This window comes from Lagenorhynchus albirostris, chromosome 20 (assembly GCF_949774975.1).
Source record: "Lagenorhynchus albirostris chromosome 20, mLagAlb1.1, whole genome shotgun sequence".
In the NCBI taxonomy this organism is placed as follows: Eukaryota; Metazoa; Chordata; class Mammalia; order Artiodactyla; family Delphinidae; genus Lagenorhynchus; species Lagenorhynchus albirostris.
In genome coordinates this window covers 33836949-34973286 of record NC_083114.1, presented here as the reverse complement: position 1 = coordinate 34973286, position 1136338 = coordinate 33836949, and the positions used below count along the sequence as shown (strand labels likewise).

Genomic DNA, 1136338 nt, shown 5'->3' with positions numbered 1-1136338 from the left:
GCTGACCAGCAAAATGAGCACCAGTTGGGTGGCGGGAGGGGAACACACCTTACGAGTATTTGAAAATGTTGCATATATATGTCCATGCCAATCTCTCACTTTGTCACAGCAGCTCGGTGGTTTGTGACCACCTAGAGGGGTGGGATAGGGAGGGTGCGAGGGAGGGAGACGCAAGAGGGAGGGGATATGGGAACATATGTATATGTATAACTGATTTACTTTGTTATAAAACAGAAACTAACACACCATTGTAAAGCAAATATATTCCAATAAAGATGCTAAAAAAATAAAAAACAATAAAATAAAATAAAATGTTGCCATTTCCTCCAAACTCTCAGTATTCACGTCTCATTATTAATTCACCACTCTATTATTAGGGGTTACCACTGAATCAGTGATGACTCCAGAACTTCTGTAGGAGGGGTTTGGGGCAGATGAGCAATTCATTCTGGGAAAGCGAGTCTAAAACCAAGTGAGTGGCCCTTTACATTAGCATGGGAAAACTTCTCCCACCCCACCTTTTCTCAACAGAGCCATTAATCTAGAAAAAACTACAGTGTCACTTTTCAGAGGTCTTCCCTGTGAACACACATGGAGAAGACACTTAGAAAGTTAAAGTCAGCATGTTAAGTAATTTTCTTGAAATACTGTAACTAGCACCCAGTTTACCTTCTTCACAGTCCTTTTCATAATCTATTTAATTTTAGTCCTTTTTAATTGTCTGGTACAACTTTAACACCTAAACTCCAAGACGCTTTCATGTGAAGGGCGTGGGGGGGTGGGAATTTAAACTTTGAGGCTACTCAGATTTCAAACTTTCTATATAGAATAAGTTCCCTATTGTATATAGTGTAGGAGTGCCTCCAATTTCAGAAACTGAAGGGGGTTGGGTAAAGGGTTAAGGGGATCTTTCTTTCTTCATCTGTATATTCACGACACCATTTTATTATTATTATTATTTATTTATTTTTCCGGTACGCGGGCCTCTCACCGCTGTGGCCTCTCTCATTGCGGAGCACAGGCTGCGGACGCGCAGGCTCAGCGGCCAAGGCTCACGGGCCCAGCCGCTCCGCGGCATGTGGGATCTTCCCGGACCGGGGCACGAACCCGTGTCCCCTGCCTCGGCAGGCGGACTCTCAACCACTGCGCCACCAGGGAAGCCCCCATTTTATTATTAACAAAAGCTTTTCCTCCTTGTCTTCATCCTCTTTCCCTCTGCTCCCACTTCCTCTTCTGCCCCCTCTTTCCTCCTCTTCCTTCCTTCCCTTCCTTTTCCCTCCTCCCTTCCTGCTCTTTTGTCTTGAATACTGAGGGAGTTATCCAGCAGTGAAGGATTTCATAATTACAGCAGCAGGGTCAAGGGTCATTTGTAGTGACACCAGCTGTCCGGTGACTACTCTGGCTGCATGTCAGTGGTGGTCTTCAGACGCATCCTGCCAAATGACCTTGGCTGAGTTTTACTTTTATGTTGGCCTCGCTTGGTTCCTGCTCATTTTCCTAGTTCTGTTCTCTGCTTTCTGTTGATTCTATGAGGTATAATATATCCTTCCAATAAGATCTTTTTTGCATAAATTAGAATTGTATATATTTGCGTGGAATTTGCATATATTAAAAACCTGCCTGGTAGACTGAATAACAGCAGTTTCTGTTATTCAGGATACAGACTTATCCTATAAGAACTGATTTAAATTCCAGCTCTTGAGTACAGCCCCCCATGACTACTTCATTTTTGCATTGATCTTTTGTGCTTTTGGAGTGTGTGCGGTCCTTCCTATACTACTTAATATTTTATCATGTTATGCCTGGTAATTTTTTCTAACTGAATTAAGCTAGTTTATTTCAAGTTCCTAATTCCATCTAAAGTTTCTCAAGGGCAGATTCTCTCTCCATCCCTCCCACTCCGATTTTTCTCCTTTTCCTCTCTCCCTGATAGAACTGTGTATGAAACTGAGCACACCGAAGGTTTGAAGGTCAGAAAATACTTGTCTTTCTTTAATTGATGTAGGTCATAGTGCTTTGTTAACTAACAAAGATTAAACCATGCCTGTGCAACCAGTGTTGAAAATACCTCTGTCTGTGTTTGTAGCTCACATGAACAAGAACAGTATAAGAAACTGGTGGGCTTGAGCATGAATTCTAGAGCAGACAAACCTGGATATGACCTTGGAAAGCTTTAACTTTTTCTAACTGTATAGCCACAGACTGGCTTAAATTAGCTCACTCATGAATGGTTTAAACACTTTCCAGGGTAGAAAAGAGGATTAAGTAAAGTAATAATAATAAAGTACCTGGGCTTCCCTGGTGGCGCAGTGGTTGAGAGTCCGCCTGCCGATGCAGGGGACACGGGTTCGTGCCCTTGTCCGGGAAGATCCCACATGCCGCGGAGCGGCTGGGCTCCTGAGCCATGGCCGCTGAGCCTGCGCGTCCGGAGCCTGTGCTCTGCAATGGGAGAGGCCACAACAGTAAGAGGCCCGCGTACCGCAAAAAAAAAAATAATAATAATAATAAAGTACCTAAAGCACATATCAAGAGCTCAGTAAATTTGAGTGTATTTATTCTCAATCTGTTGTGGCTTATCAGAAAACTAATGAGTGCATAGAATGAGTTAATGGAAGTAAAATATTAAAAGCGAGGGAGGGGAAAATTCCACTGTCCTTCAGCTCTTGTTATCTACTGAAAGTAAGCATTTCTGGGGTCCTTTAGGCAGAATGTTGACAAACCAGTACATTTTCAGGGATGAGGAACCAGGATCTTGGAGGGTTTCCCTGTGGAGAGTCAGTCTTCATTTACGTTGCCCTGGAAGTACGGTCTAGAAACAATGGGTTCTGATCACCGTGAAGAAGATTGCAGTCTGACCTTAGGAAGCACTTTACCATGTGACAGTTGGAACGCTGAATGGGTAACTGGAGATGCTCAGTTAGAAACTGCATTAACACTTGGCCAATGTGTGGTGGAGAGGACTGAGCACTGGAGGAGCAGGTTGTATTAAGTTATCCTTCAAGATTCCTTCCACAGATTCTCTAGTTATCCTTATAGCTGTTCATCATCTAGAATATATAATTGCCTAGAATCATAAAATCCTTATGGGCCAAACTACCTCTGGAAATTCTCCAGCACCAATATTTCAGAAGTCTCTCTTTTACTTCTAGCAACACTTTCCAGACTTTTCTGGTTGCATCCGGACACTTATTTGAATTATTCTGCAATGCCTTGTCCTCCCCTCCCTCCCTCAGCCATGTCAATTTACACAGCGATGGGCTCAGAATCCAGACTGCAGCTCAGAGAGGTGGGCTGTACTTGCTTTGGCATCACTTGGCATCACCTCACCTTGGAGTCTGCTCTTGTGCCTGCTCAGGGCATTTTGTGAAAATTGCCAATAAAATGGCTTCTACATCTGCTGGTGTCACTTACCCTTGAACATGATGGAATAAAAATGTTGGAAGTACTGGAGATGCTTGTTACTCTACATTTGGAGCTGTCTGTGGATGTGGCCCTTGACCTGAAGCTTCTCTGTAGAGATGCTTTCTGCTTCTGCTAAAAGTTCCGGCTTTCTAAAGCAGTCTGACATCATTGCTAACTCTCCCCTGCTTCTTCAGGGTCAGACTTCCTTTGTCCACTGACAATGGGGACAGGGAAAGGAACTCACAATTATTGGACACTGTTTTGGTATTTTATATCGGTTATCAAATTCTGAGCTCACATCCACTCTATCTGGGAATCTCTGTGATCCCATTTTACAGAAGAGAAAGCTGAGTGTCCAAGGAGTTGAGTAAGTTGCCAAAGACACAGACATAGTCAAGAGTGGAGATGAATGCATGAATTTTATGATTAAACTTACAAGAGTCAGTTTTGCTTGGCATTAAGAACCCTGATACAGGAATCAAGTTCTTTTTTTTTTTTTTTTTTTACAATGGCTATTAATTTATTTTAAATTGGCAATACTTAGTGCTGACAAGGATGTCAGCACTTCTCAATGCAGTGCTGGTCAGCATGTAAAATGGTACAGTCCTTTTGCGAAACAGTTTTGCAGTTTCTTTTTCTTTTTCTTTTTTTTTACATCTTTATTGGAGTATAATTGCTTTACAATGGTGTGTTGTTAGTTTCTGCTTCATAACAAAGTGAATCAGTTATACATATACATATGTACCCATATCTCTTCCCTCTTCGTCTCCCTCCCTCCCATCCTCCCTATCCCACCCCTCTAGGTGGTCACAAAGCACCGAGCTGATCTCCCTGTGCTATGCGGCTGCTTCCTACTAGCTATCTACCTTACGTTTGGTAGTGTATATATGTCCATGCCTCTCTCTTGCTTTGTTACAGCTCACCCTTCCCGCTCCCCATATCCTCAAGTCCATTCTCTAGTAGGTCTGTGTCTTTATTCCTGTCTTACCCCTAGGTTCTTCATGACATTTTTTTCCTTAAATTCCATATATATGTGTTAGCATACGGTATTTGTCTTTCTCTTTCTGACTTACTTCACTCGGTATGACAGACTCTAGGTCTATCCACCTCATTACAAATAGCTCAATTTCGTTTCTTTTTATGGCTGAGTAATATTCCATTGTATATATGTGCCACATCTTCTTTATCCATTCATCCGATGATGGACACTTGGGTTGTTTCCATCTCTGGGCTACTGTAAATAGAGCTGCAACGAACATTTTGGTACATGAATCTTTTTGAATTATGGTTTTCTCAGGGTATATGCCCAGTAGTGGGATTGCTGGGTCATATGGTAGTTCTATTTGTAGTTTTTTAAGGAACCTCCATACTGTTCTCCATAGTGGCTGTACCAATTCACATTCCCACCTGCAGTGCAAGAGTGTCCCCTTTTCTCCACACCCTCTCCAGCATTTATTGTTTCTAGATTTTTTGATGATGGCCATTCTGACTTGTGTGAGATGATATCTCATTGTAGTTTTGATTTGCATTTCTCTAATGATTAGCGATGTTGAGCATTCTTTCATGTGTTTGTTGGCAGTCTGTATATCTTCTTTGGAGAAATGTCTATTTAGGTCTTCTGCCCATTTTTGGATTGGGTTGTTTGTTTTTTTGTTATTGAGCTGCATGAGCTGCTTATAAATTTTGGAGATTAATCCTTTGTCAGTTGCTTCACTTGCAAATATTTTCTCCCATTCTGAGGGTTGTCTTTTGGTCTTGCTTATAGTTTCCTTTGCTGTGCAAAAGCTTTGAAGTTTCATTATGTCTCATTTGTTTATTTTTGTTTTTATTTCCATTTCTCTAGGAAGTGGGTCAAAAAGGATCTTGCTCTGATTTATGTCATAGAGTGTTCTGCCTATGTTTTCCTCTAAGTGTTTGATAGTTTCTGGCCTTACATTTAGGTCTTTAATCTATTTTGAGCTTATTTTTGTGTATGGTGTTAGGGAGTGATCTAATCTCATACTTTTATATGTACCTGTCCAGTTTTCCCAGCACCATTTATTGAAGAGGCTCTCCTTTCTCCACTGTACATTCCTGCCTCCTTTATCAAAGATAAGGTGACCATATGTGTGTGGGTTTATCTCTGGGCTTTCTATCCTGTTCCATTGATCTATCTTTCTGTTTTTGTGCCAGTACCATACTTTCTTGATTACTGTAGCTTTGTAGTATAGTCTGAGGTTAGTGAGCCTGATTCCTCCAGCTCCGTTTTTCATTCTCAAGATTGCTTTGGCTATTCGGGGTCTTCTGTGTTTCCATACAAATTGTGAAATTTTTTGTTCTACTTCTGTGAAAAATGCCAGTGGTAGTTTGATAGGGATTGCATTGAATCTGTAGATTGCTTTGGGTAGTAGAGTCATTTTCACAATGTTGATTCTTCCAATCCAAGAACATGGTATATCTCTCCATCTATTTGTATCATCTTTAATTTCTTTCATCAGTGTCTTATAATTTTCTGCATACAGGTCTTTTGTCTCCTTAGGTAGGTTTATTCCTAGACATTTTATTCTTTTTGTTGCAGTGGTAAATGGGAATGTTTTCTTGATTTCACTTTCAGATTTTTCATCATTAGTGTATAGGAATGCCAGAGATTTCTGTGCATTAATTTTGTATCCTGCTGCTTTACCAAATTCATTGATTAGCTCTAGTAGTTTTCTGGTAGCATCTTTAGGATTCTCTATGTATAGTATCATGTCAACTGCAAACAGTGACAGCTTTACTTCTTCTTTTCCGATTTGGATTCCTTTCATTTCCTTTTCTTCTCTGATTGCTGTGGCTAAAACTTCCAAAATTATGTTGAATAAGAGTGTTGAGAGTGGGCAACCTTGTCTTGTTCCTGATCTTAGTGGAAATGCTTTCAGTTTTTCACCATTGAGGACGATGTTGGCTGTGGGTTTGTCATATATGGCCTTTATTATGTTGAGGAAAGTTCCCTCTATGCCTACTTTCTGCAGGGTTTTTATCATAAATGGGTGTTGACTTTTGACGAAAGCTTTCTCTGCATCTATTGAGATGATCATATGGTTTTTCTCCTTCAATTTGTTAATATGGTGTATCACGTTGATTGATTTGCATATATTGAAGAATCCTTGCATTCCTGGAATAAACCCCACTTGATCATGGGGTATGAACCTTTAATGTGCTGTTGGATTCTGTTTGCTAGTATTTTGTTGAGGATTTTTGTATCTATGTTCATCACTGATATTGGCCTGTAGTTTTCTTTCTTTGTTACATCCTTGTCTGGTTTTGGTATCAGGGTGATGGTGGCCTCGTAGAATGAGTTTGGGAGTGGTCCTCCCTCTGCTGTATTTTGGAAGAGTTTGAGAAGGATAGGTGTTAGCTCTTCTCTACATGTTTGATAGAATTCACCTGTGAAGCCATCTGGTCCTGGGCTTTTGTTTGTTGGAAGATTTTTAATCACAGTTTCAATTTCAGTGCTTGTGATTGGTCTCTTCATATTTTCTATTTCTTCCTGATTCAGTTTTGGCAGGTTGTGCGTTTCTAAGAATTTGTCCATTTCTTCCAGGTTGTCCATTTTATTGGCATAGAGTTGCTTGTAGTAATCTCTCATGATCTTTTGTATTTCTGCAGTGTCAGTTGTTACTTCTCCTTTTTCATTTCTAATTCTATTGATTTGAGTCTTCTCCCTTTTTTTCTTGATGAGTCTCGCTAATGGTTTATCAATTTTGTTTATCTTCTCAAGGAACAAGCTTTTAGTTTTATTCATCTTTGCTATTGTTTCCTTCATTTCTTTTTCATTTATTTCTGATCTGATTTTTATGATTTCTTTCCTTCTGCTAACTTTGGGGTTTTTTGTTCTTCTTTCTCTAATTGCTTTAGGTGCAAGGTTAGGTTGTTTATTCGAGATGTTTCATGTTTCTTAAGGTAGGAGTGTATTGCTATGAACTTCCCTCTTAGAACTGCTTTTGCTGCATCCCATAGGTTTTGGGTCGTCGTGTCTCTATTGTCATTTGTTTCTAGGTATTTTTTGATTTCATCTTTGATCTCTTCAGTGATCACTTCGTTATTAAGTAGTGTATTGTTTAGCCTCCATGTGTTTGTATTTTTTACAGATCTTTTCCTGTAATAGATATCTAGTCTCATAGCATTGTGGTTGGAAAATATACTTGATACAATTTCAATTTTCTTAAATTTACCAAGGCTTGATTTGTGACCCATGATATGATCTATCCTGGAGAATGTTCCATGAGCACTTGAGAAAAATGTGTATTCTGTTGTTTTTGGATGGAATGTCCTATAAATATCAATTAAGTCCATGTTGCTTAATGTATCATTTAAAGCTTGTGCTTCCTTATTTATTTTCATTTTAGATGATCTGTCCATTGGTGAAAGTGGGGTGTTAAAGTCCCCTACTATGAATGCGTTACTGTCGATTTCCCCTTTTATGGCTGTTAGTATTTGCCTTATGTATTGAGGTGCTCCTATGTTGGGTGCATAGATATTTACAATTGTTATATCTTCTTCTTGGATTGATCCCTTGATCAATCCTTCCAAAATAGTTTCCTTCTTTGTCCCTTCTAATAGTCTTTATTTTAAAGTCTATTTTGTCTGATATGAGAATTGCTACTCCAGCTTTCTTTTGGTTTCCATTTGCATGGAATATCTTTTTCCATCCCCTTACTTTCACTCTGTATGTGTCTCTAGGTCTGAAGTGGGTCTCTTGTAGACAAAATATATATGGATCTTGTTTTTGTATCCATTCAGCCAATCTGTGTCTTTTGGTGGGAGCATTTAGTCCATTTACATTTAAGGTAATTATTGATATGTATGTTCCTATTCCCATTTTCTTAATTGTTTTGGGTTCGTTATTGTAGGTCTTTTCCTTCTCTTGTGTTTCTGGCCTAGAGAAGTTCCTTTAGCATTTGGTGTAAAGCTGGTTTGGTGGTGCTGAACTCTCTCAGCTTTTGCTTGTCTGTAAAGGTTTTAATTTCTCCATCAAATCTGAATGAGATCCTTGCTGGGGAGAGTAATCTTGGTTGCAGGTTTTTCTCCCTCATCACTTTAAATATGTCCTGCCAGTCCCTTCTGGCTTGCAGAGTCTCTGCTGAAAGATCAGCTGTTAACCTTATGGGGATTCCCTTGTGTGTTATTTGTTGTTTTACCCTTGCTGCTTTAAATATATTTTCTTTGTATTTAATTTTTGACAGTTTGATTAATATGTGTCTTGGCGTATTTCTGCTTGGATTTATCCTGTATGGGACTCTCTGTGCTTCCTGGACTTGATTAACTATTTCCTTTCCCATATTAGGGAAGTTTTCAACTATAATCTCTTCAAATATGTTCTCAGTCCCTTTCTTTTTCTCTTCTTCTTCTGGAACCCCTATAATTCGAATGTTGGTGCGTCTAATGTTGTCCCAGAGGTCTCTGCGGCTGTCCTCAGTTCTTTTCATTCCTTTTTCTTTATTCTGCTATGCAGTAGTTCTTTCCACTATTTTATCTTCCAGGTCACTTATCCGTCCTTCTGCCTCAGTTATTCTGCTATTGATCCCATCTAGAGTATTTTTCATTTCATTTATTGTGTTGTTCATCAATGTTTGTTTCATCTTTAGTTCTTCTAGGTCCTTGTTAAATGTTTCTTGCATTTTGTCTATTCTATTTCCAAGATTTTGGATCATCTTTACTATCATTATTCTGAATTCTTTTTCAGGTAGACTGCCTATTTCCTCTTCATTTGTTAGGTCTGGTGGGTTTTTATCCTGCTCCTTCAACTGCTGTGTTTTTCTGTCTTTTCATTTTGCTTATCTTTCTGTGTTTGGGGTCTCCTTTTTGCAAGCTGCAGGTTCGTAGTTCCCGTTGTTTTTGGTGTCTGTCCCCAGTGGCTAAGGTTGGTTCAGTGGGTTCTGTAGGCTTCCTGGTGGAGGAGACTAGTGCCTGTGTTCTGGTGGATGAGGCTGGATCTTGTCTTTCTGGTGGGCAGGTCCATTTCTGTTGGTGTGTTTGGGGGTGTCTGTGGACTTATTATGATTTTAGGCAGCCTCTCTGCTAATAGGTGGTGTTGTGTTCCTGTCTTGCTAGTTGTTTGGCATAGGGTGTCCAGCACTGTAGCTTGCTGGTCATTGAGTGAAGCTGGGTGCTGGTGTTGAGGTGGAGATCTCTGGGAGATTTTCACTGTTTGATATTATGTGGAGCTGGGAGGTCTCTTGTGGACCAGTGTCCTGAAGTTGGCTCTCCCACCTCAGAGGCACAGCACTGACTCCTGGCTGCAGCACCAAGAGCCTTTCATCCACACGTCTCAGAATAAAAGGGAGAAAAAGTAGAAAGAAAGAATTAGTAGAAGTTGAAAGAAAGAAAGAAAGAAAGAAGGGAGGGAGAGAGGGAGGGAGGGAGGAAGGAAGGAAGGAAGGAAGGAGGGAAGGAAGGAAAAAAGAAAGAAAGAAGATAAAGTAAAATAAAATAAAGTAAGATAAAATAAAATAAAGTTATTAAAATAAAAAATAATTATTAAGAAAAAAATTTTTTTTAAATGGACGGATAGAACCCTAGGACAAATGGTGGAAGCAAAGCTATACAGACAAAATCTCACACAGAAGCATACACATACACACTCACAAAAAGAGGAAAAGGGGAAAAATCATAAATCTTGCTCTCAAAATCCACCTCCTCAATTTGGGATGATTCGTTGTCTATTCATGTATTCCACAGATGCAGGTACATCAAGTTGATTGTGGAGATTTAATCCGCTGCTTCTAAGGCTGCTGGGAGAGATTTCCCTTTCTCTCCTTCGTTCTCACAGCTCCCGGGGCTCAGCTTTGGATTTGGCCCCGCCTTTGCGTGTAGGTCGCCGGAGGGCGTCTGTTCTTCGCTGAGACAGGACGGGGTTAAAGGAGCCGCTGATTCGGGGGCTCTGGCTCACTCAGGCCGGGGAGAGGGAGGGGCACGGAGCGCGGGGCGGGCCTGCGGCGCCAGAGGCCGGCGTGACGTTGCACCGGCCTGAGGCGCGCCGTGCGTTCTCCCGGGGGAGTTGTCCCTGGATCCCGGGACCCTGGCAGTGGCGGGCTGCACAGGCTCCCCGGAAGTGGGGTGTGGAGAGTGACCTGTGCTCGCACAGAGGCTTCTTGGTGGCGACCGCAACAGCCTCAGCGTCTTATGCCCGTCTCTGGGGTCCGCGCTTTTAGCTGCGGCTCGCGCCCTTCTCTGGAGCTCGTTTAGGCGGTGCTCTGAATCCCCGCTCCTCGCGCACCAGGAAACAAAGAGGTAAGAAAAAGTCTCTTGCCTCTTCGGCAGGTCCAGACTTTTCCCCGGACTCCCTCCCGGCCAGCCGTGGCGCACTAAGCCCCTGCAGGCTGTGTTCACGCCGCCAACCCCAGTCCTCTCCCTGCGCTCTGACTGAAGCCCGAGCCTCAGCTCCCAGCCCCGCCCGCCCCGGCGGGTGCGCAGACAAGCCTCTCGGGCTGGTGAGTGCCGGTCGGCACCGATCCTCTGTGCGGGAATCTCTCCGCTTTGCCCTCCGCACCCCTGTTGCTGTGCTCTCGTCCGTGGCCCCGAGGCTCCCCCCACTCCGCCACCCGCAGTCTCCGCCCGCGAAGGGGCTTCCTAGTGTGTGGAAACTTTTCCTCCTTCACAGCTCCCTCCCACTGGTGCAGGTCCCGTCCCTATCCTTTTGTTTCTGTTTATTCTTTTTTCTTTTGCCCTACCCATGTACGTGGGGAGTTTCTTGCCTTTTGCGGGGTCTGAGGTCTTCTGCCAGCGTTCAGTGGGTGTTCTGTAGGAGTTCTTCCACGTGTATACGTATTTCTGGTGTATCTGTGGGGAGGAAGGTGATCTCCGCGTCTTACTCTTCCGCCATCTTCCCGGAAGCCTCCTGCAGTTTCTTCCAAGTCCTCTTTAAACCAAAGTTTCCATCCAATCATCAGCTCAAATTCATCACCTCTCTTTGAGATGAACTGTAGTAGATGAGTTGGCCTGCGTAAAAAGATCTGAAGAGAGATACTCTTGTTCCCTAGGGCCCCTGTGAGTTGTCATTTGTAGGGGTGGTAAAAGTGTGTGTGTGTACGATGTCAAATCCAGGTTTCATTCTTCATTAGCTGTTTGAGGCTCGGGGAAGTTAAGCAGCAATGATCCAGGTGAGTTTTCTCATGTGAACGATGGAGATAATATGCGTCTCATCCAGATTATGAAATGAGCAATTTGTTTCAAGCACTTCTCACATAATAGATGTTTAAAAATACGCATTAACATTCCTTTTTGTAACAGCCTTTAAGAACCTATGTTTTCCGGGAGTTCCCTGGTGGCCCAGTGGTTAGGACTTGGCGCTGTCACTGCCGGGGCCCAGGTGGAGAAGCTAAGGTCCTGCAAGCCGCTTGGCACAGCCAAAAAAAGAAAAAGCCAACCAAACAAAAAACCTATGTTTTTTCTGATGTAACATTACAAAGTCAACCAAACTAGGGAATCAAAGCCAACTGAAGTAGATACCTTTAGTTTCGTGGATCGAAAGTAGGTGGAAATCTTCAGCCAGTGGAAATCTGGCCACCCATTTGCAGAGTAGGGGCAGGACTGACAGAAAGTTAAATCCCTCAGGCGTGTTGGAGAGAGAGTCAAGCACTGGCAACAGTTATGTCCCAAATCAGTGATTTTCAAAGTGCTCTGGAGAGCCTTCGTGTTCTCTGGAGAGCCTTAGGGGGTGTCAGTGAGAGGAGGCGACAGGGGCGCAAGCCTGACTCTTGCTCCATGTGAACTCTTCATTATCTTTTAAACTTTTCCTTGAATCATGGCCTCCAAACAACATGGTGGGAATGACGATCAATGGACTCACTGATCACAGTTGATTTCTCTTCCTCCTCATTTGTAGAAAACCGGGGCTTCTACTTTCCTAGGTACTCAAGTCTGTTGTGTGTCCCTTGCAAGGGACTGCGACTAGCCATTGGTGCCCCTCATGATGAGGCTCAGGCCTGTGTGGATTTACCATAGAGAGACTGGCACCCTGTCCTTAGCTCTGGCCTTGTGTTCATTCACAAGGGCATCTGCTCCATTTCCCTGCTTTGATGTTGACTCCCCCTCTCCACAGAGTTGGATGCTGGTGTCGCACAGGAGCTCAGCATGTGATTTTAAATTCAGATGGTCAGATAGCTAAGAAAGTGCTGATAGCTTATGCTGTGGTGAAATATGCTTTGTTTTGTTTTGTTTTCTGTACATAACTGCTTTTGTATTTTGCTCCCCTTATCCCCAGCTGACAATATTTTAATTAAAAGTTGAGGTGAGAGAACATGGGGAAGTTTGTGGAGAAACGTGCTTGCCTTTTGTTTAATCCTACCACTCCAAAAAATGCTTTAAGCCCTGTGGTAAGCAAATAGAGAATTGAAAAGTGAGAAAAAGCCAGACAATGTGTTTTTCAAAAATATCTTATTTTGTTTTTTCTTGTCTTTTAAGAAAAGACTCAGAATTCAAATGCCTTTGCTCTCCCAACTCTATATTATTGCTTCAAGAAATGATCAAGATCACTGAATCCTTTCATTCCTAAAGCATATAAAAATAGACAAATCACATATCTATCTCTCTCTATATATGTCTATTTATGATTTTTAAATGGCAAATTCAGCACAGGACCTAGTCTAAATCAAATATGAATTCCAAACGTGAATGTCATTGATAAAATTAAAATCAAGAATTGATTCTAAAAGGGATGCTCCTATATATTACCACTCATAAGGTTACAGTGGGAAGAGTGCATTATTTTACTTCCATCAGATGGTTTTCTCTGTTCACTTCTGCAGAAAAATAGAAGTTGCAGGTAACAAGGAAATAAATTTATTTATGTTCTCGCTGTTATAGCCTTACTCAATTTTAGCTGCCCCCTCCCAGTTACATGTAGCCTCTCTCGAGTGTGGCCTTCTTCCTGACATTCTTCCTGAGCTTCGCTTCCAAGGGAAGAAGCAAACATACTTGTAAGCTTCTCCTAGAAGCATAGTTGGTTGACTTTTGCCACCTTTTCTTTTTCATGATATAGTATCAGTAAAGCCGCCTTTAGCCTGGTTTATTTTCCCAGAGTTGGGCCAGTCCACAAATGATCTTTGTAAACAAGCTGATAAGAGGTGCCAGGAAAAACAAAAAAAAGCTTTTTTAAGGATTTCTCCTTTCTTTAGATACAGATATTGCTGAAGGCTTCACTGGGTTTTGCTGTGTTCTATTTTGGAGACCCTGTAATTTACACAGGAATAGTTCTTTTAGCATCAGCCCTGCCAAAGACTGAATGTTTGTGTCTCCCCCAAATTCACATATTGAAACCTAATTCCCAGTGTAATGGAATTTGGAGGTGGGGCCTTTGGGAGGTGATTAGATCATGAAAGCAGAACCCTCATAAATGGGATTAGTGTCCTTATACATCTCAGAGAACTCCCTTGCCCCTTCTACCATGTGAGGACACAGTGAGATGACAGCTGTCTATGAACCAGGAAGCAGGTCCTCACCACACACCAAATCCGATGGTGCCTTGATCTTGGATTTCCCAGCCTCTAGAATCCGGGGTGGGGAGTGGGGAGGTGGGGGAAATAGGTGAAGGTGGTCAAAGGGTGCAAACTTCCAGCTATAAGAGGGTTAAGTTCTAGAGATCTAATGTACAGTATGGTGACTGTAGTTAACAATATTGTTTTATATACTTGAAAATTGCTAAGAGAGTAGATCTTAAATGTTCTCACCAAAAAAAAAAAAAGTAACTATGTAAGGTGATGGATGTGTTAACTAACTGTATTGTGTTAATCATTTCACAATATATACATAGATCAAATCATCACAATGTACACCTTAAACTTACATAATGTTATATGTTAGTTATATCTCAATAAAGCTGAAGAAGTTTTTTTAAAAAGGGACCAAAAATATACATTTGTAAAAAATTTTACAGTTATGATTTCTGGACTTAGATGTAGGGGGCTACATGTGACTTTTATAATAGTGCTTCTCATATTATATTGATATACTTGGTATAATAATAAATATTTGTTTTATTCATTTATCCATCCATCAATGCATTTGTCACAGGTCTGCATCAAAACAGAGCCCAAGGCAAGGATTAATTCTGATGCAATCAGCACGCATTCACTTGGCAGTTAAAAAGATAGGGAAAAAGAAAATGAGTCGGGGAGAGATGAGAGGCATTCAAAGAAAAGTGGCTACTGCTTTATAATAAGTCACAACGGACATAGCTGATTGCTCAGTAGATCCAGTACTTAAGATCACAGGATGCTTTGGGACAGAGAAGCTGTTCCTTGGAATGGTACCTTGGAGGGATAAAGGATAAGAGAATTTGTCTTCTGGTTCCTTCTCCTCTTCCATCTTCTGTCTCTCATTGGTTAATGTTTGTCTTATTGGGAGTTAATGCCTCCAAACTTCTGAGTTGCTTTTTAAATCTCTGTTGGCAAGCATTATAGAAGCCATTTGGTGTGGCACTTTGGGTCCAAACTGATATGATAGGCAGAAATTACTTTTACTATTAGCAATTTTGCATCCCATTTGCAGTATTTTTACTTACTCCAAGGTCATGAAGATATTTTCTTATTTTCTTTTCCAGGAGCATACTGTTTTATTATTCACTTTTAGATCTACAATTCATATAAAATTGATTTTTATGTATGGTGTGAGGTAGGAGGCCAATTTTTCAATTTGCATTTTCAGTTGGCCCAGCATCAATTATTATAAAGGCTATCTTTTTCTCATTTTATTGCAATTTCACTTCTGGACTTAAAAAAATTTTTTTTCATTGGTCTTTTAGTCTTTCCTTGTACCAATATCCAACAGTCTAAATTGTTATAATTTCATAATTAAGTTTTGATGTCTAGTAGTGTAAGTGAACAGCTTTGATCTTCAAAACAAACTTTAGACTGTTCTTTGCATTCCTATAAAATGTTAGTATTGACATCAATTTGCACGCACAAACATCCTTGAAATTTTTATTGGAATTGCATAAGATCTGCAGATCAATTTGGGGAAAATTGATAACTTTAAATCATTGAGTTTTGCATATTTAAACATGACTTTTCTTTACATCTTTTTATCCATTTTTTCTTTTGTTCCATCTTTTTGTTCTTAAAAAATTTTTTTCTCCATAATAGTTTTTAATTTTCAGTACAAAAGTCTTGCACATGGTTCTTAGATATATTTCTGGGTAATAGATATTTTTGGATGATATTTTGATAAATTTTTTTTGAAAATGATTCTGTTTTTGTTTCTGGTGTTTATTAATACAATTGGTTTTTGTATATCAACCTTGTCATTAGGAATTCTTGCTAAATTCACTTATTATATCTAATATATTGTCCATAGAGTGCTGAATTTTCTATGTACACAACCATGTATTAGTTTGTAAATAATCACTCTTAGTTTTTCTTTTCAAAATTTATATATATATATATTTAATCCTAAAGCCTTGACTAGGCACTTTTTCATTGAATCAAATTGGTAAGCAATGACATTGCTTTATCATTCCTGATCTTGGGGAGATCTTTTAATATTTCACCTTGAAGTTTTTTACATGAAAATGTATGAAGTATGATTTTTTTTTTTTTTTTTTTTTTTTTTTGCGGTACGCGGGCCTCTCAGTGTTGTGGCCTCTCCCGTTGCGGAGCACAGGCTCCGGACGCGCAGGCTTAGTGGCCATGGCTCACGGGCCCAGCCGCTCCGCGGCATGTGGGATCTTCCCGGACCGGGGCATGAACCCGTGTCCCCTGTATCGGCAGGCGGACTCTCAACCACTGCGCCACCAGGGAAGCCCTGAAGTATGATTTTTTAAAAGATGTGATTTATCAGATTATGTTCCCTGCTATTTCTAATTTGCTGAGAGTTTCGTTGTGAAATCATGAAAGAGTTTGAAGTTTATTAAATGCCTTCCTTGCATCTGTATGATGGTAGATTTTCCCCGTCATTTTATTTTCTTAATTGGTGCATTACATTGAATTTTCAATGCTAAACCAATCTTGTTTAGAAGAAGCACAAATTGGTTGTAATATATTTTCCTATATATTGGTGAGCTTTATTCTGGTCAGGAATGTGTGTCTGTATTCATTAAAAAAATAGGTCTGTCTCATCAGATTTTGATGTCAGCTTATTCTGACATTATAAAATGAGTTGGGGTTTTTCTCCATTTTTTCTTCTGTTCTGTGGAAGAGGTTATATACTGTTGGGGTTATATACTCTTTCTTAAATATTTAGAAGAATATACTAGGCAAGTAATCTGATTTGAAATTTTATTTGTGGGAAAATTTAATAACGGATTTAATTTCTTTAAATTTGAGTATAAAACTATTCAGAATCCTTATTTTTCCCTGTATTTCTTTTAGTTTAAGTTGTATTTATCTAGAAAATGTTCATTTAATCTAATTTTTAAATTTATTAGCACAAAGATGTTGATAATCACATCTTATTATCTTGTTAACATCTGTAGAATCTGTAGAGATGTCCCGTTGTTCTTAACTGAAATTGATGGTTTGTGCATTCTTTTTCTGTTTTTATGAATCATTTTTGTTAGGAAGCTGTTAATTTTATTATATTTTCAAAGAAACAGTTTTTGTATTTGTGGACTTATTATTTGATGTTTGTCTTCTATATTATTTTCTGCTCTTGTTTTTGTTACATCTTTCCCCCTGTTTTCCTGTGGTTTTATTTTCTATTCTTTATTTTTAAAGACTTTCTCTTTGAAATGGATTCTGAGTCATTTCTCTTTTCTAACACATGTATTTAAGAGTAGCTTTAGGCTTCCCTGGTGGTACAGTGGTTGAGAGTCCGCCTGCCGATGCAGGGGACACGGGTTCGTGCCCCGGTCCGGGGGGATCCCACATGCCGCGGAGTGGCTGGGCCCGTGAGCCATGGCCAAAGTATTGACACAGGAAGAAACAGGAAAATGTGATACATAGGAGATGATCAATGGAGACTGGCCCTAAAGCGACCCAGAGTTTGCAATTAGCAGACAGTGATTTTAAAGTAGCTCTTATAATTGTGCTGAAGGATGTAAATAAAGTATGCTCACAATGAATGTAAAGATAGAACTAATTTCAAGCAAAAAAACCCAAAACAAAACACTACGAAAGAGAGCCAAACACAAATTTGATTTTTTATTTTTTTATCATTATTAATTTTTTTTGCGGTACGCAGGCCTCTCACTGCTGTGCCCTCTCCCGTTGCGGAGCACAGGCTCCGGACGCGCAGGCTCAGCGGCCATGGCTCACGGGCCCAGCTGCTCCGCGGCATGTGGGATCTTCCCGGACCGGGGCACGAACCCGTGTCCCCTGCAGCGGCAGGCGGACTCTTATTTTTTATTTTTTTATTAATTTGTATTGGAGTATAGTTGCTTTACAATGTTGTGTTAGTTTCTACTGTACCACAAAGTGAATCAGCTATACGTATACATATATCCCCTATTTTTGGATTTCCTTCCCATTTAGGTCACTACAGAGCATTGAGTGGAGTTCCCTGTGCTATACAGTAGGCTCTCATTAGTTATCTATTTTATATATAGTATCAATAGTGTATATATGTCAATCCCAATCTCCCAGTTCATCCCAACCCACTTTCCCCCTTGGTATCCATACACCAAATGCAAATTTTAGACCTGAAATAAAAAAGTATTATAATTGACATTTATAAATTAAAAAAGTTCAAGTTCAGAGAGATTAAGTAATCTTCCTGATGTCATACTAACAAGTGATAGAATTAGAATTTGAATCCCAAGTCTATTTGGCTTTAAGGACTTTATTTTCTCAACTCACTGGGAAGGACTTAGAGATCAGTAGGAGTCTGCGGGAAAATGGAAGTGGATTGTGAACTTTTCTGAAACTCTGGTGAGACTAGGGAACCTTGCTGTAAGGCTTTGCTGTGGTCCCTGGGAGCAACCAATGGGATTATCTATCCATGGTGCTGCAATATGCCCACCCAAAACTCCATGTCTACCTACCAAGCCATTTCTGTTTATTTGCACCAAGGAATGGAAAGAGTAGTGAAGATAAACCATAGCAGCTCATGCCTTAGAATCTGTCCATTTTGTCTTTCAAGTCTAATGCAATACACTGCCCCATCCATTGCTCTCCTTGGGTTTTGCCCATGTTCTGCATGAGTTTTTTTCCATGTTTTGCAAAAATCTTTTCCTCAGAGGTTGTGGGTAGAGAGCAGGGGCGGGGGTCTTCATGTATTTGCACCACCTTCCTATAGCTAAGTTCTACTTAAACCCAACTCTTATTTGGTGAGTTTAGTGATGTATCTAATGCTGTACATGGTGTTGTGGAAGGCAGGTCCTCTGGTCCAAGTTTGGCCCTATTTTTCGTTCATTCATTCATTCACATTAAAAATAAAATAAGTACCTTTAAAGCCACCACCCAGCATAAAAACTAAGACCTTAACAATGCTGGCTACCTAACTGTGTGGCTTCCTCCTGTCCACCCCATCTCCCTGCTTTCCTCACCCAAGGTAAGCATCACTGTGAGTCCTATATCTGTCATTGGTCTGCTTTCTTTTTTAATATACTTATTTTATTGTATCTAAATGTTTTCCAGAATCTTTGCTGATCCCTCCTCCTCCCTCTCTTTGGGGAACTTGTAGCTGTAGAATACAGGAAATGAGATGTGAGTTGCTCCATTATTTTTAGCTGCAATAAAACTCTTCCTGAAACCGTCTTGGCATCCAGCATTCTCTGAAGCGGAGGGGACAGAGGAGGAGGGAAATGCTCCTTCCGGAGAGGCCACTCTTTAAGGAAGTGGCATGAAAGATGTGCTTTGCTGGGCAGAGTTCAGAAGGGTGGGCTTTCTGAATAATCCCCCTCCTTCTAAGCCTTCACTTAATCCATCTTTGTCCGCAGCCTGGAGCCTTGTATAACTGACATCCCACCCACCCCCCCGCTACTTCTGCCCAGCCCTGGCAGAGCTGCTCCCCAGAAGCCCTGGGTCTAGGTGGGCCAAGTTTATTCTCAGGGATTCTGGCCAAAATGTGCCCTCTGGAGGACGCAGAGCAGGCGCTGACCCAGGACGCTCCGGAGATGTGATTATTGGAAGGGGAGGGGGGCCCTGGTGTCGCACCCTGGACTGGCCGCAGCACCGCCCCCATCCCAGGCCGCCGCAGCGCCAGCGTGAGCCCCGGGCCCTCCACGAGGCTCTTCGTGGACTCCTCCCTTGCTGCTCCTCAGGCCAGGAACCAATTTTACCCATGAGTGAGTCTGCATAATCCTCTTCCGGTCCCTGTCCACTGCTTGGGGGGACTTTGGTGAGGGCGGAGAGGGAAGCTGCCTGGGCTGGGAGGGCCTGAGCCACGTCTGGGCCGCAGAGGGAAGCAGTAGAGGGACAGGCCTGACCTCAGCTGCCAGGACAGCTACCTCTGCTGCTGGAGATGTCCAAGCCCTCCCCCTGGCTGGTCCAACCACGACCCTCATTTCCTCCAAGAGGAAAGGGAGGCTCGAATGAGCCCAAAGGAGGCCACTTGGAGCCCACTATCAAGACCCCAGTCCCCATTAGATTTTTGGCCTAGGTGGATTTGGGGTGGAGTCCTGGTGGGGAGCACCTTCCCTGAACCCCTTTCTCCTCTTTAAGGCTGAGGGGTGGGGAAGGAGAAGAACACTGCCCGAGCTGAGCTAGAGATGCAGCAGGGGGCCTGGGATAGCTGAAGACTCCCCAGACTAGGAGGATCTCTAGAGAGAGCCCCTACCCTAGACTTATGGATGGGGAAACTAAGGCCCACAGAGGGAACTCGCTCAGTTAGGATTTCCCAAAACCAGTCTGGCAGGATAACTCCGGCCCATCACTCCTGTCACCCACTCTGAAGCCCTTGTACGTGTTCCCTCTTCAGGAGACGTGCCCCTCCCAGGAGCCTGTTACCCTGAGCACCTCATATCCCACTGGTTAAGCACAAGGCTGGCATCAATGGTTTGGGGTTCAGGGCGTGCCTCTGTGACCTCAAGCACATGACACAGCCTCTCCAAGCATGTTTCTTTATCTGGAAAAAACCAGGGTGCTAATAATCAAGTTTATCCTCAAGGCTTGTTGTCAAGTTTGAAGGAGATGCTGCAAGCGCCCAGCACAGTGCCTAGAGCATAGTAAACAGTCAAGAAACCCTAGTAGTTGTGATTGTGCCAGCAGGCTCCTATTCATCCTTCACAGCCCTGCCCAGGCAGCCCCTTCCCTGTGAAGACCTCCTTGCTAGCCCCACACACAGACCTGATAACTGACCCCTCACAGCTGTAGCTTCATCCTGGGCAAACATCATGTTCTCTTATGGCTGGTTTACACGCGGACCATCTGTGCAGGCATGTGAGCTCCCAAGGGGACAAGGTGTGTCTCACTCTCCCGTGGTGTCTTATGGGCTGCGATGGGGCCAGGGCTGAGCAAATAGCATCTCAGTGATGGGCACGGGTTGGAGCTGTCTCGACTTGCTGGTACCCAGCCTTGCAAGCCGGCTCTTCTGTCCTTCTTTATGTCCCATCTTTGAGGCCATTCAGATCTACATTTGGTGGCCTTCGCTGCCCTCTCCTGACCGCAGAGGGCAGGACAGTGCCTCGGGTGAGGGTGAGGGTTGGACTGGGGCAGAGAGGCAGGAGCTGAGTGAGAGTTTTACTTCTCACTACACAGCCTTACATATCCCTCTGCATCTTGGGCTTTAACCCCTCTGAGCCCACAGGGAAACCAGCAGAAGACTGTGTGCCGGGTGGGCAGACCTCTAGAAGGGCTATCATCCCATGGGAAGCCAGCCCTGCACGGTACACAGAGGTCCCACGCCAAAGCTGGTACCAGCCCGGTTCACCCTGGAGCTCTCTTCTCCAGCAGAAGCCTCTGAGGGCGAGCCCTGGGCCACCGGCTTTACACACACAGGTACCAGGCTCACTCATTTGCTCACAGCTATCTCCTGCCTTCTGGGAGTGTGACAGATTGAAAGAAGATGGTTCCAGCTAAGAGAGTCCTATAATTATCAACTGCAGATTATTTTAATTAAAATGCTTTGCATCCTCAGCTCTTAATTTCTAAAATGATTATAAATGTTATTAATAAAGAAAAATCCTTGAAGTGTGATCCATAAATCTCAGCCTGGGCTGAGATGACAGGGCGAGCCAGTACAGCAGAGGAGGCCCTGCCCAGGGCTGAAACCGCAGAGGGTAGAGAAGAAGGAAGGGAGAAGGGAGGTGAGGCGGGCTGGAAGAAATGGAATGGAGGAAGGACAAACCCCCTATGCATTCTTCCCGCTTCACCTCTGGATCCTTAAGCATTTGGGACTAAGAAAGCAGACCAGCTCTGGGTTTGGAACTTGAGTCTGCTGTTTGCTGTATGACTTTGGGCAAGTCAGGTGACCTCTCTAAGCTTCAGGTTTCTCCTCTAATGATGTTTTCATCTCTCAAGTTTCTCATATAAAGAATGGAAATGACTGCCGTCTGGTAGGGTTATTCTGAGGCATGTTGACAAAGTGTGTAAAGCGCTTGTCACATTGTAGCAATTTTTGGTTAGCTCCGGCCCCATCCTCAGGAGGGTTCCTAGGAGTCTTCTGTTGCTTCATAGCTCCATTCTCTGGCAGTCCTAGGCTCATGGTTGGTGGACCCCTCACACTCCAGGAGGGGACCTCAGGGGTGTGATTACTGCCAGCCCGAGTCTGGCACCAAGGGAAGGCCCTTCAGCTTTCACTGGTCTCGCATCACGGAAGGGCAGGGCAGAAGGAGGAGAAGAGACCAGCCCTTTCACCTGACATGCCAGGAAATGGATTGGAGGCCCAGAGAGGGAAATGTCTAGCCCAAGGTCGCTCAGCAAATTTCTGGAAGGTCATTTTAGCAGATGGCTAAAGCCTGACTTTTTAATTTATTTTAAGCCTATCTTTCTAATGGCTGAGAACAGATCCCCTGAACCAGGAGATGATGCTGACGATAACATTGACGAGGTAGATGGGGGAAGGGGTTGGCAGTGGGAGATGGAGAGGGTGAGGACTGGCCTGGGGTCACGACAGCTAGCTGCCACGTGTGCCCTTGGGCCCATCCCTTCTCTCCCTGGACCCTAGTTCTCTCCTTGGTAAAACTGGGATGATAATCACTGCCCCGCTGACCTCCCAGGCTGGTGGTGAGGATCAGATGAGATGATGAATCTGAAAGTGCTTTGTAAGCTGGAAAGCGTGAAGCAAATGTAGGAAAATATTAACATTAATATTAATGAACTTACTCACAGTTGGCTACTGGCCACAGACAAGATGGAATGCTGCGGGTCTGGCGGAAGACGAACTTTTCCAAGCCTCTGTTGGGTTTGCAGAGGGGACAGGGATGGAGATTGTTCTCCGTGGTCATTTCCCAGATTCTTATAGATGGAATTACTTAAGGGAAAACCCCTCAAGATTTTCAGCCAAGGGAGCTGGTAGTGCGCCCACGGCACTGGGGGACGGTGCGGGAGGGACTCTCCTTCCCTGGTTGGCACAGCTATAGAGGTTGCTGGCTTTGTCGTTCAAGGCTGATCTCTTCTTGGGGCTCAGGAGGCCCAGGGCTGAGGACCGGGCCCCTTCTGTGGACCCCACTGAAGGCAAAAGGGCTCCCTTCCCTATTTGGTTCTCCTCTTCCATCCTCACAAGACTAACCCATCCCTCCTTGGGAAAACCGCCAGGTCAAAGAGATGAGGATGGAGTCAGGCTCCTGCATCCTCTTTCTAGCACATCCATCCTCCTCCCTCTCCCCCCACACTCACACGGGAGTCTTGCTTCTATGCATGAAGCTGTGCACAGTGTTGATCTGTGTCCTGGGCAAATCCTCCATTCATTCATTCATGTGTTCTGTAAAGGTTTGTTCAAAGTCTGAGATGTGCCAGGCACTGGGATGCAGAGGTGAATGAGGCCCTGTCCCTGTCATTAGGGCTCAAAGGCTGCTGTAGGTGACAGATGACAGAAGTGCAAACAGGCCCTTGTGCCACCCTCTGTGGTTTGGAGCCATGGAAACATAGCAGAGCCCAGGGTAAGGGGAGATTTTCAGAAAACGTTTCCTGGAGGAAGCGGTTCTGAGCAGAGCCTTGAGAGAGGATACATGATGTTCAGAACCCCCATTACTTAACGCAAATGGAACATTCCAGTGTCTCAACTCACAGAATAAGGAGCACAGATCCACAGGCTTCAGGAACTCTGCTTCCAGCTAAACACCCAACTGGCCACAGTTCCTGAGGATGTAGAGCCTTCCACAGCTTCTGCCCTCAGGGGCTGGGGAGTCAGAGTTCTAAGATGGGGTCTGAACCCCAGCTCTGCCTCTAACAGACTGTGCCCTCTGGTCTCTGCACTTGAAAGATGGGACCAGGTTGTGAGGACTCTGATATCGTGGTGTGAATAACGCTCTGTCAAGGAAGAGCCACGCTGTGACTCCCTATTATTTTATTATTCAGCTGGAAGTGTTCTGATATGCCCAGTGGGATGGAGGCTTGGAGAGCACAGCTGAACTTGCACTTCAGTATTTGCTGATTACTTTGTACCAACTGTAGGGTTTAAGAATGTGAAGATTTGCAAGATGTCTATGTGCTGTGTGTGTCGTGTGTGCGTGTGCGTGTGTGACAGAGACAGAGACAGACACCGAGGGAAGTGGGGAGGGTATTTGCGTGCTGGCTTGGCACAGAGGGCCCTGTGCGTTGAGGGTCACACATACACACTTGTGGGCTGTGGTCCACAATTGCCCACCCACTTCTGCCCCTGAGCACAACCACACTCTTGACAACTCACACCTTGCATTCCACGAGCACCCTGGAGCAGCTCCGGCTCACACTCACTCGCTGTGTCCCTGGGCATCTCTCTCATCGACATCTCAGTTAGAACTCACATCCTGGTCCCCATACCAGCTTAACTGCGGATTTAGATTATCCACAGGTGCAAATACCCCTGTAATAAAGAGATGTTGCTGAGCCCTGGGACGAGGAGTCCAAATTCTGCAGAGTGAGGGAGAGAATATTCTGGCTGGTAGGATTCTGGAAGAAGAAAGCATTTTAGGACGATGGACCTTCCAGGTGGAAGGGACAGCATGAGCGAAAACAAAGAGGCCGGCTAGGGTAGGCTGAGTCTTGGGGATGGCAGCGGTGTGGAGAGAGGGGAGGACGGAGCAAGGCATGAGAGCCATGGTCAGGCCCACCGAGTGCCATGCTGGTCATTCCATGAGGCAGGGGCATCTGGAATGTGGCTGGCTTTGACTGCCAAGTGGAGCAGTTGGTGATGGGCATGAGGCTGGGTGTTGCGCAGAGGACGCAAGCAGCCACACCTGGGCTTCTGGGAAATGAATGTGCAGCTGTGTGCTCGGTGGGCCCTGGGAGGCTGGAGGCAGGGAGGCCTGTGAAGAGGCGGCTGGGGCAGCTCAGGAGAAGGACAGTGGGGAGGTTAGCCATGGGGGTCAGAATGGAGAGAGAGAGAGAATAATGGCGCAGGAGCCCAGATGTGAGGCTTGTCTGCTTCTAGGGAGCCAGAGAGGAAGGGCAGCTTGGTGGGGGCAGGGGGATAGCAGCCTTGGTGATTGGACACCTGAGCCCACCCCATCCCTCCCCTTTGTCTGCAGCGATGAGAAGCACCACTCAAGGAGCACCTACTGTGTGCTATGCACGGGGCCTGCCAGGCGGCTGTATCATCCCATTTCACAGATGAAATAATGGAGGCTAAGGATGTGTGTGACTGGCTGGAATCGCAGGATGAGGACTCAGGTCTGACAGCACAACCAATGCTGGTCTCACCCGCTCCCTCCCTCCCTCTAGCCTGAGCTGGCACTGACAGCCCTCCCCTCCCCGCCAGTTACATGCCCGCCAGGCTCCTGTCTGGCATAGCCTGGGCCAGCCTGAGGCATTCCTGTGAGCCCAGGAGGATGATAAGAGCTCCCTTCTGGCTCCTCACCTTCAAAGAGCCCAGCGCTCTATTTGCAGCTGCTTACTCAGCAGGCCTTTTGATTTGCAAGAGAGGCTGGCGGCAGGGCTGTCCCTGGCCACCAGCAGAATTAGAGATCTGGCTTCAGGTGAAAAAAGTTCCTTCCTCCTCTCTCCCTCTCCCTTTTTTCCTTTTCTGACTCCTCTTCTGACTTTTTTTTTTTTAAAGCCTATTTTTAACAAGGGATTTGAAACTTCAGGTGCCTCAAAGCTCGGGGACAATGGGAGATAGAGGGTTGATGCTGATTGGCTGGAGAGGGGAGTGGCTTGGAAGCAGGTCTGGATCACAGTAATGTCCCTTAGCACTGACTGAGCACCTGAGTGCAGACATCAAGCTGGGTGCTTGACGGCCATCCTCTCCTCCCCACGCCTCTGTGAGGCAGACTTAATTCATTTTCCATGTGGAGAAACAAGGTTTTGTTCCAGGTCACATTGCTGGTAAGGGGTGGAGTCTGGCTGTACCCACTCCCTGGGCTGGGATGCTGAAGGGACTGGGACCCCTCCCAGACCCTGTCCCACCATGAGATAGAAAGCGTAGGGGTTCAGATCTTTCCTTGCCTTCCCTGCCCCCAGACAGATTCCTGGACATTCAGAGACGTGCTTCACAAGCCTGAGTTCATCTTTCTGGTCGACCAGGAGGACTTACTGAAGGGTGATCCTTCCTTCCTTGGCTATCCCCATCCTGGGTAATTTGGGACTTTAAAATCTCAAGGACACTAGCTCAGCTCTGTGCAGCCCCGGTTTGGGACTAGGAGAAGAAAACCCCAGCCTGGGAACCCCCAGAGTCCTCACTCTGCCCACTCTGTGACAATGGGCAGACTTTCCAAGGAGGTGGCCGCCATCTTCCTGTCCCTCCTGTGGGAGGAGAAGCACGAGGTGGGAGGGGACAGCATGGGACGGCAGTGGGAACCTGGCTTTGCACTTAGGAGAAAATCCAGAACATTCTACAGAGCTGGTGAGGTCCTGCCTGGTCTGGGCCTGCCTCTGTCTCTGCTGCAGCCAGCTATATCCTCTCTTCGCACAGGTCCCAGCCACTCCAGCCCCAGTCACCCATCCCTTCCCTCCTCAGGGCCTTTGCATATACTGTCCCCTCTTCCTGGGGCACTCTTCCCTCACTTCTAGATGGTTCCTCTTCATACCTTGGGCTTCAGGGAAGCCTGCCTATCCCAGACCATCTAATCTGCCACTGTCCCCCTGTCATCTACTCAGCAACACTTGTGGCTGATTCTGACCCTGCCGTGAGGACAAAGGATCAGCTCCAGTTTGTACATCTTTGCATCCCAAGGGCCCACCTGGAGCCTGGTCCAGCCTAGGTCCACCAGAAGTACCTACTTACAAATCATTGAATTTAACATCTCTTGCAACCTCCGCTTCTTTATTTGCAAAATGGGTGTAGTGACATCTACCTCATAAGGTTGCTGCAAGGGCAAAACGAAGTAAAGCGCTCAGCATGAAGTACCAGGAAATACCAGCCTCTGTTCATATTCATTCCTGAGTCGAACTGGTTAGGCATGGCTGGCACACTTGAGCATCTTGGAAACTTGCAGTGAGGAAACCCAGATTCGGAGAGGCCGCTCAAGACTGTCTCCTAGGCAGGCTGGCCACCTGGCTGCCTGGGGCTCCCTCCTGCTCCGTCCTGGCCTCCTGCTGACCGTGGATAATCCTATGGCCTCCTCTTGCCTCAGCGTTTCTAATGTGGCTGATGGGATGCATGATGCAAGACCTCGGGGCGGTGGGGGAGGGGGGGAATGAGTGGGCTGGCGGAGTGCTTCCCACGAGGAACCAAGAGCCGTGCCTCCACCCCCTTCCCTGCCCCCATAACTGGCTATTCAAGGCCCTTGGTCTGCCTTCCAGCTCACCCATCCCCCGCCCTTCAGCTGACTTCCCTCCCTAACGAAGGGCTTTTGCATGAGCAGAGCATCTCCAGCGACTGCCTTCTCGCCACCTGCTCCTGTGGCTCTCTCCCCAACTGAAGCCATAAATACATACGCAAAGGCCAGTATATTAATTTGTGTTTGAGCACGGAGCCGGGGGCGCTGCCGAGAAAGGGGATTAGGCGGTGGCAGTGGGTGGGAGGCAACAGATGGCCTGATGGCTTTTACCTGTTGCTAATTTGTTAGGCACCAATTCCTGGTTTGTGCTTAATTGTGCCCAGACCCCGAGACGGCAGCGTGCCGGGCACTGGATGGCCCACGTGTGCTCCCGTGGGGTGATGGGTCAGGTGCCTGCCTGGGAATTAAATGTTGAAGTCTGGAAATGAACGGCTCTGCCTTGTTCTCTCTTGACTGGGCTCTGGTCCCTCTTGCTGGCTGGGCACGAGGAACCTCAGAGCATATGCAGCAATGAGGAGGATGCTGAGTCGGGGCAGCCAGCCTTACCCTTCTGTTAAGCGGCTGTGTGACCTTGGGTGGGTCACTTAGCATCTCTGGGCCCCATCTGCCTGTCAGGGAAATGAGCATAATCACACCTGCCCTATCTACTTTCAGGGTTGCTGTGAGTGTGAGCTGAGATAATGGATCTGGGAGCACTTTGACACGTGGAAGCCTCTCTAATAGTGAGGCATTATTTGCTAGCAGAGCGGTTAAGAGCTTGGATTTTGGAGTCAGTGAGGCCGGAACTGAATTCTGACTGTCACTTATAACTGTGAGGCCTTGGGTAAGAAACCTAAGGTTTTGGAGCCTCAGTTTCCTCACCTATGCAGCGGGTGATACCAGTCCCTACCTCAGGGGTGCTGGGAGGAGTAAAGGAATTAATGCCCGGGCTGGTCCCAGCTTTCCCAGAATGCGGTCCCGATGAGCCATTATTAGTTTGCTATGGCTTTCCCTTCAAGCCTCGGCTAAGCATCACCTGTTCTGTGAAGCCCACTCTGATCTGTATCCCCTACCACTGTGGATTGTCTTCTCCTGGTGGAATTTGTTCGGGGTTTACTTCTTCCCCATTAACTACAATCTGGTGGGATGGTAATCTGGAGCCTGTGAGCCTGTCACCGAAAGGACAACACGTGAATAAGCACAGCCATTCAAAAGCATCTTCTGGAGTACAGAAGAGGCGCCAAACCTCAGAAAACAGGGAGCTCATGCACCCACGGGGCAGGGCCCACAGCAGAGGGACACTGCTCTCCCCCTTCCACACCTGGCCCTCCAAGTGGTCCTGGGACCCATCCACGTCTGAGCCCAACTCCCCAGCCTCCCTGCGGATTCTCTGAGCCTCAGATATATTTCCAAGAGAGTTCCACTCGCTTCATTGAGCTTATCTTTCAAGAACCTGGCTGCTACACCTCTAGGCCTTACACGTATTTCAATGACAGCACGGAGGAACTCTCTTCTGAATGTTTTCTATATTTGTCTCCATTACTTCTTTGTTTTGTGACCTTGGGCAAATCCTTTCACCTCTCTGAGCCTCAGTTTCTTCTTCTGTATAATGAGGGGTGGGATGGAGGGTAGGGCTCCCTGGATTATTGTGAGGATTGAGTGTCCTGCTAGTGTCAAGCATATCACTGGCACTCAGAGATGACCGATCGATTAACCTCTATCAGTTGAGGATAAGTGACATTGCTTTCATTTGAAATCATGGAGGAAACCAAGGCCTGCAAGGCTGTCGGGAAAGCATCCTTCTGAGAAACTTGCTTAAGGGCTTATTGACCGAGAAATCATCTTCTCTCTCCTTTGCCTTTGAGTCTGTCTCAGGGAAATGCGCAATTATTAGAAGAGGGAATGGAAGGTGGCAGAATGTTCTCTTGGGCCAAGCCGGGGACAGAGGGTGGTGGGGGAGGTTGGGGGAGGGGGGAGGAGCCAGGGCCATGGCGGGGGGAGGCAGGAGCTGTGGCAGGGTGGGCTGGGTTCCCTGCTGCTCCTGTTTGGAGTGGGAAGAGAGGGAGAAGAGGGGAGGGAGAGGAGGAGGTGGGGGGGAAGGCGGGAGGCAGGAGGTGGTGATAGAGACTCTGACTTCCCTTTCCATCCCTCCTCATTTCCACCGCACCTCCCCCTCTCCTCTTATATTATTTAATTCTACATGTAAATAACGCCCTCCCTCAGTCATGCCCCCGCTGGCCCTACCTCTGTGGGTAGCTCAAGGAGCACACATCAAATGGTCCAAGAGTTTCTCTCCTTGAACTGACGCCTTGGAGAGGGCTCTCCTGCTTATATCTCTCCTGTAGTTTTTCCTCTCTTAGGCGGGAGCAACACGGGGTGCCCAGAACAAGGGCACACGTAGTTTGAATGAGGATTTTCTCAGGTACCAGCTGGAGACTTGGGGCAGCTTACAAATCCCTCTCGCTAGGCAGTGTGCCTGATGCTCAGAGCTGCTACCATCTGCCTCACAGAAATTCCTGTATGCAAGGTACCTAGCGCAGCGCCCAGCCCAGGTGCAGGGCCTGCTGCCTGCGCTCCAGCCTGACACACGTTCAGGCAGTTGGTGCAGGGACCCCACTGCATCACGGGAACATCTCAGTGTCCGAGGCAGGTGCGTGAAACCAATTCAGTGCTACAGAGCCTGGTCACGTAAGCCAGCCGGACCCAGGGACGAGTTATTTGTGATATTATTGAATCTGTCCCATGTTCACCTAGATTCTGCCCTTGACCTTTAACACACCTCTCTTCTCCAAGTCAGTTCTGCCTAGACACCCTCCCCTAGAGCTAAGAAAACAAGGATGGAAAGAGAGGAGCCCCCGTTTTGGGCCAGCATAGTACTAGTGCCTCTGTATACCTTACTCCTCTAATCCTCACCAGAGTCCTTGGAGGCTGGTCGTCTTGTGTGTTTTGTGGGTGTAAACACTGAGGTTTAGTAAAGTTAATGACCTGCCCAGTTATGTGGCTGGTGGAACTAGGGTTGGAACCCACAGGCACCTGACCGCCTTGGCGTCACGCTGGTTCCTCCCTCTATCTCTCAGCTCCTGAGCTTCTACTGCCCCAGCAGCAGCTATAGACTCTCTCATCCCTTCTGACTCAGGAACCACATAATTCTATGACGTCTAAACTTTTGTAGACTCTAAAGCAACTTCCTTCCTCATACCATTTACTCCCACTATGTACCATCCCCCTGGAAGGTATACCGACCACACATATTAATAGTAACACATATAATGATGGGAAATATTTAGAATAGACCAATAGGAAATGTGGCGGGGTTGGAGGGTTAAAGGTCTGGCTCTATGTGTGCTTGACCAGGAGATGCTGCAGAGCCCAGCAGGGAGGAGCCTTACCCTTAATCCCAGATTTAACTGATGTTTACTGAGAAGTGGCCACTCTTGGAGATCCAGCAACCAGTTCCTTGGAAAGTGGTGCTGGATTTCATCAGAAACCTGTGGGGAAAATTGGTGACGGGAAAATAAAATTGAGAAGCTTGGGAAGGCTGGGAATGATGATGAACTCAGCTGCTTAAAAAAGACAAAGGGAAGCAGTTCTCAAAGGAAGGAGGTCCCCAGGGCACGGCAGGACCCCTCTCCCTCACCCCTCATACATCATCGCTGGGCCCCTGCAGTTTGTGTGCAGATGTGTAAAAGGCAACATCTGGGTGAGGTTTGAAAGCTTACGAGACTGTGCATATTTTATGAGAATTAATATGTGTTTAATTTAGGTGTTCCAGTGCTCCACGCCAAAGTTTCCATGCACTTGTGGGGAAGTGAGAAAAACATAAGTGAGTTTTCCACAAAGCTAAATTTATTCATTTTCAATAGGATTGTCTTTTTTTTCTTTTCCCTGGGATTCTCTCTTTCCTCCTTTCTTGGTGTTAAAACATTTATGAAACTGTGATAATAGTAGACTAAACTTGATTTCTTGAGCATCTATGCTTGGCAGGCTGTAAAGCTGGCAACCTTATGTTGAATCCTCCAATTTTCTCTTTAAAAATTTTGCTGAACTTCAAAATCTAGAAGTCTGAGGACCACTGGGTTGTACTATGTCAGTCATCATTTGTATCAACTCTCTTCCTAATCTTGGAGCAATTTTTTTCTGCTTAGTACAAATAGTCTTTGAAATTCAGATACCTCAACCCTATACTTAAATTTAATAACTTGTTTTTTGACCTACAGTGTTACAGGTATTATACTCCACATATACCGTAATTTGGGGATAGGAGATATTTATTTTATAAGATTGTGTCTTTTGCTTTTCTGTATCTGTTACTCTGCTGACTGACAAGCCTTGTGATCTGGGGTGGGCCTCAGCTCTTTCCGACTTTGGTTTTTCCATCTGTCCTGGGAGCAGGTGGACCAGATCGTCTTTAATGACCTGTCCAGTTTCCACCTCCTTTGTTCTTGCACTTTCTACTTCTGAGCCCCTCGGGGCCACTCAGCCCTGATTCTGGAGTTTTGGCTTCCGAGCAGCCAGTGGGTGGGACCACTCCCCCTTTCCAGGACTTGGGTCTTGAATAAAACGGGGACAATTCTATCCACTTGGAGAAGGCAGCCCTTTGGGACATGTATTATCAGGTGCTCTGCTGGGCACCCCAAGAGTCACAGGCTTGGAATCTACTGTTGTGAATTCCTAAGACCCTCCTCCTCTGGGACCTGCGTCTGATGGACCAGTGCCAGGTTCCTGTCTGCCCAGCCATGTTTCTGGAGAGCAGGTAAACAGGCTTTGCAACAGGAAAATCAGAAAGGACACAGCCTGAAAAGTCATCAGAGAGACAGACAGAGTTCTCTGTCTTGTTATTTACAGAGGGTTTAATTCGAGTGGGCAGAGGTGACAGCAGACAGGGCCGAGGCAGGACCGAGTGGGAGAGGGCTTTCTAACAAGACAACCCCCTGTATGCACAGTGACTCACAGCCCACGAGGAGGGGGGAGTTGGTGGATCGTCTCCATCCATACAACTGAGGTCCAGAGGGGAACTCGTTCAGCAAATGTATGGCTAAGCATTTGGGTGGAGAACCCAGGTACTCTGACTCTTGTTTGATGTTGTTTCTGGAACATCTGCTCTGATGCCTTGTCTTTGATAGAGTAGGATGCTGGGGTCTAGAGAGGGAAAGAGACCTACAGGTCATCTAGCTGCTGAGTGACACATTAGGGAACAGATCTTACCATCTTGCCAGGGTCTCCTGCCTGTAACCGGCAAAGGGCTAGTGATGTCACCCATCTGTCTTTAATTTCAGAAATTGCTTGTCTCTGTGCGTCCCTCTCCCTACATACATCATCCACTGACATCACACACAAGTCTCCTCCATTATAAAAATACAAAGAGAATTTAGACAATAAAGCAAAGTAGGAAGAAAAATGGTCCTACCACTCAAGCATTAACTTTTGGGTACATATACGTCCTTTGTTTTTCCTGTATGTGATATATGTGATTCTTTTTTTTTTTTTTTCCTTTTCACATAGTTGAGTTCATATCGACTAGACCATTTCATGCCCTGATTTCACTCACTATTATAAGTATTTTCCATGTTATTACATACACTTCATAAATGTCATTTTGAAGGCAGGAAGCTTGCTAGACCAACCCCTGATTGTTGGACATTTAGACTGTTTCCAGTTTTTCACTGTTACACACGATGCTTCAAAGAGCAGCTCCGTGTAGGATGGCTTTGAATATTTAGGATGATTTTCTTGGACTGGAATTTTAGGGAGAATACTGCACACAGGTGCTCCCATGGGCGGCCCAGTCTTGGGGGTCCAAGACAGAAGGCTAACAGGTCCCCTCTCCTCTATCTACAGCCTTTTCTGAAGGCTATGTTGATTTCTTTTTCTCATTATTCACTCAGGACCTATAAGTTCTTTCCCAAGACTCCTCAGTTAAAGCCTGTCACATTCACCAGGATACTCTCTCTCTCTCTCTCTCTCTCTCTCTCTCTCTCTCTGTTGAAAGTGAAGACTATCGATTGAAAATAGAATATATTGTTTCGATAAACTGAAAAGTTTCTGACTTCAGGTATAGCTGGATCCAGGCACTGAAGCAATATGATCAGAACCTGGTTTTTCACTGACTCTAAGCCCAGTTCTGTTGGTAACTCCATCTTGAAGTCCACTGTCAAGAAGACTGTAGAAGATTAGTTTCAGCCTGCCTGTTTCCAGGCCTGTAGGAGAGAGACAGAGAAAGAATTTCTCCCTGGTAGCTCCTATATAAACCCCAGAATTCACTCTGATTGGACTAACTTAGCTGCTCACTAACTCCTGAACTAATCACTGTCATATGGCCTGACCTTAAGCTTAGGCAACTTGGATAACATGTGTGCCTGGGGCTGGGGTTGGCTCTGCTTGTTCCAGAGCCCATAGATTAGGAGAGGTGTTCCCTGTGAAGTGTGTTTGGGGCATTTATTATCCCAAGAAAGGGGAGTGGAACCAGGAGGGAAACACAAAACAATAGTTGCTGCTCTATTTGGGGAAAGACTCAGAAGCATAGCATTTTGGACCTGAAAGCTCCTGTGAACACATGCCTCTGCTCTCCCAGAGAAAGAGGATCCCCTGTAACAAACTTTCTGAGAGACAGCCCTTCTGATTCTGCTTGTATGCCTCTAATGACAGGGAGCTCAGCACTGTCCAGACCAACTCACTCCACCCCTGGTACAGCTGTAACCGTAAGAAGATGAATCCTCCTCTACACTGAGTGTTCAATCAAGCCTCTCTATCTATCTAACTGCACCCCCATGGCCCTGGCCCCATTGGACCCATCTGGGGGACCATCAGATATATGACCTTTAGAATCAGAGCCATCCTGGGGTTTTTTCTTCTTGACTAAACAGCCCCTGGACTTTGTTGTGTGCTACTTGGTTTCCTGTCCCTGCTATTGGTTGGCTTTCTCCATATGCTCTTGTCAGTCAGTATAAAGTCAAGAACTGAACACGAGGCTGGGGTCCGATGCAAGCACACGGATTCTGGCTCTTTGAGAAGTCTTTAGCAAGCGACTCAGCCTTCCTCTTTAAAAAGCTGCCCAGCTGTGGAGAGAGTTTGTTCCAGTCCAGGTATCCGAGTCACCAGTCCAGGTATCTGAGTCATTCCTTCCCTTGTGGCTCATGTGAATTGCTCTTTTAACCAGTTTCAGGGTCCTGAAAGCAAAAGTAACAAGCCCAACAATGTGTTACTTAAAAGGAGACTTATTACATTCAACGGAAGGGATAATTTTTTAGGAAGAGACCGCTAGGTGTGAGACACAGGCAGATGTACCCGCCATGTGGCTGGCTGCCTGGGCCTCCCCACAGGTCCCCTTTCCTGCCACTGCTGCCCTGATGTCAGAGCTGTCTCCTGCCCTTAGGTGGCATCCAGCGCCTCACGGGTCCAGCAGATCATAGCCCATGTAGCACAGGGGTGGATCATGGTGCCTTGGTGGCCCTGCAGCAGTTTGTAGACTCTGTTTTCCTTCCTGAGGCCCTATGTGTCCTTTTAATACGCTTGGATCCTATCCAAGCACCCTTTTAAGAAAGAACACTCCACCGTGAATAAGATGTGGACTCTAAAAAGTAAGAATCCTTTCCTGTTTAAACTGGCCTTTAGAATAATCCTATTCACACAGCATATGACACAACCAGATCATCTTTACCCAGGGCAAATGGCCCTGGATGATTTCAGGGAGGGGTGTGTGTGGTGGGGATGAATGGGGGAAGGGGCTCGTTTGGGAGGGGAAGGTAGTGATGAGAAATGGCAGGGTTGGCTTGGCCTTGGGAAGACAGTCCTGGGCCCCAGGAGAGAAGCATCCCAGACTCATCAGATCTATTGGGATAGAGCACGCGCGCACGCGCACGCACACACACACACACACACACACACACACACACACACACACAGACAGGATTTCTATGGCCACTGCCTGCGCAATTCTGTTCCTTCCCTGGAACACTGCCTTCCTCCACTTCTGCCCAACCTGTGAATTATCTGAATTCTGCATATGATGATCTGTGATGCCGTCCACATGGCTTGCCTTCTGTGCATGACACCGTATCTATACCTCTTGTACCATTTGCCACACTTGATTGTAGTGTGTGTGTGTGTGTGTGTGTGTGTGTGTGTGTGTGTGTGTGTGTCTTCCCTTTTGCCCACAGGCTCTTGGAGGTAGGAAGCATTTCTTCCTCATCTTAATATCCTTAGTGTCTGGCATGGGGTCAATACTCATTGAATTGTGAATGAATCACTAAAATTAGCATCCAACTTACCATAAAATCTTTGTGAACGTTAAACTTGAAGGGAACGATATCCCATCCAAAGTCTGTTCTTTGTCAAAATCCAGGAAGACATTTGATGTGCTCGCTAATGACAACCATGCATATTTCATAGAAATGTTTCCAGAACTTACCAAGCCCCCACTTCCATCATTCACAATGGCAGCGTGTTATTCCACTGTGTTAACCCATTTCTCTTTACTTGTTTAGCCCCCTCTTCTTTGGCCTTTAGGTGGTTGACAGTGTTTAGTTATCACAAGCAGCGCCGCTATAGACGTGTTTTTCTTTCTTTGGGGCTAATACCATGGGGTCTGTTACCAGAGAGAGGATCGCTGGGTAAGAGTATAAAGAGTCCTCACATCTGTTGCCTGATGCTTTATGTAAATTGGTCCAGCCTTTCTCGATAGCAATGCTGAAGGATGTGTTTTCACTGGCTGCCCATCTTGGGTTCTATCATATTTATTTTTTGTGACTTTAATAGGCATGTAATGGGACCTGAAATGTGCTTGGTTCTTTATTTCCTAGTTGGCGGGATGGTGCCTGTTTCCACATGGTGATTTACTGTCTCCATTTCCTGGCATAATTCTGTTCATCTCCTTTGACCACTTATCAGGGGGAGTCATGTAGCGGCCCATCCGTTATCTGTTTGGGGCAGTCAGCAAGCTTGCGAAGGGGAACATGACAGACGGAACGGATGTTGCCAGTTTCCTTTTGATATTGATTTTTATTACATGGCCTCTTTGCAAAAAGGTCACTGGTCTACTTTCATCCAACAGCAGAAGCTCCCAGCCCACTGGGTTCATTTCGGAGGCTGTGGTGGGCTTGTCTGCCATGCAGTTGCTATTAAAATCTCAGTAATGGGGGAAAGTCATCTTCCCAAGTTCCTTGGTGCTCGCTTGGCACTGAGGATGGTAGTACAAGGAGAGAGTCCCCACCCGAGGAATGAAGCAAAGCCCAAGCCCTGGAGGTGAATCCCTAGCAGGTCCCAGGGCAGACAAATCATTAAATGTCTGTAAGGGGGCTGTGAATTAGAACTGTCCCTCAGGCTGGACCACAATGCCACAAACCCTTCAAGGACAGCTACAAAGGGAATTTTTAAAGTCTCAAGGTTATTGTATAATTTTAGAAGTTTAAGGTTGTGTATAATAAAAATCATATATTATTTAAATGCCACTCTTTTTTTTTCCCTATAAAGTATCTGGGGGAGGCAGAGAGAGAGAGAGAGAAGAGAGAGAAAGGGGCAAAGATAGAGACCAAAGCAGAGAGAGAGAGCTTTCAAATATCATTTAATGCCTAAATGTCATAGGCTTAAAAAATTCAACAGAATTCTCATGCATTCTTTCCCACAGGGGGCTACCCTTTCAACAACGACCTTTAAAAAAAACCCAAGCAAACGAACAGCCTTGATACTGATGACGTGTGTTCTTTTTCAGCATGGACATTCTGCTGTTGACAGGATGAATTTCATCAGCCCAAATGGTCAGTATTTGGGGTGGCAAATCTTAGGATCTAACAGATTTTTATGGCCCACATCTGTCTGGGGTGATTGAGTTCCTGGTTCTTTCAAGATGGGATGATTTAAATAATTGTTCTTTACTGCGGTTGTAAAAATTCCATTCTGCCTTTCTACCTGCGGTGATTTATTTGAAGACCCCAGGGGCAGGCAGGGTTGGAGCGCAGAGTAAGCTATAGGTAAACATACCAATTACATTGCAGGTATTACTTCCCCAAAGATCTCAAAAAATGGCTCAAAAAGCAGTGTTTCACGGTGTTTCGGGCATGGTTCTCGAAGTCTGAAGGCCTGGGCTCATGCCTTGGCAACATTAATAAGCTCCCAGAGGGAGCTACAGTGTGGCTACGCAGAGAAGTCTTTCCAGGTAATTGCAGATGTTTTGCAAGGCTACTGGAGATAGCAACTCTCTTGAGAAAATAATTAATAAGAACTCTGCTTAAAGTCAGCACTTTGAACAATTGCACACTGAGAGACTGATAAATCTCTATAATTAATATTAAACATGTTGATACGTGGAAGTGACCTTCCCAGCTCGGACCGGTGTGGAATGAGACCAGTTCGGTCAAGTTAAGCAGGTCCTGGATGATACAGAATAGGGATCCAGGTAGGCTCTACACATAGAAATTCTTTTCCTAGCTAAGGGGTCCACTAACTGTTAGCGGGGAGGATTGGAAGTTGTGTCTGAATTTCACTCTATGTAGTATGATTACGAATCTTCTATTCTCAGTCCTTTGCCAGTCCTCAAATACAGCAGCCCTTTCAGGTATTAAGAGAAAAGTAGGCTCTGTAAATAGTTGTCTATACTCACTGTCTTCAATTCTTTTCTTCCATCCTCTCTTGAATCCGTTGTAATAAGGCTTGTCAAGGTCCCCAGGGACCAATGATGAAGCTAGTTGTCAGTTATTCTCCTTGAACTCTCAAAAGCATTTGACTCGGTTGATCACCCCTTCCTTCCTGAAATACTTCCTTTTTTTTGGCTTCCAGGAGACCATAGTCTCCTGGTTTCCTATTGTTCCTCCTTCACCACCACCCCTCCCTTCCTTCTTAGTGTTCTTTCCTGGCTTCTGTTAACCTTCCTGACATTCTAACCATAGAGAATGCCGGGGATCAGTCAATGAACCTTGCCTCCTCTTTGCCTACATCCAATCCTTGGTGATCGGATCCAATACGATGGTTTTAACAACCATCTCTAGGCTGATGCATAAGAAGTCACCATTTTATGGGTCCAAGGGGTTGAATATCAGTACCTTCATGTAGTTAAACCTAATGACTCCCAAACATCATTGCCCATGAGCTCAAGGTACCCCCGTCTACTTGTATATGGGGCTTCATATTTTCTCTGGGATGTCTAAGATGCATTACAAGCATAATATTCTTGCTTATTTCAGTTAATGACAAGTTCATTTTTCCAGTTATTCAGCTAAAAATCCTTGAATCCTCTATTCCTCTGACAACCAACATCCAATCCATCTGCCAATCCTTTTGACTCTAACTTCAAAATATATCCAACCCTGACAACAGTTACCGTCCCCTCTACATGTTGGCTCATGGTATTATAATCTCTCACCTGGCTTATGCAGTGCTTTCTAACTGGATCCTTGCTCTGTCCTTGCCCCGTAAAGCAGCAGGGGAACTCCTCTTAAAACACAATTTAGATCATGTCAATTCTTTGCTTAAAACCTCTGACTTACTCCAAGTTAAAGTCAAAGGTCTTGCAATGGCTTCCCAGTCTCTGTAGAGATCTGGTTGCTGTTTCTTCCCTAGGCTTAACACTGAACTTCTCCTCGCCCACTCCAGGCACACTGACTCCTTGTTGTTCTTCTAGACATGTTTCTGCCTCAGGACCTTTGCACTGACTAGTTTTTCCACCTGGCATTCTTCTCCCCTGGATAGCCTTATGGTTCAGTTTCTTATTGTTCTGCTTTGGAACCCACTCTTTCCACTACCCGCCAGTCCGTGTGCCAAGTGCTATGGTTACAGCGTGGCAAAACTATAGTAGTTCTTACCCTTGTGGAGCTTCTATTTAGTGTCTGTGGGGGGACATATACTAACTGAATAATTGCACAAACATGCAGAAGCGGAGCTCAGATGAGTGCTGTAAAAGAGAGATACTCGTGCAATGAGAGCTTAATGGAAGGATCTGGGGAGGCTTCTCAGAGGAGGTGATACTTGAGCTGGGAATGATGGAGGGCCATGGTTCTCTCGGTGCGCTGATTAGTGCACACGTGGACCTGTGACTCTTGCTAGGTCAATGACTGTCACCAGGCCTCCATGCCCTGGGGGTTTTCTATCAGGATGTGGGAGAAAGTGATCCCTTTTTTCCAGGTAGCTGAGCTATTGGCTGTGAGCCCAGAGCTGCTGGTGGTTACATCTCTGTAGTTGGAAGGATCTTACCTGATGGAAGAAAGGATCAAGACCGCATTAGAAAAAACTTAGATGGGCTGGATCTCCAACCAGTTCTGACAGTAGGGGAGGCTCCTGATCCAGTGTCCCCAAATCCAATTCTTTCCCTGGGTTATATGAGCCATTAAACTAGTTGGGCAGTTTTAGCAAGTTCAGTTTAGCGATTTCTGTCCCTTGGGATATGTGCATCCTGACCAATCTTCTTCCCTCCATAAGAGGAGCAGAAGGGTGCATCTCTGGGAGAAAGAGCTCAGCTTGACAAGACCCAGAGCCTCCTTCTCAGGTTCTCCCCTCCTCCCCAGCATCTGCAGTCTCTTCCTCACAAGAGCCGCATCAAAAGGGAGGAGGGTCATGGATCCTGGTGGATTTGAGGGCAGCCGTGACAATGATCATGGACAGAGCTGAACCAGGTGGGGCCTCAGCTGCTTCATCAAGTGTTCTCACCTTTTCTAAAAGTTAAGGTCTAGAGGAAAAAACTCTCTGAGCCCAAGATTAAATACTTATCATGAAATGCTTCCTTTCTCTTTCTTATCTCTTACAGTAGACGCTTCATGGTGTAAAATGTAAGAAGCCCTTAGGGTAAAAAGTAAGCCTCTCTTTGTCTTCTCCAGTCATGAGTTCCTCTCCTTAGAGACAGCTCTGGAGTCTCCTTGCAGAGGAATTTTACACACAGACAAGGGAGTATGTAACTCTGCGTGCATATGGTTTCACACAAATGGTTTCCTGCTATGCATGCTGTTCTGTCTCTGGCTCTTAGTACTTACTGTATTTTTGGTTATTGTTTCATATAAGCGCACATAAAGTGGTCTCAGCCTTCTTATAAGTTCCAGAACATTATATTGTGTAGAGGTATACGTGCTTAACCAGCTCCCAATTAAAGGATTGTTTCCAGTCTTTTGCCATTATCAAAGCTTTCCCGAGTGCTCAAAAGATGATACACACATCTTTGGGTCTATGGACAGGGTTCTCGGTAGGGTAAATTGGGTGATGTTTTCCCTTTAATTTTCATTTTGTCCTCTTCTGGATCTGAAATGCACTCTCTCTCTTAGTCCAGAGAGGGGGTATAATTAGAAGAAGATCGTAGAATAAGTGATGAGCTAAGTCAGAATTAGAACTCGGATGCCGGGCCTCCTAATCCATCCAGCATTGCCTCTGCCCACCTCCACGTGGCCCCCTGGCTCACCAGAGAAGCAGGCAACAGCAGCTGAGCTGGGGAAGGTGCGGGAGTGGGGCTGGGGGAGGGAGGGTGATTATAGCCCAAGCTGTTGATAAGGCAAGGCAACAGGGGAGGGCTCCTTCCAGGGTGTTTAGGACCGGGGGAAGGACAGGCTGAAGGTGCACGGCCCAGAAAATGCACTTAGGAGTGAAAACAAAAGGCAAGTATCCATTTTTCCCTTTTTCCATTGTCACAGAACTTTTAGCTGGGCTTATGGCCACCCAGAATAAAAATTATTTTCCAGGGCTTCCCTGGTGGCACAGTTGTTGACAGTCCACCTGCCAATGCAGGGGACACGGGTTCACGCCCCAGTCCAGGAAGATCCCACATGCCGCGGAGCGGCTGGGCCCGTGAGCCACAGCCACTGAGCCTGCGCGTCCGGAGCCTGTGCTCCACAACGGAAGAGGCCACAACAGTAAGAGGCCCATGTACCACACACACACAAAAAAATTATTTTCCAGCCTCTCACTGGAGGCTGTAAAGTGATGTGTCATGTGACAGCCTCCAGGAATCCTTGTTAAAAGGCAAGGTCGGCCCCCTCTTCTTCCTCATCCTGCCCTGCCGCCTGGAGTGCAGGTGCCCTCACTCGAGGCTGTAGGACCAAGGCCATAACTTAGGGATGGAAAGAAGGTGCTGGAGTGAGCCTGGGTCCCTGGCAACCTTGTGGATCAGAGCTCTCTTATAGCCTGGACCTCAGGCCTCCAGACTTTCACCTGAGAGATTAAAAACTAGGGTGCAAAAGCTCGGAATGTTTTGGGTTTCTTTGTGCAGCTGAATTGAACCTTACCTGAAGCTGAAGGCCATGGTTGAGTATGTTGAGTTCTTACGGTTCTGACAATGGATTTGTCCTGGGCTACCTGAGCTCCGTTTGCTAGATCACCTGTCAGCCTTGGTCAGGGGTGTAAATGGAACCATGATAGTGCTGGGGATGGGCCTGAGGAGTCAGGATACCTAGGTCCTCAGCTGGCTCTGCTGATGCCAGTACGTTACATGACTTCATGCAAAGAATTCCCTTTCCCCGGGTCTCAGTTTCCTAATCTGGAAAATGAGACGTTTGAATCAGAAAACCTCTAAGGTCCTTTCCAACTGTGATGCTCATAGCTCTGGCTCAGATGGTTGACTTGGATCTCTCTCCCTTCCCAGCTCTGTCCTCTGAACTCCTCATGGCATTTCACTGGTCTCGCCCTTGGACCATGGTCAGGTTTTGCCTTGCATCTCTCTTCTCCTTGAAGTTCTCTGAGGTCAGGCCCTTGGGCTTCTTCCTGTCATACCCTTGTCTAGCTTCTAGAATAGTGCCTTGGGTATAAAGTGTATTCAGTACACCTTTGTCAAATAGACGATCTCACACAGACACAGCTGGAATATGATCCCGGATCTTTCATGCCCTACTCCCCCGGCCCGCCCCCCAGCCCCAGCCCATGCTGGTTCCACTTTGACCCCGTGGAAGTTGGGAGGGAACAGCAGTCCACACCTGCCTTCCTCTACTGGAGCTTTGCCTCCCTCAGAGCTGCACCCACACAGGGTTTCCCTGCCCCAACTTGTTGCTAATTTTGGTCTCTGTGGCTTGGTCCTCCTCTGCCACACCTTCCTGTGATGTCCTCAGGCCCCCATCTCCCAGCCAGGGAGCGAAAGAAGGGAGATACCACTGAATGCCCTGGCGGGGGTGGAGAGGGGTTCTTTGCTGAGGTCTTCTACCTCTTTCCTTTCCAGTAGTTTATTCCTCCTCATTCTCATCCCTCCCAATCAGGAGCTTTGTGAACATCATTCTCCTAGCGCAGACACCAAAAAGAGAAGGAACAGAGTGGGTGAGCAACTTCCCCTGGGTTACACAGCGGGAAGGTCTCTGTGGACAATAAGTTTCTTGGTGGCCACCGTCAGCAGAAGATGACAGAAAAGGGTAAAGATCCCAGTCCTGTAATGTTCCCATCCATCTTTGCTCCGTGAATATCATAATCTCTCTCTGTGGCTGGGAAATGCCCACCTTGGTTTGGCAGTAGGGTTTGGATCTTTTTGGGCATCTGAACCTTCCTCCACGCCCCTTCCCCTCTCTTTCTTACTGCCCACAGCTCATCAGTCTCCACCACAGGGCAATTCCAGTCCCTGCCTCCTGGTCTCTGCTCTCCTCTGGACCGTGCTAGGGGCTGTCACCTACCCGGCGTGACACCATTACCCTGCACAGTTGGTAGCCTCACTATCCTCATTCTAGAGGTGAGGACACTGAAGTTCAGAGACGTCTAGTGACTTGTCCAAGGTAACACCCCGGGTAACGTGTAGGGCTGGGCTCTGAAATCATGTCCTTAGCCCCCAAGCCCAGGGCTCTCTCCTTCGCAGCCTACATGGGGTGGGGGCAGCCGTGCTTTCTTCCACTCTCCCAGGGAGTGGCTTTATTGGAGAAGAACACAAGCTCCACAGTCGACGTAAATGGAGCACTGACTCTGTACCAGGCTTGGCTTGAACTCCTTCAATCCTCACCACACCCTACGCAGTGGGTACCACTACTCTCTTTGATTTATAGCCAGGGAAACTGAGGCCCAGAGAGATGAGTGACTGATCCGAGTTAACATATCTAGTGGTTGACAGAAGTGTCAACTTGAACCCAGGACCGACAGCTTCAGTGCTTAAGAATGGTGCTGCCTTTCTGAAAGGAAAAGCACAGGTTTGAGAGAGCTATATAGGTCTGGGTTTGAAGCCCCGCTTTGCCACGTCTAGCTGGTGCCGTCTCTCTCACCTGGGCCCCTAGATATGCAACGGGGGTGCTGCCCTGCAGTGTTGGGTTGTGTGGACACAAGAGAGGCATCTAGAGATAAAGCTCATTGCAAAGTTCTGGCCCTGGGCGCAGGGTAGAGGCTCAGTCAACCCGAGTTCCTTTCTTCTCTTTCTAGGTTTCAGCTAAGGTTCTCCGATCTCAGCCCACGAAGGAAGGATCTTAGATTACAGGAAAGAGGGTGTTCTACTGAAGTTGGAGCCGGCTTCTTCCTGGTCCCAGGCAGCTTGCCCTTTTCATCTTCCTGGACCTCACGCCGAGGGGCTGTGGGAGAGACTGTGCCCTGTGTCTCCCTCTCTGTTTTACAGCCTGAAGTTTAATCTTCTCCCCTCCCTGCCCACCCTGGTGTCCCCTTTCCACCTCCCTAGCACACTGCCCGTGGGTTTCTACCATGGAAAGGCCCTACTGCCTGAACTCCTATCTGCTTCCTGTGGTTAATATTGGGGCAGGTTCTTTGAGTGGGAACATCTGTCTGAGTCACTGTGCCCTCCGCAGCTCCCACTGACTCGGCATTGGGCTTCCCTTCCTGTCCCCATCCCCCCCCCACCCCCCACCCCCCACCCCCCACAGGTGAGCTTCTCCCCGCTCCACTCTGACCACCGGCTCCTCCTTTACCAGCCGCTCAGAGCCTCTGAGAGAGGGCAGGGCTCAATCTCAAGGCTCCACTCCTTTTGAGCACCTGCTCTGAACCAGGCCCTGTGCTAAGCATTTTCTGGGCATTATCTTATTTGACTCTCAAAACATCACTGTATGGTCACGGTTAGTTACTAACTGTTTCCTCTTGGAGGCTCAGGGAGGTTAAGGAATTTACCCCAAATCGCAGAGCTAGGCAGAGCCATGACTCAGACCCATGTCTGGTGGATTCCAGATCCCAGGTTCTTAAACACACTGTCCTGTGCGATATTTGGTCCTGAAGCAGAGGGAAAGACAGACAAGAGTCCTTCTTGCTGGGAGAATTTGAATACCCCATCACACACTCAACTTTGGGGGAAAATTTGACTCCTGGGCACCCACTTAGAAGTCAAAAGTTGCCCTGGGATTTCTCAGAGACCAAAGAAGGCCACCATGTGTGGGAGGGAGGAAGTGTGAATTTCCAGGGGCCGGAGGGGTTCTCAGTTCTTGGAGTCCAGTGGCGCTGGGCAGTCCAGTGGTGCTTTCCTGTAATCTAAGATCCTTCCTTCGTGGAGGGGTGGTTCTCATCTCCTCGGAGGTCTGGGTTACTTGGACTGGGCTGTTCATTCCCTAGCAGACCTTCACAGAGGGCCCTGTGTGTACTCACACTCTACCACCAAGGCTCTCTGGGTAGTAAAAGAGGCAGAAGTGGCAACAAGTATTGGCATGGCTGGTGACAAGGGCTATGGTGGAAGCAGGCAAAGAAGGAAGGCTTTGAGGAAGGCTCTGAAGAAGGGCAAGGACCCACTCTCCCCAAGGTCTCGTGTAGAGTGATGGAAGGTCAGAGAGTGCTGGGTTCAAATCCAGGTTCTGACGCTTCTGACCTAGGGGATCTCCAGCAGATTTTCTCTGAGCTTCAGTTTTGCCGTCATGAAATGGGGATAATCCTGTCTACTTCACTGGAGTGTAGTGCCTGGTAAACAAGGCGGTTTTTTTTTTTTTTTTTTTTTATTGATTGATTGATTTTGGGCTGCGTTGGGTCTTCATTGCTGCATGCAAGCAGGGGCTACATTTCGTTGTGTTGCACGGGCTTCTTATTGCAGTGGCTTCTCTCGTTGCAGAGCATGGGCTCTAGGCGCATGGGCTTCAGTAGTTGCAGCACGTGGGCTCAGCAGTTTTGGCTCGCAGGCTCTAGAGCGTAGGCTCAGTAGTTGTGATGCACGGGCTTAGTTGCTCTGCGGCATGTGGGATCTTCCCTGACCAGGGCTCGAACCCGTGTCCCCTACATTGGCAGGTGGATTCTTAACCACTGTGCCACCAGGGGAGTCCAATAAGGCGGGTTTTAAAGCCCTGAGAGGTATCGGATGCTACTCTCTGTTTCCATTCCCACCTTGTCCTGTCATCAAAAAATACTTGCAGGAACAATCTTCCCAGCAGCCATGGTTGCTGTCAAAGTCAATGACTTGATCCTCAGGTTAGAGAGTAACTCTGAGCTCTACTCTTTTGTCCTGATCACAGAGGGTTTTAGATAAGAGATTGAGGAGAATTGGGGGTCACTCCCATACCTCTTCTTAAAAACAAAGCAAAAGAAAACAAAACAAGCAAACAAAAAACCCCTCAAAACTAAAAATGGTGTTACAATGTCAATTGATGGGGAATTGGGAACTTTAACTCGCAAAGATGCTACTTAACCCTCAAAACTGGGAGGCTTTACAGGCTGGGTTAAGAACACAGATTCGAGACCCAGACTATCTAGGTTTGCTTCTTGGCTCCATGATGTTCAAGCTGAATGAACTTGGACACTTTTCTTATAATGCCCAGTATCCTTGCATCGGGCCTTATCTTCCTCAGCTGAGAATGGGGATCCTAAGAGTACTACTAGGGTCTTCCTCCTGGAGAACATGTGAGGCCAAAATAAGATAGCATGTGTCAGGAGCTAAGCACAGAACCTGGAGTATAGGAAGCTCTCAGAAAACATTAGCCGGTCTGTTACTGCTTGGAAACTGCGGTTTAGCCTTAGAGAGTCGCAGTGCTGGCTGGGACTCTGGGGTTATCTAGATGCATGGTTTTCACCTGGGGGGCTCCAGGGTGTGTGGACGTGCCCCAGGAGCCCCTCGTCAGATTCCAGAGAGGAGTAGGCAGGCCCACCTATGCTCTGCCTCTGCCCCTGCCCCCATCTGTTTCATAGCTTGGGGTTCCCTGTAAAAGTTGTTTGGATAAAAGTGTGTGTGTGTGTTGACAGGGTTGGGGGGTGGGTGGTTCTATTGTGTTTTTTTTAGAAGTTTGAAATCTACAGATTTGTGTCAGTGGTTTCCAGCTCCCTCTACCCCATGAGGACCTTTGACTATCTTTTCATCATAAACCCCATGGTTTGAAGAGTTTGGTGTTCCTCCAAACTACATGTATTTAGCAACGACGTGTAAGATTTTTAGCTCTGGTTAAGGTATTTTGGGAAGACCTTTGGCAACACTTACAATTAGGAATCATCATTGTCTATTTCAGAGTCTGAGAAGAGACTGGGGCCCTAGGCCTGGGACTTGGGTCCCCTCCACTCCTTTTCCTACAGGGGACCACGTCTTCTGAGCACCTTCTATGAGCATCATCTTATTTAACTTTCACAAGCATCCTTTGCTCCAATCTTCATTTTAGACTCAGAGAACAGAGCACGGAGGCATGGGCGGGGGTTGTTGGTGGTGGTATGTATCACTGCCCAGTATCACTCATTTGATAAATGGTTTTCAAAGTCCCAGCCCACTGAAGCTTTATTTATTTTCTGCGTGAAAACTAGAGGCTTGTAGGATCTGTCCACTTTTTCCCAAATCGTCCCAACTCTTCTAAACATTTCACTGTTATTTGGAATTCATTCATTGGTTCCCTATGTTAGCAGAGCTATGCAGGAAGGTACAGATGAGAGAACTGTGTTAAGCCACAAGTGGTCTGTGTTTGATTTCATTCCTTGCACCTCCTCCACGATTCCACGCTACAATTTATTCACACATACACATGAGCATACTCTAAGGAATACATGCTCAGAAACAAGGTGTCCGCAGCAGAACCCCAGACATATACAGTCCACAACACGTCTGTTCTTTGAGGCATAAACATGGAAGCGGATGCACACACAGAGACGGTCAGATACTCGGACTCTTATATGTATCCAGATACAAAGAACCATAGCTACACCGCATGCACACACATATACGTACACCCTAACTGAAATGAATTCTCTCTGAAGCCCGTTTGACCAGATGTCTTTGGAAGGAAGAAGGGATATAGGATTTACAAAAAGGAAAATTGCAACGATAACAGGGTAAACTTACATGCTCACTAAACTGGGGAAAAAAAAAGTTGGAGGGGAGTTGAATAATGACACCCAATGCTGAGGACTACTTTTTATAAAACAAGCGTCTTTATACATTGCCACTAACAAAGAAATGGTCGCTTTTTTTGGAAACATCTTTCTTATCGCTCCAGTAGTCAGATGTGTTTATGCTCTCTTTTGCTGTAATTCCACTTCTAGGAAGTTAATCTAAAGAAAAACATCAACAAGAAGAAAATTTGACTTATAGCCACAACACTGTTACTTAGGAAATAGTGGTAGCCAGATAAATACCTACAATTAAATCCCGTCATCTCAGTTTGAGGCAATCTTTTCCAGTCACATCACAATGACAATTATGAAGACTAGGGAACATCACAGAAAATATTTATGATAAAGTCAGTGAAAAAGAAGAGCACAAAACTGGGAGTTCACTGTGGATGGGATGAGATGAAGATTTGTCTACAAAGAGCTAAACAATGGAAAGTGAGAAACGAACAGTTCTTTGAGAGAGATATGACTATTATTGATTTGGTTTTTTGTTTGTTTACTTTAATGTTGTTATAATAAAGATTTCTGTTCCCAAAGCTATCTGTAATATAAAAAACCCAATGTAAGCCAGCCTGACAACTGCAGTAAAGATTTAACCCACTCGCGGATAATGGACCCTTAGCAACTCCTATGTTCGAGGGGCTGTATACACAGACATGTGCACCTCTAAGAATGCCATGTGTACATTGGACTTGGTCAGCCTCCCAGCCTCAACCTACAAGAGTCTTAAATGACAAGCTAAGAATTGTCCATGGTGCTTCCCAGGCCTAAGGCTCACCTCTGTTATTCTTCCAAGCCCTAAACTTGAATATTTTCAGGTGATCTATTTAATACCAATATCTGACCTTGCAGCTCCTGATCCTTGGAGATAAGACTCCAGTTGGTGAAAAAAGTTATTCAGTAGGGCCAGAGACCAAGTAAGGTCTAGGCTTTCCATGAACTAGCTCTGTGACCTTTGACCGAACTTGTTAGCATTCACTGAAAACTGACCGCTTTGGGTGCTGTGGTGGATGCCCTACACCAGAGGTCCTCAACCTTCAGGAGCGCCAGAATCACCTGGAGGGGTTTCTTGTTGATACAGAGGTTACAGGACCTCACACCCTGTGATAAGACTCAGTAGGACTGGAGTGGGGCCCAGGAATTTGCATTCTAACAAGCTGCCAAGTGGTGTTGAAGCTGCTGACCCAGTGTGGAGGGCCACTTGCTCTACATAGATTTTGCTCAAAATAACCTTGCAAATGAAGTGCCTTAAATATTACTCCCATGAACTAAGAGGATAGAGAACTTGAGTGACTTCATCTTGGTAATAAGATTACCTCCTTCTCTTTCAAGAACTGAAATATGGAATTGGTGAGACAATCCAGATACTAGTCATTTGCACTGATGTGAATACCAACACACACACACACACACACACACACACACACACACACACACACACACACATCTTCTCCTCTATTATGGAGACCCACTGCCAGCCTGCCTTCTTTTTCAATATGAACTATCTCCAGGGCTCAGTTTCCTGTTTGTTTTTTGTTTTGTTTTTCAGTCAGTGAGAATGAACTGACTTAGATGGTCAACTTAGAAACTTAGATGGTCAACTTAGAAGCCTGCATGGTTTCTGCTGTCACCAGGGATCCTCAGCAAAGTGACAGCATGCACTGCTAGTGACTCCGCAGATGACCCAGGCTTTGTGGTCTCAGGCTTATCAGTGTATCCACTGTGCCGCCTGGGGGAGCTGGGTGCTGGGGGCACGCAGAGGAGCTGCTGCTTTGCAGCTGTGTGCTAGCAGTCCATCTCTGTGCAGCTCAGCTGTAGTATGAGGAAAATAGCACTGACCTTCATCAGGCAGTGGTGAGGGTTCAATGAGCTGGCCGTGTAAAGAGCACAGACTGGTACCCAACAGAGATTTTCCTGGGACTTGATGAAATGGCTCCAAACTTGACATAAAAGAGTAAGAGGGTGAAAACAGCCAGAACACTTCTGGTTGAAGCACAAAGAAACAACAAAAAAAAGAGAGGGGAGCCTTTCTTAACCAGATACCATGGCTCATTATGGTCAATGCAGTGATAAAGTAGGTGACCAATAAAAAGAAAGTCCATAAAGAGAACCACGTATGTATGACGCTATGGTATGTGATATGGCTTGTACGTCACATCAATTCAAAAATTAGGCCTGGAAAAATGGCAGTCCATATGGAAGAAAAGATTAAATTGGATCCTTACGTTACACCATACGCAAAAATCAACTGCAGATGGTTAAGTGTTAAAAATACGCCCCTGGGGCTTCCCTGGTGGCGCAGTGGTTGAGAGTCTGTCTGCTAATGCAGGGGACACGGGTTCAAGCCCTGGTCTGGGAGGATCCCACATGCCGCGGAGCCACTGGGCCCGTGAGCCACAACTACTGAGCCTGCGCGTCTGGAGCCCGTGCTCCGCAACAAGAGAGGCCGCGACAGTGAGAGGCCTGTGCACCGCGGTGAAGAGTGGCCCCCACTTGACACAACTAGAGAAAGCCCTCGCACAGAAACGATGACCCAACACAGCGAAAATTAATTAATTAATTAATTAACTCCTACCCCCAACATCTTCTTAAAAAAAAAATACGCCCCTGAAAATTTTAATAGAAATATCTTTTGAACTTTGGAGAAGGGAAAGATTTCTTAAACAAGATACAAAAATGTTGACTCTAAAAGAAAAGAATGATACATTTTCTGTATTAAAATTAAGAGTTTTCTTTCTTAAAAAAACAACTTGAAAATAAGCTACAGGTACTTCCCTGGTGGTTCAGTGGTTAAGACTCCACGCTCCCAGTGCAGGGGGCCTGGGCTCGATCCCTGGTCAGGGAACTAGATCCTGCATGCTGCAACTAAGACCGGCGCAGCCAAAGAAAGAAAGAAAAAAGAAAATAAGCTACACATCGTAGACTATATGGCAATCCACATCCTAACAAAGGATTATATAAGAATGTATCAAGAGCTCCTTGACATCTGTGAGAGACTCTATTCTTGTTTAAAATGATTCAGAATATATTGTCCTACATCATTGGCTTTGTGCTTGGCCATGTAACCTCCTTGAGCCAACAGAATGTGAGCAGACAGGACATGTGTCATAGCTTAGCAGAAGCTTTAAAAGCATTGCAAGTGTCTTTTTCCTGGATCCTCTGCCAGGAGAATGACATATCCTAAACAAGAGCTGTTCCTTTAGCCTGAGCCCAGGAGTGGGAAGACGTGGGGCAAGGAGCTGACCCACAGGTTGGAGCAGAGATGCAACTGACCTGCAGACTTGAGAGCAAAAAGGAATATTTCTTGTTAGAAGTCACCGATTTGGGGGATGAGGTGGGGGGGTTGTTATGGTAGCGAAAGCTGACCAATATGGAAACTAGTACCTAGCAGTGGGGTGCTGTGCTACCCAAAGAATAAAATGTGTGGTTTTGGCTTTGGGGCTGAGTGGCAGGCAGGGAAGTAACTACTATAGGGGGCTGGAAAAACAGCAAGCTATGTAATGTAATAGTTAAACATTTGGAAAAACTGTCACATGTGATCATTCAGAAGGCAGAAAATATACCTACTGAATTTATGGCTTTGGGAGAAGAAGTTTTGAGACAGAATGCTGTTGGTGTGAGTTACTTGTTACTAAGTACATTTCATCAGATACAAGAAAGAGGTGACAGCAGATAAGACTGGCTCATTTGCAAGCAGAATTGAAAGAGAACGTAGAAAGTATAGAAGTTGTAGGGTTTGCATGATGGAAAGGTGCAATCATCTGTTACGTCAGCCTCTGCAGCCTGCAAAATATTCTCAAAATAGGAACTAGCTTTAGGGGCAATATCAAAACAAAGGCATGACCTGGGGTCAAGACCAAATCAAGAACATGACTGTTACTCCCTTTGTTAAGACCTCTGAGGAGATTTAGATAGTCCCAGGGAATCCTGCCAGTTGGACAACATCACTTCTTAGAAAAGAAACTGAATCTCATTAATCCTGATAGCATCCAAATACTTGGAGTTGTATCTAGAGAAGGACGGAGAGGCGTGTCTCAAAGCACATGTTGTGGCCACTGACACTTGAATTGGCTACTGACCTTTCACAAAAAGTTTTTGAGTGTTCCATCACCAAAAGTGCTGCTGGTCTGGATTAAATAAGACTGACTCTTCAGGACATAAAACAGTCTTGAGCCCCAGACTTTACAGGCAGGAAGCAGATTGATGATATTGATAAGAAAAACACAGACACCCAGAAGAAAAATGATGAAAAACAGGAACAGATATTTCACAGAAGAGGACACACTTACTGATTGATGTGATGGACAAGCGAAGAAATGTTTAACCTCATTACTGTTCAGGGCAATGCAAATCCAGACAAGAAAGAGATCTCAATTCAAAGTAATTTGACTAGCAAAAACGGGAAACTCTGATGATATCAAGTGTTGGAGGGAACATGGATCTACATGATCTCTTACACATGGCTGGTATCTTCAGGCAGCTACTTTAGAAAATGATTGAAACTGTACTCATAACAGTGACTATCCTAAACCAGCAATTACGCTTTTTCATATAGACGGAGTAGAAGTCTTGCTCGTACAAAAATGTTCATAGCTGCACTGTTTACAATGGCAACAATCTGGGAAAAACCTCAAATGCCCATCAAGAGAGAGTGGATGAATAAATAGGAGCATACTTAACCAATGGAATATTATACAGCAGTTAAAACAAAATGAACTGCATTGGCACAGTCTGTAATTTGGATATATATTAATAGAATACTACTGGCCAAAAAGTGAGTCCCTACAATTATAAACACTATGATACTCTTTATAAAGTAAAAATATATATACTTTTAGAAACACACAGATTAAGGAAAGCAAGGGAATTTGGGTTGTTGGTTACCTTGGGTTGAAGGAGTCAGGAAAAATAGTATAGAGGGAAGATACAATTAGAAGCAGGTTATTGTCAAGGTTCTAGCTTTTGTTTGGAGTGGTGGTTCACATGGGTTTGTGGCATTATCAAGAAGAGTTAGAACTTTAAAAAAGAGGGATTGTTTTGATTGCTTTTTAAAATATTTATTTAATTTCTTTGGCTGTGTCAGGTCTTAGTCGCGGCATGCGGGATCTTCATTGTGGCATGAGGGATCTTTCGTTGTGGCGTATGGGCTCTTCATTGCAGTTGACGGGCTTCTCTCTACTTGTGTTGCATGGGCTCCAGAACACGTGGGCTCAGTAGTTGCGATACATGGGCTTAGTTGCCCCGTGGCATGTGGGATCTTAGTTCCCCGTCCAGGGATTGAACCTGCATTCCCTGCACTGGAAGACGGATTCTTAACTACTGGCCCACCAGGGAAGTCCCTTGATTGCTCTTTTATATTTTATTTTGTTTTTAATTGAAGTATAGTTGATTTATAATGTGTTAGTTTCAAGTGTACAGCAAAGTGATTCAGTTATACATTTATATAAATGTGTGTGTTTATGTATATATGATTGTTTTTATTTAAGTCATAGACTATTAGAGTTAAAAGCATCCTTAGAAGTCAGTTAGTTCTACTTCCTTATTTCCCAAATGAGGAAACTGAGGACCAGATTGGAGAAGTGACTGACCCAAGTTACACAATTCCTGAGCGGTGCAACCCAGCCTGCTCCTCTTGTAATCCTCCTACCTCAGTACTGACACGCTCAAGCCAAGGCTTCATCCTATTTTACTCTGCCCCACATCTAACCCATCCATCAGTTCTGCTCCGCTCTGACACACCTGGGTCCATCTGCTTTGCACAGTGCCCACCCCACCCCACCCCCAGGAGCCAAAGCCAGCCTCATCTCCCACCTGGACTTCAGCCAGTGCCTCCTGACTGATCCTCCTACCTTCTCTCTTGCTCTCCAAAACACCTGTTTCCCATACAACTGAGAGAGGAATCTTCTTTTTTTTTAAAAAAAAAAAGTCAGTTCTTATCTCTGAATTTCTCAGCTGTCTTCCCAAAGCACTTAGAATAAAATTCAGACTCATCATGGCCTCCCAGGCTTCACCTGAGCTGGTCCCTGCCTTCCTCTCAGGCTTCATTTCCTACCATTGCGCCCCAAGTTTAATATGCCACTCTCACTGACTTTCTTTCTGGAATATTCCAGGCTGGTCTCTGCATGTAGCAGATGCTGCCAGTAGCCAGCTCACATGCCTTAGCTAGGCCTTCCGTCTCAGTGCACATAAGCTGCCTTCAGCCATGGAAGATCACTCTGTCCATGAGCAGGACAGGACAGAAGTGCCGGGGAGCAGGCCTCACCAGTGAGAGACAGGAAGTGGAGTATAAATACCCCAACTCCCTTGCTCCTAGGTGAGATAACTCAGCTGTGTCTCAGCTGTGTGCTCTGTACTGTTTCCCAGAGTGTCCCTGGGGAGCCGGCCCCACGACTCACAAAGGAGCTGGCCTGATAACAGGTTCTTTATCAAGTCCTTGTTTTGCTCTCCTGTTCCCTTACTCATCTTTCCTGCACCTCCCAAATAGATTACTTTCTTTAAATCTTTGTCTTGGGTCTTATTCAGAGGGTAGTGTTAAGATACCACATTAGGCCTTTGCACTCACCATTCTCCCTGCCTAGAATATTCTACCCCTCCAGGTCTCAGCTCAAATGCCAACTCTTTAATCTCCCCTCTGGTCATATCCCATTGTTATATGTCTTCATTGACTTATCCTATCAGAAATTATCTTGTTTATATAATTAACTGAAAAATTATGTCTCTCCCAGGGGGTTAGCTCTACAAGGCAAGTGCCTTGTGTATCTTGGTTCCCAGCACATGGGAGAGTGATTGGCACACAGTAGGCACCCTTTAAATATCTGTTGACTTAGTTAATGAGTATTTTTTGCCGGGAGGGATGTCAAATACTGCATCAAGAGTAGGATTTACAGTAGCTGTTTGAATTTATGCATTTCTAATTGGCAAACGAATTGCTGGCATGTAAATGGATACTGCAATTGTGTTTTTGAGTGGTTGATTCTCTTTAGTGAGTTACCCTGCTTCCAACTACTTTAAAGTGCTCTCAGTTGCTGTGCTAATTACAAATCCTGATAAACTCTCCATTAACGTGTATCTTCGAAGTACCTTCAACGCGATAATACTGTTAGAAGGATTTATATATGGCTGGAAGTAAGAGAACCACATTTATTTAATAACAGTCTTAAATTCAGCTCGCCTTTCCACTGATGTACCTGAACAAGTGCAACTGGACTACACTTACCTGCTTGCTTATTTACACAGGTGGGATGTTGGCAGAGGCTTGCCCTGGGGAAGTAGAGATGTGGAGGCCAGAAAGAAATTCCATACACAGTCTTGGAGAAAACTCATTTCTTATGTGGCCTTGGCCCATCTCATGCTCACCTGGCATAAACCTGCTTCAGCATGGGACAAGCAGTCTTTGGACCCATAGGGCCCAACCCTTTCCTGGGGGCATTTGGGTGGAGGCATGTGTGTGTGTGTGTGTGTGTGTGTGTGTGTGTGTGTGTGTGTGTGTGTGTGTGTGTGTGTGTGTGTAGTATTAATTTCTATGCACCTTGATTTCCTCATTTGTCAAATATATAGATTTATAGCAACTATTCCATACCTTGTTGTGAGGCTTAAATGAACACATGGGTGTAAGGGACCAAAGAAGCCACAAATAGCTGTGAACACATAAGGGACTATTTTGGTAACTATTGGTGGAGACAGTCCTGTCTATGTGGGACATGACTCAGTAGTCAAGTTGTAGCTGCTAGGCCCCATGAAACGGCCTGAACATTATGGAAGAATGCAAAACTCAGTCTCAGAGTTGGGATGAGACATTGTGGAAAGGCAGGATTTTCAGACTCCTGGAAGGTTGTACAGTTAGGAAAATGGCCTGAGGGGGCTGGGACTGCCTAAGGGAACTTCTGAGCCTGGGAATATGTGTGTGTGTGTGTGTGTGTGTGTGTGTGTGTGTGTGTATCATTGTATGCACATGAGAGCGTGTGTGGATCTGAATGTGAAGGCTTAGATTTTAGGTAAAAACACAGGGTAGATGAGGTTAAAGTCTCAGGATAAAGAAGCAGGACCCGATGGGGCCTTCCTGGGACAGACCTCCCCATGTCCTGGCCTGCCTCTTGTTTGTGGAAAAGCTTTCATCTCCCAGGCCTCTGTTGGTCACAACAGGATGGCTCAAGAGTTAATGATTGGAAGAATGTGAACACATATAACAAAAGACAGCAGCTGGGTCAGGAGAACAGGTAATAATTTAAACAATAGATCAGCCATACAGTAGAGTCACAGAATCTTTAGTTCTTCCCTGAAGAACATAAATGACAGTACCTGACACACATTCCTGAGCTGTTTCACAGATACTCAAACCCCCACCGGAAGGAAGGAGTTAACTGCATGATGACCATGTACATGTAGCCCCCAGACCAGTTGGAACCAGAAGGTTGATGATGTTGACTCCAGAATGCATCACCACCAATCAATCAGAAGGATGTCTACGAGCTGATCAAGCACCTCACAACTCTCTCCCCCTGTCTTTGAAAACCTTTCCCCAAAAGCCAGTGGGGACTTCAGGCCTTTTGAGCATTAGCCGCCCATACTCTTTGCTTGGCCTTGCAATAAATGCTGCACTGTCCTTCACCACAACCCAGCGTCAATAGATTGGCTTTACTGCATTTGGATGAATGGACCCAAGTTTGGTTCGGTAGCATCAGGTTCCACTGAGACATGGGCCAGCTCATTAGTTCACCTACACATTCTTCAGCAGGATCATATGCCTGTGTTAAACCAGGAACTCAGAGTCTAGACAGGAAGGCAGTCTCAGGAACAGACAAATTACATTATAAGGCAGTCTGTGCAAGCACAGAGGGAAAAGCACGGTGCCTGGGATCCAGGGAAGACGGAGGATTGGGAGAAACAAGAGAAGGGTTCACAGAGGAGGTGATTTTGAATAAGAGTGGAACTTACCACGTGAAAAAACAGTTGAAGTTTATTCCCCTTAAAGAAAGGAGCATGTGCAAAGACCAGGGCATGTCTGGCAGAAGGGTGTGGAATCCAGTCTAGGGGCACAGAGTGTATATATGGGGTTACAGGTGGTGTAGGTTGTGGCCAGATTAGGAGGCAGATTGCAGGACAAACTAAGATGTTGGGCAGCACCCAGGGGTGAGTCTCTACCAAGAGGTGGTGCAGAGTACTGTTTCAGGATTGAAGCCAGACTCTCGGCATTGGAATCCCACCTTCCCAGCCAGTAGCTGAGTAATCTTGGACAACTTCTCTGTGCCTTGGTTTCCTCATCTGTACAATGGGTGTTAATAATAATGACTACTTCCAGGACCATGAGGAAGACTAGACAGCTGAACACACATGAAGTGCTTAGAGTAGCTTGACACACGTGAAGTGCACAACGTAACGTTAGCTAATAACCGCTGTTATTCCACAGAGGGCCAGGGGAACATCAAGATTAAGGGAGGAACAGAGGACCAGGAACCTCTAACCAAGTCTAGAAGTAACAGCAGAGTGGTTGGAGGAAAACCATGAGGGCCACCTGTCATAGAAGCCATGGCAAGAGGATGTTTCCAGAAGGAAGGGGCAACAGGGTCAAGGGTGCCGAGATGTCAGGCAAGATGACAGCCAAGGGTGCCATGGATTTAGCAACAAGGAGGTCACCGTTGACTTTAGCCATTGCAGTTTTGGTGATGTGGTAGAGACAGAGGCCAGTTTGCAGTATATTGAACACATGGGTTGGGAGGAACGGGGGAGAGTGGCGCCAACTCGTCCAGCTGTTTGGCTGGGAAGGGACGCAAGTGAGAGGCAGCAGAGGTAGAGGGACGGTGAGGTCGATAACCATGTGCTTTGCCAAATACCCACTACATCCCGCCATTGTCTCCTATGAGGTTCACAATCTCCGGTCAGCTAAGCAGGAGAAAGAGCAGAAAATATAAGTCATAAATGAGGACACGTGTATAGACAGATCAAGAATGGCAGAGCTGGGAGAAAGGCCGGCTACCCATTTCCTCTCCCTTTTCATGATGTGACTGTGGGCAAGGGGGGACTGGGCAAGAGGGTGGAGGATGCTCAGTGCCGTCTACCTGCTTTACCACACCTGGACGTAAAGGACCTATCTCTTGAAGGTGGATGGAGGAGGTGGCAGAAAAGGCTGGTGACAGATTCCTTTAAACTAACATACGCTGGGTGCCCAATATGTCCCATCCTACTGAATCACATCATATCCAGGTGGTGGGAGAAATCTTTGGTTGAAATTGGTTCCAGCTAGAAACGGGAGGCAAGATGGATCCCACATCAGCAGAGGCAGCACTGTCTATTTTTCACTCCTGCCCCTCTCTGCAATCCCTTCTCTGACATTTTAGATAGGTCTGGTCTTTCTTTGACTCTGCAGCTGGGGAGTTGCAGGTGGGAGTGGCTTGGAGGTTGATGTGTCACTTAAAGCAGCAATGCTTGTGGGAAGAAAAATGCATCCTTCTGATTTGTTTGGGAAATGTCTTTATGTCAAGGACTTTGGAACGATAAAACCATAATGGTGGGATTTTGGAAAATCATTTTCCAAACCAGGGCACAGGAGACCCAAAGTGGGATATTTCAAGGAGAAAACCAGTGGATGCCTGCCCAACATGAAGCAGACACATGGCAGGAGGGCTGAGAGGGGCAGGGCAGCCTTCATGGCATATGACTTGTGCAGACTCTGCTGTTGCATGCTTGAAATTTTTAGTTTTTAAATAAGACCCCTCATTTTATTTTGCACTGGACCCTGCAAATTATGTGAACCTCCTGGTCAGGGCCGCAGGCTTGGTGGAACACATGGACTGCAGACTTCAGCTAGGTCTGGCAGGCAGCAGCCCTGACTTCAGATGCTCCCCACGTGAACCTGGCTCCTGAAACTCACCCACCCTTGGGAAAGCTGGGCCAGCCAGCGGGAGTTGAGAAAGAGGACCTGGCCAATTTGCAGTCAGCTCTTAAGAGCAGCTGTAAAGATGCCTCAGACAAACCGAGCAGGGAGGGAGGAAACACAGAACAGTCCTAGAAACCACGATAATGAGCAGGGCTCTGTGCTGCAAGCCTTCTGACACATTTCCATATTTAGTCCTCACAATGGTCCTAGTACAGAGGCACTGGGATCCCAGTTTTAGGGATAATGACCCAGAGGTTCAGGAAGATGATCAGAATTGATGGTGCTGGTAAGCGGTGACCTGGATTAAAATGCAGGTGTCTGGATCCCAAGTCCAGTGCTTTTCCTATTACACTAGAGGATAGAGGTGAAGGCCAGGGAACCCGGATGTCCCAGCTGTGCTGGCTAGCACATCCCAGGCCCGGCTCCAGTTCTGAGCTAAATGCACTCTCTGTGACCAGTTCAGCTCACTCCAGAGCCCATGAAGCCAGACCTGGCAGCGGAGGTGTCTCTTTGGGTGGCCAGCTCTAAGCTGAGCCTGAGAGCCTGGCCTAAAGGGCAATGAAGGAAGAGCATCCCTGCTCAGGCTCCCCTGGGCTCCCAGAGCTGTGGCCCCAAGATGAACTGGGAAGTTGGTGGTGAGCAGAGGTGGGACCCAGGCGTCCACCTACTACTTCAGGGGAAGAAGGCTCCTCAGGGGACTTTCCTAGCAGCATGTGGGCGTGTTAGCTGAATCATGGGTGACCTTGTTGGTGTTGGTGGGTGTATTTTGGGGTCAAACTGTTGCCACTTCCTGCCCCTGCGTCCTTGCTGTGTTGGGTGGAAAAGCTGGGGCTTTTTTCTTCTGCCATTCCCTGCAAAGTTGGCATCGTGCCCTGGCCTCCAGGTGGGCTGCAGGAACCCTGCAGGGCTTTCCAGCATCCCAGGGGCCCCGATCATGCCCAGCTTCTCTCTCTGACCATAGCCCAGCTCTCTGGTCCTGAGCATAAAGCCAGAAAACCACAGAGAAGGAGCCCTATCTGGGAGTTAAGGTGGGTTATCTTCAGGGCTCTGTCACGGGGTCCCCATGCGACAACTCGCTTTTCCTTTCTGGGCTTCCGGCTCCTCAGCTGTAACGTGAGATGGCCCACCCCAATTGTCCTGAGCATCCTCCTGAGTGCTGGGGGGATGTGGCACACACCTGACCCACGCTGACTCCCCGAATACACCCACAGAGACTTTGCAATGCGGCTATTTTTGGTCCAGGGCCGAATGGCTCAAGAACCACAAAACTGAGGCTACAAAACATTCTGAATCTAAGCCTGTGTGTTGCCTATCAGGCTTCTTTGAGTTTCTGGCTTCCTGGGAGCTTTCTAAGTTTCAGATGACCCTGACTCCTAGGGTGGTGGGATCTAAATGCCTCAGGGACTTGGATCAGCCCTTATTAGGCTCTTTGCCCTCTATCCTCATCAGAAAGGGCAGGGAGCCCTCCCCAGCAGGCTCTCTCAGTACAACAGGCCTGATCCGAAAGGCCAGTTCCACCTCGGATGGACGAGGGGGCTGTTTAGGGTGTAGATTGTGGGCAGGGCTCTATCTGCCCTTAGGGACCCAGAATATCATTTCATGCCAAACCAGAGAAGGTCTCAGTAGCCATCCAGGCTAGAGGGAAGTGGTGGGATTGGATTATCTGGGGAGCCCTTTCAAGATACTCCAACTACCTTGAACTCAGAGTACAAAGGTCCGCAGTGAGGTTCAAGCACGTGTCTTTGGATAAAAGCTTCCCAAATGATCCTACTATGAATCCCATTTCCGGGTAAAGAGTCACTGATTTAGGCCAACTTGCCCACATTTTAGGTGGGAGAACTGATGCCCAGAGGCAGGAAGTAACCTGCTCAAGGTCCCACAGAAAATGAGCGGCAGAGCTCAGAAATCCTAATTTTTCACCCTCTTTCTACAGAACCCCACCTCCATCACCTCTCCTGGACTCCTTCAAACTTCCCAGTCTGACTGCCTGCTTCCAGTCACTGTGTCCTGCAGCCCCTAGCACAAGCCCTCAGCACAAACCACACATCTGGCCGCACCCCTGTCGCAAGCTAAAGATTACTTAAGGCCTTCCCTCCACTGACAGCAAGCTTAGGTCCCAAGGTCTGAGTCCAGTAAGCAGGATCTTGTGAAACCCAGCCCAAGTCCTCCTGGCTCCATTTCCAGCCCCTCTCTGCAGGCCTTCCTCACCCCCGCATGCCCTGAAGACATCAGCCTCCACACCAGCTATTAGCATGCCATCAAACAATTGTTTGATTTTCCTTAAGAGATACAGCACGTTTCGTTTTCACACAAGCCTATGAGCAGGTATCATTATTATCCCTGTTTGGAGATGAGGCTGGGAGATTAAGAAAGGGAAAGAAGTCCCACCAGTGGTGCACAGAGGAGCTGGGCCTGGGGGCCAGGCAGAGCCCACCCTTGTAACCACACACAATGTACCATCCAGGCCCCTGCCCAGGGGAAATCCCACCTTCATCCTTCCAGGCCCAGCCAGTATTCCACATTGCACCCCAGTGAGCTCTCCGCTCCCCTAGAGTGGGCATGTGCAGAGTCTAGTCTGCATATTATAGCAGCCTTGACCATCTATGCCCACTTACTGGTTTGCGTATCTGTTTCCCTCTGAAGGCCCTGACTCTGTGGTCAGCTCTCCTCTCTCACCTGACTGCCCATGCACAAAGTGGGCCCTCAGAAGATGTTTCCTGAGTGAATGAGTGAAGGAATGAATGAATGACCACATCAGGAACTGAGACCTGTCACCAGCATCCTGTGTGTGGAATGGTGCCCATCAACACAGTCGGAAAATGGCCCATCCATGCCAGAGGGTCCAGGGGGGTGTAAACAAGCCCAGGGTTTGGGCCAGAGCTTCTCATCCTAATTCTGTCACTTGCTACTTGTATGACTCCTGTCACCTCCAGGGCCTCTGTTTCTCATCTGCGGCTGGGGGATGACGAGAATGATGTGAAGGCCTCTCCTTCCGCCTGCTTTAGCAACAGTCACTACGCACCCACCCTGGGTGGGGCGCTGGGGCATGAAGTGAGGACCACGACAGGGACTGCTGCTCCCCGGAAGCTTCCAGGTGAGGGAGGGGTGTGGACCACCAGGCAGTCACAAGATTGGCTTTGCTGCTATGGGGCGTGAGCCTGCTTCATGCTGGGAGCTCAGATGGGGCAGCCTGCAGGAGGTCTTCCAGATAAAGCTGGAGCAGGCGTCCCAGGCAGAAGGGGCAGTGACGCCCCAGCACAGGTGCGCAGAGCAGTAACAGTGCCGTGCGGCTAGAGCTCTGTGGGCCACAGTGTGCGGGACTACGTGAGCCGAGCCGAGACATTTGTACTTCACCTCCGCACAGCAGGCTGAGTTGTCACTCTGGAGCTCCACGGCTGTGGACGGGAATTGAAACACTGGTGACTGTCACTGCTGTGACATTCTTTGGGCACCCCCAGGGTCTGCTGTTGCTATAAGAGATGCTTGATGCCTCGTTCACTTTGTTGCTGAGAGCTGGATTACAGAGGCCTCCTGAAAAGAGCAAAAGGTGCTGAATGTTAGAAGACAGCGTACAAGGGAACCCAGGCGGAGGGTAAGAGTCGCTGGAAAACAAAAGAAACGGTTTTTAATTCAAAGATGTTTGGGTGCTGGAGGCACTGTGGCTGGACTTGCACTTATAGGAGGCAGCTGGGGACGGGTGCGGAGGTGGGGATGGAAGAGAACACTGTGCTCCTGTGGGTGACAACGGAAAGCCTGGCCTGGGCGTTGGGCAGCACAGGATTAGAGAGGAAAGAGACCAGGAAGGGGGTCCCGGCTAGGGAGGTGGCAGCACTGCCTGGTTCCTGTGATGAAGCCTCAGATGGTCCAGGATTAATGGGTAGAGGGGGGAGGGGTGCAGTTTTATTGAGCACCTACTATGTGCCAGGCCCCGTGGTAAGCGCTTCCGTATACTCTGCATCTCATAGGACACGAGGTCTCTTCTCGAGCACTAAACACAGTTCCCAGTACCTGCCTCCTGCGGTGAGCTGTAAGCCCCACAGGGGCAGGACCGGTGTCTGTCTTGTGTCTGCTGTGTCCTCAGGACCTGTCATATTTTAGGTGCTCCACAATGATTTTGAATGATCCAACTTTCTTTTCCTCTCCCTCCTTCCTGCCCTCTTTCGTTTTCTCCCTCCCTTCCCTTCCTCTTCCCTTGTTCCAAGATAAGGTGAGACATCTCATTTAATCCTTCAAATAGCCCAAAGTTAGGCTGTGGTTTGAGGAGTTTATTTTGAAAACATTGGGGAGAGTTTTACCAGATCCAGTCGGTAGTGGATTTTACAACGAAGGAACTAAAGTTCGGAAGTGTTAAGTTACTTGCCTAAGGTCACACAGCTAAAAAGTAGTGGGGCTGAAATCTGACCCAGTTACCTCTGAGGGCAAACACGCTTCCTCCCTAAGTGAGGGAACTAAGAAAACTTGGCCCCAGAGATGGACAAAGCGAGGCCAGTATTGCTGCAGCTGTGTGATGCCGGGAAAATGACTCCTCCCTCCACCCGCATGGGTTTCTGTGTCCTGGTCTGAAGAATCAGGCTGAGATGTAACTGGAGGGGAAGCAGGCAGGACCAGGCTCCAGGACCCCCAGGCCAGCAGGGCTGAGGCAAGAATCTGGGGCCACTCCAGGAGGAGATGACCTTAAGATGAACCCGCACCAGTTGAGCTCTGTCTGACCTCTACCCATCCGCAGTAAATTGGTCCCTACTTCACAAAAGGTGACTAATAAGAAAACCTCTCGAGGGGTGGGATAGGGAGGGTGGGAGGGAGGGAGACGCGAGAGGGAAGAGATATGGGAACATATGTACATGTATAACTGATTCACTTTGTTATAAAGCAGAAACTAACACACCATTGTAAAGCAATTATACTCCAATAAAGATGTAAAAAAAAATTTAAAAAAAAGAAAACCTCTCTACAGGCACATACTGGTTTTCAAACTTCTAACTAAGAAAAGGGTAGTTCACATGAGAAACCGGTTCAGTGTCGATGCTGGGAGCTTTTCTTACCTTTCCCTCAACTATGCAGTTCTGATCCATCACATTCAAGGCCATGGAGATTTTATTGAGTTATTACTTGGCCCGTGCTTTGTGCCAGGCTTAGAGAAGAAGAGATGGAGTGGGGCTGGGGGCGGGACCCTGTGGGACGCTAGGTTTCCATGCAATTGGAGCCTCTGGCCAGTTCCTTCTGGGGCTGCGGGAGCTGGGAAGGGGGAGGCATGACTAAGTCTTTCTGTCGCCTCTTTTCCTGTCCTGGGCTCATGGTAGCCGCAGTGAGGGGGGGCATGGGAAGTGAGCAGCTGGAGGGCAGCCCTGTCCTGGTCTCGAGTGGGCCGGGCAGCATCCCCGGGAGGAGGGGAGAGCAAAGTATTTCCTGGGTGGCGACCTGGCCCCTCTCTGTGTCCCAAGTGAGTCTAAAGGATCTAAGGTGACATTTGACCAACTAGCCACACCCCTTTAATCTCCTTCCTCTTTGAGACCCCACTAAAATGACAACCAAGGAATAAAAAAGTATCAGTCTGCGAGGACAAAGAAAATAGGAAAGTGACAACAGTGTCTTAGTGATTTCAACTGCTTTAAGTACTTTTTGGGCGGCAGGAAGCAGCTGGCCAGGTGAAGGAATTGATGGAGCAGGTCTTTACTGAAAGTGTGTGGTCCTTACTGACAGTGTGTTCCCAGAGGTGGCCGCACGTGGTGGTCAGATTACCAGATACCTTGGCATCCACTGTTCCATCTGTGCAACGCAGTCTCGGTATGACCTTGGCAAAGTCAGTTTCTGCTTTCTGAGGCTTGTTTGTTCCCCATCTGTAATAGAAAGAGACCGTACTAGATTCTTATCTGCTGGTGCCTGAATTACCTGGAGTTTTCCTCCCCTGCCCCTCAACACGTATAGGCACATGTGTCTTGATGTTGCTTCAGAAACGGGGTGAAGGTATTTTTGCATTTTTTGCTCTCCCAGGACACTTTCAGAGCCACTGCTGCAGATGGTCTCCAAGGGAGTTTTCAACTCCGACATGCCAGGACTCCCACGCAGGTGTTAGGATGGAGAATACACGGCATGGAGGGGTTGTAAGGATGTAAGACCTTCATGTGGGAGATCCAGGCGCAGAGGGGCTTCAAAGGAGGCTGAAGGCCTATCTGTGGGGACAGCAGAAGGGCCTTTACAGAGACAACGACATTTGCAATGGATGGAATTCACAGAGGGAGACAAGGAGGAGGGCCCTGCAGGTGGAGGTTACGGTGGCAGCAAATCCCGGAGATAAGAAAGCATGTGACCTGTTCAGAGACTTGCAAATATTGCAACATGCGGGAATCCATGGAGACATCACATGGACCACGAATGGCCAGGTCAGCAGCTTGCACTTCATCCCATTGACCATGGGAAGCTATCACGTTGGCCTTGTGATTTTAACACACGGATATGGCCCAGCTACTTTTTCTTGAGCACCTGCTAGTGTTACTTACTCCACGCACTGCACACCATGTCTTCCTGACCTGGCCACGTGGTCGCTGGACAGTCACACATCTCTCCAGCCATTTCCTCACTCCGGGCACTGTCCTCCACGCTTCGCTGTCCTTACACAAGCTCCTTCCTCTGTGGAGAGGCCGCCTTCCACTTCAGCCTTCCTGCGGGAGACTCTGCTTGAAGAACATTCCCCTGGGAGGCCTCTCCCCTGTGGGCAGCTCCCAGCCTGCCCTGTGCCCTCCATATGGCACGTCCACTGCTGTCCTTACACCAACTGGCTTTTCCTTATTTAGCTGTGATGCAATGGCTTGCATGTCATCGGTAGCTGTCTTCCCTGGGGCTAACCAAGGACCAAGAACAGGGCAAGTGATTGAAAAGTGTTGAGTGATTGAAAAAATAGAAATTGCAACTATCTGGGCCAGGCCCTTGACAGAATGGATCTTATTGAATGCTCCTCGGTCACCTGTGAGATACGAGTTACTCTTTCCATCTTGCACAGGAGATGTGACTCGGCCGAGTTTATGTATCCGCTGATTTGCAGAACTGGGATTCAAACCCATGTGTGTCTCAGTGCTGGTGCAGAGCTCTTCTGCTCTACCATGTTCCTGGGACAGTAGCTCCATCCCTGGATGGAAAAACGTGACATCAGAGGAGCCACAGACAGGCCACTTCCTCTCATTCACCTTTTTCCACGTCCCATTCAGCTGGGACAGCTTCTTCTCAGCCTCTCAAGATCCGTATCTGTTCCTGCGCTTAGGGAAGTTTCCCTACACCTCTCACACCACCCAGGGGAGGTAAGGAAAGGAGTTTTCCATGTGGTCACTGGACGTGAGTAACCACCTCTTCTTCCTGTGACTTCCCCACCTCTGCACTGGGGCTTGGAAAACCCCACCCATGTCTTCTAATAAAAGCTCTGGGTACTGCAGGATGGGCCAGAGGACAGCTCTTCACTCCACCAGACTCCTTGAGGGACTCCTTCCAGGGAGGCCTGAGCTGGACGTCCCGAGATGAAGGTCATCACCGCCGCGCTGGTGTGCTTGCTGCTGGCCGGGGCATGGCTACAGGATGTGGATGCCAAGAGCAGTGAGTTTGGCTGGAGTCACTTTGCTCCTCCTTGGGGAGGGCGGAGACGCCGGCAGGTGCTCTGGGGCTGGGGGCAGGCTCACCCCTTCATCTCCACTCCTCCAGAAAGAATTCTCCCTGAAGAGGAGGAAGGGAGGACTTGCTCGGGGGCAGGGGGACAGCAGGAGAGCCATAAGCCTGGGGCCAACACAGACCGCTGAGCAGCTGGCTTCAGCCAAAGGAGGCCAGCCTCGTCCAGACCCTGCGGACTGATGGAGGGCAGCTGTGAGGTCATTGAGGCCAAGCTGGAGGCCTGAGGTCCAGAGGAGGGACTGACTGGGGTCTCGCCTCCACTGTGTAACAGATAACGGGCAGAGTCTGAGGTCAGGATCTGGGGCTTTAACAGTTGGCTAACCTTGGGCAAGTTACTATGCCTCCCAAACTCTGGTTTCGCTATCAGTAAGATGCGTTTGATCATGCCTACCCTCCAAGGCTGATGAGAGAATACTGACCTAACAGCAGACATATGGAAGGGGCTTTGCAAACGGTCAAACTAGGAGGAAGGAGCCAGGATTGAAATGCAAGTCTTGTGAAGGTGGGGTGTGTGTAGGGGGGGTTACAAACCGGCAGAGTGGGAGTTGTGGGTCAGAGCTGAGAGGACCAGGGTGGAGGGTGAGGTTGGGATTGCGTGGAGCTGATCAGTTCCTGGAAGCTCTTGCCTGGTCATTTCATCAGTCTGAGCTCCTAAAACAGTCCCTAATCCTGCCCCAAATAGTGGACTGCTGTTGAATCAGACTCACAGGGTCTCAGGGCCCTTGAACCCAAATGTAAGGGCAGAACCATACCCTGGTGGTGGGATGTCAGAACTAGAACAGCCTTTCGAAATCAGTCTAAAGAGTCTTGCTTTTCAGCTGGGAAGTCTGGGGCCCAGGGGAGGGCTCATCTTGACCAAAGCCACACAGCTGTTTTGTGGGGAGCTGGGATCTGAACCCCAGTGTCCTGACTGCCTAAATACAGAACTGGATGGCTGATGAGACACTAGTGCCCTTTGGATGTGATCCCAAAGCCTGAGCCTGTTCTGGAAGGGTTTTTTGTTTTTGCTTTTTTCCCCATCCTGGATGAGAGGAACTCAGTCCAGCTTGAGAAATGGATGCAAACCATTTTTGCACTTCTCTTCTAGTGCATGTGCCATCCTCCAAGTGTTGTTTCACACTGGTGGAGAGAAAGATGTCCCTGCAGAGTATCCAGTGTTACAAGAACACCAGCTCCACCTGCTCCTACAAAAACCATCTAATGTGAGTGGCTGTATCCTCTTCCATCCTTGACTCCCTTCTCCAGAGGACAGAGAGCGGCCGCCCTGGAATTAGAATAGCAGACGCTAGATGGCGATGTTCCACCGGACTAAGGTTTTTTTAACCAAACTAGTGAGGAGGCCAAAACCTGGGCGCAGAGCTGAGAGTGGGCGCTAGGATGAACACCTGTGTTCCTGCAGTGACATGGGTTTCTTGGAGCTGCAAGGCGCCAAGTGTTATATCTTAATATTTTATGCCCAGAGCTTAAAAGCTCCAGGTACTACTGGGTGACGGTAAGAGTGAGGGGCTCTCAGATAGTTCCTGCTTCTGGATTTGCCAACCTATAGTCTTGAGTGACTCTGGACAGGTAAGTCTTCTGAACTTCCTTATCTGGGTAGCGCCTCTGCAACTCCTGACCTGTGAAGTGGCGTAAACACGATAGCTGCATCACAGGGTCGTTATGAAGCTCCAGGGAGGTAGCTTACACTTGCCACTCAGTGTCTATAAGGCACTTTCGTGTATATTACTATCTCATCTAACTCTCTTGGTACACACATTTTCATTATCGTGAAAACTGAGGTTCAGGGAATTGGAGAGATTTGTCTAAGGTCTTGCAGATAATTAAAGGCAGAATTGATCTACGGTTTTGGACAATAGCCAAGTTTGGGAGGTGGGTAGATCAGAGAAGAAACACGTGCGCACGCGCACACACACACACACACATCCAAGGCAATGACTAGGGGTCCCGGATGGACACAGACACATGAAAAGATGGAGCAGGTGGGCCCTCAGAGATGTTCTAGGAGGGGAATTTTCCATGTTAGCAGATCCTCAGAATGTCGGCAGCCTTCGCTCTACCCTGATACAATGAATCCGCAAAAGGGGTCCACGAAATGAAATTTTTAAAGCCCCCCATCCCTTGCCCCTGAAGTTTGGGTGTTCCTCCCAGCGTACAAACTGTAGGTCTTACGCAACGACTTCATTTTATAGGCCCCGGGAGAAAAGCTTAGGGGCACCCAGGAGCAATGAGGGGGTGATGGGACTTGTGTGTGGCACCCAGGGGGTGGCTCAGGTGACTTAGCCCTTCCTTTGTTCTCTGCCTACAGATTGAAGCTGAACGGAGGCCTAGAGGCCTGTGTCTCACAGACAAAATCGTGGGTTCGGGCTTATTTAAAAAGGATAAACCCCTGCCAGTGAAAGGAAATATGAGCTGATTCCTTTCCATCCTGGACTCTGGACACCGTGTGGCTTTACCTGTCCCCTCAACACCCAACCCTACACCAGTCCTTCTGCCCCAACTTTGCCGAGTCACGCCAGAGGGTCTGCTGGGTCCTGATAAGATATGTTGTCACACTTTATATAGTTAAATTCTAGAATCTTCAACTTCTGCCTCCCTGTACCTCTTGGACCCCACAGGGATTTCAGGGTGCAAAGCTGATTGACATTGAGGGGCTGGGGTCAGGGGCCGGAGAAAAGGAAACATGTTGGACCAGGTGCCAGGAGAACTGACTTCTCATCATAGGAGCCAATAAATGACTTACATCTCTCAGCTGACTGCCTTTGTCCTGGGGGATAAGCGTCGACTCTGGGTTGTGATGTAGATTCTCTGTGGGGCTGGGTCCCCATTTGGATGCAGGATGTTCCCCATCACCCCCGCCCACTCTGCGCTGCCCAGAGGGTTCAGAGGCTGATGATATCCAAAAGCTGCCCTAGCTGGACGGGATCTTGGGCATCATCTGCTTGTAAGACGATGCTGGCCCCATTGCATAGATGAGGTGACTGAGGGCTGGAGAGGGACACCCACAGGCCTGAGGACACGCAGAAAGTCAGGATTAGATCTGGCATTAGAGCCCAGGGTTCCCGCTGCTCGGCTGCTTACAACACCAAACTCACGGGTGTTGCTAGAAAGGAAAGTTGCCGTTAATCAGAACGCTGGCAATCTGGGGAGATGGTGGACTCAGTGTCCCCCCAAAGCCACCTCCGAAGATTCTGCTCGGCCATGAAAGTGTTTTTTTTTAATTAATTTATTTATTTAGTTAGTTTTGGCTGCGTTGGGTCTTTGTTGCTGCGCGCGGGCTTTCTCTAGTTGTGGCGAGCGGCGGCTGCTCTTCGTTGCGGTGCGCAGGCTTCTCATTGCGGTGGCTTCTCTTGTTGCGGAGCACGGGCTGCAGGGTGCACGGGCTTCAGTAGTTGTAGCATGCAGGCTCAGTAGTTGTGGCGCACAGGCTTCGTTGTTCCGCAGCACGTGGGATCTTCCCGGACCAGGGCTCGAACTCGTGTCCCCTGCAGTGGCAGGCGGATTCTTAACCACTGCACCACCAGGGAAGCCCGGCCATGAACGTTTTTAAGGGGAAACAGGGAAGTAATCTCAGTTAATCACTGAAATAGGGGGTCAGAGTCGTCACCATCCCCCACTGTGTGCAGACTTGTGGACCCCTTGTGATCTTTTTTTTAGATGCTCTCTTGCTAGCAGTTTTTTCGAGAGATTACTGAAGGGGAAGTTGGGGAAGAGATCTGGCACTCCGTTAATTACTTACTCTTCATTTCTGCTTCTTTGATCTATGTAAAGAACCAAAAAGTTAGGCAAAGTATTGTGTGATCAAAAGGTTTGAAAAGTGTGCTAGGGCCAGAGACGAGTAGAGCATGGGGGTGCCTGGTTTAAGTTTAGCAACAAGACAAAAGGGACCTCCTGCAGAGAGCGCTTTCCTGACCAAAGCTGCTTACAATGCCTCCCAGGGTAGAACTCTTCGAGTCCCCAGATGCCACGTGACTGTGTGGTACAGCAGGATACCCGGACCCTGTCTCAACCGGAAGGAGCCTGCCGAGTTGGTTAGCAGGGCCTTCTCCTGGGAAGAGCTCTGGGGAAGGTCCAGGCATCGGTGGGTCCACGTCTGATGAAGATGCCAACACAAGTCATCCAGGGGAGGGAGGCAGTCTCGGGAAGAACAGGGGGCCCCTCAGGGGATAGAGAGGAAGAGGAGGTCCTGTCCCTTTAAGAGGGACAATCACAAGCTCCAAGTTGTGTGACCTGAGACTCTAGGGAGACTAGCAGAGGAGGGCAGTGAATTCTGGGTCTCAGGGTTTGGTGGCTTTAGGGGAGGCGGTCTCCTGTCCTGTGTCTCAGGGCTTTTCCCTCTTTCCCCGGCATTCAGCACGCAGCGCATCTGGCTCATTCCTCTTAGGGCATCTCTTCCCTCCGCCCCCATGACTGCCCTGCTTCTCTGGCTACCCCTCACCTGGACCACTGCAGTAGGCTGTTCTCCGTGCCCCCCTGCCAACCCCATCCTGCCCTCGGCCCCGATCCCAGGCTACTCCTCCTGGCACCCCACACCCTGCCCTCCCTATCACTCCAAAGACTTCAGAGCTGACTCCAAACTCCCACCTTGATATTCCGATTCCTCTATAACCGTGCCTCAACTTTCCTTTCCAAAGGTCTCTGGCTTTTCCATTCTGGATCCCTTACTCTGACTATTTGGGGATATTCCCTGCAGGCCCTCTCCCCTCTTTTCCATCCCGCATCTCCTCCGGGAGAGTCTTTGCTGTGACGGTGCTACACCATCTGTCCAAGTCCCATCTTTGCTGTCAAGTCTGATGCTAATCAGGACGGGGCCACCTGATTCCTCCCCCTCCCCCACCCCCACCCCCACCAACGGGTGTGTCAAGTGCACTTACTGGCTGTATTACTCCAGGGTGGAGGGCGAGGGCAGGGAGACCCACTGGAAGCTAATGCTGGGGACTGGAGCCATCGTTCTAGAATATCCTGGGCTGATGAGCCAGGCCCTCCCTGACACTCAGATGGGCCCAGGTTAGCCACACAGCCAGGCCCTGGCTACATCCGCATTCCTCTAGCACCCTCTGCCATCCACCTGCACCTGAGAGCACCCCCTACTGGTTGGGAGTTACCCCTGAAGAAAACACCATTACTGTATTAGAGATTTTAAACAAAATGTATTCTCTGCAAAAAGTCAGCCATCCTACAATTGCATTCATGTTTCCATAATAACACATTTAGCAACACCTCACATTCACCAGGCACTGTCCTCCCTAGATTGTAGTAGCCCTTCAGCGCCATGGCTCTCATAGGCACGCTCATCACCTCTGGGGAGTTGGGCAGGAGAAAGACCCACTGCCCACAGCTTACAGGAGAAGGAACTGGGGCTCATGATGGGAACCAAGTGGCTCAAGGCCTTGCTTTAAAAAAAGAGATCACCAACATTCCAAATAACTCCCCAACCAGCCACAATTCAAATAATACTAAATATTACTTAAGACATAGTACATTTTGCATCAGGAAACAGAAAGCACCCTATTTGAAAATTCAGGTCAATTTAGTCCAGGATAGAGACAGGAAGCCTGGGGGAGAAGAATCATTTCTCAGCCTCTGGCTGGGTCTTAGAGTGGCCGAAAGGGTCCAAGTCTTCAGGGTGTGAGGTTTCTGACCCAGGTGTTTCATGTCATTCCAGACCCACTTCTCCTTTGGGTCGGCACCGATGTCCTTGGCCAGTTTGGTTCTGAAGCTGTGGATGAAGGTGGGCTGGCAGGGTTAGGTGAAATGTTGGAGGGTTTTATCCAAGGGATGACTCATTAGGGATGACCAGGCCCACCTGCTACAGGTGAGGGGCTGCCCTGGGACAGGAATTCAGAGGGGTGTGGAAAGGAGAGGCCCTCTGGGGGTAGTTGCTGTTCTTGCCGCGCCCTGGGAGAAGCTGGCCTGGCATCCAGCAAAGCAACCACCCGAGTGTGAGCTGGTACCCATTCAGCAAGGAGGGTGTGGGATGTTACCGGCCCTCTCTGGGCCTGTCCCTGATGTAATAATAGGAGGCTTTGGATTACATAGTCAGGTTGGATCTTATCCCCTGAGTAGGACATCTCAAATTAGTCTATGTCTGTCTTGTGGGGCAGAACTTAGGATGGGGGGGATGGAAGAAAGGGAAAGGGTGAGATGAGGTGGGGGGCTGGAGGGGAGCAGGGTTTTTCTAGCTACAGGACAGCTGCCTGCGGACACTGGCTACTGGTGATTCCATAGCTCTTCAGCCTCTGCAAGGGGATCTTCTTATGCTTAAATGTGAAACAGCAGTTGAACAGGTCGCGGAGTGCATCTAGAAATAAAGTCACGGAGAAAAAGCATCTGAGATGTCAGGCTTTTCTCAGCTTGAACGCAGCAGGGGAAGGAAAGCTAAGAGGTAGAAGTGTGTCTTCTCCACGCAGGTCCAGTGCTCCTGCCGGCCGCCCCGAGAGAGGGTGGGACCAGGAACATGTGGCTCAAGATTTTGAGGTTGGTTCTGCATGGTGAGGACACATCTTTGCTGACTGAGGGAGGCCAGTGCGACAGGTCCTGGATATGGCCCCCCAACCTGCAGGGTTTGGGGCGATCATCTGGGGTCAAAGAAAAGGCCCTGAATTTTCAGTAGAGTTTAGGCTTTATTCTGGCTCTGCGGTGTCCTGGAGGCGGGAGGGGGCAGGTAGGATGCCTGCTGTCCCCAACCCGGGCTTCTGCTTTCTGTCTCCAAAATTAGATGTTAAAACTCCAAGGACCCCGGGTGCTCTGAGAGTCTCCGAAGTGGGGCACTTTGGCTTAGGCCTTCCTAGAAGATGAGAAACAGAGGGAAGGAGAGAGAGGAAGGGAAGGGGGAGAAAGATTGAATTTCCTTGGCTGAGTGAGCACCTGGGTGCTGCTGGCAGCAGCTGTGAGCAGCAGACACAGAGGCGCTGTGGACACCGTCCTGTTGGAGGGGGAAGATGTGAGCTTCAGCCTAAGAGCTGTTGGTTCCTGGGTTTATCTCAGCCTCTTGGCAGCTCTGGCTGCCCCGCCTGCCTTTGTAGAGAGGCAGGGAGGATGGGGGCCCCCAGAGGGATCATTGCCTGGCCAGGGTACAGTCAAGTCAAGATGAATCTACTAAGATTCTGAATTGTTACCGTGTATCCTGAATCTACTAAGCTGGAGGCTGGGTTGCCGAAGAGTTTTCCAGGAAATGCAAGGCAAAAGCTGTGGCCTGTAGCAGGGTAGGCACCGTTTCCCTCCAGCCGCGCAGCCCACAGAGATGAAGACAGAACACGGATGTGCTGGCGCTCACCCTAGTAAGTGATCCGAGGAGCTGCTTTCTCCAAAATGAAAAAGAAACCATAGAAAAGAACTGCTATGCTAAGGACTTTCCCCTTTTGCATATTTAGTCCTGACAAGGTAAGCGCTATTATTATCATGCCCATTTACAGATGGGGACACCGAGGGGCAGAGAGATTAAATAACTTGCCCAACGTCTCATGGGGAGTGAGGGGTGACACTGGGAGAAAAAGCCAGTCTGTTTACATATAATCACCAAGAGAGTTTCATGTAGCTGATGTCTTTTTCCAAGGCAAGTTTTAGGTGGAAGTCTCATACTGGAGACAAATTAAAGCCAGCTTCTGGGGACCAGGCTCCTCCCATCACATCTAAGTGCTCCCTTCTGCTACTCAGGCCCAGAGGGATACAGTTTGAAAACAACTGATTTGTCTAAGCCCCTTGTTTTCAGGAAGAATCATTGATAGGACGGGGTGGGGAACAGAGCAATGAAGTGGTCTCTTTCTTCCTGAACCTGGCTCCCTCCTGCAAGGGGTCTGAGCTAGGAGCTTGGGGTGGGGTGGGGGGAGTGCCAATGAGCACGGTGGCAAGGAGGGGACAGCTTGGACTATGATAGAATACCTGGCAAGGCCCTTGGCCTGAGTGTTCCTATCCCCATGCTCATTCTTGGCTCCCAGACTTTGCTTACTTTTTGCACCTGCTTGGAATATTCTCCTGTCCACTTTCCATCCTTGCAAGTTTTTCTACTCTAGCAAAACAAGCCCAGTGATAGTAAAAGAAATGAAATAAAGAGCTATGTTTTGTGAAATAGAAAAGAATATATAGACAAAGGGCTAAAGAGTCTCAAATTTGGTTCTTTGACAAGCCTACAAAGAAGCTGAAACTCTCCTGAACTGACCATGAAAAAAGGAAAAAAGGCACCAGTAGGGAACATCACTACAGAGCCTGCAGACACCAAGAAGAAAATAAGAACCTTATGCCAGCAACTTTAATTAGAAGAAGTGGACGGATTTCTTAAAATCTAACTTACCAGATTGCAAGAAAAAAAATTTTTTAAATCCTCAAACTATTTAAAAAATTGAGTCAGTAATGGAAAACCTTCCCACAACACATCCTCTAGTCTCCAGAAGCTTTAACAGCTCTTCCTCCAAGCATTCCAAGAACAAATAATTCTGATCTTACACAATCGCTTCCAGGGAATATCAAAAGTGTTCACTCTTCGACTCATTTTATAAGTCTTTGACATAAAAACTTCTCAGGAACCACAAAAGAAAAGATTTCAAACTTGTCCCTGCAGACACACATGCCATTCTTTTGTGGATCACATCAATGAGATTGCAGGTCTTCTGGCTTTGGGTTGGGTTTGGACATGCGGGAACCCTGCAGGGTGTTGGAAAGAGGGAGTAGTTAGGGTGAAGTACTGATTTCTCTGTTGCCTCCTTATACCTCTGCCTGGATGCAGCCCTCAACCAATGGTTTTCACTTCCTTTCCAGGTGGCCCTCTCTATGACTCTCTCCGTCCAGTTTTGGGGAACCACACTCTGTCCTTGCTCCTTCGGGTCCAAGGATGGTCACCATGCTGTCACTAGCCTCAGAGTACCAAAGCAGCCCTATGGTTTCTCCACACCCAGCCCACATCTTGGTAAATAGCATTTTTATTAAACCCTCCTCAAATCATTCCAATTTCAGTGTCATCTATTTCTTCCTCACTGACATAGGTTTAGGTACCAGAAGTGGCTTCTGGTAATAGACCTTCCAAATGGGATTCTGGAATTGGGTTGCTCATATATTTTAGGAGCATAATAATGGCAGCTGCTGGCATCATGATTACTTAAATTGTCACCAGTAGTAGGATGGCAGACTGTGTTGTATCAAGCCCTCCAGGTGATTCTTAATGGGCACTAAAATTTGAGAACCGCGGGATTCCAGCATATCCCGTGGCCATCTCTGATCTGTAGTGAATAGCCACCAGAGAGCTCTTAAGGACGCTGCCCTCCTCTCACGGCCCCATCAAAGCATGCCTTGGTAAAGGAAGTGTCCTCTGGCCTTGCCCGGGAGTGCAGTTAGGGATGGCTAGGCAGCTTGCACATAATAGATCCTTTTCAATAGACCCACTTCCCTGAGCCTTTAGACACCTTCCTAATGTCCCAGGGGAGTTCTGGCATTTCAACTTCATCAACTGCAGGCCTGTTTTAAAGCCTAGATTCCAATCAGCCAATCTAGCTAAGTATTCATCATCCCCAAGTACTTGTGCTAGTGCATTGAATCCTGAATTCTGGATAAGCACATTCATGCCAATGAATTTAACCAACTGAGTCTTGTATGTTATTATCCTCTTACAATCCACTCCTACACCCCAAACTCTTCTCCAAATTGAGTGAGTGGGGGGACATTCAAACACTTCCAGCTGAAGGGACTCCTGTCTGTCCTTGCCTCTGCTTCAGGACCTATTATCTTGTAAGAAAATATGTTTAGGAGCCTGGGGTCTGGAGTCAACCAGACATGGATTTAAGTCCTGTATTTGCCATTTACTGGTTATATGATTTGGAGCAAATTGCTTACCTCTCTGAGCCTCTAAGAGGAACTGATTGCTAATTATTACCTCATTGTGATGTTCTGAGAACCTAATAAGATAATGAGTGCATGCAAAGTGCTCAGGCCTGTGCCAATAATTTCAATTTTGAAAAATTTTTATGTTCATTGAAGTATAGTTAATTTACAATGTTGTGTTAGTTTCTGGTATATATCAAAGTGATTCAGTTTTTTATATATATATATACATATATGTTATTTTTCATATTCTTTCCCGTTACGGTTTATTATAGGATATTGAATATAATTCCTTGTGCTGCACAGTAGGACCTTGTTTATTTATTTTACATACAGTAGTTTGTATCTGCTAATCCCAAACTCCTAATTTATCCTTCCCCGACACCCTTTCCCCTTTGGTAACAATGTTTGTTTTCTATGTCTGAGTCTGTTTCTGTTCTGTAAATAAGTTCATTTGTATCATATTTTAGATTCTACATATAAGTGATATCATATGGTATTTGTCTTTCTCTTTCTGACTTAGTATAATCTCTAGGTCCATCCATGTTGCTGCAAATGGCATTATTTCATTGTTTTTTATGGCTGAGTAAATATATATATATATATTTATTTATATATAAAGGAGGAAGAGAGCAACCAAATCAATAAACAAATCTACCAATGATAATAAACTCTAAATACTAAACTAACTTAAACATAAAACCAGAAACAAATTAGATGCAGAAAGCAAACCCCAAGTCTACAGTTGCTCCCAAAGTCCACCTCCTCAATTTAGGATGATTCGTTGTCTATTCAGGCATTCCACAGATGCAGGGTACATCAAGTTGATTGTGGAGATTTAATCCGCTGCTTCTGAGGCTGCTGGGAGAGATTTCCCTTTCTCTTCTTTGCTCGCACAGCTCCCGGGGCTCAGCTTTGGATTTGGCCCCGCCTCTGCGTGTAGGTCGCCGGAGGGCGTCTGTTCTTCTCTGACAGGACGGGGTTAAAGAAGCAGCTGATTCGGGAGCCTGCGGCGGCAGAGGCCGGCGTGAGGTTGCACCGGCCTGAGGCGCGCCGTGCGTTCTCCCGGGGTAGTTGTCCCTGGATCCCGGGACCCTGGCAGTGGCGGGCTGCACAGGCTCCCCGGAAGGGGGTGTGGATAGTGACCTGTGCTCGCACACAGGCCTCTTGGTGGCTGCAGGAGCAGCCTTAGCGTCTCATGCCCGTCTCTAGGGTCCGCGCTTTTAGCCGCGGCTCGCGCCCGTCTCTGGAGCTCGTTTAGGCGGTGCTCTGAATCCCCTCTCCTCGCGCTCTCCAAGACAATGATCTCTTGCCTCTTCGGCATCTCCAGACTTTTCCCGGACTCCCTCCGGGCTAGCCGTGGCGCACTAGTTCCTTCAGGCAGTGTTCACGCCGCCAACCCCCGTCCTCTCCCGGCGCTCTGACAGAAGCCCGAGCCTCAGCTCCCAGCCCCGCCCGCCCCGGCGGGGAGCAGACAAGCCTCTCGGGCTGGTGAGTGCCGGTCGGCACCGATCCTCTGTGCGGGAATCTCCCCGCTTTGCCCCCCGCACCCCTGTTGCTGTGCTCTCCTCCGCGGCTCCGAAGCTTTCCCCCTGTGCCACCCGCCATCTCCGCCGCGAAGGGGCTTCTAGTGTGTGGAAACTTTTCCTCCTTCACAGCTCCCTCCCACTCGTGCAGGTCCCGTCCCTATTCTTTGTCTCTGTTTTTTCTTTTTTCTTTTGCCCTACCCAGGTACGTGGGGAGTTTCTTGCCTTTTGGGAAGTCTGAGTTCTCCTGCCAGCTTTCAGTGGGTATTCTGTGGGAGGTGTTCCACGTGTAGATGCATTTCTGATGAATCTGTGGGGAGGAAGGTGATCTCCACGTCTTACTCTTCCGCCATCTTGAAGGTCATATATATACACACACACACACACCCCACATCTTCTTTATCTCTTCATCTATTGATGGACACTTATGTTGCTTCCGTATCTTGGCTATTGTAAATAGTGCTGCTATGAGCATTGAGGTACATGTAACTTTTCGAATTGGAGTTTCTTTCCAGATATATGCCCAGGAGTGGGATTGCTGGATCATATGGCAACTGTATTTTTAGGTTTTTAAGGAATCTCCATACTGTTCTCCATAGTGGCTGTATCAGTTTACATTCCCACCAACAGTGTAGGAGGGTTCCCTTTTCTCCACACCCTCTCCAGCATTTGTTATTTGTAGACTTTTAAACTATAGCCGTTCTCACCAGTGTGAGATGATACCTCACTGTGGTTTTGATTTGCATTTCTCTGATAATTAGCGCTGTTGAGCATCTTTTCATGTGCCTATTGGCCATCTGGATATCCTATTTGAAGAAATGTCTATTTAGGTCTTCCACCCATCTTTTTTTTTTTTTTTTTTTTTTTTTTTTTTTTTTTTTGAGCTCTATCCCTTGATCTGTATTCTGAGGTTGCACTATTTTACAAGAATGTTTATTTCAGGGCTTCCCTGGTGGTGCAGTGGTTGGGAGTCCGCCTGCCGATGCAGGGGACACGGGTTCGTGCCCCGGTCCAGGAGGATCCCACATGCCGCGGAGCGGCTGGGCCCGTGGGCCATGGCCGCTGAGCCTGCGCGTCCGGAGACTGTGCTCCGCAACGGGAGAGGCCACAGCAGTGAGAGGCCTGCGTACCGCAAAAAAAAAAAAAAAAAAGGGCAGAAGAAAGGTGCTAGGAAAGGACTTAGAGGGCATTTAGCCGTTTCAATTGGGCTTTAAAGATTGATTAGCATTTTCCAACAGGTAAAGAAGGGGAGGGATGAAGGCCCTCAGGCAGCAAAGCTCAGAAGGTGTTGGCACACGGGAAGCCCTCTGCTGTGTGACTTAGGAGAGGGTACAAGAGGAGAAGGAGGAAGAGAAAATATTTTGGATTCAGATAGGAGGGTCGTGAGTGCCATGCTAGGGAGCATGGATATTCTGGGGAGATGGGGAGCCATCCCAGAGGGTCTCTGAGCACAGGGGTACCATGATGGGATCTATCTAGACTTTCCTAGAGACGGCAGCCATCAGGGTATTAGCTAATGACTTTTTTTTCTCCTCCTCCCATTGGGAACGCCTAGTCTTCAAGAACATATTTATTTTCCTTCTACCCTGGGGTTTGTAATCAAACATGAATTTAATCTGCCTAAACACACATACCACAGAAGCAAAGTTTCTGTTTTATCCAAAGAAGACTGTAATCAGGCATTCACACTCCTTCAGCTCTCTGGGTGTTTCTTTTTATCCTCTTTGAAATAAACATTCTTTTTTTTTTTCTTTTTTTCTTTTTTTTATGTGAGGTCTGGCTTACATTGGGTCTGGCTTCACAGATTTCATAGGGAACCAAACTTGCTCTGAAATGGATGGCTGATGACCTTCCAGCTCAAGCCCTCCTACTTCTACTCTAGAAAACAGATTCGTCTTTCTGGTCACGCTCTGGACCAGCATATAGTAAAAAATGAATACTTACCAATGATCCAAGGAGCCTAAAAAGACATAAGGGTTCTCCTCTGTGGGAAGATTATCATGTAATTGATTTTCCAAGCCAGACAGGAGTGAGGCAGAATTGTCCTGGGCAAACTGAGGTGTGCGGTCTCCCTACCCACTGGGGTCTTAGCATTTTGCCTGTTGTTGCATTGCTAATTCAGGTGTTTACAGTTTTTAGTTTCTGCTATCCTCTCTTTGGAGGAGACTCCCAGGATGAATGCCTGAGGCTGCCCCTTCCCACGACTAAATAAAAAATGCAGGCAGAAAAAACTTTGTATTTGGCACACCCTGGTGCAGTGGCCAAAGAAACGGAAGTTCTTCTGTCCACAGGCGAGTGGACCCAAATTTGATTCGGTAACAGATTTTCCTCCTAATTCAATGTAATCCCAATTAAAATCCAAGCAAGAATTTTGTGGAGATTGATAAGCTGATTCCTTTTAAAGGAGAAATAAAAAACCTAAAACAGTTAAGACAACTTTTAAAGAAGAACAAAGTTGTAGGACTTACACTCCCAGATGATAACAGTTTTTAGAAAGCAGTAGTCATTATGACATGGTGCCATTGTTCCAAGAGTGGATGATATGCCAGGGAACAGATTAAAGAGTGCAGAAATAGAACCATACATATATTGATATTGGATATAACCTAAGTTTGCACTGTGGACTAGTTAAGAAAAAGTACTCTTTTGAATAACTGATGCTGAACCAATTGGATATTTATATGGAAAAATAAAATCTTGATCGCTAACTTTCAGCATACCCGAAAATCAAGTTAAGGTGGATTGTAGTTCTAAATGTGAACAACAAAAAAATAACGCTTTTTGAAGATAATGTAAGAGAATAACTTTGTGCTGTCTGCTTAAAAAAAGTCTTCTTTAACAGAAAACAGAAGCACTAAACATAAAGGAACATATTGATAAATGGACTATTTTAAAATTAGGAAGCTGTATTTCCTGTTAGGAAGGTCAACAAGACGGGGGTTCCTCATCCTAGCCTCTCCCTATCCACATACACAATGCAAAGCCTGAAACTAACCCTAGCCACTGAGGTCTCTCTGCCATTCCCCAATCCCTCTGGACTTTTCCTTATTTGAGGCCTTTGCTCTAAGTATCCCCCTCCTTGGATGCTCTTAACCCCATCTCTCTCTGGTAAATCAGCAAAGGCCTATCTTGGGCCAACTATCCTCTGGCCTCTGCCCAGTGATACTCATTAGTGCATTATGAGGGAGTCCTGATGGGGGTGCTGAGTCTCTTTTACCACCGCAATGGCACCCTCAACAGTGCCAGCATTGCACCAAGCACACAGTGGCACTCAGTAGAAGATGCTGAATTGAAATACATTTCTCTCCCAAGAGATATATACAGAGAAGCTCCAACTCAATGGGATTAAAAACTAGGCTCTGATCTACTTACTCGCTGAAGATTGAGGCAGAAATTTCTCTTAGGCCAATTAATTACATTTGAACCTGTTACCTAAGAACAATTCAACACATGTGTACAGCACCCTGATCCTGTATCTCTCTAGTTACCTACATCTTGGTCTTTGTAAGCCCTTCCATGGAAATAAATAAATAAATCAAATCAAATCAGGAAGCTGTATTATCAAAAGGCAAAACAGGAGTGAAAAATAAAATAACAGATTATGAGAAGATATTTCAATTCACATGTCTGTCAAAAGATTCCTATTCAGAATATAGAAAATACTTCTACAAATTCATAATACAAAGACAGGCAATCTGAAAATAGACAAGATCCAAATCTAAACAATCTAAACATGGGCAAAGGATATGAAGTGGACCTTCATAAAAGAAGATATCTAATAAACATTTAAATAGATGTTCAACCTCATCTGTCAGGAGTAAAATGCAAATTTAAACCATAAGTATGTGGAATTATACACATAATCATTATGGCTAACTTAAAAAGAATGACAGTACCCAGTGTTGAAATACCAAATATGGAATAACTCAAACTCTCATACATTGCTGGTAGGAGTGAGTGTAAACTGGTGACATAACTCTGGAAAATATTTAGCCATATCTGGAAAGGTGTTTGGTGGTTGAGCATATGCTTAATATATACATGTCCTATCATCCATGTGTGTATATCTATCTACCTACCTATCTATCTATCTCTATCAATCTTTCTATCCATCTATCTACCATCTATCTATCCATCTATCTTTATCTATCTATCTATCTATATGTACCATCTACCTGTAAAACCTCAAGTTCACACTGATACCTCCAATTGCAGTCCAACACCACAGGGTTTTTCTAGCTTCCAACATTCCATATTTTTCTATGGAAGCTTCTCCAACAGTAAGGGAGATGGCTTCCATTATCTTCAATACATTTACTTATTTGCTGAATCCTTCTTTAGGTCACCATTCTCCTAGCTACGTGGCTAACTCAGTCCTCATCCGGTTGACCCTGACTTGTGGGCTGACCTATTGAACCCAGTTCTACCAAACACGCTGGTTGAGTCCACAGTCTTGGCCCCAGCCCTGGTCCCAAAGAACATACTGGGTGAGTCCCTGATCTTGACCCCAGCCCCAGCCTTGGTAAACACACCAAACAAATGCCCAGCTAAATCCCTGGCCCTGAGCCAGCGAAATTGCCTGTTGAAATCCAGGCATTGGCTGGGAGAAGGAGAACAAATATTGACTGCATAAAACAATGAATCAATAAGGCAGAGCCTGAGATGAGAACTTCTCTCATACATAGCTCCTTTGGGAAGTGACCCCGAGATCATGACTGAGAGGCAGCCGAGTGAGACGGAAAAGGAGGAGGAATGAACAGAAGCATGCAGAATAAGGTCGGTATAGTGGGCGATGGGGATAGCTTCTCCCGAACTGACTGACATGCCTGCAGAATGGCTCCCAGAATCAGCTGCTGGAAGGAAGGGTGGCAGAAGCATTTAAGCATCTGCCTTCCACCCTGCATTGGTGGAAAGTTGTCACCCAGAGTGTTCACTGCCCCGCCCTTGTGAGCCTCAGGCAAATGTGCAGGCTGAGCCAACCCCTGACCTGAGATGACACCTAAGGAGGAGCCTGTGTGCAGAAAGCAAGAAGTGAGGAGACACAGAGAAGTTGTTGAGAGACTGAAATGAGTCCAAGCCCGCAGCAAGCTCCCTGCCCGAGCCCGGGGTGAAATCAGAGGAGAGCCCAAGAGGATGCTTGTCAGCTTCAAGTGACCTCAGCAGTTCTTTGCCCCCAGTTGATAAGGGAATGAATTGTGCTCACAGATATGAACCCATTCGTGGAAGGATGTGTTTTTCTTTTTCTAAAAAAACTTTTAAATTTATATTGGGGTATAGCCAATTAACAATATTGTGATAATTTCAGGGGCACAGCAAAGCGACTCAGCCATACATATACATGTAACCATTCTCCCCAAACTCCCCTGCCATCCAGGCTGCCACATAACATTGAGCAGAGTTCCCTGTGCTATACAGTAGGTCCTTGCTGGTTATCCATTTTAAATGTAGCAGTGTGTACATGTCAGTCCCAAACTCCCTAACTATCCTTTCCGCCCCACCCTTCCCTCTGGTAACCATAAGTTCATTCTCTAAGGTCTGTGAGTCTGTTTCTGTTTTGTAAATACGTTCATTTGTATCATTTCTTTTTAGATTCCGCATACAAGGCATATCATACGATATTTCTCTTCCTCTGCCTAACTTACTTCACTCAGTATGACAATCTCTAAGTCTATCCATGTTGCTGCAAATGGCATTGTTTCGTTCTTTTTAGTGGCTGAGTAATATTCCATTGTATATATGTACCACATCTTCTTTATCCATTCCTTTGTCGATGGACATTTAGGTCGCTTCCGTGTCTTGGCTTGTAAACAGTGCTGGGGTGCATGTATCCTTTCAGACAACGTTTTTCTCTGGATATACGCCCAGGAGTGGGATTGCAAGGTCATATGCTAGCTCTATTTTTATGGGGATTTTCAAAACATTAATATCCAAGTTAAGGCACATAAACATCAACAATTTAAATAAGATGACATATCACTTAACACATTTATGTTTAATGTCATTCATAAAGTTCATTGTGATTTGAAATACAACGACATAATCCCAGAGTGCCTCTGGGTAATGCTCGGGGAAAACAAATGGATTGTGTCTTGTGCTGTGGCCTGGTGCCAGTTTAGGGTGAGTCTCTTGCCTTTGGAATTTAGGATTTGTGTCTAGGTGGTTCATGAAACCCTGGGCCCGGATCTCCAGAGGGAGCTTGACCTTGAGGCTGTGGAAGAGAGTGGTTAGAACTGGATGGAGCCTACTGTGGTTGGAAAGCACTCCTTTTGCCCAGCTGACATTTAGGTGCCTTATTTAGATGCCTGGGGTTTAGGTGTGCTACCTTGGACTTCAATGGAAAGCTCATCTTCAGACAGGTTATATACCTGACTTGCAGGTGTTTGCCATTAGGCTGGGCTCCTGGCTGGCTCAGTGGTTTTAATTCTAGGCACTTTCTTCCTGGCCCTACCCTAGCCAACAGATGTGGCCAAGGTCCCAGGAGACATGGTTCCTAGAGCAGGAGAGAGTTTATGAGGTTGTCTGCCAGATCCTCTCACTTCCTGCCTGTGACACAGAACAACTTCCACTTTTGTATGGGGCATCTTAATGCCAGAGAGAGAAATTGACTTGCTGTAAGTGACTCAGAGAGTCAGGGTCAGTTCTGGGATCAGAGCCCAGAAACACTGCCTTGCTATGTTTCCATGTTTGTACTGGAATCATGGTATTTCTCCAACCAATGACAGCCCCCCTGGACTTGGGTCAGCAGGACAATAATCTTCTTTCCCTTAATGAGGGGTCTGGTCTTTGTGCCTTGGTACTGTGGGTCTCATGTCTGAAAAAGGAGCCAGCTATGCTCACGAAGTACAAGAGAATCTTGACCTTAAGAGGCTATTAAGGAAAGGAGATTCCATGCCTTCAAATGGATTTTGCAAATTCTTGAGATTGGGGGCTGAGGGTATAGTGATAGAGATGAATTCATTCTGTGTCTCAAGGGTGTAAGCCCTGTAGATATTGGTTTGCAAGATTATAAGAGAAGGGTCTGTGTCTTGGTCAATTATTCTCAACCTTCTACAACATTTAACCTATCACTCTTTCTGGCCCATTCTTCCTCACTTCATCTCCACTCCCACCCTGTACCATTTATGTCCCCATCATTTCCCCTGCACCATGGCAGCAGCCTGCTCTCAGGCCTCTATCTCTCACACTCCATCCTGTACTCAGATACTAGGTTATTCTTCCTGATGCTCGCCTCTGAATGTGATATTCTCCTTCTCTCCTATTTCAAAACTTTCGGTGCATCTCTATTACCTGCTGACTTCCCAATCTGAAATTCAAGAGCCCCTGCAACCTGGCTCCAACCTGCATTTCTAAAACTCTGACTCCTCTTTCTTCCCAGAGCCCAGCCAGATGGGATTCCTTCCTCTGGCCCCCTCCCCTCATCTCCCTCCTGTATCAGTTCTGAAGAATCCTTTCATTTCCCATCATATTCCAATCTCTCAAGACCGGTCCTGTTGAAGGCTCATCTCCAGTAAAGAACCTTAAGTGGACCTCTAAGTTATAGACATCTAGTTTCCTGTTAGACTCAGTTTCATTTCTGGGACATTACTCTGGGTTTGAGAATTAATCAGATGGAGAAAACCTGGGGCTATGGAGAAAAGTTTGCAGACTGTTGCAAGAGATCAAGAGAGAGACCAGGCAAAGGTAAGTGTGGAGAGAAAAGCAATAGGAATCTAGATTCTATTAAATAAGGGCAGGTGATTTAGGGACTGGAGCCACAGGGCTGGAACAGTCTGGTCTGGTCCTTCTAGGTTCTCCGTAATCCTCAGCTGAGTCCAAAAGACTCAAGTTAGAGGATGATCCTCACACCCCCAATTGTCACTCACTGCTGCCATTTTCTCCCTTCCTGCCAAATGTTACCCCATGAAAAATAAGACCAAGTAGTTTAAAATTATATAGATTTTTTTCTTTGAAAATACCATAGTCATTTAATAACATTAATTTCCATCACAATACTACATAGCACACACCGACTTACAGGAGCACTGATTTCCCAAGAATCCAAAGGTGTTCACTCTGATGATCAGTGGAAGGACCTCAGGATACTACAGGCAGGTAGGAGGGAGAACAGTGCCATCTTACCATGAGCTTAATGGAGCTCACAAAGGAAAACTCATCACCAGATGTTGTGTTTTTACATTCATTAGGATTTATGGCAGATAAAGTTAAAACATCAATAACTTAAATATAATTATTGTTTAAGAAACTATGTGTTTTAAATTATTAAACAAAGAACCTCTTTTTGGACATGATAATAAAATAGTACAGCTGGGGAAGGGTGGGGGGAAATAAATAAGATTTTCCAGGGCTCTGACTGTCTCTCAGTCCAGGTACGAAGGTTCAAGCCTTCAGGGCTTGGGGCTTTCGATCCAGGAGTTTATGGAATTCTGGACCCACTTCTGCTTGGGGTCAGCACAGACCTCCTTGTCCGCTTTGGTCTTGAAGCTGTGGGGAAAAGAGGGCACAGTTAAATGGAGTGTCTTGAGGATTTTGCCCAGGAGCTTGGCCCGTTGGCCCCTGGACATGATTAGCCCTTTCTCCCTGGGTGAGGAGCCTGGATGGGGACAGGAAGAAAGGGAAAAGGGAGGAAGAGGCCTCTCTTCCAGAAAGGAAGTTCTGTTGCTACTGCTCCAGGGGAAGCCTTCCTTTAGCTCCTGGCTAAAGGAACTTGGATGATCTGACCAAGCTTCCAGAAGAGCCTGGAGTGAGTATGGATTCCTTCTCATGGGCTTCATTTGTCTATGGGGTAAAGGGTCCTTTGGATTAGATGGCATATTTATCTGACTCATTGGGAAGTATAGAACTCAGATAGAATGTTTGACTGACGGTGCCCGGGCATGGTCCACTCACATCACAGCTTCCTGGGGACACCGGCTGTTGGTGATTCTTGTGTAGCTGTCCAGCTTCTTGAAGGGGATCTTCTTACTGATCACAAAAAAGCAGCAAGTGATTGGGATGGAAACTGAATCTGAAAAACACTTTGCAAAGCATCAGAGAGTTATAGTGTATTGTCAGCCTGCATTTGTAAGAGAAGAAGGAGAAGGTAGAAGACAAAGCAAATACACAAGTTCTAACTAAGACCTACCATTCCCTAGTTCAGAGCTTTAGTCCAGATCCCATAGATAAAATGTTATCTGTGAGTCAGTTTCCTCTGCTGAACTATGGGGCCCCTCATTGTTGACTGCAGATGGCGAAATCTTGAGTAACAAGATTAATCCTTGTAGCGTGATTCGGAGGGTCTACAGATCCAAAACCTCTGACCCTGGGAAGATAAGTTCTAAGACCTTGCTTCCCAGCTATTTGTCCCCGTGGGCTTAGAGCCAACCTAAGTCACATGCTGAGATGCCTCTGGGTCCTTATCCTCCTTACACAGCCACCCTTCTGAGAGCTACCCTGGACTGTAATCCAACATTTGAAACCTCCAGCAAGAGTTTCTTCCTCTCTACTACTCCTGAAATGTCCTTCCTACCCACGATGAGAAATGGTTCTTCCTTCTGTGCCACATCTCCAAACAAGGTGAGGATTGTTGAGATAGCAGCTGCATTTCATGTCCCAAAGCTGGTGTCGAGAAAGATCGTGGAGCCTGGCTCCAGTGGCCTGGGCTTCTAGTTCTGGTTCTGCCTCTGACCAGTTGTGACATGCCAGCTCTTCTTAATTCCCCTCTAGATTTCATTCTCTCCATCTTTTTAATGTAGGCTATGCAGCAAGCATGGGATGACTCATGCCAGGTATTAGTACCTGGGGTAGTTAAAATGTTAAGGCTTAAGAAGAGAGGAGACTTACCTGGTTGAGCCAGCACCTGGGTGCTGAAGACAGCTGCTGTGAGCAGCAGACACAGAAGTGCTGCAGAGACCTTCATACCGGAGGGTGAGCACGGGAGCTTCAGCCTGAGAGCTGGAGGTTTCTGAGTTGGTCTCAGCTTCTCTGCGACTCTGGCTCCTCTGGCTGATCTGCCTGCCTTTTATAGGGAGCAGAGCACATGGGCAGGGTCATGTCTAAGGAAGGATAAAATAGGCCCCTAAATGTGGTGAGTAGGTACCAGATCCTGGTGGTGATTTCCAAACACCGAGAAAAGGAAGTCGTGCAGTTTCCATCATTTGTTTAGATGGTGGAGCAGTGGTGGAAGGGTATGTGGTTATGCCCAGTAAAGTGTAGGAAGTGACCTTATTGGCCTATGAAGGGCTCTGATTTCTTTGAAATGGAACATGATCTGTTGGAAAGGAAGAGTAGAAGCTGAGTTCCTAACAGAGTGAAGAGAACCAAGTGCCTGACCCTCCCCATGTCCCGGGAGGTCTGGGATGGGGCCCTAAGGCTTTGCCTGGTCTCTTTATCAGATTCGTGTCCCTGCCATCCTAAATTAGTCAGGCTCCTTTAGAACCTCATACAGGTAGCTTGATAGAACCTTAGCAGAACGATAGAATCCAGGAATCTTCAAGTCTTAATGCCCTGGAATGTTCTGTCGTGTAGCCTAAGAACTGGGCAGCAAATACCGATCTTTTAGGGTGGTGATTTCCAAATATTTTATCTAGACACTAAAGTTTCTTTCCAAGTGAAATGATATGCGGAAGCCCAATATATCATGCAGATTCAGGTAGAATGGGTCTGTTTGAAAAGGGTCTTTTGCTTTTGGTGTCAAATCTTTTGCCCATTAAAAAAAATTTCTTTTTTCTTACAGTTGACTTTAAGAAGTTCTTTGTATATTTTGTATTCAAGTCCTTTACCAGATATGTGCATTGCAAATATTTTCTCCACAGGCTGTAGCTTATATTCTTAACAATGGCTTTCATAGAGCAGAAGTTTTAAATTTTAATAAAGTCCAATTTATCAATGTTTTTTCTTTCATAGATGTTGCTTTTGGTACTATAGCTAAAATCTCATCATCAAACCCAAGTTTGCATATCACCTTTTCAATGAATATTTCCAGATTTTCCACAAATCATTCAATATTCTCCAATAATCTTGAATGTTAAAGACTCCACAGGAGTCCATATATAAAGGCACCATAATTAATTGAAGAACTTCAGTTGGGAATTATATAATTTCCATTTTTTCACAATCATAAACAATAATTATGAGAAAACTGATGTAATATTATCATTAATGTCTCCATTCAGTTCCATAGCTAAGGGATTAATCAATCAAAATGTGTGGATAGAGATACACCAGAAATACATCTACACGTGGAACAACTCCTACAGAACACCTACTGAACGCTGGCAGAAGACCTCAGACCTCCCAAAAGGCAAGAAACCCCCCCACGTACCTGGGTAGGGCAAAAGAAATGCAACGCTGTGATTGATTAGTGATGTCTGCCATGGGTACAGCAATAGAAAGTGGTACTACCTATGTAACATAGTTGCTATTCCTGGATTAAATAATATTTAAACTTTAATTTAATTCATTAATGATTGTTTGCAAAGTATCTAGTCAGAGACAAGAGAAGCTAGCAGGCCTGGCAGAGAAGCTTCTTAGCTGTCAGGAAAGGCAGAATAGCATAGTGGTTAAAATTCTGAATTTGGATACTATGAACACTAGTTAATATCTGTATCAGAGAAAGCACAAGTTATATAACTTCTTTGTACTTCAAATTCCTTACCTATTTTTTATTTATGTGGAAATGGGGTTTATTGTGAATATTAAATTATCTGATACCCAAAACTTGCTTTGCAGTGTGAGTAGCATATGGCAAGTGATCAATAAGCTAGCTGTCATCAATAGTCAAATAAGAAGGGTATGGTGTCTAGGACATGCTAGGAAGGGACCCAGAGTGTGGTTCTTGGTCTCTTGTACAAGTTCTCTCTGAAATTGCTTCCAAACAAAGATATGTGGTAGGGATAGACCTCTGGGAATATCTGTGCTATAGGTGAGGAAAGAAAAAGAGTCTCCCAGAAGCAGAGAAGTGCAGTCCTGGGATCCTGCCATGAACCAGAAGAGTGGGCCCCAGAGGAGATGGGGGTCAGACTCCAAGCCTGACACACCAAGGGGCACCAAGGTCTTAATTCTACAGGGAGCTCAGAGATCTCAAGTGGTAAGTCACTTTGATTATGAAATTTCCCTCTCTTGTTTTGTTTTTAAACTGAATTCGAGAAATCCCATCATAAAAGTTAAAAGGAAACTTTAGGTCGTGCAAGTTCAGCAGCTGTTTTTTTCCAGCAGCTTGGCTGTGCTGTTTAAGGAAGTGTTCATTCTGCCCTCTCTCTTTCTTTTCTCCTCCGTGTCTTCCCAATGAGCATCTTCGTAACGCAGTTTTGACAAGTCACCTATGGCTCAGTGGCTGTGAAGGGGCACCTGAGGTCAGAAACAACCTCTGTGAATAGAGGGTCAGAAATGGGTACCCTGCGGTGGAAATAGATCTGGATTCTTACACGGTTCTTTTTTTCTTTCTTTTTTTTTTTTTTTTTTTGCGGTACGCGGGCCTCTCACTGTTGTGGCCTCTCCCGTTGCGGAGCACAGGCTCCGGACACGCAGGCTCAGCGACCATGGCTCACGGGCCCAGCTGCTCCACGGCATGTGGGATCTTCCCGGACCGGGGCACGAGCCCGTGTCCCCTGAATCGTCAGGCGGACTATCAACATCATTTGGTGGCTTGCGGATGAAACATTCATCTGTTCCCCGACCCCAGCCACTTCGTGGAGAATCTCTGAGAGGTATAGGAGGTGGTTCCGGTATCTGGTCTCTCTCAGGTTTGGGTCTCTTCAGACCCAGATACAGAGGGAGTTTGTGGATAAAGATCTGCAGAGTAGAAGAAGAGGCGTATTGGAGGGGGCTCTTATGCTCTCAGACCAGAAGGGAAGCCGCCAACCACCCCCACGGCACGTGCCCATTCCTGCGCATGCGTCCATGCGTCCCACAGATGAAATGCAACTACACAGCCCAAGAGTTCTTAAGTGGGTTAGGAGGCATCCTGACTGGAAAGAAAAGTTCTGAGGGCTTCAACCCTGATAGTACCTCACCCTTAGAATGCTTCCTTGGGACCCACGATGGGCAGTATTGATGAAGAGAGTCTGGGATCTACGCAACGTCAATGATGGGAGGATAAAATTAATTGGGCAACATTTCAACACTCAAAGACCTTGGCACTTTGACACTCTACCAGGAGTTGTAGTTCTCCCTCAGGTCTGTGAAAGGGAAGGTTGAAGTTGGTGGGAGGGAGGAGCGATACCTGGACAAAAAGCCAAATACTAGGATTGAGAGTTAACACAGGTTGGAGAGGAGATCTTCTTACCTGACGGACCCAAAGGGGCATTTGGTGGGTGTGGGGTGAGCGAGGGTGTAGGTTGAGGTCTACGACGCTAAGGATGACTGAGAAGGTGACGAGGACCATGGTAAACATGAGGTATTTGATAATGACGGGGACAGACAGGGAGGTCTCAGGCACTTTGTCTGCCAGCAGCAGCAGGAACACAGTAAGGGTCAGCAGGGCAAAGATCGAGAGCCCCATCTTCTCTCCTTGGGGGACAGAGGGGAAGGCGAAAGGATTAGGCTTTGCCAGAAAGCAATCTCCCTGGCATAATCAGTGACCGTGTTTCCAGCCCACTCAAGGACAGGCTTTTGGAAGGGCCAACTGCATGCAAATAACTCCTACATTTATACCTCCAACCTGGACTGATTCCCCTAAATTCCACACTTGTATCCACCTGCCTACTTAACCTCTCCATTTGGGTGTCCACTAGACATCTCGAACTTCACATGTCCAAAACTTAATTCCCTCACCACCGACTCCCGCCATAGTCTTCCTCAGTTCACAAATGACAACTCGATCTTTCCTGTGGCTCAGGCCAAATCCCTTTGAGTCATTCTCAGCTCTCCTCTCTCTCATCCCATATCCAATCCATACCAAACCCTGTTGGCTCTACCTTCAAAATATATCCTGAAACTGATGACTTATCACATCTACCACTACCATCCTGGCACAAGCCACCATTACCTCAGATCTGAGTTATTATAAAGGCCTCCTCTTTGCTTCATCCTTTGCCCCCTGCTGACTGTTCTCAACAGAGCAGCCAGATTGACCCCGTTAAAATGTAAATCAGATCATAACACTCCAGTGGCTTCCCATCGCCTTTAGCATAAAAGTCCATACTGAAGTCTACAAGGCCTTCCCATTAGTTCTCTGACTACATCTCATACTGTTTTCTCTCTTGCTTACTTCATTCAGTTATTACTTCATTGGCTATTTCTTGAATATGCAAGGCACATGCCCACCTCAGATCTTTTTGCACTCACTGTTAACTCCTCCTGCTAATTTCTTCCCCCAGATATCTACCAGGGTCATTCTCTCACTTCCTTCAAGTCTTTGTTCAACTATTGCTCAAACATTCCCTTTTTAGTGAGGCATTCACTGACCATCCTATTTTTAAATTGCAACCCCTGTGATAAACCATAGCGGAAAAGAATATGAAAAAATATATATATCTATAAATGAGTCACTTTGCTGTACAGCAGAAATGAAACACAACATTGTAAATCAACTATATTTCAATAAAATTGTTTAAATAAATAAATAAATTGCAACCCCTACCCCCATTCTCATCCTCCCCAAACCCTTTTCCCATTTTTCCTTCTTAGTAATTGACCTCTCCTAATATACTATCTGGGAATTCCCTGGTGGCACAGTGGTTAGGAATCCGCCTGCCAATGCAGGGGACGCGGGTTCGAGCCCTGGTCAGGGAAGATCCCACATACCGCGGAGCAACTAAGCCCGTGCGCCACAACTACTGAGCCTGTGCTCTAGAGCCCGCCAGCCACAACTACTGAGTCCACGTGCCACAGCTACTGAAGCCCACGCGCCTAGATTCTGTGTTCCACAACAAGAGGAGCCACCGCAGTGAGAAGCTCGTGCACTGCAACGAAAGTAGCCCCTGTTCACCACAACTAGAGAAAGCTCCCGCACAGCAACGAAGACCCAACGCAGCCTTAATTAATTAATTAATTTTAAAAATAATAATATACTATCCAATGGGTTTATTTATTATGTTTGCTGACTGTCTCCCCACTAGAATATAAACTCCATGAGAGCAGGGATTTTTGCCTGCTTTATTCACTGATGTATTCCCAGTGCCTTGCACATTACACATGTTCAACAAATATTGTTAAATGAGGGAGTGGACAAACCCCTGTAGCAGGAACTGTATAGCAAATCGAAGGATCTAAAAATGAAACCAAGTATATAAGACTATGCCAGGTGACTGGTTATTACTGTGGCATACAACAGGCGCTGCAAACTTCATGGAAGCTATTGAAATAAGTAACTATTATGGTCTGTTCTACTTTAGTCCTGTAATATTGGGTTCCAAGATTTGCCTTGCTCCAGGAAGAAGGAGAAGTTACATGTGGAAGTGTGTTCTAGAGATGCATCACTCTCCTTCCCCAGACTGAGAGAGGGCTTGATTACAGAGAGAAGGAAAGCATGTGTTTTTTGTTTGTTTTGTTTTGTTTTGTGTTTCAGGCCACAGCAGTGAAAGCCCAGAATCCTAACCACTAGGCTACCACGGAACTCCCAGGAAAGCATGTTCTGAATATAAGAGTTTAGGATATCAGTCTCTGAATCAGACTAGTACTAAGCAGGGTTGGAATAGCAACACTGCCTCTCTCTGTGTAACGTCAGGTGAATGACTTAAACTCACTTAGCCTCTGTGAAACGGGCAGACAATTCAGTACTTACCTCACAGGGTTGTGACAATTAGAACTGAGTTAACATATGTAACACATTATTTGTATTATCTTATAGCAAGTGCTCCAAATTAGAAAAGACTATACCTACACTTACACAAAGCTTACAGAGTACCAGGCATAGTTCTATTAACTCAGTTAATCCTCAATATAGTCCTATGTGGGAGGGACAACGACTGTCCTATTTCCAGATCAGGACACTAAGAGATTAAGGAATTTGCCCAAGGTTACTCTGTTAGCATATTGTGCTGTCTCCCAGAGAAATGTTGGCTATTATTTCCAAGGGACATAGGAGGTTAAGGGACTAGTAGGCGGCATTTGACAAGTGGGGGAGAGAGGATGCCAGGAATGGGGAAAGGGAAAGGAAGCGTTAGCTGAGCCTGGGAGTTTGTTGGTCAGAGGAGTGGCAGTTCCAAGGGTGAGATCCTAGGATTCTGAAGGGAAGAGTTCAGAAGTTACTGGGTGCAGAGAAGTGAGCAGCAGAGGGGAGGTAGAGCTTGAGGTTGGAGGGGAAATCTGGATGCAGAGGCAAAGGCTCTTCCTGAAAGGAAAACCTGGGTGAGATTGCTGAAGCACAGTTCATGAAGGCTTGAGTTGGCAGGAAAACCTTCCCTGTTTTATGGGTGAAGAGCAAGAACCTGAGCTATTGGCAAGAAGGAGTGCTGAGCCCCTTCCCCTCTTACCTGCATCTGGTGGCAGGTAGAAGACGAAGATGGCCAGAAGAGTGATGAGGATGCATGGGGCAATGACGTTGACCAGGTAAGAGAGAGGCTTCCGGCGAATGATGAGGTAGAAGGTGACTTCTTCACGCCGTCTTTCCCCGCCTCCCCTAGGATCCACTGGAGGCTGGATTAGCCGAGAAGGCTTGTGAATAATCTCCCATTGACCATTCTCTTGGGGAGAGTGGGGGGAGAAGAGAAGGTGACACAGATGTGGAACCTGTCTTTGTTTGTGCCAGATACGGCTTTCTTTTCTTTTTTTGTTTTTGTTTGTGTGTGTGTGTGTGCCTCACTGCGCCACCGCGCTGCTTGTGGGATCTTAGTTCCCCTAACGAAGGATTGAACCCGGGCCCTCAGCAGTGAAAGTGTGGAGTCCTAACCACTGGACCGCCAGGGAATTCCCAGATATGGCTTTCTCTGCCACATCCTAGAGCAGGGGGGACTGATGTAATATGGGGCCAGCTATGGTCCCTGGGCTGGACAGCCCATCTCTAATAAATTTGAGCAAGTCTCAATTTCCATAACCACAAAATATAGACAGTTACACCTATCTTGCTGAACCCACAGGGACTCACTGAGGGAATATATTTATCAGCCTGTCAGAAACTGGAAATCGTAAAGCCCATGGACATGGGAGCCAAGCCCACTCACCAATAAAGTTGCCTTCATGAATGTGCACTTCCTGCCGCTCCTGCCCATCGGGACCCAAGCCGGTCTGCAGACTGACTTCTGAGCTGTCATAGCTATAGGAACTGAACACCATGGTGCAGTTCTGCCAGTCAAAGGGGAAGTAGGTGACCTGGATGGAGTGGAGAGTTACTAGAGCTGCCAGAGAGCTGGTCAGGGCTGGGGGAGCTGGGGAGGTCACAGGGCAGACAGGGGTCAGAGGATATGGGGCACTAGGGAGATAGGGACCACCAGGGGGAGATCACAGAGAAGTGGAGTCACAGAGGAATAAGAAGGTTATGCGGGGAGGTCATGGACAATGGAGGGGGGCGGTCACTGAGGAAGACTGAAAGTCAATGAAAGTGGACAGAGAAGATGAAACTCAACGGAAAACCAGAAGGGTAAGAGAGACGTGAGGGTCATGGGGATAATGGAGGAGGGATATCTGAGTGAGGGTTTCTAGGAGCGCCTTGAGCTTCCCAGGTGGGGCCCGGACACCTGGATGCTGCAGCTGCTGCGATAGATGCCCGGGGGCTGCCAGCGCACGGAGCCGTCGGAGGACACCATGACTCTGATGTCCAGAGCAACATCAAAATTTCCGTCGTTGCTGCCGGGAAAGAATCTTCTCATCTGGGATCAGGCCCCTCCCTCCGGAGGCCGCGCCCCTCCAGAGGCCCTGCCCCACCTCCCAGACTCTGGGAACATCCTTACTTGTTTAGGAGCACCACGTCTGGTAGCCACACGGATTCGGCAGTGATGCAGAGTGAATCGATGCCCTCTTGCTCCTCAGGGTCCCAGCTCAGCCTGTAGTCAGTCCACTTCTAGGGAAGCAGAGGCTGAGGGGCCGTCTGGGGCTGGAGGCTGGAAGGAGTCTTGGGATGTGCTGAGGAAGCCCGGGCAGGGAATGCAAGGGAGGAGAGCCGCGCAGGCATGGTCTGTGGTTCTGGAGGCCGGGGCTCTGTTTAAGACTCCACCTGCACTCTTTGGGACCCTATCAACTAATTTCCCCTTCTCTCTCACCGGGCCCCAATTTCTTCTTTCTGTAAAAACGAGGGGGTTGCACGCTAGCCTCTAAAACAGTGGCTTTCAAACTGCAGTTAACGACCCTTTTCATAGGTCCGGAATCAAATGAGTGGCCCCAAACCAGTGTTAAAAAAAATTTAGAATGAAAAATGCATGGAATGCATCTCCCATAGCAAAGATAGGTATTGTTTCCTGAAGCTTCTGTTTCAGTTATAAATGTGTTTTCTGAGGTCGTGATGCAAAAAAAAAAAAAAAAAAAAAAATCTTACTGGGCGGAACTTTCGAGGAAATTGTAAAGGCAGCGGGATGCCCGCCCTTTCCCACCCTGCGGGGGTCTCCGTACCAGGTCTAAGTAGACCTTTGTGCTCATCTCCTCATCCTTCTCGTCCTAGAAGGGAAAAGTTTAAAGGGTAGATATGATGTCAGTGTAGAGAAATGAGGGGCTCGGTGGGTAAACTCTCCCTGGAAACTCCCCTCTTTTTCTGAGTCGCACCCTCTTGGGTTCAAGCCCCACCTCCTATAAACTGCGTTGGCTTAAGCTCCGCCTCTATCTCGTAAACTTCCTGCTGGCCGTACAGCCAGCCAGTTCATTTACCAGTCCCGGCCCCGGCCGGAGTGAATCTCTGCCCGCTGTTGTTTATTGACCCTGTCCGGCACCAAGGTCCGCCCCAGCCTGTGACCCCGCCTCAAGGTCCGCTCTCCGGCCTGTCCATCGAGGTCCGCTCTCCGGCCTGTCCATCGGCCCCAGCTCCACTTTGAGATCCTCCAACAGGCCAGTTCATCATCCTGCCCGGCTCAATCCTGGCCCGTCCAGCAGCCACGCCCACAGCTTGTCCATTGGTCCGATTTCGACCCAACCTCTACTAACGGCCCGTCAGTCACCCAGCCTGGCCTCGCCCCGGGCCCCGCCCCCAGTGGTCCCTGGGTTCCGCCCTGCCTAAAGCCACGCCCCCCAGCCGGCTAGTGGGCCAGGCCTCAACTCCCCGCGTGCGCCCTCACCAGGCTGATTAATTGCGCTAGGCTGAGACCAATGCTAACCCCGACGCCGTCTCCGACCTCCCGCGCCGGCCTCACCGAGCTATCATAGCCCGAGAAAAGTTTCTTGCGGAGTCGGCCCTCCGCCTCTGAGACGCGGGCGCCTGGAGGAGGAGAGAACTGAGTGAAGCCCTGGTGCCCGACCACGACCTCTGGCCCTGTCACTGCCCCTTTGACGCCCAGACTTACCCGAGGCGAACGGCGCCCCCAAAGCCCACAGCAGCAGCAGCAGCAGCAGCAGGCAGCAGCAGCAGCAGCCCCCCTGGGGTCATAGCCCGCCCGCGTCGCTCAGTGAGTCCGCTTGGGTGAGCCGCCGGGACAGCCAGCGCAGGAAAAGTGACGAGGCGCCCAGGAATGTGCACCTGTTACTAGGGGGCAGCCGCCAGCCTACCCGCCCCGCCCCTGGGGCTTGATCCCTCCCCGAGCGACTGCCAAAGCCTGCTACCCACAGATGGCAGACAACACTTCAAATGTATAAATCGTCTTTAATTGAGAAAGCACGGAGTGGAGACTGGTCCCCTGGGAGCAGAGCCTTTCTGGATACCTAACACCCAGCTGAGGTAAAGCAAGTTCTATTCAGTTAGAAGCTGGAGGGGTGTATGAGGTCTAGAGACCAAGAGGCCCTCACCCTCCTTGGCCTGACCTGTAGGGGAGAAGGGTGGGACTTATTGCTGAATTGGTGTCTCCTCATTTGAGGGGGGTCAAAGCTATGTCCCATTTGTCTTTTCTATTCTAGACCCATTACCCCAAAGACCTCAGCTTTAAAGGGGACCTGGAAGGAATTCCTGCTGAGGTAGTTAAGTGTTCATGTCCCCCCAACCCAGGCACAGGTCCAGTCATGCCATGGTTCTGGCCACTTTCCCATCCTAGCTGCCCTTCTATGAGCCAGGGATTCCTTCCAAAACTCCTCTGCCCTTCCTCAGCCTCTGTTCCCTGGCAGGGCCCCAGCTGAGTTGCAGGAGCTAGAAACTGCATGTAAAAAATAAGGTGAGCATTCTATAGGAAGAATGAGAGTTTTGGGAAATTGTCTAGGGAAAACAAGAAGTTCTGGATGATCCATCCAGAACTTAGTTCTTTGTGAATCATAGCTGGGACCTTTCCAGAGCTCCTGCTGTAGTGGGATAACTGAGGACATGGAAAGGAGACGTGACCCATGAGCCCCCCGCCCCCAGCAAACTGGGGGCTGACGAATAAGCCAGAACTGCAAACAGTCCTGATTTCTTTGAGCCCTCCCCGGCAAACCGGAGGCATGCGAATAAGCCAGAGTTGTGAACAGTTCTGAATGCTTCGAGCGCCCCCCCGACAAACTGGGGGCCTGCGAAGAAGCATTGAGTGCTTTGGGCACTGATCCATGAGATGTCCTCAGTATAATCAGAGTGGTGGGAACGCAAGGAAATGTCCTTGTGCTACTTCAGTATAATCAAAATAATGGTGGGAATTTTCTGCTGTTCTTGCGCTCAAGGACGAAGCACGGCAGGTGCTCACGAAAGCCAATTATTGCTTGTATAATTAATAAAAACATAGCTTGCTGTTTTGGCACTTCTAAAATGTTAAAAAAAACAAGTCTCAAAGTGTAAACCTAGATAATACTTTAATAAAAGTTACCACAACAAGACAGACGGCACTGTTTTGCCTGAGCGAGCGGCAGCCCTCTACTGCTGTGCTTTGGCACAATTCATCTCGTGTGATGAGCTTACTTTCGCCCCTGTCCTAAGAAACTACAACACCTGCTTAACAGGTATCACGAGACAAGGTTGGAGCGTGGGTCTAGAACTCTTACTCTAGACCAATAACATGCCTATATAGGCTCTAGTTCCATCCTAGAGGGAAGGGCTGAGAGTCGGGGTCTATGTCCTAGAGCTGAGATTCAGAAGGAAGTATGGCTCCGTATGTGTCTAGAACACCACGCTCTAGAACTGGGTGTCTCTGGGGTAAGAAAGTTAAACCTGTGGTGATCTGAGACTGGCCCAATTCAGGCCAAGACCAACAGCTGGACAGGGCCCAAATCCAGCCTCTCTCTAGTTGGAAAACAGGGGTCCATCTGGGTGAAGGACAGAGGCCTGATGGATCCAGAACAGAGCCTGGCAGCATGCCTGTGTTCCAGCACAGACCCTGGGTGCAGAAATGGCCCTGGCTGGGGTGCCTGGTGTTCCAGAACCTGTCTGCAACAAGGCAAAAGGTGGAGTAGCGAAAGAAGGAAACTAATCCTGAGCTGCAGTGGACCTATAAGTCTACGGCTTGGTGGCCATGAAAAGGGCAAAGGGCTCCAGGAACTGGCTGAGCCCGGGGTGGGGAAGATTTATGCCCTGGTTTTGTCAGTTTTGGAACCCGCCGCGCCATCTCGGGAAAAGGCTTTGGAGGGTGTGAGTGTGGAAGGAAAGAAGTGATCAGCCAGGACCATTTTCAGACATCCCCCTCTCTGACCCCTTTCCCGGGCCCAAGGATCTAAGGGTCTCAGCAGCCCCGGAAGTCATGGCCGGCCCCTAGGCTCCCTCAGGGTAGAGCACCTGGTGGGCTGCTCAGGGCATGAGTGTGGCAGCAGGGGTGAGAGCAGGGCCAGAAGCAGGGCTGGGAGACAGGCTGCGGTGGTGGCGAGTGCAGGGAGCCTCCAGTCCGGGGACTACATGGCAGGGGCCAGGGGGACTGGAAGGGGAGGTCTCAGGGACACTGTGGAGAGAAGGCCCCTCAACCTGTCCTGTCTTGTCGATCCGGGGACGGCTGGCGCTGGCTCCGGTTCCAGGCTCCTCCCTCCCTGTACCCCACAAGCGGAGCTTCCCCCCACGCCCGGCTAGACGTCCCGGACCCCAGGAAGGAGTGAAGGTGTCTCCGCAGAGCGCCCTGGTCTGGCGAAGTGAGCACTGGGCCTGGCGGCTGGACCAAGCGGAGCAGCGGCAGCGGTTGGGAAGCTGAGGCGGCGGCGGCGGCGGCGGCGGCGGCGACAGCGGCTTCCCCCTCCTCCGCGAGCCGGTCCGGGGTCGGGGCAGGGGGCGGAGACGCCGGGAAAGAGCGGGAGGTGAAGCTGGGCGGGCGGAACCCCGGGGTTCCTTGGAGGCAGGGAGCGGCGACGGTCTTAGAGACAGGCGGAGCCGAGGCAAGGCCGCATGTTTCGCATGTCTCGGGGTTCAGAGGAGGAGGGACAAGGAGGCGACTCCACTGAATGGAACTCTGGATGGGGGGAGAGGTTGGGCTTAGATAGATGGAATGGCGGATGCCCCGAGAATGGAGAAAGGGACCCTACTGCCCGGGATGGAGGGCAGAACTGGATGAGGAAGGTGGCGGGAATAACTGAAGAGGTAGCGGTGGTGGTGAGGTCTAGCCTGGGGTGAAATCCGGCCTCCTTAATGTCTCTGCTTTTGTGTGAGACAAATTGGTCAGTCCCTGGTCTCCATACCTTTCTCCTTTACACGTTTTTTTCAGCAAATATATTACCCCCATCCCGATCGACTCCTAAGAGAAAAGACCATAAGAACTGGAGGGAGATGGATGCCAGAGGCTGCACCGGAGTGGGAGGGGTGCTGGCCACAGATTTGGAAAGTGGAGAGGCCAGAATGGAACGACCTGTGCCAGGGATGGGGCGGGAGGAGGGTGGGAGGAAGCGGAGGAACCGGCGAGGAGGCCTTCTAGAACGGGCTCTTCGGGCCCAAAGCGCTCAGCCTGTCTCCCAGGTGAGGGGAGAGCAGTGCCCTCCACATCCCGCTGGCCAACAGAAGCACATTCCAGGTTAGTAGGAACAGCGTCTTTAATGGGCCCTGCCTCCCACGCCGGCTAAGACGCCCCCCTTGCGTGCAGCCTTGGCCTCTTCCACAGCGGCGCGCAGGGCGCGGGCAGGGCCAACGCCCCGAGCAGCGAAGCGGCACCGTCCTCCCCCACGGAGCTTTTGGCCACTCAGAAAATAGTGGGGCAGCGTCCCGGCCTCGAGCACCCGGCCCAGCTCATCCAGCAGCCCGAGGCAGCTGGCGCCCGCATTCTCGGCTCGCGCCAGAGAGGGCGCGGGCAGCCGCTCACACGCCCAGTAGAGCAACGTCCGCAGGAGGTAGGGCGCCGCGACCCTAGTCCTGGCCACCAGAGGGCGCAGCAGCGCCTGGGCCGCCGCGTGCGCTTGCAGCAGGGGAACGGGGTATGCGCGTCTTGAGCGCCAGCTCTTGGCGTGCGAAGTAGAGCTGCCAGCAGGAGGCGTCCGGCCGCTCTGTGCCGCCGCCGCCGCCGCCGGGCACCAGGGAGAAGGAAGACGACTCCGAGGCCAGCGGGCCGGCCCACGAGTGGCTCCGAGCCCCCTGGGACCAGCCGGCCACGGACACCACGGGGATCAAGTCGAAAAGCAGGAGGCGGCGCGGGGGCCCGGGCGTAGCCAGGAGGATGGTGGTGATCCCCGCGTGGCGGGCTGCGTGGACCAAGCGCGGGGCACCCGGAACCGGAAACGGGGACTCAGTGACCGCAGCCAGCGAAGCAGAGAACCGGGCAGCCGCCTGGGCGGGGCACAATGTGGGCCATGCCTCCGGAGCCTCCAACGGCTGTGGCACTAGGCTAACGTCGGTTGCTTTGGTGACGTCACCATTCGTTGTTTTCAGTGGTGAGGGAAAGCCAACATCGGTTACGTCTTGTTGAGGCAACTCTGGCACTGAAACATTACTAGGTGAGTTTTCCAAAGACTCGTGTGCCTCAGGCTCAGTGACGTGTAGCTGGTCCACGGAGATTTGCGGATCCTTGGGAGTTTCTTTGCTTTGGGCTGGGCGGATCGAATCACGTCCTCCTGGGACTGGGGGTCCTAGGCAATCCTGTCATGCCTCCCGGACCGAGGTTCCGCGTACCTGCTCTGGGAGGAAGAGCCATGTGTAACAAGTTCCCACATCCGGTTGCAGCTCCTACCCAGTGCCATCTAGCGAAAGCACGGGCACCAGGAGTGTGAAGCCGGAGTCGTAGTGAGGTCCCCGAGCGTAGGGCCCTAGAGGCGCAGGCCCCAGATCCAGGGAGCCCTCGCGAATCCCGCAACGAAGTTGCAGGAGCTCTGCCTGAGGAGGAAAGCGAGGGTCCCGGCAGTGAACGAGACCTAAGGAAAGAGAAGGGACCGTAAAGTCGTGATCCAGAGCCGGGGCGGGGTGAGGCGGAGCTGAGAGCTGCAAGTTCCCGAAGGCTGGGAGGGTTACTTACCAAGCAAAGAGAAAACAAAGTCCTTGGCCTGGAGGAGATCTGGTCCTGGCTTGGGACCTTCACTCCAGCTCGCCTGCACACCCAGCTCCTGGATCAGCTGGGTTAGTTCTTGCAGCTGCGCCGCAGAGCAGAAGTCGATGTCCGTGAGCGGCCGGGCTGGGGCTGGGGGCGGTGGGCCCCACCAGGGAGCACTCCCCCAGACCGCGGAAGCCATATGGCTCTGTCGTTTGGGGGCTAGGAAATACACAGACGGGAGGAAGCCCAGACGGGCCGTACCTTTTGCTGCGGAAAACTGGCCCCAGTTCTTTGCTCTTCCAGAGGCCAAGAGGGTTCCCAAGACACAGTCCGCCAATGGGTCTGCAGACGAAGGGCCCTAAATTTAGTCTTGAAAGAGAACAAATAAATACCTCCTCCATCCTTGCCCTTTTCTCATATGCTGGTCCCCGCCCCCATGGAACGGTTCACCTGACTCAGCAGGTAGAAAGTAGCTGTTTGGCCCCTCCTAAGGAATGCAATAGCCTCCTTCGCTGCCCCTTGTCTACGTCCCCTTACCTCTTTTTCAGAAGAGGCTAGTGGTTTGCGGCTTCCCTCTTAGGGTTAGCTGCAAAGGCTGGGAAGAAAATGGATAGGAAGATTCAACAGGTAACTTCTTCCTGCTGCCTGTAAGGCCACGCCCTTAAATTATAACCACGCCCCTTTCTGGAGACTGTCGGGGTGGTTCCGGACCAGCCCGGCCTCCAGTCAGAGTTCAGTCACTCCTTTTGCTCTGCAGAGATCTCGCGGCTATCCTGGGAGTTGTAGTTTGTCTTCAAAGCTACCAGGGCGTTGGGGCCACGCCCCCACATCCTTTCCTGTTCCGTTGAAGTAGTGCCTGATGGAAGTTGTAGTTTCTATGGAGGTAAGCTATTCTGTGTCTTTATGATAAACTATTCTGTGTCTTTACAAGGCCAGGTGAACCGCACAAACACTCCTTGGGGTCAGAACAGAGGCCTAATAGGATGGATCTGAATAGCAAACAATAATGAGGGACATACACTAGGGCATGCGGAGAAATAGGGGACTCTACATCTCACTTGGGAGTAGAGGAGCCCTGGTCATTTAAATCTGGAAGGGTTCTTGCATGCAATTATAACTTCAGTTTAGAGATGAGACTGCAAGCCTAGAAAGGTTGCACATGACTTGTCCAAGGTCAGAGCTGAGCCAGAGAGGTGTTGGAAATGGGCTCTCCGGCTGGGACGTATCTCCTTGGAATCGGCGGTGGTAACGTTAAACAAGAACACACCGATAGTGTGCATGTAGTGACCCAGGGATGGACATCTGACTCAGGGAAGGGACATGTTAGTGTTGCCCACCTCAGACACACAAGTGGTGGCAGGGAAAACGCTTTGGAATCTCGCAGCTTATGTGTGTATACAGAAGAGTTATCAGGACTGAAAATCAAGTCCAGAGGAAACTCCAGCTGGGCTAGGGCAGGGCAATGAAAAATTATCAGGGGAAGGAAATGGCTTTCAGCGACCAGTGTTATCATGGACACAGCTAGGGTCCAGGAGGAAACTAGGAGCCAGAATAATAGGACAGAAAGACAGGACACCAGAGACACGCTCACAGATTAGACCGATGCACACTGGACCAGGAATTCTTACATGCCTTTTACCCAGGGGTCTGTCTCCACACTGAACTGGGACTAAGTCCATGGGCAAGAAAATTAAGTGGAGACACCTCGAAATATTTAGAGGCCTATGAAGGAGGGTACCCTCAGAATCCAGCGCTCAATTTGGGGAGCCTAAAACACAAGGTTTCCTAGTCACTGACAAAGAGAGGTCTTCTCCCTCAGTAACCAAGAGCCCCAAACACAGCCCAGAACGGGGGAGGCAAGTTTCCGTACATCTGGTCGTGACCCAAGAGACCAGATGAGGAAAACTGAAGCCTGGGCTCTTTCTCACAGTCTGGGGAAATCAGGCATTGGCTGTCCATCCCCACATCTTACCTCCTCCCCAGAGGGTGGCTTCTGAGCCACCCTAAAAAGAGCTAAGTTCTCTGGGCTCTGGGGGAGCTTTAAGATGCTGGGGGTGGGTGACAGGGAAAGGGAAATTGCTCTAAGCTCTAAAGCACTGCTCTGCAATAGCATTTTCCATGATAATGCAAATGTTCTAAATCTGTGCCATCCAATGCAGTAGCCGCTAGCTCCATGTGCCTACTGAGCGCTTAGAAGGTCGTGGCACTGAGGAGCAGAGGTTTTTTTTTTTTGGCCAAGCCGTGAAGCTTGCGGGGTCTGAGTTCCCCGACCAGGGATTGAACCCCAGCCACAGCAGGGAAAGCGCCAAGTCCCAACAACTGGACCGCCAGGGAACAGAATTTTTAACTTTTTAACTTAATTTTTAACAGAATTAATTTTCCTTAATTTTAACTAATTTACATTCTAATAGGCATTTGGCTAGTGGCTACTGTAATTGACAATGCAGCTCTAGGGCCTTGGCGATAACGGATTCAGCTAGAAAGCAATGGAGGGAAAGCAGGGATACCCTCCTCATCAGGCCCTGTGGGATGGGGCTGGGGTGGATGTCCTCAAGCAACCACAGAACACTTCTCTTGTCTCTTTATTCCTCATGCATATCTGTCCCCTCTTTTTCTAAGTTGCTCTGAGCACACTGATATCCCCACTCCTTGATGGGCTCCGGTGAGTTGTTGGAGGTCTCTCGGTGAAGGCGCCTGGGAGACAGAGCTTCTCACTTGTCCCTGCCTGCTCTGAACTGTCTCTGGCGGGCGTCAAAGACCACATGCCCGAGCCGGGTGCCTGACGGGTGGTAGGGCTTCCAGCTGGTTTTGGGAGGCGTAGACATCTGGCGATGATTCTGGCAGGCTGGAGGAACTGTATCCTTGGGGTGGTACACCCAGCCTTGGCTGCCTGCTTGCTGGGAGGGTGATTGCAGCACAATCAGCACAGGTACCTCTGAGAAGGTTAGCAGGTCATTGTAGGCCACCTGAGCCTTGGGAGAGCGGCAGTTCTGACTGGGTGGGATAGAAGTCCATGGTATGTGCTGCCCTGCATCCTTGTGGAGGCCAGGATTTGGGATAAGGCATGAATTGTTAAGGAGGCCTGATCTCTGGGATAAGCCAGAGTATTGAGTAAGGGCTGGACCCTTATGGGGGCCAGGAAGCTTGTGGAGGCCTGGATCTTGAGCAAGGCCTGTGTTCTTGGGGAGGCCTGGGTCTTGGATAAGGCCTGGACTCTTGTGGGTGCCTGGGTTTGTGGTAAGGCCTGGGTTTCTGGAAACTCTGCAGACTTTGGGAAGGCCTGGGGTCCTTGGGAGGACAGAGCCTTGGTTGAGGTCTAGACTCTCATGAAGTTCAGGGGGTTGGGCCTGGCTTGGGGTTTGGGAAGCAGTGGATAACTGGGGAGGGATGGGGCCCTGGGAAGAGAGGACAGACTGAGAAGACTTGGAGGTTGGGGGAAAGGTGGGGGGTTGCATTAAGGTGGAGGGCTTCTGGTGGTTGCTGTGTTGATGACGGACCCAGGATCTGGGAGAAACAAGAGGTAGATAAAGAGTGCATGGTGGAGGCATGGTGCATGGTGACCTCTGGGCACTGTTTTGAGAATGGAAGCAAGGTTGAGAAGGTACAGCATCCTTGGAGTACAGGAATTTGGGGTAGACTGGAGTCTGGGGGTCCGTGTTTCTCTTCTCAGACCTGCAAGGAAGGAAGCTGCAGTAGGGAAGGTCTTGGACTGTACAAATTTGTGTTTGGCATCATTTGAGGTCTTCCCTTCCATATTCCCCAACTCCAGGTAACCCAGTATGGATCCTGTGGAGGGCTTGGCACTGTCCCCACTACATTGCTTGAGTGTTTGCTCTGCTGTACCAGAGCTCAGCAGACCGTGCCTCTCTTGGGGCCTGGAGAGGGTACCCAAGTCCTTTCTGGAATATCCAGAGTTCTGAGGGGGACACACATGGAATAAGTTCTGCTTTACCCTGCGGGCATCATAGACCACACGGCCGGAGGAGAGGCCTTGGCTGAAGGCAGACAAGGTAGAGGAAATAGAACCTAGGATGGGGGTAGGGGTGGTGGAAGGGACTGGAGTGGTCATCAGGGCCATGACCAGCGCTGGGACAGAGGTTGTGGCAGAGATCGGGACAGGGGCTGGTGTAGGGGCGAGGGCAGGAGTAGTAGCAGGGGCAGCAGTTGGGGGAGGGACCAGAGTGTTGGCATGGGTATAGGTCAGATGAGCATGGGTCAGGCTGCAGACAGAAGTGTGGCCCAGGGATTGGGCTGAGGCAGGTGAGGGGGCCTGGGCTTGGGCCTGGGCTGGAGTATGGGCTGAAGTATGCTCAGGGCCATGGACCTGGGCAGGGCTGTGCTCAGGGGTGAGGGCTGGGGAGGGGGTCTGGGCCTGGGGCGTGGTGTGCTGAGGGGGGTGGAATGTGGAGCAAGTCTGGACCTGAGGTGGGGCGTGCTCAGAGGGGTGGGTGGAGGAGAAGGTCTGGGCTTTGGCAGGATCCCAGTGGGGTGCACTAGGGAGAAGGCCTGGGCCCGGGCGGAAGTGTGCTCATGGGCGTGGCCTCGGGAGCAGGTCTCCGACGGGGGGGGGGGGGGGGGGGGGGGGGGGAGGGGGGTGTGTGTGCTCAGTGGGGTGGGCTGAGGAGAAGGTCTGGGCCTTCGCAGGAGCATGCGCAGGGGGCTGAACTGGGGGGCGGGTCTGGGCCCGGGCTGGGGCCTGGGCTGGGTCAGAGTCTGGGGTCTTAGTCTTGCTCTCTTGGGGCAGGCGGAGTGGAAACACATCCACCTTGCTCATCCTGCGGAGCTTGGAAGATGTCTCTTACCTGGAGTAAAAGTTGGCTTGGGACTTTAAGGCTGTGACAGCAGGGGCCTCCCCAGCTCCCACTACCCACTCCTTCCACAGTCTCCGTGGAACCTGCGTGGAAGCCCCAGCCCGTCCACACTGAGGCGGCATCCGGCAGTACTTAGAAGCCTTCTCATCTTTTTTGTCTCGTATCCAGGAGTCAGGGTGGTTTGGCTGCCTGAGCAGGAAGCTTGGGCGATGGCGGAGGCGGGAAGAAACTCTTGAGCGCGGTTTCTTGGGATCCACGCAGCAGCGCCTGCGCATGCGATGGCTGTCTACACAGCTGGCTTGCTTGTCTGCGGGGAAAGGCGAGATGGGTCAGGGCCTGGGTTCATGAGGGGCTGAGAATCAAGGCAGGGATAGAAGAAAGGGGACAGGCCCACATCCCCTGAGCCCACGCTGGCGCCCACTCACCTTTGGGGAAAATTCGATTGAAGAGTGCCCGCAAGAATCTCTTCAGATGCCTCCAGAGCTGAGGGAAGAAGGGGAGGGGGGAGGCCGGGAGCAGGGTGAGCCCTGAAATCCAACCCTTGTCCGGCCACACCCCAGCAGCCCCCCCACCTCAGCCCCTTCAAGACCCCAGGGCTCCCCCAACCCCGCTGCCCAGATCCTGCCCTGACCATAGTCACCACGTTGATCCCCACGATGAGGAAGATCAGGCTGAGCAGCAGCAGAGGAATTAAGTCTTCTTGGTCCTGGCATTTCCTGGGTTCGGGGCTAGGGGCCGGCTCGGCTGTGTAGCAGGTTCCCTCACCCATGGCCGGGGGTCCCAGGACTGCCTGGGCCCCCTGCCCTCCACTTTTAACTGGGAGTCAGACTGGGTCATAATGGGGCAGGTGGTGAGGTCACAGTGAGGGAGGGGCATTCCCTGGTTACCAGGGTGAGGTAAGCTGAGCCTGGACAGTCAAACAGGGCCTGTAGGCCGGCACACCTCCCCTCGAGCGGTCAATCATTCGCTCACCGCCCGCTGACTCACTTGTTCAAATGACACATTCCATCTCTTGGCCCCTCCTGAGACTAGGAAGACCTTGGCCTCAGAGCCCTGCGGAAGGCCTGGCTGGAGTCCAGAGCCTCAGCCTTCTTCATGCCCTTCACTGGGCGTGGAGCTGGACCTGCCCAGATGTGGAACCTCCCAGTTGGGAAGCAGCTTCTTGTATGAGGCTCTTTGGGGACAGGGACAGCTGAGACACAGAGGAGGTGCCCAGAGACCAGGGGTTTGGAGTCTGCAGCTGCAGATGTACTTAGTGCATGGTATAGGACCGGGAGGGGCCTGCTGGCAGGACTGTGGCCACTAAACTAAGGGGACCCTCAGGCCAAGAAGGGGACACTGGCTTCTTATTGCAGGAAGCCAAGGGCAGGGACCCAGGCTGGCAGAAGGAGTGGTGCTTCCAAGCCACAGACTACCAGTGTTTCCTGGACTCTGGCGCTCTTTGTTCCTCTCTCCATGCCCTGCCGCTCCCGCCCCCACCCCCGCCCCCATTTGCTGCTGGTCAGTTCATTTTCCCAGTCTGGCTCCCGTGCAGAGAGGGCCTCGAGGCCGAGGTGGAAGGTAGCAGCGAGTTGGCCCGCGCTTGGCCCTCCTACACTTGCCGCTTCAGCACCAGGCTGTCATACACCTGGTAGTTGGCATTGCCCCCTGGGTTCCAGCTGAGTGGCATGAAGGTGGGTGGGGGTGGAGGGTGCTCGGTAGCCTGGACGTCGGGCAGGGACTGGAAGGGGCGGAGGAGCAGTGCTGAGCTGGGAGCCGGGGCCCGCTTGTACGAGGCCTCTGCCAGCACCATGAGGGAGGCGGAGGTGGCCAGAGGGCGCCGCACGGGCAGCATCTCGGCCCATTCGGCCGCCCGGCGCCGCACCTCGTGGGGATCCCGGGAGTAGTTCAAGTGTCCCGTGGACGGGTGCGGGCTGCGGTTGGGTTGGCTGTGAGCACAGCAGGGGAGGCTCCGTCCGTGGGCCGGTGGCAAGTTGCGCTGCCAGGCTTCAGGCCGGCAGCCCCGAGGCACCAGAGCGGATGGAGGCCCAGAGCCCTCCAGACCACGCCGCCGCTGATCCCAGGAGTCATACGGGAGCTGGCCCCTTGAGGGGTAAGTGCTGTGCCCCCCAGGGACCCATGAGGGGCTGGGGGCAGCCGTCGGGGAGGTGGTGGAGACGAGGTCCACTGGTCAGCCTCCACGTTGCTCCAGATGCGGGTTGGTGAGCAGGGGGCCCCGAAGGACTGCAGCCTTAGCTCGGACTTGGCCTCCACACGCTTGGCCATGCGGCGCAGCTCGGGCGACAGGTAGAGACAGGGTGGTGGCAGGCTGGCCAGGATCCCACCCTGGCGGCCCCAGAGACCCACGTTGGAGGGCAGGCCCATCTGCTGGTAGAGCCCTCCCCAGCACCCCCACGGGTACTTGGGTTGTGGGAAGGAAAGATCCTCCTCCTCCTCCAGGTAGGAGTCCGGGTCCTCCCAATCAAAGGAGGGCATCGGCCGCAGCTGTGACATCCCGTGGCTGCGATGCGGCCTACGGAAGCCTGAGCGGCTGTAGGGGAATTGTCTGCGGTTCTTCGGCCTCCGCTGGTGGCTGCCGGGGCGGCGGCTGCAGCTGCGGCTACGGTTGCGGAGATGATGGTAGGAGGACAGGGAGTAGCAAGCGGGCCGGGCCATCTTCACTTCCACAGGGTCCAGGGTGCAGTGGATGTGGACGTCTTGGGCCTTGGCAGGAGGATGTTTGGGGGAACTTTCACAAGCCTGCGAGATTTCATCTGGCGGAGGCGAGAGTCCGTGAGGGCAGGGCAACTGTCAGAAGAGTTCAGGGTTGGGAACCTGGGGCCTGGGTTTCTAGGGCCCTGGGAGTGGCGGGGGGGTGCCACTTACCTGTCTTCCGTAGTTACTTTTCTGGTTAATCCAACAGATGGTCTTGTCTAAGGCATTCTGGAGCCCATGCCATACCTGGGGTTGGTGGGGTGGGGTGGGTGAAAATGAAGGCCAGGCTCTGTACCCTCACCCCCCCCTCCCAGCCAAGACCGTTCCTGCAGACGGAGGTGCAGGCTGCAGCTGGTTCCCACCCTCAGCCGTCTTCACCCCTACTGGTGGTCCCCAACCATCGCTGACCATAGTTGCCATGCTGATCCCAATGCTGACAAGAACGACAAGGCCCAGCAGCAGGAGTAGGAAGTCCTCCGCATTCTGGGTACTTTCTTGGTATTGATGGCAGCACCCCAGGTTGTCATACCAGAGCCGGTTTTCCATGGTGGGGGGGTCCTAGGGCCACCTGGGCCGCGGGCCGCCCCCCGCCACCACCGGCCCTGACCCACAGTGCACTCATGTCAGGACCTGCGGACACCCACCAACAGGTGAGGGAGCATGGTCATAATGGGGCACGTTGCAGGGAGTCACAATGCCGAGGTGGCCAATCTTTCATCCACTCAGCTGGCCCTTTATGTGGCCATCTCTGCCCTCGGCTCCCACTACATGGAGCCTAGTCCCCAGAGTTCAGTCGGTCCTTCTGTCTCCATGGGACCTTGCTTAACTTGATGTGCAAGCATGGTTGCTACAGATGAGAGACAGTCTTCATAGGGACTGAATCATGCATAAAGGATTTCCTCCATTTCATTGTTCGAGACATTATGGCAGCTTATGTAGCCTGTTGTGATTCCCCACCCACGCCTGCTTGGGGCCAGCAGCGAGGGTGACTAGATGGATGAGTGACAGTAAGAGTCCCCTCTGGGGTCGCCCCACTGCACCATCCCCTCCTTGTCCTGCTGATTTCCCTGTCATAACCCCTCTAGTACCCACCGTACCCACCCCTTCCTGCCAGGGATTGCAGCCTTGGGTGTTGGTGGTCACTGGCCCCTTTAGTTCAGAGCAAGGGTTTGCTGCCTTTGCCAGAGACCACCCCAAACCATAGTTTCTCTCCTTCCTAACCAACTTCCCTCCCACTGAGCCAACCCTCCGAGTTGAAAAACGGTTAGCTGCTGTCTTAAGAAAACCACATGAAATTCACAAAGCACAAAATAGATATAGTTGTTGATATGACAAACGGAATCTACTGTTATCAACCGGTTTCATTGCTGGGGTCTGTGAAAGTGGTACCTGGGGAACCTCAAGTCATTTTCTTTGCACAATGAACATCTCAACAGATATAGAGGAACAGGGAGTTCCCGGGATGTCCGGTGATTAGGACTACACGCTTTCATTGTTGAGGGCCCCAGTTCAATCCCTGGTCAGGGAACTAAGATCCTGCAAACCACACTGCATGGCCAAAAAGAAAAAAAAGAGAGAAAAATAGAAAGAGCCAGTGGGCATTTTCCATCAAGACTCCAAACACGCAGCAGGTGCTCAATATAGACCCACTTAATGGAATCAGCTTAAAATGATCGATAACGTTAGTCAAATGAAAATGAATAGAGAAGCAGGGTGATTCATAAAAGGCCCATCTGCTCACATTCCAGGAACCCATCTGGTATGGAAGGTGAGGTCTAGTCCCTTCGACCTGGCTCCTTGTTCCCAAGTTGTGTGCGTGTGTGTCTAGAAGTAGGTAGGGCCTGTGTTTCCCTGCTGTCCAGTGGATGCAATATCCTGATGAGTTTACATGGGAAACTGAGGAAGGCGGGAGGAGACTCTGATGGGCCAGGCTGACTCAGTAGCAATGGGAATCTACCTGTGGGAGCAGGGGGACGGGGCGTCTGAGGCCATGAAGTTGATCCTTGGTGTCCGCGTGACCATGAATAAGTCACTTGGCGTCTCTGAGCCTCAGTCTCCTCATTTGTGACATGGAAGTGCTAATCAGAGGAGTGAGGGCACACAGGGCTGTGTGGAGGCAGCCCTTGAGAGTGTCCTCAATATTTTATCCTCCGCTCCAAGCCTTCTCGAGTATACAGGAGCTTTGGGTTCTGACTGGGGAACTGTGAGGGCATGGGTACCCTCACTCTCAGCCATCCCTCCCCAAAGAAACCAGGGCTTCAGAGGGACCACACCTCACCTGTAGTTACAGCCTAAACCTGGGCTCTGGTAGGAGCTGGACCTCTGAGAGACTGAGGCCATGGGGATGAGGGTCTCCACTCAAGGGCAGTACTGCCTGGGGATCTGGAGTGGGATTTGGGGGGCTTCCCTGGGCACTAAAGAACAGAGTAGAGGCAGGTGGGAGGCTTGGAACCAAGAAGGGCCTGGGAAAGGGCTGAGGACAGGGCCTGGTGAGGCCAAGAGGTTGATGAGGGTCCCCAGGGCTCTCTAGGCCCTGTTGCCAGGGAGATCATTTCCTTAGCAACCAGGCTTCTGGGTGCTGTGTGGGCCCTGGCACCCCCCACACCACCACAAACCACCTCCTCTCTTCTTTTTATTCTTCTCCCAGTCACCTCTCTGTCAGGGAACGGTATACCTAGGCCTTTCCCGTCCCCTCAGCCGTGCTGGATCCAGAGACCGGGGGGTAACAGTGGGACAGGGCCTCCACCTCCCTGGTCAGCTCCCACAGCTGCCGCCTCACGTCTCTGGCATTATAGGCTACGCGCCCTGAGGAGTGGCGCCGGGGGATGTCTGCGACGTGGGCCGGGCCCAGGATGGGTGGCTGGGCTGGCGAGCACTGCTCCTGTTCTGCTTGGGGCACCCCCCACCCGTTCTTGTGGCTCAGGGCCTGAGGGCTGTGGGGCGGGGGTTCACAGGGTACGCGTAGGCCTGTAGGCCCAGCTCTGACTGCCTCTCTTTTGAGCGGCCTTCCCTCTACAGTTTGCTGGAAGCGGATGGTCTGGGTAGGTGGCTCCACGGCATCCTGGGCCCAGGGAGTCCAGAACCCCTGGGTGGACTGAAAGCCTTCCCAGTCCTTGGGGCAATTCCAGTTGTGGGGGCAGATTGTTGTGTGCTGACGTGCGGGCTTCTTGTCATCGCTGTCAGTTGTCAGGGGCCCAGGCTACGGGGCGGTGGGCGCTGCGTGCTGAAGAGTCTCGACGGCGACGGCGGCGAGTGGGTGGGGGGGACACGGTCATTTTCACAGGGTCCATGGTGCACCGAAGGCAGACTGCAGGGGCGCTCTGCTTCGGGGGCTGGGTCTGCTTCCCAGGTGAGCATAACTTAGAAGCTTCTGTGGATCGGGGACAGGTGAGAGGCTGGTGGGGAGCCTGGCTTCTCCAGGGATGGAGAGGCAGGTTGCAGGAAGAGAAGCTGCATAGTTATGGTGTCTGAGCAGAGAGAGCGGGAGGGGAAGGGGTCCACTTGAGGTCAGGGCTAGAACACCTGGTGTCTGCCTTTCCTGTTCCCCAACCTCCCCATCCTCCACTTACCTTTCTCACAAATAACATGAAACACTTGGTGTAAGAAGCCACGGAGTCTGCGCCAGAGCTAGGTGGGGGAGGACACAGTGACTCCAGGCAGGCCCCCGCCACCCAGCCTGCCCCCCAGCCATCCTGCCAGCACCCTCCCACCCGGCCCCACCCTGACCAGTGTCACCATATTGATGCCAATGTTAACGCAGATGAGGAGGTCCAGCAGTGACAGGATGGAGTTGCCCAGGTCCTGGCAGTTGTTGGTGCTGGGGCTGTGACACAAGGCCCACCCGGGCCGGGGCCACTCAGCCGTGGCCATGGGGGTCCCTAGGGCCCCAACCTACTGTGCCCACAGTACCACTGGCCGCCTTCCTGTCCCAGAGGCTCCTGGGGATAAGTGGGTCACAATGATGTGGGGCTCTCCCTCAAAATGTGCCAAGAGGGAGAGTCCTGGGCCTGTGTTTGACCCTCCAGCCTGGGCCAGGGCTTAGCAGAGGCCAAACCCTTCACCTTGCATGTCTCTCCTGTAGCCAGCCACCTGCACCAGCCCATAGGCCCTCTGGCCTGTTTGGTGTCTGTCCCCATCAGCCCCTGCCTGGTCCTCTACGCCAGGCTCTGACCTCTGCACAGACACTGGTCCTGATCTTAACTCCCCGAACAACCCCATTACCAATGACAACCTCACCCCAGCACCCACTCCCCCTTTCTCTCTGACCTCAGAGCTGTTCACTGGCAAGGGCTGTGGGCTCGGACCCCCTCCTCCTCTCTCACTGGCAGAGTCACTTATCCAAGGTTTGTTTCTTTAGAGCCCCACCCCTACCTCCCAACATAACAGCAGGCAAATCCAACAGTTAAACTTTTATATTTACAATATTCTCTTCATCTTTTGCCAGGTTTAAAAATGTGTACAGAGCCGCGAAGGGTTGGGGTGGGGACATGGGATTGTCAAGGAATTGTTCTGGGGACAGGGGCTGGGCACTGGAGTCTGTGGCTGAATCATGGGGTCCCCCAGCCCCCCTCCCATGCCCCAGTTTGGGGGGCATCTGTCTACAGGGTTCAGGGGCCAGGTCCCTAGCATTTAGAAGGCAGGGCTGTTTGGAAAGGAGCTAGACCAGGCAGGGGAAGGGGTGGGAAAAGAACTAAGTTTCCATGGGTGGAGGTGGGGGCAGAAGGGACAGGCAGGAGGCAAAGTTCTGGGGAGCCAAGACCAGGGATTTGGGGGTCAGTGGAAGACAGCACTCCACCCCCTATTCAAATTTGGCACTAATGAACCCACAAAATGCCAGCAGACGAGGATTGGCTCCTTCTCGGCTGGTGTCCCTTGAAACCCTTCCCGACATTGTTCCTTTCCCCAGAGGCCCAAACCGTTTCTCTTTGGGCAGTCACCTTACACACATCCTTTCAAATCAAATTCTTCCTGCTGGTGTCTGCCCAAGCGCCGTCCCCCACTGCCCCCTCCATCTGTTCCTCAGTACAGCTGACCCCGTTCTCTCCCCCAACCTGTCCGGGGAAGCCTTTCTCCCCTGCTCTCCTCCCCTCCCCCCTCCACTGCTCCTTTCCTTCAGCCCTGGGGGCCCAGGGGAGAGGGGGCAGGTCAAAGGAGGGGGTGGGCAGCTGAGGGCAGAAGCTGGCTTGAGACCAGGAAGGGATGGCTTCAGAGGGGGACAGCGAAGGGGGGAGGGAAAACAGGGGCAGAGAGGGAGGGATGAGACATGGCGAGAAGAGGGACGCAGGCGGGACCCCTTTAGCTGCCACCTCCCCCTCTCCTGTATCCTACCTGCCCTGGCCCAGGGCTGAGGAATCCTTGGCACGTTTTGGGGGGTCTTCGCCCCTCAAACCCACCTCAGCAGTTTGGCACGGATGAGCGACGGTCTGAGGACTGAGGGAAGAAGGGCTGCCCTCAGACCGCGGTGAGGGCTTTGGTCAAACATGCATGGCCTCTGTGGGTGGCAGGTGCCACGCAGCCCCCCACCCCCCAAACTCTAGGGGAAAGAAGGGCAGAGCTTAGGGTCTGTTCATCTCCTCAGGGTTTGTCCCTCCCCCTCAGCTTCTGTCAGTTTGAAGTCCTTTCACACCTGCTGTGTGAGAAGTTAAGTGCTGGGCCTGAGGCCCTAAGATGCAGGGAAGTGCTGGAGAGAAAGGGGCTGTCTGCATGGGAAAACGTACATCCACATGCAAGAACATGTTTCCACTCAGAAATGCATCCTGGACCCAGGGGAAGACAAGTTCCCAGGCAGCACAGGGATGCAAGATCTCCTCCCTTCCCCGTGGCAAGGAATGTGTGTCTGTCATCTGTAGAAGGCGAGGCCTGCCCGGGGGAGACCGTGCTTAAGGCGAGGCCTGCCCGGGGGAGACCATGCTTCACCTCACTTGTGCCACGGGGGATACACATGCTTCGCTGGGGCGGGAGGGCTGGGGGCAGGGCAGGGGGGCTGTGATTTCCTCGCTACTTCCCAGGCATCACCCTGCGTCGTCCGGTGGCCAAGGGTCGCTGTTAGTGAACACACCACTTCCAGGGTATCCAGGGGGTGGGAGGAGGGAGGAGGTGGGGGCACAAATCCCCACAGAAATTCTTTGAGGGAGCCAACAGGTGTCCAGGGCGGCAAAAAAAAAAAAAAAAACACCTCACTCTGCACATGGTTTCTCACCCCCTCATGAGAAAGCACACCTCCACGTGGGAAAATACTTCCGCGTCTCCACACAACGAAGACGGGTGTCCAGACGATGGAGGGGAGTTGTTCAAAGGCCCAGGTCCGGAGAAGAGAACGGGCCACTCCGCGCGGGAGAAGCGCACACATCCCGGCGAGGAAACCCATGTCCACCTAAAGCACCTCGACGTGCGACAGCTCCACACGACAAAAGCCTGTCGCCAAGTCCTCCTCCCTGCCTTCTGAGCTGGCCGGGAGGGCCGGGGAGGGGGGCTTCCCCGAGCCGCCCCCTATACCCGAGTGGTGGAGTGGGGATGGGGGAGCGTGTTGTTGTGGCTGGTAGCGGTGGGGGGAGACGGGGGGAAGGGTCCAAAGGGATGGAGGGAGGGGGCGGCGGGGGAGGGGGTGGCCCCGGGCCGCTGGGCAGCAGGGTCAGGGCCCCGGGGGCCAAGAGTGGCAAATCGTCCGGCGCCCGGCGCAGGGCCAGGGTGTAGTCGGGCGGGCAGGCGGGGCGCAGGGCCTCCGCAGGTTCCGCCCCGACGCCCCCGCCCCGCTTCAGCTGCAGCGACACCAGCTCCTCCTCGGGTGGCAGCTCACGGCCGGCAGCAGGGAGCAGGGGACCCCCGCCGGGCACGCTGGAGCCCGAGCCGCCGTGGGGGCTGAGCCGCCTGCACCGCAACTCCTGCCCCCGGTCCCGCTTGTTGTAGAGGGCGACGAAGGCAAGGATGTTGAGGAAGAGGAGGGAGGCGCCCACGGCCACGGTGACGCTGAGCTCCGTGGAGTAGTCTCGGGAGTCCCCGGGGAAGCGGTCGTAGGCCCGGGGGCCCGGCTCGGGCTTGGGCTCGGGCGGCAGGGTGGCCGGAGGCGGGGGGCGGCGAGTGCCGGGGGCACCAGGGGGCGGGCGCGGCGGCCAGCGCGTGGCGTAGGGAGGGAGGCGCGTGGTGGTGGTGAAGAGCTCCGTGTGCAGGTTGTGCAGGTGCGGCACGAGCTCCAGCCAGAAGGCCACCTTGTTGGCGCGGTAGTTGTCGCGCACGCGCGGCTTCAAGCCGATGTGCAGGTACTGCTTCTCCTTGCTGTTGAACTTGCTCCACACCACCTCCTCGAAGCGGTTGCGCTTGGTGTGGATAAACTTGGTGTCCTGTGGCACCGGCTGGTTGGGGTCGCTGTGGACACAGGGGGGCAGGGAAAGGAGGAGTAAGGTGAGGCTCCCACGAAAGGCAGGGGTGGAGGCGTGCTACGGGAGGAATGGGGAGAGAGATGGACAGAGATGCAGGGAGCTGGGGAGACGGGAAGAGAGACAGAGACGGATACGAAGAGACAGAGAAACTGCCAGAGACGGATGGACAGACAGACAAATAGGGATGGAGCCAGACTGCCAGAGACAGTCTGAGATGAGGACAGAGGGGCAGAGAGGGCAGAGACAGACCACCAGTGACAGAGGCAGAGTCTGAGAATGAATGAGATAGAGACATATGGAAACAGACACAAAAGGACATGAGAGACAGCCAGGGGGAAACCAGCGAGTACAGAGAAACCAGATCAAAGCAAGCAGAGATATCAATAGATTTCAAGAGAGAGAGGCAGAGACAGCAATAGACAGACAGACACAAACCCTCACACACACTCAGATACACATATGGGAGCACTCAGACAGCGGGCCAAGCTCTGGGAGGAGAAGGAGAGAGCTGGGTGGGCAAGGGAGGGAAGGAGAGACAGACTCAGAGCCAAAGGCACCAAGTGAGCCCGCCCCCCAGAAAAGACAGGGACCTCTCTGTCCAACTCTTCTGCGTCTCCAACACACACGGAGGAGCTGTCTGGCAGGTGTCTGAGTCGAGAAGGCAAGAGTGCCTTGATGGAGGAATGATGGCCGTGTGAAGGAGAGGGAGAGAAGGGGCTGAGGATGGAGGCGGTGTGTGCCCTGACCTGCAGGGATGCCCGACCCAGCCCCTCTGGCCCTCACCCGGTCTTGGCAAAGTTGGTCCAGTAGGTCATGACCACGGCGCTGAGCATGACATCATTCTTGGAGAAGTTGCAGGGGAAGAGGTCGGTGGCACCCACCATGGGCACACCAAAGACGTAGGGTAGCTCATCCCTGTGCGCTGCATCTGCCCACTCGGGCCGGCTCTCAGCCTGCAGTGGTGGTAGAAGGTGTAAAAGTAGACAGGGGACTGGTAGTCAGCATGCAACTTGGCGGTGGCCACAGCCGGTGCCACCCACTGGTGGCTGGTAAAGAGCGCCAGCAGGGTCTTGCGCCACATCTCGCCATTGTCCCTGTCGGCCCAGTCCGTGTACATAAACTTGATGGTCTCCCGCAGCACATCCTTGCCCTCCGGGTAGCCATACAGGTTGTCCACAAAGTTGGAGACGGTGAAGTCGAAGGCGCTGGCGGACACGCCGTCCTTGCTCTCCCTGAGCTCAGAGCTCAGGGGACATGTCACTCCCATCCCTGGGGGGAAAGACCGGATTCCCCTCCCTCCCTCCCCAGCTAGCCCTGGCAGAAGATCCCACCCCACCTCCTGCCGGTGTGCCCTACAGCACTTCTCCCCATGCCTGGCAGACCTTCCAAGAAGCCTAGCAGAGGCAGGGCTGGGGGCTGGCCCTCCTCAGGGCATCTGCTGGACCCAGGGGAACCCCCCCCACACACACAGCAAACCTCCTTCCTGCTCCTAGGAAGAGCGAGCTCCCAAGGCTGCCACTGGAGCTAGAGATCCTGGGAGGGTCCTGGCGTTTCCTTCAACTCAGGCCGTGGGCCTCAGCTCCACATGGTAGCCTGGTCTGTGGGTGAGGGGGTGCCAGGCCCTAGGGTCCCTGGGGGCTTGGTCTCCTCCCCGTCCTAATTCCTTTCTAGGTCGCCTCCCCAGTTACCATGGCAACCCCCAGCTTAATTACTGTGGCCGGAGGCGGCAGGGTGGGAAATAGCCTGCCTAATGAAGCCAGGGTGCAGCTCTAGTCTCGGACCCCCCAAACTGGCCTAAGTCCTGAGTTCTGGACCCTTCTCTTGCCATGTCCCCAAAGGATCCCATGATCACTCCCATATGTAGAAGGCCCCTTGAGGGGTAACTAATTGCGGAAGAGGGTGGGAGTCTGAGAGGGCTTGCCGGGTTCCCTGCCCCTGCAGCTCCTCCACGATGCAGCCGCAGTGCCTGTGCTGGCATCAACCCTGGCCTCCAGGCCCTCCTCTTTCTTGACACCTGCAATCTCTGACCAGCCTGGGCACTCGGGCAAATGAGATCCAGGCCTGGGCCTCCACAGCTGGTCCCCAGTGCCTCTGCCCGCCTCCCTCATGCTGCTAGGAACTTCCCTCCTGGCGGAAGGTCAACCAACAGGTCACTGAGACACTCCCCTCCATCCCCCCACAGACAGCTTCCTGCCTCCTGTCTCTTAGGACCTTCTATGACAACTCCTTCCACCTGACTTTGGCCAGGAGCTCCTAGGTGGGCAGTGCCCTCTCTGTGTCCTCCCCCAATCCTGTTCTTCCCTTTGTTCCTGAACCTCCAGTGGCCTTCCAACAGTTCAGGCTGGTCTCCTTCCCTCCGAGGTCCTGTCCTAAACGTCCTCACTCCTCCCCACTCCTCCCCACCCAGCACCTCCACTCCCAGCGAGGGGGGAGGGGGAGTCAGAAAGGGGAGGAGCAGGAAGGGGGGCTGGGGCGACAAGAATTCAAAACCAACAACAAAAAAGAGGATCAAGAAAGAAGAAAGAAAACAACAACAACCAAAAAACAAGAAGCTCTTGGGGCAGATTCAACAAGAAAAGAAAAAAAAACCCAAAAAAACAAGAAACCAAAAAGATCCTTTTTTGGAAAAAAAGAAAAAAGTTATTTGCACTTTTTCAAAATTTTGTGGTGAAACTTCAAGATATTGGGCCCTGTTTTCAACAATGTCCAAATTCTTTAATTTGCTTCAAATGTGCGTTTTCTGCATCGGACAGGCTTTGTTTTAGAAACTGTAGCAGGTTTCTGCTGTTTCGATTGTGTCATCCATTTGCCAACTTAAACTTGTTTTTTTCAAATGTTATTTTGCTCCAGATTAAAATTGTTTTTTCAAATGTTATATTTCCCAAGTTTCAAAACAGTCCGAATGTCTTGGGCTTCCCTGGTGGCGCAGTGGTTGAGAGTCCGCCTGCCGATGCAGGGGACACGGGTTCGTGCCCCGGCCCGGGAAGATCCCACATGCCGCGGAGTGGCTGGGCCCGTGAGCCATAGCCGCTGGGCCTGCGCGTCCGGAGCCTGTGCTCCGCAACGGGATTGCAGGGCCACAGCAGTGAGAGGCCGGCGTACCGCAAAAAAAAAAAAAAAAAAAAAAAAAGAAATAGCTTCTTTATTTTCAGCTATAATTTGTCTCCCTATAACTTCCACCTGCTGGGACTCACAAACAAATCTAATTGCTTTTGAACTAGCAGAACTATACTCTCATGACTCCCAAGGCTCATTGATGTTACTTGGTTGCTGATGACAACCATGATAGATACAAAGTTTTCTGAGAGTCTAGCTCCATATGAACATCTGCTCCACATTTCCCCAAATTTCTCACTCATTCTCCTTTACAAGTTGCTCCTGAGCTATGATTTTACTAAGTTCTTCATGCTCTCAGACATAAACTGAGAGGAATGAGATTTTTTTTTTTGAGATTTTTTAAAAATTTATTTTATTTTTTTACCTGATGCTCTTGCTTTTCCTCTTGTTGCTTCAGTTCCACATCTGGCTTTGGTCTGAATGTTTGCCTTCTGTCACAGCCCCTGTTGCCCTTTGATATCAGCCTGGGAGGAGCAGGAACTCTGCCAGACTCCCCTAGTCTTCATAACATTGACCCCTGAGGAAGGCTGATAAGGACTCAAGAAAAGCCTATGACAGGGCAGATTGGCAGGCCAGGGTCTGACCTCTGGGAGAAAATGAAGTCTTAGTGGGGAAATTCAGGGGTTTTCAAGTGAGGGGCCAAAGCTAAAACGTCCCTCCTCTAAAGGGCTGAGTGTTATTTCTATACATCATACAAGCATCTCCTGTCACGGTTAATTTCATTTCAAAGCTCTACATTTATTTTAGATTAAGCTGTCCTGTACATATCTATTATGAGCAATATTAACCTATTCTATCACCTTCCAAATCGTTTGTCCTATTCTATTCACTTTTATTCTCTTTTTCCTACTTTTCCTCTTTGTTGGACACAAGACCCAGCCTAGAAAAATACTCTTTGGTGAAGGTTTGGCTACCCCTGGGTGAGAGGATTACAGATGATTTTTCATTGAATTTCTTTTCCTTTCCTTTTTTTCTTTAACTTTTCTGTATTTTCTAAATGGCCTACAATGAACATCAATTGTTTGCGTAATTAAAAAAAACAATTAAGTGAAAAAAAATAAACAGGTAAGAGACAGTTTTCTCTTTTGGGGATGCTGGTTAAACTGGAACAAGTGAATATTGGCCAGCTATTATTGATAATGATGATGAACCTATAAACGTTAACTTACAAGGAAAAAGGGTCTTTTCAGATGTGATTAAGAAAGGATGTTGAGATGAGGAAATTATTCTGGATTATCCATGTGGGCCCTAAATCCAATCACAAGTGTTCTCTTAAGAATTCAGTAGAGGGACTTCCCTGGCGGTCCAGTGGTTAAGACTTCGCCTTCCAATGCAGGGGGTGTGGGTTCGATCCCTGGTCAGGGAGCTAAGACCCCACATGCCTCGTGGCCAAAAAACCAAAAACATAAAACAGAAGCAATATTGTAACAAATTCAATAAAGACTTGAAAAAGTGGTCCACATCAAAAAAATCTTAAAAAAAAAAAGAATGAGGTAGAGAGAGATTTGATACCTACAAAAGAGGAGGGGGCAATGTGACCACAGAGGCAGAGATGGGAGTGATGTGGCCGCAAGTGAGGGAATGCCGGCAGGCACAGGAAGCTGGAAGAGGCACAAAATGGATTCTCCCCTGGAGCGTCTGAGGGGAGCACAGCCCATGCTGACACCTTGATTTCTGCCCTCGTATGTCAAACTTCTGGCTGTGAGAGAATAAAATGTTATTGTTTTAAACAACCAAAGTTGTGGCAATTTGTTACTGCAGCCACAGGAAACTAACATACTTCTCTCCCCGTAAGTCAAACCATCAAACAACTCTTTGTTTCTACTCCAATTTGCTTATGCTGAAATGGCATTCTGAAATAGGTTTCTGAACACGCCCTCGGGTTTTTTTTTTTTTAACTGAGGTTACTGTTCCTATGGAGTTCTGCTTTGCTGGCATGACACTTTGTACCTGTCTGGCTCAAAAGTTATTTCCAGGATAGGAGGCAGAATACATACTATGATGAATAATCAGCACAGCAACATAGTAAACTGAAGAGGTCTGCTCTCAGCTTCAACTTTAACCCTTTTTCACTCACGTCATTTCCAAATTCAGTCTCACTTTTATTTCATTTTAAAATGTATTATTATTATTTCTTGGCCGTGCCACGCGGCATTTGGGATCCTAGTTCCCCAACCAGGGATCGAACCCGCGCCCCCTGCAGTGGAAGCACAGAGTCTCAACTACTGGACCACCAGGGAAGTCCCCAGTCTCATTTTTAGTTCTACTACCTACCTTAATTCTCAGCTTCACTCTCACACTGAAATCCTTCTGATATCACTTACTTTTAGAAAGATAAAAAGGACCGTCATGTACTGGACATATGCATTTGGGCACAAGGGACCAAGCTGGGAGTGTGGCACATGATACGGAACCTGAGATTACACGGCCAGTTAAGTGGAAGAGCTGGCATGCACAGCCAGGTCTGTTTAATACAAATGCCCCTACTCCTTCCACTGCCTTTCAAGTTCGGGATTCTGGATTGCTTTGGAGTCTTCAAAATCTGAAATCTACCTAAGTACCTCCTTTTTCCTTCCCAATCAACAGGAAGGACATTTTTGGGGCAGAAGAACTAGGAACTGTATTGTTTTCTCCTTCTTATTCTTTAATGCACTATTAGGGACCAAATCAGGAGAAGGAAGGATAATGTGAAAGATGAGCAAAGAGGGTTTCTCTTCCTTCTTCAGAGTTCCTTAGTTAAGTCCTCTGGCTATGAATAGTACGTTATCAGGCCAGCGAGGAGCTCACATTCTGGCTCTGATACCTCAAAGCAAATGTTCATGATACAAAGCAACTTGAAATCAGTAGCTTGTACAGTGGGTTTTTTCTAGGTCTTGGGAAAATGATCTGGCCACACTGCTGACAGTTGGCGAAGAACTAGAGCTCCCAATTTATTTGTGTTTATTCACCGAGCACTTCAATTTATCAGCCGAGATAGGTATAGCACAGCTTTCCTGGTCAGTAGACACAAACTGCCAAATACCAGCGTCCATCTCACTCTCAATTCATTTGTCAAGATGATTCGGCTAGAATAGCAGACTAGATAGCATGGTGACCAAGAGTAACAGTGCTGGTTCTACCACGCCACCACCTGACTCTGGGTAAGTCTCCTTTCATTCGTTCTCTCATTCAGTCAGCTGTTTTTTAAAGCACCAAGGGCCTTGAAATCCTAGCTCTAGCACTTTATAGCTTAGAAACCTTCGTTAAGATAATCCAAACCTCACATTCCTTCTTTGTAAAGTGGAGATAATAATAGTGCCTTCTCCATACGGTTCTTGTGAGAATGAAGTGCGATGATGTATATAAAAAGGTTAGCATGGTGCCTGGCACATAACGGCAGCTTTTCATTCAATAATCAGTTACTAAGCATTTACTGTATTCTGAACATGGTACTATGTCCTGGGGCCACCCATCATTTGCACCATTTAGTGACTGCCTTCTTTGGGCCAGATCTGCAACTGTGATGATCTCAAATTGTCCTCGTAACAACTTATAAGACATGCATTATTTTCATTATCTTATAAATGAAGAAACTGAGTTCAGGGAAGTAAAGTTGAAGATTACACACCTGGTAAGTAGCAGAGCTGGGATTTGGACTCCTATCTATCTGATTCCAAAACCCATTTACTATCATTCTGCCATGCAGCCTTTACTGTTAGCAAGAAGAATAAGACACATGTCCTGTTCACAATCTAGAGGGGGAAAACATGTATTAAAGAACTCATTGAAATACAACATATGTGATAACACCAGGTGTTATCGCATTGTTCTCATTCAGTTCTCGTAACAGCTCTGTGAGGTAGGTACTGTCATTATTCCCTTTTCACAGATGGGGAAACTGAGGAACAGAGAGTTTATGGTGCTTGCAAATACTATAGTCCATATACATGATCACTACACTCTAGTGCCATTCTGGAGAGCTAGAAACATATGAACAGTGTGCTTGGGGTGTTCTAAGGAGTGACAGTGACTATGCTTGTGAGAACAAGATAAGATTTCATAAATGAGATGGTATGTGAGCTGAAACCTGCAAGTAATGCACCAAGTTGAGGGCTTCCGTGGTGGCGCAGTGGTTAAGAATACGCCTGCCAATGCAGGGGACATGGGTTCGAGCCCTGGTCCGGGAAGATCCCACATGCCGCGGAGCAACTAAGCCCGTGTGCCACGACTACTGAGCCTGCGCTCTAGAGCCCGTGAGCCACAACTATTGAGTCCACGTGCTGCAACTACTGAAGCCTGCGCGCCTAGAGCCCGTGCTCCACAACAAGAGAAGCCACCGCAATGAGAAGTCCGCGCACCGCAACGAAGAGTAGCCCCCACTCGTCGCAACTAGAAAGGCCGCGCACGGCAACGCAGCCAAAAATAAAATAAATAAAAAACATAAAAAAGGACTAACATCATTTCCATAAAGACAAGCAAAAAAAACTTACCTTAAAAAAAAAAAAAAGAGGGCTTCCCTGGTGGCGCAGTGGTTGAGAGTCCGCCTGCCGATGCAGGGGACACGGGTTCGTGCCCCGGTCCGGGAAGATCCCACATGCCGCGGAGTGGCTGGGCCCGTGAGCCATGGCCGCTGAGCATGCGCGTCCGGAACCTGTGCTCCGCAACGGGAGAGGCCACAACAGTGAGAGGCCCGCGTACCGCAAAAAAAAAAAAAGGCAAAGGTGGCCTGAATGAAAAATTTACTCTAAATATCTCGACTAATCTTTCAGTTTCCACATAATCATGACATGGAAGAGCTCTTTGCCAAAAAACATTTATTCTTAAAATTTACTTAAGCGTTTCATAGAAACTTTAGTAATAGCCAGAATAATTCATGTCAGCTTAGCAAACTCTTAACAGCAAGCACAAAGACCTTATGAAAAGATCCTGTCTTTACACAGTCATAGTTAGGGCAGTATTTTACTTCATCTCTTCACTAATAGCTTTGCTTTCACACTGAAGTCTTCAGACTATTCTGTATATACATTCAACCCCTATTTTCCTGTAACCAGTTTCCCAAGGAAGATACGTGTGGTTCACAAAGGGATCTTTAAAAGCTGATAAACTATAGCAAATGTTACTTAACAAATGAGTCTCAGCATATGGAAGGAGAAAGTGTTTCTAAGTATTTTTATAAAAAGCATGTCTGTGGGTGGGGGGGATGAACTGGGAGACTGGGATTGACATGTATACACTGATGTGTATAAAAGTGATAATTAATAAGAACCTGCTGTATTAAAAAATAAATAAAATTAAATTAAAAAAGCAGGTCCATATTTCATACTGTTTGCAAACCGATAAAACCTATTCCTCATAGGCAGATAAATGCTTTCCTTTCTCAAAAGGCCTGCTTCCCCTCCACTACCCACTCTATGAGGTCTAACTTGGGTTTTTCCTGAGAGCTTCTATACCTCTTGTCCTTTAAGGAAGAGGACAGGAAAAGCTTCTGTGCCGAGTACCCTCTTTGATCCCCTTCTCTATGCTGACCCTCACATCCCCTGCCAGTCCTGATTCTCTCACTCTGACCAGCTCGGTCAACTCTAAGTAGAGTGGTCTAGGGAGCAAGCTAAAAGGTTAAGATCAACGAGTACATCCTTTTAAAGAAATCCATGTGGCTGTTTAAAGTTCATACAATTATTAATTGAGGATGATTAAACAATGCTATTTACCGTGCGGAAAACCAGCCCTCTGGCCTTATAGCGCAGTCATTTCGTTGTGAGACAAGGTGCTAATCCCTTTCAGTTCTCAGGGGAATACAGTTTAATCAGATGCTGTACTTGTGTTGGATAACCTGTGATGGGACAAGCTCGGTGACTCTTCACGTAATTAAACACACAGCGATAACAAAACACATAGCCAGAGGTGGCGAGAACGGTGTCATTCACCCGGTTTTTACGACAAAGTGGGCACACAGTCTTCATTTGGGGCAACAGGGGAGAATCAGAATTGTAGTCTAGATGTAGCGGTGGTGGTGGAGTAGGCAGGGCAGTCAATGACTTGATGGTTTCTTGGTTTCCGGATGAATACCACCACTCAAGGAACTGCAGGAAGAATACACCCACCGAAAGGCCACTAGAGAGGCATGAGGCGGCACCTCCCACGGCTTGCTTCAGAGCTGACTTTATCTTCTCGCCAACGCTGTTTGGAGAACAGAACAAGGAGGCAAAAGGAGAAACTGTTTATTTAGGTACAATCACAGAACAACTAATACGCATGTAATTCTTACACTTTTCATTAGAATCGTTGATTCAGCTTGGGGATTGAATAGTTGCTGGACTGGCGTTTTCTCTTGTAAGTGTCTATTCGAAACAGTTCCTCTTTCTGACCTACCGTATTTTAGGAGTTCTAGGAGCTAAGCTTTGTTTTTAATGACTAGGGCTTTGTTGCTTTGTGTTTTGAGAAAGAAATTAATGAGCCATTGATTATATAGACCTTTTATGGGGGTGGAAGATAGTATATCCAGAAAAAGAAACAACTCACTTAAAAAACAACTCAGCAGTACTGAGGAATATATTTGAACTTGTCAGAGAACACAGACACTAGGAGCGGGGTAGCACCATGGTTAAGAGCAGTCTTTAGAATTGTACTGATCTGGCTTGAATCTCAGCTCTGCCGCCTATTAGCTGTGTGGCCTTGGCAAGGTACTCAAATGTTAGAACTTAGTTTCCTCAACTGTTAAGTGGTGCTAATGCATTTATTTCATTGAGCTGTGATGAGGATTGAGATAATATACGTAAACATCTAGCAAAGGGCCTGGTACATAGCAAGTGTGTGCAAAAATGTAGCCATTATGATGAGGAAGGTTACCAGGATGGCAATCCTTATTTTATGGACACAAGAATTTTTCGATGATTTTATGAAATACCCCGAAGTGGACTGAGGGGGGTAAATTTCATAAAATTGGGATAAGATTTTAGGATTTATTAATCAAATATGTTGGGGAAATGTTAAGCCTTACCTCCCAGCTGGTTGCTGCATCATGCTGGCTTCGGCTGGTTTGTGCTCCAGAGCTTGTATATCCTGAACTGTAAGTCGACCTAGCCGAACCCCAGCCAGGCTCAGCAGTGGTGAGTGATGCTGAGCCTTTCCTAGGATGTATCGAAGCTGCTGTACAAGAAACCAGCCTTCCCAGGCCATGTTAACAAATGGGTAGGCTGCCAAAAAGGCTCTGTAAAATCGTTTCCAGCGGGAAGTAGGGGGATGGATGGAATATTCATCCTCTTCTCTCAGGCTAGAAATCAGCTTCTCCAGCTTCACTTTCAGATAGGGAAGAAGAACCAGGAAAATAACTGACTTCCAAAGCTGCTTCTTTGGGAGACCAGCACTGGCCAGTCTCTGAAGCTTGTGTGTGTCTCCCATTACGATCCTCTTTAAGCCATAAAAGTTTTCAGAAAACGAGGCGCTGGTTTTAGACAAATAATGTTGCTGGAGCAGAAGATCTAGCACGGTGAAGATTTCATCAAACCACTTCCACAAGAAGCCGTAGCAGGCAGGATTTGATTCTGCAAGAACCTAAAGCAAAATAAATAAATGAAATTCATTCCATTACACAGCTACTATGCCTTGTATTTATATTTCCTTTTTTTCCCTCTGAATTTCCACACCTTTCTTTCCGGGTCTACCTTAACCTCCCTGAAGTGCTGGGTATTCAGTACACATAACAAGAGACTCCATAACCATTAAATCATGTGATGTGCATTATATGCTAATTGGTTATTTCAAAACTTAGGCCAACAAATAAATTCAGATTATTGGCTTGGTTTTTACCCGGACGTTCCTAAAACTTTTCAGAGAATTAAATCCTTACCTTGGCCACATGCTGAAGAGCAGGTCTCACTGCTGTCATTAAACTGTCCTGTGCTACCACCTCAAAGATGGATGGCTGGTCATCCACCGCAGAAGCAGTTGTGATGTGAGCCCCGTGCTCAGCCATAGTTTCGTGTGTGCACTGGGTTTTACTTTGCCCACAGACTCTCTAGTAAGCATGAACTTTCTGGGGGTGCCAGATGGGTGCTATTTTACAGGAACTGGGCAAAAAAGACCTCTTCCGGAGGCAGAGGGGAGGGGTCTCAAGTGAAGGTGAAGAATGAAGTCAACGCGGACACCCACGTTAGGGAAGTAGTGTGTGGGAGAGGTGAGTTGATTAATGCTGCACCTCACAGGGAAAAGCGTGACTATGGGGGGACAGGTACGGCGAAGGAGCGCTGGCCTCTCGAGCGGCAGTCCTGGAGGCGGCCAATCACGGACTCCCAATCCGGAGGGCTCAAAAGCCAGGCGGCTCTGAGGGATCGAAGGTGCCAGTGCAGGCCGGCCCCAACGGCCTGGCTCAGCTGTGGGCTGTGCAATCCCCCCGCCCGCGCCAGTCCTTGCGAGCTAACCCCAGGCGAGGGGCGAGGAACCCGCGACGCCGCGTTTGAAAGGTCTCGGCTTTATGTCAGAAGCCGCAACCGGAAATAGAAGCCGCTTGGAAACCTGTGGCCGTGGAGAGGCGCTCTAGCCTCGAACGCGGCCCCGCGACCGGAACTAGAGAACTCTATGATCTCACAGCGACTTCCGCTTCCGCCCCCAGCTGAAAGTAAAGAAGGCTCCAGCGGGCTCGGTTGGAGAGGAGTTTCCCGCGGGTTGGTTTTACTTTTCTTAGCTGGTTTTGCATCGCTGTCTTGTTGGAAAGCCACAGCTCTGATATCTATCTCTCTACAGAGTCTTTTTGGCAAGGTGTTGGGTCGCCGCACTGACGTCTGGCGCCTGGAGCCAGAGCTCGGCCTGTTGCTGAAGCCTTTGTTCCCTGGGGCGATAGAGATAGAGGCGAGGGACCCAAGGGAATGTGGAGATGGAAGGCTCACTTTGCTTGCGGCGGGGGTGGTGGCTCACTATTTTTGCCGCCTTCGGGAAGGATTTGAAGCGACAAAGCCGAGATAGAAGCCTTAGCCTTATGGCTGCCAATTATTTAAAAAAAAGTTTCCTGCTGGTGTTCAGAATTTGGGACGATTATTTTTCATTCAAGCTGGTACCTTAATTGTCTTCTAGGTTAGGTTACGTTCAAGCAGAACTCTAGGCACTTGCTACACTAAATGAAAATGGTTCCTACCCTCGAACACGGAAGGCTGCGTCACATTAGCGATATGAATACAGTGCTAAAACGGAGTGATGCTGTTGAATTCTAACTAGCATGAATTGGGGAGGCTTGGCAGAGAAGGTACTTTTCATTGTATACCAAAGTTAATGTAGTTAACCTGACCTTTTGCAAACTGCTTTTACATCGTATGCAATTGCCTTGAGTAGCTGTAGGTTTACTGAATTTGGATAATAGTTAAAGTTCATCTCCTCTCTCTCCAACCTCTCCCCTCAACCCCTGGGCTAAATAGCTAGAAACGGAAGATATTATTTGCTTACTTTATACCATAGAGGACGTTATGGTATAAAGATAGTTAATTGTTTCACATAATGAGAACGCTGGAACAAGGTTTGGGTTTAGTTGTTTCAATAGGAGAAATAAAATCTTGCAAATTAACCGTAATTGTGGTTCCAAAAAGTGTTTCAGGGAATTCCCTGGCGGTCCAGTGGTTAGGACTCTGTGCTTCCACTGCAGGATGAATGGGTTGGATCCCTGGCCAGGGGAGCTAAGATCCTGCATGCAGCGTGGCCAAAAAAAAAAAAAAAGTGTTTTATAGTCTGATTGGATACCTGCTGGAGAAAGTCACATTGATGGAAGATTTTACCTTGCAGAATTTTAAGGAGTAGAGATAATGTATCTATATAAAACACCTAGCTTTAGGTTCTTGGTCAGTGGTAGCTCTTACAGAGAGGCTTTTCTTAAGTGAACAGCCAAAAGACAAAGTTGAAAAATAGCATCACCTAAGACGAGTGGGAAGTTAGTTAAACATTGGTGTCAGTTAGGGTTCTTTGGTTACAAGCAACAGAAAACAGGCTAATTTAAGCTAAAAAATTTATTAGAAGAATATGGAGTAGCTAACAAAATAAGGAAAACCAGCTCTGAGGGAACAGGAATTACACAGTCCTACTGGATGTTTCTAGCAAGAATTAGCAAAGTGTCATACAGGCATCGTGGTTGCAATGAATGAGCTTCAACAAATTTCTGTCACTGTACTTATGATTCAGATCCCTATTGACTGACCTTGGTTCAGATTTCATCTCCACTCCCTGTTTCACTCTTAGCCAGAAGAGTGCAAGACACCTTAATAGTCCTTTGAGAATATTCCAAAAGTAAACTGATGTTATGTGAGAAAAAAGGCAGTCAAAACTAACAATGTCAATTATTACAGCCAATAAATAATAAACACCTCATCACAAATCCCACTCCCAGGTTTATGGTGTAATAAGTAAGACACAAAAATTGATTGCACTTATGTTAAAAGGTGTGAAGAGCCATCAGATAGGTTAATATGGTGAGTTTAGAGGAAGAGACAATAACAGCTGGGAGAAATGAGGCCGTTCAAACCAGCTTAAACAGAAGCTATATTGGCCTTTGTAACCAAAGGGAAGATCGTTTCTAACCTCACGTTTTATCTCAGCTTCTTTCTGCCAGTTGCTTTCTAATACAGCGATGTAACCTGGTATCTCCTGCATCTTACATCAGGACCAGATGTCCACCGAGAAAGTTTTGTGGATTAGGTGGACCTCAAAAGATGAGTACATTTGGGGAAAGTCGCAGTCATGGTGACAGGGTTTTCCAGGCTAAGGGAGCAGCGTGGATTGTATTTGAGGAGGAAATTGTTTGCTTTAAATATAGAGAGGAAAATAGACCAATAATACATAGTCTATACTGTTGACCATAATATAGAGGCTCTTAAATGCTAGTTTTATTACTTTGCTTGTGGACATTCATTCATTTATTCCTGAATATTTTACTTACTCATTTATTACTGAATACATCCTGTGTGCCAAGCATTATGCTAGGTGCTGGGTAGACAGTAGTAATAAAAACAGACTTGGTATCTGCCCTCATGGAATTTACAGTCTAGTTGGGGAGAGAGATAATAAACAAATAAAGAGACTAATACCTAATTTACAAATGGAATAAGAGGGCTATGATGGGGGTGGCAGTGGGGCCTGGGAGAGAAGAACCTTTTAGACTGGGTAATCAGGGAGTGCCTTTATGAGATTACAATTAAAGTGAGACCTAAATTATAAGCCAGCCAGCCCTGTGTGGAGTTGGGGAAAACGAATATTAGGTAGGAGGAGCGGTAGTTGTGAAGGCTCTAGGATGGGAAAGAGCTTGGCCTATTTGAGAGCTGCAAAAGCTAGCAAGAGGTGAAATGAAGAGGAAATGAGGAGTGACTGAAAGGATGAAATGATATTAAGAGAGGTAGACAGGAGCCTAACCACTCATAGACCATGGGAAGGAAACTGGATTTTAGTCAAAGTATAATGGGAGGTCACTGAAGGATTTATACACCGGAGTCATGACCAGGTTTATATTTTTAAGATGACCCCTTAATGGTTATGTGGTTACATTTGCTTTGTGGAAATTCATCAAACTTTATATTTTTGGTGTGCACTTTTTGGAATGTTCGTTTATACTTCAAAAAAAAGTGAAACAAAAATCTGGCTGCTGTATGAATAATGGGAGGAGAGTTGAGGTTTCTAGTAGTTCAGGCAAGAGGCGATGGTGGCTTGGAATAATGAGGTGAATAGAAGGGATTGGATGAATTTGAAATATATTTTGAAGGTAGGATTGACAACTTGGAGATGGAATGAATGTGGCAGTTAAGAGAGAGAGAAATCAAGAATGACCCCCAGATTTCTGGCTAGTAATTTCTGGCAGTGTAATTTGTTCAAATAATTGCAATCATAGCAAATATTTACACAGTCCATACTATGTGCAGGCATAGTTCTAAGTGCTTTACATACACTAATTCATTTCATCCTTGTAATAATATTATGATTGGATATTAGTATTTCTCCCATTTTATAGATGAGAAAACTAAAGAGCAAAGAAGTGGGGAAAACTGGGAGAAGGATAGGTTCTGTACAAATTAGGAAATGAGGAGCTGTTGAAAGTTTCTGAACCGGGGAGAGGTATGAATCAAAGATTTTTCTGGTGGCATCTCTTTACAAAATCCACCTCTGTCTTCTATGAGTTGTACCTGGAATCACATTTTTTAAACACCCCCCCATACTCTTATGATTTGCTTAATTTGGGTGGGCCATATGTGCAGACTTACGATCAGTGCGGTTAGCAATTTGGTGGTGAAGTTTGGGGACTAGGTCAAGGCTAGAGATAGATATTTTGGAGTCATATGGGTAGGAAAAATGATTGAACCCATGGTATTGCTAAAGGGTTAGTGTAAAGAAAATGTATGAATATAGAACTTAAAATGCTTGCTACTTTCTCCCTCAGATACCATCCTATATCTCTTCTCTTTCAGCCATACTTTCTTATGGAGTTATCTGTTTTCATTTCTTTACCTCCCATTTATCTTCAGACTTCCACAGCATGGCTTTTGCCTTCATTATCTCTGCTGATGGTCTCAGCAATGACATCAAAGACCTTTGTGCTGCTAAATCCTTGGACACTTTTCGGCCCTTCCTCCTTTTCTCTATAGCAACTGTTGTTGTTGACCACTCACTCATACATTTATCCACTCATACATTTATCCATTCAACAGATTTTGGGGAGGGGGCGGCTAGGCCTCAGAGATATAGTATATAGTTCCTATACTTTCATAGAACTCTAAAAACGTCCTAAATGATTATGACCACCTGCTTTTCCTTCTACCTCTCTACTTCTCAGTCTGCTTTGCACTTTGGATTTTTCCCAGCTTCTGCCTCAGGCTCTCATTCTTCACATTTCTTTTCTTGTTTGGATAAAAACTTTATTATTACTTAGAGCAGTTTTAGGTGGGAAGTTTCCGTTTAGAGGGGAAGGTACAGAGATATCTAGGTCTCGGTTTCTGAAAGGAACCTACTTTTGTGTAAGCACGCCTATTACATGCTGGGAGCCTTACCTACTTTAAGCTTCACAGGCTGGAGAGAGTTGTATCACTGGATTTATTTCACAAGTAAGACTAAGGTTGAGGAGACGTTAAGTAACTTTCCTAATCACATTCAGGACAGGGATTCGGTCTCAGATGGATTCAAACTCAGATCTGAGGCCATGTCAACCTCTTTTCCTTGCACAACTCTCCACCAGTCCCACTGCCCTTGTATGGTCTTGGGCTGGATCACCATTGTCCACATTCCTGAACTGGCCAGGGAAATTAGCTGGGTTTTTTTTTTTTTTTAAGAAAACAGGGTGTTTCACTATCCCTATGTGTAAGTTTTTAAGACAACTCCTGTGCGAGGAAACAAATCCAGGGAATGTCAGCTTGTTTAAAAGATCCATTCCGATAGTCAGTGAACTTCCTCGGAGGCCCGGACCTCAGGTCGCTTCCCGACTGCGCAAAATTTTTTCCATCTTCCATCTCGACAGAGATGACCGCCTTTCTGGCTCTCCCGCGCGCCTGGATGACGTCACACGGCGAGGCTTTCTGAAGTCAGAGTTTCCTGTCCACCATCTTTGTCCCTGGCAAAGTGGGTTTTGCGCAGTGGCTTAGACCTGGAGAAGGAGTCGTGACGTGCAGGAAACCATTACAACAACGCTCGGGCCGTGCTCTGTGGCTGCTGCTGCCACCCCTGCCCTTGCCTCCGGTGAGTTCAGGGCGGCTAACTTTGGGGTGTGTCCCCCTTTCATGGGGAAGGGGGCCAGGCTTGGTTGGAGACGGGCGGAGGAGAGGAATCTTAGGAGCGTGACCGTTGAAGATGGAGTGAGCCGTCGGGTGTGACCGTTGTGAGGAAGAGGGTTGGAGAAAGGAACTGCACCGCTGGAGCGGGGTGAGGGAATCCGCGGGGTGGCAACTGGGAGTTGGGGGGCACTGGGGAAAAGATATGTTCGAAGTGGGGGGTTAGGAGGGCCAGAGGCCAGGGGTGTGGCCGGTAGAGACTGGAGGCCGAGGGGAGAACCTTCTTCCCGGTTTGGCGTCGTTCACTGAGAGGCTGGGACGTGTCCAGGTACCAGAAGGGGAAAGGGGTTCCCCCAAAGTTTTGCTCATAGATGGGCAGACCTCGCCCGTCTTCTGTAATTTGAGGTTGAGACACTTCTCCTCCCTCACCTCGTATTGGGGGAACATATCCCTAGAATCTTGAGCACCTGGGGAGAGAAGAGGAATTCCTGACATTGGAGAAAGGGAAGAGAAACCTCCAGAATTGACCCGATGTGAGAGAGGGGGAAGCAGGTGGGAGTAAATCTTAGCCCGGAGTTTTTTCTTTCTGGTCTTAGAAGGAGCGGTCTGGTTTGAGAAAGACTGTAGATTAAGACAGAGGTAAAGAAACTGGAACTTCCTGTTATTCCATATTCTTTGAATCCAAAGAATTGATTCATGCTCTTTGTTTTCAGAGCACTGAAAACAGTGCCCATTTGCGGGGCAGACTTTTTTTAAACTCACCTGGCTGCTTCATTATGAAGCAGTGTGAATAAAGTGTGAATGCTTCATTAAACTTTGACTTTTAAGAAGTGTTTTTTAAATGCCAAACACTTATAATCATGTGGTTTAAAAGAGAAAGTAAAGGAAACTCAGTAAGTTTAGAAAAGGAAGAATGACAAAGGAAGTGGTCTCAGTGAGGAACAATTTAAATTATTAATTACCTCCCTGGTATAATTCTGTTGCTTAGCCTCAGGGTACACTTACAAAGTCATAATAGAAAGCAGCAGATGAAGGAGATGAAGCTGTACAAGAAAACGTGTAACACATTCCAATGATGACTAAGCGTGGTGGTAAGATGAGAACTGTTTGCAGGTATCTTAATAGTTTTAAACTCCCAAAGAAGCAGAAAGTATAGTGTGTTCTGCAAATAGCCTCACTGAAAATTGGGTGGTAAACTTAATACAAAGCTAACGTTCTGTGACTTAAGAGACTCAAGAAAGTCCTGTTCTTCCATCTTTTCTTTTTCTTCTTTAACACACCCGTATTTTAAAATATTACGAACCAAGCTGAACAGGGAACGAATCAGGTAGGACGCATTTTCCTTTCTTCCTTCTTTTCTCTCCTTCCAGGCATAAGTTTTCCAGAGTTTATTTCAGTTAAGAATTGAATGTAAAACTTTTGAGCTTTTTTCTTACCGGATAATATTAACAAATTATTTTGTGGCCATTTTTAAATGGAAATTGCAGGTGTGTCTGTTGTAATGAGTTGTCTGCTGTCATTTCTTAGGCAATAAATGATACCTGAAGATGCCATTGTCTTTGCATTATTGAAATATCTGATTAGCACCTCTCACCCTTGTAATGAAAGATTGCTGAGATGACCTTTCTGCTTTATAATTTGGTCAACTGTTCACTTTTTCCCTACTAGCACCAACTGTGTAAAGTCCTACTTTATGCGAAGAGGGGATTTAGTGGCCTCACCAGCTCTAATTTAGCTGCCATTTCCCAGAGAGCCATTTGAAATTAAGACCCTGTTAATTTTTTTCTGGCCGTATTCTCTTTATGGGCACCGGAAGGAGGGAGGAGTAGTTGAGAAGGGACTTTTAGAACCTATATTTAGTAGAAACTAGGTTATGTTAAATCTAGATGTATAATCCTGTACAGGGAGACCTTTTTTGAAATGCAGTGACATCATACTCTGGGCTAGGAAAGTTAGAGTGATTGTGCTTTTGACTGTGGCAGCATTATTATTTTTTTTTTTAACAATGTCCTGAGGTCATACCTCAGGTCCTCAGAACAGCCGGTGACTTCTCTAGTTTGATCTGGTAAAAAGGTAGTGCGACTTCCAGCTCCATGATGGCTTGGCTTTGCCGTGGGACTCTTCTGAGGAATAAATTCCCCCCGCTCCCAGAAGGAACTTGATTTTTGAGGCTGTTCAGCAAATACTTGACTTACTCTTTGAACTCTATCTTGGCTGCTTTTTCTTTGGCTTCTAAAGCAGACAACAGTTTTTTTTTTTGTTTTTTGTTTTTTTGTGGTACACGGACCTCTCACTGTTGTGGCCTCTCCTGTTGCAGAGCACAGGCTCCTGACGCGCAGGATCAGCAGCCGTAGCTCATGGGCCCAGCCGCTCCGCGGCATGTGGGATCCTCCCGGACCGGGGCACGAACCCGTGTCCCCTGCATCGGCAGGCGGACTCTCAACCACTGCGCCACCAGGGAAGCCCCAGACAACAGTTTTCACCATCCTATGTTTTAGAGAATCTGACCATATTCATCTCTGGTGTGTGATTAAGAGTGTCTCATTAAAAAAAAAACAACAACAGTGTCTCATTTAAAAATATATACAGGGACTTCCCTGGTGGTGCAGTGGTTAAGAATCCGCCTGCCAGTGCAGGGGACATGGGGTTTGATCCCTGGTCTGGGAAGATTCCACATGCCACGGAGCAACTAAGCCCGTGCTCCACAACTACTGACCCCACGCGTTGCAGCTGCTGAAACCCACGCGCTCTGGGGCCCATGTGCTGCAACTGCTGAGCCTGAGTCCTGCAACTTAATGAAGCCCGCGCACAGCAACGAAGAGTAGCCCCTGCTCGCCACAACTGGAGAAAGCCCATGTGCAGCAACGAAGACTCAACGCAGCCAAAAAATACATACATATGCAATTTTTTGAGGTGAAATTCACATAACATAAAATTAACCATTTTAGAGTTTGGTGGCATTTGGTACATTCACAGTGTTGTGCAGCCCCGCCTCTTCTCATTTGTTTTTGTTTAGGCTAGTTTATTTTTATTTTGGGGGAGTTTCTTTTGGCTTAAGTCAGGAACTGACATGATAAAATGTTGCTCTGCCAATATGTGTAAGGGATATTTCATTACTGTTGTGTAGGACAGTGCGAGATAAGAGAGTGGTGTGTTTCTCCTTTCTCTTTAAAAGCAGGGGTTCTTAATTTAGGGTCTAAGATCATGTACTTGATTCTCTCCTCTTCCCTGAAATTTTGTGGGCTGGTACATTATTCTCTAGTTAAGAACTTAGTGCTCACAATGTAAAAGGACAGAAATCTATTCCTCGATGATGAAATTTGTTAGGGGAAGTAATGAAATGTGTGGGTCACTAATAAAGGTACGATTTAAGACTAGGTTAATTTAATGTTTAACAGATTGTGCTGAAATTTTCTGTTAAAAATTTAATATATGTGAATGTGTATGAGAGCTTTAGAAAACAGAACGATTTTGGGGCCCTTTTTCAAAGAAACAGTGAGAAATTCCAAGCAGCTTTTGTCTTTAAATGTTAAGCAAGTTTTAACTTTTGATGATCCCAAAGGACTAGAGTGGCTTAACAACATCCTGGATAGACCATAATGGCCTTGAGCTATGGGCCTCCTGTCAGGCTCTAGTACTGTAATCATTTCTGTATACTGGTTTTCCTCTTTGTATATATAAGTTCTTAGATGATAACTTCAAATTTATTCCAGGTCTTTTTTTTTTAATTAATTAATTAATTTATGGCTGTGTTGGGTCCTCATTGTTGTGCGTGGGCTTTCTCTAGTTGCGGTGTGTATGGGCTTCTCATTGCGGTGGCTTCTCTTGTTGCGGAGCACGGGCTCTAGGCTTGTGGGCTTCAGTAGTTATGGCATGTGGCCTCAGTAGTTGTGGCTCACAGGCTCAGTAGTTGTGGCACATGGGCTTAATTGCTCCGTGGCATGTGGAATCTTCCTGGACCAGGGCTCAAACCCACATCCCCTGCATTGGCAGGTGGATTCTTAACCACTGCACCACCAGGGAAGTCCCTATTCCAGGTCTTTTATGTGAAGGACTCCTTTCTTCAGTTTGCCTACTTCACATTTAGTTTACATTGTGAATGGATTAAATGATTAAATGGATTAAAAGATTATAATTCTTTGAATTTCAGCTAGAAAAGACATTATGAAAATACTACATAAGACAAGCCTCTGAAGGTAGATAGCTAGTGGGAAGCAGCCGCATGGCACAGGGATATCAGCTTGGTGCTTTGTGACCACCTAGAGGGGTGGGATAGGGAGGGTGGGAGGGAGGGAGACGCAAGAGGGAAGAGATACGGGAACATATGTATATGTATAACTGATGCACTTTGTTATAAAGCAGAAACTAACACACCATTGTAAAGCAATTATACCCCAATAAAGATGTTAAAAAAAAAAAGACAAGCCTCTGTTACAGGCTCACTTTAAGTTATAACAATTAGTGTCAAATCAGAAATTTCTATATTCTGTAATGATTTGTGTGAGTTCTAGCTCACTTCTTTTAACGAGGTAAATTCAGTGAAATTCTTGTACAACCTAAAAGCACTATTGTATAAGGATCAGTACTATAAACATTAAGTAGCTCCTTGGAAAGATAACAAATGAGTCTAATTTCCCTTAAATAGTCCAAGTAGTACATTTTAGAGAACAAATTTGAGCCAACCTTTTTTCATTATTTTATGATTTTCTGGCTTTTTTCCTTAATTGCATTGATTTGTTGAGTGCTTAGGTCTTTTTTCTCAGATCCATAATTACCATTGTGTGTGGAGGTATTATCACTCAAGTTTGCCAAATGTATTATCACTCATGTTGTTTTGACCAGAAAATAATGAGTAGGTGCCAGGGCATCTGTCCAAAATTTGGTGATAAGTATTATTAATGATGGTGGTCAGTAAGAAGATAATCATTTTTTTAAAAATTTATTTATTTGGTTGTGTCGGGTCTTAGTTGTGGCAGGCGGGCTCCTTAGTTGAGGCTCGCTGGCTCCTTAGTTGTGTCATGCGAACTCTTAGTTGCGGCACGCATGTGGGATCTAGTTCCTGGACCAGGGATCGAACCTGGGCCACCTGCTTTGGGAGCGCAGAGTCTTAACCACTGTGCCACCAGGGAAATCCCAGAAGATACTCATTTTTGAGTGCTCATTTTTCTTTATTAAAAGAAAATTTTAATGTATGTAAAGAAGTCAAGTACATTGGACAAAATCTTAGGGTTTCTCAAATCAGAAAACACTGTCTCATTAGTTGGGGAGAAATGTGATCAGTCCATGCTGTTTTGGTTTTACCAGTGGAGCCTTATGTCAACTGGATTAATTCTGGAAATTGGAACAGAAAAGTTAAAGTTGAAGCTGGGATCCATGTTCTTTTAAGTTTTAACACCAGTTCTGATTCTCTTTAGTACTCAGTGTGACTAAACAAATATCTCAGTTTTTTGCATTGTTTTTAACTGTAAACTGATATTTTTTATTTTGGGGAATTGTAGGTTGTTGGAAATATGAAAACCGTAATTTTTTTAAAAATCCATTCATAACACCTCTCTAAGATGTTTGCCTCTCTAGGTGTTTGTCATGAAAGAGTATTGTCCTACTAATCTAGGCTTTTCTTTTTTTTCTGAAAGAAATTCCTTTTATTGATAGTTGCATGTAATGGTGAATAGGTTGATAAAATTTTTTTCTCTTTCAGTTTTACTCTGTTTCAGAATATATGTCTTAGAGTGACTCCATCTTGAGGCAGGGAAGTAAATCAGATTTGCTTTAACGGAAAGTAATGGGGAGATCTTTTGAAACAAACTTTTCCTTATTTTAAATATTGGAGTGACTAACTGAAGATGTATTTGTAAAAAAATGTAGCTTTAGGTCTTGGAGGCTCTGAGGAGATAATTGTGGATAAAATCATAAAACTATGATAGGTTCAAATTATCACTCTATTCCATTAGGCCTTTGGATTTTGTTCCAGTTAGCTTTTGAGGCAAGGATTACATTCTTAATTATCCTTGCATCCCTTTGGATCACCAGTGATGGTGGTAAGGATGAAGATACTTTCTGAATGCAGAAATTCTTGTATATATGATCTTAAAATTAGTTGAATGCCTTGCTGGACATAAATAACTTGGTTAAAGGAATTCTTTTCTCTTGCTATAGGTGCACATTAAAGATCCACGACCATGACTGACTCCAAGTACTTCACAACCAATAAAAAAGGTCAGTATGAGAACCTGATCACAACTTTTTTGAAGATTCTTCAAAAGTCATGGTGTAAGATTGTTCCAAGTAGAATGCTCCTGACCTCTTCAGACATGTATGTCTTGGACCATCTCATTGGGGATATTCTACAGAAAAGTGTATTGAGTAAATTATTAAAGTATGGGTTTTTAAAGATACGGCTGTGATGCACATCATTTTGACTTGAAGGTTTTAGTGAAAGGAAGAGATCCAAGATTGATCCGTTGAAGATTGATAGATCTGAGGAGGGTAAAAGGAAGAAGCACATTTATTTTCTCTTTTTTAAAAAAGTTGAGTGCAATTGGTTTACAATGTTGTGTTCGTTTCTGGTACACAGCAAAGTGATTCAGGGGTGTGTGTGTGTGTATATATGTGTGTGTGTGTGTGTATGTGTGTGTGTATATGTATACATATATATATTCTTTTTCAGATTCTTTCCCATTATAGGTTATTACAAGATATTGAATATAGTTCCCTGTGCTATACAGTAGGACCTTGTCGTTTATTTAATATATACTAGCTTGTATCTGCTAATCCCAAGGTCCTGATTTATCCCTTCTTCCCCTCCTGTTTGGTAACCATAAGTTTATTTTCTGTGTCTGGGTGTTTCTGTTTTGTAAATAAGTCCATTTGTATCATTTTTTAGATTCCATGTATAAGTGATACCATATATCTGTCTTTCTTTGTCTGACTTACTTCACTTAGTATGGTAATCTCTGGGTCCATCCATGTTCCTGAAAATGGCAGTATTTCATTCTTTTTTATGGCTGAATAATACTCCATAGTATAAATAAACCATATCTTCTTTATCCATTCATCTGTGGATGGACACTTAGGTTGCTTCCATGTCCTGACTATTGTAAATAGAGCTGCCGTGAACATTGGGGTGCATGTATCTTTTCGAATTAGAATTTTCTCTGGATATATACCCAAGAGTGGGTTTGTTGGATCATATGGTAACTCTAGTTTTTTGGTTTTTTTTGCGGTGCGTGGGCCTCTCACTGTCGTGGCCTCTCCTGTTGCGGAGCACAGGCTCCGGACACGCAGGCTCAGCGGCCATGGCTCACAGGCCCAGCCGCTCCGCGGCATGTGGGATCTTCCCGGACTGGGGCACGAACCTGTGTCCCCTGCATCGGCAGGTGGACTCTCAACCACTGTACCACCAGGGAAGCCCGTAACTCTAGTTTTTTAAGGAACCTCCATACTGTTTTCCATAGTGGTTGCACCAAATTCTTTTATTTTTTACTTGGAAATAAACATTTTATTACAAGGAGTACTACTAAAGCAATACAGCAATAAAAAGTAAAAATGAAAGTTCTCTCCCTCCCTACTCCTGTTCCTGATGGGAACTCGTTATGTATCCTCAGTCTTTTCTATGCATGTATTAATACATATGATTTTTAAAATTTTTAACAAAAAATGATTATGCAAAACAATGCATGGAAATTTGATATTTTCTTATCCTTCCACACATGATGATTTCATACCATCATTTCTGAATTATGGCTATCAAAATGCATAATCTCAGTGTAATCATGAAGGTACACCCGTGACAGCTGAGGGTGTTTTATAAAATGACTGGCCTGTACTTTTTAAAATTGTCATTATCATGAAAGACAAAGGCTGACCAGCTGTTTCAGATTAAAGGAGACTAAAGAGACCTGACAGTAAATGTAATGCATGATCCTGCATTGGATCCTGGCCCAAGGAGGATGGGGGTAAAATTACTATAAAAGACTTTATCAAGATCTTTGAATAAGGTTTATAGATTAGATAATGACAGTATATCATTGTTAAATTTCCTGATTTTCATCATTGTATTATAGTTATGTAACATAATTCCTTGTTCTTAGAAGTTATACACTGACATATTTAGAGTTGAAGAGACATGATGTCTACAGTTTACTTATTCAATGAATCAGAAAAAAATGTATAAATATATAAAAATATGATAAAGCAAATGTGGCATAATGTTAGCAGATGGGGAATTTTGCAACTTTTCTTTAAGATTAAAATGATTTCAAAAGAAAAAGAAAATGGGAGGGCACACATAGTGGCCTGGAGCACCAGAAAATTTTCTAGAAAGCACAAGCATATTTCTGTCGTTTGGAGTTATTTAAGGGTAAACTTCTATTATAATACAGAAAACACCATAGAGAGTTGCTTAATTACATTAGCTACTACTAGTCCATGGCTTTCAGCCTTGCCTGCACATTGGAATTGCCCAGTGAAGTAAAAGACAATAGGTGATGTCCAGTCCTACCCCTGCAGATATCCTGATTTCTTTGGTCTGGGATATGGCCTAGACGTGGGGTTTTTTTAAAATCTCCCCAGAATTTTCTGATGTGTAGCCGAGATTGAGAACTGTTGCTAGCTGCTAGCAATGCTTGGTAGATTTGATTCAGGGGAAAAGGAGGGGGGAAAGATAAGAATTTAATAAAACTGTAGTATGTGTGAGATACCTTGCCTCCGTGCTCCTCCTTGGCTCCACCCAACTTCTTGCTGTTTTTACTGCTTATAGCGTACAAAAGCATTTAGCCCCTTGGCATTCATTTTCAGCATTTTTTCTTATTCTCTTATCATTCTGAAATGTATTTATTTCTTCTGTTAACATTTGGTGTGCTTTGATGGCCAAGATGTTTCTATAATAACACAAAAAGATGTAATTTTAAAACTCACCTAAGTTTTCAAACCTTCACTTATAATGGGTCCTGGTAACCTTTTTTTAATTCAGGGATTTTTGTAAAGGTTTGAGACTTACAGATGAATCATGGCTGGGTAAATACCACATTTTAAAAAATGGATAGACTGTGTTCCTTTTACTTCCTGTAACACCCACCAGAACTGCCACTGGAGCATATTCTTTAAATTTATGCTGTTGGAGTTGGAATAATTTCAGTTATATCCTGTTTTGATTCTTCAGCTCCTGCTGCTATTCACAATTCAGATTTTCTGAAACCGTGCTGCTTGTCCTTTACTGTTTTCAGAAGTAAATGATGGGAACCCTAAGAGCTGGATTTGGCAGCAGAGGACTTGGAGAAGAGGAGAGTGACTCTTTAAAGGGCCCAGCTTTTCTGTCTGTGCTATTTTTGCAGCTGTCAAATAAAAGGGTGATTTTTGTAACAGGTTGTTTGCTTTGTTAGCGATGGATTTTGATGTAACAGGCTTTTTTAGTGCTCAACTTCTGTGCTTCTTGCCAGTTCATCCTTCCCATTTAGAGGCTTCAGCAGATCACCTAGTTTGCTGCCCCCACTATTTCTGTACTGGTGAACGAGGTTAAAGTGAACATCAAGAACAGTCATAAAGGTGGAAGAAAATGAGGCAATTCTGTGGATTGAAAGTTGACGTGACAATAGTCAACTTATTTTTCGTGGTCTTATAGTATATTTTCTTCTTTCTTTTAAAACCAGTTGAGGGTGGTTAACCTTTTTTCTTATTTCAGCTCCAGCTTTCTGAAGATAGGTGAGCCTGGGCCTTAAAATAGTGGTGACAGTCCTGGCATTTCACGGCGCAGCGCCTGAGCAGTCAGTCATTTAAGATTATACCTTTAGAAATGACTCTGGTTTGTACCATTCTTGAAGCTTCAAGATTATTATTTCTGTTCTTAGATTGATTGGACAGGATAGGGCCTTAAAGCCCATTATCATCTTAAAGTACTAATTAGAGCAGTGATTCTCAACCCTGATTATACATTAGAATCACTTGAGGAAACTTTAAAAAATATGAACGTAGGAGTTCTACTCCTTGACATTCTGATTTATTTGGTCCAGAGTGGAGCCTGAGCATTGGCATTTCTAGATACTTCCCGGGTAATAGTGTGTAGCCAACATTGAGAAACTGGATTAAAGAGTCAGGAGAAACAGTTCTAAGGCCAGCTCTGTCACTCGCTCACTTAGTGACCTTTGAGCCTCAGTTGTTGAGTTGAGAGTAGGTGAATGAGGAGTCTCTTCTGGTTTGAAAACATTGATTTGTGAACCTGTTTGCTGCCTGCATTTATTTTTTTCCCAGGACTTTGAAATTCTGACGGGAGATCATCCCTCCGATGCCGTTCTCTCCCCATCGTAGTAAGATATCATGAGATATCTTTCCTTTTTCCTACTTCTGTGCTTCCTGAGATCTGGCTTACACCTTCCTCTCTGGCGATAACCCCAAAATAGCATCCTTATCAATGCGTTGGTTAATATTCTAGGGATTTGAACTGTACCTATCCTATAATTTTTAAATAATCTTATTTCAGTTGCAGCCCTGCCACTGGTCAGCTGTTGTGTTACTTGCTATATAGTACAGTATTCTGCTCTAGTTCTCTGATCCTGGGACCTCACCCGTTTGTTGTCTTTTAGGAGAAATCTTTGAATTAAAGGCTGAACTCAACAATGAAAAGAAAGAAAAGAGGAAAGAGGCTGTGAAGAAAGTGATTGCTGCTATGACTGTGGGGAAAGATGTGAGGTAAGGGTAATCTCTTCTGCTTTGCTCATTTTAGACTCTTACTCTATGGCTTTTACTGCTTTTTTTAAGCAGAGGTCTTCTTAGAAGCCCATATGATTTAAATTTATTTATTTATTTATTTATGGCTGTGTTGGGTCTTCGTTTCTGTGTGAGGGCTTTCTCTAGTTGTGGCAAGCGGGGGCCACTCTTCATCGCGGTGCGCGGGCCTCTCACTATCGTGGCCTCTCTTGTTGCGGAGCACAGGCTTCAGACGCGCAGGCTCAGTAGTTGTGACACATGGGCCCAGTTGCTTCGCGACATGTGGGATCTTCCCAGACCAGGGCTCGAACGCGTGTCCCCTGCCTTGGCAGGCAGATTCTCAACCACTGCGCCACCAGGGAAGCCCTACTGCTTTTTATTTAAAGCTATTACAGTCAGAACATATAAGAATGAGTTTGTCCCACTGGAAACATCAGGAAGTGTAGTTGCTTTTATATTAACTCTGTGACTAAGTTTTTTTTGTTTTTTTTAAGAGTGAAACGAGTTTGATTTCACTTGCATACAGATCTAGCATAAAACCTCTTGAGAGCTGACACAGTTACAAATCTGTTGCTGAGGTAGTTTTAGAAGATGATAAAAATATACTGAGAAGCAGAAGCCCATGTGTACTTCAATTGGCTCAAGCCAGTGCCCTCAACTTTACAACTCTGCCTTTAATTGCCGAATTCAAGATGAAAATCAGTGGTAACAAAATCCAAAGGGTCTTTTTTTTTTTCCTCTCTTTTTTCCTGTAATTTAGGAAGGCCATTTGGAAATAAATAAGGATTGTCTGCAGGCCCCTGAGGATTCCCGAGATCCTTTCCATGAAATCCATGAAGTCAAAGCTATTCTTGTAATAATACTTAGGTGTTATTTACCCTTTTCACTGTGTTGACATTTGCATGGCTGGTGCCTTAGTGTGAATTAAGGCAGTGGTGCCAAACTGTAAAAGTAGTCATTGTATTCTTCACCATCATGTACTTGCAGGAAAAAAGGGCAGTTTCCCTTAGGACTGTCCTGCATGAAGCACTAAAAATTTATTTCAGTAAACCTTGAACCTTGAGTTCAGGTCTTTTTAATACTCTGTGTGATGAAATAGGAATTAGGCATAAAGTACTTCTACTGCATAGCAAAGTGTGACAGTTGACTTGAAAAAAAGCCCTTGCACAATTGTTTGACTTGGGAACACCATTTCTTTGTGAAAGAAAGATTAACAGACAGAACTATAGTTAATCAGACTTCAGTATTTGGGAGACATTTTATAAAAAATGAACAAAGTGAACCTGTCACTTCAAGGGAAAAAATTTGACAGTAGATAAATTTCGACTTTAAAGTAAAAATTAGAGTGTTGGAAAACTTGTATCTCCCATCGTGAGCTTGATAGCTTCCCAATACTTAGAGATTTTTCTGATGAGATTGGTGGTGAAATTAATGACTGTGATTATTTGCTGCTGTATAATGAAATCTGCCACCATAGAGAAGATCTGCATAACTCATTGAACCAATATTTTCCAAATGACCAGTGCATACATCACAAAATTATGCATGGGTAAAATATCCATTCAAAATAAGTGATAAATGAATGGAATTTAATGCAACCAAGTACAGAACGTTTATTGATATGGTTTCAGATTCCATATTGTACCTAACTTTTAAGAAACTACCATTTGTGGACTAAAAACAAAAACAACCATTTGTCTAGCTTTAATGTATCAAAGGAGAACATCCAGTTATATGAAAAAGCTATTAAAATACTCCTCCATTTTCCAATTTATATACGTGTATGCAAATGGATTTTCTTCTTACACTTCAGCTAAACAACATTCTGCAACAGGTTGAATGCAGGAGCATGTGTGAGAATCCAGCTGTTTTTGTTTAAAGTAGACATTAAAGAGATTGGCAAAAATTAAAACAATGTCATCCTAATTTAAAAAAATAAGTAAAATAGGTAGACTTTTACTTTAAAATATTTATGTTAATATGAAATGCATTGATTTTCCTTTTATTAGTTGGGTCAAATGCTGCTGATAAGAAATGGATGAGTGCAAGAAGGCCAAGTAAATTCCAGCATCTAGTGGTGGATGTAAGGTGTAGTAACTCAAACATCTGAGAAGGTCCTAAGGCTAATGATGACCTTCCTAATGTCTTTAAGAAAAGGGAAGTTTAAATTTAAGTGCATTCTGTGTCAGGCACAGGGACAGATGCTTTTACTTACAGTGTTTTTTATAGTCCTCATACCTTCTGAACTAGAGGTTATTCTGAATTAGAAGTTATTCCATGTTAGAGATCAAGCAGTGTATACTTGGAGAGGCTAACGAATAATCCCAAAGTCATACAGCTAGTGGTAATGTAGCCAGGATTCTAACCTAGGGTCTGGGTCCCAATATCTGTTACTGGTCACTTCCTTCATGGGTGTATATATACAATAGAACTTAAATGTGTACGTGGCACACACGTATAGAACTGTTTCATTTTCTGAAAATGGTTAAAATTTTGAATAAAGACCCTAATTATCTGAGAACTGTTTTAATAAGGAAACTAATCAAATAAGTTCCCACTGGTCACGGATGGAAGAATATGTGCCTTAAAAAGCATAACAACTGTCGTGCTTTGAACTGCAAAGAATTGAGATGAAAAATTATGGTTAATTTTTTGTGTGTGACATAGTGATTTTTTTTAAGTTTGTAAAGATATACACTAAAATATTATATATGAAATGTATGTGCAGGATTTGTTTCGAAATTGTTTAGAGCAACTAGATGGGGTAGGGACTGGGGGAAGGCGAGTGGGTTGAGGTTGTGTATGAAACAAGATCGGGTATGTATCAATATTTGTTTGCAGCTGGGTGATGGATACATGGGTTCATTAAACTGCTGTCTCTAATCTGAAAATTTTCATAGTAAAAAGTTTTTTAAAAATCTATTTTTAGACATCTTCTTGGGACCATTATTATAAATTCTTTAGTAATTCATTTCTGTGGTAAGTATTATCACTAGTGGACATTTGTCCTCACATCAAATCACTTTTTAAATTAAGGCTGTTTCTTTGTGTTCTGTCCAACAGCCTGGCACCAACATCTGTTCGCTTTCCCTTCCTCTTTTCTCAGCTCTCTCTTTCCAGATGTAGTGAATTGTATGCAGACTGACAACCTGGAACTAAAGAAGCTCGTGTATCTCTACTTGATGAACTATGCCAAGAGTCAGCCAGACATGGCCATCATGGCTGTCAACAGCTTTGTGAAGGTAACTTTTTCCCAGGGGCTTAAGAACAGTCTCTTCTACCTCAGAAAATCTTTTCTTGATATGGTTAGTGTCTGCATTGCAAATAAGCAACCTCTGTTCCAAAAGAGGGCCTCTAGAGAAGTATTGGCCATTGAGTAGGAATATTCATGATTTAAGCATTCTGTATGCCAGAGTTTGTCTTCCAGTTCAGACCATATGGTGAGCCTTCTGTCAGCTGGGCTTGGTGCATCCTTGCCAGGTGGGAGAAGAAAGCCAGGTGAAACCTCACTGTTTTATCTTCCAAGGCTCACGAAAGTTGGGCATATCATTGTAGTGTCAGTAACCTGGGGCTTTACCTATTTTATCTTTGTAGAAATTATGTTTATGGTTCAGACGTAGTGGAAACTACAGGAGCTACCTTTTAATTTTGTTTTATTGAATAGGTCTTACAATAGTTGATTAACTTTTTTGTTATTGTGGAAATTTTCAAACATATTCAGGTTGAGGGAATAGTATGATAAATTCCTAAATATCTACCTTGTAGTTTCAGTAGTTACCAACCTATGGCCAGTTTTGTTTAACGTAAACTCTCCATACATGCTTTCCTGACCCCCACCTCCTCTCCTACTGGATGATTTTAAAGCAAATCCCAAACATCTTAAGAATGAAAAAATCATTTAATCAGCTGATCATTATAGAAAGTCCTTAATATTACTGGATATCCAGTCAGAATTCTATCATTAGATTTGATGAACACAGTAATAAGGTTGTTCTTATTAGGGTTTTTGTTTTGTTTTGTTTACTTCTTTTTCCTCTGCCTGGAATTTAGTCTACATTAAAAGCAAAAATCAGACAGCATTTCTAAAATTAGCTTCTATTAAATCGTTTTGGAAAATAAACATGCTTTCTTCCTTCTCATGGAATTTTTGTTCGTTTTCTGTGTTCAGCTACAATGTACAGGATCATTATAAGATTTCATTCTTTCTGTCTGGTGATTCATAGATGGACGATATCATTGGAAAGAATTTAGTTTACATTTTTTGGAAGTTAGCATGTGCATAGGTTTATAATGTTTAAAGAAATTTTTTAATATAGAACAATTTAAGGGGTGTTCCTTCTTGGTAAGTGTTCTACTTGTACTGTGTTTGGAGGCACTTGCTAGGAAAGGAGAATGTATGTTAATCAGGATTTCAGAGGGCCCTCTCTGCTGCTTCACGCAAGGAACTTATGTTGGGCCCAAACCAGCTTCTAGATTCTCCTTTGCTTTCTTGGCTGTAGGCCCCAGATATCCAGCCCTCTTTTCTCCCTGCTTAATATTTGTGGAGTGGGACATATCTTTCCAATTTCTGATTTTTTGTTGTTGTTGTTGGGTTTTTTTGTGGTACGCGGGCCTCTCACTGTTGTGGCCTCTCCTGTTGCGGAGCACAGGCTCCGGACACGCAGGCTCAGCGCCCATGGCTCACGGGCCCAGCCGCTCCGCGGCATGTGGGATCTTCCCGGACCGGGGCACGAGCCTGTGTCCCCTGCATTGGCAGGCAGACTCTCAACCACTGCGCCACCAGGGAAGCCCCAGTTTCTGATTTTATCCTGTACCAGAATACAAGCCCAAAGCCCTTTTCTGCTTTTAGTGCAGGTCCAACAATGGCCATGGGGATGGTAACACCAGGTATCTAAGCTTCTGCCCAGCTCTGGAATGAATCCTATAGGGCATTTCTTCATTGTGTATGTAAAGTAGTTAAATGAATTCCTAGCCTAAACTCTTAAATAGGCAACTGTTGTACTTAGGAAAGGAATCGTATGGGAGATGTGGGTTCTGGTGTAGAATGAAACTGGAAGCCTACATTAATTAAATATTCTTTTGTTGCTTATATAAACCAGACTGTTTAGTTTTCTGGTTTATGTACACCTGTAGTTGTCAATGATTGTTTTTTATAGGACTGTGAAGATCCCAATCCTCTGATTCGGGCCTTGGCAGTCAGAACCATGGGGTGCATCCGGGTGGACAAGATTACAGAATATCTCTGTGAGCCCCTCCGCAAGTGCTTAAAGGATGAAGATCCCTATGTTCGGAAGACAGCAGCAGTCTGTGTGGCAAAACTCCATGACATCAATGCCCAAATGGTGGAAGATCAGGGATTTCTGGACTCTCTGCGGGATCTCATAGCAGATTCAAATCCAATGGTAATATGTTTCTGCGTTTATAAGAGAGCAGTATTTAAAATGGGTCCCTTTAAAAAGCATGTTTAAAATAAATTTTATCTTTGGGACATTGAGCCATAGGTTAGCTATGTGAAGCATGACTTCTTTGTGTCCCACAGATTGTCTGTCTCACACCCTACATGTTTCTGAGCTGAAAACCAAGTACTAAAATACAAGGGTGGTTTTTTTTTTTTAATTGAAGTTTAGTTGATTTACAATATTGTTAGTTTCACACGTACAGCAAAGTGATTCTGTTTTTTATATATATGTATTTTCAGACTATTTTCCATTATAGATTATTATAAGATATTGACTGTTGTCCCCGTGTTATACAGTAAATCCTGTTGCTTTTCTGTTTTATTTTTTAATTTTTCTAGGTTAATTTTTTGTGTGTGTGTGTGTGTGTGGTACGCGGGCCTCTCACTGTTGTGGCCTCTCCCGTTGCGGAGCACAGGCTCCAGACGCGCAGGCTCAGCGGCCATGGCTCATGGGCCCAGCCGTTCCGCGGCATGTGGGACCTTCCCGGACCGGGGCATGAACCTGTGTCCCCTGCATCGGCAGGCAAACTCTCAACCACTGCGCCATCTGGGAAGCCCAATATTTTTATTTTTTATTAAAAATTTTTTAAAATTGAAGTATAGTTGATTTACAGTATTGTGTTAGCACAGCGATTCATATATATGTGTGTATATATATATACACACACACACACATACATATATACACACACACACTTTTTCAGATTCTTTTTCCTTATAGGTTATTATAAAATATTGAGTATAGTTCTCTGTGCTATACAGTAGGTCCTTGTTGGTTATCTCTCTTATATGTAGTAGTGTGTATATGTTAATCCCAACCTCCTAATTTATCCCCCCCCTTTCCCCTTTGGTAACCATAGGTTTGTTTTCTATGTCTGTGAGTCTGTTTCTGTTTCGTATATAGATCCATTTGTATTATTTTTTAGATTCCACATGTAAGTGATATAATATTTGTCTTTCTCTGTCTGACTTACTTCACTTAGTATCATGTTCTCCGGGTCCATCCATGTTACTGCAAATGGCAATATTTTCTTCTTTTTTATGGCTAATATTCCATTGTGTGTGTGTATATATACACACACACCCTACATCTTCTTAAGCCATTCTTCTGTTGATGGGCATTTGGGTTGTTTCCATGTCTTTGTTTTTTAAAGATTAGACTTTTTTTTTAATTTAGTTTATGTATTTATTTGGTTGTGCTGGGTCTTAGTTGCGGCTCGCGGGCTCCTTAGGTGTGGCATGCGAACTCTTAGTTGCGGCATGCACGTGGGATCTAGTTCCCTGACCAGTGATCGAACCCGGGCCTCCTGCGTTGGGAGCATGGAGTCTTAACCACTGCGCCGCCAGGGAAGCCCCTGTTTCCATGTCTTGGCTTTAGTAAATAGTGCTGCTGTGAACATTGGGGTGCATGTATCTAAAATACAGGGGTCTTAAAGCAAACCTTTGTATAATACTTACCCCTGTGTTTGCTCAGAAACAAACCGGTTCTTTCATCATTTTCTTAAAGAAACTTTACCTTAAAGTTTTGAGACCTTTTATTTCTCCTATTGACATTTTTAATTTTGCCTATATAATGAAGGAGAGTAGGTCTCAAAGTGGTACATTGGCTCTGCTAGTAACTGAAGTTCATTTGAATTGAGTGATTGGTCATTAAGTATCATTACTGAGAAGATGGAGGAACTTAGCCACTTTCTCTCCTTTTTTTGCCTAAGGCATTCTTTATGTGGAGTTGAGTAACACTGAGCTAATCAGTGGATAACCTCTGAATATTTCACTGTTGAACTTTTTGAAAGAGAGAGTTGGATTTGCTGTGAAATAGACGTGTCTCACTTGCAAATTACCTGCTCAGATCTCTGCTTTGATACTTCATTTGGTTCATCTTACTCTTTGGGTAACCTTGGCTTCTATTTATTATCTTTGAAACTTAGTATCAAGGTCAAAAAATGAAGTAAGCCACATTTTTGAAAAGATACTGTTGTTCTAATTACTATCAGCAATCTTTTAGCCACCTTCTAGGCATAGAAGTGATGTGGGTGTATATGCTTAAACTGTGACTTTACAGGGTATAATCACCACCGTCATTAGAAGATTCAACCCTACGTTTTTCACTCAAGCAGCCCTGTGTGTCACCTTTTTTTTTTTTTTTTTTTTTTTTTTGTGCTGTACGCGGGCCTCTCACTGTTGTGGCCTCTCCCGTTGCGGAGCACAGGCTCCAGACGCGCAGGCGGTCCGGGGCACGAACCCGTGTCCCCTGCATCGGCAGGCGGACTCTCAACCACTGCGCCACCAGGGAAGCCCGTGTTACCTTTTTAAAAATTCCATAAAGAAATAAATTTATAAAGCAGTAGTATCTGTTTTTAGAATGTTTAGCTGGTACTAAGTTGTATCTTTGACATTGCTTTTGATTCACTTTGTTATTTTGAGCAAATATTCTTGAAATTTTCTACCTGAGGACAGATGAGAAGATTGAAAGTGTTTGGGCTTTGCTCTCCAAGTTTTGGACATCCAGATGAGCAGAGTATCATGTACCCTGTGGAAACTTTTAAAATATTCAGTGGGCCTATGAATGTGGAGTGGAGTGAGGTAAAAATGAGTTCTAGCTCATATAAGCAATTCCAGTTCAGGGAGAAAAAGGCATCTTTACACTAATGTAAATTTTTCAAAGCAGAACCTGTAAAATTAGATCCTCGGGGGTAAGGGACTAACTGAGGGTTTAGTAAAGGCTTTTTTTTTTTTTTTGGTACCCCCGTAGCACTTAGAGATCTTTATCCAAATCAGTTGAGAGGATGGAACAATTCTGGAACAAGCCCAATTTGTCTGATTTATTCCAAGTTTTCACTGTAGTAGAAGGGTTGGCATTTGTCCAGTCCATAGTACTCAAGTAGTATATGTATGCCATTAATTTATTTATACTTATCAATATGGGAATTTTCAAACAATTCAAAATTAGAGTGACTAAATGAATAAATAAAATGAACTCAGTTACCATCACCAGATTCAATAATTATTAATATATGCCTGTTTTTTACCTGTTTTCTTCTTCCATCCCCTATCTATATATAGGTAATTTAAAGAGGCCACACATGAATGGGTCTCTATTTGAATTTAAAGTATCATGATATTATAGTAAACCATAATGCTTTTAATAATTCTTAACCTGTTTTTGTTCTTTTGGGTTTTTTTGCGCGGTACGCGGGCCTATCACTTTTGTGGTCTCTCCCGTTGCGGAGCACAGGCTCCGGATGCGCAGGCTCAGCGGCCATGGCTCACGGGCCCAGCCAGTCTGCGGCATGTGGGATCTTCCCGGACCCTGCGTCGGCAGGCAGACTCCCAACCACTGCGCCACCAGGGAAGCCCTCTTAACCTGTTTTTATACAACAAATCAGGAGGTGACTTGGGGAGATTTTCTTAAGTATTTTTTAGAAAACTTTTAAAGAAAATTTACGGTTACTTGGTAGGTTTGTGAGAAACTGTTTCAGGAATGCCTTATGTTTTATTGTGTCTTTATTACAGATTTTCCTAGGACAGGTGTCAGCATTAGAGATTAAATTGTTGGACCTACTCCCCTCTAACTAAATAGGAAATTTTTCTTATTCTTGTCAGACTTATTAGTAGCAAAACTTTTCCCTGATATTGTTTGACGTCTTGCTAGTAAGGTGCCCAGGATACAGAATTTAAGGAGGCATTCATTCTCAGGTGCCCACTCTACCTGCACAAGCCTGAGAGTGGGATACCTCGATTGCCTCACTCTGTCCTGGCCTTATTTTACATACATTCAAATCATTTTTTGAGCTCTTCATTCTTGTTACTTAAGTGAAGAACTGAAAATCTTGGACTAAGAGATAACCAACACATATACCCACGTGCCTACTTTCATTCTTGAACCCATACTTTTTTGTTTATTTTTTGCGGTATGTGGGCCTCTCACTGTTGTGGCCTCTCCCATTGCGGAGCACAGGCTCCAGACATGCAGGCTCAGCGGCCGCGGCTCACGGGCCCAGCCGCTCCGCTGCATGTGGGATCTTCCCGGACCGGGGCACAAACCCGCGTCCCCTGCATCGGCAGGCGGACTCTCAACCACTGCGCCACCAGGGAAGCCCATGAACCCATACTTTTCATCTCAACTGTATGTCCTGTTTTTTTGCCAGAAGTATTACAACTGTCTTTAGATCATTGATTTTCCTTTTATCAGTTGGGTCAAATGCTGCTGATAAGAAATGGATGAGTGCAAGAATGTCAAGTAAATTCCAACATCTAGTGGTAGATATAAGGTGTAGTGACTCAAACATCTGAGAAGGTCCTGAGGCTAATGATGACCTTCCTAATGTCATTAAGAGAAGGGATTTAAGAGAAGGGATTTAAATTTATGTGCATTCTGTGTCAGGCACAGGGACAGATGCTTTTACTTACAGTGTTTTTTATAGTCCTCATATCTTCTCAACTAGAGGTTATTCTGACTTAATGTCATTAAGAGAAGGGATTTAAATTTAAGTGCATTCTGTGTCAGGCACAGGGACAGATGCTTTTACTTACAGTGTTTTTTATAGTCCTCATATCTTCTCAACTAGAGGTTATTCTGAATTTGAAGTTATTCTAGGCCTTTCTCACCTTCTGAGATGGCCCACACTCTGTGGAGTGTGTTTCTCCTTAAATAAATACACTCCTTACCTAAAAAAAAAAAAAAAAAGTTATTCCGCGTTAGAGATCAAGCAGTGTATACTCGAAGAGGCTAAAGAATAATCCCAGGACTTCCCTGGTGGCGCAGTGGTTGAGAGTCCGCCTGCCGATGCAGGGGACACGGGTTCGTTCCCCGGTGCAGGAAGATCCCACATGCCGCGGAGTGGCTGGGCCCGTGAGCCATGGCCGCTGAGCCTGCGCGTCTGGAGCCTGTGCTCCGTAACGGGAGAGGCCGCAACAGTGAGAGGCCCGCGTACCGCAAAAAAAAAAAAGAAAAAGAATAATCACAAAGTCATACAGCTAGTGGTAATGTAGCCAGAATTCTAACCTAGGTCTGAGTCCCAATAGCCATTACTGGTCACTGCCTTCATGAGTATATATATACAACATGTTTAGAACTGTTTCGTTTTCTCAAAATGGTTAAAATTTTGAACGGATAAAGGCATTAATTATCTGAGAACTGTTTTACTATGGAAATCCTCCAAATCCTCTTAATCTGATGATGGGTATGGGTCCTATTTTACTGTTCTTGAGGGGGAATTTTGTTCCACTTTTTCAGAAGTTGCTCCACATGGTGGCAGCACTGTACCAGCAAATATCAGAACCTCTTGCAAAAGGAATTAATGCTTCTAGGGTGTTCTGCCTTAGTAGTTTTCTCGTAGCTCACTTTAGAAGGGCATCCTAGATGTGAAAGCACCAGAACATCTGGAGAAATTACTTTGAAATTGGAGGGTAGCATGTTGACAAAAATCTGACTACTCTTGGGGTTATGTTGACCTTCAGGTTGATTCCTGGTAGTATGCGTTGCTACAAGTAATAGGACTTTATTATATTTTCATTTCGTGTCTTTTATGGGGGAATCTCACACACCTCATTTTCCTGCAGTTGTTTCTACCATTTTATACTTTAGTTAAAACTGACTTTCCATGAAATACTATTTGAAAGAGAAAAGATAGTTTGAAGTAAAAAAATTCTCACTGTTAAGTCCTAGGTTAACCTCCCTGAGTCTGTTTCCTCTTCTGTAGAGTGAGAGGTACCAACTTAGAGAGTCGTTAGGAGTATTAATTGAACTGTTGCATAAAAAGCATCTGTGAAAGTGCCTGGCTTATGAGAGTTCATGAAATGATGGCTGCTGCTGCCATGATTATGAAGTAGACATTAGGCAAAGGTTAACATTATTGCTACAATATTAATTTAAAGGGTTCTGACCCCTTTGATAGCTATACAGGTTCATATGGTAAAATCTTTCTGAGGGAATTAAAGCTAAACTTATTTCCAGACACAGATTTATTAGTCCATTATTTTGAAAGTAAACGTATTCAGAATGAGGAAGCACTTTGGCACGAGAGGAAAATAGCTCCTATGATTTCTTCACAAATAATCAGAGTTTTGAGAATTCTGTCTCACTAAATTGACGTTTGCAAGAAAGATACACTTTTGGGTGATAGTGGTAATTCTCTAGCTTTTGCCCATGCATTAGGATTTTCCCTCCTTACTGCAGTTTTCCTTTTCTCTCTTAGAGGCATTTTGAGGTATTCCAACTTCAGTTAATGTTTACACCAGAATCTGCCACTCCAGAGACTCTCTTGACAGCCCCACCACATGTACTTTGCTTTTTGTTTGTGAGCTCAGGTCTCCTAAATCCTTTGGCTCAGCGCCTTAGCCCCTTTGATCTTGTCTTCTAAGCCTTCTGAGTTCTACCATCACTCTGAGAACTGCCCCTGGGAATGCCCTTCTTCCATTGCTCTATCCTGTCTGCCAAAGCACAGACTACTGAATTAGTTAAACAAAACAAAACAAAAACAACCCCAGAAACATATTTTCGTTTGTTGAGGGTTTTTCTGCACAAGCAGCATGCTCTCAGAACTTGGCCCGGTATGGCCTTTAGCAACGGTTCTAGTTAAACTGCCAGCTTCTTTTAATATGAACTTATTTTGGAAAGCTGTTTTATGAAAAGTAACATTTTTTTTTCTCAGAAAAGGTATGTATTTTATCCATGTGCTAGCCAGCATGTAGAAGCCACGTGAGATTATGACAGTGGTTCTCAACTGGGGACGATTTTGCTTCCTGGGAGACAGTTGGCATTGTCAGGAAACACTTTTGGTTGTCACAACTGATGGGAAGGTTGCTACTGGCATCTAGTAGGTAGAGTTCAAGGATACTTTAAACATCCTGCAGTGCACAGGGAGCCCCCTACAACAACATGAAGGACTAATTTGTTTTAAAAACTTAAATAATGCCTGACATATAGTAAATGCTTAATAACTGACAGCTATTCTTGAGAAACAGATCTAACGTGACGTACTTTCTGATTATTGTAATTTCTAGTTAGACTTTAGAAGGTTTGTGGTGGTTTGCTGTCTGTCTGAGATGATAAATGTTGAAAAACTGAAGTCTCTCTAGATCACTTTGTAAATTTGAGAAGGATTTTTGTCAGAATATGTTTGTTGTCCTCGTGGGCAACGTTAAATCATTTATTAATGACCTCATTTAATTTAGTACTTCAATTATATGAATTCTGTTATCCCTAAATATATATCAATAAATAGGAGAATAGTTATAAAATTAAAATATTATATAGAAGCGAAATTAGAAATGCATGATGCTCTTCATGCCCAGCGTCCATAAAGGAGTACCAGAGCTGGTAGAATTTTAGGCATGTGTGAGAGTGTCAGTATGTGGTAGGCACTGGGTAAGAATGATGTAGGAGGTAACATGTTCACTCAGTCTGTGTCTGGATGCCCCAAGTAAGTAATGTTGTATTTGGTACTAAAAGATGAGTTGCTGGTAATTTCTGCAGGATCAGAGTGTTGAGTAAGTGGAATCATTGGAGGCTGCTCTGTTATAAGGGCAAGTGCCCATCTCAGTGCTTTTCGGTTTTTAAATTCTTGCAGAGGAAGGAAACAATTTTTGTTTTCCTTTATGATAAACTCTGTGGAGATCTTTTTATGTGTATTCTCACCTTAGGAATTTTAATCATCAGTTTTCATTTTATCAGTTATCACTAACTTACGTTTTTGGGTTTTTTTTAAATCTCATTTTGGGGGCGGGTTTTTAGATTTAGAGAAAAGTTGCAAAGACCATACAGAAAGTTCTCATATACCTATCTTCACACAGTTTTACTTAATGTTAACATCTTACATAACCATGGTACCTTTGTCAAAACTAAGAAATTGGCATTGGTACATTACTATAAACTGAAGTACAGACTTTATTTCACCTGTTTCAACACAAATATCCTTTTGCTATTCCAGGATTCAGTCCAGCATACCAAATTGCATTTAATCACTTCCTTTTATAAAGAGTTGACTCACTCTTCATGAAGGTATCTCAAAAACAGAAAAGTGCTTTGTAACTGTGAACTTTTTTTTTTTTTCCACTCCAGTACTAACACATGAGGGTTAAAACTCAGGCTCTGAAACCAACCAGACTTGGATTTGTATCCTGGTCTGCCATTCTTAGCTTGGTGGTCTCCCTGAACATCTCAGTATCCTCGTCTACAAAATGGAGATTATAAACAGTGCCTCTATCATTGGAACGTTGTGAAAAATAAAAGAGGGCTTGCAAAGCACTTAATAGTGAACCTGGTATAGAGTAAGCCCTTAATAACAACAAAGGTTTCTTTATTGTATAGTGATCGTGGTGCTGGTTATTAGTGATTTTAGAAGGGTTAATATTTCAACGGAAAATTTATTTTTTAAAGGAATTTAATTCTTTTTTTAAATTAAGCTGTTTTTATTATTTTTTATAGTTTTATTTTATTTATTTTTCACTGTGTTGTGTCTTCGTTGCTGTGTGTGGGCTTTCTCCAGTTGCGGTGAGTGGGGGCTACTCTTCCTTGCGGTGTGCGGGTTTCTCATTGCATTGGCTTCTCTTGTTGCAGAGCACGGGGCTCTAGGCTCACGGGTTTCAGTAGTTATGGCATGCAGGCTCTAGAGCGTAGGCTCAGTAGTTGTGGCACACGGGCTTAGTTGCTCCACGGCATGTGGGACCTTCCCGGACCAGGGGTCAAACCCATGTCCCCTGCATTGGCAGGTGGATTCTTAACCGCTGTGTCACCAGGGAAGTCCCCAAAATATTTAATTCTTTTGTATACATTATTTAAAGCCAGGCATTATTTTTTAGGGTGATTCTGAGGGCAGCTTATCCACAAATGAAGTAAATCTATTTACAATATTACTTAACACATCATTGCAGGATTACTTTTAAAAGATAATTGTTCAAGGATATGCCTAAAGCAGTTTTCGTAGGCAACTTCCTGAAAACTGGATCTGTTGTACATAGTAATTCAGTAGTGTACCGAAAGATCACGGCTTATTCATTTCTTAGTGTCCCTTTTAAAATGATCTCAAGGCTCTAATTTGGCAGGGGATTACTTACTCTCAAAAGGGAGATAATGGTGTGATAATAAATGTTTTGTTTTGTTCATGTTGCAGCATGCTTTTGTGTGATTTAGGGCTGGTGTGCCAAGTAACTCTTGGCTTCTTAGGAGTGCCTTTTGTCCATTTGTAGATATTTATTTGTAGTGTTTTAGCTTTGTGAATATTCGCATTTCATCAAAACACATCTTAAGCTACTTATGTAAGCCCCTTAAGTAAGTAATGAGTTTTATTGAGTCTAATTTTTAAATCTTACTTGTTACCAGATATTCAGACTTTCTTGCTGTAATGGGATGTGTTGACTCCACTAGGTAGATGTGTTCACTTAGCTTCCTCATTCTGGGAAAGAAGATGGGGAAAAAAACGGAACATTACAGAATGTCACATGTAGTCAGCATATTATTAGTTGGCAGTCTGGACAGTGTCTTGGATTAAAGCATGACTGTAAAATTAACTGGTACCGTATAGTCATTGTATTCTTTTTTTTTAAATAATGCATTTTAAAATTTTTATTTATTTATTTATATTGGCTGCGTTAGGTCTTCGTTGCTGCACGCAGGCTTTCTCTAGTTGCGGCGAGCGGGGGCTACTCTTCGTTGCGGTGCGTGGGCTTCTCATTGCAGTGGCTTCTCTTGTTGCGGAGCATGGGCTCTAGGCACGGGGACTTCAGCAGTTGTGGCATGTGGGCTCAGTAGTTGCGGTGCGTGGGCTTCAGTAGTTGCAGCACACGGGCTCAGTAGTTGTGGCTCGAGAGCTCTAGAGCACAGGCTCAGTAGCTGTGGCGCATGGGCTTAGTTGCTCTGCAGCATGTGGGATCTTCCCGGACCAGGGATCGAACCCGTGTCTCCTGCATTGGCAGGCGGATTCTTAACCACTGCGCCACCAGGGAAGTCCAGTCATTTTATTCTTAAGGAGATGATAATGACTGAAACATGCTTAGAATAAATGCCCTGTGCTTTAACGTGTTATTTGAGGCAACTCCATAAAGAAGAAAGTGAGATTCTGAACCGTTGCTGATTTTCAAGAGGATAAAAGTATGCAAATCACCTTTATTTTCCATTATAATAGTTTTGGTCAGTTATTCTACTGCGTTCAATTTATTCAGGTCTTCCGGGGCAGCAGCCAAAGCGATTGTAAATTGAGTGGGAAAATTGAAGTGTTTGTTCAGAGTGTGTGACCTTGAAGGTCATTGCTAGAAATGAAAGTCTTCTAAATATAGTTAATAGGAGGAAGTCACTATATTGGGAAGTGCTATCTTTCTTGGGTTCTGAGGCTATGAAAATGAGTGAAATTAGAGAGATCATTCAAAGGGACAGGGAAATGTGTGAGAGATTTCTCCTAAAGGAGCTTCTGTCTGTGATACTCTACTCCCAATGTATATCTAGATTTCCTTCTAGAGTTCTTTTTTTGCAGGATCATTTTTATTTTAATCATACCCACCACTCCAGCTTGCTCCTTAAAAAAAAAAAAAAAATGAGGTCTGGGACTTCCCTGGTGGTCCAGTGGTTAAGACTCCACTTGCAGGGAAGAAGATCCCGCAAGCCGCAGGGCGCAGCCAAAAAAATAAAAATAAAAAAAGTAATGTCAAATTTATGTCCTCAGAATTGCTGCATATGAGACAGGGGTAGCTTATAAATCAGATTTTATAGCTGGATAGTAAATCTTGCCTCTTTGAAGTGCTGCTAGGATGTGATTATCTCTGAAATATATAAAGTAGGAGAATACATTTTTCTCCTTGTATAAATCTGCCTGGAAATAATGTTTTGATTATATTATTCTCCCCAGCTCCGATTCTTTCCCTTTCCCCCATTTGAAGTTCACAGCTCTTGGAACTTCTATAAATGCAGGCGGCAGAGTGATTAGCACTCAGACACTAGAATCAGATACAGGCCTTGAGTTTGTTTCTTTTTTTTTTTTTTTGCGGTACACGGGCCTTTCGCTGTTGTGGCCTCTCCCGCTGCGGAGCACAGGCTCCAGATGCGCAGGCCCAGCGGCCATGGCTCAGGGATCCTCCCAGACCGGGGCACGAACCCGTGTCCCTGCATCGGCAGGCGGACTCCCAACCACTGCGCCACCCGGGAAGCCCCAGGCCTTGAGTTTGTATTCAAGCATTTTCCCTTTCCAGCTTTGTTGGCTAAGCAAGTCACTGAATTTCTCTAATCCTATTTATAAATTCATTTTTAAAGCCTATTTCCTTATCTGTAATAGGTGGATTTTGATAGCAACTACCTTAGAGTTGCTGGGAAGGTAGATGGCATAGTAAGTGTTCAGTAAGTTTTAGCTATTATTGTCTTTTATCTCTTTGTCCAATTCTATTAGGCATAGTATAAAGTAAGTCAGAACACAAACTGCTTATGTTAAAAAAAAAATCAGCAGACTCCAAGGGTCCACAGTGAACTGTCAAATTGAAGGGGAGTCTGTAGTTAGGGCAGAGAAAAATTTGTCTAATATTGAGTGTGATTTTACACACACACGTGCACGCATACTTCTGTATGTATGTATATGTTTGTGTTTAATATCTGTATCTGTAAAGTATACATATTATATTAGGTCTACAGGGGGTAGGGGTGGGATGGGGAGGAGGAATGTTTCATTGCAATCTTCCAAAGAACAGAATTTACCATAATTGGGAGGCAAGATGAATTTAAAAAAAATTTTTTTTGATGCTATGGGATATGTTCCTTTGTAGCCTAGATGCCAGCTTTTTGTAACTCAACCAGTGTGCTGAGAAAACTCACTTAAACCCTATTTATAAATCCATTTTTAAAGCAAAACTTCCTTTAGAAACCCCTTTCTTTCTTGGGAACTCCAGTTTTTCCGAGATTATAATTAAAAGGCCATTGTTCTCTTCATGGCAGTGTTTCCTAAAAGAACTGCCAGTTTTCTAGGGGGGAAAATGTTATGCATGTTAGTCTTAGTTCAGATTCAAAGTGATGGTACAAGAGAAAGAGACATAACCTTTGTTTTAATACACTAGTAGACCAGGGCAGTTACTGCAAGAGTCAGATTTTTTCTTTTGATAATGAATTATTGTTTGGAGAAAACTCTCAGGGAAGAGGAAGTAAATCATGTTTCAATCCATTATTTTTTAAAGTTTATTTTTACAAACAGATAATATATGTACTACATTCTATACAAAATTCCAAAGAAACACAGAGACAGGTGAGTTGTCCTGTATACCCCAGCTACCCAGCTGCTGTCTTGAAGTCAGTCTTTGCCTGCTTGAGATTCGGTGCTCATTTTGAGTTTCCATTAGAGTGAGAGAAGCATGGCTTACTGACCAGGAGAACTCTAAGCAGCTCTTTATGGGCTCACTCAGTATATTTCTGAAAACTTAGCAGTATGAATGTGAAGATTAGGAGATGAAAGTGGAAAGGTAGAATAGAAGGAATTTTAGAGGAATAGCAGTAGAGTTTTGTTATTGGGGGTGTATCTCCTCTGGTCAGTCATTGGCTCAGTGACCATTTGGCAGTGATCTTTTTTCCCCATGCAGACTTTTCTAAACATAATCATATAATCTGATCTCTCTGGATCTTTTAATTAGATTTACTTTTCCCTGTTTCTTTTCTTGTTTTAATGTGATAGTAAGTGAAAATTGCCTGTTTTACCACCAGAACATATACTTCATTAGCTGCATTATATACTTGGTTTAATTTCCAGTTACCTGTGATGTTAGCAGAGGAATTCTAATTGTTCATTCTGTTCAACATTTCCTGTTAACAGACCTCATATTTAATTTTTTTTAACATTAAAAAAATTTGACTGGCAGAAATGGTAAGTTGTGACAGGACATTTGTTTTGGACAAACTGGTAACCAAGACTGGGCATGTGTTGGCAGCAAGAGAGGAAAACAGGCATTTGTTCTTCCAGTGTGACATTTTGATCCTTTATCCTGTAATCCAGTGTATTAATTGTATTATACAGGGGAAACACAGTACCTTTTCCCTGCATGTAAAGCACTGAGATGATGGAGATTATTGTTTCACTTTTCATGCTTTTTAATTTTTACTAAAGGCCATGCTTGATGGTGTGGTTGGCAAAGAAAAATTAAGTCAGGAAAGAACCTCATGCATGCTATCATGTGATAGGTGAACTAGATAATCCTTCTCGATTTGTCTTAATAACAATAGAATATTATATCCATAATCATACTTACCAAGTGAACCTTTGATTTTTTTTCATCTTGGAATTTTTTGTCCTGATCACTAAGTTATAACTGAAGGCGATTCCATTTGTGGCATCATTATCTTAGTTAATGGATACTGTCATGAATGTATTATTTGATTTAAAAAACCATATTCTCTAGAATTTATCTTCTAGGTAAAATCATATACTGGGATAATCTGCGGAGTACCCAAGTGATATGGATATTAAAATCAGTAGCTAAACTGTAACCATTATGTTTCTTCTCTTGCTAGCAAAAGGATAATCATACAGCTCTTAGTTTCTCAAGCTTTTAACAGGGACTTCAGTCAGAACTAAAAATGAGTTGACATTTCTGAGAATCTTTTCAATATACATAATTAATGAAGCTGCTACCTATTGCATCTCTTTATGCTTACAGAATATTTATATATAGCCTTACTGTGCTAATATTTAGCGACAGCTGAGAGCCTCACTGCAAAATGTGGTTTTAAATTCATTTGTACAGAGCTATAGTTTTTTGTCTATTTTGTTTATTTTTGGGTGTCTTTATAATCTTAAAATTACTTTAAACATTCATTGGTTGTAGATTTCTTAGTTAAATTAGACATAATCTGTAATTTTGATAAAGTGTCCACTTTTTTTTCTTGCAGCTAGTATGGATTTCTGGGTCTGTAAGTCAGGATACAAGTGTACTTTCTTATATTTGGTAGCAATTTTTCATTTATCATACTGCCTGAGTTAAGGATACATTTGATATACTATATTTCATTGATTCTAAGATGCATTATTATTTCCTATATTACATAGAAAGAAAAATACCTCCTATTAAACTGACATGCTGTTGATTAGTAAATATATCCCAACTTCAGAGATGTTAATATGAAAAACTGTGCAACTTAGTCTTGATGAATTATGGTAATATTGCCACCTTAACTTTGTATAAGGCTTTGTAGAAAGCACTTACACATAAGTCATCTGATTTTATCCTCAAACTAAAGCTAATCTGTGAGGTGGATTAAATTATCCCATTTTCAGATGAGGAAATTGAATTTCACGGAGATTATGTGCTTTCCCAACATCATGTTACAGTGAACTATGGTTTCAAGGTCACATTTTCTTACTCTGAGACTTAAGTTGTGATTGACACCTGAAGTATCATCTCCCCACCCCCCAGTACATGCACACCCATACACCTATAAAATTGTTTGGCCTAGATTTTTCTTTCCATTGCCTAATGTACATGTTTCATATTTAAACTTCACTGTTTTGTGTTTTTTGTTTTGTTTTGCCTGCAAGGCATGTGGGATCTTAGTTCTCCAACCAGGGATCGAGCCAACGCCCCCCTGCAGTGGAAGCACGAGTCTTAACCACTGGACCACCAGGGAAGTCCCTGACCTTCACTTCTTTTACAGCTGTTCATGTGTCTTAATTCTACTGATAGTGTTGACTACTATTAAAATTATTATTGTTTTAATAGTAAGTCATGAGGGACTATCTGCTAATATGTGAATTGTTTTAATTCTGTGTTGCCTGACCATGAGGAAGCTATATATGCCATCATTGGTGGTTTATTATACGTTTTGAAAGCAGTATATCTCTTTCTAGCTGACTGCGTAAAATGTTCAGGAACGGTTATGGGTTGAGATCTGTGAAGTGATCCAGAGAAATAGTTGTACTGTTCTTGACAAATCAAGGTCATATCTGCTTCTTTCCCAGGTGGTGGCTAATGCTGTAGCAGCATTATCTGAAATCAGTGAATCTCACCCAAACAGCAACTTACTCGATCTGAATCCACAGAACATTAATAAGCTACTGACAGCCCTGAATGAGTGCACCGAATGGGGCCAGATTTTCATCCTGGACTGCCTGTCTAATTACAACCCTAAAGATGACCGGGAGGCTCAGAGGTCAGTCTGTTTTTCTGGATAGTATCTAGGAGTCTTGCCTGGTTCAGTAATTTCTAGTAAGTCTGTATTAGAATAAGGGTCTGTTACATTGAGAAAATCAGTGGCTTATGGGATATATATTGCTATCCTGTGGTATTTTCTCAATGTATTTAGGAACATTTTAGGTGGTAGAGTAAACCATGCAAAAAATAGCTCTTCCTAAGAGGAGATGTGTATTTTTCATTTCTTCTTTGAACAGTATAGTTACAACCCTCTGAAAAACTCTCCCTCATCATGGTCTCACATCTCCCATACAGCAATTCCTAGCCATTTGGCAAAGGTTTTTTGAGCGTCTCTCACTGTAGTAACAAAATTTTCGTTCTTTTAGATACATAGTAAGTGGCTTGATACTAGTTATTGAGCTGCCTTATACCTATAATTAGTACTAGAGAAACTGTGTTGGAGCCAGCAAAATGTATGATGTCTTCCGTTAGATATAGGAATCACATCAGTCTGAATTTGGAGAAGATTTTGGAAGGCACACCTGGATTGTTCTGCTCAGCTCTCTACCACTTTAGTGTTGCAGATTTTCTTTGACTATCAGATACTGACTACTAAATTTCACATACACATACATACATTTTAGTTTACAGAATCGGAGGTATCATCAGTTTTTATTGAGCATTTTGTGTATATAGGCACTGTACTAGGCAAAATAATTCTGAAGAATTGTTGGCTCTTCATTTTATTTTATTTATTTATTTATTTATTTTTTGTGGTACGTGGGCCTCTCATCGCTGTGGCCTCTCCCGTTGCGGAGCACAGGCTCCGGACGCGCAGGCTCAGCGGCCATGGCTCACGGACCCAGCCGCTCTGCGGCATGTGGGATCTTCCTGGACCGGGGCACAAACCCGTGTCCCCTGCATCGGTAGGCAGACTCTCAACCACTGCGCCACCAGGGAAGCCCTGCCTCTTCATTTTAATTATGGTAGATAGAAACCTTCCTTGCCCGGCTAAAGCTCGAGCTACTATAATGTAAGTGCTCTTCACTCGTCTGGGAAATTGTTCCCTCTGGATTTAACCAAAGCTCACCCTGATAGTTTCTTTCCATCGCTGAAAGTACAAATATCTTCTGGAAAGAACTTTACATACAATTTTATTTTCTCTTGGTCATTGACATCTCACACTTACTCATTCACTCAGCAAGTATTTATTGAGCCCATGCTGTATGCCAGGCATTGTTCTAGGCTCTGAGGATATAGCAGTGGACAGACAAAAATCATAGCTCTTATGGAACACTTATTCTGAGGGATAGGGCAGAAGTATATATAATATGTATATGTAATACAGCATATAATAGGTCAGATGATGGTAAGTGCTAACAAGAAAGATAAAGTAAGGAAGAGATCTAACAAATATGCTGGGTGATCAGGAAAGGTCTCCCTGAGAAAGTAGCATTTGTATAAATACCTAAAGGAGGTCAGGGAGTCAGCCAAGTAGATACAGGAGGAAGGGAGAGAAACACAGCTTACTTACCTTGTGTCCTTAACTGAGTCAGCTAGCCACTCACGTTGCCTAAGAGCTATCAAAATTAGGTTAATTTCTGAAGAACCCTCAATGGATAACTAAATATTCTATATTTTATGAGACATTTAAGTGTAGGTGGCAGGGACTAGGAGAAGGGGATGAGGTTGAGAGAGTATTGCAGTGGTGGTGTGTTATTAAAAACAAACAAACAAACACCCTTCCCGAGATTCCCTATTAGGCTGAATGCAAGAGGTTGGGTGGTTTTCCCTGTCAGCCCATCTCCTTCTGCATCTTACAGTGAAACTTCAGCCACAGTTGGTTGATATCTCTCACTATGAAATAACTCTCAGAATGCTTAATTTGACTTCCTATAGGCTGAGGAGAAATGGGCTGTGAGGCAGGGAGCCCTTACATAATATGGGGAGACAGAGAGGACTATAAAATAGGAAGGTAAATGGTGTGAGCTTCAGGTGTTTTGGGTATTGGCTAGTTCCCTTCCAGTTTGAACATCCCTTATTGCTGGTTTCCTAAAGTCTTCTGATATCCCTGCTCTGTTTGTAGTTTGCTGGGATTGAGGCGTCTGCAGTGTTAGATCCCAAATTTACCTATGTATGGAGTTTTGACTTTTCTAACTGATTTTCTAATTTCTTTATAGATTGGATTATAGATTGGATTGAGCAAAGAAATTATAATTTAAGGTACTAATTTTCATTTTCTGTCCTCAGTATCTGTGAGCGGGTAACTCCTCGGCTATCTCATGCCAACTCAGCAGTGGTGCTTTCAGCAGTAAAAGTCCTAATGAAATTTCTAGAGTTGTTACCCAAGGACTCTGACTACTACAATATGCTGCTGAAGAAGTTGGCCCCTCCACTTGTCACTTTGCTGTCTGGGGAGCCAGAGGTGCAGTACGTCGCCCTGAGGAACATCAACTTAATCGTCCAGAAAAGGTTGGGAAAAAATGAATTGGTGATTAAAGTGTTTGTAATTTTGAATTAAACTTAATAACATTATTAAAGAGGACTGTGTTAAAACTCTGTTTAATGTATGGAAATGAAAATACTGTATGGTAGAGCAACTTGCCCAGGGTCAGGAGGCTAACAGTTGATTTTAGAGTGTTCCTACAATGAATGCCTGGTGTTGCTCTACAGTTTAGTTCCTTTTCTGAAGGAACTCTTAGTTGTATGATAGCTAATGTGTGCTTAATATGGTTCAGGCTGTAATTTAGATCAGGTTGTTGTTCTTCCAGTGATTCTTCTTGGCAATATATATTTTACTCCTTAAAAAGGATAAAAATAGTCTGCCAGATGGATCTGGTTAGAGGGGTGTAGAGGAAGTTTGTGAGTTTTTTTCCCCTGGAGTGGAGTGTGTGAATGGAGAGCAGAGAAGCACAGGTTAGGTATTAATGCAGACTCAGAAGGGTATAACAATATATGCCTCACCTTACTTATCTTGTGTTTCTGTGTACCACAGGCCTGAAATCTTGAAGCAGGAGATCAAAGTTTTCTTTGTGAAGTACAACGATCCCATCTATGTGAAACTAGAGAAATTGGACATCATGATTCGTTTGGCATCCCAAGCCAACATTGCTCAGGTCAGACTTAAAGTAGATTCAAGTTAAGATCTAATAACTTAGATCTTAAGATCTGGCCTTCAGAAAAATCTAGGCCATGAAATTGCTGTTGGAGAATCCTTAATGATTGTTCACTTCATGGATTTTTAACAGGTTTTGGCAGAACTGAAGGAATATGCCACAGAGGTGGATGTCGACTTTGTGCGCAAAGCTGTGCGGGCCATTGGACGGTGTGCCATCAAGGTGGAGGCAAGTGTCCCGTGGTAGTTGTGATCACGTTGTGGGACTATGGGTATTCTCTTCACCTCTTTCCTTACATTTTTAAGTTTATCAAAATAAAGCACATTGTTAAAATATTAAAGAATTTTTAATGAAAAACAGCTGTCCCTGGTCCGTCTCTTTCCGGAGGGAATCATGTTTAACTCTGTTCCTAGTTTTAGTTATTTTGATTACTTCCATATCTCTAATATCCTTATGCTACTATTTATTGATTTACCAATTGTAGACATCGCTTATTAACTTTCCGCTATGAGAGAAGCAACTTGGTTCATATACTCCATCACTTCTACTTCTACCGTTCTGTATAGATCCCCTGTATAGTTATATCATGAGGTTTTTGTTCCTGTATTATCTTTGTAAATTGAGATAATATACCTTTGTTTCTTGTTCTATCAACTAGAGTCTTGCAAAGCTTGCTGTGCGTATTATGCCTGTAAATATGTAGAGCCTACACAATCAAATGATTGCGTTTTCTTTCTTATAAAGGCTTTTGTTTTTTCTGTAGTTTATAATGGCCTTTTTTTTTTAAATTTCATTGTGCCTTCATTGCACTCCTATCTTCTTCCAGCTTTTCAAGCATAATATCAAATTAATAAAACTTTTCTTTTGTTCTAGACCCTTCTCTCTTCCAGTCCTCTGTCCTTCCAGTCCTTACTCCAGTCTGAGTGGTTGCTTTCTTGTCTTCTGCACAGCCGTCTTTCCATACAGCCTCCCTTCATTGCTGTTTCTTGTTATGGGTACTTTTTCATAGCATTCCTTTTTTTGTGGTTGCAATAGTTTCTTAAATCTCTTGTGATGTGAGTTACAGTTTTTGGTTTTGTTTCTGCAGTTTGAATTTGACTATCTGGAGCATTTTATGGTGATGGTTGCATGTTTATATATGATTTTTTAATTGAAGTGTATACCATACTTACAGTAAATTGCTGCCTATTTATATTAAAAATGAGATGACAGAAAAGTTGTCAGGACTTCTGTGCACATAGGCAGGACTGTTGACTAGCAGGTTTCTGCTTTAGGGCAGGGAGTTGATCTTTACTTGGAAGTCCTCTTGAAGAGCTTCTCTGTGGTCTTAGAGGGCAGATTGGTTCTAGCTTGGTTGCAGCCTTCCAGTAGGTATTAAGGGCTACAACTTACAATGCACTGCTTCATCAGTTACCAAGCCTCTATTGTTTTTCCTCATTCAGAAGTTTGCTGCAATTAATGATGGCTTCTGTTCACAAAGATATTGTGGATTCAGAGCTCCATATTTGTTCTTACTACTTGACTATGTGCAATTCTGCTTTTTTTTTCTTTTGACATTTTATTTAATTATTTATTTATTGGCTGCGTTGGGTCTTCATTGCTGCGCATGGGCTTTCTCTAGTCGCGGTGAGTGGGGGCTACTCTTCGTTGAGGTGCATGGGGGCTTCTCATTTCGGTGGCTTCTCTTGTGGCAGAGCACGGGCTCTAGGCGCACGAGCCTCAGTAGTTGCAGCACGCAGCCTCAGTAGTTGTGGCTTGTGGGCTCTAGAGCACAGGCTCAGTAGTTGTGGTGCACAGGCTTATTTGCTTCACCGTATGTGGGATCTTCCTGGACCAGGGCTCCAACCCGTGTCCCCTGCATTGGCAGGCGGATTCTTAACCCCTGCACCACCAGGGAAGTTCCTACAGTTCTACTTTGAGTCAGATTGGACCATATGATTTCACAAGGATAGTTACTAAAATAATTTGTACAGTATGACCAGTGCTTCACAGGAACAGAAGGAAACAGATGCTGTTTCAGAGAAGTGTCTCTGAAAGCCAAATTCCTAATTGGCCTTCCTTGTTTTTATTTACTGAATGCTGCTTCATATAGTTACCACTGATAAATCATTTAGTAGACTAGTTGTTATAGCAAGAAGTCAATTAATCCTGGTTTCTACTTCTGGTTCTGCCAGCTCAGTTGCTTCACATACTTAATATATACTTCTGCTTCTCCATTTGAGAAATGGGAAAATCTGTTTATTGGATCTTGATGTGTTACATCTTTTTTTTAACTACCACACTTCTTAACTTACCACCACTACTTAACTTTTTTCTTTTTCTTTTCTCATTGTGGAATAGCCACCTGCTTATGGTATTAATGCAGACAATTTTCAGAGCTATTTTGGTAGCAGAAGAGTCATTTTGTGCTTTTCACTGCCAGAATGTCATTGTCTTACTAACCTCTCTGACAGTGCTCTTGCAAAGAGTCTCATTCCAAAGTTAAAGAGATTTTTCTATCCCTGGAATTACTAGAAAGTGTTCTCAAAGCATCTAGATTCCTAGCGGCTGTTAGTACCGTCTGTTGTGACTAACTGGAAAAGTTATCCATCATCTTCTGGAAGAGATGAACTGGTGGCTCTCACTTCTTCCTTTGATTCAGGGTGCCCTGGTGGGAATATGTGTGTGTGAGGAATGAACTTCCTTTGGAAGCTTAAGATCAGCCTTCAAGAATCCTGCCTTTTAGATAGTGTTCTCTTATCTCCAGTTACCTGGATTTGCCTAAGAACTTTTCTTAGAACTGGTTAAATCATGAAAATTATTAGTTGGAAAGAGTTGCCTAGTCCAGACACAGTTGTTGGGGCAGGAGAGGCAGTGATTGCCTGTTTTTAACTAACGTATCCATGGGACAAGGGCAAGAACCAGCGAGGGAATTGTAATAGCCTTTCTCTGTAGCTTCCAGACTGAGCTGCTGCTTTTCTCTCAGGGCATCTGACCCTTTTTTAATGTGTAGTTGGTTTCAAAGATATTACAGATGAGAAAAAAAGAATTTTAGTGTAGTGCTTAGCTAAGGTAACAGGGCCTATTGTAAAATTTGGGTGTTAAGAGTTGGAGTTGTTTTTTATCATGACTGTAAGTACAGGTGTTTCCTTGTTGCTTTAAGTATCCTGAGGTGAAAAAAATGTATAATTTTATCATATTAAGTTGGTTAGGTTAAAGATTAAGCATAAGCCATTGAGTCAATAAATAACACTGAAAAAGCAATTTCATAGTACTGTTTTTTCAGTAACTTTTGCCTATTCTTTTTTGTTTGGTTGTTTTTTTTAATAGATTTTACTCTCCACCCCACCTCCAGCTTTATTGAGGTATGATTGACAGATTTAAAGCTGTATATATTACAGTGTATACCTGTTTCTTTAAGGAGGAAATAAACCCCTGCCCTCCTTTTCTTACAAATAAAATGATTTTGTTTGCGAGACTTATTTATATGTTTGGTTTTGTTTGAGAGAGATTAAGTCACTAAGTTAAGGTATTCCTCACTTCCCACTCTTCTGTTCTTTGGTGTTTACCATTTCTCATTTTTGTAGCTCAAGATAAGGTACTGACTTACGTCTTATGCAAACAAAAAGCATATGTATTTACTACATAAAATTATTAAAAAAGACAAGTTAAAAGTAGAACACTCTGCTTTCTCCTACCCCTGTTCTACCCTTCCAGAGATGATGTGGACATGATTTTAAGTCTTTGTTTACATAGTCCTCCATAAACAGGTGTGTTTTTTACAAAAACGAGATCATTCTACAAATGCTATTATGTTTTGTAGTCTGCTTTTTTTGCTTATTATACATGGACATTTTCCCATGTTACTGATAATATTTTACATCATTTTTAGTGGTTTGTAGACATACTGTGTGATTGCTTCATAATTATTTAGCCTTTCCCTTCCTGTATGGACCTTAAAGTTGTTTCTGCTCTTTTTCCAAATAATGGTTATAAGGAGGATCCTTGTAGCTAAATCTTTGATCTCTAGTTGAGGTGACATTTTTTTCATTACGCTTAGCCATTTGGAATTGCTTTTTCATGGCATGTGTATCTTTTTTCAATGTGTTATCTTTTCCACATTGATTTTTTAAAGTTTTTTATAATTAATTAAAGGTATTAATTCATTTAATACCCCTTCATTTCATTAATAGTTATTTTCCCAATTATTTTCCTTTTGATTTCATTTGACTTCTTGATGCATAGGAGTTTGCATTTCCTTATGTAGTGAGTTCTATCCATTTTCTCTCAATGGTATCTTTTTTTAAAAAAATAATAAATTTATTTATTTATTTATTTGGGGCTGCATTGGGTCTTCGTTGCTACGTGTGGGCCTTCTCTAGTTGCGGAGAGTGGGGGCTACTCTTCGTCGCAGTGCGCGGGCTTCTCCTTGCGGTGGCTTCTCTTGTTGCAGAGCATAGGCTCTAGGTGCTTGGGCTTCAGTAGTTGGGGCGTGCAGGCTCAGTAGTTTTGGCTCGCGGGCTCTAGAGCGCAGGCTCAGTAGTTGTGGTCACGGGCTTAGTTGCTCTGTGGCATGTGCGATCTTCCCGGACCAGGGCTCGAACCCGTGTCCCCTGCATTGGCAGGTGGATTCTTAACCACTGAGCCATCAGGGAAGTCCCTCTCCCAATGATATCTTTAGTGGACCACCTAGAAAATTGTGCTTCACTTCAAAGTTATATAAAATTCACTTTTATTTTCTACTTTAATGGCAATGGTTTGGTTAAAGATAAGAGTGTGGAGATCAAACACCAGAACAATTCATCCTTTCCTTACTGTTATGAAATGTTGCCTTTATCATATACTAAATTTTATATGTCTATATGCCTTTCTCTGTTTCTGGACTTACTTTGTATATACAATGATTGGATATTTACTTTTGTTCCTCTGCCATACTGCTTTAATGGTGTTTTTAAAATTTAATCAAAAGCAATATAGGTGAGATGACAATTTGCTTGAAAATTACTATCCTAGACTTAATTGTTTTTGAATATTGATGAATCATGGGAGATGGCCTTTTGTTTATCTTTATTATAATAATGAAACTAAGGGTTCAGTAAATGTTAGCTTTCTATCAAGCCTTAATGCTGAGTACTTTATTTGTACTATCTAATTTGATAATTTAACCCTTACATGCTTTATAATTTATCATAACTTTTATATTTAAAATTTCCCAACTGTTTTGCTGTTGTAATAACAGCACAGGAAATAACTAGTTGAAAATGAATAAAATAGAATTCAAAAATGGGAAAACTACAATAATAAAAGAGAACAGAATCGTCATATATATGACCTCATATAAATAACCTCAAGATGCAATTTTGTTTTCGTTATATTGCTTGGAATGGTTTAAATTATAGTACCTTTAAAAGATTTTATTACAGAAATTTTTAGGTATACACTAAGGTAAAATTGATTAATGAGCTCTCATATACCCACCATCCATCTTGAACAAATATCAACACATTGCTGTTCCCATTTGATCTTCTCCCTCTCCCTCCCCCTTCAAGGGAGTGGGTTACTGTTATATTTTAATGCAGATCTCAGATATGATCTTATTAGAGTAGTCCAATGTGTATATCTAATAGATAAGGTCCTCTAAAAAAAAATTGTCATGATATCGTTACCGCACTCAACAAACGGTAACTCTTAATCTCATTAAATACCTAGTCCATGTTCAGTTTTCCCTAATCGTGTCTAAATATCTTCTTACAGTTGCCGTGTTCAAATCAAAATCTAAACAAGAGCTAGCTATACATTGCATTTGGTTAATATGTCTCTTAAGTCTTTACTTATTTATTTGGGTGCCATTTATTGAAAGGACTAGCTCATTAGGCTTGTAGAATTTTGCAGAATCTAGATTTGGCTGATAGTATTTTAGTGATGTTGTTTATCTCATTCCTTCATCCCCTTTAGAAAATTAAATCTAGAGGCTTGGTAATATTCATATTCAGTGTTTTTGGCAAGAATACCTCTTAGATGCTGCTGTGAATTTCCTGTTGCATCTTATCAGGAGGCATATAATGGAATGACCCATCATAATACATTGTAATATATGATAAATCAGTCCTTGGTTTTTAGGATCTCTCTTCTGGAACCCTTTTAAAAACTATGACTTATTGTTTCAATACATTAGTTTTGTCACTTGTATTCTTCCATATTCCCTTCATTAATAAAAGACTAATAGATTAAATTCTATTTTATAGATGAAACATAGGCTGTGGAAAATTGCAGTTTATCTAAGGCCATAGACTTGCAGTTATATAGCCCAGAAGATGGCAAATTTTTCTTAGAGTTTTTTGAGTCACAGAGAACTTTGAAAATATAATGAAAACTGTAAACCTTCTCCCAGGAAAATATGCTTGTGTGCACAAATGAAATTTGGCAGTTTCATTTCAAGAGGTTTAAAGATGCCTTCTGTCTGTGCTCATTCATGAACTTCAGATAAAGACCTCTTCGCTTGGCTTATTCTTTCATTCTTATTCTTTCCTTCTACCTTGACTTATGCTTTCTTCTCATTTCTGTCATCCTGGCTATCCAAGATGATTTTTTTCACTTGAACTGTTTCTTGTAATGAGTCAAATTTGGAGTATATCTAGAACTTCTGTATATCTCCATCAGATAACCCAGCCTCTAGTATAGTGTGGTCAAATTAAGTGCCTCATCTTTTAGTCTAGTTTAGTTGATACACCTGAATGTTCCAAAAAAATATTTTTTATGTTGAGGTTGTGTTATTGGATAGATCATCTGACTTCTCATTATGTTCCTCTTTGCAGCAATCTGCAGAGCGCTGTGTAAGCACATTGCTTGATCTCATCCAAACCAAAGTAAATTATGTGGTCCAAGAGGCGATTGTTGTCATCAGGGATATCTTCCGCAAATACCCCAACAAGTACGTTCAGATACTTCTGCCCCTCTTCCTCAGATCATTTAGGAAATGTTTAAGTAAGGCACTTTGAGGTTGGCTAGGTAAGAATTAGTCTTTGTAAAGTAACTGGTCATAATTGAATACTTTATTAAAAATCAGAAACATATAAGTTGGTTAGCACAAGGATTAAAATCTGATTTTTCACTCTGCTTTATCACTTTTAGAAGAATTGAAGTTCTGTCTGAATATGCATTATCAATTGGTATATATTAAAGTTAGCCAGATTCTTTGGTGATGAAGTTACTATTAAATAAGGATACCCATATATTCTACGTTGTCTGGGCATAATCCATTTTATGCCTCTTACCAGGCATAATTAATAATTGTGCCCCTTTTCACTCTCAGAAACGTCTCAGTTTGAATAATAAATTATATGGTCACCTTATTGTAAAAGCCAGGGAGGTGACAGCTTCACTACTCACTTAGTATGTTATGTAGTACTTGTAGAAAATTATAGAACATGCAACAATAAACTGTCAGAGTTTCAGGCCTTTTCTGAAGTATTGTAGCTGCTTCCTTTAAGATATACAAAATCTACATTTTCACTCCATAAAAATTTTCACATTGAGGCCTCTTAGTTATGAAACAAAAATACTTTTTCAGATTTGCTTTTGAAGGCAAACAATTAAGGAATCTGAAAGAGTGAAATAAGAGCAGATCTTATAAGCATCCTAAATCTCATTTTACCTTATAATCATAGAGATGAACTGTGCTAAGGCTTCTGATTATCATTAAAGATAATGTGAAATGAAGTGACTTACAGTTAGTTAGCTTAGTGGTGGACTCAGAATTAGAAGAAATATTTTAATAAGGCAGTGGTTTATTAAGCATTATATATACTGTATATATATATATATATATATATATTTTTTTTTTTTTTTTTGAATTCTAGAAATGCTATTTTTGGAAAAAGGATCATATACTTTTACCGTTCTCCCAGGAAAGAGGAGGGTTGGGTTTCTAAACTTCTTGATTAAGTGGGGAGGTGTATATCTTAATATGCTTGGTAAAGAAATGTGTCCATTTCTGGTCTGTATTACTGAGGGATTATGATAGTTTAATTTTAAGAAAGCATTATCGAGAACCTGGTTTAATCAGTGGAAATAGGGCAAACAATTAAGTGTATTATTCAGTTGTCCATATCTCATTTATTATACAATTTCATTCTGATGTTTAAAACTACATTAGCTGGGCTTCCCTGGTGGCGCAGTGGTTGAGAGTCCGCCTGCCGATGCAGGGGACACGGGTTTGTGCCCCAGTCCGGGAAGATCCCACATGCCGCGGAGCGGCTGGGCCCGTGAGCCATGGCTGCTGAGCCTGCGTGTCCGGAGCCTGTGCTCCGCAACGAGAGAGGCCCACGTACCGCAAAAAAAAAAAAAAACACATTAGCCAAGGAGATGGATTTAACATGGTAAAGAATGAGAGCTATAGACCTGTAAAAATAAATACTCGAATTGCTTATTTCTTTAGAAAAACAGGTCATTAGTGTGGGTGCCTTGGGAGGAAGGAACATAAAGATCTCTATAGAAAGCAGAGATAGGTGGATAAGAGGCAAAATTACTGTTTCTGGATGCTATTGTTGTCTGACTCCATTTTCCTAATAGTAAAGTGGAATTTCTGTTCCTCTACGATGAAGGTAAAATGAAGTAATAGGAAAATTCTCTGATCTAGTTATGAGAAGGACTGTGAGAAATGTAAGGTAGTGGTATTATCTTAAACGATAGGTTAGTTTTTCCTTGTGAAAAGAATATCTGATAAGCTTTTACAAAGATTTATGGTCTAATTATTAAAACATAATTGAAGGAAAATTGAAGACATTTATAATTTTCTGGCTTTAAAGCCTGTACATTCTCTTGGCTAAAAGTCTTTGTAGTTTGGTGGTGGTTTAGGGTACCTTGTCCATGGTTTTTTGCTTTTTAGGCTTCATTGTTAAATATACTTCTCAGTTTTGCTTTCAGTAACCATAGTCCATTTTGTTATATCAGATATGAAAGTATCATTGCCACTTTGTGTGAGAACTTAGACTCACTGGATGAACCAGACGCTCGAGCAGCTATGATTTGGATTGTGGGAGAATATGCTGAAAGAATTGACAATGCAGATGAGTTACTAGAGAGCTTCCTGGAAGGTTTTCATGATGAAAGCACCCAGGTAAGTTCCCATCTATATCTTATGTATTAGATGTTTTGGGGACGATTTCAGGAAAGGTAAAGGTTAGGCAGTTTCATGTGTGTGAATTTATATACACATATAGTATGTTCATTTTTCTCCAAAAAAGGGGTAACCTTTTCTGTTGTGCTAACTTCTGTTGGAACAAGCCTGCCTAATTTAGACAGTGGTTCTCAGACTTTAATGAGCCTAAGAAGCACCTAAGCACTGGTGTTTAACCTGTGTTAAAGGACAGGTTGCTGGGCCCCACCCCTAGAGTTTCTGAGTCAGTAGGTCTGAGATGGGCCTAAGCATGTTCATTTCTTACAAGGTTGAGGGTGGTGATGCTATTGCTGCTGCTGGTCCAGAACCACACTTTGACAACTACTGACTTAGAGCAGTAGTTATTACTTCTTAATTTTCTGTCACCTAAAGATGATTACCCACTGCTGTTAGTAATGGTTGTGGCTTAGTTGGAGCTGGGGTTTCTGTCTGGGGTGAAGGCTGGCATGTGCAGTTTGAAAAGATTCTTTGTGGGTGGTTAGACTCCTTCCCATCTTCTGTCTGTCTTCTACCAAAACTGAGAGACCTTCGAGTCAAAGGCCCAGAGAAGCAGATAAATTATTAAAGCTTTTTCCCCGGCATTTGTACTCACTGCAAATTGAAGTTCATGTGTGTAATCTATCATAGTAATTTTAATAGGCCCTACAAGGAACATATACCAGCCAGTAGTTTCATGGTTCAGCAGGCGACTCTTTTTTTTTTTAATTATTATTTTTAAAATTTTATTCTTTTTTTGTGTGTTTAATTGATTTGTTTCATTTATTTATTTTTGGCTGCATTGGGTCTTCCGTTGCTGTGCGCGGGCTTTCTCTAGTTGCCGCAAGCGGGGGCCACTCTTCATTGCGGTGCGAGGGCTTCTCATAGTGGTGGCTTCTCTTGTTGCGGAGCACAGACTCTAGGCACGCAGGCTTCAGTAGTTGTGGCGCATGGGCTTAGTTGCTCTGCGGCACGTGGGTTCTTCCTGGACCAGGGCTCAAACCCGTGTCCCCTGCATGGGCAGGCGGATTCTTAACCACTGCGCCACCAGGGAAGCCCTAGCATGCCACTCTTAACTGGTTGTGATCTGGCATAATTCTACTGTCTTGGCTCTTGCCTCAGTATGATAAATGATTCCCTAATTCCCTGGAAGTTGTAGCTTTTGGTGGAAGTAAATAATAAAGAATTTGGTCAGGAACCAGTTTTATTGCCATCAGTATGTTAGCATGTACTTTAAGAAATACAGGTGATTATCTGGGCCAGAAACAAACCAGCAGTTTTTGATGCCAAAAAATGCAATTTGGAGATAGGAGGCTAGTGAGTTTTCAGTTGATGAAAACCTTTGACTGCTATTGTGGATATTGGCTGAGTTTTAACCTTTGTTTCTTAATCAAAATCAGAAAGACCTCATAGTAAGTCATATTTGGGAAAATATCACTTTGGAATTCATGGTGTGGAATAATGCAAATGTCTTTCACTTTACCTATTAAATTACATTTGCTTAGGTACAGCTCACTCTGCTTACTGCCATAGTGAAGCTGTTTCTCAAGAAACCATCAGAAACGCAGGAGCTGGTACAGCAGGTCTTGAGTTTGGCAACACAGGTAAGAAGTCTGAAAAAAGCATGGAGTTGATTTGTCTTGTTTTAAATTCTAGGAAATTGTGAAACTTCTTCCAAGAAGGTTCATTTGCAGAGATTTTAAACGGAAGGAGTGCAGTCTTTAGATTCTGTTAAAAAAAATAAAAACAGTGCCTCTTTTACATATTCTGCTGAATTAGAACTGGTTGTATGGCTTCTAAATGAATTGACTGACTCCAGTTTTAATAATAATTCATGAAAATTGAACTTAGACTCTTTAGTGTTAACGAAGGACATGACTTAGTGAAAATGACATTGAGTCTCACAGTATCTCCTTCTGGGGGACTTAATTTCAGCTTTCAAATGAAAGTACCCTGTAGAGATGGTAAATGCTTTGACAAATATCTCGTGTGCTGTTCTGCCTTCTAGATAAGTTGCCTTTCTCTTTAAGTAATTTTAAAGTGCTAATGCTGCTTCCTTATTTATTTAGTATTTTTGGTCCTTTTAGGGAGGGTTCTGATTTCAGGAATGTGGCAACCAGCTGGATACACAGAAATCAAAGTAATTACTTTTTCTGACGTAACTAGTATAATGATCAGTCCATCATGATCCAGTAATGTTCTTAATTAGATTTGAGAACAGGCTGGCTTTAGCAGGCTGTCAAGAGTTATGATGTGTGTTTACACATGGAATCTGATTCAGATATTCAATTTACCATTTTCCCCTTTCATCTCTTTATAGTTGTATATTAACAGCATTTGAACTCTTTTATAGTTATTTAACCTAGTTCTGAGCTGTCATCTTTCCTTTTTTTTTGCTCTGGGGAGCTTTATTTCATATCAATAATGAGCACAATTGGAGGACTAAATATGGTAAATCCTGTAATTAATTAGTACGGTTGGGGTGTGCACTTAGTACACTTCTTGAAAACCAGTTCCAAACTGAGACCACAAATGTGAACCTTAAATAGTTGCCAATACATCATCTGTTAAGTGGTCAAAGCTCATCATTTGGCACATGATAAATGCAAAGTTCTTCTTTCCTCTGACAGAATTTAATTTTAGAAATGCCAGGAATCCATTTTAAGGAAAAGAAGTTTGACGGGCAGATAAGGCATTTGAATACTTAATGGAATACTATAAAGCAGACAACATTATTAAATAAGTTGTTTATAGGATATGCTATACAACTCTGAAAAAAATACAGCCAAGAAAACTGTTAGAGTCAAAGGCTACTTTCTGACACTTGATTCAAGTACAGATGTTTTACAATCAATGAACTCAAATGTGAAGAAGACCTGAAACTAAAAATTAAGATAATTGTCTTGTCTGATTACTGATGCAAGTAAGCATTACTGAGAATTATCACTTGATTATCTTTTAAGGAGCAGTTGACCAACAGTAGTTGAGTTAAAGGATGTCAGAAAATTCACTTCACAGAAAATAGAGGTGTCCCACTCCACCCCTTGTACCTCTCAGTTTTCTCCATTTCTCCAACAAATTATGAATGAACTTTTTAATGTGCTATTTCCCCAAGTCTCTAAACCTTCACTTGACCCCATTATGGTTAGTGTGAAGAAGCGTCCATATGAGTATGTGGAGTCAAGGGCAGGCCATGGCTCACCATCTGTCCATGAAAAGTGGACTGGGAGGTTGTCCATCACTGATGAGGCATGTCTTGGCACTAAGAGCAGAAATTGGTCATCTTCTGAATCAAAATAGTTTAGGTTAGACGTTAATTTTCACGTTAATGTTTAATAGGTCATCTACAGGGGGCCATTTTGAATAGAAATTGCCCCTTCTTAATCATGTAGTGCTTATTACAGACTCCGTAGGGTGATTGCCATTAAATTAGCCATGTATTTGACTTCACCTTAGGGCCTTGAAGTTCATTTCTGTCTTTTGCTACAGGCCCTGGAGCCTCTCTCCTTTATGAAAGAAAGAGCTCTGTATAAGTTAACCAGATTCAAAGAAGTCTTGTGTTTATTCTAGATGGTAATATAGTAAACTTGACTTTAATGAGGCCTATGTACTAACACTTCAGAAAACTCCCTGAACACAGATAAATACCTATTTATACAGTCTCTTAGCTTTCTCAGAAATCTCATTTTCTTCAAGAATCATGGGATTTCTGTTTATTAAAGTATCTCAAGTTTTAACTCTCCCCTGACGGCCACATTTCAAAGCATCAGCAATATTTGGCTCTCCATGAAAGTTACCACAAGAAGTAGAAAATAAGGAAAGAAACAATGTAGAGATGGGAGTGCTGGGTGGTGACCTAGAATCACTCGGCAGGTAAGAGACTGTCTCGGCTTACATTGTGTGACAGATTCATGCCTCAGCCAAATTGAAGATTCTGTGTTTATGTATGTGTGGAATAGTCAAAATCATCTTAACTGCTGAGAGGCCACTTGACATTCATCCACCTTGGAAAATAGATACACCTTTCCTATTATTAATTTTACATCTTTTAAAATTTATCTGTTAGAGCTCTTTGAAGTGTTTTTTCTAAAACTTCCTTTTGCCTGAAGCAAAGCAATTAATATTATCTATATTGAGCATTCTAGATTTCCTAGTCTAGACCCTTTATTACCCATTTGTATCTCTGTTAAGATGGAGTTAGAACAATTTTCTAAAAAGAATTTTGGCTTTGCTCCTTCTCTACTCCCTTTTTAAATTTAATTATTTATTTATTTACTTTTGGCTGCATACGGTCTTTTTCTAGTTGCAGCGAGTAGGGGCTACTCTTCGTTGTGGTGCGCAGGCTTCTCATTGCAGTGGCTTCTCTTGTTGCGGAGCACGGGCTCCAGTAGTTGTGGCATGTGGGCTTCAGTAGTTGTGGCACACAGGCTTAGTTGCTCCGTGGCATGTGGGATTTTCCCAGACCAGGGCTCGAACCTGTGTCCCCTGCATTGGCAGGCAGATTCTTAACCACTGTGTGACCAGGGAAATCCTGTCTACTCACTTCTGAATAGATAAGGCTAGCCTCATAATCAAGTGAGTGTCTTTGGTAGATATCTATTGTATTCACAAGTTCTGAACCCTGCCTTCATCTCCATTGTCTCTTAAGGCCTCTGTATCTGTATTTAACAGGCAGCATAGGAGAGCTGTGTTTTAGGTTCTTGTCAGAGTTCAAACTCACTCTTATTACAGTATTTGCCTGAGATAAAGTGTTTAGGGAGGATTCCCTATGTTCTTATAGATGTTGAAATTTACCACTGAATCAAGCCAGATTAGTAGAGAGCTGGGGATCTAGACTGCATTGTATTTGACCCTTATTAGAATAGTTTTTACTGAATTACACTAATATCATCATCCTGTAGTAAGGGTTGTCATGAGAAACTATCCTCTTTAGGTCTATTATCAAAGTATTTATTCCATTATATATTTTTTTCTCTATGAAACCCCATAAAAAAATTCCTAACCAGTTTTGGATTCTCTTATGCATTAGTGTGTAATTAACTGCCCCTCTGAATGGCTTATCTGACTAGACTTGTTTTTCATATCAGATGTTTGAAACCTTAGAATCAGATTTAAGGATCTCCCGTAGAAAATGTGTGGGTCATCGTGGCTTGCATTTTTCTGCCTTTGCTTCTAATTTATGTTCTCTAGCCTTAGATGTATTTTATAAGATTTGCTAAATCCATTTCTAGAACAGGGCAGGGTATAAATAAACCATCAGACGTTCCTAATTCTAGATTTTCTGTACAAGGACTAGTAGAGAATCTTAGTAACAACAGTCATCTGTATAGTGCTTACTATGTGCCAGGCTTTCAGTAAGGGTTAATACTGTTACTCTTCCCATTTTATAGGTGAGGAAACTGAGACATAGAGAGACCGGCCCAGTTAATATGGGATGGAACTAGTACTCAAACCCAAGTAGCCTGGCTCCAGAGTCTTTGCCCTTTTCTACTCTGTTAATGCTGCTTCTCAAGTCTGAAAGTTAAGAATGACTTTTGAGAATACTCATTTCCTGTCTTCCCTGCCTGAAGCATTGTTGTGCATAAGCCAGTATAAATAAGTGAACTTACAGGTTTTAAGATTATTGTGGATGATTATTTCATATTTGGCTATAAATAATAAACAGTTTCTCTAGGCTTGCCTTTTCTGTCCAGTTAATGAAATCTGAGGCATTAGCATAATAGAATAAGCACATTTATATAAGTCTTTTCCACTGGAATTTTCCTCTGGAATTTTTTTCTCAAGTTCGTGAAATAAGAACCTAATTTAATATTTATGTTACCAGCCATGAATTTTTAAGTTGAGGGCAGCATGATCTGCTGAGTTACATTAATTTGAATTGGGTGGTGGGGTTCTGTTTCTGCTACATCCCCTGGTTCAGGACGTGACTGGGCAAATTTCTCTGTCATACTACTGTTCTGTCTTTATAGTAGACTTAATCCTATTGTTTATCTATGCTGAGAATTCAGTGAAGTATATGTGAAATCTTTGTGCTTCTAATTTTAAATAAAATGGTGGTATGATTAGAAATGTTATGGGACTTCCTGGTGGTGCAGTGGTTGCGAGTCCACCTGCCAATGCAGGGCACACGGGTTCGAGCGAGGATCCCACATGCCGTGGAGCAACGAAGCCCATGCGCCACAACTGCTGAACCTGTGCTCTGGAGCCCGTGGGCCACAACTGCTGAGCCCACGTGCCACAACTACTGAAGCCCATGCGCCTAGAGCCCAAGCTCTGCAACGGGAGAAGCCACCGCAATGAGAAGCCTGCGCACCGCAACGAAGAGTAGCCCCTGCTCGCGGCAACTAGAGAAAGCCCACGCGCAGCAATGAAGACCCAACAACGAACACCCAATGCACCAAAAAATAAATAAATTTATAAAAACAACAACAATAAAGAAAAAAGAATAAAAGGGGAGCAGAGAACAAATAAGACAAAAAAGAAATGACAACAGTTCCAAACCTAACCATATCAATAAGTACATTAAACGTTGTCTAAACACCCCAGTTAAATGACAGAAGTCAACAGGTTAGGAAAAAAAAACTGTGTGTGTGTGTGTGTGTGTGTGTGTGTGTGTGTGTGTGTGTGTGTGTGTGTGTGTGTGTGTGTGTGTGTGTGTGTGTGTGTGTGTGTGTGTGTGTGTGTGTGTGTGTGTGTGTGTGTGTAATTAGGGGAAAAGAAAACCAACCCTTGAATCCATGGCTTTATTTCAAAGATTTGTCTTTTCGCTTTGATAGTTTTAGAGGAATTAGTAAAGAATACTCATAGAAGTGTCCAAACTTTAGTAATTACTATTTTTAGTACATGGAAAAGAAGTCTTCACCTTAGTTTTTCCGTCTGTGAACTAGAGACCGTCATCATCAAAATCACCTGTGCTGCTTGTTAAAAATAAAAGTTCCTGGGCCCCACTTCTGACATAATGAATCAGAAACTCTGGAATCTGCACTTTCAGTGGCTTTCCTGGTGTGTTAAAATGTTGATGCACATTATAGTTTAAGAATTACTGTTTCAGAGCTTGCTTGGTAAGAATTGTTTTGGAAGCTCTCAAATTTTGGAAAATACACTATTTTCTCGAGCTCCTTATGGGGGCCTATCAGACTAGCAGTACAGTAGATCCGAAACCAAATTTTCTGAGTCACCAAACACATAATGGCACCTTAAAATCATAAAAAGTTTCTATTTTCTTGTCATTAGCCTTGACTGGGCCTGATTTATCGTGGTCTCCATGTGAATTAGTGAGGCAGTGAAGGCCAGCTGATAGTAGTCCTAACAGATCACCCCTCAGGATAACTGAGTTTGCACAGTGGAGATCCTTGCCCACTCTTCACTTCTAGTCCTGGAAAATTTGCACGCATTTTCTCATTTCTCATAGGACTAAATTTTTAAGTCAGTGTTAAGATTTACAGTACGTATACCCTTTGATCCAGTGATTCTATCTTCAGAAGTTTGTCCTGTTGCAGTGTTTTGAATTTGTGGGGGGACTCAAGCTATTTTCACGGAAGTATATATTTTGTGAATCCCCACAGGAATCTTTTTTTTTTTTGGCCATTTGGTTAAATATGTACCAGCTATATGAGAGAAATAGTTTAAAAAAAAATATTTTGATAAGTATATTATTAAGCTGTATTATGTAGTTTATTTTAATATGTTTAACAACTTTACTACTATATAAAGGCAAATTAAGTTTTCCCAGTTAAGTGATGTGTAGTGTTCATTGTGTAATAAAATGCATAGTCTACAAATTTTAAATGACATGCTTTGGGGACTGAATATACAGATTAAAATTTAACTTTTAATTTAAATAGCAATAAAAGCTGGGCAGGGGATTGCTTTCCTAATGTGATACTTGGAGAAACTTGTATTCTGCTCTTTTAAAAACTCAACTTGTTTATGTTTCATAATATTCACGCTTTGTTTCCAAATGAAAATCCAAGTGAGGAGGTTTCAGGCTGCTATTTATAAACACTTCCTCAGGAGCAAATTAGCCCCCCTCCCAGCAAGCAACAAAACAAACTCATTTAGATTGGATAGTATCACTGTTTCCTTTTTTTAACCCTGGCATTTCAAATACTACAAACATTTTGATATGAATAATACATGTATATGTGCATTTCTATTAGAATAATGCAACCTATGAATGTGATAAAGATTATCTTGAGGTAAAATTTACCATTTTTATACTGTATTAACTTGTATCTCAGTGTTCTTTATACTTTTTTGTTTTTAACCAGCACTCCATTTTGAGTGCAAATTAAATATACATGATTAAGAAAATATATATAAAACCATCAGGGTCACTTCCGGTATTGAGTTGAATGATACGTGCCTTAAATTGCTAAATTATAAACCAGTTCATCTGCTTATGTAGAAACTCATGGGAAAAACCCTGGCCTAGTTTAAAGAAAATATTTTTGTATGTGTTTTAAATACAGAAATTGAAATGGGACTGATTGTTGCCTTTAATAACATGATACCACTGGAACAATTCATGCGTAAATGAATGCCACTATATAGACATTCTGAGAGGTGGATACCAGGATATTTATTGCCACTTTGTAATGATTGCAAAAATAAATAGTAGGAAGGAGGGAGAAAGAGGCAACAGCCTAAATGTTCATCAATAGGACACTAGTAAATAATGATGCAGTGCTGCATATACAGTGGAAAATGACAGCTGTATGTGCCAATATGGAAAGCAGCTTGAGGAGCAGTATATATACTATGAAACTGGTTTTGTATAAAATAAATATATATGTGTGGGAGCTCTCTGGTAAGATATATAGTGCACTGTTAATATGGCTATTTTGGGGATGGGGAGTTAAGGTGGGGTAGGGTTGGATGATGGGGGAGACTTATTTTTATATTATACATTTCTAAATTGTGATGTGTCATTGATAATAAATTTTTCTTAGCCATGACCATGTATAAAATTATTTTTAAACAGCCACAAAAAAAAATGAGACCACTAAATTCAAGTGTCACCCCTTTTAGAAGCACTTAGTTATGTTCTCTCTTGAACAGTTTTTTTTTATTATTTAGGTAATAGTACCTCTCATACTATATTGTAATAATTAATATTCTTTGAGCTCATTGAAGTCAGGCACTGTGTTGTTGTCTCTTTATATCCAGGGCCTAGCTAGTGTCTCCATAGGAGATACTTAATAAATATTTGAATGAAGAAAGAAGGTATGAGTGAAATATATGTAAGATGTGTTTCATGAATAATCCTGCTAATATTAAAGCAGTTAAAAACATTATTTTTATGTCCTGAGGCCATCGTAAGCAGTTGATTTTTACTGGCTTAAAGTTTATTTTCCTTTTCCCAACTTCATTTTGAATTTGAGTCTTAGAACTAACCCACTTCAATTTATATTTAAATTCTTGGAAACATTAGAGATTACAGAATTATGACTATTAACAATATATTGAGTCTAAATATCTTCTTAACGGCCAGCTCTGTGTAAATCACTTCAGCATTGCCTTGATAATAAATCCAGCAGTTTGGCTTTCTGTATGGAGAAAGGTTACATTTAAACCTTCTTGCCATTGTCTTTTCATTAGGATTCTGATAATCCTGACCTTCGAGACCGGGGCTATATTTATTGGCGCCTTCTCTCAACTGATCCTGTCACAGCCAAAGAAGTAGTCTTGTCCGAGAAGCCACTGATCTCTGAGGAGACAGATCTTATTGAGCCAACTCTGTTGGATGAGCTCATCTGCCACATTGGTTCTTTGGCCTCAGTGTACCATAAGCCGCCCAATGCTTTTGTGGAAGGAAGTCATGGAATCCATCGCAAACACTTGCCAGTACATCATGGGAGGTAAGCAGGTAAACTAGGTTTGAGTGAGAAGTGATTCTCTGTTTAGACGAAGTTGGTCTTCCTCAAGCTTTTATAGCCTAGAAAAATTTGCTATGCATTTGGCAAACCTACTCTACTGCCCTGGAGGCTTCATCTGAATACTAGTGACCACACACAAACAATGGGTTAAAAGGCCCCTCTGTGTTCTAATCTCAGGGTAGGTAAGGTTGTGCCTTTAGAAAATAGTGGTGAAGATTTTCTAAATGGATAAAGTTTGAAAGTTGCTAAAGTTTCCAGAAAGATGAGGCTAGAAATTTTCCCAGAGTTGAAAACTTGGTAAAAAGCCTGTACAGGCGTACCACAGAGATAGTGCACTTCAGTTCCAGACCACTGCGATGAAGTGTCATGAATTCTTTTGTTGTTGTGTTTTCAGTGCATATAAAAGTTATGTCTATACTATACTGTAGTCTATTAAATGTGCAATAGTATTATGTCTAAAAAAATAGTCTACATACCTTAATTTAAAAATACTGTATTGCTGGGGCTTCCCTGGTGGTGCAGTGGTTGAGAGTCCGCCTGCCGATGCAGGGGACACGGGTTCGTGCCCTGGTCTGGGAGGATCCCACATGCCGCGGAGCGGCTGGGCCCGTGAGCCATGGCCGCTGAGCCTGCGTGTCCGGAGCCTATGCTCCGCAATGGGAGAAGCCACAACAGTGAGAGGCCCGCGTACCGCAAAAAAAAAAAAAAAAAAAATACTGTATTGCTAAAAAATGCTTATCATCATCTGACAATGCAGGGTTGCCACAAACTTTGAATTTGTAAAGACTGCAATATCTGCAAAGTGCAATAAAATGAGGTCCGCCCATGTATACATTTAGCTATTTTTATCCTTTACTGTAACTTTGGTTCAAGCTTATGGATGAAGTTAGCAGACACTGCTTCTCTTATGCTGTAAAGCTAGCTGTTAATGAAATAATGTTTGCAGGATTGTTTTATAAGAGCAGCCTAGGTTCTGTGTAGACATAGTTGTTCAGTTGCCTGTACCTTTTTTACCAAAATAAATTGCTCCATATCAGTAAGGAAATGCTATTATGAACAGACTGTCAGGTAACATGGAACTCTTGCTTTGTAGATAACCCTAAAATTTTAATTTGGGAGTGGCAGTACTCCAATAAACTCTTATAATGGGTATCTTGGAATCTTTTCAGAATCTCCCTTCATTAATTATAATAAACCTCAAATCTAAGTAGAATTTGATCTCTGAGTGGTTAGAGTTATCTGCACTTGCACCGTATCTCAGTGTCTCGTATTGTGTAATATATATTGCTGTTTCAGTGGTTCATGAATAGCCAGAGTGTAGGATTTATTGCTTTACAAATTAGTGTAGTCAACGTTTACAATACTGTAGCTCTGTTTTGACAGACTATGGGCACAGATAAACAAAAAGAAAAGGGCAGTACCCAAGAAAATGATTATTAATCTTTCATTAGCCCTTGCGTTGAATCTTTGGTTTTAGGGCAGTGCTGTGATTTTCACCCAAAGGAAACTTGTGGTTTCATGAGGATCAGGCCTCGTTACAGGGTGTTTGACCTCGTGGGCAAGCATATTTAACATTCACTAGATATGACCATTTAACTTCTAAGTACATCTCCCAGTCTGTGCTTCAAGTTTTGATAAATAGATATGGACTTTCTGTTGTTTGCCATTTAAATTACCTTTCTCCTGATAACTTTGACCCTCAAATGGGATGGGGAAAGTGAAACAAATCAACAAACAAAAACACCTCTTCCTAGAACACAAAGAGAGAACCAATATGTAAAAAGAAGCACAGTCTTTTACATAAGGTCTTTATCAGATTAATAGCCTTTAATTTGTTACCTTCACAATTCCTTATGTGGTTTCTTTTTGGATGACTTTTTTGTCCATTTGTGCTTGTTTTGTGTTTTTGTTTTGTTTTTTTGCGCTACGCGGGCCTCTCACTGCTGTGGCCTCTCCCGTTGCGGAGCACAGGCTCCGGACGCGCAGGCTCAGCGGCCATGGCTCACGGGTCCAGCCACTTCGCGGCACGTGGGATCTTCCCAGACCAGGGCACGAACCCGTGTCCCCTGCATCGGCAGGCGGACTCTCAACCACTGCGCCACCAGGGAAGCCCTGTTTTTAAAAAAGAAACACAAGTGCAGAAAAATCCCCTTTGAAATAAATATGGGTATGTTGCTGCAAATGGCATGTCTGTAAGAGTACTGACATCACCTAGCTTCTGCGTCCTAAGGGTAATAAGTGATATGCCTCTGACATGAAATACGTTTGCACCATAAAACCTTAGAGGCTTAAAAATGCTTTACTTCATGAGGTCTTTTAAAATCACTTGGGAAAGGGAAAAGTGCCTTTTAGTTGAGTATTGCTTACTATACTTGTCAGCTGCTCTGTGGGCATGAGATGGTAAATAGTCGTCTAACTTGGAAATATCTCACCTTTTAAAAATACTGCTTGGATGACAGTTTTATGCAGTTATTTCCCATGCCTTCACAATGGGGAAAGATTTTCATGTTATTTTCTTGTGTCTTCAGTTTAGAAAAAATACATAATAACGATTTATCATGTTCTTAATTTGTAGAAACTGTAAGATCATTTATTTCTTTTCATCTAACTCACTTTTGTCTTCTCATAATACTCTTACCTGTCTATTAGAGTGGAGGAAAATATGTGCCTTTTCTGCCTTCTATTTAAAGGTGCTGATAAATCCATGTGTTTTGTCACATTTCCCAAATGGTACATGTTGAGAGATGATAGAATTTCACGGGCAGAGGATACCCCTTATGGAGATTTCATATATTTCTTGCTAGGTGTATATGAAATTGTTTCCCCTTTTGACTTCCTTATTAATTTTTGGCTTTATTTGTACCCACCCTCTCCCCAATCTAGATAGGTCTCCTTTTGGCTTCCTTGACACTTTTTCCTCCTAAGCCCTCTTTTTTTTAGATTGTTTTTTAATCTTTGCAGTTTTGTGTTCCTTCTCTTCTCTGGTTGTATCACAAGGCTCATTCTGAACCTTCTCTATGTATTCCCTTAGGCAGTTACCACTGATATATTCTGTTAAAGATGCTCTGCTCTTAGCACAGCACCCCCGAGTTACTCTGCTCATTTCACCTGAGGCATGTGTGTGAATTTCTTCCCAAGTTTACTTCTGTAACTCTGACTGCCAGTCCCTTTTCCTTAGCTGTCTGTTGGTCTTCCCTACTTGTTTTTCTCACTTGAAACTTAACAGAACTGAAAGCAGCATATTATTTTCCCCATCATCCCTCCAGATTCCTCTTATAAGGAGCAACACTAGTCTTTCACTTCTTCATTTTTGTTTTTTCTGAGTTTGATTCTTCATTCTTCTTTGTTCAAGTGTTGTCAGAACCTACGTAGGGTTTTCGTTTTTTAAGAAAGCATTTGTTTATTAATGGAATTTTTATAGTCGTTGTTTAGTTTTTAAAAAATTATATAAATCTTAGGAAACATACAAGATAGAATGGTATAACAAACACGTTTACTCATCACTCAGTTTCAACAGTCATCAGTATTTTGCCAATCTTGTTTCATTTATCACCCCCACACATTTTTTTTTTGAGGGAGCTGGAGTATTTTAAATTAAATTCCAGACCTCATATCACTTCACCAATGAGTACTTAACTTGGTATCTCTCAAAGATAAGGACTTAAAAAAAAATCACAATATATTATCAAGCCAAAATTAGGGGTAATTCCTTAACATTCAATAAAACTGAAATACTTTCAGATTTTTTCAATTGTCATTCTCTATTCTACTTTAAAGTTTATCTAAGATTGGTTTTACTTTTTTTTTTTTTTTGGCGGTACGTGGGCCTCTCACTGTTGTGGCCTCTCCCGTTGCGGAGCACAGGCTCTGGACGCGCAGACTCAGTGGCCATGACTCACGGGCCCAGCCTCTCCACAGCATGTGGGATCTTCCCAGACCGGGGCACGAACCCGTGTCCCCTGCATCGGCAGGCAGACTCTCAACCACTGCGCCACCAGGGAAGCCCTGGTTTTACTTTTTGCTTAAATGTTTGGAATAATTCACAGTGAAGCCATCTGAGCCTGAAATTTTCATTGTTTTTTTTCACTTTTTAAATGAATATGTCATTTATAATAATCTTAGTATTAGTGCACTAATCTTTAGTGTATAGCTCAATAGATTTTTACGTGTGCATGCGCTCATATAACTGCCACTCTGATCAGATATAGGATATTTCCAGCACCCCAGAAGACTCCTCATGCCATTTTGCTGTTATATCCACCCTCCAGAGATAACCACTGTTTTGATTTCTATCACTGTAGATTAGTTTTGCCTCTTCTGAACATCATGTAAATGGAACCATACAGCATTTGCTCTTCTGTTTCTAGCTTTTTTGCACAGTATAATATCTGAGATTACTCTAATGCCGTGTTATCAGTTGCGTGTTCCTATTTATTAGTGCATAGTATCCCATTGCTGCATATGCCACAATTTATTTATATCTGCTGTTGATGTATCTTTGGGTTGTTTCCAGTTTGGGGCTCTTATGGAGAAAGCTGCTGCGAATATTCGTATATATTTCTGTTGGTAGACCTATATACTCATTTCTCTTGTGTATACACTTCGTGGAATTGCTGGGTTATAGAATAGATGTATATTTAGCTATAGGAGATACTGCCAGTTTTCCCAAGTGATTGTACCAGTGCACACTCCTTCCAGAAATGTATAAGAGTTCTAGGTGATCCACATCCTTAGCAGCACTTGGTATTGTCAATCATTTTAATTTTAGCCATTCTGATTGATTTGTAGTGGTGTCTTATAGTTTTAATTTGCATTTTCCTGATGAGTAAAGATGGAAGTACCTTTTCATGTTTATAGACTGCTAGTATATCCTCTTTTGTGTCATGCCTGATCTTTTCCTTATTTTTTAATGAGTTATCATCTTTGTAGGAATTCTTTATGTAACGATTGAATGATTTGTAGGAATTATATATAATTTGGATACAGGTATTTTGTCAGATGGATATTTTGCAAACTTCTCCCAGTCTGTGGAGAATACCTTTTCTCACTTTCTCTTAATGGTGTCATTTGAAGAAGAAATGTTCTTAATTTTAGTGAAATCCAGCTCATCACTTTTTTTCTTTTATGGTTAGAACTTTTTTTTTTTTTTTTTTTTTTTTTTTGCGGTACGTGGGCCTCTCACTGTTGTGGCCTCTCCAGTTGCGGAGCACAGGCTCCGGACGCGCAGGCTCAGCGGCCATGGCTCACGGGCCCAGCCGCTCCGCGGCACGTGGGATCTTCCCGGACTGGGGCACGAACCCGTGTCCCCCAGCATCGGCAGGCGGACTCTCAACCACTGCGCCACCAGGGAAGCCCTGGTTAGAGCTTTTTGTAGAAACTTTTGTCTTCTCCAAGGTCATAGAAATCCTCTTGGTTTTCCCCTTCATGTTTATGTCTGATTTATCTCTAATTTTTGTTTATGTTGTGAGGTGTAGGAGTCAAGGCTCATTTTTGTCCCATGCAGCTATTCAGTTGACCCAGCACCATCTATTAAGATCATTTCCCCCTGCCTAGTCCATTTAACATCTCTTGGAACTCACCACTTCGTTTTTATTTTTACAGTGTTGTGGCAGTAACGGTTTAGGTCACTCTTAGCTCATCTTCATGTCCATTCTCCCAACTTCAGTCCATTATACACACAGCTGCTTGGGTAATGTTCCTCTAAATGTTCATTTTAGTTCTTTGTTCATCAAATAAAAGTGATTGTACATTGCCTATCATAAAAAATTAACTCTCCAGACCTGTTTTCAGAGTTGTATTTCCCTCATCTTCACTTCCCCCAAATCTTACCAATTACAGTGTCTGCTCCTGCCAGTATAATTTTTTCACCACCCCTCAAGTCAAATTGTTCATTTCTGTGCCTTTGCACAAGCTATCCTTTCTTTTTCTGAAGGTCTCTCCCTGGTAGTTCCTCATAACTACGCTGTTTTTGAAAATCTAGCCATAAAACCATTCTCAGAGTCTTTTGGGATCAGCCCCACCTGGTTCTGTTTTGCTTCTCATCTGTATCCTGTCAGTGTGCAGACACACAATACTCATTTCTGCTTTTACACAGTGAGTGTGCTTTTCACTTGTTTTGTGAATGCTGGTTTTTTGTTTGTTTGAGTATAAGTTATTTGAGGACAGGAAATATATTTCCTTTTTTTTAAAAAAAAAAAAAAGATGTATTTCCCCAGAGTTCTCATTACAGTGCTCCCTTATAGAGTAGGTGCTCAATTAAAATTGATTGACTGATGAAGTTATATAGTATAAGAGTTTTTTCCCCCTCCTGTTTTTGTATATCTGACCTTCACCTCATTGCCTTGTTACTATGTCCCGGGTGAAACTGACTTTTCTCTTTTCCCCTCTTTCTGTGTGTGACTTGCAGCACTGATGCGGGTGACAGCCCTGTTGGCACCACCACTGCCACCAACCTGGAACAGCCTCAGGTTATCCCCTCTCAAGGTGACCTTCTGGGGGATCTTTTAAACCTTGACCTTGGTCCCCCAGTCAATGTGCCACAGGTATCCTCCATGCAGATGGGAGCAGTGGATCTCTTGGGAGGAGGACTAGATAGTCTGGTAAGCATCTTTCTTCTTTCTTTTGGATATTTAAATTCTTTTTATTTTTAAGTTTCTGGGGTTATTTTTAATTCTTGATATGCTGAAGAACTTTAAATTATTCTGCTTTTTAGAACTAGACCTTTCCTTGACGAGCAGAGCAATGTCCTTTGATAAAGGACAGGATTATTTTTTCTAGAGATGTAATTGATACTGTTCATCATTGGTATGGGATATGTCTACAAGTGTACATGATTATTTTGTTGTCCTGCCTCTGAATGGAACTTTTGATGTTTAACCAACCTAGTCACCTTTCCAGAGCTTATTATTGCTCCTGCTGCTTAACTCTGGATAGCCCCTGTAATTCCCCTTCTGACCTGAACATCGTTCAGATGACCTCATAGTGATCATCCTATTTTGAGGCTTTCAGACTTTTGCCTTTTTTGTATTTTGTTGGCTTATGCCTTGTCTAATTCCAAAAGGTTCATTGGAGCCATTTGTGTTTTTATTTTAAATGTATCTTACTTATAGTTGAGAAGTACTTCTTGATTGGTTCTTTTTTCCCCTTTTCCATCCACACCCCCCCACTCCACCCTGTCATACTTCCAATTTAATTAGCTTCCAGGATTCTAATACTAAAAGGCTCCAATGTCCAGAGTATCTGTGAATATGTGCCACCAGTGGAAGCCAATTAGTTACTGTTGCTGTAAAAGATAAATGAGAAATATTAAGGATGACCTTCCATCTGTGTAGAGAAGGCCAGAAAAATAGCAGGTCTCATCACATGGCTCCCTGCAAATTAGATACTTAACTGTGGTGGAATTAGAGGGGCTTTTTTAGCTGAACACTTGAAATAAGTTGTTCATCAACCTGATGACTATAAATATGCCCAACAAACTGATTTATTTCGCAGCATCAGAAATTGGAAGGCAATGCCATAGATACAAAAATACATATGTCTTAGAGATTACATAAACAAAACGACCTTACTTTCTGCTTCATACACTGGCATTTTCTCTTCTACTTTACGAGCAGTATTATGTCTGGGATTTATGCCAGCTGGTACAGGTACATTTACTTTTGGCTGACAGAGAGCCTAAGGAGATAGGGTTACCGTCATATCTTTGTGGGTGATGCATTTTACTAATGGAAGTCACTGCTTCCAGAGTCTATACACTGACCAAGCTCTGGACTCTAGCTAATGGTGACACAAATGAGCACTGCTTTTGTCTTCCTTGGGAATAAAAGCATTTGCTTTTCATTTTCATATCTCTAATGAATAGAGATGACTGAATAGCTTCCTCGTGTGATATCCTGCGTTGCTGTATAACCTCCTTTATAGACTCAGGAGACTGACAAATGAATATTGAAATATTCATGGAGACTCTCAGAAATCCCTTATAAACACTGAAATAGCTCATCCTATTCTGTTGACACATGAGCTACAAGTTAAATGTTACATCCTCCCCACGGTTATGCCTTACCAACCCTGCTTATTTCCCTAGTGGTTTATGACATAGTGGACTTGCTGAACCTAAGAAGACAAAGAAATTAAGTTTGAAGGATGGAGGGGAGAAAGAGGCTCTATATTTTGATGTTGACTGGCCCAGGATTCTGTCGTCTTGTTTCTTAACCCACTTTAGCATGGAAGGGAAAGAAACATGTTATTTCCATTTGGCTTTGTATCAGCTCTTGCTGGCCCTTAAAACTAGTGAGTTTTCTCCTTATATTTTACACAGCTAATCCAGTCATGTGTCAGAATTCTGGCAAGTTTACATCAGATAGAAAAACAATTAGAACTTTCTCAGATTGTAGTAGCCCAAGTCACACATGGGCCTTTTTTCGTTTTCTTTTTTTGCAAAAGATATTCTCTTTGGGGTGGAGAATAAATTGTTTTTATAATTGGATTTCAAAATATTATACAGCCTTTGCTAGGTAGGCCCAGTAATGTTTCTGTGTAACTCTAAATTTTAGCTTATTCTGACTTTGGGATTTAAAATGGTATAATTGGCGTTATAGCCCCAGAAAGTGTTTACATGCAGGTTTCTTCAGCTTATTCTGTGATATAAATATGTCCCAGAAATCAAAATGAGGAGTAAAAGCCCTTCTTTTTGCTTTGGATCTGTATGTAGTTAAATATATATCACTCAAAGAACCAAGATTCCTTTTAAGAGACCATCACAAGGAAGAGGCCTAAATCTGGCTGTGTGAATGACGAGTTTCTGTGGCAGCAGTAGTCTATGCCAGTTTTAAAATGCTTTTATTGTTCTTACGTAAATTATCTAATTTAAAGAGGAAAATCGTTCTCAAAGTTTTTACTTAGTCTATACAGATAGTGCTGTTTCTTGAATGAATTGTTGCCTTACAGCAGTGCTTCTCAAGCTAATGTGTACATAAATCAACTGGAGATCTTGAACAAGACAGATTCTTGTTGCTCTGGGGTGAGACCTAGGAGTTTGCATTTCTAACAAACACCCAGGTCTGTAGACCACATTTTGCATAGTAAAGACATAGAGTATCTGTGATCACTGTGAACCAGTTCACTTTAGTGTTTGAATAGCTGTTGGTAAACCCAGATGCCTTTTTCTCTTGGCTTCAGTAGTAAACACACTCCTGGAAAGAGGGCTCCTACTCTGCCTCAGATTGAGAGAGGGCAAGAAACTCTTGAAATTATTTTGTTAAAGGTCTGTCTTTCACTCTCTAGGAAGAAGAATGTTGCTGGGTGTGGTAGAATTTGACCCAGGTCCCCATTTAAAATATGGCCTGGATTAGAGTTATGTGATTGTCTGGCAAGCAGCACTTAGGTTACGTGGTGTTCATCTCAGAACAGCTCTCAGCAGCGTTTTTGCTGCTTTTATCACTGGTTTCTAACAGAACCTTACCCATAGAGGTCAGTGGTGTGCTGCTAATGAAGCGTGGCAGCTACTAACCTTTTATTTCAAGCTTTGTGGTTCTCAACTCTAGCTGCATAACTGGTATTTAAAAATATATATTGTCAGCATTTGGACCCAACCCTAGAGCAATTAAATGGAATTTCTGGGAGACAGGACCTTAGACATTGGTATTTTTTTTTTAAAATCGAAGTTATTTTAATTTTGCAGCCAAGACTGAGAATATTGAGCCAAATAAAGCTCCAGGTGAAGTTAGGTAGAGATGTTACAAAATTGATCTTTAAACCAAGGCAGTGATTTCCACAGAAGAATTATATTTTGGTGAGCCCCTGGCACCTCCTACAAAACAGACCTCTCTGACTTTACCTTTGTTCTGCCTCCTACCCCTCCACACCCTCACCCCCTGACCCCAGGACATTTTCCTGTTGTGATTTGCTGTTAGGTGATCCAGCCTACCAGAAATTGACCAAGAGTTGAATTTGACCGATTTAGATTTAGTTGCTCATTCCCAGGGTTCTTCTCACCCTTGTTCATGTTCCATAATTGGAGACTGAAAATTGTCTTGTATTTTGGATTATCTACCCATTTTCTGTTCCTCTGTTTTAAAACTTGATATTCACTAGAGGATAATATTACTCTTCCATTTTCACATCCTGGTGACCCTCCCATTAGATCTTGTTTGCCCTCTTTCATCATTGCACTTGTGAAGTTTTGAGATTTAGTGAACTGTGACTTTTCTAGAACTGTCATTCAGGAAATACTTATCAATTTATTTATTCATTATTATTATTTGTCACAAGCTACCTGAAGGCTCCAGCCTTCTTCCATCAATAATCGTGACTCATATATAACAACTGTGATTCTTGAACCAAAGAGAGTGAAGTAGGTATATTGCTATGATGTAAAAAACACACACACACGTGTACACTATTCCCAGGTGACTCTTAGATGGTGTTTTTCGTTGTTTGGTTTTTTGTTTGTTTTTGGAGACAGGTACCTTTGAAAATCACTGATGTAGGCAGAGCTTCAGATTTGTAAAAATGTTGCTTCTTCATCACAAAACTCAAATCAAAATGGATTTCCTACATACTCTTCACTTTCCTCCTTAGTTTTTGCTTGCCCTTTAGTGTATTCTCTTTTGCCTAAATGTAGATAGTTTCCTTCTCCCGTTAGTGTAAACTTAACTGTCACCTTGATGTGGAATGAATTCAGGTAATGAAACTCTGATCTGTGTATAGAGCAATATAGTATACTATTTAAATGTTATTGGGGTTTTTGTTTCTTTGTTTTAGAAGCAGTACAGGTGTCTTTTTACGCCCCTGCTACCAAATCTAAGAAACTGCTCATCTTGGGCAGTGTGACATTTCTGACGGTGGTGCAGATCCTTCTGGTTTGGTGTAGTGTGAGAGGTGACCCGGCAGCCAGTATGTAAATCTTGCATACATGTTATAAAGATATACCATCTGCTAATGAGTCTGACGTCGCTGAGGATCGCTAGAGTAATAATTGAATCTCAGTTATTTGTTGCCATTACTTTCAGACTGTCAACAGACTGTCAGGCCTTGGCTAAATTACGGCCTTCTGTTTATCCAAGGTGCTGTGCCTTATTCTATTTAGAAAAATGGTGCTATTGTGCATCAAGAATAGAAAGGAAGCATTATCCAGAGTGCCCTTTCTGTGTGCTGACGAAGGGTTTCCTGCCAGAGATATGTGCTTCAGTGTGCCCAGCTAGGATGGAGTAGAAGAGAGGAGAAACTGCCTTCTCCTGACTCCAGTGTATGTTTTTCAGAACCTCCTACCCTGTTTCTTACAGGTTTTTACCTTCCAGATATTTCAGCTCATGAACTATTGTAGTAATGATTTTGAGGGTTTTTTTAGCCCGTGGGAAATCCATTGTACATACTAGTTTTGCATCTTCATATCTCTTCCTCTGGAAAAGAGTTGCTGTGATTTAAGAGCTTAACTTTTAGAGTTGGTAGTCTTGTGAAGACAGTTTTGTAAGTTGTAGCCTAATTTTGCCTGGTAAATTCTTCAGTGGCTCTTGTAACCACTGTCTTTTTTATCAATGCATAGATTTAGTGAAGGCTGGCCTCAGGCAGTGTTGGGCATAATTACCAAATACTGAGTGCCTATTTCTGTGCCAGTCTCTGTGCTAGAACTTTTATAATTCCTAATCCTCAAAATAAGTCTGCAAGGTAATTGGCATTGGGTCCCATTTTACAAAAAAACTGAAGGTTGCATAGCAAGTAAGACTCAGAGTCAGGATTTTGAACCCAGACTTCTTCAAAACTTTAAAGTTTATACGCACTTTTCCACTGTCCTGTGATTCCTCCAGTTTTTTTGTTATTGTCATTTTCCAGAATAGAATTCAGTCTCACTTAACTTTGGTCCTTCTCAGACTAGGGTACACAGTCTCTGGAGTACACAGCAGAGTACAGGGTGTATTTGAAGCTGCAGGATAAACCTGGTTCATCATCTTGCAGTGTCAGTCTTACTTGATGGTAAGGAATGTAAACACACTGTATTACAGCTTAGAATGTAAAATTGCATGAATGTTTAAGATAAAACACAAGGCTTGTTTGCCCTAGGCCTCTCCATGCTATACCTCCCAGATGCCCTGTGTGTGAGTTTGGGCTAGCTTATCATTAGGAGGCACTTGAAAGTTTGAGAAAGACTTTAGAAGTTTATTCATTAATGAGGAGAGGGATTGGATAAGTTTACACATCTGTCTCGCAGCAAAAGGAATAAGATTGCTTTCAGGTAGAGCCACAAAATCCTGTGTTCCCATCTATTTGGTGGTGAATTGTGATATAAAGCAAGTACTTTCAAGGCAAATAAATGATGCACAGGACATTCTTGTGCTGAAAACTGGCAATCAAAACCACTCAGACAATACATTTCCTTTCTAGAAAGATCTTTGGCCTTGGGGTGGGAACGGAGGGGGTGGGGTCACTTTTTCCCCTAATTGGTTGTATTCATATGTGTTGGCAGTGTTGATGCAGATATGGTGCTCTAAGTCAGTTGGGAAAACAATTTTGTCAGCCTTCTGTCCATTTTGTGATAATTTTCACCAATAAAATGATTCATTTCCAAATTGTCTCCCCAAGAAATAATACTGCCATAGTGGTGCTTATATGGAAATGCATTCACTCAGTAAATATTTGAGTGCTTATTCCTTGTCAGGCTCTATTCTATGTACTGGGAATATAGTTGTGGTGAGTCCTTACAAACATACATTCTAGTGAGGGGAGACGAATGACAAACAAGTACATAGGTAGTAATTACTGCAAAGGAAAATGAGACAGGATGCAGAGCTTCTCCTGTGAATTTTTACTGCCTTGAACATTGAGTTATATCTGACCTAAGAGACCAACAGTGGCCATTCTAAGGACTTTCTGTCACATTCTATTCCCTGTCCCATCTCAGGAAGTAATCTATTATATCTCCCTATTTTTCCGTTGATGTAAGACTTTTTTCCCTTCAAGTTAAGGAGTCTTCTGATGATTTTGTATGATCTCAACTCATTTATGCTATTCCACATGAAGTCTATTCTCACCATGAGTTTGTCTAATAGCTTTTGCATGGTTACCTATTCTTTTCACCAATTTGATTAGTTATATTTTATGGTGCTTTTCTAAATAGCTTTTTGAAGATTAAATTAAAATTTGTAGCCCAGCAGTTGGAAAACCATACTTTTACCTAGAAGATAGTGTGTGCCTTCTAAAATCTAAAAGCTAATAGGAAAAACACAGACTGATGTTTCTGACACCAGTAGGATTTTGGTATAAGTTTTGTTTGTGATCGGAATCATTGTGTACTATTTTTACATCATTCTGTTTTGACTCCTAACTAGCAGAGCTATATGACCTGAAGCATTCCTTAGACTCCCTTCAATTAAATCAGTTCTGGAAAGTGTCAAATAAAGGAGGTGATAATTCTAGACAGGAGCAAAGAAATGTGTGAGCTTAAGATCTACACCTCTAATTAAGAGAATGTCTTCAGATACTCAGCTCCAGTTTCAGAAGCAGACAGGTATATTTTAGACTGGTCAGATGGACCTCAAAGGGGCTAGCTAACCCAGAGCAGTGATTGTGAACATTTGTGGGGGGGTTGGGTTTTTGCATTTAATTTTATTTTTATTTGTTTATTTATTTTTGGCTGCATTGGGTCTTTGTTGCTGCGCAGGGACTTTCTCTAGTTGTGGCGAGTGGGGGCTACTCTTCGTTGTGCTACACGGGCTTTTCACTGCGGTGGCTTCTCTTGTTGCGGAGCACGGGCTCCAGGCGTGCGGGCTTCAGTAGTTGTGGCACTTGGGCTCAGTAGTTGTAGCTCGCGGGCTGTAGAGCGCAGGCTCAGTAGTTGTGGCACACGTGCTTAGTTGCTCCGTGGCATGTGGGATCTTCCCGGACCAGGGATTGAACCCATGTCCCCTGCATTGGCAGGCGGGTTCTTAACCACTGCACCACCAGGGAAATCCCATGTAGGGTTTTTTGTTGTTGTTGTTCTTGTTTTGTTTTCGGTCTGCTTGGTGGCCATGTCAAGGCTTTTCCTTTTCTTGGAGTCAGGCAGACTTGGTCCCTTACAGAACCTCAGTCTTGAGTTCTTTCTCTGTACTTCTGCTTTTGTAGCATGTTGCCATTGGATGAAGGTATTTCCTTTTGGTATGCAGACTCAGCTCTCAAACTTTTGTCTCAACCTGGTTCTGCAGCAGAGCTCATGCAACCGTGCTGAAATTCCCTTAGCCCATAAAATAAGTCACCATGAAATCACTACTTTCCATCCAATTACTGAATGAACAGTGCAGCGACACATCTCCCTAGTTCAACATGAACTGAACCTATTTCAACACTTCTTCAGGCATGATAAAGCACCCACTCTGGCAGTAGCGAAATGTTAATGTTATTCTTAGTGCCGTTTAATGTGATTTAGATTGGGGGCTGGGGAATCTTTACCACTAGCAGAAATTTTAGACTTGGGTATCAGCTATGGACCTGTAGGAAAATTCTGCTCAGTTTTCAGCATTTGAAGTGTTCTTTTCCTGAAATTGGCACCTCTCCTTCATCTTCCTATATCCTGATTTAGTTGGTCTGTAGTTGACATTATTTCCTTCGTGGAGAAAATAGCGGCCTCATTAAGGCAGTCCTGGGATTAACGGGAAATGGACAGCTCCAAAAGACACTTAAAACGTACACAGTATTTTGACACCTAAGATTGAGATTAAAGCCATGCCTTATGCCTCTGGCACTTTTCACTCACCTCTCCCAGCTTACTGGATAATAGATATCACTGAAATTTTACTAGTCCAGTTTGACTGATTTTGTACCCTACCTGATTAGTAAGTATTACCAAACAGATGAATCTTGTCTGACTCCAGATGATATCAGCAACTGAACTGAAATGGTTAGTGGCTAGTTCAGGCCAGCATGACAACGACATTGCTGTGTTTTGTTAAGCTTTCTTGCCTTCCCCGCCCCCTCCTCGATTAATATCTGCATCATCCTGCTTGTCCCTGTAGATAGGAGAGGCCCTTACTGGGGAATTGGCTCCCATCCTTGCTGACATCTCCCTGTTAGTTACTCTTGCCCAACACTGTGCTGTCACCTGTGTCATATTTTCAGAGAGGAAGATGATAACCTCCCTTAGAAACTTTTCAGTCAAAAGGAAAGATGCTGAATAAAGTCTGAGTAAGCTATAGTTCTGCTAGTTAGAAAACATATTGAAATTGTCCTTTCCTTTTGCTCTCTGGACATAGCACAGTTATGTGAACCTTTATATTTCTGGCTGCATGTCTCTAACACCCTTTGGATTCTGTCTCTGTAAGATCAAGAGTTCTTGATTGTGGGTTGCAGCTGAGTTGTATTTGATAAGCTGAACATAAACAAAGGAGTATCAGAATTACTTTTTAGTTTCTCTTACATGTTTTTGAATAAAATTGACAAGCAGCATGGTGGGGGGGAGGGGTGGGAGTACATTTAGATCCTGTCCAGCTAAGATAATATTCATATAATACTCATGTATAATAAGAATGAAATCTAAGAAAATAAGGGCTATAAATGGGCTTTATTTCCTTTGGAAATAACACCACTAGTGAGTGCCTTTTCTCAATGCCTTTTATTGAATGTAGCATATTTGATAATACTGTCATTTCTCTTCCAGTGTGTTTTTTCTTTCTTGCCGTCGAGTGCCAACAAGGCCCATAAAGAATTCCATCTCTTTCAAGCTTCAGTTGTGACATAGGCCAGAAGGGAGGAGAGTGGCTGGGGGGAGGATGTGTAAGCCCATCAGAAAGTCATAAAACTAAATCAAAACCAGCATCAGGACAAGTGAGACATTCTGCATCATACCCTTCCTTAGAAAGGGTTTTTCTTGGACTTCCCTGGTGGCACAGTGGTTAAGAATCCTCCTGCCAATGCAGGGGACACAGGTTCGAGCCCTGGCCTGGGAAGATCCCACATACCGCAGAGCAACTAAGCCCATGTACCACAACTACTGAGCCTGGGCTCTAGAGCCCGTGAGCCACAACTACTGAAGCCCGTGTGTCTAGAACCCGTGTGCCTAGAGCCCGTGCTCCATAACAAGAGGAGCCACCACAATGAGAAGCCTGCGCACCACAACGAAGACCCAACGCAGCCAAAAATTTATTTATTTATTTATTTATTTATTAAAAATAAATAAATGGGGTTTTCTTTCTTCTTAAGTTCTAGCTTCCTTTTCAATTCAGGAGTTAGTGCCAAAGTAATTCCTGAGCATATATTCTTGTCTGATTCCAGATCATAGTTAATTCTCTAAGGCAGTGATTTTCAACCTTGTCTGTACATTAGAATCACTAGGGCAGCTTTTTAAAATTCTGATGTCCAGGCTACAACTCAGAACAATTAAATCACCATGGCTGGGATTGAGACTCGGGCATCAGTACTTCTAAAAATCCCCCTCCTCCCCACAGTTATACACACGCAGGTGGTTTATTCCATTGTGTGTCTAAGGTTGAAAACCATAGTTAATAGAACACAATTGAAGTAGTTATTAGTAATCTTAGAAAGATTGAATCTTACTCTAAGAAACCTCCAGGTTTTTGTGATGGAGGAATTGAAAACTAAAGACTTAACCATAATCAGTTTGCCTTTGCAAACTTATTTTCTTTGACTTTTTTTTTAACACATATCTACCCTGTGCTCCAGTCTAATTAGGCTACTACTCCTTCTTCCTTTTTTTTTTTAAAAAAAGTATTTATTTATTTATTTATTTGGCTACACAGGATCTTCATTGCCGCATGCGGGATCTTCGTTGTGGCATGTGGGATCTTCGTTGCGGCATGAGGGAATCTTTTAGTTGTGGTGTGCGAGATCTTTAGTTGCGGCATGCAAACTCTTAGTTGCAGCATGCGGGATCTAGTCCCTGACCAGGGATCGAACCTGGATCCCCTGCATTGGGAGCATGGAGTCTTAGCCACTGGACCACCAGGGAAGTCCCTACTCATCCTTCTTGATCATGCTTTTATTCCTACTTCTTAACCTTTGTTCAGGCTATTTGAGAAATAACCTCCCCCATTTTTGCATTCTATAATTTCACACTACCATGTCTTTGAAGCTTCTTTTCATTATCCTTCAGCCAAAAGGAGGCTCTTCTATTCAGAACTTTCTTTTTTTGCTTTAGTATATTCTGTATGGTTTTTGCATTCGTGTTTTGTTTTTTTGCCAGTTTGCAAAGCCTGGATCTTGTTCATCTATTGTTTTCCCCTCATTGCCCGGCATCTTTATAGTCCCCATAGTACCTTATGTCCAGCAAATGTGAGTGTGTGTTTGAATAAAAGGAATCTCATGCTTTTCAGATGTCATGCTATGGATGTGTGTTATTCTAGAAACAGGGAGAAGGTAGGTGTGTAATATCTTTTCTGTTTGCTGTCATTCTTTTCCAGTTACTCGAATTCTTGGTTGTGATGACCTTTTTATCTGTATGCCTGTGATTTCTCGCCCCACGTCCAACCAGTAAATAGTCTTCAGGAACCAGACTTTGCAAATGTTGGTTCTTTGAGGTTTGGAGTGTTCTGTAGCTTAGTGCAGAACATGCTTATTTATGCCAGTTATGAAACGCCTGGGGTTTTTGTTCTGTCGTGGTGGAAATAAGTCCCATTATTTTTCAGTATATATATTATTTTTGAGACTTTGGCAACCCAGTTTTATTTATCTGTCCATTGAGAAGGTAATAAATCCCCTCTCTCAAATCCTGAAGACAAATACAGTTGTTGTTGTTGTTTTTTTTAACACAACCACAGCCTAGAGCTCTCCAAGTTTCTACCACTAAATGACAGACAATAAAGGAAACAGTGTTTTGTAAAGCATACAAGGCATTTGGTGATTCAGAGGGGAATGTTAGATGCACAGTGAGAACTAGGGAAGTAGCAGTATAGAATCGTAGCACAAAAGCGTATTGTTTGCTTTCTGAACAGCACCATTAGTTGTGGATATATGTGTTTTATGTTTCTTCATGCTAGCTATTTTCAGCTTCAGTTCTTCTTTAATGCTTTTGTCCTGGAATTCAGGGTGAATTATATCAGAGCCCTGACGGGAAAAAGAGGCAAGAAGTAAGACCATGTGGAATTATTTTCCTGTCACCTAGCTAATTGCATTAGTCTAATTCTCCAATAGTTAGCATCCTTTTAAATGATCTACTCCAGATAAATCACAGCATTTCTGCGTAGCTGTATTGACTGTGGGAGAGATTTGAGGAATTGCATGCCTTCGCATTTCCTACCCAGATAGGATATCTTCCTAACCCAGCCGTTTGCTTTCTTAGGAGAGTTCTAAACTCTAAAAATCACTCTTGTTCAAGCTATAATTTTTGAAGCTTGAAATTGCAGCTCATTACTGGTTTGGTTCCCACTTACTCAGTGGGGCGGCAAGTTTTGTAGTTCAAAACATATTTTAGTTTTTCTTTTTTTTCCCCCCCTTAAATTTCCTTTTAAAGAAAAAATAAAACATATTCAGGACATTACGACTTAGAGATATAGCTTCTTGGAATATGTAAACTCTTTAAATCCTGTTTGGGTTTGTGCCTATGTACCCCAGTGGAAAGACTGGATCTGAAACATCCCTGAGATGTCCCAGCTCCGTCTTCTTTCCACGTTTTCTCAAAACTCCCACACACCATCACTTCCCCTACTCAGTTCCCCTAGGTTATATTTCTTTGCAATCTAGAATTTCTTTAGGCTTTGGGAGTCAAGTTGAATAGCATGTATTCCCCGCAACTTGGTAGAGCAATTTACAGATTCTGTATGGGCATCTAGTACTTAGCTAAATGAACTCTACCTTTCTCTCCTCTCTCTCCTTTCTCTCTTTCAGCTTGGCAGTGACCTTGGCGGGGGCATTGGAGGAAGTCCGGCAGTAAGTGCCATCGGTTTTTTTCACCGTGGGATGCACTGCCCCCTGTTTGATGCCTTTCCTATGCACACGTTCTCAGACCAGCCACTGCTGCTATCTAGCCCTGTACACCAGAACCTCTGTAGCAGTGTATGAAGAGTAGAAAGTAGCGTAGGGTTACTTGGATTCTTTGGGACCATACACCACATGTGGTGTAGGGGTCTCTTTAGGGATTGGCGCTCTGGTGTCTACAGAGTTCTTTGTCTTCCTGACATTAAAGGGCTAAAGGAAATGGAACCTCCCATCTTGACGAGAGAATACTCTTTTCTCTCGTCTAGAAAGAGCTTGAGCGTCAGCTGGACTCAGAGTGAGACTCTCCTCGTACGTGAGTTAGGGGGGTGTGAGTATCCATCTCCCCCAGGAGAGTTTCCTACTAGATATTTATGCCTAAATGCGGAAATAAGACTTGCCTGGGCCCAAGTGGAAATGGAACTGCTGTCTAAGTTGGATGCTTCTCCTTCTTCCTATAGAAACAGATTCCCCCTTCATTAGGGTACCTGTAGGCCTTTTGCACAGAATCATGGAAGCTAAAATTGGAAACAAACATAAAAAACTTTGGATCACTGTGTTCCTGATCCTACTGATGACTCTCTTGATAGAACTTCTAAAGAGTGTGTGTATCTTTTCAATGATGAAAAATAACCATGATGATTTGAAGGACAAAGAATATACGAATTAAACGCCTAAGAATATTGGAATTATGGTGTGTTCTTATTGATTTATCAATACTATTAAAATATATAGCAACATTTTAAGGACTATTAATGAATTCTTCCTGATCTCCCTGCTCCCCTTCCCTTTTATTCCCTGCAGGTGGGACAGTCCTTCATCCCATCATCAGTGCCTGCAACCTTTGCTCCTTCACCTACTCCTGCTGTGGTCAGCAGTGGTCTGAATGACCTATTTGAACTCTCCACGGGGATAGGCATGGCACCTGGTGGATATGTGGCTCCTAAGGCTGTAAGTAAAACAACACTTTCTTAGTGGACAGGACCTGAATTATTTAGCATCTGACATTTGTGTTACTCTCACTGATAATAAATCCAAGGTTGGGGCTCTTTCTCTAGAGGATTTACAAGGAGGATGAAAGGCGGCCTTAAACCTAGCAATAGGAAGCACCATAGCATCCTTATTAACCATTTGTATAATTAGACTTAAAATTGGAAATACTAAGCATTTAGTATTTGTTCTCTAGTTTAGAAATATTGCCTAACTTGTCAACACTGGAGTCAGTCTAGTGTAGATGTGATATACAGAGCAACAGCAGGAGGAGAAAGACGTAATAGAGAAGTAACATTTTACTCTGCATTCTTTCCACTCTCCTTTTTCCATTGGTACTGCATATGGATTCTAGAGTGCTATTGCCCAGATTTGGTTTTCATGCATTTTACTACACCTTTTTAGAGTTTTGATTTAGGCTAGTGTCATTGGTGTCCCTCTAGTCTCAGCCTCACTTGATGTCATGCTCAGATTAAAATTCAAAAAGGGAAGGGGAAACTCCCTGTCAATGAAGCATATTTCGGCCCTTGGGAATAGTGCCTTCCAGGCTAAGCTAGGTTTCTTTTAATTTTGCCTTTCTGAGGGGCAGCATGCCTGGTTGCTTTCTGAATTCTCTGCCTGCTCAACCAGCTCAGTGTGGGGGATCTCTGCTGCAGATAGTAAACCAGTTGTCCATCCCAGGAGTCTTGTCTTTGTGTACACACCCATTACGTAGAGTAACCAGAAATATGATTCAAAACTGAGCTATAGTGTTTTGGCACAGCTTAGTAGCTTTGTTGTAAGGTTACTGCATTGGATATTATCCCCACAGACTTTTAATTGATTAAGAGATTATGCAACGTACTTGTTTACTAACATTACAGTAATACCTAGAAATGACAAATTTAAATAATGTAGAAAGATCAGGTGGAAAATTAAGTTTCCCTCTGTCCCCACTTCCCCATAAGTAGTCACTATTAACTTTTTCTGTGTCCTCTCAGAAGAAAGAAAGATCATGCATATACCTGTATGTTTGTATCCTTTAAATACTGTCAGTGGGATATACTGTTTTGCACCTTGTTTTTTCTCTACCACAGTCTTTTGAATGGCTGTATCCACTTTATTGATGTGTGCCACAACGTATTTAATCTTTCTCCTGGTGATGGACATTTAGGTTATTCATCTAGTCCTATCCCCACCCCCTTTTTTGTTGTTATGATGTTACCATGAACATTCTTGTTTATGTGTATCATGGTATATTTTTGTAAGCATATCTATAGGATAAACTTGGAATGTGCTTGATCATTTAAGCATTAAAAATAGACATTACAGGGGCTTCCCTGGTGGAGCAGTGGTTGAGAGTCCGCCTGCCGATGCAGGGGACACGGGTTCATGCCCCGGTCCGGGGGGATCCCACATGCCGTGGAGCCGCTAGGCCCGTGAGCCATGGCCTCTGAGCCTGCACGTCCGGAGCCTGTGCTCCGCAGTGGGAGAGGCCACAGCAGTGAGAGGCCCTCGTACCGCAAAAAAGAAAAAGACATTACAGGGACTTCCCCGGTGGTCCAGTGGTAAAGAATTCGCCTTCCAATGCATGGGTCGTAGGTTCGATCCTTGGTTGGGGAACTAAAATCCCATATGCCACCGGGCAGCTAATCCCACGCACCACAGCTACTGAGCCTGCATGCAACAACTACTGAGCCCGCGCACCTCAACTAGAGAGCCCATGTGCCACAAACTACAGAGCCCATGCGCTCTGGAGCCTGTGCTCCACAACGAGAGAGAGATCAACACACCACAACTAGACAGAAGCCCACGTGCCACAGCGAAGAGCCTGTGCAGCAACAAAAAGATCCTGCTTGTCGCAACGAAGTTCCTGTGTGCTGCAACTAAGACCCAACGCAGACAAAAATAAAACAATAAATTATTTTTTTAAAATAAGACATTATCAGCTTACCCTCCAAAAAGGTGACATCAAATTGTGTTCTCCAAAGCAGAATGTAATATTGCCAGATTCCTTATATTCTCCTTCACTGAGTATTACTGACTTTTTGAATTTTTGACCCTCTGATAGATGAAAAATAGTATCTTGTACTATTAAATAGTGTCATTTTCTTCTTTTCTTTTTCCTTTTTTTCCTGTAATGTGGTTGAGTATATTCTCATGTTTACTAGCCACCCACTGACTAATGGGTATTCTGTCTTTAGTCAGGACAGTTCATGAATTCCTGTTGGTTTTATATATATATATATATATATATATATATATATATGTAAACTGGTACACTCCAGGAGTATCACAGATTCTGGGGCCAGAGGTGGGTCACGAATGAATTATATAGAGAAAATAGGCATTCAGATTACTTAAACGACATCTGAATACTTACTATTTCCCAGAGACTATAATGAGAGTCAAAAATATACATAAGACATGGTCCTTGCCCTTAACAGATTACTGATAAGGAATTTGGTAATGATTTTTAAAAGTCTTCAAATATTGTAAACATGCGATTTTCATTAGATCAGCTTTTTGCCCTTTTAAGCCTTTTACCAAAGCTACTAACCAAAGAAACCCCATGTTATGCTCATTGGAATTTCTCCTTTCGCCATGGTTACCCATAGACTATTTTGGGGTTTGTTTTTCTTTGTTTGTTTTTGGCTTTGGTTTTGGGTTGGGTTTTTGTTTTGTTTGCTTGGGGTTTTTTTGTTTTTTTGATTTTTGGTGGGTTCTTTTTGGTTCTTAAATAGTTGAGAATGATCTCAAAATTCAGCAAATATGACTTTATCCAGAGCCTTTTGCATTTGGCTTGGTATTTATGGTATAAAAATCACCTTAGTTGCCTAAGGAAGTGAAATCTTAATTTCATCTTTATTCAGAAGCGTCCTGTCTGGTTTCATTGGGCTTTATACTGTGTTTCAGGTCTGGCTGCCTGCAGTAAAGGCTAAGGGCCTGGAGATTTCGGGAACATTTACTCACCGCCAAGGGCACATCTATATGGAAATGAACTTCACCAACAAAGCTTTGCAGCACATGACAGACTTTGCAATTCAGTTTAACAAGAATAGGTAAGAAATCTGAGTTCCCCAGCTCGATCCTGAGACAGCAGTGTACTTTGTGTCCAACAAGAGAGTGTTCTATTTAGCAGTGGGTAAAAACTCTTGTGTTGGCAGATGTTTGATGTAGAGTGAGTGGAGGCTCTTGCACATCTGTTCAGTGGTCAGCTTCAACACTGGAGGCCCTAGGGAATTTTGCTGGGAAAACTCATCCATATGGAATAAGAAAACTGTCTTTGCCATTATAATCATACCTTTTCTATAATGTTTCGTAAATGAAATCACGTAGTATGGAGTCTTTTGCATTTGGTTTCTTTCACTTAGCATAACGCTTTGAGACGTTTCAGCAGTCTGTTCTGTTTTACTGAGTAGTACTCCGTCGATGCTTATACCGTGATTTGTTTACACTTTCACCAGTTGGTGGAACTGGGGATTGTTTCCAGTTTTATCTTTTTTGACTAAAGCGCCTGTGAATATTCATGTACAGGTCTTTGTGTGGATATATGTTTTCATTTTTCCTGGATAAATACCTAGCAGTGGTATTGCTGGGTCATATGGTAATAAGTGTGAATGTTCCAGCTGTTCCATACTCTTACCAATGCCAGCCATGCTTATACATGTATAGTAGTATCTCATTTTAACTTGAATTTCCCTAATGACTAGTGATATTGAGCATTCTTTTCATAATCTTATTGACCATTCTTATATCTTCTTTGGTGAAGTATCTGCTCAAATTGTTCCTTTTTCTTTTTAATTGTCTTATTATCAAGTAATAAAGTTTTTTATATATTCTGGATACAAGTCCTTTGTCAGATATGTCTTGCAAATATTTTCTCCCAGTCTGTGGCTTGCCTTATTTTCTTAACAGTATTTTTCAAAGAACAAGTTTTTTATTTTTTGTTTTATTTATTTGTTTTTTTTAGGGAGATTGCAATTGACACATATACACTGTTGTTGTTTTTTTTGGCTGCATGGGGTCTTCGTTGCTGCGTGCCATCTTTCTCTAGTTGCCGTGAGCAGAGGCTACTACTCTTCGTTGAGGTGTGCGGGCTTCTCATTGCAGTGGCTTCTCTTGTTGCGGAGCATGGGCTCTAGGCACGCGGGCTTCAATAGTTGTGGCATGTGGGCTCAGTAGTTGTGGCTCTCAGGCTCTAGAGCGCAGGCTCAGTAGTTGTGGCTCACGGGCTTAGTTGCTCCGCAGCATGTGGGATCTTCCTGGACCAGGGATTGATTGAACCTGTGTCCCCTGCATTGGCAGGAGGATTCTTAACCACTGCGCCACCAGGGAAGCCCAAGTTTTTTATTTAAATAAAGTTTACTTTACAATTTTTTCCTTTTAATGTCTTTTGCTTTTTGTGTTCTGTTTAACAAATCTTTGCCTGACCCACAGTTACAATTTTTTTAAAATGTTTTTAATAGAAGTGTTAATAGATTTAGCTCCTACCTTTACCTTTTAGAATTCACTTTGAGGTACTTTTGGTGAGATAATATGTGTAAAGTAAGAGTCAAAGTAAACTTTTTTTCCGTAGTAAGTCTTGAAGTCAGATAGTATAAACCTTCCTACTCTGTATGTTCTTTTTCAAAAATTGTTTTGGCAATCCTAGGTCTTTTGCCTGCTGGAATTTTGCTTGAGAGTGCAGTGAATGTGCAGATCAGTTTGAGGAAGAATTGGCATCAAACAATATTGAGTCTTCTAATCCATTAGCATAGCATGTCTCCCCATTTATCTAGGTCATCCTTAACTTCTCTCTGCAGTGTTTTATAAATTTTCGTGTACAGCTCTTGCACATCTTTTGTCACATTTAAGTGCCTTATAGTTTTGATGTTATAGTAAGAAGCATATTTTAGTTTTTGGTTGTTGCTAGTATATAGAAATACAACTGATTTTTGTACATTGAACTTGTATCTTGAAACTTCATTAAACTTACTCATTAGTTCTAGTAGCCTTTTTTTTAGATTCCTTATGCTTTTCCACATAGATAAATAATGAGAGCAAGATCAAAAGGGCAAAAGGGTTTTCTGACCCATAAACGTTGATACCAAAATGAGTGATGTGTCTACTCAAAATCATTTCTTTATTGCATTTGGGACTCTAAAGTGTAGTTTATCTACAAAAAGGAAAATGTTTCTTCTGCTAGTCTGTGACTCTTGAAATTGATACTACCTATATAAACTCAATAATTATTTTATAAATATTAAAATCCCATCTTCCTTCCTGAGGCTCATTAGAACATAAATTCATTATAAATTTATATCATTAAGTTGTTTATTTGTTATACCTATGGGCCTACTTTTCCCTTTCTGCTCCATCTTTTTAAAATTGTATTCTTATGTTTCTGAGACATAAGACATGTCCGTCTTCCCTCATATATTTTTGGGTTTTTTTGTAACTTCAGACTCAGGCTTTTCCCATCTCTTTACTATTCTTGTATTATTATTAGGCAGGCTTCTCTGAGAAGTCAAACTGGTGGGTACTCACACTGCCTGCCTTAGGTGAAGAAAGTGGCCAGATTTGAGTCTGCAGTTTATCCTTTGGGGTGTTGTTTGGAATGTTTAAGCCAATCAACTCTGCTTTACTTAGACTGGCTCTTTCCCAATGATCGTATCCTGTGTAAGTAAATAAAGAAGAAAGAAAATGAGAGTTACCAGTAAATCATCCTCTGGTCTGATCAGGCAGGTTATCAAGCAAGTGAAATAATATCATTATACTTTACAGGGTGGGTATTCTTAAGTGTTCTTTCTCCCAAAGATTATCTAAAGGAAGATGTATAAGAAAAAGATGCTTATCAAACCTGTCCCTCTCGTGGCATGATAAACATAAGAAACTTTCAGAATCAGAGCATTAGCAAACCAGTTCTGTGCTTATGAATGTTTTCTCCTTCCTCAAATCTTCTTAATGGAAAAAAGAGGTTATGTTGTAACTAGTGTTACAGCAAATTAGAATTTGTTTCCTTCAAATGGAGTAAAAAGCCATCGAAACCTAAAGACGTGACTAAATCCTGCCTCCTGATTAACCTCTGGGGTTTCTTCATCCTCTCTCCTAGCTTTGGTGTCATCCCCAGCACTCCTCTGGCCATCCATACACCACTGATGCCAAACCAGAGCATTGATGTCTCCCTGCCTCTCAACACCTTGGGCCCAGTCATGAAGATGGAGCCTCTGAACAACCTGCAGGTTAGACTTTTACTTCACTCAGGGGGTGCAGGTTTATGTCTTGCCAATGTTATCTGTAAAGCAACCCCTCTCTTTCTTATATTAGATTTGGTCATGGAATAGGGTTTGAAATAAATCTGTGGAGAAGACTTCTATTTTTCATTAAAAATACACACAGAAGTCACTCATTGACACAAAGTTATTTTCTTTTTACTCAACAAACAAACGTTTCAAGGTGTTATGTACAAACTTTTTTCTTTCTTAAGACTTTTCATAGGGAATTTGAATGTCACAAGAATAGATTTCAGTAGAGCTGTGTGGAGGTCATTTTGAACACACAGCTATAAATAGTTGGGTTATCTGTATTTAAATATAAGTGTGTGGTAAGTGTAGCAGCATCTTAGAGAAGCTCAGAACTTTATGAAGTTTATAAGAGCCTCTCCATCTTGAAAATATTGAATTTTTAGAATGCTTAAGGTCCTAGCTTAGAGTATCGTTTCGTTTTCACCACTTTGAATTTCTCTTGAAATTTAAGCCTTCTGGGGTTCAAGCAACATGAAGGCAGAGTAGTAAGCATGTAAGCTGAAGCTGTAGCAACCCTCAAGGGATAAAATACAGATATAAGCCCAAGAAGTTGAGGGTTTTAATGCTCACAAGGACAGAAGAGACCACCTTGGGCTGACCTGAGATGGGGAACTGTAACTGATCCCTGTACAAAGCTGAGACCCTGGAAGGGCAAGTCCCTCAATGAAAGGGGAACTAGAAAAAGATTTCCACAGGGGCAAGTGATGAGAGAGTTCTCTTTGACCTGGGTTCTGGGCGACCTCTTGTGAGAAATCCAGGGCCCGAATTTATACTGTGTACATGAAGAATTCTCCAAACCAGTAAATTAATGTAAAATTGGACCAGAACTGGTGAAACCCAGGGTACCTGGCAGAAGCAAATGCAAAACGGCCTTTATGCAATGGTTTTGAACTTTAAGGCCATCAGGACTCCCATCTGAGAAGAAAGTCTCTACTGAAAGTCAGCTCACAATTTAACCAAAAAAAAAAAAAAAAACAAGAGGGAAAGGTGCACTGTGACTGACAGTCAGTCAGAAGATGCAACAAATAGGATTGCTATCCCCTTCTATCGAGAACTTGAAATGATAGAATAGTATGAATGAGACTATAAAATATGTTTCAAATGATGAGCAAAATATTTCAGCCTTCCACTTTCCAATCAAGACAGGTGGGATCCCATTGCTCAATCTCCTGGAAATACCAGTGTGGGATACTAGTACTTATGGTGAGACATCAACAGTAAAATTACTTAGAGTTGAAAGTAACATTCCCCAAGAGTTTAAGTGCCAGTGCACCAGGCCTGCTTGCCAGTTGACTACCTACCTTGCTGCCTCAGCAGTTGACTGCTTCTTTCTCAGCAAAGGGTGTAATGATTTAGAGTGACAATGAGTGAGTCACAATATAACTTGGCTCAGTCTAGAAGAACAAAACAAGGATTTCTGTGCAGAAGGAATTGGCTCTGTTGCTATAATGAGACTAATGTGTTAAGGGGCTTTTCCAGCACAGAATCCTAAACGAAACTAACTCAAATTTACATCTCCTCTCTTTTCATTGAAATCTAACCTCCTGTTGGCCCACAGAGCCTCAAGCCAAATATTTGAGGACAGTCAGCATGGGTGTGAGAATGCTTTACTTTAGAATTAGGAAAGGGAATTTGGGTCACAGAAATGAGGGCAAATTTCCTACTCTTAAAACCAAAAGGAAACAGTAAATAAATAAATGTCAGTTTACTTCCCTATTTGCATTTCCATTTCACATTCAGTGAAATGAACATCCCAAATAGGAACCCTCATAAAAGAAATTGAATCTTAGTCCAAACCCCTCCCTCAAAAGTATTGTTATGATATTAGGACTAGCACGTTTTCACAAACGTGACATTATAAAAAGCAATCTTAAAAATTTTCTATCTAAGCAGAATGTGTAATAAAGCAGTTTCCATCTGTAGTCAACTATTGATTCTCCATGTTTTCCCCATGGATTCTTTTCTTGCAGGGATGTCATAATAATGGCTATTTTCTCATTAATTGGTATTGCCCAATGGAGAAGATAAGCAAAAACTTGAAAAGAGGTGAAGTTATTTTTCCCCGCTGTGAGCAGCTCTATTTAATGTCTGCTAGTGCAAGGTGAAACTAATGACTAGCTTAAGGTGGTGGGCTACTTTAGATTTCAGCTTCCATTCTGCTTTTGTCCTAGTATGAACAAAAAGAATCAGATCTTAACTTCAACAAGCTTAGACCATAAAGATCCAGATAAAGCCAGGTAAAGATTGATTGGCATTTAAATGTTATGCAAACATAATGTTTAAATTCAAGAGCTCATGCAGGAAAAATTAGTACTTTTCTAGTACTCCAGACCATAAAATCAGGAAAGAAAAAATGGGGGTTTAGGAAATAAAATTTTGAAAGCAGTGTGATTTTTAGCTATTTTGGCTAAATTGATATCAACGTAGGACAGATAAATCAAACCTAGTCGCCAAAACTGTAATGTAACATTTAGTACAAAAACTTTTCATTAAAAACATAGTCAGACTATTTATTGGCTTATAGTCTTTTTGAAACATTATTGAAAGACACTGTTCCCTCTTAAAATGTAAAATAGGTTATACCTTAGATACTTACTAGAAATTTGAACCTAGAAAATTTTTTCAGCTGTACTAATAATGTTGGTTGTAAAAGCCTTTGTGAATTCAACATAACAATATTACACAAAGTAAAGCTTAGCTTGCCTCCGTTGGGAGCTTCTCTTGAGTTTATTTATATCATATAATTATATTCCTTAAAAAGAAAAGAGAATTGATCCCCTCTATTTAAATAAAACAAAAACCTTAACAAATGTCTAAATGAATTTTCTCTGAGTTTTCTCCAACTTTGATATGCTCGTTTTTCATATCATCTGTGTCAGTTGCTTAGAAACATTTTCCCAATATACTCCTTCAAACTTGCTACCTGGCAGCTGACTGCTTCTTCAAGTCAGTGTCTGCAAAAAGACAGTAGAACAATGATATAACACGTGTTCATCCCAATCTTTGTATAGATGCTGTAGTGTTCTCACAGCTGCTTGGCCTCCTTTTTCACCAGGCTATAAACTCTTGTGAGAAAATGGATAGCACCGTTCTTTCAAATTTTAATTTTATTGGGATTATAAAAATACAATTTAGAGTCAACTAGTTCTGTAGTTAAAGAAAAACGCAGTCCCCAGCCTTCTCTCACCACTTATGGCCGTCATCTACATACATATTTCCAATCCTCCTGTTTTCCTGATAGAGCTGTCTTAGAATTTGCTTTCATCAGTGTTCATTGTTTATGTTGTTATGATTATATATACTCCTCATAGCTGAGCTATATAGTGTGATTATTTTTTTCTCCATAAAATTTTTATAAGTAATTAGATATTTACACATTAATACCTGTCTTTTTGTTTAATTTTTTTTTTTTAATGAGATCAGTTTATGGATTATAGTATGGGACAGATTGGGAAGGTGCCAGGACCTATAGTGATGAGCTTCCCAGGAATAGACCAACAAACAGACAGGAGTAGCCCAGACAGAAGGACAGGGAAACAAAGCCAAATGGGTAAGAGGCCTAGGCCCAGCCTCAGCAGCTGTGTCTGGCCTCCAGATCCAGCTCTGCCCTGGGGACCTGGGGGATGAGCACGGCTGGCAGGGGCCTCAGTTCTTGTAGGGCCCCCTCTCCTCACTCTCTCCTACCCTCACCAGCAGGCTGGGACCTTTGACGGGTGTTGTTTCTGGGGCTAGGGAATGGTTGGTCTGGAGTCAGGGGCAGAGGGTCAAGGCTCTTGGAGGCTCCCTGGGGAGGTGGAGGCCTGGGTAGTATGGGGATAGCAGCAGCACTGGGGGGAATCTGATCAGGCAACAGGCGCCTGGGGTGGGGCACCGCTCAGCAGGGCCCCTGTATCTAGGGCAGGCCCCCCACCCTGCCCACCACACCAACATGGTGCAAGAAATAAAGTTTCAAGTAGTAAGTCAGTGTCAGGTAGGAGATCTGGGGGCTGGCAGACAGGCAGGGGCTTGAGAGAGGCCCCAGTCGGCCCACCAAGTGTTCTCAGTGGGCTCCAGCTGTATCAAGTCTGTCTGTGTGCACTGGAGTAGGGACCTGGCCCCTGTGTCCACGTAGGGGCTCAGCCCTTCAGACCAGTGCCAAAGCCTGCTCAGTGGGGCAGAAGCAGGGCAGCATGGTGCCTACAGCATCCACGATGGCTGCCAGGTGCTCGTCCTGTGCCTGGGGCCCAAAGAGCTGCCTGAAGTCTGCCAGGCGCAGCAAGTACTCAAGGCTGTGGCCAGAGAAGCCTCGGCAGGCCAGGATCTGCGTAGCGATGGCCTCCTCAGGCGCAGGGCCCAGGTAACCAGGGTTCTGCGGGGTGGCCACGTAGGCCAGTGCCTTGAGTGGTTGGTCAGGGGCATCTTGAGGGCAGAAGGTGACCTCCTTGGTATCATAGCTACCAAGCACTGCCTCCCACACGTTCAAGTACTTCAGGGCCTCATTGACCTGCTCACCTTGCACCTGGTACGCCACACCCCAAGTGCAGCCCTCACGATCTTCAGGGAGGGTCACCACACGACCAGGCATCTTGTCGCTGCCCCAATGGAAGGTGTCTCCCCGTCAGAGGCGGCCGCTGTAGCAGTGCATGAAGCCCACACAGCTGTCGCTGTAGGTGAAGTCGGGCCTCCACACCAGGGAGCCATACCCGGAAATCCACAGCGCTTGGGGGCCGCCGTCGTCCTGGGGGGTGGGGTGTTCTGGGCTGCCAACTCCTGCTTCACGGTGCCGGCCACAGGACGGGCCCGGGCCGCCTCCAGGGCTGGTCTCCGGTGCAGGCATGGCAGGACCGACAGACGTACCCACCTGGCCTGGCACTGCTTGGCCGCTCTTGTTTGTTTAATTTTTTGTGTTAACTGTAATTCATTCCCAAATTGCAGTGAGATCAGACCCTTCAAGATAGTCTTAATCGGTTTCACTTTCTTATAGTCTCCTTTTGGAGTCTTTTGACTGTGTCAGTCTGAACTGACTTCCTTCAACACCTGGAACTGTCATCCTGGGATCTCCCTTCATAATAGCCTTGGGGATTCATTCCCTTTGCCTGTCTGGTATGTTGGGTCTCCTATTGTATTTTTCTCTCCTTGGTTTACTCCTTCATTTTGATGAAAAACATCCTCTAGTAGCTTCCTAAGAATAAGTATGTAGAGAATAAAGTTTTTGAGACTTCACATGTTTTAAAATGTCTTTTTTATCTTCACACTTGTCTGATGGTTTCTGTATATCATTCTAGGTTAGGAAAATAATTTGCTTCCTAGTCTGAAGCCATTCTGATTGTTGATCCTTTTCTATGCCATGTTCTTTCTCAGTGAAAGCTTGTACGATCCTTTCTTTATCCTCCATGTTGTGAAATTTCACAGTGATGTGCCTTGGTGTGTGTGTCTCTTTTCACACATTTTACTAGGTACTTTTTGGGCTCTTTCAATGTAGAAACTTGTATCCTTCAGTTCTGGGAGTTTTTCTTTTTTATAGATGTCCCTCCATTTTCTCTGTCTCTCTTATTGGAAGTCTTGCTATTTGAATGTTGACCCTCCTGGACCAATCTCCCTTTTTTTTGTCCTGTTCTCCATCTCTTTCTCCTTTTGCTCTACTTTCTAATTAGAAACATTTTATGAAAAATTTTTAACTCTACAAAAGTAAACAAAATAGTGTAATGAGTCCCTGTGTGCCCATCATCTAGCTTCAATAATTATCAGCCCATAGTTAATATTGTTTCATCTATACCCCTGTCCGCAGCATATTGTTTTGACGTGAATCTTAGACATTTATATCATTTCATCTGTAAATATTTCAATATATATGTTTAAAACAGATGGTGTCTTATTAAAAACATAACCACAATAATTATGTGCACATTAAAAAATTAACAAGAATTCGTTAACATCAAATATCCAGTCAGTTCTCAAGTTTTTAATTATCTCCATATCTTAAACTTTTTGTTTGTTCTTATTATTACTGTTGGTTTGAATCAGTAAAGTGCACATATTATGATGGGTTGATATCTCATAAGGCTTCTTAGCTACACTGTTCAGTATGATAGCCACTAGCCACTTATAGCTGTATAAATTGAAATTAATTAAAATAAAATAAAATTAAAAATTCACTTCCTCAGTTGCGTCAGCCACATTTCAGATGTTCACATGGCTGGTGGTTACTAGATTGGGCAGTGCAGAAGTAGAACATTTCCATCATTACAGAAAGTTCTGTTGGACAGTGCTGATCTATGGGCACCCTCTCTTTTTCTTTTATGTTTGGCTTTCAGCAGCTTGACTGTTATGTACCTAGGTGTTTTCATTGTATTTATCTGGCTTTCAGCAGCTTGACTGTTATGTACCTAGGTGTTTTCATTGTATTTATCTGGCTTCGGGTTCACTGAGCTTGGATCTGTAAATTGATAGTTTCTGCCAAATTTGGGAAATTTTTTTTTCCATTATTTCTTTAAATTTTTTTCTGCCTCAGCATCTCTATTCCCTCCTTTCAGACCTCCACTTACACATATGTGTAACCACTCGATATTGTCCCTCAGATCACTAAGGGTGGTTTTTAGTTGTTATTGTTTTCTTCCTTTCTGTTCTTCAGATGGGGTGATTCCTGTTGATCTGTCTTCAAGTATACAGACTCTCCTTTTATAGGCTACAGTGTTCTGTTACATCCATTCAGTATAACTTTCATTTCAGATATTGTACTTTTTGGAACTTTCCTGGCAGTCCAGTGGTTAAGACTCTGCACTTCCACTGCAGGGGGCACAGGTTCAGGCCCTGGTCTGGGAACTAAGATCCCACAGGCCGCACGGCACGGCCAAAAAAAAAAAAAATACAAACAACAACAGATCCTGTACTTTTCAGTTCTAGGACTTCCATTTGATTCTTTACTAAAATTCCCCATCTGTTCACTCAGGAGTGCAACTGAAGAACCCTGTTTCACAGCCTACTCTTCCTTTATTCAACTTCCACCCTTTGGCCATCCCTTGGGCCTACGGATATGCTTACTGACCCTCAGGAAAAGTGACCAGTAGAAGTATTTCAAGAAGGCCCTGGAAACAGTGTTAGGGCTTTTTAGCCAGGAAATTCTATGTGTTCTACCTGGGCATGTCTCTTTGGCCGTGTGGATTCTTCTATACAGCGGTTCTGAGGAGGCCAGAGGAAGATCAGAGTATGGCCCTCTAAACCATGAGGGCCAGGTTAGGAGCTCCAGTTACCCATCACCGAGGGTAGCTAGAATCCTCTATGTCAGTACTTTCATGTCTTTCTTTAGGGGCTGGCTTAATTTTTCAAAAAATTATCCTTGCCTCTCCTGTTTAGAATATAAAGAGTGTCTACCAGCCTCCTGGGAGCTAAATTGGGAAAGAGGGCTGGAGAGTCTCAGCATTCAGTATATGCATAAATTCACTTCCTTCACCACCCCTCAGCCATGCCTGGCATCCCCTTCAAAGTGCCATCTATCTTACTATTTTATTTATTTTATTTTTTATATATTTATTTATTTTTGGCTGCATAAATAAATGCAGCTGCATTTTTTATATATTTATTTATTTTTGGCTGCATTGGGTCTTCGTTGCTGCGCACAGGCTTTCTTTAGTTGTGGCGAGCGGGGGCTACTCTTTGTTGGAGTGCACGGGCTTCTCATTGTGGTGGCTTCTCTTGTGGAGCACAGGCTCTAGGCGCACAGGCTTCAGTAGTTGTGGCACGTGGGTTCAGTAGTTGGGGCACGTGGGCTTAGTTGCTCCACGGCATGTGGGATCTTCCTGGACCAGGGCTCAAACCCACGTCCCCTGCATTGGCAGGCGGATTCTTAACCACTGCGCCACCAGGGAAGTCCCAAAGTGCCATCTATCTTATTTTCTCTGAAAGAATCAATCTTTCAGTTTTATTCAGGGGCTGAGGGGCTGAGGTAGCTTAGAATGGTGGGGGGATCTAGGGCTGTAACAATTTCTTGATCCTCTTTTTTTTAACATCCCCTCCCCCCATTTCCCCTCCATACAGTTCCAGAGGCACTACCAGTCCTAAGCCTTTGAGAATTCTGTGGTATTTTTGCTAACACCGTTTGTTTCACAGTTACTGAGATTTTGTTGCAGTTGTATATTCTCTTCCCCGTCTTTATGAATTTATACCTTTAAATTTTTTCCCTTTAATTATGGCAGAATTTCTTCCAAGAGAAAAAAAATTTAAATGTGATTTTCAGTCTACTATCTTTACCTGAAAGCCTGATGGCCCCTTCATAAAAATTCTTCTTTCCTTCTATACTACTTTATGGTTAGAGGTTAACCTATGGATGAAGAATTGGTCCTTTAGTGTATATGATTTTTATTATCTATCTTTGTATGCCCTTGATACCCCACATAAGTGTTGTTTAATAAGAGGATGGATATTAATTAGGGAAAAGCCATAATGTCTTGTTTTTTTCTTTAAATGTCTCTTCTAAAACAAGGCAGTATTCATCAACTGTGTTCATTTAACCTTTGAATGATTAGGGCAGGAAGTGCTGAGGATGCTAGCGGCAAAGGATACAGTCTTACAATCCCATTTATTCATATCTTTAAGATCTTTGTCAGCCAAAAGGGTTTTTTTGTTTGTTTGGCTGCATCAGGTCTTAGTTGCAGCACCCGGGCGCTAGAGTGCGGGATTAGTTGCCCCACAGCATGTGGGATCTTAGTTCCCTGACCAGGGATCAAACCCGCATCCCCTGCTTTGGAAGGCGGATTCTTAACCACTGGACCATCAGGGAAGTCCCCCCAATTTTTTTTTTTTTTTTTTTTGCCAGTGTATGGCCCTGAGAAAAGTGTGTCCCTTGCTACTCCTATATTGCAGTCCCAGCCTGTGAGACAATCAGTTGCAGATGGTGCCTGTCCCTAATATTTCATGTCTTCCATATGTCTGTTCACACTCAGAAAGCCCACAGCTGTAGCTATTGTACCAGAAAAACTGGTAAATGCTTCCAAACGGAAGACCTTTTCAGCAGCTTCCATGAAAGGAAGCAAACCAGCTTGGCATTTACTGACTTGACTGTTGTGCAAGCCAAACAACCTCAGTATTAAAGCCTCCTTTCGTCTTCCGGGATCCACAGTTGAGGACAGTGCACTCTGATTGCTTTTATGGAACCACATGCTGCTTGAATAGACGTTGAGTCCTTGAAGTGGTGGATCTTAGGAGAACTATAAGAGATTCCCAGGTCACAGATAGATCCAATGCTGAAAATAACCCCTGTAGACAGGACAGAATCTGAAATATTCCATTAGCAGTATGTAGGTAATGGTTATGAAAGATCTTGGTTATGAAAGATGAAAATATTTTACCACCAAAGGAAAAATTGTTTTTTTCTGATTGCTGCTTCAAATTTGATATATTTTTCATGTCACATCAGGACTATAAATGTTTCTTTTAATCTCATCTGAGAAATAGGGTATCTTATATACTAGATGTTCCTTTTTCACTAGGTTGGCCTTAGTAAGAACCCTCTTTATCCTTTTTGTCTGGATAATCAGGATTCTGCTAGACAGTATCTTTTGTCTTTCTATAACCGGAACTCAACTACTGGCTTCTGGGACTCTCTTTTAGGATATGTTTGTTTTTTAATTTTTATTTATTTATGTATTTAGGCTGCGTTGGGTCTTCGTTGCTGCACGTGGGCTTTCTCTAGTTGTGGCGAGCGGGGGCTACTCTTCGTTGTAATGCACAGATTTCTCCTTGCGGTGGCTTCTCTTTGTTGTGGAGCATGGGCTCTAGGCGCACAGGCTTCAGTAGTTGTAGCAGCAGACTCAATAGTTGTGGCCTGCAGGCTCTAGAGCACAGGCTCAGTAGTTGTGGCACACGGGCTTAGTTGCTCCTCAGCATGTGGCATCTTCCTGGACCAGGGATTGAACCTGTGTCCCCTGCATTGGCAGGCGGATTGTTTTTCACTGCGCCAGCAGGGAAGTCCCAGGAATATGTTTGTTAATAGCGACGGCCCTGCTTGAATAACCACACATAAGCAGTAGATAAGAATTCTGTATTCTAAGGGACTTCCCTGGCAGTCCAGTGGTTAAGACTCTGTGCTATCACTGCAGGGGGTGCGGGTTTGATCCCGCACCCCCTGGTCAGGGAACTAAGATCCCACGTGTGGCGTGGCCAAAAATAATCTGCCCTCAGCGGTAGGAGACAGTTGTTCCTGAAACCCAGAATTCAGTTCGTAGGACACCCAAGCTTGGGAGCTAATCTCTCATTGAAAAGAGCCTGTGAGCTAAGGTTACTCAAGTAACAGAAGTCCATGCTGAGAATCTTGAGCAAATGGTAATAAATTTCACAAAGTAGTTCTACAGGGTAATGGAAGTGATTTGTGCATTTTCGTCTATTAAAATCTCAGCCATCTTTATATCATGATAGTAAGTCAGGAGTTGATGATGAAAAATGGAATTAGTTTTGTATTTCTGGTTTGATAAATGATTAGAAAATAGATTGAATCATGTGATCTTTTTTGCAGTAGGGGACTTTAAATTCTGAATAAAAAGTCGGTACTTGTTTCTAGTACTTATGTTCTCATTATGGCTAATAATTTTTACGCAAAGCCTTAGGGTGTATTATAGGTTGGAATTAAAGGAAACACCCTGGGATTTTCCTAAGCTGGATTGAAGCCCACTTGAGAGCCATATCTTGCCCTCATTCATGTTGTTCTCTTTATATTGCTATTTTGCTATGGTGTCATGTTCAGTGAGATAGGAAAAGAATTTCTTTTATTCACAATTTTTTAATATAGAGGTTATACATAGGTTTCATGGTATTGAGGTTCATACATGTTGAAAATAAAACTTGAGAAAAGCTTTGAGCTGTATGAGTGTGCAGACAGAAAGAATGTAAAATCTCCTGGTTGTAAGGATGACCTTTAATATTGTCTGTTTCAAACCCTATTTCTGATGGAATTTGCCTTGTATTAGCTGTGATTGGAGCCTCAGCATCTACATGAATACTACTAGTGATTTACTACCCTAAAATGGCCCATTCCATCTTCCTAAAACTCTCTTAGGAAGTTATTTATATTGAACTAAAATTTATGTGTCTTTAAATTCTATCTGTAGATCCTAATTCTACAGTTTGAGGTTTTATAGAACAAGTTTCTCTCTGAATCAAGGTTCATAGGGCCTGAAAATCAGTCAGGTGGGCCTATAATGAAAATATACTCAGTCTGAATTCATTTTCCCTTTTATTCCACTTCAGGAAGGCCTAAATTTATGGAAGGACATATGTTTGTGTGTTCTGCAAATAGATATCAGTTTTATTGTTCTAATTAAAAAAAAAAAAACGGTTAGAGGTGGAGACACTGGGCTTCCCTGGTGGTGCAGTGGTTAAGAATCCGCCTGCCAGTGCAGGGGACGTGGGTTCAAGCCCTGGTCCGGGAAGATCCCACATGCCGCGGAGCAACTAAGCCTGTGAGCCACAGCAACTGAGCCTGTGCTCTAGAGTCCGTGAACCACAACTACTGAGCCCACGAGCCACAACTGCTGAAGCCTGCGTGCCTAGAGCACGTGCTCCACAACAAGAGAAGCCACCGCAATAGGCCTGCACGCTGCAACGAAGAGTAGCCCCCGCTCACCGCAACTAGAGAAAGCCCGTGTGCAGCAACGAAGACCCAGTGCAGCCTAAATAAATAAATAAATAAATTATATTTTTTAAAAAAAGAAAGAAAGAAGTGGAGACACTGGTAAATGTACTTAGACTCAGTTACAGTTTGGAGACAAAGGAAAACATTATTTAATTATTTTTGAAAAGTGTGTGAATGAATGGTGGTCCTTAGCTTAGTGGCAACAATCCTTTCCAGGAGCCACTGAAAGAGATGGAAGGCAGATACTCCAACTATGAAAGCACCAAACTTCTCAATTCCATAGCTCATGCTGTGCTTCTGACAATAGTTTCTGCCCCTTCTGTATATGACCTGATTCCCCAGTAAAACTGCCCAGAGATAGCATCTGTGCACAGTGGGCTACCCATGTACCCAGTCATCTTGACAGCCACCTTTGCCTGCCTTTTTGTCCATGTTGAGGTTAAATAATATAGTGGGCAGTACATAGGCACACCTGTGAACCCTCTTGATTTCTAACTTCCTATGAACTAATCTGTGTGTTTACCACCTAGAACCTAGATTAGATTCTAGATCAATTTCACCTCAGGATTTTAAAAATGAATAATATTCATTCATTCTCATTACTGAAGTCTGTTCTTCTGTTGAGTTTTTACTGGGTCTTCAGTCCCATGATATACCAGACTGGGGTGTGGAATAGCTGATAACTTTAACTGATAGTTTATTAGTCCTGCCTTCACCATTTTGTGATTCAGTACTGTATGTACGAAATGTATTTTAAAGTTTAACAGTAAGCCCTGCATAGCAAATAGTTCGTGCTGTTGATGTATTCTGTGTACTCGTATTCTGTGTATTCATAGTATTCTATGGTGCAACAGCTGCAACCAGGGGCACGTCACCCAGTCCTAGCAAGGTGCACAAATCTGTCATTAAAGGGAAAAAGAAAGATCGTGCCTTTAGGGTGAGAGCCTATGTAGGTCGGGCGGAACCTGTTTAAGGTAAGACCTTGGGTTTGGGGAACTTATCTGTCAGGCTGAAAGGCCTGTGAAAATATTGCTGGCTCTTTCTGGCAGCTGAAACTGAATAGAGTAATTCTGTTGTAGGCTGCTGGAGGAGAGCATTAGGGGCTTGTGATTAATTTGGTTAGCATTTGGTTACTTACGGGTAGTAACCAGATTGGTCAGTATAGCACGGCAGGTGGGTTCTGTATTGACAGAAAGAGATCAAGTACGCTTTTTGCTGTAAGTTTCTGATTTATTTTGCCTAACATGTAAAACTTGGAGGAAGCTGCCTGGAGCAGGAATGGATGCAGTATATCTTAGCATTATTTTCCCTTGACCCTGTGTTCCTTTTGAGGCACACAGCTGCCAGTGACCCTCTCTACCTAGGTATGGTCCTATCAGAGTTGTGGCAGTTGCTTAATTCTTGCTGTACCACTGCCCTGTTATACATGGGTTTACATCGCCAGTGTGGAACAACTTGCATTGATATTTTTTCTAAGCGGAAAAGCCCAAGTCCTAACAATGGTCTACAAGTCCCTGTGTGATCTAGCCATGCCTTCCGCCTCCCCCTTACCTCATTGACTTTATCTCCTTCTCCTCCCCTCACTCCACTGTAGCCACACTGGCTTCCTCATGGATCCTCAAACAGGTATGCTGCCCCCTCAGGGCCTTTCAATTGGCTGTTTCCCATGTCTGGAATGTTCTTTCTCCCAATTGCCATATCTGCATGACTCATTGCCTCCTTCAGGGTTTTGCTAAAGTAGGACCTTTTTGATAAGGCCACCTCACTCTACTCCCAGTATTCTTGATCCCCTTTACCCTTACTCTCCCCCAGAGCACTTACCCATTTTAAATACTGTTTATTGTTCTTACTCTCCTGCCCACCCCCCCCACCCCCCCCACCCCCCACCCCCCCACCCCCCCACCCCCCCCACCCCCCCACCGTCACTGGACTGCAAACTCCAAAAGGGCAACAGTTTTTGTCTTCGTTTTTTTTCTGCACTGATTTATCTCCTAGTGCCTGGAACGATACCTGGCACACAATAGGTGCTTAATAAATATTTGTTGTTGAATGATCCTTTTTGCTTTCATTTAAGAAAGTGTTTACAAATATCAGGTGCATCTGGTTCTTGACCAAACTCAGCAAGGGCATCTCCTCATCTTAGCAAACAGGGTATCCCTAAACACTCTGTCTGCCAGTTGTTTCTTAGTGGCTTTGCAGTCTACCCCCTGCCCCTGTTTCAATACCCTTTTACCTGGGTGGGTCTGGTCCTGATCCCAAGTTTAATCTGAGGACCTACAGTCACAGATTCATTTTCTCTCAAATGGGCGGAACAAACAGAAGCTGCTGCTTCCATTACTCTGTTCATTGATATTTGAAAAGGCAAGATCACAACATGTTAATGGACCCTATTTCCAAGGCTGGCGATAACTAGGAAAATAGAACATGTGACTATTCTAACATTTGGGGAACTTCTTCTGTTACTAACCTATGTCTGTGTGCCACTTCAAAATAAAAACAACTTGTCACCACACAACTATTAAGCCATTATCCTAATTCCCTCCGACTATTTTGTATCATATTCTCAGAGTAAATTTGGAAGCTTAAGGATGCTCTGTGTGTGTCTTGGAGCCCCAGGGAAAACCAGAATCATTTAGCTGTCTGACAGGAAATGGAGCCGAGCAAGCCCCTTTTTCTATGAGACCAGAAAGAAGCCTGACTTTTTTCTAATTCTGATGGATATGAAGTGATGAGAAGGCAAGCTTTAAAAGGAAGGGCAAAAGGGTTTGCCTTCTGCCAGTAGATGATCATTGTATCTTGTCGCTCAGTTCTTTGCTTTCAGAAAACAGTTTTTTCAAATAATACTCAAAACAGTCTAACTTTTGCCTTTAAAAGGGAAAAAAAATTTTTTTTATTTAAAAAGGTAATGGTCTAGCACGTCCCAGTTCCAGGTTTTTCCACCCTTCCTATCAGAAGAGTTTGCTTTGGTGGGAATGGGTGTGATTGTTTATAAGTTCAGAGGTAAGCAGTAAAAAGGGTGGGACTCCTAAACTGAAATTCACTCTGGGGTGAGGTGTCACAATGCTGGCACTGGAGGTTGTGCTGGGACTTTAAGGGTGTGAGTTCAGGCTGACTCTGCAGTTCAGATGGCTTTAGTGGTGGCTATGGGTGGGCTTCAAAAAGAAGCTTCATGAAAGACTGCCTCTGTCCACAGAGGCAGTCTTTCATGAAAATTGTGACCTTTCCACTTCTTTTCCAAATGGCTTTGACGGAGAGGGGGAATTCCTTTTTAAAGCAATACTTGAGAGTCTAGCTTAAGTTGCAGAAGAATTACAGAATTTGATTCCAGTAGTTCTAACCCTCCTGTGCTTTAGGGTTCTTCCAGTGTACAGCCTTGGAGACTATCATTCTGATATACTCCTTCCTCTTCTAAACTATGTCTGTGTATATATACCACTTTACAATGTTAGTCTTCTCATTGCTGTTCTGGAGATTTAATCTGCCTACATTCTAATTCATGGTGTTAACTCTGTGGGAGGCTTCTGAGATTGAGATTAAGCAAAACTGCATGACCGAATGGGGACTCCAGGAGGAGTCATAGTTATATCAGTTTCAGTATCTTTTGGTTTCTCTTTGCCTTTCAAAACAGGGCCCACCAAGAGAGCTTGTCTCTTAGGTTCTCATTGCCATTCTTTTTTTTTTTTAATATTTATTATTATATATATACTTTTGGCCGCGCCGTGTCTTAATTGAGGCATGCAGGATCTTCATTGCGGCATGCAGGCTCGGGCTTCTTAGTTGTGGCATGTGGACTTCTTAGTTGTGGCATGCATGTGGGATCTAGTTCCCTGACCAGGGATCAAATCCGGCCCCCCTGTATTGGGAGCGCAGAGTCTTACCCACTGGACCAGCAGGGAAAGCCCCCTCATTGCCATTCTAAAACCCAGTAATCATGTGTACCACTAGAAGATTTAAGTTTAAGAGATCATCTATCTGAGGGTCTGTTCAGAGCTTTCCTTTCCATTCTGAGAGCCACTTTAACATGGAAATTTCAGATGCTGAAGTGCATGTTGTTGCCCAAGGAGAAATTAGCTTAGGGACATGGAGCTACTGCTTTTATCAGGAAGAGAGGAACCTGTCAAGTTTTCCCTGTAAGAGGCTCCACCGTCCACATGCTCTTAACAATGAAAATCAACGAGTGTGGCTTTTATCTATAATGACAGCAGATTGGCAGTGTTTGAGGGCTGCTCAGCTGCCGTGCAGTCCATCTGATCTATTGGGTGAACTAAAAAAGAAAATAGAGGCTTCTTGTTTGAGTCTTAGCCCTGGAAGTAAACTGAAGATGGCTGTTCAAGTTAAAATGTAATTAGCATCGGAAGGAAAGTAAATTGACATTTTCTATGGTGGGTTGCATGACTATTTCTGCTATATTTTTAAGTGTATTCAGACATTGTCAAATATTATAGATAGCCCTGATTTGTCAGGACGTCTCTGAGAAGTCTCAGATAATGTATCAGTCAATAGGGTTTGAAATGGAAGACCATATTTAAACTAAAGATGGTAGGTGTTTTTTGGCATTGACTAGGAATGCAGAACTACAGGTAGATTTAACTCCAGCAGCTAGCAGAGAGCCTCTTCTGCTTGAGTCTCAGATGACATATCACACAGTTGGAGTCAGTGTCATTATAAACCTGTCACTCAGAGCCATTCCCCTAGGCTCTGTTGACTAGGTGGTGTGGTTCTTAACACACATCTGAATCATCATTCCTCAGACAACTGGCAATGGTTGGCATCACTGCCTGGTCCTGGCTTGGACCAGCCTGCAAATAATCTTTCTAAAAGCTAAATGGAGAGGAGGAAAAAAAAAAATTCTCAGACACTTGGAAAGGTCACAAGTGACGTCACGGAAGAGTAGATGATATACTGTCAAAGGTGAGCTGTATACCACTTGGCTTGAATTTTCTTGTGGCAGTGCCTCCTGTGGTGATCTGTGGGGAGAGGCCGCATTTGCCGGAGTTCACACTGAGTTCATCTCGTACCTTTTTATAGTACTTTTGAGCACACTGAAACAAGGTTAGAATATTAATTCAGTCTGCTCCTCTCCAGCTGTGCCACCATAAAGAGGCTGCAGCTCCTGCAGCAGGCTTCCTATACTGTGGAAAGAAACTAATTGCTGGTTACAGGCTGAAGCTGACAGGCTGCTCTTTCCCCAGCAGCCACTGAAAGTAACTCTTAAGAATCATTATTATTATTAAGCATTTATAGCCCGCTTTTGTGTTTTCCAAGTGCCTTATAATCATTTCTATTTGCTCTTCTTATTGATGTCCCTGAGAGGCAAGTTAATATTGTTATGTCCGCATGTCACACGTGACAGACCAGAGGAACAGAGGATTAGGTAATCAGCTCCTTGGTACCATCTGTGATCTGCTTTAGGCATCCTCAAAGCAGAAACTGAGGTGTGCACTCTGTTCCTAAGCTCACTGAGCCCATTTCCTCACTGCTTCCTTTTTAATTTGGTGTATGAGTATTATGGTGGTTATACTTTTTTGACTGCAATTTACAGTAAGAGATACATTTTACATAGTGTATACACACAATACATAAAACTGAAAGTTTCAGGAAACATTACTGACTCTTCATGAGACACACTATGACATTTTCTATTCTATTTTTTATGCCAGTTTCATCCCACTAAATTAATTTTAAGAAACACCAGTTTTAGGGGCTTCCCTGGTGGCGCAGTGGTTGAGAGTCCGCCTGCTGATGCAGGGGACACGGGTTCGTGCCCCGGTCTGGGAAGATCCCACATGCCGCCGAGCAGCTGGGCCCGTGAGCCATGGCCGCTGAGCCTGCGCGTCCAGAGCCTGTGCTCCACAACGGGTGAGGCCACAACAGTGACAGGCCCGCATACTGCCAAAAAAAACCCCAAAACACCGGTTTTAAAACCACCATGTTAGGAGGTACGTGAGGCTGAAGAATACACACGGTGTGTTCGCCTGGAGCATCAGTTTTATTTAAAGGAAAATGGAGAAACACATTTTCATATTAGAACACATGGATTCATTATGGAATAGCATGGAACTTCAAAGAAATTTTGTTCTTATGATGGGCTACTTCATATTATGCCCCTAATCCTGATCCTTACCCCTACCTCCACACCACTATATATGTCCATTCTTTCCTCCTCTGTTAAGGGAAGTACACTGGAAAAAACTTGAGAAGTCCTGTCCTTTTGGAAACTTTAGACCAAGTTCATATCTTGTCTAAACCCAATGGCTGTCAGGAACTTTGAGTAGTGTATTTTACAGTCATTATTCTTATTGAGCCCTTACTCTGTGCCAGTCACTGTTTTAGAAACTGAGAATACAGTAGTGAACAAGAGACAAAAATCCCTTCCCTTGTGAAACTTACATTTTACTCGAGGTGGATTATGTGGCACAGGGACAGGCAGTGCACCAACAAATAAGTAAAATAATATGTCAGGTAAGAGCGATGGAGAAAAACAAAGCAGAGGTTGGGATAGGGAGTCCTAGAGTTGGAGGTTGGGTGGTATAATTTTATAAATATGTTGGTCATGGAAGACCTACGTGAGAAGATAATATTTGATTTAAAGCAAAGACCTAAAGGAGGCCAGAATGAGCCTTGCACATTTCTGGTGGAAGAGAATTTCAAGCAGAAGAAACAACAAAGGCAAAAAACTATGAGATAGGAGTATGCCTGGTATGTGCAGGGCACAACAGCAGCTCCTGTGGCTGACGGGAGAGTCATAGCATATGACGACAGAGAGGTAAGAGACATCCAACTATAGGCAGTTGTAAGTTTGGGAAGTCATTGGAAGTTTGAGCAGGGAAGTATTTATGAATTGATCTACATTTTAAGATCACTCTGCCTTGTTGACAGTAGACTGGGAAGCTAGGTGGGGAGGGTGGGGAGAGACAAGTGCAGAACCAGGGACACCATAAAAAGCTTGGCGGGGTTTCATATACTGAGTTTGGAAAGTCAGCAGGAGGGTCCATTTAGGGATGAGATGGGGAGATCAAGAATTTGGTTTTAGACATGTTCATTTTCAGATATCTGTTAGTTATCCAAGTAGAGATACCAAGTAGGCAGTTGGATATATATGTGATAATTGATTTGCCATAGGCAAGCTAGACGTTGATATTAAAGCTCTTGGAAAATACTTCTCCACCTTGTCTGGATTGTGTCTTTCTGTTCTGTACCTGTTGGGATGGTGAATTTCAAAATAAGAAAACAAAGAACTCCCCTCTCTCCCGCTGAAGCAGTCAATATCATACTCTAAGGTTTACTCAATTCTGTTTAAGAGAGCTGCCTTCTGGGAACTTCGCTGGTGGCGCAGTGGTTAAGAATCCTCCTGCCAATGCAGGGGACATGGGTTCGAGCCCTGGTCTGGGAAGGTCCCACATGCTGTGGAGCAGCTATAAGTCCGTGCACCACAACTACCGAGCCTGTGCTCTAGAGCCTGCGAGCCACAGCTACTGAGCCCACGTGCCACAACTACTGAAGCCTGCGCACCTAGAGTCCGTGCCCTGCAATAAGAGAAGCCACCGTAGTGAGAAGCCTGCGCACCGCAACGAAGAGTAGCCCCGGCTTGCCACAACTGGAGAAAGCCTGCGCGCAGCAAGGAAGACCCAACGCAGCCCAAAATAAATAAATAAAAATTTAAAAAGAGAGAGAGCTGCCGTCTGGATTGGAATTGGACTGGCTTCATACTGTGTTTTCCTTGAATCTTTTTTGCTGAGACTCCTGAAGAGCTATTGGCATATCCTTGGAGAATCTAATATTCTTTGGGTTGTGATCTACTGCCTATGTTATTCTTCCTCAACATCTAAATATTATTTTAGCCCAGTGTATTTGAAACCAGAAGAGCCCACGTATCATTCTGTCCCCCCATCCTTGCCTCATGAAGTATCTGTGTGCCTAATGAGCCATGTTACTGGTGAAATTATGGGGGTTTTAAAATAAATTTATTTATTTATTTATGGCTGCGTTGGGTCTTTGTTGCTGCGGCACAGGCTTTCTCTAATTGCATCGAGTGGGGGCTACTCTTCGTTGCGGTGCGCAGGCTTATTCCGGTGGCTTTTCTTGTTGCAGGGCACGGGCTCTAGGCACATGGGCTTCAGTAGTTGTGGCACATGGGCTCAGTAGTTGTGGCACACGGGCTTCAGTAGTTGTGGCTCGCGGGCTCTAGAGCGCAGGCTCAGTAGTTGTGGCGCATGGGCTTAGTTGCTCCATGGCATGTGGGATCTTCCCGGACCAGGGCTTGAACCCGTGTCCCCTGCGTTGGCAGGCGGATTCTTAACCACTGTGCCACCAAGGAAGTCCCTGAAATTATGTTCTGCATATGAACGATGTACAGGTTAAAAAGGAAAAAAAAAAAAAAGGTTGAGAAACCAGTTTTTCATTTCATTTGCTCAACTTCTTCCCCTTAAATTTCATGCAGCAAATACTTATTGAGTCACTAGAATGCGAATGAAGATGAGAGCCCCTGCACTGAGAGAGAGATCATTGTGTTGTGGGTGAGGCAGAGATAAACAATTATTTATTCTATATAGAGGTGCATGGATTGGGTGCTATGGAGAGGAACTAGAGCCTTCCTGAGAAATCCTTGTCAAGCTTGAACTGAATCTTCAGATTAAATAGATATTTTCCAGACAGATAAAGTTTTAGGAGAAGAACATATTAAGCAGAAAGAACAACATCTGACAAGAAACAGCGTGTCAGTTTCAGTGTTTGGGGAGCAAGAAGTAATTCTGATGTGCTTGAAGTTAAGGAAATAGGCTGGAGAGGTAGGCAGGGCCCAGATCCAAGGGAACCATATACATTTGAAATAAATGTGGTCCTAAAAAAATAACCAAGAGTAAAAGTTTGAGAGCTGCAAGATGCAGATTTTGAAAATCTAATGTAAAAGAGATGAAACGCTTCCTCACTGAGCTCTTGTTAGCATAGTTGTAATACTACATTTGAGCATGTATAAGATGTCACATAAGCCTAATGTGGTTATCCTTAATTATGAAAAATTCTGAGTAAAAAGGTAAAGCAGAAAATGGTGAAAGAAGAGGGAACTTTTCTTTGAGAAACATTTGTTAATAGTACTTAATTGTAAGTCAGGCACCATTATAAGTGCTTTGCAAACATTTACTCGTTAGCCTCATAACAACCCCATGCATTTGGTCCTGTTTGTTATCTCCATCCTTCAGACCGGAGACTGAGCTGAGTACTACTGCCTAAAGTCACACAGCTAGTAAGTAACAGAGTCAGCATTTGAAATCAGGTGGTCTGGTCTGGTTCCCAAGTCCGTGTTCAGAGCCACTGTGTCTGCTGCCTCTGATTTGGGTGTCCCAGCTTCTCAGAGAATTATTCTAGAGCAGAAGTCCAGGGATAGTCTTCAGGGTGTCCTGAAACCCCTGAAGTTTTTGTGGAAACATTGCATGTACGGTTTTCAGAAAGAAGGTCCCTGACTTTCATCTGTTTGTCAAAAGGGTCCTTGGGGCAGAATGGTTTTAGCACTGCTGACCTAGAAGAGATTTTCATGTCTTTTCCATTGTTAAAGGGCTTCAGTTGGAATAAGGATTCCCTCAGATGAACAATCTATTTATAAGCCCACACAGACTTCTTAGGTAACATTGTTGTAAATTAATTACTTGTCTGGTTGATCTTCCTAGGAACTTTTTCCAAAATACGTGTTCCAGGTCCCAGATTTAGGGATTGCTGTTTTTTTAATATAGGATGGAGTCCCGGATTCTGTTTTGAGAAATCTCTCCAGATGATTCTAATATAAGTCTTTGGTTGAGAACCGCTAATATTACCTCTTGGAGGACATATGACCCATGCTAGCCCACTTGAACCACTTCCAGTTTTCACTTCTAAATGACCTTTACAGAGCCTGGCACTCCCTCAAGGTCTTCTTGGTGCCCTTATTTGAAATAAGAGTTCCCATTCTCTCATTGCTGAGTACCAGATGAATTAGAAAATACCTCCTTCCCAGAAGCCCACAGCTGGTATAGATCTTTTGAAGTGGTGCTCTAGTACATCTTAAAGAATGTCTAAGGTCCCTCTTTCCTGAGGTTAGTTACTCTGCTTGTATTCACCAGACTCAAGCTTTTTGAGACTCCTGCTGTCTCAGCATTTTGGGCATCTGATTATGTGATATAGGTCAGAAACTCCTGGGTGTGGGTCATTGAAAGGTTAAATGTACAAGTTACAAGGAAAGTAATTTGATGAATTCTTATAGGAAAGAAGGCAGAAAGATATCAAGTAGACATACCCAAACCAGATTATGGAGGGTGAAATAAAGGTACTATTTAAGGTGGGGAAGGGACTTCCCTGGTGGCTTAGTGGTTAAGAATCCGCCTGCCAATGCCGGGGACACGGGTTCGAGCCCTGGTCTGGGAAGATCCCACATGCCACAGAGCATCTAAGCCCATGCACCACAACTACTGAGCCTGCGCTCTAGAGCCCACGTGCCTAGAGCCCATGCTCCGCAACAAAGAGAAGCCAATGCAATGAGAAGCCCACCCACCACAACGAAAAGCCAACGCAATGAGAAGCCCACCCACCACAACGAAGAAAGCCCGTGCACAGCAACGAAGACCCAATGCAGACAAAAGAAAAAAAGGTGGGGAAGATGAGTTGATAACAAATGTAAAAGAACTGGAAGTACTTCGGAAAGAGGATATTTCAATCTCAATATGCTGTTGAAGTTATAGGCATTTGCCCCAAGAAGGGGCGGGGAGAGAATAGTGGTGCTAGATAAGCACTTTTTACCTTTATTTTCTTAGAGAGAAATAGACTTGGTTACTGATTATAAAACTCATCCAGAGAAATGGTTTTCTGCAGTGCCAAGAGCATAGATAGGAAAGTCACCAGTGACAGGAACCAGTGGGAAGTGGTAGTTTCGAGCAGTTCTTTTCCTACTCTCCCCTCTTACAGTATATGGCTCTTATAATCTGCCACGGTGGAGTCTGCCTGTTTCTGAATAGAGACACCAATCAGTGTTGCCCCTGAACACAGGTACTTATTATAGCTTTTTAAAAAATATGAACAGCGTGCCCTGGATTGAATGGGCCATGGTAGAATCACAGCCTGCCCAAATCCAGAAGTTTGTATTGTGAGAATAAAACTCATTTCTTCATTTGTTCAAAGGCTTTTCCTTCCGAGAGTCATCAGATTTACGAGTGTTTGACCCAGCAAGCTTTTCCAGCCATGTGACTTAGGAAAGTAAGATTTTATAAAAGAAAGAGCTTTAAAACTGATACCTGAAAAAAGATAAGGGGCAGTATGCCACCAGTTATTGTGGAGAGAAAAAAAACAAGGTTTAGAGTCAATTTTGCATTTGAATCCTGGTTCTTCTGTGTACTGACAGTGTGATACTGGATGTTACTTAATCTTTCTGAACCTCAGTTCCTCATCTGTAAAATGAGAGGGTAGTAACAGTACTTTGTTTGGGATAGTTATAATGAGGATTAGAAATATTCTCATTAATAGGTACTTAGTAAGTGGTAGCAGAAACTACTATTAAAACAACTGACTGGATATCGCAGGTATAGAATTGTGCCTTGAATTCATTCCTCCTGGGGCCCCTCCTGGAGCAAGGCAGAGTTGCAGGCTGTCCACGGTGCTCTTGACAGTGGAGTGAATAAGGACATGCTTTGCAGTGTATGGGCTGGTATGTCTTGATTTGGGGTTTCCTAACCTGTCTAAAAGAGGAAGGAGGGACTTCCCTGGCCGTACAGTGGTTAAGGCTCTGCGCTTCCAATGCAAGGGGCGCAGGTTTATTCTCTGGTCGGAGAACTAAAATCCCACATGCCGTGCAGTGAGGCTAAATAAATAAATAACAGATTTTTGGGACTTCCCTGGTGGTCCAGTGGCTAAGGCTCCGTGCTCCCAATGCAGGGGGCCCAGCTTTGATCCCTGGTCAGGGAACTAGATCCCATGTGCCGCAACTAACTAAGACCCAGCGCAACCAAATAAATAAATAAATATTTAAAAATAAATAAATAGGAAGGAAATTGGGTGATTTATTTCTAGACACATAACTGTTCTTTCCCTCCTACCTGGCTTCTTATGATGTCCTAATTTTCCCTTGCTACTTTACTGGCAGGTGGCTGTGAAAAACAATATTGATGTCTTCTACTTCAGCTGCCTCATCCCACTCAACGTGCTTTTTGTAGAAGATGGCAAAATGGGTAAGTATGTCCTCCTGTCCTGCAAATATACCTTTGCTCTTTCTCTGAATGTGTCAGGCAGAGCATAGCCCCGGAAGGACAAGCTATTTTGAGGTTTAAAAAAATGGAGGAAGGCTATTCTAAAGCTCTAATAATTGCTAATTATATATTCTCCTGAGTCACAGTTGATCTTGCTTTGCTGTTGGTCTCCAAGTCACAATGCCTATTGTCCAAATAAGCCAGTCACCACAGCATACAGAGTAAGTGGCTTGGTGACAAGTAGATGTGGATTTGAATCTCAGCTTGGCTATTTACCAGCTATGTGACTGTAGCAAGGTGCTTAATTTTTTTGAGTTTCAGTTTCCAAAGCAGAAATCGTTTTTATAATGACTTGAGATAATACATGGAAATTCAGCATTTAGCCCTGTCCTGAGTTCTTACTGTCTCAAGATAAGAATTCAATAATTTGTGATAAATTTATTGGTATTCCCCATGTGGTTGTTGATATTTCTCTCTTCCCTTACTTAGGAAACCACCATCTAATAAAACTAGCTTGTATTGATACATATGAAGTTGTATTGGCACTTAACATTGGTTTCATTCTTACAGTAGCTCTTTGGGTAGGGTAGGCAGATGTAATAATATATGATGAAATTAAGGATCAGAAAGATCACAAGACTTACCAAAGTCACCCAAATAGGAAAACAGTGGAGGCAAAACTAAACCCTAGATGTTGACTTTTTTCCAGTGTATCTTAGTGCTACTCATGAGGGATTAATTGACCTGGAGTGTAGCACCTCTGCATAGCTAGGAATTGACTCCAGTCCCAGGCTACTGCTGGCTGTATTGCTAGAACCAGCACTCCAAAGGAGAAATGGTACAAGGGCTTAGATGTCAGAATATTGACAGATTGTGCACATCCTTCCTTTCCCTCTGCTTCCCCATACAGAGCGCCAGGTCTTCCTTGCAACATGGAAGGATATTCCCAATGAAAATGAACTTCAGTTTCAGATTAAGGAATGTCATTTAAATGCTGGTGAGTGATGAGTCTAAATTTCATTTTCATCTTAGTGTATTATATTAGATATTTGAAAATGTTGTCTTTTCTTTACCTACCTTTTCACACCTACCTTATTTCTAGTGAGTATATGGTATTACTTTGCAAACTTCTCTTTAAAAACTTGGGATGTTTTGATGTAGGTACTAGATTACTTACAAACTAACAGATTTAAGAAGAGAACTAGAATGGATCCACCCACCCAATTCTCTAGTAGTTGAACATGTATAAGTCATGTTACTTGAACATTCTAAGCATTAGGTAATTGAAGTGGCACTTGAAGATATGCACTCTCCTAAAAATTAAAAGGACTGTTTGTCATTTTACATCAGCCTTCAGTAGTGACTCTTTCCGAGATCCTTATTTGGAATCCTGTGTTTACTATTAAGTAAGACTACATCATAGTTGATTAAAGCCTAGTTGGTAGCCTTTTTCTTTCTTGCCTTGTGTCAGCTTTCATATGGTTATACTGACCTCTTTAATCACCATGAAAAAGCTCCAGCCCCCTTAGTAGTTAGTTTTATTACTGTACTAGAACATCAAACTGGGGAGCCCAGGAGGAGAAACAATAGCAGCTGACAGTGCCTAGGGCTTTGTTTCACTGAAGCATCCTCAGGAGTGGAAGGAGCCTTCAGCTGTTCAGGGTCTTGCCTTTGTTCCAGTCTCTCTTTGAGGTTAGTATAAGGCCTTATGAAATGAAAGGCGTTTTAATGAAAGTGAGCCTTGGTGCTGTTGGGTGCCGCCTCTTTTCCTCTTTTCTTCATTCACCCGTCCTTTCCTCCTTCTGGCTGCCGCCCTCCCACTGTAGCTGGAGCATTGAGTGGGGGAAAGAGGCAGTATAGCAGTACAGAAAGAAAAAGAAAAAAAAAAAACAACAACTCACTGTCTTCTCAGTTCAACTTGTTCTTTAAAAAGTTTTTTTGCGGGGAGTGGGAGTGCTCTATGATGCATTCATCCTCTGTGTTCAGACAAGTCTTTTCTTATAGACTTCTCCTGAGCCCTTGGAGAGGTGTTTGAGGAGATAGTTTTCTGTAATGTCCACTGTCGCTACTAGTTTGTCGATTCTCTTCAGGAATACCACATATCTGCCTTCTTTTGAACATATTCTTGGTCTGGGTTTTTCAGCCTGACTGGTTATGTAGTTATTAAACAAAACCAGATTTTTGCTGAGTTTTCACAAAAAAGTCATACTTAAATTGAGCTGCTTTTTATGCCGTATTCTAGGTAGGTGACGGTGTTATCTCTCTGCTAGGCTCACTGGTTAGTTACCACAAGCCTCATTTGATGAGTTGGGAGGTCGGGCAGTCTTCCATTGTGTAAGCTGTTTTTCAGGAAGCTCCAGGTGCAGAACTGCAGTGGTTCATGGCGAGAGTTATAGTCACCCTTGTGTAGTCAGTCCCAGGGCATTTCATTTATTATGCTCCTGAGAACACTTGTCCCTCAGAAAAGGGTTCTGTGGTCAAAAAAGTTGGAAAATACAGTGTATGATGTGCCTCTCTTGGATGTTGCCATTGCACATGAGCACACTAGAAGCTGAGGCTTCCTGCATCGGGGAAACCAGTTTAACTCAACATTAACTGAATTTTTTCGCTGTGGAATTTAAAGTCACAAAATGCTTATTATTAACGTCTTATGGAACACCGGTGTTCCTTGAACATGCACGATCTGGGAAACTCTGGCCTATAGAGAGCAGAGAAAGGCCAGAGTAATTGGAAAGCAGATTTGGTTTCAGAGGTCTGGTGTGAAAGGGACATGCTTTTTCAAAAAAGAAAATGGAAGTTTGGATGATTGAGGGCTTTACTGTGGCCTGTCAGAGTTATAGAAAAGATCCCCCTGCTTCCAGATTGGGGTTCTGAACCCTTATTGAACCTTGGTGTACATTTGTGATCTTGCCCAAAGAAGGGGTGTCTGGTCTTGCTCCCAAAGGGTCTTTGGCTTCTGATGTAAACTGGAACAGTTTCCCAAAGCAAATTCAGTTTTGATCAGTTCTGCCATGGCCTCATGCCAGTTCCTCCCTGCCTCGGGTGCTCCAAATACCAGCGAATCAGTTTTCCAGTGACACACAGTGCAGCACGTGGCAGTGCAGCACATGGAGCAGAGGGAAAAACAGCCACTTCGTTTTCTCCAGGAGCCCGAGGCCATCATTTCCCACACTGAATCATTGCTAATCGCTTACAAGACCACTTCCTGCAACTAATCCTTTCTAGCTTTTCCTCTGCCGCCACCCCAAGGTCTGGAGTACCCTGGCCTTTACATTTCCTTCCAGTCTGAGGGCTCTATTAACATGAACATTTTTGGGTTTAGTGCCTTCTGATTCAACACCCTGGGTCTAGCCGAGAGCTACAAATACCATCCTTCCCAGCTGATCTGTCCTGATCACAATAGCACCAGCCCTTTAAATAGCTTTTTTGTGCCAGAGTAGACATTTGACAGGGGCTCACACTGAGGGCAACGGGAAGTCGCAGGCTTAAAGGGCTGACCGCCTAGCGTTGAGCTTGTACTTTTGCTCTTCCATGTCTTCTAGAGGTGAAAGAAGAAAAGAAACCCTCTTCCTAAGCCTTAATCATTTATCAGTTCTTAATAGAAAGGTGTATATGATGGGGTGCTTATGGTGCCACTAGTTGTGTAAATACTAGAAAATATTAGATCAGAAAGGCACCAATGTTTGGGTCTCCCTGCTTCCTAGCACTGGTCATCTCTACTGGCGTCAAGCGGTCTGTATGAATCTGTTTTACAGCTTATATTATAGCTGTATTTGGGCTTAGTACATGTCTGGGACCACTATCTTAAGTATACAAGAAGTAGTTGCATCTCCACCCATATCCAGAAAGGAATCTTTCTGGCAAGCAATCTAGAAACCTGTTTTTTAAATTAAGTGTTTATTATACTGTGAAGAGCTCAGAGACATGTTGTATCTATATTCACTAGTTGGGCTCTCTAGTAAGGGACAAATATTTCTTCTGCCACAGGGACTAGGTGAGGATGAATTCTGTTTCTTTGTTTTGTCGTGGTTCTCCCCATCCCTCGGAACATTTCATAAATGCAAATGCTTTGCCAGCCAGCACTTAAATATAGTTTGGTTGTTCAAATGGTAGAAAGTATCCTTTTCAGCAAGCATAATGGTTTTGAACTTGCTGATGAGTATGTACCACAGCTGGGACCCCTGTACAGATTCCCCCTTCCCACTCACTGAGTACCTTCACTCTTATGGCTGCTGGAAGAGATGTGACCTTAGCTAAAGTAGGAAAATGAAGGAGGGAAGACCACATTCACACCTTCTCAGACTTCAGGCCTCAGGCCCAAAGCCAGATTTGAGGTAGGAGACAAATGAACCAAAAGAAATAACACCTTGATGCACTTGTAACCATATTTGACCATCTTTTAAAACTCTGTCCTTTAGGGCAAATCTCAGTGTCTTAATATTGCATTGTCATTCTCAAAGTCTCACAACTGTAAGATTCCATCATGTTTCCCAGGAGTTCAGGTATATTTAAAACAACAACAACAACAACAACTACAAAAAACTGACATCTTGTGAAGAAGTCTATCCCAGTCTGACAAGGAAGCCTCCTTAACATTGGCTCGCATTGCCATTCTTAATAGGTTCATTTAGCAGAGTCTGATTATCCTGCCATCTACATACCCTCTAACTCAAACCTGATAGCGAAGGTTTATGAAAATTGACTCACACATACTTATGTTATAGAACCCTCCTCCCTCCATTCAGTCTTCTGATAGAAATCACGATAACAGCCATTTAGTAGGAGCAGAGCCAGGTTCCTAACTGGAATGCTTCCAAACACAGTAGTTACATCCATTCAACTTGCTTATTCTACCTGGCTGTTTGCCACATTTTCTAATTCTGGAAGGGGCGAGTGTGTATGTGTGTCTGTGTGCTTCCATTTCTTAGCCTATTATCTCTTACTTAGGTGGTAAAATCACGAGACATCTGTAGGCATCTGGGCCTTGCTGTGTATATTGTCTAGAACATGGGCCTATGCAACAAGGTAGATCTTCAACAAAAGCTCCTGCTAGGCACATGGGCTTCAGTAGTTGTGGCGTGTGGGCTCAGTAGTTGTGACACGCAGGCTCAGTAGCTGTGGCTCGCGGGCTCTAGAGCGCAGGCTCAGTAGTTGTGGTGCACGGACTTAGTTGCTCTGCAGCACGTGGGATCTTCCCGGACCAGGGCTCGAACCCGTGTCCCCTGCATTGGCAGGCAGATTCTTAACCACTGCGCCACCAGGGAAGCCACCCCCCCCCCTTTGTATTTAAGACAGTCCTGTCAAAAGGCATTAGCCAAACTCCAGCTGGTGATGTTGCCTGGCAACCCAGTCTGAGCTGCAAGAGCCCTTCATTGTGGGAACCAAGGTGACAGCCAGAACTGCCTGAACCTCCAAAAGGTGATTAAAAAGCATACTGAGGCCCTCTCCTTCAGCAGTCTTGCATATAACAACCTTGAGATATACTTTTTAGCTCCCCAAAGAGAACCAATTCTTGAGTTTTAACTACTCTGCTTGGTGTTAGTGAAAACCTTGGAAATAAAAGGAGGGAAATTAAGTCATAACTAAGTGTGGTGCAGTTGTTTAATGAATGGGCTTTAGTGCCTCCTCGCTTGAGCTCTCACTGGTTTGAATGTGGAAGAAAGACATCAGGGCAAGAGCTGCCTCCAAGGGGGATTGGGATTGACATATACACACTACTATATATAAAATAGATAACCAATAGGGACCTATCAATACGATATAGCAAAGGGAACTCTGCTCAGTTTTCTGTAGTGACCTATATGGGAAAAGAATCTAAAAAAAGAGTGGATAGATGTATATGTATAACTGATTCACTTTGCTGTACAGCAGAAACTAACACAACATTGTAAATCAACTATACTCCAATAAAAATTTAAAAAAAAACTACCTCTAAAATTAGACCACTTCTAAATAGGTGGTTTTTAGACTCACAAACAGAAAACAAGATTACTGTTACCAAAGGGGAAAAGTGGGGGAGGGATAAATTAGGAGTATTGGATTAACAGATACATACTACTGTATGTAAAACAGATAAACAAAAAGGATTTATCGTATAGCACAGGAAACCATATTCAGTATCTTGTAATAACCTATAATGGAAAAGAACCTGAAAAAGTGTGTGTGTATGTGTATACATATATATGTATATATATCCAGATCACTTTGCTGTACACCTGAAACTAACACAATATTGTAAATCAACTATACTTCCAATAAATAAATAAATAAAGGGTTTTTTTCTTAGCAGAGATTTTTTTTACTGAAGTATCGTTGATTTACAGTGTTGTGTTAATTTCTACTATACTGCAAAGTGATTCAGTTATACACATATATACATTCTTTTTATATTCTTTTCCATTATGGTTTATCACAGGATATTAAGTATAGCTCCCTGTACTGTACAGTAGGACCTTGTTGTTTATCCATTCTGTATATAATAGTTTGCATCTGCTAACCCAAACTTCCCACTCCATTCCTCTCCCACCCCACCCTCTTGGCAACCACAGGTCTGTTCTCTGTGTCTGTGAGTCTGTTTCTGTTTCATAGGTTTGTTCATTTGTGTCATATTTTAGATTGCACATATAAGTGATATCATATGATATTTGTCTTTCTGACTTCACTTAGTATGATAATCTCTAGTTCCATTCATGTTGCTACAAATGGCATTATTTCATTGTTTTTTATGGCTGAGTAGTATTCCATTGTGTATATATGTGCCACATCTTCTTTGTCCCTTCATCTGTCGATGGACGTTTAGGTTGTTTCCATGTCTCTGCTGCTGTGAATGTGGGGGTGCGTGTGTCTTGTTGGATTATAGTTTTTTCTGGATATACGCCCGGGAGTGGGATTGCTGGATCATATGGTAGTTCTGTTTTTAGTTTTTTGAGGAATCTACGTGCTGTTTTTCATAGTGGCTGCACCAACTTACATTCCCACCAACAGTGTAGGAGGGTTCCCTTTTCTCCACACCCTCTCCAGCATTTATTACTTGTTTGTTTGTTTTTTTAATAAATTTGTTTACTTATTTATTTTTTGGCTGCATTTGATTTTCATTGCTGCGTGGGCTTTTTCTACTTGCAGCGAGTGGGGGCTACTCTTCGTTGAGGTGCGCGGGCTTCTCATTGCAGTGGCTTCTCGTTCTGGAGCACGGGATCCAGGCACGTGGGCTTTAGTAGTTGCAGCACGTGGGCTCAGTAGTTGTGGCACACGGGCTTAGTTGCTCCACGGCATGTGGGATCTTCCCGGACCAGGGCTCGAACCCGTGTCCCCTGCATTGGCAGGCGGATTCTTAACCACCGTGCCACCAGGGAAGTCCCAGCATTTATTGTTTGTAAACTTTTTAATGATGGCCATTCTGACTGGTGTGAGGTGGTACCTCATTGTAGTTTTGATTTGCATTTCTCTAACGATTAGAAATGTTGAGCATCTTTTCATTTGCCTATTGGTAATCTGTATTTCTTCTTTGGAGAAGTGTCTTAAATAGATGTTTTTTAATGCCTATGGCATTATGTACATATCAGCGTCTCCAACACCTGAGTCAGAGGCTTATTCACAGGTATTGATGGCAGGTATCCATTGTGTCCCAGATACTGTGGGAAATACAGTGATGAAAAACTCTAGGATCCCTATGCTCAGAGAGCTTACTTACTGTCTTGGAGAACAGAAAGACTGTCTATCACAACAGCCTTTTCCTAGAGAGCACAATAGAACATGACAGGATTTTATGTGGAGAGAATTTAGTCCCTGAGTAATTTGAATTCTCATCAGAAATGAACATAAAAAACTATCAACAAAGAAGTAGTGTTTATCATCTGTGTTTTTAAAGTTTCTCTTTCTGTGATGCTGCAGCATCTCATGCTAGCAGTCAGAGAACAAGGAGAGGGAAATTACCTTTAATTCTAGAATGTCATGTCTCTCTGATGCTGTAGTCACAAGGAAAACCCCAAACACCAACCTGTTCTTACCCTGTGTTGGTGACTATGAAGTCCTCCACTCTGACCAGCAACGGCAGCCGGGCTTACATGGCCTTGGAGCAATCATCTTTGCACAACTTCAGTCTTCCTCAGAGTCTTTTGTTGAGACAGTTTGTTTCATTATTAATTTGGGGCATGGTATTCCCCCAAATTAATAATTTAATTTAAGACCTAAGAAATCATTTGCCTGCTTTTAAAAAAAATCTTAAACATCCAGATTAATAAATTTGACTTGCAGGATTTCTGCAACTGGGTGCTTTTCTGATCCTGGCACTTGAGACCAGAATGGCTTACGGTGAAGTAGTAGCAACTTGCGAGGCAGTGTTGTGCATTTGAGTGTCAGTTTTGTATCCCCGTGAATCTGGAACTAGCGTTGGAGAAATGAATCTGACGTGGCAGTCACTGTGGCACACCCATGTACCTGTTTCTGTCTTTGTCCTCGTCAGTGCATTTTTACGTGTCTAACACCTAGTTTAAGATTACCAACTCCTTAGACCCACCATAATCTCCACAGGTAATTCTTACACTAATGCTTATTTGCACCTTATTCTGTTTTCTGTCCTGGAATGTGATGGACAGGCACTTCAGGAGCTTCTTCCTTATCCTTCGCTCTTGTGGGAGAAGAGCTTTCTGAAATGTGCATGTATGCATGTAACAGTGCTTCTCAGGAGACTTGAGCACACATAGCTCATAGCACATTTGTTTGATATTTTAACTGAAGGTGTTGGATTTTGAATCTGTGTTTCTAGACACTGTTTCCAGCAAGTTGCAAAACAACAATGTTTATACTATTGCCAAGAGGAATGTGGAAGGGCAGGACATGCTGTACCAATCCCTGAAGCTCACTAATGGCATTTGGATTTTGGCTGAGCTACGTATCCAGCCAGGAAACCCCAATTACACGGTAAGGCCTTTCTCAGAATGGGTGAGTTGGGTTCAAGGAGGTGGGTAAGAGTCCTTTCATTTTTTCTCAGCATCCAGGAAAGACCTGGTAGAGGTGCTTCAGACACCAGGTATCCAAAACAAGCAGTCAGTAAAGAAGTCCCCAGTTGCCTCCTTAGAAGACCTTCTGTCTGTAGTGTCTGCCCCATCCAGCAGGCACAGTGCCTCCCAGCACGAGTCTCAGACTCCTCCTGGTATATACAGAGCTGCTCACAAAACTTCATCAGTATTGGTTAATACTTAACCTAGCATATCTATGCATGTGGTACTGTAACAAGCTGCTAAGAGGATTGTTTTCGTAGCTCATTTCAAGCTCATTCCTGCTTTTCTTAGGATATCAGAATCCCAGACATATGAGCCTTTTTAGCTGTGTTGTGTGGCCTAAATGGTTGTTGAAAAGTTAAAGCAAAATGGGACATACCTTTCACAGCCTGTAAGGGGACTTTAGTTTAGAAAACTTCATTCATTACCACACTGGACTAAAATTGGAATCCTGGCAGTATTTTTAGGGGAGGAGCCAGTTGCTTTGTTAAACAACAAAGCTTTAATACCTAGGCACTCAGTGTTTGTTTGCTGTTGTGAAATGCAGTCTCCCAATAGGATGCTGCTTGTCATCTGCATTTTGTCAAGTACAAGAAAAACCCTTGCGATGGGGGAAATATCTTATTCTTCTGTTATGTTTAAGGCTTTTGAATTGAATAACTCTGAGGAAGCTTCATATTCAGTAGATTAAGGGAGCTTTTTAGCCATGTAGCTGAGAAAAGTCTGTGACTCCTTTCCTTAATTTTAAGGCAAGTCTGTTTTCATTAGCATACATTAAGGAAATAATACCACCAGAACTAAAAATTCTTGGTGTCTCCCCACTAGTTCCCTCCCTTGAAGTAAACTGGACTAGCATGTGTGTGTGTGAGCTACTGAGTTCCACCAAGCTAGATGTTTGTCCAAGCATTTGTGAGCTGAGAGACTTCAGGCTTCCCTCATAAAGTGTATGCTCCTCCCACCCACCTCCTCCATGACCAGTGCCTTGTCTTTTTTGTAAGAAACTACTCTGTCATTTTCCTTGAGCTCCCTAAGAAAGGAAAACTCCTCTGTACTCTTCCTGGAGGGACACGTTTTCACTGTAAAATCAAGGTCTTGTAAAATAACTCCATTTGCTTCCCCAGAAATTTCTTCAAAGTATATATATTTGTGTGTGTTTTATTTTTTATCATCCATTATTTTATTGTATATAGTATTCCATCTCAGCTAGGTTAAAGAAGCATGATTACCCCCAGTTTGCAGGTAAGGAAACCAAGGTTAAGAATGATTAGTGACTTGTTCGAGATCATATAAGTTGTTGGTAGCTGAGTTGTGTGTAGAACTCAGGTATCTCAACACTTCCTACCATATTCTTTCTATTCATTATAAGGATAGTGAGAATTTTGAGAAGGACCTCTTAGTAACAGCATAGTTTGTTTAAAATTTTTAAAAACTTTTTATTTAAGACTCACAGAAAGTTTAAGATTCACAGAAAGTTTTAAAAATGGTACATAGAGTTCCCATGTATCTTTCACCCAGTTTTCCTCATTGAGAACATGTTACAACCATAGTACATTTTCAAGCAGGAAATTGATATTGGCACAATACTATTAACTAAGCTACAGACCTTATTCAGATTTCACCAGTTTCTACATCATTACTCTTACTTTATTTAGTTAAGGAGTGTACAGTACTATGAAATCTTATCACACATATAGATTTGTATACAGAACTGTTCCATCACCACAAAAAAACTCCTTCTCGCTATCTCTTTATAGTTAGACATTCACCCTAGCCCTAACCCATGGCAACCACTGGTATGTTTGTTCTCCATTACTGTAATTTTCTCATTTCAAGAGTGTTATATAAATTCAATTCCTACAGCCTGTATCCTTTTGAGACTTATTTTTTCACTTAACATAATACCCTTGACATCTATCTAAGTCGTTGCATGTGTTTTTTTATGACCAAGTAGTGGTGCACTACATGATAAATCACTTCCCCCAACCCCTTACTGTATTTCATTAAGAAAGTATGTTTATCCCATGAGGAAGAGGCCTCACATCTCTAAGTAGCTCTATCTCACCTGGGAAGATAACTTGTCCCAGGTGAAGAAGTCTGTGTTCCAGGCTATAAACCAGAAGTGGATGTGTAAGTCCTTGGCTTACCTAGGCGGGGGGGTGGGGGTGGGGGGGTGAGTCGAGGTGGGTGGCATTCCTGAGTGGTTGGTGTTAAAGATGTGTCACATAAGCAGGCTAGCGGTTCAAAAGTTAAAATCCTGGTAAGGCCTCTTTTCCCTGAGGAGCCATGTAAAATGAGACCCAGAGTCCTAAGTGAGATTTTTTAGCCTCTTTGTTCTTTATGTATGTTTCCCTTTTGCTTTCTTTAGGAATTAGCAACAACAACAAAAAAAAAATTTTTTTTTTTTAAATTTGGCTTGTTTTAGCTGTACTAGTTGGAAAGCAAGGAATGGGTTTAAGTCTAAACTTAACCATTTGTTAAAGGCTGGGATGTCTGGGGGAGGGAGGTGATAGAACAGTCCAGAAAGAGAGGTTCTTCCTTCTCTTCCTTCGCCTCCCTCCTTCCCCCTCCAAAGAGCAGCTGAAACTCTCAGGGTCCAGGCGTGGTCAGTCCATGACCCCTGCCAGTGCCAACCTTGGCAGATAGGGCTTTTATTGAGGAAGGCAACATTTCCTTATCACTCGTGAACGAAAAAGTGGATTTCCAGCTGGTTGGAAGTTCCAGTATTGCTACAAAGATGTGAAAAAATACAGGACAGTATTTTGAAGGGGAGGAACTACCCTCTCTTTAGGCTGGGAGTTAACTCCCTTAGGCAGTTCTTAACTCTTTTTAGCTTCCTCTCCTCCTCCTTTTCTGAACCCACATACTCTCCCACGAGAATTTTCTACAACACTGACAGTGAAGAGGCTGTGGAGGAGGAGGTACAGATTGCCTCTACAGGGAGCTTGAAAGTCAGGGAAATGCCTATAGCTGCAACTTTGACCAAAGAAGGGAGCTGTTTTCTACTCGTTATTGTTTTGTTTTGTTTTGTTTTGTTTTTTTACTTTATTTATTTATGGCTGTGTTGGGTCTTCGTTGCTGCACGTAGGCTTTCTCTAGTTACGGTGAGCGGGGGCTACTCTTTGTTGCGGTCCGTGGGCTTCTCATTGCGATGGCTTCTCTTGTGGAGCATGGGCTCTAGGCACGTGGGCTTCAGTAGTTGTGGCATGAAGGCTCAGTAGTTGTGGCTCGCGGACTCTAGAGCACAGGCTCAGTAGTTGTGGCTCACGGGCTTAGTTGCTCCGCGGCATGTGGGATCTTCCTGGACCAGGGATTGAACCCATGTCCCCTGCATTGGCAGGCGGATTCTTAACCACTGCACCACCAAGGAAGTCCTCTATTCGTATTTATATTCTTAAATTAGTTGTTCATTTGTTTTGTTCTACATTTATCAGAATTATCTTCCTGATTCATGTCAAGCAGCAATTTTGGAAATGCCTTAGAGACTGAATATTAAAGCTGCAAATAAATAGAGCCTCTTTTGATGTTCTTTTGTTTGGCTTGATTTTGTTTCGTTTTGCATTTTTAAAATATCACTAAGTTTTGAGGATGTGAGTTTTCTCAAGTTCAGGGTTGACCAATCATCTTCTTGACATTTTTGCCAAAAATATTCTCACCTTTTGTACTTTGTTAAATCATCCAGAGTCTCTAATAAGAGAATAAGGAGGTAATCTAAAAATCTCATGGTGATATATCGTTAAAGACAACTTTTGTTGATCTACCTTAATAGTCAAGAGCAATGATGTCAGTAATACAAAAAGCAAGTATTAAATTTTCTGGTTCTAAATGCAGTTTGCATGGTTTTGCTGTTATGTTATTGTTAATAGTGTTTTGCCTAATCTAGTACAATTCAGGAGTCCAAATATGGGTTTAAATTTTGCACTTGTTGACCCACAAAGTGAAAATCTCAGTGTTCAACATTGAAATCTTTTTAACATTTTAATTTTAATTTGGTAATTGTTAGACTAGAAGAAGAGGTGGTGGTAGAGAAGTAGAGTAGTATCAGCAGTACTTGATAGGCCTGAATAACAGGCAGAAAATGGAAGATTATGCTGTTGGCATAAATGGCTGTACAGTTACACTCAGTAAATGTCTTTTTGTGTTGGTTCTTGTTTTCCCTCCTTAACAGTGTATGCTCTCCTCAGTGTAATACAGGAAAGGCTAGTACCATTGGAGCTAGTATCTAGCTTACACTTTTATTTTACTTGAATATACATCCTCCTGAATTGGGACCGAGATAACCATCCTTGTCAGATAGAAACTGGAGCAGGCAGCTGAAATGACGACCACGTTAAGGGTTTTAACCCTTCCCTTTTCATTTGGCAGTAGTCTCTATGACTCTTAGGAAAGCAGTAGAGCATCTTTTCCTATACATTTTTTCATATGGATTATTTCCTAACCTTGTAGACCCACATAGAATGTCGTTAGAAACACAGCACAGCTTGACATTGATTAAACCGAAATTCTAAAACCCATGTAACCTATTAACAGGATCTCTTTGTTTGGCTACTCAGTGGTAGAAGCTCTTCTCCCCTTTTATCAGGAAGAGGTGTCCTTGCACTGAGTACTTGGATACCTTTCGAGTTAATGCCAGCCTCTGTGCTAACCTTCCTTCTCCTTTTCCTCCGAACAGCTGTCGCTGAAGTGTAGAGCTCCTGAAGTCTCCCAGTACATCTATCAGGTCTACGACAGCATTTTGAAAAACTAATAGACTGGTCCGGTGCCCTCTGGCCACCCTGTGATCGGTGCAAGCCAAGAACTCTTAACTGGAAGAAAATTGTATTGCCGTGTAGAATCTGAACCCAAACACACTGAGGCCACCCACCAAGGTAGTGACTAGTCTAACCTGTGCTAACATTAGGGCACAACCTGTTGGATAGTTTTAGCTTCCTGTGACCATTTGTAACCACTGCTTCAGTCACTTCCCACCTCGTGCCACCTGCTGCTATCTGTCCTTACTTGTGGGCCTCTCCATCCTGTACCAGTGGCTGGCATTTTTGAGTGTAGTTTGATATTTTGTAATCGAGAGCTCGTTTCAAAAGCAGAAAAAGACAAAAAAAAATTAAAGCAAGGAAAAGTGTCACTGAAACGTTAACTGCACTTTATTGTTTTATATTTTTGTACATATGAGAAATTGAGGGAATAGTGTGTAACTGATAAAAAGTGTTAAAACAACCGCACAGTCCTGGAGGAAGAGACGCAGTTTCTTGCCCACCCCATTAGGGGATTTTTGTCTGTGTCAGCCTTGTCCCTGATCACTTTTTTTTCTCTCCAAACTCCTTTTCCTTGTGATTCCCCCTGCCCCGTATTATCATCTCCTCTGATGCTCTGCAGTTAGGAATGGTGGTCTTTCTTGAATGGTGCTGCAGGGTGCAGGAAATAGGACCTGTCAGCATTGAGGCTGAGAAAAATGAGAACTTACTACATTCCTTTCCACTGATCTAATCTATTAATAACACTGATTAAGGAATTTGAATAGAGATGGGAAACAGGAACCAAAATGCCCTTCCCCCATCTCCCGCTCTGGATTTATTTTAACTCTCAGGTCCAATTCAGATCTAAAATCTTAGTTTTAGAGTTGAAACAGACTTTAAGTAATAACTTACCCAACGTTTTTTTTCTAAAAAGGAAAAAGATAAAAGACAAACAGGGTGTTATTGCCTAAGGCCTGTTAATGATCAGTAGCAGAGGTGGGGGAGTGGGTCTCCGAAGTCCTCATCAGTGTTGTCTTCACTGCAGGACCGGCTCCATGACTTTCTTCCTTCAATGCCTTTCTTTTACCTTTTCTGTGCCTGCTTCTTTATGGCTCTTCTCATACTTCATACAGATTTTGGCACTCCATTCATTGGCATCCGGTAGCAGCAGAGTATCTTTCCAGGAACTTGAAGGTAAATCCTGATGCCAGAATGAAGGAGTAGCTAATAGTCTCCTGGAGCCGCAGTTCTTGAGGCCAGCAGGATGGGTGCAGGGATGAAGTGAGCTTCGGGATGCCACAGATTCACTTGATCCTTCAGTTCTCTATCCGCTCTTTACTTGTATTGCTTAGGCTCCAAGGCAATTGAGATCACCTAGAGGGCCAAGCGGTTCTTTTCATCTCTCAAAAGATTGGGAGATGTGAGGACCCCCTGCCCCCTGGACACATTGGGTGTGATCTGTCAAAGAATGCTTCATGCCTGGAACACCAGTCTGTTTAGCAGAGTTCACACTGTTTCATCTGTGGGCACCTGTGCCGACCAGTGCCCAGGATTCAGGGTCCGTGACCAAGACTGCTTCTCAGATGCCCCTGCTCAAATCAGAGGCACTTGGGTCCAAAGGCCTCATGTAGGACCCAGACCTAAGAGTGAGTCCAAGAGAAGGAGGAATCATAGAAAACAAGAGCAGAAACTACCCCCCAACCCTGTCGCAAGTGAAATGACTGTGATTCATACCAGTTGCAAAGTTTGGGGGTGCAGGTCCCCCAAAGCAGCTTCTTAAACCTTGAGAATCTCCGAGAGAAGAATTTCTGGGGTGAGGGTCAGGAGCCATGTCCTGCGCTCACCACCCCTCGGGCACGTGGAGATCAGGAAGTAGCATAGGATTGCGTGTGGGAGGTGGGTCAGTTGGTGACAGGTGGGGTAGAAAAGCAGGTGGGTAAAGTCCCCTTTTTGGGAAATCACTCGTGGAGTCAGTTGGATACAAGCAGTGAAGAAGGTCCACACTACAAATGCAGTGTTCTCATCTCAAAGCAAACTGCAGTTCCAGAAGGAAGAGCGTGTGTCAGGGTAAGCAGACAAGACAATTTTGCACCAAGATACGTTCCTCCACCCCTGAAACCAGGCTTCTCTCAGCCTCCCCGGCAGTGAGGGGAAACAGCTGCTGTTCTCAGCTGACCTGACTGAGCCAATCCGCGTGCGAACTCTTCACTCCTTGGAGAGGCTGCCTCCCGGTTTGCCCCTGAGCAGTTAGGGAGGGATTCTGTTCCACGGAAAGGACCTCTCTCCTGAGGAGACAAAGCCTGTTGCCTCCACCACAGCTTCCCTTTGGGCCCATCTCAAGCCTGGCCAAACTGGGGATCGGAGTGGAGATTGCCCTGCATTCCCCTCTCCTCTGCCTCAGTATGTCTTTGTAACGTCAGCTGGTGTCTTACAAAGGGCAAGGGAAACACACACACACACCCAGAACTCTTGCTGGTCAGAGATTCCCTGAGTGTCTGTCCTCGCCCGAGCCCATTTTGTGTGTCTGTGTTGTGAACCTTGGGACTCTGGAGAGAAGGGGGTGGGGGGGGGGAGTGGTAAACGTTGCCCAGTGAAGGCTTATCATTCTTTTGTTGTTGGGATCTGTTCTTGGGGAGGGTGGGGGTCAGGGGAAGCTTGACTTTGTCTTCGTCAATAAACTCTCATTTACATAAAATGAAGTTTGTGCCTATGTACTTTGTTCCCAGAGTGACAATCTAGGACAAGACACAGCTGGCCAAGGGAGGGATGGGCATTAATAAGCATTCTATTAGAACTTGCCTTTTGGCTGTCCTAACCCTCCCAGGGATTTAGCCAGATGAAATTAAGATTGGCCTGAGGAAGGATCATATGTCTCAGAGGCTCCTCTTAACCAAGCCCCCATCACCATCACCACACAGGCATTTCGCCGCAGGCAGGGAGTGCTCGCAGGAGCCCATCCATCTTCCCTGGCAGGTCCCCTGCTAGGACCCAAAGCAGATGGTCCAGGGGCAGGCAGCCAGCCAGGCACAGGGGCAGAAGGAGCACAGCAGAGCTTCTCGTCAGTGTCCTCTTACCCAGGACGTTCCACTAATGAATTTATAAAAGCGTCTCAGATCTGCACTCAGGGCCTGCATGTTCCCAAGTGGATAGAATTAATGCTGCTTTCAAGCAAACTTCCCAAGGAGTTCATATCTAATCACCTGCATTTGTGTTGCGGGGGGACACGTGAGCCAGGTGTGGTCAAGCTAGAGGCCCTGCCCCTGGTTGTGATGAGTGGACAGCGTCTGAAGTCTCCCACAGCCTGGAGTGGGGGAAGGAGGCTGAGGGATCCAATGCCCAGATGCCCTGAGCCTCTCTCACCAGTAGAGTGAGTGTAGGTAAGGTGCTTTGCACCATGCTTGGCAGAGTAACTGCTTTTATTACGTGGATGTCCAGACACCGTGAACAAACTGCCTTTGGCAGCTAGGAACTCTCGGAGCTCTTGGTTGTCTCCACGGGCTGGCTGCAGTTAGGCTGCGCTCTAATTGGAGTAACACTTAGGGTGGTGTGGGGTCAGAGTCAGAGATATGAAGAGGGAGGGGCCTTACTGAGGTCTCATTGGGTTCACCAGCTGAGAGTGTCAATTTTGGCCCAGAAAATCCTTAGGACAGAAGCTTCCAACTCTTGGGTGCACATCGATATCACCCAAGAGCTTTCACAAAAGGCTGATGATTCTTGGCCAGACGGGTGGGGCCTGGGGCAATCTGCATTTCAGAAGACTCCTCAGATGTTTCTAGAAGTGCTGGATTGAGACTCACTGCCAGAGAAAGACTCACACTTGTCTGCCTCCTGCCTCTCCTGCAGTAATGGTGCTCTTGTGGCAGTTGAAAAACGGTAAAGCACTTTCATGCACAAGACGCGCGAGATGCCTGCCCATTCGTGAATGGAGAGCGTTATCCCCGTTTTTCAGGTGAGAGAAGGCAAAGCCACGTCTTCTGATTCCCTCTGTCCTTAACTACTACAGCTTCCCTTCATCTGTGCCACCAGGCCAAAAGCCAGCCTTGCTAAGCCCCTGAGGTCCCAGTGTGTTCAGTCTCCAAAAGCAGGGTATACTGGCCCCCAGACCTCCACCTGAGATTGCACCATCCTTCTCTGCCCCCACCCCCCGCCACCAGAGATCTCAGGTACATTGTTTCTGAGGCCAGAAAACAGCTGAGGACTCCCGGGTTGGAGCCTTCCTACTCCCACCTCATGCACTGATGCTTTTTCTGGTTTTGCCTGGACCCAGATTTCTTTTCCTGCCACCCCCAGCTCCAGGAGGCAAGAGCCTGTTTATTTTAATACCTGGTGTGGCACTTGGGAAAGATCACACCTCCCCCGTCGTTACCCATTTCTGTCTCCTGAACACTAATCCTAGAATCCCCACCAGCCCCCAGACATGTTATTAGCAACAAGGATGTTTCTTGAAAAGTTTCCGAGTTGGCTCCAAACTTGCCATCTCAGTTTCCCATTTAGCTTTTGCCCTGCTGTTCTTGATGCTGCCAACAAGAGGAAGACTAATTTAGGGATTGGTTAGACCCAGATGGACTTCATTTCCGGAATTATCCTTTTGAGACAGGACTGCCCCAATACTCTGGGACTGAGAGAACTCCACTACCCGCCTTCTCCCACTGGGTAGGTATTAGAGGAGGATATTCTAGTCTAGCCTAGCCTCTGGCTTTCCCTCCCTTGTTTCATTCACTCTCCACTTATGGTCAAAGGCCCCAGGATCTGGCTAGCCAGCTTCTGAAAGCCAGTGGGATCCTCGGCTACAATGGAGCAAGGGCGGCGGAGTGGCAGGTTCGAGTCCTCATCCTCTCTGTCCCGCTCCGTGTCTGGGCTTCAGATGCTGCAGGTGGACCCATGCATTCCATGCCCTTAAACCTCAGGCGTCCTCAGCTGAACCAAAGCCACAGACTAAGGACAGAGCCTCTCAGGCTTTTTCACCAAGGTAATCCTAATCATAGAAGACAGTGAATAGGCTCCTAGGGGCGTACATCCTTAGACCAAAGTGACTCTCGGCGAACCAAGATGATTTAACCGAGTCTTAAATTCAGGCACATTTTGCATCTTATGTTAATATTATGGGTTTGTTTTTTTATGTAAGATATAATGCTTTAAATGACCCATCACTGCAAGCCAGTGTGAGGCCCCTTAATGAACCTGTGGCTTTGTGTTCTCCTAGTATAGCTAAGTTGAGAATTCTGAGAAGCCTGGCCGCAAGGTGTGTGTGAGCATTGCATGATTTCTCCTTTCTAGTCTCCCTTGGGCTGAAATAGAACCAGAATGGCGGGCCATAGCCTGGGGGAGTAGACATAAATTCTGGGATCCTTGGGCGGGGTAAGGATGAAAGATTTTCAAATACCGTGGGGGGATTGGTAGTGCCCTGGATGATTTAATCAAGTTGAGGAGTCTCTTGGTTGACTTGGTTGACCGTTGCAATTCCGCAGGGCCAGTAAATCTGATGTCTCCAGAACAAAAGTGGCACTCCAGGAGGGGCCCCCGCCTCCTTCTCAGCCCTCCATTTGCTTCTAGCTGCCCTGGCCCTTCTCTGCAAAGCCCTACCCAGCACCCGGGAGCCGTCTTAGCATAACTGGAAATGGAAACGCTTTCCCAAGGTCATGTTCAGCCTTCCCTCTGAATGGCTGTGTCTCTAAAACAGAAAAGAAAAACGAAAGGCCACACAGTGAGACTCCACGCCAGGCACTGCGTTACAGACTCTACACACCACAGGCTCATTTATGCTGTGGGGACAACTGATCACCTCTTCATTTTACAAATAAGGCATAGAGTTCAGAGCGGTCAAGTAATTTGCCTTCAGTCGCGTAGTAAGTGGTAGGGCCAGGACCTAAATCCAGATCTGCTTGATTCTGAAGCCCAGGCTCGTAACCACTGTACTCTCTGTCTGGACGGGAGAGGGAAGGGGAGCGACCGGGAGGGTGCTCAGCCCGCTAGTACTAGAAAGAATAGGAAGGAAGTCACAGTGCAGTGCGGGATGCTGGGTCCAGGGGTAAAAGCACTCGGGAGATCTCTCCCAGCTTCCCCCTCCTCCTCCCTGCACCACTGACCAGGTTGCTGCCCTGCTTCAAAACGCTTACAGGCTATCCCAGCCAAACAGGGCTAGATCCCAACTCCTTCCTCGGCAGTCAAGGCCTTCGTGACTTCACCTCCACCAACCTCTCAGCCTCCTCTCCCTGTGCTTCCAGCCCCCCGCCCCCACTGCCATGCCTGTCTGTGTCCTGGACCCCCTTCTCAAACCCCTGTAATTGCTCCCAACTTCTCTCATCTGAACCCTCCTCTTCCACACCCTCCCCGACCCTGGCACCCGAAATCCACTTCTTTCAAGGTTTCTTCCTTGAAAGTTGCCTCCTCCGAAGCCTCCACTGACTCCTCTCCCTAGTTGGCCTGCTCCCTCTACCCATCCCCAGAACCTTGACTCTGCACACATCACATACTCGCGCCACGTGTGTGCTTCTGGCCTCCCTGATGAACTGTGGGCCCCTGGCCAAGTTCGTCAGTGGCTGCCCCTCTAGAGACTCCCGATTTTTGTCTTCCGCATTTTACACTTCAGTAAGACCAGTCACTCAGCCTGTCTCAGCCTCAACTATCTCATCTGTAAAACGGGGGAAACAGAATCTACCTCATAGTATTGTGAGCGTTAACTCTGAAGATGCAGGCAAAGCTGAGAGCACATGGCCTGGCACATACTCATTAAATGTTAGCTACCCGTGAGGAATGACACTGACCACGACTGTTTTAGAGTAAATACACGGGCGATTCTGCCCTCTCCCCTGGCAAATGCTGGCATCACCCCCTCTGGAGAGGAGAGGGGAGGGGAGCAGTCGTTTCAGGGGATGGAGGTCATTCGTTGGCCTGGGATGAGCTTTGCTTTGCCAGCCTGCTCTGCTCTTCTTTCCCTGCTGCAGTGAGGGGTGAAAATGACCGCCCTTCGCAGTCCTCCGGTGCGGTGGCGGAGAGGAGTCTGGATGCCTCTCTAGCACACGGTGCGAGGCACACAGTGGGCGACCGTCCAATGACTGAACTGGGGAGGGTCAGAAGAGACCTAGAGAGGGAACCTGGGGTGTGTGGCGGGGGTGGGATATGGAGTGAAGCCAAAGGCTTTAGGGCCTCTCCGGTCCCTTTCTCCCAGCCCTCCAGGTTAGAGCTAAAAATACCGCAGGGAGAGTCGGGAGGGGTGAAGGTCGAGGCTCGGGATTAAAGAATTTGTCCAGGGCTTCCCAAGTGAATATGGCAGGCTCAGGGACCCAGCAGAACGCCAGCGGGGCACGCCCCCCCCCGCCCCCCGCCCCCCGCCCCGCTCCCGCCTCCTCCTCCTCCCAGCGCGAGCGGGCGGCGCGCTCCGGAGGGAGAACCGGGCTGGAGGTGTCCTACCCACTCGGCGGCCAGCACCTGCTCCCCCCGCGCCCGCCCTGAGCCCGCCCAGACTGCGCAGCCGGGGGCGCTCCCACCTCTCTCCCCCCGGGCCGGGGAGCCGGGGGGCAGCACCGGAGCCCGGGGGGAGCGCGGCCCCACCGGCCGGCCGGCCCGGGCTGGGGGTAGCTAGGACGGCCCCGGGTAAGCGGCGGGAGGCTGGGCGAGCGGGCGGGCCGGGGCCGGGGTGGGTCGGTGGGGGAATGGGGGGGCGCGACGGGGGCGAGGAGGGAGGTGGGGGCCGGCGGACTGGCGGGGAAGCGGCGCGGGGCGGCCACGTGAGAGCTGGTGCTGGCGGGGTGGTGAGGGGGGTTGCCTGCGAGGTGCTGGAGGCGGAGAGCAGGCTGGGCTCCGGCATCCCCCTCACCCAGAACTCCCACCAATCAGGTCATAGGGAGCTCAGCATCCTCCGACGCCCGCACCCACCCACTCCCACATGAATGTGATGGGGACAGACAGCGGGCAGACGTGTGACTCGGCCCACGGGACCTGCAAAGCCCCCGCCCTCAGTCTGGGGCTGGGACTCAGGCGTCCAGGTCCAGGGAAGAGGAACCAGAAGCAGGCTTTGGCCCCAGTGTATGTCCCCGGGCGCTGTCTGCAGACTCACTGCAGAGCACAGGCCTTGGGGAGGGAGGCTCAGGGGCCTGGGCCCTGCCTCTCCGGACAGCCCTCTTCCACCCCCACCCAGCTGGGGATGTTGCATTAACAAACACTTAGACCCAGGACCCCCGCCTGGGAAGCGGGAGGGGACACCAGTCACCTCTGAGTCAGGGCCTGGTGACTTCCAGGAGGCTGTCCCCAGCCTAGGGGCCTCTCTGGCACCCCCTCCCTGGCTCTAGCGCTGTGTCCCGCTTTTATTTCCCAGCTATTCCCCCAGAAAGGGTTGATTTCAGGGCAGGGAATGGGTTATCCAGGAGAATCTGCAGGTAGGCTACATCCTAGATCCCTCTAAGTTGCCACACCCAGGGGGAGGCCGGGACACTTCTGGCATTCTTTGCCTTCTCTTCCTCCCCTAAGGTGCCCCCTCCCCACCTGCTTGTGCTGGTTATGTAATTAACCCAGCTGAGGCTCTCTGCCATGCTGACAGTGTCCAGGGATGCCTGAGAAGCCCAGGGCCCTGGAGGGATTTATGGGGAGGAGGGGCTGGTACTTCCCCCAGTTGGGAGCTCACAGAAATAGAGAAGCACTTGTTGGGAAGGGACACTGCATGGGACAAGAAGGAGATGAGCGTCCTAGTCTTAGTTGACAGCTCAACTGGCTATGTGGTCTTCACATCCCTAAATCTGTGGGGGTTTTTTTGGTTTTGTTTTTACCTTCAATAAAATGGGGAGAATTGCACACACACACACACACACACACACTACATGTACGTGAGCAACAGTGCAGTAGTGCAGAGTGACCCATCTGGGATGGCTAGGAGGTCCCATTGTGATCAATGAGTGAAGGACCCCTGTGCATAACAATGGCCACTGTTTATTGAACACCTACTCCGGCCTCACAACACCCTATGGCCTCACAACACCCTATGACGTTCCTTGCCAAAGATCACACTTTAGGTGAGTGGCAGAGCGGAGAATCCAATGCTGGTGGACCTCACTCCAGATCCTGCCATTGGTTTACTATGCTGTATGTGCACATGCTCTGTGGATTGGGTCCTGTGAACCAGGACGGACTGGACTGAGGGACATTGTGCTGTGAGCTGTGCATATGTGGAAAGGGCATGCATCCACAGAGAAAACATGCATATGTGCTGGAAAGCATGGCCCCATCCAAACCCAGCGAACCCATCTGCCTTGGACCCATTTAGCAGGCACTGGTGTCACCCTCCTGGGAATAGTCCCCAAACAGGAGGTCTCAGGCATGTACCAGCCTCCCTGGTCACCATCCTCAACAGAAAGAGAAGGCACCTGGCTAAGAGGCTTACTTGGATTATCTCAGGAATAGAGGCTAATGATCCTTCTTTGTAAGTGTGCAGAATGTGGCTCAGATCCACAGCCAGGAAACATCAGAGCTGGATTTATACCCATGCTCTAAAGTCATTGAAACTGAGCAAGAATGAGCTAACGAATCCATGTCAAGGTTCAATCCTGTAGCAGCCCTTTCCCAGGCACCTGCTGCATGCCAGGTCCTCTGAGCTCAGGGGGTTGCCAGATAATCAGACCCAGCCCTTGGCCTGTGGCCTACGCCAGCTAGAATCCCTAAGCTTGGAAGCTGAAGTAATGCAACATTGTAGAAAGGAGTAGCCCGCCTTTCCCAGCTGTGTGCCTGGGCTCGTGTCTCCCTCCCTCTGGGTCTTCTCTCCAAAGTGGGAATACCTATTACCTGGGGATACTGTATCGACTAAGGATAACCACGTGGGCATGCTGACTTAGAGTAACTGCTCCACAGGTGTCACGCTCCACAGAGCCAAAGTCATCGGCCAATCCAGGGATTATCAGCAGGGGGTGCTTGGGAAGGTGGGGGGAGCGCATTTTGGGTCATCATGGTCACTAGAGGCTGCTGCTGGCAAGTACCTCCAGGCAGCTGGGGATGTGAAATGCCCTGCTCGATAAAGAATTCTCTCTCCACAAAATGCCAGGACTGCCTCCACGGAGACGCACTGGCCTGGTCTCACTCCTGAGGACCAGGAGACCAAGGCTGCGAGGCGTTGCTGTCTTGCCCCGGGCTCAGTGGGAAGGCTGGGACTTGAAGCCAAGTCTAGTGCTCTTTCCACTCCGCTCTGTGGCCTGCCTGGGTCTGGGAGTCAGACCGGCCAAAAGTCAGGTCATAATACAAGTCAAGAAAGATTGATTCCCACTGATGGGATGGACGGCAGGGAGAATGGAGAAGGAAGGATGGGGAGGTTCTGGATAGATGGGATAGGGGCTCTGGGGAAGGGAAGGCATCCCAAGTGGCAGTAGTAACAGCTCCAGTGACATTCCCCAAGGTAGAAAAGTACAGGATCTGTCCAAGGAGAAGCCAGCCCCACCGAGCCCACCTCTTGTTTCCACAGTCCAGGTGGAGGCCGCAGAGGGCCCAGGGCGAGCAGAGGCAGCGATGATTGGTCCTGACGGTGGCTGAGCCCCCAGCCCCTGGAATATGCAGCCCGGGGGAGCCCCAGGCAGCGGCGAGGACGAGGTGGCGGAGCGGGGCGGGAGGCATGGTCTCCACCTACCGGGTGGCCGTGCTGGGGGCGCGAGGCGTGGGCAAGAGTGCCATCGTGCGCCAGTTCCTGTACAACGAGTTCAGCGAGGTCTGCGTGCCCACCACCGCCCGCCGCCTCTACCTGCCTGCTGTCGTCATGAACGGCCACGTGCACGACCTCCAGATCCTCGACTTCCCGCCCATCAGCGCCTTCCCTGTCAATACGCTGCAGGTAGGGGGGTGGGGGTGGGGGACAGGGTGGAGGACAGCCTGGACCCCAACCCTCTCCTGGCTCCGGCCCTATTGCTGGCTTTGAGAACTCCGCGCTGCACCACGGGCCGCCCTACTTAGAGCCGTGCCAGGAATCCATTCATTTGTGCACTGGTTTATTCAACAAATATTTGACGAACGTCTAATGTGTACCAGGCCCTGTGGTGGGCACTGGGATAGAATGGTGCTCAAGACAGAGCAGTTTGCTCTCAAGGAACTCATAGTCTGGTGAGAAGACAAACAGTCAGCTATTACATAGTTCCATGAGTGTCATGATTGCAGGGGATGCGGGAACTAAGACAGCCCTGAAGGGGCATCTGCCCCACGAAGGTGTGTGAGGGTGGGGGTCACAGGAGGTGATGTCTCAGCTAGGTAGGATCTGGGCAGGTAAGGGTCAGTGAAGAGAAAGGCATAGAGCGCCGGATGCCTGTTAATATTCTGGGCGCTGCCTCCCGTGGCCTCAGACCCATGTCATCTGTAGAAGGGACAACAGAAGAAAAGGCTGGGACCTGGGAAAGGTGTGTTCTCAGAGACTGGAGACCCCAATCAGATCTCTTGCCCAAGGGCCTTTTCTCTTAAGTGATGCTTTGTCCCCTGACCTCAGGACTGGCCCTCGGGGCGGCCTTTCCTGCAGGGGTTGGATTCAGATGCCCCCAGTGCCCTGGCTTACAGGGTCCAGCCTGCAGGACCGGGTCCTTCTTCCTGCTCTCTACCTCTGGCTTGAGCGGGAGTCGGGTGCAGGGGGAAGCTGAGCCCTAGACATGTTGGCTCACCAAAGAAGCCCCTGACCAGAGCGCAGAGTTTCTCCAGGAAGGCTAGGCACGGTGGAGGCCCAGAGGGCACGGGCCACCGCTTGGCCAGTTGTAACTGTGCAAATACAGCAATCTCTCGGGTGGAGCTGGGGGCTGGGGAAGGGCTCAGGCTCAGCACTGTGTCAGCAACTCCGGGCAGGAGGACCTTCGCCCAACCTCAGGGACACCTGTCTCTCCCATCCTAGGTGTGGGAGCATCAGCACCAAAGACAAAAGCCTGATCCACACATCACGCCTTGGAAACAGTGAGGTCAGGGCAGTGGGTCCAAGGTCAGGTGTTCTATTTCTCCTCCAGAGGAGACTAACGGTAGCCTGAGTGGATGCTCAGATCCCGCTCTGGTCCTGTGCATTGAGCTGGGTTTATTTTTCACATTTTGTTGTGTGTTTAAATTGTAATTTCGATTTTGGAATCGGGAAGATACGATTTAAAAGCCCAAATTTTGTTAAAACAAACAAACAAAAAGTACACCCAAAGAAATCTCAGTCCCACCCCTGCTCCCTTTACCCCAGTTCTTGTCCCATTCTATAGCCATTCTCATTGGTTTTTTTATTCACACTTCCAGTTTTTCTTTACATAAATAAGAAAATGTATTCTTATTCCACTTCCCTTCTTGCATTAAAAACAAAAACAAAAACAAAACTGTCTGCACCTTTTGTTTGTTTGTTTGGGTTTTTTCTTTGTTTATTTGGCTTGACATTTTAACCTGTAGGTCTTTCCATGTCAGTATCTAGAGGTCTTCATTCTTTTTTCATGGCTACACTGTATTCCACTGGAAAGATGTACTATGAAGTCCCCTCTTGTTGGACAAGTGGGTTGTTTCCAAACTTCTGCTTCAAAACAATGCCACAGTGAATAGCCTTGTAATAGTCATTTTGTACACAGGAAGGCATATCTGTGGGATCGATTTCTGGAAATGGCATTGCTAGGTCAAAGGATAAATGCAACTGGAGTTTGGAAGGTGCCAGATTCCACACACCCCTCCATTAAGGTGCATAGTTTGTGCTCCTGTGAGGGATGTTACATGAGTGCTTGTTTCCCTAAAGCCATCAGAGTGTATTGTCAAACTTTCGGATTTTTGACAGTCTGATAGATGAGATAGGATAATCTCAGTGTACTTTTTATTTACATCTCTGCTTATGAGTGAAGTCGAGCATCTTTTCATATGTTTGAGGGCCTTTGCCTTTCTTTTTCTGAAAACTATTAATGCCTTTGCCCATCTTCCTGTTGGATCATTGGCCTTTTCTTCCTGATTGACCCTGAGTTTTGGACTCTACAAGGATGTCCAAGACGTCACCCCTGAAGCACAAGAAAGGGACTTTGGGCAAAGAAATGCTGAGACAGGATCCTGCATGCCCCAAAGATCAAATAGTAGAATCCCACTGGTTACTGTCTGAAAATAAGAATACATTCTTCCCCAAAGCCAGATGAGATCCAGCCCAGGAGAGCGGCGTTTCTAGGGTCGTCTCAGCTCTTGCTTCTGCAGCCTCTCTCCTCCTATCAGAGAAGGAAGCTAAGGTTAGAGGGCGTGTGCAACCCACCCAAGGAACAAGCAGCAAATGCATGGTTGGCACCCAGGTGGCTGAGGCTCCCTCAGCTCCTGTGTCCTCGGAACTGGACTCAGTTTCCATTGCTCCTTCTCTGTCTTGATACAGCTCCAAGATGGTCTTTTACCATCTGGAATGCTGCATGGAGCTAGCTGGAAGGCAAGCTGAGCTTTCTTACTCCCTCCCTTCAATCAGGGGTGAAGGGGCAACCCAGCCAATCGGGAGCCTTCTTTCTCTCCCTTTTAGGAGCCCCCAGAGAGGAGTGGGTGGGAGGCAGCCTGGAGGCCCCCTTGAGGAGGTAGCATGTTGGGAGAGAGGTGGGGCTGTCCCCCTCGAAGGCTGGCAGCTGTTCCCTCTCCCCAGCAGAGAGCTGGAGGAATATGGGAGCCTCTCTGCCTATTTCCCCATCCCTCCCACTCCTGCTGATCTCCGCTCCTTGCGTGGGATGGCGGAGAAACAGCGTACGCTCCGGGGTCCCAAGCTCCCAGAGGTCCTGTGTCCAGTGCAATACAGTCTTTCCTGGCCTGAGAAACCAGTTCATGGTTTTCTATGATTTTAGATTTGTCCTCAGCATCTTCCCCCTGCACCAAAGTTAAAACTCAGCACAAAGAAAAGATGCCACATCATCTCCCTGGAGAAATCCACTGCAGCAGCTTCTAAGCCTTTGAATCGGGAAGTGCTTTTCTGGAGTCGGACTTAACGCTCCACCACGGTCGCCCAAGTCTTTCCCCTTTTAATCCTCCTCTGCAGTGTAGAGCCAGCTGTAGTCCTCCATGCCTGATCCCTACCCCAGTTCAGCTCCTAAGCTGGCACAGGAGATAGGCCTGCCTCTCCCTCTAGTCGTTTGCCGGGGCTCTAGTTCCTAGAGAAAACCCTACTTCCCCTTGTCCTGGGAGGCCAGTCTTTCCACACTCTGGCTGCTTTCTGCCGCTGCCCTTGCAATTCTCATCTGCTGGCAGGTTAATTAGCTAACTCATCTCTTAAGCAATCTTCTCTTTCCTGCACTCAGGCTTGCCAGGGGCCTGTTCCGCTTGAGCCGTGGGCCCTTCCCAGAGAATTTGCCACCGGCATTCAGGAAGTTCCGTCTCCCTGGAGCTGCCCTGGGGCCCTGCTCTACATCAGCCCCCAGTAGGCATCCAGTCTCAACCTTCTTCTCCTCAGGCCTCCTTCTTCTCAACTTTGAGGGCAGAGTGAAGCCAACAGAAGGGGTACCTCAGGTAGCAATCTAAGGGCTGCGTTACAGGCAGGAATTGGGTTGATTCCAGCAGGGACCAGGTGGGATTCAGGACCGTGGAGAGTTCACCAGCCTAGGTAGTGCAATTAAAGAGCCTAGGAGGAGGAGTTATGTAAAAATGAGGAAGGCTGGACTCTGGTCCTCTCAGGAGCTCACAGCAGAAGTGGGGACGTGGGAATGGAAACAGCTCTGACCAAGGTATAATTGAACTGTTCTTAGAACACAGAAGATGAAGGGAATAGTCCCCTGCTTGCAGGAAGGCTTCTTAGAGGAGGAAGAGGCATCTGAGCTGAGGCCTGGGAAGACAGAGAGGATTTCAACAGGTCCAACAACTAGCTCAGGGCTGGGCTCGTAGAGGCGCTTAATAAATGTAATCGAACAAAGGACTGGATGGATGGATTGGGGGACAAAATGGGACAAGGCAGATCTCAGCTCCAGGAGTGCACAGGACAGACAGCGGCCCTGCCCCATCCTGGCTTGGAGGTGGGGAAGCCACACCTGAGTTGTGCCCTGGGCCTGGCCTCCTGGGGATCGGTGAGTGTGCAAGGCTTAGGGTGCAGTGTCAGGTGAGAGTGCTGTGTATGGCGGGAGGTGGCTGGGGGCACGGGGAGCCCTTATGGCTGCTCTGACCTTGGTGCTGGCTGGGGGTGTTGCAGGAGTGGGCAGACGCCTGCTGCAGGGGACTCCGGAGTGTCCACGCCTACATCCTGGTCTACGACATCTGCTGCTTTGACAGCTTTGAGTACGTCAAGACCATCCGCCAGCAGATCCTAGAGACGAGGTGAGGGGCCGGGATACACTCCACTGCCACCTCAGTGGACGCCCCAATGCTGGCCACTTCCTGTGAAAAGGGTGCAGTGGGAGGGAAACAGATCACGTGCCTCTGGTTCCCACACACACTCAAACACACACTCACGACATTTTGCCGTCCCCGTTTCTGTTAACTCATTTGGGGACCCTTACCATGGGGTGGCTAGTCTAGTGCAGTAAAGAGCAGAGGCTAGGGGAAGGAGACTTCCAGGGCGCCTCAGCCGCACGGCTTTAAGCCAGGCTCAGGTTCCTCATCTGTACAATGGGGAGAACATTAACACCCACCTTTTGCATCAGTTGCGTCAGTTACAGCGCTGCGCCCGGAACAGATGGATGGTAGTAGTAGTATTGACCAGGCACAGCCCCCCCTTCTTGAAGTCCGGGGCGTGGGGGAGGTTGTGAGACTAGACTGTGGGGTTCTGAGATTCCCACCTCGCCCAGCAGGGTGATCGGCACCTCGGAGACGCCCATCATCATCGTGGGCAACAAGAGGGACCTGCAGCGCGGACGCGTGATCCCGCGCTGGAACGTGTCACACCTGGTGCGCAAGACCTGGAAGTGCGGCTACGTGGAGTGCTCGGCCAAGTACAACTGGCACATCCTGCTGCTCTTCAGCGAGCTGCTCAAGAGCGTCGGCTGCGCACGCTGCAAGCACGTGCACGCCGCCCTGCGCTTCCAGGGCGCGCTGCGCCGCAACCGCTGCGCCATCATGTGACGCCGCGCCCCACGGGCCGCAGCCCCGGCGGCCCGGGCGGGGAGGGGCAGGAAGAGAACTCCTGGACCGCCCCCGCAGCCACGCCCTCCCCGGGAGAGGCGGAGGGCGAGAGGGAGCTTCCCCTTAGCTGCCCCGTCCTCCCCCCTCTCCCCAGTCTGTCTTCCTGGGACGGCCGCCTTTAGTGCTGTAGTTCGTGCAGAGCCCGGCCGGGCCCCTAGGAGCGCCGTCGCCCCTGGGGTTTGGGGGTGAGCGCGTGACACGGAGGGCGGGGGTGGAGAGGTGCATTCTTGACCGGGCCCGCACCCGTCACCTCCAGAGAGTGTGTCTGTCATTGTTCCGCGTCTTCTTCTCCCGTGTCTGTCTGTCTGCCCAAGCGTCAGTTGGTCCTCAGCTGTCTTACCCACCCTCGCCACCTCCAGCTTCGTTCACAGGGCTCTCATTTTATCCACCCCCTGTCGCAGGTCCCGGCAGCACCTCTTCGTGAGGCCAGCCTTCTGACCGTCAGCACCACCGGCACGGGGCGGGGCGATGCGGGTGGCCCAGGGACCACAACCGGGGTCCGAGGGTTGAAGTCCTGGATCAGTCAGGGGGAGGAGGCAGAGCTCCCCCCGCTTCCAGGGAGACCTCCCTGCCCAACAGCCCCAATAGACGCAACAAGCTACCTTCCAGCCTTAACTCGATGGTCCGTCCCTGCCGGGTGCCCCTCTCCCACTTCCTGACCCTAAAGTCAGATCACCCCCTGGGTTCAACATTTTTTTCTTGACCGAGTGTGGAGAGGGATTGCCCACAAATGATAGATTTATTTCCATGATGCCAGCGTCCAGTGGTCTGCCAGACTGGAGGATGTTTGGGGGGGAGGGGGGGTGTCTGGTGGTGGGCGGGGTGTGGAGGGAGGCAGTCAGGTCGTGCCAGGGAAGACTCTTTCTCCCCATCTGACCCCAAGCTGACTGCCCCAGACCTTGCCCGCCTTGAATCTCAGATTACCCCGATTAATCTGGGGAGGGGCAGAGCCGGGAAAAGGATTATGGGAACCCCTATGCTTGGGGGAGATATACCGGCATCCCCACCCCTGGATGGAGGCCCTCAGGATCTGACGCCCCCTCGTCCCGACACCAGTTGGCCCCATGCCTTGACTCACTCCGCCCCATTTTCTCCGGCTGCCTGGCCAGTTTCTACCTCTTGTCACCGGAGCTGATCACTGTCAGTTTTGTACCGATTTAGAAATAACAAAAGTAATGAAGATACTAGGAGTGACCTGCGGGATTACTGGGGGATTTGGAGGGTGGGAGAAATGGTGTGAGTCCTCGGCCGCCTAGCCAAGTTCTCCCTGAGGCTGAGCCCTCAGCCCTTCTCTGGTGGGAGGATAGCGAGGTCCCTTGTTAGAAGAGAGACGGAGAGAAGAGCCGAGCCTCGATGTAGCCAAGCTGTGGCCTATAGACCAGGAAACCAGGTAGCTCGGGGTGGTGATGGAGAGGAGTCTGGGGGAGGCGTCATGGGTGGCAAACTTCTCATCCAGATCCAGCGTGAGAGGGAAGCTTCGATGTTCTCTTCTGCTTCCCCAGGTGATTCCCACTCCGCTCACTGGGGGTGACGCAGCCCGACAGTGACTGCCCTGACCTTGGGCAGTCGAGTATGTTGGGGTTCTGGTCCCTGCTGTGCTGCATGACTTTGGGCAAGTGACCTGCCCTCTCTGAGCCTCCCCCTGAAGCAGAGGAGGTGGCTCCCCTCCCCCCCACACCTTGGAGTGGCTGGGAGGGTAAGGAAGAGGGGCTGCCCCCTGTCTCACCAGGGGGATGGGGTGAGTGGTGACAGCATCTCACCTGCCCCATCACTATCATCCCCCAGCTCTGAGGCACCTGAGGTGAGAGTGAGGGACCCAGGCCTCTGGCTGCCCCCTGTGGGAGCCGTTGGAATGTATTGCCTGGCTGGCCCCCTTCACCCATCCTCTCACCCCCGCTTCACCCCAGATCTTTGATTTTGATTCCTTCCGCCCCCGTTCTGAGTGTCTGTCCTTCACCCTGCCCTCCCTTCCCCAGGGTTTCCCACCACAGGGTCTGGAAGTGTGTGTGACGCCCACTGCGCTGTGATCAGAAGTCAGATTAAAAATCAGGGAGTTTTCCCTCGTTTCTGTACCAAGGTGTTGGCTCAGTTCCTGCCGTGGGAAGGAAGGGACTCCCTGCAGGGTTTCTGCCTGCTGAGCTCTGGAGGGACAGACAGTCTGGGCGATGAGGTGGCCTGAGTCCTAAAGCCCAGGCCCACCAGGCGAATGAAGGGAAAGGGAGAGAGCTGGGGACTCATCTCCTCTCCACCTAACCCCGCCAGGTGATCAAAACCATTCAGAAGAGAAGCATAACATCTCCCTCTGCCACTTTCTTGGGAAGACTTTCAGAAGTGGACACAATCCCAGCTTCTGCCTTTGTGTCTTCCTCCCACTCATGGCCGAGGCTCTGCAGCAGCACCACCACCACCCCCCCCCCGCTGGCCCACACCCATCATAACTCCAGGTGTGTCGATGTGTTAAGGAATGCTCTCAGCCAACCCTCTTGACTCAGTGATCTCAGTTCCCAGCCCCCAGAGCAAAGTTTTGAAGTCCTGCAGGAGCCCGTGTGGGGCGACCTTGTCCCTGTCCATGATGCTGAGGCAGCAGCCTCTTCCAGGAGAGAAGGGCTGTCTGGCAAGGTCGGCTGGGGCTGCAGGGGGGAAACCTCTCTCACCCCAGCTCCCTCCCCCTCCTCCCCTCCGGCGGGAAAATGCTGCCACACCTTCCTGCACCGTGGTAGAGCGAAGGACTCAAGAGCTGGGGGCTCAGGGACAGACCCACTCATGTTTAACAACTTAGAAGAGCTGTGGAAATGGGCATGGCCGGAGGACAGAGCACAGGAATTTGGGGAGCTGTTCTGGGAGACAGTAGCCCTACCACCCTGGAATTGGACTGGGACTCATGGGTTGCCCTCCTGCTCAACGGGCCAGATGGAGTCTCTGTTTGTCTTCTAAACTCTCCTGGCCAAGGCCCTGTATCGAGGTGAGGGACCTTCCTTTCTGTTCCTGCAGTTGGGAGTGCAACGAATACACGGGCATCTTTTCACTTCCCTCCTCCTCTATACCCACAGGCTCGGGGAGGAGAAGCGCCTTCTCACACCCACGACTCCTCCTCAGGTGAGGCGGGGGCTTGATCAAGCTGCTGAGGCCCCTGGCCCTCCAAAGGCGGGGAGCTGCTCCCCAGGGGTGCAGCTGGCCCCTTCCTCTCCTCTCCCTCCTCCTTCTCCCCCGCCGAGGCTCCAGCCCCCAGGGCTGCCTTCCCTCCATTGCTGCCCAGCACTGCTCTCACCAGCCTGCCCCTGGGGGGTGCCTTGGCTGGACCCAGGTGGAGGTAGGTCAACGGCTTGGGGATTCGTGAAGGCTGCTTCTCGGGCCTGTGGTCTCTCCGGGGCCGAATCCTGTGCCTGAGCTTCAGCTTGTAGATGGATGGGACTCTCCGGGGCTTCCGGAGTGTTCTCTTGCCCTTGCCTGGACATGCCTTGGCTTTATCAGAACTGGGGGCGGAGGGCGGAGGTGTGGAGGGCTCTGGGGTGGCAGACACAGCAGGGGCTGAGCAGTCCTGCCCCCTTTGAGCTGGGACCTTCGTTGTCCCGGCACCCTTGGCACTTGGGCTTGCTTTCGTCCTCAGCCCACTCTCTTCGGCTCCCAGTTTCCGTTTTGGGCTTCCTGGGCCTGCACTTACAGCCGGCTTAGGGCAGCCTGTAGGGGCTGCCTTCCAGGCTCCCAGGTCCACCTTAAGGAGGGGTGGGGGGCCCTGAGCCAGTTCTTGGATGACTTTGTCATAAGGACCCCCAGGCTCAGGCCACCGCCCACCCAGACTGGGCACGTAGACTCCACTGCGAGGAACGACTCCAGACGCTGCGCCCTGGGGGCAGACAGCGGCCACCTCTAGCAGCTTCATGCTGGCCGAAAGCTGCTCCCCAAGGCTGTGGTGGATGGCTTGCTCCTTGATCCCACCCGAGGGCAGGGGAGTGCACCTCCCCTCCTGGTGCTGTGGGCCCAGGCCCCAGGGCTCTCCGGCCTCTGCTGTCACCTGGACATCCAGCTTCTGGTCCTCTTGCCTCTCTTCCACAGAGCAGTCCCCATGTCTGGACCCAGACAGGTCCCCAGTGACGGCCCTTAATGGAATGGGCCCTCTCCCCAGTTCTGTCCTGGGACCTCCACTTGCAGTCCCTGGAAAGCTTCTTCCCAGAGTCGGGGGGCAAGCTGGGGGCAAGCGGACCAGGATCTTGGTGGGTCCTTTAACAGGGGATGGAGAATGGACAGATGCTGTCTCCCTAAGCTGGGAGGAGGCACCCTCGGCCTCATCCCCGGGGGGTGGCCTGGGGCCCACAGGCTTGGCTGGGCTGGAGGAACAAGGCAGGGGAGATGCTCCTCCTGCTGGTGTCCCTGTGGTAGTGGCCTCAGGGGCTTGGAGTCCCTGGGGGATGGGGGTCCTGGCACGAGTTCCCCAGCTGTCTGTCTCCTCATGAACCCAAGATGTGGGAGTCCTTCTCCTGGGGAGTTCAGGGGGGTATCTGTCCTCCCTCTTCCCTGAGGAGGTGCACCGTGTGCCTCGGCCCCTGGGAGTAGGTGAGGACTGGGGGCTCGGGGGGCTGTCCCCATCTGGCAGCTGCTTCCAAGACGGGGCGAGTGACTTCTCCTGGCACCTGAAAGGGAGAATCATAGGTTATCAGCAGGGTTATCTGATCCAGTCCCCTGGCTCCCAGTCCCCTGGCTCTGCGAAGGGATGGCCTTTCCCCAGCCAGAACTCCCAGGGGGTCAGACTTCATGTTGAAGGAAGCAGATGCTCTCTCTCCCCCGTGCCTGCCAGAGACTCTTCCTTACAGCAGATACTGTTTAAGTCTGTCCTCCCCCATTCCTTGTGTAGCAGATAGAAAGCAGCCTGGTCTGGACCCCAGGTTGCTTCAGATCCCACAGCTACAGGTCACCAGTCTTGGGTGGGGAGGGTCTTAGTTTCTGCTCTACCATGAAATGGCAGAGGGACCGTGGGTAAGTCTGTTCCCTTTATGGGCCTCAGCCTCCTCATCTGTGAAATGGGAGGGTGTATGAAGTTAACTAGATGATCCTAAAGGTACTGGGTGTTTTTTGGTTCTGAACACCTGAGGTCTTGCTGGGATAGGGGCACTGCTGGGAGACCTGCTCCCCTTATCTTGGGGTGGGGTGGCCTCTGAGAATGTAGACTCCAAAGCAGGAAGAGGCCCTGCCCTGTCCCTCCCCAGTACCTCGGGAATGGTGCTGTCTCTCTGAGGATCCCTGCCCCTGCTCTCCGTTCACGGTGGGGTGTAGGGGAGAAGGCAGCAGGGGGCCTCTGCTTTCGACCTGAAGAGGTGTATGTCTTCCAGTCCACGGAGGGCAGGGGGCTCTGGGAGCGGCTGATGGTCATTGTAGGCTGGGGTTGTGAGGGCCCATCGTCCACCCTCACTTCATGCTGCACCAGTGGGACAGGGGGCTTCAGGAAGCTGCCCGTCTTGTGTGCTACCAACACAGCCCCCCAGAGACAGGAGAGGAGGAAAGGGTTAAACTCCTGCTGATGGGGCCCACCGTTCCCTCCCCCAGCTGTCCCACACCCTGAATCCCGCATTAGAGACAGTGGGACCTACTGTGACAGTGACAGCACCAGAATTTCCTCAAGGGAGGGGTTTAGGGGATGAAATCTGGTCAGAGGGTCTGGCTGGGGGACTTGTTTAAAGCTGCAAGTCCACGTCTTTAGCTTAGATTGCATGCTTATTTGGGGTGGCTTGAGGTGCTGATGGACATTACGGGAAGACTAAAGACCTTCCAAATCATGCTTGGCGCCTCCATCAGAGCCAGACCTAAGCCCTGCCCACATGCCCTCATGACCAAATGCTGATTCTCTGTGTATTTGGCGCCACCTTGTGGCTCAAGTTGGTACTGCACCGTGGCTGGCCCGCTTTCCGCCTAGAGCTGAGAGGCCACCCACAACTGTACCTTCTACAGTATCTTCCTTCCTCCACCCCCTGCACACCTCTTGCCCCTGGAGATCAGGCCTACCTCCCGCGTCCGCTTCCGGCCTCCCGACCTGCAGTCATAGGGAAGGGACTCTCAGGGGACTTACAGAGGGATGTGCACCGGCAGGGGTCATGTTTGTCCAGATAGTGACCGAGTGTGTCCCAGCCGCCCCCCACACGCACCATCACGTGGTTCCGGAGGATCTGCAGGGGGCAAGGGTGAGGTGGAGGGCAAGGTGAGGGAGTCCCCTCTCCATGGACCAGCCTGCAGGCCTTCAGCCCTTGCTCCCGTCCACGTACACATGCACACGTGTAGTTGGGAGCGTGCCTATGTTGCAGCCTGAGTCCCCTGCAGGACTGGCATCAGATAGCACATGTTGTCAAGGGTGGAGGCCAAGCTGACGAACAGCAAGCTGCCCCACGGCGAGACAAGGGATCTCCCAAGCACTGTGTAGTCTACCTCCCGACTCCCTCCTCTCCCTTCGCTGGGAAGCGGTTGACGCCTGCGCAGGTTTGTATCAGAAACGGGGTGGAGGGCGCTGGCTTTGCTCTTGTGGTGTGTGTGTTAAAGGACCCGCAGGAGTCCTGGCCCGACTCCACTCCAGGTCACGTAGCCTCTCCAGGCGTCCACTTCCTTAGTGGAAACGGGGCGCCACAATCCATCCCCACCTGCTTCGCCGAGCCCTTGGCTCAGGCTCTGGGTGAGGGCCCAGGGAGCTGGCTCTGCCCCCAGGTGTGGCCCGACCCAAGGAGAAGAAGGCTTAGCTGTGCCCCTGAGCCGCTGGCCACACCCCCAGGTGCAGACTGTTTCTGGCCAGGTGGCCAGGCATGGGGCGGGGTGGAGGGGGTGGGGAGTGGGGAGTGGTGGGAGGCACAGTTCAGACTTGTACTGCCGCTCAGAAGGCACCAAGCTGGGCATGTGAGCCGCGGACCGCGGGGTTGATGTGGCTGGGCCCTGTGGGGAACACAGACTGGGCGGGGGGGGGGGGGACGGGGAACGGGGTCTCCGGCCCCTTGCTGTGACCAAGCCTGTGGGTGGAAAAGTGGGAGTACGCTTCATCCTCACTTCTGACTGGGGAGACCCCCTTCTGAACTAAGGTGGAGGCAGATGGGGGGGAGGTTCTGGTTCTGGCTGCCCTTATGGAAGGAGGGGACATGCTTGCCAACTTTGTCAGGAATCTTCTGGAATTCTCCAACGGAGAGAAGGAAAGCCCCAAGGCCTGATAACTGGCGATGAATGGTGATTTCCTGTCCTTGCCTTCAGGCCTGGGCAAAGTCCCACGGAAGGAAACCTGATTCTGCCGACCCCAGAGAGGGCCCTCCACCCCCGACCAGGGACTTACCCGGATGAAGATGAGGGTGTTGGAGTCTCCCACGCGGTACTTCCCCTCGGACACCTTGACCATGGAGAACTGAACCGGGCACGTGCAGCGGCTCACCAGGCTCTGAACCTGCGGGCAGTGGGCAATGGGTTCAGCCCTCCCCTCTGCCCAGGTAGCCAAGCTCCCCCTGCACGCTGGGGCAAGCCCAACGGGCGGCCTGCCTGCCCCCCAGACCCAAGGCTTCTGCCAAGTCAGGGCTGGGGGCTGAGAAGCAAGTACAGAAGGCTTTTAATGGCTCAACGAGAACAAGACCTTGAGTGGCACCTATGGCCCAGCACCCTCGTGAGTCAGCTAACAGAGGCCGTGGAGTGTGATGGTTAAGGTGGACCTTGGAACCTGACAGGTTTGGGTGGGAATCCTGCCTCCACCGCACTATAGGCCTTGGGCAAGGTAAGAAACCTCCCTGAGCTCGATTCCTTGGTGGTAGAAGTGATTCCTAGTCACAGTCAGAGCTAACTCCCAGGACAGGACCCTCGGTGCCAGACACCGGCTGAGCGCTTCACGTGCGCTGGCTCATCTAACAGCCACCGCGGTCGTGGAAGGTAGGCACGGTTACATCCCCACAGTACAGACAAGGGAGCTGAGGCACAGAGAGGGCAAATAATTTGCCCAGTCACACGGCTGCAAAGCAGTGGAACTAAGACTTAAACCAAGCAGTCAGAAAAGGTTCTGCGTTCTTAACAACCGTCCCACGGGGTTTAAACGAGAGAGGCGTAGGGTGCTGGATTCATAAAGAAAACGATGAGCATCGAGGCTCCAAGTGCACACGACTTACTTAACAACCACGCGGTGAGAGAGTGTCGAGGAGGGGACTGGGGCTGAAGAAGGGGGTGGCTCAGAGGGGCCGGATTCGGAGGTGGAGAGGGAGGCGGGGCGAAGGAAGGCGGGGCCGAGGGCGTGTCCGGAGCCCTCACCAACTGGTCCAGGTTGCGGAAGTGGCAGGGCGGGCGCGTGGGGGGCTCGGGCGGCGGCGGGGGGTCGGGCGGGGGCGGGGGCGGGGGCAGGGCCAGCTCCAGCCGCAGTTCCTGGTCGATGTCCTCCTCCAGCCGCACCAGGCTGGGCGCCGCGACGCCGAAGCGCCGGGCCCGGCGGCCCAGCTCCAGCAGGCACAACACCACGTTCTTCACGTTCTTGCGCAGCACCAGGTCATCCGTCTCGAACATCAGCACCTCTGGCCGGGGCGGGAGAGGAGAGAGGAGGGTAGGCAGCCTGAGATCCCTGCTGACCTGCCCGGAGCAAGCAAGCGGAACAGGTGGGATAGCCCTGGGGCCATCCTGGACCAGGGCGCGGACGGACGCAGGCATGGGGGATGGGGGGTTGCGTCTCAGGTTCTTGGCGGCAAGCCAGCCCCTAGGAGGGTCTGGACAGAATTGCTCAGGTACTGAGTGCAAGACGAGGTGGCTGCCTTATGGCGGGGCAGGGTGGGAGGGAGAAGAGGGGACACAGCCAAGCGAAGGAGCCTAACTCCACCAGCCCTTCTCCCCGCTCTGTTTGCCAGGATGGGTCCAGGAGCAAGAAGCAGTCTGTGCTGCTTCCCATCCGCGCCTTTCACCTCCAGTAACCACCAGGCACCCCAGACTCAACTCCCAGCCCACACATAACCAGGCTGGGGTGAGTACAGGCTCTGGAGCCTGACTGCCAGCTTTGGAACCCTGACGCTCCCACCCACCGGACGTATGACCTTGGGCTAGTCCCAGCTTCAGTCTCCTCTTCTGTAAAACGGGAAAGTAGTCTGTTTCATGGGGTTGCTGTAGGGATAGTTATGTGTTTGCAGGCAATGTCTGGCACATGGTAAGTGCCCGATAAAACACTGGCCTTTATCAACCCTCCAGTCCTGTTCCACATTGTGTTGCCACCGACTGGCCGGTAGGCCAGGCCTGACCCCTCCCTCTGCCACACCCCCACTGCCTTTGGTCTGAAGGATGGTGCGGCACCCAGCTTCATCCCCGCTGCTGGGTCCAAGGCCAAGGAGATGAGGGAGCCTGATATCAGTCCTAGAGTCTTGGAAGGCCCAAACACGGCTGGCCCCTCCCTAACATCCACTTGCCTCCTCCCCTGTCCCCTCCCCACCCCACTGTAGCCCAAACACACGCCTTCTTTGTGCCCCCCTGCCTAGAACTCCCTGTCCGCCAAACTTCTTTTTATTCTCCAAGACTCAGCTCAAATCTCCATCCACTATATGGTCTTTCCAGGCCCATCAGGTGGCTGTTTCCGCCTCTGTCTCCCCAGCACAGATGCCTCTCCTTGAGCTTCTACCACGTTGGGCTATAATTTATGCATCTTCTCAGCTGTCTCTCTTCCTGGGCCACAAACTTCTTGGCACTGGTTCTCAGCCCTCTTAGCGCTCGGTGCCCAGCACGACGCTCTACCCAAAGGAGATAGGTGCTCGAATCATCCAATCAACACATTTATTTATTGGGGATTTCCTATGAGATTGGGAAACTGAGGCATGAAAAGGAATGAGCTGGCCCAAGGCAAATCTGGAAGGAGGACCGTGGCTCCTGACCCCTGATGCAGCCTGAGCCTCAGAGAGGAGATTGACGCCTGACAAGATAAGGGTCTGGGGAGGGGGGGGCCAGGGTGCTTACCTTGGATACCCATCTCCTTGCGGCACCATTGGATGAAGTTGGAGATGTTGTCCCGGGCCTGGAAGGTGCCTGGCTGGGCGGCCCCATTGCAGGAGACCCCGGCCCGGGGCAGGGGAATGCTTTGGGCTCCGGCAGGTGCCTCAGCCAGGAAGGCCAGGGCGGCCTCAGTGACGGCGTTGGCATGCTGGCACAGCGCCAGGCCCGTCTCCAGCGCCTGCAGGAAGTTAGCCGCGTCGATGTCCAGCCCGTAGAGATCCCGAAGCCACTCGGCCAGGTCCTCCTTCATGGCTTCCAGGTACTGCTCGCTGGACTTAAAGGGCCGGATGCTGCTCACCGGAGGCCTCGGGGTCCCAGGCCTCCTCCTGCCAACCCCAGGCTGGGCCATGGCTGGACCACCAGCCGGGGAAGGGGCAGCTGCCTCCTCTCTCCCACAGCTGTGTCTTCACTCCTACCACCTGCTGGGTTCTCCCTGACTCGGGGGTTCCCCTTGTCCTCCGAGAGCCCAGGACGGCTCTGCTACTTGCCGCTGGCTTCAGCCACGGTCACTGCCGCCACTGGGCTGGGCCAGGCCTGCCCCCTCCCCCTCCCCATTCCTCAGTCCCTGCCAGAACTTTCCTACTTGGTAGCCCTGCAGCGACCTCACACCCCAGCTGCCCAGTCTGCTCAGAGGTCGCCACCTCCCAGGACAGATGGAGGTGAGGACACTCCTTTCTCCCCCCAGGGCTGGACAGGCTGTGCTAGCTGCATCCCACCCACCACCGGCCAGCCTGGAGTCTGGCTGGCGGCCTCTCCACTCTGCTTTCCTCTCCTTGGAGACAGTGACTGCTACAAACACTCCTTGTTAACCCTTCCTGGCATTGCCCGCCCTGGAGCCTGGGGAGCAGAGGAAGGCTGGGGCTGGCTTCTCTCACTTGGTTGACACTGGTGGGGGCTTTTGGGAAATGAGGGCGAGAAGCGGGGCCAGGGGATGCCATGCCCCTTGGTGTTTAGTGAGCACCGTAGGATAGGGATGAAATAGATGCAGCGACAGAGTCCATACACATGAGTTTGGCCTTGGACCCTTTCCTGAAGCCCTCTGTGGCCTTCATATACTGCCTAGCCTCTCTGTGCCTTAGTTGCATCAATTATAAAATGGGAATAGTAATATCTACCTCTCCAGGGTGTTGTGAAGAATAGAGGAATTGCGAATGTGGGAAGTATCAGACTATTAAGACTGGGGGGGTCCCAGCTCTCACTGATTCTCCCAGCAGCCTTGTTTGTGCACCATGCTCCCTAATTTCTCTGGAGAACCCCTCCCACTCTACCCACGTGCTTCCTCCAGAGTGGGCTGTCAATCATAGTACCTCACCCCATGGCCACAGCAATGCATTCCTTCAACAAATATTTCCTGAGTACCTACTGTGTGCCACGCACTATTATAGCCCTGAGGGTGTAGCTATAAATGAAGTCCCTGACCTCATGGAGGCTGCTTATATGTTGGTGGGTGTTGGATGACAGATAACAAACTTACAAGTCTGTAGTAAGTCAGACGGTGATAAACACCAGGGAGAAAACTAAAGGACTAAAGGAGGAGGGGGGAGGTATTTTCTATAAGGGGGTCAGGAAAGGCCTCGCTGATATGGTGATGATTGAGCAGGGACCTAAGAGAAGTGAGGAAGCATATCTTCGGGAAGGGTACTCGGGCAGAGGGAACAGCCAGTGCAAAAGCTCCAGGCAGGGGAATTTCCCAGAGGTCCAGTGGTTAGGACTCAGCGCTTTCACTGCCGTGGCCTGGGTTCAGTCCCTGGTTGGGGAACTAAAATCTCGCAAGCCATGTGGCTCAGCCGAAAAAATAAAAAAACTCTAGGCAGGGGGATGGTTAGCATATCCCAGGAATAGCAATGACAGGTAGACTCTGAGGAAGAGAGGAAATGGGGCCTCAGATTATGCAGGGCTTTTCTTTACCTTTTGGAAGGTAATTTTCTTTCAATTTCTTTCTTTCTTTCGTTCTTTCTTTCTGTCTATCTCTCTCCCCCCCCTCTCTCTTTCTTTCTCTCTCTCTCTCCTGCCCTTCCTTCCTTCCTTCCTTCCTTCCTCCCTCCCTCCCTCCCTCCCTCCCTCCCTCCCTCCCTTCCACTGCATCGGGTCTTAGTTGCAGCATGTGGGATCTTCACTGTGGCATGAGAACTCTTAGTTGCAGCATTCATGTGGGATCTAGTTCCCTGACCAGAGATAGAATCTGGGACCTCTGCATTGGGAGTGCAGGGTCTTAACCACTGGACCACCAGGGAAGTCCCTCAATTACCTTTCAAAGGCATCAAGATGGTGACTGTTGTACCCATTTATGGATGAGGAAAGAAGAAAACTGAAGCTGGCAGGAGGCCTGAGTTCCTCAGTGTAATGAACCTCTCCATAGGGTTGCTTGAGTGTGCTGAAGACATGGCAGCTGGCTTTCTCTAGAGTGAGAGAGCAAGACAGACGCCACAGGGTCTTTTGTTACCTAGCCTTGAAAGTCACACTCTGTCATTTCCACAATATCCTATCAATTACCCAGGTTGGCCTTATTTCATTTGGGAAGGGTCTACATAAGAGTGGGAATACCAGGAGACAAGGGTCATTGGGAGCCATTCTAGAGACTGGTTACCCCAATACAGAGGAGCTATTTCTTTTCCATTCTTGCTAATAAAATCCTATTTTCAGGTATTAGGTAGGGCTTTCTTGAAATTAGGGAAGATGAGCCCAGCCCCAGAGAGAGAACCTGACTTCCAATTGTCAAGTCTTCCAGCCATTCTGTGAGCTCTATTTTTTTTCTTTAAATTAGCCGGAGTAAACTTTTGAATTTTGCAATCAGGAACCAAGGTGGTTGGGACTTCCCTGGTGGTGCAGTGTTTAAGAATCTGCCTGCCAATGCAGGGGACACGGGTTTGAGCCCTGGTCCAGGACGATCCCACATGCCGCAGAGCAACTAAGCCCGTGTGCCACAGTTGCTGAGCCTGCACCCTAGAGCCCACGAGCCACAACTACTGAGCCCACATGCCACAACTACTGACGCCCGCACGCCTAGAGCCCGTGCTCCACAACAAGAGAAGCCACCGCAATGAGAAGCCCACGCACCGCAATGAAGAGTAACCCCCGCTCGCTGCAACTACAGAACAAAGACCCAACACAGCCCCAAAAATTAATTAATTAATTAAAAAAAATAAGTAGGAGCCTGAACCAAGATGGCAGAGTAGAAGGATGTGCTCTCACTCCCTCTTGTGAGAACACCAGAATCACAACTAACTGCTGAACAATCGTTGACAGGAAGACACTGGAACTCACCAAAAACGTTACCCCACATCCAAAGACAAAGGAGAAGCCACAATGAGACGGTAGGAGGGGCACAATCACAATAAAATCAAATCCCATAACTGCTGGGTGGGTGACTCACAGACTGGAGAACACTTATACCACAGAAGTCCACCCACTGGAGTGAAGGTTCTGAGCCCCACTTCAGGCTTCCGAACCTGAGGGTCTGGCAACGGGAGGAGGAATTCCTAGAGAATCAGACTTTGAAGGCTAGTGGGATTTGATTGCAGGACTCTGACAGGACTGGGGGAAACAGAGACTCCACTCTTGGAAGGAACACACAAAGTAGTGTGCACATCGGGACCCAGGGGAAGGAGCAGTGACCCCAGGGGAGACTGAACTAGACCTACCTGCCAGTGTTGGAGGGTCTCCTGCAGAGGCGGTGGGTGGCTGTGGCTCACCATGAGGACAAGGACACTGGCAGCAGAAGTTCTGAGAAGTACTCCTTAGCATGAGCCCTCCCAGAGGCTGCCATTAGCCCCACCAAAGAGCCTGCAGGCTCAAGTGTTGGGTCGCCTCAGGCCAAACAACCAACAGGGAGGGAACCCAGCCCCACCCATTAGCAGTCAAGCGAATTAAAGTTCTACTGAGCTCTGCCCACCAGAGCAACAGCCAGCTCTACCCACCACCAGTCCCTCCCATCAGGAAACTTGCACAAGCCTCTTAGATAGCCTCATCCACCAGAGGGCAGATAGCAGAAGCGAGAAGAACTACAGTCCTGCAGCCCGTGGAACAAAAACTGCATGCACAGAAAGATAGACAAGATGAAAAGGCAGAGGGCTATGAACCAGATGAAGGAACAAGATAAAACCCCAGAAAAACAACTAAATGAAGTGGAGATAGGCAACCTTCCAGAAAAAGAATTCAGAATAATGATAGTGAAGATGATCCAGGACCTCGAAAAAGAATGGAGGCAAAGGTCGAGAAGATGCAAGAAATGTTTAACAAAGACCTAGAAAAATTAAAGAACAAACAAACAGAGATGAACAATACAATAACTGAAATGAAAAATACACTAGAAGGAATCAATAGCAGAATAACTGAGGCAGAAGAACGGATAAGTGACCTGGAAGACAGAATGGTGGAGTTCACTGCTGCTGAACAGAATAAAGAAAAAAGAAGGAAAAGAAATGAAGACAGCCTAAGAGACCTCTGGGACAACATTAAACACAACAACACTCGAATTACACGCGTCCCAGAAGGAGAAGAGAGAGAGAAAACACCGAGAAAATATTTGAAGAGATTATAGTCGAAAACTTCCCTAACATGGGAAAGGAAATAGCCACCCAAGTCCAGGAAGTGCAGAGAGTCCCATACAGGATAAACCCAAGGAGAAACATGCTGAGAAACATAATAATCAAATGGCAAAAATTAAAGACAAAGAAAAACTATTGAAAGCAGCAAGGGAAAAATGACAAATAACATACAAAGGAACTCCCATAAGGTTAACAGCTGATTTCTCAGAAGAAACTCTACAAGCCAGAAGGGAGTGGCACGATATACTTAAAGTGATGAAAGGGAAGAACCTACAACCAAGATTACTCTACCCGGCAAGAATCTCATTCAGATTTGATGGAGAAATCAAAAGTTTTACAGACAAGCAAAAGCTAAGAGAATTCAGCACCACCAAACCAGCTCTACAACAAATGCTAAAGGAACTTCTCTAAGTGGGAAACACAAGAGAAGAAAAGGACCTACAAAAACAAACCCAAAACAATTAAGAAAATGGTCATAGGAACATACATATCTATAATTACCTTAAACGTGAATGGATTAAATGCTCCAACCAAAAGACACAGGCTCGCTGAATGGATACAAAAACAAGACCCATATATATGCTGTCTACAAGAGACCCACTTCAGACCTAGGGACACATACAGACTGAAAGTGAGGGGATGGAAAAAGATATTCCATGCAAACGGAAATCAAAAGAAAGCTGGAGTAGCAATACTCATATCAGATAAAATAGACTTTAAAATAAAGAATGTTACAAGAAACAAGGAAGGACACTACATAATGATCAAGGGATCAATCCAAGAAGAAGATATAACAACTATAAATATATATGCACCCAACACAGGAGCACCTCAATACATCAGGCAACTGCTAACAGCTATAAAAGAGGAAGTCAACAGAAACACAATAATAGTGGGGGACTTTAACACCTCACTTACACCAATGGACAGGTCATCCAAAATGAAAATAAATAAGGAAACAGAAGCTTTAAATGACACAATAGACCAGATAGATTTAATTGATATTTATAGGACATTCCATCCAAAAACAGCAGATCACACTTTCTTCTCAAGTGCTCACGGAACATCCTCCAGGATAGATCACATCTTGGGTCACAAATGAAGCCTCAGTAAACTTAAGAAAATTGAAATCATATCAAGCATCTTTTCTGACCACAACGCTATGAGATTAGAAATGAATGACAGGGAAAAAACGTAAAAAACACAAACACATTTGGAGGTTAAACAATACATTACTAAATAACCAAGAGATCACTGAAGAAATCAAAGAGGAAATCAAAAAATACCTAGAGACAAATGACAATGAAAACACGACGACCCAAAACCTATGGGATGCAGCAAAGGCAGTTCTAAGATGGAAGTTTATAGCAATACAATCCTACCTCAAGAAACAAGAAAAATCTCAAACAATCTAACCTTACACCTAAAGGAACTAGAGAAATAAGAACAAACAAAACCCAAAGTTAGCAGAAGGAAAGAAATCATAAAGATCAGAGCAGAAATAAATGAAATAGAAACAAAGAAAACAATAGCAAAGATCAATAAAACTAAAAGCTGGTTCTTTGAGAAGATAAACAAAATTGATAAACCATTAGCCAGACTCATCAAGAAAAAGAGGGAGAGAACTCAAGTCAATAAAATTGAAAATGAAAAAGGAGAAGTTACAACAGACACCGCAGAAATACAAAGCATCCTAAGAGACTACTACAAGAAACTCTATGCCAATAAAATGGACAATCTGGAAGAAATGGACAAATTCTTAGAAAGGTATAACCTTCCAAGACTGAACCAGGAAGAAATAGAAAATATGAACAGACCAATCACAAGTAGTGAAATTGAAACTGTGATTTAAAATCTTCCAAGAAACAAAAGTCCAGGACCAGATGGCTTCACAGGTGAATTCTATCAAACATTTAGAGAAGAGCTAACACCCATCCTTCTCAAACTCTTCCAAAAAATTACGGAGGAAGGAGCTCTCCCAAACTCATTCTATGAGGCCACCATCACCCTGATACTAAAACCAGACAAATATACTACAAAAAAAGAAAATTACAGACCAATATCACTGATGAATATAGATGCTAAAATCCTCAACAAAATACTAGCAAACAGAATCCAGCAACACATTAAAAGGATCACACACCATGATCAAGTGGGGTTTATCCCAGGGATGCAAGGATTCTTCAATATATGCAAATCAATCAATGTGGTACACCATATTAACAAACTGAAGAAGAAAAACCGTGTGATCATCTCAATAGATGCAGAAAAAGCTTTTTGACAAAATTCAACATGCATTTATGGTAAAAACTCTCCAGAAAGTGGGCATAGGGGGAACCTACCTCAACATAATAAAGGCCATATACGACACACCCACAGCAAACATCATTCTCAATGGTGAAAAACTGAAAGCATTTCCTCTAAGATCAGGAACAAGACAAGGATGCCCACTCTCACCACTATTATTCAACATAGTATTGGAAGTCCTAGCCACGGCAATCAGAGAAGTAAAAGAAATAAAAGGAATACAAATCGGAAAAGAGGAAATAAAATTGTCACTGTTTGCAGATGACATGATACTATACATAGAGAATCCTAAACATGCCACCAGAAAACTACTAGAGCTAATCAATTGAATTTGGTAAATTTGCAGGATACAAAATTAATGCACAGAAATCTCTTGCATTCCTATATTCTAATGATGGAAAATCTGAAAGAGAAATTAAGGAAGCACTCCCATTTACCACTGCAACAAAAAGAATAAAACACCTAGGAATAAACCTACCTAGGGAGACAAAAGACCTGTATGCAGAAAACTATAAGACACTGATGAAAGAAATTAAAGATGATACCAACAGATGGAGAGATATACCATGTTCTTGGATTGGAAGAATCAATATTGTAAAAATGACTATACTACCCACAGCAATCTACAGATTCAGTGCAATCCCTATCAAATTACCAAAGGCAGTTTTTACAGAGCTAGAACAAAAAAATCTTAAAATTTGTATGGAGACACAAAAGACCCCGAATAGCCAAAGCAGTCTTGAGGGAAAAAAAGCAGAGCTGGAGGAATCAGACTCCCTGACTTCAGACTGTACTACAAAGCTACAGTAATCAAGACAATATGGTATTGGCACAAAAACAGAAATATAGATCAATGGAACAAGATAGAAAGCCCAGAGATAAGCCCACGCACCTATGGTCAGCTAATCTATGACAAAGCAGGCAAGGATATACAATGGAGAAAAGACAGTCTGTTCAATAAGTGGTGCTGGGAAAACTGGAGAGCTACATGTAAAAGAATGAAATTAGAACACTCCCTAACACCATACACAAAAATAAACTCAAAATGGATTCGAGACCTAAATGTAAGACTGGACACTATTAAACTCTTAGAGGAAAACATAGGAAGAACACTCTTTGACATAAATCACAGCAAGATCTTTTTTGATCCACCTCCTAGAGTAATGGAAATAAAAACAAAAATAAACAAATGGGGGGCTTCCCTGGTGGCGCAGTGGTTGAGAGTCTGTCTGCTGATGCAGGGGACACGGGTTTGTGCCCCGGTCCGGGAAGATCCCACATGCCGCGGAGCGGCTGGACCCGTGAGCCATGGCCGCTGAGCCTGCGTGTCCAGAGCCTGTGCTCCGCAACGGGAGATGCCACAGCAGTGAGAGGCCCGCGTAACACACACACACAAAAAAGGGACCTAATGAAACTTCAAAGCTTTTGCACAGCAAAGGAAAACAAGACAAAAAGACAACCCTCAGAATGGGAGAAAATATTTGCAAACGAATCAACGGACAAAGGATTAATCTCCAAAATATATAAACAGCTCATGCAGCTCAATATTAAAAAACCAAACAACCCAATCCAAAAATGGGCAGAAGACCTAAATAGACACTTCTCCAAAGAAGACATGCAGATGGCCAAGAAGCACATGAAAAGCTGCTCAACATCACTAATTATTAGAGAAATGCAAATCAAAACTACAATGAGGTATCACCTCACACCAGTTAGAATGGGCATCATCAGAAAATCTACAAACAACAAATGCTGGGGAGGGTGGGGAGAAAAGGGGACCCTCTTGCACTGTTGGTGAGAATGTAAATTGATACAGCCACTATGGAGAACAGTATGGAGGTTCCTTAAAAAACTAAAAATAGAATTACCATATGATCCAGCAATCCCACTACTGGGCATATACCCAGAGAAAACCATCATCCAAAAAGACACATGCACCCCAATGTTCATTGCAGCACTATTTACAATACCTAGGTTGTGGAAGCAACCTAAATGCGCATCGACAGATGAATGGATAAAGCTGTGGTACATATATACAATGGAATATTACTCAACCATAAAAAGGAACGAAATTGGGTCATTTGTTGAGTTGTGGATGGATCTAGAGACTGTCATACAGAGTGAAGTAAGTCAGAAAGAGAAAAACAAATATCGTATATTAACGCATATATGTGGAACCTAGAAAAAAGGTACAGATGAACTGGTTTGCAGGGCAGAAATTGAGACACAGATGTAGAGAACAAACATATGGACACCAAGGGGGGAAAGTGTCGGGGGCTGGGGGTGGTGGTGTGATGAATTGGGTGATTGGGTTTGACATGTATACACTGATGTGTATAAAATTGATGACTAATAAGAACCTGCTGTATAAAAAAATAAAATAAAATTCAAAAAAAAGTAATGTGAAAAAAAAAAAAAGTAATGTGCATGCTACCACATTATTTGAAAAAAAAAAGAGCCAAGTTGGTTATAGGCTCTTTTAGTAAATGTAAGGAAAATGGGGTTTTGTGGGGGAGACAATTCTGCATGGGTCTTTCCTATTTTTGCATGTCTTGCAAGCAGAGGTACTGACTTTTCAAGGGTGTTTATATAGTGAACAACCTTGGAAGTAGAGATAGTGTCTTTTTCTGGAGCAAAGAAGAGGTTTAGTTACTGCCCAGCATGAAAGATTAGGGTTCCCTAAGCTCAGGGCTCCTCTTATAATGCAAATGATTGCATATGCAGGTATTCCCTGGCACCCATCCCTATAGCACCCATGGGACAGTGGGCCAAGAGGAGATGACACAGGTATGCTGATGCTGCTGTGCCTTGAGTAATGAGGTCCTTTCTCTCCAACCCAGGAGTCTCATGTTTTTTTGGCAGCACCCATGAAAGTACAGCAGGCTAACTTGCAAGTAGGGTAAAGTTTTAGACTCTTTACAGTTCTTGACAGTGTTGCCCCCATGAGATTCCTGGGGACTGGTCTGCCCACTTTGTTCTACCTCCCATCAAACTGGCTCCACCAAACTAGGAGATGCCTGAAGGAAGAGACCCCATCGCCCCACTTCAGACCTGGATGGAGGACCATATCATGTTCCCCTATCAGACTGGTATCTCCTTGACTCCAGCAACTGTATGCCATCAGACTGAGACTCTCCAGATCTGGGTTTGCATCCTCTGCCCCTCTCCATGCCCCTGACTCTGCCAACACACCCCACTGTCAGGCCAGGAAGAGAAGGAGTCTCCCAAGTTTCTATGATTTTATTCCCTTCCCCAGCCCCAGCTCTCTCACACACATACAGAACATCCAGGAGCTCCACCCAGCTCTTGCCCGAGTTCTGCTTCCTACAGGACTTCACACCATGTCCTCTGCTTCTCAGAGCTAAAGCAATGTGCTGGAAGTCGGTAGGCTGGGGAGCAAGGGTGAGGAAGGACACGGATAGAACAGAAAGAGGAAATGTGATGCAAATAAACATAATGCTTTAAGTGTTTTCTGTGGGCCAGGTAAAGTCTGGTACCGCACTGCCATCTCTGACTTACAGATAAAGAGACTGAGGGTCAGAAAGGTAATATGCTAATAGCTTTTATGTTTATGTGGTAAAGCTGGGATTTGACCCCAGTCTATTGGGAGCCAAAGTTGCTCTCTATCCCTTTAATACCTTCCCAAGAGAAAAGGTACTGTTTGGGGGTGCTTTTGGAAGCTCTAGAAAAGGCAACTATTCTGGGGTGGAACCCTATGGGCAGGTGGGGTTCTAGCCCCGCCCCCTCATAATCCAACAGAGGCCCTAGAGACCAGACCAAGTTCTGTGGGAACTGCCTCTCATCCCAGTGCCTGATCAAGGGAAGAGGGCAGCACAGCTTTGGGAAGAATGGATAAACACGGTGAGTGGGGCCGGAGGACAGGGTCTCTTGACTCCAGGGTGGACCAATCAACACATCACCATGGCAATCCCAGAGTAGAAGCCCAACCTTTTCTCAGTCACCCATCCATGTACAAGCCCTCTTCTCTCTCTTTCCTGAATATTCTTGACATCTGCTCTCTCATCTTCACCTGCTGCTGTTCAGATCTTTTCTCTGGCCTGGACCACTGTAATGACTCCTAAGTAGGTCTCTCTGTCTCCTGTCAGAGGGAACATCCTAAAGGATGGCTCTGAGTACATCCCTGTGTCAAAACGTTCAGTGGCTCCCCACTGCTGAAGGACAAAGTCTAAACTCCATAGTCTGGGCCCCCAAATCCCAACCTTCCTTTCCAATTCCTCATCCTCCCCAAATGTTCCCAGCACTCTTTTCTGGCTGTGCACTACGTCTGGCCTTTCACAACCAGAAGGCTCCTTCATGTGTTTTTCTAAATAAAAGTACAGTGGACCTTGGGAATTCCCTGGCGGTCCAGTGGTTAGGACTCTGGGCTTCCACTTCAGGGGGGTACAGGTTCGATCCCTGGTTGGGGAACTAAGATCCCACATGCCACGCGGCGTGGCCAAAAAAAAAAAAAAGTGCAGTGGATCTTGGTTCTCCACATTTAGCAATACCAAGAACTGGCAGAATGTTTGAAACAACTTTTCTTGAAAGGTTTCAAAAGTCTTGAAATTCAGAGGCCCCTCTGTTACCTACCACGTCACCTGCCTGAGAGGGTCGGGAAGATGAAGGGGCATGATGTATGAAGAGGTTAGCCCGGTGACTACGTGCAGTTGGTGCTCAATACATGTGGGCTGGAACACTATATTATCATTCCGCTTTGTCTCCAACCTCTTTAATCATGATGGGCAGGGATCAATAGAAAAATTTCTAGACCTTTCCAGCGCAAACCCCAGGAACTCTGTCTTCCCTGCCCTCCTCCCCCTTTTTTTCATTACAAGTCTAGCTTCCCAGATCGAGCAGCCAGCAGGGCACATGGTGGGGCTGGGTCAGTGTTTGCTGAGTGAGTGGTGGACACCTACCGGCGGCGGCCGTGTTACTTTCACATCAGTCCAAGAACTTCCCGCCTGCCAGGACTGCTGCTTGGGGTTGTGGAGTTTGTGTCCTGAACACCAGCAAGGGGGACAGTTGTGGCTGAAATCCAGCTGGCGGTTCGGGTCAAGCCTAGAAGGAGGAATAGACGTCTTTTCCTAATTGGCTCCCCCCTAGGGCAGCCTTTTCCTAATCGGTCTGCCCATGGGGTGGGAGGGCAAGAAAACTTCTATTTAGTCCGCTCATCAGGGGCACTTTTCCTGTTTTGCTCATCAGAGGCGTCCATTTCTAACAGTGCAGAGGCGCTGTGTGCCCACCTGCCTGCCCACCCCGCCGCAGGTGTTGCTGGGCTTTCTTAAGGTATGGCCCACTTTGAAGACGGAAATCCCGTTCCATCCAGAAAACAAAATATAAACCACCTATTAAAATTCCAATCAGTGCACTTAATGTTTATTGACAGCCTGCACGGAGATCAGTCCCCACCCCGGAGCCAATTAGAAGGAAGGTGGTGATGAACCGCCATCTCCTCCGGGTTCGCAAGGCTCATTGCACCTGTTTGTTGATGGCTTCCCGCGGCCCCTGAGCCAGGCGCTTCAAACACACTCGATCTGATACCTGCCTTACAGTAATCCTTGGGATAGGCACTACTTTTTCCCATTTTACAGATAGGGGAACGGAGGTGACAGAAGCGACGTGATTTGCCCCGAGTCTTCAGCTAGGAAGTGCGGGGACCTAGGAAACCAGACCTTCCTTTGCCCAGGAAATCCTGCACACTCTGTAACCCTCTCTTGGAATCCTGCTGGCTCCGGGCATCTCGTGCGCACCGTCGTTCGAACGCCTGCCTATTTTTTTTGGGGGGGGGGGCGGTCGGTCGGGCTGTGGGCAACAGTCAGAGTACCAGGGTACCCAGGCCCTTCACTGACCTCCTCCCCGCCCCCCGCCCCCGCAGGCGTGAAGATCCCCTTGTGGAAGAAGGAGCTGGAGCAGCCCGGGACCAGAGAGGCAGAGGCGGAGGCGGAGGCTGCGGAGGAGGCCGAGGAGAGGCTGCTGGAGGAACGCGCGGCCGAGAGCGAGGCGGAGGGCGGGGAGGCGGAGGGCGGCGAGGGCCGGGAGCGGGGCTCCGTGTCGTACTATCCGCTGAGCCAGGAGTCCAGCATCCTGCAGGTGGCGCTGCTGCGGCGCGCGGACAGCGGCTTCTGGGGCTGGTTCAGCCCCTTAGCACTGCTCGGCGGCCTGGCCCCTCCCGCCAACAGGTGAGGGCGCGCCGCTCGGCGGGGGCGGGATGTACTGGCGCCAGGGCCCCGGGCGGGAGCTGGCGGCGCGGTGCCCTGAGCGCCCCGGCCCCCTCCCGCAGGAAGCGGATCCCCCCGGAGGAGCCGTGCGTGCTGGAGACGCGGCGGCGGCGGCTGCGCGGCGGGGGCTGCGCGCGCTGCGAGATCCTTTTCTGCAAGAAGTGCAGGAACCTGCACAGCTCGCAGAGCTACGTGGCGCACTGCCTTCTGGAGCACCCGGATCTGCCGGAGGCGCGGGCTTCTGGAGGCGCGGGGGCTGCCGTGGGCCTTTGAACGCCCCCCAATCCCCAGTCTCTGTGGCCCTCCATCCTCGCCTGACTCCAAATTCCCCGCCCCCCTCTCCTCCCCCGCCCCGACGCGGAGCGCTCTCCAATACGTACCTGAGAGCCGCCTTCCCGGAGCGCCCCACTCCGAGCAGCCCAGCAGGCCCACCGCTGATGACCGGGCCCACCTGTCATCAATGCGGAGCCCAACATCACCTGGAGCTCCATTCCTCCAACAGCGCCTCCCGAGGGCCCCAGCGCCCGGGTCAGCACGCAGTGCCCACCGCCCACCTGACTCGCGCCCCCTGGTACAGCCTCACGCTCATCTCTGGGGTATTTCACGTCCTTCGGGCCCGGTGAGCAGAGGCGTCGCCTAGAGAAAATAACCCCTCTGGGAAACTTGCCCCTTCCCTCAAATCATTCAATAAAGCCCCTAATCAAAGTGTCAGTGCCTTGAGGTGGGGCGTGGGATAAAGATCGACCCTCCTCCCCTTCCCCTGGGTTCAAGCCAGAGGGAAAAGGGCAGGCGGAGAGCCTCCTCCCTGCAACTCCCCCCGGAGAGGGCGGAACAAAGCACTTGCAGCCAAGGGCAGTCAAAGGCCATTCTCCCCACCGCGCAGAGAAGAAAATGAAGCTGCCGGGCCAGGAATGCCCACGGGCAGCTGAGGGCTGAAGCTGGCCGGACCTTCCTCCCCTCCCGCGGGAAGCCCGGTCTGGCTGAGGTCAGTGTGTGTGCAGAGGAGGCACTGGCAGGTGTGCAGGGGGCAGGACTAGAGAACCGGCCCCAGAAGCCGCTGAGACAGAAGACTGGGAGGCCGGAGAGCTGGGTCCTTCTCCAGGAATCCCAGCTATTCTCGGCCGGCCAGCGGGAGCTCCTGGAATGCTTCGTGTGTGGCCAGGAGAATGGGGCCATTGTGAGCACGAGGCTCTCCCGGCCTGCAGAGGCCCCAGCGACTGCAGCTGTGCAGACCTCCAGGGAGGCCCCTGTCCTCCTCCTGCCACACAGGGTCCTTCATCTGGCCTGGGGGATGAGGTGGACGAAGGATATTTTGATCTTTGAGGAGAGAGGCAGGGCCCCTCTCCCTATCACAACTACACACACGCACAACTCACTGGTCCCGGCTTTGACCGGAAGAACATGGTTGCAGCCTCCGTAGCATCCACACCCACCTGCTCTCACTGGAAACGTGTCCAAGGAAGGCTGCTTCCCCCCTCCAGGCCCACCAGCTGGGAGCACCTCTTTATTCCAGCCTTTCCCCCAACCCCTGAAAGAAACAGGGCCCGGCAGGCCTGCATCGGTCTCCTTCTTGTTCTGGGTCCTGACACCCCTGAGGTTGGAGACCCTTGTACTCAATCCATTCAGTCTTCCTGGGGGTGGGGCCTCTGATTAAATAAGACACAATCCTCCAAGGACGGAGCCAGGAGGCCCTGAGGGCAAGGGACAGTCTTGCAAAGTGGTCCCAACTTCTCCATTGAGTTTTGCATCCTTCCTGGTTGCCCAGTGCTGTGGCCTCATGGACAGGAACTGCACCTTTAGGGGAAGAAACAAAATCCCCAAGGCCTGGGGAGGAATGAGTCTTTGGGGAAAGGGCCGTGGGGTCTGGGATCCTTTTCGGCTTCTCATTGAATTGATCCCACAAAGATCAATGTCTTGACAGCACAAAGACATTCTCCAGGGAACAAATGCAGATGAACTTTCCTGCCTGGACTTCTGCAGGGAGGCTCAGAGGCTTCCAGACAGGGTCTGCCCTTGGGGCTGGGGATACACATTGGCCACGAGAGCGCGCCAGTTCTCTAAGAGGTGGGGGCATCTTCAGAACAGGGTGCCCCCCGAGTTGGCATGCCAGCAGCCCATCCAGGGCAGCTCTGTGGCCCAGCGGCCCGAGGGCGTTGCTCGAAGTTTGGCCTGGTCGAGGCGCCAGTAGCGGTCGTCTCTGAAGAAGATGATGGAGCCGTCGGGCCTGGGCAGAGCGCCGCTGACCTCCTCAGGGACACCGCCCCAGTCCTGCAGGCCTCGGGGGTAGTAGGGCTCCACCTGCAGCCCCCCTCGGGCCAGCACGTAGTAGCGGGCGCCCTTGAAGAGGATGAGGCGACTCAGAGGAGGGAAGTAGAGGGCAGCATCCGGGTGGGGGGGCAGGCCCCCTGCCCGGCACAGCTGTGGGGAGCCCCACACTGGCTTGGGGCCCTGGAACCTCCAGCATCGACTCCCTGTGGGACATGGGCAGAGCCAGCGTGAGTTGGTGCGCTCGCCCTTTGGTCCTCTACCCCACCTCTGTCCCCCCATATTCCTACTCCCCTTCATGTTGGAGTCCAAGGTGGTCAGTATTTGTGATAATCAAAATAGATCAGTTGTAAACAGTAGAGGAGGGACTCTTGTGGCCTCCACTTCCAGCAGGTGTCCGCAGAGGGCAGGTTGCTCTGAAGGAACCTCCCCACCCCAGGCAGGAAGCACGCGCCCTCCCAGGGGAGTGGTAGACTTCAGGGAAGTCCAGGGGCTTTCTCCACGGCCATTACTACCAACAGTTCTGTGAGGGCAGGGAATTTTGTTTTGATCACTACTGTATCCCAACACCTCCAGCCGAGTTTGTAGAAGGCACTCAATATTTGTTGAATCAATGAATGAACACAATTTTCTCATACTGCACATTCCTCAGACATTATGTTCTTTTAATCCTCCTTCCCCAACAAGCCCGAGGGATTATTTTCCCCATTCAACAAATTCAAGCTCCAAGAGTTAAGTGACAGGCCCAGACTCACACAGCCAGGATTCCAAGGAAGGTTTGTCCTTCTGCTGTATTGCAGAGCTCAGAGCCATCCTCTGCTTCCCTCTAGACTCTTCTCTGAAACTCTCCCACCCGCGCTCTCTCTGGGACAACCGTGACACCTGTGCCCCCCAATCCATCACTAAAGGAATCTCCTGGGAGAATTTCTGGGGCCACAGGTTCAGAATGGAATTGAGACTCCTCCCCTCTTTTGACCTTGGGCAGACTCCTCCCCTCTCCAGGCTTCAATTTTCTCATCTGCCCCAGGGCTGGTACCTTTGAAGAAGTAGAAGTCTCCATCCTCCAATGACACCGCGGCAGCCTCAATATGGGGGGGCAGCCCTGCCCACCTTTTCTGTAGTGGGTGGGGCTCTGAGACGTTGCCATCAGCTGTCACCTCCCAGAACTGGTTCCCTTGAAATATGTACAGTCGATGTTGCCCATCTGCCCAGAGACAAGAGAAAGCTGAGGAGTGACCATCGGCCTCCTGCCTTCTTTCCAGGGAAGGTGCTTCCCTAGAACCCAGCTTCCCAAACTGACGAGAGAGGATGCGGCGGAGAGGATACAGCAGACACAGCTGGGGCAGAGGGGAAAGTGCAGGAGGAAGCAGCGTTTTGCTTGGCGTGGGCTTGCTGCCCTGCAGAATGCTTGTGACTTGGGATTTCTGGATTTTATAATTCATCCCCCAACCTTGTACTCCAGCTCCGGAGACCCCTGGAGATGTGGAGGAGGAGGAGGGAAGAAGGAAGCAAGGAACCAGCGGGACCATCTTACCTACAGTGATTGCATCGAAGGAAGAGTGGCAATACTTAGGACCTCGGGTTTCGGGGCGCCTTCCTTGGAGTCTGTGGGGGTCCCAGGCCTCAAAGTCCGTGAACAGCTTTCCAGGGAGCTGGATGGCCCCTGAGCCGCCCTGGGGCTTCCCTTCACAGGGAAGGAGGGAAGCGGGAGAGAACGCACACTGGTTGGGGGTGTGTTGAGTGCTCGAGACCTCCCCCTTGGTTCGTTTCATTATCTGACATGAGGGGCAGGGAAGGAGGGCAGGGGTGGGGGGTTAAGAGTTGTCCTTGGTTGTTGGTGTTATAACCATAGCACCAAACTCAGAAGTCCTCTTTCCTGCCGAACAGTCTGGAAAAGGGTAAAATCGGAGTGGGGGAACCAAACAAGGGTTTGGAACTAAAAAGGGCAGAGGGTCCTCTTCCCTGAGTCCTGGACAATGCAGATGGCCTGAGGGCAGAGTTCAGGGGCCTGGGCTGTGATAATTACAGCAGTTATAATAATGACATCACTGTACTTCACTTATGAGAATGAGGCAGAGTCCTACAAGCTTAGAATTCGGCACCAGCTCCTGAATCCTGGTCTGCACCTTCCTAGCTGGGTGACCTTGGACAAGTTATCTAATGTCTCTGAGCCCCATCCTCCTCACTTGTGGATAAAAAGATACCTCATGGGTGTGTTAAGTGTCTGGCCCATGGTAGACACTCGTGAAATAGCAGCTATTATTATTACCTTTGTGTAGGTCTCTTAGACTACAAAGCATGTTCATATCCACCAGAACAACAGCCCTGGGAGGTAAGCAGGGCCTCAATTATTATCCCCCCCACCTTTTATTTCCCCCAGAAGATAAAACCGACGACTCTAAAAGGGGAAGTGCTTTGCCCAAGAGCAACTGCTGACCCCGATGGAATGGTACTTGACCCTAGGGATCCTGGCCCTGCCCACCACACCAGGTACTCAGGGTCACAGCCCCGGGCTGGGGTCCAGATAAACCTCTGGGAAGCACCAGTCAGTTCATTCTGCGGGAGAAGACCTTGTCTAAGTCCACCGCCAGGCAGAGGTCCAGGCTTGGGGGAAAGTGGGCATCAGCTCACGGAGAGGGAAATGTTGGGGGAGAGCCACTGGAGCTGGGAGCAGGAATGAGGGCTCTGGGGTCTGGGTGGGACCGAGGACTGGGTCTGGATGATGGGGCAGGGATATGAGAGGAATTGCGCAGCCCTGATTGGGCAGGAATCAGCAACTGGAACGCAGAGGAGGGCTGTGCCCAGGAATTGGTTGGGATGATAGAGGCCAGGCATGCGGGTGAAGCACAGCAGGAGATGAGGTTTCTCAAGATTTGAGGGGAGCCCGAAGCTTCAGCATCGGGAAGGACCTGTGATGGGGAGGCCAGCTTCCTGCGCTTAGGATGGGGGATCCTATTTAAAGAGCCGGTGTCCGAGCCCTGGGGATCCCGGGGCGCAGGGGACAGGGGAGAGCGCAGTGGCGAGCGCGCCGGGGGCTCACCATACAGGCTCTGCACGGCCAGCACGTCGTCCCAGCTGAGCAGCGCGTCGCGGCCCAGCCTCTTGTAGTAGGGCGCCATGAGCGCGCGCGGCGCGGCCGAGTGGGTCAGGCCGAGCGTGTGGCCGATCTCATGCGCCAGCACCACGAACAGGTTGCGCCCGCGGCGGCGGCTCAGGGACCAGCGCTCGTCGCGGTCGAAGTGCGCTTCGCCGCGGCGGGGGAGGAAGGCGTGCGCCAGGGCGCCGCCTACAGGCGGCGAGGAGGTCAGGCGGAGCCGCCGCCCACGACACCCCCCAACTTCCCACCGCCCGGCGCAAATGCCATTGGCGTGTGTATGGCTGCGTTTTTGATGAGTAATTTCCCTCTAATTAAGTCTGGCAGAAGCTGAAGTGTGGAGCAATGAACAGATGACTAGGCTATGGGGCCTGGAAGCCTAAGAGGGAGGGTGGTGTACAAAGAGCACGGGGCCAAACTGCCTAGCTTCCAATCCCGGTTTTATCCCCTTAGTAGCTGTGTGACCTTGGACAGATAGCTTAACCTCTCTGTGTCTTAGCTTTTAGATTTTAGATCTGAAAAATGGGCATGTTGATAAGGGAGTTGCTCCTCACGGGTTGCTCTGAGTATTAAAAAGGGATGTGTGTACTTGTGTATGTTACATGTAATACTTAGTGTCTACCGCAGGTAATAACCGTTACTTACTTTCGAAGAGATATAGGAGTAGGGACAGTGGTTACCCCCGAAGGGGGCTTAATGAGACTTCTGGGGTGTTGGTAATGTTGTTTCTTGATCTGGGTGCTGAGTGTATTTATGGGTAGGTATAGCTTATTTATTAATAAGTACATATAGGGGGGACCTCCCTGGTGGCACAGTGGTTAAGAATCCGCCTGCCAATGCCGGGGACACGGGTTCGAGCCCTGGTCCAGGAAGATCCCACATGCCGCGGAGCAACTAAGCCCGTGCGCCACAACTACCGAGCCTGAGCTCTAGAGCCAGCGAGCCACAGCTACTGAGCCCGCACACCACAACTACTGAAGCCTGCGTGCCTAGAACCCGTGCTCTGCAACAAAAGAAGCCACTGCAATAAGAAGCCCGCGCACGGCAACGAAGAGTAGCCCCCGCTCGCCGCAACTAGAGAAAACCTGCGTGCAGCAACGAAGACCCAACGCAGTCAAAAATAAATAAATTTATAAAAAAAAAAGGAGAGAAGCGTATGTAGGGGACTTCCCTGGCGGTCCTGTGGTTAGGACTCTGCACTTTTACTGCAGGGGGCACGGGTTGGATTCCTGGTCAGGAAACTAAGATCCCGCATGCCACGCAGCGGGGCAAAAAAAAAAAAAAAAAAAAAGTCTATATATTCTTGCGTTCTTTCACTCTTGCCTTCCCTCTGCCAGGGTCCTGTGTGGGTCTCTACTTCCCTGCTTCCCTGCTTGTAATAGGAGTGCGCAGAGGGAGATGGGCTGGATCAGTGATTCTCAAGCTGGTAGTGGGCCCCAGATGCAATTCTGCAGTTTCTAGGGTCCTACCCCCTCACAATTCACTTTCCGCAGGAGTCGGCAGACAGCACTGCAATGATGCTGGCCTAGAAGCCCACTGAAGGTCCTTCTGGCGTTGCCTTCTTGGAGCCCAGGCCAGAGGGGACTGACAAAAGTTGGGAGGCTGCCTTTAAAGGGAGCCTCCTGGGGCGTGGAGAGCTGGTCATTTGTAGGAGGAATACATGCTTCTAATTTTGAATATGCCCCAAGCTGTTTCGAGTCATGTAAGCCCTTTCTGTTTAACCCTCACAATAATCCTGGGAGACAGATGGGCAGGTTTCGAAGGGAGAAGACATGAACTCAGACAAAACACCTCTCTCAAATCAGAGAGCTGACTCCCAGTCCAGTGCCGTCTTAGTGACCAGACTCCACCTGGGGACCTGGGTATGGATATCAATGTCTCATGGAGATATCGTGGGTGAAGTGAGTTACATGCAAGCACGTGTGGGTGCTACATGTGGATTTTTTTTTTTTTTCGATGTTGGGGGTAGGAGTTTATTAATTAATTAATTTATTTTTGCTGTGTTGGGTCTTCGTTTCTATGCGAGGGCTTTCTCTAGTTGTGGCAAGCGGGGGCCACTCTTCATCACGGTGCGTGGACCTCTCACTATCGCGGCCTCTCTTGTTGCGGAGCACAGGCTCCAGACGCGCAGGCTCAGTAGTTGTGGCTCACGGGTCTAGTTGCTCTGCGGCATGTGGGATCCTCCCAGAGCAGGGCTCGAACCCGTGTCCCCTGCGTTGGCAGGCAGATTCTCAACCACTGCGCCACCAGGGAAGCCCCCATGTGGATTCTTGAAGAGCATAAATCTCTCCCAGTCCTACCCTGGGTCTCAGCAGCAGGGCTTGGAAGTGGGCTTTGCTCTGAGTGGGCTTGATGGAAAGCAGGAGAGTGCAGGGGAGGTGGGGCCCAAGTACCCAGGCGACACAAGGGCTTAAGTCCCCACCCTGAAGGGGCCTGATCAGGTCTCCTCGTCTCACTAGTGGGGAGGAGATGCACAGATGGCCTGCATTCAAGTTGTGAAGGCTAGTGTTGGGCAGAAGGGGAGGAGAGCGGTTTACATTGCAGCCGTAAGCCTTTAGGTCGGGGGCAGACACTCTGGGCTGTGGGTGTGTGAAGCAGGTGGCAGGGAGAGGGTAGAAGGCCTCTTGCCCTGTGGCAGTGACTGTGCAGTGGGTGGTGGGAGGGCGGGAGTGGGGTTGTGGTGGCCTCTGGATGTTTTTAGAGCCTTGGTCTGGAGAACATTCACTCCTGGAGAACAAGAGAGGCACAGGCCTGACTAGAGGCAGGGGATGGGTGAGAAGACCCCAGAAGTTTCTCCCAAAAGAGATAATACTCTTTAGAGTTTGCAAAGCACTTTCCATGGAGAACCTCATGTGACCGTCCCTTCAGCCATGAGGCACCTAATAGGGCAGGGACCACTGTTCCCATTCTACAGATGGGAAGACTGAAGGTCCTTCAGAGGGGGCTGCAGCTTGGCCAAGGCCAAAGAGGGAGTGAAGGCTCTACTGCCCTCCCCAGACTGCCTCTCCTAGTTGGGTTTCCCTCCTGCCGTGTGGGAGAGAGGCTCTGTGTCAGCACCTGGGCCATCGAAGGCGTTGCTCAGCCCGTCGTTGTGGTCCCCTTGGAAGAAGGTGAGGCGGATGTCAGCGGGGCCTGTGGCCGGGGCCTCCCAGAACTCCAGCGCCGAGACGTTGCTCCACAGCTGGAAGGCGGCGCGCACGGCCCCCCGAACTGCCGGCTCAGGCAGGTGCTGGGGCCAGTTCACCAGGCGGTAGGAGAGATGCCGCTTGTACCATTTGTTGCCTGCCACCCAGAGAGGCCGCATCAGTCACACCTGCTGCAGAGCCTGGGGCTGCTCCCTGCGGACTCTTTTGATGGGGAGATAGGTCCTCCTCCAGGAAGTCCCTGATGTGACGGAGGAACCACAGCCCAAATGGGAAGTCCCCTGTTTGGCTGTGGAGACACTGCTCTCAGACTGACAAGACTACGCTTGTCCTGCACGGTCCCTACTCCAGTGGCTCGACCTGGGGAGGTCCCAGTATGACAGGGGATAAGCAGCCTCTACCCAGGAAGAGTCCCCAACCTGAAGGAGTCTCGGGTCTGGGGCCGTCTTCCCTACAATCTGGGCTGAGCTGGAAAACCGTGCTGCATCTCTTGCTGGCAGCGAATCCCAGCCCCTGTCTACCGTGTCGGAGTGGAGCCACGGGGGCCACAGCCATGCCTGCCCTCTCCCCCTTCCTCCTCTCCACCCCTCACACGCTCCTGCCAGCTCCCTTTCCCGTGCCCAGGGCCTGCTGCTGACCAGAGACCACAAGGCCCATTTATTCGAGGTCCTTCTCTGACCTCTGGCCCTCCCCCTCACTTCCTCAGGGACTCTGCAGAGCTCTGAGGTGAAAACAAATAAGAACAAAGGGTGTGTTTGTCACTGACCGAGAGAGATTTTTCCATCTCCACTTAGTTAAGAGTTCCTATTCCTTTGCCTCAAAATGCAGTTCCTCCCTGAGGCCTGAGACTCTGGCCTCTTGCCCGAGCCCCAGGTCAACCGTGTCCCTCTGCAGCTCGCCTTGCACCCAGGACCAGGGTGCTCAGAAGGTCCAGATCCCAGAGTTTTTCGTGGGCTATTTCTGAGCCCTGCAAGCTCAGGGGCTGAAACTGTGGAAGCCTTACAGCTCTGGAGGCAGGACTCCCGTGAGCAGCCGAGAATCATGCTGCCTTTGGGTCTCAGTTTCCCAAATGGACCAGAGTCCCTGGAGCATGGGTGATGAGTGGGCAGGGCAGGCCTGGCTGTGCTAGGAGGCCAGGCCAGAGGACAGGGCCCCCTCTCCCCTTGGGGGGCAGGTGAAGGTTCAGATCTCCTGCCTTTTTGTCCTGGGGGTATCCTTGCCTGAACCAGGCAGGAGGAGTGACGTCACGGACGTTTGGCCATCGCCTTATCCGTCTCTCTGCTCTAGTTTGCTGAAATTGAGGCCAGGAGGAAGGGCCTCAGAACGAGTGAGTGGCGGGGCTAGGCCCTGAGCCCGGGCCCTGACACCAAATCCAGTGCGCCGGCCACTGTACCACACAGATAAGCAGGCCCGTTTGCTAAGACTCAAGGCTTATAAATTTGCCTAAACGTCCCTCCTCTGGGTCAAAGCAGGGGCTCTGCGCAAGCTGAAATTCTCCTGAACTCTCCAGCTGGCAGAAGAGCTGAGCACGCTTTCCCTCCCCCTCCATCCTCCATGGAAGTGGGGTTGGGGGTGTCCCTTCTCTCACCCCTTTGGGCCTGGCAGCCACCCAACTCCTCCCAGCCAGTGACCAACCCTCAGGGAGGGAAAAGGGAAGGATTCTAAGGAAGGCAGAGGAGGAAAGCCTGGAGGAAGGCCAGAGGCGCCGCCTGAGGGTTCCCGAGGTACCAGTAACACTTCTCATTGAATCGTAAGTTTCACCAGGCACAGGGCAGGCTGGCGCTGGGCTCTTTCACACCCTGCTATGGGTGACCAACTCTCAGACTCTCCCCCACCCCCCACAAAACCTTCAAGCTTCTAGAAAAGTGTGAGGCAGCTCCTTCTGCCTCTGCAGCTAGGAGGCCCCTCACTCCATGGGCAAGAAGTGGGGAGGCTAGGGAGGACAGATAGGACTGGTATTGAGAGACTAATTTTCTTTGAGAGTAGAGCTGGATGGGGGGGTCCTTGGTGGGGCTGCTGGTGAGAAAGGAACCGCCTGGCCAGCAGCCTGAGCCCTCATCCCTGTCTTCTTGTAGGTCTGTGTCCTTGGAGCAGGCTGGCCACTTCAGGCCCCCATCCCAAACTCCCGACCAGGCAGGGCTGGTTTCCATGGCAACCCTCAGGCCACAGCAGCACCTGGCACTGCACCCACCACACCCTTGCTCCAAAATTCAAAAGGGAAGAGGGAAGGAAAAGGAAAAGGAAAAGGAAAAGGAGGGAAGGAAAAGGAGAGGGAAGGAAAAGGAAGGGCAGAGAGCTAGACTCTTGCCTGGGGTCGGGTGGGGCGGGGGGGGGGGGGGGGGGGGCGTGACCCTGGGATCCTGACTCCCAACAGGCAACTGATACTGTGGAGAGAACGTGGGTTGAAATCCCAGCCCCTTTGCTTACAACCTCGCGTATCAAATTACAGACTCTCTCCAAGCCTCAGTTTCCTTACTTGCAAAGTGGGGTTGGTAAGACTCACCTCCTGGTCAAAGTGAAACAGCAAAAGAAAAGGCAGCACAAAGCTGCTTGGCATGTGGTGGATGCTCAATAAATATCCCTGCTCCTTCGTTTTCCATCCAGATACACCCCCCTCCCCGCCCCGGGGCTCCCCACCTCCACCAGCTGTGTGAGGGAGCAGGGACATTGAAGATCAGCCCTGCAGGCAGAGTCCGGAGCTGGTGCTTGGAATGAGGCTGCCAGCTTTAACAAATGAAAACGTAGAATGCCTAGCTCAATGTGAGTTTCAGATAAACAACAAACATTTTTTGTAGTATAAGTGTGTGAAAACAAAACAGTTAAGTTGTTCATCTGAAATTCAAATTTAACTGGGCATCCTGTATTTTATCTGGCAAACCTAGAACCCAATTTCATCGGTATAGCATTGACCCGCATAATGGAAAGTCACTGGCCTAGAAATCGACATCCCGTTTTAAGCCCCTACCCACGTTCTGGGTTTTTTCACATCCGGCAATCACACAGTCCTCCCAGTGAAAAGGCGGCTTGCCCACGCTCTGGCTATGTGGCCCTGGGAAAGTTGCTCGAGCTGTTTGTCCCTCATTTTCCCCATCTGTAAATGAGGATAATAACGGTACCCATCTCATTGGGTTGTTATTGGATTAAATGAGTTAATCCATTCAGAACCATGCTTGGCGTGATCATAAAGGCTCAGTGTGTATTAACTGTTATTATTACATTTTCTTTCCTAAGGCATAGGAAGTGCTTGGTGCCTGCCAAGCTCGCAGCTCTTTTCTAGGGAATGTCTTCCCACCCAGGAGGGAAAGAATTCAAGCTGCTGTGGTTCATGTTGTGAATAAGAGAGAAATTCTCTGTCTAGTCTGGCCACTGCTGTCTGGACCAGGGGTCAGTGTCAGATAATGAGATGGAGAGGGAGGTGCCTTAGTATGAATTTCCGTCCAAAAGGGATGTTCCAAATTGGACAGTGACCAACGGACTCCATCAGTTCCTCCCTTAGGGCATGAGAAGCAGAGATGCTGCCTGGAGGAAGCATCCCTCATGCTCAGGTCACGTCCTGAGTGCCCAGGAAGCATCGTCTCAATTCTCTGGGACACCGACTCTAGGCTGGAAGTGTCGCTATTGAGACTATCCGGGGCTGCCCCATTTTCCACCATATTCTCACAACAAGCCCTTCCCCTTAGTAATCAGCGCCTCTCCTTTGCAACCTGAACGAGCTGTTTCCGATGAGGAAACAGAGCAAAGTGACATGGCCCGGGTCACACAGCTAAACTCAGAGCTCTGGATCCAGGGACGCTGCTCCAGTTCACACCGCTCCTCCATTCTACCTTGTCCTTCCCCTCTGCCATCCAGAAACACTGGGGGATGCAGAACATGTTGACACCAAGGACATCTTGAGCCCAGAGTCTGGACCCCATCGCTCCTCCTTGTTTTATCAGAATGCGGTCATACAGTACTGGGGACCCAGAGTGGCTGGATGTGTAGACACAGTGGAACTGGATTGGCAAGTACCCGGAAACAGACATCCTCCAACAGCTGAGGGGAACAGGTCACAATTTCCTTACGAATTAGCTAAGAAATAAAAACAGTGTGCCACTTGTTCCGTTCATAATGGGTATTGTCAGCCAGAGTAGTTAATGCAAATTAAGAGGCAATGGCCCTAAGCGCTCACAGTAAAATGAATGAGATGAGAACCTGACTGAGCAACCCCATCTTGTTAGGAATCTTGAAAACTGTGAAAACTGAGCAGAGAAAACTAGACTTAGTACAAACAAGATGTTAAAATTACACACAGTTAGGGCTTCCCTGGTGGTGCAGTGGTTAAGAATCCACCTGCCAATGCAGGGGACACAGGTTCGATCCCTGGTCTGGGAAGATCCCACATGCCACGGAGCAACTAAGCCCGTGGGCCACAACTACTGAACCTGCGCTCTAGAGCCCGTGAGCCACAACTACTGAGCCCACGTGCTGCAACTACTGAAGCCCGCGTGCCTAGAGCCCATGCTCCGCAGCAAGAGAAGCCACTGTAATGAGAAGCCCGTGCACCGCAACGAAGAGTAGCCCCTGCTGGCCGCAACTAGAGAAAGCCCGCCTGCAGCAACAAAGACCCAATGCAGCCAAAAATAAATAAAAATAAAATAAATAAATTTTAAAAAATCACACACAGTTAAACTTGTCATTGATGAAGAATTGACAGAAGAATCAAATCTCCTTCATAAATCGTAGATCTGTAACATCTGATCCTGGAAGATTGGATTTGGACAAAGAAGGAGGAAGTGGAGGAGGGGAAGGGAAGGAAAAACCCAAAACTACACAAGGAAAATCACAATGGCAGAAACTGTAGTGTGAAGATGTCTAGAATAAGCAAATCTGCAGAGTCAGAGAGGAGATTGATTCGCGGTTGCCTGGGGCTGGGAAGAGGGAGAGTGGGAGTGACTGTTCCATTCGGGGCATGGGGTTCCTTCTTGAGGTGATGAAACCGTTCTGGAATTAGATTGTGCTGATGGTTGCCCAATGCCGTGAATATACTAAAAATCACTGAGTTGTACATTTCGAGTAAATTTTATGGTATGTGAATTGTATTTCCATAACGCTGTTAAAAAATGTGCTGTGGTCAAAATAAAACTGATCGATGAATCACATCTTTGTTGAATAATGCTTTTGAAAAAACATCAATTCTGATGAAAATGACTTCAGTCAAATATAAAGGAAAATGTTGGCAATGGTTTAACTGCCCTACATAGCAAATTGATCAAGGCATTAAGTGGGTTTGATGGGGTTTGCTCTGGAAAATACTTGCACCATGAAAATTTATCGATTTAGGGACTTCCCTGGTGGTGCAGTGGTTAGAAGTCCGCCTGCCAGTGCAGGGGATACGGGTTCGAGCCCTGGTCCGGGAAGATCCCACATGCCATGGCACAACTAAGCCCGTGCACCACAACTACTGAGCCTACGCTCTAGAGCCCACGAGACACAACTACTGAGCCCCCATGCTGTAACTACTGAAGCTCGCAGGCCTAGAGCCCATGCTCCGCAACAAGAGAAGCCACCACAATGAGAAGCCTGTGCACCACAACAAAGAGAGCTCCTGCTTGCCACAACTAGAGAAAGCCCATGCGCAGCAACGAAGACCCAACGCAGCCAAAAACTAAATAAATAAATATTTTTTAAATGAAAAAATAAAGAAAAATTAAAAAAAAAGAAAATTCATCAATTTAGGCATAATTCTGACTTAAATATCTGTGTTCACAAAGATGGTCCTTGGGTTGAGAGGTCCTATTCACCCACCCTAGGGGAGCGAGGTTATTCACAGAGCCCAGTCCGAGGATGAGACGTATTTTTCTGGCCATGGGGCTTCAGGACGCTGGGGAATCCCAGCCCAGCTAGATTTTAACAGTGCTCACCTTGCCTGGCAAAGCGTTTCTTTCGCCTCATTTTGGCCCGACGTCCAGTAAATAGGGCACTGACTCTCTTGGTCCAGGCCACCTGGCTGTCGGTATCTGCCACCCCACAGCGGGGCTGCGTCATCTGGCGCAGCGTGGCGGCATCCAGCATCCCGCTCAAGGGCAGCTGGGACACCCACTGGAACTCCCTGTTAGGAGGAATTGAGATAAAGGACCACAGTGCGAGGCTGGCTGGTGGGGATGAATGCAGGGAGCTTCCCTGGAGACAGCAGGATGCTGGGGGCAAGGGAGGGAGCAATGGAGTGTGACCCCGTGGGCACACGTGGGAGACCAGCCTTCTAAGAGGAGGGAGGAGGTGACCGGAGCTTTGCACTCCAGCACCACCAAGTCCTCCACATCCCTCTGTCTTACCTGATGGCATTGCTGAATCGCGTGGAGGCGGGACTACTGGGGACGGGTTCACTGAGATACCCGTACTTCTCCAGGAATGCCTGGGGGAGAGAGAAAGGTCAGCTTTCCCACGGTGTGGCACCCTTTCCCCTCCCTGGGTCTCCGAGGGCCCGTGTCACATACATCACGCCCAGGCTCATCCCTTTTCCCAACAAGGTCTATGAGCTATAGCAGAAAGAGTCCTGGCATCAAAGTCAGAACCTGGACTCAGTTCCAGGCCAACAACAGATCAGCTGGATATAGTTCTTGGAAGCCAGTGGAAGGAAGTGTGTGACTCACTGCCCATCCCTATCAGCAGTCCTGCCCTTCAGGGGAATGATGCACTCAGCTCCCTGCTTGCACTTCTCACTCATAAACCCCACCAATGGATTGAAAAAATCACCTCGGCTGCTGAATTCTTATAGAGACACACATCGACTCTTCATTTTTACCCCTCCTTGCTGTGTTACCTATCCAGAAATAATTTTCTGTCTTCCTTGTTCTCTTCTTTGCTGTATTTCTTAACTCAGATCAACTCCAATCATAGCTGCTGCGTCAAGGAAAAGGCACAAGTTGGGAATGAAGCCAGACACTAAGAGCCAGGAACCGCAAGCCTCTAAACCTTTGCAAGTATCCCGCCTCTTTTTTGTGGATTTCGTTATATCTGTCTCCAGAGACCTCCACATCCTCTTCTCAACAAAGTCACTTTCCATAAGGAACCCTTATTCTAGACAAACTCTTTCCAAGTCCATTTTATTGTTTTCCTGCGCTAACTCATTAGTATTTCAGCACTATTGTTTTCTTCTTTCCCTTTGCATAGGTACACCATTTGGGGATGCAAAATGGATTAAAGGAGTTCTAGGGACTTAATCGGGAAGACACTTTACTGCTCAACATAGTGTGGCATCATAGAATAGCCACAGGTCTTGGAATCAAGAATCTGTTCCCAACCATGACCCTGCTGGGTGGCCAGAGACAAACTACTTAACCTCTCTGAGCCTCCATTTCTTCACTCACAATGTAAGAACAGAAATAACCCCACAGGATTCTCAGAAGGATTAAATATAGCAATGTACATCTAGCATAGTTGTCTGGTATATAGTAAATGCTCAATAAACAGTTGATCAGGTTGATTTACCTTAGTGGGGAAATTAACAAGAGGCTTTTGGAATGCACCCCATCTATAAGACGGGAAGTGCGTTGAACAAGGCAGTTACACCTCTGTTATTCTAGGTGCTTTATCTCAGACTTGCCTCACCCCAGCCAGGTGCCTGGTTCTCTTCCATGCCTCCTCCCTCTCCCTTGGTGACGATGGACAGAGTGGCTTTCTAAAGGAAGTCAGCGAATTGTTTCCTTAGAAGCAGTTTTGCTGAGTGAGTGACTTGGGAGAGACTGGGTCACAGGCTAACAGGCTGGCCCTCCCTGTGCCTCTCCCCCCAAACCCACCCAGCCCTTATCAGGGACTTGGCTCCCGTTCAGGAACTTGGAAGCCTTGGACAGAGGGGGGAGGACGGGGGAAACTGACTAGCGGCGTCTCCTGTTTCCTGGCTGGGCTGCCGTGCCTGGGACTTTGGCAGGCAAGGTGGGTGGAGGGCAGGATGGGGGTGGAGGCTTTTTTCAGGGGTCCATCAGAGGGGAAGTCCTGGGCTGACCTGTGGGTTTCAAGGCAGAGCTGAATTTCCAGAAGGCAGAGTAAGCAAGTATCCAGGACACCAGCCAAGAGACACCAAAAGAATGAGTAAAAGAAATGTTAAGAATTTGACACTTAATATTTCCATAAAAGCAACGAAGTGCTATAATGGGGGTTATCAGGACTTAAGAACTCCCTTATACTTATTCTATGTTTACTATGCACATATCTTAAAACATTTTTAATTACAGGAAGGGGGCCCTTAATACTGAGTGTCCTGAAGTTCTGTTGAGTGGAGGGAGACCCACATCCCGGGGTGACGAGGAGGCAGGGTTGAGATGCCCTCTGCTCCTGCAGGCCTCCCTAACCCTCTTCTGCTTGCCCATTTGCCGTGCCTGTTTTCCCCTGCGAAGGTTAGAGAAATGCCCGTCTGCCTGGGAGAAAGAGCAGGGGTGTAGGGCAGGTGACAGTGTGGCAGAGGGATCCCAGGAGAAGACGCAGGATCGGGAGGGTGTCCTGTGCTCTCTCGGGGGCTCTCCGAGCTCCACCTGGGATCGCCGCTGTCCCCCTTCATGGAAGCCGTGGCCAGGCTGCTCCTCTTTGCCTCACAGTTCAAACATCAGGTTTTCTCTCTGCCCTGTCCTCCACCCATCCTCTCTCCCATGGAGCCCAGGGCTGGAGCTGCATGGAGAGGAAGCTGGAGGGCTGTGCGCCCCAGTGATTCACCTTGCTCAGGTCTGAAAGCTTGCGCCAACCTGCCTCACCCACTCGATCAGGGCTGGGGCCACTTCCCTAGGGAGTCACCTCTGCAAAGCCCTGGGGGTGGCTGTGGTGTTTGGGGAAAATGAAGACGGTTCTCCCCAGACCCAGAAAGCTGAGAGGCATCAGAATTCCAGGGGCTCTAGTCCTTCATCTGTCCTGACTTGTCCTGGGAGTGTGTGTAGAGCCCAGCCCGTTCAGTGCCTGAAGGAAGGGGAAATTCTGGCCATTACTGAGCAGGGCTAGACTAGCAATGAGGTGTAGCAAAATGAACCCCGGAGCTCTGAGTCACTAACCCGGCAGGGCAAGAGCCCTGGACTGAGTGTCTTGAGTTTTATTCTTGGTGCTGCTGTGAACTGTGTGCCCTTAAGCAAGTCCTGTGCCTCTCTGGGCCTCAGTTTCCTCTTTTATAAAATTGGGGGGGGTTGGATTAGAGCTAAGATCTACTCCAGCTCCTTCTCTTATTGTAGCCTTGTTTCTGCAACTGATTAGCTATGTGAACTATGGCAAAGCTATAAGTATATATATATATATAAAATTTTATATATATATAAAGCTGTGCCTCAAATATAAAATGGGGGTGGGACTACTGCTTTATGTTTCTCACAGGAGTGTCGTGACAATCCAGCAAGAAGCAGCTCTGGGAAAGCTTTATGATAGTTGCTCCATTAAAAACGTTATTTTTCCATTTATAGTCACGGAGCCTCATTGCTGGAAGGGACCTTTGGTAGATTAGTCTAGGAGGGGTCAGCTTCCAGTCTCCTGTCCACAGAGTGGCCATGACATCCTCCATATCAAAGAATTGCAGCAGCAAAAAATGAAACCAAGAATGAAAGAATTGCAAGCTCATACAGAAACCGTGTTGCTTCACCTACGATCTATTACTTCTCATATTATGTTTCACTATGATTCCACTCTTTCTGTAGTGACTCTGTGTGATTGTGTTTATCATCTGATACACCTGTGGCATTATTAGCCAAGTCAAGATGCAGGGGATAGCAGCTGATGTTCCGCCTTGCCATGTCCCATAAATAAAAACGTTTTCTGGTAGTCAGGAGCACAGTGAGCTCTTGCCTATTATAAAGCTTTTCGGGGTATCTCACCTTCTTTGAGCTTCACAATTACCTTCCAAGAACATAGGCAGGACACGTGTTGTTCTTCCCATTTTAAAGATGAGGAAGGTAAATCTCAAGGGAGTGTAGTGCTTCATACTTGAATCTAAATCCTCTGACACCTAATAAGCAAGTGACTCAGAGGTTTTAAAACCGAAGGAGCAGGGTCCAAGCTGCTCTCACCACTGGGAGATGGCCCTCAAATATAAAAAAGGTAAAACTGGGGGTGTTTCTAGCTGGATCCCTTCTGTCTCCTCCACGAGCAGGCCCAGGGGTGGAGCAGAGGGAAGAACCTGCTCAGGCAGGGGACTCCAAAGAGACTAGGATCACATCTCCCATGACAAGCCACAGGTATTCAACAGCACCCAAGTGTGTTCTTCACAAAGACAAACGTCTGCTTCCAGAAAGTATTGCTTTTGCTCTCTGACTTCTGAAACCTACTGAAGTTCTCAGGGCAGTGGGACAAGCTCCGCCCCTTTCCTTTATTTTGGGCAAAGACCTCCCCTTCCCTTCTGTCTGACTCCCTTCCTCTTCTCCTCCTTTCCCTTGTCCCTGGTCCCATATTCACAAAGTTCTGTCTAGGTATAACTTAGATACCTCTTACTGTAATCCCCGTGCCTTCTTTCATTTTCCATCCTTAAGGAAGTTGGAAAACATTAGCTGGCTAGTCTCCATCCAGATCCCATCTTGTATTTTTTTCTAATGCCAAATAACCAGACTGTATGGACCCATAGTCCTCACTGGGTGTGGGGCGAAGTTTAAGGCACAAAATAATGTCCTAACCAAGACTGTGTTTAGGAGGAGTTGTCCAACAATCTCTCCCTTCTATGTCCCTGCTTCCACCATCCAGCTTTTCCTATTAATAGATGTCTTGGTTTTCAGACTGGCTTGGCAATTGCTTTTCCATCAACTTGTGGTCCTCTGGGACACTTCAGAGCCTCGTCTGCCCCCTATGAATCACTGAGCTGAGCTCTTGGGAAAGGCTTCCATGCCCGGGCTTCTGGGTTTCTGACTCACACAAAATAAAATGAATGGATCTGTGGTATGAGAAACAGACACTGCACCTGGTGGTGGATACTCCACAGAAGCTCCAGTGTCTCCCTGGAGAAACAAACTACCCAGTTTCCTGTTGCACTAGCATACTGGGAATAGCCGTGCAGTTATGCATGATTACTGAGTGGAGGGCAGGTCCTGGACACATTGCCGGGTTGTGCTAAAGAAGGTCCAGGCAATGCATGGTAGATAGATCTCTCGGGACAGTCTGTGTTGCCCAAGAACAGGATAGGGCCTGGCTGGGAATGGGAGGGGGGCCAGGGTGATGATGTCATTCATTAACTCTCAATCTTGCAACTAAGCAGCGGAGACTGTTCCTGCTCACGAATGTTGTGAGCAGCTCTAGTTTTCCTAAGTGGGCAACAATGAACTTGTTCACAATGCAGCTTTGTAAGCAGTCAGTCCCCTGCAAGGCAAAGCCCACTCTGGAAAGCCCTCGATTTTATTTCTTTGTGTGCACACAGGGGACACATAGAGCCAGGCATGCAGGGCACAGGAATACACACAGAGACATCCAGATAGATAGACACGGACATAGGTAGATGAAATGTGTACACACATACACACAGAGGCAAAGGCGTACAAACATACCAAAGTTAAAGAATGTTAGTGCTGGAGAGAATCTTAAAAATCATTTAAGAAATTTAACTCCCTTATTTTACAGAAGAGGAATCTGCTGACTGGAGAAGGGAAAAGACAAGCTTAAGATCACACAGCTGTTTTACTCTTTCTTTCTTTCCATCTCCTGAACTTTGACCTTTGTCTATGAGCTCAGCAGGACTGCTGTGCTTTGTTGGGGGTCTGGCTCCCTGCACTGCGGTCAGGGAAATGAACCGGAGCAAAGAGCCAGGGTGATCAGGGGGCTCACTTTGTGCAGGTTCCTTTCTGTGGATGGTTGTATTTCCCTAAATGACCCCAACATCTCTCATCCTCATGCTCTCCTTACGATGTGACGTCAGCACTCCTCCCACCAACTGTGGGGTCTGTGTTCCCACCCCTTGACCTGGAGTTTGTGACTCCAGACAGTGGAGTACAGCAGAAGTGAGGCTATGCAACTTCCTAGTCTAAGTCACAAAGAGATACAACTTCTGCATCTCTCACTCTCTTTTCTCTCTCTCTCAGCTCTCAGCTTGGAGACCCAACCACCATGTTTGGAGGCAGGCCAAACTAGCCCACATGCAGAGACCATGTGGATAGGCCCACATGGAGAAGAACTGAGGCCCCCAGCTGACAGCCAGTGTCAACTGCCAGAGAGGTGAGTAAACAGCCTTCAGATGGTTCCATCCCCAGACACTGCAGAGCAGAGACAAGCTGCCTTGATGTGCCCTGTTTGAAATTCTAACCCACAATATCTATGGACATAATACGTAGTTCTTTTACTTCACTGAATTTGAAGTAATTTTAGTGTAGCCATAGTAACTGCAACACCATCTCTTAAGAATTATAGCCCTGTTGTCAAATGCTGAAAATTGTTGTCTTACGTACTTTGTCCTGTATTATTGTTCTAGGAGAGCTAGTCACCAAGCCAGGACTTTAATTTGAAGGTCTGTTTTCTAAAATAACAAGAACAACATCGAGAGCAACTTCCTTTGATAGACTGCTTTCTACATACTAGGTACCGTGCTGAGCCTAGAAAGTATTTCACATATGTTATCTCATGAAACCACACCCAAATCTTGTGAAATAGGCATTACTAACCCCCATAACACAGAGAAGAAAACTGAGGCTCAGAGAGGTTAAATAATTTACTGATGGTTTGCACACAGGTCTGCCTGACACTGAAGCCCATGCAATTGACCATATACAGAAACACATATAGACATACCGACACAGACACACAATTTGCATATATATATATGCATATAGGGACACACCCCCATTACACATTTCCAGAGTTCTTTATGCTTTTAAAATATTCCCTGCTTTCAGAGGTAAAAAAATCCCCTTCCCCCAGTTATGTTAAATAGATGGAAAGAGACTTAATCGGCTAGATATTACATTTCCCATGCACACCCCAAGATGAAATTCTCTCCATCTGGGGCCACCGCAGGCATGGGCGGCAGAGATAGGGTCTCTGTTCTCTCGCCAAGGATTGCCTGGGACCCAGACCTGGGGGGAGGTGGGATGGAACTCTTAACAAGACTTGGCTTGGTACACAGAAGCCTTCTCCTGGGGCCAGGAGGACTCTGCACTTGATGTTGTAAGACTCTAAACTCAGAGAAACAAAGGGATTCCTGAATGTGCAAAAGCAGAGAGCACAGAGCAAGAGACTAGTGCTTGGATGGGAGGGAGTGAAGGAGTTGGAGAGAGGACCCCCTTGTGGAAGCAGGGTCATTTCCAAATATTCCAGAGCAGTAATGGGAAAGGGCTGGTGGAAGGAAGAGTGGTTCAGAGGCAGTCCTCCTCATTTTGCAGGGTTCTTAAATTCAGCATGTCTCTCTCTTCTAGGGGAGGGGAGTGGGGATACTGAGCTCACAACTGGCAGTTTTACAGCAGGAAAGATGCTCTGTTAAGAGTCTCAGGGCAAAGTGCTGGGCTCAGTCATTTAAAACTTATTTGCCTCCCTTCTCCTTAAAATAGTGGTGACCCCAGTTTCTAATCCAGAGAAGAGATAAGAACACAGACAGTGACGTTCCTTTGGGGAAGAAAGAAATGAAACTGGTGTATTATTACAATCACCTATATCTAGAAAGTAGACGTTCCAAGTTCACCTCTAACCCCACCTCACAAAAATTCCCCTTGTGCAACCTACACCAAGCAGTTGAGTCCAAAGGAGGAAAATGAAATGGGAAATCTTTAAGGTTCACCTCTACTTCCCCACCCCCTTTTCTCCAGTTCAGTCCTGAAGCACTGTTTAAAGCTCCTTAGAAGCAACTCTTAAGAGTATGCTACTCTTGGGAATTCCCTGGCGGTCCAGTGGTTAGGGCTTTGCGCTCTCACTGCAAGGGGGCATGGCTTCAAACCCTGGTCGGGGAACTAAAACCCCACAAGCCGCACAGCACAGCCAAAAAAAAAAAAAAAAAAGGGAGAGAGAGAGTGTGTGCTACTCTCACCCATTTTACGGATGCAGAAAGTTCTGAGCTTGGGCGCTCACTAGCCCCAGCTGGTCAGGGGCAGCACCGGCCCAGGAAGCCAGAGCTGTTCCCTGTGTCCCCGGCCAGGGCCAGACAGCAGTACGCTCTCGCCAGCAATCTGGGAGTCTCCGCAGCGTCCGACACTTGGGGAGGGCGCGTGATGAATGAACTGCTAAGTCTCCCAGACTAGGCGTTGAGGGACAGTGGCTCCCCGCTAAACAGGGGTGTAGGGGTTCCCTCTCCCTCAGTTCTTGCATGTCTATCCTATCTTTTCGCTGCCCCTTCCCCTTGTCCTGGGAAATCAGTGCAGATCCGCCTGCCCGTGTGGTTCCAGCCCTGGCTTGGTGTTCGGGGGTGGGGTAGGGTGATGGGGTGGGAGGGGAGAGAATGCTGCCCCAGGCTCTTTGTGTGCAAGTGCGAAGGGTGAGGAGGACAAGGGAGGGTCACGCCGATGGTCAGCTCAGATGGGGCGGCTGGGTGGCCTGACTGCAAAGTTCGGGCGGGTCTCCAGCACGCGGACCCTCTCCGCCCCCCACACACCGCGTACCTCCGCCTCCCTGCGCAGCTCCTGGCCTACGCGCTGGGCGAGCTGGGCGTCCAGGCCGCCCCACAGCAGCAGCGGCAGGGCGCGCAGCAGGAGGCCGACACGCGCGTACATGTCGCCGCCGCCCCTGCAGCTGGGCGCGGGGCACGGGGCGCGGGGCAGCCGGCCGTCGGTCCTCCGTGCCCGGGCCCCCGCGGATGCTCCAGCTCTGCGCCGGCCCAGCGCCGAGGGGAAGGCTGCAGGGGCTCGCCCGTACCCGGGCTCCGCTCCGGGCAGCTCCTCCGCGGCGCTTCGCCGGGAGCCGGGTCGAGGTCGTCCAGCCCGGTAGTGCCTGCCCGCGGGTCCGCCGGCCCAGGACCTAGAGGCGAGGGAGGGAGGGGAAAGAGAGAGGAGGAGGCGGGACCCCGGCACTCCGGCCCCACCCACACGCCTCGGCTCCTGGAACAAGCGGCGGTGGCAGAGCCTCTTCCGCAGGCTGTGTGGCCTCGCCCCGCGCCAGTCGTCTTGCGAACCCGTCCTCTAGTCCGCCACCTCCAGTCGATCCGGATCTCTGTGGGGAGGACAGGGGAGGAAACGTCTTCTCCTGGCGGTTGTGGCTACCTAAGGCTTCGATGAAGAGGGATTCTGGCCTACCCGAGGGTCATTGATGGTTTCAGCCGGGCTGGCAGGGACCGAGGCCCTGAGGTGTGAGAGAAGGAGCCCTGGGCTGGGGTCAGAAGAATTGAATTTGAGCTCCTGATCTGCTTCTTTGCTAGCCGTGTGAATCCTGTCTCAGCCACCTGCTGGCTGTGTGGTCTTGGGCAAGTCACTCACCCTCTCTGAACCTATTTTTCTCAGCAGTGAATGGGGATAATAGAATACCGACATCAAGTGATAATAGGGAATATTTAATGAGAGAATGCCTGTAAATAACTGAGCACCGTACCTGGCATCATGCACTCCGCATTTTATATCAGTAAAAGGTAGACTGCAGCTGTGTGACCTTTGGCAAAGAATTTACTTCGAGCGTCAATTTTCTCATCAATGAAATGATAGTGAATAATATTTAGTTTCCAGAGTTGCATGAAGATTGAGAAAATGAGTGTAAAGTGCCTGGCTTTATATATCCCACACAGTCCTAGTAAGGGTGGACAGATGATTTACGTGAAAAGCTTAGTCAAACTCGTACTGAGCAAAAGTAAACTGTTTTCATTATCCGCCTTAGTGACTGCAGACGGCTTGCTGTCTCTCTTCCAGGCTCAGTTTGCTAACCTGTAAAAGGCAAATGGCACAATGATACCCACCTGTGGGGGTCGATGTGGGGTTTAGATGAGTTAATGTGTGTAAAGGTAATCTGGAATCTATAAAGCGCTAAGCAAATGTAACGCAGTGTTCTTATCCGAAGTCTTAGGGCCTTAGTAGTGCACAAGATGTTTTTGTGTTGCTAGAGAAAGGCGCTACTTGGACAGAGGAATTTTTAAAAGGCGCCTCTTTGATTGGACTTCTCAGAAATAGGCGTTCCTGGGGCGGACTGTTTGGAAATAGGCCACGCTCACCTCACAACTAGCCAATGAAAAGGGGACACTCATTCTGGGCGAACCAATTAGAAACAGGCGCTCGTTTGGGCAGATCAATGAGAAAAAGGAGCCCTTCAAGGGCTCAGACACAATCCGGCAAGGGCTCCGCTGCGGGCAGAGTTGAGGGTGGGTTTATTTGTAAATTCATGCCCCCTCTCTGCCGGTGCCCTTGTGCACATCTATAGGGAGCATCTCTGCCTGGAATGGAGACGGTGGACAAGGCCTGGGTCTTACCCTCAGAGAGCTTTCAGTCTAGCGGCAGACTGTGACCAAGGTTCTCAGCTAAGGACTGAACAGATGGACACAGCTACAGATTCAGGCAAAGTCCTGCAGTGACCCTGGGGGAGGGAGATGCTGAAGGGCTGAGCATCGAGAAGGGTTGCTAAATCTAGTACGGTAGCTTGAATATCAGATTAACAACAAATAATTTTTAAGTATAAGTATGTGTCAACGCAATATTTGGGACATACTTATACTAAAAAATTATTCATCGTTTATCTGAAATTCAGGTTTAACTGGTCATCCTCTGTTTTATCTGGCAATCCTAGAGAGTGCATGTATGTGTGTGGGGGACAGTGTCAGAAGGTTGCAGTTATGACATGGCACATGGTGCCCTTGACTAATAGATGGATTTTGATAGGTCAGATGTGGCTCTGCTTTGGGGCAGGAAGCTCTGAGGAGCACCAGTTGGTAAGGACACCGTGGGCCAAGTTGGAGTCAAACCCAGGTGTGCCAATTTGTTCTCCAGGGAGAATCTTGCCATCCCTTCCTCCAGCACATCCCTGGGGTTTCTCCATTTCAGCTGCACTGGGAGGACAGGGGAAGGCAGGAAGCAGGGGTCCTCTGGAGGGCTGAGTGTCTGGAAGGAGACAGGCTCAGCCACCCAGAGAACTGACCCTGCCTTTCTCTGCATCCGAGGTTAGCCCTGGTCCAGGAACCTGAAAACTAGCACCACTATTGTGTTCGAAAGTTGACTTCCTCTGCTTTCCCTTTGTGTCCTTGGTTGGATTATTTCATCTTATCCTCACCTCTCCCCACTCAATTTCTGCTTGCGAGTGCCTGCAAGAGTTTATGCAGAACAGAGCTTTCTTTGCCCACACACCCACCCTGGGCTTCAACCATACCTCTGTACAGGATATGTCTATTTCCCAAGAAGACAGTGTGTATCCATGGTTAGAATGAGGGGAGCAGGGGGATTCAGTTCCCTGACCGCCTATGAAGCTTACTCATAAGTCCCAGAGCACCAAATTCTGTGATCTTCAGGAATCCTGGGGCCTACCTGCAGCTCCACAACTGACGTGCTGTATGTTTTTACTTTCCAGGACACATCCCGAGCCAAATCACTTTGGATGATGTGAAGGAGGGCTGTTTGCCATTGGCGGGGAGACTGAGCAGGAAAGAGAGATGAGAAAGGCAGGGTAGTTTGTTGGAAAGACATTATCCACAGCAAGGGTATCAGAAGAGTGATGGGAGGAGAACGGCTTTGGAGCAGGAATCCTCAAAGCAAGGTCCAAAGACTGCCCACAACCAAAACAATACTGTGGTGACAAGTCCCTATATTAATCCAATAGGGACTTGTATCTTCCTCTGGTGGGAGTGGGGGTGGAGGTGGGAAGGAGGAATTGGAACAAATAATAATGGTTAATACTTGCTGAGGAATTAACATGCACCATGTATGTGCTATGTGCTTCACATAAATCATGTTATTGTATCTTTGCAGTTTCCTTATGAGAAAGCTACTATTATAAGCATCCTTATTTTACAGATGAGGAAATTGAGGGGCATGGATTTGATCCCTAGTCAGAGAACTGAGATCCCGCATGACTCACGGCCAAAAAAAAGAAAAGAAAAGAAAAAGAAAAAGTTCTTACTTAGGGACGTACATTAAAGTCAATTGTAGATTTCATTTTTAAAAAATGTGATTCTTGGACACCTGCACTGAATCACCTGGAGACACTTGTTAAAAATTCAGATTCCTGAGTCCCACTCCAGACCTGCTGGATCACTAAATACTAGATACCAATGTTTAAGAGGAGGGACTTCCCTGGTGGTGCAGTGATTAAGAATCCGCCTGCCAATGCAGGGGACATGGGTTCGAGCCTTGGCCCGGGAAGATCCCACATACCGCGGAGCAACTAAGCCCGCAAGCCACAACTACTGAAGCCCGTGGGCCTAGAGCCGGTGCTCCGCAGCAAAGACAGGCAAGCCACCGCAATGAGAAGCCCGCAACAAAGAGTAGCTCCTCTTCGCTGCAACTAGAGAAAGCCCGCGGGCAGCAACGAAGACCCAAGCCAGCCAAAAATAAATAAATAAGAAGTAAATACATTTATGAAAAAAAGTTTAAGAGGAAAATAGATCTAGGTTTTCCTTTAGGAAACTCTGGCTCTCTCCTTCTCTCCCTCCACATATTGGCTTAGCAGGTTCCTGACCCAACTAGCCCGCAGTCCTCTCCATAGCTCCTCTTCAAAGAGAGCTGCTTCCCCTCCCTCCCTCCTCCTGGACTGGGGCTCGGTTTAGATCCACAGTGCCTCCCAGCCCTCCCAGAGTGGACAGAACTTCTGAGGAACTCGTGCCAGGGGCTGGGCAAGTTGCCTGCCCAGGGGAATAGTTGGCAGCTGCCCAGTCATTCGTTCCTGCCTGATAGAAGGCAACAGCTGGCCGTTGAGTCCTCTTCCTGACCAGGACCCCTTGAATCAGTCAGGATGTGTGGACCTGGACAAGGCCCCTCTGGGCCTCAGTTTCTCTCTTCATAATATGAGAAACAATCAGCTTTGTTTCTGCCCCTTCCTTCACCCCAGGAAATGTGCAGAACACAAAGTAGATGTTATCAGAAGGAATTCTGAGCTCTGGAGAAAAGCACTAATGGAATGATCAACCTCTGAAAACCACAATGATAGGAATAATCAGAGGAATAATGAGGATGTGAGATTAGTTTGGGAGGACTGACGAGGAGGCTTTCTCCAGAGATGCGAGGACTTTAGCTGTGATAATCTGGATTATTATTGACCATAACCTCTGTGCATTTTAAGCTGTGATTCAATTTTGGAAGCCCTAACTTTCTAGCAAACACCTCCACTTCTGGAAGAGAGATCTCCTCTCTCCAGAACAGGTGGATGTGGTCTCATCAGCCTGGGTCACACTCACAAGTATACCTCCCTTTCTACCACCCTGTACATACACACCTGCCACGTTCCTAGGGGACTGGAAGAAGCAAGAAATTTGGAGCAACATAGACCTGCGTTTGAATCTTGCCTTTTTCACACTCTGTTGACCCTTACAAGTCAACTAACCTCTCTGTGTCTGCCATCTAAAATGGGACAATAATAATTCCTGCCTTTTCTACTACCCCGATTTGCTATGGGGAGCAAGCTAGACAATTACTGTTCAGTCTTATCAAGTGCTGGGGATTGTGTGCACAGACATAAGCGACTTGCATGTATTCTTCACATGGGTTTCACACTCAAATGCACTCAGATCCACACGACATACACAAGCCTGTCCTGCCCCAGGACAATTGCATGAACACCTACCTCATCCCAAACAATGCTTTCTGGCTCAGAGCTGCCCCATCAACCCTAACCCTCATCACAGCTTGCAGGGCGTCAGCCTCTTCTGGTTTGTTTTTTACTCACACCAGGACCCAGGGGACTTGCCAGGAACACAATAAAAGGCTGGCCAATCTGGCCCTGTGCCCCACTTCCCTTCTACATAAAGGCCGTCTAACCTCCAGGCATCTGGCCTGAAAGGCCGGGCCAGGACCTGTTCAGCATCTGTGGCTTTGCTTAAAAGACCTGCTAACAGGAAAGTGTCTGGTTCCTTTCCACCCCAAACAGGAAGTGCCTGAGCAGGTCACTCACAAGGAGCCTCCTCCCACCCTGCCGCAGCGGAGTGTCAGTCTCACCCCCGTGGGAGGCTTGCTCTCTACGAAGGCTGGAGGTGTGGGGCTCCAGGGACCCCTCTGTGGGGTGCGGGTGGGTGATGAGGGCACCTGGCACAGAGCAGGCCTACAGTGTTCAACAAATACTCACCAAACACTTACTCTGTGCCCCATGGGAGACATAGGGAAGTCCTGGACGAGGTTTTTGAGCTTGAGGAGTTTCTAGACAAGTCATGCCATTTTTTTCATCATTTATTTATTCATTCATTTAAGTCCCCCCCACCCCCTTTTTTCAGTGCCTACTGTATTTCAGGTGCTGTATGAGGCACTGGGGGGTTCAGAGATGAATGATGCAACCCAACTACAGAACAAATTGGTCTCTAAGCAGGTAGGCAAGCCCTGAATTATGTGGTCCAATTGTGAGTTCCACAGGATTTTGAAAGAGGCAAAAGATCACTGGGGGCTGGTTTCTACTGTGGTGGGAGTAATAACCTCTCCCTGCCCCCTACAATCTGTTCTCAAGCTAGCAGCCAGAGTAATCCTGGTAAAATAGCTCAGATCCTATTGGCGCTCTGCTAAATGGCTCCCTCTACTGGTTTCCCTTCTCATTCTGAGTAAATTCACAGTCCTTGCGGTGTCCTACAAGGCCCTACACCAGTGGTGGAAGAGTTGGGAAGCCAAACAGGGTGGAGGCAACTCAGAAATGATCAACAGCGAGAAGACTCTACCAACCATAGGCTGGAGGGATGAAGGGAGGGGTAGGGTTCTGGAGCCCAAGAACCAGGGTCACCAAGTGAAACTGGGTCTCTGGAGAAGACAGGTGCTGCCTGAGACACCTCCTGTGGCAGACAGAGGGCGGGGGTGGTGGGGGAGGAGAAATAACCCTTGATCCTCCCTTTCTTCTACCACCTAATTTCCCACTGAGATGCTCCCTGGCCATTCTAGCTGGAAGCTACTGCCTAAGGGAATCGATGAAATTGAAACCAGCTTGCAGGGGTCAGCTCCCCAAGTGAGGACCCGAGGAATGGATCAGGGGCAAACAGACCCACTACTAAGACCTTCCCAGATGCATTCTGCTAAAGCTGATGTATGAAAAGTACCTGCTGTCTTCCCTAAATACATAGAGTAAGGGTTAAAGTTTGTGGCAGATAATCATCCTCGCAAAAGCCTGGAAGGCAGGAGGGCACAGGAGTCAATCTGGAGTCAGTTTGTGGTAGAGAAGGACCCTTGGGAAAGAAGCCCCAGAACAATGCAGACCTGGGAGTTCTCTGTTTCAAGTCTGGGAGACCACAGACACTGCAAAAAGAACACGGGGCTTGGCCCAAAGGCCTGGTTGTGAGCTCTGTTTCTGTCCCTAGTTGGCTGTGTGAACATGGTAAAGAATTTCACCTCCCCAAGCTTCAGTGTTCAGTCTACAAAATGTGGATAACAGCAATATCTATTTCACAGGGCTGTCCAGATTAAAAGAGATAATGGATATAAAAAACTAAATGTCACTCCTTTGATTAGATTCCTCAGAAGTTCTCTATTGTTTTAAATTTAACATCCAAACTCCTCCACAAGGCACACAAGGATTTTCAAAATGTGGCTTCTGCCTACTTCTTTCACTTATCACCATTCCCCACCCCTGCAACTCCACAGACCAGCCAGACTGAATCACTAAAAACTCCCAGAACCCTCTTCTCTCCCGGTCTCTGCAAATACAGCCCTTGCTGCCTGGAGCATGCTGTTCCCGATATACACTCCCCCGGCTAACTTCTGTTCTTTCTTCAAAGCTCGGTTTAGGAGGCATCTCCTGCAGGAAGACTTCCTTAATAACCCTTCTACCCTTCATGTAGGCTACGTGCTCTTCCTCTGTGTTTTCAGACCACCCTCTGCACCCTCCAATTCTAGCATGTTCAGTAGTTTATTGGAATCATAGGTTTGTATTGTCCCTGTTATGAGAAGGCCCTTCCTGGAGGGCAGGAGCCATCCGGCTTCCTGTTTCTCTATTTCTAGGTCTTCCAGGGCCTGACACCTAGTAGACCTCAGGAGATGGCAGCTGAGTGAAGAATGCATGAATGAACGGTGGTACAAACTTAAGGGGTTGATGATGAGCAACACTTTTTGTATATCCATCTTTTAAAATAGCCTAATTTTAAAAAAATTCAAAAAGAGGAAAAGGGACTTCCCTGGTGGCACAGTGGTTGGGAGTCCGCCTGCTAATGCAGGGGACGTGGGTTCAATCCCTGGTCCAGGAAGATCCCACATGCTGAGGAGCAACTAAGCCCGCATGCCACAACTACTGAGCCTGAGCCCTAGAGCCCGCGTGCCACAACTTCTGAGCCCACGCGCTCAGAGCCTGTGCTCTGCAACAAGAGAAGCCACCACAATGAGAAGCCGGCGATCGGCAACCAAGAGTAGCCCCCGCTGGCCGCAACTAGAGAAAGCCCGTGCGTGGCAACGAAGACCCAACCCCACCAAAAATAATAGAATAAATAAACTAAAAAAAAAAATGAAAAAAAAAAAGAGGAAGAAAAACCTAGAAATCGTGTTCCCTGCTCCCCCCACTGGCAATAACCGAATTCTCTCCTGCCCATCTCCTCCTCTGGGGTTGCCTTCCTCAATATATACACTGAATGGCTAAATTGTTTTTAGTCATGAAAGAATTTCTATTTCTTTAGCCTTGCTTATTTGGACCTGCCTAGAGAGCTCTGTGACCCTCTACCTCTAGAGCTGAGCTCTCATTTACTGCTAGTATAATGAAGAGAGATGACCTCATGCCTCTTTTTCTGACCTGAAGGCAGTAATTCTGAACTTACCACTCCACCTCCAGCCCAGCCTGCCCCTCCTCCTTTTCCCGGTCACAGTGAATGACACCACCACCTGCCCACTTGTCCAGGTGTGAAACTCAGAATTTACCCAGGACTTCTCGCTTCATTTTTTTTTGGACTTCTCACTTCTTTTCCCACCCAAATTGGTCACCAGATCTTGCTCAGTCTACTACCTAAGTATGTCAGGGATCTTCTCACTTACCTCCATCCCCGCAGAAACAACCTAAGTCCAGGCCACTATGATCCCTCACCAGAATTATTGCATTGGTCACCTAATCGGTCTCCCTGCTTTTAGGCACCTCTTATCTCCATACATTCTTCATATTGCAACCTGAAAATGCAAATCTGATCTTTCTTTAAAATCATCTGGCAGGAGTTACCCACTGCCTTCAATAAAGCACAAACTCTAATGTACTTTACAAGGTCTCAGCTCTTTAGCCCCCTAATTTTCTGGCTTCATCTCCTACCACACTCCCCTCCTGGGTAAACTCCAAACATACTGAATCACTTTTTTAAAAAAGTATTTGTTTATTTGGTTGGGCCCAGTCTTAGTTGCCTGCACAGCATCTTCTTTGTCACGTGTTTAGTTGCGGCATGCAGGATCTAATTTCCTGACCAGGAATCGAACCCAGGTCCACCTGCATTGGAAGCGTGGAGTCTTAATCGCTGGACCACCGCGGAAGTCCCAAGTCATTGAAAACACTTTTCCCCACTTAAGAAGTGGTCAGCTTCTGCCCATCACCTATGGTTTGTCTCATCAGATGTCACGTCACCCTTGGGGAAAATGTCCTTGTGTGCTCTCTCTGAGCTTTCATAGCCTCACCTCAGACTGGAGAGCTTGAGTCCCCTGTAGGCAGGGCAACAGAATAGTTAGACCCACAGGCAGTGGTGCCTGGTTACCAGGATTCCAATTCCACATTGGCCATTTACCAGTAGTGCGACCCAGGGCAAGTGAATTCTGCCTTCTCGTCTGTAACGTGGGAATAGTATTTCATCAGTCTGCTGTGAGGATTAAACAAGATGATGCAAGGTGCCTGACAATTAGAATTAGCTATTATCCTAGCACCGAAAACTAAAGCTCGACCCCCTACCCTGACACATCCTCAGGGTCCGGTTTGTGTGTGATTTCGTTTTAAGGCACACGTTTGTTCCAGTATCACCTTGTAGTCTATCTGTTACTCGGCAAGTTAGTTACAACAAACCGGGAGGCGACTTGGTCCCGCAGTTAGTCACGACTTTACGGCCCGGAGCTCAGCAACCCCCAACGCCCCCGGTGGCTCAAGCCTTCTGCAGCCCAAGCGGAGCGAACTAGGACATACCATTCGAAATTTCCTTTTCTAACCATATAATCTGCGTTTATAAGGCTCTCCTGTTTCGCTTCCTAACCTCGAATTCTATTAGATCCAATAAAGTGAAAAATAGGACTGTAATCAGGACGTACCGGGTAGGTTCAGTCCCCTCCCCCATCCCGATCGCGGCAGTGGTACAGCCTCTCCACAATTCCCTCTCAATAATGGTACCGTCCGAGGAGGGGGGAACGGGGATTCTGAAGTCCTCTGGGTTCTGGTCTAGCACAGAGCCACCCCTCGAGCCGTGGCGTTGTGGTACCGCCCGCTGCCCTCTGATTGGCTGCCGAAGTCCCGCATTCGGGGCCAGATCGCCGCGCCGCCTTCAGTACGGCCCCGCTTGGCTCTGGTATTCCTTGTTGTCTGCGGGTTGTGGGGGCTCTGCGCCGCGGCCGTTAGTCATGTCGGGTAGGTGACACTTTCAGCGAGCAGCGGCAGCGGCGAAAAGGGGCCCGGCGGGGTTGGGCCGTCTTCCCGCCCACCGGAGGGCCCCGCGGGAAAGTCTCCGGCCCTGAGGGAGGCTGGGGTGGGGGTGGGGGTGGGGGGGCGGACGCTGCCGCCGCCATGTTGGACTGGAGGGACGCACGCTCCCAACGCTCTCCGTCTGCAAATCCCGGCGGGAGCGCCTCGAGCCCCCGGTCTCTTGGCCCTGTCCTTGGAACCCGAGGCGACGTGCTGCTCCCGGGGGAGGGTGTGTGAATCGGGGGGCGGAGGCCGCTACGCCATCGCAGGGGCGGGGGGAGCCCGTGATTAGAGCATCGGCCGGAGAGAATCGGTGCTTCTGGTTCTCCGCTCCGCCTCAGATCTTTCAGCGAGGCCTCCGGCCAGTCATCTCGCCGCCTCGTCCCTCAGTTTCCCCATCCGTGACGTGGAGCTGGGCCTTCCTGACTCACCCATTCATCAGGTGGGGGCCTTGACGCTCTGGGAGCCCTTTTAAACGACGTTGCGTGACACGAAATCCTACATACATGTCGTCATTCCCTCCGCACCAGCCTCCCGGATTCGAGATGCGGGTGCTTGCGTATAATTCCTCTTCACCCTTCTCTGTCATCTTCACCTCTTCAGTTGTTTATCTCCTGCACGAGCTTGAAAGTGAGCCCTGTTTATTATTGATGGACTCTTGTAGGTCCCTGTGGCATTTACGTTGAAACATACAGACCAAAGGAAAGGCAGTCTTCCATCAAGCACTTTAAATTGACAGAGGCACCCCCGTTGTGTGAAAGAGAAATAGAGGCCTTGGTCTTATCAGGACAGCCCGTTTAGGTCTTGCGAAAGTAGAATATAAAGTCCGGGACGTGGGTCTGCGCTTGGCTTAGCAGTCCAAGCTGCCACACAAGGCCCTCTGTTGTTGGGCACATCTCAGGCTGCAACGAAAGACCCGGCTCCCCACTTGCTAGGAACCATCCTGAGAATTACATGTTACTTTTCAGGTGGAAAAGCAGAACACGTCCCTGAAAGCCATATGGTTGGGATGAAAATGACTGCTGGCAGAGTATTTTACATTTTTTTAAGGGAGGACTTGTTGATATTAAAAAAACCAAAAACACAACCCCCACCCCCACCCCAGGTAATCCAGTTTTGCAGAAGAGTGGAAATATGTGACAAAAAGGAAGGAGCAGGCTGAGAGGAGACCAAATTAGCAAGAATGGTTGGACAGGGAAATGATAAACATTCTTTAGATTAACATTGATGTTAAGCCAGAAGGTTGATCTTTAAGGGGAAGGGGCATCTACCTGATGTAAGAGGCTGTTAATTGCACAGAATTTGTCTCTTTAATTCTTGCTCAAGCAAGAAATAATTTCTTACCCCAAAGGTGACATTGGTACATATTTTACCAGCTGCATAATTTGGAATGAAGTCTGGTAAAGCTCCACAGAAGTACATAGAAGTACACTCAGGAGGGTGTGTAACCCATCCGTGATGTAAAAAAAAAATTTTTTAAGATTCTCCCACCTTCATGCAGAAATTTACCATTTCAATGTATACAGTGCTCATTAAAAACCATTGACTTGTCTCGATTTTTGACATAATTATTGGTTTAAAGCAATGGCTTATTTTTGTAGGACTGGGTAGCTTTTATGGAAAATTAAGTTTTAGAGCTGTACCGTTTGTAAGATCCAGGATTTTCAGTGTGTCATAATAGTGTGTGAGCTGGGTAATCCATTATCCTTGGTCTTTAGAATTACCAAGACAGCACGCACTTGTCATTTTGTAATTTGAGTTTTTTTAACATCAAAATTGACTTTCATGTCAAAAAGAACTAATAATTGCTTGTTTCTACATTAAGTCAATTAGAGTTAGAATCTTTTAAGTTCTACTTAGTGTTGTTATATACTCTGTACATTTTGTAATTTGTGTATAAAAATAATACTTTCGACTTTGTATAAAAATAGGAGTAATGCTTTTGACTCCCCCCTAAACAACTAATGGCATTAAGTTTAGTTAAGTCCTTTAAACATTCCAAACTATATTGTAAATTTAACTTATCAAATTGACTCAGCCACTACAGGTGCCTGACAGGACAGACTTATAAGCGTAATAAAATAAATGCTTACATAATAAATAAATCAGAGTTGTAAATATTGTGAGTCAGACTCTCAGACAAATGTGAATTATCTGACACCTTTGAAGTTAAATCTAATATCAGTTATACATATAAAAATTACGAAGTCAAGAAACTTCTTTTGGCACTATGACAGCCTAAGATAACTTGTAAATCCTCTGTATACGAATAGCTAAAAATGCAAGAACTTACATAAAACAAAGGGCGAGCCCCTGCTGCCAGAAATGAAGTAGAAGCCAGCATAGTAGGCATAGAGAAGGGTGTAGGTCTCATTCAGAGACTTGGAGTTTATTGCCCAAATAACTAAGGACATGAAATGCAGCCTTGAGACCATTAGAGCTATGTAATGGGAACCCTTACATAAAACCTGGTTGTTTGAAGGACTGTATCTTCAGTGAAAGAATGAACTAGAAAAACCTTTGTACCAGGATAGGAGATAAGAAGGAAGCCTGGGCCTTGAGTGAGGGAAAAAAGTTTTTTCCTGAGAATTTGTAACTTGGGACCTGTGCTTCATACAGTTTCGGTGTACATTTAGATTAGTTATGAGGTCCAGGGAACCTCAGGCCAAGAAATTTAACATAAAAATTGGTTCTCGACTGACAGTAACCTTGGGGTTTCTAGTAAAAACAAACGAAAAACCTTTTCTGAGGAAATTTCAGAGCCTAGGTCACGAGGAATCTTACAGAAAAAACAAGCCTTGCAGAACATAAGTTCACAGTAAAACATTGCAGAATTCTGGAAGACAATTCGCCAAAATGAGAGTGACAGATGGTATTTGAATCCCTAATAGATAGTCTGAAAGCGAGTATTAATGTGTTTAAAATTATTAGAAACCTAAAAGAAGTAATCAACCCTAAGACCAAGACGTGGAAAATGGTTACGTAGATTTGAAAAAGAATCAAGTGTCAAGTGTAACTTCTAGAAATGGAAAAAGTGGCCAAGTAGAATTGCAGATAGACCTAGCAGAAGAAATAATTAGTGAGGTAGAAAATAGATACAATTACCCAGGATTCAGTTCAGAAGGATAAAGATGAAAATTGAAATTTTAAGAAGTATAGGAAATAGATTGTGAAGTCCTGTCATATATCTAATATGAGTTCGAGAAGGAGTAAATGGTGAAGAATTAATAGGTAGTTGAGAGTTTTCCAAAATTGATGGATCAAGAAGCAGTAGTCTCAAACATGAGACATAATCAATTCGTACCTAGATACATAAATGTGAAACTGCAGATTATGAAATACCAGTGACAGACCTATCAGAGGAAATAGAGAAAAGGTAAGATTGGTAGACTTCTTAGAAGTTTTAAGAAGCCACTAAATGATCTTTGGAATTTAGAGGAAAAATAACATTTGACCTTGACTTTTTTACGCAAATAAAAGACTAAGAATACCACTTTCAGGCCTTTGCTGAAAGAACTAATAAAAGAAATCCGAAAGGGAGGAGTGGGATGCAAAAAGATACAGAGGAAGCAAATGCAGTAGATAAAAAGTATTGACTGTGTGGAATCTAGAGTTTTAAAGTGGAAGCAAAAGATAACGGAAAGAAAAAGTGGAAGCAAAATAATAGGTGAAGGCTGTGATTGGCATTATAGCATTAAAGTTCTTGTATGCTAGTGGAGGTCGAAGATCATTTTGAGCTTTATCAAGAATGCATGTTAAGAATTGAACATACTCTTTAAATTATGAATAGTGACTTATTAAAAGAACAGAATTTGAACGCCTAACTTCCAAAGCAGTAGAGGGGGAAAGGGAGTAAGGAAAATCCAATAGAAGGAAGTTAAGGAGTTGAAAAAAAAAGACCCTGGTAAGTAGAGAGTCTAGTATAGGCTGGTAGGAATAAATAAAAAGTAACAATAATAAAAATATGAAAACATCAGTTGAAAGACAAAGATTTTCACATTGGGAAAAATTGATCTAGATGTATGCTCTCATACATCTAAAACATCAGAATAAGAAGTGTTAAAAGTATAGAGATAGAAAAATATTAATCAGGCAAACATCAACCAAAAGGAAGATTGTTTAGTTACATTACCAGTCAAAATAAAGTTTGGACATTTTTAATGATAGTCTTCATGTAATGTTAAAAGGAAATTCAAAAAAGAAAAAAAAGGGAAATTCACCAGGAAGCTGTAAATCTGTACTTTTATGTGCTTTAACAATATGGCCTCAAAGTGTAGAAAGCAAAAAAACACTCAGTGAAAGAAATTGACAAATACAGAGTGAAACAGGGCATTAAAAAAAATTTAAACATACTACTCTGTGTAATTAATAGATCGGGTAGACTAAACATGAGTAAGAATATGAATAATAGAACTAACAAGCATCATCTTACGGATTTACAGAATTCTTTCAACATTTAGATAATACAGTTCTTTTCAAGCACATAGGAGACATTTATGTAAGTAAAAGTGTTTACCAAGGGGAAAAGCGAAAAACAGCAAATCCTAACAGATACCTGGAATAGTACAGAAAATACCTTTTCTGGCTGCAATGGAATAAGAAGACAAAACCACAAGGAGTGTCAAAACCCTATACACTTGGAAATAAAAGCATCTCTAAATAATTCATGGGCCCAGATACAAGGCTCAAGTGTCAAGTACTCATAATGAGCAGTTGTTTAAAATGCCATAAATAACATTTATAAACTGATTTTCTCTGGTGAATGTAAAACATCTACTTTCACTAAGAGCTCGACTTGTTGGTCAGTACTCTTATTTCTATATTCTAGAGTTTTAAAGTCAGCCAGCTAAAGAAGTCAGATTTACAGTTTCAGAGAGCTGAAGTTGACTGAGTTAAGAGCTCTGATACTTATTAGATTTAAGCCAGGGTCATATGACATATGTGCTGTGTACTTCTATAATTTTTGCCTGAGCCAAAGTACAATAAGGTCTTGGACTCCACTCTGTTACTGGGAGAACCCACGTCAGTGCCTTGGGATATAATTTAACTTAAAGCTTCATGCATCCCCAGTGTATGTGTATTTGTTTTATTCATACACCCCCTCCTCCCACAGTAATCCTTTTTAGTTTCTGAACTGGTTGAAACTAACTTCCTTTGCCATTTGATAGATGCATCTAATCTCTTTATGATCCAGTTAGGTTCTGTATTCTTTTCATATTTTTCTTATTTGGTTAGTTACAAATCTAGTCATATTATTATGGGCAGTGATGCACAATTTTTTTTTTCATCTCAGGTAGCCTTATGTCCACATTCATAAAAGAAGTAGTTTGTGTCAGGATTTCATTCAATATTTTAGTAGTTAAGGATTAAAAAAATTCTTGTTCAGTCTGATTGAAGATCTCTACTGTAGAAAAGTGGCAAATTTGATGTCACCCACTTACACAGCCAGTGACAGTTTTCATATTGTAGCTTTATATGAATTGAATGAAAAAGTCATTGATGTGATTTGATATTTGGCGGGTTTTCAGAACTGTTCAACATCAAATAGTTTTATTCAGATTAGATGAGGTTGGGCCTAATAGCAGTTGAAGACTATCAGTCATTTTTTTGCAGTTGAAAGAGTATTTCATATGATATTCTTCTCTTACTCAATCACTAATAAAATTAGGTCATTCATTTGACTCTGAGGAGAAGCCTAGAGGGTAGAGCCTCTTCAAAAATTTTTGGAATAACCGACACTTTAAAGTATTGAGAAAAGTTCACAGTTCAAATTATTATTATTATTTTGACGTATATTACTCAACTCATGCCTTCCTTGGTAGTTTTTATTGCCAACAAGGAAGCTAGAGGTAAGTATTGCTGAGTCAGTATATACCAAGTGGCTTAGCTGCTTTTACCAAGTCTTTGGAGATCTTTTTGTTGCTGCTGACAGCCAAAGCAATCCAATCCAATCCAAGGGAATGGTGTATATGTTAGGCTGGCAAGGATATGACGTGAATGTAATCCTGGGGATTTATCTTAGAGTGTGCATTTCCCCCTTTTTGATCCTGATTAGTTTTTTTTAACAGATATCTTTTTATATATAAAGATAATATAACTTGAGCTTTTGAGTTTTTGTTGAAAGGATGGGTTTTTCACTGACTGTTTCTCATTTGTTCACTTGGTTTTTGTGACCATCAGGACATGTTTGTAGAGTAGTTGTTTTCAAAGCTGTAGTTACTGTAAATAGCTAATACTATTGGCACAGATTTTTCCTTGCACTGTATTTTTAACTTCTAGTTTTTCTTTCTGTAGTTTATGATATTTTCTTATCACATTTCATCTGTAAGAGCTAAAGTCAGCCTTTGAGGGAAGCCTAATTTTAAATAAGACTAAAAATTCTTTTTATGTGTTTTAGATTCCGGAAGTTACGGTCAGTCTGGGGGTGAGCAGCAAAGGTAAAGTATACGTACATTTCAATAATACCATGAACGAGTAGAGCTGAGAAAAAAGATAAATTTAGTCAGGCTTTCCTCTTAAGCTTTGGTATCTTGACGTCTTAAAAGAGTTAAATCTTAGCTTGTGAAGGGGAAAGAGTCAGCCTATGTACATAGGTGCTGTAAGATATTTTTCTTTTTTTAAAAGGCTGTTTGAATCAGTAAATATAGGTGCCCCCTAGAGATTAAAATGAATCTCATAGGTATTATAAAGATTGTTTTCTTTAAGAAATTATTTAGAAGAAACAGTTACTAAAAGGATTTAAGTAGTTGAACTATAACAGCTTAGAAAAAGCATTTAATTTTTTTGATTGTATATAATATGCTAAATGTGTTTTTTTTGGAGTGGATTTTCTTGAAGCACTATGATAGAAGTGTTTAGCATTTTTAAAATCATCCTCACCATGCTCACAATAAAAAGAAAAGTCTGTTTTTATGTGAATGTATACATGCAGTAGGATTCTCTTGCTTACCAGAAATACAGCCTTCACTTGTAGTATAAGTGTTTTGCAGCTCAGTGTGAGATATTCAGAAGAGCATCTCAGATACCTTCTGTCATCAAGTTTTAAGCTTCATGAAAACAAAACTGATTTGACTTTTTTATTCTCATGGGATAGACCCTCATAGTAGGCAACTAGCAAATGTTTTATTCAATGAAATAGTTTTATAAAGTTAAGAAATTCTGTTAGCACTTGATAGCTCTAAAATAGTAAGATTTTTTTTTGGCATATGTTTTATTTTTCTTTGGTATATATTCAGAAAGTTTGTTTCTGACTTGTTAAAGCTTATATGCACTAAAATTAAAGAAAGTTCAACTCCGAGAAAGCTGCATGTATTCATTCAGTCAACAAACTATGCCATCCTATGCTATGACACTGGAGATACAATATACTTTCGTTCTATGATAGTATTCTGAAGATATACATGCCTCTCATTACTGAGGCACTAACAATTGGATGTTTAGTGCCACACTGTGCATTTTCTAGGATGTTAGAGGCAAATTTAAGGCAAATGGTAGGAAGAAATTAATCTGTCACAGCACAGCTAAATTGATTAAAGCTCTAACTTAAAGAGTCATTATTTTTCTGCTTCAGATATTTATTATGGGTCTTGCTACCATGTAGTCACTCCCCTCCACCCCCAGCCTCCCACCCATCCAAGCATAATTCTGTTGGAATTTTCTAGCTCTGGTGAAGTTTTGTTTATTTGTGGGAGATTGTCAAAGCAAAACTTCTGGTGTGTGTTTGGCATTTAAGAGGTCTGGGCATGATTTTATTTATGTCTTTGACAGTCTTTGGTTATCACCTTTCAATTTAGACTCGAAGAGGTAGTTAGATCAACAGTTTCTCAGGAAAGAAGCTTGTATTTGAGTTGAAAGTTGAAAAGGAAGATAGGGTTAATTTAAGCTTTTAAATTCTAGCACATTTCTTTCAAGTAGTACACTTTTCTTTTACAGTTATTCTTCCTATGGAAATCAAGGCAGCCAAGGTTATGGACAAGCACCACAAGTAGGTTAAATATAAATTGAGTTCTTTATAAATAGTTTTAATCTTAAATATGCAGTGAAACTTGTATTTACCTAAATTTCAGAGCTATTCTGGCTATGGGCAAACTACTGATTCTTCATATGGGCAGAACTATGGCGGCTACTCCTGTTACGGACAAAGCCAATCAGGTTGGACTGATTTGTTAAATTTGCTGTTTTAGAAATTTAAAATCAGAACCTTTCCTAAATGGTATATCTATTTAATCTTTAGGTTATTCACAGTCCTATGGTGGTTATGAGAATCAAAAGCAGAGCTCATATGGCCAGCAATCTTATAATAACCAGGCACAGCAAAACATGGAATCATCAGGAGGGTAAGGAAACAGTGAAAGTACTGAGGTGTTGGGAAGTGGAAATAACACTTTGGGTATTAAACAGCTTTCACTAACAAAGTCCCAGCTTTAAACTTTTTTTTTTTTCCAGAAAAGTGTTGATGGTGTATGAATTTCACAGTTTTGTATTATAAAGAATGTGGAGATTGTCAATATTGATATTTGATTCTTATGATGTGTTATTTGTACAGTTAGTTTAGCTGTAAATGAATGCACATGATTTAAATGTTAAAATGTAAAATTTGAACCTCTGCTTTATACCTGAGATGAAATAAAAACCTGCCTATAAAAGGAGACTTATCAATGCTTACTTTTCATTTCCATTTTATTTTTTAACCATTTTAATGTATTTAATGTCCTTTTCAGGGGCAAAAATATTAAAGAAAAAAGTGCCAAAACCTATGCACTTATTTCAAATACCCTAAAAAATGTTTTAATTGTTAATATAGGTAGGTGAATATTAGCAATTTTACAGGTCTTATATATTTTTTTAAAATTTTCTGATTTGAGGAGCCTGTACTTGTTATTAATTTTAGTAATAGCAACTTACTTTTTACTGTGCTTTACAAAGTACAAATGTAGGGAATACTATCCAGAAAGCGTGTTACATTAGAAGGCTCTTCAAGCCTGGTTAGTTTTAAATTTAAGGAGAACCTTTTCATAAGGATGCATTTTTGGTAATGTGACGTATAAATGTGGACCAAAGAGAAATGTTAGATTTGGTTTGACAGTCATTCTAAAGTGAAGGTCTAGGGTTCTGACCTTTGTGATGTGCTTTGGGTAGGGAGTTGGGGAACCGATCTTTATTAGATTGTTTTGATCATTTGATGCAGAGTAAGATGTGACTATTAAGTTGTGAGGCCATTTTTGTCCCCCCCTCCACCTTTTTTTTTTTGAGTAAACATTAGAACTCAAATCCAATTAAGTGTTTCTTTCAACATTCCCATCCTGAGAGTAGGTAATTAATAGTCATATTGCTCAGAACATACTTAGAATTTTCTTTTTGAATTGCAAGAGAAAATAAAGCAGTCTCATTTGGTAGTTAGACTTTGTTTCAGTTAAAAAATGGCATCACAAAGCAAGTTCCTTCCTCTTACTCAGCAGATTAAAACTTTGAATGATTTATTGCTATTTTCTAAAATTTACTATTATTGAAGATGCTTAGAAGAATGTACTAAAGGTAAGGTTCTAAAGATAAGAAAATAGTCCCCAAAATATTATTAAATAATATTGTTGTTAAAACTGAGATAGAGCCTTTTACTGTAACTATTAAAAGGAGTCAGTACTTGCTGTGTCATGTTTGTTAAAGAGTCAGACATATTACTGTACTTTATGTCATCTTTAATTTTTTTTTTAATTCAAGGAGATGATAAAAACCATAGTGATTTTCTTGCTTCTCTACAGTTTTCAAAGGTGTGTGTGTTTTTTCTCATAATGTGACACCTCTTCAGTGATAGTAGAACTGTTGTTTGAAAGTCATTCCATTGGTGATAAGATTCTGTAGATAAAAGAGCTAAATGATTCCTACCAGAAAAGGGTAGTAAATGTGGATGAGGTCTAGCTGGGCAGGCCTCTTATAGCAATCAGTCTCAGTCAGCCTGCTGCAGTAAACAGTCCCTCTGTAAAATCGCTCAAGTTCTTGATTTCTGTTTAGCCAAGGTGGAAGAGCGCCTTCATATGACCAGTCAGACTATGGTCAACAAGATTCATATGACCAGCAGTCAGGCTATGATCAACATCACGGCTCTTATGCCGAGCAGTCAAATTATGATCAGCAGCATGATTCCTATAATCAAAACCAGCAGTCCTACCATTCACAAAGGGAAAATTACAGCCACCACACACAAGGTAAGATATGCTGACCTCTATTATTTTTCCTTTTTTCCCTTCATAGAATTGTGTATTGAATTCTGTATTAAAAGACCCACAGAGGATTTCAACTGTTTGTAAGAATTTAGAGTCACCCTGAACATATGTTCTGTCTCATGTCCATCAAAACTAGTTTATTAGATTGATATTTCTGAACTTCTTGGAGACTCCAGATGGTCACGTGATTTTTTGCTGGCTGAGTTTTTGAATTTCCTTTGTTGTCTCAGTCAACTGATCATTTGACAATGAATGCTGCTGCTACCAGTTCTTTTTTATAATTTAATTTAACTTTTAAACATTTTTTATTTTTTGGCCGCACCGTGTGGCATGTGGGATCTTAGTTCTCTGACCAGGGATCGAACCTGTGCCCCCTGCAGTGGAAGCACGGAGTCTTAACTACTGGACCTCCAGGGAAGTCCATGCTACCAGTTATCTGGGTACTGGTGCTGTATGTGATTTGAGGAAATTATGATCCTGTATTAGCCTTCTCTAACCTCAACTAAGAAGGACCAGTCATTCTTTATTTTATATATATCATTTTATATATATCATGATATTTAGGAATCTGATCAGCCATAAAAATGAATGCTTCAAGGGCAAAGGTCCTGCCTTACTCATTTTTGTACCTGCTCAATAAATATTTGTTGAATAGTTGAATGAATGAACAAGTGAATGAGTAAGAGTGGAAGCTCATTCACTGAATATCTTCTTCATTGAATATATTCACTGAATATCTCTCAGTTTGAAAATCTAGTTATTCCTTGTCTGTGTTTGATTTACACTGAAATATTTTCGACATGAAAAATAACTTTTAAGATTAGCGTATTCTTTTAAAGTATTTATTGATTGATTGATTGATTTGGTTGTACCAGGTCTTAGTTGCAGCTTGTGGGCTCCTTAGTTGTGGTAGGTGGGCTCCCCAGTTGTGGCTTGCCAGCTCCCTAGTTGTGGCATGTGAACTCCTGGTTGCGGCATGCATGTGGGATCTAGTTCCCCGACCAGGGATCGAACCCGGGCCCCCTGCATTGGGAGCGTGCGCCTTAACCACTGTGCCACCAGGGAAGTCCCTAAGATCAGGGTATTCTTTTAATTTATTAGAGTTCTGTACCTAATGTACTTTACTCAAACTACTCCATATTATCATCACATCAAATGGTGATATCCACATCACCATTTTGCTGTCTGACTTTGGTAGAATGGAATTTGACACACATATAAGTCTCATACATTTAATTCCAGATGGTGTTATGTTGACTTGCATTTGAGTTTTGTGCACATGTGCCATTTTCTGAAGGTCACAGGTGACCTAAAGAGCTATTTAATATTATGTTGTGGAAAGCCTTTGTCAGAAATTTCAAGTTGTTTATGTATGTATGTATTAATTTTCTTTTTTGTAGATGACCGTCGTGATGTGAGTAGGTATGGAGAAGATAATAGAGGATATGGCGGGTCACAGGGAGGAGGTAGAGGGCGTGGGGGATATGACAAGGATGGAAGAGGTCCTATGACAGGATCAAGGTAAGTTTTTAGGTACAGATGTCTACATTTCTTCTCTCTCTTCTTTTTTTTTGTTGTTGTTACTTAGCTGGTTCGATTCCATCATCTGATTTAGTTAAGAGGCCTATAAAAGATTATGTTGTAGAGAAGAGGACAGAAATTCAAAATTTATTTTCAGTCTTAAGATGTCACATAAATTACCTCAAAATAGGCTTTGTCAGCCGTTAGTTTATGTGGTATATATTAAATACCAATGGAGAAAAGTCCCCTACTATGGTGTGGTTAAACCACTTAACTATGTTTTTCCTGCCAGAGCTATTGACTCTAAACTCCTTTAAAAGATGACTCTGGGAAATCCAAGTGTTTTATATGTAGAAAATACAAGGTAAGTTAATTCTAGATTGGAAGGTGGAGAGGCTGTTCTTTAATCTTGAATCCCCTTGGGAAGGGAAAATATTAGGAGGCAATAGCAGATTATAAATTTGGGGTTGGCAAATGAGAGAAAGATTTTATGTAACTGAACTGTTTTGTCCCCATTCTTAAGTAAACAATTATTGAGATAATTAGTGCAATGTCACATACCGTTGCATATTTTGTCTAGACTAAGCTGTGGAAAAGGAATGACTTTTTAATTCAGCTTTCCTTTTCTCCATTGTTAGTGTTATCAGGTTTTGGTATTTATGGCATATGTTATGAAAGGTGGCTTTAAAATTACTTTCAAATATATGTGTAAGTCTAGCGCTTTTGCTCTAAAAATAGGAATGAAAAAGTAATTGACATTTATTGTCCTCAGATGAGGTTTGTAGGTTGCACATTTCGTGTGTAAAATATACAGGCTTAAAAGATAATTTGTGTTCCTTGGGAATTGAAATTGTCAGCCTGTTAACTGACAATATTATATCAATACCAGGTCACTCTTTTGCTTCTTAGGGACTGTTGTCTGTTCCCTGAGGTGACCTGAGAAAATCAGTTACATACAGCACTGTTAATTTTTCAAGTGAGCCAGGAATTTGATCTCATTGACTTTCTCTCTGTTTAGTGTATAGTGCTTTGGTCTGGCAAATCTAAAGTCTAAACATATTTGATAAATTTCTATAAGACTTGAACATTAAATGTCTTTTGATTGATAGCCGAAGTCAATTTATTAAGGTAAAACAAGTATATTGTATGCCTCTTCATTATCATGTGGATGTAAGTGAACAACGTAGAGTGGTATGGTGCTTACTCTCTACCTAATAGCCTCGCTCCCTCAAACAGAATCCCAAACAAGATAACTAACAGGTATATGTGATTTTCTGGTTAATATGTTTTAGATAATTGGCTGCCTTGGGATGCTATACGTTTTACAGCACATCATAGGTTTAATTTTCTTCATAAGGAAGTTATAATTATATCTATAGATGATCTCTGAAACTATGACAGTGTCTGACGGAGAATGGTAGAACCCCACTTTTCAGGAGGAGGAGGGTAGGGAAGTCTTTAAAAATATGTTTTCGTTTTTGAGAGATGACTTATCTTAGAATCAGAGTTGAAAGGACCTTGAGTGATCCTCCTGCTAAAAGAGGGAAGATCTGTATCTTAACCAACCCTGGGCATACCAGTTTTAAGCACTTCGATAAACCTCTTTGGCAACATTTCAGTATAATTTTTGGCCCAGGTACTGAATCATGAACTAAGTTTTTGAGTGTCAAATCTTTTTATTTAACTTTAGAACCTCTTCAAACAAAATCTTGTGTAGAAGCCCAGGATGTATTAGGTCAAAATGATGGTGATCTGGTTCAAGTCAGGGTAGGGTTTTTGGGGAGAGGTCTTACCCAGTTGCTGTCTGTATACTCCCTCCCTCCCCCCACCCCACCCCACCCCCTTAGCCAGTAAATGGAATGTGCATGAAATGCCTTTTTAAGAAATTTATGTGGATGATTATACTTACTCTCTATATTGGATGGGCAAACTTTTTATGTGAAAGGCCACATAGTAAATAATTGAGGCTTTGCAGGCCATGCGGTTTCTTTTGCAACTGCTCAGCTCTGCTCCTGTATAAATGAATAAACATGGTTGTGTTCAATAAAACTTCATTTATGGATACTGAAATACGAAGTTCATATAATTTTCATGTGCCACAATATCTTGTTCAGGATGTGATTTTTAGCTTATTTACAGGGGTGAAGTGTTTCAAATTAAAAAAAAAAAAAAAAAGCCCAGTTTCAGGGCTTTTTTTCCCCTTACACTTGGTTTTACATTTAAGTACCAGAAATACCCAAACATTTTTTGTTAGTCTTCATCAACACTCCCATTTGTGTTCGTAATCATCTTACTTAAAAATAGCAAGGTTGAAAATATGATCCTTTCAGGGCTGTTTGAAGAATATCTGGCATTAGTTGGGTTTATAATTAAAGAAGGGGCACAGTTTGCAGGTGAAGGTTTGATGTGTGGTAAAGGATATGACATTCTTAGACTCAAGTTGTATGATTGCTTGACTGCAGGAAGAATTCAGACCAAAGGAAGCTGTGAGCTTTCCAATTTTGGAAGAGAAACATGAAGACTATAGGGACTATAGGAAACAGTGTTTTTCTTTGAAGAAGCAGTTGCAGCAAAAGAGATTGAATTTCTAATTGTTATCTAAAGTAGATCAGTGGCCTCCTACTGGACTAGAAGCTTAAGGCCATACATTTTCTCAGTGCTTTTAACTTTAGCATTGTGCTGAATGCATTGCAAAATTACTAGAACTTTATAGATAACCGTTTTCCATTATTAGCATGTCATCAAGTTAAGTAGATTTTTTAGGCTTTAATATCTCAAGTCTCAAAAAAGTTATCTTAAATTTTGAATGTCTTCTTATAAGAGTTTTTTTGTTTTTGCGGTACGCGGGCCTCTCACCGCTGCGGCCTCTCCCATTGCGGAGCACAGGCTCCGGACGCGCAGGCTCAGCGGCTGTGGCTCACGGGCCCAGCCGCTCCGCGGCATGTGGGATCTTCCCAGACCGGGGCTCAAATTCGTGTCCCCTGCATGGGCAGGCGGACTCTCAACCACTGCGCCACCAGGGAAGCCCTTATAAGAGTTTTTGAATAGCTCTCTTAAAAATGTGCATGTGTGCTGGTGATAGTCCCGCCAGTGCTGCCCAATATAAATATAATGTGGGTCAACTGTGAGCCATATGTGTAATGTAAAATTTTCTAATAGCCACATTAAGAAAAATAAACAGCTGAAGTTAATTTTGATAATACATTTTATTTAATCTAACATCACAAATATTTTATGTAATCAGTATAGAAATTATTGAGATAATGCACATTCTTTTTTTTATCCTAAGACTTTGAAATCCATTTTGTATTTTACATTTAGAGTACATCTCAATTTAGACTCTCCATATTTCAAAAGGTCAGCAGTCACATATGGCTAGTAAATGTTGTATTGGATAGTGCAGCTCTAGAATGGTAGATTCTTGGTCTTCTGAAATGTTGGTAAATTACTAGTATGAAAAATCAAACAGAACAGTTTTTAAAAAACTAATCTTTTTCAATATTTAGCTAAGTTCCTTTTTCTCTCTGTGTATTGAATTTTCTGGGAATAAAGATTCCTATATTGTCCTTTTACTTCTTGGCAGTTTTAGTCCTTGAATACAGATATATTTGGATTTTTAAAAATTAAATTTTGGGAATAGAGACTCTGTCAAAGTATATTTTCTTTCTTGACAAGCACCTGAAATTAAATCTGACTGTCGTCTCTAAATATGTAATGCTGTAACAGTGAAAGAACCCTCAGAGTCTACCCTAGAGTAGGCTGCTCACTGTGGTTTTGAACTTGGGACGATTTCTGTCGTTGAGTCAAGAATATACAATTGATTTTCCTATGCGGGGGGCACTCAGCCATAAATTTTGAGTATTCTTATGTCTCTAGTAAATACCTTTACTTCTTTACATTAAAGTGTCCTTACTTCAGAAATTCTTTATGTGTACAAGTTTGTTTCTTTTCCTGGGAGGAAAACAAATTTGTTGTGGCAACATCTTGACTCAGATGTTCACATGCCTTTGTGTCTTAATTTGCTAGTGGGGCCTTAACTTAGTTTATGGAAAAGGGACATGTAACTTGGCTGCAGATTTGAAGAAAGATTCTTAACCACAGGCCCATCTTCTGTTAACTGATTTAATAGTGGTACTATTTGAGGTTTATTTACTGTGTTTAATATAATAAATTTCCTAGTAAGGAACTATAATTAATATGAAATTTCTTAATAAGGAAAGAGAAAAGCGACTGAAACATTGGAACTTGAAAGAAAGCCTCACATAAAATTATAGGTCATCCAGACCAGTGCTTCTCTAACTGTAATGTACATATGAACTCCTTGGGGATCTTACTAAAATGCAGATTCTGATTTAGTAGGTGTGGGATGAGCTTGCTTTTCTGAGATACTCCCAGGCTCTGCCTTTGCTGCTATTCCATAGACCACCTTTCAGGTAGTAAGGGTGTAGACCATTATTTTGCGAAGGAGGAAACTGAAGCCTAGGGAGAATTACTGACTTCTCCAAATTTTCAAGATTGATTAGTGATAGTTAAGACTATACCCTGAGACTCCTACTTTGAAGACTAGTACTTTTTCGAATGTACTTATGGGTGTTTCCTTATTTACGGCCATTGTGTTTGAAGTGTTCAGCTGCTGAATTTTCAAAGGAAATGCTCAGTAATGATGACTTAAGTTAAAATGCCATTGTATGGAGGAATAGAAAATTATAAACATATTCAAGTGTCGTTTGTTTTATATCCTTTATATTTTACCAGGGGTATGTCCTTTTTTAAAAAATTGTTCAAAGTTATATTGCTGGCCAGAATAGAAATTTTAGGAAGTACTTGATATATGAAATTGCATATTTTCCCTCCATTGTGGTCAGATAAACAATTTGGTACTTGGTTAAGTTGGCAGCAGAATAATTAAGTGGTGCCTCTTCCAGCACTTAATTGTGCAAATATCCTATTTAAAAAAAAATACTTTATCCTGGGTACTTTAACGTCCTGACATAGAAATGTGGGTTTAATATATTCTTTTTTTTAAAAAATTTTATTTATTTTTGGCTGCATCGGGTCTTTGTTGCTGCACACGGGCTTTTTCTAGTTGCAGCGAGCGGGGGTTACTCTTCGTTGAGGTGTGCGGGCTTCTCACTGCGGTGGCTTCTCTTGTTGCGGAGCACGGGCTCTAGGTGTGTGGGCTTCAGTAGTTGTGGCTCGCAGGCTCTAGAGCGCAGGCTCAGTAGTTGTAGCACACAGGCTTAGTTGCTCCGCAGCATGGAGGATCTTCCTGGACCAGGGCTCGAACCCCCCGTCCCCTGCATTGGCAGGCGGATTCTTAACCACTGCACCATCAGGGAAGCCCGATTTAATATTTTCACTAGCTCTTTTTTCATCATTTTTAGAATTCTCATGATCATCTTTGAAGAAACCTGAGATATCTTGTTTCTAATAAGATTTTCAGCAATTTAATCTCAGAACTCTGTTTGGCTTCCTTTCCTTAAAGAGTTAAGCTATGATATATAGGCCATTTAGAAGTATGGGTTGGTGGGAGGGCTTGGGTGATGTTCTGAAAGAGAGGTCTTAGACACTCAATAGGAAACTATATATATGAAAGACCTGAGCTTCGCTTTGTCTGCATAGCCTTGAAATATTGTTATTCTCCTTTTTAGATTTCTTGGGCATCAAATAAAAATTAATGGCGAGTTAAGTTGCGTGTGTCCATACCTATGCTAGTTGCAAGGGAATTTTTTTTTACGTCAAGGTAGTAGAATAGACTTCTAAAGAAAAAATTCTTTCCCATTTAGTCAGAGTGGTTTTTCTCAGGATGGCTCAAGAAAGGCCATCTAGAGGGCAGGGTTATTACTAAAGCAGAGGCTTTTAAGCAGTGAAGAGACATTAGTATATTGGATTAGTTTCTTGGGTTATAGTAGAAGATTAGTAGTATTAGAAAATTAGATATCACCATCTGAAAACTTCGGGTGTTTTTGTATCCATGTCAGCACATGAATCTTAGAGGATTACATAATTCAGTTAAGAGAAACAAGCTTTCAATGTATGAGCATTTAAAGAGTTTCTTGATAAGAGAGATCTTAGATTTCTTACATAAAGCTATGCACACAAGGGCCATTGACTTACCTGGCAGTGGAAATTGCCAAATAAAGTCATTTTCTTGTGGAGTATGTAGCGTTCTGTCTCTGATATGGTCTACTGATTGGTGTACAAGAGCATTCGGCAGCATGAATGTCAGTAGCTCTGCTGTGAAGAGAGCTAGCATGTTGCAGTGGGCATGGAATAGGAGGGCAGTGTAAAGTTATGCTTTCTTTTAGTGCTCATTTTACCAGATATCTGAATGATTTGAATTTTTAAGACTGCTTTCATTCAGTCTCACTTTTGTGTATATTTGTACCTCACTTTTTTCTTCATCTCATAAAACCCACCGTTTGGTGTCACAGTAGAACGTAGTGCTCAAGTTTTTACCTCTCCCATTCTGCTATCAGAATTTTAATCTTGCTTTATATTTTTCTCCTAGTCTTTTTCTCATATTTAACAAAAATATCCCCTTTAACAAAAATATTTCCCTTTAAGGGAATATTGATATTCATCTTGAATTCTTAAACTTTTAATAAAACTTAATTTATATATTTACTTTGTGAATCTGTGATGGTTGCAAGGATTTTGGAAAATTTTTTTTTAACATCTTTATTGGAGTATAATTACTTTACAATGGTATGTTAGTTTCTGCTTTATAACAAAGTGAATCAGCTATACATATATCCCCATATCTCTTCCCTCTTGCATCTCCCTCCCTCCCAGCCTCCCTATCCCACCCCTCTAGGTGGTCACAAAGCACCGAGCTGATCTCCCTGTGCTATGCAGCTGCTTCCCACTAGCTATCGGTTTTACATTTTTTTTTTCCCGGTTTTACATTTGGTAGTGTATATATGTACACACCACTCTCTCACTTTGTCCCATTGACTTCTCATGCCTTGGTTATTATTACTGTTTTAAAATGATTTCTTTCCCCTTGGAAAGAATGTTTAGCATTCTTCCTCTTGTGCCTCCAGTTTAAGTGGATTTGAATATTATCCCTTTGGCTTGGGGTTGGGAAAATTTTAAAATAAGAGTATATTAGGTATGTTCTGTAATAAGCTTGAAAAGGCACCCTTGTGGAAATAGATCCTTGGGGAAACATTTAGGTGAAAACAACATTTTGAAGTCTATGAAATGAAATTTACTGGAAAGTTAGAGGTGCTACTGTTTTCCTGGGCGCTCTACTTGTGACAGTTAAGTATAGATTGAGCCCAGGGCTCAGCACATTAGAGACCTAAGGAAGAAATCATTTCTTCAATTTTTCCTCTGCAGTGGTGGTGACCGCGGTGGCTTCAAAAATTTTGGTGGTAAGTGCTGAGTATCCCAAAATGTTTCAGTGGAAATGCTATATAAACCTAAAAGCCACCAATATCCCGCAGACGTAGTCTAAGCCCTTTCTTACTCTGTTGAGGCTGGTGTGTGTTGTGTGCTTAAAAAAAATTATATATATGCATATATATATATCTCAAAATATTAAAAAGACGAAGTTGATCTCAAACAGTCCAATGGGTTTCTACACAGTGAATTTGCATGAAAGAGTCTGGTGACCAATGAATGAGACCTTCACTGGATTTTGTCAATATGTTTTTTAATAAAGGTAGCTGACATGGTGTTTTTAAATTATTACGGTTTTCCAATCAGCCTTCACAACCAGAACTTAACAAAAGTGATACTAGTGTAATGCCAAAGTGGCTGGTGCCGTCTGGGACAAGTTTAAGGGAATATTGACATTCATCTTGATTTCTTAAACTTTTAATAAAACTTAATTTATATACTTACTTTGTAAATCTGTGATGGTTACTTACAAGGATTTTGGAAGTATTGACTTTTCATGCCTTGGTTATTATTACTGTTTTTAAATGATTTCTTACGAGTTGCCTTAAATAGCTTTCTTTTTCTTTTTCTTTTTCTTTTCCCTTAGGTCACAGGGATTATGGACCCAGACCAGATGCTGGTAAGGTTTATGGTAGTTTGTGACTCTTCCATTAAGAGAATGTTAGTTTTCCATTTTTTCAAAGGAGAAATGTGTGTGTTTGGAGGAGTTAGTACAGGAGGAAGATTTGATTTGATAATGCTGCCAGAACCAGGGAGCTTCACTTCTAAAGATGTACTAGCAAGAAAAGTTCAGGGGGATTGATTGGAAAGTTTGCTAGGAAAAATTACTATGTTTGTGCTTTCCCATGCTCTCTACTTTTTCTTTTGTGAAGAAATACTTGATTTTGTACTGCTAATTAGCATTATTTGTTTAATTACTGCAAATCAAGTATGAGAGAATTGGTATGATTGGGGAATTAGAATAGCTGTGTTTAAGAAAATATTACAGTGGATTGATAGTCTGGTCAGTGGGCCTAAGAAACCTGAATTCATATATGAGAGAATTGTCTTACTCTGGGCAGAGGTCACTAATTTCTTTTCTTTTCTTTTCTTTTTTTTTTCTTTTTTACAAAACATCTTTCTTTCTACGTGTGCCTTTCTTTTTGTTTTTTTTTTTTGGCTGTGTTGGGTCTTGGTTGCTGCGCGTGGGCTTTCTATAGCTGTGGCGAGCGGGGGCTACTCATTGTTGCAGTGCACGGGCTTCTCATTGCAGTGCCTTCTCTTGTTGCGGAGCAGGGGCTCTAGGTGCGCGGGCTTCAGTAGTTGCGGCACATGGGCTCAGTAGTTGTGGCTCGGGCTCTAGAGCGCAGGCTCAGTAGTTGTGGCGCATAGGCTTAGTTGCTCCACGGCATGTGGGATCTTCCCGGACCAGGGATTGAACCCGTGTTCCCTGCATTGGCAGGCAGATTCTTAACCAATGTGCCACCAGGGAAGTCCTCAGAGGTCACTAATTTCATGTACCTTTATATTTTCAAATGAAATTCAAGGCTGCCTGGAGCCTTTTGAAAGTTATGTAGAGATTAAAAATCTATTTGAGCCAAAACTTTTTTTAAAATTAATTAATTTTAATTAATTATTTATTTTTGGTTGCATTGTGTCTTCGTTGCTGTGCGCTGGCTTTCTCTAGTTGTGGCGAGCAGGGGCTATTCTTCGTTGCGGTGCGCGGGCTTCTCATTGCAGTGGCTTCTCGTTGTGGAGCACGGGCTCTAGGTGTGTGGGCTTCAGTAGTTGTGGCACACGGGCTCAGTAGTTGTGACTCGCGGGCTCTAGAGCGCAGGCTCAGTAGCTGTATATATTGAAATCAGAACTTTTGTTTTTATTAAGATGCTAAAGTATTCTATATGGATGGCAATTTCTGAATTATCCCTTGATGGACTGAATTTATGTGCATCTTTCTTGTTTTGTTATACTAATCCAAAAGTGTGCATGTAAGGTAAGGTGTGTGTCAAGGTGCCCCTACTCTCTGGTATATATAAAGCTTATTGCAATGAATGGGAAACCAGCAATTCTGCTTGGCTTGCTTGGAAGTTCAAGGTGTCAGATTTGGGCAGTTTTCTACTAGAAAGCTTTAAAAGTATTGATTAGCCAGAAAGAATTAAAACTCTCCAAAGAAAGGAATGCTACTTTATACTAACTTTCTTCATCTCTTACTGAGCTTGAGTCCTGTATCTGAATCTGAAGAGTGAGATTTGTAAGGTTTCCCTTAATTGGTCTATGTATTTGACATAGTGTGGACTTGATCCACTTTACGTGAAGTTTAGTTGTGAGAATTGACCTACCAAATAACTGTTATGACCACTTTGCATGTTTATCTAAGAGGTTTCATGTATTGGTCCTTTTTCCTTTTGGTCACAGAAATAGTTGAATATTGAATAATAAATCATTATTCTTGATTACTAAATAGGATGTAGTAAACCTAAGGAATATGTAAAATTAATCATGGTTTTTTTTTCCCCCATAGATTCAGAATCTGATAATTCAGATAACAACACAATCTTTGTACAAGGACTTGGGGAGGGTGTGTCTACAGATCAAGTGGGGGAGTTCTTTAAACAAATAGGAATTATCAAGGTGAGTAAAAAATTGGCTTATGTTGAAAATCTCATAATTATCGACATATTCTGGTTAAGATACATAGGTTACATAATAAGCCCATACTCCAGTAAGGCTTGTCTCTTCAAGTTCCCTGATGCACATGCTCACCCATGTCTGTAGGCCTTTGCTAAGTTTGCTAAAATACATGAAGATTTTTATTCCTCGCTTGTGTGTACCTTTCCACAGCCTTCCACAGCTTTGGCTTTCAATCTTAGGACTCTAAACATAGTCTCTGCCTAGCTCCTAAAATTGTGAGAACCAAATGAAATTGTGAAAACATTTTTATATTCTGAAATGCCAACATATGAAAACCCAAGTTATTACTAACAACTTTTTATGTTGGTATTTAATGTCTGCTATATATTTGCCCAGTATAATAATGCTTTATTTCATAACTTTATTGTACTTAAGTGTCTCATGCACTGTTTGTTTCATGCATATATTTTCATCTCCTAACTAGAAAGCATTTAGATTAGTGTTAGTAGATTGAAGCATTTGCCTGATATCAGTTTGCAGTTGCTCTTGTTTTGGTGTCCGTGGAATTACTTTTTTTTCCTCCTTCTTGGAGAGTAAAAATTTCTTAAGAAATTATTAATTACACATGAAATATGTAAAAAATTCACACAGTTCTTGTCTTCCACTCCCTTCTCAACAAAATCCAGTGTGTACGCCTTAATGGTAATTTATTTATTTGCTTGGTGAACATTCTTCCTGGTCTTTTTTTTTTTTAAGTTTTACAAGGTATATATTTATATGAAGTATTATCTGTTTTCTTTTTTGTGGGTTTAAAGAAATTATACATGGATAAAACAGTATATACTGTGTATCATTTTTTTAGTTTGTTTTTCACTTAATGTATTTTAGAGAGTTTTCTTTTTCAGAACCTACAGATAACTTCATTTTTATGTTAAGTTGATAGTATTTATTGTATGGATATGTAAATTCCTTTAAAAAATAAAATTTTAATTATCTATGTGGTTCTTGATCACTTTTTCTTAAAATACTGACACCCACTTGTTTGTTCCTCAGACAAATAAGAAGACTGGAAAACCAATGATAAATCTGTACACAGACAAGGACACAGGAAAGCCAAAAGGGGAGGCAACAGTATCATTTGATGACCCTCCTTCAGCTAAGGCAGCCATTGACTGGTTTGATGGTATAGCTCATTCATATAGTTTCTTTTTTTTTTAATTTATTTATTTGGTTGTGCTGGCTCTTGGTTGTGGCAGGCGGGCTCCTTAGTTGAACTTGCCGGCTCCTTAGTTGAAGCAGGCAGGCTCCTTAGTTGCAGCTCCAGGGCTCCTTAGTTGCGGCATGCATGTGGGATCTAGTTCCCTGACCAGGGATCGAACCCGGGCCCACTGCATTGGGAGTGCAGAGTCTTATCCATTGCGCCACCAGGGAAGTCCCTCATTCATATCGTTTCAACGTGTGGTTTGGCTAAATGTTTTCTAGTATTGAAGTCAAAATATGTTCTCGTAGACGGTGATTATCTTCATGTTTACTTTTTTAGATATTCTATTGAGAATACAGGCCAGAGTTTTTACATACCTTTAGAAATGAGATGAACTCTGTCTAAAATATTTCCTTATGTCATGCTTTGTGCTTAAGGCCACCCTAATAGAGATGTAGAGGGTTGGCCTGGTTGACTATATTCTTTTTAAATTTAGGTTAATTTCCCTTAACATATAATCTTAATACGTACTTAGAAGAAACAGTAAGACTTTTTTTCCCCCGGAAAATAAGAAAATATGGGAGAGTAGAAGAAAGGAGTAAAGCATCCATAGTTCTCTACATAGAGACAACTACTGGTATTAACTTTTCCTTCCAGTTAGTTTTTTAAAAATGAATAATTAATTTTTGGCTGTGTTGGGTCTTTGTTGCTGTGCGCGGGCTTTTTTTCTCTAGTTGCAGCGAGCGGGGGCTACTCTTCGTTGTGGTGTGCGGGCTTCTCATTGTGGTGGCTTCTCTTGTTGTGGAGCATGGGCTCTAGGCACGTTGGCTTCAGTAGTTGTGGCAGGCGAGCTCAGTAGTTGTGGCTCGCGGGCTCTAGAGCACAGGCTCAGTAGTTGTGGTGCACGGGCTTAGTTGCTCTGCGGCATGTGGGATCTTCCTGGACCAGGGCTTGAACCCGTGTCCCCTGCATTGGCAGGAGGATTCTCAACCACAGTGCCACCAGGGAAGCCCCTTCCTTCCAGTTTTTTAAAATAGTTTATCATTATACTCCAAATGTAGTTTTGTCTCATGCTTTTTTTCACTTAACGTCTTAACATAGTCATTTCCCCATGTTATTATAAATTCACTGTTTTTTTTGTACCCTAATTTAATAATAACTAACACTTACTGCATGTTTACTGTGGTTTATGAGCTAGGCATGGTTCTAAGAACTTTATGTGCGTTAACTCAGTTTGATCTTCACAGTAACCCTATAAGATGTACCCTTTTATTACCATTTTACGGATGATGAAACTCAGGCACAGAGAAGATAAATAATTTCCAAGACCACAGAATAAGTGGCAGGGTCAGGACTTAAACTCAGGCAGTCTAGCACCATTGTCTGTGAAGTGCTAAACTATGCTGGATTGACAGGCACTTGTGGTCCCTTCCAGTTCCAAGAGTATTGCACCTGTGTCTTGCAAGACATAATTGCATTTCTTTACTTCTTCACAGATGAGGTTATGATAACTCTGTCTTCACCTCCATTTTCTTTACTTTTTTGCCCTACTCAGGCCCCATCACCTTGCTCTTGAAGGCTAGGTCCATTCTCCCTCACTTTTCTGCTTGTGTCATAGTTTCTGTGAATCATAAAACTATCATAGCTTATGATATGTTAAAAAAATTATTGTGCCTTTCCCCCATAGGGCAAACGAGCCTCTTAACAGTAACTCCATAGTTCAGCTCTCACCAGGTCTTTTTACAGCTTTTAAAATACTGATCCATGCGTTTCCTATTTAAAAGTGCTTGTCATACCATCTGACATTGTGGAAGGTTGCCAGTCACAACAATTAGGACTTCGGTGAGAGTGCTAAGACTCCTGGATTTATAACTATTTTATGACTCCTTGGGCACCTTTTCCTTATATGTCAGTTCTCTTATTTAATATAAAGTGAAAATTTCTGTCTCTAAGGCCCTGGGACAGCAGAATATGTGTATGTATGCATGTATATAAGTAATCACATATGCACACATTTTTTTTTTTTTTTTTTTTTTTTTTTGTGGTACGCGGGCCTCTCACTGTTGTGGCCTCTCCCGTTGTGGAGCACAGGCTCTGGACGCGCAGGCTCAGCGGCCATGGCTCACGGGCCCAGCCGCTCCGCGGCATGTGGGATCTTCCCGGACCGGGGCACGAACCCGTGTCCCCTGCATCGGCAGGTGGACTCTCAACCACTGCGCCACCCGGGAAGCCCTGCACACATTATTTTTAAAGATACTACTTGTCTAAGGTAAAAAACATTTCAAACGGTACCAAGAGTATATAGTAAAAAATGAGTTTCCTTTCCACCTTTTCACCTACTGGAGTTAAGCACAATAGGCCGTGTATAGACAGGCATATGTGTGCACATGCATGCACATACACACTCATTCCCTTTAAAAAAAAGAAATGGTAGCATACTACATACATTGTTCTGTACTTGGCTTTTTTCATGTAAAATTTTAGATGGTTTTTTTTTTGTTTTTTTTGTTTTTTGTTTTTTTTGCTTAGTAAGAAATGACTGTCTCCTTGTGACAGATCTGCTGTATTTAGTAGATTGTGTCATGTTCTAGTACAGTTACCTTGACTCTTTGGAACACTAGTGTGTTTGAATTTCTGTGAGGACATGTCAGTTATTCCTCTGGAACTAAAAATTTGTAAGTTTTATATTTTTGAGAGGTGGAGATGTAGAATAGCATTTCTGCAAAACCATTTCTTTTTTTTTTTTTTAGGAAAAGAATTCCACGGCAACATCATTAAAGTGTCTTTTGCCACCAGAAGACCTGAATTCATGAGAGGAGGTGGAAGTGGAGGTGGGCGACGAGGTAAAATATTTATTGCTCACAGGCCTGGGTATTACACAGAAGGTTTGGATTTGAGTTCATGTTCTGTCCCTGTTGTGTGAACTTGCTACTACTTCTCTCTCCCTATCGGTCTTTTTCCTTCTATCTTAAAAGTGAGGTACAGAATAGGAGATTAGGTAAATAAGGTGTCGTAATAGCTAAGAAATTGGTGGAAGAAGGTTCCAGAAATCTCTTTGGAAAGCTATATAAAGCAGTTTGTTATTCACCTGGACATTAGGAGGTAGTTGTTTAAATGGTACCTAATTAGGTAGTTAATCTGACCAGTTTGGGAGTTCCCTGATATGTTGATAGTTACTTGTAACTCTTTCATTTCCATTGTGTCTAATTCCTTAAATTTGGAATATGTCTTCTCACTTATCCTTTATCCCTGAGATTCTGAAACTAAGGAGGGCATTATAGAAAGTGGACTTCGAAGTTTTTTAGTGCATTATTTGCACTTAAATGTGTGCCTGGGGGTCTTCTTCCACATCTCCTGCATTGACTAAATAAGTAAAGCCCCAAATCAAAGAATCATGGAGTCCTGCCATAAGGGGTTAATTTGAGGGGGTGCTGCCCAGTTATTGATGAACACTTGCTCTTAGTTCTTTCGTCTGATGGTTTTCCTCTGCTTTGTTAATGTCTGCTACTGATTCCTCCCCACTCCTTACTTCCCCCAGGCCGTGGAGGATATAGAGGCCGTGGAGGCTTTCAGGGGAGAGGTGGAGACCCCAAAAGTGGGGACTGGGTTTGCCCTAATCCGTAAGTATACCATTTATTTTGGTAGATGTAAGAGTTGGGATTGGGGTTGGAAGGTACAAGAGGGGGTTCTGAATCCATTGGAAACTATTGAGCATTTTATTTTCCTCCTTTCTCAGGTCATGTGGAAATATGAACTTTGCTCGAAGGAATTCTTGCAATCAGTGCAGTGAGCCCAGACCAGAGGACTCTCGTCCCTTAGGAGGAGGTGGGTCAGCCTTTAACAGCATCTGCATGCTATTAATCTTCTGACTGGCATTAAGGAGACTTTCCATTATTCTGCTGGCCTTACTAGTTTGCATTTCTGCCTTGCAGATTTCCGGGGAAGAGGCTACAGTGGAGAGAGGGGCTACAGAGGTCGTGGGGGCAGAGGTGGAGACCGAGGCGGCTATGGTGGAGACCGAAGTGGGGGCGGCTATGGTGGAGACAGAAGTGGCAGCGGTGGCTACGGAGGGGACAGAAGTGGGGGTGGTTATGGGGGGGACCGAGGAGGTGGCTATGGGGGGGACCGTGGTGGTGGCTATGGAGGAGACCGAGGCGGCGGCTACGGAGGAGAGCGAAGTGGGGGGGGCTACGGAGGAGACCGTGGTGGTGGTGGCTACAGTGGGGACCGAAGTGGAGGCTACGGAGGAGACAGGAGTGGCGGCGGCTATGGAGGAGACCGAGGTGGCTATGGAGGCAAAATGGGAGGAAGGTGAGTATTAGAATGTACATACTAACCTTTCTACCTCACTGCTCTTAGATTTTAGAGTCTGAGCCCTTTTCATCACATTTTCTTCCTGTCCAGTTTTTTAGAAGTTGAATTTCCCATTGTCACCTCTTTCAGTTAGGTTGGAGAAGATCCCTTTAGTTTCCTGTTTAGCAATTCCTAAAATTTGTTTTGGAAATTCTTATTCATGATTTTTATATTTGGATGAATGTAGGTAAATGTGTGTGTATTCTTTCTCATAGCTGAAGATAATTGAGATGGAGAGATGATTTGAAACTGTATGTAAATCAGGCATTCTTAATCTAAGTGAGGGGAGAGCACACCTTTTATAGGAGTGTGCTTTTATAGGAGTGTGCTTTTTTTTTTTAGCAAATCACACGTGCTACCCTGCAGTTGTTTCTCTGGAGATTCTGTTACACCTTTTCCAGATGAAAATCACTGGTGGTACTGATGGGAGTGTGCTATGCACGTGAAAGCTGTAGAGGCAAAAAAAGTTGAATAACCAGTGATGTAAAATAACTTCAGTTACTGTGCCAGAGACAATATAGGGTAGCAAGAATTAGTAAAGCATGTAGTTAAGAGCACAGAGTTTGGAGACAGACTGTCTTCTTTCAAATCCTGGCTCCACCACTTATTAGCTGCTTGATAAGCAAGTTACTTAACCCTTTGGAGTGTCAGTATTCTCATCTGTAAAATGGGGCTAATGATATCTCCTTCGTGGAGTTGCATTAGATTATGTTACAACGGTGGCCATGGTAACCATGCCATGCCGTGGGGCCATGGTAATCACTGTATAATTGTTAGCTATTAGTAATTATCATCTATTAAACACTTCTTACTGTGTGGCAAATCCTGTGAAAGTGTCTTTGTATACTTTAGTTCTAGTCCTTCTGTCAACCCCAGAGGTAGATGTACTTGCCATTTTACAGAGTTAGAAATGTTGAGTAACTTTTCCAAGATCGCATAGTAAGTGGCAGGTCCAGAATTCTTACATGAAAGTGTTTGCTTGATTATTCCACTATACTGCTCTTCTTTTTAGAGTTCTGGAATGGCAGTCTCTGACCTGAAATACCACAGTGGTTTAGAGTCCTTATTCTAGATGGAAAAATTTTTAAGAGAGTTAGTGATAGCAGGGCTTCTAGGAACTTTGTATGTCTTAAAGCTGATAAATTAGACATTTCGTAAGCACCTTCTAGGAGCAGAGAAATATATTAGGCATGGTGTCATTCTTATAGAAATTGTCAAGCTGATGCCAGTCACCAGCACCCTGAAGAAGTGTCTGATGCTTTCCCCTGGTAGAAAATTAGAATTTAGTCTGGCTCTTTATTTTTCATTCCTAGAAACGACTACAGAAATGAGCAGCGCAACCGACCATACTGATGACTGTTTTGAATGTTCCTTTGTCTCTGACATGATCCATAGTGAAATTGCCAGAGTTTTGCCTGCTGCTTTCCTCGTGGCCTCTTCTTGCGTAGTGAAATTAAGTGACATTTGGATTTTTATTTGGGTGGGAGGGCTGGGACAGTTTTCCTTTTAGAAATGTCCATCGAAATATCCCCCTTTAGTTTCCAGCCTTATCCTTCCCAACCCTTGAAGCTAAGTGCGTTGTAAAATATTGCCAAAATGGAAAGTGTTTTGTAATACTGCAATAAAGGATGTTTGTTTTGTGGACTTTCGTACATTAGTGCATTGTTCTGTCACACTCAGGATGCAGTCACAGCAGATTCGAACTCTAAAGAATTAGGAAATGAATTCTACTTCATGAAATTAAAATGTTACTTCCAACCATATTTATTGAGTTCCTACTCCATTTAGAATAGTAGTTTCCAAGCATGACTGCATGTCAGAACCACAAGAGGAGGTTGTCAAAATTCCAGATTCCTAGGCCTCACCCCAGGTCTACTGGATCAGAAATTGGTGGGGAGGTAGAGCTGGGAATCTTAATTTATCTTTAGATCACCAGGTGGTTTTGATAAAAACCAGGTTTACAGCTGAGAACCATTTATTTAGGGCAGTGTTCTAGACGCTGGGAATATGGGGGTCCAAGGGCTAGGAAGGAAGAGTAAGGGTTTGACAAACCAGGGTTAAGATACCAATATACATAATGTGTTATTTGATATTCTTTAAAAAACTATTTTTCCTACCCTTACCAAGGGTAAGGCACTGCATCAGATGCTGGATATATTACTCATCAAGCAAACAGAGAGTATATAGTCTGATAAGTGCTCTGGTAAGAATAGTACAAGGTGCTTTGAGGGCTGGTTGGAAGGATACTTAATCCAGTCATGGGGGATTGGGAAAGCTTGGTGAGCCTTGAGGGAAGAGTAGGAATTGGCTAAGTAAAGAGGCTGGGGTGAGGAATTGGTGTTCCCAGCAGAAAACTGACATGAACAAATATTAATAAATCAGGAGTTAAAAGAGTGAGGAACAGGCTGTGCCCTTGAGAATTGTATGTAGTGCACTGTGATTGGAGGAAGAAGTTTAAGAATGGGCATGCAAAAGATAAGACTGGAGAGGTAAGCCAGCTCTACGATAAGGTCCTTGCATTTCATTTTCCCCCTGCCTCCATATGGGGAGTCATTAAAAGATTTTAGGCAGGGGAATGGCCTGACCTGAGTGGCATCAACTGAAAGATAATTATGGCTGCCTAGTAGAGAGGCTGGACTGGAGACAGAATGGTATACCAGGTGAGAGATGATACAGGTCTGAGCTCAGATAGTGACTGGATGAGGAGGAGATAATAGATTTGAGAAGTGAAGGGGTATATTTGATGGGATTTGGCTGAATGTCAGAAGTAGTGGGGAGAAAAGAGTCAGGTTTCTGGCCTGGGCAGTTGGGTAGATGTGCTGTTCATTGAAATAGGAAACACTGGAAAAGGAAACAGGTTTGGGAGTAAGATGAGGGAAATTAATTCAGTTGTGGGTAAGTAGAATTTGGGGCACTTGTGAATGTCCCTTCCAAGTAGGGACATTCAGTCAGCAGCTGGGTGTGCAAATCTGCAGCTCAGAGAACAGCAGCACTGAACATTACGTGCCACTGATGTTCCTTACTGACTTCTGTCTCCTTTGCTAGCTTTACTTGCCCTTTACGTGTTAGAAGTTTCTCAGTTTGTTCTGATCCCCTTTCTTCTATTTATACACACTTGTTAAAAAAATATTTATTTATTTATTTTTGGCTGCGTTGGGTCTTCGTTGCTGCGTGCGGGCTTTCTCTAGTGGCGGTGAGTGGGGGCTAAGCTTCGTTGTGGTGCATGGGCTTCTCATTGCGGTGGCTTCTCTTGTTGCAGAGCACAGGCTCACGCAGGCTTCAGTAGTTGTGCTGCATGGGCTTCAGTAGTTGTGGCGCACGGGCTTCGTTGCTCCGCGGCATGTGGGATCTTTCTGGACCAGGGCTCGAACCTGTGTCCCCTGTATCGGCAGGCGGATTCTTCTTAACCACTGCGCCACCAGGAAAGCCCCTATACTCACTTTTATCCTGGGTTTTATATGGTGATGACTACACCAAATTTATGTCTCCAGTCTGTCTTCTTCCCTTAACTCTGCATTATATCCAGCTGCCTACTTGACTTTTCCACTAGGATGTATTTAACATAACTTTTTTTTTTTTGGTGACTCCGCTGGGACTGAACAGAACTTCTGATCTCCAAATCAGTTTCTTTCTTCCTGGTCTTCCTCATCTCAGTCTTAATCTACCCAAATCAGATCAGATAAAAAACCTAGAACTTACATTTGATTTCTCTTTCACTCATCCCATACTTGCAGGTCCTTTTAATTCTACCTCCAAAATATATCCTGAAACCATCTTTATATTCTTAGTTCTAATCCTGGTACAAGCTACAGTCATCACTTTTCTGGATAACTGCAATAGCCCATTAATAGGTCCCCCACAATCTTGCCCCTCTAAAATCTATTCTTCACACAGCAGCTAAACAATATGGTAATGATGTAAATCAACCTATATGTCATGCCTCTTTAAAACCCTTTCAGTGACCTCCCATTGTATGTTGGCTATAAATTCCTTACCTTGGCTTACCAAGCCCTGTATGATCTGGCCTTTGTCTCCACAACCTCATAGGAGAATATTTTTCCATACTAGCCTTACCTTAACCACATTGGTCCTAATCTTGACGGTACAAAACGTGCTTCTGTTTTAGTATCTTTGCGTGTGCTTTGTGCAGGATTCTCTTTCCTCATATTCACATGGTTGACTCCTTTTCATAACAATGTTGGGTCAAATCCCAGCCTCCCTCCCAGGTGTTTGCTGACCTTCGTATCTAAAATACTTCTTCCAGTCACACACACATCATCTCTTAATGATGTCCTCACAGTACTTATCACTATATGAAACGATCTTTTTGTGGTTAATTTCTCTCCTCCATTAGAATGTAAGTTCCAGGAGAGTAGGGAACCTCTTCTGATGTTCACTGTTCTACCCCAGTACCTAGGTAGGTACTCAATGAATATTGACTAAATGAAAGACTCTATTATTATAGATTTGAGCCATTAGTATATAAATGGTAATTAAAGTGATGAGAGTGGATATGATTAAAATAAGACTAGTGTAGTGGTTTTCCATCTTAGCTGGATACTAGAAGTAGCTAGCAACTTTTTTAAAATGCAGAAGATGTCTGGGCTCCACTCCAGAACAATGGAATCTGTGAGGCCTGGGACATTTAAAAAACAAAAGCCCCAATTGATTCTAATGGTTTTGGAGTCTAGAGAGAAAAGAGCCTAGGACAAAACCCTGAGAAGTACCAATATTTAAGAGATAATAGGAAATTCCCTGGTGGTCCAGTGGTTAGGACTCCTTGCTTTCACAGCTGAGGGCCTGGGTTCCTCCCTGGTTGGGGAACTAAGATCCCACAAACCACGTGGTGCAGCCAAAAATAAAAAAAATAATAATAGAAGAGGATACTGAAACAGACTGGGAATACCAGTGAGGTGTCAGTGGAACCCAAGGGAAGAGTGGACTACAAGGAGGGAGAAACTAATGGGGTCAAGTGCTCGAGTTGGCCAAGTCACATAAAGGATAGAAAGCATTCATTGTATGTAGCAATACGGAGGTTATAAATTATCTTTGCATGAGATTTCTCAACCTTGGTGCTACTCACATTTTGGGTTGGATAATTATTTGTTGTGGAGGGCTGCCCTGTGCTATGTATAGGATATTTAGCCACATCCCTGCCCTCTACCGCAAGACACCAGTAGCAGCCCCCAATTGTGACAACCAAAAATGTCTCCCGACATTGCCAAGTGTCCCTTGGAGGGGGCAGAATTGTCCCTTTTGAGAACTACTGCCTTAGCAAAAGCAGTTTTGGTAGAGAATTGAATTCTGAACCCAAACTGAAGTAGGGTAATAAATAATAGAAATTAGAGAAATGGAGACAGGTAGTGTGGACAACTATTTAAGAATCTTGATTATGAAGGATGATTAGAGGTGAGGTGAGCTAAGGAGAGGAGGCATCTAGAAAGGGTTATGGGTTTGTGGGAGGTTATTTTTAAGATGGATGGGAATTGATCATGTTTATACACTATTTGAAAGGAAATGGGGAAAATTGATATTCAAATTCCTTGAAGGAGTGGCACCCAAGACACTGGTGGAGGATTTTGCCTCGGAAGAGGAGAGTGCCTCTTGCACTGTAATGGAGCTAAGGTTAGTGCAGATGCTGATAATCGTAGTAACAGATGACTGACATTTATTGGGAGCTTACTGTATGCCAGGCAATTATAAGCAATCCGTATGTGTTAACTCATTTAATTCTCATAACAATGCTGTGAGGCAAGGAGGTATAGGGAAAAATATTCCTTTTGAATGTAAAATCAGAGAAGAGGTGAATAGTGTAAATGATTTTGATTGCTACTGGAAAGGGGCTTTTAGAAGGGACACTGAGGAACAGAGACCCTGAAAGGTTAAGCAACTTACCCAAGATCACATCTCTAGTAAGTTACAGAGCTAGGATACTAACCAGAGTATCTGGCCTTAGAGCCTGTGCTATCAACTACTGTATACAAGGATTCTTATAACAGGTGGCAAGAAGTTGAGGTAATTTCATCTGATGTTTTTAATTTTTTTCCCCCGAAGAGAAATTATAATGGCCTACTGAGAGTTGGGGAGTAATAAGATAGAAAGTTTGAAGAGCCTGTAGGAAATGTGAAGAGAGCAGAGAAGGCTTGAAATTGTAACTAGGAACCCATAAAATTGCCAGACAGCAATAAGAACTCAGTTAAGATAGGAAGCAAGTATTTTGAGGGAACCAGTCTATGGATGTGTGAGTTTTCTCCACTATAATCAGCAACCTGGTTATAGGATCAGAGGCAATTTGATTCGGGGTTGGGAATTTTACTAGTCAGAGAGAGAGATGATAGTGGAAGTATAAGAATAGTGAGAATAGTGGTTGATGGATGGAGTCCCAGCTGAGTAGAAATTTAAAAAGTAAGAGGGGGCTAACGGAGAACGTAGGGAAGTCAAGACCTTAGTGTTATTGATGAGATTCAGAGGCCTGGTAGTGGGGATAAAAAGAGCTGGAGAGATAGAAGGTTTGGGTCAGAAAGTAGATGTTCACGATTTTGTAGATGGAGAAATTCCTGGGGATGACTAGGGCTAAGTGTGGCCATGGAAGTAGGTAGCTGAAGTGAAAGAGAGGGAAAAGCCTTTGTAGTTGAGCTGAGGGACTGAGGAACTGAGGTGTTGGATGGTTGTCCATAGGGATGGTGATAGCAAGACTAAGATTCAGGCAATGAATGAGACAAAATAGGGAAGTGGGCCAGAGGGTGGGATAGCTCGTTTGAGAGCCAAGACCCTTGGAGAAACAATGACAGGACATTGTGACATTGGAAGGAATGTAGGAGGATGAGCAACACCTGACATTTCAGGAAGAAGCCAGTTCAAGAGCAAGGTTTCAGTTATAGCACAGAGATGGGGGAGAATGTTTGAGGAAGAGGTATAGAGGTAGAGGGTATAAATCCTTTTTTTTTTTTTTTTTGCCATCAGTGGGAGTATCCAGAGATCCCATTAGAAAGCGAGGAGAGGTAAGAGGGGGACTTACATTTTGGATGGTGTCCAAAAATCCATCCCAACATATCCTGATGGCTGAGAAAAGTGGGCATTTCAGGCCTCTGAGAGAAGTTGGCCACAGCTTGGATTAAGTGTGTTTCTAAGAATATTGAATATAGGTAGCTCTGGTACTGGGAAGGCTCTGGTACCTTGGTGGCATACCAGACGGTCGGTGCTCTATGCAGACCTTTATGCTCCGTGCTGTCTTTTTTTTTTTAATATTTATTGTATTTATTTTCTTTATCTTTTTTTTTTTTTGGCTGCATCGGGTCTTAGTTGTGGCACGTGGGATCTTCGTTGAGGCATGTGGGATCTTTTGTTGCTGCGTGCATGCTTCCCTAGTTGTGTGCGGGCTTCTCTCTAGTTGTGGCATGCGGGTTTTCTCTTCTCTAGTTGTGGTGCGCGGGCTCCAGAGCGTGTGGGCTCTGCAGTTTGCGGCACGTGGGCTCTCTTGTTGAGGCGTGTGAGCTCAGTAGTTGTGGCACTCAGGCTTATTTGCCCTGCGGCATGTGGGATCTTAGTTCCCCGACTAGGGATTGAACCCACGTCCCCTGCATTAGAAGGTGGATTCTTTACCACTGGACCACCAGGGAAGTCCCCTTGGTGCTGCCTTAAATCTTCTGGTGAGGACTGGTGAAATTATTATTGAGGTCCTACTGAGCAGAGACTGGTATCTGGCTGAGTAATGAGACATCCCCTGGAGAGACCCATAAGTATGGAAGAGGACGGGTTGGAAATCTGTGGGCAGGACTTTGCAGGAGTTGAGAGCCTGAATTATGTAGTTAATAAGGCCTTGTTTGTATCCACAGGCTATCAAGGCCCAGGGAAATTTAGGTTAGGTTGCTCACCGGTGCAAACCTACAGAGTGGGCAAAAGAAAATAATCATTTTTCCATCTTTGGTCTTTGTGCCACACTATTAGAGGCAGTGTTGCTTATACCCCAGAATAGTGAAACTACTCTTTTGGTTTTTACTTACAACTCTGTGAAGCAAAACATGAATTTGGAAGTGGTAGGGCAGGTGGGCAGATAAATCTCATTGACATACCATGCTGGATTCAGAATAACTGGACTACTCTAGGACCTGGAATGTGGGGAAGTAGAAGAGAACATTTATGTCACTTTGGGCTTTCCTACTCGATGGGAAGAACGTGACCTCTCATTAGACGACTCAGTAAGACTGAGGAAGTAAAAGGACTTTTTAAATCTCTGGTGGTCACGGGCTCACATGGCAACACTGAAGAGAGGAAAGGAGAGAAAAGAAGTCCACATTTGAGTGCCTATTATGGAATGCCAGGCACCATTAGGCTTTATATTATTGTTTAATCTTCATAGGAGCCCTCAAAAGTAGTATGCATTGATCTGTTCATATCGTAGGTGAGGAAACAGAAAGGTTCAATAACTTGTCCAAAGTCAAAGATAAAGTGAGTAATGGACCCTAGGATTTGATTTCAGATTTGTCTGACTCTGAAGTCTGGGCTTTTCCTTTCTGATGGAGGATGTAGCTTTTTGGGATTGGTGTGATTGGTCCTATTGGCAAAGGGAAACTGAAGCCTTCAGTAAAAATAAGGGAGAATCTAAGGCAGTCTTAGAGAGTAAATAGTCTGTCAAAGGGAATGACCCTGAGGTAGGTAGAAAGCAGGTGTAAGATAAGAGACAGAAGAAAGGATGGTTCGTCTTGATTAAGCCTAATTTATCTCTTGACCACTGATAGGAAAGGGGGGGGCAAGTTAGTAAGAGGAAATGATCCAATAGCCAAGCTTTCCAGGATATTCTCCCATTTTCCCCTCAGCAGCCACCTCTGGGCAGAGGCTCAGCTTTAGCTTTGTCATCAAATTCTGGGCATAGACAAGGACTTGATTTAGGAAGGCAGGCTGGCTGTCCAGAGCAGCCTTGTCTCGTGGAAAGGACATGTGGCTGAGTAGGGGAGTGGCCAGCCAGGAGTGAGGTGACCTATGTTTCAGTGCAGCCCATGAGGAAGGGAACAGTAGTGGTAGGTGGAGTGATGCTCGTTTATTCTTGGAAGATAAGTATAGATTATTTTCTCAGGGGAGCCTGAGAAGCATCCTTAAAGAGAGAGTGGGAACTCAGCCAAAAGAACTGACCTAATTGGAGGTCTCAGCAAGGATCCGGAGCTGTTTCCTGATCCCTCGTGTCCAGGACCCTGTGGCCTGTGACTTGTGTTTTTGTGGTTTAGAGAAACAGGATGGAAAGGCAGAGGTACCAGACCCTTTCTGGGCATTTAACTTCTTCTGTTGGTCTGACGTGGCACTGGACTTTGTAAGAAACAAGGGGTTCAGCTGTGCAAGTTGAACGTCTTGGATATTTAACTCTTCTGGTTTCTCAGGCTCTTTCCGGAACCTCGTGAACTCTACGTTCATGCTGGTCTTAGGCACTTCATGTACAAAGAGAACCTTGTTCTTCAGCTTGTTTTGGATCCAGGGATCAGTCGAGGCCAAAAGAATTAATGTTTCTTGTAGCTGCATTGAAACAAAGGCCCTGTGGCTGGCTCACTTCAGGCCAATGCTGGGAGGGGAGGGGGAGCTCTGTCTACAGGCCCTTCTGGTCCCAGGGAATGAGGTCAAGGGGACAGTGTCTACGGGCGTATTCCCCTCTCCTCCCCTCTGACAAAGAGCACGTGGCGTGAGGATAGGTGGGAGAGGCTTGGAGGAAGGGTTGAGAAGAGGTGGGCGGGGATGCCTTACGCTCTTTTTCACAGACGGGCTCTTTTCCACATCCAGCATGTCTAGGACCAGGTGGAACACTTGTGGGCTGCGGATCCCCAGGACACCCTGGCAGAGGCAGGATGAGGGCGCCTAAATAGCCGGCCCCAGGAAGATGCCCTGTCTACACTCTTCCATTCTAGTGCCCTTGTAATGACCCTGTGCCTGGAGAGGAGATATGGCTTCGCAGCAGAGGAAGCACTTTCCTTGCCTTTTGGGGCCACTTCATTGGGTTCCAGTACAATTTTTTCACCAGAAGAGTCAAGATAGTTTCTACATGTAATATCTAAGCAATGCCCCTCACACCCTTCTCCTGTCCCTTATCCCACCCACCTCCAGTCCTGAAGAAAATCTTTTCCTGAACTCCTGATAGGGCTGGAATTCTAAAATAAAAAAGCAAGCAAACAACCTCCCCAAACTTTACAGCCCTTTCTTCCCTTCAGTAACTGCTGGACTGCCTGCTCCCCCTGCCATCAAAACATCTGGTCAGAGTAGCAGAGCTGGCCTTACCAAAGAGATGACTGCTTCCTGGCGTGCAGTGGCATTTGAGCTCATCAGTTGCCTGGAGAAGGGAGTGAGTGTGTTGTGGTCCAGTTAAGGGGAGGGCAGGAAGGCTGGCTGCTTCTTACAGTCCAGAGTGAGTCAGGCATAAAGCTGATGTGTGATGTTAATTTTATTAACTTCCCCTTCTTATTTCTTGGGTGAGGAAAGGGGCTGGGAGGGGAAAGGTAGGTACTACAATTTTCCAGGGGGCACTAAATGATGATCAGCACTCACATCTGTCCAGAACATTACCTTTTACAAGTCCCTTTCATGTCCTCATCTTAATCGGAGCTTTATAGCAACCCTGAGTGGTAGGTATTATCAGCCCCTTTTTACAGATGAAGAAAAGCCCAGAGGTCAAAGAGTGACTTGGCCAGGGGCACAGGCAAGTGCGAGCTGAGAATGGGCCGTAGGTTCTCAGCTCTCTCTGACCCTCTGTCCCCTTCTCACAGCCTAGGATTTGGCCCTGGCAGTTCCCAGCCCAAGCCACTCACGCCTCCACCAAGTTCATCATTGTGGGCTTCATCTTGAGCTCTTCCACAGTTTCAGCAACAGCCTGCCTCATAGCCTGAAGAGGGATTAAGGTGAGACAAGGATTCAGGGGTGTACCCTTAAGTGCTTCTCAAACCTTATTGAATGTTTACTTTGTGCTACATATATGATCCTTGCCTCGAGGAGCTCATGCTCTGGTGGGGAAAGCAGACAAGTGGAACAGTCAGTCACACTCCTGAACTAAGTGTAGGGGCAATAGGAGGGTCTCCTAGCTCAGTCTGGGTACCAGGAAGACTTCCTGGAGGAAGTGATGCCTCAGCTGAAACCTGAACATGGAACATGAGTTAACCAGGTAGAGGGCTGGGGGCAGATTTCCCGGGCAACAGAGAGAGCATGTACAGAAGCCTGGAGGCAAGAGAGAGCACAGAGAGGTTAGGGAGCAGAAAACAGTTCAGTTTAGCTAGGTGACCAAATGGACTCTTCAGAGTGGGGCACTCTGAGTAATTACACTGGGACCATAGGTATAAATCAGGACGGGGTGTTCCTAAGCACAGCTGGTGTGTGGCTCTGAGCGGGAGTGTAGTGGGGCTAGAGAGGTAGGCAGGACTTGGGTGGTGAAGGGCAGTGTAAGCCCTTCTGAGGGCTTGGGGGGCGTTTGAGAAGTTCTATGCAGAGGTGAGCCGCAATCTGATTCACAGTTTAGAAAAATCTCTTCAGCAGTTCTGTGGCTGGTTTTGTAGCAAGATATAACAAAGATAAAAGCAAGGGAGCACAGAGGAAGGCAGGGTGATTCTGTTGTTGGTGGTCTGGGAAAGCTTCCCATAGGAGGTGTTGTTTGGACTGGCTTGAAAGGGACAATCGTATTTTAATGGGCAGAAGGAGAAATGAGTTACTTACCAGTGGGACTGAAAGCATGCGGCAGTTTTCCACCTTGCAGAGGAGGGAGAGGTGACTCAGGGCATTTTAAGCTGAGAGAACGGCCCGCATGAAGGCAAGGTGGCTTGAAAACAGGGGCTGCATTAGGGTGAATGTGATGCTTTGGGGGGCAGCGTGGTGAGAACCAAGCCAGGGGGGTCTTTAGAGAAAGGTAGAGAGACAGGTATGAGCTGCCTGGACTTGGGAGTTTTGGTCTCACTTACGAAGAAGGGTTCATTATACGTCTTCCTCCTGAGCAGGTCAAACGTGAGTCCTTCCAGGCCCTGTGCCTGGATCTGTTCCAGCCCAATGGTCTTGAGCATCTGGCTGGCTTCAAAACGGTGCTGAGGGCAGGGGTGGGGAAGGCATGAAGGATAGACTCCCTGTCCTAGTCCTGGAGAAGGCAGGGTACTAGGCAGCCCTAGAGCTTACCTCAAGGACACTGGAATAGCACAGCTGGTCTAGGATGGTCCTGATGACCGTGGCTGAGTGCACACCCATTATCTTGACCAGCATACTGAGTGCCTGTGGAGGTGGGCAGGGCAGGCTGGGGTATACCAGGCCAAGAGGCATCTGGATGGCCAAACAGGCTCGAGGGCTAGAACTTGTAGGGAATAGGTGGGGTCCTTTCTCCTCCCTCTTGGCCTCGTGAGTGAGAGCGTAAGTTCACGTGCACACACATGTACATACGTGCATGAACACCCATACACATCGAATGTACACGGACATGTGTACATTTAGCGTCCATGCAACCCTGTACTCATATGTATATACATACTGACAAAACACACAGAGACCCTGTGGTGCTCCTTGCGGGAGCTTCTTTTCTCTGGGATGAGGATGACAGGGTCCAGACCCCACCAGTCAGCAGCGGTTCCCCAGTGCTCCCCAGGGAGCTCGTCCTCCTGCCCCTCACACCTGCATCTGCTGGGTCTTCGGCCCTTGGTGCAGGCACTGCAGCAGGTACTCTCGGGCTGTGCTGCTACAGGGCCTCAGGAACCCCAAGCACAGGGCCGCCTCCACTGCTGCCTTGTTCCCTGACTTCTTTATCAGCATCTGCAGCACAGGCACCAGCTTCTCTCCATCCTCGATCTGAGTCCTCTGAGAGGGAGATGAGGGACATGGGTGGTGGGACTATGTCTTCGGCCAGGCTTTGTCAGGAAGGCAATTCATTACTGCTTCCAGACCATCCTCCCTCCTCCTTAAGGTGAATCTCACGTCATGAGATTATTTTACCCACTTCCCTTATTTTTGCTGTCATCTACTTGCCCCTATGCCGCATCCTTTCATTTCTCTATGACTTTTCTTGTGGATGGATCAATGTTACTCTCTAACACTTCTGCCGTCTTAATTCCTAATTCCACAGAGAGACTTTATCATTACCCATTACTGCAACTTCTCTATGACCCCTCCCCCCCATCTTTCTGGTTCTCCTCTGATGTCAACAACTGTTGGACTCCACAAAGACTAACGATTCACTGATCACCTTGTCACTGCTCCTCACTTTCTTCCCTCTTTACCCAGCTTCAGTTCCACGGTCCTGCTCACTCAACTCCTTTACCCCCTCTTGCTTCATTGTACTCAGCTCTCCACCAACGCTGCGCCTGCACTTCCTGGCGGGAAACAAAGTTATGATGACTAATCTCACTTGAAATGTATGAACACAGACCTTGTGTAGATCCTTAATGCTGCCTAGTGATTAGACTGCTTTTCCCTGGGCAATTCTCTTTCCCACCGTTCTAATTCATTCTCTTCCCTCTGGAATCTCTAATACTTCTTCCTCTATTCTCTTAAGTTGATGACCTTGCTTCCTACTTTACTGAGCAAATAAAAGCAACTAGAAAAGAAGTTCCAGAGACACTTACCACCACTTCTATCCAACTTTCAACACCTGCACCCATATGTTCTTCCTTTCCACGTGTTACAATGGACCATGACCATCTATCTAAAGTCAGTCTCTCTACTCATGTGTTCAAGCTCATCCCTTCTCATCTGCTCAAGAACATTGCTGCACAATTCTTCCCACCCTCTTCAAAATGATCATTTTCCTAATGACTGGGTCATTACACCTCAGCATTGAAGCATGCTGTTATTTTTCCTTTTTCTGGTATTTACCCCTGCTGCTGACTACAACTCTTTTCAGCAAAACTTGGAAAGTTGTCCATGCTTGCCAACTCTAACTTCTTTCCTCCCATCCTCTCTTAAACCCACCCTATTCAGGCCTTCACTCCCACCTTCCCACCAGAATGGTTCTTTTCAAAAAATATTTATTTATTTATTTGGCTGCACCGGGTCTTAGTTGTGGCATGCGGGATCTTCACTGTGGCATGTGGAATCTTTTTAGTTGCGGTGTGTGGGATCCTAGTTGCGGCATGTGGGATCTTTAGTTGTGGCATGTGGAATCTTCAGTTGCAGCATGCAGGATCTTCAGTTGCAGCACGCGGGATCTTGAGTTACAGCATGTGGGATCTAGTTCCCTGACGAGGGATTGAACCCGGGCCCCCTGCATTGGGAGTGTGGAGTCTTAGCCACTGGACCACCAGAGAAGTCCCCACAATGGTTCTTGTTAAGAAAATCAATGATTCCCTCATTGTTAAATCCATTGGATCGATTCTCAGTCCTTGTATTATTTGATATGGTTGATTTATCTCCTTTCCTTGATATATGTTCTTCACTTGATTTTCAGAATGCTGCACTCTTGTCTGTCTTCCTACCTATTGGCCACTTCTCAGTATTTACTGATTCTTCCTCTTGTCTCTGACCGCTTAACATTGGGGTGCCCCAAGGCTTGACTCTTGGTTCTTAGTGATCTCATCTAGGTGAATGACATTAAATGCTACTTATATGCTGACAACTCATAGATTTCTTCCTCTAGCTGTATATCTAACTGTTTACTTGCTGTCTCCCTTGGAGGTCCGGTAGACATCTGAAACATAACTTGTCCAAAATTGGGCTTTTGATATTATAGTACCTCCAAGCCTGTTCCACCTGCAGCTTTCTCCATGTTAGTTGGTAACAACTCCATCCTTTCAGTTTCGAGGCCAAAAACCTTGACCTCATCCTTGTTTCCTCACTGTCTTTTTTTAATTTTAATTTTTAAAATTTTTGGCTGTGTTGGGTCATTGTTGCTGCACGCGGACTTTCTCTAGTTGAGGTGAGCAGGGACTACTCTTCGTTGTGGTGTGCAGGCTTCTTATTGTCGTGGCTTCTCTTGGTGTGGAGCATGGGCTCTAGGTGCATGGGCTTCAGTAGCTGTGGCACGCGGCCTTCAGTAGTTGTGGCTCGCAGGCTGTAGAGTGCAGGCTCAGTAGTTGTGGTGCACGGACTTAGTTGCTCCACGGCACGTGGGATCTTCCCGGACCAGGGCTTGAACCCGTGTCCCCTGCATTGGCAGGCGGATTCTCAACCACTGCGCCACCAGGGAAGTGCCCCTCACTGTCTTTTATAACTCACATTTAACCTGTCAGAGTTTTGCTTTAAAAATGTATCCAGAATTGAATAACTTCTTACCAACCACACTGCAACCACCGTGGTCCAAGCCACCATCGTGTCTTACCAGGATTGCTTCAGCAGCCCCTAACGGGTCTCTCTGCTCCCACTTTTGCCTCCCATCCCTGCCCATCTTTTTTCAGCATAGCAGTAAGAGTGAACCTTTTGAAACATAAGTTAGATTATGTTACTGCTTTGCTCAAATACCTATTCCACTCAGAGTAAAAAAGCTCAAGTACTTAAAAGTCATCCAGAAGCCCACATATGGTCTAGTCTCCTTTAACATCTTTGACCCAGCTTCATTTCCTCCTGGTTTCTCTGTTCCCACTCCACTTCCTTCACATGGCCTCCTTGCTGTTCCTTGACCATGCCAAGTGTGCTCCTGCCTCGGGGCCTTTGCCTGGATTTGTCCTTCTGCCGGGATGCCTTCTCTCAGATATCTGCAAGGCTTACCCCTCGCCTTCTTGTCTGTGCTCGGATGACAACTTCCAAATGAGGCCTTCCTTGTCCTCCCTGTTTAAAAGTGCAACTCATCCCATCTCCACTCAGCATTCCTGATCACTCTCACCTTGCTACGTAATTTTTCCATTGCACTTGTCACCTCTAACATACTATATAGTTAAATTTCTTGGTTATTGCATGTCCCCCCCCCACTAGAATGTAAGCTCCACGAAAGCCGGGATCTCTGCCTGTTTGGTTTGCTGACATATCCCAAGGGCTTAGGATGGTGTCTCACACACGACAGCTGTTTAATATATGTTTGTTGAGTAAATGGATGAGTGATGAATTCTGTTTCACGTGGAGCAGCAATGGGGTCAAAGTAAGAGGACCCTAAGGGGGAAAAGTCTTGAGTAGTGTCAGCAGACTCTCTTGGTCCCTGTACCCTTTTGGCAGAGGTTTTCCTTTAATAGGTTATTTTAAGGATGATAATAATGATGATGAATTATCACTTAAAGAGTACAGGCATTGAACTAGGTGCTTTACATATATTATCTCATTTAATCTTCTCAACAATGCTATAAGATAACTACTCTATCCATTTTAGAGACGGACAAATGACACCTCTGAAAGCTGGCTTTTCAGAGGTTGTATGACCAGTTAAGTGGCTATGCCAATGCTCTGTCCAGGGAACCTATTCCACAGGGGACTCCACAAGGACAACGTCCTCCACCATCAAAGCTAGGAGCTACGTTACCTTCTCCCTGGCTTAACCCCCTGCCAACACTATCAATTACCTTGTCTTACCTCGCCCCAGTGACTGACTCTCCTCCCAATCACCTGGTCTTTGGGGACAGCAGCCCAGGAGTTCAGAGCCACCCGTAGCGCTGTCAGAGTATCCATCCTTTGCCCCTCATTTTGCCCCTTCAGCTGCTTGATGAGAGCTTGGATCACATGCTTATTCAGGCAACCTGGACGGGGAGGACCTCAGGTCAGGGCAGAGCCTCAGGGCTGCTCCTCTCTGCCAGAATCCATTTGACCCCTGTGCCTTCAAGACAGAAGCTCCAAGTACTAGGTCACAGGGTTGCCCGTCCCCTCAAGACACTAGAGCAGCTGGCTGAGCATGACGGCCGTTCCCAGAGCCCGTTCTCTCCCTCCCTCCAATCTCTTCTTGCTTTTCACCCCACCTTCCTCTCTCTGCCCAACAGTACATCAGACAATTCCCAGACCCTGCCAATGGCTAGGTTGCAGTGAGTGTACAGTCCACTCCCTTCTGTCCTTCCCCAAAGGGCAGTGTGGCTGCACTGCTTCCTTCCTCACCTCCCCCCTCTCCCCACCCAGGGAGAGGACATACTCACCCAGGATGGCCAGGGTTTGACAGGCCTCATACTTCACTTTCTCTGGGCCAGTTTGGGCCTGATTTAAGAGGCGGTGGGTGGGAACATGCCATAAGGTGGTGGAATGTCAGAGCTTTCAGGATCATCTCAGCTTAACTTTTCATTTTACAAATGAGGAAACTGAGGCCTAGAGAGTGACCTGTTTATGCTCAAACACAGGGTACAGGCAGGATGGTACGATGGAAGGAACACAACTTGGGAGTAAGACTTTAGTTCACATCCCTTTCTGGTATCTGGTAGCCACATGGCCTTGGGCCAGTCACTTGGCCTCTCGGAGCTTTCATTTTCTCGTTAGGAAAATGCAGCTACTACTACCTATTCCTAATATTGGAAGATTTAAATGAGATTCTGTGTAAGAACACAGAACCCCCCATTATAAATTGGCATATAGGCACAGGCATTGACTCAGTTAAGGTAGAGAATGAATTCAGTCCCAGTTTTCTCCTAGCTTTTTAGTTGCTCATCTTGCCTGTTAGACAAAGGGGATCTTCAGATTCCCCCTTCCCCATCCTTTTAGATCAGGCTGCCCTTTAAAGAAGCCAAGGGCATGAGATGGGGACATGCCACACAAGGCAGCTCTCTCCTCCCTGCATCTGACCCATAGTCCTTGAGCCTGGCGAGCCTTGTCAGTGCCCATGTGCCAATGCTCTACACACCTCAGGCTCTGTTTCCTCCTCTCCTGATCTCTGTGCAGCCCCAGACTCACCACCTGCCATAGTGCTTCCGTGATAAACTTGTCTCTGACGCCCAGGCACCCCAGAGCCTGCAGGAACAGGGTTAGAGGAAAGGGAAGAGACCTTGGACACCACCACCGGGAATTTCCATCCTCTGGACACAGCTGGAGTTTATTCTTGGAACATCACTCTACCCTTGCCCTCCACCTCAAGCATCTTTCTACTCCTCAGCTCAGCCAACTCCTACCTGTAACCGTGCCCCTCCACCCTTGCCACTTCTCACCTGTGCTGCATAGAGCTGCTCATCCTCTCTGGGAGATTTCAGGCTTTCTGTGAGTTCCTGCCCATCAAAGGGAGCCAGTGGAAGGGAAGAAAGGGATAAATAGAGTGCTACAACTATACTTTCAAACTGGAAGGAGCTCATCCAATCCAATCCCCTTTCCTCCTCTCCCTCCATCTTGCAGGCAGCAGGCAGGGACAGAGGGCAGAAGGATGGTGTGAGCCCCAGGTGAGGGCACCCACAGAAAGAGAGTCTCCCCATTCTCCCCCGAGCCGTGGTCCCTGACCTTTAATCTTTGCCACTTCAGCGGGTCCCCAGTAGGGTCTGAGGGCTTGGATTCCATCTGAGGTTTTATAATCAGCTTGCTCATTGGGAGATGGAGTTTTGGGATGAGGGTACCCTCTGTGAGGTACCTGTGTGAGAAATTGCACAGGCAGCCCTGGTCCTCTTGTTCCCTCCGTCCTTACTTCACAAACTCTTCTCTGCCTCTGGTCCTCAGCCCAGCTCAGAGGTGAGACCAGAGGAAGAAAGATGAGCCTCCTTCTACCCCAGGGTCTCCTCTGGGATCTGGAGGCTGACTTGCACCACGCCCAGCCCCACTCCAACCCTTTCTTCTCTTTCCTTCCTTTCCTAGAAGATGTGGAGGGCGTGGAGAACAGGAAGGGGCCCAGCACACCTAGGGCGATCTCTCATTTTCCACAGTATCTTCTGGGCCTCCCGTTCCTTTCGCTGATTGTCCAGGGTGTGCCAGTGCGCGCAGACCTCAGGCTGCCTGGAGTAGCAGTGAGGTACGGAGTTTGGCTTGCTTGGGTGCTGCCTCCAGCACTCCGGACTTGGGGGAAACTCTTCCTTTGGCATCTGGGGGGTGTGAGTGGCAGAGCAGTCACAGGGGGCATTCCTCAGCCAGGAAAAGGGCCAGGGTGAGAAGGGACTAGACGAGGGAAACAGCCCTTCAGCCTTGTCATCCGAGCTGAAGTCACAGCCACCTCCTAACCCACTGTGTGACTCGGGCAAGTTACTTCACCCCACCAAGATCTCAGTCTTCTCCTCTGCAAATTGGAGCTAATAATCCTTGTTCTCTACCCCTCCCAGGGTGGTTGTGAAGAACAAATGACATAAAGATGGTGAAGCCATTGCTGATCTGCAAATTGATCTGAGTACAGTTGGCCCTCTGTATCCGCAGGTTCCACATCCACCGATTCAACCAACCACAGATCAAAAGTATTTGGAAAATAAAAATTCCAGGAAGTTCCAAAAAACAAAACTTGAATTTGCCACGTACCCAGCAACTCTTTACATACCATTTACATTGTAATAGGTATTGTAAGTAATCTAGGGAGGATGTGTGTAGGTTACATGCAGATACCACACCACGTTATACAAGAGACTTGAATATCCATGGATGTTGGTATCCGCAGGAGTCCTGGAACCAATCCCCTGCTGATACTGAGGGACGACTGTACACAGTTTGGTTAGTTGAGCATCTCAGAGTACTTTGAAAAAGCTTTGGGCAAGGAGATGAAAAGGCAGGGGGCGAGGGAGATGTGAAGTAAAGGGGGGGGTGGAAATTCAGGCTACAGCTCCTTCATTCAGGCATTCAACAGATACTTAGTGAGCACTTACCATGTGCCAAGCACTAGGTGCTGGGGATACAGTTATCAGCCCTGCCCTCACGGAACTTAATAGTTTGGTTGGAAAAGCAGGATTTCTTCAAATAATCTATCTCTTACACAATTGTGAAACCGTAGCTCTGGTTGCAGTGGGGGGTTTTGGGTGGGTCAGGGGCTTTCTCGGAAGGTTTGGCTAGGATTCATTCCTGTCTCTTCTCAAGCCTTCCTGTCTCTACAACAGATCTCTGAGCAACAAGGAAGAGGGGCTTCAGCCAGTGGTTCCCAGTGTGGTGACTGAGAAGATCATCGTAAGAGTTCTCGGGTGATTGTCGTGACTTCAGAAAATGGGGCATTGACTCAGTCTGAGTAGGGTTGTCAGATTTAGTAAAAGCCAAGCAAATAAAAAACGGGATGTCCTGTTGAATTTTGATTCCAGGTAATGAAGGCAATATTTAGGACATATTCATACTAAAAAATATTCATTGTTTAGCTGAAATTTAGATTTAATCAGGCATCCCATTTTATCTGGCAACTCTAATGAGGAAGATCCCTGTGTTAATAAAAATGACTCATTATTAAGCCCTGCCTGCATAGCCTAAGCCTTACAGATATTGTCTCATAGCAACTTGATAAAGGGAGATGGGAAGGGGTTGGCTTGTGACAGAGGATACTCCTGAGGCTCAGGGAGGGAAAGTGACTTGTCCAAGGTCACACATAGTTAGTAGCAGCCCCAGGGGTGAGTGTCAGGGTTCTATGAACTAGCCTTAATGGGAAAGGATAGCCTCCTGCCCCTCCTACTTCAACAAAGCTCCCAGGGTGGCAGAAGTTAGGGGTCTTACCTGGTGGCAGGACAAGGGCAGGAGAACAGGAGCTGTGGCTCTTCTGAGTTCTATGGTACAAATGGGATGACAATGACAAGGGTGGATTGAAGAGTCATCCTTCCAGTCTTTCATTTATTTAGCATTAGCATTTAATGAACGCTGTATCAGGCACTGGGAGGTAAATAAGGCATAATTCCTGTTGTTCAGGGACTCATACTTTCCTGGTATCTTGGTCTGTGGAACAGTAAGATTGCCATAGCCTGGGAGCTTCTCAGAAATGCAGAGCCCCAGGCTCCACCCCAGACCTACTGAGTCAGGATCTTCATTTGAGCAGGATTCCTATGCACGTTGAAATTGGAGAAACACTGGTCTAGCAGAGTGGTTCTCAACCCTGGCTGGGTATTAGAATTATTTGAGGGAATTTTTAACATGCCTGAGTCCTACATCACACTAACTGAATCAGATTCTCTGAGGAAGGGGCCCAGGCATTTTAGAAAGCTCCCCTGAGGATCCTAATGTGCAGCTAATGGTGAAAACCACTGGTCTCATTCAGTGGTTCTCAAACTTGAGTGTGCATTAGAAAGAACTGGAGAGCTTGTTAAAACACAGATTTCCCTATCCCCAGATGAAGATTCATCCCCAGAGTGTTGATTCAGTAAATCTGGGGTGTGGTCTGAGAATTTGCTTTTCTAACAAGATACTGATGCTGCTGGTCCTGGGAACATACTTTGGGAACCACTGGTCTAGCTGGTGAGACAGAACTGTTTACTGGTGATTAACAGAGGGAAACAAATGTGAAGATGGATAAAGGCACATGTGGTCCAGATGAGGGGTCCCTAACCTGGCTGGGAGGAGCAGGGAGGGTTTCCCAGAGGAGATTATACACAAGTCAAGTCTTCAGAGCAAGTAGGAGGTAGCCAATCAGATGAGGGGGAAGAGCAGTGGGCACGAGGAATACCTGCAAACCTTGGAGTCGTAAGCATGGGGTGCAGATGAGGGGGCAGAAGCTGGGGAGACACAAAGACATCCCATCTTAGAGGGTGCTGGAGACTTACCTTGAGGGCTGTGGGGAGCCTTGAAAGTATCCAAGGGTCTGCCCTGCCTCTTCCCACGGATCTGCTGACATCACCCAGACCCCTGCCTGGGAGCTTTCCTTTTCAGGTCCCTATCCCTGACTCCACTCCTGTCCATTTCAGCCTCACCTTTGGTCCTTTCTGGATATTCCAGCCATGGGCACTTGAACATTGACCTGTTGATGTCAGAGATGTTGACTGATTTTTCGTAGTCCATCCTCTTCTCCTGGGGGAACCAGAGAGCACCTGGGTTGGGGAGGGGACTACAGGGACTACTCCCTTGTGGGAGCAGGGTCACAACTCAGGGAGACCTGTCCTCTGCGGCACAAGGGGGACTAGTGAGGTGTCTGGGCTTCTGGAGGTGGAAGCCTCCAAGTGCTGGGCAACCAGATCGCCTAGGTAAATAGAACACTCCGGTTCCATTCTGGAGTCCCAGACTTGGCATCTACTTGCCTGTGGATTGAGCTAGTCCCTTTCTCTCTGGGAGCTTCACTTACCTCATCTGAAAAGTGGGAAAGCCATGCTTGTCTGGCTAGGTAGAGGGGCAGTGGTGAGGCATAAATTCAAAAGGAAAGTCGAAGCGTTTAGTGAACTTCAAGCTCACGTAGCCCATGTTAGGAGCAGGGATTGTCCTTAGGATTAGTCATCAGGAAAATGGCAAAAAAAATGGGAAAGCCCTGTTCATATACATGCCTCCCTCCTTGGCAGCAAGAGGTGGAACTCTTTTTTTTCCTTTTGATCACTGAGCACATTTATTTTATTTCATTTTAGAAAAAAAAAATCTGAGTTTTAAAAAATATGTGGGGATTTCCTTGGCGATCCAGTGGTTAAGACTCAGCACTTCCACTGAAGGGGGCCTGGGTTCAATCCCTGGTTGGGGAGCTAAGATCCCACATGCCGCCCACATGCTGTGAGGCACTGCCAAAACTAAAAAAAAATAAAAATAAAAGAAACTCTGGAATTACTAAAATATATAAGAACAGCAATAATTAAAAAATGCAAATGTGGATAGTCACATATATTGACACTGAAAAGTAGAAATGCCATCCCTTTACAGATTTTATCTCAGAGTCTATCAGCTGTACATCAGCTTCCATTGCCACCAACAGCTGACTGTCGTAGAGTCCTCGTGCTCGCTGAGCCACTGCTTCTGTCGAAGGTTTCATGTCATTTGTACTACACAGAATTCCTTTCATTGCTTGCAGTGATTGCTACACTGCAACCTCGACACCTAGCATAGTGCCTGGCACACAGCAGGCAGCTCGCTGTAGTGAGAAAACACAGGCCACCAAGTCCTCCGACTGGACCATCGCTTGCAATAAACTGATGTGCTGCACTGAGAAAGACAGCGTCACCATGTGGTTTTCCTGCCGAGAATGTTCATCCTGAATCTAAGTATGAGGAAACAATAGGCAAACCCACCTTAGGAAATATTCTACAAAAATCCCATCTGAACTCCTGAAGAAAATATCAATATATCTTAAGGACAAAGAAAGTCTGTTAAAGGACACTAAAAAGACCCGACAGCTAAATTCAATATGTGCCTGTCATTGGAACCTGGATTTTAAAAAAATAGCTCTAGAGGACATAATTGGGACAATTGTGGGGATTTGATCATGGACTCTATGTTAGAAAATAATATCGTGTCAGTGTTAAATGCTACTCATTCTGTGGCTACGCAGAATGTCCTTGTTATTAGGAGATACACACTAAAACTGTTGGGGGGAAGTGATATCACATCTGCAACTTTCATTTCAGAAAAAATGTACATACCAACCATCTGTATAATATATGTGTGTGTGTATATACACGCACACATACATGCACGTAGATAAAGCAAATGTGGTTAAATGTTAATATTTGAATCTAGATGAAGGGTATATGGGTGTATTCTTGCAAATTTCACTAGGTTTGAAATTTTGCAGATTAAAGATGGAAAAAAAAAGAAGCAGCTTTGGCATTGGACTTTGGACCTGGTGCGTCTAAATGTTAATTGTACCACCTTCCACCCCACCTCCCCTGTGTTTTTGGTTTGTTTGTTTGTTTTTTGTTTGGGGCTTTGGGGCTTTGGGCAAGTTATTTCCATCTCTTGCCAAGGGTTTTCCCCCACTGTAAACAGGGTTAATAATACTCCCTGCCCCAAAGGGTTATGAAGATAAAGGATGGTGGATGTAGGGAGCTGACAATGCCTGGCACAGAGTGATAGCGCAGTTAACGCCGGCTCTAATTATGTGGATATATTTGCCAAGACAGGTTCACGGGAAGGAACACATCGATGGGAAAGTTGGAATACTCCCACCTGAGAAATGCTGGTGCCGTGGTAGAAAACAACAAAATCCCTCCTTCTCTTTATTTGAAAGAACTGAGGTGTTTTGGGAGTGCCATGAAATCCCATTCCAGGGGCACGAGTGGTGGTGTGTCAAAGAAACCCACTGCCGGTAAGGGGTAGGGTGGGCTAGGGTGGAAGCCAGCAGAGTAGGCAGAAGGGCCGACCATGGTCTGAGGAAGCAGGGAGGTGTGTGGCGGGAAGTGAGAGAAACTCTCGGGGCCTCGGGGCTGGGAGGTAGTGACTTGTCTCCCTTCAGAGTGGATGAGCCACTGGTCCCTTTACCCGCTCTGTCCTGCCCAGGCCCCTTTTCAGAGAGCCTGTGCCCCCGGGGCCTGCTCACTGCATAGGGCCACAACCCCCAAATACAGGATGGACACCAGATGTGACCAGCCCTGGATCCAGTGCTTAACGCTCACGAGGAAGGGGGGTTCCCGACAGGAAGTCAAACCAGGAGCCTGCTTTGTAATTGCGTTGAGAATTTTAATGAAACTCTGATTTCTTACATTTGCCAGTCACCCCTTCCCAGTGAGGGGCTGAGATGGGCGTTTTGGTCATGGGGCATGACAGTAGGAGCCCAGTCTCCCTCCCTCCTTCTCCTCCAGAGGTGTTGCAGAGCGGTGGCCGGGCGAGGGCTCTGAAGCTCGGAGCCTAGAGACCTCCTGTGCACAAGGCAGAGCCCCAGGAGCCCTGGGAGGCTTTTACAGCAGCTGCTGCGGGTGGTGGAATCTGTGCCCTCCAAGGAGCGGGTGGGAGGAGGGCACTGGGGGGAAACCTCCCAAGCTGGTTAGGACAAGAGCAAGAAGCAAAGTTTGCACAAGTTCAGGTTCAAGGCATCCTTTATCCTAGCTCAACTCTAAAGCGTTGATGTACTCCTTCACCCATTTCTTCTCTGGGTTGGCGCACACCTGGCGATTCTTTCTGGTGATAAAGCTGTGGGAGAGAAGAGGGTGAGACCTGGTCAGTGCTGGGAGCGCCAGTTTTGGAGATGAGGTGGATTGAGGCAGGGGGGAAATGATACTGGGTGGGTTAGTTTTGGAGCTCCATATGATTGTATTGGTGGCGTTCAAGGAAAGAACATTTTCTCTTCTGTTGGATCAAAGGGCTCCAAGCCAGAAGCAGTCCTGTGTGCATTTTAACCCCCCGCCCCCCCAAGCCGCAAAAACACATGCAGCCTGGAGATCTAAGGGGATACGGGGCCCTAGGAGCCCAGGCTTGAGCTGGTCAACCACTTCTCAGCACTTCCTGTTTCAGACCCTGTGCTGGGTGCTGAAGATGCAGAGAAAAAGAGGTGTCTTCCAGGAACTGAGTCATGGCTGAGTAAGTGGGAGATGAGGTGGTGAAACAAATGTGTGATCTGGCCTTAGATAACACAGTGCCTGGCACACATAGACACTCGACAGAGGAACCCATCTGTGTGTGCCTGGGTGAACAGAAGAAGGACATGAACTTGAGTCTTGATTTCACCACTTACTAGTTAGATCACCTTGGGCAAATCACTTAGCACCTCTGAGTCTATACGTTTACCTCTAAAATGTGGACAGAAATAATTCCTAGTTAGCACAATTGTTGTGAAGCTCAGATGAGATAGTATATATAAATTAGTTTTGAAAAATACCATGCATGTGTTGTTATTGGGGTGCTGCGGGACCTCTGCCTTAGGGTGGATCAGAGCAACATGAGCCCAAAGGTCCCGGTACTGGACACCGTGGCTCGGAGAGGTTGAGGACCCTGCGATACTGGCAGATGTCAAAGCACTTCTACCAATTAACCGGCCAGAATGTGGAGGCCGGTGAGGACGGGAGGCCTATATCTCTACAGGTGTTCATGGTGTAAGTTGGAAGGCTCACAGGCCAGGGATCATGGGCTACGTCCAGCTGCCTGCCTTACCTGTTTGCTGGGAGACTGGTTCTCTCTGAGGGACACCCTGGGCCTGGCCAGCAGTGCTACCCATTAACGTGTTACTGTGGAGTTAGCCCTGCCTATGTGGACCATTCTCATTTTGGCTTCTCCTTCAGGATGCTTTCCTGCACCTTTTTGAGATGTTTCCAGACAAAGTGAAGGCTTAGGTTATCTGATGAGAATGAGGATTTCTTGGCCCCTTTTCGTGCTCTATCATGGAGAGCGTTTTTCCTCAGGGAAGCTGCTTCCCCTTCTCTGAGCCTCACTCAGAGCCACCTGACCACCTCTCTTTTTCCCCTGCCTGGCGTGCAGAGAAGAGAAAGGGAGCAGAAGGGGTGTACTGGGCTCTGGTGCCTCCTATATTTGTCTTCTTGTTTGGGGTGGTGAGGGAGCTTCCGATGCAGACCCTGCCCTCGGCAAGCCAGGTGTCATGCAGGAGATCCTGCAGACTCACTGTTCTCTTTCCTCAGCCCCCTTGGCCTGAGGCCAGGAAGTCGAAAGGCCAGGAAACCGACATCTGGGGGGAGGGTTGCCCAGGCTTCCTGCTGCTGCTCCCTGCTGAATGTGATACTGGCTAGCAGCCCCCGTTGCCAAGCCTTCTCTCCCTGCCCGCTCTGTGGGGAGCCTCTCCTGGCCTGACTTCCCTCCGCCTTCCCCTGCCCCTTGAGAGCAGGTGTGCTCAACGTGGCTGCCCTTCTCTCCTGTGCACTTCCTCAAGTCTCTGACCCTGGGTCTGGCTCACCGTAGGTGCTTAATGGATATTTATTGAATGAGTTAGTGACTGAATGTTTTGCATTCACTCCTCAAGTTTCACTTGTCACTTCTATGTATGTAATAATACATTTAGAGGGGGAGAAGGATGATGATATAAGTTAACAACTTATCAGGCACCTAAGTGTGTGCCAGGAAATATTCTAATTTTATCTTTCTTTTTATTATCCTCACTTTGACCCAGTGAGGGAAATACCTCTATTTTACTGCACTTTGCCGATGAAGAAATTGAGGCTCAGAGAGGTTAAGTGACGGGCCCAAGCTCATGCAGCTACTAACTGGCAGAGCGGGGATTTTAATCAAGACAGACTAGCCGGAACAGCCAAGACTGCTGTATTCCTGCCACTGTGACATCGGGAGACCCCTTCCTCCTATAAAAAAATGTCACATCTCCGGCCCCAGCACGCTTTCCTTGGCTGCAAACCCTTCATCGTACATTCCCTGCTGGACTTTCCATAGAGTTGTCGTGCTGGCACCTTGGTCCTTTCCTTTTTAAACAGCTCTTCCTCAGGACTTCAGGGGGCTCCACCTTCACCCTTCTCCAGGTCTGGGTTGAAACCTCAGCATCCCACTCAACCCCTCTCTCTTCCTTGCTACCGACCTCACAGCCCCTGCCAGGGCTTGCTGATTCCGCCTCGGAAGCTTCCTCACCCCGTCTCTCCTTCGCTTCAGGTCCTGTTCAGCCTCAGTACCACTCATGTGGACAACAGCAGCCTCTCCACTGGACCTCTCTTATCTAGACTTTCCCCGTTCCAGCTCATTTCACACTTTTGCTTCATTGTGCTGACACTCAAGGCCCTCAGTGCTTTCCTATACGGAGACTCTACAAAAACCAGAGGAGAGTCTTGGCGACATCCCCTCTGCCTCATACACCCTGTCCCTCAGTACAGTCCCAAGTCAAACAGCACTTTTTGCAGCAAACTTTGCCTAAATCCCTTCTCTTGGCTAAGCCCTGAATCGCGGTGTGTTCCCTCTTTCCTTTTGTAACATCTTATGCAGGGTGCCCTGGTCATTGCTACATCTGTCTTAGACTGTGAGCCCCAGAAGGGCCGGGATGGTGGTTTACTCCACTCTGCCTGCCCATAATAGGTGCTCAAAGAAGGATTTTTTTTCCTTTTGAAAAATACTTGTTTTCAGAGATAAAATTAGTAGTGCTACATTTCTTTTGGCTGTGCCACGTGACATGTAGGATCTTAGTTCCCCGACCAGGGATGGAACCCGCACTCAGAGTCTTAACCACTGGACCGCCAGGGAAGTCCCAGTAGTGCTGAATATTATTGCTATACTTCGAAAGATTCATCAGGACCAAAGGCCAAATCTGAATACCTGTAACTTTGCCAGTGTCACAGAAATTTTTGGATTAAAAAACTTCATCGTTATATGGAAAACTTCGTGATTGCCCCATTTTCATTCTTTAAGTCTCTGTCATCTTAAACTTCTTAAGCCACTATCACTAATGACCTTGCTAGAGTAGAAAGAGGAGGCTCCAGAAACAGGCTCCATCCCTCCCTCACTTACTGTACAACCTTGGGCAAGTCACCAAACCTCTCTGGGTCTCACTTTCATTATCTGAAACGTGGAGAAAATTATGCATACCTGTCAGGGATGTTATGATAAAATGTAGAGATAATGCATGTAAGACATTTGACACACAGTAGGCACTTCCTAGGTAGCAAGGATTATTATTTTTCTAAATATGGTAGCTTACGTATTTAAAGGAGAATCTCATTTCATTATTTCTTCATCAATAACATTTTTTTTAACACGCTTGACTGTAACTAGGGTCTTGACCTCTGACCTCTCCTCTTTAGCTCCTTTTGAAGTTGCAGGTGGATTTGATTGGGTGTCGGATATGAGGGACTGTGGGGTTCTTAACTGGAAAGAGATGACTGAGTCGATCTTCTCCACCCAGGGGCATGGCAGACCAGGTTCAAGAAACAGTCACATCCGTAAAGATCAGAGACCTAACCTAGCCCATCAGAGTGGGGAGGATCCTTCAGGAACACCTTGTCTAGCCTTTTTCCACAATAGCTGGGGGACCTGAAGCTAGAGAGGGCGGAACCATGGCTGTTTGAGCAGCCGGAGGATGGGTGGGAGTGGATGGGGCACCATCTCTGAGGGCTCATGGCCGGGGGACTGGCTCTGGGGCAAAAGGTGTCCCTCCCTCACCCCCTGGAGGGTTCCACAGGGCTGAGACTCACACGACTGCTGCCATGGAGCACTTGCTGCTGGTGTAGAAATATTCCCGGAGGTGGGCGCGGGGCAGCGGGCGGGAGAGGTAGGCAAAGCAGCAGGGTGTGGTGTCCGAGGCATCTGGGAGAGGGAAGAAAGAAGACTCCTGGATTCATTGCCAGTGCTTTATATGAATTATCTTTTTAAAAGCTTTTTGTTTTTAAAATATTTATTTATTTATTTGGCTGCGCCGGGTCTTAGTTGCAGCACGTGGGATCTTCGTTGCCTCATGCGAAATCTTAGTTGCGACCAGGGATCAAACCCGGGCCCCCGGCATTGAGAGCGTGGAGTCTTAGCCACCGGACCATCGGGGAAGTCCCTATATGATTTACCTTGAACAGACTATTATCCTCCTTTGGCTGAAACTGAGGCTCAGAGAGGTAAAGTCACTTGGCCATGGACACACAGTGCCAGAGTGGGGATTCCCTCACCTAATCCTTGAGCCTTCCCTCTATACCACGACCCCATGCCTTTGGCTCTGATGGCATCCTGTGTTTCGTCCGGGCTTGTCTTAGGTCTTCTGCCCTTATTCTTGCTCTCCTAGGATCCTCAGTGGGTTCAGAACTTGGTTTCTTTGAGACCTAGGGTGGGTTGCGGGGAGGCTTCCAAAACTCAGACTTCATGACTGAGCCAGGACCCCTAAGAGAGGCCTGAAGATGCATATTTTATCCTGGGACCCTCTGGCTGAGGCATACTGAGAAGGGCTCTGAACAGAGAAGGAGGACTTTTTGTTGGTCACTTAATTCAGGATGGCCCCGGGAAGTGTCAGTTGCCATTTTCCAGCAGAGTAGTAGTGTTTCAGAGCCAAACAGAGCTGGGTTTGAACACTGCTTTCCTTACTTCCTAGTTGCGTGAACTTGGACAAGTTACTTTACCTCTCCGGGGTTCTATAAGTCGAGGACAGCTACTCAAAGAGTAGATGTGAGCATTAAATAAGATGATATTTGCAAAGCAATCAGCACAATGCTTGACCCAGAGTGGGCATTTAATTAGATTTTGTTATCCTTTATCAAGTCCCATTTTTTTCCATCTGTGAAATGGAGGGAATATGACTGTCCCAGGAGAGTTTTACTTAAGTGCTTAGAAGCTTCTTAGAAACCCTGCTGCTGCTAGACATGAGTTAGTCATGTTTGGAGGTCAGCTCGAGCTGCCCCTGCCTGCTAGTATCCCCAGCATCAGTCCACACTCTGCGAGCTCCTGTAGGGCTTGGGGTGTAGACCTTGATGACACATACAAGTTGTTCAGAGGGTCCCTGCCATGAAGTGGCTTTGAGATCTATCAGGGACAACTGGACATCTGGGTAAAGCAGTACAGGGGAATGTAAGTCATAGGGTTCAGATGGTATAAATGCTACAGTTGAAAAGAGGGCGAGATCTGGGCCAGTCTAAGGGTTGGACCCCGGGGGGTGTGGTGGTCAGGACCTGGACTTACATGGGGAGGCAGATGCAGGAGCGCAGAGGGCAGCCATGGCGAGGATGACAGCGAGGGCGGCGGCGGAGACCTTCATGGTAGCTGTGAGCAGAGGCTGTGGGAGATCCACCTGCTGTCTCAGGATCCTCTGCAGGGATTCTCTGCAGCTCAGGCTGGCCCTTTATAGGGAGCCCGGCCAGCAGAGGGGGCGCCCTCACTAGGGGAGTTTCCAAAAGAGCAGCCACACACTGGCTGATATCATAAGTGAAATTGCACAAAACAGAAAAGAAAACTGAAATAGCCTCCGGAAATTTGAGTCTCTCTCTCTCCCTCGCTCCTCTCTTCACTGCCCTCCAGTCCAGAGTGAGCTCATCACTTCCCTCTTTGCCCTTGAGAAGAACCAGCACAAGCAGTGGTGGTGGAAAAATCTCTTCCTCTGCTGGCATCTTCAGCTTCGTGTGCCAGGGCGGCGGTCCTCCCAGAGGTCAGGAAGCTGCTTCCCTGGGGACAGGAGGAAGGGCAGTACGACGAGATCAGAGCCCAGGTGCCCTGGCTCTCGCTGCAGTGCTCGATCCACTAAGTACTGCTCACCATGAAAAGGTTCATGGTTGGGACATCCTTGAAACTGAATGAAGTGGTGGTCTGGATTAGAGCCAAGGTCCTTCCTCCATTCCAAAGAATTGGATACAGTCAATCTTCATCAATTCCTATTTGGATAATTCAGAATTAGTGACAGTTTGGCCTGGGTTGGGCTGAAGTTGACTTCTGAATTATCTAAAAGTGTCTATTGACAGTGACAAAGGCAAACGCATATAAAAAAGCATAATTTAAAAAAAATGTAATCTTACACCAAGGATGTTTTTTGCTAGCTATCGTCACATATGTAACTTGGTGCCTGAGGGTGACTGAATCACCCAGAATGGGGAGAACTTGTCTCATTTCTTCCACCCGAAGACTTTGACGCAGGCTGGTTATTATTCTCCCTTTATAGAAGTGGAAACCGTGCCTCAGAAGAGGTCACTAAGGTCCTCGAGGTCACACAGCAATAAGTGGGATTTGAACCCAAGTATTTTTTTTTTCAGATTGACTTAAAAAAAGAAATTGAACCATAGTTGACTTACAAATTGTGTTAGTTTTAGGTATACAGCAAAGTGATTCAGATATATGTATAGATACATATATATCTATATATATACATATTCTTTTTCAGATTCTTTTCCATTGTAGGTTATTACAAGCTACTGAATATAGTTCCCTGTGCTATACAGTAGTTCCTTGTTGTTTATCTATTTCATATATAGTAGTGTGTATCTGTTAATCCCAAACTCCTAATTTATCCCTCCCTCTGCCCTTTCCCTTTGGTAACCATAAATTTGTTTTCTATGTCTGTCAGTCTGTTTCTGTTTTGTCAATAAGTTCATTTGTATCATTTTTTAGATTCCACATATAATTGATACCATATAGTATTTATCTTTCTCTGACTTAGTATGATAATCTATGATGTCTGACTTACTTCACTTAGTATGATAATCTTTAGGTCCATCCATATTGCTGCAAAATGACAATATTTCATTCTTTCTTATGTCTGAGTAATATTCCATTGCATATATACCACATCTTTATCCATTCATCTGTCGATGGACACTTAGGTTACTTCCATGTCTTGGCTATTGTAAATAGTGCTGTTATGAACAACAGGGTGCGTGTATCTCTTCAAATTAGAGTTTTTGTCTTTTCTGGATACATGCCCAGGAGTGAGATTGCTGGATCGTATGGTAACTCTATTTTCAGTTTTTTAAGGAACTTCCATACTGTTCTTCCTAGTGACTGTACCAATTTATGAACCCAAGTGCTTCTGATGACCAGGCTCAAGCTCTTTCCACTGACCCACATCATTCAGGCAGTTAAGCTGTTCTTCATCCTCTCTAGGTGCCAGGTGCTGTTCTCAACTTGTCATAAGAATCCTCTCATTCCCTCCTGACTCGTTAAACAATTACCAATAGAAGCACAGTTTTGGAAACCATGGCCCATCTCATTTAAAGAAATAAATTGTAAGCACTTAAGAAACATCCAGCCATCTACACAAAAATGATCTGCCTGTTTGAATTGTTCCCTTCATGTAATCCTCTTAGTCAGCAAACATGTGGGAGGCTGTGCTGCCTAGTGGTTAAGAGCAGGGGCTTTGGTGTTTCATTTACAAGCCAGGTGGCCTCCTACAAGTTACTTCATCTCTCTGGTCTCAGTTTCCTCATCTATAAATCAGCAATAGTAACAGTGGCCCCTCCCACAGCTGTTGAGACAATTAAGTTGCCATAAATGTGCTCACGCTTGGAAAGCTCTTAAGTACAATGCCTGACACTGTTAAGTACTTAATAACATTAGCTACTATTATCGTGTTATTATTGAGTAAGAAAATGGCAGTCCCTTTAAGGATATTCTATACTGTAGGTTTTTCGGCAATCTAGACAGCCCCACCTCCCCACCCCAGACCCCAGTTGATGTGGATTCGTGAACCCTATTACGAAGACTATTTTTAAGCAGGTGGGTCAGTTGAGGCTTAGAGAGGTTAAATGACTTGCTTAAGGTCACATTTCCTAAAGTGATAAGAATTAAACATGGAACCCAAGTCTGTCTTGGTTCCTAGCTTCCTACCACACTGCATTGTATCTAGAGAAATCCCGAAACGTTTGCTAAGGCTGTTTTTCCCTGTGAGCTCTATTTCTGTTGCCTTTCCTTGATCTCAGTTTCCTTCTTTAAGGAAGAAAGGAAAGTACTTTTCTGGATATCAAATACGCTGAGTTGGGACACGAGCTGAGGACAGAGCTGAGGGAACCACAGACGACCAACCTCATCCCCATCTTTAAATCCCAGTGAACGATTCTGCTGTGTGTAAGTGTGTGTGCATGTCTGTGTATAAATGGTAGTGGGAATAGGGAGTAGGTAGGATGACAGGGTTGCTAAGCAGGAATAGGCAGTGGGTACATCAGGAGTATTTTTCTTCCCTTTTGGTGGTTCCAGGGGATTATGGGTGTGCAGAGGAGAGAGAAGAACCTGACTGTAATTCCATTTCTGCCACTCACTTTCTCCTGTGCAAAATCAGAGTTCAGACTCACAGAATCAGTATATTCTCTGGCTCTAAAATACTGATTCCATGAGGAAATCAGAGCACCTGTGTAAACAGTACAGTACCTGGTACAGGGTGGGTGTCCAATGAATGGCAACTGTCATTATGATTTACCTGGCATTCTGTGTTCCCGAAAACCAGGAACGCCTGCCCGTCTGACTCACCACACTGGCGGTCGAGAGGATCAAGGGAAGTGATGACAGTGGATGTGCTTAGGAGACCGTCAGGTGAGGTGCAAATGTCACGAAGCTGTCTCTGTCCTCCCTATCCCACCAGTGTGGTTGGCCTACACCGCTCCATCATTCCTTGCTGCCTCCGCAAATTGTCACTGAGAATTGCTGTGACCCAGGCAGCCCTCTAGGTGCTGAGGACACCATGTGAGCCAAAGACCTGCCCTCTGGAGTGTCTGTTTGTGTGTGGGGGGAGGGGAGAGCTCACCCAGAACAAGGGAAAACATACTCCTTTACTGTGAGTCAGCTTTTCACTGGTCTTGTCTTAACTCCCTGAACACAGTAACAATGTCCTATGCTTTTTTTCTATTTGTTTTTTGTATTCTCCCCCTGCATTCCAACAGATGTCTTGGACATGATAGATGCTAAATTAATGCTGCTTTAGTCTTGATAACTTCTTACAGCATCTTGATTAAGTTCATGGGCTCTCTAGCGTCTGACTCCTGGGTTCAAAATCCAGCTGTATTATTAATTCTGGCTTGGAGCAAGTTGCTTACTTTCTCTGGGACTAAGTTTCTTCATCTGTCGAGTGAGAGATTGATTCTAACCTGTTCTGGGGAATGGAGCCCTTTTAGAACCTGATGAAAGCTGTGAACACTTTCCACAAACATGTGGAGACCTACCTAAACCTTCACACATGTAATTTTTGCATAGAAGAGGTTCATAGACCCAGCAGGCTCACTGATGGGCCTCTGGAGTTCAGAGGGCTGGTTCTCATCACCCTTCCTCCGTCCTGCACCTCTTTTCCTAGCACATCCCGCACTGAAGCCAGACGCACACTCCGCCCCAGCCTACTGCAGCTCCTCCCCTGCCCTCCTGGCCCAGTCTTCCTTTTTCCTCTTTCATTTCATTTCGTAAGCAAAGCTGGCTGCTTGCTCAGCCTCCCACTGTGATGTTAGGAAAACCAAAAGCAGACAGAGAAAGCGAAACCTCATCGGATCTGGATTCTGAAGCTTTGCTCTGACCTGGAGTTCCCCCCACGACTGTGTGGGGAGCCACTCTGGCTTTTTTGGCTGCTTTAAAAAAAAAATGTCCAAAGCAGGGAAATTCCCTCCATCCTCTAGGAATCCCAGTCTGGGCCCCAGGAGAAGCCTGAGGCAAAGTCATTTCCTCCTGATGAGCCTTAATTTTCTCCATTCACAAATTGGAGATTTGCTCTCTGGCTGTGTCCCTCCTCTGCCCTTGTTAACACGTGTCCCACCTGAGCCAGTGAGCGGCCGTCTCCCGCTTCCTTGTGCCTACAGGGCCCTGCTTGGGGTAGGTGCTCCGTTAGTGCTGGCGGAGGTCTGTAGGGGGCGGCAGGGTGAAGGTGCAAGGGGAGGCCTCCCAGCAGACTCAGGGGATCTGCCCAGGTGGGAACAGGATTTGAACCCCTCTTCAAGACTTTTCCTGCTACAGCCTGCCCTTGCCTTTTGGTCCAGCTCTGGTTGGTTCATCCTATGTCATTCTATTCTGTGCCTCCCTTCCCTTCCCCATCCCCTGCTACATTTCACTGTGTCAGGGTACCAACTGTGACGACCGTTCTCCTCTTCAAACACAGTCAGGCTGGAGGGCTGCAGCTTGGCCCCCCCCGGCCTTTCGCACCTTCGCCACACAGTTCAGGGGCTGTGTACGCCCCACTTGTTTTCTGCAGCTGGAGACCACAGGCGGTGTGTTTGCTGATGTGCTCACTTGCTTCGGGGGACTGGAGGAGCCCACTGCAACACACCCTGGCGGGGGTGGGGGGGGCAGCTGTGGGAGCGAGGCCCAGGCAGAAGCATCAATTCTTCCAAAACTGCTGGGGGCGGGGGGTGGTGGGTAAGGTGGGCAGACGATTTCAGGGCCTCTTCCTCACACTTCGGAGTCTGTTTTTTGTTTTTGTTTTCCTCTGCGTGTTTGTCGGTGGCTTCCCCTTTCTCTGTGCATACATTCAGAGGACGGCAGCCCCTCCCTTCTGCTGTCCCCAGCCCCCAGGAGAAAGGCCCGTTAAGGGGGACAAACTTGGGGCTGAGATCAGACACATCACTTACTCTCTGTGTGTCTTTGGTCATGTTATTAGCTAGTCTACACTTTGGCTTCCTTTCTAGAAATAGGGCAGAGAATCCTAGCTCCTGGGACACCGCAGAGTATGAAATGAGGCAACCAGTGGACTGCTCGGCACCATTCCTGGCACAAGTACATACTCAGAAGTTGATGCCTTCTCTTTCTCTCCCCAAATGTCCAGGCTCTAGCATTTCTTCCCTCAGTGTTCCCCCCTCCGCCCAGGAGAGGTGTTCATCTCAGCTCAGTGTCAGGAGGCATGAGGGCAGGCAAGGGGTGTTGACGGTGACTTTCCACTAGCTATTAGGCGCTGTGCTAGATATTTTAGGCATTATTTCACTGATTAGGAAGAAAACACATAGAAAACAATGATGACTCAGGCCTGCCTTGAGCTCTCCTGCCCTCTGTGCGGCAGGCTTCAGAGACTCAGGCCCTGTGCTCTGCCCTTCTCTGGATTTCTCTCTCTCTGAGCCTGGTCATGGGGTGAGACGTGGTCCCCTCTTCCCCATTCCTGGCTGTCCCTGCAGGTCAGCACACAGACCCTTTTTCAAAGAGTTTCACAGACAGGCTTACAAAGGAAGTGACACACGTTTCAGGATCTTACAGGATTCTTGTGGCTGTGATCTGGATCCTGCCCCTGTTTTGAGCTGGTCCCGAGAAGCCCCCTGGATTCTTGGCTGTTGCGTCCATTCCCGGGGCTGGGGGTCTGCAGTCTCTCGCCTTGCCTCCCCTGTGCATCCCCCCACCGCAGATCATTCAGGCCACAACAGGATGGACCTTAGCACCTCCTGAGCCATTTGCGTTTTTTAGGACCTTCAGCCTAGGAGAGGAAGCCCCCTTGGGGAATTTCCTCAAAATGGGATTTGGAAAGTCTGCACCTTAGTCATTCCTAACAGAGGAAGCTTTGGGCAGTGAAAAGAGCAAGGGACAGGGAATTAGGAGACCTGAGCTCTAGTCCCAGTTCAGCGCCAAACCTAGTTGTGAGATTTTGGCAAACCTCTTGCCTTTTGTGGCCCTCAGTTTCCTCATCTAGGAAATGGAGGTTTGACAGTATTATTTCTGAGGCCATTCTCCGTTAAAAGATACAAAACTAGAGGATCTGTAGTGTCCTGGAGGAGAGCTGGGGATAGGTGTCTTATTGCCCCTAAAATTGGTTCATATCATTCCTCCTGCAGGTAAGGCTGAGGGGTTATCATTATTACCCCTTCTTACCTCCCGTCTTTCCAAGGCTTGGGACTCACCTTACCACTTGGCTCATGAAGTCCTTCCATGGGCAGTACTGCATTCGTCCACATGCTCACTGCTCGGCCCTTTCACTTCACTCACTCCTTCACTCCTTCCATTCCTCCACCCATCCACCCGTACCTTCATCTCTACATCTGTGTCATTTAAGATTCTTTGCGTATAAGTGCAGAAAACAACTCTGGCTAACTTAAGCAGGAGGGTAATGTACTGGGGGTAATTCTGAGTAGCTATTAGAATGCATAGAGCATTGAAGAACCTGACTTGGAAAAAGGACAGGTGAGGAACTATCTGGGTGTTTGGGCAGCAGCTACTGCTTGACAGTCTCATCAGGCCACCACTATTGAAATAAATGTACTCCAGCCACTTTTCCTATCCACATCTCAATCTATTAAGGATTCAGAGTCCTAGGGAGGGAGGATAGCCAGCCAAGCTGGTGTCATTTGCTTGCTTCTTGGCTGGGAGACGATAGAGCACCTGATTTGCAGTACCACCGAGACTGTATATCCTGGGGGAGAAGTAATTCTACAAAAGGATGTCAAGGCAATATTTGGAAGGGGGAATGGATGCTGTGTAAGAAAATTTAAAAAAAGTACAAAATAAATAAATAAATTAAACCAATACTCCACCCACCCACCCATCCATCCATCCATCCATTCATCTATCCAGCCCCTCAGCCAACCAGGAAACACATGTTTATTGAGCACCCATCATGTTGCAGAGGCCACACCAGACACTTAGGTACAGTACAAATCCACCCATCCCAAGGGTCTCCTCACAAAGGATGTATCTACAGAGCTGAAACAAAGATGAGGACCCAGAGAAAGGAATTCTCGTATAGCCATGCATTGAGGGTCCCAAACAAGATTTCTAGGGACAGGGTGACTCATCCTGGATGTGGGCAGATAAGGGGGGTTTTTGTGGACATATATCACAGGAGATTGCTTACATAGGTGCACAACAGGATGTGGCCAGGATTAGGCACCAGAAACCCTACGTCTGCCTCTGGTCTCTGTTCCTCTCTAGCAATGGGCAAGTCGTACTTCATTTTTTTCTTTTTTTTTGCGAACCGCGGGCCTCTCACTGCTGTGGCCTTTCCCGTTGCGGAGCGCAGACTCAGCGGCCATGGCTCACGGGCCCAGCCGCTCCGCAGCATGTAGGATCTTCCCGGACCGGGGCACGAACCCGTGTCCCCTGCATCGGCAGGCGGACTCTCAACCACTGTGCCACCAGGGAAGCCCCGTACTTCATTTTTTAAATCTATAAAACAGGGAAAATGAATATAAGAATCCCTGCCCTGTGTAACTCAGAGAACTGCTGTGGAGGTGGAATGAGTTAGTGGATGTGAAGGTACTTTCCAAGTACAAGGATAGAGAACTGTTTTCGCCATGCTTACTTGTGTTTCCAGAGTGGCTGATGAGAACACCCATGGCTCATGTGTTACTTCTTTCCTGCCCTCAATGCCCACTGCCCAGCAGTAACCATGGAGAGGGTCTGTTGAGATTTTTTGTTCTTTAGGCTGGTGGATAAATGTCCAGGGTAATCACTGCTACCCACCTCAGAGCTGTGGATGGTCAGGAATCTGTGGGCTCCAAGTAGGCTGGAAACAGCAGCTGGGTGAGTGTGTATGTGTGGGATCAGGTCCTGGTTTCTGGGTGAGGCATGGCAACTCTCAGGGCCTGTTTTCTCATCTGTGACATGGGTGGTTTGCTTGCAGGGAGCAGCCTGTTGGTGGTGCTGGCTCATCTTTGTCACTTGTCCTAGGACGAATGTCTGGCTAGGCACAGGCCTGCCTGTCTGCCCCCATCTTGTCTCTGCCAGCTGAAGGTCTTTCCTCATATAGAAAGCACTCCCTGTGCTGCCTTTCATTGTTGGTGGGCGACACGTTGCTGCAACCTCTATGGAGGGCAGTTTGGCAAAATCCATTTGAATTTTTAAAGCATATATTGTATTTAATAAGCACTAGCAATTCTACCTCTAGGAATTTATCTTACATACATATGCACACAGGCACGACCTAATATATCCAAGATATTCATGGTTTGTAATAATGAAGGCTGGAGACTGTCTCTCAGTAAGGGACTGATTAAGTAATTTGGCACTTCCATGCAATGGAATGTCAGGCAGCTACTAAAAAGAATGAAGTAGCTCCCTACGTGCAGATATGGAATGATCTCTAAGATACAAGAAGTAAGAAACAGAATAGGGACTTCCCTGGTGGTCCAGTGGCTAAGACTCCATGCTCCCAATGCAGGGGGCCCAGGTTCAATCCCTGATAAGGGAACTAGATTCCATATGCTGCAACTAAGACTTCGCATGCCACAACTAAAAGATCCTGCACGCCACAATGAAGGTCTCGCGTGCTGCAACTAAGACCCGGCACAGCCAAGTAAATAAATATTTAAAAAAAAAAAAAGAGAAACAGAATAGTCTATGTAGTGTGCTACATGTGTGGAAAAAAAAAAAAGGACTCACATGTATAGATTCTCTTTTGGAGGCTTGTAAGAAACTGGTAACAATTACCTTCCCTTCCTATTAGGAAGGGGAACAGGAGGGAGGCCTGGGAACAGGGAGGGATAGGAGGGATACTATTTCTTTAAACCTTTTAGACATTTAAAATGTCAGTTTACTTAGGACAAAAAATATATTTTGAAAAATTGATATATATCATTCTAACCAATATAACTATTCAAAATTAGTATATATTTTCAGTTTCTGGTTAAAAAAATATATGTATATATATATATATATATATATATATATATTACATGAATCCTTCACCCAGATCCCATTAGCTTGCTTGATTTTTTTTCTTTTTTGAAAAATTTTATTTTATATTGGAATATAGCTGTTTAACAATATTGTGTTAGTTTCAGGTGTACAGCAAAGTGATTCAGTTATACATACACATGTATCTATTCTTTTTCAAATTCTTTTCCTATTTAGGTTATTACAGAATATTGAGCTGAGTTCCCTGTGCTATCACTAGGTCCTTGTTGATTTTCTATTTTAAATATAGTAGTGTGTATATGTCTGTCCCAAAGTCCCAATTTATCCCTCCTCCCCCAGAGGGATACTATTTTGCATCTTCAGAATTTGTATCATGTGCGTGTTTGGTTTATTTATAAAGAGTCACCTGCAGGATGTGCCCAGGTGTCCAGGAGGAATTCCCTTGGCGTTTCTTAGTCTCAGAACCTCTTTTACCCCTGAGTCCAGTGAGAGACCCAGGTCCTCTCAGTGGGGTTCTCTTAGGCGGGACGACTCACCCAGTGGCTCATCCTTGCAGCCGCCTCTCACCCCACCCCTCGTCCCATCAGGTGACTGGCCTTTTAGAATCACACTTTGACACCAAAACACGGCCTTATGTGCCTTCCCCTAAAAGACTGATGGTTGGACCCAGGGAAGGAGGGGCAGATCACTATCTCCTCCGACAGAGGGTGTTGAAGTGGAAACATCACAGGCTTCAGAGTTGCGCAAGCTTTGGTTCAGATTTCAGCTTCTGCTGCTGAAGCTGCAAAAACTCAAGAAATTGCCGTGATCTTGCTAGATGGTTTGCTTATCTGTAAAATGGGCCAACTATTGGGTTGGCCAAAATGTTCGTTCGGGTTTTTCCGTAAGATGTTATGGAAAAATTCGAACAAACTTTTTGGCCAACCCAATACTACTGAGCCCTGGGACTGGAAAGACGAGAGGAGGTCATTGTGTACAATGCCTGGCACACAGCAGGCACTCAGTGAATGGTCACAGCTGTGCACATTGTCGGGAAGTCAGGGCCTCCTGCTGGGGCCTCCTGCTGGGGCCCTTTTTCATGAGGCGGGGAAGAAACAGTCTTGGTTGGAAATGAGGGCCTCCTGGGCTTGGTCCCTTTCCCCAGTAGAGGTGAAAGAGGCATGGTGCCTGCCCACCAGGGGTCCACGCTGATTAGATGGTCTGGGAGAGCCTCGAGTTTGCAGCTTCCTCTCTGTAGCTCTGAGGTCTAGAGACTGTATGGTCGGCCCCAAGGTGACTGTTTGCAGGATGGGACTTGCCCTGGTGTTCACAGTGGTGACTCTCTGGCCAGGGGAGAGGCTGACTCAGGAAGTTCTGGAAAGTGCTCCGTGAAGATGGGTGGTCGGGACTGTAGGGGAGCAGCCTCCCCCAGCGTCAGGGGTTCTTATCTCCTGGCTCCACAGATGACCCTGCAGCATACTGGCCTTTCCTGCCGCGTGGGACTTGTTCTGAAAATGGGGTTCTCCTCCCAGCTGCAGAAACATAGCTCCTCCCAGGATGGGCAGTGGTGGAGAGCATGGCGTTTAGAGTAAGGCAGACCTGGGTTTGAGTTCTTGCCTGGCTGTTGGTTCACTCAGTGGCTGTATTCGTTAACTTTGCTGAGCCTCGGTTTCCTTGTCTGTGAAATGGGGATAATAACATTGCCTACTTTTCACTGTGAGGATTCAAAGAAATGTATGAGGCAGTACAAAAATGTTGTTTTAATAGAGCTGGTTAAAGTTGAGCTGACTGATCTAAAGTGAGGGCAAAAATCTTAGGGGGGGAGTTACTCTTGGGCTTAGGGGAAAAAGTGCATAATGGACATGTTCGATAATAAAGGGGGAGACCCCCTGCCTTATCCCACCCCTACCTATATTGCCTAGAGAGGGCTAATTGTTCTGCAAAAGAAAGAACTAGGATTGGGAGTCTTTAATGGTCAGTGTGAGAGTTGGTGTGGGGTTGTGAGGGAGAAGAGGGCAGATGGGCAGGGGTCCCAGGTGTTGGTAAGAAAGTCAGGCCAGGGAGAGGTTAATTCCTTCTGGCAGGGAATGGCCAGTGGATTTCTAAGGCAGGGGTTTTTATGGTTAATATCCAATTTCAAGTTCTCACCTGAATCATTCTGTGCTACATTCAGAACCTATCTTATGCCCAAATTTCCAGTAAACATCTGTTAACACCCAGTAACTCACACCAGGGTTGTTTTGGGGGAATGGGGGCCCTGACCCATGGTGGGTGAAGCAGCATGTGAAGAAAGAGAGAATTCAGTAGAAGCTGGGAGTTGGAGGAGACGTGCCAGGATCCAGCACCAGCCTTTAGTTCTCCTGGGGGATGTGGATGGGCTGAGACTCCTGACTGCCCGCAGTCTCTGAGATGCAGGATGGAACGAGTTTGGGGATATTTTGGTGAGGCTCCGGATGACCCCAGAGCAGAGGCTGCCAAGTGGGTGGCTTAAAAAGGAGGGAGGATGTGCTGAGACTCAGGTCAATGAGAACATGGTGGGGCAGAGGCAGCAAGTGAGGGACCAGGGGCCCTGGCCACACCCAGTGAGCAGACCATGAGTCCCCCGGCTGCAGCAATGTGGCAGCTGGGAGGGTTCAGAGCAAGGTGAGAGGAGCCACACCTCAAAGCGGCATTAACGAGAGCCAGCAGGATGAGAGCCATGTCCTTCACCCCCAGCCAGGGCCTCGAGGCTGCTTAAGTGCCCCCTGCATCCTGAGGCCATCTTGGAGAGGGTTTCCCATCTTCTTCCATCATTGGTGGGAATGGATCTTCCAGTGTGAGACTAGTTACTGAAAATAAAGAGAACAACCCTTTTGGGGGTATATCTAAGTGGTGTACATTTTTGACACTGCCACATGATGCATGGTTAAGAATCACCCCCGCTGTCACAGTTGCACACAACCCTTCAGCCACAAAACCACCCTCCCGTGTTGCAGACGCATAGGCTGCTCTCCTTCCTCAGCGCTGCAGGTGCTCAGACCACCGGCATTTCTCTCTCCAAAGCCCTGCTGGTACTGCTGAAAGCACGAGGGTTTTTATGTCATGTGGCTGTCCTTTGACATGTAGCTTCAGTCCTCTTTCAGAGGCTTAATTCCCTCAACTCCCCGCTCCTGCCACCCCCGGGACCAGGCAGGAAATGCTCAGAAAGTAGGATGTGGAACTGTTTTGTTAAGAAATAGAAAGAAAGAAAAGAAATGGAAAACAGCAGCTGAGTCACAGGGAGGTGGGGCTGGACCCAGGCCACCGGGATGTCAGGTGGGCTGGATCGTTCTTCACTGTTCTGTTGAGCTTGTCCTTCCCCCCCCCCACCCCCGCTTCTGTTAAATGGGGGATAATTTTAGACAATTCTTTCCTCAAGGCTTTTGGCAAGATGAGATGACGTAAAGAATTGAACAGGGCTTAGCACACGTGTTGTAAGCACTCACTGCAAAATAGCTGTCATTATCTTGTCTGTTCTCTCCCACCCTCCGTACTTTTGGTCTCTCTCTCTCTCTTTTCTTTCTGTCTTGCCTCCACTTTCTCCATCAGTGAAAAGGTGAATGGTAGCACCATTAAAAATCTCTACTGTGAGGAAAGGAGAACTTTCCTGTTGGGAGTGAGGGGCTGGCTAGTGGAAACAGGGGTCGTCTTGATCCCATGTTCTGAGCAGCCCAGCCAAAGCAGGGTGGACTTACTCCCTCTCTCACCTCCAGATCCTTGAAAACCAGTTCCACCACTTACTAGCTGTCTGACTCTGGGCAAAGGCTTGAACTTTCCTGAGCCTGTTTCCTTACTGGTCATATGGGGATGATCCTGTACACTGCACACTGCGGCTGGGATAGTTAATCGGCAAACTCTGTGTCACAGGCCCAGCCAGATGCACATGGCAAATGCTCAGGATATGTAGCTACTTATGCTAAGATGATGAAGCTCTACTGGCCAGGCCAACAACCTAGGAGTCATCCTTGACTTTTCTTTCTCTCACACCTTTGAGGTTGGGCTCCCCTGGAAGCAGACCACGAGATAAGGATTTGAGTGCAAGTACTTCACTGGGAGGTGATCCCGAGAATTTCCAGTAGGGAAACAGAGAAATGAAGCATAAAAAAGAAGGATGCCCCTGCAGGGTTCTTTACTGAGCAGATTACCATTGTCATGGGGCACCTTGGACTCAGTTCCTCTGGGGACCTTTGGGCACTCTGAGTATTTCCCCCAGGGGCGAGAAGCTGAGTGATTTGCTCACCGCTGCGTGTCTATCATTGATCGAGGGCTACTTCAGGGTGAATTCCCCAGCATTCCCATCTTGCTGGGGGTGGGCTCTGGGGCAGAGTTGCAGGTGCTTGTGGTAGAGGGACTGCCCGCTGTTGTGTGGCCTGGATTAAAAGGATGAGCCGGACCGAAAAGATTCCTCTGTTGGGGCCTTGGAAATGGAGACACAGACTGGGCAGTGGAGGCATAAGAACTTCCTCAGCTAGTACCCCTGGACGCTGAGCTGGGAGGGTAGATTCTATGACGATGGCCCGTAGAGACCACGGGGGCGGCGGGTCAGGCACTGACTGGTCCCATCTGGGAACCTTGGAGTCAGACAGACATAGATGTGAATTTTGGCTTGGTCACTGCCGAGCTGTGTGAGTTGGAGCAACTTGCTTAACTCTCTGAATTCTCCACAGTTTTCTCACATGTCCTACAGCTAATCCCCGCCCTGAAGGGTAGATATTAGGATTAAGTGACATGTGTAAAGTGCCTGAGATAAAAAGATGGCCACTGAGTGTCATTTTCCTCTTCATTTCCTACTGCCCCGCCTCTTGCTTCTTGAAGCTGGGCTGTGACAGGGTAGCAGGGTCGGAAATGGGTTTGGAAACAGATGCTTCTTAGGAAGTGACGGGGAGAACTCCAGCTAGCAAAGCGGAAGAGGAGGCACTTTCATGACGCAGAATTTCCATTTCAGGCTCCCAGGCAGGATTGGGAGGACGGTCCCCTGCCGTTGTGAGAGGTAAGCACAAGACTAAGCAAGGCCAGGGCTGCTTAGGCAGAGGGGGATCCCCTTCTCCCCCGGGGCCGGGGTGGGGGGGGAAGGTGGGGCGGTGGTGCTGACAGGGACTCTGTTCTGTAGGAAAGCAAGTGGGAAGGCACCCTGCCAGTCCTGCGGCCAGGAGCCACAGGCTGCTCTTTGAGCCCAGAGGGGAGGCAGCCAGAGGTCCCACTGTGGTTCAGCCTCAGGATGAAGGGTCAAGGGAGTCTGTGGTCACACCAAAGTGGCAGGGAGGCCACAGTGGGAGCACCCTCAGCGGACTCCTTCCTTGTGGGTCTCCATGCCAGAGACACAGGGTAACAAAAGTTAATGAAAATTATGCAAGTAAAACACAAACATAGAAGAGATTCAGATCATCAAAACAGATTCAAATAATGCAGAAGTACCTAGAGTTGTAGCTGGACTCTAAGACCACGGACTCGGGTTTATAGGAAAGAAAACTTTACCACTATAACCTAGTCTGATGTGTATTTTTAGCCTGCCTTTTTGCTGGCCTGGTGGGACACTTTAACCTCAGCCTTTCTGGGGTGTTCCAGGCATTGGGGGGCCCATATGATGATCTGTCCCCACTAGTTACTGCTGAGTCATCCTCCCTGGGGTTAGTGGGGGTCTGGTGGTGTTCCGATAGTTTGGGGTCACACTTGAGGACACGGAGACCTGCCCCAGGGCTGCTGTGGCCCATCTGCCTGGATTTTCTCCACAGCCCTTCTTCTTTGGGTCTCCCTGTGTCGACTTCAAGATAAACACACAGTATCAAGTGTTGTGGGTTTGGGCTTCCATGGTGGTGCAGTGGTTAAGAATCCGCCTGCCAATGCAGGGGACACGGGTTCAAGCCCTGGTCCGGGAAGATCCCACATGCCACGGAGCAGCTAAGCCCGTGCACCACAACTACTGAGCCTGTGCTCTAGTGCCCGCGAGCCACAACTACTGAGCCCGTGTGCCACAACTACTGAAGCCTGCGTGCCTACAGCCCATGCTCTGCAACAAGAGAAGCTACCACAATGAGAAGCCCAAGGACGGCAATGAAGAGCAGCCCCCGCTTGCTGCAACTAGAGAAAGCCCGCACACAGCAGTGAAGACCCAATGCAGCAAAAATAAAAATAAATAAATCTTAAAAAAAAATTAAAAAAATAATAAAATAAAATAACTTAAAAAAAAGACCCAATGCAGCCAAAAATACATAAAATAAATTAAAAAAAGAGTTGTGAGTTCAAGTTTCATTCCGGGACTTACTGAGGACTATAGCCTGGGAGACAACCTCTCAGCCGCTCTGAGAAAACTGCTCTGAAGAGGTGGGGGAGAAACTGGTGCATGTATGATTTCTGGCTAGAGAATACATACGGTCAAGGAGACATCTTTGTAAAAGATTACTGCTAGTCACAAAGAAAAGGTATCTCAAGTTAATGATTCTAGTGCTTTTCTGTGTATGGGAAGATGTGAGAATCTGGGTTCATTAAAATTCTTCCTGAGATAAATATCTAGCTAACAAAGGGGCCTGCTTGTCCGAAGCACAGAGTGCGTCATCCTGTTGTCTTAATTTCCTCTCAGAGTGTGCTGTCAGCCAGCGACTGCTGTGGGTTATGACCTAATCCTTGTAGAACTGGGTGGTGAGCAGTGCTCTTTGTTTATCTTTGTTTACACCTGCTTCCTGGCAGTGACGCTGGAATGCCCAGGCTGCACCTGCCTCCCTCCAGCCCAAACCAAGACTCTCTTTTTTTTCGGCCACTCTGCGTGTCTTGCAGCATCTTAGTTCCCTGACCAGGGATTGAACCCGGGTCGCTGGCAGTGAAAGCCTGGAATCCTAACCACTGGACCGGTAGGGAAGTCCCTGTTTTTTTTTTAAAGAGCGTTTCATTATCTTTTTCTTTAACTTGAAATATCGTTGATTTACAACGTTGTGTTAATTTCTGCTGTACAGCAAAGTGACTCAGTTATACACATATACACATTCTTTTTAATATTCTTTTCCATTATAGTTTATCCCAGGAGATTGGATATAGTTCCCTGTGCTATACAGTCGGACCTTGTTGTTTATCAATTCTATTATTTTTGACTGCTCCGCGCGGCATGTGGGATCTTAGTTCCCCGACCAGGGACCAAATCTGCGTGCCCCTGCAGTGGAAGCGTGGAGTCCTAACCACTGCACAACCAGGGAAATCCCTGTTTATCCATTCTAAATGTAATAGTTTGCATCTACTAACCCCAAACTCCCAGCAGGACTCTCTTTTCATCCTGGAAGAAATCCATACTCTAATAATTCCGGTGAAGACATTAAGGAAATATGCTTTGAATCTTGTTATTTATTATTATTTTTTTTTGCGGTACGCGGGCCTCTCACTGTTGTGGCCTCTCCCGTTGCGGAGCACAGGCTCCAGACGCGCAGGCTCAGCGACCATGGCTCACGGGCCCAGCCGCTCCGCGGCATGTGGGATCTTCCCGGACCGGGGCACGAACCCATGTCACCTGCATCGGCAGGCGGACTCTCAACCACTGCGCCACCAGGGAAGCCCCCCAGCTGTTTTTATCTTGATAGATGTGCAGCTCCCAAGGGAGCAGAGTACAAAACTGCTGTCTCTGCTTTACCACTCCCCCAACTCCTTATTAAAAAGATTATTGAGGTGTAACTTGCATAGAGCAAAGTGCATAAATCTTACAGCTTGATGAATTTTGGCACATGGATATATCAATACTTGTGTAGCCATCACCCAGCCTCATTTTCAGCATCCCAGAAGTTTCTCTCATGTTCTCTCTCTCTCTCTCTCTCTTTTTTTTTTTGGCCACGCCACAGGGCTTGTGGGATCTTAGTTCCCTGAACTGGGCCCCAGGCAGTAGAAGTGCAGAGTCCTAACCACTGGACCACCAGGGAATTCCCTCCCTCACGTTCTCTTGTAGGGAATATCCATCCCACAAAGGTAACCACTATTTGATGTCTATGACTGTTTTGACTGTCCTTGAATTTCATGTAAATGGACACCTAGTATTTACTCTTATGGGTCTGACTCTTTTACTCCAAATCACATCTGTGAAATCCATTCATATTGCATTTATCAGTAGTTTGCTGTGTAGTATCCCGTTGTATGCATGCACCACAGTTATTAGGGCTGGACACAAGGTTCTCTGAATTCAGGTTTCCCTCCAACCTCTGGTCTGAAGGGAGGATTTCATGACACACTGCTCTCTGGTTGTTTGTCTTGAGCTCTCACTCTCTACTCTTCTGCCACTCCTCTTGGGGTGGAAGGGGCAGGGTTTCCAGGTTCTCCGCCTGTCTCTACATCATGCCTTCCTCCTTCTGAGGAGGCACTGGCCCTGCCTTCTTTCTTGGGCAGGGAGAGAAACTGGTTTACCAAGGAGGAGATCCAGCAAGGTGATACCTGCTGCTGAGCTGGTGTGGGACTCCTGATTGGGGAGGGAGATTGGGGAAGGAGAAAACAGGCCAAAGGAGCGGAAGGAAATCTTGGCAGTGGAGTGGGGGGTCCTGGACTTCCACAAGGCTGTGGCATTGGGGTTGCACCAAGTTTAATCAGCTCTCCCAGCGACTGGGGACCTCGAGCTGGAGTCTTTTTGCGTACAAGGATGCCCAAGATCAGGGGTCACCTTGGTTCCTAGCCTGTCAAAGCAGGGCAAGGAGGATGACTCAGAAAGGACTTGGAAAAGGCTGGCAGGACTGAGCTGGGGAAGCGGGCTACGGCTGCTGGATGGGAGAACAGGTCTTCGCTTGGGAGATCCCTGTCTCCAGGAGGCCCTAGCCAAAGGCTAGGATGGCCTTCTGGGGGCATTAGAGAGCTTCTGAGCAGACGACCATTTCTGGACCCCAGTGAGCTGGTTACATTTTAATTTATTACGATGTGTCAAAGCTCCAGCAGCTCCAGAGGGGGGCCGGCTGAGTGGCAACACTGGGTGTATCCACTGCGCATGCTGGTCTCCTTCTCACCCCTGTGCTCCAGCCGCACTGTCCCCTGGGCCAAGCTGGCTCCTGCCTAGGGCTGTTGCACTGGTTATGCCTTCTGCCTGGAAAGTTTTCTTCCCATCAGTCCTCACATGGCCGATTTGCTCTGGTCATTTAGCTCTCAAGGAGCATGTCACCCCCAAAGTAAGGCCTTTCCTCACCACCCCACCTAAAGTAGCCATCCAGTCATGTCCCTGGATCTTGAGAGCTGCTTGCGGGTCTTTCCACTTCTCCAGTTCTTACAGTCTAGGGGAATCCAAAGCTTTCACAAGACTTCCGTGAATCCCCAGTGACTTACTTCACATTTTCCAATCTCTGGTCTAGAGGTGCTGGCCCTGTTTCACACCTCTGGCTTTCAAAGGCAAAACAGTCACTTTTCTTGGTTCAGGCAGAGCAATTTCACCCCTTCCCCTGAAATATTGGTCCCAGTCTATGTCCTGGGAGAGGTTCCTGCCTTCACTGGGATTACAGACACATTTTCTAAACAATGGTTGTTTCCTCCACGAGAGGGATTCTTGTTCTATCTGCTAAAAGACTAACAGCATTTTACTGTCAGGGTAAGAGGCAGAGTTGGGATCTGAACCTGGATTTGTCTGCTGAGTGTGGAGCCAGTGCTTTTAAACCGTTGCATCAACTGTGCCCCCCTATCCTCATTGAGGCTGCTGGTGACTTTCAGTAGTTACTCACATACAGGTGCAGGCACACGTGTATTTTCTACAGGGGAAATGCTTGCTCATCTGGCCCGTCTCAGGAGGCTGCTCCGAAGGCCGAATAGCATTTCTTACAGGCCAGCCAGAGCTAGCCGCGGGACATCTGGTTGTCCCATGCAAATCCTCACTTGCACTAGATGGATGCCCGAGAGGGGGCGTGCGGCCAGACCCCTCGGTGCCAGGTAAGATGCTCTTTGTACTGCCCAGAGCTGCTTCCTCACTTTCTTCCCTTCCTGTCCCACGCACTGGTTCCTCATGTTGCTGTGTGTGGCCTTCACCCCTTACTACCCCTTTCTCTGACAAAGGAGTGGAAACCCCTCTATTCCAGGCCTTGTTGTTCACCCCCTTCCAGTCGATCGCCTTCATCCACAAGGCTGACAGTCATGTAAGCTGTCTGGGCATAGGTTAATGTGGGTGAGGTCTTCAATGTAGGGTGATCAGGGCTGGGAGACCCCTATGTGTCAGAATGAGGAGGTCCTTCCTGTGTGTGTGTCTGTGTTCATGCACGCGAATGTTTAAAGCCAGGCATTTATCTACCTTGAAAAGCCTAGGAATAGCCCTCTTTAAAAACAATTGAGGGACTTCCCTGGTGGTCCGGTGGTTGAGACTCTGTGCTTCCACTGCAGGGGGCACAGGTTCGATCCCTGGTGGGAACTAAGATCCCACATTCAGAGTGGAGCGGCCAAAAAATAAAAACAAACAAAAAAACCCAACAAAAGACAATTGAATGCACCTGAGATAAGTACTTTTGGTCCTGAACTATTAGGAGTTTCTGGCAAGCTTTATATTATGTGCTAGGGTAAGAATTTGACTTTGTATATAGATTTTCAATTAGGTTTTTGGACTGACATCTCAACCCTGAACTCCTCTGATAGACCAAAAGAAAAAAAAAAAAAAAAAGAAAAAAGACAAATAATGACATTTCCGTTCCAGCTTTTGCCAGAATCCTGATCCTGGCCTTTGCTTCTTGTTTGCAGCCTCAGTTTGTCCCTAAGGCCTTTGAACTCGGGTTCCCTGATTTGACCCTCACGCTGGCTAAGGACTCTGAAACCTCCTGCTTGGGTGTACGCACTGAACTTAGTCTGGCTCCTGTGTCAGTCCAAGCCCTGCCACCCCTCTATGTTCACTCTGGCCCCTGTGAGCAAAGGTCCAGCCTGGCTATGTTGTATTTGTTGGTGATTCTGTCATCCCTGGGATGTGAGCTCCTGGAGGAGGATGTTTGGTCACAGTCAGCTGTAAGCTCTCAGCTTTGATCGCAGGGAGGGTGGAGAGAAATCCCTGGATACAGGAGCAGCTCACAGCCTGGGGGGGGATTAGAGCAGGTAGCAGTGACCCCTGTGGGGGAACAAGGGGAAGGCCAGAGCCTTGGTCCTTTACCTGCCCCGAGCCCCTACCCAGCCAGCGTGGTGATTGACAGGTAACTGCACAAGTTAACATGATTTTGGCACAAGTAGCAGAACCCAAGACCTGCTAACTCTGGCTCATGTAAAGAAAAGCGGGTACTCAGATACCTGTGGACAGATTAATGAATGAACAAAACAGGGTAGATACATACAATGAAATATTATTCAGGCCTAGAAAGGAATGAAATCCTGACAACATGGATACATTTGGAAAACATTACGCTCGGTGAAATGAGCCAGTCACAAAACGTCAGATACTGTATGATTCCACTTATATGAGGTACCTAGAGGAGTCAAGTTCATAGAGACGGAAAGTAGAATAGTGGTTCCTGAGGGCTGTGGGGAGGGAGGAGTGGGAAGCTGTTGTTTACCGGTACAGAGTTTCAGCTTGGGGTGATGAAAACCTTCTGGAGATGGGTAGTGGTGATGGTTGCACAGCAGTGTGAAAGTACTTAGTGCCACTGAATTGTACACTTAAACATGGTAAAAATGTTGCGAATGTTTTAACACACACAAACCAGAACTGACCTAAACCAACGAAAAGTTATTCTGGAGATGCTAAATGCCACCATGGTCCTTTAGGAATTAAAACAAAACAGGAATAGTGGGAGGAATGCTGGGGCATCTCATGGAATTGAGATTAACCAAACCTCCAAGCCTGGAGTGGGGACAGGAAGTAGGGCAGCTCCAGGGGCTTCAGTGGATGAGTTCATAGGGACAATGAACTTCCTTCGGGACGATGCTCGAACAGCAACCAGTACTCGTTTCTCTGGTCCAAATTTCATCTTTCTAAGAGAGAGTCTCATTGGCCATCTGGAGTCAGGTGGCCATCTGGATCGATTAGCTTCAGTTGTGGTGGGGTGGCAGGGAGGCAGGATGATGCAGTACCACTGGGGGCCACTGGGGGCAGGCATGGGTCAGTTTATCAGAATCCAAGTCTTTGGATGGCCAGTCTTCAGAATGATCACTTCAGCAAATTTATTTGTTTCTCTAATTAAGTAGCTTTAGTTGCCTGATTTTGCTTTGCCTGCATAACACCATTTTGCAGGAATGTTGGATTTTGTCTGAGTCCACTCCCTGTTGTTGAGCTGGGGACAGAGGGGTAGGGAGAAGGGGAGATTGGGTATATATGTCTGGGCTTGGTACCGTGTAAACTTTCCAGTCCCCCAAATTGACAAATTTCTCAGGCGAATGTGGAGAAGCCCCTGCAAAAACTTTGATTAAGTTTCTGCCACCCTAGCAGAAAGCAGGCAGGAAATTAGAAATCAAGTTGGCAATAAAGCAAATTTTATTTATTGAATGGTTGCATTTTAGATCAAGATTTTTATCCCCAACCTGGTCTAATGCCCTTCCCTTGCCATGCAAAGCTTAGAGTGGGAGCTAGGGATTCACACCTCCTTTTCTGTTTTGGCACTGTCTATACACACGTCACCCTGGGGAAGACCCGATATCAGGGGATCCAGCAAAACCTCTGCAACAGGGACAAAAATCACTAGTATTTGAATATTCCCACCCTGGCCTGCTAAGAAAAAAGTTATTTTTTAAAAGAAAAGATAATAGAAGAAAAAAGAGACCTAGAAAAGGGATAAGGGTGGACAGGAAAAGTCTTGAGTCCTCTGGGTCTCAGTGAGTGAGAGGCCAGAGGTGGTCTGATCATTTAGAACGGCTGGAGTGATGTGAGGATCTGAAAGCAGAGCAAGGAGGAGGATGTGAAAGATGCTTTTCTGTGCATTAAGAATGTATCCCTGCTCTCCTCCCTTAACTTTGGCATGTCCTCCAGAGATTGAGAATATATTTGAAACTTTACTTTGTGGGATCACTGGCCTGCTTCTCTGAATGTAACTCTGTCATTCAGACCACAAGGCTGCCTGCATTTTCACAGGGTTGCACCATTTTTCCCCCAAACTTGGGCTCCCATTGAGGCCTGACCACCATGGGCAGTTGAGGATCTGGGGCTGACCTTTCTCAGATCGAATAATGTTAATAACCTAGACCAACTTCCTGGAAGGATGCAAAGGTAGTCTGGGATCCTTGATGTATTCTTGGACCCGTTCGTTATTGGGGTTGGTACAGATCTCTCGTTTCCTTCTGGTGATGAAGCTGTGGAGGCAGAGTTAGACTGTCATGGGTCATAGAGTATGTTGGGGGTCCAGTCGACACTTCTAGCTCACAGCGGGCTTGCCTCATGCCCTGTACCACCTCCCTAGGCCTCCCCCACCTGGGTCCCCTCAGAAGGCCTCCCTCTCTGGCCTCTAGACCTCATCTCTTCATTCAGCCCCTTCCCCACTCAGCCTAGACCCTCAGGCGTGGGTTTCATTATGGCCACCATTTCTTGGGCCACACAACTATAAGTGGCAAAAATCAAGAACGAAACCCAGGCCTGTCCTGTGAGAGTCAAAGCCCAGGCCCTTAACCACTGTTCCCCTGTTCTAGCATGGAGACTTGGTTCTGTGCACCCCATTCCAGCCTTGGGCTCCCCTTCCCTCTCCATAGAAATGTCTGCAGAGCGGTGCTTACATGATTGCTGGCAGGTAGCAGTTGAGGGCCTTTCTGTATCTCACCACCACTTTTTTTGGCAATACTTTCTCATGATACTTCAGGCAGCAGGCGGGTGGAGGGTTCACCGACTCAGGAATTTCTGAGGGAATGACATAGAATGCTGAGCCAAGGAGGTAGAGAGGGAGCCCATGGCTGCCCACTTCCATGTCCCATCTCTTGCATGCCGCTTTTCTGATGGCAAAGCCATTTATCAGCAGGGACTGATGGTAGGCTGATGGATAATGGAGAAAGTGAAAAAGCTGAACCTTCTGTAGAACCTGCAGCCTCTGGACTGAGTGTCACCCAGTACAGAGGACTGGGGTAATCACATTTGCTGATGAACTTGACTTGGCAAACACATATTGAGCTCCTATTACACGCCAGGCTCTATGGGGTTCAGAACATGAGGAAGACACAGTCACTGCTCTTGTGTACCTTACAGACCAGTCTGGGTAAAAAGGGAAAGTGAAAAGATAAACGCTACAATAGAACGTGGTCTGGGATAGAGTAGAATTTGACACAAGATGCTATGGGAACAGAATGAGGGGTACCTAACCCAGCCTGGGTGGTTGAGGAAGAAGTCCTACAGCAGGTGGTGCCTGAGTTGATTCCTGAAGGATGAGTAGGATTTAGGCAGACAGAGGGGTTGTGGGATCTGGAAAAAAGAAATGTATGGAGGCCTGAGGTGGGGGAAGCCCAGTGTGTCTGGGGGAACGGAACAGTTCCAGGAGGCTGCAATGCAAGGTGGGAAGGAAGGTGTAGGAAGGGAGGATATTGACGAGGGAGGGGAGGGCCACACCTCTTCTGAGCTGTGATAGGGAGCCTGGATTCTGTGCTAGAGGCACCAGAGAGGCTGAGGTCAGGGAGGAGGCTGAGATGGGGAGATGAGCAGAAGTCAGGGCAGGAGGAAAAGGCTTATATTTAGGCTTCAGAGTCAGACAGCTTGGGCTGGAGTCTCGACTTAGTGACTTGAATCATGGGCAAATTTCTTAATCTCTGGGTGTCTTTAGCCATTAAACGAGGGTAAAAAATTACGTCCTAGGGGCTTCCCTGGTGGCGCAGTGGTTGGGAGTCCGCCTGCCGATGCAGGGGACATGGGTTCATGCCCTGGTCTGGGAGGATCCCACATGCCGCGGAACGGCTGGGCCCGTGAGCCATGGCCGCTGAGCCTGCGCGTCCGGAGCCTGTGCTCCGCAACGGGAGAGGCCACAACAGTGAGAGGCCCGCGTACCGCAAAAAAAAAAAAAAAAAATTACGTCCTAGGATCGTGGTGAGGATTAGTTGAGAGAATGCTTGTAAAGCCCTTGACTCAGAGTCTGGCACAGAAAGACTCAGCGCTTGCTGTAATGAAGAGCTAATGGTTGTAACGGCCACTCTTCTGGCCTGGAAATGGCTCTTTCCCCCTCTCTCTGACGCTCGCAGGATACGAGACTTGGCTGGGTTATCACTGTGTCTCCCTTGGGCTCCCCTGACTGCTCATCAGTTGGGGATATCACCTCACCCGGCCCCCAAACCTGCAGAGTGCAAATCCCTGACCCTCGCTTCCAGCTGGTGGCAAAGCCTGAGACTTCTCGAGAGAATCATTTGCCTGACCCGTGCTTTGGGTGGGCCATTTTCTCTTCCTGCTTGACCTTCCCGAAGGGCACTGTTGCCCCGTCCCACCCACCAGAGGCACCTCTACCCACAGTGGCCCTGGTTCTCAAGGCAACGTTTACAAAGACCAGGGGCACCCTGAGAGCGTGTGGGCAGATTACATGGTGTGTGTGACCCTCGCTCCCCTGAGTGTTTACACAGGCAGAATCTGGCCAGACTATATGCCAAGGGCAGCCTTAGGGACAAAGGAAGGGCTGGGGCAGTTGGAGGCGGGTATGTAGAAGGCCTGAGTGCCTTGGTCCCGTCCCTGTCACCAGCCCTCATAAATGATGGTAGAGGCAGGGTTAGGGGGTGGGCAAAACAAGCCCCATTCTCAATAGGTCCCAAGCATCCCATAGTTCCAAAACCTCTCAACTTCCTTCAACCCCTTTTCTCTTTTCTCCAGACTTTATTTAGTCCTAGGCTGGGGGATGGAGATAGGGGCCCAGAAACCCGCAAATGGTACACGTGGGCATCCCACCAGGACTTCTTTTGGCTGCCGTGGTAGTCCCAGCAAACTACAACAGACACTGCGAGCAAGGGGTGTCTAGGTTCAGACTCCCCGTTCCTGGGCTTAGCCTCAAACATCACTCATCCCTGACCCTTCATCCTGCCCTCCCAGAGGATCTATGGCTTTTTTCATCCACTTGCCTTGCCTCCCTCCTCATTGCGTACATTTATTATTATCTCTTCTGCTTCTTCCTTGGCTTTTCCTCCTAAATGATCATTCCTGCTGTCTGTCTTTGGGATTCCTGATGTAACCTTGACCCAGCTTCCTGAAACTGCCCAACCCCAGAAGGATCTGGACCACAGCTCAGCTCTACTTACAAAGCGAAGAGTTTGAAGGCAGCAGCTCTGTGTGCAGGAGGGGAGAGCCCCGGGGTTGGTGACAGAGACCTGACAGCACTCTTAGCATCACCTTGCTGCCCGCTGCCCCGTTCCCTTTTCTCACTGCCGCCCTTCAGGGACAGGTGGACTCACTTGCCTGGCTGTGAATGGCAGAAGTAATGGTGAGCTGAGGAGAGAGAGGGCAGCCGCGGAGACCTTCATCCTCTCAGTGGGGCAGTTGGGCTTCGGAGGCTGAACGGAGACAGTCTCCTTCCTGGTCATCCACGCTGGGCCCTCAGCTCTCTGGACTCTGACCACTTTAGCGGGCGGAGGAGGAGAGACAACGGCCCCTCCCTCGGTGTTTGCTGAAGGGGAGGGCGGTGGAGGGCGGGGTCTGGAGCAGAGTTGAATTCGGTAAGGTTTGAATCCGTGTGAAGGAAAAAAGAGAGAAAGGGAAAGTGTGGAGAACGTGCCATGTGTCAGCACCTGGCATACCCCACTTCACTTAATCCTCCCAGCGGGGAGTAGAGATTTTCACTCCCATTTTGCAAATGAGGCCACTGAGGCTTAGAGAGGTTAAATAAATTGTCCAAGGTCACATGGGTAGGAAACAGATAGGCAGTCCTGAAAACCAGATCCGTGCGGTTTCACCATGTTCCCTGCCCCCATCTCCATGTTGGGGAAGGAGGAGGGAGGAGGGTTGAACTGACTATTTCCCCAGGTGATCGGTCTTTGGGAGGGCAAACAGAAAGCCGGATTAGAGAGAACACAGACCGAGGCAAGGGTAGGGTTAGTGCCCTCGGAAAAGGATGTGTGTCCACCCCCACCAAGGACACATGATTGAGCTCACACTCTTTCTTGTCACAGATTATGCTACAAATACCACCCCCCAGCCCCCACAGTGCCTCATCCTTGGGCCCCTGTTTGTTGCTGAAATGTTTGGCTTATTTATCAATGTTCTCATTTATCTCTTTGGACCTTGTACTCGGAACCAGTTTTACGTCTAATTAGCTGATCCCTTCTGGGTGCCCTCAGTGTGGGTTAATCCAATCTGCCACCATGGCCAATCATGGCCAGCAGAGGGCACCCCAACCTCATGAACCTGACAACCTGCTTCTGGGTCCGGAGTTCCAGCTGCGGCCCACCCCCACCTTTGTCTAAGCCTGGACCTGCCCCTCAGCATCTTAGCTCTTCAGACTGCCTCAGAGCCCTGTTCCAGGCTGAAGGCAGCGTGCAGAGAAGAAATGAAAGATACAGGGGATTTTGCCTTTGATGCACTGTGAGTTTTAGAGATGTGAGGGAGTGTTTCAGGAGATGGGAGTAGAGGGAGGCAGGGGAAAAACAAGGACTATGAAGATACCTGTGGGGCTTGCTGTTTGGCATGACTGCTTATAAACAGGAAAAAAACATACAATGCAGTTAGTCCTGGTGTGTTCAAGACAGTCAGTGGTGGTGAAGCTGTGGCTTTTTATGAAGCTAGGGAGGGTACGTGTGTGAGATACCCCATTGACCTCTGTTTATGGAGGAGAGAAGGTCTGAGGAAGTCTGCTATACCTTCAGTGTGCAGGCACCCTCCTGGCCCTTGTCTGTGGAGGGCTGGAGGCCAGGAAGGGTGGTCATAGTGCCTACACTGGATGTGCTCTTCCTCTTTGTATGCAGAGCTCCTTCTTGAACCTGGAAGATGGGGGCGTCCCCCCCTTTGGGGGCAGTTGAGTGTTATTCCTGGAGCATAAGCTTCCTCTTGACTCCTGAATCATTCCATCTATCCACGCATCCATCCATCTACCCATCCATCCACCCATCCATCCACCATCCATTCATCCATCCATCTACCCATCCATCCACCCATCCATCCACCATCCATCCATCCATCCATCTACCCATCTGACTATCCATCCACCATCCATCCATCTATCCATTTCCTGAGCACCTGGTGTGGGTCAGGCTTTTTGCTATGCCTTGTGCAGGACACAAAACTGAGTAAAACAATAGAGTGCAACCTGATGTATGTAAGTGGATGGGCAAGAATTGGATAAAATATTTCCATGAGTCATTCCTATCCCAGTCAGCAGGGAACAGAGGCCTTGAGACCAGCCCAGAAAAAGACTATGGAGTTTGCTATAGAGAGGCCTTTATGAAGATTTACCTGCAAAATCAGGTGATAATTCTTAGCTTTACACTTGTGAAGCTTAAATAAGATAATGCACACAAACTGCTTAGCAGAGTGCTTAGAATATAGACGGCGCTACAAAAATGGAATCTGTTATGATTGTGGTTGTTATTGTGTAAAGATAGCTTTTACACTGTCTTCCTCATTTTCTGCTCAGTTTTCCTCTACCTCCATCGGAGACCTGACCCATTTTTTGGCACCAGGCTCTGGCCAAACTTTTGCAGAGTGATGCTTGAGGCTGAGAGTGCCACCCTGAGCTGGGCTCACCAGTGTCCTCAAGTCTACTGCCAATGGGCAATTTAGTAGAAATGAACGAGTGCAGGGAAGGGCATGATGGTCTTTAATTCAAGGCAGGGCAGCTCCCAGGAGGTGTCTGGGGCTAAATTGGGAGTGGAGTTCAGCCCCATCTCTTTAAATTCTGAGCTGTGTCCTTCTCCGCTACTTCTGGGTCACTCAGATCTCCTCCAGCTCCTTTGATATAGTCCTGGACCCAGTCATCGCTGGGGTTGGCACACAATTGACGGCCATTTTTGGTGATGAAGCTGTGGAACAAGAGGGGAGAAGGATGACAAACCAAGGGTCCAGCAGCCAGGAAGCAAGAGCCCATCCTCCCTTCCTCACAAATTCCTCATCCAACCCAGACTGGTTCTCCTTCCTTAGTGAGAGGTAGCCCAGGGCCAGCGTCCTTTCTGAGGCATGCCCTTCAGCCCCTCAGGGCCCCTGGGCCCATCTAGTCTCGGTGTCCCCACCCAGGAAGTGCCCCTTGCCTCCCTTCCCCTCCCCCACACCTCCCCATCCATGGCACCAGCTTCCTCCTGGCCCCAGCGGGCCCCAGACAGCCCAGAAGCCCCCAGGTTCCCTCCCGACTGCCTCTCCCTGCGTGGACATTCCTGAGAAGCACCCTGGGGAGCACCCATTCTGTGTTCTCCCTGCCCTCCTCTCCCCTACCCGGGCCCTGCTGGCTCCCCCTCCCCCAGTGTGGTGTATGGGTGCCACCTACACAATTCCAGGCTTGGAGCACAGGCCGCCGGTCTCATAATAGCGTGAAATCCAGTGCTTCCTGATTGGCCGGGTCAGGTAGCTGTAGCAGCACTCGGTGGGGTGGTAAGGTCCTCCTGAGGAGAAAGCATGGAGGGAAGCTGAGATCAGGGCACTTGTTTGTTTGGTTTTTTTAAATAAACTTATTTATTTTATTTGTTTATTTTTTGCTGCGTTGGGTCTTCGCAACGCGAAGAAAGAGAGACTAGAGAAAGCTGCGCGCGGGCTTTCTCTAGTTGCGGCGAGCGGGGGCTACTCTTGGCTGCGGTGCGCGGGCTTCTCATTGCGGTGGCTTCTCTTGTTGCGGAGCACAGGCTCTAGGCGCACGGGCTTCAGTAGTTGTGGCTCACGGGCTCTAGAGCACAGGCTCAGTAGTTGTGGCGCACGGGCTTTTTTCTCCACGTCATGTGGGATCCTCCCGGGCCAGGGCTCGAACCCGTGTCCCCTGCATTGGCAGACGGATTCTTAACCACTTCGCCACCAGGGAAGTCCCAGATCGGGACATTTGTTAAAGGTGACAGCTGCTGGCTGCCTCTGCCCCCGAGCAGGTGGAAGAGGGAAGGAAGGAGGGGACAGCCCCCAGAATTCCAAGAGAGGGCTGTAGAAAAAACTCAGTCCTCTGGTCTCCCCTTCAGACTCTTCCCGGGGCTCCCCTTTCCCTCTTCCTTCATTAGTGATCACTCTGCTTTCCATTCTCCACCCCCACATCCCCACCCCAGAAGGACTGGCTGATGACTTTGAACTCCAGATGGAAGAGCAGCAAAGCCTAGATCTCAGCGAGCCCACGCCATCCCTGGGGGCAGCTGGCAGAGATGCTCCAAAAAGGAGGGATGTGGGAAGAAATCCCAACAGGGATTGGGATACATGCCATTTGGGAATGCAGACCCTGCCCCTCCCAGTGTCCCCATCCTGCCCGTTCCCTGCAAAGAGGGCAGGATGCCCATACCAAGCCCCGAAGACAATGGCCCGGGGGCCAGGACACCCAGATCTGCAGGACACCCCACCTCACCTCTGCTGGCTTTGCGCCCCTCACCCCTCATTCCCTCCTCAGTCTCCCCATCTGTGAAGAGGCGGTTAACTGGATTGGTGGTCTTTACATGAAGTTTCCTGGAGGCACTGATGCACTTGGGAGTTCAGTCTTGGGTATAAGACCCCATCAGCCTTTTTGTCTGTTTTACATTTTGGGCCTCCTGTGTGAGATTTTGCTTGAAGAGAAGGTTTCCTGATCTAAAACACTTTCTAAAAAATCACTATTTTTCAGTTATTTTTTGATTCTGAAATTTCATGGCTCTTACAGGAGGTGCAAGGGGGTGACAGCAAAGTCACACCAAGATTGAATTATGGGGGTAGCAGGAAGGGCGTTTCAGATCAAGGACCCTGCAGTTAGCAGGTGCAGTGATTGGGGCTGTGCATGTTATGTGACCAACCTGGACAGAAATGTGGGTGTGCACAGCGATGACCTCGGGGTCACCGACAGTGACCGGGTGCTTGGGTGGAAAGGGAAGGGCTGGTCCTCTTATCCAGCACCATTGCCAGCAGCATCCTCACTCCCCAAAGAGTGAAATAAGGGACCCACTGGTCCCCGGGAACCACTGCCACTGCATTCCTCTGAGCTGTCTGAGTGAATTCTCAGAGAGGCAAATCAAACTGTCCAGATTCCGTCAACTTTAGTCTAGTTTTATTTCAACAGCCTTCTATGTTTCCCTTCAGTTTCTGAAAAGGAAATAAAGTAAAATTGCAAAGTGAGGAATAGTTTTGGCTGCTGTAAAGGCAGCTCATCTTAAGAAATAAGCTGAAAAAAGGTGGCCTGGGGACACCCCCAACTGTTGCATTTCCCCCTACCACATAACTAAAAGATGCTGCACTCGTGGGGTAGGGAGGACCCTGGAAGCAGCCTGGGTGCAAATCCCAGGAGGTAAATGGACATAGTGGCCTCGACAGGCTCCAAATACTGTTCCTCAGTCTCCCTGGGGATAATGACCCCAAATGGGATGAGCCAGTCTTTTGCTTAACGGCAAAGAGAGGTGAATTGAGGGAGTGAAGAGATAGCCTGGCCTCACTGCCAGGCACATGGCATTGACAGGAAGGGGACTCATCCCGCACAGGGTGAGGAAGACACAAGACCTTATATACATACAACGGAATACTACTCAGCCATAAAAAAGAATGAAAATTTGACATTTGCAGCAACATGGATGGACTTGGAGGGCATTACGCTAAGTGAAATAAGTCAGACAGAGAAAGACAAATAACTGTAGGATATCCCTTATATGTGGAATCTAAAAAATATAACAAACTAGTAAATATAACAAAAAAGAAGCAGACTCACAGATATAGAGAGAAAACTAGTGGTTACCAGTGGGGAGGGGAAAAGTAGAGGTAGGGGGTTAAGAGGTACAAACTATTAGGTATAAGACAAGCTACAAGGATATATTGCACAACATGGGGAATACAGTCAATATTTTATAACTATAAATGAAGTATAACCTTTAAAAATTGTGAATCACTCTATCGTACACCTGTAAGTTATATAACATTGTACAGCAACTGTACTTCAATAACACAAAAAAGAAGACACCAGACCTCCTTCTAGAGCCCCTTTCTCCTTGTATCCCCGGCAACCCTACTCGTGCTTGTTAACCCACAAGAACCAGGTTGGAAGGTATTGCACTCACTTGAATCAGATTCAGTCTTGGACCCCAGGGCGACGGTGATGAGGACAAGCAGGAGGGGGAGGGATGTGGCTGCCATGCAGACCCTCATCCTCCTGTGAAGGGAGTGGCTGCGGGAGGAGAGCTGGCCTGGTAGGGGCTTTGGAGGCTCCTGGGCTGAGGTTTTGAGAAATGTTCATTGAGGCAACATATATTTTTTTAAATAGGGGAACTAAGATTTCAAAATAGACTTCTCAGCAATTTCATATCCTGCGCATTTGTTGACGGTAGAGTGAAGGAAGCACAGAGAGCTAAGTTTCAGGGAGGAAATTGACCTCCATCCCCAGTGGGAGTACGTTTAACCCTTTGATATAAGCTCTTCCTTAGTCGTAGGGCGACCATGAGCACAGTGGTAGAGGAGACTGTCTCAGATTCAGTGAAAGATCTCAAAGGCTGGGATGTGTCCTGTGCCCAATTCTGGTTCCTGGCCTCAGAACAAGGCTGTTTGGGGTCTGGAGATTGGAGGGGATTTGGGGCAACAGGATGAGGTCTGGAGTCCCCACATCAGGTCTAAGAAATCCTCACTTAAGCTCTTCAACAGAACCTTTGTCTCTCTACCTCCTCCCCAGCCTTTCACTGTCCCCTGGGGTGAAGAAGTGTCACGGTGCTCAGCAGATCATTTATTTAACAAGCATTATACTTTAAGGGTTGCTATACGCAATAGCTGCTGTCCCAAACGCTTCATGACAATTAGCCCTTTTAAGCCTTTTATCAGTAGTTGAGGAAACTGAGCAAAAAGCATCCATTACTCCCCCGAGATTTGACAGTTGATAAGTGGAATGGGCTTCAAACTCAGGCAGTCTGGCTCCCAAGTCTGTGTCCTTAATCACTCCGCCGTGGAGAAGAAATGCAGGAGCCCCCAACGAGCTGTCTCTAAAACTGTCCTGCCTGGCTTGGCTTCTCTAGAAAACCTTTATTCTGAGACCTTTCTGAGTTCAGAGAGTGGATCCCTTTGGGACCTTCTCCCAGTTTCTGACTTTCATTACAGAAAAGGTTGATGGGAACCTAGAAAATGCTTCATTCAGGGATGGCTAGCAGGTTTCACTGATTAGTGGTGGACTGGCGCTCAGTGTTGGAACTGGTTCTGAGGCCGTGTCCGTGCATCATGTGACTGAGGTGCTTTCTGTGAAGGTGCACCTTGTGTCATCCTTAGATTTGTCTAAACAGGCTATTTACTGAGGAGGAACTGGAGCTCAGGAAGGGCCAGAGACTTGCTCATGTTCACGAAATGATTTGGATGCAGGACAGACCCACCTCTTCACGCTCTCCGTCCAGTGGCCTTGACGGTGCTCTTCCTGGGGGAACTTGCCCTATTCTTGCTGTTGTGGTTAGAAGGCTGTTTCCATCTTCTCTCCTCCACTCGTCAGGGCAGGGCAGGCCTAGCAGATAGCAAGTGATCTGTAAGTATATGTTTTAGAAGAAGGATGAATTGAGCTGGTCTAAGTATGTATATCTCACAGGAAACAGCTGAATTCTCATGCTTAGGTGCCAAGACAGTAATTTATTCAAAATGTTCTGTATTTGTTATCAATAATAACACTATTTAAACTCCTCAAGTCAAGTGATAACAATTGTCGTTAGGAACAATCTAAGGAAACAAGATGTTTCTGGGAAGAATATGAGTTGGGAAGAAATAATGATTACTTTGTTTTTGTGGAGACTAGCCTACTTGCCAAGTTGTTGCTAGGATCTCTACAGGAAAGTCCTTTATTTTTCAAGCAGTTATTGAATTCCTACCCACATTAGTCTGGTTACGCTCATTGCTATAATGAACAACCCCTAAATCTCAGGGGATTCATTACATGAAGGTTTATTTCTGGCTCATGTCACAGTCCAGTGTGGGCCAGTGGGATGAGTGTGAATGTGTTGGAGAAGGCTGCTTCATGCACCCATTCAGGGACCAAGTCTTCTTCTATCTTGTAATGCCGCCATTTTCCACAAGAGGCCTCCAAGTTTACTACAAAAAGGGAGAAGCAGAGAGGGATGGGCAGATTTTTATGGCCCAGTTCTGGAAATAGTATAAATTACTTTCACTTACACTCCATGGACAAAATGAAGTCACCTGGCTCCAACTTAATGACAAAGGTAAGGAAAATATAGATCATCTGTGTGCCCAGGGACAAGAGAGAATGGGTTTAGTGACCACATCACTTCTTTGCCATAATATCATGGGCTAGGCTTGGAGGTGACCCTGACTTCAGAGGACTCATAGCGTGAAGAGGGACTCAAAAAAGTAAATGAAAATTGCAAAACAGTGGGATGAATGGACTTCAGTGGCAACATAATCAGAGACCTTAAAGGTTCTCCTGCTGCTCACTGGTGAGTATGCAGTGCCTGTTTAAAAAATGTTAAAAATATCGGACTTCTCTGGTGGCGCAGTGGTTAAGATTCTGCCTGCCAATGCAGGGGACACGGGTTCAAGCCCTGGTCCGTGAAGATCCCACATGCCGCGGAGCAACTAAGCCCGTGTGCCGCAGCTACTGAGCCTGTGCTGTAGAGCCCACGAGCCGCAACTACTGAGCCCACATGCCACAACTACTGAAGCCCGTGTGTCCAGAACCCGTGCTCCACAACAAGAGAAGCCACTGCAATGAGAAGCCCGTGCACTGCAATGAAGAGTAGCCCGCGCAGAGCAGCCCAGACCCAATGCAGCCAAAAATAAATAAATAAAATTATTTTAAAAAATGTTAAAAATGTTTTTCAAAGCAACACATATGCACTGATTAAAAAAAAAATTGAATAATATAGAAAGGGTGGGTGGGACCCTTAATATGTTTACTTCTTTGCTTCATTGCCTGTGTGTGAGAAGTCTTCCAGCTCCACCGGCCTCAACCAAGTGGGTCATGCCCTCTGTCCAAGCACTGGCTCACACCAAGAGAAAAGGGAATGAGCTATATTACTTTTAAAATCTTTTTTTTCCTTTACTTTAAAAGTCTTGTCTGTGGTTCTAAAAGTGAAATAGTAAAAATATGGATTTTTCTTTTTACAGCTTTAAAGCACATATTTTTCTAGTTATTTTGCCCTTCTAAGATTTTTACTTTTAAAAATTCAAAATTGGTTGTCAGACTTATTTAGCCATATTTAAACTTTTCCCAATTGTATATTTCTTTTATAATTAAGTAGCTTTGATAAGCTTCATCATGAAAACAATCAAGAATTAACACAAGTCAAAAGCCGGCCCATTTTGTTGTTTGTCCTTGAAAAGACAATGAAGATGCTTTTTTTTTCAATTCTTTGAAATTAGTTTTTGGTTACTAAAGAAATATGTGCTTTATATAAAAGTTGCAAACAATGCTGAAGTTACAGTGTTGAGAGTGAGAGTTCCTCTTCAAATTTCCACTCCACTCTGCAGCATCAGCATTACCTGGGAACTTGGTGGAAATGCTGATTCTTTGCCCCACCTAGTCCTACTGAATCAGAATTTCTGTGGGGTTTTCTTTGTTTTTTTGCGGTACGTGGGCCTCTCACTGTTGTGGCCTCTCCCATTACGGAGCACAGGCTCCGGACGCGTAGCCTCAGCGGCCATGGCTCACGGGCCCAGCCGCTCCGTGGCATGTGGGATCTTCCCGGACCAGGGCACGAACCCGTGTCCCCTGCATCGGCAGGCAGACTCTCAACCACTGCGCCACCAGGGAAGCCCGACTTCTCACTTCTTGCTCTGTGCATCCATTTTTCTCCCAAGTTCTTTGGTCATCTTTACAGTTGCTACCCTGAACTCTTTCTTGGGTAGATTGCCTATCTCCACTTCACTTAGTTCTTCTTCTGAGATTTATTTAATCTTGTTGCTTTGTCTGGTGCATCTTCCTCAGTCACCTCATTTTGCCTAAGTTGCTGTTTGTATTTTTAGGTATCTGGTACATGAATTATATTTCTTAACCTTGGAGAAGTGGCCTTCCGCAGGAGATGTCCTGTGCATCCCAGCCGTACATGCCCCTCTCATCATCCAAGCTGTGTGCTCTAGGGGTTCCCCCTGTGGGGGCTGTGTGGTTCCTTCTGTTGTGGCGGGCTATGTGGGTGTCTGATAGGCTTAGTTGGCCCTGGTCTCTTTGTTTGCCAGGTTCTGCCTTGTATGGAGCTGTTGGCTGCTGGTTAGTAGGGCCTGGTCACAAGGCTGCTGACTGCAGAACTCCAGGGAGCCCCAGGGCTAGTGCTGGCTCACTGGTGGGCAGAGTCAGGATCTAGAAGACTCCAGGGTGTTATCTGCCTACTGGTGGGCGAAGCCAGGTCTTGGGGTTAGTGCCAGACTACTGGCAGGCAGAGCCGGATCCTGGAGTCTGGTTTCAGGGCTCAGGGGTCCCAGAGCTGGTGTCAGATCACTGGTGGTGGGGGTGAGCAGGTCCTGATAAATTGGCTGTGATGATGTCTGGGTTGTCCCAAAGCTTGTGTTGGCCTGCTAGTGGGCAAGATTGAGGCCCAGCTGGTCCCAAGGTAGGATCTGGCCTGCTGGTGGGCAGGCTGGTTTTGTAGGCCGTGGGATTGTGGTTTTCTTGCATGTGGTGTCTGCCCCCTGGTGGGTGAGGCTTGTCCAGAGGCTAAAGCAGGCTTCCTGTAGGGCAGAGCTGGGGCCCTGAGGATTCTGGGGCTGGTGCCTGCCCCCCCGGTAAGTGGAGCTGAGTTCTGGAACTCTGGTGGGTGAGGCCATGTCCAGAGGCGGCTGTAGGCTCAGGGGGTCTTAAGGCAGCCTGTCTGCTGATGGTGAGGCTGTGTTCCCACCCAGTGACTTGCTTGGCCTGAGGTGTCCCAGCAGTGGTGCCTACAAGCTGTTGGGCCAGAGCAGGGCTGGATCCTGGAGCAATAAGCTAGAGGGAAGATTCCACAGTGGTGCCCCCCAGCGCCAGTGTCCACGTGGTAGGAGGAGCTCCCAAGGATTGTGGTTGCCTCCTGCCTCTCTGGGAGACTCCCCAAGATCAGCAGGTAGGTCTGACCGAGGCTTCTATCAAATGTTTGCTTTTGCTCTGGGTCCCAAGGCCTGTGAGATTTTGTGTGTGCCCTTAAAGAGTAAGGTCTCTATTTCCCCCAGTTCTCTGGGACTGCCAAAATTAAGCCCTGCTGGCCTTCAAAGCCAAATGCTCTGGGGGCTTGTCTTCCTGGTTCAGGACCCCTGGGCTGGGGAGCCTGATGTGGGGCTCAGACCTCTCACTCTTGTGGGAGAACCTCTGCAATGGAGTTATTCTCCAGTCTGTGGGTCACCTACCAGGGAGTATAGGACTTGACTACATCATAAGTCTGCCCCCCTACACGTCTTATTGTGGTTCCTTCTCTATGTCTTGTAACTTGTAGCTTTTTACCAAGCACAGATGCAAGGGATTTTTGTCTAGTAGAAAAGATAATCCCCAAAGTTACAGATTTATTGCCCTATAGCAGCGGTCCCCAACCTTTTTGGCACCAGGGACCGGTTTTGTGGAAGACAGTTTTTCCACAGATGGGGTGCAGGGGAGATGGTTCAGGTGGCAATGCGAGCACTGGGGAGCGGCAGAAGCTTCGCTCTCTCGCTCACCCGCCACTTGCCTCCTGCTGTGCAGCCAGGCTCCTAACAGGCTGCGGACTGGTACCGGTCCATGGCCCAGGAGTTGGGGACCCCTGCCCTATAGGATATTAATTTGTTTTTCTCTAACAACATTTCAGAATGCCATCCCCGATAACTATATAAACCTCTGTTCCTCAGATGATCTTTGAATCAGTTTAATTGTTCCTTCATTAATGGGTTAAATACATCTTCGACACATATTCAATCTATACTTGAATGTCATGTTTTTAGCTTTTAAAAAACTCTACTATGATGTCTTGTTTTGACAAAAATGCAAATCCAAAGTTCAGCAATTCCGACAGATTCTTTTTCCTCTTAAAGTTAAAGTTAAATTGGATACTCTTTATTAATGCACTGCTTTTGTAACCAGAACAGAACAGTAATTGTTGCTTTTTAAAAAATAATTCAGGCCAGGGCCCACCTAGGAGGTAGTCTGGGCTAGAGAGATGGAGGTGAGGGGGCCTACTTCAAGTATCTCTTCTCAAGAGATAGTGTTCTCAGGTCCTTGGTCACTGATCTTAGCTTCAGGTCCAACATGCATTTCTGAACATTCTCATCTTTGGGGTTAGCACAGACACGCTGCTCCCTTTTGGTGATGAAGCTGGGGAGCAAAGGGGGGAAAGATTACAAACAGAGGAGGGTTCAGCAAATGGGAATGGGGAGGCCCATCCTCCCTGCCCCTCAGATTCCCACTCGGCCCAGCCTGTTCTTTCCTTTCTCTGCTGCCAGGAGCTCAGTGGCCCCTCTCTGAGACCCTCCCTCAGGCTCCGAGACTCCCTTAGTGACTCATGGAGTTTCCTTGGGCAGCGTCCCTCCTGCTCTCTCCTTCCTTCCCTAGCTTCCCTCTTCCCTGGGAACATCTCATACCTGATGGATCCTAATGAGGACATAAGCCTCAGCTGACCTGGCAGGATCCAGAGGGTGGGACTTTTCTGGACATCCATCCATCAGGTGCCTCCCCCCACACCCCCAGACATGGCCAGTGAGCTTGGCACTTACATGACAGCAGGCCGGGAACATGCACTGGTCGTTTCTACATAATCTTTCATGAATACACATCGGAATTTTACTTGGATGTAAGAGGTGCAGCAGTCAGTGGGGCGGTGAAAGCCTGCTGCAAGAGAAAGGGTCACTTAAGGACTGAGTCTGAGGAAAACTAGATCCTTTCCCCCTTTCCTCCTGAGTACTGGGAAGGGTAAGAAGGTGCAAGACTCGAAAGTGATGTTTTCCTTCTCTGCCAGCACTTGCTGGTGTCTCCTTGCTTCACTCTCCCCAGGGTTGAGCTGTGTGTCGGAGGGCATCCAGGCGGGGCCACAACAGAGCAGGACCATTCCTCCCAGAAGAGGAAGGGTCTGAGGCCTGCAGGGGGCATCAGAGAACACCCCTCCCCCCTCCCCCAGATGAGCCAGCTCTTGGGACAGCCAGGTGGAATAGAAGTCATCTACGGAAGAGGCCACCTGTAGACCCATGGCCCATCCTGAAATTCCTTGGAGATGTTCACCACCCATAGGACCCTCCTCTCCCCCCAGGCCCTGTAAACGAGGTAGACCGAAGCCATTGAGCAGATATATATATACCATAACAAAACTTTACCTCGGTGAGACATGAAGTATTTGTTCTTCAGGTTCGGCATCAGGTGTTCTATTTGAGAGAAACAGTAGAGAAGGGAAGAAAAATTACTGGGAAGCAGTTGTTTCAACATCTCCATCTATCTCATTCCTCAACCCCATCCCCTGGTAGGGAGGCAAGGATGCTGGACCACTGGACCAGACCTGCCTCCAGACCCATTTTCTCTACCAAGTCCCTGAGACTTTTCAGGGAACGTTTGAAGAAGTTTGAGACATGAAAACATTCTATTGACTTGAATACAAAAAGCAAATTGCAAATCCAACACAAATAAATCAGTTGATTAGCTACATAATGTGATACGGTCCACAATGCTTTCTACACATTTTTGGAATTCACAGGACTCTGGAAGCAGACAAATGTTTCATTAAATGATTTGGTGGTACAATGTCACCCAAAGTGAAGTGAGGCTATCTACAGGCTTTATTTACTCCTTTAACATAGGAGTAAATGTGTTTGCTGCAGAAATATTACTGTGTTTGGTTAATGTGTCTCTCAGACTCTGTCTGGGATGTTAAGTAACGTCCAGGTATGTGTTACCTTTTAAAATATATATATTTTTAGAATGTGATAAAATGTACATAATATAAAGTATACAATTTTAATCATCTCTAAGTGTACAGTTCAGTAACATTAAGTACAGTCACATATTGTGCAACTCATCACAATCCATCCATGGAACTTTTTTCTTGCAAAACTGAAACTCTGTACCCGTTAAACAATAACTCCCCATTTCCCCCTACCCCATCCCCTGGGCCACCGCCATTCTACTGTCTGTCTCTGAATTTAACTACTTGAAGTACCACATATGAGTGGAATTATACTATTTGTCCTTTTGTGACTGGCTTGTCTCACTTATCATTATGTCTTCAATATTCATCCATGTTGTAGCATGTATCAGAATTTCCTTATTTTTTCAGGCGGAATAATATTCCATTGTATGTATATACCCTGTTTTTCAATCCATTTGTTTGTCAGTGGACACTTGGGTTGCCTCCCCCTTTTGGAGATTAAAATTCATGCTGCTGTTAGCACGGTTGTACAGGTATCTCTTCATGTATCTGCTTTCAATTTTTTTGGGTATATCAAGAAAAGGAATTGCTGGGTCATATTTTATTATCTTTTTAAAACCTGAAAAATTCTGCATTCCAAAATACATCTAGCCCCAGAGATTTTGATAAGGGGTTGTAGACCTGTACTATGCTAATTAGGCAAACACAACTAAACTTTTAGTTCATTTCTTATATAGTTACATATGAATTATATTAAATGAGGCATGTGCACACACTTCAACACGCTTGGTATGATGTGTGTGGGGCTTGCAAAATAAAGTCTTAAATGACATGTCTTTCCATAACAGCTTGCTAACTAGCTTGTATCCTAATGCCACCACTTATGGCTGTGTGATCTTGAGCAAATTACCTACGGTTTCTATGCCTCAGCTTTCTCATTTGTAAAATGAGAATAATAATAAGCAAAACCATATAATTTGCTGATAGTCTACCCCACAGCATTGTTAGGAGGATCCAATGTATTAATATCTGTAAGACACTTAGAACGGTGCCTGCTTTCACACAGAAAGGACTAGATATTTATTTGTTAAATAAATAAATAAATGTGGTTAAGTAGACTTGGGTGAGTCACTCGCCCGGCTTGTCCAATTTCCTCCCTGAAATGATAGTTTTACACCAGAGGGTATATAATAACTCTAACATCATAGAATTCTATACCTCTTTCTACAGATTTACAATTTTACTACAGTTCTCTTGATGTAGCTGATAATAGTCCTATATCAGCTAAGAGAAAGTGTCATGTAATTCTGGCCATGAAAGGGAGAGAATTGTTTCCCCAGGTGGGACCAGTCACCTGTATACAGTTTTCCCCAGGGACCGAAGGCTGCAGGGAGAGGTCTATACCTACTGCTGCTGCTTTTAACCAAGTATCACATCCCTATTGGGACAAAGGTGTCCCTCTGCGTCTCCTCCCTGGACTGAGGGTCACCATCCACCTGCCCACCTGTGAGAAGGCTCACTGAACTCACCAGCTGCAGCCTGGGCAGCAAGGATGAGGCAGGAGAGGGCAGCTATTGAGGTCTTCATCTTCCCCGTGCACAGCCAGTACCAGCCTGAGGACTCCTGGGCTCTCTGCTCTCTGACTCCCCCAGACCCCAGCTCTGCCCTTGTATTTATAAGAACAGGGGACCAGGAAGTCACAAGGCGGAGGTCAGAATGCTGTTCTTTGGCTGAATAACAGACAACACACTATTTCTAAAAAAGGGAACAAGGCTGGGAAGGTAACAGGAAGTAGAGGGCAAGGATGACTTGAGGTTTTCCCAACTGCCCAATGGATACAGGCAAAGGGAGGGACTAGTTTATGAAGGATACTTCCTCTAGGAGGTTCACTGAATACTTTAACCAGAATTTTTTCCTCGGGAGTTAACCCCATTCAAGGGCATGAGCAGCCTGTCATCAGGGGTGACCAGAGAGGATGCTCTAACGTGTGAACCCGGTCATGTTATCCCTCTCTTTGTTTCACCCCCACATCCAATCCATTAATAAATACTTTTGGGTCTACTTTCAAAAATGTGTCCAGAGTCTTATTATTTTTCACCACATCTACCCTCTCCATCTTGTCCAAGCCAACCTTATCTCTCACCAGGATTCTTGCAAAAACCTCCTAATTTGTCTCCTTCCTCTGCCCTTGCCCTGTTTCACTTCATTATCAACATTGCAGCCAGAGCGATCCTGTTAAAATATAAATCAGATCAAGTCAATCCTGTTTAAACCCCACCCATGGCTTTTTAATCTCCCCAGTGTAAATCCCAATCCTTCTAAGAGCCTACAAGCCCCTATGTGCTCTGGTCCCTGTTTTCTCTCTGTTTTCAGACCCTATTACTTCCCCTCACTCATTCTACTTCAGTTATACAGGCTGGTTCAGAGACCTTTGTTCCCTCTGCCTTCGTTACTCTTCCCTTAAATTACTGTATTACTTTCTCCCTAACTTCCTTCAGCTCCTTACTCAAATGTTATTTTCCTGGTTAGTCTTTCTGGGACACTCTATCTAAAATTATAATCTCCCTCTGCCCAAATTTCTTGTCTTAATTTTTTCTCCTGTGCACTTAACACTATCTAATATACTGTATACTTTACTTGTAAATCTTTTAATATCTGTCTCTTTTTCTAGAACATAAACTCCATGAAAGCAGGGATTTTTGTATCTTTGTTCCTAGTTTAGATTCCCCTGAAAGCAGAGCATGAGAACTATGGGGTGAAGCTTGATAATTTGGGAAGTATTCCTAGGAGCAGGAATGAGAGCCTGGACCAGTTGGTGGGGATTAGTGTTCGATTCTGCTGGGACTTTTTGAAGTGCCTTATGAATGCATTGCAGAATATTTTGCCTGGAGGAAGAAAGGAGAAACATTTAGCTCCTGGCTTTCATCCCTGTGGCATTTTAAAATATGGCCACAAATTCGTTGACGTGCTTTTCTCTTCAAACAGTGGGGTCTCTGTTTTCTCGTCTTGAAGCAGAGAGGGCTTGTGACTGGTTCCATCAATGGAGCATGCCATGTGACCTCTGAAGCTAGGGTGTGAAAAACCATGGGGCTTGAACCTTGATCACTGGGGACACTTGCTCTTGGAGCCCTGAGCCACCATTTAAGAAGAGTGACTAGCTTGAGGCTGCCATGCTGTGAGGAAGCCCAAACTACGTGCAGGTGTTCTGGTTGACAGTCCCAAATGAGCATAGCCTTCAAGTTGTCCCAGCCTAAGTGCCAGACATGGGAGTGAGGAAGCCTGTAGATCTGCACTGCCCAATATAGCAACTACTAGCCACATGTGGCTACTGAGCACTTTAAATGGGGCTAATCTAAATTGAGTTATTCTGAAAGTATAAACTATACACTGGGTTGCAAAGACTTAGTACCCCCCAAATGTAAAAGCATCTCAATAATTTTTTATATCGATTACATGTGGAAATGGTAAGGTTTGGGATATATTGGATTAAAGAAAATACATTATGAAAATTATTTCATCTGTTTTACTTTTTTTTTTTTTTTAAGCCATGCCACGTAGCTTGTGGGATCTTAATACCCAAACCAGGGATTGAACCTGGGCCAAGGCAGTGAAAGTGCCGAGTCCTAACTACTGGACCGCCAGGGAACTCCCCTGTTTTACTTTTTTAATACGGCTATTAAAAAATTTAAAATTCCATATGTGACTTGCATTGTATTTTTATTGGACAACACTGCTCTAGATGGTTGCCCATCCCTTTGAGTCATTTCTTGCTAATTGTGTCTTCCCAAGCATGCCCCAGGCATCATCAGCAGAGATGAGCCATCTGGGCTGTGCCCCGTATGAATTTCTGACCCATAGAATTTGTGAGTAGAATACAATCGTGGTCATTTTATACCACTAAGCTTTGGGTGGTTTGTTACACAGCAATAGATGGTGGGGACAACCCTTCACTGGCCAGTGGTGGATCACAAATATTAAATTCCTCACATTTCTGGTTTGCTAATGCATGTGTGTTATATTCTATCATGATTTCCACAGCTCAGGATCAGAGAAAGCCCCAGGGCAGGAAGCTATAGAGTTATGAGGCAAGAGACCTGCATGAAGCTTGTGTAAATCTAAGAAAGTGATGGCTGAGCAGTGGCTGAGTTAAAGGGTGAGTTTGCAAGGATGTGAAGTAATACACAATACGGTCCACCCTTTGCTTCCCTCCAATGTGTTTGTGCCTTTATTACGTCTAATCCATCACAAAGCCTCCTTCAAGATGGTTGTATTAGTTCTTCCAGGTTCAAAAGAACCCATACTGTGTACTCATACTAGTACATCTCTACTACCCACCCCTGCCTTCTCCCCAGGAATCCAGCAGAGCCTAATGTTGCAGGGATGGGAACCACAAATAGATGACTGGGAATTATGGAGAGGGGCCAACCCCTTGGTTCCTGAGTGTTTTAGCCACTGGCGACAGAGCATCATCTGACAACCTTTGATTCAGTGCATATACTGAACTCTGGGAAGGTCCCAACCCTGAAGTTTGTTGTTGCCTCAGCTAAATTATTAACAGCCCACCATTCTCTTGATCTGGGTGATTAAGTATATGCTAATACCAGTGGATCCCATATACCCACTGACTCACACCATTTGCTATAAAATGGATCCCCTGACTTGAGCCATCTTGTACAAACACCATACTGAGTGATCAGACATTCTGTAAGTCCTTGGACCATTGGCAGAGGTACTGCTGGTAGGGAAAAAAACCCCACATCTGGAGTACGTGTCAGTCTTGCAAAGGTTGGATTGTTCTCCCTTGCAGGGTGGCAGAGGTCCAAGATAATCAACAGGTCACCATATGGCTGTTTTTTCTCCTTGGAGCTGGGTGCCATATTGAGACTTGACATCTACTTCTGCTGCTGGAAGGTTAGGCATTCAGCAGTGGCAATAGTTAAAGGGGCCTTGATGAGAGAGAGTCCACACTATTGGGCCCACGCATAGCCGCCGTCCTTGCCACCATAGCCAAGGGCTTGCTGCACTAGCGCTGTCGTGACTGAGGGAAGAGGCTGGCTGGCTTCCATGGGGCAAGTCATTCTATCCACTCGCTGACTTTCTCCTTTGTTGTGGATGTTACCCAGTGACTTCCAAGTCCCTGTAGTCATGAGTCCTTGTCCAGTACCTCCAAGTTGCACGTGCCTGAGTACTGAATAGATTCCTTCAGGTCCTTTATGTCAGTATCAGAGAGTCCCTGATACAGGAAAAGAGTGGTATGCATGATGGCAAGGTGAGGTGCTGTCAGATTATACCTATGTGGAGCTGGACAAGGCCTGTGCAGGACTGGTTGCTGTAGTGGTGGCCAGAGTAAGAGATGGCACTGACAGACTAGAAGTGGTGTGTACAGAGGTGTCTGACACAGTACCGAACGAATGTTGGTTCAGCAAAAGAAACGGTGAAGGCGCAAATGTCCAATTTCACAATATACTGCCGTTTCTTGACCTCTCTGGTATAGAAAACATTTTGTGAGTAGTTTTTGTGTACTTCCTGAGTCTTTTATTGATTTTCCTCTCCTCCACCACCAAGCAGCATTGGTGACATTTAAGAATCACATCAGCTCTGTTTGCTACTTAGCTTGGCATAACCGAGGGAGCAGGCTGTGCATCTCCACATCAGCTGCTCCAGCCTCAGCGGTCTTCCAGAGCTGATGATAACAACAGCCAATGCTTCTTGAACACTTACTACGCTCCAGGAACTGTGCTTTGGGCAGTTCCTTTGAGACGAGGTGTTTGCTACGTGAAGCACTCACTATAATTATTTCACAATACTGCTTAGGACACCTGCTAGCTTCTTCCCTTAGAGATACCAGATATCTTGTCATCTCTGCCTGTAAACACTGCTCTTGCCACACTCCAGTATCTGGGCTTGCACAACACATTTATCTAGCATAAGCTGAGCTGCCCTATCCTATTACAAAGTTAGCATATTTGAGCTAAGATGTCCCCTCGCTGGGGTAGCTCATCTTTTTTCTCAGACCTGCACTTAGTCTACGGGAATTTTCTGCTGTTACTTTCAACTTTGCCCTCCCTCCTTTCTCATCACTCCATGTGTTATGTGTCTGCATGCTGGGCAGGTCTTGAAATCTGGATGGTGTTCCATGCACAGGTCCCTTTTCAGGAGAGAGGCCTGAAGTTGTGGTTCTTCCCTGCATTGGTTGCTGTTCCTTGAGTTTCCACGTGAAACCATCCCAGGTGTCTGGCCTCATCTGATGGATGTGTGGTGAGCAAGAAAGGTCCTTTGAGTTCAGGTTGTTGTCCCAAGCAAAGGTGAGGTAGTGATCTAGTTCTCTCTCAGGCCAGGTGCGCATCCCACTGGGAAAGGCATTCTGGGGTATGTGATCTTTCAACCCCTTCAGGGCCACAGAAGAGAGGCCTTGGGGCTGGGACACTTCCTTCCCAAGAGATAAAGCGCTGCACAGCTGTGCTGGGTTTATTGCCTCATGTGGGATTATCTTTCTGTGTTCTGGACTCAACGCGTGCACCTTTGTTTTGCCTAAGCTTGTACGACATAGGGCACCAGGCCAACCCTCCCACCACCTGTTCCCAGTGGGGAGGGAATGGGACCCTTCACTTGTAGCCCAAGAGGGGTTGCAGATCATTCTCCTAAGTTGGCTGCAAGATGGTACCCAGTGCCTGTGGGGAGGAACGACACTCACTGTTGAAGCTCATCTTGCTCTGTCTCTTCTCTGCGTGAGTAAAGTATCCCATCCAGCACCTGTGTAAGTTGTGTCCTTTGTGGCAACTCTGGCAAAAACCATGCCGTAGGCTGACATCCTGGGACAGCTGCTCCTGGTGGCAGACAAGAGGTATCACCTGCCTAACACGTCCCAACTTTCAAAGTGCCAGGACTGGTACTCCTTTAAGACCCAGACAGGAGGGGACTGCGGCTGGACCCCATGCTTTGGAGCATCCTTCATATCGCAAACACACACTAAATAAATTCATCGGAGAACACAAAGGAACCTCTGTCTCTTGGGATGTGGTACTCAGGGCTGGCCTGGCATGACCTTCAATACTAAACATCCACTCTGGTGACAAACACAGTTCATGACTCAAGGGAAAATGCTTTCCCACCTCTCCTGCCCTGTGTCTTTGAAAGGCTGTGCGTCTAAAGGCTGTGAAGGCTGATGGGTTGCCACAGCCAGCACTGGAGGCTGACACCCCTTTGGACTGCGGGGAAGATTTGAACCACAGAAGCCTTTAGGTGAGAGAAAAGGTAAGCCAGCTAGCTTGTCAAAATCTTTCCTCGCAGATGGTATGAACACCATACGTTCTTGAAAAACAAGCAGTTCTTCCCCGGCGGTGCTCCATGTTCATTTTCTTGCTTGTTTTTGTGCTCCGGTCTGTGGCGATGCACTCCCAAACTGGGGCTGTATATGCAGTAGCTTCACAGGGCTGCAATATTAAGCAATTCGTTGTACTTTTAAATCTGTTTGTTCGCTCTTTTATAAAGTTCAAATATTGGCACACCTGACATAGAGGCCTCCTTATGGATTCTTACCCTGGGTCCTGTAAATGTTAGGGCAGGCCTGACCAGGACCCAGAGAGACAGGTAGCTGGTGAGGTGACTCCTGGTCTACACCACTTCCTCCGTGTCCTTACTGTAAATATCTGTGTTTGGAAATAATCCGTGTGTACCTCTTCCACCCTTGTGTATGATCTTAAACAGCCTCATTATTGTACATGGGAAAGCCTTTCTTTTTAAGTACTAAGGGGAATAAAATATCCAACCCACACGTCTTCTTGTTTCTCCTGATGTCTACAAGACTGGGCCCACGCCCTCCTTAGAGAAACACAACAAATCTGAAGAATAGCATTCCATTCAAGAGTCCACAGCTTGGGCTTCCCTGGTGGCACAGTGATTGGGAATCCGCCTGCCAATGCAGGGGACGGACACGGGTTCAATCCCTGATCCGGGAAGATCCCACATGCCGCGGAGCAACTAAGCCCGTGTGCCACAACAACTGAGCCTGCGCTCTAGAGCCCGTGAGCCACAACTAATGAGCCCGCATGCCACAACTACAGAAGCCCGTGTGCCTAGAGCCCGTGCTCCGCAGCAAGAGAAGCCACCGCAATGAGAAGCCTGCGCACCGCAATGAAGAGTAGCCCCTGCTTGCTGCAACTAGAGAAAGCCCACGCACAGCAATGAAGACCCAATGCAGCCAAAAATAAATTTTTAAAAAAATGAGAAAAAAAAAAGAGTCCACAGCTGAAGTCTGTTTTATAATGTAGAACTGAAACTGCTCTGTGGTCACACATGGATGGGGGTCCTCAGATATCTTCTGACCATTTCCTGTATGCCTTGGTGATATCAAGTCAAATAAAGAGATTTCTGTTTTGTACAAAGCACTTCTCCTAACTCTAGCTTGGCTATTAGAGATTAGGTCTTGGTTTCAATATTTGACTTCTTCCTTCCTTTGGTAGCTTATGTACAAAAATGACTGCAATAAATGCCCCCACCCCGTATGCATACCCTTGGGAAGTTGTTTCTGATACTGACTCTGGTCTTGGCTATGTGACTTACTTTGGCAAATGAGACAGTAGAATGTGTGATGCAAACAGAGACTTGAAAAGTGCTGGCCCATTGAGACTTGTGCTAGTTTTCTGCTGGGAACCTTTATGCAATTATGTGTACCAGCCCATAGTAGCCTCTTGAAGGTTAAGCAACCACATGGAGAGCTGTCCCAGCTGAGAGGTCATCCTAGACCACTGAACCCCAGCTGAGTTGCCTCAGACCAGGAGAACCACCCGTCCAACCCACAGAATTGTGAGAAATAATAAATGCTGGCACTTAAAAGCAGTTTTAGATTCATAGCAAAACTGAGGGGGGGTATAGGGGTTTCCCTCATACCCCATACCCCCAAAAGGCACAGCCTCCGCCATTATCAATAGTCCCCACCAGAGTGGTACATTTGATACAATTGGTGAACCTAACAGTGACACATCATAATCACCAAAGACCATAGTTTACATTACAGTTCACTCTCGGTGTTGTACATTCTATGGGTTTGGACAAATGTATAGTTATGTGTATCCATCATTATGGTATCATAGACTATTTTCACTGTCCTAAAAATCCTCTGTGCTCTGCCTACTCATCTCCCCTACCACCCACCTACCCCCAACCCGGCAATCACTGAGTTTTTACTCTCTCCATAGTTTTGCCTTTTCCAGAATGTCATATAGTTGGAATCATGCAGTATGCAACATTTTCAGATTGGCTTCTTTCACTTACTAATATGCTTGTAAGATTCCTCCCTGTCTTTTCACGGCTTGATACCTCATTTGCTTTAGGGCTGTCTGGAGGTACCACAGTTTATTTACCTGTTCACCTACTAAGGGACATCTTGGTTGCTTCTAAGTTTTGGCAATTATGAATAAAGCTACTATAAACATCTGTGCACTGGTTTCTGTGTGGACATAAGTTTTCATCTCCTTTGGGTAAATACCAAGGGGCATGATTGCTGGATCATTTGGTAAGAGTATGTTTAGTTTTGTAAGAAACCTCCAAGTTGTCTTCCAAAGTGGCTGTACCATTTTGCTTCCCCACCAGCAATGAATGGGAGTTTCTGCTGTTCCACATCCTTGCCAGCCTTTGATGTTGTTATTTTTCCAGATTTTGGCCATTCTAGTAGGTGTGCAGAGGTATCTTGTTGTTAATGCTTGGTTTTTTTTTCTGTAAAGATTTTTTTGATGTGGACCATTTTTTTAAAAGTCTTTATTGAATTTGTTACAATATTGCTGCTGTTTTATGATTTGGTGGGTTTTTTTTTTTTTTTTTGGCTGTGAGGCATGTGGGATCTTAGCTCCCTCACCAGGGATCAAACCCACACCCCCTGCACTGGAAGGTGAAGTCTCAACCACTGGACCGCCAGAGATGTCCCAATGCTTGTTTTAATCTACTAAATTTGAGGGTGATTTGTTATGAGTAAAAGCTAACTGATAATTTCCTCTTTGGGCAATGGAGATTGACTAATCTGTATAAGTTTCCTGAAAGTAAAAGTAATACTTCCTCATTCAAGAGGAGGCTTATTGCTTTTTGTTGTTACAGAGGTAAAACAAATAATATTAACTGTTAATCCTTTTTAAAGTGTGCAATTTAGTGGCATTTAATACATTCACAGTTTGCGTAACCATCACCTCTGTCTACTTCCAGAAGATTTTCACCACCCCAAAAGGTATTTCCTACACCCAGTAAATAGTCACTTTCTTTCTCTCCTCCCCCAGCCCCTGGCAACCACTAGTCTGCATTCTGTCTCTCTGGATTTGCCCATTCCGGATGCTTCGTATATAAATGGAATAATATTATATGCTGCCTTTTGTGTTTGGATCCTTTCATTTAATGTTTAATTTCATGTTTTTAAGGTTCATCCAGGTTGTAACAGGGATCAGTACTTAATTTTTTTATGACTGAATAATATTCCATTGTATGGCTCTATCTCATATATTTATTTATTTATTTATTTTATTTTATTTTATTTATTTATTTTTGGCTGCATTGGGTCTTTGCTGCTGCACTCGGGCTTTCTCTAGTTGCAGTGAGTGGGGGCTACTCTTCATTGTGGTGCGTGGGCTTCTCATTGTGGTGGCTTCTCTTGTTGCGGAGCACAGGCTCTAGGCATGGAGGCTTCGGTAGTTGCAGCACACGGGCTCATTAGTTGTGGCTCGCGGGCTCTAGAGTGCAGGCTCGGTAGTTGTGGCACACGGGCTTAGTTGCTCTGCGGCATGCGGGATCTTCCGGGCCAGGGATCCAACCCATGTCCCCTGCATTGGCAGGAGGATTCTTAACCACTGCGCCACCAGAGAAGTCTCTCATGTTGTTTATCCATTCATCATTTGATGGACATTTGGGTTGTTTCATAATTTGTGGATATTATGAATAGTGCTGCTATAAACATTATGTACATATATTTATATGAAAATATGTTCATAGATCAGGGTAATGCTGACTTCATGGAGTGAGTTAGGAAGTATTCCTTCCTCTTCTATTTTTTGGAAGAGTTTGACATGTTAATTCTTCTTTCAGTGTTTGGTGGATTTCACCAGTGAAGCTATGTGGTCCAGAGTTTTTCTTTGTTGGGAGATTTAGGCTTATTTCTTTTAATTAAGCTAGTACTTGTTAAGAAGCCCTACTGTAAGTGTGAGTAAAGATGGTTTTATTCTAGTTGGGGTGGAGATGAAGAGGACTGAGAAAGTCCCTGCCATCTAGAGCTGTGAGGCCTTAGGGCCCAGTGAGGATTTCAGAGGAAGGCAAGAGAGATCCCTTGATTAGAAGGAGGAGAAAAATGCATGAAAGGGATGGCATTTGAACTGGGTCTCAAAAATTGGACTGAGACTGTATCCAATTTTAAAAGGCAAAGAAAGAAGGAAGAACGTTCTAGTCAGAGGTAACTGCAAATAGTGGTAATAACGAAGAGTTGTAATAGGACACAAACCACTTACTGTTTTGAAAATATTTTATCATTATATCCTCATTACAACCCTGTATAATAGGTACAATCATCATCCCCTTTTAGGGATGAGGATACTCAGGCACAGAGTAGTGAAGTAATTTGCTCACACGGCTAGAAAGGGGCAAAGCTGGGCTTCAAAACAAGGTCTCCTGATACGAGAGCTCACCCTTTCAGACAAAGGCATGGAAATGATAAAATGTGACGCACGTTTTGGGTGTGTGCACACCACGCACATAATGTAGAAATGAGCACAAACATTTAACGTGGTAATACTTGAAGACAATTCCTTAAAGTAGATCAATACTTTAAGACCAAGAGGTGTTTTTTGTTTGTTTGTTTTTTAGAAAAAATAAAGTAAGGAGATTTACATCTGTTTATTTCTTTCCAGCAACCTTCTTTCTTCTGGAAGCTCTGCCCTCCTTCTCTGAGGGAACTTCTCTGCCCATACAGCTGTTAGTCCCACGGGGCTCTTGTCAATCCTTTGTCTCAGGTGGGGACCCACCTCCCAAGCCCAGCAGCTGTGGTCCTTCCTCAGTAGTTCTCAGCTTATAAGGAAGCGGGGAGGCAGCTCCGTTGGCGGGGCGGGGGTCCTGTGGTGGTCTTGGGGCATCTGCAGAAGAGCAAGTGGAGTCAACCCCACAGTGCTGAGGAGTCCTTTGCCCTGGGACTCGTTTTCCCTGAGCCACCCTGGCATTTGCTCTTTTTGAGTATTTGGGGACATAAGCCAATAAGCTATTTTTGTTTTTCTCTAGGACATTTAATGTGGGCTTTCTGTCACATGGGACTAAAAGTAAAGGAGCTTCTATCCCCCACTCCTGGACTCCTTCTTGTGTCCTGCTCAGGGTTCTGACCTGCCCGCCTTCACTTCTAAGCTCCTGACCTGTCAGAGGCCCAAATGAAACCACACAAATTCTTGATGTGTCCAGCACAGTTTTGGTGGAATGGCCCTTTGCGCTTCCTGCAAGGCTCTGCTACCAAATAGACCGTAAGGCCTGGAGCCCCCTGGCTCCTTGGGGCCCTGGAGGGCTGGGAGTCAGGGCAAAGTTTTGGAAGAGAACAGAATCCAGCACAGTGAGTGAGAGCTGAAAGAAAGTGATATTGGGGTTAAATCCAGAGCAGGACAATTCCCAAGCTCTGGCTGAGGTGAGGGGGGTGGGGTAGTATAATAGGGAAGAACAAATCTGACTCCATATTTGTACTGTTTCTTTTACGTTGACCTTTGTATTCTATTGTTTTTGCTACAAGTTAAGAATGTTGCCTATAGCCTGAAATATACAGGATAGCCCATTCTCAAGGCTCTGACCTTTAAGGGTGTAATACTTTTCCATTCATATAGAGATAAGAATTTGCAGAACAAAGAGTAAGGTTTGTCCTGTTGACGGTTTACCTGACCTATGTGGACAGCCGCAAGAACAAAGGATTCCAACACCAGGAAGTTGGCAACAACCAACCACACCCCCTCCCCTTTTACTAAAAAAGAAGCCTGAATTCTAACTTAGGTAAGATGGTTCTTTGAGACATTAGTCCACCATCTTCTTGGTCTGCTGGCTTTCCAAATAAAGTCACTATTCCTTGCCCCAACACCTCATCTCTAGATTTATTGGTCTGTCGTGTGGCGAGCAGTACAAGCTTGGACTCGGTAACAGTAGGAGGGGCCTCGGGCATCTGCTTTTCCTGCACCCTGAGCTGGGATGCCCCAATTGCTTTGGGGCAGAGGATAGAAGTCTTAAAAGAGTTTGGCACAAACTGTGTGGGAGTTTTTGAGAGATGGAGGAGAGAGAGTATGGTCAGGTCAGCCACTGGTTCTGCCCTGAGAAGGGTGGTATGAGGCTGAGCTGTGTCCACTAGGACACTGAGACCTGCTTCTCTGTCCCTGGGAATGTTGGGGAAAGGAAGGAGGAGGAGGTGGCAAGACCCTGGAGGGGGTATGGCCTGGCCCCTTTTCTGGATGCCTCTTCCTCCTCCTCTTTTAATTTATTCTTTTCCTCCTCTGCTAACTCCTCTTTCTTTCAGATCCTCCCCAAGGCTGGACTATGCCCAGGGTGGGCCACAACAGGGCAAGACTGTCCTCCCTGCAAAAGGGATGGGTCGCCACCATTTCCCAGTCCCCGAGATCTCAGGAAGACGCTGGGACAGGAAGGGGAGGTCTGTCTGTATGCAGCAGAGCCTTGATCATGAAGCAGGAAAACTAGATTTGCCCTTGTTTCTGCTTCTGAAGGCTGTGTGACCCCAGACAGGACACTTACCTTTTCTGGGCCTCTTCCTTGAAACTGCAAATAATACCAGATGGGGCATTGTATGGGGGTATTGGGATATGGGTTCATGTCTATTGACATAGCTGATTGCTAAAATTCCCAACCTTTGGGCAATACAGGCAGATGATATTATTGTTATTGTTGTTGTTGTTGCTATTGTTATTATTCTGTTACAGATGAAGAACCTGAGACTCAGGAAGCCTAATGACTCACAGAAGGTCACAAGCTGGTCAGCAGCAGAGCTTCTAGACTGGAAGCTCCCTGAGGGCAGAGACTGTGTTTCTGCCACACTGTATCCCAGCATGTTGAGAGATAGGTGGCACAGAGCGGGGTCTCAAAAAATCATTGAGCACGTTTAAGTAAATGGATGATTGATGAATGAATGTGCCAGGTTGAAACCTAAGTTTGTCTGATTCTAAAGCCTATGATTGTTCTATTATGTCTTATCTATATGATAATAATTATTTTAGCAATAGTTATTATTAGTTCCTTACTATGGGCAGGGCTGGAACTTGGGAATGGTTAGTGAGGTACTGACCTTGAGCACAAAATTAAGGGGGCACCAAAAAAAAAAAAACCTCAGTAATCAACATAAATAACATTTTAATAAAATGTCAAAATTTTAAATAAAGACAGGATCAGTAACAGTACTATGCCAAGCCATACTGGAGCCTGAGGCAAAAGGAAAAATCAGCGTGAGCTTTCTGTAAGAACATCTACTTGTTTGTCTGTCCATCTATCATCTATATAATACATATTTACGAAGTGCCTACCATTTGCCAGGCCTTCTGCTTGGCACCAAGAATACCACAAAGAATCAAAAGATCGTGGTCCCTGTTCTCCTGGAGACAAACATTAAATAAATAATCACAAAAGTAGCTAGATACTTATACATTGGAATAAACAACACAATGGAAAGGAATATATTGGGAGCTCAGAGAATGCCTCTCTGATAAGAGAACATCTGAGCAGTGTTAGGTAGGTTGAAAAGCAAGGAAGACAGGAATACAGGTAAGGGAAATAGCTTGTGCAAAGGTCCTGAGGCAGGAAGTCCTAGCACATATCAGGAACTGAGTGTGGCTGGAACCCTGAGAGCAGGGGAAGGGAGTTCCCGATGGGGCTGGAGAGGGGGCAGGAGTCAGATTGCACAGGCAACACCAGGCCTTGTTATGGAGATGGGGTTTATCCTGAGGACAACACAAAGCCTTTGGTGTGTTTTATTTTTATTTTTATTTATTTATTTTAACATCTTTATTGGGGTATAATTGCTTTACAATGGTGTGTTAGTTTCTGTTTTATAACAAAGTGAATCAGTTATACATATACATATGTTCCCATATCTCTTCCCTCTTGCGTCTCCCTCCCTCCCACCCTCCCTATCCCACCCCTCCAGGCGGTCACAAAGCACCGAGCTGATATCCCTGTGCCATGCTGCGAGAGAGTCATGGACATATATACACTAACAAACGTAAGGTAGATAGCTAGTGGGAAGCAGTCGCATGGCACAGGGATATTGGTGTGTTTAAACAGGGAAAGCGTGATCAGTTTTACATTTTGGGAGCTCACCCTGAGTGGTTTGTGAAGAATGGATTCAGGGAGGGCCAACGGTGGAGACACCAGTTAGGAGGCTGCTGCAGTCCTCCAGGTGAAAATGATCAGGCTGGACTCAGCCATGGCCATGGGGAGGAGGATCTTGATGATGGCAGTGATTGGCTGGGACGCCCAGCTCATCTGCCTAAGTGGGGTGGGGTCGGGTCTCGGGACCAAGGGCTGCTTACTGTGGTGAGGAAGCCTGGAGGAGCAGCAGGTCTGCGTTGCCAGGTAGGCAAGACCCATGACTCAGTTCCCTCAGAGTGGGTCACTCAGATACCAGATGGGCATAGCCATCCACAGCAGTGGCTTTGTGTTAACTGGGCAGGCCCATCCTCTTAGAGTTTGTCCAATAAGACACATTACTTCAAAGACCTAGCCTTGGGTTTGTGCCCCGGTCCAGGAAGAGCCCACATGCCGCGGAGCGGCTAGGCCCGTGAGCCATGGCCGCTGAGCCTGCGCGTCCGGAGCCTGTGCTCCGCAACGGGAGAGGCCACAACAGTGAGAGGCCCGCGTACCGCAAAAAAAAAAAAAAAAAAAAAAAAAGACCTAGCCTCACTGGGTCTCAGTACCCTCATCCAGAAATGGGAACCTATGTCAAGGGTTGGGGCGGGGGTGTCAACTGAGGTGTCATCCATAGAGCACCTCACACAATACCTGGCACAGAGTAGGTGCTCTGCAAATCTAAGCCCTTTTTCTCCCTCCTGTGACCAGGTGTCTCCCCTTCCTGGTGGGCCAGGTGGCAATGGGCTGTCTGTAGGATTACAGGTCTCGGGTTTTGTTAGCACCCCTGGATGCCTTCTTCCCTTGCTAAGCACAATCTACCTGTTGGCCCTGCAACATCAGACCTTTCCCTGTGCCCAAGAGTTCCCACCCCATTCTCCCCTGCCCTCCCTTCCATCCTTCCTGGAAGGCTCAGGTGGCCCCAAAGCCTGGAAGCTACCAGATGTTCTCACTTCATGGATGATTCCTGACTTTTGGTTTTGGCCTTTCAACCCCTGTTAAAATGCTCTGGTTAGTTACTCCCACTTTAGTATGAAAAGAGGCTCAGAGACCTGATTTCAGGATGGCCTCTGAGTGAGAAAAAAATTAAAGGCACTGGGCAACTAAGGATTAGGGCTGTGGAGATGCCCTAAAAGGGCCTAAAGGAGAAAGCTGAGGACAATAGAGGCAGACTTTGCTCATTTCCTGATTTTTCCCTTTTTCAGATTGGGCAACCTTCTTCCTCTCCCCAAAGACATGTCAAAAAAGATGGTAAATACTACTCATACCGGCATGATACCACCTTGATACAGATTCACAAAGAAGGTACTTTGTAATTTTTAAATCCCTGAATTCACATTGAAGGTATTCAAGGTGGGGATTCGTTACTAAATTGTTTTGTTTTCATCATTTGACAGATGGTTAAAATAACGTTATGTGTTTCTGCTGGGTTGCAAACTTCTCTGGAGCCTCCAGGGTGTAATCTGAAACTGGCCCCTATACTTGGAGGGCAGGGAGAGAATGAAGAGAGAGGCGGCTGCTCCAGATTGGTTGATGGCAGGTTTAAAAAGCAAGGGAGGGACTTCCCTGGCGGTCCAGTGGTTAGGACTCCGGGCTTCCACTGCGGGGGGCGCGGGTTCATCCCTTGTCAGGGAACTAGGATCCCGCATACCATGAGGGGTGACCAATAAAATAAAATAAAACTCAATAAAAAGCAAGAGAATTTATGCATGAGGCTCGTCTTGGACGCTGCAAGATAGTAGATCTCTGCACCTGCCTGGCCAGAATCTTAGAAGTTTTATATAGAGGCCGTAACTGGGCTCAGGCACAGACACCATGCAGATGGTCTTAACACCACCTTAGTCTCTCAAGGCTGCATCCTTGGGGAGCTTCTGGGAGCAAGGAAGTGAAGCTGAATGCACATTCCAAGGACAGAGGAAGGGGGTGAGCAGCCTCTGATCACCCAGGTCCAGCTCGCAGGTCAAACTCAAGGTCACATCCTCTCAATAACCTCCCCCTACACTCCACCCCTAGTGACCATGACCAGCTCTGACAATCTCACATGCCCCCCTTCTTCCTCAAGTGTCCTGAGAACCAAACCAAGGGGTTTCACTAGCACGGAAGTGGATCCTTCTTGGCCGCTATCAGGCTACATTGGAGGCAGATGCCTCAGCAACAATACAGGCACATGCAAGAGAGAAGCACAGGTTAAGACAATAATTCCCCAAATCAGTGGCAGCTTTTCCCACCAAGAGCCGCCTGTTCAGAACCACTGATTTATAAGTCCCCTAGGCTGGGGGTGGGATCACTCAGGGCATTACTGTGTCCTCATGTGATTTAATAAAGACAACACAGTAGCAGACAGAAGACTCACCAGGTATGAACACACAACATTCTGCTTGGCTAATGGCACAGGTGCCTCCTGGCGAGGCAGTGATGATGTCCAGGGCCATCCTATGTTGGAAGACAGCTTTTCTCATTAGAGACATGTCAGTGTTCAGTAAGGACAGGCTTTGTGGGCCTTCATTCAGGGCTTGCTGGGGGATTTAATAAGGGCCTCCGTGTGTGCTACAGTGTCCTCCAGGCTGATGGAGGGGACAAAGATGGTGGCCAAATGATGGTACTGGTGGGAAACAGAATGTGTGTCCCCGGCCTCGAGGAGAGGGAGGTGGCAGCTTTAGGAACTTGACCTGGTTGTGCGCACCATTCATCTTGGACAGGGGAGGCAGCACTGTCAGGTGTGAGGAGATGGACTGGGGGCAGGACAGGCCAGACCAGGACCCCAGGCTAGGGCATCAGCTTCCTGATTGCCAGGGGGTGTCAGTGCCTTCTGAGTTGGAACATGGAAACAGTGAGGACTGCCTCAGGTCTTGCAGGTGAACCCAAATGTCTTTCCACCTATCCTGACCCCACAAGGGCTTGTTCATGATCATCTACCCCTTGGCTTCCCTTTGTCCAAGCCTTAGGGTTAATCCCTTTAGAACAGCCGGTCAGTGCAAAGGGTTAACAGCCAGGGCTCATGAGTGCTCACCAGCCAAACTGCTCTGAGTGCAGCCCACTGGCTGCTGTGGTTCATTTCTCCCTGAGAGGCTCTCTGTGGACGAGGGCTGTGTACACCACTAAGAGCTGTTGCTCTGTGGGGTTATTGGCTTTTTTTTCCTCTTAGCGTAAAGCCTTTGAGCTCCATCCAAGTTGTTGCGTGTATTAATTATTTGTTTCTTTTATGGCTGTGGCTGGTAGTATTCCACGGTATGGATGTACTAGTCTGTTTAAGCATTCACCCATTGAAGGACATTTGGACTGTTTCCAGTTTTGGGTTATTACAAGTAAAGCTGCTCTGAATAATTGTGTAGTTTTTAAGACTGATTTTAGCCTCATCAGTAGGCTTGTCTCTCCCTATATAAATAACTTGGCCTAAAATGTCCCACAGAGAAAAAGAGCCAACCCCCCCAAAAAAAACCCCAAAAAAACAAAGCCCTAGGAAAATCAACCTTCTGTCCTCTGCTAATAATAAAGTTAAATATATCAAATCAAAATCTTCAAGAAAAGTATATAAGCTCTTGATCTTTTCTTATGAGTCAGATATTCAACTTTCCATTAGGCAAAATTTAGGGTGAAACCCAGACTGAAAACCTATTTTTTTCTCTCAAAATTGTGATTTACAAATGAGGTTGACAACCAGGTGCTGGGGTAGCATTTACCATCAGTTGATTTATTTGTGGATTGATTGACCAGCTGACTAACAAGTGGTTACTGAGAGCCTACGAAAGCCCAGGGCAAGACAATTAGGAATAGCTGTAAGCAAAATGGAGATGTGTTCTCATGGCAGCTAGATAGTGAAGAAATAACCACACAAATAATCTCAAATTATAAAATGTGATAAGTGATCTGAAGAAAAAGCCCAGGATGGTCTATAAGAGAATAGGAAATCCTAAATTGGGTTTGGGGGCAAGGGAGTTCCCTCCTAGGTATTGCCATTTTGGCTACGATCTGCATAGTGAGAGTGAGCTAGGGACAGAATAGGAGGAAAGCACTCCAAGAAGAATGTTGAGAAAAACTGAAGGAGTTTGAAATGAACTGCCTTCTTCCAAAAAAAATAAACGGTTGCTGGGTGTCTTCTTTAGGGTCCTCTTCTGGATGATCTGATTTTGAAAGGGCTTGTACCTTTCATTGTCTTTGCATTGTTTTAGGACCTAGTAAATTGTAGAAAACTTATAGCCACGCATATAATCCTTATCTACAGAACTGCAAATGAATTTTGTCTGGTGGAATACCATTGATTATTGCCCTGTGTATATTGACCAAATTTGCATCTATTTGTAAATTTATTTCAGCTTTCCTCATTACTAATAAATGTGTACGTTGTTTGCATTCTCCATTAAGTTACTTTTCATGTGTGGTATAAGGAAAGGTCCAGCCTCATTCTTTTGCATATGGGTATACGGTTGTTCCAACACTATTTGTTGACAAGACTATCCTTTCCCCATCGAGTTGATCTGGCACTGTAAATGAATTAAAGAAGGAGGCCATTAGACTGAGGTAGTTCTAATATCTTAGCTACCTATATAAGCAAACCAAATCTAAGCCTATAAGTGCTTCAAGGTTACGAAATTGAAACTTAAGGAAAACCAATCACAAACAGCCAACTAGGTTTCCCAAATAAGGCAATGGCTTAAGCTATAGCCAATCAAATAATTTCCTTGTTTTGCTTTTCCCTTTTCTCTATAAAAGGCTTTCCCCCAGTTCCTGTTGGTGGAGCGCTGCTAACCACTTGTGGTTTGGTGCTGCCCACTTCTAGTTGATTTTTGCTCAAATAACTCCTAAAATGTTTAATATGACTCAGTTTATCTTTTAACAGCACCCTTGTCAATAATAGTTTGGCCATAAATGTAAGGGTTTATTTCTAGACTCTCAATTCCATTTTATTTATCTATATGTTTATCCTAATACCAGTACCATACTGTCTTGATTAGCTTTGTAGTTTGTTTTGAAGTCAAGAATTGTGAGTGCTCCAACTTTGTTTTTCTTTTTCAAGATTTTTTTTTCTTTTGCTATTCTTGGTCTCTTGTATTTCCATACAAATTTTATGATCAACTTGTTATTTTCTGCAATATAACTACCTCAGATTTCGATAGCAATTACACTGAATCTATAGATGAATTGGGGGAGTATTACTAACTTAACAATATTAAATCTTCCAATCCGTGAACATGGGATATCTTTCCATTTATTCAGCTTATTTCTAATTTCTTTCAATGATGTTTCGTAGTTTTCAGTGTACAAGTCTTGCATTTGTTTTGTTAAATTTATTCCTAAGTATTTTATTCTTTTTGAGGCTATTGTAAGTGCAATTGTTTTCTTTCTTTCTTTTTTTAACATCTTTATTGGAGTATAATTGCTTTACAATGGTGTGTTAGTTTCTGCTTTATAACAAAGTGAATCAGCTATACGTATACATATATCCCCATATCTCCTCCCTCTTGCGTCTCCCTTCCACCCTCCCTATCCCACCCTTCTAGGTGGACACAAAGCACTGAGCTGATCTCCCTGTGCCATGTGGCTGCTTCCCACTAGCTATCTATTTTACGTTTGGTAGTGTATATATGTCTATGCCACTTTCTCACTTTGTCCCAGCTTACCCGTCCCCCTCCCCATGTCCTCAAGTCCATTCTCTACATCTGCGTCCTTATTCCTGTCCTGCCCCTAGGTTCATCAGAACCATTTTTTTTTTTTAGATTCCATATATATGTGTTAGCATACGGTATTTGTTTTTCTCTTTCTGACTTACTTCACTCTGTATGACAGTCTCTAGGTCCATCCACCTTGCTACAAATAACTCAGTTTCATTTCTTTTTATTGTTGAGTAATAGTCCATTGTATATATATGTCACATCTTCTTTATCCATTCATCTGTCGATGGACACTTAAGTTGCTTCCATGTACTGGCTATTGCATATAGAGCTGCAGTGAACATTGTGGTACATTACTCTTTTTGAATTATGGTTTTCTCAGGGTATATGCGCAGTAGTGGGATTGCTAGGTCATATGGTAGTTCTATTTGTAGTTTTTTAAGGGACCTCCTTACTGTTCTCCATAGTAGCTGTATCAATTTACATTCTCACCAACAGTGCAAGAGGGTTCCCTTTTCTCCACACCCTCTCCAGCATTTATTGTTTGTAGATGTTTTGATGATGGCCATTCTGACTGGTGTGAGGTGAGTCCTCACTGTAGTTTTAATTTGCATTACTCTAATAATTAGTGATGTTGAGCATCTTTTCATGTGTTTGTTGGCCATCTGTATGTCTTTGGAGAAATTTCTATTTAGGTCTTCTACCCATTTTTTGATTGGACTGTTTGTTTGTTTGTTTTTTGGCTGTGTTGGGTTTCATTGCTGTACGTGGGCTTTCTCTAGTTGTGGTGAGCAGGGGCTACTCTTTGTTGTGGTGTGCAGGCTTCTTATTTGCGGTGGCTTCTCTTGTTGCAGAGCAGGGGCCCTAGAGTGCTCAGGCTTCAGTAGTTGAAGTGCATGGGCTCTAGGGCGTGTGGGCTTCAGTAGTTGTGGCTCAAAGGCTCTAGAGCGCAGGCTCAGTAGTTGCGGCGCATGGGCTTAGTTACTCCACAGCATGTGGGATTTTCCCGGACCGGGGATCAAACCTGTGTCTTCTGCATTGGCAGGCGGATTCTTAACCACTGTGCCACCAGGGAATTCCGGGTTGTTTGTTTTTTTAATATTGAGCTGCATAAGCTGTTTGTACATTTTGGAGATTAATCCCTATCAGTTGCTTCATTTGCAAATATTTTCTTCCATTCTGAGGGTTGTCTTTTCGTCTTTTTGTTTTAAAATTTATTTATTTATTTATTTGGCTGCATTGGGTCTCAGTTGTGGCAGGATCTTCGTTGCAGCACGTGGGATCTTCTTTGTAGCCTGTGGGCTCAGTTGCGGTGTGTGGGCTGTCTAGTTGTGGCACATGGGCTCTAGAGCGCATGGGCTCAGTAGTTGCAGTGCTCGGGCTTAGTTACCCTGCGGCATGTGGTATCTTAGTCCCCAACTATGGATCGAACCTGTGTCCCCTGCATTGGAAGGCAGATTCTTAACCACTGGACCACCAGGGACGTCCCTGTCTTTCTGTCTCGTTATGGTTTCCTTTGCTGTGCAAAAGCTTTTCAGTTTAATTAGGTCCCATTTGTTTATTTTTGTTTTTATTCTCATTACTCTAGGAGGTGAGACAAAAAAGATCTTGCTGCGATTTATGTCAAAGAGGGTTCTGCCTATGTTTTCCTCTAAGAGTTTTATAGTGTCTGGCCTTACATTTAGGTCTTTAATCCATTTTGAGTTTATTTTTGTGTATGGTGTTAGGGAGTATTCTAATTTTATTCTTTTACATGTAGATGTCCAGTTTTCCCAGCACCACTTATTGAAGAGGCTGTATATTCTGGCCTATTTTATCATAGATTAAGTGACCATAGGTGTGTGGGTTTACCTCTGGGCTTTCTATCTTGTTCTATTGATCTTTATGTCTGTTTTTGTGCCAGTACCATACTGTCCTGATTACTGTAGCTTTGTAGTATAGTTTGAAGTCAGAGAGCCTGATTCCTCCAGCTCCGTTTTTTTCCCTCAAGATTGCTTTTGTTATTCGAGGTCTTTTGTGTTTCCATACAAATTGTAAAATTTTTGTTCTAGTTCTGTGAAAAATGCCATTGATAATTTGATAGGGATTGCATTGACTCTGTAGATTGCTTTGGGTAGTATAGTCATTTTCACAATCTTGATTCTTCCAATCCCAGAACATGGTATATCTCTCCATCTGTTTGTGTTATCTTTGATTTCTTTCATCAGTATCTTATAGTTTTCTGTGTACAGGTCTTTTGCCTTCTTAGATAGGTTTATTCCTAGGTATTTTATTCGTTTTGTTGCAGTGGTGAATGAATGGCATCGTTTCCTTAATTTTTCTGATCTTTCGTTGTTAGTGCATAGGAATGCAAGAGATTTCTGTGCATTAATTTTGTATCCTGCAACTTTACCAAATTCATTGATTAGCTCTAGTAGTTTTCTGGTGGCATCTTTAGCATTTTCTGTGTATAGTATCATGTCATCTCCAAACAGTGACAGTTTTACTTCTTCTTTTCCAATTTAGATTCCTTTTATTTCTTTTTCTTCTCTGAGTGCTGTGGCTAGGACTTCCAAAACTATTGCAAATAAGAGTGGCAAGAGTGGACATCCTTGTTTTGTTCCTGATTTTAGAGGAAATGTTTTCAGTTTTTCACCATTGAGAATAATGTTTGCTGTGGGTTTGTCATATACAGCCTTTATTATGTTGAAGTAGGTTCCCTCTATGTCCCTTTCTGGAGAGTTTTTGTCATAAATTCGTGTTGAATTTTGTTGAAAGCTTTTTCTGCATCTTTTGAGATGATCATATGGTTTTTATTCTTCAATTTGCTATATTGAAGAATCCTTGCATCCCTGGGCTAAATCCCACTTGATCATGTGTATGATCCTTTTAGTGTGTTGTTGGATTTGGTTTGCTAGTATTTTGTTGAGGATTTTGGGGTCTATGTTCATCAGTGATATTGGCCTGTAATTTTCTTGTTTTGTGATATCTTTGTCTGGTTTGGTATCAGGGTGATAGTGGCCTTGAAGAATGAGTTTGGGAGTGTTCCTCCCTCTGCAATTTTTTGGAAGAGTTTGAGAAGGGTAAGTGTTAGCTCTTCTCTAAATGTTTGATAGAATTCACCTGTGAAGCCATCTGGTCCTGGATTTTTGTTTGTTGAAAGATTTTTAATGACAGTTTCAATTTCATTACTTGAGTTTGGTCTCTTCACATTTTCTATTTCTTCCTGGCTCAGTCTTGGAAGGTTGTACCTTTCTAGGAATTTGTCCATTTCTTCCAGGTTGTCATTTTATTGGCATGGAGTTGCTTGTAGTAGTCTCTTAGGATGTTTTGTATTTCTGTGATGTCAGTTGTAACTTCTCCTTTTTCATTTCTAATTTTATTGATTTGAGTCCTCTCCCTTTTTTCTTGATGAGTCTGGCTAAAGGTTTATTAATTTTATTTATCTTCCCGAAGAACCAGCTTTTAGTTTTATTGATCTTTGCTATTGTTTTTGTTTGTTTGTTTCTATTTCATTTATTTCTGCTCTGATCTTTATGATTTCTTTCCTTCTATTAACTTTGGGTTTTGTTTGTATTTCTTTCTCTAGTTGCTTTAGGTGTAAGGTTCGGCTGTTTTTTGAGATTTTTTGTTTGTTTGTTTCTTGAGGTAGAATTATATTGCTATAAATTTCCCTCTTAGTACTGCTTTTGCTGCATCCCATAAGTTTTGTGTTTTTGTGTTTTCATTGTCATTTTTTTCTAGGTCTTTTTTGATTTCCTCTGATTTCTTCAGTGATCTCTTGGTTATTTAGTAGCATATTGTTTAGCCTCCATGTGTTTGCGATTTTTACAGGTTTTTTTTTTTCCTGGTAATTAATTTCTAATCTCTTAGCATTGTCGTCGCAAAAGATGCTTGATACGATTTCAATTTTCTTAAATTTTCTGAGGCCTGATTTGTGACCCAAGATGTGATCTATCCTGGAGAATGCTCTGTGTGCACTTGAGAAGAAAGTGTATTCTGCTGCTTTCAGACGCAATGTCCTATAAATATCAGTTAGGTCTATCTGGTCTAGTGTGTCATTTAAGGATTGTGTTTCCCTTATTAATTTTCTGTCTGGATGCTCTATCCATTGGTGTAAGTGGAGTGTTAAAGTCCTGCCCTATTACTGTGTTACTGTTGATTTCCCCTTTTATGGATGTTTGCATTTGCCTTACGTATTGAGGTGCTCCTATGTTGGGTGCATAAATATTTACAATTATTTTACCTTCTTCTTGGATTGATCCCTTGATCATTATGTAGTATCCTTCCTTGTCTCTTGTAACAGTCTATTTTAAAGTCTGTTTTGTCTGATATGAGAACTGCTACTCCAGGTTTCTTTTGATTTCCATTTGCATGGAGTATCTTTTTCCATCCTCTCACTTTCAGTCTGTATGTGTCCCTAGGTCTGAAGTGGATCTCTTGTAGACAACATATATATGGGTCTTATTTTTGTATCCATTCAGTCAGTCTGTGTCTTTTGGTTGACGCATTTAATCCATTTTCATTTAAGGTAATTATTGATATGTATTTTCCTATTACCATTTTCTTAATTGTTTTGGGTTTATTTTTGTAGGTCTTTTTCTTCTCTTGTTTTTCCTGCCTAGAGAAGTTCCTTTAGCATTTGTTGCAAAGCTGGCTTTGTGGTGCTGATTTCTCTTAGCTTTCCTTGTCTGTAAAGTTTTTGATTTCTCCATCAAATCTGAATGAGAGCCATGCTGGGTAGAGTAATCTTGATTGTAGGTTTTTCCCTTTCATCACTTTAAATATATCCTACCACTCCCTTCTGGCCTGTGGAGTTTCTGCTGAAAAATCAGCTGATAACTTTATGGGGATTCCCTTGTATGTTATTTGTTGCTTTTCTCTTGCTGTTTTTAATAGTTTTTCTTTGTATTTAATTTTGATTAGTTTGATTAATGTGTGTCTTGATATGTTTCTCCTAGGTTTATACCATATGGGACTCTCTTCCTGGAGTTGATTGACTATTTCCTTTACCATGTTAGGGAAGTTTTCAACTATAATCTCTTCAAATATTTTCTCAGACCCTTTCTCTTTCTCTTCTTCTTCTGAGACCCCTGTAATTTGAATGTTTGTACGTTTAATGTTGTCCCAGAGGTCTCTGAGATTGTCCTCAATTCTTTTCATTCTTTTTTTCTTTATTCTGCTCTGCAGCAGTTATTTCCACCATTTGTTCTTCCAGCTCACTTATCCGTTCTTCTGCCTCAGTTATTCTGCTACTGATTCCTTCTAGTACATTTTTAATTTCAGTTATTGTGCTGTTCAACACTGTTTGTTTGTTCTTTAGTTCTTCTAGGTCCTTGTTAAATGTTTCTTGTGTTTTCTCCATTCTATTTCCAAGATTTTGCATCATCTTTACTATAATTACTCTGAATTCTTTTTCAGGTAGATTGCCTATTTCCTCTTCATTTATTTGGTCTTGTTGGTTTTTACCTTGCTCCTTCATCTGCAACATATTTCTCTGTCTTCTCATTTTGTCTAACTTACTGTGTTTGAGGTCTCCTTTCTGCAGGCTGTAGGGTCATAGTTCCTCTTGCTTCTGTGTCTACCCCCAGTGGGTGAGGTTGGTTTAGTGGCTTGCCTAGGCTTACTGGTGGGAGGGACTGGTATCTGCATTCTGGTGGGTGAAGCTGGATCTTTTCCCTTTGCTGGGCAGGGCTGCATCAGGTGGTGAGTATTGGGGTGTCTGTGGGCTTAGTCTGACTTTAGGCAGACTGTCTGATGAGTGTGGGTTTGTGTTGCTGTCTTGCTTGTTGTTTGGCATGGGCCATTCAGCACTGGAGCCTGCAGGCAGTCGGGTGGAACTGAGTCTTGGAGTTGAGATGGAGACCTCCGGGAGAGCTCTCGCCAGCTAACATTCCCTGGGGCTGGGAATTCTCTGGCATTCCAGCGTCTTGGACTCGGTGCTCCCACCCCAGAGGCTCAGGCCCGACCTCTGGCCTGGGAACCAAGACCCTGCAAGTCACATGGCTCAGCAAAAAAGGGGGAAAAAATAAAAGAAAAAGAAGGGCAGGAAGAAAACAAATGAAAACAAACAGACAAACGAAACACAAGACAAACAGCAAAGACAAAAACAAGCATACAACAACAGCAATAATTAAAAACAAACAAACAGACAAACAAAACCCCACAAAAATGGTAAAAGCAAAACCATACAAATAAAAACAAACAAACAAAACACACACATACAACATAAGGAACAGAAACAAAAACAGAGAAAACAAAAAACAAGAGAACAACCAGACAAACAAAAGAATCACAAAATGAAATTGAACAATTAAAAACAAAACTAAGATCTGCCCATGGTACTTCAGAATGCAATAAACCAAATGATGACTCTCAGAAAAAAAAAAAAAAAACAAAACTAAGAAACACAAGAAATAAAATGGAAAACGAAAGCAGAATGCAAACTGAAGGAAAAAACAAAACAAACACAAAAATGATAAAAAGTGATAAGAAAAGAACAAAGAAAAAAGCAAACTAAAAAAAGGAAAAAGAAAAACAAGGAAAAAACACAGAACAACAAAAAAGTAACATAGAAATAGAAATATAAAAAACTAAACAAAAATAAAAACAAATAATAATAAAAACAGCAACAGAACAAAACAAAATATGAAAAAATAGTAATAATTATATTTTCCTGGGGTCTCAGCTCTCAGTGTCCTTGCCTCTACCGTGAGTCACAGCCAACTTCTTCTCCCCCAGGAGGCCATCCAAAACCTGTAGGTAGGTCTCTGGTCCCTCTGTGGGCACTGTGGGGGCAGCTCAGACTCTGACCTGTCATAACTCCTGAATGTACTAGTCCTGAAAGTTCACAGCTGCTGGAGCTAGATGGGTTTCATTTGTGGGAACACTCATACATTCAGATATTCCATAGATACAGGGTTTACCAAGCCAATCGCGGTGATTTAATCTGTGTTTTGTGCAGCTGCATGGAAAGATTTTTGTTCCTCTTCCTTAATCACCCCATTGTTACCGAAACAGGAGTTTGCTCCTAAGGCTGCCCTGGAGCAATTGGGTCTGCCCTGGTGAGTACAGGACACGGAGGTGGCACGACTGCCTGGGTTATGGGGGCCCCAGCGGTGACAGGTGCGCAGGAAAGCTGGCAGCCACGGGCACGAGAGATCCGGCCCTAGTGGGAGCCTTTCTTAGCACCTGGCAGCTGGCGTGAGAAGGTCAGCCCTGGTGGGGGCTTTTCCTAGTGCCTGGTGGGGCAGAGGGCTGGCATGTGGGGAGAGAGAGGCTGCAATGGTGGCTCCACCCCCTGCACGTCACTCAACAGTGGTGCCTTGCTTCTATGGCTGTCTGGGTCTCCTCCACAAGCATTCCTGCTTGCGGATTTCCTCCCTCCCATCCCCTCAGGCTATCTCCTCACATCCAACAGCAGTCTTCCACCCAGGTTTGTGCTCAAAGCCCCACATTCCAGCTCTCAGCCACTGTGTGCACTGGCAGACACATGTCCCAGTCTGGGGCACACAGGGCTGTGGCACAGACCACTTGCATACGTCTCACTCTGTCCTGTCTGCCACAAACCGGCCATTTCACCCTCCTCCAACAGCCTCAGATGCTCCCCTTCTGTCCCAACTGATTTCCCCATTGGTGAGGGAGATTCCCAGGATGCAGGAACCTCTCCTCTGCTTCATCTCCCTACCAGGGACTCAGATCCCATCCCGCTTCCTCCCTTCTTCTTTTTCCCTTCTTTCTTTCATCCTACCCAGTTATGTGGGCATCTTTCTTTTTTTTTTTTTTTTTTTTTTGTGGTACACGGGCCTCTCGCTGTTGTGGCCTCTCCCGTTGTGGGGCACAGGCTCCGGACGCACAGGCTCAGCGGCCACGGCTCACGCGCCCAGCCGCTCCACGGCATGTGGGATCTTCCCGAACCGGGACACGAACCCGCGTCCCCTGCATCGGCAGGCGGACTCTCAACCACTGCGCCACCAGGGAAGCCCAATCTTTCTTGTCCTTTCTGGTGTTCAAGGTCTTCTGCTAGTGTTCAGCCAGTATTCTGTGAGAATTGTTCCACGTGTAGATGTATTCTTGATGCATTTGTGAAGACAGATGAACTCCATATCCTCCTACTCCTCCGCCATCTTGGTTTCTTCTCATAAATGATGTTTCTATGTGTAGTGACAAGATTATAGACTCAATAACACATTGAATGTTCTCTAGCACATACAGACGGTTGATAATAGAACACATGAAAAGAAGGGAACATTAACACAAAGTAAAGGGCCAATGAAAATCATTTAAAAATGGAAAAAAATGCTACAACTATTTAATATTTAAAAGTTATCATTCAAAACTAGAAATCTGGGGCTTCCCTGGTGGCACAGTGGTTGAGAGTCCGCCTGCCGATGCAGGGAACACGGGTTCGTGCCCCGGTCCGGGAAGGTCCCACATGCCGCGGAGCAGCTGGGCCCGTGAGCCATGGCTGCTGAGCCTGCGCATCCGGAGCCTGTGCTCCACAACGGGAGAGGCCACAAGAGTGAGCGGCCCGCGTACCGCAAAAAAAAAAAAAAAGTTAGCCAATGTTTCTGGTTTCATGTCCTAGTATTCCATGACATTTATGCATTTTCTCTTTGTATTTCTTCTATTAAAGCATTTATAAAGAACTATAGCCTTTAGCAATTATTCAAACACTGGGCAATGTCAGCAGACATTATTATTCAATAACATAACATCCACATCTCCTAGCAAGAAACATAGTTGAAGTTGCCCATTTAAGGATATATTTTGTTTCCCGAGCTTGTTATTTCTTGAAATACTACTTATATGAGTTGTGAAAATTTATTAGTTTTACAAACTCATTAGCATTTCTTAGCAGCAGAGCTATGAACTTGTACCATGGCAACAGTCTCAAGCTGTTGGATGGAGACCACCTCTCCCATACATGCTCCTGCCCTGATCTCCACACATGCTGATCTTAACCTTGAACTCCAGGTGCCAAGTGTTTCCTGCCGTTGCTCCTGATGTCAGCAAATTCCTTTAAGTCAGTAACTTCTCTCTGTTGAGTGTTAAGCTTTATACTTTCAGGAGAATTATAATACTTTTTTCCATTTTCCCAATTGCTCAACTGAGTTTTCTCGGGACTTGGAATTTAGAAAAACATATAATTTCCTGAGAAATGCTGAGAAGGAATTCCCACATGAAAATGCTAGTAGATGCCCAAGGTGGGCCACAGCAGGGTGGGACTGTTGCCCTGCATCTGAGAGGACCCTCCCTCACAGGTCTCAGGGAGGAGGGGGGGATGCTAGAAGAGGGGAGTTTGCTTGGCCCAGAGGAGCAGGGCCTTGGCTAGGAGGCAGGAAAGTTTGACTTGTCCTTGTTTCTGCTCCTGAGAGCTGTGTGACTCCAGGCAGGACACTCACCCTTTCTGAAACTTTGTCCTTAAAATGGCAAATAGTAGTAATGGGGCAAGTACTGTGCAAGTTGATTTTTATACTGATGATTGTTTCGTGCAATAAAGGCCTTACTACCGCTGTGGAACAGACGCGGAAGCTGAGGGTCAGCAAGGCTAAACGAGGCACAGAAGGTCACAAGCTGACCAATGCGGAGCTTCCAGACTGAGGCTTCCTACGAACAGATGTGTCTGCTTCTGCCCACTGCTGCATTCCAGGATGTTGCCTGAGTGAGTGGCACAGAGTAGGCGTTTAATGTATATATATATACTTATTGAATGAATGAATGAATTCAATTTGAATCTATGTTTTCCTGACTGTAAAGCCAGTTAATTTCTCCATTCTGTTTTGCTGTTCTCTGAAGACAAAAAAGCTTGTACTTACAGACGGTCCCTGATTTAGGATATTTTGACTTTACGATGGTGTGAAAGTGATACACATTCAGTAGAAATTGTACTTTGAATTTTCAATTGTGATCTTGTCCTGAGCTGGTGATAGGTGATAGATCCTCTCTTGTGATGCTGGGCAAAACAGCTGCAGCTCTGGGTTGGACATGGGATCACCAGACTCAACACTGACACACTTATAACCACTCTGTACCCAGACAACCATTCTGGTGTTCATTTCAGTGCAGTGTTAAAAAAATTACATGAGCTAGTCAACATTCTATCATAAAATATGCTTTGTATTGGATGATTTTGCCCAACTGTAGCCTAAGGTAAGTGTCCTGAGTACATTTAAGGTGGGCAAAGCTAAGCCATGGTGTTTGGTAGGTTAGGTGTATTAAATGCATTTTTGACTTCTGGTATTTTCAATTTCCAATGGATTTATTGGGAGGTAACTCCATCGTAAATTGAGGAAAGCCTGTACTAAGCCTCTACTACAGGCCAGGTGCCTGGCTTAGTTCCTGATGTGACTTATCTCCCTTCCTCATACAACCGTTTGAGAAATTACTACTTATCCCATTTCCAGATGAGAAGTCATACAATGAGAACTGAAATTATGGGAGAGCAGTAAAAAGCCCTTTTGCAGTCAAAGTTCCTGGAAAATAGCCATCATCCCTTGAACTGACAGGATGTCACACGGTAGTCCTAGCATGGAGTGTTTTCTGTCTCTGATTTTGGTTGCAACTCAGCTTGGGAGAGTGGTTTCCTGGGAAACCTCCTCCCAGGGCCCCGGCTCTGCCACCTTCTCCCCTAGCTCCAACCCACAGCAGAGAGGCAACCGGGCCTCTTTAGGGCAGTAAGCTGGGAGTCAGGACACCTGGGGTCCAGCCCTGCCTCTTTCAGAGTCACCTGCTGCTTCCTCTTCCTGTAGTCTACTGATATTTATTGAGAGACTACTACATGCCAGGAGCGACTGTGCTGTATACACAATGAGACAAGTCTTATAGGGAGAGGAGGGAAGTTGACACGGGTGTCTCAGGCTCAAATGCCCCCGCAGGCCTGTCAGAGAGAGCAGCTGGGTATGGCCTGGAACTGGGGACCCCTGAGGCCTGGGCAGCACCCTTAAGGGGACAGCATCACCACCTCAGTTCCAGTTGGAGGTTAGCTCATGGAAACTTGGGCTCAGGTCTGCTTGGTCTTCCATATTTGCGAAAGAAACGGGCAATATAGATTTTTTTTTCTATTTTTATTTTTTTTAACATCTTTATTGGAGTATAATTGCTTTACAATGGTGTGTTAGTTTCTGCTTTACAACAAAATGAATCAGTCATATATATATACATATGTTCCCATATCTCCTCCCTCCTGTGTCTCCCTCCCTCCCACCCTCCCCACCCCACCCCACCCCTCCAGGTGATCACAAAGCACCAAGCTGATCTCCCTGTGCTTTGCGGCTGCTTCCCACTAGCTATCTACCTTACGTTTGGTAGTGTATATATGTCCATGCCTCTCTCTCGCTTTGTCACAGCTTACCCTTCCCCCTCCTCATATCCTCAAGTCCATTCTCTAGTAGGTCTGTGTCTTTATTCCTGTCTTACCCCTAGGTTCTTCATGACATTTTTTTTCTTAAATTCCATATATATGTGTTAGCATATGGTAATTGTCTCTCTCTTTCTGACTTACTTCACTCTGTATGACAGACTCTAGGTCTATCCACCTCATTACAAATAGCTCAATTTCGTTTCTTTTTATGGCTGAGTAATATTCCATTGTATATATGTGCCACATCTTCTTTATCCATTCATCCGACGATGGACACTTAGGTTGTTTCCATCTCCGGGCTATTGTAAATAGAGCTGCAATGAACATTTTGGTACATGACTCTTTTTGAATTATGGTTTTCTCAGGGTATATGCCCAGTAGTGGGATTGCTGGGTCATATGGTAGTTCTATTTGTAGTTTTTTAAGCAACCTCCATACTGTTCTCCACAGTGGCTGTATCAATTTACATTCCCACCAACAGTGCAAGAGGGTTCCCTTTTCTCCACACCCTCTCCAGCATTTATTGTTTCTAGATTTTTTGATGATGCCCATTCTGACTGGTGTGAGATGATATCTCATTATAGTTTTTATTTGCATTTCTCTAATGATTAGTGATGTTGAGCATTCTTTCATGTGTGTGTTGGCAGTCTGTATATCTTCTTTGGAGAAATGTCTATTTAGGTCTTCTGCCCATTTCTGGATTGGGTTGTTTGTTTTTTTGATATTGAGCTGCTTGTACATTTTAGAGATTAATCCTTTGTCAGTTGCTTCATTTGCAAATATTTTCTCCCATTATGAGGGTTGTCTATTTGTCTTGTTTATGGTTTCCTTTGCTGTGCAAAAGCTTTTAAGTTTCATTAGGTCCCATTTGTTTATTTTTGTTTCTATTTCCATTTCTCTAGGAGGTGGGTAAAAAGGATCTTGCTGTGATTTCTGTCATAGAGTGTTCTGCCTATGTTTTCCTCTAAGAGTTTGATATTTTCTGGCCTTACATTTAGGTCTTTAATCCATTTTGAGCTTATTTTTGTGTACGGTGTCAGGGAATGATCTAATCTCATACTTCTATATGTACCTGTCCAGTTTTCCCAGCACCACTTATTGAAGAGGCTGTCCTTTCTCCACTGTACATTCCTGCCTCCTTTATCAAAGATAAGGTGACCGTATGTGCGTGGGTTTATCTCTGGGCTTTCTATCCTGTTCCATTGACCTATCTTTCTGTTTTTGTGCCAGTACCATACTGTCTTGATTACTGTAGCTTTGTAGTATAGTCTGAAGTCAGGGAGCCTGATTCCTCCAGCTCCATTTTTCGTTCTCAAGATTGCTTTGGCTATTTGGGGTCTTTTGTGTTTCCATACAAACTGTGAAATTTTTTATTCTAGTTCTGTGAAAAATGCCAGTGGTAGCTTAATAGGGATTGCATTGAATCTGTAGATTGCTTTGGGTAGTAGAGTCATTTTCACAATGTTGATTCTTCCAATCCAAGAACATGGTATATCTCTCCATCTATTTGTATCATCTTTAATTTCTTTCATCAGTGTCTTATAATTTTCTGCATACAGGTCTTTTGTCTCCTTAGGTAGGTTTATTCCTAGATATTTTATTCTTTGTGTTGCAATGGTAAATGGGAGTGTTTTCTTGATTTCACTTTCAGATATTTCATCATTAGTGTATAAGAATGCCAGAGATTTCTGTGCATTAATTTTGTATCCTGCTACTTTACCAAATTCATTGATTAGCTCTAGTAGTTTTCTGGTAGCATCTTTAGGATTCTGTATGTATAGTATCATGTCATCTACAAACAGTGACAGCTTTACTTCTTCTTTTCCAACTTGGATTTCTTTTATTTCCTTTTTTTCTCTGATTGCTGTGGCTAAAACTTCCAAAACTATGTTGAATAAGAGTGGTGAGAGTGGGCAACCTTGTCTTGTTCTTGATCTTAGTGGAAATGCTTTCAGTTTTTCAGCATTGAGGATGATGTTGGCTGTGGGTTTGTCATATATGGTCTTTATTATGTTGAGGAAAGTTCCCTCTATGCCTACTTTCTGCAGGGTTTTTATCATAAATGGGTGGCGAATTTTGTCGAAAGCTTTCTCTGCATCTATTGAGATGATCATATGGTTTTTCTCCTTCAGTTTGTTAATTTGGTGTATCATGTTGATTGATTTGCATATATTGAAGAATCCTTGCATTCCTGGAATAAACCCCACTTGATCATGGTGTATGATCCATTTAATGTTCTGTTGGATTCTGTTTGCTAGTATTTTGTTGAGGATTTTTGCATCTATGTTCATCAGTGATATTGGCCTGTAGTTTTCTTTCTTTGTGACATCTTTGTCTGGTTTTGGTATCAGGGTGATGGTGGCCTCATAGAATGAGTTTGGGAGTGTTCCCCCCTCTGCTATATTTTGGAAGAGTTTGAGAAGGATAGGTGTTAGCTCTTCTCTAAATGTTTGATAGAATTCGCTTGTGAAGCCATCTGGTCCTGGGCTTTTGTTTCTTGGAAGATTTTTAATCACAGTTTCAATTTCAGTGCCTGTGATTGGTCTGTTCATATTTTCTATTTCTTCCTGATTCAGTCTTGGCAGGTTGTGCATTTCTAAGAATTTGTCCATTTCTTCCAGATTGTCCATTTTATTGGCATAGAATTGCTTGTAGTAATCTCTTATGATCTTTTGTATTTCTGGAGTGTCAGTTGTTACTTCTCCTTTTTCATTTCTAATTCTATTGATTTGAGTCTTCTCCCTTTTTTTCTTGATGAGTCTGGCTAATGGTTTATCAATTTTGTTTATCTTCTCAAAGAACCAGCTTTTAGTTTTATTGATCTTGGCTATCGTTTCCTTCATTTCTTTTTCATTTATTTCTGATCTGATTTTTATGATTTCTTTCCTTCTGCTAACTTTGGGGTTTTTTTGTTCTTCTTTCTCTAATTACTTTAGGTGCAAGGTTAGGTTGTTTATTCGAGATGTTTCCTGTTTCTTAAGGTAGGATTTTATTGCTATAAACTTCCCTCTTAGAACTGCTTTTGCTGCATCCCATAGATTTTGCGTCGTCGTGTCTCCATTGTCATTTGTTTCTAGGTATTTTTAAATTTCCTCTTTGATTTCTTCAGTGATCACTTCATTATTAAGTAGTGTATTGTTTAGCCTCCATATGTTTGTATTTTTTTACAGATCTTTTCCGGTAGTTGATATCTAGTCTCATAGCATTATGGTCGGAAAAGATACCTGATACAATTTCAATTTTCTTAAATTTACCAAGGCTTGATTTGTGACCCAAGATATGATCTATCCTGGAGAATGTTCCATGAGCACTAGAGAAAAATGTGTATTCTGTTGATTTTGGATGGAATGTCCTATAAATATCAATTAAGTCCATCTTATTTAATGTATCATTTAAAGATTGTGTTTCCTTATTTATTTTCATTTTGGATGATTTGTCCATTGGTGAAAGTGGGGTGTTAAAGACCCCTACTATGAATGTGTTACTGTCGATTTCCCCTTTTATGGCTGTTAGTATTTGCCTTATGTATTGAGGTGCTCCTATGTTGGATGTGTAAGTATTTACAATTGTTATATCTTCTTCTTGGATCGATCCCTTGATCATTATGTAGTGTCCTTCTTTGTCTCTTCTAATAGTCTTTATTTTAAAGTCTATTTTGTCTGATATGAGAACTGCTACTCCAGCTTTCTTTTGGTTTCCATTTGAATGAAATATCTTTTTCCATCCCCTTACTTTCAGTCTGTATGTGTCTCTAGGTCTGAAGTGGGTCTCTTGTAGACAGCAAATGTATGGGTCTTGTTTTTGTATCCATCAGCCAATCTGTGTCTTTTGGTGGGAGCATTTAGTCCATTTACATTTAAGGTAATTATCGATATGTATGTTCCTATTCCCATTTTATTAATTGTTTTGGGTTCATTATTGTAGGTCTTTTCCTTCTCTTGTGTTTCTTGCCTAGAGAACTTCCTTTAGCAGTTGTTGTAGAGCTGGTTTGGTGGTGCTGAACTCTCTCAGCTTTTGCTTGTCTGTAAAGGTTTTAATTTCTCCATCAAATCTGAATGAGATCCTTGCTGGGTAGAGTAATCTTGGTTGCAGGTTTTTCTCCTTCATCACTTTCAATATGTCCTGCCAATCCCTTCTGGCTTGCAGGGTTTCTGCTGAAAGATCAGCTGTTAACCTTATGGGGATTCCATTGTGTGTTATTTGTTGTTTTTCCCTTGCTGCTTTTAATGTTTTCTTTGTATTTAATTTTTGACAGTTTGATTAATATGTGTCTTGGCGTATTTCTCCTTGGATTTATCCTGTATGGGACTCTCTGTGCTTCCTGGACTTGATTAACTATTTCCTTTCCCATATTAGGGAAGTTTTCAACTATAATCTCTTCAAATATTTTCTCAGTCCCTTTCTTTTTCTCTTCTTCTTCTGGAACCCCTATAATTCGAATGTTGGTGCGTTTAATGTTGTCCCAGAGGTCTCTGAGACTCTCCTCAGTTCTTTTCATTCTTTTTTCTTTATTCTGCTCTACAGTAGTTATTTCCACTATTTTATCTTCCAGGTCACTTATCCGTTCTTCTGCCTCAGTTATCTGCTATTGATCCCATCTAGAGTATTTTTCATTTCATTTATTGTGTTGTTCATCATTGTTTGTTTCATCTTTAGTTCTTCTAGGTCCTTGTTAAATGTTTCTTGCATTTTGTCTATTCTACTTCCAAGATTTTGGATCATCTTTACTATCATTATTCTGAATTCTTTTTCAGATAGACTGCCTATTTCCTCTTCATTTGTTAGGTCTGGTGGGTTTTTATCTTGCTCCTTCATCTGCTGTGTGTTTTTCTGTCTTCTCATTTTGCTTATCTTACTGTGTTTGGTTTCTCCTTTTTGCAGCCTGCTGGTTCATAGTTCCTGTTGTTTTTGGTGTCTGTCCCCAGTGGCTAAAGTTGGTTCAGTGGGTTGTGTAGGCTTCCTAGTGGAGGGGACTAGTACCTGTGTTCTGGTGGATGAGGCTGGATCTTGTCTTTCTGGTGGGCAGGTCCACGTCTGGTGGTGTGTTTTGGGGTGTCTGTGGACTTATTATGATTTTAGGCAGCCTCTCTGGTAATGAGTGGGGTTGTGTTCCTGTCTTGCTAGTTGTTTGGCATAGGATGTTCAGCACTGTAGCTTGCTGGTCATTGAGTGAAGCTGGGTGCTGGTGTTGAGATGGAGATCTCTGGGAGATTTTTGCCGTTTGATATTATGTGGAGCTGGGAGGTCTCTTTTGGGCCAGTGTCCTGAAGTTGGCTCTCCCACTTCAGAGGCACAGCACTGACTCCTGGCTGCAGCACCAAGAGCCTTTCATCCACACGGCTCAGAATAAAAGGGAGAAAAAGTAGAAAGAAAGAATTAGTAGAAGTAGAAACAAAAGAAAAGAAAGAAAGAAAGAAAGGAGGGAGGAGGGAGGAAGGAAGGAGGGAAGGAAGGAAAAAAAGAAAGAAAAAAGATAAAGTAAAATAAAATAATGTAAGATAAAATACAATAAAGTTATTAAAATAAAAAAATAATTATTAAGAGAAAAACAAACAAAAAAAAAACGGACGGATAGAGCCCTAGGACAAATGGTGGAAGCAAAGCTATACAGACAAAATCTCACACAGAAGCATACACATACACACTCACAAAAAAAGGAAAAGGGGAAAAAATCATAAATCTTGCTCTCAAAGTCCACCTCCTCAATTTGGGATGATTCGTTGTCTATTCATGTATTCCACAGATGCAGGGTACATCAAGTTGATTGTGGAGCTTTAATCCGCTGCTTCTGAGGCTGCTGGGAGAGATTTCCCTTTCTCTTCTTTGTTCTCACAGCTCCCAGAGGCTCGGCTTTGGATTTGGCCCTGCTTGTGCATGTAGGTCGCCGGAGGGCGTCTGTTCTTCGCTGAGACAGGACGGGGTTAAAGGAGCAGCTGATTGGGGGCTCTGGCTCACTCAGGCCGGGGGGAGGGAGGGGCACGGAGTGCGGGGCGAGCCTGCGGCGGCAGAGGCCGGCGTGACGTTGCACCAGCCTGAGGCGCGCCGTGCGTTCTCCCGGGGGAGTTGTCCCTGGATCCTGGGACCCTGGCAGTGGCGGGCTGCACAGGCTCCCCGGAAGTGGGGTGTGGATAGTGACCTGTGCTCGCACACAGGTTTCTTGGTGGCGGCAGCAGCAGCCTCAGCATCTCATGCCCGTCTCTGGGGTCCGCGCTTTTAGCCGCGGCTCGCGCCCATCTCTGGAGCTCCTTTAAGCAGCGCTCTTAATCCCCTCTCCTCGTGCACCAGGAAACAAAGAGGTAAGAAAAAGTCTCTTGCCTTTTCGGCAGGTCCAGACTTTTCCCCGGACTCCCTCCCGGCCAGCCGTGGCGCACTAACCCCCTGCAGGCTGTGTTCACGCCGCCAACCCCCGTCCTCTCCCTGCGCTCGGACCGAAACCTGAGCCTCAGCTCCCAGCCCCGCCCGCCCCGGCGGGGAGCAGACAAGCCTCTCGGGCTGGTGAGTGCCGGCCGACCCGATCCTCTGTGCGGGAATCTCTCCGCTTTGCCCTCTGCACCCGTGTAGCTGCGCTGTCCTCCGTGGCTCCGAAGCTTTCCCCCTGTGCCACCCGCCATCTCCGCCCGCAAAGGGGCTTCCTAGTGTGTGGGAACCTTTCCTCCTTCACAGCTCCCTCCCACTGGTGCAGGTCCCGTCCGTATCCTTTTGTCTCTGTTTATTCTTTTTTCTTTTGCCCTACCCAGGTACGTGGGGGGTTTCTTGCCTTTTGGGAGGTCTGAGGTCTTCTGCCAGCGTTCAGTAGGTGTTCTGTAGGAGTTGTTCCACGTGTAGATGTATTTCTGGTGTATCTGTGGGGAGGAAGGTGATCTCTGCGTCTTACTCTTCCGCCATCTTCCCGGAAGCCACGTCAGTCCTTGATTTTGTAAACTCCCCGGGCAATACAGATTTTTAAGTGTTTCCAGTTTTTCAATGTTGGCAACCAATCCAAATATGATAAAACCCCATTAAACCATGAAGACAGTTTCATCCTTGGTGGTTTCCTCTCTCCCGGTTTATGCTCATGCCTGGCTCCTGTGTGTCCTCAGGAAGCAGCTGAGCAGATAGCCTGGAGGGCTCTGGATCAGCTTCTGTAAGTTGGGGACCAGAGGCCAGGAAGGCTGTATTGAGGCAGGTTTTCCCCACCCCAGGGGAGGCAGAAGTGAGTCCCAACCAGAAATGGGGAGATATCCTTGGTAAAGATGCTGTCTGTTTTGCAGTAACTTCCAGGTTGCTTTTTCTAGGCCACCCTCATCTCTCCCTGCAGCCCCTCTTCCACCCCCTCCAGCCACAGTGTTCTTTTTGTTCAGAGCAATGAGACTAACAGGTCTCACCTTTATTGGCCTCGGAGTGGAGGGCAGCAGGAGTGAGGAGGAAGGCCAGGGTAGCCAGGCTGACCCTCATCCTTCCGGTGGCCAACCAGCTACAGGAACAGGGCTTCTCTGGCTCCTTTAAATCTAGGCTCTGAGCTTCATTTATAAGAGGTTGCTGCTCAGGAAGTCACAAGATAGAAAAATCCAAGATTGCACGGGAGTTTTGATTCTTTGGAATTGTGACCAGCGAAGTATCTAAAATATGAGAACTAAGTCAATTCAGCTGAAGAAAAGCGGAAGGCAGAGAACGACCCCAGGTTTCACAGTTGCTTTATATCTTGAAGGTGGTGGTAGGAGAGGCCCAGAGACCAACGGCTTTGTTGGAAACTGCCCTCCTCTCCTGCCTGTCCCCAGGGAGCCTGGCTGAGCCCCCTGGGTGAGCCCAGCCTCAGGTGTGGACCATGAACTCAGAGGCCTGGATGACTGTCTCAGGATCAGCAACTACAGGGCCCACCAGGATGGGGATGTGAGGGTACAGTGCTGTGTCCACCCTGAGCACAAGACTCAGGCCTGATGGGGGTTGGCAGTGGGGAGCTGGGTCCAGAGAGGATCCTGGGGTGGCTGGGCCTCACCAGCCAGGATTGGACTGGCACCCCTCGCTTAGGCTGAGCTTAAAGCCCTTGCCCCCTGCCCAGCACAGGGGGCTTGATCGGATCCTTGGCAACCAAGACAGGGGCACGGGGCTCCCTGCTCAGCCAGGACTGAGGGACATGTTTCTTCTGGATTGAACTGGGGGAGCCAGAGGCAGGGCAGTGTATTCCATAGAATAGAGTTGTAACTTGTCACCCTCAAGTTTGTGCTGCAGGGTCCCTGCAAAGGACACCACAATGACTTAGTAACCGAGAGGTAGGGTACCAACCATCTTGGTTTGCCTGGGGCTCAGGGGGTTCCTGGGATGTGGGACTTTTAGTGCTGACACAGGTATGTGTTGATCACCCCCCTGGAGGTCAGGCAGAGGTGACTGTCCCCATCTCCACTCCCACCAAATTCAGATCAGGCACCTGTGTGGTTTTTAAATTTCTCTTCATTGTGGTAAAATACATATAGCATAACATTTTCCATCATAAACATTTTTAAGGGTACAGTTCAATGGTATTAAGTACATTCATACATTGTGCGACCATCACCACCATCCATCCACAGAACTTCTTTCATCTTGCAAAACTGAAACTCTATCCCATTAAACAATAACTCCTCAATCTCCCCTCCCCCAGCCACTGGAAATCACCACTCTGCTTTCTGTCTCTATGAATTGGACTACTCTAGGTACCTCGTACGTAAGTGGAATCATACTAGGTACCTCGTATATAAGTGGAATCATACAGAGTTTGTCTTTTGGTGACTGGCTTATTTCTCTTAGTATAATGTCTTCAGGGTTCATCTGTTTTGTAGCATATGTCAGAATATCCTTTCTAAGGCTGAATAATATTCCATCGTATGCATATACCACATTTTGCTTGTCCATCCGTGCATGGACACTTGGGCAGCTTCTACATTTTAGCTATTGTGAATAAATGTTGCTATGAATGTGGCCATACAAATACCTCTTTAAGAACCTGTTTTTGATTTATTTTTTTTTTTTGCCTGTGTACCCAGCACTGGGATTGCTGGGTCATATGGCAAATCTGTTTAATTTTTTCAGCAACTCCCACATTGTTCCACAGCCATTGTACCATTTTATATTCCCATCAACAGTGCACAACAGATCCAATTTCTCCACATCCTCACCAACATTTTTTATTTTCTGTATCTTTTGAGAGTAGCCATTCTAATGGTGCGGGGTGATATCTCATTGTGGTTTTAAGCACTTGTGTTTTTATCAGTTTTATATAATAGGGTTCCAGTGTGTTTGCAAAGAAAATGACCCCTACTAAAAGGAAAAATTTAATGCCCTGTTCTAATGGAAAGAGCAGGAACTTTTGATCTAGTCAGAGGGAGGCATTGTTTTGTCCTGGAGTCCACTGCTTACAAGCTATGGGAACTTTTGAGTAATTTCATTAAGTTTTTAAAACTTTGCATGGTTACTGAAAGGTGTATGTAACATAATCTAAGTGAGTGAAATCTTCCTTATATGTCCATATTTAGACCTTCCTTAGGGCTGAAGTTCATTCAGTAGATTTGCAACTTTTTTTTTACTTTTTAAATTTTTTATTTATTTTAAAAATTATTTTTAAAATTTAATTTTTTCTACTCATGTTTATTGAACCTCTCCTGTGTGCCAGGCACTTTCTAGGCCCTTGGGATACAGAGGCAGACAAAAAAAAGCAAGGCTTCTGCTCTTCAGGTGCTCAAATTATAGTGGGGAATCAGACAAAAAGGGAGTAGGAGATGGAGTTAGGAAGAGAATAAACCAAGGTTGTGATAGAGCCTGAGGGTTGAGTGGAGGTTGCTTAACAAGCCAGTGAGGGGAGCCTCTTCAGAGGAGGTGTCATTTCAGTTGGGACTGGCTTGTTGAGGAGGAGCCGGACTTGCAAAGATCAGGGGAGGTTCGTCCTGGGAGGGGGAACATCAAGGGCAAAGACCTGGAGGGGGGAATGGAGTTGGGGCATTTGAGGAATAGACAGAAGAACAGGTGACTGGAGAGAAGGGAGGTGAGGTCCATCGTCCAGGTCCTTTGGACCTGGTCACTCAACAGTTTGCATCCCATTTCATCCATATGGGCCCTGAAGGTAGCTGTATCCTGCAGAACAGGTGGGTGGATGTAACAGGAACACTTGTCATTTGCTTTAAGGGAAAACAAGGAAGAGAAAACCACAGAATCATCCCCCTTAGACTTCAGTCTCCCTCCTGTAGGTAGATGGAGAGGGTCTGAGCTGCCTGATTTCTCCCAACAAACAAAAGCCTAAGTGGGGTCCACTGCCTTTCCCCATTCTCTATAAGTTGAGAGAGATGGAGAGGCATGTAGTGGATGCCTCTGATGGCTGCCTTTCTCCTCCCTGCTGACTGTGGGCGACTGGGTATGCAAAGGACGGGGCGGGTGGCAGACAGTGGCCTTTGTCCCTTGGTTAGCAGAACATCAGATGTGGGGGAGGTGTGGGACACGCAGGGGCAGAAGGATGAAAGAAGCTGACTCATACCAGAACTTGGGTCCCTATGCCAACTCCTGGGTTCTCGAATCTAAGTTCCTGGTGACACTGAGTTATCTGCCTTCCATGCTTTTGTAAGCGACATGCACCCTCCACCCTCTTGCCTAACTGACTCTACTTCTCTATTCAAAAAAGGAGGGCTGGAGTGGGGGAGGGGGCTTGGGGTAGATTAAGCCTCCAAGAGATTTTTTTGGGGTAAAGGTGCTGTTTTTGTTTTTGTACTGGCAATACGATAATGTGTCAGCCTGCAATAGATTGTATATTAGCTTCCTGAATTTTATTGTTTTCCCAGCTGGTTCCAGGTACTTTTATTAAATGCTGGAGATCAGAGCCTTTGTTTACAGCTCTTTCCAGCCCACTGTTCCTCAGATAACTGCTGCTGCCAGAGAAGGAAGTGGAGTTGCTCCTGCCACACTTGCTCTAGCTGCACCCATGCTGACTTGCAGTGAACACTTCCTTTTTAAGTTGCCAACAAAGGATTTCTTACCAAGAATTGCTTAGATATGGAGTCTTGTCCATAACAGAGGTGGCTGACCACTCTCAAGTTCATGGAATCCATCTTCTTTCCTATTCCTTCTTTGGAAAGTCAACTGCTGTATGCTCATCCTATATTCTACAACCTCTTTGCCTCCCCCAAATCCACAAAGATGATCAGTATCTACTGTAAGTTGTCTGGGCTGCTAGAAGGGACTTCATCCAAGCCAAGAAATGAAATGTCCTACAATCCACCTACCCATCTTGGGCTTCAGTTTCTTCTTATCCATGGGAATTATGCCCGTTTAGACTGTAATGGACAGAAAAGGGTCAAATAAAAATTAGAGACCAGTGCCCTGCTTTATCTCTTCCACCTGTTTAGTTAACATTCACTGTTCATTCATTAATTTACTCATTTACCCTTTCATTTATTCTATAAAGAATTACTGAATGCATACAATGAGCTGAGCATTGTCCAGGCACCAGAGATTCAGCCATGAGCAAGATGCTTGGGGTCTTCTGCAAGTTTAAGTAAGCAGTAGGCCTTTGGCACGTTCTTCTTAAAATGAGGCAAAAGAAAAACATTCATCATGATTCATTATTAAAAAAGCAACAGTATGGAGAAGTTTAGAAAATACTTAAGCATAAAGAAGTAAGCAGAAATATGCTGTGGTCCCACAGTGACACTTTTAGATGTATCTTTTCCCTCTGCATGCTTTCTCCTCAGCTGGGATCATACACAAAAAAATCAGTTTCATAGCCCATGCTTTGACAAATTGTGAATAATACAATTTATTTATTATTCTAATTTATAATATAATATAAATATTATATTATATTATAATAAATATATTATAATGAATACATTATAATAAATATATTATAAATATGATATAATATTATAAATATATTATGATATAATATAAATATATTATATATTATAAATATTATATTTAATATTATAATATATAGTATATTTAATATTATATTATTATAAATATATTATAAAATATATAATATTATAAATATAATATACTATATTAATATAATTACAATAAATATTATAACAAATATATTATTTATTATAATACAATTTATTTCATTATAAAATTCTATATGTGACTTAAAATAATTTTTTAACAAAAATGGTGCATACTTCTTATAGAATTTTTAAGAAAATCAGAGAAGAGGAAAAAACTCACTGTTTACCACTATTCACATTTTGATGTGTAATTTTCTAGTCATTTTCCTATATATAATCATTATGCATATTAAATACATATACCATTAAACAAAAAATAGGGCCATACTAAATCTTCTTTTCTATAATTTGATTGTTATAGTTTTATAATTTTTCTTTTAGTATTGAGTAGGCATAAAATATAGATTGAAAATAAAGAGAAACAACACAACAAACATCCCTGCACCCATCACCTCATGTGGGCTTCTGCAATTCTGTCCCTTTTCCATTTTTCCTCTGAGCAATCTCTCTTCCAAATATTGTTTATGCTATACTTTTTCTTTTCTTGTAGTTTTATTACCGACTCCAAGCTTGTACTGCTCACTGCAAAACAGGCCAATAAATCGAGAGAGAAGTTTTTGGGGCAAGGAATAGTGACCCTATTCAGAAAACCAGCAGCCAGAGAAGATGGTGGACCTGAGTTAGAATTCAGGTTTTTTTGTTTTTTTTTTTTTAACATCTTTATTGGAGTATAATTGCTTTACAATGGTGTGTTGTTAGTTTCTGCTTTATAACAAAGTGAATCAGTTATACATATACATGTGTTCCCATATCTCTTCCCTCTTGCATCTCCCTCCCTCCCACCCTTCCTATCCCACCCCTCTAGGTGGTCACAAACCACCGAGCTGATCTCCCTGTGCTATGCGGCTACTTCCCACTAGCTATCTATTTTACATTTGGTAGTATATATATGTCAGTGCTACTCTCTCACTTCATCCCAGCTTACCCTTCCCTCTCCCTGTGTCCTCAAGTCCATTCTCTGTGTCTGCATCTTTATTCCTGTCCTAACCCTAGGTTCATCAGAACCAGTTTTTTCTTTTTAGATTCCACATATATGTGTTAGCATACGGTATTTGTTTTTCTCTTTCTGACTTACTTCACTCTGTATGACAGTCTCTAGGTCCATCCACCTCACTACAAATAACTCAATTTCATTTCTTTTTATGGCTGAGTAATATTCCATTGTATATATGTGCCACATCTTCTTTGTCTATTCATCCGTCGATGGACACTTAGGTTGCTTCCATGTCCTGGCTATTGTAAATAGTGCTGCAATGACCATTGTGGTACATGTCTCTTTTTGAATTATGGTTTTCTCTGGGTATATGCCCAGTAGTGGGCTTACTGGGTCATATGGTAATTCTATTTTTAGGTTTTGAAGGAATCTCCATACTGTTCTCCACAGTGGCTGTATCAATTTACATTCCCACCAACAGTGCAAGAAGGTTCCCTTTTCTCCACACCCTCTCCAGCATTTACTGTTTTGTAGATTTTTTGCTGATGGCCATTCTGACTGGTGTGAGATGATACCTCACTGTAGTTTTGATTTGCATTTCTCTAATGATTAGTGATGCTGAGCATCCTTTCATGTGTTTGTTGGCAATCTGTATTTCTTCTTTGGAGAAATGTCTGTTTAGGTCTTCTGTCCATTTTTGGTTTGGGTTCTTTGATTTTTTGATATTGAGCTGCATGAGCTGCTTGTATATTTTGGAGATTAATCCTTTGTCAGTTGCTTCATTGGCAAATATTTTCTCCCATTCTGAGGGTTGTCTTTTCATCTTGTTTATGGTTTCCTTTGCTGTGCAAAAGCTTTTAAGTTTCATTAGGTCCCATTTGTTTATTTTTGTTTCTATTTCCATTTCTCTAGGAGGTGGGTCAAAAAGGATCTTGCTGTGATTTCTGTCATAGAGTGTTCTGCCTATGTTTTCCTCTAACAGTTTTATAGTGTCTGGCCTTACATTTAGGTCTTTAATCCATTTTGAGTTTATTTTTGTGTGTGGTATTAGGGAGTGTTTTAATTTCATTCTTTTACATGTAGCTGTCCAGTTTTCCCAGCACCACTTATTGAAGAGACTGTCTTTTCTCCATTGTATATCCTTGCCTCCTTTGTCATAGATTAGTTGACCTTATGTACGTGGGTTTATCTCTGTGCTTTCTGTCCTGTTCCATTGATCTATATTTCTGTTTTTGTGCCAGTACCATACTGTCTTGATTACTGTAGATTTGTAGTATAGTCTGAAGTTAGGGAGCCTGATTCCTCCAGCTCCATTTTTCTTTCTCAATATTGCTTTGGCTATTTGGGGTCTTTTGTGTTTCCATACAAAGTGTGAAATTTTTTATTCTAGTTCTGTGAAAAATGCCATTGGTAGTTTGATAGGGGTTACATTTAATCTGTAGATTGCTTTGGGTAGTATAGTCATTTTCACAATCTTGTTTCTCCAATCCAAGAACATGGTATATCTCTCCCTCTCTTTGTATTGTCTTTAATTTCTTTCATCAGTATCTTATAGTTTTCTGCATACAGGTCTTTTGTCTCTTTAGGTAGGTTTAATCCCAGGTATTTTATTCTTTTTGTTGCAGTGGTATATGGGAGCGTTTCCTTAATTTCTCTTTCAGATTTTTCATAATTAGTGTATAGGAATGCAAGAGATTTCTGTGCATTAATTTTGTATCCTGCAACTTTACCAAATTCATTGATTAGCTCTAGTAGTTTACTGATAGCTTCTTTAGGATTTTCTATGTATAGTATTGTGTCATCTGCAAACAGTGACAGTTTTACTTCTTCTCTTCCAATTGTATTCCTTTTATTTCTTTTTCTTCTCTGATTGCTGTGGCTAAAACTCCCAAAACTATGTTGAATAATAGCGGTGAGAGTGGACATCCATGTCTTATTCCTGATCTTAGAGGAAATGCTTTCAGTTTTTCACCATTGAGAATGATGTTTGCTGTGGGTTTGTCATATATGACCTTTATTATGTTGAGGTAGGTACCCTCTGTGCCCACTTTCTGGAGAGTTTTTATCAAAAATGGGTGTTGAATTTTGTCAAAATCTTTTTCTGCATCTACTGAGATGATCATGTGGTTTTTATTCTTCAGTTTGTTAATATGGCGTATCACATTGGTTGAATTGCGTGTATTGAAGAATCCTTGCGTTCCTTGGATAAACCCCACTTGATCATGGTTTATGATCCTTTTCATGTGCCATTGGATTCTGTTTGCTAGCATTTGGTTGAGGATTTTTGCATCATGTTCATCAGTGATATTGGCCTGTAGTTTTTCTTTCTTTGTGACATCTTTGTCTGGTTTGGTATCAGGGTGATGGTGGCATCGTAGAATGAGTTTGGGAGTGTTTCTCCCTCTGCTATATATATATATATGTGTATATATATATATATATTTTTTTTGTGGTATGCGGGCCTCTCACTGTTGTGGCCTCTCCCGTTGCGGAGCACAGGCTCCGGAAGCGCAGGCTCAGTGGCCATGGCTCACAGGCCCAGCCGCTCCGCGGCATGTGGGATTTTCCCGGACTGGGGCACGAACCCATGTCCCCTGCATCGGCAGGCGGACTCTCAACCACTGCGCCACCAGGGAAGCCCTCCCTCTGCTATATTTTGGAAGAGTTTGAGAAGGATAGGTGTTAGCTCTTCTCTAAATGTTTGATAGAATTCGCCTGTGATGCTATCTGGTCCTGGGCTTTTGTTTGTTGGAAGATTTTTAATCACAGTCTCAATTTCAGTGCTTGTGATTGGTCTGTTTATATTTTGTATTTCTTCCTGGTTTAGTCTCAGAAGGTTGTGCTTTTCTAAGAATTTGTCCATTTCTTCCAGGTTGTCCATTTTATTGGCATATAGTTGCTTGTAGTAATCTCTTATGATCTTTTGTATTTCTGCAGTGTCAGTTGTTACTTCTTTTTCATTTCTAGTTCTGTTGATTTGAGTCTTCTCCCTTTTTTTCTTGATGAGTCTAGCTAATGGTTTATCAGTTTTGTTCATCTTCTTAAAGAACCAGCTTTTAGTTTTATTGATCTTTGCCCTCGTTTGCTTCATTTCTTTTTCATTTATTTCTAATCTGATCTTTATGATTTCTTTCCTTCTGCTAACTTTGGGGTATTTTTGTTCTTCTTTCTCTAATTGCTTTAGGTGTAGGGTTAGGTTGTTCATTTGAGATGTTTCTTGTTTCTTGAGGTAGGATTGTATTGCTATAAACTTCCCTCTTAGAACTGCTTTTGCTGCATCCCATAGAATTTGGGTCGTCGTGTTTTCATTGTCATTTGTTTCTAGGTATTTTTTGATTTCCTCTTTGATTTCTTCAGTAATCTCTTAGTTATTTAGTAGTGTATTGTTTAGCCTCCATGTGTTTGTATATTTTATAGTTTTTTTTTTCCTGTAGGTGATATCTAGTCTCATAGTGTTGTGGTTGGAAAAGTTACTTGATATTATTTCAATTTTCTTAAATTTACCATGGCTTGATTTGTGACCCAAGATATAATCTATCCTGGAGAATGTTACATGAGTACTTGGAGGAGAGTGTATTCTGTTGTTTTTGGATGAAATATCCTCTAAATATCAATTAAGTCCATCTTGTTCAATGTGTCATTTAAAGCTGTGTTTCCTTATTTATTTTCATTTTGGATGATCTGTCCATTGGCGAAAGTGGGGTGTTAAAGTCTCCCACTATTATTTTGTTACTGTCGATTTCCCCTTTTACGGCTGTTAGCATTTGCATTATGTATTGAGGTGCTCCTATGTTGGGTGCGTAAGTATTTACAATTGTTATATCTTCTTCTTGGATCAACCCCTTGATCATTATGTAGTGTCCTTCTTTGTCTCTTGTAATAGTCTTTATTTTAAAGTCTATTTTGTCTGATATGAGAATTGCTACTTCAGCTTTCTTTTGATTTCCATTTTCATGGAATATCTTCTTCCATCCTCTCATTTTCAGTCTGTATGTGTCCCTAGGTCTGAAGTGGGTCTCTTGTAGACAGCATATATACGGGTCTTGATTTTGTATCCATTCAGCCAGTCTATATCTTTTGGTTAGAGTATTTAATCCATTTACATTTAAGGTAATTATCGATATTTATGTTCTTATTACCATTTTCTTAGTTGTTTTGGGTTTGTTATTGTAGGTCTTTTCCTTCTCTTGTGCTTCCTACCTAGAGAAGTTACTTTAGTATTTGCTGTAAAGCAGGCTTGGTGGTGCTGAATTCTCTTAACTTTTGCTTGTCTGTAAAGGTTTTAATTTCTCCAGCAAATCTGAATGAGATGCTTGCTGGGTAGAGTATTCTTGGTTGCAGGTTTTTCCCTTTCATCACTTTAAATATGTCCTGCCACTCCCTTCTGGCTTGCAGGGTTTCTGCTGAAAGATCAGCTGTTAACCTTATGGGGGTTCCCTTGTATGCTATTTGTTGCTTTTCCCTTGCTGCTTTTAATATTTTTCTTTGTATTTAATTTTTGATAGTTTGATTAATATGTGTCTTGGTGTGTTTCTCCTTGGATTTATCCTGTATGGGACTCTCTGCACTTCCTGGAGTTGATTGACTATTTCCTTTCCCATGTAAGGGAAGTTTTCAACTATAATCTCTTCAAATATTTTCTCAGACCCTTTCTTTTTCTCTTCTTCTGGGACCCGTATAATTTGAATGTTGGTGTGTTTAATGTCCCAGAGGTCTCTGAGACTGTCCTCAATTCTTTTCATTGTTTTTTCTTTACTCTGCTCTGTGGTAGTTATTTCCACTATTTTATCTTCCAGGCCACTTACCCGTTCTTCTGCCTCAGTTATTCTGCTATTGTTTCCTTCTAGAGAATTTTCAATTTCATTTATTGTGTTGCTTATAATTTTTGTTTGCTCTTTAGTTCTTCTAGGTCTTTGTTAAACGTTTCTTGTATTTTCTCCATTCTATTTCCAAGATTTTTCATCATCTTCAGTATCATAACTCTGAATTCTTTTTCAGGTAGACTGCCTATTTCCTCATCATTTGTTTGGTCTGGTGGGTTTTTACCTTGCTCCTTCATCTGCTGCATATTTCTCTGTCTTCTCATTTTGTTTAACTTACTGTGTTTGGGGTCTCCTCTTCACAAGCTGCAGGTTTGTAGTTCCCATTCTTTTTGATATCTGCCCTCAGTGGGTGAGGTTGGTCCAGTGGCTTGTGTAGGCTTCCTGGTGGAGGGGACTGGTGCCTGTGTTCTGGTGGGTGGGGCTGGATTGTCCTTCTGGTGTGCAGGGCTGCATCCAGTGGTGTGTTTTGGAGTGTCTGTCAACTTAGTATGATTTTAGGCAGCCTCTCTGCTAATGGGTGGGGTTTTGTTCCTGTCTTGCTAGTTGATTGGCATGGGACATCCAGCACTGGAGCTTCCTGGCTGTTGGGTGGAGCTGGGTCTTAGCATTGAGATGGAGATCTCTGCGAATGCTCTCGCCGATTGATATTACGTGGGGCTGGGAGGTCTCTGGTGGTCCAGTATCCTGAACTCGGCTCTCCCACCTCAGAGGCTCAGACCTGACACCAGACCAGAGCACCAAGACCCTGTCGGCCACACGGCTCCAAACTCCAGAACTCCACACTTCAGTGATTCCCCCCTCTAGACCTGTCTCATAATTTTTTTATTGTGTTTTGGGCATTTTGTTTACAAGAACAATAAGGACTGAAGCAAATGATTTACCCAGAACGTGTATGCCTCTTCTTCTTTCAGGCTGCTAAATATGGGGCTGATTCTGTCTGATCTGTAGTTGTATTGGCTATGGGCTTTGCTGCAGCTTTAGTTTGACTCAGCTTGTACTGGCTTTAAATATTCTGAGGGGAGGATCAGGACTTCTTTCAGCAGGGTTTGAGATCTGAGCACTGGCACAATTCTCAACATCTCTTTGTGCTGTTAACTTTCTGAACCATACGAGATCTTTTAAATTTATAGCCCATTTGCCCATCTAGGTCACTGGTTATTTCTCTTTATAGTACTGCTCTCAGCTTTTGGTACCTCAGGAGAGTTTTTCTTTGCTTCTTTGCTCTAATCATAGATTTTGGAAGGCAGCTGCCTTATCATTTGTGAAGGAGTAGGATGCCCCAGAGTTGTTTCTCTATGCTCTCCTGCCCCTGACTTCAGTAGTTGAAAGCCCATAGCATTCCAGAATGATTTCTTCTCAGCTTTTCTACCACCTACCTTCAATAGCTGAAGCCTATAGTGCCTTGAGTGGACTTATCTCAGATTTCCTGCCTTGTTCTCAGACTTTGTTAGCTGAAAAGTTGGAGAACTTTGGATGAATTTCTGTCATCTGTTCTCCCCCACCCCTTCTGCCTTGGCATGTAGTTGCTTCAAACTTGCTGGGAGTCCAACACATTTCAGGAGATTCTCTTTCCGGTCTGCTGCCCCTAGCTTTTAGTATGCTAATCATGGTCTTGAAGAAGTCTTGTAGGAAAGAGATGGCAGATGCGTGCAGGCTTGCTCTGTGTCTGGAATTCTAATTCTAATATATTATGCTAACCCACACATGGCTATTAGAAGTTAAAGTTCAGAAGTTTGCTTTTTGGGGTTTACTTCATTTTGCTTTCTTTTTTCCATTTGTAGCCTTCTTATGAGTATGTGTGTATTATCATATTTATTGAGATATAGTTTAAATACATATAAAATTGATCATTTTTAAATGTACAGTTTGATGAGTTTTGACTACTGCATAAAGTCATGTAACTATCACCACAATCCAGATTTAAGGCATTTCCATCACTCCAAAAAGTTCCTTTCTGCCCCCTTTTTCACTCAGTCGCCTTCCCTCATCCCCAGTCCTTGGCAACCACTGATCAGATTTCTGTCCCTAAAATTTCATCTTTTCCATAATACTATGTAAGTAAAATAATTTGATACATAGACTTTTCAGTCTGGATTCTTAATATTATGCTTGTGACGTTTATCCATGTTGTTGCATGTATCAGTAGTTGGCTCCTTCTTATTGCTGAATAATATCCCATTGTATGGATGTATAGTCAGTTCTGCTATAATGCTTGTTTAGAAAATGTGAATTTATTCCGATACGATTAAAATATTAGGAAACAAGTTGAGCATAACACAAATTATTCCATTTGCTTACATGTGATTTTATCCGTGAAAAACATCAGGTGAACAAGCCTCACAGGAATACACAACACACACACACGCGCACACACACCCCTCAAATACCTACTAGCTACCTCTGTTCACTGCATGCGTTATGAGCCATACTCATCTACAACTGGAGTTACAACTTTCTGGCTTCAGACAACCCTCTTTCTACCACTTTACAATAACTCACAAGCTATAACCCTCTGACTCTCACTGCCACAAGCAAACTTCAGGTCTTTTTCAAAGTTAAGTGGCATATTTGTTGTAGTATTTATGTTAACTATTTAACATGTGTAAAACTGTGCTATCATTTTTATTAGATTCCTATTTTTCCAATGTGTCACTGATGAACTGTTGGAGTGTTGTGGCCTCAACCCTATTTTCCCGTAAACCTGTAGTTTTTATTGCATGATTTCTTATAGTGCAGTGATTTTTAGGGATGTACGTTTCACGTTATAGCAGAATAACTGTACCACAATTTGCTTATCCATCCACCACTTGAATATTTGAGTTCTATTTTGAATGAAGTTTGGGGATGTTTTGAATAAAACTCTCACAAACATTTGTGTACAAGTCTTTGGACATAAGAGATAAAAGTAGTGGGAAGTCTGAGGGAGCAAATGTAAGGGTCCTGATGTGGATGGAATCTTGACCGTGTCTGCAGATAGGAGAACTTGGCATGGAGCTCATTCTTCATTTGCACCCCAACCTCCCTGGCGACTTGCTTTATTCAGTGCCACCAAGACCTCCTCTGGATGAACATTTATTTTCAGTTCTAATAGCAGGAAGGAAATATAATGGGAAAAGGGAAAACTTTAATGTCTTTTAGAAGCAAAATTATGTATTCAATACACTTAAGTATGTAATATATTTGTTATTTTTCTTATTTTTCTTGATATGTGAAGAATATTAACCATTATACAAGTTGTGTATATCTTTTCTGAAGTTGGGGCCATACTTGTGATTTCTTATCTAGGTTGCAGAGTTCTGGTGTAATCTTTTTTTAAAATTAATTAATTAATTTATGGCTGTGCTGGGTCTTTGTTGCTGCTCATGGGCTTTCTCTAGTTGTGGTTGTGGCCACCAGGAAAGTCCCTCTGGTGTAGTCTTATGAGTACTTATTCTCCTTTATTTTCCAGCCCTAGGCAGTGTCACTCCCCTCCATCTTCCTGAAATTTTCTGTGTAATTTAATAAGATGTTGGTTGGGATTTATCCTACTTCAAAACGCTGTTGTCTCATCCAAAAAAGACCTTTCCGTATACCCCCTCCACAGACGATATCCCTGGGGTTGGCAGGACTAGCCCTATACTTCATTACATCCCTCCAGTCTACTGAAGCAGGAGATTGAAGAGAAGGGAGAGGAGAGAATCATTGCCCAGGGTAGGGAATGTTATTGCTTCACTACTCCCATAAAAGCAAATGAGAGGGGCTTCCCTGGTGGTGCAGTGGTTAAGGATCTGCCTGCCAATGCAGGGGACACGGGTTTGAGCCCTGGTCCGGGAAGATCCCACATGCCATGGAGCAACTAAGCCCGTGCACCACAACTACTGAGCCTGCGCTCTAGAGCCCACGAGCCACAACTACTGAAGCCCATGCACCTAGAGCCCGTGCTCTGCAACAAGAGAAGACACCGCAATGAGAAGCCCGCGCACCGCAACGAAGAGTAGCCCCCGCTCACCACAACTAGGCAAAGCCTGCATGCAGCAGCAAAGACCCAATGCAGTCAAAAATAAAATAAATAATATAAATAAATTTTTAAAAAAAAGCAAATGAGAGAACTCCAAGGGAAATACTTGTAGAGCTTGGACGTGCCATCAAAGAAGGAGGGAGTCTTCTCAATACCTAGGTGGAGCCAACATAAACAGTATATCTGCTGATGTGCCCTGAGTGTACCTGAGTAGGGGTAAGGGGAGGGGAGAGAGATGGCAAGCAGAGAGACTTTGCCTACACTCTGACTTTTGCTTGATAAGCATGAGCAAAGTGAAGATGCCATAAGAGGTGGAGGGACTTGAACCGTCTTGCCTTTGCCCACCCAAGTAGATGATCTCTTGGTTAGCTGGAAGCAGAGTAGCAACATCAGGGAACAGGGAATGTCAGGTTAAATCTGTGCCAGGTGGAACAACACCTTGAGAGACAGGGATCTGATGGTTAAGACCATGCGACATGGATGGACCCAGGTTTATCCAGCACTGCTAACTACATAGCCATAGGGAAGTTAATCTAAACCCTCTGAACTTCTGTCTCCTCATCTGTCAACTGGAGGAGCAACAGCATTTGCATCATAGTAACATTTTGAGGATGAAATGAGCCAATACATGAAAATGGTTATTTTTATATACCACATTTCCTTTATTCATTTTTTAGTTGAAGTATAGTTGATTTACAGTGCTGTGTTAGTTTCAGGTGTACAGCACAGTGATTCAGTTTTATATATATATATATATATATATATTCTTTTTCAGATTATTTCCCTTATAGCTTATTAAGAAATACTGAGTATAGTTCCCTGTGCTATACAGTAGGTCTTTGTTGGTCATCTATTTTATATATAGGAGTGTGTATCTGTTAATCCCAAACTCCTAATTTATTCACACCCTTCCCCCCATTGGTAACCATAAGTTTGTTTTCTATGTCTGTGTGTCTATGAAAATTCTTAATTCATATTAGACTCTGAATAAATATGTCATTATTCTCAAGAAAGATTGATTTATTTTTTTTCAAAAAGCAAAGGTGCACATGAAGGAATGTCTTGCTTTTTTGTTCATGTAAAGTGCTGATTTTATTTTAGGAAATAGAAATTACAGTTTAATTTATAACATAATATTTTGGCTTTAGCTTTCTAGGATGCTGTCTCCATTGTAAGGCATAATGTCATTAAGGTGGCATGTCTTCTCTTTTTTTGTCTTTTCTCACTCTTCCAGTTTTCCTAAACTTCCCCTTTCATTCTTCTCAATCAGAATTATTGATGATCAAGGAAACAACATAATGGCCAGAAGTCCAAGGCTTACTTTCATTTCATTTTATTTTATTTATTTCTTTATTTTATAAATCCATCTATTTATTCATTCATTCTTGGCTGTGTTGTGTCCTTCCTGCTGAGCGCGGGTTTTCTCTAGCTGTGGCAAGCCAGGGCCACTCCTCGTTGCGGTGCACGGGCCTCTCATTGAGGCGGCCTCTCGGGTGGTGGAGGCGCCCGGGCTTCAGCAGTTGTGGCATATGAGCTCAGCAGTTGTGGCTCACAGGCTCTAGAGCGCGGGCTCAGCAGCCGTGGCGCAGGGGCTTAGTTGCCCCGCGGAATGTGGGATCCTCCTGGACCAGGGCTCCAACCCGTGTCCCCTGCATTGGCAGGCGACTCTTAACCACTGCGCCACCAGGGAAGTCCTCCCAAGGCTTACCTTTAAATAAATAAAAGTATCTTCATTATTCAAAGGGTTATAACATAGTGCAAAGTCCAAATATTTGTTGAAAAATGAATATTTATAAAGTCTTGTTTGTTGATGGATTTGGCCCAATATCTAGAGAGAAGATTTAGCACAAGCACCCAACATCACCTTGAACAAGTATGTACTATGTGATTTCTTGGAGAAAACATTCAGTAGAAAACATATTTCCAATTTTGAATTACATTAATAAAGATGAAATAATTTAAATAAATTAAAATTTAAACATGGAAGACTCCAGAGTTTGGTTAGTAGGAGGTGGGGTTTAGACCCATAAAAGAGAGTTGCTGGGTCCCATTCTTCTGGCTCAGGTTTCTGCTTCCTAATCTACTGATGGATTTGGCTCTTTCTTTCCGGACCCCTCAGATTCAACTCCAGGCTCTTGATGTAATCCTGGACCCAGACATCACTGGGGTTGGCACAGACCAGCTGATCTCTTTTAGTATGGAAGCTATGAAGAAGAGCAGAATGATTAAGGACACAACCAGCAGGGAGATTTCTTGGCCATGATGACCCCTTCGTTCTTTCTGACTTGACATCTCAGGATCTGTCACTTTCTCAGCAATCAGCTCTCATACCTCAGGAACCCCAATTTCCTTGACAGTCTCATGGGGATCTCCTCAAATAGCTTCCCTCCTGCTCTCTCTTCTTCTTGGCATTTAGTTATTTTTTATTGAAGCATAGTTGATGTACAGTATTATACAAGTTACAGGTATACAGTACAGTGATTCACAATTTTGAGGTTATACTTCATTTATAGTTATTATAAAATATTGGCTATATTCCCTGCATTGTACAATATACCCTTGTAGCTTTTTTTTTTTTGAGACAGTGGTACAAGATCTTTTATTATTATTATTTTTTACCACCCCCCCAACCCCGCTTTCCCCCCTCGGTGTCCATATGTTTCTCCTCTCCTTGTATCTTATTTTATACATAATAGTTTGTACTTCTTAAACCCCTACTCCTATATTGCCCCTCCACCCTCCTGCTGCTCTCTTCTTTTTGCACCTGGCCAACTCTTCCTGGTTCCGTGCTGGGTCTGGACTGGCTCAGAAAACACCTCAGAGTCTCTTCTGTATCTGTGATGGACTCAGAGACAGTATTTCTACCATGGTGCCCAATCTACTTCTCTATACTCACGCAGGCAGCTCCCCTCTATGGGGCTTCCCAGTTTCTCATCCCAAGAATAAGCAGGACGAGTGGCCCTTACGGGACATTGGCTTAGAGCCCTGGCGGCTGCTACAAAATCAGCAGGAGGCTGAGGAGAAGGCACAGCAAGACACTGAATCATTCGAAAGCCAAACAACCTCAACTTCTCCTTGCCTTCCACCCACAAAAGGTCAGAAGGAACTAGAAAGGCATAACATTTCTTAAAATTGGGGCACTTAAATGAACTGGGGCGTGTGATTTTTCCTAATAAATTTCCCCTCACTCTCTATCTCTCCATTTTGGCTTTTATTCTTACTCTTTAGGGGACTTAGCTCACTAAAATGCCTACCATCTTTTGGAGGAGGGAATTTCATCTAGCCCATGATGTCACAAAACAACAGAGATCAAACCTGAGATATCTCTTATGTCTCCACAACAACAGGGCTTTTGGGAATAGCTGACATGAATCTAAACTTACCTGCACCAATGGGAAATAACTAGACCTGGAGTATGCCTCTTGCCAATTATTCAGTGAATATGGCCTCAATTATCTTATTTATAAAGTGGAATTAACCTGCCTTGTTCTTTCTCCCTGAACCACTTGGTAGAATATGATAACCTGGGCACTTTTGAAAGAGAGACCGCCTTGGGTTCAAGCCCTGGCCTTTTTTCTTGGAAGACGGAAACCGGGGGTGACTGGAGGGGAATATTTAGTAATAGCGTTGGTGTCATGCTGTGAGTTGCACAACTCAGGGCTGTCAACACCCTTTGGTTAACAGAGGGGTTCAGAGCATCTGCACGAATAGCTCAATTTCTCCATTGGTTGGGGACACTTCTGATGAAATTATTTGTTTTCTGAGGTCTTTCTGAAGAATCCGTAGTTAGTGGGTGGCCGGGAGCTTGTATTGCGACAGGCCTCCTTTCAAGGACAGATGTATCTGTGAACTGTGTGCTGACTGTTGCTCCCCCACAGAGCAGAAGGTGCTGATGTTCTTTCACAACTGACTTGACTGCATAGGTGTGATATATATGACGATGCCACAAGCAGTCCAGTTTAAAGATAACCCTCACCATCTGGGCTGGAAGATCCACTTCTAACATAGCTTCCTTGGTCATGTCTGGTGCCTGGGCTAGGACAGTTGCAGGACAGGCTCACCTGGGACTGTCAACTGGAGCTGTGTATATGTGGCCCTTCCAGATGGCAGTCTTAGGGGTCAAAGATGACTGTTCCTGGTGAATAAGGTGGAAGCCGAATAGCTTTTTATGACCTAGCCACAGAAATCCCATTGTACCTCTTCCAACATAATCTATTGGTCAAAGTTGTCACAAGCCTGTCCAGATTCAAGGAGAGGGGAACTAGACTCCTACCTCTCCATGAGAGGAGTGTCAAAGAAATCTTGGCCATGTTTTAAAAGCACCATAGTATCATTTTATCTGTAAGTATTTGTATTAGCTTCTTATTTTTTATGTTTATATATTGTAAAAAATTTTAATTGAAGTTGATTAAATCAATGTAGTTGATTTATAATATCGTCTAAGATTCAGGTGTACAGCACAGTGATTCAGTTGTATTAGATCCTTGTTACTGCTGTAACAAATGACCCCAAACTCAGTGGCTTAAAACAACACAAATTTATTTCAAAAGTCTGAAATGGGTCTCACTGGGTTAAAATCAAGGTGTCTGCAGGGCTGCCTTCCTTTTTGGAGGCTCCAAGAGAGGATCCATTTCCTTGTCTTTTTTGGCTTCTAGAAATTGCCCACATTCCTTATCTGTAGCCAGCAATTTCTGGTCAAGTCTTTCACACATTGCATCACTCCGACTCTGACACTCCTGCCACCCTTATAAGGATCCTTGTGATTACATTGGGCCCACGCAGATAATGCAGAGTAATCTCCCCATCTCAAAGTCAGTTGTTAGCAATCTTGATTCCTCCTTGCTGTGTAATGTAACATAGGTTACAGGTTCTCTAGAGCACAGGTTCTAGAGATTAGGACGTGGACCTCTTTGGGAGGGGGGTCATTATTCTGCCTACTGCACTATTTCAACCTTTATCTTTAAAAAATAAGGATTAAAAAAAATCACAAAACCATTGCTTATTTGCCATCTGTATATCCTCTTCAATGAAATGTCTGTTCATGACTTTTGTCCATTTTCTAATTGGATCGTTTGTTTACTGTTGAGATTTGAGAATTCTTTATATATTCCAAATACAGGTCCTTTGTCAAATATGTGGTTTGTAGACATTTCCTCCCATTCTATAGCTTGTCTTTTCATCTTCTTGACTGGGTCTTTTGAAGAGCAAAAGTTTAAAATTGATGAGGTCCAATTTATCAATTTTTCATTTTATGGGTTGTGCTTTTGGTATCAAAGCTGAAAACTTTTTGCCTTGTCTTAGGTCCTGAAGATTTTTTCTTATGTTTTTTCCTAAAAGTTTTGTAGTTTTATGTGTTACATTTTAGTCCATGATCCATTTTGAGTAAATTTTTGTGTAAGATGGGAAGTTAAGGTCAAGGTTTTTTGGTTTTGTTTGTTTGATTTTGTTCTATGGATGTCCAGTTTCTCTGGCACCATTTGTTAAAAAGTTACTCTTTCACCATTATCTCTTCCATTATTATTTGGTAGAACTTGCTTTTGAAGCCAAATAGGTAAGAAGATTTTTTTTTTGCAAAGGATTTAAATTACTGATGTTAATTCCTTAATAGAAATAACACCATTCATATTTTCCATATATTTTTGTTACATAGACTTCTCATGTCAGTAAATTATATTTCTGATAAGGGAGAAAAGGGACTATACTCCAAAGGAACAGCAAAATTTAGCAGGCATGTACCAGCCTGAGCTGGGAGATTACCTTGGGTTTGGATTTTGAGGATGCTTGATCAAGGAAGCTGGAACACAAGAATGGATTGAGGGAGCTTATTGACCAGGGGGTTCTCTTTCTGGATATAGGCTATAACTTCCTGGCAAGGATCCCAGAGGTTGGTGCAAATTTGCAGCCAGGAAAGCTCCAGAAGCCTGGAGAAAACAATAGTTCATGCTGAGTGAAGTTAAAATACTTGAATTGCCATGACAGATGGAGAAGGAAGGGATGAAAATGACCATGGAAGTGGGCATGCTGGAGTAGATATACCATGTGAGGCTGAAAGACCTACCGGATTATGTTCCATGGGAAGTCCCAGAGACCACACTATTCATCAAAGCCATAAGGATTCACTGGTGAGACAGGCACCAGCATCAGTTGTATTTCTCCTCTGTAGGCTAGGACTGATGGTAGGAGTGGCTGTCACAAAACTTGGCCCACTGATAGCAATGGGGATGATGCCTTCCCTCCTTCCCTCCTTGAATCTTCAGAATTATATCTTTCATCAGTTTTGTAAAACTTTTAGCCATTATCCCTTCAGATCCATTTGCTGTCTTATTCTCTCTCTCCTCTCATTTTGAGATTCCAATTAACCAGATGACAGATGCCCTACTCTATCCTCTATGTTCTCTTATCTTCTTTTTTTGTAATTTTTTATTCGTCTGTTTCTCCTTGCTTCACTTTGATATGTTTTAAATTTACCGATATTTCTTCAGTTGGGTTTAATCTGCTCTGAGTTTTTATTTCAGTTTTTGCATTTTTCGGTTCCAGACTTTATTTCTGACTTTTACAAATCTGCAATGATACTCATTATAGTTTCCAGTTCCTTGCCAAAAAGCTCAAGCTTCTTTGTAAGGCATTAGCATTAACATCTGGGATCATGTTTAAAAACATTTTAGAGTTTGAGATTTTCTAAACCACCCAGGTGACTGGAGCTGGCCTCCTGTCTGTTCAAGGGATGGTTCTCTTCTAATTTACTTTTACTCCTAAGCCATCAGCCCAAACAGAGGAAGGTTTCTTACAGTCCCTTCACTTGGGCAAACCTGGACTTTGTTTTCCTCCAGCCTGGCAAGGCTGAGAAATGTTCAGCTCACCTTCTTAGCCACCTCTTCTGAATTGCAAACATCCTCAGTCTAGAAGAGGTCTCAGTACCAGGCTCACATCTCTGGATTTCTATCCTCTATGGGGTCTTAAGCCAATAATTCCTTACTTCTCATTTGCTGAGGTAGGCTGTCTCTTATTAGAGAATTGTGCATTCCTGGTAACTCTGCTTCAGGTGGAACACTGAGAGACAACTTCCTAGTGTTTAATTAAGAGTGTGGGACTTGCTCTCCTCTGCAGGTTTGACCACAAAGTTACTAGCTGTGTGACCTTGGGAAAGCTCACTGAAACTCTGTTTTCTCATATGTCAAAGGAAGATAATCAGTATACACAACACAGTGATTTTGAAGAAGAGACAATGCATGTAAATCCCTTAGTACAGTCTGTGGTTTGTAGTAAGTCCTCAAAAACTGTTAGTCTTTATTCTTAAGAAAGCTGAATTTATGAAAATACATAAATATGCATGATCGAATACTTTGCTTTGGTGCAATGTAAGTGATGGATTTCCCTGGTGCATATAAATTTGCATTTGTTTTTAATACTTTTCTTTTCTTTTCTTTTCTTTTTTTTGTGGTACGCTGGCCTCTCACCTCTGTGGCCTCTCCCACCGCGGAGCACAGGCCCCGGACGCGCAGGCCCAGGGGCCACAGCTCATGGGCCCACCCGCTCGGCGGCATATGGGATCCTCCTGGACCGGGGCACGAACCCGCATCCCCCGCATCGGCAGGTGGACTCCCAACCACTGCGCCACCAGGGAAGCCCTTTTCTTCTTTTTTAGTCTATGGGAAATGTTTCCCTGGTATAAAGCCTGGTATTGTTGGGATAACATATCCTCATTCTCTTGCCTTCCCTTTCTACTCAGGTGCCTCTAATCATTCTTTCTTATTCTTTCCAACCAATGAAACTGATTTGTCAGGGGATAAAAAGAATAACCAGTAGTCCAAGATATATTTAGGAAACAAAAAGAATCTTTATTATTCTGACATTTTGAACAGAGTAAAAGGCTCGTAAAAACTCAGTAAGCATCTGTTGATGGGTTTGATCCAATGTCTACCCAGATACAGGAGTACCGTCATTCACCATCATCCCAAACATGAGTCGACCACTGTGTGATTGACTGGGAAGGTCCTTGGGAATGAGAGGGTGTCATATGATTTCTCAGAGAAAGCATCAAATGAATAAAATGATATACAGTATTTAACTAGCTTAACTAAATTAAAGAAAGTTTTCAGAATGTGGTTAGTGGAGGGGAGAGGGACTCATAGGAGAGGGAACTTCTGGGGTTGCAGTCCCCTGGTTCAGGTCCCTGCTGCCCAATCTACCCACACCTCTAACAGGCTCCTTCTGGACCACTCAGGGGCTCTTCTCCAGGTCCCTGAAGTATTCCTGGACCCAGTCATCGGTGGGATTGGCACAGATATATAAGCCCTTTCTGGTGAAGAAGCTGTGGAGAGGGCAGAAGTATTATATAGAGAATGAGTAAGGATGTTCTTGACCACCTGTGGCCCTTTCATCTTCATCCCTATGGGATTAATGGAGATAACCTCAGGTCATCTCCTTTCTGCTGTCTCTTTCTCTCCTCTCGTCCCTCTACTTCTGGCCACATCCTCCCTGGCTCTCGGCAGGCCCCATCCCATGTCAGGAAACAGCCCAGTGGCCTCTCTCTCTGTGTCCTGCATACACAGAAAGCCCCCAGAGGGCTGGGCGCCTTCCCAGGATGGCTCCTTATCTACAAGCCGGTACGCTTGAGATCTGCTCCCTGCTCTGACTCCTGTGGATACTCCCCCCGCCTCCACATCCTGTGTCTCCCCAGGGCTGAGCAGGAGGACTGACACTTACATGATACCAGGTCTGGAGCACTGGCTGCTGGTCTTAAAAAAGTTAACCACTTTTCTGCGGGGGATTTTCTGGGAGGTGTAGGTGAAGCAGCAGGTGGGTGCGGTGTAAACCCTACCTGTGGGGAAGCAAGAACAACAGTTACTCAGGAGTACAGGCAAGCCCCAGAGGATCAGGAAGAAGTGGAGAGAGACAGCGTAGCTCAGAGCTGAGGTTTGGGGGTAAAGGAAACCGGAAAGCATTTGATTCTTTCGTTTGTTTGTTTCTCATTAATTTCCCTTGTCTTGTTTTTGGTCTTGTCACTCCATTTTGGTCTCTATCTTTTTCTACAGGGAACTAAGCCCTGCAGAGGCTACTCCCTCCTCCTAACTCTCTTTGTGGAATTTTTTTCTGATCAATTGAAGGATAAGATGGCTGAGTTAAAGTACGAATGATTTTCACAACTCTTGGGAATCGCTGAATTGGGATTCTGAAACTTATCACCAGGATCTAAATAGACCTGGATTCTACCTCAAGTAAATGTATTAGACTTCAATATTCTCATCTAAAAAGTAGGATAAAACCTCTCCTAACTCCATCCTGAAGCCCAAATCAATAGAAGCTTTCGAACCTTCTTGAAGAAAATAACCATGTCATTTTTGAAACCCCGTTTGAGGTTCTTTAATTTCACATGGGGGTTCTTAGGCCACAGCACTTGGGCTAGATTCAGACCAGAGTGTGGGTAGCAACGATTAAAGGAGGGCAGGTAACGGACTTACTTTTTGCATAGCAGCAGAGGGTCATGGTGCAGAGAAGGACAAAGATGGTAGCCACGATGACCTTCATGATGCGGGACAGGCAGGCAGAAGAGTGTGGACAGAGCTGAGATGGGGCTTGGGAACTCCTTACTGCTGGCCTCCTTCTGGAATGTGAGCTATCTTCGCTCCTTTTAATAGGTGGTCCTGGGCTGCGGGAACATAAAAATCGGAGGTGCCTAAACAAGGAATTTTAAGTGTAGTGGTGTCGTTTGAGTTGTATAACCCAGCGTTGCCTGTGGTTACTAGAGAGGTTTTGGGTGCACCTAGCAATGGTTCAATTGCCAATTTGCTTGTGTGCTTATGAGGAAGTGGTTTCTCCAGATGGGGGACCAGGAGTTGGCATCGCCCAGGGATCAGGCTTAGCTGTTTCCTTTCCACGTGACAGATATCTCTCTGTAGTGAGTGATCACAGCCTTCTTCCATGGAGCAGGATGCTCTGATGGACTCCCACAATTGTCCTAAGTGTAAAAATGCCACTGAGTCTCAAGAAGGATAAGCCAAACTTAAGCGCACCCTAGATGGAAAGAACAGAATTGGAAAGGCTGGAGGTACAAGAACGGTGGAAATAAGGATTAGCTTTCCAGTACTGGTCTATTTGTCAAATACTCACCACATACCTACAATGAAGTCTGGATTTAACGCTGGCTAAGGGTCCAGCCTTAAAAACGTCCATATTATTTGAGCCAGAAATTCTGTTTTTTCAGAACCTATCCTATGGAAATGAACTCACAGAACATGGAAAATTTTAAGGACACTGTTATCTGGTGCAGCTTATCTTTGATCAAATAATTGACACCAAACTAGATATTCTACAGAGCTGGAATGATAAAGTAAACCCACTGATAGACATAATGGTTAATGTTTAAGAGCCTAGTGCCAGCCTCTTAAATAGAATGACATGAAAAGACTTAATTTTTAATATTAAATATTAACAAGCAAGATGCAAAAAAAAAATCCTGAGAAGAGGAAGAAAAAACCAGAAAGAAATATGCCTGTCTGCCCCTCACCCCATGGCCCATGGGTTGGCTCTCCTCCACAAGCCCTGCCTGTCTCTAGGAAGGAGGAGTGATACCGATATTATACCAGGGTAGGAAAACTGGCTGTGTGTGTCACCATGACCATGAACAAATTTGTGACAGATCTGGAGAGAAATAAGAGAAGCAGCAGGCACTGAGGTGTCTGCCCTAACCATGAAGAAGTGGCAACCAAGAGCCCAAGAAAAGCCAACTCAATTTTTTCTACCCTGGGCGGGGGCCACCTAGAAGTTGGTGGAGATGTCAGAGCTCAGGGCTGCAGAGTAGGGCACAAACGAAGCGAGGAAACTAAGCATTTCTTCTCTTCCTTGAATTTTAAAAAATTAATTAATTTATTTATTTTTGGCTGTGTTGGGTCTTTGTTGCTGCGCCCGGGCTTTCTCTAGTTGCGGTGAGAGGGGGCTGCTCTTTGTTGCAGTGTGCAGGGGCTTCTCACTGCGGTGGCTTCTCTTGTTGCAGAGCACGGGCTGTAGGCGCATGGGCTTCGGTAGTTGTGGCTCGCAGGCTCCAGAGCACAGGCTCAGTAGTTGTGGCACACAGGCTTAGTTGCTCCGCGGCATGTGGGATCTTCCCGGACCAGGGATCGAACCCCTGTCCCCTGCATTGGCAGGTGGATTCTTAAGCGCTGCGCCACCAGGGAAGTCCCTACCTTGAATTTTTGTTTTGAATCTCTGCCTGTCTTGTTCTCAGTCTCTGGCTCCCTCTTCAGGGAATATAGCTATAGGAACAGTGAGCCCTTGTTCCGTCTCTTTCGGGGGAACTTCATCTGGTGCACAGAGGCATTTCCCAGCAAGATACCACCTTCTGTACATCACCCAAAGTGTGGAGCTCCTTGGGAGAGCTGAGAGAATATATCATTTGGCTCATCCTAGGAACCAACTGGACCTGGCATTTGCATCTTGTTAATGGCTGCATTCGACCTCAATTTTCCCCACTAAAAATGGGTCCTAGTCCTCTTCTGCCTTTTAGATACAGAGGCTAGGAGAACTAAAACTTCTTGGGAAATAGTTCAGAATATTTTGAAAACTTCTGTGAATTCTTTGCTTTCACGTAAGGAATCTCAACCATAGGGCTTAAGTAATATGGTTTAGACATCCATCCAGAGCATTGGGAAACAATTCTAAAAGGGAGAAAGGATGAGGGTGCAGAGAGTCTTGTGATACAGACAAGACTTGTGAGCTGAGGGCCGTGGTGAGGAGATGGTGAACAAGGGCAGCCATGGGGAACTCATCAGTGATGGGCAGGCAGAGGGGCAAAGCCAAGATAGGACTGGGCACTTGCTGCTGCCTCCATCCTTCTGGAGTCCATCCTGTATCCTTGTCCCTTTATAGGCAACTCTGAAGCATGAGAAGCTGGAGGCTGGGGATGACCAGATCGGAAGTTGTCGGATGGTGTCGTGTTATGAGTTGCACATGTCGGGGTCTGTGGAGTCACACGGAGGTTCAGGGCATCCGAGATAGAGCTCAGTTGCTCACTTGTTGGGGCTGATTGGCTGGAAATGTTTTGGACAGTGATAGGAGGTGACGTGATGCTAGGGTTAGAGCTGTAAGTACATGGAAAGATCTAGAGATTAATGGTTTCACCCACAGAGCAGATCTGATGCTTTGCTACAGCTCTTCTGATCATACAAGGTGACATTTATGGGTAATGCCCCAGCACCGTGAGCACACAAATCGCCATGAAAACCGCACCCTGGGTGGAAAGGGCCATGACATCATGTTGCTCAGAGTGCTTCTAAGGAAGTGATTCACCAAAAACGGGGGAAGACAGGAGTTGTTGTCTCTGGGGGACCAAGCTTAGCTGGTTCTTTCTACCAAGAACAGTTCTTTATGGCCCATACCATTCCCTGTTCCCTTCCTCAGAGCAGACATGTCTAATGTTCTTCACAGGTGTTTTGACCATGACATATCTAATGATGCCACAGAGTCTAAAGTAGCCTGAGCCATGTTTGATGCAGTCCCAGATGGACAGAATGGCATTGGAGAAGCCTGGGCTACAGGCATGACACGATAGATGAGATCCGCTTTTTAATGACTGTTTCAATCATCAAACATTCACAAGTCCCTACAATGTGTCGTCACTGGGTTTAACAATAGCGTATAGAAATGGACATGCATTAGATATAGGTGCCTCTATAGATCAGGAGCCTCAATTGTTCTTATTTTTTGACTCAGAAAGTCTACAGCTAGGAAAATATCCTATGGAAAAAAACTTCATTTATGGAGAAAGTTTTATGCATATAGATGTTTGGTGCAGTTTATTTATAGCAATTAAACATTGGAACCAGTCCAAATGTGCTACACTAGTACATGATAATATAAATGCACTAGGCTGATGGTTGAGTAAATCAGGCAGCTCTTAAAAATACTGGAATGATTTGGAAAAGTCTTGTCATGTTAGGTATAAATAAGAAAAATACAAAATTGCATCCACATCATGACTACAGTAATGTCCCTTCCCCTCGCAGACACATAGTAAAAAAAGGTAAAAAAAGCAAGTAAGTAAATGGAACTATCATAAGCCTAGGGGAAAATGCACTTGAAAGAAATAAACCAAATGAATAGTGGTTAGGTTTGGGTAATAGAATTTTTCCTACCTTTAAGCAATGTAATTTTACTCAGATTATGCCTCGGAATACATTTATGCCACAATAAGACAGGAAGAATGTGGACAAAAGCCTCCTACATCCTTACTTGCACTTGGCATGCTTACCCAGCTTTCAGAAATGAAACAAGTTTTTTTTTCTTTTCTGTATTTTATATATAGTTAAAATTAGCTTTTACCACTTTTGAGGGTCATCTACAGTTAACATTACAAATTTTGCAAAAAAACCCCAATTTGAATTAAAAACACTAGCAACACTGCTTTTTCTCTACTCCTGTGAGACTCCCTCCTATGCCTGTGGTTGAGACTTTTTGTGAAGATGTGATACCTGAGCAGCAGCCACCATTTCATCACCATGAGGTAACAAGCCCAAAGAAGAAAAGCCAATGAAATGATGGGGGAAGGGGGTATGTTTAAGAAGGGAGTCCTTGATGACATTATTGAGCTGCCAGGCAAACCCTGGAAATGCCAGCTTGACTTTACAATAAGGAAACAGGAAATGTTCTAGGATTTTTAAATAACGAGGACTTCCTTTTAAAATTTCTTTACTTTCACAGTTTCTAGGGGCGAATTATTATTGCAAGAGGTGAATACACCATCACGTATTTAACTGTAGCTCATCTTTTAATTGTTGTAAATAAGCTGTGACAAACACCATGACGGCTACGATGTCATCTCTGTGTTTATTTCCATAGGATAGATCCCTGACAGAGAGCTCTGCTGTTCAAAGGGTAACAACATTTTAAGGCTCCTCATATTAGCTCCCAGTAAGCCCAGTTAAGCCAGGGACCAGCTGTTCTGTGTCCGTCTCAGCCTGTTGATGGTGATGCTACAGTTCAGCATGCCCTGCAGGATCTCACCTGGGCTGTACTCCTTGTGGGAGCCCCACAGACATTTCCCTGACCAGAGCCAATGTTGAGGCTGGACCAGCCACTGTGGTTCTTATTATGACTGCAAGACACACCTCAGCAACAAACATCAGGGGACTTTGAAAAGACAAGAATTGTTACTCGCCGGTCCTGGAAGGTACACGGCACTGCTGGGACCACACGGCGAGGTTGCCAGTAGAGAGAAAGCGAGCTCAGACCTGGGGTTCTGCCTTTATTGGGGCGAGGGTGGGGTGCCCAGGGTCTCATGTGTTCACTCTTTATTGGTGAATTTAAAACATAAAAGAGGAAATTAAACAGGGAAGGGAAAAGTGGGGTCACTCAAGGGGTCAGTTATGTAGGTCACCCAGAACTTTCTAAAAGGGGAACTTCATGGGTAGGGCAGCCTGGCCCTTTATCTAGTTGTGTATTGGGCAATGTGCTTATTCGAGATAGATTTCTTTGATATGGATGCCTCAGCAGTCAGGTAGAATGTTTGAGGAATGAGCCAGAGTCTGAAAGGCCAGCCTCAATCTGGCCCCTTCTGTAGCTGAGGCTTCTCCAGTTCTGCTGTCTCCATCCAGGCTACGGTTTCCCCTTGGGGTGTGCTTCTTAAGACTCCGTGGCATTATCATCTACATCACAGCTGTGCCGTCAGCTGGGGTGAGAACCAGAAGGTTCAGCCCTGTGGGAGAGATGCTTGGTCTACAGATCTGCTCTCATGGGAAGGCACCACCCAACCTGGTCACAGGGCCACACCAACCTCTCACCTCCTCTCACTGTGGAAACCATTTCCCCATCAAGTAAGCAACACAAGCATTCTTGCAAATAGCCTGAGCCTTTGTGGCGACCCAGAGCTTTCCTGGCTTGTGCAATTCGCTGCATGATCCCAACACAGTGATAAAAAATTTCCCCCTTGGTCTACCCAAGTTTCCATCTTTGAATGCCCCAAGGCTGCCTATAACGAGGGGACATGGCTTAGACCCCAGAAGGAGGCTGCAGCTTCGAGTCGCCAAGTCCCAACTCTTCTTGGCCACCACTTGGGCTCTCACTCGGCTGTCAAGCATCATGGAGGTCCCCGGGGCCACCCTGGCTGTCCCGCTCCCCTCCGCAGCCCCCCGTGAGTCTGTCCTCCCTTTCTTTTGCCCTGTCCCCTGACGCCCCCTCTCCCCACTCTCTGGCCACGGCTTGGGCCACAGTGCCAAAATCTTGTGCCCGAGCCCTGTAAGTAGACGACTTCAGAGAGATTTCAGACACTGTTTCCTGAGCAGAATTTCCCTTCTCAAGGGGTTTTAGCAATTCTAATCTCCGGCTCTGGGAGAGAGTGGGAGGGATTCCTGGGAAAATGAGACCCAGATGGGATTCTGACAAGAGGTGGAACCTGTGTCGAGCTGGCTCCCAGTGGTGTGGCCTTCACTCTCCTTAAGAATCCAGTTGAGACTCCCCAGTGAGAGACAGAAAAAGAACTAGTTTGTTCAGAAAACTAAATCCTCCATAGAGAGGCACAGAGACTCCAAACCAAGACAGACAACCCCGAAAGAGAGACACAGAAATAAAAATGTCGAAGGAAAGAGGAAATGCCAACTTCCTCCTGGATCCCCCCCGCCCATCATCCTCCCCTCCGGCAGCACTGTCTCCTTCAGGTCCGCCTGACCCTCCAGCTGCAGCTGGTTCACCTTTTCCTCTGAACAAGGACTTAGGATCAATCTGTCCTGTTTCTCACGGTTGGTGCCAACACCCCGACCGCCTGCTGCTTCTCCTACATCTCCTGGCAGATCCCGTGTAAATTCATGGATGACTATTATGAGACCAGCCGCCAGTGCTCAAAGCCCAGTGTCATGTAAGGGCCAGTTTCCTTGCCCACCCTGGGGAAGCAGACTGGGGGTCTGGCCTGAGGCACCTCCTCAGAGCTCAGGACACCAGGAGAGGCCACTGCCGTGTTTTCTGACCTGCTCTGGGGCCTGGGGAGAGTCCTGGAGGGTCTGCCCACCGGGCAGAGGGAAGAGTGACAGCAGGAAGTTGGCTTTCCCAAGGGACCCCCATATGAGACACAGGGTTGGTCTGTAAACCCCAAGAATAAGGACATGATATAAAGCATGTGGATAGGCTCTGAGAGGTCTGGGGCAGAGAAGGAGGGAGGGGTCACAGTGGGCCCAGGATTCCCCTGTGGGATTCCTCAGTGTGTAATCCTTCCACTCCTCTCCACAGCTTCCAAACCAAAAGAGGCCAGGAGGTCTGTGCCGACCCCAATGGGGACTGAGTCCAGGAATACATCACTGACCTGGAGCTGAGTGCCTGAGTGGCCTGGGAGCTGCAGGGAAGGTGTTACATCTATGGTAGATGGGGGAGCAGGACAGTAACCCTGGGACTCCAAAAGGCACCTCTTCTGTGGGTCACATCCCCGCCCCCAGCCACACTCTGGGGCCCTCCTTAACTTTGATGTATCTTATTTAACTTTTGTCATTTATTTCCACTGTCGAAGTGGGTGATGTAATGAATATTTGCTCTGACACCGCATGTCATCCTCTTCACCATCCATCCCTCCTCCTTCCTCTTCAGTTCTCCTCACTCTCAATACGTGGACCAATCAGTGTGATTAGCGCTCTCTTGGCAGAAATGGCATCACACACAACAAACAACACATGCTGATTGAGTGCTTTTGCCCAGCACCATGATTCAAAATATCGAAGGCTCTTATATAAAAGGTAACCCAGCATTATCCTTGTGCTGACTCTCTTGATTTTGTTTTCCCAACTAACCTGAATCACAGGTTGAGAGGAGTACTGGGGGAAGAAGTAGGGAAATATGAAAACGGGCAGAAAGCAATGAGAAAGGGATAAAAGCACTAGTAGAGGGACACCAGACATCTCCCTGGAGATACTTTCCTGGAAAGTTGAAACTGACATATTACTTTGTAAGCAAATCACAATGGATATGGTCTAGGAAAATTTCCTAGTTAAATGAATACCATGGTGATGCGAATGTGTGCACACAAGTTCCTTTTCATAAATGATTTCCTCAGAATGATGGCTAACACTTGTTGAGGGCTTACCAAGTGTTGGGTTCTTCGCTAAATGCATACATTAATGCTGTGCTAAGTGTTTACATTAGTGCTGTGCTGAGTGCTCACATTAGTGACAGTCTAGCCACTCCTGCCTGCAGTCTGTCAAGGATACCCTACCCGCCAGTTGACTGAGAGGCTTGGTCACCTTCTCTGTTGTTCTGCACTTTGCTTTCTCCGGGAATGTTCTCCATAGCCACACCTGAGCTGAGGCTTGGGGGCCAGAGTGGCCAGAGTTAAATATAAATACAGGATGAAGAATTCTTCACTATAAGGATGTCCCATGCAATAGATGGGACATACTTATACAAAAAGTATTTGTCGTGTATCTGAAATTCAATTTTAACTGGGAATCCTGTATTTCATCTGGTAACCCTACTTGGGGTGCATACCTGTCATAATGGCTGCCTAGTTCCTGCTGGAGATGGGTGCTATAGGATTGGCTTGAGGGAAGAGCAGTGCTTTTCAACCTTGAATTCACATAGAATTACTTGCAGGAGCTTTTTAAAAAACTCCATTGCCTGGAGAGCACCTCCAAAGTTATGGGTTTAATGAGATTTAGGTGGGAACGGGGCAGCAGTAATTTTAAAATGTTAATGCACAGGTAGTTTGAGAACCAATGTTGGGGTGTAGTCCTTGTCTGTTTTTGGCTGGTCTTGGGGTTTCAGAGGCAATACAGCTCCTTTCCCATTTTTCAAAGTTCTGATATGTTTTTGGTCAATTCCACTGGATGGTTAATTAGCAGAAAATCCGTCAGTTACTGTTACTTTTAGAACGGGGTTTTGGAACTCCTCTCTCATAGCACAGTACTGGGAGCTCTGGGCGTCCCCTTTACCGTCACACCCCTCTCCCCCATGTCACTGGCTGCTATCTCCCCATGGCCCTCTGCTGATGAAACGATGCCACAGGCATGGAGGTTTCCTTAATTAGCTCCAAGTATGTTGCCGCAGTTGTTGCCTCCAACTGCATCCCAGTTGCCTGCGTCTTCACAGAGAACATGATGGTTCATTTTGTCCACAAGATAAATATTTAAAGGAGGGGTCTGAGAACGGGATGACTCAGGGTGTATATGGACCCCACTTTTTTGTCCTCTCTATTCTCTCATCTTCCCATTTCTTCTTATACTAACATTAGCTTGGAGGAAAGAATTCTGCTTTTCCAGATGACTGATTCTCAATCGGCTTGATTTGCAGGCAGCAAGCAGAAAGGGTTTCTCTTAAGCAAACTATACTTTTTTCCTTCTCTGCTATTGGAGAAGCCAGTTTCAAAGTGAGCTAATCTCTTTCTTAGTGGGCTTTGCTCATGTATGCAAGAAGTAATCAGTCTTCAACATCCTGAATTTTGCTTTTGGATGCAACCTTGGTAGGCAGATGACCTTGGTGAGAATACGTGAGGCCATGGGGGTGACCCGCTGTTGTGCTGACCAGAGGTATCCTTACTGATTTTGCATTCAGCTCCTGACCTCAGCCAATTCCACTTTTGGGGTCTGCTGCCTGCAACACTGCAGTCTGTGTCACTTAGGGATGTTTTGAGTTACTGTATCAGAAAAGCTGGCTCAATCTGACTAACCCGATAAAGGAAACTTGTTAGTTCACTTAACTGAAGCTTCAGGAAGTATTGATTGACTACCTTCAGGCAAAGCTTGATCCAGTGGTCCTTAAAGTATCACCATAAACCATATTTCTTTCTGAATTTCTTTTTTTAAAATAGATTTTATTTATTTATTTATTTACTGGCTGTGATGGGGCTTTATTGCTGCACGCGGGTTTTCTCTAGTTGCGGTGAGCGGGGGCTACTCTTCTTTGCGGTGCGTGGGCTTCTGATTGCGGTGGCTTCTCTTGTCGTGGAGCACAGGCTCTAGGTGTGCAGGCTTCAGTAGTTGTGGCACACGGGCTCAGTAGTTGCGGCTCACGGGCTCTAGAGCGCAGGCTCAGTAGTTATGGCGCAGGGGCTTAGTTGCTCCGTGGCACGTGAGATCTTCCCGGACCAGGGCTGGAACCCATGTCCCCTGCATCGGCAGGCGGATTCTTAACCACTGCACCACCAGGGAAGCCCTCTTTCTGAATTTCTGATCTCCCTTTCATTTGAGAGCTTCATCCTAGGACCTCAACTGTAAAGTGAGTCATTTTGCTTGCAGGCACTTCCAGATGTTATGAGTTCCCCCCACCCCTCAAGATCCCTTCACTGCGTTTCAAGAGGAGCGTGACCTCTCTTCACACAGGTGGAACCCACTAGGCGGTCCACTCTCTTTCTTCTTCCTATAGATATAGAATGTGCTTGTTGACTTCCTGAGCCAGACTGAGTGGGAGAGAAGAAAATGAGCTAAGGGGCAGGGCAGAGAAAGGAGTGAGTTTCCTCTTGGTCAAGCGACCCTGTGGAAGGTTCTGGAGCTTGAGCCTTCTTCTCAACGACACAGCACAGATTGGGGAATCATATATCCCACGTCTTCTGGGAAGACCCCGTTTACGCTGGTTGTACCAGCGTAATTACTAACAGTACCCCTGACTCTCAGAACGGTCATCCTACCAATAGGAGGTCTAAGTCTTGAAAGGTCTCTAACGGCAGGAGCTCAGGGTTGATGTCCACAAAGGTCCCTGGCTGTGTGGGCAAAGGATGCTGAAGTCCAGTCTGCACATCACCTGTAAACTCTTACACCCAACGCAGGGCCAGGTGTGCTCCAAGAGGGAGACTTTTCTTAACATGCTCAGGCTAGCCAAGGCCCAGGTGTGCCGCCAGTGGTGTGGACTGAGGGAGAGATGAAGGATGCGGGCAGGAGAGGGATGTCAACATCAGGGAACTATGCAAAGAGAGAGGACCCACAGAAACCTCTTCTGTGCAAAGAAATTCATGTGCTGCCCAAAAGAGCATCAGTGGCTTATTGGTATTAAAAAGAGAAGCAGAGATAACAGACGGAAGGGAAAAGGGACTACATCTGTTAAGTTTTCTCTTTACTCCAGTATCACCCCACATAGACCACCCACCTCGCCACCATACCAGAAGAATTAGGCCTTTGAAAGAGAGGAGGGGAAGGGATCCAGGACCAAACTAAAGCCTCATCTCACTCCAACTCCTCTGAGCCCATTGCACCAATGGGAGGTGTGGAGGTGGGGAGAAGTGGAGATGAGATCAAATTTGAGATTGAAGTTTTAAACTGAAAGAATTTTAATTACTGAATGTGGCCAGAAAGTTATGGGATCTGCCCCAAAATGTTGTTAAGGTGGAACCAGCAGTGGGAGAAAAGTTCAGCATTTTATGTTTGTTTTCTGTAAGAGTCAGGATAGGACAGGCTATAGTTCTGTAATGAACAACCCCCCAGTACATTAACGAAATAAAAGTTTCTCACTTGCACAAGATCTGATGTAGGCTGGATCATTGGTTCTCAAAATTTAGTGTGCTGCAGAATCACCTGGAGGGCCTGTCTAAGCCCAAGAGGCTCTAATTCTATATGTCTGGGGTATGGCTCAGCTCTGCTTTTCTATTGGGCTTTCAGGGGATGCTGCTGCCGCTGGCCCATGAACTGTACTTTGAGTTGTACTGATCCCAGAGCAGCTTGCCTGGTGACTCAGGAATCTAGGCTGCTTCCATCCCGTAGCTATAGCTTCTGGAATGAGAGAGAAGGAGACAGAAAAGGCGTACTGCTTTTAACTGTTCTGGCCCAGAAGTGACACACGTCACTTCTGCTTACAGACCATTGACCAGAATTAGTCACAAGAGACCAACCCAGCTGCAATGTAGGGAAACATATGGACTATTTAGGGAGCACTGTCTCTGCCACTTACTCTCAAACAAAAGGATAACCAAGGAAAGAGGTCTGACCAATGTGAACTTTTTTTTTTGGCCGCGCATGCAGATTGCAGGATCTTAGTTCCTCCACCAGGGACTGAACCCGTGCCCTCAGCAGTGAAAGCACCAAGTCCTAACCACTGGACCGCCAGGGAATTCCTGACCAATGTGAACTTGTAGTCTATGAGAGTATTTTGCTTTTTCTTTTCCTTCCCCCCCTTATTACTAAAAGATGACTGTCAGTTTAGTACTCATCCTACATATGAGGTATTCATGCAATATTTGTGCTGTCAAGATGTGGACTAAACCCTAGATCTATTGGGAAACATTTCAATGCTCATAGGCCAATAGTGTAAGTCGTCAGATGTTGAGAGTCCACAGAAGCAAGGAGGAGACTCCATGGCTTCAACAAGAGCAGAGGTTCCTCCTGTGATCACTCCTAATAATGCCCACACACTTGTCATGGGTGGTTTGCTATGTTTTTGGGCAGAAGGGAGAATATCTCAGAATGGGAAAGGATTATAAAATGTTGCATGGGAGGAGCTCTGTGTGCAGGTACGTGTGCGTGTGCGTGTGTGTGTGGAGAGAGAGAGAGAGAGAGAGAGAGAGAGAGGGAGAATCCTGGGTCAAAATGTACCCCTTAGAGCTAGACAGGATATGTTTGTTACCTTGATCTCTTGATACAATGGACAGCATGACATTAACCAACATTCCAAAGTTTTCTGAGCCGCACTGAAGTCTGAAAGGCTCATCCCTTCAATGGTGGATCTAGATCTTGAGCAGGGGATTCAAATATCTGGGATACCACATATAGCTGGGGGTGGGCTGTGGGAGGATGAGATGAGGACAAAGAGAGCTAAGAAGGGGCAAGTTTTTGGAGTAAGACCCCAACTTAAAAAGTCTTGTCTCTTAAATGAAAAAATTCACACACTCATATGTATGAAAATCAAAGGACAAAGAGTGGAAAATGAAAAGTGGAGCTCTCCATTTCTTAAAAATTGTGTTTCCCAGAGGAAATCACATTTAACAGGTTGAGAGGTATCACATCACATGTCCTTCTTATGTTTATGTAAATATATAGAGCTTTTACCAAAGCAAGCATTATTACATGTAGTTCTGAAACAATTATGTTATAACAAAGATATTTGTATATTTACAGATACACATATGAAGGGTATATTTTATATACATAGCTTTAAATTAATGTCATGGATACATTTTCATCTCAGTACATTTATATCTACTTCATCATTTTCAGTGGTTTCATATTTATTATGTGGCTGTACTATGATGCTTTAAGCTATTCCATTTTTGATGAATTTGTTTCTCTTTCATTGCTTTCACAAACAGGGCTGCAAAGAACATCTGTATGCCTATACCTTTATGTCTTTAGATAGTGTTTCTCAAAATAGGTTCCTCAAAATAAGATAGATTGAAGAATGCATACATTTAAAAATTTGCTAGAAACTGTGTCATTACTCTTCAAAAACCCTATCAAAATTCCACTTTGTGATACTAAAAAATAAAGAGTTTAAAACAAAACAAAGTAAGTAGGGCTTAACAAAAAATTAATATACATTTGCATTTCTCATAAGCATGTGGAATTTCTCTCTCCTGAATTTTACAACAGAGACTCTGACTTAATCTAACTTTCTTACGCTTAAAAACATAATCTAGGCCAGGACTCAGAAAACTTTTCCATAAAGGGTCAGGTAGTAAATGTTTGGGGCTTTGCAGGCATACAGACTCAGTGGCAATTATTCAACTCTGCCACCGTAGTGAGAGCAGCCACAGACGGTATATCATGGAATGGGCATGGCTGTGTTCCCCTAAAACTTTGTTTACAAAAACAGTCTGGAATTTTTTTTTTTTTCCGGCCGTGTGGGGCGGCATGCGGGATCTTAGTTCCCTGACCAGGGATCAAACCCATGCCCCCTGCATTGGAAGTGCAGAGTCTTTAACCACTGGACCACCAAACAAGTCCCCAAATCACCTTTCATTTTTAACTTTCAGGAATATGTGGCCTCTAGATGTGTGACGAACCTGAAGCCTGGCCCTCAAGCTGAGGCACAAGAACAAGCAAACAGGCTTTTACAGAGAGCTGGGGTGTGTTTCAACCTGTTATTTGTGCTGTGCCCTGAGGCTGGTAGCCTGATTTCCATGATTGTTACAGTCTTGAGAGACCCAGGAATGCAAACCCCTGTGGCCACTAGAGTCAGAGGTTCACAGGGCATCCCCTGGCAGCAGCCACAAAGCCTGGACACCAGATGGAAAAATGTGGTCACCAGGAATGTGTAAAAGCCCGTCTCCGGGAGATACCAGTGCTGTGGAGTGTGGCAGGGGGTGAGCACAAAGATGGTGTCCACTGGTGGGAGGGTAAAGATGCCTTATGCTGAGAAGAAAAAAAAGGAAAAAACAATAACTGCTGGCTTTAGTAGAGCACAGAGAGAGAGAGCAAAAATGGTTCTACCATACCTCCATCCTGGAGATTATCCCAATGGCCGGCCCCTCAGGCCAGTGCTTTAAGTTTAGCAAATGCGTCTTTTTGGCCTCAAGTCTGATGCTTTTCAAATGGCTGCTTCTGCGCTGGGCCCTGGGACGAGTGAATCTGCATCATGAGACCCTTAAGAGGGGTTTCTCAGTTTGCTACGGCTCTTTGGATCTCGTGGACACGAGTCCCATTGGTTTTCAAAGCCTGATCTTTGGGGGGGATCACCTCTCAGTTGCAGGTCTTAAAAGTTGAGGTGCCTGAAAAGTTGATGGGTTACAGACCTTTTGCTCCTCAGGGAGAAGCTCCCAGTTTGTGAGTTCTCTCCTGACTATGGGTGGTCACCCTGGGGGTGGGGTTAATGGCCAGACCACAGCTCAGACTCTTCTACCCTCCTCCCATGTGGTACATTTTTTTAAAACTGAGGTATATTTACAATATTATATTAGTTTCAGGTGTACAACATAGTGATACAAAATTTTTATAGATTTCACTCCATTTGTAGTTAGTATAAATATTGGTTATATTTCCTGTGCTGTATATACCTTGTAGCTTATTTACTTTACATATAGTAGTTTGTACCTCTTAATCCTCTACTCCATCTTGCCCCTCTTCTGTTCCCTCTCTGCACTGGTAACCACTAGTTAGTTCTCTGTATCTGTGAGTCTGTTTCCTTTCTGTAATATTCACTAGTTTGTTTTATTTTTTAGATTCCACATACAAGTGATAACATACAGTATTTGTCTTTCTCTCTCTGACTTCTTTCACTAAGTGTAATGCCCTCCAAGTTCATCCATGTTGTTGCAAGTGGCAAAATTTCATTCTTTTCTAATGGCTGAGTAATATTCCATTGTATATATAAAACCACATCTTCTTGTCCATTCATCTATTGATGGACACTTAGGTTGCTTCCATACCTTGGCAATTGTAAATAATGCTGCTATGAACATTGGGGTGCATGTATCTTTTCGAATTAGTATTTTCTCTTTTTCCTGATATACACTCAAGAGTGGAATTGTTGGATCATATGGTAGTTCTAATTTTGTTTTTTGAGGAAACTCCATACTATTTTCTACAGTGACTGCATCAATTTACATTCCCATCAACAGTGTACAAGGGTTTCCTTTTCTCCACGTCCTTGCCAACATCTGTTATTTGCAGTGTTTTTGAAGATAGCCATTCTGACCAGTGTGAACTGATAACTCATTGTGGTTTTGACTTGCATTCCTGTTGATTAAAAATGTTGAGCATTGGGCTTCCCTGGTGGCCCAGTGGTTGAGAGTCTGCTTGCCGATGCAGGGGACATGGGTTCGTGCCCCGGTCTGGGAAGATCCCACATGCTGTGGAGCGGCTGGGCCCGTAAGCCATGGCCGCTGGGCCTGCACGTCTGGAGCCTGTGCTCTGCAATGGGAGAGGCCACAACAGTGAGAGGCCTGCGTACCGCAAAAAAAACACAAATAAATAAAAATTAAAAAAAAAATGTTGAGCATCTTTTTACGTTCCTGTTGGCCATCTGATGCCTTCTTTGGAAAAAGTTATCTTCAGGCTTTCTGCCCACTTTTAAATTGGGTTTTTTGTTTTTTCATTGTTGTTGTTGAATTGTATGGGCTATTTATATATTTTGGATATTAACTGTTTATGAGTCATATCATTTGCAAATATTTTCTCCCATTCAGTGGGTTGTCTTTTCATTCTGTTGATGGTTTCCTTTGCTGTGCAAAATCTTTTAAGTTTAATCAGGTCCCATTTGTTTATTTTTGCTTTTGTTTCTTTTGCCTTACGAGACAGATCCAAAAAAAATATTGCTATGATTTATGTCAAGGAATGTTCTGCCTTTGTTCTCTTCTAGTAGTTTTATGTTCTCTTCTAGTAGTTTTATGGTTTCCAGTCTTACATTTAGGTCTTTAATCCATTTTGAATTTAGTTTTGTACATGGTGTGAGAAAATGTTCTAATTTCATTCTTTTACATGTAGCTGTCCAGTTTCCCTAGCACCACTTATTGAAGAGACAGTCTTTCTCCATTGTATACTCTTGCCTCCTTTGTTGCAGATTAATTGACTATAATTGTATTGGTTTATTTCTGAGCTCTCTATTCTGTTCCATTGATCTTTGTGTCTGTTTTTGGCTAGTATCATATTGTTTTGATTATTGTAAGATTGTAGTATAGTCTGAAGTCAGGGAGCGTGATTCCTCCAGCTCTGTTCTTTCTCAAGATTCCTTTGGCTACTCGGTGACTTTATGGTTTCCATATAAATTTTAAAATTATTTGTTCTATTTCTGTTAAAATTGCCATTGGTATTTTCATAGGGATTGCATTAAATCTGTATATTGCCTTGGGTAGTATGGTCATTTTAACAATATTAATTCTTCCAATCCATGAACATGGTATCTTTCCATCTGTTTGTATCTTCTTCAGTTTCTTTCATTAGTGTCTTATAGTTTTCTGAATACAGGTCTTTTACCTCCTTAGGTAGGTTTATTCCTAGGTATTTTGTTCTTTTTGATGCAATTGTAAATGGAATTGTTTCCCTAATTTCTCTTTCTGACAGTTTATTATTACTGTATAGAAATGCAACAGATTTCTGTACATTAATTTTGTATCCTGCAACTTTACCAAATTCCTTAATGAACTCTAGTAGTTTTTTCATGGTGTCTGAGATTTTTAATGTATTATATCATGTCATCTGCAGATAGTGATAGTTTTACTTCTTCCTTTCCAATTTGGATTCCTTTTATTGCTTTTTCTTGTCTGATTGCTGTGGCTAGGACTCCCAATACTATGTTGAATAAAAGTGGGGAGAGTGGGCATCCTAGTCTTGTTCCTGACCTTAGAAGAAATGCTTTCAGTTTTTCACCATTGAGTATGATGTTAGCTGTGGGTTTGTCATATATGGCCTTTATTATGTTGAGGTATGTTCCCTCTATCCCCACTTTTTGGAGAGGTTTTATCACAAATGGATGTTTAATTTTGTCAGGAGCTGTTTCTGCATCTGTTATTCTTCAGTTTATTAATGTGGTGTTGATTCACTTTGATTAATTTGCAAATATTGAACCACTCTTGCATCCCTGGGATAAATCCATCTTGATCATAGTGTATCGCCCTTTTAATGTATTGTTGGATTTGGTTTGCTAATATTTTGTTGAGGATTCTTACATCTGTGTTCATCAGTGATACTGGCCTGTAATTTTCTTTCTCTGTGATATCTTTGTCTGCTTTTAGTATCAGGGTGATGCTGGTCTCATAGAATGAGTTCAGAAGCATCTCTTCCTCTGCAATTTTTGGAATAGTTTGAGAAGGATAGATGTTAACTCTTCTCTAAATGTTTGGTAGAATTCACCTGTGAAGCCATCTGGTCCTGGGCTTTTGTTTATTGGGAATTTATTTTGTTACCAATTCAATTTCATTACCAGTAATTGGTCTGTTCATAGTTTCTATTTCTTCCTAGTTTAGTCTTGGGAAATTGTAGATTTCTAGGAATTTGTTCATTTCTTCCAGGTTGTCCATTTTATTTGGCATCTAATTGTTTGTAGTAATCTCTTATGATCCTTTCTAATTCTGTGATGTCAGTTATAATTCTCTTTTTTCATTTCTGATTTTATTAATTTGAGCCCTTTTTTTTGATGAGTCTGTCTAAAAAATTGTCAATTTTGTTTATCTTTTCAAAGAATCAGGTCTTAGTTTCATTGATCATTTTTATTGTTTTCTTAGTCTCTATTCCACTTATTTCTGTTCTGATCTTTATGATTTCTTTCCTTCTACTAACTTTAGGTTTTGTTTGTTCTTCTTTTTCTAGTTCCTTTAGGTGTAAGGTTAGGTTGTTTATTTGAGATATTTTTTGTTTCCTGAGGTAAACTTGTATTGCTATAAACTTTCCTCTTAGAACTGCTTTTGCTGCATCCCATAGATTTTGGATCATTGGGTTTTGGTTTTCATTTGTTTTCAGGTATTTTTTGATTACTTCATTGATTTCTTCAGTGAGCCATTAGTTGTTTATTAACATGTTGTTTAGCCTCCACTTGTTTGTGTTTTTTGCAGTTTTTTTCTTGTAGTTGATTTCTAGTCTCATAGCACTGTGGTTGGAAAAGATGCTTGATACGATTTCAGTTTTCTTAAATTTACTGAGGCTTGTTTTGTGGTATAGCATATCATCTATCCTGGAGAATGTTCCATGTGCACTTGAAAAGAGTGTGTACTCTGATGCCTTTGGATGGAATGTACTATATATATCTATTAGGTTTAATGTGTCATTTATGGCCAGTGTTTCTTTGTTGATATTCTGTCTGGATGATCTGTCCATTGATGTAAGTGGGAGTTAAAGTCCCTTATTATTATTGTGTTACTGTCAGTTTCTCTCTTTATGTTTGTTAATATTTGCTTTATATATATAGGTGCTCCTATGTGGGTGTATATATATTTACAATTGTTATATATTCTTTGATTGATTCCTTGATCATCATGTAATGTCCTTCTTGGTCTCTGGTAACAGTCTTTGTTTTAAAGTCTATTTTGTCTGCTATAAGTATTGCTATCCCAGCTTTCTCTCTTTTTAAAAAATACTTATTTATTTATTTATTTATTTTTGGCTGTGTTGGGTCTTTGTTGCTGCCCGTGGGCTTTCTCTAGTTGCGGCGAGCAGGGGTTACTCTTCATTGCGGTGCGTGGGCTTCTCGTTGTGGTGGCTTCTCTTGTTGCAGAGCATGGGCTGTAGGCATGGGCTTCAGTAGTTGTGGTGCATGGGCTCAGTAGATGTGGCTCATGGGCTTAGTTGCTCCGTAACATGTGGGATCTTCGTGGACCAGGGCTTGAACCTGTGTCCCCTGCATTGGCAGGCGGATTCTTAACCACTGCGCCACCAGGGAAGTCCCCCCAGCTTTCTCTTGATTTCTATTTGCATGGAATAACATTTTCCATCCCCTCTCTTTCATTCTGTGTGTCTTTATATGTGAAGTGATGTCCTGTGAGTCTCAGCAGTGCACTCCCCTCTGGTTACTAGAGCTATATCCTCTAGGGGTGTGCCCTATGTGGGCTGCTTGGATCCTTCTGTTGTGGTGGGCTGACTACTGTGGGTGGTCTGGTAGGCTTGGCTGGCTCCTGGTCTGTTTGGTTGCCAGGCCCTCCCCTGTGTGGAGGCCGCCAGCCACTCCTTGGGGGGGCCGGGTCAGAGGGTAGTGTCAAGGGTCAGGCTGGCTGCAGAACCCTGGGGGGACCCTGGCGCTAATGCTGGCTCACTAGTGGGTGGAGTTGGGGCACAGGAGATCCTTGGACTGGTGCCCACCCACCAGTGGTTGAATATAGGTCCTGAGGCTCGTGCTGGCCCACAGTTGGGCAGAGTTGGATCCTGGGGTCTGGCTGCAGGGCCCAGGGATCCCAGAGCTGGTGTCAGACTGCTGGTGGGTGGGAATGATTTCTGACACAGCTGGCTGTGGGGTCTAGGGTATCCCAAAGCTTGTGTTGGCATGCTGTTGGGCAGAGCCTGTGTCTGGTCAGTCCCAGGCTGGTGTTGGCCTGCTGGTGGGTGGGCTGGGTCTGCAGGCTATGGAGCTGCAGTTTTCCTAGGCCTGGTACCTGCCCGCTGGTGGGTGAGGCTGGTTCTGAGTTTAGAGTAGGCTCACTGGTGGGTGGAGCCAGGGCCCAGCTGGTCTGAGGGCTGGTGCTGGCCTGCTGGTGAGTAGGCTGGGTCCACAGGTATTGGGCAAGGTTTTCCTGGGGCTCATGTTAACACACTGGTGGGTGAGACTGATTTTGAATCTAGAACAGGCTTGCTGGTGGGAGGAGCTGGACATTCTGAGGCTGGTGTCTGCCCTCTGGTGGGTGGACCCGGGTCCCGGGGTCTCTGGCTATAGGGCTCTGGGGGTCCCAGATCTAATGCCTGCTCACTGGTGTGTGGGGCTTGGTCCTGGGCCCTCTGGTGTGTAAGGCTGTGTTCAGGGGAGGCCATGGGCTCAGCGGGTCTTAAGGCAGCCTATCTGGTGGTGGGTGGGGCTGTGTCCCTGCCCAGTTAGTAGCTTGGTCTGAGGTGTCCCAGGACTGGTGTCTATGGGCTGGTGGGCATGGATGGGGCTGGATCTGAGGCTAATAAGCTAGAGGGAGGATTCCAGCATGGCACCTGCCAGCACCAGTGTCCACATGGTAGAATGAGCTCCCCAAAATGGCTGCTGCTGGTGTCTGTGTCCCCGGGTGACCTGCAGTTGCCTCCCGCCTCTGGAAGGCTCACCAAGATCAGCAGGTACGTCTGACCCAGGCTCCTATCAAATTACTGTTTCCATCCTGGGTCCTGGAGCATGTGAGATTTTTGTGTGCACCCTTTAACAGTGGAATCTTTATTTCCCACGGCCCTCTGGGACTCCCAAAAGCTGGCCTTCAGAGACAAATGTTCTAGGAGCTTGTCTTCCTGGCCCAGGACTCCTGGCCTGGGGAGCTCAATGTGGGGCTCAGACCCCTCACTCCTTGGGGAGAACCTCTGTAATTGTAATTATTCTCCTGTTTGTGGGTTGCCCACCTGGGTGTATGGGTCTTGACTGTACGGTGAATCCTCTCCTCCTGTCTTGTTGTGGTTCTTTCTCTATATCTTTAGTAATAGAACATCTAGTTTGGTAGGTTCTTGTCTTTTTCATTGATAGGTGCTCTGTAAGTAGTTGTAATTTTGGTGTGCCTGTGAGAGAAGGTGAGCTCAGGGTCTTTCCATTCCGCCATCTTGCCCTGCTATCCACTGTCGCTCTTTTCTGTTTGTTGATGTGAAGTAGCTGCTCAGGTAGTTTTCAGGTCTTCTGCAGAGGAAATTGTTCGGTACGTAGCTACAGATACAGCATGTCTGTGGGAGGAGGTGAGTTTGGGATCTCCCTAAATCACCTTCTTGGACCACTTCCTCTATCGCTCATTTGCTCTAATCTTAGGTTTAGTCTCTATCTCCTTCTGCAGAGAATGCAGCTAATTGAACAGTCTGTCTCTTGTTCCAGTTCCATTTGGGAACCTTAATCTGTTCTAAGAAGATATTTTTCCTGGTCTAAGAAGAGATTTTTTTCCAGCAAGAGACTATCTCTGTAAATCACCTATAAGGTGGCACTGAGGTTACTTAGCTGATCACTGGGAACCACCTGAAGCTGGATTCTGCCTCCTATTGAAAACCCACCCAATTTTCCCACTCCCACTATAGGACAAGCCCCCACCCTTCCTTCTGGGTACCTAGAATAGAGAGCTAGAACTCCTTTGGAAAGAGAAGCCCCCCTGAACAGATAGCCCAGGGCATTTTTGAAAACCCCCTGGGAAGTCCTGTGTTTCACTTGGTACCTCTGTACATAGGGCTTTAGTGATGTGGTCTGATCTGAGCCAGAAAGTGGGGGGACAACAGCAAATGTCAGCAGGAGGACACTTGTGAGAGGAGGGCTGGGAGCAGAGAGCCCTGGTGAGGAGGGCAGTAAGGGCTCAAGAGTGTGGGCCAGAACAACTCGCTGTTGCCAGCCTCCTTCTGGGGTCTAAGCAACATCCCCTACTCTTTTTTTTTTTTAACATCTTTATTGGAGTATAATTGCTTTACAATGGTGTGTTAATGTCCCCTACTCTTAAGACCTAAGTGGTGGACTATTGGGAGATAGAAACTCCGGGTGATGAGAGAGGAAGTTTTTAAGCCCAGTTGTGCCTTGTTGACTTGTATATGCAAGAGGGGTCTTGGGTAACCACAGGGCTCAGGGTATTTGCAAGAATAGTTCAAGTGCTCACTTAACTGGGGCTGTTTATGGGGAAGTGGTTTCCACGGCGAGAGGGGGAGAGATGTGTCATTGTGGGACCACACTTAGTTGGCTCTTTCTCTGTAGAGCCCTATAGTCATAATTTCCCCCAGCAGAAACTTCTGTTATTCCACAGCTGTTCTAACTGCATAGATGTGGCATTTGCAATGATGCCATGAGTCCTGAGCAGCACAACCCAATTTAAACCACACCCAAGTAGACAGAGTTGTATTATCAAAGCCTGGGCTTCAGGAGTGATGAGAGGGCAGGCTGCTTTTCAGACACTCACTCATTCAAGAGAGGTTCATCAAGGGCTCTCAATAAACACAAAGCAAAGAGGATAAAGACATGTTAGGTGGACTTCCCTGGTGGCACAGTGGTTAAGAACCCACCTGCCAATGCAGAGGACACAGGTTCGAGCCCTGGTCTGGGAAGATCCCACATGCCACAGAGCAACTAAGTCCGTGCACCACAACTACTGAAGCCCATGCACCTAGAGCCCGTGCTCCACAACAAAGAGAAGCTACCTCAGTGAGAAGTGCGCGCACTGCAACAAAGAGTAGCCCCCACTCGATGCAACTAGAGAAAGCCCGCGCGCAGCAACAAAGACCGAATGCAGCCAAAAAAAAAAAGACATGTTAGGTATGGGGGTAACATACATAAGGAACCTTAAAATGATCTTAGCCTTTGACCAAGATAATCCGTGTCTAGGAATCTATTTCCTATATAAATACATTCAAATATAGAAGAAAGTTTATGCATAAGAGTATTTGGTCCCCAGCATATTCATAACAATTTAAAATTGGACCCAATTTAAATCGTCTACAATATGGAAATGGCAAAGAAAATTATGGTATCTTCACTTGGTTGGCTCTTAGGGAGCCTTTACAAACAATACAATGACATGGGAAATGCTTAAGTTCTAATGATAAGTTAAAAAAAAAAAAACCCAAGATGCAAATAGGCTTATTTTAATCAGGACCTACCCCATGTCTGGGGATGTGGTCAATTCTATATAATATTTTTTTGTGGATGCTGTTCCCAGGAAAGAGGGGGAACAGAAGCAGCAGGTATGATGTGTCCCCTGCCATCTACCCCTTAGTCTGTCTAATAGTAAAGGATTCTCCTCTCTTCCTCAATATGGGCAATTTCAGTAATGATGATTCATTATTCTGAGAGTTCTCTCATTTTCCTCTTTCCCCCGTCTTCTGCTTTTATGAAGCAGGGTGGGTAGTGTTTGTGGCAGGACCAGTTCTACCCCACTTAGTGTGTCCTGGGATGAACATGTAGCCCTATTTTCTGGTGGTGACTGTGCCACTATGAAGAGCTTAATGTCTCTTTTGCCTCAGATTTGGACAATAGTCATTTATAGGGCAACAGGAAATATACAAATCAGCATCTTCTTTAAAGTAAAGTCATTCAGGAACGGAGAAGACTAAAAGTTTCTAATCTAGAGAGCAAAGGAGAAGACATGTTTATCACACCCGAAGTGTTAGTGTTGTTAACTCAAGGAAAAAATCTATAGGAAAAACAAACACATAGTGAGAACATGTTTTTCCTGACCAGCACCTACGCTACATCCTTCTTGATACCAGAAACCCACAGTTCCTTTGGGAAGCGATTCTTGCTCATAATTCTCAGATTTATGTGAAATTCATCCAACCATGATGAAGGTATGTGCCTTGATTAGCTTAAGCAAATGAATGAAACCCATCCCCTTAGCCACAGTGATTGGTTAGGAATTGGATTTCTGACCTGTCAGTCAAATCTGAAAGAACCTAGTGATTTTTTTTTCCAAGGGAGAGACAGCGTCTCTCTTCCCTGAAGAAAATGAACAAGAATTCATGTGACACTGGAAGGTACCGGGGACTCGTACATGGAAGGGAGGTCAGAAAGAGAAAACGGGACCTGCAGGGCATCACAGGGCTGCTGCATCCAGCCTTTCCTGGAGCCAGAGCCTCCCTGTACCCTTTGATCTTGGAACCACAGGGTTCATTTATTCCAGTCTCCTTGAGGTTAGGTTTGCTTGTTTGTTTTCCTTCTTGCAACTACTAATATCCCGAGAAATACAGAGTTCTGTATCTGTGCAGAGGTACAGAGTCTGTTAAAAGTAACAGCTCGTGACTGAAGCATGGGATTAGCTGAACTGAAAAAGCAGGGAGTTTGGTGAGGACTTTGTTAAGTGGATGTGGTTTGGTGTGTCTGGGAATTACCTGGAGGCTTGTTAGACACAGATTGCTGGGCACCACCCCCTAAAGGGGGAAGCCCAGGGTGGGGGTGGGGGGGTGTTTGTTTAGAACTTGCATTTCTAATGGTTCTCAGATGCTCCTGCTGTGGTCTGGGCAGGACCTTTTGAGAACCGCTCTCACATGGTACTGCTGGTGCTGGTTGACCTGTGGTCTATTGCATCTCAGTAAAAATCGTTTTTTTTTTTTTCCTTTAAGTAAAATTCTTTAAGAAAGAGCTCAGGCTGCTTTGAAATGGGCTTATCTGACATCAAAAAAGGGAAACAGTTCAGCTTTGCTAAGAAAGGCCTTTCCAGTCTGTCAACTGTTGTCGGTGATCTGGAGTCTCCAAGGGCTGTAAATGCAGATATTTCGACTTCAGTCTAAAGTTAATGTGAATAGAGGCAGGGAGGTGAGAGACTTAACAGGAGAGAATCCTGAGCTCTGACTATGGGTCCTAAGTCCCTCTCTCCACCCTCTCCTGTGAAATATTTGTCTTCCTTATTTGAAGTGGACAGTCAGCTCCTTGTAAAGGGGCAGGGAAGGCGTGGCTTTGGGCATCAAATATTCATCACTTTTGCATGTTGCTCCATCTCTGCAGGGGCCGGAATGGAGGCAGCGCTCTCCCGCCACGTGGCTAGAGGTAGGGGTGTAGGGGTGACTGTAGTATTGAGGCCCATGCTAGGAAACACATTCCCAACACCAGGTAAAATGCAAGGTGTATGACCAGGCAAGCTCTCCCTTTTGGGTTATTGAGCTCATGGAATAGATCAGAAGCCTGCTGTCATTAGATGGGCATTATTTGCAGGACTTCCCTGGCGGTCCAGTGGTTAGGACTCCGCTCTCCCCATGCAAGGGGCACGGGTTCGATCCCTGGTGGGGGAACTAAGATCCCGCATGCAGCGCAGCACAGCACAGCCGAAGTTAGCTGCCCAACACCTAAGGCAAACCCCAGGCTCCTAACTCACGTGGATAAGAAGTTGGCAGCTCCCGAAAAGGGCTCCTCGCTGGCACACATGTGTGTCCACAGAGGACAGTCCCCAGGGAGGTCAACCCCCAGGGAGGTCAACCCCCAGGGAGGTCAACCCCCAGGGAGGTCAACCCGAGAGGCTGACTAAGCACTTCAGTCAAGTCTCGGACTCAGAAATGCCCTCTACATTGGTTAATAGTGCAATTCCCACGCTCCCCGCTCCCTCACAGGGGTCTTTATTCTATTTACACTTTTTGTTCGCAACACTCGTGTTGAGTGATCGGGCACGGGTTAGCTTTCATGAGCCTTTGGGCTGCTGGACCTTGAGAAGCAGTGCAGCATAAACGAGCAGATTTTGTTTGTCCCTAGATGCTGGAAGCCAATAGAGAAGAAGTGATGACAGCCTCACTGCTTCTTTGGGGACAAAGTTTGTTCCTCTCATTCTCCTGATGGAATCTTCGCACTTGTCATGGTGTGGGTGGTAATGGTGTTAGGGGAATGGGGCCCCCGTAAAGGAAGGGGATTATAAAATGTTTTCTAGGAGGAGCTCTGTGTGTGTGTGTGTGTGTGTGTGCGCGCGTGTGTGCGTGTGTGCGGGTGATATGAAAGCCTTGGGCGAAAGGACTTGCTCCTTGTATTGTCCTCGTTATATAAAAGCCATTATGGCATCAAGACTGTGAGCTAAGCTGAGCTCTCTTTTCTTTGTGCCAACTCAGAATCTCAACCAGAAAGTAGTTTTGATGGATGGAATATCACCTGTTGAAGGGTGGGTAAGATGAGACTGGAGAGGTGAGCAATACATGCTCATTGAAAACTAAATCACATAAAAAGTACAGAAAATAAAAAGGAAGAGTCCCCATTCCTTTAAAGAAAAAAGAATAAAAATCCCATTTCCTCTAAGAAACCATAGTTAGCTATTTGATATGTATCTTTCCAAATATGTGCCTTTGTAAATATATATGTATATATGGTTTTTTAAAATAAAAGCAAAAATAATGTCATTCGATACATATAGTTCTGTAGCATATATGTAGAGTATATATGCATATACTAGATGTAAACAGATATACCTTTTGCACCTAATATTATGGACACTTTCCATAGGTATAGATGTGTGTTATCCTTTTTACTAACCACAGAATAGTCCATTGGTGGGCATCTCAATTCTCTTCTGATGTAATCTTCTACTGGTTTAAATGGTTGTTCCCATTTGCTTGCTGTTTACAAACCGTGCTGCAAAGAATATCTTTGTGTCTGATGTACCTATGGGCAGGACAGGAATAAAGACAAAGACATAGAGAATGCACTTGAAGACACGGGGAGGGGGAAGGGGAAGCTGGGACAAAGTGAGAGAGTAGCATTGACATATATACACTACCAAACGTAAAATAGATAGCTAGTGGGAAGCAGCTGCATAGCACAGGGAGATCAGCTCAGTGCTTTGTGACCACCTAGAGGGGTGGGATAGGGAGGGTAGGAGGGAGACGCAAGAGGGAGGGGATATGGGATATATGTATACATATAGCTGATTCACTTTGTTATACAGCAGAAATTAACACAACATTGTAAAGCAATTATACTCCAATAAAGATTAAAAAAAAAAAAGGAAGGCTTCCCTGGTGGCGCAGTGGTTGAGAGTCCGCCTGCCGATGCAGGGGACACTGGTTCGTGCCCCGGTCCGGGAAGATCCCACATGCCGCGGAGCGGCTGGGCCCATGAGCCACGGCCGCTGAGCCTGCGCGTCCAGAGCCTGTGCTCCGCAACGGGAGAGGCCACAACAGTGAGAGGCCAGCGTACCGCAAAAAAAAAAAAAAAAAAAAAAAGAATATCTTTGTGTCTATGTATAGTCCTGTCCTCTGGCAGTGTTGCTACAAAACAGATGCTTAGAAATGGAATCAGGGCAAACGGTATCTTGGTCCAATAGTGTGTGCATTTTAATGTTTGCTTAGCAGTAGTGTTGAATTGTACTCTAAAAGTTTCATCACTACAATTCTAAACTAATTTGGGGTACAAAAATTAGATTATTTTAAACAACATGAAACAATTGTGGGTCATAAAAATTAATACATGTTTGGTTTTCACACAAGTCTTTATCATTTCTCCTCCTTCTGCCGGAAGGACCCGAGCTCAGTGTACATTTCTTATAACTCAGGCAACCTATCTATTAAATAACTGAGTTGTCACAGTAAACCTATAAACAGAATCCTGCTCCACATGTAGGCTGGTTATCTTTTCCTTCTCTAACATTAGCCATGTATTTTGTGGAGCATGGATTCTAGGAAAATAATGTACAATATACCTGTTACCATATGCAGATGTGCACTGCATTTGGAAAAGAGCAGTGAACTCTATTGACTATTTCAGTGGTTCTCAGCTGTTAACATGCATGTGGAACACCTGAAGCTTGGTAGAAATATCAATTCCCAGGTCCACACCTAAAAATTCTGACGTGAGTGGATTAAACAATCATTGCTTGTAATTTGAGTACAGGTGGATTACATTTTGGGAAATAACTTGGTTACTGGTTAAGAGCAAAGTCTGTTAGTTACATCAAAATCTAGTTTTGGAACTCAGTTGTGCCGCTTACTTGCTGTGTGATCTTGGCCAATTTGCTTAACCTCTCTGAGCCCCAGCCCCAGTTTACTCTTCTGTCAAATGAAAATATTAATAGTACTTAAACTATACTGTTTCATTGTGAGGAGCAAATGAACACGGCAGAAGAAGCACTCAGCCTGAAGTAAGTCTCTAATATGTTAGTAACCGTTATTCAGAAAGTTTGATTTATCGTAAATATGTATTATGAATACTCTTCTTAATGGTATCCATTCATGTACATTATGATTTGATTCACAAAATAGTCGTAATTTAAATGTTCTGGAAATGTGGCTCCCGAGTGTTGACTGAAAAAAATGCACAACCTAAAAGTTAAGAGTTAAGTTTTATTGATAGACAAAACTGAGCGCTTAAGCCCAGGACACAGCACCTCAGATAACTCTGAGGGACTGCTCTGAAGAGGCAAGAGGGGAGCCGGGATATATAGGAGTTTTTGCAACGAAGACCAGGTAGTCGGAACATCAAAAGATTACTGTTAATTAAAGAAAACCAGCTGTCTCAGGTTAAGGAATTTAGTGCTTTTGTATGTATGGGAAGATGCAGGAGACTGGGCTCACTGAGATCATTCTTTTGATATGAACCTCAGCTATCTGGGGCCAGTATCTTGTGTTTTCTCATCCTGAGTTTCCTCAGGATGCACCATGGAGGGTGGCAGCAGCAGCTGACTGCTAGATGGTGGGCAACTTGTTTCTATCCTGAATTCCCTCAGGGCGTACCTCCGGAGGGGGGCGGCTGTAAGGTGATGGCTTGATGGCTGCAACATTCTTTGTTTACTGATACAGCAGGCAACATTTTTCATTCACAAGTGTAAAGCAGAGTAGCTCTGTGGCAGCCCCCTTCCATCTCTCCCAATTTTCCTCCATTTCCCATCTTCCTATTCTTTAACCTACTATTCCTTTCAACCTGTGATTCTTTTTGTTAATTAATTTTTTTATTGGAGTATAGTTGATTTACAATGTTGTGTTAGTTTCTGCTGTATGGCAAAGTGAATCAGCCATACGTATACACATATCCACTCTCTTCTAGACTCCATTCCCATATAGGACATTACAGAGCACCAAATAGAGTTCCTGTGCTATACAGTAGGTTCTTATTAGTTATCTTTTATATATAGTAGTGTGTATATGTCAATCTCAATCTCCCAATTTATCCCCCTCTTCCCCGTTGGTAACCATAAGTTTGTTTTCTATATCTGTGACTCAATTTCTGTTTTGTAAATAGGTTCACTTGTACCATTTTTCTAGATTCCACATATAAGCAATATCATGATATTTGTCTTTCGGAGAAAGTCAACCAGTGATTCTGATTTGCCAGATAAACAAAACCAAACTCAATGCCAGTTTACTTTTCAAAAGAGCATCTGCATTATTTCGCTTTGCTGAACACAGCACTGAACGGAAACATCCAATACACGATTGTCAGTCTGGTGGCATTGGCACCATCTCTGCGTAGAACAAGCTGCCGACAGCCAATTGTCAGCAGAGTGCAGGTGAATGGGGAGGGGAAGGTCTGTGTAAAGGCGTCTTGGGACCTCTTGGAGCACACAGTCCCAGACACAGTGGGACACTGAAATTAAATTACAAAAATTAAATATTAATATTGTATATAAATAAGTTGCAATCTAAGTTAGGAGCGAGTCCCGGAGTGTTGCTGTTTGGAAACAAGCAGCACACAGGAGAGGTAGCTGTGGAGGTGACAGGGGTGTTTCCAAGACTCAGACCCCTGCTGCCCAGTCGGGCCACTGAGGTCACTGGGTTCCTCAAAACTTCCAGGCCACTCAGGTATTCGGCTCCAGGTCAGTGATGTATTCCTGGACCCAGTCCTCACTGGGGTTGGCACAGAGCGGCCGGCCTCTTTTGGTTTGGAAGCTTTGGAGAAGGACAAAAGAATTACACACTGAGGAATCCAGCAGGGGGATCCTGGGCTCCCTGTGGCCCCTCCACCCCTCTCTCCTGGGAGGCCCAGGGCCTGCCACTCCCTCGGGGACCCTCTGCCTACCTCAGTCCAGAGAGACGCTCTCCCTGACTCAGGGGGCCCCTCAGAGGATGCAGCCTCCTTCTTCCCCTCCCTCCCTCTGGGCTGGCCTAGCACCCCCTGACTCTGCAAGCCTGGCCGGGTCAGGTCACAGCTCAGAGACCTGGGTCCTGTATACTTGATAGGCCCCGGAGGGCTGGGCTTGCCAGGATGGCGCCCCTGGCCTGTCTGTGCCCTTGGGTGCTGACTCCCATCCAACATCCCATCTCCCCAGAGGTGGGCGGGAAGACTGGCGCTTACATGACACCGGGCTTGGAGCACTGGCTGCTGGTCTCAAAACAGTCAGCTACGAATTCGCGAGGAAGCTGCCAGGCAGTATAGGAGAAGCAGCAGGCCGTTAGGGTGTCAACCTCAACTGTGGAGGAAGGGACAGAATGCGGCTGAGTCACAGTTCAGAACAGGATGAGGAAGACTCGGAAGGAGAGAGACAGCCTGGCTTAGGGCACAGACTGGGAGACAGGTCACTGGAAGGCGCTGGGCATTTTTCCCTAGAAATATCCCTGTCTCTGTCCTTGTTTCTGTCTGCATCCTTCTTTATTTTTGACTCTTCACTGTGGGCTCTCTCTTTCTCTGTGTGCTCCAGACATCCAAACAGACTGTTCTTATCACATCTCCCTTCAGGAAATTGTTTCTGGTTCAAGAAGTCACACCCCAGCAAAAGAAAAACCTTGGACAGCTCTCATGAGACATCCAAGGGACAAACTCTTGGGGGGACTTAGCGTGAGTTACTGGAAGACTGACACCATGGGGCGGTAACCAGATTTGGATTCTGCCTCCTGCCAACTCTTTTGTTTAGGTCCCCATTTTACCATCTGTAAAATGGGACTGTAACTCCCCAACCCTGGCTCCAGATCGGAGGACCCCTTTATAAAGATAAAAATCTTGAAGAGAAAGGCCAAAATGTTTCATAACCCTTTAAGAAGATCTTTATTTTCTCTTGGGGGCTCTCAAGGCCAAGTAAAGTTTGGTGTGGGGACCCCTGCAACTACTGCACAGACTCACGTGGTGCCGAGGAGACCTGGCTGCAGAGGGCCATGGGGCAGAGGAGGACGGCGAGGGCAGCAGCGGGCACCTCCATGATGCTGCGCAGACAGAGTGTGGCCTTGAGTGTGGGACTGGGTGCTCGCTGCTGCCTGCGTCCTTCTTTAGTGAGAGGCCATCTCCCCAGCTCTATATAGGCAGCCCTGATGGATGGGGAAATGGAATCTGGGAGTGAGGAAGGAAATTTTTAAGCGTCGTGATGCTTTCACACGGTTTCATAACTCAGGGTCCGTGGCAACCACAGGGGCTCAGGATATCCAAGAATAGCAGCTGTCAGCTACGAGTCTCAGCCCGCAACACATGACTTGTTCTGGTTTCATGTGAGGAAATGGTTTCCCCTGTGAGCAGCGGCAGAGGGGTGTGTGTCCACCCAGGGCTATTCTCAGCCGGTCCCTTCCCCTCATGACTTCTCCAGCTCTGACCTTTCCACAGAGCTGAAACTGCTGCGTTTCCCCAGCTGCTCTAACCACAAGGATGGGGCAGGTGTGATACTGCCCTGGAGGGTGGTACAAGCTTCCCTTGGATGCAAGGGACTGAATCAAGGAATCCACGCTAGGGGACTAGGAAGCATGAGGTCATGTTTCCGTCATGTGTCCAGTCATCAGTCACCGAGTGACCAGGGGCACTGGGTTAAACACTAGTTGAAAATCATAAAGAGACATTAGATGCGGGTGTTAATATGTCAGAAGCCTAAACATATTTATACCCACTAACCTAGAGATCGCATTTCTAGGAAAGAGTTCTAAAGAAACAGGCCCAAATGTGGAGGCATCTTCAGGCAGGAAGGTGCTGACCCAGCAACATTTATAACTCTAAATAAGGAAACCTAAATTTTCCTCTATCAGGGAATGATAAACTCAGTTATGATATATCCACTGGAATGTTTGTTATTAAGCCCTTAAACTAAATGAAGTAGCATAAATATAATCGTAACATCAGTTGTCAAAAAGTAAGATAAAAATTATACCAACTGAATAAGATGAAGAATTATACAAATATATATGTGTATATGTGTATACACACATATACGATAAATATTGTAACCATAAATTGTGTGTGTGTATACACACACACAGATATATGGTCTAGGCATGGAAAAAATAAAAAACATTGGCAATAAATGCCCAAAGCATCATTAGTACTTAACGCTGTGTGACAGATGAATGGGCGATTTTGTTTTCCTTTTTTTTCTGGAATTTTCTCTTTTTTTTTTTTTGGAGTAAGAATGTATTACCTTCCTGGTCAGCCCACAGATTTATGAACACATTCTGTCTTAAAACATTTCCAACACCACCAGTTGGAAGGTAGGTTGTTGGCAGATGTTTAATTTGAAAGAATTTTTGGATAAATATACTAAGGTTTCTTTCGAATGGCCTTTGCTAAAATGAAGTCTTGATTTCCATTTCTCTGAACTATTTTGAGGAACCTGTAAGATATTTACATAAGTAATGCCAAATTCGGAGCAGTGTTCCTTTCCTACTCTTTTCAACTCATAATTTCAGTGGTGTGAAAGAGTCTACTTTCTTAGCCAGATGTATATATTTTCTTTTCCATCCTTTATTATTACAGAATTAGTGGGCATAAATCACATTTTACATTGAGAAATAGATTTAGTTCTTTCTAGTGATCTTTTAAAAAATGTTATTGAAGTATAGTTGATTTACAATATTGTTGATTTCTGCTGTACAGCAAAGTGATTCAGTTATACACATATCTATATATATTCTTTTGAATTATGGTTTATCTTTTCTAATGATCTTTATCCTCTAGGTGCCCCCAGTCTAGTAGGAGCAGGTAGAGTATAAACAGATAACCACAGCACTTAACAGAAACTGCTAAGATTCTCAGCAGAAAAATAAATGAAAGCTCAGAATGTGAGGAAGAGGGAGTCATGGTCTCCCTTGGGAGGATAGGGAAAGGCGTCACGAAGGGATGGAATTTTGATTGGGTCTTGAAAGAGACACAGGATTTGAACATATATAGATGGTGTGGCAGTAGATGGCCTGGCCTGCTAATGCAGAGTCACAGGTGTGAAATTGCTGGGTCAGAGGGAGGAGTGAGTCCTTCAGAGTAGCTGCACAGTGGAGGGGCAAATATGGATGAAGAAGCTGCATTAGGACCAAACCAAGAGGGCTTTGAATTCCCCCAAAAGGAGTTAGAACAATGGAGGAGATAAGACGTAAGCAAAGTGAGACCACACCTGAGGAATTCTGTCCTTCCTGTGTCCGTAGAGTTACTTCTCTTAAAACACATGGGCTGTGTTTCCATCCCATCCCTATGATTGCTAATGCTGGTCCGAGGGAGGTGCAGCAAAGGCAAGATTTGGGGCAATGGCAGGTTTCACTGGGGCTGTAGCATCCAGCTGTCTTCCTTTGTTACTGTCAATTCCAGAATATGGAGTCTATCATTTGCTTCACTGGAAACTCCAGGTCACAGGCAATGCCTCCTCCTCAACGTCCACCCCCTCTGCCCCAGCCCTCAGTCGATACCCTGAATTGAATTCCCTCATTTACTTCTTGGGGGAACCCCGTTCACACTCGTGATTTAGTTTCTGAGAGCAGGCGTCTCTGAGTTGAGGAGGTTGAGAAGAAGGAAATGGAAACTGCTGAGTCAATCACGTTTCTGATAACGGACTTTATTATTTAGCTCTGCCATTACAGCACTTTCCACATTGTGTGATAGTTATCTTTGTAATTGTCTCTTCAAAAATCTAGACCTGTTGATTTTATTTATCTTTAGATTATTATTGGAGTATAGTGGATTTACAATGTTGTGTTAGTTTCTGGTGTACAGCAAAGTGATTCAGTTATATATATTCTTTCATATTCTTTTCTGTTAAGGTTTATTCCAAGATATTGGAATATAGTTCCCTGTGCTATAAGTAGGTCCTTGTTATTTTATATATAGTAGTTTGTATCTACTAATCCCAAACTCCTTAATTTATCCCTCCCACAACCCTGCCCCTGCCTTCCCCTTTGGTAACCATAAGTTTGTTTTCTATGTCTGTGAGTCTGTTTCTGTTTTATAAATAAGTTCATTTGTATCATAATTTAGATTCCACGTATAAGTGATATCATACGATATTTGTCTTTCTCTGACTTACTCACTTAGTATGGTAATCTCTAGGTCCATCCATGTTGCAGCAAATGGCATTATTTCATTCTTTATGGCTGAGTAGTATTCCATTGTGCATGCATATGTGTGTGTGTGTGTGTGTGTGTCTGTATACCACATCTTCTTTATTCATTCATCTGTCAATAGACATTTAGGTTGCTTCCACGTCTTAGCTATTGAAAATAGTTCTGCTGTGAACATTGGGGTGCTTATTTCTTTTCCAGTTAGAGTTTTCATCTTTTCCGGATACATGCCCAGGAGTGGGATTTCTGGATCATATGGTAACTCTATTTTTTGTTATTTAAGGAACCTCCGTACTGTTTTCCATAGTGGTTGTACAAATTTATATTCCCACCAACAGTGTAAGAGGGTTCCTTTTCTCCACACCCTGTCCAGCATTTATTATTTGTAGACATTTTAATGATGGCTATTTTGACCGGTGTGAGGTGATACCTCATTGTACTTTTGATTTGCATTTCTCTAATAATTAGTGATGTTGAGCATCTTTTCATGTGCCTATTGAATGTCCTGTTGATTTTAAACCAAATTCATACCATGTCTTGGTGGACTTAAACCAAATTCTAACACATGTTGATTATAACATGGTTAATTTTCTGACATAGTCTCTATGTCTTATAATTTTATTCTTTTTGATAAATATAAAATTCTATCTTAGTGATGATATATTTGTAAGATTTTTCATATCAATCCTAAAACCAGGAAATAGCTCTTTGTCATATATGTTTTTATTTGAATCAGGAAAATAACATACTTGTATGCAAAGTATGTGCTCCGTATGCACATATTTAATGAATAATGTAAGGAAACCTGAGGATGGATGAGTTGGAAGCGTCTCAGAAATATCCTAGGAGGTAAATTAATGTTCCCAGGTAAAATGACTTGCCCAGGATCAGAGAGATGGAATTAGTCAGTTTTACATTTCAGTGTCTACATTATTTAACAATGTATCTCCAACAGTAATCGCAATGCATTAATAAGTATTTGGTGAATGAATGGTTCATTGATTTGACGAACAGTATGTATTATGCCCAACGTCTCACTAGGGAGTTGAAATACTAATATTATATAAAGGATCAGAAAGGCCATGGTGTCAAGGTCTAGATCTTTGGGGACCACCAAGATCTCTTAAGTGGTGATCACAGAAACTGGCCAACGGTCAACATGGTGGATCCTTCAGCATGGAGGGCCTTGATTTGTGTCCTAGCTTTCTGGTTCATTCCAGCCTCTTTGAGGCCCCACCTCAGTCCAGCAGAACGTCCCAGCCACGAGAACAGGGAATTCTGGCTGAATAATTCAGGTTCTGCAACACCTCTGCCTAGTCCGGCTCTGCTCACCTCCTCATTGTTTCCTGTGCCCTGGCCCTGATGGATTGGTTTCGTTCCAGTTTCCGGTCCCATAGCTCTACATCCCCAGGCGTCAATCTCAGCTCTCTCCCTTTGGCAGCAGTGGTTCCATGGATGGGCTCATTGATAATGACACCCTTTTTTGGCCCGGGCTTGGCCTCCTTTTTTCCAGTTGTGGTCCACAGAGTCAGGCTGCAGCAGGCTTGGCCCTGCCTTTCATGTGGGCAGAGAAAATATCCTGGGGGCCCATTTCTAGCATCCGAGAGAGACAGTGTCTCACTGACGCAGGCCCTTCTTTCTGCAGCCAGGCCCTTTCCTATCTTGAGTTCTTCTTGTCATTCTCCTCTGGCCATTTTGTGTGTGTGTGTGTGTGTGTGTGTGTGTGCGTGCATGTGCACGTGCACGCAGATCAGGGCGTACATCTTGGTACTGGATTACATCCTTCCACCTGTCCCCCTGCTCCTCCTTCTGTGACTCAGTAAAAAGCATTCCCTCTTACCAGGTTTCCAAGCCAGAAAGCTGGGAGTCACCCTGACTCCTCCCTCCCCCTCATCTCCTCCATCTATTCAACTACTGACTCTGTTGTATACTTGAAATTAAGTGTATCTACTTCTCATCTTTCCCATTCCCACTCTCTTAGGTGGGTCCTTGTCACTTCTTGTCATGACAAGAGCGGCCTGTCAATTGTTTTTTCCTCCATTTGCCTCTCTTCAATTTGTCCAGCACAAGGCATTTGAAGTGATTTTGATCAAATCAGTCTCTGTCTCTCTCTGTTGAAAACCCTTCAAACAGTCTACCTTGTTTCCAGCATGAAATGGAAGCTTCCCCTCTGTGATCTGACCTCTGTCTCCCCCTTTGGCCTTGTTTCTTGCCACCTTCAGACTTCCTGGAAACAAAGACTCAGCTCTCTAAACTACATGTGATTCCTTAAAAATGCAGGTCTCTGCTCTGCTTTTTATGAACCAGGTGTCACTTGGCAAAGCACAATTTCTCTTTCGTGTAGATCACAGGGCAGAGTGAAATTCTATAAGCATGGGTATATCCCGTGAAAGCTGCAGAGATTAGTATTTAGACCAAATAAAGGAAACCACTGTTTAATTACCTTAATTTTCTAAGGAAAAGAGAGAAATCCATGGATTGCACTATTCAAAGACATGCAAAATGCAAAACCGAAAGATACTTTACATCGTAATAACACAACTTTGGCCGTTAAACTTTAACATAAATTTATAAGAAACACATTTCCCTTTTCTGATTTATTTACGCTCTGGAGCCATACCTTCTTGGTATCATTTCAAAATCTGTCATGTACGAGCTGTGTGTTACTTACCTTCAGTAGGTTACTTACCTCTCTGTGCTTCAGTGTCCTCATGTGTGAAAGGGGATAATAACAGTACCTACCTCAGAGCACTGCTGTGAGGATGAAATGCATTAATATCTATAAAGGCTTAGAACATGACTGGCTCATAGTAAGTGTTATGTGTTAGTTACTATTATCATTATAACTGCAATATTTCAAGTAATCTATTTTATATATTTTAAAAAGCACGGGTCTCTTGTTCTTTGCCTGAATGACCCCACCCTCACACTCTTCCTGGTTAATCATCCTTCAAGTCTCAGCTCAACTTAGAATAGAGGAAGGTTAGAACAACCTGAATGGGCTAAGTAACAGATTGGTTAAATACAAATTTGGGTATAAAAGTTTGGAATATCCCCACACTGAAACATCATGCATGCTAATTTTGTTTCTTATAAAGTTTTTCTTTTTTATTAAATTTATTTATTTTTGGCTGCGTTGGGTCTTCGTTGCTGTGCGCAGGCTTTCTCTAGTTGCGGTGAGCGGGGGCTGCTCTTTGTTGTGGTGCATGGGCTTCTCATTGTCATGGCTTCTCTTGTTGCAGAGCACGGGCTCTAGGTGTGCAGGCTTCAGTAGTTGTGGCACGGGGGCTCAGTAGTTGTGGCCCACGGGCTCAGTAGTTGTGGTGCACGGGCTTAGTTGCTCCGCGGCATGTGGGATCTTCCCGGACCAGGGCTCAAACCCGTGTCCCCTGCACTGGCAGGCGGATTCTTAACCACTGCGCCACCAGGGGAGCCCTGCCCTTCACCTTTGACAGCTAAAGAGCAGGCTGTGGCCGGTGACAAAGGCACATTTCCACTTTAAGAAGATTGGGACCGTCACTGATGAGTGGCTTCAACCAGTCCTATGGTTGAAGCCACTGATGAATGGCTTCAACCAGTCCTATGGTTCAACCACTGTCCTATGGACTCCATCCTGAACCCTGCACTTCGAATAATTGTGTACTTATTGCTTCAATCTGCAATCCAGTTTCTGCTCCCATTCTCTCCAAGGGATTTGGCTACCATATTGGCAAGACTAAAGGATTTACCTTTTCTTAGTTTATTGTCTTGGCAGAACGACCATATATTCCAGATCCCCTTGGCTTTGCAGTTGCAACATTCACTCACAAGGAATTCTCTAGTTCCAGGCACTCCACTTCCTAGTGGCTAAGTCTCTTGGTCCCGACACCCAATGGTCTCTCCTACACTTGCACCTCAGCAGTCTCCTTCCACAAAAGCACAGCATGTCGGGATTGCCCACCTCTGCTTCCCGCCCCTCAGCAGGATTGTAATCTCTTCTGAGAGTCTGGTACCTTCAGAGACTTCCCACGTGTGATCTCAAAGGGTCACACCTGTCAAAGAAGTTTGGTCATCTCTGGACCAGGAGTTGGAAGAAATTGGGTCTTGACACATATCCTATGTAACCTTAATCAAGTTTTTTAACTTTTCTAGGTCTTGCTTCCTAATCTGAGCCATGGCAAAACAGATTGGGATCAGATAAAACCATAGACATGGATATGCTGAGGGAAATCCAAAGACCTTTGGAAGGTCTTGTTACTGCTGTGGTCACTGGTCCTGCTTTCAGGACCACTGGGGAGGCTGGGAGGACAAAATGACAAAACAGATGTGAAAATTCCCAGGATGGAGTTTCAAGCACAGTGGCCGTCAAGGGCGTGGGAGGGGAAACCTCTTATCAGCACGAGTGAGGGGAAGTGGAGGACTTCCCTGCTCAGGAGTGAGGGGGTGGCCCACAGGATGCCCGCGGGGCTCTCTGGAACCATGGTTAACTCTCGCTGTCACTTCTCACATCCCTGAGCTGGAAAGAGCTGAGTCCTAGAATAGTACCCTTTACCATGAAACCACTGGGCATGTGGGTTGAGGAAGGAGGAGGAGGAGCGATTCCCATCAAGTCTGGGGAATCATATTCTGGATAGAGTGTCAGATGCCTAGTTCATTCATACTTCATTTGGCTAAATGGACTTCATGTCTAGAGTCCGTATTACCTATCATACCCCCTCCCATTAAAACTGGTAGTTTGAGCTGCCTCTGGACACTTATTAATACCTACTGTGTAGGGCTTCCCTGGTGGTGCAGTGGTTAAGAATCCGCCTGCCAATGCAGGGGACATGGGTTCAAGCCCTGGTCCGGGAAGATCCCACATGCCACGGAGCAGCTAAGCCTGTCGGCCACAACTACTGAGCCTGCACTCTACAGCCCGCGAACCACAACTACTGAGCCCAAGTGCCACAACTACTGAAGCCCGCGCGCCTAGAGCCTATGCTCTGCAACAAGAGAAGCCACCCAATGAGAAGCCCAAGCACTGCAACGAAGTGTAGCCCCCGCTCACCACAACTAGAGAAAAGCTCACGCACAGCAACAAAGACCCAAGGCAGCCAAAAATAAAAATAAATAAATAAATTTTAAAAATACCTACTGTGTACACAGAGATAAGCATAACCCAGTTTCTGCATTAAGGAACTCCCTTTCTAGGAGCGGAGACAACCAAGTAGACAGATATTTTATAGGTGATGTGATGGAGGTAGCACAAAGGGAGGTACAGAGTTCAGTTGGAAGAGAGGTCAGGGAAGTTTCTCTAGAGGAGATGAGCACTTTTTTGGTTGTGTATTTGAGAGGCATTGGTTATCATTCTCTATCGACTTACTTAGCAATGGCCTCAAGGTATAAACCTTGGAGACCATTGATTTAGCTAAACATTTTGACACAAGCCTTTGTACTCCCTGTGTGAACGTTCACTGGTGTGAACACAGCATTATTGTTAAGACCTTCATGAATAAAAAAATTTTGCCTGCATGAGCCAAAGATCAAATCTAAGGCTAGGAGGCAAAAATCAACAAACGCACTGCGCGGCTAATCACCCACTCTTATCTATCATCATTCTTCTTATGTATTTTCATAAGAGTTATGTCCTTCCATGGCTTGAAGATCAGCGCTCCCCACTCATGTAGACGGAGGTCTCCACGTCAAGGGCTCTTCCTTAGTGAACAGTGGATTTAGTCTTGACCTGGAACTATTCATTTACAGCCAAGAGATGGTTTTCTCCATCCTTTGGGCTCTCTGACATTTTGTTTCTACCTCTGACATGACACATACCTTATTCCATCTCACGAGACAGTGATTTCTGTCACTGTCAGCACCATCACTAGACTAAGGACTCTGAGGGCAGCGATGGGTCGTCATTCAGCTCTGTCTGTCCTGACAAAGAACAGGTGACTACTCAATTGGGTTGAATGGAAATGCCAGGATAACGAAGTCTGTGTAGATTCCGGGTTACCACGAGACACATCCTTCTTCCCTTGAAGCAAGGTTCTTGACGCATGAAGATGAAACTCCATCAACCAGGAGAGACCACGAGAGATACTTGCATAAGTGATATCAGAGATTGTAGTGTTAGAGTTGGGGATGGGGGTCTTGGTGAAGATCAGAACACTTGAAGCAAGACTCACAGGAAGAAAGGAGTGAGGACAGAAAGGATAAAGAAAAGAAGTACAGTCTGTGTGCATGTGTAGGTGGTGGGAGCAGGGAGAGAGGAGAGTGATGAAGTAGGAAGACATTGTACTTTATTTAGTGACACTGAAATGCTCCGAGATGCTGCTCTGACTCCTTCTATCCCACATCTCTACAGCACCCAGGAGGCCTGGCTCCCTCTTTTCACTCTTCATTCTTCCTTTTCAAAGCAGAGGCAGGTAGCAATGTGGGACTGCGGGTGAGCAGGTGGATCAGAGTGGTTGAGCTGAAGGTGGATAGAGGTCTTGATCCCATCATCCTAATGGCCCTCATTTGCCCTGATTCATGCACTACTGTATTCCTGGCCTTTGGAAGCTTCATGTAGTCACCTTCAGGCCCACGGCAGCTGCCGAACCAGGCAGGGCTTTACAAGTACACAAGGAATTCCCTGTGGATGTCTGGGAAACACCCACAGGCTTAGATTATATACTTTATCTGTAACATAGATGAATTCATTGCCAGCTTTATCCAATTCCATTTTTATACTGGAAGAACATTCTTTATCTGGGTCTTCTACACTTGATTCTTCCTGATTTCTTTCTCCTTTTCTGTTATTGGCCCAAGGGAGCACACTGAAATCTTGATTTCTTTTGCATTCTTTGGGACAGATGGACCACACCCCTTTCCTGTATTCAGCCCTGATAAGATGGGTCTTTGTGTGTGGCGTGGCCCCTAGGGGGCCAGCAGTTTCTCTCTCTGTGGTCACATTCTATATTTGTTCTGGAGATGACAGGGTAGAAAGAAAATGGATTTTAGAGTCAGATGAACCTCAGTCCAAATCTTGGCACTGCCACTTAACAGCTGTGTGGCCTTGAGATTATCACTGAACCCTGTTCTGTCCTCTGAATCTCATTGCCTCAGGGGAATAATCACACCCTGCTCAGGGTTATGGTAGGGTTAGATGGATCTGTATAACGCGGCTTGCCTAGTGCCTGACACATAGTAAATGTTCGCTGTGCAGAAGCTACACTTCTGCTGGGGCCTTCTGCACACTGGACAGAAGCTGGACACTTTCGTTATGCCCAAGGAAATATACAGGGCACTAAAGTTCACTCTGCCTAGCAGAAGGAGGCCTGCAGTGGGACATGGAATCCTGGCTTCCTCCCCTTCTTGGGGCCAGGCCTGTGGTGACCCTAGAAAGACTGACATGAAGTCTCTAGCTTCTGGAGGTGCTAACCACCAAGAGCATGATGGTTCTCATCTACAAGCCCCTTCTAGCAGGTGTGAAGGTTCTATCTTTCTTGTTGGGTTTGCAATTCTCCCCCAAGCCTCAGTCACTGCCTTTGGTATACCACTTCCCTCTAGGGTTCAGCCCACTTCTTCTCTCCTACACCTCCCTCAGCTTTCCTCCGTGATGACACTGCTGAGGAAAAGAAAGCTGTGCAGAGGTCCTCAGCCAGCTAGCTTCAGTTTCCTTATTGGCATCATGACATCATCTGTACCCTGGAAATTCCACTCTCCCCCATCTCTGTCCCAGGCCTCAGAGTTCCTATAAAGAAGGGCTCCCAACTCAGTAGCAACACAGAGCACAGAAGGGTTCTGAAGCTTCTGGGTTCTGCAGTCCGAGCTCCAGGCAAGTCTCTCCTCAGCCAAGACCATGAAGCTCTGCATGGCTGTCCTCTCCTTCCTCGTGCTCTCAGCTGCTTTCTGCTCTCCGGCTCTCTCAGCACCAAGTAAGTCCATTCTTCCAGCTGCCACTGAGTCAGGATGTAGGCAGCGCTGACTTTTCTAGTTGGGGCTGGTCCAACACTAACATCTGGGGATGAGACAAAAGGGAGCAGGGAAGATTCCTAAGTAGCCTGCAGGTAAACGTAGAGTCTGGTAGACACTCAGTAATATTCAAGTTCCCGTTTTCTTAAGAAATAGCAACCCACAGACTGGTTTAAGCAAGTCCCTGTCTCTCTCTGTGCCTTGGTTTCCCCATCTGTAAAATGAAGGGAGTTAGACCTGTGCTCTAAGACCCAATACAGCCTGAACCTTCTAGAATCCTTTCGTGGTCTTCTCCTAGGATTCTCTATTCAGAATAAGACTCCTACTCAGAGTGGGTGGGATTAGATACAAGGGACCGTATTTGGGGATCTGGCAGATCCACAGGGATGCCCTTTGAATATCTATAACTAGAAGCCAAAATGAATAGTTCTGGGTAAAGCTTCTGTCTCACCTCGGCCTTTCTTCCCAGTGGGCTCAGACCCTCCCACTGCCTGCTGCTTCTCTTACACCCTGCGGAAGCTTCCTCGCCACTTTGTGATCGATTATTACGAGACCAGCAGTCTCTGCTCCCAGCCAGCTGTGGTGTGAGTATCAACCCTGCGGCCTTTCTTGGAGGCGAGGGTGAGGGCAGGATTAGAAAAGGGGGCCTGTTTGAGGTGAGGGGAGATGAAGCAGTAGGGAGGCAGGTGTCAGGGCTGAAGGCCTCCCTGAAAGCAGTGAGGAACAGGTCATGGTGTCACCTGCTGAGACCAGGAGAGGGCTGGGTGGGAGCTAAAGGAGGGGAAGGTGCTTTCCGGGGAGGAAGTTAGCTAGAGGCCAGGAAAACAGGGAAGGTCAAAAAGATGATAGAAGATGTGGGCTGAATTCTTAAATCATACTTAGAAAACACGTGCCAAAGTCATTGCTAGGGGCAGCAGGGAATGAATGGGGAGATATGTCCACATTGATTGCAAAACTCATTGGTTCCTAATCTGGGCAACTCAGGAGGCCACAGCTAAACCCAAGGAGGAAGTTACAAGGAATCAGGTCCCAGCAGCACCCCAGGAAGGGTCTTCTCACCCAGTAGGCTGTCCAGCATGAGCCATGGTGAAGGACGGGGAGATACCCGCCACAGGCAAGGTCCCATGGGATTCTAACCTGTCCACTCTTTGCTCCACAGATTCCAAACCAAAAGGGGCAGGCAGGTGTGCGCCAACCCCAGTGATCCCTGGGTCCAGGAGTACATGGATGACCTTGAACTGAACTGAGCTGCTCTGAGGGCGGGGCAAGTGTTCTGCAGGAAAGATCACCTGAGCCCGACGCTTCTCAGCAAGACGCACCCTCTCCACACTCATGACCCCTCCCGGTCGTCCCTGTTCCTTCTCTTAATTTAATCTTTATTACGTACTATGTTATTATTGTATTTGGTGTTGTTTCCCACTATTTATGTTTGTTTTGCCGAAGGACATGTGTCCCCCATGGGGATGGTCCACCATCACTGTTTCTCTGCTATTGCAGATACATGGATAATGCAATTGGGTCCAAGTGTTAATAAAATGTTTTAAAAATGTAGACAGTTTCTTTGTGTTTTAATTTGATTTGGGGTAAAGGGAATTGCCTGCTATTATGAATAGTTTCCAAACACAATAAGAATGAGCAATTACTGAGTCCTTAATATGGGCTAAAATGTCTAGAGATACAAACTTAACTTAATACTATTAGCAAGGATTTTAACACCCTTATGAAGTAGGGACTGTTATCCTCAATTTTACGGATGTAGAAACAGAGGCACAGAGGTGATGTGACTTGCTAAGGCATGTAGGTCTGCTTGGGGTGCACCGTGAAAGGCTGATCCAAAAAGATACCTGTGCTGCTGAGGGCTATCATTTCAACATCTTGTGGGGAAGCTGTAAATAGGAACAGCAGCACAACAGAGAGGGAAGATGAAGCAGCTCAGAATCAGAAAAGTGGGCCTCCATCACTCACTATCATTAAGAAAGTCATCTTGGGGGCTTCCCTGGTGGCGCAGTGGTTGAGAGTCCGCCTGCCGATGCAGGGGACACGGGTTCGTGCCCTGGTCCGGGAAGATCCCACATGCCGCGGAACGGCTGGGCCTGTGAGCCATGGCCGCTGAGCCTGCGCGTCCGGAGCCTGTGCTCCACAACGGGAGAGGCCACAACAGTGAGAGGCCTGCGTACTGCAAAAAAAAAAAAAAGTCATCTTGTCTCATTGGACCTCAATTTTCACCCCTGTGAAGTGGGAGTGATATTATTCACTTTGAAGGGGTGTTATGATATGATGTGTAAAGCTCTCATCGTGGGGCCTGGCGCCTGGAAGTTTCTCTCTTTCCCTCTCTGAGCCTCAGCTTTTTCACTTAAAATGGGCTATAACGTCTATCCTCCCAGGGTCATCAGGCAGATTAGATTAGTGGATCGGCCCTCTAGAGCCAAAGCAAATGCAAAGTGTGGTCATGAGGACCAAAGAACAGATGTCAGATTTGGTTCTAGAGTGTGATGGGAGTAACCCAAGGCCACTTAACAACCCTTCGGTCATGACTTCCTATGACATGGGTCAGGCAGAACATGACTCTCTAGTAGAATTACATGCACAATTAAATCTTGATTCACAAGCTGGGAGGAACCTCTCAGACCATCTGGTCCAGCCCTATCTTAGTACAGAAACTGAGGAATAAGAACTGAGAAGTGACTTTCTAAAGGCCACCCAGAGAGCATCAAGGCCAGTGTCAAGCCCCAGGTTAGTCCCCTTTTCTGTGCTCATTGTGCCATGCCTCCATGGTCCCCAAAAGGACAGCTCATCGTGTAAGTAGGGTAAAGAGGGAGCTACGTCAAAATTGTTTGTGTTCTTTTTTTTTTTATTGAACTATAGTTGATCTATAATGTGTTGTTTCAGGTGTACAGCAAAGTGATTCAGTTATATATTCATATATATATTATATATATATATATATTCTTCATATTCTTTTCCATTATAGGTTATTACAAGATATTGAATATAGTTCCCTGTGCTCTACAGTAAATCCTTGTTGTTTAGCTATTTTATATATAGTAGTGTGTATCTGTTAATTCCATACTCCTAATTGATCCCTCCCCTCTCTCCCTTTCCCATTTGGTAACCATAAGTTTGTTTTCTGTGTCTGTGAGTCTGTTTCTGTTTTGTAAATAAATTCATTTGTTTTGTTTTGTTTTTAGATTCCACATATAAGTGATAATGTACAGTATTTGTCTTTCTTTGTCTGACTTAGTACGATAATTTTCAGGTCCATCCATGTGCTGCAAATGGCAATATTTCATTCTTTTTATGGCTGAGTAATATTCCATTGTATATATGTACCACATCTTCTTTATCCACTCATCTGTCGATGGACATTTAGGTTGCTTCCATGTCCTGGCTACTGTATTGTAAATAGTGCTGCAATGAACATTGGGGTGCATGTATCTTTTCAAATTATGGTTTTCTCAGGGTATATGCCCAGGAGTGGGATTGCTGGATCATATGGTAGCTCTATTTTTAGTTTTTTAAGGAACCTCCATACTGTTCTCCATAGTGGCTTTACCAGTTTGTATTCCCACCAACAGTATAGGAGGGTTCCCTTTTCTCCACACCCTCTCCAGCATTTATTTATTTATTTTTTTTAAAAAAATGTTGAGCCTTCTTTTAATTAATTTATTTTTATTTTTGGCTGTGTTGGGTTTTCGTTTCTGTGCGAGGGCTTTCTCTAGTTGTGGCAAGCGGGGGCCACTCTTCATCGTGGTGCGTGGACCTCTCACTGTCGTGGCCTCTCTTGTTGCGGAGCACAGGCTCCAGACGCACAGGCTCAGTAGTTGTGGCTCATGGGCCTAGTTGCTCCGCGGCATGTGGGATCTTCCCAGACCAGGGCTCGAACTTGTGTCCCCTGCATTAGCAGGCAGATTCTCAACCACTGCGCCACCAGGGAAACCCCAGCATTTATTATTTGTAGACTTTTTGGTGATGTCCATTCTGACCAGTGTGAGGTGATACCTCATTGTAGTTATGATCTACATTTCTTGTTTGAATGTTCTTAGTCTGATGCAAAAGCAGAACTGAGACTATGTACCTCTCTGGGGCCAATAGACACAATTTCCTTCCTTGCCCTGCCCTCAGCCACTCCCATCATCCCAGAGCTCCTGTAGAAACCTCCTTCAGATTCTGCAGGGACTGAGAAAAGGAGGTTGGGGAGGGGCAGAACTGATCCCAAAATGTGTGAGAAGAGGCTAGCAGCAAAGAACCTGACTGGTCTTGTCTTCTACTTCTCATCTGCCTAGATCTGAGCTGTCCAATACGTAGCCACTAGCCACAAGTAGCTATTTAAATTTCAATTAAATTTAATTTCAGTTAAATAAAATTTGAAATTCAATTCCTCAGTTGTACTAGTCACATTTCAGGTGCTCACTGGCTACATGTGGTTCGTGGCTGCCACGTCGCATGGTGCAAATGTAGAACATTCCTATCATCATAGGAAGTTCCATTGGACCAATATCCTCAGGGCCTAAAGGGAGGGAAAGGACGGGTAATTGGGGTGGCCAGGAAGGTTAGGGTATGGTCTTTGGTGAAAGATACACACCATTCTGAGGGAAGGGGTTGGGAGAGAGAATTCATGATCCCCAGGCCTGAGACAAGGTATAGATCTCTGTGGTAGGCTGAATAATGGCCCCCAAGATGTTCACATCCTAATCCCCAGAATCTGTGAATATTCCTTTATAAGGTAAAAAAGCCTTTGCAGATGTGATCAAGTTAAGAATCTTGAGATGAAGAGATTATCCTGGATTATTTGTCTGGATCCTAAATCTGATCATAAGTGTCCTTATAAGAGGGTGCAGAAGGAGATGTGACCACAGAAGAGAAGGCAATGTGAAAACAAAAGCAAGATGCCATGCTGCTGGCTTTGAAGATGGAGGAAGAGGCCACGAGCCAAGAAATGCAAGAATGCAGCTCTAGAAGCTGGAAAAGGCAAGAAAATGGTTTCTCTCCTAAAACTTCCAGAAGGAGCACAGCCACCTTGATGTCAGCTCAGTGGATGAGATTGTGGACTTCTGACCTCTAGAACTTTAAGAGCATAACTGTGTATTTTTTTAGGACACCAAGTTTGTGTAATTTGTTACAGCAGCAATAGGAAACTAATACAGTCACCAATGGAAGGGTCATTGACAATGACCCCCTCCAGCTTAGTGTGGAAGGGAATGGAACATTCTAGAAGGTGAGACAAACTTACCCACAGGAGAAACTCAGGGCAAAGTGGACACATTCCAAGGTGACAGATTATGATGAGGTGAGGCATCTCAAGAGGAGGGGCTGCTTCAGCAGCTGAGTGTGAGGGCTGAGGCTTCACCAAAGATTCAACACCCACCAGCCACATTATGAGGAAGCCTGGAGACTTCTCTGGTGCTCCAGTGGCTAAGACTCCACGCTCCCAATTCAGGGGGCCCGGGTTCAATCCCTGGTCAGGGAACTAGATCCCACATGCTGCAACTAAGCGTTCGCATGCCGCAGCTAAAGATCCCGTATGCCGCAACAAAGGTCCCACGTGCCATAACTAAGACCCGATGCAGGCAAACAAAATAAATAAGTATCAAAAAAAAAAAGAGAGAGAGGAAGCCTGACTCTTATTGAGACTCCTGGGGCCCTCTGGGCATCTTGGTCTCCTATCTGGAGGAATCTACCCTCTCATTTGTCTATTGAACCCCAGAGCAAAGCCATGGCTCATGTCTGGTTTCATTATTAGAGAGAAGGCAGGGTTAGGGCCAGAATCTGGACCTCCTCCCTCACAGTGGAGCCCTTTCCCCACACCTCCCTGCCCCTGAGGTGTGGAGAAGAGAGAAACTCAGCTTCACAGAGGCCGGATCACCAAGGAAGACAGCAGTAGGCCTGAACACCCTCATGAAGAAATGCTTTACCAGGGAATTACAGATGACAGCATGGACCCCTTGTGGTGTGGCAAAGTAGGACTTCACCTGTTGTGCAACATCAGACTTTGTTTTTTCTTTTCTCCTCTTTTCATAAAACTTCCTTTTCTCACCCAGAGGCCAGGGAGCTTGTATCTGCTTTCAAGACTGTCTGGTTGAGGTTTCTCTGGGTTTCTGGGTGGGGACCAGAAGAGATGAGGCAGGATAGGGGGTGAGCACCATTGGATGCCAGCCCTGTGTTTTCTGCTTTTGTGCAGTGCCTGCCTCTTCCCATCTCCCTCTCTAGACAGGAGGAAGTCTGTTTCCTCATGTTCTGGTTTATGCAAACTTTCTGTCCTCTCACTACCTCACCCCAACCCAGAGTCTTCTGTAATGTTCCCATGATACAGGCATTTTCCTCATAGGAGGCCAGAAGCTGAGCGAGCAGAAGCCAGGGATGTGAGCTGAGCTGCAGAGGGTGAAAGAAACCACAGCTCTTCCTGATGACCGGGCCCAGCGGCCCCAAGGCTGTCTTGAGCTGCTTTGCATACTCACCCTTCAAAGACCCAGGAGTCCTGTCATGGCTTCCTGGGTTGGGTCCATGACTCTGGCCCATTTGTCCAACCCTAAGCTCCTCTGAGCTCGCCAAGTCTCTTGGAAAGGCTGGCAGCCTTCCTGGGCTGTGCCTCCTTCCAACCCCACTACACCCTCTTCCAGGGCAGGGATGGGACCCTATTAATCATTCTCAGATGCCTAACTTTTTGGCTCACATCTTTCCTTTATCTTCCCTCTAGCGTCTATCTTATTTTTCTCTCCTGTTATGTGGAAAGCTAGCTCTTAAATCATGAATTTTAAAAACACATCTACACTTTATGGTATCAACCCTATCTCCAGTTTCGTGTGGGGTTTGGCCTTATCCCCATCCTACCATGTCCACCCAAATCCTTTTCTCCCCAAAAGCTGAGATCTTGAAATGGAAAGCCTGTGCTTTCAGAACTAGTATGTAGAGTCTGAAAGAAAACCGACTGAGGAACTCAGTTGACTTGCTTCTCTAAGCTGTGTCCACCCTCCCCCAAGGACAGTGAGTGTATTTTATAATTGACTGTTGCAACACAGAGGAATGCCAGTGAGTATAGGGAAGTAGGGGAAGGAGGGAAGACACCTTGTAATTCCTCCAAATATTATCTGTTACACACTTAAAGTCATGCAGAAAGGCAGCAGGCCCCCAGGTGTTAAGGAGATGTCGTTAGTCGGATATGTGCTTTCTCACTTTTTAATTTCATCATCTCTGACCTAACAAGGTCTCATGCTCTGTAACACAATGTCTTGGTGTTCATCCCCAACTCTTTATGGAACAGGACAAAGATGACAAAGATACAACATAAACAAGATCTGGGACTAGGGAGCTGAGCGTGCAGTTGGGTGTTTAAAGGATTTGACAGGGTTGGGAAATGACTCTCTGGAATATGAAATTCCAGGAAAAATGGAATTCCAGCAAATTCAGGAGTCTGAACATGGAAGCTGTGACAGCCTCGAGGTCTCGTGCCATTTAAAAAAATAAAAGAAATACAACTTTGATGGCTGCAAGTACGATGGGTGGGTTTTACAGACTGAGTGTTACTGGCCCAAAACTTGGGTCTGCTCCCTCGCAGGCAGTAAAGCCAGTCTACTGACACCGGACTGTGGTGAAGGAAAGTGCAGTGTTTATTGTAAGGTGTCATACAAGGAGTTGGGGACAGCTAGTGCTCAGAAAGCCTGAACTCCCGGATGGGTCTCAGCAAAGCCTATTTAAAGGCAAGGTGGGAAGGGGAGTCCCAGGGTCTGTGATCAGCTAGTGCACAATTCTCCGATTGTTTGATGGTAAGGGTGTCACAGGGGTTAAAATGATCAATCCTTAGTCTCCAGTAGGCCTGGGGACTATGTGCTCACGGTCATTAAGTAGTTAATTTCTTCCATTTGGGGGTTATTTTAGCATCTGTAAAACAACTCAGGAGATGTGCATCAGAGACTATTATCTGGGTACTTCAGAACGGAGCTAAAGCAGAGGATATGGGAGAAGGGTCTGTCCCAGGAAGGCCCCATAGAGTCCTGCTCAGTTACAGGAGGACATCTAGGAATTCCCAAGGTCTTGACTCAGTCTTCTCCCTTCATTGTTCATTTGCATCTCATGGCTGCTGCAGACACCTGACCCTTTCAAATGATAATAGGTCATGAGAATTTAGCAAAGCCCCCAATTTGTGATTGTCACTCGAGTACCAGAAATCCACTTTTTCTAGGGACATCATTTTGTTTTGTTTTTCACAAAGAAATAAAGGTTTTATTTGGTAGGTAAAGCACTCCGCATTATTTCCAGGTGCATGAAAAGCATCTGCAGAGCTTTTCTGGACCCCAGGACTGGAGAGTCCACATCAGTGGGTCTCTGGTGGGTTTGGGAGTATTTGCAAGGCATGACTTTCTTTGAGTCTCACTTTCTTCATCTGGGACATGGGGGTGCCAATGGAAGCAGCCCTTCAGGCTTGTGAGCCTTCAGTGAGATGGTGGGTGTAAAGTACAAGTACAGGACCTGCCAGGCAATTGCGTGCTTCATAAAGTTCAGGTATTGGAGAGAGTCCCTCCTTAATAACCTTGCAGCACCTGTTTTTGCAATGCCTGCTTCAGCAAGACTATTCCAGGCCATGATTATGCTTTGCTTCATACTTGGAACTGAAGTGCTAGAGTAACCAGCAGGTTATATTGGGTTACACAACTTCTGCTAATTAAATGTCTTTACTGTGGTGAGAATTTTTTGCCTTATATCCCCAACTGGGATACATCCCAAGGGGCCTATGGGACTATATACAGCTGGAAATAGTCCATTAAAAACTTCAGGGGAGAGGGATAAATTAGGAGGTTGGGATTAACAGTTACACACTACTATATAGAAAATAGGTAAACAACAAGGACCTACTGTAGAGCACAGGGAACTATATTCAGTATCTTGTAATAACATAATGGAAAAAAATCTGAAAAAGAATAGCTACGTGTGTATATGTATAACTGAATCACTGTGCTGTACACCTGAAACTAACACAGCACTGTAAATCAACTCTACTTCAAGAAAGACATAAATAAATAGAATTAAAAAAAATTTAACTTGTGAATATTACCTTATATGGCAATAGTGACTTTGCAGACATGACTAAAGTAAGGTTTTGTTTGTTTGTTTGTTTGTTTTTGCGGTACACGGGCCTCCCACTGTTGTGGCCTCTCCCGTTGTGTAGCACAGGCTCCGGACGCACAGGCTCAGCGGCCATGGCTCACGGGCCCAGCCGCTCTGTGGCATGTGGGATCCTCCCGGACCGGGGCATGATTCCGTGTCCCCTGCATCAGTAGGCAGACTCTCAACCACTGCGCCACCAGGGAAGCCCCTAAAGTAAGGATTTTGAGATGAGGAGATTATCCTGGACTTCCTGGGTAGGTCCTAAATGTAATCACAAACGTCTATGTGGGAGGGAGGCAGAGGGAGACTTGTCACAGATTGGGAGAAGGCAAAGTGAAGACAGAGCAGAATTTTGAAGGTGTTATGCTGCTGGCCTTAAAGATGGAAGAAGGGGTCAAGAGCCGAGGAATGCAGCTCTAGCAGCTAGAACAAGCAAGGAAGGTCTTATCCCCTAGAGCTCTGGAAGGAGTTGCCCTGCCCATACTTTAGAATGTATACCTTGATTTCAATCTTCTGAGCTCCAGAACTGCAAGAGAATAAATTTATGTTGTTTAAAAAAAAAATTTAACTTGGGGACGCAAGACTACAAATGTACTGGATCAGTGTGTGAGAAATCCATGTCTCCTTCACTGTGGTTGGAAGTGTAAATTGTATAGTCTTTTTTTTCCTTTCAGTTTTGTTGAGAGATAATTGGCATACAGCACTGTGTATGTTTAAGGTGTGAAACATGATTTGACTTATATACATCGTGAAATGATTATCACCGTGAGTTGAGTGAACATGCATCATCTCATAGAGATAACAGCAGTAAGAAATTTTAAAAAATGTTTTTTCCTTGTGATGTGAACTCTTAAGATTTATTCTTTTAGCAGCTTTCATTTATAACACGTAGCAGTACTGATTATCTTTACCATGTTGTATATTATATCCCTGATACTTACGTATCTTGTAACTGGAAGATTGTACCTTCTGATTGCCTTCATCTAATTCCCCCTTCCCCCTCCTCTGCCTCTGGGAGCCACAAATCTGATCTCTTTTTTCTGTGAATTTGTTTGTTTTTGAAGTATAATTGACCTGCAACACTATGTTAACTTCTGGTACACAAGACAGTGGTTCAACATTTCTATACATTTCAAAACGATCCCCAGGATAAGTCTAGTTGTCATCTGTCAGCATACAAAGATATGACACAATTATTGACTATATTCCCCACACTGCACATTTCGTATCTGCAAAGAAACCTAGGTGCCCATCAATAGAGGAATAAAGAAAGTGTGATATGTATAGATGAATATTATATATATGCTATATATATATGATTTATATATATGAATATTATTGAGCCATAAATAGTGTAGTCTTTCTGCAGGACAATTTGGCAATATCTTCCAACTTTACCATAGATGTCTCCTTTGTATTTCCATGTTAGGGCATCTATTCTGGGAGAAATACTGAGATAGATATAGATATAGATATAGATAAAAGGAAGCACTACAAAGTGTATGTTACATATCCACAGCAAATTGTTTGATAACCAAAAAACCCACAAACCTGCTAAATGTCCAACAATGGAAGTTTGGTTAAATCAATTATAAGCCATTCATGTAATGGAATTTTAGATAGTAGTTATTTTTTAAAAGGAAAAGAAGATACTAACCTGGAAAGCTGTCCAAGACATCATGTTAAATGGATAAAGCAAATTAATACATATAATTTCATTTCTGCAAACAAAGTATATATTTGTATATACACACATGTGTGTATGTAAAAGCATAGGAAAAGGGTTTAGAAAAATACGCGGCAAACTGGTAATATTGATTACCTCCTGCAAGGTTACTCTGGATATATCTGTATTGTTTGAATTATTTAGCACATTCATGTGTTTGTTGTGTGAAAATGAACTTTGACAGGTTATATTAACTAAGTGATAATCGTCCCGTCTCATCACTTTTTGAGAGGGATTCAGGAGTCCTCTCCTTGCCAACCGTGCTGCTCCAAAGGATTCTCCTGCAAGCTCTTTGGGGCTGTCCAGCCCCGGCCCCATGAACAAAGCCACGATACGTAGCAGCCTGGGATCCAGCCAGCCACCTTGGGTTTGGATCAAGGCTGACCAACTGCTGTTCTCTGTGCTGCCTGCAGCCATTAATCTCCACCCTGGACTGAGCTCCCTCTCTGGGTATCCTGGTCCCTCCTTCAGGTTGAGGAGTCCTTCCTGGGTGCTTACTACCCTTTGCATCTGCAGAGATTCTGAGATCCTGGGTGTGAGCTCCCTGCCTGAGGTGGCCAGTCTGAGCCCTCCTCTTGCGGCTTGCTGAGTCTTTCTCTGTTCTCAGGGTAGCGTGTCCAGGCCTCCCCACAGGGAGTGCTAAGGCGTTTGTCCAGGCTCTGACCACCAAGGACAACGCAGACTTTCTCTTCATTCCCATGGTCATTGGGGTTTTACCTGCCTACGCCTTTCTCAAAGATTTTGAGAATCTTTGGATAGGAAAGAGGGTGGGCTCCTTCCACAGGCCCCTGTGGAATGTTTAGTTGTCCTTCTGCTGTAGTTCTGCTCATGTAGCTCACCCACACAGCCTTGTGTCCAGGAACCTCTTGGTATGGAGCAGAATAGGCTCAGAGAACACCAGTCACCAAGAGGGACCATGTCTCTCAACCCCCAAGGGCCCTGCCCAGCTTGTGATTTTTATTTTATTTATTTAAATTTATTTATTTATTTATTCATTTATTTTTTGCTGCATTGGGTCTTTGTTGCTGTGCGCGGGCTTTCTCTAGTTGCGGCGAGCAGGGGCTACTCTTTGTTGCGCTGCGTGGGCTTCTCATGGCGGTGGCTTCTCTTGTTGTGGAGCACGGGATGTAGGCTCACGGCTTCCGTAGTTGTGGCTCACAGGCTTTAAAGCGCAGGCTCAGTAGCTGTGGCGCACGGGCTTAGTTGCTCTGTGGCATGTGGGATCTTCCCGGACCAGGGTTCGAACCCATGTCCCCTGCCTTGGCCGGCAGATTCTTAACCACTGGGCCACCAGGGAAGTCCCAGCTTGTGATCTTTATACATCACTACCATTGTGGTTCCACCCTCAGCCCTGGGAACCACTCAAAGCACACATTCACCATCCTTGTGTAACCGGTCCTGCAGGACACCCCAGATGGGCCCTGACAAACAGCACCTGGCTTCGTAATGTAAGCTCGCACTCTGAAATTCTAATTTACACAAAGAAAATTCTTTTCTTTGACCACAGTTCCCAAGGGCACTAGGGAAACCAGGGGCAAGCTGTGATGAAGCAATGAATGAAGGGCTACAAAATGTTCCCGAGCTCTCCCATTAGGTATCTGCGTCTCCAAGAAACCATTCCCTGATCTGAGAAAGCAGAAATCAAGGAAACTAGAACATCTGAGGGCACTCCCTTGAGGGCTTATATTCTGATACTCTTCCAGGTCTTCTTCCTCCCGCCCCACCCTCCTTTCTGGGAACACTGAGAGTATAAAATGGGGCTGGGCTCTGCCCGTGCATCACATAAAGTTCAACATGAAGACAGGCACCATCTTTGTTCTGGTGGCTTTCATCGTCAGGGGGCTGGAGGTGGCCTATACTGCGAGACCTACTTTCGGAGGTGAGGTTGCTGAGGGGATCCTCCCTGAGAGCAGAGAAGGCACAGAGCCCGGTGTTGGACCTGGGGATGGTTTGGCACGGAAGCTGCCGTGTCCCCACTGCAGAGTGGAGATTCAGCCTTGATCAGATGCATTTCCTTTGATCTAAATGAGCCGTCACCCTGCGTTTCCCATTCCCCTTATCAGATTGGGTTGGATCTGATCTGTGTCTCTAAAAGAGATACATGTGGTTTATCTTACCATTTTGGTTGTTATTTTATTTACTGTTGCAGATATCTTTGTTAGATACATAGTCTTTTGTTATATAATCTATTTTATTTGTGTAATCTCTCTCTCTCCTTTCCCCTCTCTCTTACTATATGTTTTGCATTTAGAAAGGGTTTCGTTTTTTGTTCTATTAGTTACCTTAAACTAAGACCTTTGAGTACCACCCTTGGTCCTCCTTTTTTTTTATTATTACCTATAGGTTTCCTGCTATGAGTGATAGTCATAATGAAATTAGCTAATTTCCTTCTTTCCTTCCTCCACACTCCCCTACCCCCAGCAGCTGATTTTAAGCAATATCCTTTCATTCCCACTTAATCATGTTAAGGTACTTATCAAGCTTACTCTGCTTTTCCTATGTTCTTTCCTTCCCCCTCCCTGATTTTTAATAGGTATATTGTCAAAACATATAGCTACTTCATAGACTCTTTCCATAGACCATTATTAAGTCTGAATTCTACTGTAAGTATATATCTAATGGCCTTACTAGTCCCCGTTTTGATGCCTCTCCAGTACTTTGGTTGGCTGGCAATCAGTCTCTAGTACATTCCTCAGGAAGTTCCCATGGGAAAAATGACCCCAGTCTTCTCCATCAGTCACCTCATTGCTTCCTGCGGATTTCTGCACAGATGCAGATGCCTCACTGGTGTGGTAGGTGACAGTGGTTTGTCTCCTTCCATCCGCTCATATTGTGGAGTTTGAGGGGATACCTTGTTCCGCAGTTTTGTTGTCTATGTGTTTTGAATTTTGCTATTTTGATTGCTCTGTGTGTTTTTAAGGGGAAATTATAGAAGATTCAAAAATTATGCCAACCTACACAATTAAAACCACCTTCCCAAAATCTGACGTTATTTTTTGGTAACAACTTCTAACTTTCTCCTTTGTGAAGTGTCTGTTCAATCCTCTTGCCCATTTTTCTATTAGGTTATCAATTGTTACTATTGATTTGTAAGGGATTCTGGATACAAGTTGTTTGTTGTATATATGTATTATAAACATTTTCTCCCAATGTAGCTTTTCTTTTCACTCTCTTAATGGTGTCATTCAATGAAGAAAAGTTCCTTATTTTAATGAGGTTCCATCTACCTATCTAGTTTAATGGTCAGCAATATTTCTGTAATATTTAAGAAATATTTGCCTATCCCGAGATCATGAAGCTATCTATTATAGTATCTTCTAGAAGCTTTATTGCTTTACCTTTCACTTCGGTCTATAACCCATTTGGAACAGAGTTTGTAGTGTGGTGTAAGGTAGGGGACAAGTTCCTTTTTTTCACATGGACAGTCCATGTTGCATTAATCCAACCACACTGAAATCCTGTAACTTTGTTTAAAATTGTCTTGATCCTTATTTTGATTATTGTTGGTTTGGGAAACTTACATATAAACTTTTAGAATCAGCTTATCCATTTTTGTGAAAAATCCTTCTACGATTTCTACTGGGATTATATTAAATTTCAATTTTGGGGCAAACTTGTTTCTTTATAACACTGAATCTTTTCATCCATGAACATGACGTCTGTCTCCATTTATAAGACAGTTAAATTTTTTTCTTAGTAATATAGTGTAGTTTTCTGCACATAATTGGTTAGATTTATTTCTAGGGAACTGATGGTTTTTGAAAGATATTGTAAAGGCATTGAGAGTATTTATTTTCTAATCGTAAGACTTCAAAGCTTCTAACTGTGTCTTTCCTCTCGCCAGCGATCTGTATGAATGAGTGTTCAGGAGACTGGGACTGTGAAGGAGGAAAAGAATGCGTGGAGGTTGGCTGTGCACGTATCTGCGCCCCACAGACTAAAAAAGGTGAGCCCTGACTTTCTCCACCCCAGCCTATCCTGGGAGAATTAAGAGCTTGGTGTTACCTGAACTTGCACAATTGTGTGATCACCCAGAGAAACACATCCGAATGCCTGAGGTGTCCCTCTGTTCTTGCCCTTTGAGGGAAAGGTTGGTCTCAGAACATTTATCCCAACATTTTCAAGTATGAGAATCCTAAAAAAAAAAAGAATCTCATTTAATTTTTCACAAGGAATACGTATTTATTACAGAAAAGTCAGGAACTACGGAACAAAATGATGGCAAGATGTGCCTGTAATCTTATTACTAGGAGGTAAACATGGTTACATGTATGTTCATATCCTTCCACAAATATATTCAGGGGGTATGGTGCCAAATAATCATGGCATCACACTCCACGAACAAACATCTTTAAACTTTTCTTTTTACTCTCAATAATATGTAGTGAATAGCTTGCTACAAGCATGGACATATTTCTACAACTCTATTTTTTTCAAAGACATCAAAGCATTTTTACTGTGAATGTACCACATTTTGTTTACTACTTCTTGACCAATGGACTTTTAAACTTCTCTAATATTTTACTATCAAAGGGTTCCCTTGAAACTAAATCGTTCCGTTTATAACTTGATTATTTCGTTAGGAAACATTGCTAAAAATGATATTGCTGACTCAAAGGGCATGCATGTTTTTTTAAACCCAAAGATACTTGGCCAATTTGCGTTTGTGAGGAAGTATTGTTTATGTCAAAAAGTTTCATAAACTTCAAAATGCTGGGTATTGTAAGGTCGGATCTTAACAAACGGCACCGCGAAACAGAGGAAAGCTTCAAGTGAGCTTTATTAGGGAGCGCTCCCGGCCGAGGTTCACTGGTCCGAGAGAAAGGAGCCAGAGAAGTCGCACCCGGGCGAGGGTTGGGCAAGATTTTATAGGGGAAGAAGGGAAAGGGGTGTGGTGAATCTGGGAGGGCGCAGGGTATTCCTTATTTGGTGGTCTTTTCGGGTATCCTGGGGGACCGTTAGTCCCGCCCCTCGAAAGACGGGAAGGCTGGGCCGAGTGCAAAGTCCCCAGGTCAGTTCCTGGAACTGGGTGGTGTGGAATGTCTCCAGGGCAGTTTCTGGAACTGGGTGGTCCGGAGAATTTCGTTCTGATGCAACCTGTGAATCTGATTGTGTTCCCCTGCCTCGGGCCAGTTGGCCTTACAGGTATATTTTAATTTTAAATTACATGGAACTTAAAAACAATTTCAAAGATGTTTATGAAATGTTTTTAGGGAATGTTTCAAAGATCCTTTGCCATAAGTTGGCATCCCACATGACGGGAAAAAAGTGAAAAACACATATTTGGCAAATTCTCTGTGCCAGATCTTTTTCAAAATACATTATTTTGTTTAATCTTGAGAACTTTAGGTATGAAAGATATAGGTATTCATCTCACGTCCATTTTACAGATGAGGAAACTAAAGAATGAACCAAATATATATTTTTCTTTTTCTCACCTTACCGTGATTCCTGTCCACCCTTTTCCTTTTCTTTTTCTATTTTTATTTTTATTATTATTATTTTGCGGTACGCGGGCCTCTCACTGTTGTGGCCTCTCCCTTTGCGGAGCACAGGCTCCAGATGCGCAGGCTCAGCGGCCATGGCTCACGGGCTCAGCCGCTCCGCGGCATGTGGGATCTTCCCGGACCGGGGCACGAACCCATATCCCCTGCATCAGCAGGCAGACTCTCAACCACTGCGCCACCAGGGAAGCCCTCTATTTTTATTTTAATTTTTAATTTTTATTTTTTTAACATCTTGATTGGAGTATAATTGCTTTACAATGGTGTGTTAGTTTCTGCTGTATAACAAAGTGAATCAGCTATACATATACATATATCTCCTCCCTCTTGCGTCTCCCTCCCACCCTCCCTATCCCACCCATCTAGGTGGTCACAAAGCACTGAGCTGATCTGCCTGTGCCATGTGGGTGCTTCCCACTAGCTATCTATTTTATATTTGGTAGTGTATATATGTCCATGCCACTCTCTCACTTTGTCCCAGCTTCCCCTTCCCCCTCCCTGTGTCCTCAAGTCCATTCTCTACGTCTGCGTCTTTTTTCCTGTCCTAACCCTAGGTTCTTCAGAACCTTTTTTTTTTTAGATTCCGTGTATATGTGTTAGCATACGGTATTTGTTTTTCTCTTTCTGACTTACTTCACTCTGTACGACAGACTCTAGGTCCATCCACCTCACTACAAATAACTCAATTTCATTTCTTTTTATGGCTGAGTAATATTCCATTGTATATATGTGCCACATCTTCTTTATCCATTCGTCTGTCGATGGACACTTAGGTTGCTTCCATGTCCTGGCTATTGTAAATAGTGCTGCAATGAACATTGTGGTACCTGACTCTTTCTGAATTATGGTTTTCTCAGGGTATACGCCTGGTAGTGGGATTGCTGTGTCATATGGTAGTTCTATTTTTAGTATTTTAAGGAAGCTCCATACTGTTCTCCACAGTGGCTGTATCAATTTACATTCTCACCAACAGTGCAAGAGGGTTCCATTTTCTCCACACCTTCTCCAGCATTTATTGTTTGTAGATTTTTTGATGATGGCCATTCTGACTGGTGTGAGGTAGTTTTTTTTTTTTAACATCTTTATTAGAGTATAATTGCTTTACAATGGTGCGTCAGTTTCTGCCTTATAACAAAGTGAATCAGTTATACATATACATATGTCTCCATATCTCTTCCCTCTTGTATCACCCTCCCTCCCACCCCATGTGAGGTAGTTTTTTTTGTTTTTTGTTTTTAAGTGTTTGGCCACACCCCACGGCATGTGGGATCTTAGTTCCCCAGCCAGGGATTGAACCCATGCCTCCTGCATTGGAAGGCAGTGGACTGCGGGGGAGGTAGTTTTGATTGTAGTTTTGATTTGCATTTCTCTAATGATTAGTGATGCTGAACATCCTTTCATGCGTTTGTTGGCAGTCTGTATATCTTCTTTGGAGAAGTGTCTATTTAGGTCTTCTGCCCATTTTTGGATTGGGTTGTTTGTTTTTTGATACTGAGCTGCATGAACTGCTTGTAAATTTTGGAGATTAATTCTTTGTCAGTTGCTTCATTTGCAAATATTTTCTCCCATTCTGAGGGTTGTCTTTTCATCTTGTTTATGTTTTCCTTTGCACCCTCTTCCTTAAGTCACTTGGATCACACTGCAAACAGTGACACCAAAAAGTGCCTTAACAGTGCCCCCAACTTTCACTAAAGATCCCTGTCCTTCTCCAGCTCCAGGGAAGGCAGAGCCTGAGCGCCTGGCTCAGGAGCTAAGTCTATGGTGTTAGCTAACCTGTCGCCATCTGCTGGCTATCACTGTCTAGTGCATGACCTACCCAATCAACACAGCAGTACTGGCTAGAACTGATGAGGTGGAAATGTCTGTAAATCTCACTTTTGCATTTAATGTTCATTACACAGTTTTGAAGTAAATATTATTACCCGTATTTCAAGTGCTTGGAAACTGAGTCTCAGAGAGATTATGTGCTCATCCCATATCAGGCAGTTAATAAATGGCAGAGGTGATCTCTTCACATCCAAAGCTAGAGTACTTCCCAGCACACCACGCTGCCTCCCGAAGAAATAATAATGAGGGGACGTTATCCACATGGTTCTGTACTTTCATCCACATTCAAACTATAAGAAAAAAACCCACCCCACCTCTTTGTATGGAGTGACCACAAGTGTGTGTCAGCTAACTGGCCACACTCTGACTCATTCTCGTGGCCATGCTCCCCACTTAGATCTCCATCCTGCTCAGACCACCTTGTCCTGTTCCCTGCAAAGCCAACTGGAGCAAGCCACCTCTGTCCCAGTGGGGTTTCCCCACCTCTGGCTGGCTGACTGGACTTCCCCTGCGACTCCCCTCCTGACTCTCACAGCCCCTCCCTGGGGAGCCACGGGAGGAGGCAGTGGGGGTTTCTGATGGGGAAGGCTATTCCTAGGGCTGACATCATTGTCCTGGTTCGTGGGAGAGCACGGCTGCTAGCTCCACAGAGCCTTGGCAGCCGTCCAGTGTAACGAGGAGATCTGAAGCCGCACAGACCCCATTTGAACCCTGGCCCCCTCCTTTTCCTAGCTCTGAGTTGGGTGCACGTTACTCATCCTAAAACGGTGATAATAGTTCGTACCTCACAGGGTCATTCTAAAGAGTGAATGAGGTTGTGCTAAATACTTAGCCCGGTGCCTGGCACTTAGCAAGTGCTCAATAAACGGTGGCCAAGAAACAAGTGAAGGGTTGGTGCCAGATATACACCTTCCCCGAGGCTCCCTTGGTCAAGAGGGAGCATTAGCACCATGTGGAGGTGAAGCTTTCAGGGCCTGGAGTCAGACAGACATTCTCTTGGCTTTAGGCTCGGCCACTTACTGGCTGTGAGATCGTTTTGTGAGCTTTGGTCTCCTCTCTGTGGACCCATAGACAAGTCATTAGTAAAGCTCAGAGCGCCACCTATTTCTAAGGCTTAAATACGTATTTCCAAATTGCCTCATAAGGACCCTTTGAAAACATTAAAAAGGTTAAAACGTAACATAACAGAGCTTTTAGTATGTAACATGCATAAGGACACCATGCCTAATGGACTCAGTAATGCCACTAAATGGAAGTTTATGCTATTATTTACAGCTGTCTGTGCTTATATTTGAAAAGAGTAGCACAACACTTAATCATTTTATAGACAATGTATGGGTTTCATGGGGACTTGCTAACCGTATGCATTAACCCTGCAGTCTGGTCCTGCCTGACATGTACAAGGCTTAGAACCTGGCCCCAGGAGCTTGGGCCGCTACATCACTCCCTGGCTCTAGGTCGCAGCTCTGGTTTCCTTAGGTGCTTATGACATGGACTGGAGGTTGAGGGTCAGACTGGGGGTTGGACCTTCCAAATTCTATTAACCTTTAAAATCTCAGAGGCAGCCAGGGACTCAGGAAAGACCAAGACCCCTGGTTGCCAAAGGCCCCTTCTCTTAAAGGGATGAATGAAAGATTTTTTCCTTTCTCTCATCTCTGCCAGGGTTTATATCTCCCCTATTCCCAGAGCAAAGGGAGTCCCATTAGATTTTCCCGCCTACAATTGTCTCCCAATTTGTACTAAGGGGTGGCTTGGTTCCGGACAGGAAAACCATAGCCTCAAACCTACAGAGGGTGAGAAATCTTTACGGCAGCAGCCTGTGTCGAAAAACAGGCAGTCATGACAGGCTGGATGGAGACCACCACTAGCTCAAATGACACTTTTGGGAGAACTAGAAAAAGGCCCCTTACACCAGACAGAGTCCAGTGGGTGCCCAGTTTGGTAAACAAACGCCTTTATCCATTATGGAAAAGTTGCCTCTCCCTCTGGGCGGAGGACTTCAGAAATGAGGTCGAGATGTATTACAGTCCCACTCATCCTGTCAGCAGACATAATTGTGTGGCTCACAACCTGTAAAACCATACGTGGCAGCCCTGGCTAGAGTGGATGAGGGGGAAGTGTGCATGCCTTGATTTCTCATAACATCTTTTTAAGTTGTAGTGTCATGCTCATTTCATAGACATGGGAACTGGGGCTCAGAAAGGTGACATGACCTGTCAATACATGGCAAAGCCAGTCTCTTTAACTTGAAAAAACCCAGAACATTTTCATACACCCTCCCTGCAGAAAGTACCCTTCAAGAGTCACCATTTGCCCACTTCTGCCTCTTTCTTCATTCATTTCCTCAGGGCACAGAAACGCTAAGGACAAATGACCCAGCATCTTTGCATACGGTGTGTTCTGTCTTTTTCCTGTAAGTCCCAACCGGAGCAAGTGGGCCCTGTCCCAGAGGGACTTCCCCGTGTCTGGCCGGCTACCTGGCCTTCCTCCACATCTCCCCTCCCTTCCCTTAGTCAGGACCCATAGCCCCATCCTGAGAAGGGCTTCTGATGGGAGCAGCTATTCCTGGGGCTGTCATCACTGTCCTGGTTCGTGGGTGGACACAAATGCTAGCGCCACAGAGACCTGGGAGCAGTAACGAGGAAGCTTCTTTTGAAATCTTTCCTTGGACTCAGACTTAGCAGATTCTGTGTCAGCTTTTTTCTGTCTCTGTGGTCTTGTGCAATTTGCTCGAGCTCCCAGAGCCTCAGTTTCTGTACCTGGGGATTACGAAGACCTACCTCCTAGAGACCTTGTGACAAATAAATGAGATCACAGATGAGACTCACTTGCCTAGGGCTGGCACAATAACAAGGGCTCACTAAATGGTAGAAAAAGTCCCTGGGAGCATGAGAGCCAGAAATGCCCCATTTCTGAAGGTGCCCTTCATCGAAAGGGAGCATCACCGTCATGTGACTGTGAAAAAACAGGATGTCCAGAGTCCAAAAATCTCCAATTGAATCCCAGCCTCGCCACAGGCCCTCCGCTATTATCACCTATGTCTCTGTTTGGAGGACAATTAACAAGACTTCAATCAAACCCACAGCCCTGAATACCTTTAAGCGTTTTGATTCATATTTTCAAAATCACCCCATGAGGACAATGTAATTATGTAAAAAATGTCAGGCAACCCACACGATGGTTGATTGTCCAGTTAACTCAGTGATTCTATTAAACTGTTTTGTAATTTATTGGGTACAAGAGGTTCCACGTGTGTTTGAAAAACCAGCAGCGTGTACTATTTGACAATATGTGGTGTCTAGAAGGATTTACCAACCTTATGCACTAACTAATTCCCTGACAGATACACAGTCACTCTGGGAAGAAACATCACATTCTGAGCTCCTGCTGTTTGCCAGGCAGGTCCTGAGATTATTGCTTTTAAATCTCAGAGGTACAGTAGTAACAAATATCACTGTTATACAGATGAGGAAACTGAGGCATACAGCAGTGAAATGACTTTCTTGTGGCCACATAGATAATGAGGGAGAGCCCAGGTCTGCCTGTGAAGCGTATTGAAAGGGCATATTGAAAGCCCTCTGTTGTGGCCATTTGCATAAATTAGAATATATCCTATTCTCTTGTATAAAGTATCCTATCATGCATGACATACATCTTTTAAAATTTAACATAAATTGTGGACATCTTTCCATGTCCACACAAATACATCTCATTCTTTTTGGATTATGTGATGACTAATGAATAAGTTTACTATAATTCATTTAACCAATTCCCTTTTGGTCGTCATTCTATTTGCGTGACATTTTTTGCTGTTGCCCAGGTTGCTGTAATGAACGTGATTTTATATTTTTGTCCATAGGTGGAAATGTTTCCTGTAGAATATATTTCTTAGGAGTGAAATGAAAAGGTCAAGGTTATGAACCTTTTTTTTCATATTCTCTCCCTTTCCTCTCCTCTTCCTCCCTCCCTCTCTCTCTCCCTCCCCGCCCTCTCCTTCCTTCCTTCTTATACCTCCTCCCTCCCCCCATCTTCCTCATTGACCAGAAGGACTTTCCCCTTTTCTATGGAATGAGAATTCACATCATGTCCAGCATCTTCTCTCTGCTCAGAGCTCTAAGCCTTGTGTGTGTTAAAAGGCGCTTCTGAAATTTCGAAAAATTTTTCTCTTTTAGCAGAGCCTGTTGTTGTCTAATTCAACAAAGCCTAATTTGAAACTCACTGCAGAGCCCTGGCCCCTTTATTCCAGGCTGATGTGCCCTCCCCACGAAGCAAGGGCTGCCATTAACTCAATGAGTTGTGGGCGGGCAATGGGCAGCCAGAAACTAGGAAGAATTGGGAACAAAAGATACATTGAATCAACATCTCGGAGTAATATCATCTCATTACATCATGTACATTGTGAAAGCATTCTTTAAACTGTAAAGTTCTATTCAGATTGTGAACTTTTTTGCAATAGTAGACATTTTATAAATTACATAATTTTTTTTGCAATAGTAGACATTTTATAAATTACATAATTTATTAAAGTGATAAAATGTAGATGCTACCTCGTAGGAAGGGCTCCGTTCATTCTTTGCTCCAGCCCCTTCCCAGTACCTGCTCCTGAGACTTAAGTTTGTTTTTTTTTTTTTTAATTTATTTATTTATTTTTGCTGTGTTGCGTCTTCATTTCTGTGCCAGGGCTTTCCCTAGTTGTGGCGAGCGGGGCCCACTCTTCACTGCGGAGCGCGGGCCTCTCACTATCGTGGCCTCCCTTGTTGCGGAGCACAGGCTCCAGATGCGCAGGCTCAGTAGTTGTGGCTCATGGGCCTAGTTGCTCCGCGGCATGTGGGATCATCCCAGACCAGGGCTCGGACCTGTGTTCCCTGCATTAGCAGGCAGATTCTCAACCACTGCGCCACCAGGGAAGCCCTAAGTTTTTGATGTATCTTCTCTGGCAGGCTACTGTGAGATCTGGTGCTGGAAAAACTGGAACTGTGGAGCCAGGAAATGGTGCACGCAGAAGGGCTGTAGGAAAGTCTGCTCCAGCTCCTCCAGAGGAGGTAAGACCAGGAGCCCCGCCTGATTCCCCAGCCAGCTGTGCCAGGGTTAGCCCTGCCTGGCCTTTCCAAAACTGTGCTGCTGATCAGAAATGGGACAGAAACCCGTCAGTGTTCCTGGGGGCTCTTCCTCCACTCTTGCCCTTACAGGGGGAAAACAGGTGAGAGAGCCATGTGCCCAGCATGTCATTAATAAATACCCCTTAAAAAGACCTTTAATCATTTCCCTTTTTTTTTCCTCCAAGTGAAGCTCATTATATAAAAGTCAGAAACTACTGATGAGCCTATATATGTGTATATATGTATATACTATGATTATGGTATGATCATTATATATATATATATATGGTATGCTTATATAATCATAATATTTTGACTGTCTAGAAAATAATGAACACTTCCACAGCATTATACTTATTAACTGTATTTATATAAATATTAATGATATTTACTATTATTATATTTTTAACCCAAAAAAGCCATTCCATAAATACTTTTTTGTCACTTAAGTTTTGTTGGGAGCATCTTTCACTGTCAACACAATATATTTCATTTTACTTGATTTCACATATTTAATTATTAAATTTAATTAATTTAATTTACTGTATCCCACCATATAGAATATACTACATCACCTCAGTAAATCACCTTCTAGTGGACATTTCAGGTGGGATTTTGTTTTGTTATTTTGTTTACTGTTGCTATTCTAAGCAATACCTCAATGCTGGTTTTTCTCACTAGATTTTCTGTACCTCCTTATTATGCCTGAATGAAGAAACTGAGGTTTCTCGGGTTAAAGTGACTGTGAATTGCTTGTGGTTATAAAACCAGTGAGTGGCTAAGTCAAGATTGATGCCGGCTCCGTGCCTGGCAGAGTGGGAGGTGCAGGGCAGGGCTCCGGAGCCTTCAAATCCCACCTCTGCAGCTCACCAAAGTGGGCTTTAGGGCAAGTTACTTAACCTCGAGTTCCTCTGCTGCAACATGGGTCAACACCTATTGCAGAGGGTATGGTGAGGACTAAATGTGCTAAAGTAGATCATGTATTTGGCCCTGACCCTAGCACATAATTTTTTAAAAAAATTAATGGTAGGGAAAAGAACGGAGTAACAGGAAATACTGTTAAGTAGGAGGCAACACCACATGGGCTTAGGACTTTATTTCAAAACGTTGCTCTGTGGACACTGGGGAAATGTATGTAATATTTTTAACCCCCAGTTTCCTCATCAGGGAAACCCAGAAAATGTTATCTCCGTTACTACATCGTGTGAGGATTAAATGAAATATATGAATGTATATAGTACTGTCAGCCTTTTAAAAGAAAAAGGTAAGCAATTCAGCCAGCAAAATTGAGTTTATTCGAGAATAGCAGAGGAGTTGCAATTGGAGACAAGCAAAATGTGGCAAACCACCGGCAAGTCTGGAGAACAAAGAAGAGCGTGCTTTTACAGAGGACAGGAGGAAGTTGGGAGGGGTTGTTTCGTGCAGCAGTTCATTGGAGGAAAGTGAGAGTCTGAAGTGGTGGTAGCTTCTCATTGGCTGCAGGCGAGGGCGGCTCCTGGCCGGCGGCCAACAGGAAATCTTCCTCTTTCCTGCTGGAGGACGCAAGCTGCCATGAGTGGTACCTGCATGAGAGCCCTTCCTTCGTGGTTTCCTCGCTCCTATTTTGAGTTAGGTTTCCTTAACACGTTTTTCACAGTATAAACATCTGGAGAAGCAGATGTGCTCAGAAAACCAGTGACTCATTGCATGGGGCCGCCCTGTGGCAGAACTCATGGGAGCTGGGACAAGCAAAAAGAATCTTAGCATCCACTCCTCCTCTGCCCTCTTTTCCTCCTAAACCTGGCTAATTTAATTCAGGTCACCCAGAAGAAAAAAATGAAATAAAAATCGGAAAAGGTGGGGCTTCCCTGGTGGCGCAGTGGTTGAGAGTCCGCCTGCCGATGCAGGGGACACGGGTTCGTGCCCCGGTCTGGGAAGATCCCACATGCCGCGGAGCAGCTGGGCCCGTGAGCCGTGGCCGCTGAGCCTGCGCGTCTGGAGCCTGTGCTCCGCAACGGGAGAGGCCACAACAGTGAGAGGCCCGCGTACCGCAAAAAAAAAAAAAAGAAAAAAGAAAATCGGAAAAGAACAGATGAGACTCTTAGCTTGGGCACATAGTTTGTTGGATATGATCAGCCTCTACTCTCAAATTATTTGTGTAAGAAACTCCACATTTCAAATGAGGAATCTATCCTGGAGAAGAAATAGATGCTACAGGAAGCCGGTGTTTGTGCACTGGCTCAACTGGCAGAGTTGTTGCAGAGATTATTTGTTCTTTTCTTCCTTTAACGTGAAAGCTCTGGAAATCTTACAGGAGATGAACTCATTCACGAAACAGTCCCACCAGACCAGAGAATAAGTGCATGCAGGGGTTATACCGTCCTCAAGACAGGAGCCAGGAGCTGGAAACCTAGGGCCTGAACTCTCCTCCCATCAGGTCTGGGGACCTCTGACCAGAGCCCCAACCCAAGGACTCCCAGCCAGACTCACTGGGGGTGAGCTGGTGCCTACATTAGCTTGGTTTCCCAACGCCACAGGGATGTCAGTCTCACTGTTGATCAATGGTGTCAGTTTCCCTGCAGGCTGCTGGGATTTGACACTTCCTTCTCTTGCTCTCTGCTTCTGGGGCACACAGCAGGGTGGCCCCAGTCCCCATCCCCTGAAAAGGCTTTGGTTGCACATTCTCTTTAATTTGGCTCACTCTTTCAGGGCACCATCCCCCCACCCCGCAATCTTCCTAGCAACGTTTCTGCTCAATTCTCTGCACAGCTGGATAAGAAGAAAATTTGAGAAGTCCTCTAACAAGTTACACCCCCAATTGTTCCCCAAATTTGCCCTCAGGCAGTGCCCCAGACCAAACCTTTGCTCCCTCAGGCTGAATTTTTTCCTGCCCAATATGGTTTCTTTATATGTAAGTTGGTGATAATTAAGGTCTTGATACTGATACGTGACTCTAAAATCACAAGTAGCAAAATCAGTCAGGTCACTTAAAGAGGAGACATTCTTTTGAACCAAAAGGCCACTGGTTACAATGAGCACCTTGCAAGCACACCCTCAGCTTCACTGCCAAGGAAAACACCAGGCTGTGCTTCTGCTGCAGTCAGGATGACAGAGGGACTTCATCCTGGATCCGGAGACTTTAATGGTTTCTTCACGTCACTCGGTTTCACAGCTTCAGTGACACAAGGTGGCTTTTGCTCAATGAGCCTTTGATCAATTACTCCTCTACCTTTCTAAGTATGTGGTACCTTCATCCCTCTAATCCCAAGGAAGGGAAGAGGAGGCAATAGAGTTAGCCACGTGGTGGACTTGAGCCACTGGAAACCCCTGGTGTTGGCTGCTGGCAGTGCATCTGTGATGGTGTCACAAACAGCAAGAGACCTCAGGAGGCACCAGGGTTTGGGAGGCTGAGAACCAGCACCATTTCCTTGGTGAGACAGGCCTGAACTGGGAACCATGTAGGTAGAATGCCACCCTGTACACCTAGGAGAGGAAAGCCATCTTTGTAGGTGCAGTGGTGGTCAGCATGGAAAAGGTTACACCGGTCTGCAACAGATGTCTGGGAGGTCAGGGATGAGCATAGTTCCTCAAGTGTTTGTTTGTTTTAAATTAATTAATTTGGCTGCGTTGTGTCTTCGTTGTGGCACACGGGATCTTTAGTTGTGGCATGCGGATCTTTAGTTGTGGCATGCAAACTCTTAACTGTGGCATGAGGGATCTAGTTCCCTGAGCAGAGATCGAACCCAGGCCCCCTGCATTGGAAGCGCAGAGTCTTAACCACTGGACTACCAGGGAAGCCCTGTTCCTCAAGTGTTTATGGGTTCCTACCCTGAAGGCTGACCATTAACCTCCCCCGCCCCTCAAAAAAGTCATTGTGCCTCCCAAAAGACACATTGGACCCTCAGGCATATGAGGCCCCAGCAGAACCAATCCAAGAAGCCACGAGGGCATATGTGTCTGTTGGGGAATCACAGAGAAGGTATTGATTCAATATGGACTTTGGGGCCAGGTCCTCCCGGGTTCCAACCCCAGAACCACCGCTCACAAGCCCCAACCGTGGGCGAGTCATTTATGTTCTCTGAGCTCCTAGTTCCTCATTTCTTAAATGGGAACGATACATAGCTCAACAACTCTTTCTTGTGTGTGCAACTGTCACACATAGGAATTGCTCTGTGAGTATGAAAATCCTTCTGTTTTTCTGCTCATCAACAGCTTTGGCCAAAAAGCTGAAGCTCATTTCTCTGAATTTTCTTTATTTTCTTAATGTATGTTCCTTTGTTTGTTAAAGTTACACATTTCTTGCCAAAATTAAAATGTCATAGACTAAACAAAAAGGGCTAAATCTGCCTACAGTTCTATCCCCTTTGAATAATCACCATTGATTGTTGGGTAAACATTATTTCAATGTCCTCTATGAATATGCTAATATATACTTATTTTTATATGTCCTGTTTCATTCTCCATTACACTGTGTGATATATGCCATGTATAAGTGGGTCCATTGCCTAATCTCCGCCATGTGTATGGTAGCTTCCAGATACCCATACCTAAGGCTTCTTTGTGTTCACTGAGGCTTTTATTCTTTTTCTTTTTTCTTTAATTTTTTATTTTATATTGGAGTATAGGTGATTAACAATGTTGTGTTAGTTTCAGATGTACAGCAAAGTGATTCAGTTATACATATACATGTATCTATTCTTTTTCATGTTCTTTTCCCATTTAGGTTTCTACATAATATTGAGCAGAGTTCCCTGTGCTATACAGTAGGTCCTTGTTGGTTTTCCTTTTTAAATATAGCAGTGTGTACATGTCAATCCCAAATTCCCTAACTATCCCTTCCCTCCACCATTCCCCCACTGGTAACCATAAATTCATTCTCTAAGTCTGTGAGTCCATTTCTGTTTCGTAAATACGTTTATTTGTATCATTTCTTTTTAGATTCCACATAAAAGCAATATCATACGATATTTGTCTTTCTCTGTCTGACTTACTTCACTCAGTATGACAACCTCTATGTCCATCCATGTTGCTGCAAATGGCATTTCACTGTTTTTAATGGCTGAGTAATATTCCATTGTATATATGTGCCACATCTTCTTTATCCATTCCTCTGTCGATGGACGTTTAGGTTGCTTCCATGTCTTGGGTATTATAAACAGTGCTGCAATGAACATTGGGGTACATGTATCATTTCGGACCATGTTTTTCTCCCGATATATGCCCAGTAGTGGGATTGCTGGGTCGTGTGGTAGTTCTATTTTTAGTTTTTTGAGGAACCTCCACACTGTTCTCCACAGCAGCTGTACCAATTTACATTTCCACCAACTCACTGAGCCTTTTCTGATGTTAGAAATCTGTATGGAGCACTGCCGAGGAGACTGGGACTGTGGAGCTGGAAAACGATGTATCAAGAGGGGATGTAGTCGAGTCTGCTCTTCAGTCCAGGACCCAGGAGGTAAGAGCACACAGCCCTGCCCAGGTCCCCAAACCCTGCACAACACAGAGACTGTGTGCTTAGCTCTGCCCAGACTTCCCTTCCTTAGATGGTAAATTTCCAGGGTCTCTGCTTTCAGGCTTGTCCTTCCAGAGGGAAAAGCATGTCACAGACCTGTGTGTCCTGACTTTTTGAGCACAGAAACTTCTTCTTTTATTTTGTTACACAACTAATAATGTTCATTATAAAAAAAACTCAGAAATACTACTAATTAAAAAGATAAATTATCCAATGGATAATAATTATCCACTGGATAATTTATTATCCATAAATTATCCCATTACCCAGATAACCACGTTAACCTTTAAAATAAAAGCTTCCATGTTTCATACACACACAGATATATTTTTTCAGATTTAACAAGGAATAAATGTTTGTTTTGTGGTTACTGCATGTCTGGAACTGTGCTGAGTGCTGGGAGATAGTTAAGGAGAAGTCTTCGTCCTTAAAGATCTCATAGTAACAGAGATATAAACAAACAAACAAAAATCCAGGATATATGATTTTTACAAATATGGTGTTGCAGCCCATCCCTGATCAATAAACACAATTCTATCACACATTTTAAAAAGCTTCATTGTTTTCCAGTATGATATGCCTTCTTTCCATGCCTTCTTCTACTATTATAGAATTAGATAATTATCATTTTGAGTTACTTTTTAATAACAAGGACAAGATAAATGTCCTTGAGCTAAATCATATTTCTTAGCATAAATTCCTAAAAGTAGAATGGCCAAATTACATTCGAAAGCTTTTGATATAGATTGCTATATTGCCTCATGAAGACACCTTTCAACACCAAAAAAGCTATAGCCTCACTCCACATATTTGTAATTTAACAGGCAAACATCTACTCGCATTGTGTATGTATATATCTGTGTTATTGATGTGTTTGTACTTACATTTGTAAAAGCCAAGAGAAGATTCCAGAAGGAGCTACAGGAAATAGTAGATATCTCCTGGGAAATGGGCTGGTTGGGTTGAGGGAAAGAGAAACTTCCTTTTTACTTAATATAGTTGAGTATTTTTTGTTTTAAAAATAAAAACATACTACTTTTCATATAGTGCAAAATAGGTAGATAGCTTGTCTATATGTTTTGAATTGGATAAAAGGTTAAACAAACAAACCTTCTCACAGCCCTCCCCTGTTATCCTGTCAGGCTTAACAGTTTTCAGCTGAATTTTTTCTACGAGTAGATTGTGTGGAGGAATGCCGAGGACCCCGGGACTGCGCTGTAGGGAGCTGGTGTGTCAACAACGGATGTGGCCATGTCTGCATACCCTTAGGAAACTCAGGTAAGCGCTGCAAGCCCAGCTGTCCATGTCCCTGACTAACTGAATGCTTAGCCCTGCCAGGACAATGGCTCTTAGGCCAGCTGCACAGAGAGAGAGGAGGCGGCTATACTGGGGCCACTACTAACCTCTGGGAGAATTAGAAAAGAATAGAATTCTTCCAAGCCTAGAAGACCATGAAGACAGATTAATAATATCTTGCTTTAGAAGTATTTGTAAACTTGAAAAAGCTGGAAATACTCTTAAAACAGAAATGAAATAACGTTAAGGTACCAAATTATTCTTCAACAAGGTCTGGAAAGAACACGGTTCTGAACAAGTTAGCTGATCTCTCACACCCAAACACACGTCCACACCGGTGTGAAACACACAGGTCCATTCATTCAGTCCACCAGCATGTACGCCTGCCCAGGCGGATTCTTGCCAGCCATGGCTGGCTGGTACTCTTTCCCCACAGAACCTTCAACTCCCTAGGATTGATCCTTCAAGCCTAGGATTGATCTTCGCTGCTGTAAGTTTGGTGGGTGCATCAAAGTGGCCTGGGAGTGACTTCCCTGGTGGTCCAGTGGTTAAGACTGCAAGCTTCCAGTGCAGGGGGCCCAGGTTCGATCCCTGGTTGGAGAACTAAGATCCCACTTGCTGCATGGCACAGCCAAAAAAACAAACAAAAACCAAAGTGGTCTGGGAACTAGGGAGGCTATAGAGTTAAGACTGGGTGTATCATCCAGGGAACAGCTCGCTAACACACCTCTACATGGTCTCAGGATCAAGGACCACACTTAGATGTTTTGGGGTGGGGGTGAGACAGAGGTGTATGTAAGGAAATCCCACAGATGAAGGAGATCTCTGCCCAACATGGAATAGAGAATTGTCAACCACCATTTCACTTGATTCACAAGAGTGATATCCAGCCTGCATTTTCCATGTTAGTCAGTCTACCCTAACTCAATAGGGTAGACTGTTTTGGGGGGTGATATACAGCAGGGGTTCTCCCATATCAACACACATAAGAATGACCTTGTGAGGGGTACTTCCTTGGTGGTCCAGTGGTTGAGAATCCATCTTGCAATGCAGGGGACACCGGTTCGATCCCTGGTCGGGGAACTAAGATCCCACATGTCACGGGGCAACTAAGCCTGCGCGCCACAACTACGGAGCCCACACACCACAGCTAGAGAGAAGCCCAGGCACCGCAATGAACGATCCCGTGTGCCGCAACTAAGACCCAATGCAGCCAAAAATAAATAAATAATAAATATATATTTTTAAATGAATGACCGGGGGAAGGCCTGTTAAATCCAGATTGTTGTGCCCCAACCCTAGAGTTTCTGTTTCAGTAGGTCTGGGGTGGGGCCCAAGAATCTGAATTTCTAACAAGCTCCCAGGGGATGCTGATTCTGCTGGGTCAGGGGACCCATTTTGAGTAGCACTAGATACTGGATTGGGGATCTTAGTTCCCTGACCAGGGATGGAACCCGGGTCACAGCAGTGAAAGCGCCACGTCCTAACCACTGGACCAGCAGGGAACTCCCTTTAAACAAAACAAAAACAAAAAACTTGAAACCTGGTCTTTTGTCTTTTATCTACTATTTCTTTCCAAATGCAGTCATCAGAGCCCTATACCAGAAGTAAGGCTGGTGGTGGTGTTAGTACCCAGTCTGATTTTCACACTGTGGGACTCAGTGTTCATTGGCGCCTGAAGGCACATAGAATTGGTGAGAAGTTGTTTCTGTTTGTGATCTGGGATTTAATTATCTAGTTTCAGCTGGAACAAAAAGGAGGGGGTTAATGGCAAAGCTCTCTCCTCTTCTCCCAGGATGCTGCAGCTGCTGGTCATCAGTGTGTTTTCCCACACACAAAACAGTAATGTGTGCCTCCAAGGTTTAGAAGGGGCAAAGATTGGGGGCATCCAGAAGGGAAGAGGCTAAAGGTCCATCAGGGAGTGAGACACTTCAGCTCGCTCGCTCTCAGCACTGGGTCCCCCTCCCTTCTACAGAGCCAGCCTGGGTTCTGGCAAGACTGTTTTGTTTTTCAGCTGAACAGAGACCTGGAACTTGTCCACAGCTGGCACCAGGATTGCTTGGACCTTGTGTTGAAATGTGCTCGGGGGATGAATCCTGTCCCCTGGGACAAAAATGCTGCAGCCATGGTTGTGGACACTCTTGTCAACCCGCTGTTCGAGCCGTGAGTATAAGATAGAGAGCTGCTTAAGGGGAGGATGAGTCCCTGCTGGCCTTTGCCAGCCCAGAAGGGACCCCAGCTGCCCCTCTGCTCACTGAAGTCTGGGTGACTTGTGGAGAAAGCTGGTTGGTAGCAAAGAGCAGGAATTTCTGGAAAGTGACATAATTACCTTTGTATTTTAGGAGGAGGACTTCACTGTCCGTTTGGATGATAATTGAACCTTGGCCTCCTTCAGTAACTGTTCCCAAACGTCATCTTTATTCTAAGAGCTGTGCTTTCTTACCAACCCCAGGATCACAGGATGTGGATCTAAAATAACTTGGTTTAAGTGTTGAATTGTGGCAATTGAGGACTCATGGGGTGACTGCTTTCAAAATTATCTTTCTTCTTAATAAAATGATTTCTGTAGCATTATCAAACCTGAGTCATTATTTCTATGTAAGATTTCTAGTTCACTGACATTAGTACCTCTACCTCCAACAAGTATTTAACCCCAATCTATGGACCCTCTCTCTTTTTCATCATCCATCACCATTCATGTCCTCTGTTTCTTCCTCAGCCTTTTCCCTGAGACCAGCCCAGGCACTCAACACTGCCTGGAAATCTAACCACACTTCCCCCAGAAAATTCACTCTCCCAACAACCAAGATTTCCACTTATCTTCCTTCAGCTCCCCATCTCATCTACCTCTCACTCCAACTTCCACCATTCAGGTCTCACCGTCTATCTCATCTATCCTTCATTAGGAAAAGAACTGCACGTTTGCAAAAATGTCCTCCTCTTCTATCCCCATATATGTGTATCCATTTACTCTGCTTTATCCCCAGTAATAATGGGAAAAAAATGCTCGCTACTCCTATTTAAGTCCAACCCCTCCACTAACATTCTTCTTTTCTAATGAAAGACTTCTCTAGTTATTATCTCCAGTACCGTAGACGTCTCCCTTACTACTGGATCCCCCCCCTTGTCACACACCTATGCCTTGACTCCATATTTCAATCCAGCTACCATCCACTCCACAGCTGAAACTCCAGCTATCATTGTCTGTCTATATTTGCTTCTCTACTTCCTCATCACTGTTTCCATCCCCTATTCTCTCCTCCAAGGGCACGTCTCCCTCTTCCCTCTGATTGGCTCCAACCCCCATCTCACCTCACTCCAGGACTCCAACCAAGCTTCCTGTGGTCTACCACACACACACTGAAACTTGGATAATGCCACTCACGTAGTCTGAACATCACCTACTCCTGGGACCCTCTGAGCAGGGCACAAGGAATGGAGAGCTAGCATGCCCCCCAAACGAATCATCTCAGGACTTAGTAAAGTAGCAGAGAGCCTATTGGGCCCCCAGTCTGGAGGATGATGCCCAAAGGAGTGACAACTAGATCGTGGTTCTGTTCTTGGTACCAAATGCTCCATAGAGGTTGTAAAGAACAGCCTCTTATTTTAGGAGTTTCAAACCCAACCGAGAGTAAGGAAACATTTAAAGGAGAAGGAAAATATTTTATTTGATATATTTTTCAGTTTTAGATATTTCCCCTACATTATGTCCTTATCCTTACGACAGCCCTGAGTTGAGAATGCTGAGCCTCTAACTCTTGATGAAGAAACATAGGCTAATTGTCAAGGCCATGTGGCCAGGAGGTAGTAGAACCTGCATTTAAATCCAGATTGTAGTGGCTCCAAAACTCTCTCTTTTTCTTATACTATGCGACCTCCAAAAATCAAAATGCAGGATGCATATTTATCTGCAAATTTAATTCCAGCCAACCACTCTGAAAGCCGTTGTACTCCCCACCCTCCCACAGTGGGAAGCCCTCATAGTGTTGGGGCCTTAGGAATTGACACTGCAGGGTTTCCTGACACTTGGTTAGTGACTTGTTACAGGATCTGTGTTAACATTTGGGCGACCAAGCACTTGAAAGACCTGGATCAATTACACAGTCTCTGTGCCACGCTAATTAGTCCCTAACAGAGAGGCTATGGGTGCTGGGTCCTCCTGAAACTTTGAGAGATAAAGAGGGAACCTCTAAGGTTGGGTTGTGAGAATAGCACCATCTCACCTGACCGTGGATTGCAATGTTCCTGGAGTCTAAAGTCTACATGAGATGCCTGGGGAAGCAGTGCTTTCTGGCTGGTACATTTGGATCTGTGCAATGGAAAGTCACTGGTGGCCCAAAACTCTGTACTTATTTCCAGCTGGTCCAACTCCAAAATATTTGTCTACATCACCCTTTTTCTCCTCTTCACTGAACTTCACTTTCTCAATATCATGCTGAAATCCCAGGGCTCACAAATATTCCCTCTCCTATGCCAATAAAATGCACAATAGGGTCACCCCAAAGTCGTTGAGCCTCACAGCCTATAAGGAAGGAATGAAATCACATCTGAATTATAGCATAGGCTGGTACTTCTTAAATGCAAGAAGAATGTAGTGTTCCATAACGCCTGCACTATCACCACTATTCAGGAAAAATAATAGTGACTTTAAGAAACTGGAATTCCCCCCCCCCCCAAAATAGCCCTTCTCTTTAGCAGTGGAGTGCGTGCGTGCGTGCGTGCGTGTGTGTGTCGGATGGTTGGGGGGAGGTGCAGGGGGTGGTTAGGGGCAAGAGATTAAATGGATTTGTCAAGAGTTTTGTGACTAGGGAAGTTCCCTGGTGGCCTAGTGGTTAGGATTTGGTGCTTTCACTGCAGAGGCCCGGGTTTGATCCCTGGTCAGGGAACCATCCCACGTGCCACGTGGCCAAAATACGAAAAGAGAGAGAGAGAGAGAGAGAGAGAGAGAGAGAGAGAGAGAGAGAGAGAGAGAGAGAGAGAGAGAGAGAGAGAGAGAGATGTGACTAGAGTTCACATTGTATTAATTAGCTGCCGCAACCAATAAATCCCCAAATCTTACTGGCTTAACTCAGTTATGGTTTATTCCTCCCTGGTGTGAAATCCAAAACGGGTATTCTTGAACTGCAGGCAGATTTCCTCCAAGTGGTAATTTGGTAAACGGGCTCCTTCCATATTGTGGTTTCATCAACCTCAACATTTGGCTTCCAGGATCACTTGCCTAAGTGCTTCGGGCTAACAATAGGAAGAAGAGGATGGATGGCATGGGTTTGGGGTGGGGAGGGGAGTTAAGGGCTTTGCCCCAGAAGTGGGGCACATCACCTCCGCTCACAGTGCCTGGAATTCAGTCACATGGCCATGGCCAGCTGCAAGGAAAGCTGGGAGCTGTAATCTACTGTGTTCCTAGGAAGAAGAAATGAGTTTGGTAGAGTCATTCACCCAGTAAGTCTGACGCTCATGGGTTGAGTAGGCCTATCCTAGGGGTCAGATAGAGCCATCCTTGTAAAATAGAAGTTCTTCCAAACAGTTTTACAAAAGGAAAAATGAAAACAAAAAGCTGGATCCACATTTCTGAGAACCTGTAATAAAGGGAGGTCTGAGGATTCTGTACAAGGTAGAAGGAGGGAAAAAAGCTGTGATACTCAGAAATGGGGTTTTCCTTCCATCTGAACATGACAGGAGGCTTATTTACCCAAGGGAATTTCTACTTGTTAGCAGTTCAAGTAGTGTGACCCAGTGAGGAATTCTAGAGAGTTCCATGGAGGCTGGGGGGAGAAGACGAGAGGGTACCAGTGCCCATTCTTAGATCAAGCCTTGAGTCCTGTAATATTAATATTTGGGTCTAGAATATAGTGAGTGGGAATGTGTAACGAAAAGGCATAAACAGTGTGGGATGGATGAGAGAGCTTAGGATTTGGAGTCAGAAAGAGTCGGGTAATTAAGAAGATGTGTGAACCTGGGGAAGTTATTATCTCCCCATGTATGAAATGGAGATAAACCCTGAGAGTATTTTTGATCTTTAAAAGGAGTGGAGATAATGTGTGTGTGTGTGTGTGTGTGTGCGCGTGTGTGTGTGTGTGTGTGTGTGTGTATAGAAATAATTATATGTATATATTATAGGTAGAATTATATTATTCAATATACAATATAATTATATATATATTATTCAAAATACATGTATGTGTATTAGTGTATGTGTGTGTTTATAAAACCTGGCACATAGAAATGCCCAATAAATACCAGGTCCCTTGGTTTCTACCTCCTTTCTCTCTGTCACTCAAAGTGGCCTCCGTTCTTTAGTAGTTTTGAATATTAGGTGGAACAAGCTATTTCTTTTGGCTCAGAGAGCTTATATGAAAATACAACATTACTCAATGCTAACCTCAGGCCAATATCATCCAGAAAGGTCAGCTGCCTATCAGGGATTACGCTTGCAATTACCTGTGTCTTGATCCAGGTTCCACACGCTGCAGAGCTCACAGAGGATGAGTGTAACCCGTACCCTAACACGTACGCTAACCCTAAACCGTTGTCGTACACTAACATGTACCCTACACCGTACCCGTTCCCTAACCCTAACCCTAACCGTAACCCTTACCTGAAGCCTTACCCTAACCTGTACCCTAATCCTAACCCGTACACTAACACTAACCCGTACCCTAACACGTACGCTAACCCAAAACCATTGTCGTACAATAATATGTACCCTACACCGTACCTGTTCCCTAATCCTAACCTTAACCCTAACCCTAACTGTAACCCTTACCCGAAGCCTTACCCTAACCCGTATCCTAACCCTAACCCGTACACTAACCCTAACCCGTACCCTAACACGTATGCTAACCCTAAACCGTTGTCGTACCCTAACCTGTACCCTGAACCGTACCCGTTCCCTAACCCTAACCCTAACACTTACCCTAAGCCTTACCCTAACCCGTACCCTAATCCTAACCCGTACACTAACACTAACCCATATCCTAACAGGTACCCTAACCCTAACCCGCTGTCATACCCTAAACTTTACCCTAAACCGTACCCGTTCCCTTACCCTAACCCTAACCCTTACCCAAAGCCTTACCCTAACCCGTACCCTAATCCTAACCCGTACACTAACACTAACCCATATCCTAACAGGTACCCTAACCCTAACCCGCTGTCATACCCTAAACTTTACCCTAAACCGTACCCGTTCCCTTACCCTAACCCTAACCCTTACCCAAAGCCTTACCCTAACCCGTACCCTAATCCTAACCCGTACACTAACACTAACCCATACCCTAACACATACCCTAACCGTAACCCACTGTCGTACCCTAACACTTTCCCTAAACCGTACCCATTCCCTAACCCTTACCCTATCCCTAACCCTAATCCTTACCCTAAGCCAACATCACTAATTATTAGAGAATTGCAAATCAAAACTACAATGAGGTATCACCTCGCACCTGTTAGAATTGGCATCATCAGGAAATCTACAAACAACAAATGCTGGAGAGGGTGTGGATAAAAGGAACCCTCTTCCACTATTGGTGGGAATGTAAATTGATACAGTCACTATGGAGAACATTATGGAGGTTCCTTTAAAAACTAAAAATAGAATTACCATATGATCCAGCAATCCCACTACTGGACATATACCCAGAGAAAACCATAAATCGAAAGGACATATTCACCACAATATTCTTTGCAGCACTATTTACAATAGCCAGGTAATGGAAGCAACCTAAATGCCCAGAGACAGACGAATGGATAAAGATGTGGTACATATATAAAATGGAATATTACTCAGCCATAAAATGCAATGAAATTGGGTCATTTGTAGAGACGTCGATGGATCTAGAGACTGTTCTACAGAGTGAAGTAAGTCAGAAAGAGGAAAACAAATATTGTATATTAATGCATATATGTGGAACCTAGAAAAATGGTACAAATGAACCAGTTTGCAGGGCAGAAATAGAGACACAGATGTAGAGAACAAACGTATGGACACCGAGAGGGTAAAGCCGTGGGGGGGGGTGGTGGTGGTGGGAGGAGTTGGGAGATTGGGATTGACATGTATACATTTATATGTATAAAATAGATAACCAATAAGAGCCTGCTGTATAGAAAAATAAATAAAATTAAAATTTTTAAAAATAAATAAAATTTAAAAAAACAGAAAAGAGTTATTCCCTTCACATAAATGTATTTATATGAATGAATTATTTCCATGCTTATATCTATAAATACAAAAAAGAGGAATAAAATCTACCTTGAACCAAAAAAGAAAAAAAAAAGAACACACCAGTTATACAGAGGAAAACCCTATCAGCGTACTTGCTCCAGTGGTAAACAATTCTGAAGTTGGTCAGAGGTGGGGAATCGTCTCCCATGCAGCCAGCAGCCCCCCCCCACCCCCCACCCCACGGCAAGGAGAGTCCTCATTGCAAAGCTAGGGGGCCGTGCCGAGGCGTCTGTGAGTAAACGTGAGCTGAGCCCCAGGCCAGCTGCTGCTGAACTGTTCCCACCCTTTCCAGGTAAAACACCTGAATATGTACAAGGACTTGAAAGCCTACAGGTAGGGCCATGGAGCCACACCAGCAACAGCACGCCGGCCGACTTGGTGCCTGCAGGCCAGCCAGGATTGTCCTGGCCCCGGGCGCTCTTCTGGAATCTTTCCATTTCCCTGCCTGAGATACCCCTCTTGTCCAGGTCCCCACTGCTTTTTTCTTTCCTCACCTGTGCCCAGGGAGAAATTCCAGCGGCAGTTATGGGTGACACATCCTCTTCTTTAGCAGGTGGCAGCCTGGCAACTCCTGCAGAAAGTCCAGCAGAGCCCCACTCACACCGGGCCACCCACAAAGGCATAGCCCCTCACTCCCACCCATCAGCCCAGCCCCGACACGGCTGACGGGGCAGAGAATATGGCGTCAGGCACAGCTGCAGGGGCTCTTGCTGCCTGGAGCGGTGTTTATATTGATCTCAACCCAGGCACACCTGGGGAGGGCTGGCCCGCACGGTCAGGCTGCGCAGGTCAGCCAATCCTCACCCCTCAGGGGCTCACAGTTGCAGAAAATGGACCTTGCTGAACCGGCCAGGTCCAAGGAACAGGTGTGGGCTCCTGAGAGTCAGGATAGACAAGGGGCTGCAGCTCTGGCTTGTTTTCTAATCATTTTATCTGGCCCACGAGTGGGAGACAACTTCAAGAAGACCCTCTCCTAATGACAGGAACCCAGGAGTCAGGGAGAGGAGGGGTGGTGGGTGGAGACAGAGGCCTGGTGCCCCAGCTGCAGTGGAAGTCTCTGGAAGGCCAGGCAGAGGGTGGCCGCACAGGGAAAGAGCGCATCTCTGCCCATCTGCATTGTCATCAAAGGAGACGCCACTCAGCAGCGTGATGTGCGTGCGGTGGGGGGGGGGGCGTGTGGGGAGGGGGGCGCGTCCTCCTCCACATGCTCAACACAGAGCTGCCGGGGCTGCCCTCAGAACTCGCAAGGTGGGCTTCCTTTGTGGCGCAGTGGTTAAGAATTCGCCTGCCAATGCAGGGGACACGGGTTCGAGCCCTGGTCTGGGAAGATCCCACATGCCGTGGAGCAACTAAGCCCGTGCACCACAACTGCTGAGCCCGCGTGCCACAACTACTGAAGCCCACGTGCCTAGAGCCTGTGCTCTGCAACAAGAGAGGGCACCGCGATGAAAAGGCTACAACGAAGAGTAGCCCCTGCTCTCCGCAACTAGAGAAAGCCCGCGCGCAGCAACAAAGACCCAAAGCAGCCAAAAAAAAAAAAAAAAAAAAACTCGCAAGGCGATTGGAGAGTCCTGGCAGCAACTACCTGTTACTGTCAGGAGGAGGAAGTCAGGACCCGGTACAAAGACAAGAAGGGGAAGGGAGTGGGAAAGTCGGGGGCATGAGACATCGTATATGAAGAAAAAACGCAAGCAGACATCTCAAGTGCCACCTCTGCATCTGCTCACACGCTCAGCCTCCAGCTGCACTCCCCACCCTTCTCACCAGCCTCCTATGCTCCTGCATACACCCGTACTCACCACGGTGTCTTGCTGGGCACATAATGAATGCCCAATAATACAGAGTTCCTTTCATTTAAAGGAGAAGCATCCTTTAAATATCACAACTGCAGAGCCCGCGTGCCACAACTACTGAGCCCACATGGCACAACTACTGAAGCCTGCATGCCTAGAGCCCGTGCTCTGCAACAAGAGAAGCCACTACAATGAGAAGGCCACACGCCGCAGCGAAGAGTAGCCCTCGCTCTCCGCAAGTAGAGAAAGCCCGAGCACAGCAACAAAGACCTAATGCAGTCAAAAACAAATAAAATAAATTAATTAATTTTTTAAAAAAGCTCATTCATCTGTGCCACCGAGAGGAATCAAAATTATTTTCTAAGAATTTGGACCTAACCTGATAGTAACGTGTTCTAGAGAAGAGCACTACTTTTGGAGTTTGAGCTTGGCTCTGCCTTTTAACTGTCATCTGGGGTACGTTACTAAATCTCTCTGTGACTTAGTTTTCTCATCTGTAAAATGGCAATAATCCTGTCTGTATTGGAAACAATGTTGTGTGTCTTCCTAATTACAATTGCTCCCTGAATACCACCGCAACACACACACACGCTCACACACATACACCCTTACACAAACACACACACAGAGCCCTCAACAGCTTTGTTTGTATTGTCAGTTTGGGGGGTGCGGGTGACATCTGACTCAAACCAGGCCAAGAAGATTCTCTCCTCTGGCATTTTAAATTTGTGATTGGGAAAATCTAGTACTTTCTGGACTCATCTTGAACTTGAGGGCTCAGGGGAGGTAACATTCCCCCTACCATATGGTTTGAAAAACAGAGGAAGATGGTCAGCAGAGAAAGAAAGATGAAGTAGATGTGAAAGTGAAGCAGAGGACTTCCCTGGTGGCTCAGTGATTAAGAATCCACCTGCCAATGCAGGGGACACGGGTTCGAGCCCTGGTCCGGGAACATCCCACATGTTGCAGACAACTAAGCCCGTGTGCCACAACTATTGAGCCTGCGCTCTAGAGCCCGCGAGCCACAACTACTGAAGCCCGCATGCCTAGAGCCCGTGCTCTGCAACGAGAGAAGCCACCACAATGAGAAGCCCGCACACCGCAGCAAAGAGTAGCCCCCGCTCGCCGCAACCAGAGGAAGCCCACGCACAGCAACGAAGACCCAACGCAGCCAAAAATAAATTAATTAATTTAAATAAATAATAATTTTTTTAAAAAAGAAAGTGAAGCAGAAATGACACCCTTGCATTTTCATACTAAATTCCCTCTTTTAGCAATCAGACTCCTAACCAACAGACCACCTCACAGCCTTGTTAGGATTAAGTGTGAGGAGGTCGGTAAAGAACCTAGCCTGGAATAAAGCCAGTGCTCACTAAATGGCATTTGGGAGTTGTTATGCCCTTCAGTCACATCTGGGGTGGGCTTCAATTCAGATTACCGGTCTTGGTGAGATTTTTTTTGTCACAAGACAAAATTTTCTTTAGGCTTTATAAAACTATAAGGCTTAAATGTCTACTTAGCTGACAGCACCAAATAACTGCATGCCAAGGTAAATCCAGGGAAGACGAGGGCCTCATTACCAAGGCTCTGAAGGCCCCACTCAGCTTCGAGTAACCAAAAGGACAAACTAAGGGAACCAGCTTAGGGAACCAGCAAAAGAGTACCCAAAATAAAATCAGAAAAGAGGACATCTAAAAGGAAATGAATTTAATTTTGACATACCTTTGAGTTTTGTGCAATTTAAACTTTTTTGTAGCATTTTAAAATATTTGCAATTACATATGGATTGATATTCTTGTCAGCGTTCAGCATCTCTAAAAGTTTCTTTCTGGCTCTTACCCTGTTACGGAAATTAGACAGCAACCAATCTCAGCGTTGGGATAGGCAGGATCGAGTTAAGGTAGTTTGCAAAATTACATAATGAATAACCCATAAATGTACTCCTTAACCCACCTAGGGGTATTAGCACTTTGTGAGGTCAGTTGTTTGCCCAAAGGACCTCTAACTGGTGCATTTCAGGAACTGTGACAAATGGAGCATAACAGGGCAGCTCTCTTCCTGTAGCCCCAGAATTAGGAACCAGGGGCCCTGGGGAAACGTCAAGTACTGCGCTTTGTAAAGAGAAGTCAACCAGCTCCCCAGGGCCTTATTAAGAGGTTACAAACTGGTCCTGCCATTACCAACCAGCCCAGTCGTCCTCATCTCACATTAAGATAGACATTGTATGAAACACAGTTTTGATGGCCAGAATTCATACATGCCTCTCCCCCATCCCTGCTGCTACTGGGGAGGGAAGAGGGCCTATCCCTCCAGAAAACCAAGGGGAGCACTTGTTTCAGAGAATCACTCCCCTAGTGTAGGAGTGTGTACAAGAAGGGGGGAAATGAAATTCACTGCCTAGCTGGTTGGTTACTGCAGTCGCACCCCACCCCCACCCCAGTGCTTCATGATGGGAGACATTCTGGAAGAGTTTAACACGTATATCAGGAAATTGGGTCTTCAGAAATGAAGGTGGACAAGAAGAGGTGGAACTCCATCCCAAGACAATTACACGTATCATACAGGCAAAGGCCACCACGTCTGCCTGGTGCCCAGGAGTAGAAAGAATCAGACGAAGCCAGAAGGAGACTAGAGTCGCCTCCTTACCACCAGCAGGTGACCTAAGAGCACCCTTGCTGCCTCTCCTACTGCCTCTCCCTGCCCTCTAGACCAGAGGTGCCAGGGCCCAGAACAAGGAGGGGTGAAGTGAAAGAGCAGGCTGTACCTCCACCAGCCAGCGCCCAGTTCCTACATTGTAAGCACTGTAAGGACATATTCCTCATGCCCAGCATGTGCCTGGCCCAGAGAAGACATCTGATACTTGTGTTGAAAAAGGAATGAGTGAATGAAAGTATCCGAATTCACCTTCTTTCTCAGTCACTCACTGCTTTCCTGGTTGAGGAGTCATATTTGTCAGTCAGAGGAGGGTGTTCCCTTGGCTCAGAGACTTGCTTAGGTAACAATGTGGCATAACCCAAAGTATACATGGTGTGTGTTCTCCGGACATGTCAGCTTCTGGGCGGGGCTTAGGCTCCCACAGACTCTAGCCCCACCCTTGGCATTTCATCCCAGCTCAGGGGGCAGAAGAGGATAAATTTCAGCTGTTCTCAGCCCTGCTGCATCTTTACCAAAGACCTCCGACAGCAGCATGAATTTGGGAGGCTTCCTCCTCCTTGTGATCCTAGTTGCCCTCAGCTCAGAGGTACAGGAGCTTCAGGCTGCCATGAGACCCTTGAAACTTCTGGGTAAGTCCATGCAGAAGGTAGCCCCGTCCTTTTTTGTATGAGGGAGCCAGAAAGTAAGCCATCGGGGACCAGTGGGTGCAGGGGCAGGAGGGGAAGAAAGGAGAGACGGGAAGATATTCCCGTCAAGGAGCCATTGCAGGGACCCACCTTGACTGTAGAACCTCTCTGCTTCTGCTTTTACTTTCTCCCCTCCTTTCCCCGGATCACCCCTCCATCTAGACTCTCCAAAAGGGGAGCCTTCTGCACCCTCATCAGCCACCCTCCATCTCCCTGGTGTCTCTCTCTCCACCAGTTTCTTTGTCTCTTGCTGCAAATAAATTGGATCGCCTAGAGAAAACATTTTCTTCAATATGTGAACCATGAATCATCCCAATCTCTTTTTTTCCTTTTACCACCAACATTCTCAAAGGGGTAACCTTCATTCTCCCCTTTCTTCCCCATAACTCATTCCTTAATCCCTTGAAGACTGACTGTAGTCTCCATTGCTGTCCCCATCGCTCTCCCAGATCTTCTTGACAAATCACTTGACTCTCTTCAGTAGCCAGAGTCTTTAACCTCTGCAGCATCTGACATTGTCTGTCACTCCATCAATCCTCCAACTTTCTTCTCTCTTACATTATCGTCACTATCTTCTTCTCCCTAAATGTCATTGGACTCAACTCTAACTCGTCTCTTCTTTGTCCTCCTTGCCCTACATTAAATTGGTTCCCAAATACCATTCATTCTTTGAAATTGTTTCTTACACATGTTCCTTCCTTTCCAACCCCCATTGCCACACTGTATTTCCAGTCCTGATTACTCCATGCTTGGGCCAGTGCAATCGTTTCCTGACAGCTCTCCCTGCCCCTCTCTTCCCTCTTAAGTTTGCTTGCTTGTGGAATCCTGGTCTATTCTATGCTCTCACACCAGATAATCTTCATAAGTAAACAGCCATCACATCCCTCTCTTGACCTACCAAATGAAATCTCAACTTCTCAGGTCGGCAAGATCTGCCCTCTGTAACTCTGTCCCCTGCTTACCTTTCTGCCTTAACTTCCAAATGTTCCCTAATACTTATCCAGCCTTCCATTTGCTACTCTTCCGGGTTAAGAGTGAGGAGATGAGTCATATAGGGTACAAAATTTAGGGAGGTGCTCACCCCCAGGATTGCACAAGTGCCTCCTTAAATTTTGTGCCCTGGGTGCCTCATGCACCTCTCCCTAGTCCCACCCTGTTGCATTTTCCCTTTGTGAACTTTGGCTAGTAATTCTTTTCTCTTCTCTACCATCCATCTCAATTCTGCCCTTAAAAGATTTCCATACTTCAAGACTCAGCTTTCCTGATTAATTAGAAGTAATGTCCTCTCTTTTCTGAGCTCCTTTAGTCCTTTGGATAAACCTCTTTCAGGGCACATGTCACATACTGCTTTGCTTTTAGTACTTTAAACATAAATCCTATCTCCATTGTTAGATTCTACGCTGCTTGAAGGTAATAACCCGATCTTACATCTTCGTACTTCCTGAATAACTTACCGCTGTGCTTTGTACATAGTAAGAAATCAACAGATGTTAATGAGTGACCAAACTACTGTGAGTGGAGACAAGAAGTCTCCCAATTCTCTTACCGTAAACCAACAACGGCTAATAAAAGCATGGAGGGATGGTGTTGATCTTCTCTGAGGTCTGCAGGGTACATTGTAGACATCCCACCAGGCCCCCGTCTTACATCCTCAGACATTGCTAATCAATCATAGCACTCTTTCTCTTTGAGCCTGGACAAGGTGTCCCAGCGCTTCTCAACCCAGCATCAGAATAGCCACCTCTATTGATTGGAGTTGACACTGGAGAGTTAACTTCATCCACCTCTGTTGGATCCAAGGGCTTCTTTTTACATATGAGAAAACAAAGGCCCAGAGAGGTGCAGAGACAGAATCAGGTAGAGAATCTCCTGATCACAGCTGAGTAACCAACCCAAGCACAGCACACGTTCGTCCAGAGCTCTGCACACATTTTGTTAGAAACCCTTGGGGGGGGGGTCTTAACTAGCTTCTTGGACCTATTTCATTGGCCCTCGAAGACTAACCTTGAGGCTCTGGGAACATGGGGAGCCTCCACTCAGGTCAGGAGTGACTCCTTGAAATCTGGAGATGTGCTCTTCATGTCAGGGTCAGTTTCACCCTGTGGGATGGCAGAGGGAGCATGGCCTAGGGGCCAGGTGGGTCTGGGTTGGTTCCACTTCTGTAATGACTAGTAGGAGAGTCACCTCTGTGCACCCCAGCTGCCACCCTTATAAAATGGGGCCAGTCAGACTCACTGCACAAGGTGACTGCAGGGCACCCTTGCTGCCATTTGGTAAATGTGAGTCTCCCCTTCTCTGCCCCTTTCCCTGCAGAGAGGAGAAGTGAGGACATTGATGTGGACTTCTTTGCACTTCCCCTCCACAGACACAATTATCCCCTTCTTTAAAGTAGGCCTTGCTTTGTTGAGATTGTGTGAATGCATTGTTTTTCACTGAAACATATAAAATGTTAATGAGTGTTATTTTGCAAGTAATCATTTATAAATTATACTATGGATTGAACCAAAAGAAGAAAGTGGAATTGGCTCCTTAATCAAGGGCTGGCCTCTCTAGCACCTGTGGCTATAGCATGGCGGTGTTCAGCTGGTCTGTTCTAACGTAGGCACCTGCGTTGAGCTCTGCAGTGGTGACTGGGACTGTGGTCCAGAGGAGCACTGCGTCAGGAATGGTTGTGGCCACGAATGTGTCTCGGACTAAGGACAGGTAAAAACATCAGGCCCTTCCCTGCTTCCTCAAACCATGTCCAAACCAGGCAGGCGGTACGCTTGGCCCCAATAGGACCTTCCAGAAATGAGTGGGATGGAAGCCAGTCTCTCTGTGGCCTCTTCCTCATCACCCACCCTTCCCAAGAAAAAGAAGCACCTATCACAGGATGGTGGTTTCCAAATCTTTAAAATAATTTCATTATCCGGTATATCCTAGAGAAAGATCAGACTATTTGAGGAAAAAAAAAAGATAAAAATCACCCATAACGCTCCACCCCAAAATGATGTTTGCTTAACACTTTGGTACACATTATAACACATACACACATATATAATATTTATTAAAAAAATGAGATAATCTGGGCTTCTCTGGTGGCACAGTGGTTGAGAGTCCGCCTGCCGTTGCAGGGGACACGGGTTCGTGCCCGGGTCCGGGAAGATCCCACAAGCTGCGGAGCGGCTGGGCCCGTGAGCCATGGCCGCTGAGCCTGCGTGTCCGGAGCCTGTGCTCCGCAACGGGAGAGGCCACAACAGTGAGAGGCCCGGGTATCGCCAAAAAAAAAAAAAAAAAAAAAAAAGAGATCATCTTGTACCTATTTTGATTTCTTGATTATTTCACTTAGAAATAGCTAGTGAGGGAATTTCCTGGCGGTCCAGTCGTTAGGACTCTGAGCTTTCACTGACAAGGGCCCGGGTTCGCGGGTTCGATCCCTGTTTGGGGAGCTAAGATCTCACAAGCTGCACAGTGCGGCCCAGAAAGAAAAAAAAAAGAAATAGTTAGTGAACAACTTTTAATATCAACACTGATGTTTCTATCCCATCATCTTTAATACCCTTCACGTGTGCTCCATATGTGCATGTATGTTCATGCACATATGTTCATACACATGTATGTTCATATACTTACCAACCCCATTAATACACATTTAATATATTTCTTATTTTTTACATCATTAATATGGCTGTAGTGAATACTGAATTGGTATATATGCCCTTATTAACTTCCTTGGAATAAGGTGTATAATTGATGACCAAGGAGTATGCTAATTTTAAGCCTTAGGTGCACATTGCCATATTATACTATAAGAACCCTTTTACTATAAAAATATTTCAGGGGCCTCACATGGTATTTCCTTTATTGTCAATAGCCATTGATTGAAAAAAATGCATAATAGAAAGCTACAAGGATTCAGTTTTGATTATAAATTAAGTTGTACTGAACACAACAGAATCAACACATAGTTTAAAAATAACTTGCTTGTGTTCAGAATGTATTATTTTTCCTATCCACCCACAATCCTTGGGGTGCTTACGGCCTTGCTGGTTCCTGGCAGGTTCTTACTGATTCCCAGAACTGGGAACTCTTGCCTCTCAATTGTATTCTGTGGATCCAGGTCCCCCAAACAGCAGGTCTCATGCCTAATTTTTTTGTCCATTTCGCAGATGAAGACATCCTAAGGGCCATCCTTCTCTAATAGTTGTTCATCCCTTCCTGGAGTTCCTGTCTTCAAAGATGTGACTATTTGAAACTCCTTGCCCAGGAAGACAGATGAAAATGGGGGCCCGTGGATGGAGATGACAAGGGATGTGGTGGGGAAGGGAAAATAATTGTTTCTTTTAATAAATCATCATCATTGGGCTTCCCTGGTGGCGCAGTGGTTGAGAGTCCACCTGCCGATGCAGGGGACACGGGTTCGTGCCCTGGTCCAGGAAGATTCCACATGCCGCGGAGCGGCTGGGCCCGTGAGCCATGGCTGCTGAGCCTGCATGTCCGGAGCCTGTGCTCCGCAATGGGAGAGGCCACAACAGTGAGAGGCCTTCGAACCGCCCCCCCCAAAAAAAATCATCATTAAAAGTACCCATACTACTTAATTTATTTGGTGAGGGGTGATAGGAGGAGGAGGTGGCGGTGGGGTAGAGATGACATTTGTTGGACACTTGCTATGCAACAAGGACTGTGTTATATGCCCCACAAGTATCATCTAATTTATCCTTACAACGACCTTGTGACAATGCTTCTTCTCACTACCATTTTACATATAAGGACACTGAAGCTCGAAGAAATTAAGTAATTTGTTGAAAGTCACATAGCAGGTAAGTGTCAGGGCCTTAACTATACTTCCATGTCACGTTCTAAGGCCTATAAGTTATATCAATAGCATAGTGGTTAGGAAATCCAACTTTGAATTTCAAACCCAGGCCCACCACACAACTGTGTGGCCTTCAGCAAGTGTCCTAACCTTTCTGTGTTTCAGTTTCCTGATCTATATAACAGGATCTATTAGGTTGGCCAAAAACGAACTTTTTGGCCAACCCAATACTTCATAGAGCTGCAAAGGTAGAAACAGTTAGTTCGTGTAAAGTGCTTGGAATAGTGCCTGACATGTGGGAAACATTAAGTAAATGTTGACTAAATGATTATTATTATTATCAAATTGATAGGCTAATGACTCTTAGTCCTAATTTTCTAAGACTCTAGAACAGAACACAAGGCTAATCCTCCTTCCTGGCCTCTCACAGTTCATCCGGATACTGAAAGCCAGCCCCTTTCTCCTGTTTCTCCGTTATGAAATGTGGGAGGTTAAAATAGACTTGAAATTTCTTGTCTATGTGTTTCACAGTCACAGACCTAAGATTCAACTGGCCCAGGTTGTAGACTGATGTTGACTAATTTACTGCCTTCATTGCCACTGACAAACCATTTAAACTGTTTAAATTTTTTTCTCTTTCAACCATTTAAACTTTCTTTGGCTATAAAAAGGGAGAAATAATAATATCTACCTCGTTTGGATCCTAAGGTTAATAGAACTTTACAGTTTACAGAACATTTGATTTTCATACCAACCAACAGATGGCAAATAGGGGGCTCTGATAATAATAGTAACTTCATTTATTCTGTCAACAGGTATTGTGGGTTGCCTGTCACATCCTAGGTGCTGTGCTAGCACTGGGGATACAGTAGTGAACCAGACAGATGTTATCTGTGCCTTCACAAAGCTCACATTCTATAAGAAGAAATAGGTAATAAACAAGTAAACAAATAAAGAAGATAACTACACATTATAGTCAATGTTCTGAAGGAAATAAGGATGTGAATTAGAAATGGGGGGGGGATGTAAAGTAAAGCCTACCTTAGTTAGGATGATCTAGACCCTAATGAGGCAATAAAAGCGAAGTCTTAACAGGGTTCCAAAACATGAAAGAAATGAAATTCCAGAGTGAGACTCCAGATCACCTTATGCAGAATTTATAAAAGGAAATATCTGTGAACTTACTTAGCACCCTTTAAAGCCCCTCAGTCACTGTAAGATTATAAAAATACTGAGAGTGAGGAAAGGTAAGGATGTGTGAGGAGATTTTCTTGGGAGGGCATTTGCCAAATGGTGATTTTTCACAGTTTGGAGGTTAATGTCCAAATACAAGCTAATGCCGGGGGCCTTCAAAGCCCTCTATGAGAGCTTGATATACGTTTCCTTCAGCTGGTGATCACCAGAGAGTAGACATGTTCATTTCCTTGGAGAAACCACACTGCCATCCACAAGGGTATACTCCATCAGAACTCAACAGACTGGTATAGTTCACAATCTCTGAGTCATTTCAGTCTTGAATAACACTAAGTGTGGGTCATCCACATTTCAACCTAAGATTAGCCACACCAAACCTAGGTCCTTTCCACAGTTTCTTTCATGCCACCTTCACTGTGGTGATGACCAGGTCTCAAGTCCTTCTAGCCCAGTGTGTTGGACAACTCTTATGCACTGCTTCAAATACTCTTGGCCTTATAGTCTTATCCTAATCATTGCTATAGGAACCAGTTTATCTCCTGCATCTACTACATGTCAGCACAAGCTAACATGTCAGACTCCTACCCTAGTAGCCCACACCTCTCACTTTTGCCTCAGGACTTCTTTGTCCATGCAACAAGAGACTCCTGCAGGAACCATCACACACTGATGCATGCTCAGCTCAGAAGCACTGGAGAATTAATGCTTGGTGGAGCAACACCTGACAACAGAGGTCAAAGGCTGGCAGATATATGCTCCCCCTTCCACTCCTCAGGACAGGTGTTCTGAGAGCATTCCGTAAGGCTTCTCATAAAGTCCCGAGGACTGAGCAATCATTCACCCCTTGCAATGGGCAACTGGATAGCACATAGTTTTGTTGATTCCCCTTTCTTTCCTGTTCATTCCTGAGTAAATCACTCACATATCAACCTCACCTGAGGCTCTGCTTTAGGAGAATTCAAACTAAAACATCAGTGACTAGAGACTTGCCTGGCTGTCCGGTGGTTAAGACTCTGCCCTTCCAATGCAGGGGGCACAGTTTGATCCCTGGTCGGGGAACTAAGAGTCTACCTGCTGCACAGTGTGGCCACAAAAAAAAAAAAAAAAAAAAATCAGTGACTAGTTCTCAGCTACTGATCTTCTCTGAGCAAATGTTTGAGTATCACAAATACACATACATATGTATACACCCATCCAAGAAGAAATAATATACAAACATAATGAAATTTAAATTCAAAATAAAATAAGTATTTCTCCCTCAAAATCCCAAAGTTTTCAGAGAACTAGCTCTTCTAAAGCGTATCACCAATTCTCATTGCTAAACATAAGTATTTTATTCACAGGATAAAATACGTACATTTGGGTGACTTCAAGGGTTTCCCTAAGAGTTATGGGTGAGAATTTGCTTTATATTTGCATAATTCAAACGTCCTAGAGATGGTTTTCCCAGTCTGCCCAAATGTAAATTTCAAGCCTTCACTTCCGGTGTGACTGAAAACTGTTCACAGCTTTTTAAATGGCTATTTTCCCTTTCCAGCTTCTTGCTTTTAAGGTTTCAGGAGATCTTGGGGTGTCCAGTCTCAACCATGTCACCCTTAGGCAGGTTATATTTTACATGGTTCAGTTTGAACTCCCAAATTACTTCTGTGTGGTTAGGTGCTTTAAGATCTACAGGATTCATGGCCAGCTGCAAAGTATACTGGGGAACACAGTTTTTATTCAGGGTGGTTTTGTGTCTAGGGAAAAAATTAGGGGCTCCAATATGATGTAAGAAGAGAAGGATGTCGAACTAGCAGTTTCTGCCACTCCCCTCTACAGCGACCTTCCTGCAACCCCAGACTGAATCTGAAACGCTTAGTACTAAACAGGAATGTCAGCCCTGCCCAGTAACAAACTCTCTGGGAGGACAAACAGAGTCCCCACTTTTCGTCAGGGCTCAAGGAGAGGTCGGCGGCGAAAAAGTCTCCCACATAATTTCTCATATACCTTCACAGGGGACTAGTCCGAGGATCCGTTCTGTATTCTCAGAACCCCTCCCACCTCGGGTTCTGGTTTGAAACAGGCATTTCCGGAATTGGCGCGCGGAAGCGGGGAATACCCCGGAAGTATTTCCCTGTGGTCCTACGTAGGAAAGATGGCGGCGGCGCAAGTAGCGGGTTCTTTGACGAGCGGGCCGGCGAAAGAGGCGCAGGGGGAGCCACCCCTCGAGCAGGGCCGTGGGTTCCGCTGCTTGTCAGCCAGGCTCTGCGCCCTGCGACCGGATGACAGCAGCTCCAGCCGCACCGAGCTCCACCTGCTCTTCGACCAGCTCATCTCCGAGAACTACAGCGAGGGCAGCGGCGTGGCCCCGGAGGTAGGCCCGCTGGCCCCGGCCCCACCCTTCAGGGACCTTAGCTGGTGGCTCCCGCCCGCCTCTCTAGCCTTTTCGCACCCCCACTTCGCAGTGCTTAGTTGCAGGCTCGTTTGCTCCCTCCGTCCGTGGCACATTTCCCGCCCTCCCTTTCTGGAAGAACTGTGCCGTGCCTGGGAAACTAGCTTCTTTCAAAACCCAGCTTGATGACTTCTGCTCTGATAACATTGCAGGTGTCATCTCTGGTGCCACCTTCCCGTCCCTCCGCTCCCCGCATTCAGAGCACTTTGTGTATAAAATTCCTTACTACCACGTACTGTACTGTACCGTACACGGTTCTAGGGATCTTAGAACGTGGGTATTATTAGGTCTATTTTACTGATAAACATACTGAGGCTCACAAAAAAGGTCCAGTGTCATATTGCTGGCAAAAGGCAGAGCTAGAATTGGAACTAAAGTGTCTCAAAGTCCCAGCCATTTTCTGTTCCTCCATGCTAGCTCCGCACTCTCTGAAGTACTTTGGCTCTGAGCAATAGTATTCACACACATCAGGCCTTGGATGCTACTGAATTCCCTGAGCTCTTGACCCAGTCTTACCACTGTTTTCTGGTGCTCACAGGCACCTCAAACTTGACAGTTCTTAAAAATTAGTTCATTGTCTCCATACACCCACCACATCCCCAATCCGTCCCATCCCCCAACACACACAAACATGGAGTCTGCCCAGTCACACAGAGCAAAGGTGCAGACACTGGTTCTTCACCTTTCCTTCCTCCCAGATCCTATCCAATCTGGATTCTTCAGAATCTATGTCAGAAATGTTTCTCAGTCCACCGCCCCCCCCATTCCCATTGCCAAAGCCTTAGGCCCTCAGGCAAGATGATTCTCCTGGATTGTTCCACTGGTCTCCTCTAACTTATTATTTCCAGCTCTTCCCCAAACCATTCTTTGCTCTCCTGCCAGAGTGACCTTTTCTTTAGTGGAAAAGAATCTCATTAGAAAAGTAAAACTCTGATTTGGGAGGATCTCCAATACATATTGGTAACTGGGCAAAGCAAGTTACAGTATGAGACCAATATAGGGTGGGGAGGGCTTGAACATAAATGTACATTTATAGATGCAAAGAGTTCAAAACAATGTATGGGAGAGTTTACAACAAAATAGTAGTTTGCGTCACTAGGGAGCAGAGTGGAATTAAGGGAGGAGTCGGGGACTTTTGCTTTATTTATATAATTTGTGACTTTCCAGTCTTATGTCCCATCACTCCTGCTTCTGTGCCCTGTGTGCAGTCATTTTAAAACTTGCTGTTCCTCAAGCACATACTGGTGTTCCACACCTATTCCTGTTCCAAGCCTGCCCACGCCATTCCCTTTGCTTGCTGTGTCTTTCGGTGCCTTGTCTGTCTGGCAGAGTTTTACTCATCCTTCAGGTCATTCCAGATTCTGCTTAAAAATCACCTCCACAAGACCTCCCTAATTACTGTATTCCTGCAGAATTTGTACTGAATTCTTTCAGGACCTAATTCACTTTAATTATTTGTGAATAGTATTTCTGTCTCTTTCACTAGATTGTGAGCTCTTTGAGATTCAGGAATATGTCTGTTCATGTTTGGAGCCCAAAGACCTGGCACACTACGTGACACAGAGAAGGTGCTCAGAGCCTTTTAATTCAATAAACATCAATAGGTGAATGAATAGTGTGATTTGCAAATAGGTAAAAAGAATTCCTAATTTTACATGAAATTTGTACAAGTGTCATTTCTGATTTTCCCAGTGACATTGCAAATTTGGTTTGCTTACCCTTTGGTATTTTTAATTTCAGTGTGTGCTTTTATATCCTGGAATCCTTTCTTTGGTTATTTAATTGTACTGTCTCTACATATGTAGAGATTCTGGAGTCTTTAGCCTGAGAAAAATCATATTGATTCTTTTCCTTTTTTAGCACATGCTATTTTTATGCTGTCATCCTACTCTCTGCCTCATATTTCATCTTTCTCCATTTTGAGTGTGAACGTTCACTTTTATTTTCTCATTTGGCTGTGTTGGGGGCGGGTCTTCTCTTGGCTAACAGGTATAGCACCTTTTCATTGTCTGTTTTTTTTTTTTTTTTTTTTTTTTTGGTAGGACGTCAGTACTCTTCTTGTCCAAGCTTGCCAACTGGTGCCTCTTAATCAGAATCATCTTGTCAGCAAATTGTCTCAGCTTATCCACCATTTACTTAACACACTACAGGTAATCATATAGGTAACTTTAGAATTCAGATCATGAATTTTGAGAATAAGTAAGTACCTTTGAGATACTACATCTGTGATAGGTATGATAGGCTGGTCTTTTCAGAAGCTGTGCAAATGTGAGAAGCAAATGCCTTACTAAGAATTATATTAAAACAAATACAACTCTGACCAAAAAAAAGATTCTACAGATTTGTCCATCAGAGGTATTCCTATCAATTTGGTTCGGGAAACCAATATCATTCAAGCCCCCAGGTCTTAGAATTTTTCAGGAAAGATATATTTGACTAAGACATATCTATGAATAAATTGAAATATCCTCTACCCCTTTCCTACCAGTATTTTTTCCCGTCTCCCAAAGCTACCATTTTTGTCATCTACTTTTGGTCTTCATAGAACATAAGAAGTAGCTCAGGGGCAAGGTGACCTAGATAAAAAGATCCCTGTTATTTATGTCAAGGTCTGTACTGAAGCTCCCCTCTCTTCAGAATGTTTTCCAACTTGCTAAATAAATCTGGTATCTTTTTTTAGGAACAGTTCAAAATTTGAGGCTGTTACTATAAGCTACCACATGAGTATGTGAATGTAGTTAGCACAAAACTTATCAATTAGCATTATGTAATCTAAGATGCTTCTGGCTGCAAGAAACAGAAGAGCCAAGCCAGAATAGCTAAATAATTTTTAAAAAATTATCTTACATCACAGGCCCCAAGGGATGCAGCTTTAGGGGCACTTAATAATTAAGAGGCTTTCTGGCATCTTTCCATTCTGCCGTCCTCAGTGGATGGGTTATCCTCAGCTAGCAACTCTCACACTTAAAATGCAGGCATCCCATGGAAAATAAAAACACCCAGCAGAAGCAAAAGAACTATTTATTTTTTGTCTCTTTTACTTAAGAATGAGGAGGCTTGCCTCACAGACTCTCCAGCAGTCTCTTCCCTGATATCAGGCTGGAGAGACTTAGGTCATACGAGAACCCCTCTACAGCAGTCTGATCAGGGGAATGGTATTACCATGAATGGCCTAAACAAGGGATTTCAACCTTGACTGCCCATTAGAATCACCTGGAGGACCTGTGCTCCCTAGATGGTTACAATATGCAGCTCAGCCCTTATGTCAGGGTTTCTTATCCTTGGCACTGTTGATATTTTGGATTGGATAAATCTGTGCTATGAGGGGGTTGTCCTGTGCATTGGAAGATGTTTAACAGCATCCTGGCCTCTACCCACTAGGTGCCAGTAGCATCTCTCCAATTTGAACAATCAAAAATGTCTACAGACATTGCCGAGTGTTCCCTGGGGGACAAAATTGCCACTGGTGGAAAACCACTGTCTTAGCAGAATTGGGGTTTACCTTCAGGTCTCGTGTGGGGAAGGTAGACACCCAAATAAGATCAGTATCCTGCCAGCAAGAAAAGAACGGCTCAATATGCTGGAGGTAACCAGGGTAACAGTGGGTAACCAGGTAACAGTGTATGCTGCATGTGACTTGCTAAATGAAATAAGGCTCTTTTCAAGTTTAGAATTTTTCAAACTGATGTGGTGGCTTCTGAATGTTTGCTGTTCTCAGCGGTAACATCTTTTTAACACTGGCAGTTGGAAAAGTTCCTAATCACCCATGGCACCCACAGCCCTTAACCAGGTTTCTAACGTTTGGTGGCAGTTTATTTCAGTTGTCCATGAATTGGTACTTGGATTGGCCTACTTTATCGCAATAAAATTATAAACTCCTTAAGGACAGGAATATGCCAGCTCTTTCTGTTATATTCCCCACATCATGGCAGAGACATAGTAGCTATTCAGCAGACATATTTAGTCACAGAGTATTTGTTGAGCATTTACTAGGCAACATAGTTGAATTAAAAGTTTTCAGCGGATTGAGTCTTACATATCTGTGTATTTACAGCTGCCGGTGTCTGGTTAGTTCAAGGAAAAGTTACAAGGACTTTGCCAGGTTATACTTTGAGTGGAGGGAGTAAAGGGGAAGAAGTGAGGAAGGCCCTGGGGCAGGGAGGGGGTCCTCTCGATAAGACTTTCAAGGTCTTTAAAGCTGATCTTTTTGACACGAAAAAGATGGATACATGTGCGCTCTCTGTTTCTTAAACAGCTTGATTCAAGTGAGCATTCATGTCTGAAAAGGATTAAATATCTTTCTAGAAGTTAGATCATAATTTTTTCCCCTCTTGATAGGTGATTGTTGATGAACAGAACCTGGATTTCCTGTTGGCATATACTATTTCTGCTATTCAGCAGTGCAGTTCCTGGACACACATGCAGATTCTCCAAGCCTTAGCAGCCCTGGTTTACTGCAACGGCTCCAAGTGTCAAAAGGTAGTTTAAACTGCATTCTGTCTTTCCTTTGAAAGGTTGGGAGCACAGGCTCTAAACCAGCAAGCCTGTGTTCAGGTTTCTGTCCTGCCATTAATTAGATGTGTAACGTTGAGTAACCTTCCTCAGTCACTCTGAGCCTCATTTTCTCACGTGTAAAATAGTTCCTCTGAGGGTGAAGTCTCACTTGTAAAGTGCTTGGCACTTGGTAAATATTAATCATTATTATGATTATCATTACCCTTCAGCTATGCAGCCAAGACGAAAGAGCTTCATTTCAGCAACAACCTAGGCTGGGAGTGCTGATCCTTACTGATGCTTTTTGGGCATATTTTTGCATGCCTGTCTGAAGGATTTACCTAGCAGCTAGTGTTTTGGTACCTAAATTCCCTTTAGTTAAAAAAAAGAAGAAAGAAATCTATTTAAAAAGTAATGTTTTCCTAGAAGCTTTTCTTCGGCCAACATTGGCTGTGATGTTGTTTCAGTACCTCCCAGACTTGCTTGGCAAGAGCGGACTCTTGATGAAGCTGAGTGACTTGGCTCAGTCGGACCCTGAAGTTAGGAGAGCTGCAGTGCACTGTATGGCAAACTTATGTCTCAGGTATGTGGAGTCAGTCAGATTTCCCAGGTGTAATAAGATAGGGCCTCTCATGGGCCCTTTGTAGGTGGTTCAATCTGTCTGAAGCCAGAGCCAACTTAGAAAAATAACCTACTTTGCATTTCCCATGCTCTTTGCTAGTGACATCATCTTATGTTGTTTATTTTTAATTTTAATGTTGCTTATGAAGAAAGCTTATGAAGAAGTGAAGGACTAGGACCTTAGACTAGGACTTTATTTCTAAAATATGGTAAAAGTGATATATGTGCAATATGTTGAGGTTTTGTTTTCTGTTGGTATAAATTCTAACCATATTAAGTCTTCGAGAAGGATATATTCATATTAATTTAAGCTTTGGTGAGATATATCTGTCAAGGCCAATTTCCTTTAAGAAAACAGAACCAATCCCAACTGCCCAATTCTAAATTCATGCAATAGAAAATGAGTGGCACACGCTTGAACTGATGCGTAATATCTTATCTCTACATTGCAGTGTTGTCCAGTGGCTAGGAAGGCAGCTTCAGCTGTGTGATTCTAGCTTGACTACCTGTCTGCATTATTTCCCTCTCAGAACTGAAAAGCATAATGAAAAAGATTTTGCTTTCTGTGTACTTGTTTCCCTATAGACTTCTGTAACTTTCCCCTGTGGAAACCGTTCTTCTTCCTATTCGTTCCAGCCTTGTGCTGGTCCACAGCAGTAGTTAATTAACCGGAGTGCACAATCTTCTATGATGCAGTTTCATTCAAGGGTATATTCTAACTCCATTAGTCAGTATTGCTGTTACTTTTAATTCTTATTCTTTGCAAGCCCCATTTCAAAGGCGACTGAGTTGGAGTTGCTTTTTCTGTGTGTTTTAGTGTGCCAGGACAGCCGTACTTGGAGGAGCCCTACCAAAATATCTGCTTCCAAGCTTTCTTGACCACTTTACAGTCTCCAAAATCATCTGATATGGATGATATCACGTTTTGCATGGTACGTGAGACTACTGCTAATCCTGTGACTGTTACAGATGTGTTTACAAGCAGCAGTAGAACAAAAGCTGCTATTAAAGAGTTTAATTTTGTTGCTGTATTAGTTTTATCTAGAGATATAGGCATAAGGGGATGTTTATAATCTAAAAAGGCTGAACCCATATCTTTCAGGTTTAAATTACAAGAAATTATTTTTGTTTGTTGTGTTTTGCCTTGTTTTTTTGTTTGTTTTGCAATTCTAGGTTCTTAAACTATTTTTACCCTCCTGACTATAAAAGTGGAAATAAAAAATTTCTGACTAGTGACTGTCTTTTAGATGGAATGGAAAGGAGTGGATTTCAACAATATCTGCAGTATTTTATTTCTTTTTTTAAAAACCTGATGCAAATATGACAGTTTATTAACATGATTTAAATTCAAAGTGACACATTTCAAAAATTACAAATCAAAGATGGCGAAAGTTTCTTATAGTCCCCAGCTTAGACAGAGCCACTGGGAACAATTTGTTCTACATGCCCCCAGATTTTTTTTGTATATAAATGAGCATATTTATAATTTTTAAGTGGGATCATATTTAATATGCTGTTTTGCAGCTCTCTCTCCTTTTTAAACTTAATATATCTTGGACATCTTTTCAATCAATACCTGTTGATGTACTTCATGCTTTCTAACTGCTGTAGCTGGGAGACCTTGGCAATTTACTTAACTTCTTGAGCCTACATGTTCCTCATCTCTGAAATGGGAGAAATGTTATAACCACCTTGTAGAGGTCTTATGAGGTGTATATGAACTGTTCATAAAAGCACTTAAATATGCTTGGAAAAGTGCTTGCTATTATTGTTAAGTTTCATATGTAGCAGAGGGTTAGCTTCTTAAATATCATAATTGATGGAAAATTAAAGTTTTTTTCAGTGATTGCACTATTTCAAACAAGGCTGCAGTTCACATCCTTTCCATGTAGGGAGTATTTTTTAAGGACAGAATCCTAGAAATGACATTACTGGCCAAAAAATTAATCTTGATCAGAATTGCCCTCTAGAAACCTGTCCCCACATACATTTCTTTGCTTTTAAGAGCTGCTGTGAAAAGAGCTGCTTTGGTTACTGCATGATAGGGATTTCCTGTTTCCAGTCTCTGCTGCCACATTTTTATTCCTATCGTACTCTTCTCACTAAACATCTCTTCTTTTTTTTTTCTTGCTCACGATTAGTACGTGCGGGTTTATAAACATGTATGAAAAGACCACTCATTCAAGAGAAGCACTCCATTCTAGAAAATAATTAGTAGTAGCTCATCAGCTTTCTTCTCTGGGTCCTCATCTCTGCTCTTTTTTTTCCCCTCCCCTGTCTAAAGTTTTTTTCATCATCTAAAGACTTCTTTCTCCATCCTACATGGTGCTAGAAAGTTGGTCCCTGGACAACCAAATTTCATTTACCTTTTAACTTGGTCTCCTTTTTCCCTCTAGTTGTTACAAAATGCATTAAAAGGTATACAGTCTCTTCTAAATGGTGGGAAGATGAAACCGACACAGACTGATGAACTTGGAGCTCTTCTGGCTGTGCTAAAGGTAAGGCATTGCCCGTTTAAACCCCAGGTCTTCATGTGGTTAGTGTCTTTCCTGATTACACCCCAGACATAAGGACCAGTTTACATCATTACTCCAAGGCTAGCTTTAGGATATTATATTTTAAGAGAGAAGAATAAAATGTTCATATTTAAACATATTTAAAATTAAGAACTGGGACTTCCCTAGTGGCACAGTGGTTAAGAATCCGCCTGCCAACACAGGGGACACGGGTTCAAGCCCTGGTCCAGGAAGATTCCAGATGCCGTGGAGCAACTAAGCCCGTGTACCATGACTACTGAGCCTGCGCTCTGGAGCCTGCAAGCCACAACTACTGAAGCCCGCGCGCCTGGAGCCTGTGCTCCGCAACAAGAGAAGCCACCACAGTAAGAAGCCCGTGCACTGCAACAAAGAGTAGCCCCCGCTTGCCACAACTAGAGAAAAGCCCGTGTGCAGCAACGAAGACCCAGTGCAGCCAAAAATAAATTAATTAATTAAAAATAAATAAAATTAAGAACTGAAAAGACTAAATCTTGCTTTAGTAAATTTATGAAAATTCTAAAATTTTATTGGGAATAGATTATGAGGTATGATCTGTAGATTATTTAATTTTAGATTATGTTGAATCTGTTTGGACTTGAAAGAGGAACCAGTGCTTCTCCTTGGCTTTAGCTCCCATGTAGTAGGCAGACCAATCAAGATGTGTATCATTAGGCTGCCATCCTTTGGCTTCTGAGCCTGCCAGTCAGTGGGAGAGTCAGATCAACCTCTCTGGGGATCCAGCTGTCTTCAGTTCAGCCAAGAAATAGTAAGAAACTTTGTGGTGGCCTTAGATCAAAGCCATGTACGATAACTTAGCTTTATCATGACTAAAACTTTAATTCTTTTCCTGTACCATCTCCCCTACTCCCTAGTAGATAATAGAGAGCTAGATTTGGACATGGATATGCTAAATAAAATGATAGATTGGTTAAAAAAATTATCGATAAAATATTGGACAAAACTGATTGGGTAAATTTTTTAAATTAGTAAATAAAAGTGGTAAGTAAATAAACTAGAATCTAAAGTTTAACCTGATCTGGCCAAACCAGATCCCTCTGGTCTAGATGAAATTAAACTCTCCTTTAAGCTCTAAACCTTCAGGGTATCTATTTTCTTTCTCATTTCAGTTTCCTTAATAAAGCTTTTAAACATTAATCTATTCATCTGTGATTCAGAACATGGTGAATAATTCTGTTTTATGATTTGTTGTATGTGTGTTTGTGTGTTCCTTAACCATCATTATTAGAAAACCATGTTCCATGGACTCCCTGGACTAAACATAGAGATGCCCACGGTGTTGTACCCCACTCCACTTCCTCAGTATGATGGACGACCACCCATCAAACCGCAGCAGACAGAATCCAGCACTTCTCGACCAATTGTGGTACATTTGCATATATTTAGATTTAAGTTGTGAATTGTTTTTAATTGCTTGCTATGTGTGTTTTCTATGATTTGCATCACTGCTGTGCCAAAGGCTCACCTTGAATTTGATTTCAAGTTAGGGTTTTTAGCATAGTAAATTTAAATTATCAGACTGCTAAAACTACCAGTTAGAACATCTTATACTTCTAAGCAGTCTAGGCAATGTAACAGCTATAAAAATGGGCATTCACTTTATACCCATAGCCAAGCATCCGCATCCCTCAAATGCTTAACACCACAGGTCAACAGACTTTTTCTCCAACAGGCTAGCTGGTAAATATTATAGGTCTCTGTTGCCACTGCCAAATTTCCCAGTCTTTCCAGATAGCTGCCATCTCCCTCCTGTTTCTGTTGGAGAACCTAAAGCATACAGATATACGGCTGAGGTATTACACCTAGAAATGTAATACCTGATTAAAATGCTTATAATTAGAAATTCTTTCACTCATTCACTTAATCAACATTTACTGAGCATCTGTTATATCCCAGACATTGTGCTAAGCATTAGGAACATAGATTGTGGTTTTAGGAATTTGGGGGAGAAAGCAAAGGTGGATAAATAAACAACTACATTGCAGTATTATGATTTCTTTCAACAGAATATTCACGGGGTATTCTAGGAGCACATTCAGGGCAACCAATAGAGGAGTAAGGGGGTGCTTTTTAAAAGATATAGTGGCTAACCTGAGCCTCAAGAATGAGTATAGAGAAGGAAGGAAGGAGAATGTTTTATTCAAAGGGAACAACAGGTACACAGTCTTAGGGAGTGCGAGTTGAACAAGGGGCTAGGGTGTCAGGTGTGTGGAGGGGAAGGTGGGACAAGTATGTAGCAGAGGCCAAATCATAAGGGTCATATAGAGTGTGCTGAGGAGTTTGGGTTTTTATCTTATAGGTGGTGGAAATGAAGCATCTGATACAGGGGAGTGATATGATCAGATTGGCATTTCAGAGAAATCACTGTGATAGCAAGTAAACGGGTGTGAGTCTGGAGCCGCATTAATAACTCAAGGTAGAAGTCATGAGGACCTTCTCTCCTAAAGGCTAGGGACCTTGAGAATGCAGAGGAGAGCACAGGTTCCAAAGATCTTTGGATGTCCGAAAGAAGGAAGTAGCAGAAGAGAAAGAACCTGGCTTTTACTTTAAGTTTTTTGTTTTTTGTTTTTCATTTTTTTGGCTGCGCTGCACGGCATGCAGGATCTTAGTTCCCCGATCAGGGATCGAACCCGTGCCCCCTGTATTGGAAGTGTGGTGTCTGAACCACCAGGGAAGTCCCAGGCTTTTACTTTATATCTACAAAGCCCCAGTGCTCTAAAACCTGGATTGTATGTAGAGGAGTAACATCCCTCCTATGCATCTAGAGTGGTGCTAACTGCGTATCCTGTTTGGGAGAACTGAGAAAATAGTCACTCAGGTCATTTTCTGTAGACCTTGATCTCTTGCAGAACCTTTGTTGAGAAGGCTGAATGCTTTCACAACCGTTCAAGGAAGGTGGCATTAGTCTGTACTTAAACAGATGAGGAAAGGCAAGCTCAGCGAGGCTAAATGATTTGCCCAGGATCACAGATACAGAATTTAAACCCAGGTCACAAGGTTTGCTCTGTCCCATGTATTTCCTACCTTGTTTCTTTTGGTCCAGTAAGTTGTACATAAACACTTAGCATAGCGCCTGACGTATGGAGTATTAAGTGCCGCTTTTTTCTCTTCTCCTCTTCTTTATCCGTACTACGCGTTGGAGACATATTTAGTAATTATCAAATGAGAAGTTACCAATAGCTATCATATATATGTTTTCATTTGCTCCTAAAATCAGAATAAAAGGAAAAAATCAAAAGTAAAAGCGAAGAAAATCCAGCAAGGAGAGGAGGAGGAGGAAGAATCCAGTGGTGAAAGAGAAGTAGCCCCAGTCACTGGCTCAGGCAGACTGAACCCGCATAAAGGGGACGCTCAGTGCCCCTCCTCCCTGGGTGTTTCGAGTTTGCCATTAGCTGGAAGTGGAGCTGCAGGAAAAGACCAAGTCTCCTCATCCTTCAGTTCTTCCAGTTGGAAGAGAGTCAGCAGTAGTGAGTCAGACTATTCTGATGCTGAAGGAGGCATGCAGAGTAAAGTGAGGTAGTAGTATTTTGTTATATTTTTATGCCTTATATTCTAAGTTGTGTGTATAAGTTTCTAACCTTGCTTAAAAGTCTGACTGCCGCATGTGATTTAACTTGGAAGAGTCTCATTTACGTGGGACTTTGTATTACTATGCATTTTGCATTGTTCTCTTATCTGTCTTTGTACATGTGGTTCCTCTGCCTGGGTTATTCTTTCTTTCATGTTTTTTGCCTTTTGCCTTGTTAACCACTACCCATCTTCAGTATGAGCTCAGCAATCATATACTCTGAGAAGCCTTTTCTGACCCCTTATTCCGGCTTAGGTACCCCTCCTATGTGACTGTTTGACTTATCTCTGATTACTGTGTTGTAGTCTCTTTAACTGTATGTCTCTGCCTTTAATAAGCTTGTCAAGGGCAGGGGCTTAGTTTATGTCTGCCAGCCTCAGCACAGTGCCTGGCACATACGTAAGGATTCTCAGTACATATCTGTTGGATGAATGGATACTCTGCAGTATCTCATATTTAATACTGATTTCCTAATATCAAAATGTTGCCATCTTATTCTCTATCTAGTTGTGTTTTTTTAATTGTTGACTTTATTAACTTGTTAGATAAACAAATTGCTTTAACATGTTTTGATCACATTTTGAAATAATTTTTAAAATGTTGGCATCTTTCAGATTTATTTAGAATGTTGAATTTCCCACTGTATCATTTGAGTTGGCTGGAATAAATAGCATTTCATGCTTATGTTTTTAAAAACAATTAAAAGGCTTTTTTCTTCCTTCTTTTGGTTATTAAAGGTCTTACCAAGCCAAAGTTCGCCAAGGAGCATTAGCCTGTTTTCTTTCTACTATAAAATCAATAGAAAAAAAAGTTCTTTATGGCTACTGGTCAGCCTTTGTTCCTGATACACCTGAGCTTGGAAGCCCACAGTCTGTGTCCTTGATGACTCTTACATTAAAAGATCCTTCTCCAAAGGTAAGAGCATTTAAATTCTAAGGGTTATAACTAGGAAGAAAATCTTTACAAGTCTTTGTTGTTTTCTCTGCCCCATCTGATCTTACTGCCCCATCTGATCTTATGTGAACAAGGCTCTTATTAATACCGACCCAAGTCCTGACTTGAGAACCACTAAATGGGCAGGAGGATAGGAAATGGGCTTATGTGAATATCAGGTAGAGGGAGATCACACTGAGCTCACCTCCTGCCCCAGGGCTTGCTTGAAGCATGAGCACACTGAGTTATTGTTTCAGTGTCCTCTGAGCTGCGCTGAAGCAGCTGTGCTTCTCTCTCTTTTATGAAAATGTTGATTGCCATGGTGTTTATAATAGAAAGAAGTTAAAAATGGCTTTAATACTCACTGGAATATCATGGTATATAATGGTTATGAAAGATGTATAAGGCTTAGGGAAATGATGATGATGCTTTATGAAAGTATAGGATATAGAATTATATGATCCCAACAGTGTTTTTTTCTTCAACTTTTCCATATTTTTCAAATCACATGTAATAAATAGTAATACATATTTTTATGAGAAAAACTTATTTTTAGAAAAGAAGGAAAAGTAACTTGGCAGTCATGGATAGCTACAGCAAGGTAACTATGGCTGATCAAATATTTACCTCTTCTTGGATATGTTAGCTATTTTCCAGAAGTTAGCTTTTTACCCAAATAAGGAAACCAGTGTGGTGTTTAGATTCCTCTTACAACAATGAACATTAAAAAGTCATGCTACAGGGCTTCCCTGGTGGCGCAGTGGTTGAGAGTCCGCCTGCTGATGCAGGGGACACAGGTTCATGCCCTGGTCTGGGAAGATCCCACATGCCGCGGAGCGGCTGGGTCCGTGAGCCATGGCTGCTGAGCCTGTGCGTCCGGAGACTGTGCTCCGCAATGGGAGAGGCCACAACAGTGAGAGGCCCACGTAACGCAAAAAAACAAAAAAAAAAAACCAAAACAAACAAACAAGTCATGCTACATGGCATCTGGTATCCTCAGGTAATTAACCTACCCTCTCAAAATGAAAGTTTTAGTTAGGCCAATAGTATTGTTTTCTGTTTTTAAGATTTTTCCCTTAAAAATGAGGAGGACTAGCAATCCATCATACATTGAAACTCCCTTTGATCATCTCCTTGAGTAGCTAATTACTATATAAGAAAACTTCTAAATGACCCTTCAACACTCTTACAGGGTGAAGAAAAATAAACTAGCCTCAATTATGCACACACAAAAATGCCTTGTACGGTATTTCAAATACCCAATATACTAAATAGTTAAACCAGTAGAAATTTTTCAGATTGACTGAATCATCGGCAAATGAGAACCTGAAAAATGGTGGTGGCAAATAAATAAATAATGAGGCCATTCTAGTAATTGGAAGGAAAACTGCTATGAAGGTTGAAAAAATATATATATATATGTATTTATATTTTTGAAGACCCTCCAGCTGAGGGGAGCTGCCGTAAGTAGCCAAGGAGATGGAGATGAAAGTAGATTGAAATAATTTTCATGATGTTTATATCTTTGTATTTTTCGAACATTTACATTTGAATTGCCATGAGAAATTTTACTTACTGCAAAGTGGTCCTCCTTGATTTGTGTACTTCTTACATATGTTCTTGCTGTTTAATTTCAATAATGCAAGAGACGTGATGAGTGAAAAAAAATATAGAACTCCCTTCTGGAGAAGTCCTAGGTCTAGCACGAAAGCCACACAAAGGTCCTGGAGAAAGGGAAGACCAGTCATCATTCTTACACAGTTTTTTAAAAAGATCAAAGTAATGATTAAAATTCATGAGTTCAGTGTAATGGCAAGCGAAATGAATATACTCAGATTTTTTAGCAGATACTAGGTTTAGAAGGGTGTAAATAACGGTCATGATAATTGTCCACAACAGGTCTTGGAGTGCACCACTGCAAACTGTCCGTAGTGTAATTAATTGTGAACCAAGACCCATGTTAGAAAAAAGTGTTTTGGTAGATGATGTCAGTGAGAGAGTCTTTTTAGAAAGACTTCTAGAAAGTTACGTGCAAAAATTAAAAGTACTAGTTCATGGACTTCCCTGACAGTCCAGTGGTTAAGACCCTGTGCTTCAGCTGCAGGGGGCGTGGGTTCAATCCCTGGTCGGGGAACTAAGATCCCACATGCCGCAAGAAATGGCCAAAAAAAAAGTACTAGTTCATGTCATTGGAATAGAACAGCATTCTGGATTGATCAGAGCTAGGTTAAAAGGCGCAGCCATGTGTAAAAGCTGAGTGGTCATCTCAGGTGCTTATTGAGTATAGAGTTGGATAGTATAGACTGAAGTTTGTATTAGCCAGGATGAAACATGACAAGACAAAAATAATGTCTCTTCTCCTTGAAGTACACAGTGATGATGGTTTTGAGTTCATGGCAGCTCTGATATGACCTATGGTAGATTCAATTGGAAGCACAGTTGTCACTGATATACTGAGAAATTTTCCAGAGAGAAATGGACAGAAGGAAACATGATTGGACTACTCCATTCAGAACACCAACAATGACAGGGATTACTTTCAGGAAACTGGAATGTAAGATGCTAGAATGGTTCATTGAGAAGGAGAAAACTTAGAAATTTCCTCTAGGATTTGGCAGTGTGATGGTACTTGGGAAATTGTCACATGTTTACATGCTGGAAATGTGCTTCAGAAAGCACATCCTATGTTTTCAGGCAAGATAGAGCAATCAGTATAATAATACGACTAATTAAAATAATACTAATGCTACTAGTAACAATATGACTAATCTAAGAATTTCTTCTATATGAGTTCCTCAGGTGTTACAAAAGTAGATTATGTATATATATCAACAAGACGTGACCTAAGGGGCAAACTGTAGGGCATACCTTCTTCTTGGTACCTTTAGAATTATCCTGATTTTCAAATTCCATGATGATTATTTATTTCTCTTTTAAAGAGCTATGAAATGTGGAAACAAATCAAAATCTAGATAATAGATATCATAACTAGGAAAGAGAATAAAGAGTTGAAACTTTTAACTGTCACGGAATGGTAGGTAATCAGGTTTCCTCTTTTATGGTCAATTAAGAACAGGTGACCTTTGCTTGGAGGTCTCTAAGTCTAGAGACCTTGACACAGTATGCACATGCCTCCACCTAAAAGGCATCCAACTTTGGGGGTGTGCTCAAATGAAATTAACCCTGAACATATGTGAAGGATAATCAGGACTTGGACAAAGCCAAAGACAAGCACAGCCAGGTGCCCTGCATTGAAACCTCAGTGGTAGCCATTCCCAGCAGTGACGACTTCATCACTCTCCCAGAAATATGCTGAGACTGAACATACATAAAAAAGGAAAAAATAAGGATTGACTGAGCTACCTCTGCAAAAATTTCTACTATATCCTTAAATAGCAAAAAAGGAAAAGTGCTTTCTTGTTTCATTACCTTTGAACAAGCCTTCGTGCCCAAGGAGGTAAAACTACCCTCTAGTGAAACTGAGTGCACTGATGTTTATAAGATTAAAAAGGCTTTCATCTACCAATGTAAATATTCAGACAATAAAAACTTAACAAAATGAGCTGTCTGGAGACCTGCACCTCTTATGGTTTGCTTGTACATCAGTACTGTCTGCTGGAAGTGCTGATTAGAATGGTAAACAGTATTAAATATTGATATAAAAATAAATGAAGCAGAACTTGAACCTGATTCAGTGTCATGAATAGCATTTTTATAACAACAGAGGTATATTAAACAGTGTTTAAAGGAAAGAAATCAGCACTATGAGAAGTAAAATTCGATATAGTATCATATTTCCATATAGATTTTATACCTCGATGGTAGAAAATGACTAATTTCAGTGACATTCTTTTGTTTTCATCTGTGATAGTCATGAATGCTTTTTCCCACTTTAGGTACCAAAGTTAATTGCGCTGAAAAATTTTTACTTTTGAATATTAGTTCATTTCTTTCTACAACTTGGCTTTTAATTTTATTTGGTTTGTGAGCTGTTGAAATTGTCATTTTTAATTATGTTCTAAAGAAATGGAGGTTTAGCATAACATCCGCCTTTTTTGGTTAAGACCAGCCAGCAGTCTAATCAGAGGTTGACAGACTATGGCTTGTGGGCCCAGTCTGGCCAACTACCAGTTTTTGTATGACCTATGATCTAAGAATGGTTTTTATGCTTTCAAAACATTTTTTTAATCAAAAGAATAATATTTTGTGACATGTAAAATTTATATGAAATTCAGATTTCACTGTCCATAAGTAAAATTTTATTTGAACACAGTCACATTTATTTCTTTGTACAGTGTCTGTGCTCCCATAGCAGAGTTGAGTGGCCGCAACAAAGACTCTGTGGCCTGCGAAGTCTAGACCATAAAATTTGTGCTACTGGCGCTTTATGGAAAAGGGTTGCTAGCACCTCATCTGAGTTCTTGGACCAGCTGACTTGTGCACGAGCTCTCTCTCTGTCTCTTTGTCTCTCTGACACACACTTTCCTAATACATTGTCAACTTCCTGCCTTCCTTAAGTGATTATGCTTAATTCCAAAGACTCATACTACTATACTACAAATTTGTTCTCAAAGCAATAAATCTTTAGTTTTTTGTTTATAATTCCATTCTACGAAAAGCATGCAGAAATGATTTATTTCTTGGTAATTTGGAGATAACAGTTGAAGATTTTCTGGAAAACCTTTTCACACCAAACTCAGATATGCTTCATATTGAGTAAATACTTAGATTAGATCCTAGAATTATAATGTTGATTCCTTGCTTTTTAAATATCTGACTGAAAGGTTTAATTGACATTTTGGGGTGAGCTGGCCAAAGAGGGTATAGTATTATTTCATATTAGTAGTCCTGCATTTATCACCTACATTCCATTTTGGTTAAATTGGCTTTCTTTTCCTTTCTTTTTTCTTTTCTGAGTTTTAATACTGCAAAATCATCAGAATACTAATTACAAGTAATCTTTTAACCTTATAAAGAAAATCTTAATGCAGTGGCACTATTCCTGATAGATACAGCAGTCCATTGATAAAGGTGCACGTTTTCCTTTCTATCCATAAAGTTATATTTAATAGTATTCCTTTGAGTATCAAAGATTTTATTGCAGATTTTATTTTCTGTACCTAAGAATGTGTCTGAAAGTTGGGTCACTAATGGTGCCTGCCAAGCTGAGTATGCACAAAGTTTCTAGTATCCTATGTAATTAATATTGAGCACTCATGGATGCTTTAGGTTGGAACGTAAAGCAGAAGGTCCTCGGGAGCTTTGATATGAAACAGACCCTAGATGCGTGTAGTTTTTCCTGCCCACAGGCGGTTTGCTTTTCTCTTTTCATTTGGCTTTATGCTTTAATAAACTAGGCTTCTCATCTTTAAGTTATTTTCATGCTTGTGACATCAGGTTTTTATACTGTGGTGCAGCTTAGGCTTATTCCTTACAGTAGGAAACCCTAACAGCCATGTGATTTGAGGCTCTGTTGGTTTTTTGAAGTGTGGGGGTGGGGCGGCACGCAGGTGGCTTAGTTCACGGCTGCTCTTAGGGCCTGGTGGATAATCACATTGCCCTCTAATTAAAGGAATCCTAAATACTTTGAAAATGAAAAACATATATATAGGAAGAAGGGGATTCGACTCCTGATTTCTAACTGATGTGCATCATCCTGAAATTTCAGACGCGTGCCTGTGCTCTGCAAGTTTTATCTGCCATCTTGGAAGGCTCAAAGCAGTTTCTTTCTGTTGCTGAAGATACCAGTGACCACAGAAGGGCTTTCACTCCCTTTTCTGTAATGATCGCTTCTAGCATTAAAGAGTTGCACAGATGTCTTTTGTTAGCTTTGGTGGCTGAATCATCCTCACAGACCCTTACTCAGATAATTAAGGTAAATGTGCCAAGTTATCGGTGAGTTAACAGAGGCAGTTTCTTTCTTTTTGCATAATGTTTATATTGCCCAAAAGTGAATTGACAAGAATATAACTAAGTAGTAATTTTATTAAAGATATCCTGTTTGGAAGTCTGTTTCTACTTGTCTGATCATACCTACAATCTCTGTATGTACACCTAAATGTTTTACTAAAAATACTGCTTTATCTTTAGTATTAAGTTGGACCAATGAGAATACAAGTGCTATTCCCCCTGAAAAAAAAAAAACAAAAGGACTGATTTTTAAATAAGTATAAAGACTTTTTAAATTAAAGGCTCTAAAATTTTGTCTCTATGCTGTGACTATATCAGGCCCACTGATGAGCTCTTCTTTGTGTTTTGCAGTGCCTTGCAAACTTAGTATCAAATTCACCTTATAACCGTCTGAAACTCAGCCTGCTGACCAAAGTCTGGAACCAGATAAAGCCTTATATCCGCCACAAAGGTTGGTGGTAGTTTGAAACTGATTGCTTCTTTATATCAACCAGATCTAGATTATTAGTTTTTAAAAAATAGAGCATTTTTATAGCTCTAAGATATCTCTGCTTATTCTCCTCAAATTTGGGGGGGAATCAACTATTGCTGGAACCCCACTTTTGACCTCTAAAGCCCCAGTGGACACCACTGGAAAGAAGTGACCTGGAGAATTAACTGTAAAGTTTAATGCCTCTTCAATGCATCAGTGCAGTGACCAGAGTATCCCTTTAGAATTGAGATTGAGCAAAATCCCAGGGGGGTCCCACTCTAGTATGTAATAGTTCATATCCTTTAGATATAAGTAGAGGATGGATGGACAGTCAGATAGACAGACATTATCCTCATTTTGGAAGGAAGAAGTGGAATATAAAACCTAACTTCTTTAACATTAACTTCTCTGGAGTTCAGATAAAATTTCAGAACCTCAAATCTTCACTAACTACAGTCTTATTTCTTATTTCCTGACTTACTTCCACATATAATATATATGTGTTGCCTTTAGAAGACTTGTTTTTCTTTTGGTTGCAAGCTTCAGGATCAGACCACATTCTGTTGAGTTCTTAGTCAGAATTGTAGAACTTGAAGAAGGCACGGATGTTTTTGTGCCATCGTGGGAGATGTTCTGGACCCAGTGTCAGTCTGCAGCTCACTCCCATTTTTGCCACTGCATAGTCATGACCTTCTCTGAACCCTAATTTCCTCCTAACAGGAAGGTCTATGCCTACCTCATAAGATTTTTATGAGGCTTAAATGAGATAATGATATGTAAATATGTAAACAAAGTCCAGTTCATCCCTTTTACCAATGTGTAAAAGGGGACCCAGGAAGGTAAATCTTGCCTTAAGATTGCTTATCACTTCAGTTGCAGAAGTAAGATTAAGACAGCCGAAGTCTTCTGGCTCAGTCCCCTGCTCATTCCACTGCACTAGCTTTTCTTCATCTGCAAACTGAGGGGAGTGAACCATGTCTCAAAGGTCCCTTTCAAGTATCTGACTTTGTCCTCCAGCAACCTTTTATTATTAAACTGTTCAAACTCACAGAAAATTTGTACTATTGTACAGTGAGCACCTGTTACCTCTACCTAGACTTAACAGTTGTTAACACTGTCATATTTCTCTCTCTCTCTACATATATGTATCAGTGTGTATATGTGTACGTGTGTGTGTTTATATGCATATTTTGGTCTATGTGTACGTATTTATATAGACTTTCTTCCCTTGAATCATTTGAAGGTAAATTATAGACATATTTCACCCTAAATACCACAGTATGTATCTCCCCAAAATAAAGACAATCTCCAAAAAACACAATACCATTCTCACACCTAAGAAAATTACATTGATTCCATAGTATTATCTAATGTCTAGTCCACATTTAGATTTCCTCATGTGTCCCCAAAAGTCTTTTATAGCTTTTTAAAAAAAACCTGGGTTCATTCAAGGTTCATGCGTGATATTTAGTTTTTATGTCACTTTAGCCTTTTAAACTTTTTTTTTAAATTGAAGTATAGTTAGCATTATGTTCAGGTGAACATAATGATTCAACATTTAAATACATCACAAGTGATCACCACGATAAGTTCTAGTAGCTAGCCATCTCTCACAATACAAAATTACTACAGTATTATTGACTATATTCCTCATGTTGTATATTATATCCCTGTGACTTAATTATTTTATGACTGGAAGTTTGTAACCTCTTAATCCCTTTCACCTATTTCATGTATGCCCTAACCTCCTCTGGCAACCACCAATTTGCTCTCTGTATCTGTAAGTCTGTTTCTGTTTTGTTTGTTCATTTGTTTTGTTTTTTAGATTCCATGTATAAGTGAGATTATGCAGTATTTGTCTCTGTCTGACTTATTTAACTTAGCATAATACCCTCTAGTTCCATCCATGTTGTTGGAAATGGCAAGATTTCATTTTTTTTTTTAATAAATTTATTTATTTTTGGCTGCATTAGGTCTTCATTGCTGCATGCGGGCTTTCTCTAGTTGCGGCGCCCTGGCTTCTCATTGCAGTGGCTTCTCTTGTTGTGGAGCACAGGCTCTAGGCCCATGGCTTCAGTAATTGTGGCACATGGGCTCAGTAGTTGTGGCTCGTGGGCTCTAGAACACAGGTTCAGTAGTTGTGGTGCACAGGCTTAGTTGCTCTGCGACATGTGGGATCTTCCCGGACCAGGGCTTGAACCCATGACCCCTACATCGGCAGGCGGATTCTTAACCACGGAGCCACCAGGGAAGTCTTTTTTTATGGCTGAGTAATATTCCATTGTATACATATGCCACATCTTTTTTATCCACTTAGGTTGGGCATTTAGGTTGTTTCCATATCTTGGCTATTGTAAATAATGCTGCAGTGAACATTGGGGTGCATATATCAAATCAGTGTTTTTGTTTTCTTTGAGTGAATACCCAGAAGTGGAATTGCTAGATCATATGGTAGTTCTGTTTTTAATTTTTGAGGCACCTCCATACTGTTTTCCATGGTGGCTGCACCAATTTACATTCCTGCCAACAGTACATGAGGGTTCCCTTTTCTTCACATCCTTGCCAACACTTGTTTCTTGTCTTTTTGATTATAGCCATTATGACAGATGTGAGGTGATATCTCATTGTGCTTTTGATTTCCCTGATGATTAGTGGTGATTAGTAATGTTGAGCATCTTCTCATGTTTTTCTTGGCCATTTGTATGTCTTCTTTGGAGAAAGGGCTGTTCAGGCTCTCTGACCATTTTTTAATGGGATTGGTTTTTTTTGTTACAGAGTTGTATGATTTCCTTTTTAAGAAATATATATATGTGTGTATATATATATATACACACACACACACACACACACACACACACACGTGGATATATCATTGGCAAATATCTTTTCCCATTAAGTAGATTGCCTTTTCATTTTATTAAAGATTTCTTCCACTGCGTAAAAGCTTATTAGTTTGATGTAATCCCACTTACTTATTTTTGCTTTTGTTTCCCTTGCCTGAGGAGACAAATCCAAAAAAATACTTCTAAGACTGGCATCAAAGAGTGTACTACCTGTGTTTTCTTCTAGGTGTTTTATGGTTTCAGGTCTTATGTTTAAGTCTTAAACCCATTTTTTATTTGTTTTTGTATATGATACAAGAAAATGGTCCAGTTTCACTCCTTTGCATGTAGCTATCCAGGTTTCCCAACACCATTTATTGAAGGCGCTGTCTTTTCTCCATTACATGTTTTTGCTGCCATTGTCATAGATAAATTGACCATATAAGTGTGGGTTTATCTCTGAGCTCTCTATTCTGTTTTGATTACTGCAGTGTTGTAGTATAGTTTGAAATCAGGGCATGTGAAATCTCCAGCTTTGTTCTTTTTTCTCAAGATTGCTTTGGCTATCTGGGGTCTTTGGTAGTTCCCTACAAGTTTTAGGATTATTGGTTCTAGTTCTATGAAAAATGCCGTGGGTATTTTGATGGTGAGTGCATTGAACGTGTAGATTGCTTTGGGTAGTAAGGACATTTTAACAGTATTGATTCTTCCAGTCCATAAGCATGGTATATGTATCTTTCCATTAATTTGTGTTGTCTTCAACTTCTTTCATCAGTGTCTTATAGTTTTCAGAATACAGGTCTTTCACCTTCTTGGCTAAATTTATTCTTAGGTATTTTATTTTTTTGATGCAATTGTAAATGGCATTGTTTTCTTAATTTCTTTCTCTGATGGATTGTTATTAGTGAATAGAAATGCAACAGATTTCTGTATATTAATTTTATGCAACTTTACTGAATTCATTTATTAGTTCTAATAGTTTTTTTGGTGGAGTCTTTGGGGTTTTCTATATATAGTATCATGTCATCAGTGACAGTTTTACTTCTTCCTTTCCAATTTGGATGCCTTTTATTTCTTTTTCTAGTCTGATTGCTGTGTCTAGGACTTCCAATACTACATTGAATAGAAGTGTCAAGAGTGGGCATCCTTGTCTTGTTCCTGACCTTAGAGGAAATGCTTTCAGCTTTTCACTGTTGAGTATGTTAGCTGTGGGTTTGTCATATATGGCCTTTATTATGTTGAGGTATGTTCCCTCTGTATCCACTTTGTTGAGGGATTTTAGCATAAAGGGATGTTGAATTTTGTCAGAAGCTTTTTCTGCATCTATTGAGATGATATATGATTTTTACTGTTCATATTGTTAATGCAGTGTATCAGGTTGATTGATCTGCAGATATTGAATCATCCTTGTATCCCTGAGGTAAATCCCATTTGATCATGATGTATGATCCTTTTAATGTATTGCTGACTTTGGTTTGCTAATATTTTGTTGAGGATTTTTGCATCTGTGTTCATCAGGGATATTGGCCTGTAATTTTCTTCCTTTGTAAAGTGTCTTTGTCTGGTTTTACTGTCAGGGTAATGCTGGCCTCGTAGAATGAATTTGGAAATTGAATTCTCTTCAGTTTTTTGGAATAGTGTGAGAACAGTTGATATTAAGTCTTCTTTAAATGTTTGGTAGAATTCATCTGTGAAGCCATCTGGTCCTGGACTTTTGTTTTGGGGGAGTTTTTTTGATTACTGATGTAATTTCATTACTTGGTCTGTTTCAGTAATTGGTCTGTTCAGATTTTCTCTTTCTTTCTGATTCAGTCTTGGAAAGATGGTATGTTTTTAGAAATTTATCCATTTCTTCTAGGTTGTCCAATTTGTTGGCATATAACTGCTTATAGTAATCTCTTATGATCTTTTTATACTTCTGTGGTGTTGGTTGTATCTCCTCTTTCATTTCTGATTTTATTGATATGGGCCCTCTCTCTATTTTTCTTGATGAGTCTGGCTGAAGATTTATCAATTCTCTTTATCTTTTCAGAGAACCAACTTTTAGTTTCATTGATCTTTTCTTTCTTTTTTTTTTTTTAGTATCTCTTTCCACTCTGATCCTTATTTTCCCCTTTGAGTTTTGTTTTTCTTTTCTTAGGTTCCTTTAGGTATGAGGTTAGATTGTTTATTTGAGGTTTTTCTTGTTTCCTGAAGTAGGCCCTATTGCTACAAACTTCCCTCTAAGAACTGCCTTTGTTGTGCCCTACAGATTTTGAAACACTGTGTTTCCATTTTCATTTGTCTCAATGTATTTTTTTATTTCCTCTTTGATTTTTTTCAGTGACCTATTGGTTGTTTAGTAGCATGTTGTTTAGACTCCACTTGTTTGTGTTTTTTCCAGTGTTTTATAGTTGATTTCTAGTCTCATAGGATTTTGGTCTGAAAAGATGCTTGGTATGATTTTAGTCTTCTTAAATTTATCGAGACTTGCTTTGTGGCCTAACATGTGATCTATCCTGGAGAATGTTCCACATGCACTTGAAAAGAATGTGTATCCTGCTGGTTTTGGGTGGAATGTTCTCTATATATATATCTGTTAAGTCAGGGTAGTATAATGTGTCCTTTAAGGCCAGTGTTTCCTTAAACACATTGTTTCCTTCTGTATGGATGACCTATCCATTGATATAAGTGGGGTGTTAAAGTCCTTACTATTATATTACTGTCAGTATCTCCTCGTGTCTGTTAATATTTGCTTTATGTATTTAGCTGTTCCTATGTGGGGTGCACATACATTTACAAGTGTTTAATCTTCTTGTTGGATAGATCTCTTTATCATTATGTAATGCACTTTTTTGTCTTTTGTTACAGTCTTTGATTTAAAGTCTATTTTTTTAACATCTTTATTGGAGTATAATTGCTTTACAATGTTGTGTTAGTTTCTGCTGTATAACAAAGTGACTCAGCTATATGTATACATATATTCCCATATCCCCTACCTCTTGCGTCTCTCTCCTACCCTCCCTATCCCACCCCTCTAGGTGGTCACAAAGCACCGAGCTGATCTCCCTGTGCTATGCAGCTGCTTCTCATTAGCTATCTATTTTACATTTGGTAGTGTTTATATGTCAGTGCTCCTCTCTCACTTCGTCCCAGCTTACCCTTCCCCCTCCCCGTGTCCTCTCTACGTCTGTGTCTTTATTCCTGTCCTGCCCTAGGTTCATCAGAACCTTTTCTTTTTTTTTAGATTCCATATATATGCGTTAGCATACAGTATTTGTTCTGCTCTTTCTGACTTACTTCACTCTGTATGACAGACTCTAGGTCCATCCACCTCACTAGAAATAACTCAATTTCATTTCTTTTTATGGCTGAGTAATATTCCATTGTATATATGTGCCACATCTTCTTTATCCATTCATCTGTCAATGGACACTTAGGTTGCTTCCATGTCCTGGCTATTGTAAATAGTGCTGCAGTGAACATTGTGGTTACATGTAAAGTCTATTTTGTCTGATAGAAATATTACTACCCCAGCTTTGTTTTCATTTGCATGGAGTATCTTTTTCCATCCTCTCACTTTCAATTTCTGTGTGTCTTTAAATCTGAAGTGAGTCTCTTGTAGGTAGCATATATATGGGTCTTGCTTTTTTATCCATTCAGCCACCTTATGTCTTTTGATTGGAGCATTTAGTCCATTTTCATTTAAAGTAACTTTTGATGGTTATGTACTTACTGCCTTTTTGTTATATGTTTTCTGGTTATTTTTGTTGTTTTTCTCTGTTCCTTTCCTCTTCTCTTGCTCTCTTGTGATTTAATGACTTTCTTGAGTGTTATGTTTGTACAGTAAGTCCCCTACATACGAACGAGTTCCATTCTGAGAACACGTTCGTAAGTCCAATTTGATCATAAGTCAAACAGTTAGCCTAGGTACACAACTAACACAATTGGCTATATAGTACTGTACTGTAATAGGTTTATAATATTAATACATAAAAAACAAACACAAAAAATGAAACATTTTTAATCTTACAGTACTTTGAAAAGTACAGTAGTACAGTATAATGGCTAGCCTACAGGGGCTGGCATCGAGTGAACAGGCAAGAAGAGTTACTGACTGGAGGAGGGAGTGGAGGTGGCAGATGGTAGAGCTGAAGGATTGTCAGCTATAGGAGATGGAGGGCAAGCTGCTATTTTACTCATGCCTGACATTGATGGAATGCATGTTTGCATCTTTGAAAGTTCACAACTTGAAGGTTCATATGTAGGGGACTTACTGTATTCCTTTCTCTTTGTTTTTTGAGTTAATCTAGTATTGTTTTATGATTTGTGGTTACCATGAGGTTATTTTATAACAACCTGGTATACAGCAGTCTATTTTAAGTTAATGGTCACTTATGTTTGAGCACATTCTAAAAGCACTACATATTTACTCCCTACCCCTATGTTTTATGTATTTGATGTCATCTTTCTGTTTTGTGTATCTCTTAACTAATTATTGTAGATATATAGGATTTTACTACTTTTGTGTTTTAACCTTCATAGTACCTATATGGTTGGTTGATCCACTACTTTTACTATATGTTTGCCTTTATAGTGAGATTTTTTTTTCTTTCATAATTTTTATATTTCTACTTATAGTTTTGTGTTTTCTGTTTAAAGCAGTCCCTTTAACATTTCTTGTTAGGTCAGTTTAGTGGTGATGAACTACTTTAGTTTTTGCTTGTCTGGGAAACTCTTTATCTCTCCTTCATTTCTGAATGAGAGCCTTGCCAGAGGGAATATTCTTGGTTGTAAGGGTTTTTCTTCCTTTCAGTACTTTGAATATCTTGTGCCACTCCCTTCTGGTATGTAAAGTTTTGCTGAAAAGTCAGCTGATCATCTTCTGGGGCTCCTCCATATGTAACTAGTTGTTTTTCTCTTGCTGCTTTTAAGATTCTCTAGTTAACTCTTTTTTAAAAATAAATTTATTTAGTTAGTTTTGGCTGTGTTGGGTCTTTGCTGCTGTGCGCAGGCTTTCTCTAGTTGCAGTGAGTGGGGGCTACTCTTCGTTGCAGTGCGCAGCCTTCTCATTGCGGTGGCTTCTCTTGTTGCGGAGCACGGGCTCTAGGCATGCAGGCTTCAGTGGTTGTGGCACATGGGCTCAGTAGTTGTGGCTTGTGGGCTCTAGAGCACAGGCTCAGTAGTTGTGGCACATGAGCTTAGTTGCTCTGCGGCATGTGGGATCTACCTGGGCCAGGGCTTGAACTCATGTCCCTTGCATTGGCAGGCAGATTCTTAACCACTGTGCCACCAGGGAAGCCCTCTGACTTTTGACTTTAATTATAATGTGTCTTGGTGTGGGTCTTTTGGGGTTCATCTTGTTTGGGACTTTTTGTGATTCCTGGACTTGGAACCGAACCTTTGCCAGGTTCGGAAAGTTTTCAGCCATTATTTCTTCAAAGAGATTTTCTGTCCCTGTCCCTCTCTCTTCTCCTTCTGGGACCCCTATAATGTGAATGTTAGTACACTTGTTGTTGTCATAGAGGTCGCTTAAACTATCCTCATTTTTCTTATTTCTTTTTGCTTTTCCATTTGGATGATTTTCATTAGCCTGTCTTCCAGATTGCTGATCTGTTCTTCTGTATCATCTAATCTGCATTTGGTTTCCTCTAGTCTATTTCTCACTTTTGTTATTTTATTCAGCTCTGATTGGTTCTTTTTTACGTTTTCTGTCTCTGTAGAAGTTCTCACTGTGTCCTTCCATTCTTCTCCTGAGTTCAGAGAGCATTTTTATGACCATTAGTTTGAATGCTTTATCTGGAAGATTGCTTATCTCCATTTCATTTAATTCTTTTTCTGAGGTTTAGTCCTGTTCTTTCATTTGGGACATAATTCTTTGTCTCCTCATTTTGCCTAACCCTCTGTTTGTTTCTATGTATTAGGTAGATCAGCTACATTTCCTGTTCTTGATAGAGTGGCTAAGTATAGAAGGTGTCCTGTGAGGCCCAGTAGTATGGTCCCCCCTGGTCACCAGAGCTAGGTGCTCCAGGAGTGTCTCCTGTGTGGGTTGCATGTGCCCTTTTGTTGTGGCTGGGCCATGCTCTCTGCAGGTGTGCTAGGGGGTGGGGTTGGTTCCCAGTGCAGCTGGCTGTAATTGGGGACTGCATTAGATTAGCACTAGCTGGGTGGAATCCGCAGGTGAACTCAGGGCGGGTTGAGTGATGCTAGTAAATTAGATGGGGAGATTCAGAACTGGTGACGGCCTGGGAATTCCCTGGCAGTCCAGTGGTTAGGACTCAGTGCTTTCACTGCTGTGGCCTGGGTTGGATCCCTGGTCAGGTAATTGAGATCCTGCAAGCTGTGTGGTGCAGCCAAAAAAAAAAACTGGTGCCTGCCAGTGCCTGGCCACCTAGGTAGAAAGGGAGACAAGAAAAAAAATTTTAAAGTGGCACTCGCCAGCTCCTCAGTACCTCTTGGTGACACGCCTTAATATTAGTCAATGAATCTATTAGTTAGTGAATCTCCTTCCCATATGATCAGGCACTTTTCAAACTGCTGTCTGTGTGCCAGGACCTGGAGTGACTGAGTTTTTGTGCACAGCCTTTTAGAGTGGATTCTTAATTCTCTGCAGCCCTCTGGCTCTCTCTTGGATGTAAGCCCTGCTGATTTCCAAAGCCAGACATTATGGGGGTTCATCTACCTGATGCATGTCCCCTGGGCTGGGGAGCCCAATGTGGGGTTCAGAGCCGACCTCTGAGGCTGTGAAATCCCTCCTGCCTGTGGTCCACAGCAGTGGGGGTGTAGGTCCCTGCCAAACCATGTCTCTGCCCCTCCTACTTGTCTCAATGTGGCTTTTTTTTTCCTTTTATCCCTAGTTATGGAAAATCTTCTCTGCTAGTCTTTCGGTCATTCTCAGAGATAGTTGCTCTCTATGCAGTTGTAATTTTCCTGTCCATGGGAGGAGAGAGCCCAACATCTTACTACAGTGCCGTCTTGTCCTGCCTCCTCACTTTAGTCTTTTTGACTCTAGTAGTCTGTGGCCCTTTTTCTTTCTTTTATGATACTGATTTTGGAAGGGTCCAAGCCAGTTGTCTTACAGTATGTCGTATACTCTCAGTTTTCTGGGGGTTTTTTTGGCAGTACACGGGCCTCTCACTGTTGTGGCCTCTCCCGTTGTGGAGCACAGGCTCCGGACGCGCAGGCTCAGCGGCCATGGCTCACAGGCCCAGCTGCTCCGTGGCATGTGGGATCTTTCTGGACCGGGGCATGAACCCGCGTCCCCTGCATCGGCAGGCGGACTCTCGACCACTGCACCACCAGGGAAGCCCTACTCTCAGTTTGTTGGGTATTTTCTTTACAGTGTTAACTTACACTTCTGTCCCATAAACTGGAAGTTAGGTCTAGAGGTTTAATTAGATTCAGGTTAAACAAAGAAGCCATAATTCTTAATTGCCTGCAGAGATAGTTATGATCCTTATGGTAACTGTTCCTGTGGTGATAGTTTCTTTTTGATTCCTTTGACAGATGTTAATGTTCGTGTGTCCAGTCTCACACTATTGGGGGCCATAGTGTCCACTCACGCACCTTTACCTGAAGTCCAGCTACTTTTACAACAGCCCTGTTCTTCTGGACTCAGCAATAGCAATTCAGCCACTCCTCACGTCAGTCCTCCTGATTGGTGGAAAAAAGGCCCTTCAGGACCCTTTCTGGAAGAAGCCGCAGTTAGCTCACCAAAGGTGTCTTCAGAGCCCTGCTGGCTCATTCGACTTTGCATTTCCATTGTTGTTCTGCCCAAGGAAGATGCCTGTTCAGGTAGTGATGCTGGCTCCACAGGAGGAAGCACCTATGAGCCATTCCCCTTGCGACTGGAGGCCTTACAGGTAGGAGGTTTCATTTCCTCATCTCTGAAATGGAAGTAATCATTCTTTCTTCATGGGGTGATTACTTCCTGAGGAGTAAGTCTGTGAAAATAAGGTCAAACCAAGCAGTGTGTCATTGGTGTTAGTGGGAGTTGTGTGTGAATTCACACTTTAGGTGTGAATGCTTTGTTTGTTGTTTTGTTTTGGGGGGGAGTGGGTGGGGGGGGATTGGTTGTAAAACATCACATTCATCCCCTTTTGTTGCAAGCCATTTTAGTCACCTCAGGTATTATATGGCAGGTCAGTATAATAGATTATATAATAATTCTGAAGGAAGTTGTAGAGTTAATCTTTGATTTCTGCATCTGAAAGTTAAATAAATGTTTAATTTTCTATAAACTTCTCTTTGGTATTATATCTGTTTAGAGACAACAAAGTATTTGCTCCTTAAAAGGAAGAAAACCACCCTAGATTAAAGTATTTGTTTTTCTGTAATATTTTAAAAATACTAAAATATTTGTTTTTTCTGTACACCCTAGATTAAAGTATTTGTTTTTTGGTCCTAGGGTCTGCTAATTATCTGGTTAATATTGAACATGTCCTTTAACCTCTTTAACCTTTAACTTTTTCAGTCTTAGTTTCTTCAGCTGAAATACTCAATAAATACCTACCAGTAGATAAATTGTTCCCAGGCTTAAGTGTGATAATATTGATAATCTAAATGAAACACATTTTGTAAATTATAAAGCACCATAAAATTTTATGATATACTTAATTGAAGATTATGGTTGTTCTTCATTTCATTAACATCAGATTTCAGCCCCTTGTTGAGTGTGAGTGATTTCTGAAATATTGAAACACTTCTGGATATTGCAGTCCTGCATTCAGGTCTTGGGGTTAATCCCCTGTTTTCTTTGCAGGTGTTGGCTCATCTGGCAAGGGGCTACTTTTCAATGACTCAGGTCTACTTGATGGAGCTTGGAGAGGTGATTTGCAAGTGCCTGGGGGAGGCAGATCCATCTGTCCAGCTTCATGGAGCAAAGGTAATTTTCATTAAAAGCCCTGTGCTTCAGGGAGCACAGCTTGGTGCTCTGTGGTGACCTAGATGGGTGGATGGGGGTGGGTGGGAGGGGTATCCAGGAGGGAAGAGATATATGGATACATATAGATGATTTACTTAATTGTACAGTGGAAACTGACACAACATTGTACAGCAGCTATACCCCAATTTTAAAGAAGAAAAAAAAAGCTGTGTGCTTTTTTCTTCTCTTCCTTTTATGTTCTTCCCTCAGCTGCATGTCCATCAATTCTGAGTTTCTTTAGGAGGTTTCAGGTAGGCAAGTGATATCAATACATTCCTCTATTTTCAGCTCTACATGTAAACCCAAAGAATTGATTTGATAATAAATTAAAAATATATACTTGGTGATTTTGCTTCTGGAAAGAATGCCTCTGAGATAGCAGTTTCTGAGAAAAGAAAGAAAATCAGTTGGAAATTACTTTTCCCCTTGATTTGAGGTAATCTCCAAACTGAAGTGGCTTTTTACCTCCATGGTTCTAATATTCATCTCTGATAATCTATTTCTTTTATCTTGGCAGCTTCTGGAAGAACTGGGTACAGGCTTAATACAACAGTATAAACCAGATTCTTCCATAGCACCTGATCAGAGAGTGCCAGTCAGCTTGGTAAGTAAATGTATATTCATGGTTTTCTCTTTTCTTAGTGCTTCAGTCAGTTTTATTTTGAGGCTCAGTGATAAAGTGGCGTAGAGAGTATGGTTTCTTCCAATATCAGAAATTATGGTTTATAATCTAGGATGAATAGGTTTTATTTGCATTTCAGTTTATTTGCAGTTTAGTGTGTGGTAAGATTATGTGTAACATACAGCCAGTAATGGAAGAAGCAGTTTTTTGGGGTTTTTTTCCCCCCACAAAACCTAGTTTGGTTACACAGTGTGCCCAAGAGACAGACTAGAATGGTGGGAAGAGCCCAAGATTTGGAATCAGAAGGCATGGGATTAAACCACTTAATGAATATGTGACTATGAGCATAGTTTCCTTGTTGTAAAGAGGAGTAAAAATCCTTAACTCATTGGACTTTTGGAAGATTGAATGAAATGTGAAGACTCTGGCAAATAGTAGATGCTCAGTGAGTCTTAATTCCCTTAGCCCCTCCCTGCCGGGGCCCTCCCCCTTATTCCCGTTCATTTCTGTGGTCTGAGCTTGTGTGTGTTGCCCCACACTGTGCCAGTTATTCTTTGGAGGAGGAACATGTGAGCCCATTAAAAAAACCTTCTACTTAGTGCCAAAAACCAAATCAACTCAACATTAGGGATGTTTTCTCCCTCTGCCCTCCTCATCCTGCCTATTCTTTTTCTCTTCACAATTTCCATCACCCTAGGTGGAATGATAGAATTAAGAATGTCTAGCTTGGGCTTCCCTGGTGGCACAGTGGTTAAGAATCCACCTGCCAATGCAGGGGACACAGGTTCGAGCCCTGGTCCGGGAAGATCCCACATGCTGCGGAGCAACTAAGCCCATGCGCCACAACTACCGAGCCTGCGCTCTAGAGCCCGTGAGCCACTACTACTGAGCCCGTGCACCACAACTACTGAAGCCCGCGTGCCTAGAGCCCGTGCTCCGCAACAAGAGAAGCCACCACGAGACGCCCCCGCTCGCCACAACTAGAGAAAGCCCGTGCGCAGCAGCGAAGACCCAATGCAGCCAAAAATAAATAAATTTCAAAAAAAGAATGTCTAGCTCTAGTCCCTTCCCTAGACTTCCACTAAAACTGAAATGTCACTGTTTGCAGGGAGTTGCATTGTGCTTTGCTATCAGACAGACCTGGGTTTAATCCAGACTTCTCCCGTTGTTCCAAGTGACTTTGAGCAAGACTCTTTTTTTCCTTTTTTTAAAAATAAATTTATTTATTTTTATTTTTGGCTGCGTTGGGTCTTTGTTGCTGCACGCAGGCTTTCTCTAGTTGCACTGAGTGGGGGCTACTCTTTGTTGTGGTGCGTGGGCTTCTCATAGCAGTGGCTTCTTGTTGCAGAGCACGGGCTCTAGGTGCGTGGGCTTCAGTAGTTGTGGCACGCGGGCTCAGTAGTTGTGGCTCGCGGCCTCTAGAGTGCAGGTTCGGTAGTTGTGGCGCACGGGCTTAGTTGCTTCGCGGCATGTGGGATCCTCCCAGACCAGGGCTCGAACCCGTGTCTCCTGCGTTGGCAGGCGGATTCTTAACCACTGCGCCACCAGGGAAGCCCTGAGCAAGACTCTTAACTGTTCGCACTTAAGTGTTGTTTCATATGTAAAAAAGGGGTATACTTTCTGTATTACTAATCTGTTGAGTGATAAATTATCCTAAACACTTTGCAACTTAAAACCATATCCTACATTTATTCTCTCACATAGTTTCTGTGGACCAGGAATTGAGGGCAGCTTACCTGATGGTTCTGGCTCAGGTCTCATGAGGCTGCAGCCAGGATGCTGGCAGGGACTGCAGTCAGCCGAATTTGACGGGGGTTGGAGGAGCTCCTTCCAAGGTGGCGTGATCACTCGCATACCTTGCACGTTAGTGCTGGCTGATGGCAGATCTCACTCAGTTCCTTCCCATGAGGACCTCTCCAGAGGGCTGCTCGAGTGTTCTCCTGACAAGGCAGCTGGCCTCCCTTATAGCAATGAATCGAGAGTGAGCAAAACAGCTGTAGAATCTTTATAACCTAGTTTCAGAAGTTCTGCACTGTCATTCCCACAATACCCCATTAGTTACACAGGTCAGCCTTAGTCAGTGTGGGAGCGGATGGCCTCCTGAACATTAGGAGGTGAGAATCACTGTGGGCCATCTTGGAGGCTGGCAACCACACCTGTCCACATTCTTCTGGTTTGGGGCAGGAGGACCCAGATTGGGTGTCCAGGAGCTAGGATTGTGGGGCGAAAGAATTGGTGTGTGAGTGCATGACAAAACTGAGGACTAAGTCCAAGGGGCAGGAAATGGAGACACCAAATCCCCAGACAGATTTGCACATGGGGCATGAAATCCCAGGGTTTTTATAAAGCATGGGAAGGAGACTGTTAAAGGTACTCTGCAGATGCCTACCTTGAGGGGCATTGAAGTGAGAAAATTCTTCAAAGTGCTGAAAACAGAGCCTGTTGTTAAATTTAAGAATCTCCACTGTACATCCGGCACTGTGCTAGAGACTTTACACAGTCGTACATTTTATTATCACACAAACTGTGCCAAGTAGATCTCTTTGTCCTGTTTTACTGAAGAGGAACCAAAGCTTAGACGGTTCAGTGACTTGCCTGAGGCTGCAGAGACTGGAAGCAGAAGCTGAAGGGCTAACTCCACCCCAGCTCCTGCTCTGGATCCCGTGCTCCTTGCACTCAGGCACATGGCCTCTGGGCTGCTCTGGGACCCCGACCCTTGTGCCCTCGAGGTTTGAAAGAGCCCTGGCTGGGTGTCATTTGATCTGATTCTCGACCAGCTCTGCTGCCCACTAGCAAGTTACGTTATCTCTCTCTGCCTCAGTTTCCTGGTGTGAAAATGGAGATAAGGATATATTCTTCATTTAGTTGGGCTGAAGATTAAAATGAGTAGATATGTGTAAAACACTTAGAACAATGCCTGGCGTATGGGAAGCTCTCTGAAAAACAGCTGCTGCTGCTGTTACTGCTATCCTCATCTTCGTCTTCCTCCCAGTATCATCATCACTACTGCTGCCTTACTGTACCACACTGTAGTTTCCTAATGAATGAAATGGAAGCATTGAATTAGTTGTTTTCTAAAGTTCCTTTCATTGCTGTGGAAGAAGTACTAGTAAAAGTATTTATAGTAAGCTACTACGTTAAGGAAAAAACTTTTCATCACTGTGGTTACTAGTGGTAGTCTTAGTGTCTAGCTGGTTCCACTGTTGTCTCTTGGGCTGCAGTTGTTACTGTGCCTCTGTTCCAGGTGGTGATGTTCTGGACTGTGATGCTGAACGGTCCTTTACCCAGAGCCCTGCAGAATTCAGAGCATCCGACTCTGCAGGCGAGCGCCTGTGATGCCCTGTCTTCCATCTTGCCAGAAGCCTTCAGCAATCTGCTGGTAACCTTAGGGGTGTTTTATCATCTTTAATTTGTGACTCTGAGCATGAGAGCTTGAGTTTGATTTTGACTGTTTTTCATTTTGAACCAGTATTCAGCATTATCTCTGAGGAGAAGGTGCATGTTCTGTTTGAGCATAGGGTGAGGGCAGTGGGGAGCAGCACTGAAATCTTAATGCCTCAGAGGAGCTTTTACTCCCTGTGCGTAGAAGGCAGGGAGAGAGAAGTGAAAGTAGCAGAGGCTTTGAGGTCAGATTTCAGAAAGATTTCAAATCCAAAAGTTAGAAAATCCTAGCTCTTTGGATTTAAATCCTAGCTGGTTTGAATCTCAGCTCTTCTACCTTCTAGCTCTTTGGTTATCTTAACTTCTCTAAAACTTAGTTTTATCCCCTATAAAATGTAAATGATGTGAGTAATAACATGAAGCATGTGAAAACGCCTTGCTTGGTGCCCAACACACATAGTGTTCAGACTGCTACTTCCTTTAATCCTTAATGGCATTTGCTTCCATTCTTATTTATGTAAATTAGTTTTTATAAGGAAGGCAGCTTGACTAAAGTAGGAGAATAAAGTGACCTGACTCACGATGGTAGAGGTTAAATGTAATCACGATGCTGTGTGTCCCCCTGCCCCGAGTGGGTACTCAGATGATAACTGGATCTGAGTTGAACCTTTGTTCTCTGCCAAGTTAACCTCAAGGGCTCAGTTGTGGTCAACTCCTGAATGTGGATTCAACACAGGTGTGTCACAGTCACTTGTCGAAGGTATCGGCTCATGGCTGTTTCATTCGCACTTTTCCTTGGCCAACCTTTCTCATTGCAGAGTGACAGGCAGATCCTGTGCATCACCATGCTGCTGGGGCTGAATGACAGCAAGAACCGATTAGTGAAAGCTGCGACCTCTCGGGCCCTTGGGGTCTACGTGCTTTTTCCGTGTCTCAGACAGGTCAGAGTGAGCCTGTGTAGCTCCACTGTGCCTCTTTACAGTCCATTTTCTTACTCTCTTTGGTGGATATAGAGCTCCTGAGTTGGACAGTAAAGGAAATTAAATTGCTTTGTAATCTGGTTTCCTTAATTGCTACTAAAATATGCTACTGCCTGTAGTTCATTTGTTTTTAACGATTTTGCACACTGGCCAGGACCCTAAAACAGTAAATGTTTAAATCAATGGATAATTGGAAAAAATGAAATGGGACATTACCATACGATACTAATAATTTAGAAAACTAAGAGTTTTTATTAAGAAGGAAATAAATTTCTCCTTCACTCTTACTTGTGACCTTTATCTCTCTGAGAAGTGTGTAAGTGAACAGGATGTGTTTTGGAAATGTGTTTCATTGTCCACATCTCTTCCTGAGGTGGAAATCAAGCCAAGCTCAGAATTCAGACAGTTGTCGCAGGCTGGGTTATAAGATGTTCACAAGAGCAAAATCTGCAGGCTCCTTGCGTGTGCATGGCACATACCAGAATCGTGGGAGACCTTCCCCTGGGATTTTAATGAGTGTCCAAATCGTAATATATAAGAAGAAGAGTAAATAGATTGAGTAAATGAATTTTGATTTCCAAACAGAGATTTGTGGTAAAGGCTTACAGCTTTATCTGCAAATAAATTTGAGAATTTTCAAGGTAGCAGTGTGAACTCCTAAAGTGACTACAGTGTTTTGTTTTGTTTATCTTACAGGATGTCATATTTGTTGCAGACACAGCAAATGCAATATTGATGTCACTTCAAGACAAGTCTCTTAATGTCCGGGCCAAAGCAGCCTGGTCCCTAGGCAACCTGACAGACACTCTGATTGTCAACATGTAGGTGACTCAGCTCATTTCTCCTGGGTGACTTCCAAGCCTAAGGTCCCAAGAGGATATCTTTGAGCCCTATTATAAAACCAAAACCTTAGTAATGGTTGCCCTACTTTTTAAATATTGTGTTTGTATTTTTTTAAGTAATATATTCACAGGTTAAAAAAAGAATTCAAACAGTACAAAGGGGTATGCAGTGTAAAGCCTTTCTCCTACCTTAATCCCCTAGTTTCCCTCCCCAGAGGCGACTGCTTTATTCATACACAAGTATCTTGCTTTTTGTCATTTAACTCTAACATATAACATGTATAAGCATTCTCCTGACTTCTACTGACTTTTTATAAATTGGTATTTATTATTACACAGTCAGCACTATGTGATGATTATTTCACCATTACCCTGTAAGTGAACATTCATGTTATTTTAGGCTTTTATATGCATTGAACATTTTCGTGCATGAAATCTCTCCATTTTGAGATATTCTTTTTGGTTACATCCAAAAGAATGTGGACCTACTAGGTCAAAAGGTATAAACTGTAAGTTCTTGGTATAATCTGAACAGATTTGTGGAGCTGTTTTTATAGTTATACTGAGTGAATATAATTTGTACGTGTCTATATTTAACTGGGCTTTACCTTTTAACATGTTTTGCCTGCTTTGGATGGGACAGGGAAACACCAGACCCAAGTTTCCAGGAAGAATTCTCTGGCCTCCTGCTCTTGAAGATGCTGCGATCAGCTATAGAGGCATCCAAGGATAAAGACAAGGTAGACTGACAGCAAAACCTAATATTTTTCAGTTAGATACTTAGTGTATTATAGTTTTATCCCACCAAATTTATCCCTGTTCATAGGAGATTGAGGGTGTACTCAGGGTATGTAGTGTACACTCCACACTTGTACAGTTTCTTTCCTGTCTCATGAAAAATATCAGTGCCATTTATTTTATTTTTAAAATTTATTTATTTATTTTACTTATTTGTTTTTGGCTACATTGGGTGCTTGTCGCTGCGCGCGGGCTTTCTCTAGTTGCAGTGAGTGGGGGCTACTCTATGTTGTGGTGTGCGGGCTTCCCATTGTGGTGGCTTCTCTTGTTGCAGAGCACGGGCTCTAGGCGCACGGGCTTCAGTAGTTGTGGCTCGCGGGCTCGAGCGCAGGCTCAATAGTTGTGGCACATGGGCTTAGTTGCTCCGTGGCATGTGGGATCTTCCCGGACCAGGGCTCGAACCTGTGTCCCCTGCATTGGCAGGTGGATTCTTAACCACTGCGCCAGCAGGGAAGCCCGTCAGTGCCATTTGTAAGACTACTCCATGATATGTCCATGTAGCTGTTTTTTTCCAAAAATCTTTAAGTAGAATAGACAAGTCAGAAAGATGAGCAGCTTGGCTTTGAACATTCCCTGTTACACTATTAAGTTTTAAAAATGTAGACCTAAGCTTTAGGGTCAGGCAGACATGGTTCAAATCCTGGCTTGCCGGTTACTAGCTAAGTGACCTTTGGTGCATTATTTAACTTCTACGAAGGTGAATTTCTTCTGTAACATGGAAGTTGTTACATATACCTCATTGGATTCCAAGATGCCTTTTTTTTCCTTAAAATCTTTATTGCAGTATAATTGCTTTACAGTGGTGTGCTAATTTATGCTGTATAACAAAGTGAATCAGCTATACATATACACTTATCCCCATTTCTCCTCCCTCTTGCATCTCCCTCCCACCCTCCCTATCCCACCCCTCTAGGTGGACACAAAGCACTGAGCTGATCTCCCTGTGCCATGCGGCTGCTTCCCACTAGCTAGCTATTTTACATTTGGTAGTATATATATGTCCGTGCCACTGTCTCACTTCATCCCAGCTTATCCTTCCCCCTCCCCGTGTCCTCAAGTCCATTCTCTACATCTGCATCTTTATTCCTGTCCTGCCCCTAGGTTCTTCAGAACCTTTTTTTTTAGATTCCATGTATATGTGTTAGCATATAGTATTTGTTTTTCTCTTTCTGACTTACTTCACTTTGTATGACAGACTCTAGGTCCATCCACCTCACTGCAAATAACTCAATTTCATTTCTTTTTATGGCTGAGTAATATTCCATTGTATATATTTGCCACATCTTCTTTATCCATTTGTCTGTCGATGGACACTTAGGTGTCCATCGTCCTGGCTATTATAAACAGTGCTTCAATGAACATTGTGGTACATGACTCTTTTTGAATTATGGTTTTCTCAGGGTATATGCCCAGTAGTGGGATTACTGGGTCATATGGTAGTTCTGTTTTTAGTTTTTTAAGGAACCTCCATACTGTTCTCCATAGTGGCTGTATCAATTTACATTCACACCAACAGTGCAAGAAGGTTCCCTTTTCTCCACACCCTCTCCAACATTTATTGTTTGTAGATTTTTTGCTGATGGCCATTCTGACTGGTGTGAGGTGATACCTCACTGTAGTTTTGATTTGCATTTCTCTAATGATTAGTGATGCTGAGCATCCTTTCATGTGTTTGTTGGCAGTCTGTATATCTTCTTTGGAGAAATGTCTGTTTAGGTCTTCTGCCCATTTTTGGATTGGGTTGTTTGTTTTTTTAATATTGAGCTGCATGAGCTGCTTGTATATTTTGGAGATTAATCCTTTGTCCGTTGATTCGTTTGCAAATATCTTCTCCCATTTGCGGTACACGGGCCTCTCACCGTTGTGACCTCTCCCGTTGCGGAGCACAGGCTCCGGACGCGCAGGCTCAGCGGCCATGGCTCACGGGCGCAGCTGCTCCGCGGCATGTGGGATCTTCCCGGACCGGGGCACGAACCCATGTCCCCTGCATCGGCAGGCGGACTCCCAACCACTGTGCCACCAGGGAAGCCCCTCTTCCATTCTGAGGGTTGTCTTTTCGTCTTGTTTATGGTTTCTTTTGCTGTGCAAAAGCTTTTAAGTTTCATAAGGTCCTGTTTGTTTATTTTTGTTTTTATTTCCATTTCTCTAGGAGGTGGGTCAAAAAGGATCTTGCTGTGATTTATGTTATAGAATGTTCTGCCTGTGTTTTCCTCTAAGAGTTTTATAGTGTCTGGCCTTACATTGAGGTCTTTAATCCATTTTGAGTTTATTTTTGTGTATGGTGTTAGGGAGTGTTCTAATTTCATTCTTTTACATGTAGCTGTCCAGTTTTCCCAGCACCACTTATTGAAGAGGTTGTCTTTTCTCCATTGTATATTCTTGCCTCCTTTATCAAAGATAAGGTGACCATATGTACGTGGGTTTATCTCTGGGCTTTCTCTCCTGTTCCATTGACAAGATGCCTTTTTTTAATAGCACCTAGCATAGTACCTGACCGATAGCAAGTGCTTAATTTAGTACAGTGGTTCTGGGAAGCCCTGTATCAGGCTAATTTAGTCAGAATTGGTTTTTTAAAAAGAAAGCTTCCCGGATGATTCTAGTATGCTGCAAAGGTTGAGACTCTAGTCTAGCAGAAAAGTATTGACTGGAATTATGAAACCTAGCTTTTCCTCCAAGCCTTACTGCAAACCACCAGTGTCCTGTTGCCCCTGGGCCTTACACACCATCTCTGTACCACAAGGAAAATGGACCTCTCTGAAGTCCAGTCTAACATTAAAAAAATCAGGGCGAGGAGCTCTGCAGAACCTGACCTCTCTGATGGCTCAGGATGTTAACCACACAAGACCTTGCCGAGTTCTAAGAACTTGCACCTTTACAGGCTGAATTTTTCATTATCTCTCTTGCTTTAAGATGTCTTGGGCATCCTGGATTTTTTTAGGTGGAAATTATACATTCTGACACATGTCTTTAGCATGTTTTACGTTTGATTCTAGGTAAAAAGCAATGCAGTCCGGGCCCTTGGAAATTTGCTTCATTTTCTGCAACCATCTCATATAGAAAAACCCAGATTTGCTGAAATCATCGAGGAGGCTATCCAGGCCCTAATTTCTACTGTTCTAATTGAGGCTGCCATGAAAGTCCGATGGAATGCTTGTTACGCAATGGGGAATGTATTTAAAAATTCTGCTCTTCCCTTAGGTAAGAATGTCTCCCTCTTCTCTCTGGTGGAGGGCCTCTTTGGACAGCACACACCAGTGTGCATTGTTTGTAAAGCCACAGTATTATTCATAATGTTTTAAAAAATGGAAACATACTGAACACCCCAGTTTAGGGGAAAGGTGAGATAAATCATGGTATATATATTCAGAGAGGTACTTTGTTGCCACTTAAAGTTATGTTTACAAAAAGTTTTTGGTAATCTGGGAAAATACTTCTGATGTTAAGCAAATTAAAACAGGATATGAAAATTGTTTCTACAGTACAATCTCAGTTAATGGATAGAAAAAAGACTGAAAAGAAATTAGTCTAATTATTAACAGTGGTTGCCTCTGAATGGGATGATGAGTAGGATTTTATCTGCTTTCATTTTCTAAGTTTTTTACAGTGAGCATCTATCATTTTAACAATCAGGAAAAAAATAAAGGGGAAAACAGACCTGGGAGGAAGAGGGTATAAATTGGAGATTCCATATGCGCCCTTGGTACTGAAGTGGAATGCTGCGTAGGGATCTGCCTCTGAGTAATGACATGGTGTGCACCTTGATATATCATCAGTGGCTGACAGCTGCTTGGGTGTCTGGATCGCAGCCTCCTAATCCCAGTCGCTTGAACTGCCAGCATTTACCTTACATATTTGTCTCTGTGACAAGATTTGAAACATAAGTGTGTGTTCCTGGAGAGGTGAAGCCATTCTGGACCAGCAGAGCCTGCATCACGTTAGGGAAATCTGGCTCTTCTCCCCTTTACTGCCAAGAGCGTCCAGGCGGACCAGTCAGCCGGGAACCAGTGGAGATGTAGCCTCGTGGCTTTTTCCACTGAGGAAGCAGCCTGAAGTAACCTTTGGGGTTGGAGCTCATGGAAGCTGGGTATCTGCTGCCTGTCTTCAGAGACATCAGAGATGTTGGGAAGGGCTGGGAGCATTAGGGAAGCTGCCTTCTACTCTGCTGCCCACCTTGAGGACTGAGAACTCCCGAAATGGAGTAAGTGGTAACTCTGACAAGGAATAAAGCTGGCCGATTTCCTGGGGCCAACAGGAAGCGAGAGGAGCCAAGAATCTAGGCATCATCTTCTCAATATTAGAAAATTGAGCCTTCACTTAATCTGAGTCCTCTGTCCCCCAGTCACTGCCTAGACAGTATTTTCTTTTTCTTTGCAATTAAATGCATGACTTGCTTTGTCCAGAGCAGGGTCTAGATGCTAATCTGTGTGATGAAATGGCCTTTTGCCAGCATGAGCAGGGCTGGGCATACAGTTGTGCACTTTGTGCACTGCTCAGAAGCACCCAGCCGAGAGGACAGGTGGGGCTGCAGTTCAGTCCCTGCTTCTCCCACCAAGCCTTACCCCCTCAGACGAGCATCTTCCCAGAGAAGGAGCCTCTTTCTAAGTCACCAAAGTTCCTATTCAGGGTAGCAGAAGTCCTGAGCACATGTCATGCTCATCTAGGGAAAGGGAGAGCTTTGGGAGCCGGTACTTGGCCACTTACCTAGGATCCCATAGTCACTCACCACCCCGATCTTGTAGGATTATTGTGAGAATTAAATGAAAACATAAAATGACTAACTTGAGCACTAGTGTATGTGCTTCCTTCTACCCCTCTCACCCCACTTATTTTTAAACCTTTATTTGCTTTAATGACCATGGATTCTTTCTAGGAACAGCCCTGTGGACCTCCCAGGCCTACAACGCCCTGACATCAGTTGTGACATCATGCAAGAACTTCAAAGTGCGCATCAGATCTGCCGCTGCCCTTTCTGTCCCGGGCAAGAGAGAGCACTATGGATCTGTTGACCAGTACGCTCAGATCTGGAATGCATTGGTCACTGCCTTACAGAAGAGTGAAGACACCACAGACTTTTTGGAATTCAAGTACTGTGCTAGCCTACGGACCCAAATCTGCCAGGCACTGATTCACCTCTTGAGCTTGGCCAGCGCCTCAGACCTGTCCTGCATCAAAGAAACCCTTGAATTGAATGGGGACATGGTCCAGTCCTATATCCTACAATTTTTAAAATCAGGAACAGAGAGAGATGACACTGGAGCACCCCACAACCCGCAGGAAAGAGACCAGATGGTCAAAACAGCCCTGGAGCACATAAGCAGTGTCCAGGCACTGGCTGGCGACACAGCCAAAAGGGCCATCATGGGCTATTTAGAAGATATCCTGGCCATTTATTTTGACTCATCTGGATCACAAGTAGCACTCTTAGGATTAACAAATCGGTGAATATTTTACCGGACCCTCCATGTGTCAAGTGATGACAGGAAGACCTGAGTTTGAGCATCAGATGTGTGGGATTTAATCTTAGGGGCAGAAACAGTCCTTTCACTATTTATTTAGATTGAGTTAGCAGCTATTTAAATTTTTCTCAAAGGGCTCAGCCACTTTAGAGAGTGGTTTCACTGTGTTGGCCATGGCCATGGTTGTTGGAACCCCTGACCTGTGCACGTGGGAGCCAAGGAGTTGGGTTGTCTTGTGGGCTGAGCAGACTGGGGGTTGTGAAGAGTGTTTAGTCTCAGAAGAGTATTTTTAGAATAGCAAAAGGATTTCGGAGTTAGAATGTTGTATATTGTGTCTCTGGGAATTGTTTTTCTTTTATAATAAACTAATGTAAAGCAGTGTGCCCATAATCTACCATTTTTATCAAGTTGCATTTATAGAAAGCTGTGAGCAGAGCTGCTGTTCAGCCAGTTCGTTCTGCTACAGCTGCATCAGTTGCTAAAATACTGAGACGGTTCCTTACAGGTCAATAAATAGCGGTGGCACTGAGCTCCCCAAGTGGCAACCCTGGAAGCCCTCCGCGCCTTCCCTCAAGCCTGTAAAGAGTGAACTGGCACGCACGGGCCTCTGGCCTGGGCCCATGTCCATTTCACCCTGGCCGTAACATCAGCTTCTGTCTGAATTTCCTAATGCCCTTTAGGAGAATGTGGTCCCATATGCTAAATTTATGGTTGTTTTGCCACTTTTGGGTTTGTGCTTTAAGAAAGAATTATTTGTTTAATTTAGATGATTACAAAGAAAGGTTTTTAAGTTGTATTTTGATAATGCCCAAGCAGTTATAAAAAGTAATTTCTCACTGAAAAATTATTGACATTTAAATTTTGTGTACATCTCTTGACCACCAACAATTTATTGGAAATTATTTCAGTCAGGAATTTAGAGATATATAATAAAAGATTCCACACTTATACTTGATATGGGATAAATAAGAATCAAGATACGTAGAGTGGGTTTGGGCAATATATTATTTACCTATGGTTATTTAGCTTAAAATACATATTTCACAGCATACATACGTCCTCAGTTTTTCTTCTTTGCCCTTAAGATACTCTTCTCCCTCTGTGTTGTTGTATGTTCAGAAAATACTGTTTAGGCAAAGACTAGGGAACAGAGTGCTCAGAGAGCCGAAGGCTCACTTTTCTGTTGGTAGAGTACAAGTTTCCAAAGAATGAGACTATCAGCACAGTAAAAACTACCATATAGAGCATTCTTTAGACTTGCTTTTCTTTGGAGATGATTCTGGACACGATTTTTTATAGAGTCCATGGAACTGAGTTGAACCTGTACTGACCCTGCAATGAATCTTAGGACTTCCTTCTCTTGAAGGAATATATTCTTAGTAGCAGTTTATTTGCTTGTTGTTTTCATGAAAGTAAAAATGTGGCATATATAACTTATTCCTGGTTCTTTGGGCTTTCACTGGTGGGTTCCTTGATAAAATATCTGTGAAGTGACTTTGAATGGTTTTACTTGATGATTCACTCTTATCCTTTGCTTATCTTGAATAAAATCTAATTTTTTTCTTTCTAAACCTTTTGCTTCCATTAAGGTGTCCAGGTTTCTGAAAACAGATGTTAATATTCGTATGCAGGGAAAAAGCAAGGGTAAGCACTTCTAGAAATTCCATAATGCAGGGTGTGGGCTTCCTTCCCAATGGGGTGCTGATTCTCTTCTCCCTGTGGCTTTGTGGGTGTACACCTGGGCCAGGGGCTCCTCTCAGACACCTGGGCTGGGGCCTCAGTAAAGCTGCCATTATGAAAGGAAGCCACTCAGAGAATAAAGGGCCGGAACTTATTTGATGCAGAAACAGTAAGTCTGGCTCTGATACAGAATTCTAATTCAGAATGCCAAATTCTGAACTTTCTTTTGATATTTGAAAGAAAAATTTGGAGGAATCAGCTTGGCACAGATGTCTAGATTCTTTATTCATTGAACTGACAGCATTAGGAAACATCACTTATATTCAAACCTTTCCTGTGAAACCCACTAATTCCTGCCCACTTGCAGAACCCGAGGAAGACGCACACTGTAACCTCTTTTGTAGAATTAGTTAATGGTAGAGCCAGTGCCCTAAGGTGATTAGAGGGTAGACAGAAACCTCCTATAGAATAGCAGGGCAGCAACTTCCCTGATTTTGATATTTGTATGTGAATCCAGACGAGGAGCAGAATCTCACGAACGTAAGAGCTAAGTGAGTTCTAGTTACTCCGGTTCATTCGGCCTTCACCTCATTAATATAGTGCAGCCTCTCTGGAGACATAATTCTAAACAGGAGCAGCTGTGTCAATGGAAAAAGCCCTTCCTTGAGAATTATTGCTCTGCAATCTATTCTATGACCTAGTAGGATTGACTCTAGGAACACAGGTATTTTTTAAATTTAGAAGTTCTGTTAACAAAATGTTATCACATTGATAGGTCAAATAAGAAAACTCATAAAAATGGTCATTTTTATGGTTACTGAAAGAGCACTTGATAAAACTCAATGTTCTTTACTGATCAAAAATCCTTTTAAAGATTTTAAAGAATAAAAAAAGATGCTTCGTTAACATCATAAAATATTTCTATCTTGATGATGGCTTTGCTAAAAAAGTCACAACCAAGACAAGCAAGCCTGTCAGCACCACTGTTACCTAACATTGTGTAATTTGATAGTGTGATTAAATAAACCAAAAGTAGAATTTTCCAAGTTTTTTCAAAGAGAGGTTCCAAATTATCTTTATTTGTAGAACACCAGTCTGAGGGATGGAATTCACAAATCATTATTTGTAGAAAATCAACTCAGAAAATAATAGAATAAAAGTTCTGTAAGGTAGCTGGTTACAAAGTAAATATGCCAAAATCAATAGCTCCTCTATATATCAACAATAACCAATAAGATTTTTTTAATGTTAAAAAAGATCCTATCGGGCTTCCCTGGTGGCGCAGTGGTTGGGGGTCTGCCTGCCGATGCGGGGGACGCGGGTTCGTGCCCCAGTCCGGGAGGATCCCACGTGCTGTGGAGCGGCTGGGCCCGTGGGCCGTGGCCGCTGGGCCTGCGCGACCGGAGCCTGTGCTCCGCGACGGGAGAGGCCGCGGCAGTGAGAGGCCCGCGTACCGGAAAAAAAAAAAAAAAAATCCTATCACAATAGTAATAAAAAGAATAACCCGGAAAAAAAAAAAATCCTATCACAATAGTAATAAAAAGAATAACATACCCAGGAATAAATCTAACCAAAGCGTATGCAAGGATTTTGTGAAAAAATTAAAAAAATTTGTTGGAGGTCATTGAAGACGACATTAAAAAAAAAAAAATGAGGGCTTCCCTGGTGGTGCAGTGGTTGGGGGTCCGCCTGACGATGCAGGGGACACAGGTTCGTGCCCCGATCTGGGAGGATCCCACGTGCCGTGGAGCGGCTGCGCCCGTGGGCTGTGGCCGCTGGGCCTGCGCGTCCGGAACCTGTTGCTCCGCGGCGGGAGAGGCCACAGCGGTGAGAGGCCCGCGTACCGCAAAAAGGGAAAAAAAAAAAAAAAAATGATAAGATATACCATGTTCCTAGATAGAAGGACCCTTTATTATAAAAAGACCATATCTCTCTGAAACTATAAATTTAGCTTAAGTCCTATCAAAAACAATATTTTTAATGGCAAAATGATTCTAAAGTTCATCTGGAAAAATGAATGTAAAAATTCAAACCAAGGATTAGGCTTCTAGCCACCACACTGCAGGGGAAAAGAGAATCTCTTCCTCAGTTAGGGTGCCCTAAGGGAGCATTTTTCAGCCTTTGTAAATCCACGGCCCTGTTTGTTACATAAAAATCCATCTCTTATTCTCATTCCAGTCCTAGCCCACCCTGTCTCTCCCACTGCATGCAGCTGTAGTGCCTGGACTCAATGCATGGAGCAGCTATCTTGGAAAGGAAAGAATAACAGGAAGATCAGGGAAGGAAAGGGGAACTCCGAGTACCACCTAACTGGCAGTAAGTTTACTGTTTTTCCCACTCTGGTGTCTCCTGGCCTGGACTCCAAGCAGACAGAATCCTGGACCTGCATACCATGAAGGCAGAAGGAGCTCCCAGAGAAGCTGTCTATTCTGGTCCTAGGATGGGGCAAGAGGGCCTATGTAAGTCAGAGAGAGTCAGGGAGATCCCTGTTTATTGCTGCTTCTCATCTCCCACTCCAGCCCCTCGGCAATCCCACTGCAGCCCCTCGGCAATCCCACTGCAGCAGAGGCTGTCACAGCCAGGCAGGTGCCTAAAACTTCAGGGAGGGGAACCCTTCTCTCTGACCAGAGGAAGTGCGGTCCCAACAGCAAGAGAGTGATGCCCATTGCTTTCTCTTGCTCTCTGGGTTTTCTCATTTGACTTCTTGGTGTGATAATATTTTGTTAATAGAACTGTGACACCAGAGGGAAATTCAAAACCGTGAGAATGAAGGAAGAGCAACAGAAATGGGAAATATTTGGATAAATAGACTATTTTTCTCATCTTAAGCTTTTTATAACATGTATAATCAGTTAAAACAAGACTTATAACATTGTCTGACGGGGTCTTCAGTGAATATAGGTGTAATACACATGAAAGTTACCACATAAAGAGGAAGTGTGAAGAGGTTTATACGGTAGTAAGATTTCTATATTTCACTTGAATGATAAAATATTAATCCCAAACAACCTATGAAAAGTTAAGTATTTTTTAGTCGCTAAAGAAACCACATGCACACACACACAAATTACACAAAAGATATATTTAAAAGCTCAATAGGTAAAGTGGAATACTAAAAAATATTCAAATAATCCAAAAGAAGACAGGAAACGAAAGACAGGAATGAAAAACATAGGGAACAAATAGAAAACAAAAAACAGTAGACCTAAATCCAAACATATCAACAGTTACATTAAGTTTAAAAGGTCTAAGTATACTAATTAAAAGACGAGATTGTCCGAATGTAAAAATATCCAAGACCCAGCTATATGCATTTTATAAGAAACCCATTTAAAATAAGTAGTATAGGTTAAAAATAAAAGGAGAAAGAAAAATATACCATGCAAATACTAATCAAAAGAAATTTGGAGTAGCTATATACTGTCAGACAAAATAGACTTCAGAGCAAGAAAATTTACCAGGCATAAACATGGAAATTGCATGATGATAACAGTGTCAAGTCACAGAGAAGACCTAACAATGCTAAATGGATATGAACCTAACAACACATCTTCAAAACACGTGAAGCAAAGACTGATAGAACTGAAAGGAGAAATGGCAAGTCAGCAATTAACAGTTGGAGACTTTGAACACTCACTCCTTTCTCAGTAACCAATAGGACAAATAGACCATATTCTGGATCGTGAAACTGAACAGATTTTTAAGAATTGAAATCATACCAAGTATGATCTCTGACCATAATGAAATTAAGCCAGAAATCAATCACCAGGACATCTCTAATTACTTGAAATTAAATAACATACTTCTAAGTAATCCATAGGAGGTCGAAGGGGCAAGTCTCAAAGGATATTGGAAAATGAGAACTTAGAAAATACTTGAAACTGAACAAAATGAAAATATAATAGTATTTGATATATAACATATCAAAATGTATAGATGCAGCTAAAGCAAAGCTTTGATGGAAATTTATAATATTTGGTACTTATTTTAGAGAAGAAGAAAGGTTTCAAACAATCACCTAAATTTCAAACTTAACTAGGAAAATAAGAAAAAAACCTAGAGCAAGCAGAAGGAAGAAAATTATGCTGAGTGAAAGAAGCCACTCTCAAAATGTTACAAACTGTGATTCCATTTACATGACATTATGGAAAAGGCAAAACTTTAGGAATGGAAGACAAATCAGTGGTTTGCAGGGATTGGGATGGGGGCAGGATTCGACTATAGGGAAGCATGAGGGAGTTTTGGAGGGATGATGGAACTGTTTGGAGTCCTGATTGTGGTGGTAGTTACATAAATCTATGCACGTGACAGAACGCATAGTACAGAATACTCCCCCAAACATCTATAATTTAAAAAATCTCTCTCTCACACACACACACATACACACACACTCTCTTGATCTCTCTTTTTCACTGTACAGACTGTATCTTTGTACCATTGGGTACACATAGCCAACTGTGTGCCAGGTATAGTAGCACTAAATATATTTTTAAAATATATTTTAAAAGATGGGAGTTTATCTTATGCCTAATTATAACGGTAATAATCAACATTTATTGGCTGCTTTTTATTTGCCAAGCACAAAAATGATCCTAGATGCATTATGTTAATGCATTTCTAACACTTAAACCATCCTATTATAAACAAGAATATATTTTGTAGCTATTTGTATTAAACATTTAAAATCTTTTTGGTTCTCTGATTCTTTTGGCAAACATTTTTTAAATTTTATTTTTTATTTATTTTTGGCTGCCTTGGGTCTTCATTGCTGCGCGTGGGCTTTCTCTGTTTGTGGCGAGCAGGGGCTACTCTTCATTGCGATGCACGGGCTTCTTATTGCAGTGGCTTCTCTTGTTGCGGAGCACGGGCTCTAGGTGCGTGGGCTTCAGTAGTTGTGGCATGTGGGCTCAGTAGTTGTAGCTCCCGGGCTCTAGAGCGCAGGTTCAGTAGTTGTGGTGCACAGGCTTAGTTGCTCCGTGGCATGTGGGACCTTCCCAGACCAGGGCTCAAACCCATGTCCCCTGCATTGGCAGGCAGATTCCCAACCACTGGGCCACCAGGGAAGTCCCAAACATTTTTTTTAATTGAGATATTGTTGATGTACAATATTATATAAGTTTCAGGTGTACACCATCGTGATTCACAATTTTTAAAGGTTATACTGCATTTATAGTTATTATAAAATATTGGCTATATTCCTTGTGCTGTACAATATATTCTTGTGGCTTACTTATTTTATACATAGTCGTTTGTGCCTCTTAAACTCCTATTCCTATTTTGCCCCTCCCCGCTTCCTTCTCCCAACTGGTAACCGCTAGTTTGTTCTGTATATCTGTGAATCTGTTTCTTTGTTATATTCACAAGTTGGCGAACATTCTTAAAAGTACATACAAGCTGCAGCATGTCTTGGAAACTCAAGTTGTAAACTATAGCTATGTAGCAGGATGGCCAGCAGATGGAGACAGAGAACACAAAATGATTAAGACTCAGGGCTCTTACCAAAGCTGTGATTCTCAAGCTCGGGAGCTGCAGCACCTGGATTTCAGGTTGCTCTCGTTAGAGCAGTGTTTCTCAAACCTGGCTGCACGTTGGCATTACTTGGGGAACTTAAAAAAAAAATACCGATTCTGAGTTTAGTGGTCGGGGGTACTTTTGCCATTGGGAGGTTTAAAATCTGCACAAATGATTCTAATTACAGCAAAGTTTCAGACCCACTACTTTAGAACACACACCAACAGGCGGTCTCAAGCTGGCATGTTTCAGAATCACCTGGAGAACTTGTGAAAACAAGTACCCAGACTGTTGTAGTCTTCATTCTTTGGAGAACCAGTGCATATTGAAATGTTGATGTATTAACTTAAGACAGTTACATATATAATCAGGACTAAATCTGATATAGTCTCAGACTAGATTCTAATATATCAGAGTAACTTCAGGCATCAAATGTTTAAGAAAATTTTATAGGAGAAAAATTTTAATTGAGAAAACGCTAACTGTGAACTTAATTTTTCCCCTGGAAATGGAGAGATGCCCTGGGCCACCCCTAGCCTGTCTTGTGTAACACAAGAGCAAGGTTCCCAAGACTGGCCAGCAGGTTCCCTCGTCAGAGAAACATAGCCTATGCATGGTGTCAGGTTCCAGAAGTTTATAGTCGTGTTTGGTCATTCCATGGAAGGCATCAGGAAAAAGTAGAGCTGCTCAGGCAACCGGATTCCCAGCCTTCATGGTGCAGGCTCCCCCAATTTTTTTCCACTTTCTTTCACCAAAGTGTTTAAATTATTTTAATATTAAAACCATCATAGATTCATTTTCTAAATAACATTTATTGATTTTCCATATTATACAAGTAATGAATCTTCATTGTGGAACTTTAGGAAAAAACAAAACAATAAATATATGTAAGTAAGAATGACTTGAGATAATCACTATTATCATTTTGATATGTTTCATGATACATGTCTATGTGTATACACTGTGTGGACTCACACACTTCAGTTATGTGTGTGTGCACACGAACACTCTTCCAGATATATTGTGGGAAATTAGTCTATAAAATTGCGATCATAACCTGTATACTTTCTTGTAGCCTGCTACTTTACTTAACAATGTATCATGAGCACTAAATACTCTTCTAAAACATGACTTTAATGATTTGATAATAGTCCATAGTATCAGTATTCCATAATTTATCCAGTTCTCTATGGGACATGGTTTTCCAATTGTTTGTTGATTTATATGCACTCTTTCATAGATGTTAGAATTTTATCGGGATGTGTGATGTGAGGCAGAGGTGTAACTGTGTGCTTTCCCAAGCAGTCAGCCAGGTGTCTACACCACTGATGTAGTAATCATGCAATAAACAATTAAAACATACTTGGAAAACTATAAGACATTGATGAAAGAAATTGAAGATGATGCAGCAGATGGAAAGATATACCATGTTCATGGATTGGAAGGATTAATATTGTTAAAATGACGATGCTTCCCAAGGCAATCTACAGATTCAGTGCAATCCCTATCAAAATACCAATGACATTTTTCACAGAACTGGAACAAATAATTCTAAAATTTGTATGGAACCACAAAAAGACCCTGAATAGCCAAAATAATCTTAAGAAAGAAGAACAAAACAGGAGGTATCATGCTCCCTGATTTCAAACTATGCTACAAAGCTACAGTAATCAAAACAGTGTGGTACTGGCACAAAAGCAGGTACATAGATCAATGGAACCAAATAGACAGCCCAGAAATGAACCCACATTTATATGGGTAATTAATCTATGACAAAGGAGACCAGAATATACAATGGGGAAAAGACAGCCTCTTCAATAAATGGTGTTGGGAAAACTGGACAGCTACCTGCAAAGTAATCAAACTGGACTACTTTCTCACACCATGCAGAAAAACAAACTCAAAATAGATTAACGACTTAAATGTAAGACCTGAAACCATAAAACTTCTATAAGAAAATAAAGGCAATATTTTTTGGATATGTCTCCTCAGGCAAGGGAAACAAGAGCAAAAATAAACAAGTGGGATTACATCAAACTAAAAAGCTTTTACACAGCAAAGGAAGCTATCAACAAAATGAAAAGTCCACCTCCTGAAAGGGAGAAGATATTTGCAAACAATATATCTGACAAAGGGTTAATATCCAAAATATACAAAGAACTCATACAACTCAACATCATAGAAACAAACAACCCAATTTAAAAATGGGCAGAGGACCTGAATAGACATTTTTCCAAAAAAAGATATACAAGGCCAATAAACACACGAAAAGATGTTCAACACTACTAATCATCAGGGAAATGCAAATCAAAACCACAATGATATACCACCTCACACCTCTCAGAGTGGCTATCATCAAAAAGACAACAAATAACAAGAGTTGGCAAGGATGTAGAGAAAAGGGAACCTTCATTCACTGTTGGTGGGAGTGTAAATTGGTGCCACCGCTATGGAAAACAGTATGGAGATTTCTCAAAAAATCAATGGTTGTTGATCCTTTACATGAAGGGAGAATCACATATGGTGAAGTTCATGACGTGTACCTTTTGAGCTGAAATATGAACACTCATGAGCCTAGATGTAAAGAACATTTGCTCTTGGTCAGGGAGGGACTGGTCAGACCCGCACCAGCAGGAGGTGGTGAAGTTAGGTAACTGGCCCAAAGTGGCGGAGTGTGAGCTCTTTCCAGTAACAAGCCCACCTTACATACACAAACCCAAGTGTGTCCCATCACATGGGTTCAGATCGGAGTACCTTCAGGTCCCCACACTTTTGGAAAAAGTTTAGCAATATGTATCCCAAAAGCCTTAAAAATCTTCCCACCTAGGAATGCCACTTCTGGAATTATTGTAAGGAAACCATCCAAAATGCAGGCAACACCTACTGTATAGCACAGAGGACTCTACTCGATGCTCTGTAATAAGCTGTATGGGAAAAGCATCTAAAAAAGAGTGGAGGGCTTCCCTGGTGGCGCAGTGGTTGAGAGTCCGCCTGCCGATGCAGGGGACACGGATTCGTGCCCCGGTCCGGGAAGATGCCACATGCCGCGGAGCGGCTGGGCCCGTGAGCCATGGCCATTGAGCCTGCGCATCCGGAGCCTGTGCTCCGCAACGGGAGAGGCCACAACAGTGAGAGGCCCACATAGCACAAAAAAAAAAAAAAAAAAAGAGTGGATATATGTATATGTATATGTATAACTGATTCACTTTGCTGTACACCTGAAACTAACACAACATTGTAAATCAACTATACTCTAATAAAAATTAAACAAAGAAATAAAAAAAATGCAGGCAAATAGAGATTCATAAAGCTATCCATCACAACATTTTAATGGACAGAACTGGAAATAACCCAGATGTAAAACAGCTGGGCAATGGTTAAATCCACTATGGGACTTCTCTATGTTAAAGACCTTACAACCATTTAAAATGTTTATGAAGAGTTTTGAATGGTGTGGGGACACATTTATGTTATAATGTTAAGGAAATAAAATAGGCTACAAAAATTTAATGCATATGTTTTAATAACAGCTCTGTTGGTACACTAAGGAAGAAAAATTTTCCAATGTATTAGGAGTGGTTATTTCTGAGTAGAGAGACGAGTGATTTTTCATTCTATTCCATATATTTTAAAAAATATTTTGTCCTTTTATTCTACATGTTTTTGTGTAGTTCCAAGTTTTACACAAAGTGATCAGGAAAAAGTACACATTTATTTAAAAAGAAAACAAAAAGACCAAAAACTGAGTTACCCAGTAAATATAAATGGCATTATAAGCACTATTGTGGTGTCCAGAAGAACTTCCCCTATCTGAATGATGCCAGTTTGGACTGGGGAATGCCACCCACCAAACCCCAGGGACCACCTGCCCTATGTTGTAGTATCTGTGTAGAACACACATTATTCCTTAACAATTTTATAGAAACTAACTCAGTTTTTTAAACTTAACTACATGTATTTTAAGATAAAATTTTAACTACTCTAAAATTAAAAAATAATACCACTTTCTATTCATGAGACCTAACCATAAAAATAAATACAATAAAGCAAAACAAATTACCAAATTCTAGACTGGTAAAGATTCTGAGCTTGAGCCCTTTTTTCTCTCTGTTTAATAAAAAGTGGGGGCAGAGGGGAGAGTGTTGTCAGGGAGAAAGGGACAGATTAGCAAAGTTTTGAGAGTTACTAAAATGTTCTAGCTCATCAACAGACCCCATGAATCAGAAAGATTGGAAGATAATTGAAGTGATCTTCTCACTGGAGACTTTGATTTGTTTTTAATGATTTGCCCAGGTAGCACCCAAACTGCCCACTATACCACATCCTGGGGGAAGGTGCCAGACAGTATTCCTAGCACCAGTGGATCTCCCTCAGTCTGTGGCCATTTGTCCATCTGGTTTTAAGGTCAAGGACAGGCGTTCTACCATGAACGCCTTTCCATTCCTCTTACAATTCCAAAGTCCTACCTTGTTCAAGACTTTGGTGTTTCCATGCAGTACTCCAATGCCTTCCTCATTTATCTGCAACGCATGTTTCGTGGCTTATAAAGCCATAAACTTGCTGATACTGTGCCAGTTCTGATCTGAAACAGGCCAGGCAAGTTTAAAAGGGCGAAAAGATGCCACCAGTGCTCGGAAATGGCGGAGGCCAGATAAAACCTTAGGACACTTAAATTCACTCATTATGCAGAGAGGAAACTGAGGCCCAAGAGGAGGGTGGGACCGATGACCAGTGACAGAGTTGGGTTACATCCGGGTCCCCGAGTCCCAGTCCAGTGTCACCTCTCTGCTGCACTCCATCTGAAGTTTGCTCAGAACCAAAGTCACTGTTTGCTTTTATCATGAGAGGTTTGCTTACTTTGGAATCTCTTTCCAGCTGCAGGACCAGAAACTAAAATCAGAGACCAATAAAGAAGAGAAGGGTCCTCCTACAAGTGTTTCTCCTTGCTTCCTAATTAAATGTCAGTGACCTCACTTCTCCCTCTCCTGATTGACACCCAGCTGTGGGCTTGCTTGGCTCAAGGAAGAATCATGGATCTGTGAACTTTGGCAGAAGGTAGGGACCTCATCTCACTCAACCGACATCTAGAGAGACTCTCCATCTGCTAGTGTCCTGGTCCAGCTGCCTCACTCATAGAGGAGACTGAGTCCCAGAGAGGAAGGGTAACTTGCTTAGGGTCGCCCAGCTAGTAAGCAGCAGGGCTAGGCCTGGAATACAAGTCTTCTGCGTCCAAGGTCAGTGCTCACTTTTTTTAAAAAGTTTTTAAAATAAAATTCTCTTTTAAACTTGGACAAGGAGAACTGTAGCATCCATGGGACCCTAAATAAAATTCATTTGTTTAATGCATTCATTCAACAAATACTGATGAGTGGGATATGCCAATATATGATTGCCTGGCAGCACTAAGGAGCCATCAAGGTTTGAGGTCATGAATCTAAAGTGTGAGCTGCCAGCCTAGCTGAGCATTTTTCTCGAACTTCATTCAGGTACATGGGGTCAGGTGCTAAGTGAGCAGAGAGTCAGATCTAACCAGGGTTGTGATATTGCCAAAGGAGTGTGATAAGGGAAGGGGACAAGAATTGAGGGGATGTAAAGAAGTGAATACGATGAAAAATCATAGGATTTAAACGTGAATTTTATTATAAAAACTTTTTTTTTTTAATTTCACACAATGAATTTTGAAACCGAGTTGTGATGCACGTTCAGGTTGAGATGGTAATATTGTCATCTTTGTTTGGAAGCTGTCTTGAGAGTGTTTGCTTGGGCAGGTGCAACTTGGAGACAGTGGAGGCTCTGCTTGATTTAAATTGTTGTTTGAGCCAGTGCTCGACCTGAGAGCCTCAGGACTTTCCTTCCTCCGGAAGGAGCCTTTTGAGACAAATCTAGGGGCTGGTCAAAGCTCAGGAGCTGCAGCTCAACTTCTAAAGCCCTTTTATAGTGTTATTTGTATAAGTAAATAGTTGGCTTCCTATTTCAGGGAGGGACATATTTGTCCTCAAGGCTGCCTCGTGTCCTGGGCAACCACGGGGTGCTGGAAAACACAACTGATCCTCTCCTGACGTTGTTTTGAAATAGCAAGGGCAATTTGGACCCTTCCACCACAAAAATCAATTGTATCCTGAAGCTGAAATGCAAGCCACCCTGCGTCCCCCACTCAGTTTTGTATTCCGTCCATCCCCTACCTCACTGTAGCACTTACTAAGAATCTGGCCTCCTTTCCACTCATCATAGGAGCCCAGGCGGATGATCTGCATTACTTAGTTTTCATTGATGTCAGCGGTGGTAATGATTAAGTGGAAACACCCCACCCCATTCAAACGTCTCCCTCTTCCCTGCTGATCCCCATTGCGAGAGAAAGTGCAGTGTGCCTTCCAATATTCCTCCCAGAACTTGTGGCTGGAGTGCAAGTGAGGTGAAACAGTGGAAAGCAAGTCCTCTCGATTCCAGTCACACCACCACCTTCCAGCAGCTCCAAATGTCAGCCTCCTCCCCAGGTGGATGCAGCAGTCTTTGGAAAAACTCAATGGATATTTCACTACAGTTGGTACCAAACAATAACTGAAGGTATAAACAAAGCAGAAGTATATGCATATATAAAAGTGTACCAAGATGCATACTTCTGATGTGTTCTCTTTACGTAAATTGTAACCCAGGATAAAAATTTTAATAAAGCAGAATTCTAGAATCCTAACTAATGTAGGATCTAGGCATGGGGGCAATCAAGAATGCCGTTACCCACTTTAAGATCCCAATGTTCTGGGTTGCCTTTGACAAGAGGACATCAAAACAGTGAAGAATGATTGCTGATTGTTGTTTCAAAAACAGAACAATAAAAGGTAAGTCACCCCACCACCACACACACATACACTTGCCCTCACATTCTCAATCCCTAGAATAGATCTGAAAAAGAAAAGCCCAAGAAATTCCAAGCATGCATACCTCCTCAGATAAGACAGAAATGGAAGAAAACCAAACTTTTTAAAGTAAGCATTTTGATCTTCATGCAAACATGGAGTTAATCTTGGGACAGCTAAGCACAATTACACAGATGAATTCATTGTGTGAAATGGTCATTGAGCGTAGAGAATGTTAGTGCCAGTTCAGAGTCCAAGCTCTGTAGGGGTCATACCTGAATCTGCTGAGCTGAGCACATGGAAACCTCGGTGTGCATTCAGGCTTGACCACTCTTTTTAATTTATTTCAGAGCTGCTCACTGGGGTGGCTTCAGGAAATGCAAATAGAATGTCCATAGTGGTGTTTGAAGACTTCAGGGTTTTGATGCATGTTAAAATGAAAATATAAATAAAAATCTCTGTGCCTGTATTTACATGGATTAAAGTTGTTCTTAAGATTATGGTCTGGGGCTTCCCTGGTGGCCCAGTGGTTGAGAGTCCGCCTGCCGATGCAGGGGACACGGATTCGTGCCCCGGTCCGGGAAGATCCCACATGCCGCGGAGCGGCTGGGCCCGTGAGCCATGGCCGCTGAGCCTGCGCGTCTGGAGCCTGTGCTCCGCAACGGGAGAGGCCACAACAGTGAGAGGCCCACGTACCACAAAAAAAAAAAAAAAAAAAAGATTATGGTCTGATATTTATAATCCTTTACTCTTCCAACTGGTTTTTATTCAATTTTATGCATACAGAGAGGACACAAGCAAAGCACTAGATTGGGTGTGATGGTACCCAGGTTCTAGCTCCAGTTCTGTTTAAAGTCTCCAGGAATCCTGGGGTACTTCCTCCTTGACTCTGGGCCTTCACACTTATAAACTGAGGAGTTTGGACCACATGGTCCAGCTCTAGTTCTGAGGCTACAATTCAGTGGAATTTGGAAACACCATTTCACCTCCAGGATTTTATTTTGAGCAAACGAGAAATATTTTTACAATATAAAATGCATGTGACTCTACAGCCTGATGGGCCTACCAAACCCACAGACTTAGGGCCACAGTTGGAAAGAACTCAAGTCCCTGTTCCAACCAAGAGAAAATTCTAAACATCAGGTATCATCCTCCATGGTGAATGTGTAAAAGTCAGTACTACAAAGGAACTACGTTATTGAGATGATTCTCTCCCTGTTTATAACCATAAAATATTTGCACTGAAAGAGTCCTTAACAAGCATGGAGGCCCAGAGAGGTTAAGCAACTTGCCCAAGACACACAGGCAGCAGGAGGGAGTCAGGACCAAAATGTAGGTCTCCTCATTCCCAGCCTGGTCAGGACTCCTGCATGTGCCCTTCAGAGTTAGACAATTTCACCTTTAGAATTTTTCTTTCCGGGACTTCCCTGGTGGTCCAGTGGTTAAGAATCTGCCTTCCAACGCAGGGGACATGGGTTCGATCCCTGGTTGGGGAACTAAGATCCCACGTGCCACAGGGCAACTAAGCCTGCACACCACAGCGAAGGATCCCACATGCCGCAACGAAGATCCCATGTGCTACAACTAAGATCTGACACAGCCAAATAAATAAATTAATTTTTTAAAAAAGAATTTTTCTTTCCATATTCACCAGTACCCTTCACGGGGAATGGAAATGTTAATTTTTATTTTTTAGAGTTAATCTTGTTGAAATCCACTAGCGAAATGAATATTGATGAAAAATTCACAGTTGCCTAATCTTAGGACAGTTTCACAACAGAAATGATGAAGGTCTTTGTTCCAAGCTGTCCCTGCCTCATCACCAGAAGCAGAGGAACCAGGAGACAAGAGAAGGAAAGGGGATCCCAGGATTTCTCAGGCGCAAGCAGGAGCAACCTCAACTGCGGATGTGTGTGCTGACTTTCTAAGTCTGAATCAGAACAGGGTCCTGGCCTGCTGATGGAGCTTGGGCCTATGGAAAACAAGCTGGTCTTGGAATAAAAACCAAACCCAGGTATGTCCCACAATGTCCACTGATCTTGCATTTTTGGGAAAGACTCCCATTTCCAGCATTCTCAAATGCTTGAGCCACCAACACACGTCCCCCCCAAATCAAAGCTTATGCACAAGGCACCACACCTCTACTCGAATGCACTCGAATTTAGGGACCATATCTGCTACATGTCCACCAGGGAGAGGTGGCAGGGCCTGGGGGCAAGGGGAGGAATTGTCAGCTGAAGCTGATGGGAGTTACGCTGGTGGAAATAGCTCACAGCCAGGGGAGCCGAGTTTCACTGCTCTTGAGCTGTGTGACTTGGGCAGGAAACTTATCCTTTCTGTTTCCTCATCTGTTAGGTGGGGAGAATCATACCTCCTGAAGGCATCGTTAAGGGAATTGAAGGAGAAAACATGTTCCCTTCCTCTGTCCCTTTCCTTAGCAGGATCTCTACTGAGAGATGCTACCATTTACTGAGCACCCACTAGGTTGCTCAGCTAGTGGGTGCTCAGTAAGTTCAACTTATCTTTACAACTGAAAGTGTTTTCACACATGTCAGACATGGTAAGATATGGTACCCGAGGTAGGATGTCACTTTGACACCCAACACTCCCCCAACGCAAACCAGTATTACGGTCATTTGTGAAACAGCGGCATGGCACGTGGTTCACTTGTATATTCTCTGGTGTCTGTAAGATGAACTTCCCTCTTTCTCTTTTCCTTCCCAGTTCCCACTGTATTCCTAGCGCTGTCTCCTGTAGGTGATGCTTAGCCCTAACCCTTCTTACATAGGAAAAGCAGCTTCCCATATCTGAAAGAGGAGGGACCGCACTGGACTTGGTGAGACACCCTGTCTTCCAGCCCACATGTCCCCTTCTCACTTTCCCATACACACGGTCACCCACATAGCTCCTTCCATCCTCACACTGGTCACTGCTGGCCATCAACAAGGTTCAGGTGCAGAAAGAAGTGCCTGTCAGGGGTCAGCCTGGCTCTGCGACGCACTGTGTGACCTAAGCCAGTCCACATTCTCTCTCCGAGCCTCAGTTTCCCCACTGGTAAAAGGAAGGATCTGGATGAGGTGCCCCTCCAGGGCCACTCCAGCATGGCCTTCATGTGATGAGGGTTATCTTCCACCAGAAGATGCTTCTTTTCCCAGCTCCCAATGTATAAGGACTCCTCCACTCACTCTAGGTGGTTCAGACTTTGTTTAAAAAGGATCTCATTTTACCAGGTTTTTGAGGCCAAAATTATCCCAACGTCAGCGGCTAAAAGCAAATCAGATCAAAAAGCATCCATGTGCCTCATGTGAACACAATTTCTGCTTTGAACCTTCTGCCAAGTCTAGGGCTTATCAGCCAAAGTGTATGTGAATTACCATATGAAAGAACTCTCTTGGATCCTATTTAAAAGAAGCCTCTTTTCAATTTAGGTAAAAGAAACACCCAGTCCTCCAGAAAATACATATAAATTTTTGTCTAAATGTCCAAACAGAGTTATGGCCACAGAAGATGTAATTATCTCCTTCTGGGATAAAGGAATCTTCCAGCTACGAGGGAGGACCAAGAAGTCAGAACGTCCTGCTCGAGACGGCAGCAAGGCCACCACAGAAGGTTGTCCACATTGTTCACTGCACAAGGTGCTCCACTGTTGAGAGGGGAGGGACGTTGGAGCAGAGCCTGCCCTCCACTAGCCAAGCCACGTGCCCAGTACGAGATTACGTCAGGTCAAAGGGAGGCGCACCTCTTGGGAATTCAGCAATGGCAGCGTTGATGCTAGCAGACAGCCTCCAGCCTGGAGAAATAGGCCTTTCCTCTGCTTAGAATACATCATCTTCCAGAGGCTCATGGCAAGAGGAGACTGCAGAAAAGCAGAAGTGAAGGTGGGGTCCTGGGGTGGGTGTGAGGAGAAGCTCCTTCTGGAGACCATCTTAGTGTCTGGAGGGGCATGGACCCCCAATGCCTCGCAGTCGGCTTCCAAAAGAGCACTTGAAAGAACCCAGTGAGACTGCTCCCCACTACCCCTGTCCTCCACTAACCCTCATTTAGGGCTCAGCCCAGGCTTCCCTGACCTCCCAGCTGATGCCAGAGTCCCTGGTGTAAGTTCTCAGAACAGCTTTGTTTTTCCTCTATAAGGTTCATGTGGCACTTTGCAATAAGATGTGTGTAAGTAGTTTGATTCACCTCTGTCTCCCCGGCCAGACCGTCAGCTGTACGAGGCAGACTGTGTTGGGCTTTGCTCTTGGATCGCCAGCGCAGCGTCCGGGGCACAAAGCAGGAACAGAAAAAGGATGGAAATTGTGTGAATGAAAGGGCAGGGGTCTTGCACTTTTGCAGCCCTTCCTGTTTGGGCTCAGAGACATGCAGTCTCCATGACCTAAGCCCTGTGCCCAGGCCTAGGGGACAGAGACTAGAGAAGATACACCCAACCCTGGCCTGGCATCCAAAACACACATGAAGACCAATAAAAATACAGCTTTACAAGTTCACCCCAAGAGACTTGGGCATCTAGGATTTGTATGTTTAACAAGGTGCCCCAGGTGATGCCAAGCTGCCTGTTAGGGTTGAGAATCCACAGGTGTTGTTGCCAATAGGTGTAAGGAACCGAAGATACCAAAGCGCAGGAGCCGAGGGCCCACCTGAAGGCTCACGGAAGGTTTTCTGGTGGAAATGACACCTCAGCCAGGTCTTGATCAAAGTGAGTGACATGGAGAAAGGAGAGAAAGGCTTCTGGGTCAAAGGAACAGCATGAACAAAAACAGAGACCGGAGACCGCGTGAGGCACGCTCATGGGTAAGGGCAGTGGGATTGAACCAAAATGACAAGAGTTTGGCTGCTGGTAGAAAACCAAGCACAAATCACCCACTACTTAACTGGGCTCCCAGAAACTTCTGGGTGGGGAGCCCACATTTCAGCAACCCACAGAGAAGTTCTTCTGCACCTTTTTTTTTTTTTTTTGCGGTACGCGGGCCTCTCACTGCTGTGGCCTCTCACTGCTGTGGCCTCTCCCGTTGCGCAGCACAGGCTCCGGACGCGCAGGCTCAGCGGCCATGGCTCACGGGCCCAGCTGCTCCGCGGCATGTGGGATCTTCCCGGACCGGGGCACGAACAGGGTCCTGGCCTGCTGGGAAAGAAGTCCTGGGAAAGACTCCCATTTCCAGCATTCTCAAATGCTGGAAGACTCTCAACCACTGCACCACCAGGGAAGCCCTGCACCCTCTTTTAATGCAGGCCCCATTCCTATTTTTGGTTCCATTTACCTTCTTTTCTTATCTTCTTTCTCTATGGAGACTGTGGCCTTATAGAATAGCCTTCTGAGCTCAGTGCCATGAAGGAGGTATTGCCAGGGCCTTCCTTGATAAATAGGCTTGACTTAAGAACTCCAAGTTGTCCTGGCTAGAAATAAGAGATTGCTGAAGCTGACAAAATGGCGGCATCTGCAGCCTACAGCTATGGCCATGGGTGTCCAGTATGGCAACAAAGGGTCATCTTACTTGATAAAGAAGTGATGACTGGAGCATGAGGGTCAGGCCGCAGGGGGACCTGCACATCATGATTCACCTGTCTCTCCTGGACCCAGAATGGGGGTGGTGGGCTAAGACTGGAAATGATGGAGGGGATGCACATGGGATGGGAGGGCAGACCCTCAATGACCTGCCTTTCCTGGAGTGGCCGCAGTCCACGAGCCGGGGGCTTCAGGCTGTAGGAACCATCTCTCGCCCCCACCCTGGGCTCCCATCCATCCTTCCACATCTTTCCACTGCCTCCTCTCTCCTCACTCGTTCCGTCCTCTTCTCCCCTCCTGCACGGTTTGGTCCACGGGCCTCGGCTGGGCTGGCAGGCACGTGCTCCCCCTTAAGTGGACTTTTTAAACTGGACTTTTCTACTGAGGCTGGCTGTTGCCTGGACAGGTTTTCTAAGACCCGCGAATATGCTGCAGAGAGGAAGGGAGAGTCCTGGGCACATTTCCCCCCACTTTGGAGGGAAAGGGAGGTGGCCCGTAGGAACCGGTGTGGATCTGAAGTTCTCAGCGTCCGCGCCAAGCTGTGGAGCAGGCGTCTTCTGAGAAATGCCCATGCCACAGTTCAGTGCCGCCCCACCGGAGCCTGAACTATCTTGTCTGCTGTCCAGTTACAAATTAATCTCTCGGCATCAGTGATTAACTTACTCGAGCCACAGGAGCTGCTGAACCAAAACAGCCCCTTGGGGTGAAGAGTGTCCAGCGTCGTGCGGTGTGTAGCTCTGCCTGTGACCCTCCTCACTCTGGGCCTTGTGCTGTGTCAGCAGGGGAACCGGGAGGCCAGGGTCCCACTCTGGGCACTGCTGCTCTGGAACGCTCCCCCAGCCCCTCAAAGTGGAGATCCGCACAGCAAAGGGCTGGGGTTGGTTTGTCCAGTATGTTTGTCTGCAAGGAAGGTTTTTAAAATGGGGTTGGGGTGGGTATATCCTCTGGAGACAAATGCCACCCGAATACAACAGGCTGGGACTGATATGGAAGAATGGGGAGCCAAACTTAGGGATTTGACGGATGTTCAGGGAACTTACGGGTCATCTCTTAGAGTATAAACCGTCACAGTGGGAAGAGGCCCTGGAGATCATCAGTCGCAACTTGCTAATCCTACAGACACCAAGAGAGAGGGCTTGACTCACCAAAGGTCCCACTTTAGAGCCAACAGGAGAGAAAGAACACATGTCAAGCTGTGTGTGTTTGTCAGATGAAGGCTCATTTCTTCACCACCGTGAGGATAGGCAGCATACCACTCTCTTTGGAGAAAAGACCAGGGAATCCTTCCATACAGCACTTGTACCATTTGAAGGTCTCCAAAGTAAAGTTTCCCTGGTTTTTCTGAATAATCCTGAAAAATCTGGTCTCACTTCTTAGTTCCAGGGCTTTTCAGCAATTTAAAAATGATGGCTTTATTCACCTCAGTGGTCATCCCCAGAAAACCCATAATCCCCGTCTAACCATGAGAAAAACATCAGACAAACCCCAACTTAGGGCCATTCTATCAAGAACCTGACCAGTCCTCCAAACCGTCAAGGTCATCAGAAACAGGGGAAGCCTGAGACACCATCACAGGTCGGAGGGGCCTAAGGAGACAACGATAATTGAATGCAATGAAGTGTCCTGGATGGGATCCTGGGACAGGAAAAGGACGTTAGGGAAAAAGTAGTGAAATCTGAATAAAGTGTAGAGTTGAGTTAATAGGAAGGTAACAGTGCTGGCTCCTTAGTTGGAACAAATGTACCACAGTAGGTAAGATGTTAACAATGGGGGAAACTGGGGGATGGACGTATGGGAATTCTCTACTATCTCAGCAACTTTTCTATACATCTAAAACTTTTAAAATAAGGCATTTATTTAAAAATTTTTAAATAGTGCCTTTTGATTTACCTCAGACTGGAACATTTATGAGATGTTTAATCACAGTGCCCATAACGTGGTAGGTGTGGAATAACAAGCATCTGAGAGAGGAAAGCAGGAACAGGGAGGGAGGGATGGACAGAGGAGAGACAGAGCAAGAAGACAAGGTGACACAGAGGAGGAAGACATCAAGGTACAAACTACAAAAGTAACTGTAACCATCCAGCCACCAATGACTGCACAAACAGAAGGTGGTACATTCAGAGTGGAGTATTATTGGCCATAAAAACGAATGGAGCCCTGATCATTGCTACACTGTGGATACACCTTGGAAATATCACACTGAGTGAAAAAAGCCAGACACAGAAGGCCACATTACTGCATGATCCCATTTATGTGAAATGTCTAGAAAAGGCAAAACCACAGGACAGAAAGTAGATTAGTGGTTTCCAGGGATTGGGGGCAGGGGAGGTGGCAAATGACTGCTAATGGGCAAGGAGTTTATCGCGGGACTGATGAAAATGATCTGCGATTAGATGGTGGCGATGGCTGCACAACCTTGTGAATATACTAAAACCACTGAACTGTCCCCTTTAAAAGGGTGAATTTTATGGTGTGAATTACATAATAAACTAAAACATAAAATGAAAATGTTAAAAAGTCAATACAACTTAGTCTCTTCCTTCAAGGAGCTCCCGGTGTGCTGGGGGAGACTGTTTCGGTCCAGGCAAATGTAAGCGTTTCCCCTTGTCTATAAGCTGCACGGGACAGGAGCTGTGATAGTTTTGTTTACTACTGATCCCAGCACCCAGCACAGTGCCTGGCCCCTAACAGGCTCTCAAGAAGTACTTACTGAATGAAAGATTGAGTGTGTGAAGTCCTACAACGGTTACAAGGTCACAGAGGAGACGCTAAAGGTGCTCAGAAAATCCACAGGCTGTGACGTGGACAAGGTTGACCGTCCCAGGACACCATAAAGATTTTCAAAGCCCTCCCCTGTGACTAATCCATGTGACCCTGACTCACCAAGCGAAGTCTGACAAAGGCGCCTCCTTCCAGCCCACTGCCTACTCCTTCTCCCTGGGACCCCTTCCTCTGGATACCACAGACTTGCAGAAGCCTGATCCGGTCTAGACCAGCTCTGCTCTGCTCAAGGAGCTCACAGTTTAGAGAAAGAGGTGTATATGCACACACTCTGCTTCTGAGAAGGAGAACAGAGGCCAGTGCCAATGGCAGTAGAGGGAGCAGTTCATGAGCCTGGGGCAGAGGCAGGTCCCCAAAGGCTTCCCAGAGGAGGTGACATTTCAGCATGGGGGGCCTTGAAACACGAGGAATGGATTGATTCTGAAACATGGTTTCTGGGTCGGTATATCTCCACTCTACCTTTCACAAATGGTTGTTTTCCTGTTCCTCCTTCCAAGGAGGGCTTCATAGATCCTTAGAGATAGCCTTTAATATCATCACCAAAGCCCCCATAAGACCCCCAACGTGACTCAGCTACCCAAAGGTAAGTGCCACAAAAAATGAAAACTGCCTTTTGACTTTCTTGAGCCAGCCAGAAGGAAGTGAATATCTTTGAAAGTCTGGTTTCAAGTGCCTTAATACTGGGCGGCTGAGCCTGGCAGTGGAGTGTCATTGACATGTGAGTGACTTGGCAGACCGCTCTCCGTCACAAGCCCGACCAGCGGGGAAGGAAATCTGCAGAACTATGCACTGTAGTCTTGGCAGAATATCAGAGCCGGAGGAGCACAGGATTTACAGTCAGACAAAGCTGGGTGTGAAAAACAGCCGTGCCGCTCACCAGCTGTGTCCTCTTAGGAAAAACCCGAGTGAACTTTTTGGCCAACCTAGTACAAATCCGGAGCTCAGTTTGCTCGTGTGTAATATGGCGATATAGTCCCCAGCCACCTTGGGTTGCTCTGAGAGTTAAAAAGGATAGTGTGTGCAAAGCATCCTGGTCAATAAAAGTCCCTCAACAAATTGCAGGTATTATTTTTCATTGTTTATACAATTATGTTATATAGAGACACCTTGTCAATGTGGAGGGTATTTGAAAAATTTCCATCCCCAAACTCCCTCTCACCTTCCAGTTTATTCTAAAACCTATTCAAAGAACAGACTGAGCTCTGGAATTTTCTCCTGGGCTAAACTGCCAATGGAGTTTCTATACCGTTTCATAGTGAGTATTTATGATGAAATTACAGAACCACAGACACTGAATTGGAGACAGGGAAGCTCCTCTGCTCCTCCTCTTTTAGCCTTGCCTGTAAAACAAAAACACAAACACAGCCTCAGTGGATATGCTGAGGATGAGAGGTTTCGTCCATAAAATATCTCAAGTTTTAAGGTGAAATCTGATTTCAGTGACCATCTCTTATTGTCTTCAGCATTGCCTATTGCACTCCTTTAAAGTAATACCATGTGGTTGTATAAACTCACATGATTTAAACAGGAGAAAAAGAGAAGGAGAAAGGGGAGGGGGAGGGAGGGGGAGGGAGGGGGAGGGAGGGGGAGGGAGAGAAAGAGGAGGAAGGGGGAAAGGACAGGCATTGGTGCTTTTAAAAACACCCCAGGTGATTGCAATGTGCAGCCAGAGGCCCATTGGATGGGGCCAATTCCCTTTGGCACCTACCCTATACCCTCTTGGTAAAATAGTAAACAGGAAATACTTGCTTCCTCAAGTCTCCGTACAGGCCTGGTTGGGTTTAATAAAATTGCACCAGCCTGACATTTATTGTACTTGATGGATATGGCTGGATGCCACACGCTTATTGTGAAGCATCACCAGGAACGCTGGGAACCACAACAGATCAAGGACAAGGCTGTGTATTTGCCTTTAGGTGTTAATGGAGGAGCCCAAGGCCTCAGCCCAGTGAGGGTTGCTGTTTAAACACTGGCTGATCTACCAGGGATTTCAGATATTCACTGGTTACTCTAAGCTGTTGACCTGATCACAGACACCACATCCAAAGAAGTAAGTCAAAAAAATTTTTTTAAGAATTTTTAAAATTAAAGCCTAGTTGTTTCTTTTCAGCTTTCTGGATTGCTGCTTTCAAGTTGTTTCTTGGGGACGGTTCTTGGTTTCCTCTTTGTTCATGTAACCACTAGATGGTGCACATTACAAAATATTAGCCTGGAAGCAGGGCTGCATTTATCATTTTTGCAGTGACCAGAAGGGAATCAGAGGTAAGGTTGCCAGATTTAGCAAATAAAAATAGAAGACTCCCAGTTAAACTTGAATTTCAGGTAAACAAATATTGCATGGGACACACTTACACTAAAAAATTATTCATTGTTTCTCTGAAATTGAAATTTAACTGGATTGCCTGTATTTTACCTGGCCATCTTAATCAGAAGGGACTTCAGGGAGTAAGTAGATAATTTGTGGCTCTCAGCTTTGTCAGATACTAGAATTTTTGGTGGCATACCTGAAGGGATCAAGAGATTCAAAGCAACATGAAACAAGCCAGCAATTATTACAACACAATCTCAACACCTATAGTGTGACACTCTCTTCAGGGTCCAAAGCCCTAATGGTTAACCCTCAGCTCCCTGATTTGCCCCATGTCATTGTATGCATCCAGCTGTTCCTGCCCTGTCACACCTCTCATGTAATCAAGGCAAACTTCTGGAATACTCCAGCAAAGTCCGTTGCTTTCTTTGGCTTGAATGCAGCCTTACCCTATGCCTCCTAGCTTTTAAATTAAGTTGGACCTACATTACTTTGAGGCACACAATCTCAGTGTTCAATTTGACAGAGAATGGTGTTTGTCATTTGTAAGAAAAGCAAGTTTTACACGTTGAACAATTTGGCGGCAAACATGAAAAGTTTAGTGCCCATAGCAGACCTCCCTTGGCCAGCCTCAAGTTTGATGCCTCATCGAGAAGAAAGCAGGCACTTTACCTGCATTCTGAGTTCTTTCTTGACACAAATTGGCCAATCTCCCTGCTTGACCACAAGCTTTCTACAGGCAGGGACCATCTTTATAGCATCCTGCATAGAGAAAAGCTGAAGGGCAACCTTGAATACACATGCACTTGAAGTCCCCTGAATCACTGTTGCACTCAATGCACTTTCCAGACAGACTGGTTGTCCCAGTTGTGTAATCCAAGCTGTGGTCCACCCGGTCTCCCTGCACAGCAATTGGGTCCCTGCAAAGAAGAAAGAAGGAAGGAAATGGAGAAGTTAGAGTTTGCAAAAGTGAACCTTAAAGGCTACCCAGCTACAGCCCACTCTGATATCTGACTGTTCTCTGCTGAGGGGGAGAGGAAGAGCTGATGGTCAGAAATCTGTCTCAAACCCACTCTTAGGATCTAGTTTCTTCCCTTGCAAGATGATTGCTTGCAGGAGTAGATACATGGGAGAGTATATAGGTGACATAAGCCATCCTTTTTTTCCCATCACCCCCCCCAACACTTCCCTAGATCTGTTTCCTTTGAACAGCTTTATTGAGATACAATTCACATATTTAAAGTATACAATTCAATGGTTTTTAATATATTCACAAAGTTGTATAACCATCATCACAATCACTATTAGAATATTCTCATCACCCCAGAAAGAAACCCCCTACCCATTAGCAGTCTCTCACCACTGCTCCCACTTCCCACCCCCAGCCCTAAGCAACCATTAATCTACTTTCTGTCTCTACAAATTGACCTGCTCTGGACATTTCATATAAGGGGAGTCATATAATGTGTGGTCTTTTGTGTTGGTTTCTTTCACTTAGCATAGTGTCCTCAAGGTTCCTCCATGTTGTAGCATGTGTTAGTACTTCATTCCTTTTTCTGCTTTTATTTTATTTATCCATTCATCCATTGATGGGCATTCGGGTTGTTTCCACTTTGGGGCTATTGTGAATAATGCTGCTATGACCCTTCATGTACCAGTTCACAATCCATTCTTGACTCTGCTCCAGATCTTGTGAAACATTGAGAACGGTCAACTCTCTCTTGTTTCTAGAAACTCATTCAAAGTAGAGCAGTCCCATGGAGATGTTGCCTCCACCATAAGAACAAAAAGAGAATATTCATTTAACTGGAGGAGAGGGGACCCCCGGGGGCCAGGGACCTCTTCTTGGTAGATTCCTGACAACTTATGTGAGCTCATGGGCTCTGAGAAGTTTGGAGAAGATCATGAGGTTTTCCATCTGCAGAATGGGTACATGATCCCTTTGCTTCCTCCCAGCAGCCCCTCATTAAGACATCCACATCTAGTGAAATTTGGGTCCTAAAGTAACACCATATTTAAACAGCCTCATGGGAATGGTCAGACAGTGACATGTATGGGAGATATCCTGAATTCCTTAGGTCAACACATGGATAAGGGTGAACAGGAAAAGAGCCTGCATTTTTCAGATTTTCCTCACAACCCTCAGGGCATAAGCGTCCTGGAGAGGAAGCTGAGCACTCCTCCGGGGAGGGGAAAGGAGGAGTCAAGATTGACTGGAGTGAGTCACCCTTACTCCCCTGCTGAGAGGCTCCTCTGACCCCGGAACTCTGCCCATCTTCCTGGATTAATTCCACACACCTTACTGAGCACCTTCTGTGTGCCAGGTGCTGCAAATAAAAATGCCATATCGCTTGGCAAGTGAGGAAACTGAGACTCGAGTTCCCAAGAAAACATAGCAAGTGATGCAGCAGAAATTTTAACAGAAGCAAGCTGACTACAGGGAAGCCATTACAGAAACTTCAACAATGATGAAAATGCAATGATTAAAATAATCTCCTACTCTCAAGGAGACTATAGTGAGGAGAACAGTAAATAAACAAAAAATTAAATAGACACAGATTTGTACCACAGGTGAGTAACACAGAGAAACCCTGGGGTAAAACCGAGGGGACTTAAACCAGTGGTGGGAGGAGGGGAACACAAGGTGGTCAAGGAAGTTCCCCCCAAGATAATGAGGTTTGAGAAACAAGGACGAATCTACCAGGGAAAGGAGGGGAAGAAGGGTTTCCTTGCAGAGAGAGAGCAGCAGATACAAAGGCTCCAAAGTGGCAAATATTGGTAGCTGTAAGAAGTCTGTAAACAGTCAATGATTGGAGCAGAGGGTATGAGCAGCCATCCAGCTTGGTGAGTGATGGGCAGGGGTCGATAACAAAGGGACTTTCCTATCACACCGGAAGTTGGATTTTATTCTGAAACTTATGGGAAACCATTGGAGGGTTTTATACTGAGGTGGGGAGGGAATCTAGAACTGTACCAAGTTTACTTGGGCAACATTGTGGATCACAGATTGGAAGGGGCACAGGCAGAAGCTACAAATACTCACAAACCTTTTTCAAAGCTGCTGGGGTCTGCAGAGTGTTCTCCAGGGAAGTCGCCCTGCTCTCACGGTGGGGTGTCCCTCCATGGTCTTCCTGGGTCGGCTCCTGTCGTCCTCTTCTTGTCCTCACCTTGTTGGAGTAGACCTCTGTGTACAAATCCTAAGAAAACTTGTTTTATAGGTAAAATTTCTGAGTTCTTGTGAGTTTGAAATGTCTTTATTGTGCCCTCACTCTTTTTTTGTTTTTTTAAAAATTTTATTTATTTATTTGTTTATTTTTGGCTGTGTTGGGTCTTCGTTGCTGTGCGAGGGCTTTCTCCAGTTGCTGCGAGCAGGGGCCACTCTTCATCGCGGTGCGCGGGACTCTCACTGTCGCGGCCTCTCTTGTTGCGGAGCACAGGCTCCAGACGCGCAGGCTCAGTAGTTGTGGCTCAAGGGCCCAGTTGCTCCGCGGCATGTGGAATCCTTCCATACCAGGGCTCAAACCCGTGTCCCCTGCACTGGCAGGCGGATTCTCAACCACTGCGCCGCCAGGGAAGCCCGCGCCCTTACTCTTTCCCTCAGAACTTTTAGGCATTGCTCCACTGTCTCGTGATGATTGCAGTCTGTTTCTTTCCTTTGATCTCACACTCGAAAGAGTGAGCTTGTGCTTCTCATCCTCTTGAGCATTATACTTCTGGTAGAGCATTATACGCTCTACCAGCCTTCTTGTCGTTCCTTGCACATATCAAGCCACCTACGACTTGTTCCCTCTTCCTGGAATTTTCTCCCCAACTCTGCTCATGGCTGGCATCATTTCATTAATCAGGTCTGACCTCAAATGTCAGCTCTGAGAGGCCTTCCCTTACAAACCTAGCTAAACTAGCAAATACTAGATGTGCAAAAAAGATTTATCAAATTAATTTAAAATGATTAATTAATTAGTTGATTCTAACTAGGATTCTGTGGGAATATTTTAGAAAGGAGCTAAGTGTTTGGACTAGGCCACATTTGCAATCTAATTCATTTTCAGTTGGCTATGTATATGGGAAAAAAATGAATCTCTAAGTCCTACCTCATACAATACAGAAAAACTTATTCAGGTGGCTTATAAATCTAAATATAAAAGAAAAACTGATAAATATTCTAGAATAAAACAAACTGTCTTCATGGCCTTGGAGGATTCTTTTCTTTCTTTTAATTATATTTTTATTTTTGTCTGTGTTGGGTCTTCGTTGCTGAGCGTGGGCTTTCTCTAGTTGCGGTGAGCAGGGGCTACTCTTTGTTGCGGTGCGTGGTCTTCTCACTGTGGTGGCTTCTCTTGTTGTGGAGCACGGGTTCTAGGTGCACGGGCTTCAGTAGCTGTAGCACGAGTGCTCAGTAGTTGTGGCTCACGGGCTCTAGAGCGCAGGCTCAGTAGTTGTGGCGCACGGGCTTAGTTGCTCTGCGGCATGTGGGATCTTCCCGGACCAGGGCTCTAACCCATGTCCCCTGCTTTGGCAGGTGGATTCTTAACCACTGCACCACCAGGGAAGTCCCTTGGAGGATTCTTAAACAGGACACAAAAAGTACTAACCATTAAAATAAAACAATAAACTGGACTAGATTAAAATTTAAAACTTCTATTCATTAAAAGACACCATTAAGAGAGTGAAAAGGCAAGTGAGAAAAGATATTTGCGATATACAATACACAAAGGACTCATCTTTAGAATGTACAAAGAACTTTCACATTTAATAAGAAAAAAGGAAGACAACTCAATAGAAAAATGGGCAAAAGGCTTGAACAGGCACTGCACTAAAGAAGTTACCCAAGTGGCCAATAAACAAAAATAATGCTCAATTTCACTATTCATCAAAGAAATGCAAACTAAAACATAATGCAATACCACTATGCGTTCAGTCTTAGTCTGTTCGGGCTGCGGTAACAAAATACCATAGACTGAGTGGCTAATAAACCACAGAAGTGTTTTTCTCACAGTTCTGGAGGCTGGGAAGTCCCACAATGTAGGCACAGATTTGGTACCTGATGAGGACCCACTTTCTGGTCCATAGACTGTGCTTTCCAGCTCTAACCTCACATGATGGAAGAGAAGAAGAATATCTCTGGGGCCTCTTTTATAAGGGCACTAATCCCATTCATGAGCACTCTGCCCCCATGACCTAATCACCTCCTAACGGCCCCACCTCTAAACACCATCAAACTGGGGGATTAGGTTTCAACATATGAATTTTGGGGAGACACAAACATTCAGACCATAGCACTTACCAAAATGGCTAAAATGAAAAAGAGAAATGATACCAAATGTGGGCAAGTGTGTGGAGTTTCTCAGGCTCTCATAGTCTGTGGTGGTTATGTATACTTATCAACCCCTTTGTAAATAGCCACTAAAGCTAAGCACATGCATATCCTTTGACTTAGCAATTTCACTCCTGGGTAAATACCCAGGGGAATTGTGTATATATGTCCTTTTGATGATGTTCATCAAAACATATTTACCAAAAGAATGCTCACAGCAGAACTATTAGTAATAGCCTAAAATGGGAAACTACCAAAATATCCCTCAACAGTAGAATGGATAAATAAACTGTGACATAGTCATAAAATGGAATACTATTTAGCAATAAAATGTGAAAATTAATAAAGGGAAACCTCACAAAAGTGGAGTCAGGAAGCCAGAAGGGGAGGCTTCACCTACATACCTCTCCACGTCAATACAGATCCCAACAGGAAGGGGTGTATTTTGCATCTTCAGCAGGAAGTTGACACTAATTTACTACCACCAGCAGGAGAAGGAAAGATTTTCTCCTTGACTGGCAACAGCTCTGCCAGTGAGAGATTGTCACAGCCCAGCCAATGAAAAGCCATTATACTTTGAACTCCCAGTTTCCTCCAATGGACTTTTTGTTTATAACAGACCCCTCCCAGCTTCCCCCTTTTCCTCTATAAAAGAGTTTCCTCTGCTTTATTGGACTTGCATGTGGTTTGCCATAGTTACATGTCCCAAATGGCAATTCTTTGCTGCTCTTGAATAAACCTGTTTTGCTGGTAAAATAACTAGCTGTTTTATTGTTTTACGTTAACAGAGAATAAATGAACTATTGTTATGTGTGAAATATGAATGAACCCCTTAAACATATACTTAGTAAAAGAAGCAATACACCAAAGATTTTATATTCTATGATTCCCTTTATAAAAAATTCAAAAACAGGCAAAATATATTAGTTATCATTGCTTTCTGTTGGGGTGGGTGGATAGTAAGGGACTGGATAAAACTGGGAGAGGGCACCGAGGGGATTCCTGGGATGCTGGTAACGTTTTAGCTTTTGATCTAGGTGCTGGTTACATAGCTGTATTCACTTTGTACAAATTCACCAATCTGTACATTTATGATTTGTTCAGTTTCCTCTATATATGTTATATATCAATTAAAACTTTGCTAAAGAATTGTTGTAGGGATTAGATAAGATAATAAATTAAAGAACTCAGTTCAGTGCCTATGACATGCACCTGTTAATTTTTTTTTTTAATTAGCAGTAACTATTTATTTATTTATTTTGGCTGTGTTGGGTCTTCGTTGCTGTGCGCTCGCTTTCTCTAGTTGCAGTGAGCAGGGGCTACTCTTGGCTGCGGTGCGTGGGCTTCTCATTGCAGTGGCTTCTCTTGTTGCAGAGCCCGGGCTATAGGCACGCGGGCTTCAGTGGTTGTGGTGCACGGGCTCAGTAGTAGTGGCTCACGGGCTCTAGAGCTCAGGCTCAGTAGTTGTGGCACATGGGCTTAGTTGCTCCGTGGCACGTAGGATCTTCCTGGACCAGGAATCGAACCCGTGTCCCCTGCATTGGCAGGCGGATTCTAACCACTGTGCCACCAGGGAAGTCCTCACCCATTAAATGTTAATTGTTAAATTTCATAGTATAAATAGTGACCAGTGACCATGATGAACCAAAGTGAGACACTCATTTAGCAGTATAAAAAGTAAATTTTAAAAAAATGGGCTCTACCCATTAAGATGGCCATAATCAAAAACAAATACAAACAAAGCTAGAAGATAAGTGTTGGCAAGGATATGGAGAAATTGTAAACCTTGTGCAGTGCTGATGGGAATGTGAAATGGTGTAGCTACTGTGGAAAATGGATGGCAGTTCCTCAAAAAATCAAACATAAAATTAGCATATGATCCAGCAAGGCCACTTCAGAGTATACACTCAAAAGAATTGAAAGCTGGAACTTGAACAGATATTTGTACACTGAAGTTCAAAGCAGCATTATTCATAATACCCAAAAGGTGGAAACAACCCAGTATCCATCAACAGATGAATGGATAAACAAAATGTGGTGATACACACAATGGAATATTATTCAGCCTTAAGAAGGAATGAAGATAACAAAAGAACAAATATTGTTACTAAAAAATAAAATCCTCTCCCCACTGCTCTGCAATATTATCTTTGTCATAACTTAATAAATTAAGTGACCTATATGTGTTGGTCTGGTTTTAGACTATTCTATTCTATTAGTCTATTTGTCAATCCTTGAGCCAAAATACCACACTGTCTGAGTTACTGTAGATTTACAATCGGGCATGTTACATGGTAGTGTGATCCTTCCTGCTCTGTTCTTCTTCAAGATTGTCTTAGCTATTCTTGGCTCTTTGTATTCCATATATATTTCAGACTCACTCTGCTTATCAATTTCCATTTTAAAATGCTGGCTGGAATTCTGATTGGAATTGCATTGAATGTATTAATCAATGAGAGAATAGCAACCCTTTGAACTAGGAACTATTATTATCCCCATTATAGAGATGAGAAAACTGAGGTTTGGAGAGCTTAAGTAACTTGCCCAAGATCACATGGCTGGAATTTAAACCGAATGCTGCACTTTTCCATGTCTGACTTAAGAGCCTTCACATTGAACCATGCCTTCCAAGTAGACTGAAGTATTTCTACTACTTGTATCACCACACATATATTAAGCCTCTGAGGACAGAGATTATATCATCCATGTTTGTATCTCCTTAGCTCCTAGACAGTGCCCAGGAATAAGAAACTGCTCAGTAAATATCTATTAAGTGATTTGTTAAATGAGTGAATAAGTAAGAGAGTGAATCACTAGCTTCTGAGAGCATAATTATATGCTGACAGCTAAATACATTTGTATTTGTCCCTTAGATACAAACATCTGAAATAAACAAATAAACATCAGTCGAAGCAAATTTTTTTTGTTACATTTTAACCCCTGAGAGCCTGAGTCTTACCACAATAACTCAGATCCAATGTAGAATTTTGTCCCTGAAGATGACATCAAAGGATAAGTGTTGGTTGGGAGCAGTCATGTTCCTTGACATTCACCTAACTGCCATTTGATTTCCTCTAAGCCTCTGTCCAACTTGTTCTCATTTTGATCCAACTGTTATGACTGAATTGGAATAACAGCTGCAGTGCCATATGATTGACGTTGCTAGGTACAAGGGGAGCTTGTTGGATTTGGACTGCTCTGCATCACTTCTCCTCCCTAACATCACCCTAGTTTCCTTTATTGGAATCATCTCTTCTGCACCAAGCGTAGTTTGGTGGATCCTACCTACTCCTAGCTATGAGGTGAGCAGGTGACCCAAGCTTGACCGATCTGATGTTTTTTCCCTGGGATTGGAATTTTCAGCAGAGAGCAAATAAGCAGGGAATGGCTGCAGCACCATCTCCACCTTGGCCGGCACTGACTGGGCAGCTCCTCCGAGGGGGTCACTGCTGAGGTTTCCCAGCCATAATTCCCAGTCTCCTTCAAATTTCTTTTCTGCTTAAGTTGGTTTGAGCTTCAACAAAAAGATTTCTAACTGATACAGAATCTAATGCCAAAAGTGGGATATTGCAAGGCTACAGGGAGATATTTGGGTAAAGGGAAAGAGTTGATATGAGAATTTAGTAATTCTTTTTTATGTCCATAGTAAACAGCTGGTTACTATGTAACCCGTTGCCTATTAAGCCTTGAGATTCAGACTGTGTGCTTCCTGAGGCTTCAACATTAAGAATACTGTAAGAAAATTTCAGATTTGGAGTGCTCTGAGAACCTCTTCAGCAAGATCTTCCAAGAAAGATCAGATTAATTCACCCACAAGTAAAAGAGGGAATATCTCTAACTGTCGCTACTATCCATGGCATTAGCCAAAAGCAAATAAATCGGAATCCCATTAACTTTTTAAAAAAATTTTATTGAAATATAGTTGATTTACAATGTTGTGTTAGTTTCAGGTGTACAAAAAAAGTGATTCAGTTAGACATATATATTCTTTTTTAGATTCTTTTCCATTTTAGGTCATTACAAGATATTGAATATAGTTCCCTGTGCTATACAGTAGATCCTTGTTGTTTATCTATTTTATATATAGTAGTGTGTATCTGTTAATCCCAAACTCCTAATTTATCCCTCCCCCACCCCTTTCCCTTTGGTAACCATAAGTTTGTTTTCTATGTCTGTGAGTCTCTTTCTGTTTTGTAAGTAAGTTCATTTGTATCATTTTTTTAGATTCCACATGTAATGATATCATATGATATTTGTCTTTCCCTGGTTTACTTCACTTAGTATGTTGATCTCTAGGTCCATCCATGTTGCTGCAAATGACGTTATTTCATTCTTTTTATGGCTGAGTAATATTCCATTGTGTATATATACCACATCTTCTTTATCCACTTATCTGTTGATGGATACTTAGGTTGCTTCCATTCTTGGCTATTGTAATAGTGCTGCAGTGAGTATTAGGGTGCATGTATCTTTCCAAATTATGTTTTTCTCCAGATATATATGCCTAGGAGTGGGATTGCTGGATCATATGCTTACTCTATTTTTGGTTTTTTAAGGAAACTTCATACTGTTCTCCATAGTGGCTGCACCAATTTACATTCCCACCAACAGTGTAGGAGGGTTCCCTTTTCTCCACACCCGCTCCAGCATTTATTATTTGTAGACTTGATGATGGCCATTCTGACTGGTGTGAGGTGATATCTCATTGTAGTTTTGATTTGCATTTCTGTAATAATTAGCGATGTTGAGCATCTTTTCATGTGCCTGTTGGTCATCTGTATGTCTTCTTTGGAGAAATGTCTATTTAAATCTTCTGCCCATTTTTTGATTGGGTTGGGTTTGTTTGTTTGTTTGATATTGAGCTATATGAGCTATTTGTACATTTTGGAAGTTAAAATCCCTTGTTAGTAACATGATTTGTAAATATTTTGTTCCATTCTGTAGGTTGTCTTTTCATTTTGTTAATGGTTTCCTTTGCTGTGCAAAGGCTTTTAAGTTTAATTAGGTCTGATTTCTTTATTTTTGTTTTTATTTCCATTACTCTAGGAAATATTGCTGCGATTTATGTCAAAGAGTGTTCTGTCTGTTTTCCTCTAGGAGTTTTATGGTATCTGGTCTTACATTTAGGTCTTTAATCCATTTTGAGTTTATTTTTGTATATGGTGTTAGAGAATGTTCTAATTTCATTCTTTTAAGTGTAGCTGTCCAGTGTTCCCAGCACCACTTGTTGAAAAGACTGTCTTGTCTCCATTGTATATTCTTGCCTCCTTTGTCATAGATAAATTGACCATAAGTGTGTGGGTTTATTTCTGGGCTTTCTATCCTGTTCTGTTGATCAATATGTCTGTTTTTGTGCCAGGACCATACTGTTTTGATGACTGTAGCTTTGTAGTATAGCCTGAAGTCAGGGAGCCTGATTCCTCCAGCTCCATTCTTCTTTCTCAAGATTGCTTTGGCTATTGGGGGTATTTTGTGTTTCCATACAAATTTAAAAATTTTTTGTTCTAGTTCTGTAAAAAATGCCATTGGTAATTTGATAGGGATTGCATTGACTCTATAGATTGCCTTGGGTAGTACAGTCATTTTAACAATATTGAGTCTTCTAATCCAAGAACACAGTATATCTTTCCATCTGTTTATGTCATCTTCAATTTCTTTCATCACTGTCTTATAGTTTTTGGACTATTAACTTTTTAAGGGTATCATTTTGCCAAAGAAACCTCAAAGCTGGCCTACAGTGGTCTGTGAGAGTTATCTCCAGGCCCCCAAACTCACATCACAGGAAGAGAGCTGCTAAAACAGTGCAGCCCCCAGAAGAGGCATCCTTCATGATGTACGTGTCATATGGTCCATGAAGGACAATTCACGGAAGAGACAAGCAGGAGCCACAGAGGGTGAAGGGGAGCCTTCCAGAGGGAAGAACTGGGGAAGATATATACTTGCTGCTGGAGCAGGTCGTCCATGTAGTTTCTGGCAGAATATGACATGTACTATGTATGGACAGATGACCATTGAGAGTTGTTTCCTGTTCTTTTCTTTTCCAAATGAGAGTTTTTAACTGCAATTACCCTGTCTCTCTCCATTACAGTTTACTGAGTGCATAACAGTGGTTAAATTTACCATTTAGCCTCAATGGACCACATATGACCAAAAGAGCTCCATTTACGAGGTTCTATTCCAGAGAACCAGACTGGGTAAAACTGTAGCTTGTCATTTTGGGAAAAGAGGTTGCCCGTGTTTATGTAGAGTGGGTTTTTTTTTTTTTTTTTTTGCGGTACGCGGGCCTCTCACTGTTGTGGCCTCTCCCGTTGCGGAGCACAGGCTCCGGACGCGCAGGGTCAGCGGCCATGGCTCACGGGCCCAGCCGCTCCGCGGCATGTGGGATCTTCCCTGACCGGGGCACGAACCCATGTCCCCCGCATCGGCAGGCGGACTCTCAACCACTGCGCCACCAGGGAAGCCCGAGAGTGGGTATTTTTGAAGGTATATTTATGGGGATATAGGTGAGAGTGGATATTGAGTAGGTAAAGGGGATGGACTGTACTGGATAGATGTTGTTTATGCAACTCAGTATCCACTCACTTTTCTTCTGATAAAATAACTCCTTCATAAAGCAATTATACTCCAATAAAGATGTAAAACAAAAAAAAAAAAAAAAGGAAAAAACCTCCTTCAAATGTGGTTTGGTTGGCATCATGATCCTGCCCCCCACATCTAGAGATGGGCCTTGATCCTCTTCAGCCAGTGTGTCTTATCCCCTGGCTATATAAAGAGAGCCAATGAAATGTGATACCTATGCTAAGTCTGGAAAAAGAAGAGCCCCTCACTGTTCTCTCTCCATCTCTCTTCAACAGCAGTTACTGGAAAGAGGACCTGCCTTCCTCTGGATGGCATCTTAAGATGTGAGGCTTGTGGTCACTGGGGGAGATGGGGAGGAGCTGGCCCTCGGTGACGTTGTTAGAATCTAATCTTCACCTGAATCAATCCTACCTCAGACCTTTTCAGTTATGAAAGTTGAGAAATAGCCGTGTGGTTTAAACCAATTTGAGTTAGGTTCTCTGTCACTTGCAGTGTAAGAAGTTCTATCAGGTACACTAGCTGGGTTGGTGCTTTTATCTTTTAATAATAAAACCTGTTATTTATCAAGAGCTTTATGGTTTACAAAGCATTTGCATAGACAGACCTCTTGATCTTGTCACCTCTCTTGTAGGGCAGTCAGACCTTACGGTATCATCCTCTTTTTACTAGATAAGGAAACTGGGATGAGATTCTACTTTGCCCAAAGACACCCAGCCAGAAATTAGAGGAGCTGGAGCTTGGACCCAGGTCTGACTCCAGGAAAAAGTTCCCCGTTGCAGCAGAGGTTGCTCAGAAGCCATCACAAAATGTAGCAAGTAAAACAAGATAGACAAGCACCCAACCCACCTGATTTCCTCTTCGCCTCAAATTCTGCACAGCAGAGCCTGGATATCAGTTCCTGAGCCCCAGCACACTTGCTTCTGCGGGAGGGGAAATGACTCCATTTAAGATATCTCTGGTGCAGTCAAGCGGGAGGTCATTTTCCCCTGTGGTTTCATTGATTTTATGACAAGGGCGTCTGTGATCTTAGTTGGAAGTATTTATGCATCAAGGAGAGAAACTCGGGGGACTCAGTCGTGTCTGTAGGCCAGTCACTCCCAGGGACCTCCTTAATTTAGGGATTCCTCTCCCCTGGCCCCCCTTCCTCTCTCCATCTTCCTTTGCACAGGGCAGGGCTGCGTGGGTGATGTATTTTTGAGACTGGAGCTCCAGAGCCCACGTGGAGGAGTAAATTACAAGTGAATGCACCTCCAGGATGGGGCAGCCTCCCTTGCCCTGGCGGCACTTCAAAGCTTCTTGAAAATTCTCCAAGGAGAACAGTCTTGGGGGGTGCTTCGTGCAAACATCTCATGGCTCTGCCGGACACCTGCGCAAGGATTCTCCGTGATATGCAGGCTTTCACCCATTTGTTTCTCAGGCATTTAGCCACGCCCCTTGGCAGAAGGAGGCACTGAGACACAGGGAGGCCGAGGCTGTAAACTGCAGATGTCCGTGCGGGATTCCGTCTGCCCATCTACAAACGGCCAGGATCGTGTCTTGTCTATCTTTGAATTCTCATCTCTAGCACAAATTATGGCCATAACTGGGACCCAGTACCTTTCTGTGGAAAGGGTGGACTATTTTGTTATCCTGGTCTTTATGCCAAGTTTGATTAAAGTCCAATTTGAATTTCCAATTCCATTAGGCCACAGAGAACAAAGAATTCAAGATGTTCATAGACAAGGGGTAGTGTCCAAACTGGCTCCTCAGTAAGTTCCAGACGTCCAAATAGAACACTTTACATTAGTAAAATTGCTTACAATTTACAAAGCCCCTTTACTTATATCCTGCCGTTAATCTCTACAACCCATGAGGCTGGCATAGCGATGCCCATCTCAGAGATGAGGAAACTGAGACACAGAGAGGTTGGGTAATTTGCCAAAGTCACACAACTGGTAAGTGACAAAGTCAGGACTCAAACCCAGGTCTTTTCATTCTGAGTCCAGTGTTCTTTCCACTGCATCATAACAAGGGGTGTATTTTTGTCCCTGCCTTCTGAAGGTCCCTGGAGGGTCTACTGGAGAAGGAGGAAGATGAAATCAAGGATGAGAAGTCCCTGACTTCCTGGAGCAATGGAGAGGGAAGATGAGGGTTGTCTCCACGCTTCTCCCATTTCCTGAGCACCTAGTACATGCCAGTCTTCCAGCTACACGCATACCTGCTTCTAGGGGAAGATTTACAGGGAAGCTAAAGCTTTAAGGCCCTCCCTTGTGCAGACCCCTCTAATGGCCCTGGGTCATGGGTGCCATCAGTTCACTACACAGGACACCTTGAGATACCCTGAGCTCCTCTGTAGAAGAAATGTGATAGAAGTTTTCCAAATTTGACAACAACCCTGAAGAAGTGCCTGATGTTACGAACAATGAGTTGTGAAGCTGAATAATAAACTCTCAATAATAAAAACCAAATTTTAATCAGCCATGCTAAGGAAAGACTGAATTATCACTGTCTTCTGACTATATAAAATATTACAAAATCTTTGTCATGCTGAGGAGTGATCAAAAAATGTGCAGTCAAAATGTAGGAAAGACAGGGTTTTTTAAAAAATTAATTTTATTGGAGTATAATTGCTTTACAGTGTTGTTAGTTTCTACTGTACAGCAAAGTGAATCAGTTATACATACACATGTATTCACTCTTTTTTTTTTTTTAGATTCTTTTCCCATATGGGCCATGCAGAGTATTGAGTAGAGTTCCCTGTGCTATACAGTAGGTCCTCATTAGTTATCTGTTTTATATATGGTGGTGTGTATATGTCAATCCCAATCTCCCAATTTATGCCTCGCCGCCTTTTCCCCTGGTAACCATAAGTTTGTTTTTTACATCTGTGACTCTATTTCTGTTTTGTAAATAAGTTCACTTATACCCCTTTTTTTAGATTCCACATATAAGCAATATCATGATATTTGTCTTTCTGTGTATGACTTACTTTATTCAGTATGACAATCTCTAAGTCCATACACGTTGCTGCAAATGGCAATATTTTGTTATTTTTTATTGCTTAGTAATATCCCATTATATATATGTACCACATCATCTTTATCCATTCCTCTGTTGATGGACATTTAGGTTGCTTCCATGTCCTGGCTATTGTAAATAGTGCTGCAATGAACATTGGGGTGCATGTGTCTTTTTGAATTATGGTTTTCTCTGGGTATATGCCCAGTAGTGGGATTGATGGGTCATATGGTAGTTCTATTTTTAGTTTTTTAAGGAACCTCCATACTGTTCTCCGTAGTGGCTGTATCAATTTACATTCCTACCAACAGTGCAAGAGGGTTCCCTTTTCTCCACACCCTCTCCAGCATTTCTTGTTTGTAGATTATTTAATGATGGCCATTCTGACCAGTGTATGGTGGTACCTCATTGTAGTATTGATTTGCATTTCTCTAATGATTAGTGATGTTGAGCATCTTTTCATGTGTTTGTTGGCAATCTTCTATGCAGAAATGTTTATTTAGGTCTTCGGCCCAGTTTTTGGATTTGGGTTGTTTGTTCTTTTGATATTGAGCTGCATGAGCATGATACAAAATTAATACACAGAAATCTCTTGCATTCCTATACACTAACAATGAAAGGAGGTATTTTAAAGGGTATGTTTAGGTAGTTAAATTTTTTAATTGTCATTTTTTTCTGGGTTTTTTGGTATTTATCAGCTTCTAAAATGTGGGGGTTTTTGGTCATTTCTAATTCTACGTAAATGTTCATTTTGTACCTAACTTCTGATTGTAATTTTGCACTCTCTTTTCTTAAAAGGGCCCTGTCAATTCATAAAAGCATGGTGCCCTGTACAATTTGGATCTGTCCCTTCATAGGTCATCTCATTTCATTATCATAGTAACTCAGTGAAAGAATTACTATTGTTATCTTCATTTTACAGATAAAGAAACTAAGGGTTTAGAGATGATAATTTTGCCCCAGATCCCACAAACTGGAAAGAAGCAAAGCCTTGTATCAGACTCAGATTTGACTTGAAGCCTGTGCTTTTCCTACTATGTTACTACCAGAACCAACGTTTGTGGGAATTCGTCCATGGTCCAGCCCTTTAATGTTTGGGGAAACAGTGGCTTTTAACTATGTACACAAATCCTTTGATATTCTTCCCTCCTTAATTCCCCTCCCCTTGAGTGGGGCTGGACTTCGTGACTTTCTTCCAACAAATAGAATATGGAGGAAATGGTGGTGCATGATTGGGTCTTAAAAGGCACTGTGGCTTCCCTCTTGCTTTCTCTCTCTTGGATCACTCACTTTGGGGGAAGCTAATTATGCCAGGCAGCCTTATGAAGAGATGTTATGGTGAGGAACTTAGGCCTCTAGCCAGCAGCCACACGGTCTTGAAAGCAGACCCTCCGGCCCTGGTCAAGCCTTCAGATGATGCAGCCCTGCCAACATCTTGAGTGCAATTTCATGAGACACCCTGACCCATAGAACGAGCACTGCAGCCTCAGGAATCCAACCTCGGAGCCAAACATCCCCAATCCTGATGGGCCCTCACACTCACCCACAAGGTGCAGAAATAGGCTGTACCATGTTCTCTGTGACCAGAAACTCGATCTGTATGCAGTGGGCCAATTCCAGCAGGTCTGAGGACACCAGAAAAACAGCAAAAGACACTTGGTCTGAGGGAAAGGGACGCACACAGAGGCTTGGGGCAGCCACTGCATGTGTCCTGAGGGGAACTGCCATGCCTGGGTTACTCTTGCATGTGGACAAACCACAGGGCTCTGCACAGGCAAACAGGCTTGACAGTGACTTGGAGATGTGGGAACTGTTCTACGCAGTGGCTGGGATTCATTGAGGGGTCGAGAGCCTGACCAAAAACGAGGGACTTTATGGGAAGGATGCCAAGATGAGGCGTTGCAGCCTTGTCCGGTGGCCCCATTTGAAACAGTCTTCTCTCTGCCCTCCCATTTCCTCAACGTCAAGTCAGGCAGGCTGCATCTTCCTTTGCAGGGTCTCCAGGGCCAGGCTTGCCAATACTCAGCAGAGTGGAAAGTGCCCCCAGGGGATCAGTTTTGTTTTTCCTCTGTGAGGTGAGCTCTTCTGATTTGAAACAGTAAATTTCCTTGCTCATTTAAAAAAAAAAAAAATCTGCAGACACTCCCTTGGGCTGACAAGTCCACCTGATTTGTCATTGGTATTTAGGGATTATCTGGGACATTTAGAGATTTTTTGTTTGTCTGGGACTGAGAGGGTTTCCCGGGCTATGAAGCTTTCAGTGTTAAAACTCATACAATCTGGGCAAAGAAGACAGTTTGTCACCTATTGGCAGTTAGATAAGTGTGAAGCCAGGTAAATACAGATAGGTTTTTTTAAAATAAAAAATTAATGATAATATCTAACACCTTCAGGAGAGCATATCTTTTTTATTTATTTATTTAATTAATTTATTTTTGGCTACATTGGGTCTTCGTTGCTGTGCGCAGACTTCCTCTAGTTGTGGCGAGCGGGGGCTACTTTTCATTGTGGTGTGCGGGCTTCTCATTGTGTTGGCTTCTCTTGTTGCGGAGCATGGGCTCTATGTCTGTGGGCTTCAGTAGTTGTGGCACGCGGGCTTAGTTGTGGAATCTTCCTGGACCAGGGCTGGAACCCGTGTCCCCTGCATTGGCAGGTGGATTCTTAACCACTGTGTCACCAGAGAAGCCCAGGAGAGCATATCTTAACAAGAAATAAAACCCTTGGTACTGAATTTCTTCAGGAAAGTTCAGCGCTCTTTTGGGGGGGAAGGACAGAGTTCTGTTTCCTAGACTTGACCTCTTTGCCTTAAAGTTCTGTTAGCAGCACATGTAGACGATAACTCACCTGGAGGACCGTGCTTTTTCTAGAAAGACAAGTACGGTGAGAGGTAGGTTGCTCTGTGAGTAGACATACCTGCGAGGGAGAAAGCTGTTTAATTGAGATGGTAGCAGGGCTCTCCGAGGGACACCTGACTTTCACAGGCTTGTATTCTTCTTGAATATGATTATCAGGCTACAAAATTCATTGTGCAAGAAAAATAACTTTCTTTTAAGCACTTAGCTTCATTTCCGTTAGGAGTATTAGAAGTCTCCATTGTACTGTGGTGGTGGGAACTTGATCTTAGCCAATTCTGGAGTCCTACTCTTTTCTTCAAGGTTGTGTATAAGTTCAGGGTGGCATTGGGGGTGAGGGTGGGGTGCTAAGGTGCAGGGCAAGGGTGGGGCAGTGGCGTCTGTTACTGAGAGCAAATACTCCTCGAGCCCTTGTGCTACACTAGACACTAAGTGCTTCAGATGCATTCTCTCTGTTTATCTCAGATCAGCATTGATCTGCACTATTTTTATCCCCATTTTACACATGAGGCACAGAGAGGGAAGAGACTTACGCAAGGATGGCATAACTAGTAAAAGGCAGAGCTGAGGTTTGAAACCCAACAGACTGATTTTAGAGGCAGCCCACCCAAGGTCATCCGTTTAACGAATGTTTATGGATCGCTGTTACCTGACCCAGGCCCTCAGGATGGAGCAGTAAGCAAAGCAAACAGAGCCCCCTGCCCTCAAGGAGCCCCCATCCTGGCCTCTGTAACCCACTGCCTCTTTTCAGCAGCCATGAGACATCCACTCCTCATTGGTCCTGGGGGAGCATTTCCCCCGGTTCCCACTCTAGAGGGCTCTGGGTCCAGCGACCCTCTTTTTCCTTCCACGCTTCTCCTAGGAAGACAGACGCTCGTTCTGCTCTGTACACTGTGCTGGCCAGAGGGACCCTTGCAGGGCTAAGACTTCTTCCAACTGCTCTCGAGCCCAGGGCACCGTTGCTCCCGCCACGTCAGTGCCCAGGGAACGCCTGCACAGGGGCCCTCAGGCACATCTAACTTGCACACCAGCCACTCCTGGTCCGGGGCCTGATCCCCAGGACCCGCTGGATATCTGGCTCAGGTGGGCACAGGGGCTAGTGCTCCACTTCCCAAGGGGTCCATACCTACCTCTTTCCCCCTCCCCCTCTCCTCTTCCCGGCAGGCAGGAAACTGGCTCTAACTCACCCGCTTTATTCCATGTCCTGAGTTATTTCACAGCCACGGATTTTGAGTTTCAAAAACTAAGGCCTTCTCTGCTCACTCCAGAAAAGCCCTTCCCTCCAACCGGACGTGTGTGGCTGATTCCAAGAGGCACAGGGTCAAGCGAGGAATAACTGCGATATCAGGTGGACAAAATCAGTGTTGTTACCGCAGCATAGCAGCCTGTCCTCATCTCGACGTCTCAGGCCCCGAAAATAAGCACTATTCGTGTATTATTAATGTTCACGGTACTTCTTTGGCATACGCCCCTCTCTGTGCCTCGGTTTACTCACTTGTAAAGTAGAAATAATAATAGTACTCACCTCGAAGATGGTTGGGAAGATTAAAATGAGTTCAAAGGTTTCAAGTGCTCAGAACAATTTCTGGCCAAGGGTGGGTGCCATGTTAGCCGTTATCATCATCGTGATAATTTCGTGTCCTTTTTGTCTTTCCCTTTACATATATGCCAAGGTAAGGGCAATGTTTTAAAAGTTTAGTTCTGGGCTTCCCTGGTGGCGCAGTGGTTGAGAGTCCGCCTGCTGATGCAGGGGACACGGGTTCGTGCCCCGGTCCGGGAAGATCCCACATGCCACGGAGCGGCTGGGCCCGTGAGCCATGGCCGCTGAGCCTGCGCGTCCGGAGCCTGTGCTCCGCAACGGGAGAGGCCACAACAGTGAGAGGCCCGCGTACCGTACCGCAAAAAAAAAAAAAAAAAAAAAAGTTTAGTTCTGTATCCTCAGCACACACCAGGGTCTGGCACATAGTAGATATTCAGTATATATTGAATTTTAATTGAATGAACAAACTGTTGTATCTCATTCTCTTAACAAAATCAGATTCGATGCAGTAAAGTCACTTGACTTCTCCCCACACTCCATCCTCTCCCATTCCTTTCAGAAGATGATGTTCCTTAGAATGTCAGAGCTGGAAAGGACCTGGGAGGTCGTGTGGTCTAACCTCAATTTACAGAGAAGGGTTATGAGCCCCTGGAAGGGGAAGTGAGGTGCCTGTGGTTACCTGGTTATAATGCAGCAAAGGAAGGATCTGCAATCCAGCAGACAGGGGCAGTTTCCTCACTTCTTTTGCACCGCCATTCACCGAGAAACAAAGCTCATCCCTTCCTTGTACTCATCACTCACTGACGACACTTCACAAATACTCCAGGCTCCGGGGTGGGAATAGTACAGACCATGATGCTAGATAGATCAGGGTTCAGACCCCAGTTCCCCCACTCAGTGGTTGTGTGCCCTTGGATAAATGAAGCCTCACTTTACTTGCTTATAAAATGGGGACAATAAACCAGAGTCTGCAGGAGTTTCGCGGGAATTAGATGAAGGAATGTGTGACTGTTTCTAGCACAAAGTAGACATGCTTGTCTCCTCCCCGCCTCCCCCACCCTCCTGCTTTGGTAGCAAAGCAGAGAAATAGAAGACAGGACCAGGACCCTTATTCTCCAGGAGATGATAATCCAAGGTATAACTGAACATCTTTCTAAGGATGAAGAAGCTTGAGCAGAGATGTGCTGAAGGGAATGTCACTGGAGAGGGAAAGTGAACTGGGGAGGTTTTATGGAAGAGGCAATCCCAGTTTTGAAGGAGAGAAAGCAGATAGATCCTCACCAGGGTGGATGGAGCACGAAGCTTTCCCGAAGGGCTTTTTAGAGACCCGCTCCCCCCAAAAAAGTAGCTTCCCCCCCTCTATCCCTCTCTCCCAGCTTGGCTTATTCGTGGCGCTTACACCACTGACACACACTTGTCTTTCTATAATTGTTTCTCCAACGAGAATGTCTGCTCCACAGTGTTCAGTGCTATAGCTCCCCTTCCTAGAACAATGTCTGGCACATAAGAGTTGTCCAAAAAATATTTGTTGAACGAATAAGGCGTGACAAGGTGCAAAGGTAGAAACTGGGTTATCTTGGGAAGAAAGGGATAGTCTGACTAAGGAGAGAGTCTATGTTTAAAATATTGAGGAATGCAGTGGATAGGGCTAAGGTACAAAGGCTGAGATTTGATCCTTTCCAACAGCAGAGAGAAGAGCTCAGCTGTGGAGCTGGTGCGGTGGCTTCCCTCTCCAGAAGGCCCACATTCCTGACCTTTGGCCCCTTTTACTCTCATACCAGCCGGTGAAGCTTGAGAGACAACCTCCACCCACCCAAGACTCCAGGTGCCTTTAGGTCAGCCCTTTACACAGGGACCATCTGTAGTCACAAGTCATTCTCAATTGCATTTGACTCTGGTGAGTGTTGGTCCAAAGAGAGTGAAGTGTTAGAAAAATCGGACCCTCAGAGCCCACAAAGAACTTGGTTGAATCACCAAGCATCTTGTTTGTGTTAGAGGGTGAAGTAACCTCTAGGATCCTTCATCCATAAAACTGTCTGCAGTATTGAAAACATGCTGCAGAAAAACTCCCTGGTGACCAGGAATGTCCCTTCCAACGTGGGACGGGACTGGAAACATTCTGAAAACCTGAACGACCACTAGGGTTGCCTAGGATTGCCTAGGGTTGCTTCTGTCCAGTAGGGGGCGCCATTGGTACAAATTGTGTCAGCTACACATTGACTCCATTATTCTGATTACGGTCTGGCTGTGTTTACAGCTTTGCAGACACTTGGCCCTGGTTTTTAACACTGAATAGGGGACAGGTGTGCCAGGAGAAGAATGTAGCTTTGCTCAGACACTGAAGGATAACGCTTTCCTGGTTGGCACCCTATTGACTGTGACTAGTTCTCTTCCTACAAAAACTTCTTTGTGGTTTCCAGTTCTCACCATGTCAGATTGGCTTTTCTCCTAAAGAGGTTATTTATGTGACTTATCCCAAGGATCAATGTTTGGTGTCCCCAGAATCACTGTATTAGAGGAATGTGGAGCTGTCTGAATTGAGGGAACCCAAGCGCCATCCACTGGCTTGAGGAAAATCTAGATGAAGTAGGGTCAAGCCCAAGAGATGAACTTACCAGGACTGCAAGGGCAGTTACTTTGGAAAACTGCTCTTGGGTTCCCCTATAAGCGATACACAGTCATTTGAAGAAGAAAGCTTCACCCTAGAAATCCCAAAGAGGGGTGCACGAGAACTTCCGAATGCCAGATATCGTGTGGGTGTTTACCCCCTTAGGCACGGAGTGGTAGATTTGCATCTCTGGAAGCTCTGGGCTCACAGAATAAGAGATGAATAAAGGGTGCCCTCCTTACCTCCAACCCTTCACCCCTTTCTAAGCAACAAGCCCCCACGGCTGGCTCAGCTCCACCAGATCCTGCTTGGGCCACCTTGGGATGCCCAAGTAACTACATGGGTCAGGAAAGCACCAAGACTCTTGGGAACATGCAGATACTCTGATCTTTTCTGCAGTCTCGGACCTTCTCTGTCCCCGACAAGCTGGCTTCTGGTTCTTCTAGCAAAGGAGGGCAGTGAATTCCCCAAAAGTTCCGGTGCTCCTCGTGGCTTGAGGACTTTGAGATCAGGCATCCAGGCTGACTCGGTGTCTTAGGACGGCCAGGAAGTCCCTTCTGGCCCCTCAACTCCCTCACCCTCCCTCCACTCAACTCCAGCAGATGGAGGTACCAGAGAGAGGCTGGGAAACAAAGGTGGCTTTCACCCAGACCCAGCTGAGAGGGGACGACCGTGGCGGGGTCTGCAGCCCCGAAGCAGGGTGCCGTCCTGTGACTCTGAGCTCAAAAATGTGTGAAATTTCTTTTTGCTGGGTATTCTACATCAAGCGGAACCTGTTCTCAGAGAAACATTCCATTTCACAGACCCTAATGGCTTTCCTCTGTGCCGATGCATTAATGAGGCTCCGGCTCGTTCTAATCAGAAGGAAGCCATGCAGATAATTGCCTGAATTTTTAATTCAGGGTTATGATAGGGGAATCAAAGTCACACTGCAGTTGCTGAGGCTGCCTCTTGTTCCAGGCCATTGACTTTTGCAATTTTCTTTGATTTCCCCCCTCCGTCTCTTTCTCCCCCACCCCCACTTTCTCTCTGTCTCTCTGTCTCTCACTCTTTCTCTCTCTCTCTCTCTCTTGCTGAGACTTGGTGGAGACTGACAGTTTCGGGATGGGGCAGGGTTGGAGGAATAGGGGCAGCCTTGGGGTCTCCTACACAGTCTTTCTTTTTCCTCCTTCTCTTTTTAACCACCCCCGCCCTGCCATGAAAGGGTGGATGCTGCCTGCACCTGTCACCCCAGGGCTGGTTCTAGAAGAGTGCCTGGCACTGGCCTCCCCACGCAGGGTCTCTGTGCCCATAAGCCAAGACAGGAAATTTGCCCCAGGAGAGGATCTCCTTTGGCTGTTTACTTCTCATTTCATATCAGTTCCTTGGGGCAAGGGAGAGAAACGGAAAGGCCAAGGGGAAAGAAATCAGGTGACCAGGGCAGCTCAGTGACTTGCTCTAGATGTGCTGGGACCCAGGGCAGGTGGGAAGCTGGAGGAATCCAAGCCTGGGTCTTTCCTGAATTAACTCATGTAACAATCACTGAGTGCTAGAATTCTGAAGAACTTACAGATCTCTGAGAACTTATAGGTGGTGGAAAGAGGTACATGCAAACTGGTTGGATTGTATGCCACCAAGCAGCAAGGACCAAGAGGCTGGTACAGAAGGAGGCTCCCTGACGTTGGGCAGTCTTCCCAGAGTATCCGGGACCTTGGAGTGATAGAGAATTTGCTAGGGTGAGACAGCCTTTCTGGCTCAACTCCAACCAGGCAAGCTGGCTTTTCCAGGAGAGTCCTACAAGGAACTATTCCTACAAGGAACGTTTCTTCTCCCAGCATCCTCCAGGGCTGACTATACAACACTACCAGCAAATGTTTTCACTGGAAGCCAGGAGTCAGCAGAGTGACTCTGTCCCTTCCAGCCAGGGCTGCTGAATCCCTGGGTACCAGTCACATGGCCTTAAGAGCAGAATTTATTTCCACATCTCTGTTTCTGTATAGGTTCAGTATTCTTGAGAGAGAGAGAGAGAGAGGGAGCAGAAATGTCTGCACCATGACTGAGTATCTTCTAGGTACCAAGGCCCTTTTGCCATTATTCCATTTAATCCGGACAAGTGCCTTGTGAAGAAAAGATGACTGCCTCTACTTTGCAGATCAGGAAAATCAGATTCACCAGAAAGAAACAAAAATTTTGCCAACACCTGCACCTCACCCTCCAGTGGAAGTTTTCTTCTGTGGAATCTTCTGTTCTCTTTAAAGTTGTGTTCTCAAGGTTTGGTAATGCTACTACTAACAGTCTTTTCAACTGCAGGCTGCAGGCTTTCAGAAATTATAAGCAGCAGTTAGCTTTATTATGCTGGTGGAATTTGCCCTCTATGGGGCTTTTGTTTCCTCAATAAAATGTCACCTCATGCTTGAAGAGCACCCCTCTCCCATGCGTGCCCAAGCAACCTTCAGTATGCCCTGCTGTCATCCAAACACTAAAGGAGAAAGAGGAGAAGACTCATCTCCATCCCATTTAGACCAGTGGACCTCATCTTGGCTCTATGATGTTTTAAGACACCACAGAACATCTCAAGAGATGTTTGTGAACCTCTGTTGAACTCTTTATGCAAAATCACTCTTCATTTCTTTTAATTAAAAAAGAAAGGCATGTGCTTTGGAATACCTTTATGCAGAGTTAGGGTCTCATTTATTCAACCATTCAGCAAACATTTCATGAGCACCTACCACTTGACAGGCTGTGCCAAGCACCAAGGGTGCTGAGATAAAAGACTGAGTCCTGCCCGAGGGTGCTGAGATAAAAGACTGAGGTCACAGTTTATCGGGGTAGATGGATGAGTAAAGACTTACCATGCAGGGTAAGGGCTGAGGTAGAGGCAAGTACGATATATTGTGAACATTGACAGGGATCCTGAAATCAAGCTAACAACATGATGGGTAAACTCCAACAAAATTGAGAGGAACAGCAAGAGCCCTTATTCCTGAGCCCGGGGTATAGACCCAATCAGGAACAAAAGACCCCATTCTAAACTTGGGTCCCTTCGCATCTCAAGAGCCATCTTTCCTTAGCTCCCTGGAGACCCGGACTGCTCCCCAGGTCCCGTGCATTCCAGCTCCAGCCCTGTGAATTTGGAGTTAATGATTAAATTGGGCATCGGTGCCATGGCTTCCTTGGGGTGAGTTGGGCTGCTCAGCTCTGGAAACTGCCAAGCTCCTGGCTCTACCCCAGCCCAGGATAGGCCAGAGACACAGCCAGCACCCATACCCAAAGGCAGCTCTTTTTCAAAGTCGGCTGGCGTCTCAGTGACATGCAGTCCCCAAACCTCCTGCTACACATCTAAGACACCGTGGTACAGTAGAAAGGGGGTGTATGAGGAGGTGGGAGTCTTGGGTCCAAATCCTGGTTCTGTTACTAATCAGCTGGGTGACCTTGGGATAGTCTCTTTACCTTTTCTGAGGTTCAGTTTCCTCATCCATAACAAAAGAAGGTTGGACCAGAACGTGCCATGCTCTCTCACACTTCTGTGCCTTGGCATATGCTGTTACCTTTGCCTGGTACACCCCTCCTATCCCCTGTGCCTTCTTACTCATCCTTCAGGATGCAGCTGAAGGGTCACCATCTTCAGGAAATCTTCGCCAACCCTCTCCCTACAGGCTGAGTTAGGTGCCCCTCCTTTTAGCCCCACAGCACTCTGTGTTCCCCTTTATCATAACACTTAGTCCATTGTTATTATTGCTTCATTTGCCCCCACACCCCCACCCACCAGACTGTGAGCTTCTTGAAGACAGAAGCTGTAGTTTATCTATTTTCATATCACCCGTGCATAGAACAGTGCCTGGCATCAAGTGTGTGTTCAGAAATTTTAAGTTTCATCCAATTAGAGTCATTGTGATTACCGATATTTGTGAACTTATTTCTACCATTTTGTTTTGTGTTTTCTTTTGATCTTTTTTTTTTTTTTTTTTTGCATTCTACCAAATTGACTGTATTTTCTTTTGTTTGGTTTGGAAGTTTTGTATTCTATTTCCATTCTTTTGGTAGGAACCTTTAAAATTTTAACATAAATTCTTCTCTTACTGACTATAAAGTTAACCAGTATCTCCCCCAATAGAAAAACTTTAGAATACTTTAATTTGTTCTTCCTAAATCCTGTACCTTGCTATTTTAGTTTCATTTTATTTTTAAACTCACTCAAATTACTTTTAAAAAATTTTATAGCCGATGATTATTTAGATATAGCAGTATGCTTACATGTATACTTTATTTTTGCTCATATTGCTTCTTGCAATACCACTCCTTCTATCTGGACTCAGTCCTCTTCTTCTTGAAGTGCATCCTTTAGTAGTCCTTTCAGTGAGGATTTGTGATGATAAACTCTGTCTTTGCCTGAAAATATCATTATGTTGCCATCTCTCTCAAATAATACTTCAGCTGGTTATAAATTTCTACACCAATGGTTATTCTTCCTTTGCTCTTTGAAGATTATTTCCACTGTGTTCTGGTACCTTTGGTGGCTGATGAGAGATCTTGTTTCAGTCTAACTGACATTCCTGTATAGGAAATGTGTTTGTATTTATCTCTGGTAGCTTTTAACATTTTTATGTTCTGTTTTGTTTTGGTCTGTATTATTTTCGCAGCTTCATTATGCTGATGTGCCTAAGTGTATAGTTGCTTTTACTTATCCTGCATGGGACTCAGTATACACCCTTAACCCAAGGACTCATATCTTTTTTTCAAATTTGGAAGCCAGTGTCTCTTTAAATATTGCCATTTCTACATTTTCTCTAGACTCTCTTTTAGAATCTCTATTAAGAGTATGTTGGACCTTCTCATTCTATATTTCATGTCTCTTAACCTCCTTCCATAACATACATCTCTTTACTTATCCATTTTTCATTTTGGGTAACTTCTTTAGATCCATATTTAATATCACTGATTTTCTTTTCATTTGTAGCTGTTCTATCATCTAGCCAATCCATTAAGTTTTTGGTTTCAATGACCTATATTTTTCATTTTTAAAAATTCAACTTTTTCAGATATCCTGATTATTTCTTAGTATCCCATTCTTAGCCTTTTACCTCTTTAAATTTTTTTTTTTTTTTTTCGGTACGCAGGCCTCTCACTGCTGTGGCCCCTCCCGTTGCGGAGCACAGGCTCCGGACGCGCAGGCTCAGCAGCCATGGCTCACGGGCCCAGCCGCTCCATGGCATGTGGGATCCTCCCGGATCGGGGCACGAACCCACGTCCCCCGCATCGGCAGGCGGACTCTCAACCACTGAGCCACCAGGGAAGCCCTTACCTCTTTAAATATTTTAAACACACACATTTTATAATCTTTTCAGAATGTTCTATTATTGATAGTTTTGTGGATACAAATGCTCCTACTTACTGTCTCTGTTAACTCTCACTCATGTTGCTTTGGTTCCTTGTGTAATTTGTAAGTTTTTATCATGGGCTCTTCTTTAGCAGAAATTATCTTTTGTGAAGTCTCACATAGGCCTCTTGTAGGGTCCTAGTGGTTGTACTGGTTTGAACTGGTTCTTACACTGCCCCACCTGGATATTATAAATTCAAACTCCACACTGACATATGACACAGGCTTTGGTTTACAATTTCTCATGAGTGTCCATTCTTCCATCCAGAGTCCCAGGTGGGTATTAAGATTCCTTGTAAATTCCCTAGGCTGGTGAGCAGCTCTCCAGTTTCCATTCGTATACAGGGGAGCCCTTAGAATTCACCCCACTTCCTCACCTCTCCTTATCCTCAGGGTTTCTCTTCTATGCCTTCACTTAATATTGAAACTTAGACTCTCCAGAACCTAAAACCTATCTCTGATCTGAGACCCCGGTCAAGCATCATGGTCTCGGTGCCTACTTGCTACTCTAGCTTTTAACCCTTCTCTTTATTTATTTCTTACAAGCTCAACAATGTATTTGGGGGAAAAAATTTTTTTGTTCTACTTAATCCAGATTTTCTATGAATTTATAGAGAAGCAAGCCCATGTCAGTCAGTCTGTCTCATTAACCAGATGTCTCCAGAAATTTCTTTATGATGAATGAATGAATGATATCCAAGATTCCAGGTTATAAAGTCTGTAGTTTTAAATGTACTCAAGGGCTTCCCTGGTGGCGCAGTGGTTGAGAGTCCGCCTGCCGATGCGGGGGACGTGGGTTCGTGCCCCGATCCGGGAGGATCCCATATGCCACGGAGCGGCTGGGCCCGTGAGCCATGGCCGCTGAGCCTGCGCATCCGGAGCCTGTTCCCCGCAACGGGAGAGGCCACAACAGTGAGAGGCCTGCGTACTGCAAAAAAAATAAATAAATAAAAGTAAATAAATAAATAAATGTACTCAAAGGAGAAACTTGACATCAGAAATAGAAATCCAAGAACCTTGTCTATCTTTCCTCTCTCTTTCTATGGAAATAGACACAGGGTCCAGTGACTCCAATGGACACATGTTTTAACCCGTAAACCAAAGTTCTATCCCAGTTATATTTGGTGACAGTGAACAGAAAATATGCCTAGCTTCTTTGTTATTTAAAATGGAAGCAATTCTATTGACCCAACTTGTGGAGTATTAGAAGAGCTAAAGAATTGTTCTAAAGAGCTTTCTGTGTATTGAGATTTATTCCCATCAATGCTAACAGTCAAATGTCAAGGCACATCACTGATAAGCTCTTCTTCATGGGCATTAGAAATGCACAAGGCTTATTGGAAGAAGACTGAAACATGGTCCTCAGAAAATTCCCACTCAAGCCTGAGCAACTAAAGGAAATACTTTCTACAATCTGCCTTTCTAGAATGAAGACAGGATAATAACTTGCTACACTGCAGGATTTTGTTCACACTGCCTTGAAACCACCCAAGAGAAGACTGTGTTCCTCCATCCCAAAGGTGTGTTCGTCTTGCCCATGAAAATCATTGCAGTTCGGTTCAGTCCTACAAATGTTTATCGAGCTCTCACTGTGGCTCACACACTGTGCTACACCCTGGGGACACAGAGAAAAATAGGACGAGGCCCCTGATCTCTAAATCTCACAGTCTGGGTGATATTGAACATGGATGGGAAATAGAAACTTTTCTGTGGTTTTTTCTTATTTTTCTTTTTATTTTCATTTATTCGCCTACTTAGAATCTTTGACATTCCTCGTAAACAATTCCCCTGCCTCCTGAACAGTGGCAGCAGCGTTTGTGGACCTTACTTCACAGCAGCTTGTAAAGTGTGAGGTGTCTCAACCAGCCCTTCCACATCAAATTCATTTTTCCTTTGAAGCCACAGAAGGGCAGAATTGTAGAACGAGCTAGCAGGAGCCTCCTCTTTCTCTGAAGCCCAGAGCCCCTTCTCTGTACCTCTCTCGGGACACCTGCCACTTTTCACCCTATATTATCACTACTTGCATATTTGTCTCATCTCCATCACTGGAATCGAAACCTCTTGAGGGCAAGGCTCATGCCTGGTTCATCTTATAGTTCTGTGAAGTTCTGCTTAAAACATTGCTTTTGTCTGATTTGATCTAGTCCAAAGGCTGTTGAGGCCCAAGTCTGTTAAACTGCTTGCTAAAAATTGCACACCAGTGGGGGAATTCCCTGGTGGTCCAGTGGTTAAGATTCCACAGCACTTCCAGTGCAGGGGGCGCAGGTTTGATATCTGGTTAGGGAGCTAGGATCCCGCATGCCACACAGCATGTGCCGGCCATTAAGGAAAAAAAACAAAAACACCAAGAGAGTGGCAAAGAGAGTGACAGCAACACCATGTCATCATTATACACTCAGCAAACACCTGTTCTCTAATTCAGTGCTTCTCAGACTTTAATGCACCAGAAATCACTCAGGGAGATTTTTTAAATGCAGGTCCTAATTAAGGAGGTCTAGGGTGGGGCCTGAGGTTCTGCTTTTTTTTTCCTTTTTTTTTGCACTACGCGAGCCTCTCACTATTGTGGCCTCTCCCGTTGCGGAGCACAGGCTCCGGATGCGCGGACTCAGCGGCCATGTGGCTCACGGGCCCAGCTGCTCCGCGGCATGTGGGATCTTCCTGGGCCGGGGCACGAAGCCGCGTCCCCTGCATCGGCAGGCGGACTCTCAACCACTGCGCGACCAGGGAAGCCCATGAGGTTCTACATTTTTAACAGACTCCCCAGTGACGCCAGTGCTGCTGGTGCACAGACTACCACTGACTAGCAAAGGTCTAATACAAGACAGATACTGTGCTATGGACACAGGCCATGTGGGTTGGTGGTAAGAGGTTGGAAAAGAGCAACAAAGATTAAAAAAGAAAGACCCAGACTGTCAAAACTTAGAGCTCAAAGGCTACAGGAAAATACAGACAGGAAATATGTGTGGTTATGGTGAAAGTCTGTTCATAGTATCCTAGGTGACGGGAGAAGGAAGAACCAACTATTTCCCTGGGTTAACCACAGGAAACGTCAATGTATTTCCTTGCAGGGCAGTCACTTCCCTCTCTAGTGACTAATGCCAACAATATTTTTTTTCTGAGTCTTCAAGCATAAGTGTACCAAGGCAGCCTCCTTCAGGCATGCTTACTCATGGGCCCAGGGACCCCATCCTCTCCAGTACCCCCAACGCTGCTGCAGTACTGGGGCCATAACTAGACCAGATGGGCCATTAACCAGATGGTTAATCAGATTATATTGACCCAGACTTCAGCCTCTCTGGGTCATCTGAGCCCACCTGGTTTTGAGAAACCATCCTAGACAGGCTGTGAACGCCTGACTTCTTGGTATGATGGTAGGAAGAGGGGAGAATTGTGACAATAAAGGGTGGCCATCTGCCTGTTCGTTTTCATATGTGTGTAGCTGGCGTTGTTCTAGAGTGAGAGGCCCTTAACTCTGCTACTCTGACTCCATGAACCTGCTGGGGTTTTTTTCTTAAAGAAGGAAAAACACAAAAGCAAAAAAAAAACCTTGTTCCAGTAATAATCTCATTTACATTTAATTACATTGCCCTGGGCATTTTTCTTTCACTGGCAATGATTGTGGCCAATAAACAGTGTCTAGGGCCCTCAGGCCATAATCACTTCCTGCAAGAGAAACTGAGATGGGGTCCCCTGAGCCAGCCCAGAGCTGCATGGGTACCCAGAGTCTGTCCCGTTCCCCATGGGGATGGGCATGCCAAATCTGACAGCAAGTTCTCCAAAGGGTTCTTTGAAATAGGCTGGGAAAGAGAAAAAAGATGAGGAAGTAAGTTCCTCGAAGGGGCCACCCAAGTGTTGTTGCCAAGAAAGATGCAAAGGGCCCAGCTCTCCAATTCTGTGTATTTAATCCTTTCTTTCTTAAAGATTAACAGGGGAAAGGGAGCTAAACTGAGCAGAATGCCTCAAAGTCCACAGACCCCAAGTGCATGTTCAGAGGCAGAGCACAAGGATGGAGCAAGCCTCAACATTAGCATGGGATGGGAGTGGGGTAGCTCTTTTCAGGGCCTGAGCAGTTGCCTAAATCAGCCGCTTTGTTTAAAAATGGGAAAACCAAGGCCCAGTCAGGGGAAGAGTTGCCCCAAGTCACTATGCAAATACCCCTAGGGTATTTTATAGTTTGTTTGTTTGTTTGAATAAATTTATTTATTTATTTATTTTTGGCTGCATTGGGTCTTCTTGCTGCACACGGGCTTTCTCTAGTTGCAGCGAGCAAGGGCTACTCTTCCTTGTGGTGTGCGGGCTTCTTTTGTTGCAGAGCATGGGCTCTAGATGCGCTAGCTTCAGTAGTTGTGGCACGTGTGCTCAGTAGTTGTGGCTCACGGGCTCTAGGGCGCAGGCTCAGTCATTGTGGCGCACGCGCTTAGTTGTTCCGTGGCCTGTGGGATCTTCCCGGACCAGGGATCGAACCCGTGTCCCCTTCATTGGCAGGTGGATTCTTTTTTTTTTTTTTTTTGTGGTACGTGGGCCTCTCACTGTTGTGGCCTTTCCGTTACGGAGCACAGGCTCCGGACGCGCAGGCTCAGTGACCACAGCTCACGGGCCCAGCCGTTCCGCGGCATGTGGGATCTTCCCAGACCGGGGCATGAACCCACGTCCCCTACATCGGCAGGCGGACTCTCAACCACTGCGCCACCAGGGAAGCCCAGCAGGTGGATTCTTAACCACTGCGCCACCAGGAAAGTCCCCCTCTAGGGTATCTTATTTTATTATTATTTTTCCCCCCGTAGGGTATTTTAAATGAATTTATTAAAATATAGGGATAAGTTCTTTTATTAAAATTCCCTTGGCCTATTGTCATAGAGAACTTCAGAACTGACTTATGAAAACTCAAAAGCTGTAAAGCAAACTCAACCATCCTTAACTTTCTTCTTGATATTATTAGGATTCTCTGGATTCACTTGGGGGAAAAAAAAGCATGAAATTCATGAAAAATATATGTGACCATGTGAGTCAGGGGTGGGAAAACTACAGCCCCCTGTTTTGAGTACCCATGCATTGAGAATGGTTTGTACATTTTTGAATGGTTGAAAAGAAAACAAAAAATTACATTTCATGACATGCGAAAATTATATGAGATTCAAATTTCAGTGTCGATAAGTAAAATCTTGTTGGTACACAGCCACATTAGTTTGTTTACGTATTAACCATGGCCACTTTTATACTACAATGGCTGAGTCCAGCAGTTGGACAGACTATATGGTACTCGGAGCCAAAAGTATTTACCATCTTGCCCTTTACAGAAAGAGCTTGCAGGCCCTTCACGTAGAGAATATAGGTTTGGAGTAGGATGTTGGAAGTGATCCCAGGCTTTGCCATCTAAAGCTAGAAACTTCCAAGGGGGGGTGGGGGGGAGACACATCACTCATGAAGAAAATTCTCTACAGGCTTACAGGGGACCATGTGTGGAGAGGGTAAGGATTAATTCCCTGTGCGGAGAGAGTCAGAACCGTGTCTTTGTGAGCTATCTCTGCCACTTCTGGGCCTTCCATGCATTCAGCAAGCTACATTAGCCCTGAATGTCCCTCCATTAGAGCCTTTGGTGGTCCCCTCCACATGTCCCTTTAAGACCACTGCAGTTCCTGTGTAGGTGTCACAGGTATACCTACAATCTGAGACCCTGTGTCTGCTATAGGTATAGTCAGAGTTTAGAAATAAAGGTATCCAAATCAGGAACCTGTACTTTGATCTGGTATTAACAGTGTCAGAAAATACGATGAATGAAAAAGCCTCTAGAATTTCCTCCTCTGACTCCCTTGGGAAGACTTAGAGACAGCTACCTCTGAGCCCCTTTGAACCTTGAGCAGCATTTAGCATCATACTGCAATTAATATATTGTGTTTTAAGTACTTATTTGTGTATCTGTCTCCAGGAAGACAGGGGCCTGATCTTTTCACCTCTGGATCCCCCAGGACCTAGGAACAAATGTGGCACATAGTAGTGTATAAGTTTGTATAAGTTTGCTAGAGCTTTTAACAAAATATCACTGACTGAGTGGCTTAAGCAACAGAAATTTATTTTCTCACAGTTCTGGAGGCTGGAAGTCCAAGATCAAGATATCAGCAGGTTTGGTTTCTCCTGAGGCCTCTCTCCTTGGCTTGTAGATGGCCACCTTCTTACTATGTCTTCACAAGGCCTTTTCTCTGTATGTGTATACCCCTGGTTTCTCTTCGTCATCTTAAAAGGACACCAATTATACTGGATTAGGGCTCCACTCTTATGACCTCATTTAATTTTAATTATCTCTTTAAAGTTCGTATCTCCAATTACAGTCCTATTGGGTGTTAGAACTTCAGCATGTGAATTTGAGGGGGACATAATTCAGTCCACAACACTGAGTGCCTAATAAGTGGGGTTTTTTGGGGGGGGCGGGGGAAGAAGGAAAGAAGGATGGATCCTATGCGCTAAAATATTTACAAATGGCAGAGCATGTTACAAATGTAAATACTTTACTGTCAGGCAGTAGAGTAAACCATCCCCCTCTTTAACTTCCCCTCTCCTCCTGAAACTAACTCACGAGCCACCAGACATTAATTCCGTTGAGTTTCAGGCAGCAGACATGAGAAAGGGGCCTTTGCTATTCTGGTTTCACCATGGGTATTGACCTCAAAGCCAAAGACTCTCCGGCCCTATGCAGTCACCTTAGGTCCTCAGGGCAGTAAGATACATGTTTTACATTATCATCTGATGTGTATACTTCACAAAACAATGCCATTACTCTGCCATACAATCAGATTCTTTTAAAATTAACTGCTTTCGGGCTTCCCTGGTGGCGCAGTGGTTGAGAGTCCGCCTACCGATGCAGGGGACACGGGTTCATGCCCCGGTCTGGGAGGATCCCACATGCTACGGAGCAGCTGGGCTCGTGAGCCATGGCCACTGAGCCTGCGCGTCCGGAGCCTGTGCTCTGCAACGGGAGAGGCCACAACAGTGAGAGGCCCACGTACCACAAAAAAAATAAAATAAAATAACTGCTTTCTGTTTGTGAACCAATAAATTGATTTTATAACCCATTAAATGGGTCAGGCCCCACGGTTTGAAAAATCTTGCTCTATTCCTTCAAATGAAAGCAGAGAAGCGCCCCTTCCCTTTTTTCTCCCAGTTATTAGCCTCCCCTATTAAACTTAACATTTTACAGAAGAGTTCTACAGACGTTGTCTCATTTGATTTTACAGCAACCCTGAGAGGTACATTTTATGGCCCAGATGAAACTGACAGAAATATTAGTTAACTATGCCCAAGGTCATTCAGCCAGAATTCTATTGGGATTTGAACCCATGTTCTTTGACTCATATTCAAAACAGTTTTTGTTTTTTTGTTTTTTTGTGTTACGCGGGCCTCTCACTGTTGCGGCCTCTCCCGTTGCGGAGCACAGGCTCCGGACGCGCAGGCTCAGCGGCCATGGCTCACGGGCCCAGCCGCTCCGCGGCATGTGGGATCTTCCCGGACCGCGGCACGAACCCGTGTCCCCTGCATCGGCAGGCGGGCTCTCAACCACTGTGCCACCAGGGAAGCCCAAAACACTTTTATATATCATCCTGAGTAGTTTTATTTTTGTAAAAAGCAGGAAATTTTGCCCGTTTTTCTCATTCGCATTTTTATTTTAATGTCATAATTGACTGTTCTGACCTTACTTTTTTTAAAATTAATTAATTAATTTTATTTATTTATTTTTGGCTGTGCTGGGTCTTCCTTGCTGCATGCGTGCTTTCTCTAGTTGCGGCGAACGGGGGCTACTCTTCGTTGCAGTGCATGGGCTTCTTATTGCGTTGGCTTCTCTTGTTGAGGAGCACGGGCTCTAGGCGCGCGGGCTTCAGTAGCTGTGGTGCAAGGGCTCAGTAGTTGTGGCTCACGGGCTTCGTTGCTCCGCGGCATGTGGGAACTTCCCGGACCAGGGCTTGAACCCTTGTCGCCTGCACTGGCAGGAGGATTCTTAACCACTGCGCCATCAGGGAAGCCCTGACCTTACTTTCTAATACTAGAAAGTTTTAAACCTTGGTGTAATTTGATTCCTGGTTAGATTAAAGTAGTCTCAAAAATTTTATAACACCTGAGTAAAATTTTTTTCTGGTTATTAAAAAAATAGAAATAAATTATATAAAATTTGGTAAAATATAGAAAAGTTGAAAAAATAAAATCATTCAAAATCTGAATACCCAGAAAAAAATCATTATAGGCACTTTGGATATTTCCTTCCAGTTTTTGTTTTTCCTCTACACAGCCATGTTTTTAGTACTTAGTTGACGTCATGCTTTATTTTATTAACTGAACATTATCCCAGAAGTCTTTTTCCATGTTCTTTCAAACTCATATTTTTAATGGCCCCCAAAACATTGCATGATGTGAATGTGCCACAGTTTGCTTAACCATCCCCTAGTGTTGGACATTAGGTTTGTTTCCAGTTATCACCTTTGTAAATCAAACTTAAGAAAAGGAATAATGACCTTAGTACTTTTCATTGCCCAAGTGTTTTTCCTGGGTCAATTCCAACATTTTCTAAATCTTGTCTGGAAATAAGGGCTAGATGGAGACCTTCAATATTACCTAGTTCAGTGTCTTCAATTTAAAGGTGTGAATTCTTGCAGCAGTTCCCATGGGGCTGTAGAACATTATAGGTGGATGATGGACAGGGCAGAGTCAAGGAAACCATGCCCTTGAACTTAGGAATTCAGATCATCTTAACACTTAGAAATGAAAAATAATTTTATTCATTTATTTGGCCGCACTGCACCGGCATGTGGGATCTTAGTTCCCCCACCAGGGATCGAACCCACGCCCCCTGCACTGGAAGCGCAGAGTCTTAACCACTGGACCACCAGGGAAGTCCCAGAAATGAAAAATAATTTAAGGAGACTCTGGTCGAAGGGCTGTATTCCCACCAGTCACCTGTAACATGGCCCCCACAGCAGGGAGTCTCCATGGAAGGAAGCATCAGAATTTGGGGAAGAGGAAGTGATTGCCCCAAATTACACTATAAGGTAATGAGAGAACAGGGCCCTGAACCCGGATCAAACATTTCTCAACTCAGTGCTCTCTCCACCCCACTGAAGAGGTATGGTGTTAAGTCATAAAGCATAAATGAAAATATCATAGCACTGACCTTCCCACCCCACAAGTGGGAAAACAGTATTTGTGCACTGAGGTTTACAGTCTAGCTAAGTGGAATATAAAAACCAGCAAAGCAATAACTTCAATGTATTATAAAAATCAAGAATAGATAAATGGAGCAATTTCTATTTAACAGGTTAATTAACTCCCCATGGAAAGAACTAGGGATGCAGCAATTAGAGGAAGAGAGTTAACCATAAAGGCAAGATTTAAGCAGAAATTTTGTTTAGGCTTTACGCCAGAAATATATTTGGTAAGAGTCACATTTTAATATCAAAGACTTGAGCCCTACTGGAGTACCTGCTTTAACAAACACCCAGAAAATAAATATCTGCCTTTGGTTGGTCTGTAACTATGCCCAGCCTAACTTCCACGACCTCCACACTGCCTTGCCAGTTGCTGGCTTCCAGCACAAAAGTTCCACTAACTGCTGCATCTTGGTTCCTAAAGAACCTGCCTATTGCTGAGCTACATTACTAACGTTACTAGTCCCCGCACCTTCCTTTGCTGCTAGCTTTGGATCAAATGCAGGTTACACTGCCAACTCTGTGAACTGGTATCAGCTTTCTAGAAGGCAAACTGACATTGCATATCAAAAGCCACAAAGATGTCTGTACCCTTGGGCCAAATAAAAGAAAAGTCAAAAGGAAAAGAAAATTTATTAAAGATGTCCATCGTGGTGTTGCTTAGAGCTATCCAACAACAGGTAAACCACGGCACATCTCTCTTAATAGCTACCATTTGTTGAAGCAATTCTCTGACAGGTCTGGATCTGCTTCAAAACCTCACAGCAGCTTTGTCACAGATGTGGAAACCAAGGCTCGGAGCACTAGGCAGTCACTAAATGGCTAGTATGGCAGAACCAAGGCTTGAACCAAAGACTTTATTCCACTCATCCCTAGGATTGCTTAGGACCAAGACACTGGAGCGAGTGAGTGAGTCTCAGGAATGAAGCTGGACACCACAGCCTCCGCGATGAGTGTGAAGATGTTGCAGCAAATGCAGAAGAATCCCTCCTGAAAGGACATTAAGAGACCAGAGAAGGACTGCAAATTAAACCCACAGCTTGATTATAAAGTTCATAAAGTTATGTGAAAAACTGAAAGCAGTCGCAGAGGAAACTAGCTGGGCTCGCATTTGGGGGAGGAAATGGGTGCATGCTTTATTCTATTTATATGTCCTGAAATGTTATGCCAGAGTCTTAACAGCAAGCCTTAAAAAAAAAAAAAAACCTGACTCGGCCACTGGCCACTGACTGGAGATTTATAAATCACGTGGGTGTTTTTCTCTGTCGCCTACCTTTGAGTAACTTCTCCACCCTGCCAGTTCTCTCGGTTTCATGATGCCTGCACCTTGTTGAAACCACAACCTCCCCTCTGGGGATTGCTGAGTGCTCAGCAGGGAATCACGCGGAGGGCTTTTTCAGTAGAGGTGAGAGGATATTGGAATATGACATCACTATTCAAATAGTGAAGGAGAGAGGGAGAGCACCAAACACACTCACATGCCAAGGAGAAAACCAGTGGGCTTTTATGGCTCTGTTTATGGGAAGCGCTCCACCGGCTGAAAGGTCAGGAGCTGACGTGTCCAATGGCACTGGAGCATTACATGAAATTGCAAAAATAGAACCTTATAAAAATTCATAAGCCCATGAAGCACCCACTTGACTCATGGGTTAGGGGTATGGTGGCCAGGATGTTGTCAGGCTCTGGAAAAAAGGAAGCAGAGTCGCTGCATCCTGAGGACTTAGCACTGTCCTACAACCTTCTAGTAAAAGAACGCTGATAACTAGTGATACTCACTGGCTGCTTACCATATACATGCATTTGCTGGAGCTCCTCTTGTATTAACTGATTTAATCCTATGCTAAGTACTACTGGTTTACCTTGTACTTTACAGATGAGCAAACTGAGGCTTAAAGAGGTTAAAAAAAACCTTGCCCAGCTGAAATTCAAGCCCAGGTCTGCCTGACAGCAACCGCTGTTCTCTGCAGCCTCTCACTATGCCACACTGCCCGATGGCCTTGACCTCTTCCTGTCCATGACCCTGTGTGGCACCAGGTACTGCCTCCTTCATATGGAAGACACTGTCATTCCTTTAGATCACAGGAAACACTGCCTCAGACCCCCTCCCCTGAGCTATCAGATCTGAGTGAGAAAGTTCACTGAGCTTCCTGCCTTTTCAGTAAAAGAAAGAGGCAATGTGTCCTATGATGGAAAGAAAGAGTGTGGCCTTTGGAACGAAATGGATCCAGGTTTGCATGCTGACTCCCCCATTCGGTAACTTGAATTCAAGTGACTGAACGTCTGTAAGCCTCCATGTTCTCATCTGTGAAGTGGGGGCCCACTCACAAGTGGTTAGGATTGGAGTCCAGTCCAGTGCCTGGCCTGGGATGGGAGTATTTTCACTTGGTTAGTAATCTGTCCCTTACTGATTCTACAGGAACCTCTACTGTCTCAGTGGCCCCTCTTCCGTGAAACTGCTAGGAGAGAAGAGTTGGTTACTATCCTCAATAATAAGGCAGCAATCACCTGGCATGCACCTCCAGGCTTCTACCTTTGGCCCCTTCCTTTCCCTTCACAAACTTTGCCTGATCCATCCACCAGTGGAATTTCTCTTTCCTTTGATGGGAGTTCTCTCCCTTTCAGCTCTCTATTCCCCATTTGTTGATTTATCTATTATCTATGATTTATCTATTAAGATAAACGTCTTAAGACGTTTATCTTAATCTTCACTGTGATGTCCTCTTCATCTTGATGGCCTTATTTTACCTCTTTCCCAACCCACCAGCATCTATGTGCCTTGCCTGTCCACACTGTCCTTTGCGTACCCTGGAGTCTGTACAGAGAAAATTCCACTAGGGTATGGTCTGCAAGGGTAGTGACTATATCTCCTTTCCTCACCTTCTTATCCCCCATGGCCTGAGCACTGTACCTGGCATACAGTAGGTGCTCAATAATTGTGTGATAAATGAGTGAATGAATGAATGAAAGAATGAATGATTAACGTGTAGTCTGTATGGCCTGAGTGGAGAGTGAGTCATTCTGCAGACGTTTGCAGAGGACCTGTTGTTGGCTGTGGGAGGAGAGTCACAGACAGAAGGTCTCTTAGGCTCCCTGGGAGTCAGGGTAGATGATGTGCAGCTTCTCTGTTACGTGTTTTAGATACATCCTCTCATTTAATCCTCAGAAGAACTCTGTACGTGTCAGTGAAAGCCCCATTTTACAGATAAGACTAACTTGCCTGTTACCCAGCTAAGTGGGGAGTCTAACCCAGGCCGCCCTGACTCCAAAGCCAATGTCACCTCCTTACATGGCAGACCACTGAGCATAGGGGTTAAGTGCATGGGCTCTGAAAGTCAGACAATTTGGATTCAGAGCCTGACTCGACTCTTAGCAGCAGTGGAAATTCTGACAACTCATGGGTCTCTTCAAGGCTTAGTTAGCTTATCTGTAAAATAGGGATGGGAGTATTTCCCACCTCAAGGGTTGTTGTGAGAATGGAATGAGACAATTTAAGTAAAATACCGTGAGCCCAGCACACAGCAAGTCGTTTGCGGCAGCAGCAGCAGCCGTAGCAGGGGCAATAGTAGTAATTGTAGTAGTAGTGGAGGTACTAATGGTGGTAGTAGTGGTAGTGATGGCAGTAGGAGGAGGAGTAGTGGTGGTGCTGGTATTAATAGTGGTTGTAGCTATAGCAACTAGTGATAGTGGTAGTAGTAGCAGTGCTAACAGAGACAATAGTGATAGTATAGTAGTAATAGTAATAGTGGCAGTAGCTGTAGTGGTGATAGTGGTAGTAGTGGTAGCACTAATAGTGGTAGTAACAGTAGTGGTAGTAGTAGTAGCAGTCATGGTAGTAGTAATGGTAATAGTAGTAATGGTGATAGTAGTAGTGGCAGTAGTAGTAGTAGGGGTAGTGGTAGCAGAAGTAGTAGTGGTGGTGGTAGTAGTAGTAGTAGTGGTAATGGTGATAGTAGTGGTAATGGTGATAGTAGTAGTAGTAGTAATATCAGGGTGATTTTAATTTCAGTGTACCCAGAAGCCAAGGCAGTAATTTGAGGAGGTCAAATGGGTTTGTCAACTTGGTGTACTTCCACATTAACCTGGAGACTGAGTGAGTACAGGAGTGGGAGAGGGTGGAATTGAAACCCAGCTCCTAGGGGCTTCCCTGGCGGTCCAGTGGTTAAGACTCTGTGCTTCCACCACAGGGAGTGTGGGTTTGATCCCTGGTCGGGGAACTGAAAACCCACATGCCGCGCACGGCTCAGCCAAAAAACAATAAAGAAAGAAAGAAACCCAGCACCTAAATACTGGAGGCCCTGAGAATGGAATAGGAGAGCTGCAGTTCCCAGGCACAACCGTAGAGGGGAGCAGTGACTCAGGACCCACAGTGTCTGAACCCCCCAGGGAAACACACGTGGGTTAGGAACAGAGACCATTTTAGAGACAATTTTATTCCTAGCATTTAAGGCAGACTTCACGAGAGCAAGCCTGCACAGAGGAAAGCAGGAAGGGCAGGGGCAAAGCGGGAACACAGCAGTAGGGGTGATGTTCCACCTGACAGGTAACACTGGGACAGTGTTCGCTCGCGCCCCTCACTGCCAGCTGGGGTGGAAGCAAGTGGGCCCCAGGTTATGAGCAGTTCCCATTTCTTTCTCACTCGTCTGGACCCTAATATGGGAGTTTGAGAACCAGTGGTGTGGAAAGACATGGTGGTCAGAGGATGAGGAGAGGGTTTAAAAGGTCTCAGAGTCATATTTAAAGAAGCCACACACACACAGAGGCATAAAGTATGTGCTGAAGGCTGAGTACTTGCTGTGGGTGTCAACACCAACCGAGAAGGTGGCTTTGGAGCAAGATGGATCTGGGTTCAAATTCTAGCTTCATCCCAGAGCTATGAGACCTCAGACGAGGGGGGTAACATTAGTACTAAACTGGTAGCGTTGTTGTACAGATTAGATGAGACAATATCTGTAAAGTGCAGATGGTAACTTCAGTGACTGCTCAGAGAAAGGCAGCTATTATTATTACTATGATTACTATTCCATCAGCACAATGATAGAGAAATGGCTTTTACATCCACTCCGCCAGTCCTATCAGTTATATGGTCTTACGTGGGAACTGTCTTCTATTTCGCTCAATTTGTGTCACGTGTGACAGAACTGACTTCCGGACAAGATTTCCAGGCCCTGAGGGTAAGAATAAAAACACACATATCTCTCTTGACTCTTGCACAATTCCGAGTATAATTCTGCACATAGAGTATTTGGGTGATCAGTGAACTCATCTATTGGTCAGTTGTGAACCTGATAGCTTACAAGTTTTCCACCATGGCATCTAACAAGGCATTCCAACAATCGTCTGTAAGCATCTGCTGTATGCCCAGAATACTGGGGTAGTCCACTCTGGGGAGACTGTCCTAGGTGTCCTTCTTTCCTCATTGCTAAGCGATGGCTCTGGGGGGTCCATTGTACCTCCTTCCCCTGCTGTGACCAAACCGACCCCACTTCTGGACAGGAACACTGACATGGAACAGAAGGGACAGTACAAGAGACTAACTTGGTCCAGTGAATTTAGGCATTTGTTTTTCAAGTTCAAGACCATTTCTTCGGGGACTAGACAGAATTGATGTATCAGTTACTCTGACACTGAAGGACAGAAAGAACTGCAAGTCCTGCTTACATAAACTCAGGAGAACAAAGGGGCAAAGGTCCATTTTAAATATCCTCCTCGGCCTCACTGCTCTTTCTGCCTTACTGGTCTCTGTTTCATCATCTGGAAAATGAGGATATGAGACCAGCTGGTCACCAAGGTCATTTGAGGACCCTGGACATGGCTCCATGTGGAGCCTGAAGGTAGCAGAATTCTGGCTCCTCTCCAGTTACGAACTCCCCGTGTGACCAGGACCCAGAGTCATCCTCTCTGCCCCCCAGCTTCTACATGGGCAAATGACCTCTAAGGTTGCTCTAGGGACCATTCCAGCTGGGTCTCTGATGTCACTTCTAAGGTTCTTCCCAGCCCTGCCTTCTCTGCTGCCACCCCTGACTCCACACTGTGGGGGGGCTTGAGTAGGGAGTTTCACTTCTCCCTCTTCCTCTCACTGCTGGGTAATTTCATAATGACACACCCCCTCCAGGGCCAGTCTGGGGCACTTCAGGTAGATGGAGGCAAATACAACTGTCCCTTGATGTCTGTTTCCTCATTCACAAAATGGTAGCACATGCTTCATTTTCAATCGGCAATGTTACCCTGAAAGAAACTTTGAATGGCAACTCCATCATTCAATATCTCAAGCAGAAACTTGCATAACTGACTCCTTTTTCACAAATTACAAAATGAATAGCCTTGCCTCTCCTCCTGTGCTCCTGCCCTCTCTTCCGTCCAGAAACACAGGGGCTCTTTCGAGGGCATTTACCCCTTTAGAGAGGGGGAAAAAGATGGGTATTAATATGAGCTTTCTTTCTCTCCCTGATTCACCCTCATGTCATTGCTGGCTGAACATTTCCCATACGACCAGGCACATTTGAATAATTAATATTCAATAAGCTGAATGGTTGACCTTCAGCAGCTGAGTGACTCCTAAAAATGAGAGTGTTGTAGGAGAAGGCAGCATCTCATGGAGGAGTCTAGGACGGCACCTGAGTCCATGTCCCTTGTTACAGTCACAGAACGTGGATTAGGTCAGAAACTCCCATGACTGCGGCGCGTCACCCAAGTCTCTTCGGAGAGCTTCTTGGGTAGGAGCTGGGCTCAGGTGAAGAGGCAGTGATAAATGAACCATACCTTGGAAGTGGCCATGTGACTGAGATAAAAATGATCTGCTCTGCAGATCATGAAAAGATGAGGCCCAGCAGGGCTGAAATTCAAACACCAGGGGAATTCCATTCTTTCATTCATTCATTCAAAAAACACTTATTGGGAACCAATAAGTGCCAGGCATTGTTCTAGATTCTGGGATTATGGCAGTGAATGAACCAGACCTTGCTGCCCCCCACCCCCAAAATAGAAGCCCTGCCTTCCTGGGGCTTATAGCTAGTTGAGGAAACAGACAATAAACAGAATTAAGTTGTTCAATACGTAGGTTGTCAGGTGATGATTAATGCTTTGAAGAAGAAGAGAAAAGGCAAGGGAATAGGGCTCAAGAATATCAAGCAGGGGGTGGGCTACAGTTTTAATAAAGGTGGGCAGGAAAAACCTCACGGAGAAGATGACAAATTAGTGGAGACTTGAGGGAGATATCTGGGGAGAAGTGCCCCAGGGCAGGGAAACAGCAAGTGCAAAGGCCCTGAGGCAGGAATGTGTCTGGTGGGTTCCAGGAACAGCAAGGAGGCCCTATGGCTGGAGTCAAGTACCTCACAGCAGGCTTTTGCTCTGAGTGAGATGGGACACCACCAGGATATTTACAAGCAGAGAAGAACATGATCTGACTTTAGATTTAACAAAATCCCTCTGGCTGTTCTGTAGAGGATAGACTCTAGGGAGCAAGGGCAGAAGCAGAGGGACAAGATTAGGCAATAGGAAAGATGCCTGGGGTGACTGAGAGGATGTTGATGGAGGTGCCAAGAAGTGGTCAGATTCTGGGTTTATTTTGAAGGAAGATCCAGCAGGGTTTGCTGAAGGGTTAGATACAGGTATAAGCGAAAGGGATGCCTCCTTGTTTGGAGGCACAAGGAGGTAGAAAGATGGGTTTGTCTTTTACAGAATTGGGAGAGACTGCAGGAAAAGCAGGTTTGAGGAAGGAAATAGGAAGCTGTGTATAAACAGTAGGAAGGGGGAGATACATGTGGCATGCCTGCCCCACCTGAAGGGGGTGGTTCAAAAAATCTTACAAAAGCAAGTCAGCCAGAGAATGCTGCACAAGCAATGTTGCGAGGTGGGGAAAGTTCTGGTTTTCTGAGTCAGAACACCTGGTTTCGAGTCCCGTATTTGCCACTCTCTAGCCGAGGGATTTGGGGCATGTTACTTAAGCTCTCTATGCTTGAATCTGCTTATCTTCAAAATTTGCAGAGATATGTATACACATGCGCACGCATATATATATATATGTATATATATATGTAAAATGCAAAATATTACTTTGTAAAATGCAAAATATTACACCCAAAGCTAGAGGTACAGGGCTAGGAGACCAGACCCTGGAACCACAAAGAACTGGATGTGAAGCCTCTTACTATAAATAAGAGGTTGGGCTAGTTTCTCAACCTCTCAAAAGCCTTGGTTTCCTCGTGTGTAAAGTGGAGATGACACAGCCTACCTTACAAGATTGTCATGAGGATTCTTGAGATAAAAATGTTAAAGCATCTAGCAAAGAGCTTGGTACACAGTAGGTGCTCAATAAATTATGGCCATTATTACACATAAATGTAACTGTTATTATAGGTCTACTTATTTATATGTTGGCCTTCTGAGTGTGTGGTCACCTGTACAAAAATTCAGGGTGGCCAGACAATATCATTTCAGGGAAACAGACAATATTATTTCAACATGCATTGTAATATATTAATAAATAATTTATTATGTGCCTGTGGCCACCCTGTGTATACTCTCTGAGATTGTGAGCTTCCAGGAAACTGCTGGGAGCTGAGAAATAATAAAAGAGGTTAAACATCCAGTCAAAACTTCTTGAGACAAAGGATCTTATCTTATTTTTCTTTGTATCCGCCACTGCCGGACTGGTCCAATGACTACACCGAAGAGGTACTTTATAGAGAGGTAGGATCAAAGCAAGGGATCTTAGAGCTCATTTTGCTCAATCATCTCCTTTTAAAATTAAGAAAATCAGAACCCAGAGAGGGCCAGTGACTTGCCAAAGTGGCCCAGCAAGTGAGTAGCAGACCGAGGGCTGGTGTTCAGTGTTCCTGACTGTGAGGTCAATGGCTTTCCACTGTACCTCTCATAAATGTGGAATGATCAGATCCAGTGGTGGCTAAATCAGGGGCATCTCATGACGTGAACCCACATAAGTCTCTTCAGTGGGCTCATTCAGTCTGACAAAGATTCAGAGGGTTTCCTCGTAGGGACGATAGGACGGAGCAGGGGTTCTGGAATGGTCCTCTGAGCCTCCTGGATTTCTCTGGGGCCGGCAGTATTTGCACTGGCCTAGACATTTTCCACCAAACCTCCCCGCAAATATTTGAAGGCCTTGATACAATGCCACACAAATAACCATATCTAAAGCTCTCCCGTGTAAACAGCCTGGAGTCCTTAGTCAGCAGTGACCAGAGGAAAAAAGCAAAACCAAAACTGAGATCCTTGAAATCGTTTTTAAAAGGTAAACCTCAAAGACCACCTAAAAGGTGACACATCTTTGTTGTGGTTAAAGTCACAAATGTTATTTACACTATTCATTGAAAACTGGGAGAGGAGTGTGTGTGTGTATGTTTTCCGTGATACAGAAGAAATTCCCTGTGGTAGCAAATGCTGTTTTAAAAAGTAACTTTTAAACTTCAAAAAAACATCTGCCTCTCATTCTATCCCAGGCATTGCATGTACCACATGTTAATAACCCCTATCTGATAGGGATAGGGGAAAGACTTTAGAATTAGATTAAATGGAAAAAAACATGTTCTGTTCTGGACTTATGAGATGGTTCCTGTAACAAGTTTCCCATCTTTGGCAGAGGGAAGAAAAGTACTGTTCCCTCACACATTAGCAAATCTGGCAATAGCAGTAAAGAAGCTTTGAACAGGGAGATGGGGAGAAAGTCACATGAAATCTCAGTAATAGTAGTTAAAGTTTAGACCAAAGAAGCCACGGTGGTAACCACATGTTAGAAGTCCCAGGACCATTGCGTAGCCTGACTACCTACCAGTTACCATCTATCACTCCCTGACCTTCAAATAGTCTTCCTACAATCATCCTTACTTCTGCTCTACCTTCAAACGTTGTAAATTGAGAATCCTAGTTCATCTACTTTGTTTATCTCAGCTGATCATGGATTCGTCAGATCAACTACTCAATTGTCATCAGAAGCCAGGGACAAAATAACCATAATGTAGTATTATTGACAATAAGAGCAACCAACATTTACTGAAGGCTCAGTCTGTGACAACACTGTGCATTCTCTAATCTTCACCAAAACTATGAATTTACACTATGTTATCTCCATTTTTACCCATGTAGAACCTAGGTCCTAACTAGTACATTATTCTAATTTAAATACATGAAGACTCTTTATAAATGATTGGTAGCATTTCCAGATTATACAAGTCTTAAAAGATTGTATGATCTTAGTTAGTAACTTGCATGTTTCTTCCCATCACTGATACTTGATTGGGAGTAATTCATAAGCCATAACTAGGATCATACTATAAAAATGTTTGAAACCGTTTCCTCATTTAATATATTGAAATCTCTTTAAATAAATAAAGATTTCAAAGTGTCAACAGCGGCTGCGATTAAGGAAAATTGCACTTTCTCATTTTGCTTTAATTTTTTACAATGACTATATATTACTGAGAACAAAAAACAAGAAAGTTACTTTCATTTTTAAAAAATAAAAAAAGATTTTGGTACTGCACAGGCCTGTGTGGCAGGACATTGACACAAATCCATTGTCACAAAAAGTCAGATATAATCATTTGCATCTGCTTAGCACTTTATGGTTTGAAAAGCACTTTTGCATACTATATCCCTTTAATCCTCACAGTAATCCTATATGATATGAAATATGATGCCCACTTTCTGGGCAAGGAAACTGAGGCTTGCCAAGTTTATAGTATGTATGACTCAAGGTTATATGTTCCTATAAGGTAGAACTTGAACTTGGGCATCTTGACTCCAAGTGTTTCACGTAATCCACTACCCCAAGTATCTTCCTAAAATTACCAATCCACGTGCTCCGGGTCCTAAATATTTTCTGAATTCTGCTCTGTCACCTCTTCTTAAAGTTTACATTTTGAGTTTTCACTCCAGGGATCTACTATTTTGAAAAGGATATCTGTATTGTAACAGCTGCTCTCAATTGCTAGAAAGACAAAGATAACTTGTTCCTAGCTAGACCCTCTGAAGAAAGATGAAACACGTGTTGCAAGTATGTGCATGCCACCTCCTAGAAGGTCCTCCCTCCCCTCCCTGGCTGCAGACTTCCCTGAACCCTGATTGATCGCAGAGCCCAGGTCAAGGAAGAAACTTCCAGAGAACAACAACCACACTCAGCCCTCACTGTATGTTTCCCACGTGCCAAGCTTCTGCCGCTTTCCTTTTTATTAAGTCCCAACAATAAGAGTGTACCCATTTTTCAGATGCGGAAACTGAGATCTAGAGAGGTTAAGTCACTAGCCCCTGGTGTCAGTCGGTAAGGGATGGAATGGAAATTCAGACCCAGCAATCTGTCCCACTGCCGTGGGCTTCCAACGGAAAAGAAGGAACCAGGGATCCTGTTTTGGTTTTTTAAAGTACAACACACACACACACACACACACACACACACACACACACCCCTGTGTGGGCATACAGGAAGGAAACAGATAAACTGAATAGCAAATGCTTAGAGAAAGAGGCAGTTGGGGATTGGGAAGCAGGTAGTAAATAGGTGAGAAAGGAGACTCTTTATCCAGTTTTGATCATTTTAATTGTTTGTAAAGTTTGTTAGGTTTTTTAAAATTGTGGTAAAACAAACATAAAATTTACCATCTTAATCATTCTTAAATGTACACCTCAGTGGTATTAAGTGCATTCACAGTGTTGTGCAACCATCACCACTATCTTTCTCTAGAACTTTTCTCTAGAAAGAGAAAAGTTCTTCTGGCAAAACCGAAACTCTGCACCCATTAAACAATAACTCCCCATTCCCCACTCCCCCTGCCCGTCAACCATCACTCTACTTTCTCTTATATAAATTTGATTGTTCTCAGTATCTCATGTAAGTGGAATCGTACAGTATTTGTCCTTTTGTGACTGACTTCTTTCACTTAGCATAATGTCCTCAGGGTTCATCCATGTTGTAGCATTTGCTGGAGTTTCCTTCCTTTCTTAAAGCTGAAAAATATTCCACTGTCTGTAGAGATCACATTTTGCTTATCCATCTGTGGACACTTGAGTTGCTGTGGACACTTGGGTTGTGGACACTTGGGTTGCTTCCACACCTGAGCTATTGTGAATAGTGCTGCTGTGAACATTTGTGTGCAAATATCCCTGCTTTCAGTTCTTTGGGGTATGTACCAAACAGTGGAATTGCTGGATCATATGGTGATGTTTATTAGTTTTGTAACTTAGAACACAAAGGCTTTTTTAAGTGAGTACTCACATAGATTAGAAAAATGTTTAATAATGAGACATGGGAGACAATGGTGAAAATGACATGCTTCAGGATCAGTGGGGTTGTCGTGGGCACCAGGAACACCTGTCGGGCGGTGCCACTCCTGAGGGCACGGTCAGTTTGGCAGCCTAATCCTCCATCCCAGCCCGTGCCTAGCACCATACCTGTCTTCTTGTAGGTGGTCAGTATAGATGCTCTAAATCCTATTGCCCTCGAGAGATGACTTCACCAGAGCATCTGGGCAAGTGGCAGATCTCGAAGGAAACAAAAGGACTGCTTGGAAAAGGTGCCCCCGTGACAGTGGAGGACAGGACTTTGCCACCTGCTTCCTCACTGTGTGACCTTGGGCGCTTACCTTCTTGAGCCTCAGTCTCCTCGGTTTACCTGAAGACGTTACACACCTTGAATCATCACAGGATTATCATGAAAATTCACCATTCATTTATTCATCCATTCAACAAATATCTGCCTGCTGGCCCAGGGTTAGATCAAATTTGAAATAGGGACATTTCATTCAACAAACAATGCTTGAGTTTTCCTCTTGAATAATTCTGTATATTATTTTTGTATTCTTTTGTTTTATATTCTCTAATTAGTTCTACATTGAAGCACCCTAGTCTCATTCCTTTTTTTTTTCCTAAATTTTTATTGTGGTAAAGCAGACATAACTTAAAATTTACAATCTTAATCATTTTTTTAGTTGTTATAAAATATATGCCAGATTCCCTGTGTTGTACAATATTCTTCTTATTAATTTATACCTAATAGTTTGTTCCTCAATCCCCTACCTATTTAGTGCCCCTCCCGCCTTCCCTCTCTCCACTGGTAACCACTAGTTTGTTCTCTGTATCAGTGAATCTGCTTCTTTTTTGTTACATTCACTAGTTTGTTGTTGTATGTTTTAGATCTGTTCCTTTGTTTTTAAAGCAAGTCTCTAAAAAGAAAAAAAAAAGTGCTCAGGTTTCTCTAAGAGCTGCAAACATGGCTTTCTTCCAACGTCTCTATAACCCAGAGGATTGTCTCCCATGACTTACAGGAGAGAACACGTGGGTCAGGAACTTCTGGGAAACTGTGGGTCCCTCTGCTCTCTGAAGAGTTTGCCGGCTTTTCTAATCCATAATGGTCACCTCCAGCTGCAAGGAGAGGTTAATGAGCTGTGCGGGACAGTGATGGGAAACGGTCAGCCTCTACATCACTCCTGACACCACTGCTAAACGAGGGCCACGGAGGGGAACTAGCCATAGGGTGAGAGAGGTGGACCAGAAAACAATATCCACTTCATTAGCCGGTGACTCTGAATGCGTGGAAAGAGGCCAAGGTCCAGCCTACAGACTGTGACGGAACACTCTTACAACGCTGTGAGGTCTGGGCAAAGGCCGGCAGGGAGAATGCACACTGCCTCAGTTCAGGGGAATCTTGGGGACATTTCCCCTTACTCTTTGCCTCTTTCTCTCTCTGTCCCTTTCTCTCTTTCTCTCTCTCTCACCCTTTCTCCCTTCCTATCTTTCATCTCTTTTTCCTTCCTTCTTTCCTTCCCTTTTATCTTTCTTCCTTTCCTTTTAAAATTTTATTAATCTTATCTCTTTTTCTCATTATTCCCCTTTTCTTTTCTTCCTTTTTTCCTTTCTCTCATCCTACACCTCCAATCAATTTCCTCTTTTTTCCAAATCTTAATTCCGGAGAGGCAGATATCTGCTGACCTGTAGCCAGTTTCCTGCTTATCAAAAAATAAAATAAGATGGACTACTTTCATACATTAGAGCACGGGTCCCAAAGGGGAGTGTGCAAGGTGATATATTGTGGGTACAGGATGAAAATACTGGATCTGACTTTTACATTTATGTTAACTCCATGGCCTTTTAATTTTCGTCTTTGGTTTATTATTTTTTTTATTTATTTTCATCTTTGGTTTATAATGAGCATGAAATATCGGTACAGTAGCACATGTGGTAAGTTAGTTAATAGAAATAATGGTATTGAGGGGCTTAAACTTTTTTCCTTTTTAACTGAGAGGAGAAATTCGGGGAAACATTTACAGATTACAGTTTTATAGAAAAGACCCTTAAAATTTAATAATACCTGGTTCAGCGCATCCCTATGTACAGTCAGTGCCTTGACTACACACAGAGGGGGGCTTCCAGGCACACACACGGCCTGAGCTGTGAGGAGGGCTGAGGCTTGACATCCCGAGAAGTAGCTGTCACCAGACCACATGGAGTCTGAGTCTCAGCCCTATGTCACTGATTTGGAAAGTCTTCCCTGGGAAGACTCCTCACTTACAAGTGTCCCCCTACTCCCTTTCACCTTCCCCGCCCTATGATTTTTCTCCATGGTACACTGTCACCCGACATACGATATACTCCCTCGTTCATTGGTTTGGTTGTCTGTCCCCAGCCCTCGCTGCAGTGAAAGCTCTGTGAAGACAGGGCCTTCGTCTGTTTCGTTTGCTGCTGTATCTCCAGTATCGAGAATCGTGCCTGACACAGATAAGTACTCAATGAGCCAAGAAACCAAGGGCTGAAAATGACTGAGTTAGGGGCTTCCCTGGTGGCGCAGTGGTTGAGAATCTGCCTGCCAATGCAGGGGACACGGGTTCGAGCCCTGGTCTGGGAAGATCCCACATGCCGCGGAGCAACTGGGCCCGTGAGCCACAACTACTGAGCCTGCGCGTCTGGAGCCTGTGCTCCACAACAATAGAGGCCGCGACAGTGAGAGGCCTGCGCACCGCGATGAAGAGTGGCCCCCGCTTGCCGCAACTAGAGAAAGCCCTCGCAAAGAAACAAAGACCCAACACAGCCAAAAATAAATAAATTAATTAAAAAAAAATAATAATAATGTTAAAAAAAAAAATGACTGAGTTAGACCAAACATGGCTTAAGGGGATTCCTTGGAAATGGGGTCACTGGATCTTCTCTTTTTTCTTTTTTTGAAAAATGGCATTTTGTTTTTTTTAAATATTTATTTATTTATTTGGCTGCTTTCGGTCTTAGTTGCCACACACAGGATCTTCGTTGCCGCGTGTGGGATGTTTAGTTGTGGCATGTGGGATCTAGTTCCCTGACCAGGGATCAAACCCAGGCCCCCTGCATTGGGAGCACAGAGTTTTATCCACTGGACCACCAGGGAAGTCCCTGGATCTTCTCTTTTCTATCCTTTGCCTTCCAAAGGCTAATTTCATAGCCACCGTGATGCTTAATTATGCTGAGTTAAAATACCCTCTGACTCCCTGGCCTGACTGAACTTCTTGAGGGTAGGAATTGTATCTTTAACATCTGTAAATCCCAAGCATGTCACATATGGTAAATGCTTAATAGATGTTTGTTGAATGAATGAATAAGTGAGTGTCTTCTGGCCTTGGACATGCAGAAAGGTGGAGGGAGCACTGAGCACATGGAGTTACTAAGCAAGCACTTACAGAGTGCCTGTGGCCTGCTGTGTACTGTTCTAAGCACCATTGAGCAAAACAGAAAATGTGGAAAGTTTATTTCCTGTGCTGTAGAGATTTACAATCCACTTAGGGGAGAGAAAACATACAATCACATAATGATTTAGAATAGCTATAAGTGGATTCGTGCTTCCAACAGACACAAAATAATAGGTTAAAATGTGATCAGGTAGGTTTGTAGGCCCTGCCAACCGGTCCCGCCCGTGAGTATTGAGGACCTACTCTGTGCCGACGCTGCATTTGGTCCTGGAAACACAAAGATTAGTGAACATGCAGCCCTGCTTTGGAGGGGCTTCTGGTCTAGACAGATGGTGAGGTCATTTCAACAACACGGGCAAAGAGCTGGGGCAGAGATGAGCACAGAGGATGCTGGGAGCAGAAAGGAAGAACAAATAGCCTGGGTTTCTCAAGCTCGGCCCTACTGACACTTTGGACCAGATCTTTCTCTGTTCTCTGGGGAATGTCCTGTGCATTGTAGGACATTTAGCAGCATCCCTGGCCTCTACCCACTGGATGCTGTAACCACCCCCAGCCATGACGACACACAGCGTCTCCAGACGTTAGGAGCAACTACATAAGTTGTGAGGCCCAGTGTAAAATGAAAATGTGAGGCTCCCTTATTCAAAAACCAGGAAAAAAAGTGTCATTGAAGATCTAAAATACAAAGATTTTTCATTTCTTTTGTGGTCTATCCTCCCTCTCTTGTTTTCTCTCCCTCTCTCTCTCTTCCTCTCCCTGTTTTTAAATTTTCTATTTAATGCCGCATTCCCTGGGGAATGGAGATACTAACAGGGTTAATGTCTGGGGCCCCCCCCTGTGATTCAGTACACACATGGGCACCCAGCCCACCAGCTGCCAGTTTCCCCCTTGACCAGCCACTGGACCAATGCATTGTGCCCCAGCTGAGGGCATGGAAGTCAGGTCAGGCATCTCCCCTTCCCAGGGCTGCTGCTCCAACCCATGGCAGACAGACACTTCCAGCTTGGATCGGGGATGGCCACCGTCACGTCCCTGAGATGCCATGGGACTCCAGCACCCTATCCCAAGCTCCCTGTGCCCACACCAGACCCCTTAAGGGTGCAGAGGGCAGCAGTGGTGGCTGGATGGGAGTTAGGGAGAAACAGGCCTGGCGGGGCCAGGAGCTGGAGCCCCAAACCCACCCCAGAAAGTCAAGGAGGCAGCAGGAGGCGGGGCCTCTTGAGCTGAGGGGTCAAGCCCCCCACGCATGCTCCATTTTCCCATCAGGCTGCCCTGATGAACAAAAGTGCAAAAATAAAATTATTAAGAATTCAAGATGGCAACTACGGAGCATTAAACTTCAAGCGCACCCATGAAGCTAGTCCTGCCAGTCATTGGCAAGTCTCCCCAAGGGGCCAAACCACCCTCAGCTAGATCCTCTGAGCTCAACCTGGGGTTGAGTGGGGCCTTCCTAAGGGGAGTTGAACCCTCAGCTGATCTCAGAAGGTCACAGGGGAAAATAATTATTAGAAGGGACAGAAGTAATCAGGAAAGAGTCCTGTAGCTCATGAATTTTAAACCAAGTTTTCAGGGAAGTTTGTAGAATCTGGTTTGGCTGGAAGGCACCCTTCCAGGTGGAGGAAACAGCAGGTGAGAAGGTACAGAAGTGGAAATTAACAAGGTACTGGCAGGGTAAGGGGGTTGAGGATGGGGGTGTCTCAATTTTACTCTGATTATTTCTGAACTTTCCCTTTGCTCCACTGTGGCTTCTGGTAAGATGCTGGACTTCTTGGCCTCCTCCTGTGTGCTTTGCGGTGCCTGGCCCCTCCTGAGGCCCCGGGGGATGGATGCTTGGGTGGGTGCACCATTAGCATCTTTGAAGAGGCTCCTTCTATGGCAACCCTCCTCGGTGCCCTGGTTTCGATCCCCTCTGCTCCTGCCCCACTACAGACTATCACTCACCTGCCTGGAGAAGGGCAAAGGCTCCCTGAAGGGAATCCATCAGGGAACACACAGGGCAGCGTTCTCCCTAGGTGTGTCACTTTGGACGATAATAATCATCACAGCTAAGAATTATTGAGAGCTATTGACAGCTACTTCTTTTCTAAGCGCTTTACATGTGTTGACTCATTTACTCTTTACAACTTCCCCTCTGGGTAGATGTCATCTCTATCCCCATTTTAAAGATGGGAACACTGAGGCACGGGGAGGTTTAGGAATCTGCCCGTGGGCACACAGTTTGTGAGTTGTGAACTCAGAATCTGAATCCTGGCACTCTGGCTCCAGAGCCTCATATTTAATTACTTCACTCAATTAATTGTCTTATCTGTAAAATGGAGGTAATGAGAGTAACCTCAGATAATTGTGACGATTATACGGTACAATAGTGGAAATCATTTAGCACAGTGAGGTAGGCACTTAATAAATAGCAGTACTACCGTTGTTGTTATAAGCATTCTAAACAAGAAATGATCAATAAATAACAGCACACACACACACACACACACACACACACACACACACACACACACACACACACACACACCTTTGAAAACTTTCCAAGACTCCTCATTGCCTGAGGAGAGAAGTTCAGAGTCCCAGGCCTGGCATCCAATGTTTGCTCATGATCAGCCCTGAGCTAACTTCCCAGCATCATCATGAGCAAGATCCCTCCATGGTCCAGACAACCCAGCTTGCCCTCTGCCCCCATCACCTCCTCACCTACTTTCATGCCTCCAAGCCTCTGCTCAATGCTTTTTTCTGCCTGAAATGTTCTCTGAGTTCTTGTTGTCAAAATTCTACTTACCCTTCAAGGCATCTGAGCCCCCATAGAACTTGGCTGGTTCCGCTGCTATTATTAGCACATGCTTCTAATTATTTATTGTGCCAGGCGATTTACATATATTATCTTTCCTGCCAAATTCTACACTGTTTTCCTTTTTACCACTGAAGAAATTGACATTCAGAGTGGGAACTTGCCCAAGGTCACATCTAGGAAGCAGCAGAGACGGGTCGCAAACCCAGATCGTCCTGACTCCAGGTCCCACACTGAGTCCCCTGTCATTTCCGCCTCTCGCCGGGTACAGAAAATGTTTGAAGCCAGACAGCACTAAATCTCAATGTAAATCTTGAGCTTTCTGAGCATAAATTAAGAAAACCAAAAGTAGAATAATAGTACTGTCTCATGGGGCTGTTACGAATAAATGAGACGCTTTATGTGAAGCAGTCAGCACCGCGCTTATTGTAAAGACTGCTCCCTCCTGTCTAGCAATAGAAGTGAGTGTGTATGTGTCTATCTCTCCCCCTCCAAAACCAATTCCTTCAGAGCAGGAATTAAATCACATTCATCCCAGCAGTGCTAGACACCTACCGCAGTGCCTAGCACCCCGTAGGTGCTCAGTAAATGTTTGCTGCTTTGTCTCAGCAGCCCTGCACGCTCTTCACCCCCAGGGCTGGGAGCAGGGTCTGTGTCTAGTCACCAGAGCATTAAAGACGACCTTGGTCCTCCCTTACCTGAGGCCCAGGGGCCACTCTCACGCTCAAGTGCATGTCACAGACGGCACTCCTGACCAGACAGCACTAAGCAGAGCAGGGGCGGGTCCACCATGAGAGGAGAGGAAATGCAGGTGGGGAGGCACAGGGTGACACCAAGTGGGCAATGGTTCCTAACTCGTGGAGTGGACCCAATTTCTTTCCTGGCATCTTTCCAGCTATCCATTGCTTGAGCATGACCTTGGGACTAGAATTGGGGTATATTATTTTGTCTAAATCTTAGATATTGTATCTGTTCCTGGGCTGTGCCTTGTACTAATCTTGTTATTGTACAAACACAATATTGTAGAGAGGACAGTGGAGTACAGCTTCAGAAGACTTGGGTCAGTAGAGGGTGGTTCTGGGGCTTCCCTGGTGGTGCAGTGGTTAAGAATCCGCCTGCCAGTGCAGGCGACACGGGTTCGACCCCTGGTCCGGGAAGATCCCACATGCCACAGAGCAACTCAGCCCGGGCGCCACAACTACTGAGCCTGCGCTCTAGAGCCCACGAGCCACAACTACTGAAGCCCACGTGCCGCAACTACTGAAGCCCACGGACCTAGAGACCATGCTCCGCAACAAGAGAAGCCACCACAATGAGAAGCCTGCGCACCACAACGAAGAGTAGCCCCTGCTCACAGCAACTGGAGAAAGCCTGTGCGCAGCAACGAAGACTCAACGCAGCCAAAAATAAAATTAAATAAGTTAATTTTTTTATTTTTTGTGGTACGCGGGCCTCTCACTGTTGTGGCCTGTCCCGTTGCGGAGCACAGGCTCCGGACGCGCAGGCTCAGCGGCCATGGCTCACGGGCCCAGCCGCTCCGCGGCATGTGGGATCTTCCCGGACCGGGGCACGAACCCGTGTCCCCTGCATCGGCAGGCGGACTCTCAACCACTGTGCCACCAGGGAAGCCCAATAAGTTTATTTTTTTAAAAAAATAGAGGGTGGTTCTGGAATCTTCAGTGGGTCCTTTTTCCTTTCTGAATCTGTTTCCTCGTCTGTGAAATGTGAATACTAACGCCTGCCTTGCCTTCTTTGCAAGATTATTCTGAGGATCAAACGAGGAGGAAGCTCTTTGCACCTCATAAAATGCTGTGCAAATGTTATAGCTTTTTACGTGGTTGGTATGTCCTCAGACAGGAAAGAAGACTTTGCTCTCTCTCTCTCTCTCTCTCTCTGTCTCTCTCTCTCTCTCTCTCTCTCTCTCTCTCTCTCTCACACACACACACACACACACACACACACACACACAGAGACACATGCACACAATCACGAGATATCTCTGCACTGAGACTGTTCAGGGTGCTTCTATATGCTCCCCCTTCTCTTTGGGTTTGGAAGATGCAAAAGAGCCAGAAGGAAGGCACTTAATATGGAATTAGGGGGTCTTCAGTTCAAGGCCAAGGTCCACTCCTTAACTGTTTGTGGCTCCTTGGGCCAATCCTTACGCTTTTAGAGCCTCTATTTCGTCATCATTAAAGCGGGGCTGACGCTGCCCAGCTCACAGGTTTGTGGGAGGTATACAGGGGAGAGTATAGCAAAGACACCTCGCTAACACTTCTTTGAATGTTAATTGGAAAGCAGAGCCCAGGAAATCTTAGTAAAGAGTATGGCTTTTCTTTCTTTTCTGAACACTAGCCTGGCCCGTATCGTTGATTCAATAAACACTTATGGAGCCCCTGGTGTATGCTGGGCCCCTGCCAATCTCACTTTTCGTGTGTGTAGTAGTAGAAGGGCTAGATTATTGCTCCAGAGTGAAGGCTGTCTATGCCAGGTGTAGTATTTATTAGTTTAATATCATACTAGGTCTCTCATTTTTAATTTAATCTTTTACAAACTCCTGGGAACACCCTATTTCTAAAACTGAACCGGCAGAAGGAGGTAGGTTGTTGAATCAAAATGAGAGAAATCTCCTCTACCCTTAGGAGTTTTCCTGGCAAAGATCATCTGATAGCAGCTTGTTTGGGAAATAAAAGCACAGAGCTGGAAGGGATTTCTAGAAAGGAAGTTGAGGGCTGGGGTGGTAGTACTTGAGATCTTCCTGTATCCATTTGTCATAAGCTTGTAGCTATCCCTGAAGGGCTTCACAGGTAGTACACACCCAGTGGTGTTTGTCAGTGAACTTACACCAGAAGTCTTGCCTTTAGGAGGAGGGAAGGAAGGGAGGCGCAGGGAGCCCGTGAGCCGTGTGCTATGATTGAGAAAGCACTTGATTTGAAACCAAGTCCAGCTTGTGCCAGCCCCCCTACAAGGTGTTTTGCTGTGTTTTCTAATTTAATCCTTCCAATAACCCTAGGAGGTAGAAATTCCATTATTATCACCATCGACGCATGGTGATAATATAAAGACTCAAATTAAGTAACTTGCCCAAAGCCACACCCACAAACGACTGCTCTATTTGACTCCAAAGCCAGGATCTCCCCAGTGCCCTGTGCTAATATTGATATCTCTTGGGAAAGTCATTTCTCCTCCCTGAATCTGCTCCTCCCTGAATCCGCTTCTTCATCCCAATGATGAAGAAGTGAAGTGAGATGCCCCTCAGGTCTCTTTCAGGTATATGGATCTCTACCTACACCGGTGCTTTATCCAAGGGTTGACAAACGGTGGCCCACAGGCCAAATCCAGCCACGCAACTGTTTTTAAAAATGGTTTTATTGGCACACAGCCATACGAATCACTTACGTATTGTCTGTGAGAGCAGAGTTGAGTAGTTGTGACAGAGTATAAGCCCACAAAGCCTAAAATACTATCTAGCCCTTCGTAAAAGAAGTTTGCCCACCCCTGGAATATGCTAGTCTATAAGTTTCAATGGTGATAAACTACACATGGAGAATGGGAAAGAATGTACAGGGCCACACATCAGCTGTAAACAGAGGGGGCAGTAAGGAGGTGGCTGCCAATGTTTACACTTTACACTTTGGAATTGCTTATTTACTTTTTACTAAGTTAGCATTTACAGCAACATGCACAAATCCTAAATGTGTAGCCTGATGATGTATCCACCATTCTGATCAAGATATAGAACTTTTTCAGCACCCCAGAAAGCTCCCTCATTACCCATCCCTGTGAATACATCCCCCAATAACCTCAAATTTACCCTCTATCACCATGGATTAGTTTTTCCCGCTTTTTAACTTCATATAAATGGAATCACACAGTGTATACCCTTTTGTGTCTGGGAAAGGTATTTAAACTACAACTTCATTGCTGACAACTTGGAAAATTAAGAAGTATAAATAAGGACACAAAACTCACCCTTAGGGCTTCCCTGGTGGCGCAGTAGTTGAGAGTCCGCCTGCCGATGCAGGGGACACGGGTTCGTGCCCCGGTCCGGGAGGATCCCACATGCCGCGGAGCGGCTGGGCCCGTGAGCCATGGCCGCTGAGCCTGCGCGTCCGGAGCCTGTGCTCCGCAACGGGACAGGCCACAACAGTGAGAGGCCCGTGTACCACACACACACAAAAAATCACCCTTAATGGCATCATGCAGGGATGATCACTTTTTCATTTATTCAACAAGGGTTTCACTGAGCATCTCTTATGGATCAGGCACCTCTCCGGGCATTGAGGAGTAAGGCATGAGATGGTCCCTGCCCTCTTGGAGCTTACTGTCTGTGGTGTCTTTTCTCACAGGCTAGTCAACAGTCCCATGTCTGGCACTACCCAGAGTTCTGGCCTGAGCTCATGGATCATCAGCCCAAAGGCCTGGCAATGGACACCCTGGTAATTCCGGAATTTCAAATCATAGAAAAGTTAGGGAACTTAAATGGTCATCCAGACCAACCGGCCATTTTTCAAATGCAGAATCAGAAAAGGTGCCCAGCCAAGCCTTTGGAGGTGAAGAGTTATCCCGAAAAGAGTGTTGCATCCAGAGCTGGAAACTCAGGCTCTAATGCCACAGCCTAAAACGTTCTCTAGGCTGCAACACTGCTCTCTAACAGTAAGGCTCCCAGCCTCCTTCAGACTAGGATAGGGCAGTATTCATGTTTTCCTCTAGAGACGATTTCATTTTGAGGCCTTCTAGAGACTCTCCCAAATTAATGTGAAAGCCTTGGTGGAGAGTAGAGCAGCAGAGAACGGAGGGGACCAGGCTCTCCCTGCTATAAGCAAATCAGGGTAAGCCTAGAAAGTAGGGGGAAGATTGTGTGCACAAGAGCAGGAAAGAAATATCCTTTATGCCGTGAAGTTACAGGAGAGACTGAGTCCATGGCAGTCACACTTGCCATTCTGTGAAACTTCCAAGATGGTGCCCAGAAAACCTTTATACAGTAATGAGCCATCTGGATTTTAACTTATCTTGGATCAGGGACTACATTTCCCATAGAAAATCTTGGGATGTGAGCAGCGAATTCATTGTTTGAGTAGAAGAACCTAATGCGGTCTCTTCGAATTCAGTAACTCTTAAAAGAACAAGCTGGGAATAAAAGAGACCAAAGAGATCGGCCGCCTCTCTTCTTGGCGTGTTTTCATGATGTGCTGCCTCTTTCTAAACATGTGATATCCAGGAACTTGCAGCTACTAACTCATTTAATCTCCACAAAAACACAGTAGAGTATTATCATTATTTTCCACCTAAGGAAACTGAGGCCCAGAAAGATTATATAGTGTGCCCAAGTGGCACAGCTGGCCAAGCAGATTGGAGAACCCGGATTTAGGTCTGTTTGACTCCAACATCTGCTCTCTATTCTCTGCCGTGGAATCACAGCAGAATTCCCCCTTTTAACTTCCCATCTCCCAAAGCAGTGAAACTGGAGCCCTTCCTCTTTCATCCTAAAGCCCTGCTCAAGAGTCCTGAGCCCCCGTCTCAACCCTTCCATTAACTTATTACAGTAGCTCCAAGCCACCTCCTTCAAATGTCCTATGTCTTCTTTTCCCATTTCTTTAAAATGGGGCTGCTATATCAGCCCGTCACTACTTTATCCTGTGTGAAGCGTAAACAAGGGTTTTTCAGCTGTACTCTGGCTTCCTCTGTTGAGGGTAAGCTTAACCAAAGGGTTTATTGCGATAGCTCATTTGGTTAGCATTTGTGACCCACATCCTTAAAAAGAGAAGTGGGATACTTACACTTTTCTTTTTAAATGTCCATAGGAAGGGGTAGATATTGGATCTGCTCACAGATCCATAGTTGCAGTTACTTGGTTGGTGAGCACCCACATTGCATCAGGTGGTGTATACAAGGTAGATCTGGACAGGAGGGTTACAGGAAGTTGCTGGATATTAATAGCCAGATTATCTGGACACGCATAGGAAGTTTCCCTGTACTCTGTGCAACTTCCTGTACATTCCCATAGTTGGCTTGGGGTAGGGGGAAGAATGGGTTTTCTGACACCTGAATTTTGAGAGGTAAGGAAGCTTGAGAGTCGGACGGGGCACACAGCAGTTGGAACTACAAATCAAAGCTTTGTTGTTAAAAGGGAAGTGATGGCTGGTTTTTTAATGGGTTTTCCAGCTAAACACAGAAACTGATCTTCATTACACTTGACTGCTTCTATCCTGATAGTCAGTGAGAGACAGAGAAAAAGCGATTGTTCTCCAGGGACATTTACTCTGAACACTTCATTATCCCTGTTGAGGGGAGCTGGGTTGGCAGAAAGTGTTCTCCCATTGGGCTGAATTGTGAGGGGCAAGGATCTGCCGTATGTCACAACAAACTAGAAGACAATAAGGTGAAATGAAGAGCCCTCGTTTCTATGAACTTATTACCCCTTTCTCCGGGAAAGACACTGAGACGGTGTAAAGGTCCCCCAGAGCTCTGTGCATACAACCACCCCTTTCTCATGGGTGGCCCAGGCGAGTGGAGCAGTCCCCGTATTTAAGAGGCAGCCTAGCTCCTTAGCAGCCTGACATCTGGAGTTTCAGCCCTCACACACCTGGGAGATTTGATCCGGAAACAAGCAGACAGGGCTGCAGACCCTCCCCACCCCAACCCGTGCTGAAATTACCCCTTCCTCCTAATTGTCTTTTAAAGGTGGGAAGGGAGGAGAATTTGCTTAGAAGCTCCTTTGCAAATTCCCTGCTCATTCTGAATCTCCCGGTCGCTCCAACCCCAGCACTGGATCTGCCTGATTCTGAGAATCCTAAACCTCCAGAGGGGCTAGATTTTACTACTGGAAACTGGCTTCCTACCTTCCCGGAAGGAAAAGCGTGAACACTATTGTTAGACCACGGGGTTTCACAGGTGGTCTCATTCATTGCGTACAATGCCCCATCCCCTGCACTTTAGGTTTCAATATTGCACAGATGATGAACCTGAGGCCTAGAGAGGGGAAGGGGTTGTTCTCTGCCCCAGGAACTATGGGACTGTGAGCGATGGATCCTAAAAAGCCCCTGTTCTTCTGCAGGTCCAGTCCAGCCTGTAGGTCTGGGTGCGACTCCTGCACCCTTCCTTCCCCTGGGCGCCTCAGGGAGAGGCAGGTGAAACTCCAATAGTGCTGAAAGGTTCCCGGCTTCCTTCCTGGGCCAGGCCGGCGTGGAAAAATACTTCTTTCCCCCGGTGGCTTAGTCCGCGCCTTCCCAACTTGGCGTGGGAGACGCCTGCCAGGGCCACCTTGACCTCGCCTCTGCAGAACACCGCCCCTGGCCCCGGGAACCGCTGTGTCCTGGAGCTGCGAATAAACCAGAAATCAGTGGGCCCAGAGAACGTGCAGCTCCAACTGTCCATCCAGCTGCAGGCCAAGCTTTGCTTTCACTGCCAGAAAGGAGGCCCAGCAATCCTAGTTTTGCCCCGAAAGCGGAGGCGCTTTGATAGTCCTGGTTTAAACCGGGGAACCCAGTGGCCCAGGCGTCCAGCTTTCCGCGGCTCGGCCAGGCTGGGTGCTGGTGCAGCCCCGCTGCTGGGGGAGCTCAACTTTGGCTACTCCCTCTGGTCATAAATTAGTCGGTGCCTCCTCCCAAGTGTTCTCCGGACCTCCTTCCCGCTGGCCTACGCTCTCGGGCCGGCAGTTGTGCAAATCCAAACCGCTAGACCCAGCTGGCGAGGGCCTGGGGTCCGCAGAGCCCTAACTCAGGTAGAAGCAAATGGGACCACCGCCCCCGCAATCCACACTCACCCCACCTAATACGCCCCATTTCCCCCAGGTCTCCGCGTCCATTCCCCTGCGGTCAGTTTATCCTCCGCCCGCCTGGCTCTCCCGGCCCATCGCCTGCGTCGGTTGGGTCTCTGCTCTTCGCATCCTCCTCCATCTCCTTCTTCCAAGAGCGCCCCAGCTTCCTCCAGCTCTCACCTGAACCCCCGAAGCGCAGTTTCTTCTTCTCTCCGGACTAAAGCCGGACCCGCAGCCGGTGGAAAAGTCCCGGAGCCTTCCACACTAGGCTGCAAGCTACTTGTTTAACAAGTCCAAAGGTCAGCTAAAGTTTGGCTGATAAACAGAACCAGGACAAGAATCTCTTCGGCCCCCTGGCGTGAGTACAATGGACCCTGGCAGCCCCGCTCCCGGCCCGGGTCTCTTGCTCTCCCCGTCTGCCCCTCACGCTCTCCCTCTCTCGGTTTTCCCCCCTCCCCACGACCATTTGCATCGGGCCGAAAGCCGGGCCCTCCCCACTAATTTGCATATCTTATATGGCCTAATGGTGGCGATCATGGCAAGTTAGAAGTTTTCTGACTCCTCTCGGAGGAGACTCCGGACCCCGGGGAGTAACAGGTGTTTGGAGGCTGAAGGGTGGGGGGGTTCCTGGACTTGGGGTTCGCTTGTGAAACTCCCCTCCACCCTCCTCTCTCGCACCCACCCACCCCCTCACCCCCTCACCCCCTTCTTTTTCTGTCCTTGGAAAATGGTGTCCAAGCTCACGTCGCTCCAGCAAGAACTCCTGAGCGCCCTGCTGAGCTCCGGGGTCACCAAGGAGGTGCTGGTCCAGGCCTTGGAGGAGTTGCTGCCATCCCCGAGTTTCGGGGTGAAGCTGGAGACGCTGCCCCTGTCCCCTGGGAGCGGGGCCGAGCCGGACACCAAGCCGGTCTTCCATACTCTCACGAACGGCCACGCCAAGGGCCGTCTGTCCGGGGACGAGGGCTCCGAGGACGGGGACGACTATGACACCCCTCCCATCCTCAAGGAGCTGCAAGCCCTCAACACCGAGGAGGCGGCGGAGCAGCGGGCGGAGGTGGACCGGATGCTCAGGTAGGCGCGGACCGAGGTGCGGAGTGTGCGCTCGAACCCCTTGAGCCCCCGGCCTTGTGCCTGAGCGACACTGCGCGCGACCGCTCTTGCCAAGCCTGGTTCCCACCAGAGAAGTCCCCCGGGGGGCGCTCCGCTTCTCTCCCAACACCTGGAACCCTCCAAGTCCCTCAACTGGACGGCCCGAGCCCCGAGGCTTCAGGAACGCCTGCCCAGGCCAGCGCCCGGGACCCGCGGGGCCCTCCCGGCCGGGCTGGGGCTCGGCCTGGGAGAACCCGAGCTGCGGGGCCCTTTGCCCGGAGGTTTGCCCACGCGGCGGAAGGTGCGAGTGGGCGCAGTGAAACCGCTGCGATTCCCAGGAGACCAGGCTCGGGCCCGCATCAGCCCCAGGCCAAGCCTTTCTCCGAGGTACCAACTCCGCGGTCCGGGGAAACGCCGCCGGCCTGGGACACGGCGTCCTGCCGCTCTTGGCAGAGGGACAGGCGGCACCCGGGCCGGGATCTGGGGGGCGACTTATCTGGAGTGCGCTCCCATTTACAGCGCCCGTGCAAGACCCCAGGGCTATCCGGAATCCCCAAAGCCCGTTTAGATTCGCGAAAGGAAATGTTTGCACGTTGTCAGGTTAGGGTGGATCCTCAAGCGGCAAAAGAAACCACGTCACTAAGCAAGCGAGGGGAAAATGCGGCCAAGACCCCAGTTCGCAGCGGATTTGGTGGGAGAAAGGAGGGCGTTTCCGGATCTCGCCGCCGACACCCCGGCGTCCCTGGGGAATCCGAGCAGGCTGGCGGGAGGTCTATCTCCCGGCCCCGGGTCTTTTGCTAAAACTCCCCGAGCGGCCCAGGGCTTTGACAGCTGGTTACTAATTATCCAAGGAGCCGAGCGGTCCCCTTAGACCGCACGTCGCTCCCGGCCACTCTGCTTTAGCACCAAGCCCCTCGCTTGGCCTCGGACCCTTCAGAGCCGCGGTCCCTAGACAGGGCCAGGACCAAAGTCGCGCCAGGGACTCGGGCAGCCTCGGTCACCCGCCCGCAGTGGCAGTTTGGGGTGGGATATGACCTTGCATTTGAATTTGCTACCTGGGGACCCGGCGGCTTACTCTCTAGCAAAACAGTCAGGGGAATTTCTAGATTTTTTTTACTTCCGGAAATTATGTTGCTACAGTTCTGAGGTTTGAGGTTCTTCCCTCGCGGTTTCGCCCGTGGCGGCGGTTTCTCCCCAGCCGGGGTTAGGGTGCAGGAAGGTGAGAGGGGTCTGAAGAGGAGCGGCTGGGGCGCCAGGGCGGCCCGGAGGTTGACCCGGGCCCGGCGGACCGACCGATCTCCCGCCGCCCACCGGCGGGCCCACCCCCACCCCGGCCCCGGTACCTAGGCCCATCTGCCTGGCCGCAGGCGCCCGCCTTCCAGCTGGGATTTGGAAGGACGTGGGAAGCCCGAGGCGACCTGGGGCGCCCCTCGGCACCCAGCCCCACGCCGGTCTGGACGCGGCAGAGATGTAATATAAACTGCAGCACGTGGAGTTCGGGTGTTATTAATTTATTTCTATAAATCATCAACAGAAAGATACACAAAAAGTCGTGATTAAGTTGAACGGAGAGGCGGGTTATTCATTGGTGAAGTTGTAAACGCGGCGGCTTCGAGGGGGAAGGAAAGCAGAACGCGGACGCGGGGCCGCTCGCTGCTGCCCGAGCACACGCACCGCGCTGCCGGGCCCTCCCAGCCGAGCCCCCGCGCCGCCCGGAGACCCGGCGCCAGACCCGGGCTGCCCCAGGGCCGCCGACGCCACAGGCCCGGCGGGCAGAGAGCCAGGCCCGGCCCGGAGCCCTGGACCTCAGCGCTCTTCGCTGAGCAGAGCCCCCGGCTCCAGGGGGCGGGGAGCGAGACTAGGGGGCCCGAGACTCCCGCTGAGGCGGGGGGACGCAGGACAGACCCCAAGGTTTCGCTCCCTTTCCCCAGCGGTTGCTGCCTTCCCTCCCCCAACTTCGGGAGTGGCCAGACTTGATTAAAGTAATTTTTCAAGAAATCGCTAGCGGTGCCCAGGTCACTGCACAGTCGGCTGCTGACCGCCAGACGCACGCACTCCCTTTTTGGCCCACCTCGCTCCCCTAAGGCGGAAAGAAAAGAACGGGGCAAGTCACTCTGGGGAGCGCCCGGCCGCTCTTTCCGTCTCCTGGAAGAGAAAGGCGAGAAAAGCAGGCCGGGGGCTGCGCGCTGCCGGGTCCCCGGCCCCAGCTCTAGGCTGGCGCGCGGTGGAAAGCTGGAAAGTTGGTTGCTCCCAAGAGGCCGGGCTTGAGGCTTCTTAAAGAAGAATCACAGCGATCTGAGACGGGGTCCAGGACCTCTCTGCTTGTGGGCGGCCGAGGCATTGTTTGGAAAGGAGCGTGCTGGGCTGGCCAGGCGGGCGCCGAGGTCGGGCGCTTGACACCTGCGTCCTGAGCACAATGCCCGGGCGCGCTTCTCCCGTTTTGTGTGTTTATCGGGGTTGGGAACCCCTGATCACGGGCTGTATTTTCAAATTTCAAAACGTAACCGACTCTCGGGGCTCTATCCGGTGAATGCATGAGAATTCTGTGGTCAGAGCTGTAAAGGTGTAACTACGCCATCTTATCCCCAACTCTGGTCCTTCAATGCGGGCTGAAAGATTTGCTATGGTTTATAAGGTCTTACTGGTTTGGTTTTTTTTTTTAAACCTTCCCAATTGTTAAGCTAATTCACTCTTAACAACGGAATCATTCGCTTTTAGAACATTACACAATTTCAGTTAGGTTTCTTAGACACACGAAATAAATACAAGTAAAAAAATATTAAGCAAAACTAAAAAAGTCAAAGAATCTGTCGAAGCAGCATTAACTTTTAAAATCCAAATACTTTTTCTAACTTTTGAAGCTATTGTTGGTATCCGTTGAAGGTGTTTTTCTACCCTGAAAATATCTGTGGAAATATTCACCAGAAATAAGATTTTAAATGAGCTCTGATGTTTACACGGGTATGTGCAAAATGTTACATTACTTTCCTCTTACTCAAGGTGAATTCTCCATGCTTGAAACTGGGACGCAGTTCCTCATTTTTTGTTCCTGTTGTTAGTTCATTATTTTGTATTACATGGAAGTACCTTTATAAATACTTGAGAAATATATTAAGCTATATGTAATTAATCTTTTGTTTGTATTTCTCAAAACATGTCTATCAAAGCCTGTGTTTTCATAAATTTAATATTAAAGACTTGCTAAAATGATCACAGTTTTTCAAATGCTTACAAAAATTTCAGTTTAATTACTGGATTTTTAAAACTTCATTACACAAACATAACTTTAGTTGACATGTTATAGATACCATTTAGAAATAAATCGGTTATTTCATTTGCAACACTGTAAATGTTGCTTTTCAGCATTGTGTTTTATTACCTCTGAAACTACTTTTTCCCTTCACTTTTTTTCATGTTCTGTCAGGCTATTATATACATCAACCTACAGTAAAGGGATGCTGGGGTTTTTTTAAGTTAAATATGTAGCTGCATTAAACAAATAGTATATGTGGGTGTATTGTTTCTTGAATATTTTTGTTCTTTACTGTGCACTGTTTTCTTAATTTCTGTTTTCAATTATATCTCTCACTTTTAAGTCACCTATTCAATAAGCAAGAAAAGATATTGGCAAAGTTGAAAACATTTGGAATAAATTCAAAGGCACTAATACAGTGTTCTATAGAAGCTTTTTGCATTACTTGTGTTTATGAGAAATGTAAGCTCTTATCCCAAGCTTAAAATTTATGAGAAAGATTAACTTCCAGACACTCTTACCCTGTCAGAGGAGAAATGTAAGAATACAGGAAAACATGGCATTTGGAATCATTCATATCTTATTCAGAAATTGAAATTATTCTCCCTCCTTTTGGTCTTATTTGAGAGGCGGGGCTGTGAAGATTTTTTTTTTTTTTTTAACTTTACTGGCCTCACCTCAGTGCAGTGATTCTTCAGCTGCAGGGAGGAACATCATTTCTTAAAACTTTTCTGAAACTCTGAAAACTGTTTAACATTTGGCTAAGAAGTCCTCCTTGCTTCTCAGGAGGTGGACACAAAAGTTTTACTCCTGTTTTAGAAGACAAGAAACGGAGACACCCATTCTGAAGGAAAATAATGGGGGGGCAGTCCAGGTGAATTTAGAGATTCTGCCCACTGTCATTGTCGGATCAGCCAGCCCAGCCCCAAGCTAATGGCACCTGCACTGTCCAGTGGGCCTCTTGCCTTTGTTTAAGTCTCTCACATTCCAGGAAAGTGAAGGAAAGCAAGATAAAGCAGGAACTTCTCTTTCTGCTTCCCCAGAGACAGTGCTGGGGTGCTTTCCCATTCCTGAAGCAGGGAAATCATCTTCCTCTTTGCCCTCCTAATCTCAGATGAAAGGGATGGAGTACACTATATAGGAGCTTTCATCTCCTCTTTTGTTTAGGTTCTATTTTGGCCTCTCCCCAGGATGTAACTGGGACAGGAGGAGAAGCAGGGGAAGGTCAGAGTTTTACACAGAGTTTAGGTAAAACCTCTAGAAAGAGGGTATTTCTCCCCAACCTCTTCTACCAGCATCCTAACCATCTGCTTATCTGTCTAGCGAGGACCCTTGGAGGGCTGCCAAAATGATCAAGGGCTACATGCAGCAACATAACATCCCCCAGAGGGAGGTGGTCGATGTCACCGGCCTGAACCAGTCACACCTCTCCCAGCATCTCAACAAGGGCACCCCTATGAAGACCCAGAAGCGCGCCGCCCTGTACACCTGGTACGTCCGAAAGCAACGGGAGATCCTCCGACGTAAGTGCTTTCATCCTGCCTCTGCCTCAACCAGGAGTGACCTTTGCCCTAACTCTGACCCCTGTGGAATGCCTCAGTTTCCTCTTCATCAACAAGGTCTGCGTAGCGCTTGGCAAATATAAGGAAGCTGGCATGTGGATTTGGCCTTCAGCGCTGCTGTACAATGGGTCGACTTATATCATTTTCTTCTCCCACGATCCCCTAGTACCCAGCCAGTTGCTTTGACAAGCCCTTCAGTGTGTGCAGTGCACCTTGAATATTTTGGTCCCTGCTTCCAACATCTTTCTCCTTGAAACCGAGTAGGTAACAGTGGAGTATCGTCCCCAAAGTAAGCCAAGCATCTCCCCTTGATACATGACCATGGGTCAGTTTCCAAGGAAGACATTTAGTAGCAATCAATAACATTGATCACTATTATCGTTATTTTCCTCCTCTCTGAAAAGAGTATAAAAATTAGAAGGCATTTGTATATATAGATATATTCAGAACCCGGTCCTGTTATTTGGGGGGGTTGGGTAGGGGGGTGCAAGTGAGTTCTGAAGCAACTTAAGATGCTTGCTCACATTTACCAAAATCGGTGGAGTTTTGAGACCCCCAGCCGGTGAGCCTATCGGACGGAGGAAGAAGTTGCTCCTGGCTAAAGCAGGACACACTAAAAGCATCTGCATTTGCAACTCTGACCCATGAATTCTTGTCATTCCCATTGTCATTCCCCAATTTCCTTTTTGTCCCAAGATTTCTTCTACCCAATAACACAAAGATTTTTGTTTTGAAGTCTAGGGAAGTTTGAACTGCCTTTCAATGATAAGAGTATCAGTGACCTACTGTTTTTACTTTAGGAAGGTATACTTTTACATTACACTTTGATTATTTTGATCCAGCCCTTTTTCTAGGAAAAATTTATTTGCGCTTTCACTCCTCCCACACACTATCCTCTGGGCGGTGGGCTTCTCTGTCGAGATATGAGTTTCTACCACTTTCTGGGCTGGGTTTTTCCCCTCTCACTGGAGGGCTACTTTTTAAAATCACTCTTGTTTTCTGTCACACACTGACCTGAAGTGATTGTTTCAGTATTTATTGTCTCAATGTCTGTGGGCTGGAAAGGACTTCAAGGTGGAGGGAAAGGGTTTAAGGGTTCATCTCTTATTGTCGCGGTTTGCTCTTTTGTTGGAACCATTAGATGGGTAGGTTAGAAGCAAAGTGAGAGCTCTTTGCTACTGAGGGGAAGAGGCCCCTTTTAAACTCTGGGGTGATCCACCATCCATGGTGACTAGGTCTTTAAGGATTTGTGTGTCTGACATGAAGCAACTCCCTGTAATTCCTGGAAAGCCTAAGAAAAATTTTTCAGGAGCCATAGTCTCCAAAGGCCAGAGAACCCTTGGGACATGGCCTCACTCCAATACAAGCCTCAGGCAGCATCTCCAGTTTGAGCTTCCTCTCTGCGTGCCATGGGATTTCCCTCAGAAAGGAGGAGGACAGCCGGAAGCTTCTAAAGAGACAAAAGTCCCCAAAAGTTTCTCAAGATGCTTGAGAATGACATTTTGCAAAAATGTATGACAGTCTCTGCAAAGGATTTTAAAATTATTATTATTGTTTAAAGTCCCATGAGACATAAAGCTTACGAAGCATCCCTTCATTCTGTAAATATTATATGAGCACCTATGAGGTGCCAAGCACTTGCTGGGCTGCGAGATACACACGTCCTTTTCTCCAGGGATTTACAAGCTAATGAGGGAGATGAGATGTTTGAAAAAATAATGACAGCTGCTTTCTAAGCGTTGTTATAAAAGTATACACAAGGGGCAGCAGAGGAATTGCTAAATTGCCTAGAGACATCACGGAGGGCTTCCTAGAGGAGGCGACATTTCAACCAATTCTTAAAGGATGAATATAAGACATGCACGCCTGGGATAAAATATAGGAAGTGAGATGAATAAAAGAGGGACACAAGTGAACGTGGCAAGTGGTGAGAGTGGGGAAGATAAAAAAAGATGACACGTGATAAATTTTCTTGAGAAACTAAAAATAATAAATGGTAGTATTCATGAACCCATCTATGCAGATAGAAACTCCTTGTCCAGGCTGGCTCCTGAGCCTGTAAAGAGATTGCCAAAGCCAACTGCTTCAAGTTAATTTTTATGGGCAATGAACATTTTCTGTGCCCCTCCCCCAGTTAATCTGGAAGGAAGTCGGGGAGAGTTGGTGGTGGATGGAGGAGTCTAGGAGTCTAGTTCTTCAAAACAGGCAGCCAGCAGCCAGAGGCAGCCCCCACAGCGTGGGCAACTGCGGGCATGTCTCGCACCCACCACAGGCGGAACTTCAGGAGTCAGTTCAGTTACCTCCACCCAAGGCCGATTGGAAGGTTTTGTGGGTGTGTTGTTTGGGTTTTGTTTCAAGCGAGAGGCGATGCAATGGTTATGAGTTTAGCGTCTACAGGTTGGGTTCACGTCCTGGCTCCCGCCCCAAGCCCATGAAACTTTAACTGGCCTGAATCTTAATTTCTTCATCTGTAAAATGGGGATAACAATACTTCTTGCACAGAGAGGTGTGAGAATTAGATGAAGGGATACATTTGGAGGATTTTGTATAATACCTCACTGTAGAAATGGTTCAGTAAATGTTCCCTGTGATGACATCTGTTCACATCCAATGAGGAACCTCATACTGATCCTGGGCCCTTGGGATCACCCATACTGGCTTTGGCTATTATTCATGGTAACTCCACAGGGCCACAGGGAGGAGAGGAGTCACTGAGACAGACACCCACTGAGCAGGGGACTTCCTTCTCCCACTAGGATCCTCCCCAGAGTCACTGTACTTAGATGGCTGCTATGAAGACCAAATAATACAGGACGTGTAAAAGCACTTTGAAAAGTGTAACTTCCGTCGGAACTTGGGTGATCGTCATTATCATCGCCGTTATCCTGACCAGGGGCAGATGTTCTAAAAGACTATTTAGTGCCCGTAGGTCTTCACCCAGTCCCATTCCACAGGCAGGAAAGCTGAGGGACCAGGAATTAAGGAACTTGGTTGGGGCCCTACATTATTTCATTGAGTCAGTAACTTCCTGCCAGTAAATTTGGCAGAGACATTCTCAGGTATCTAAAGGGATTGTTGGGAACCAGTGAAAACAGAGCCCTAAGTGGCCTGAGAATCATCCAAAGTGGGCGGGGCCCAAATCAAAGGTCCCAGTGACACGTTCAGTCCATCTACCTGGGAGACAGCTCGTTAACTTGGCCGACCGGCAACTGGTTAAACAAAGGCCAACACCACCTGCGTCTGGGGTACAGGCTTGTTAGGGGCCCACTGCTCCTTGTGATGGACCAAAATGGAAGCGGATCCTTAGATGGTAGTAAGTTTCGCATTGCTGGAGCTGGATGGGCTGGAAGGCCACGTGGTAGGGTGTTGTGGATGGGATTCAAGCACTAAGTAGTGGCCTGACTTTGGACCTTGAGGATTTTCTGAGACCTGTGAGGATGACTCCAGGAAACAAGAAAGAAAAACATCAAGGTCCAGAACCCAGGGACCAGGAGTTAGGAGATGAATCTGTTACGTGTCCTTGTTCAGCAGGGTCCTTGGCCTCTATGCTTGTTCATCTGTAAAATGGAATTAATCACCCTGATGAACCCTTTTTCACGCACATGTGAGGAAGAGGACAACGAGGCTACCTCTTCCATGAGTAAATATCAAATCTCATTGCAACCATAAAGGCTAGGAAATCACCACCAGGCAAACTGCCATCTTCCATTCATTCATTCAACCAAAATATATTGAGGGTCACAGTGTGCCTGGGTCCTGGGAATTGGACTGACAAGGGACATCATGCCATCTATATTTACCCTTCTCCAACTCATTAAATGCCACTCCCAGGAAGGTCCTGTGTTTGCTATCTCCTGCATTTCCCATCTTTCAAATGTGAGGGCAGGTCTGTAAGACCTTTCCCTCTTGGGCTGTTTCCCTCCTAAATGGACCCCTGGACACACACACACACACACACACACACACACACACACACACACACACACACACACACCATTGCCTCCGAAATGATCTGAGCTCTAAAGAGCTTCTTCTCTTTCCAATACAAAGTTCCAGTTATATTTATTTCAAAGCAGTAGTCAAAAGATTTGGGGTTTGGGGTTTTTCAAAGAGCATAACATTATAATGTTGATCCCTAGGAATTACGAGGAGAGCGGTGGGGGGAGCTATTTTCAGCCTCTAAACACTTTGTCTAAGTGCAGATTGTACTTTTGAGCATTTTTTCCCCTAGACCCGAGACTTGATGGAGTTCATCTCCTTGACATCAAAACACAAGAGTTCAGGATTCAGAGTGTTGCTTCATGTCTGAGAGCCAGTGAGCCAATGAAATAATAATAATAATAAATTGTCCTGCAAACAATGGTCGGCCACGTTTGAGCTCCTCCAAAGAAAGGAAAGGGGTGGCTTTGGTGGGGCCATCAGAAGTGGGCAGTGAGGGGCCTGAGCCGAGCCTACCCCCTGCGCCCCCATCCGCAGTAACAGCAGGTCCCAAAGCTCAGGGGAGAGGAATAAAGGTGTTTGTTTCCGTTGGTCTATCTGTCTGTGTGTCTGCTGAGTGAAGGCTACAGACCCTATCAAATCTACTCCTTTCTCTTTTCAGAATTCAACCAGACAGTCCAGAGTTCTGGAAATTTGACAGACAAAAGCAGTCAGGATCAGCTGCTGTTTCTCTTTCCAGAGTTCAGTCAACAGAGCCAGGGGCCTGGGCAGTCCGATGATGCCTGCTCTGAGCCCACCAACAAGAAGATGCGTCGCAACCGGTTCAAATGGGGGCCCGCGTCCCAGCAAATCTTGTACCAGGCCTACGACCGGCAAAAGAACCCCAGCAAGGAAGAGAGGGAGGCCTTAGTGGAGGAGTGCAACAGGTAACACCACCAGAAGCTCACCCGAGCAGGCAGGCAAGCACATGGACCCGAGCTCCATCCCCTCAGTCCTGGAATGTTGAGACATTAGTTATCCAGATAAGGGGCCAAGTCACAGTTTCCCAAAGTGTGTTCCATGGAACCCTCATTTCAAGCCATTAATAAATCAGTTTGAGAAGCATCATTCTGCATACTTCCTCTTAGGGAGTTACGACATACATTAATATTTTAAAGGCTGCTCTGGGAAGTCCTGCAGTCAAGAAACCCACTTCACTTTGCTGAATTGGTTGTTAACCATGGGAGGTCTCTCTGTGGTATACCCCTATGAACTATTATCCCAGAGAATGCTGGAGAATGCTGGTCTAAAATATAATGCCAGTGAAGGGAGAATCATGTGTTTGACCTCCCTTACAGACCAGGGAAAAGCTATCCCTTAGCCACAGACTGGCTTTGGCCTTGACCAAATGTTACACACATTGGTTCAAAGGAAACTTAGCAGGAGAGCAAGAATTACTCAGATCTTCCCTCCACTCTGCCCACACTGATTAGAATCCTTTTCGTAGAGTTCATTTGTTCTTAATGACATGGAATTTTAAAGAAAACTATTAGAAATCCTCAAGATATCTTTTTGCTTCATTCCTGCCCCATCCGCCCTGACTCCAACCTTGACTTTTAAAAAATCTGCTCTTTGCTCTGGTTAAGACCTCTCTCTGGGCTGGACTGGCTCTGGCAGTGGGAGGATACAGCCAGGGAGGTCAGGCTGGGGAGTGGGGAGGCGAAACGATCCGCCCATACATGTCACAGTGTCCTCAGCTGTGCTCTGGCCCCCTGCTGATGAGAAGGACCCCCCAGTATCCACTGGTGTCTAAGAATCTCTCTCACGCCTGGCACTGGGGTTTCATCAGCAGTTGATAAAACTAGAGACCAGCCGTCTTTTGCATGGCTTCATTTATACCTCACCCAGCCTGCCCCTTGGAGGGGGTTCTGTTGTGTGAATAAGGAATCTCGCTTCCCTGGTACCTGTGTGGGATGTCCAAACCCCAGAAGACCAGGAGTCGTTCCAGGGTGCTTTGGAAGGGCTTAGACAGAGCCGGGAGCTTGCCTTTTGTAGGGTGGGAAGAATAACCACATCAGGAGGAGTCAGGAGGCCCACCTGGACCTTCTCCCTGAGCTGCCTGCCCCACGGCTTCCTCTCTTTTTCGGGAGCCACACCAGAGGCTGCACCCCTGACTCCCGGGGCAGCGAGCCTGCTCCATACCTGTGTTCCGCCCCACTCCTGCCGTCTCATCAGATAACTACACGGGCTGGCCTTTTCTCAGGACAGGCTTTCCCCCACTCTATCCGTGGCCTCTTTGCCCTCTTTGCCAAGGCCCCCCCGTGATTGTGCGTCTGGGGCAAGACGCCGGCGGGCCGGCCCCGGGCCACCCTTGCTCACCACCTCCCCTCCCTCCTGTTCTCAGGGCGGAATGTTTGCAGCGGGGTGTCTCCCCCTCCAAGGCCCACGGCCTGGGCTCCAACCTGGTCACTGAGGTCCGCGTCTACAACTGGTTCGCAAACCGCAGGAAGGAGGAGGCATTCCGGCAGAAGCTGGCCATGGACGCCTACAGCTCCAGCCAGACGCACGGCCTGAACCCGCTGCTCTCCCACGGCTCCCCGCCCCACCAGCCCAGCACCTCCCCTCCCAACAAGCTGCCAGGTAAGCCGGGCCCCAACGCCTCGGCGACCAGACCCTCCAGCTTCTCCCCACGGCTCTCAGGGTGTCTCAGAGGAGGCAGTGCTTTTGGATGGTCCTAGGGCTGGCCTCCTCCTGCTGCTGGAATATTCTTGTGAGAAGAGCGTGTGGCTCTAGTTGGGTTTGCTCTAACTCCTCGCTTGGCCTCCGGGGAGCCCTCCGCCCGCCTCGTTCTTCTGCAGGCTCCTCTCTCCTGCCCTTGCGGCTGCTGACTCAGCGGGTCAGGGCCGCCACCGGATGAGACGGAGCAGGCTGCCTCGCGGGTGTGCCCGGTCCACGCCGCAGGCAGAGGGGTCGCCCCTCCGCCCCATCCAGGTGCACCCCCAGGGCTCTGTGCAGCTGCAGCGGGAGGAGCCCAGGGCCCTCTGGGGAAGGGTCACTCTGCTTGCTGGCGTCTGTGCTCCGCAGAGTTAGGGCGGGGCGGGTCACTTGAAATCTTGGCGGCGATGAGTTGGCCAAAATTGGTTGAGTACCTGTGTGTGCTGCCGTGTGCCAGGCCCCCGGCCGGGATTAGGTGCCTCTGCTCTGGGCTGTGGGCTTGTCAGGATGGAATCCTACACCTTCCTGGTGGGAAAGCACCCCCCTAGGCTGAGGGCTGCCTCGGGCATAGGCTGGGGATGGGATGAGTACGTCTTCGCCTGGGGCTTCGTCCTCCCAGGAAAGCTGGCTTCCCGGAGTGGATGTGTGTACTGAGGTCAGTTTGGTGCCTGTGTAGACAGACCGCGGCACAGCCTGCTGCCTGCTCTGGGGAAGGGTTTGCAGAAGGAGAGCCGAGCACCATTTCTAACTCGGGGGACGGCTCTGAAACTGCTCGTCCCCTCGCCTGCTGGTTGCCCTTCTGATGGGAGAGGCCTGAGACCTGGGCGCTGACCTAAGTGCTGGGGGCACAGGCTCAGAGCCAGCAGCTGGGCCGTCTCCAAGCATCTGTTCCACACTGCACCTCATCCGCCCAGCATGACCCCTTCAAGTGTCTCTGGGAGCCTGCTACTGTCCAGCGCGAAGCCTGGGGGGCCAGGGAGGGGAGCTTCTCTGGGTCCCATTGCCACGGAAGGGGCGGGCTCAGCCACATGAGAAGAAAGTTGGGGTTACTCTTGAGAGGGAGACAAACCTCCAGATGAACGCTGGCCTGACACTGGCAAAGTAACTACCCCTGTGCAGTAGTAATCCCTGGATCTGGAGCGGGGAGCTCCCGGGGGGCGTGGCTGGGGTTAGGGGCGTTACTGAGAAGACAATGGCTATTGTGCTGGGACCTGTGATCTCCACACCAAAGTCAGGGAGCCTGCAAGCCAAACAAAGGCACGGCAGCTTTCTGACAAGCTGGGGTTGTGGTGAGGTCACCAGGCGGTTGTTGGCTTAGGCATTCTGTATGGTGACAGGAGACCCAGAGAGGCGGGGCTGGAGGGGCTGGAGCAGGTACTAGGGACAGGGCAGGGGTCGGGCGGGAAACACGGCCCTGAGACACCACCGAGCCCTCTGAGGAGGCGTATCCCACTGGAAGTGGATTCTCTAGGGTCCCCGGAAGTCGCAACCTTTTTATAAATCAGTGAATATTAGAACCGGGAGGAACTTGGAAGAAGGAAACTGAGGCCCAGAAAGAGGTAGTGACTTTGCAGAGTTCCACAGGGCGATGGTAGCAAAACAAGGGCTAGAACCCAGGCCTGCCGATTCCCACCCTGTACTTTCCCACAGCACAGACAGGCGCTGAGTCTGGGCACCACGTTGGTGATGAGTAAGACACGCACGCGTCTCTGCCCCTGGGGGCTTATGGTCTAGTTGGGAAGGCCTCCTGCTGCCGTAGAGTCCCTAGAACTGGCTGGGGATCAAGGTTATCTTTGGGGAGTTTGTGCGTCTTTCTAGCTATTTATGGAGCAATAATTATGGGCCACTGTGTATTTTCAGTGGCTACCTTCCCTTCTCCCTTAATTTTCATTCAGGGTTCATCAAAATAGTCCAGGGACTGATTCTCTGGACTTAGTTTTGAATCCTGATTCTAACCTGGTTCTAATTCCCATAACTGCAGTGTGGTCAATTCACATAACTTCTCTGAGTCTGAGTTTCCTGTCTGTAAAATGGAGATATAGTACCTACCTCATAGGGGCCATGTGAGAATTAAACGAGAGAGTGTGTAAACACCATCTTTCCCAATAAACCATAACTACTATTATCATTATTATTATCACAGAAGGCTAAACAAGCGGCAGTGGAAAGAGTGACGGGCAGTAGAAATCTATTTCCTTTTCAATTTCATACACGGGCGTTGTTCCTAAGAGGCAGTGAGGTGTGTTCTGGGGCTGGGGTGCAAATGCTGGGATCAGGCCCTGGCCCCCTCGCAGACTGCTGGTGGAGGCAGCACATGGGTTGTGACAGGCTCCTAGGGAGTGCACCCAGGGCCAGCCTGACGGCAGGGAAGGTTTGATCTGAACTTCTCACGATATATTTCCCATCACGGTCCCTACAACCAAGGTATGGTCTCTACCCAAGCCCCAAACCTACCTGGATGCAGAAAAGGGCTCTGTGGTGGCCGAGGAGAAACCAACAGCCCGAGTCAGCACTAGCAGCCCCTAAGGCTGAGCTGGGGAGATGAGGTCCCCACCCCCTCCCCACTTTCCCCTCCAAACACCAGTCTCTGAGCCAGGAGGACAGGAGGCACCTTTGAGACAAATCTTTCCCTTGACCCCTCTTCCTGGAGAGGAGAGCATCCCTTCTGTACCTGAGCCCCTTCCCTCCCAGCCACGCTTACGGTGCTGTGGCCCACTTGCCCACGGTGACCACAGTGTGACCCTGGTCCTGGAATGTCCAGCACAATAGGAGTGGCAGAAGGAGCCCTTTGCCTCTGTCAGCAGAGGCTGATTGGTTACAAGGTGCCCTACAAACACACGGTCAGCAGAATCAGCTGTTTTCAGCGTCGCCCCTCCCGCCTTTACAATCACACGCCAGCATGCAGCCCTGGGTTGTCATGGCTTTGTCTTCCTCATGCATGCTTAATTGACAATTAAGTTGAGTCTTTGAACCAGCCTGGCTGCCTCTGATGGGGCTTCATCTTTCCAGTGAGTGTCACAGGGGCACCCTTTGTTTGCTCTTCTTGGGGGCCTGGAGTTACTGTAGCAGGCTGCGGGCAGCCATTTATCTTCAGCCGGGAAGGCCTTTATCTGCACCCCCCATCCCAGCTCTCGCCAGCAGGAGCTGTCCCTGGTTATAGGCCCTGTGACAGCCTATTCTGAGGCCATTGAGCAGGCCCGGAGTGATGGCCCCGACCTCCATTCTGGAGCGGAATCAAGAGAAAGGCCCCCCAAAGGTCAGAGAGCAGGGCTGTGGCCAGGAAGCAGACTGGTTGGAGACTGGTGCCTGTATTGATCAGCCCGAGGAGGAGGAAGTTGGCATGGGATGGAAGCTGGGCTAGCCTTGGCCCAAGCCCTGGGATTGGCTGCACGATCTGCGGTGGCCTTGCGTACTGTCCCCTTTGCTCCAGTCTGTGGCAAACTCGCCTGGTCGCCTCCAGCAAACTCACCTGGCCACCTTGTGACAGCAAGAGAGGGCCAGAGGTCTTCATCAGCCTTCATTCACCCCACACCTAATGTCCTCCCTCTTGTATCATCTTTCGAGAAGGAGGTAGAGGCTCATTCTCCTAGTAAGAAAGTGAGGCCCAGAGGCGAGAACAAGCCCTACCAGGATAACCTTTGGATGTCCTGAGCCACGCAGCCTCTTTACCCAAGAAGAGGAGACGTTTATTTCTGTGGCTGCTTTCTCCTCACTCCCTTCAAATTCTACTGCTGCCTCTCCAAGCCCAGGAGCTGTGATTGCCCCCATGGTCAGATCAGAGCTTGAGGACCTGAGAATCCAGCCTCCTGCCTCCCCCCGAACCCCTCTTACATCTCCTCCTAACTTGCCTGCAGAAATCTAACCCTGGGTCTTAGACAAACCAGACTCTGGGCCAGGATATCATGTGGTCGCTGTGGTTTTCCTTGACACTGAAATCTGCAGAACCCAAGGAACTCTCAAAAGTGCCCAGTGGCGGGGTCGTGAGTAAATCTGAATAATGAGAACAGCTAGTGCTGATCGAGCGCTTCCTGGGTACCAGGCCCTGGGCTGAGTGCATGCATCATCTTATTTAATCCTCACAACTTTGTAGGGTAGACACCATCCATAACCTTACCCCTTATTTTACAATCAAGGAAGGTGAGATATTTCGTATGTCAGTAATTTGCCCAAGTTCATATACTTTGTAAGTGGCAGAGACAGGTTTTGAGCTGTTACACACTGACTTTCACTTTGCTTTATGCAGATGCCAAGGACTTTCAGGCATGGAAATCAACACACACACACACACACACACACACACACACACACACACACACTCCTCCCACAGTTCCTTCTTCTCCTATATTCTTACTGTTCCCCTCTGAATGACAAAGGGGCTTTGCGAGGTGGGTTAAGGGTGGGGTCTCCCAGTCTGGCTAGTTTGCTGCTTCCGCCTCCCTCTCAGCCTCCCCCCACCCCGCCACCAACTGTTGCCCCTGACCAAGGTGGATTCTGTGCCCTGCCCAGGGAAGAAATCAAAGCCCCCTCTTTCACAACCCCATCCCCATCTGGGTGGGGATTTGAACTGCCCTTGCAGTCGGCACCGTCTGGGGCACTAAATGCCTTAACAACTTAATGGGGCTTCTGAGACAGTGCAGGCACCTCAGCTCACCTCTGGAGCCCCGCCCACTCCCTGGGCAGCAGACGAGTGGAGGGGGTTTATGAGGGCAGTTGTAAAAATATTCATCTCCGCAGCAAAGACCCCCACAGTAAATAAGCCCCATTGTCCCTAAGTAGTAGATTCTTTGAGTTCAGAAGAGAAACAGATCCTGCCTTGAGTCATCTGCTATTGTAGAAAACACACTTATACTGATGTGGAGTTCCGTGGCGGCCGCCACGGCTCCAATGTTCTCCTTGTAGGGACTTTATCTGACTGCCATTTTATCTGTTGAATTCGAAGTTCATTTTATCTTGCGGGTACCACCCCATCGGCTGCCACTAGATTGGGCAAGACAATCAGGATACTAATGAGCTTAAGAGGCCCAGCCTTCAGAGCATTCTGCTGGCAGCCTCCCCCTGATAGCGGACCAACCCTGGTCTGCATACAAAGAACCCCGGCTGCCCGGGCTGGTGGGACTCCAGCCTCCTCACAAAGGGGCAAGGAGATACCGGTGTTCTATCACTGAAGGCAGCCCTACCTGCGTGCCTAATCCCCTGAAGGACCCTTAGAGAATTCAAGGACTCCTTGATGCCTCCTGTCCGATCCGAGGAGGAAGGAAGCTGCCCGCAAGCACATTGCCCCAGCCCGTGGGAGAAGTGTCCTTGGAGTCTGTTTGTTGAAGGTTTGATGGAAACTGACAAGAACTGGGAGAGAATTAAGCAGAGGGAGAGAGGCAGAGAGCTATGCAAGGGTCTATGAAGCTAACTGCTGGCCGGGAAGCCACAAGATCAAACACAAACGGGGAGAGGGGAAAAAAATATGTATATATGAAACATAAAAATAAATATATATGAAACATATATATATATGAAACCTAGCCCCAAAATAAAGTCAAATACATTCAATCCTGGTTATCATCCTAGCTGTGCATAAGAACTGTAGTACAGGGGATGGCAAACTTTCTGTAAAGAGCTAGATAGTGACTATTTTAGGCTTTTCAGGCCATACTGTCTCAGTCGCAGCTACTCAGCTCTGCCTTTGGAGAACACACCAGCCATGGACCGTATGTGAACGAATGCACATGGCTGTCTTCTAGTAAACTTCATTGATGGGGATTGAAATTTGAATTTCCTATGATTTTTGCATATCACAAAATATTCTTTTTTTATTTTTAAAAACTATTTAAAAATGTGAAAACCATTCTGAGCTCGTGGGTCATACAAAAACAGGCTGCTTGGCCTGCAGATCACGGTTTGCTGACCCGTGCTCTAGGACAACGGTTCCTAAATCTCGCCACGTCTTAGAATCAACTGGGAGACTTCCAAAAATCCCAGTGCCTGGGCTGTACCATAGATGCCTGACCGTCAACAATACCGACATTTAATATATGCTAAAGATACTCTGGAGAAATGCTGTTATAAATCCAAGTGGGCGTAGCGACAAAGTCATGGGTATGGAGGTCGACATGAATCCCAACCTCAACTTGGCCACTGATCAGCTGTGTGACTCTGGACTCCGAGCCTCAGTTTCTCAGTGCATAAAATGGAGACACCCGCTCATGCAGATGTGGGAAGGATTAAATGAGATAACATATGCAAAGCACCCCAGATGTAGCAGGCTCTCATAAATGGTACCTATTACCATACCTTGCGGAGCCCAGTGGTTTGGGTTTCTTTTTCCTCTTTCCCTCTGTTCCTCTTATAGGTTTATTTCAACCTCAGTTTTGAGACAATTTAAATAGGTCTACTAGATACTCATCTTGGTGTTTGCAGTAGACTCAGGCTGGCTTCTTGTAGTAACTGAGTCTCAGGCTCTCATGCTTCCAGGAAGGACTGCTCTGTGACATCCATAAGGCATTTACAAGTGCCATGTCCAGCGCCATAGGCTTTCAGTGCAAAGACACTAAACAGTGAGAGAAAGCTGGGAGGAACCGTGGATGGTGGAGGGGATGGCAGGTCATGACCGTGTAGCAAGGTCAGGTACGTAAGATGACCCTGAATTTCCTGTACCTAATAAGGCATTTCTCTCCTTTAATGAAAGGAGGTGTGAGTACCCCTGCCTTCGGTAGTTAGCCCTGGGAACCTGCCACTTAGAGAGGGTGTGGTACTTTCCTGGTGGAGGCCAAATCTGAGAAGCTTCATGACCTTTGTTCTTGGAAGGAAGCTCCCCCAAACTTCATGCAAAAGAGCAGTAAGAAGGGGTGGGGTAGACACGATACCTGCAGTGAATGCAGGAAACCTCAGATGCTCCTGAGGGCTGATTTTCTGGAAGCGACATTCCTGTACCTGAGAGCAGGCATCTGCTTAAGATATCTCCCCAGTACCCTCTGTTCTGGCTTCAGCAGCCCCGTCCAAAGCACACCTGTGTGAGTTCAGCCACGGAGGAGCTGACCAGCGAGGCTCAGTCTCTCTAGTGCTCTCAGGAAGTCAAGACATTTCTCAGGACGTGACCACTGCATGTCCCTCCCAAGTTGGAGACACACCATGCGTGCCGACGATCTTTAGCATTTCATGACTTTCCCAAGGGAAATCCACATCCCCCCCCCCCCAGGCGAGCTGGTCACAGGCAGTCCATTGCCAGGACCGCACTCAGATGGGTGTGTCTGGGTAGCAAGGTGTAGCACCCCAAACAGGCTTGGGCTTGAATTGTGGTTCTGTCCCTGTCTGGCAGTGTGGCCTCAAACAAGTTACTTAGCCTCTTTGAGCCTCAGTTTCTTCATCCATAAAGTAGGGATCGTAATACCTATCTCCTTCAGACTACGGAGGGGCTTAAAGGTGATAAAGTGCGCCCAGTGCCCCACACAGTGCCTGACCCAGAAGGGGTTATTAGGTTGACTCAGGAGCCCTCAGGGCGTCAAGAGAGAGGAAGAGCTTTGGTTCTCCCTGGGTTCTTGACGGGGCTGTGGTTTGCAGTTTCACCCTGGAAGAGTTACCCTTTTTATGAACCTGCTTTTCATTTGAGACATCAGGATCAGTGAAACCCAAGTATTGACAAGATCTGCGGTTCTCAGGTCTCCTTCCCAGGCCACATGTAAGGCATCTGGGGAGTTTATTAAAAGTACCCATGTCTCCCCCATCCACACCTTTTAGAATCAGGATTTGGAACAAGGGGTCAGGCATGGGAAGTTTCAACAAACTCCCTAAGAGATGTGGATATACAATCAGGGCTGGACATCATAGGCTAGATGAGAGAAGGCTAGAGTCTCAAGGGGTTGGCGACAGTCGTGAGGGTTCCCTGCTGAAGTAGAAGAGATGAGGCAGCTGGGCTGAGGGCCCCAGACTCGGATGCAGGAGCCCTGAGGCACTGAGGGGCAGGGGTGACCTTGGGCAAATCACGTAATTTCTCCGGGAGTCTGGCAAATGGGACCTTTCAGCTCTGGCCTTTCAGCCCTGACAGGTTATTATTTGGACGCTGGGGCCCAGGGCTCTGCTGTTTGAAGTAGTAGCAGAGGGAGCTTTGCCATTGTGATACTTTATTGTGAAGCTCATCATCTGTCTCTCTCCCTCCTGGTCTCCCTCACTCCCTCACTTCTTCCCCATTTCAGGAACTGTGTGCCTTCCACCTTTATTAGGGACCATTAGAGCTTTACAGCACCAGCAGATTGGGTGGGGCCAGTCACAATAAACAGATTTAAAATGGGTATAAACGAGGCACCTATAACTGCTGGAGGTTAACACTTTCGGAGCCTTTGAGTGGCAGCCTGACTGCCCAGGCCTGCCCACCACAGGGTGCCTCTCTCCAGTCGGCACCTGTTGGATCAGGCTGGCAACGAAGTCCAGTGAGTCCTTGCTCAGCAAGGATGGGAAACCTCTGCACAGCATCTCCCATTTGGAGAACATCAGTTTGCATGGTGAGCACAAAATTGGTGCTTAATTTATCTCAAGATGTCTTACGAATGGAAACAGAAATGAGCCTTCTCCTCCGTCGTCTTGAGAATCCCACTGCCAGGTAGAGCATAGGGTTTGCATCCCTACCTGTCAAAGACAGAGAAAAAAAACCAAGAAAGTCTTATTCTCGCCATGAAAAAGGTAGTCCCTGAAGTCTCTACAAATCCAGCTCCCTATGACTTTTTTTTTTTTTTGGCTTTTTTCACCACTGAGTCTCTAGCCCAAAGCCCTGTACCTGGCACGTGGTAGACCTTTCATATATTTGTGGAATGACAACCTCTCTTGTAGAGGGCTTCCTGTCCAAAAGCTTCATGCATAAATCCCCTGCTTTATAAGTGTGTTATTCACTTTCAAGCTGAGCATGGAATTCGTTTTATTCTACATAACGTATGTACATATTATTATGTAAAGCATATTCTCCCCTTTGTAGAAACAAGTCATTCAGTTCCACCTCCATGAATACTGCTTAACTAAAGTATACAGTTCACCAAAAAATCCCTCAACGTTAAATGCTACCAGGAAGTTTTCAAGGAACATGTTATTATTTTTTCTCCCTTGTGTTCTGCTCATTTAGCTTCTCCTTGTTTAGTGTATTAGCTGAGTTTAGATGACTCGTTCCGTTCAGTTCTACTAGATTACTTCCTTTTGTAGAAAAAGTTTTTATTGGAGTATGGTTGATTTACAATGTTGTGTTAGTTTCAGGTGTACAGCAAAGTGAATCAGTTATACATACACATATATCCACTCTTTTTAGATTCTTTTCCTGTATAGGCCATTATAGAGTATTGAGTAGAGTTCCCTGTGCTATACAGTAGGTCCTTATTAGTTATCTGTTCTATATATGGTACTGTGTATATGTCAATCCCAATCTCCCAATTTATCCCTCCTCTCCTTCCCTTACCCCCTGGTGACCATAAGTTTGTTTTCTACCTAAGTTTTGTTTCTTATCTGTTTTGTAGATAAGTTCATTTGTACCCTTTTTTTAGATTCCACACCTAAGTGATATCATATGATATTTGTCCTTCTCTGTCTGACTTACTTCACTCTAGATTACTTCCTTTTATAATCTCTTACCAGCATCCCTTGGGCAAGCAAAGAGCAAGAATTACTCTTCCCGCGTTTCTATTGAGCAACTGAGAACTAGAAAAGGGATTGGACTTATTGCAAATCAGTCATTTGGAGAAACGGGAAGGAAACTCCCCAGCTCTGGGCTGCCACCAGGTCTCTGGGGGGACCCCTAAGCACGTTACTGGTGCTCCTGGTCAGTGGAAGCCAGTGGTCATCCACCTTCCAAGGTCTCAGTGCCCAACACCTGCTGCTCCCTGCGACCAGCATCCCTGAGCCTGCCGGGTGATCAGTGGCTGTCTGTCATGCTGATGGTGATGATGATGATGATAATGATGCTGGAGCTGCCCTCCACGATGGTGCTGAAGAGGCTGAGGTGTGGCCGGGCAAGCGCCCGTAATGAGCTCTGACACTTGCCGGGCCTCCAAGGATCTTCTCCCCGGGGCACCGCTTCCCAGCAGGGTCCTGCTGATGAATAGGTCGCAGTGGAAAACCTCTCTCTTCTAAGGCAATTTTATTAGCCCTTCAGTCACAATACAGATGTCTGTTTATGGGACCTCACTTTTATGTGGACACCCAGTGGCTCAGTCTGCTGATGACTTTATAGCCTTCCCCGTTCCCCAGACCCACTAGGAGCATCGTCATTCTCCTCGTCAGCCAGGCCTGGGGGCCTTTGTTGCAGCCGCATTCCCCCTGCCTGCAAAGGCAGCCCCTCAGAAAAGACACCCCAGGAGCCAGACGGTGGCAGGGCTGTGTCTGCCTGCACAGACTTTCAGCCTAACGATGTCCATCATTAACCCTTCTTAGTTTCACCCTAGATTCCTTTGGAGAAAGGCCTTTGAGTTACTCAGGTTGCCACAGTAAATCCCCAGTAATTGATCCTACTGACCCCCAAATAAACCCAAGGGGCCTAAAACTGGGTTCTAACACGGCAAGTCTAAATTTGGGGCTCCCACCAGCAGCCCAAACCCTTTAGAAATGGTCAGCCCATCAGGACCCTAGGTAACAGGTATGTTCTTAGGTCTCAAGAAGTAGGGAATGGGTAGGTCCTTGCAGGCATCCCACTGGCCCTTTGCACTCTGGATAAAGCACTGTCCAAGGTGTCCGGTGTGGAAAGGAAGAGCTGCGACGTCATACTTACTCCTCAGCACCTCCACCTCGTACCTTCCAACATGAAGTTGCTGAAATGCATCCATGCTATCTCTTCATTTTGATTAGATGTTAATCTCTCTTTCCCCTCTCTCCTTCTCTGCTACTCCTCCTTAAAAATACCTGCCTCCCGTCAACCTCAGAAAACCCGGGAGATCAGCGAATAAATTATACCATTTATAATTGCTCAGTCAGAGTTGAAGTGCAGTCAGAGTTGAAGTGCAGGCCATTCATTCATTCATTCATCACATGCTATTATCGAGGGGGCAGAGCATAGTCTGTACAAGGTGCTGAGGAAGGAGATCATGGAGAAGACAGATGAGGTCCTGCCCTCCCTGGGCTTACATTCCAGTGAGAGATGCCGCCAAGAAAACAAATGAAATCATTTCAAACTATTAGTGCATCACGATGGGAGGCTCAGGATATGTGGAGTCAATGCAGGGCTCTCAGGGAAGAGCGAGAGGGGCCAGCTTCAGGATACTACTGCTTTGCTGGGAGACCCTTAGCAAGAGATGGTGGAAATGACTTCTTCCTCTCTGAACCTCAGTGTTCCACTCTGTCAAATGGGCATCTGGGACACATTGAGAAGCAGACTGTGTAAAACACTTACAGAGGTGAGGCCCTCTCAGGTACTCGAGGGTTGGCTGGGTTTCTTTCACGTGTAGCAGCATCTCCCGGATGAAGTGTTCATTGCAAACCCTCTCTTGTTTGCCTGCAGAAAGCAGCTCTCTGCTAAGGAGCAGGCATGGTAGCCGAGATGGGCTTAGCGGGAAGGACAGGCAGCCCTTTCTACCTCCCCACATGTGCCATTTTTTCAGGTGCACATTCATTTCTGTTCTCAGCCGAGATGCTTTTGATGAAAGCCTTTGTCTTTTCTTGGTTACATTTGCTTTGATTTTTATAAGAAAACCAGTTTGTGGGCTTCCCTCAAGTATCACTCAACTTTTACTCCTTGAGTTCAAGAGTGTTTACCGTCCCCGCAGGCCTGTCTGTGTTTCTCCTCTTATGAATTGGGCTCCTAACTAAGCCACCTCGGGTAGAAAGAGATCTGGAATTGAAACCAGCCCCATGTTTAAACTGCTTTCATCTTGCTTCAGATTTTTCCTCCCAGACTTTCAGATTTTTAATCTCCTCAACTCTTGGCAAACATTCATCTTTATCCTCAGAGAGAAGGAACTATTAATAAGAACCGGCAATAGTCCTGCGTGACCAATGAGGAAACTGAGGCAGCAATGCCAGCTTATTTGAAAGCTTTCATCTTTGGAGTTCCCAGTTTCACGCTGGGGGAATTGTTCACATTCTTTTATCCTAAATGAGTATCTTAAGAAGTTCACTAGACTGAATCACATGTGTCTCTGCCTCTCTCCTCAAGAAAGTGACTCGTTTTGGGGAAAAGGGGGAGTGGGTTTATAAGGATGCAGTGCTGGACCCATCAAGACTGGCCTAATTCCTCCTGGTGCCCCTACCCCCAAACCTCTGTTTTGGCTTCATGAGAAAGACAGCTCTGTCTACTTATAATTGATGGACACGGTTGTTTCCTTTTTGGAAGAGCTTTCTCCTCGGCACTCTCCCTCCTGCCTGATTTTAAATTCCCAGTTTCCAGACCCAACAGTGCTGGGCTGCACTCTGCGTGAGGTTAGGAACACAGGGGAAGAATGTGTGTGACAGAGCCCTGGCCGGTTGAGTAATGTTTACTCTGTTGGTGGCTGGGACGCTCACTCGAGCTGGCAGCAGTCCACCAGCCAGAGGAACATTCCTGCATTATCAGGGATGGGAGATTGGCTTTGAAATGTCAAGAGTGAAAGGCAGCCCACCAGATTCTGGGTGCAGCTCACAGACCCCAGTGAAAGGGACCCCCAGGCTTCAGGCTCAAAGGCCACGTGAGGTCAAGCTGAGCCTCCCACTGCCCAGGAGACCCCCACCTCCCTCTTTGCTTCTTTCTAAAAGAGCGATTCTGGTCATGCTTTCTGGGCTGACGCTGCTGTTCTGTTTGCCCAGCATTTTCTTTCTCAGGAGAACCCAGTGCTTCTCTAACCTTATTTTATTCATTCATTATTCTGGCTTCCGAGGAAGGGAGATCTGTATGCCCATTTTACAGATAAAAATGCCAAGGCCCAGAAGTTGACTGGCCCAGAATCATCAGAGAGTCAAAGCAGAGAGATGAGAGAGTATGAATTTAAAGTGGCTGGACACTGGTGCCCAGTTGATTTCTGGAGTTGTGGAATTGGGGTCTCAGCTGGTTGTTGTTTTTTCTTTTAGCCACACCACATGGCTTGCGGGATCTTAGCTCACCAACCAGGGATTGAACCCGGGCCACGGCAGTGAAAGCGCCGAGTCCTAACCACTCCCTCAGCTGGTTTTTTTAAACCATTTTTTAAAATTGAAGTGTAGTTAATTTACAATGTTGTGTTAGTTTCAGGTGTACAGCAAAGTGATTCGGTTATACATATATATTCTTTTTCAGATTCTTTTCCCTTATAAGTTATTACAAAATATTGAGTATAGTTCCTTGTGCTATACAATAGGTCCTTGTTGTTTATCTCTTTTATATATAGTAGTGTGTATTTTTTAAAAAATATTTATTTATTTATTTGGCTGCACCGGGTCTCAGATGCGGCACATGGGATCTTCATTGCTTCGTGCGGGATCTTTAGTTGCGGCACGCGAACTCTTAGTTGTGGCATGTGGGATCTAGTTCCCTGACCAGGGATCCAACCCGGGCCCCCTGCATTGGAAATGTGGAGTCTTAGCCACTGGACCACCAGGGAAGTCCCATAATAGTGTGTATATGTTAATCCCAAACTCCTAAACTGATTTTTGAAGCTCGTAGAGAGCCGGATTAGATATCCAGGGCTCTATGGGGTAGTCCAAGCCCCTGAAGCACAGGTTTATGAAAAGTTTCTGTAGTTAATTACACCCTGGACAGCTCCTCTCTGGCATCCTCCTGGGAGGCAGTTGCTTCCACCTTTGAACACAGGGGCACAGTCAGTCCTATAGAACCCAACATACCCATCATAAAAACCACCGTGCTTTGCAAGGTCACACAATAAAAACCACAGGGCTTATGGGGAAAAAATGGGGTTAAGGGCACAATACTCAAAAGCTTTGTCGTTGACACCTTTTAAAAAAGATAAGAATCTAATAAAAACATTAGCAGAGTTTTACACCTGTTAAATGCCTAAGAAATACATAAACACTGTACAACAATAAATATGGCTCTTTACCTTGAAAAAGGCCTAAAGTTTGCCCATTGAAGTGAGCATCGGAAGGGCTGCAGCTGGTGAGTTATTGTGAGGTGGGGGATGGATGTGGCTTACAGTACATGCAGTGAACTAATGGTAGCTGGTAGATGTTTGAAGAGTGTGAGAGAGAGAGAGAGAGAGAGAGTGTGTGTGTGTGTGTGTGGGTGTGTGCATTTAGTGTATTCCTATGTGAATGGATAAACAAGTTCCTACTGTATAGCACAGGGAACTATATTCAATATCCTGGGATAAACCATAATGGAAAAGAATATAAAGAAGAATGTATATATGTGTATAAATGAACCACTTTGCTGTACAGCAGAAACTAACACAATGCTGTAAATCAACTATACTTCAATTTTTTAAAAAACAAACAAACAAAAAAGCAATTGTAGTTATTCCTATGTGGCTCCATTCAGCTGGGTGCAGATTTCTGAATCCCTCAAATATGAAATTCATGTTGTACTCAAGTTATTCCCTAATATATCAATAGAATTGGAACCAATCCACACTGTTAATACCAATATGACCGCAGAACTGACTGTATTTTCTCCTTCTGCCAGAAGGGATGCTCCCTTGTTCTCTGGGGCAAGGATCCTCAAAGCACCTGAGGGCTTATTCCCTCATTCAATGAATATTCACACATCAGCCACTCTGCTAGGCTCTGAGGATGTACTAATGAGTAAAAAGCCATCTCTTTAAGAGGGAGAGAGAAGGAAACATATCCTCAGGGCATTTTAGTGCAGGGTGACCAGCTCCTGCTGTAAGAGTCTCTACTGTATGTTAAATACAAAGGATGGAACAGATAACTACCAGGATGAATCAAGGAGAGCTTCACAGAAGAGGTGACATTTAGCCCTTTTAAATGATGGGACATGGAGAAGAAGGGAAGAGCTCTCCAGGCACAGGGAACAGCATAAGCAAAGGCACAGAGGCAGGAGATGGCAGGGTCTGGCTGAGGAGTGGCAGGGCTCTGACATGGCTGTATGGGATGTGGTGACAGATGATACCAATAAGGCAGACTGGAGTCACAACAGCCCAATTCTGCCATTGAGGTGTTGGGGCTTTTCCAGAAGGCAGTGAGGAGCAGCGTTAGGTTTCCAAAGAGTGCCGTGACATGGTGCAATTTTGTTCTAGAAAGAAATCCCAGCCTGCAGTAGTGTGAAGAGTGCCCTGGATTGGGTGCTGGTACAGGAAGGCAGCGTATGGAGAGGCCGGCTTCTGGAACCGTAAGCTTCCTTCATGTTTTGTCACTTCTGACCAGTCATGTTGGATAGAAACCAAATGATTTGTCTCTGTCCCACATGCTGTCAGGAGTTTGGAAATGGCATCATCACCCACGGTGCTGAGGCCTGGGAACAGGTGAGAGTAGACATCTCCTCTCCAAGGCCTCAGGGCTGTCTCTAGATTCCAGCTAAGATGACTTTGCTGCTGGACATACTTGCTGTGGTTCTTAGGGCTGCTGATAGGATGTGGCCAATGAGTGACTTGAGCCAGGAAGTGAGTGGAAAGTACATGACCACCTTCTGGCTTTGTCATTTCTCCTGCGGGACCTTTGTGGCTATTAGCCTGGCATCTTCGGTCAGTCACTATTAAACCAGAGCCCTTGTCGTATGTTCATTTTCAGAGCCTGCAATGGTGAAGGGAGAAGGGAAGATGCCATTCCACTTCTTACAGGCTCCCTGCCACAATGCCTGGCACAGGATAGGTGCTCAATGAAGTTTTGTGAATGAAGCCTTCCTAAAAATGTCTTTTAAACAAAGACAATCCCCAAATAGGAGGAACAGATGTATCTCGAGTAACTGTTGTGTGCCAAGCATGGCCTGGGTAATTTCACGCCCATAACTCATCCAATGACCAAAGGGATGGAAATCATTAACAATAAAGAAACTGAAGCTCAGGGAGGTTAAGTAATTCCCCCAAGGTCACACAGCTATTATGTGGTAGAGCCAGGATTTAAACCCATGTCACCTGGCACCAGAGCTTATTCTACTTTGGTTCTCCTTTCAAGCGCTCTTCTGAGTTTGTGAAATACACAAGGACCTGGCCTCTCCTTCCTCTAACGAGAACACCGATTTCTGGTCTCGTAGGCAGAGATCTTGTGATACACCCTCCACCTCCGCACCCCCTTTTAAGGCGGCTGGCTGATTACAGCCACCCTCTCAGGAGCCTGAGTGATTGCCAAATTCCTGGTGAGAGGAGTGTCAGTGGGAAAAGCTACAGGTGCACCTGGAGCGGATGAGCAGCCTCGTGCCCAGCTCTCACCGCACTCTGTTGAGAGTAGTGTGGTGATGATAGCCCCCTCCCCACAGTAGGCACTCCTCTGGCTGAGAGATGAGGGAGCTAGAGCTCACCCAATACACTGATGGCAGAACTGAGTTCAAAACAGGGCTCCCTTAATCCCCAGCCAGACGCTATCTCTCAACCAGAGGTCCTTAAAGGGAGGTGCAGAGGTCTAGGCCCATCTGTCTTTGAGGAGAGCAGCTCCATCATTATATTTCTCATATAATGAAGTTCCGCTGGGGGAGCGGAGAAAACAAGGTTTACAAAGCACAGCAGCCTTGGGCTATGCTGCCGGGATTCTAACAAATGGCTCTTGCCTCCCTCCTGCCAGGCTCCCTTGTGAAGAAGGCTTTTGTTTCCTGCGGATATCTTTGGTTAATTATTTTTAAATAAATAATTATGTAGCCTGGGATAGGGGAGAAGTCTCCCCACGACCCATATTCGATCACCAGAGGACTGGCCCTCTTCCTTCAGCCAAATTAAATAGGCGAAAACGAGCGTCTGTTTGACTTGAGACTGAATCAATGATGGGGACAAGCTGGGAGGTGAAAACACACCTGACTCCCAGCGTTATCACTGCTCTCTCAGGAGCAGAGCATCTTGGGGAGGTAAATAGCTGGTCAGGGAGTCAGAGGAAGCCGGAGAAAAACAGGGTGAAGTCCAGTTTCTCCAAAAGGAAAGAACAAGAGGGCCAGGGGCCAGGCCTCCCTCCCAAGTTGCTTCCAGGACAAAGCATCAGTGGTTGCAGCAGAGTTGGATTCTTTGGAAATGATTCTCCGTGGAAAGGTAATTCCATTCAGTAGTTAGAACCTACTGTTCATTGTCCAGAATTCTAGAGTCTTAGGGCAAATATCTTGGGCTCCATCCCTACACCAGCTCCCTTCCTGCAGCATCGCTAGCCGTGTTTGCCGTTTATCTGGCATTCTGCTGAGAGCTTTATAGATGTTATCTCTAATCCAAACTAGCCCTATTAAGGAAGCGTCCTCTTCACTTTATGAGAGGAAACAGCCACAGAGGGAGAGAGTGATTTTTCCCAAGATCACGCATCTGTTAAGAGCAAAGTCAGGATTGGAACCCGAGTTTGTCCAGCTCCAGAGCACACAATCTTCCCGTTAGCCCTCCTTGTTAGAAAATCCTTCATTTAATTGATCTGAAATCTTTCTCCCCCTTTTCTACTGGACCCAGCTGCCTTCTGAGCTCACAAGTTCCAGATCTCTCTTCTCCTAAATAAGTATCTTGCTGGGAACCCGGTGGCAAATATGAGTGGAGAAAAAGGACCTAATTTAACCCAACGGGATGGAGTAGAGGGTGGTAAAGAGGAGACCTAGGGGCTACAGGTAGGTGCAGAGGAAGTCAGACAGGACTGGGCAGGCAGTGTGGGCTTGGAGACGTGGAAGTCTTTCTTCCTCTTAGCTTCATGGTTCCTGTTCACCACCACCACCAAAATAGAGTGCTCCAGACCTATCACTACCAAACTCCAGTGCCGGCCGTCTGCCAACACCCCCACCCCCAGCAGCCCCTTGAATCAAAAGATGGGGAAACAACCAATAGAAGAAGCCCACAGAGCATGCATCAAGCCACTTCGTAGTCAAACAAGTTGCTCCTGAAGGTTAGAACCCTGCCCTAGCATTTGTTTGTTTTCTCCCCAGCCCTCTTAAGCTCTAGGTCACATCAGCCTTGGGGAACGTCCTTTGCACAATTCAAGGAAAACCAGCTTGGATCTCCTCTTGGCAAGCTTTGTCTTCGTGAATAAGAGGCTGCTGGTTAGGGCAGCTTGCCTGGCTCCCGGGGGTGCGGAGGGGGACTTGTGCAGGCTCCTCGAGCAGGTGGGGCCCCAGGTGGGGCAGGAGGCAGGGCAGGGGGCAAGCGGACCGACAGAACTCGGATACTTGATACAGTGATGTTTGATCCTGGGGAACTGGGCAAAAGGGAAAACGAAGGAGAAGTTGGTCCTCCTCTCCAAATAATTCCATGCCTAAGGCATTTGGTCTCCATCCCTTGCAGGTAGGTCCCCCGAACCTTTCTGTCCAATCCAAAGCATAAACCAGAACACTGTCTTTCTCAGCTTTGAGCTGAGGGTGAGATGCCCCAGCTACCCCTGGCTTCGTCTTTGGCTGTTTCACGGACACATCAAGCAGGACTTGGACTCTGCACACTGGGCCCAGATTCTCTTCCCCCTTCAGCTCCCTTCAGCCGCCTGGTCTCTGCCCAGCACTGGCCCTTTCCTGAGCACAGACCTGCACTTTGGTTCCCGAGCAAGAGGGAGGGTCAGAGCAGTGACGTTGTACACATGCTTGGTTCTCCCCTCCCTTGCAGACCAAACTGCAATAGTTTACTAGGCATCCGTCTCCTGCCTGTGCTTGCTGCCTGCCCCACCTCCTAGCAGACACGCCTTCCCCTGGGCCCTGGAAGTCAGCCAAATGGGACCCCACCAAAGGAATGTGAGTTCCAGAACCGAAGACTCCTAGCTTCAGCCCCATCCTGACCCTGCTCCGCCTGTGTCCCCCTGGCCTCTTGGGCTTGGCCAAAATGGTGGTGCACAGAGTCTGGTGCATTTTGTTGTGGCCCTTATAAGGGTTGTTGGGCCAGTCCCTCTCCGTAAAATCCATCAACTCATGCTTTGAAGCCCTGCTTGGCCAAGCGATGCCAGGGAAACATTTCTAGAAGGCATTTTGAAGAACAAAAGAAATACGCCAGCCAGAAAGAGAAGCCCCTAAATCCTAAACAAACTATGCTGAAGCAACAAGAATCAGAATCCATTCATTTGTTCATTCGTTCGTTCATTCATTTGACAGATATTTATTGAGTGGCTACCGAGGGAATACAGCCATGAACAAAACAAAACAGATAAAACATCCTGCCCTCATGGAGATTACATTCTAGAATTCAAGCAGAGGCCATGCAACCTCTACCCTGGAGAAAGACAGCGGATAGAAGGCAGCTTTTCTTCCTTGTCATCCACCCTAGAAAGCAAGCGTTCTCGGGTCAGGTGGCACTAATATTCGCTGTTGGGTCTGCCTTGTTTTGCAGGAGTGCGCTACAGCCAGCAGGGAAACAATGAGGTCACTTCCTCCTCAACAATCAGTCACCATGGCAACAGCGCCATGGTGACTAGCCAGTCTGTTTTACAGCAAGTCTCTCCAGCCAGCCTGGACCCCGGCCACAATCTCCTCTCACCTGATGGTAAAATGGTGAGTACACCTGGGCCATTGTAGCTCTGGAGCTGATAAGATAAGAGGCAAAACAAACACAACTTCTCACAAGGCCTGCCTCAAACAATGAACCATTGTAGCCCCACAGGGGAAAATGGGGGCCGTCCAGAGTTGGAACGGAAAGGTAGAACCGGTGACCCAGCCTTTGGCGGGTGGAAGAGGTGTTCGGTTTGAACCCAGCCAATAAATCTGACAGAGCCCTGCTCTCGTTTTATTGATTGAATGCCTCATAAAGGAGCAAAGCGGGTGGGACACTGTTTGTTTTGGGGCTGCCAGTGACATTTGAGTTGATAAAATGCTCATTCATCCCCCCCAACCCAGGGCCTCCAAAGCTAGTTTTTTAACCCAGAGAGCACCTCACTTTGAAACAAGCCCCCTCTTCCTCTCCACACCCCCCTGGTCCTGGCGAGGAGGGTAGTTAAGTCAGGATTGAGCGGATGGCGAGAGGTGGGGAAGCTTCTGGCACGGGTTTTGAAGGACACTGGACGGCAGTGAAGATCACAGCACAAAATGGCAGGTGGGGTGGGGCGGTGCTTGCAGGGTGAGTGGGAAACACCAACTTTGAAGTTACAGTGACCCGGGTTCAAATCCCAGCTCGGCACTTAATAGCTGTGTAGCCTTGGGCAGGTTCTAGCTCTTTCTTTCTCATCTATAAAAAGTAATAACACTAGGGTTGTTGGCGGAACAAAGGTGATAACACAAGAGGCACGGTGTTGGGGACGGTAAATATTCAATGAACGACAATGCGATTGTTGTTAGGGGAATGTCAGTATTATTCTCCCTAAATGAAGTTGTCTATACCCATAACCACAGCCCAGCCCCAGATGTCAGTTGAGCAGCCCCGCCCGGTGAGGAATAGACTAGTTGATGTTGAATTTTCGACGTTCTAATCCTCAAGCAACACAAGTGCAGCAGGGGAGGGCGGCTTCCAAGAGAACGCAGCATGACAACACTAGGAAGGGTAGAACGTGGAAAACTTGATTCTTTGGGTCATGCTCTGTGTTTCACAGGAGGGAGGAGCCGTGGGTTCCTGGCTTCCAAGCTCAAGGTGGAGCCGTATGCCTTCCTTCAAGGTGTCTGACCTAGAGGCGGGGGTGGGGGGTGGCGGGCAGGGAGCCGATGCCATTCTAGACCTTGACGTGTGTGCCGTGTAGGCAACACAGGAATGGTGAGTCACAGGTGACTGAGTCCCCAGCTCCCTGGAGGAAAAAACAAAGTGTAATATCCGAGGGGAGCGCCAGGCCTGGCCAACTCTAGTTTGGGGACTTGAGCTGATCAATCCCTGGTAGTGGTCTCTGCAAAAGGAAACGAAAGATGCTCCTAGGGGAGCCCTTTTGCAGCCCCCTTGCCCACCTCTCATCCCTTAAGCTTCTTCTTTGGCTGCCTTGTGAGACCCAAATAAGTTAAAGGATTGCCCAGACTTCCCTGGAGGAGGGGGGCGGGGCTTGCGGGAGAGATCTTGACTTCCCAGCGGAGGAAACAGGTCTCCTCTCCTATTGCTTGAAGGTCCTTGGGGTTTCCCTGTGAGCCCTCCCGCCCTTCCTCGTAACAAGCAAACTGCCTCACCCAGGCCGGGGCGCTCCAAAGGCAGCCGCAGGAGACGCTTTTTTCTTCCTCTTCTGCTCGGCAGCGCCCTAATGAGCAGTATGTTATTGGATTGATGATTGACCAAGACAGCACACCTCAACGTTAGCAAACACCTGGAAGCTTGTTTGCAGGGACCAGCTTTTCTCTAGTTTCCAACACCCTGGCTCATATGTTATGTCACTATCACTGGATGCCCAAATTCAAGAGTCTGTTTTCGGTTAATATATAACAAGCCCATCACAGATCCTGGTCCACCAAAGACAGGAGTGGAGTATGGTTTAAAATAACGCAGCAAGGGAACTAGTGTGTCCACGTCGTGGGTTCTGTTGTTTATCAGCCATAGGATGGACGTTGCTTAACTTCAGTTTCCTCATCTGGAAAATGGGGGATAACAATGCCTGCATCACCAGGGTGGTGTGAGGCTTGCCTATAACTCTGCCGTTTTGGGGATAAGACCCATCCAGGGAATGACAGTCTTCGTGTGCTGACCTGTGGTAGGATGTGCATTTGAAATCTTCCCACAGGGATTGGTTTTGGAAATAATGGTGATCCCTTTGAGCTTTCTTTTGTTCTATTTGGCCCCCACCCCATGCCCAAATGGCATGCGTCCACAAAGAGCTGGCCAGGTTTCAGACTGCAGTCTGTGTCTGTTGAACCTTGTGTTTTAGAAAAGCCCATGCTGGATACTTCCACAGTATCAAAGCAGTAGAGCTTAATAGTGAAAAGCTCAGGCCTGGAGGCAGATCGCCTGCTCTTCATGGCCACTGTACCACTTGGGCACATTTCTTAACTTCTCCAAACTTCCGTCGTCTTGTCTGCAAAGGAGAGTTAATGGTACCAACCTTGTAGATGGTAGGTGTGTGAAGCACAAAGCAAAGGACTGCAAAAGGCAGCGTTGATACCACTCAAACTCTCTGGATTATCCTGTGAGGATCATGACAGATATTCTTGGCAGCTCCCTGGCTTCCATCAGTCCTGAAGGCAAATAGAAGATGATGGTTGCGTTTTAGAGTGGGAAGGAGCTTGACCAAGGTGCCCCCCAAAATAGTAAGTGGATGGGACTTAAAGCCCAGCAGCACTGGGTTTGAATCCTGGCTTCCTCGCTTACGAGTCAGGTGACACAGAGCTGCTCTCTCAACTCTTCTGAGGCTCACTTTCCTTCTCTTTTTTAAAAAATTTTTATGGAAATATAGTTGATTTACAATGTTGTGTTAGTTTCAGATGTACAGCAAAGTGATTCAGTTATACGTATATAAATATATATTTTTTCACATTCTCTTCCATTGAGAGAGGCTCAGTTTCTTAATCTGTACCATAGAGCAATAATCATAACGCCTTCCCTATGTGTGCCATTAACTATTGAGAACAATCAGTGAAAGCACTTTACAAGCGCGAAAACCATACACATTTAAATTGTTTTTATCATTAGCACCCACGTTTCTCCTTCACCGTTAAAACCAGACATTGAAATGGCAGAGATTACTGTCACTCCATTGACTTTCTCCAAAGGACTGCATTACTCAGGGCAAGTCTGAAGGCAGGTCACTGACTTTTTTTTTTTTTTTTAATGACTCTGACATTTTGAAAAACAAGTCCAGCAAACAAGCTGGTTCTCTCTTGTTTGATGTGGTCAGAATTCCTTCTTGGTCATGTGACCCCTAACTCATGTCTTGATGCTCATTTTAAAAACACAAACAAACCTGTTTGGTTTTTTCTTTCTTTCTTTTTCAAATTCACCTTGGAAGCTATGGGGTTGATCAGAAGGGCAGGCAAGAGAGAGTGTCTTCCCCCCTGGGTGCTGGTGTGAGACCTATAGTCTAAGGAGCTCTGGGTCACAAGGGAAGGAAGAAGGAGAGGGCGACTCAAACATCTGATGTATGTATCCCAACCCTAACCCACCTGTCAGCATTCCTGATGCCATCAAGAATGTCTGAGTTATTTCAGAGTGAGGGGGGACAGTCCTTTCTTAGTAATACTTCTAAAAATTATTTTAAAACTATAAATAGTAAGCTACTTTATCATGAATAAAAGTTTGTGTGTATGTGTGTGTAAAACTGAAAACTCCTTATAATTAATGGGGAAACATTGGAAGCATTTCTGATAATACAGAATCAAAGTAAGTACATCTATTACCTCTGTTACTGGTTAATACTACTGGGAAAATTCTAACCAATGCAATATGACATGTAGACGTATTAGCACTAGCAAGGAAGAGACCCAATTAGCATTATAGGCCTGTGACGCCGTTATATATACACTTGGGAAAATGAAGAAAATCGATAAGGAAAAGACACTATTAGGAATAAATAGAAGGACTCAGAGTGGCCTTGGACAAAAATACACAAAACTCAGTAGGTTTCTCTTACTAATCTGTCATTAAAATATAATGGTGAAACAGAGTAGGGGTACCTGGAGCAAAGCCTCATTTAGTAGCTTTGTCATTACAATAGTAGCTTCCTGCCCAAAAAAAAAAAAAATTTTTTTTTAATGTATAGTAGAGATTTGGGAAAAGTAGAGAAGCCCAATCATGGCTGATCTCCCCCAGAAAAACCTTAGTAATAATTATCGGGTAAAAGTCCTCTGTGAAAAGTAAGAACTTGAATTTTAGAGTCAGACAGACTTGGATTTGAATACAAGAGTTACCATTTACTAGTTGTCGGATCTCAGGCAATCTGCACAACTACTCTGAGCCTCAGTTTTGTTATCCGTGAAATGGAAATGGCAGAAGTATCTGCCTCGTGGCTCTAGTGAGGTTTGTGAGTTAATGCATGAGCAGTGCTTCCTAGAACCTGTACTCAGTGAAAGCTTCCCTGTGCTCCTGCCTGGGCCCTAATCTGCTACGCTAGGGAATCCCAGGGCATTTCTTCAGCTACTATTTTTAGCAATCACATGTCTTTAGCACCAATACTATAGAGGGCATAGAGCAGAACAGAGGATACTTTCAACATGAGCCAGAGACAATCATATAATACACATGGGCTGAGGAATCTCTAAGGCAAGCTAGTAATTCAAAGGTAGTCAACAAGCAGGCACATGAGGGAAGGGATTATGGTCAATATTACTTACCACTCCATCCTCTGTACCTAGAACGGTGCCTATCCCTCACTTGGTGCTTAATAATTGTTCCTGAATGGATGAATGAATGAATGAACCAGTGAATTAGCCATGCCAAGGAATTGCTGAGCCACATCCTTTTGGACACTGCTCTTTGCAACCCTGATTCTACTCATGCTGCTCTTGTTTTTTTCTCTCCAGCAGATCTCAGTCTCAGGAGGAGGTTTGCCCCCGGTCAGCACCTTGACGAATATCCACAGCCTGTCCCACCACAATCCCCAGCAATCTCAAAACCTCATCATGACCCCCCTCTCTGGAGTCATGGCCATTGCACAAAGTAAGCTCTGTTCTTGGTCAGAAAACTTGGGGGCAGGGAGAAGCAGCATGGGAAATGAGTCAACCTGATTTTAAAAAAACAAAAACAGAAGAACTAAAGAAGATCCCCTTAAAACTCACCCGACACTTGTAGGTTTGATTCAACTCGTTTCGTTCCTTATTTCTCTCCTCAACAAGATTTGGATTGTTTAGCCTAAAATAAGAGAAAATTATGGAACGGAGTTGAATCCTGGTCACAGCTCACCAGCTGTGCATTGTGGGTCAAATCATTGAAGCTTTATGAGGGTCAGTCTCCTCATCTGTAAAATGGGTTGGCAATCCAATGACCGTGTGTGTAGACATGCCTGTAAATCGATAAAGCGTGAGTATGTATAATATTGTAGCTTATACTTTTGTCTGGTGTTCATTCCTATCCCTAAGTATGTGGTGGGTTTTCTAGGAGGTTGGGTTGTGTTGATGTTTCTTTGTGTTGGCCAAGATGGAGCAAGACATGAGGGGCTTCCTTCTTAAAGGGGAATTTTGTGTGGTCGAACGAGACCTCCTTGGCCCACGGTGAAAACATACTGAGAAGGGACTCTGCAGGAAAGTGTCACAGCATGTCTGAGCCTTGACAGATTTAAGGAGACATAGGTTGTGTATGCCCAGGACTGAAGACAGGGAGAGGGGTCAGGTCCTTCCAGCCCCAGCAGCTCGCATCCCACAGAGAGTCCATCCCCATCCATCACAGACGGGCCACTTCAGGGCACAGGAAGGCTGACACGGCTGTGCCAGTGGATGTCTCTCTCAGAGTAATAACGTTGATGTGTATTCAGCATATTTCAGCCTTACGGTAACAGCTCAGGCCAAGTCTTCCTTGTGACCCAGGGAAGCATCCCTGAGAAGTCTCGGGAAAGATCTAAGGGCAGTACATTGCTTATCTTTCTTTCACCCTGGGGATCGCCTCTCTTCCTAAACCATCTCTAGTCAGGGTAGCAACTCAGATCACTTCTGAAGAGAAGGACTTGTGCTCTCCTTGAGGGCAAAACAGGGCTAGGCCCCTAGGAGACACAGGAGTTTACTGAATAAATCGGTGTGGCTCTCTCCGTCCTCAGCAGCTGGGAGATTGATGCCCTCCCCATTGAGTTCTGTAAAGCGAAGTGGGAAAGGAGAAGCCTTTAGCGGACTCACAAAATAAAGTATTTAAAATTTGCTGCCTTTTCACGGGGCCCTCTCCAGCAATATGGTAACCACGCTAACACCAGGGTTTGAGAATGAGATAGGATAACTGAAACCAGCTTGCTTACCTTCTAGAAGATTTGAAAAGGCCTACGGATAAGATATCCCACCTATATTTTTACAACCAAAATGATACACAAACTGTCCCACTTACCTTCTCTCTTCACACGTCCAGCTTTGGCTGACACACACAGTTATATATTTTCTTAGGCACTATCGGAATTAAAATTTTCCCTGGAGCTATTACATATTTTTCTGTCTTGTTCCTCCTAATTTTTCTCACCCGTACTTCTCTACCTTCTTACAATAATCTTAATCTCCTACTGCAGACAGCCAACACCAGAGTACGTTGACCTTAGAAGGGTGTGTGTGTGTGTGTGTGTGTGTGTGTGTACTTCAAGCATGTTGAGGGTCACCAGAAAACGTGGCTGACATGCAGTGGTCCTACCCCATGGAGTGTCAGGATGAAGAATCAGTTACGAGTCCAAACTTGTACTGCTCTCCACACGACAGGCCAATAAACCGAGAGATGAGTTTTGGGGCAAGGAATAGCCAACTCCTGTCCTGTTGAGTATGTGGGCCCTGCCTGGCGACTGCAGAGGCCCAAGGAGAATGTGATAACAGATTACCCAGCAGTGCCAATTCCTCATTCTCTACTCACCTACTGGACTGGATAACATGCTTCTTAAGCAGGAATCAGTGCCCAGAAAACAGATGGAAAGGCCAAGAGTCACACTTCGCAGGAGCTCGAATGACATCAGTGGCTCTCCATCCTGGAATTGAGGCACATCAGGGTCACAGACTGTGTTGAAAATAAAATTCCTGGGCCTCACCTCTAAAGTGTCTGACTCATTAAGTCATGGGTGAGGCCGAGGAATGTATATTTCTTAAAGTGCTCCCCAGGATGATTCTAAAACACAGGCAGGTTGCAGAAGTATACCCTCCACTGTCATCCACTCTAGACAGCATAATTTGCTTTTCTGGGCAGAGATTTCCTAAAAAGAGCAGTGGCAATGGGCTCGGGGAGACAACAGCAAATCCATGGGGCTTCCTCGGGTACTGAGACCTTACGTAGAAGGTAGGAAAAAGGGAAACAGGAGATCATGGTATCAGGTGAGACACTGCCTAGAGGAGAAGCCGAACCCCTGGGGAATTGGAGATAGCACTATTCTGAGCGCTCAGAGGACCCCACCTCCCCAGGCCCAGCCAGGAGAGCCAAGAGGGGGCTTATTCCTCTTCCCTTCTGCTCATGGGTCTCACCTTTTAGGTTTCTGATAACAGTATCAGCTGGGTTCTGAGCAGGCCATCGTTGAGGTCTTTGTGCTATCTCCACGGAGGACTGCCTCCTCCTGTGAACCTGCTTATGGAACCCTCTCCGTCTCAGGAAAGGCTCTCTAGGTGTCTTTTCCACATTTGCCTAAAAGAGACCTTTCTCTGGGATTCCTTCTTCATCGCATTCTTCCCCCCACTTCCCAGAAAGCAAGGTCAAAGGAACCTTGGCAGTTCCAGGAAAGAGGTCGGGATGTCTTTCCCCTGATCCTCACATCCCCACTCCCACCCTGCCTCAGGTGCCTTCCCCAGAGTCCCGCCCAGGGAGACGATGGAGGGTGGGTACCAGGGACCTGATCTTTGCAGTGCTGGCCCCAGTTCTAAAGAGACCTTAGGATACAGACACAGTACAGAACCACGGAGGCCCTCATCCTTCCAGAACAGAAAGCAACACCTACTGGAACTGCCAACCTTCAACTTACTACTTAACTCCTTCCAATACCTGGTCCTTTTGAGGCCAGCAGCCCTGTGCTGCCAGATAAGATATACCCTTTTCATAGACTGATTGAGTTGCAGTGTTTTATCCCCTCTCTGTTTCAGGCAAGAGAATGAGCATCTGACCTCTTTCGGGTTTTGCACAGCCCGCTAAATGAGGGGCTTCAGGCTCCATGCCTCCAGGAGTGTGGAGGGGGTTTTGCTTTTTATCCAAATGTGGGTCCCTGAACACTCCTGCCCCCTGCTGGACAGATATATCTGGGCAGTAATCTGCACCTTGGTGTGGATGCCTTTAACCCTGCTCCCTCAGAGCCAGGCATGGATGGAGCAGGCAAGCACAGGGCCCTGCAACCTCAAGGGAGCTAAGTTTGGGAGGTCACAGGACAACTTTGGGAGACTCTCAGGTCTCCGTCAGATCTGTTGAAAGCCCATTTGCATCCACAACTCGCTGTGGAATTTGAGCAAGTCAACTTAATCTCTCTAAGCCTCAGTTTTTTGGTCTATAAGATGGGTCTGTAAAATTGCTTTCTGTGCAGTCTCTTACGTAACAGGCTCAGCCCAGTGCCTGGCAAATAGCAGGGCCTCCGTTGATGACCATTCACATCTGTTCACCTGTCCTCCTTCCTGAAGCCATCTCTAATCTTCCCTCTTGTTCACACAGGCCTCAACTCCTCCCAAGCTCAGAGCGTCCCTGTCATCAACAGCGTGGCCGGCAGCCTAGCAGCCCTGCAGCCCGTCCAGTTCTCCCAGCAGCTGCACAGCTCTCACCAGCAGCCCCTCATGCAGCAGAGCCCGGGCAGCCACATGGCCCAGCAGCCCTTCATGGCCGCTGTGACGCAGCTGCAGAACTCACACAGTAAGGACACGGGCAAGTCGGGGAGGGAGCCCAAAGGGACCTCAGCAGCCGAGCTCTTCCCTCTATGGGTCTGAAGCTTCTTGGAAGCTTATTGGTCTGGTCACTTTTCCCTACCTGTGATCAACAAAGCCAATATCTCAAGCATAACTCTTATGCAGTGCTGTGCCTTTTCTGGTCCTCTTCTCTACCCCCAGGATTCCTGGGGGAAGATTTGATGAAGACAATTAAGACCTATATGGAAAGGGGAGCTGGAGATAGAGAGTAAGGGTAGCTTAGATGTGGAACGAACTCATGCCCCCTTTCCCACCCTGGCCCCCGTGGAAGAGACCCCCAGTCAAGCGCAGCCCCTTTTCCCAACGAGCCTCAACTTAGCCTTTTCAGTTCAAAGTTCCAGGCAGCTGTTACCAAATGATCAGACTTGGCATATAATTTGCCTCCTATTTGCCTTCTCTGAAACTGAAAAATCTTCCAGAGTCCCCACACCCTCCAATTTCCACACCCCAGACATCTCCAATCAAGAACCATGAACATGGGCAGAAAATACCGCCTACACATCATCCTGCACAAGGAATATTAGAGTTTCTGCCCACCACACAGAGGCTGCTTCCCGCCTCCAATTTCTACACCTACCCCAGGTCTACCTTTCAACCATTTAGTTCCCACCCACCCCCATCCCCCGTGTCTCTCCCCCTACCCCATCCTGAGCCCCAGACCCCCAGTCCTCTGGCCACGTCAGGCTGTAGTCCCTGGCCTCTGAGTTTGGGGAGAAATCATGGAAAGGATGGCTTCCCTGCTTCAAGCACAGTTACCACCGGGACACCAGGGACGTCTGTGGAATAGAGTGATAGCCTTAGGGTCAGACAGACCTAGCTGTCTGATTAAATCCTGGCTCTGAGCCTTACCAGCTAGGGAGCCATTGTTAAGTTCCCTAGCTACTCTCAGCTTCAGTTTCATCCTCGTAAAATGGAAATAGTGTGCATGTGGAGTGATTAGGGAAATGAAACAAAACTAGGTATGAACTGTGTTTGGTAAGCGTTAAAGAGTTGTAAAACTGCAAGTGATTATTTATCAAGGAACTCCTTAATAGAAGGAGGCAGGGATGGGAAAGAGGATTTCAGTTTCTCCTCCGGCTGCCTCAGGCAGAGCTGTGGGTCTGAGGGAGACCAGCCAAGTTCAGCCTTCTTCTACGCTCGGGGCTCTATTCCCAGGCCTGCGGAGCTGGTTTCTAAGTACCATCTCACATTCCAATCACATTTTCAAGGCTTTAAAAAAATCTACCACAGCCTGTAGCGGAGTCTGGGACCACAGGTGTACCACTGCCCTTCCGTCCAGGGCCAATATGCTCCCCACTTGCCCCCACCCCTCACCTGGACAGGATTCCTCAGTGGCGAGGCCCGGGTATGACAGTCGGAGAGTGGTCACCAGTGACCTGTGGACTGCCATGGCCCAGCTGGCCTGGCTGGCTCTGAAGAGAGAGCTCACGGTTGCCCCAGGCCAGGAAATAACCAGCCTCCCTCCAAAGGAAGGGCAGGCTGAGGCGTGGGGCTGTGACCTTCACCCGCATCCCCAACTGGAGGACTCCTTGGTAGAACAAGCTGGTCCCTCCCTCAAGGCCAGACATCCACATGCTTTCTGGGTTGGTCACGTGACCTGGAATTTCCGTGACTCTTATGGACGAACTAGCGTGAGTCAAAGGTTCCAGACTTTGTGGACACATGCTAGAAAAACAAAAAGTGAGCCACATGCTCCTGGAGGTTTTCTTGGTATCTAGTCTCATTTTGTCCATCAGCCTTCATATCTGTGTGATGTCATAAGGCATTCTAGCGCAAACCGGAACAGCCCAGAATTATACAAGTAATGACATCCGTGTCCATTTACAATTACTAATTAATCTACAGTTGCTAGCACGAGACCTGGTACTTGAGTCACGGCAGAACCGGTAGGCAAACAGGCCAGCTCCTTCATTTTGCCAGCTATTTAGAACTTTTTTTTGCCCTAAGTTCTCAGATGTACCACATATGCCTAAGGATCCCTTGTTGATGCCCAGAAGTCTAATACTCTGTTGAAAGTCAGGGGGAAAGAACTGCTCCCACCCCAGAAGTGCCAGCCACCACTGCACACCAGGCATTGTGCAAAGCTGCTGATCTATTTGGTATGAAGTGCTTTAAACACAAGCTCTTCTAATCCTATATCATTCCCATTTTAGAGGTGAGGAAACTGAGGCTGAGTTGATTAAGGAGCCAGGATTTAAACGCATGGCCGTTCTTTCTATCACATCGCACTGCCTTGCCAGACATAACCACCACCACCACCTTCCTTTTATCTGCCTGGGGAAGCAGGAGCAGTGGTGTGGGCTGGAGGTGGCGGGGGTCTGTAGCTATGCTCACGCCTGTGTGATCTACACCTTGATTTTGTCTTCACTCTGTCTCTCTAGTGTATGCACACAAGCAGGAACCCCCCCAGTATTCCCACACCTCCCGGTTTCCATCGGCAATGGTGGTCACAGATACCAGCAGCATCAGTACGCTCACCAACATGTCTTCCAGTAAACAGGTAATGCCGGCAAGAAGATGTCGGGGGAGGGGAGGGATGACTATGGCTACTCATGTGCAGAGAGTGCGGCAAGTGTGGACTCAGCCACAAGCGTGATCCTTCTGAGGCTCCCCTGGTACTTGCTAAAGGAATCCCTGAGGTCACAGGGCAAAGAAGATGGGCCACAGCCTGAAGGGGAGGGACTTATCGCTCCCCCCAGCATCCCTGACAAGAGCGCTAGAGTACTGAAGTTTTATCAGTTGCTAGAGACTGGATTACACAGAGCCTGTAGGCCCTGAGATTGAGTATCTCCAATGCATTGATCAGTGAGCCACAGCAAAGGTATTTCCAAGGAGGGCTCAGAAAGTCAGACCCCCTGCGGAGTTCCCTGCTTTGCAAGAAGGATCCCTGAGGATTTCCCACCAATAGAGAAAGTGACCAGTGAGTCCTCAGGCTGATTCACCCAGTCCAGGACCCATGTTGGACCCCCAACGCTGTAAGCTCTAGAGAATGATGCAATTCTGCCAACCCATGGGGACTCCCCAGTAGACAGCCTGGCCTTGCCAGGGACCTGCATTTACTTGGTGTTTTACAGAGAAACTTAGAATCCACTTCCTGGTGCACTGAAAGTGGGGAATTCAGAGGCTTAGTCACCATGTCAGTTGATGACTAATGCCCACCTCCGCATAGAGGGGATGGGGAGTCAAGATGACCCACGCTGAGGCTGCAGCTTGGACAGCTGGACTGGAATGAGATGCCGAGAGTTAGAGAACAGGACAAGATGTCTGCACACAGGTCACAATTCCAGAGGAACACAATAGGACCTTTTAGTAGCTGGGGTCTGTGCAGTGTGGGAACTGTTTGGCCTTTATTGATTGCTAGATAAGTAGGTGGCAACCTTGAACTTCATGTCCGATGCTCTCGGCAGGGCTTGGTCCTGTTGACGGTCTTTTTTTCCCTCAAATCCCACCTCATCCAGCGCCATGTGTTTCTGAGCAAGTTCTTCACGGGCTCAGCCTTCTCTGTTCTTCCTCTGCCCCCATCTCCTCCTGGTCCGCCAGCGTCAGACAGGTGGGTTCAATTCCTGGCTTTGCCACTTGCTTGGTGACCTTGACCTCGGTGAGCCTTTACTTTCTTCATCTCTAAAACAAGTCATAACATCTGCTTGTTCTGAGGATTTGATGATGTCGTGTAGATTAAGCGCCTGGCACATCTTGGATGCTGAATACAACTTAGGCATCCAGGCTCTGGAATTGGGGGTGTTGGGGAGGGAGAGGTGTGTGGGACCTGCTTTGCTACCCTTCTCTCACCCATTGGAAGATGAAAGGACAGCCCCCATCACCCTGCCCTTCGACTCCCATGTGATTTCCCACTCTTTGTAGCGAGCAGGGAAAACATTTATCTGTGCTCACAAATCTCAGTCGGGGGGCAGCCAGGCGCAGCAGCCCTGCTTGGGAATACCTTCCCCTTTGAAAGGTTTATCAATCCATCTGCCGCTTGGTCAGCCCTAGATGGGGCTGTGATTAATGATTCCTGTCTTTCCCAAGTTGACTTTGATGCTTGCTTGTTGAAACAAGTCCTCTGAATTCAGGAAATGGTCTCTTAATCAAAATGCTTCGAGATGCTCTCTGAGACTCTGCACCGGCCCCCAGCCGGCTTCTCCCCTCCACCGGACAGAGTGGCCAGCCGACCTTGAAGCCGCCTGGACGGCCCTCTAGAACTACTGTGAAGTTGTTTCCGAGTCCCTGGACATTTCAGGAGTCTATGATGGACTCACTTCTAGGATGATGATAACATTTAGTAAGGATAAAACTTCATATAGCACTTTATAGTTTACAATGATACTTCTCATGAATATTATCTCACCATTTTCTTTTTTACCAAAACCTCCTAAGAAGTACAAAGAAATGAACTGAGGCTCAGAGATGCAGGGTCACCTGCCCAAAGTCACACAGATGATATTCGGGAGCCAAACTTCCGGACTTTGGTCTTTGATTCTAAATCCTGGACTCTTTCCACTTAAATAATACTTGTCTTCCAATACCCATCTTTAAAACACCCATGGTGATCGCTGCTCTTGTGGTCTTTACTGGTCAGGAACATGAGTAAAAATTAAGCCCACATACTGTATTCCAGTCAGGAAACTTTCTTCCTGCAAACTACAGGAGAAGAGGAAATAGGAAAGACAGAATGAAGTAAAAAGAGGGTAAAGATGCTGTCTCCTGGCAGCAGAAGGAACCCAAGGTGAAGAAAAGTTGTACAAACTCTGTTCCAAAGGCAAAGGGTCAGAAGTGAGTTCTGGAAGAGAATTGGTGGCATTCTGCTTTTTTGTTGTTTTAAAGTAGTATTTTCCAAAAAGAGTTTCAAGGCTATTGCTAGGAATCAGGGGCCCATGGCATGAGGAGAAGATTCCATGGTCAAATTTGTTGGGGAAACAGCTGGGCTAAACAGAAATCCCACAGGGCAGGGCATCTCAGAATCTTTCCTGTGCTGATGTGGGCAGTGAATAGAGACCCATCCTGGACAATGCTGCTTTAGAGACATCGTAGAATGCTAGGAAAAGCCAACAGGCCTGAGCCAATCCCAGCTCCTTCGCCCCTGCTACACGACCTTGGGCAGTTAATTCATGGCTGTGAGACGAAGTTTCTTCATCTCTAAAGGGGAAAATCCCACCTCCCTCTTAGAGAATATTCAAAGTGTCTGAAGACCATGCATAGTACAGAGTCACGTGCTCGAAGTGATAGCTTCCTCCCTGTTCCTACCCCCTTTCTGTCTGTGATCCTTTAGGAGACACCTTCCATTAGCTCCTTCAATATTTAACTCACTGCTTGGTCTGCATGCGATCAAACGAGGTTCTGACAATAGCATTTCTCAGGGTTAGAACCGTCTCTCACGCGCATCCTGCCTCTCGGGCCCAGGCTGCAGATCCCTGCTTCCCATTCTCCTGCTGGTACAAGGATGCCCTCTCACCCATCTCCCAGGAGAAAAGCAAATAGTTCAGGGCCTCTCAAAGCACCCAAGCCCTTTGTGTGTAGCCAAATGCCTGGGCTTTAGTAGATGTTCACTAAATATGAATGAATGAACGAATGAATTCAGATCTAGCATTTTTTGACTGCCTCCCGTTTGCCACACAGCACTCCAGATGCTTGTCCATCTTAATTTCCTGGCTAATCCTCCCACCCATCCTGCGAGGTAGAAATTTGTATGCCTGATTTATAGGGCAAAAACCTGAACTTCAAAGATGGGGAAGAATCTGCCCACACTCACATGATGGTAAATCTGGAGTTGGAGTTCCAGACTTTGGTTCTTCTCACTCCACATCCATTAAACAACACTCACCTTCTAAGATCCATTTTTCTAACATTTAATTTTTTTTTTTTTTTTTTTTTTTTTTTGCCTGTGCCATGCCACACGGCATGCGGGGATCTTCCCCGACCAGGGATCGAACCCGTGCCCCCTGTGTTGGGAGCATGGAGTCTTAACCACGGGACTGCTAGGGAAGTCCTAAGATCCATTTTTAAAGTACTCATAGACATGACCCAAGGTTATGCCAGTATAAGGCTAAAGCCAGCATTTGACCTTGAAGCTGTCTGATCCCAGTGTTTTCCATTGTCAAGACAGACATGCCCCAGGGCCTCGCGGATCATGTTTCGGGAACCTCAGGCTGGAACTTTCTTGCTGGGAATCCTCCGTCCTTTCCAGAGCTTATGCCCCATTCCCCCCTTCTCAACCCTTGGGTGCTGGAGAGTTACCACCTAAGTGGGTCTCTGCCTGAGCCTCCTGCAAAACGACAGCCTGCCAGCCTGGAAACCAGACCACAGCCAGCCCCAGCCTTGGCTAGAACGAGTGTGGGCGGGCTGTGAGCCCACTCCTATTTCCACAACTTCTCTACCCACCGCTCCACTTCCTAGTGTACGTAGAGAGAGGTCAGGAGAGGACCCCCGGAGCAGTCACCGTCAGGGGTGCTGACGAGAAGGAGGTGGGCAGCCTCATCGTCATAAATGCCCTGCAGCTGCCCCCCACCCTCCCAACCTTCCCCACTGGCAGTGTGGGCTGATGAAGAGCCGACGTGGGTGCGAGGCAGACCCGGGCTCAAGCTTCTACCACTGTCTACCTGTGTGACCAAAGGGAAAAGTCTAGCGTCTCTGAACTTCACTTTCCTCACCTTTAATATGAAGATAACGATTCCTCCTTCATGGGATCATTGAAAGGACAAAACACAATAAAACTTGTAAAACACTCAGCTCAGCGCTTGGCTGGAAACACCCAGTCCATGGCAGCTGGGTCAATCTTGGCTTTCCCTGATGGTAACCTTGAGTGTCTCTCGAGCTTAGGAAGGAGGATTTTAAATGGCAAAGGGCATTTATTTCTCCCTGGTGTCCCACTCAAGATAAAAGGCAGTCATCTTTCTTTTTTTAAAATTTTACAATTCATTTAATGGCAATGGGTAATCATCACATTAGCAATGGTTATCTTCAAAAGTTATTACACTAGCTGTGCTACCATTTCTCAAGGTTGATCGGATACCTAGAGTCACAGACATTTCCCACATAAGATTCATCATATAAATCAGACTTGGTTTATCACCAGCATTTATAAAACCAGACCTAGGAAAAGAACTAGGTCTGGGGACACATGCATGGTCTTAATATAGCGAATGTTTAGCCTGCCCTGATTATTACAAAATCAGAACAGCGAGAATATTCGCAGAAAAGGCAGTAATCTTACGTAGTGGGTAAGAGCACAGAATTTTCTGTTCTGAGACCCTGGGCACGTCACTTAAAACCTCTGTAAGCCTCAGCTCTCTCATCTACAAAACTGGAAGTATAATTTTTACTTGTAATTAATAGAGCTATAATTAATCTAACTTAATAATAATCTGTACTCACTGTCTCTACTTCCTCACCCCCAGTTCTCTTTTCTTTCTTTTCTTTTAACGGAGGTATAGTTGGCTTACAATATTCTATAAGTTTCAACATAGCGATTCACAATTTTTAAAGGTTATACTCCATTATAGTTATTATAAAATAATGGCTGTATTCCAATATCTGTGCTGTATAACAGATCCTTGTGGCTTATTTATTTTATTCATAGTAGTTTGTACCTCTTAATCTCCTTTCTTTTTCCACCCACCTTCCTTCTCCCCACTGGTAACCACTGGTCTGTTCTCTATAATCTGTGAATCTGTTACTTTTTTTATTATATTCACTCATTTGTTGTATTTTTTAGATTCCACATATAAGTGATATCATACAGTATTTGTCTTTCGCTGTCTGACTTCTTTCACTAAGCATAATACCCTCCAAATCCATCCATGTTGCTGCAAATGGTGAAATTTCATTTCTTTTGACGGCTGAGGAGTACTCCATTGTATATATACCCCCCCCCGCATTGTATATATACCACCCCCCCCCCGCATTGTATATATACCTCTCTTGAGAACATTTCAGTCTGGCTTTTGTCCCCACGTTCCTGAAACCCCTCTTGGCCAGCTCACTAATACCTCCTTGTCACCAAATCCAGTGGTTATCTCTCAAGCTCTATCTCTGACACAGCCAATCATTCCCTCCTTTTTTCACTTGGATTTTAGGACATTACCCATTCCTGGTTCTCCTCCTATGACACTGGCCACTCCTCCTTTCCTTGGCTGGCAACTCGTCTTTGTGACATTTACTTGTTAAAGGGCACTGGGACTCATTCTTTGGCCTCTTCTCTTCCATGTTTGTCCCTGGGCAATCTCCAGTCCCAGGGCTTTGGATCAAGTGGACACAAAGATGGATCCTGTCATTCTGTCTCCAGTACAGACCTCTCCCCTGAGGGTCCATTCACAAACCTGTTGCGTCTTTGGCACATACAGATGCATACCTAACATACCTGACAAGCCTCTCAAAGCGAACCTGCCGCTCTTCATTTTGTCCCAATTCCTCCTGACCCAAATTGCTTCCTCCTTGGGCTTCTCCATTTCCAAACATGATACCAGTTCTTCCAGTGAGATTCCTGAGGGTACCCTGGATCGTTTCATACCCCGCATCCCACATCCAGTCCATCAATAAGTTCTGCTAGGGGTCCTTCAAAATGCATCCTCAGTCTGACCGCTTCTCACCACCCCATCAGTCTTTCGCTCCTGCAGCGGCCCCTAACTTCCCACTTCCAGTCTTGCCCCACAGGGGTGGGTGTGCTTTGCTCACCACACAGCAGCCAGAGTGATCTCTGGAAAAGGGAAATCCATCGTGTCGCTCCCCTGTCAAAATGTTCCACTAGCTTCCCGTTGCAACCAGACTGAAACAGGGACCTCCAAGGCCCTATGTGGTCAGACCACGGCCCTTTCTCCCTCTGTCACTCAGCCTCAGCTGAACCAGAGCTGAAGCAATCCCACCACAGGACTTCTGCTTCTGCGGTATCTTCTGCCTGGAATATTCTTTAATGCATATCTTCACCTGCGTTCATTTCATTCAGTTCAAACATCACCACCTCAAAGCGTGGAGGGATCACCTTCCGATCCCCCTCCCTAATTTATTGCCTCTTCCCTCCAGTCACTGAAACCTCTTACCATGCTTAATTTTCTAGAGTGTTCGTCCCCTCCTAAACTTTTATGTTATGCATTTTGTTTTACTCATTCATTGTTCAAAACCCTCACTAGAATGTAATCTCAGTGGGGATGGGGACAGGGTCTTGTTCACAACTGCGCACACACCCAGTGCCTAAAAAAGGGCTAAGCATATGGAAGGACCTCCAAACCGTGTGAAATGAATGAATTACCTACCTCAGAGGCTTGCTTGATGTGAGCATTCAATGCCATGATGCGTGTCAAGCCCTTACTTAGCGGTGCAGCCCGGCACACAGTAGGACCTCAATAAATGTCAGCTCTTCCCCATTACGGATCAAATCTTCTTAGGGTGAGGACGTCCTTAACAATTCCCCAGCCACTACACCCTCCAGACGAGGGCTCTGTAGTCACTCAGAGGTCCTCGGGCAAGGCCCCCGCGCCGCTGGGTGAGCCAGGCCTCCGTTCTGAGGGAGCACAGTGCACCCCTTATCAGATGTTTGTGTTTAGACTCTGAAGGGGGCAAATAACCCTAGTTCCTTTGACAACATTTAGGGCTCTGCCACCATTTTATTATGTGAGCAAACATTTGATAGCTGGGAAGCCCATCCCTAATGACAGGTCATAGAATCTTGCTGGCGTCTCCTTATCTGCTCTTGGTGTTTGCTCTTCTATTGAAACCTGCAAGGTCACAAGCCATTTTCTCTCTCCTCCACCTGAAATCTGAAAATTGGAAAAAGGCTGATAGTGAGTGGGGGTGGGTGGGGGAAGGAAGAGGAGGCAAAGGGTATCAGAGGACCCTGACCAGGGCCTCAAGAATGAAGAAGGGCCAGTAAGCCGTCTCCTCCCACGGACGCACAGCTCAGTCCTGCACCGAGGAGCTCTGGAGGGGGCACCCCGGGCAGCCCAGTGTTACCAAGGACAGTTACACCAAGCACCGTGCGGAGTACTGCACACAGAGCAGCCCCTCTGATCCCCCAACGGCCTTCATCTTATAGGTGGAGAAACTGAGGCTCAGAGAAAGGAGATTGACCAAGAAGAAAGCTAGTAGAAGGCTCCTAACCTCAGCATAATAGAAAGAACGCGGGCTGGGAGGTCTCCCAGAACTGGTTTGAATCCCCACACTCTCCTAGGTCTGAAACCTTGGACAATCCACGGACTCTCTTTGACCTTGTTTTCCTCACCTGTAAAATGGACATAAAGGCAGCCTCATACAAGGCTATGGCTGGGAGCACTGATTAATGAGATAACAGTGGGATAATAGGCCTTTAATAGTAGTGGGAGGTGTGCGTGTATGCGCGCGAGCAATGCACGCGTGTGTGTTGGGTGAGGTCTTGAGAAAATAAGCCACGAAGCCAAAGGGCAGAACCTTCCCCTGAGATGACAACAAAGGGGAAAGAGAAGGAGGAGACAGAGAGAGGAGAAAAGGGACTCCCTGGAAGGCAAGGGCGAGCAGTGGTGTTCCAAGACAGCTGAGATGAGCAAGGCCCAGGGCTCTGGGAGCAGAGGCTGCCTCAGATGGGGGTCTGGCTCCTCTCAAAGGCTCCTCCATGCTGGGTAGGTCTCCTGCCCCGACGCACCGGGAAGCCTGGCATCAGAGGCCTTCAGCCCTTAGATCCTGGTCCTCTGAGCTCTTGTCCTGACGGTAACAAATGTTGTAGAAAGCACTTTGCAATTCCCCATGCTTCTTCCCTGATGGATCGTTTGTGAGTACGTGGTGATTTTCTCATGCGCTTTATGGCCTCGTGGCTCAAAATATATCAGCAGCATCCGCCCAAGCTGGGAGCTGATTAGAAATGCAGGTTCTTAGGCCTACCCCAGGTCCACTGAATCAGAATCTATCAGTACATTTTAACAGGATCTCTGCTACTCACGGGTCCATTACAGTTTGGGAAGGGGTCTAGGGGAACCCCTACTCTTAGAGGACTTAGGAAGAGATCCTTATTTCCGCCAGAAGCAAGAGCTCCCCATCCAGCTGCCATTGCCACCAAACTGAGCAGTTTATTTATAAACTCACAGGAAGAGGAGCCCAACTTCAGGATAAAGGTCGGCGAGTTATGACTATTTCAAGGTCGGCGGCAATTCACTTCTCTCTTCTGAAGTAGCCAGGGAAGCCGGCACCTAGGTCTTCCTAAAGGGAGCGTGTTTCAGGCTCAGCAGGCACGGGGTCCCCAGGCCTCCAGCCTCAGCTCTTTGCTGACTGAGTTGGGTCTCAGCTCCCCCAGAGAAGCCAGACTAATGGCCCAGGTCCCAGCAGATGTACACAGCTGAGCCGTCTCTCCTCTCTCTCTGCAGTGTCCTCTCCAAGCCTGGTGATGCCCACACATCACTTACTTTGTGCACAGCAACAAGGACCCTATTTTCCACACCATCACCCTCCAGGCAGCTGTCGCGGAAAAGCGCAGTGACCTGACAAGCAGCACCTGCGAGAGGTCCCTGCTCACCTGACGTCCTGCCAGCGCGCCTCGGACAATCCGCTCTGAGAGGCGCGGCCCGGAGCCCAGCTTCCCTTCTATGCAGTATTGTCACGATGCCTCTCCCAAGACGTCAAGCTCTCCCGTCCGGTCTGTCCTAAAGGCGGGAGATGAGAAACCGAGGAAGAGGAAGAGAGAAAGCCGGAGCATCTACATTATGCTCCTTCATCGAACAAACTGATGTGAAAACTTGAATCTGTTACTGAAGTGAGGCGAGGAGGACACGTGCTATTGAACTGAGCCAAACGCACTGTAAATATCAGCAGCTCCCTCCCCCGCCCCCCTCCCAGCTAATCTGGAAATTTCTTTTAAAGAAGTAAATTTGTCCAATGGGTGTAAACTATAAACTACTGTAATTAAGTGCAATTTCCCCTCTACTTCCTCTCCCCTCTGCCCTGTGTATAATACTAAAGTGTCTATCCGTTTTCTTCGTAAAGGTCAGAGTTGAATTTTCAAAGTGATTTGCCCCCTCTGCCTTCCCCCACGGAGAAGTATCTAAGGTGGAAGTGAAGCCCCTGCCCCCTTCCTCGGGCCCGGGCACACACAGGGACTGTGTATTTTGGACTGTCTGCTAGCTCACTCCAATCTCCTGATGTTAAGACACACCTCTGGACCCCTGGAAGGGCTGAGCATAGTGTCAGAGTAACGTCCTCGCTTCCGGTGGGGTTGGGGGATCAGCCAGTACCTCCCCAGGAAACCCCAAGACAGGGACACTGGCTGTTTGATAGCACAAACAAAAGTTGCCCTTTCCGAAAACCTCCCATTAAAACAATTTATTTTGTCACTGCCCAGAGTCTCATATTTCTGTCTGTCTCTGACTCTTCCCCTGCCACGGTTCCTCCAAGAACCCCCGGCCCCTGGTCTCCTTGGAGTTTTCCACTTACTCCACCAGGCTCGCTGCTGCATGCCCCAGTGTCTTCAGGCCGGCTTTACCGCTAAGGTAAGAAAAGGCTGTAACCCCAGTCAGACTCCAATACCTTTGTCTTTCTGCGACTCACAGAAGTAGACATGGAGCCAACTCTTGGTGACTGTTGGTCACAGGAACAGAGAAAAAGTAGGAAAAGTGGAATCCCCGTGGGTAACATTTTCAACCTCCTTTTAAGCGTTAACTCCAGCTCTCTTCCCTTCCGTAGGGCTGTTAGTCAGGAGAATGGCTCTTCCTTCCCAGGCAGGAAGGCGAAAAGCCAAAAGAGGCCTGAACACTCTGCCAGCAGGGACTTTGCCACAGATGATCCAGTGTTGACTCCAGGAAGAAGGAGGCTGGACCTGTCCTCTTTGCCGTCTCCTCTTACGTGCAGCGTAGACCTACCAGCATGTGGTTTCTGGCTTCTAGACAGAGCAGTTCCCAAGCTGGGTGTAAGCAAGGGCATCATGCCAACGAGGCCCCAAGCAACAGGTTTTTCAAAATCTCAGTGTAGTGGAAGACGTAATTCTTAGTGAGCCGGGCAAATGTACTGAGTGCCCAGGGCAGGGATAGGTAGGTTTGGAAACGCTGACCTCCTTTGGCTCCTGGCTTCCCCAGACAATGTAATTTGGGCTGAAGTGGTCAAGAGAAAATTCATGGTTGGGTTGAAAAGGACTGGGGCCAAGGCCGAGCACCATGTATCAAGAGAGGCCAAGATTGGCTGTCTCTGGTTGAGATGTCCTGTTGGTTGGCTCCTGTGAGTTCCAGGAAGAGGAAGGGAATGTAGGTCTCGAGCTCAGGCCTCAACTGAAGCCCTGTGTTTGGACTCACGTTGTTTCTGGGACAGCCAGTATCTGCATTTGATAGATTTTAGCTCTTGTGTTATTGCAATAACCCTGAGAATCCAGAAGGTCTTAACCATCCAAGAGGCCATCTGGGAGTTGGGGGGGGTGGGCAGGTAGGGGGAAATCTCTAGGGAGTCTTCTTTACCAAACACTACGTGATCCAAGACTTGTAGAAGGTGACCCTGACAGCTGAGAACACCTCCCTTCTAAATTAAATCTCCCTTCCCACTGGCTCTAAGAGGGGCAAGGAGGCTCACGGTGTGTGCACTCAGGCGGGCATTACCCACTCTGAAAATTCATTTGCAACTAAAACCTCCCCATACCTTCCTCCAGCATGTTATGGACCAACATTTCCGGGGTCTCTCTTTACACCCTGAGCCTAGGCTAACAGACAGATGGTTCTGTTTTTACCATGATCTGCCTCCGTCTTCTAGGGTGAGATCTGAGGAAGGCAGATTTCATTTTCACACCCGTGGATAAGAAATGAAATCGGTAATGAAAACCTGCCTTAAAATAGATTGACTTGTCCATGCCAAACAGTGGATCATCTCCCCGCAAAGGCAGAAATAACTGGAGTGTTAGCTACTGGGTTCAGGTGGATAAGAACACAGTGTAGACAACCAGGGAACTGAGCTTTTGGGTTGGGGGCAGGTCTTTTTTTTTTTTTCTTTTGCGGTACGCGGGCCTCTCACTGTTGTGGCCTCTCCCGTTGCAGAGCACAGGCTCCGGATACGCAGGCTCAGCGGCCATGGCTCACGGGCCCAGCCGCTCCGCGGTATGTGGGATCTTCCCGGACCGGAGCACGAACCCGTGTCCCCTGCATCGGCAGGCGGACTCTCAACCACTGCGTCACCAGGGAAGCCCCGGGGGGCAGGTCTTTGATATTCATTTTGGAGCCAGAATGCCTTGATTAGAATCTCCAACTTCACCACTGAACCTCGTGCTCATTGTCTGCCTACATAACATTGGGTGATAGTAGTACCTACTGTACACAGTTGTTGAGTGATTGAGTTCATGTATGTTAAACGCTTAGACGTGGGCCTGGTACGTTGTGCGAGCGTGTGTGTTAGCATCCTCTCATCCCAGAGTGCCTCCTCATGCAGTCTTCTGGACTCGGTTGATCTTTCCAGACACCCTCATCACCAGTGTGACGCTTGGTAAAGAAAACTGCCAATCGCTGGTGAAATGATTTTGCTCATGTCTATGGTATATGACCAATCAAGCAGTGAACCGAGGATGAGTCAGGGAGGAGAGGTCTGAGGAGAACGGAAAGGCTTGACTGGGGAGTCTGTGTCCTTAGGGAAAGAAGAAGGTAAAATGTGGTGATGGGGCTTCCCTGGTGGCGCAGTGGTTGAGAGTCCACCTGCCGATGCAGGGGACACGGGTTCGTGCCCGGGTCCGGGAAGATCCCACATGCCGCAGAGCGGCTGGGCCCATGAGCCATGGCCCCTGAGCCTGCGCGTCCGGAGCCTGTGCTCCGCAACGGGAGAGGCCACAACAGTGAGAGGCCCGCGTACCGCAAAAAAAAAAAAAAAAAAAATGTGGTGATGAGTGGGAGGACCACAGAGAGCCAGGTGGCTGGGACTAAAGGTGGCTTCATGTCCCTAAAGGTTGGGGAGGGGGCGGTCATGAAGGAGGAATACAGAGAGCGAGGAAGGGGGTGGGTCAGGAAGAGGCAGGAGTGAACTTCTTCCCAAGCACAATCAGAGCTGATGCGTCCCCTTTGAATGAGGAAGTAATTCAAATAAATGCCATTGAAATCTGTTCTGGAAGATAAGCGATTGCCAGTAATGGACCACATAGTGGCATATAACAAATCCATGTTTTTTAATACTTTAAACACATCCCAGTTGTATCAAACAGACTGAATATTCATGAGAAGTTGCAATCAGCTAAACCAAATGCCTATAAAGCCCCTCCCTGTCTCCCTCCCTCCCTTTCTTTCCCTGTCTCTGTCTCTCTTTCGTACAGAGGTCATTCCAGCTGGGCAAATACTAGATTGTCAGCCAAGATTTATAACATGACAGTATTTTATAAATGAATCTTTGGGGCATGCAGGGCTTCTCACACACCTGGATGACCATTTTTTTTCCTGGTGTATATAAAATGGTATCTGCATGTATATAGAGGAAATACTTTCTAAGGAAGAATGAGCAGAACAAACATGAGGGGAGACAACATCAAAAGCAGGAATCCTCAGAGCAGGTTTCATGCAGTCTGCATATGTATAAATATGTTTATTCCAACAGATCACCCGAAATTTCTTCTCCATTTCCACACATTTAATTTTCTCAATAGATACACACTGTTATAGTCCCCAAAGGCAGGTTTCCTTCCTGTGGCCAACTGTCCAGACATCCTTAGTAAACCAATTATATTAAATGATTCCCAATTAATTATGAAAGAGATAAAAAGATAAAGCTAGTATTTTTTTTTTTTTTTTTTTTTTTGGCTTCGCTGCACGGCATGCAAGATCTGAATTCCCTGACCAGGGATTGAACCCGTGCCCCCTGCAGTGGAAGCGTGGAGTCTTAACGACTGGACTGCCAGGGAAGTCCAAAGCTAGTTTTCAAAAGACAAAAAAATAAAAATAAAAAATCGCACTCTAAGGAAAGCATGCCTGATTTCCTGAGCCAAAAGGCCTTAGCCTTCTGTATATCCCTTTGCTTTTGGAAATATCATCTAGTCCAAAATAATATTTCCCATTTATTTATTCAAGGAATACTGACACCTACTGTGTGCCAGGCACCATTGTTCTAGACACTGAAGATACATCAGTGAATCAAATAGACAAAAATCCTTGCCCTCGTGAGCTTTACATTCTGGTTAAGGAGATGGGTAGTAAATGTGTGAATGTGTGTATGTGCATGTCAGATGATTTTTTTAAATCTATGAAAAATTCAGCAGGGAGGCTCGAGTAGCTATAGAGCTGAGTGAGCGGGAGTGTGGGAGTCCGGGTGTGAGCAGAGTGCGGGTAGGTGATGACAGATGACAAGGACCTTGTCACCATTGTAAGGACTGCTATAAGCTACTGGAAGGACTTTTTATTCTGAGGGAGCTAGAGGCCATCAGAAAGTTGTGAGCAGAGCAGGGGCAAGATCTGGCTTACGCTTTAACAGAATCCCTCTAACTGCTGAGTTGTAGGGAGGCGTCAAAAGTGACGGCAAAGAGACCATCAGGAAGCGATGCATCATCAGAGCCTGAGACCAGGGGGTGGGGGTGGAGGTGACGAGAGGCTGTCTGATCGTGGATGTGGTTTTAAAGGGAGAGGATTTGAAGGCACGAGGGTTTTCTGATAGTTTAGATGTGGCATCAAAGAGGATTCCAAGGTCTGAGGCCTGGACAAATCAGGAAATAGAAATTGATGTTATAGAAAATGGAAAACAATATTACCTGGGCAAAGACTCTTATCTCAGGCATCTTGTAAAGTGGTACTTTAGGAAGCATCTGGGTAGTATGTCATGCTGTGATGTCTACTGTTATCATGTCCCTGATATGATGTCAGGACTCTCCAGGTGGCAGTAACCTGACATTTGATCATTCATCCAACAAGCGTTTATTGAGTGCTTACTATGTGCTACATACACTTCTAGGTATGGAAAGAAAAGCAGTTTAAAAAATGTTACTCTTCCCATGGAGTTTACATTCAACTGGGAGGGAGCCAACAATAACGAAATAAACAAATATACAGTATGCCGGGTATTGATTGACAGGCAATGGAAAGAAACACAAAGCCAAGAGAGGGGATGGGAGCTGGGAAGGAGGTGGATTCATTTTTGTAGGGGGATCCCCTTGCTTTCCAAGGTGGGATTTCTTGGGGGCATCCTGACTAAAAAGAGAATGCATTTCTTTTTTTTTTTTAAATTGAAGTATAGTTGACTTACAATGTTGTGTTAATTTCTACTGTACAGCAAAGTGATTCAGTTATACTTATATATACATTCTTTTTTTGTATTCTTTTCCATTACGACTTATCATCAGATACCGAGTATAGTTCTCTGTGCTATACAGTAGGGCCTTGTTGTTTATCCGTTCTATATATAAAAGCTTACATCTGCTAATCCCAACCTCCCACTCCATCCCTCCCCCAACCCCCTCCCCCTTGACAACCAGAAGTCTATTCTCTATGTCTGTGAGTCTGTTTCTGTTTCGTAGATAGGTTCATTTGTGTCATATTTTAGATTCCACATATGAGTGTACCATATGGTATTTGTATTTCTCTTTCTGACTTACTTCACTTAATATGATAATCTCTAGTTCCATCCATGTTGCTGCAAATGGCATTATTTCGTTCTTTTTATATCTGAGTAGTATTCCATTGTATATATGTACCACATCTTCTTTATCCATTTGTCTGTCGATGGACATTTAGGTTGTTTCCATGTCTTGGCTACCGTTTATAGTGCTGCTATGAACGTAGGGGTGCACGTATCTTTTTGGATTAGAGTTTTGTCTGGATATGTGCTCAAGAGTGGGATTGCTGGGTCATATGGTAATTCTATTTTTAGTTTTAAAAGAGAGTGTATTTCTGAATCACCTACACTGGTGGTCAAAGACTTGTTCTCCCTGCTGCCTCCTTCTGTAGAAGACTGTATTAGTTTCCCGTGGCTGCTATAAGAAATTTCCACAAGCTCAGTGGCTTAAAACACCAGAAATACATACTCTCACAGTTCTGGGGGCCAGAAGTCCAAAGTCAGTATCACTGAGCCCAAGCCAGGGGTCAGCAGGGCCACACTCCCTCCGCAGGTTATAGGGGAGAATCTGCTCCTTGCATCCTCCAGCTCCTGGTGGCTTCCAGGTTCCCTAGCTTGTGGCCACATCACTCCAATCCCTGCCTTCCTGGTGTCATTGCCTTCTCTCCTGTGTCAAATCTCCCTCTTCTTCCTCTTCATAAGGATCCATGTCATTGCATTTAGGGCCCACCCAGATTATCCAGGACATTCTTCCTTCATCACATCTGCAAAGTCTCTTTCCTTTTAAGATAATGGTTGACAGCTTCCAAGGATTCAGACCTGCTATCTTTGGGGGTCGTTATGCAGCCTAATACAGACTTTACCACAAACCCAGAAAAGAGAACTGAAGGGGATAGTTTCTTTGGCATAACTTTTTCAATGATAATTCCTGATTATTTGTGTAAAATAGGTTGCCTTGCCCGGGAAACACAGATGATAACAAGAAAGATGCTTGTTTCTTCATCTTTATGAAATCTACTCTCTATGGGAGCCACCCTTTGGAAAAGCTTGAATCAATAAGTAAATGAAAAACTTAAACATGGTGCTCACGTTTGTATCATGGAAGCAAAACAACGGGCTGCAACTGTAGCGACGGTTAACCATTCATCCACCCCTTTGTTCACCTGGTAAATATTTACTGCTGCCATACAGAGTCATGGTGAGGAGCTCAGGCTGGGGGGAGTCGGGCAAATCGAAGTTCAAATCCTGGCTCTACCACTTACTAGCTGTGTGATCTTGGGAAGGCTACTTAACCTCTCTGAGCCTGTTTCCTTCTCTGAAAATGGGGCTGTTGTAAGGATTAAAAGAGATACAAGGTGGATCAAGTCCTTCACCAGGTACATGAGAAAGTGTGCACTAAATATTAGTTATTTGCGTCCAGTTTTTTTCGGACTATGTGAGAGAGAACATGATGGGCCCCATCCCCGCCATCACTGAGTGCCTGCCCCCAACTGGAGTGTAAGTTCTATGAGAGCAGGAACCTGGGAGTTTCATTCACTGTTTTGTCCCCAGCATCTAGTACCTGGTACATATTAGGCACTCAGTAAATATTTTTTGAGTGAATGCATGTGTGTATGTGTGTCATGGAGTTTACTAGTTTTACAACTGGAAAATGACCCCAGTGTGCACCTGCTACCACCACCCTCAGCACCTCTGTCTGGGGCCTCCCAAGCTTCAAAGGAAGGAGCAAGTCACTGTTATATCTGCTATAAATGGGGACAAGGAGAAAGGAAAGAGATGAAAATGGAGGTCCTAGGTATCGCCTTATGGCTAGTGCAGTACTAGGGTTACATAGACGAGCTTGGAACCCATTCTGGCTTCTGAGCTGGCCCTCAGAAAGGAAAACCAACAACAAAAACAATCCGCTTCTGTCTATCTGTGAATCTGATCTTTATACCCCGTCTGCAAATATTCCTATCACCCATAGAAACATAACCAGATTGCAGACTTCTCCAGGACAGGAGCCCTAGGTTATGTCTGTCTTTACTGGCCTAACCCAGAGCTTCATCCCTTTGACTATATCCATTGTGCATTTTCCATATGCAAAGCATCTAAGTGTGGTAGACAGACACATAATAGATGCCCATTCACTCATTTATTCAACAACCCTCTTTTGCACACTGACTTGAGCCAGGCACAGGGGTGGGTGCTGGGGATTCCAAGATGCCTTGAAGGAGTTCCCAGCCTGGCCAGGGAGACAGAAAATTTTGCAAGTTATTGCAATGAATGTGCTGTGTTGGTGTTAGAAGGTAGAGTGGTAGGACAGTGGAGGAAATTCTGTCTGGGTGGAAGTCAGAGAAGTTTCCTCGGAGGACACTTGAACTGCATCACAAAGAATGAATGTCAGGGGACTTCTCTGGTGGCGCAGTGGTTAAGAATCCACCTGCCAATGCAGGGGACACGGGTTCAAGCCCTGGTCTGGGAAGATCCCACCCGCCGCGGAGCAACTAAGCCCGTGCGCCACAACTACTGAGCCTGCGCTCTAGAGCCCACGAGCCACAACTACTGAGCCTGCGTGCCACAACTACTGAAGCCCGCAGGCCTAGAGCCCTGCTCCACAACAAGAGAAGCCACCGCAGTGAGAAGCCTGCGCACCGCAATGAAGAGTAGCCCCTGCTCGACACAACTAGAGAAAGCCCGCATGCAGCAACAAAGACCCAACGCAGCCAAATAAATAAATAAATAAATAAAATAAAATAGAAAGAATGAATGTCAGTTCACCAGGCAGATGGGGGAGGGGTGGGGAGAAAACATTCCAGGCTGAGGACCCATAAAATGCAAAGTGAATGTCCAAATCAGTTCCAATGTAGTTTCAGCCCAAATCTTCTGTCCTCTGCGTGCCTGAGACCCCCTGCCTGAACTTCTCTTGCCCCGGCTCTGCAAATCGTGATCTGACACAGTGAAATATGTTCTCCAGGCTGCAGGGTCCTCAGGTCAAGGTAATGGGTCACTAGCCAGCCAGTGCCTCTGAGGAGTGAACCAGGGCCTGAGAATCAAATATGTGGGCCCCCCATTTCAGATGAGCAGAGGTAAGGCATGGCTAAGGCATGTGATGTTTACGTTCAGAAACTGCAAAGCCACTAGCTTGCAGAGTGTCATTACGTCTGCAGGTGGAGGGTAATTTTCCTGTTACTCAAGGACTCCTGATCGGGCTCTGATTGGTCTCTGGGGAATTGTTTTATGACCCAGAGCCAGGCAGCAGATAGATAGGAGATGTGGTTTGCTGGGCAGAAATTTACAAGGCAGGAAATTGCTTCACTGGACACAACCATTCATAAGAAACACCTCTGGGAAAAGGAGCCCAGGCTCCCGGCAGGTCTGCCCCCGGCCGATGTTTACATCAGCAACAACCCGTGTTCCTGGTTACACAATGTGGCGGCGTCACTCGGAGTGGGGGATCTTTGCCCCTTGGAAGAATAAACACATTCCTCACTCGCAGAGGAATTAGCAGACCGCACATATTCCTCACTGGCAGAAGAATTAGCAGACCGCACAAGACTTTTCAGTGGCTCTCCTGGAGGTCTTAATGTCATAAGAAGGTGACTCTACACATGATTAGCTCTACGATCTAACTGACTCCAGATTCGGTTGCGTTTTCTTTTACATGGCAGTACAGGCTAAGCTGAAGATACTCCAGCACTGAAGGGTGGAAATGGTGACAGTCCAGGCAGTTGCCAAAGCCACACTAGGTTTCTTAGGAACAATCCAGGGGTTTAGGGGTCATTGGTCAGTCTTTGGGGAGGAGGGGACAGGGCTGTGGGTTGTTTAGATACATTCCAAAGCCCACATTTCCATTGTCCCACCAGCTCTTAGCTGAGTTCTAGAGTCCAGATCTTTCAGAACGAGAGCCATCAGATCTGCACAGGTCATGGGGAGGAAAGATAAAGGGCTGTGGCCAGAGTCTCCAGAACCATGGGGGTCTGTCTGGCAAGTTGCTAGAGGCTCCAGCCCAACACTGTTCAGTAGAAGCAAGAGCCACGCCTGGGCCCTACGCCCCCGGCCCCCCTCCCACCCCCCACCCCATAAACCCCATCGCAGTCCTGGCCCAGCCAGGGGCTACTCCACAGGCTGCTTCCCCTCTCCAAGGCCTCGGGTTCTGCATCTGTGACATGGGGGAGAGCCTGGTGCCAGTGCACGCTGCTGCTCGAAGGCGAGGATTATGTGAAACCATGAATTGCCTCACTCTCAGGCGTGTTTGCACACTTAGTGCATTGTCTCTGGGGCAGTTGGGCAGGTCAGGGGACTCGGAGGGGAATTTCATTCTATGTGTTTTTAACCTTCCTATGAGGAGTTGCAGGCAATTCGCCATGACCCCGACTTAGTTCCGGACCTACTCACTGTGTCCTTGTGCTATTGGGCATGACATCCAAGGCAGGAGGGGCCAATGGCGGAAGGCCCTGGGCTTGCCCCATCTGAGCTCGTTCTATTTGCTTCCTGGAGACCATTTCTTTAATTCTGTCTCCCCCTAGCAAGTTCTAAGGCGGCCCAGACCATGTTACTCTTGTTCACCACTGTACCTCCAGTACCTCGTGTAGCGCCTGGTGCATAGTAGATTCTCTATAAAGACTCGTTGAATGAATAAGCAAATGCATGAGTGAATAAGTGAATCGGTGGTACTTCTTTTAAAAGTTGAAATCCATTGATAGAGTGAATCCATAGCAAACCCACTACGGACTTCAGATCACCTAACTTCCGCGTCATCACGTCAGCAGACAGCCTTGATTCCTAGTTTCCTTGTACAGGTGGAGCGGTTGTGTCAGGGAAAGCAAAGCCTACCAAGGCCATTGCAAGGACAATCCTAGCCGAGGACCCTTTAAATAATTGATTCATTAAGTATCCATTTTAGTAGTTATTTCCAACCCACCTCAGGATCTCATACTTACTGCCCTGCTCATTCTCTGTGAAAGAGGCTGCAAAAAGGTTTAGAGCCATTGCCCCTAGACATTTGAAGAATAGGGTTACTGGCCACCTGATCTCCAAATTCTGCTAGAGGCAGCAGTATAAACCCAGAGGTGAAGAGATGATCCCACAGGGTCAGACTGGAGGAACGTGTGGACAGGGCAGCACAGGACAGACCTAGAGGAGTGTTTGGGGATCAAGGTCATGGGCCATGCAAGTATGTTATGGGCCCACTTTGGGTTGGAACATGTGTATGGGCCTGATGTCCTGAGAGGCATGCTTCTTCTCAAAGTGGGGTACAGGGCAATGAGTCAGGGGGTCCAAGAAGCCACAGGAAAGATAGTTTGTCTTCCTGGAGCATCCATTTTATTCAGAGATAAGTAATTTTAACTGCATTTTGATATCAAAGCAAATTGATAGGTCGTGGTAGAAAATACAAATTTTACATGCATTTTTTTTTTTTTTTTTTTCTGTATGCGGGCCTCTCACTGTTGTGGCCACTCCCGCGGAGCACAGGCTCCGGACGCGCAGGCTCAGCGGCCATGGCTCACGGGCCCAGCCGCTCCGCGGCATGTGGGATCTTCCCGCACCAGGGCACGAACCCGTGTCCCCTGCATCGGCAGGCAGACTCTCAACCACTGCGCCACCAGGGAAGCCCTACATGCATTTTTAAGATCAAATATGGGTCTTCAAAGAAATGTCCTGTTTGCAGTGATCTAAAACCCCAGGCTCCTTGAGAAATGTGAAATTCACTCTTCCCTGCCACATGGCAATTGAGTAGAACAGTTTCAGAAGCACTGGCTTAAAAGAGTCAAGCAGAAAATGCCACCCAGTGACAGTGCCTCTACTGTCCACACACGCTGCTAGACCCCCAGTCCATGCATTGAAGGTCCCCTTGATGAGACAGTGGCCTTGGTACAGCAATGGCCGCTCACATTATCTGGCCCCCCTGGGACCCTAAGAGATCAACTTGCTGTCCTTCTTCTCCCAGGTTCTCGGAGATATAAGAGGAGGAGTTACAACCCTGCTGTCATTTTCTGTATTCCTGGTGGCCAGCACAGATGTGCTGAGCTGTGTTGGGATGGCCCGAACTCCAGACAGGTGCCTCCGTCTCCTTCCTTCCTTCCTCCTGAGGGCAGTGACAGCTCTGGCCTCAAATCCCTGGGGAGCCCAAACCAAACAGCACGGGCACAGCTAAAAAGTATGGCTCCGGTTGGAGTCCCCGTGGGGACACGTTTCACTTCCATGGTTCCCAGGACTGAATGGTTGAGAAATCCTTCCCAAGTAGAGACACTACTTTTTTATTCACATTTTTGAGACAAAGTCACATAGGGAAAAGCTAGACGTGCAGATAATTGGTAAGTGGTTAGCTCCACTCTGGAATCTACAGAGATCCGCAGTGAATGGGTTTCTGGGTCTGGGGGTATCCACAGTAAGTTTACTTTTTGGGAAACTTTGGTTGCCAGATTCCCTGGGCTCTCCAGCCCCAGCTCCTTCCTCTGACCTCCTGGCAAGCGAAGCTTCTCTGGGTCTCTCTGACTCTAGCGTAAACCGCTGTGAGTGGGAATGGTGTCTCATTCATCTTTGTACCCACCACTGCTTAGCGGAGTCGCTGCACAGAAGACGCCCTCAATAAATATTTGCTGGTGATGAGTATGACAGCATTAGGCTAAGTCATTTACCAAATATTTATGTTCTGTGCAGTCTGCTGGGCATAGGGATTCAACGATGAATAAGAAAAGATCTCTTCCCTCAAGCGGCTCATGGCTTAGTAGGGAAGGCTAATAGGGACTATGAACGGTGCGGACAAACTGAGTGGCATCAGCCTCCGCCCACACACACACCGCATCCCCAGACAATGGTGGTGCTGCCTGCACTCTAGCCAGTGGCCTCAGCAGCTAAACTGAGGACTTCTTTTTTTTTTATGTAAATTTATTTATTTTTGGCTGCGTTGGGTCTTCGTTGCTGGGTGCAGGCTTTCTCTAGTTGCGGCGAGCGGGGGCTACTATTCATTGCGGTGCGCGGGCTTCTCATTGCGGTGGCTCCTCTTGTTGCAGAGCACGGGCTCTAGACGCGCGGGCTTCAGTAGTTGTGGCTCGCGGGCTCTAGAGCGCAGGCTCAGTAGTTGTGGCGCACGGGTTTAGTTGCTCCGCGGCGGGTGGGATCTTCCCGGACCAGGGCTCGAACCCGTGTCCCCTGCACTGGCAGGTGGATGCCCAACCACGGCACCACCAGGGAAGTCCCTGAAGTGAGGACTTCTAAATCCATTGAGGTGGGCTCGGCCTCCTGCAGCTAAAGTCATGGGGGACCAAAAGGAAGGTCACGTCCGAAGGTGGGCTTTTACGATCACAAGAATGCCCAGAGAGGGCTGGGCTAGAGGTGACCTCTGCATCACCCTGTAGGAAAGTGAGGCCAGGCTAACACCTGTTGAGACAGGTAACTCCCATTTGCCCATTGTCCCGTGTTTGCAGAGGAGGAGATGGGGGCTCCGGGGAGTGAGAGGGGATGGGTCACAATCAGGTGAGCCTCCTTTGGACGGCACCACAAGCATTAGCACGGAGATAGGATGGCCGTCCTGGAAGGATTTATAACTCCAGATTTCAAGGTCTTATCGTAAACAAGCTCTTTCTCAATCTCAACATGTGTGGGGGGGGGGGGCGCGGGGGGGGAGGCGAGTAGGGACAGACCAGATGGAGCGGTGTTGGAGGTGAGACTCTAGCAGAAATGTGTTCCTTTGCTTGTAGCAGAAGAGGGACATTTAGGAGGGAAAGAAGGAGACAGAAATGGAGCTGTTCGTGGTTAATCGTACATAGGACATTGAACTGGTTAATGATAATGGTTAATTCCTTGTCTCATTCCCTGTGGCCCAGGCCTGAAAGGTTACAAACATGCTTTGGGAACCCTAAGGCAAGCCCTGAGAGCCAGCCCAGTGGGAGCATTGTGTTACCCAGGTTTCTAGAGACTTCTCCCCCCCCCCCCGCCCCCCGCCCCGACCTCCCACCAGGGTTCCTCACCCAATGCATTTTATTGCTTGCAGGAGAGGCTGGGGGGCAGAGCTTCTGAGGCAGGAACACAGCAGCGCTGCCCCTGGGGGAAGGCAAACTGCCCCCTGCACTGCTTTGGGGATGGGGGAGAAAGGGTGAGGCACAGTGCGGAGACCCAGGGAAGCAGTTGGTGGAGGATGAGAAGGGAGGAGGAGATTGATCCTCAGGTGGGACCCTCAGGCCTGTGGCTACTGAAGGCACCAGGGCTGCCTTTGTCACCTCTTTCTTCCAGTCTCCCCTTGCCATTCATTCTTACCTGATGCCACCTGAAAAGAAACAGCGCCCGAGGGAAACAGCACACTCTGCCAGCCGCCCTGGGCCACGCCCCCGTGGCCCACCCTGAATGGAGGGGGCTAGGTGTTTCCTTCCGTCACAGGCTCAGCAGGAGTTGAAAGCTGTCCCTGGGAGGACCCCCGGGCAGGCCTCCCTCCTCCTGCTTCTCCGGAGAGACATCAAACACCCCAGGCCTGGGTGGCCGGGCGGAGTTAACAAACACAGCCAGGCTCGGGGGAGGCTCGCAGCCCTCTCCTTCAGGCTCCCCACTCCAGCCTGAGCAAATCCCCCCTGGGACTTCAAAGCCAGCTGCTTGTTTGCGCGGCCACAGGGCAGCAACAATGCTTTCCCTTTTGACCTACAAAAGCATCGCTGCTGAAGGACGGCTGGCCTGGGCGCCGACCTGGAACATGGAACCCTGCTTAGGGGGCTGTGAGGTGGGCACTCCTGGCAGTCCAAGACCAGGGAATAGGAACTGTGTCCCCAGGCCCCTGGGCGAACCTCTGGAAAGACTGCCCCAGCTGGGACTCAGTTCAGAGAAGGCAGGCTCCACCCCACCACAGCAGGGCGTAACTGGTCACATCAAGGCACTGGGGAATGGAGACCACAAGCCCGTGAACTTGCTGCTCCCCCAAAGGCCACCCTTGTTTCCAGGGCCTGCTCATCACAAACGTGGTGGTGTGGTGAGTGTGCTTGTCTGGGCTAGGTGTGTGTGTGCCCACGCGCAAGCGTGTGCACAGGAATGTACATGTCTCAGTGATCCCAGATGCCACCCACGGTTCTCTAGGAACCATGCCCTTGACTCATATTCTGAAAACAAATTCTTTTTTTTTAAGATTTTTAAAATTATTTATTTATTTATTTGTTTTATTTATTTTTGGCTGCATTGGGTCTTTGTTGCTACGCGGGCTTTCTCTAGTTAGGGCGAGCGGGGGCTTCTCTTCGTTGTGGAGCACGGGCTCTAGGCATGTGGGCTTCAGTAGTTGTGGCTCACAGGCTCAGTAGTTGTGGCTCACGGGCCCTAGAGCGCAGGCTCAGTAGTTGTAGCGCACGGGCTTAGTGGCTTCGCAGCATGTGGGATCTTCCCAGACCAGGGATCAAACCGTGTCCCCTGCACTGACAGGCAGATTCTTAACCACTGTGCCACCAGGGAAGCCCTGAAGACAAATTCTTATGCTTGATCTAAAAGCAAGAGCAGAAATGGTGTATGAGAAGCAGTAAATTTTTAATATAAAACTTTATTCAAAAATATATTTTATTGAAGTATAGTTGATTTACAATGTTGTACAGAATTGTAATTCAATGAAAGGTGTACAGCAAAGCGATTCAGTTATACATCTATATATATTTATATCTATATGTATATTCTTTCTCAGATTCTTTTCCCTTATAGATTATTACAAAATATTGAGTATAGTTCCCTGTGCTATACAGTAGGTCCTTGTTGTTTATCTATCTTATATATAGTAGTGTGTGTATGTTAATCCCAACCTCCTAATTTATCCCTCCCCCGCCCTTTCCTTATGGTAACCATGAGTTTGTCTTCTTTTTTGTTTTTGTTTTTTTTTTGAATTTTATTTATTTATTTTTGGCTGCATTGGGTCTTCGTTGCTGCGTGTGGGCTTTCTCTAGCTGCAGAGAGCAGGGGCTACTCTTTGTTGTGGTGCATGGGCTTCTCATCGTGGGGGCTTCTCTTGTTGTGGAGCACAGGCTCTAGGCGCGCAGGCTTCAGTAGTTGTGGCACACGGGCTGAGTTGCTCCACGGCATGTGGGATCTTCCCGGACCAGGGCTCGAACCCGTGTCCCCTGCATTGGCAGGCGGATTCTTAACCACTGCGCCACCAGGGAAGCACTGAGTTTGTCTTCTATGTCTTTGGGTCTATGAGAAGCAGGAAATTGATTCAACCCATCAGCTCCAAAGGTGGAGAAACCTATCTTAGGACTTATTTTCTTACTTAGGCTTTATTTACCCTTCAGCTTACTTCCACCAGGTCAATGGTGAAACACTCCCATTTTCAGGGACCCTCACTTTGAGGCCTGAACAGTGATCCCAGATTGTAGCATCCAGCACCCAGCTGGACCTTTAACAGGATTTTTTTGGTAATAATTATGATGATGATGACTTTTCCCTGAAGAATGGTCCCCACATATTGTCCATCCCAGGCAAAAGAGGGTATTGAGAGTGTACAGGTTCTTTCTGAAGATACGGCCCCATGATAGAGGCGGTATAGGGTTGGGGGACATGTGTGGACACTAAACACACCGAGAGGGAATTCCCTGACAGTGCAGTGGTTAGGACTCCACACTTCCATTGCAGGGGGCATGGGTTCGATCCCCGATCGGGCAACTAAGATCCTGCAAGCTGTGTGTGCATCACGGCCAAAATAAAATAAATAAATAGATAGATAGACAGATAGATGATAGATAGAGGCACCCAGAGTGGGGTTCACATCCTAATGCTGCCACTTACTCCCTATGTGAACATTATTTAACACTCTGAACCTATGTTTCTCTGTCTGTAAAGGGGCTAAAACCTACTGGAAGATTCTACCCTAAGAATCTTCTTAGTGATTATAATAAGAGGAAATCGTTTGCCAAAGAACAGCTTCGGGGCAGAAACGCAGGCTTGGGGCTGCAGTTCTCACACATATGGTATCCACTGCAGCTCCCTTCACAGTTGAGAGGGGCAGCATCCATGGTGGTTTAGAGCCCAGACACTAGAGTTTGACTGCCTGGAGTCTGCTCCCACCTGCCACTTTTAGCTGTGTGACCTTGAGCAAGCACATCTCTGTGCCTCAGCGTCCTCATCTGTAAAACAAGGATAATAACAGTCTCTACCACAAAGAACTGCTGTTAAGGCGAAAGGAGTTAACATATATAAAGTGCTTAGAAGAATGGGTGGCATATATTAAGTACCATTGAATGCTTCCAGTTTTTATTATTGCATTGTCAATGCTGCAGTCACACAACACTGCCCTTGTAAATACAGTCCAGGCAAAATTACAAATATTTGGTGAAGATGAGGGATATGTGTTGGGGTGGGAGAAAGTTTACTAGTTTGTAAGTATGGATCTGTGAGCAGAACAAGGGCAAGGGAGATTTGGGTAGCTGGGATTTCAGTCTCAAAGACATACCCTGAGATTCTTTTTGATAGTCACATAGAGGGGTGGATGGTAACCCCACTAAGCCAGGTGATATAAAGCTGAGCAGAGGACTCTGACTCCTGCTTCCCCTTCCCTTCCTACGGTCCTTCCATCGTTTCTTAAAAAAATCATGAGCTTTCTGGTTTCGTGTAAGAAATTGAATTGTAACTCTATAATCAAAAATGTCAAAGTACCAATGCTCTGAAATTTGAATTTTATCCTGTCCTGGGACAGCAGTCCCAAGTGACTTCACCCATCCCTGACCAACCAGGTGTTTCCTGGTAGTCTGTTGGCAGACTCCAAGCTGCAGGTGATGCCTTATTTGTCTCCATAACATAGTAGATTTCTGTCCTGGTTCCCTCCCCACAGACTTGGCTCTGACCTAGACCTAGAGAGCTCCAGGAGAGGGTATAGGAGATGGAAGAAAAAAAAAACCTAGCATGGCTGCTGGCCTAAATGATTAGTAATTCAGGACAACTCTTCCTTGCATTTTCCAAGTCCACACCTCACACTATACGGAGAGCAAGCTTTAGCACATTTATAGATGGTTGATTATGAAGTAGGAACACTTTTTAAAAATTTATTTATTTATTTTGGCTGTGTTGGGTCTTCGTTGCTGTGCACAGGCTTTCTCTAGTTGCGGCGAGCGGGGGCTATTCTTTGTTGAGGTGTGTGGGATTCTCATTGCAGTGGCTTCTCTTGTTGCAGAGCACGGCCTCTAGGTACACGGGCTTCAGTAGTTGTGGCATGCAGGTTCAGTAGTTGTGGCTCACGGGCTCTAGAGCACAGGCTCAGTAGTTGTGGCGCACAGGCTTAGTTGCTCTGTGGCCTATGGGATCTTCATAGAGCAGGGCTCGAACCTGTATCCCCTGCATTGGCAGGCAGATTCTTAACCACTGTACCACAAGGGAAGTCCCTTTTCTCTCTTTTAACATACAAATAACACATTTTCAGTAATGTAGTTCAGATGAAAAATGTGTGTGCTTAGCTAACCCTAAACTTAAGTGTGCAATGTGCCATAGTTGCTAAAAAGACAAAATTCTAGACTGCATCAATGGTGTGTCTGATAACTGTCCAGATCATGGAACATAAGAGTCCCACTTTGTTTGCAGTCAGACCCCACCCTAAAGTCTGAGCATTGTTTTTCAAAAGGGACATGGATCAATTAGAAAGCATTGAAAGGAGAATAATCAGGATAATGAAAAGTCTGGAAACTATCTCATTCAGACAATAGCAAATATCCTAGAAATGAATAGTCTCAAAGGGAAGACCTAAGGAGAACAGATACAGGGACAGGTGTTATGGACAGGAGAAAACACACTGCTCTCTGGACCAGTGGGCAGATTGTGGATCCATATGAGAATTATTCAACTGTTTGACAGTGAGGTGAACCCACCCTGGCAGTTGGTAAAGGCTGGAGGATGATCTCTCAGGAATGTAGTGTAGGCATAACTCATTAAAGAGGGGGTTGGATAAGATAAGAAACCATTCAACTCTAAAAGTCTATGAATCTGTAAAAAACTGTAAGTAGGCCAAGTCTTCTCTTTAGGCAAAACAGAATATCTGCCTAAAACTCCCACTATTAGAGTCATTTAATTGAATAAAGGCATTGTTTGCTCTGGAATATCTCTTTTTAAATGCAATATATTATCTGAGAAAGGTGACACATTAGCACAAATAGATAGCTAGAAGGAAAATCATGGAAATAACATTCAACTGGGAATCAGATTTGGGGTTGAATCTCCCACTCATTAACTGTGTGGTCTTAAGCAAGTTATTTACCTCATTGAGTTGCTGTTTCTTCATCTATTAAAAGAGAATAAAAATACCTATTCTCAAACACCAAAGACATTTTGCTGGTACAGATCTAGTAGGTACAACATAGCTCTAGAGCCAATAGTTCTGGTGACATATCACAGTTCAGGTAGTATGTTCCTTTGACTAACAGCTATCAGTTTTTACCACTTTCATTCAGTATTTTACTGGATATCCCAGACAAAACATTAAGGCAAAAACAAACAAACAAACAAACAAAAAGTATAAGGATTGGAAAGGAAAAAAATTAATTTGCTGCTATTTGTTGACAATATGATTGTCTTCATAGAGAATCCAAGAGAATTTGTAGATAACTTATCAGAATTATTAAAAGAATTGTGCAAGGTTGCTGAATTCAGGATCAGCATACCAAAAAAATCAAAAGCATTCCTATATGCCTGAAAAAACTAATTAAAAAATGTAATCTTTAGGAGTTTCTGTCACCATATCCACAAAAATTAAAAGGTATTAGTAGCGGATCTAATAAAAGAAGTGTTGATCTATATGGAGAAAAATAAAACTTTATTGACTGACAGAAGGCCTAAATAAATAGAGCAATATACCATGTTCATGGATGGGAAAACCCAATATTATTTATTTATTTAGGAGAGACTCTCTCTCTTTTTTAAAAATATTTATTTATTTATTTATTTTATTTGGTTGCACCAGGTCTTAGTTGTGGCAGGCAGGCTCCTTAGTTGCAGCTTGCTGACTCCTCAGTTGCAGCACATAGGCTCCTTCGTTGCGGCACGTGGGCTCCTTCGTTGTGGCTTGTGGGTTCCTTAGGTATGGCTTGCCAGCTCCTTAGTTGCTGCAGGCTCCTTAGTTGTGGCATGCGAACTCTTAGTTGCAGCATGCATGTGGGATCTAGTTCCCTGACCAGGGATCGAAGCTGGGCCCTCTGTATTGGGAGCACAGAGTCTTAACCACTGTGCCACCAGGGAAGTCCCCCAATATTATATTTTGATCCCAAATTACTCTATAGATTCAATGCAGTTCCAATAAAAATACCAACTTGGCTGTATCTGTGTATAGGAAACTTACAAAGCTAATCTTAAAATACAAGAGGCAAGAATAATTAAGACAATCTTGAAGAAGAAGGAAGAGGCATTTGCTTTACCACATGTAAAAATCTTTTAATAAAGCTATAATAACTTAAATGGTATGATTTTGACACACAGAGAGATAAGTAGCTCCAATGGAATGGAATAGAGAGCTCAGAAATAGACCCATGAACGTGAAAATTTGGTATATTATAGAAATGGGATCACAGGTCACTGGGAAAAGGATGGACAATTCAATAAATGGTACCAGAGCAATTGATTATCAAAATGGAAAAATAGGGCTTCCCTGGTGGCGCAGTGGTTGAGAGTCCACCTGCCAATGCAGGGGACGTGGATTCGCGCCCAGGTCCGGGAGGATCCCACATGCCGCAGAGCAGCTGGGCCTGTGAGCCATGGCCGCTGGGCCTGCGCGTCCGGAGCCTGTGCTCCGCAACGGGAGAGGCCACAACAGTGAGAGGCCCGCGTACAGCAAAAGAAAAAAAAAAAAGGAAAAATAAAATAAAATTAGCTTCCTACCTGACACTATATATAAAGAGCAACTTAAAGCCTTTTATATAAAAAGACAAAATTTTAAAGCTTTTAGAAGAAAATATTGGAGAATAGTTTTGTGCCCTTGGGGTAGGGCAGGATTTCTTAGGTAAGACCTCCAAAGCACAATACTATAAAGGATAAATTTGACTATATTAAAATGAAGATTTAATACATTAAATATGTTTAATGTATTAATTATATTGAAATGGAAAAACACTACAAACAAAGTTAGAAGTCAAACCACAGAGGGGAAGAAAATCTTTACAATGAATGCTACTAACAAAGGATGAGTTCCGGATTATATAAGGAATTCTAACAAATCAATAAGAAAGAGACCAACAACCTATGAGAAAAATGTTCAAAGAATATGAACAGGTGGAAATGGAAACCCAATGGGTAAAAAATATATGCAAATATACCAGACCTCACTAATATTTTGAGAAATGTAACTTAAAATCACAATAAGAGAGACTTTTGTCATCACTAAGATGACAGTAAAGATTCTTTTTACAAAAGGCATAAACTCACAAGGATAAAGAGAAAGGAAAAGGAGACTACAGCAAATTTTGGAAATTTTGGAAGCTGGAAAGCAAATAATTGAGAGATAACTGGCTCAGTAAACCTAAGAACGCTGAATCCCAATCCAGAAGTGGAGAAAGCTGGGAAGTAACCCATGTTATTCTACCAAGTAATTCAAACAATGAGGATGAGGGAAGATGGAGTGAAATATATCTAGAGCAGATGGAAATCTTTCAAAAGCCAATAGGTTCCCAGATTTTTTTCTCCTTGCTTCATGCAGCCAGGACTTTGAAGAGAATAAAAGAGAGAGTCTCTGGAAAAGCAAACAACAGACAAAGCTGAGGGCAGGTTATTATATGGAGAACAAGAGGATTAAGTGCATGTTCATATACCAAATGCTGGTGAAGTGAAGGAAGCGTTTACCCTCCAGGAAGGAGGTTGGGCAATGCTCCCCTAGGGATTCTGACTAGTCCAAGAGAAAAAGCTTAACACTTCTGACATCAGGGGTTCACCCAAGGAAATGGCACAGCCAGGTAGATCTACAGTGAGCCCCATAACTGGCAAGCCCTACTCTCAAGTTCAGAGCTTTCAATCAGTTTTTAAGTTGCCCATATTTAAATATTAGAGAGCATCCAAGAATCACCAGACTCCTAAGGAAGACCTCTAACATGAACAATAGAGACCAAAACAAACAGGAAAAAGCAACCTGGAGAAAACAGATTCTATTCAGGAAAAGGAAGCTAAAAGCAAATAAACAAACAAAATATAAACAAATGAAAAAGACTACAATGATTATTCTTAAGAAGTAAGAGTCGATAGTACATCCATAAAACAAGAGCAGGAAACTGTAAAAGGAACATTCAGACAATTTAAAAAAAAAATTAGAAATTTTAAATAGATATGATAACATCAATGGAAAACTTAATGAATGAGTTGGAAAATAAAGTTGAAAAAATTCCCAGAAAGTTGAATAAAAAGACAAAGAAAAAAAAACAGAGAAGAGAAAATAAAATAAGAGGACCAATCCAGGAGGTCTAATATCTGAGTAATGGGAGTTCCAGAAAGAGAGAACAGAGAAAACAAAAGAGAGGAAATTCTCAGATAAACAATCCAAGAAAACTTTCTTAGAAGTAAAACATGACTTTCCAGATGGAAAGGACCCACCAAGTATCTAGCATATTAATGAAAACAGGTCCATCCACACAGGCATATTATCAAACACACAGAAACACAGAATGGATTCAAACAAACTTCAGAAAAGTAGTTACTTCTGAAGGATGAGAGGTGAAGAATAGGAGTGGGGAGGGATGCAGAGTGGGTTGCAACCAAATCTGTAAACTTTATTCAAAAAAAAAAAACTGAATAGGGCAAAATGTTAACATTTATTAAATATAAGTGGTGATATATGAATATCTGGAATAATCTCTGGACTGTTCTGTATATATTTTATAATTAAAATATAAATGCAATGGGGCTCAGGAAAATATATAAGAATAATCATAAAGGCCTTATTCACAACAGCTAAAAACTGGGGAAAAAAATCAAATGTCCATCACAGGAAAATGGATAAGTCATGGTATATTCATACAATGGAGTGGTATTCAATTAAAAAGAGGAATGAATTACTGATACATGAACCATGTGAATGAATCTCAAAAACATGTTTAACAAAAGGAGGCAGATACAAAAATGTGTGGCATCTGGCAACAGGCAAAATGAAACTAGGGCGATAGAAGTCACAATTGCCTAGCAAGGAGAAGAGGAAGCCTGGGGTGGGTTGAATGGAGAGGAGCAAGAGGGAACCTTCTGGGGTGATATAGCTGTTCCTTACCTAGTTTTGAGTGGAGGTTACATAAGTGTATACAATTATCAAAACTCACTGAACTGAACATTAAGATCTGCATTTTATTGTCCGTAAATTATACTTCAATAATGAATGAATGAATCAATCAATCAATCAATGAATTGAAAAGGAAAGGGGGCAAAAGGGAACTTCAAAATTATGATTTGGATAGAAGCTCATATCACTCTGTGACCCTGTGGTGTCCATAACGTAAATCCCCACTCTGGGGTGGGAGAGCCAATGTTCATAGATGATCTAGGTCTCTTTCATATTTTCATCTTTTTATCTGCTCCAGAGTCCACGTGCAGCGGTACCAGAGTGACGGTCTGCTTCAGAACTCTGGGCAGAGCTAGGCAAACTGATTCTATTAAACTACACAAAAGTTAGAAAGAAAATTCACAGAACTCAGACCTCATCTTGGCCAACCTCCATCTGATCCATGAATGTCCCAACCAACATCCCTGACAAAGGGTAAGCCAGTCTAATGCTTGACCCTCTGCAGAGGCAAAAAGCTCCCTCCTTCCCAATAATAATAATAACAACAACAACTGCCCTTTACTGAGTGCTAACGGTGCCCTGCACTGTTCTAAGCCCTTTGCATGTATTGACCCAAATCAGCTCCTTCCAAATTTGGCCAGCCCTTCAGAAGAAGGTTCAGACAGGACTCCAAAATGTCCCTCCGATCCTCACAGCTCTCTTAACTAAGGGGGAATGAGAATTTTCATCTTGGAATGGGTTGCCCATGGAGATTATAAGAGAAGAAAGAGTCAGTATTCATTGTGTTATGTGTTTATCACCATAAACACAGTCTATGCTGGGCTCTGAAGAAATAGCAGTAGTAATAGTTAACATTTATTGAAGCATATCCTCATTTTACATGCATTTACCTCACTTAATCCACATAACAACCCTGTTTTTCTACAGATGAGCAACTTGCTGCTTTGAAAGATTAAGTAATAATCCTAAGGTCCCAGAGCTAGTAGCCAGCATTCTAGCTCAGGCTGTCTGACCCAGAGGCTGAGCTGTTAACCAGTCTGCCCAAGTTTTCAAAGTTAATATGTTTCTGAGAAGAGTGTCATGGAAAAATCTCTGGACCAGGAGGGAGAAGACCTGAGCTCTACTCCCTCCTCTACTCCTTTCTCTGTGAGTTTGAGCAAACTGCTTTCCTCATTTCCATAAGTCTGAAACAAGATGAAACTAGATGACCCCTAAAGCCCAGGCCTAACTCTAATCATTTATGATCCAAGCTAAAGGTGTCTATAATCCTTTCCCATCTTATGAATGTGCCCAGCGTAACATTTCCTGGGGCATCCAATTAACATACGGAGATAGTGATGATGGAGAAGAAGAAGAAGAAGAAGGAGAAGAAGGAGAAGGAGAAGAAGGAAAAGAAGAAGAATGAGAAGAAAAAGAAAAAAAAGAATGAGAAGGAAAAGAATGAGAAGGTAAAGGAAGGAGAAGAAGAAAAAGAAGAAGAGGAGGAAGAAGAAATGCATGAATGAATGAATGAGTGAAGTGGAATCTTCAGCATTTTCCTTTGCAGAAGGCTGTCCCTGGTCAGCTATTCCTAGAAAAGGAAAGAAGGTTCTTGTCTCACTTGCTTTTCACCAGTTGGCCTCAAATCTCGGGGCATAAAAAAATAAAGCCAGCTCCAACCCCAGCGCTTTCCCTCAAGGCCCAGCTGTAGGCTAGAAGCAGAAAGTGAATATGTGAAGAGTGGCCAATTAGTTCCCTGAGTGCCCTCCTGACCTCTGACCCCTGCTGGGCCACCCCATCCATTAGCTGTCCTCTTCCCCCTCCACCCTCCTCTCTCGCAGTTTGAATCGCTGTCCCGCCATTCTCTTTCAGCAAAGAAACATGCTCAGGCATTCAGCCAGCCGCTGCCACTTTCTGTTCTTTTGTCTCCTCCCTCTGTTGCCCTTGTTGCTAACCTGGTCACCACTACTTGACCCTACAGCTGGGCTCTCTCCCCTTCCTGGGGTGGGGAGGGGCAGTAACCGGAGGCAGGGCTTGCTGGGAAGAAGAAGGCGAGCTCTTGCTTTTCCTTTCACTTGGGTTTCATTCCACAAACTTGAATTTTAGTCCTACTCCTCAATGCAAGAAAGTCCCTGTAATGCTTTCTCTGGGCTGATGATTTCTTTCAAAGGCAAGCATTTTGAAAAGTCCATGTGGGCGAAGGCAGTAGTATGTTCCTTTGAGATGTTGGTTATTCCTCTATGAGGTTGGAAAAAAAAAAAAAAAATATATATATATATATATATATACACATTCCACTGATGGGGAGGGGAAAGGCTAGTTCAAGATTATGGGTGTGTGAGCACATATCTGTGAAAAACTACAAACCAATCATCAAAAGAGGAAAACAAACTACTTTATTGCACTTGGAAAAAATCTGCCAAGTGTTGATTACATCCACTAACTCTTTAGAATTCTAGCTCACAGAGCAAAGGAGCTGGTGAGTGAGTTTATTAGAAAAGTGTAAGCACTTGGGATTCAGAGCCATTAAATCCAGGTCCTGCCACTTGCCAATTACACACATCATCTCAGTTAATCCTCATAATAAGCGTGAAGTAGATATTATTAGCAATTATCTCCATTTTACAAATAGAGAAATGAAGGCTAAGAGAAATCAAATTATTTGTTCAGGATTGTATACATGATAAATGTCAGAAAAGGAATGTGAATGAGGTCTATATGACTCCAGAGTTTTTAAAAGCTATGCCGTATTTCCTCCAAGTTATAATGTACCTAAGTTATTAAATCTTAATGAGCTTCGGTTTCCTCACCTGTAAAACAATCACCTGTAAAGCACCTAATAGTAATGACTAACCACTCCTGAATGCTTTCTATATGCCAGGCATTTTCTAAATGCCAGCATACCTTATCTCACTAAATTCTCACAGTCTTAATGAATAGGAACTATTTTTATCCCCATTTTACAAGAGAAACTGAGGCTTAGCGGTGTGAAGAAACTAACCCAGATCACACACGGCTATTAAGTAGTGGAGCTAGGATTCTGATTTGAGCCTGTTCAGCTCCAGGGCCCATGCTCTTTCCACTTTCCACTCTGGGACAGCTGCCTCAAAAGGGCCTACTGAGAAAGATACAGTGTATACACAAGAGGGTTCCAGGAATGTAGAGAAAGCTGAGGGTGACAGGGACAGCTTTATGGAGAATGTACAGGAAATTCACTAGATGGAAATTCACTTTAATGCCAGAAAGGCTCAGAAATACATCTGTTTCGTAAAGTGAAGTACATACCTAATTAGGTACCAGTGTTTATGATGAAGAAGAGAGCAGAGTCCTTGTCATAACCATGTCCACTAAATAGTAAGGCAGGTGCTGTGTCTTACTCATCTTGGTCCTACTTCCCCCCTCCCGCCCCCTCCCACTTCAACAACATCTAGAATGGTGCCTTGCACCTAGTAGGCACTCACTTGATAGATATTTACTAAATGAATGAGTGAATGATACCTCAGGAAGGACTTGGTTGGGGGTAAACAGCTTTCCTGGTCTGGGGCTCCGGCAGCCCTGCAGCTGGAAGACCCTATTCTGTCTCATCTTTCTCCCTGTAGCTCCCTGGCAAGCCCACAGGCTGCATGATAGGGGGCCGACCCTACCAGAGATGATTTATGGTTCTTTGTTATACAGACCCTTTCACATTCCTCCCCCATCTTCTTTTTGCAGTCAATTAATCATGATACTTAAATCAAACTTTGGGTAGTGAACTATGGCTCACAGTCTTGAAGACAATTGTTCAGGACAACAGACCTAGTATTGAGATCTATAAAAAAAGACCACCTCTCCACTGGGATTATCTTAGAGTCCCCTGCTTTTTCCCAGGACCCAAGGAAATGCCTTTATTTCTACCTTAAAGAATGCCAGGTACTCAGCCTGAACAGTGAAAAGGAAGGGAGCAACAGGGAGCTCCCAGTTGGCTATGAGAGGCATTGCTTGGGAATTTCTCCATAATCAAAATAGTAGCGTCCCCAAGGAAGGTGTTTCAGTCTGGGCTGCAGGATACCTTTGCAGAGATAGCTAAGGTTATCTTCCTCAGTGCTCCGGGAACCCCAGCTTCGTTGAGTCAATCTGCCGTCAAAATGATGATGTGAGGTGAAGTGAAACTTTCTTGGTTCTTCATGCTATTACTATAAACTGAAGTTACACTAATCAAAATAAACCCTTTATCGTGGCCATTAGAGTAAAACAGGAGTAAGCAGTTCCTTCCATCTGTCATTAAGTCTATTTTCATCACATCACTCACAGGATACTCTGGCATTATCTTGACTATGTCAATATAGTCAATAGAACTTGAGACTTAAATTCTTGGGCAACAATCACATACACTCTCATACAAAATCTTGTACAAATGGGCACTTTTGATTTTATTTATTGATTGATTGTTACATATCATCACCTTATTGTGAAAAGAACTATGGCCGTTAGGTACTAACATGCCATCCATGATTTTTTAACATGATTTTTTACAACCCAGATGAGTAGGTGATGGCTTCTCATTTCTTACTGCATGATGCTAAATAAACTCACTGCTTCTCTCTGTGCTTCATTTTCCCTCTGTTGACAATTAGGAGATGAATATTTTGCTGCCTATCCTCCTAAAAGACAGAAAACTCAAAATGCAATGTAAACAACAGAGATATTTCATAAACTAATGTGTTCAAAAACAGTTCGGCATACATTTTAATTTCAGTGAACCACATCATACTTTAGATGTACCAAGGAATCTTGAATAATACTCTTTTGTAAAATAATCAAGCCCCTTGTACACTGGTTTAAAACATTCAAGTTTTCAAGTAATAAATTTGCTTAAAAGAGAGGTTCAGTTAAACTTGCCAAGTTCCTTGAGTTCACTCTATGCACTTGGTGGTATAAAATATTTTTATTACATATATTATCAGCCGAAACATTTATTGTGTACTGTCCTTCCCACTCCTTAAATGCCAGCATTTACCTTTGACCTATATGATGTGAACATTTTATTGTTCATTCCAGATGATTCTGTTTCTGTTTTGTTATCTGCAAAATAGAAGTCTATGCTGTATAATTTATAAAAATATTGAATCACTATGTTGTACACCTGACACTAATAAAATATTGTAAGTCAACTATACTTGAATAAAATTTTTTAAAAAGTAATCTATCCCAAAGCAATCAGGTAAAAGAAAAGACATGCATTGAAAAGATACATGGAGAACAAGATTTTTTTAATATTAACTCTTTCTACACTTTGTTAATGTTCATACTATTCTGATTTTGATTTTCCCCCAAGAATTTCAGTCCCCCAGACTGAATAATAATTCTATATTAGCTCTACAGTTCTCAAACTGTGCCCCAAGGCACCACAAAGTGCCACAGCAGCAAGCCTATGGGAGAACATAGAATATTTTTTAAAGTTTCAAGAGCAACACAGTGACACTCAACATCTGTCAGAATTCATGTGAACTTCTAGTACACAGTAAATCATGGTTTCAGCATTAGACCATTATCCTTTTGCTGTTATGTCTTTGAGAAGCTGGGTTTTCTGCAGTTGTGATGAAAAGCAAGTACTGCATGAATATTGGTGTGGAACAGAAAATGAGTGTGGCCGTGTCTGATCTGAGCTCATGGTTTGAGAAGTACAGACCTCGACAGGCTCATCTATCCCATTAGCAAGTAATCGTGATTATTTTACAAGAAAATAAGAATATATTTTCTCTTTCAATTCATAAGTATTTTTAATGGCTACTAAATTGTGAAATCATAAATAGATGTTAAGAGATTTGGCTCTAACAACTCAATAAATTGAATTATTACGTTATTTCTTTTGGCCTGAGTTGCCATGAAAAAACTACTGAAGACACTAAGAGCACAGTTAATCAAGAAAGTTTGAGAACCTTGGTTTTTTCAACTGTAAACTGAGTCTAATAATAGTATCTACTGCCCAGGGTTGCAGTGAGATTAAATGGGTTAATGTACGAACGATATTTAGAATAGTATCTGGCAAGTCGTTGCAGTAGTAGTATTTGTTACCTAGGACGGTTTTCAATCTTTCTATGTGACAGAAAAAAAAAAAAACAGTTTTGAGTATGTCTCTGCATCAGTAACATCAAAGATTTATAACTGCCATCATAATCAGAAATTTCTATTAAATGAACTATCTGGGAAGAAAACAGAAATTACTCCATTTAAAAGTTTTTTATTTCTTTGATTTTTATGTCTCCTGGCATTTAAATTTTCATCCAATTATGTTTTTTTACCAACTAGAAACAGAATTTGTCTCTGCCACATACTAGAGAGCCTTTTATTTTATTTTTTTGAATGTCACATTGATTTTTATTTCAGTTAATTACCTATGTTGTAGTGTGCTTTTCTTTTTATATATAGAGTATTTTGAGTGAGTAATAGTCTTTAAATGGTTATAGAACTCTCTTGCTTAGTTTTAAGTACAGAAAAACTTCATTTTTAATTAGCTACATATTTTGTTATTTTATTTTATTTTTATTGAAGTATAGTTGATTTCCAGTGTTGTGTTAGCTTCAGGTATACAACAAAATGATTCAGTTATACATGCATAGTTTTTTAAATTGCTATCAAAAACCCTTTTTCAACAGGTTTACATCTTTTCAAAATGAATTTTTGAAAAAATTTTGTTCAAGGAAACATCTAATAAGGTTTTTGCCCTCCTGCCACCTCCTACTTCCCAACAATGACTTTCCATATACCATTTTGCCAAGGAGGCAGGCAGAATTAACTTGCTATACATTGATTACAACCTTTGTTTTGCTATAGCCTAGCAAACTCCTCAGAAATGCTTTAATAAGCTTTTCTTTTTAACTTTTTATTTTTATGTAATCTCAGACTTACAGAAAAGTTGTAAAAATAGTACCAAAAATTTCCGTATACATCTCACCAAGATTTCCCAAATATCGAGATTTTACCCCATTTGCTTTATCATTTACTTTGATCATTTTGTTAACATGGCGCCTGCCGATTTCTCCACTATAAATTTACTACTTTTCTCTTTGTAATTAATAATATCTTGTGAGAGGACTTCCCTGGTGGTCCAGTGGTTAAGACTCCACACTCCCAATGTAGGGGGCATGGGTTCGATCCCTGGCTAGGGAACTAAGATCCCACACACCGTGGGGCAACTGAGCCCACGCGCCTCGACAAAGAGCCCGCGCGCTACTACGAAAGATCCTGCAACTAAGACGTGATGCAGCCACAAATAAATAATTAATTAATTAAAATAATAATAATGATATCTTGTGAGAACATGCTTTGCAGCTATGTAAATATCCTGTTCCTCATCCAGATTTCACCTACTCATTCTACCATCCATTGATTATTCAATTATTACTGTGATGGTTGCCAAATAGTGATTTTTCTAATTCCATCATTCCTTCTAAACTTATTAGCTGACATTCTATTGAGACTCACTTTCCCTTTCCCCACATTATTTACTCTTTCATTTATTTATATGCCTATGTGTTCTTATTTTACTAGGTGGGTTGTAATACATGACTATCAGTATTTATTTTTATGTTTAATTGTCCCAGATTTGGCTGGTACTAATCCCTTCAGTACAGCTCTTTTTGTCATTCTGACCTGTCCTACCATTCTTTGAGCATTTCCTAATTTACTAATTTAATACGATGTTCAAGGTTCATCTTGTTCTTTCCCAGCTCTAGCTCTAGAATCCGCCAGTCCTCCAAGGGGCCCTGGCTCCATTTAGCAGCAAACAGAGTTTAGAAACCAAATTGCTCCTGGGGTGTCATTGCTTCTGGGCTTTCTCAGTGGACAGGGCTGTCATGTCCAATTCTAATCCAATACTATAGAATTCATTCTACTCTTCTCTCTTTCCATATTTGTAACTCTCTTTTCTCTCAGTGAGAAAATTGAATCTCATTGTTTATAATATATTTTATACATTTACTTCTTCACCCAATCTCAGATTACACAGAAAGTAGTTTTAGAATTGCTATCAATACGAAACAAAACCCAACCACTGCAAAAAAAACAAACCAATTTCATTTTAACATTCATTTACAGTTCATTTTTTTCTTTAGTCTGAGAGTATATAGCAAAAAATATCATATTCTAAAGTTACTTGGTTTGAGTTAGTTTTCCCTCCCACACAAAAACATGTGCTTTTCAATGTGTTTATATTATTCATTTAAAACCATTAGGTTGATTTGTTTGTGCTCCATTTTCAGGCTTTCCCCCTATTGTGTGTGTGTGTGTGTGTGTGTGTGTGTGTGTGTGTGTGTTTTACTTAATATATGAATTATTAACATGGATCCAAAAGACAGAACTATATAAAAAGGAGTATTCAAGAGAAATGTCACTTTCTACCTTCTACTTACCCTTTCAACTCATCCCCAACCACCTCCTGTAAGTAGCAGTAATCTCATTAATTTCTGGTTTATCCTTCCTGGTTTGCTTTTTGGTCAAAATGCAGGCACTTGTGTATTTTTCTCACTTCCCTTTTTTTCTTACACAAAAGGTAGCATACTACAGATACTCTTTTGTACTTTGCTTTTTTCCACTAAACAGTATATCCTAGAAATTATTCCTTATCAGTTTGCAAACGTCTTCTTCATTCTTTTTTACAGATGTGTAGTGCTCGGTTATGTGCTTGTACTATAGTTTATTCAACATCTCTCCTCTACATGGGCATTTAGGTTGTGTCCCTTATTTTGCAAATACAAACAGTGCTGCAATAATTAACCTCGTGCATACGTACTTTCATATTGTTGGAGGTGTATATTTAGGGTAACTTCTTAGAAGTAGAATTACTGGGCCCAAAGTGAACACTTTTGAAGTTTTTTAGATGCCTAATAAGGTTTTAATATAGAGATTTAAAATAGATCTGTGATAATATTTATTACACATTTGTTTACATAGGTATTTTGTTTTAGATTCTGAGTTACCAGACTTTCATATCTTAACAAATGTGTTCTGGTAATTATAAGCAATTGAATAACAAAATTCTTCCCAAGTAGTTTTAGATTTTGCATGTATTTATTTAATTAGATTTTAGCTCTGAGAGTAATGATGTGCAAAAATAGTGGGGTGGGGGAGGAATCCCTTAGATCTGAAAAACAATACTTATATAAGGATGGATCACATTCTGCCTGTGGGAATGATCAGGGACATAATATTTTTACATCTCTAAGGAGGAGGTATTTCCTCCCAACAGAGTTGATGATCTGAAGTCACTGGAAACATGATGAATAGTAAAAGGAGCTGGTCTGCTGGTGCTACAGGGCTGGTTAATTATACTGTAAATCATGCGAACACCGACATGTTGAACAAAAAGCTTCTCTAGACATCTTTTCCTTCTCACTAAAAGAACAGTTCTTTAAAGAAATAGACAGATTGGTAACTCTCTTAGACTGAGGATGTACAAAAATGCTGGCATTTAGCCCTAGAGAGACAGAGAAGCTATTTATGGCTTTGAAGTCTGTAAGGCATTTAAAAAATGCTTTGTAAATATGCTTTGACACTCTTGATTAAGCATTGGAGGAGTAAGGACAACTAACTCCCATCTCTACCGTCTATAATCAGTATAATAACATTATTCTGGAGTTTTATTATTTGTGTCTTTCATTTGGGAGTCTTCCTTTATATAGAGTCCAGGATTCATCAATAATTCTCTACCCCTTAGAAAGGTAACTATTTCATTTGGAAACCTTTGTGGGCTTTGGGCTTTCACAGATGGAGATCAAAGATAGAAATTAGTCCTCTGCTCCACCGCTGACCAATCCTGTCAACAGAACCTCCCTGTCCCCTTGTTTTTTCTACTGTAAAAGGAAAAGAATCTCTCTGTGGCACAGATATTGATATTTTACCACATTTGCTTTCTCATTTATACTTTATTGTATTAACATAGCATCTGCAAGATTTCTCCACTGTAAATTTGCTCTTTTTCTCTTTGTAATTAATAAATACCTTGTGGGACATACTTTGTGAATATGTAAATATCCTGTTTCTTATAGGTGGTGAAGAGTTTCAGGAAGAGGCCTCAAATTCACAATAGGGGTCCTCACTAGATCTCCCTAAATACAGTATTATTTAAACCACCTCAATCCAAACAGTCTATACCCAAAGAAAACCACAAAGTTTCATTTGTTACTGCTTTAATTTTGGCATCAATAATACGAGGCCATGCACCTTGCTTAAAGACCTCAAATTTTGGAATCATACAGATTGAGTTCAAAATACAGCATGGATACTTACTACCTGGATGACTTGAGAGGCAAGTGACTTAATGTCTTTGAGCTTCAACTTCTTCCTCAGAAAAACGAGAATAATTATCAATTGCACGGAGCTGGTATGAGAGTTCAGTGAGCTCATATAATATGAAAGGCACTCTGAACTGTATGTGGCACACAGTAGGTACCAATAAATGGTAGCTATTAATAAATAATAATGAGGGTATTATTTTGGTTAGTTTTGAACCCCGGTGAAATTTCTTTTTTTTGGATGGAGACCTGCTGCCATATCATACCCTGTACTGTTGATCCAGCCTTAGGTCAGAGCGGATTTAAAAACAAAAGGATATCCTTCCCTGTAAATTCTCCCCAGGTAGTTTAATTGTGTGGCCTATGGACCCAGAGTTTATGCCAACTCTTTACTTCAGAGTGGACTGTCCACTTAAAAGTTTAGTAAGATGATTCCAGAGCCCTTTATTCCGACAAGACTGGAGTGCCACCGTGAGGTCAGCTTTGGTCCTGGCGATGTTTACTTGAATTCTGTCCTGATTACGAGCATATTTGAGTGGTTACATTTATATTGCGTTAAACTTCCATTAAATCCTGGAAAGAACATGTTATACTTTTGACTCTTAACATTTTGTACATTGGACTCTTGATGGCAAAACAGAAATGTACAAAAAGTGTAAGAATCTGGATTCCTTAAGTACTTGCTTTGGATTTCTAAAGTACAAGACTATGGGTAAGGCTTGAGAATTTGATATTGAAAACTTAGCCCCAGGGAAAGTGAGATTTTTGTCTGTGTGAATGGCTGCTGTGTTTATTATCTATAGCCAATCACTCTCTCCTCAGCTTATTTTTAATTAAGACCCTGAAGCTGTGATCTAGAAGTTTCTAGCTCCCTTTGCAAAGAAATAATTCCTATTTCCAAATGACCATTAGAAACTCCACTCAGGTGTTCCACAGAAATCTCAAACTCAGACCTTCTCAAAATTAAACTTTATTATGTTGTTCTCACACTATCCTAGCCCTCCAATATTCCCCATCCCCATAAACAGAGGCCCCCTCACCCAGTCACCAAAGTTTGAGACCTGGGAGCTACCTTAGGCTTCTCTCTCTCCGTCTTCCTACATCTAATCACTAAGGGAGTGCTATCAATGTCACCACCTTAATGTCCTTTAGATCTGCTCCTTTCTCCTCTTCCCTTTTGCTACTGCCTTCTTCCCTCACTAAACTACTACCGTGATATTCTTCTGGTTTCCCTGACTCCAGGCCTGCCTCCCTTCCATGTTGCTGCTAGAGTGATCTTTTAAAATTAAAAAGCTGTTTATATCACTAACTTGATATCCTTTAATGGCTCTCAATGCCTACAAGATCAAGTCCAAGCTCTTTGGCGTACCCATAAGGTGTACAGGAGCTAGTCCTTACCCACCTGTCTGATTCCACCTCTTGCTGCATCATCCACTTCAGGTTTTGTTGAACCACTAATAGATCCCCAAACACAACAGGCATTTTCTTTATTTTTTGGCTGTGCTAGGTCTTCGTTGCTATGGGTGGGTTTTCTCTAGTTGTGGCGAGCGGGGACTACTCTGCGCTGCGGTGCGCGGGCTTCTCATTGCAGTGGCTTCTCTTGTTGTGGAGCACGGGCTCTAGGCGTGCGGGCTTCAGTAGTTGTGGCTCACAGGCTCAGTAGTTGTGGCACACGGGCTTAGTTGCTCCGTGGCATGTGGGATCTTCCCAGAGGACCAGGGCTCAAAGCCATGTCCGCTGCATTGGCTGGCAGATTCTTAACCACTGCGCCACCAGGAAGTCCCACAACAGGCATTTTCATACCCTCTTACATTTGTTGCTACTGTTCCCTTTATTTAAAAGAGACTTGCCCATCTTGTCTAATTTGCCAACATCTTTTTTTAAGGGTTTGCAAGCTTTATTTCCTCTATAAAACTTTCCTAACTTCCTACAAAGCCCATCCCATCCTACCACCACTGAGAAAACACTCCCTTACCTCCTATAACTTATACAGTGCTTAGGGAATTTTCTTGCTCTGTTTGAAAACAGACTCTAACAGACTTTAGTCCCTATCCTTAGCAGACTTTAAGCTACTTGAGAGCAAGGACTGTGTCTATCTCTGCATCTCTAAGCCCAAGTCCATGCCGATCACACTGTGAAAACAATGCCAAAGTTTGTTGAATGAGAAGCAGGGAGTGGAGGAGAGAAAGATTTTCAAAAACATACTTTTAGGACATGAAGTGATCACTCTGTCCATAACAACAAGATATCCCAACCAGCTCCCACTGCAGCATTATACAAAATTTGTGTTCTCACTTGCTACAGTTGAGAAACCATGTGTGTCTACCAGTCAGACCATACTGGTTTTTGGAGAAATTCCACTTATACAAAACCATGATTCAATTTCCTCACCACTTTTATTGACGATGGTTTTTAATTGTTTTGCTTTGTTTTTTTCCCCAAGAGGAAATGGTCCCTTAATGAGTCAGCTGGACATTGTCAAGGTAGAAAATGATATCAGTCTGACAGTTTCATTTGACTTTATTCACTCATTCAGCCAAAATTTATTACAAAGCACCAAGCAAAAGATATAGGTCCTTTCCTAAATCCACACGGTTGGCAGTTTCAGGAATCTTTGTCTATTTTATTTCACTTCATTAATTCAACAAGATTTATTGACCACTTAAGTATGAAACAGTATCCATGCTAGGCCAACATAATATGAAGATAAATGAGATACAGGCCCAGCCCTCAAAAAGCTTAAAGTCTGGTATGTGACAGATGTGGAAAACAAAATTACAATGCAACAGGAAAAGAGCTAAAATAGAGGCATTTAAAAAGTGGCATGAAAACTCAAAGAAAGAAGAGGGACTATGTCAAGGAGGGGACATTCAGGGTAAGCTTCAGAGCAGACAACATATAAACTGAATTTTTTAAAAATAAATTTATTTATTTTTGACTGCATTGGGTCTTCATTGCTGTATGCAGCTTTCTTTAGTTGCGTCGAACAGGGGCTGCTCTTCCTTGCGGTGCATGGGCTTCTCATTGCAGTGGCTTCTCTTGTTGCAGAGCAGGGCTCTAGGCGCGTGGACTTCAGTAGTTGTGGCGTGAAGGCTCAGTAGTTGTGGCTCGCGGGCTCTAGAGCACAGGCTCAGTAGTTGTGGTTCACAGGCTTAGCTGCCCCACAGCATGTGGGATCTTCCCAGACCAGGGCTCAAACCCGTGTCCCCTGCATTGGCAGGCGGGTTCTTAACCACTGTGCCACCAGGGAAGCCCCTGAATTTTTTGTTGTTGTTGAGGTATAGTTGATTTACAATGTTTCAGGTGTACAGTAAAGTGATTCAGTTATACATATATATATTCTCTTTCAGATTCATTTCCATTATAAGTTATTACAAGATATCAAATATAGTTACCTGTGCTCTACAGTAGGTCCTTGTTGTTTACCTATTTTATATATAGTATGGTGTATCTGTTAATCCCAAATTCCCAATTTATCTGCCCCCCCTTACCCTTTTGGTAACCATAAGTCATATAAACTGAATTTCAAAGAATATAAGGCATTTGCCAGAGAGGAAAAAGAGAGAGGACATTCCAAGAAGAAAAAAAAAACGTGTACAAAGGTTCAGAGTTAGAAGAAGCAAAGGCAAAATCAGATGATAAAATTAAAGCTTACAGAGGATAAGTAACTTGCCTAAGATCACACAACTGCTAAGTAAAAGGGTTGGGGGCAGTTGAACTCAAGCTGAAGTTATTTATGGGAGTGTGTCATGTGTCCTGAGAGAGTTGAGAATCACTGCTAAGGGTCTGGCGTACAAGTCACAGGAGCTCGGACTACACTCAGTAGACAGTGGAAAATCATGAGAAATTTTTAAGCAGAGAAGCAACATAGTCTCATTTGGGCTTTAGAAAGATAATTCTAGCAGTGATTCTTAATCCTGAGTGCAATTAGATTCACTTGAGAAGCTTTCAAAAATTACAGGCCAGAGAGCTCCTCCAGAACAATGAAACCAGGATTTCTGGGGGTTGGACCAAGTTTTCTTTTGTTTTTTAAGTTTCTCAGAGGATTCTAAAGTGCTGTTAAGGCCAAGAACTATTGCTCTAGGAGAATGGACTGCAAGAAAGAAAAGGACTAATATTTATTAAGCACCTACTGTGTTTGAGATTTTGTTCCAAAAGCTTTATACAATAACACACACATATATATAACACATATTTCTAATATGGATAAATGTAGATAGACAGATAGAATCCTAAGCCAATTCCCACCATTTTGATCTCTGAACCAGTGTTACTCCTAGCCTTCAAGGTAGGATTATAGGATATTATAATGCTATAATCCCCATTTTACCAGTGAGGAAATTGAGGCACAGAACAGTGAAATAACCTGCCTACAATGCTCAAATTATTAAATAATACAACTGGATTCACACATAAGTCTTTCTGACACCCCAAACCCATGCTTTTTCCATTATACACCATTGCCCTATGAGCTCAGCTTAACGCTGATAACCATCCTGCTGTAGGTATCATAATCCTCATTTTACAAATGAGGAAATTAGACCAAGAGGTTAATTTGACCAGGTCACAGCTGGCAGGTGGAGAGGCTGGGAGGAATTTAAGCTCAGACTCGTTTCACTCTAACTATATGCTTATGAAAGTAAAATAGAGCACATATTCAATACTCCATACAATTCTTTCCTCTGAAAGAAGGGAAGCAAGTTGGCTTATTAATCTAACCCAGAGTATTATTCTGAATAAGACTGCCATCCCAGCGATTTTCCCCTTCCTTCTTGGGTTTCAGGAGGTCAAATCTCTGTTGAACTATCAATCCCAGGGGACCTTTTTGAGGCGGGAGAGGGCGCACAAGTTCTGCCATAATCCTCTATCATATTTACCTGAAAATACTTTAACCCCGGCTAAATCCAGCAATACAACTTCTTCACACCCTTATCTAAGTAGCTGAATCATGCTGATTAGTCTCTTTTTTAATTCATTGTTTCCAACTCAAATGAGCATTCACTGCCCATCGGTATTATTGCTTTTTCCCAGTAAGTTCATTTTCCCACTCTTTGAGGATGTTATTTCATATAATTTCTTCCCCCCTCAGCCCTCCAACACTCCCTGACAAAATCTCATCTAACGCCCATCCCATTATTTTCTCCCGTCTCTGTTACATCAACAATTTCCATCTTTTCACTGGACCATTCCTTGCAATTTACAAATATTCCCCATCACCCATCCTTAAAAACATCAAAAACAAAAAGCAAAACCCCAGACACCTGGAGACCTTCTCAGACAGCGGAGCCCGAGCTCGGAAGAGGCCCCAGCGCTCGCCAGCCCGCGCCCCTTCCGCACTCCTCCGCCCCGCCCCACCATGGCCCAGGGTCCGGGCCTCGCGCTGCTTTCGCCGTCGCTGCTGCCGCCGCTCCTACTACTGGCGGCGGTGATCGATCAAGCGGCCGCGCAGGACAAGTGCACGTGCCCCACCAGCAAGATGACCGTGTGCAACCGGAGCGGCCCGGGGGGCCGCTTTCTGTGCCGCGTGCTCGGTTCGGGCCTGGAGGTCGACTGCTCCACGCTCACATCCAAGTGCCTGCTGCTCAAGGCGCGCGTGAGCACCCGGAAGAGCGTCCGCGCCCTGGTACGGCCGAGCGAGCACGCGCTCCTGGACAACGACGGCCTGTACGCGCCGGACTGCGACCAGCAGGGCCGCTTCAAGGCGCGCTAGTGCAACCAGACGTCCGTGTGGTGGTGCGTGAACTCGGTGGGCATGCGCCGCACCGACAAGGTCGACCTGAGCCTGCGCTGCGACGAGCTGGTGCGCACCCACCCCATCCTCATCGACCTGCGCCACCGCCCGGCCGCCCGCGCCTTCAACCCCTCGGACCTGGAGGCCGAGCTGCGGCGGCTTTTCCGGGAGCGCGACCCGCTGCACCCCAAGTTCGTGGCGGCCGTGCACTACGAGCACCCCACCATCCAGATCGAGCTGCAGCAGAACACGTCGCAGAAGGTCGCCGGCGACGTGGACATCGCCGACGCCACCTACTGCTTCGAGAGGGACTTCAAGGGCGAGTCGCTGTTCACCGGCCACCGCGGCCTCGACGTGCGCGTGCGCGGAGAGCCCCTGCTTTTGGAGCGGACGCTCATCTACCTCCTGGATGAGAAGTCCCCCCAGTTCTCCATGAAGCGCCTCACCAGCGGCCTCATCGCCGTCATCGTGGTGGTCGTGGTGGCCCTGGTCGCCGGCGTGACCGTCCTGGTGATCACCAACTGGAGGAAGTCGGGGAAGTACAAGAAGGTGGAGATGAAGGAACTGGGGGAGATGAGAAAGGAACCGAGCTTGTAGACACCGGCGGGGCTGGGGTGGGGTGGGGATCAGATTTCAGCAAGGTCCCAGACCCAAGTGAGTCACGCTTCTTCATTCTTGGCCCCAAGGAGTCATTCCTCCTCCCAAATTCCTGCCTCCCCCCCGCCGCCACCAAATTTAATAGATCCTGTTCTCAGGATCACCTCTCTTTCTGACTTCTGTCCTGAAGGAAGCATTTCTAAAATTCCTCCCCTTTCGGTCCAACCAGAAACCTGACTCGAGAGTTAAGGGAAGTTTGGCATAGGGTTATGTATAAGAATCAAGTGTCTGTATGACAACCCAGCATCGTTTACACGTGACGCAATCATTGCTGAAGGCTTAAATGCGTTTAGATGGGAAACAGCGCTTTTACTGTCTTGGGTTTAGGTTATTGGATTAGCTCCACTTGTATGGTGGCCTTCCTGATGAGGAGTTCGCTACTTGGGCCCAGTAGTATCCTCATTTACCATCGTTTGTATTAATATTACCGACCACGCATGCTTGTCATCAGAAAGAAGCCTGTTTCAGCTGCCTGAACACATTTTAGATGGCTTTGAGGGCAGACTTTGGCCCAGAAACTCAGCATCTATTCTTCAACTTGCCCTTATTACAGCTGATACTAGCAATATTTCTTTTGTAAAATGTTTGTACATAGGTTGTCTTTGATACTGCTGTTGTGATTTTTAAAAAAACAATGTCATAAAGTCTTTTGGCACAAACCAAAAGACGGAGTTTGTGAAAACTTGCTCCAGGTTTATATCAAAAAAAAAAAAAAAGCAAAACTCACCTTTGAACCCACATCTGCCTCTAGTTACTACTCTACTTCTCTGCTTTCCTTCTCAGTTAAACCTTTGGAAAGAGTTGGATTCAGGGACTTCCCTGATGGCGCAGTGGTTGAGAATCCGCCTGCCAATGCAGGGGACACAGGTTTGGGCCCTGGTCGCGGAAGATCCCACATGCTGTGGAGCAACTAAGCCCGTGTGCCACAACTACTGAGCCTGCACTCTAGAGCCCACGAGCCACAAATACTGAAGCCGGTGCACCTAGAGCCCATGCTCTGCAACAAGAGAAGCCACTGCATTGAGAAGCATGTGCACCGCAACAAAGAGCATGCAGCAACAAAGACCCAACACCGCCAAAAACAAATAAATTTATTTAAAAAAAAAGAGTTGGCTTCATCACAGTCTCCCTTTCTCCACCTCTAGCGCTCAATCATCTCCAGCCACCATGCCACTGAAACTGATATTAGGTCACTAGTGACCTCCATGTTGCCAAATTCAGTGATCTTTTTTCTTCGTGCTCAGCCTCTCAACAGCCTTTGAAACATCTGATCACTACCTTCTTTTTGAAACTTTCCTCTGGCTGCCAGGACACCACATTCCTCGTCTTCCTACCTCACTGATTGCTTCTCAAACTTTTGTTTTATAGTTATATCCTCCTCTACCCAATCTCTAAATGCTGGTGTACTCTAAAGGTGAGTTCTGGGTCCACTTCTCTTCCCTAGTCACACAATGTCTCTAAGTGATCACATTTATGACCGTGCTTTTAGATATGGGTTTGTCACCACTTACATAGGGATTGGGTTCTAAAGTCGGCTCATAAAGAAAAAAAAAAAAAACTCATGAAGTGTAATTACTCTTGGAAACTACTTAAATCACTTATAAATTACAGAAGTTGTGGTTTCATACATGTTGATTTTACACATGATTGTGGCCATACTTATGTGCCAAACTGAAGACCAAACACTCCATTTCCTAAAAAACTCAGTTGATTTTTTTTCCCTTGCCATGTTGAGATAAATTGTTTTTATTGAGCAATAGATGAAAAAGAACTTGGGGCTTTCATTCAGGAGCCACATTTCATGAAAAATACTTATTTTTAAAGAGCAGACACAATTGGAACGGCAAGCTGCTCCCACAATGAGAGAATTGGGGACTGACTCCATCTGAGGGTACAGCAGACTCACATCTCTCATCTCATCCTCACTCCACACTTACTTCACTTGAGTGTAAAGGAATCACACAATTTAAAGTATTTCTCACACTCTCTGGCTGAATATGTATAACTCAATTTTAATAAGTTAAATGCTTGTTTGATATGATTCCATTGTACCATTTATATGTTGATGACTCCTAAATTTATTTTTCTAGCCCTGACCTTTTCCCCTGAGCTTCAGATTCATGGCATCAACTACCCACCTGGACATCTCCACTTAAGGTCAACGAGGCAACTTAACATGCCCAAAACATAAAAACTGATTCCACCCCCCATGCCTCAACCTCACACACAAAAAAGCTGTTCTCCTTTCAGTTTTTCCTAGCTCAGTAAATGGCATGCCACCTACCCCGGATTTCAAACAAAAAACCTAGGAGTATTTCCTCCCTTTCCTTCACCTCCACATGAAATTCATCAGGTGAATTTAGACCTACCTCCAAAATATACCCCAAATCTATCCATTTAACTCCATCAGCACAGATACCACCCTAATCCCAGCCACCATCATCATTTCTACTTTGACTGAACTGTTTCCACTCTTACCCTTTCTATGGTCCATCCTCCAAATAGCCAGAGTAATCTTTTACAAAGCATTCACTCATTCATTCATCAAATATTTATTGAGAGCACACAGGAACTGGGGATACAGCAGTGAAGCAAATTAGATCTCTGTGCTCCTAGACTTCATTCTAGAAGGGGGAGGCAACTCATAAGTAAATAATTTTGTACAGTACAGATACAATGAAAATAAATACAAAATGTAATAAACTAAGCCATGTTGCACTCTCAGTAAAAAAAATTTGAATAGCTTCCTAGCATGCTTAGATTAAAATCCAAATTCCTTACCATGACCCTGTTATAAAAGTCTATGAAGGCTTCCCTGGTGGCACAGTGGTTGAGAGTCTGCCTGCCGATGCAGGGGACACAGGTTCGTGCCCCGGTCTGGGAAGATCCCACATGCCGCGGAGCGGCTGGGCCCATGAGCCATGGCCGCTGAGCCTGCGCGTCCGGAGCCTGTGCTCCGCAACGGGAGAGGCCACAACAGTGAGAGGCCCGCGTACCGCACAAAAAAAAAAAAGTCTATGAGATCTGATTTTCATTTGTCCCTTCAACCCTATCTGTACCACTCCCTCACTGCAACTTGGCTCCAGTCACCCTGGCCTTCTTTCTATTTTCTCAATGTTCCAAAACGTTTTCCTTCTTCAGCCAATGTTTCCTGTGTCTGGAATGCTGTTTCCCATATCTGGGAAAGGCTGCCTCCTCTTAGATCAAATATCACTTCATCAGAATGAACCTAACCTACCTAAAAGTGGCTCCTCTCCCTTTCTCTATCAATTACACTGTTTTGTTTCATAGCACTTTTTCAGGAATTATTCTGCTTATTTGTTAACAACATCTTCCACCCACACTAAAATATGTTTCCCGAGGTGAGATTCCTGGGGTGTTGTTTACTAAACTATCCCTAAAAGTGCAGAACAGTGCCCGGCTTAAGAGGATCTTGATAAATACTTTTTTAAAGAACAAATAAAAAACGACGCATTGTAAGACGATAAAAACTCCCAAACTCTCACTGCCGCCAAGCTCCGCCCCCCGGAGCCACTTCCGCCCAAGGTCTAGCCCCAGACCTTCTGGGAGGGGAGTCCTCTGCGCAGGCGCTGTGGGACCGCGGAGCTTTCTGGGAAAAGATGGATGCTCACGATCTGTTTCGCCGGCTCGGCGCGGGGGCGAAATTCGACGTGAGACGCTTCTCGGCGGACGCTGCCCGATTCAAGGTACTGTGTGCAAGGCGTCAGAAGCCTGAGTAACTGAGAAGGGGCAGGTGCCGGAGAAGGAACTGGCTGCTGGGGGAGTCGGCACTCGGAGACCCCGTGGCCTGGCTGTGGGGCATTTTCCCTCCCTTGGCGTTCAGCTTACTGCAGCCTTCTGAATGAACTCTTTTTCCCATCATTCTGTAGACTTTGTTGGGTCTAGCAAGGAAACGTTTCCTCCCGGCCTCCTTTCTGAGTTTATTCAAAGCACAGTTAGAATCCTACTTTCAGAAGTTATCTTTTTTCCGAAACGGATGGAAAAGAATTTGAGAAATCCCAAACGGAGAGAACAGATGATTTCACTGTAGTCTCTCTAGGTTTGTCTTGGCATGCGTATGCCTTTAGTGGGCATGTTTTTTTTTTTATTCCCGCAACTCCATGGCGTGTTAAGTAACCAATGAGAAGAGCGATTTAGAAATGGGAGATCTTACATAGGGAATTAGTGAGTGATAAATCGGGAGTAGTTAGGGCCCAATTGTGGAAAATCTTGAATATCAAGATTTCTTGGTATTGGGACTAGGGACATTTGTGTGTGTGTGCAACACGTGTGTTTCTTCTTTCTCTGTCTGGCGGCATAGCGTAGTTATTAAGAGTTTGAACTCTGGAACCAGATTATTCAGGTAAAATCCTGGGTCGGCCAGTTACTAGTTTTGAGACCTTGGTCAAGTTACTTAACCTCTTAATGCCTCGATTTTCTCATCTGTAATATTGGTATTTACCTCGTTAGGGTTGTTGAAGGAAGAAGGAATTTAATATATCTAAACATGCTTAGAAATCTGCCTGACAGCATGTGTTAGGCTTATAAGTGTTAGTTGCTATTATGACTATTATTATTACTTTTATAAGGTCAGAAAAGGTATCATCTTGGATTCCATTTGCCCAAACACACACTTGTCAGCTCAAACAAATATTTGGTGAAAGATAAAAAAGATGGGGAGTCATTGTATCCACACCCTTAACTGCCAACACTGCTAGGGTGAAAACAGTGCAGTCTGTCTATAGATTTCATTTGAAATTTTCTGGGTTTTAGATAGGAAAAAGGAAATATGACTTTGATTCTTCGGAGGTGCTACAGGGACTGGACTTTTTTGGAAACAAGAAGTCTGTCCCAGGTGAGAGTGAATCATCAAGAACTCATCAGGAACTACAAGATGAAGAGAAAAATGAAGAGAGCCTAACTGAAAGGAAGAGGGAGCAGAACAAGAAAAAGAGGAAGAAGATGACTTCAGGTTAGTGCTTGATGTATTTTTTTTTCTTTTTTCAATTACAGAAATTATGCAAGCTTATGATTACACCTCAGACAGTATACAGCTATTTGTCAGTTGATGGCATTCAGGTTGTTTCCAGGTATTTGTGATTACGAATATTGCTACAATAAGATACCTGTACATATATCTTTTTGTACAGGTGCTGTATTTCTGTAATTAGCATCCTAAATGTGAATTCACTATGTGAAAGGATATGCACACTTCTTTCTTTGAACAGATACAAAATGACTTCCCACAGCCATGTCAATGCTGGATACTGTTGGTCTTAACATTTTAGCCAATCTCATGAGTGAAACTATTTTTTAATTTGTATTTTTTTAAATTTGTTTATTTTTGGCTGCATTGAATCTTTGTTGCTGAGCGCAGGCTTTCTCTAGTTGCGGCGAGCAGGGGCTACTCTCCATTGCGGTGCGTAAGCTACTCATTGGGTAACTTCTCTTGTTGCAGAGCACGGGCTCTAGACTCGCCGGCTTCAGTAGTTGTGGCTCGCAGGCTCAGTAGTTGTGGTGCATGGGCTTAGTTGCTGCACAGCATGTGGGATCTTCCCAGACCAGGGCTCAAACCCGTGTCCCCTGCATTGGCAGGCAGATTCTTAACCACTGTGCCACCAGGGAAGCCCCTGTATTTTCTTGATAACTGGTGAGGTTGAACATCTTTTCATAGGCTTTGTTGGATATTTACATTTCAAGTTTTGTGACTTGTTTGTTTTTACACCTTGCCTGTTTTTCACAAGGTTTTTTTCTGTACTCAAAAATAGGAGTATTTACCTTTTTTCTTTGTCTGTTACATCTATTAAGTTTCCTAGCCATTTTATCCTTCTCATTGGGTGGCTCCTCTTGTTGCAGAGCACGGGCTCTAGGCACGCGGGCTTCAGTAGTTGTGGCACTCAGGCTCAGTAGCTGTGGCTCACGGGCTCTAGAGCACAGGCTCAGTAGTTGTGGTGCATGGGCTTAGTTGCTCCACGGCACGTGGGATCTTCCCGGACCGGGGCACGAACCCGTGTCCCCTGCATCGGCAGGCAGACTCTCAACCACTGTGCCACCAGGGAAGCCCTCCTTTCCCAATTTTTATACCTTCTATTACTTTCTTTCATCTAGTTGCAACCACTAGTACTTTTTCTTTTGTTTAGTGTGAAGGTAAGGTATGGCCTGTTTGTGCCACCTAAGAATGTTGCACTTAAAATCTTTTAATTTTTTAAAAATATATTTTAGAAATTACGTCTCAAGAAGTTTCTACTATACAGTGGATATCATCTGTGGAAGCAAAGATTGAAAATAAAAAAGTTAAAAGAGAAAATAAACTAACTTCAGGAAAGTTGGAGCAGCTCAGAAAAGAAAAGGTTAGAAAAATGGCTTCATCCAATTGTTTTTCTGGCCTAATGACTTTTTCGCTATCCTTGAGTTATTCTGGTGGTAAAAACGAGTATGGTTTTGTTTAGAAGATTACTTACATTAGATTAGATTTTACTTTAATGGAAACTTAAAGCAAAGTAGTGTTTGTGCTGTGGCTGAAATTTTTAAAGTTTAAAATTCTTGAAAGTATCTTGAAATTTTGAAACTTAGGTCCAAATTGATGATGTGTTTAGAATTAAATTTTTAAAATTTTTTATTCCCTTTTGATAAACATGAAATTGGCCCCCTTTCTCCTTTATGTTAAGCTCACACTGGTTTAGAAGGATTTCCTCCGACAGGGATTTGAGAGTTAGAATTCTTAAGAAACCTATTTTATGACTTGGGACTAGGAGGAGTAGAATTCAGAAGAAACAACAAATATGCCGTTGTCTTGTTTGCTGCTCTCCTGCTGTATTGCAGATGGAGAGTATTGTTCAGCTCAGTTTGTAATCCAGAATCTAGAATTTGGCTGTCTGGATCAGAGAATGGGAAAACAAAAAAAATCAGCATCACTTGATTCTGCTTTTGGCACTCAGTCTTAATAAGTAGAGTTTAGGGTAATCATTAAAAAGCATTGGCACTTGTCTGCTAAGTGCCACATAAAGACAATAGATTGATTCAGTGCCTGCCTTCTAGAAGTTTATATAAGATTGTGACTGTGACAGTAGCACATTAATGTGAATAACACATTATTCATGGCATTGACATTAATATGAGGAAAGTGTGGATAGATAGGTTTCATTGTTATGAAGGTCTTCCTTCTATGAAAGGGCACGAATTATACCTAATATCTGTATCTTGTAGGGATTGGAATTTAACCAGAAAGTTTCATATGTTACTAAAGCTTATCCCAGAAACCGTTACTGTTGCTTTACAACATCTGACACGGTATTTGACCACATTCATGGCGACTCCTTTATTTCACTTTTCAGATAAACTTCTTCCGGAATAAACATAAAATTCATGTCCAAGGAACTGATCTTCCTGACCCAATTGCTACATTTCAGCAACTTGACCAGGAATTTAAAATCAATTCTCGACTGCTTCAGAACATTCTAGATGCAGGCTTCCAGATACCTACGCCAATCCAAATGCAAGCCATTCCAGTTATGCTGCATGTGAGTATGAAGGCCTGTAAGTGAGTATGCGTGCATGTGTATGTGTGTGTGTGTTCATTCTCTTTCCTCTGTCTTTGAAATGTTCCTTTCTGCCTTATCTCCCCTTGTTGAAATCCTACCCTTGATTTCAAGGTCCGTCTCTAATACCTGTGCCTCCGTAAGATTTGTCTTGATCACTACTGCTAGATGTGATCTTTTTCCTTTACCAACACTGTTTCCCCTACCACCCAGTTCTCCATGTGTTTTCTTTTTCTTGCAACATTTGTCTTACACTTTACTATGGATTTGCATTAATTATATTCATCTCTTCCATTTAACTAAGAGTGTTAATCTTCTGAGGATAGGGACTATGTTCTGTTTTTTCATCCATGATTTAGTTTGTAATATTCAAGAACTATTTCAGAAATACAGAATTCTTGTACATAACCTGACTTTGTTTTTATCCCAGTACTTTTTATTATTGAAGTCTATTTAAGTACCAAAAAAATGCATAGATTTTAAGTGCACAGTTCATTGAGTTTCAACAGTGCATACCCTATGTAACCATCAACTCAGTGAAGATGTGTAGCATTTCTGTCACTCCAGCCAGTTCTCTCATACCCCTTCCATTCAGTCCTCACCTGACCCCCGCCCAGAGGTAAGCACTTTTCTGGTTTCTATTGCCATGTTTTAGTTTTTCCTCTTATAGAATCACGTAAGTGGAATCATTCATTATTTAATCTTTTTGGTTTCTTTCACTCTAATACAGTTTTTGAGATTCCTCCATGTTGCATATATCAGTAGTTTGTTACTGAGTAGTATTCTGTTGTATGAATATACCATAATTTGTTTATGTGTTGTTGATAGAGGTATGAGTTAACTTAGACTTTTGGAAATTAAGTTTTTCTGAGGTTTCTTTTTGTAGTGGTGAGAGCTGACTTTTTTCCCCAACATAACCAAGATGGCCTTCAGTTCTAGTAGCCAAAGGATATGAGTTCCCTCTCTCCTCATCCATACTAACCCTTTTCATTTTCTTTGGGAACTGAAATAAGAATATATTTGAATGATGTTGTTGACTGACATTATAGTAAATTTGCTTTTAGTTTTCATTTAAGGTTGTTTCTGTAGTGACCTTAACTTAAAGCTTTAAAAATCACAGTGACAAAAAAAAAAAATCACAGGCTCCGGATGCACAGGCTCAGCGGCCATGGCTCACAGGCCCAGCCGCTCCGCGGCATGTAGGATCTTCCCGGACCGGGGCACGAACCCATGTCCCCTGCATCCGCAGGCGGACTCTCAACCACTGCACCACCAGGGAGGCCCTCACCACTTTTTATTTCTTACTTTTAGCCATTCTGTTATTTATTAAAACCTTCTTTAAGGATGGAGCAATGCAGATATCAGGTCAAAAAGTTGGTTTTGTAATTTTGCTTTGATAAAGAGGTTTAGGGGAAAGAAAAATTGAAATAATGGAAATAAGGTTGTGAATCATCTTTGGGTTTTAGTTATCTACTTTCTTTACCCAGTTCAAATGAACTTTAGTAATAATGCTCAGAAACTCTATTGGGGCGGTTGTAGCAGGGGTGGGTAGAAAAGCAAATATTGGAGAAGTTAGAAGAGTGATGGAAATGTGAGTGTTTGGATTTATTATGTATAATTTTGTTATTTTTATGGCTGGTAGCATTATTTGACTGGGCTCTGAAAAATGTATGTACTCTTACTTAATATACTCTGTTTTTAGGGTCGAGAACTTCTGGCTTCTGCTCCTACTGGATCTGGAAAGACTTTGGCTTTTAGCATTCCTATTTTAATGCACCTGAAACAACCCACAAACAAAGGCTTCAGAGCCCTGATTATATCACCAACACGAGAACTTGCCAGCCAGGTATGACTGGTACTTTCTGAAGAGGTTGTGTTTGTGTTTGTCAGTCATCTTTCTTATTTGAGGGTAATAGAAAGGTCCAAAAGAGTAAGGCCCGTGTCTTTCTCATGGTCACATATTCTGTTCAAAGCACACTTCTCTGTGTCTTACTGCATGTGGGCCAGTCTTCTAAGTCTTTTCAGTTTTACAAAATATGTTGTTCTTAACATTTATACTTTGGTATATGCTCTAAGATCCTTGAAGTTGGAAGGCTACTATCATATATAGTTCCCCTCTAAAACTTTTTTTCCTCACCTAGAAAAATGAAACCTCATCTCAGTTTTTGAGAAAGTAAAACTATACAATGATCCACTCTACCCTCCCAATGTGCTTAATATAAAATACATGCTAAGTATGAAATAGTTTTGTAACAGTACTGTATTCTACAAACAATATGTAACAGAATGGAAGAGTTTTGGTTTTATCTCTTGGAACTAGTTTACTAGACCGGAAAAAACTACTGAATCTTACTTAGTATTGACGTTCCAAAATGCTGAGATTCCAGGTTAATCTACAGATTATTATGGGCTTAATTTCAGGTATTCATGAGTTGATACTAGATTTATTTTGTTAATAATGAAAAAGAGACTATACATCTTATCCAAGTATTTTAGCAGCTAATGTTTTTATCATTTTCTGTTTCAGATTCACCGAGAGTTAGTAAAAATATCTGAGGGAACAGGATTCAGGATACACATGATCCACAAAGCAGCAGTTGCAGCCAAGAAATTTGGACCTAAATCATCTAAGAAGTTTGGTAAGGGGCTTCGTGCTTGAGATGTAAGGGAGTTAGAAATTACAAGTATCCTAATTGCTACCTAGAAGTTCTTCAAGTGTAGTTAGTTGGATTTTTAGAAAAGCTGAAAGAGATCTCCTCCTCACCCCCACCCAGTAGATATATAAATATATACCAGTGGTTCTCAACCAGAGGTGATTCTGCCCTTCACCCCCACCTCACCCTCTATCCCAGGGATACTTGGCAATATCTGGAGACATTTTAAGTCATCACAACTGGGGAGAGGTGCTACTAGTATAGGGACAGAAGCCAGGGATGCTGTTAAACATCCTGCAACACACAGGTCAGCCTCCTACAACAAGGAGCTGTCTGAACCAAAATGCCAGTAGTGCTGAGGTTGAGAATCCCTGCTTATTCTATTGATTGTTAATCTGCCATGGAAATATTCTGCAGATAAGATTGATTTACATCCCTACTCTTAGATCAGCCAGAGAATCTGTTTTACTTGTCTTTTATCTTGAGCTTCTGAGTAAAGTTGCATTTAAGGAAAGTATTTTCCTGAAAAACAAACAAATGTTTGTTAAGCAAATTGGTGGATTATAGTATTCTTGCCTCTTAGAAGCTGAGAAAGCAGATCAGATAAAAGGAGAGTAAGGATATAGTAGTTTGTGCTATGATGGATTTAAAAAATATGTATATTAGCTTATTGTGTTGTTGGTGGTGTAGTGCATAAAACCACTTCTCCCCACCTGAGGTTATTAACGGAAATTCAGGAGACTTAATCCCCTAATTCAAGAGGGATGAATGTTGTTTTTGCAATTTGTACCATTTATTTTTCCTTACAGATATTCTTGTGACTACTCCAAATCGACTAATCTATTTATTAAAGCAAGATCCTCCGGGAATAGACTTAACAAGGTAAATTACTTTAATAATGTCTTTTATGTGTGTTTTTCATGAAATTGATTATATTTTGTCCTCAGTTACTTGTATTATTGCTCTTTGGAGCTTGCTATGTTGATGCTGAGAAAAATGTTTTCATTAAACTCATAGAAAAGTAACTATCCTGGTCTGGAAGAAAGTTAACAGATTCCGATAAGCAGTTAGTACAGAATTCGCCTAGAAATTTTCACATCTTTCAGCAATGGTGATGGCGTTCATAAGGTTTATCTGAGCTTCTGTCATTGCCAGTGGAACCTCATATCTTTGGGGCTAATGGAATAGGTACATTAATTTATATTTATTTTGTTTTCACCTTTTTCTTGCTTATTTTTCTTATACTTTTTCTGGTATGATATGTAGATCTGAGAAGCATCATTGTGGTTGGACTTCTTCATTTGTTCCCACAGGTAGTGAAGCATCTTGGATCTTTCAGTTCAATACCCACAAGTTTTTTTTTTTGTTATTTCTTAGTGTTGAATGGCTGGTAGTAGATGAATCAGATAAACTGTTTGAAGATGGCAAAACTGGGTTCAGAGACCAGCTGGCTTCCATTTTCTTGGCCTGCACATCCCACAAGGTCAAAAGAGCTATGTTCAGTGCAACTTTTGCCTATGATGTTGAGCAGTGGTGCAGACTCAACTTGGATAATATCATTACTGTTTCCATTGGAGCAAGGTAATTGTTCTTCCACATTATCCCACTCATTTTTTAAAAAAACACAAGTCATTATTTTAGACTAAAAGAGATAGGTTGTGTGGGTTAAGATTGATAAAAAGAGTTTGACTGAAAGAAATACATTCTTTAAAGTCAAGATTGATTAAGCATTTTCTATTTTAGAATAATCCAAAGGGAGATTCTCATATTGTCATATTAATATTCCTATCCTCATGCGTTTAGTTGGTTTTTCCAGTCCACAAAGTATGACATGAGCTCTGTGGCCACCCAAAGGATTTAATCTCGTTGATGGCTTAACAAAGTAGGGCCACAGAGAAGGAAGCTGATGTTACTGAGCCACTTGATTTATAATTGCTTTTTAAAAATATTTTGGGGAGCATTTATGCTAAATGATAGAGAAAAGTCTTATGAAATTATGATATTGCCACTTGATATACTATAATGCAACGCATGAAATGGTCGGAGTGAAAATTGTAGCTATATGAAAAAGGTGCCTGTAGTAACATGTTAAGTAAAACAGAAGCCAAATGAAACAGTAAAGAATATCCTGTCTACTTTCAACATAAAACTCCTGTGTATAAAAAGAAAAATAGAACAGATTAACCATAAACATAATTATAAAGGCAGATAACAATGGAAAAAGTATTTATACATGGTATAGAGTGTTAATAAAGCCTAAAGATACCTCACCCCAACTGTTTGTCAATAAATAAACCTTTGCTAACCATTAAGAAAAAAATTTAGGCATCTGTAACAACCCCCTTTAAAATGTTCTCATTTTACCCAATAATTTTACTTTTAGAAAGATTCTGTAAGTAATTAGACACATGAAAATTTATGACTAGAACACAGCAAAATGTCGAAGTTTATTCTAAAATGGTAGAATTGTGGGTAATTTATTTTATTGTTTATGTCTTTATTTTTTTTAATTTTCTTGAGATAACATTTTTATAATCATAACAAAACATTCAAAGACCTAAATAGACATTTCTCCAAAGACATCCAAATGGCCAGTAGGCACATGAAAAGATGCTCAACGTCACTAATTATTAGAGAAATGCAAATCAAAAGTACAGTGAGGTATCACCTCACACCAGTCAGAATGGCCATCATCAAAAAGTCTACAAAGAATAAATGCTAGAGAAACTAACACAACATTGTAAATCAACTATACTCCAATAAAAATTAAAAAAAGAAAAAAGAATAAATGCTGGAGAGGGTGTGGAGAAAGGGAACCCTCTTACATTGTTGGTGGGAATGTAAATTGGTGCAGCCACTATGGAAAATAGTATGGAGGTTCCTTAAAAAACTAAAAATAGAGTTACCATATGATCCAGCAATCTCAACTCCTGGGCATATATCCTGAGAAAACTATAATTCGAAAAGATACATGCACCCCAGTGTTCATAGCAGCACTATTTACAATAGCCAAGACATGGAAGCAACCTAAATGTCCATTGAGAGATGATGGGTAAAGAAGATGTGGTGTACACACACACACACACACTTAAACACACACACACAGAGGAATATTATTCAGTCATAAAAAAGAATGAAATAATGCCATACAGCAACATGGATGGGCCCAGAGATTATCATACTAAGTGAAGTAAGTCAGACAGAGAAAGACAAATATCATATGATATCACTTATATGTGGAATCTAAAAAATGATACAAATGAACTTATTTACAATGCAGAAACAGGCTTACAGACATAGAAAACAAAGTTACAGTTACCAAAGGGAAAAGGCAGAGGTGGGGATAAATTAGGAGTTTGGGATTAGCAGATACAAACTACTGTATATAAAATAGATAAACAACAAGGTCCTACTGTATAGCACATGGAACTATATTCAGTATCTTGTAATAAACTATAATGGAAAAGAATCTGAAAAATAATATATATATACACACACACACATATATATACACACATAACTGAATCACTTTGCCATACACCTGAAACTAATATAACATTGTAAATCAACTATACTTGGATTAAAAAGAATGAATAAAACATTTAAAAATAACAACTTTGTCTTTAAGTTAAAATATAAATAATTCAGTACTTATATTGACAGTGGAAAAGGTCATTCTGTTGGAGTTGTGTGTAAATTTTTTCATTTATTTAGAATTCAAGGGGTGAAACAAAAATTGGCTCTTGCAAACTACAAGGGATCTTTTCTTCTTAGGAATTCTGCAGTAGAGACCGTAGAACAAGAGCTTCTCTTCGTTGGGTCTGAGACTGGAAAACTTCTGGCCATGAGAGAACTTGTTAAAAAGGTATATTTGGACTACATTCTTGAGTTTTGTTAATGTTCACCAAGCCTTGTATTACTAGGTGTAATATTACTAGCAATTACTTGTATTACTAGCCTTGGAAGACGGATTTATTATGAGCACTTAACTTCCTGGCAGACCCTTGATTGGGGCTCTGCTGGGTCTCCTGCCTCCTGCTGGCAGTCTTGGGGGTCTCTCTGTCCCAGCTTCTCCCTGCCCACACCCTAACTCCCATCCAGAACTGGCTGCAGGGCCCCCAGCTCTCCTCCCTGTCCCCAGGTAGGGTGATCAGTGCTGTGGCCTGGGTCCCTGAGCTGTGTGCTATTGAGGGGGTCCTGCCACAGGATTCCTGGGTGGACCCCCCTCCGTGCCCTGGCTGTTTCCATATTTAAGCTGAAATAAAAGGTTTTAGAAACTTAAAAAAAAAAAAAAAGGGAGGTTGAGTGCTATTCCTGCGTCATATTTAGTAATCCAGTGGTAAATCGGTAAGAAGCACATTGGAGCAACTCTTGTCTCGACAGGGAGAGGCTCTCCTCTCAGAATATATTAAGATTTCTGTTCCCAGCTCGGGGTAGGCCAGGGAAAGACCTACCTGCTGCCCTGAATGCCTCCTTTTTCCACACCAGCACGCTGCGGGTTCTGTTCCAGACCACCACAGTAAGGCCAATGTCACAATAAAGTGAGTCACAGGAATTTTCTGGTTTCCCAGTGTATAGATAAGTTATGTTTACACTATATTGTAGTCTATTAAGTGTGCAATAGCATATGTCTAAAAAATAATGTACGTACCTTAACTTAAAAATACTTTATTGCTGAAAATGCTAACCAACACCTGAGCCTTCACTGAGTCATAGCAGAAACATTAAAGATCACTCACTGATCATAGATCACAACAGCAAATATAATGAAGAAGTTTGAAATATTGTGAGAATTACCAAAATGTGATACAGAGACGTGAAGTGAGCAAATGCTGTTGGAAAAATATGGTGCTGAACATTGAGTCGCCACAAACCTTCAATTCGTAAAAAACACAATATCTGCAAAGTGCAATTAAACAAAGTATGCCTGTATATATCTGCCCCTGAATCTCCCCCCATCACTCTCCTGGTTTCTTAGAGAACTGGGGCATTAATGAATAGGACACTAGAGTGGGGTTTTTTGTTTTATTAATGAGTTAATAGAAATATAGTACTTACAATAGTGCTTGGCACATAATAAATGCTATTATGTGCATGTTTTACTAATGTTCTTAAGGATATCATTTGGCAGTAGGAAATTTAAGGTTTTCACAGATACTCAAATGGAATTATACACCAGAGATTTTTAGCCATGTATAAACTTCAGGAGTTCTGTGAACCTTCTGAAATTATATGTAACATTTTGTGTGAATGTGTGGTTGCCTGTTAGAAAGCTTCATAGCTTTCTTTCATTAGATTCTGAAAGGGTGCGTGGACCAAAATAATAAGGTTAAGCCCTAATGCTGACAGTCAAAAATATAGAAAGCTGGTTTGAGAGAGAGGTGGGGTTTGATGATATTAATGTAAAAAATAAAAATCATTTGCTTAGGGCTGCTGGTTGATAACTGAGATTTTATGGAACTTGATAAGATAAAGATTATATTGAGAGAACTGAGAACCAAGGACTAAGCTTTGGGGAAAACCCACAGTTAGGATAAATAACAGATTAAAATGACAGTTATTGGGGCTTCCCTGGTGGTACAGTGATTGAGAATCCGCCTGCCAGTGCAGGGGACACGGGTTCGAGCCCTGGTCCAGGAAGATCCCACATGCTGTGGAGCAACTAAGCCTGTGCACCACAACTACTGAGCCTGCGCTCTAGAGCCCGCGAGCCACAACTGCTGAAGCCCGTGCACCTGTAGCCCGTGCTCTGCAACAGGAGAAGCCACCACAATGAGACCACACACCACAATGAAGAGTAGCCCCTGCTCACCGCAACTAGAGAAAACCCACACGCAACAACGAAGACCCAATGCAGCCAAAAATAAATGAAATAAATAAATTTATTTTTAAAAAAATGACAGCTATTACATTTTAAGAAGAAACAAAAATGTTCTGAAGCACAGAAGCAATCAGATGATTATTTCAAAGAGTGGGCATCCATTGCTGTAGAAAGATGAAGGGGAATTAATTAGACAAGATTATTGGAATTAGATGGAGAGCTTGTACTACACAACAAGAGAAAGAACCACACTGTAGAGAATGGATAGTGAGGAAGACAGAGGCAGGCTTGGACCTCTGGTCTAAGAAATTTGTCAATTTCTAAATTAAAATGAACTAAAATCATATGAAATACTGCAGTTATATTCTTGATTATGGATTATGTATGCTTTCTTTTAGGGTTTCAATCCACCTGTTCTTGTTTTTGTTCAGTCCATTGAAAGGGCTAAAGAACTTTTTCATGAGCTCATATATGAAGGTATTAATGTGGATGTTATTCATGCAGACAGAACTCAGCAACAGGTAAAGTCAAATGCATACTTTCAAAGCAATAAAGAACAACTAAATTTTTTTAATTGGCATTAAATTTATGAAGTACTTGTTTTCCATTCCTAGAGTGGTACTAAAACATTTAATATATGTTCTGTTAACCAGAGAGATAACACAGTCCATAGCTTCAGAGCAGGAAAAATCTGGGTTCTTATTTGTACAGCCTTGCTAGCCAGAGGGATCGATTTTAAAGGTGTGAACCTGGTCATCAACTATGACTTTCCAACCAGCTCAGTGGAATATATCCACAGGATAGGTGAGTCGTGTGCCCCACCCCTCTACTCACCTCTCTTAGCACCACTACCAGTCCCTTCAGCATGCTCAAGTTTTTAGTGCTGTGAAAATCCAGTGATTTGTATATGTGATTCTTGAAGGTCCCATTCCTCCCAAAAGTAGGTTTTTTTTAATGGTCTGGTTTCTCTTAGGTCGAACTGGAAGAGCCGGGCATAAAGGAAAAGCTGTTACATTTTTCACTGAAGATGATAAACCATTATTAAGAAGGTAAATTAGGAGAAAAAATTTAGCATTAAGTTGGCAAAATTGATTCATTATTCTCATACACAGTTAACGGATAATTACAAAATGGCTGTGTCCCAAATTCTGTTATGGTATTAGTCAAACAAACCTTAGCCATGAAAAAAAGAAAAATGATCAAAGGGCCTCGTTTTTGCCCTTCCATTGTTAGATTTTGGAAATATTCACAATGGAATATTCATTAAGTTTCAGACCCACGGGCTTTCTTGGTGGCACAGTGGTTAAGAATCCGCCTACCAATGCAGGGGACACGGGGTCGAGCCCTGGTCCAGGAAGATGCCACGGAGCAACTAAGCCCGTGGGCCACAACTACTGAGCCTGCGCTTTAGAGCCTGCGAGCCACAACTACTGAGCCCATGTGCCAGAACTACTGAAGCCTGTGCACCTAGAGCTTGTACTCCACAAGAGAAGCCACCTTAATGAGAGGCCTGTGCACAACGAAGAGTAGCCCGCACTCGTTGCAACTAAAAAGAGCCTGCGCATAGTAACAAAGACCCAATGCAGGCAAAAGTTAATTAATTAAAAAAAAAGTTTCAGACTCACAGAATTCTCCCAATAGCCTTCACTTGATATTACTCAAAATGTAATATTAAGGTTTTGGATTAATTGTTTAAAGTTAACCCCTGAGTCTCTTATAGCCCCGTCAAAATGATCTCTTAGCATGGGTGTATTCTTCCCATTACTCTTAGGGGCAGCTGGAGTTTTATGTTTAGTCCCAGGATCACCTGTCATAGAGGAAAAACTGTTTTAGTAACACACTCTAATATTCAGTTGTAGCCCCTTGAAGCCTGGGTAACCTATGATAGATACACTTTTAGAATCTTAATTTAGCCCATCGTCATAGATTTTAATATAGAAGCTGAGTTTCCTACATTTGGGCTGCCTACAGAAATTTTAGGCTGATGATAATTGGCAACAGTTCATATTTCTAACAAATGAAGTTGAGTTGTGGATGTAGGCAGTTTGTACTTTATTCTGTTTATCAGTTTTGGCGAAGATTTTGCTTCGTGCCTTCTGAGCCTTGGCTCTGTCAGCCTTGATTTTGCTGTGATCAGATTTTCACATGTGGTGTGTAGGGGAGTACATTCCAATAGCCTAGATTCACCTGAGTTCTCAGCAACTCCAAGCATGTGCATCTGATGACCCCCATATCAGTACAACTGTGTACCTCAGTTTTCCATCTGGGAAATGGGGATAATGATAGTATTTACTACAAAGGGTTGTAAGGATTGAATAAGTTACTACAGTAAGTCCCCTACATACAAACAAGTTCCGTTCCGAGAGTGTGTTCGTTAAGTCCAGTTTGTTCATAAGTCCAACAAAGTTAGCCTAGGTACCCAGCTAACACAACCGGCTATATAGTACATACTGTAATAGGTTTATAATAGTTTTCACACAAATAATACATAATAAACCCCAAAATAAAACATTTTTAATCTTACAGTACAGTACCTTGAAAAGTACAGTAGTACAGTACAACAGCTGGTGCTTCTTAGCAGTACCAGCTACGTCACCACTGCTTTTATGCTTGCTTCCGGACACCCTGGGCTTGAAACAAAGATACTGTGCTACTGTACTCTATACAGTACTGTACAGTAAAGTACACAAAAGCACAACCACTTGTAGAGGATGTATGCATATGACAGTGTACGCCAGACATGTGAACTAATTTACCTGATTGGGCATGCGAATGCATGTTTACATCTTTGAAAGTTCAAAACTTGAAGGTTCATTTGTAGGGGACTTACTGTATACATGAGAAGCTTGAGACCATGTCAAGCTTTATCATTTAATAAATTTAAGTATGACTCTGACTTCAGTCAGTGTCTCATCCAATACTGGGCTTAGTAGCTTTTTAGGGCTTGTTAAATATTGAGTAGAAACAGATGCTATCTAAAATTTTCATCAAGACATTGATTTCAGTCCAGCAGACCGTTCTCTCAGTAATCCAATATGACTGTATCTGGTAATAATTGGTAATAATTTATCAGAACACTTTACTGGATTACTTTTTTGTTTGTGTAGTTTTAATTCCTCTTGTATTGTGCAGAGGGTTTATGTACATAAACATCAGTTTGACAAGATACAAATTTACGTTTATGGGTACCTTTTTCAGTGTTGCCAATGTTATCCAGCAGGCTGGATGTCCTGTCCCAGAATACATAAAAGGTTTCCAGAAACTACTAAGGTACAATCTTGAATTTACCTGGAGCTTCTCTCTCTCTCTCTCTCTCTCTTTACATATATATTCTTGATTTCACACTCTTATACATTATAGTTCTAATAATACTACTATTTTTAGAACATTTTAAGATTAAAATTTTTCCTTTTAAATATTTGTGAATACTGTCTGTTCTTTCCCTGCCAGTTTTTCATCCTTGAAATTTTAAGTATTCAGATTTTTAAAGTATTATTCAACATGAGTGAAATATGCTGAGATTTTGTTCTAATTCATAAAACTGATAAAAAGCAGTTAATTGGCCAAAATGAAACTCTAGTGTTTGTTAGCACAAGATATAAGAGTGACACACGACATATTTTAATCATAATCAGTGCCTTTTAAAAAATTGGTTGAATTTATCATCCCTTTGGGTTACCTCTCTAGATGCTGTTAGGTAACCTAGTATATTAAAGTGGATACAGTGGTGTCACTGTAAATCTGTAAGTGGATGAAGGAAACGAATTTTGTGAACCAAAGAACCAAAACTAGTTTTAGCTCTTTTAAATTAAGTTGCACTTAATTCAGTTCTTTCTTTGTAACTTTCAGTAAACAAAAGAAAAAGATGATTAAGAAGCCTTTGGAAAGGGAGAGCATTAGTACAACTCCAAAATATTTCTTAGAAAAAGCTAAGGATAAACGGTAAGTATATGGTAAAAGTTACTGTTTGATTCTGGCATATTCTTATAACGTAAGCATTATTTTTCCTTAGGGTAGATTTTTAGAAGTAGAATTTGATAGGTCTACAGTCCATTATAGAAGGTAATAAAAGTAATATATCTTAGGTTGCCTGTGATTTGGAAACTTGGATAATTCAATCTTGGAATTTTTCTTTATCTGTATATTAATGATCTGTATTTCTCCATCTTTGAAAATATGATTTCAATTCACTATGAATTAGAATTGCACTGTCCACCATCTCCACACAGCCTGTATCTGGGCACACTACTGAGGCCAGTAGTTAGGACTGCTGACTCACATTGATGGAGTCTTCCTTCAAGCTCCATATTCTGGGCAGGATTTCAGTAGGATCTTGGGCTTATGCTGAAGCACATTGTAACACCTCTGAACAGTATGACTTGAGTAAATTTGTAGTCATTTAGCTGAAGTTTTGAGGATTTTAAAGTATAGGTTTTTTTTTTTTTAGCATACACACAGGACTACCTTTTTTGCCTGTTACTGCCAGGAAACTACATGATTTCATAGGGGATTTCACAGTACTATTCTTTCCACTATTTAAGGAAAAATGACACTCTTCAAATTCTATCAGTACCAATTAATATATAACATATATAAAATGTAGGCATTTACCAAGTTCTACTGTTCACCTTCAGTCTTACTACATATATAATATGTAGTGAGGTGTATGAATGGATGTAAAATGAGACGACCCCTTTCCTGAAGTTAGAGAAAGGAGATTAATATACATGAAAAAAGTTAGACAATAATTTTTAAATAAAACAGAAGTTTAGAGAAGGGAAAAAATCATTATGGATTGGTGTAGTTACAGAAAGTTTCAAGGAAGTAGAATTATGTTCAAGGATGGATAAAATTTAGGCATGTAGAAGGAACAAGGTGAACCCAGGCTAGAAAACCTGCACTTTCCTTCTGAGTGAAAGAGCCTGCCTGACATTTTGTATTGGTTGTGGGAAATAATGTTCAGCCCCAGTACATAGACTGTACAGAGTGTCCCAAAGGGTTTGGTGGTTTTAAGCTTTAATAACTTGGGAAGGATAAATGTTACAATCTTATAAAACTGCATCATTTGAAAGATTATTTTAATTTAACTGGTACTTATTCAGTTTTGTGCGTTCTTAATACATTTTTCTTTTTATTCTTTGTGGCAACAGTTCCTGGGTGACAGACCAGTGGATTGGTAGAGAAGGTTGCCCTGCTTGGTCACCTTATCTGTCTCATTAGACTTTTTCTTGTGGTGGGCTGCTGCAGAATTGTTGCGTACACATCAGAACCTCATTCTTTGGGTGATCTCAAAGCTAGGATTGGAAATGCAGTCCTTTCGGGCACTGAGCCGCAGCTGATAAAAGTTTTTACAAAGGTCGAAAATTGTCTAGAGCATAAGATCATGGCTGTGTTGAACTGTAAAAATAAAATCAATATTTTAAATAATGACACTGATTTTTGTAAGTTTGTAGCTTTTAATGATCTGAGGTTATTAAAACTTAAAGCTGCGCTAAGGCTTTGAGGACACCTGTTATAAACCTTGTAACTAGCCCCCTGCTTAAGATGCTTTGGTTCTGTCTCTATTTTCTTCACATTTAAAGGCCATACTTCTTAACATAGCATACAAACAAGATCTGATCTGAATCTAGCTTACCTTTCCACTGTAGATGTTGCTTTAATGATCCTACCCACACCTGTGGCCTCAGCTCTATGCTGATAAATCTTAAGTCCATATCTTCAAGCCCAACTTCCCAACTGAGCTATAAACCTGAAGCCTGTTGCCTAGTGGGTGTCACTTCAGGCACTGCAAACTCAAACTGGTATAGTAGGGCGTAGGGGAGATTGGATTTGGAGCCAGAATAACTGGCTCTAATAACACCTTTTCCTGTGTGACTTTGCACAAGTCACTTCACCTCTCTAAGCCTCTTTCCCCCTATATATAATGGAAATGGTTATATAAATAATACCAACTCTGCCACTCAGAGTTGGTGGAGGATTAAATGAACTGATATACATCTAAGAACTTTGCATTACTGTACTGTAGTATGTGAATATTGATTATTTTCTCAAAACTTTTTTTCCTTTTCCTGTGTTAACAGTTAGTTGATGGCATTCACCATTCACCAAACTCTAAAATCAGACTGTCATGTCTAAAATTTTTACGTGTCATGTCTAATATTTATTACCAGTGTGTGATGATCAGCAAGTTACTTAACCACTCTACCTCATTTTCCACATCTGTAAAATGAGGATAATAATAGAATCTTCTTCGTAAGTTAGGAAGACTATCTGAGTTGATACATATAAACGACTTATAAACAGTATCTGGCATTTAATCAATGTGAACTCTTCTTATTAATTCAGGATCAGAATCTGTCTTTTATACCATGTTGTAGTGTAGTTTACTGTGGTGTTTCTGTCTCACTTACCTGGATGTGGTTTTCTAAAGGGCAAAGACACATCTTTGTGTTCCTAGTGCCTTGTATACTTGATTATACAGGAGGTTTCAGTAAATGTTTATTAAACTGGTAGAGTTTTGGAAAGTACATATATCTAAAATTTCTAATTCAACTTTCCTTTCATTGTCACAGGAAAAAGGTCACTGGTCAGAACAGCAAGAAGAAAGTAACTCCTGAGGACAAAAGTTAAAAACAGACTTCTAAAAAGACTATATCACAAATGTGATTTTATGATTCCAGCATGAATGTTGTTTTCTTGGAATACATTGTCTTTTAATCACCTGTACCAAACATTTGAAATCAACTACAAGAACATGGGACTAGTGAAAAATGATCCTAAACTATCAGTGCATCATGTCAAGTTTCAATTCATAGGTGATTTTTTAAATGATTATATAATGGAAAAAACATTCATTGACATTCATGTGGTTTGAATCCAGAGCGATGCTTCTTACAGAAGAACAAAAGTTTATGCTAAAAATAACAACACCCAAATGTGGTGAACTGGATTTTTCCCTTCAAGTGTGAAAGAGCGTGTCATGTATGCTGTGGAGAAGCATTTGGAACCACATTGCGAAGTAAAGTCTTGAGGTTGAATGCCCCTTCCCACCCACTTTTTTTTTTTTTTTTTTTTGGATGGACAAGAAGCAGCACGGGCTGTCTACCAAGAATAAACCTACTGCTCTCTTTATTTCACTGTTTCTTAATTTGTTGGTGGCCTTTTGTGATATGAGCCACAACAAGATGCCTTTTATATGGCTGGTTATTCAAGTTCACTAGAATTTTAAATTCTTTGATCTGTATATAAATATCTTTTACCTCATCCCTATCGTAGCTCAGACCTTACCTTCATAATGTTGCAGCTATAAGATTATGGTCAGCTTCTCCCTTTCTTACTTCATTTTCCATCATTTAACCATGTTCTTTCCTGTCTCTTTCCATTTGAGATGACTTTGCTCGAAAAGTGATAAACATTTTATCCTGATAAGGAAGAATGTTCCTGTTACTTGATCCACCTCTGGCTCCGTTCTCTTACAGCTTATCTTTCCTAAGGCTTTATGGCCCTTCATCCAGATAGTATGCAGGTCTCTGCCGAAGGTAAAGGATTATGATTGTACAGTGATAGAGACTATTCACTCTTAGCAGATTTTCCTCAGTTGCTAGTTTTGTACAGTGGAATGAAAAATCGACTTCATACATGTAAGGTACTTGCAATGGTGCCTGACATGAATGTTAGTTATCAGTACTGTAATACTATAATATAGATAACCTTTTCTCAGTAACATTTGAATTAAACTTATTTATTTCCTGTATCCTCAGTCTTTTATTCTAGAGTCAGGATGGGTAGACTGCAACTTAAATATTTTAGATGAGACAAAAATTGTTCATCTTCAGAATTTATGTAAATGGAGACCTATTGCTACAAGGTGCAAGAAATACTTAGAAGCCTGTGATTTTTTTGTTCTTGCAAACAGAGCCTTGACTCAAAATATATTCTGGAAGTAGGTGTACTGGTGCCACCCACTTGCCAGTTGTTTTAAGTTCTTAATTTCTCAGAGGTTCAGTTTGTTTGTGAAATTGAGGGTAATACCGACTATGTCTCATGATTATAAGTACCTAGCACTGTGCCTGACACGTCATAACTTCACAAAATATATTCCTTAACAAACATTATATATTTGGTTAGGAATACAAGTCTTGGTAACACAGTCCCTGCCCTTACAGTATAGTGGGCATAAAGTAAGGGAACAAATAGTGTGGTAGATGCTGTGTTAGACATAAGGCCACAATGCTGAGTCATCACAGGACAGCATCTAACCTGGACTGGAAATACCGTGGAACGCTGACATCCTGAGTCATGTGGTCTATGATCTTTGAAATACTCCCTTCATTTGACTTTATTTCCTCTTTTTTTTTTTTTTAGTATTTTCTCCTGTGCGATCACCCATCCTTAAAAGTGGCTACATAAGCCTGTATCATCTTGATTTGTCGATGGATTAATACTGAATTGTTATATATCAGTTTATGTCGATTGGAACATCTGCTACACAGTTCCATCTAAAGAAGGGGAGGAATGAAGTTAGTGGGCAATTATGGGGGAAAAAAGCATAATTAAATAGCTGGCTCTAGCTGAAATGAGCAAGGACTTTGAAGTCAAACTCCTTGGATTTTGATCCTGGTCCTGCTGTTTTGCAGCTGTTTGATGTGGGTAAATTACTCCTCCTCCTAACCTTGATTTTCTTATCTGTGAAATGCCAATACTAGCTCTTAGGGACACTGAGGATTTGAAAAAATACAGTAAAGTTCCTGACCAGTGATTGTGCCCAATAAACGATAACTATTATTACAAATTGTTTCCCAGTAAAAGCCCTGAGGCAAGAGTAAAAGATAAAGCTAATTATAATCCGTTACTTGCTAGTAAGCAAACTCCACTTGAGGGCTTGAAAAAGTTTACATTCAACTTTTATATTTACCTACAGTAGTTTGGTTAGGAAAAAAAAAATCACAGTAAAAATATGCCCAGGTAGGGTCGGAGCAATGAACTCTTCCAAGCACCACCGTTTTGGCCCTGATTGTAAGTATAGGGAAAACGGGGATTACCAGGTGGCTAAACACCTTCGGCTTTTAGAGTGGGTACCAAAAGGAAGCTGCCGAGTTCCTGGGAAAAAGTAGAGCTCATCACTAATAGGCGCTGTGATGCTATCAAAGGGGCATTCAAGATCCATCTATTCTTTGTGTAAAGAGTAACAATAAAAGAACACCCGTGTACCCCCCATCCAGGTAAAAAAACAGGACTCAGTGTACTGTTTCCACTAAGCAAGACGATGGTTTTTCAAACGGAGGAACGATGACGCCTCGCCGCTCGGCGGCCAGCTGGGTTCTCCACAGAGCCTTGCCTGAGAATGAACCTGGAGCCGGCACCAGACCATCCCACCAGCCCCTGAACTAGAATTGCACCTGGCGGGCCCTCAGCTGTGGCCGGGTCACGTGACGAGGAAGCGCAACTCCTCCCCCGGACGCGCAGGGTCACGTGGGCGCGCGGCCCCGCCCCGTCGCCCAGGCCGCGGCGAGGTGGGGTCCTGCTTCTGCCCCGGAAGTGGCTGTCGGGAGCTGACAGCTGCTGGGAAGGTGGCAGCGGTGGCGGTGGCGGCGGCGGCGGGCCCGGAGCAAGATGGCGCTGCGGCCGGGAACGGGAGCTGGCGGCGGCGGGGCCGCGGGAGCTGGCGCGGGGGCTGCCGGGGGCGGCAGGTGAGTGTGAAGACCTGGGCTGGGCGTGCCTCGCAGACGCAGAGCAGACCTGGCACCGGCGACGGGTGGTCGGTGGTTATGGCGGTTTTCGCCCACGCCGACCCCTTTTCCCTCGGAACTGGGCTGCGGGAGGAGGGGTCGTCCTCCGGGAACGTAGGCCGAAGGGGTGGATGGAGCCCGGGCGCCCGACTCTTGTCCTGCAGGCTCGGGGGCACTGGCTGCTGGTGCTGAGCGGGGAGGAGAGGGGGAGGAGGTGAGTGTCCCATCAGTGCGGCTGCCACCCGGCTGGGTGGATAAAGGAGGAACCCCGACGCCTCGCTTCTAGCCCGGCTGGATCTGAAGCGACCAGAGACTTCCTTTTCCCAGGGCTTGACCAGGGGCTCTGAAAAATCTGTTCACAGAGCTGCACAAGTGTTTCCAAGGTGTGTGTGTGTGTGTGTGTGTACTCATTTTTTCAGTGTTGTGTCCTTTTTATTTTTTCCTTAACACACCAGAAACAGCAGGAAAATCTGAAGACCTTTGAATTAGTATATAGAGCTCTTGTAGAGGTAGTTTTAACACCTGTCTTCTTACTAAAAAACAATTCACTGTTAAACAGCACGTACGCAGTTATCAAAACAAAGCTTCCAGAATTTTACTTAGCCCTTAAACAAATTTGCTCTCTGTCAGTTCCAGCTACTAATCGCCAGTAGCTCTCATATCGAGAACATTAAAAGAGATGAACACTTGCAACCCGACAAGTTCATCATTTGAGGAAATATTTGATTCTGGGAAGTTTTCATCCCACTTCTGTAATGACCTAGTCTGACTTTGTTTTGCTAGCCAACCCGAGGTTCATACACATTTGGAGATAAATTTTGCTTTTTATCTTCAGCATCCTAAATTATTTTTGGAAAACAAAGTGTTAGGTTTTTTTTTTTATGCAGTGTTTTATTTTGGAGTCATGAACACCACAGCGTGAAGCCTTTAAAATCATCACATCCTGCAGGTGCTTGTATATATGCCAGGAAAAGAGAGCAGTCACTTCACCTGTGTGCAGCCGCATTTTTCACTTCCTCTTTTTCACATCTTTCTCTCTAGATTTAAAACTGTTTTCTTTCTCTTTTGTTTTCTGATTTCCACTTTTCATTAGAGTTTTTCATGAATACTTGATATAAGTCAGTTTCTGGCTAGAGAAGACAAATATGTAATAATCTCTTTTTTCTGAATGTGACAACAGTTTCTAAAGTGTTCTTGAGTGGCGTTAATTTGATCAAGTGAATGATGAGTCATGGCACCAAGTTCTGGGGAAATATAAAACTTAAAAGAATTTGGCGTTCTAGGCACGGGTTTTGGGGGGGTTTGTTGTTGTTTTGGCTTGGGTTTTTTTTTGTTTTTTTCAGGTGGAGAGGAGCTTGGGTGTAGAAAGTTGAGTGGATCATACCCCTTAGTTTGTAGTAGTTTAACATCATTGGTCCATGAACACAATTTTTTTTCTAAATATGGCCTGAATTGTGATAGAAATTAGAATGATTGACTTTAAAATTTCTTTCCTATTTAAAATTTGGTGGTAACATTACATTCTTAAGCTCTAGAGGATATGTGGGAGAGCAAATCAGCCTTATCTTGTAAAATGTGTGATAAATATTCTATTGGAGCTTTTCTGAGGCTGAGAAGCTGTATGCTTAATAAAGAAAGAATATGGTTTTTAGAGAGCAGTGGTGAGGGCTGAGGTTGTTTTTTAATAAGGAAGCTAACGTTATGGTTGGTACCCTAAGTATATTTTAGGGAAAAGAAAAAGAACCAGGCAACCTTTCTCAGCTTTTAATGGAAGAAATCTGTGAACTATAATTTACTATATTTCTTACGTACTAGTCTGTGTCCTTCCTAAGAGGCTAAGCAAAAAGCACAGGCATTTTCCAGCTTTATTAATGTTAGCCTACTTTTGATTGGTATCCTGAATGGACTACTTTAGAATAAATAGTAGAGTTGTATAAAGGGCAGAATTTACGCAAGAGATGAGAAGTATAACTTGTTTTCTTTTTTAAAGTATGGCAGGAAAAAAACAGTTGAAAGATCTTGATTAGACTGTGTCCTTCTGGGATAGTATCATTTGTGAGATTGTCTATTTCCTGCTTTTATAAGCTCCTTAAGGGCCTCATCATCTTTTTATCTTCCACTGCTTCTAGCACATTCTACACATAGAAAACATTCTGTAAATATTTGTAGATTCAAGCAACGTTGTAGGCAGAGAAGAGGTATTTCAATTGGGCCTCATTTCAAGGAAGAGTAAGGGGTCAAGAGATTGTCATGGAGATGGGAAGGCCCAGTGAACATTAGGGGACAGCAGGTAGGCCAGATGGACTGTGGCACTGAGGGGGAGAAAAGAGTTTTGTGAGATAAAACTGAAAAAGTTGTGTTAAAACTGCAGAGGACCTTGAATATAAACTAAAAAAATTCAGTTTAAGGGGGAATCATTACATTGTTTTAATCCCAGGAGTAGCTTTATCAAATGGTCCCTTAGCTAGATGCACCTCACCTGTGCTATGTGAGCTGCGTTAGAAGCCACAGTGTCTGCAGGTGAGGGGATCCATTAGGAAGTCTTGCTGAGTCCAGGCCTCAGAGAGAAGGGAAGGCTGATCTGGGTTAGTAGCAAAGGTAACTGAAAGGGGAGGATGAATGAGATAGGCATGTGACAAGCAGGGCTCACAGTTCTGCTTCAAATTGTTTGTCATCTTGTTGCCCATTTTTTTGCCAAACTTTTGCTGTCTTATCAATATCTTAGCTGTTTGTCTAACCAGTCTTCAAGCATGTTGCTGCTAGTAGTCTAAACATTTCAGAGAGTCCTATGAATGGTACATAGGTCAGTTGGTAGTTTGGGTTGTATAATTACTGGAGTAAGTCATGTTTGTCAGTAATGTTCTTAATTTAGTTTTTGTTTATGTTTTTGAAGTAGCCTTTATATGTCTGTACATTATTTGGTTGTCTTAGTTAGGAGCTTGGCAAACTTGTGTCCTCATTTGACAAAGGGCAAACAGGACAGGGTGGTGAAAGGGATTGCATAGAGCTTCATGGTTACTTTGTGGCAGAGCTAGAGAAAAGAAAATGTCACTCAAGTGTCCAGTTTTTACTTAGCCACTAAGCCCTATTGGTGATTGTAATCTTTAAGACTGATTTGGAAAGTCTCAATAGGTTGACTACTTAAATCTTAGTGTATGAGTAACTTTTTAAAAAATTGAGTCCTACCAAATTTCAACTTGCAGTTTAAACACTTTATCCAGTTAACACATTACTTAGCTAATACGTCTTGTGTGCAGTTCGGAAAAGCTGTTCACTGTTCAGACCTTTCCTTGGTGTGGGCTCGCTTGTCTGCAGAATTTGCGAATGGTTCAGATCCTCTACAAGGCTGTAATCAGGTAGATGTCCAACTAGAAATTTGTGAACCACCTTACAAAAAAATCTTGTTGATCAAAATATTTTAGAGCTAAAAAACTCTAAAGTTTGATTTTTAGCCCTTTTCCTGGGAAGGGGGAGTGTTGTGTAATAGAAAAATGCAAGGACACATAAATTTGGCATACCGTTCCTGATCTCACTATATCTTTAAAGACTATCCAGAAACCCCCTTCAGATCCTTGACTCCCAGATTAAGGGCTTTTCCCACTCAGACTTTTTCTTCCTTGATCTGTCCCATTTCCTTTCCCTCCGGTCTCAGAGAAAGAAGTCCATCTTCCTTTTGCTACGTTAACCCCATCCTCTCAAAAACCTTGTTTTAGCTATCACTAAGTATATCTTTTGTATCCTAAATCTCTGTCTATGCAGGTCCCTTCCTCTTCCTCTGTTGAAACCGTTCACTCAAAGATCACCATTTTCGAAAACAGCAATCTTTATTTAGTAATCCTCATTCTTATCAGCTTCTCTACAGCGTTAGACACTTTTTCCTTAAATGCAGTCCTTCCTCAGTTATAACCCTCAGTTATAAGCAACTTCTTTGGTTCTCAGTGACCATTCCGTACTCAGTTTTCACTAAGAATTCCAAGGATTTCCTTTGTTGTCTTCTCACTATGTATACATCCCTTTGGCTCTTTCATCCACAACCAGACTTTAATTTTTTTCTTTTTTTACCTTTATTTAAAAGAGCCTGGGTAGATTGATGCAAGGGAGGGGATCCAGCTCCCTTCCCTTGAGCTGGAGTTACTTTTCTGGTTGCCTATTAGATTCCTCCTCGTGGACACCCTCCTAACACCTTTCTCCCCAGACCGGCTCACACTGGGTTCCTGTCAGCAGGTAAACAGTGTCACCATCCTTACAGTTGCTCAGCCCCAAAATCTCGGCAGCATCTTCAGCCCTTTCTGCTTGTTCAGTGCTGTTCTCCATCCTGGTAGTTGCTAAGTCCTGTTGATTCTTCCATTTAAATAGATTTCATTCACCTCTTCTTTTCCATTCCCACTACTCTGGTTATGACCCTTTTCATTTCTTATTAAGATTATTGTAATAGTTTCTTAGCTAATTCTTGTTACTTCAAGTCTTCTCTGTCATACCCCATTACCAGAGAAACCTACAGCACATTTCTTTTTTTTTTTAATAAATCTAGATTGTTTTTAGTAAGTGTATTTCTTTTATTTATTTATTTATTTATTTATTTATTTATTTGGCTGTGCTGTGTCTTCGTTGCTGCTCAGGCTTTCTCTAGTTGCGGCAAGCGGAGGCTACTCTTCGTTGCGGTGTGTGGGCTTCTCACTGCGGTGGCTTCTCTAGCTGCAGAGCTTGGGCTCTAGGCACGCGGGCTTCAGTAGTTGTAGCACGCGGGCTTCAGTAGTTGTGGCGCACGGACTCTAGAGCGCAGGATCAGTAGTTGTGGTGCGGGTTTTGTTACTCTGCGGCATGTGGGATCTTCCCGGACCAGAGCTCGAACCCATGTCCCCTACATTGGCAGGCGGATTCTTAACTACTGCACCACCAGGGAAGCCCTACAGCACATTTCTAATCATTTCACTAGAGAAAAATGTATGACATCAGGGAAATGTAGATCTAAATCACAATGAGATACCCCCTCATACCCATTAGGATAACTATCATTATAAACAAACAAACAAAAATTCAGAAAATAACAAGTGTTGGTGAGGATGTGGAGAGATTGGAACCCTGGTGCATTGCTAGTGGGAATGTAAAATGGCGTAGCTGCTGTTGAAAACAGTTTGGCAGTTTTTCAAAAAGTAATCATAGAATTACTCTATGACCCAGCAATTCCACTCCTAGTTAGAGACCCAGAAGAATTGACAGAGGGACGCAAACAAATACTTGTACACCAGTGTTCATAGCAGTATTATTCACAACACCCAACCCAGCTGTCCATCAACAGATGAATGGATAAGCAAAATGTGGTACATACATACAATGGAATATTATTCAAGCCATAAAAAAAGAATGAAATTCTCATGTGTGCTACAACATGATGAACCTTGGAAACATTATGCTAAGTGAAATAAGCCAGATACAAAAGGACAAGTATTGTATGATTCCACTTAATATAAGGTAGCTAGAATAGGCAAGTTCATCAAGCCAGAAGGTAGAATAGTGGTTACCAGGGGTTGCAGGGAAAAAGTAATGGGAAGTTATTTTTTTAATGGGTACAGAGTTTCTGTTTGTGATGATGAAAAAGTTCTGGAAATGGATCATGGTGATGGTTGTACAACATTGTAATGCCACTGAACTGTACACTTAAAAATGGTTAAAATGGTAAAATTTTATATTGTGTATATTTTACCACAGTTTAAAAAAAATCTCTGGGGGCTTCCCTGGTGGCGCAGTGGTTGAGAGTCCGCCTGCCGATGCAGGGCATGCGGGTTCGCACCCTGGTCTGGGAGGATCCCACATGCCGTGGAGCGGCTGGGCCTGTGAGCCATGGCCGCTGAGCCTGTGCGTCCGGAGCCTGTGCTCCGCAACGGGAGAGGCCACGACAGTGAGAGGCCCGCGTACCGCAAAAAAAAAAAAAAAAAAAAAAAAAATCTCTGACTTTATACAGTACTCAAAATAAAATCAAACATTTTAAAGGCCCTCTACATTTTGCTTACTTTTTCAGTCCTATATCTTATATTCAACCTTAAATCATTTCTCTGAACACACTACAGCTCCGGCCTCTGAGATTTTGCTCAAGCTATATAGTGTGCCTCTCTTTAAGATTCAGCTCAAGAGATACCTCCAAGAAACTTCCCAAGATATAAACCATAAAATTAATCTTTTTCTTCTCATTTCTGTTAGTATTCTGGCCCTCTCACAGCCCTTAGCACATTCTGTCCTATGTTAAAGTTATTTGCCTGCATCTGTGTCTTCAGCGAAACTGAGCTCATTCAGGCCTTTCATGTAGTAGGCACCCAATAAATGTTCACTGAATTGAATCTAATCCAGCCCTCTCATTTTATGGATGGGGAGATTGGAATCCAGGGGAGTCACATTGGAATCCAGGGGAATCCGGGGGAGTGACAGAACCAGGACCAGTTTCAAGGTCTTCTGTCTTCTGGCTCAAAAATTTTCTCCCTACACTAACATGCTGACTGTCATGCATCCTGTGGATGGTCAATCTGTATTGATGGTGGATAATTCAATATTGTACTATGGAAGAGATGCCATGGCCCAGGCTATAATTTTTTACTTTATGTGAAATGTTACATGTTTTATCTGAACTCTTTGCACATAGGAAAATCCTGATATATTTTTCTGTTTTCAGCTTCATGTTTCCAGTTGCAGGTGGAATAAGACCCGCTCAAGGTATGTGAAAGCTTAAGTTTTCAACTTTTATTTTTCACTATTATGTCTGAACTTGGGGATTAAGTGGGTAAAAAAGTTCTGTTGCTGCCAAATAGAGTAAAATTTTCTTATAGTCTTGAACCTCTATGACAGCTTACTCTTAAAATTTCTCAAAAATTGTGTAATTTGGCAAATAAGAAGGATCATTCCTCATTTCTCCCAAACTTATTTAAGCATTATATTGACAGGTTATTATTTAATCTCAGAGATGAAGGAGACTTTCAAGACAAAAGTATTGAAGAAACAGGTGACAAAGATGAAATGAGTTGTAGTTCTCTGAATGCCATCTTCCTCCTGTCTGTCTTCTAGATTGTTAGCTCCGTGGGGCAGGGGCTATGTCTGCCTTATGCTCGTCAGTATCTCCAGCACCCAGCATGTTGATAGAAAATAATAGGGTCTTTATAGATGCTTGTTGAATGAATAAATGAACCCCTTTAGTTATTTTATACTTATGTTTTCTCTATATGAATTTGGTCTTATTTTAATCATGTACATAAGAGATCACATATTCTGATTCCGTTTAAACTATTTTACGTCTCAGTTTTATTCCTAGCAATTTCTCCACTAGGTATATCCCTTCTCTCTTGGTTTCAGACAATGGCCCACCAATACTGATTCTAGCTTTGTCTTCAAGGAAACAGTAGTGAAGGGATATAATCTTGACTCATGCTTCTGTGTCACTGATGTGTCACAGTGTGTGTTTTCTGTGTCACAAAACTGATGAAAGAATGTCTGCCCTTCTTTCTGCTCACTTCTCCCACTCCAATGTGCCCCCCTCCTCTCCACAGGCCAAGCTGCTCTGAAAACCGGCCCTGCTCACAAAGCCAGTGTTAACTGGTTATGGTAGACTTGCTAGAGAAACAGAGACTCCTAGGTCACCAGTAGAGATGAATGATAAAGAGCAGCTCAGTAGCAGGTGGTCAGTGTCTCCATTTATAATCAGTGATGGAGGTTGAGTTTCAGGTAAATTTTTCCAAGGGTCAGTTGTATTCTTTTCATTGTGCTCACATTTATGCATTATTTAAGCTATCTGTAATTAGATGTGTCCCAGATTTAGATCAAATGGTTTGAGATCTTTTGTACTTTAGGAGGGCATTAGAGAGTTGTGTGTTCATTATTGTGGCTCCTCATTTTGCATTTTTATAAACTTTCAAGTAAAAATCTACATATGGAGCAAAGGAACAGGACAAGAAGAGAGCCCAGAAGGTTGCCTGATATTTTTTCTTCTGGAATTTGGAATTGTTTTCAAGATTTTTTTACAAAGTATGTTAGAGTGGACTTTCTGATCTTTTGAAGGCATTAAAAGTGCAGGGGTTATTTCTGAAAGCATATACAAGGAACAGACAAGAAGAGTAGCTATAAGATCATTGAGTAGGTGAATAGGAGACAGGAGAGAAACAAGACTTGTTTTTTACTGTGTATACTTCTGTGCCGTTGAATGTTGTACCAAATCCTTGAGTTACCTGTTCGACTTAAATACACTTAGGAAAATAAATAAAACTTTAGGTCCAAAGGCATAAGAGGGAAGACATCTTACTATGCTATATTCAGTCTGTGTGTTCTTTTTTTTTTTTTTTTTGGTAAATTTATTTATTTATTTTGGCTGTGTTGGGTCTTTGTTATTGCGCGTGGGCTTTCTCTGGTTGCAGCGAGCAGGAGCTACTCTTCCTTGCAGCGTGTGGACTTCTCATTGCTGTGGCTTCTCTTGTTACGGAGCACAGGCTCTAGGCACGTGGGCTTCAGTAGTTGTGGCACGCGGGCTCAGTAGTTGTGGTTCGCAGGCTCTAGAGCACAGGCTCAATAGTTGTGGTGCATGGGCTTAGTTGCTCTGAGGCATGTGGGATCTTCCCAGACCAGGGCTCGAACCCGTGTCCCCTGCATTGGCAGGCGGATTCTTAACCACTGCGCCACCAAGGAAGTCCCCAGTCTATGCATTCTAATTCTCCATGACACCTCAAGGCCTTCGCATTTGGTGTTCCTTTGTCTAGAATACTCTAACCAAATATCCTCATGGCTCACTCCCTTCAAGTGCTTGCTTAAATGCCACCCTTTTGGAGAAACCTTTTCTGACTATGAAACAGCAACCACTCCTTTCCCTGGCTCTTCCTTTCCCCCATCCCCACCTGATATCCACTTATTTTTTTCTTTTTTTATTATCTGTCTCCCCCAATTACAGTGTAAGTTACATGAGAGCAAAGACCTGGCTTTGTTCAATGTTGTGTCCCTAGAATGGTGCCTGACATGGAGTAGGCCCTCAAATATTTGAAAAAATGGTTAATATAAATGAATAGTTTGCCACTAATAAATGTTACCTACAAATGTGGTGTCCATGCTTCTGAAATTAAACTCTGTATGAATAACCTTGAAAGTACACAGAATCCACGAGATAAATATGGTATACTTTACCAGACCTTTAATTTTTTTTAATCAAAATTTGATTTTAAAAAGTTCCTTATACTAGAACCAGCATGGATGTAATATGTCGTACAGTGCAAAATTAGGATGAAATTTGTGTTCAGGCTATGTAGGGATTTTGTTTTATTCACTGTTGCATACCAGGTATCTAGCACTGTGCCTAAAGTGTGGTAGGCATTTCATATTGATTAACTCCCTGAAGGGACGCAACCTTTATTCTCCTGTACTCTTGGGAATACTTCATTGGCAAAGTTTGGGAGGTTCTATACTATAAAACACACTTTCATGATGGTTTTCCTGCCATTGCATTATATACTTTGCATGCTGATAGCTGTTTGTGGTGTTATAGTAATTATTCGTGTAAGGAAAGAGAAGAGGAATATCATTTCTTTGAGCATATTAGGTATTAAACAGTTTCACAGATGTGAAACCGAGGCACAGAAAGAAGTTAATCAAGTTGCTTAAGGTCCCAAACCTAGCAAGTGACATTTTTAGGTGGCTTCCAGAGTTCATGCTCTTAACTACTTTTGTATTAAAAGTAACTTAATATTAGTATTAATTAGTATTAGCTCTTAACTACTAGTAATCTGCTGCTGTATAAAAAATTACCCCAAAACTTAAAGAAAATAAACATTTTACTGTTTACACTTTGTGTGGGTTAGGTATCTGGGAGTGGCCTCACTAGGTGTTTTTGGCTTAGGGCCAAGGAGATTGCATTAAAGATGTCAACTAGGACTGTAGTCATGGGAAGCTTTGATGGGTTTCGTAGATCTGTTTCCCAGATGTCTCAATCACATAGATGGCAAATTCATGCTGCCTTTTGGCAAGAGATTTCAGTTCCTTGCCACATGGATTCTCCATTCCCCCTAGGACTGCTTGAGTATTCTCATGATGTGGCAGTGGGTTTCCCCAACGGCTGATCCAGGAGAGCAAGAAGGAAGCTGCAGTGGTTATTAGGAACCTTGGGGGACTTCCCTGGTGGTCCAGTGGTTAAGACTGCGCTCCCAATGCAGGGGGCCTGGGTTCAATCCCTGGTCGGGGAACTAGATCCTACATGCCGTAACTTAAGAGCCCTCATGCCATAACTTAAGAGCCCGCACGCTGCAACGAAGATCCCACACCTGCATGCTGCAACTGAGACCTGGTGCGGCGCAGCCAAATAAATAAATGAGATAAAGAGAGGGAGGAAGGGAGTGAGAAAGAAAAGAAAAAAGAAAGGGAAAGGAAGAAGAACCAGCCTTGGAAGTTACACACCGTCATTTCCACAATATCCTATTGGTTATTCTGGTCCGCCCTCTTCAGTATGGGAGGGAAGGACAAGGATATGAATACCAAGAGGCAGAGATTGCTGGGGGCCGTCTTGAAGGCCAGTTAGGCCATATTGTGTATTTTTTAAGTATGCACAAAAATCCTGTGGAATAGGTATTATTATCTTCATTTTACAGATGAAGTTTTGTAACTTGCCCAAGATCACATAGCTAAGTAAATGATGGAATTGGAATTCATACTCAAGTCTGTCTCACTCCAGAGCCTGTGCCTTTTCCTCTATACTGTGCCACCTCCCAAGTAACAAGTCCTTTAGGTGCTTATGGTTTTAAGAAAATAAACTGTAAAACACATTGACCTTAGTGATACCTTTATGTTTTTCAGCAGGTCTGATGCCGATGCAGCAACAAGGATTTCCTATGGTCTCCGTCATGCAGCCTAATGTGCAAGGCATGATAGGAATGAATTACAGCTCTCAAATGTCCCAGGGACCTATTGCTATACAGGTACTTGCCTCTTTAGCCAATGTTTGCAAAGTTATCGTTTGTTGTTAACTGTCTGTGTTCTAAGAGCTACATACTAGGAGCTTAATGTTATATTTAGAAATAAGTGTAGTCTGCATCTTAGGTGGCTTCCTTCAAAATAAAATGAATATATGTTTGTAAGAGTGAAAAAAAAGATAAATCATTTAAGAAAAATCTGGTGACCTCTATATTTGACTGCTGACTTAGAAGAATTATAGAATGGCATCTTGGAAAGTTTAGGGACCTGATGCCATGAAATCACATTGTTAGAAGAACTCTACTGTTCTCATGAAAGGAGCAGTATTGTCGTTTGCAAGGCTTAGATACTGCTTTATATTGAATTGTCTCATCTAATCCCCATAACAATTTTTTAAAGAGGTGGTATCTCCATTTTTCTGATGAGGAAACTGAAGTGTTGTGAGGATGCTCACAGAGCATAGCCATGATTTGAACCTGTGTCTTCAATAGGTCTGTACTTGACTATTTATACATTGAATTCCCTCTTGAGAGCATCAGAGAGCCATTGACTGGTATAAAGCGTGGAATGACGCAGTCAGAATTGTTTCAAAAAGATCATTCTGACTGCTGATTGGAGAGTGATTAGAAGGAGAGGGGAGAGCGAAAGTGGATGTAAGGAGAATCATTAAGAGGCTGATGTAGTGAGAGCAGGTGAGATGTTGGCTTAACTTAGGGTGGTAGCAGGTGCGTGCAGAGATGGATGTTTTTGAGAACTTCTTAGGAAATAAAATGAAGAGAACTTGATGAAGGATTGGATGTTGAAAATAAAGGAGAAGGTGGTATCACATTGATTCCCCGTTTTCTGCATGAGCCACTGACTGGTCATTTATTAATAAAAGAAACACCAGAAGAGATTGTTCGCTGGAACATAATTGTTGATTTTTAAGGACCCATGAAATATTCAAGTGGGGCTGTCCAGAGACAATCAGTTGACCTGGCACTCAAGATTTTTCACTCTCGGTTGAAAATTATAGATTTGGGAATCATGCACACATAGAAGGTAATTGATGCCATAGGGGTGAACTAGAACATCCAACAACCCTATAGATGGAGAAAATAGTCCAGGATAGAGCCTTCAGAATTTCAGTGTTTAAATCTAAGCGAGTGAGTTGCAAACGGAGGAGATCGAAGAGGAGCAGCCACAGAAGGTGGTGGGGTTGCGGGGTGGGGGGATTAAAGAAAAACAACATGGGTGTCAGACAGACCTAAGTTCAAAGCCCAGCTTTGCCACTTACCTGTAAAACGCGGATTTAATAATAACTTGCCTGTACGGTTATAGAAAGAATTGAAAAAGGAATCATATAAAGCACTTGGAATTGTACCTGGCACACAGTGAGCAGGAAGTGGCAAGAATTTTTTATTTCTTATATTATTAATATCAGGAATGATCTTTCCAGTGGCATGACACTATTTCATGTTCTGTTTTTAATATTTGTCTGACTATGTTTCCATGCTTTCATTGGCTCACAACCCCCATTTCTGTCTAAAACATTCTTTCTTGAATAATGGTAATAAGCAGTAATAATAATAATGACCACCATTTGTTGTTTACCTGTGCTGTATCCATTGTGTGCATTATATCATTCAGTCCTCATAACAACTCTATAAGTACTATTTTTATTCCCATTTTATAGATAAGGAAACTGCAGTCAGAGAGATTCAGTGCCCTGTTCAGTGTCATACAGCTTGTTTCAGAACAGAGACTGAAAGCAAAGCTATCTTACATTTTGGAGCCTGAGTTCTTAATTACCAGTGTTTCCCAGCCTTTAGTCATTTGAGTATCACCTTCATGATTTTTGCCATGTATTATTTAATTAATAGTTTTAATTGGTTAGGTTTGCAGCAAATTCTTAAAGGAATCTTTTCTTGTTAAGTAAATAGAAAACCTCATTTGTTATAAACAGAGGGTAACCAAAAAATAAATATGATGAATCAAAACAATATGACCAAATTCTAGCTAGGTGCTGTTACTTATTGGAGTTTATAAACCTCATGTTTACTTTCTCTTTGTTTAAAAAAAAAAAGTAAATTATGTCTACAGTTTACCCACAAATGGTTCAGCAAAAGAAAAAAAGAGTGTATGTATGTGTAGAAACAGAGAGCAGGGACTTCCCTGGTGGTCCAGTGGATAAGACTCCATGCTCCCTATGCAGGGGGCCTGAGTTCAATCGCTGGTCCGGGAACTAGATCCCACATCCCGCAACTAAAGATCCCACGTGCTGCAACTAAGACCTGACGCAGCCAAATAAATAAATATTAAAACAAACAAATATTAAAAAAAACAACCCAGAACAAATAGGGCAAAATGTTAATATTATACTGTTCTTCCAGGGATTCCCTGATGGTCCAGTGGTTAAGAGTCCGTGTTTTCACTGCCGAGGGTGCAGGTTCAATCCCTGGTCAGGGAACTAAGATCCTGCAAGTCCCTAGGCACAGCCAAAAAATTTAAAAATAAAACAAAAATATATATATTATACTGTTCTTCCAAATTTTCTGTAAATTTTATATTTAAAAAAGGGAGAATTTAGGTAAAAATTAATAACACTTAAAACGAGACATAAATGGGAATCTGAATGAGAGTTGCAGGGGAACTGAAGAGAATTTTCCTGCTAGCATGCTGAGCTTGTGTCCCTGCGTAGCTGGTTGTAATCATAGATAGTGTAAATTAAAGCAAATAAGGTTGTTTTGTTTTGTTTTGGTTTTAGAATTGGTGAGTGAAATTGATAGTATCATGATTTAATTAATAAGTACAGCCTAAGGAATGGGCTTTATCCACATTGGTAAATTATCTTCTTCAGCCGTGATACCCATTTAAACCAACTAAACTGAATCCAGGAGTCAGATCTTTGGCTGAATCCAAAGTATTATATTATTGAAAAAAAAAGAAAGAAAGAAAAAGAAAAAAATCAGTCACAAATAAACCAGAACAAAAGGATTTTGTACTATTAATATTTTAAATGCCATATATTTCATTTTTACCTATTTAAAACTTTCTATTCCTGCATGTTTTATGTATGTATTAGTATAATAGCACATGTATATAAATTATAAATAATGGGAGTTAGCAATCAGAATTTAAGTTTAAACCATTGTCATGTCAAAGTCATTTAAACAAATAAAGCTTCTATGTTGTATGTAAAGATTTAGGAAAACTTCCAAATCATTCTTTATTCACCTCCAGTAAGAAGAAAATACGAATAAATTGAGCTTTTGTAGGTTTTAAGTCCAAGTTACTCAGCTTTCACTAGGTTATGCTACAGAAACAAAAATCCCCAAGTCTCAGTGACTTACAGAAACAGATTTCTCATTTATGATACGTGTCCTTTTTGAGTTAGCTGATTCAGCTGCATGTTCTCTTTATTGTGAGACCCTTACCAAGGACATCCCAGAGATGGCCAAACCCTGTGATGTCTTTTAAAGCTTTCTCTCAGAGGCAGGATTTATCAATCACTTCTCACAAAGTAGTATGACTCAAAAACATCATTAGGAGAGTATACCAGGAGGAATGCACACCACATAAGGATGTGTCATCTTATAGTAAGGGCAGCAAGTGATTGGAAACAATCTACCAAAGAATACCATGTGTTTCTAATTAAGATTTAGTAAACTTACCACTGAATCTTAACAACTGATACAGTTTTTAGGGGGGCGGGGGCTTGTGGGATCTTAGTTCCCTGACCAGAGATTGAACCCGTGCCCTCAGCAATGAAAGCACGGAGTCCTAACCACTGGACCGCCAGGGAATGCCCACAATTTTAAAATCATTAATTTTCACATTAAACATTGTTTTATAACTTGCCTAATTATCTAAAAAAATTTTTTTAAGAGTTTGAAACAACCAAAAACAATAAGGATCTCTAACATGCAGAAAAACAATAAGAAAGTGAACTACCATATTTGATGTCACCCAAATAATTTCCCTGAGTATCAGGAGTTTAGGATTAATGGTTCTAAAGTAAAGAAGCCAAAATCTTTTTCTTTAACCTTTATTCTTGCTGACAGGCATTATACTGCTTGGAAGCTGCTCACTGTTCTTAAAGGAGAAACTCATTCAGATCTTATTTTTCTCCCTCAAACTTAATAACCTTAACCAACCACAGACATGTATGAGGAATACCCATTATGTTTGAAGGGTGCACTTTCAGATAAAAGTCAAAGATGAAAATTAGTCTTGGTTGCCACATAGCCCTCCACTCCCCCAAACTCAGAGCACACTTCACAAGATTTAAAATAAATTTTAAAGTTATTATTCAAAATATTTCAAGTATATAGGGAAGAATAGACTATATGATGAACATGTGTGAGCCAGTTGCACAGCTTTATCAAAACATTTTTTGTTAAACTTTTAATTTTGAGGTAAATGTCTGTACACATGTACATAAGAAATAATACAAAGAGATCCTTTCCCTGTTTCCCCCAGTGGTAACAAGTTGCAGAACTACAGTATAATATCACAGCCGGGATGTTGGCATTGATACAGTCAAGATACAGAACATTCCCATCACCCCAGGGATCTCCTCATGTTGACATTTTACAGCAAAATTCATCTCCCTCCCGCTTCATACCCCCCCAGCCCTTGTCAATCACTAATATGTTTCCCATTTCTATAATTATGTGATTTCAACAATGTTACCTAAATTGAATCACTAGCCTTTTGAGATTGGCTTTTTTTTTTTGACTCTGCATAATTCCCTTGAAATTCATCCAAGTTGTTGCATGTACTTCATTTTTATTGCTGAGTAATATTCCATTATTGTGTATACTACTGTCTGTTTAACCATTTACCCATTGAAGGACGTCTGGGCTGCTTTTTACTTTTTAGCTATGACAAATAGAGGGTTTTGTGTGAACATAAGGCTTCATTTCTCTGGGATTAACGCCCAGGAGTGCGGGGTGGCATGGTATTTGGATGTTTAGTTTTTACAGAAACTGTTTTCTAGAGTGGTTGTACCCTTTTACATTCTCACCAGCAATATATGAGTGATCCAGTTTCTCTGCATCCTTGCTAGCATTTGGTGTTGTTATTTTTTATTTTAGCCATTCTGATAGGTGTGTTGTGATATTTCATGATTTTAATTTGCATTTCCCCAATGACTAATGTCAAAAGAAAATTCAAGGAGCTTTACTTGATATGGGTATTTTATTGGGCAAGAAACAAAGTATTCCCCAACAGGGAGACCTCAAACCCGCAAGTGCTTTCAGCAGTTACAGTTCATTAGAAACATGAAGGAGTACATTGTGTTCTACTGTGATTATTTTCTAGAAACTTACTTTCCTTTTCATTGCTAAGCTTACTTGTTTGTAGCTGATGAGCTAGGAAACTGTAAGGTCACATTGACATGAAGAAAGCTTAGGTTTTGTTTAAAGTCAGAGTCAGCATTTGGGGGAACTCAGGACAGTGTTACATTTTGGTTACTGTGAGCCTTTGGTCTAGGGGTATATTCAAAGTGCAGCCTCCATATTGGTTTCTCTTTAACACTAATGATGCTGGACATCTTTTCTTGTGCTTATTTGCCATGGTTACATTCTCTTCAGCGAAATGTCCCTTCCTGTCTTCTGTCCATTTTCTTGTTGGATTTTTTTATTTTACTGTTGAGTTGTACATATTTTCTCCCAGTCTGTAGCTGTTGTCTTAGTCTGTTCAGGCTGCTGTAACAAAATACCGGAGATTGGGTAGCTTATAAACAACATAAGTTTATTTTTCACAGTTCTAGAGGCTGGAAGTCCCAAGATCAGAGTGCCAGCATAGTCGGGTGAGGACCCTCTTCCAGGTCACAGGCTTTTAGTTGTATCCTCCCAGGGGGGAAGGGACTAGGGAGCTCTGTGGGATCTGTTTTTAAGAGCACTAATCTCATTCATGAGGCTTTGTCTCTCACGACCTAATCACTTCCCAAAGGCCCTACCTACTAATACCATCACCTTTGGGGGTTAGAATTTCAGCATATGAGTTAGGGGGAGACATAAACATTCAGACCATAGCACTTGTCTTTTCATCCTCTTAACAAGGTCCTTCTCAGAGAAAAAAATTTTAATTTTGATGAAATCCAATTTATCAGTTTTTCACTTGATGAAACATGCATTGCTATAAGTCTGAGAATTCTTCACCTTGCCCTAGATCCTGAAGATCTTTCTCATATTTTTTTATTTTTTCTAAAAGTTTTACATTTTACATTTAAGTCCACGATCCATTCTGAGTTAGTTTTTGTACAAGGTATGAAACTTTGGTTGGGGTTTATTTTTTGGCCGATGGATGTCCAGTTGCTCCAGTACCATTTGTTGAAAAGGCTGTCCTTCCTCCATCAGAGTGCTTTTGTATTTTTGTCAAAATCAGTTGGGCATGTTTATGTGAGTGTTTTTCTAGGTTCTCTGTTCTGTTCCATTGACTTATGTGTCTACTAGTCTTGATTACAGTAGCTATGTAAGATTGATTCCTCCCATGTTTTCTCCAACTTTATTGCAGTAAAATACACATAACATAAAGTTTACCACCTTAACCATTTTTAAATATACAGTTCAGTGGTATTAAATTCAGTCACATTGTTGTGCAGCCATTACCACCATCCGTCCTCATAACTCTTTTCATCTTGTAAATCTGAAACTCTGTACCTATTGTACAGTAACTCCCCATTTTTCCCTCCTTTCAGCCCCATGCATCCACCATTATATACTTTAGGTCTTTATGTTTTTTGGGTTTTGGGGGTTTTTTTTTGCCACACTGCACGGCATGTGGGATCCTAGTTCCCTGACCAGGGATCAAACCTGCGCCCCCTGCACTGGAAGCACTTTGTCTTAACCACTGAACTGCCAGGGAAGTCCCTATGTCTTTATAATTTTGATTACTCTAAGTACGTCATATAAGTAGAATCATACAGTATTTGTCTTTTTGTGACTGGTTTATTTTCACTTAGCATAATGTGCTCAAGGTTTATCCATGTTGTAGCATATTGCAGAATTTCCTTCCTTTTTAAGACTAACATTCCATTGTATGTATATATGACACTTTGCTTATCCATTCATTGGTCTTTGGACACTTGGGTTGAGTCCGTGTTTTAGCTATTGTGAGTAATACTGCTATGAACACGGGTGTACAAATAGCTCTTTTAGACTCTGCTCTCAATTCTTTTGGGTATATACTCAGAAATGGAATTGCTGGGTCACATGGTAATTCTATTTTAATTTTTTGAGGAACCTCCATACTGTTTTCCACAGCAACTGTACCATTTTATTCCCACTAACAATATAAAAGAGTTCCAATTTTTCCACATCCTCGCCAACACTTATTTTCTGTTTTTTGATAGGAGCCATCCTAATGGTTGTGAGGTGGTATCTCATTATAGTTTTGATTTGCATTTCCCTAATGATTAGTGATGTTGAGTAATCTTTTCATGTGCTTATTGGCCATTTGTATATCTTTGGAGAAATGTCTGTTCAGTTCCTTTGTCCTTTTTTTTTTTTTAAATTTATTTTATTTATTTATTTTTGGCTGCGTTGGGTCTTCATTGCTGCACGCAAGCTTTCTCTAGTTGTGGCGCGCGGGGGCTACTCTTCATTGAGGTGCACAGGCTTCTCATCACGGCGGCTTCTCTTGTTGTGGAGCACATGCTCTAGGCACGCGAGCTTCAGTAGTTGTGGCTTGCGGGCTCTAGAGTGCAGGCTCAGTAGTTGTGGCATGTGAGCTCAGTAATTGTGGCTCACGGGCTCTAGAGTGCAGGCTCAGTAGTTGTGGCATGTGAGCTCAGTAATTGTGGCTCACGGGCTCTAGAGTGCAGGCTCAGTAGTTGTGGCATGTGAGCTCAGTAATTGTGGCTCACGGGCTCTAGAGTGCAGGCTCAGTAGTTGTGGCACACAGGCTTAGTTGCTCTGCGGCATGTGGGATCTTCCTGGATTAGGGCTTGAAACCATGTCCCCTGCATTGGCAGGTGGATTCTTAACCACTGCACCACCAGGGAAGCCCCTTTGCCCATTTTTGAACTGAGATATTTGTTGTTGAGTTTTAGGATTTTCCTGTACATTTTGGATATTAACCCCTTATCATATATGTAATGTGTAAATATTATCTCCCATTCTGTGGGCTACCTTTTTACTCTGTGGATTGTGCCTATTAATATACAGATTTTTTAAATTTTCATGAAGGTCCACCTTGTCTACTTTTTCTTTTGTTGCCTGTGCCTTTGGTGTCATATTCAAGAAAGCATTGCCAAATCCAGTATTACGAAGTTTCTGTTCTATGTTTTCTACTGAGAGTTTTATTGTTTTAGGTCTGATCCATTTGGAGTTAATTTTTGTATATGGTGTAGGGTAAGGGTCCAATTTTGTTGAAAACCGCCATTTGTTGAAAAGACTGTCGTTTACCCATAGAATGGTCTTGGTACCTTTGTCAGAAATCATTTTGACCCATATATGCAAGGGTTTATTTCAGGGCTTTCTATTCTTTTCCATTGGTCTATATGCCTTTATGCAACTACCATTACTGTTTTGATTACTGTAGTTTTGTAGCAGGAAATCAGGAAGCCTGAGTCCTCCATTTTTCTTGTTTTTCAAGATTGTTTTGGCTATTCAGGGTCCCTTGAGTATGAATTTTATTTTATTTTAAAAATTTTTTTGAGGACTTGGTATACTGTTTTCCTTTCTGTTTTTAATTTATTTTTTTTCATATTTTGTTTATTTTTGGCTGTATTGGGTCTTCATTGCTGCACGTGGGCTTTCTCTAGTTGCGGAGTGCAGGGGCTACTCTTTGTCGTGGTACGTGGGCTTCTTATTGCGGTGGCTTCTCTTGTTGTGGAGCACGGGCTCTAGGCACACGGGCTCAGTAGTTGTGACGCACAGGCTCAGTAGTTGTGGTGCATGGGCTTTGTTGCTCTGCGGCATGTGGGATATTCCCGAACCAGGGCTTGAACCAGTGTCCCCTCCATTGGCAGGTGGATTCTTAACCACTGCGCCACCAGGGAAGTCCCATGGAGTATGGATTTTAGGATGGGTTTTTCTATTTCTGCAAAAATGTCACCAGTATTTTTATAGGGATTGCTTTTGTAGTTTGCTTTGGGTAATATTGACATTTTAACAATATTAGGTCTTCCAATCCATGAAGCATGCGTTGTGATTCTATTTATTTATGACTTCTTTCATTTCTTTCAGCAGTTTTTGGTAGTTTTCATTGGATGAATCTTTCACCTCCTTGGTTAAATTAGTTCCTAAGTTTTTGTTTGTTTGTTTTGTGTTTTTTTTGATGCTATTGTAAATGGAATTGTTTTTGTAATTTCCTTTTTGGATGTTCATTTTTTGTGTATAGAAATGCACATGATTTAAAAACATTATTTTAATGTCAAGTTTTTTCTAGTGGTACATACCTCACTTTCTTAGTGCTTAGGGAGAAATACAATCTGAAAGCTTTATTTTGTTTCCATTTAATATTTGAACAATATATTTCTCTTAAGTTCTAGAACAGTCCGTTTTTCATTTAATTTTGAGCATTTTATGCCTTTATTTTTTTGGTGGGAAGATTAATTGTTTCTGCTGACATTCCTTCACCTCTTTTGGCTCCCACACCCCTATAGTGAGGTTGGCTCATGATTTTTGTGTGTTGACTTTGTATCCTCCCCCTTGCTGAATTAGTTTATTGGTTCTAACAGCTTTTTTGTGGATTCTTTATGATTTTCTACAAATAAGATCATATCTGCAAACAGAGATCATTTTACTTCTTCCTTTATAACTTGGATGCCTTTTATTCCTTTTTTTCCCTAATTGCTCTGGTTAGAACTTCCACTACTATTTTGAATAGAAGTGGTAAAGTGGGCATCCCTGCCCTATTTCGTTTTTTTCTTTTTGGCCACGCCGTGCAGCACGCAGGATCTTAGTTCCCCAACCAGTGATTGAACCCGTGCCCCCTGCAGTGGAAGCATGTAGTCTTAACCACTGGACCGCCAGGGAAGTCCCCCCTGCCCTATTTCTGATCTTAGAGAAAAAGCTTTCTGTCTTTCACCTTTGAGTATGATGTTCACAGTGGGCTTTTCATATATAACCTGTATTGTGTTGAGGTAATTATTTTCTGTTCCTAGTTTGTTGAGTGTTTTTTGTCATGAAATGCGGTTGTATTTTGTCAAATGCTTTTTCTGCATCCATTGAAATGAATATGTGGTATTTACATGGATCATTTTTCATATATTGAACCAGCCTTGCACTACAGGAATAAATCCCAATTGGTCATGGTTTATAGTCCTTTTACTATGCTGCCGAATTCTGATTGCTGGTGTTTTGTTGAGGATTTTTGCGTTAGTGTTCATGAGGGATATTGATCTGTAGTTTCTTTTCTTGTAGTGTCTTTGTCTGGCTTTGGTACCAGGGTTATGCTGGCCTTAGCATAACCTCTCTCCTCTTCAATGTTTTGGAAAAGTTTGAGAAGAATTGCTATTATTTCTTCTTTAAATGTTTGGTATAATTCACCAGCAAAACCATCAGGGCAGGGCTTTTCTTTGTTGGGAGATTTTCATTACTGGTTCAATCTCATTAGCTATATAGAAGCCTGATTCCTCTCACTTGTTATTATTTTCAAAATTGTTTTAACTATTCTAAGTTCCTTTGCCTTTCCATAAAATTTTAGAATAATGTTGTCTAGATCTACAAAAGCTCTTGCTGGAGTTTTGGTAGGAATTATATTAAACCTTTATATCAACTTGGGGGAAATTCACATCTTTAATATGAAGATTCTTTCAATATATGAACATGATATGCCTCTTCATTTTTTTAGGTCTTCTTTAGTTTCTTCATCAGCATTGTATAGTTTTCAGCATACAAGTCTTGTGAGTGTTTTGTTAGATTTACATCTAAGTATTTCATTCTTTTGAGTAATTGTAAATGGCATTATATTGTTGATTTCTGTGTTAATGTGTTCATTGCTAGTATATAGAAATACAAATTGATTTCTGTGTATTTGTCTTGTAACCTGAAACCTTGCTGAACTCACTTATTAGTTCTAGGAATTTTTGTGTAGATTCCTTTGGATTTTCTACTTAAACAGTCATGTCATCCTTGTGTCAAATTTTAACCTGCCATATTTGCTTCACATTTTTTAAAAGACTTTAACAATATAGGTATAATTTTCTTCCTCTACTTCTCCAGAGATAGTTATCACTATCATGAATTCACTTTTTATTGTTTCCATATGTATTTTGTACTTTTTAAAATATATGTTTGAATATTCATGAATGTTATATAATATTTTCTAGGTTTTAAAATTTTACGTGTGTTCCCTTTTGCATTTGATTTTTTCATTTAACATCGTTTTTCTCCAAGATTTATCCCAGTTGTGGAATGATGCCAAGTTTGTTCATATAGCTGCTAGTAGTATTCCATTGCATGAATATATATTCTTCTATTGATGGACATTTAAGTTGCTTCCAATTTTTTGCTCTCTGTTTTGGTTTTATTGATTTCTAAGGGTTCATTATATATTCTGGATTCTAACCTTTGTGGTTATTTGTGCTGTCAATATCTCCTTCTAGACTTTGGCTTGCCTTTTAATTTTGTTTATGGTGTCATGTTTTACAGAAGTTAAGTCAGATGGATAAATCATTTCTTTTATGGTTTGAGCTTTTCGTGTCTCATCTAAGACATAATCCTACCCTGAGGTAATGATGATATTCTCCTGTATTTTCTTATTAAAAAATTTAAAGTTTCTTTTCATATATAGGTCCTTAACCTACCTGGAATTGTTCTTTGGTATCAGTGTGAGGCTGAAGGGTCTAATTTTATTATTTTCCATTTGAGTAGACAGTTGTCCCCCAAACCATTTATCAATAGCCCATTCTTTTTTGTGCGGCATGTGGGATCTTAGTTCCCCGACAAGGGATCGAACCCATGCCCCCTGCAGTGGAAGCGTGGAGTCCTAACCACTGGACTGTCAGGGAATTCCTCTCAGCAGCCCATTGTTGTTTTTTTTTAAAATTTATTTGTTCACTGTGGTGGCTTCTTTTGTGTGGAGCATGGGCTCTAGGCACGGGCTTCAGTAGTTGTGGCTCGCGGGCTCTAGAGCGCAGGCTCAGTAGTTGTGGCGCAGGGGCTTAGTTCCTCCGCGGCATGTGGGATCTTCCGGGACCAGGGCTCGAACCCGTGTTCCCTGCATTGGCAGGCGGTTTCTTAACCACTGTGCCACCAGGAAAGGCCAGCAGCCCATTCTTTACCTGTTGATTTCTAAGATTACTCCTGTAATATCAAATTTCTTTATATGCTTTGGATTAGTTTTTGAGCTCTTCTATTTGTCCCATTGCTATACCTGTCTATCTCTACATCAATAAACATCTTACTGTCTTAATTGTTCTAGCCCAAGATAAGCCTTGATATCTTGTAGTGTGGATCCTCCTTTTTCTTTTAAAGAATTATAGCTATTCATGGTCACAATCCCCTTCAGTATAAATTTTGAGATAAGCTTGTCAAATTCCATATAAAACCTGTCGTGATTGTGATTGAAATTGACATTTTGGGGACTTCCCTGGTGGCACAGTGGTTAAGAATCCGCCTGCCAGTGCAGGGGACACGGGTTCGAGTCCTGGTCCGGGAAGATCCCACATGTTGCGGAGCAGCTAAGCCCATGTGCCACAACTACTGAGCCTGCACTCTAGAGCCCGCAAGCCACAACTACTGAGCCCGAGTGCCACAACTACTGAAGCCCACGCGCCTAGAGCCCATGCTCGGCAACAAGAGAAGCCACTCAATGAGAAGCCCGGGAACCGCAACAAAGAGTAGCCCCCGCTCACTGCAACTAGAAAAAAGCCCGCGCGCAGCAACAAAGACCCAAGGCAGCCAAAAATTTAAAAAATATTAAATAAATAAATAAAAATTAAAAATATATATTAAATAAATTAATTTTAAAATATTAAATAAATAAATAAAAATTTTAAAAAAAAGAAATCGACATTTTTACTCTTTTAGTCTTACTGTCGTACCTCTCCACTTACTTAAATCTTCAGTAGCCTTCAGTATCCTTCAACTTGGGGTGAACTTTATCTTTTAGTCTTCTTAGTAGTTTATTGGATGTATCTCAGATTTCTGAGTTATTTCTTTTGCTGTGTTATTCACTCACTGTATAGCTAAGGATTAGTGTCTCTTAACCTTTTGGTTTATCTAGATCTCAAAAGAATGTATAAAATTAGACTCTATGAAATATATAGTTACTTTTCAGGAGAAGGAGAAACACAAAATGCCATTTAGCAGGTTTGAATCTTCTTGAAGAACAGAATTGTGTAAATAGAAAGGTAATATGCATAATAACACCTCCTTTCATTCTTTATTATTTTTGTGGAATGTTTCATTTTGTCGTTTAGCCTATATGATTTGGGTGGTTTCTTTTGTGTTTTGTGTGCCTTGAGTAAACTGAGTCAAAATTTTAAAAAGAAATTTTAATCCCTTACCACAAAGAAGAAATGGCAATTATGTGACATGGCAGAGGTGTTAGCTAATGCTATGGTGTTAATCATTTTGCAGTATATAAGTGTATCAAATCAACATGTTGCACACCTTAAACTCATACAATATTATATGTCAGTTACATCTCAATAAAACTGGAAAAAATAAGGAACTGATTAAATTATAGATTGGGGGGAAAAAAAGAAATGTAATACTAGGACTCTGGCACTAATTTTTAGCAGCAAGAGAACCACAGTGTGATTAAAAATAAGTATGCATAGCCATTACTATTCAAGATTTAGAATAGGGAGTGTTAGTAATTAAGCAATATTACTTGGAATTCCAGTTATAAAGTACTAGAAACCATTCATAAGCCTTCCAGGCTGCTAGTATTTATTGAGCAGGTATGTGTCTGAGCACATGAATAGAAACAGAAAAAAAATTTTTTTTTAAATTTGAATTTTATGGTGGTTGTTGCTAGCTGGAGAGGGAGCATAGCATAATGATGGAGAACATGGATTTGGGGACCAGAAGCTGCCTGGGTCTAATCCTGGCTCTGACACTTGCCAGTAATGAGTGAGGTACTTAACTCTTTTCTGCTTCAATTTCCTCATCTGTAAAATGAGAATAATAGTAGCACCTACTGCATAGATTTGTTGTAAGGATTAAATTAATTAATACATGTAAAGCACTTAGAAAAGTCCCTGGAACATAGTACAGGCTTCATAAGTGTTATTACTAAGGTCTTCTTATTGATCATTATCAGAAATATCCCTAATTCTGATGATCTTACACATATATTGAGAATAATGTATGTAAATGCCTAGTTCTATAGCTGACATATGGCAGGAACACAGTAAAATGATACCTATAACTATTGTGTTCTTTTTTCTTATCTAGTTGCTTAATTCTGTATTTGCTTGAGGAATCTTATTTTGTTTCAGAAAAAAATTGAATCATTACTGTTTTTGAAAGTGTTCTATTCTGTCATTAGTATTGTTTCTAATGTATAAAGTATATTTCTAATGTATAAAGATAATTATTTCTGTCATAGCTGTTATTTATTTATATGCACTAGATAGTGTTCTAGGTGCTTTACACATATTATATTACTTCTAGACCTTAAAACAATGTTCCACTGTCTCGGTAAAGGTTCAGAACAAGAAGGTATTTTGGATAAGTTCAAAAGAAATACTTTTTTTATTTGAGGGAAACAGTAACATGATTTCTGTTAAAGGAAAATCAAACAAAATATACTTTAAGGCAAAAAGCCTTAAAAACCTGGAGGTAAAGAGGATATTTCATTTTGATGAGAGATTAAATTCACCAGAAAGATTAACAGTTTGTATGCACCTAATAACCTGGCCTCAAAATGTATAAGACAGAAACTGACAGAAAAGCAAGGTGAAATAGACAAATCCACAATCAGTAAAGATACAGGTTTAAACAACCTTCTTAACAAGCTTGACTAGTGGATAAATAGGACACTGTTCCCAACAATTGCAAAATACTTTCTTTTTAAGCAAACATGGAATATTTATTAAAATTGAAATATGCTGGGCCATAGCAAATCTCAAGAAATGTCAAAGGGTTGAAATCTTACACAGTAGGAGTCCTCATAAGACTCCTACATTGGGGATCCATTTGAGATCTGTAGTCAGGAATTTAAGGTGAATCATCAAGGTTTTTTTCTCCAGCAAGGTTAAATGGTTTGGTTGTAAGGATAAGAGAAGGTGATTAGTTGACTAACCAGGAATGAGGTTTCCCAGGAGACCATACCAAGGAAGCCAGAGGTAAGGGAGCTAAGGATGTTTACAGAGGCATTTAATATTGAATCCTGGAGTCTAAGCTGAGCAAGAAGAGAAGTGAGGACATGATGAGGATGATGGACAGTGGGAAAGTGGTAAGATTAATGGATGGGAGGGAGGTATTAATGAAATAAGAGAATTGCTGGAGTACATGAGCTGGAAGGATAGAAGGTGGTGGTCAAGTGTTGGGATGTTTAAAATCAAGATTTTGGAGATGATGCAGTTACTGGGGCGGATGATCAGGGGAGGTGGCCGTGGAATGGGAAACTGGAATGGTATGTTGGACATGATTGTGATGAGGAGACCTGGAAGGCCACAGTGTTAGATGAGTCATCCATATGATTATTGACATCACCAAGAGCAGTTTAGGAGTAGAATGGACCTTAGCAAGGTTCTGAAGCCTTTAGCTGAAGAGTGAGGGAGTTGAGGGTCAGTAGATGACATAAACAAGTTAGGATAGTAAATGATGAAGTCTGATGGCAAGAAATTAAAATGTGTTCAGGTTTTTGAAGGAAAAGAGGAGAAAAAGGGTTTAAGGAGAAGCAAGGAGGAATATTGCCCATCTACAGGAAATGTTGGAAGAAAAGTAGCAATCTCCAAATGAGAGGGCTTCCAGGGACAGCCAAGTTTCAAGTTTCAAGTTAGGGAACTGAAGGGGAACTTTTCAGGGAGAAGGTTGAACAACACAGGAATTTTCACTCAGTAAAAATTATCCATTGCCATCATTTTCATCATCATCATTATCATTATTCATATTAGATTTTGTGGTTAGCTGTTGTGTAATACCATTCTTACTTCTGGACACTTCAGTAAACTTTATACTGTTGTATTGATATGTCATTTATATTGATTTTTTTAATTATTGATATTTTCTGTGAAAGTTTGGATAGCCAAGCCTATGATAATGAATATCAAAATAATCATTATCCTATCATATTGGAAAATCGTGTTTAATCTCATTTGTTTAATCTCATTTGTGGAATAACTACCATATGCCAGGTGCTTATCTATTGCTGGAAATACAGAGACATGTAAGATATGATACCTCTTCTCAAAGAGTATGGATCAGTAAACTCACCAGATATAGCTTGTGAGTTGTACACATACACAGCCTTACACACACAGACTGAAAGATTTTACACGCACGCCCTCAGACTGTTCTAGCAGTGGTGGTCCCCTCGAAGACATGAAGGAAATGGAAGGGGCAAGATATTAAGGGGAGCTTTTCATTTTTAGCCTGTGTTCTTTGAATCTTGTATTAAAATGCATTTTTATAGTTTGTTAATAAATAATATTAAATATTCTATTAAAATGCCTTTATATAGTTCATTAATTAAAAATAAGAAAATTTATGGAAGTTACAGTTTTTCTTTGTAGTAATTAAAAGGAGAAATTGTGGGGACTTCCCTGGTGGTGCAGTGGTTAAGACTCCGTGCTTCCACTGCAGGGGGCATGGGTTCAGTCCCTGGTTGGGGAACTGATCCTGCATGCTGTGCAGCGCAGCCAAAGGAAGAAGAAAAAGGAGAAATTGTGTTTTTTTAAGCTTAAGTCTTTGTTTTTTTCTAGGCAGGGATACCAATGGGACCAATACCAGCAGGAGGAATGCCTTACCTGGGACAAGCACCATTCCTAGGAATGCGTCCTCCAGGCCCACAGTACACTCCAGACATGCAGAAGCAGTTTGCCGAGGAGCAGCAGTAAGAGATCTCAGGATGCAAGGATAAAGATACACGATAGCAATCAATTGTAAAATTGTCACGTGATCTGTAGTGCAGATTTGAAGTTCGGTGCCTTTACAGTACCTTTAAAACTCTTTAAAATACTCTTATTATTTAAAAGTTTAAAGCCAGAAGGGACCTTAGAGATCCTGTAATTCAGTCCTTTGACTTTACATCTGGGGAAAGTGAGCTCCAAAGAAATAAGCAAGTGTCAGGCTGGGTTACACAGTTACCAGTAAGACCTGGACCCGAGTTCGGGCCTCCTGAGTCCCAGAACCACTACTCTTTCTCATGTATGATACTGCCTCCTCAAGTAAAGTTTCTTTTTTGTATGCAGAGAGTGTTTTTATTTCGTCTACCTCCCTCTCTGTTTTTTGTAATTACTTTGAATGTAAAATGTTGTCTCCTCCCCTTGCAAATTAGACAGGAAATAAATTCACGTCTATAATTTAGGTAAATCACTTTTTAGACTTATTTCATGTATTTGGAAATTAATATAGTGGTGAAATAGGATAGTCTTCAGAAAATTAGATATAATTATCAGTGAAGTTTTTAGTTCTAGAAATGCAAGATGACTTTGTAGAAGAAATATGAATATAACAGTTGATAATCCCTGAAGCTGGCTCTTTACTAGATTGTTTTTCCTTCAGAAAACGATTTGAACAGCAGCAAAAGCTCTTAGAAGAAGAAAGAAAAAGACGCCAGTTTGAAGAGCAGAAGCAAAAGCTCAGACTTCTGAGTAGCGTGAAACCCAAGGTAACGTATTCCGGCACACAGCCTACCCCCCTGAATGTGCCTATTCTCAGTCATTTAGTGGATTTTGTTACGTGGGCACCAGCGCAAGCTGAGGCTGTGGTTGATTTGTTTTGGTTTTGTCTAAGTCCGAAAGCAAAGGACTTTTCTTTTTCTGTAAAGTTACTTTATTGTTGAAGGGAATGGGATAGCAGCCATTATCTTCTCAGCTCTTGTTTTCTGCCTTTGCAGTGCTTGTAATCTTTTCTTGGGAAGCATTAATACTGGATACTTAATATCTAACAGCTGTAGCCTAAAGTATTTCTAAATGGGCCTTTTAATAATCTTCTTTAGAGTGTTGTCTTACGCCTTCGCTTTATGTCAATGTTTTTCTGACTTGGAAAATTCACTATCCGAAGTATGTGGTAAAAATATTGTAAATTGACGAATATTTGCACTTTTCTTTCAACTTATGTGGATTAGGACGAAGTGTGAGAGACAAGTGAAGAAATATATATACGTTTATTGTCTCCCAGACAGGAGAGAAGAGTAGAGATGATGCTTTGGAAGCCATAAAAGGAAACTTAGATGGGTTTTCCAGAGACGCTAAGATGCATCCTACTCCGGCATCACACCCTAAGAAACCAGGTAGTTTTAATTTAAAATTTTTCTTTTGTTGGAAGGTGACTTATAGTCCCTGTGTGTTTAATTGACCATTATGTGTGTGTGCAGAGAGTGAATGTTGAACTCCTCCTTCAAGCTAAGTACAGATTTGGATGTTTTAAAATTTACAGTGGGTTAAGAGCTCTGGTCTAGACAATCTTGGGGGGAAGAAACCTCTTTGTCTTCTAGTAAATGTCAGTATGACAACTTGTAAATCTTCTGTATAAATGAATATGTTAACGTTAGTAAAATCCATTCACTATAAACAAATGTAATAAATGAGTTTACCATTTCATTCTCATTATTTTAAAATAGTTTTACTTTTGATGTACTAGTTCATATTTTATTCAATATGATGAAACTTACAAATTTTCTAAATGACTTCTTTAAAAAGTCATGGATTTATATGTATAAAATAGATAACTAATGAGAACCTACTGTATAGCATAGGGAACTCTACTCAGTGCTCTGTGGTGACCTAAATGAGAAGGAAATCCAAAAAATAGGGGATATATGTATAGCTGATTCACTTTGCTGTACAATATAAAATAACACAATATTGTAAAGCAGCTAAACTCCAATTTAAAAAAAGTCATGGATTAAATAATATTTCTCGTGAAATTTTATTTTTTAAAATACATTCCTTTGTAGTTTTTATTTTCATTTACCATCAAATAAACAAAAGAAAAGTACCTAATAGAGCAGGGTAAAGAGATATTTTGGGGGTTATTTTGCATGTGTTTTAAACATTTAGCAGTTGAAATGAGTCTTATCTTCACATAACTGTTACCACATCCTTTTTTTAAATTTGATATTTTGACATTTTATTCTCAGCTAATTTCAAGAATAACATACCATTAATACGTGAATAGTTTTCATAAGTCATTCAGCAAGTGCTATTTTCTGCAGGCATGTATTACATTGACAGTTTTTATAGGTACCTTTTATAGGTGATATCAGGAGGGCATAATCTAATATTGGCACAGTAACGAGTTCTTGACTTTCTGGGACAGCTTTGCCTCTGTGCTATTAATTTCACTTGCTAGATTATATACTCAGATTATTATTACAAACATATGCCCCAAAGTAAAATATATACTGATATTGAAAAGGGAATGGATATTAGCAATCAGAATGAGTTCAGAAAGGAAAAACATACCTAAAAATGAAAATTATAAGCTGAATAAGCTAGTCAGTAAGTCATTTAAGTATAGTCGTTGGAATGGTAAAACTGGACCCACCATGGAACCTAATTAGATAAAGGAGAAGGCGGCAGAGAGGAATGGTCATTGTTAGGTCACATACTTTTCTATCCATATAGAATGGCCCCTTTGGACAACTGGGTATGGTTTAAAATCTTCATTGTTAAGTAATAAATTGGCGTTTTGATGTTCCCCAAGGAATTTCCAGAGCTTCTCCAGCTAGGGTCTTAAACCTAGGCCTAAAGTATGTAAAAAGTTTCCAGCCTTTTTACCACCAGAGGCATAAACGCCCATAGACTGTTCACCTTAAAATATTGAATATACAAACTGTACCACATAATTTTTATACTTCTTATTAATTTTATATATATAGCTACAAGAGTTTCTAAGCCAAAATATATACCACATAGAATTAACATAATTCCAGTCAAATGGAAAGAAATTTTGAGCCTAAAAAAAAAGAAAGAAAAGAAAAAAAGTTGGTTTAGCCTAAACAGTCAGCTAGTATATCCATAGTAGCTGTCAGTTTTGCATTGTTACTATTTTCTACCAGTACTGATCTGAGAACCCAAATTGAGAGCTTAAATACACAGTCTCAGTAACCATTATCGGGAGGGTTGAGATTCATTATGACATGGCTTTTTTTAAACGAAATTCATTAAGGCAGTAATTTTGCATATTCATTTTGCATCTTTCATAGAACTTTAATGCTTACAGGCTTTATTTCATGGATCCAAAAGAGAAGGGTCCAAAAGAGAAGCATATAGTGTCCCCATTTTTCAAATGAGAGCCTTTTTTAAAAAAGACTGCTCCTTGTGACATTAGACTTTAGTAAATGTTAAAGCAATACAAAGAAGTTAAAAATGTGAAGAAGCAACAATGATAGTATTGTTAATGAGCCAGTATTAAACATAATCCCTGTAGAGAAGGTTTATTACATAAGTGAATCTCATATTTAACGGTAAAAAGCCACAGTGATGTTTATATCTTTTAGAGGCAAAGATCTTTTAAACATAGCTCTTAGGGTTTACTTTCTTAAATTGGCTGTTGAGTTATTTGACTTAGCACTTTATGATGTCCTAATTTTGATGCTTTGCACAAGAAAATATCACTTTGGTAATATGTTTGATGTTCTTGTTGCCTTTGTAATTTTTATTCCCCACACAGTAAGTTTCATCCTCATATGAAATATGAACTATGCTAAGTGTATGGATTAGGCATGATTTATCAAAAATTACAAGTATGCATCATGCATTGTTTTTTACTGGCATAATGAAGTTTAATCATCAGTATATATCTGTCTAAAATGTATTCAGCAACATCTAGGTTTGTTCTCTTATTTATATTGGTTTGAGAAAATATTTTCCAGATAAACAGATCAATTGGATTTCAAAAATAATCACCACTTTGATGTAAATTATTAGTGGTCTCAAGGAAAAAAAATAAGTGCTAACTTAATAAAAGAAGGAAAGAAATTTTGAGTTTTACATTTTTCTGTTTTTGAATGAAATGCAAAATAGCTATAAAACCTCTTTTTTAAAGAGACTAAAAATGAAATTGAGTTATTTGTAGTGAGGTGGATGGACCTAGAGTCTGTCATACAGAGTGAAGTAAGTCAGAAAAGCAAATACTGTATGCTAGCACATATATATGGAATCTAAAAAAAAATGGTTCTGCTGAACCTAGGGGCAGGATAGGAATAAAGACGCAGACGTAGAGAATGGACTTGAGGACACGGGGAGGGGAAGGGTAAGCTGGGAGGAAGTGAGAGAGTAGCATTGACATATATACACTACCAAATGTAAAATAGATAGCTAGTGGGAAGCAGCCGCATAGCATGGGGAGATCAGCTCGGTGCTTTGTGACCACCTAGAGGGTGGGATAGGGAGGTGCAAGAGGGAGGGGATATGGGGATATATGTATGCATATAGCTGATTCACTGTTATACACAACAGAAACGTAACACACCATTGTAAAGCAATTATACTCCAATAAAGATGTTAAAAAAAAAAAAAAAGACTAGGGCTTCCCTGGTGGCGCAGTGGTTGAGAGTCCGCCCACCGATGCAGGGGACACGGGTTCGTGCCCCGGTCCGGGCAGATCCCACATGCTGCGGAGCGGCTGGGCCCGTGAGCCATGGCCGCTGAGCCTGCGCGTCCGGAGCCTGTGTTCCGCAACGGGAGAGGCCACAGCAGGGAGAGGCCACAGCAGTGAGAGGCCTGCGTACAGCAAAAAAAAAAAAAAAAAAAAAAGACTAAAAAATTGTTTGTGGGCTTCCCTGGTGGCGCAGTGGTTGAGAGTCTGCCTGCCGGTGCAGGGGACACGGGTTCGTGCCCTGGTCTGGGAGGATCCCACGTGCTGCGGAGCGGCTGGGCCCGTGAGCCATGGCCGCTGAGCCTGTGCGTCCAGAGCCTGTGCTCCACAACGGGAGAGGCCACAGCAGTGGGAGGCCCGCGTACCAGAAAAAAAAAAAAAAAAAAAAAAAATTGTTTGTAAATAGACATCAAAGTGTTTTGCATTCATTGTATGATTCTGTTTGTTGTTACATGTTATTTCTTATTCACCTCCGCTATTCATGTTTCATTATATTCTTTTGGGGTTATACTACATCTTAATTTCTTTTCCCCTGTTGATTTTCATTTCTGTGTGTGTTTCATTGCCGTTTTCCATTTTGCAGATTATCCCACATCATTTCATTCTGCTAAAACTGTCTCCCCATCACCTGCCTTTCTTGATGAAGAAGAATTCAGTGACTTTATGCAGGGGCCTGGTGAAGCTCCCACATGTGGGTCTTCTTCCACTTCCCAGCCTTTTCAGTCTTTCCACCCCACCACCCCACTTGGCCAGTTGCATGCTCAGAAGGCTGGAGCACAGTATATCCCTCCAGGTCAGAGTCCAGTGTCTGTTGCCTTACATGGTGTCCCTGGGCAAATTCCTTATTTCTCTACTGCTTCAGCCTCATACAATGTGCAGAAAGCAGGTAACTACTAGACTATTAATGAAAGTATTTTTTAAATAATCTAGGATAATTTATTTCACTTATATAAGTAGAATAATACAGTGATGTTGGCACAGAAACATGTGCCTGAATATATGAGTACTGTTGAAATTCACCAAAGTTAAGAATATAGATTTTTTAATTCTGGGGGCTTCACATTCTGGAAAAGTGATTGGAAACATCTGCTCCTAAATTAGGACCTATTTAAACCACCTTAGAACTTTAAGAACACACTGATTTCTTCAGGAGATGCCTCTTGTTTGGGGAAATCACCACCATCATTTTCTTAAGAGTAATGAGCCAGGGAAAGCTGCTTTAGAAAGTGCTTTCAGTGATAAAGCACGTTGGGGTCAGAAGCCCAGGTTCTCCATTTACTACCAGTTTGTCCCTGGACAAATCTTTAAACATTTCTATACCTCAGTTTTATCACTTGTGGGGGCGGGAGGCAGTTACTGTGTCTTGAGGCACAGAATAGTGCTGAGAGGAATCTTAGCAGACATGTACTCATCTACACGTTCTCGGTTGACAGATGAAGAAATAGGCGATAGTTAGTAGAAGTGTCTGTATCTTGTATAGGTCACCAAATTTCTAAGGTAGTACACCTTCCGCTATACCATTCTACCTACTGTCTCACAGAATTCCTGAGAATCAAAGTAGATAATGATGTTTAAGTTCTCTAAAATCGCTGAAGTGTCTCAAGCCCTAGACAAATATGTGGACTTGAATTATTTCAAAATTTATATTATATGTGGCAGGGCCTTCCCTTTAGAATTTGGGGGGTGGAGATGGATGGTTGAAAAATTAGAAGCTTGCAGTTATATACAAATAATCCTTCATGCTGTTTGTTTAGGCCCTTCCTTGGAGGAGAAGCTCCTAGTATCTTGTGATATAAGTACATCGGGGCAGGAACAAATTAAATTAAATACTTCTGAAGTTGGGCACAAAGCCCTAGGCCCAGGTTCCAGTAAGAACCATCCCAGTTTAACGGCCAATAACGGGGGTGCTGTAGATGGACGTGTAAGTGGTACCACTACCGCAGAGGCAGAAAAGACTTCAGACCAAAACCTGTCCATTGAGGAGAGTGGTGAGCTCATGAAATATTCAGCGAAAAGTTCATTTAACCAAATGTTGCTCAAATGCTAACACCTTAGGCATTAATCTTAAAATGAATGCTGCTTGATTTTGCTAATCAAAATTTTGCTTAAAATATATTTAATGCATTCCTTTCTCTAATTAACCCCTACAATTTTGCTCTGAATTCTTTAAACACGCTGTTATTCCTTTTAAAAAAATTTTGATAACCAGTTTTTTTAATCGGAATCATTTCTGATTTAAAATTTCTTCTCCTTTTATTTTATAAAAAACTTTTTCCCCCTCAAACTTTCTGTTCTTCTATAAGGTTGAAAAGTTAAAATTTAACTGGAAAAGTCACCAATGAGAATATAGTTTTGCTTCTCTGAAATTAATCATACACACTGCTGCCTAAATTAGATCCACATTTTTGTAAACTCAACTTGCAGAGATGAATTACAATGTGGGCAGCCCAGGAGGCAAACTTTTGGAGGCTATTTTACAGGACAAAGTGAAAAACAAAAATTTTAAACAAAAATGCTATACATCGAAGGCAGCAGTGTCATATTCAGGATTTTAAAAAATCAGACTTTGCAAAGAAGTGTTATTAAAAGCTGCAAGTGAAGCTTGGGCATTTTTTCTTTTGTTTTGCGTATGTAATCTTTAAACCATCATCTCATGTTTTTGTCTTTAAATTGTAATATATGTGACTGGCATCAAGCCTCATATGATCCAGAATATTGATTTTGTACATCTTAGGGGTATTTTTTTGTTTATTTTTAGTTTACACCTTAGGACATAGGTGTACAAGAGTTGCTTAGAAACCAAATTTTAGTTGTATTGGTGACTTTTTTTTTTTTAGTGTCTCCAGTGCTCTTCTTATTAAAAAAAAACATGACACAGTGTGATTTCCCCATCTGCTACATGGACCAGTATATACATTAGATAATGTTCTTTAACTTCTTAGGTGTGGGAGTATTTCCCTCACAGGATCCTGTTCAGCCCAGAATGCCTCCTTGGATATACAATGAAAGTTTGGTTCCAGGTAAAAAGAGCTTTTTTGTCCAAGATTCCTATCTGGATACTTTACTTTAAATGTTGTAAATGTAGTTATAAATATTTACTATTGTGGTTACAGAATATGCAGAAGGAATTGTAACTTTTTCTTGTTTTTTCTAAAAGAGTACAGAAAATTAAATACATCTAGTGTTGAAGACTGCCTCGTAAGGACTTCTCTCATGGTCCAGTGGTTAAGACTCCGTGCTTTCAATGTAGGGGGCCAGGGTTCGATCCCTGGTCAGGGAACTAGATCTCACAAGCTGCAGCTAAAAAAAAAGATCCCACATGCAGCAACTAAGACATGGCACAGCCAAATAAATAAATATTAAAAAAAAAGACTGTCTCATGTATGAAATAACTATATAAATGAAGAAGTGTTTTGCTTTAATGTTTTATTGACCATCATATACTTTTATATCTAAAAGCTTTTCTTAGATTTATTATGCTTTAAAAGACACTATCAAATGTTTATTTCACAGATTATTAATAACATCAAGAATAGTACTAATATGTTTAGTAAAATTTTCTGAACTCTTGGTGATTCGTTTATATATTTAAAAAATATTCTTTGACTTTGTCAATATAAAACTATATGAAGTAAAAGACCAAGTGGCATCTTTTCCTACATTAGAAGATGTTACTTACTTTTTTCTTTATGTATGTTATTAACTGCTGAGCTAAAAAATCACTGAAGTACACATTTTGTGATGTAGTGTTCAGTTGGTACAAGGGAATAGTGTATTTAAGCCATATTTGATGTGCATAGAATAATGACTATTACAATGGCATTATGTTAATCACAGTTAGTATATTGCAACTTGTTCAATTTGCTTTGCAAACCCCTTAAAAACTAAAGGTAACTTTGATCTTTAGCTCTCTTCGTTGGTCATAGACTTGATCTAGGTTGGTTCTGCACTTAATTTAAATAAAACTCATGCAAGATCCCTGTAGCTCAACTTTTGGGGGGAAGAAATTATTAATATCTGCTTTTCCTCAGAATCACATAATCACAAATTGAAAGGCTCATTTCCCAAAACCACAGGGGACTTCAGTTGTACATAAAGATAATTGATTTCCTCCCAACTGCCCATTAGACAGATTGCATCTTTTCTTCTTCCTCTCTGTCTAGAAGCCAAACAAACAAAATCTAGATCTTGGTATATTTTGGGATTCTGTCCCTTTTCTGCCAGCTTGTATTTCTTTCTCCCTTCTCCCTCCAAACATACACGTACACATAATTTCCTAGCCAAAATATGTGTTCTTATGGTCAGCCTACTAACCTGTAATCCATATGTAAATGCTAGATGTAAAATTTTTGCTTTAAGCGTTTTTCTCTGTCTGCCTTAGCCCTACTTTCATCCCCCAAACTCCTCTAACCAGGCTTGCCAGATTTAGCAAATAAGTATACAGAACATCCAGTTAAATCTGAATTTCAGAGAAACAGCAAATAGTTGTTTAGTATAAGTATACCCCATGCAATAATTGGCATCCTGTATTTTATGTGGCAACCCTATCCCTAACAGCCTTTCCTACTTTGTCCTTTGGAAAGGCCATTTTATAGTGAAAAACTCCCCAACGGTCCCTTCCTTTTTTCAGACACTTTCCGCCATCTAACTGAAACCCTGTCTTTCTCTGAAGGCTGTGTTCCCAAAGCACCTTACCCAATGATGTTTCCTCTAATAGCCTCTAATTCACTGGGACAAGAGAAAGGTGATATTGGTATAATTCTTGCTTCCCACTGCTATTTTCAAATTAGTCCCACCATCATTAGTCTACGACTTCTTTTTTAAAGTCCAAAACATCTGCTTATACCACCTCCATCTTATTGTTGTTCCTATCTACTAATGAATTATAAGACTTTCTCTTACCTTTAACCCCAAATCTTTGTCTGTAGGGCCAAACTCCAACCTCTCTTCTAAGCTCCAGACCCTAATTGTCTGCTGGATATTTCCACTTGAATATCTTTACAGCAGTTTAAACCCTTGATGTGGCTTCAGTTCTCTTAAAGCAGTTTGACTTAAGTTTATTCTTGTATAAGCAGCAATGACAACAAAAAAGATGAATCACTTGTAATATGTTTACATTTGTAATCTGGTCTTTCCTTTAATAGATGCATATAAGAAAATTTTAGAAACCACAATGACTCCGACTGGAATAGATACTGCTAAACTTTATCCCATCCTGATGTCATCCGGACTTCCCAGGGAAACTCTTGGACAGATATGGGCCTTAGCTAATCGAACCACACCTGGCAAACTTACTAAAGAAGAACTTTATACTGTTCTCGCCATGATAGCAGTAACACAGGTAGACATTGTTTCTAAGGTTAGGTCAAATTACTTTCCAATATAAACTGAGAGAATATGAATCCTTTTTTTCTACAACCTTGCAGAACTCCTTGGACATTAAAATTTAGATTATTTTCAGGATACAGTTCTTCAAAAATGTGCATTTTATATGATGTGCATACTAGCAAAATATTCCTTTGTTTAAAGACTTGAATATATTAACATTCTCTGACCTAACTGTAACCCTTCTGAACTTGAAAGTTAGTTAGTAATAGATGAAATTACTCTCTGTCCTTTGAAGTCCTTGTCTAAAATTCCTTAGATACAGATAAAGTATACTCGGTCTGGCAGCAGTTTTTCTCATATTACAAAATCATTGTAAATGATTTGATTGTAGCGAATTAACCAAACTTGTCAGAGTGAAAATGTCAGAATTGGTATGTGTTGGCCATTTCTTTGCTAAATATTAGATTCACATTAACCTCATAACTTATTTTCTTGTGTCAAATTCCTGAGTTTTGGGAGAGTCAGAGTGGAAACATACCAGGGCTACAGATTTTACAGTTAGGTCTCTCTTTGCCAGATTTGGGTTGTATGTGGTTTGCAATTTCCTAAAGTGTTTCCATTTTTCTCCTGTTCTATGTAGAGGGGTGTTCCTGCCATGAGTCCCGATGCTTTAAATCAGTTTCCAGCGGCTCCTGTTCCAACTTTAAGTGGCTTTCCTATGACTTTGCCTACTGCTGTGAGTCAGCCAACTGGGATGCCTTCAGGCCCTGCAGGCTCCATGCCCCTCACCCTCGGACAGCCAGTCATGGGCATTAATCTTGTTGGACCAGTCGGGGGAGCTGCAGCCCAGACTCCCAGTGGCTTCATGTCAACTTACCCTGCAAATCAGGTAAATGGAGAGGCTATGCAAAATGGAGAGGCTGTGCATATTCTGAGTTATCCCTGGAAAATGAATCCAGGCAACTTTTTTTTTTCCATGAATGCAGAAAAGGTGCTGGATTATGATGGACACTGGAGGTGAACATTAAGCAGTATTAAAACAATACATTATTTAATTTTTCATTATTTAAAAAAAAATTTCTTAAGCCTTAAGATACTTGAATTTTGGCTAAAAGTTTATAGTTCTTTATCATATATGTCTTAAACATCAAGCTTAATAAAGCTAATTATATCCTTAGGCTATGTCTTTTGAGGAAGCTGCTAAACCTGAAATTAAGATGCTTCAGTTTATTTTTCACTTCTCAGATTAGCAAAAAACGTTTTAAACATATATTCAGTGTCAGTAAAAATGTAGGGAAAAGGGTTTTTTGGTACAGCCTTTTTGGAAGGCACGTTTGGCAATAGCTATCAAAATTCTAAATGTTCATGTCTTCTGACCCAGCAGTCACTCGATTAGGAGTCTCACAGAACTTAGTAACTCAAATTAGCAAAAATATATAAGGATATTTGTTGTAGCATTGTTTGTTAGAGTAAAAAATTAGGAATAGCTGCATATCCATCAGAAGAAGAAAGGTTAAATAAATTTTGGTTTATCTCTATAGTGGTAAACTATTAGATTATTAAAATGAATGCCGGTAGATGTACATGTACTGCATGAAAATATGTCCATGTTCTGTAATTACATTTTTTTTTAAGTGCAGAACAATATAATATAAGCTCGTTTTTCTATAAAACAAATGAACTGTTAACAGTGCTCACTTCCTAAGCATGGGATTAGGAGTACGTGTTCACGGTTTCCTTATACATGTATGTGATGAGTTAAAACAAACTTGTATCACTTCTGTAATTTACAGACATGATTAAAATGTTTTATAAAGATGGCAGTTTCTCAGTAATCCATTAAATGTGATTCAGCTATTTAAAAATTATATAAATTAACTGTTTAAACCAGTCTTTTACCGTTTGTACAAGAGAGCATTTTAAAATATTAGGCAGCATTCCTGCCTTAAGCACTTGAGTTGATGTTTTTGTCTAAAGGGTGTTCTTCTAAAATTAGGTGTTTGTACTTAAATGGGAAGAGTTAAAAAGTAGTTTTTGAAAAAAAAATAGTCTTTGAGGTTGACAGTTGAAGATTTGTTCTTTACCTTTTTATCGTAAGACGTTTTCTATTTCAACGTCCTCTGTAAACCTAGGTTGTCAAACCAGAAGAAGATGACTTCCAGGATTTTCAAGATGCTTCCAAGTCAGGATCCCTTGATGACTCATTCAGTGATTTCCAAGAGTTGCCTGCTTCTTCAAAATCAAATTCTCAGCACGGAAACAGGTAGAAAAGAGTTGAATATAGTTAACACTGTATTTAATAATTGAGAAAGAGGCCATCCACAATGAGAAGCCTAAGTATAAATAAGAGAATTAAGACTCCTTACTCTCATGCTTTCTTGGTTATTCCTAGTGTATTCCTACTTTCACTCTTCAAACTTCCTTCCCCTTTGTCCACCTTAAACTTCAGCTTCTACCATTTCCTCCCAGTACACACCTGCTTAACAATATTTCTTTTTGCTTGTGCTAAACCTGATTTATTACAGCTGAGTGCACCTGTGCCACGCATGACTTCATGTTCTTATATTAGATCCAGGTCTTCAACTGCTGAAAAGCTTTTTAGGCAGGGGCACATAATTTGACATTTTGCAATATAACATACTATTGCTTTTCCACAGAAATCATCATTTAGAAATCTAAATATGATTATTTATCCATGTTGCTCTTCTGTTTGAGATCAGTGGCTTTTAGGCCTTCAGGTTTCTGTTTGTTTGTTTGCATAGACAGTTGCATAAACAGTTTTCTAATGTTTTAACTTTTAGGTACAGTAAGTGATTCAGTATGTTGTCAACACCTTTCCATTATTTTTTTTTAACATTTTTATTGGAGTATAATTGCTTTACAATAGTGTGTTAGTTTCTGCTTTATAACAAAGTGAATCAGTTATACATATACATATGTCCCCATATCTCTTCCCTCTTGCGTCTCCCTTCCTCCCACCCTCCCTATCCCATCCTTCTGGCTGGTCACAAAGCACCGAGCTGATCTCCCTGTGCTATGCGACTGCTTCCCACTAGCTGTCTATTTTACATTTGGTAGTGTATATATGTCCATATATATACTACCACTTTCTCACGTTGTCCCAGCTTACCCTTCCCCCTCACCGTGTCCTCAAGTCCATTCTCTAGTAGGTCTGCGTCTTTATTCCCACCTTGCCCCTAGGTTCTTCATGACCTTTTTTTTTTTTTAGATTCCATATATATGTGTTAGCATATGGTATTTGTTTTTCTCTTTCTGACTTACTTTACTCTGTATGACAGACTCTAGGTCCATCCACCTCACTACAAATAACTAAATTTTGTTTCTTTTTATGGCTGAGTAATATTCCATTATATATATGTGCCACAGCTTCTTTATCCATTCATCTGTCGATGGACACTTAGGTTGCTTCCATGTCCTGGCTATTATAAATAGAGCTGCAATGAACATTGTGGTACATGACTCTTTTTTTTGCGGTACACGGGCCTCTCACTGTCGTGGCCTCTCCCGTTGCGGAGCACAGGCTCCGGACGCGCAGGCTCAGCGGCCATGGCTCACAGGCCCAGCCGCTCCGCGGCATGTGGGATCTTCCCGGACTGGGGCACAAACCTGTGTCCCCTGCATCGGCAGGCGGACTCTCAACCACTGTGCCACCAGGGAAGCCCCCATGACTCTTTTTGAATTATGGTTTTCTCAGGGTATATGCCCAGTAGTGGGATTGCTGGATCGTATGGTAGTTCTATTTTTAGTTTTTTAAGGAACCTCCATACTGTTCTCCATAGTGGCTGTATCAATTTACATTCCTACCAACAGTGTATGAGGGTTCCCTTTTCTCCACACCCTCTACAGCATTTATTGCTTGTAGATTTTTTGCTGATGGCCATTCTGACTAGTATGAGATGATATCGCATTGTAGTTTTGATTTGCATTTCTCTAATGATTAATGATGTTGGGCATCCTTTCATGTGTTTGTTGGCAATCTGTATATCTTCTTTGGAGAAATGTCTATTTAGGTCTTCTGCCCATTTTTGGATTGGGGTGTTTGTTGTTTTGATATTGAGCTGCATGAGCTACTTGTAAATTTTGGAGATTAATCCTTTGTCAGTTGCTTCATTTGCAAATATTCTCTCATTCTGAAGGTTGTCTTTTCATCTTGTTTATGGTTTCCTTTGCTGTGAAAAAGCTTTTAAGTTCCATTAAGTTCCATTTGTTTATTTTTGTTTTTATTTCCATTTCTGTAGGAGCTGGGTCAAAAAGGATCTTGCTGTGATTTATGTCATAGAGTGTTCTGCCTATGTTTTCCTCTAAGAGTTTGATAGTTTCTGGCCTTACATTTAGGTCTTTAATCCATTTTGAGTTCATTTTTGTGTATGGTGTTAGGGACTGTTCTAATTTCACTGTTTTACATGTAGCTGTCCAGTTTTCCCAGCACCACTTATTGAAGAGGCTGTCTTTTCTCCATTGTATATTCTTGCCTCCTTTATCAAAGATAAGGTGACCATATGTGCATGGGTTTATCTCTGGGCTTTCTATCCTGTTCCATTGATCTATATTTCTGTTTTTGTGCCAGTACCACACTGTCTTGATTACTGTAGCTTTGTAGTATAGTCTGAAGTCCAGGGGCCTGATTCCTCCAGCTCTGTTTTTCTTTCTCAAGATTGCTTTGGCTCTTCGGGGTCTTTTGTGTTTCCATACAAATTGTGAAATTTTTTGTTCTAGTTCTGTGAAAAATGCCAGTGGTAGTTTGATAGGGATTGCGTTCAATCTGTAGATTGCTTTGGGTAGTAGAGTCATTTTCACAATGTTGATTCTTCCAATCCAAGAACATGGTATATCTCTCCATCTGTTTGTATCATCTTTAATTTCTTTCAGAAGTGTCTTATAATTTTCTGCATACAAGTCTTTTGTCTCCTTAGGTAGGTTTATTCCTAGGTATTTTATTCTTTTGGTTTCAGTGGTAAATGGGGATGTTTTCTTAATTTCACTTTCAGATTTGTTCATCATTAGTGTATAGGAATGCAAGAGATTTCTGTGCATTAATTTTGTATCCTGCTACTTTACCAAATTCATTGATTAGCTCTAGTAGTTTTCTGGTAGCATCTTTAGGATTCTCTATGTATCATGTCATCTGCAAACAGTGACAGCTTTACTTCTTCTTTTCCTATTTGGATTCCTTTTATTTCTTTTTCTTCTCTGATTGCTGTGGCTAAAACTTCCAAAACTATGTTGAATAAGAGTGGTGAGAGTGGGCAGCCGTGTCTTTTCCTGATCTTAGTGGAAATGGTTTCAGTTTTTCACCATTGAGGACGATGTTGGCTGTGGGTTTCTCACATATGGCTTTTGTTATGTTGAGGAAAGTTCCCTCTATGCCTACTTTCTGCAGGGTTTTTATCATAAGTCATTGAATTTTGTCGAAACCTTTCTCTGCATTGATTGAGATGATCATATGGTTTTTCTCCTTCAATTTGTTAGTATGGTGTATCACATTGATTGATTTGCGTATACTGAAGAATCCTTGCATTCCTGGGATAAACCCCACATGATCATGGTGTATGATCCTTTTAATGTGCTGTTTGATTCTGTTTGCTAGTATTTTGTTGAGGATTTTTGCATCTATGTTCATCAGTGATATTGGCCTGTAGTTTTCTTTTTTTGTGACATCTTTGTCTGGTTTTGGTATCAGGGTGATGGTGGCCTCACAGAATGAGTTTGGGAGTGTTCCTCCCTCTGCTATATTTTGGAAGAGTTTGAGAAGGATAGGTGTTAGCTCTTCTCTAAGTGTTTGATAAAATTCTCCTGTGAAGCCATCTGGTCGGGCTTTTGTTTGTTGGAAGATTTTTAATCACAGTTACAGTTTCAGTGCTTGTGATTGGTCTGTGCATATTTTCTATTTATTCCTGGTTCAGTCTGGGAAGGTTGTGCATTTCTAAGAATTTGTCCATTTCTTCCAGGTTGTCCATTTTATTGGCATATAGTTGCTTATAGTAATCTCTCATGATCCTTTGTATTTCTGCAGTGTCAGTTGTTACTTCTCCTTTTTCATTTCTAATTCTATTGATTTGAGTCTTCTCCCTTTTTTTCTTGATGAGTGTGGCTAATGGTTTATCAATTTTGTTTATCTTCTCAAAGAACCAGCTTTTAGTTTTATTGATCTTTGCTATCGTTTCCTTCGTTTCTTTTTTATTTATTTCTGATCTGATCTTTATGATTTCTTTTCTTCTGCTAACTTTGGGGGTTTTTTGTTCTTCTTTCTCTGATTGCTTTAGCTGTAAGGTTAGGTTGTTTATTTGAGGTGTTTCTTGTTTCTTAAGGTAGGATTGTATTGCTGTAAACTTCCCTCTTAGAAGTTCTTTTAGCTGCATCCCATAGGTTTTGGGTTGTCGTGTTTTCATTTTCGTTTGTTTCTAGGTATTTTTTGATTTCTTCTTTGATTTCTTCAGTGATCTCTTGGTTATTAAGTAGTGTATTGTTTAGCCTCCATGTGTTTGTATTGTTTACAGATTTTTTCCTGTAATTGATATCTAGTCTCATAGCGTGGTCAGAAAAGATACTTGATACGATTTCAATTTTATTAAATTTACCAAGGCTTGATTTGTGACCCAAGATATGATCTATCCTAGAAAATGTTCCATGAGCACTTGAGAAAAAAGTGTATTCTGGTGTTTTTGGTTGGAATGTCCTATAAATATCAATTAAGTCCATGTTGTTTAATGTATCATTTAAAGCTGTGTTTCCTTATTTATTTTCATTTTGGGTGATCTGTCCATTGGTGAAAGTGGGGTGTTAAAGTCCCCTACTTTGATTGTGTTACTGTCAGTTTCCCCTTTTATGGCTGTTAGTATTTGCCTTATGTATTGAGGTGCTCCTATGTTGGGTGCATAAATATTTACAATTGTTCTATCTTCTTGGATTGATCCCTTGATCATTATGTAGTGTCCTTCTTTGTCTCTTGTAATAGTCTTTGTTTTAAAGTCTATTTTGTCTGATATGAGAATTGCTACTCCATCTTTCTTTTGATTTCCATTTGCATGGAATATCTTTTTCCATCCCCTCACTTTCAGTCTGTATGTGTCCCTAGGTCTGAAGTGGATCTCTTGTAGACAGCATATATATGGGTCTTGTTTTTGTATCCATTCCGCCAGTCTATATCTTTTGGTTGGAGCATTTAATCCATTCACATTTAAGGTAATTATCGATACGTATGTTCCTATTACCATTTTCTTAATTGTTTTGCATTTGTTATTGTAGGTCTTTTCCTTCTCTTGCGTTTCCTGCCTAGAGAAGTTCCTTTAGCATTTGTTGTAAAGCTGGTTTGCTGGTTCTGAATTCTCTTAGCTTTTGCTTGTCTGTAAAAGTTTTAATTTCTCTGTCGAATCTGAATGAGATCCTTGCTGGGTAGAGTAATCTTGGTTGTAGTTTTTTCCCTTTCATCACTTTAAATATGTCCTGCCACTCCCTTCTGGCTTGCAGAGTTTCTGCTGAAAGATCAGCTGTTAACCTTATGGGGATTCCCTTGTATGTTATTTGTTGTTTTTCCCTTGCTGCTTTTAATATTTTTTCTTTGTATTTAATTTTTGATAGTTTGATTAATATGTGTCTTGGCATGTTTCTCCTTGGATTTATGCTGTATGGGACTCTCTGTGCTTCCTGGACTTGATTAACTATTTCCTTTCGCATATTAGGGAAGTTTTCAAGTATAATCTCTTCACATATTTTCTCGGTCCCTTTCTTTTTCTCTTCTTCTTCTGGGACCCCTATAATTCACATGTTGGTGCATTTAATATTGTCCCAGACATCTCTGAGACTATCCTCAATTCTTCTCGTTCTTTTTTCTTTATTCTGCTCTGCAGTAGTTATTTCTACTCTTTTATCTTCCAGGTCACTTAACCATTCTTCTGCCTCAGTTATACTGCTACTGATCCTGTCTAGAGAATTTTTAATTTCATTTATTGTGTTGTTCATGATTGTTTGTTTGCTCTTTAGTTCTTCTAGGTCCTTGTTAAATGTTTCTTGTATTTTCTCCATTCTATTTCCAAGATTTTGAATCATCTTTACTATCATTATTCTGAATTCTTTTTCAGGTAGACTGCCTATTTCCTCTTCATTTGTTAGGTCTGGTGGGTTTTTACCTTGCTCCTTCATCTGCTGTGTGTTTTTCTGTCTTCTCATTTTGCTTATCTTACTGTGTTTGGGGTCTCCTTTTCGCAGGCTGCAGGTTTGTAGTTCCCATTGTTTTTGGTGTCTGCCCCCAGTGGCTAAGGTTGTTTCAGTGGGTTGTATAGGCTTCCTGGTGTAGGGGACTAGTGCCTGTGTTCTGGTGGATGAGGCTGGATCTTGTCTTTCTGGTGGGCAGGTCCATGTCTGGTGGTGTGTTTTGGGGTGTCTGTGACCTTATTATGATTTTAGGCGCTCTCTGCTAATGGATGGGGTTGTGTTCCTGTCTTGCTAGTTGTGTGGCATAGGGTGTCCAGCACTGTAGCTTGCTGGTTGTTGAGTGGAGCTGGGTCTTGCCATTGAGATGGAAATCTCTGGGAGGTTTTTGCCATTTGATATTACGTGGAGCTGGGAGGTCTCTTGTGGACCAGTGTCCTGAAGTTGGCTCTCCCACCTCAGAGGCACAGCAGTAACTCCTGGCTGCAGCACCAAGAGCCTTTCATCCACACGGCTCAGAATAAAAGGGAGAAAGAAAGAAAGAAAGAAAAAGATAAAATAAAGTTATTAAAATAAAAAACAAAAAATAATTATTAAAACAAATTTTTTTAAGTAATGAAAAAGAAAGAACAACCAAACGAAAAAACAAATCCACCAGTGTTAACAAGCGCTGAAAAGTATACTAAAACAAAAAGAAAATGTACAGACAGAACCCTAGGACAAATGGTAAAAGCAGAGCTATACAGACAAAATCACACACAGAAGCATACACACACACACTCACAAAAAGAGAAAAAGGGAAAAAAAATATATATATATCCTTGCTCCCAAAGTCCACCTCCTCAATTCGGGATGATTCCTTGTCTATTCATGTATTCCACAGATGCAGGGTACATCAAGTTGACTCTGGAGATTTAATCCGCTGTTTCTGAGGCTCTTGGGAGATATTTCCCTTTCTTTTGTTTGCACAGCTCCCAGGGCTCAGCTTTGGATTTGGCCCCGCCTCTGCGTGTAGATCACCTGAGGGTGTCTGTTCTTCGCTCAGACAGGACGGGGTTAAAGGAGCAGCTGATTCGGGGGCTCTGGCTCACTCAGGCCAGCGGGAGGGAGGGGTACAGATGCGGGGCAGGCCTGCAGCGGCAGAGGCCGGCGTGACGTTGCACCAGCCTGAGGCACGCTGTGTGTTCTCCTGGAGAAGTTGTCCCTGGATCACAGGACCCTGGCAGTGGCGGGCTGCACAGGCTCTCGGGAGGGGAGGTGTGGATAGTGACCTGTGCTCGCACACAGGCTTCTTGGTGGCGGCAGCAGCAGCCTTAGCATCTCATGCCCGTCTCTGGGGTCCGCGCTAATAGCCGCGGCTCGCGCCCATCTCTGGCGCTCCTTTAAGCGGCGTTCTGAATCCCCTCTCCTCGCGCACTGCGAAACAGAGGCAAGAAAGCCTCTTGCCTCTTCGACAGCTCCAGACCGTTTCCCGGACTCCCTCCCAGCTAGCTGTGGCCACTAGTCCCTCCAGGCTGTGTTCACGCAGTCAACCCCAGACCTCTCCCTGCGATCTGACCTCCAAAGCCAGAGCCTCAGCTCCCAGCCCCCGCCCGCCCCGGCAGGTGAGCAGACAAGCTTCTCAGGCTGGTGAGTGCTGGTCGGCACTGATCCTCTGTGCAGGAATGTCTCCACTTTGCCCTCCGCACCCCTCTAGCTGCACTCTCCTCCGTGGCTCCGAAGCTTCCCCCCTCCGCCACTGCCCGTCTCCACCAGCGAAGGGGCTTCCTAGTATGTGGAAACCTTTCCTCCTTCACAGCTCCCTCCCACTGGTGCAGGTCCTGTCCATATTTTGTCTCTGTTTTTTCTTTTTTCTTTTGCCCTACGCAGGTACGTGGGGGAGTTTCTTGCCTTTTGGGAGGGCTGAGGTCTTCTGCCAGTGTTCAGTAGGTGTTCTGTAGGGGTTGTTCTACGTGTAGATGTATTTCAGATGTATCTGTGGGGAGGAAGGTGTTCTCCACGTCTTACTCTTCCACCATCTTGAAGCTCCTATCTCCATCTTTTTTTTTTTCTGCCGTATGCGGGCCTCTCACTGTTGTGGCCTCTCCTGTTGCGGAGCACAGGCTCCGGATGCGCAGGCTCAGCGCCCATGGCTCACGGGCCCAGCTGCTCCGCGGCATGTGGGATCTTCCCGGACTGGGGCACGAACTCGTGTCCCCTGCATCGGCAGTTGGACTCTCAGCCACTGCACCACCAGGGAAGCCCCATCATTTTTAAAAAGTACTCAGTAGATACTTCTTCCACTGAGTAGAGCACATGAGGCTTTGAGTAAGCAGTGTGAATGTTTTTGGTTGCTTTTGGAACTTGTTTTTGTCAGGGTACATATTCTATTTCTCTTATGTTCCTATTTGTGCAGTTTCATTCATCTTTTCTATTTTAACCAATTGTTTATTTCTTAGTCAACACTTCCTGCAGACACTGTAAGAAGAACTAAGGGATAGGCATTATAGAGAATTAGAAATTAGGGAAAGACTTATTCTCCTGATTTTAAGAATACATCAAACACTTGTAAATGACACATAGAAGAGACATACGAGGGGTGTGACTGTAAAGTACTGGGAGTTCCAAGCCCGCTGTACCAGTGCACACACGCATTAACCTGATAGACACGTAACAGTTCTTTCTCAGGTCTCTTCCTCTGCACAAATTGATATGTTCTACTGCTATCTAGAACATATCTGAATGACCCAAGTCATCTTAAATTACCTCCATAAAATGATTCATTGTTTTCCTGCTCAAAGCTAAATAAGAATTTGTTAGATCACCATATCCAGTCACCTAATCAGAAACATGCTGTTTTTGTCTCCTTTCTCTCTCCTTTACTGCCATCAACTCTGTCAGCTCTGCTTGGCATGGGAAAAGGCCGTGTGTGATCTGGCTCCTGCCAACCCTCTTGACTGTTGCCATTTCTCCACAACTTACCTCCAGCCACACGTAAACCGCCAAACTGACCATGCTCTTTCAAGCTTCTGGCCTTTTCCATTCTGTTTTCTTCAATCTGAAATTCTCTCTATAGTTAATTCTAGTTCCATGTCGAAAATCGGTTCATTATAGGAAGTATTTACTAACTCCACTCCATCAGTCCCCACCTCTAAGATGAGTTAAGGGCTACTTCTTCTCTACTGCCATGGTAGCCTGTGAACATCTGTGCCGTAATTGCCATTACTGGTTTACCTGACTGTTCCCCTCACTAGGCTGTAAGTACCTGAAGACAGTATTTCATGTCTCTGTATGTAGTACTTAGCCTGTAATATGTAATTAATAAAGGTTTGTTGGATGAATATATTGTCGTATGAAGGTTACAAACCAAATTTAACAAATTGATGGTTCATTCCTCAGGGAGAAAACTTTCAGCAGATGAAATTAAAATTTGGGCATAGAAAGTTTTAAGATGGTGGCCAGACCTGAGATATATGGGGTATTAGCAATTTTGTGTGGCATTATCTCCACCCAGTAGTTTACTTTCATATACAGGCATACTTTGCAGATTTTTCTTCTTCAGTTCTGGCTTGACTACTTCTGTGCTTTTCTTGCATGAAAACATTTTGTTCATGTCTAAGAATCCACACTCATTGTTTCTTTATTCATTCAGAAACATTTACATAGCATCTCCTGTGTGCCTGACACTGGGGTAGGCACTAGAAATACAGAAGCAAAAAGCACAGTTTCTGCTCTAAAGATTGTTAGTTTTATCTGGGTATTTATATTATCTAATAAAACTCTCTTAGAATTGCTCCTTCAGTGGTGAGTTTGTGTGTTCATGTATAATGAATTCCCTAGTTTATGATGATCTATATTCCATATTGTGAGTTATTTTAAAAGGCTATTTGTTAAATCATGATATAAATAGGTAGGACCACTTTAAGCAGTATTTTTAAGCAAAAATGGACATTATTTTTTTGAGAAGATGAAAAGGCAAGTAAGGTGTTAAAATAGGCTGGAGCCAAGAGTATTGTTAGTCTGAAAAAATGACACTAGTTAAGGGCAGGCACCAGTTATGGGATGCCTTATGATTTGTGGCATAATCTGTAAAGCATTTTAGAAATAAGTGGCATGGTGAAAGTGATTTTTGCTACTAGGTATGGGATAAATGCAGCTTCCATGGTAATCCTGTTGTGAGGTTATGGGAGTTACCCTGGGTTTAGAGTTACAGATACTGAAAAGTATGTATCTGAGAAGTTGGTTGGACTCGGTGTTGAACTGGATGTCAAAGTCAAAGGAGGAATAGCACTTGAGTTGGCATGAAAGGGCATCTGGAAGGGAGCAACATCATTCATTTATCCATTTGGAAAATACTTACCGTGTGCCAGGCACTGGGGAGCCTCGTATAATAAAGCGGTCATGGGGCGCTGACGATAGAATAGTTCAAAAAGGATTAAGGCGTAGGAGTTTTGAGTTGGTTTATTTTCTTTGCTTTTTAAATGGATGTATTTAGCAGGTTGAGCAACTAAGTAAAGTCACCTACCACAGCCACGTGAAGTAACTGTAAAACACAAATGATACACTAGAGAAAAAGCAAAGCACTTTTTTGTGGCCAAATTCTCTAAAGTCTCATCTTTCAATAGAATGCAGGTTCTTAAATTTTAAAACAGTATGCCTCTCTCACTGAGTACCTTTCGTTAGTATTAAACAGTAGAAATAACCATTTGCATGTTTGGAACAGATAACTACTTTATATAACTGGCATAAACACTTTGAAGGTGATTACAGTTTTTTTTAATAAAAACTTTAAGGAAAGAACTGGAATGAATTCTTCCTTTGTAATATGCATAAAATTACAGTCTGAGTCGTAGCGTTTTTTGAATGGAATTTTATTTTGTTGACTTCACTCAGCAGTACTACATTACTCTGAAGATCCTCTGGTTTTTTTCCAATTCTGAAAATCATTTTTAAATTAATAATATTCAAATAAATGTCATATTTAGTGGAAGATTTTACCATGGACTTTAAAGGGCCATAGCTAACGTTGGCGATCATGAAAAAACAAATAGATCATTCAACTTTGTGGTTTTTTCCTAAGACATTAATTACCTTTATTCCTGTGTAACGTTCTGTTCAGTGTGTTGTAGTTTAATTACTTATGGAACTTTTAGAAATCCACCTATACTGTATAAACAGTGACCTATTTGTCCAGATCAAATATGTAGCAGCTGTTTGGTATTGGTGTGAAATGATAATATTTGATAGCACTAAGTCCTCCAGGCACTGCAGACGCCCATTAGCATGCATGTGCAAGAGCAGGGTTTTTACCTTGCTTGTAGGCCACTGATAAGAAGATTTAAATGACTGTAGAAAATTTTTGCTCCAGGGCAAAGAACTCAATAGAAATCCATTTATATAACTTGTGTGTATGGTATTGAATGACACAAACTAGTAGTGGAATGTAGTCATTCATATGTAAAGGTGGTTCTTCCAGGGAGCTGCCTGGGTCTGATAAGGGGGAAAAAAAAGGCAGTGCTTTTGTAGTCTGTGTTTAAGCCGCCCAAGAATTACCCACACAGATACTACTCATTACACTATTTTTCCATCCAGCAGGGAAATGTGTCCACAGGCAAAAGTATCTTTATCTAATTTTGAAGTGATTGTTGTTTTGCTGCAGAGATAGCTTCTGGAACTGCTGATGTGATCCTCGTAAAAATGCAAATTGTATTAACTCTACTGCTGCTTATCAGATGTGGGAACTTCTGCCACTAAGCAATGCAGTGTGACCAAAAGAAGGACAATTTACATCTTGGCTTGAACAGCATTTCTTAAATAGATTTTTATCTTAACTATTCCACCTCTGCATTCTGAACCCAGTTTAGAGAATAATTTATATTAAGGTTAACCTAATTTACTTTAAAATATTGGGTATACGTACTTGGAGCAGTTCACTTTCACAGTTTTATGGACCTAAATTTAAAATTACAGGAAGTCATCATTCTATAATAATCTATTTCTAATGCCATTCCGGTGGTTCTTATGGCTTAAAGATGATTAGATAGATGGTCAGCGTGGATCTGACTCCTTTTCACATAATCAAGAAAAGAATTATTGCTTGAGTGTTGTTTCAATATATGTTTTTTCAAGGAAAAGGATGTTGTTTTTTGTCATTTGTGGTGTACCTATATAGTTTCTAACTTTTAAAGCAGGGAGCCATGAGTTTTAACTAGGTTATCTGTGTGCCATTTTAACTCTAAGTTCTTCCTTGATGACAAGGTAAGGAGACAATGTTCTAGTCATTAAGAAATATTTCTTTTTCCCTTTTAGTGCCCCTTCTTTGTTGATGCCACTTCCTGGAACTAAAGGATCGGCTTCAGTGGATAAATATGCTGTGTTTAAAGGAATTGCAACTGACAAGTCCTCTGAAAATACTGTTCCGTTTAGAGGTAAAAACAGTTCATAAATTCATGAACCTGTGAATGTAAATTTTTGGTTTTAGTGGTGACCTTTTATGGTGAATGTCCTTGAGCTGTGATCTTAAGGTTCCTAACCTTAATTGGGCTTCTGTCTTTTCATCATAGAGCCTGGTGATAAATATAGTGCTTTCAGAGAACTTGAACAGACAGCAGAGAGTAAATCTTTAGGTAAGTTTTTGTTTCCTTAAATGGATAAATTATTTCAATTTTTAATAAGAGACTTTTACGGTTCTTTCAGTAGCATCCCAAACATTCTTTTATTTTACTGTGTGGTTGTTTTTGTTTCGTTTTGTAGCTCTGGAAATTACAAGAAAGAAAAATGTGGTTCAGTTATTAGATAATAAAATAACTGATAATTTAGAAAAATTATTTTCTAATAATGCAATTTCCTTTGAAGATAGTGCATTCCCTTTCACTGGAAGCCTTCAAGCCAAGTTAGACTCCTGTGACCACTTTCGGTTATTTTAACGCTCAAAACAAGACTTGAGCTGTTGGCAGTGCAGCGATCTGTGGACTGTGTGAAAGGCAGCAGCCAGTCTTTTACATCTCAAGATTTTCAAAATTGGCTGTAATTTAATGAGTAGAAGTGAGAGGGCTTTGTGTGCCTGTGTGGTTCCTATCTCTGATAGAAGGGCTTAAATAGAGTAGAAGGGAATGTAGAATGATAATTTGAGAGCCATATATGTAAAGTCATATTTGTGGCTGAATCCTACTGGAAACCGGATGTGTAGGATTTAGATAATCCATAGGTCAAATGATGTCCTTCAAAGCTTACCCACGCATGCTGTGAAGTTTTTATCCTCTACTGAGGAGTTCTGCCTGGAAACAGTACCACATTCTACCTCTCTGTATTGGACAATCAAATTTGGAACATCTTTCCACAATCACTTGTTCTAACCCTTTTCTCCGAGCAATGGGGAGGGCGTGGGGAGGTGGGGGGAAATTACAGGAAAGGTAAGGTGTATGTGTGAAAGTTAAAATAGAAAGTGTACTGCTTAAATATCTGTAGAAATATTCAATCTTTTTTTTCTTTTCTTTTCTTTTTTATTTTTTTTGCGGTCCGCGGGCCTCTCACTGCTGTGGCCTCTCCCGTTGCGGAGCACAGGCTCCAGATGCGCAGGCTCAGCGGCCATGGCTCACGGGCCCAGCCGCTCCGCGGCATGTGGGATCTTTCCGGACCGGGGCACGAACCCGTGTCCTCTGCATCGGCAGGCGGACTCTCAACCACTGCGCCACCAGGGAAACCCAGAAATACTCAATCTTTTACAGCTCTTAGGTTCTAGAAATGTTTCCTTGTGTTTCATTCAAGCCTTTAGGATGTAATAACTTTCTTCCTCAGTGCCTGTATTAGGTACTATGAGTACAAAAATAAACCCCAGAGGAACTTCCGGTTTGTTAATTTGGCATTTACTCCTAGCAATGCTTTTATCAACTCTTGGGCCAAGGCAAGTTTGGAGTAAAGAGCATGGTTTAATATCAGGGTTCTTTATATACTCTGGTATTAGTGATCGTATGATATGTATGTTATTCCTGGGAAACATCATGGTGCCACCAAAATGTAAGCAGCACATCTTAGCCCTGCTTTTGCAGTAGTTTACGAACAGAATCCCAGATGGTTGTTGGCATTGTTGTGTGCTTGCTTTCATTCCTGTCTTACCTTTAAGGCTTTCCAGGGAGAGATGCCAACTTTGTTCATTTTAGGAGAATATATTTTTTTCTACTCTCATTAAAAATACAGGGCTTCCCTGGTGGCACAGTGGTTAAGAATCCGCCTGCCAATGCAGGGAACATGGGTTCGAGCCCTGGTCCAGGAAGATCCCACATGCCGCAAAGCAACTAAGCCCGTGCACCACAACTACTGAGTCTGTGAGCCACAACTACTGAGCCCGCATGCCACAACTACTGAAGCCCACATGCCTAGAGCCCGTGCTCCACAACAAGAGAAGCCACCGCAGTGAGAAGCCCGCGCACCGCTTCGAAGAGTAGCCCCCGCTCACCGCAACTAGAGAAAGCCCACGCAGCAACGAAGACCCAACGCAGCCAAAAATTAATTAATTAATTAATTTAAAACTTTAAAAAAGTGGACTGAAAAGCTACCCATGAAGTCATATGCTTAATGTACCTCCTGATAAGCAATCTTCCAGTGTCTGCAACTAATTTATTTGCCCAAAAAGCCCCTGTGTTTTTGAACATGTAAACCTACCCATTTTTATTTCTTTTTAACCCTTTCACCCAGGTTACATTTCTAGTGGAAACGTTTACAATTCATCAGTAAGTTTAGTTTGCTGTGGTGATTTCCTTTATAAAATAACAAAGCAAAACTTGTCAGTTTCACAGATATTTTAAAGGAGCACATCAAAAATTTAGGCTGTGACAAAATTGACTGCTTATTACCTTTTTATTTACACAAATAATACAAATATTATCATTGATGTACTTGCCTAAAATTCTAGGGCGATTTTTAAAGTTTTACATCTGCTTCTGTCAATTTGTGAAATTGACTTTAGTTTTATTAGTGGTATGTATAAAAACATAAAATACAGAAATTCTGAATGCTGTTCTTCTCTTTCTGAAATTTCCCTAATATTAAATAGATTTCTCTGTGTTGATAAATTATGCTGGTGAATTTGTTAAGTAGCTCAAATTAGGGGGAAAATAAGCTTCCATTATTTTCCATGCTTTTTTCTTTCTTTTTTTTTTATAAATTTATTTTTGATTTTATTTAATTTTGGCTGTGTTGGGTCTTCATTGCTTCAGGCGGTCTTTCTCTAGTTCCGGCGAGCGGGAGCTACTCATTGTTGCTGTGCACTGACTTCTCATTGCAGTGGTTTCTCTTGTTGCAGAGCATGGGCTCTAGGCACGCAGGCTCAGTAGTTGTGGTTTGTGAGCTCTAGAGCGCAGGCTCAGTAGTTGTGGCACACGGGCCCAGTTGCTCCGCGGCATGTGGGATCTTCCCAGACCAGGGCTCAAACCCATGTCCCTGCACTGGCAGGCAGATTCTTAACCACTGTGCCACCAAGGAAGCCCCCATGCTTTTTTCATATGATGTATCAAAGTATATATCATGTTATAAGCACAATATATTTAAAGCCTGCATTATTTAAGTGACAATTTGCAGAATTATATTTTGGTTTTACACACATTTTTATAGTTCATATGCTTCTATATCTCATTTTTAGGGAAAAGTAGAATTTTAAAAAATGGATGAAGAAATTAAAGCTTGTGTTTTAATTTATAACTCTCCAGAAATGGCATTCATATTTTTAAATAATAAGTGATGTTAGTATAGCTATATTTATATTTGGTTTATCTCTGGTTTTCATTATCTGGTATAACCTAGTGGATTTTATGGAAGACCTTCAGGCACTATTCAAAAACTGAGATCATCTGTGTCCTAACCTTATGCCTATGAGTGATAAAATTATTGTGATAATAAAGAATAGAAACCCTATTAAGAACCATGGGCCCAGATTTTTATCAGTATCTAACTGCATCTATTTAATTATTTATGAGAAATACCTTAGTACCTATTTTCTCTAACTAAAAAACTAATTTAAAAAATGCTGTCAGTAACCCCATCCTCAGAGTAGCACAATATAAACTAAAGTTTAAATCCAATCCTCAAAATTTTTTTAAAAACGTATTTATTATTTATTTATTTATTTTTGGCTGTGTTGGGTCTTCATTGCTGCACGTGGGTTTTCTCTAGTTGTGGCGAGCAGGGGCTACTCTTCGTTGTGGTGCGCAGGCTTCTCATTGCGGTGGCTTCTCTTGCGGAGCACGGGCTCTAGGTGCGCGGGCTTCAGTAGTTGTGGCATGTGGGCTCGGTAGTTGTGGCACACGGGCTTAGTTGCTCCACGGCATGTGGGATCTTTCTGGACCAGGGCTTGAACCTGTGTCCCTGCGTTAGCAGGCGTATTCTTAACCACTGCAACACCAGGGAAGTCCCCTCAAAATTTTTAATAATGGAATTGGTATTCAAATCCCTTTGAATTGTAATAAATAAGAATAAGTGCTGATTGGTACAGTGAGATTGCTGATTTCAAGAAGAGCCCAAGTACTCATGGATTTTTTGGGTAAGATTCAGCTTATTTGTTGGAAAGTGTGGGGGGAACTACTTTATAATGTGCCCTTAGCAAGAATGCTTTGCAAATAAGCAGATGCCTTTTCAGAATTTTTCATCAAATCCCTTCAAATTAATGCCTCAATATACTTGAGCAAAACCACATAGTATCTAACCATAAGCTTAAGTGCCTAGCTGAGCAGAGTCTTGTACATCCTAAATATTAGATTCAGGATTTTTCATAATACTTCATTGGTACCTGTGATATTTTTTTTCTGATTGATTACCATGTAACACATTTTATCTTTAAAGGGCCACTATGTGTTTTAATATGCCTCTCTTCAGGAACCTCCAGCGCCTATTTCCTTTTTTTTTTTAATTTATTTATTTAATTTATTTATTTTTGGCTGCGTTGGGTCTTCGTTGCTGAGCACAAGCTTTCCCTAGTTGCGGCGAGCAGGGGCTACTCTTCGTTGCGGTGCAAGTGCTTCTCATTGTGGTGGCTTCTCTTTTTTGCAGAGCACAGGCTCTAGGTGCATGGGCTTCAGCAGTTGTGGCGTGCAGGCTCAGTAGTTGTGGCGAATGGGCTTAGAGCGCAGCCTCAGTAGTTGTGGCAAACGGACTTAGTTGCTCTGCGGCATGTGGGATCTTCCCAGACCAGGGCTCAAACCCGTGTCCCCTGCGTTGGCAGGCGGATTCTTAAACCACTGTCCAGCGCCTATTTCTTATTCTCCTGTATGCTTGGCTGGCTAGCAATAGTGAGAAAACATCCTTAGAGCAATGCTTTTGGACAGCTGAAGGCTCTGGCACAGACATATCATGTCACATATCATATCACACTGAAATGAGCAAATGAAAATCGTGTGATACGTGTGCTCAGTTTGATTTTTATTTATTTCCCTATCACTAGCCTTCAGTGTGGAAACAAAAGGGATATTTGGTAGGGATATTATTAAACTGTGGTTAAATAATGTGAAGCCAGTGAGGGAAACGTCTGTAATATGCTTGTACTTTAATATGGATCATGGGATTTTAGCTCAGCATTCTTTTGTATTTGGTTGTGTTTTTTCTTGCAGGAGAAAACTTCGCAGAATTCAGATCTGCGGGAAATGATGATGGTTTCACCGATTTTAAAACCGCCGATAGTATCTCACCACTAGAGCCACCAGCAAAAGACAAACCTTTTCCGGCAGCCTTCCCCTCAGGAGCTATCCAACAGAAACCACAAACACAGGTGAAAAATCCTCTGAACTTAGCAGACCTAGATATGTTTTCCTCAGTTACTTGCAGCAGTGAGAAACCATTGTCCTTTTCAGCTGCATTCAGTGCATCAAAATCTGTTTCCTCACGACCCCAGCTCACGGGATCTGTGGCACCCATGACGACATTGGCGTCAACTAAAACTTCTAGTGTGGCTGATGATTTTGGAGAATTCAACCTTTTTGGGGAATATTCTAGTCCAGCATCTGTTGGGGAGCAGGATGACTTTGCAGATTTTATGGCTTTCAGTAATAGTTCTATTTCATCTGAGCAAAAGGCAGATGACAAATATGAGGCCCTTAAAGAGGAAAGTAGTCCGGTTCCTCTAAGCAGCAGCGTGAGCAGCACAGTGAAGAACGGACAGAGCTCTGCCGCTGCGTCTACCAAATACGATGTCTTCAGACAGCTCTCTCTGGAAGGATCGGGACTAGGTGTTGAAGAGCTGAAAGATAACACTCCTTCAGGAAAGAGCGATGATGATTTCGCTGACTTCCACTCCAGTAAATTTTCTTCCATGAGCTCGGACAAATCCCTGGGAGAGAAAGCAGTGGCTTTCAGACACACCAAAGAAGACTCTGCTTCGGTGAAGTCCTTGGATCTCCCTTCCATTGGTGGCAGCAGTGCTGGCAAGGAGGACTCTGAAGATGCACTCTCTGTTCAGTTTGACATGAAACTGGCTGATGTGGGAGGAGATCTTAAGCATGTCATGTCTGATAGCTCTTTGGATTTACCAACAGTTAGTGGCCAGCATCCTCCTGCTGCAGGTGAGGAATTGGTGAGATTGCTCTGGTGATGGTGATATAGATCTCAAAGATGGTTCTGTGGGTGTTGATTTACAGAAGAGGAAGGCTCTGGCTCTTAACCCTTATGAATGTCTAATAATTAACCTCTTCATTGCCAGTCCCCTTAAAGCAGTGTTGAATTGGATTCTGTGGATACTTGGATATGTGGATACCATGAATACAATGAAACTTAGACTGGATAGCTAAGATATTTTTACATTTGAAATCTAACACCAACTTGGTGTCTGAGGCACATCAAAATCCACTGCTGAATGAGCCACACATTGCCAGAAATTTTATAAAGACTTTTGCAGTGTCAGTAACGTTCCTCCATTTCTGTGAGTGAAGTCAATGTTTCCTTCTCCTTTTTTCTTCTCTTGGGTATATTTGGCAGCTGCCAATAGAGTATTCTGTTTGGTTTATAGAAACCGACTCTTGTTAGACCAAGAAAGTAACAGTGTCTAGCCGGTTATACTGCAGTTTTGCCACATCCCTATAAGAGAAGAGGGCAAGAGCTTGTACCTGGATGCCCTGTGTGCCAGGGTCCGGCAAGGAGGAGGGCAGGAGTTGTTAGTGGAATTGAGGTACGGTTTTCAGTGTTAACGCTATTACTGGAAGTAGTAAATTGTAACACAACTGTAGATGGTAGATAGGGTAACTACTAACTTTCTCATAAAATGTTTGAAAACATCTTAGAGGAGAGCCCTCTTTAAATTCCATGTGGATTTACATGTAGCAGTTGATTCTCTAGTCCAAATTCCTGTCAGAAAAACTAGATTCCCAAGTGTCCTAGTTTTTATTTTGTTTTGTTCTTTGATATGTATATAGAAAGATAAACCTATTTTGTGGCCTTTAATAATGAGAAATATCTCAGCATTACTGTATTATTCCAGAAAATGCATTATGCGTACGAAGGGTTCCTTGTCGTTTAACTAGAGAGGGACACATAAGACACTCCCAAGTTTACAGATTCAGGAAGAAATAGTAAAGTATGGCGGCGTTTGCATATATCAATTTGGTAAGTCAGAAAACAAAATTGCATCCATCCTTTGGCTATTGAGATGTTAGAGGTCTTCTTAAACAGGGTGCTGAATTGGGAGCAAGGTATCGGAGGAGTGACGTGTTCCACAGGCTACTTGCCAAGTGCAGTGGGCTGTCTGCAGGGCTGCTTGTGCCCCGACTGTCTACTTCTTTTTCTAATGTACCCTTCTTCAAATGTTTTCCTTTATTTATTTATTTATTTATTTTTTTGCCGCTGTTTGTTTGCTAGAGTGATTTTGTTTCTTTTTTGTATGAGCTGCTTGAGCTACAGCAGTTGGTTGCAAAGTGCTCCATTTTCTGAACAATAATATTGGCTTTTTATTTTAAAATCTCATAACATGTATACTAGCCTTTTGGGCTCTGAAGTTATTAATTAGAAGCTATTTTTCTGAAAGTGAATCTATATTCTTTCACAGTGCCAAACTAGATTTCTTTGTGAGACGAGTCTAATCTGCGTTTGGGAGGGTGTCTTTTCTTTTTTTTTTTCCATTTGGGGAGGGGAGATTGGTCTCGTGACTGAGCTTGTTCTGATTGACCTGTTAAAATAATCTTCTGTGCTCATGTCCTTTTATGTATGTTTGGAACATTCCCAGCTTGGAACCTGTAACGTTCAAGCCAAGTTTCTTCAGTTTGAGGATATTCTTAAAAGAGGATTGTTCCCTCCTTTTGATCTGTAAACCTCCTGTCCGAAAGGAGCAGTATCCCTTTAGAGTGGTTGTTAAAAGGGGTTGATGTCTGACCAATGAGCTATATCGTTCTTGAGCAAAACTGCTGCGTGAATGTATTGAAGAGGGTAAATGGCAGGGACTTCTCCAGTGCAACTTGGTTTTTCTTTATCCTCATGTTGACGCACAGTATCTCTTGCTCTCTTAGTTTGAGGGTTAAGGGTACTTTTTGTTGGAGAAATAAGAAGTGGGCTGATGAAGAGAGAATAAAACGTAGTAGATTATCATCTCTGGACCTTAATCCTGTTTAGAAACCCTAACTCGACTCTGAAGGGGATACTGTCTCTTTTAACTCTTGCTATAATTCTTTGTATGGAAGGTAGATAACACTAATAACATTGCCTGATTTCTCTGCGTATTATTACATTTAACCCTTTGAGCCCTTGCTGCATATAATTTCAACTAGGCTGCTTTTGTCCCCCCTCTAAATTGAATCTCTCAGCACTAAAGCATCTTGATGTGCAGTCATTAAGATCATCTGGTTTCGTTGGCAGCAAGAGCTGCCCCTCATTTGTGACACTCTCAAAGGGTTAGCAAGGCTTCTGTAGCTACCTGCCTACCTACCTACCTGTAAAGTAGCTCTTCTTTGACATTGAAAATCTTTGTATTTTAATCAGCGCTTTATTATTATTTTTTGGCTGCTTTTCTGATGTCTTTTTTTCAATTTAGACATTTTCTGTGTGAATGTGCCTTTTCAAACTTGCTTTGGTATATTCCTCTGCAAATACCGATCTGCATGCTTATTCTGATGACTTTTTTCCCACCTCTTCTGTACCACTCTCCTTTGTGATCTGTAAGTCTTAACGTTAATAAATAATTCTTTCACACATTTTGAAAGTGTGGGGATGTGTGTAATTTGTACTTTTCCAGGGTTAGACCAAAGAAATACCTGGTTAGTATCAAGTTTAAACCCTCCTGTGGTTAGAGGGCTTTTTCCCTTTTGTTTATTTTGTTTCTTCAAACACCTTTCTCCTAAGAAAGTTATTGGTACATTTTAGCCTTTTCCCCTTATAATTCCACGGATATAAATTTTTAACATGGCACTGGATTAAAATGAAATTAAACCGTTGAAGGTGAGGATTTTGAATAGGATTCCTGAGAGATTACTTACAGTATTTGAACTATGCCATTTGAGAAAAAAGAAAAGTTGCATATTGGGATTTAGATTAACACTAAGAAAAGCTGGGTCTGCCATTCAAAATACCGTGTTTTCCAGAGCATAATTCTTTAGAAAGTGAATAATACTTGGTTTGCGAAACCTTGTATAATCATACTATGTTTTAATTATGATGTGTATTAACTAATTTGGAAGAAAGAGATTTTGGTGTAGCCTCCATCTAGTGAAAATACCAGTTGCCTTTCTTTTAGAATGTTCTGGTGCCAGTCTCATGATGGCTTTGGCTAAGGAATTCCTCTGTCAGTGGAATTATTTAGTGCTGTATTGGTCCATCTGGGACTGCTTTATTTTAACTCCTTTCTGCATTTAAGCAGGCTCCAGAAAATGAATATACCTGTGCATAAAACAGAATCACATTCACAAATTGAGCAATTAATGTGTCCAGAGTAATATTACTTTTTAGGGAGGAAGTTTTGATAATACATATAACAATATAAACTTTCAGTAAAGACTTGAAGGCTGTATTCTGTAAGTTCCAACAAATCAAAAAACACCATTTTGTTTACCCCAGTGCCAAGTAAAGTAAGAGGTGGTTAGTGCCTGACTTCACACATCAGTGCCTGAGAAATTATACAAATGTATTTATATCTTACAGTCACTCTGTTTTTCACATTAAAATCCCTGCGGATTTTTAAAAGTAGCTAATGAACATGAAGGGGATTCTGGCAATATCAAAGAAGCTGGGCTAAATCCTAAAATAACTCAAAGAATCAAACCAATTTAATATTTAAAGAGCTCTTTCCAGCTTTGTTTTTCCATCAGTTGAATGCTTTTCATAGGTTGTTTTGGAAAATGTTGGCCCATTAGCTATATAGGGTCATATGCATAGTATGGTCTTCTGGGTGTTCCCCTCTCCCTTGCATGGTCACAAGGCTCTAGTTGTAATTGCCATCTTCTGTGCTCATTTGATTTTTTTCTGTGGGATTTTTAACGATGACCATGTCCCACTGTATGTTTTGGCACCATTCTGTGGCCTTCCAGCCTCCTCTGGACTGAAAATATCCACAGGATTGCCACTTTTCTTTATTGAACTTAAAGCACTGACCTGGAAACCTGCAGGTGCTTACTGATAGCCTGACAACATTTAAACTATAGATTTATATGAGTAAGTACACATGAAGAATGGGAGGTTTCTACGCAGATTAGGAAACACTGGAAGGCGATTATACAGCAACATTTTATGGCCTGTCATTCTTACACTATGATCACTTTCATTCCTGTTTTCTTCACCAACACCTGTCAGGGTGTTTGATACTTAGAGGACACAGTCGGGCCAGGTTCTGTAGTTAATAGAGAATGTAAATATGACTGACTTCAGAAGGTAGAATAAGGCCAGGAATGGAAAGAAGTTTAAGTGTATAAATATTTCATGATTTGCTTTGGTAGAACAGAGTTTGGATTCAATTAGTATTGGAAATTAAAAGCTGTTTATTCCTTAGGCCAATGAACAATTTAACTGCTATATAAAACACTAGGGAACAGCGGAATTTGCACATGTATCTCTTTTCTTTTTCTAAACGCCTTTCTCAAAAGCCAGTAACTCTTAATCACCTGGGCACATATGCTTACAGCTTTAGAAAAGATCCGTGGGAATCGGTATGGCCTTCTGTGTCCTGTAGCAGCAGCTCACATTCTTTGTTCCAAGAAATACCTTGTTTTCACGTACAACATCCGTGCAGAAGGGACATGAATAGAGGTTATGGAAGAGACTGATGGGGTTACTTGCCAGTGTAAGCAAGAAATCCATGTCTTAATTTGAGACCCATGGTGGAAAACAGATTGTATAGTTTATTCCTTTGGCCTTAGTAACAGGACATTCCTGGTTGCAAACAAATACATATATTAAAGCACACAATTTGGCGCATTATCTGTGTGCAATTGCAGTTCAACCTAGCACAGCCTAAGAGTTTTCCAGTAGAATCAGAAATACAGCAGTGATTCTCTGTTCCTTTTATTGCATTCATTCTGTTTTCTTTTCCTTTTTCTCTTGCAATTTTCAGAATTCAGCTATCAAATTGAAAACCCACCTACAGTAATTTCAGTGATTGCAAAATAAAATGTGGGTTATTCCGTATTATTTTTTCCATCACTCATGTTGTGGTTCTTATAGAATCTTTACTATTTTTAAGACCATCGTACAATAATACATATCATTTGACTGCTTAGAAAACATAGAACTGTTAACATGGGAAATAAGGAATTTTCTTGGTTTAATCTACCCTCAATGAGCTGATTTACCACGTTTTTCTAAAAAAAAGGTTTACTTAAAAAAAAAAACAGTTAACTAATATTCACCATGCTAGGAAATAAAACTGTATTTTTATATTGCTTATAAATGCTAAGGTTTAGGAATACAGTGTTCTCACGTTCCTTATGTAGTAGCAGTACTTCCTTATGTGTTCAAATGAATTGCACTTTAGTAAATTGTTTTTTTACACTATATAGCTAGTAAATAAGCAAAAGTAAAATTTAAAAAATCAGCCTTGAGGCTTGACTTTCATATATCCAGTATCATTACTCTTCATTATCTTATAAAATATAAAATTTTTCTTTTTTAATCTTTCTTTTGGTCATTTCTGTGAGTTGTTCCAAAAGGCAAAATGTTATATGTTTATCATTCTTAATAAAAGAAACGTTTCTTGAAGACCTATAGTGTTATAAAAAATACTTAAAAGGTCTTCAACTAAGGTATTCCCTTATTGCTTATAATGCCTTTTGCCTGATTATATTACAGTCATTTCTGTTTTTTAAAAAAAAAAAGAAAACTTGTTTTTTCTTGCTGCATAATTGCACAAAAGGGTCTTTTTTATTACCATAGCAATTTAGTTGTAATGCCTGAACAAGAGCTTGACTTTTTATTAAATTTATCTTTGGTCTCTAGGAAAATTGCTACCCTTTTTAGTAGATGAGATGATATTCTGGGAGTAGTTCACAATACAGCTTCTTCAAAGGGCTTTCTGGTAGGATGTAATAATAAAAAATTCATGTTCTGACACATTCTTCTGAATGTACCCCTTGAAGACTCACTCATCTTGTGTTTAACTGCATCTGCCTCCTGATAGAATTTCACTTCATTTGAGTCAGGGCACCTTCTGATCCCTTTAAATAGTGGGGAAAATAAACACTACAGCCAGAGACTAAGAGGGTGTTCTGCCTAAAGTCTTGTTTCATTCATTCTAAACTGTACATTTTTCACCTGAATCTTTTTTTCCCTCTTGTTTAATAAGCTAAATTTGAAGGGTACCATTTGCACTACGGAATTTTAAAATATACTGCTGTTCTGTGGCAGTTACCTGCTTTTCACTGGTTGGCCTCTCTGTAAATCTCGGGTTTTCCATTTTTTTTATTATTCATTTAGTGCCCTTTTCCTAATAGAGTTGAGAGAGAGAGAGCTATTTGGGGTGCACTGTTAGAGGAGCGATGTCAGGAATCCCTTCCTTCTCATAAACTATGCAACATTGCCGTGTAAGAGAGATGAAGAAGCCCAGTGTTGCTTTACCTGTTGACTGAGTTACGAAAATCTGGGTCACAGAACTTTTGAGCATTTTCCTTTAATCCATGTTTTTGGTTGTCAGAGGGGGAGTCTTGCATTTGGCCTTCTTACCTGGTGTACAATGACCAAAATGAGACCAAACACCTCTCAGCCAGACTGAATGGACAGCACTGCTGGAAAGTTGCTTCTCCACACCAGTGTTACTCAGCGTCAGCTGGTTTTGCTTTATGAAAATGAGCAAGAAATTTTCCCTACTAAGACCACTAAAGGGATGGGTTGACTTTTCATTTTTTCTTTGAAACAATTCTATTTTAGGCCCTAAGGCAGGCAACTAAATACCACATTGAGGCTGCTGGCAACTATGCTGTATAGTAATTGCTGTGTTGCTCACCAGGCCCTGGGCTGGGCCCTTTACGCTTGTTATCGTTAATGTCATAACACAGCCCTTCCAAGTGCATGGTCTTCTCTTTTTACAGATAAGCAAACCGAGGTTAAGAGATGTTAAGTAGCTTGCCTAGTGTCACACAAGTGGTAGGTGGCAGAGCTGGGAGTTGAACCCAGGTCTGTCTGAATCAAAAACCTACATTCTTTCTGCTGTTTTGTGCCACCTCTTAAATTATTTAAAGATATATTAAGCATGTAAAATGAGTCTTCTGCTGCAGCATTTCTTTTCTTTTCCTTTTTTTTTTAAATGAGGGGGTTACACATAGTTGAAGGAGAAACAGGAGCCCAAGAGGACCCAGACCTTTGATTCTATTTTTTTAGTGATTAAAGTAGTTTAGACTGATTTTTCTTTCCTCATACTCCATCACAGCAATATGACGTCCATATTGACCAAAATAACAACTAGGTAAGTAACTGCTCAATTAAAATCTCATATGTGGCCTTGCCTAGACAGAAACTCCTAATAACTGATTAAAAGTTAAATAACATTATTTTTACTTCAGTTTTGGGATATTGTCAATTTCTAATTAGTTTGTCGTGTACATTTCATATGGCCGTGTTATAAAGGAACATTTTCCAGCAAAGTCAAAACGAAAGAGACTTGTTTTAGGCAGGGAATATTGTAAATACATTTTAAAGTTCATAAGTGAACGGACATTTGATTAAATGACCCTATTCTTATATCAAACTGTATATACATTGGTGGATGAACCTCCTGTCTTCTTTTAAGAATTGTACTATCCAAAGAAGATGGCTCTTTGTTACTAAATATAAATGCCAACTCAAGGCTAATGTGGGTTTTTCAAGATCAGATTTTACAGCCCAGCTTCTTTAATTTTAGTACAAGCTCTAAATTTAGTTAACTCCAACATCGCATAAAATGAATCAAAAGTGCTAGACATTTTGCTTCTGCAGAGCTTAGGGCATTTTGCCTAAATGGTGAGCTTGCCTCTAATTGTGGGGTCTTATTTCCCTTTCAGATGTAGAGGACTTAAAATGTGCTGCTTTTGGAACCTACAGTAGCAATTTTGCAGTGAGCACACTTACGAGCTATGACTGGTCAGACAGGGATGATGCCTCTCAGGGCAGAAAACTCTCTCCATTTGTCCTCTCAGCAGGAAGCAGGGCCTCCTCAGCTGCCTCAGCTCTTCAAAAGAAAGAGACTTCATTTGGCAGTACCGAAAACCTCACCATGACACCTCTCTCCAAAGTCACAACCTTCACAAGCGAGGATGCTCTTCCAGAGACGACCTTTCCGGCTTTTGCCAATTTTAAAGATGTGATCCCACAGGCCAGCGAGCAAAAGGAATATAAAAGCGAGGACTACAGGGATTTCACCAGACAGGACCTGCCTGCGGCTGAACGGAGCCAAGAGGCCACGTGCCCAAGCCCAGCCCCCAGCAGCGCTTCTCACGACACCCCCAAAGAATGTGCAGATGACTTTGGAGAGTTTCAAAGTGAAAAGCCCAAAATCAGCAAATTTGACTTTTTAGTGGCCAATTCACAAGGCAAAATGAAATCCAGTGAAGAAATGATCAAAAGTGAGCTGGCAACCTTTGACCTTTCCGTTCAAGGTGAGTGGCTTCCAACATAGATTTTACGTCATGGTTTCTTCCACTGCAGTGTTAGATGGTCTTTCTTAGAATAAGAAGTTAGTCCCTGGGCTAGCAGGAATAGATTTTCCAGTGTTTAAAATCAGAGTCTATGACAGATAGCTATAAAAGAAGGTTTTCCTGAGACTGAACTGAAATTAAACCAGTATCCCTCAGATAACTGCTTTTGGGGCTAAAAATAAGCATAGCCCCCAGTCTGTTGTTCATTCGCTTGTTTGGGGTAGAGGTGTGCCGTGTTAAAAGACGGCACAGAGAAATGGTTTGAGCATCTTGTGGGCAAGTTAGTTCTGCTCTTGTCCGCTGGCTATGGACTCTATCTTTTCATCCAGAGGCTGCAACATGGTAGCTGTGGATCTGGATCCAGCCTGCAGACCTGTTTTGATTGACCCACGTGGAAGGTTTTCTAATATGTGAAGCAGCTGCAGATACATAGAAATCATGACACTTCACAATCTGGATTTCTAGCTTTTCTTTCTTCTTTTTTTTTTGTAAGCTTATTTTTTTTTAATTAATTATTTTTGGCTGCGCTGGGTCTTCATTGTGGCCCTCAAGTTGCCGTGCACAGGCCCTACAGTGTGCGGGCTTAGTTGCAGCATGTGGGATCTTAGTTCCCTGACCAGGGATCGAACCCGAGCCCCTTGCGTTGGGAGCATGGAGTCTTAAGCACTGGACCACCAGGGAAGTCCCTCTAGCTTTTCTTGAAAAGTTGTAGCATCTGGCAGTACTAGGCCTACATTCCCACCTCTTGACAGGCAGCTGAAGCTGAGTAGCAACATCCCCCTCTGACAGCTGAGGTGTGCTCCCCCCAGTGTCGCAGTCCCCACCACTTCCATCTCCAACTGACCTTCTTCAGTCATTTACTTTGCTTGCCTGTCCTCTGAAGGCATTTAAGTTTGCCTCTTTTGCTTTAATCGCATCCTGACAGAAGGGCTCGTTGATTTCCATTAGATTGGGAGAGATGGAGGAAGTCGGTACAAATCCCTAACTGATGGCTGGAGAAGCAACACACCTCTTATGCACTGATACTTAGAAGGACCCTTTAGCCCTCCAGACTCCAGTGATTCCGCACTTAGAATTATGGAAGAATTATGATAGATCGGAGAAGCGTAATGGAGAAAATGAAAGGCAAGGAACTCAAGCAGGAGAGAACAAATGAAAGCGTTCAACATGTAGCTTGCCAGACAGGCTGAATGAGGGGTGTGAACACCTCCTGACACAAACATCTAAGAAAAGAGGGTCGTGTTAGCAAGGAAGAGTCTCTGCTTGCACTAAGCTGAGTAATCAGAACCTTTGTGCCATCCACTTCCCCCAGGATCGCACAAGAGGAGTCTGAGCCTTGGTGATAAAGAAATAAGCCGTTCTTCTCCTTCTCCGGCCCTGGAGCAGCCTTTCAGAGACCGCTCCAACACACTGAGCGAGAAGCCCGCCCTGCCCGTCATCCGCGACAAGTACAAAGACCTGACAGGAGAGGTGGAGGTGAGCGGGCTTCTCGTCCGCAGGGGGCTGAGCCCCTGAGGGCCCTGAGAAAAAGCGCTTGCGGCTTTCACTTGGGGAATCGGGCAGAGCGTCACAAAGCACCAGACGTAAAATACGTAATTACAGTGAGAGAATGGTGACGTTAGCCCCAGGTGAAAGTACCTCCCAGATGTGGCATCACTGAAAGTAGTCAGTGACCCTAAAACTGGAACTATTCCTGGGACCTCACAGGCAGGCAGGTGTTTCACGGAGTTCTTTTTGAGCACGTAGACTTTATCATCTTAGTGAATGGTAAAGCCTCAAAATAGAGGAGAAAGGGCAGATGTCCTGGGTCCTCTCACTGCTCCTGTTCACAGCGCCGTAGTCCCATGCTGCCTTCCTCCTCCAGCCAACACTCTTAGCGCTCCTCGTCCCTCCCTGGCGCACACGCACACTCAGGAAGCCATGGCGCCGGAAGCCGTGGTTTGATACTGGCCCTTGTACTAGACACCTATATGGTGAGTGCCTTTAAAGAAGCTTCCGCTGTGGAACAAATGAGGCAACGTTTACAAAGGGAATCAACGAAGAAACATTTCCCTCAGATTTACAAGTCGTGTGCTTGGAAGTTACATTTATCAGGAATTAAAAATTGTCACTAGTGGGTTCAAAAAGATAAGTTGCGCTTGGACTAGAGTGATTTTCATGCACAGGAAAGTCTTCAGTACTCTGAATTGACAGAAGTAACAAATAGAATTCCAGGCTTGCTGGTTTGACCCAGTTCTTTTTATAAAATTCACAGGAGAATGAGAGATATGCATATGAATGGCAGCGGTGCCTAGGGAGTGCCCTAGAGGTGAGTCTCTCACTTTCGTGATGTTCACACATACGGAAATGCCCCTTGTGTACATATCTTGCCTTCTGGGTTCATTTGGATAGACTCGCAGAGCTCTGCCTCTATGGCCTTGCGCAAAGAGAAGCTGTGTGGAAAGTCACACATCTTAAGCAAGGCTTCTTTCCCATCTATGATAGTAGACACAGCTCACTCAACTACCGTGCCCTCTTCTGTCACTGTGTTAAAGACATAACAAAATGATATCATTATCTCTGCCCAAGTTAAAATAATATTTAAGCTAAAGAACCTCTATTTTTCCTCTTCCAAAAAAAATGAAGGATTGGTTCTTCAGTGTCAAAATTAAATTCTCAGATTTGTTTCAGCATAGTCCTCTATATACATCAATCAGTCATGTGTTTCCACACCTCCTGGCTCTCTGTTGGGTTTTCTACTGATAGTAAATTGATTTGTAATGACTTTTCCTGATTACATAAGGTGATGTGATTTCATTTCTTTGTAGGTCATTAAGAAGGCCAATGACACCTTAAATGGAATCAGTAGTAGTTCTGTGTGCACAGAAGTAATTCAGTCAGCTCAAGGCATGGAATACTTATTAGGTATGTGCTTTTATATTTTGCTTATCCAAAATCATGACACTTTGCAGTCTTTTCAGTTGTCCCTATGTTACATAGCTTAATCTAGATCTCTCAAGCCACATATGACTTCACTAAGTAGTGTCTGCATTTGTAGAGAAGACACTTAAGTCCCAGACAGGAACAACTATTTGACTTCGGGTCTCTTTGGCCAGGTTTCCCAGTCCTTGTTATACACAGTGTAAAATTACTGGTTTATCAAAGAGTCTGAACTAGATGAGGCATTAAAATTAAATTATTGGTTTAAAAAGGAAAATTAAATCACTGGGTCTCCAATCAATTCTTACCATGCTGTGTTGAATTCTTCCTTTCTACCTCTCACCGACATCACAGATTCCTTAACTTCCTGGCCACCTTCAGCTATCAGACATGCCAGTCCAACATGAAATCTCAATCCCTGTCCATTTCAATGGTCCTCTCCTCCCCAAGCTCAGGCTTGTCCCGTGGCCAGAGCCACATGCACTGGACCGTAGTCTTTTTCAGATCTTTACTCAAATGTCACCTTCTAAGTGAGGTCTTCCTGGCCTGTCTTACTCAAAGCCATGTCGTGCCTCCCCACCCTGGCACTTCCCGTCTCTTTCCCTGCTTGATTTTCTCCCTAGCCCTGTCACCTTTAATATCTTAAATGCTTTACTTACTGTTCTTATTATCTGTCTCCCTCCACTAGAACGAACCTCCAAGAAGGAAAGGATTTGGGTCCGTTTTGCTCACTGCTGGGTCTTCAGCCCCTAGACTAGGGCCGGGCACATAATGGTCACTCGCAAATACTTGCTGCACGAGTGGCTACGAAGGGATGTGAGCTCTCCTTCCTCCTGCCACCTTGCTCTGGTTCCGCTGTCCTGCCCAGACAGGCACAGTTCTGCTGCATAAACAGATGTTCACCGGGTAATGGGGTGCCTGTCCTTCCTTCTACCAGTTTTCTAGTGTGGAAGACCATCTGAGAAGCCCCCTCACTTGGCTTAGAGTGGACTGTGATTCCTGCCCTTCCCCTGGGGGAGGAAGGACAAGCTGTGGTGCTGTACAGAGGCTGAACGTGTACCACTGAAGACCCCCTGGGATTCTTCCAGTCCTCTCTTATAGCGGCTGGTGGAGGGGTTGGGGGTACGTCTGGCAGCTGTCCTTAGAATGTGGAGACCTTGGCACCCTCATCCTTGCTGAAAGAATTCAGCCATAATTCAGCGACCACAGGAGAAGAGCCATTCTGTGTCAAGTGTATAAAAGATACATGAAGCCACAGACTTTGTAGATCTTTGGGCATTCAGAGGAGTGAGATAGTTCTTAATTACAGGCAGACCTCGGAGATATCACGGGTTTGGTTCCAGACCACTGCAATAAAGCATATATCTCAAAAAAGCATATATCTCAATAAAGCGAGTCACATGAATTTTTTGGTTTCCCAGTGCATAGAAAAATTATATTTACACTATTACTGTAGTCTGTTAAGTGTGCAATAGCATCATGTCTAAAAAAACAATGTACATACCTTAATTTAAAAATACTTTATTGCTAAAAACTGCTAACCATCATCTGAGTCTTCCGTGAGTCATAATCTTTCTGCTGGTGGGGAGGCTCTTGCCTCCACGTTGATGGCTGCTCACTGATCAGGGTGGTGGCTGAAGGCTGGTGGGGGGGCATAAGATGACGGTGAGGTTTGCTGCACCGATAGACTCTTCCTTTCATGAACCATTTCCATATACTATAAAATGCTGTTTGAAAGCATTTTGCCCAGCAGAGAACTTCTTTTCGTGTTGGAGTCAGTCTTCTCAAAACCTGCTGCTGCTTTATCAACTAAGTTTATGTAATATCCTAAATTCTTTGTTGTCATTTTAGCAGTCTTCACCAGGAGTAGATTCTACCACAAGAAACCACTTTTCTTTGCTCATCCATAAGAAGCAATACCTCATTGTTAAGTTTTATCATGAGATTGTAGCAATTCAGTCACATCTTCAGGCTCCCCTTCTAATTCTAATTCCCTTGCTCTTCCCACCACATCTGCAGTTACTTCCTCCACTGAAGTCTTGAACCCCTCAAAGTCACCCCTGAGGATTGGAATCACCTTCTTCCAAATTCCTGTTAATGTTGATATTGTGACCTCTTCCCGTGAATCACACATGTTCTTAATGGCATCTAGAATGGTGAATCCCTTCCAGAAGGTTTTCAATTGACTTTGCCCAGATCCATCAGAGGAGGTACCATCTGTGGCAGCTACAGCCTCACAAAATGTATTTCCTAAAGACTGAGACTTGAAAGTTGAAATTATTCCTTGATCCGTGGGCTGCAGAATGGATGTTCTGTGTTTAGCAGGCATGAAAACATTAATCTTGTTGTGTATCTTTATCAGAGTTCTTGGGTGACCAGGTGCAATGTCACTGAGCACCCATATTTTGAAAGGAATCTTTTTTTTTCTGAGCATTAGGCCTCAACAGTGGGCTTAAAATATTCAGTAAACCGTGTTGTAAACAGGTGTGTGTCATCCAGGCTTTATTGTACCATTTATAGAGAGAGCACAGGCACAGTAGATGTAGCATAATTCTTAATGGCCCTAGGATTTCTGGAATGGTAAATGAGCATTGGCTTCAACTTAAAGTCACCAGCTGCATTAGCTCCTACCAAGAAAGTCAGCCTGTCCTTGGAGGCTTTGAAGCCAGGCATCGACGTCTCTTCACTAGCTACGAGAGTCCTAGATGGCATCTTCCAATAGAAAGTGGTTTCATCTACACTGAAAGTCTGTCGTTTAATGTAGCCACCTTTGTTAATTATCTGAGCTAGAGCTTCTGGATGACTTGCCGCAGCTTCTCCATCAGCACTTGCTGCTTCACCTTGCACTTAGGTTATGCAGTTGGCTTCTTTCCTTAACCTTCATGAACCAGCCTCTGATGGCTTCACACTCTTTTCTTCTGCAGCTTCCTCACCTCTCAGCCTCCACAGAATTGAAGAGAGTTACGGCCGGCCGTGCTCTGGATTAGGCTTTGGCTTAAGGGAATGTTGTGGCTGCTTTGATCTTCTATCCAGACCACTAAAACTTTCTCCATATCAGCAATAAGGCTGTTTTGCTTTCTTATCATTCTTATTTTCACTAGAGTAGTCCTTTTGATTTCTTTCAAGAACTTTTCCTTTGCATTCGAAAGTTGGCTAACTGTCTGGCACAAGAGGCCTAGTTTTTGGCCCATCTTGGCTTTCGACATGCCTTCCTCACTAAGCTTAATCATTTATATTTTCTGATTTGAAGTGAGAGACGTGAGACACTTCAGTGAACACTTAGAGGCCATTGTAGGGTTATTAATTGGCCTAATTTCAATATTGTTGTGTCTCAGGGAATAGGGAGGCCTGTGGAGGAGATGGACAGGAACAGCAGGTCAGTGAGGCAGTCAGAACACATGCTTCGTGGTTTGTGGTGCCCTAAAACAACTACAATAGTAACATCAAAGATCACAGATCACCATAGCAAATGTGATAACAATGGAAACGTTAGAAATATTGTGAGATTACCAAAATGTGGCAGAGATGCACAGCGAGCAAATGCTGTCAGGAAAATGGTGCTTATAGACTTGCTTGACGCACAGTTGCCACAAACCTTCAGTTTGTAAAAAACGTATATCTAGAAAGCACAGCCAAGTGAAGTGCAGTAAAGCGAGGTGTGCCTGTGTAGTGATATTGACATTCCGATTCTTTTAAACTGTTAATATTCCTATTTTCAGTGAGTTTAATGGTATTTCCCAAATTCAAACAAATGGACTCATAAAGAAGCCAGAAAAAAAATAGCTAATACTTGGTTAATGCCTACTGTTCTCAGCCTTTTACAGTATTAACCCATTTAATCCCTTAATTCAACCGTCCTTTGAGGAGGTACTACTATTACCCCAATTTTACAGATGAGGAAACTGAAGCACAGAGAGGTTATGCAACCTGCCTGAGGTTACACAGCTAGTTAAGTGGCAGAGTTGGGACTTGAATCCAAGCCGTGTAGCTCTAGAGTCTGTGCTCTTACCAATGAGTTTATACTGCAGCATTAAGAGTTGGTTGGTCCCAAGGAATAGTAAGTTCATGTCTGTCCAGATACAGTCCCAGTTTCCACCTAGAATATCAGCCAGCAATAAGGCTGTTGTGTCTTGCTCAACTCTTTCTGTACGCTTCCAGCACCTAACTCTGTCCTCTCTCACCCTGTCAGGTGTTGTTGAGGTGTACAGGGTAACCAAACGTGTGGAGCTGGGGATAAAAGCCACTGCAGTGTGCAGTGAGAAACTCCAGCAGTTGCTGAAGGACATCGATAAAGTATGGAATAACCTAATTGGCTTCATGTCACTCGCCACACTCACGGTAAGCCCACTAGACAATTTAGCAGTTGCTTTCCTTCTAGAAACCTAAGCTGTGAAGCCGAGCGTATGTTCCTGTGATGGCACTTACTGGAGGATGAAGGTGCCTACTGTATCAAGTTATGTTGAAGGAAGGAGACAACAGTTGTTCCATTAGTTGAATAGTACCAGGTTGGCTTCTGGATAGCTCCCAGGACCGTTGTACCTAAATAAAATGAGAGTGTAGGAAAATGTTCTCTATCTACATCCTTCTTAAGTCACATATGTATATGCATGTTTTGCAAAGCATTCATTTGAGTTTCTCCCTTTGCATTTCTAGTTATTTCTGTCCTCATTTGTGTCCTTTTAAAAAAACGTACTATGAAAACACTAATTCAGAAATATACATGCACCCCAATGTTCATAGCAGCACTGTGTACAATAGTGAAGACATGAAAGCAACCTAAATGTCCATCAACAGAGGAATGGATAAAGAAGATGCAATACTACTCAGCAATAAAAGAGAATGAAATTTTGCCCTTTGCAACAACATGGATGGACTTCAAGGGCACTATGCTCAGTGAAATAAGTCAGACAGAGAAAGACAAATGCTGTATGATATCATTTATATGTGGAATCCAAAAAATAATACAACAAACTAGTGAATATAACAGAAAAGAAGCAGACTCCGGACTTCCCTGGTGGTGCAGTGGTTAAGACTCCACACTCCCAATGCAGGAGGCCTGGGATTTGATCCCTGGTCAGAGAACTAGATCCCACACGCATGCTGCAACTAAGGAGCCCGCCTGCCGCAACTAAGACCCGGCACAACCAAATAAATAAGTATTTTTAAAAAAAGAAGAAGAAGCAGACTCACAGATACAGAGAACAAACTAAACTAGTGGTTACCAGTGGGGAGAGGGAAGTGGGGAGGGGCGAAGTAGGGGTAGGGGAGTAAAAGGTACAGATTACTATGTATAAAATAAGCTACAAGGATATACTGTACAACATGGGTAATATAACCAATATTTTATAATAACTCTAAATGGAGTGTAACCTTTTGAAATTGTGAATCACTGTTACATGCCTGAAACTAATATTCTACATCAACTATACCTCAAAAACATTTTTTTTTAAACCTAAGTGAAACAAACAAAAGACTGTAAGATACGTCTTGTTGCTGTCCTGTGGTTCATTTAGCCGGTTTACTTTCTTAGGGTCTTGGATTGTTTTCATTGTTTTCCTGTTACGAATAGTTTTACTCTGAATACCATTAAACAAATGACTGTTTCCCCTTTGGGGATATAGTTTCTCCAAGTGGACTTACGAGGTCAGAGTACATGGCTGCACATGTACACGCATGCCTGCATATAGCTGTTGTTGCATGTGTTATATGGGTTTACAGGGAGCTTAGGGGCTAGTTGACAGTGCTATCAGCAATACATAAGTATACATTTCTTTACATTGTATTCTAGCTTTGTCAATTTCTTACGTTAACAAGTGTTTAAACAATTTCATAAAAGTGTTTTTTAATTTCTTTCATTTCCTGAGGGGCTAGCCAGTGTCTCAAATGATAATTTACTATTTTTATTTCCTTTGTGTATAAACTGATCATCTATCTCTTTTGACCATTTGACCATATATTCAATGAAATATTGTATTGACCATACATATTTCATACTTGTAATAGACTTATTCACACACGTGTGTGTGCTCATAAGATTACATCAGTTATTTTTTTCCTCTTCTATTTCTTCCCCTTTTTATTTTTTTAAAATTTTTTATTATTTATTTCTTTCTTTATTTTTGGCCATTTTGGATCTTCGTTGCTGTGCGTGGGCTTTCTCTAGTTGAGGCGAGCGGGGGCTACTCTTCGTTGCGGTGCACGGGCTTCTCATTGCCGTGGCTTCCCTTGTTGCTGAGCACCGGCTCTATGTGCGCAGGCTTCAGTAGTTGTGGCTCACGGGCTTCAGTAGTTGTGGCTGGCGGGCTCTAGAGTGCAGGCTCAGTAGTTGTGGCGCACGGGCTTAGTTGCTTCACTGCATGTGGGATCTTCCTGGACCCGGGATCGAACCCATGTCCCCTGCATTGGCAGGCGGATTCTTAACCACTGTGCCACCAGGGAAGTCCTCATCCCCTTTTTAAAATATTACATGGGGCAAAACTATTTTATTTTTATATATTCATACTTATTCAGTTTGTCTGTGATAATATCCTTTATTTCACAATTTATCTTCCTTCCACAGCTGGAATAAATATGCTGTTCCATTTTCTTTCTTCTTTTCCTTACATTTTGCCATGTGCCCCATCTGAGAGAGCAGCCAGTTCTCACTGCGCTGCACTGATGGTCAGGAGGACTCCCGGCTCTCCCAGCAACCTGTCTTCAACGGCAAGCACATCCTCTCTCCATTGCTATGTTGCTTCTGGCGTGTACTATTAAGTTCTTAAAGCATTTGAATCATTTCCCAAATCTCTTATTTTGTTCTCTTTGGCCATTTTTCAATTTATAACCTAATTATTTTTTTAAAATACTGTGTGGCCAATACAATAAGAAATGAAGTTATAAATATTTGAAAAGAAGAGATAAAATTATGTTCATTGGGTGATAAGAAATACTTATAGAAAACTGAATTCAAGAGGTTAAATTTAACAAGTTTGGCAAAAATTCATAGCATTCTTTTTTTTTTTTTAAAGACTTTTTTTGATGCGGATCATTTTTAAAGTCTTTATTGAGTTTGTTACAATATTGCTTCTGTTTTATGTTTTGTTTTTTTTGGCCGCGAGGCATATGGGATCTTAGTTCCCCAACCAGGGAACAAACCTGCGCCCTCTGCGTTGGTAGCATGGAGTCTTAACCACTGGACTGCCAGCAAAGCCCCCTACTGGTTCATTTTTTTATCCACTATCAATTCGTTCTGCACACCACTCTCAGATGTCTCTTTCTAAAATGCTAATCTGATTGTGTCATTTATATCCCATTTAAAATCCTGCAGTGACTCTCTGTGGTCTTCAGGGTCAAGTTTAAACTCCTTAGCTCAGTAAGTAAGGTCTTTTCCATCACTTGGGCTGCCCTGGCCTCTCTTTCTCCGTTAGACTGCTTTCCCCTCTGGACTTTGCGTCATTTGTCCCAGAATTCATTCCAAGAGGCCTTCAGTCTGCATTAGATGCCCTTCCTGTGTGTGTCCATAGCACATTCTGTCAGGGCACTTACCACGCTTCTTGATAATTGTGTTTGCTTGTTTCTTACCCACTAGCTTCTCAGCTCCTTAAAAGCAGGACTGTGTCCTTTATTTATTTTTTTAATTGAAGTATAGTTGATTTACAATATTATGTTAGTTTCAGGTGTATAGCATAATGATCTGGGTTTTTTTGTTTCTTTGCAGATTATATTCCACTATAGGTTATTACAAGATATTGAATATAGTTCCCTGTGCTATACAGTAAATCCTTGTTGCTTATCTATTTTATGTGTAGTAGTTTGTATCTGTTAGTTTCATACTCCTAATTTGTCCCTCCGCCTTCCCCCTTCCTTTTGGTGGCCATAAGTTAGTTTTCTATGTCTGTGAGTCTATTTTTTATACACATTCATTTGTATTTTTTAGATTCCACATGTAAGTGATATCCTATAGTGTATGTCCTTTTTTCCTTTGTGTTCTAACAGTGTTTGGTGGGACTTTGTACCTTTTGTTTTATACTTTTTTGAACTTTCCAGTTTTTTTCAAGCAAGATAAGCATTTTTGTACCTCATTATTTTAATAACTGGTTTAAATATTTTTAATAAATGGATAAGGAAAATAAAACAAAGGGAAAATGAAATTAGGGAAATAAGTTAAAGCCAGGTATGAAGTGTACAGAAATATGTGCTTTTTTTTTTTTTTTTTTTGGCCTTGAGGCATGCAGGATCTTAGCTCCCGATCAGGGATTGAACCCACCCTTGGCAGTGAAAGCCTAGGGTCCTAACCACTGGACCATCAGAGAATTCCCCAAAAATGTGTGCTTTAAAAGTGCTGGCATTTGCTAGTGGTGAGCTGTACAGTTGACCCTTTCTAGGCACTGATGTAAAGAAGACGTGATCAGTTCCATGATTCACTGTGTTCACAACATAAAAATAAACCCTCTACTCAGGAAGCATAATTATTCCGGTACCCAGAAAGAAACTTCTTTTGTGGGTTCTCATAAAGAGGAAACTAACATAATCTACATTATCTTCAAAAATATCGTTTCAGTAAAGAAAGCAGCAGGTTTCATTGAGTAGTTTCTTGGGAAATCTCTCCGTAGAGATTGAATGGCATAGCTCCAAGTACAGATTAGTGGAAATCCTTCCAAGCGGCAAAAAAATAGATGAAATGGTAAATGAGAAAAAACGTGTGGCAGCGCATACTGACAGTGACCGCAAGTCTTTGCTCTGTAAAGAAAACATATAAATTACTGAGAACTATACCAGCTTCCAGTAAAATCGGAACAAAAACGTGAAGTGATTCATAGAGGAGGCACAGCTAAGCAGGAAACGTTAATTCAAATTAAGACGAGATCTCAGTTTTTACCTCCTAATAAACCCAGTATGGGGTTTGGTTTATTTATTTGAATGCTGATCGTGTTGATGTGGTAAAATTGGACTACTTCTTAGGGAATTTATTAGGAATTCATTGATTAGGAAATTTTTTTTTTTTTTTTTGCGGTATGCGGGCCTCCCACCGCTACGGCCTCTCCCGTTGCGGAGCAGAGGCTCCTGACGCGCAGGCTCAGCGGCTATGGCTCACGGGCCCAGCCGCTCCGCGGCACGCGGGACCCTCCCGGACCGGGGCACGAACCCGTGTCCCCTGCATCGGCAGGCGGACTCCCAACCACTGCGCCACCCGGAAAGCCCTGATTAGGAAATTGGTACCACCCTATGGGAAAGGTGTTTGGCAACATGCTTTCCCCTCCACCTGTGAACTCGTTGAGAACAAGGACCAAGACCACATTTTGTTCATTTTCTGTCTGGCCAGGCACTGTGTAAATACCCGGTAAGTGCTAAATGAATGAAAGGACTTGAAAACATTCAGAGCAGTTGACTTGGTAATTCCACTTCTCGGAAAACTGCCTAAGGCAAGAGTTCTACATACAAACTCACAAAAAGAAGCAAGTTAAATGCAGAAGTTGTTCTCTGTAAAAGTGAAAAATTGAAAATAACCTAAAAGTCCAAATCTGGAGAATTAGTTGTGTGACTCTTCATACTAGGATGTTAGGCCGCCATTTTTTAAAGAAGCATAAAGTTTGAAATAACACAGAACTATTACTACAGGGCTAGAAGGAAATATGCCAGAATAGTGGTAGGGTTGTGTTTGGGTGATAAAACCCTGGTGTTTTAAAAAAATACTTCTAAACTCCAGCTACGCATGAAGTTGGTTGGCTGGTAATGTCCGTGGCTGCCTGTGAGGCTGTGGGATGGAGAGGGACGTGTTACCAGGTGTGTCCCCACCAGGCGTGTCCCCTTTGCATCGTTAGCATCGCAGTTCATCAGAGCCTCTCGGTCTCACAAAGGTCTCACCTTTAGGAGAAAATCTAGAGATTCTCTCACCTTTAGGAATCTAGAGATCAGTGTGGGTCTGGGTCTCTCCTAATTCACCCACCTTCTGCTCCTAACCCTGTGCCGATATGACCACATGAAGCCTAAATATCGGCATCATCATTCGCCAACTTTTCCTGGTGATTACTGTGTGCTAGACCCTATTCATAACTCTTTACATAGATATAATTAATACAACAGCCTTGAGGGTAGATACTGTTATTCTCCCCCTTTATTACAGATGAAGAAACTCAGGCACAGAGATATTGGTGAGACCTGGACTCAGTCTGAAAGTCCTAAGTCTACTTTTTCAACCACTGTAATCTGCTGCCTCCTTGAAATGGGCAAGTTGGATGGGTAAAAGCAGAAAGGCAGAAGCCTTTTGGGGAAGAGTGGGTTATTATTTAGCATCAAGGTTAATGAGATGAAACACCAGGAGTCTATCTTGGCAGCAACTTGCTATAAACAGTCAAGTTCTTTTCTGTACACTTTTTCCCCTGTTCATATCCCAGGATTATAGAGTAGCTTAAAAGAGTCCCCCTTGCCAGTTAGATTTTAAGTTTCTTTGTTCTGGTGACAGGCAGTTTCTTCTTGTAATTAACATTTTGAAAACTAGACTTCTAGACAAACCCGTCTCTTCTGGTGCTATTAGAAAAAGATGGCTGTGGGAATTCCCTGGTGGTCCAGTGGTTAGGACTCGACACTTTCACTGCCAAGGGCCCAGGTTCAATCCCTGATCGGGGAACTAAGGTGTCACAAGCCGCCCAGCAGGGCCAGAAAAAAAAAGAAAAAGAAAAAGATGGCTGTGGTTGCAAAGCATCTTTCTTTGCCGTGAACTCTTTAAAGAAAAGGTATCACAAAAGACCAAGTGTGTTAACCAGGTTCATTATGTATTAGTCCTTTTCAGTTTGGAGCAAAGGATATTTGGGGAGAATCTTGGCCTGGATTACTGCTTTAAGGGAGCTGCTGTCAGTGGGTGAGATGGAAGTCAGTTTCATCCTGGTACATCTTGCTCATGAGAAAGGCTTGCCTTCTTGACTCTGCCCCTCCAGACCTTTCTTTTCTTTTTTCTTTTTCTGTAAAATATATATACAGTAAAATGCAAAAATCTTAGTTATACCACTCAATGTTTTTTACATATGCATACCTCATATAACCCATACCCCTATCAAGATACAGAATAGCCCATCATCCCAGAAGCTTTCCTTGTGCTCCTCTGTTGTCATCACCCCACTCAGAGATAAGTCATGTTCTGGTTTTTTACACTAAGGATTAGTTTTGTTCAGACCTTTTTAAAGAAGCCATAGAATTTGGTTTTGTGATTTCAAAGGAAGCCTGTTGGGTTTGGTCACACATCTAACTTAGGAGTGTTGCCCTCTCACTTACGGTGGTTCTAAATCCCTCCACATGGCAAAATAGGAGGTAAGTGGGAAGAGTGGACAGGCATTCTTGCCCTCTCCTTCAAACTCCCATTAGGAACATCCATTTCTAGCATCCATGTCTAGATGCTAGAGTGATTTTTACCTGACAGTTTTTAGGCACCAGGGAAGGGTAGGTATCTGCCGCTAGACAACACAGGAATGCATTGCACGTTGTACGTGACCGCCACTGAGTATTTGTTTCTCCAATTACCCATGCTATTCCAGTTATAGTTGCTTTCTTCACCAGGTTAGCTGTGACAGAAAAATAATCATTCTTTACTCAGGTATTTTTTCTGCTTATACCATGGCATTTCCTCTTGATAACTAGTATGTCCTCGGTGTATAAAACTTACTTGAACTGGGCTTCCCTGGTGGCACAGTGGTTGGGAGTCTGCCTGCCGATGCAGGGGACTTGGGTTCGTGCCCCGGCCCAGGAAGATCCCACATGCCGCGGAGCAGCTGGGCCCGTGAGCCATGGCCGCTGAGCCTGTGCGTCCAGAGCCTGTGCTCCGCAACGGGAGAGGCCACAACAGTGAGAGGCCCGTGTACTGCAAAAAAAAAAAAAAAAAAGACTTGTTTCTTCCCACAAAGACTCCATGAAACTATTCCCGTCAAAAGGAGGCTGCATTAATTTTCTCCAGTGAAAAGGTTCCAGGATGCAGCTTGGGATAAGGAAAGCAGAGTACACGGTCTTAACCTCCAAATTGTGGCTCCTTAATATTTCTTTAGGCTGGAAGTGATACTAGCAAAGTTACATTTCCCATTCCCTTTCATGCTCCCTTTATCCATGGACTAAAACTCCCTCTTGTGGCAAAAGCCTGTTTCCTCTGGGCACAGGTTGAAGGAACTTTTTTCTCAAGAGATAAAAAGCCCCTATTTTAGTGAGATGAGTGAATTGTTATCTTAAAGTTTTGTCTCATGCTTGTGGATTGAATTGAAGTTCAGTAGCTTGGTAACCAAGACTTAGTCCTGGAAAACAATACTAATGCGTTTTTGCCACATAAAATCTACAAGAAGAGACAGGACTGTTATTCTCCTGACCTGTGGTCAACTGCAAATCACCCTGGCTCTGTGATTCCACTACTACCCTCAGTATAATAAAATTCTTCTGTACTTCCTTTTGATGTAAAATAAGCAGTGAATTTCAGAGTACTTACTTCCCATTGCTGTGGCATGTCAGGAGAACAGTTTTTTTGTTTTGTTTTGTTTGTTTGTTTATTTATTTATTTTTGGCTGCGTTGGGTCTTCATTGCTGCACGCAGGCTTTCTCTAGTTGCAGCGAGCAGGGGCTACTCTTTGTTGCGGTGTGCGGGCTTCTCATTGCAGTGGCTTCTCTTGTTGCAGCTCACGGGCTCTAGAGTGCAGGCTCAGTAGTTGTGGTGCATGGGCTTAGTTGCTCCGCGGCACTTGGGATCTTCCCGGACCAGGGCTCAAACCCGTGTCCCCTGCATTGGCAGGCGGACTCTTAACCACTGCACCACCCTGGAAGACCCAGAACAGTTTGTTTGTTTTAGTAATGACAGCATTTTTGTCATCTTGCCAGTCTGCACAGTGTTTTAGAGACAGAATCTTAATCATGTCTCTGCACGGCTATCTTCAGTTGGCAGAAGGTGGATTTGGTAGACAGATTAACACCTCCCCACCCCCCTAAAATGTCCACGTCCTCATCCCTAGAACCTGTGAATGTTTTACCTTATGTGGTAGAAGGGACTTTGCAGATGTGATTAAGTTAAGGGTCTTTGGATGGGAAACTTATCCTGGATTATCTGGGTGGGCCCAGAGGCATGACAAGGATCCTTGTAAGAGGATGGCAGGAGAATAAGAATGAGAAAAAGCAATGTGACAGTCGAAGCAGAGAGAGAGATTGGCAGATCCTACACTATTGCTTTTGAAGATGGAACCGTGATCCACAGAGTGTGCAGGCAGTCTCTAGAAACTAGAAAAGGCAAAGAGGCAGATTCTCCCCTAGAGCTTGGATAAGGAGGAATACAGTGTTGCCAACCCACTTTAGACTTCTGACCCCCAGAAGTGGAAGAGAATAAATTTATGTTGTTTTAAGTCACTAAATTTATGCTAATTTGTTATAGTAGCAGTAGGAAAAATTACCAGAAAAAAAAAAACCATTGTAACCAAGAATGGTTGCATTGTAACCAAAATCAAAGGTGTGGAATTGCTTGTGGAACCTGTGTCTAGATCACTCTTTGTATCAGTCAAATTAAGTTCTGCAGCGGTAACAAGCAACACCTCCCAGCTCCAGTTCTTAGCAATGTGAAACAACAGAGCTTTATTCCTAGCTCCTGTTCCATCTCAAGTTGGAGGGACTCTATGCCATGTCCTCCTTACTCCGGGATCTGGGTTGATAGAGCCAACACCGAGTGGAACATAGTTGGTCACTATGGGAGTATCAAGGGAACATGACAAATAGCACATTGGGCTTGCTTCCTTCCAGAAGTGACCATATTACTTATACTCACAGTCTGTTAACATCATGGCAAGTTACACGACTGTGCCTAATTTAGAGGACAGGGAAGGCCCATCCTACATTTGTCCGGAAGAAGGAGAATAAGTCTACTGGTAACACTAAAATACTAGCAAACTCTTCTTCCTTAATAATGATTTTCTTGGATACCATTTTAGTAGTTTATTACTGGCTAAAGATTCAGGATTATATATCCCAGTCTGACTCTGGGACTTGTCAGTGTATGCAGGTCATGTCTAATGTAGCTGGGTTTTTAATCTTTACTAAATGCATGACATACTTGCCAGTTAAAGTAGGTGATACGCAATTTAAGGTGCCTGTGGAGGGCATACCTCCTTATAGAATTAGGGCATTTGATGGTGTCACACTGTGGACTACAATAATCTCCCTGCTAATAGATGTGTATTTATAAAGGTTAATTTTATCATTTGAAAGATTAATTTGACTACAGGGTAATTTATGCAGAGCCTTATGATTTTCACTGGAGATGACCTTTTCATTGACTTCTTTTATTCCTTTGGTAAACAGGTATTAAAAGGGCTTTTATTAACTTGGATTTGATTTCAAGATTCAGAGTTTCCCCGGGTTCTAATTATTTCACAATTAGTCCTCATTCAGTAACATGATAAATGTCTATAGTGTAGATTATAGACATACTACTATGTTTTTAACCTCTTCAAAAAGCTTGTTAGAGTTTGTCAAAGTGAATAATTGTGATGATCATTTAGAGCATTTTATCCTTTCCAGAGCCCTTTTTATGTATCTGTGAGGGTCCTAACACCAACTGAAGGAGGGAGGGAGGGAGGGCAAGTGAAATTGTTACTGTTTTACAAAGGACAGAATTGGACAGCAGACAGATGATAATTCCACCTGCTTCTAGGTTTGACCAAATTGGCCATGATTACACTAAAAAACAAACAAATTATCCTCTGGATTGGCTAAGGCCATGTAGGTTCACACAGTTGAAACTTCCACCTCCCTTTTTCTTCTTTGAGAACTGTGTATCCTTCCTTCCTTAAGGGTAATCCAAATGGATTCAGCTCAGGTTAGTTTAAGAGAGGTTTATGGAACCTAGCACATGGTTTACTATTTCAAATTAGAAATGGATGGGGTGGTCCAGTGGCTGAGACTCCACGCTCCCAATGTAGGGGGCCCAGGTTCGATCCCTGGTGAGGGAACTATATCACATATGCATGCTGCAACTAAGAGTTCGCATGCCGCAACAACGATCCTGAGCGCCGCAACTAAGACCCAACGCAGCCAAATAAGTAAATAAATATTTTTAAAAGATACTTATTTCATATTAAAAAGAAATGGTTGGAGAAATATCATATATAATCTACACATTTTTCTAGGGAGAAGGCTTTTTTTTCTGGGGAAGAAGAATACAGTTTTGCAAATACAAAGACAGTATAGTAACTTCTCAGTGGCTCAGCCTAAAGTAACTGTAGAACATGTAGCTGTTATTTTATTGTCCAATTTGCCATCATCCTGGTCACCTCAGTATTCATGAGGAAAAACCAGCCAACATGCCAGGCTCCCAGATCCTTGACTCTCTGGACTACAAGCCCCTTGTCTCTGTTTCACTTAAGCCACCCACTTGCATGATCACACTGGACGGTGTTATCACATCACACTGCAGAGCCTGGGCAATCTTAAACTCAGACATCTTTCTGAGCCCAACTTGGTAACTCTAGAACTTTCTCACACTTGACTTGCTCTGCTCTTGTTTTTGGTTCTCAAGACAGGACAATGGACCCTTTTACTTTGTTCCTATCGACTCCCTTCCATCTTCACTTCCTTTCCCACCTGCTTTGTCCTTAGTGTTTGAGGTTATTGATGTCTGTCATAGGACAACCAGCTGTCCCGGTTTGCTCAGAACCGAGGGGTGTCCTCAGAGCTAAAGTGGCAACAGTCTGACACAGACCAGGAAGTTGGTCACCCTAGTCCATTGTATCCATATGTGGAAATACTATACGACGGTGCTGCATGCATCTCTTCCCAACCCCATGTTCAGTGACATCACACTGGTAGCTAGAAATCGACCATAGGGGGAGCATTTATACCATGGAAATCAGCAAATGCTTCAAATCAGGGCTTGACTTGTTTTGTTGATTGTCTAGACTTAAGGTGATAGAGAAAATGTTAATAATGTAGATTAAACTTAAAAGTATGCTGTGTCTGTAGCTGTTATGTTGTGAGTAGAACCAAAAGTTGAGGAAAGATTGTCCAGTATTCAAGAACTATTATCTGATTCAGCAAAGAAGTCACTCATATATTTGACAGACAAGTGAAGTTCTGAAGTAGGTCTGAGTCATTTCAGTCTAGCCCTAGTCCTTCACATGAAAACATCAGCCTTCGCCTCAGAACTAACAGTCTTTCAGGAAAGCAAGCAAAGGTTGTTGATCTAAGAGTTGGGCAAAAATCCAAGAAAGCATTTTGTGAGAACAAGATACTATGTGGAATCTACAGTAAAGATGATGGTATATTTTATTATTTGTAAATGGTGTGCTACACATTCTTTATATCAGTAAAATTTATAATCAGCTTACATACGTGTGTGGGTTTATGTGTATATGTGTATTTATATGCATGCACACATAGGTCTTCCTCTTTGGAAAGTCAGTTCTTAATAGTCGGGGAGGGGAGCAGTTTTGCCCCAAATTAGCCAGGGATCCTACATGCAGAGGACAGGTCTTACAGGTCTTTTAAGCTCGTCTTACAATTATCCAGCTTAAAATGTCAATGGTGCCAAGTTTGAGAGACTCTGCTCTAGAGCATATATAAGAAAAATAAATTAGTTCATGTATACCTAACTTTTACACATTAAGAATCCAAAATCTTTTTTTCTTAATTGTTTTAATTGAAGTATAATTGATTTACAATGTTGTGTTAATTTCTGCTGTACAGCAAAGTGATTCAGTTATACATAACATACATTCCTTTTTTAACATTCTTTTCCATTATGGTTTATCACAGGATATTGAATATAGTTCCCTGTGCCATACAGTAGGACCTTGTTGTTTATCCATTCTGTACGTAGTAGTTTGTATCTGCTAACCCCAAACTCCCAGTCCATCCCTCCCCCAACCCCTGCCCCCTGTGCAGCCACCAGTCTGTTCTCTATGTCTGTGATTCTGTTTTTGTTTCATAGATAGGTTCATTTGTGTCATATTTTAGACTCCACATAGAAGTGATATCATATGGTATTTGTCTTTCTCTTTCTGGCTTAATTCACTTAGTATGATAATCTCTAGTTCCATCCATGTTGCTGCAAAGGGCATTATTTCGTTCTTTTTTATAGCTGAGTACTATTCCATTGTATATATGTGCCACATCTTTACCCATTCATCTGTTGATGGACATTTAGGTTGTTTCCATGTCTTGGCTATTGTAAATAGTGCTGCTGTGAACATAGGGGTGCGTGTATATCTTTTTGAATTATAGTTTTGTCTGAATATATGCCCAGGAATGCGATTGCTGGATCCTATGGTAATTCTATTTTTAGTTTTCTGAGGAACCTCCATACTGTTTTCCATAGTGACTGCACCAACTTATATTCCCACCAACAGTGCAGGAGGGTTCCCTTTTCTCCACACCCTCTCCAGCATTTGTTACTTGTAGACTTTTTAATGATGGCCATTCTGACCGGTGTGAGGTGGTACCTCATTGTAGTTTTCATTTGCATTTCTCTAATAATTAGTGATGTTGAGCATCTTTTCATGTGCCTATTGGCCATCTGTATTTCTTCTTTGAAGAAATGTCTGTTTAGGTCCTCTGCCCATTTTTCGATTGGGTTGTTTTTTTGCTATTGAGTTATATGAGCTGTTTGTATATTTTGGAAATTAAGCCCATGTCGGTTGCATCATTTGCAAATGTTTTCTACCATTCTGGTTTTTTGCTTTGTTTTTCTGCTTTTCTTTGGTCGTTTTTGTCTTGTTTTATTATTCAAGTGTTTTTCGTAGTTGAGGAATAACATATATACAATGAAATGCACAGATCTTAAATGCATAGTTGGACCAGTTTTGACAAATGCACACAACCATGTAGCACACACCCCATCGGTATATGGAGTGTTTTCATCACCCCCTAAAGTTCCCTTTTGCCCCTTCCCAGTCAATCCCCTGATCTGACTCCAAAAGCAGCCAGTGATCCATTTTCTGTAGATTTCCATCACCATAGATTTGCCTGTTCTAGAACTTAATATAAATGAAATTATGTAGTGTATATATTCTTGTGTCAGCTTCTTCTACATAGCATGTTGTAAAAATTCATCTGTGTTGTGTGTATCAGTTTGATCCCTTTTGTCACTGAGTAATATTCCAATGTATTAATATACTATGTTTTTTGAATCCATCTTCTTATTTAAAGATGCATGCTCTTTCCAGTTTTGGCTAATATGAATAGAGCTATGAACACTTCTTGTATAAGACTTTTGTTAACATGTTTTCATTTCTCTTAGATAAAAATATCTAGAAATTGCAAGCTCATATAATAGATGTGCATTTTAACTTTTAAGAAATTAACAGCTTTCAATCATTGGGCTTTTCATCATTGGGTGACACGCTCCCTATTTCATAGATTTTTTGGTAAGGAATAAATTAAATAATGTATGTAGAGAGCCTAGTGTACTGCTTAGCACAGGTAAAGACTTGACCTGTTAGCTGTTAATATATTTATTCTCCCTAGCCGATAACATCCAGATCTCTCGTTCTTGAGTGCTAGGCCTGTATACCCATCTGCCTGCTCATATAGCATCAGAACTCAGCTGTCCCACAGGCAGCTTCGACATGGCTTGTACCAAATTGAACTCTTCTTCCCAGTCTCCATCCCCAAACTGGTTCTCCTCTCACGTGCCCCGTTAGGGTGAATCCTTTCAGTTGCCCAGTCCCCTCCCCTCCTCGCACATCTAACAGATCCGCCAGGCCTGTTGATTCTTCGGCCTTAATAGCTCTTCATGTGTCCATTTCTCTCCATTCCGCACTGTTGCTCCCTCAGTTCTGACCTTCAGGACCCGTCTCCCGGTTCGCTACTGCAGCCTTGTAACAGAGGCCCAGACCCCCAGTTCAGTGCCTGCCTGCATTGCAACCAGAGGGTTCTGTCCAGAGTACAAACCTGATCCTGTCACAATCTAGTTACAACCCTTAGGGCTTCCCAGGATAGAGTCTCAACCCCTCATATTCCTTTCAAGGCCTTCGTGCTCCAGTTTCATCTCCTCCCTCCTTCTGTAAGCTTGGCTCGCACTCCCTAGACTTCTTCTCATACCTGATCTTTTGCTTAGAGGCCTTTGCCCAGGCTGCTTATTCTACATAGAGTAGATACCCTTCCCTCCCCTACCTCATCCTACCCTACCCCTTTCACCTAGCAAACACCCATCAGGACTCAGCCACCGTGTTTGGAAGTTCTCAGAAGCATTCTCTGCCACCACGCTCCTTTCCCCTTGAGTCGGGTAAGTGCCCCACCCCTTCCCCCTTGTGCTCCAGCGCTCGGTCCTTACGCCTAGTGTGGGTCTCGTGGCACAGTGTGGCCTGACACCCACCTCGCCCTGACCCTAAACAGCTCTCAGAGGACAGGGACCATTTTGTGCTCATCCTAACACCCCTAGCAACTAGAACACAGCAGGGCAGGTACTCGGTAAACGTCTGGGAAATGGAATAATTGTACTGGTGGTGGTAGAGAGTGGACTGAATTTGCTGCTGGACCTGTTGGGATGTTTGATCAGGGAGTGAAACCAGCAGCGTGTGGAATTCCTGGCTTCTTACCCGTTTGTCTTGTCCTCACAGCCTGATGAAAATTCACTGGATTTTTCCTCTTGTATGCTACGGCCCGGGATTAAAAACGCTCAGGAGCTTGCTTGTGGGGTGTGCCTTTTAAACGTGGACTCCAGGAGCCGGGTAAGTCACCTGCCTTCCCCCCTCCCCTGCACGGGCTGCTTCCCTGACCGACCCGGGAGGCAATCCCATCTGGCCCTTCTCCACAAGGTCTGTGACCAGAGGAGGGGAGTTTATCAAGCCCTGAAATCTGACCACAGAAGCAGACATGTTCTTTCAAAGGGGCAGCGGGGGGGAGCTGTCGAAGGGTGGAGGCAGCTCCTGCCTTTCTAAGGAGTGGGCTTGTTGGCACATGCCTGCCCACCCTCTGCACAGTGGGGTGGCAAGGAGAAAAGGTTACACCTGTAAGGACTCGTTTGGAGGCCCGAGGCCCTGTTCTGGGAATTTTGTTGACCTTATGGTTTCAACGTTATTTCAGAAAGAAGAGAAGCCTGCAGAAGAACATCCTAAAAAAGTATGAACCAGTTACGTGTTATCTTAGCGTCTCCATCTTAATTTTGAGTGTGGAAGGCAAATTCGATGATTCCACTGCCATCCTGAGCTGTTCCAATCATGGATCCTTTGCTGAGTCCTTTTCGTTCCCATAGTGTTTGATTCGGTCAACTAACATGTCCGTGCGGGTCCACTTCCGTCTGCTGTGCATGCTTGTGGCTTATAGCTGGCTTCTGGTGTTGCGGTTATTTTCCTCTGGGATGAACAGGGTAACAGGAAGAGCAGCTTCTGGAAGATGAAGTGGTAGTGACACACAGAATGAGATCAGAGAGCTTCAGGACTTGGCCGTTAGCAGACAAAAACAAATTGTTTGGGGTTTAGAGCTTTATTTATTTGTTTACTTGTTGAGCTTTACAAAACACCCCGGAAGTGATTGAGGTTAGGCCTGGCTGACTGTAACTTACCGGTAAGCCTTATTCATCTGGAAATCATTCTGCTGTGTTTAACATCTTTATTTTTTTACAAATCCTATACCTATTTGGACTTTTTAATGATGTCAGTTTGGTTATCAGCTCCGAATGGCATTAGACCCTAAGAGTCTTTAATCTTTCATTTGCTTTCATGATAGGACTGTAATCAGCCTCAGAAACTAAGGGATGGCATGTTATAGTCAAATGCCAGCCTCAGGGAAGGGCTGCTTTCTTCACAGAGAGATCAAAATGATCCCCAGCCCGTGGCTGTTTTTGTCCAGTGTCAGGACCCCTGCCGACCCCCACAGCCTCTGTCTGCCTTTTCTGGGAACAATTTGGCCTCCTTTTGCTGAAACTGGGTTTAACAGTAAAGATATTTTTATACCTTTAATTAGCGGCGAAAAACTTTCTCGCTTGAATTCCTGTAGCCACCTGCTCAGCTTTTGTGTGTGCGCCAGTTTGGCCTCAGCCTCTGTGAGCTGGAGAGGGGTCCGTGCCGGCTGCTGGTCAGTGCCCAGGTGTGGAGGGAGCCTGACTGGCCCCCCATGTGTGTTTCTTCCCGGCAGGCGTTCAACTCGGAAACGGACAGCTTCAAGCTGGCGTATGGAGGACACCAGTATCATGCCAGCTGTGCCAATTTCTGGATCAACTGTGTCGAACCAAAGCCTCCCGGCCTCATCCTGCCTGATTTGCTCTGAAATTTCCTGAAAGCTCCTGTGGGAAGTACTGCCTGAGTTTGTTTATTTTCCATCACACCCCTTGGGGTGACAGGGACCAATAAACAGAATGCAAATGCTGCAGAGCTCCCCCCACCGCCATCAGTCTACGTGAAGAAATCCTCAGGAGGTGGCGGGGGAGGAAGTGCTGCAGAAGTTCCCAGTCTTTCCCCCCCAACGACCTTTGCCCCCAGGTTCCCACAGCCAGTCTTTGGTATTCGAGGTAAAACTGCTCTACCCAAACTGCACTGGAAGTTTGCTGACTTATCTCTAGTTCTCTTAAGATGTTTTAAAACATGGACCACAATTTTCTTTATCTAAGGAATATTTGCTGCTGCAGTATTGAAACTGTGAAGAATTGACATTTGAAGAAAAATAAATTATTGCTATAGGACTGGAGTTGGAAGGATGTTTTGATCCAGTGTTTGTGTGTATCTAGAACACTTACTGTTCTGTGAAGTAGAATGCATTTATCCGCATTTAGTTTGTTAATATCTGAAATGAATAAAAAGGGGGAAATTGTGATTAAACTGGTATTCTTTTTATAGAAAAAATTCTGGTTCTCTCCATTGGACAATGGCAGGTGGGTGAGGGCAGACTTACCAGCTTTACTGTCGCAACCGACCCAGTTCTCTACTCTTTTCGTTCATTTCTAAGACTGTCAACTTATAAGAAAACTTTTTCAAAACATGCCTGGGAACTTTGCAGTGAGAAGAATGTTCATTTTGACAGAGGCCTGAATCTCAGTGTATCGGGGTGAATATCGTTGCCCTTAGGCGCCTTCAGTGAAAGCCTTGTTTTACCTCACACACAGACTGTGAACGTGATACTTTTTTCAGATGAGATTTGGAAAGCCAGCTGAATGAAATCTCTTTGCAGAGGCCTCTAGCCAAATTTCCAGAAATGACTGCACAGGGACCAATACCGCAGTATCTCTGTGAGAGACGGGGAAATTAATTCAGGGTTAGAAGGTGGAGCTCCTGGCCTAGCAAGGAGAAAAGTAAGGTGTGTATTTGTGGTAGAGGCACATGACTTAGAAGCAAAGGCAGGAAACTGTTCAAAAACAGCACTGAATTTTAGAAGGAAAAGGCTTATGCTCTCTGGTATAGGGAATTTTCTTTGCCACTTAAAATGAATGCATAAAATCAGGGGGAAAAAAGCCAAGTGGTTAAAGACTGTTATTCCTGGGAAGAACCCGCCAAACTAGGACACGTTTCTCTCAATTGTTAATTACGTGCTTTACGAAGAGATTTTGAATCTTGGGTGTTTCACTTTGTATGGCTTAAGCTCTCTGACCTAGACTTAGTTTTTATTTGTAAACTGGAAGAGTTGGTTTTGTCTGTGTAATTGCTGCTTTACATAATTAATTAGATCATTTTCCCTCCTGAGGACAAAACTTGAGGAAATTGTTTTGTTCCACCTTACTACCTCTTACTTCCATCCGCTCCGAGAAAGGTAGACATTTTCATTCCCGAGCTCCTGAAGAGGCTTCTGCTTCACCTGGCTGCGCGCCCGAGTGCACAGAGAACTGTTGATGAGGTAAATCTGTTTTTCTCATTTGCTCCAGATGATACCATGTCCAGCTACTAATGCCTGGGACAGCTGTCTCTGAATCGTTACCTTTGCCCTCCACAGAGCCAGTGGGTGTTAGTGACAACACAAGTGGGCTGGTTTCTAGCAGGTTTTGCCTGAGGCCTCTGGGTTCCACTTCAGCCTGTGCAGCACCTAGGGTTTCAACACGGCACCAGATTTCAAGCAGCCTTCTAAGTGGTCTTATACATTCCATGATAGACCATGATAAGAAAATCTACCTTTGCGACAAGAAGTGTCTCGCAGTTGGACAGAATTTACATTGCAGAGACATTTTTTGGAAATGCTGTGTGGACTACTGTTCTGTCACAGTGGTCCATATTGATGACATTTCAAAAAGTATGCTCACCTGTTAACTAGATTGGCTTCCATTTCTAGATATATTCCAGAATGCCTCAGATAAAATTCCTAAGTATAATTACTGCTGACCTTACCAAGTATGATAGGTTTAGTCACTCCATGGGAGGTGCCAGGGGAAAATACAGCAGACATCAATAAAAAGCCTTTGCTATAAAGAGTATTCACTACTTTCAGTATCTGTTTAGTACTGGAAATGTTTTATTAGATCCACCAGTAAAGATTTGGGGAGTGTGGAATACCGTTGCATTGATTTTCTTTATGCAGGTTTATTAAAATGAGTCAACACTGCATGCAGCTTCACCTCAGTGCTTGCTAGCCAAGAGCCCAGTGTCCTTGGAAACAGTAACCAAGGTTACTTACTTCCATATAGTGCATTGTGCAAGCTGCTTCACCCCCTTCTTGAGTGGCAGTTGGTAAGCAGTTTTGGTGTTGTATTTTGCCTTTAAATTTTTTATGGCTTAGTGTGTCATTTTTGTCTGGACATGCTTGAGGTAGAAGCAGCACAGGGTATATTAGGATATTATCCATGCTTTATTTTTCCTGTGGCTACTAGTTAGTTCATATAGGTTGCATATTTTAAATTATTTGAGTATCTTTTGTGTGCATATGCATAATTCTTTGCTGATTTACAGATGCCTTCGACTTGCCTTTTATTTAATGACTAGCGTGTTCTTAAGATTTGAAATTATAGGGCCTTTATGTTATAGAAATCTGAAATGTTTGCTCTGCACTGGGGATCACTACAAAATATCCCGTCACACCTTGGAGGTCACGTACCTTCCTTCGTGACCTTTAGCTAATAAACTCCAACATTTAGATTGGAAAGGTGTTAGGCTTCCCAAGTGCTAAGTTACATCCCAGTAGCGGCATTTGCCAGGATTTCTGCAGGAACTTTTTCTTAATTACCAAGAACATTCTCTTGCTGTGTACAATTTGAATTTTGCACATTTATCCAGAGACTACCAGACTTACTAGAGTTTGCCTCCATACTGTAGAAGCCGTAGCCTCCACAGCCAGTTTGTTTTTTCTGATTGATTTTTGATCATGTGCTGCTGAGGCATTTATGGGGTGCTCTGATTTCCCATAGAAACTATTAATTTCATTTTAATTTTCCCTTCTAGACAGTAATGGTGCATGCTTATAAAAGTGGACAAAGTGTATAAAATAAGAAAAGGTGGAATTTAGAGGGAAACCATTGCCACAAACCAGGTAAAATCTGGAGGATATAATGTATAGAAATATGTGGCCACTGGCATTATATGTAGGGCTTCTTGCCAAAAAGACTGAAAATCTAGGAAATTTTTCTACAGATAGATAAGCAAGGAAATGAAGTAAAACAAAGCCGTGGCTGGGACAAGCAGCTCCCCTATAAAAGCAAGGAGCAACCTGCTAACACCCAGTGGTTTCCCAGGAGCGTGCAATAGAGAAGAGCTAATAGAAACTTCTACCAAGTCCCATCCAGTTTCTGGGGGCTTCCCTGGTGGCGCAGTGGTTAAGAATCCACCTGCCAATGCAGGGGACACGTGTTCAAGCCTTGGTCCGGGAAGATCCCACATGCCGGAGAGCAACTAAGCCCATGTGCCACAACTACTGAGCCTGCACTCCAGAGCCCATGTGCACAATGACTGAAGCCCACATGCCTAGAGCCCGTGCTCCGCAACAAGAGAAGCCACCGCAATGAGAAGCCTGTGCACCGCAACGAAGAGCAGCCCCCACTGGCCACAACTAGAGAAAGCCTGCGCGCAGCAACGAAGACTCAGTGCAGCCAAAAATAAATATGTTTTTAAAGTTTATAAAAAAACAAAAAAAGTTTCTTTGATGGAGGACTCACTGCTTTGGTGCCCTCCAGTTCCCAAGAGACAACTGAAAACTGTACCTTTTATTAGAGTGTACACTGTGCTGTTTTCTACTGTTCCAACACTGTGAATGAGGTTAATACCTGCCCATCTGCAAGGATGGGCAGTGCTGACATGATTCAAGTGGGATGTCTGATTTAAGGAGCATTCATAATTATCACAGGAGCCGTATTTTAATAGCTGTTGGAGAGCATCTTTCTTCCCTCATCCACACACATACACACACGCACACCCTGAAATTCTTATCAGTAAAAATTCCAATATGTTAAGCAGATATATTTATTAAAAATAATGCTAATATAGTCCTGGGGCACACTGATTCCAACAGAGTGTTTGCAGATTTTCCATTATAATTAACAGCTAAATAATAAAGGCTTGTTTTTTAACTTACAGAGTCACTAAATAATAGGAGGAAAGGAAAGAGGGCTGATCCAGTAGAGACTGACACTGGTATCAATGTTCCCTAAGCATTTGTTTGGTCGGCAGCCTTGGGCAAAGCTTGTATCTAAAGGGTTAATCGGGGCCCAAAGTGATTTTTTGCACTGAGCTCCTCCCATGATGCCAAAAGGCATGGGATTGAGAATAGAGCAGAACCAGTTTATTAAACTGTTCAAATTGTTAAAAAGGATTAAAAGCCAGTTAAAGATTTTCATAAACACTATTCCAAAATGTTAGTTTTAAAAATGTCAGTAGTCATGTAAGCATTCCCCTTACGTTCCTCCCCTCCCTCCTTTCTCTCTTAAGATAGACATGAACACCCAGTGTAAAAAACACTTCAGGGAGAACCAAAAGTCAACCATTTGGAAAGAAAGGTGAAGAGGGGAGCAGACGCGTGCAGCAGATGCTGGTACTGCTCAAGGGGCTGCTGATGCAGGCTTTGGTGACCTATATCCCCCAGTAAGGCATCAGGTGTCGGGACTCCTTCTCGTAAACGTCTGGAACTATGCCATAAGGTGTCTGTACCATTTTAACTGTCGACTTCCCAAAGAGCTGGCGCTCGTAGTCTATCAGCTGCCTCCAGAAGCCCACGTTGGGCCTGATGACGGGCCTCCGGGCTTTCACCCAGGTGTACGCCTCCAGCAGGCACACGTTGTGGTATTTCATCAGGTATGCGATGCAGAGCGTGGCCGAGCGGCTGACCCCTGCAGCACAGTGCACCAAGGTGGCCCCGTGTTTCCTGCTCACGCTGTGGATCTTGTCAGCCACGGTGTCAAAGTAGAGTCCAATGGGGGCATGAGGCATGTCAGCCAGAGGCACTTTAACATATTCAAACTGGGGCCAGTTGAAATTGGGGATCTCGATGGTAGCATTAACAATGCAGGTGATGCCACGAGCCTGGAGGAGGTGCCGGTTGGAGGCTATACTGCCTCTGCCCAGGAAGAGCGAGGAAGTGATTTGAGCAATGCCTCCTATGTCTCCCTCAGAAATCATCCGAGGGGCCATGAGAGTCCGTGGTAGCGTGCTGTGACCTCTGGAGCTCATGAAGACGCCAGCAGTCACACTTGCATCATTGGAAGTAAGACCAGAGTGTTTTGTTTTCCTCCACCAAGGAACTGGAAATTACAGTCACTTTCCTGCAAAATACAGGTATATATCAGTACTTTAGATGCTACTGATTCATCACAGCCTTCTGCAGTGTTTGTGGAATGGGAAGGTAAAAGGATTAGAAATGCTTATTTTCTATAATAGTGTGTGCTTTCCAGGACGTAGACAAATCATTTTCATCGATTAACAGTTAGGAAAAGTAGTCTAAGATGCCAATATGCAAAACCAATGTAAAAGTCAGCACTCTGGTGATTTTTTTTTTTTTAAAGGCACTAAATAGAAAGTCATCCTATTTTAGGAAAAGTTAAAGACAGAAAGAAGCCCAACTACTCCCTGAACAACAACCTTGCAGGGTCTTGCTCTTATTGAAGGGAGTGGTGTTCCCTGGTAATCAGGAAGAAATCAGAACTTGTGATCCTTTCTGTGGCCATGTTCTTTCATATACTTCTCTTGCCTACCTCCACATCCATGATGGCCATATTCTCCTAAACCTAAATCTAGACATAGAGATCGTACATAGATTATACTTACAAAGTATAAAAACGATATCGCTTTAGGTAATACATCCAATGCGTGGCCTTTGCAGACTAAAGAGATACTGAATTGGATCAGTTACAGAAAAGCCAGGACATATGGTCACCTTAGCCCTTTATAATTTAAAAAACAGCTAACTATCATATTTGTGACATTTGAATACCTGTGCTATGTCATTTCCGTGGAAACAATCCTAGGCAATTTGAAGGCCATGGTCTCAAAAATTCATTCGTCTAAGTTAATGAGCATTTTAGCTGACCTGACCCCGGGTGTGGCTAAATTACTTCACCTTCCTCAGCCAATTCTAAGCTCCAAGATGTATCCCACTGGCTTAAGATGTATTGGAATTAAAATTTAACATTTGAACATCTATATTCTTTCATTAGTACAGTAGTTATTGTAAAAGACATTCAATATTATATAATCTCTATGTAGTCTTTCATACCACTTTATAGTCTGTGCCCTCTGAGAAGTGTGCTTATCCCCACCCAGGGTACCGTAGGGATGCCCACGGTGATTTCAGTTAGACAGGAACATCCCCGGTTCCACAGACTGGTGATGCTGGGACTACTCACTTGAGGAGTCTGATTACTCTGGCGTCCTGCGTCTGCAAAGTCCTAAGTGAGTGAGTGCTGATGAGAGTGGATACAACTCAGATCTGCAGAAAGACAAAGAGGCAAGAATATGGTCAATCAGGAAGTTCAAAAGAATTCCTCCTGGGTTTTGTTTGTTTGTTTACGGTACGCGGGCCTCTCACTGCTGCGGCGCACAAGCTCCTGACGCGCAGGCTCAGCGGCCATGGCTCACGGGCCCAGCCAATCCACGGCACGCGGGATCCTCCCGGACCGGGGCACGAACCCGCATCCCGTGCATCGGCAGGCGGACTCTCAACCACTGCGCCACCAGGCAAGCCCTCCTCCTGGGTTTTTACTACGAAATTGGGTTTGACTGGAATAAATCTAGGAAGTGGAAAGCATGTTAAATATATCTCCACGTGCCTTTAAAGAATGTGCCAGTAAGAAACACCAACCCAAGTCTCAGACTTCTGTTAATGACACACAACCCACGGTGTGAAAAATATTAAGTGCTGTTTTGGCCACAACCAAGATGAATTTGAGAGGAGATTCAGAGACTACAACATGCTGAAATGTAAGGCTCTGCTCACGGGGCCAGCAAGAGATGCAGAGCAAGCTGGACTCTCTTCCCTGTGCCCACAGTCCACCTGGCAGTGTGGGACTGTTTGCAGCATGCTAGATGCTACAGTGGGTGCACAGCCAGCCAGCTTTGTGAAGAGCCGTGCTGCGGAGGTGGCTGCAGCTCTGAACGTCAGCTACCGGAGGCGCTGGTGGTGGACAGCAATTTGAAATTGCTTTCATTTTGTATTCTCTTCCAGGTTGGCCCTCTTATTTACTCATTTATGTAACGATATGAACACCAATCAGTATCATTAAAAATGTGTTCCTTCCCCAGTGGCATGCAAATCAATGAAGTTAGAACACACCCTCACAAAACATAACTCAAAATGGCTTAAAGACTTAAATATAAGACATGACACCATAAAACTCCTAGAAGAGAACACAGGCAAAAACATTCTCTGACATAAATTGTACCGCTGTTCTCTTAGGTCAGGCTCCCAAGGCAACAGAAATCAAACAAAACCATAAACAAAACGACAACCTACAGACTGGGAGGAAATATTTGCCAATGATGCCACTGACAAGGGCCTAATTTCCAGTATATACAAACGGCTTATACGACTCAACAGCAAAAACACAACACAATTGAAAAATGGGCAGAAGACCTAAATAGACTGCTCCAAAGAAATACGGACGGCCCATAAGCACGTGGAAAGATGCACAACATCGCTAATCATTACAGAAATACAAATCAAAACTACAATGAGGTACCACCTCACACCAGTCAGAATGGCCATCATCAAAAAGTCTACAAACAATAAATGCTGGAGAGGGTGTGGAGAAAAGGGAATCCTCTTCCACTGCTGGTGGGAATGTAAACTGGTGCAGCCACTGTGGAGAACAGTGTGGAGGTTCCTCAAAAAACTGGAAATAGAGTTGCCATATGACCCTGCAATCCCACTCCTGGGCATATACCCAGACAAAACTATAATTTGAAAAGATACATGTACCCCTATGTTCATAGCAGCACTATTTACAATAGCCAAGACATGGAAACAGTCTAAATGTCTATCGACAGATGAATGCATAAAGATGCGATACATATATACAGTGGAATACTACTCAGCCATAAAAAAAGAATGAAGTAATGCTATTTGCAGCAACGTGGATGGACCTAGAGATTCTCATTCTAAGCGAAGTCAGAAAGAGAAAGACAAATACCATATGATATCACTTATATGTGGAATCTAAAATACAACACAAATGAGCATATCTACAAAACAGACTTACAGACATAGAGAAAAGACTTGTGGTTGCCAAACAGGGGTGGAGGGGAAGGATTGGGAGTTGGGGATTAGCAGATGCAAAGTACTATATACAGGATGGATAAACAATGAGTTCCTACTGTGTAGCACAGGGAGCTATATTCAATATCCTGTGATAAACCATAATGGAAAAGAATATATATAATTGAAAAAAGAAGTGTTCCTCCCCCGTATGTCCCTCTGCCTTTCCCACGTAACCACTGCACTTAAATTTTCATTTTTTTACAGCTCTGTTGAGACACAGCTGACATACAATTTGATGTACAACTTGATGAGGTTTAACATATGTATACACTCAAGACACCATGACCTCAAAATGATAAACATATCCGTCACCCCCAGAATTTCCTCATGCTCCTTTATAATTCATCCCTCCCTCACCCTCTAGCCCCATTCCCAAGCAACCACTGATCTGCTGTCACTACAGTTTACATTTTCTAGACTTTTATACAATGGAATCATACAATGTAGGGTTTTTCTGTTTGGTCTGGCTTTTCACTCAGCATAATTATTGTCACATTCATCCACGAAGCTGTGTCTATCAACAGGTCATTCCTTTTTACTGCTGACTAGTATTCCATTGTGCAGATACAACATGGTTTATCTCTTCACCTATTGATGGAAATGGGTTGTTTCTAGTTTTAGACTAGTGCAAGTAAAGTTGATGTAAACACTCATGTGTAAGTGTGCATATATGCCTTCCTTTCTCTTAAATACCTAGGAGTGGAAGGGCTGAGCCCTATGACGTGCATATTTAACATTTTTAAATAGTTTTTAAAAAATAGTTATAGCTTGCAACCTAAGAGGCAGGCTTCTAATTAAACACACATATAAGGGTCTACTGTAATCCTCTCCAGAGACCTCACAGGGCAGGCACTGTCTTTGTGCTATCCCTCTGCTGTGTTCCAGAGCACCAGTGTTTCTCAGAGAGTAGCTTCTATGTGTGTCTGGTGCCCTGGCTTTTGTGGCTGCCACCCAGGGGACACCTCTTGATCACCCAGCTCTGGGGGCAAACACAGTTCTTGGCTGGCTACCAACCCTGGGGCACAACACAGCCAGCCAACTGAAACACACCCTCAGTCTTTCTGTGAAAGAGGCCTATTTGCTTTTCCTGGAGCTTCAGCCTAAGGGGCCAGCTTCTGCTTTGGCACACTCTGGGGACAGAAGCCAGTGGATGCCATCTGTGTGTTCACCCTCTGCCTCACTCCAAGTCTCTGGTATCTTCCAGAAAGGAACTTGTATACTCATCTGGTATCCTGATTTTTGTCACTGCTGCCCAAGGGACACCTCTAGATCACCTGGCTCTGGCAGACAGTGGGACTTACTGCTAGTCATCCCACAAGACTGTATATTTACATACTTTAAAAGCTGGTGACTGAGACCCTTCCCTATAGAATACTGACAAGTCTGGACCCACCTGCAACTACTGGAAGCCACTAAAAATAAAATAGTCTGGACCATCACAAAGGTTTGAGAGACAACCAAGATTAAGGCAGGGCTGAATGGTAAGATTCATCTCCTACACAAGGTCACTCCTCCAAGACTGGGAGAGGTGGCTCTTTTATCTAATGCACAGAAACCAACAGGGAGAGTCTAAAATTAAGATGAAAAAGTAGAGGAATATGCTCCAAATGAAAGAACAAGATAAAACCTCAGAAAAAGTCGTTAATGAAATGGAGATAAGTGATTGACCTGTTAAAAAGAGTTCAAAATCATGGTCATAAAGATGCTCACTTAACTCGAGAAAAGAATGGATGAACACAGAACTTCAACAAAGAGACAGAAAATATAAGGAAGTATGAAAAAAGTCACAGAGCTGAAAAATACACTAGAGGGGTTCAACAGCAGAGTAGATGACAGCATAAAAAGGATCAGTGAACCTGAACACAGGGCAGTAAAACTCAAACCACTGAAGCAGTAAAAAGAAAAGAATGAAAAAAGTGAAGATTGCTTAAGAGACTTATGGGATAACATCAAGCAAACCAACATTTACATTATAGGGGTCTGAAAGAGAAGAGAGAGAGAAAAGGGATAAAAAAGTCCCTGACCTAAGGAAGAAAACAGACATCCAGATCCAGGAAGCCCAGAGAGTTCCAAATAAACCAAACCCCAAAGATACCCACACCAAGACACATTATAATTAAACTGTTCAAAGTAAAAACACAAGAGAATTTTAAAAGCCAGAAGAATACAACTAGTTACGTACAAGAGAACCCCCATAAGACTATCAGCAAGTTTTTCAGCAGAAACTTTGCAGGTCAGAAGGGAGTGGCATGATATATTCAAGGTGTTGAAAGAAAAAACTTCCAGACAAAAATACCAGCAAAGTTGTCATTCAGAATTTAGAGTTTTCCAGACAAGCAAAAGTTAAACTGGCCTTACAAGAATGAACGCAACTTTTTAAAGCTGAAAATAAAGGCCACTAATTAGTAACAGGAAAACATATGGAAGCATAAGTCTCACTGATAGAGGTAACTATAGTACACTTTAGAAAAATATAATGTAAAGGTGGTATGGATTAATTACTCATACAGCTAGTATGGAGATTAAAAGATATAGTAGTAAAAATATAATAATTAAGGGATATACAAGATAAAATGGTGTAAAATGTGACATAAAAAACAAAAATGTGGGGGATGGAGGAGTAAAAATGTTGTGCTTTAGAATGAGTTTAAACGTAGACTGTTATAAGTTGTTATGTGTAAGCCTCATGGTAATCACAAAGCAAAAACCTATAGCAGATTCACAAAAGATCTAAGAAGAGAAGAATCTAAGCATACCACAAAAAATCATCAAACCACAAAGTAGCAGAGCAAGAGAAGAAAGGGACAGAGGAATTACAAAACATCCAGAAAACAACCAAATGGCAGTCAATAATTACTTTAAATGTAAATGGACTAAATTCTGCAATCAAAAGACAGAAAGGGCCTGAATGGATTAAAAAAAAAAAAAAGACATGCTGCCTACCTCAGATGTAAGGATACACACACTCACTTCAGATGTAAGGACACACACAGACTGAAAATGAAAGGATGGAAAAAGATATTCCATGCAAATGAAAACCAAAAGAAAGCTGGGGTAGCTATAATTAGACAAAATAGACTTTAAAATAAAGAGACAAGGGCATTACATGATGATAAATGGGGTCAATCCAACAAGAGGATATAACAGTTGTAAATATTTATGCATCCGACATAGAAGCATCTAAATATATAAAGCAATATTGGGACTTCCCTGGAGGTCCAGTGGTTAAGACTCTGTGCTCTCAGGGCAGGGGGCATGGGTTTGATCCCTGGTCAGGGAACTAGGTTCCCACATGCTAAGATCCTGCATGCTGCACCACACAGCCAAAATTTTAAAAAAGTAAATTAATTAAAGCAATACTAACAGACCTCAAGGGAGAAACAGACAACAGTACAATAATATGGGACTTTAATACCCCATTTTCATCAATGCATAGACCATCCAGACAGAATATCAGTAAGGACACATCAGCTTTAAACTACACATTAGACCGGGTAGACTTAACGTATATATACAGAACACTTCATCCAAAAGCAAGAGAATACACATTCTTCTCAAGTGCACATGGAACAATCTCTAGGACATATATTAGGCCACAAAACAAGCCTTAATAAACTTAAGAAGATTGAAATCACATCAAGCATCTTTTCGAACCACAACAGTCTGAAGCTAGAAATCAATACAAGAAGAAAACTGGAAAATTCACAAATAAGTGGAGATTAAACAACATGTTACTGAACAACCAATGGGTCAGAAAAGAAATCAAAAGAGAAATCAAAAAAATACCTGAGACAAATGAAATTGGAAATACAGCATACCAAAACTTATGGGATACAAGAAAAGCACTTCTAAGAGGGCAGTTCATAATGATAAATGCCTACACATCAAGAAACAAGGAAGATCTCAAATAAAGAACCTAACTTTAGGGACTTCCCTGGTAGCACAGTGGTTAAGAATCTGCCTGCCAATACAGGGGATACGGGTTCGACCCCTTGTCTGAGAAGATCCCACATGCCGTGGAGCAACTAAGCCTGTGTGCCACAACTACTGAGCCTGCACTCTACAGCCCTCGAGCCACAACTACTGAGCCCACACTCCACAACTACTGAAGCCCGTGCACCTAGAGCCCGTGCTCTGCAACGAGAAACCACCACAATGAGAAACCCACACACAACGAAGAGTAGCCCCCGCTCACCGCAACTAGAGAAAGCCCACACACAGCAATGAAGACCCAACGCAGCCAAAAATAAATTCTTTTTTTTAAAAAAAGAACATAACTTTACACTTCAAGGAACTAGAAAAAGAACAAACAAAAACCCAAGTCAGTAAAAGGAAGGAAATAACAAAGATCAGAAGGAAAATAGAGACTAAAAAGACAACACTATAGAAAAGATCAATGAAACTAAGCGAAACTCTTTGAAAAGATAAAATTGGCAAACCTTTAGCTAGACTCAAAAAAAAAAAAAAAGACAAGAGGACTCAAAATCAGAAGTGAAGGAAGAAATTTTTACAACTGATACTACAGAAATACGAAGGATCATAAGAGACTACTATTAACAATTATACACCAAGGCTGAATCATGAAGAAAATATGAAGACCAATAACTAGGAAGAACATTGACTCCATAATCAAAAACCCCTCAACAAACAAAAGTACAGGACACAGTCAGCTTTTCTGGTGAATTCAACCAAACATTTAAATAATACATACTAGGGACTTCCCTGGTGGTCCAGTGGTTAAGACTCTGTGCTCCCAAGGCAGGGGGCCTGGGTTCAATCCCTGGTCTAGAACTAGATCCCGTATTCCTCAGCTAAGAGCCTACACAACGAAGATCCCATGTGCTGCAACTAAGACCCAGCACAGCCAAATAAATTTTTTAAAAAAAGAAAATACATACCAATCCTTAAACTCTTCCAAAACACAGAAGAGGAGCAAACACTTCCAAACTCATCCTACAAGGCCAGCATTACATTACTACCAAAACCAGACAAGGGCACCACAAGAAAAAAAATTACAGGCCAATATCTCTGATAAACATAATGGAAAAATACTCAACAAAATAGCAGCAAACTAAATTCAACAATATACTAAAAGGATCATACACCATGATCTGGTGGAATTTATCCCATGGATGCAAGGATGGTACAACATCTGCAAATTAATCAGTGTGGTACACCACACTAAGAAAAGGATAAAAATCACACGATCATCTCAATAGGTACAGAAAAAGCATCTGACAAAATACAACATCCCTTTATGATAAAAACTCTTAACAAAGCAGGTATAGAGAGAACATACCTCAACATAATAAAGGCCATATATGACAAGTCCACAGCTAACAACATATTGAGTGATGAAAAGCTGAAAGCTTTTCCTCTAAGATCAGGAAAGAGACTGGGATGCCCCTTCCTGCCAGTTTGATTCAACATGGTATTAGAAGTCCTAGCCAGAGCAATTAGGCAAGAAAAAGAAATAAAAAGCATTCAGATCAGAAAGGAAGAAGTAAAACTGTCACTATTTGCAGATGACATATTATATATAGAAAACCCTAAAGACTGGACACACACAAAAAAAGTTAGAACTAATCAACGAGTTCAGTAAAGTAGTATACAAAATCAATATACAGAAATCGTTGCATTTCTATAGATTAATAGTGAACTATCAGAAAGAGAAATTAAGAAAACAATTCCATTTAAAACTGCATCAGGGGGCTTCCCTGGTGGCACAGTGGTTGAGAGTCCACCTGCCGATGCAGGGGACACGGGTTCGTGCCCCGGTCTCCGAAGATCCCACATGCCGCGGAGCAGCTAGGCCCATGAGCCATGGCCGTTGAGCCTGCACGCCCGGAGCCTGTGCTCCGCAATGGGAGTGGCCACAACAGTGAGAGGTCCGAGTACCACAAAAAAAAAAAAAAAAAAAAAAAAAAAAACTGCATCAGGAAAAATAAAATATTTAAGGAATAAATTTGACCAAGGAAGTGAAAGACCTGTATGCTGAAAACTGTAAGACATTTATAAAAGAAACTGAAGAACACACAAATAAATAGAAAGATATATTTGGTGCTCATGAACTGGATTAATATTGTTACAGTGTCCATAATACCCAAAGCAATCTACAGATTCTGTGCAATCCCTATAAAATTTCTATCAAAATTATCAAATGCCTATCAAATGGCATTTTCACAGAAATAAACAATCATAAAATTTGTATGGAAACAAAAAGTCCCTGAATAGCCAAAGCAATCTTGAGAAAAAAGAACAAAGCTGGGGGGCATCACACACCCTGATTTCAAACTATATTACAAAGCTATAGTAATCGAAACAGTATGACATCAGCATAAAAAAAGACACATAGATCAATGAAACGGAATAGAGCCCAGAAATAAACCCATGTATATATGGTCAATTAATTTACAACAAAGGAATCAAGAATATACAATGGGGAAAGGACAGCTTCTTCAATAAATGGTGTTGGGAAAACTGAACACCACAAAAGAATGAAACTGGACCACTATCTTATACCATACCAAAAAAACCTCAAAGTGTATTAAAGAGTTGACTGTTAAGACCTGAAACCATAAAACTCCTAGAATAAAACATAGGAGGTGATAAGCTCCTTCACACTGGTCTTGGTGGTGATTTTTTGGATTCGGCAACAAAAGCAAAAATAAAAATGTAGGACTAAATCAAACTAAAAAGCCTTTGCTTTTGTTTAGGAAACTAAACAAATGAAAAGACAACCTATGGAATGGGAGAAAATATTTGCAAATGATATGAACAATAGGGGTTAACATCCAAAATACATAAACAGTGTGTATAATTCAATAGCAAAAAAGAAACCCCAAACAATCTGATTTAAAAATGGGCAGAGGATCTGAATAGACATTTTCCCAAAGAAGAAATGCAGATGGTCAACAGGTACATGAAAAGGTATTCAACATCACTAATCATCAGGGAAATGCAAATCAAAACCACAATGAGATATCACTTCACTCACACCTGTTATAATGGCTATTATTGAAAAGACAAGAAATAAAAAGTGTTAGCAAGGATGTGGAGAAAAAGGAACCCTTGTGCACTGTTTATGGGAATGTAAATTGGTGCAGCCACTACAGAAAACAGTATGGAGAGTCCTTGAAAAGTTAAAAATAGAATTACCATATGATCTAGCAATTCCATTTCTGGGTATTTATCCAACAAAAACACTAACTCGAGAAGATATATGCATCCCCATGTTCACTGCCAAGACACGGAAACAACCTAAGTGTCCATGGATGGATGAATGGATAAAGAAAATTTGGTATATATACACACCATGGAATATTAATCAGCCATAAAAAAGAAGGAAATCTTGCCACTTACAACAACACAGATCTTGAGGGCACTATGCTAAGTGAAGTAAGTCAGAGAAAGACAAATACTGTATAGCATCAGTTATACATGGAATCTTTAAAAAAAAAAAAAAGCTCATAGATATAAAGAACAGATTGTTGGCTGTCAGAGGTGGGGACTAAATGGGTGAACAAGGTTAAAAGATACAAACTTCCAGTTATAAAATAAGTCATGGGAATGTGATGTACAGCATGGTGACTATAGTTAATACTGTACTACATATTTGAAAGTTGCTAAGAGAGCAACTTAATCTTAAAAGTTCTCATCACAGGAAAAAAATTCTGTTAACTATGTATGGTGACAGACGTTAACTAGACTTACCATGATGATCATTTTGCAATATACACAAATATTGAATCATTATGTTGTGCACCTGAAACTGACACAATGTTCTATATCAATTATACCTCAATTTAAAAAATGAAAATAATTCCAGCTTTATACTGCAGTGGTTCTCACACTTGGCCTGCATCAGAATCACCTGGAGGGCTTGTTAAAACAGATTGCTATGCCCCGCCCCCAGAGTTTCTGGTTTAGTAGTTCTGGAGATGGGCTCTAGAGCTGCCACTTATTTCCCACGTGATGCTGATGCTGCTGGTCAGAGGACACACTTTGAGAACCGCTGCAGAGGTGGATGCTGTGGTGTGCCACCCAGATTCCCCTTCAAGACTGAGGCACTCAGAATGCAGGTGCCGACGGATCACAAGTCTCTCCCCAGAAACCGCCCGTGCCTGAAGGGAGCTGCCTTGCCCAAGCTTACCACCCCCCTCGTTTGGGGACCACACCTGCTGACCAATGATACAGAGGTACACAGACGTATATAGGTGAAACTGCATCATGAAGACGAACAAGGAAGTAGTCGCATAAGGAAATGCATGCGGATGTGAGGGTCAGATATGCATGGAAACAGGCAGAACTTTAAAAGAACAGCCTGTCCTGCAGCAGAGCACATTCTCATGCCACTTCCAAGTCTTTCCCTGGCAGAATCCTAAGGGTTTAAAAAGCAAAGTCACCGTGGTAATAAACACACAAAGTTAGGCTTTTGAACTGCTGGTGATAACTCCATCCTCAATGTGGAAGATGCTAATCAAATTTCCAACCAGGTTATCTAGTTACTGTCTAATTAAGAGGGACTCAGTCTCGTGGTCTCCCAAATAATTATACTTTTGGGAAAACCACTTGCCCTCCTGAGGCATGTGTCCCAGGCTCACTGGCCTTTTCAGCAGAAAGGTCTTCATCAAGGGCCATGGGTAAGTGATGGGTGGGCTGAAAGCCTAGCTTACTCAGTTAACTCCCATTCGTCAGGCAGTGATAGGGTACTTGGTGCTGCAGGGAAAAGAAGGCAGATTGTGAGTCCTCAGGGCAGAATCCAAGTGAGACAGACATGATGCTCCCTCCCTGCTGCTGCTAGTCAGTCTCGTGCCAAAAACCTGTTTAAAATGCCAAAGCTGAGTCCAAGGTTTAGAAAAACAACTTCTGCCAGAGAGCACTCAGAGGGCACAGATGCTCCTCTGACCAACACTCCCGACCCCTTTTACAGATCGAAAAATACAAGGTTCAGAAAGGGTGAGATGATTTCAACTTGCAGAAGATAAGTCACAGGGCCAAGAGAAGATCCAAGGTGTCTGGATCCCTTGCTCAAGCCCACACACAGCTTCTCTGTGCCTGTGCGGGGGTGGCTGCGGCCTCACTACCTGCCCTACAGGACTCCCACCCCACCAGCACCTTCAGTGCACGAGGGGCCTTAGATCTGCCTAAGCAGGACATGTTCAAATGCTACACACAGAGAAGAATGACCCCAAATGGGCTGCCCCAGTTTCTCCTATTGCCCAGAAGAGGGAAATACTGCCACAGACAGGTACACCTTTCAGGACCCAGCACGCTCTCCTGATAGCAGGGGGACCTCAGCAAGGAGCAGTCCCAGAGCAGGCACAACAGGAAGCCCTAGTTTGCTTCATTTCTAAGATTAGCAGATTCTGATCATAATGAAAAAAAGAAAACATGCATATTACATCACAGGTGTGTCAAAATCAACTTAGTGAATGTGTACAGGAAAACGGAGAAGGATATCTATTAGGAGAGTAAAAGACTGACCATGTTTGAGGGATCAATGATTGCAAGATGCCTTCTGAGTGACAGCACCACTCCCATTGCAGCACACTGGTCTCTGGGACAAGGATGACCAGAGAGAACACCAAGGAGTGTCCATGTCGCTGTCCATGGTGTTCAACTCAGCCCTCCCAAGTTGCTCTGGCAGCTGCATTTACTTCTTGGAGGGAAAAATGCTTTCCTGGCCAGGGGAATGGGGGTGGGGTGAGGTGAAAGACAAAAAAGAGGAGGTGTCCTAAACCAACCCCAGAGGTGTTTTTGTTGTTGTTGTTTAACAAGTTATAAGAAATGTCAGGGATGGTGCTGGTCTCTTTGAATAACGAACATCAAAGTGCTAAATGCTAAGTAAAATGCAGAATTAGTGTCTACCCAGTGGGCCTGTAATCTCAATAATGCATTAAGCTATTAACAACAGCCCGCTCCCTGCACTGGCGAGCTGCTGGAATGTGGCACCAGCGTCTATACCGGCAGCAGACGCACAATCGCTACCTGGTGTCACAGCCTATTCAGAGCACCCGTCCCACTGCCACAGAAGCTTTTTTTTTTTTTTAATCACAAAAATCACTAGAATCAGGAGTTAAAGAACTGAAATTCTATCTACTGCTTTTTCTCCTCATGTTGAATAAGCAGAAAAATGGACACAGTGGTGCTAGAGATGACCATGTAAACTGATCTAAGATATTTTTAGCTTTACGGATTTCAGAGGTTTGCAGTATATACTGGAGGCCTACATTGTTTTTATTTTTTAATACATGAAAAGCCTATGTAATCACATTTTCTTTTTCCATTGAAGTAAATGTTTATCTAGTTCTTTCAAAAAAAAAAAACTCTTAAAGTCACCCTTTTTAAAAGAGAGGTGGGCTTCCCTGGTGGCGCAGTGGTTAAGAATCTGCCTGCCAATGCAGGGGACACGGGTTCAGCCCTGGTCCACAACTATTGAGCCTGCGCTCTGGAGCCTGCGAGCCACAACTACTGAGCCCGCGTGCCACAACTACTGAAGCCCACACACCTAGAGCCCATGCTCCACAAGACACCACAATGAGACGCCTGCGCACCGCAACGGAGAGTAGCCCCCCACTCGCCACAACTAGAGAAAGCCCACACACAGCAACAAAGACCCAATGCAGCCAAAAATAAATTCATTTAAAAAATAATAATAAAAATTTTAAAATAAAAGAGACATTTTAGCCTACATTGTTGTAAATAAATACTACTTTTCTCATTACATTTCGTTATTAAATTAGAAATGTGTTCCACTGGGGAAAGAAGTTAAAATACTCTTAAAAATAAAAATCACAGTGTGGCAAAATTCAAGGGAAAAAACTTTCTGACAAAACATTAAGAATAGGGACGTCCCAGGCTTCCCTGGTGGCGCAGTGGTTGAGAGTCCGCCTGCCGATGCAGGAGATACGGGTTCGTGCCCCAGTCCAGGAAGATCCCACATGCCGTGGAGCAACTAGGCCCGTGAGCCATGGCCGCTGAGCCTGCGCATCCGGAGCCTGTGCTCCGCAACGGAAGAGTCCACAACAGTGAGAGGCCCACGTACCGCAAAAAAAAAAAAAAAAAAAAGAATAGGGACGTCCCTTGTGGTGCAGTGGTTAAGAATCTGCCTGCCAACGCAAGGGACACGAGTTCGAGCCCTGGTCCAAGAAGATCCCACATACCGCGGAGCAACTAAGCCCATGCACCACAACTACTGAGCCTGCGCTCTAGAGCCCGCGAGCCACAACTACTGAGCCCACGTGCCACAACAACTGAAGTCCGCACGCCTAGAACCCTTGCTCCACAACAAGAGAAGCCACCGCAATGAGAAGCCTGCACCCCACAATGAAGAGTAGCCCCCTCTCCCCGCAACTAGAGAAAGCCTGCACGCAGCAACGAAGACCCAATGCAGCCAAAAATAAGTAAATTTATATTAAAAAAATTAAGAATAAAATTCAAATACTGAGTTATATTCATGTTAAAATAAAATGAAATAAAAGATATTCACAAATTGTTCTCACTTAATCTGGAAAGCTTTAGCAATTTGCTGAAACACCTCAACATCTTACATTTGGAGAAGGGGTTGTTTTTGCTTTTCCCACCATATAATTTAACTGATAAGATGGCTGGGAAGAGGATAAATACACATAATACACATAGAACTAAAGAATCTGAGAATCACCATTTTAGTTTGGCCACCGATATTGCCCCAGTGTGTAGCTGTAGAGCAACTGCCCGTGTAGTCGTGACCTGGCTGACATCTTGATATCCTCATGTGGACCACTAGCCCATGAACTGAGCCTAACAAAGGCTGATCATTTTAAGACACTAGCCAGCTGCTGGATGGAGAATATACCACAGTCCAAAGGAGGACACAGGCAGTCCACTTGATGAGAGCAAGGAAAAAAAGCATGCTAATAGTGACAGAGATGCACATTCTTTAGAAGTTTAGTTCCATACGATAAATTCATAGATTCTCATGTTGGAAACAGAGTAAGTAGAGAGAAGAGACTATAAATAACTATCTATAAAAGGTGAACATATGCATTTATTTGGGTATCAGGGGGCAATCTGTTTACATTTGGAATTGAGTTTTTTAGTCTGGTCCTCATCCACCTTGGTGTTTAAGTTACTTGTCACTCATTCACACAACAGTACTTACTGAGTTCATGCCACGTGTTCAACACTATTCTAAGTGCTGTTGGGGACTGTGGCAGAATGTATTGGCGAAAAATGGCCATAACAATACCCTGCACCCCCCATGACCTTCTTACAACGTGACCAACTCAACCAAAAGAGAACAGTAGAAACGACGCTTCAGAGGCTAGATCATAAACATGTCAAACACCTCTCCCTAGTCTCTTGAGACTTGCTCTTGGAACCCAGCTGCCATGCTGTGAGGCAGCCCAAAGAAGCCGGGCAGAGTCACCATGTGGAGAGGTCATATGTGGGTGTTACAGCCAGCAGCCCAGCGGAGATCCCAGCTGACAGCCAGGATCAACTACTAAATATGTGAGTCAAGACACTTCAGTGATTCTAGCTCCCAGCCATTAAGTCACCCCCAGACACTGTGGAGCAAAGACAAGTTGTCCCCACTACATGAGGTTCAAATTCTTGACCTACAGGAATCTGTGAGCAAACACAGATTCCTGTAGGTCAAGAATAAAAATGATTTTTATACCACTGAGTTTTGGAATGGTGTGCTATGCAGCAACAGACACTAGAACAGGGATATAAAGTAACAGAAGACATCACCCTGTGCTAGGATTTTATCATCTTCAAGAGACGACACAAGATACACATATAAAACAGATGAGGACTTCCCTGGTGGTACAGTGGTTAAGAACCCGCCTGCCAATGCAGGGGACACGGGTTCAAGCCCTGGTCCTGGAAGATCCCACATGCCGTGGAGCAACTAAGCCCATGCGCCATAACTGCTGGGCCTGTGCTCTAGAGCCCACGAGCCACAACTACTGAGCCCGCGTGCCACAACTACTGAAGCCCGCATGCCTAGAGCCCGCGCTCTTCAACAAAGAGAAGCCACCGCAATGAGAAGCCCGTGAACCACAACAAAGAGTAGACCCCGCTCGCCGCAACTAGAGAAAGCCCGCGCACAGCAACGAAGACCCAATGCAGCCAAAAATAAATAAATAAATATTTTTTAAAATGAATAAAACAGATGAATAACAATTAGAGATAGACTAACAATAAGCGAATCAAATGAGTGGTGCAAACAGCAGGTGCTGCAGTAATGCAGAGAAGGCACAGGGTTAAGACAAAGTAAAACAGTCAGTGGTGCTGAAAACCTGGGTGGTTTGTTTCTTGGGGAAATGTCTCATAGATTACACTATCATGCTTTTTCTCCAATCCATTTAAAACATGCTGCCATTCTTGCCTTGCAAGAGCCTCCTTATTTTGGGGATTCCAAATGAAGAACACCAGCCCTTTTCTATAGCCCCTCACTACTCACAAAGTGTGGTCCAAGGCCCAGCAGCATCAACCTGGAGCTTGAATGAAATGCAGAATCTCAGGCCCCATCCCAGACCTCCAGAATCAGACGCCACCGCTTAACAAGATCCCAGGTGATTTGTTTACACATTAAAGGGTGAGAGACACAGCTCACATTAATCTGCCTCGGTCTGTCCTACTGGACTTGCTGAAGCCAACTCGAGCGCCTGTTTTGTTTAAGCCACACGAGCACGCTCAGCCTCTCACAGATCAGCGTCATTCTGCTGTCATGGTTCCCAGATGAGGAATCAGAGGTAAATGGAGGTTAAGAGGCTTTTCCAGACTCTACACAGAAAATGAGTAACCCCACTGGGACCAGAACCCCTTCTCCATGAGTTGTCCATTTGTTGATTAGTCATACAATCTGACCACAACAGATCAACTGATCTAAAGACTACCAAAATGTACACTTCACTGGGGAAGAAAATAAAAACCGAAGAGACAGAAATTAAGGAACATAAATTTAGTCTGTACTTTATCTATAATCTGGATATTCATCTAAAAAATCCTAAACTGCTAAGTGGTATGAGATGGTCTTTGGGTGTGAAAAGTCTGATCATCCTGAACCCAGAAAATGCTTACAAGATTCCACAATCACTTTTAAGCTTGTTTGGTGACAACTGGAAACCAATTTGTGCCACAGCCTATACAAATCATACTTTTAAATCTTCAAAGAGTAAGTGGTAAAAATTAAACATGAATCACAGACTCCTGGCTAAGTGGTGAACTTTGATTTGTACAGGTCAGAACATCTAGACCCAGAGTACTTAAAAAAATCACGTCAGCAATTAAACCCATGGCACATATAAGTTTGCGTCAAAATTGGGAAAGTCACTACTGCCCTCTGAAAAGCAGAATCATGAAATCTCAGGACCTTTCATAAAGAAGATCTCAGTCCTTAGAAGCTCATTATTACTTTAAGGGAGACAAAAACGAATTTATAAATTAGAATAAAGTTCACAGGACTAAGACCTCAATGGTGAACAGTTGAGCACTCTTTGAGCATCTAACCGTTTGATGTCTCACTAGATATATCAACGTTTTTAAAATTCAAGCAGTGAGCCTCAACCTTCTCCCTGCAGGGACTCTATATCATACCTCTGGCCGCTTCCACATTTTTGGTGCTTTCACACCAAATTAACTTCATTTGTAAACTACTGATGAATTAACTTCCCATTTTTCTTTATAAACCAAAGGCATCTGTAATCATCTATGAGAGTTTCTGAGCAGAACAAGATAACCAGGTAAGTCTCCTGCATTAGCTGGATGCTGCATACCCTTATCCTTGCTGAGGGACAGCAGCCTCCCGAATTTTGAGGGCAACTGGGTGTATCTGAGCCTCCCTGGAGCAAAGGAAGGAATCAAGTTTTTAGCTAAATAGGAGTCAAAGAACATGGCATCCTGAAGTTATTCCCTTGGCTTTAATTGTCTCCTAAAGAAATAGTCTTATAGAAAGAGATAATACACATAGTTCTTTGTAGATTATACTACTAATTACTAGTCATATGCTAAACGAGAATGCAATGGTCTCTGAACCTCATTCTACTCTTGGTCAAATCAGGGGCCGACAAACTATGGCAGGCAGGCCATGTCTGCTTGGCCACCTGTTTCTGTACAGCCCATGAGAGAAGAATGGTTTATACATTTTTAAATGGTTAAAAGAGAATTCAAAAGAAGAACACTGTTTCATGGCACATAAAAATTGTATGAGATTAAAATTTCAGTGTTCATAAATGAAGTTTTACTGGAGCACAGCCGTGCTCATTTGTTACATATTAACTGTGGCATTTTCATGCTACAAAGGCAAGCTTAAAAAGGCAAGTTAAATAGTTGCAACAGAAACTGTGGACTTCCCTGGTGGCGCAGTGGTTAAGAATCCGCCTGGCGATGCAGGAGACACGGGTTCGAGCCCTGGTCTGGGAAGATCCCACATGCCGTGGAGCAACTAAGCCCGTGCGCCACAACTACTAAGCCTGGGCTCTAGAGCCCACGAGCCACAACTACTGAGCCCGCGTGCCACAACTACTGAAGCCCCCACGCCTAGAGCCTGTGCTCCCAACGGGAAGCCACCACAATGAGAAGCCCGCGCACCACAACGAAGAGTAGCTCCCGCTCACTGCAACCAGAGTAAAGCCCGCGTGCAGCAATGAAGACCCAATGCAGCCAAAAATAAAATAAGTTAAAAAACAAAAAAACTGTATGGCCCACAAGCCTAAAATATTTACTACCTGACCCTTCACAGAAAAACATTTGCCAACCACTAGTTGAAATTATGTTATAAAGCCATCATAGTATATGGCAAAGGAATATTTTTCCAAGTGGTTCTAAGGACCCTGCATGAGAATCCTGCATGAGAATCACTGGGCTGCTGATCGGAAGGCTCTGTGGCTCTATCTGCCACATCACTGTTTACTAGTTAACAGAAGCAACGCCCTCTTGTTCAAGAGTCTTCTCCTGTGGCTCTGCAAACTCAAAGACCTAAGGAGTCAAAAAGGCCTGCCATGCTCCACCGATGCTGAAACTGTTCTGGGACAAGGCACCAGTAAGCCCAGCAGTTGCATATAAATTTCAGAAGGGCCTTTTTGTTCACTGAGACCTCCAGATGGCAGGGGAAAGCTGACCAAACTGGATAGGAGGTTACTCTCTGTCAGGGTAAAAGCAAGAATGGGAAGTGCTGAGGTGAGCGGGGAGGGCCATGGGCTGCACGTAACAGGACACGGCCGTAACCTTGGCACCAGGGCTCCCCGCTCTTCCCCACAACAGGTGGAAAACAAAGCTCCTCTGTAAATTACAGCCTTTAGAAAAGGATACCACGAAACACAAAATTTCTCCCCCCATCACTCAGATTAAGAGGTTCTGACACTACTTTTCATCCTCCTACTATGGGTATGTTTTCTTAAAAACTTCTAATTTATACATATGTAGTTTTTAAAATTATGGTTATTTTAGAGAATCTGAAAAAAAAAACCCTTTAGTATATGAGTAAAAAAGTATTCATGATTTGTAAAGACTGAAAATAGAGCAATTTAGCCATTTCCCAAGATGCCTTACAGAAGAAATTTAAAGGAATTACAAATCTCACGTTCTTTGGACTACTGTTCTTCTATCAGCCCTCCAACTAAGAAAAAGATCTACTTAAGGGTGGGGTTTTTTTTCAGATGCTAATTTATCTTATTATTCAGAGATAATTTCATGATGACAGTTGAAAGGTGTTTTCTAAACGTACAGAATTGTATTTCTGCCCTTAGGATAGAAAGAGACTGTTAGCAGATAACACCAGGCACAGTAGATGCTCAACAAACACCTGAACTTAATAATTTAATAACTGTCCTGACCTGACCTTCCCATCCCTCCCTATCCTCTCTCCCTTCCTCTTTCTCTTTCCCTCCCTCCCTCTCTCTCTCTCTCACACACACCCCAGCTTTAAATCCAGCTAGCAACACCAAACACAGGCAATTAAAGTTACCCTGGCAACTGTCTACTCAGAAAGCAGGAACTCTCTATCAAACCCGGTACTACCTCTACTGTCGAGTATAAAGGAAGACTTGGAGAAAAGGACACTTCAAAGATTGTAAAAGAAGCATTTATTCCTGTAGCAAAGAAGCTGTGGTTCCTTTGGAATTGCCAAGGAATTCCTGTGCTGGTGCCTCTAAGGGATCTGCATGTGTACACAATCATGTGAGTACCGGTCCTTAGAGGGTATTTTCACAAGTACTGGCCTGGGTTCCTGCACACATCACACACTAAAGCCAGCACTGCTGGCCTGCACATTCAGAGCTGGGCACAAGGCAAGTATTCTCCAGCACAATGCAAATCACCACATCAAGGCATCTGGTGGCCCAAGAGGTAAAATTCTTCCAAAATCTTTAAAACTTCCAGGTACTAGACATTTTAATTTTTAATACTTCATTTTGCATATTTAAATTTCTCTATAACTACACATCTGTTTAAAAAAACAAAATCAATGGAAGGATTCTATTGGGTACCTGTCAGCCACATAGAGTGGAAAACCATCTCTGGCTTTCGGTGGTATGTAGTCCAAACCATACAAACTTAAGTGTATAAAAATACAGTGGCACATGAAGGGCCAGGGATCAAGCCACCTAGGTGAAATTTATTCATTCATTCAAGAAATAGCCAGACAGGGCTTCCCTGGTGGTGCAGTGGTTGAGAGTTTGCCTGCCGACGCAGGGGACACGGGTTCGTGCCCCAGTCCGGGAGGATCCCACATGCCGCAGAGCGGCTGGGCCCGTGAGCCATGGCCGCTGAGCCTGCGCGTCCGGAGCCTGTGCTCCACAACGGGAGAGGCCACAGCAGTGACAGGCCCGCGTACCACCAAAAAAAAAAAAAAGAAGGAATAGCCAGACATGTTGTGGTTAAACAGCAAGTACAGTGGATTATAAGTTCAAGGCTGACACCACTGGAGGAATTGGTACAACCGCTTTGGAAAATAGGCATCAGCTAGTAAAGCTGAGGATATGCACATCTATGACCAGCAGTATTCATAACTGCCCTGGGCCAGAAACAACCCAGATGTCCATCAACAGCGGAAGACAAATAGATAACCTGTGGTATATGCATACAAATATGAACTAATTACAGTTACAGGTAACAACATGGATAAATCTTAAAAACCATAAATGCTGTAAGAATTTGAACCAAAAAATTATATATGTGTGTATATACATATATGTATAAATACCCACACTTACATACATATACAGATATATGATGTTGACCCCCCCCAAAATGGATTTACAAGAATACCTACATTAATTCCATTTGCATAAAAGTGAAAAACAGGCAAAATGAAACTATATTGTTTAGGGTTAGTATTTAGGTGATAAAGCCTGTAGAAAAGAAAGGAAATGACTTTCACAAAAATGAAGCTATTTACTGGCTGGGTTACCTCTGGGGTAAGGAGAGAGGTGGTCATTGGGAAAGAGTGGAAAGAGGGTACTTCTTAACCTGCAAGATGGTTACAGCTGTTTTCTTTAAAATAATTAAGTTATCCATTTATGTTTTATACCCTTTTCTGTGTGTTATAATTCACAATAAAAAAGTTAAATAAATACAATGTTGGTTTCCAGTAATTCAGAACCCTTACAATTCTGGCCTATCTGGGGAAAGAACACTTCCTCTCTGAATATCATTACTGGCCTGTCAGCTTCATGAGGCAAGGACCTTATTTGCCTTCTACCCCAGTAGTCAGCACTGAACCTTTCGCATGGCAAAAGTCTCAATAAATGTCTATCTATAAACACTTTTTTTTCGGCTGGGCTGCACGGCTTGTGGGATCTTAGTTTCCCAACAAGGGATCGAACCGAACCCAAGCCCTCGGCAGCGCAGAGTCCTAACCACTGGACCACCAGAAACCCATACACTCTTGATGTGAATTTTGTTTTAACCCACCTCTCTTCTGAAATTACTGATTTGAACTGTGCCCACATTAACATTTCCCTTTCTGTCTTCACCCCAGTCAGGCTTTCATAAATAACTAAAGCTACCATCTTAAATATTCGCTCTGTAAGTTTATACTTAGGTGCTGTTGCTTTAGCAACTCTCCCTGCTTTCCACTCCCTTTTATGCCTCCTCACAAACAAAGAAAAGACGAATACAGTAGATTTTTGTTTTTAATGGGGGAAGTTTTTATTTGCAACCAAGAGTAACGCCAAGGTTCTTAATGATTTAACTGTTTTGAAGTTAAGAAGGGGTCATTTCTGCATTGCCTGGAGAAATACTACCATGCTATCAGGGTTAATACAACTTTACGACCAGCTGTATTTAAAACACATGCTATCTGTTCTAGACAGAAACCCAGTCTCTATAAACAGGATTGGTTAATTTTATAATAATCTATTTCAATTTAAAAAGTCACTCAGGAAAAAAATAAGCTAGAGGTTTTCAGACTATGCAAACCAGAAAAAAAAATCACTTTGTGCAAACAGACATTTATGAAAATGCTTAGAAAAGTCTAAAAGAATACACACAGACCAATAAAGATACACGCAGCAGTTACTTTTGGGACAGATGCTCAAAAGAAGGTTTTAATCTTATCTGTAAAGTTTTAATATTTTTCCAAACAGAGAATGATTAATTCTTGGTATTGGGAAAAAGTATTTGTAATCCACCTCGCCTTAAAATAAAATCCCAATTGCTAAAGAACCTACCAAACACAGTTCCTTCCCTAAGGAGCAACATTTTAAAATGCTAAAGTTTTAAAGGATTTCCTGTACTTACACACCTGGCCAATTTTTTTATGGTAAGAATATAGATTTATACCATTATATTAAAGAATATTACACAAATCATACCTGCATTCAACCAATGTGAGAGATTTCAGCTAAGAACACAGCATAGATACGTTGGACACTAACGTTAAAAAGCCTTCGAATGAAGTAAACTGTCTCCCATTTTATGGGGGAAAGCCAAAAATATCAAGCATCTACCTCTCCTCCCCCAAGCGTCAGAAGATGAGTCAGAGCTGGAGGCAGGAGTAGGGCCCATGTGTCAAGCCGCCTGTGCAGGGCTCCTTCCTTCCTCCACCAGGCAACCCTCTGCTCCCACCCACGTCGGGGTCCCTGCCTCAGCCTGTCCCTGATGTGAATTCTCAGGTGCCTCTGGTGAAGATGAGGCAGTTATTCATTCTGGGGGCTCCTCCTTCCCTGCATTTCTAAAGGAAACCTGAGAATGGGGGCCTTTAAGAGTCCACAACAAGTTAACAGTCACCAAATGCAGCTCAAGGAAGTGGAGCTTCCAGATACACTCACACAACTTTGCAAAGAATACAGCACCTTTGTTCCCCTCATTTTAAAGACTAGGAAACACGCAGAGAGCAGCTGTGACTTGTTCAGTATCACTTAACTTTGTGACAGAGCTGAGTCCCAAGCGTGGAGCTGCTGGCAGCCCCATCCCGTGACTTTTAACTGATCTGTACAGTCTCAGGGAGTACGTTCCAACATTCCATGACATTTCTGAGTGGCCTCATGGACTAGGAATTCCAGGAACTCTGGTCCATATTCCTTTCAGATGAGTAAAGAATCGGGACTTGTCGTTTTGCCTCCGTTTTCAAATCCGTAAAATGGGACGTAATGCTTTCTACTTACCTCTCTCTTAAAACTACATTGAACAGCTAGTTAACACGTGCTAAACGCCCTGAGGCCTTGCTGGATGAAAAGCACAAGGCACTTAAAAAAAAAAAAAATCCCTACACAGTAGAACTGCATTTTTAAGTCACTCCTCCTTCCCTTGCCTCTGGGATGCCCAGTTACCATAACACTGGCTGGCACCACTGGAAACATCCACCTAAATAAAATATCGTTATACAATCCACTTAAGGCAACTACATACAGCATGCAACTCCTCTCGCACACAAACAACGACTCAACTTCGCTGTGGAGCAAGGGTACTTAGGAGAAATAAAAAGACATGTTAGCACTGTGCTCACCAATCCACCACCGTAGAGAAATACTCAAGTTGAATACTTGGCATTGCTGAAAGTCAAGTTGCTTCTACCAACGCACCAGAAACCTTTGGAAGACGCAAAAAGCCGCCGACGCTCCCGTGGCTCGGAGCGGGCGAATGGTGGCGACGGGGTGAGGAGGCAGAGAGGCCATGGCTGGACCGCAGAGCAGAGGGGTCAGGGAGGGGGAGGGGAACAGAAAGGATGCTCGCGAAGGAACCAGAGGGCTGGGACCCCGGCCCAGGCGTCGCCGCAGTGGGGAAGCAGCCGGGGTGGCGGGGCGGGGGGCGGGGAATGCGCGCCGAGAGCCGGCGAGGCAGGGTCGGGCGGTGAGGAGGGGGCGCTGCGTTGGGCGCCGGGCCTCTCCTCTCCCCGCCGCCCAAAGGATGCGAGAACCGCCCGAGAGCAGGTGGGGGACGCCGGCACAAAGTTTCCAGAGACCACGTTCGCGCAGGCCCTCGGCCATCCGGTCCGGCCAGGGCCCCGGGGCCCGGTCGGCGCCAAGTCCCGCCCGCCCGCTGCCCCCTGCCCTAGCCCGCGGGCCCCATACCGGCTCGCCCGGGCTCGCAGCTGACGCTCTTCCCTCCTGCGCTGCTCCCGGCTTCTGCCGGTTATCCGCCGCGCGCACGCCCCTCCTTCTCCCCTCCGCCCGCGCCCGGGGCGGGCCGCGCGCACGCTCCCTGCGCCCCACCGCCCTCTCCCCAGGCGGGGCGGGCGCTCCGGGCGGGGGCGGGGCCTCGGCGCTAGAGGCAAGCTGCGCGTAGCGGGGCGAGCCGGGGGGCACGCGCGGAGCTGCGGACGGCGCGCGTGCGCATTGTGCCCTCCGCCGCCGAGCGGGGAGTCCGGGGCGCGACCCCGGCTCGCACCGCCCCAGCTGCAGCGGCAGACCTCTGCTCAGGGGGCTCTTGTTGTGTCCTCATCTGTGTCTCAACATACGCCCCCGCTCCTTCCCCACTTCAGCGTCTACCTACAAACTGGGTTTGGGCGTGGGTGCAGGGATGATGAACTAGGGTACTTTCTGGATGTGAGAGGGTTAAAGGCAAGAAAACAATACAAATGTAAAGGGTGTGAAGAGTGCAATTAGTGACTAATCTCCGCCTCTCCCCCCACCCCACCACCACCTTCGGTCCTGCAAGGGAGAGCCCAGGAGCTGGGACCAAAGAGTGAAGGGGAAATAAATCTCATGGCAACTGTTGGATGAATTTTGCTTGGGCAGGTATGGGCAGTTTCTAACGACTGTGGGAAGCTGTGTTGTCTGAGACTCAGAAGTAGCTATAGATATGGCCATCTTCTGCCTGCCCCGAGACCATCATAAACCACAGGTGCCACCTGAGTTTCAAAACACCAGGTCCACAGCCCATGCCTCCAAGGCAGAACTGTAGGGTCTCCGGAGCCCAGGCTGAACGCATGGATTCGTGAAAGGCTTATTTGCTGTGTCACGCTGAGGGTATTTTTTTTTTAAGAAGATGTTGGGGGTAGGAGTTTATTAATTATTTTTGCTGTGTTGGGTCTTCGTTTCTGTGCGAGGGCTTTCTTTAGTTGTGGTTAAGCAGGGGCCACTCTTCACCGCGGGCCTCACACTATCGCGGCCTCTCTTGTTGTGGAGCATAGGCTCCGGACGCTCAGGCTCAGCGGCCATGGCTCACGGGCCCAGCCGCTCCGCGGCATGTGGGATCTTCCCGGACCGGGGCACGAACCCGCGTTCTCTGCATCGGCAGGCGGACTCCCAACCACTGCGCCACCAGGGAAGCCCGAGGGTCTTTTTTTAAATGTAGGTTTGTCCATCTATAACATGAGTAGATGCAAAGCGGACTTTTTTCAGCACAATCTTGCCCTGTAAACAACTTTCTCGAGGCTCTGCAGTGAGTCTAACACCTAAGAGTCCCGACTCCACGCCCAACCCTTTGCTCACCAGCCCCAGCTACGCATCGTTGTAAATCATTGGCATCAGAACAGCTGAACACTCAAACGAGTAATCATAGTTTTAGGGGGAAGGATTGGTGAGGGAAGTAAAAACAGCGCTTTGGGTTTATATCCCACCCCGCCACATCCCCCCGCATCTTCAACCACAAGCTTTGGGGATTTTTCATGCTTTCTGGTCTCCAACCGGATTCCGAGTCATCCCGTGGGTACAGGAATATCTAAAAGTTGTCTGCTTCCCAGACAAAAATATAACATCAAAGCCATTTTAGTGATAATCCTAAGGGAGTTGAAAAGGCCTAGAATGGAGAGATTTTGTTTATTTTTCCCTTCATAAAGAGAGAATCAAAGCTTTAAAATTAAGCAAAATTAATCTTTCTGCGAGAGAACAACGCAGAATCTGATTCAGGATAACACATTAGGAGTTCAAATCTTGCCTGGGAAAGGCATCTTCCCAGCGCCAAATTGCTCCACCATCAATTTATCTAGTGACTTATTTTTGACATGCCAATACCAAAATAGCAAAATCTCTAATAGAAACGATTGTATGCCGCTTTATTTCTGTTTCTCCCTGACCCCCCCCATCAAGTCTTCCTTCAGTCAATTCAATGACTCAGCAGCACAAAAGATACATCCCTCTTCAGATTCAAGCTTATTTGTTACACAGAAGGCAGGTTTCCAGAACAACACTTGTTAGTGACAAGGAACTGGGCATTTTCACGCATTCTAGAACTAAGCCTACCATGAAGAATCAAATCCTCATCAGCGAAGAGGAGGGAGAAGGACTAAAATAGAGTTTGTATTGAGTGTGATGTATGTGTGAAGATCTAGAGATTAAGTAGGAAGAAGTGCTAAACTCAGTAAGATCATATAGTGACTGTACATATACGCCTGTGGGTAGGGAGGTGCTTTATGCCTTTACAGAACGTGGAAGTGTGGGCTTATAGATATCTCTACAAAAAAAAACAAAGGAAGAAAATGCAATTTGAAGGTGTTATCTTCTAAACCAGCACTGTCTGATAGAACTTTGGGGGCTGGAAATGATCCATACGTGCTCTTTCCAACACAGTAGCCACTAGTCTCATGTGACTTTTTTTTAAGGGTTTTGTTGTTGTTGTTTTTATTTATTTTGGCTGCGTTGGGTCTTCGTTGCTGCGCACGTGCTTCTCATTGCGGTGGCTTCTCTTGTTGCGGAGCACAGGCTCTAGGCACGCAGGCTTCAGTAGTTGTGGCGCACGGGCTTAGTTGCTCCACGGCACATGGGATCTTCCCAGACCAGGGCTCGAACCCGTGTCCCCTGCATTGGCAGGCGGATTCTTAACCACTGCACCACCAGGGAAGTCCCTCATGTGACTTTCGAGCTCTTGAAATGTGGTTTGTGTGACTGAGGAACTGAATTTTAAATTGTAATTAATTTTAATCCATTTAAGTGTAAATAGCCACATGAGGCTAGTGGCTACCTTACCGGGCAGCACATTACTAGACTGTAAATAGGTACCTTTAAAGGTGTCGACTGCTTTCGATGTATTAACATCTTAGAGACCGTCTGTTACAAACGTCTGACTTGTCTACGCCCAGAGAAGGTGTGGGTGCTCCTGACTATGTCTAAATAAGCAGTGCTTTAGAGCAGTGCAGCTTCTGTGCAGAATAAGAGCTGATCTGATTAGACACAGTAAATAGAGGGTGGAAACTTCTACTCTGCTTAGCTTCTGATGTCTGCCTTTCCAAAAATATTCTCCTTAATTGCTTGGGCAATGGCTTCTCCTGAGACTAATCAGACCTTGATGAGCCCCTCAAAGAATAGCTGCATCTTCCATTTGCATCATTTCTTCTGGTTAACAAATTGGCAACAGATTTGATATATCTGTTAGAATTGGGAGACAGCTGTGATCAGGGCTCCCGGGTCTACAGAAGTTAGATTTCAGGGTGCCATCAGGTCCCATGGCTCTGGAACACCTGCTTGCTAATGCTTGTAATTCCAGAGTATATGCCATTAATCGCTACAAAAATGCAAACCCCCCAGAGAAGTAAATCTTTAAGCTATCTTAAACTTTCACACGTTTAAGAGGGATAGTGGACACCAGGTATCTGGGAGAAAACTCTACAAATGTGGAAAAGATGAAAGAACTAGGGGGATGGAAGTCCAAAAACATATTACATCTACTATTCAAGCTTGCCTAATGCTTGCACTATTTTATAAGACGTAAGATAACACCTTATATAGCTATCATAAGGATTAACTAGATATTATTAACTGTAAAATACTTTAAACTTTTATTTGTAGAGTTTTACTTTATTTTATTTATTTATTTATTTACTTTTTGGCTGCATTGGATCTTTGTTGCTGCTTGCGGGCTTTCTCTAGTTGTGGCGAGCGGGGGCTACTCTTCGTTGTGGTGCGCCAGCTTCTCATTGCGGTGGCTTCTCTTTGCTGTGGAGCACGGGCTCTAGGTGCACAGGCTTCAGCAGTTGTGGCTCGCAGGCTCTAGAGCACAGGCCACTAGTTGTGGTGCACGGGCTTAGTTGCTCTGTGGCATCTCCTTGGACCAGGGCTCAAACCCGTGTCCCCTGCATTGACAGGCGGATTCTTAACCACTGTACCACCAGGGAAGTCCTATTTGTAGAGTTTTAATAGTTCTCATGTAATTTATTTTTCCATTAATAAAAAAAGTCACATTACAAAACAAAACAAAACAGGAGAGAGAGAAAGCATCACCCCTAATTTTACTACTTAACGAAACAAAAATTAGCACCTTTTTCTTTTTTTTTTCTATGCATGATTTTTTTTAGTTTTCTTTACACAATTACAATCATAGTGTGCCTACAGTTTTGTAACCTGAGTTCAAGCTTCTTGAGCTAGGCTTATATAAGGGAATATTACAACATATCTAGGATGACTAGGTCATTTAATATCTATCTGTCTGAAATTTTCTGCCCTTAATTCAACCCTGGGGCTGTGGCAATGATGCACAGTGATGAAGATTCCAATATAAACAACATCCATGAAAAATGCACCTGTGCCTATTTTAACATTTGCTCTGTGTCCTTCAGAACTTAGTGTCCCTCTGTGAGACTTTATCATGGTGTGAATGTACCATTTACCATGGAAAATCAAGGGCTTGTTCAAACCTGGCTGGAGTTAAATGAAAATATCAAAGGCTCAATGAGAAGGGAAGGGAAGGGAGGTGTCAGGTGTAATATATACCTTATCCCATTTATCTTCATCAAACCCAGTCAGGTAGGTTTTATCAACCACAGTTCAGATATGAGGGGTTAAAAAACTTGCCCGAGGCTGTATCATTATTAATAGCAGAACAAGGCTTAGCACTTAGGTCTTTCCAGTACACCAGGCAGGTAAACAAGAAAGCATATACACCCTTTATTTAAAAAGGAAAAGAGAGGGGTTCAAATTTTTTTAAAAACTAGAATATATTCATGTATTTCTTGAGGAAAAAATTGTTTTAAAAGAAACCTTTAAAGAATGGGGAAATGAAAAATTAAAATATTTCCCCCCAAGAGTTAGTAACCTCTGGTAATAAACAATAATGAAATGGTACGAGACATAACTTTAAGGACTGCCTAGGTAATTAATGCCACTTTGCATAATCTCCTACAACACCAAAGAGAAAAAAACTGGTCCCACTAAAAGTGAGTAGATGTCCATATCAGCCCAAGAGCCTGAAGACCGCTCCTCTAGTTATAAACTGTTATAATATTCTGATGTCAAGCCTCTGACTATGCAAATGAAAGAATGGAAGGTGAGGCGTAGGGTGTGTAGCAGTTTCCCAGATTGGTTAGGAGGCAACATCTAACCTACAGTGCTGCTCATCTGCTCTCTGCTTTGCCAAATAGTAGCAAATCTGTGTTACAGGAAGTTGTAAGCCTCAAATAAGTCTTCACCCACCCAAAATGTACACATTGTTGCAAACATATCCCCTGCCGCGTGTCTCCAGAGCCCTGGAAAATGTCTAGCTACATCCTGGATGCTAATCAGGGGTACCTCCTCTCAACAGAGGGCCTCTAAGCTCCCAGCCCCTACATCCGCCCCCTCTTGCCGCATCTGCTGGAAATCCATGGCTTGCCTTCCCCCGCCCCCAGTTTCCATGGAGATGAAACAGTTTACTTTTTTCCCCCCAACTCTAAGCCACGGTTATTTTTAACTGTAAAACTCTGAGCCAGGTCACAGCTGGGATCTGGAAGATGTAATGACGTCTACAGCCACCCTTCTCTCCCACCAAAGCCTTCTTTTCTGCAGTTGCTGGGGGCGGAGGCACTCCTGGGAGATTTTGCTCTCAAAAGCGTTTTGCTTTGCATCATTGAAGTTAAACCTGTGCTCACTTAGCTCTGACAGGTGTCTTGAATCTGAAACTATGCACACCCCAAACAAGGCAAAGATCTTCTTGTTGGGGCAGGGGCAGCCAGGTAAGGTTGACATTGCTGTCACCTCCCTGTGGCTAGAGCTTAGATAAGTGCCCTTTGGTAAAAATATATCAAGGTGTCATCCTCTAGGCAAAAAATAAGCGTTCTGGCTCCTGCCCCAGTAGAGTGGCTTTTTCTGCTGCAGCTTGACTTTACTTAAAAAGAAACTCCAGACAAGATACTGTGTGGGAAAACTGTTCCACCTCTCCAAAGCAAAGCAAGTTCCCATGGGGTAAGGGCTGGGACACTGCTGCCCTCTCTTCCTTTACTGAAAGTTCCTATCAGTCCCCCCCCCATCTCTGAGGCTCCTGGTACTTGGGAGCTCGTGTCTTCATGGCACTTTGGAACTTTTCACCCTTTTTCAATAATTTTTGGGGAAAAGCTATTAAATTACCCTGAAAATTGCCTTCTTCATCTTAGACAACATCCTAAGATTGGAAACCGAAGTAAAAACATCAGACAGCCTCAACTCAAAGTCAGTTTTCTGATAGGGTATATTGTAGGGGAACATTAAAATTAAGCTTCACAGTGCAGGTCCCATTATTTTTTTTATTTCTTAAAATAATATATATTTTATGTCATGATAATGGGGAGGGTAGGGGCGGGGGATCCAAATCATTAGCTATCTATCATTTAATGGGAGAAAAGAGGTCACTGCCAGCAATTCAGATAAAGGGAGTGTACTTGGCAGACAGCTCTCTGGGAAGGAGAGGTGCATTGGAAGTGTCATGAGTTGGCACTTGGCTGTCAGTTCACTGAAGTGTGATTTCAGCGTTTTTGCTTTGATTAATAAAGTGTTGGTTTCTTAAAACAATTGTGAGGTCTTCTCCTTTCCACACTTCCTAAGATGCTACTTCTGTTCCACCTAACTCTGGACCAAGGCAAGATTATTAGCAAGCTACCTGGAAGCTTTCTGCCACATAAGACCTCTGGGGAGACCAGAGAAAGCTGAAAAAAAAGTGTGGCTTGGTTAAGAACGTGAGATTAATTCAACCAAATGATTAGTTTGGTGCCATAGAAATCCATCCCCTGTGCTCCAAAGTAGAAAATAAGTGCATCAGACTTAACTCTCCAGTCCTGAAAGACACAAATCTGGGCTGGCAAAGGTTAACTAGGGCTTTCAAAGGCAAGGGGAGGTACGGCGATATTCAGGGCTCCATCTATCAAATCAAATTTTTTGTAGCTTTCAATTTGGGGTTTTAAACCTTTTAATGGTCCCTTTCTGCATTCTTATCTCAATTTCCTTATTCTTACTCTTAACTGGGAAGGGGGCCCAGCACACAACGCATACCAAGCAAGTAACTCCTAGTGACAAAGGAATTTTTTTCTTTTCTTTTTTTTTTTTTTTTTTTGCGGTACGCGGGCCTCTCACTGTTGTGGCCTCTCCCGTTGCGGAGCACAGGCTCCGGACGCGCAGGCTCAGCGGCCATGGCTCACGGGCCCAGCCGCTCCGCGGCACGTGGGATCCTCCCGGACCGGGGCACGAACCCGTGTCCCCTGCATCGGCAGGCAGACTCTCAACCACTGCGCCACCAGGGAAGCCCGACAAAGGAATTTTAATGTCAGATTCAAGACATTCATCCTTCCTTTAAATACCTATGTCTCTTAACTTGTAAGTCTGGTCATTCAAATCAAACGGCAGTTAATCTCAGTGCATCTCAACTGGTAGAAGCCAAGGCAGCAGGCAAACAATGAATAGAAAAAGAACTCCCTCCCATTAGATAAACTGGCTTTCCAAGCTTCTCAGAAATGATTCACCTGTCCCCACCCCCTAGCCCTCAAAAGCAGCATACAAATGAACACTCAGTGCCAATGCGTATTTTGTGGATACTTAGGTTCCAAAATACTCCCTAGTTAAGTGCTATTCACTGTTGTTCTCTCTCCCAAAGCAAGTATTTGTCAGCACGACCAATACTATTCTAACCAGGCTGCTCTGACTCTCCTTGCGCCCTGAGATCCTGCTCAATATCACTTACATTTCACTAAGAGGGCTGGTTATTGTGCCTGATTGAAGGGAAATTCTTTATCTTAGCTGGACTACCTCTTCTACACAGGGCCACAGACGTAGCAGTGTCCCATTGTACCAGAGGTGGTCCTTTCTGACAGATCGGAGAGGTTACCCACATTTGGCTAAACACATTGGAAAGGAAAGCAAAGCTTCCAGATCAGTACCTCTGGAATAGAAATTCAAACAAATAAAAAGCCAGGTACATGTAAGTTGTGGAAAAGCTTTTTGTGTTAACAATAACAGTGTATATCTAGAAGGTATCTATAAAGACATCTTTAAAAATGAATGGGCAAGTCATCAAAAAATCTACAAACAAATGCTGGAGAGGGTGTGGAGAAAAGGGAACCCTCTTGCACTGTTGATGGAAATGTAAATTGATACAGCCACTATGGAGAACAGTATGGAGGTTCCTTAAAAAACTACAAATAGAACTACCATATACCCAGCAATCCCACTACTGGGCATATGCCCTGAGAAAACCATAATTCAAAAAGAGTCATGTACCACAGTGTTCACTGCAGCTCTATTTACAATAGCCAGGAGATGGAAGCAACCTGTGTCCATCATCGGATGAATGGATAAAGAAGATGTGGCACATATATACAATGGAATGTTACTCAGCCATAAAAAGAAACGAAATTGAGTTATTTGTAGTGAGGTGGATGGACCTAGAGTCTGTCATACAGAATGAAGTCAGAAAGAGAAAAACAAATACCGTATGCTAACACATATATATGGAATCTTAAAAAAAAAAAAGGTTCTGAAGAACCTAGGGGCAGGACAGGAATAAAGACACAGATGTAGAGAATGGACTTGAGGACACGGGGAGGGGGAAGGGGAAGCTGGGACGAAGTGAGAGAGTGGCATGGACATATATACACTACCAAAGGTAAAATAGATAGCTAGTGGGAAGCAGCCGCATAGCACAGGGAGATCAGCTTAGTGCTTTGTGACCACATAGAGGGGTGGGATAGGGAGGGTGGGAAGGACACGCACGAGGGAGGGGATATGGGGATATATGTATATGTATAGCTGATTCACTTTGTTATAAAGCAGAAACTAACAAACACACCATTGTAAAGCAATTATACTCCAATACAGATGTTAAAAAAAAAAATGAATGAGCAATATTCCAGAATGCTGTTTAGAACACAGTACTGCTCTCCTGGCTAGAGACCCGTCGAAGTGTTTTGGAGTAAATATGAATTAGTTTTTCCAAGCTTCTCTTTGTAGTTTGGGCCTCTGACTTATCACACTGGACATTTTAGTTCTTATCACATACCTACATATTTCCTAAAGCTGGAATGACTTCCCAACTAGAACTTTGTTATTGATGAATGTCATTGGTCTTCTCCCCTTTCCCGCTAACTACAAGCTGAGGATCTCAATACTCAAAACTGGGAAACTTGTTATCACTCAGCAGCGACTGGTTAATTAACTAAGTTCAGATTTAAAAAGGGGGGTTAGGGTGGGGGGAGTTGTAAACAATAAAAGGATGAAAACTGGAACCCAAGAAGAGATAAATCATAAATAGTTGGTCTCAACAGAGACAGTTGAGGTCTTTGAGCACAAGAAAGGATCATTATAAATTTATTTACTTATTTATTTATGGCTGCATTGGGTCTTCGTTGCTGCACGTGGGCTTTTCTCTAGTTGTGGTGAGCAGGGGCTACTCTTTGTTCCGGTGCGCTGGCTTCTCACTGCAGTGGTTTCTCTTGTTGCGGAGCACGGGCTCTAGGCGTGTGGGCTTCAGTAGTTGTGGCTCGCGGGTCTAGGGCTCAGGCTCAGTAGTTGTGGTGCACGGGCTTAGCTGCTCCACAGCACGTGGGATCTTCCTGGACCACGGCTCAAACCTGTGTCCCCTGCATCGGTAGGCAGATTCTTAACCACTGCACCACCAGGGAAGCCCAAGAAAGGGTCATTACACGTAAAGAAATTTGTTCTCTATTCCCCACCAGGACAGAGGAGGACGATATGCATAAAATTCCAGCAGAGGGCTTCCCTGGTGGTGCAGTGGTTGAGAGTCCGCCTGCCGATGCAGGGGACACGGGTTCGTGCCCCGGTCCGGGAAGATCCCACATGCCGCGGAGCAGCTAGGCCCGTGAGCCGTGGCCACTGGGCCTGTGCGTCCGGAGCCTGTGCTCCGCAACGGGAGAGGCCACAGCAGTGAGAGGCCCGCATACCGCAAAAAAAAAAAAAAAAAAAAATTCCAGCAGAAATCTTTAAATTGTAATAAAGTTCCTAGCAGTTAAAGGTCTTTATTTCATAGTTCATTGTTGTTGAGTTTCAGAGTAAACTCTCTTTCTTCTGAGATGATCTGCACCAAGAAGGACCTAAATTAGTGGAGTTGGTTTATGGCCAATCCCATCTAGCTGAAAAGGGGAAGGATGGAATATTCTTTGGAACGTCCTTGCTAGCTCTGGATTTTTAGTAACAAGAAGGGCCTTCCTTTGGTGACAAGAAGATGGAAGGAAATAATGTACTAAGCTAGTGATCGACATCAAAGGTCAGCAAGTGCTTTTCTAACGACGCCTTTCAAGAGTACTCCTCACCAAAAATTATGGCTTGATCTTTGAGAAACCCACTAGGATTCTAGGTCTTAAATTTTGTGAAGTTGGGCTTACCAAAACCATAGTAATCCTCCTTTCTAAAATCCAGTCATTTGAAATTATAGCCTTATTTTTCTGTCACTCTTTTCAACAATGCCATTTTCTTCATCCAATCTACTGATTCGCCAGTCAGTTTTTCAGACTTCAACTTGTTCCAGGGCTTCTATCAGACTGTCCTGCCATCCGCCATCCTCCCAGCCCTAAGCACCGCAGCTGCTCCTTGTGTACTAGCCAGCTAAATCTCTTGGCACTGTTTTCCTTACTCATCACCCTCCACCTACTACGTCTGGAACAGTCTCCCACTTCCATCTGCCATTTTATTTCTCTCATCTCCGTCTTATCATTGCCTCAGAAGTGCACCTCTCCCAGGAAGCCTTCCTTAATCAAGATCAAGGACTCCTCAGACTACAGCAGACATCACCTGACACAGATGTCTAATGCACTTTTAGAACAGGACTTGTCTTCCAAGGATAAGAGGCAACCCCTTTATAAGCAACTCAGGGTGATGCTGGTGGTAGGATACGTTTTCTAAGAGACAGGACTATATCAAGAAAACCACAAGCCGCCCTTTTGAAACACTGAAGTCCTTTATTCTATTTCCCTCAGATCCTACGAGTTTCCTTTTCATTCGTTATCCCCTAGATGAAGTCTATTAGCAAACTGCATGCATATTTTCAGCAGTCAAGAAGTTTGAGCAGATACTTCCAACAAAGCATATAATATTTGAATTAGATATTTTGAATGTTGAAAGAATTAAAGAAATCAGTCAGCTACTGGAGGTAATTTGTGCAGATTCTGAAGTATTTCTATAAAACTTTGCTTCTAACAGAAAAGGGAAAACCCTGACTCTGAGTTTGGCTTCTTATTGTGCAGAAAGATTTGAGGACCAAGTTTCAGATGTGGTGGGGTCACTCACCCTCATATCTAGTGAGTTCCATATATGAAAAGGCTTTCCTTTTGTTTTACAAGTAGCTCTTATTGTAGGCTAGCCTTTCACCATTGAGAAATTAGGGTTCAGGTCTTAATCTAAGCAACACTGAGGTTAATTGCATCACCTCCATCCTCAGGGGTCTGGTATCCAGGGAAGCCAAGGGTTAGAATAGGGTGAGCCCAGGACACACATGTTACCAGAGACAACGCAGCGTGATGAGGCGTGCATCCAACCCCCTAAGTGTGCTTTAGTTACCAGAATATTTGACACACCCACAAAGTAAGTAGCAAAACATTTTTAATCCATTAATTCTAAAAATAAGAGACATTTTATATCCAGTGCCACCTCCTCAAAAGTCTACTGCAGATTAGACAGCCAGACTTCAACTTACAAAGCCAGACATTAAAGTTGAAGATGCGGTTTGGGACAAGACCATCATGGGGAGATTTTCCTCCTCTTTGCTCATAAACGTAAGTTGTCAGCTTAAAAGAATCCTCAGACAGAAAGAGAAAGCTTTCTCTCTCTATAACCTCTTTATTTTAAATCTGTCTGTAATGTTTGAAGGCAAAACAGATAATCAGAAAACCAACCTCCCAAGCAAGTACAAGGATCTGAGCTGGACTCCTGGGACTAAAGACTGGTTTAGTTCTATTTCTACCAACACTGTGATGTGAGGTACTATGGTTCTTGTTTTAGTTACAAGAGGTGTTAGGAATGAATGCCCACACACAATTAATAATAGCTTATCTAGCACATAACTCTGCAGCACAATACCAACAACAGGAGTATTTTAAAGCCGGGTGGAGAAGAAAGTAGACATTAATACAACTTAAGGTTTCCTTTGTTCTTCCCCTCTTTTTACAAGGAGAATTCAGCTCAGAAACAAAACTCCACAATGCCCGTACTGTCCTTTGGCCCACCAGGCCCGGAGAGCCTCAGGCTTTAGTGATGTACCCTTCTCGGATGAGGAAATCATAGATTTTCCGGGTTTTGTTCACGTCTATCTTGATGAGCGCTCTTGCCTGTGCCAGTCTCAAGCCTCCTTGCTTGTTACATTCGTTCAATAGAGCAGATTTGTATTCCAAATAGGCTCCTGGGACCAATCTCACCATCTGACAGAGCTGCAAGACATGGCAAATTTAATAAACATTAACATCTGTCATTCTCATAATTTAATCCAGCAGGTATAGCCAAAATAAAATTTAAAGAGTGACATCAACCTCCAACTATTTATAGGAGCTGCTGGTGGCTAGATCACATACCAGTTTGTCTTTTCTTTGGAGAGAATACTCTCTAAAGACAGACAGAAAAAGGCAGAGTGTGATGCCGGGAGAGCTCCAGCACCTATCGGCTGGCTCACCTGGGTTTGTCAGGGATACAAGTCTGTGTCCTGAGGAGCGGTGTGGAGTAGAGGCCCGGCACCTTCCAGCTCAGCCAGTCAGGGAGGAGCCACAGGGCACCGTGCGGGTGAGGCTGCTGATACTTGGGTTCCCAAGTATGAATCGCATTATTTTTAGTATCGGCATTAAATCTTTAGTCCCTGATTTTGTGATTACATTTCCTACTCTGGAGGGAGAAGAGATATAGAGACCTTGCTAAGAGGTCGCTTTAACTGCTAAAAAATCTAGAAACCTGGCTCGATTCCAGTTCACCTGCCACTATCCAGAAATGAACAGCCTGAGGTTACCACTTTGTGGGTAAGGATAAAAACTGCTTGAAACTCCAGGCCATTCCACCCTTGATTCAGAATGGCAATACTTCTTCAGCAATACTTGGATATAACATACACCTCCTTCTACTCCCAAACTAATCTTTACTGTTCCTACCGGGTAAAATAAAAGACTAATACTAGCGCCTACTCCATGACTTTTCCTTACTGTCTGACCTGAATTACTGATACAGAGTGGCAGCTGAAGACACTGATCTTGGGAACCGTGAAAGGAGCACACGAGGAACAAAAGAGGATCCTCTCTTGGAATGGACTTGAGAGCTGCGGCACATTCTTTTGAAAACGCTTGATGATGACCGTTTTGAGGCTGGATTTAAAGTTTAGAAACGGCCAAAAGTAATATGAAGAAGACACATCCGGTGATTATAATGTAAGAGAAAAGTAGGTCATGGCTTTTTTAATCAAAATTAATGTGTGACTATATATGATGATGAATTCCTCTTTTATGCTTATACACATACTATGGAGACACTTCAAAAATCTTTTAAGTGATGGTCATATTGTTGGAATAACAGTAGAACTTCTGAAAATGCCCACTCTAATAGGAAATAATCATTTTCATATACCAGTTATTTTAAGTTTGAAAAAAATTAAATTCACTGACATAAAGCACAGTACAGTATCTAGTACATGGTAAATGCTCAATAAATGATAGTTGCTATTATTTAGATTTACATCTCATATGTTCTTCTCTCAGGAGATGAATGGTGGCTGGGTGATAAGGACCTGCTGAGGTCAGCTCTTTAGCACCTAGGCCTCTGGGATGGACTAGAGCTGTTACATGCACATGTGTGACATGAACAGAGCAAAACGGGTTTGATCCTATAACATGTTTTTAATGACAACTCAATGAATAACCAGCCCCTACTCTCTTTCTTCTAACCAGCTCCCCTTCTTTTTGTTACCTCCTTTTCTTTTTCGTTCAACTTCTCTGTGCCAGGGAGGCCAGTGAGGTTCAAGGGCGGTGCACTTCGTCTACCTACAGATATAGACAGAAAAAGGCATATATTTCGTAAGAGTGACAGTCCCTCAGGTGTAAAGTGTATAACAAAGTTCACCACAGTCAGGCCAGTTAGGTACAAGATTACTATACATAGCTGTATATATACTCCTCAGGCCTCAGTTTATCTGGCAACACAGGTATCCCAATGTTCACTTGAAAATAAAAACGGTAAGCCATGTGCCCTCTGCTCTGATAAGATACACATATAATCACACATACCTCAGTGTCAAATATGGCTATTCTTCCTAAACCGGTAGGAGATTCTAAAATCTACAGCCCAGATGTCGTCCAGTTAAGAAAGGTCATACGCTGCCTGCCGTGACAGCTGATGAATGGAAATAACAACTCTGCGCGAGAGACATTTCCTAACCCTTGCCACTCTGCCAGCAGTGCAAGGCAAACATGGTAATTAACCACGTACCATTCGCCTTGAGATCAAAGGCAGAGTGTCAGGCCAGCAAAAGGCCCTTATTTATTACGTGAGGGAATATCTGTTCCTTCCAAAGTAGCCCTGTTTACCTGAAAGATCTAAACAGAGGAATGAGCCACTCTATGGCAAAGTAGAGGCTGAGGTGAACTCACATACCTGAGAAAGAAACCCAAGCATGAGGTCACTGCCCAGGATAGGAAGCCTGATGTGCAAAACCTTTTGGTTTTGTTTTGAACGTATACTTGAATGAATGGACTGCGTTAAACAAAAGAAAATTCAGGGCAATACGTTACATTTCATGGGGGTTGCCGGTTTAGGTGGTGGAGAGAAAGGGGATGGACTGTTGCAGCCTGCTGTACTGCAAAACAGACTTCTCTGTAATATCAACAAAGGGGATGAGGACTTCTCCATAACTGACAGGCCTAGCCATACCCTAAATGCTCAAAAAGGGAGACTACGATCATTTGCTGCCTCGGCAAAGTTCCCAGAGGCTGGGTTACGATCAGGGATCCAGGCTTCCAGCTCTGCATTACTTTAGGAGCAACTCAGAGCGTGAAGAGGAGTAAGGGGTCGCCTCAACCTAAACACAGGGCGTGAGGAAGGCAAATGCCCACCTAGGACGCAGCAAAGAGCAAGTGTGAATGGTTCAGAAAACACAAATACCAGAGGAGCTTGGTCATGTCCATTCATTCATTTTAATTAGCCAATATTAAGTTATTTGTATTTCTGTATTTAGATTGGGGAGGGGTTGGATGTAAGAAACTTAAAAACTTGGATTTAACTGTCTTGGCTATTCCCTAAAAGACACTCTTTTCTCCTTTAAATATTAAGAAATTATTACTTGAAACAAAGGAATAAATGAAAAAAAATTATCATCCATAAAGCCGCCTTTTCTGAGCCCTGTCTAGATCCTGAATCTGAGAGATTATGAATGGGATCACAAGGTCTGTTGTTCCAAGCTTCCAAAAAATGGTAAAACTGCAAGTGGGTCATCTTTTTGCCAAGTCCAATCTGTAATCAGTGGAGCAGCCTGTATGTTCTAACCAGGGGAAGTGGCTAATCTACCATATGGAGCAGGGGTGAATGATAACCAAGAAAACAGGCAAAGAAACACCATGATCTTGGACCACAGTTCTACAGCTAATACCACCCCAAACTACCATTCACTGATTACCAAGAACCAAGGATTACCAGATAGCATATGGCTTAATCTTACTCTGTAAACTAACCTCAAAAGACGAAATACCCAAAGAGATAAGAAATAGAAATACCTGAAGTCTCCAACTTATAAAGAAAGTCTTACTTTTCTGGCAAGTAACATGTTTCTTTGCTCATATAGGATACAAAGCCTCTAATTATCCCCTATGAGACAAATCTCAAAGTTTGTGGTAGACAGCGTCATAGTAAACTAACTGCCCATGAACATTGGTAAAATAGAGAAAACACCTGTCTGGAGTTCTTTCTTCCCCTGTCTTTGTACTCCAAACCTGAGGAAAGTCCTGTTTGGCCATGAATATTCTAAAAACTTGCTTATGTTTATAAATTGGGATAACACTTAATTATCATTCCTCTGCCGAAGCACCCAGCTCCCACACAGCTGAAGGGATTGCTGGGTTACCATAACCCCTAGAATGAAAACTTCACAATCAAGACCTGCTCCAGCCTAAAAAATAATTACCTGAATTCGAAGCCATTGGTACGGAAGGACTCAGGCCAGAATCACTACAGAGAAGAAGAGGAATTTAAACTTATATCACATCAAAGAAAGCCATTTCCAAAAGCCCATGTGAGACTGGGTGACACTTATCAGGTCAGTTACTTTGAAGAGAAGTAATGAGACAGACTGTGTTATGTTTTACAGGATATCCCAACTGCACTACCTAGGAAAGGAAATCTGTTCCAGAGAAGGAAATTGCTTGGATTTGTTAAGAAGAGTTCTTGGCCTGGCACATCACAAAGACCATTCATGGGGAAAGGAGAGGAACATGATTCTCCAATGAAAATCATACCAATAGAAACAGAGGGAGAAAGAAAGCATGGGGAGGGCATTTACTAATTAAAAAAAATAAGGTCAAAGTAGCAAAGTAGGATTCTAGGAGGCCAGTTATGTTTCTCAAAACTGTCAGTATGGTACTGTTTCTTTTTTTTTTTTTTTTTTTGCAGTACGCGGGCCTCTCACTGTTGTGGCCTCTCGTGTTGCGGAGCACAGGCTCCGGACGCGCAGGCTCAGCGGCCATGGCTCACGGGCCCAGCCGCTCCGCGGCATGTGGGATCTTCCCGGACCGGGGCACGAACCCGTGTCCCCTGCATCAGCAGGCGGACTCTCAACCACTGCGCCACCAGGGAAGCCCAGTGTGGTACTGTTTCTGAGACTGCCTGCTAAAATTTTCTGAATTCTTCTGGTCACCCAATTATTACTGCCCTGCCATGTAGGATAGGGTGACCACAGAATTCTCTGAAAATACAGGTAAAGGCCAAATTCTCCAAGAGGTTGCTCCTTCCCCCTGGAGTAATTCCTCACATGTCAGCCTGCCGGCGGAGCCACTGCTGGCAGGCGCTACTGTCCTGGATGTACTGGAGAACCTCCGAGAGCATAGTGCGTTTGAGGCGTTCCTCTTCTCGAGTCTTCTTGAGGTGATCATAGGTTCTGGCACCTGGAGGTATTAAAAAACACTGCGACTACAATGACAATGCAGCAGAACTACCGAAGGGTTTCCTAACTCATCAGCAAACTTCATCTTTTTTAATCTTTAATTTAAAAATTTTTTTGGCCGTGCCGCAAGGCTTGTGGGATCTTAGTTCCCCAACCAGGGACTGAACTCCAGGCCCACGCAGTGAAAGCGCCGAGTCCTAACCACTGGACCACCAGGGAATTCCCAGTCATTTTTAAATTTCCTTTGCAAAACTGCTTCCACATTTTTCTAAGAGCAAAGTCATTTCCCCTAGTTTGAAATCCCTTTTTTGACAAGAAATAAAAATATTTTTATTCCTTTTCTACCTTTAAGACATTTTGGGGAAAAATCCCCAAAACAGAAAATTACAAGGAGTCCCTCATATTTCCATCCCCTAAAAGTAACTTTTAACACTGTCATATTTACTTCCTGTTCTGTATTTTTCTATCCATATATTTTTCCAAGTCACACAAGTGCTATACACATACACTCTTCCTTAAAAACCAGTTAGAATTACAAATAAAAATAAATCCTCATTGACCAGTACCATTCCTTTCCCCTCTTTCCCAGAGGCAACCAATATCAGGTAACCCAAACCTGGTATCAGAGTCTTTATACGCATCTTGATAAACAGTTGCATAGTGTTTTCCACATGTTACAAATGTATATAGGATCCAAAATATCACACCAGTGGGTTTCAAACAGTGTTCCACAGAGGCCCAGGATACCATGAAAATATCTCAGTGATTACGGGGAAGAGCAAGGGCACCAGCACATACCAGTGGTCCTGTGCTCCACACATGACCTGAACCATCAGACTTCAACCAAAGTAGTTCTACTTTTATCTTACCTATGGATTAGTGCCCCACATAAAATTTCATTTTGTAAACCGTTTCCATTGTTAGAAATAAAGAGCCATTACAGTAGGCTGAACTTATACCCACAGGGCTACTTCTTGTGAGCAGTGGGTGACAGCTTTCAACCAACAGCAAGAAGGAGGAAATGCCGAAGATCATTCCAACAATAACAACAAAATGACAGAAACTGCCATTTACTGAGGATTTACTGTGTGCCAGGTACTGTGCTATGTTTTCATGCATTATCTCTAACTTAATCTTTTTTAAAAAAAAAAAATTGTTTAATTTATTTGTTTGGCTGTACTGGGTCTTAGTTGCGGCACGCGGGATCTTTAGTTGTGGCATGTGGGATCTAGTTCCCTGACCTGGGATCGAACCCGGGTGCCCTGCATTAGGAGCGCGGAGTCTTAACCGCTGGACCACCAGGGAAGTCCCTCTAATTTAATCTTCATACTAACTCTAAGAGACTTGGAAAATTGAAATGAACAGAATTATAGATCTGGTGAAAGAACAGCCAGAATTCAAACTCAAGCTGTCCAAGTCTAGACCTCAGCTCTTAACTACTAACACACACTACCTTCCCTTATGACCTGGCTCTACTACAACTAGCTCCTTAATCACTTTAAACTTTAGTCTCTCCATTAAATGAAAATAACAATAAGTTTGTTACAAGAATTAAATGACACGATCCAGGTGAAGTGCACAGGGTAGGGCCTGGTGCATGGTAAACTGTTACTGCTATGAATATAATTATCACTACCTCAAGTAACTGGGATGCAAGCGCCTAGAACCAGCTGAAGCTCCCTTAATAAGAATGATCAGACTATGCATCACTAAATTTAAAAAGGCTGAGGCTAAAAACTGGAATACAAAATCCTTTTTTTCAGAGGCCACAACGGAATCCTAAATCTAAAACGGCATCTCTCTTTTCTCTGTGTCATAACTTTTATTTCACCTCAGATAATCCATATAATGGTAGTTTATAAGGATTAAATAGGTGAAACTTTATGGGAAAGATTGAAAACTCATTCTGAAATGTGAAAGCTTGTTTAAAAAAAAAAACTCCATGGCACCTCAAACAGAGACACCCTCTATGTGCTTGGAAGACGTGCCCTCTGATTTAGCGTGTAGCTTAAGCATACTTACTACAAAAATTGGTAATGCCTGCTGTCCTGTATTCCTGGAGCCTCTTGATTTCCTTTCGGAGTTCGAATTCCACTGTTTATCCCCCCGAAAACAACAAAGGAGAAAAATTGGAAAAACAAAATCAACATTAATGAGCACTTTTACTGTTGAATATTTTCAGTAATTCTGCCTTCTATAAAAGACTGGGTAATTCCATTTGGGGAATCCTAATTGTTGCTAATATCTCATTAGAAATTTTACCCAAAAGCTGACAAAAATGTACTCCAGCTGTCTTTTGGCTTCTGTCTCCAGCTGCTTCCTAGAAAACTTATAGTGAACTGGTTGAATTCATTTAGCTACAGAAGTAATGAATATAATTTTTTAAACCACCAAGTTTCCCTGCTCTATTTATTCTCTGTTAAAAGCTCTAGTCACAAAACCAAATTCTTTTATGAAACCTGTCTCTGGTATTACTTGATGTGGCCCTTTTGCAAGGGAAGGACAAAAGCTCTGGGCTTCAAGTCCTGGATAGTTTCTTTACAGCTTTTCTCCTATAGGAACAAAAGAGCATTGTGTTTTCCATAAATCAAAGATTTCTGCCTCCTCTGAGCACATAGATCAGGTTGCACCGCTTGGGTTATTATGTGATAGAACATTCAAATTTGGGTGCTTTGAAACAGAGGATGAAGGAAGAACCTGGACAATCCATGGGGTGTTGTTCTTTGGAGTGACACATAAACCAGGGATGGCACAAACTGGGACAGGAAGTGAAGGATAAATCACCCAGGATAAATCACACAAAGAATGCCAACCAAACAGGGTGTCTGGTGAGGACAACCAACCTGGCTCAGATACATGCCTACAGTGTCAGGCAAGAAATGTCTGCATGATGGGTACATGATAAGAGCCTTCATGAAGTACCTTTCCAGAACTAAACTTGGGGGTCAAACACCTGACTCTCATGAGTAAAGGTATAGACTTAGCCCCCCAGTCCAGATTGTTTTATAGTCTAGGCCTTACTGCCTTAACAACTTCAATTTTTTACAGTGAGAAATCAAATGGTAACTAGATAGAGCTCTCTCAGGGAAAAAGGCAAGAAAATGATGGAAGTACTATATACTATCTTGATGAGTCGTCCAACTCTGTCCCCATTTAAAAAACTAGTTTTAATACTAAAATAATTATGAACAAAATAATATGATTTGCTTCAAGGGCTTCCCTGGTGGCGCAGTGGTTGAGACTCTGCCTGCCGATGCAGGGGACACGGGTTTGTACCCTGGTCCAGGAAGATCCCACATGCCGCGGAGCGGCTGGGCCCGTGAGCCATGGCCGCTGAGCCTGCGCATCCGGAGCCTGTGCTCCTCAACGGGACAGGCCGCAACAGTGAGAGGCCCACGTACCGCAAAAAAAAAAAATAATAATAATAATATGATTTGCTTCAAAATAATCCAGTTGAGTATGGGAGGGGAGTGGGTGGTAAAGATGAAACTGGATTGGCCATGTGTTGATAACTGCTGAAGTTGGGTGATGGACACATGGGGTTCATTATACTATGATCTCTATTTTTGCATGTATTTGAAAACTCCCATAATAAAAAGGGGGAAAAACTACTAAACTATTGTTTATCTGAGGGGAAAACAAGCCATTAGGCTTTTTAAGCTCTTTTCTCCCACCCCCAAAGTCCCAAATTAATCTCATAGTAATAAAGTGGAAGAAATACAAAAAAATCCACTTATTTATTTACAGAACTTCACATAAAACACAGCACTATCTCTACTATTTATATAAAAACACACACACAAATATTTGCTCAAGGTTAAAAAACCACCTACATGCATGGCTTTCAATGAACTTGTCATGTTCCACCGGCCCCACTATCCTTGCAAATCGCCTCATTGTTTCATAAAGGTCTTGGACTTCCTTGGGATACCGCCGTTCCATTACTACAGAGAAAGTAAAGAATATAAAGATCTCTAAGTTTTCTGCATTTTTTTTACAAGAAATAAAATGGAAGAACATTATTCCTAACCTCATATGACTAACTTACCAATGACAGGAAGCAAACTGGAAAGCTAAGAATGCAGCACACTAATCATAATGATAAGAGAATCAGAGTGACTATGACACAGAGAGGTTGTTATCACTGGAGAGCATCTGCACTGCTGAGCACCCTGGAGACCTCCACACCTTGCTGCCTCTTAATCTATACAAGGGCAGGAAGTACTGGCAGTAATGGGAAAGATGATTAGGTCGTGTGTTCTCAGAAAAATGTGGGGCAAAATCTCTGGTATTAACTTCTGCAGAGGGCTTCCCTGGTGGTGCAGTGGTTAAGATCCACCTGCCAATGCAGGGGACACGGGTTCAAGCCCTGGTCCGGGAAGATCCCACATGCTGCAGAGCAACTAAGCCCGTGCACCACAAGTACTGAGCCCGTGCTCTAGAGCCTGCGAGCCACAACTACTGAGCTCACACGCCACAACTACCGAAGCCCACGCGCCTAGAGCCCATGCTCTGCAACAAGAAAAGCCACCGCAATGAGAAGCCTGAGCACCGCAACTAACAGTAGCCCCCACTCGCCGCAACTAGAGAAAGCCCGCACGTGGCAACAATGACCCAATGCGGCCAAAAAATAATAAACAAATAAAATAAATTTAAAAAAATAAAAAATAACTTCTGCAGAACAAGGGAAGTGCAGACATACTAATTCATCTAGAAGAGGTAGATTAGCCTGGAAAAAGTGTGATCTCTTGCACGCTCCACCAAAAATAAAAATCTCTGTAACTACATATCCTCAAATGAGGCATTTATTTCTTCACTTTCTACATGGGTCATTTTGCCTTTCTCTAAACTTAATTAGGTACCACAACTTACTGTACTACTAATGAAGTTATATTTTGATAACTATGATGGAAGCGAAGGGTCAAATATGCCATTTGGGATACCCACATGGGTCAGCAACTTTGAGGATCACTACTGACCAAATTTCTAATAAAAAGAGCTATCAGCAAAAAAGATGGGTAGTAAAACCCACCAATAGTAACTGATAGGTTGGAGCGGCCAGGAACTCTCGAACTGCTACTCAGTCATTTCAATAAGAGTAACTAGGCTAGTTTTGTCCACTCTCAGGCTATCACTTATGACAGTTACTTAAATCAAGTTCTCTTTTCAGATGAATCTCTTTCTTTGCAGGAGAAATTCTTGCCCACAAATTCTAGGAGCTGATTTGATGGGCAGCCACAAATTGATTATTTTCACCACCAAACCCCTCGTCCCCCTCTATAGGGATAATACAGAAACATTTGGAGTAAAACTTTTTAATTTGATGAAAAAAACTCCTATACCTACATATTAAGGTCACATGTACATTCAGTATAATGGCAACTGAAGACCTCTCAAACCACAACGCACATACCACTTCTTTCTCGGAAGCAACAGAGCTTCCTTTCAGCTCTGTATGTAAGAAATACAGTTAAAAGAATAAAGAGGCTAAACTGACCTCTGTCCACCAGCTGAGAACAGAATTTATACAAGAGTCAAGGTCTACTATGTAATGGTTAAAATCTACTGACCTATCGTGGAAAGCCCAGGAATTCAGACAAAGGAACCCACTACTGTGGCTATCAGAACGTGACCAATTATTGTCTACAGAAAGGGCAAGGGAGATCTGACCTTGGGTTATTTTTGCAAACCCACAGCTCTCGATGAGGACGAGGTTAAATAGGCAATACTGCATACTGTTAGAAGGAATATAAATTGATAAAACCATCTTTTAGGAAACAATCTGGCAGCATGTGTTAAGCATTTTTAATAATCATATTCTTCGACCTATTTAATTCCACTTCTGGGAATCTATCTTAAAAAAACAATTCTAAATACAGACAAAGCTCTATTCACAAACAAGTTTACCTTAGCTTTATTTATAATGATTAGAAAAACACTGAAAATAAGCTAAAGATCTAATAATAAAAGACAGGTTAAGCACTTCATTATATATTTATATATCTATACAACATATTATGTAACTATTAGAAGTGACATCATCAAAACACCATAATGTATGTAATGGAAAGTGAAAAAGTAAAGGACATATAATGTAACCTACTTATGACCATGACTCTATTAAATGATACTTAACCCAAGACTGGCTGACCTGAACCCTCCTGGCACAGACTGTCAAACCCTATAAGATTCTATCAATTAGCATGTGAAGCACAATCATTAGGTACTTTTACAAAAAAAAGTCTTGTGACATATAACTATTATAAACATATATAAATATTGCAATTATTATGATATCATCATTCTTATGTTCTGAACAAACTCTACAGTGTAGAAGAAGAAAAAGTACAGAGACTCTTTCCGCCCAGCATAGGTTATCGCCAAATATTTAAAAGTAAGGTCAAAGTTAGCAATCATTTAAAAATCATAGGTTTATTTCATCATCATACAATGCTAATGTCTTTTCTGGTTTGTTTGCCCCGACCATGCAAAATAAAGCTATCATTTTCTGTTAACTTTTTTCCATAAAAATATTTTCACAACCTGATGGTCAAAGTTATTTTATGTTTAACATGTAATTCCAAAACACAACCCTATCCAGTTCCAGAAAATGATCCATTAATATTCATGCTTTAATTACTATACTAATTTAAAAAAAAAGAATTCTCATGCTAGTGTTATTGACCATATATTAATGGTTTGTAACTCTTACGATGCAACAGAATTGCCCTGAAGACTTTAAAAAAATACAGATGCTGTAGCTCTACCTCCAGAGATTCTGACTTAATTAGTCTGAGGTGACTGTCAGGCGTCAGAATTTTTTTTTTTTTTTTGCGGTACGCGGGACTCTCACTGTTGTGGCCTCTCCCGCTGTGGAGCACAGGCTCCGGATGCGCAGGCTCAGTGGCCATGGCTCACGGGCCCAGCCGCTCCGCGGCATGTGGGATCTCCCCGGACTGGGGCACTAACCCGTGTCCCCTGCATCGGCAGGCGGACTCTCAACCACTGCGCCACCAGGGAAGCCCCAGGGATCAGAATTTTTTAAAGATTCCTAGGTGATGCTAATATGCAACTTTGATTAAGAACTACTGTCATAAATGATTTGTTTAAAACTATTCAATAATGTTGGGAGAAATTTTAAACTAAGGAAAACTAATACTTACACTGAAACTTTCTAAGGTTGATTAATCCATGGTCTCTTATAATTCTAGAATAAAAAACATATATATGATAATCAGTTTCACATTTAACAATGTTTTCCACACACAGCTTTCATTAGACATCCTAAACACTGCAAGGGGGAATATTGAGGTCCAGAGAAATCATTCCCCACAAAGTTCTGCAGGTCAGTAAGTCTCTAGCACAATTTTAGGCTCTCAAGCATCATATATTTTTCCTCTCCTTGAGCACTGTAGATTCTCAATAACTATCTGCTGGATGAAGGAACAGATCAATAAGCACTCACAAATAGTGAAAAACACGTCTGTAACTTAAGATGAAACAGAAGCGAATCTGTGTCCATATCATAAAAATCATCTATTCAGCTTAGGGAAATGATAATTGAGAACAGCCGTTTAAGGGAAATCTGTGATCACACACTCAACATTTACAACTGTACATTCACAGAATGCCTTGAAGCTATTTGAAATAAATCTTGTGCATGTTTAATGGAAGGTCATCATAAAACAGAAGATCTAATAGCGACCTCAACTACTGAGTTCTCCAGCACTGTCTAGTTCTAATTCCATGTTTTAAGAAAAACAGAATTTAGGTAAACCGTGCAGAGTTACGTGTCTGGAACCTCTGATTTATACCGGAGGTATTCATGACTAGCAATGAAGCTTCTCACAAGAACAGCTGGGTAATCTTCTTCAGCGCTTCTTGGAAGCTAACTCCAGACACGCAGAGAGTAAGCTCTACTTCAGATCATGTCTTGGTCCCTCCAGAGTGCCTCCCAAGTCCCATTCCTTTTTCTTGTTGTGATGCCACTGTATCTCTAGTTATTAACACCATGGTAACATGCCTACACATACATACACATCCTCCGCATACCCTTCTCTGAACTGTTAAAGTCTCTGTAATCCAATAGGGGTTTGGGATCCATAATTTCTCAGCCTCAATGTATGTTTTTTGTTCTGTTGCAAAGAGAAGGAATAACCAAGAGTGACTGAAACTTGTTCATAATTTCTTTGAAATCCTTGTATATAAAAGACTTCTCATAAAAACTGAGCAGTTAGAATAGAGCATTATTAAGTGTAACAACTTAATAATATCTTGAATTTTTCTTGTTCCTTTTTTCCTTAAAACACCGTGTCTGTGTTTTTCATTGGTCACCAAAACATCAAGAAAGGGTAAGGAAGGAGGAGGTTAAAAAGCAAGAAAAGGAGAGGTGGTATTATCTCCTTTTAACAGATGGAAAAATTGAGATCCAAGGAGGTTAAGTGTATTCCTCAAGGTCCTAAGATGAGCCACAAGTGGAACTTGCTCTTATGGGCTATATGTGGTCAATAGTCCAAAGCCAAAAGAAGGCAGGATGGTTTTCTAGACTTACTTTTTTCGCCTTTGTCTCTCCTTTAACCTGGAATGATAGATATCTACTACAGCCATCTTCAGAGCTATAAACAAACAAACAAACAAACCCTTACATATAAATAAAGCCAAGACAAGAAGAAATCTTTTGCCCAAGCTGTCCTAAACTTTCAACCTCATACTGCTAACTATTCCACATGCACTGGTCTAGGAAATCTGTCTCTTGGAAACAAAAATACCCTAGGATAGCGAATTTCTGTATCAGTAAATTACAGTAAAGTTCTTTTTTCCTAAGTATATGTTTATATGGGATTACGCTATAGATAACAATTTCTGCTTTTTCCTGAACATCTCTTTTGACCATGCTTTGCTATGTATATTATTAGCTTTCATAAAACAGTTCAACAAGGAGTCTGAACTTTAGTAACACATGGACTAGAAATTACATCTGTCAGAGTTTCAGATTAGAAGAAAGAAATACCAAAATCTAGCATGCTGAGCTATGAGCAGATGCACTACATCTGTATATAACTTCAATCACTGGGAAATGACCAGGAATACTTTATCCAGGCCATTCTCCCTTGGGTCTGAGATAAAAATAACATAAATTCTAGCTGGATGACCTGAAGAGATGAATGACCGCAATACTTTTTAAACTTTAAGTATTAAAAAAAAAGTATTAACTATCATGGATCTTTTGTTCATTTCTAACAAGTTCAAAAATTTAAACAACATTGCTTCATTTTTCCTCATAACTGCCCACAAACTAAAAATAATTCAATAATATCAGGTCCAAGATTTAAGGCAATGGTTTTCAAACATTTTTTCAGGTTGCAGAACTCTTTCTATAAATGAACTCTTTCTTGATTTACATGTGTTCCATACAGAAGCATAGGTACCACAGAATGCCCCATACCCTGCCAGTGTTTCCTAATAAATGCTGGGGAATGATAGGCTCTAGAACGCTGTGCTGGTGGAGATGCGCTTTACATAATAACTATGTGGTGGGAGAGGAAGGAGGCATGGGGAGAAGAGGAACTGTCTCTGACATGCAGTACAACCAAGTACGAGTTTTATAGTGGACTCTACCTTTACTTCTTATGAGAAAGAGAAATTAGGACGTCAACAGTTCAAGGCAGAAAGAGAAGCAAATAAAATAGCTAAGTAAATAGTTAACATCCACTGAGTATTTATCATGTTCCAGGATCTTTAGGTGCCTTATCTCGTTTATCTACTCAATAATAAGATGAGTTCAACATGAAAGAAACTACCTGAAGATCCAGTGGAAGTTAGTGCTAATTTTGACAAAAGATTTCGGTAATTTTTCTAAGACACTAACTTATCATGTTGTTTCTTGAGATTTGTGTGGGAATGACTTAATTAAACAGAAAAAAAACTGAAGAGACTGTGTTACAGAAAAACTCTATAAATAAATCCTGCTGATAAATGGTTCTGGTGCTTGATCATTTCAGTAGTTTAAACTTGTACAACTGGCCCTGGAGAACAAAGGGAAGGAAGGGAACACAGAGAAACAAATGGGAGAACTGGAATTCTCCCAGAGAAAAATTCATAGTTGAAGCTCTCCCTTGTCTTTATGAAGCACACTCCGATAGCAGCAACTGATTATAAGATCTTAACTGCACGAATAACCCAGGGAGGACCACAGCACAGCAGGCAGAACAGAAATGAGAGGGAGACGCTGAAAGAATGAGAATCACAGGTTCATATTCTACTTAAAGTGAGTGGAGGGTCTAGTAAAGCAGGCAAAGACCGAGAGCTCCTTAGAAACAAACAAACCCAAAGCACCCATAACCTCTCCACCGATGCCAGGCCTCTGAAATCTCAGTTTCGGGGGATGACTAGTCTCCCTGTGACCACACTGGGGACTGATAACAAAGTTTCCAAACGGCTGGCCTTAAAATATTTCAAGAAGTGGGCAGAAGTCAGAGGCAGCTCCTTCCCACTGCAGTGTATTTCTAACATTGTTCAAAATAGCTGGCAACATGTTTCTGTTTTCCTGACAGAAGGCACCTACTGCTTGCTTGGCAAGAAAACCTACTCAGAGGCCTTAACTACAGGGAAGCCAATCAAAAGCCCTACTGCAAGCGCACAAGCACAAACCTGTGACTCAGGTATTCCCCAGAAGCAAAGCTTTTTAAAAGTCATTTCCCCCCAAAGATTTTGGTCGAGATGTACGCAAGCAGCGCTATGAAGGAAAGCCAACCAAGTGACCTAATGGTTGAAGTCAGCAACTAGGAAGCCTTAGCCAAGTCACTTCACTCCTTTGTGCATTTCTCTGAAAGTAGAATGGGAAAATATCTATTTCCACTTCTCAGGAATGTGGTTAAGCTATAGAAGATAAAAAATGTGAAATCTAAAAAGAAAAAAAAAAAGGTTCAAGGTTGTAGAGACATTAAGTATAGCACAGTATTAAGAGCATAGACTCAAGATGGCCCTGCCACTTGCAGGTTACCTCTTGACCTCAGGCAAGTTACTTGAGACTTCTACTCCTCAATTCTCCCATCTATAAAATGGGGGTAATAGTAATAACACCTAACCCAGAGAGTTTTGTGAGGATTAAATGAGTTCATGTGTGTCGAGGACTTAAATGGTACCTGGCAAACAGTAAGTGCTATACGTATTAGCTATTATTATTAATAGCATTTATGTCTAAAAAGTCCTAAACATTAAGCAGCCAAATCACCATCAAGGGAAGGGCACTGCCAATAGGTAGGTAATAGGCACAGTGACCAGGCTGGACCTCTGACTGACTAATTGTTAAAGGCTCTAAAGGCTGACAATACGGACCAAAGAAAGAAAATTTGGGGGGAAAAAGTGGGTGAGTATCCACATCTGGCCAAGAAATTTTGCTGAAATTGGCTTTCCAAATAGAAGGAGAGTAAACTGCTCTAATGTGCAACCCTGAGAAGTGCTGAAAACACAGGCCCAGTGCAGAGGAAGGAGCTCATGATGCCTCTTGCTTGCCTGGGTTATGGGCCAGCAATGATTAGAAGATGCTGCATGCAGGGCTTAGCACCTGTGAAACTCTGAGAAAGAAGAGTCCACAAATTTAGGAGAGATTTCCCCAAATGAAAGCAGATGGAGAGCGATGTCCCCTAAGGAAAAGGAATCTATGCTGTGTGTCTGCACTGACATCCCACAACATGCCACAGGGAGCGCCGAGTTATGTCTTTTGCATCTCTCTCTCTGGACCAATAATTTCTGTTTATTTCAATAAAATACGAGGAGGTGTCATTTAGGGATCTCAGAACCTCCTTATTTTCTTCCTTAGACACTACTTCACATGCAATATCTTTTGGGGGCTCATTCTGAAAGACTTCTGGTATGGTGGAATGTAATTACATGTCCCTCCATTGTGTCCCAGGCCTCTATAATGGACCATTTAAACCCCCTTTATTAGACAAATTCCGTGAATCACAGCAAAAGTCTTGGGTGAGGAAAAGAGCTTCCTGGCATCACCCAATTTTCTAGATGTAGTCTTTCTAGGGGATGGGATACAAAGCCCAGCCAAACAGTTTACTTCCTTCTAGTAGTTGTGAGGAAACGTAAAAGGAATGTTATTAATGCTCAGTAATATTAGGAGTATAATGGTATAATGGAATGGCAATAACACCAATCTGAATTATGTACCACGTTTCACTGGAGACATTCACCCTGACTAATCAGCATCATCTGTTCTTTGCTGGCCAGGGACACAAAGAAACAGCATGCAAATTTCCAAGGACTTGCCCAAGATCACAGTGACTCAGAAGCAAGCCTGAGGTTGAATCACTGTCCTGATGTGCACAAAATATGTGCCCCTCTTTCTGTTCTAGGTGTGCATAGAAAGCTCCTTCTCATTCCCTCCTAGTTTCCTTGGGCTCCTAGTCCCCTTCACTGAGAGTTCCAGGAGAAACTGCTGGAACAATATGTGCCCAACTGGACAGTGGGTCATACTGCCAAAGGAGCTAATATGAGAACTTAGAACCATAAACAAAGCATCCCTTTGTGGCACCAGCAAGTCTTCCCTTTGATCTCCAGTCCTGCCAAACCTCTTTATGACGCTATCACCTTTTAAAAAGCACCCATCTAAACATCTTACAGTTCACTACTAGACAGGGAGGGAAAGGAGAGGCAGGGATTATTATTATATAAGCGCTGTTAAAACTACTTATGGGGCTTCCCTGGTGGCACAGTGGTTGAGAGTCTGCCTGCCAGTGCAGGGGATGCGGGTTTGAGCCCTGGTCTGGGAGAATCCCACATGCCGCAGAGCAACCAGGCCTGTGAGCCACAACTACTGAGCCTGCGCGTCTGGAGCCTGTGCTCCGCAATAAGAGAGGCCGCGATAGTGAGAGGCCCGCGCACCACGATGAAGAGTGGTCCCCGCTCGCCGCAGCTAGAGAAAGCCCTCGCACAGAAACGAAGACCCAACATAGCCAAAAATAATAAATAAATAAATTAATTAATTAAAAAAACAAAAAAACAAAAACTACTTATGTATAACAATCAATAACTGATTCTTAGTTCAAATGAATTAGAATCAAATAACTTAAAAGGCTGTAGAAACTGTAGAAAGAACACAAATAACTAAAGTATGTTATAGGTTTGAAATGCTAACTGAAATAAAACTTGCTAATCAATTGCTTCTTTTTGATTTTTTTCCCTTTTGCCCTCACTTAATTACAGAAGGGACCATAAGTGTACCAGCAGAAATTGCAAATCATGCTTCCACAAAGGATGAAGAGTGAAATTAAATACCAACCATTACTACAGTTTTCTTAATAATGTTGAGGCTTAAGAATGAAGACCTTGGATTAGGGCCTGGAGAAGTGATTCAGCAAGTCCCTTACATAGTTGAGCCATGACTGACATAAGAGATTTTGACTTTCAAAAGTTCAGTACTTTTGAATACTATCTAAAAGAATGATATTTATGAAACTGCTTTTTTGTATTCTGGATAAGAAAGATATAAGCCAGGAAACAATACCATTTTAATTAAAGCTGGTGTGTATGATGAGGAATACTGAATGGCAACCTGCACACTGCCTTCAAGAGAATGACACACGAGGTGAGAATAGACAATAACGTGAATTATCAGGGTTGAAAAGCAGAGATTGACATGGAAGACTGAACAAACACAATGGCTCTAGTGAATGCTAAAGCCGTTTGCTTTAAAGCTTTCCTCTTTTAGTTCAATCTACGTCACTTTGACTTTCCTTAAAGTTGTGTGGGAGAAGAGAAATGAAATTTTGCAAAGAAAAAAACTGCTCAAGAAATATGTAGAGAAAAAACTCTAAAGGTAAAATTTTTATGAGGACTCTTTCTTGGTCCCAGATCTGATGTAACAAATATCTAGTCAGCTCTTCTGCGGAGAGAAGAATAAAACTCCCCTTCAAGTGACAGAGGACCAGTTAATGCAACATGAAAACTTGATTTAAAATGCAAGAAGGATTCTAACTTGCCTTTCCTACCTGGGATATACATTTAAGAAAAGCAATGAAGATGTTGTTTAGGAAATACAGAATCCAAAGGAGCATTATTCACCTACTGCATCACCCTCAATTCTGGGCTGAAATGAAACAGAAGATTGGGGATTATTTTAAATATGTAGTTCACTGAAAATGGAAAGAAGGAAAAAAAGACATTCACTGAAAGTCTAACCATCCACTTTTGAAAGCCTTGTTGGCATTAGCCATTTATGTTATAACAAAAGAGTTGACATAAATCCTTAGAGGGTTAATCTTAGATGAGAATTCAGAAGTGCTAAAAATTCAACAGTTCTGAGAAACAAGAGATTTCCAATCTTGGTCTAAAAACTCTTGAACTTCCATTCTTTTCCCCTGCTATGGGAAATTTTGCATAACAAATTATAGTGAACATCTAGTATCAGCAGTTGTTATTGAAGTCCCAAGGTCTTCACCCTGATTCCCTTTCTTTTAAGGAGGCAGTGAGGGCCATTTAACCAATTACCTCAGTGTAGGCTTATCTCAGCCAAAAGAAAGCTTACACAGTCCAAGGGATGGGATATTCCCAACTACCCTTATGTGATCAACATTCTCACCACCATCACAAATGATCTTTCTCATTATGGTCAAATCCCAGCAACAGGGTAAGTTCAGCAACTTAACCACTGTAATTTGGGTCCCATAAGGGGCAGGAGACATGTTTTATTCATTCTTATATTTCTAGCACCCAATACAGTGTCATCACAGTTTGCAATCAATAAAAACACTGGCTGTAATAAAATGTTACCGTGTAAAATGTCCGAGTCATCTTCAACAAAATCAATGTCTCTCAAGTCCCACTCTGCATAATTGTCAAACTCCTGTTTGGGGAAAAAAAATTCCCATCTAAAATCCATCAGCTTTGAGTAATGCCTTTACAGGAGCCATGCTTTAGAAGCAAATACATAAACAAACACTTGCTAAAAAGTACTGAATGGAGTACAAGGCCAGGACAACTGCCATAAGTAAATAAGTCATGGGAGAAAACTGAGAGGCTTTCAGGCAGCAGTGACAGCAAAAAATGAGAAAGTTATGAGTCCAGGAATAAAGCCAAACATATTGTTCTAAAAACTAAAAGTAGTCTGTTCATGAAATCTAACTCAAGAAAACTTAACTCCTACTAGCCCTTCGAGTATTGGGTTGGCCAAAAAGTTCGTTTGGGTTTTTCTGTAAGATGTTATGGAAAAACCCAAACGAACTTTTTGGCCTAACCAATATTTAGGTAAGAAAAATGCCTGCATTAATTCATCTACCTTTTTACCACCATCTAGGGCTCTATTTATCCCATAATATTGCTTACCTAGCTCAGTGGGTAGATTTGTTCATGTTCTATTCAATGACTACAATCTGTAGGGGTAGTGTCTCTGAGGTAGCTCTACAATTGCAGCTGCCATGAACAAAATGCTGACCTGGGTGTGGCTAGCAAAATTGTCTGTGGTTTGCTAAACTTTAATTACCTCCAAGAGTACTATAATTGCGGATTAGGTGATAAATCAAGAGACTTGTGACTACATTCACATGGCTTTTAACTCCAGGGCTGAATGAAGAACATGTAGTTTTTATACACATTCATCATTCTTTATAAACTTGTGAATATAGTATAGAGGTCAGCAAACTACAGCCTATAGACCAAATTCAGCCCACTGCCTATTTCTGTAAATAGTTTTACTGGAGCACAGGCCTGCTCATTTGTTTACTATTATCTATGCTGCTTTTGCATAATAATGGCAAAGTTTAGTTCCAACGGAGAATTTATGGTCTACAAAATCTAAAATATTTACTATCTAGACCTTAATAGAAAGTTTGCCAACCCCCGATATAGTACAACCTCGAAACCCCCTAGATGTGGAGTGAAACTTCAGAAATAGGTTTTTGGGGCTTCCCTGGTGGCGCAGTGATTAAGAATCTGTCTGCCAATGCAAGGGACACGGGTTCGAGCCCTGGTCTGGGAAGATCCCACATGCTGCGGAGCAACTAAGCCCATGCACCACAACTACTGAGCCCCCGTGCCACAACTACTGGAGCCCAGGCACCTAGAGCCCGTGCTCTGCAACAGGAGAAGCCACTGCAATGAGAAGCCCGCGCACCGCAACGAAGAGTAGCCCCCGCTCCCCCCAACTAGAGAAAGCCCGCGCGCAGCAACGAAGACCCAATGCAGCCAAAAATAAAAATAAATAAAATAAAATAATTTAAAAGAAGTTTTTGCTCTGAAGAACTTTTACCTTTCTAAAAGAAATATTTACAAATGAGAAAAAGGCACTCAAATGGAGAAAATGTGGCTCCACAAGTTACAGTGCTATGAAAATCTCTTTTTAGTGCTTTGGAACCTATAGGTAAGAGATATAGCCTCATCCTAAACAAAAACAAGTTTCTCTTACCTCAATGAAATCTGCTCGAGCTGGCATGTATCCCGCCATGTCCCGAGAAAGCAAGGAGTCAAAGGTAGGTCGGGGAGGGTCATCTGTAGCTGAAAGAATTTAGTTTTTCTTAGTTACTTAATAAGATACTAGCATAAAAAAGTGACACAAAGCAAGTCCTAATTTAGACTCTGAAATATTTTTGTTTGGAGAAAGACAGCGTCTGAGAGGATAAATAAAATGCAAGAGATTTTTATAAAGAAAAAGTAAAGAAAGATAAAGTATTAATGGAAACAAACTGATTTCTTGAAAAGGAAACTAAGACTTAGGAAATCCTCTAAGTAAATACAGAAATTCCCTCTTATTTTTGCTTTCCTAATATGAAAGAAAATCAAGGATCTTTTCTTCATTATTACAGAACTTAAGTATTTACCCTGTCTGCTTCAGCTCCCTTACCCCTTAGGACCAATCTCAGTTTACAAATCCCATCCAACTGACAGGCAAAAAACCCCACTGGATTTGGAGTAAGCCAGAATTGAGTGCAGGCTCTACTGTAACATCCACTAGTCCCATGACCTTGTACAAATTATTTAACCTTTCTGAATCTCAGTTTCCTTGTGTGCAAAACAAAAGCACTTGCTCTGCCTGTCTCACTGGGTTGCCATGAGGAAGAAACGGTCTAAGGCATTTGAGAACAAAGTGCTAACATCCAAAGGGCTATCCAAATAGGAGGTATCATCAGGTTTTGAGTTAGTCACCTATGAAACTGTTTCCAGAGAGTATGAGGAAAGAGGCGGGGAAAGAAAAACATTCATATTTCATTACTCGTGCTCTGGGAGTCATTCAGCAAAGATGTCCATTTATAATTCATCATGGGTTTGGTTACGTTTTGTTAGAAGACCCATGAGTCCCTAAGTCACATAAGATTTAAAAAAAAGAAAACGATGGGCTTCCCTGGTGGCGCAGTGGTTGAGAGTCCGCCTGCCAACGCAGGGGATATGGGTTCATGCCCCGGTCTGGGAGGATCCCACATGCCGCAGAGCGGCTGGGCCCGTGAGCCATGGCCCCTGAGCCTGCGCGTCCGGAGCCTGTGCTCCGCAACGGAAGAGGCCCGCATACCGCAAAAAAAATAAATTAATTAATTAAAAATAAAATAAAATTAAAAAAAAGACAACGAAAAGTTTGCTATTATTACCACAACCAAGTGGACAAAAATAACAAATTGCTTCTTGGACTTAACACTGAGATGATTAATTATAATAAGCTAAATACTGAACTCTCTTACTGATACAGGGAGGTACTTACAGTGAAATGGAATGGCTGTGTCAGCAGTTTTTGCCTCCTCTGCTTGCTTCAGGTTCAGCAGGGTAGATGCAAATAGAGGGTTATTGATGAAATGCTTCATGTAGTGCTTCTCACACTCCTCCTTGGTCTTGGTGCACATTTGATTGGCTACATCCTGCCTAGAGTGTGGAAAAAGAGAGAAGGAAGTAGTGCTTTCATTTATACATAATGGTCAAAGCATGGTTTGTTCTTTCCATATTTTAAGTCCTACCTATATAATGTCTGGAACTTGACACCTCCAAACTGGTATCAGGGAGCTATCAGCAGAACATTGAGACAAATACAAACATAGTACTGGTGCAATCTGATGTTCCAAATCCTGCTATTCCGAGATATGGAAACAATATTTAAAAAGCCCTTTCCAGGACTTCCCTGGCGGTCCACTGGTTAAGACTCTGCCCTTCCAATGCAGGGGGTGCGGGTTCGATCCCTGATCGGGAAATGGAGATCCCACATGCCTTACGGCATGGCCAAAAAAAAAAAAAAGCCCTTTCTTTTCTACCAAAAGAAAGGAAGACCACTAGAAAATATGTAAGCTAGGCTCCACCGAAAGAATTGCTATAAATAATAATAAGCCACTTCAGAACATTTAAAATGTACATAAGAGTAGTTATTTTGTTTGTTTTTTTTTGCGGTACGCGGGCCTCTCACTGTTGTGGCCTCTCCCGTTGCGGAGCACAGGCTCAGGACGCGCAGGCTCAGCAGCCATGGCTCACGGGCCCAGCCGCTCCACGGCACGTGGGATCCTCCCGGACCAGGGCACAAACCTGTGTCCCCTGCATCGGCAGGCGGACTCTCAACCACTGCGCCACCAGGGAAGCCCCAAGAGTAGTTTTATATTCACATGTTTCATAGTTTACAGAACACTTCACATGAACAGACATTTCTTTACTACAGCTCTCACGACAGACCAAGCTCTCAGCTAGAAATATTCACAACATAATTTAAATAAATCCTAGTATTAACTATGTAGTGTATTTACTATCTCAATTTCACAGATGAAAAAATGAGGCCCAAAGAGATTAAGAAACTTGCTTAAGAACACAAAGCACATAAGTGACAAAGCCACTTAATTTTTACTTAAGACCTCTGACTCCTGGCCCAGATGATGGAAAGGTAGAGGTGAAATCTCTCCAAGTCTGCTCTCAACTTCTCTCTTCCACAGTACTTCACTTGTCCTTTTCCTAAGCCATCACTATGCTCTGCTTTGTGTACTTCAATCATCTGTACATATATTTTGATTCCCCTACTAGACTATAAGCTTCTTGAGGTCAGGATACATGTCATAATTCTTGGCTCTAGCATCCTCACCACCAAGCTTAGTGTCTTACTTACTTAATAGTATCTTAGCGGATAGAGAAACAATGGTCTTTTCGTGGTCTTTGCTGAGAGGGAAGGGGGACAAAGAGGATTAGCCTATTTTACAGTTAGAATGGTAGGCAAAAAGTGAAAAACCAGGCCAAAGATAACTAGCAAGCGAATGATCCCTTTTCCTATCTTCTTTGGTATTCCCATAGTAACCAGTATTTTATGATACTTAATAAATGTTGAATGAATGGATACGAGCAAAATGTGAACGGAACTCAACTCTCCTTCTTCAAGGCCCTGGACGTAAGGGAGGCTGCACAGTATTATTCTATTAACATCAGGATAGATTATCTACACTAGGAAGTCAGAACAAGGAAGAGCTAGTTAAGGGCCCTTCACTAATAAACTATGTGGTCGTAAGAAGTCATTTTAACTCCCTAAGCTTCAGATTCTTCATGAACAAAATATATTTAAAAATGCCTCCGGGGCTTCCCTGGTGTCTCAGTGGTTGAGAGTCCGCCTGCCGATGCAGGGGACGCGGGTTCGTGCCCCGGTCCGGGAAGGTCCCACATGACACGGAGCGGCTGGGCCCGTGAGCCACGGCCGCTGAGCCTGAGCATCGGAGCCTGTGCTCCACAACAGGAGAGGCCACAGCAGTGAGAGGCCTGCATACCGCAAAAAAAAAAAAAAGAAAAAAAAAAAGCCTCTGCTGGGACTTCCCTGGTGGTGCATTAGTTAAGAATCCGCCTGCCAAGGCAGGCGACACATGTTCGATCCCTGGTCCGGGAAGATCCCACATGCTGTGGAGCAACTAAGCCCATGAGCCACAACTACTGAGCCTGTGCTCTAGAGCCCACGACCCACAACTACTGAAGCCCGCGTGCCTAGAACCCGTGCTCCTCAACAAGAGAAGCCACTGCCATGGGAAGCCTGCGCAACACAAGAAATACCCAACTCAGCCAAAATAACTAACTAAATAAATAAAATCATTAAAAAAAAAAGCCTCTGCTATCTAGTTCACAAAATGAAATCATCGGTGTGAAAATACTCCCAAAAGGTAAAAATGAAAGTGGTGGTATTATTAGTAAGCAGTGTCACCTCACATGGCAACAGCCATGAGTGCTATTCAGTTCTTGCAGGTATCTACAAGCTAAAAACAGGCAATGAGGACAGGCAGTCTGTCAAACTTGAATCTCAGGTAAGCCATGGTTGTCTAAAGTCTGACTCACTTAAATGACGAGGGCATCTACAGCCAAGAAAAATTCAGAAATCAGAAAGGAGCAATAACTAATAAGTCTAAACTTCCCCACTATTCAGAAAGGAATAACCAACCTTCCTTGTGTGGATATGTCCAAAGCAGCCCTTTAGAGCTATCGAGTCATGGACCACTAAACATCTCATAGCCGTGTGAGGCATTTAGGCCTTGGAAAATAATGTGCAGAGGGGAAGAGGACTTGTCTCTAAGTCATGGGTCAATAGAAAAGCAACATATGGGCCCCAAACTCCTTTTCCTGAGGCTCCTCCTTTTACCCTCAACAGCACCTTCTTTTTGGAGCCCACTAGTGCAGGAGAACCCTTATTCCCAAGCTCTTACCAATTTCCAAAGCCACAGTCCATCACAGCTTCTAAAAGGGCCATTTCTTCTTGAGCAGTCCAGCTGGGGTCAAGAACAGGAAAATCTGAGGTCTAAGGAAGAAAAAGTTTGGCCTAAGAACAGACACAGAAATGGAACCCGGCAACCCCAAATGTAATCCTAATTATAGTCAAATGGCTGTTATTCTCATGGTATTGAGAGGTGCCTACAGTACATTCTTATTAGCTGTCCACACACCCCCACCTCTACTTCCACCATTAGCTACAATAAATATTATCAACCATAAATGCCACTGTAACTCAGGCAGAAATATATGTTTTTTAAACTTAGCAAAAAGGTAAAGATAAGTATTATAGTATGTACCCATTTAGCTAAGAAAGATAGGAATACAAATATGCATATTCCTATCATTTAAAATGCAAGAATAAACCATATTTAAAACCAAGTTTACCTATGGGGGAGGGAGGGAGGAAATAAGGTGGAAAGGACAAGGATAGAAGCTGGACCTCTCTGAATATTCCTTGTTTGTAGACTTGACTTTGAAAACATAAACACTGTACATTAACTATTAAATTTTAAAATCACAAGAATCAAAAGCAAAATGACATAAACCTGTGAATTAATTTTAAGGCATAATCACACAGGAAGAAACAATCCCAAGTGACTAAAACACAGTAACTTGACTATTTATTTCTAGTAGAATATACCTTAAAAGTAAAAGGAACTGCCAAAAAAATCTTAAACTGTTTTCAAGTAGTGTTGGTACAGTTGTTCTGAGCTTATTACATGTTGATATGCTGTGGGGTAAAGCAAATAAGTAACTGTATTGGTGTCACTGCACAGTGGGACTTGGAGCTTGGGGAAAAAAAAGAGATGTAAGATCTATGAGGCTATGTAAAACCATGTACTCTTGTTATTTGAATTGAAAGTTTTAGTATGGGGACTTCCCTGGTGGCACAGTGGTTAAGAATCCGCCTGCCAATGCAGGGGACATGGGTTCGAGCCCTGGTCTGGGAAGATCCCACATGCTGAGGAGTAGCTAAGCCCGTGCGTCACAACTACTGAACCTGTGCTCTAGAGCCCACAAGCCACAACTACTGAGCCCGTGTGCCACAACTGCTGAAGCCCGCATGCCTAGAGCCCATGCTCCGCAACAAGAGAAGCCACCACAATGAGAAGCCCGGGAACTGCAACAAAGAACAGCCCCCACTCACTGTAGCTAGAGAAAGCCCGCGCGCGGCAACGAAGACCCAACGCAGCCAAAAAAATAAAAAATAAATTAATAAATAAATTTAAAAAACAAGAAAGTTTTAGTATGAACTCATGATGTATTTGTCTTAAAACAATAATTTCCTATATATAGAACTAGTGATTACCAGTCGGGGAGAGGGGGGCACAATACAGGGGTGGAGGAGTGGGAGGTACAAACTACTGGGTGTAAGAGAGGCTACAAGGATGTATTGTACAACACAGGAAACACAGCCAATATTTTGTAATAACTGTAAATGACGTGTCACCTTTAAAAATTGTACAAGAAATTAAAAAAAAAATTCCTATCACTGTTCAGTGAAAAGGTCTAGAAAAAAATGACAAACCCAGTAGCAATTAACACTTCTAGTACCCAGTATGTGGTCTCTAAATACAATTTCCCACTAAAGGAACCAGGGCTCCTTGAAGAAAAAGGCAATTCCAGGTTTGGGTAGGAAATGTACAAGATGAGACTGGAACACTTCATTACACTGGAAATCAAAGAAACTCTCAAAGACGAAAAGAGTCCTGTCAAAAGGATTCAGAGGTCAACTTGTAGAGGCTCCCACTGACCAAAAATGGAACATTCTGAACATTAATAAGAACTGCAAAGGATTACAACACATTAAACATTCTAAATATCTAGAGGATGCCAGGGAACCAACTCATACTTTGAAAACTAGTAAATAATGGAAATAATTTATCCTGCCCTTCTGTACAAACTTGACCTCAGGGTGACCACATAGATAATAAACTTTCTTTTTATAGAATTATTTAATCTCATAAATTAAAAGGAGTGATAGAATTGAAAGATAACTATGTATTTTGCAATCCCAGAAGAAAAGGTCTAAACAATGATCATGAATGAATCTGATATAGCCAGTATATATTAACTACTAATTTATAGGAAACACAGAAGTCAGAGGAACACGTTAATCAGCAAAATCTAGACTGCAGTAACATCCATAAGATAAACCCAGGTTTTTAAACAATCAAACTATATGAAACAAGAGAAAGAGTGAGAGAAGGAGGGGAAGGAGAGGGAGAACCCACAGGATAAATATATGAGGCAATCAATTGGAATGTATGGACCATATCTGAATTCCGAATAGCACTGTAAAAGGTAAAAGAAAAATGATGATACCACTACACATTCACCATACCCACTAGAATACTAGGATGAAGAAAATGACAATAACAAAACTTGGCAAGCATGTGGAGCAATCAGAACTCTCATACACTGCTAGCTGAGGTGTAAAGTGATACAACCATTTAAGGGAACTTTTTGACAGTTTCTTAAAAGTTAAATAATCATTTATTTTATGACACAGCAATTCCACTCCTAAGTGTTTACCCAAGAAAAACGAAAATATACGTCCATAGAAAGCCTCATACAAAAATGTTCAAAGCAGCTTTATTCTTTTTTTCTTTCTTAAAGTATTTTAAAAAAATTAATTTATTTATGGGCTTCCCTGGTGGCGCAGTGGTTGAGAGTCCACCCACCAATGCAGGGGACATGGGTTCGTGCCCCAGTCCGGGAAGATCCCACATGCCGTGGAGTGGCTAGGCCTGCTCCACAATGGGAGAGGCCACAACAGTGAGAGGCCCGCATACCGCCAAAAAAAAATAAAATAATAATAATTTATTTATGTATTTATTTTTTAGCTGCATTGGATCTTCATTGCTGCGTGGGCTTTTCTAGTTGCGGCGAGCAGGGGCTACTCTTCGTTGCAGTACGTGGGCTTCTCATCACGGTGGCTTCTCTTGTTGCGGAGCACAGGCTCTAGACACGTGGGCTTCAGTAGCTGTGGCATGTCGGCTTAGTAGTTGTGGCTTGCGGGCTCTAGAGCACGGGCTCAGCAGTTGTGGCGCACAGGCTTAGTTGCTCCGTGGCATGTGGGATCTTCCCGGACCAGGGCTCAAACCCGTGTACCCTGCACTGGCAGGCGGATTCTTAACCACTGCACCACCAGGGAAGTCCCTTTCTTTTTTTTCTTTTTTTTTTGATGTGGGCCATTTTTAAAGTCTTTATTGAATTTGTTACAATATGGCTTCTGTTTTATGTTTTGGTTTTTTGGCCCTGATGCATGTTGGATCTTAGCTCTCCAACGAGACCCCCTGTATTGGAAGGCAAAATCCCAACCACTGGACCACCAGGGAAGTCCCTCACAGCAGCTTTATTCTTAACAGCCCCAAACTAGGCAAAGCCCAGTCTCTATCAACAGGAGAATGGATAAACAAACTGTGCTATACTCATACCATGAAATATTACTCAGTAACAGAAAAGAATGAACTATTATTATATACAACTTGAATAAATCTCAAAAACATGCTGAATGAAAGAAACCAGAAACAAGAGTACATACAGAATGAATCCATTTATATGCAGTTCTAGAATATGCAAGACTGATCTATGGTAATAAAAATCAGAATAGTGATTGTTTCAGGTGTGGAGAAGAGAGCAGAGTTTTTTTAAAAAAAGCTTTTTTGAGATGACTGGAGAAATGTGAACTGAGTTACTTTAAAATTTTAGAGTGACCTAATGAGACATTTACAGATGAAATGATATGATATCTAGGGGATTTGTTTCAAAATAAGCTAGAGGGGTACGGGTTTAGATGAAACAAAATAGGGTATGAGTTGATAATTTTAAGAACCAGTGACAGGTATATGGGCATTTATTACACTATATGTGGTAGTTGATTACAATGGTGGCCCCCAATGAACTTCTAGAATTCACACCTTCACGTGGTCCCTTTCCATTTAATATGGGTTGAACCTGTGACTTGCTTAAGAAGGCCTGGCAACTTCTACTTTTTCGTCTTTGGTAGCCCTGAACCACCACATAAGAATTCTAGCCTCCTTTCTGGAAAGACCACGTGGAGAGGCCATATGGAGAGGGAGAGGCCCTAAGGCTACCTGGAGAGGAACCAAAGGCCTCAGGCAGTTAAGATATTCCAGTTCAACCAACTCAAGCCATTCTGAGGTGCTAAAAGTGAAAAAACCCCCTTGGACTTCCATTCTCAGCACACCATGGGGAACGAATGAAAGCTACTCTCATGGTGCCAATCTGAATTCCTGACCCACAAAACTGTGAGAGATAATAAAATGGCTGTTATTTTAAACCATGAAGCTTTTTCGTTTGTTTGTTTGTTAATTAATTAGTCTTTGGCTGTGTTGGGTCTTCGCTGCTGCGCATGGGCTTTCTCTAGTTGTGGCAAGCGGGGGCTACTCTTCCTTGCAGTGCATGGGCTTCTCATCATGGTGGCTTCTCTTTGTTGCGGAGCACGGGCTCTAGATACGTGGGCTTCAGTAGTTGTAGCACGTGGGCTCAGCAGTTGTGGCTTGTGGGCTCTAGAGCACGGGCTCGGTAGTTGTGGCGCACGGGCTTAGTTGCTCCACGGCATGTGGGATCTTCCTGGACCAGGGCTCGAACCCGTGTCCCCTGCATCGGCAGGCAGATTCTTAACCACTGCGCCACCAAGGAAGTCCCTAAACCATGAAGTTTTGAGGCAGCTATTAGAGGCAACAGATAACTGAAACACCATTTTCTGTATTTTAGTATATGCTTGAAATTTACTATAAGTTAAAAAAAAAAAAGTGACACAAGAAATCCTCAGATCACACAGGCGTTTATAAATTGTTCTATCTTTTGTTAATGGCAAAGAAAATCTGTGATCTGTAAAATTACATTACTAATAAGCAATACATTTTATCTGAGCACGTACTAGGAATATGCCTCACATGAGATATTTCAGATACGAGATCCAAAAGAGAAATTTCAGAGTCTATGTCTGTATTAAATTCAAAATAATCACTCAATCTGGAAAGTACCATGAATACAGGTAAATATGACAACTCATAGTTGAAAAATCTGTTATTTCTAAAAGAGTATTTTAGAATATTAATTAGTCCTCACCAACCTTACTGTGAGATAAACCAGAAAGACTTCCTACACCAAAAAATAAATGGGCATGTCAGTTTTTCTTAAAGTTGAATCAATATTATTCAATTTCTGGACCCAATCTTGGCCCTACTGAACCAGAATTTCTAACAGTGAGGCCTAGGAATCTATAATTTTAAGAATCTCCCAGGTGATTCTTATGCACTAAAGTTTAAGAATCACTGGTACAAAGGGTGTGGCTGAAAGAGGTGCCTTGACTTGTTTAAGGTTCTAAGAATTATAAGACAAAAATAGGCAAAGAACTCAGAAATCTTGATTAATGCACCACCCACTACAGCATGAGCAACTTCCAAAAATACAGCACTGTGAGATGGCAAAAGTACTGAAAACCATTTAAAGTTTTCTGAGGCTTCATATGCAAAAAGAAAAAAAGAAAAAAATCAAGTCTTTAGTGGCTTCGTGTGTAGAGAAGCAAAATTTGGTCATCATTCCTACGGAAGGAAAGATTCTTCTTTTCCTTATCTGGGAATAGATAAAGACTAGCAGAAAAAAGAGAGTATTAGTAACCTTCAAAAGCTCTACAAAATAAAGGACAGAATTCTGAAATGTGTTTGTATGGGTAAAGAATATGTGAGTAAAGGATGAAGTAATCTGAAGAGTTAGGTGGACTTGGAGTGAAACTTCGTGCCGTCAGCATTATGCAGAAGGGATGGTGCCCAGAACAGCTGAAGAGAGCTCATGGTCAGCTTGCCGGCAGTGGATAACTTCAATCTACCCAAACTATACTGAATTATCCTTTAAGGAATTATTTTCACAATTCAAATGAATAAATTTGTATTCTGGTTCTAGGCATTCTTGTGTGAATTTAGGAAGAATAAGCCAACTTTCTGAAGATCTGATAACCCTGATGAAATGAACTCAAAGCCACAGCTACTTTGACCATACTCTCCCCCAGCCCTTCATTCATTTTGCAATTAACAAAAGGGAAAAAAAAATTCATATGAAAAGATGTTCCACATCATATGTTGTCAGAGAAATGCAAGTTAAAACAACAAGATAGCGTTATATACCTATCAGAATGGCCAAAATCCAGAACACTGACAACACCAAATGCAGACGAGGATGTGGAGCAACAGGAACTCTCTTTCACTGCTGGTGGGAATGCAAAATGGTACAGCCACTTTGGGCAGTTTGACAGTTTCTTACAAAACTAAACATACTCTTACCATGTGATCCAGCAGCCATGTTCCTTGGTATTTACCCAAAGGAGTTGAAAACTTATGTCCATAGAAAAACCTGCACATGGATATTTATAGCTGCTGTATTCTTAATTGTCAAAACTTGGAAGCAACCAAGATGTCCTTCAGTAGGTGGATGAATAAATAAACTGTGGTACATCCAGACAACAGAATATTATTCAGTGCTAAAAAAGAAATGACCTATTAAGCCATGAAAAGACATGGAGGAAACTTAAATACATATTACTTGGTGAAAGAAGCCAATCTGAAAAGGCTACACGCTGTATGATTCCAACTATATGACATTTTGGACAAGGCAAAACCATGGAGACTGTAAAAAGATCAGTAGTTACCAGAGGCTGGGGGGAGGCACGGATGAACAGGCAGAACACAGAAGATTTTTAGGAACATGAAACTACTCTGTATGATACTATAATGGTGGGTACACGTCATTATGTATTTCTACAAACCCATAGAATGTATATCACCAAGAGTGAACCCTAATGTAAACTATGGACTTCGGGTGATAATGAGGTGTCAACGTAGGTTCGTCAGTGATAATGTATGTACAGTTCTGGTGGGGGATGTTGATAATGGGGGAGGTTATGCATTTGCGGGGGCAGAGAAATTTCTGTACTTTCCACTCAATTTTGCTGTGAACCTGTAACTCTCTAAAAAACAGTCTAATATTAAAAAATGTATTCCAAATCTTATAATTAGTGAAGAAACTACTTAGAAGACTGAGGGTGTTTAGAAAGAGGCAGGGGAAGGCTAGACAGCTGGCTGCTAAGAACTCTTACTAAGGAGCATTTCTTTGACTAATTCATTATGGACCAGGATCTGACTCTCAGCATTACAGGCCCAGAAACTCACTTAAATAAGACTTCATAAATCATCAGACTTGGAGATGCTGAGTTACCCTTTCTAAACTTTTAAGAGACTGAAGTAGATATGCTACAGCGCTGCGGTATACAGAATTCTAAAGATGTCCCCCAGTGCCCCCAAGATTCCTGTTCCCTGATTATTCAATCAAACACTAACTAGATATTACTGTGAAGGGACTATGCTAATGGGATTAAGGTACTAATCAACTGACTGTAAAATAAGGAGATTATGCTGGTGGGCCCAATATAATCACACAGCCCTTAAAAGTAGAAGAGAGAGGCAGAAGAGTCAGAGAGATTCAGCACAGGAGAGATGAACCAGGAGAGGTCAGAGAGACGCCAAGCATTTCATCAGTAACCCTCAAGGACTCCCTGCCATTGCTGGCTTTGAATACTGAGAATGAGGGCCAGGAACCTCTAGAGACTAAGAGTAAGCCCTGGCCAACAACTAATAAGGAAACAGTAGCATCAGTCCTACAACCTCCCAGCAGTGAATTCTGTCAACAACTTGAATGAGAATGGAAGTAGACTGGAAGTGGATTCTCCCACAGGGTCTCCAGATAAAAACCCAGACAGGTCAACACTTTCATTTCAGCCTTACAGAATTTGGAGCAAACCACTGAGTCTAATGGTCTTCTGACCAACAGAATTGTGAGAGGATAAATTTATGTTGTTGTTTAAGCTCCTTCATTTTTGGTTAAGTTATGGCAGCAAGAGAAAACTAACACATGTATCAATGGATTAACCCATGATGTGAAATTACTGTCAAGTAGATGCCCAACCAGCATTCCTTCCTGTAAGAAGAACAACATGGGAGGCCAAATGTAAGAAAACTACTTGGTGACCTAGGAGTTAGGCTCTGATAACTGACAAAGGTATTGTATATAGACCTGTCAAGCATACCACATATTCACTTTGGCTTATTAAAGTGCCCGTTCCTCTGGCTAGATATTGGAAGGACACTGCCAACATCTGCCTCTCGTTCCTTCTTTAGAGGCGGCAAACAATCAAATTACAGCCAAGTCTTATTCTGGCCTATAAGTCAGTCTACCTTTTCAAAGTGATTTTGTATATTACTATGTTATTCACCCTACATCCATTCTACAACTTAACTCTCCGAGGGTAACTAATTTTCCCAAGGCTGGGGAGGTTGAGTGCCAGATATAAATATCACCACTGCCCACACAAACCACATAAAAATGCCATTAGCCAAACACAGCGACAACACATTTACTACATGTTTATCAATGAACTTAGAAAACCACAAACCTCTGATCCTTATATTAGTAAATCTCAAAAAGCACTTCCTTTAAATTCCTTCTAATTTAAACCAAAAATCTGAGTATATAAATGATTTTTTGGACTTAAATGCCTTAGAAGATCCATAAAACCCTAAAAAGCTTATTGCGCAATGATTACCTAATCCAGAAGTGGGCGAAAGAAAAGTGAGATACTTGCAGATGAAGAAATAAAAAGACTAATTCCCAGTATAATACTTGAAAATGAAGGGAAATTCCTACAACTTCATCATTACCATTATTTCGTAAGTATGATCACTTTGATGTTTCTTGTACTCAAATCCTCGAGTGAAACACTGCAAAAGAAAAGAAAATTAAGTTACCAAAAAGCTACGTTTTGAAATGCTTTCTTAAAGGACAGAAGATGGCTTGGGGGTATTCTACTCTTGTGATGAGTTTTTAAGAATTCATTTAGTCTTGTCTGCAGCCACAACAGGAAGGTTAAGTTCATGATCGCAGCCTTTCAATGGCCCACATAGAGAAAAACAATGATCTGAAAAAAAGAGTTTTTCCTAGGACAACTCCTCCTTTTATAAAAAGCATAAGTCCTGGAAGCAGACTGCCTAAATTTGAATCCTGGCTCTTAGCTTATTTCAGCAATTCTAAGACATGTATTATTTCATATTTTAAAACTCTGAAATGTGGATTCATCTTATAATGAAAAGTATATTACAACTTCCATCAGCCATTTTTACACTTTAACATTTCTGAAATTGGGATGTTTCTTTTAATCAACAGCATCTTGGATCTGATAAAATATGGTATTTGCTGTGTGACCCTGAGCCAATTATTTAACCTCTCTTTGCCTGAGTTTCCTTTATAATATAGGGATACTAATCATAGTTACTTCCTAGGGTTGCAGTTTTGATTTAAAGGTTAATTCATGCAAAGTACTCAAGATAGTGCCTGGCACAGAGTAAGCACTTATCATTAGTATTTTTTTTAAACAATTTTTTAAAATTTTATTTATTTTTGGCTGCGTTGGGTCTTCGTTGCTGCGCACAGGCTTTCTCTAGTTGCGGTGAGCGGGGGCTACTCTTCGTTGAAGTGTGCGGGCTTCTCATTGCAGTGGCTTCTCTTGTTGCGGAGCACGGGCTCTAGGTGCATGGGCTTCAGCAGTTGTGGCACGCGGGCTCAGTATTTGTGGCTAGCGTGCTCTAGAGCGCAGGCCCAGTAGTTGTGGCGCATGGGCTTAGTTGCTCCGCAGCATGTGGGATCTTCCAGAACCAGGGCCCAAACCCATGTCCCCTGCATTGGCAGGCGGATTCTTAACCACTGCGCCACGAGGGAAGCCCAGCACTTATCATTAGTATTGCTATTACCACTATCATCGACGAAATAGTTTGTTCCCTGGTTTGTCACCTGCCCAAACATCACTCTTCAGTAAGACAAAAAACAGTGTCATAGGTGCTATCAAAAGGAATAATCCTCCAATTCTATTTCTTGTAGTCCCAATACTTGAAATTTACTGGTAAAAACAGCATTAGGTTGATACAGGGAAGTGGAATATTCAACAGTCTATCTCATCCATCCTGCTCTGTTCCCCAATTTTTCACTGGTAAAATGTGTAATTCAATATTAACTGGAAAAAATAGACTTAATAAGGTATGGTCCTTCTGAGGAATTGATAGTCATCTCTGAATTTACTATATCCATAAAACTAGGCAAGCCTCCCCTTAAAGAGTTACCTGCAAGCACAGGAAAAAAGGAGGCGGCCCACATTCAGCACACTTGATATAAGGCTCCATGAGGTAGGAGGAGCAGCCTCGACAAGGTGGCTTATCAGAGGGATCATCTATAACAAAAAGAAGAATATACTAGCTTCAAAACACCTTATGATTATCTTAAATGCAAGAAGGTGAAAATCTGCAAATGATTACACAAGGTAGTAAGCTGTGCTGAAAAGTTCATGGAGACAAGATGAGCTCATTCCAAGTAAGAAAAAACAAAAATTATGTTCCTTTTTATTTCAGGCTAGCTTTGTTCCTACCTACAGTATATCTACTATTTTAAATAGCATTTAAGTAGATATTGCCCCTGCAGAGAAATTTACAAACACAAGTTTTAACTGGAAGTTTCATAATGCCCACAGTTTATTTTCCCAGGGGAAAATAATGTCACATACCTACATAACACATCTATAGTTATAGATAAAGCCAATCTGACAAAATGTTAATAACTGCTGGGTCTGGGTAATGGGCAATAATTGCTGTACTGTTCTTGCAACTTTCTATAAGTTTGAAATTTTTCATAATAAAAAGTTGGTAAAGAAAAACCCTTTAAACATGTCTTGGGATGTACTACTTCATATTTGATTTGGGAGTTAAACTCAGGACAGCTCCCTCCCTTTCTCCCACAGTAAGTAGAGAAGAGAGCAGACCTTCCTCCAGTTCCAATGACAGTACTGTCTCCACAATATCAAGGCAAGGAGTATAATCCAAACTCTCTAAAGTCATAAAAATGCAGATGTGTGTGTGTCCCTGGCTGTCCCAAACTCTGCCACTCTTGAGTCAGGGCAACCTAGCAGAGTTGTTCTCTGTGATCAACAGAAGTCTAAGAAAACAGGCTCTGAAGGTAGAGAAGGGATTTAATCTGTTTGGCCTGGCGCAGAATTTCTCACATTCTGCAATAGCATTTTCCTTCCTAAAGTCCAAGAAACACTCTTCAAGGCACCTTTCCCTCCTGTAAGTGGTGATTATTTTTCTTTTCTTTTGCTTCTAAATGAAGACCTGGAGAAAAAAATGACAGAGGAAAGAAAGGTAATCTTTCTGGCAGTAGCTTCAAAATAAACATGTGGAACAGCAACTACCCCACTTCTCCCATTTAAAATTTTGAAATGGAAGAACAAAAATTATTTTATATTAAATGTCAATTTTTACCAAATTACCTTCTTCCTCACATCCTTTTGTTTCTTTTTTTTTTTGCGGTACGCGGGCCTCTCACTGTTGTGGCCTCTCCCGTTGCGGAGCATAGGGTCCGGACGCGCAGGCTCAGCGGCCATGGCTCACGGACCCAGCCGCTCCGTGGCACATGGGATCCTCCCGGACCTGGGCACGAACCTGTGTCCCCTGCATCGGCAGGCGGACTCTCAACCACTGGGCCACCAGGGAAGCCCTCGCATCCTTTTCTTTTAATGATATGAGCTTGCTTTTCTTTCCTCAAACTTTCTTCAACAACAAAAAATTGCCCAATGACTGACCTAAAGAGTTTTTAAACCCTCATGTCAAGAAGTAATTGTTTTTTAGAGAAATGCTAATCAAAACTACAATGAGGTATCATCTCACACCAGTCAGAATGGCCATCATCAAAAAATCTACAAACAGGGGCTTCCCTGGTGGCGCAGTGGTTGAGAGTCCACCTGCCAATGCGGGGGGTGTGGGTTCGTGCCCCGGTCCGGGAGGATCCCACATGCCACAGAGCGGCTGGGCCCGTGAGCCATGGCCGCTGGGCCTGCGCATCCAGAGCCTGTGCTCCGCAACGGGAGAGGCCGCAGCGGTGAGAGGCCCGCGTACATCAAAAAAAAAAAAAAATCTACAAACAATAAATGCTGGATAGGGTGTGGAGAAAAGGGAACCCTCCTGCACTGTTGGTGGGAATGTAAATTGATACAGCCACTATGGGGAACACTATGGAGGTTCCTGAAAAAACTAAATATATAACTACCATACGGCCCAGCAATCCCACTACTGGGCATATACCCTGAGAAAACCATAATTCAAGAAGAGTCATGTACCACAATGTTCACTGCAGCTCTCCTTACAATAGCCAGGGCATGGAAGCAACCTAAGTGTCCATCAACAGTTCAATGGATAAAGAAGATGTGGCACATATATACAATGGAATATTACTCAGCCATAAAAAGAAATGAAATTGAGTTATTTGTAGTGAGGTGGATGGACCTAGAGTCTGTCATACAGAGTGAACTAAGTCAGAAAGAGAAAAATACCGTATGCTAACACATATAGAATCTAAAAAAAAAAAAAAAAAGGTTCTGAAGAACCTAAGGGCAGGACAGGAATAAAGATGCAGACGTAGAGGATGGACTTGAGGACACAGGGAGGGGGAAGGGTAAGGTGGGACGAAGTGAGAGAGAAATATGGACATATATACACTACCAAATGTAAAATAGCTAGCTAGTGGGAAGCAGCTGCATAGCACAGGGAGATCAGCTCAGTGCTTTGTGACCACCTAGAGGGGTGGGATAGGGAGGATGGGAAGGAGACACAAGAAGGAGGAGATATGGGGATATATGTGTATGTACAGCTGATTCACTTTGTTATAAAGCAGAAACTAACATACCACTGTAAAGCAATTATACTCCAATAAAGATGTTAAAAAAAAAGATAATTATTTTGTAAAAGTTCAATTTATAGTTTCAAAAATTTTAGACAATAAAAAGTATAAAGTATGTCATCCTCTATTAACATTCTGATTTCTAGCCTTTCTTCTATGTACACGTGTGTATATTTTAACAAAAGTGGGATACCACACATTTTATAGCCTGTTTTTTCACTTGATAATATATTGTCAACATCTTTCATGATGGTACACATAGATCTTCCTCACTCTTTTTAATGGATGAATAATAGTCCATTATATCTATTTAATCTAACCTAATGGTTTTCAACTGCCTCCTAGGAAGGCATTATGGAAATCTGAGGAGATGCTTTTTTGTTGCCACAATGACTAGGGAGCACTACTGGCACTTAGCAGGCTGGGATCAGGGATGCTAGATATCCTTCAACACTCAAGATATTCTACACAACAAAGAATTGGCCAGTCTCCTGCACAACTTTCAAATGTCCCACCAGACGTTCAAGTAGGTGAAAACTTGCTCATAATGACATGACCTGGAACATAATTCCATACTAAATACAACAAAATGTTTTTGACAGTTTTAATATGTATTGAATTTTCCAGGAAGGCAACTGCATTACGTCAAGAGGAGATTCTACCTTGTTTTGTTCAGAACTTTACTAAGAGTTATTCAAGCTTGTGGTATTTGAGTCACCAATACAACACACGTGAATCACTGTGCATTTGTAGTTGTAATATGCACAGTGATTTGACTTACGGGTACAAGCATCTGACTAAAGGCATTATGTTTTCCACTGTAATGTCTAAACATATTGATACATATTATTATAAATTACATTATTTATTACAAATCACTTCTCTTTTATTTATCTTTTATAGTATAGTTAGGGCAATATTATTATTTTTTAATTACTTAATTTATTTATTTTTGGCTGTGTTGGGCCTTCATTGCTGCGCACAGGCTTTCTCTCGTTGCGGTGAGTGGGGAATACTCTTCGTTGTGGTGCGTGGGTTTCTCATTGAGATGGCTTCTCTTGTTGCGGAGCACAGGCTCTAGGCGCTCGGGCTTCAGTGGTTGTGGCTCGCGGGCTTACAGCACAGGCTCAGTAGTTGTGGTGCACGGGCTTAGTTGCTCCATGGCATGTGAGATCTTCCCGGACCAGGAATTGAACCCGTGTCTCCTGCATTCGCAGGCAGATTTCTTAACCACTGTGCCACCAGGGAAGTCCTAGGGCATTGTTTTTATTTCTTTGAAATCATGGGCATAGTTATGTTATATTATCTATGTATTTCATTTCCAAATAGTAAAAGGGGCTTTAAAAACATTATAAAAAGAAATCACTGGGTCTCATAAGACTGAGAACCACTAATCTAACCAGTTTCCTATTGGTGGATATTTAAGTTGTTTCCAATTTTTCACTATTATAAAAAATGCTGAGATCGACGTTCCTGTACACGTAACAGTTCATATTTTGTTCCTCAGGATTTCTATTTTCCTAGAACTAGAACTGTTGAGTGTACAGAGGGTTTCTGATACACATAGCCAAAGTGTCCTTCACAAAGGATTCCAGAACTTTTCTGTAACCTAGGAGTAGGGAAAGACTTTTTACCATCATTCAAACTTCAGAGGCAATAAAAGAGTAATAAATTTGACAAAACAAAACAAACAAAAAGCTCTTTTTTGGCAAAGAACACCATAAGCAAAGTTAAAAAAGCAAATAAACTAGAAGAAAATACTTGTAAACATATCATAAAGGGCTAACATCTTTAATATAGAAAGAACTTTTAAAAATTGAGAGGAAAATAAAAGACCAAAAATCCTACTGTGAAAGTCACGAAGAGATAATTAGGAAAAAGAGAGATAAAATGGACCTTAAACATGAAAAGACATTCAACTTCACTCATAATAAGAGAAATCTACACTGAGATATAAGTTCTTACCCATCAGATTGGCAAAAATTCAGAAGCTTGATAATATACTTTCTTAAGAAGACTGTGGGGAAATAGGCAACCTCATATATTGCTGACGGGAATGCAAAATGGCACAACTTCTATAGAAAGGAATTTAGCACTATCTAAATAAATGCATCCATTTATCTTTGGACCTAGAAATCCCACTTCTAGGAATTTACCCTGAATATACACCTCCAACAGTATAAGGTTATGCATTAGAACATTATTTATAACTGCAAAATACTACTTTGATGTCCAAGCACTGGACAGTAGTTGAACAAACTATGGTACGTTCACATAATTGAGTACTATACAACTATAAAAAAATAATCTCGGAGGCTTCCCTGGTGGCGCAGTGGTTGAGAGTCCGCCTGCTAATGCAGGGGACACGGGTTCGTGCCCCGGTCCGGAAAGATCCCACATGCTGCAGAGTGGCTGGGCCCGTGAGCCATGGCCTCTGAGCCTGCGCGTCCGGAGCCTATGCTCCGCAATGGGAGAGGCCACAACAGTGAGAGGCCCGTGTACCGCAAAAAATATATATAAATAAATAAAAATAACAATGTCTATAAAGCAGCATCGTATTTCCACGAGATACTATTAAGTGAAAAAAACAAGGTGCAAAAGAGCATACATAGTATGCTACGTTTTCAGGAAAAAATTAGGGAAAACAAAAGCAAAAACATATACACGTCTGTCTTTGCAAAAAGAAATAAAGGACAGATAAATTAGAAAACAATACCTACGAAGGGTTGAAGGAGGGGGAATGGAAAGGAGTGGAAGAGACCTAGGAAGGAGCAACAATTCTCCAAATATACCTTTTTGCATAGCTTTGACTTTTGGAAGCATACTCATGTTCTGCAAATTAGAAAATTAAACCACTAAATATGGGAAGGGAAAACTGAAAGCAGAACGAACAGATGAACCAAAAAGTATTTCAAAGGAATATCACAACCACAATGAGGAGGGGAAAAAAAAGAACCAATCCAAGTAACTTATGAACATTTAACAACAGACCTTCAGTCTTGGGTGATGCAGAGAATTGCAAACAAATCCTGAACTTGTTGAAGTGGGTCTGTGTTATGTAGTGGTATGCACCAAGCAATTCTGAAATAATTCTGGATGTATTAAAAGACTGAGCAAATGAATAATCGTGCTAATGCTGGGAGCCAGGGTTTTCACTGAGGAAAGGACACACAAACAAGGAACGTGGTGGGGGTGGGGGGACAAAAAAAGGGCCTAGGAAGGTGAACTGGAGGTTATCAGTGTGAACTCATGATTTCTAAGAAAGTACATCTATGGATATACGCATGTATATGCAACTGTGTACATATACTGGTATATATATACGTAGTGTATACCTACCATGTATTTCCCAGCGCTGTGGGCCAAAAAGGCCCAGATGCCAAGATACTCTAGTAGAAATAAGCAATGGCCATATCTTGGTCTCTAATGTCACTCCTTTCTAAAAGGACCAAGGGCTCCTCAGAGAAGTGGCTGATTCTAGGGCTGGGGCATGGGAGGTAGAAGATGCACCTCGAACATGTAGCCACGCCAAAAAGTAAGGAGATGCTCAAAAAAGCGATGGGGCACGTCACAAGGTTGCAAGAGCCGGCTTGAAGGGGCTCACAGTGTTCAAATTAGGACAGTCTGAGAACCAAAGTAAGTATGATAATGAATTATAAACCACTGAAAATAAAGGAATTCATGCATGCATACTTATAATAAATAAGTGAAACAGGAGGTCTCTTGATTATAGTAGAATGCTAAGTGCTAACTAGTAAACATGGAGAGAGTGCTGGATGCAGGGGGAAAAATCATTTTGCGACCATCGTAGTAAAGACTGGATCAGGCAAAAATCATCAATGGATGCTAACTAGGGAGAAATTCTGATGAGGAACAGGATATTTTATGGCCTGAAAGTGTCTCCTTATGGGTTGCTTATTAGACGCAAGAGAAAAAATAGACATTAAACAGTGAAGAACTCAAATGCACACCTTGACTGGGTTTTCTTTTTTTTTTTTTTGCGGTATGCGGGCCTCTCACTGTTCTGGCCTCTCCCGTTGAGGAGCACAGGCTCCGGACGCACAGGCTCAGCGGCCATGACTCACGGGCCCAGCCGCTCCGCGGCATGTGGGATCTTCCCGGACCGGAGCATGAACCCGTGTCCCCTGCATCGGCAGGCGGACTCTCAACCACTGTGCCACCAGGGAAGCCCCCGTTGACTGGGTTTTCAAAATTAACATCGCTAATGAGGAACACAGTAAGACCAGACAAACCCAAAATGAGACACCTCTAGTTTTAAAAAGGGGAGAAAGGGGCTGTATTCTTCAAAAGTGTCAATCACTAAAGACAAAGGCTGTGGACATGTTTCAGTTTAAAGGAGGCTAAAGAGACACAGCAACTTAATGCAAGACCTGAACCCTGACTGTATCCTGTATGGGAAGGAAAAAAACATCGTCAAGGACATTATTGAGTCAGCTGACAAAACTGGAATACAGACGGCAGGTTAGATAAAAGTATTTTATCAGTGTTATACTTACTAAAGTTGGCAACTCTACTGAGGCTAGAATGTACTGAAGTTAGAAGAGAATATCCCTAGTCTCAGGAAATAAACACTAAAGTACTTAGGGGCCATGATGTATGTCCCTAAGCCCTCAAATGATTCTGAAAAAAAAATATGGGGTATGTATATCTACCTATAAATACATATATATGTGAATAAATATGTATATTTATAGATAGAGAACTATGAAAATAGAGTCAAAGGTTTACAAAAGGTGTATGGATATTCTTTGTACTATTCTTATTCTTCCAACTTTCCTGTTTGAAATTGTTTCCAAATAAAAATTTTAAAGTTTAGCTTAAAAATATTAAAAAAAACACTTTTTTAAAATTTTTTAATTATTTTGAAAAGGGAGAGAGAGTGGTTTCAGTTTACACTCCCAGCATGGGGATAATTCATTTAGGCTCTTTCTCTGTGTGAAAAATGAAAGATCTGAACTAGATGTATTGGAAGATTCCATTCTGTCCTAAATATATATAGGGAGTCTGATGAGAGAGTAAATTAGAGCCCCTTTAAGAAACTGCTGAGGGACTTCCCTGGTGGTCCAGTGGGTAAGACTCGGTGCTCCCAATGCAGGGGGCTCGGGTTCAATCCCTGGTCAGGGAACTAGATCCCGCATGCATGCCACAACAAAGAGTCCGCGTCCCACAACTAAAAGGTCCCACGTGCTGCAACTAAGACCTGGCGTAGCCAAAAGCAAAATAAGTAAATGGGAGGGAGGGAGAGAGGGAGGGAGAAACTGCTGAGGAGGATACACCCCAAAAGTGACTTTCTGATTCTTCTCATTGGGACACTACTAACATCTAACAATGGATTTCTATTTCTGCCAAATCTCTTATCTTCAGAAGAAAAGAAAAAGTGTATTTTTTCCTCCATAGTTGTGGCTGCCTGGATTTACTTCACATGTACGCCATAAATCTCTGCACTATTACTGCACTATAGTTTACTCTTAGAATACAAGTGCCAAAAAAGCAGGGGCAGGAGCATTTCCTTTATTCTACCACTGACATTAGTTCTTACCAAGGCGCCTGAAATATGTTATTGATTCTAAAGAGAAATTCAACTGCTTTTTTAAGTCGAACTACGGGTTAATCGTATTATGAATGGTCCACCTGAGCTTAATTTTCTTATAAGACCTTGAGTGTCATGTGCTCAGTTTTGTATCATGTGTTCAGTAGTAGTGGTTGATTTTATTCTGATTTGATACTCATTCCTTTAGGATCAGATTCACATGGCTTCATCTTCAAAGTGCTTATTTTGCTTCTTTGATCAACTTCCACTTCAGTTTGCTATTAATATTCACCTGGGACTTGTTCCCATGGTACTTACTGCTAAAGGAACTCAAACGGTCCATTCCCCAGTTGGCAAAGACTGCTGCTTTGATCTTCCTCAATGTAGGGCTCCTTCAAGGAGATTTCAGAACTGGCCAACACAGACACCAAAGCTGACGACCCCCCCTATAAACAAACAAAAGTGGCACATGGATGAGGAAATACTTTAAAGGGACAAGATAAAGAGAACATAATGCAACTTACTCAACTGTACCACATCCTAGCTTTGTAAGGCTAAGCAAATTAGTTTATCTCTACAAGCTTGTTCCCTCCTCTGTAAAATGGATGATACAATCATATCTACCTTCTAGAGTTGCTGAAGATTAAATATCAAAATCCACATAGATAATGTACCATAGTGCCAGGCCCATAGTAAGCCCTCTACAAAGGCTACATACCTCTAATAAACAACAACTGATTTTCTCTGCCAGGCCTCACTTTTCTCCTTAGCCCTCCTTCCTTTGGGAAACTGACTTTCATATGGCTTTCGTGGGGTTACGAATCCCAATACTCCACCCCCCAGCCCCACAGCAGCTAAAGCAACCAGATCTGTTCTTACCGAAAACTGAATCTTGAGTAAGGTATCCAAGGACAGAGGGCAGGTTAGAGCTCATTCACTAGCCAAAGAATCTGGTCCAAGAGATCTGGCTCTTGAGATCCCCATCCCCAAGGGTAGCCCAATGGTATAGGTTTGTTTGTTTGTTTTTTCTCATTTCTCTATAATTCCAGTAATACTTTAATCTGAATGAACGTCTATTACTAGAAAACTAAGGAATCCTATCTATTACAACGTACATTTTGTTCACTAATTTATTCTTTGAACAGCTATTTAATAGGTATGTACAATATACAAAGTTATCTTTTTGAAGACATAAATGAACTCATATTTCACACGAAGTCATGAAAACATCCCCCCTCCCTCTATACTCCCATATCTTTTTATCTATCTCTTTTTTTGGCATTTTTCACATTCCACTTTGTGAGAATCACTTCTGAATGCATATATTCCCCATTTCTAGACTAAATGAAAGCAGGGACTACATCAAATACAAATTTGTATGTCTTAAAGCACCAAGCACAGTGCCAAGAGGAAAGAACTCAATAAACGCAAATGTAATGGACATATAAATGTTAATTCTACAAAAAGGTTAGTTCATCATTAGTTCTCCTGCAGTGACTTCTTTCACCTGATAGTTTTAGCTTGGGGAATAATTCATCGTTAACTGTATGGGACATTCACATAAAACTGTCAATGAACTTGTCTTTTCCAGGAATGAACTGGAGTGGTTACCCCTCTGCTCCGGTCCCAGGAAAATAAGTTTGAAGAAAAGTGCGCTTAGTAAGGGGTATTATGCACTCAATAATGAAATAATGGCCAACATTTACTGAATATTTTTCATATGCCAGGCACTGTAGTATCACTGTATGTGGATTGTCTCTGAATCCTTACAACCTTCTGAGGCATGCTGCTTTTTTAAGAAGGGAAAGGAACCTCTGAAAGACTGTCACTTGCACAATGTCTTACAGTTAGTGAACAGCAGCGTCACTTCAACAGAGGTTAGTAGAGATGGTCAAGTAAAGGATGTATACAGTCTCAAACACTCCACGTTGTAAGCGCAATATTGCAATAAGCGGAATCTTCTTTTTTCCTCTTTCTTCACACGAGACATTTCTGACGCTAACATCCATGAAAGGATGGATGCTAGTTCCACATTAACAGCTGCCAAATTCCAAGAAGTTACTGGGAGGAGGAGGGAAGGAACGTGAAGAGCATTCGATGTGGTGCGGGGGACAGGCGCAGGCTTGGGAGTTTTGCGGACAAGATTCGAAGCCACACTTCGTTCCTTATCAACCGTGTGATCTCGGGCAAGTCATTCTACTGGAGCCTCAGACCACCTCACCTCTAAAACTGACCCGAAATATCTACTTGGAAGGCCTACTTGAAAACAAGAGGTAACGTCAGCTAAGAACGGGATTTCGCGTTCCCTTGCAGCAGAGCCAGGAAGAGCCAGGCTGGGACCCACCGGGGCCGCCCAGGGGGCGGGGCGCGTCAGGCCGCGGCGGGGCGGGGCCCCAGGGCTCAGGCCCGCCCCACGCCGCCCTCCCCCACGGCGCGGCGTGGCCCGCCCCCCTCGCCCCCTTCGGCCCCCTCGGCCCCCTCGCCGCCGACGCCGCCGGGGCCCGCAGTCCGCCCCCAACCCCGCCGCACCTCACGATCCCTGCCTCCCCCTTGTCCCGAGACTGGGGCTCCCGCCCCACCGCCGCCCGCCCGCAGAGCCTCGTGCCTCACCTCACTTCGTTCCCCTCCTCCGCGCCGAGGAAACGCCAGCAGCGCGCGCGCCCTGGGCTTGCGTGCTCGCTCCCGCGCGGCGCAGCGCGAGCGGGCCGCGCGCTCGCCGCCTCCGCCCAGTCCCCGCCCCGGCCGTCGCGGCCTCGCCGCCTGCGGCTCATCAACGGCTGCCCCTCCCTCCGTCCCCGACCCTTCCCTACCCGTGCGCTAGCGTCTGGCCTCTGGCAGAGGCCTTGGAGGGTGGGCCTTTGAGCAGCTTGTCTGAGTTTTGAGTCGGACCAGTAATCGTATTTCCCTGGGGGCGCGTTGCTGGTTGCCGCACGCTTGCCGGTGCGTGGTGCCGTTTGAGCCGCTCTAGAGTGCGGTGAGCTGGAGCGGGCCGGTACTGACCCGCTTTTGTGTTTTCTAACATTCCCACCCCTCACCTCTGTTGCAGCCTCGAACAAAATCAAGGCTAAGGGACTGGGCCCAAGGACGGCGAGCGGTGGTCGCCTTTGGAAGCCGGGTCTTGCAGTGCTGCTCATGGAATAACCAGACTGCCTGAAAGGTTTAAGGGTTCACAGGGTACGTTTGATTCAGATGCTTCTGGAACGTCGAAATTATCTTCTTTGGAAAGAACCATCTCCTCTTTGGGCTTCAGGGGCCCAGACTGAGGCGCAATGATGAGAGGATGTGGTGGTCCACTCTGATGTCAATCTTGAGGGCTAGGTATGTCCCAACATCTCTTGTTACTAATAACTATTATAATAGCTGCCATTTGTCGAGTATTTTCTGCATGCCAGGCATTGTACAAAGGGGGTTACATACATGTTCCCGTTTCATCTTCAAAAACAACCTTATGGGGTAGACACTAATTATTATCGTCCCCATTTTCCAGGTGAAAACCTTTAGACTCTGCCTTGTGAACAACTTGGGATCACACTGCTAGACCGTGTTGGGGAAGGGGATTCAAACAGTAGTTTAGCTTAACCATCATGCTAATACATCTATTTAGAAGTCTTTCATAAATTTGCCCAACCTCTTATAGAATTCATTTACACTTTATGCCTGTGTGGCCTCTTTACTCATTTTTTAGTATCTGAGTCATACAAGTTCATACTAAAAAAAAAAAAAAAAGTTAGAATATTTGCATGAGCAAAAATATGTGAAAACCAGCTCCCACCATGATAGTTAACATTTTGCTATACATTCTTCTAGATATTTTTCTATGCTTCATGTCAATAAATTTAGAATAGTTTTACATTTGATGTATTCTGAAAATCTATTCATTTATCAAATATTTGATGAGAAGAATGTTCTAGGTGCTGGGAATTCAGCTGTGAACAAAACAAAGTCTCTGTCTCATAATAAGGGGGGAGATTGACATTAAGCAATACACATAATATATTACTAAATAATAGCTAATGCCCAGTAATGTGGCAAGTTTTTTAAAAAATTAGGAGAAAGGGGATGCTTTATTAGATGGGGTAGACAAGGAAGTCCTCTTAATTGTAAGCAGAAATCTAATCATTAAATGAGGGAGGCAGCTGTGTGGATTTCTAGAGAGAAATTGTTCCAGGAGAAAAGAAATGGCAATTAAAATTGCCCTGACTGCTTGGCATGTTGGAGAAGAAGCAAGGAGAGCAGTGAGGCTGGAGCACAGCAAATTAAAGCAATAAGTTGGATAACAGGCAGAAGCCAGATTGTATATCTGGTAAGCCATGTGGGACTTTAGATTTTATTAGAATGTGATAGAATACCATGGAAGGGTTGAGAACACAGGAATAATCAGATTTGTTTTAAAAGGATCACTCTGGCAGTTGTGTGAATAGATAGTAGAAACATAAAAATTGGCCTTTAAATCATTAATCGTCCAGCAGTTGTTCAACAGGTAGTTTATGAACATTGATGTTTCAGCTACACCTTTACAACACCTTCACCTCCGCAAACAGAAAATGGGTTCAAACCTTTAGGACTTATCTTCATGTCTTTCTCATCTAAACTGAAAGTTTTTTGAGTCTGGCTAGGGCATATATCCAGATCTGGACGTCACGATTGTCAACAAACTGAATATGAGTCATCAATGTTGTACTGTTGTGGAAAAACAGTCCCACATAATACTGGGATCTATTCATTAAAAACACAGCATTCATCTGGAAATTACCCTTCCTCTTCAATTGATGTTAGGCCCTCATTAGAATTCTAAGCCCCAATTTAGTCATTCATTGTGCTTAAGAAAGATGTGGAGAAATGAAAATGCACCGTGAGGGTAAGGGTAACAGTGATTAAGGCAGTGTTTTTCTGGGTTTTTGCCTTCAGCAGTGTAGTGGCATCAGGCAAATTTGGAGGAGAAATGAAAGGTCTGTCTCAGATATCTGTTTTGCAATCTGAGTGAAATGACATAAATGAATTTAGAGCTCAGAGAGGCCAGGGCTAAAATGCTATAACCATATTAGAATTGTTTCTTTGGTTGTGTGTCTTCTTTGTAACCTCAGTGCCCAGAAGTGCATCCTGGACAAATATTTGCAAAATGAGCAGGTAAAGGCAAAGGTATGGATGAAGTCACTCAGGCAAGGAAAAGAGCTGTCCAGGCTCTGTAATGTGGCTGCCATTGATTGTCTCCAAATATCCCCACAGGCTCCCCTTGAGCTGCTTAGCTGCTGTGGTTAGAACCAGAAGTGCAGTTTCTGAGCCTTCCTCCTAGTGGAAATGACTATCTGCCATTTCTAGTTACTTGCTATGTCCTGAGTACTGAAAGACTTTATAAACTTTACCTCATCTAATATTTATTTTTCCTGTATCTGAAGTGGCTCTTTGTAGTTTGGTATACAAATACTTTTAAATTAAAAAAAATTTTTTTAATTAATTTATTTTTTAAATTAATTTAATTTTGGCTGCGTTGGGTCTTCGTTGCTGTGTGTGGGCTTTCTCTAGTTGCGGCGAGCGGAGGCTACTCTTCCTTGTGCGTGGGCTTCTCATTGCGGTGGCTTCTCTTGTTGTGGAGCATGGGCTCTAGGCATGCGGGCTTCAGTAGTTGTGGCACGTGGGCTCAGTAGTTGTGGCTCGCGGGCTCTAGAGCTCAGGCTCAGTAGTTGTGGCGCACGGGCTTACTTGCTCTGCAACATGTGGGATCTTCCCGGACCAGGGAATTGAACCCATGTCCCCTGCATTGGCAGGCGGATTCTTAACCGCTGCGCCACCAGGGAATCCCCTTGGTATACAAATAGATAAAAACAAAAAGTCTAAAAGTCTAGCCATGCCTTCTAGGTTTCAACTTCCTCCCCTTTAAACTCTAAGATAACCCCAGTCAATGTAAATTAGCCAGAGATTTATGTCTGGGAGCAGAGCCCTTTGCTTTGCCAATTGCAGGGTCTCTTAAAGGCAAGGAGTTTCCTGTGATGCACTCAGTAGAGAGGACTTCATGCCACAAAAGGCCTGAGCCTCAAGGATTGCAGCTCTTAGGGCTCAGCCCTTTGAGTTCACACACTAAGGCACTTTCACAGAAGCCCTGGGTCCACCATGGCCCAGCTCAGGACTGGTTCCAGCCTCCTCAGCCTCTGTTGCTGTCTCTTGCATTCAGAAGCATTGCCATCCTCTTGTCCCCATTTGCTCCCCGCCCCCCATATCTTTCTTCTTTTGTGGCCACCCTAGTCAGAGGAGATAGGAAATCAATCCTTTTCTTTCCAGGAGTTTCCTAGATTGCTCTTTTAACTTGATCAACCTCAACCATGACCAGTCTGCAGAGGAAGGGTTGAAGTACTCTTGCTAAGCTACTTAAGGAAATGTAAGGTCTGCATATAGCTACTTCTCCACGCAGTGGCTTGACTGGAGTGCTTCTGCATAAGCAAGAGGGCCCTAAACATCTCAAAGATGAACAAGAGGGGCAAGAATTCTGCCGAAGGACCTTACTGCATCCCATTTTACAGATAAGGAAAAACAAGGCTCCGAGAGGTAAAAACCACTTGCCCTAAGTCATTCAGTTACTAGGTAGTACAGCCAGAATTAAAATCAGGTCTGTCCAAATGTAACTAATAAACTCCCTCTGGCTATTCAAAGTGAAAAGTTAGCAAGTATTAGGATTTTCGTAATGCCATGGCCATTATGCCAAATTTTCATGAATCCAGCCCTTTGCTACCCATCTCCTCTGCCTCTTCCTCACCCTCACCTTACTGACTTTCTTCTTTTTGGCTGCTCCGTGCGGCTTGTGGGATCTTAGTTCCCCGACCAGGGATTGAACCCCGGGCCCCGGCAGTGAGAGTGCCGAGTCCTAACCACTGGACTGCCAGAGAATACCCTCACTGACTTCTTTTTGATCTCCACAAAGCGCAGGATGTCTGTCTGTTGAAACAGCAGGCTTGGGGTAGAATCTAAAAGTTAGGTGAACCAGGAATGTATTGTTGCTGAGCGACTCCTGTTTATCAGGAAAATTTTAAATGCCTGCTAGGCAGCCTGGCTGCATGCCTTTCAGCCTGATGAACGAGGCCTCCACCTTTTGACCTTCAAAACAGGCTCCTAAAGTATTTTGCATCATTTGATGACAGGCAGTCTATACTCTTTTGCAACCAACAAGTGCCTAGTAAGTGTTTGAAATATGAATTGTAAGAAACCTGGCCCAGTTTAATATAATTGAAAAAGCATGTACTTTGAAGCCTTTCCTGAATTTGAATCCTAACTACCTTCAAGAATTTAGCAAACTATTATCTTTCTGTGTCTCTTTTCTCTTCATATGTAAAATGAAAATAATAATACCTAATTTATAAGAGTTTTATAAGGATATGATGATGTATGTGTAGTACCTAGTTCATGGTGGGAGTCAAATGAATTATAATTGTAGTTTTAATGTTAATTCTAGAAGTGCTTCAGAGTATGACCTTGGGGCTTGCTTAGAAGTGTTCTAGGCTAGGTTGGCCAGTGCTCAGCTTTGGAATATTTTCATTATTTTAACCAAGAACTATCTACTGGAAACCTGTAGGCTTCCAAAACACCAAATTAAACAGAATTTTCTTTTGCTACCTGCTTCTTTAGCACCTTCCTCACTATACAAAACTAAAGAGAGTGTACATTATCTCACAGGTCATAGGGCAAATGCACAGTTGCGATCAAGGATGAATAATCCAGGCTTACGTCAAATGCAGGACATGCTCAGGAGCTCTGTCTCATTAAATTGATGTAAATAGTGAACAGACTTATGCATTATGAGCAATTAACTGTAAGACTGTTCTATAGAGTGCTATTGTAATCAAATAAAACTTAATCTGGTTAATCTGATGCATATTTAATGATATATGTAATTGTTATTGTGCTGCATGATAATCAGGCCTTAAATGTTAAGCTGTTTACATAAATGGCTGTAACTGGTTATTTTTACACAGCCAAACACATTTTTTAGTGTTTACTCACTTTACTAATTTTCTGGAATCTATAATCATGCCAAGGACAGCAGTTTTCTCTGAAGCCCTTTACTATTTAATCATGCGCTCACACACACATGAACACACTCTTCAAAATGACACAGCAGTGTTGTCTCCCAACTTGGCACTAAAAACAGCTACTGTGCAAGGCTCTTTGTGTACACTTTCTCATTTTAGTCCTTAAAAATCCCTCAAGGGAGGTGTTGTTACTCCCATTTTACTGATGCAGAAATTGACGCTCAGAGAGTGTAAGCAGGCAGCATAGTAGTCATTCAAACTTCTATCCCCAACCTCTAAACTTTATACAACCTCAGAAGTTAATGGATCCCAGCAGAGATATGTCAAGTTTTTTTAGGAAATAGAACGGCTCCTGAGAAATACAGAGTATGCATACACATCCAAAGGAAGAATGAGTCAGCCTGCAAGAGGGCGGGGTTAGTTAGTAATGGAAGAGTTGGAGCCTGTTGAAGCTGACTTTCTTGTGCCCATTCAAGGAAGAGGCTCAGCCAATGAATTTCAAGCACAATCGCTCCAGTATTGGCTATTATAGAGATACTATATCAACCTAATGCCACTGGATATCTGAATTTTAGAAATAACTCCACTTGTTCTAATTCCTTAAGAAAGAATCATACAGAGGTTAAACTAGTGTTTCTCAACCTTTTTTTTTTTTTTAATCATTATTGCCAGCCCTAAAGAGCCTTTTTAGACTTTTTTTTTCTTAATTTGCTTTCCCGGATGAACTTTTAAGACCACAGATATGCTAGCTGTATATCTGTTTATGTACTGTATGTATATCTGTACTTTTTACATAAAAAGTAAGATTGTTTTTGCTCCTCGAGAATAAGATTTTTTTTTTTTCCTCCTTCATTGAGAGTGCACAGGTTAAACAATGATGCAGGAGTAATGCAGCTTCCTATATAGGCCTACCTTTAGGTTCGGGATAGTTGTACAGAAGACAGTATTTCTATACATGTGACTATTGTATTTCTCATTATAAATAAGTTGATAATTTTACGTATGAGCGTGGTTAGTATGAATCTACTCCTAAATAATGGAACCATTCTCTATGCGTGGAAAATTTGGGTTTCTAAGCTTGTAAAGCCTGAGAGGTCTTCTGACAGACAGCCTGCTAGCCTTCCACAAGTCAACCTCCAGAGCAAACCTTTTTATTTGAAACTTCTAGAGCATTCTTATGTGTTTATTCCTTCATTCCATAAATATTTATTGAGTCCTACTGTAGGCCGAGGTAGTAGGGATTCAACGACTAATCAAATAATCTCTGCCCTCAAAAAGAAGCTCAGTGACTAGCAGGGGAGACAGATGGGCCTGCAGATAATTACGATACAAGGTAATATGTGCTGTAACAGAGGTGTGCTAGGTACACTGTGGGCTCCAAGAAGAGACAGGCCAATTCTAGGGAGAATAAAGGGGTAGGTCTTTGGGAAATGATGAGTTAAGTCTTGGAGAAGAATGGGAAGGAAATTCCAAACAGAGAGATCAAATTATTCAAAGGTCAGAAGCATGAGATAGCATGCAGTTTGGTCTTTGTGACTGGAGTACAGAGAGCAAGAAAGGAGGGCCACTGTCCATGAAGCTACAAGGTACACAGAGGTCAGACCATAGCGGGCTTTGGACGTTACTCCAGAGGCCATGGAGAGCCAGTGAGGCATTTTGAGCTGGGGAGTGGTGATATCACTAATCTGGTTTTAGACCTATCTCTGGCAGTGATGTGGACTAATAAGTGGCAAAAGGAAAGGCCAGGAGTTTCAGAAGTCCAAGTAAGAGATGATGAAGGCTTGAGCTAACATGGTTGGAATGGGGAATGAGGAAAAATAAATGGATTTAAGCTGTTTAAGAAGTAATTGGGGGGAAATCCCTGGCTGTCCAGTGGTTAGGGCTCCACACTCTCACTGCTGAGGGCCTGGGTTCGATCCCTGGTTGGGGAACTAAAATCCCACAAGCCACGCGGTGTGGCCAAAAAAAAAGTAATGGGGGAAGGGGAGTAACTAAGGTGGTAGAATTAAAGATGGTTCTCAATGTCCAGTTTGGTTGACTGGGTAGATGATGGTGTCACCAAGACAGGGACCATAGGGCTAAGAGCAGACACAAAGTAGAAAAGAGCAGGTTTTGTTCTGGATATGTGGAGTTTGAGGTGTCTGCAGGTTGTACAGGTGACATTCCGTAGGCAGATTCAAAAGCTAAAGGAGAGATCTGGGACAGAGACACAGATTAGGGAGTCAGCGCAAATCTCGGAATTTTGAAACCGTGGGAGAGGATGAGATTGCCTGAGCTCATTGAATGGAAAAAGAGAAAAGAAAGGTGAAAAGTAGAAACTTGGACGGCAACAACAGGTAAGATACAGAGGAAGACCCCGTAGTCCAGAAAGGGAGAAGTAGATTGAAGAGACAGAAGTGGTAGTAAAGATGGGGGTGGGCAGTAGTCAACAGAGCATTGAGACCCTATAGGACCTAAATAACTGAAAATATAGTGCTTCGCATGTAATTTAAAATAAAAATATTGGGAGTTCCCTGGCAGTCCAGTGGTTAGGACTTGGTGCTTTCACTGCTATGGCCCCGGGTTCAATCCCTGGTCGGGGAACTAAGATCCCGCAAGCCGAGTGGCATGGCCAAAATAAATAAATAAATCTTAAAAAAAATATTATAAGCTATAAAATACGTGTAAGGAAAGTCCAACAAAGTTCTGATTTTTGTATGGTGACCTCTTTGATTATATCTTCTTTATTATCATTATTTTGGTGCCACTGATTGCTAGTGCCCTAAGTACATGTTTATTCACCTTCTCAGTAATCTAACAATATAGCACTGAGAGTACATCAAGGAAAATGGATTAGTCAGCAGTGCCAAGTACTACAGAGAAGTCAAAGATAAAGGTTAAAAAGTGCTCATTGGAAAAAAGAAAAAGTACCAATTACTCTAGCATTTGGATAGACTTACATACTAGTGGAAGAGGAGTGAAAGTTCAGAAGTAAACCAAAATACATATAGGAATTAGTGTATGATGAAGATGGACTACTCAATAAATGGTGTGGACAATTAGATAACCATCTGGGGAAAAAATAAACGTCGGTCTATATCTCACACCAGGATAAACTCCAAATGGATTAAATATTTAAATAAAAATATAAAAATTGAAAACTATAAAAGTACTAAAAGAAAATATGAGAAAATTCCTTTATAATCTTGGCATGGGGAAGGAAAATCTTTCTAACTATGACTGAGAATACAGAAGGCATAAAAGGAGAGGTTAATAATTTGACCACACAACACTCAAAATTTCTGCAGAGTGAAATAACATCTTAAGCAATGTCAAAACATAAATATAGGACTTCCCTGGTGGCGCAGTGGTTGAGAGTCCACCTGCCAATGCAGGGGACACGGGTTCGTGCCCCGGTCTGGGAAGATCCCACATGCCGTGGAGCGTGTGGGCCTGTGAGCCATGGCCACTGAGCCTGTGCGTCCGGAGCCTGTGCTCTGCAACGAGAGAGGCCACAACAGTGGGAGGCCCGCGTACCTCAAAAAACAAAACAAACATAAATATAAAATGGAAAAAAATGTTTGCAACTCATATCACAAAGAATAATCCTCCTAATACAAAGAAATAGATAAGAAAGAGTTCAGCCACCCAAGAGAAATATCAATGAAGGATATAAATTGACAGGGCTCATGTGTCGTGGTTAAGAGCATAGAGGTTAAGGCCAGTGACCTATATTGGAATCCTAGCTGTGTCCACTTCCTAGCCCTGTGACCTCGGGCAAGTCTCTGATCCTCAGTTTTCTCTTCTATAAAATGCAGATAATTACAGCTACTTTAGAGGGTTAAGTGAGCTGAAGGCCAGGCTGGTGCCTCATGGTAAAAAGAAGGAAGGACACAGAGAAGATGGGTCCTAAATTTCTGGTATCTGGGATCCTTGAAATAAAGAGATTCAGGGAAGAGAACCAATTCAACTCCCATCTGTCTCTTCTTTCATTAAGGGCAGTTATTTACTAAGTCCCTCTAAGTGTCAGACACAGCCCTAGGCTTAGGGACATAATGTAAATGTAAGCAAGACAGACATGGTCCTTGTCCTCAATGTAGCTTACCTCTGTAAGCGAGGTGTCAATCAAATGCCACAGAAATACATTACAAACAGATGAATACCATGAAGGAAATGTGCACTATAAAAGGGTATAATGGGGGATCCTGGTGGAGTCTGGGAGGTCAAAGGGGACTCTTCTTTTTTTGGCTGTGCCCCACGGCTTGCAGAATCTTAGTTCCCTGATCAGGGATTGAAGCCTGGCCACCGCAGTGAAAGTGCCGAGTCCTAACCACTGGACCGCCAGGGAATTCCTAAGGGGGGGGATCTATTAAGGAGGTTCTTTTGAGCAAATATCTGAAAGATGAGTAGGTGTTAAATAGGCAAATAGTGAAGGAAGGGGAGGGTGGGATGAGGGAGTGGAAACAGTGTTCCAGGCAGAGGGGACAGTGTAGACCCTGAGAGAAGGAAGAAGGAAGCTAGTCCACTGTGGCTGAAGCTAGAGTAAGGGGAAGAGTGAGGAGAGATGAAACTGGAGAGGGGGCAGGCTAGACTAGCGAGGGCCTTGACAGTCTTTAAAAATTTTTTTTATTGTGGTTTAGTTGATTAACATTGGCAATCATATTAAGCATTTTGGGTTTCGTCCTGATAGCAGTAGGAAGTCACTGATGTTTTTTAGCAGAAGAGTAACGAGATCTAATTTGCATTGGGGAAAGCTCATTCTGGCTGAAGGGTGGAGAACTGTGTGCAGATCGAAGCAAGGTAGGAGAGTTGCCGCGGGGAGACAGGTTCAGGGGCTGTGGTAGTTCAGACCTGTGAGATGCTCCCTGGCCTACCTGTTTCCCAGAGTTACTTTAGCAGTAGACAAAACTTTTATTCTTACGGTACATAGTAGATGTGCATTATGTGTTAGCTCTTATTATTATCTGCAGTTAGAGATAAAAGGCTTAAAATTAATCCACCCGGAAGAACGAGTATGTTGGAGGGAAAGGATTTCATGGAAAGGTATAGATACGGGAATCAGATGATTTCCTTTAGATGGGAAGGAGGGAGCTAAAAGGGTTAACGGTGATACCACAGCAGAAAGGAGAGGAGGCCAGACAGAACTCTCTAATGTGATGCTGCTCTGGCACATGGGCGGGCTGTTCTGCCAAAGCTCATCTTCCCTGTGCTTTAGACACTCCTTTAGACAAATAAATATGTTAGGCAAAGGTACTTTATGGCTTATTCTGGAGAGCTGGAAAATAGGCCCAGGAGTTTAGATATTGCTACAGGTTGCGCTTCTCGTCAACACCATGGAGTCATTATAAATGCTTAGGAGAGCAATATCTGAATAAATCACTCTGCAATTAAACCTGTGCATTACTTAGCTGGTTTAATTTCAGAATAAGGCAATAACAGATACTAGCAGTTTTTTGAGAGCTGCTCATTTCTCTTCCTGCCATAAAGAATTGAATAGGGTTGGAATAGGCTGACAACCCAGCTACCTTGTTTTGTCACATATGTGTTGACAAAGCAGAGTCCTTCAAGGTGGGAGTCCTTGAAGTCCTTCTAAGGAATAGGTTCAGTTTCCTGGGACTTTGAAACATAAGTCCAGTAGCTTTTTAGCCATAGAAGTCAAAATGAAAACAGAATCTTGGAGCCAGAAGGCACTCCCAGAGCTTCAGAGCCTGGCAGGTGTTTATTTATGTGTAAATCAGCTTTGAGGAATACGTTTTAAATTAGAAATATACTTTTGATAGTAAATGTTTCAAAGACAGAGGATTAGTATTCGGGAATATCGCCAGGAATACAGGACTTCTACAACTCAATAAAAAAGGCTAACAACACAATAGAAAAAAGGGAGAGGTTATAAGCAAGCAAGAGAAAACCTGAAGGCAAATAGATATATAGAAAGATGCTCAACCTCACCATTAAGCAGGAAAATGCACATAGGAACAACAATGACACACTACTTCATAGCCATCAGACTGGCAAAAATTTTAAAGTCTGAGATTTCCAAGTTAGGGAGGAGGTGGATCTGTAGGGACTCTCTTTACTGCTGGTGAGAATGTATTTGCTACAACCAATTTGGAGGACTATATGTAGTCTAGCAAAGTTGATGGTGTATGTACCCTCCAACCCATGAATTCTACTCCTTGGCATATGTCCTAGACATAGACATGTCCAAAAAAAGTTCATTGTAGAAGAAATAAACTGCTGATATTATATGTATAGTTTATAAGTCTTCAAAATAGTGTCTCTCATGTTGGATGTTTGATTCCTCAAGAGAGCAATAAAGACTTTACCCTATAACCTGTGCTGTTTATTCTTCTTTTCCAGTACATTAGGGAGCAGAAGTGACCTGAATAAGTCCTTGGCGAGTCTTGTGGGCATCATCTTATTCTGTGGAGTCCATGACACTATAGCCCTAAACATGTTCTTTGCCACCCTAGTTCAAGTATTAGAATATAGACTTTAAAATAGGACAGAATTTGGCTGCTATGAATTATTTTTTTCCTTTGGGGCAGTATTACAGGCTTCACATTTGTTTATATTTAATTATTTATATGCACTGCTTTTTTCAGAGGATGACTTTAGCAACTTTAGCCACTGGGTGGCGCAAATTCATAAGAGTCTGGTGAAAGTTTTTGTACTACAGACGGAGGTGCACCAAGTAAGGGAGGGTCAGCCTGTGAGAAGCCTTCTGGAGATTGAAATTTATGTCCTATAGACATGGATTCAAGGAGTGCAGATTAAGAGACATTTTTTGTATTGGATCACTGGCAAGTCGGGTCAGTGAAAAAGGGAAAGAAAAAGAAGGAAAGGAAAAAGAAAAGTGTTGAAAAAAAAGCATTGGAATAAGGAGAAGGAAGAGAAAGATGAAGAGACAAAGAAACGTGAGAGAAAAGAATAAGTCTAGAGAGATGAATTCAAGTGTTATCAACAATTGCAGGTTGGGCCCTCATTGGTTTGCATGCACCTGGTAACCAATAGCAACTTTGATGTAAAAGTAAAGGTTACCTCATTTTCTTCTAGAAAGTCAGTTATGCTACCCTCAGCTATCCATTTAGTGGTGTGACATCGTCAGTAATTTCTTTGAATGTCTACTATGAGCATGGTGCTTTGTTGAATACAAAGTAATGTAGAGAAATAAAAGTTAACACAGACAGAACAGGCTTCAAGCAGAAGAACTAGGAAGTATACATAAAAAGAGCAACTTGAGGCAGCATGAGGGCCAGGTGTGAACTCTGGGAAAGGAATCCTTTCTGAGAATGCAGGGGAAGAGTGGAGGCAGGAGGGGAGGATCAGAGTGTAAGGGGAGGAAGGCCCCTAAGACCATCAACCTGAACAGGGCAAAACAAAGAAGGGCTCCTGACTGCTAGTCCTAAGTACACATAGCAACTTTTCCTTGGAAAATGGCTAGTTTGGGACATAATGTAGGAAAAGTGCTCTAGGTCAGAATCTACTGGACTGTGCTTAAAGAGTCTCCAAAATAAGAGGGAGGGAGGGGTGGGGAGAAAAACGTGTAGGGCTAGAACCACCTTAGGTCCCTCTCTGGTTAGTAACCCCTTGCACTAGCCTGGGTGTGCAGAGAAAGAGGGTTGCTGGCAGCCTGCTCAGGCCTGTCAGAGACCCAGAGAGGCCTAGGTCACTTTGCTTTTTTTTTTTCAATTTTATTTATTTATTTTTGGCTGTGTCGGGTCTTTGTTGCTGCGCGCGGGCTTTCTCTAGTTGCGGCGAGCAGGAGCTACTCTTCGTTGTGGTGCGCGGGCTTCTCACTGCGATGTTTCTCTTGTTGCAGAGCACGGGCTCTAGGCACATGGGCTCAGTAGTTGTGGCTCGCGGGCTTAGTTTTTCCATGGCATGTGGGATCTTCCCAGACCAGGGCTCGAACCCGTGTCCCCTGCATTGGCAGGTGGATTCCTAACCACTGCACCACCAGGGAAGCCCAGTCACTTTGATTGTTGAAATCACAGGTAGATCTTAAAAAATGAAGAAATGGCAAAACAGAAATATAAAATTGTGTATTTTAAGTGCTTCCTTTGAATAAAGTCATGCTTTTAACACATGCACAAATACAACTATTTACTGAATGTCATTTTGCAATACCATCACAAGTTTAAATTGCAAGTGTCTGTGAATGTGCTTTCTCTGCCCTAAGCAGCTACCTCCTTTAATCTTTGGGCCTATCAAAAAGTACTGGGGTGACTCAGACTCTTAAAAAAGGTAGAATGACTTTCAGTCCTCTCCAGCCTAAGACTTGAAAAAAACACAACTTCATACTTGTGCTAACTGGAAATATGGTAGTAATATATTAGGCAAAAGAGGGAGACAGGTTTAAAATGGTATGAAGAGTATGGTGGTGTTTGTGTAACATATGTAGCTTTTTATGTATATGTGTATATATTTATAATCTGTAAAGAGATGCATCAAAGTGTTAGTAGTGGTTATCTCTGGGAAGAAGGATTAGCTATAATTTTTTTCTTTTATTCTTTTTACTTTCCAGTATTTTCTAAACATTTTGATAATGAGGATGTACTTTAATAATCAGAAACACAATGTGTGGTAAGTTAATGAGAAAGAACTTGCAGTTAAAAACCTTGCTGACTAGTCACTTCCCAGAGGAATAATTGGCTCCCCATAGAAATGGCGTTTTATCAAGTTGAGTCTATAGCTCAGTCTATAGTGGTGACAGGGAGTATTGTGCCCTGCTGTGAAGTGATCTGCAGAGAACAGACTTGAGGACACGAGGCGGGGCAAGCTGGGACAAAGTGAGAGAGTAGCATTGTCATATATACACTACCAAATGTAAAATGGATGGCTAGTGGGAAGCTGCTGCATAGCACAGGGAGATCAGCTCAGTGCTTTGTGACGACCTGGAGGGGTGGGATAGGGAGGGTGGGAGGGAGGCTCAAGAGGGAGGGGATATGGGGATATATGTATACATGTAGCTGATTCACTTTGTTGTACAGCAGAAACTAACAACATTGTAAAGCATTTATACTCCAATAAAGATGAATGAATAAATAAATAAATAAATACAGAGGATGCCTATAGGGAAAAAAAGAATAAAGGTCACTTCCCAAGGTCCACGTGGGAGTTCTCCCTTCTCTTCCGCTCTCTCTCTTATCTTTTAGTTTTCAAAGATCTCCACTGGTAAGAGAATACGATATTCAAAATTGTTAACTGATTAGGGAGTCAGAAAATCCTCAAAGGGACCTTGCTTTGGCTGGGGAAACAAGTCCCCAAAGCAAAATAAACAATTTCCATTCCATTGGTGAATCTCTATAAAGAAAAGTCACTGTACATGTTACCCAAATTCTATTCTTGCAGTAGACCTAATGAGTGTAGACTCTGCCACAGGTTTTATCTCCTGTTTCTGGATTAAAGGAAATGACATTCTCTGGTGGATAAAGCCTGGGAAGGTGGGGATGAATGTAGGTATCAGTCTTAGACCAAGAGCTTTAAGTATGGAATGTTTTTAATCATCCTCCCTAGTGGTCTTGAGAAGGAGCGGGTTTTTTCCCCCCCTATTTCATGGTTAGACTGAGCCACAGATGGCAGGATAAACTGGAGGTGATGCTGTGAATCAGTGGAGGGTGATACTCATTTATTCAAATGCCAGCCTCAGTGGTCTTTCCTCTCCGCCTAACATATTTTCAAAGCATGCTCTGTGGAACTTTAGGGCACCTAGAGGATCTCTAGGGCTTCCTTGAAAATTATCATCATCCATGCTTGGTTCCATCTCTTGAGGGTTAGCTTGAATATCAAATCAGGGCTTAAGGCTAGATGTTGTACCGTTTTGGACAGTACTTAAAGTGAAAGAAAGGAGGATATGATTTGTATATGTTGTTGTTGTTACCAGAGAATTAAGAAAACAATTACTTAGGAATAGGCACATTTCACCAAAATGAAATGGAATGGTTTCAGACGCATGAAAAGAATCAGGACAACACCCTTTGTATCCCTCATGCCAGTCCCTTTTTCACTGAAGCTCTATTTTAAGGTCAGCTGTTTCATGCCACCATCATAATAAAAACATTTCCAAAATGCAGTTTTTAGAACACAGGTTTGAGTAGTAATTTTGAATTTGTAAGATTAGTTGGGGACTTCCCTGGTGGCACAGTGGTTAAGAATCTGCCTTCCAATGCAGGAAACATGGGTTCAAGCCCTGGTCTGGAAAGATCCCACATGCCGCGGAGCAACTAAGCCCATGCGCCACAGCTACCGAGCCTGTGCTCTAGAGCCCACGAGCCACAACTACTGAGCCTGCGTGCCTAGAGCCCATGCTCTGCAACGAGAAGCCACCATGGTGAGAAGCCTGTGCACCGCAATGAAGACCCATTGCAGCCAAAAATTAAAAATAAATAAATAATTAATTAATTTTAAAAAAAGATTAGTTGTTGCAAAAATTCATTGTTAGGTAATACTCAATTAGCTTAACATTGAAAGTATTGATATATTAGTTGACAGTTTTTTACTTAACATGTTTAGGAAATTTCGCAAGTAGGACAATTTATAATGGTAAAAAGTAGAATATTCTTTGATACACAAAATAGATTGTAGATGTCTCGTTTCATTGTAAAAAGTCATATGCATTGTAATACATAGTTTTGAGTTTTATGAAAAATTACAATGTATAAATAAAAATCTAATTTCATAATAAATTCTATAAACTGAGCCTTTCTTAAACTATCTCTTAGCTGAGGTAAGGGAAAGGAAGAAACCACAGCTAAGAAATACAGTAAAATATTGCATTGAGTATTAAAATAAAAACCAGTTGTTTCACTTTCTCACCAAACTCATTTAAGTAAGTCAGACTTGACTTAGAGCCATTCCTCTGTGAGAAGGAGCACATAATCATGTTGCTCTGGAATCCTTGTTCAGAATGTCTGCGGCTCACTGTGATGGTAAGGTATAATGTCAGACCAACTTTAGGAATTCTGGATTATCAGCAGACCTTGTCTGGAACCTATTTGATTTTGCTTGTTTGCTTTTGTCTTTTGGCTGTGCTGCACAGCTTGCAGGATCTCAGTTCCCTGACCAGGGATTGAACCCAGGCCACAGCAGTGAAAGTGCCGAGTCCTAACTACTAGACCACCAGGGAATTCCCAGTCTGGATCCTATTTGTACGCAGTCCCTAAGTGCTTTGGGGAATGAGTCACGAGGAGGACTTTTGGAACGCTTAGGGTCACGTTCCCTTTCCCAGTGTGTGGAGGGCTGCATGTAGTGGCAGAGGCTAAGTCATAAAGCCCTATGAATGCCAGCCTGGGAAAACAGGAGCCCCACCCTCAGCTGGCTGAGAGCCAGTGCGCGTGAGGTCAGCAGAGAGGACAATCGAGGACTTGGTGAATGTGCCCCACCAAGGGCTGCTTTGCTCAGTTCCTTGGAGGCTGTGTTTAAACCTTTTGTCAAAGAGAGTAGTGGGTCCATTCATAGTGCTCAGAGGGAAGACTTTTTGTTTTCATTTGATGGGGTGAAAAAAATATCCATTTTTTGTGGGATTACCAAGTGAATTTCAGAGGCTTGTGGCTAAGTCAGTAGCAAAGGCATGAGAGTAACTCTGGAGCCCAGGCTTCCCCCTCATTGGCCTGGCATTACTGTCTGATCATAATGTCCCTGCTGAAGATACGAGGGTAAGATTAGCAAGAATCTGCCCATACTGATTAATAGTAGGGAGAAGACAATGTAGTATCTTTCATTCAGTGTGTGAGGCAGAGCAGAACTTTTCAGAAGTATGTCTCATGGACCACAGTGATCTCTGCAGCTTTCTTGGGGCTTGATGATTTGGAAGCATCTTGTCCAACCTAGAGATTGAAAGGAAATATGAAAGATAAAGAAGGATGCAAATGGGTATTTCTTAATGTACCAACAAAGAGATAGCTTAGTACTAAACCCTGTGCGCATCATTTTGCCTTTGTTACCCATCAATTCTAGGAAAAGTTATTGTGCTTTACACTGCGAAAGTATCAGCAAAGTGCACTTATGTATGAGAACCTACAGTTTGTTGAAACCAATAACCTCCTAATAAACAGCCCAGCCATCCCTTGTTTGACCGATTTGCCTTGAATGGAAAGGGCCCTGGATGTGCAGCTACTTTGGATCCCAGATGCACAGGGATTCGACTTCATTCCTGGAATCAGGCCCAAACAATCTCACTCTGTTTGAGAAGGGGCAAAGATCTGGGTCAATGTGGACCAAATATTTTTTACTAATCCCATTCCACTCTCATTATACCGTGCCCCACCTGATTTTGTATGTACTTTCTAAATGCTTAACTGTTTATGAACATAGACTCTAAGCCTCTTGAAGGCAGGGAACTTCAGTTCAAGGCTTTCAGTAAAATTTTGTGGAAGAGATGAATATGCCAATAAATCCAGTATAGGAATTAAAAGACCTGAATTTTAGTTCTGTTTCCACTAGGTGTGTGACCATAGGAAAGTCAATAACCTTTCTAAGCCTTAGTTTAAGTTATCAGTAAGATGTAGATACCTACCCTAGCTACTTCCCAGGATTTTATGAGGCTCAAATGAGGCAGTGTGTATAAAATTTCTTTTTTTAAAATTAATTCCTTTATCATTTAGTATCTTATTTTGTTCATGGGAGAAATTCAATCAGAGTTGCTGTTACGTGGCTTCTTCTAATTCTGGACTAGACTTTTTAGTCCCCTTCAGGCCTATTTCTTTCAATGTTCAGTAGAAATGATAATGTTGATTGGATTAAAGAACTAAAAATACACTAAATTATAGAATTATACTGACTTACCTGGGCTCATCATCTAACATTAGCAGAAACAGGATTATAGAAAATATTAACCTAGACCAGAGATGACAAATAAGTTGGCATTGGGTACCTAAAGCACTGTGATAAAAAAGATTGATGCCATGCCTGGGTGGAAAGAGTGCCATGCTTGATTTTTTTTTTTTTTAAATATTTATTTATTTATTTATTTATGGCTGTGTTGGGTCTTCGTTTCTGTGTGAGGGTTTTCTCTAGTTGGGGCAAGCCGGGGCCACTCTTCATCGCCGTGCGCGGGCCTCTCACTATCACGGCCTCTCTTGTTGCGGAGCACAGGCTCCAGACGCGCAGGCTCAGTAGTTGTGCCTCACGGGCCTAGTTGCTCTGCGGCATGTAGGATCTTCCCAGACCAGGGCTCGAACCCGTGTCCCTTGCATTGGCAGGCAGATTCTCAACCACTGCGCCACCAGGGAAGCCCCATGCTTGATTTTTTAAAATTGAGATTTAATTTTCATATAACATTGTGTAAGTTTAAGGTGTCCAGCGTGTTGATTTGATGCATTTGTAAATTGCAGTGTGATTACCACGGTAGCTTTAGCTAACATCCCATCACGTCACATAATTATCATTGCTTTTTTGTGGTGAGAATGTATAAGATCTAGTCTCTTAGCAATTTTGAAGTGTACAATATGGTGACTATAATTTCTATGCTGTGCATTAGACCTCTGGAATGTATTCATCTTCCAGTTGCACTATGCTTGATTATTATTATCATTATTATTTTTTGGCTGCATTGGGTCTTCGTTGCTGCACACGGGCTCTCTCTAGTTGCGGTGAATGGGAGCTACTCTTAGTTGCGGTGCGTGGCTTCTCATTGTGGTGGCTTCTCTTGTTGTGGAGCATGGGCTCTAGGTGTGTAGGCTTCAGGAGTTGCAGCACGTGGGCTCAGTAGTTGTGGCTCACGGGCTCTAGAGCGCAGACTCAGTAGTTGTGGCGCACAGGCTTAGTTGTTCTGCGGCATGTGGGATCTTCCAAGACCAGGGATTGAACCCATGTCCCCTCCATTGGCAGGCGGATTCTTAACCACTGCGCCACCAGGGAAGTCCTCTGCTTGATTATTGATATGTGCGGTTGACATGGAACTAAAGAGTGTGTCCCATCCTGGACTATATAATCTTTGAGACCCGTTCTCAGTGCTGTAATTCTACAAAAGTGGCCACCTTCTTTAATTTAAAAAAGTATTGGAGACCTCATCTCTTTCATCTCTTTCAGTGGGTTTTTAGATGTAGAGAAGGCACCCATCACTTTCTTGTAGTCAAAGGCTGAGTCCATTCCTGGTGGGAAAACTATTTAAAGCAGCCATGCTGAGCCGGTGGTGTGGTGTCTGACTTACACACTAAAGTGCAATATGGATTTATAATCCTGCCAGGAAACCCCAGGGCAGGGAAGAAAGAAGGTGCTTTGCCAAGTATTCAGGCTGTGTTCAAGTGTGGTGGTTCCTGAACTGTGTTGTATGTCAGAGTTACCCAGGGGCAGGGATGGAGACGTAGGTTGTGGGCTCTGAAGCTCTTACAATTTCAGGGACCCTTTTTAAAGAAAAAGAATACAGATTTTAAAAATGCAAAATTGGATTCAAAGCCTTTGTGCAGGTCCCGTGGGTCCTGAGTTTAAGCTTCCTTAATTTCACAGTAAAACCACCTCTACTTAGGGAGCTTGTTAAAAATCTAAAAAAAAAAAAGACTTCTCTGGTGGTCCAGTGAAAAAAAATCTTAAAAATGAGATTCCTGGTCCCACTCTAGCCATTCTGATTTATTATATCTGATGCCCATAAATAGCTATTTTCAATAAGTACCCTATATGTAAAAAAAAAAAAAAAAAAAAAAAGTACCCTATTGTATTATGACCCTGCAGATGTTAAGAAAACAGTAGTACAAATACCTGCCCATTTCCTGACACATAAAAGAATTACCCACATTTGCTGCATAATTCAAGCAGCTTCCTGTCTCCCAGGATTTATATATTAACCCCATTTTCTCTAGGCAAATGACAATAGCCATACAGAGAACACTTTCCTTTTTGGGCTGAGAGTCAGTCTGGGATTCAGCTACACCAGGTTGCTGGCCTTCCTTTCTTTGCCTTCTCCACAACCTCTGGCTTTGGCATAGCTCTCTGGCTCCTAGGCATTGACTCTGAAGGGAGAAAATGACCTGGTATTAACTTCAGGTGGCTGCTGTGCATCTGATTATCTTCCAAACCTCACATCGGGCCATTTAAAGAAAATCATCTCTCTTGTTTTTTTTGGCTGTGCCACACGACTTATGGGATCTTAGTTCCCCAGCCAGGGATCGAACCCGGGCTTGGCAGTGAAAGCATGGAGTCCTAAGTACTGGACCTCCAGGGAATTCCTGAAAATCATCTCTTCTAAGGAAAAAGAAAATATACATTCCTATTGGCTCTATCCTCCCTAGAGAATGTACAAGTACAGCAGAGGAAAGGAACTTGCATTTAGCAAGCACCTCTACGTGCCAGGAGCCTTTCCCACAGAATCTCCATTAAACTTCATAACCACCATGAGAGGCAAATATCATTAGTCCCATTTTAAAGATGAGGCAGCTGCAGTTGGAGAAGGCAAACAGCTTCCTCAAAGCCACTCAGCTAGTGAGTGTAGAGTGGCAGGTGTGTCCAGACTCCAAAGTCTGTGCTTTTCTCATTATGCCAGCCTGCCTCTGGGACAGAAGGAGGTCTTTATAGATCAAGTCCAAGGACCCAGTACATCAGCAAACTTACAGGGCATGGGACTTCAAAAATGATGAACACGGTAATGGCAATTCCCCTGAACAACAAGGTGACTGCGATCAGAAATTTGACCACGATGCTCCATTTCTGCCTCTTCTCTAGGTCCTCATCTGTGTCTAAAAAGAGAGAGAGGAATAGAAAAGGGAGAAAAGAGAACCTGAGAGAAGGAAAAGATTGACCTTTTGACTTGAAGGTCTCCTGGCTCACAAGACGAATGGGGGCCCAGCCTGACTCAGAGACAGAGACTGAATTTCCAGTTCAGAGTCAGGAGTGGAGTAGGCATCATGGGCTCTGCTCTAACCTCCTTTGCAGTCTCTTCCCAGAGTCACCTTTACTAGGATTTGGAATTTTTCCATGATCAAGTAGGATTGATTCTTGCACTGCTTTCATGGAAAGAAAAGTTACGCAAGGGAGTCTGTCACCAGCAGCCCTCTCACGGTCTCTGTCCTTGTGCCTCGACACACATACTGTATGGGATTAGCAAATCACATTTCCTATGCTCTTCTCAATTTAGTGGGGCATATGAGGGACAGAGGTGAATTGCCATTGTTTTTGGATCATAAGCCAAATTTGGGGACAAATGGCTCATATGCATCTTGTTAATACTAATCTCCTATTTACGTTTCTCCTGTTGGAACTGGGATGTAACCCAAACTGAAATCTTACAGAATTTGAGTCCTGGCCAATTTAGGGAGGGCTCTTTGTAAAAACAATGCAGATGAAAACATGCTTCTTGGTTGTTGTCATCACTGTAACGAGTGCTTAGAGTTTAAATGTCGCCTCTCTATTCACACGATGGCTGGACTTACCCACCACACCAATACCCTTTATGCTGTCCCCGAATCTGGCTACAAGGTGAGCTCAACTTGTGTGGAGGTGAAGGATTATTAATAGTGTCAAGCTACAAACATTTCTGGGACCTTCTTTATAGAGAAGCTGATTTTTTTTCCATAAGAAATGGAGTGATTTTCTAATGCAAACTGTGTAACTTCTCAACCTCCAGGAAAATCCTAGGAGACCCAGGCAGGTGTTGGGACTGAAAATGTTTCTTTTTCTTTCCGTTCTTGTCTTACCTCTACTTATTCTGTACCTTGTTTCAGAGGACTAGAAAAATCATCAATCCTTGTAGTTTTCTCTCCTTTTTTCCCAGGAGTTACGAAGGTGGTAGTGGTGGGAAAAGTCTCTGATGAAGCCCCCATCACTGGGTAGACCTTACACTGGGAGATCCCTGGTAAAAAAGCTATAAAACAAGAAAGAAACAATGAAAGGACAACTGAGAAAACTTTATCCTGCCTTTGATTTTACCTGACAAAACCCTAGCTCTACCCAGCTGATATGAACTTCTAACTGTGGCCCCATCGATCTGTCCATAGGTTTAAAGTGTGGGCCTTAATAATGCCAAAGAATAAATGAGGATAGAGATACTAATAAGATATGGATTAAATTCCCATGGCGCCTTTGACTAATGTACGTTCAGAGTGAAGGAGTATGGCCATACTCGTAAAGGCATAATGATAATAAGGATGGAGGGTGTAGCACCACTGAAAGTTTCCTTCTTTAAAAAAGATGGCTCCAGGGCTTCCCTGGTGGCACAGTGATTGAGAGTCCGCCTGCCGATGCAGGGGACATGGGTTCGTGCCCCGGTCTGGGAAGATCCCACATGCCGCGGAGCAGCTAGGCTCGTGAGCCATGGTCGCTGAGCCTGCGTGTCCAGAGCCTGTGCTCCGCAACGGGAGAGGCCGCAGCAGTGGGAGGCCCGCGTACCGCAAAAAAAAAAAAAAAAAAAAAAAAGATGCCTCCAAAGTCCAAGGAAGAACATGAAGTAGCATAATTTGCCTTAATGACTGCGGCAGGTCTGTCTAGTGGAGTCTAAGTCAACGACTTTGAGAGAGGTTTGGGGAAAGGGGGAGCTGGAAGAAGGGGAGACCTCCCAGCTTCATGTACCCCTCAATTTCATTCTTTCAGCAAATATTTAAAAATTATCTAGCATGTGCCAGGGACTGCTTCCATACTTTGGATATATCAGCTGGGTACCTTCTACCATGGGAACAAGCAAGGGGGAAGGAGGGCTGAGGAGGGACTGGGGGAAGCAGACAATAAGTACAGTAAGTTTTATGGTTTGTTAGAAGGGCATAAGTGCTACGAAAAGAAACAAAGTAGAGAAAGGTAAGGGGGCAGTCGGAGGGGTGCGGGTGGGCAGTGGTTGGGCGACCTACAGGATAGGCTGGTTTCATTGAGAAGATGAGAATTGAGCTGAGACTTGAAGGAGGTGAGGGGATTAGCCGAGCAGATGCTGGGGAACTAGGCAGAGGGAACAGTGTAAAAGCCCTGGGGCAGAGTGTGTCTGGCATGTTTTTGTCTTAGAGGAAGAGCACAGAGGCCAGAGAGATTGCAGTGGAGTGAGCAAGGCGACAGTCATAGGAGATGAGGGAGTTTCTGAAGGAAATGGGTCCATATCATTTAGGGCCTTGTAGGCCAGTTTGAGGACTTTGGTTTTTGTTCTGCTTGAAGTGGGGATCCGTTGCAAGTTTTTGCGCAGAGCAGTGACCGGATGGCTTTGTTTTTAAAGGATCAGTGGGTTGCTGAGTTGGAATCAGACTGTAGTGGGGGGCCTGGGAGAAGCAGAGTAACCTGTTAGGAGGCTCTCGCAGAATCCAAATGAGAGATGATGGTGACTCAAACAGCTGTGGAAAAGATGGGGTGCGGATGGAGGCTGGCTGTGGTCTGGAACCACCTTCACGTGCCTCCCAAATTGATCTAATCCAGTTCCGACAGTGGTTCCTATTCTATTTTTAATGGCCTCCTGTCATTGCCTATTAAATTGAGATCTGTACGTCCTACTTGACTTTTCTGAATTATTCTCCCAGGTCTTAAGTCTGTGTGAAAATGACAGTTCTTTACTTCAGAGGCCAGTGGGCACAGTACCAGGTACTGTACACAAATTATAGGGGAAGTAGTCCTTGATTTGTTTAATCAGGAAGACAGTGTTGGCAAAGGTAAGCAGAGACAAAGAGCCAACAGACTCAAAAGGAAAAACAAGAGAATTATGTGGCATTTTTTTCAGCATAGTGCCAGTCAGTTCTCTGAAGTGACAGCATATGTGTTTCTGGGTCAGATGAGATGAAGATAAATCTCACTCTGGAAAAGTAACATATAAGTTCTCTGAGTTTTGGTTTCCTTATCAGCAGGATGGTTATAATAAAATAATTCTTGGTCTGCCTATTTCACAGGAGTGATGTGAAGATCGGAAACAAAAATGAGAAAGCAGGTGTGAGAAACACTTTGCAAACTGAGTGATATTATGATTGAAAGAGGAGGCAGATCCTGTCTCTGCGTAGAAGAACTGTGCCCTCTAGCCACAGGGATAATGGGATTTCAGTGTGGCATGTCTTCCCACCTCCTGGGAGCCACTGTTTCAAAATCTACTTAATAGGCTTTTCATCCGTCAGTGTAGTTCCAGTTCTGCCCAGCTTCTAAATTAATGTCCATCCCTGTTGGCAGCTCATCTCTTAGGTCTCATCTGCTAGGTAACTGAGTATTAAGGTGGAGCAAGTTTGTAAATACAAGCAGTCTATTCCCAGTGCTGATGGAATTGCAATATTAGCTTCTCTTTGGCTAAGAATATTTGAGCAAGAATTCCCCCACTTTAAGGAGGTCTACAAGAAATGCAAAGTTATGAAATGGATAATTTAGGGGATGATGCTTTATTGCAAAATAATTCATTTTAAATAGGGAACATTAGGTACATTATATTTAAGTGGAAATCTCCTTTAGAGATTATTCTGTAATAATACTAGCAGGTTGAAAGGGCTATTTGAGAGGCCTTACATATTGATGTTGGGCTTACATATCTAGAAATTAGATCATCTTGTCAAATCTCTCATCTGTAGCTATGGAAACTGAGCATTGGAGAAATAAACACTTGTTTGATGTTATTTCTCTTGTATGCCACAGTTTCTCATGGGGTAAACAGACCATAGGAATCAGTTCATACTAATCAAATTCCAAAGAGCCTAATCCATGCACTAAAATGACATTTTAAAAATTTACATAGATTTGCCTAAAGAGAGAGAGGCTAATCCATTTCCTTGAGGCTTTAGCTGCTATTAAGCTCTACCTGCCTCCAAGGACGTCAGCCAGAAGGCAGCGCCTACCTCCATCGCATTTTCCAAGCTCACCTTTGCCTGTCACAAGGGATCCAATCTGAACCTTGGATGTGAGGGTTAGGTGACAGCTCGGTGGGGGGCAGTGCTGTTTCTGCGGGGAACAGCACGACTCTCAGGTTCTTCTGAGTGTGCTTGACCTTTCGCCTTTTTTCCAAATATACAAGGTTGACTTTCACTTTGCTCCGAGAACCAAGACACTGCAAGGTAGCCACAGCCTGATTTAGGATGAATGTGGGCGATTTGGCTTCTGTCCGAACTTCTGGAAGGAGAAAAGCCAGGTAGGAAAATGAAGCCAGTTCTTAATCTGAATGGTGCCCAGCCAGCCCACTTCTGTTCATGGCCCACTGCTGTACTTTCTTCTCTTTTTCCTTCAGTTCTTCCTCAGCATGTATCTATGTACTAAATATACAAGCCCTGCCTTTCCGCCTTCCTGCCATGGGTCCCATGAAGATTGGTGACTGCAGTAAATGCAGCCCAGAGAGATGCTCCTAGGTTGTTTTTTCTAACGCAGAGCCGCTTGAGTGCTACCTCCTTCTCTTTCCTCACCCCGTCTCTTTGATTTATGCAGCCACGGCTTAGGTAACAACAGTTAATTAATTTATTTATATTGTGTAAGTGAACATTTTATTTTTTAATTTATTTTTTGTTACATGTATCTATTCTTTTTCAAATTCTTTTCCCAATTAGATTGTTACAGAATACTGAGCAGAGTTCCCTGTGCTATACAGTAGGTCCTTTTGGTTATCCATTCTTTTTTGTTTTTTGAAGAACTTTTTGTTTCAGTTAATCAATTTATTTATTTTTGGCTGCATTGGGTCTTTGCTGCTGCATGCGGGCTTTCTCTAGTTGCATTGAGTGGGGGCTACTGTTCGTTGCGGTGTGAGGGTTTCTTATTGACGTGGCTTTGGCTTCTCTTGTTGCGGAGCGTGGGCTCTTCAGTAGTTGAAGCACGCGGGCTCAGTAGTTGTGGCTCGCGGGCTCTAGAGTGCAGGCTCAGTAGCTGTGGCACATGGGCTGAGTTGCTCTGTGGCATGTGGGATCTTCCTGGACCAGGGCTCGAACCCGTGTCCCCTGCATTGGCAGGCGGATTCTTAACCGCTGTGTCACCAGAGAAGCCTGGTTATCCGTTTTTAATCTAGCAATGTGTACATGTCAGCCCCAAACTCCCTAACTATCCCTCCCCCCCACACACACACCCTTCTCCCCTGGTAACCGTAAGTTCGTTCTCTAAGTCTGTGAGTCAATAGCAGTTCATTTAAAAATGGGTTTCCAGGGACTTCCCTGGTGGCATAGTGGATAAGACTCCGTGCTCCGAATGCAGGGGGCCCGGGTTCAATCCCTGGTCAGGGAACTAGATCCCACATGCATGACACAACTAAGAGTTCACATGCCACAACCAAGGAGACTGCAAGCCGCAACTAAGACCCGGCGCAACCAAATAAATAAATAAATATTTTAAAAAGCACAAGATAAAAATGGGTTTCCAGAAAGCCTCTCAGGGGGATACATAGCTTTTAAACAGGATATTTGAGATCTGGGCTCGGATTGGGGGAGACAAGCATCTTTTAAAGGTAAAACTGTTCAGGAATGGCAAAACGATTTTTCAAGGGCCCATTCCCTACCTTGCATTAGCATAGCCCTTTGAGAGGAAGAGACCAGGCAGCAGTTCCACCTGGCAGCTGCTGTCTCTGAGTTCTGGGGGAAAAAAAAGGTCAGGGTTGACTGGGTACTTCTGCTTGAGAATTCCGGGCACTGGAGAGGGAGATACAGAAGAATGCAGTTCCTTCTTATAAAACTTGCACTTGGGGAGATCAGACATTCCCTCAAAAGGACTTCAAGATTTACGTAAGTGGGAGTTAGCCTAGTACAAAGAAAACTGGGCACCAGTCTATTATCCTTAGGGAAAAAGAAGGTAAAAGAGTTAACTAAGTTAATGAAAGACTAACCAACCCATTCCTTCAAACACTGCCTATTATCTCTTCTCCTTCCTGTTTTATCTGCCTTCTTGTATTAAAACTTTTGAAAGTTTAATAAGTGTATCGTTGGACAAGATATCTTTCCAGGTTCCCATAGAATGATAGGTTAAATGATAGGTTATAGTTATTTATGCTTTTTGGCACATAACTCACAGGGTGTTGTGAGTTTTCTTCATTTGTTAAATTTGTTACTGCTGCACCTTATGCTGTTTGGCCTTAACTTTGGTCAGCTAATTTTAGAGATGAACTGTTTAGGACACTTTGAAAAATCATGTCTTTTTTTTTTTTTTTTTTTTTTTTGCGGTACGCGGGCCTCTCACTGTTGTGGCCTCTCCCGTTGCGGAGCACAGGGTCCGGACGCGCAGGCTCAGCGGCCATGGCTCACGGGCCCAGCCACTCCGTGGCATGTGGGATCTTCCCGGACCGGGGCACGAACCTGTGTCCCCTGCATCGGCAGGCGGACTCTCAACCACTGCGCCACCAGGGAAGCCCAATCATGTCTTAAATAAACAGTTATCAAAGAGCAGCAAGCGGTGCCATTCCACCCTCACACTACCCTTTCTCAGCTCTTCCCACCCACGAGCATCCCCATCTATTTTGATGTAATGCCTTTAAAAAGGAAGACAACATCTTATGAGGGGTTATGAATTTAGGAGTCTTAGGTGATGACAATACTGAAACTCTGACAGTACTTTGCAGGAAAGAAAGCCATCTAACAGTGAAAGCAATTTTAATGTTAGTTACGTGAACAAAATGGAAGAATGCGTCACACTCTCTGAAGACTTCTTACCATGAAACAGCTCTCCCTCTGAGTTGAATAACATGGAGAAAGCATCATCTGCTAAGTATTGGCTGTATCTCTATCTGGCGGAATAGACCCCTAAACACTTTCTAGGCTTCTCTTTGGATTTCCCAGAATACTAGGCTAGAGAAGTACTTAACCTTTCTTGTTAGCATCATAGGATGTAATGATTAGGCTGAAAACCAAGACGGTATCCGTGTTAGCTTGGGCACATTCTCCTTGTAGAGACAGTACACTGCTGGTCTGTCACAGCCACCTATAGCCTCGTCTCTAAATTCTTTCACTGCCTGGAACCAAGTTTGACCCTGGGAGAGTCTGGTTCCACCCTAATTATTTTGCCACATTTCCTGACAGGAGACAGGACCAAGTTTGTTTGTTAATGATTAATTCAGAAGATCTTCACCTGACTTCACCACTGGTGCCGACGTAAGGAGCTGTAATTACCTAGAGCTTTCCCCGGGAGAAAGGGCATAAACACCCAGTGATATGCTTTACAAATACTCGCAGAGAGACACGTAGACATTCGCATACATGCTCACTGACACAGGCACGGCTATTCACACACCGATATAAAGAGATGGAGAGATTTCTATTAAGGAAAGTGATTTCTAGAATAGAGCAGGAAACTAGGACTGAGTGAGTCAGTGAGTTACACTGGCGAGGGCGCTGGACTAGGAATCAACAGAACTGGCTTCCAGTTCAGCCTGTGTGGTTAAGTGCGGCACAGTGAGAAAAACTTCTTGACTTCTATGGATCGCAGTTTTCCCCCTGTAAATGGAGCGTTCCAACCCAGTGATCTCTAGAATCCCTTCACAGTTATAAACATAAACTTACCTTAGTACAGACATACCTGTCTGGTTTTGCACATTTTCACACTCCCGAATAGTGAAGTGAGTGTAGGTGGACCACATTCCTATGACTACTGGGCTGAGAGGTTGTGAGGAAGAGCTAAGTACACTAGGTGAGTGATACTGCCTGCAGTTTGGGAAGGCTTTCCTACACAGATAACTGTTGTAGATTTTTCTAAAATTGTATCCTTTAGATTTTTCTAAAATTGTAGACTTTGTGATAGCATAGCTAGGGGGATCATAGCAATAATGAAGATCTACTAAGACCCTCTGAAGTCTCTTTACCCACTGTGAATGTACTTACTCCATTGGAGCCATTATAAGTTTGATTATGGGTAAGAAGGTTCTAGAGGCTGACGCTCTGATAATGATGTAAAGGGAGCTTGATTCAAGGGGCTTTCCATAGGGGATTTCATGAGGTCTGAGTCAAAACATAATTTAAATACTACCCTGTTTCCTGACATTTTAATTCAGGTTGAAATCTGGCTAAATTGAGCATGAAGGGAAATCTTGGGAAAACAGAAAGGACAGAGGTGTCACTGAAGGACATGTTTCCTGAAATGTGGACGGAGGGGAGGAACTGCTGAACATGCAGCCACAGTGCCTTTCATTCCTTCTTTCTGCAAGTCTTTTTTTTTTTTTTTTTTTGTAGTACGCGGGCCTCTCACTGTTGTGGCCTCTCCCGCTCCGGACGCACAGGCCCAGCGGCCATGGCTCACGGGCCCAGCCGCTCCGCGGCATGCGGGATCTTCCCAGACCGGGGCATGAACCCTTGTCCCCTGCATCGGCAGGCGGACTCTCAACCACTGCGCCACCAGGGAAGCCCCTTCTGCAAGTCTTTATTATGCACCTACTGTGTGCCAGACTATTCTAGCAGTGAGCAAGGCCAAGTGTGAGTTCATGTGAAACAATGGGAAGCAGACAATAAACATGGTTGAAAATAAAATAGTACAGAGGGCTAACAATAAATAATATACAAATGCACATACAAGATAATTAAAGATTGTGACAATCATCATGAAGCAACAAACAGGTGATGAGGTGAAGAAGGAATGACAGAGGACACTTTATTTATTATTATTATTATTTTGGCAGTTTGCAGGATCTTAGTTCCCCAACCAGGGGTTGAACCCGGGCCCTCGGCAGTGAAAGCGCAGACTAACCACTGAACTACCAGGGAATTCCCGGAGGCCACTTTAAGTAGGGTGGTCAGGGAAGACTTCTCTCAGGAGGTGGCATCTGAGCTAAGAAAACCAGGAGAGTGGATGTTCTAGAAGCCAAGAAAGGAGGGTGATTCAAGGAAGGAATGGATTTGTCCACTGGACAAACTGTCCGCTGGATTTGACAATTCTGTAAGAGCAGTTCCAGCGGCATGGTGGAAGTAGGAGGCGGCTGAGAGGGAATTGGAGGTGAAGAAGTGTAGATCATCTTTGAAAGACATTTGGCTATGGAACGGAGGACAGAAGTGAAGCCAGCCGAGTAGAGGTAACATCAGTGCCTCAAATCTTGATTGGTCCAGACCAGCACCGTCTCAGTTGCCTGATTGTCCTAGCAGGGCTGGTGGGCAGAGAATAAAGGGGCTCCACTGCCTTTCCTGGGCTTCATGGTTTTTGCTTACTATTTCCTTAACGTAATTGCATTGTTCTCTTTTCCCTTGTGGTGTCAGACATGTTCCCCTGCTGTCTCTCTGTCTGAAATTTTCTGTAGATTAGTTCCTGGATGCCCTGTTACAGTGCTGCCACCTTGGAGCAGGGGTAGGAAAGGCTGTGAGGGCTATTCTCGTTCTCTGTCACAAGGTGGCAGAAGAGCTCACTCTTCCCAAAAGAGACCTTGTGCTCGTACAAAATGAAGCAGAAGTTTTCTTTTACCCACTCTCAGACCCTTCCCAAAAGTCAGCCTGCAGGTTGGAGCAGCCATACTGTGGGGTACAGAGAAGTGGGAGAGCTTCATTAACGAGTCAAAATATCCAGTAGTAGAAAAAACAGACCCAGAACTGTTTCTCTACTACTAGACATTTTTTTCTTTCCTGTTACAGACATTTTGACTGGTTTTCTAAGTGTTTGCAGTATCTGTGGAGGAGAGGATTTCTCTCCTGATCTCATTTCCCCACAACAAAAATTTCAAATTTAGGAGGAAAAAAGGCTATAACAGGTGAGTTTTATGTTGCGTGCAGGTGAGAGATGTAACTCTGGAAGATAGTAGGAAACAGGGTGGGTCTGTGGGAGGAGTACTTAGGCTCTGTAATTGACTGAATCACTTTGAGGAAGTCACTTACCTTCTCTGGCCTCTGTTTCAGTTGCTTTAATGAAATGGTTGGACAGGATGGTTTCGGAGGCCTCTTCCAGCTCTAAAATTATCATCTCAATGCCACACTCTGCTACTCTGTCTTTTAAGGGTGTATGTTTTTTATTTGTTTGTTTGGATTTATTTTAAATTCTTTTATTGTGGAATATAGCATACATATAGAAGAGTATATAGGACATAAGCATATTTGTAATAATAATAATGTGAACATTATGTAATCATCACCCAAAGTAAGAAATTGAACATTGCCAGTAGCTAAGAAGCTCCTTGTATGTCTGTCCCTCTGGTCACACTCCTTTCCCTTCTCCCAGTCATTATTTTCCCATGCTTTTTAAAAATAGTGAACTATTGGGGCTTCCCTCATGGCGCAGTGGTTAAGAATCCGTCTGCCAATGCAGGGGACTCAGGTTCAAGTCCTGGCTGTGGAGCAACTAAGCCCGTGCGCCACAACTACTCTAGACCCCGTGAGCCTCAACTACTGAGCCCACGCTCCACGACTACTGAAGCCCGCGTCCCTAGAGCCCGTGCTCCACAACAAGAGAAGCCACTGCAACGAGAAGCCCGCGCACCGCAACGAAGCGTAGCCCCCGCTCGCCGCGACTAGAGAAAGCCCACATGCAGCAACGAAGACCCAACGTAGCCAAAAAATAAATAAATAAATAAATTTATAAAAATAGTGAACTATCTACATATGTATCCCTAAAAATACTTAAAAATTTTTCTACCTGCTCTTGCACTTACATAAATGGATAGATCATACCCTATGTTTTTTAAAGTAAACTTTTTATTATGTATAACACAAAGTGAATACACCTCTCTTTATGTTGTCTCCCAGTCACTACCCACCATCAGGAGTAACCATTATCCTGATTTTTTACCACCACAGATGAGTTTTGCCTATTTTTGAACTATGTATAACGGGGAACACACTCTTTTGTGTCTGACTTTCTTTGCTCAACATTATGTCTGTAAAACTCATCCATATTGTTTCGTGTACCAATAATGTGTTCATTCTCATTGCTTTATAATATTTCACTGTATGAATGTACCATAACTTATCTGTTCTACTGCTGAGAGACATTGGGTTGCTTCCAGTTTGGGGCCATAAGGAACAGTGTTCCTGGGCACATTTGAAAGTTTCTCCAGAGTATAAACCCAGAAATGGACACTGGGTTATAACATATGCAGGGTTCAGCCTCACTAATTAAAGCCAACCTGTTTTCTAAGATGTTGTCCCCATTTACTCTCCCATCTGCAGTATATGAAAGTTCCTGTTGTCCCAAAGGGGCCGAATTGCCTTTTCAGTGTGGTACAACCGTGGGACCTAGCAGGGCCAGGCATACCCTCACAGTGCCAACCCTTTGATTGATGCTTCAGCCACAGCCAGTTCTCCTGTTTACTTGCTCCCTGCAAGTAAGGGTAAAGGATTCAGATTAACCCTAGGTCCCTGATCACATGCTCTGTTACCCTGGGAATACTGGCCTGGGGTAGTGAATTTAATAACATAATCATTCCTGAATTCATTGAGCGTCCATAGGATATTTTGTTCTTGACTGAACACTAGTGGAAATGGAGAGGGGCCCAGAGAGAAAGGGGAAAGTAATATTTTCAGCATGCCTACTATATTCCAAGTTTTGTATTAGAAACTTTGCATTTTGGTTATAACATTTAATCCAAAACACAACCTTACAAGGTATGTGTTCTACCTCAGTTTTATAGACAAGGAAACTGAGGCTCAGAAAGGAGGTCATTTGCTCAAAGTCACGGAGCTGATTAGTGACAGAGTCAGGATTTAAAGCCTGGTTTACTTGATTAAAGAACTCAGCTCTTTACAGTGCAGAACACAGAGAAGGCTGTGTCCCTGCTGCTCTGTTGGCTAAGATTGCCAATACCAAGAACCAGTTCTTCTCAGGTCTGCTTGCCTGTATTCACTCCCAGAACTATGCTAGTCAATTGATATGGCCATCTCATTCATTGATTTAAACTACATTTTATTTTCATTCATTTTGGTTTCCTTTATCCTCTTTCTTCCTTTTCGGGTTTTTTGTGTGTGTGTGTGTGGTACGCGGGCCTCTCACTGTTGTGGCCTCTCCCGTTGCAGAGCACAGGCTCCGGACGCGCAGGCTCAGTGGCCATGGTTCACGGGCCTAGCCGCTCTGCGGCACGTGGGATCTTCCCGGACCGGGGCACGAACCCGTGTGCCCTGCATCGGCAGGCAGACTCAACCACTGCGCCACCAGGGAAGACCCCTTTTCGTTTTCATTAAGAAATTTGGGCACATCAGCGCAGTAGTTCCACTATAGACAAGACTTGTGTCGCTCGTTCTACTTGCTGGTCTAGTATGTTAACCAGAGGTGAGATTTAAAAAGACAGGGATGGGGCTTCCCTGGTGGCGCAGTGATTAAGAGTCCATCTTCCAATGCGGGGGACATGGGTTTGAGCCCTCGTCCGGGAGGATCCCACATGCCGCGGAGCAGCTAAGCCCGTGGGCCACAAGTACTGAGCCTGTGATCCACAACTACTGAGCCCACATGCCACCACTGCTGAGGCCCACACGCCTGGAACCTGTGCTCTGTAGCGGGAGAGGCCACCGTGGTGAGAGACCCGTGCACCGTGGCGAGGAGTGGCCCCCACTCGCCGCAACTGGAGGGAGCCCGTGCACAGAAATGAAGACCCAATGCAGCCAAGAATAAAAACAAATACATATGGGCTTCCCTGGTGGCGCAGTGGTTGAGGGTCCGCCTGCCGGTGCAGGGGACACGGGTTCGTGCCCCGGTCTGGGAGGATCCCACATGCCGCGGAGCGGCTGCTCCCATGAGCCATGGCCGCTGAACTTGCGCGTCCGGAGCCTGTTGCTCCGCAACTGGAAGGGCCACAACAGTGAGAGGCCCGCGTGACGCAAAAAAACAAAACAAAAAACAAACAAAAAAACAAATACATACATTTATTTTAAAAAATAATAAAAATAAAAAGACAGGATGGGGTCTTCCTTGGCGGTCCAGTAGTTAAGACTCTGCGATCTCTGGTTGGGGAGCTAAGATCCCCCATGCTGTGCAGCCAAAAATAAATAAATAATAAATAATATAAAAACCTGTCTTTAAAAAAAAAGACACTGAAATCTTCTGGCACAAGTTATGATACAGGGAAACTTTAAGACTGAAGGGATGAAAAGGATAAAAGGAAGTTGAGCAATGGCTCAGTTTTCCTTTAAAGGCTCTACAAAAATTATTAGTGTATTTTATTATTTACTGTGTTTCATATATAATAATAGTAGTGGAGGGTGAAGGTGTTTGTTTGGGGTAGACAGGTGAGAAAGAAGGAGGAGAGGTAGCAGGAGAAATGCAGCAGGAGAAAGCTAGGTCGGACACGGGAGAAATGGAGACGCTGGGGAAGCTGAAGAGAAGGTGAGGCAGGAGCAGGGAGTAAGCTCACCGGGAGCGCTCTCACAGGCCTGCAGGAGAGTGAGGTCAGAGATGAGAAGGTTTAAAGCTGATCAATATAAAGTGTTAGGGGCTTCCCTGGTGGCGCAGTGGTTGAGAGTCCGCCTGCCGATGCTGGGGGATGCGGGTTGGTGCCCCGGTCCGGGAGGATCCCACGTGCCGCGGAGCGGTTGGGCCCGTTAGCCATGGCCGCTGAGCCTGCGCGTCTGGAGCCTGTGCTCCGCAACGGGAGAGGCCATGGAAGTGAGAGGCTCGCGTACCGTTAAAAAAAAAAAAAAAAAAAAAAGTTAGAATCCCAGGATCGGGCAATACCTCAACAAGTTATTTTCCCTGCCTTCAGATAAAGGTCCCCTTATACTTTCTTTAGGTATTTAGTTATGAAGTGTATAGGACTTAGAAAGGGCTTTTTTTTAAAAAAAAGATGCTGGAGGTGTCATGTAAGAGGCAGCTAGGCTTTGGTGACTGCCAATTATGGATAGCACAGATAGGGACTGGAAGTGTCTGGGATTGGATAATAAGGAGGGAGGGAGAGCTGATATGCCTTGTGAAAACCCAAGTGTCCATGTGAAAACATCGTGGGGAGTCTCCACTGGGAACACTGTCCTTCGTTGTGTAATCCTACCTTTCATCATCAGGACCAGACTTATAAGGTGGCCTCCCTGAAGACATTTTCTGACCTTATGGTGTGAAGTTCCCTCAGGCTTTTAACCCTGGACAAACCTGAACGGTTGACTAGAGCAAAGGAACATAGTGTTCTGATAAGGCCTTAGTGTCTTCTTTTTCTTCTGTCTTGCAACTGGAGCCTCAATTCTGCTCAGGGCACTGACTTTCTTGATGAAATCTGTCCGTCTGTAAAGCAGCTAAGTATCTTACTGGCGGTTTTGCCTCCCAGAAGTGACCTGAAGACGGACAAGCAGACATCAGGAGCAAGTGGCCTCTCAGGTACAGAGCCAGCCTTTATTTTAGTCAATGAAGCCCGTACGAATATCTCTACCTAGCTATGGAGGGGGAGAACCAAACTATAAGACATGCTCTCTGCCTTTAAGATTAAAATTCAGCTGGAGAACTAAAACCAACATAGACACAAAAAATTTTAGCCTAATGCTGAACCACGTGGTGGTGACCAGATCGCTAGAGGAATTCAGAGGAAGGATAAATCAGTAGGAGCTGGACATGTAAAAGAGATCTTCTTAGAGAAAATGGGCTCCTAAGGACTAGAAAAATTCAGAAAATTAGGAAGGGGGAAGGATAAGTTTGCCAGCATAAGCAAAGGTAAGAGTAAGCATGGCAAGAGCTGGAAGCCGGATAAGAGTATATGTTCTATATTGGGGACCAGTGGGAAATAACATCCCAGTGTATCCCCTATCCTCTGTCCTAAAGGTCCATCACTGACATTGCCACTTAAGGAATTTGGAACCATGGCGAGAGAGCCACCAGGACAGGGTGCTCTTCATGGGTCCATTTTTCTATTCGGGCACTTTCTTTCCTCCTTTGGTTCAACTTTGGCCTGACCTGACAGACTTTCCTGTCCAGGAAGTACAGGTGTGTAGGACACATTGCTGTTTATCAGAGACATGTGGTAGCAAAGAGGGGGACAATAATGATAAATCCTAAACTGTTGTTCTTAACTCCAGGGTGAATAATTACTGCTTTAAAAAAAAGTCTACAGTGGGGCTGGGAATCTGTATTTTTAACAAGCACCTACTGATTCTGTTTCAAGATGGTCTGTGGAACATACTGTGAGAAACACTACCATAAACTAAAGTAGAATTGACAATGAAGTGCTAAAATGTCCCAGACAATGACACACATACCGTTATGTATTTCTGGGCTTACTCAGATTTGAGAATTTATTCTCTCCTATCTATGGCTCTTATAAAACTTACATGGTTATCATTTAAGGAATAAGATCTAGACGCTCTGTTTTGGTGTTTAGTTTTGTCTTCCCAACTAGATTGGGATCATCTTAATGACAGGGATGCCCTCAGGCTTTTCTTATTTTCCCTGTAGTAGGGTGAGAGACCATCTTTTTTTTTTTAAATTAATTAATTTATTTATTTTGGGTGTGCCAGGTCTTAGTTGCGGCGTGCGGGATCTTTTAGTTGTGGCATGCAGACTCTTAGTTGTGGCATGCATGTGGGATCTTGTTCCCCGACCAGGGATAGAACCTGGGCCCCCTGCATTGGGAATGCTGAGTCTTACCCACTGGACCACCAGGGAAGTCCTGACAGACCATCTTTAAGGTTGGAAGGTAGCTAGAATTCTTAGGAAAAAAGTTATCCCTGATAACTTTATCTAACCTTCTTGAAAAACCTGAAGGCCATTTGATATTTGGGAACTTTTATTAGTTTTCTAGGGCTGCCGTAATAGAGTATTACAGACTGGATGGCTTAAACAATAGAAGTTAATTTCTTCACAATTCTAGAGGCTGTAAGTCCAAGATTGTGTCAGCAGAGTTGGTTTCTTCTCAGGCTTCTCTCTTTGGCTTGTAGATGGCCATCTTCTCCAGCAAAACAGCCACATTCTGGTAAGTGCTTCATCAACTGTGATTCACAGATGGTCTTCCCTGTATGTGTGTCTGTGTCCTAATCTCCTCTTCTTATAAGGACACCAGTCATTTGGAATTAGGGCCCACCTAATGACCTCATTTTAATTCAATTTCCTCTTTAAAGAAAGAGCCTATCTCCAAATATACTCACATTCTGAGGTGCTGGGGGTTGGGACTTGGACATAGAAATTTTAGAACACAATTCAGCCTAGAACACAATTCAGCCCATTACAGCCTCTAGTTTCAGCATCTCGAAATGTGCCACTCACTCCCTTCTGTCACACCTGTTAGTCTTGTATAAAGTTCTCTCCACCCTTTAGCTTTCCTCCTCCACTTTTTACAGACATAAGCTTGTGTGGCAAGTACCCATGAAACAGCTCTAAAGAGCCTGTAGTAGAGATAGGCAGGTTGTGGCATGCACCAAACAGCACAACACTTAGGAGGTGTTAAAATTCCAGGTGTACTGTCTTAGAGACACACCTCTCTGCCCAATTGTCTTACCGTTTGATAACAATAATTAGATTATTATATCATATGTAAGTGGTGTATCCTAACTCATTCTTCATTTTCTTTCACGGCAGCTCATTCATTAGGCCTTTCCTTGGCTAGTTCTTTAGAGAGCTCAGTTACTTCAAAAGTTCAGTGAGGTCAAAAAGCAGGCCATGTAAGGGCTTGCTGAAGTTTCCCATAAGGACAGTTTTTGAGCACCACTCCCTGGTTTTGCAGTGCTCCTGAGGCCGATAAACAGCAACACCGCTAAGAAAGAACCTATTATAAGTAATAAGAACTAGGAAAGGTAGCTGAAAAATAAAACAGGCAACCTCAAGATTTCTGGTTCTTTACAAAGTCACTTCTTTCATAGAGCACTATCAGGGAGAGGCAAAGCTTCCCTCTTCCCAGGACTTTTTTTTTTTTCCGCGAGTCAGTCAAGTCAAACATCTTGTTAAACCTTGAGGTTTTGCTCAGTTATCTTTACATCTTGATTTTCCGCTCTTTGTTCAACTGACAGATGTACCTAATGACAGTTATTGTGAAACATGGGTCCCTTCTCTGTAAAGTTCACATTTTCTTTCTAAATTTCTGTTTCCAGTCTCTATTATTTTAAAGTAGGTTGGTAAACTCTTGGAGGAGCCAGCACCTAGTGGTATGACGAGGGCTCCTAGATGAACACTCTTTCCTGTTGACCGCCCTTTCCGTCCTCCTGCTTCTGCTTCCACCCAAGAGCTTCTGACCTCAGGTGGGGTGTCTATGCCCTATTCACTTTTTGCCCTCTGGCACAGAACTTCTTCTGGCACCAAACTGTCATCCTCTGCGCCTCTGGACCTTTAGCACAAGCTTGTGCAAGGATCAGAAAAGTACTCTGGGCAGGGTTGGAAGGAGTTAAACTCACCCATTCTTCTGAAGTGCAATTTTCTCTAATTTTCTTTCTCTCCTGCCCTATAGTTGTATTATATGTTGGGACTCTTTCCAGTTACTATTAATTTTCAACACACAGCCACCATGAAAGTCCTGCTATAAAATAACTGGCAAAGCTAGAAAAATTGGTTGGCTGCTTCTCAAAGGCCTGGTGTAACCACCGTGGAGGTGGGGAGGCACGCTCCTTTCGGAGAAGTCAGGAGTCGACTGCCATCACTTTCCGGGCTCGGGGCAGGCACAGGAGCCTGTCCTTCGGCACCCTGCTCTTCTTACAGAGCTTCCTTCATCGAGGCTTCCCCTCAATGCTTCAGGATCCAGCCCCTCAGACTCCTTTGGGGCGGGCAAGCCCAGCGAGGCCGGTTATGTTGTCTCAGAACAGGCGTTAATTTGCCTGCACTAACTTGGAAACCACGCTGTGTGATCCCGGGCAATTCACGGATGCGATACCCACCTCTTCGGGGCGCTGGGATTGAACACGGTGAGGTGTTCACGCACACCGCCAGCCCCAGTCAGTCCTGATCCCTTCCGGGCTCCGTTCCCGCGCAGCGAGCCGGCAGACCCCCGCGTCTCTCAGGGGTGGGAGGGGCGTGTGGGGCCAGTCCCCCATTCCCCCATCTGCCGGGAGGGGGAGGCGCCCGGCCGGCCGCACACCGCCCCCGGAGAAAGGGCCCGCGGCCACCCGGGACCCGCCCGCCCTCTAGCCGCTGGGCCCCGAATGGCAGAGCGGCGCTCGGACCATCTGCATCGCCTCACGTCGCCCCGCCCCGCGCCTGTCTCCCATTGGCTGTCGCCGGGCCCTCCCGGCCCGCGCCTCTCCTGGCTGCCACCCGGACCGCGCCGCCGCCGGGAGCGGGGTCGGAGGTGAACGGCCTCGAGTAACCCCGGACGTAGTCACCTCACGGGGCTCGCCGGCTGAGGTGGGAGCGGGGGCGGGGCGGGGCCGGCGCCGTGAAGCCCCGCCCCTCCCCCGTGTGCCGGGCCGGCCTGGTGCTAAGCGGCTGTCAGCCATCGCCGGGGCTGCCGGCGTCTCCTCCCGCCCAGCACCGCCTCCGCGCAGGGGCTCCGGGTACCGCCGGACCTCGGACGCCGCCGCCGCCTTGAGGTGAGGGGAGGGCCGCCCCGGAGCCTGCGATCCGGGACCGGGAGAGGCTGGGCCCCGGGGAGGGGCGGCGGCTGCGAGGGGCCGCCTCCCATCTTCCGCTGCACGCGGCCCGGACTCCATCCCGTCTGGACCCGGTGCTTGGCAGCCCAGCCCTCCCCGCAGTTCTGGGGCCTCGAGTTCCCCTCTGGGGAGACCTGGGGGGCCTGGGGTCTCCGGGCGTGGGAACTCAGACCCCGGAACTGGGAGGTGTACAGCCCAGGGCCTCTAGGAAGGGGCTGGTGAGACTGCCTGGAGCGGGTCCCCTCATCCTCCCGCCCCAGCCCCGGCGTGGTCTGATCCCTTCCAGACCCCTGTCTCTAATGGGACCCTGCGCTCGGGAAAGGGAGAAGGACCCACGTGGGAAGGGGATGTTGAGGGTTGGGTTCAGTTGCGCTGGAACTCTGCCTCTTTTGCAGAGTGAGGTGTGGGGTGCAGAGACCCGGGCTTCTGTTGCTCTCGCTGTGTCTTTGTATCGTGGTGGGAGCCAGGGCCGGACGAGGTGTCCCTTGCCAGTTCCTGCTCCCAGGGTTTTATTATGTTTTCTGTGTGGGACGTAGTAAAGGTACATGCCTGCTCTTAACTCTATCCCTCACCTTTGCCATACTTACCAAGGGAAGCTATCGGAGATAGGACGTCGCAAGGTGGTGTGAGGCTAATGATTCCAGAGGAAAACGTGCCTGAAGGTCTTGCCCGGGTCAGCGCCAACATTATTTTTGGATTTGGACGCGGGAAGGTGGCCGCTAGCCGACACTTGGAATCAGCTCTAAATATCAGGGACTCCAAGTAGGCCTTGTGGGTTTTATAGAAACAAGTAAGAATAAGCTAAAAACTGCTCAGGTTGCCGAAATACTTTAACTTTAGGTGTTTTTGTTTGGGGGTTTAAGATTGAAATCAAAAGACCCCAGGAATTCCTGATTCCATTTCTCCTTAAGCAGTGTTTCAGTAATTTCCCAACGTGTGAAACAAACCTAATAGCCTAGTCTTGAGTCTCAGAAGTTGGTCCCCCTTGACTCTGTTTTCATTCTTTTTTTTTCTCCCAGTCCACAGTGCAGATTGAGAAGCATGCTTTGGTTACATGCTTTCTTCTTCCTGGGGGGTGGGGGGGTAGGAATTCTCTGCTTTGTCTCTTGCTTCTTGGTGGGGATGCCTTGGATGTCTGTGAGGAGAAGGCTTTCTGTGCTGCCTATTTGATAGGCACTTTTTTTGTGTGTGTGTGGTACGCGGGCCTCTCACTGTTGTGGCCTCTCCCATTGCGGAACACAGGCTCTGGACACGCAGGCTCGGCGGCCATGGCTTACATGCCCAGCCGCTCCGCGGCATGTGGGATCTTGCCGGGCCGGGGCACGAACCCGTGTCCCCTGCATCGGCAGGCAGACTCTCAACCACTGCGCCACCAGGGAAGCTCAGGGAAGCCCCTTGATAGGCACTTTTAAAAAAGCACTGTGGTCTAATAGAGCAGGATGCCTGCTTACTACAAAATAGCAACTCTCTTCTCCTGCCTCGGTTTCCTCATTTCCAATAACAGGAGGACTCTTGTGACTCCAAAAAAATTACCAAACATTGGAAAATGGCATATGAAAGATGTCAAAGGCAAAGAATTTATGAAGTCCCTTGTGTTTACATGTTGTAGAAGTTTTGTTTTGAATTACCAGTGCAGAATAGAAATACATCTAGCATAAGATTTAATTATTTTTAAAGTTTGAAGAAATACTGAGAAATTGTGACATTTGGCTTAATGATCTTATAGTTCAGATGACTAGATTATGTCAAAGAACTGGCATTGCGAAAGCCAGCCTTAAAACTCTCTCATCAGATCCTTACCTTTTCAAAGTGCTGTGGACATGGTTCAGGTGTAGATCACTGCGTAACATTCTATTTCCTTTTCAGTCAATGACTAGGAAACTTTTTTAAAAAAATTATTTATTTTTGGCTGCGTTGGGTCTTCCTTGCTGCGCGCAGGCTTTCTCTAGTTGCGGCGAGTCGGGGCTACGCTTCGTTGTGGTGTGTGGGCTTCTCATTGCAGTGGCTTCTCTTGTTGCAGGGCACGGGCTCTAGGCGCGTGGGCTTCAGTAGTTGCGGCACATGGGCTCAGTAGTTGTGGCTCATGGGCTCTAGAGCACAGGCTTGGTAGTTGTGGCACACGGGCTTAGCTGCTCCGCGGTATGTGGGATCCTCCTGGACCAGGGCTCGAACCCGTGTCTCCTGCATTGGCAGGTGGATTCTTAACCACTGTGCCACCAGGGAAGCTCTAGGAAACTTTTTTACCTGTCACACAGACTGGTTTAACAGGTCTGGGGCTAGTGGTTTTTTTCTTAAAAAAAAATTTTTTTTTTGATAGCTAATATCCTAAAAGTCTTGGTTTAGAAAAGAAGTAAATTAAAATAAAAGTTATTGGAATAATACATTGGAATTTAGTATTTCTAGTTGGAGGAGTCTTTTTACAATTCAGAAAAAGGTTTTTATATCATTTCTAACATGTTCTTAAAGATTAATAATAACAGCAGATACACATCAAGCGTCTTTCCAAGCCCTTAAAACAATAAGATTGTGAAGAAGTAAATGAACACCAAACACTCACTGGCCAAAAAAAATTTAACTATTGAGGTGAGTAACATTTTTATTTATTTTATTTTATTTATTTATTTATTTTGCGGTACGCGGGCCTCTCACTGTTGTGGCCTCTCCCGTTGCGGAGCACAGGCTCCGGACGCGCAGGCTCAGCGGCCATGGCTCATGGGCCTAGCCGCTCCGCGACATGTGGGATATTCCCGGACCGGGGCACGAACCCGTGTCCCCTGCATCGGCAGGCGGACTCTCAACCACTGCGCCACCAGGGAAGCCCGTGAGTAACATTTTTAAAGGAAGCCTTCATTGATCTTCCACTTTAACAGATTATTGCTTAACTCGTTTTTTGTTTGTTTCACTAATTTTAAAATTTAGTGAGTATTCACTACTTTACTTGGATCTAATGGACTGTGTGAGATGATGTTAAATAGAGGAAACTATGACAAGTAGTGTCATAAGGCCACTTCACTTACACAAAGAGTATGAATCTGATTGATAGGGCATGGGTTTTTATGAGTTCAACAAGTCAATCTTACTGTGTATGCTCTAATGATACCCAGTTCTCTTACCAGTTTGTTATTTACTCACGCTACCATAAAGCCATTTAGCCTCTAGTCTCAGGATGTTTAAGGAAGCAAGTGAAAAGAGACTTCAACAACAAGGGATGTTAATGCCTTACCCAAAGGTTGGTGGTCCCAATTGGTTCGGCCTTCCAATGATGTTATTTGGGATTTAGGCTTATTCCATCCTTTCAGCATGCTGCACTCACCCTCCTTTATATAAGGAACCACAGTAGTGTTTACCATCACATGACATCAGGAATTGAAATTGCGTGGCAGAGTGGTCATCCCAGACAGAATAAGCTTGTATAATGATTTTCATTTTTGGAAATGGTAACGTGAAGTTTGAAAATTCTGAATGAATTCATGGAGTTAAGTTTGAAAAGCAGACTCAGTTTTAGAGAATTTTTTCCAAGAAGTATAAGGTTTCATTTATGAATATTTGGCTATCTCTTATGGTAGAAATAGAGAGTGCACTCATTAATGGAGTTCCTAAAAATTACCCTCAGTTTTTGTAGACTGCTCAAATCTGTCCTTAAGTCATATAAGTTGGCACACATGTTGGGGGGTTAGTAGGTTGATAGGAGCTTGATTAGTTTTTAAGTTTACTAGGTGTTATATCAGTAAATTGGCATCAAGATGACAGATAGCTGGGTTGTGTTTTGTGCTTCAGCATTTAGTAGTACCTGGGCCTGACAAGGCAAGCTGTTTAATTTCCCTTTGATTCCATTTTATAAAAATCCGAGTACTGAAGAGAACTTTTAGTTTTTGAATGTACCTTAGGATTTTTCTAGTCCAGCTTTACACTTAATATGAAAATATTTTATCTGATACTCCTGTTGAAAACTTCCAGCTATTCATTGAGGAGACGACAGAGTCAGTTACACAGTAACACATATTAATAAATGAGTGAATGACATGCCATTTGTCTACTTAAATGCTCAGGCAGATATGAGATGAGTCAGAGTAGCATGAAACTAATGGGTAAAGCCTTTTATTAAACTTATTTAAAATCTTTAGTTATGCTAATACATAAGTAATATGTTCACATAGTTCAAAATTTTAAATGTACAAAAGCGTATACAGTGACAGACTCTGTCCTAACTGTCTTGCAGCCACTCAGTTCCCCTTACCAGAGTCAAGCAGTGTTATTTATTTCTTATTATAATTTCTTAATAGTAATTATCAGACATGTTAATTTAAATTTCAAGTTAATTATTTCTTAATAATTACCAAAGATTTTATTCATATTCAAACAGATGCTCATGTATTCTCTTCCCACTCTGCCAACTTTTTAATACAAATTATACTTACTTTACACACCATTCTTCATCTTTGGCTTCTTCACTTAACATTATAGGATGAACTGTTTACATTTTTATTTTCATCAAAGTGATATGTGTACATAGTTTAAAAGTCATATTGGGACTTCCCTGGTGGTGCAGTGGTTAACAGTCTGCCTGCCAATTCAGGGGACACGGGTTCGATCCCTGGTCCGGGGAGATCCCACATGCCGTGGAGCAACTAAACCCGTGTGCCACAACTGCTGAGCCTGTGCTCTAGAGCCCATGAGCCACAGCTACTGAGCCCGCGTGCCAGAGCTACTGAAGCCCTCGCACCTAGAGCCCATGCTCTGCAACAAGAGAAGCCACCGCAATGAGAAGACCGCTCACCGCAACGAAGAATAGCCCCCGCTCGCCTCAACTAGAGAAAGCCTGCGGGCAGCAGCGAAGAACCAACACAGCCAAAAATAAATAAATAAATAAATTTATTAAAAAAATAAAAGTCATATTGTTCCACAAAGTTTGTTACAATAAAACAGCAGTCCTTAGCCCCTTCCCACTTTCATTTATTTTAGCTGATATATTTCTTACACCCCTTTGTCTGTAAATAAAAAACTGGTCTTCCTACATCTTGATTTTTCATTTTTAGGTATTAATTGGATTCCTACTGTGGAAGATGAGGATTTGGTTCTCTTTCCTCTCCTTACCCTCACTGTTCACCTTTGCCTTTCCCATCTCCCACTATCAACTACCCAGTCAAGTTATGTTGTAACTTTTGTTCTATCAATATTCAGTCTTTACAGTTTTATGAATGTGTAACTGCTATACACAATTTGGTTGCATAAAATCCCATGATTTCTTTCCTGTACAACTCTTTCCTTGGAGTTAATAATGGTCTTGATTTTTTTTTTTTTGCTTAGTTTTCTCTGTACCGATCTGTCATTTATTCAACCTTACTCTTCATCATTTTCTAAATCTCTGAGAATGTTGAGATGATCAGCTATTCTATTAATTTTTATCTTCTGTAAAATCTTAGAGTCTTCTGACTGGCTCCAACCTATAAATTGTCTGCCTTCTACTTCCAGTACATAGCTGTTGTCCTGGCTTACTCTTCACTGTCATTCTGGGGCTTCTCTTTATTTCTACTCTGCTATGGAGAAATTATTTCCCATGTTTTCCCCATTATTGGTTTATTCCCTCATTTTGGTGGAGAATATTCTCCAGTGGCATCCTGAGAAAGCGTGCATGGGAGGTAAATATTTTTCCACTTACCATTATAGATTCCCCAAATTTAACGTTCATATATCTAATATATAGGCGTACAGTATCTAATATATATATATATGTATATATATATATGTGTATATATATATATATATTTTTTTTTTACATTTCTGCACTTGACCCAGTAATGTCCTTTATAACTGTGTATGGTTTTTTTGTTTGTTTTTGTTTTTGGCCACGCTGTGCAGCTTGCAGGATCTTAGTTCCCCGATCAGGGATTGAATTCAGCAGTGAAAGTGCTGAGTCCTAACCACTGGACTGAGGGAATTCCCTATAACTGTGTATGTTTTAATTAATGATCCAGTCAAGAGTCATTTATTACGCTTGGTTCTCAAGTGTATTTAGTCTCCTTAATGTAGAACAGTCACCCTACTCTTTTTTTGTCTTTCATAGCATTTATCTTTCATTGACATTTTTAAAGACTCCAAGTCAGTTGTCTTGTAAAAGTTCCTATAACCTGGGTTTGTTTGACAATTTCATCATTATTAGATTGAAGTTAACCATCTTTGTCAAAAATACTACATTCGTAGTATCGTATACTTCTAACTGCATCACACCAAGAAGCACCTAATGTCCATTTGTCCTGTTATTGGTGAAGTTTAATTTGAACACCTAGTTATGATGGTGTCCACCATATTTCTTCATTGTAAAAATCCCTGTTCCCTTTTGTAATTAACATGTAATCTGTGAGGTGACTTTCCAGTTTTTTTTGTTGTGGTAAAATATATATAACAAAATTTACCATCTTTTTAAAAAATTATTTATTTATTTTTGGCTGAGTTGGGTCTTTGTTGCTGCACGGGGGCTTTCTATAGTTGCAGTGAGCGGGGGCTACTCTTGCATGCGGTGCGTGGGCTTCTCATTGCAGTGGCTTCTCTTGTTGTGGAGCACGGGTGCTAGGTACGCGGCCTTCAGTAGTTGTGGCTTGTGGGCTCTAGGGTGCAAGCTCGGTAGTTGTGGTAAACAAGCTTAGTTGCTGCGCGGCATGTGGGATCTTCCTGGACCAGGGCTCGAACCCATGTCCCCTGAATTGGCAGGCGGATTCTTAACCACTGCGCCACCAGGGAAGCCTGAGGTGGGGGGCTACTCTTCATTGCTGTGAGCGGGATTCTCATTACGGTGGATTCTCTTGTTGTGGAGCACGGGCTCTAGGTGCGTAGTTGTGGCATGTGGGCTCAGTAGTTGTGGTGCACAGGCTTTGTTGCTCTGCGGCACGTGGGATCTTCTCAGACCAGGGATCGAACCTGTGTCCCCTGCATTGGCAGGCGGATTCTTAACCACTGTGCCACCAGGGAAGTCCTAAAATTTACCATCTTATCCATTTAAGAATGTACAGTTTGGTATTAAGTACATTCATAATGCTGTGCAACTATCACTGCCATCTATCTCCAGAACTTTTTTCACCTTGTAAAACTGAACCTCTATACCCTTTAAACAATAACTCATTTTCCCCTCCCTCAGCCCCCATCAACCACCATTGTACTTTCGGTCTATGATTTTGACTACTGTAAGTACCTCATATAAGTGGAGTCATACAGTATTTGTCATTTTGTGACTGACTTATTTCATCCTCAAGGTTTATTCACTTTGTAGCATATTGCTTTTTAAGGTTGAATAATATTGTATGTATATATCATATATTGCTTATCCATTCATCCATCAATGCACACTTGGAGTTTTTTCCAAGTTATAGCTACTCTGAATAATGCTGTTAAGAACATGGGTGTACAAATATCTCTTTCAGATCCTGCATTCAGTTCTTTTGGGTATATACCCAGAAGTGGAATTGTTGGATTATATGACAATTCTATTTTGAATTTTTTGAGGAACCACCATTACTGTTTTCCACAGTAGCTGTACCAGTTTACATTCCCACCAACAGCACCTGAAGAGTTCTAATTTCTCCACATCCTTACCAACACTTGTTTTCTGTTTTTTTTTTTTTTTTTTTTTGCGATACGCGGGCCTCTCACTGTTGTGGCCTCTCCTGTTGCGGAGCACAGGCTCCGGACGCTCAGGCTCAGCGGCCATGGCTCACGGGCCCAGCCGCTCCACGGCATGTGGGATCTTCCCAGACCTGGGCACGAACCCGTGTCCCCGTGCATCGGCAGGCGGACTCTCAACCACTGCGCCACCAGGGAAGCCCAGTTTTCTGTGTTTTTGATAGTAGTCATCCTAATTACTGTGGAGTGGCTTCTCATTTTAGTTCTGATTTGTATTTCCCTAATGGTAAGTAATTTGAGGATATTGATGTTGTGCTTATTGGCCATTCGTATGTTTCTTTGGAGAGAAGTCTCTTCAAGTCCTTTACCCATTTTTGAATTGGATTTATGTTTTTTAAAAAATATTTATTTATTTATTTGTTTATTTATTTTTGGCTGTGTTGGGTCTTAGTTGCGGCACACGAGATCTTTTTTTTTTTTGTCACGTCATGTGGGCTGTTCACTGTGGTGCACAAGCTTCTCTCTAGTTGTGGCGCACACGGGCTTAGTAGTTGCAGAGCACGGGCTTAGTTTCCTTGGGCATGTGGGATCTTAGTTCCCTGACCAGGGATCAAACACGTGTCCCTTGCATTGGAAGGTGGAGTCTTAACCACTGGACCACCAGGGAAGTCCCTGAACTGGGTTGTTTTTTGTTGTTGAGTTTTAGGAGTTCTCTATATATTCTGGATATTAATCCCTTATCAGATATATGATTTGCAAGTATATTCTCCTATTCTTTGGATTGCCTTTTTTTTTTTTTTGCGGTATGCGGGCCTCTCACTGTTGTGGCCTCTCCCGTTGCGGAGCACAGGCTCTGGACACGCAGGCTCAGCGGCCATGGCTCACGGGCCCAACCGCTCTGCGGCATGTGGGATCTTCCCAGACCGGGGCACGAACCCATGTCCCCTGCATCGGCAGGCGGACTCTCAACCACTGCGCCACCAGGGAAGCCCTGATAGAGTCTTTTAACGTGCAAACTTTTTTTAATTTTTAAGAAGTCCAATTTGTCTATTTTTTTTCCTTTGTTACCTGTGCTTTTGATGGCATAGCCAAGAAATTTTTGCCAAATCCAATGTTGTGAAGCTTTTGTTCTATGTTTTCTTCTAAGCGTTTTATTGTTTTAGGTCTTACGTTAGGTCTTTGATCCATTTGAGTTAAATTTTTGTATATGGTCTTAGGTAAGTATCCAACTTCATTTGTTTGCATGTGGAGATCCAGTTTTCCCATCACCATTTGTTGAAAAAAACGTGTCCTTTCCCCATTAAATGGTCTTGACACCCTTGTCAAATATCATTTGACCAAAAATGCAAGGGTTTATTTCTGGGATCTCTACTGTATCCCACTGGTCTTTATGTCTGTCTTTATGCCAATACCGTATGGTTTTGATTATGGTAGCTTTGTAGCAGGTCTTGAAATCAGAAGCGTGAGTCCTCCATTTTGTTCTTTTTCAAGATGTTTTTTGGCTATTCAGGATCCCTTGAGATTCCATATGAATTTTAGGATAGGTTTTTCCTATTTTTGCAAAAAATGTCCTTGAGATTTTGATAAGGATTGCATTGAATTTGTAGGTCATTTTGGGCAGTATTGATATTTTCACAATATTCAGTCTTCCAATCCATGAACATGGCATGTGTTTCCATTTATTTATGTCTTTAATTTCTGTCAGCAGTGTTTTATAGTTTTCATTGTACAAGTCTTTCACCTCCTTGGTTAAGTTAATTCCTATGTATTTTATTCTTTTTGATGCCGCTGTAAATGGAATTGTTTTTGTAATTTCCTTTTCAGATTGTTCATTGTTAGTGTATAAAAATGCAACTGATTTTTGTGTGTTGACTTTCTATCCTGCCACTTTGCTGAATTCATTTATTAGCTCTAACAGTTTATGTTTTTATTTTTGTGTTTTGGTGTGTGTAGAAACTTTAGAGATTTTTACACTTAAGATCATATCACCTGCAGAGATAATTGTATTTCTTCCTTTTCCATTTGGATGTCTTTTACATTTTTTTCTTACCTAATCACTCTGGCTAGAACGTCTATTTTGAATAGAAATTGTAAAAATGGACATCCTTGCTGTATTTCTGATCTTAGAGGAAAGCTTTTAGTCTCTCATCATTGAGTATGATGTTTGCTGTGGGGTTTTCGTATATGACCTTTTTTTTGAAATTTTATTTATTTATTTTTGACTGCGTGGGATCTTTGTTGCTGCTCATGGGCTTTCTCTAGTTGCGGTGAGCGGGGACTACTCTTCGTGGCAGTGTGCGGGCTTCTCATTGAGGTGGCTCCTCTTGTTGCGGAGCACGGGCTCTAGGCATGCGGACTTCAGTAGTTGTGGCTTGTGGGCTCTAGAGCGCAGCCTCGTAGTTCTGGCGCATGGGCTTAGTTGCTCCGCGGCATGTGGAATCTTCCCAGCCCAGGGCTTGAACCCATGTCCCCTGCATTGGCAGGTGTATTCTTAACCACTGCGCCACCAGGGAAGCCCTTGTTGAGTGTTTTTATCATGAAAGTGTGTTGAATTTTATCAAATGCTTTTTCTGTAATAATTGAGATGATCATGTGAGTGTTTTTTCCCTTCATTCTGATAATGTGGTGTATTACATTGATTTATGTATGTTGAATCATCTTTGCATTCTAGGAATCCAGTGGAATCCTTGCATCCCAGTTGTTGATGGTGTATAAGCCTTTTAATATGCTGCTGAATTCTGTTTGCTAGTTTTTTGCTGAGGATGTTAATAAGGAATATTAGTCTTTAGCTTTCTTTTCTTATAATGTCTTTGTCTTTGGTATCAGAATAAATGTGGCCTCATAGAATGAGTTAGGAAGTGTTCTCTTCAATTTTTTGGAAAAGTTTGAGAAGAATTGATACTAGTTCTTCTTTAATTGTTTGGTAGAATTCACCAGGGAAGCCATCAGATCCAGGGCTTTTCTTTATTGGGAGATTTTTGATTACTGTGCTCCTTACCAGTTATAGGTCTATTCAGATTTTCTGTTTCTTTGTGATTTAGTTTTGGTATGTTTTTGTTTCTAGGACTTTATCCATTTCATCTAGGTTATCCAATTCGTTGGCATACAGTTCATAGTACTCTCTTACAATCCTTTTCCTTTCTGTAGAATAAGTAGTGATGTGCCCACTTTCATTTCTGATTTTAGTAATTTGAGTCTTCTTTTTTTCATAGTCTGTCTAGTAAAGGATGTCAATTTTGTTGATCATTTCAAAGAAATAACTTTGGTTTCATTGATGTTTTTCTCTATTGTTTTTCTATTTTCTATTCCATTTCTCTCTGCTCTAGTCTTTATTGTTTCCTTCCTTCTGGTAGCTTTGGGTTAAGTTTGCTCTTCTTTTTCTTGTTCCTTAAGTTTTAAAGTTATGTTGTTGATTTGAAATCTTTCTTTCTTTCTTTTTTCTTTGTTTTGGCCACACCATGTGGCTTGCAGTATCTTAGTTCCCTGACTAGGGATTGAACCCAGGCCATGGAAATGAAAGTGCCAAGTCCTAACCATTGGGCTGCCAGGGAGCTCCCTCTTGTTTTTTAACAGAAATGTTTATAACTGTAATGTTCCCCCTTATTTCTAATTTCACTGCATCCCATGAGTTTTGGTGTGGTTTGTTTTCATTTGTCATTAAGTATTTTCTAATTTTCCTTGTGATTTCTTCTTTGATCCATTGGTTGTTTAAAAGTGTGTTGTTTAATTTCCAGAGTTTCTTCCAGTTTTCCTTCAGTTGTTGATTTTTAATTTCATCCTGTTGCAGACAGAGAAGGTACTTTGTATGACATGTATCTTTTTAAACCTATTGAGACTTAATTTGTGGCCTAATGTGTGCTGTCTTGGAAAATATCCCATGTGCACTTGAGAAGAATGTGTATGATATTGTTGTTGGGTGGAGTGTTCTGTGTATGTCTGCTAGATCTAGTTGCTCTATTGTTGTTTAAATCCTTTATTTCCTTGATTATCTCTGTCTGATTGTTCTATCCATTATTATGAGTGGGTTATTGAAGTTTCCAACTATTATTGTGGAACTGTCTATTTCTCCCTTCAATTCTGTCAGCTTTTGCTTCATATATTTTGATGGTCATTAGGTGTATAAATGTTTATAATTATCTCTTGTATTAAACCTTTTATTTTTCTTTTGTATTTTTGTGGGTTTTTTTTTTTTTGGTGTTTAGTTGTGTTTTTATAGTGAGATGTTTAAATTTCTTTCTCATTTCCTTTTGTATATTTTCTATAGCAATTTTCTTAGTGGTTACCATGGGTATTATGTTTAACAAATGCTAAAGTTATAACACCATAATTTGAGTTTATACTAGCTTAACTTCAATAACATACCAAAACTCTGCTCCTTTACAGGTCTGTCCTTACCTCTTTTGGTCGCTGATGTCACAAAATTACACCTTAATACATTGTGTGCCCCAAAGCGTACACTAATAATTATTTTAAATGCATTAGTCTCTTAAATTATGTGAAAACAAGATTTGGAGTTACAAACCAACGTAACAATGATACTAGTTTTTAGATTAACGATTGTTGCTTTTCTTTAAATGTATTAGTCTCTTAGATCTTGTAGAAAACAAAAAATAAGTTATAAATCATTATTACAATAATGCTAGTTTTTGTAATTACCCATATATTTACCATTATTGAAATCTTTACTTCTCTGTGTGGGTTCGAGTTACTGTCTGTGTCCTTTCATTTCACCTTGAAAGGACTCCCTTGAGCATTACTTGCAGGGGAAGTCTAGTGGTAATGTACTCTCTCAGCCTTTGTTTATCTGGGAATGTGTTAATTTCTCCCTCTCTTTTGAAGGACAGCTTTGCTGGATATAGGATTCTTGGTTGATAGCTTTTTATTTTAGCTCTTTGACTATATTGGCCCACAGCCTTCTGGCCTCCAAAGTTTCTGATGAGAAATCTGCTTATAATCTTACTGAGGTTTTCTTGTATGTGATGAGTCATTTTTCTCTTGCTGCTTTCAAGATTCTCTCCTTGTCTTTTGACATTTAAAAGTTTGATTATAAAGTATGTCTATGTTGCTCACTTTGAGTTTGTCTCACTTGGTGTTTGTTAAGCTTCTTTTATGTTTATATTCATGTATTTCATCAAATTTGGGAAGTTTTCAGCCATTATTTCTTCAAATATTTTCTGTTATTTTCTCACTTCTCCTTCTGAGAGCTCACAATACATATTTTGGTTTCTTGATGGTGTCCCACAGCTCCCTTAGTCTCTGTTCACTTTTCTTCAATCTGTTTTCTTTCTGTTCTCAGACTTGATAATTTACATGTTCTGTCTTAAAGTTTGCAGATTCTTTCTTCTGCTTGCTCAAGTTTGCCTTTAAGTCCCCTAGTGAATTTTTCATTTCAGTTATTGTACTTTTCAGCTGCAGAATTTCTTTTTGGTTTCTTTTTAGGTTTTCTATTTCTTTATTCATATTTCCATTTTATTTAGACATTGTTTTCTTGACTTTCTCCCCATCTTCCTTTAGTTCTTTGAGTAACTTTTAAACAGTTGTTTTAACATTTTTGTCTAGAATATCTGCTTTCTGGTATTTTTTAGGAACAGTTTCTGTTGGTTTAAGTTTTTTGTTTTTTTTTTTGAAATGGCCATATTTTCCTCTTGCTTTGTATGCCTTGTGATCTTTTGTTGAAAACTGGACATTTGATTCTAATAATGTGGTAACTCTGGAAATCAGATTCTCTTTCTTCCCAGAATTTGATGCTTTCTTATTGTGATTTTTGTTTTTTTGACTGTTGTAGGCTGTCTCTGTGTTGAAGGTCAACCTGAGGTATAAACTTTAGGTCTCTTCAAGTCTTTTCCTGAGTCTTCCTCTGGGCATATTAAGTCACTTTCTAATTTTTCCCTGTATATGCAGTAGTTTTTGAATGTACTAGTGTTTAGTGTCTGGCTCCCAAACGGGGGAAAAAGGAAAATGAAGGGGACATAAAAAGGCACTGGTTCTTTAAGTCCCCCAGAAGTCACTTCAGCTAGAGGGGGAGGGACTTGCAACAGTGACAGGAGGTGTAACAATTGTGGCTGTCTACCTCTTTGTCTCCACCTATGTGATCAGAAACAGCAATCAGTGATCAGAGCACAGATCCCCAGTGTTTGGAAGACAGGGTTATTTTCTCCCACTTGGCTCCCACAACCTGCATGTGTGTTGCTCCAGGAACATGTACACAGTTGGGTGATAACTGCCATGTAACTGAGGGTGGTGGATGGATAGCTGCTGCTATACTAAGAAATGCAATTGACCATAATTAACCACAATTAACCTCCAAAATCTGCCCCTGGAAGTTGCAAGCTTTCAGTAGATTCCAGTATTCCAAAATAGTTACATCAGACAGATTCTGCCGGTGCAAGTGTTGTCTAGGTAGGGAGACAGAGTCCTAGTACTTCCTACTATACCATCTTCCCAGAGTCCTCTTCTGTAAGGTGATTTTTTTAAGACCACAGGAATATCCTGTTTTTGAATAATCTCTTACCCAGTGGTTTTAACATACATTTATGATTCTTGGCTGTATCAATTATGGCACTGCCGTTTGTAAAATGAAATATGTTTCTAATTGCTTCATTCTAGGAGGTAATTATTTTGAGAGTTTTCTGTCTAAAACTGTCTTTATCCTCACAGTTGTTGAAACATTGATTGGATCTAGAATTTTAGGTTCGAAATAATTTTCCTTCAGAATTTTGAAGGCATTGTTTCACTACCTTTAGGCTTCCACTGTTTTTGTTGGTAAGTCTGAAGGGCATTCTGATTCTTGCTCCTTTGTACGTGGCCTTTCTTTCCTCTCTGGAGGCTTATAGGATCTTCTCTTTGTCTTCACTTTTTAAAATTTCAGTGATGTCCCTTGGTGTCTGTTTTTGTTTGTTGTAGTATGCCTTTGATGGACCTTCTTAATCTGGCAATTATGCATTTCAGTTTTAGGAACTTTATTGAATTATTACATCAGTTAAAGGCTTTCCATTATTTTGTTCTGTTCCTGCTTTTGGGAGCGCCTCTTCTTCATATGTTGGACCTTCTGAATAAGTTCTCTAATACTCTCATCTTTTCTCTCTTATTATTCATCCTTTTCTCTTTTTTTTTTCCCCTGTTTTTCTTGATGAGTCTGGCTAAAGGTTTATCAATTTTGTTTATCTTCTCAAAGAACCAGCTTTTAGGTTTTATTGATCTTTGCTATTGTTTTCTTTGTTTCTATTTCATTTATTTCTACTCTGATCTTTATGATTTCTTTCCTTCTACTAACTTTGGGTTTTGTTTGTTCTTTCTCTAGTTCTTTAGGTGTAAGGTTAGATCATTTATTTGAGATTTTTCTTGTTTCTTGAGGTAGGATTGTATTGCTATAAACTTCCCTCTTAGAACTGCTTTTGCTGCATCCCATAGGTTTTGGAGTGTCATGTTTTCATTGTCATTTGTCTCTAGGTATTTTTTGATTTCCTCTTTGATTTCTTCAGTGATCTCTTGGTTATTTAGTAATGTATTGTTTAACCTCCATGTGTTTGTGGTTTTTACGTTTTTTTCCCTGTAACTGATTTCTAATCTCATAGCATTGTGATCGGAAAAAATGCTTGATATAGTTTCAGTTTTCTTAAATTTACTGAGGCTTGATTTGTGACCCAAGATGAGATCTATCTGGAGAACGTTCCATGTGCACTTGAGAAGAAAGTGTAATCTGCTGTTTTTGGATGGAAAGTCCTATAAATATCAATTAAATCTATCTGGTCTATTGTGTCATTTAAAGCTTGTGTTTCCTTATTAATTTTCTGTCTGGATGATCTGTCCTTCGGTGTAAGTGAGATGTTAAAGTCCCCCACTATTTTTGTGTTACTGTCGATTTCCTCTTTTATAGTTGTTACCATTTGTCTTATGTATTAAGGTGCTCCTATGTTGGGTGCATATATATTTATAACTGTTATATCTTCTTCTTGGATTGATCCCTTGATCATTATATAGTGTCCTTCCTTGTGTTTTGTAGCATTCTTTATTTTAAAATCTATTTTAGCTGATATGAGTATTGCTACTCCAGCTTTCTTTTGATTTCCATTTGCATGGAGTATCTTTCTCCATTCCCGGACTTTCAGCCTGTATGTGTCTCTAGGTCTGAAGTGGGTCTCTTGTAGACAGCATATATGTGGGTCTTGTTTTTGTATACATTCAGCAAGCCTGTGTCTTTTGGTTGGAGCATTTAATCCATTCACATTTAAGGTAATTATTGATACATATGTTCCTATGACCATTTTCTTGTTTTGGGTTTGTTTTTGTAGGTCCTTTTTTTCTCTTGTGTTTCCCACTTAGAGAAGTTCCTTTAGCATTTGTTGTAGAGCTGGTTTGGTGGTGCTGAATTCTCTTAGCTTTTGCTTGTCTATAAAGGTTTTGATTTCTCCATCAAATCTGAATGAGATCCTTGCTGGGTAGAGTAATCTTGGTTGTACAGATTTTTTTTTTTTTTTTTTTTTGCAGTACGTGGGCCTCTCACTGTTGTGGCCTCTCCCGTTGCGGAGCACAGGCTCCGGATGCGCAGGCTCAGTGGCCATGGCTCACGGGCCCAGCTGCTCTGCGGCATGTGGGATCTTCCCAGACCGGGGCACGAACCCGTGTCCCCTGCATTGGCAGGTGGACTCTCAACCACTGCGCCACCAGGGAAGCCCGGTTGTACAGAGTTTTTTGCTTGTTTTTCTGGGGTTTTATCTTGTTCCTTCATCTGGTACTTCCTTCATCTTGTTCTTCCCTTTCATCACTTTAAATATATCTTGCCACTGCCTTCTGGCTTGTAGAGTTTCTGCTGAGAAATCAGCTGTTAACCGTATGGGAGTTCCCTTGTATGTTATTTGTCCTTTTTCCCGTGTTGCTTTTAATAATTTTTCTTTGTCTTTAATTTTTGTCAGTTTGATTACTATGTGTCTTGGCATGTTTCTCCTTCAGTTTATCCTGCCTGGGACTCTCTGCGCTTCCTGGACTTGGGTGGCTGTTTCCTTTCCCATGTTAAGGAAGTTTTCGACTATAATCTCGTCAGATATTTTCTTGGGTCCTTTCTCTCTGTCTTCTCCTTCTGGGACCCCTATAATGTGAATGTTGTTGCATTTAAAGTTGTCCCAGAGGTCTCTTAGGCTGTCTTCATTTCTTTTCATTTTTTTTTTCTTTTTTCTGTTCTGTGGCAGTGAATTCCACCATTCTGTTTTCCAGGTCACTTATCCATTCTTCTGCCTCAGTTATGCTGCTATTGATTCCTTCTAGTGTATTTTCACTTCAATTATTGTATTGTTTATCTCTTTGTTTGTTTTTTAATTCTTCTAGGTGTTTGTTCTTTAAATCTTCTAGGTCTTTGTTAAACATTTCTTGTGTCTTCTTGGTCTTTGCCTCCATTCTTTTTCCGAGGTCCTGTATCATTCACTATCATTATTCTGAATTCTTTTTCTGGAAGGTTGCCTATCTCCACTTCATTTAGTTGTTTTCCTGGGGTTTTATCTTGTTCCTTCATCTGGTACATAGCCCTCTGCCTTTTCATTTTGTCTGTCTTTCCGTGAATGTGGTTTTTGTTCCACAGGCTGCAGGATTGTAGTTCTTCTTGCTTCTGCTGGTGGATGAGGCTGTGTCCATCCTTTTGTCTTTTTATTCTGATTTATGAAAGATTTTTCTTAACTTTATCTTCTAACTCTGTTTTGAGTATTTTCATTGCTGTGATTGTATTTTTAACTTTTGAGAACTCTTTCTTTTCTTTAAATGTTTCTTTTAAAAATATCCCATTGTGTTTCATGTAAGTAATATCTTCTCTTAGTTCTCTCAGGATAATGATAGTCTTTTAAAATTTAAATTTTTAAATTTTTTTGAATTTTGAAGTGACTTTACACTTACAGGAAAGCTGTAAAGAGAGTACATAAGAGTACATAAGTTTCCTGCACACCCTTCATCAGCCTTCCCTTAATGTTAATATCTTATATAGTTGCAGTACTTTTGTCAATACCAAGAAGTTAACATTGGTTCAGTACTATTAATTAAACTATAGACTTTACTCAGGTTTCCCCAGTTTTTTTCTAAACTGATGTGTTTTTTTAATTGTTGTTGTTGTTCCAGGATCTAATCCAAGAAACGGCATTGCATTTAGTGGTGATGTCTCCTTAGTCTCCCCTGATCTGTGATAGTTTCTTAGTCTTTTTTTTTAATGACCTTGACAGTTTTGAAGAGGACTGTTCAAGTATTTTGTAGAATGTCCTTTAATTCAAACTTGTCTGATGTTTTCTCATAATTATACTAGGGTTATGTGTTTGGGGGGAAAATACCACAGAAGTCAGGTTGCCCTCCTCCCCTCCCCTCCCCTCCCCTCCCCCTAATTTTAATTTTTTTTTTTTTGCATAATCTCTTCAAGTTGCATTTTTTTCTTTTTTTTTTTTTTGTGGTACGCGGGCCTCTCACTGTTGTGGCCTCTCCCGTTGCGGAGCACAGGCTCCGGACGCGCAGGCTCAGCGGCCATGGCTCACGGGCCCAGCCGCTCCGCGGCATGTGGGATCTTCCCGGACCGGGGCACGAACCCGTGTCCCCTGCATCGGCAGGTGGACTCTCAACCACTGCGCCACCAGGGAAGCCCAAGTTGCGTTTTTTGCTACAGGTAGTCATTACTTTTTAAAAATTCTTTCATGTTGGAGGTTTTTCTTAGACATCTAGTAATCCTTAATTGACTGCTACAATTTAGAGAGGATTGAAAAACTGATTCAAGATTATGAAAATATAAATGAGGCTTGTTGACTGTTAATTTCACTGTGGGTGATCTGATTGGGCATCTTTTTTTTTTTTTTTTTTTTGATTGGGCATCTTAATTTGGGATCTCTAATGGTCTACTTGAGGCTTTTTTTCGTTGGTCTGGTTAGATTCTGCAAAGAAGGATCCTTCAGTTTCCCTCCTGGAGGGTGAAAATTAGGGAAAGAAGGCTGGGAGGTCTTACTGAACATGTTTACTTAATCTCTCCATTTTCAATATGGTGCCTTCGCCTTTACTGTTGCTGGCATCCCTCAGCCTAGAAACCCTCCATTTAACCCTCTCTAGAGTATAAATCTTCAGTCTCTTACCAAGATGGTAGAGCAGCAGGCACCTGGCTTTACAGCTGGGAAGAAAATCTAAGGATCTGAAGCTTCTGAAATGGAATTTCAGCCAGTCCTCTTTATAGTTCCATCTTTCACTTCCACTTACTGGACAGTTTGGAGATTCCATGATGTAAATTTTATTTATTCTAAGTTTACCACAGATGGCTCATGATTTAGTTTTCTTCGGTTTGTGTAGTCATTTATCACTCTTCCATCTGCCTTCTAAGAAAATTATCTTGCTATTGTTTCCCCTGACTTTTTTGGGGGGAGGTGGGAAGGAGTGTCTTTTTATGGCTTATGGCTTTTAAAAAATTCCTTGATTGTTGTTTTAGTGGGATTTCAGGCAGGAGCAAAAGTGGATATGTGTTCAACCTACCATCCTTATCCAAAAGTTTGGCAAGACTTCATTAAAGATTTCTTGAAAGGTGAGAAGTTTGTACCAGCTTCCTCCTTGATAAATATTCTATATCCCTGGACTGAGAAATGAGGAATAGGACAGATAAGTACACCATGTTATTTTCTCTGACTATTATACTCTAAAGAAATACGTTGCTGTTTTTTTTTTTTTTTTCTTTTTGCCACCCCGTGTAGTTCCCTGAGCAGGGATTGAAGAATGAATCCAGGCCCTGGCAGCGGAAGCGTGGAGTTCTAACCACTGGACTACTGGGGAAGTCCCTCTACCATCTAGGTCTTTTTAAAAAAATATTTATTTATTTTGGCTGTGCTGGGCCTTAGTTGTGGCAGGCAGGATCTTCATTGTGGCATGTGGGATATTTAGTTGCAGCATGCGGGATCATTTAGTTGCAGCATGTGGACTTCTTAGCTGTGGCATGCAGGCTTCTTAGTTGTGGCATGCATGCAGGGTCTAGTTCCCTGACCAGGGATAGAACCCGGGCCCCCTGCATTGGGAGTGCAGAATCTTACCCACTGCACCACTAGCGAAGTCCCCATCTAGGTCTTGATTCAGTGATTTCTTCTACATGGAATGCTCCTTCCTCTCCCTCCTTGCTTTCCTCTCCCTCCTTGCTTTTCTCCCTAGTTCTTCATTGCTAATGCCTTCCCACTCCAAGCAGTCTTCTTTGATCTTTGTCTTCACCATTACCACCTCCAGGTTTGGATAATGTACCCTTCTTTTATGTTTCTACACCTAGAAATTATTATAGTACTGTAATTGTTTATTTAAGTGTCCACAGCCACTTAGCCAGGGACCAAATCTTATTTATCTTTGAATATACATTATTTATCTCACAAGTTGGAACACAAGTCCTTGTCATTTTAAAATTCAAAACTTGCAGGAAAGTAAAATATGGCTTAAGAAAAACTGTATAATTCTCTTATGGATACTGAATTAATACCAAAATCCATTTAAGAGTTCATCAATAAAATGACAAAAATGAAGAGGAAAAGTCAGTGATTCTTTCTGAATAAATTTCAATGAAGTTACTATGGCTTAAAGAGTAAGGATATGTTGTGTTAGATTGGATACTTTTATCAGTGGCTATGAAGACTAATTGCTGCCTCTTTAATTAGAATTGCTTGGAAAATACCATGTCATTTGAATTCAAGGAGAACATGTTTACTAAGTTTGGTAAAATCTGTTCTATTTTATTTAGAGAAATATCTAAATAAATAAGTGCATTATCTATAATTAGCTTTAACTCATTTTTCAGGAACATGGAAAACCTTCTGCAGATATTTTCAAGAGTCCCCAAATAAAGGTTCAAGAACATATATAGTTGATCTTTAAATAACAGGGGTTTGAACTGCATGGGTCCACTTAAATGTGGATATTTTTTTCAGTAGTAAATACTGCAATTACTGTAGAACCAAAGGTTGGTCACATCTGTGGATGCTGAATCTTGGATTTGAAGGAACTGCATATACGGAGGGCCCACTCTAAGTTATACACGGCTTTTTGACTGTGTGGAAGGTCAGCACCCCTAACCACTGCTGTTGTTCAAGGGTCAATTATATGTATTTTTAAATAAAAGAAAATTTGACATTGGCAACATTTGCTATAATGAAGGAAATGTTTATTTGACTAAGCAGAATATCCTACAACTGGAGCTGTGGAAAGGCCTTCTTTTGGAGGGGATAAGACAGCAGCTATATGAGCCTTCCCCAGGGGTCAATTCCATTATTTGTCCACTTAGAGGAAAAGTCTTAGCCTAATTCATGGCAAGGCTTTAGGGATACCAAACTTGTATGCAAGCAAAATGTTTGTGAGGGTACATTTTTGTCAGGACAGGGTCCATAGCTTTTATTAGATTTCTAGTAGTGTCTTGACTTAAGAAAATTTAAGAGCCATTGGTTTAGGTACTTAACTCACTGTGCTTGTTTGAGGGCATAAAGTAGGGGGGGGCAGAAGAGTGAGGATTAATTGTGGCTTTAAGACTTAACTTTTTGGGACTTCCCTGGCAGTCCAGTGGTTAAGACTCCGAGCTCCCAATGCAGGGGGACATGGGTTCCATCTCTGGTTGGGGAACTAAGATCCTGCATGCTGCATGGAACAACCAAAAAAAACCCAAACACACACACACACACACAACACACACAAAAGACAACTTTTTGGTATGTGTATAACTGATTCACTTTGCTGTACACCTGAAACTAGCACAACATTGTAAATCAACTATACTCCAATAAAAATTTTTAAAACTTACTTAACTTTTTGGACACAATAAGATGACATTAATGTCATGACATATATATATAACTGATACAAAATTTTACAAAGCAGTATTTATCCTTATGAAGTATGGTGAACTCAACATTTTCTATTCTATTGAATATTTAATTTGTAAAATGTTGGTTGTAACCCATTAACTTAATTTCTTAGTATTCTGATTATTGGTAACCTGTAGTTTGAAAAACACTGGTTTAGTGCTTGTAAAACCCTTTCCTGTACTCTCAGACCTCACAGCAGTCCCATGAGGTACATATGACCTCTTTTTATTTTTACAGATGAGGTGACTCAGAGATGGTAAGTGACTTGTTCAAGTTTGCACTGCCAGTAACGTGTCAGAGTCAGAGTGTGATCTTGGTCCTAGGTTTTGACTCCAGCTCCCCTGACACCTTTTGTTACATCCCATCCAAACTACATACTTTTCCCTTCCTCTTCTCACTCCCTTCTCTACCACAATTGTAGGGAATAGTATTAGCTCAGACTACACAATTGGGTACATCCTAATTTGCCAGTTGGCATACCTGCACTGTCCCCAGTCTTGTTGCTTGTCATTTGGGGTCCTCTCTTAGAAGTTCTGGATTTCCCTATCAGTGTAAAGAAGTTCTTTCCTTCTTTTTTCTTCTCCACCCTAGACCAGTGGTTTTCAAGCCTGGATGTAAAGAGGTTCAATCAGTTGTGGAACTTAATATTCAAATATCTGGGTCTCCAGCAGGGATTCTTTTTTTTTTTTTTTTTTTTTTGGCTGCATTGGTTCTTCGTTGCTGTGTGTGGGCTTTCTCTAGTTGCAGTGAGCGGGAACTACTCTTCAATGCGGTGTGCGGGCTTCTCATTGGGGTGGCTTCTCTTGTTGTGGAGCACAGGCTCCAGGCGTGTGGACTCAGTAGTTGTGACTTGTGGGCTCTAGAGCGCAAGACTCAGTAGTTGTGGCGCCCGGGCTTAGTTGCTCTGCGGCATGTGGGAGCTTCCCGGACCAGGGCTCAAACTCGTGTCCCCTGCATTGGCAGGCAGATTCTTAACCACTGCGCCACCAGGGAAGCCCCCAAGCAGGGATTCTGATTCAGAAGGTCTGGAATGGAGTTTAGACATTTTTTTAAAATAATTTTTTAATTGAAGTATAGTTGATGTACAGTATTGTATGTTACAGGTGTACAACATAGTGATTTGCAATTTTTAAAGGTTATACTCCATTTATAGTTACTATAAAATATTGGCTAGGGACTTCCTTGGTGGCGCAGTGGTTAAGAATACGCCTGCCAATGTAGGGAACACGGATTTGAGCCCTGGTCCGGGAAGATCCCACATGCCGCGGAGCAACTAAGCCCGTGGGCCACAACTACTGAGCCTGCGTTCTAGAGCCCGTGAGCCACAACTACTGCAGCCCGCGTGCCTAGAGCCTGTGCTCTGCAACAAAGAGAAGCCACTGCAGTGAGAAGCCCGCACACCGCAACAAAGAGTAGACCCCGCTTGCCACAACTAGAGAAAGCCCGCGCACAGCAACAAAGACCCAACGCAGCCAAAAAATAAAGTAAAAAGTATATATATTGGCTATATTTCCTGTGTTGTACGATATATCCTTGTAGCTTATTTTATTCATAACAGTTTGTACCTCTTAATCCCCTACCCCATTATTGCCCTTCCCCCTTCCCTCTCCTCACTGGTAAGCAGTAGTTTCTTCTTGCTATCTGTGAGTCTGCTTCTTTTTTGTTATATTCACTAGTTTGTTGTATTTTTTAGATTCCGCATATAAGTGATATCATACAGTATTTGTCTTTCTCTGTCTGACTTATTTCACTAAGCATAATACCTTCCAAATCCATCCATGTTGTTGCAAATGGTGAAATTTCATTCTGTTTTTAATGGCTGAATAGTATTCCATTGTATGTATACACCACATCTTCTTTATCCATTCATGTGTTTTTAAAAAGCTCCACAGGTAATTGTTATACGTAGTCAAAGTAGAGAAATTCTACCCCAAATACATTATAATTATTGGGCATAGAAGGGAAACCAGGATTTGGGAAGTAGCTAGAGATTCTTTGTTTCCTTAGAGTTTAGGGACTTAATAATGAGAGACCTGTCCTCTCCTTGGCTCCCAACCTTTGTGGGTGGGTATAAACATTTGGAAACATAATTAGAGCCTGACTGAGTTGTTGAGAATCTTGTGGTTCTCTTCTCCCCACTGCCTACTTTTTGATGAAATATTGGAAATCATAGGGTTGGAATGTGTCCATCAAAGTATACAATTGGAAAAGGCACCTTGTGAAATGGTAAGCTTGGATTATTGTTTAATACTTTTCATGAATAGTAAAGTCTTTGAATGTGTAATGCTTTTGATTTACAGATTTAAACCAATAGTTAAGCAACTGAACTTTATACTTCAAGTTAAATAGCATATTTGACCATAGAAATGATACTTTGACTAGTTTTGTACTGTGATGAGCAAAACGGGAATTGATAAAATTTGGGTTTCTTAAAAAAAGACATTTCAAATCTCTCTCTTTCTCTCTTTAGTTCTTTTTGGAGGTGGATATCTGCTCAGACAATAAGAATTTTAAGAGGTCAGTTACAAATAATGCTTCTTCATGTTTACAGTGTGATAAAAATTTTATGTTCATGTGCTAAAATATAAAACTGTAGGCTTTTATGTTAAAAGTTGCCTTCCGCAAAAAAATATAGGAGACTGGAGGTGGGAGGTGGGTTACCTGAAGTGGTTGAGACTGACAGTGGTAGTAATCCACCACCTTTTCTCTTCAGTTCAGGCCTGGAATCAGTGGAAATGGGACGGGCTGTGGAGTAGCTTCTAGAGTGTCTGGACAGCTTCTCAGTGATTTTCCATACACGACCTCTCTTTTCTGTGGTTTGTAGGCTTGTGCCTGGGAATACCACTCAGTGGAGCTGCCGGTTGGTGGACAGGCTCTTTAGCTGTAGACACTTTGCTGCTTTCAGTCTCTGGAACCTATAGGTTCCTTCATGTTCTTCTTGGCTAGGAAAGAAAAATTTGAAGTTGACCTTATGGAACCTTTCATTTATTCGTTAATCCTTTTTCTTTTCTCATGGAAGAAAGGAGAATTGCTCCTTTCTCAGTGAGTTTTATTTTTTCGTGTAGTTATCTAATTTTGCTTAGACTATAAACTAGAATCTGTCCCTGAGTGCCTTATTTCTCTTGTGAAGAAGGCAGCTATTATTTTCTGTTAGTTGAGATGAAATTTGGAAAAATTTTTTTTAATCTATTATTTTTAAGCTTGATTATTCACTGCTCTAAAATGAGAAAGAAGTAGCCTTTTCACTGCTGTACTTTTTGGTGTTCTTCAGAGTGGTAAATCTGTTAGAACTTTTCCCTCCCTACCTCCTTCTCTCCCTTTTTTCCTTCCGTCCTTTTTTTCTCTTTTTAATGATTTGGTTTTTTTGAAGGTTCTGGAAATGAGCCTCTTTATAAAATTTGGAGACATTAAAAAAATTTTTTTAAAGAAACCTAATATTCCAAGGGAGAAATGTATAGTGAATTTATTTATTTAATTTAATTTATTTTTTTGGCCACACCGTGCGGCATGCGGAATCTTAGTTGCCCCACCAGACATCAAACCGGGCCCCCCCGACCCTGCAGTGGAAGCGTGGAGTCTTAACCACTGGACCGCCAGGAAAGTCCCCTGTATGATGAATTTAGACGTCAATTTTTTCCTTTCACATGATACTTTTATATTTGATTCTGGTTTTAAAAATGAAAGTTAGCCTAAGGAATCTCCAATTGGCTTTTAGGAAATGTCTATGGGTATTTTTAGCATTCCTGGCAATTTGTTATTACTGTTTTACTCTTCTAGCACAGTGGTTCTCAAATTTCAGGCCTTGTTAAAATATAGATTACTGTGCCCCAACCTGTAGGTTCCAGTACAGTTCGCTAGTCTGTGGTAGAGCCCAGGTCATGCGGTTGCTGTGGCTGCTGCTGTGGTCGGGCAACCATACTTTGCGAACCACTGCTCTAGGGTTTACAGATTCTGTTGTGTTTTTGTAAACGCATAAGCTCTGATTCATAAATTACACCGAAATTATGGTGCATGTGTCGTTCTTAACACATTTAGTGATGATTCTCAAATATTTTAAAATCTTGATGTTTTATTATCAAATGTCAAAGGACATTACTGTTTACTTTTATACATCAAAGTGGTTTACAGCATATACAGTTATTAATAATAAGTTTATTATTTATTTATAACCTTCTCTGAAGGCACCTCAATATCAGGACTGGGAATCATTACTCTGAATTAAAATCGTTGGTCAGGCTACAAGCTTTTTAATACTAATATGATGTGTAGTTTTGACTTTTAAATAGCATTTTTGAAACGACAGAATAAATATTGTTTCATTTAGTTTGGGTTTTTATTGTTGTTGTGAGCTTTGAACTATGTTTTGGTCTTTGTTAATTAGTTTGCTAGCGGTTGGCAACATCTAATCCTGACTAGTAAGGCCCTGTATCTAGAAAACTTGTACTTAATTGAGATAACACCTCCATAATTTTAATTATAAATTTAAAATTTGATAGTAGATTCACTTTCTCCCTATCAATGTCAGCAATCAGCATATTAGAGTCCAAAACAGATATTTTGGGGAGAATTTTTTGTTTTAAGTTTTTAAAAAAATAATTAACTTGGTTATGCCAGGTCTTAGTTGCGGCCCATGGGCTCCTTAGTTTTGGTTTGCCAGCTCCTTAGTTGCAGCACATGTGCTCCTTAGGTGTGGCATGCAAACTCTTAGTTGTGGCATGTGTGTGGGATCTAGTTCCCTGACCAGGGATCGAACCCGTGCCCCCTGCATTAGGAGCACGGAGTCTTAACCACTGCACCACCAGCAAAATCCCTGGGGTGAATTTTTAACAGATGTGATTTAAGAAAAAACTCATGGGGACAAGTAAAGATTTTTTTTAATTAAAAAATACTCATCTGGAGTTTGTTTTAAAGCAAGCTGTGTATGTGTGTAGTATATGTATACACGCATTTAGTTTGCCTTATATATGTATGTACCTATGTAAATGTACTTCATGTGTGTATATTTATATGCATATACACTTATGTAAAATTCATAGCCTCTCATAGTATAGTGTTTGGAACCAGATGATAGTTATGTAACACCAAGTTTCAAATGACCACTGCTCTCCCCAAACCCTTACCCTGCATTCTCCCCAGTGCTAACAACTGAAATCGCAGTATCACAACCAGCAACTTTCACCTACTACAGAGATTTCTCCACTGATCGTTATTATCTCTTGGACTTCACCAAATTGATAGATATTGGGAATGGCTTATAGTTTTTAGAGAGAACGTTCTTTGAGGAAAAGGGAACTGATTTTAATTTTTTAGGCATAGTTCCCATGATCTGGATTTCCTTTTCTTTTAGAAAGCAAAGGCCTTGAAAAAGAATAGCCAAGTAAACTAGTTCTCAAACTCTGCCTTGCTTCCAAGTGCCAGCTGTGGTGTACTAGGTCTAACCTGTGACTTTCCTCAGATACAGGTTATTATCCATAACCTGCTTTTCTCACTTACCCTTCATCTTCTCCATAGCTCTGAGAGATCATTTTGAAGGAATAATGGATGAACCTTCTTCCTTGGCCAAACCTGTGGAGCTCAACCAGCACTCCCGATTCATAATTGGTTCTGTGTCTGAAGATAACTCAGAGGATGAGATTAGCAACCTGGTGAAGCTGGACCTACTGGAGGAGAAGGAGGGCTCTCTGTCACCAGCCTCTGTCTGCTCAGATACGCTCTCTGACTTGGGGATCTCTAGCCTACAGGATGGCTTGGCCTTACACATGAGGTAAGTCAGAGAAGTTTAATGTTTTACTTATTTAATCTGTCCTGTTGGTTTCATTGATCTTGTTCTGAAAAGAGCAAGAATAATTTGAGCCAAGATTTTTTCACCTTTTTCTGTATCATTGGACTTCTTTTTTTTTTTTTTTTTTTTTTTTTTGCGGTACGCGGGCCTCTCACTGTTGTGGCCTCTCCCGTTGCAGAGCACAGGCTCTGGACGCGCAGGCTCAGCAGCCATGGCCCACGGGCCCAGCCGCTCCGCGGCATGTGGGATCCTCCCGGACCGGGGCACAAACCCGTGTCCCCTGCATCGGCAGGCGGACTCTCCACCACTGCGCCACCAGGGAAGCCCCCTTGGTTTTTTTTAGTTTTTTTTCATTGGATTTTTTGATAAGTGGGAAATGATGTATTTTGCCTGGAGTGCAGGTTTTGAAAGTGTCTTTTCCTAAATGTTCCTCTAAACTTTCTCCCGTTCCTCCTACATGCTAGGTCTTTTAGTGAGACCTAGCAAGTAAGAGTGAGGAATTTCAGTCTCCGTACTACTTTGACTAACACTGTTATAACTGTCTGAAGATTGATAGGACTTTTGCAGGGGTGGGCAAATTTGTAGTAATCTTTCTTTGAACTGCTTTATCATGTCAGAAAGTTATATTCTAATTCTGGCAGGGTCAGTCTTTATTGAGGAACAAGGGGTTGTTGTAGAGCTCTCCTTTTTCTCTAGAAACACGATTCTCTACATGTAATTGAGAATGTCAGTAAATAGTAACACTAGATTATTCTTATTTATTGATGTTTGATTGAACAACCAGTGTGTGAACTTTTGGTCATTTGCTTTGCATTTCTTGGATTGACAAGTCTGAATTAGTGGTTCTTGGTTTTTACTGTACATCAGAATCACTTGGAGGACCTTAAGAAATGAGCCCCATCCCCAGAAATCCTGATTCAGGTGATACTGGCCTGGCTTGGAGCTGGGGCATTTTTTTTTAAAGCTATTTGAGTGAGTCTAGTATACAGCCAGGGTTGAGATTATTGGTTAGCCCAGATAAACATAAATTAGGGTGACTATCGCTGCTGTGATTATCTTGGTGCTTCTATAATTAATGGATCATAAAATAATTCAGCTCCTTTTTATACACCCAAGATACAGATTCTGTAGTAAAATCCTGTACTGGGTCTGGCTGAATGCAACTGTCCTGCCTATGGTTATCCCTGGGGATTTGGGGTCCTTGCTTCTGAAGCATGAAGTAGTGAGTGTCAGTGGTCACCCCTGTTTGGCTACGTGGAGGTTGAAAGAAAAGAGTTAAGCAAGTTAATTATGTTTTACTTTTCCTAGAACTGCAATGAACCAGTAAGATAATTTAGCCTAATGCTTTTTATTTAAATAGATGAGAAAACTGAGGTCTAAAGAGGGAAAATAACTTGCCTAAAGGTAAATAGCTGGAAGATTGGAATTCAAAGTTAGATGCCCGGATTCCATTGAAGTAACTTTTCTCCCCTATTTCCCTGACCATACAAGTATCTTAATTATATAACTAGTACAGACAAAGTTGGTGTTTAGGAGTTAGTGAATAAAGTATTATATCTAATCTCTGGGCTAAAAAGAGGAATAGAAGTCAGTATTTAGTAGCAGGGAAAAGAGGTCAGGTTTTTATCTTTATGTAAACATTTTTTCTTACTTAATAGTTCACTTAATGGTTGGCCTGAAGGCTAATACTGGGGGCGGTATCCCTGAGGTCATTTGTAAATGAGTGGGGGTTGTGACTGGTGGGATTACTTGCATTGAGAAGGCCAAGGACCAAAGATTCTAAACCTTCTGCAATGTACTGGATAATCACACACAACGGAGAATTGTTCTCACAATGTCATGGTGCCCCTGTTGAGAAAGACTGGGCGAAATCTAAATCCTTAAAGCCACACAGCACTTGAGAAATGTGTCCAACTTGAGGCCAAGTGAAGCAGAATATCCATTCATTGGATTATGAAATTGTGAGTTTGGCAATGGTGAGATAAATACCATTATAAGAAATTCAGCTGATGATATTACAAGGCAGTTTATAGTTGCCAAATCATTCCCAAAGTTGATGGCTCTTATTGCAAAGTCTATGGGGTCAGTGGTATGAGCACTTGAGAATTTCTTTGCATGCCCTTCTGTTGCAAAACTCATGCCTGTAGCTTGTGGAGGAACCACGGATTGAAGTGTGATCAGCAGCCTGGGAAGGAGACAGTGCCAGTTTCTACTTGCTTCTCAGATAGCTAATGTTCCAAAATAGAACAAAGGTTCTCCATTGATTCATTTCTTTTTTTTTAAACTTCCATCACTTTTTTTTTTTTTTTTTTTGGCTGCATTGGGTCTTCGTTGCTGTGCACGGGCTTACTCTAGTTGTGGCGAGCAGGAGCTACTCTTTGTTGTGGCGCGTGGGCTTCTCATTGTGTTGGCTTCTCTTTTTGTGGAGCACGGGCTCTAGGCCCCCGGGCTTCAGCTAGTTGCAGCACATGGGCTCAGTAGTTGTGGCACGCCAGCCCTAGAGCGTGCGAGCTTCAGTAGTTGCGGCGCATGGGCTCAGTAGTTGTGGCTCGCAGGCTCTAGAGCGTAGGCTCAGTAGTTGTGGTGCACGGGCTTTGTTGCTCTGCAGCATGTGGAATCTTCCCAGACCTGGGATCGAACCCGTGTCCCCTGCATTGGCAGGTGGATTCTTTTTTTTTTTTAACATCTTTATTGGGGTATAATTGCTTTACAATGGTGTGTTAGTTTCTGCTTTATAACAAAGTGAATCAGTTATACATATACATATGTTCCCATATCTCTTCCCTCTTGCGTCTCCCTCCCTCCTACCCTCCCTATGGCAGGTGAATTCTTAACCACTGCACCACCAGGGAAGTCCCCATTGATTCATTTATTAAGTCACTTGTGGATATGATGTCCTTGGGCGGTAATTTAAATTGTTCCAAATTCATTTTATATATTAGAAAGGACTCTTCTGACATTTGCCACCAATTAAGTAGGTGACCACAGACAATTCATGTTACCTCTTTGGACTCATATTCCTCATCTGTGAAAATGATGATATTGATTCAGATACTCCTTTTCGCCCTTTGAACCCAAATTAAATAGAGACTGGCTGAGTTTAGGATTAGCTCCCAGAATGAATAGTCTTAATCCTTCACAGGTGATACAGATTAAAAAGGCAGGTACATTCTTAAAAGATGCTAACTGGAGATCATCTAAAACCAAGTGAAGTAATTGCCATAGTATAGGATGAGAGTGGGCCCCTGTCTCAAGTTAGGGCTTTGTTTTAAGTGCTAAATGAGAAGTCAAGTGGGTGTGATGGATGAATAGGCAGAAAAAGAAAACAGACTTTTCCGGAGTTGGAGATGACTTGCATCACATGTTTTCTAGAGTGCCAGGGTAAGATTGGATTAATCACTCTCTAAGCTTTATGACCCAGACATTTGAAAATAATACCCTAAGAAAGTAGTTGTAGCTTGGTGGGAATATATAGGCATCATATATAGGCATCATTGTAGATGACTGTGCTTTCGTTTTTTGTTTTTTTTTTTTGCGGTACGCGGGCCTCTCACTGTTGTGGCCTCTCCCATTGCGGAGCACAGGCTCCGGACGCGCAGGCTCAGCGGCCACGGCTCACGGGCTCAGCCGCTCCGCGGCATGTGGGATCTTCCCGGACCGGGGCACGAACCCGTGTCCCCTGCATCGGCAGGCGGACTCTCAACCACTGCGCCACCAGGGAAGCCCTGGCTTTTTATTTTTAGAGATGATCGGCTAGGGTTTGTGACCTGTATATCAGCTAGGTTGATACGTTTCTGAACCTTACTATTATTTTTTTTTTCAGTTTTCATAAAGGTTTATTTCATTATTGGTGGGTAGCACATTTAACAGTTAAATACATTTAAATAATGTGTAAGTGACTGCACGACTGCAGCATTGGTAACTAAATAGATAACCAATTCAACTAGAAACCAGCTAACAAGTAACTCTCTAAATATTTAAAATGCAGCTCTTGTTTAGATCATCCTTTGTTTTGATCACCTTCTGGGGGGCAGGGAAAGCCGGCTGGTCACACTGGAAATATATAAGGCCAAATCTTCTGATATCCATTCCCAGAGGTTTCGTTCAGCTGGAGTAAACCTCCAACTCCAGGGCAAGCCCAAGCTTGTGGCCTCCAGCATTAATGCTCTTCCCATCTACCAGAGCAGACAGTGTAAGCTTCACACCAGGCCTCAGAGTCTGAGTGTAGCACACACTCCAATTAAACTAGAGTTGTTGACTTTTGCAGAAATGGAAGCAGTGGGATCCAACTGATATTTAGCTGCAATGCCAAAGCTAGTGCAGTTGGTTCCTGCAGTGCCAAAGCTACTGCAGTTGGTTCCAAGCAGGGTTTACTGAAGTGTCAAGATCTTCACATACTTTCTGATAAATTGACCCTCCAAATTCTGTCCCATCATTGATGTTAGTGTGTAGCTGGAAGTCCCCAGTCCTGTAGCCCACTGCAAAATTATTCCTTGTCAGCTTTGATTTGGCACTGTCAAAGGTCATCTGGTGCCCAGCAAGCCAGCCCTCATAACCAAAGACCGCTGAACTGTGGATTGCAGGTCCAGCAAAATCAAAGCCAACATCACAACCAAGGTTTATACACTCCCTCTTGTAAGAAGACTTGATTTTACCTCTTTTCTTTCCCGTGTTTGGTGAAAAGGTGGTATTGGATGTCAGTTTCAAACCTTGACAAATCTGGTCTTCAATAGCGATTCCTGTTCCCAGAGTGTTATCAGTGTTCCACTTTTCTGTGAAAGTCAGACCATACTCACACCATTTCTATTTGGTCTCCAAGGTCCCAGTAACTTTACCAGTGCCTGTGTTAGATTAACCAGATGTTGAGAATTCCACCCCACTGCATGACTTTGTTTTCACATCTAGTTTCACCAGCCCAAAACCAAATCCTTTGTTGAAAATATCTCTGGCAGCTTTGCCAAGGTACATTGGCCTCGGGCAGTTCTGTTGGTAGACCTCGGGAAAAGGTGATCTTGTGGTCTCCTGGGGGTAAGGGGCTGAGGCAGGTCACTCGGGGTCAGGCTGCAGCTGCCAAGGTTGGAGGGCGAAGTTCATTATTAATATTTAATTGAACATTTGAGGAGAAAAACCATTAAAGACTGAATGTAAGCATCTCAATTTTGATACCTAATGTATGATTTGGTGGCATATAATAGAGCCATCCAGTTGTATGGATATTGACATTTTCTCTGCTCCTTGTGGGATGCCACTTGAAGTCAGATTGTTCTGCATACTTACAATGCTGTGCAAATCCAGATTACCCCACAGTATCACACTATCAAACAAACAAAGATAGTAATCAGTTTTGTCAACTAGCATGCTGATTTTCTGGTTGAAGTCCAGTTGGAGACAGGTTAGCCTCACAGTTGGATCTTTTACCTCTTAAGGTACTGTGATTTCTTTAAATCTTTTTTATACTATAATTCATGTGTTTGAAACTCCATCTCAGTTTTCTCTTAAAGTTCTTAAAAATGTATACTCAAAATATCAAAGGGCCAACATTTTATGTTTAGCAAGCATGTTTGGTTAATGACTTTATTTGAGAACAATCTGTAAATGCTGTTGTGTGTGTGTGTCTGTGTGTGTGTGTGTGTATAAATATATATATGTGTGTGTATATATATATATATATGTATATATATATCTCAAGCCTAAGATGTCCTGTAGCTGGGGTTTAAGACAGTAGTTGCTGCTGTGGAAGGAGAGAGTCATTCAGTTCACTCAGGAAGGGCACCTTGAAGGTGAGTTATATTCCTATCTCCTTTATGGTCTAGAAAAAAAAAGTACTTTACTAATATTTTAGAAAATTTAGAGTTCACATATGAGATTGTCTATAACGTGTTTGACTCTACAGAAGAATCTAACTAGAGAGTTTTGTTTTTTGTTTTTTGGGTTTTTTTTGCGATACGCGGGCCTCTCACCGTTGTGGCCTCTCCCGTTGCAGAGCACGGGCTCCAGACGCTCAGACTCAGCGGCTATGGCTCACGGGCCCAGCCACTCCGCGGCATGTGGGATCTTCCCGGACTGGGGCACGAACCCGTGTCCCCTGCATCAGCAGGCGGACTCTCAACCACTGCGCCACCAGGAAAGCCCATAACTAGAGAGTTTTGATGCCATTTTCTAATTAGAAATAATCTTTAAAGTTTCTCCAGTGACGCCAGTCATGGAATGCAGACAGGTAATATACCGAATTTGGGATCAGCTCCTAGATACCGTACTTCATGGTCATATTAAAAATTTCATATAGGGGCTTCCCTGGTGGCACAGTGGCTGAGAGTCCGCCTGCCGATGCAGGAGACACCGGTTCGTGCCCCGGTCCGGGAGGATCCCACATGCCGTGGAGCGGCTGGGCCTGTGAGCCATGGCCGCTGAGCCTGCGCGTCCGGAGCCTGTGCTCCGCAACGGGAGAGGCCACAACAGTGAGAGGCCCGCGTACCGCAAAAAAAAAAAAGAAAAAAGAAAAATTTTCATAGAGAGCTGTACCGAGCTTCATCCATAAGAAATAAGGTGATTCTAACCTTAGTTAGAATCTGAGAGAATCTGGGAGTGGTTCTCAGCTTCCATTCCCATTGACTGGGTCAAGAGGGAAGTTATAGCGAACAAGAATAGTAAGAGAGAGAGCTGACCTATTCCTGCTACATCCTATCCTATTTTTCACATTGTCTGTATGAATTAGCAGTCCTGTTTTCTCAGTGACTAATCAGAAAAATAATAGTAATGATTGGTAACATTATCAAGTGCTTTACTATATGCCAAACTCTCTGCTGTGCTTTATGTGGAGTGTCACACTTAATCTCCACTGCAGCAAACCCACAAGGTAAGTAATATACTCTTATTACCCATAATTTATGGATGGGGAATTACCCAGTCAGAGCACATACTGTCAGCCACTACACTAAAACAAGAACCCTGGTTGTGTCCTCTTTGAGCAATTTTTCTCTAATTAAACGTCAGCCTTATTTAAAAGGGACAGAAGTTAGAAAATATATATATATATATTTTTAGAATTTTATTTTTTTTGATGTGGACCTTTTTTTTTTAAAGTCTTTATTGAATTTGTTACAGTATTGCTTCTGTTTTGTGTTTTGGTTTTTTGGCCGTGAGGCATTTGGGCTCTTAGCTCCTGGACCAGGGATTGAACCTGAACCCCCTGCATTGGAAGGCAAAGTCTTAACCACTGGACTGCAAGGGGAGTCCCTGAAAATATATTTTTACATAATGCTTTATTAAAGAAGCAGTAAGGAAAATTAAAAACAAAATACTAGAAAGCAAACATAAAGCCTTGTATATCCACCACCCAGAGATAACTCCTGCTAATACCCTATTGTATAGTCTTCTGGATCCTTTTCTGTGCATAGGTGCATATGCATTTCTTGCTACTGAGATGAGATCATCCTGTATACATTGTTTTACAGTCTCTTTTTTGTCAAAAATTTCCACTTCTATATTTCAATAAATTTTCATCTCATCTAATATGTACACCATATTCAAGTTTCTCCAGTTGACTCTAAAATCCTGTTTCATCCAATCTGGTATCAAATCCAGGACCATACGTTGTATATTATATCCCTTAAATTTCTTAATCTATCGGTACCCTCTTTTTTTTTTGGTGACAGTGACTCGTTGAAAAGGAAGGTAGCAAATCATGAAAGTATATGGCTACTAGTGATAGTTTGGTGGTATAGAGATAAATGGAAGGAAAAATAAAGGATAATTTACCATTCCACACTTTTTATTGTTATAGCATGTGTAGCACAACAATTTGGTGTTGCACTAATGATGATATTTTAGTGGATTTTACAATCATAATGAAAGTGACCATTATCAAATATTGTATGATTTGACCGAAAGCTATGAAGAACAAGAGCTTTCTAGTTTTAGCTGTATATATTTGTGTTTGACCTGGAAAGAAACAAGGATTCTCTTTATTTTTTAGTCTCTCACTTTTAAACTCCTGAGTCTGAAGTGATTTCATTTAAATCTAGTGATGGAGGTGAAAATAAATAGCTGCAAAAGCCCTTGGAAAAGTAAAATGTGCCATACTGGTATAATATATTATTTATTATGGAGGAGTCCATTTGTGAGGTAAATTTTCATATTAGGGCTTTTGGGAATTTAGATCTGAAAGGCTTTTTTTTTTTTTTTTTTTTTTTTGTGGTACGCGGGCCTCTCACTGTTGTGGCCTCTCCTGTTGCGGAGCACAGGCTCCGGACGCGCAGGCTCAGCGGCCATGGCTCACGGGCCCAGCCGCTCCGCGGCATGTGGGATCTTCCCGGACCGGGGCACGAACCCGTGTCCCCTGCATCGGCAGGCGGACTTTCAACCACTAGCGCCACCAGGGAAGCCCTGAAAGGCTTTTGATTACAGCAAACATTTACTGTCAACGTTATAATTTATATGTTGAGAATAACCATTATTGAGAGGGCAGGAAACTTCATTTCCCCTTCCTATCTTTTGGCTCTTCTCTCTCGAGCTGTAACATGGGGAATAAGGAAACTGGCTCTAGTTTTGAGTTTATATTATGGCTTTGCTTGCAGATGGGCCTGTGAGAGTGTTGTTATGTTTGGCTTTCTTAGGATTTCCCATTTAGCTTCCCTGAGCTTCCCCCCTTCCCCCAGCAGCTCTCCAAACTCTTTACTCTCAATACTTCTTCCTTGATATTCTGAGGTTCCCAGTTGCCATGGTACCTCAGAAGTGGAGTAGACAGAGAAGGTCATTATGAGATCTGCAACGTGGTACTTTTTTGCTGAGGGCAATAGTTTCCTGTCTCTATCTCCCACTCATTCCTTCTTTCCATTCAGAAAACAGGAACTGTCTCTGTCTGTGTGTGTATTATAGTCTCCAGAGTTTATTCTACAAACGTAGTTAATTGGAGGCATGAAATTACAAATATTCTAATGTTCAGGACAGTTGCTTGAAAGTGTTTATTCCTTTTAGTACTTCTAGTGTAATGCATACATTTTCCCCCTCTGTTTTTCCTGTTAATATGAATTTAAAAGTGAAGTTTGCTTTTACTACTTGATTTTTTTTTAATTATGAGATGTACGCTTATTAGAGAAAATTTGGAAATCCAAAAAGTATAAAGAAAGAAATAAAAAACAATCCAAGATAAGACCATCCAGCAATAACTGCTGTTAATATTTGATACGTTTCCTTTCAGTGTTTTTTACCCCTTAAGGATAAATTTCATCAAAAAGTATATACATAGGTGATGTTGTAATGAATACACAGCTCTGTTTCCTGCTTTTTTTCCCCACATAACAATATTTTCTCATGTCCTTAAAAATCTTTCATAAACGTGACTTTTTCAGAGTGCTAAAGTAGGGTTATGCTTGTTTCTAAGTGGCGTTCCCTACTATGGGCTCTTTGGTTTCTCAGGCAGTTTATTAGTCCTTGACGATCTACTTTTTATTTTCCAAAAAATTTTTTGACATCTATAATCTGTTGGGGGGGTCTCCTCTTCCATTCTCTTTGTCCTTATATCTTTATACCTCTTTTACTATTTTATTGTCATTTTTGTGATTTTGGTAGGGAACAGTAATAAACAAATGCTCACACTTTCAACTGATAGTCCCATTCACTTCTTAATCTAGTGCAGTTGGGTTTCTGCATTTACCATTTCTTGTAGCTACTCTTAGAAAACTCTAAGCTACTTCTAAGCTACTCTTAGAAAACTTTTGAAACTACTCCTTATGTTTTACGAACATAATCTCCCAATTCTCTTTTCTGATCCTTCCCTCTTAGGTGCTTGAATAGGCTTGTTTTTTGTTTTTATTTATTTATTTATTCATTCATTCTTGGCTGTGTTGGGTCTTTGTTGCTGCACACGGGCTTTCTCTAGTTGCGGTGAGCAGGGGCTCCTCTTCGTTGCGGTCCACGGGCTTCTCATTTGCAGTGGCTTCTCTTGTTGCGGAGCACAGGCTCTAGGCACTCAGGCTTCAGTGGTTGTGGTGTGTGGGCTCAGTAGTCGTGGCTCGTGGGCTCTAGAGCACAGGCTTAGTAGTTGTGGTGCTCGGGCTTAGTTGCTCCGTGGCATGTAGGATCTTCCTGGACCAGGGCTCAAACCCGTGTCCCCTGCATTGGCAGGAGGATTTTTAACCTCTGCGCCACCAGGGAAGCCCTATGTATTCTTGTTGATCCTATCCCCCAGTAATTTTTGAATTCGTCCCCTTCTTTCCATGGTTACTGCCATTGCTCTTGCTCTTATTTCTTATTTGGATTATGGCAATAGTATTTTAGCGCTTCTCCAGTCTCTTTCCCCCTACAGTATAAGCACCACATGGCCATTGTCATCTCTCTAAGGTAAACTGATCATCTCACAGCACTATTCAGTGGGTCCCCATTATCCATAGGATATTTTAGTGTCTAGCCAAACACTGTGCCAGGGTCCTCATGTTCTTTCTTTCTTTTTTTTTTTAAATTATTTTAAAAATTTATTTATTTATTTTTGGCTGTGTTGGGTGTTCGTTGCTGCATGAGGGCTTTCTCTAGCTGCGGTGAGCGGGGGCTACTCTTCGTTGCGGTGTGTAGGCTTCTTATTGTGGTGGCTTCTCTTGTTGCAGAGCACGGTCTGTAGGCACGCGGCTTCAGTAGTTGTGGCTCGCGGGCAGAGCACAAGCTCAGTAGTTGTGCAGCACAGGCTTTGTTGCTCCGCGGCATGTGGGATCTTCCTGGACCAGGGCTTGAACCCGTTCCCCTGCATTGGCAGGTGGATTCTTAACCACTGCACCACCAGGGAAGTCCGCTAATGTTATTTCTAATACTCACAACAGCTGTAATCATTATGATGGGCTTAATGAGATCTGTAAGGGGCCCACTAATGTCTCAGAGATGTTTGAACTGGGTTTTGAAGGATGAATAGAAAACAGACAAGACAAGCTAACAGAGATAGGTGTGTGTGTAGTAGGAAGGGTAGAGATGGTGAGGTTGACAACATGTGTAAAGGTGCCAGACTGGAAACATCCAGCATGTTCAGGCAGTTGTGAGACATGGAGTATCACTGGAATGTAAGGGGGACAGGGTAGTTAGAGCAGTGGAAGAAGAGGCTGGTGAGATAAAGTTCAGATGGTTAAGGGTCTTGTATGTCATACTAATGTTGCAGGAAGAAGGACCCCTGCCAGGGCCCGAGAGTGGGCTCTTGTTTAACACTTGGAAGTGAATTGTCCGAGGAGACACATGTGCTGACAAAGTAAGAGACTTTATTGGGAAGGAGTGCCCAGGCGGAGAGCAGTAGGGTAAGGGAACCCAGGAGATCTGCTCTGCCACGTGGCTTGCAGTCTCGGGGTTTATGGTAATTGGGTTAGTTTCCAGTGGTCTCTGGCCAATCACTCTGACTCAGGGTCCTTCCTGGTGGTGTGGGCATCACTCAGCCAAGATGAATTCCAGCGGGAAGGATTCTGGGAGGTTGGTAGGACATACGGACTGGCGTCTCCTCTCTCCTTTTGACCTTTCCCAAATTCTTCCAGTTGCTGGTAGCTTGTTAGTTCTGCGTTCCTTACCAGGACCTCCTGTTGCAAGTGGCTACTATCTTGCCTGGCCAGGGTGGGTGGTTTCAGTCACTAACACTAAGACATATACAAGACGGAAAACATGGGGACTTCCCTGGTGTCACAGTGGTTAAGAATCCACCTGCCAATGCAGGGGACATAGGTTCGAGCCCTGGTCTGGGAAGATCCCACATGCCATGGAGCAACTAAGCCCGTGTGCCACAACTACTGAAGCCCATGCACCTGGAGCCCATGCTCCGCAACAAGAGAAGCCCATGCACCACAATGAAGAGTAGCCCTCGCTCGCCTCAACTAGAGAAAGCCCGCGCACAGCAACGAAGACCCAATGCAGCCAAAAATAAATAAATTTATTATTTTTTTTAAAAAAAGATGGAAAACAGTATTTAGGTTTGGCTGTACAACAGAATCATCTGCAGAGCTTTATTCCTGGGCCCTGTCTCAGACTGATTAAATTACAGTCTCTGGTTATTCTGCTACTCTCCAGGTGAGTCTGATCTGAAACCTGAGCTGAGAATCACTTTTTCAGAGTTTAGAGCAATGCCTGGCATATAGTATATGCTTAATAAATGTTTGTTGCATTGAAATTAAAGTTGTGCAAGTAGATTTGATCACTGTGAGGAAGAGTATATAGGTAGGAGGGAAATGTATCTTAAGGAAATGTCTACCTTCAGATGGAAGGAGGGGGAAAAAGGAGACAGGAAATGATCGGTGAGGTAGAAGGAGAACCGAGAAAACCAGAGGAAAGATGATTTAAAGGTAGAAGATGTGACATGAAGTGGTGAATAGAGATGAAAGATGGAGAAACAGCCCTGGAGTTAAGGGTAGGAGAAGCCTGAGGTGAACAGCTTTAAGTAGATGGCAAGAGATAAAGTAGTGAACAAATGGTGAAAGAACAGGAATTTCAACAGTTCACCTCTTAAGAAGTTGATGGCAAGGAAGAAAATACAATAATTACTTAAGGGCATTATAGGATCTGCTCACTTGCTGCCTCTCCCACCCCTCTCCTCCCCCTCCCCCTCCCACTACTCCCCCCACCCCTCTTTTGTCTCCTCCCCCAAGCTCTCTCAGGTTTTCTTATTGGAATGCCCTTCTCCTGACTGTTGAAATTCCTTTCATACTTTGGGGTCCTCACGTTTTAAGGTCCTTCTCAAATGCTGGCTGTGCTGTGAAATTCTTCTTGTTCTTTCTCCTATTTTGTAGTTCTCTTCTGGAAATTTGGCCTTCCATTTTTTTCCACAACAACAGTTTCATTCTTTTCCATTGTCCTTAAACCAGCAGTCTCCCTTTCTGCTAGTCCCTGCCTCCTCTAGACACACTTTCAGTTCATAACTTTGCCTCATATTTCATGGAGAAAATAGAAACTATCAGACCAGAAATTCTTCCTCCCAACACTTAATTTCAAGCTTACTTGGATCTGTACTCATATTCTTATCTTTGTCATTGATTTTTAGTTTAATCCATTGTATTCAGAGGATATACTCTATGTAATTTCAAATTTTTGAAATTTGTTTATACTTTATGGCTTAGCATATGGTCTACTTTGGTAAAGTTGTTTTTGATTTGTTTGTTTTGTTTTCGTTTTTTGGATTTTTTTTTTGGCTGTGCCGTGTGGCTTGCAGGATCTTAGTTCCCTGACCAGGGATCGAACCTGAGCCCTCAGCAGTGAAAACGCTGAGTCCTAACCACTGGACCGTCAGGGAATTCTCTGGTAAAGTTTTATAAACACTTGCAAAGAATGTGTATTTTGTATTTGTTAGTTATAAAATTCTATACATGTCAGTTAAGTTGAGTTTTTCAATTGTGTTGTTTTTCTGTATCCTTGATGTTTTTTGCCTAATTGTTCTCAGTTGCTGAAAGAGGAATATTAATTAATCTCACTGTCAGAATCCTGAATCCTATAAATCAATGAGAAAAAGATATTTCAATGTCTTTTGAAGACATTCAACCCAATAGAAATATAAGGAAAAGACTTGAATTTCACAAAAGAAGGTGCCTGGACGGCAAATAAGCTTATGAAAATAAGCTGTTTAATATCATTGATCATCAGGGATTTGCAGATTAAAAATCACTATGAATTAATTGCCATCCCAACCAAAAAGGCCAAAATTAAAAGACTGACAATGTCAAGTGTTAGCAAGGGTGTACGACACATGGAAGTCCCATACATAGCTAACGGGAATAAACGTAGGCACAACCACTTCAGAAAAGTATTTGGGCAGTATCTTTTACGGCCGTAAACATACATATACTCTGTCAACAAGCAAGTCCTTTCCTTGTTATTTACCCAAAAGAAATGAGTGCATTTGTCCACCAAAAACCAAGTTCAAGTATAGTCAAAATTCATAAAAAAACAGAATGTCCACCAATAGAATAAATAAATCATGTAGTAGTCACAAAATGGAATGCTACATGCAATGAAAATGAACAAACTACTGCTATGCCACAACATGGATGAATTTCATGGACATAATATTGATCAAATACATACAGTATGGCACTATACATATGAAGTTCAAAAACAGGCAAAACTGATTGATGTTGATAGAGTTCAGAATAGTGTTTACATTGGGGAAGATATTGACTGGAAAGGAAGCACACTGGAGCCTTCTGAGACTGTGGAAATATTCGGCATCTTAATGGAGTGGTTGATTATGTGCATATGTAAAATTAATTGAGTGTATAATTAAGACTTTGCACTTTATTGTATGAAATTACATCTCAAAAAGTAGATAAAACAGGCAGGACTTCCAGCTATAACTTAGTGAGGAGATGAACAAATCCTTAATCCCAAAAAACAACTACGAAGCTTGACAAAACCGTTTCAGCCTTAAAATCAACTATAAGGCATACAACAGTCTGAGAGAAGTTTATATTTGAAAAACTGCTGAAATTCAATAAGAACAGTAGGAGTCTGTGGTGTTCTTGTCAGGACTTTTCCCATTCCCTTCCCTCAGCTTGGTTGGCATGGAGGTTCTGCCTCTGTGGGTATGCCATAAGGGCTGGAGTTTTTGATGCTGCAGTTGAAGGGAGCATACTCCTTTTGGGTAGTGGATGATGCCCATGCTCCCCAGTGGCATTGTCAGTAGAAGTGACCATCTGGCAGGGGATGAGAGAGGTGGGCCAACCGCTCTACTAGCCTGAGGTGTGTTTGTGGTTGGGGTGAGCATATTGCTGGTTGAGCCTGCGTGCGTGCACAGAGTGGACATGACAGGGCTCAGCAGAAAGTTAAAGCCAGGATATACTTGAAAATGTCCTGAACTTTAAATGTGGTACTCTGCCTTACACACAGACACATGAACGAGTACAAAAGCCTTACTGGCCTCAGGTGTTTGGGTATAACCCCTGCCTAATCACTGGCTGACATTTAAGTTTTGCAGACATAGAGGTAACACCTTAGGAAGGAGGTTGAAACATAAAAGCACATGATAAGAAGAAATTGAGCTGAGGCATCAGTGATTGTACGCTTTGGGGGAGAGAGATTTCACAGATTAGCCCAGGCAAATTATTAAGCCAAGAAAGAAAAACAAACAAGCAAGCATTAGTAACAACAACAATCTTCATGGGTAAAAGAAATCAGAATCCAGAGTTGATACAATAAGTTGTTTAATATGTTAAGTTTTCAACAAAAAAATAATGAGATGTGAAAAGAAATAGGAAAGTTAGCCCATATTTAGGAAAAAAGTCAATATAGACTGTCTCTGAGTGTCTAGATGCTGGATTAGCAGACAGAGTCTTCAAATCAGGTATCATAAATGTATTCAAAGAACCAAAAGAAAGCATGTTTAAAGAATTTTTTAAAAGTATGACAACAATGAATCAATAAATAATATTCTCAGTAAGGAGAGAGAAATTTAAAAGAAGCAAATGTCACCAAAGAGGATATACAGATGGCAAATAAAGATGTGAAGAGATGTTTAAAATCACTAGCTATTAGGGAAGTGCAAATTAAGACAGTAAGTATTACTATACAACTGTCAGAGTGCCTAAAATAAAAACTAGTGACAACACCAAATATTTGCAAGAATGTGGAGTAATTGGAAAACTTGTACATAGTTGGTGGGAATGTAAATGATACAGCCAGTCTGGAAAATAATTTGGAAATTTCTTATAAAACTAAATATTTACCATATGTTCCAACAATTCCATTCCTAGTTACATACCCATAAGAAATGAAAGCATATGTTCACATAAAAACTTGTACATGAATGTCCACAGCAACATTATTCATAATAACTATAAAGTGGAAATAACCCAGTATCCATCAACTGATAAATGGATAATCAAAATGTGGTATGGCCATACAGTGGAAAATTATTTGGCCATAAAGAGAAATGAAGTATGGATACATGCTACAACATTGAAAACATTAATGCTAAGTGAAAGAAGCCACATATGACATCATTCCATTTATATGAAATATCTAGAATAGGCAAATCTATAAAGACAGAAAGTAGATTAGTCATCGCCTAGGACTGGGGAGGGGTTTGGGGGAAATAGGGAGTGTCTGCTACTGAGTACGGGGTTTCTTTTGGGGGTAATGAAAATGTTCTAAAATTGATTGTGATGATGGTTCACAACCATGTGAATATAATAAAAACCATTGAATTATATACTTTAAATGGCTGAAATATATGGTATGTGAATTATATCTCAATAAAGTTGTTAAGGATTTTAAAATGAGATTAGCAAGGTCACAGGCTATAGGATCCATATACAAAAATTAGTTGTATTTCTGCATACCAGCTAGCAATGAACAAGCAAAAAATTAAAAAAATTTTATTCACTATGGCAATGAAAATAATAAAATGCTTAGGAATAAATTCAACAAAAAAAAGTATAAGACTTGTACATTAAAAATTATATTACTGGGACTTCCCTGGTGGTCCAGTGGTTAAGAATCTGTCTTGTAATGCAGCAGATGCTGGTTTGATCCCTGGTCGGGGAACTAAGATCCCACATGCCACCGGGCAACTAAGCCTGGGCGCCGCAACTACAGAGCCCACGTGCCACAACTAGAGAGAAGCCTGCGCACTGCAATGAAGCAAAAAGGCTGTGCACTGCAACTAAGACCCAACGCAGCCAGAAAATAAAAATAAAATTAAATTATATTACATTGCTGAGAGAAATTGAAGAAACTTAAAGTCTAAATACAGGCATACCTTGTTTTATTGCACTCGCTTTATTGCACTTCACAGATAATTGCATTTTACAAATTGCAGGTTTGTGGCAACCCTGCATTGTCAGATGATGGTTAGCATTTTTTAGCGATAAAATCTTTTAAAATTAAGGTATGTACATTTTTTGGTAGACATGATGCTATTATTGAACACTTAGTAGACTATAGTATAGAGTAAACCTAACTTTTCCGTGCATTGGGAAACCAAAAAATTCATGTGACTTACTTTATTGCAATATTCACTTTATTGTGGTGGTGAATTGTGGAACCAAACCTGCAATATCTATGAGGTATGCCTATAAATGGAGAGACAGTCCATGTTTGGGAATTGGAAAACTCAATATTGTCAAAATGGTGATTTTCCCTAAATTGATCTTTAAATTCACAGTCCATGTCAAAATCCTAGGAGGATTTGTTTTTTCTTTCTAGAATTTGCCAAACTCATCCTAAAATTTACATGGAAACCCAAAGGACCTAGAATAGACAAAACAATTATGGAAAAGGAAAGCAAAGTTGGAAGACTTACACTACCTGATTTCAAAAACTGACTGTAAAGCCACAGTTATCAAGGCTGTGTGGCATTGTTAACAGGGATAGGCATATAGATCAGTGAATCACAATTAGGAGTCCACAGCTAAATCTATTTATATATATGGTCAGTTGATTTTCAAAAGAGGTACATCCTTGATTCAAGATTTCTTTGCTTGGAAAAGCCCCAGTGTAAAACAGTCTCTCACAGTGCGTGCTGCAGTGTAACTCAGACTGCCTTGCAGTCAGGCTAGCTAATGCATCACAGTCTGCCGGATAAACTGCTACGTCATCCTTGGTGCTTGGCATGTTACAATGTTGGGATCAGTGTGGGCTTCTAGTTGGATTTTGTGCCAGGTACGTGTCTACTTTGGACACTCTCTTTTCATGTTAGATTAAAATGAGGATGCTTTGAATTTGGAGGAATGAATGTGGCTTTTTCTTTCTTTTGTTCTAATATTACAGGAGGATTGGGAGCAGCATCCATAAAAGATTAGAAACACTAGCTTTGTTTTGGATCTGGGTGTGCTGTGTTAGTGTTTGGTTGTTTTAGAAAGATCACTTTGGTGAAAAGGAAGCACAAACTTGATTACTGAGAGTGACTCTGGTATATTTTCTGATATAATCAAGTGCAAAATAGCCTGCATTATTCTATACGCAATGCTTTGCTTTTTGAATGTTGAACTTATATAACAAAGGCAGAGAGTGATTCTCTTTTGGGAACTGCCTACATCTGGCAGTTAGATGTGTGTAAAATTGAGCTGCTTCTACATCTGTGGTCACTGTAATTGTTCTGAACAAAGGCTTCAGTGCTCTGTTTTTTGAGACATGTTATCCTGAAGAGACATAAAGATAGGAGGACTCCTCTGCATCAGCTTCTTTAAAGGAGGAAGCAAACTTGACTGACTTTATCAGACGTTAGCATAGTATGGAAGGAATGATGCAGAGTGGTACAGGCCAGAAGCCAATCCAGGACTTCCATTTTTTATTATGCCTAATGGTCATATTGAGCGAGTGTCCTGATTGAGTCTTTTCACCTTGGGTCACCTGAATGTCCTAAGATCAAGGTTTGTCTTAATCATTTATCTTCTATTTGATTTTTCATCTTTCATCTGTGTTCCAGGTCATTTGTGTACTTCTGTTTTGGAGGGTTTCCCTGGAAGGTTAATAGGTTCTCAGCATAGTTGGCATTAGATAAGAATTAACCATTTGTATTCAACATTTTGGTGAGAAAGAATTTTTCTGTGGTGCATGAATCAGGTTAGATATGACTCTGGTGGATTAGACCATTCCTAATGGCTTATCTCAGGAAATTGTGATTCTGTAGATTCTAGCTGTTGCAGTCTTTTCTGCCATTACAAGGGAGCAATATCCTGAGCAATATCTACTTAATTAAAAGCTAAAACAGGACTATGTTACTGTATAACATTCAGCCACCATTTATTTATTTAAGTGATTTGTCCATCTGTGGCAAATTTGCTTGCATAGCAATAGATGTGTCCCAGTAGTTTTTTAGGCAGGGTTTTTCTTCCCTGCTTAAACTGGATTAGACCTCTGTGTCTAAAATATTTTTCTAGGCCCCTTTTCCTTTCAGGGATTTTATCCACATCTTCTCCTTATCCCATTTGTACCAGCTCCAGTCTTATTCTCAAATTTTAGTGAATAAAATCTTAGTTTTTGTTGTTTTTTAAAAAGGTGTGTGTGTGTGTGTGTGTGTGTGTGTGTGTGTGTGTGTGTGACACCACTACTCTGGCCTGAGAATTAGAGTTGTGACTCCCACATTATTCAAAGTTCCTCAGTAGTGGCATGTGTCGTCCTTTTGACTGGCTTTCTTTCTCTCCTGACCTGCTCTCCCCACTCTTGGAGTCTGAAAATCAGTATTATTTGTTTTGATTGGATCTCAGAAATTACCTACTTAGGCTGTGCTGTCCTCCTCCCTCTGGATTTCCTGACCCCATTACTTTCTTGGCATAGTTGTCCTTGTAAACTTTGTCTTCTTTTTGCCCTGGGCCCTCCCTGTCATGTGCTCCTGGCAGCCTGGAGGGGCCGTGGAGCTTTTCTCTGGTGACTGTCAGAAGAAAGTGACCGTTGTTGAAACACGTTTGCTGCGGCTAAGGCAGAGCTGCTGAGATCTACTTTCTAGTTATACAAGCTTTTATATTTCTCCCCCTTTCCTCTCGGTCCCCTTGGGAAATCAACTAATTCTGTGTGTGGGCCCAGGGTAGGGAGAAAATGCAAACAGGAGGGGAAGTATGGAAATTGGGGACAAAGTACACAAAAAGACTGTAGCTTGAAGCCATCAGGAATACTCTACTCTGACTGAAGCAGGGCCAAGAAGTAGGCACAGTATGTCTTGTCCTCCTGGGTTTTAAGCACCTGCAGCAGGAGGACAAACTCCGGCTTGTGTTTACAAGGCCGACATCTGAAGAAAAAGCCTCCATTCCTTTGCCATCTTGATATGGAGGGTTCTGCGGAGGAAAATAAGGAGATGAGATATTACATGCTTCGAAGGTAAGTTTTAGAGTGCCGTATCTGGGCAATATATACCTTTAAAAAACAATAAGACATTGACAGCTAAGCCCTGGAATTTATGGGCAATCTGATTTGATGATTTTCTTGTGTCTGTAGGAAACTTTTTTTTTTTTAAGGAAATGAATTAAAACGCTCATATTTGCTCCTGGATTTCTAAACCTTTATTTTACACTCAGAATTTGAACCAAAGATACCCGAGACCATGTGTGACATTGTAGCTGCGTTGAAAACAAGCACCCGTGCACAGACCTTGCTGTGTGCTGGTCTTCCGTTAAGGAATCTCACTTAGTCTGTGCCAAAGTTGCTCACTGTTCTTGGCTGGTTTTTCAAGAGTGAAGTCTCTTTATCTGTTTTGAAGGAAAATATCAATTCTGTGTGGTAGGTAGCATCCTGTTGAAGGTAGTTTTGCAGAAAACTTTTTTAGACTCTGTCTCTTGGACCAGGAAAGGTGGCTGCTGTCATTGTCCCGGCGTGTGACAGTAGGCAGCCAGACTGGAGGTGTCGAGAGTGCCAAGCTCTCCTATCCCGAATCTTTCTTCTTCCTGCTGTTAGAACTCACGCTGAAGAGGAAATGAGTCAGGCCTTCTTCAGAACTCTTGCAGGTCTGTGCCTCTCCAGCAGAGGGTCGACATAAAAGACCTGAATGATTTGCTGGATGGCAGTCATTAAGGGTCACTTGCTTGTATTTGCAAACTGGAGTTTTTATTTTGATAAAAATTACCTGAAAATTAAATAGACCCTGGAAAATATAGAAACAAATGAAAAACACTGATTTGGCAAAATGTGTCTTTAAAACAGTCATCCTTTCCTTTTCCTTTTTACTTGACCTCTTCCATCCTTTGGGGGGTAAACCAAGCAAGTCTTCCACTGAGAGTCAAATAAGTAAAAAACAACTGGTATATTTTAAATATACATATTATATATTGTTTTATATATAATATATACTTATATATTTTGTATATTTTAATATATATACAATAAAATGATTTATATATGTATAAATATAATAAATATATATATAACTTTGGTTTATTATTTTATATATGTAAAACAAACATATATACAAACAGAATACACATACACATATATATATTAATTACACACACATACACAGTTTTGTTTTTCTGTGGTTAAATACAATAGGTGATCTGTCCATTTTTTTCAAGGAGACATCCCTCCTGGAGCAGTCTGTCCTCCAATTTGAACAATCATCTAGAGAATTCCCTTCTTTTCTGTGTTGGATCCTCTATTTCTTGCATTCCTTGTCTTCCTTTATCTTGGTTTATTTCATCTTTTGGGAAGACAACATTCTCTGATAGCTTCCTGAGAAAAGCTAGGTGAGAGGTAAAGATTTTGAGATCTTTTCTATCTTTCCACTTGATCCTCTTGTTTTTAGCATGGTGCCTAACTTCTGAACATGGCTATATGAAGGATCCCATCTATTTTTTTTAAATCTTTTTAAAAATAAATTTATTTTTGGCTGCATTGGGTCTTTGTTGTTGCACGCAGGCTTTCTCTAGTTGCAGTGAAAGGGGGCTACTCTTCGTTGCGGTGCGCGGGCTTCTCATTGCGGTGGCTTCTCTCATTGTGGAGCACGAGCTCTAGGCATGCGAGCTTCAGTAGTTGTGGCATGCAGGCTCAGTAGTTGTGGCTCACAGGCTCTAGAGCACAGGCTCAGTAGTTGCGGCACATAGGCTTAGTTGCTCCGCAGCATGTGGGATCTTCCCAGACCAGGGATCGAACCTGTGTCCCCTGCATTGGCAGGCGGATTCTTAACCACTGTACCACCAGGGAAGTCCTCATCCCATATTAAAAGTAAGGTATATTTCTGTTTTTCTCCCCTCTTTGATTACAAGTGACCCTCAGGGCATTCCTTTGTTATCTCTAAACTATTGATTAAAATGTATGAACAATCCCTTCCCCACCTTAATTTTATCGATAAAGATTTTGCTTCCCTTTTTGTCTTATACTCAGGCATCTCCTTATTTATCCTAGGTTTATATCTTCTCTGTCTCTCTCTCCCTAAGAAACTGAAAGTTGATCTCTAGGGAGTATGTGTGTGTGTGTGTGTTTAATCTCAGTGTATAGAATTATATAACCATAATTTTTGGTTCAAGACACACTCATTCGTCCATGTGTAACCCACTATTATTTATTTATTTGGTTACTTATTTAGTAATTTTAAAAATAGTGTAAAAAGGAATTTGAAAACCCACCACTTAAAGGTTGATCCTTGGCCATCACCTACATCTTTCTAACCATATGGTCTCTCCTCCATAAACCTTCTCCCTGCTTTCCCCACCCAGGTAGTCATTTCCCTTAATCACATGTTCATCACATTGTTTTGTTTCTCTGTTTACATAGTTTTTTTGTGTCTATATGTATGTCTTAAAAGTATGTATATTTTAGTTTTTAACTTTATGATCTGTTTTTTGTTTTGTTTTGTTTTGTTTTGTTTTTGCGGTACGCGGGCCTCTCACTGTTGTGGCCTCTCCCGTTGCGGAGCACAGGCTCCGGACACGCAGGCTCATCGGCCATGGCTCACGGGCCTAGCCGCTCCGCAGCATGGGGGATATTCCCGGACCGGGGCACGAACCCATGTTCCCTACAACGGCAGGCGGACTCTCAACTGCTGCGCCACCAGGGAAGCCATTTATGATCTGTTTTTAATTTTATAATCTATATATAATATTTGGGAGCTTCTTATATATTAATCATATATCTATACACTTGACTAAGGCCTCCTATTATTTCTAATAATTTGCGGAATCTTTTGTTTTCTATGTAAATTACATCATTCACAAATAAATATAATTTAACTTCCTCCTTGGCAGTCCTCAGGTCTCTAATGTACTTATTAATTTTTTTATTTTATTGCACTTGCTAGGAAATCTAACAGTTTTACATTTATGGATTTTCTAAAATTAAACCATCCTTGCTTACCTGGGACAAACTCAAGTTGGTTGTGGAGTAACATACTTTTTAACTAATATATTGCCTATCCTTGACCCAACACCTATTTAGAATATCGTCTTTAGGAATTTTGCAACTGTGGTCATGAGTAAAGCGGCCCTGGACTTCCCTTTCATGTAACATCTTTGTCTGGTTCTGGTATCGGTATTACTCTAACTGGGGAGTTTTACTTCTTTTTCTACTGTCTGGAAGTTTGGTAGGCTACGATTCTTGAAAGTTCAGTAGAACTTGTCTTTTAAAACCATCTGGGGCTTCCCTGGTGGCGCAGTGATTAAGAATCCACCTGCCAATGCAGGAGACACGAGTTCGAGCCCTGGTCTGGGGAGATCCCACATGCCGCGGAGCAGCTAAGCCCGTGCACCACAACTACTGAGCCTGCGCTCTAGAGCTTTCGAGCCACAGCTACTGAAGCCCACAGGCCTAGAGCCCATGCTCCGCAACAAGAGAAGCCACCACAATGAGAAGCCTGCGCACCCCAACAGAGTAAACCCCGTTCGCCGCAACTAGAGAAAGCCCGCACACAGCAACAAAGACCCAACGCAGCCAAAAATAAATAAATAAGTAAATAAGTAAGTAAATAAATAAATAAACTAAAAATAAAACCATCTGGACCTGGTGTTTCTTTGTGGGAAGGTTTTAATCATACTCTTTTATTTTGAAGAGAGAAATTACTTGAGTGCAAGGTTAGAGTGTAGGAGAAAGGAAGGAAAAATAGAAATAGAAGAAAGCAGCTGTCTGTTAGATAGTGTATCAAGGAGTTTATTTACTATATCCATTATCTCATTCAGTCCTCAAAACACCCTTTCAGAAGGTCTATCAGTGCTGAGTCAAGGTCCAGTCAGGGAAAGAGAAACTGCATTAGGTGTTATAAACAAAAGACATTCAATTGTGAAAATTGGTTACTTGGGTGTTAGAAGAATAAAACAACAAAAAAGACATGCTGAGGTAACCCAAGGTTAATATCTGCAGGAAGCAGCTACCACCCCGCGGGAAGAGGTAGTATTCCCAGAACCTACTAGCTTGGAGAGGGCCCAAGGTGCTTGGAGAGGGGCTGGTGCTTGGACCTCTGGGAGTAAGCTTTGAGTAGCTGGTGCTCAGATCCCTGAGGAGGAGGCCTGGCCTGACAGGTGATTGATAGGCCCAGGCCGGGTAGCCCAGAGGATGAGTGAGCATGGCAGGGCTGGTACTCTGACAGCCAAGGAGCCACAACCCACTGCTCCTTATCCTTCTAAGGGAATGCACCACGGCTATTCCTGAATGCTGAAAGATGCTAGAGACTGGAATTAACTCTGTTTTCCTGTGGAGCAATGCTGATAATAGCTGGAAAATAAGAAGAAAACCCCTTCCTCTCTCTCTCTCTCTCTTTTTTTTTTTTCTTAAACCCTTCTGCCTTCCTATTGGCGGAATCAAACAAGTTTGCATGGTGTTAAGCCCTGTTGTCATAGAGCAGAGCATAAAAGGGTGGGCTTGGAGCTGAGAGACAATAGCTAAAAACCTAGAACAGTGAATACCATACATATTTACAAAGAGAAAAGTGAAGCTTAGCAAGTTTAAGTTATTCGGTGAAGATCTGGAATTTAAAGCAGGCCTGTGCTGTTTCCACCACTATCTAATCTAAAACATCATTGATTGTTAGAGGCACGATTATTGAATGTACCACTGAGAAAAAAAATTCTGCCAGTTAAATAAAGCACACCATCAGCTGTAAGATACATACCAATTTCAGAGATTTTAAAAAGCTAAAAAAAAAGTGTTATCTTAAGGTCAATGAAATATGGTTTATAAATAAATTGCCTTGTAAATGCCTTGTAAATAAATTGTTTTTGGAGTTGTTGATTTTGAAACGTCTATGGCATATCCAAGTAAAACATTTAGTAGGCAGTTAAAAATGTGGAGTTACAGCTCATAAGAAAAATGGAGGTTAGAGATACAGAGGTGAAGGTCATCTGTGTGTCAGAATCATAATCCAGAAACAGGTTTGCTAACTGTTGTGGGTTGTGTTTTTAAGTTTTAACAGTCACTCTGAGTCTGTTATTTATACCATCTCATTTTAGTCTGTTCTTTGCCTATCTCTTTATGATGGCATCTGTTGGTAAATCTTAATATTGTCTTTTATTATTCAGGAACACTTATTTTTTTTCTTGAATTTCCACAAGCAAAGATCATTTTCTTTTCTCTCTTCTCTATAAAAACTATGTTGTCTGCCACCATGCAGTCTTCACAAGGGTGCAATTGGAAGTGCTCTTATAAGTCCGATAGTGAAAAGTAGGTCTCCAGGGGAGATAGATGATGTGAAGAAATCTTATCTGTAGACTTTCATGATTTCTCTATTTTTACAGGTCGAGCATGTCTGGTTTGCACCTAGTAAAGCAAGGTCGAGACCGAAAGAAAATAGACTCACAGCGAGATTTCACTGTAGCTTCTCCAGCAGAATTTGTTACTCGTTTTGGTGGGAATAAAGTGATTGAGAAGGTAAGTTATAACCTGCTAAATTATTTTTTCAAAAGCACATGAGATTTAATGCCTAGATTTGTTGTCTAGATTTGCTCAAAACCGATATTTAAATTGAATTTCTGAGACTGCAGAATTATCCTTTCTGCCTCCCTAGCATCCTATTAAATAATTTCACTATTTTCTGTAATATGTATTTACCAATGGCAATTTAGTCATAACTAAGTAAGAAGATGAGGCAGCGCCCATAAAGCGCTTTTAGAAAGATCTTGCTGTTTTTATGGGGTTGAGTTGCACTGATCTGAGAGGGTATGAGAAATTGATTAGCTTGTGGGGTGGTGGTGAGGAGGTAACATGTCATAACACTGGGTTTAGAGCTAAGGGAATGGAGAGAGTTTCAGAACAGAAGGCTTCAACAAGTTTGATACAGTGTAACCTACTGGGTTCCGCCAGGAATTTGAGATGTTTAGAGGGAATATACCACATGAAATACTTAAAGAGATTACAGGTGTTTTGAAATGTTGTGAGTTAATCTGTGTCACTTTTATCTAAACCATATTGGAGCTGAGAGAATGACTTGGTTGAAATAGCTTGCAGTGATTAAAAGATTAAAGGATGGGGACCTATATTCTCTGTCCTAAAAGTGTTGCTTTAGCGGTGCACTCCTGTTAGTCTTCCAATGAGTAGAGATTACGTGTCTCCCAACCTATGTTATCCTCAGGGTGATGATTGCAAGACAGGCAAGGAGGTGAAAGGTTTGTTTAACAGAGAAGTCTCAGGATCATTGATCCTTCTACGCTTTTTCTTGTGACCGTTCTTTCTGGGGCGGTCTGTACAATTCTAAGGCGTTTGGATTCAGCATTTTGGAGAGAGGTGGTGGTTAGTGTAGGCGTTCTTATACATGTTCAGGACTCTGTGCCTTGTTTCACTACAACAGAGAATAGTGCATGACACTACACTGTTGAATCTTCCTCCAGCCTTATTTATATCCATCTTCCTCCTGACGTTTGTTTCTTCTATTCCCTAAAAGTAGGTATGGTAGAATAATTCGCAAACTCATAAGATTTGAGTAACTGATTTTCCCCTTCAAGAAATGAAGTTAGAAAGGAGTAAGTTTTAGCTGGCACATATTGAAGTATTAGCTTAGCTAACATCTTAAAATATCCCTTGATCATGTGGGAGTTGGTTCCTAAATGCCTAGACCAACAATACAAATTCCTAGTTGAAACTCTGGCTTTTCAGAGGAAGATCTACACAAGTGATTTCATCTCTTTTCCTCTGTCATTGCCTGTCTCTTCTACCTCTCTCCAATTCCCATGTTCCCACTCTACCAGGTTCTCATTGCCAACAATGGCATTGCAGCAGTGAAATGCATGCGGTCTATCCGCCGGTGGTCTTATGAGATGTTTCGAAATGAACGTGCAATTCGATTTGTTGTCATGGTCACACCTGAAGACCTGAAAGCCAATGCAGGTAAGTTATGAACATTAAGAAAGCATCATCCTCAAGCATAAAACATTGAATGGCACAGCCTTTAAGGAGAAGAATGTTAACTCAGGGGGATTCCCAAATCCAAGGATTTCTCTTTTAAAAAGTGTCAATAGTAGGCATAGACAAGGATTGTATTATATTTAACCTCAACGTAGATGCCTGTGTTCTAAGTAAAAATAGGTAGAAATTTAACCAAAGTGTCGATATGGGTTTTCAGTGTTATTTGCTAAGCCACATTCTTTAGCATGTGTCAGTAGAAACGTTTGGAAGGAAATGCTATTTACCTTATGAGTTACATTGAATTTTACAGCATTTTAAGGTTAAGATTGTTTTTTCCCCTCCTCCTGGGAGGGGGAGACCTCTTGGGACCCAAACAGGTTTCACTCTGCAGGCTCTTTGGCATATTCTCTCTGCTTAGATGGTTTTCCATCTGAGAGAGGCAGATAAAGACTATTGGTGTAGCTGAGAGGTCGTGGCTAGTCCTTCCTCTTTATACTTTTTATCACTAAAGTATAATCTCTAAGACAGAGTACCCACAGATAACATTAGCTCTTTATTTTATTTTATTTTTAAAAATTTATTTATTTATTTTTGGCTGCATTGGGTCTTCGTTGCTGCATGCGGGCTTTCTCTAGTTGCAGCGAGCAGGGGCTACTCTTCATTGCGGTGCGTGTGCTTCTCATTGCGGTGGCTTCTCTTGTTGTGGAGCACAGGCTCTAGGCATGTGGGCTTCAGTAGTTGTGGCACGCGGGCTCAGTAATTGTGGCATGCGGGCTCAGTAGTTGTGGCTCGCAAGCTCAAGAGCGCAGGCTCAGTAGTCGTGGCACATGGGCTTATTTGCTCCATGGCATGTGGGATCTTCCCGGACCAGGGCTCGAACCCATGTCCCCCGCATTGGCAGGCGGATTCTTAACTATTGCACCACCAGGGAAGTCCAACATTAGCTCTTTAAAGGGCTGTCTTTTTAAAGCTTTTTTGGTCTTTATATGTACTCTCTATATTGAGACAGTGATATTAAGACTATTCCTAAGGAGTAAGGGTTATTATCTTTAGAAATGAAGAAGGCACCAAATTACTGGAAAATAGATGTTATATGAAATCATTTAGATTGACCCTTCAACACCTCTCAGCTGCAGTTTCGTATATGTGAAAGGAAAATCATGTCTATTTTACTGGATAGTTGTAATGATGAAATTGTGTATAATAAATGTAAAGTACCTTGCATGATTTCTTTTTCCTTGTTTCTCCTTGGTGTTCCTATTAATTCATTCACTCAATGAACATGGAGACCCACAGTTTAATAAGATATGATCTTGCTCTAGGAAACAAATAATTTCAATACAATGAGGTAAGTGCTATAATAGAAATATGCACAGGGTACTGTGGAACACAGAGATGAGCCATCGTAACTCTGGCCCCTGCTCTTGGGTTAAGGGTTAAGAGGGGTTAACAGGGTTAAGAGAGCTTTCTGAAATGGGCTTTACCTAGCCAAGAATGAGTAAGAGTTAGTGAAGCAATTAGGGGGAAGACAAAGGTATTACAGGCAGAAACAACATATATGCAAATGTTTGAAGGTGTGACACAGTGGTTTCTGGAAACTGCAAGTGTCTTGTTAAAGTACAAGACATGATCTAGTATTTGTCAAGGATGGTCTTGTTTTTCATGTTAGCACCATCAACAAAGGCAAAATAATAGATAATGTAGTAATAAGAGCAAGGTGGGGTTTTATTTTGGTGGGGAGACAGGTTTGGAGTACATGTGATACAAGAAGATTCTAGAAGTCCTACAAAAAATTGAATATATTCTTCTAGAACTTAGAAATAATGAGAACTAGAGATTAAGAGTGTACCTTATCAGCAAATATGTGATAGTTAACACTACCTCCTGAAAGATCAGATAGAAAATGAAGAGAAGAGAGTTAAGGATGAAATTTTATAGAAGGACAAAATTTAGGGATAGACTCAGGAAGATAGGCCCATAAACAGTGTTGAGAAGAAATGGTCAGAGAAACAGAAGAGAAAAGCAATGAGAAAAGAGAATTTCAATAAGGAAGGCTCAAAGGTGTCAGTAGTCCAATAAAATAGGAATCAAAATCTGTCTGGCGATTAGCTAATCATTGGTAACCTTTGCAGAAATAGTTTTGGTGGAACAATGTGAGTATGCAGACTAATACAGGAAGATAAGGAATGAATGGGATGAGACATGGAGACAGCCAATGTGGACAAGTTTTTTGAGAATTTTGGATGAGAAGGGAAAAAGGAAAGGCAGTAACTAAAGAGAAATTTGGGGTCAAGAGATAATTTTTATTTTTCAGAATGGAAGAGACTTAGAAATGTTTCTGAGAGGAAGGAGCCAAGGGCAGGGGTGGGGGCCGGGGGGTAGCAGTACACAAGAGAGCTAGAGGAGATGGAAGGGGATGGGATCATGAGCACCAGTGGACAAAAGTACTCATATCTTTTGACTAAGAAAGTCTATTTCCTGGGGTTTATTCTGAGGAACAAAAATCAGTAATGGGGCAAATACATTCATACAGGGATATTCATTGCACTGTTATTTAAAATAACAAGAAACGAGGAATAACTTGTGCCCACCATTAGTGATTAGTTACGTAAAATCTATTGCACCAATTCTATGAAATACCATGCACCCATTAAAAAATATTTTGTGGAGAGGAGCTTCAAGATGGTGGAAGAGTAAGATGTGGAGATCACCTTCCTCCCCACAAATACATCAGAAATACATCTACATATGGAACAACCCCTACAGAACACCTACTGAATGCTGGCAGAAGACCTCAGACCTCCCAGAAGGCAAGAAAGTCCCCACGTACCTGGGTAGGGTAAAAGAAAAAAGAATAAACAGAGACAAAAGGATAGGGATGGGACCTGCACCAGTGGGAGGGAGCTGTGAAGGAGGAAAGGTTTCCACACACTAGGAAGCCCCTTTGCGGGCAGAGACTGCGGGTGGCGGAGGGGGGAAGCTTCGGAGCCACGTAGGAGAGCACAGCAACAGGGGTGCCTAGGACACAGTGGAGAGATTCCTGCACAGAGGATCGGTGCCGACTGGCACTCACCACCCCGAGAGGCTTGTCTGCCCACCTGCCGGGGCGGGCGGGGCTGGGAGCTGAGGCTCGGGCTTCGGTCAGATCCCAGGGAGAGGACTGTCGGCGTGAACACAGCCTGAAGGGGTTAGTGCACCACGGCTAGCCGGGAGGGAGTCCAGGAAAAGGTCTGGAACTGCCAAAGAGGCAAGAGACTTTTTCTTCCCTCTTTGTTTCCTGGTGTGCGAGGAGAGGGGATTCATAGCACCACTTAAAGGAGCTCCAGAGACGAGCGCGAGCCGCGCTGCCCCAGAGACGGGCATGAGACGCTAAGGCTGCTGCTGCCGCCACCAAGAAGCCTGTGTGCAAGCACAGGTCACTATCCACACCTCCCCTCCTGGGAGCCTGTGCAGCCCGCCACTGCCAGGGTCCCGTGATCCAGGGACAACTTCCCCAGGAGAACACACGGTGCGCCTCAGGCTAGTTCAACATCATGCCGGCCTTTATGATCATCTCTATAGATGCAGAAAAAGCTTTCAACAAAATTCAACACCGATTTGTGATAAAAACTCTCCAGAAAGTAGGCATAGAGAGAACTTACCTCAACATAATAAAGGCCATATATGACAAACCCACAGCCAACATCATTCTCAATGGTGAAAAACTGAAACCATATCCACTAAGATCAGGAACAAGACAAGGTTGCCCACTCTCACCACTATTATTCAACATAGTTTTGGAAGGTTTAGCCACAGCAATCAGAGAAGAAAAAGAAATAAAAGGAATCCAAATCAGAAAAGAAGAAGTAAAGTTGTCACTGTTTGCAGATGACATTATACTATACATTGAGAATGCTAAAGACTCTACCAGAAAACTCCTAGAGCTAATCAATGAATTTGGTAAAATAGCAGGGTGCAAAATTAATGCACAGAAATCTCTTGCATTCCTATACACTAATGATGAAATATGGGAAAGAGAAATTAAGGAAACGCTCCCATTTACCATTGCAAGAAAAAGAATAAAATAACTAGGAATAAACCTACCTAAGGAGATGAAAGACCTGTACGCAGAAAACTATAAGACACTGATGAAAAAATTAAAGATGATGCAAACAGATGGAGAGATATACCATGTTCTTGGATTGGAAGAATCAACATTGTGAAAATGACTATACTACCCAAAGCAATCTACAGATTCACTCCCTATCAAACTACCACTGGCATTTTTCACAGAACTAGAACAAAATATTTCACAATTTGTATGGAAACACAAAAGACCCCAAATAGCCAAAGCAATTTTGAGAAAGAAAAGGGAGCTGGAGGAATCAGGCTCCTGGACTTCAGACTATACTACAAAGATACAGTAATCAAGACAGTATGGTACTGGCACAAAAACAGAAATATAGATCAATGGAACAGGATAGAAAGCCCAGAGATAAACCCATGCACATATGGTCACCTTGCCTTTGTTAAGGAGGCAAGAATATACAGTGGAGAAAAGACAGCCTCTTCAATAAGTGGTACTGGGAAAACTGGACAGCTACATGTAAAAAAATGAAATTAGAACATGCCCTAACACCATACACAAAAATAAACTCAAAATGGATTAAAGATCTAAATGTAAGGCCAGACACTATCAAACTCTTAGAGGAAAACATAGGCAGAACACTCTATGTCATAAATCACAGCAAGATCCTTTTTGACCCAGCTCCTAGAGAAATGGAAATAAAAACAAAAATAAACAAATGGGACCTAACGAAACTTCAAAGCTTTTGCACAGCAAAGGAAACCATAAACAAGACGAAAAGACAAACCTCAGAATGGGAGAAAATATTTGCAAATGACAAAGGATTAATCTCCAAAATTTACAAGCAGCTCATGCAGCTCAATATCAGAAAAACAGACAACCCAATCCAGAAATGGGCAGAAGACCTAAATTGACATTTCTCCAAAGAAGATATACAGATTGCCAAAAAACACATGAAAGAATGCTCAAGGGCTTGCCTGGTGGCGCAGTGGTTGACAGTCCGCCTGCCGATGCAGGGGACGCGGGTTCATGCCCTGGTCCAGGAAGATCCCACGTGCTGCGGAGTGGCTGGGCCCGTGAGCCATGGCCACTGAGCCTGTGCGTCCGGAGCCTGTGCTCCGCAACGGGAGAGGCCACAACAGTGAGGGGCCCGCTTACCGCAAAAAAAAAAAAAAAAAAAAAGAATGCTCAACATCATTAATCATTAGAGAAATGCAAATCAAAACTACAATGAGGGCTTCCCTGGTGGCGCAGTGGTTGAGAGTCTGCCTGCCGATGCAGGGGACACAAGTTCGTGCCCCAGTCTGGGAAGATCCCACATGCCGTGGAGCGGCTGGGCCAGTGAGCCATGGCTGCTGAGCCTGCACATCCAGAGCCTGTGCTCTGCAACGGGAGAGGCTACAACAGTGAGAGGCCCGCGTACTGCAAAAAAAAAAAAAAAAAAAACACTACAATGAGATATCATCTCATACTGGTCAGAATGGCTGTCATCAAAAAATGTACAAACAATAAATCCTGGAGAGGGTGTGGAGAAAAGGGAACCCTCTTGCACTGTTGGTGGGAATGTAACTTGAGACAGCCACTATGGAGAACAGTATGGAGGTTCCTTAAAAAACTAAAAATAGGGGCTTCCCTGGTGGCGCAGTGGTTGAGAGTCCGCCTGCCGATGCAGGGGACACGGGTTTGTGCCCTGGTCCGGGAAGATCCCACATGCTGCGGAGTGGCTGGGCCCGTGAGCCATGGCCGCTGAGCCTGCGCTGCCGGAGCCTGTGCTCCGCAACGGGAGAGGCTACAACAGTGAGAGGCCCATGTACCACACACACACAAAAAAAAACTAAAAAAAAAAAAACCTAAAAATAGAACTATCATACGACCCAGCAACCCCACTACTGGGCATGTACCCTGAGAAAACCATAATTCAAAAAGAGTCATGTACCAAAATGTTCATTGCAGCTCTATTTACAATAAGCAGGACATGGAAGCAACCTAAGTGTCCATCAACAGATGAATGGATAAAGAAGATGTGGCACATATATACAATGGAATATTACTCAGCCATAAAAAGAATCAAAATTGAGTTATTTGTAGTGAGGTGGATGGACCTAGAGTCTGTCATACAGGGTGAAGTAAGTCACAAAGAGAAAAAAAAACAAAAACCATATGCAAACACATATATATGGAATTAAAAAAAAATGGTCATGAAGAACCTAGGGGCAAGACGGGAATAAAGATGCAGACCTACTAGAGAATGTACTTGAGGCTACTGGGAGGGGTAGGGTAAGCTGGGACAAAGTGAGAGAGTGGCATCGACATATATACACTACCAAACTTAAAATAGCTAGTGAGAAGCAGCTGCATAGCACAGGGAAGTCAGCTCGGTGCTTTGTGACCACCTAGAGGGGTGGGATAGGGAGGGTGGGAGGCAGGGAGATGCAAGAGGGAAGAGATATGGGGACATATGTATATGTATAACTTATTCACTTTGTTATAAAGCAGAAACTAACACACCATTGTAAAGCAATTATACTCTAATAAAGATGTTAAAAAAATCAATAAAAACATAAAAAAAAATTTTGTGGGATAACATTTATTGGTCTGAGTGCATTCTGACAAATTGTTACACTGTTTATCTATTACTGTGTAACAGTATTACCACAAATTTAACAACTTAAAACAATGGACATTTATTACCTCACAGTTTCTGTAGCTGGATCTTCTGCTTCAGGTTATCACAAGGTTGCCATCAGCATTCAGCTGGGGCTGCAGTCTCATCTGAGGCTGACTTGGGATGGATCTGTTTTCAAACTAACATGGTTGTTGACACCATTCAGTTTTCTGTTTGGACTGAGGACCTGATTGTGTTGCTGGTTGTTGGCTAGAGACTGCTCTTGGCTCCTTGTCACGTGGGCCACCCCAAAATGACTGCCTGCTTCCTCAAAGCCATCAAGGGAAAGTGTCCCAGTAAGATTGGCTACATTCTTATGCAGTGTTAGTTTGGAAGTGACATCTCCTCATCTTTGCCATATTCTCTTGGCTAAAAGCAAGTCATAGATTGTGCCCACGCCCAAGGAGAGGGGATAACTTAAGATATGAATACCTGGAGACTTGGGATCATGGGTCTGTCCATCACAATTGCTTAGAAAAAAGTTGGCTGTAAGGAGACTGATAGCATGATATAATAGAAAGAAAGTACATTGTGTAGAGTCAGAGAAAAAAACAAAGGTGTAATGACATATACCAAAACAGCCATCTGGTTACCTCCATGAGTGGTAGTTAAAGACAAGCGATAACCTAGAAAAACATGTGAACAGCAAAGAGTTTCTACCTGTAATATGAGCACAAGACACCCTTCAAAAGAAAATGAACAGAGAACACGAATAGATAGTCCATAAAAGAAGAATTTAAAAGGAACAATAAACACATGAAAAGAGATTCAATTCCAATGATAATCAAAGAAATGCAAACCAAAACAATAATAGATTGCGATTTTTAAAAATTTATAGGACTGGCAAAATTTCAAATTGATCATACCCAGTATAGTTGAGAGTATAGGCAATTTGGCACCCCCATTGCAAGTGAGAGTCTGAAGTGGTTTGGTTAGTATGGGAAGATATCCACAATATATTAAATTGGTTAGCAGTTTATGGTTTCTAGTATATCAAAGCATGAACTGATTATCTCTGAGTCGTGAGACAATGGGTGGTTTTGACTTTTAAAAAACAGCACATCCTGATATATTTTCTAAATTTTTAAATAATCAGCACGCTTTCCCTCATAATCAGAGAGAATGATACACCTGTTTTTATTCTGAACAAACTGTTAGGGCCTCATATCTTACTCTGAGTGGAATTTTTAAAGAAGGACTTAAAACTTTTAAAAATTAAGAGCACAAGATAAGAAACATAATAAATATGGTGGAGATGGACCTTGAGAAAGTTATTTAACTGCTCCAAGCCATAATTCCCTGTAAAGCGGTTGCTAATAATACATGTTATATATGATTATTGAGGATGAAATGAAATAATATATATAAAGTGCTTAGTACAGTCCCTGCACATTGTAGCTGCTCTGCCACAGTTACTGCCAGAAAAGGAAAAGAGAAACATCAGGTGACAGATTTGAAAGGGGATACTGAGCCAAAAAAAAAAAAAAAAAGTAAGGAGGGAAAGAAGTTATCTTTTTAAAATATCTTTCCATCCAGATAAAGGTTTTTCAAGCACTTGATAGACTCCTATAACTAACCTTTCCTGTTTAGCCAGTCTACAGACCCTCCAGACTCTACCCTGTTTCCCCATTCTGTCCCAGCTTTACACCAGGAAAAGGGCTTTCTCAGAATATAGTTCAAGTTAAAGATAAAAGGTGTCACTGAGCTTTTTCTCAGAATATAATAATGGGCCTCTTAAGTGACAGATACATCATCCTTGATATAGGGATCATAAAAACCCTTTGAAGAGGTCACATGGTGAAAAGTTTGAGACCTGCTGTTTTAGTAGTATAAGAGCTCCTAACTATGAGATTACCATTTTTAGTACTGTGACTTAACAAAGAGACTCCAAATAAATGGTTCTGGGAATTACCCCATTAATACAGTTTGTCCTGTGGTTACGTATGATGGTACCTGTCCTTTACACAGTTTTTGCTCTGCTGTTACATTTCTGAAAATAAAGCATGTGTTCTCTGTTAATTTGCTTGTGTTTTCAGAATACATTAAGATGGCAGATCATTATGTGCCAGTGCCAGGAGGACCAAACAACAACAACTATGCAAATGTGGAATTAATTCTTGACATTGCTAAAAGGATCCCAGTACAAGTAAGAGAGGCCAGCGTCTCCTCGAAATCCAAATTCAGCCTTTTTTTAAAAAAAAATTTTTCTGGGAGTATAGTTGATTTGCAATGTTGTATTTCTGTTGTAGAGCAAAGTGAAATCAGTTATACATAAACATCTATCCACTCTTTTTTAGATTCTTTTCCCACAGAGGCCATTACAGGGTATTGAGAAGAGTTTCCTTTGCCAAATTCAGCCGTTTTACAGTTGGGCACAAGGGGATAGCCAGTGAAGAACTTTTAATTTTACATAAAGCATCTTTGTTGAACGTTGGTAAAAGCCTTTATATGGGATATAACAGACAGGGAAAGGAAAGATGGAAAGAATGGAATGAGCCAACATAAAGTAAATGTAATCCAAACAAGAGGTTTGTAAGGGTCTTTCAGAGATTATTCTATCCATTTCACCTTCAAACCTCCTAGTAAGTAAAAGTTGCCTGTTTCCAGTGGAATACTCTTAGTCCAGAATATGGTAGAGTAGAAGGAGGTTGTTTCTTCCCTATCACATTGTGTTAAGGAGTTTAGGGTAAGTGTCTTAAAGCCCAAAGAGAAAAAAACTCGGGATTTGTCTGGCAGTATAACCACTAGATATAAAGGTGGAGTTGGGTGGCCAAAGTAATTCAATCTGTGGAAGAAAACCAACATTTCTACAAGAGGCTCTATAGAGTCTAGTTGAAAGGCTATGAACTGAGTTTCCTAAAGAGCAACAATACTAGCTGGTTCTTAATATCAGTTTCAACCTGTTTTTGACCTCTTCAGAGGTTTTACCACAATGGACTGCTTATTGTTGTTCTGTGAAAAGTTTGCCAAGAATCAGGCATAGAAGCTGAATTAGGCATTAGGCTGCCATGGAGCTCTTGTACCTCATGGAGCAGGGCCAGTCTTGGTAGAAAGTAATACAGTTTATCATGTTCTTTTTAGTATGAATTTTAAGAATGAATCATATTGTGTTCCCTTGTAGGCAGTTTGGGCTGGCTGGGGTCATGCTTCTGAGAATCCTAAGCTCCCAGAACTTCTTTTGAAAAATGGCATCGCCTTCATGGGTAAGCCTTTCTGACATACTGTTCCTGCCTTTCTGTTTCTCTCTGTCATTTTGGCACTGGGCTCTTAGTTTTCATCAGTCAGCAGCTCTCCAAGTAACCCTTTTCTTCATTTCTTTTTCTTTTTTTTTTTTCTTTTAACCCATCATCATTTCTTACATCTTGCATCTTTTTTGTGTGTGTGTGTGTGTGATACGCGGGCCTCTCACTGTTGTGGCCTCTCGCGTTGCGGAGCACAGACTCCGGATGCTCAGGCTCAGCCGCCATGGCTCACGGGCCCAGCCACTCCGCGGCATGTGGGATCTTCCCAGACTGGGGCACAAACCCGTGTCCCCTGCATCAGCAGGCGGACTCTCAACCACTGCGCCACCAGGGAAGCCCATATCTTGCATCTTGATTGTGTTTTTTGTCCCCAGATTCTTTTCTATGAGATATGGAGGAGGCTCTGATTTCCAGAACACTGGCCTTTAAAAACTTGGCCATTAACGTTAAGAAAACATGTGGAGAAATGACCTATTTTTATATAGAAAAGATAATTGAATACTTAGGATACGCTGACAGTGTGCCCTTAAATATGAATCATTTCTTTCACATTTAAGCATATAGATTATATTCCTATAAGAGAGCTATTTCTTCTGACTTATCTGCTATCCTATACGGAGAGAAAATTTGAGGTTATATGGCTCAAAGTGTCTCTATCTCTGCAATGATGATTATGCTTTGTAAAGCCTATTAAAGATAAATCTTCTGTTTGGGTTTCCATAAGACCAAGGAGAGTATAATATTTTAAACTTGAACACCAAAACTTTATTGTCCTTACTTCAGGATATTGGTTAAAAAAAAAAAAAAGAAAGACTTTGTTAATATGGTAAAGTTGGATCATGACAGATGATAAAATCAGAGTTAACATTTGTCAGGAATTTAATTCAGCATATATTTATATATATTGAATTCTCCCTGAATGCAAAAATTTACCACATTAGGTTCTATGAAGGGTACAAAGATGAGCCAAAACATAGTAGTCCCCATAATCAAGTTTCTGATGTTGATGATATGTGCTGTAGGGGATACAAGACAAATACAAAAATAATTATATGGAAGACAAAATACATGTGACAGAAACGAGGCCAAAATGTTACAGTCAGGGTTCTTTCCTTGTCTTGTTTTCAGGTCCTCCAAGCCAGGCCATGTGGGCTTTGGGGGATAAGATTGCATCTTCCATAGTGGCTCAAACTGCAGGTATCCCAACTCTTCCATGGAGTGGCAGTGGTAAGAAATTATTTGTTTGTATCTTGAAGTGTAGAAAAGCTCGGTAGAATATTTGGGACTGTGGCCTTGGGGCTTAAGCCTGCTTTAAAATGTGTTGGATATTTGACAGAAATAGAATACACATTAATTAATGGTATCTTGTATCTCCTGGCTTAATTGTTGTACCTGTGATTTTATCATGTCTTAAGAATGTAAATTTTGTACCAGGTATGTAGTTGCTAAATTGTAATGTAAATGATCTTGGGACTTAATTTGGAGAAACTCTGAGAAAACTCATCTGGTTCTGTGGATTCAGATCTACTCTGGGTAGGCTAGAATCTTCCTCAGAGATGGACTTCTTAGGTGGAATAGGCCTTTGAACCTGGGAGGTGACTGGAATCACTAAGAAAAAACTAAAACCCACCTACTCAGATGCTTGCCTGCCAGTATTCATTTTTCTTCCTTCCTTCCTTCCTTCCTTCCTTCCTTCCTTCCTTCCTTCCTTCCTTCCTCCCTTTGTTTCTCTCTTTCTCTCTCTCTCTCCCTCCCTCCCTCCCTCCCTTCCTTCCTTCCTTCCTTCTTCCTTCTTTCTTTTTTTCTTTCTTCCTTCCTTCCTTTCTTTCTCTTTCTGTTTATTTAATCTTTATTTTAAAAATTTTATATTGGAGTATAGTTGATTAACAATGTTGTGTTAGTTTCAGGTGTACAGCAAAGTGATTCAGTTATGCATATACATGTATCTGTTCTTTTTTTAATACATTTATTTATTTTATTTATTTATTTTTGGCTGTGTTGGGTCTTCGTTGCTGCACACGGGCTTTCTCTAGTTGCGGCGAGTGGGGGTTACTCTCCGTTGCGGTGTGCAGGCTTCTCATTGCGGTGGCTTCTCCTGCTGTGGAACACAGTCTCTAGGCGCGCGGGCTTCAGTGGTTGTGGTACATGGGCTCAGTAGCTGTGGCGCACGGGCTTAGTTGTTCTGCGGCATGTGGGATTTTCCCGGACCAGAGATCGAACCTGTGTCCCTTGCATTGGCAGGCGGATTCTTAATCATTGGGCCACCAGAAAAGTCCCTCTTTTCTTTTTTGCCAGTGTTTTCTTGATTTGAGCCCACAGTCTATTGATGATTTGTTTTGCTTGTTTAATACATTCAACCTCTCATTTGCCCTTGATGCAGAAAAATGAGGTCCATAATCAACCTTTCTTTTAGACATGCAGAAGGATGAATTTTTTGTAAAAATGATTTATTCTTGACGAATCTCTTGAAGAGTGCATTGTGAATTATTATAGCTGATAACAATATGAACTTCTGTTTTTTGGTACTGAAGCACAGAGAGCAAACATACACTAAAACCTCTTCCGAATAGGAACTACCATTGTCTTGAGTCAGAACAGATGTGAACTCTTGTTACTCTGGCTCTCCAGGGGGATTGCAATATCCTCTCCAGACCGGCTGGGTCAAACAGTTTAAAATAAAACATTGAATTTGTTCTTGTTTGAGTGGAGAGGCTATACCATTCCCTTTGTGGCTGAGTACAGGGACATTCAGGGAGTATGGAATCATGACTCTGCTGAGGCCAATAAAACCGCCATTTCCATTTCCAAGAGTTCATAAAGATTGAATTATTTCTCAGACCTCTGGCCCTGAAGCAGCCCTGAACACACACATCGAAGGTATTTTGCCTGCTGAGTTTATGTGAGAAGTCTGACGTGCTTTTTTGTTTGTTTGTTTTGTCTTGTATGTCCTTGCATTTTTTTAAATTGCTGCTTGTTAGCTCTCTTGGCTTTCTCCAGCAACAGAACCCAGGTGGCCAGGTGTTGCTATAGATAAATCCTGCTAACTCCAAGGACTGATCAGGTTTTATGGTATCCTTCTTTCTCCCATCTACCCTCAATTTTGGATAAATATGAAAGCATTTTAAAGAAGGTACTGGTGGTCCAGTGGTTAGGATTCGGCACGTTCACTGCCATGGGCCTGCGTTTAATCTCTGGTTGGGAAACTTAAGATCCTGCAAGCCATGTGGCACTGCCAAAAAAACAGTGGGGGGAAGTAAAGAAGGTATAAGCAGAAAACTGACAAAAACAGAAGCTTTTGTAGCTGCTTTTAAGTCACTGTTATCTATTGCAGGTCTTTGTGTGGACTGGCATGAAAATGATTTTTCAAAACGTATCTTAAATGTTCCTCAGGAACTATATGAAAAAGGTTGTGTGAAGGATGTGGATGACGGGCTGAAGGTAAGTTACTAACTCTAGGGAGTGATGTTTTTCAACGGACCACTTACAGTCCCAAATACAGGGATTTGGAGCCTGGTTCATGATATACACCCATGATGGCATTAGGGTTGTAAGACCAGGAGGTATAGTTTATAGAATGAGGAATTGACCTACGTTTCACAAAAATAATTTAAATTTGTTTTGAAGCAAGCCGTTCACCTGGACAGAACATTTCTTAGGTGGTTAAATCAGAGCTTTAAGGAGGTTCTGATTCTATTCTCTACCACCTGTTAGTATTTGTGTGCATGCAGGGGGAGTTGGGGGCAAACAACACTTTTTGCCCTACTTGAGTTCAGAACCAAGAAGCCGGGCAGAGAGGGATCAAAATGTCAGCTTTATTATGAATAGAGATGATGGTGAAAATGGTTTAAGTGTGTAGCAACAGTCAGATTCGTAAACTGAATGTCAGTTAAGCAGGCTCACTCACTGGTTACTGGTGGTGTGAATAACCACAGAGGCAGAGCTTTTGCCATTCAGTTTATTGTATGACTGAGAGCTGGCAAAGAGCATATGTTCTCTGTATGAGCTGATCCCAAAGGGGAAAAGGCTGAGCTATACATGCTCAGTTTCTCCTTCCAAACTGACCAATCACAGAATTCATTCTTTTTCCCTTGAGGAGGAGTGAGGGAGAGAGCTGATAGAGGCTGAAACTATTACTCTAATTATTGTCTGTCCATGTAGAAACATGAACCCAAGCAAAAGGAGGTCGGCTCTCTAACATTACTTTTTCTTTCTTCATAGTTCTCTCCAGTTTGTTCCCCTTTCACTTTTTAATTAGTTGGAAGTGTCAGCTATGCCTCCAAGGAGATAATGAAAGAGCCTATATTTTAGAAAAACACACTACTCTTGTTTGACTTGTATGTTATAAATTCAGGAGGAACACTGAATGCTCAACTAATTTTGCTCTGTTGTTTGCATTTCAAGTTAAGCATCCTGTAATCTCCTTAATAAGAAGAATTAATATTTCTAATTGAATTGCTAATGCTATGTTCTATTTGATATAATTTGCAAACGAGTAGAAGCCCTTTGTAGGAAATTAGCTATTTTGCTTATCAGTTAAAATTCCTTTTTTTCCTGGTTATAAACATAAAATTTTCTGGTAGAAAATTTGGAAAGTAAGAAAAGAGATGATAAAACCCATAAGCCCAGCATCCAAAGATAAGTCTTGTTAACATATTCATATATTTTCTTCCAGCCTTTTTTGATTCATATAATGATAATCTTTATTAGTAGATTCCCATAACTATAATTATTATGATAATTGTAAAATTAGGGTCTTACTATATACATTGTTTTTGTAATCCTAGGTTTTTTTCTACCTATACATAAGCATTTTCCTCGTGGCATTAAAATTCTTCTAAAATATTTTAAATGGATGACCTGTGCCTAGAGCTTTTATATATTTTTAAAAGGCCTGCCTTTTTCTTATATCATGTGGGCTATGTATTTATTATTATTATTTTTTGGCTGCGTTTTGTCTTCGTTGCTGCTCACGGGCTTTCTCTAGTTGTAGCGAGCGGGGTCCACTCTTTGTTGTGATGCATGGGCTTCTCACTGCGGTATCTTCTCTTGTTGCGGAGCCCGGGCTCTAGGTGCATGGGCTTCAGTAGTTGTGGCACACGGGCTCAGTAGTTGTGGCTCGCGGGCTCTAGAGTGCAGGCTCAGTAGTTGTGGCACACGGGCTGAGTTGTTCTGTGGCATGTGGAATCTTCCCAGACCAGGGCTCGAACCTGTGTCCCCTGCATTGGCAGGCAGATTCTTAACCATTGTGCCACCAGGGAAGCCCCCCCTATTTTTTTTTAAGTCTTTCTCACAACTGTGGCTGTTTCTTCATTTATCACCCAGTGATTGAGTTCATCATGCTAATTTTGTTTATAAGCATAGAAGTGAATAGTTAAGAGAGTTGAGAAGAGATGGGACTGTGAGTGAAGGATTTTCATGCGTAATCTACTGACAAAAATTAAAATGTGAAATGGTCTTTTTCTGGTGACACGTTTTTTAGATATTGTTACAACGTAAACCGTGAAAGACTGGAATGTTTTGACAAAGGAATGACTCAGTTATTTTAAACTTTTGGTTAACTTTTCCCCAATTTACTTTTTGCCTTAACTATAATATGGACATCTTCCATATCGCTGCATGTAAAGGCTACCTCATTCCTTTAATAATTGCATAGTAGTCTAGTAAATAGGTATATCTTGATTTAACTGGGTCTTTACTTAATGGATATATAATTAAATATTCAAAAAGTTTTGGGATCGTCACCTGATCATTATAAAATACTGTAAATGTGAAAAGCACATTTAGAGCATGTGTTGAAAATTAGTTTTCTGACTACTTTCATTAATATTTTTGTATCTTGCTATTTTTATCTTTATCAAAAAGTTGAGTGAGAAAAATTTCTGGATATGTGAGATTCCTGATTTGTTGAGTCTTACATGTTGTCGGAGGGTCAGAAGCTGTGCTGAGGCCATCAGCTTATAATAAGTGAACTGTGTATGTCTTTTTGTCTTTTTTTTAAATAAAAATTATGGAATAAAGACAGAAAGTGTATACTCTGGTAACTTGAAAATAAAATAAAATAAAATAAAAATTATGGGTAATACGACAAATTCCTGCATCTTATGAGAAATTCTAATAATACAGAAATATGTACAGTAAAAAGTGAAAGTTTATATCTACTCATCTTCCTTTTATAAATCACTGCTGGTGGATTTTCTAGACTTGTTTTTTTATACTTACATAGGTAAGTGTGTGAATGCATACGTAATTATACATATAGTTTTACTTTGTTTTTGATCTATATGGGATTATCTTAGATTGAAACATACAAAATTGCCAATATTCAACCATTTTTTTACCTACCAAAAAAATGCAATTTCTTCTTGTTCAACCCAATAGTACAAGTATTACTCAGGTACTTTTTTTTCCCACCTAATAGTATATCTTCAGGATCTTTCTATTTTGCTATATATAGACCTACCAAATGACAGCATTTTTAAAGGGAGAAAATGCCAGTTTTCTCCTTCCCTACTAATACCATTCTCACTTCCATTTTTCTCTTTCTTCTTGAAGGCAGCGGAGGAAGTTGGATATCCAGTAATGATCAAGGCCTCGGAAGGAGGAGGAGGGAAGGGGATCAGAAAAGTCAACAATGAAGATGACTTCCCTAACCTCTTCAGACAGGTAGAGTACAAGCTGTCGTTATTTATTGGAACTAACATGTATATCAGAGATGCATGTAATTTGGATGTCCAGAAAATATTTAGATTTTTTTGTCTACAGCTAATCTTGTCTTTCTTTCTAGCCTCTACCTGCTTATTAGCAGGGGAAAAGAATTAATAAAATGTCCAGTTCAATTTAAGGTTTTATTCATTTACGTAATACAAGCAGTAGAGTTATTCTGTCTTATATAAAATTGCTCAGTTTCTCAGATAGCTCTTCTGCATATGGTTTGTGTGGCTCATAGGAACTCATAGTAACAAGCAAGAGTCAGTACCTTTCTGCATTTTTGTGTCCCTCTTCTGCTGGCACGTTAGACAATGTATGTGACACGGTTAATTCCTGATCTGGATGCTCTTGGTCTGGCCTCACTCAAGCTCTTTGATTGACTTCACCTCACTTCAGTTCAAATTGGCTGCAGACTCCTGAGTTTCTGTCATGTGTTCTGTCCTGTACTGCATGGTCACCACACCCTGGCACAGGGACCCTGTGGCAGGCGCATGTTCTATGAGAACGGAGGGTGGCTCAGGAAAGCTAAACCTAGGCTTTCTCTTTGCCTAATCCTCTGATTTGCAGCCAAGGATGTGGCCATACTACAAGTTGGTCGTGGAGGCCAAAGAAATGATTTCTTTTCAGAATCTTAGAGAAAGAATCCGAAGACAGGAGTCTCTTTTTCCTGCCCTCACAGTTACCATTACATACTTGACTCACTTCTTTTTTTCTCCTACCAATACCCAGAAAAAGGAAAATTGGGACACCTTCTGGCCTTTTCACTTTCCTAGCTTCCCACTTTTTCTTATTTTTCCCAGCATCTTTTACTTTGTACCATCTTTTACTAGTACCCCTAGCTGCATATTATTTGCCCTTTTTTTTTTTTTTTTTTAAAACCATTCAGCACCAAACTTTTTGCTTCATTGTCATGAGCTAAAGAGAAAAACTCTGTGAGCTGGGTCTTCCATGATTTGATATACTAGACAAAGAAAGTGATAAACGTATTGTTTTGCTGCATTATCCTATTTTGAGTGTCAGTATTTGAATATTACCTGTCATTTACTTTATATTCCTTCTATAATAATTCTAATTTCATAAGCAGGTCATGCCTCATGTTAATTTTTTAAAATGTTAACTCCTTTAGATAATTCAAAATTACTTATTACTGTGGAATCAAGTAGTTGAAATATCTAGAATACTAAGATTAGGAAGTTTTATGTAAAAGTCCTTAAGTTCCAATAATGATTAACTAAGTAACTCAAATCAGTCCTCCCACTGAGAGCAAACTAAAAAGGTGGCCAAATTTTAAAAAAAAAAAAAATCTGTTTTAAGGCACTAGAGATCTTTCAAGGCAATGAAGAATTTGGGGGCTAAGATATAGGAGAAGAATGAAACCCAGAGAGGTCTCATGTTTGAGGCCGTTTTTTCCCTAGAGATATCCTTTAGTTTGAGAAGAAGCAGTTGAAAAGCTGATTAGATTTTTCAACAGTCTTCTAAGACTAAAAGGACAAAACTTAGACTGTAGGGTTTGCTGAGGAGGGTTCCCTGGGAAACCTCCCACATTTTAGGTTGGGATCTTGAAGGAGTAAGAATGAACTAGAAATAGACCAGTTCTCAAAGGGACTAAATCTCAGCTTCAAAATGCTTAACTCTTGATTCTAGCATGGTGTTCTAGGGTTACTAGCGTCCCTAGCTACCAGCAGGAAGCAAATATAAATTCTCTCTAGAGAAAGGTAACATCCAGAACCTCAAATTATTTCTATTAATGTTTCAAATGCAGTTTCAAGCAGCCAATTAAAAATAAGCAGGCATCACAACATTGTAAATCAACTATACTTCAATAAAATAAATTTAAAAAATAAGCAAGTGTATCGAATTATGTGATTGAAAATCAAGAAAAATAAAAGCCAATAGAAACAGACCCACAGAGGGTTTAGATAATGGATCCATCAGGCAAGGACTTTAAAGTAACTATATTTAATGTATTCAAGGAAATTAAAGATAAGATTGAGAATTTGGGCAGACAACTGGAAACCATAAAGAAGTAGCAAATGAAAATTCTAGAACTGAAAATGCAATAACTAAAATTAAGTCAATAGAGGAGTTTAATGGCATATTAGATGCAGTTGAAGAGAGAACTAGTGACTGGATGATAGGTCAGAAGAAAATTCAGACTGAAGCATGAAGAGACAAAAAGGATGAAAAATACAGAAAAGAGCATGTGAGAGAGTATTTGCAAAGATGACCATGTTAACTCCTCCCATCCCCTATATACATACCTTTTTTTTTTTTTTTTTTGCGGTATGCGGGTCTCTCACTGTTGTGGCCTCTCCCGTTGCGGAGCACAGGCTCCGGACGCACAGGCTCAATGGCCATGGCCCACGGGCCCAGCCGCTCCGCGGCATGTGGGATCCTCCCGGACCAGGGCACGAACCCGTGTCCTCTGCCTCGGCAGGTGGACTCTCAACCACTGTGCCACCAGGGAAGCCCTACACACCTTTTTATAGTATGATTTTGCCTTCTTCCCATCAAGAAATAGAGTCTTTTTTTCCCATCCTTTGAATTTTGGTTGGCCTTGTGACTTGGGTTGACCAATAGAATGTGGTAGAAATGGTGTGCAAGTTCCAAAGCCTAAACTGCAAGTGGTCTTGTAGTTTCTGCCCTTGCCCTTTTGGAATGAGCCTTAGACTTGCCTTGTTAAAAGCCCAGTTTAGCCTTCTGGAAAAGAGAGGCCACACAAAGCAAAGATGAGTTATCCCAACTGAGACTTCCTAGACCTGACAGTCACCAGCACCTTTGAGACATGTGAGGCCACGTTAGACCATCCAACCCCAGTCAAGTTGCCAGATGACTAACTACATGAGTGGCTCCAAGCCAAGATCAGCAGAAGAACTGCCCAACTGAGCCCAGCTCAAATTTCTGTGAGCAAATTAAAAAAAAAAAGAAAAAGGTCAGCGTCCTAAGTCACTAAATTTTTGGTGGTTTGTTAGGCATCAATGAATAACTGACCCAGAAATTGATACCTAAAGGTGTAATACTGCCCTAACAAAAAAGTAAAATATGTGGCATTGGCTTTGAGACTGGCTCATAGGTGGAGGCTGGAAAAATGGTAAGGTGGTTGTTAATGAAGGCTGGAAGAATGGTGAACAAACTTTTAGTGTGGGATGGAAAGGCAGTGAGGGAAAAGGTAACCCATGTTCTGTAATGATGGAACAATTACCTGAGGTAACTTGGAAGGTAGAGACTGTATTTAGTGAACTTGTAGACCTAGTTAAGGAGATCTTTTTAGATAAAGTGTTAACAGTATCTGTTGAATGCTTTTGGTTGCTTTTGCTAAGGAACTATAAAGAGGGATGAACTAAAGAAGGTGTTTCAAACTTGTTGAGTTTGAAAATAGAACTGTTTCTCATTCCCAATCTCTCCAGCTGGCAAAAGATTTTCAAAGTAAAAAATGACTTCAGAGTACAGACCAAATCAAGAGTGCCTGGAAGATCCTTTAAGACCTCAGAAATACTTAAGACAGTACCTGGTAGATTACTCTCTCAGCTAGAAAAAAAGGGCTTCTAAGAATTTTAAAGATGTTGTCCCACAGCAGCCTGACAAACCCGAGGTACAGAGAGGTCTGTGCAGAAAAGTTATGGATATGTTTGTGGCGCAAGTAGTGAATTTCCAATATGATTCATAGGAAAACCACAAAGTTTTTGAGAGACTTCTGTTGATAAATGCACCAAAGGGACTAAAGGGACAGAGACAGTTCAGACTTCAAAGAGGCCTCTGGGACTTTGATTTTCTATGAATAGGAAGCAGACTGGAAAAATTGTTCAGCTGTAAACATTAGTAATTTCTAATAATAAAAAGATTTTTCAGATTGTGGAGCCAGGAGCCCAGAGGGCAGCTAAGAGCAGAGGAGACCCATGGATTAGGAAACCACTCACAGGGAGCAGAACAAGACCGTAGTAAAAAACAGCAAACAACAAAAAAAATTCCATGCCCCTGGAGTAAGGGAACCTCACAACATCTGCCCGTCTGGATTTCAGAATTGTTGTGGACCAGTGACTGCTATGTACCTCCTGTCCTTTCTTCTTTGAATAGGAGTATCTTTTACAGTTATTCTCTCCCCATCTCATCATTAAATGTTGGGGGTGTTGGGGGCAGATAACTTGTCTTTTTAGTTCCCAGATCTTTGGATAAAGAGCACCTGAGGAGCTGCACCCAAGGAGTCTCTTTTGCTTGTGGACATGACTTATGAGAAAATGGACCTCAAGCCTGATGCCATGATTGGATGACTTTGGGGGTCTTGGGAGGGGGTGAGTCTATTTTGCATGTGGGAGGTATGTGAATTATTGTGGCCAGAGGGCGGACCATAGTAGATTGTTTGCAGCGATGGCCGCAATAACCTCTCCTGTTCTTGAATGTATATCCCTTTGCAATGTGACTTTACCTTCCTCCCATTAAGAGGTGGCATCTCTTTTCCCACCCCTTGAATCTTAGCTGGCCTTGTGGCTTGCTTAGACCATTAGAATGTGGCCAAAGTGGTATTGTGTAAGTTCTAGAGGCTAGTGCTTGTGAAGCCTTGCAGCTTCTGCCCTCACCCTCTTCTTGGAACACTGCATTGAAGAAGCCTGGTCTAGCCTACTGGAGGATGGAGGCCACATGCAATAGAGATGAGCTGTTCCAGTCAAGGCTTTGTAGACCTACAGGCCAACAGTCAACACAAGTCAGCAGACATTTGCATGAGACCATTCAGCCCCACTCGAGCCACCAGATGATGATATGCACATGAATGACTATAGCAAGACCAGAAGAACTGCCCAGATGAGCACTGCATCATGAGCAAATAAAATGGTTGGTGTCCTAAGCAAGCCACTGAGTTTTGAGGTAACTTGTTATATAGCAAAACAAAGCATAAGAGATACAGAGCATAAAAGACAGTGAAATGATCTAACGTGTACTTTGAGTCTCAGAGGAGAAGAGAGAGAAAATGGAGCAGAAGCAATGTTTGAAGAAATCATGGAGCAGAAGCAATATTTGAAGAGACAATGGCTAAGAATTTTTCTGAACTAATGGCTAAGAATTTCCTGAAAAGATACTAAGCACAGATTCAAAAAACACTATGAGCCCTGCAAGGAGAAGTACAGAGAAAACCACATCTAAGTTTATCAGAGTAAATCTGCCACTCCACTCCCCTAAAAAGACAGAGAAAAGAGAAAATCCTAAAGCAGCCGGGAAAAAAAGATTACTTTCAAAGGAGTAACAGTAACATTGATAGCTGACATCTCAGTAGAAACAGTAGAAACCAGAAAACATTGCAGTATCTTTAAAGTGCTGAAAGAAAATAATTGCTGGTGTCGACTTCTGTATCTAGTGACAGTATGCTTCAAAACTGAAGATGAAAGTCCTTTGACTACAACAATACTGTATATAATGAAATGTGAACCAGGAAAGTATCTAGTCTAGAACAAGTTGTACATTTGGTTGTTTGGAATTGATGGCGGTATTTTGCCCTTTTGTGGAATTTGTGTGTGTGTGTTTTCAAAATATTTGTTCTTTGCCCTTGTAACACACTGGATGTTCATACATTTTTGTATTTATCAGTTAATATTGGTTATATAACTAAGAATGCAGTATCTTTAAGAAGGATGAGAGCATGAGCTATATTTTATTTATTTTTGTATTTCTAATGATTAACATGGTCCCTGACACTTCTAGGCATCTGCCTGTTGAAATGGAAGGAGCTTATCAAGATAGAAAAAGTGCTTACCACTTAAGAATTTGTTCTATTTCCTTTTCTAATCTAGGTTCAAGCTGAAGTCCCTGGATCTCCTATCTTTGTGATGAGACTAGCCAAACAATCTCGTCATCTGGAGGTGCAGATCTTAGCAGATCAGTATGGCAACGCTATCTCTCTGTTTGGTCGTGACTGCTCTGTACAGCGCAGGCATCAGAAGATTATTGAAGAGGCACCTACTGCTATTGCTACTCCAGCAGTATTTGAGCATATGGAACAGGTATGTATATGAAAAGCTCTAATTTTTGTTTTCTTACACAAAACTACTACTCATTTAATTCATATGCCAGTCTGAGAATAGTGGAATTTCAAGCGGTGGTTCTGGATAACTGATAAGATTATATCCTTTTCCTAGAGGAAAAATAAAATAAAAATTCTGCTATTCTCCCTCTAGTAGAGATACCAGTGAACACTTCAAACTCTAAATTAGTTAATGCTTTTGACAAAAAATCAGTGTACTATTTTGAGTAGGGATAATGAAGAGAAATGTTTTGGGATTTTTAAATCTTATTGTCTGGTTCTTTAACAAGCTCATGATAAGCAGGTAGTTGCATTTTCTAGATTGATTATCCTTTAGTCTTCAGATGAATTTGTTCAAGTCCATTGTCTCTTAAAAGTTCCTCTAAGTATCTTTAAAATTTACATAGCCTATATTTTTGTATGGAAAATAATCTCTCAGCAGTTTTACAGGGTCCCTTGGAAATAGCTGTAGTTTAGGAGTCTGAACATGGTCTTTTCTGGAACCTTGACTCAATCTTCATCTTTTTGGAGATATGTTTTCCATCTTTTTTCTCCCTGATTCCAAAGAAGCTGAATATATGGTCATCTGTGTTTTAAGTTTAATTTCTACGTGTGTGTGTGTGTATTAAGATTGATTCTTTAACTACTGTAGTAAAGAGGCCTCCAAAGTACAGTGGCTTAAATAAGTTGCAAGTTCTATTTCTCTCTCTCATCATAGTTCAGAGATGAGCTGGTGCCAGGGACCCCGGTTTACTGCTTTGCTATTACTAGGAGGGGAGTCAGCAAACTACAACTAGCAGGCCAAATCCAACCTGCCACCTGATTTTGTAAATAAAAAATTTTTTTTTCTGTTTTTTTTTTAATATTTATGTATTTATTTTACTTTTGGCTGCATTGGGCCTTCATTGCTACGTGTGGGCTTTCTCGAATTGTGTCGAGTGGGGGCTGCTCTTGGTTGCGGTGCGTGGACTTCTCATTGCAATGGCCTCTCCTGTTGTGGAGCATGGGCTCTAGGTGCGTGGGCTTCAGTAGTTGCAGCACGTGGGCTCAGTAGTTGTGGCTTGCAGGCTCTAGAGCACAGGCTCGGTAGTTGTGGCGCTCGGGCTCAGTTGCTCCGCGGCATGTGGGATCTTCCTGGACCAGGGATCGAACCCATGTCCCCAGCACAGGCAGGTGGATTCTCAAGAACTGCACCACCAGAGGAGTCCCTGTAAATAAAATTTTATTGGAACACGGCATGCTAATTTATTTATGTATTATCTGTGGCTGCCTTATCACTGCAGTGACAAAGTTGAGTAGTTGTGACAGAGACTATATGGCCCACACAGCTGAAAATAATTATTATCTGGCCCTTACTGAAAAAGTTTGCCCACCCTTGTTCTAGGGTGTCATTACCTTATGATTGAAGCTAGCTCGCAAGAATATGTTCACACTGTAGCCTGTGGGAGGGGGAAAGAGAGGACTTGGAAGGCAAGCATATAAAAATATGAGCCAGAAGTCACACGTATTACTTCTGCTCACTTTTCACTGGACAACATTCAGTTACACAATCACACCTAGCTGCAAGGGATGTTAGGAATTGTAGTCACTAGCTGGGTGGCCATATGCTCAGCTGAAATTCAGGAGATTCTATTACTAAATGGATGACGCAATGAAAAATTACTGGAGGGCATTTAACAATCTGTGTCTGCTCCTCTGGCTACCCATTATCCTTTCACACCCTTTTTGTCACTCTTGGAACATTCTTAGCCTTTCCCCAAAGAAGACAGCCCAAAGTCCCACCTAGTTGCTATATTCAGCCCAAAGTCCAACTCTCTAGGTAATGTACAGTCCTCTCTGTTATATGTACATGTGGCTTTGTATGGGCCAGTGACCTAGAATACAAGTTACCTACCCCTTGTGATTCCTCCTTTTGCCATATACAGTGGTGGAGTAGGAACAGGATAACTCCCATTTGGTAAAAAGAAGAATGAAAAAGAGGCAATAATCACTGATCCATAGCAGTTATCAAATTCTTCTAGGTAGGAATTGTGGTGATTTCCTGTCATGTGGTGGAGTAATACCTCCATTAGCCCTCTGGCTGCCCCTGGTTCTGCTCTCTGGAAGTAAATTCTTTGCCTGTCATTCCTCAAGGCACCGTTAAGGCCTTTTTCTCTGGGAAGTTCTTCCTTGTTCACGGTCCTCTATGACTGAGCTTTGGAGACCATGCTTTCTTTGGCAGAGCTTTCACCGCTCACTTCCTGCTGGTGCAGGGTTGGGGCCACACAGATGACTGTGATTATCAGTCATGGGTTTTGAAAGCCAGATTTGTGGTTTGTTTAGAAATACAATTCCGTCAAAACTTAGTACGTTTCTGGACTCTTTGCTTCTATTCAGCTTTAGGTAGGAGTAACCACATTCAAGATTTCTGGACGTAGTTAACTTTTCCTCTTTATTTACTTCCTTCTGTGTTCAGCCCTCTTTCTCTCCTCAATTCAGTACTGACTACCTTGAGGCCAGCTGATACTAAAGCAGCCCCCTTGCCTTGATCTTTGGCACTGGGTCGCTTCAGGGTGAGAATCTAATCTTCTGGTTTGGGGATACAAAGGCATTTGGTTTTTTTCACATTCTGACTTTTTCTAACCACTTTTCTTAGGGCTCAGTTGGTGTTTTGTCCGCATTCCAAGTTATTGTGGGAGACCGTTTCCCAAATGTTTTCTTATGCCTAACAAGGAGGCCACCAGTTTTCCGGTCTGCAGCATCTGTTTCCTTGAGAGCTGCTACCCTGTTGTTAAGTCAGCATCACATGCTTCAATTTTTTTAAATATCAGCATCCTACCTGAATTTAATAGTTTCTGTATTGATTAGGGTACAGGTTAAGCTATTGTAATAAAGAGATCCAAAAAAGTACAACCACGCAATAGGATAGAAGTTTATTTTTCCTTCCAATCATAATCTGAGGTGATCTCTCCAGGACCAGTAGGACCATTCTGCTCCATGAGACCATCTTGGGATTCAGGTTCTTTCTGTTTTGTTTTGTCATTCTTAGTATGTTCTCATCTGCATGGTGAGACGGGCTTGCACTGTCATGACCATGTTCTAGTCCATAGAAGGGGAAAAGCCAGGAATAGAGGACAAGCAATTCCTTTTCAAAACATGATTCAGGGATTATGCATATCACTCACCAATGCTGACGTTGCATTGGTTAAAACTTAGTCACTTGCTTTAAGGGAGGGTAGAAAATCTAGTCTCTAGCTGGACAGCCATGTTTCTAGGAAGAATTTCTCGTATTCTAGGAAGAATACTAGAAATACTAGGAACAAGTGTACAATGCAGAATCTCCCATGGTGTTTTTTTTTTTTTTTTTTTTTTTTTTTTTTTTTGCGGTACGCGGGCCTCTCACTGTTGTGGCCGCTCCCGTCGCGGAGCACAGGCTCCGGACGCGCAGGCTCAGCGGCCATGGCTCACGGGCCCAGCCGCTCCGGGGCATGTGGGACCTTCCCGGACCAGGGCACGAACCCGCGTCCCCTGCATCGGCAGGCGGACTCTCAACCACTGCGCCACCAGGGAAGCCCTCCCATGGTGTTTTAATCAGAGAGGGTGAAATTCACTCACATGGCTAAAAGCCTTTATAAACACTGGCTCTTTGAGAGGGAGAAGGTATAGATAAGTAGTAGCCCATCAGCTGGACAAGGTGACATACTTATGTTGCCTTATCTTTCTTCTTTGAGTGTGCGGTGAAACTTGCCAAAATGGTTGGTTATGTGAGTGCTGGGACTGTGGAATACCTCTACAGCCAGGATGGCAGCTTCTACTTTCTGGAACTGAACCCTCGGCTACAGGTGGAGCACCCTTGTACAGAGATGGTGGCCGATGTCAACCTCCCTGCGGCACAGCTCCAGGTGAGTCACCCTGTTCTTGATCAGAGAGTTGCTTACAGAAGTTTGGAATGTCAGAGATGCCTGCAAAACTGGTTCAAGCAGCGTCTGTTAAGAGAAGACGCCCCTTATCTGAGTCTCGTGTAATGTTCATCTCTTGCACTCTATGGCTTGGGATGTGTGGGTTGGTTTTCCTGATATGGTACAAATCTAGGAATATTATTATTTTTTAGCCAGACACATCTGATATAAAATGTCATATATCAGAAAGAAACTTAACAAATAATATGCTTTACTCAGTTGTTTAAATTGTAGGAAACCTTACAAACATCGTAATGGTCCTCTACTCCTTTTTCCTAGTGTTCTAAATTGAAGCAATTCCACCTTAGAGTGGTGGCTGAGGTTGTTCATGGCAAGAGTGTGGCAGCACACATTCATTTTTATAATGTTTAAAGTGCTGGCTGTCAATATTATTTTCTCCATTCAGCCCAGGAAACAAATGCTATGGGAAGCAGTAATAGTTCATGATGAAGTTTGATATTATTTGTAAATAACATATTCTTTGCCCACATTGAGAACCCCTTCTGGTCCCCAGTGGTCCCTGTTAAGGAACCCAGTAAATAAAGATTTACATACTTTCTCCAGTGGTTTGTGGCGATAATTATGAAGTAATTATGACATAGTTAGGACTTCTGAGCTGTCTGAACTTGGAGAGCCACTGACACTGACTCTTCCCTTGGATATTTTCATTCTGATCCCTTGATGGGGAAATGACAATTAGAGGGAAGCTCATGTCTATTGCTTTAGGGATTTGGGGACTTTTTAAGGAGTGGGGAGTATTGAACACCTTACGTGTGTTTTGTTTCAAGTAACTTAGAGTCACCTATTCCATGATGTAGGATGCAGGCTATAAAAATAGGGTGTTTTAGGTGGTGGCTACTGAAATGAGAAATCTGATAGCTTCCACATTTTAAGGCAAGTAACTGTGAAAAATGAGTGATGTGTGTTTTATTACCTTTCAGATTGCCATGGGGATCCCTTTGTATAGAATCAAGGATATCCGTATGATGTATGGGGTATCTCCCTGGGGTGATGCTCCCATTGATTTTGAAAATTCTGCTCATGTTCCTTGCCCAAGGGGCCACGTTATTGCTGCTCGGATCACTAGTGAAAATCCAGATGAGGTAACCCATCACTTAAAAGGTTTACACTTTTTTTTTCCCTGTGAACTTTAATATTAAGATGCTATCTGAGGGCATATCTGAAATATCTTGGGACTTCCTCTGGAGAAGGAAATTCATAGAGGCTTCATAAGAGCAGACAAATAAGTAATCACTGTTCCATTGGTCACTTAGACCTATTTAGTCACTGTAGAGTCCTTAGTGGGTCTGTAGCACTGGACATTGGCTCGCAAGCCTTTATGATTTTTGTGTATCATTTCTGCTTTTGTGTGTGTGTGATTACACAGAACCTGAACAATGAGTATATGAACGTTCTCTTCCTTGGAAATATAATATCATCTCATATTCTTCATTCTCTAACAGGGTTTTTTTTTTTTTTTGATTTAAAAAATTTATTGCATGTAGTTAATTTACAATATTATATTAGTTTCAGGTATACAACATAGTGATTCAGTATACTTCATTTTAAGTTATTATAAAGTACTGACTATAGTCCCTGTGCTGTACAATACTCCTGCAGTTTATTTATTTTATATATAGTGGTTTGTACTTCTTAATCCTCTACCCCTATATTTCCTTTCCTTCCTTCCCTCTCCCTCTTGTTAACCACTTGTTTGTTCTCTATATCTGTGAATCTTCTAATAGGGTTTTAAGCCCAGCTCAGGAACAGTTCAGGAACTGAATTTCCGCAGCAATAAGAACGTTTGGGGCTATTTCAGTGTTGCTGCTGCAGGGGGACTTCATGAATTTGCTGATTCTCAGTTCGGTCACTGCTTTTCTTGGGGAGAAAACCGAGAGGAAGCAATTTCGTGAGTATAATAGCATTTGATTGCATTTCAGAGAATAAACTTGTGCTAATCTTCAATGAAGGTGTGAGCATGGGAATGGGAATCAGGTATTGTTATAAAAGTACTAATATGAATAACCTTCTTGAAGAAATATATCTTTGACTGTACTTACATTCATGTTGTATTAAATTTATTCAGTGTTTGGCAGATGTTTTTCTGTCTGTTGCCCTGAGCATTTTCAAGTATTTTTGCTTTCAATGTTTTTAATAAACTTATAAAATTGATTGCTTTAAAAATATCATATTTTTCTATAGAAATGGTGTTGTCATTTGGGGGTGGAGGTAGATTCTTGTTCAAGAACTTGACATATGTCAGAGATAAGACCTGTTATTTGTCATCAAAATAAAGGTATAGCTGTAAATGTCCCGTAGCCATTTAAAATAATAAAATGAAACTGCTTATTACATGAAAAGGGCATAAGGGGACTGTCCACATTGCTTATATGAGAGACCTCAGTGAGCTATGAAATATACACACAGCGTATAATATAACTGGTATATCATAGGTATTAGTTAATATTCTATTGAGCGTAAACATTAAATATTTAATAGCAGTTTTGCTTGCCTGAAAAGTAGGGCTCTAGGAGGTAATTTTGACAGGTTAGATATTTTAGAAGATCTATCCAAAATTGATCTAGTTCTATTTTTTAATTGTCTATTTACTTGAACCAAGCATTTAATACTATTCCTTTGACCTTTAAACTGCACACATAGATTGTGTAATCAGTAAGTATTTATTAATAATGTTCGTTTTTAATAATGTGTTCAGAAGTTGGGAAACCTCAAATTTTCTCTATTTTGTCCTCTACAACTCTTCCCACTTATTCAAAACTATAAGTGGAGTTTTCAGAATTAAAGCAATGCTACCAGAAAAACCATCTGGTATAAAAGTTGCCTTTTTATTTTTCTTTCAGTCCTATCCTGCTTTGCCAAAGTGAAGAAGGTTTACACTAGAGCTTGCAAATTAGTGGCTTTCCGACTAGTCACAGCCACAGATGTGTTTTGATTATCTTGTAGAGTGTTAGTTTTTTTAAATCACCAATATTTAAAAATTGGGAGATTGAAGTAAATACATGGATTTCTGTCTTCCCTTAAAAGAACGGGATGACGGTTGGTTTTGTATTCCACTTGGCAAAAGTTAACTGAAGCTTTGTGTGACTGCTTCCTTTAGAAGAAACACGAACTCTCTAGTTCACACAGCTCCCGTCCAGTCTGCCTCACTCATTTACATCCCCAGAGTGGCCGCTATTGGTATTTAGGTTTCCAGTCCTGATTGGCACGCCACTGAGCATTCTCTACAGGACATGTCTTATGACCTGCTCCAAAAGCCTTGCTCCTTACTTCCTGACCTGCTCTGTACATTTCTCTACAGTGTAAAGCTACCAGGTTAATGTTTAGCATATGAAAATTATGGTCTCTACAATAAGCTTGCCCTTCTTTTTTGGCCGCGCTTTGTGACACGTGGGATCTTAGTTCCCCGACCAGGGATCGAACTCACAGCCCCCTGTAGTGGAATTGCAGAGTCTTAACCACTGGACAGCCAGGGAAGTCCCTAAACTTGCTTCTTAATACCATGCTAAAGTTCATTCTTCAGCTCAGAGTTTGTTTCTTCTTTCTTCATTATATTAGGTCTATATTCTTCTGCTTGGTGTTCATATTCTTCTCCAGGATAGCCCCAACCCATATTTCCCGCAGACTGTAATCTAAATACCATGAGAACAAGACCGTGTCTGTCTTGTTGCTGCTGTGTCCCCTGAACATAGTAAGCACTCAGTAGATGTTTGTTGGATGAATGGACTTGCCCCTAATTCCTGTCCTCATACCCTCTGCTTCAATCATAACATTCCCTGAACACAACCCCTAATTTATTTCCTTTTTCCCTTTGTTCTTGCTACTCCCTCTGTCCATCCATTCATTCACTCCATTTAACAAATATTTACTGAATATCTAATGGCTCTGACAATATAATGAGGATCAAGATAGGGTCTGTGCCCTCATGGAACTTTATGATCCAGAGTAAGAGAGGCAAATAAGCAATTGAACACAGTGTAGGAAGTGCCGTCTCTGATAGTGGGATTACATAAGGGTGTTATAGGAGCGTAGAGCTGAATCAGCTAACTCAGTCCAGAAAGGGTCAGGGATGTTTTCGCAAAAGGAAGTGACCTCTAGATTGATATCTGAAATATGTATAGGAATAAGTCAGGCTGAGATAGGGCATAGAGAGGAGGGTAGAGGTGGGAAACGGAATAATGTTCTAGGCTGAGAACTCCTGGACCACTTGGAAGAATATTTCTGTCACAGTCATAATCCCAGCTTAACTTTTATCCCATTTCAGATCCCACATTCTTTTTCTTTTTTTTAATTGAAGAATAGTTGATTTACAATATTGTGTTAGTTCAGGTGTACAGCAAAGTGATTCAGTTATATATATATGTTCTTTTCAGATTATTTTCCATTATAGGTAATTACAAGATACTGAATATAGTTCCCCATGCTATTCAGTAAAAAAATGTTGCTTATCTATTTTATGTATAGTAGCTTGTATCACTTAATCTTATGTTCCTAATTTATCCCTCCCCCCTCCCTTTCCCCTTATGGTAACCACAAGTTTGTTTTCTATGTCAGATCTCACATTCTTTATGAAACCATAGGGAGGTGGATTTTCTCCCCTCTTAGAACCGCTCCACACTTTACTTATCTCTCTCTACTGGTATTTATGATATTATGTCATATATATATATATTTTTTTATTTTTAATTTTTTAATTTTTTGCGGTACGTGGGCCTCTCACTGTTGTAGCCTCTCCCGTTGCGGAGCACAGGCTCCAGACGCGCAGACTCAGTGGCCATGACTCACGGGCCTAGCCGCTCCGCAGCATGTGGGACCTTCCCGGACCGGGGCAGGAACCCGTGCGTGTCCCCTGCATCAGCAGGCGGACTCTCAACCACTGCGCCACCAGGGAAGCCCTGTCATATATTTTTAAAGTGATTATTGTCTCCACATTCTCTCTCCCTTAAGAGTCTAGTATGTGTCTTGAGTCTGTGAGATGCATAATAAATATTTGTTGAAGTAGGGACCTGCCCTGTTCAGCATAACACTGGGCAGAAGTATACAGGGAAAAACCCCATGGTATTTGAAATTTTGTTAAAGTTAGATCATTTAACACTTAATTGGAAAGTAATCAAAGTAATGAGCAAGTCATTCCACAGATGGCTAAAATGCAGCTTAAAAAAAACCACCACTCTCACATGCAGTGTCAGGCTAATAATACCTGACTCTCCCCAGCCAGTTACCTCCATTGTATGGAAACCTTTAAATTAAGGTATTAGTGTTTGTAAAAATTCACTGAACAATATACTTAAGTATATTTTATTAAATGTAAACTTTACCTAAATAAAATAAAAAAGGTGTAAGGAGGGGGGAATTATGCCCTAATTCTCGTTAGCCAGCAATAAATGAATGGAATGATGGGAACAGTGAAAACTGGGTGGTTTGCAGATAATTTGTTCTGTATTCCATTTAATGAAATGTATGTGATCTGCTGATGCTCTTATGGTAATATTAATCAGACTCATAAGTTTGCTGAGTTCTTGAAAATTCTATCTGGAATAAGCACATATATATCTGCACCCTCATTTGTTCTTGGAACTGTCTCTCTCCCCCGCCTCCTGAAACTCTAAAGGAATGAAACAATTCTTGAAAATTATTGAAAAACCATAGAACATTTGTTGCTGAAACAGATCTGCTTCTGTCCTTCTCCCAGAAACATGGTGGTGGCTTTGAAGGAACTATCTATCCGGGGCGACTTTCGAACTACAGTCGAATACCTGATCAAATTGTTGGAGACTGAAAGCTTTCAGATGAATAGAATTGACACTGGCTGGCTGGACAGACTGATAGCAGAAAAAGTACAGGTGTGTATTTCTCCACTTACACAAACAACTTCTGGGATTGGGTTTTTATAGGCTTGTGGTGTGATCAATCCATGCTGCTAGATAAAATTTATTTGATTCTAATCTGAATCGTTCTTGGTCTATGTGGAAAAATCTAGGAGTCAGTGTGATTTTAACACTGTAAGAGTTCTTGTGCCTGTGTTACACAGTCACTTTATAGGTTGTAGTATTACTTCCAAGGGTATATTTGAAGAGAGGCACGCAGGGATTGAAATACTTTCTCTTTCCTCACTTGATGTTAAATCTGGTTCAGAGTTACCAACTTCTACATCTATCTACCAAGCACTGATGAGACGGGCCTCATTTTAATCAACAGAAGTTACCCTTTGTTCCTGAATCGCTGGGCTAATATAAATTACTCAAGATTTTGTATAAAATTGTTAGATTCATGTAAATTAGCTGGAGGTCCAAAGTTTGGTTATACACCATTTTTCTTTGAGATTATTGGTAGCCAAATCTTTGTACCTTTTGAAGTTTATTTGTGACAAAAGCTTGTTTTTGAGCTACTCTTCGATTGGCTCAGTGGAAATCTTGGGAGGGTGGAGGGAAAGGTGTTTTTCATCTCTATTCAAATGAGACCTCTATTCAGATTCTAAAAATAAATGTGTTTTTGTCTCAAAAATCAGTTGGGGGCTTCCCTGGTAGCACAGTGGTTAAGAATCCGCCTGCCTATGCAGGGGACACGGATTCGAGCCCTGATCCAGGAAGATCCTACATGCCACGGAGCAACTAAGCCCGTGTGCCACAACTACTGAGCCTGCGCTCTAGGGCCCGCAAGCCACAACTACTGAGCCCGCGTACCACAACTACTGAGCCCGTGTACTGCAACTACTGAAGCCTGCATGCCTAGAGCCCGTGCTCTGAAACAAGAGAAGCCACCACAATGAGAAGCCCGCACACCACAATGAAGAGTAGCCCCTGCTCACCTCAACTAGAGAAAGCCCACGTGCAGCAACGAAGACCCAGTGCAGCCAAAAATCAATAAATAAAATAAATAAAAATTTTAAAAAAATACTTTTAAAAAAGAGTAAATGTTAAAAAAAAAATCAGTTGGACAATAAGGATGGAGACTCTCAATGGTAGCTGATTCTTCACAGCACATTTGAGCCTGATTAAAATTGAGGGGCCATGGTGCCAAGTGACCCTGCTTTTGATCTGCTCTCTTTTCCTTCTTTTCAGGCAGAGCGACCTGACACCATGTTGGGAGTCGTGTGTGGGGCTCTCCACGTGGCAGATGTGAGCCTGCGGAATAGCATCTCCAACTTCCTTCACTCCTTAGAGAGGTAGGCTTTGCTTCTCATAGTCTGTGCAAGCTAACTAGTGGTCCTGAGTGCAGGACTGAAGTTCAGAGGCCCATTTATTCTTCTCTCTGTTCCTGGCAGCTTGTGAGTGCTACTTGTTATTCACTGACCATGGAGGCAGGGGAGAGAAGGGATGTAGGAGTTTATGGCAAATGATTTTGGGGCTCTAAGGGCAGATTCTAGAAATTGGTTTATACCACAGTTAGAATAGGTTGCTTTTTAAAAACTGGAGTCCAGCTGAAGCAAACATTCTGTTCTGTACAAGCATCAAATCTCTCCAAGCCCTGGTGATGAAAATCTGGTGTTTTACTCTAGCAAGGAACCCTGAATATTTCATATATGACCTGTAAAATTTCAGGAATTAATAATTGAGGCTGATATTCAAGATGACCTCATGAGTCTCTCAAGTATGTGTGGGGCTAAACTCATTTCCAACACTGGTTCTGAAGCCTGAGCTCTGCCTTTGAGTCCCTGGAGGAATTGTCCACAAGGCTAATCATTTGATAGCACTTTAATCACAGGCACTTTAGTTCTTTCTGTGTTGTTAGACTCACATCAGCTCCATTTTGAGGTGTCTGAAAGGAAGAAAAGAAACAAAATTTTAAAAATTGAACTGAGATTTCAGTTCAAGTCTTACCAGGAAAATCTTTCACTATGTTACACTTACGCACTAAAACCTTCATCAGCTCACATTCCCCTTCTGTATCAGATCTAAATCCCTCAGAGTGACTTCCAACTCCCTATATACTATGGCGCCTTTTTACCACTCGAGCCACACTCATTTCTATTCTTCAACATGCAATCTCTAACCTAATTAAATGGTTTCCCTACTGGTGTACAGATATGTCACACGTAATCTCTCCTCTACGAGCTCCCCTTACCTTTTTAACGTTACTTTAAATTTATTTTTAAAACTTGAGTTTTGAAATAATTTCAGATTTATAGAAGAATTGCGTGAATAATACAAACAACTTCTATGTATTCTTTGTCCAGATTCACCCATTATTAACAACTTTCCTCACTTGCATTTTTACTCCCTCCTTTAATTATTATCAAAGTCTTTCTTAAGAGATAGTGTTTCTTTCCTTCCTCGGCAATGTCCTTCCCTTTCCCCTCCACCCAGCCATGGCCTACTGCCTTTATTTTTTAAGACCCCAAATAAAATTCAGTTGATAGGGGTAGATGAGGGTTGATTGCACTGGAGCTTTTCTCAAAATTTTTTTAAGTTTTAATTTTATTTATTTTTAAGAACAGATAATATATTCACATGGTTTAAAATTCAAAAGGCACAAAAAGGTATGTAGTGAAAGGTCTCCTTCTTACCTCTGTTCCCTGGCCACCCAGTTTCCTTCCCTGTAGTCAACCCAAGTTACCAGTTTCTGTCTGTAATCTTTCAGACATATGGTAAGTTATATAAGCATATATATGTAATATTTGTTTCTTCCTACCACCTATTTTTTTAAGCACAAGTGGTAGCATACTCTGAAGCTGTCCTACACAATTTCACTTGCTTTTTTCATTTAACAGTGTATTTTAGAGAGTATTTCATGTTAGTGCATAAAGGGCTTCATCTTTCTTTTTTAATGGCTGCATAATATTCCATTATATGGCTTTTTTGTAATTTATATATCAGTCCCTTAATGATGATGGTCCTTTAGGTTGTTTTCAGTCTTACTATTCCAGGAAATGCTATAACTGATAAGCTTTGAGATTCCCTTGTAAACTTTTAGAACTTTCTAGAAGTGTCTCTCACATTGTTGTTCTTTCAGGGGTCAAGTCCTTTCTGCTCATACACTTCTGAATACAGTAGATGTTGAACTTATCTATGAGGGAGTCAAGTATGTACTGAAGGTATGCTGAACCCCACTGAAGCCAATGTTGTACTTTTTGCCTCTCTCTTTGTCAGTCTGCTTCCTTTAGGTCAAGAGATGGGGTGAAAGTTTGGTTTACTGCAGGGCTGGGTGTTAGTGAAATTATAGTCATTATTAGTGTCAGTAGCCTTGTGTCAAAGCAGTATTTAATGATTCTCTGAAAATGTTTTAGCTGTTGCTTAATTTCACATATGCAGCCAAGAGATAAAGGAGACAGAGAGCAACCAGAGCAGGGAGATGCATCTAAGGTCCCCCCTCTTTGCTCGCAGCAAGGCTGAGCCATGCCCACAGACACTAGTGTTCAGAGCACCAGTGCCATGAATTTCCTTCCTCTCTGGCAGAGCTTTCTTACCTAGATCTCTGAGATACCGAAATTTTGTCTGGGACTCCCCCTGGAAGGGACACACTGACTTGTCTCTTCGGGGTCTCATTTCCTACAGGTGACGCGACAGTCCCCGAACTCCTACGTGGTGATCATGAATGGCTCATGTGTGGAAGTAGATGTGCATCGGCTGAGTGATGGAGGACTGCTCTTGTCCTATGATGGCAGCAGTTATACCACATACATGAAGGAGGAGGTGGATAGGTGAGTGGCTGTTTAAGGTCCATTTGCTGGTCATTGTATCAGTCTTTTCTCTGAGTAGTCACTAACTCTTGGGATTTTTCAAGGTCTTTTTGTGGATTCTATTCTAATTAAAAAAAAAATAGTACATGCACTTAACAAAAATTTCAAGAGTATTAAGAAGTATTTATAATTAAAAACATTGACTCTGGGCTTCCCTGGTGGCGCAGTGGTTAAGAATCTGCCTGCCAATGCAGGGGACACAGGTTCGAGCCCTGGTCCTGGAAGATCCCACATGCTGTGGAGCAGCTAAGCCCGTGTGCCACAACTACTAAGCCTGCGCTCTAGAGCCTGTGAGCCACAACTACCAAAGCCCGCATGCCACAACTACTGAAGCCCCGGCAATGAGAAGACTGCGCACCACAACGAAGAGCAGCTCCCACTTGCCGCAACTAGAGAAAGCCCGTGCTCAGCAACAAAGACCCAACGCAGCCATAAATAAATGAATGAATGAATGAATGAACGAACGAATGAATTTTAAAAAATTGTCTCTCCGCCACTCCTGTGTGGGCAGACAATGAAAAATAAATTCCCCCTTTTATATGCTACCACTGTTAACAGTCTCATATGTTTTTGCAGAAATTTTGTATGTATATACAAGTTACATATATGTACATACTGTTTTTCTTTTAAATATATTCACAAATAAAAATAACATTTAGTTCTGTACCTTATTTTTTCCTTTAACATCTTTTATACTGTTCAACACCAATCATGCAGTGTGGCTGTGGTAATTAACTGAATTAACACATGGAAAGGTTGTAGAACATTGTCTGTGATATAATAAGAGTTCAAAAAATGGTAGCTATTACATCAGCATCACCTTCATTTTTTTTTCTTGATGGAGGTACCTATTCTTTTTAATGGTCGTATATTATTCCATTATATGGATGTATCATAATTTATTTAATCTGACCCTTATTGAAGGAAATTTGGGTTATTTGGCATTGTAAGCAAAGATGCAAGGGACTTCCCTGGTGGCACAGTGGTTAAGACTCTGCACTCCCAATGCAGGGGGCCCGGGTTGGATCCCTGGTCAGGGAACTAGATCCCACATGCGTGCTGCAACTGAGGAGCCCACCTGCCACAACTAAGGAGCCAGCAAGCCGCAAATATAGGAGCCCGTGAGCCGCAACTAAGACCCAGTGCAACCAAATAAATAAATAAATAATTTTTTTTTTTTAAAAAGGGATCCAATAAATGCTGTGTGTGTGTGTGTGTGTGTGTGTGTAGAATGAAGTTTTCAGGGTTTTTTTTTAAGATTGACATTATCCTACCATTATCTTTTACAATTTGAGGTGCTTTATTGACTTACATACTCCCACTTATCTCCTAGGTATCGCATCACGATTGGCAACAAAACCTGTGTGTTTGAGAAGGAAAATGACCCTTCGGTGATGCGCTCACCTTCTGCTGGGAAGTTAATCCAGTACATTGTGGAGGATGGAGGCCATGTGTTCGCTGGCCAGTGCTATGCTGAGATCGAGGTCAGTGTGGTGATTGGGCTTCCGGGCCATGGGAGGGAAGGTGGGACAAGAGTTGGCTGGAATTGACAAGGACTCAAGAGTAACAGAAAGGAAGTAGAAAATAGAAAGGGGAAGTGTCAGTAGCTGTCATTAATCCCTAAAGCTAGGTCCTAAGAGATTTTTTTCACTGTAGGTCATGAAGATGGTAATGACCTTAACAGCTGCAGAGTCTGGCTGTATCCATTATGTCAAGCGGCCTGGAGCAGCTCTTGACCCGGGCTGTGTAATAGCCAAAATGCAGCTGGACAACCCCAGCAAGGTCCAGCAGGTGAGTAGGAAGATACTTTTAATATTGCTCTCCAAGAGCTGATTACACGGTAACAGTAGTTTGGAAAGGCAAGTGATTTCAGTCCTTGGTTTTCCAGTTTTTCCTTAAGCTTTTTAGCCCGATCTTAGGGCTTGTACATGTGCCTTTGGTATTATGGAACTAGAATTTGTAAGAGTTATGATACTAAGATTCCGTGATTTTCCTTATGATGCTTCCTCCGTTGACTTCTCTCCTTGTAGCTGGGTATGGTGAAGAGGAGTCTTGATTTTGCATGATGAATCTAAGTTGCAGTGGTGTGTTTGTACCCTGAATAGAAGGTAGTGGATGACTTTACCTCTCATTGGGATTGACAGGCTGAGCTTCACACAGGCAGTCTGCCGCGGATCCAGAGCACAGCACTCAGAGGCGAGAAGCTGCATCGAGTATTCCACTATGTCCTGGATAATCTGGTCAACGTGATGAATGGATACTGCCTTCCAGATCCTTTCTTTAGCAGCAGGGTATGAATCACTTTTCTTGGGGAGGTAGGGTGGGGAAAGGCGTATACATAATAGGGTACCTGTTCTCTAAGATAGTTTAAAGTCACGTAAGGATTTTTTTTTAAGAGGGAGAAAAAGAAAGCTGTTTGATCCGAAACTCTCCCACCATTAGCTGTGGGATTTGAAGTCTTTAAATCCTTGCTTCTTATCTCTGTTATTGACTTCGCATGTAATTGGGATTTAAGCCAGAGAATAAGGACAATGTTAGGTGCTTATATTGCAATTTCAAAGTAAGTACAGGCATACCTCGGAGATATTGTGGGTTTGGTTCCAGACCACCGCGATAAAGCATGTATTACAAGAAAGCAAGGCACATGAATTTTTTGGCTTCCCAGTGCATAGAGAAGTTATGTTTACACTATACTGTAGTCTATTAAGTGTGCAATAGCATTATGTCTAAAAAAATGTACATGCCTAAATTAAAAAATGCTCTGTTGCTAATAAATGCTAACCATCATCTGAGCCTTCACTGAGTTGTAATCTTTTTGATGGTGGAGGGTTTGAAACAGTGCAAGAATTACCAAAATGTGACAGAGACATAAAGTGAGCAAATGCTGTTGGAAAAATGGTGCTCAACACAGGGTTTTACAAATTGAAATTTGTAAAAAATGCAATATTCGCGAAGTACAGTAAAGCAACTCACAATAAAGCACGGTATTCCTGTACTATATGGTAGTGAATTCAGATATATTATTTTATTTGGGGGATTGTGTTAATTTTGTCTGGTTCCTATTTTATTATTTCCTTCTTCTCAGGTAAAAGACTGGGTTGAACGGTTGATGAAGACCCTCAGAGATCCCTCCTTGCCTCTCCTAGAACTGCAAGATATCATGACCAGTGTCTCTGGTCGTATCCCCCCCAATGTGGAGAAGTCTATCAAGAAGGAAATGGCTCAGTATGCTAGCAACATCACATCAGTCCTCTGTCAGTTTCCCAGCCAGCAGGTATTTATAGAGTAACACTGTCATTTTTTACTGGCTGCCCATGCTAGAGTTCATGTTGTAGGATTCCTTCCTGTTTGGATCCTCCTTACTGTCTGGATGTTGTGCTTTTGAAGTTTAATCATTGTGCCCTTTACAAAACTGCTTCATGATACAAGCCCAATAAGGTAAGTACTGTGTGTGAAATGTAAAGTATCTGTGGTTAAGGGGAAAGCATAT

The 1136338-nt window shown here is 43.8% G+C and overlaps 31 protein-coding genes, 3 long non-coding RNA genes, 1 other non-coding gene and 5 pseudogenes across 102 annotated transcripts in view; 16 read left to right on the top strand and 24 right to left on the bottom strand.

The window, feature by feature from the left end:
- Nucleotides 1-47244: 47244 nt before the first annotated feature.
- Nucleotides 47245-49257, bottom strand: LOC132512075 (uncharacterized). Its single transcript, XR_009537820.1, has 2 exons — nt 49064-49257; nt 47245-47383 (listed from the first exon to the last, which is right to left on the bottom strand). It is a non-coding gene; the product is annotated as an uncharacterized LOC132512075 (long non-coding RNA).
- An 11543-nt stretch (nt 49258-60800) lies between these two features.
- CCL1 (C-C motif chemokine ligand 1) lies at nt 60801-68248 on the top strand. Of its 3 annotated transcripts, none has more exons than XM_060134605.1 (5): nt 60801-61689; nt 64089-64477; nt 65522-65678; nt 66838-66952; nt 68056-68248. In XM_060134605.1, exons 3-5 carry the CDS (start codon nt 65603-65605, stop codon nt 68144-68146), a joined length of 282 nt encoding a protein of 93 aa, XP_059990588.1. In that variant the 5' UTR covers nt 60801-61689; nt 64089-64477; nt 65522-65602; the 3' UTR covers nt 68147-68248. The 3 variants fall into 3 exon arrangements, with proteins under 3 accessions (XP_059990588.1, XP_059990587.1, XP_059990586.1); XM_060134604.1 differs by having other exon boundaries at nt 60804-61689; nt 64089-65389; XM_060134603.1 differs by having other exon boundaries at nt 60814-61689; nt 64089-65678; nt 68056-68247.
- Nucleotides 68249-71267: 3019 nt separating this feature from the next.
- Nucleotides 71268-73736, bottom strand: LOC132511901 (C-C motif chemokine 13-like). Its single transcript, XM_060135717.1, has 4 exons — nt 73696-73736; nt 72601-72672; nt 71934-72050; nt 71268-71466 (listed from the first exon to the last, which is right to left on the bottom strand). The coding sequence occupies exons 1-4, from the start codon at nt 73734-73736 to the stop codon at nt 71268-71270; spliced, it is 429 nt and encodes a 142-aa protein (XP_059991700.1).
- Nucleotides 73737-85025: 11289 nt separating this feature from the next.
- On the bottom strand, nt 85026-96557 carry LOC132511088 (acetylcholine receptor subunit beta-like). Of its 3 annotated transcripts, XM_060133881.1 has the most exons (12): nt 96424-96557; nt 96199-96338; nt 95543-95587; nt 94888-94997; nt 94675-94783; nt 94162-94309; nt 93475-93684; nt 90345-90568; nt 89485-89851; nt 86903-87077; nt 85970-86044; nt 85026-85564 (listed from the first exon to the last, which is right to left on the bottom strand). In XM_060133881.1, exons 3-12 carry the CDS (start codon nt 95567-95569, stop codon nt 85468-85470), a joined length of 1542 nt encoding a protein of 513 aa, XP_059989864.1. In that variant the 5' UTR covers nt 95570-95587; nt 96199-96338; nt 96424-96557; the 3' UTR covers nt 85026-85467. The 3 variants fall into 3 exon arrangements, with proteins under 3 accessions (XP_059989864.1, XP_059989862.1, XP_059989863.1); XM_060133879.1 differs by lacking the exon at nt 86903-87077; XM_060133880.1 differs by lacking the exons at nt 86903-87077; nt 96424-96557 and having other exon boundaries at nt 96199-96402.
- Nucleotides 96558-99955: 3398 nt separating this feature from the next.
- Nucleotides 99956-101924, bottom strand: LOC132510874 (transmembrane protein 102-like; annotated as a pseudogene).
- A 2087-nt stretch (nt 101925-104011) lies between these two features.
- Nucleotides 104012-106977, bottom strand: LOC132511900 (uncharacterized protein SPEM3-like; annotated as a pseudogene).
- A 732-nt stretch (nt 106978-107709) lies between these two features.
- Nucleotides 107710-109551, bottom strand: LOC132511577 (uncharacterized protein SPEM2-like). The gene is given in 4 exon segments (XM_060134830.1): nt 107710-108335; nt 108338-108961; nt 109091-109148; nt 109311-109551. Coding segments are annotated over 4 exon segments (1446 nt in total). The 5' UTR covers nt 109449-109551.
- A 1998-nt stretch (nt 109552-111549) lies between these two features.
- On the bottom strand, nt 111550-112772 carry LOC132511603 (spermatid maturation protein 1-like; annotated as a pseudogene).
- A 2500-nt stretch (nt 112773-115272) lies between these two features.
- On the bottom strand, nt 115273-117545 carry LOC132511899 (neuroligin-2-like). Its single transcript, XM_060135716.1, is given in 4 exon segments — nt 115273-115486; nt 115489-116264; nt 117062-117233; nt 117236-117545. Coding segments are annotated over 4 exon segments (1353 nt in total). The 3' UTR covers nt 115273-115391.
- Nucleotides 117546-124258: 6713 nt separating this feature from the next.
- On the bottom strand, nt 124259-127836 carry LOC132510975 (peroxisome assembly protein 12). Its single transcript, XM_060133583.1, has 3 exons — nt 127221-127836; nt 126372-126925; nt 124259-125551 (listed from the first exon to the last, which is right to left on the bottom strand). Exons 1-3 carry the CDS (start codon nt 127344-127346, stop codon nt 125152-125154), a joined length of 1080 nt encoding a protein of 359 aa, XP_059989566.1. The 5' UTR covers nt 127347-127836; the 3' UTR covers nt 124259-125151.
- A 5009-nt stretch (nt 127837-132845) lies between these two features.
- Nucleotides 132846-250556, top strand: AP2B1 (adaptor related protein complex 2 subunit beta 1). 7 transcript variants are annotated; one of them, XM_060135574.1, is made up of 22 exons: nt 132846-133063; nt 139252-139311; nt 143673-143778; nt 146903-147038; nt 148953-149198; nt 164173-164363; nt 166595-166816; nt 167340-167460; nt 167593-167688; nt 174255-174370; nt 176392-176557; nt 178099-178197; nt 186194-186453; nt 192878-193070; nt 205279-205320; nt 206170-206316; nt 209251-209396; nt 212429-212558; nt 236324-236408; nt 237337-237423; nt 245191-245345; nt 250095-250556. In XM_060135574.1, the coding sequence occupies exons 2-22, from the start codon at nt 139275-139277 to the stop codon at nt 250167-250169; spliced, it is 2856 nt and encodes a 951-aa protein (XP_059991557.1). In that variant the 5' UTR covers nt 132846-133063; nt 139252-139274; the 3' UTR covers nt 250170-250556. The 7 variants fall into 7 exon arrangements, with proteins under 7 accessions (XP_059991557.1, XP_059991561.1, XP_059991559.1 ...); XM_060135578.1 differs by lacking the exon at nt 148953-149198; XM_060135576.1 differs by lacking the exon at nt 205279-205320.
- On the bottom strand, nt 216745-217437 carry LOC132511431 (glutathione-specific gamma-glutamylcyclotransferase 1-like; annotated as a pseudogene).
- Nucleotides 250557-253997: 3441 nt separating the features above from the next.
- On the top strand, nt 253998-266948 carry RASL10B (RAS like family 10 member B). 4 transcript variants are annotated; one of them, XM_060133558.1, is made up of 4 exons: nt 253998-254104; nt 260597-260959; nt 265244-265368; nt 265839-266948. In XM_060133558.1, exons 2-4 carry the CDS (start codon nt 260744-260746, stop codon nt 266110-266112), a joined length of 615 nt encoding a protein of 204 aa, XP_059989541.1. In that variant the 5' UTR covers nt 253998-254104; nt 260597-260743; the 3' UTR covers nt 266113-266948. The 4 variants fall into 4 exon arrangements, with proteins under 4 accessions (XP_059989541.1, XP_059989542.1, XP_059989539.1 ...); XM_060133559.1 differs by lacking the exon at nt 253998-254104 and adding an exon at nt 257552-257748 and having other exon boundaries at nt 265842-266948; XM_060133556.1 differs by lacking the exon at nt 253998-254104 and adding an exon at nt 257552-257748.
- Nucleotides 266949-268933: 1985 nt separating this feature from the next.
- On the bottom strand, nt 268934-277657 carry GAS2L2 (growth arrest specific 2 like 2). Its single transcript, XM_060135417.1, has 6 exons — nt 276094-277657; nt 274420-274676; nt 273467-273574; nt 272231-272327; nt 271377-271629; nt 268934-270800 (listed from the first exon to the last, which is right to left on the bottom strand). Exons 1-6 carry the CDS (start codon nt 276476-276478, stop codon nt 269246-269248), a joined length of 2655 nt encoding a protein of 884 aa, XP_059991400.1. The 5' UTR covers nt 276479-277657; the 3' UTR covers nt 268934-269245.
- Nucleotides 275669-312582, bottom strand: MMP28 (matrix metallopeptidase 28). 13 transcript variants are annotated; one of them, XR_009537748.1, is made up of 11 exons: nt 312208-312582; nt 304015-304094; nt 303604-303791; nt 297618-297842; nt 294507-294752; nt 293001-293150; nt 292503-292670; nt 289582-289652; nt 287900-287982; nt 276094-276307; nt 275669-275870 (listed from the first exon to the last, which is right to left on the bottom strand). XR_009537748.1 is itself a non-coding variant. In XM_060135427.1 (10 exons), the coding sequence occupies exons 1-9, from the start codon at nt 312316-312318 to the stop codon at nt 287920-287922; spliced, it is 1302 nt and encodes a 433-aa protein (XP_059991410.1). In that variant the 5' UTR covers nt 312319-312582; the 3' UTR covers nt 276035-276307; nt 287900-287919. The 13 variants fall into 13 exon arrangements, 12 of the variants coding, with proteins under 12 accessions (XP_059991410.1, XP_059991409.1, XP_059991411.1 ...); XM_060135427.1 differs by lacking the exon at nt 275669-275870 and having other exon boundaries at nt 276035-276307; XM_060135426.1 differs by lacking the exons at nt 275669-275870; nt 276094-276307 and adding an exon at nt 286209-286372.
- Nucleotides 288834-290057, top strand: C20H17orf50 (chromosome 20 C17orf50 homolog; the record flags this gene model as incomplete). Its single annotated transcript, XM_060134602.1, has 2 exons — nt 288834-289162; nt 289264-290057. Coding segments are annotated over 2 exons (540 nt in total), but the record flags the coding sequence as incomplete, so codon positions are not given.
- Nucleotides 312583-321963: 9381 nt separating the features above from the next.
- On the top strand, nt 321964-351212 carry TAF15 (TATA-box binding protein associated factor 15). 2 transcript variants are annotated; one of them, XM_060134350.1, is made up of 16 exons: nt 321964-322204; nt 328656-328695; nt 330191-330242; nt 330325-330409; nt 330492-330594; nt 332267-332460; nt 333879-333999; nt 341344-341378; nt 341993-342025; nt 343907-344016; nt 345070-345199; nt 347968-348060; nt 348756-348837; nt 348954-349042; nt 349150-349528; nt 350884-351212. In XM_060134350.1, the coding sequence occupies exons 1-16, from the start codon at nt 321964-321966 to the stop codon at nt 350921-350923; spliced, it is 1827 nt and encodes a 608-aa protein (XP_059990333.1). In that variant the 3' UTR covers nt 350924-351212. The 2 variants fall into 2 exon arrangements, with proteins under 2 accessions (XP_059990333.1, XP_059990334.1); XM_060134351.1 differs by lacking the exon at nt 321964-322204 and adding an exon at nt 322596-322700.
- Nucleotides 351213-358699: 7487 nt separating this feature from the next.
- HEATR9 (HEAT repeat containing 9) lies at nt 358700-371266 on the bottom strand. Its single transcript, XM_060135715.1, has 15 exons — nt 371179-371266; nt 369995-370044; nt 368222-368403; nt 367832-367958; nt 367549-367605; nt 367298-367354; nt 366553-366610; nt 366035-366165; nt 362186-362368; nt 361700-361792; nt 361492-361611; nt 360355-360428; nt 359828-359879; nt 359300-359386; nt 358700-359074 (listed from the first exon to the last, which is right to left on the bottom strand). The coding sequence occupies exons 1-15, from the start codon at nt 371264-371266 to the stop codon at nt 358700-358702; spliced, it is 1734 nt and encodes a 577-aa protein (XP_059991698.1).
- Nucleotides 371267-373852: 2586 nt separating this feature from the next.
- On the bottom strand, nt 373853-379910 carry LOC132511177 (C-C motif chemokine 5). The gene is made up of 3 exons (XM_060134080.1): nt 379712-379910; nt 378250-378361; nt 373853-374308 (listed from the first exon to the last, which is right to left on the bottom strand). The coding sequence occupies exons 1-3, from the start codon at nt 379785-379787 to the stop codon at nt 374221-374223; spliced, it is 276 nt and encodes a 91-aa protein (XP_059990063.1). The 5' UTR covers nt 379788-379910; the 3' UTR covers nt 373853-374220.
- Nucleotides 379911-401594: 21684 nt separating this feature from the next.
- Nucleotides 401595-405340, bottom strand: CCL16 (C-C motif chemokine ligand 16). The gene is made up of 3 exons (XM_060135299.1): nt 405268-405340; nt 402638-402758; nt 401595-402220 (listed from the first exon to the last, which is right to left on the bottom strand). Exons 1-3 carry the CDS (start codon nt 405338-405340, stop codon nt 402109-402111), a joined length of 306 nt encoding a protein of 101 aa, XP_059991282.1. The 3' UTR covers nt 401595-402108.
- A 2271-nt stretch (nt 405341-407611) lies between these two features.
- LOC132511359 (C-C motif chemokine 14-like) lies at nt 407612-411154 on the bottom strand. The gene is made up of 3 exons (XM_060134485.1): nt 411002-411154; nt 408289-408403; nt 407612-407830 (listed from the first exon to the last, which is right to left on the bottom strand). The coding sequence occupies exons 1-3, from the start codon at nt 411087-411089 to the stop codon at nt 407686-407688; spliced, it is 348 nt and encodes a 115-aa protein (XP_059990468.1). The 5' UTR covers nt 411090-411154; the 3' UTR covers nt 407612-407685.
- A 5712-nt stretch (nt 411155-416866) lies between these two features.
- On the bottom strand, nt 416867-420335 carry CCL15 (C-C motif chemokine ligand 15). Of its 2 annotated transcripts, none has more exons than XM_060134778.1 (4): nt 420232-420335; nt 418158-418205; nt 417564-417678; nt 416867-417165 (listed from the first exon to the last, which is right to left on the bottom strand). In XM_060134778.1, exons 1-4 carry the CDS (start codon nt 420287-420289, stop codon nt 417027-417029), a joined length of 360 nt encoding a protein of 119 aa, XP_059990761.1. In that variant the 5' UTR covers nt 420290-420335; the 3' UTR covers nt 416867-417026. The 2 variants fall into 2 exon arrangements, with proteins under 2 accessions (XP_059990761.1, XP_059990762.1); XM_060134779.1 differs by having other exon boundaries at nt 417564-417675.
- Nucleotides 420336-434593: 14258 nt separating this feature from the next.
- LOC132511360 (C-C motif chemokine 4) lies at nt 434594-525261 on the top strand. Of its 6 annotated transcripts, XM_060134487.1 has the most exons (5): nt 434594-435346; nt 449132-449293; nt 523514-523709; nt 524216-524330; nt 524906-525261. In XM_060134487.1, exons 3-5 carry the CDS (start codon nt 523634-523636, stop codon nt 524991-524993), a joined length of 279 nt encoding a protein of 92 aa, XP_059990470.1. In that variant the 5' UTR covers nt 434594-435346; nt 449132-449293; nt 523514-523633; the 3' UTR covers nt 524994-525261. The 6 variants fall into 6 exon arrangements, with proteins under 6 accessions (XP_059990470.1, XP_059990472.1, XP_059990474.1 ...); XM_060134489.1 differs by lacking the exons at nt 434594-435346; nt 449132-449293 and adding an exon at nt 457041-457287; XM_060134491.1 differs by lacking the exons at nt 434594-435346; nt 449132-449293 and adding an exon at nt 488985-489090.
- LOC132511139 (C-C motif chemokine 3-like) lies at nt 480564-487027 on the bottom strand. Its single transcript, XM_060133989.1, has 4 exons — nt 486903-487027; nt 482212-482399; nt 481457-481571; nt 480564-481061 (listed from the first exon to the last, which is right to left on the bottom strand). The coding sequence occupies exons 1-4, from the start codon at nt 487022-487024 to the stop codon at nt 480971-480973; spliced, it is 516 nt and encodes a 171-aa protein (XP_059989972.1). The 5' UTR covers nt 487025-487027; the 3' UTR covers nt 480564-480970.
- On the top strand, nt 487192-489053 carry LOC132511897 (C-C motif chemokine 3-like). The gene is given in 4 exon segments (XM_060135714.1): nt 487192-487241; nt 487339-487417; nt 488455-488594; nt 488963-489053. Coding segments are annotated over 4 exon segments (360 nt in total).
- On the bottom strand, nt 511281-512732 carry LOC132511108 (C-C motif chemokine 3-like). The gene is made up of 3 exons (XM_060133931.1): nt 512657-512732; nt 511895-512009; nt 511281-511488 (listed from the first exon to the last, which is right to left on the bottom strand). The coding sequence occupies exons 1-3, from the start codon at nt 512730-512732 to the stop codon at nt 511398-511400; spliced, it is 282 nt and encodes a 93-aa protein (XP_059989914.1). The 3' UTR covers nt 511281-511397.
- An 11057-nt stretch (nt 525262-536318) lies between the features above and the next one.
- Nucleotides 536319-556367, top strand: LOC132511877 (WAP four-disulfide core domain protein 3-like). The gene is made up of 6 exons (XM_060135665.1): nt 536319-536450; nt 538416-538517; nt 546843-546944; nt 553672-553770; nt 555803-555951; nt 556131-556367. The coding sequence occupies exons 1-6, from the start codon at nt 536366-536368 to the stop codon at nt 556164-556166; spliced, it is 573 nt and encodes a 190-aa protein (XP_059991648.1). The 5' UTR covers nt 536319-536365; the 3' UTR covers nt 556167-556367.
- A 10550-nt stretch (nt 556368-566917) lies between these two features.
- On the top strand, nt 566918-571487 carry LOC132511127 (uncharacterized). The gene is made up of 3 exons (XR_009537528.1): nt 566918-567086; nt 569746-569846; nt 571292-571487. It is a non-coding gene; the product is annotated as an uncharacterized LOC132511127 (long non-coding RNA).
- Nucleotides 571488-575266: 3779 nt separating this feature from the next.
- HEATR6 (HEAT repeat containing 6) lies at nt 575267-705883 on the top strand. Of its 11 annotated transcripts, none has more exons than XR_009537775.1 (24): nt 575267-575485; nt 577606-577713; nt 579902-580042; nt 580525-580640; nt 581496-581610; nt 583075-583176; nt 584462-584599; nt 586451-586749; nt 587539-587716; nt 593403-593609; nt 593996-594095; nt 604424-604779; nt 605679-605801; nt 606358-606444; nt 609707-609841; nt 610662-610784; nt 611520-611644; nt 612309-612405; nt 615457-615661; nt 617334-617901; nt 619509-619563; nt 621778-621915; nt 629986-630165; nt 705237-705883. XR_009537775.1 is itself a non-coding variant. In XM_060135651.1 (22 exons), the coding sequence occupies exons 1-21, from the start codon at nt 575267-575269 to the stop codon at nt 619522-619524; spliced, it is 3558 nt and encodes a 1185-aa protein (XP_059991634.1). In that variant the 3' UTR covers nt 619525-619563; nt 629986-632376. The 11 variants fall into 11 exon arrangements, 4 of the variants coding, with proteins under 4 accessions (XP_059991634.1, XP_059991637.1, XP_059991636.1 ...); XR_009537776.1 differs by lacking the exon at nt 705237-705883 and adding an exon at nt 631498-632376; XR_009537774.1 differs by lacking the exon at nt 705237-705883 and adding an exon at nt 631342-632376.
- A 6-nt stretch (nt 705884-705889) lies between these two features.
- On the top strand, nt 705890-798295 carry HNF1B (HNF1 homeobox B). Of its 6 annotated transcripts, none has more exons than XM_060135657.1 (9): nt 705890-706273; nt 710868-711067; nt 715707-715971; nt 717429-717664; nt 737035-737195; nt 742062-742194; nt 745834-746028; nt 748463-748581; nt 798109-798295. In XM_060135657.1, exons 1-9 carry the CDS (start codon nt 705930-705932, stop codon nt 798259-798261), a joined length of 1806 nt encoding a protein of 601 aa, XP_059991640.1. In that variant the 5' UTR covers nt 705890-705929; the 3' UTR covers nt 798262-798295. The 6 variants fall into 6 exon arrangements, with proteins under 6 accessions (XP_059991640.1, XP_059991639.1, XP_059991642.1 ...); XM_060135656.1 differs by having other exon boundaries at nt 742059-742194; XM_060135659.1 differs by lacking the exon at nt 798109-798295 and adding an exon at nt 757400-758365.
- LOC132512420 (small nucleolar RNA SNORA72) lies at nt 753139-753270 on the bottom strand. The gene has a single exon (XR_009538149.1). It is a non-coding gene; the product is annotated as a small nucleolar RNA SNORA72 (small nucleolar RNA).
- Nucleotides 796294-797265, top strand: LOC132511595 (tumor-associated calcium signal transducer 2-like). The gene is given in 1 exon segment (XM_060134865.1): nt 796294-797265. A coding segment is annotated over 1 exon segment (972 nt).
- A 2624-nt stretch (nt 798296-800919) lies between the features above and the next one.
- On the top strand, nt 800920-820469 carry DDX52 (DExD-box helicase 52). The gene is made up of 15 exons (XM_060134398.1): nt 800920-801032; nt 802099-802297; nt 803548-803675; nt 804660-804845; nt 806566-806709; nt 807391-807502; nt 808327-808399; nt 808895-809098; nt 811292-811382; nt 813737-813859; nt 813992-814142; nt 814312-814387; nt 816537-816608; nt 817188-817280; nt 819911-820469. The coding sequence occupies exons 1-15, from the start codon at nt 800946-800948 to the stop codon at nt 819966-819968; spliced, it is 1797 nt and encodes a 598-aa protein (XP_059990381.1). The 5' UTR covers nt 800920-800945; the 3' UTR covers nt 819969-820469.
- A 2469-nt stretch (nt 820470-822938) lies between these two features.
- SYNRG (synergin gamma) lies at nt 822939-914839 on the top strand. 8 transcript variants are annotated; one of them, XM_060133376.1, is made up of 24 exons: nt 822939-823027; nt 829731-829771; nt 833876-833997; nt 850806-850936; nt 851608-851713; nt 852226-852337; nt 856232-856339; nt 857403-857636; nt 858591-858668; nt 860793-860989; nt 861617-861865; nt 863109-863239; nt 875434-875552; nt 875688-875750; nt 880722-881669; nt 889548-890141; nt 891493-891656; nt 892435-892488; nt 892988-893084; nt 897289-897437; nt 912226-912309; nt 912644-912754; nt 913110-913145; nt 914160-914839. In XM_060133376.1, exons 1-24 carry the CDS (start codon nt 822951-822953, stop codon nt 914289-914291), a joined length of 4137 nt encoding a protein of 1378 aa, XP_059989359.1. In that variant the 5' UTR covers nt 822939-822950; the 3' UTR covers nt 914292-914839. The 8 variants fall into 8 exon arrangements, with proteins under 8 accessions (XP_059989359.1, XP_059989357.1, XP_059989356.1 ...); XM_060133374.1 differs by having other exon boundaries at nt 856232-856441; XM_060133373.1 differs by having other exon boundaries at nt 856232-856534.
- Nucleotides 914840-918378: 3539 nt separating this feature from the next.
- Nucleotides 918379-944317, bottom strand: DUSP14 (dual specificity phosphatase 14). Its single transcript, XM_060133232.1, has 3 exons — nt 944183-944317; nt 920770-920852; nt 918379-919689 (listed from the first exon to the last, which is right to left on the bottom strand). Exon 3 carries the CDS (start codon nt 919595-919597, stop codon nt 919001-919003), a length of 597 nt encoding a protein of 198 aa, XP_059989215.1. The 5' UTR covers nt 919598-919689; nt 920770-920852; nt 944183-944317; the 3' UTR covers nt 918379-919000.
- Nucleotides 944318-955799: 11482 nt separating this feature from the next.
- Nucleotides 955800-1003063, bottom strand: TADA2A (transcriptional adaptor 2A). 11 transcript variants are annotated; one of them, XM_060134138.1, is made up of 18 exons: nt 1002997-1003015; nt 1002232-1002426; nt 1000705-1000832; nt 993216-993271; nt 992231-992337; nt 990779-990838; nt 981971-982062; nt 979030-979187; nt 977746-977834; nt 976116-976188; nt 969886-969949; nt 968498-968541; nt 965168-965278; nt 963357-963428; nt 961203-961335; nt 960360-960403; nt 958154-958227; nt 955800-956640 (listed from the first exon to the last, which is right to left on the bottom strand). In XM_060134138.1, the coding sequence occupies exons 5-18, from the start codon at nt 992288-992290 to the stop codon at nt 956455-956457; spliced, it is 1260 nt and encodes a 419-aa protein (XP_059990121.1). In that variant the 5' UTR covers nt 992291-992337; nt 993216-993271; nt 1000705-1000832; nt 1002232-1002426; nt 1002997-1003015; the 3' UTR covers nt 955800-956454. The 11 variants fall into 11 exon arrangements, with proteins under 11 accessions (XP_059990121.1, XP_059990117.1, XP_059990120.1 ...); XM_060134134.1 differs by lacking the exon at nt 993216-993271; XM_060134137.1 differs by lacking the exon at nt 993216-993271 and having other exon boundaries at nt 977746-977828.
- Nucleotides 1003064-1003149: 86 nt separating this feature from the next.
- Nucleotides 1003150-1018749, top strand: LOC132511076 (uncharacterized). The gene is made up of 3 exons (XR_009537511.1): nt 1003150-1003326; nt 1003433-1003704; nt 1018558-1018749. It is a non-coding gene; the product is annotated as an uncharacterized LOC132511076 (long non-coding RNA).
- Nucleotides 1018750-1019398: 649 nt separating this feature from the next.
- Nucleotides 1019399-1031793, bottom strand: C20H17orf78 (chromosome 20 C17orf78 homolog). Its single transcript, XM_060135713.1, is given in 9 exon segments — nt 1019399-1020211; nt 1023209-1023331; nt 1023930-1024054; nt 1025029-1025178; nt 1028117-1028195; nt 1028197-1028402; nt 1029743-1029799; nt 1031023-1031100; nt 1031733-1031793. Coding segments are annotated over 9 exon segments (957 nt in total). The 3' UTR covers nt 1019399-1020133.
- Nucleotides 1031794-1042405: 10612 nt separating this feature from the next.
- ACACA (acetyl-CoA carboxylase alpha) overlaps nt 1042406-1136338 on the top strand; it is a 172399-nt gene continuing 78466 nt past the window's right edge. Inside the window, exons 1-22 of one of the 4 annotated variants that reach the window (XM_060135650.1) lie at nt 1042406-1042540; nt 1066514-1066560; nt 1069555-1069807; nt 1094920-1095052; nt 1096366-1096504; nt 1105290-1105399; nt 1106375-1106456; nt 1107624-1107722; nt 1109827-1109933; nt 1113048-1113158; nt 1118984-1119193; nt 1122924-1123094; nt 1124093-1124254; nt 1124897-1125060; nt 1128862-1129012; nt 1130231-1130334; nt 1132122-1132203; nt 1132664-1132809; nt 1134182-1134332; nt 1134505-1134639; nt 1134993-1135139; nt 1135934-1136122. In XM_060135650.1, coding sequence (XP_059991633.1) covers nt 1069581-1069807; nt 1094920-1095052; nt 1096366-1096504; nt 1105290-1105399; nt 1106375-1106456; nt 1107624-1107722; nt 1109827-1109933; nt 1113048-1113158; nt 1118984-1119193; nt 1122924-1123094; nt 1124093-1124254; nt 1124897-1125060; nt 1128862-1129012; nt 1130231-1130334; nt 1132122-1132203; nt 1132664-1132809; nt 1134182-1134332; nt 1134505-1134639; nt 1134993-1135139; nt 1135934-1136122 — 2820 coding nt within the window. In that variant the 5' untranslated portion in view covers nt 1042406-1042540; nt 1066514-1066560; nt 1069555-1069580. The remainder of the gene's footprint in view (nt 1042541-1066513; nt 1066561-1069554; nt 1069808-1094919; nt 1095053-1096365; nt 1096505-1105289; nt 1105400-1106374; nt 1106457-1107623; nt 1107723-1109826; nt 1109934-1113047; nt 1113159-1118983; nt 1119194-1122923; nt 1123095-1124092; nt 1124255-1124896; nt 1125061-1128861; nt 1129013-1130230; nt 1130335-1132121; nt 1132204-1132663; nt 1132810-1134181; nt 1134333-1134504; nt 1134640-1134992; nt 1135140-1135933; nt 1136123-1136338) is intronic. The other 3 variants (XM_060135648.1, XM_060135647.1, XM_060135649.1) reach the window with 3 other exon arrangements.
- LOC132511427 (voltage-dependent anion-selective channel protein 2-like) lies at nt 1073652-1074793 on the bottom strand (annotated as a pseudogene).

Bases quoted from the DNA above. Each gene is read 5' to 3' on its own strand.
- LOC132511088 (XM_060133881.1), bottom strand. From the start codon at position 95,569: ATGAGCACAAAGGTCTACTTAGACCTG. The intron at 94,784-94,887 runs GTAAGGATGTTC...CTTTCCCGGCAG, and splicing joins GACGTGGTGCTCCTAAACAA to CAACGACGGAAATTTTGATG. The intron at 89,852-90,344 runs GTAAGAAGATCT...TCTACTCTGCAG, and splicing joins TGCCCCTTTGGGTCCGTCAG to ATCTTTATCCACAAACTCCC.
- TADA2A (XM_060134135.1), bottom strand. From the start codon at position 1,000,729: ATGGACCGTTTGAGTTCCTTTAGCA. The intron at 982,063-990,778 runs GTAATGATGAAG...TTTCTTCCTTAG, and splicing joins ATCATACTTACGAAATAATG to ACCTCAGATTTTCCTGTTCT. The intron at 979,188-981,970 runs GTAAGAGCTTGG...TCCACACTCTAG, and splicing joins GACTGTGGCTTTGGAAATTG to GCAGGATGTAGCCAATCAAA.
- TAF15 (XM_060134350.1), top strand. From the start codon at position 321,964: ATGGTACCGTCCGAGGAGGGGGGAACGGGGATTCTGAAGTCCTCTGGG. The intron at 330,410-330,491 runs GTTGGACTGATT...TTTAATCTTTAG, and splicing joins TTACGGACAAAGCCAATCAG to GTTATTCACAGTCCTATGGT. The intron at 342,026-343,906 runs GTAAGGTTTATG...TTTCCCCCATAG, and splicing joins TGGACCCAGACCAGATGCTG to ATTCAGAATCTGATAATTCA.
- HNF1B (XM_060135656.1), top strand. From the start codon at position 705,930: ATGGTGTCCAAGCTCACGTCGCTCCAGCAAGAACTCCTGAGCGCCCTG. The intron at 706,274-710,867 runs GTAGGCGCGGAC...TTATCTGTCTAG, and splicing joins GAGGTGGACCGGATGCTCAG to CGAGGACCCTTGGAGGGCTG. The intron at 742,195-745,833 runs GTAAGCTCTGTT...TTGTTCACACAG, and splicing joins AGTCATGGCCATTGCACAAA to GCCTCAACTCCTCCCAAGCT.
- LOC132511108 (XM_060133931.1), bottom strand. From the start codon at position 512,732: ATGGAGGTGCCCGCTGCTGCCCTCGCCGTCCTCCTCTGCCCCATGGCC. The intron at 512,010-512,656 runs GTGAGTCTGTGC...CTTCCTCCACAG, and splicing joins CCAGGTCTCCTCGGCACCAC to TTGAGGTTGACACCCTAACG. The intron at 511,489-511,894 runs GTAAGCGCCAGT...CCTTCTCCAAAG, and splicing joins TGCTCCAAGCCCGGTGTCAT to CTTCCAAACCAAAAGAGGCC.
- RASL10B (XM_060133558.1), top strand. From the start codon at position 260,744: ATGGTCTCCACCTACCGGGTGGCCGTGCTGGGGGCGCGAGGCGTGGGC. The intron at 260,960-265,243 runs GTAGGGGGGTGG...GGGGTGTTGCAG, and splicing joins TCCCTGTCAATACGCTGCAG to GAGTGGGCAGACGCCTGCTG. The intron at 265,369-265,838 runs GTGAGGGGCCGG...CACCTCGCCCAG, and splicing joins CAGCAGATCCTAGAGACGAG to CAGGGTGATCGGCACCTCGG.
- GAS2L2 (XM_060135417.1), bottom strand. From the start codon at position 276,478: ATGGCCCAGCCTGGGGTTGGCAGGAGGAGGCCTGGGACCCCGAGGCCT. The intron at 273,575-274,419 runs GTGAGGGCTCCG...CACTGCCCGCAG, and splicing joins TCCGCAACCTGGACCAGTTG to GTTCAGAGCCTGGTGAGCCG. The intron at 271,630-272,230 runs GTAAGTCCCCTG...CTGTGTTGGTAG, and splicing joins CTGCCGGTGCACATCCCTCT to CACACAAGACGGGCAGCTTC.
- LOC132511177 (XM_060134080.1), bottom strand. From the start codon at position 379,787: ATGAAGGTCTCCGCCGCCGCCCTCGCTGTCATCCTCGCCATGGCTGCC. The intron at 378,362-379,711 runs GTAAGTCCAGGT...TCCCTCTCCCAG, and splicing joins TCCTGCATCTGCCTCCCCAT to ATGCCTCGGACACCACACCC. The intron at 374,309-378,249 runs GTGAGTCTCAGC...TCTCTCCCACAG, and splicing joins TGCTCCATGGCAGCAGTCGT to CTTTATCACCAGAAAGAATC.
- HEATR9 (XM_060135715.1), bottom strand. From the start codon at position 371,266: ATGGACTACGAAAAATCAGTCAACATCTCTGACATCAACAGGTCAATG. The intron at 370,045-371,178 runs GTGAGGCTGAAA...TTTGTACCATAG, and splicing joins ATATCCAGAAAGGACCAAAG to AACTCAGAAGAGCCACAGCT. The intron at 362,369-366,034 runs GTGATTGGGAGG...TCTCCCTCTCAG, and splicing joins CTGCTGTCCCCAAAGACCAG to AGGACTCAGATCGAGGATGG.
- DDX52 (XM_060134398.1), top strand. From the start codon at position 800,946: ATGGATGCTCACGATCTGTTTCGCCGGCTCGGCGCGGGGGCGAAATTC. The intron at 804,846-806,565 runs GTGAGTATGAAG...CTCTGTTTTTAG, and splicing joins CCATTCCAGTTATGCTGCAT to GGTCGAGAACTTCTGGCTTC. The intron at 816,609-817,187 runs GTACAATCTTGA...TGTAACTTTCAG, and splicing joins GGTTTCCAGAAACTACTAAG to TAAACAAAAGAAAAAGATGA.
- LOC132511139 (XM_060133989.1), bottom strand. From the start codon at position 487,024: ATGAGACCCTGGGCACCCCACCCTCGCCCCAATAAAGGCAGAACCCCA. The intron at 481,572-482,211 runs GTAAGTCCGTTA...GCTTCCCCACAG, and splicing joins CCTCTGCTGCTATGCAAAAA to GTAGGGTTTACACCGCACCC. The intron at 481,062-481,456 runs GTAAGTGTCAGT...CCCTCTCCACAG, and splicing joins TGCTCCAGACCTGGTATCAT to CTTCTTCACCAGAAAGGGCT.
- LOC132511877 (XM_060135665.1), top strand. From the start codon at position 536,366: ATGAAGACAGGCACCATCTTTGTTCTGGTGGCTTTCATCGTCAGGGGG. The intron at 538,518-546,842 runs GTGAGCCCTGAC...CTTCTCTGGCAG, and splicing joins CGCCCCACAGACTAAAAAAG to GCTACTGTGAGATCTGGTGC. The intron at 553,771-555,802 runs GTAAGCGCTGCA...TTTGTTTTTCAG, and splicing joins CATACCCTTAGGAAACTCAG to CTGAACAGAGACCTGGAACT.
- MMP28 (XM_060135418.1), bottom strand. From the start codon at position 312,318: ATGTACGCGCGTGTCGGCCTCCTGCTGCGCGCCCTGCCGCTGCTGCTG. The intron at 304,095-312,207 runs GTACGCGGTGTG...TCTCTCCCCCAG, and splicing joins AGCTGCGCAGGGAGGCGGAG to GCATTCCTGGAGAAGTACGG. The intron at 292,671-293,000 runs GTAAGATGGTCC...GTCTCTGGGCAG, and splicing joins CTTCGATGCAATCACTGTAG to ATGGGCAACATCGACTGTAC.
- AP2B1 (XM_060135574.1), top strand. From the start codon at position 139,275: ATGACTGACTCCAAGTACTTCACAACCAATAAAAAAG. The intron at 149,199-164,172 runs GTAATATGTTTC...CTTCTTTCCCAG, and splicing joins TAGCAGATTCAAATCCAATG to GTGGTGGCTAATGCTGTAGC. The intron at 205,321-206,169 runs GTAAGTGCCATC...TATTCCCTGCAG, and splicing joins GCATTGGAGGAAGTCCGGCA to GTGGGACAGTCCTTCATCCC.
- HEATR6 (XM_060135651.1), top strand. From the start codon at position 575,267: ATGGCGGCGGCGCAAGTAGCGGGTTCTTTGACGAGCGGGCCGGCGAAA. The intron at 581,611-583,074 runs GTACGTGAGACT...TTTTCCCTCTAG, and splicing joins ATGATATCACGTTTTGCATG to TTGTTACAAAATGCATTAAA. The intron at 605,802-606,357 runs GTAATTTTCATT...TTATCTTGGCAG, and splicing joins TCCAGCTTCATGGAGCAAAG to CTTCTGGAAGAACTGGGTAC.
- LOC132511901 (XM_060135717.1), bottom strand. From the start codon at position 73,736: ATGGAAAGTGGACAGGAGAATATTCCAAGCAGGTGCAAAAA. The intron at 72,673-73,695 runs GTAAGCAAAGTC...CCCCTCCAACAG, and splicing joins ATTCCAAGCAGGTGCAAAAA to GACGGTGTCCACAGCGCCTC. The intron at 71,467-71,933 runs GTAGCTAGAAAA...CTTCATCCACAG, and splicing joins TGTCCGCAGGCAGCTGTCCT to CTTCAGAACCAAACTGGCCA.
- DUSP14 (XM_060133232.1), bottom strand. From the start codon at position 919,597: ATGAGCTCCAGAGGTCACAGCACGCTACCACGGACTCTCATGGCCCCT.
- LOC132510975 (XM_060133583.1), bottom strand. From the start codon at position 127,346: ATGGCTGAGCACGGGGCTCACATCACAACTGCTTCTGCGGTGGATGAC. The intron at 126,926-127,220 runs GTAAGGATTTAA...ATTTTGCTTTAG, and splicing joins CTCTTCAGCATGTGGCCAAG to GTTCTTGCAGAATCAAATCC. The intron at 125,552-126,371 runs GTAAGGCTTAAC...TTCTCCAAACAG, and splicing joins ATGCAGCAACCAGCTGGGAG to CGTTGGCGAGAAGATAAAGT.
- LOC132511360 (XM_060134487.1), top strand. From the start codon at position 523,634: ATGAAGCTCTGCATGGCTGTCCTCTCCTTCCTCGTGCTCTCAGCTGCT. The intron at 523,710-524,215 runs GTAAGTCCATTC...CTTTCTTCCCAG, and splicing joins TCCGGCTCTCTCAGCACCAA to TGGGCTCAGACCCTCCCACT. The intron at 524,331-524,905 runs GTGAGTATCAAC...TTTGCTCCACAG, and splicing joins TGCTCCCAGCCAGCTGTGGT to ATTCCAAACCAAAAGGGGCA.
- CCL1 (XM_060134605.1), top strand. From the start codon at position 65,603: ATGAAGGTCATCACCGCCGCGCTGGTGTGCTTGCTGCTGGCCGGGGCA. The intron at 65,679-66,837 runs GTGAGTTTGGCT...CTTCTCTTCTAG, and splicing joins GGATGTGGATGCCAAGAGCA to TGCATGTGCCATCCTCCAAG. The intron at 66,953-68,055 runs GTGAGTGGCTGT...CTCTGCCTACAG, and splicing joins TCCTACAAAAACCATCTAAT to ATTGAAGCTGAACGGAGGCC.
- CCL16 (XM_060135299.1), bottom strand. From the start codon at position 405,340: ATGAAGGTCTCCGCGGCTGCCCTCTCTCTCCTCAGCTCACCATTACTT. The intron at 402,759-405,267 runs GTCCACCTGTCC...TCATTCCCTCAG, and splicing joins ATTCACAGCCAGGCAAGTGA to AAATTCCTGAGTCGGTGAAC. The intron at 402,221-402,637 runs GTAAGCACCGCT...CTGCCTCCACAG, and splicing joins TGCTACCTGCCAGCAATCAT to CTTCATCACCAGAAGGAAAC.
- CCL15 (XM_060134778.1), bottom strand. From the start codon at position 420,289: ATGAAGACCTCAATAGCTGCCCTCTCCTGCCTCATCCTTGCTGCCCAG. The intron at 418,206-420,231 runs GTGAGTTCAGTG...TCTCTCAAATAG, and splicing joins TGCTGCCCAGGCTGCAGCTG to AACACCTGATGCCGAACCTG. The intron at 417,679-418,157 runs GTAAAGTTTTGT...TTTCTCTTGCAG, and splicing joins ATACTTCATGTCTCACCGAG to CAGGCTTTCACCGCCCCACT.
- SYNRG (XM_060133373.1), top strand. From the start codon at position 822,951: ATGGCGCTGCGGCCGGGAACGGGAGCTGGCGGCGGCGGGGCCGCGGGA. The intron at 857,637-858,590 runs GTGAGCTCATGA...TTAACTTCTTAG, and splicing joins CCTGTCCATTGAGGAGAGTG to GTGTGGGAGTATTTCCCTCA. The intron at 897,438-912,225 runs GTAAGCCCACTA...CCTTTCACCTAG, and splicing joins TGTCACTCGCCACACTCACG to CAAACACCCATCAGGACTCA.
- LOC132511359 (XM_060134485.1), bottom strand. From the start codon at position 411,089: ATGAGGGTCTGCATGGCAGCCACATCCCTCCCCCTCCTGCTTGTCCTC. The intron at 408,404-411,001 runs GTGAGTGCAATA...CTTTCTCCTCAG, and splicing joins CAAGACTGAATCTGATTCAA to GAGGACCTTACCACCCCACC. The intron at 407,831-408,288 runs GTAGGTGGCACC...CTTGTTCCACAG, and splicing joins TGCTCCAAGCCTGGAATTGT to CTTCATCACCAAAAATGGCC.